General features: G+C 38.5%; 6 protein-coding genes, 1 long non-coding RNA gene, 1 other non-coding gene and 3 pseudogenes across 27 annotated transcripts; 6 read left to right on the top strand and 5 right to left on the bottom strand.

Moving 5' to 3' along the window:
• Positions 1-716: 716 nt before the first annotated feature.
• Positions 717-486577, bottom strand: ITPR2 (inositol 1,4,5-trisphosphate receptor type 2). 7 transcript variants are annotated; one of them, XM_027035788.2, is made up of 57 exons: positions 486440-486577; positions 448739-448809; positions 390550-390665; positions 389673-389759; positions 387529-387687; positions 381520-381618; positions 381154-381237; positions 380708-380854; positions 377605-377700; positions 362050-362094; positions 351663-351814; positions 348493-348592; positions 347366-347526; positions 338972-339113; positions 336538-336699; positions 331686-331858; positions 330583-330702; positions 330018-330203; positions 328644-328895; positions 327256-327400; positions 325651-325801; positions 304398-304591; positions 300458-300587; positions 298164-298221; positions 296498-296663; positions 295324-295497; positions 274593-274682; positions 274350-274475; positions 271198-271320; positions 270367-270567; positions 268248-268499; positions 264469-264594; positions 251551-251679; positions 249979-250099; positions 233465-233655; positions 227753-227895; positions 222366-222474; positions 168384-168492; positions 167469-167656; positions 161441-161624; positions 160501-160757; positions 157668-157868; positions 154624-154734; positions 150109-150204; positions 147692-147814; positions 114412-114519; positions 106871-107063; positions 103270-103395; positions 89783-89958; positions 81883-82047; positions 78257-78452; positions 73496-73588; positions 62840-62967; positions 61348-61513; positions 48854-49014; positions 5436-5597; positions 717-4699 (listed from the first exon to the last, which is right to left on the bottom strand). In XM_027035788.2, the coding sequence occupies exons 1-57, from the start codon at positions 486529-486531 to the stop codon at positions 4613-4615; spliced, it is 8103 nt and encodes a 2700-aa protein (XP_026891589.1). In that variant the 5' UTR covers positions 486532-486577; the 3' UTR covers positions 717-4612. The 7 variants fall into 7 exon arrangements, 6 of the variants coding, with proteins under 6 accessions (XP_026891589.1, XP_026891588.1, XP_026891590.1 ...); XM_027035787.2 differs by having other exon boundaries at positions 62840-62970; XM_027035789.2 differs by lacking the exon at positions 486440-486577 and adding an exon at positions 408477-408568 and having other exon boundaries at positions 62840-62970; positions 448739-448802.
• Positions 442312-442886, top strand: LOC106968787 (non-histone chromosomal protein HMG-14-like; annotated as a pseudogene).
• Positions 486578-513218: 26641 nt separating the features above from the next.
• Positions 513219-515370, bottom strand: LOC106968816 (60S ribosomal protein L26-like; annotated as a pseudogene).
• Positions 515371-553695: 38325 nt separating this feature from the next.
• Positions 553696-580569, bottom strand: INTS13 (integrator complex subunit 13). 3 transcript variants are annotated; one of them, XM_053226058.1, is made up of 18 exons: positions 580419-580569; positions 580029-580203; positions 578835-579070; positions 576838-576912; positions 573028-573230; positions 572581-572661; positions 571758-571848; positions 570199-570327; positions 568716-568800; positions 566166-566255; positions 565645-565734; positions 564396-564574; positions 563125-563295; positions 562719-562873; positions 562143-562373; positions 559978-560117; positions 554826-554961; positions 553696-554057 (listed from the first exon to the last, which is right to left on the bottom strand). In XM_053226058.1, the coding sequence occupies exons 3-18, from the start codon at positions 579057-579059 to the stop codon at positions 554018-554020; spliced, it is 2121 nt and encodes a 706-aa protein (XP_053082033.1). In that variant the 5' UTR covers positions 579060-579070; positions 580029-580203; positions 580419-580569; the 3' UTR covers positions 553696-554017. The 3 variants fall into 3 exon arrangements, with proteins under 3 accessions (XP_053082033.1, XP_026891592.1, XP_014920687.1); XM_027035791.2 differs by having other exon boundaries at positions 565645-565752; positions 580419-580566; XM_015065201.3 differs by having other exon boundaries at positions 580029-580553.
• Positions 580570-580779: 210 nt separating this feature from the next.
• On the top strand, positions 580780-613738 carry FGFR1OP2 (FGFR1 oncogene partner 2). 3 transcript variants are annotated; one of them, XM_015065203.3, is made up of 7 exons: positions 580780-580916; positions 602389-602537; positions 605275-605392; positions 606725-606867; positions 609234-609347; positions 611847-611960; positions 613330-613738. In XM_015065203.3, the coding sequence occupies exons 2-7, from the start codon at positions 602403-602405 to the stop codon at positions 613465-613467; spliced, it is 762 nt and encodes a 253-aa protein (XP_014920689.1). In that variant the 5' UTR covers positions 580780-580916; positions 602389-602402; the 3' UTR covers positions 613468-613738. The 3 variants fall into 3 exon arrangements, with proteins under 3 accessions (XP_014920689.1, XP_014920688.1, XP_014920690.1); XM_015065202.3 differs by having other exon boundaries at positions 580854-580990; XM_015065204.3 differs by lacking the exon at positions 609234-609347 and having other exon boundaries at positions 580854-580990.
• Positions 613739-614530: 792 nt separating this feature from the next.
• Positions 614531-658600, bottom strand: TM7SF3 (transmembrane 7 superfamily member 3). 2 transcript variants are annotated; one of them, XR_008300183.1, is made up of 13 exons: positions 658314-658600; positions 649126-649280; positions 645720-645870; positions 643145-643265; positions 642218-642389; positions 637829-638006; positions 631914-632000; positions 630045-630125; positions 629261-629413; positions 626247-626344; positions 625501-625663; positions 621861-624244; positions 614531-619764 (listed from the first exon to the last, which is right to left on the bottom strand). XR_008300183.1 is itself a non-coding variant. In XM_015065205.3 (12 exons), the coding sequence occupies exons 1-12, from the start codon at positions 658402-658404 to the stop codon at positions 623982-623984; spliced, it is 1713 nt and encodes a 570-aa protein (XP_014920691.2). In that variant the 5' UTR covers positions 658405-658600; the 3' UTR covers positions 614531-623981. The 2 variants fall into 2 exon arrangements, 1 of the variants encoding a protein (XP_014920691.2); XM_015065205.3 differs by having other exon boundaries at positions 614531-624244.
• Positions 658601-665550: 6950 nt separating this feature from the next.
• Positions 665551-673410, top strand: MED21 (mediator complex subunit 21). Of its 3 annotated transcripts, none has more exons than XM_027035793.2 (4): positions 665551-665683; positions 669754-669868; positions 670418-670518; positions 671636-673410. In XM_027035793.2, exons 1-4 carry the CDS (start codon positions 665642-665644, stop codon positions 671834-671836), a joined length of 459 nt encoding a protein of 152 aa, XP_026891594.1. In that variant the 5' UTR covers positions 665551-665641; the 3' UTR covers positions 671837-673410. The 3 variants fall into 3 exon arrangements, with proteins under 3 accessions (XP_026891594.1, XP_014920692.1, XP_014920693.1); XM_015065206.3 differs by having other exon boundaries at positions 671660-673410; XM_015065207.3 differs by lacking the exon at positions 671636-673410 and having other exon boundaries at positions 670402-670469.
• Positions 673411-675030: 1620 nt separating this feature from the next.
• Positions 675031-675138, top strand: LOC113593114 (U6 spliceosomal RNA). The gene has a single exon (XR_003413174.1). It is a non-coding gene; the product is annotated as a U6 spliceosomal RNA (small nuclear RNA).
• Positions 675139-700790: 25652 nt separating this feature from the next.
• Positions 700791-789836, top strand: LOC106968818 (uncharacterized). 6 transcript variants are annotated; one of them, XR_003413017.2, is made up of 9 exons: positions 700791-703023; positions 753100-753245; positions 755024-755140; positions 757763-757862; positions 763104-763193; positions 764662-764821; positions 783322-783512; positions 785576-785643; positions 788536-789836. It is a non-coding gene; the product is annotated as an uncharacterized LOC106968818 (long non-coding RNA). The 6 variants fall into 6 exon arrangements; XR_008300187.1 differs by adding an exon at positions 778440-778506 and having other exon boundaries at positions 783322-785643; positions 788536-789828; XR_008300186.1 differs by having other exon boundaries at positions 763100-763193; positions 783322-785643; positions 788536-789821.
• A 353-nt stretch (positions 789837-790189) lies between these two features.
• STK38L (serine/threonine kinase 38 like) lies at positions 790190-874881 on the top strand. 2 transcript variants are annotated; one of them, XM_053226059.1, is made up of 15 exons: positions 790283-790345; positions 796092-796205; positions 841989-842133; positions 845628-845679; positions 852337-852459; positions 852894-852977; positions 860236-860359; positions 862266-862420; positions 862783-862885; positions 863065-863126; positions 865457-865574; positions 866000-866123; positions 867303-867398; positions 870934-871025; positions 871130-874881. In XM_053226059.1, coding segments are annotated over exons 2-15 (1407 nt in total). In that variant the 5' UTR covers positions 790283-790345; positions 796092-796204; the 3' UTR covers positions 871258-874881. The 2 variants fall into 2 exon arrangements, with proteins under 2 accessions (XP_026891607.1, XP_053082034.1); XM_027035806.2 differs by lacking the exon at positions 796092-796205 and having other exon boundaries at positions 790190-790345.
• Positions 854215-854553, bottom strand: LOC128316372 (60S acidic ribosomal protein P1-like; annotated as a pseudogene).
• Positions 874882-878408: the final 3527 nt, after the last annotated feature.

Genomic DNA, 878408 nt, shown 5'->3' on the forward strand with positions numbered 1-878408 from the left:
AGCAGCTCTGCTATTGAGAAAAGACAGAAGGGAGGCTAAGGTACACAGACTTCTGGCCTACAGTTGTGTCAAGAAGATGATGCTTTCCCAGGACTTCCTCAAAGCACCGTGGCTGACCAAAGGCAGGGTGACTTGTAGACGTCCATCACGCTCCCTCCACAGGCAAACTCCTGCCCTTCGTGCCAATTATTCTTACTGGAAGAGGAACTCATTGTCCAAGTCCCTTCCCCCAACCTTTCCTCTGATTCCAAGCAAAACAAAACAATTCTTGCCACACTGCTTCAAGGAACTGTGGCATACTGGAAAATGCCCACATGAGCAAAGAATTCCATTCACGGTTTGCATGTGATTCATGCAACTCATTTTGATTTCAGCAGTTGCATGCTTCGTTCTCTTCTGAGGGGAACTATCATTGCGAAGCACCAGGAAATGCTAGATGACTGAACAGCCTGTGTCCACTGAGCCCATCTCAGAGGCACCAGACTCAGTATACGTATGCCGGTAGGTGTTGGCCAGTTGGGGATTTAGCCAACTCCCAACAAATGTTGGGCAAAATGTTCCATTTGGATTAGTGCAGTGTGGTTCAACTCACCCAATTTTTTGCCCTTCATGTCTCGCTATGTAAAACAGCAATAATAATGACTTTCATACTGATACATTATTTAGGAAAACGGTAAGAAATGGAAAAAAAAAGCACTTAAAGTGTCACACACAAAAAAGTTGCATAAATCCCATTTATTAATAATAATTTATAAATTATACTTATCTGGTCTTGACATAGTCTATTAGAATCATACTACTTGAGGCAGAAATAGTAATACTCTACAGCAGGAAAAAAGTCTATTGGTGATGATATGAGAAGTACTGGTACGATAATTTTATAAACTATTCAAGTCCATGAAAACACTCCAGTTCAGAGATGACAGTTGGTTTTGTTTTCCGGTTTCTCCAGTTTCCCACGCACATTAGCTCCCCTGCTTGGTTTTGGCATTGTGTTTTCTTCTACTAAATGCTATGGTTTTACCAACAATTATTTTAGAGATAGCCAATGAGTGACCAGAGGGCTTCAAATGGCCTCGGGCATTTTCTAAATACTGGAAATGGTTGTCAAATTTTGCAAAGAGAGAGTTCACCGTAGCCTCCCCACTCGCTACAAATGGTGTACACCCCATAATGTCATGCGTTTTAGTGACTTGCCTGGCTCCTATAGGCACGTGTGTTTGCTCCACTCTGTTTCGAAGCGTATCATGTGTCGTATGTATTGGAGCTGGTCTGTGGGTCAGAATATGTCGATTCGCTATTCCGTAACAGTTTAAGAACAGCTGAGGGACTATGCCTCTTAACAGCTGCTTTTCCACCAAGCATTGTTCCATGCATGTTTAAGTGTGATCTCTTGAGCCTGTAATCTGTTATATCATTATGCCTGTACAATATTTACTTACTTTCCCCTCCCCCGCCCCCTGGGCTCCAGGGCCAACCCTTTTCTTCCTATTATCTATCATTTACTCCTTTTCCCTGATTATAGTGAAGATCCATCTCCACCTTCCCTGACCAAATCTTAAGACCACAAACCTCTCCACTCAGCTCAACCCTAGTATGTAATAAACAACTATAAAACAACTATAGGATAATAAAACAACTATAAAAAGAGACATCAAAACAATGCATTGTGAGCTGAGAATATGGAAATACACACATGATTAGTTGTGACTTGAACAAAATATCTTCCTGATATAATCAATAAACTACTAGAAACTGTATCTTTGTCATCAACAGAGGAATTTCAATAAGCAAGAAAATAAGCCCTTTCTAAATGAACTTTCTCAAGGGGTAGAAAAAATAATTTTTACATGTATATAATTTATTTATTAATATTATAGTCTTATATGATACAAACATTTTCTTACCTAAAATGATATTGTAACTTAGGAAACATACTTTCACTAAACTCTTGGGCCTCACAATGTAGCATGCAAGGGAATAAAATCCTTTTGAAATAAAAATTATATTCAGAAGAAATTGATCTTTTTAAACTAATATGCATTTTAATAACTAAAGAGAAAAACATTTCCCTTAACATCAAAATCAACGATTATTGTGTTCATTTTAATGTCACTATATAAATATTAAAATGTTAACTGATACTTGCCTAGGTCAAATATTCCAGTTGCATTAACAAACATATACATAACAAATATAAACTTCTACCAAATGTCAAGTTTCCCGTTATCTTCTCGCAACATCATGACTTTAAGAGCCTGGAAAGTGCCTTCTTTGTTTGCTTGTTTTTATTTCTTTTGCTCTACAATCTCCAAGATTTTAGGCAGGAGAGAAAACACAACTGAGAAATATTTCAATTTTGAACAAGAGTCTTGTTAGTTGCAATCTCTTTTGGATACTCCCCATGGGAAAAGATCTGTGAAATGGTGAGCTGCCACTAACACTGTTTGGAGACCTTAGGCCATTTGTTGATGGCAGTTATCTACCCAATGATTTATTCACTATAAAAAAGACCTATCATGGTCCCAGAAAAGAAGAGATAGTTCATCACATGAAAAACAGGTTGCTCTCATCTGTACAAATTAATCTATTCTCCTGATGTTCGGACATCAAAAATATTTTATTTTGTGTTCAAAAAGAGATGGGTTTCCACACCAGAGTATGGTCAATCCTTACCAATTTTCTCCACTTCTCCCCACCTGCACACTGTCTCATTAAAATATTTTAAAGTGTACTTTCATTTAATACTGTTATAACAATGATGGTCTTGGATTAAAACAATGGTTGCTTTGGTCTACTTTGGCTTTGGTGACGCCATTTAAAAAAATCAAGTATGTGATATAGTTTAAAGTTTTAATAAAGAATTAAGGGTAATTGAGCGTCAGTGGAATTTCTCATACACCTGTTGAATGCCTACTAGGCTCAAAGTTCTGTGCTGCATGCAGATAGATATCCCAATTTCTTGGTATTTTTGGATCATGGTCCTTCAGTGACTGGTAAGGGAAAATACTATGGTGTCACAGTAAAGAACTCTTAACATGAGGAAGTACTGGGGTGAGGGATGGGAGGTACCAGTAGATTCAGCTAAAAAATTGCTGCTCTGGGTTTCAACAGCTTCTCTCCAAATCTACATTTTAACATTGTGGAAGAAGGATTGGTTCAGGAATCCTTTATGATCTACCCAGACCATGATTTGAGAATTTTAAGAGCCAATAGTTTAAATGACAACCATTCAAAGGCTTCAAAATGGTCATAGCAAACCCCATCCAGACCTTAAACCTTGGCGGTAAAAACTTGAGAGTTTACAGACTCTGGAGAGAATTGTTTGTTCCTATGGGGGCAGAGACCAGAGATCAACTTGCAAAGCATCTCCCAGAGTCTGGTGTCCTGTGCTTTCATTACCGGCAGTTTGCTTTAACATTCTAAATGTATAGTCTCAAAAAATATTACAAGCATGGCAGGTTATTTTCTCTCTCCACAAATCCTGGTTGCAGAATTTAACATAGAAACAATTTGGGAAAGAGATTATTATCTTTCTACATGCTGAAAAGTTCTTACTGATACAGTTTAAAACGTGCAATTGAAATGCTGCATTTTCTTGGGCATTCAATAAATTTCTTAGTTTTTTTTTTCCTAACTGCAGAAATAGGATAAATAAAACCACTCAGTTCCTTAAGCACAGCAAACATGAATCAAAAGCTTTTACTCCTTATTTATAAAAGGAAATGTGACCATCATAAGTTTCTCAATATTCCCTGTCACCTTTAAGCACTTTCATTTATTATTCTCAATATATTTTAATAGCATACATAGGTTCACAAAAATTCCTCCCTGGGGCTTCCTGTCAGCTTTTACTTCCCCCAGTCTTTAAAAAGCTTACACTATACATGACGTAAAACACATTTTGAGCAGGTTATATGAAAATCCCCTTTTGTGCTCCACATCGACAGAGCCCCTCCGAATCTCGGAGAAAGCAACCACATCTCAGTTGTGCTGTCAGCATGAGGGGCGGAAGCTCCAAAGCACGATGTTCGTGGAGCTGTAAATACATTGTGTCGCATGTGATAGATAAGAGAATAGCCCCGTGACAGCTACGGTTTGGAAGCATTAACATTTTTCTTTGCAACCCTCATTTTTAATCTTTTCCATTATTTTCCTTAGTAAAATGCAGCCCCCAGAGTCTGAATACCTGTATCACTAGCTTCTATGCCATGATTAAAAGAAAGAAGTCCCAACCAACCATGATGAAGGTTGCAGTCAGTATTTAAGACAAAACAGCCTCCCTCGTTGATTTAGCAAAAGGTAATTCTTCTCTCTGCGCCACACCCCCCCTTTCCACCCTGCCTCCCGTCCCCTCTGCTTCCATGTGAGCAAGCTACTTGGAGTTACATTAAGAATGCGTGATGTGTGCTTTCTAGCTTTTAAGTTTGGTCTCCTCAACCATGAAAACAGTTATAAATTGTTCTCAGAGCTAAACCACTCCACATCTTGGCACTTGGTTGTTTTTAACTTTCAACAATAGGCACTGTTCACTCCCCTCCATCTCAGTTCTTTATTCAGTGATCAGGCAGGACACTGATGAAAGGCTAGTCACGGCTTCCCCCCCATGGTATCAGTGTGGTGGCATGTGATGATTCACATGGGGTGTGTTTGATCCGAGAAAGCCCAGTCTCTGCTTATTCTTCCTTTGTTCTGTCATCTGGGGGAAAAGAGAGAGTGTGTTCAGCTCATTTTCTCACTTTTCCCCAGTGCTGGTGGGCTGCACAACTTGGGGGTAAATTTCCCAAGCACCTACAGTCTGTGTCTGGCATCATATAGAATCTATTTACCTTTAAAAAAGGGAAAATGTTTTTTTTTAAGTGAATTTCCACAAGCAGAAAATAAGCAAACCCCTCTCTGTGGTTAAAAACAGGAACCATGGTTCTTTTAGAGCGGCTCTTTGCTTGTCAGACAATCATCACTGTCAGCCTAGTCTTTTTTAATAGCTACCACAGTTACTTTTGATAGTATTTTTACTACCACTAATAATTTTACACGATGAAAGGGTTGATTATAGCATTGAAATGACAGATTCTGAAGATGATCTGCCGTTCTGATGTATTTAGTAATGGCTAGGATGGCACAAAATACCAGTTTCTATCAAAAAGTGCAAAGAGGCCCTTGTACTTTGGCGTTTACTCCTCTCCCCCACTTCCGTGGGTGCAGAAGGGGCACACAGGTGGTAATGGGACAAATGGAAGCCTCTACTTGCGGGGATGTGGTTCATACAGCACAGTGTGAAGGTTCTTCGTTGGAATTTACAGTTCCCTGTGAATAACAATCTGGCCCCCAGGAGTGTCCAGGTCTCCCCACACTCCCCTCACTGCCCTTCACTCAATGGTGGTGAATGATTCGAGCCCACCCAGCTCTAGCCCCGGCTCCCTGAGCACACTGACCTGCTCCTTGAGCTCTGCTAGCTGACCAGACAGCTGTTTGACCAGACTCATGGTGGATTCCAACTTCTCCTGCAGGTTCCGAATCTCATTTTGCTCGCTGTCACCTTCATTGCTCACGAGGGACATGGCTCGCATCCGAGGAAACCAGTCTAAATTCTTCTCCTAAAAGCAAATACGTGTTCAAGAACAAGGGAGTGATGGAAGGGAGCCTACAGTTCTGTAAAGAAGGTTTATAGGTGTTCATTAGTGTTAACATTTATTTTTTTAAGTTTATTTATTTATTTTGAGAGACATGGAGACAGCACCAGTAGGGGAGGGGCAGAGAGAGAGGGAGACAGAGAATCCCGAGCAGGCTCTGCACTGTCAGCGTGGAGCCAGGCGTGGGGCTCAAACTCCTGAAACCATGAGATCATGACAGTAGGTGAAACCAAGAGTCAGATGCTTAACCAACTGAGCCACCCAGGCGCCCCAGTATTAACATTTAGATCAAAGTTTCTTAGTATTCAAAGCAAAAGTTACTCTTTCTGGCCAGGCCTGCTGGTGGGAATGAAGTGAGGGTTAAACATTGGTTTTCATGAGCTGGGGGAAGATTTTAAATATTGGCTCCAACTTCCTACAGGCTCCCACAAAGGTCCCAGATAAAGAATTTAGAACAGCACCCCGATCCCAGAGGGCATTCAGTGAATCCTGACGAATGATGAGGTAGGGTCAGGAGACTGAGGACAACAGATCCAAGTACGTGTGGGTACTGTAGGCATAAGCTGTTTCTCCTCCCCCGGCACAGGAGAGAGAGGGGCGGCAGGATAGGAGGGTGGTAAAAGAAATGTTTCGGTTCCAGCCACCCATGCTGAACTGCTTTACCCCCCACTTCCCCAAGACGGGCTCTGAGCTCCACTCAGGCAAGAGGGAAGTGGAAGGGCATGGCCCTGGGTTGTTCTGTCTGCTCCCTCTGGAAACATTTTATTACAGTGAGGATGAGGTTTCAGAGTTACACTTCCCCAGAGGGCAATAGCTGGTACCACTTCTGTTTTTCTAGGCAGACTGGGTGTAGGGGTGTGAGTATGTGTGCAGCCCTCTACTGCTGCAGAAAACGAGTAGTTAACCAGATGCCCAGCTCTCTTGACAACTCGCTTGCTTAACGTCATAGAATCACTGTGCATTACTTAGATTACACTTTTCAATGCTCAAAAGAGCTTGCAAGGTAAATCATATTTGTCCCCACTTTACAGATGAGCCGCCCCAACAATTTAACACCCATTGGGCGAGCTAGGCAATGGCCGAGCTAGGATCTGAAGCCAGGTGAGCCTTTCTTTCCACCACCAACTGGGTATGCCAACCTGCATTGCAATTCACCTACCTGTTTCTCCAGGTAACCTTCTCCCAACATCCCTGAAGGAGGTCACTAGTTGGGTGGATGAAGAGGCTGTGGGTGGCCAAGGGCCAAACTCTGGTCCCAGATGTGACCAGGAGCTACTAGAAGGCAGTGACGGGAAAGGCTTGAAAAAGGACATTTTCACGTGAAGGTGAAGATGTGATGGCTTCTCAGTGAAGGGAAACCTAGTCTGCTGACCCTCTTGCAGGGCCCTCAGTACGGAGGGGTTGGGGAAAGAGGCAGCTGCCACCAAGTAGGCTAAAAGACAAGGGGCGGTCTTGGGAGAGCCAAGAAGGCAGCATTCTGGGATGCGAGAGGTGGTCTGTACCATGACAGGGTTTCAGGGCAGGGGACGGGGCAGCTGATGGGCCAGAGGGCTGGAGAGCCTCAGATGGGTGGGCCTGGAGCGAGAAGGTCCCAGCTGACATGGCGATACCCAGGGTCGGGATGGTGGAAGCATCAACTTCCAGAAAGTTTCCGAAACAGAAGCACACCATTGCTCCGAGGCTTAGCAGACTGCAGAACATCTTTAGAGAACATAGGTGAGACTCTGTGAAGCCACCTTCGAACAAATCCTATCACAGGTGTCCCGGGGCCGGGACTCCCTCTCCCTACACTCTCTTTCTTCACCTGTTGTTTTGTCCATCCATTCATTCACTAATTCTTCCTATGTTGACCATGTCTGTGTTGGGCACTGGCGAAACCATGGTAAGCGAGAGCCTCATGGTCCCCGTGTTCGTGGAGCTGGTACTCCAGGTGGAGAGTAAGGCTTCAGCCAAATGCTGATGAAAGCCACGGACAGCTCGTGCTTACAGGCCCTGTGCTCCTTTCTTGGAGTCCCATGAAGCTGTTCGTTTCGAATCCCCTTCTGGTCCTCCTCCTCTTTCTTTCTCTTGCTGCTTGTATCTTTCTCCATTTTTGTCTGGGTGCTTGTGTCTCCATCTATTCTCTCCCACTTCTGTGATTGTTGTTTCATTCTAGCCTTCCTCTCTACATCAACTGACCATAAACTGAAACTAAAAGATCATGTGTGATTAAGACTTTTTTCAATATTGAATGCTTTGTGGACCTTTTCTTAATTTTTAAGGAGCCCGACTTAAGTGGTTTACATCTCTCACTAAAACCGAAAAAATAACCAAGTTAAATTGTTTTCTGTCCTCTTTTTACAACTAAAGCCAGTCTTTTAAAAATAATTTTCACAATTGATGTTTCTTCAAATTAATGAGGGAAGTACATTTTTTTCACCAAAATAACTGAAGTACAATAGTGTTCTCAGAGTAAATCCTGCATAAGCTTTTTCATCAAAAGTGGACCCTAAGGTCCCTCTCTCTGCTCTAATGGCAGATAGAGCAGCTTCCATGGAAGGCTCGGACCAAGGAGGCTCTGAGATTCTGGATTTTCACCTGAGCCAGAGCCGCAGGACAGACACACGGAACAGGACACCACTTCCTTACTGCGCTAACTTGTAATGTGTCTGCCATCTAACAAAGCAGCTTGACTTGATTCATTACTTCTCAGTTACTCATATGTGCTATGTACATCTTGTGATCATGCACATGATTAGTACATTCCCATGTTGACTTTTGTTAGTCAATATGAAATCATTTCCTTCTTTCACCAGGAATGAAAATATTTGACCACAGGGTAGCATAAAGTCATAGAAGTCGCAGATCAACTGTTAGATTCTGTGGTTACAATGTATGAACTTGGTAACTGGGTGAGTGGAAACTCAGAGCTTCTTGAGGGTTCTAAAATGCAAAGCTCAGAAATGAACTAGTCACGTCTCCGAGAAAGGACTCACGGAGCATGCCAGCCCCCACCCTCTAGCTATCCCTACATTCTAAAAATAATGAATCTTTCTAGGTGACTAGAAATGTAAGAATCTTTCAAAATAGTACTTCCAACAGTCAGAGCCATTGGACTTATTTAATTGTGTATTCAATAACATGATTAGGGTGTCAGTGTCCCTCAAGGCTTGCTGTGCTATTCTTACATTTAGTTCTTCAGAGTGATAGCCCCATTTGTGTGGAAGAGGCAATGTGGTATAATGGAAAGAGCACTGACCTAAGACTCAGAACACCTGGTTTTGGTTTTAGCTCAGCCCCAAGCCAGCTCTGTGATACAAAGGGAGGGGGGGCTTACTCTCTGAGTCCCAGTTTCCTCATCTGTAAGACTAGAATGATACCCCAGGTCATCTCTATGTCCCCTCCGGCTCAGCATTCTGTGAGCTAGGAATTCAAGGAAAGCTTTACAACTCAAAGTGCTGAGACAAGCCTTGAGCTCGCCAAGTGAGCAAACAGAAACATTTCAGCTAGACGCAACCTTGAAACCACATAACCCAAGCTCAGCATATTATAGTTGCTCAGGCTGAAACCTAGAAAGTTTAGGTTTCCTTGAGGTCTTATATACAGTGGCAGATGTCCCTGCACTTGATTGCCCCTTCTGGACAAGCTTCTCCACATTACGTACTGGGATAGATTTTATATAATCTATCCCCATTGACGCTTAATCAGCCACAGACTCAAGGACATGTAAGATTGTGATGATTTCTCTCCACATCCTAGTGAGATTAAGAAGTAATGTGAGGGGCGCCTGGGTGGCTCAGTCAGTTAAGTGTCCTACTCTTGATTTCGACTTAGGTCATGATCTCATGGTTCGTGAGCTGATCTCATGGGCTCTGCGCTGACGGTGTGGAGCCTGCTTGGGATTCTCTCTGCCTCTCTCTCTCTCTCTGTCAAAAAATAAATAAACTAAAAAAGAAGAAGAAGAAGAAGAAGAAGAAGAAGAAGAAGAAGAAGAAGAAGAAATGTGACTGATTTCAGTGAGCCAAGTTTTGGTGAAGTTGCCTTATGTGTTTTTAGCTCTACTAGGTACACATTAAAAGTTGCTAGCTGGTAAACTGAATAGAAAGCAAGGGTATATTCTATCCACACCATAGTTATAGATCCCACTTGTTGGCTGCCTAGCAAGTGTCAGGCACTTTAGCCATGCTATGGCCAATAACCACAACAATTCCATAAATTAGAGATTGTTACCATGCCCGTTTTACAGACGACAACACTGAGGCAGGAAAAGGATCAGTTACTTGCTCGAGGTCACACAGATGGAAAGTGGCTGGGCCAGGTCTTGGCCTCCACCCTGTGCTACTGTAAATCTCATGTTCCTTTCAATACGCGGGACTATTTCTCTACATCTAACAGAGCGGTCAGTGCTTAGCTTCTGACATTGCCAAGGAAAACGGACTACAGTGAGAATATAATAACTTGCACCCCTTGGTTGCCTCTGAAGCCTGCTAAAGGCTTACTTATTGAACGTGAGAAACACAAATTCTTTAGGGAGGGCATCAGATCCATATGCAGATACTTGATGACAATGCATCAATGCTTGACATTCACAGCAATTTGCTGAGTGCTCTAAAATACTGCTAATGAGGGGTAACACACTGAACATACCACGTACTGTATTGTATTATGACGGGGTACCAATAAATCATCTCATACAGCCCTGTTTCCACTTTCTCTGCTGAATGTGCTGTCCCAAGACCATGTTTGCTAAGGTCTTGCTTCTTCCCATCTCTCTCTCTTCTAAGCCTCATGTTTATACTGCATTTTCCGATCTGCAATCATTTACGATGGCTCCTAAGCTGACAATTGTAACCATTTCCCCAAAGCCTCAGTATGACCCCCTGCATTCCTCTCTTTGCCTTCTGGTTTGAAGATGTCAGCAGAAATGGCTCTCCAAAGGAACACTAGCAATGCAAATACTACTGACTTACTGGAAGTAAGTCGGAAGGTCCCCGAGGGAAAGGCACCATTGCTACTTTCCTGGAACTTCAGACCTACAAAAACAACCTGGAACAAGGATTCTTTCTGAAGTGGAAGTAATCATTTTGGTTACGGGGGAGTGCTTCAAGTACTCCATGCCAGTCTCCGCATGCCCACGTAGCAGCGTGGGGCGCTTCTCACCCTCTCAGCAACATGGTGACCTTGATGTCAGGCTAGGCATTACCTCAAAAACTTAAGGGACACCCAGGACACTGGCACCTGGGTTACTAGTCTCATTCCCAGTCTTGAATACCCCACCTGCATATGACAAACATTGCTCAGTGTAGGCAACAAAAAGGCTGGTTCTCATGGGGGTTCAGAAGAAGGAAAGGTGAGCTGGAAAATATACACTTGTCTGACAAGCTTTAGGAACTGGAGGTGACAGAAAAGATCTAGCTGTGTCCTTTGAAGTTACAACACTATTCCTGGATTGGACAAATTTAGAAAAATAACATGTTACGGGACTGGAAGATTCGTTTGCCCGTCCTTATTAACTGTATCTTCCTTCTGTGGCTCTCTGTTTACTCTGTATCTCTATCTCCCTAAATTCTTCCTCTGCAACTGATGGGTTCTGACAAATGTAACGTAGAGTACCAAATTTGTGTGGTTTGAAAAGTTTTAAATGTGTTAGTTACCCAAAGCAAACCTGTATCAAATGATTTTGCAAAACAACAAAATCTCGAGTGTCATTGTCAGATGTTCAAATATGTTTAAAATCTAAATGCTCAGATATCAGGTTTGCATTATGTACGTGACAGTGGTTGGAACATTACAAAGCCCTATACAAACATAAAGTATCCTTGGACCGCTGGGGCCATACGTGTACAGGTGTGGGGCCCTTACCTTGTGCCTGTGTAAGGCACCTAACAGATGCTCAGTGAGCAACAGCCACTGCTTTCGCTGCTCTGCTCCTGCCTGACCCCCTTCCATGGCATCATCTCCAGGGTGTAGATGGGAAGGGGGCTGCTGGCCTGGGAGCCTGCCAGGAAGTCACTGCTTCGGAAGGCAGGGAGAGAAAAAGGTTCAGTGAAGGAGAGGTGTGTGCTTGTGAAAATGACTTAACAGGGCTGTTTGTCCCAGCAGGGCTGCAGGTTTGGAATCAAAAAGTGACAGCTGGGAGGGACTGGAAGCTGGTCCAATTCTACAGCCTCCGCCCCCTCCCCCCCCCCCCTGGCGCGTTTCCTATGCAGCATAGCTGAGGTGGGAGTGGGTATGACCTGTGGCCAGTGCAGGGTGAGCGGGGGGTGGAGGGAGCGGGGGTAGCAGGGATGCTCAGCACTGCATCACGGCCTCACAGGCTCCAGCCTCTGCAGGGGTGGAAGCATGAAGTCCCCTCTCTCTGTGGCTTCCTCACCTCAGGGAGCCAGGGTGAAGCAGGGGAGCATGGACCTCCTTGACGGAAAAGAGGGTCAAAACAGTTCCACAAACTTTTACAAAAGCATGTTAGGAAGAGTGTTAGGCTCTGGAGTTTCAAAGACTCATGGGTCAAGATTTCTGTCATCAGACGTTTCCAGACTGGTGGAGGCACTAGGTAGTGGTAAAGGTAGCCGGTAACCGGGACTGTTCTCCTGCAATGGGCAGGAGGCACTGCAATGCACCAGGCTGACCAGAAAGTCATTCCCTAGGGGGGGTCTGCATGCCAGATGGTGGGCCTTGGCTATTTAGGAGGTTGAGAGAACTGTGATCTTCAAAGTCCGCCTAACCAGGTAACCTGAAAAGCACCAGTGTTTGAAGAGCAGGGCTCTGGGTAGTGACCTGAAAAACAGGTGAGGATACAGGTGTGATGAGATCCCATCAGTTTAGCTTTGTGCCCGTGGTGGCTAGTGGCTGGTCTCATCACGGACAACAGGCTGGACTGTGAGCAGAGACCTCGGCCCCTGAGAACGTACCTTGCTTCCCATTCCTGTTCCCTATCCTTCCCTCCTTCCCGGCCTCCCTCACAGATTCCTTTTCTCCCTAAGGTTTCCTGAGTCAGTTGCTATTGTTTGCGATGAGGAACCCTGGCTGGTACAAGCTTCAAGAAATTAACAGGGCCAAGTGCTACTTAACACTGGCCAATTTTGTCCACAATAAAGGCTGAGGGCCTTCTCCAAGTCATACAGCAAATTAATTATGACACAATAATTATATTCAGTAGCATATAATTAGATAATAATTATGATATTAATTTTTATGGAATTAAGTAAAAATAATAATCATGGATGGACCCAAAGAATCACGTAGAAGAGTTTTATCAGTGTTAGTGGTAATAGCAACAAATGGGGAATAGTTTAAGTGTCAACAAAGTGGTCAATGATCAAATGTATTACGACACATCACAGTACAGTGAGCTATAGAGCCATTATATTATTTAATGATCCTGGAAAAGATTCATAATAAATATTCTTATGCCTTTATTTATCATGGAAAATTCCAAATATTAAGTTTGGTGACTAGACTATACCCATCATCTAGTTTCAATGATTGTTAATTTACAACTAATCTTGTTTTATCTATACCACTTCCAGGTTACTCTCTCTCCAATTTTTTTCTGGGCCACTCCCTAGGCCCTCACTTAGTCCTGGATGAACCTCTTGCAAGTAGCAAGGGGACACAAAACAAATGTCAGGTCTCAGTCCCTCTGAAATTCCTCACATTATCTGTCTTCACCTTCCTCAAAGTTGTGTTTCTTTGACTTTGTCATGGACAATCCTCTGACGCGTGGCTTTCTCATCCCCTTCACCCATGTTTATTTGTTCTCCATACCAGGAGTCACCTTCTAACACACGATATAATATACTGATTTATTGCATGCCATGTCTATTGGCTCTGCTAAAGTATGAACTCCATGAAGGCAGGAATTTGTGTCTGCCTTACTCATTCCTCTAGCTCAAGCACTGGGTATGCTAATGGGAATATTTGGTAATTGTCTAGTAAAGTGGTCAATGGTTAGTAAATGAACAAGTCCTGAAAGCCTGGTGGGAGCCACCTTGCTCACGCCAGAGGTTAAACCTCTGTGGCACCTCTATAGTTCTCATCAGTGGAGGGGTCAGGGATAAGCTGGATTTGGCATATGATTTTAGGCTGAAATCTCTACCAAGGAGAAGACAGCTAGCAATTTTCATTACCTAGCTGGTATCTGATCTTCATTTTTCTTTTCTTTCTTTTTTAATCTTTATTTATTTTTGAGAAAGAAAGAGACACAGAGTATGATTGGGGGAGGGGCAGAGAGAGAGAGAGAGGGAGACAGAATCTGAAGCAGTCTCCAGGCTCTGTGCTGACAGCACAGATGTGGGGCTCGAACCCACAAGCTGTGAGATCATGACCTGAGCCAAAGTCAGACGCTTAACTGACTTAGCCACCCAGGCGCCCTGATCTTCATTTTTCATTAATTATTTTCACATCCTGCATCCAACCATGCCTGATGCTTCAGTTATTTTATATTTTTATTTATCTCGTCTCCCCTCTCCCTGCCCCTGGCAATCACCAACCTCTTTTCTGCATCTATAAGCTCATGTGTTTTTTTTCCTTTTGGTTCCACACAAAAGAAGGATCATTCTGTATTTCTCTCTCTGACTGACTTCATTTAGCATAATGCCCTTGAGGTCCATCCATGTTGTCACTATGGTTTCACTCTTTTTTATGGCTGAATAAAATTTCATTGCATATGTGTATGTGTGGCCTCTCCCCCCGCCACCGTGTGTGTGTGTGTGTGTGTGTGTGTGTGTGTGTGTGTGGTGTAAAGTAGTGATCCAGTTTCATTCTCTTGCATGTAGCTGTCCAATTTTTTCCAAAACCGTTTACTGAAGAGACTGTCCTTTACCCATTATATATTCTTGGCTCCTTTGTTGCAAATTAATTGACCATATATGCATGGGCTTATTTCTGGACTCTTTCTTCCATTCCGTTGATTCATGTGTTTGTTTTTATGCCAGTGCTATACTGTTTTAATTACTATAGCTTTGTAATATAGTTTGAAATCAGGGAGTGTGATGCCTCCAGCCTTGTTATTTTTTCTCAAGATTGCTTGGGCTATTTGGGAATTTTTTTTGTGTAATTCCCTTCAAATTTTAAGATTATTTGTTCTATATCTGTGAAAACTGCCATTGGAATGTTAATAGGGATTGCACTGAACCTCTAGATTTCTTTGGGCAATATGGATGTTTTTAAAAAAAATTTTTTTTTAACGTTTATTTATTTTTGAGACAGAGAGAGACAGAGCATGAACAGGGGAGGAGCAGAGAGAGAGGGAGACACAGAATCTGAAACAGGCTCCAGGCTCTGAGCTGTCAGCACAGAGCCTGACGTGGGGCTCGAACTCATGGACCGTGAGATCATGACCTGAGCCGAAGTCGGACGCTTAACCGACCAAGCCACCCAGGCGCCCCTGGATGTTTTAATAGTATTCATTCTTCTAATCTGTGAGCACGGAGTATCTTTCCATTTATTTGTGATTGCTTCCATTTCTTTCATTAATGTCTTGTAGTGTTCATTATCTCCTTGGTTAAATTTATTCTTTTTGATGCAATTGCAAATGGGATTTTTTAAAATTTCTCTCTGATAGTTCATTATCAGTGTACAGAAACACAACAGAATTTTATGTACTGATTTTGTATCCTGAAACTTTTCTGAATTTGATTTGTTCTAACAGTTTTTTGATGGCGTCTTTAAGATTTTCTATATCTAACATCATATCATCTGTAAATAGTGATAGTTTTACTTCTTCCTTTCTAATTTGGATACCGTTTATGGTATTATTGCTTATGGGGCCATCAATTACACAGAGGACAAATTTATGAACTGCTTAGTTTATGAACTTTTGGTTATCCACTTCTGGTTTATTCTTATACCTTCCATTTGACAGAACCTGTATGACATGGGCACGTGTCACATATTGTTTGTAAAATGAATAGCTGATTAGGAGTCGTTGCATATGGTACTAATGAATATAGGTAAGCAAGGTAACCTGATTTTTTCAATAAGATATATTATTAGTACAAATTATTTCTCTTTCTTTTTGCTCTTTACTAATCCAAATCAAAAATCCTTTTTTTTCTCTTTTTCTTCAACATATATTTAATGAGCACCTACAAGGTAGTAAATACTGTTCCAGGTACTGGCTAAAACAGTAAACAGCTCAGAAAGAGTCCTTGACCTTTTCGAGCTTATATTCTAATAGGAGATGAATGATGGAAGGGTGGGGAGATGACAATGAATAAAGATAAATGAAACAAATTCAGATAGGGATAAATACTATGAAGAAAATGATGGCTTGAAGATTATCTTGGTGAAAGCTTGACTTCTTCTTTGCCAATTTTTATGCCTTTTATTTCCTTTTGTTGTCTAATTGCTAAGGCTAAGACTTCCAGTACTATGTTGAACAACAGTGATGAGAGTGGACATCCCCGTCAATCTTGGGGAAGAGGCCCTTACTGTCAGCTGGGCAGACCATGAAGGCTGCTCTGGGGAGATGATGTTTGATGGACAAGAAGGAAATAGCTTTACACAGAAATGAGGGGACAGAGTTTCGAGCAAAGGAAATCATAATGCAAAGGTCCCAGGGATGAAAACAATGCTGGTGTATTTGAAGAAAAGAAAGATTTGTGTAACAAGAGTGAGGCACCACGTGAGACACAGAGAGTGGTGGGAGGTAAGAAGCCAGATGTGAACCGGCATGAGTTATGGACAGCCCTGTATACAGAGGGAGATACAGGAGGATTTTGCTCCCAACAGGTGAATGGCAATTCCTGGTTTACAGCAAAAATACACACACACATACATTCGTGTACACACACACACACATACAATAAAACTTTGGCTGCTACATGGAGAATGGACATGGTAGAGACTCTCATTGGGAGACACTGTCTCCAGGTGGGCATTAATGGTGGCTTTGGCAAGAGTGGTAGGAACGGGGCCACCCGAATAACGTCAGCCAAGAGGGCTTCGAAGTCAGTAAATGGGTGTTTGAAAATGTATACTTGACAGCACCATTTCTTGCAGGATAAGATTGCGTTCACAGAGCTCGAAATCTCTCATTAGCATGATTAATGTGAGCAAACAGACTGGATAGTCCAGACTTTAAATGAATTACTGGGCCAGAACCTCAGGGCTCTTCCCTCGGAGAACAGAACTGGGTCATGCCATTGTGTTCCAACAACTACATTCAGTGATACCGTGTTGGTAGCTTGAGATCAGCCACAGTGGGAGTATTGACACCATGGGAAGGGGCAAATGCTACCATCAGGGTTTTCCCGTTACAACCAGAAGTGGTTGTTGCACATTAAAAATCACACTACTGGATTATGTCCTTTACTAAAAGAGATGAGGGAATCCTTAGGGATAGTTTAACTTAAACCACTGACCCAAAGTGACATACCAGATGATCACGGCAGAACCAGCATGACAGTGGAAGTGTCCTAATATACCAAAGACACTCCTTTTCTTAAAGAGTACACTTAATCATGATGAGCACTGACTAATGCATAGAATTGTTGAATCACTATATCATACGCCTGAGACTAATGGAACGCTGTATGTTAACTATACTAGAATTAAAAATAAAAAACTTAAAAAAAGACTCTTGACCTTAAAATATGCCATGATTTGAATTTACTTTTGTTGACTGGATTCAGGGCTTAATAATCTTCTTTCTGAATCTTTGTTATTCTGTATTTACATAAGTACTTTGGATATTACTCTCCTCGATTATGATAATGAAAAGCATATTTACATCAAGATCATCCTGTTTTTAAAATTAAAAAATCTCAACAATAAAAACAAAAAGTGCAGTTTATATATCCAATATGGTTGGGAAAATGCTGAGTAGCTTGTGCTGGCAGCAGACTCAGAGTGACCTAGAGAAAGAGAAATCTGAGCATTTGGGGGCTAGACTCTTAAGGAGGGGTCTGCCCAAACTTTATGATTAGAGTCTGTCTGGATATCGCTATGTGTTCATCTTCTAGAAGCAATCTTAAGAGACAGTTTGGGGTTTCAAGCCATGCTGACGTTCAAATAACAATTGTTTTGTGCTTTAATCATAAAAATGATAATTTGATTTAGTGCCTGTTTCAGTTAATCTACAAGTTGATAAATTTCCTTCTAAAAGGTCACTCAGAAACGTTTTCCAAGTCTTATCTGATATCTGATATTTTGATAGGACTCCTCCGATATTTCTCTCAAATACAATCATCATATTCATCTCTGTTTTATGTGACTAACTAGTAGAATTAATAATAATAGATTTATATGTAGAGTTCAGAGAATATGTGTCTGTAATTTTCTATACAGTGTCTCTAAGAATGTCTATATAGTCAATGCAAAATATCTATACGGAAAATACTGTATCTAGAGAAAAACAATTTCCCCAAATCTTTTAACACCAGAGTCAAATGTAACAACAAATGAAATTAAAATCTGTCATAACTGCACCGACTACTGTGTGAACTGCATTGCCTTTTTTCTCCTATGTGTGTGTATGGAGCACACATGTTTGTGTCACACAAAGAAATGGGTAAATCTTCTAAAATACTACTTAAATTCCTCCTTTGGGACAATAATAGTAATAACAATAACAGCAACAACAACAGCAACAGCAACAACAAAGAATATTCTTTTTGTTCCTTGAGAACATGCTAATGAATGGTCACCAAATCTCAAAACCAATCAGCACAGCTCAGTGCAGAGTGCACCCTGTGGTTATCATAACTACAGAGCTTTAACCAGTGTAATTGGATTATACTAAGTTTGTAGCTAGCCTGCTCACCAGCTGATGTTCTTTTACTAGTCCCTCACATTAAGACATTTTCTCAAATTGTTCTTTTAACTTTGGGGCTATATTTAAGTCTTTCCCTTTGTCTTCCAAATGCTCCCCAAGCAGAGGAAAAGAGCTGGTGGTCTAAAAAGTGTTGTCTTCTCTGGGCTAGCAGCATCAGCGCTAATTGGGCAATGGTTAGAAATGCAAGTTCCCAGGCCTTACCCCCAGTCCTGCAGAATCAGAAACTCTAAGGTTGGGGCCCCCTGATGTGTGTTTTAACAACCCTCTGGGTGATTCTGAGGTGTACTAAAGTTTGGTAACAACCACTCCAGATAACTCAAGACCTAACCAGTGATACTTTAACATCACTAGTCATTGGATGAAACTTAATGAAAATCCTTAATTGTACTCATGTTACACACTGATGGGATAATCACACAATTTGTTGTCTAAATAGGGATACATCTGATCATGAAAGGAATGTTATTAAAAATAATGCAGAGACAGGGGCATAACCTGGACCATTACAGTCAAAACTATGGTCCCTCTAGGTTCCATTAAAACCTGAACTATCACTTATGGTATCTGGACCAATTAGTTAGGAGAATGAAAGAATTCTGTAAAGTATCTGAGTGGCCTCTTATAGATTGAAAATTTCTTTTATGTATGTAAATTGCTGAGGACCATTTTGAGGTACAATCAGCTAGGAAGTCATTAAGTATTCTGGTCATTGTAAGTTGCCTATAGAAATGCGTTTTGACACATTTCTCATGGAAGTGGTCCATATTTGCCACTCTCATTTCATTATGTCCCATCTCTCTTTTTTTCCCCTTATAAAATGGATGTATATTAGGGCTCCTGGGTGGCTCAGTTGGTTGAGCGCCTGACTCTTGATTTTGGCTAAGGTCAAGATCTCATGGTTCATGAGATCAAGCCCTGAGTTGAGTTCCATACTGATAGCACAGAGACTGCTTGGGATTTTTTTTGTCCCTTCCCAACTCATGCTCTCTCTCTCTCAAAACAAATAAGCTTACAAAAATAAAAAAATAAAATGGATGTATGCTAACACTCCCTGAAATTTCTCCTTGATTTTCCTTTTTAGAAAATCCGATTTTTTCCCTTAGACTTTATCATTGCTGGTCTCTTTACCAGCCTCTGAATTGTTTCAAAAGTCCATCACCAAAGAGCTAGGGCATGGTCAGGATAAAGATCTGGAGTGGTTCTTTTGCGTTAACATAACACAGACCTAACAGTAAAGTCAAAGTTGGACCAAGATGGTGTACCAGGTTGCACAAATCTTATTCCGAGGCCAAACTTTTTCATTAGCATCAAAGAGCTAAAATTTCTTCACTAGATTCTTCAAATAGGACATCATGTGGATTGAATGATGCTGAATTTAAAACATATGAATTAGGTCTAAATCAATATGCTCTTCTGGGATAGGAGCAAGCAGGTATGATGTCAAAATGGGAATGAACTCCCAGTTAGAGGGTAGCTTTCAAGAGTATAGCTGTGACCACTGTCTAGCTGGCTCTGGGACTTGGACCAACTACAGAATGGCACACAGCTTAAAAAGAATTTCACCATGGCCCTCAATGCATCAACTGCTGACTAGCTGAGTCAATGGACCATGTCGTCCTGAACACGGTGAGGAACAGCAGCCATAGGTGATGACACACAACCGGCCAAGCAGCTGTTACAATGGTGAAAAGAAGTGAGGTAATTTCAGGTAGAATGAACAAGAGGGATTACAACAGATGAAGCAGAGCTATGGGCTGCCTGGAACACAAGCGAGGCTGAAAGAAGAATATAATATACTGTAACTTCAGAGGATGGTGGTTCCTTTTGGATAATGGCTCCTGGCTAATTATAATTACACAATGCCAAGTCACAAAAGGCACAGAGTTTTGGTGAACAGGAATTGCAGCCATGAGCCAGAAAGCAGTTTTACACAAATGCAACACGGAAACAATAGCTGATCCCACAGTAGGTGCTGTATACCTAATGTTTGTGCAGTTTCATAAACAAAGTCCTCAATTTTTAAAAGTAGGTTATTCAGGTTTGATGCATTTTATCCATGTTTCCCTTTTTGAAACATTTCCCTGATTATTTGTTTTTACAGAGTCAATCTGAGAGAAGACTAAAAAATTCAAACAGATACTAAAGCAATTCTTACATGTAAAACTTGTTTCAGACACATGATGGAGCCAGTCAGATGAAATCATGTAATGCTTGGTTATGATTGGCTATTGTATACAGGTACTCGGTGCTGTTGAGGACTCAGATGCTGCCCTGAGACATTTTACGATCAATATTGGCTGACTTTGAAATTGCTTCCTGATTTAAGTATATATCTTGACCCCTCAATTAGATGGTGCACATCTTGAGAGTTGAAACCACACACACACACATACACACACACACACACACACACACGTTTATGGCACCCATAGCAGCACAAGCTACTCCTAACCTTACATTTCTCCTCCAGTTTCCTTCTACCTCTGCTGCCTTCCTCCCACTGTTGACTCGCCCATTCCCAGATCCATCAGTCTCCTGGCTGGGACAGTGTTGTATACTAAGGGATCAGACCGGTCTTTGTCCCTGGTCCCTATCGGGATACTCTAAGCCCTTGGAATTTTCCCAAATGATAGAAATGTCTTTGTTCTTCACAAGCCCCTTGGATCACACCCTATCAGCTTTAGGATAGGGGATAGTCACCAAAAGACCAAGTGCACATGATTAAAAGGTTGGGACTTGGGGCTCACCTGACCTCGGGGGAGGAAGGGGGCTGAAGATTGAGTTCAATCATGTTGCCCATGACTCAACAAATCAGGCTTATGTAAAAAACACCTAATAAAAACCCTAAACACTGGAACTTCTTGGTTGGTAAACACACTGATGTGCAGGGAGAGTGACACATCTGGATTCTATGAGGAGAGGGCATGGAAGCTCCCCCCAAACTTTGTCCCATCCATCTCTTCATTTGGCTGGTCCTCCTGGTTTATATCCTTTGTAATAGAACTGTAATTGTGAATATAATGTTTTCCTGAGTTCTGGGTCTTGGTCTTGTGAATCATTGAACCTGTAGGGATGGTGAGAATCTCTGAATTCATATCTAGTCCATTAGGAATGCAGATGACCTGGGGACACCCAAAGTGTGGTTGGTGTCTGAAGTAAGGGCATTCTTGTTGGGGATCACATCCTCTAACTTACGAGGTTGACACTGGCTCTCAGTGGTTAGTGCCAGAGTTAAGCTGCAGTACTCCTAGTTGGGGCTAAAATGGAATACGTATGTGTTAGAATGGGCACCAACCCTGTTCACTGTCTCTGGTTGTGGGCCCTGTGGCTATCGGCTGCTGGTGGCAAGAAGGGGAAGGGTGCCATGGTAGTGATGGTGAAGGGGCTGCAGGGCAGCCAGTCTAGATAAGTGGGCTAGGTGGGCATCTGCTGTTTCTGGCCTGAAATTTAGACATAGTTGACATTCGATTGTAGTGTTGTAAAGAGAAGAGCTACAGAAGACAGAACATACCCAGAGACCTGTAGCTATATACACACTCAGATACAACCACGTAAGGCAGAAGGAAATACGCAGGGTGTGTTTAGGGCAAAAGAATGAAGTCAAAAGGATGCTGTTGGATTGCAATCTTAAATAAATTCTCTCTTTACCCCCTACCCATCCTGCCTTTGGGGTCAGGAGCAATTGAAAATCGACCAGTTTGTGAATGTTCTGTGGATTAAACTATTTACTCTAGTATGTTCTACCCATTTCCTTATCAGGAGTGAATTTTGTGTACTACACATAATTAACGTTGAACCCAAAAGTGAAAGCACTGATATATTTTTTAGAATAAATTTTCCTAGTATAAAGTCTAAACTCCTTTCCTAGACTGGGGGGACTGGCATGATCCTGTCTATCCCTCTCCCTTCTCACATCCTTGGTCGCCCTTTGTTGTCCTGCTGGTCCTCCTCTTGTCCAGCCCATTCCTGTCAGAGACTGGCTCTTTCAGGTTCTAAATCTTTCCATGGCTTGCTCACTTACTCCCTTGACAGAGCACCAGCATGGGGAGAGGCAGAGAGAGAGTGAGGGAGAGAGAATCCCAAGCAGGCTTTGTGCCAACAGCACAGAGCCTGATGAGGGGCTTGATCTCACGAACTGTGAGATCATGACCTTAGCCAAAATCAAGAGCTGGACTTTTAGCCAAGTGAGCCACCCAGGCTCCCCAAGTAAGTTGTGATTTAAAAGGGAAAGGTTCGGAGGCAACTTGGTGGCTCAGTTGGTTGAGTGACTTTGGCTTAGGTCATGATTGCATGGTTCATGAGTTTGAGCCACACATGGGGCTCACTGCTGTCAGCGTGAAGCCTGGAGCCTGCCTCAGATCCTATGTTTCCCTCTTTCTCTGTCCCTCCCCTGCACTTGTGCACACTTCCTCTCCCTCTCTGTCTTTCTCTGTCTCTCTCAAAAATAAATAAACATTGGGGCGCCTGGGTGGCACAGTCGGTTAAGCGTCCGACTTCAGCCAGGTCATGATCTCGCGGTCCGTGAGTTCGAGCCCTGCGTCAGGCTCTGGGCTGATGGCTCAGAGCCTGGAGCCTGTTTCCGATTCTGTGTCTCCCTCTCTCTCTGCCCCTCCCCCGTTCATGCTCTGTCTCTCTCTGTCCCAAAAATAAATAAACGTTGAAAAAAAAAACCTTTAAAAAAAATAAATAAATAGACATTAAAAAAATAAAAAGGGAAGGATTTTGGAGGCAGCCCAATCTCTGTCTGAATCCCAGGTTTGCCTCTCATTAGGTGTGTGATCAGAGAAGATTATTATTTAAGTTTCTTTCCCTGAAGATGCAGATAATAATGCTTATCTTTTAGGATTTCTATCAGGATTTGATAAAATGATGGAGAGGAACTAGGGCAATGCCTTTCTCTCATGGGGAAACAGAGAACAACATGCATAACATGCTTTTGGTGGGGGGAGAACAGGATGAGAGTTGGGGCAGGGCAGTGTGGGTGTAGTACGTGGGGACATAAGGTTAGGGGCAAAGAGGACAGAGAGTGGAAGGAGTCATCTGTAACTGGCCTCAGGGGACTACGACTTCCTGAAGTCAACAGGTTTTCAGGGATAAGAGCAAGGAGTCACCCTGATGCGAGGTTTTAAATTTTCCCACGTCAGTTGCTATTCGGGAGTTTCAGAGGGTTTACCCCCCACTGTGCCCCACCTCAAGGCTTAGTAACCTTGTGCGAATGAGGAGCCCATTCATTTCTTCCATATCCCCAAGTACAAAGCGTCCACTTTCAAAAACGTAAATTCCTCAAGTCAACTTGGCTTTCAAAGTCGACTGCTTGAAAATCACGGGCACACCACCCCAGAATGGGAAAATTCTGTTTTTTTTTTTTCTCAGTTTCTTTGCAAGAGCAGCCTAGCAGCCTGTGGTCAGGTTTCCTAGGGGGTGGTGCCCACACAGTCAGAGCTGACCGATTTGTGTATCTGGACTGTTACTCTGAGAGAAAGCTGTGAAGCTTTTTTTTTCCAGGGTGTTTTAGCCCTTCTGCATTTTACTAAACACACTATTAATCCTCTTTTACTTCTTCCCTTTTCTTTATCTTACCCAACAGGATGCAGAGAACCTCTTCCACACATCAGGTTTATCTCTACCCTCTCCTGTTCTGGCCTCTTTGTCACCTCTTTCCAAGGCCCGCCGTTTTGGATAAATGATACTGACCTTTAGCTTTGCCTGGTCCCAAAGCCCATGGGCATGCGATGAATTGTGTTAAAGAAACCTTGCCCTTGAAGCCATTTTTGGCTTCGCCATAACTTTGCACTTAAAAATTAGATTATAGGGGATGTCTGCACTTTCTCCCAGTTTGCGGCTTCAGTCTACTGCCAGCGAATGCATGCCTACTTAACTTTGGAGCTGACAAGACTTTTTAATGCCCTGACAAACAAGATTTATTTGGACTTAAAATTTATCACCAGGAATGGAAAATTGATGGTTTTGCCAGTTTTAGTAGCCAAGACTTCCAAGGTCCTGTTGAACTCAAATTTATCCTTAGCTCACCAATAGATGTTCTGCTACACCCTATAAATGTCACTGGGCAGATATGAAATATACTTTTCTTTCTATTAAGATTTTAATGTAATTTGATCACATCTTTGTGTGACAGTCATAAGTATTTTTAAAAGATATTATAGTTGTTCACCCCAAAGCTTAATAATTTTTTGGAATCTGGGTCCTTATTTAGAATTTAAAAGAAGGCTACCAATAGTCTCACAACTGTGTTGGGTTGGAAATGGCACTTTCTATTGGAATTATAGCAACATCTATTCAATATTACTTAAGGTATTTGGCTATGATTTACATCTCTGGTCATGGTTTATGTATCCTGTGAGATTTAACAATTTTCACACATTTTTGTTCTTCAGAGTGATCTTTGTTACCCTCCCCCGTCCCACTGCTTCATAACTCTTTTTTAGTTTGTTGAAAATGTGGGGAATGATTTGGTAATACCACTATATAATGCTGATTGCATTAGTTTAGATTGTGCACAACTACCAACTACTTCTGGAAAAAAGGTAATCTAATTATTTTAACTTAAGATAACAGGTGTCTTTAGGCTAATGTGACATTTATAAAAGAACGCCAAATACATTATTTGCTATTCATTTTAAAAGGCTTCTTTCCTAAAGGAATAACCACAGGATTTTTTAAAGTAACATTTTCCCTAGATGCATTAAAAGCATGAATCAATTTTCAATACAAAATACATTTATATGCAACATTCCAAAGACATGCCTAGTGTAAAAAGTGAGAGAGAGATTATTTCGATGTGTTCTATCAGGTCAGGCAGCTAATTTAGAAAAATCTTATTTATACTGACAACCATTTTATTGCAAAGTCCAATTTTATAGGACGAAAGCAGCTGATGCAATGTGCAGTGTAAACTTCCTACCAGCTAGATCCCACTTTTAATACAGAGTCTCCTGAACTCATTCCCTGAGTCACAGTATCACTGCCTCACTGCATAGAATTCCACTGTAATAAGTACACTGTAATAAGTACAATAAGTACACCGCTGGAGCGAGGCAATGAGATGTTTCTGATATGCCCAGCTTCCAAGTGGCTTGGAATCCAGGGGCTGGAGGGCACCACATTCCCAGGCTTCCAGCTGGGGTCAAAGTGCTAGAGCTCCATTAAAGAGGCTGGAATTACCTGTAGCCACATGTCACCAGAGGGTCTAGAGCAGCCTACCTGGCCTAGCTCATCAACAGCACTGGACGCGTTCTGCCCCAGAGCTGGCCACTGGCAATTTATCTCCAGTCTGGGCTGAAGATCAGCCCTGAGCTCACAAGGATGTGTTCTTTATCAAAAAATAAAACGATTTACATAGTGCTTCTGAAACGTAAAGGCCATCATAACATTTTAGAAAACGTCCTTCCAGGTTGGCCTGCTATCACATATGCGTAAAGACCACTTAGATTTTTTTTCTGCTTATTGGCTGGCATGCGCAGCCCAGCAAGCGCTCAGACATCTGGAGATGGATGTGCACATGCAACAATGTGGATAGACTTTTACCGTCATCACTCCCCACCTGCTGGTTAGTCACTGATGACTTATAATTGGTTTTTATTACATCTCTCATATCACACCCTTTTCCTTTACCATAGTGCTGCCAGGGGCCTTAAAACCATCATCATGGGCTGCTCTTTCACTCAAACACCATCACTTTCTAACTTATCTAAATCTATCTCATCTAAAGTCTTTGGTCTCGTGGTATAACATTAAAGCCCTACCATTATGGAGACACCCAACTTCACTGACAGCTACCTTTGCTTGTATCCTGCTTAGCATCTCACCCTCTGTAATCACTTACACTCTGTGTAATCACTCTCTGCAATGTACTTGAAGAATGCATAATTGGGAGGGCAAAAGATAGGGAGCCTCCTGGCAGATGATCTTGGGTGAGTCACTTTTGTTCTCTGATCTTCCCTTAGGAGAGGGATTCCTGAGCTGGACTGGGAGATAGGACTAGTTCTTTGCAGCCCTTAGAATCTCTAAAGCTCAGGCTTTGTCATCTCAACTCCTACTTAGGTTTGTGGGCAAAAAATCAGAATAGATATGAAAGGAAAAGTAGAGGAGAAACGATTAATAACATGAAAATTGGTACTATTTCAATCACATAATACTTTAGATAGTTCATTGCTCTTCCATATTTATTCTTTCATTCTGTTCTCTCATGAACCCTGTGAAGGGCAGCCCCACGTGTCCCCAAGACATAGGAGAGAAAATTAAGATGCAGCTGTCATTGCCTAACCAGTGTCACAGAGATAATGAGAAAGTCAGAACTGGAATAGAGGCTTCTGATTTCCAGGTCCCAAGATCCTTTCTTGAGATTGTGAAGTATTAGAATCCTTTTCATGATCATACTTTAAAAGAGAGTCCTACATACTGCTCTTAAGTATAGACACCTCTAAAATGCTTGAAGTTAGCCCTAAAAACTCAAGATAAATGCAATGTATATAATGACACCTTACAGATAAAATGTCTTTCAGCAAAGAAAAACCCAACAATGAATTAATCAATGGGATTAACACATCTAAAAGCAACTACATCGGTCAGGAGGAAGGCAGTTCGCTAGAAAAAAATAAGGCAGAAGGCAGCAGAACTGGTTTGTGTGCCCAGCACTCTCCCGGGGATATCTGGCTAGGCTCCACCTGCTCCTCATGGAAGATGAAATGAAAGTAGTGGTAATAACAGTAAGTTAGAATAAAAAATATGATGGCCCGGTGCCATCATATTTACATTAAAACTTTTTCTGTATTTAAAATTTTTCTGTATTAAATTTAAATTTAATTTAAATTAAATTAAAATTATTTCTGTATTTTTTTCTGTATTTCTACATTCCACTGTCCTGGTTTTTTCCCTTCCCTGCTTTGTTTTTCTCTGTAGCATCCATCATTATCTAGCAGCCTTTTTGATTACCTGCTATTGGAACATGAACTTCATGAGGGTAGGGATTCTTGTCTGTTCTGTTTACTGCCACTCCTCAGTGCCTAAAATAATACGCAGCACATGGTAAGTGTTTAATAAGAGGGTGAAAATGAATAACAGAAGAATGTACTTTCACAATAACCCTAAGATAGGTGCTAGTCCTGACTCACTTCAAGAGAAGCAAACCGGCACATGGAGTGATTGTTTCACAAGGCCACAGAGCCGGTGAGTGGTATAGGCAGAGCTCACACACAGGATTAAACTCTAGTCTATAGCTGTGTGCAGCAGCTTATCTTAGTCTGATCCACTAAGCATTCAAATCATGCAACCAGCTAACTCCCTTTGCTCCAAACCTCTGCTCATTAAGCAACCTTCTGATTATAATCTGGCTCCTCAGGGGAAAAAAACACTGACCAGCCATCATTCATGTCTGTTCCTCTTGGAAATTATAATTTATCTTGTTAAATCAATGCACAGGCATTCTGATTTATCCACATTTCTGCCTCTTGACTCTGATTAGTGTGTTCCCACCTCAATTCATTCTGTGTCCTCTGATGGCATCAAGTATCTGAGATTGCAAAATTTAGTTTAGCACAGGATCTAGAACTTTATCACATAAGAAAGTGTGTCTGAAACGCTGTCTCTGGAAAAACCACCTGGTGATCTGTGGTTGGTCAGCCTCCCCAGGTGACAGAATACTGGGATAATACTGCTATCACTGTATTCCCATCTGACCCAAGATAAAGCATTTCTAGCAGAGCACTGTTCTGACCACAGTTAGCTCGTATAATTTGGGAATGACAGCGATGAACATGAATTGTGAAATGAAGCTCATTGGTATCATGCTGGCTCAGCCAGAGTACAAAAGCAAGCCACGGTTTTATTTCAGGGTTTAGTGGCAAGGTTAAACTGGAAACTCTAAGCAAGTCAGACAGTTTTCATGCCTGAACACAGAGGACCTGAAGAAAGGCAAACGAACAATGCAGCTGGAAAGAGTGAAAATTAAATCTAAGGCTTAGTAATTCCCATAGCCTGAGTGCCTAACGATATTCTTAATATAAGAGTAGGGCATTGCACATTCCCCAAACATGCGAGGATTCAAGAAATGACTCCTGCAATCTTAATTATGAGAACCTTTTTTTTTTCCTTTTGGAAGCTGTTATTTTTTTCCTTGACATATTTGTATTCCCAAGACACAGGAGTTCAAAGTCATAGATCAGAATTTTCATTAAGTACACACGACACACTTGAAACTTGAAATTGTTCATGCTTGTGTACCATGATATATATGAGTTTACAGTTTTAAATCTTAAAATAAGTTTGTTCATCTGTGCATTACTCTAGAAGGTAAGGAGCATAAAAGAAAATGTTCTCTGTAGGAAATAAACTGTGGAAAATATTTGCATACTACTTAAAACATACCATGTTTTAATTAAAAAAAAAATCTATCATTTAAAGGGTTTAAACAGGATGCTTCTTAAAAACAACTTTATCTGCTTAAGACAGTGTTAAATGATGAGAGCAGCTGAGGTGTTCAGGCATTAAGAGTCAGTGAGTGTGCAAGGGGAAACCCTTTCACCAACACTGGTCCCACAGCTGGTGCCCAAACAGAAACCATTTCTGATGTGAGTATTTTGGGGTGATAGAGTATTATTCTTGCACATTGTCCAATTTACCACGAATACTATAAATTATTTTAAACTAGAAACTAAAAATATACATAGGATGTCTTTAAAAGGACACAAGAGAAATCTATTTTAAATTAATTACCAGTTAAATATCCTCTTGTTTTGCTGACAGGTTTTCAGTGATTATGCACCAATCCTACATTAGTTGGTCTCATTTTCCTACATTAGTTGGTCTCTTCATGAAACAGGTTAGCTTGCTTTCCTTGTTCTTTTTGCAAACTCTAAAGACATTTATGTGTGATGTAGAAAATGTAGTTTCTGTTAGCTTAATGGCTAATTACAGCAACAGGCAGGGGAAATAAGAAAATCTAACTAAAACTGCAAGTAAGGAATGAAGGGCTATGTGAGCTTTAACTATAATTTCACACCCTGTTGCAACTGTTTTTTAATAAAGCCTTTGTTGACAATTCCTTTTGCTAATTTTAGTTTGGTATTTTGATGTTTACTAGAGATATATTTTACAAAAAGTGGCTTTGGGTTATGTTTATGGCTTTCATTAGCAGAGATGTCTTTATCGAGAGTCTCCCAACTACAGTCCAATTTTTGCTCTCTCTTCAAAATAAACACATTCTTTAGTTGTTGCAATAACTCAAACACAATCTACCATATTCTTCTTCACCATTGTTTTAGGGTTTCTTTTAGGATAAAAAGATGAAAGAGAATGCAAATTTTTTCAAGAACACCCCTCTTCCTGTTGTATACCCCCATTCATGGTCATCATCAGAGGGTTGCACTCACTTGATCTGGGAGGGTGTACTTTGCTTGAATGTTTGCTTTTGAGAAATAGCAATAAAGACAATCTATTGAACGGTCACTTCTAGAAAGGATGCCTGTATTGGTAGCTCCAATAGCCATAAGGAAAGAAAAGTAATTTTATCACCTTTGCTAATTCGGGAAGAATAAATTTTCTGGCTCTATAAAACCAACATTATGACTTCTTTTCCATGGTGAACAAAAGAAGAACATAACAAGACAACTTTGTCCTACAGAAGAACACTTATATGCCATCTGAACTGGGATTGATTAAAAGCAATGACAGTTAACCATGGTCTTTAAGGATTACTCAAAACCTCAACTTTCCCCAAATTTCCAAGCTATAATGCAATAATTGATCTACTGAATTTTGTGGAGTGACTAGAGGCTTCTATTATAAACAGATTGGATGAACCCAATTTACAATGTTATACACATATGTTTATTTCTGAAAGCCCTTTGAAGCAACTGTGTAAAATACTACATCAAGGATTGTTGTAAATATTGAAAGACTTCATAATGTAAAAATAATATCAATGTCATTTAAATTGAACAAAATGACTCCTTACTATTCTATATATGTTTTAACCATCTTCTCCACAAACTTGGTCAATAAATACTGCATGAAACAAGCATTTTGCACTTTATCCCATAGATGCAATTTGCCAACCTGATTGATTTCTTTCTCTATAAGCTCACCTGATTTCTACATACTCGATATATTTTCTCCTTTATTAAAGGTGATGTAATCTTAGCTCCTATCACATTCACATTCTCCAAACTACTGAGAACAAGAGAGAGATGAAAAGATGAAGATAGGAAAGGATAAGGCTTCACAAAGCAGGCTTGCAAAGGAACATAAAAATCTGACAAAAATTCGTAAGGCCAGTTTGGAAGATTAATGAAACAATGAATTTATATGAAGAAAAGAAATCTGGCAATAGAAACAAACTAAGACCCATACTTGGAAAAACCAAGAGAGAGCAATCGAGCAGTAGAAATAAATTATTTATTCTGGGAATACTCACTATGTTACTCTGATTTGAATAGATCAAAAAAGTTGCATGTTGCCAGATGGAGAAATTACATTTACATGTGTTCACTCATGTTTCTACCCAATTTGCCTTAGTGCCCTGTCTTTCACTAATGATAGAAGCTAATTACTATTACTTCTTAGGTAGTGCTTGATTAGACAAAGAGTAAGAAAGAAAAGAGATGGCTGACATGGGTTGTTGATCTAAATCTGACTCCAGCTTCACCTCCATTTTCTTTGCCATTTCCCTGTACAGACCAGAGCTGGCAACCTAATTATAGTCAACCAAATGGTGATTTTCAGTGATGAGTTATGTCCTGTGAATTAAATTTAGTTGACACTGTAGGACTGCTTGGTGCCCACTTGAATGAGCAGATTATAAGGTTGGTATATGATCCTCCTAGAAACCTTTGGCTTCCAAGTCCATCCAGACTCGTGGTTTTGATTTTTAAAGCCAGAGAGTATCAGAGCTCGAAGGGCGTTTTAATAGATTTGGTAGACTGAATTCAACTCCTTTGTTTTTCACAAAAGAAAGCAAGAGGAGGTGAAATAACCTGGATAAGCTCTCTTGTGTGTCTTAATTTCTAACTCAGTCTTCTATGTACAAGAGGTCAATTTTAGATCTATTAGGTCCTCTGATCAGAGGTTCCACTTGAATGTGTGTAGACTAAAGGGTTATGATGAATGGGAGGAAGCTCTTCATTACTGGAGGTCTTCAAATAGTTTTAAGAGTCAAGGTAGACAGTACTATCTTTTCTTTTTTAATAGATGAGGACATTGAGGCAGAGAGGTTAAGCAAATTACCCAAAGTCACATAGCTAGGAAGTACCCACACTGGGATGTAAATTCAGTCAAATACCTGTGCTTTTCTTACTACAAATTTTTGTCTTCTAGTCATCATCTGCATTATCAGGAAACTAAGTCACTAAGGGGATATCATTACTTATTTCCTGTTCATTTCTTTGTTCATTCAGCCATCCATTCAATCAGCAAATATTTGCTAAGCATCTAGTAAGTGCCAACCACTGTTCTAAGTCCTGATGATAGAACAATGAATGAAACAAAGTCGTTGTTATAATGCAGATTACATTCAAATAAGAGAGACACACAATAAAAATATACAACATAATGTCAGACTGCAGTAAGTGTTTTGGGAAAATAAGAAAGCAGCATAAGAGAATTAAGAATAATAAAGTGGGGAGAAGGGGCCCCTTTAGAAAAGGTGACCAGAGAAAGCCTCTCTGAGGTAGTAGCATTTAAGCAGAGTGATGCAGGATCTGAAAGATAAGTATAATGTTGCAGAGTGAGAGAAGAACAAATATAAAGGTCCTCAGGTGGAAACAAGCCTGACTTATTATAGAAACAGCAAGGCCAATATGGCTGGAGCCAGTGAGTGAGGGAGGGGCAGAGGACAGCAGGTGTCAAAGCATACAAGCCTGGACAAGAAGTCTGCATTTTACTCTATGTACTAGGAAACCAGTGGAGGGTTCTGAGCAGAGGAGTGCCATATTCTGATTTACATTTTCAAAGTTACCACTTTGTTCTCTGAGAGACATTCAGTAGAGGGACAAGTATAGACGCAGAAAGGCCAGCTTCATGGACTTGTAGCAGTTCAGGTCAGAGTTGAAGGTTATTTGGACGAGAGTGGTACAAGTCTCAAGAAGCAGTAGATTCATATCTGTTTCACTGGATACTGTAGATAGAGGAGATATTTTGATGAAGTGTATGTTGCATATAAGAGAGAGAAGAATGAGGAAGTCTAACCTTCGGTTAAGATTTAAAACTTCTTTCAGATTAAGTGCTTAAAAAAAAGCAACATGTGCTTGTGCAGAAAATGGGGACTACATCTACTGCCTAATAAAGCATATGACTGGTATTTGCCCCTGATTCTAGTGAGGGAGGTTCTAAAACCCTTGGGAATTTTCTACTGCTAGAAGTGTCTTTGTTATTCATGAGCCCCCTGGATCACACCTGAGCTTCTGTTAAGGGAGGAGACACCTCAGGATGGGGGCTAGTCACTGGTCAGAGCACCCGTTGGGGCTTTGAGTTAGCCCAGGCTCCAGGAAGGGGAATGGGGCTGGAGACCAAGTTCAGTATTGTGGCAAATGATTAAGTCAATTGTGCCTATGTCATGAAAGTCCAGTGAAAACTCTGGGCATGGGAACTCAGTAGAGCTTCCTGATGGTGAACACATTGCTGTGCCTGGAGGACGATGGGCCCTGTTCCACTTAGAAGGGGCACAGAAGCTCTGTTTGAAACCCGCCTATGTCGCACCCCATATGTCTCTTCATTTGGCTATTCCTGATCTATGTCCTTTCTTATAAAACTGTAATTGGAGTATAGCACTTCTCTGCAGATTGTATGTCATTCTAGTGAATTCTCAAACCTGAAGGAGTCATGGAAACCCTGCATGTGAAGCCAGTTGTTCAGAAGTGCTGGGGGCCTGAGGACACCCAAAGTGCCATTGGCATCTGAAGTAAGGGCAGTCTTGCTAGAGACTATTCCATTTAACTTGTGTGATCTGAGCTAACTCTGGGTGATGAGCATCAGAAGGGTATTGCAAATCTTATTCTTGGGTTGAGCTTCTGTCCAATGAGAGCAGAGTGAGGGCAGTACTGCTAATGCCAGGATGGCACTGCACAACAATAGTTGGTGTCAGCATAGCATCTCCAGTTACCACCGCTGTGCAGGACAGAATGGACCTGGGGAGAATGATTCATCCAGAGTCCAGTTATAATGGGAAGGGAGCATTTTAGTCCCACTACCCCTCTGTCATGAACAGTGAGCAAATCCATGTAAATATTACATGTTAAAATTGATTTACCATGCTAAAATCTCTCGCCATTTTCCTTTAGTGTGTTTCCCTGCATGTGGAACTTTCATTCAAATATCAATAGCTCTAGTGATAGTTTTACATAAACAGACATTTGTTATTTCAGTTAGCGAACATGTGTCTTATATACCATTTCAAAAACTCTATCTTCAGTTTTGATCAGTCTTTGCTCCTAACTCCAGTTTTGTTATTTCCAAGGACCAATGGAATCATTGCCCAGGGTCCTAATACATGGAATGGACTGGCGACCAAAGTCACTATTTCTCTGAATGTTTTGGGGGGAAGAATAACTACTGATATTTCAGTCAATAAAAATATTCTTCTAGTCGCCCAAACTCAAAGCCTTAGCCTTCCTTTCCTTTCTCCTAAAGGCACTGTCAGTAAATATTTTTCTTATTTTATCTTGCACATGGAATTAGGGAGTTAAAAATTAGTGTGGACAAACATCAGAGATGAGTTATATCATGCATTCAATTCAACAAACATTTGCTGGGAGACTTTTTATTCCAGAAGCTATTCTAGACTAGCTACTGGGAACAGTGACAAGGACAGTCAAGAGTCCAGAACCCAAGGAAACAAAGACATTTTATAAAAGTAGATACATGAATTCACAGGGAAATAATTTCAGATAGTGGTGCAGATTTTGGGTAAGATATGACAAGATACTCATAGAGGGCCCGGGGTCTTCTTTAGTTGGGTTGGGCAGGAAAGGAGGATTTTAATTTCTGAAGATAAGCATTCCAGGTGAAGAGAAGAGTGGAGGACAAGTTGGCAGAATTGGAAACCTCAGAACGAAAGCCACAAAAGCTGGGGACAGGGAGGGGGTGGTCCCATCTGGTTCATGGTGGCGGAAAGAGGACAACAGCATATCCTTGCTCTCGGTCAAATCCAGACATCCCTTGCTTTCTGTTACAGGTTTCTTCCATCACATTTTCCAGTAGTGTGTTGGCCACTGGTTTTCCTTCCTCCAGCCTCTTGTCCTTTTTCTACATTTTACTACGAACTATTTGATACTTCATAAAAAAAAATCCCACTTAAAAAAATCATATGATCCCTCTACTTGAAAGTCATCAATGTCTCTCTTTTGTTGGTGGGCTCAAGCAGAAACTTCTTACCTTGAGCAATTAACTACTGCTACCATTTAGCCCCATCTTAACCCTGGGGATGGGTCTACATGTGCTTTGATATCAGTTACTCAAATCTGCTTTCTTTCGTACACAGTGTCTTCTCCTCAATCTGCAGGCTAGCCCCTCATCTTTAGTTCATGAAATGTCGCTGCCTGGTGTTATCATCCAACTTTCAGGATGATCTATCATGCTCTACCAGTTAGGCCCTAGATTTGTGAAGCAGAGAATTTATTTGTCTCATTTGTGCTCCCTACCATATCTAACCCATTGCTACAGATATTATAGGCACTAAATAAAAGTTGTTGAATAAATAACCATTTTTGAGCTCTGAAATGCTATTCTGATCCTCAAACACGTATACATGCTTTAAAATTGAATATAACATTTACCACATGTCAGATACTGTATAAATATTAACTTGTTTAATCTTCATAAAAACCCTATATGTAGAGATATTCACCCATTTTATGGATGAAGAAGCTGAGACATAGGAAGGTTAAGTCACCTGCTCAAGGCTCTGAAAGTCCCCAGTCTGTGTCTAAAGCACTCAGCCATGCTATCTCTCTCATGCACAAAACACCCCTCCACCAATTCCCTTTCAACACACCTGCCTCTGACTTTATTCTTGGTTACTCAGGCACAAGAAAACAAAGTGAGGAAAACATGATACTCTCAAGTAAGAAGCAATTTTACAGTCCCCCATAAAATGAATTTCCTTATTATTTATCTGTCAGCACTAAGTCTTTGTCCTTTAAAATGATATTTTCAAACTGGCTTTAGGAGTCCTGCATAGTATGAGGCCCTCAGCTCAGGAAACAAATTCTCTGAGGCTCTGAAGCACAGGTGCAGCCCGAAACGAAATTTCTCAACCTCTGCCAGAATCACAGTTTAATTTTCTCTCCGAGCATTTAGGCTTCAGGTCTTAGAGGAAAATTCATGATCTGGTGCCTTAATCGGTGTTGTCTTACAGAGATGGCTGTCGCAAGGAGGTGTAATCATGTGAACAGTAGACCCTGGGGATTTAACAAACTCCAGCCAGGGCTAGGGAAGGGGTCAATTCATATATATCCTCCCAGTGAATACAATGGAAATAGTCAAATTCTGACCACTCCAAAACTCCTGCTACAATTACTTCTCATTTGTAATATAAAACAAAGAGTAACATACTCAAAATTTGATATAGAAATTCTTTAAGATATTCGAGTTGTCAGAACTTTCGAACTAAGACAGAAGAGACTTTGGAAACCATTCAGACTCTCATTATCAATGAAAAACTGATGTGCATGGAAGTCAAACCTCTTCTAAGTCACAGGTAGAATCAGGGCCAAGGACCTTTATATCACAACTCGGCACCAGATAGCTAGAAGAAAACCCTGGGCAATTATCTCTTTGTAAAGTTACAGGCACCTCTGCAAATAAACCACCCTTAAATTCAGCTATTTTTGTATTTCAGATTCTGGTGACCTGGTGTTTTTATGTCAGTTGCATTTGAAATGCTAATCAATAATCTCTGAGCAACATAAACACCTTGAAACCTTTCTTAAGAGTTCAAAATGACAGTAGAACACCAATGCAGAAGGAAACTTAGAGAGCTAGAATATTCGTTCTAAAGTAAAATGTGTGTGCTTTATACTGGAACTTTTTCAAATGCTGAAAGAAATGAAAAAGGTGATTACATGACTGCAAGTTCTTTACCTGAAGAAGCTTAAAAGGTACTCTTTGGAAAATGAAATAGACTTCCTTTGTTGCTCCCATCACAGAGCCAAGAAAAAGGCAAAGCTTGCCCTTCTCATTCCCCAAGGTGAACATGTCAGTAAGTGAGGTAAAATCTGTTCTTATACAATCTTTGTTCTGACTCAATGACAACTCCTACTACTCCCTTTCACAATGTCCTCGTGTGCTCTCGGGCACACTCCTGACAGTATCTCACCATACTCTCTGTCCTAAAATAGCTTGTAAAACTTAAATGGATTCATCAATGGTTCCAGCAATTAAAATAGTTAAGTGAGCTCTTGACGTTTGGGTTAACAAAGAAACAGGTGCCAAATGGACTTCAGTTTGAGTCAGGCCATGAGACAGGAAGGTTCCCCTGCCCACTCTGTCCTGGTGGTAACGCTCATTTAACCATGTAAAAACTGTGGTGACTTTTTAGGATCTGTCTTCTGCTCTGAACAGGAAACTCTGTGACAGGCCACATCTGTTCTGACGTCCTCTGTCCCCCTTTCCAGGAGCTAGCATAGTGCCTGGGACATGGTAGGTAGTAAGTGTTCATCGAACAAATAAAAGTTGACCGTTGTTTAACCTGTAAGAGGACCACTATGCAGAATCAGTAACGCATTTGAACACTAAAAGGCTTAAGAATACTCTGAATCTGCACATTAGTATTTACATTTAGCCATAGTGAGTAGCTAAATATTTTAAGTAAAGTGGAAGGACCATTTAAATATTATAGAGCAATAACCCTGAACCAGACATCATGTAAGGCACTAGGATATATGGAACTTTGTTTAAACCATCAAGAATCTTACTTACCTTCATTTACAGGTGAGGAAATAGACTCAGAGAGCTGGGGTAATCTACCTCAGATGCCATTATTTCAAAACTCTTTGCTCTCTAAATCCCCCAAACGAGCAACAGACTCCACGAACATGACATTAAATAACTAATCTTTGACATACAAGTATTGAATCACTTTTGTAAAGTTCAGCAATTTTTTAGGAATTCCCTTAGCTAAAACTAGTCCAAAATCTGATGGCAATTAACTTGCCTGATAACCTTACCTAACCCAAGAGCAGTCTTTCAGCTTAATTACCATCTCAGCTAATTACTCATGATATGGCATGGGCTATGCAAGTCTATTAAAACCACTAGACAGAATTCATGGTGGCTTTACGGTACACAGCTCTCATTCCCACAACTTACATTTTGCTGGTATCTTTACTCTCTGGAAGAAAGCCAGAATTTCTGAATAAAATGTATCAGTCCTAACAATGTGGACATGATTATTCCAGAAAGCCAATGGAGAATTGAACAAGATCTTACAGTAATGACTAGGACTGGGAAACAAGAATTTTCTTCAGCACAGTGGGAAGAAATCCTTTTATTAAGGTTATGAGAATCAGAGATGTGAACATCCCTTTAAGTTCAAAATAAATGACTTAGGATGGGCCTCTATTTCAAAGAGGCACTGAACAAAATACAAATCGTTTTGCTGTAAACATTTGGGTTTGCAGCATAATTCCATATTAAAACTTATTAATCAATGTTGGGGCACAAAATATCCAAAAAACTGACTTCTATATTCACTGGCTGATGGATGAGAAGTTAAAATCCTCTTTCAGAGTCCTAGGAAAATCATTTTCTCCTTTCTGGGTCTATTTTTTGTTAAGTAAAATCTATGGGGAAGACTCTTGATATTATTATCAGCATCATCATTAGTTATTAGTGTTGATTAATGGTTATGCTGCTGTATCTTTTAGTCTAAGGGCATGTTTTTTTTTTTTCTAATTTACTCACTATATATAATTTCCCTTGGATAGCTTTGTCCCAGTCCGAAATGTCATGTATCATGTATTCTCTAGTGACTTAATAAATATTTATACTCATTTAATAAATCTTAATTGAGTATCTACTATATACCAGGCACTGTTCTATGCTCCTGGGACACCTTAGTGAATAAAAAAGACTGAAATCTTATCTTTGTGACACTTTATCTTTTCTAGTGGATTGTCCATTTTAGACTTCTCTCCAGAATTCCAGACTCTTTTATTCAGCTTCTTGTTGGTCATAATGCACTTGGAGACCCAAATTGGACCTAGGCACTTGGATACTATAAGGTACACTGAGATTATCACATTTCTTCAACTTACTCCTGTGGACCCCTGATGATTTAGGTTGAGCCCCACTGCTCCACCCACCACCCCTAACTATCCAGGGCCAGAGACCTAAACCACGTTCCCCTCACCTTCAGTAAATACTCCACCCGCATCCTTTCACATCTATCATTTCTTCTCAATCTCCAGTGGCCTTTTATAGCAGCTTTCCTGATTGTTACTGGGGAATGAACTCTTTCTGCCGATTCTTCTTCTTGCTCCAGGATAGCCCCTTGTCTGTATTTCTTGTTGTTCCATGGAACATGCTTTCTAAAATACAAATCTGACCATGTCTCTTTGGTTTAATATCCCTGAAAGGCTTCCTTTAGCTTTTAGGATCAAGTAAAGATTTCCAAGCACACCATGCCCTTGTGATCTGGCTCCTGGTGCCCCATGGTTAGCCCCACTCTTTCTCTAGACAGACTCAACTGTTCCATTCTCATTTACCTGACTTATTTGAGCATCTGGCATGACCTTATGAAGCCTCCCTTCCCTCCATACCCATGGCAGGCTCTACCACTGCACAGAGCCATCACCTCTCTTTTAGTAAGTAGATTTCTTTGTCTCCTAGATTTCATCAAAGCCTCCTGAGGGAAACTAAACCTTGAACCCTAAGCAGCCCAGCACCTGGAGCACAGTAAGCACTCAGCCTGTGCTTGTTAAATGAACAAACCATTCACCAATGGGAAGTACTTTACTGGCCTGCTTTTTTTAAAGGCATTTTATATCTTACTTCAACTATTGCAGCTGAAGGACTAAGAATTCTAATTCCTTAAAATATTGGAGAAGACTTTTCTCCTTCCAAAGGATGTCTTTTGGTTTTGGGCTTTTTCCTACTTTTTTTCCAATACTTGACTTACATATATTTGGTCTTCGTTAAGTTTTGCCTCATTCTTCAGTAGGTGAAGCACAGAGAAAGGTAAAATCATAGACATTGGTCCCAGAAAAATTTGTATTTGGGTCCTGGTTCAAACATTTATTTGCCGAGCACCTTGGATAAGTAATGAGCTTCACTGAGCCTCGGTGTACATAAAATGGGTATAATTAAATAACATGCAAAGCTGCTAGGACATATACACTTAGATTCCTTTCTTCTTGACTGTTCACACTTTCCCTTTAAGATACACACCTTGCCTGGAATATATTCCCCTTCTGTCAAAATCCTTTGTAAGGCCCAACTCCCCTCATAATCTTCTCTGCGCAACTGCCCTAGTTCTTTTGGCCAGAAAGACCTGTCCTGTCCTCAGGGCTCCTGTGGCTCCACATCTTATTCATTCTGTTCAACTAATCTATGCTGAGTACCTATGGTGTGCTGGGCCTTAATTTAGGTGCTGGGAATTTAGGTGCAGTGATCAAATCAGATGTATAAATGCTGAAGTCGTAGTAGAGAGGAATAAACACATCAATAAGTGTAAAAACAATTCTAGGGTCAGATTAATATAGGTGCTATAAAGGGTGACAGGACAGAAGTAATTGGAACAGGGGTGTCAGGAAAGGTGCCAGGCATGGAAAGCGTTAGCAACAGCAACTGCAAAGAGAAGGCACCCCCGTGCCAAGGCTCTGACCAGGGAAGAAGTGTGAATTTCCAAGAAAAAGAAAAGGACCAATGTGGTTGAATTATAGTTGGCTAAGGAAAGTGGAATGAAGCAGACTGGGGCCAGATGGTATAAGGGGCCACGGGAAAGAGTTTGGATTTTATACTAAGTACCACTGAAGGGTTTTAAGCAGGGGGTAACCGTATAATTTAAGATTTCTCCAGATGCTGTGTTTGTATGTCCATTATACCTCTTACTAGAGTTCGGATTTGCACTATAGTTTCTAGTGGATGTAGCCGTCTTTTCCATGACGGTGTGGTTCTGTGAGGGCAGTGACTATGTTTTATTCTTGTTTCGATCAGCACCTGTGTACAGCGCTCCTGGAAAATTCTTGCCAAATTAAATTGAAATATCCTGCAGCCTCTGTCTTTCTTGCCTGCAATTGTAATAATTGTAATTGCAGTACTTCTAATCGCTGTAGGAAGCTTGCAGTTGCCAACCCGCTCTGAACGGGTACATTTTTCCCATTTGAATTCCTCTCAGGCCTTCCTGCAATTGTAGGGATGTCAGCTGACTTCCTGTCTCCCTGGCCAGGTCTACTCCCTGCCCTGAACTGAATGTTTATAGTCCCCCCTCTGCAGAGCACGAGGCCCACTCCTTGGGGGTGCTGGGTGCAGCCGGCCTGGCCTGCTCTCAAAGGAATCACGGCTCCTAGCTTTATGCACCACACAGCATCAGATAATAACACAGTATTTATTGACCACTTGTATGTGTCGGGCACATTACAGACGCAGTGTGCTTTTCCACTGGCAGTGTAACTTTGGGCAAGTAATCAGTCCTCTCTAAGCCTGCTTCCTCATGTGCAGAATGGGGACAGTATTAGCAGAGTGCTACCTAGGATTGTTACAGGGCCTCAGAAGAGATCCCGTGTCAAACACGTAGCACAGAACCTGGCTCACAGTCAGCCCCTCATCAAATGTCAGTTGTATTGTAGGAGTAATGTCAGTATGCATGATTTTATTTGGTTCTTACAGCAACTCTACAAAGAAAGTCTTATTATGTCCAGGGCCCACATTTATCTAGTACACATAGATATGGCTGTACTGGTTGCTAAAACCATTGTAATATTTCCTAGTTGCCAAATTAGCCACTGTCCCAGCCTCCAAATCCCCCTCTCCCCCTATGACCCTGCAGCCTTCTCTGCCCAGGTGCTTCCCTTGGGATCCCTGCCTCTCCCTTCTCTCCAGGATCCAGAAACCACAGGGACAGGGACAGGGACAAGGTTCCGCTCAGCAGGAGGCATCCCGGATCCAGCCACATTCAGCAGGTTTTATTCTGAGCGCTGACTGGCTGACTGCACTTATTTCATTGATGGGTAAAGTGAAGTTTGGGGTGGGGGGGGAGGTCAAGTCACCAATCTTGTAAATGGAAATCCTAAGAAGTCAAACTTCAGAATCTATTACCTAGGCTGATTCCCTCACGCTGAGCTTCTCCTCCACGCTGATTAGGCAAACTAACAAAACAATTTTTTCGCTTTTTGAACTTGCAGAACTATCTCCTGGACACCAGCAGTTTCAATTTCTGATCAATTCAGGAAGGAGTCAATGTTATCTCGAGTCAGCGCCTTGCTCTCGTCTTGATTCCCCATCCCACTCCCATCCATGAATCTCATTTAAACACGATTTGGCCCAAATTCTTCACCCTCACTTCTAGCACTGAGGAGAATCTTTGAGATGATGACTCTATGGATAGCCACACTGTTAAGTACTTACCATTTCTATCTCTATTTTACAAACTAAAAAGAAGACAAGAAAGATGTTAACATGCACAAAAATGTGGTAACTCATGGATATTACATATGACTACTAAATCAAAAATTAGAATAATGTAGAGGGTAGACCCCACAATGACAAATGAAATCCAGAGTTGGGAACTGAAAAGGACCCCTCTTAAGTTGAAGACACGTGTCTGGACTTAAAATATGGAAAGTGAAGGTGGTGTCTCCCTCAATATGCATATTTACTTCTTAATTGTGCATTCTGAGCTGCAGAGACCCCCTTGGTTTGTTCTGAAATGTAAACATTTTTAGCAGTGTCTTATGAAGTTCTAAAGTCTTTAAAATAGGTTTTAAAGATTGAGCAGTTACATAATTGGCCTAATTAGATCCAATTACACAATTAGCATAAATTGGAAACAATAGAATCAGAACATATAATTTCATAGTTATGACACATAATAATAATGCAGAAATTAGGTTGGCAAATGGTGCTAACGCAGGAGGTTTGCATACAAATCCTAGAAGATTCGATGTCTTTCATGAGCCCAAACATCTCCCCCTCCAACGGTTACTGCTCAAAATGTGGCTTAACAATAAACAAGACTGATTTTGAGATCTAGATACAGAAGACAACATCTGGAAAATTGTTACTAATGGGTGACTAGAGAGATTTCTTTCCTATCTCACTGAAAGGACCATCCCTCTTTCTGAAGTCTCAATAGATTATTGTAAGGAAGAATTCATTCTTTTTTTTTTTTTAATGTTTATTTATGTTTGAGAGAGAGCAGGGGAGGGGCAGAGAGAGAGGGAGACACAGAACAAGAAGCAGGCTCCAGCCTCTGAGCCGTCAGCACAGAGCCTTACCCATGAGATTATGACCTGAGCCGAAGTTGGAATCTTAAGGAATAAGCCACCCAGGCGCCCCAAGAAGAATTTATTCTTTTTTTTTTTATGTTTATTTATTTTTGAGAGAGAGAGAGAGAGACAGTGTGAGAGGGGAGGGGCAGAGAGAGACAGAGACACAGAATCTGAAGCAGGCTTCAGGCTCCGAGCTGTCAGCACAGAGCCTGACGCTGGTCTAGCTCACAAGCGGTGAGGTCATGACCTAAACTGAAGTCAGATTCTTAACTGACTGAGCCACCCAGGTGCCCCTGGAAGAATTTATTCTTAAGTATGAGTTACATTGCAAAACCTTCCACTGTGCATGCCTCCCCCTCTGCCAGGAGAGCAGCCTCAGGCACACTTCTGAGCACATGCCCGTGTGGGAGGAACTGGGTTTGAGAAACACTGCAAGAGGCGACTAAATCATCTTTTCTCTCTCATCAGCCACGTGATTTCTAATCATACTTGGATCATTCATCATACTTGGTTCCAGTGGCCTAAGCCTTCCTGCTGCATCTTTGTCTTCTGATTTAAAAGAGGGGAAAGATGACATTTGACTAATGAGAAATTCACGTTCCAAACTCCTTGCAGCTCTTTTGGTGTATCTTTCTGTAAATTATGTACCACAACCAGAGGGCTAAGAAGAAACCATTCATTTGTTAATTGACTTGTTACTTTATTATTCACTCCCTAAACATTTTGAGCTTCCTGGGGGAAAGAGACTATTTCTTACTTATCCTTATGTATCAAACCCATACACCGCTGCTAGGATATAGGAAGCACTCACTGTTCATGAAATTGACTTTAAGGCATATTACAGATATTATTACCTGCCCTGCTATTACAAAGAACCAAGGGCTACTCTATTCCCACTTGTGGCCTTCAAGAAACTTAACTGTTTTTAGTGTCAAAGCAATTATTATGTTAACAAAAGCATGAGTTCAATTGTCCTAGCTGACATCTCCATGCTAGCCGGAAACAGTTTTTAGTTAAGAGTCAAGTCAGTGGAAGAGTGTAAGAGTGCCGTGTACTAAAATGAGAAAGTGATCTCAAAAACCCATGCTCATGGGGGGTGGCCAGCCAGGGTCTTGGTTGCAGCCCAGTACAGCAGAGCACACGGGCAAGGCAGTAGTTCTCTGAACATGCACAATACCCCTCTCACAGACACCTGCGGTTTTGATCCCGCTATTTGCCAAATTAAGTACTAAATATCCCCAAAGGCCCCTGTCATATCTCAGCAAATGAACACTGAAAATCTGAAAATGTCCTCAAAATGTTAGAGAAACATCTAAAAGCCTTGGGCATTTTTTCTAATGATCTCTATTTTGTTTGTTCTTCCTCAGTCATCATCCTCTGGGTAATGGGAGAAGCAAAAGGGCTTAGTGATGCTCAAAGGCCATTACTAGTACAGGCTGGAGGATTTATCCTTTTATACCCTTCCCTCCAGTTTATTGGGTTCCCTTTCATTACTTTTACTTTCCAGCATGGTCCTTCCTTTTCCCTTCTCATTTTCTGTTCCCCATAAATACTAGCTCAAAATATCAATTCTCTTATCAAAAATGAGGGCTCGCTTGCTGAGAGAAAATATATTCCCCCGATACCTTGATCAACTCACATCTCCCCTAACTATGTCTCAGAAGATGCTTTGTGTTCACTCAGATACTCAGACAGTGGTGAGACTCGAACAACTTATTGTCGCATCTGAAGGCAAGGGCAAGGAAGGTTTAAATTTCTTTTCATATTTCAGAGTCTTGAGCCTATCACTGGGTGGATGTAGAGGAACAGGTATATTTAGATTCTAACCTCTAGAAATAAATGTATTTACAATATATGTTTTAATGCATATTGATATAAATATTCCTTATTGACATAGTAATAAAGTTGAAGCACTAAAGGTGACAAACTATACATGGAAGGGAGAAATATCCCCCAAAATGTTATGTTCTTTTTTTAATATAATTAATTGTCAAATTGGCTTCCATACAACACCCAGTGCTCATCCCAACAAGTGCCCTCCTCAATGCCCATCACCCATTTTCCCTCTTCCCCCACCCCCGTCCACCTTCAGTTTGTTCCCTGTATTTAAGTCTCTTGTGTTTTGCCGCCCTCTGTTATATTCTTGCTTTCCTCATGTCACCAAAAGGAAGGAGGAACTTCCTGAGGGTCCCAGAGTACAAATCAGATGTACTTAAGCAGTGTGGTAGAATTCATATGAGTTGTCTGGTGAATATGAGGAACTTCCTCATTTTCTTTTGCATAAACACTTGAGGGTAAGAGCTACATCAATTATGAAGAATTTAAAGCTTTAAAGTTCTGCTGATAAACAAGCACTTAAATCAGCTCGGTAAATGAAGCTATTTTTAAGGACAAAAATAAAGGTGGTAGGAAAATGTCTGGAAGGTTTCCTACCAAACTATTAAAAGTAGTTACCTCTGGCTTGGAGACAGAAAGGATATAGAGTTTGAACTGAGTTATAGATGTGATTCAACTTGCTGTGTGCTCTAAAATCTCTCTCTCTCCTCTCTCTTTCTCTCTCTCTCTCGGTAGATCAGGATTTCAAGGCCATAATCTCCACACAGCTTAGAGTCACAGATTTTCTATATTGGGTTCATTAGCTACAGATTTTTTGAACTTTTCCAGAAAGGCTATTCCAGTAAGTGAACACTCTTTGGTGCAAATGACTTTTTGTTTCCATCAGTACTGAGCTTAATAATTTCACTCTTCCTTCTCCTGGCCATTGAAATTCAGAAACAGTGCCTGTTGTCTTGGATGTGCCCTGCTTGGATGAGAATGAGACAGTTCAGATTGGAATGAGTTTATGAGCTCTCCTCCCTCCCATCACGGTTCTGGAGAGAGCCGATGGAATAGGATGGGCAGAAACATGGGTAAGTGTGTGGGCACTTAAAAATTCAGGTACAAGTGCCTGGCCAAATGCTGATTTTAATGTTAAGGCTTAACAGAGGTCAACACTGTTTTATGGTAAAAGCCACCTGTGATTTCCTTATTACAAAACCCCAAAGCTCTGTCTGACCTGTCTCTTCTTTATGGCCTCTCTACAGCAACTGATGCTGTTGAAATTGACATTGCAAGGCTTGTCTCTTGCCTTTTGACATACACTGCTTCCTGGTTCTCCTTTTGCCCTTTTTATTGTCTTCCTACTTATTTTATGTGTCTTTCTTCTTTCTTCCTGAATGGGGGATCTTGCATGTCCTGTCTCTGGCTTTCTCTGCCTTTCTCTCTACACAGTCTCCCTTCTCTCATTTCTCTCTAATTTGATGGCTTCAACTGTTACTCCATGTGGACAGTCACAGTGAAGACTGTCAATTACCGAGTACCTCCAGTATGCTAGCCATGTTTAACATATCATCTCACTGATGTCACAGCAATTTTCTCCCTTTTGGATGAGAAGACAGAAGCCTTGTATGGTAGGTTCAAAGATTTACCCAAGATATCACAGACCACACAGCAAATAAGTGACAGAACTAAGGCTCAAGCCCAGATCTTTCAGGCTCTAAGGCTCATGTTGTTACTATCCTGTCCCTCCTAATTTATGACTTAGCTTCTAGTATCATTTTAAAATCAAAAGTGTTCTTTTCTGACCAGCTCCTGATCTTGCGCAAGACCTTCTGAAACTGATACACCACCTTTCTCCCAGTGACCAGGCTCACAATGTCAGGTGTCTTGGGCTCATATTGGCCCCCACCCTAATCTCATCAATTGCCAGATAGCACCTCTGATTTAATCTTTCCCCTCTCCCAACCAGCCTATGCACCACTGCCTGACGACTGTTCTAGGCCACATCATTCCTGTAGTGAAACCCTCCAGTGCCTTCTCATTCCTAATGAAATGATGGCCCAAACGGACACTTACTACTCAAAAGTCCAATCTACTTTCCCTATAATATCTCTCAGAGCTTCATTACAAGTTGACTCTGTGCCACTGAAACTGGGCTGGTGTCCCCCAAATTCCACCCGTATGCCTTTGTGCCAGATGTTCCCTCTTACAGGAACTCAATCCATCAGACACTCCCAATCTGCACAAATCCTACTCTGTCTGATGGACTGCCCCCCAACACACCCACACCCACACCCACACACACACAAATTCTCCCTTCTACCACCTCCCAGTTGGATATCACTCTATATCTTTAAGCCTTTACAGATTTTCATTTGTTCCACCCTTGAGGAACTTGGCCTGTTCTACTTTTGGTTTGTTATTCTCTTCCCCCTCTTATTAAGCTCTAAATTCCTTGGCAGAGAAGGAATGTGTCAGACTCTTCAGTGTATTCCCCAAAATCTTTTAGTCCAAGGGACAGAGTGGATGCCCAGTAAATATATACTAATTATATTTACTCAAATTTTGATAACATACAGCATGTGAGGTTGCATTTTAAACTTAATGCTCTATATGTGGGGCACCCGGGTGGCTCAGTCAGTTGAGCATCTGACTTCAGCTCAAGTCATGATCTCACAGTTCGTGGGTTTGAGCCCCACGTCGGGCTCTGTGCTGACAGCTCAGAGCCTGGAGCCTTCTTCAGATTCTGTGTCTCCCTCTCTCTCTGCCCCTTCCCTGCTCATGCTCTGTCTCTCTCTGTCTCTCAAAAATGAATGAACATTAAAAATGTATATATAAACTTAATGCTCTACATGTCTTTTCTCCAGTAAACAGACACAAAATATTTCACATTGATGGTCTCGAGCATCTCAAGATCAAGAATGTATAAATAATGATTATGAATGCCTATCTTCAAACTGATTAGCTTTTTACCCCTAATGTAGAAGGGAGAGAGTGCAGAAAAGGAAACATGGAGAAAAAGAAACAATATTAGGTTCTTCCCACTGTCACATAAAGAATGACATCATAGTAGGATGCAAACTACTATGCACATGAAACAACTCATAGGAGGATGTAAGTCAAAAAGGAGAAAACATGAAAAATGCTGAACAATAAAAATTCAATTTACATGTAGCCCTGCTATGACACATAAATATTGTCAGGTAAGACAAATTACTGCAATATTTACTTGTAGTTATTAGGATGTTACCCTCCAAACATGCTCTTTGGTTGCTCCCTCTACTGCAGTATATGTCTTCCTATGTGCATGACCAGCTCCCAGAAGGACGGACACAGAGTCACTGTCACTTGGTTCTCTGAAGCTTTGGAACTGGTGTTTCCTAAATGCTGTCCTTGGGACTGGGCAGCAAGGAGGGTCATGACTCTTCTAAAGCCTCATTCTCAAATAGTGAACACTATCTTGTAAGAATATTTTAGAGAAAAAAAATCCAACATATGGCCATGTTTATTATAAGAATACATGAATTTATATTGGATGCAATAATACTGAACATGTGTCATGATACCCTTAAGTTGTAACTTAGGCTTCTTTTTAAACCACTTAGTTTTAATCTTCTGTGAAACAGAAGGAACTCCAAACCATGGACAACAACAGCCTCTGTTACTGATCTTAATGAGGAGTTATAAGCAACTTAGTATGGCAGAATCAGTACCAATCGTTACTGACAATCCAAATTGTATAGACAGGAAGACAGTGTTCTCCCATTGAGATCAAATGTCATACTCTTCTCAAACACGGTTAAATTTCTTAAACTCTTGATTTCTGAAATTCAAAGAATTTCTTAAAGCGTGAATCTTCTGTTCATATTTGCCAACGGGAAAGTTCCAGATTTGGGGAATTGAGACATTAGCAAAGACATGAGGTCAGGAGATGACGGACATGACTGAGATGGTACTATTCACTGCAGAGAGAATTCTTCAGTAAATATCATCTGTGCCCTGGAGACTTAGATTTGGTTTATATAACCAAGAAGTCCATTGGAAACCAGTGAGTTAGCTAGCCTGAGGATTCTTCAGTGATTGACAGTCCTATTTGGTAGTTAACCAAATGATTGGGAGAACTTTTCCATTTTGGGAGAAGGGTAGGGTAGAGAAGGGGAAAGTATACAAAATGCAACATAGTCATGGGTTAAAATGCTCTGATCACTCACCACAATCATTTGAGCCACATAACTTTCAGGCCCAGTGTATTCAGTGGGGTCTTTAACCTTCACCAGGACTAGGAAGTACAAATAATGCCACATGTTGTGTTCTGACTTGATGTGTTCCTCAAATGAAACAGTTTTGTTATCAAACTTGTCCCTCTCAAGTCCTGCAAGACACAGAAAACACAATGTATGTGATTTGTCATTTAATCAGCATGCGCTTCCCAGCATAAAAACAAAACATAATAATTATGTGGAAAAAATGCTTTCTGTGAGTGTGCCAATTTAGAATGTTATGATTAAAAACAACACAGTACACAAGACCTCCAGAAAAAAAGGCCATAGTTTATAGATTTCTTCTCAACTCACATTCTCCAGCCTCCTCCACCCCCTGCCCAATGGGTCCTTAGAAATGTGCGGTCCTGTTATAGATGTAACATTGGAAGATAATTTAAAATATAGTCATATCAAAACTGTCCAATGAAACTGGACCACAAGTCTAAGCAGAAGAAGTAAAAATGATTGTGCAATAAAAGGCATGCTTGCTAATCAGCACAGGAAAAAAAGGTATTTTATCCAGGAACTTGGGTAAAAAGGGGAAAGTCAGCTGAGAGAGTCATCTTGAAAACCACTTGTAATCAGTGAAGGGCAAGCCAACATCCACGGTGATCTTTGCTCCGAGTGCAATAAGGACTCTGACTTATCCAGCCTTTAGACTACTGTGTTCCTGGCATTTTGAGGAGGGGATGGTCTGTTCAATATCCAGGGCAGATTTTCAACTGCTGGAAGGACACTGAGGAGGCTTCTGCATAGCAAGAATCTTTTCTTTCAAGGGCTGAAGAGTAGATGAAAGAAAGTGAATGGAGATGAAGAAAAACATCTATGGAAAAATGAGTCAGATCGCCAAATAAAATGGGATGTTGGGATTTAGTCTGGTTTTGCAGTTCAGATACTGGAGACGAAACTAGGAAATTGGATTCCAATCCTGGCTCTTCTTTTGTAAGCATTTTTTTTTAAGCCATTCAGGCATGAAGAAGACTCTTTAAATAATAAGATATAACATACAATAAGTAAAAAAAAAAATCTATCCCTAGTGAAAGGGTGACCTTTTATATTACCTTATTGGACACTTTAATGGAAAATACCATAAAATTAGATGAGGCCAATGGTGACGCCTCATCTTATTTGACCCATCATCAGCTCAGCATGACCCAAATAAAATCCATACTCTTCCCCAAAACTACTCCACCCACAGTCTGCCTCTTCATTCCATGGCAACTCCAGGCTTCCAATCGTTCAAGCCAACTGAGGAATCATCCTTGAATCCTCTCTTTCTCTCATCCATATCCAATTCATGTTGAAATTCTTTTGGGTCTACCCTCAACATAGATCTGGAATCTGGCCACTCCTCCCCACCTCCACAGCCTCCTCTCTTATCTGAGCCTTCATCATCTCTCACTGGGACAGCTGCATTAGCCTCCCAGGCCTCCCCGTTTTCACTTTAACTCTCTGTGTTGGCTTATTCCCAACACAGCAGCCACAGCGATACTTCAAAAACCTAAGTAGAATGTGTCTCTCTTCTGTTCAAAGCCCTGCAGTGGTTCTTTTCCAACTCAAAGTAAAGGTCAAAGGCCTTACAATGGCCTATGAGTAGGGTTGCCAGATAAAATACAGAATGCTGGGTTGATGCCAAGTTTTAATTTCATATAAATAATGAACAATTGTTGAGTATTAGTATATCCCATGTAATATCTACTTGCTAAACTGGAAATGATTATGCCCTATAGCCTCTCTAACCTTGTCTCTTACTCTCCTCTCCCTTGCTAACTCTTATGCAGCCACACTGGCCTCCTTGTTCCTTGCATGCAGACTCCTGCTTCAGGGCTCCTGGACTGGTGGCTTCTTCTACCCACAGAGCTCTTTCCTCTGATGTCTCTTTGATGAACTTGCTCACCTTTTGCTCAAATCTCACCTTCTCCGTGTTGCTTAACTTGATCGCCCTATTTAATCCTACAACCTGTCCCTTCCCTTCTGCCAACACCCTCAATCACTCTTTCTCTTTTATCCTCTTTTTCCTAGAGTGCTTATCACCTCCTAGCAGACTGAACACAGCCATATCAAAGTTGTGAAATTAAACCAGACCACAAGTCTAAGATAAAGAGGTAAAAATGATTGTGCCAGAAAAAGCCTGCTTGTTAATCAGCACAAAAGAAAGGAATGCAAGTTTATCCAGGAACTCAGATAAGAACTTATTATGTTTATTATTTATTGTGTGTCTATGAGCAGATATATTTATCTTTTTTTCTTCACCAACAGTCCTAATAGCTTAGATTGGTGTCTGGTTTATCGTCAGCACTGAACACAATATTTATTGAATGAATTAAAAATATTTCACTAATAAAATGTTATTCCACTTGGGTGACTATAATCAAAAACAGATTAATAACAAATCTTGGGGATGATGTGGATGAACTGGAGCCCTCATACCCTGCTGGTGGGAATCTAAAATAATGCAACTTAATTTTAATTTTAATTTCAATTTTAATTTTTATTTCCTAAAGCACTTTATTTTTTATATATTTTTAAAATATAATTTATTGTCAAGTTAGCTAATATAAGTGCATACAGTGTGCTCTTGGCTTCGGGAGTAGATTCTCATGATTCATCACTTACATACAATACTCAGTGCTCATTCCAACAAGTGCCCTCTTCAGTGCCCATCACCCATTTTCCCCTTCCTACCCCCCATCAACCCTCAGTTTGTTCTCTGTATTTAAGGGTCTCTTATGGTTTGCCTCCCTCTCTGTTTGAAACTATTTTTCTCTTTCCCTTCCCCCCGTGGTCTTCTGTTAAGTTTATCAAATTCCACACATGAGTGCAAACATATGATATCTGTCTTTCTCTGACTTATTTCACTTAGCATAATACCCTCCAGTTCCATCCACGTTGTTGCAAATGGCAAGATTTCATTCTTTTTCATTGTCAAGTAGTATATAGTTTGGCAACTCCTCAAAAGGTTAAACATAGAGTTACTATATGACCCAGAAATTCCACTTGAAGCACCTAACCAGAAGAAATAAAAACATATGTCCACACAATAACTAGTACATGAATGTTCACAGCAGCATTATTCATAATAGCTAAAAAGTAGAAGTAATCCAAACATTCATCAACTAATGAAAAGATAAATAAAATGTGGCATATCGTACAATGGAATTTTCTGCAATAAAAAGGAATGAAGTAGTGATACATGTTACAACATGAATCTTGAAAACATCATATTAAATAAAAGAAGCAGGTCACAGAAGGCCACATATTATATGATTCCATTTATGTAAAATGTCCAGGATAGGCAAATCTTCAGAGACAGAAAGTAGATCAGTGGTTGCCGAGGACTGAGGAGGAGGAAAGGTTGGGGGTGGGGGATGGTGGTGAGGGCTAAGGGGTGTGAAGTTTCTTTTGAGAGCAATGAAAATGTTCTAAAATTAATTGTCATGATGGATGCCTGACTCTGAATATATATACTAAAACCCACAGACTTGTATACTTTAAATGGGTGAGTTGTGAGGCATGTATCTCAAAAGAGGTACAGAGAGAGAGAGACAGAATGTTAAAGTAGATGTTCCCAGAATTCAGTTCAAACAATTACCTTCCTGTTGCAAGGTACATAGGGCTATAAAAATAATGTGTCTACTATCAGTTAATCTGTAATATGGTAGAGGAAACAGAAAACTTGTGTTATATCCTGAAGTGGTGATAAATTGCCAAGGAAGCACAGAGGAGGACAAAACGAATTGTGACTAGATACATTTTAAAAGGTTTAAAAGAGGTGTAAAGCTTTAAATGTCTAGCCTTGAAACAGGATTATGGCAAGTGGAAAAGAGATGAATGGTAATAAAAGCCACCTAATTTTTATTGAGCACCTATTTGTGCTGACAACAACGTAAAGATGTGTAAATATGCTCTGGTAATTACAGTAATCCAATCTGACCTTTTAGCACGTGAGGAAACAGATTCAGAGGAATTTGGTGAATTGCTCAAGTTGATGCCTCTCGGTAGTGGAAAAGTCGGTCAGTGTTTAAATAAAAACTTTCTGGCTCTAAAGCCATGTTCTTTTGCCTCCTGGGCGGAGGAAATGGTGGGGCAAAGCTAGAGGTAAAAGTGGATCCACTGTTTGGGGGAGCATCAACTCCTCTGAAGGGAACATTTGGAAAGGAAGATGAAATGGTGCATTTGGCACAAAGCGTGAAGAGCTTTAAGCACAAAGCAATGGAGACTGCACTTTATTCTGAAGGACTCTGAGTGGAGACCAGCATGTTCAGAGCTGCGCATCAGGTAACTTTGTGTGGTAGGATTTAGGGGAAGACTGAGAGAAGAGGCTGAGGGTGGGGAGACCAGGGGACTAGGGCAGTGAGGGGTGTAAAAGAGGGGAACTGCTTCTCTTTCATCTTCAGTGGTTCTTGCTCGCTAAACTTTATCGGCCATTCCCATGGTTTCAACCGGCATCATACTGGTGAGGTATCCCCAGCGCTGACCTTTCTTCCCAATTTGAGGTTCTATTTCCAGCTGCCTACTGGGTAAATCGTGCTGGGTAGCTTATGGGCATGTCACGCTCTTCTTCTTCACCTCTGTTAATGAAGTCTTTGTCAACCAGGGAACTTGAAGTCATCCTCGGACTCATGCTGTGACAATCCACCCTGTGCACATTTCTTAGAGTGACTCTGACTTTCTCGCCATTCTCCAAACAAACCAAGTCCTTTGAAAATTCTATGCCTCCATCTCCTCCCTTTCCTACCTCCTACCCTTCTTCAAGACCCAGCTTAACTACTGCCACCACTGACTCTCACAAGGCACAACCAGCTAGTGTATCCTCCCTGTGCCCATAACATTGTTATGAAAATTTGCCTATTTCTATCTTAGCCTCTAGCACTGTACCGTCTGACTTATTTTTATCAGCACCAGGCATAGTATCTGGAAAACAGTAGGCATTCAACTAACATTAACAGAGTAACTGAAAAATGAATAAGACAGAGAGAGTAAAGAGAAGTTTTGGAATGAAAATTTAAGAGGGCTTGATGTCCAATTAGAGGTATAGATTTAGAAGCATCAAGCATGACCCTAAAGTCTGACCTGAATGACTGAATATATGGTAATATCACCACAGCAAGAGGAAAAAAAAGAGAAAGAAAAGACTAGGGGAAAATATGTTTGCTTTGGGGTATGTTGAGTTTACGATGCCTGTCGAACAACCGGTGTTGGGCTGCTAGGTCTGAAGCTAGAAACTCTGAACAGAGACGTCAAGGTGTAAATATACTAATTCAAGGATAAATGACATAAAATTAACAATGAAAGCCACGGTATTGGAAGAGATGAGCAAGGCAAAAAGAAAGGAAGGATAAGAGGTACTTTGTGTGCTCAACACAAACGTTTCAGAATACCTATGTCGTATTTCCCACACAAGATGACTAAGGTGAGGGCACATACCCACCCACCACCCAGGTGTGCCTGTCTATTCCTCTTCTCAGCTTTATTTTTCTGCATAGCCCTTGGCATCATGCATTCTATGTATGCTGGAAAATAAGCTCCATGATGGCAGTACATTTTGTCCAGTTGTGCTCACTGCAATATCGTGGCACATAGTAGACACTCAATAAGTAATCACTGAACAAATAAATGCATAAATGACCTTAGTGTGTAAGTACAAATAAAGAACCAATATACTGAGAGAAGAACACATTGCCCCTCTCTGACAGTGCAGCCTTTATCTCCTATGAAATCACCTAGAAAGATCTTTAATTCTAGGCACCAGATTCCCATCAATCCTTTCTCCATTCTGTTATTTTGTCACATCTGCTCTGTCAACATCTCCCTCTCACTGGATTTTCAGCCACTGGTAATTCAAAATTAATAACTAATATGGATATCAGTGCCAATTTGTTCCTGTGCTTACTGCCCCAGCTCTGGCATCTGCTCATCATCACCCTATCATGACCGCCTTCTGGATCACTAGCAATTGTTTTCTGAGTCATAATGCTCACACATCTGGTCATTGCCTTCAAGGCTAGGAATGTCCCATCTGCTCTCTTCGCCTGTCGCAGAACCTACTTCCTCCTCTATTGCTACTTGGGTGTCACTTGGTACGTGTTGTCCTGGAGCTGATTCTCTCCTACTGTGGAGATTTTCTCCTCTGTTGTTCGATACTATATCCCTCTTTGGATCACAGTTTAACACCCAACTCTTCTAAGAATCATTTACCAAGTAATAACTATATCATAGCCTACTGGTACAACCCCAAATATCCCAACTGTTTAAATCATTCTTGTAACTAAGTTCTTATAATGTATACGGTACGTGTTAGATCTTACATACGGTAAGCAATTCCAGGAACAGATGCATATCTAGATATACAGTATCATAATGCTTTTCACACATTTCTGCTAAAGTTTCTTTGAGGGCAGAGAGCAGAGAGTCTTTATGCTACTGAGGTCACAGGGATTAATAGCTGAAAGTGCCTGAGATTACTTTGCGAATTTTTCTTTAATTCTACATGATTTTAAATGTTCACATTAAATTTGTTTTACTTTGTAGCATTCTATTTGTTCTAATATAGAAAATACTCTTGGGGTGCCTTGGTGGCTCAGTTGGTTGAGTGTCCAACTTCAGCTCATGTCATGATTTCACAGCTCGTGAGTTCAAGTCCTGCGTCGGGCTCCGTGCTGCCAGCACAGAGCTTGGAGCCGGCTTCGGATTCTGTGTCTCCATCTGTCTCTGTCCCTCCCCTGCTCATGCTGTCCCTTTCTCTCTCTGCCTCTCTCTCTCAAAAATAAATAAACATTAAAAAAAATACTCTTTACATTTATTCTTAGATTAAAGTACTTAAATGGCCTCTCAAATTTTAGAATAAATGTGAAGCTTCTGGAAAATAGACCATGTTGATCTAATATCTCCTTATGCCTCCTGATAGATGACCCAATATCTCCGTGGGAATGCAGATGCCACAGAAACAATACCCTGAATGTGACAAAATGTAATAACTTGGAATTGTTGCACCCAGGTTTTTTGTCTGCAGTATATGTCAGTTTAGTATTTACCCACTTTATCTTCCTTTTGTAGGTTGTAAGTCACATAAATATAGAGATAATGTGGGGTGCCTGGGTGGCTCAGTTGGTTAAGCATCCGACTTTGGCTCAGGTCATGGTCTCATAGTTCGTGAGTTTGAGTCCTACATCAGGCTCTGTGCTGACAGCTCAGAGCCTCAAGCCTGCTTCAGATTCTGTGTCTCCCTCTCTCTCTGCCCTTTCCTTGCTTGCTCTCTGTCTCTTCCTCTCTCTCAAAAATAAACATAAAGAAAAGTTTTTAAAAAATAGAGATAATATTAATTTGGGCTGACTTATTGAATAGTCATTCAGCAAATATTTGTGAATGGTCCCCAATACATACTACGGAAGCATAAAAATAAATAAGGCATGAATCTGGATCTCTTAAAGAAGGGAAATTAATGTGCATTGAAGGCTTACTCAGTTAAGCATTGAGCTAGGAATTTTGATATATGTGGTCTCAATTATACTCCCCAAACCCCACAAGATGGCATTATATTCCCCACTTTCCAGATGAGGGAACAATAGTTCAAGGTGAAAGGAAGCTTGGCCAAGATCACATATCCAAGATGTGGAACCAGTGTGCCTACTTAACTATAAAGTCCATGCCCTTTCTATGATATGACAGTGCATAGCATCCAAGAGAGATATGACAAGAGACAAAATACATAGAGTACCATGGAGCAAAGTGTGATGCGAGGACTTGCTGCTGGTTAGTGAAACCAGAGAAGGATTCACGGAATAATGGCATTAGAGCTGGTCTTAGACAGAGGGTTGGAGTTCAATAGCTAAGGAGTTTGGGCATTCCAAATGGAAATACTATAACTGAGAGTCTCTGCATTAAAGATGAGTAATGCAGTTAGGCTGGAAGTTGAGCTACAAACAGGAGAACATTGAGTGAAAAGGTGGGCAAAAAAAGAAGGAGGCTGATTGTGGAGCACCTCACAGGCCAGAAAATTTGGAATATTAGAGTTACAGACTGTGCCATGCTATTGATAGCCTTTTGAGTAAGAAAATGATGAATTCACACTGGAAAAATTAATCTGGCAGCACTGAGCAGGATATTTTGGGATGTGAGCCAAGGTGAGCCTGCAAAATCAAGGTGTGGCTGTGGAATGTGTAGAAGAAAGAGACTGAGACTGGAAGAGCAGATTCTTTAGCACATGGTAACTAGTGCACCTAGAATGGGAAAAAGGAGATGTTAAAAACGATGGAGAAGCTCCCAGCCCAGATAACTGAAGGCACCATGGGATATCATCAGCTGCAATGTGGAGGTCAGGATAAACTGGTAGGTCAGAGGAAGACGATGGGAAGTCGGGATGCACTGGTTTTTAGACATGGTAAATTTGGCTGTCAGGAAGTCATGCCTGCATAGATGTCAGTCAATAATTGAAAACAAAGGACAAAAGCCTGGAGAGAGGTTGGAGCTGTGGTTGCACATTTGGCAGTAATCTGCATAAAGGTGGTATTAAAGAGGAGGGCAGAGAGAAGAGACAAGAAGTCAATGATAAAGTCCGAACTGCTTATCCAGTGGTTGGAAAAAAAACATTGGGCCTTGTGATGGAACCAAAGAATGAACAATCCAAGGCAGAAGAAAAGGTCAGCAGGAAATTAATGGGGAGAGTTGAGAAAAACATTCAATTTTGTGTTGAGGGTTATTGTGGTGTTTTAAGGAGTGTATAGGTTATAGGTTTCTTTAATAACTGTGAAAAACCAAAGAGAATTTTGACAGCAAAGGGAAAGTTTAGAGGAGCAGAAATAGTGGTTAAGTGATGGACCTGTTTTGCTATTCATGTTTCTTGTTAGAATACAGGAGATAGGATCACATCCTCAAATGAGGCTCGATTCTTACTGATACATTCTTCCAAAGAACCCTTTCTTCCAAAGTTGAATACTGACATAATAGATATTATGATCATGAAGAAAAGGGTTTACATGAATCACTGTTGAAGCAAGATCCTGTGACACAAAGAGAGATTTTCAAGGGCAGCATCTTCTTTTCCCCCGTGGGACTCATGCTTCCATACAACATTTCTCTTCCCTAAATCCCCCAAATTATTGTACAATATCTTCCTTGGCTCCATCCCAATCTTGCTTCTCTCCATCTAATTTAGATCTAGAAAGACAAGACTCTTTTTGCTGCCTCATTTCCTTCCAGTAAGTCTCCCTTCAGCATTGTGCAACTTATCCTTGTGGAAAGTTCTCCATCTTTATCTTGAGTCACCAAAGGCTCTACTTCAGTTAGTATGTCTCTGGCCTTCTCTGCTTTGAAATAGTTGATAATCACTCTCTGTCTTCCCAAGGATGCACCCTCCCCTCATGTCCACATGCCACACATTCCTGGTTCTCCTCACACCATTCTGACTGGACAGATTTGTGTGTGTGCGTGTGAGCGTGTGTGTGTGTGTGTGTGTGTGTTCCTCTTTCTCTCTTAACTCTTCAGTGCTAATGTTTCCCACGCTAACCCATCTTCTTCTCTTCCCCCCTCAGAAGCCTTTCTCCACACTTCTGCTCCACACACAGACTGAAGATTCCCCAACTGCTGTCTCTAGTGCAGACTCATTCTCTGAGGCTCAGACCTATGTTGACCTCTGTGCTGGGTGTGTCCCACTGGGGTGTTCAATGTATGCTGCAATTTCAGTATTTCTAAAGCCAAACTCAGCATATCTCTCTCTAAATTCTTCTTCTTCTTTTCTTCTTAAACTCAACTGTTGGTACTACCATCCACCCAGACACCCAACTATCTTTCATATCCATTTCTAACCACTGAGATTTAAAAATTCTGTCCCTAAATATTTCATGACCCAGTCCTCTACCTTTAATACTGCCACCCTAAATCTCCTACATCACAGTTTCATTACTTTTCACGTGGACTACATCCTAACAAACAACCTCTCATAGCTGCCCTATTGCTCTAAAACAAAAATTAGACCCTGTATTCCTCTACTTAAATTCTTTAATGATTCAGCATCCTCTATAAGTCTACAGGATAAAGTCTAAGTTTTTTTTTTAAACATAAAAGGCCACATATGATCTGGCGAATCTCTTCCTTGGACATGCCCTGCTCCAAAATTCATGCTCCAGAAACACTGAGCTCCTTAGAGTAACTGAAGACTTTCATTGTGCTGTTCTTATCCTCCATGCCTGTTCTTATGCTGGTCACTCTACTTCTACCCATTTTAATACAACTAATTACCCTCCATTTTTTACCATCAGCTCAGTGACCATTTCTCCTTGAAGCCTTTCCTGACTCTTTCTTGACTGTCCCTTACCACAACCTGAAGGGGTATAACAACCTGTGAGCTTCTCTATTATGTCTCTGAAAGTGTTTTTTTAAAATTTTTTTATTATGAAATTTATTGTCAAATTGGCTTCCATACAACACCCAGTGCTCATCCCAACAGGTGCCCTCAATACTCATTACCCACCCACCCTTCCCTCCCACCTCCCATCAACCCTCAGTTTGTTCTCAGTTTTTAGGAGTCTCTTATGTTTTGGCTCCCTCCCTCTCTAACCATTTTTTTTTCTTCCCCTCCCCCATGGTCTTCTGTTAAGTTTCTCAGGATCCACATAGGAGTGAAAACATATGGAGTCTGTCCTTCTCTGTATGACTTATTTCACTTAGCACAACACTGTCCAGTTCCATCATGTTGCTACAAAAGGCCATATTTCATTCTTTCTCATTGCCACGTAGTACTCCATTGTGTATATAAACCACAATTTCTTTATCCATTCATCAGTTGATGGGCATTTAGGCTCTTTCCATAATTTGGCTATTGTTGAGAGTGCTGCTATAAACATTGGGGTACAAGTGCCCCTATGCATCAATACTCCTGCATCCCTTGGGTAAATTCCTAGCAGTGCTACTGCTGGGTGATAGGGTAGGTCTATTTTTAATTTTTTGAGGAACCTCCACACTGTTTTCCAGAGCGGCTGCACCAGTTTGCATTCCCACCAACAGTGCAGGAGGGTTCCCGCTTCTCCACATCCTCTCCAGCATCTATAGTCTCCTGTTTTATTCATTTTAGCCACTCTGACTGGCGTGAGGTGATATCTGAGTGTGGTTTTGATTTGTATTTCCCTGATGAGGAGCGACGTTGAGCATCTTTTCATGTGCCTGTTGGCCATCCGGATGTCTTCTTTAGAGAAGTGTCTATTCATGTTTTCTGCCCATTTCTTCACTGGGTTATTTGTTTTTCGGGTGTGGAGTTTGGTGAGCTCTTTATAGATTTTGGATACTAGCCCTTTGTCCGATATGTCATTTGCAAATATCTTTTCCCATTCCGTTGGTTGCCTTTTAGTTTTGTTGATTGTTTCCTTTGCAGTGCAGAAGCTTTTTATCTTCATGAGGTCCCAATAGTTCATTTTTGCTTAAATGTTAAATAGCCATGATACTTATTGTGTTTGTACTCCACAATAGACTGTGAATACCCTGAAGACGGGCATGTCCAATTCATGTTTGTTTCCTTGGAAGACAGTTCATTGTTACAGTTCATTATTTGGTACACCTCCAAGTGTTAGAGGAATGTTGGAAAGGTTTGGAAGATCCACTGAGGAGAATGAGATAGTTGACAAAAGGTGAACCAAGGAGGAAATGGGATTTATTGAAGGCCCAATTGGAGTTATAGAGGATAATGTTGTAGTGAAGCCTTCACTCTTGTTTTGTGACTTTAAGCAAAAGATTCTTCAGCTCAGCATGGTAAAAAAGATGGTGAAGGTAACCTGGACTTGGTGATTATTCAAGGAGGGGGAAGGATTCCAGGGTGCTAGGCCAGCTACGGAGACAACCAAAGCCAGAAAGGGCTGTGGTATATTGAGAATAGGGTAGAGCCAAAAGGAATGATGAGGCAAGGAGAAAGTTGGATGAGTCTGAGAAAGCTAACAGTGGGAGAAGGAGAGGAGAGTATGAGGTGTGAAGTGTGGTGTGTGTGTGTGTGTGTGTGTGTGTGTGTGTGAGAGAGAGAGAGAGAGAGAGAGAGAGAGAGAGAGACAGATGAAAAACTGAGAGAAGTTACAGTCAGTGAATAGAAGTTCAAGCTGCTAGAAAAATCATCTGTGGATTCACAATCTAACAAAATAAAATAAAAATCATTCTGTCATTTAATCAATATGTTATTGTGATTAAAAATCTGTTTGCCAGTTGGTGTAACCTTTTGCAACACATTCTACAGTCAGAGAATCATACAAATTGCAGAAATAATGACAAGATAGCTTTGAGATATAATTCATCTATCTATTTCTGGAAGCAGAGAACCCTAGTCCAATCCTCGGTTACATAGTTTTTGTCCAGCTTTCATTTTGAAATTATTTTTCCCAAAGCATGACAAATAAAAATCACTCTAGCCCCTCCTTCCTCCTGGACAGTTTCTTCATCTATTATTTTAGTATTCCGAGAACACTTACCACAGATGAAACATGTTGTCTTTAGAATTTCTTCCTTTTTCTGTTTTTCACTTCTGAGATCAGCAAAAGTATCAATGATAACACCAAAAATCAAGTTAAGAACGATGATGATAACAATGAAATAAAAAAGAAGGTCATATACCACTCGGGCAGCAAACAAGGGCTCCTGAAATAGGATATTTTAAAAGTATATCAATATATATACAAATTTTCAAGGTAAGTTGATTTGGCATATTGTCTAACATGGGGAATATATTCAATTAATGTTTCCTGAATAAATACAAATGGTACTCCAAGTTGGAAAAAAAATGACACACACTTTCCAGCTTCATATTCTTTTCCTTAAGTGTCGTGAAATAAACATCACATCTGTTTCCCAGAAGCCCTTGTATTCTCTAGGACTTCTACCCCTCCCAACAATCAGATACGTACCTTTTCTTAAAAACCACTTCCCTGTATGATTCTGCTAACTGCATTTTGGTACATTGGGACCCTATCCCAGAAGCTACATGAAAAGCAGACAAGTAGCCATTCCAAAAGTCAGTGATTAGGGAGCTGAGAAGGACTTGTCAGTTTCTAGAGTAGATTTTGTTCTTGGCCTTATAGGGTCAAGGACACACTGCTCCAGGTTACTTCTCTTTGATGGACAGTATGAAAACACACATTAGAGATTCTAATCCAGCTGTTTCATAGATGAGGCACCATTAGATGAACTGACAATATGCTACAGCTGGCCTGTTGGAGAACTGAGATTTTTTTTTTTATGTCTCCAGCCTGGTGCTTGAGAGTTTTGTAGCTAATGAGAAAATTTTCAGCCTTGCCATTTTAATATACGAAATCATGTTAGAATTTGTTCAAATTTTATATTCATCATGGATAAATAATGGTGGCCATTACTATTCAGAGACAAAGAGTAAAATCTTCATGCCTGAGAAGACTGATAGACAAGGAGCAGCATAGTTTCTGTTATTTACGTAACAACTAACTCCTGTATGAAGTTTGTAGGCATGATCTCATTGCTGTAATACAATACACAGTTCAAATTTGGAAACTTTTCATGACATACATAGATTTTTTTTTAGTACATTAGCTATTTCTGTGTAATTCTAGCATACAATGAATTGGTTTTAATGGCCACCATTATATTTTGAAAACAAACAACATGATATGGTATCCTGAAAACAAAAACAATACTGTAAATGCTATTAAGAAGGTTTTAAAAAAATGATTATGTTCAGGGGTGCCTGGGTGGCTCAATTGGTTAAGTGTCCAACTCCCGGTTTCAGCTCAGGTCATGATCTCACAGTTCCTGAGCTGGAGCCCCCCGTGGGGCTCAGCGCCGACAGTGTGGAGTCTGCTTGGGATTCTTTCTCCCTCTCTCTGCTCCTCCCCTGCTCGTGCTCGTGTGCTGTCTCTCTCTCTCAAAATAAATAAATAAATTATAAAAAATGATTATATTCTCCTTGAAAAAATGTTTTCGTCTCCAGCTTACATCTTTCGATGGCCTTCTCAGAACATCTCCCACGCCGCCGCCATTCCTGAGGCCCTGGTTCAGGACAGTGACAATGCACATAAGGAGCGTGTCACACGTCCTTTCAATTCCATCTTCATACTCTTCATCTGCTATGAAAACACACAAATTAAACACCACAGCAAGCTCATGTTTTTAAATATGCTATTGTCTACTTCCGAATCTCAATTTCATTATACTTGTGCCACGACACAATTTTTTGAGATCACACAACATGCATTAAATGTTGCAGCACGTGACTGACACAGACTGAGAAGGTCACGCAATGGGATTCTGAAATATTTGTCTTCTTCCATCGGTGAAAAATCACAGGATGAAAAGTACAAAATATAAGAAAGCTGGTATGCCTTGTGCACTGTGTCGTGTGGGGAGGCTGTGGTAAGAGCTCAGGAAAACAGCTCACCCAGGAGGCAAAGATATTGCAGGTGAAGGGACATGTGAAGGCAGTTACATGGGCGTGGCTTCAAATTCTACTCTGTCCCAGTCCTGAGACTTGAGCAGTCACTTGACCTCAATATCCTCATCTATAAAATGGGGAGGTCTGATTAAGGGTGAAACCCTTCAGAACCTTATATTTAGGATATGTAAAACACTGCACAGAGATTAGCATACACCTAGTAGGTGCTTAAAAATTAGGGCAGATATTATTTCATTATTTTAGCTAAGCATCTAAGCTATTTTATTTATATATGTTTTTATTTTAGAGAGAGAGAGATAGTGCACACACACACGTACACACACACGAGTGGAGGAGGGGGAGGGAGAGAAGGGGAGACAGAATCTTAAGCAGGCTCCATGCTCAGTGTGGAGGCTGACACAGGGCTCGATCTCACAACCTGAGCCAAAACCAAGAGTTGGATGCTTAACTGACTGAGCTACCCAGGTGCCCCTAAGCTCTTTTAATGTTGAGCATTGAGCTATGGACAAGAATCACAATGTATTTATGTGAACAATTTATTACGTGGGAATGTACTTATGTGAAAATATTTAGGAAGAGATGGGGAGACAGAAAAGATATAATGTGACAGAAAAATTCCTGGTCTTATTTTGTTTAAAGGTAAAGTTACCAGACTTGGTAATTATTTCCCAGGCATTTAAAATAGTGAAAAGTTCATACTAAATTGGATATTAGAATCAGGATTTTCTAAAATTGGTAAGTGAGCAGAAACGTATTTTTCTTGTTACAAGGTTAAAGAACCATAAAGGCATTGACTTTTGGAATTGTGTGGCCACAGTGTGTATGTCAAAGCAGGAGTATGGAAACAACCAGAGGAAAAAAAAAGAAAGAAAGTCTAATTTTGTCTACATGATCCAACCAACAGCCTGTTTGGTACTTTGTTACAAAAAGCCTGATCTTCCTCTTGTGAACTGACTTTAACTTCACATGGATAGGGGGTCCCAATATTTTCACCTTCCTCAGAGCTGTTTCTTTTAAAAACATAAACATATACCTCGAGAGGAAAGCTGAAGTCAGAGATGGGCAAGTATCAAGCTCAGCTTCAAAGCTAGCAGCAGATTCTGAGCCAGACCACTTGCCTTAGAGGTGAGCCTTGAGGTACATTCTGATTGAGAAAGTAGAAGAAATAAAACTGCTTTTGGAGGAAGGAGAAATGGGGAAGAGGTGAGGCTCGCAGGGGCAGCAGCGCAGAGGAAGAGACAAATCAGACAGAGAAATCTCAGTGTGCAACATGCTAGTTAGGTCTCTGACACCTGAAGGTGGGTTCTAATGTGATGGCTAGGAAGACCATAAAGAAAACTGGTTAGAAATGCATGAGAGGGGGCACCTGGGTGGCCCCTTCACCTAAGTGTCCAAATCTGGATTCCAGCTTGGATCAGGATCTCATGGTTTGTGAGAATGAGTATCAGGCTCTGTGCTCACAGCATGGAACCTGCTTGGGATTCTCTCTCTCCCTCTCTTTCTGCCAATCCCCTGCTCTCTCTCTCCACTCTTTCTCAAAATAAATAAATAAACATGAGAAAAAAATAGAAATGTATAAGGGAATTAAAGGAATTTTAAAAAGAGAAATATGGTTTTCCAGTAATGAGGTCATATGGAATAGGTCTATATGCTACTTTGCTATGGTTAGACTTTCAATCAAAGCAACCTTATATTTAGTGGAGGGATCTGGGTTCATATATTTAATCAGAAACTACCTGGTCATGTCACATAAGTGCTTACTAATGACTTAATATGTGCCAGATTGGTCAGTACATAGAAGCCACATGAAAGTCCTCCCATCTCTCCCCAAGAATTTAAGAATGAGGTTGTTCATTCTGTCACAGGTGAGCTAGTAAAATACACACACAATTCACATGATTAGCCATTGTGAAATAAAATTCATTGGCTGCAAATATATATAATGAGAGTACTGACCTTCTGTGTGGCATATAAACAGGGGGAGAATGCCCAGGTCAGCTCAATGACAACAATTGATATTCACTCCATAATATCCGGTGCAGAGGCATGTTAGTTTTATATAGCAGCCTCCAAGAGCTTGGTTTTAATAAGGCTCTATCTTTGTGAGATGGATTTATTCACAATATGTTAAGCCAAGTTCCCAGGCCTTCAGGCTGAAAGCCAGGCCCTGAGTCATAGTAAATTCACCTAAGTAAATGCCACCTTGTGGAGACCTACCTACATAACCACCTTGCCTTCTCTATGCCAAACCTGCCTCATCTCACTACCTCAACAGACCCTGTGCTAGGTGCTGGGTATACAGGTGGGGAGAGCAGAGTGTGGGGGTCCCTAGGAGATTTGTGGCTTCCTAGGAAAGATGGGTCAGCAGGTGAACAAAGACAATGCAATGTGCAGGCAGGGTGGTATGCATCTCACAGGATGGGGGGCACTGGGGACAGCATCTTGCAGGAGGTGGCGCCTGAGTTGAATATTGAAAGAGATATTGCCTGGTTAGTAATATCAGCAAAGTAAGACATTCCAGGCAGAGAAAGTGGGATAAGCAAAGGTCAACAGGCATGAACGCATATGAGGTGCTTTTGGAACCGCAGGTGTATTGTAATGACCGGGCCTTTGGTGCATGTAGACAAGTGTGAGAAGAAAAACAGGAAGGGGCCTGTTTATTATGGAGAGACTCACACACCCAGATAAAGGGCTTCAACTTTATCTGAAAGCCAAGAGGAGCCACTGGAGAACTTTAAATTGGGGCAAGGTTGTTTATCAACTAGCTGATGAAACAGTATGAGATAGAATATTTACTTAAATAATAAGGTAAATTCACATGTGTTTAAAGCCACAGAAGTGATACAAAGAACACTTAATACTAGGGTAATGAGAGGGGAGTCCCTCTAATGACTGTAGCCTCTGAGTTTGCCTTGAATATTCGATGGATTAAAACAGTAGCAGAGAGGCATTCACATGGTATGGCCACAGAGCCCAAGAGGTAGAAAAACATTCACCTATATGATGAAGATAGAAGATCAAATAAACCAGTATGTAGAGGAGTGGAAGATAATTCTGGGGAGAGAAACTGGGGGCTCTCTGTGAGTTTGGGTTTTATTTGGCAGGCAATGGAGTATCATGAAAATCATGCATTGGGGTAGGGGAAAAAATACCCAAAGCAGTGATTTCTGGTAAGCAGTCTAGTGGTGATACAGTAGGTGAATTGAAGAGAAGAGAATGCCTGGAGGTAGAAAGACCAGATAGGAGGCATAATGTGTGATGAGCCTCAACAGGGTGATGGCCATGAGAATGAAAAGTATGGATGAACAGGAGGCGCCATGACCCTAGGCATGAGGGAGAAGGCAATGTTACACATCCTACTGAAGCTTCCAGCCAGAGCTTACGTGGGAATGGATGGTCCCATTAAACCACAGAAATTGACAACTGAGAAGGGGGAGCTGGATGTAAGGTGTTATGATGAAGACAAAGAAAGAATTTCAGATGATTTCTGTGTGTGTAGAATGAGAAGATGAGCAAACATTTTTAAATTTGTTAAATGTTTGTTTATTTTTGAGAGAGAGACACAGAGCACAAGCAGGAGAGGGGCAGAGAAAGAGGGAGACACAGAATCCGAAGCAGGCTCCAGGCTCTGAGCTGTCAGCATAGAGCCTGACATGGGGCTCAAACCCAGGAATTGTGAGATCATGACCTAAGTTGAAGTCGGATGCTTAACTGACCAAGCCACTCAGGCACCCCGGAAAACATTTTTAAAAGCTACAGAGCACAAGACAGCTGGGAGAGTAATGTGACCTTAAATTCAGGAAGAAAATAATTTAAAGATGGAGAAGGCACAAAAAAGTGTAAAAATTACAGAAGAGTCAAAGGCAATGAGAAGCAAGAAAAGGTCGCTGGATTGAACATTTAGGTCATCAGGAAACAACAGGAAGATGGTAGACAGTGAAACAGAAGATGGTTGATGCAGAAATCAAGGAGAGAGGGTAGGTCAATTGTTTTATAGGAAACTTTGGTCCTGAAAGGAAGGAGATGGATTAGTTTGTGGGGATAACAGAGAGCAGAGGAAGGTTCAAACAGATGGTAGCAAGGAGATTTCAAATGCAAGAACAATAATCTAGCTAATGGTGGCGAGGCGGTAATGATGAAAACAGGCAGTTATAAAAGAAGCAACAGCACAGGGGCACCTGGGTAGCTCAGCCAGTTGAGCATTCAACTCTTGATTTTGGCTCAGGTCATGATCTCACAAGTTTGAGCCCCATGTTGAGCTCTGTGCTGCCAGTGCAGAGCCTGCTTGAGATTCTCTCTCCCTCTCCTTCTGCCCCTCCCTTGTTCTAAATAAATAGATAGATACATAGAGAGATAGATAGATAGATAAATAAATAAATAGGCTTTATGGAAAAAAAAGAAGTGACAACACATGCTTGTGTACAGGCAAAAGTAAAGAATTCATGGAAATAGATGGGTCATGTGGACACACTTAAAAAAGCTAAATATATACCTGTAAGAAACTGAGAACATCACTTGGCACATGGGGGGCAACAAATGTAGGTATCATAATTTCATTATTGGTGATAGAGAGCTACAAAATCTTATACAAAGTTATAGTTTTAATATAACAAACTTTATACTTGAACAATATGGGGTTAAATTATCCTCCTTTTCAGTTGAGTATGAGTAAAATAAAGTGGTTTTTCTTAATTCATAAAAGAAATTCAAGTATTTTATATGAAGAAATGAATAAAAATATATTCGATTGGCTGCGATTCGAGGTGTTAGTCTATAAATTTTTTCAAATATTGGGCATGCTTGAATTAAGAGCTGTTAATAAGACTATTTTTTTCTGTTTTAATAATTAAATTATCCATTTTTAATGATTTTTTAGAAACAACAGATTATCACTAAGATATATATCTGAAAGCCTGAGTGCAATTGAAAATTTCTTGTTTGTTAGTTTTAAACTTTAACTACAATTGCTTCATTATGGAAATTCTTTTTTAAAAATTTTAACTAGAAAGAGACTTAAAACGCGGGGCCCCCAGTGGGAAGCCAAGACGTAGACTGGCACTAAGGCTGATTGGTTTCTGCTATTCCTCAGTCTCTTTCATTAAAGTAAAATACCAAAACATATTACATTTGAATTACTCATTAGTGTGAGAAGTCTGTGAACTTCCTCCCTTTTCTGTATATTCAAATGACCTTTCCTTGGAAAATAATTGTAACTGTGTTTTGTAAATGCCTAAAAAAGCCCTAACCTTTCTAGAAAATCAGTTATTAAATTTTTCTGGTGTTTATTTGGTGATTATATTTGTCTAAGAATTCAGGTAGGTCTCCAGCAAATGAAATAAAAGTTCTTTTTATTTTTTTTTCCGACCACAGTTGGTTGCCAGTTACCGTGCGAACGTGCGGCTCCTGGGACAATGACCCTACCGGCATCTGCTGGAGCTTCCTCGGGGACCGGCCGCTGGGCTTCCCAGTCATCACAAGGCTTGTTATTCTGCTACTGTGTATGTGTCTGGGCCTTTTGTAACACGGACCTGCTGTCCACAAGGTAACAAACCAAGGCCGTCACAAATGCACACTAGGGTTTGCAAATTAAAATTTAATTCTGATCGTAGACATAGAAAAGTTATTTTTAAATCTCGGTGGCACATGGTGCACAGCAAACACGAGGTTCTGGCTTTTATTCACTTCTGCAGTAAATACATGTGGCCAAGGGCTAGAGGATCAAATCTGTGGACTTTTCAACCCAATGAATTTTATCACTTAATCGTGCCAAACGCAAAACGGGCACAGGGGAAAGGGTAGACGCATTAATACAGGCATTCCTGCAGTTTTAAAGACTGATTTAGGAATGATTGCCATCAGCTCTGGCTCCCAACAGTGTTCCTGTCACCCTCTGGGGCTGACATTCCTCTGCTGTCCTCATCTCTATTCTCTGGGAGCTTCCCTGCAAAATCATACCTGCCTTTCCCTGCTGCCAGTGCAGGTGGAGGCTAAATAAATGGAGACTTTGCTTCTGGCGTAATAAGCCAGGAAGAATTGTCCCCATCTGTCTATCCAGAAAAGGGAAGTTCTCTTCTTTGGGTAATATATGAGGTGAGTCACAGGTTGTAGAGGTTTTTATGAGAAGCCTTTTATGAGTTTGTATTCAGAGTTGTAAATCAATATCCAAATTGACTTTGTGATGGAACAGAGTTTCTCAACCTCAACACCATTCATATTTTGGGCTGGATAGTTCTTTGCTGAGGGGGGCTGTCCTATGCATTGTAGGATGTTTAGCAGAATCCCTGGCCTCTATTCATCAGACGTCCCTAGCATTCCTCCCAGTTAATCCTTTAACTAGAAGACAATAAAACTTAGAAGACTGGAGGACAGGCCCTGGAACTGGAGATCTAGCTTAGTCTACGAGCTATTGTGACCTTACTTAAAGTTTGTGTCCTTCAGTGTTTTTTACGTATAATGTGAGGATAATTAAGAGCATCTATCTACACCCTTGACATGCCTCAGGGCCCTCACCCATGCTGTTCCCTGTGCCTAGAATGTACTTGCACTACCTCTTGGTGTGATTGGCTCCTTTTCATGCTCCAAGTCTCAATTTAAATAATCCCTCCTCAGAAAGGCCTTTCTGTTTGCTCTACCTACAGCCAAACTCTCTTGTGATTATCTATCATAGCACCGCTTGTAGGACTCACCATATTTTATGACTTTTTAGGCCTCCCCCCCTCAGTGTTTTATAAGTTCCGTAAGGACTAGGATCACGTTTGTCTATTCAATACTATGTCTTGAACACCTAACATGGTGGCTGGCCAGTAGTACAGGCTCAACAAGTATTGCTATATGAAGGAATGAATAAGGTTTTATAATTATAATAATTAATTATTAAGGTTTTATTAATTATTAATAATTATGTATAAATATATAATTGTTAATTATATAATTAATAATATCATCATCATGTGTACTGAATTGGCTTAATGAATTTCTGGTTTTACAAAAATATTCACTTTTTCTAAAATGTTAAGATCAAAATCTCACAATCAGTAACAGCACATAAAACAATTACAATAGAATGCCTGGTTGGTTATCAATGACAATTGTATAAAGCCTACAATTTGTAAGATTGTACAGAGCTGGGCAGCCACGTCCTGGGACACGCTCACAGCACATAAGAGCGGGAAGATCTGACTCCAGGACAAGAGCCTCTGGCAGCTATTTCCCCGAGTCTTAGGAGCTTCTGGCTCCCATGCTGGGGATGAGCATCACCAGCTCAGCCACTGTGCTGGGCCCCTGGGTCTGCCATCTTTGTAGTCTCTGGCAGGAAGAATGCTGGCTTTGTGTTTGGTTCACTGGCAAAGTAATACTCTTTTCTTAAAATCAAACTATAGTTAACGTATATTTGCTTTAACATAAAGGAAATAATTTTAAGGTAATATTCAGAGACAGAAGAGCAAGGCAGGAATTGAGTCACTATATATTTGGGACACTGTTGTTAGAATATTTGTGTTAAAAAGAAAGTAAATTTTTTAACCTATTACTTTTCACACTGTTAAGGAGAAAGAAGGCTGTATTGAAAAGAAGATAACAAGTTCTAGTGACAATAGATTGAAGTTCAAGATGGGGTAAAGAACCTAAGAGCTATTTAGTTTTACACAGCTACTTAAACTATGCCCAAGTTTTTAAAATAGCTATGATATTTCTTTTTATTTATTTTTTATTTATTTATTTTTAATTTTTTTTAACGTTTGTTTATTTTTGGGACAGAGAGAGACAGAGCATGAACGGGGGAGGGTCAGAGAGAGGGAGACACAGAATCTGAAACAGGCTCCAGGCTCTGAGCTGTCAGCACAGAGCCCGATGCGGGGCTCGAACCCACGGACCGCGAGATCATGACCTGAGCCGAAGTCGGACGCTCAACCCACTGAGCCACCCAGGCGCCCCTATGATATTTCTTTTTAAATCATGAATAATAAGAAGAGAGGAGCATTTATAGACCTGAATTTGAGATTGTGATAGATTCAGCAAACTGCTGACAAATAAGCCTGATGCTGATCCCCAAGATAACATACCAAAATGGATCATTGAAAGGATGGTGTGGGAAGAAGGAGGCGTCAAGAGAAACCAGCATGGGTTCACACTAACCTCAAATTGGGGATGTGACAGACATGTGTCTGGGATTTGGCAAGGAGACTCTGAGGAGTCTCATGATTTTTCTTTTAAAGATAGAGAAACATGGGCTCACTGATAGTTTATTTAAGAGGGAGTTCTCTGTGGCTGAAGAATTGCACAGAACATGACTATGTCAGTCTGAAAGCATGTTTCTAGTAGCATGCTAAAGATTTTGAGCTTAGCACTGTCCTATGTAACATTTCTAGCACTTTTAATGAAAATCTTCCTTTGCAGAGGTGGGCAATTTTGTTTTTCAAAGAGGCAGATGGGAAATGTTATAGGCTTTGTGGGTGACATAAAGCCTCCATTGCATCTTTTTCTTTAAAGAAAATACTTTTTAAAAATGTTACAACTGGTCCTAGCCCAAGGACTGTACAAAAACAGGTGGCAAATCAGATTTCCCCGCGGGCCATAGTTTGCCAATCCCTGTTCTAAAGCTTATCAACTTGAGGATGACATAAGAGAGAATGAACATATTGCTTAACAGAATCAGGATCCATAAAGATATCATGAGCCCTGTGACAGGTTAGAACTAGAAGGTGCTGGAAACCTAGAGTTCAACCAGGCAAAACAACTCCTTGTCTATTTCCAGGACAAACTGAGATGGCCTTGGATTATGGGTGGCAGAAACAAGTAAAAATAAATGCACCGTTTTATGCTTGAAATTCCAAACTCCCAATTACATGAGTACAGGATAGGCATTTATGGCTTAACAGCTGAACCAGTGAAGAATGGCATGTTAGCCAAGAGTCAACCAAATCTGGGTCAAGGGTACGGTGTGATTCCCAATTCCACTATCCAGAATAAGATAACACCACTCAGCTTCTTGCCTTGGAGTGTTACATCAAAAGTCACTGCTGTAATATGTAGGGAAGGCTGAAGAAATTGGAAATGTTTAGACTGGAGGATGCATGTACCAGGATTTTAGAAATTGCAGAGCACAGTAAAGCTGCACAAGCGTGGAATGAGCTGGTTTGTTGTTTGCAAGCCTTAGCCCAGTAGCCAGGACTTAGGGGAGGAAAGAAGCCTGGGAGGCAGTTGCTCACAGTTCCTTCGACCACTGAGACATTAGGATGGAATGTACGTGTGTTTATTTCTTCCCTTAGGTCATAAAGGTTGAAACGTTTCATTCGCCAAAGGGCATATCCATTTTTCCTCATGCAACAATCCAACATCTCAAGGAAAAAGGCAATTTAGGAAAGAAGCCCCTATCATTATGATCGGAAAAACAGTGTGCTCCCAGATGGAAAAGGGGGACTCTGTCCTCACACTGTGCTTAACTCTTCCTTCCATCATCTCCCCTGAGTCCACTGTTGCCCTTCATAGATGTAATACAGACTGGATCCACTCCTTTTTTATATATAAAACTCTTCAAATATTTAAAGATATATACTCCCTAAATCACTGCTGCTTCTGGAAAGAGATCACTAATTCCTTCTACAGTTCATTAAATTTCACATATGCCATAGTTTCCAAACCATTGAGAACAATTTAGAGTTTCAAAAATTCTTTTTATGAGCATGGTTCCCATTTGCTCCTTTGGAAGCAAGGAAAGTATCATATTCTCTCTGTCTGTCTGGTCCCTCACCCCTTCCCACTCTGGGCAAACCATGTGAACAAAGTCCAGGAAATTTGCATAACATATCTAAGACAGAGAGCTAGAAAGTGGGAAGTCCAGGATTATACCCAGTCTTTTGAGTTCTAAGCCTGTGTGTTTCCAGATTCTCTGTTAAAGGCTATATATTTAAAAGGGTGTCAAGTGTGGTATGGGTTTGCAATTTGGTAATAGTATTTTTAGCAGCAGGTACCACAAGGTAAATCTGATAAATTCTCAAGAATAGGAATAATATAAGGAATGGGGTGGGGATACAAAATGACAGATATGGGAATCCTTTCTCTAGTTTGAAACTTTTTGGTTCTTTTACCCTCCATGATTCTATTTCAACCCACCACGAAATTCTTAGAGCAACTCCCTTAGCAGTAATAAACATAACTACAAAGTATCAGGTTTGTACTGTTCTGGGGTCCTTTTTACAGACCTGTATTCGAAGCTGGTATTGTGGGTGAGCAGTTGTCCTTTTCACATGTTCCCATCATTGAAGTTAAAGTCATAGTAGGAACTTCATTACTCCCTGAGAACACACAAATTAGAATATGGTATAGAGACAAATACGCAAATGACAAGAAATGAACATATAGTTACAAAGGCGTATAAATAAAAATCACTACTACCTCAACTTAGCTGTGATCCTAAAGTCTTTTAGGAACTTGGTTTGGAACTCTGAACACAGTTTTGTGTATTGAAGGCATTTTATAAATAGGGAGTAAGTTCACAAGCCAACCCACTAAAAGCCTTTTATACCTTTTTGAAGTGGCAAAGATAAAGTATTAATAATAATGCAGACCTGAACCACCATGTACAACAATGTTTCCATGGCCAAATGCATTCAGGATTCAGACTTGGAATGACAGAACACATTTCCCCCAAAGCAGTTGGTTTCCCGGATTCTAAGCCACTGGTCAGTCCCTATAGCAGGTAGAGACTTTCAGGTCATGGCAGTTCTAACAGTACAGTCGGGGGTGGGGGGAATCTTTCTTTTCTCCCTTAGTTCCCAAGGATCCATCTGCTTGGCCTATCTCCCCAGCCAGAATGGAACAGAAAATGGTAAACTTCCTATCTGTGCGAGAGAGAAGCTTTATAAGAAAATTTTTTTGTTATTAGTGACAAATACAAAGTAAAGAGGTTCATACTTCTCAAACCAATTTTTCTTTTTAAAAAAAAATTAATATAATTTATTGTCAAATTGGTTTCCATACAACACCCAGTGCTCATCCCAACAGGTGCCTGCCTCAATGCCCATCACCCACTTTCTCCTCTCCCCCACCCCCCATAACCCTCAGTTTGTTCTCTGTATTTAAGAGTCTCTTGTGGTTTGCCTCCCTCCCTCTCTTCAAACCGATTTTTCAAACAGTCATCAAAGTCCGTGAGAGGGAGGGGCAGGAGTAAGTTCATTTGTATATACAAAGGGTTGAAGAAATACTCAAGTGCATATCAGAGCAACATCACACCAAGTTATCCTGGTTCTCTGATGAGATGAGGGCAGAAGTGACAAACAGGAGATGAAGTTAGGACACATGATTGGGGGACGGACCAGGCGTGGGATTGCCTGCAACCCAAGCCTTGGAGCTGAGAAAGACAGAGTCCACTCAGGGAAGGGAGGTCACACATTCACCTCCACCTTTCCTTGCCCCTTGACTGGGGCAAGCTCCGGGGAAAGGGCAGGTGCACCATCTGGTGCTGGAGAGGGTTTCTGGTGGTCAGAGAAGGAGAGAGATGGGGTTTCTGAATGTGTCCTGGTGGCCATTCTCTTACTTAATATTTATTGGCTCCATGCCAGGCTCTGAGGGCCCAGAGTCGAGGCCTCAGAGACCTGATAATTCGGGAATACCGAGAGGCAAAGACAGGATTACACTTGAGTGGAGGAAGTAAAGTACAGTTAACGTAATGGAGTGCATTATGAGAGAGACGTGAATTCTAGGAACAAACAAACAAACAGACAAACAGAAAGCGTTTTGGAGAAGGATCAATCTAAAGACATGGGATTCACACATAGAAAGATGGGGGGGGTGGGCGGGATTCCTGGTGCAGTTTGTATGACAAAAGGCACAGAGGCCAGTGAGGGCACAGACATGGGAGCAGAGTGACCTGAGCATCCAGGCTATTGTTTTAAACCAAGCATCTCACAGCCAGTGCAGATCCCAGCAGTTTTTGAATCAATGAGACACCGAATCAATCGGAGGTTACAATGAATGAATTGGGCGGGAAGAAGGGGCTGCAGGTGGGAAAGCCACTAAGAGGTTCCTAGTCTCCTGGGTGAGAGGAAATGAGGGTGGGAAGCCAGAGGGCAGCACTGAGAAAGGGGAAGAAAGAACACGTGAGACACACTGTAATCTCTGCTTGTCAACAGATCCTTCTCTCCAACTCCTTGGGCTTTTCTAAGACATGGGCCCCCCTCAACCCCGTCAAGTGGCAGCTGCTTCCTCTGTGGAGCGCGGGGCCCTGTGTCTCAGAGGTAGAATCTGCGTTTTCCTAAATTCCCGATGCCATTTGCAAATTATCCATCCTCCACTCTCCTATGTGTCTGCAATGCTCTGCCGCAAGCTCTAGAACTCCCAACCTTCCCTCCTTGTTCCCACCTCCGGGCTTTCCCATGACTATTTCCTACCCCCTGAACAACTGCACATGTCTGCCCTCCAGATTTCACTTGCTACCTAGTCTGGTTATCCTCAATAAGCTTTCACTCAACTTTGGGAGCAAATAGTGTTTGGTACTTGAAAAAACAAACTTGATGCTATTTATCAACAGACAGATGGTGTGTTACAAATTAAATAATTAAAAATATTATGAAAATAAAGGCACTTTCCTCAGGGCACAATATCATATTCACTCTCAGCCTTATGCAACAAACATTCTCAATCTATGAAGAGTCAAGAGTTTAACTTCTCGTATACTAGATTTTCATAGTATTTACAAATGCTTTCTCTTATTTAACAGTTTTTCATGTAAATATGCACATTTAAAAAAATTTTTTTTAACTTTCATTCACTTTTTGATAGAGACAGAGCATGAGTGGGGGAGGGGCAGAGAGAGAGGGAGACACAGAATCCGAAGCAGGCTCCAGGCCTCGACAGCACAGAGCCCGACGCAGGGTTCGACCTCACAGACAGTGAGATCATGACCTGAGCCGAAGTCGGACACCCAACTGACTGAGCCACCCAGGCGCCCCTAAATATGCACATTTTTTAATAAAGATCTTGACATTTTAGGTCTAATGCTGCCTATTTTGTAAGAAGAAAGGAAAGATATTTTTATATTTCTTTAAAAAAAATTTTTATTTTCTGGGGCACCTTGGTGGTTCAGTCAGTTAGGATCCAACTTTGGCTCAGGTCATGATCTCACGGTTTGTGAGTCCAAGCCCCACGTAGGACTCTGTGCTGACAGCTCAGAGCCTGGAGCGTGATTTGGATTCTGTGTCTCCCTCTCTCTCTGCCCCCCCCCCCCCATTCATGCTCTGTATCTCTCTCAAAAATAATAAACATTAAAAATTAGAAAAATAAAAATAAAAAAATAAAAAAAAAATTTTAACTTTTATTCATTTCTGAAAGACAGAGCATGAGTGGGGGAGGGGCAGAGAGAGAGGGAGACACACAGAATGTGAAGCAGGCTCCAGGCTCTGAGCTGTCAGCACAGAGACTAACCCGGGGCTTGAACCCATGAACCGCGAGATCATGACCTGAGCTGAAGTCAGACACTTAACCAACTGAGCCACCGAGGCGCCCCTTTTTATATTTCTAAGGAAGATATGTTCATAATGTCACTAACATCCTTTTCAATAACACAAAAATATTTATGACTAGAGTCAGAAAACAATAACTATTGTATACATTTGGATTCAGGGATTGTGATTGCTTCAGCTTCAGACTGTCCCTGTACTGAGTAACTCATTGTGATCATGCCTGGTAAATAAGAAATAATTAAAACCCGAAGATTTTTGTTTATGATTCACAGATAGTTTTGGGGGAGTTTGGGAGGCTACTTACAAATATGAGCTCTTTCTTTAAATATATATGCCTGTAAAATTCTGGAACAAGTAACATTTATGGGAGAACAGGAAAGACAGTAACAAAATATTTCACGTTCCTCTGAATAAAGATGAATACCTAGGTATGAAATTCAGTCTCCAGTTTAATAATTTTCAATCTATGTATATGACATTTCTATTCTGTGCTTTGATCACTCAGACTTAATAACAGATCTAAACATCACCTAATTATCCCATATTCTAAGAAAGAAACTACCATCTGTCATCAATTTAGTAATCAAGAAATGTTTGTTAAAGGCAAGAAAGAATATTGTTTATAAGTCACCACTAATTATGTCATACCTTTAAATTTAATGGCTTGAGGGGAGAGTCATTTTGTGGTTTCCATTCTCTACAACTCATAGGCAGCAGAATCACCCAGAGAAACAAACAGCAAAGTGCAGAACTATGATTTGTATCCAGCAAAGCAGGAGAGGAGGAAAAAGAGTAACAAAGAAATTTAACCCAAACAACAAAAGGTAGGAAAGGGGGAAAAAAGAAACCATTAGAAAGCATGATAAATAAAAATTCAAAGTAAGATGGAAAGAATAAGCCCTATCACCACAAGAATCACAGTAAGTCTAAGTGGATGATGTCTAACCAGTCAGAAAACAGAAATAAATATTGTACAGAAATTGATAGCCACGTACTGATGAATTGAGCTCCTTAACGACAGCATGTTGAGCATTTTTTCAATACCAAATTTCTTACTTCCTGATGGTTTCCAAATCAAAACATTTATCATTTTCAATTATTTAAGTATAATATGATGTACTGTGAGCAAACATATGTGGAATAATGGTTGTGAATGATACTAGATGTTGTTCTTGAGGGGAGACAGGAAAAAAAAGGAAGGAAAGATTCCAAAGCCATCCTCCTACACTGAAGTTGTTGACTGTCTTCTGGAAAATAGTTAGCATTGTTGAAACTTTCTCACTGAAACTGAGCCCAGATGATGTTTCTTGTATCAGGATTTCTCTATACACATTGACGGCTAAAAAACTGCTGAGGAGTATTGGACATTCATGAGCTCTCAGTGAACAAGAACATGTTTTCAAGGAAACATTTCCTCCATTAGTGTTTATCTGTAATGCTCTTAAGCTGTGCACAAGTCATGTCTGCCACGAGAGGAAGCTCATTTGGGGGTCATAGCAATACCTGTAACGGGAGTTCTGTTTTTCAGCCTATCCACTTCCATTGTGAAGTCATCCTTCAGAAAAAGGAACCCGATAATGGAAAACAGGTAGACAAGGATGAGAGCCAGGACTGCAGTTAGAATAATGGAGCGGCCATTCCGTGTGACACTCTTTATGACATTGAGCAGGGTCTCTTCTCTGTACACCAAATCAAACAGCTACAAACATAAAACAAAACAAGAAAAAAAAAAATGCAATGGAGCAAAAGCTGAATAAACGTAAAGGTAATTATGGATACAAATGCAAGCCATTTTAGTTTGTCTGCGAAAAAATAACAATCTAAGTGGTGCTTAAAGGTGCACCAAAATATATGTTTCTTCTACAGTTGGAATGTATTAATAAACTGTTTTTCAATAAAGATAACTCTAACACGGCATATAATGTGCATATAATGTGTGTTGGTTTCATAACCAACATAACTTTAATTTTGTAAGATACAGAAATAGCATAGTGTCACATTTGAATTTAGAAAAATTATAATACTATACTTAACCAACTTAGTTACTTATTCCTTATTTTTAGTCTTACTGATGTTCTGCAGTTGCTTCTGGAATACGTAAAATGGCTAAGGTGAGAATGCCGAATTACATTTGCCTAAGTGATGAATAATTGACAGATTCATTAAATGTATTGTTTAATCGAAGGATTAGAGGAGAAACTACCAGAACAATTTGATGAGGCTGCTGCCATAGAAAAGATAGGAAATTTAAAAATATTTGAGGAAGGGAAATGCGTTTCCTGGCTACAGGGACATAACAAAGACAAAACCTATTATTTTAGTGTGTACATTTGGAAACAGAAGTATAAGCAAAACTATAATATACAATTTGTTAAATTTCCACTTCCTCTAATGGGTTATTATCCATTTTGTGTTTAGTAGTAGAGAATCTATGCACTGGTCAAGAACCTAGGTGTGTGTTTGCTGTCTGGAGTCCACACCAAGAGCAATTTTATTTATTGCTCTATTATTAAGTTGAAATTATACATTAGCAAGTACATGTTATATTATCAAAAGCGGGTTAAAAGCAATAAATTAACATTCACTTAAAAAGGCATAAATATCTGTTTGGAGATGAATACTATTTTGGAAGTTGGAATAATTAAGGTTTGTCTCCTGCTCTCTGAGGGCACTGATTAGAATTTCTGAACTGGTTGAAATGATCCATTACCAGTGTCACAAATCCCTTCGGAAACACCAGGGCCTTGTTTATACTCTGTTTTGTTGAGTACTGAGGGTTATATACTTACTTTCCAATTTAATTCTAGTCTTGCAAATAATTGCCATAAAGATATTACCTTATTTGTTCACCTTAGGAAGTTGATATTTTATCATGATCATACATAAAAAAAAGTGTTTAAATATTTTGCTATCTGCTTATCTTCTGGAGGGAGCAGAAACTTCCAGAAATAAAGTCAATGTTCCTCAGTACAGACAAAATTAACTAATGCAAATTTAACTTCCAAATTATCGACACTCTGACTTAACTTACTTAAGCATGTCATTGACATAAAGGAGATATTCCTTTACTTTAACTCAATAGTGGCTTAAAGAAAAGGTCTGGCAATGGACTCTAGGTCACTTCTGAATGGTTTCTAAAAGTTTATCACTTCCAGAAGCCCATGGGATGCTTACTAAAAATGCTTATTTCTGGGCCCCATTCCATTCCCATGGAATCGGAATCTTGGGAAGGCAAAAAAGGTATTGACATTGGGCAGGTTGATGGTTCTTTCTATTTATATCTGAAAGGAAAATGGCTTTTATTATTTTGGATAAAGTATTGGTATTTGTGGATGTAACTAGGAATACATATTCATGTATTTTTTTAAAATACAATACATATTTTAAAAAATACTTAAATGCCATTTTGGCATCACGTCCATTATAATTTCCTCCTAGTACTCTAAACATCAAAATGGACAATATCCTTGGGGCGCCTGGGTGGCCTAGTCAGTTAAGTGTCTGACTCTCGATTGTGCCCAGGTCATGATCTCATAGTTTGTGAGATAGAGCCCCACATGGGATTCTCTCTCTCTCCCTCTCTCTCTGCCTCTCTCTTGCTCTCACTCTCGTTCTCTAAATAAATAAATAATAAATAAATAAACAAACTTTTAAAAATGGATAATATCGGTTTCACAAACAACCCAGTGAAAACAAATTAGCATCAGTATTGTAAGATTTGAAAGATAAAAGACAAGAAGAAAATACAATTGGAAAATAAGGTTAAGTAACGTAAATTAAAAGTAACATTACTATCAATAGCTAATATAATAATTCAAATACACCTTCATTTTGTCAAATGCCTTTTCTTGGAAAACATAAAGATTTACATACATCATTTCACATGTTTTTTTATATTATCTCTTTAATGAATCTTGATAGTACGAGTCTATCATCCTCTCCCTATCGATTTTATAGACGAGAAGGGTTGAAGCACAAAAACATTACAGAATGTTTGTTATATATCACAGTCCGGTAAAAGTGCTGAGTATAATAAGACTTTATATATCACAGGCATGTTTTAAAAAGTGGATTCTTTACGGAAAATTAGAGCAGAAAGGGAATTCATTTGGATCCCTGGAACAGAAAAAAAAATCTACTTTTGACTGTTGAATAATCTAACTTAACTACCTAGAAGATAGTTTTGTATCACTGGGGCTCTTTGAGAGTCAATAGAAAATGTGCCTCTTTTCAGTCTTCCTACATGGGTTTGCTAGAAAACAGGAAAACAGTAGGCAATGGATTTTTTCCTCATGACCCAAGCAAACAGGGCCATCCTAATGTTTTTAGATGTTTACCTTAGGTTTCAGGAATTATTTTACTGGCTAGTGCTCTCCACTGCATGCCAGCCATGGGTGGGAGATATAAATAAATTTCTCCCATGACATCGTGATGTTAACCTGGTAGTGTTTTAGGTTTCAAAATATTATCACATATTTATACTGTCTCCTCTCCTAGTTTATGGCTATCAAACAGTCTATATATAGGAAGTAAAATGGATAACGTGAAAAACAAAAAACAGACCTCTAGAAGAAATCTGCAAATCCATTTAATGAGTTAGATACATGGAGATAAGCTTAGCAACAATGACACATTAAATCTGAAATGAAGACTTGAAACAACTCATTATGTTTTTTTTACTAGGTTGGCAGTTTCTCCCTCATTTTATGTATACGCCATTCTAAAGTCACAATAATATTTGTTGTTGTAAACAAAATGCAATGATTCCAGTACTATGAAAATATATCCCCATACCTTCCCCCTACACTCTGTTCGAGACTCTCTAAATGTAAAGCGAAGTAAGGATTTGGCCGAAACCAAAAGCAGCTAGCTGCTATATGAAGCCTGGGTCAAGAGGTGGGGTCGTTAGTGACTTCTCAGAGAGGAAATAAAGAATTCCACCACCTATGTGGTTTCTCAGAGGAAAAGATTAAAAATAATAATAATTCACACTTTTCCTAGGAAGTTCTAAAAATAACATAATTTGTCCTAAATGTCAGGCCCTGCTTTAAAAAAAAAAAAAAAATCAAAGGAAGAGGCAGCATTGTGTATTTTTTCAGCATTGATTGTCCACACGGAGAAGTACTCACCAGGAAGCTGTAGAAGAATTCATGGACAAAGAGGCCCAGCATGCAAACCAGGACATACGCCACGTGGTAGAGAAAGGCCATATCCAGGATGACCGCTCGGTAGCCTCGGGTGAAAGTGCCACGATTTCCCACAAAACTCACCAGAAACACTATTTTATTACAAAGCTACAGGGAGGAAAAGATTCGATTTTACCGTCTTATTTATCTGGAAACTCATAAAAATAGCAGTCATTGGCAAAACCTATTATTCACGAGTTCTGTGGTTTTCTTTTCTCATTTTTTTATTTGGTGATTTTTCAGCACTGCTTACAAATCTGCATGTAAACGTAATACACACAAAAGTTGTATTGTCTGCAGTTCCAGGGAAAATGAGAATGATGAAGAGCCCCAGCTGGACAATCGAGGCAGACCTGAATTTAAACCCTGGCTGTCTCACCCCTGTCGCACCCTGGCCATGCAGCTGCAGGCCTGGACTGTTTCTTCGGAAGAATTGGAGTAAAGGAACTCCCACCGCATAGACCTCTTCAGAGTATTAAACAATTCATAATGCATTTGAAACATTTAGTACAATGATGCTTTAAATACTACTCATCATATTTTCCATATTAAAAATAATATATGTAATATTTTTATTATATTGGGTATGTAACAGAAAAGTATCTTCTCTGAAAATATCCAGAAAAGATCTATCCTTGATTTTTTTAGCCTAGACTTTCTCTACTGAATATTATTTTTAAAAATTAAGCCATTAAAGGTGATTCTTGAATTTAATTTAAATACATGAAAATATAAATATACTTATGCAGTTAGATTAAAATAAATATAATTTATGCATATATTTTCTAAGCTCCATGTGAAGTAACTATTCATTAGATATTTTGGAGTGTTTATTATGCTTGGTGCTATGTATTTGTGTTTAAACTATTTAAAATTGTCTTTTGTGGTGTAACTTTGGAATATAGAAATTTACACTGAGATTCTTTGGCAATAACAGTGATCTGTGCGGTGACTTCCAAAGAACACAGTTATCGTAAACTTAGTGTCATATATTTGGTTCTGGAGTCACTGCTTTATTTATAAACTAAAGAGCCAATTCTGCCTCTTAGTCGTCATGGAAAGAATTATAGATTTCAAATTTCTGTTCTTCCAAATTGTTTCCTGAGTTCTTCAAGTTATCTGATGGCACCATATTTGTCTTTCTAGTCCAAACTTAAGTTAGGGAAAACACGTTGCTTTTTTGCAACATTGTTGACTTTAGCTATATTATATATTTAAAAAATTGCCTTATGGAATGATTTTAGATAACAAGAAGGAGCGTAACACTTTGAGGCAGAAGTGAAATTTAAGAGATGGGAAAAACCTTTTCCTTCAACTTTCTGAAGTCCAAATCAATACAGACAAAATGAGAAATGTGTTAACAGTCAAATTGAATCAATAGCATAGAAGTTCAACCTTCCCTAAAATTTCACCATGCTACTTAACTATCTTTTCAATAATCAGTATTATCAGTTCTTCCATCGTCTTTTTGAGAACTTGAATAATGTCAAGCAGAAAGTTGTACTTCATTATTTTAGTATTTCATCATCGGATCTTTATTATTAAGCATTGTTACAGTATAATGGATGTCTTTATGATTATTATCCAAGAGTAAGTTTAATATTATAAAAAGTCATCATTTAAAAAACTCAGGAAATATATACAAATATATACAGGAAATATATACAAGGTGTTCAGATAAGTGTGCTATTTGACAATAAACAACCATGAAGATGGTGAAATACAGAATGTCTAGGTGAAGTAATATTCAATGTTTTACTCTTTAAATTGTTTTGAATGGCTATTTAAGTTCAAATTATTTGCCTTGATTCACCCACTATAGTTTATCAATACAAAAAAGAAATAATAAGTTCTGTAAAAAATAAAGTTAAAACCTGGAATTATGACTTTTCAGAAGGGTGGATATGTTCAAGACAAATTGTTCACGTGTTGTTTCCTGATCTTTACTTCCCTAAACTGGATCATTAAAAAATGATGCAGGAAAACTATTTATAAATCTATACACTGAGGAAAAACAATACATTGAATTCAAGTTCTCAAAGCGATACACTTCAGTTCTCAAATAATGCAAAAGCCTTATTTCTGCCTAAAAAAGCCACTGCTACTTTTGCATGAAAAATAAAGGTTTGCCTTCTTTGTTTACAGGTTGATTTTTATTTTCCTTGAACTTTGATCTAGAGCGTGGTGTTGATGGATATGTCCCTGTTCTCTTGGCTACGTCTCAAACTAGAGTGGAGTTGATATTGGCAGTGACATCCATCTATTTCTGTGGAGATCAGAAGGAAGGAAATTGTCCTTTGTTCATACCAAGGAGAAATAAGTATGAGAATAAGTGATATGGGTAGGAAAGAAGTTGAACTCTGTTTTCTCCTGCACCGTGACCCTGAAATGTATACATTGTTTTTATAGAGCATTTCCATGAAAGTTGGGAATATTTATAGTAACAAAGAAATTACAAAACTTATTCTCCGTTTTCATGCCATGACTCGCTTGATGTTGTCTAACTAGTCCTTCATTTGTCAATACCATTACCTAGGCAATCTTCGTTTCTGAGGCAAGGGTCCGTGTGGGCAATGATAAATAGAGGGAGTGGGAACTTGACAAGGTGGTTAAAAGACCAGCCCCTTCTGAATTGGTGCTGAGAAGACTCTTGAATCAGCATACTAATCTAAATGACCACAACTGTCCCACATATTTTTAACATTTTCCATCTATTCTTCAAAATTGCCTTTCACTGTACATTTTGTTGAGGATGAGGTGACTCGGGTGATGGTGAGGGAAAAGCAGGCAGTCGGGTAGGGAAACAGCATCAATGTAAGCTTTCTGTGTGGCCTTTTGAAAAATGATTTGCCAATAGGTTTTCTAAAATCAAAAACAAAATTAATGTCCATTTGTTAATTAATGTAGAGTGAATCAAGTTCATTAATTTTAATTGGGTAAATTAATTATATAGTACAGTACTGTTTTCATATATGCTTCATAATTCACTGATATGTCTTTGCAGGACTTTTAACAGTGCAGCAGAATACAAAGACACTGGACTAGAAGTTGGACCATCTGGGCTCCATTCTTGGCTCTGCCACCAGTTGCTTTAGTAAATCTTCCTGGTCTCTGTCGGATTCTGTATACTCATTTCTAAAATGAAATGCCTGGAAGTGAATAATCCTTAAGGTGCCTCGACGGTCTAGAATTCTATGGGATGTCCTTTAAATTTTACTGTTCTATGTGATTACAGAAATTTATAGCTGCCTTTATGTTATCCTTTTTGTCTTATTTGGTTCTACATCCCTGATCAGGAATTCTATCCCCATCTTACGTTGTGCCTAGGGGAAAACAATAACCAATTTTCAGGAATAAACTATAGCGTCCCCCCACCCCGCTGAAAAAGGCCATCTAGTATGTATTGAAAAGTAAAATTGAATTTATTGAACTACATATTAACTACATTACTATATTTTCATCAACCATCATCCTTACTAAAACTGATGCGATTTGATTCAAAACTCTCCATTTCAATGGTGTTACAAAAAATCTCCATTTCAGTAGTGTTACATCTTATACAGGATACGGTTGTATGGTCAAAGCATAGGAAAATTTTCAGGTAGTCAATATCACCCTGGAAATCTTTTAAATTGCTGACAAAACAGTATCATAAACAAGGGTGGTGTAAACTATACTGTCTTTTAATAAATTCAACACATGCTAGTCCTTCCTCCAGCAACTAAAGCAGTTTTCTACTACTACAACTGAATATCAGAATTAGTTATGAGCATTTAGTGACCATATTATATGAAACACAGGCTGTGTGTGTGTGTGTGTGTGAGAGAGAGAGAGAGAGAGAGAGAGAGAAAGAGAGAGAGACAGAGAGAGAATGCTTTGACTCAGAATATATAATTGAATTTGTATATGTTAAATGAACATATGGTGGGCTCAACATTATAGCAGTAACATGAGCCCTACCAGGAAACTATCTGCAGGTAAGTAACTGAGGGCATGACACTACTAAATTTGAACACTGTGGCTTATTGCTAATAGACAGCTCTGCTAAACTCCACCTGTCTCTCCTGTCTGCAAAATGGTAAGACCAAGTTTCGGCAGAAGGAAACACTTTCACCTTACAAATAACTGTAGAAAGGCAAATAATTTACAAGTGCCCTAAATAAATTACACATTTCCAGACACTACTACAGAAGAAAATAACATTGTACATAAGAGTATTTAGAAGATATTAAAAGATCTTACACAGGTATTTACTGCATTATTAGAAAAAATATCTAAAAATGTAAATAATAAAAATTAGTGGAACGGTTAAATACATTATATAGCATCCATATGACTGGGAATATTATCATTATTAGTGGTATAGAAATATTAGGTGATCCAAAATTTATAAAATGTGTGTTTATATTTACCAAAACAATATGTTAATTTCCATTACAACGTAGACAATGAGAAGTAAACTGTACTGGGTTATAAGGTATGCATTTTAAGAGAAAAACACCTGAATTTTTTGAAACATCTTAAACATTGAGAGAACCCTTGTGACAAGACAGAGAAATTAGTTGCAATCTAAACAAAACTTTGATTTTAGAAATGAGTGAAGATGATAAAAATGGAGCATCATAATAAACGGAAACTGATAATATTAAATGCCCAGAACATACATTGAGGTTTTTCCTTCCACTTGTTTCCTGTTCCAGAAAAGTGACTGTCTACATTTGCTTAACATTATGAAAGACACTGAGTCAGAAACAAATAACTCTCTGTGAACCGAAACACAATTACTTTTATGATTATGGTACCAATGTTTTACAATTAAATAGCACTTCACATATTAGGAGCTTGATAAATGGTAGCCTTTTTTGGTATTATAGCATCACTGTTACTGCCCTGTTCTAAATCTTCACATTCATCCTTTCAACAAGTGGTGGGTGAAGACTAAGCTTTAATATCTTCATTTCACTGATGAGAAAAATTACACTCAGAGGCTTGATCTGCCTATCTCGAATTCTGATTCTCATTAAGGCATAACTGTCAGGTAGATATTTGCTTTTGTTTCTCCCTACTTCTGATACTTGTAATTTTAGCACTTCTAGTTTTACCTGTTACACAATGCAAACTTTTAAGTACCAATTAAGTAAATAAATATATTAAATCCTAAGTTACAAAACAGGACTGATTAATGTTTGAATTGTTTTCCTGCCTCCTGGGAAATGGTAAAGCACAGTAAGAAGCCTGTTATGTTAAAAGTTAAGGTGAATGATTATTGGCTGAAACATTTTATTAATCTGTACAATATCAAAACTATAGATAAAACTTCTAACAATATTATCAAAATCACAATTATTCTATCCAGTTTGTTTGTTTCAAATTAAAGTTGATTATTTTCTTTGTCAAAATACCCTGAACTACCAAATTATAATGTACCATTCAGGGGGTGTGCAAATGGATTTTTTTATGCCGTGAGAAATAGAAAAGTACTCACAGATTCATACAGTTAATAAGAAAGATACATTTCCATGTATTTTCTCCCCATGAAGAAATTAAAGTACAATACTTGCCTCTTATATGAATTGTCATTTCCTGTAATGAAACTATTCTCACCAAACCTTAGGCAGAAATCATCTTTTTAACCTGTCCCCAAGGGGGAAAGGAAAAATAATTCCAAATGTTTTTGGTTTCCACAATAGACATTAAAATGTTTTTCCTTATCTCTTTATATGTTCTTGAAGCTTCTGTATGGCAAGAACCACATTCTCCACTTCTTGGTGTTTTCAATGTCTATCAGATAACAGAGGCCCAATAAATGCTTGTTTTTTTCTGGCCCAACTCTAGCTAGCTATTATTTCAACTTATCAAACTTAGATTCTCTTTCTTGAATTAATGTCTTATTGAAGACCAGCTGCCATTTTATGAATATTATTTGCTTCTTCAAATAATCTGGCTCAAAATTGAATGTATTTTTTTCAAATAATAAGCCAGACTTCCTTAATTCAAGTTTTCTAATAGATTTAGAAAATTTTATTTTTTTTTAATTTTTTTAATGTTTATTTATTTTTGAGAGAGAAAGACAGAGCATGAGTGGGGAAGGGGCAGAGAGAGAGAGAGAGGGAGACACAGAATCCAAAGCAGGCTCCAGGCTCTGAGCTGTCAGCAGAGAGCCCGACGTGGGGCTCGAACTCGGAAACGGCGAGATCATGACCTGAGCCAAAATCGGTCGCTCAATTGACTGAGCCACCAAAGCACCCCAATTTAGAAAATTTTAGATAAATCCATGAAGATTCTTCAATTAGCTTGGTTGGCAATATTGCAAAATTAGCTTATTTTCAAAACATTCAAAGTACAAGTTCAGTTCAAGTAAATAATTTTTGAATGTTTAAGTAGTAGGCATGAAGTGGGAGAAAAATGGAGTTGGGAATGAGGGAGTGAGGAGGGCAGGATTATACCATGAACATGACAACCCCTGCCCTCAAAAAGCTTAGGAATCGTATATTTGGTACTTGACAGAATTCTTCACTGATAGATCTCTTTGCATGTACAGTAAACTTCCCTTTATTGACAGTGATTGAGGAATAACTGGTAATTTGGTTGCCTGAATGTTCTAACTGGGACCTGTCATATATACCATGTTGAACCTTCAAAGAAGTGTAATATGCTAATGGTCAGAAACACAGACTTGGTCATTCTATCTCAGCTTTATAATTCTCAAAAGTTTGGTTGACTATTTCATTTATTCATTCTCAGTAAATACTTGCCATGTATTTTATGTACAGGGCACTGTAAATGTAGAAGAATACAAAGATAATTTTTCACTCATTCATTCACTCACTCATTAGTTAATTCATTAAAGAAATATTTGTTAGTACCAATGACAATCCAAGACACTGAATGGTCAATCATTATCCATAAGAAATGTATAATGTAGTAGGGGAGATAAGTCATTTATGCAGATACCAGAATATAGGACATTATGTTAGAAACACAGTACAAGATATAGACAGTGCTTCAGGTATTCAGCAGACATATTAGCAATATACTAATTGAACATTTTTTCTTTCATTAACCTGAGGATTTGCCCTTTTCTTAATATTCCTTTATGGCTATACCATGTAGAAAGCTGTCTAATCCCTTTAAAATTTTATCTCTTGAGTACAATTATTGCTATTTGTATATGCTAATATATACATATATATAATATATATGCTAATGTATACAATATGCTAATAATTGTATACATTAATGCTATACATATTGCTATACAATAGTACTCTGGCTTCCTTATTCTAGACCTACCTAACAGAGGTTTTGAAATGTGCTCCTTTGTTCTAATATTTTAAAATTTAGTGAAAAAATATTAATTTCATCTATGTCTTTCCCAAGTTTATAGGTTTTGTTCACACAAAAAGAGACCAATTTCGTATTTTCTCATATAGCAATCCTTTTTTCTTTGATCATTTTATAAAAGGTACTTACTTCTAAAATTCTACCAAATATAATTTAATCTTTCTTGGGTGATTTAGAAGTCACTTTAGGATGTTAACAGTGGCTCAGAAGCATTTTTGTCAATAGCTTTGGGTATAGAAGGCATTAAAACTGGATTGGATTAAATTGATTGCAGAACTGGGTCACGCCTCAAATGCCACCTTCTTAAATATATCAAATTTTTACTTGGCATTTTTTTCTCCTCAAAATTAAGAATGTACAAATTAAACTCTCATTAATTTGGATTCACAACACATAAGAATTTACTATGCATACATGAGTTAAAATATATAGTTACACTTTTATAGTTAATACATTTTTAATTAATTTATAATAGGACAAAGCTAAGTAAAGTACTTACATTAGCTGCACCAAGAAGTATTAATGTAGGCCCAAGACCTATTGTATATATTGATCTGAGCATTACTGACACAAGAAATGGCCGAATACCCACAGGCTTGGAGAAGAAAAACAGCATCGATGTGCAGATTGCAACTGCTATCCAAAGTAGAACTGAGAACAACGGGGAAAGCGTACCTGTAAAATGTGTAAGAAGTTTATTTTTACTGAGGACAAAAGTAGAAAATGTAAAACTCTTTGCCACTCCACCTTATATAACAATAGCAAGTCAAGCCATAAGACACCGAATTTCATAACAACCCACTCTACACACTATATATTTAGAGGCAATGTCTCTGAACACATCCCTCATTATTACACATCCAGAAAGTTTGTGATTATTTTCAGGATGTTTAAATACTCCCTAGTTAATGTTCCTTCCATTAAGTCGGAGAATTGTTCATCTTTCTCTCCTATGAGAGTTATCGGTTAAATGCTTCTTCTGCTAGATGTAGCTCACTTGGGAACCTTAATTCAAAATTTAGGATTAATGACTATTAAGTGTGCAGCTACATCATGTGAAACCAAGTATTTTTTTCACTGAACTCATACCTTGCTTTCCTCTATTGTTATGAAGCTTCTATATTATAGATTCTTCTAAAGAATTCAGAATGTAAAATATCCAGTCTTTAGCGGCACCTGGGTGGCTGAGTCGGTTAAGCATCCAACTTCAGCTCAGATCATAATCTCATGGTTCGTGGGTTTGAGCCCCGTGTCGGGGTCTGTTCTGACAGCTCAGAGCCTGGCGCCTGCTTCAGATTCTGTGTCTCCTTCTTTCTCTGTCCCTCCCCTGCTCACACTCTGTCTCTCTCTCTCTCTCAAAAAATAAATAAACATTAAAAAAAAAGAATGTAAAATATCCAGTCTTTAATAAAATAGACATAAGCTTTAACTGTTAACACATACATGTGTATATATGTGTACAAATGTGTATATGTGTGTATGAATGTATGTTCTGAGACGCAACTCAAGTTCTAAAAAGATGGTGAGCTATTTAAAGCCTCAGAAAACAAAAGTGGCCAAACACTTAAAAAAATGAATGCCATTACAAACAAAATTTCTTTAGAAATTACCCAAAACAAGTTTAAAAAATATATTTCCTTTTTAAAAAAGTATAATTCATTGATATTTGTACTCACTATTTGGATTTGAGGAATCCCTGGGTGAAGGTTGGGGGTGCTGGATTTGCAGAAGTAAAGTAAGGAGCTACATTCTTGGGCTGATTAGATCAGCTGTAGGACCTCAAACACGGGTCTATTGGCTAATGAAGTCACAGGGGAAACAACAAAATGGAGATTTTCCACTAGTTATTTCTTTTGGCCAGTTTCATTATTTATAAAATTCACTTCTACATGCAAAACACCACAAGTGCTTTGGTGTGTAGAGTTTCTGTATTATCACTGACACCCTGGGATTATTTGAATTCCTTCAATGAATTCTGTGTAAGCCTTTAGTTCATAGTGAGTGCTAATAGATCAAAAATAGGTAGGAAGAATCTGTTAGACATTAAAAAACAAAACAAAACAAGTCAGGAAGTAAACAGCATTAGCTGTTTTGTTTTTTTTTTTCAGTGTTTATTATATATCATGTTGCCTCAAACAAACAGTGATGAAAGAAATTTGGGAAGAGAGAGCTGATCTAAGCTCCTCACCATATTTATGATCTGATTACATGACTTTGAAGATGGGGAAAGAAGAGGGGATACAATTCTCTGGAAATTAGCCTAATTCCCATCTTCTGACAATGCTAAAAAAATGGGTACCCAATTCATGTTTATTACTATGTTGGCTGATTTACACTTTATGTCTACCAAAACATAGCCTGACCACCAACAACCCTAGCTTCACAGATCTCAAAGATCCATGGAGACCATAGCACCTTCAACTTTCTCTCATTCTTATTCGGACTCTGTCAGAATGTTAGCTTTGTAAGAGTGATCTCTGGGCCTATCACAAATGTGGCATGCAGCAATGAGTAAATATTCATTGATTAAATGAATAAACAAAAACATAATCTGTGAGCTCATTTTGAGTCCATAACTAAGTCTCTGGTTAAAAATTTGCTAGTTGTGGAGCTTCACTCTTAAGTTTACTAAAACTGCCAATATCTATGTTCATTTAACAACTTTCAGCCAGTCACTGGACTCTTCAGTATAATTCACAAGCAGTGGCTTGGTGCAACATTCTTATTTTATTATTTTTAAATGTTTATTTATTTATTTTTGAGAGAGAGAGAGAGAGAGAGAGAGAGAGAGCGAGAGGCAGAGAGAGGGAGACAGACAATCCCAAGCAGGCTCCACATTGTTAGTGCAGAGCCCAAACCAGGGCTTAAACTCATGAACCATGACATCATGACCTGAGCAGAAATCAATAGTTGGACGCTTAACTGAGCCACACAGGCACCCCATGACATTCTTATTTTAAAAATCCTAGTGTTGACACTAATAGTTACACTGCTCATTGTTATTAATGCCTGATAGGCTAAACACATCTTGACTATTCTTTCCTAGACAGTATCTGGTCTGCCAAGATTTCCCCTAGACTAAATAAGAAATTATTGTGTGTTTTTTTAAGTTTGTTTGTTTGTTTGTTTTGAGAGAGAGACAGCGAGAGCAAGAAGCACATGCCCATGAGTGGGAGAGGGGAAGAGACAGAGGAAGAGAGAGAATCCCAAGCAGGCTCCACGCTGTCAGCATGAACCCAATGCAGGGCCTCGATCCCACAAACCAAACTGTGAGATCATGACCTAAGCCCAAATCAAGAGTCAACATTTAATTGCCTGAGCCACCCAGGAGCCCTGATTAAACAAGAAATTGTAACCATGCACTTAAAACTGGACATTTGACCACCAAAAGACTGCTAGAACTGATACATGAATTCCGCAAAGTTGCAGGGTGCAAAATCAACAAACAGATATGAGTTGCATTTTTATATACCAATAATGAAGCAACAGAATGAGAAAGAAACTGGTCCCATTCACAACGGCACCAAGAGCCATAAAATACCTAGGAATAAACCTAACCAAAGATGCAAAAGATCTGTATGTTGAAAACTATAGAAAGTTTATGAAGGAAATTGAAGAAGATACAAAGAAATGGAAAAACATTCCATGCTCATGGATTGGAAGAATAAATATTGTTAAAATGTCAATACTACCCAAAGCAATCTACACACTCAATGCAATCCCAATAAAAATTGCACCAGCATTCTTCTCAAAGCTGGAACAAGCAATCCTAAAATTTGTATGGGACCACAAAAGACACCGAATAGCCAAAGTAATACTGAAGAAAACCGAAGTGGGGGCATCACAATCCCAGACTTTGGCCTCTACTACAAAGCTGTAGTCATCAAGACAGTATGGTATTGGCACAAAAACAGACACATTGACCAATGGAATAGAACAGAAAACCTGGAATCGGATCCCCAAATGTATGGCCAACTAATCTTTGACAAAGCAGGAAAGAGTATCCAATGGAAAAAAGACAGTCTCTTTAGCAAATGATGCTGGGAGAACTGGACAGCAACATGTAGAAGAATGAAACTAGGGGCGCCTGGGTGGCTCAGTCGGTTAAGTGTCCAACTTCGGCTCAGGTCATGATCTCACAGTTCGTGAGTTCGAGCCCCGTGTCAGGCTCTGTGCTGACAGCTTGGAGCCTGGAGCCTGCTTCACATTCTGTGTCTCCCTCTCTCTCTGCCCCTTCCCTGCTCATGCTCTGTCTCTCTCTGTCTCAAAAATAAATAAACATTAAAAAAATTAAAAAAAAAAAGAATGAAACTAGACCACTTTCTTATACCATACACAAAAAGAAACTCAAAACGAATGAAAGACCTCAATGTGAGACAGGAAACCATCAAAGCACTAGAGGAGAAAGCAGGCAACAACCTCTTTGTCCTCAGCCACAGCAATTTCTTACTCCACACATCCCTAAAGGCATTAAAAGCAAAAATGAACTATTGGGACCTCATGAAGATAAAAAGCTTCTGCACTGCAAAGGAAACAATCAACAAAACTAAAAGGCAACCAATGGAATGGGAAAAGATATTTGCAAATGACATATCAGATAAAGGGCTAGTATCCAAAATCTATAAAGAACTCACTGAACTCTACACCCAAAAAACAAATAATCCAGTGAAGAAATGGGCAGAAGACATGAATAGACATTTTTCCAAAGAAGACATCCAGATGGCCAACAGACACATGAAACGATACTCAACGTCACTCATCATCAGGGAAAGACAAATCAAAGCCACACTGAGATACCACCTCACACTGGTCAGAGTGGCTAAAATGAACAACTCAGGAAACCATAGATGCTGGCGAGGATATGGAGAAATGGGAACCCTCTTGCACTGTTTGTGGGAATGCAAACTGGTGTAGCTGCTCTGGAAAACAGTGTGGAGGTTCCTCAAAAAAAAATTAAAAATAGAACTACCCTATGACCCAGCAATAGCAGTACTAGGAATTTACACAAGGGATACAGGAGTGCTGATGCATAGGGGCACTTGCACCCCAATGTTTATAGCAGCACTTTCAACAACAGCCAAATTATGGAAAGAGCCTAAATGTCCATCAACTGATGAATGGATAAAGAAGATGTGATTTATGTATACAATGGAATACTACTTGGCAATGAGAAAGAATGAAATCATGCCATTTGCAGCAACATGGATGGAACTGGACGGTATTATGCTGAGTGAAGTAAGTCAGTCAGAGAAAGACAGATATATGTTTTTGCTCCTATGTGGATCTTGAGAAACTTAACAGAAGGCCATGGGGCAAGGGAAGGGGAAAAAAATAGTTACAAACAGAGAGGGAGGGAGGCAAACCATGAGACTCTTAAATACAGAGAACAAACCAAGGGTTATGGGGGGTGGGGGAGAGGGGAAAATGGATGATGGGCATTGAGGAGGTCACTTGTTGGGATGAGCACTGGGTGTCATATGTAAGCCAATTTGACAATAAATTATATTTAAAAAAACTGGGCATTTGATCCCTTTGTAGAAAGAACTCAAAGAGCATCTAATGTAGTACCCTGCACATAGTTTAATGCTAGATACATATTTGTGAAGTTAATAAACTTAAAAGTTACTTAAAATGGCAGTATCGCCAATTGTCAATAGGTGCAATCATACTCTGTAAGAATGGTCACATTGGCCTCAGGCTGAAGATTTAATGCAAAAATAGTAATAAATTTAAACTCTGACAACAGTACAGTACAAATTGTCAAAGACAGTTTTTACCCACTAAACGTGGGAGGGGTGACTCTTCTTAATATTTTATATTTGTATAAATTTTCTATTATAAGCATTGTTACTTTAATAATGGAATTTTTTTAAAAATTCACTCTACATATTTTTAAGTCTTAAAAAGTACGAAGTTTGTCCTTTATGGGAGAAAATTCAAACAGCAAACTTGGCGACCTCAATTCAATTCACATAATGGGAGTATCTTATCCACTTCATAGTAACTCGTTTATAGCTTACTGTACAGAACATGCTGCTTCTTACCTCAAGTCTCTCTCCATTTCTCTGCCTTCCATGTAACCTCCTAAGACTTTCCTGTTTCTCCCACCTCATTCCAGCTAAAGTAGACATCCAGCCATAAATCCATGGGTGGTCTTCACTATTGTGCCTTACTCATTTCTTCGTCCCTTAATTAGACCATAAGCTCCTTGAGGGCAAGGACAGCTTTACCAACCTCCGTGTCGTTAGGGCCTAGTACAGTGCCTGGCATATAGACACACTTCATCAATGGTTGCTATTACATTGAATGAATTAAAATCACCTTGAAGAACTTAACTTTCTTTAACACAAAGCACTGGAGGGAAAAACAAATTACACTCTAAATTTGAAACTGATTTAGGAAAAAAAACATGTTCTCTGGATATAAGAAATTCCCATAGCAGCAATTTTCTCCACTAATTAGTCTGCCTTTTCCAAACTGGGCAGGGGCAGTTGGCATGGCAAATGTTCAGCTTCTGGATGGACATCTAGGATATTCTCTAGCACCAACAGCTGCAGCCATAAACTCATTACTCAACTCTGGGCACAAGTTTCCTTTTTAGAGAGGCATATGTTAAATAAATAAACCAATCAACCAAACAAAGAAGCCAAAACCAAAACCAATAGCCATACAAATAAACCTTGCATTCCTGAATAAATGTAAACTGAGCTCACCCTTCCTAAACCTGGCATCAGTCATCTATGATTCCTGGTGGAAATGACCAATCAAAATCAATCCATACCATTGGGAAAGGTCAAGGGGAAAAAAGGGCTTCCTCTCCAAAAATGATAAAGAGGAAATGAGAGAAAAAACCCAAAATATTTAGAATGGCATAAAAAGCGACCTGTGTTAACTTCTTTTTGTTTTTACATCTAACAAAGTTTCCTACAGCCCAGTTACCAAGTTGAATCGTGTGGGACAGAGGAGAGCGGTCAAGTGGAGCTGCCTTCAAGAGCTCACAGCTTCACGCTGAGAGGTCCTCCATTTCCCAAGGGTAAGAAATGTTTATCCCAAGACACAGGACCTTTCAGTTGCCCAAAGAGGCCTTCCTCAGCAACTCCTCACTGTTCGGGAGGAGATAGATCAAAGCTAGTCCATTGTCTCTCCAGTCAGAAGCCACACATTCCTGTCAGGTTCCCTCCACATAACCAGGAAAGGTAGTGACAGGATTGTTACTGCACTGAATCAGCCAGAGAAGGGAAAATATAATTGGTTCAGAGGAAAGAACACTAGGCAACATTTGAGAATCTGCCTCTGTTCTCAGAACATGCCTAAGATTAACACTCAGATCCGGGTTTCAGTCTCCTGCTTGGCACCATAGCTTAACCTGCAGTCTCTTGAGAATGCCCAAAGCCTTGTTTCCTATCACCTTAGACTGCAAACCAGTCTAGGGAAGCCTATGGGAAAGTAGCATTTAATTAAAGGGGAGAAAAAAAGTATTTCTTTGTTTCAATGTTTGAAGATTTTTGTTATTGTTTTCACTTGTTCCTGAATCCAATCTGATCCTCAACCAAATGTATAGCAATATAGTGTTATTCTAAAGTGTTACCCATCAAAAAAATTGCCATAGTTTTTATAGTTGAATAAATAAAAACTACTGCATAATATTCCCCCAAACAAACAAACAAAAAAATTCAAACTGAGCTCTTCAAAGCCTGGCAATGAAAGGCAATGATCTACAGCAGGATATGGGGAGAGAGTGCACTAAGCTGATCCCCTGAGAATCACCTTCCCCTTAAGTACCTCCCTTTAATTACTTCTTTTATATTTATTCTATTTATTTTATTCTCAAAAACTTTTTCGAGAAAGAAAGTACACATGCACATGGGGAAGGGGCAGCAGGCAAGGGGGGAGAGAGAGAATCTTAAGAAGTAGGGCTCTATCTCAGGAACCATGAGATCATGACCAGAGCCGAAATCAAGAGTTGGCTGCTTAACTCACTGGGCCACCCAGGTGACCCTTCTATTAATTATTATACACCACCACTATGGTTGAAGGGAGACAATGCTCTCTCAGTTAATATTACAATCCAACAGTACACTAGATATATAAACACCAGTAATTCCCAGTTCATGTGTGATCAGGCTGGAAAACATGGTTGGAGAAAGCTTACACAGCCCATTGCCTCTGTCAGCATCCCTGTCCTCACTGCCACAGTGGCCACAATGACTCTGGAACAGCCTATAGTAGGGTGTGGGGTTGGGAAAAGTGGCTCATTATGACCAAAGCCTTTTTTTTTTTTTTTGGCCCAAGATTTCCCAGGTGATTTCACGATCAATGTCTATATCCAGAATCCAGGGACTTTAGAGTTGGACAGAATCCTCATATTTATTTTTTCTTTTTTTACTTTTCATTCCAAAACACTTTCAGATTTATATAACAGCTGCAAATATAATGCAAAATTACTATATCCCCCTCACGTGGATTCCATCTTACACAACCATATTACAGTCATGAATATCGAGAAATTAATGCAATACACCATTTTTATTTTTATTTATCTTTTCTTTTTTAAATTGAAGTATAATTAACATGCAGTGTTATATTAGTTCCAGGTGAACAATGAAATGATTTAACAATTCTATACATTTTTCAGTGCTTATCGAGATAAATGTCCTCTTAATTCTTTTTCTCTATTTCACTCATTCCCCACCCACCTCCTCTCTGGAAGCCACCAGTTTATTCTCAGTATTTAAGAGTCTTTTTGTCTGTTTTTTTTCTGTGTTTGTTCACTTATTTCGTTTCTCAAATTCCACAGATGAGTGAAATTATACTGTATTTGTCTTTTTCTGACTGACTTATTTCACTTAACCATTCATTTTTGGATAAACATGGGTTCACTTCCATATCTTGGCTATTGTAAATAATGCTATAATAAACATAGGGATGCCCATATCTTTTTAAATTAGTATGTTCATTTTCTCAGGATAAATACTCAGTAGTTGAATTATTCTATTTTAACCCTATTTTTAACTTTTTGAGGAACCTCTATACTATTTTCCACAGTGACTGCACCAGTTTGCATTCCCACCAACAGCGCACAAGGGTTCCTTTATCTCCACATCGTCACCAACACTTGCTACTTCTTATTGTTTTGATTTTAGCCATTCTGACCTGTGTAAGGTGATATCTAATTGTGGTTTTAATTTGCATTTCCCTGATGATGAGTGATGTTGAGCATCTTTTCATATGTCTGCTGGCCATCTATATGTCTTCTTTGGGAAATTGTCTACTCAGGTGCTCTATCCATTTTTTAATTGATTTTTTTGGGGGGAGTGTTGAATTGCTTATATACCTTGATAATATAAATCAATATGTTTTGAGTTTTTGACTACATTTATTAAGGGATATTAACCCTTTATCGGATATTTGCAAATATCTTCTCCCATTCAGTAGGTTGCCTTTTGGTTTTGTTGATGGTTTCCTTTTGCTGTGAAAAAGCTTTTTATTTTGGAGTAGTCTCAATAGTTTAATTTTGCTTTTGTTTCCCTTGCCTGAGGAGACAGATCTAGAAAAATATTTCTATGGCTGATGTCAAAAAGATTGCTGTCTGTTTTCTTCTAGGACTGTTACAGTTTCAGGTCTCACATTTAGATCTTTAATCCATCTTGAGTTTATTTTTGTGATAGCATAAGGAAGCGGTGTAGTTTCATTCTTCTGCATGTGGCTGTCCAATTTTCCGAGCACCGTTTGTGAAGAGACTATCTTTTTCCCATTGCATATTCTTGTCTCCTTTGTCAAAGATTAATTGACCATGAATGCAAGGGTTTATTTCTAGGCTCTCTATTCCGTTCCACTGATGTATGTGTCTTTTTGTGTGTGTATGTGCTAGACCATACTGTTTTGATTATACATCTTTGTAGTATAATAGAAATCTGGGATTGTGATGCCTCCAGCTTTGTGCGGCTTTGGATATTCCACCACTTTCGTCATCCTATAAAATTTTAGGATTATTTGTTCTAGTTCTGTAAAACATGATGTTGGTCTTTTGATAGGGATTGCATTAAATCTGTAGATTGTTTTGGGTAGTATGGACATTTTAACAATATTGGTTCTTTCAGTCTGTGAGCATGGAATATCTTTCCATTTCTTTGTGTCATTTCCAGTTTCTTTCATCAGTGTTTTATATTGTTCAGAGTACAGGTCTTTCACCTCCTTGGTTAAGTTTATTCCTAGGTACTTTATGATGATATATCACTTTTATCTAATCTATAGGCCTTATTCAAAATTTATCAGTTGCCCAATTAGTATTCTTTATCTGGACCAGGATCACATATTATATCAGTTGTCATATCTCTTTAGTCTCTATTAATTTGAAACGTTCCTCTATCTTTATCTTTCATAAGCTTAAAGATTACTAACCAATTATTTTGAAGAATGTCCCTAATTTGGGGTTTGTCTAAAATTTCCTCAGTTTATGTATTTTTGGCTAATACTGCCATGTCCTTGTCAGTGGATCATATCAAGAGGTACTTGTTATTGACATCTCATTACTGGTGACATTAACGTGATCATTTGAAGTGATTTCTCCAAATTAAAGTTATTCTTTCTCCTCTCGTGATGAATAAGTATGTTGGGGTAAAACACTTTGAGACTATGTCAATATCTTGTGTTTCATTATGCGTTTTTATCTAATATTCACCTGTGAATTTTAGCATCCATTAAATGTAGTACTAATATTTAATTGATGATTCTTACTACGGTATTGTTTGCCAAATGGTGATATTCTAAATGGTGATATTCTATATCCATCATTCCTTCTACATTTATTTTTAATTTTTCTTTTAATGTTTTTTTTTTAAAGTTTATTTTGAAAGACAGAGAACAAAGCAAAAATGGGGTCGGGACAGAGAGAGAGGGAGAGAGATTTCCAAGCAGGCTCCGCACTGTCATCACAGAACCCAACACAGAGCTTGAACTCACAAACCACGAGATCATGACCTGAGTCAAAATCAAGAGTCGGAAGCTTAACTGACTGAGCCACCCAGGTGTCCCTCCTTCTACTTTTAATTGGAATACTATTGTAAGGAGGAGCTTTCTTTTCTCATGATCCATATAGACTCCTAGATTCTCATTTTATTCCATGGGTTATTATGTATTATTGTCAATATATTTTTTTTCCTCAAAATTTCTGCAGATGTGGTCACTGGGAAGCTTTGCAAGTTGGATCTTGTGTTCTTTGACATGTCTCCATCATTTTCATGTACTTTGTGGAAGGAATGTTAATGCTTAACTAATCCACCTTTAAATCACCTCCAAGTGCTCTTGGCAAGTAGTCACCCAAACTATGTCTGACAAAATCCAGCATTAGAGAACTTGCATGTCCAGCACAGGATTATCCTCCTCCACACAGTTCTGATGTCCAAGTACACTTCTCAGTTTTGACTTTGTTTTCTCAGTCTTCCTAGCTACTCATAGTGTACAACTGAAGGTTAAAGACTGAGCTAATCCTGACCAAAATTTTAACTTTATTCATAGAATTATAATTAAGTAACTCATCCAGAACTGTAATTAGGTTAGCCAAACATGACCTTGGGATTCCATATTGCCAAAATGGCAGCTCATGCCTTCTCTTCTCTCTTAGCATCAGTACCCCTCACTCGACACGGACACCTAAGATTGAGCCTCCACCTTGGTTCCTAGTATTAACTATTACCCAGTCCTTTTGGAAGAGTAAAATCTGCATCTTCACATGATGATGAGGCACCATGTTTTTCAGTCGTGTTTTTGTTAGTCCTATTTCTTTCTGACGCTGAAGCCTTACTCCAAACTGTACTATACGTGTGGTTTCAAGTGCTTGCTCAATGACCAGCTGCATCAGCAATACCTTGGGAGCTTGTTAAAAAATACATATTTATGGACTCCTCTCCTGAATTATTGGGCAAATCTTCTTAAGCCTCAGATCTTCATCCATAAAGATGAAGTGCTTGCTTTATAGGATTGTCAGGAAGAGTCAATGAAATTATGTATGTGAAGTGTTTAGCATTCTGCTTGACCGAAGCTACATAGTAAACAACATCAGCTGCTATTATTATTATATAAATATTACTGCTATAACTGTTACTAGGCAAGTATCAAAAATGTATCAGATATTTTACTTTCTCCTGAATGAGTAAAAAATAGATGTCTAGAGGGGTGGCATTGCCCATTACCATTATATTTCATGTACAATAGGTGGCAGCAGAGGCTATATACATTGGCTCTAGTGGTCAAGTAAGGGATACCATAGAATGGAACTCAGAAAAAATAATCTTCTATATGAAGATTTGTCATCTTCCTGTTATCTATATGCTCCCAACCCAATTATCTATGTAGAAAAGTCCTGGATTGGAAACAAAGGAGTTAACTTTCTACTAAGGTCTACCATTTTTTAGCCTCTCTGGGATTCCATCTCTTTATCTGTCAAATGAGGACTTGATATCAGAGGATTTCCAGAATTGCTTCCATATCTAAGACCTTATGCTTCTATTAACTGAGACTCTACAACCTACTCTCAACGTTCTGTGTGCAGATGATACCAATTTATCATTTCATGCTGGACTTCTCTTCTTACAAGAGTTACATTCTTCTCTGCCAAGAGGGCTGTCATCACTAAATAAGACTAAACAGTGAAAAGAAAGCTGTTTCCACTTCCTGGTGTATTTGCAACTTCCCACAACGGATGGCCAAATATTTGCTATGTTTTCTATTTCACTCCTCACCCATCTGCTCCACTGTTGAGTATTCTTCTTTCAGTACAAGCATGCCTTCTAAAATATCAAACTTTTTAAAAAGGCATTCAAATTATACCTAAAGGTTTGGATTTTGATGTCTATTAACTGTAAGAGAGCTTTGAAATAGCAAATTAGTCCTGGATTCTCATTTCCCTTCATGCTCACTTTCAGTTCATCTGAAATCGGCTTAAATACCTGTTGCTCTCATTGTACTATTATTTTCACTGGGCTTCCCTTTGTTGTACTAATATTTAACAACAGTGACATCAACAACAACTAAGCTTCATGGAATGCTTGCCAGGTACTGTTCCAAATGCTTTACCTATATAGCATTTCATTCAATTCTTACAATAATTCTATGAACAGGTGAAATATAAAAGCACTTTGTGGTTCTTGTTTGTTAATGTTTCTCATCTTTTCCTTCAATCCATTCTCTCCACACACATTTCAGAGCTATTTACCGAAGGTATCCAAAGCCTGCAACATATTTTCCCATGCGCTTTGCCAGACTTAAACAAAACTTACTTTCCACAGTCCCACCCTTCAGCATATTCCACTTCTATTTCCCATTTCATGTAAAATGAGATATCTCTAATCTTTGCTTTTGTAAAACTTCATTTATTGTTAGTTAAATAATATTAATTTCAGTCAGTCATCATGTAGACAAGTCCTAGATTGGAAACAAGAATTAGCTTCTAATCTGAGAATGTGAGATATTCTCTATGATCATATTCTGCTCTATGCTGTACATTAAAAAATTTTTTTTTCAGAGTCCATGTGTGTTCACTATCGAAAACTAAAACAAAACAAAAAGCAAGGAAGAGGGCAAATTACAAATTCCACTATTTAAGGTAATCGTAATGGATATTTTTGCAGAAACCTCATTTTCCCATATATTTATATAATTAAGATGATACCATATTAAAAATGCTTTCAGTAAGACTAATCAGGTAGAAATAATAATTCTTTTTCATTGCTTTGTTTGCCAGTCTAGCATACCTCTAATAGCTCTTCTGTATATGAGGTTTTGGAAAACTAACATTTCTATTGACCATTGTTTTCTGCCTAATCTACTTACCACCATTGTCTACTTCCAATGAATACAGAAAAGTTTATGTAACAAGAATTAACTTATTATTATTTTGAAGCTCTAAATAGTTAAGGGATGTATTTTTAAGAGTATTATTTTTAGAACTTTAAAATATTTATCATTTAAAGAAAGACAAGCACTTGCCTTCATCTCCATCATCCCCAAATGGGTAGAAGAGAGCAACAGCTAAATTGATGAACACAGCCAAGTTGAAGGAAATGCTCCCCCACAGGGATATGTGCCTTGAGAACCAGAACAGGGCAGGGTTACCTAGTGAGCAAAAAGTGCGATGGGACAAAACAGAAGAATTAATTTTGATCTCAACACAAGAACCCTACTGAAACAACATTTTACTAAATTGTGTTTTTGTAAAGTAGTATAAAAGCACATTTAAATAAACATCAAAAATGACTTATTTAAGAAAGTTTATAATCAGTACCATAAGGGAGTTTTCTATTTGATTCCTTCTTTATTCTTCAGCCAATTTATACCCAAGCCATTATAAAGGTGTGGGTAATTTTGCAATTGCTAAACATGGTCAGAAAAGGTGATTCTGTAATAATTCCCTCTGACACATCCCTAAAGCAGATTAGGGGAAAGACAGTTAGTGGATGCCTGGGGCCCCCCTTAACAGAACAGTATGTATCACTTTGTAAGTCAGTAATATTGATTAATTGGTCCCACTCCCATGCCTTACAGTCAAAAGAAGAAGAAGAAGAAGAAGAAGAAGAAGAAGAAGAAGAAGAAGAAGAAAAGAAAAGAAGAGAAGAGAAAAGAAAAGAAAAGAAAAGAAAAGAAAAAAGAAAAGAAAAGAAAAGAAAAGAAAAAGGAAAAGGAAAAAAAAAGCCCAAACCAGACTTATGTCTGATGAATATTCCTATGACCCAAAGTTACCTGAAATTCTGAACCTTAATAGCATGGTATAATACTGCTTACTAGGAACTCATGATTTATAATATCTAAGTTTTATTTATTTTTGAGAGAGAGAGAGAGAGAAAGAGAGAGAGAGAGAGAGAAAGAGAGAACGATTGGGGGGAAGGGCAAAGAGAGAGGGAAAGAGAGAATCCCATGAATGTGGGATCAATCCCATGAACTGTGACATCATGACCTGAGCTGAAATCAACAGTTGGATGCTTAACCAACTGAACCACTCAGGCACCCCTTACAATATCTAAGTTTTAAACCTTAACACTTCCTAAAAACTTGGGTTTTTAACGGCAGAAAAACATGAAAGATACAATAGGAAGTACTAATAAGTGGGAAAGGCTTTACTGAATATTTTCAGAAATGAGATTCTGTATTTATCTTCAGAAATGAATTAGTAGGTGCATCTACTAAATCTACATCTCCTAAATAACTGAACAAATATGAAATGCATACAAATTTGACCACATGACTTTTTCAGAGCTTGTCCATTCTCTAACTCTTACTATCTAAACATCACATCTAAAATATTGGAGTTACATGAGGGAGAAAGGAACATCAAGTTTCAAGGAGAAATTATAAACTTTTCAAATTATGTTCTGTGAATTCCAATCTGGGATCTGCTGCTCACTTATAAACTGCACTAAACTGAAACAGGCTATGATTTGCTATGGCATTTAGTTGACTGATGTATCTTAAATTGTAAATATCTGCATCTCCATCATTTTTATTAGGAGTCTTCATTTTAAAAAGCAGAATATTGGGGTACCCAGATGACTCAGTTGGTTAAGTGCCCAACTCTTGACTTTGGCTCAAGTCATGATCTCGTGGTTCTTGAGATCGAGCCCCACACTGGGCTCTGTGCTGGCAGCATGGAGCCTGTTTGGGATTCTCTCTCTCCCTCTCTCTCTGCCTTTCCTCCCTCACATGCTCTCCCCTCCTCAAAATAAATAAACTTAAAAAAATGAAAAGGTGAACATTAAGACAAAATAGAAGATGTTGATACATACATTTGTAGTATATCCAATGAATCATTTCTATCTATAACCTCATAATAAGTTGCTTCCAAACTTTAAATGTAAGATGTACATTGAAATTCATTTTAAGATTTGTTTTTTAGTAACTGATAAAATATTTATCCAAAAAAGAACAAACCCCACAAGCACTAGTTCATTATTCAACTTAGTTTAGTCAGGGATAAAATGTGTGCTTTTCCAATGTCCCAAATAAAATTGTTGAATTTTCATGTATGTGTTCTAGACACCCTAAATTTTCTCTGAATTCCATAAGGTTCTATATGGCAAAATGCTAAGGGAGAGTCATTTCTTTATTTTTCAAATATTCTGATAAGAAAGCCTAACAGTGCATACCATAATCTTATAGCCAAAGATGGTATGTCACAAGCTCCACTCAAATCCATAAACCACACTCAGCAAAGTTCCTAGGAAACTGGAATGATGAAACACTGTTGAATGGAGGTATTGAGAACATATGCCTGCTGGTCTGGAAAACATCCCCCAAGGATAGGAAAGACCTAAGCTAGAGTTTCCCCCTACTAATTTTTGTTTAAAACTCATGATATCCCTTATCTGGGGAAGCAAACTAAAGTGTATTATAAACTTTAAAATTTTTAAATTTTAGGTGTGCCTCGGTGGCTCAGTTGGTTAAGTGTCCAACTTCAGCTCAGGTTCTCATGGTTCTCAAGGTTCGTGACTTCAAGTCCCACATCAGGTTCTCTGCTGTCAGCACAGAACCCACTTCAGATCTTCTGCCCCCTCTCACTCTGACCCTACCCCCCAAATAAATAAACTTTAAAAAAAGAATTTAAAAATTCTAAAACTCAATATGTCCATATAGAGTTGACTGCTGTGATGTAAGTAATGGAAACTGTATTATATTAATTTGGGGGGAGGGGAGGGGCAGAGGCGAGGCAGAGAAAGAGAATCTCAAGCAGGCTCCACACTTAGTGTGGAGCCCAACACGAATTACAGTTTCACAACTATGAGATTATGACGTAGGCTGAAATCAAGAACGATGCTCAAGTGACTGAGCTACCCAGGCGTTCCTGCATTATATTAATTTTTAACTGTAAAATTATAACATTGCTTTATTTTAATACAAGTGTCACAGAATTTTTAGTCTGACTTGGCAAGGTAAAGATATTTTGAAAGAAAGAATGACTTTCAATAAAACATTAAAAAATCTACTCACTCATAGGATCTTAAGATAAGAGAGGACAAGCATGCTGGTGCCGATGTCTCTCCATCCCATTCACTGATCGTTAAGGCCAGTCAGAGCCCATTCAAGGACAGCAGACTTGCAGCTGTTCAGCAGTTGAAACATACAGCTGCAAGCTTGCATTTCATAATATTTATAAAACTACAGGATCAGCACTAAAAGATGATCTAATGTAGTCTTCTGTTTCTGTTAAGCCACAGGTGTCTCAGCTCTCACTCAGGTGTGGACTGAGATTATATTCTTAAGCCTATAAGTGATTTGAGTACCATCAAATGGCAAGAAATTAAAAGCCAATTTAGGGATGCCTGGGTGGCTCAGTCAGTTAAGCGTCCAAGTCTTGGTTTGCACTCAGGTCATGATCTCATGGTTTGCGAGATCAAGCCCTGCGTCAGACTCTGCACTAACAGCATAAAGCCTACTTGGGATTCTCTCTCTACCTCTCTCTGTCCCTGCTCTACTCACACTCTCGCTCAGAATAAATAAGCTGTAAAAAAAAATTTAAATGAATCCTGTTATGTATCCTAAAGTACCAATTTATCTACCATTATGCTCAAAACTAACCATTTTAGTTTATTGTACTTACTCCTGATTTTCTTCTGCCACTTCATTTCATTGTAGAGATCTTCAGTTTGCTGGAAAAAGTCATTCACTTTACTTCCTTGTTCATCCCTTTCAGTTGTGTTGAACACACGGCTCTTGGATTCGCGCGTAAGGTATTCACATATATTGGGGACAGGAAAAACTATTTGTTCCATTGTCCTATCATGCCGAACAATCTGAAAATATTAATGTGCATTTGCTTTAGCTTTTGGGCACTTCAGTCTTAGACTATTTTGTGTTTTTAGCATGAGTTTATGAATGATATTTTATTAGTTAAGTTTGAAAAAACATGCCAGCATGAAATCCCTAGAATAATCCTTTAGTGTACTACTTTTCATTGTTGTCTTTAAGAAAAATTAGGGACACCTGGGTGGCTCAGTCGGTTAAGCATCCGACTTTGGCTCAGGTCATGATCTCACAGTTTGTAAGTTCAAGCCCATGTCGGGCTCTGGGTGGACAGCTCATAGCCTGAAGCCTGCTTCAGATTCTGTGTCTCCCTCTCTCTCTGCCCCTGTCCCACTCACACTAGGTCTCTCTCTCTCTCTCAAAAGTAAATGAACATTAAAAAAATAATAAATGAATAATAAATAATAAATGAATATTAAAAAATAATAAAAAAAGAAAAATTAACTGATGACTGTATCATAAATACTATGTTATAAATAACAAAACCCCAAATCTTTATTCTTTCTGGACTAACATTAAACTTCTGTCACCCATTTTTTATTTTCATGAGTTACATCAGAGAATTAAGAACTAAGTGATTGGCTGCATAACCTTAAACACAGCACTTGGTATATCTGCATCTTATTCTTAGCTTATTCTTCCTAAAAAGATCTGTTGGAGACCAAATGACATACTCAGCATGATGTGCCCTGAGTTCTATAGAAAAAGGTGCTTTATATCATTAAATGTTTCCTACTCATGGCAAAACAAATTTTTGTAGGTATAATATCCATTTAAATATATAACTAGATGTAAGTACTCCTTATTTTCAATTTGTCTTATTTGGTACTTGTGACGGTTTAATGTTAGACTAAACAAAACAAAAACTAGCTGAATATTTTCATATGAATTCACCATGCAACAAGGGTTTGTTTAGACTAAATCTCAAGGTACATGTTTATATACTCTGCTTATCCCTCAAAAATGAATCAGGATTGGTCTAAGCCAGAAAGGCCACCCTACTACTCCCCTTCACCACAGGCTGGTATAGTGGGGCAAGCATGTGACCTAGTTCCAGGAAATGAGGCATAAGTAGAAATATCCTGGTGGCAGGGGAGAGGGAATCAGGAAAGATTTTGCTTCCTGAAAAAACAGAGAGTCAAATGAAAGAAACAAAATAATAAAGCCAAAAAACTAAATACAAAATACAAAAAACTCTTGTTTTGGCCTGTATTCTTTTTCTTCCCACTTAGAACAAAAGGTAATAGAAGGGCATGATGCCTAAAACTCTGGCAGCCCTTTTGCAACCTACCTTGAGGTGAGATATCACCAGCATAATAAGGAAGACACAAAATAAGATAGGAAAGGCCTGCATGTCTGAAGACATCACTGAGTTATTGAATCAATTGTAGAACTACTGGTACCTACAGACTTCACTTTATGTGGGATAATCAAATATTTTTATTGTTCAAACAATGGTCAATCTGGTGTTCTGTTACTTGTAATATAAGCTATCCTAAATGATATGTAAATATGCAAACTAAATGCTAGAATACTATCATATAAACACACAAAAAAGGGGCACCTGGGTGGCTCAGTCAGTTAAGCATCCAACTTTGGCTCAGGTCATGATCTCACAGTTTGTGGCTTTGAGCCCCATGTCGACTCTGTGCTGACAGTTCACAGCGTAGAGCCTGTTTCAGATTTTGTGTCTCTTGCTCTTGCTGCCCCTCCCCTATTCATGATCTGTCTCTGTCTCTGTCTCTTTCTCAAAAATAAATAAACATTAAAAAATGAAAAAAAATACACACACAGAATGAAATTTAGTAGCAGTAAATAAAATTCCCAAACACAGGTTAAAGAAGTCAATTGTATAAAAGAAAAATTGGACCTATTTATATTGCAGGGGGGAAAAATGTTGTTTTTTTTTTTGCTTGATCCAAAGGTATAAAACCATAAAAAAAAATTCTCAGGATGCATTTAAGAAATAGTGTCTGTATACCATGATCAAGTGGGATATACTCCAGGGATGCAAGGGATGTTCAACATCCACAAATCAGTCAATGTGATGTAGTACAGTAACAAAATAAAACATTAAAATCATATAATCAGTTCAACAGATGCAGAAAAAGCATTTGAGAAAGTTCAACATCCATTTATGGTAAAAACTTTCAACAAAGTGGGTATAGAGGGAACATATCTCAACATAAAAGCCATACCTGACAAAGTCACACAGCTATCATAATATACCAACAGTGCAAAGCTGAAAGTTCCTCCTCTAAGATCAGTACCAAGACAATGATGTGTTGAAATCAACATTAATTCTTCTGTTTTGTCCCATCACACTTTTTGCTCACTAGGTAACCCTGCCCTGTTCTGGTTCTCAAGACACATATCACTTTTATTCAACATAATATTAGAAGTCCTAACCAGAGCAATTAGACAAGAAAACAAAATAAAAGACATCCAAATTGGAAAAAAAGAAGTTAAATGGTCACTATATCTAGAGGACATGATATTAGGTATAGAAAACCCTAAATACTCCAACAAAAAAGTGTTAGGAATACTAAACAAATTCAGTAAAGTGGCAAGACACAAAAATTAATACACAAAACTCTGTTGTATTGCTATACACTAATAATGAACTATCAGAAAGAGAAATAAAGAAAACAACCTCATTCAGAATTTAATCAAAAAGAACACAACAGTGGCTCCTAGGTGGCTCAGTCATTTGAGCATCCAACTCTAGATTTTGGCTGAGGTCATGATCCCAGGGTCATGGGATCAAGCCCCACATGGAGTTCTGCACTGAGCATAAAGCCTGCTTAAGATATTCTCTCTCTGTCTGTCTCCCTCTGCTCCTCTCCCCCACTTGTGTGCTCTCTCTCTCTCTCTCCAATACCTAGAAATAAATTTAATCAAGGAGCTAAAAGATCTATATATTAAAAACTGTAAGACACCAATGAAAGAAATTGAAGAAGCCACAAATAAATGGAAAAATATTTCATGCTCATTGTTTGGAAAAACTAATATTTTTAAAATATCCATACTACCCTAAGCAATAAACAGATTCAATGCAATCCCTGTCAAAATTCCCATGACATTTTTCAAATGGAACAAACACTCCTAACAAAAAAGGAACAGTCTTAAAATTTGTATGGAACCACTGAAGACCCCAGATAGCCAAAGCAAGTTACAGACAGAAATTACACTCCCTGATTTCAAACAGTATTACAAAGCTATAGTAATGAAACAGTGTGGTATTGGCATAAAAACAGAAACACAGATGAATGGAACACAATAGAGAGCCCAGAAATAAATCCATGCATATGTGGTCAATTAGTTAACCATGAAGGAACCAAGAACACAAAATGAGGAAAGGACAGTCTCTTCAATAAATGGTTTGGAAAATTGGACAGCTACATGCAAAAGAATGAAACTGGACCACTACCTTACACAGTACACAAAAATTAACTCAAAATGATCAAAACTTAAACAGAAGACTTGAAACCACAAAAAGTCTTAGAAGAAAACAGGTAGTAAGTTCCTTGACATAGTTCTTGAAGATGATGATTTAAATCACATGACAAAAGCTAAGGCAACAAAAGCAAAAATAAACAAGTGGGACTACATCAAACTAAAAAGCTTTTGCACATCAAAGGAAACCTCAACAAAGTGAAAAAGCAAGTTACTGAATGGGAGAAAATACATGTAAATCAAATATCCAATAAGGGGCTAATAGCCAAACTATATAAAGAATTCATACAACTCAATAGCGGAAAAACCCAATCTGATTAAAAAATGGGCAGAAGATCTGAATAGATAATTTTCTGAAGAAGATAGACAAATGGGCAATAAATACATGAAAAGATACTCTACATCATTCATCATCAAGAAACTTCAAATCAAAACCACAATGTGATATCATCTCACACATGTTAGAATGACTATTATCAAAAAGACTAGAAATATTAAGTATTGGTGAAGATGTGGAGAAAAGGGAACCTTTGTGCACTGTTGGTGGAAATGTAAATTGGTGTGGCCACTGTAGAAAACAATATGGAGGTTCCTCAAAAATTAAAATTGGAACTACTATGTGATCCAGCAATTCCACTTTTGCATATTTATCCAAAATAAACAAAAATACTAATTTGAAAAATATCTGCACCCCCATGTTCACTGCAACACTATTTACAATAGTCGGATTATGGAAACAACCTAAGTGTCTGTCAATGGATGAATGGGTAAATAAAATGGTGGTATATATACACAGAGGAATATTTGCCATAAAGAATAATAAAATCTCACCATTTATGACAACAAATGAATGGACCTCAAGGGTCCATTTATATTATTCATATAAATGAAAAAAGTCAGATAGAGAAAGACAAATAGCACATGATCTCTCTTACATGTGGACTCTGAATATAAATAGATACATAAAATAGATATACATAGATACAGACAATGGATTGGTGGTTGCCAGAGTCAGGGGACAGGATGTGGGAAAAATGGGTGCATTGCTTTTGACTTTTTAAAAATTTAAATTAAAAATTAAAATTAAAATTAATTTTGAAAAATAAATAGAGCCTTATTTATTACAAACCAAACTGTTCAGTCCTTTATGAAATGCTATGTTTGATTCTGGTTGTCACATTTTACAAGGGGGCACCTACAAACTAGAGGGATTGCTGCAGACAAGGGGGATGTATTAACTGTAAAAAGCCAAAATGGATAATGTTTTCAATATATTTATTCAACAAATAACTATTCACTCCTTAGGTAAGGAGCTCTGGGGAATTCAAAGTGAAAAAACATCATGAATCCTAATCTATAGGAGCCTATAGCTTAGTGATCATCATGGGCCTTCAAATGGTACAGGCAAGCTATCATGCTGACGGAGGAGCAAATGTTCTGAACACTGGGTAAACATTAAAGTGGGCTGATGTGCACTCTTTATAAAAAAATAACTTTCTAATTATTCAAATTGTTTAAAATTGGATCTGTTTCCTTCTGAAGTAGTGAGATCTCTGAAGTAGTGAGATTTCCTATCACAGGAAATTTTGGAAGTGGAAGCAGGATCATTACACAATAATTTCTCTTTGGATGGGTGACCCACAAGGTCCTTCAAATTTCCCAGTGTCTTTCAGTCTATAACTTTAGAAAACCTATTATTTTCAACAATAATCATTATTATGGTGGTGCTCCAGGCACAGTGTCAGTTTTGGAAATATAGACATGATCAAGAATGGGCCCTGCCTCAAGGAAGGGACAAGTGATACATAATACACATATTCCAATATGATATATTTAACAGCATGATCAAACTGTTGTGGGAAGTGCAGTGGGATGAAACTAATGAATGCCTGATAGAAGGGTGAGAGGCCTCTCTGTGTAGGGCATATGAGCTGGTCTTCCAATGAGCATGAGGACTGGTCAACATGTATAAGTTAGATCAGTAGTCCAGACTGTTCCTTTGAACCCTGGACTTCTGTACCCAACTTCATGCATGCCTCAAAATCACCTCAAGTTCTATTTATCCAAGAACCAACAAATGGTCTTCCTTTCTCTGGGGTCTCAGAGCTAGGCCCCCAATGCACAACACCAGTTCTGCTTATTTATTCAGACCAGAAGCCCAGGGGTGTCCTTTTCCATACCCTTTTCCTTAGGTGATCACATTTTATAAGGAGCATTATAAATATCCTACACACACAGAGACGTGCACGCACGCATGCGCGCACGCGCGCGCACACACACACACACACACACACACACACACGTTTTTCTCCAGTGTAGTCATCTTCAATACCATCATCTTTCACAGTTGTTCTCTTGAAAAGAGACACCCCCACTCATATGTTCTTTCACATCTTTCTTTCATTTACTTCTATCTGAAATTCTGTGCCCAATCTTTAATGAAGAAACTTCTACTCAATCTTTAATATATTTTTTTGGCAACTGCCTGTAAAATCCATCCTGAAACTCCCCAGGCACAGTTAATTGCTGTTTTCTCTACATTTCCTTCGCCCTTTGTTTATGCACTTATTACACAGAATTATCTTCTGTATGTGATGGAGAGTAAGTGATCTGCTAACAAATTACTAAAGTTGTGTATTTGCAGTGAAATACCTCCTCATTGCTGGGAAACCAGTAAAAATCCAACCTCAAATGATAGCTGCCATCTCTCACACAGGTATTAACTGGACCCTTCCTCTGACCCACCCAGCCCACCTACTATTCCTACCTCTTCTAATCCTATAGCTTTGTACTGTGACTTCTGGGACCTTCCTCAGAACCTAAGTGGTTTGGTGATAAATTTGTATCAACTTCCCCAGCCTCCTGACTTGGCCAGCCTCTCTGTCTCTAAGCACCTGATGCAATAAAGAATGTTTCTGCTTCTGGTCCAGCTCATGGGTTCTACCAGGGTCAAGTCTCCCACCAAGGCTGCAGTATTATTCATGTCTATAAACATGAGCAAGAGATCCATCCTATGATATGAGGTAATAATGCTCATTATGCCAAATGTTTGGCAATAGGAAACAAGGTGTAGTGATAATATACCCTGAGAGTTAATAGCAGTGTTACCCATCATGCATTCTGCTGAAAACTAAAAAAATACCTGCCAAAGTGAATAAATGTATGAATGTAAATTACAAGTGACAAGCGTCAACTACTCTGCTCACTTCTGCCTGATTAGCTCTGCCAACTAGTGTCAAAATGATACCATAGCTAGTAAATGACAGCCAGATGGGTCTCACAACACATAATGATAAGTCCATGTTGACCTCCATCTTCTGAGTTGCCACCAGCTATTAAATACTGTTTCATTTAGGGGGTAGGGCATCAATTGCTGCGTACTGAAAATGGAAACTGCTATAAATCATTCCAAGTTTATGCTATCGATATGAAGACTTTACAGCGCCTTCCATACTTTTGAACACTGTCTTACACAGAGATCTCTTTCAATTAGCCTTTTAGAGTTTTTACCGAGCATGCTTTTCTTGAATGATACTTCTATTATAATAATCTTTTCATGAAAACACCACTGCTCTGCAATGATTGCTTGCATGACCAAAATAAAACAAAAGTCACATTAATTACAAAAGAAAATTTAGATATAGTTCTGGCCGAAAACAAAAGACTGCTTTATCTGCCAAAATCAAAGACTGCTTTGAAAGATATGCACCTCGATTTCTTATAGATGACTCTTCACATCTTATCTTTTGATATATACTTTTCCAGTTTACATTTTTCAATTCTGCTTCATTGTTCTAGGAAACAATTATGAAAATGTCCTGAAATAGAAAGTGAACATATATTTTCACAGTTGATCCCTTTCAGGAAATAATTGATGGTTACCTCAATCTGTGCAGTGTGATTGGCATAATATTTTAAGGCTTCATCCCCATCATCTGGATCTGATCCTGGTTTGAGCATCTGTTGTAAGAGTTTGTTGTGACGGGCCAACTAGAGGGAAAGAGAAGGGAAAAGGATTTAGGTCTCTTTTTCCCCCTTTCCTGGGATTAAACTTTGAAATTACTTTGTCCACTTGTACACATAGCTTCACAGTTCTGGGGTTAATGGTGATTAATTACACTTCAGTAAGGCATGTCCATTTGAAAGCTATAAATAATGAAACCATAAGGATCAGCTGTTATTACCATATCAATTTTACATTTTTTTGTTTGGCAATATATATGTTCCTCTCATGAGAAGACCGTGTCTCTCCCAGAGTAGGTGTTCACTTACTATCTGTTGATTAAATTTATATCTTAGATAAATGTATAATTGAGCCAGGAAGAAGAAACACCTGCAGAGATATATAACTGATACTCCCTATAATAGATTTAAAATACATGCATATCTAAAACAACTTGATCAGCAGTGTGATACTTCAGTAGGTAACAGTACCAATATAAATGGCAGCTTCTATATACACAAATAAATAGGTATTTATATTTCAAAGGAATTTCTCTTATGGAATCTAATCAAAGCTCTCTACATTAGCAGTTTGTACTAAAGTCCTATGCTTCTGAATATTCATATGTCAGAATTCATGCTTTTCTCAGTTTTATTAGGAGTGGAAATGGCATTTACAGAATAAAAATTTCACCACAAATTGTCTTAAACTTCTGTTGATAGAAGTAATCTTTCTCTCCCATTTGAATGTCTATGACATTTGTTGCCAGTTCTCTCACGTTGTAAATAACTAATACATGATGCCTTCACATATCACTTTTATGGCTGTCTTGAACAATTCCTGAAACCCTGCAATGTCTTTAACCTTTCAGGTATTCTACTTATGCCTCAAGTTTCCTGAGGGCTTCTAGTAAAAAGAATCCACATATAATTCTTATTCCTGGCACCATTCCTATCTCTTACCCTGTGCCAGCCACTAATCCTAAACACTTAAGTGCATGGTCTCATTTGATCCTTCCAGGAAATCCTAAAGTAGGCACTCGTATTATCCCCATTTTACAGATAAGGAAACTGAGGCACAGAGCATTGAAGGGAGTTGCCCATGATAATGTCTCTAGAAAATGATAGAGCCAGTATTGAACTCAAGCAGTATGGTTTCATAGTATTCTTATCAACTTACAGAGCAATAAATAAGTCTTTGTACTATTCTTAAGATGTTAACTCAAATTGTGATTATTAAGAATGGAGATAAATTTTAAACAATAATCCAGGACCTATAAAACCTCATAAACATTATACTTGTAAGTGGTAACGTGGTAAATTAAATATTCATTCCATTGATGCTGCTCTAAAGCAAATCATTTCCAAAGCTATTATTTTAGATTGGCTTTCAGGGATATTTATAATTCACTCAAGAAAACCATTTACATTTCATTCTTGACTAAATGTGAATTATACAGATTTTTATTACAAACTGTAGTCATGAAATTTGTTGTGACTTATAGGTGCTTCTAAAATTCTAAATATGTTTCAAAGGATAGAATTATTATAATCATTTAGGCACATTAGCATATGTTTTAAGAAGTTTGTTGAAGGTAAAATTGGCATGATTTGTTTACCGTTTGCATCTAGGGCATGAAGGAGTTAGGATGGACCCCAACGGTATAGACCTGAGCAACTGAAGGCTTAGAAATTCCAGTAACTAAGGAAAAATGCAGAAGGAGCATATTTAGGGAGAGAAAATCAAGACTTTGATTTTGGACACATGAAACTTTATATATCATGCAAAAGGAGACGATGAGCAGGCTGTTGGATGGACGTGTTTATCAAGAGTTCTGTGCAGAGTTCGGGAATGGAACTATGTACTGAGGTGTCATCAGTATATGTGTCATACTTAAAATCATGAGCCTAATGAGATGACCTAAAAGTGAGCTCAGACAGAGAAAAGAGATCCAAAGAACACCAATAGAATTTAGGAAGAGGAGGGGAATCAGAAAAGAAGACTGAGAAATTTGCGCCAGGGAGGTCGGAACAAAACCAGTGAAATCAGGGGTCCTGGCAGCCAAATGAAGAAAGAACTTCAGGATGGAGGGAGTGATCATTTGTGTCAAAAGTTGATGACAGTTGAATCAAATGATGACCAGGAAGTGACAGTTAAAAGTCACTGATAACCTCGACAGCAACAGTTTCAGAGAATGGTGGACACCAAAGCCTAATGTAATAAGTTGAAGTAAGAATGCGTGGATAAGAAGTATAAACAATGAGTATAGGCAACTCTTGAAAAGCACCACTAGAAGGGGGAGCCAAGAGACAGGGTGGTAGTTAGACAAATGGATAAGGCAAAAGGGAGGTATTTTTAAAGATGAGAATTGTAACATCATGTTCGTTTAATTTTGAGAGAGCTGGAACGTTTGCTAAAGCAACATCTTGACTAGGTGAGAATGGAATAATCTAAGATGTAAGTGGAAGGTTTTTGCCTTCGATAGAAACAAATTCAACCATACTGACAGCAGAGCTATGGGAGCAGATTCAGGAGGGTGTTAGTTTTGATGATGGGAACACAGAAAAGTTTTGGGTTTTTTCCTGGTTACTTTTATTTTCTCAGTGTAGTAGGAAGCTGATAATGAGGATGAGAAAGGAGGTGTTGGAAATTTGAGGAAGAGAAGATATGAGATGGTGACCTAGGGAAAGTGAACACACTTGGAAAATGTAGTAGGATTGTCAGGAAGTCCTAAGAGCTCCCTTTCTGTGACGGTGAAAGCGAGGTCAGTAAGCATGTTTGTGTGTTTTTCTCCAGTGAGGTTCAGCTGTCTGGGTCCAGGCATAAGTAGACAGAATTGTAATTAATGGGATTTGTGGTGTTTCAGGACAAGGTCAACAACACACCAAAAAGAGATACGTGGAAATTAAGAGTCCATGCTAGGACTTTCAATGGGCCCATGGAAGCTAAGCTGAATTACAAAGGTAATGAAGCCAAGAGGGACAATGAAAAGGTGGTAGGATCAATGAATTGTAGCTTCTAATGTCTTTTAAAAAATGTGTTGCAGTCGAAGTGCTAGAAGAAAGTACTAGTTAGAAAAGGCAAGCCAGACTGAGATACTTAAAGTGGAACTCACTGATGGGGGGCAGGGAGCAGTGACTAGTAATGATCAGGTTTTAGGTGTAACCATGTATCTATCATCTGATCTCCATCACCACACTGCCCTGAGCCACCATCTTCTCTCACCTGGAATATTGCAATAGCCTTTAACTGGTCTCCTTGAGTCACCCTGGTCTCCCAGAGTTTAGCCTTAACACAGGAGCCAGAGTCATCTTTTTGGTACAATCATGCCTCTTCGACTCAAAACCCTCCAATGGCTGCCATCTCAGTTAGAGTTAGAGCCAAGTCTTCACCATGGCCAATGAGGCCAATAGAATCTTGCCTTGTTACACCTTTCTCATTACTGTTCTGGTACCTCCCCAACATCCCAGCCCTTCGGGGCTCCTGACTGTTCCTTCAACCTGAGAAGCGTGTATCCATCTCAAGGCTTTGTAGGTGTTCCCTTTCTGGATCCTCTTCCTCTAGACACCTGCATGGTTTGCTTCCTCACCTTCTTCAGGACTCCTTTCAAATACTGGCTTATCAATAAACATGCTTTAAATAATGACCTCGTCCATCTTTCCTAATACATCCAACAACATTTCCTCCTTTATTTTTCCCCATAGCATACTATGATCTGACATACCATATTTTATTATCAATCTCTTCATTAACTATCCCTGCCACAACAGAGTAAGCTTATGTTCTTAGAGAACAGAGATTTTCATCCATTTTGTTCACTGTTACATTTCCAAGGCTTAGAACAGTGTCTGGCACATAGTAGATATTCAATACATATTTGTTTAATAAATTAAATATAAGTATCAGAACTCTTAAATCATAAACAAAGGATAGCTTTCCAATGTAAGACATTAATTTGAATAATTTCTTATAAATTTATTTATTAAAAACTTTTACTTCTTTATAGTTACTTTATAGTGTTAAAATTAACATAATGATTTTAAGAAATCAACAATGCCATTTTATGTGATATAATGAATAGTACAAATCTATACAGATAATTTTCATTTAGTATGTACTACTTAACAGAAACAGCAGGACTTCTCTCTTTCCTGCAGTGTTAATGAGATGATTCTACATTTTCTTGTTTTATTGAAGATAATGGCACTCTCAAAGACACTTTAAAAAAATAAGATGTGGAGGCCTCTCTCACATGTTCAAACATTTAAAATAAAATTTATTCATAATTATATATGTAATCTACACATATATTGGAAAATTAAAAATATATAATAAGAAAAAACAAAATAGAAATAACTGTACCATTTTTTTTCTGCCTGGATATCTTTTACATTATTTTGTGACTGAGAGCCTTTCCTGACTAAGTAGCCTAGTTTGCTCTTGCTTGTTCTGTGTTCAGATGGTGCCCTGTAACATACCTAGATAGCAAAATTTCTCATATTGTATCTTAGTTAATATTATGTCTCTCCAAGGAAAAGGACCTTGTCTTAACCTCTACATTCTCAGAGCCAAAAACAGAACTTGGTACACCAAATAGACACAATAGATATTTGCTAAAGAAACAAGTTAGTGAACGACATTCATTATGTATTTATTGGGCAAAAACTCTTAAATCTCAATGAATTATCTCTCTGTTTCCTCCTTGATAAAATACAGAGGCCAAAGAAATATAGTTAGACATCAGATGATGGTAGAATTCCCAGGGTTTGTAGAAATAAAATATTTTAATATTCTCTTCTTATTTCATAGTTAATTCATGTACTTATATCTCTTCTGCTGTATTGTAAGCTATTTGGAGAAGAAGGACCTGAATACTCAATAAATGTGGGCTTGAACCCTGTGAAGCAAGGATAGTATCCCTATTATATAAACAAAATACAAAAGTAAATAATACCTCAATGATTCTAAAACATGTGAAAATAACTGGTATCGATACAGAGCTCTCTGGTCCAAGTTTACAGTGTACTAGAAGCACACTATAAATTCTCAGAGACCAATTAACATATGCTCAATAGTTTTGGGTTTTTTTTTTAAAGATTTAGTCCCCTCTATATGCACTCCTATTAAAAATGTTACCTAGAATAACCATGCTGCCAATCACAAACATCAGTTTTTTCTTAGTGATGGGCTCTTTACTTTAGCCAATTTTCTCTACCATTCCCTGCCACATACTTTTTTTATATGACACGAATAAAGAAAAACAACCCCAGAATTCAAAGAAGCAACAGCATCATTTAATATCATGTGCTTTGGAAACCAAATGTGAAAAAAAAAAAAAAACACGGTAAGTTTCTAGACAAGTATAGCACATCTGTGGAGATCCATCACAATGAGAAATGTAATTTAAATCTTAATTAAAAACTTGAAAAGAGTTAATGAAGACATACAAGGACAGTCATCTTATGATATATAACTTTAGCTCACAGAGACCCTCACAACAGTATTTGAAATTACCTGATGTCACTATACAACATGGTCTGGAAAACCAACCATCCATCAATGTTACTAATAATGAGAATCTGAACATGGGCATCATCACTGAATACTAAAAAGGAATAATGTTATAGTTAGAAAATCTCTGGGACCTAGAAATACTTACAATCCACAACAGTCTTTATTAGGTGAAATTGTAGCAATCGTTTTATACCTGGCGTGGACATGATGCCTACATTTGCCATACCTGCTTGGTAAATGGTGATGAAAGAATTTTACCAATAAAAAACTCTTATTAGCTCATTACTACAAACAGAAAAACTAGCCTGAGATAATTTATCCCTTTCATAATATTAAAGTTTTAAAAAATGCAATGTAATACATGGGCAGATATATGCATATATATATCAGGGAGAAAGAAATCAAAACATTGGCAGTTAGCCTTATAAAAGAATAAAGACATAACTCCCACAAGGAAAGACTCCCTTGAATGCATAGAGATCTTTCATTATGTGTTGGGGGGGAAGGAAAATCATGCACTTCATTACTAGTCATGACATATTTGCAATTTAAATACATATACAACTTTAAACAGGAATAAAAATTTGTGCATATACATAAAATACATACACACTCATAAGTACTATATACACAACCATATACACAAACATGTATAACTACAGCTAAGTCTTTAAGTAATACTGTGCAGCTTTTTAAATCCAAGATTAGGGAATAAAGATGACAGATTTAGGCTTTTTATTTTTAGCAGCATCCCTTATTAAACCATTCACATTTATCTTCCTATCATTAGAATTCTGATTCATTTTAGTTTGGGTCCAAATAAGGATGGAGTAAAAAAAAAAATCAAGCAATTGCACTTGAATGATATTCAACAATAATTATTCTTTGGCACTTCTCATGTGATTTTTTTCATGTGAGTTCCACTTGTATTAATTGGTAAAACTGACAGAGCAACTGCCTTTCCAAAGATCACAAAGTGCGCTGGAGCCTGAAGTCAGAATAATTGGCTTGTACGTTTACGTTAATAATTGTACAATGCTTTTATAGCAAACACTCTTCCTGTTAGAAGCAGAGAGAAATCAGCAGGAGAATATAAACTAAGGTGTTTACCTTTTCTAACATGCTTAAAATACACAAACCTGTTTTCAAAACATGCATCTTTCTCTGATTTGGTGTTTCTTTTATGTAGAAAGCAAAAAACACTACTGTGGGATTATAGAGATAAGTAAGACTTATTCTTTTAAGCAATCTACTTTCTAGTTGGAGGAATGAAAATAATTATAGAAATGTAATTAATATGAAGGAAAATACGGGCAGGAATGCAAGAGATCACATTTGGTGGTAGCACTAGGAAAAGAATCATGTAAAAAATGCATCTGATAAAGGTTTTAAAGAATGGATAAAATGTCCATAGGCAGGAAGGGGGAGGTGAGGATGTCATGAGGAAGCCATTCTTAGGGGAGATGGGGACCTGCATGAAGAAAGTCACAGAAGATGGGTAGAGAGAGACAGGTCTGGAAGGTGCAATCATACTAAATGCCCATGTAGGAGTTTGAGCAGAGAATACTATTGAAGTTGAACTGTGCCCACCAAAAAGACATACTCAAGTCCTAACCCCCAATAGCTGTGAGTGTGATCTTACTTGAATATAGGGTTTTTGCAGATGTATTCAGTTAAGATGAGGTCATACTGGATGAAGGTGGGTCCTAATGCAAAGACTAGTGTCCTTGTAAGAAGAGGGAAATTTGGACACAGACACAGACACATAGGGAGAATGCCATGTAATAACAGGAGACAGGGACTGATACAAGGCCAACAGCACCAAGGGTTGCTGTTACCAGCAGAAGCAAAGAAGATGCAGGTGAGGACCCTACCTTAGAGCTTTCAGGGAAAGCATGGCTCTGCCAATACCTTCATTTAGGACTTGCAGCCCCCAGAACTGGAAGCGAATAAATGTCTGCCATTTTAGACTATCAAAATTGTGGTAATTGGGGGTGCCTGGGTGGCTCCATCGGTTAAGCGTCCGACTCTTGGTTTCAGCTCAGGTCATGATCTCACAGCTTCGTGGGTTCAAGCCCCACATTGGGCTCAGTGCTGGGAGCACGGAGCCTGCTTGGGATTCTCTCTCTCTCTCCCTCTCTAGCTGCCCTTCCTCCACTCGTGCTGTCTGTGTCTCTCTCAAAATAAATAAACAAACTTAAAAAAAATTCAAAATTGTGGTAATTTGGTACAGCAGCCCTAGCATGCTGTATCAGTCTGTTTGGGATGCTAAACAGAAATACCAGAGCCTGGATGGCTTATATATCATACACATTTACTTCTCACACTTCTAGAGGCTGGGAAGTTGAAGGGAAAAAGCACCAGCAGATTTGGTGTCTGGGGAGAGCTCACTTCCTCATAGACAGGCGTCTTTTCACTAAAACCTCATTGGTGGAAAGGGCAAGGGATCTTTCAGGTCTCTGGTATAATAAGGGCATTAATCCCATTCATGAGGGCTCCACCACCATGACCTAATCACCTCTCAAATGCAAAAATTCCAAACACCATTTTACTGGATGTTGGGATTCAACATATGAATTTGGGGGTGGTGGGTGGCACAAACATTCAATCTACAGCAGAAGCTAATACAAATGCAAGCCATTAAGGAATTTTTCTCTTAATTTTGACATGATAAACTAAGATCTTCTTATTCTTTTCCCCTTCTATTAGGAAAAGAATTGGGGGATAGAGAGAAACCATTTGAGAATGGTGCCAACTGTCCAGAGCTGCTCTCAGTACTACAAAGTCCCTTATAAAGAAAATAACCCAAAGAAGAAATAACTGTCCCTCTAGAACATTGATACCAGGATTATGATTGTGTTCGGAGTAGGGTCAAACTCATGTTAAGAAGAAAAGGCTTTCTCACATGAGACTGAACTGTGTGGTCTCAGCAAGAAAATATTCACTGTGGCAGGGGTATGTGCACTTAGACCCTTTGTAAGCATATAAACTTCTGGCATTTCTAAAAGAGAGGATCACTTGCTCTCTACTTCAATCAGTAAATCGAGGTTGCAGGAACCCCCCCAGTAATTTTCAAATTAAATCTGAGGTTAAATAGTGAAAGATGCAGAAATGGTGGCATTTCCAGAAGAGGGTGAGCACATTAGAGAGTTGGGGGTGAGGGGTAAAGTGAGGGGAGAAAATGTGGACGAGTATTACAGACATGGGTTTGATATTATGTATACAATATCTATATAGTATTATAGATAAGGCTATGGGAAGCAGAAGGAAGTACTGATTCTCCACCAAAGAGTGTAAAGAAATGGATTAGCTGGAAAACCTCAGTCTTTCTTAAAGTTAATGCTAGTTCTTTTTTCTCCTTCCCAGACTTTCTTGTTCCCTAGTCAAGCATGGTTGTCCATAATGTCTTGCAGAATTTGGATTTTAACTAGAGTGGAAAGAGAAAGACCTAATGTTTATTTTTCTGGACTTCCAAAAGAATCTGAAGAGCACGCCTCAGGGGCACCTGGGTGGCTCAGTCAGTTAACCATCTCGATTTCAGCTCAGGTCATGATCTTGTGGTTCGTGAGATGGAGCCCTGCATCGGGCTCTGTTCTGACAGCCTGGAGCCTGCCTGGGATTCTCTCTCTCTCTCTCTCTCTCTCTCTCTCTCTCTCTCTCTCTCCCTCTGCCTCTCCCCTGCTCTTGCACACACACATTCTCTCTCTCTCTCAAAATAAATTAATAAAGTTTAAAAAAAACACACACACAAAAAAAAACAGAGAATGCCTCAAAGAAAGCATGGCCAAGAGGAAAGCATAGCAATGGAGAGGAAGGTGAACAGAGGGAGTGTCACTCTGGGAAATACAAATCAGTAAGCCTGGGAAAGAGAGGACACAAACCCCTGAGCACCTTGAGAGGCAGTTGTGGAGGATGGGTGGACTGCCAGACCAACGACCTCAGACACAAAGGAAAGCATGAGATCTCAGGACTGTTTCCTCATACCTACAATCATAGGGAAGTAATGACCTGGTTCCTTCCCTCCTCCTACAGGACTAAAGGAGCCTAGAATGCCAACATTACTCTATACTTTATCAAAGGAGTTGATAAAGGAGCATGTTTATAAAAGGAGTTTAAAAAATATATAGGTTTTATTCATCCAATATCCAAAATAAATTCTTTACGGTTCTTAGAAAACAGTTTATTTTTTCCATTGTGGCCAAACTAAGACAAAGATGGACAAAATGACAAGAAATTCACCAAAACCAACCAACCAAAGGGACAACCCCCGCACCCCCCCAAAAAAACCCGCTCAATTTTCAGATGGTCTGGACTCCTATTCATTAGGGTCTATCTAAAATCACAGTAAAATCAATAAAAGACCTTTCGTTATTATAATGAAGATATGCTTGATAGCTCAAACTTCAAAGCAAGGCAAAGTAGGAAAGAAAAACCCGGGACATAAATGGCCCACCAGCAACAATGCATTTTTAAATGATTTAAGGTAGTAGGTTATATTTGCACTATGGTTTTGACATAAAGCATTCAAAGTGTTGCTATGAAAACTCCAGCTTTCCTAATGATTGCTGAATTTCATCCTAATGGAGTGGTTCTCAAAATGTGGTTCCTGAACCAGCTGCATCAGCATCACCTGGGAACTCCTCAGAAACCCAAATTCCTAGGTACTGCCTCAGGGCCCTTTAGAATCAGAAACTCTGTGGGTGGAGCCCAGCAACCACTTTAGCAAGCCCTCTGGGTGATTTCAATCCTGACTACATTTAAGAACCACCTTCCTCTTGGAGAGGAAATTTTACCACCAGGACCAATTTAAATACTGGACGGGAATCCACTTTCCATTTAAATCTAAAACTAAAGAAGCAACGGTTTTTAAAGGAGTTTTTTTTTTCCCTTCCCTACAAGAAAAATGTAAACAATATTAGATACTCTTAATAACAGTAATTTCCTGAACAATTTTTTTTCAATTGTAACTGAGATCAGACGTATGAAAAGTATTCCATTTAGCTTTTAAAAATTGGTCATTTATCTACTATATGATTTCACTCATATGTAGAATTTAAGCAACAAAACAGATGAACATAAGGAAATGAAAGGAAAAAAAAGAGAGGGAGGCAAACCATAAACTCTTAAGGATAGAGAATAAATTGAGGGTTGATGGAGGGGTGCTGGGTAGGGGGATGGGCTAAATGGGTGATGGGCATTAAGGAGGGCACTTGTGATGAGCACTGGGTGTTATATGTAAGTGATGAATTGCTAAATTCTACTCCTGAAAACCAATGTTATACTATATGTTAACTAACTGGAATTTAAATAAAAACTTGAAAGAAAAATAAATTATAAGTAAGTAAATAAATAAATAAGTAAATAAGTAAAAAAACAAATAAATAAATATTGGTCATTTATCACTCATAGCTTTAATTTCTGAGCTCATTTTACACTTTTAAAAATATTTCTGTACGAGAACCCCATTCAAGTAAAAAAATTGCTAATAAGGAGGTTTATATAATATTTATCAAAATATATAGTACATGTATTAGTTTATAAAATTAGTTTATATGCTTATTCTCATGAAAAGAATAGATGAACAAAATTACCTTCTAAAACAAACTTTTTCCCTACAATTATTTAAGTCAAACTATTCTTGAGTTTGATTTTGCTCAACTAGAACAGGTCATACTTTCTTTTACTTCAATACTTCAAAAGCTATATATATTAGAATTTTATAAAAAAAATTCATTTTTAGAAAAAAATACCTGTCATTTTATATTTTTCATGCAAAATTTAATGAAGTATGCTTCATTGCTTCTGATATCATAGTAAGAATATACATCAATATTTTCTGAATGACTAAAACTACATGAAAAAGACTACATGAAAATAGTAAGTAGGTCATCTTATCTGAAATCAGTATTTCACAAAAATATTCTACATTAATCATTGTTGTAGTGTCCTATTCAAAACAGATAAAATATTTGGGGGTGAGAAGCAAAAAACGAAACCAATTCTCCATGTTTCATGTGATTATACAAAACACAAATAAACATTAATAAAAAGAGAAAGTAGCAACTAATCTCTAGGAAACCCCCAAATGATGTACACTTGTAGTTTTTATTTTTGTTCTGTAGAATTGATGAAAGACAGATGTTCATTCAGACTCTATTTCTTTCTGATGATCATAAAGATAAGTCTTCGAAATTTCTGGGTCTTACTATTCCTATAAGGAAGTAATGTATTTATTTCTTCAGATCCAGAGACGAGAGGATAAGACTACTTTAGTAGCTCCATCAAGCATTTACAAATCAGTGGGTTGGATATTTCCCATCCACGTTCCCTCCTGAGTGATTTTTCAAATGTGATCTGGATAGGAACAGCAGAACACAAGGATCCTTCTCTGTGATAATTCAGATGATGATATGCGAGTGTGAAATGCTATTTATTTGATTTTAGTGTGTCTCCCTCACCTAAACTATAAGTTTCAGGATGACAGGAATTTTGTGTTCACTGTTGTATCCCATGCCTCCAGAATAGTGTCCAGTACCGAACAGGTCCTTAATAAATATTTATTGAATGGATGGATGGCATAGAATGTTCCTGTCTGACCAATTTTTAATGGTATATGTTTCTAATTTTCCCGAGGAGATTGATTTTTATGAAGTGTTGAATTACAATTTGTAAATGTGAAAGATATTTTAGTTCTTATTTATGGAATAAAGTGATTAGTCATTTACTTACAACATAAAGAAAATAAGAATTATACTGTCCCTTATCTCTTCAAAAGCATTCTAATTCTTTCACTGTTTCTAGTGGTTCTTTTTTTCCAAGGCAAGCACAAAGAGGTGAAAAGAAGCATCTTTTTGAGACCTCTGACCATATCAAAATAGGTCTTGCGGTTGACTGAAAAAAACATTAGGGTCCTTGCTCTAAAAGCAATTGTTGGAGAGAGTGGTCTTATCATTCACACTGAGGGATTACCTCTGGTTCTGCCACTGACCTTTCATGGGAACACGTACAAATCACTTGACCTTTTTATGTCTAATTTACCTAGCTGTGAGAAAACAGTAATACCTACACTATTGTATCAAAGAAAATTACTGGAGGATCTATGTTCTTAATGTTCCTTATGCTCCTGGACCGATGAGGCTTTAGTGAAGAGCACAGTATTACTCATTACTCTCCCCTATGATACACCTATTCTAAGAATGAGTCAATTGCTTTTCTGTTGCTCATAGACATGACAAAGCCACTTTCAAGTGGGTTAATTAAAGGCTTGGAATGATAATGATGGGTTCCACAACAGTTCTCACACTGCCAGTGTGCTCAGGAATCCAATCTGAAGTGCGCAAATTAGCCAGATGTAAAATCGGGGGTGGGGGGAGGGGTGGGGGGTGGAATGTGGGGAATTGAGAAGAAGCCCTACAAGATAATTTTCAGGAACTTTAAGCTCAATTGCTTGAAAGCATTTCAACCTCAGGTTGTTATAGCTTTCTATTTCCAAGTTACATCAGACTGAGAACTATCATGCGAGTGCTGCCTCGATGTTTAACTGTCTAATCAACAGCTGCTTAAAAAAAAAGGTCAGCTTTTGTTAGAGTGGTTCTCAAAAGTGAGAGAATTATTGCTCAAGTGAACTTCTGCATTTCAAAGGCAAACCTAATAAAGGAGGAAATGAGGTGGCAAGGTGAATTTCAACTCTAAGTAAGGATACAGATCACTTGAATCAAAGTGAAAAGAGACAAAGAATTTTGAACAGATGTATTTTGTTACTTGTTCATTCTGTGACATCCAACACCCTTTTAAATGCTATCTAGTCATTCAGAAGTTAAATTGCCCAGGTTGTAAATGAAAATACAAAGGAGGGCATGAAAAGAAGGGAGGAAATACAATTTAGAGACAAACTCATTTAGGAAATCCTGTTCTCCTTTCTCAGAAAATTATACAGCTAGCTGGTAGAAAAGACATTTAAGGGTACAGGTATTGATCACAAACATAGATGCTATAGACAGTTACTGCCTGTGTTATAAGCTTCTTTGGTACTATATGATGAGGTCACGAATTATCTATAAATGGAACATAAAATTGTTAGATCCATAAAGCATGTTATATGCAATTTTTATACAACAAAGGACTCATAATCCCAATCCAAAATAACAAAAAAATTTTCCTTATAACTTAAGCAATCATGAGCAAATACAATGATGGGTGTATGTCTTGTATGCTCGTTCTAAAATAGTTCATGAACCCCTGATGTGTGCCCAGTGATTCCCCAGGAAATGGAGTTATAAAAGTGAACAAGACAGTCAAATCTTCAGCCTTTATGGATTGACTTTCTGGTAATGGAGAAGACACAAACAAACGAGCAAATGCTAAAAAGAAAATAAAGCAGAGGACGGGAGTAAGGAGCACCGGGCAATGGAAGTTGCCTATTTTATTTTATTTTATTTTATTTTATTTTATTTTATTTTATTTTATTTTTTTATTTTATTTTATTTTTAAGCAGGCCAATGCCCAGCAAGGAGCCTAAGGCAGGGCTCCAAATCATGACCCCAAGATCAAGACGTGAGCTGAGATCAAGAGATGGATGCTTAACCAACTGAGGCACCCCCAGGAAGTTACCATTTTAAATCAAATGATCAGAAGGGTTTAGCAGAAAGTTAAAAGGGAGAAGAAACAGTAAATTCAACAACACAAAGCAATACTTCTTGACTTCAAAGCACAGCCATGGGACCCGTGTGGCTTGAGCAGGTAAGGAGGAAGGTAGCCAGAGAGATGGGTGAAGGGGGAAAAGGGGCCAGGTCATATTGAGAAGCTTTTGAGGCCAATGCCAAGATTTGAGTTTTACTCAGAAATTGAATATTGGGAAGTTATGAGCAGACAGATGACATACTCTACTTAAGGGCTAGTGCTGTCACTGTGTTAGAGAAGACATAAAGGCAGGCACAGGTGAATGGAAGCAGGGAGAACAGACGCTCATTGCAATAATCCCAGTGAGAGATGGCAGTTTGGGACCAGGTGGTGGTGAGGAATGTGGGCAGATTCTGAAACATATAGTGCAAGAAGAGGGATGATGCCAGAGATGGCTAGGGAGTAGGACTGCATAGTTAGCATCACGGGCTCTGGAGAGACCTGGGTTCAAATTCTTTCTATCCCACTTGTTAATCAAGCATCGTGGACAAAGTAACAGCCTCACTGAGCTTCACTTTCTTCTTCAGCAAAATGAGGTTAATAACAGTGCTTTTCAGTATTTACCTATGAGATGATTAGATGAGACACCGCACCTCATACAAAGTAAGATGTTGCTAAATGTGAGCTAACATAATAGAAAGAAGGAAGAGTAATCAGGAACATGACGTTAAAATGTCTCCTAAGTCATGCCAGCGGGTGCATACTCTGTTCTATTGGAAGCTCCTGAAGTGTTTAATGAAGAGACAGACACTTTTGAGAATAATCCCTTTGACTTCCCTGTGGAAGTGACTGAAAGGACTCTAACCAGAGGCAAAGAAACAAGAGGCTGCTGCAGTTGTCCAGGCAAGAAACGAGGATGGCCAAGAGGAGGAAATGCAGAAAGAGTAAGAAGTGGGGAGGATCCCAGTGACATTCAGGAGGTAGAACCGAGGGGATGTGCTCTCTGGATGGCAGCCATGGAAGGGTCAAGACGAAAGCCAGCTTTCTAGCTTGATAACTGGTTAAAGAACCATGCCACTCACTAGAAAAGAGAGCTCACAGTAACTCCCGGGAGGGACAGATGAGGACTTCAAGACTTAGCTTCCCTGTGCCACAGTGGGCTCAGATTGCCACATAGAAGAAAGGAGAATGTCAGGGCCTTTGGAGGAAGCTAGCAAGGGCCTGGCTGCCTGTCACCACCAACACCAAAGCATTGATCTTTTCCTGATATGTGTGTTCAATTTATTGCTTTGGAAAACTTCTCCTCAGTTTGTGTCAATGTGGAACATGTGGGAGTGATCAACTTTAAAAACAAGTTAAATATGAGGCACTTCTAGAATCTGTGATGCAGTCAATAAAATTAGGGGCGACGGAGGGGAACAATTGCAAGGAAACCTTGCCCTAATAAATTGTTTTCTGTTAAAACTATAAAGAGATATGCTGTTTATTCCTTTTGGAGCTCATTTGTGGGCCCTCTTGCAGCATCCATTTAGAGCCTGATGCTGACGCTGTCTGAATTCGAGCCCTACCTTACCCTAATGAGCTTCAGGAGGGTTGATGTGCCTCTCCTTCCTGCCTCCGTCTCAGCAGTCAGAGCGGGAAGGCCTCACTGCAGCTCCCAAGCCCACTGACATTTCATTAGCACTGTTGCTGCGATCCCAGAGCACGTCTTACCAGATGAGAGCCATGAAGCACCACCCAGGGTGGGTACAAGCTAAAACAAATCCCCGTCTGACAGAACAAGATGTGCTTTTGCAAACTGGAACCTGTGAGTATTTCCTATTGGCCCTTTACTGATACTGTTTTTTGGTAAGGCCGTGGAGCTGAAAGGAAAGCAAGGATAAATACGAGGAGCCTTAGGACATCTTGGAGGACGTTTTAAACCAAACACATACCCGCAAACACACACCACTTCTTCTGAAGAGTAACTGTAGTGTATTGAGGGTTATCAATAAAGTTGCTCAGCGGGACAACAGTGAATTGTAATGGCACCATTGTTTATATCTTGTTTTCCCTCCCCTCCATGTTTTAGAACTAATATTTCACTTCTGTTCTGCATAAGATTGGGGTCAAAATGGGACATTTTGGCTGAGGTGCTTTGAATCATTGCTCCTTTGACTCTAATGTACACTTTGGAGTGTATCAACTTTTTAGGTAGTAATCATTCAGCCTCCTCTGTTTGCTGCTGCCCATTTGGGGCCCCCAGCACTCAGTGTGGATTGCTCTTGGTAAGACTGTTGGTGACCTGCTGAATGTCAAATCCTAGAATCAGATTTATGGCTGCACCTTGTGTGTTGAATTCTTTGGTGCCTCCCCTTTGTGAGTCTGTGTCCTACCTCACGTTCACATTCCGTTCTTCAGACCACTCATTCTCAACCCATTTCTGCAGGTTTCTCCTCCTCCTTTCTTTTAAAGTGTGATATTACTCAGAGTTCCATTCTCTTCTTTTTTGAACATTTTTTAAATATTTATTTATTTTTGAGAGAAAGAGTGTGAGCAGGGGAGGGAGAGAGAGGGAGAGAGACACAGAATCCAAAGCAGGCTGCAGGTTCTGAGCTGTCAGCACAGAGCCTGATGAGGGGCTCGAACTCACCAATGGTGAGATCGTGACCTGAGCTGAAGTTGGATGCTTACTGGTGGAGCTACCCAGATGCTCTCAGGGTTCTGTTCTTGATGGTTTACCCCTCTCTTTCCAGTGGCTCTTCCTGGGAAATCTCAACTACACCCACCATTTCCAACAGTATCTATACTAACGTCTCTGTACATCGATGTTCCAAGCCTGGCTCTCTTTTCTGAGAATCAAGTACATGTAATCAACTGCATGTTGTACACCTCCAACCTAATGTCCCCTAGGTTCTCAGATACCAAAGATCTAGAACCAGGCTTCTCCTCTCCACACTGTACCTCCAAGCCTTTTCTATTTCCAATCTTGTGAAATGCACCGTCATCTACTCACCCACCAACTCTGTACCTGGGAGTTATCCAAGACTCATACATGATTCCCACTCTCCTCATACCTTTCCCACTCATTAAATTGGCCAGGGATGCAGCAGTGCTTGGGTTAAGGAGGTGGTGATGGCTTCTCCTTGCCAAGATCTACACACCCTCCAGACCTGACCCCACCTGCCTACCTCTCAGCCTCATCTGTGTCTCTCTCCCTCTTTTGCCTGACATTCTGGCCTTCTCTTCATATTTGGCCATTAGAGACTTTATATATAAAGCAGTAGGAGGCTCGGGATTCTCACATTGCCTAATAGGGCCAAGGAATAGATGCCTACAAAAGAGTTATGGTTTTCATTTGTTTTGGTGCAAGTTTTTAAAAGGTCTCTTCCTATTACAAAATAGCAAAGATCAATTCCTATAATTTCTGAGAAAGCGTGGTTTAACAGAAACGAAAGTTAGGTGATAATCAAATTAGCCTGATATCTGGAATGTGGAAAGCACAAAAGTAGAAGGAAGGGAATGAAATGAAATAGCTGTATCTGGATCAGGTGATCAGGCTCTCAGACAATTAGGGAAGGAAGCTGAGGAGGGAGAAAGTCTGGAGTAGCTTTTTTGAAAATTTTGGCCTGCAGACAACTCGAGTAAAAATATCCAGGATGTATTGTAAAAAAGCAATTTGGGGCTCTGACCCAGACCGACTCAAAGTCTCTGGGGATGGGGTCCGGGATTTGAGGCACACTACAATTTGAGAACCACTGCTTTTGACCTCAACTTTAACACACAGTTTGTCCCAAGTTGTATATCAGATGCAAACAGAAAACTACCTTTTCCCCCAGCTAAGTTTCTTCCAGTTTGACCCCTAATTCTCTCTCATTCCAATTGTTTCTGCCTTCCTGTCCCCCTCTTCTGCTTCTGCTACTTGATTCATACTCCTGTTTCATACTTGATTCATTCATTTGCTCAATTTGATGAATGAACATATGTCTGCCCCGTCGATTGCTTAGTCAATTCTCATTTATGATCAAACTCTCACTGTTCACAGAACATTGAAATCAGAGTCATAGCAATGGGAGGAAAGAATGGCCAGTGTGCTCTCTTTTATCCAGTCAGAAACTCTATGTCTGTGTGTGTGTGTGTGTGTGTGTGTGTGTGTGTATTACACTCACATACAAAATGAATTAAACATTATAAATATAAACATGAAAAATACTTACAAACACATGACCTATTGATTCTTCTGCATAAAGATACTTCAATGTTTGGGGTGCCTAGGTGGCTCAGTCGGTTGAGCATCCGACTTCAGCTCGGGTCATGATCTCACAGTCTGTGAGTTCAAGCCCTGCGTCGGGCTCTGTGCTGACAGCTCAGAGCCTGCGGCCTGTTTCAGATTCTGTGTCTCCCTCTCTCTCTGACCCTCCCCCATTCATGCTCTGTCTCTCTCTGTCTCAAAAATAAATAAACGTTAAAAAAAAAAAAAGATACTTCAATGTTTTTCACATTTTTATTTATTATTGAGAGACAGAGAGAGACAGAGCATGAGCAGGGGAGGGGCAGAGAGAGAGGGAGACACAGAATCTGAAGCAGGCTCCAGGCTCCCAGCTGTCAGCACAGAACCTGACGTGGGGCTCAAACTCACAAACCACAAGATCACGACCTGAGCCAAAGTCGGACACTTAACTGACTGAGTCACCCAGGTGCCCCGTGCATAAAGACACTTCAAATGTGGGACACACGGGAAACTTTTTGACTGTGAAGATTGTAAAAATCATCTAAAGCAGGGTTTGGAAAACTACAGCTCATGGGTCAAATCGGACTTGCCACCTGTTGTTTTTTTAAGTGAAGTTTCACTTTAACACAGCCATGCTCATTTGTTTACGTATTCTCTATGACTGTTTTTACAGTCGAATGGCAAAGTTGAGTATCTACAGCAGAGACAGCCCAAAATATTTACTATGGGACCCTTTGCAAAATGTCGGCAAACTCTTTATAAATATAACACACATTTATGGTTTGCAGGTCTCATACCTGACAAGATGTTAAAATGATAGAAACATAGAGAAATAGACACACACATACATAGGTTTCTAGAAGCTAGGTTTTGAACCAACCAATTTTATATGTCTAAAAATGATTCTATTTTATCAATAACATAAATCTTAACAAGGGACTTTCCAGAAATTTCCCCCGCTGTATAATTTCATATAACTACTTGGTTGTGACGTAGAAGGGGGACTTTTTTGGTCTGGCTGAGGATAACTATTTCCCCTTCTGAAACTTGACTTTTTAGCCCAACAGTTTATCTTCCAGAATGATTTTGTTATAATGGTCTGTCATTTTTCTGTGCCTCTGTAAGTAATTCTGAAATTCAGAATGTACCAATAGCCACAAAACACAAGTGCTGAGCAAGCTCACTGCATTACTGGTAAGACTCACATCCCTATATGAGTCTCTCAGCTCTTAAATCAGAAGAGAATTGTTTTCATACACTAGCTTAATATGTTCTAGAACTGGATCTACTGACTAAAAGGTATTATTTGGATCTCTCTCATGGCATCCTGTCTTATACTTCTACAATGCGTCTTCAGGATAAAGTGTTAGCTGTATAGTTTATCTTTCTTACATTTATGTTTTAGCTAGAAAAACAAGTTAATCAATATGCATAGGCAGATACATGCAAGCACGTGTATAAACATGCAGGCCCAGAATATTACTTAGTGCTTTGATGTCAATGTTTTTATACTGGCTCATGTGTTTACTAATTATATTTTCTCATGGGTTCATTTTTAATTGATTTATCTTTAAACACTTGCTTAATAATGTCAGGGTATGAATTAGTGCATGAATAAAAGTACAATCATTAAAAGATCTTTTTAAGACTTGTAATAATACTTTTGAGTCAGTGGATACCTTCTAAAGCAGATTTCTGTGCCATTTGTTTTTGTGTTATTGTTTCAGCATTCTACAAAATCATTAATATCTCATTAATTTTATGGCACCATAAATAAGAACTAAGTACCCTAAGGAGCAGTTTAGCAGAAATTTATGCTATGTCACATTTCAATATATATTTACACTGAATTATTTTTTGGTACTTAAAGCCCTCTAGAATTTGCTAAGATGTGCCCTCCACTGCTACTTGTCATATCGGCACCACACTGTTTCCTCTGTCCCTTTAATGTAATGTCCCAGAGCATAAAACCTCCGCATACATATTATGGTGAATATTTCCTCTACTCATGCTCATTCTTTCCCTATGATGGAGAAGCCCCCCTCCTCACTTTTTTTCTGCCTATCTAAAACTCATCCATATGTAAGATTCATCTAAAATATCAAGCCCCTCCACAAAGCCCATTGCAGTAACTCCAGCCAAGATTAGCTATTTCCTTTTAAGTCATCTATGGCGCTCACTTGTTGACTGTAATAGTCACTCATCCACTTAATCAATCAAGAGTATTTGTCATATCAAACACAAGTATTATGCGTTTCGCAACACATTCATGAATAATACATAACACCCGCTTTTACTGAATTCGGAGTCCAGAAGAGAAGACAAACAACTAAATAGGCCACAATAATTCACTGGTAGATGTAAGCACAGTGTGCAATGGGAACACCCAGGAACAGACGGGGTAAAGTAATGATAAGGAGCTCAGGTTCTGGAGTCACAGTGCCTGGATTTGTATCAGAGTTAGAAAAACTGGGAAATCTAGAGTTCCATTATGGATATGTAAAGTGTGAGATGCCTAAAAAGACATTTAGATGCAGATCTCAAACAAGCAGTTGGATGTACCAGTCCGGTGTTCAGAAGAGAGGCCCACGCCGAAGATATAAATTTGGGACTTATTGTGGTACAGCTGGTGTTTAAAGTCACGTGACTGAATGAGATTATCTCGGGAGTGAGTGTCAATTGAGGAGACAAGAGATCCATGGAATGAGTCCTAGAACACACTGACTAGAACACTTCTGACAGAAGCAGGAGAGAGCAATAGGAACCAGTAAGAGAAATTGAGAAGGGCCAATAAGGAAGCAGAAAGACCAGGAAACTGTGCTGTGTGAAAGCTAAGTGGAGGAATCATTTCAAAAAGAAGAGAGTGACCCACTGTGTCAAATGTTAGTGACAGGCTAGATAAGATGAGGGATGAGAACAAATTAGATGTAACAAGACGGCAGTCACTGGTGACCTCACCATGAGCTGTTTTGGTGCCATGCTGAGGATGAAAGCCTGGCAGGGATTGATTCCAGAAAGAAGAGAAAGAGAAGAATTGGAGATAGCAATTGTGTACAATCTTTTGAGAAGTTTTGGTATAAAAGGGAGCAGAGTAATGGCCCAGTGGACTAGGGGCTTTAGAGAAGCAGATTTTCATGCTTGAATGCTGAGCAAATGATGGAATGATCGAGTATAGAAAGAAATTGTTCTCTCTCTATTCCTCTGGCTCTTCCCCTGTCTCTGCCACCAGCTCACTTTCCGAGGCCCACTCCTAACCTGACACCCCAGGGCACCCCAGATATACATATTCTACAGGAGCTGCCACACTGTGATTGTTTTTATGTCTCCCTGTAACGAATGGTAAATTTCATGAGGGTAGAGACTATATCTCATTTGCACACCTTAATCTTCATGTCCATGGCACAAATGATACCTGTAGATTATCTGCCCCCGAAAGGAGCAAATGATGTAGTCACAAGGAGAGACCTATCCCCATGAGAATGCAAGCTCATTGAGGGGAGGGGTTTTCGTCTGTCTGCTCACTACTTTATCCCGAGCACGGAACAGAGCCTGGTTACAGCAGGTAACCAGTAAATATGCACTGAATAAAGAATGAATTAAGAATGAATTTAGCTGGGGAAAGTTATAAAAGGAATTCTGATGAGATTAATGTCTATGGAGAACTTCCTGTGCACCAGGCTCCATGTAGATGCCGGACGCATGGGCTGTTGATTGAAAAAATTTTCAACCTTTATATTACATTAAAATTTTAATTGAAAATCTGCTTACTTTTTTTTACTACAGAGAATGTATGGCAACAGGATACAACAAGATTTTTATTTATTTTTTTTAATCTGGTGTCTGAGAGGCATTTTTTATTTCCAAATTATACTAGTGAGAAAGGCCTACTAATCCCAACCTCTGTCACACCACCAAAAATTAATATTACTACATGAGGGTTCCCTCAATGAATTCCTCTTAAAATTAAGTGCAAAGAAATTTTGTGCTACACTAATAATCAACAGGAGTGGCTTTTTGTTGTTGTTTTTTTGCATTATATATGAATCATGTAACAAGTATTTCTCTTTGCCTTGGTTGCCAAGAAACACAGAATAATTAATGCTCAAAGTAGCATTAGTTAATAATCATGTATTTTATTACCTCAAACTGCTTTGTGAAGGCAACACAGAAAAATATCTTTTGGTAGGGGGAAAATAGTTGATCCCGAATTTTTTTTTAGAAAAGAATTTCTTTTAGAAAAGAAAACTTACAATTATGTTAAGTTTTCAGGCAAAGTTCCTTCAGTTGCTTATATTTCTACATATCTGTTGCCAAGACTTAACAACAGTTTTTCTTCATGTAGCTGGGCAATTAAGGTTAGTCCATTTTCTGCGATTTTAGTAAAATAATCTCTTGACATTAGAAAAGGTTTTTTTCTACTAAGTTTACATATTGGAAAGTTTCCACATTATCGAAGTCTCTCTACGAGTGACCTTACATATCTACTTTCACAATGACTATTGTACTGTAAATACTTCCAGTTTATTTATACTCACTTTTGATTGTAACTCAGAAGTGCTGAACATTATTCATCCCTGAAGACTGAAAAACAGCTCTGTGCACTTGTATAAAATCTGGTGTGTTCTGTAGAACTGCTTAGAAAACACCATCTACCATGCTGTCCTATGCCCTTACACAGTTTTCTTTTAGAATTAAATACCAGAAAAAAGTTGGCCATTAACGAACTGTATAGATGTTAATTGTATTGCACATGATTTTTCACTCTTGGTTACCAAGAAGCTCAGAGTCCTACTGATAAGCAGTAAGAATATCAGCCAAGACCCTTAGCATACTTAGATTCCTTTTCCTTCTCAGGGCTTTTGATCTTGAATTCTAACAGTCTAATTATACAAGTGCATTTCTTACTTGACCTCAGATTCCTTTCATGAGTAGGAAAGGTATAAATAAATACATAAATATCCAGTAGATGGTTAGTTTCTCTGTTACATTATTTAAAACATAATCTAATCCAGTAAAAGAGCCATCATGGTCCAACTATTCTCTAAGTGTCCATAAAAGTCTCTGAAAGTTTACTCTGGAAACACAGTTGATGGATACCCCTCAGATTTTTATAGACAAGAAAGGTAAAGTCAGAGAAGTTGAGTGACGTAATCAGCTAATGGAGAAAATGGAGGGTGAATAACAACTAAGCTATTTGTATAATATTCTAGCCAACATATTACTGAGTTACAAGTGCCTCTGTGAGCTGAAAAGCCCAGCTGTGTTTTCTACTTTCTGCACTACAAGCAATAATAAAGATGAAGTAATTGTAAATCACTTAAAACCCTTCAAAGATATTAAAGATGGAAGTTATGTATCCAATTACAAACCCATCCTTCTGTTTCTACAAATAAAGTAAATGAAGCAATGCTGATTACTGTATATTAACATAACAAAATAGAAATTGTAAAGAGGTGAGTGGCAAAGTCTGTAAGGAAAACATTTTAAGTAGTCTGAGTAATATATACATTTCATTCCACTTCAGTATAAATTAAAATTTAGCTACTTAGTGTATGTATATGTGCATCCCTTAAAATGAATATAGCTCAAGCAATGGCAGCTCTGAGGTCAAATACTTAAGGAAAAGAAAATGGATTAATGAGGACTATCAGGACATCCAGCAAATTCCTTCAGCATAACGTAACATTAAGAATCCTAGTCCTTGAGGGGCACCTAGGTGGCTCAGTCAGTTAAATTTGACTTCAGCTCAGGTCATAATCTCATTCAGGTCAAGATCTTATTCAGGTCATAATCTCAAGGTTCACCAGTTCAAGTCCCACAACAGGCTCACTGTTAGTGCAGAGGCCGCTTTGGATCCTCTGTCTCCCTCTTTCTTTGCCTCTCGCTCTCTCTCTCAAAAATAAACAAACATTAAAAAAAAAAGATTTGGGGTGCCTGGGTGGCTCAGTGGTTGTGTGTCCAACTTTGGCTCAGGTCAAGATCTCACGGCTTATGAGTTCAAGCCCCACGTCAGGCTCTGTGCTGTCATTCAGACCTTGGAGCCTGCTTGGGATTCTGTGTCTCCCTCTCTCTTTGCCCCTCCCCCACTCTCGCTCTCTCTCAAGAATAAATAAACATTAAAAAATTTTTAAAAAGGGGCGCCTGGGTGGCTCAGTCGGTTAAGCGTCTGACTTCAGCTCAGGTTATGATCTCACTATTTGTGAGTTTGAGCCCTGCGTTGGGCTCTGTGCTGATGGCTCAGAGCCTGGGGCCTGCTTCAGATTCTGTGTCTCCCTCTCTCTCTGCCCCTCCCCTGCTCACGCTCTCTCTCTCTCTCTCTCTCTCTCTCTCAAAAATAAATAAAACATTAAAAAAAATTTTTTTTAATTAAAATAAAAAAGATTTAAGGGGCTCCTGGGTGGTTCAGTTGGTTGAGCTTCCAACTTTGGCTCAGGTCATGATCAAGAGGTTTGTGAATTCGAGCCCCAGTTTGGGCTTTGCACTGACAGTCCAGAGACTGCTTGGGATTATCTATCTCTCTCAGGCCCTTCCTGACTCACACTTTCGCTCTCTCTCATAGTAAATAAATAAACTTAAAAAAAAAAATTTAAGAACCCTAGTCCTTGAAACATGATGACTATTCCTACCATTCGTTCTCTTTCTCCTGAAAGGAAAGAAAGAGATACTGTCTTCTATTGGGGACAGTGTAACAACCCAAGGGTTTAAAATATGTTAGGAAATGCTATGTACTTTTCTGCATGGAAAAAAAAATACATATAGAAGCACCCCTGCCTGATATCTCCAGCTTTCCTATTAGACTTTGAATTCAGTGGATATGGTTGAAATCAGAGCAGACATAAGAAGGAGCCAAGATATGGCAAAGGCTTTCTAAGTTGCTAGAATTCAGATTGATGCTGTAACATAACAATTATGTCACTCAGAAATAAATATATATCTACCAAACGTGAAATGTTAAGCAGAAAAATAATTGCTTCCACTGAACTTGGCTTCATGATCCTTACACCAAACTAACAATTAGAGAGTCCAATTTCAATCCATTTCCTGGATTGCATTTTTTATTACTCCCATTAACCATGAATTTGAGAGGTCATATAAGTGGAAGTAATCCAAAGAGTCTTTGTTGCTTGGTGAAAGATATGTAGGTGCCCATTAAAGGATTTAAATCTAATATGTCAAGTATTTTTCCCCCAAGATATTTTTCTTTGTGGAAAGTTTCCTTTCATTTTTTTAAATGAGGCCTCATGGGTGCCCCGGTTTGGAGAATCTATTACTAATTACGTAGCCAAGACCTATACATATGAAACAAAGAACAATTCTAGGATGATATACAGCATAGGCTATTATGAAAGTATGTATGCAGTTTGGGGTGAACATTACAGCTGTAGGAATTCAATACAAAGAGAAGATCATTGTTGGTTGGATTCATCTAAGAAATGGGGTAAGTCCATCTCAATTTGAAACCTTAGAAAAACTAATGTAGTACTAAAATGAGTTTTAAGAGGAGATATTTTATTAGTTCTGAGGTGGCATCATGAACAAAAGTAAGAAAAGTGCCTGGAAAATATTATAGGGCTGTGTCTATCTATGTAGAGTTTGCTGATATGATTGGTAAAGGGTGATCTACAGAATTAAAAACTCCATCAAAGTTGAATAAGATCTTGGCTCCCAGAAAGCTAATACCAGTTTGGTAAGATTATTTCTATTAATCCTACATAGTACCTGTATTACATAATAATAATATCAGCCTGCATGCATTTTTGCAAGAAATTATTCCCCCAAACTCATTTTGAGTATGTGCTATATGCTAAGGTGTAGCTGGCACAGGATGAGAAAAAAAATACTGCCTGTGCACACAGAATTTATATTCCAGTGGAAACATTTATCATTAGTTTTGCTCATAAGGATGATGATGATAACAAGAAATTACATTTATTCAGCTTTTTAATTATAATACTGAAATTATAAACACTGACGTTTTAGAGTACATCATGTCTTAGTCATTAATTCATTCGTTTATTCATTTTTCATTCATTCATTCATTCATACATTTGTTAAACGCCTATAATCAAGGTCTTCACAGTTATCAAAGATGTTGATTTAATTCAAATGATTATAATTCATTTCTTATAATGACATGAGCAGCTATCACACAAGAGCCCTACCAATTTTCCCCAAAGAAGTTCCTTCCTCTAAAATATCTATGGCGCATTTTTGCAGAACTTGTTGCCTCTGATGGAATGTCTTCCCCCTTTATCTATCCTTCAAGATTCAGTTCAAGTGTTGCCTCTTCCATGAACCCTCTGCTGACTCCTAGGGAAAATGTATTTTGTGCATGCTTCCATTTTAACAAAAGCATATTAAATTATGATTTATCTATCGCCCTGTTAGAGCTGCGAGCTCTTAACTGCGAGCTCCTTGATGGTATCTTTATTCATCTTTCCATTTTAGCAACTGAAACGATGCCTAATGTAAGAGGTGCTCAATGAATATTCTTGAATGACTATCTCATAATAAAGGAGACTTAGGTGCACTGTATGTGATTATTATAATATTTGAGTGCTAACAGCTGGTTGAGGGTCTAGCCTCACAGATCTTCTGTCCCTCTAAACACGCCACGCTCATTGCCACTTTCAAGCCACTCTCTGCTCTGGGATGTCCCCCACCCTCCCCATTTCATACCGCTGGCATTAGCTTTCTCACTTAGAGCTAGCTTCAATTTCAGCTCCTCAGAGAAAACCCTTCTGATCCCCAATCTACAATGGCATTTCGCCACTGTCTTTCATCACACCCTGTTCTCATTCACCACAGAGCTTATATCACACTCTCCTGTCTTTCTGGTTTCTCTACTCTTCATTGCTCCCAGTCAGAATGTAAATTCCCTGAGAGCTGATCTCTTAGTTTCCACTGCTGTACTCCTACCATCTAGCACAGTGCCTGCCATCTAGTAAGCACGCAAGAAATCCATGCAATTGAATGGAGAATAAATGAGAAATTTGGATCCTCTTTTCCATAAGTGGCAAACTATGGCTCATGGGCTACGTTCCACTTGCTGGCGAGCTTTGTTTGGACTGCTCATGTTTTTTTTTTTAAATACTGAATGAGTTGTCAAATTTAAAAATTAAAAGATTTTACATTTTTCAAAAATTTCAAAATTCAGGTTTCTGTTGAAATGTTGAAAGAAGTGGAAATCTAGGGCCTACAATCCCAATTGGAAAGTCAGCAGAGGTGAATAATGGTTGCCTGCTTTGGGCGAGGATCACCAGACTGTCCCAGCCTCACCTGCTCCCTCAGCACTCAGTCACATGCCCCATCTGACCCTGAAGGTGGTCTGGATTTGGCCCTGACCTCTTCTGCTAAAGCTGTCTCTGTGACCCATGCTCTACATCACACTCACATGACTCCTATAAACCCTGTCCTCATGGACTGCTGTTACCACTAAATCTGAGACTGTATCTTCAGAGATAACTTAGCATCAGAACTTACTTTTTTATTATTTCTGCATTATGACATGGAAAGATTATATAATCAAATACAAAACTGAATTCATTATATACCAGAAGAAAATCTAGGTGAGTGTTTAAGAGATCTCAACGTGGCAGAAGACACCTATCATTAAAACATTAAAAAGCAGCTCAGGTCATGATCTTGCGGTCCGTGAGTTCGAGCCCCGCATCGGGCTCTGTGCTGACAGCTCAGAGCCTGGAGCCTGTTTCAGATTCTGTGTCTCCCTCTCTCTGACCCTCCCCCGTTCATGCTCTGTCTCCCTCTGTCTCAAAAATAAATAAACGTTAAAAAAAAATTAAAAAGCAAATTAATCAGGAAAAAGTAGATATAACTACTATGACTAAGATTTGTTACTGTTAATTAAAATTCACTAACAAAAAATGGACACTGTCAGAAGAATGGATAAACACATTTTCAAATAATTCACAGAAAATAGAAATATCAAAGAGCATTAAAAGATAGTCCATTGTATTTATAATCCAAAAGATGTGAATTAAAATGAGATTCCCTTTCGGGGCAACTGGGTGGCTCAGTCGGTTAAACGTCCGACTTTGGCCCAGTTCACGGTCTCACGGTTTGTAAGTTCAAGCCCTGCATGGGGCTCTGTGCTGACGGCTCAGAGCCTGGAGCCTGCTTCGGATTCTGTGTCTCCCTCTCTCCCTCTGACTTTCCCCTGCTCATGCTCTGTCTCTCTCTGTCTCTCAAAAATGAATAAATGTTAACTAAATTTTTTTTAATGAGATCCCCTTTCATCTATAATTGATTAACTCATTTAACAAATATTTGCGGAGTGGTCACTATGTTCCAAACACTATAAGTTTGGCAAATATTTTTTTAAATGGTAGTAATTTTAGGATTCAGTAAAATTAATACCATCACACATTGTGAAAAACAATTTTATGATATGCATCAAGAACCATAAAATAGTTCCTATCCTGTGACCTAGTAATTAAACTTCTTGGAATTTATCCTAGGGAAGTAATCAGTGTAGCAGACAAAGATTAATGTATGAGGATGTTAATCATAGCATAATTTATAATACCAACACATTAGAAATCTAAATGTCCAACAATAGGAGTGATTAAATAAATTATGGTACATTCAAATGATGAATGATTATGCACACATTAAAATTATGTTTTCAAAGACCATTTAGTGACATAGGGAAATGCTTACTAAAACTTTTAAAACCTATATTTTAAAAATAATTTCATATAGCCAGTTATAATGATCCATTCTTTCTTGCCTCATGAGACAGAAGTTTCTCCATATAAATCTTAGTTCTGGTAGGTATTAAAATAGAAGGTCTCGCATGTTCACTGCAGCATTATTTACAATAGCCAAGATATGGAAACAACATAGGTGGTGGTGTATATATTTACACAATGGAATACTATTTAGCTCTAAGAAAGAAGGAAATCCTGCCGTTTGCAACAACCTGGATGGACCCTGAGGGCATTATGCTCAGTTACATAAGTCAGATAAAGACAAATATCATATGATCTCTTACATGTGGAATCTAAAAATGTGGAACTCATAGAAACAGTGTAAGTATGGTTGCCAGGGGTTGGGGGTGGGAAAAATAAGAAGATGTTGGTCAAAGGCTACAAATGTACGGTTATAAGATTAACAAGTTCCAGGGATCTAATGTATAGAGTGGTGAATATAGCTAATAATACTGTATCATATACTTGAATGTTGCCAAGAGAATATACCTTAAATGTTCCCAGCAAATAAGAAATAATGATGCAATGAGATGAAGCTAATGGTTGGTGGTAATCATTTCGCAACACACAAATGTGCCAAATCAACACATTATACACCTTAAACTTATACAGTGTTATGTGTCAATTATATCTCAATAAAGTTTGGGGGGAAATAAAATTAAAAAAAATTTTCAGACACAAAAAACAGAAATTGCTACATGGGATCAGAAAAGCAATATGGTTTAATACAAGTTAAACATATGCAAAGCACTGAAGAATGTCCTAGATTGCAGGTAGTGACTATTCTATAGAAAGAGAGAAATAAATGGGAGAAGGGACAGGAAGAAAGCAAAATATAAAAGAACAAGACCACAGCAGAAAGAAGAGACAGAAATGCGTAAGGAGAACATGTAGAGGACAGAAAATCAAAAAGGACACATAGCTGAATTTTAAGGAAATTCTCTGCACACACCATAGTATTAGAACTTAAGAAATTCCCTTTTTGATGTATTTATAGTATTATGTAGATCAGACAAGACACTTACAAGAAGCATTATTTGTTTCTTGTAACACCAACCACAGGAAGGGCCAAAAAGGATGTCATGGCAGAAAAGCAGAACTACCTCACTACCATGAAAAGAATAACAACAAAAATTGAAAGTCTCAGTGCACCAAAATAAACTGTCTGTACAAAAGATGATTATAGTAAAACAAGGAGGAAGTTGAACCTTGGTTTTAGAATTACTGAACTGTGCAAAGGCAGAAACCAATCTGCATGGTCATCAGTGTTCAGGAGACAAATAATTCCATGTCCACAATGAAAGCAGTGAAACCTGGGCTCCACCAAACCCTTGGAGCACAGCTACATGGCTCCTCCTGAAGCCAAGTATACACCCCCTGCTCTTTGCATTTGTGCTTCGGTGAGGGAGCTGTTTGGGTAACAGATTCATAATGCACTTAACCAAATATAACATCCAAGCCTAGAGAAAGCTGAAGGAGTCACTTGTGGAAAGATCAAAAGAGCACATAGGATTCTCTTCTATGAGTGAAAACTGAATTTTTCATTAAAAGATGGTGGGAAGAGTCACCCAAGAGAATGCATTTAAAAGTAATAAGGTAACAATGTTCTGCGTCACTGTAACTAAATAAGAGGACAGTTGCGTAACCCGACACTGTCAGTTGCACATACCCCGTTCCATATATTTTGCCATTCCTACCCCGTTTTGAGTTCCTAGAAGAATGTGCATGGACTCTCGTTTCATATTTACTCCTAACAATTTAATCACAAGGCTTAGAGTGTTCAGCAATTCAGAATCTCCTTCCCTTTACCCCTCTGATGTACTCCCTCTTCCTGAAATCTGGCTTCATTTATGTATATCCACACTGTACCATCCCGGTTCTGCAAACTATTGCTTTTTCAACATTTTGGTTTTGTGAAATTGAGAAACCTCTACATATCCATGCAAGCCATTTTCACATCTGTAATTTTATCTCTTTGTTTCAGTAAGTTGTTTTTATCCCCTTGTTCCCTTTTTTTTTTTTTTTACTACTTCTGAACTCCCACTTTTGGACAACTCCACCATAATTTTTGAATCTAAGCTATTCTCTTCAAGAACTGTCATAAACTTAAATCCATCAAGACCATTGACCCTTGCACCATCTTCGCTTTTAAATTGTTTGTATTTTGTGTCATTACCTTTCAATCTGTGACTAGCTCTTGCATTCTTTATTCTCATTCTTCATTCTTTTCAACATCCCCCATAGCCTGTTTTTAAAATTTGTATTCTCTACTCTTATACTTAGTCCGCTTAAAAATGAACTGACCTAGAAAAGTCTCTTCTTGACCTTGACATTTTTACTATTACACACATTATACTGGTAATCTGAGGCTGCATTTTTAAACCTCCTCTTCATGGATCTGGGTGATTGGTTCAAACATCTGCCATTCTACTGGTTCCAAGGCTGCCTTAGCTGGTCTGGTTGTTCATTTCCCATTGAAAGGCTGCAAGGTCAGGACTTGTTCGTGTGACTGCTCACTCGGGCAGAGGGGACAGCCTCTCCAGACAGAGCAAAATTAGCCTTCAGTCAAGAGCACATGGGTGGCTGGACTCCTCTACTTCCTTCTTCTAAAATTTTCACTGCTCACTCTGGCCCATTCTTCCTTGTTGTTTTCCTTCCACCATGCTACAGCTTGTGAAATAACTCCTTGCCCATGTCCATGTTGGGCCATCAGGTTTCTCTATTCATTCTAGTAGCCAATTTGATTTTCATTCTCAGCCTGTGATTTTTTTTCTTTCCATTCACATTCAATCTTTAGTCACTCCTTTTCTAGACTGACTCAGTTCCTATCATCTGAATTTCTCTTTCTCTCAAAAACACCTTTTCCACATCCTAAACCTCTGTGTTCTACTTCCTTCAACTTGCCCTTCATTCTGTCCTTCATCCTTCAATACCTAAAATCCTCTTTTGTCTTTCTAGCTATAATCTATCTGCCCTTACCTGTTTCCATTCTATATATGCATTTTGCTATACTATGAGAGACCCAAAAATCTTGTCAGTGATTGAAATGTATTAAAAAAAAAAACAGAGCAACCTCTTTTGTTAATATATCCTAGAATGTGACACCTTCCCAGAATCTTTTGTAAAAGTTATACTCAAGTTTACGTATATTAGATAGTTATACAAAGAAGAGAAGGGCAAGAAGTGTCTAAAGAGCAACCTTTCAACACCTTAAACTTACATAGTGCTGTATATGTCAATTATATCTCAATAAAACTGGAAAAATAAAAAAAATAAAAATAAATAAATGTACTGAGGATCTTACTTTATATCTACCAATGTCTGTTCAATTAACTGTTAAGATGTATGGGAAGAAGGAAGAGGGAGAGGTTGACAATGTGAGAAAATGACTGGAGAGAAAGACTGGGAAAGTCCAGAAAGTTTGGACTTTAACCTGTAAAAAAAAAAAAAAAAAAAAAGAAGCTACTATGGAAAAAATCAAATTGGCATTGTGCATTCAATATTTTTAACTTTTAAACAAATCTGTGTTAGAAGATGCAAATTTCAAGTTGATCTTCATGTTAATAAAATTAAATTCATCAAACAACACATACTAAGCACCTATTTTCATGAGGTACTATAAAATGAAAATGGTTCCTCTAAAAGAATTTAAAATTTAGCCTAATATCTGTTAGAAGTCCAATGGAAACTAATTACAGGCTGATACTTACAGCTTCTGTATGAAACATGCCGACCTACAACTCCAAGAGGCCAAAAGCCATCCTCAAGGTTTATCCTGATTAGACCTGAACATACCCCCTTCCTTCACACTCTCTATCTTCTCAGCCTCTCCTCCTCTCTCCTTCAAACTTCCATTAGTTGCCATGGTTTTCCTATTTTTCAGGCTCTGACCTGGGACTGTTTCCTCCCTCCTGGCCCAGCAGTTTTTGGTGGCAAGTATCATTTTCTTGTAGATCAGCCCCTAGCATAACTCCCGGAACACAACTGGACATTCTGAGAGCATTTCCTTCTCCTTGGCCCAGAACAAGGGGGCAGGTGCTGAAGAAATGAAGGGACCAGAACATGAAAATATAACAAGCCATGGCACAAAACACAAAACACAACTGTTAAGATTAACAAAATAATATTGGACATAAAATGTGATACCTGATGGGCCAGAATATAGATATTGTGTCCAACATCTTTTGGGGAAACACCGTCATCTCCTCCATCATCATCCCCATGGTCACATTCCAATCCTTGATTATAGGCGTTCTTCATCACATCCACCTATCAAAAAAACAAATAGGAAGAACAGGCATTTTACGTTGTCTATGAGGTATAATGAAAAACTGGAACACTTCTGGGGCACCTGGGTGGCTCAGTCGGTTAAGCGTCCGACTTCGGCTCAGGTCATGATCTCACAGTTCGTGGGTTTGAGCCCTGCATCGTGGGCTTGAGCCTGTTTCAGATTCTGTGTCTCCCCCTCGCTATGCCCCTCCCCCACTAGCGTTCTGTCTCCCACTGTCTCAAAAATAAATAAACATTAAAAAAATTTTTATTTATTTATTTATTTTTTATTTTATTTTTTTTAACGTTTATTTATTTTTGAGACAGAGAGAGACAGAGCATGAACAGGGAAGGGTCAGAGAGAGAGGGAGACACAGAATCTGAAACAGGCTCCAGGCCCTGAGCGGTCAGCACAGAGCCCGACGCGGGGCTTGAACTCACGGACTGTGAGATCGTGACCTGAGCCGAAGTCGGCCGCTTAACCGACTGAGCCACCCAGGTGCCCCCCAAAAAATTTTTTTAAATAAAAAAATTTTGAAATTGGAACACTTCCAAAGACTTGAAAACTACGAAAGAACTATAAATGAAAATGGCCTTAGAAATCATCTTTATTTAAATAAACATGAACAATATTTTCTGTCTTCCTTGAACATTTTTGTTTTGATGTTTGAATACTGACAATGCCAAAGTTCCAATGAATTAGGCAACTCTAGAACCCTGAGACACATCCATTATTTATTAAGCTTCCACTAGGTACAGGGACAAATGGTGCTGGACGTCGTCCTCTGTAGTGAGGACCCAACAGTGGGTACAACACAGTATATGCTCTCAAGTAACTTACTGTCCAGCGGGAGAGTCAGTACATCAAGAGGTAAACACAACAGTTCTACAGCAGCACTAAGTGTGAGGCACCTAGTGAGCACACCGTAGGGACACGAACTCAGGCAAGAGACTGATGGGGGGTCACAAGAAGGAAGTGGATGTTGAGAATAAGGTGTTGTAGGCAGAGGGCTATTGTACATTGCTGCTGGTGAATGAACATGTAACTCTTAGCCCCATTTAACCATAAGAATAGAGAATGTCTTGGTCCTCTTAGTCCACTACCTACAGATATGAGGCTCTCAGTAAATATATGTTAAATAAAACTGTATCTTACATTTTTATCTGCCCTCCTCAACTTCATTCCTCACTATTAAAGAGAGAGCAATGCTTTTGAAACCCCATGGTTTCAAGGACAAAAAGGGAGAGGCAAACCAAGAAACAGACTCTTAACTATAGAGAACAAACTTATGGTTACCAGAAGTGAGATGATGGGGGGGGAGGGGCGGTGAAATAGGTGGTGGGGATTAAGGACGGCACATGTCGTGAAGAGCCCTGGATGATGCATGGAATTGTTCAATCACTATATTGTGCACCTGGAACTCAAATAACGCTGTATGTTAAATATACTTGAATTAAAATTAAAAAAAAAAGAAGCCCAGTGCTTTTAAAGCATACTGACATTACTTCATAATTTTTATGTTACAAGCGAGGAGGAAAATATAACTTCTACAATAAGAAGACACACTAATGATCTCTGTGGAATCCCCAGTCAAGTCTTCAGATAATTTTCTTTAGGCCAAGCATGGTGTAACATTTCAATGATACAAACAAGCACAGAAGGAATCGGTTTTATTCTTATTGTTCAGAAAGAGATATAAATAAAATTTTCGAGGAGTACAAACATTTTTCACATAACTTTCTCAAATATTCAAATACACCAACTAAAGAAAACTTGCTTTTTTTTTTCTGGCAAAAAGAATTTGCAGATAGTTTAATAGACTGTGACAGTTTGATTAAGAAAAGTACTTAGAGGAATGTCTGGGTGGCTCGGCCAGTTAACTGTCCAACTCTTGGTTGTGGCTCAGGTCATGAACTCACAGTTTGTGAGATTGAGCCCCACATCGGGCTCTGCACTGACAGCATGGAGCCTGCTTGGGATTCATTCTCTCCCTCTCTCTCTCTCTGTCCCTCTCCTGTTCGTGCACTCTCTATCTGTTTCTCTCACTCAAAATAAATAAACTTAAAAGAAAAGAAAAGTGCTTAGAGTGGATAAAACCAATGAAGTAAGGACCCAAATCACAAAGGCCTTTTGCATCATGGGACCTCCTGAGTTACTTTTAAAGGTAGGCTGTGATGTGCCATCATGCCTGGTAGAGCAGTGAAAGCCACTAGACTTGTTTCATGACATGCACACTACAAATTTGTCCCTTTTTGGATGCACACTATTAGCACGGTTTCAAAAGTTTTCTTACCAGTTCCCTGGGTCTCATGTTAAAAAGAATTCTTTCCGCATTCTCACTGTCGTGTCTGCTTTCCATGATGGCCAGCAAAAGCTTGGAGGCATTGTTCTAGAGATACAGATTTAGTTAATGCACATGAAAAGTCTATTTCATGGATTAACAATCCCTGCATTTGTTTTGATTGACATTACCAGGAGCATTTTTTAAAAAACAAACACAATTTTAAACTGCTAATTTCATTTGGCTAACTAACATTTTAAAATAGAATGTTTTAGGGGCGCCTGGGTGGCTCGGTCAGTTTAGCATCCAACTCTTGATTTGGGCTCAGGTCATGATGTCCAGTCATGGAATCCACCGAGCATGAAACATGCTTAAGATTCTCTCTCTCCCTCTCCTTCTGCCTCTCCCCTGCTCACCTGCACATGTGCACACGCATATGCTCTCTCTCAATAAATAAATAAATAAATAAATAAATAAATAAATAAATAAAAACAAAAAAAATAAATTAAATAGAATGCTTTACTTCATTGTCAACACGAAATAAAAATAATGAATCATGAGAGCTATGTTACAAAGAATATTTTAAATATTGGTGAAAGGGTGTTTTAAATACAAAATTGACTTCGTACGTAATGCATTAAAATACAGTATTTTCCTTCACTATTTTCTAAATAGGCATTGCCATGATGCCATTTTAATAAGAAAGTAAGGTGAGGGGTGCCTGGGTGGCTCAGTCAGTTAAACATCTGACTTCAGCTCAGGTCATGATCTCATGGTTCGTGGGTTCAAGCCCTGCATTGGGCTCTGTGCTGATAGTGCAGAGCCTGCAGCCTGCTTTGGATTCTGTGTCTCCCTCTCTCTCTCTGCCCCTCCCCTGCTCTCTCTCTTTTTCTCTCAAAAATAAACATTTAAAACAATTTTAAAAAATGACAGTAAGGTGAACAGTAGCAACGATGTATTTTATAGAAATGGTATATAATTTAAAGAATTTAGTGTAATAGTTTGTAACATGTTAGCATATTAGCATACCAAAACTTTAAATAAATTTAAGCAATAATTGCTGAGAATTAATTTAAAATTCTACATTCACAAGTTAGAAGTAAAATATAAATTTATTGATAATAGTTTATTCGTCTCACTATATGCCAGTATATATGCATCATGTTTTATCATCTGGGTTGTTGAAGAATAATATTTTCTAATTTTGTTTAATAGAGACTAAAAATAGTTTATGTTGTCTTTAATGTTCCAATTTGGTTTATAAATATGTATTCTCAAACATTTAACCTATGGATTCCAAAAATGTTTCTGATATAGTTGATTTATGATCCAAAGAATTACAGAAAGTCTTATTACACAAAGCACAATATCCTCAACATGTGGGAAGATGTTTCTTTACACTGTTTTCAATAGCACCGCTCCAGAATTGTGGCCACCTGTGAAATGATAAAAACCACCTGGGAGATATTTCTACAGTGTTTTTGCAATATTTATTTAGATAAAAATCTCAACCTCCACACACAATCTTTGATAGGAGCACAAGAGAAGTAGAGTCAAATGGCTTTAAGATGTTTCTCAGTGAGTCAAAATTAACATCTTACGGGATAAAAACTTGAACTGAATCAGTTGCTTGATGTATGCAGACATTCACTACATAAATTTTGTTAATTTTATACAAATTAATTTTATTGAGTAGTTTAATACTAAATTCTCTCCACTTTTTTCTTTCACGAGTACAGCCTAAAGACTGTCTTTAAATGACTAATATTAGTAGCAATGATGTCTGATGATGATGGTAGCAATGTCCTGAAAAAGCTTTAGAATTTTGTAAGGGAAGTGGCATTATTTTTTTTCTGTTCCATTTTCAATTTTTAAGCATTGGTACTAAATCCTAAAAATCCATTTTTATAATCTAGCATCCTATACAAACAACGTACCTAAAAAAAATAAGGTTCCAGGATTAGTGGAGCTGAGATCCTCAGACCAATCTGAACTGACCCCACAGATTTTAAAGCTAAAACCTTGGTAACACTCACAGTATTCTCTAATGAACCTTACTTAGCAGGCCCAGTACATAATAGCTTAAAAATACATCCAATTTCAGAATACCATTGGCAAGATGATATTTTTTCCAACCAATCTTCTTTTTATACTATGTTGGAAGAATAGAAATCTTGTAAATGACCTACAGAAATCTGAATCAAATTGAAAGTACAAGAGCCTACATACACTAAGAAACCAAATGTGTGTGTCAGTGTTAACAGAAGATTTTCTTCCAAAGGGAGCTAGGGACCTTTATAAAAAAAAAAAAAAGCTACCTATTTATAAATTCAACACTTTACAGTCACAGATCAGCTATGAAATATAAATTAAAAATGAAAGGATAAGACACATGCATAAAAAATTCATAAACCTATATAGTAAATGAGTCTATAGAATTAAGTACAGTTAAAATTATAAATAATTAAGCAATTAAATTTAAGAATGACTAATATAAAATAAAACTTAATTTACCATTTTTGCTATGGCATACTCTATAATGTTACGGAGAATTTATAATTAAAAGCATTCTACCCATGGAAGCCCCCTAAAATTTGTCACTTTGTATTGCTCTGCTTTAAAAACATTGTTCTCATATTGGCCATTATACATAAAGCTTCATAGATTGTTTGGAAAGGTATATATGCCTTGTTCTTTAAGTAGAAGACTATATTTTAAATATTTCAAGTTAAATCCATCCCTCTGGTATTTTATACATGTCTTGATTTAGCCAACTGTCATATTTTGAAAAGATATACATAATGGTGCCTAGTAACATAAGTGAAATTTTAAATAATCCTTTATCAAAAAAGCATTTTCATTTGAATAGATAAAAATATTTATATACGGTTAAGTAATACCCCATCATTTAGTTTTTTAATAGGTCTGGATTTGTAAATAATCTATATGCCTATACTTTGTTCTAATCGATGAATCACTCAGTGTTTCCCTCTATTAAATTATATCAATTAAAAATGAGTTTTTAGGCCAGTAAAGGACTTTAAAAGCCAAAGGTCAAGGCTTCTGTGTGTTGTTTTTTTATGAATTATGATTAAAGATGAATATAAGATGAAATAAACATTTTTCTTTTAACTCAACCTAAGCTATCTGTCACATGGTCCTAGCTTGGCTTCATTAACTAAAGCATGATGTTAACGAAGAAAAGGATACAAGTTCAATCTATGTAAGGATCATCTTCATTCTATTCTATGAACAGAAAGACTGAAGGCTTTCACTGAAGTTAAAAAAATACAAATTCATCTCGTCTATGAAAAGAAACATTTGCTTATTAGGAGCTCTTAGCACAATCTTCACATAAGCACAACATATGATTCCATTATATATCGAAATCTATATTTAGAAACAAAATTATGGGGGTGCCTGGGTGGCTCAGTCAGTTAAGCATCCGACTTCGGCTCAGGTCATGATCTCATGGTTCATGGGTTCAAGCCCTGCCTCGGGCTCTGTGCTGACAGCCCAGAGCCTGGGGAGCCTGTTAGGGATTCTGTGTCTCCCTCTCTCTCTCTGCCCCTCCCTCTGCTCATGCTCTGTCTCTCTGTGTCTCAAAAATAAATAAAAATGTTTAAAAATTTTTTTAATAAAAAAGAAACAAAATTATAAAAATGTCATTCCTATTCTCCCTAGCCATAAATTTACCTACACAAAGTTTAACTTAATTATATTTGCTGTGATATTGGATAGACCTGTCTTTACAGAAAAATTGTATTCAACCAAATTTTTTTTTTACCTCTTTAACACTAAACACAATAATGTGGTCTTTAATAATTCATCTGTATTGAATATCATGCCTTTGGATTTGGGATTTATATAGCTTCTTGTGTATATTCATTTGTCTATTTCCATTTGAACAAAAACTTGATGAAATTTTTTTAAATGCCATTTTCTTCCTGATCTCTGATAAATGTAACTGCTGGGAAGTATGTGCACAGCTTAAGTTAAGGCAGCTTCTCAAAGGGAGTGTGAAAATAGCTCACAGTATTTGGGGAAAAAATAAGATTCTGACTTAAAAGAAAACAACTTTTAGAAAGAAGAGAGCCATAAAACTAGAATGCAGCCCTTTTTTAAATAGTCTAATTCATTGTGACTTGCTAGATAGAATTCTGTAGTCAAGATGAATTAAAAAATATATAGCATGGTGAATTTTTAACACCTTATCTTCCTCTATGTAATAAAAAATGTAAAATAAAAACAAAGGGAAGTAGTGAAACAAAGTAGCTACTTAAAAGACCTTTCAGTAAAGTACCCTCTAGCCAAACATTATCTCGAAGCTTGTTGGACATTTCATTAGGAATTTAGTGCACATTGTGCTTTTGCTATTCCTTTCTGTCAAGTCATTAGCTGAAAATAGGATAATATCTGGGGTTTTACAAGAGCTATTTGAAGATTCAGAGTCAATTCAGAAAGCAAGTTTTATATAGAACATGTCACTCCCTATCCCCGCCCCCCCACATAGTGGATTTACTCTACCTTTAGTTGGAGCACCAGATCCATTCGATATTTACCAAGAGGGTTTATGTCATTTAGAATCAAAGCAATGATGATATCAATCCCATTGGATTCATGAGTAGCAATACACGTCTAGAAAGCAAAATGTTTGTAAACAATATTTTATTTACAACATAAAAGCACTAGAAATTATCTAACATAAAATAACAGTCACCTTAGTTTTTTTGACCTTTAAAATATAATTAAGATTTAACTTTGAAGTCAAGGATTTAAGTTTCCTTTGTTCTTTTATATAGAATCTTTTAATTGATTAGTTTTGATTAAATGGCTTTGAATGCAGAACACTGAAAGAGACCGTGTGTAACAGGTGTCTTTTATTTTTAACATGTTTATTTATTTATTTTGAGAGACAGAAAGAGAGATTGAATGGAAGAGGAGCAGAGAGAGGGAGAGAGAGAATCCCAAGCAGACTCTGTGCTGTAAGCATAGAGCCTGGTGCCGGACTTGATCTCACAACTGTGGGATCATGACCTGAGCCAAAATCAAGAGGAACGCTTAACCAACTGAACTCACCCAATAGGAGCACTCTATGTATTATTATGAACTCACCCAGGGACCCCAGGTATCTTTTAAAATGAACCACTTTTGTAGACTTTCAAAGAATTTCAAAAATTAAGTTAAATACTCTTTCAACCAACAAATTCCAATATTCCCTCCAATAGAGGAGTGTCTTAAATTCAGCATTTTAAGACCTGATCTCTCCTGGCTAAGAGAATATTCCCATTTAGCAGTGTTCGTGATATGCCTAAGGTCTGCAAGTCAATGTTATTGGCACTGATGTAGCATACCAATTTATCTGGTACTTAGTACTCAGTGAGTCACAAATGATGTTGCTGCACATGCTGCGTGGCAGCAGACAAGGCATACAGGTGCCTTCCAATGTTCTGGGGACATCCTGTCCATGATGATGGCTAATGAAAATTTGCAGATTCCTTAAACCTGAGTGATTTAGAGAGGAACCTTACTTGGGGAAAGTTTATAAAACATCCTGAGAGATAAATATCAGTATTTTGAAGTTAAGGTCTACTGTGCCCTGATTCTGAACTTAATTCAATTTATAGAACTTGAAAAACAGAAACCTGTGGGTTGGAGTTTGTGGAATTACATGTTATAATGCAGCACCCAGTCAAGGGGGTTGAAAAATGGAAACTCGGGTGAGTTAAATGAGCAAGAGTAAAATCAAGGTAACTCTGGAATGACTGCTATTTTTCAGAATGGGCTTCATTTCTCCTTTTGCACAAAATTTTTTTTACTCCCATGACACAAAGGAAAGGTGTCCTCTATTCATCTTCTACATTTCCTGAGGTTCTGATCATTAAAACACTTGCTAGACTTAGAGGGAATCGATTTGCAGATCATTTCTGGAATTTTCTGGCAACCTTCTTTTCTCGCACACATTTTCAGAGCACGGGGTTCAAAGTAAGTATATTTTTAGATATGGGATTCATGTTCATTATTATTACTTATATTGTTTCATTATGTTATTTTATTATTAGTTTTTACTTTTAGAGCTTACCGGACTTAATAAATGATTTTTTTTAACGTTTTTATTTATTTTTGAGACAGAGAGAGACAGAGCATGAATGGGGGAGGGGCAGAGAGAGAAGGAAACACAGAATCGGAAGCAGGCTCCAGGCCCCGAGCCACCAGTCCAGAGCCTGATGCGGGGCTCGAGCTCACGGGACGTGAGATCGTGACCTGAGCCGAAGTCGGATGCTTAACCGACCGAGCCACCCAGGCGCCCCAATAAATGATTTTTAAAACTCAACTTCATCCATTTATAAGACCAAAAGTGGGGAATATGTGTTTGGCATTACAGGTATACATGCTTTCACCAACAACAAAACCAAATCTCTAAATCTATATATTTTTCCTTAACTTTAAATCAATAGTTAAGTTTTCTTGTATCATTACCCTAGGAGACTGAAATACAATCCAGGAAAATCCAGGGCAAAATCTGAAAAGTGCTTTATCAGGGAACATGTGCATTGCAGAGGGAAGAAGAGTATCCTCATAACAAATTCTTTATGTCAGCAATTGTTGAGTTTTTATTCTACATACCTCTGTATGTATGCATATGTGTGTGCACATGTTTATGCATTTTTTGTGCATATGTCATATAGTTTGCAATAGAAAAGCAGCAGTTTTTTTCACACTTCTTTCTACATTATGCACTGATGTTTGGTCCCAATGGCTACTTTAAAATTTATTTCCATAGACATTTACAACCCGAAAACTTTTTCTTTCAGGGTGAATCCATGCTTGTGAGGGTAGCCCCATAATTAAGTGGATGTGAATGGTCAATTAATAAACTCTAGGGTGGCTCCCCTCCCTTTACTAGTTCAAGTGTCCTATCTTCTACTCCCACAATGTGTCCTTGATATCCAAGAAAATGGAATCAGGCAAACATTCTGGAAGAGAGAGGTAAAATTTCACCCCGGAAAAGGTAATACAGTCAAAAGCGCACTCTTTTTAGACTCCATCAAAATCCTGAGTTTTAGGAACAGCTCTACAATTTACTGATTCTGTCACTCTGAGACAATAGAACATAACTTAACCTCTGAGTCAGAGCCTATTCATCCACAAATGGGAGCAAGACCTATTTCATAATTTTGTGAATATAAAGGAGATAATATATACTGCCCACTGCAGTGCAGTGGAAGGAGCCAAAGGGAGTGTGTTCTACAAATCCTGGAAAAGAATCATTGAAGATGAAAACTGAGCAATGATGAAGAAATGCATTTTACTCTTTTTGGTAGGTCTGATTTTTATCTGGAACATTTTCATGGGAAATTTCTTTTACAATGAAATTAAATAAAAATATGGCATAGTATTTGCTAGTCTATAATTCAGTCTTTGTATGTTTTGTGAGAAAAGTAAACATATCTGGCAAAGCAAGAATAAAGACCTTTTAAATGTAGACAAAGGTTGGCTCCTTCACCAGTTTGACCCTTTTGCTAATTAGTCATGAATACTTTTGCGTGAAGAACTGCTTTCACGGTTACCTGATTTTCATGGCATGGGCCCTGGCAATACTCCGTCAAGCTCTCCAGAGTCTGGTTGACCAGCACTACATTCTTCTCATTGATGTAGAGACCCAACAGGCCCAGGCCACCGGTGGTACTTCCACAAATGCAGTCCAAAAACTGAAGGGTCTCACAGACAAGGTTATAATTTGTTTTGTTGTTTTGATTCCTCAAGAAGTTCTGAAGGCAAAAGAAAATATACCTGAGGGGTTAAAAGAAATCACTGTGCTAATTGTTTTCAGCTCTCTCACTATGTGTGTTTTTCTAACTCAAAAATATCCCCATGGCAATGTGGAATGGAATTGCTTTTTATAAGAAAGTGTTCACATTTATTAAATTTCCCCTGGGTTTAAGAAAAAGACTCTTAAGTTTTTCCTCAAGAATCTAAATTTCTCAGTATAGTTCATAACAAACATTTCTCAGTGTCATTATCTTCAAACTATATGGACAAGGCAAAAACAAACAAACAAACAAAGAAGTAGTAGGAAAAGGAGAAGGGAAAAAGAAACTAGAAAGAAGTTCTTTAGGGAAGGAAGCAATCAAATTTTCAAGTAAACGATGCCTTGTAAACAGGGCAGCTTCAAACAGTGGATGATACAACCGTTACGGAGGGCAAGTTAGAAGCACCTATTAAAATTTTCAGTTAACATACAATTCCACTTCCTAAGTTACCATATTTTATATATATATATATATATATATATATATATATATATATATATATAATATACCATATATATATATGGTAACATATATGTATATATATAATACATGCACATATATATGGTAACGTATATGTGTATATATAATACATGCACATAAGACTACAAAGAGGTTCCCTGCACACTGCTTATTAATAGCAAAAACTGGAAACCATACCATACCTATCATAATGCAACTGGTTTAACAAATAATAGTACATCTAAACATTGGAATACTGCAAGGCTATAAAAATGAGGTACTTCAATATATACTGATATAAACACAGTCTAGTAATAATTTCATAATAAGATGTATTACTAAATGAAAAAAGTAACTCGAAGAACATTATATAATCTAGTTTTTTTTTAAGTTTACATGTACAGATCAATATGCTTCTATGTACGTAGAAATTTCTTGAAGGAAGTATAACTGTTAACGTAATTTCTTTGGGGGAGTAAACCTGGTGAAAGGGGAGGCAGAGAGGGAAAGTTTTATTTTTATTTTATTTATTATTTATTTTTATTGATTTATTATTTAATTTACTTATTTGAATTTATTCCAACCACTTATCTTTGTTTAGGGTTTTTTTGTGTGTGATTTTTTCCCACTTTTTTATTGTGGCAAAATAGACATAAAATCTACCATCTTAAACATTTTTAAGTGTATAGTTCAGTGGTATTAAATAGATTCATAATGTTGAGCTGCCATCACCATCATCCATTTCCAAACCTCTTTTCATCTTGTAAAACTGAAACTCTATACCTATTAACTTCTCATTCTCCCCTCCCCCTCCCCCTGGCAACCACTACTCTACTTTCTGTCTCTGTCATTTTGACTACTCTAAATATGTCATATAAATAGAATCACACAGTATTTGTCTTTATGTGACTGATTTCATGTCACTTGGCATAATATCTCAAGGGTGAGACATGTTGTAGCCTATGTCATAATTTTCTTCCTTGGTAAGGTTGAACAGTATTCCATTGCACCCATATACCACATTTTGTATACCTATCTGTTGATGGACATTGGGGCAATTCTATATATTAGCTATTGTGAGTAAGTCTATTTGTCCTATTAAAACAAAGGTTTTTTTTTTATAAGTAGCATTTTCCAAACTGTTTGATCCCACACTCCTGTAAGAAAAATATTTGAGCAGATACTATGTATCTATCTGCTACATGGACAGACCAAGTGGATCAGCATAAGCATGTAGGCATATATCCAGTATCTTCCCTCTGGAAGTAATACGCTGGTCTCTGCCTGGCCCAGGTCTGCAGCAGCCCTCTCCACGATGTGGTCCACAAGACTCATAGCTTCTACCACTTATTAATTTCTGAGCTTCTCCTCTCCTTGAAGGATATTTAATGCAATTTACATGAATCTACTATCTCTTACCAACTCAGAACACTTGCACTGTAGGCTCTTACTAGAGAACACAACTTCAAACTCTGCTCTCTCTAATCCTGGACATATGCTGTTAGAGACTATTGCACCTTTCATGTAATTATGCCACAGTGACATAAGCAGTGTGCACCAACAACGAAAAAAACAAGAGGCGAAAATTCCTAAGCACCCACTTGACAAAGAAAAATGTACCAAAGAAGATGTAAGACCGGGATCATATTCATCTACAAAGGTATCAACCTTGACTGTCCTAAAAAATCCTCTTGTATATTAACTGTCTCTAATGAAGACATAAATATACTCTGTATCTTCACTCAAGATATATGAATTGAAAAAAAAAGATACATGAACTGATTTGGAAATGATGAAAGCCCCTGTATCTACAACACCATGAGAGGTATAGTTGAGGTAAATGTGACCTTACTCAACAAATACCAGAATATTAGGAACAGATAATGCTGAGGCTAAACAGATGTGAATTGAGGATACAAAGGATGATACTGTACAAGCCTGATTTTTTCACACATAAAGGAATTTTCCCTTCATTTTCCTTCACTTAGATGCAAAAGTTTCTTCCCGACTCAGAAGAGCACCATTGGTTTTATTGATTATCTCTCCAGAACTACACATTAGTTTCATTGGAATTTAGTTACCTACAATCACAGGCTGTATTCTCAACAATTACACAAAATAGAACAAATACCTGCAGCTCCCGATTGTGATTCTCACACAGCAACTGCAGAAACCTCAGTATGGGCTGCATGATGGCAATTGCAGGACTCATGGTTACTTCCTCGGCAGACTTTTCCTCGGCATTTCCTGCTTCGGATCCTGCACACATCATGTCGATTTCTGGATCCATTTCTCTTCGGTATGCACAATATGCTTTGGAGGTTGCCGAAGAAGCTTCTGCTAATTGCCCTTTCATTCCCTCTTTTAAAAGTAATGATGAATCTCTTACTGAAATAAAACAGTACTCTTAGATTTCTGAATTAGCTTCTTTTGCCAATTAAAAAACAAGACAACCAGTTACCCAAATACTCTAACAACGGAATCAAAAAACATTTGACAAGAGGTGCAACAATTTCTCCCAAAATAATCTAGCAACTACAGAATTAAATTTGCACAGGACATTAAAAAAAAAAATCTAAATGTTCAGCCAATTTCAGAAGGGCTCGTGTCTTTCTGATAAATATAAAATATGAGAATTCTTGAATACAAGAAGGTGGAGGAAAATATGGCAAACTTCAAAATGTTATGTTTATATGATTTGTATTAAGTTCACTGATGACTTTGTTATTCCAAATACCAAGAATCTTTCATTAGAGTAAGGTGCTGTAACTCCTATTCTTAAAATTTGGGTTTCATGAATACTCAAAAGGTTTGGGCAGTTGCTCTTTACCATGCCTTCCACAATGAAGTCAAACTTTTCAATGTCGCTTGTTCCTTTGCGTTAATAATGCCTTGTTTGAATTTGGTCCTACAAAGCTGTTTCAAGGTCAGCCCTGTGGCCATAGGATTTTAAGGATGGAGCTCCATACACAGAACCACAGATGGGATATTGAGATGAAGGTAAGTGAGATCTAAAGGTGGTGTGACCTTCTTTTTTCTCTATTCCCCCAAGTACTCAACTATCTCTTTACCTCTCATTCGTGGACCAGATGTCATCAATTCATTGTCATCATCCCTTTTTTTGTTACCTAAGTCTATGGTATTAACGGTCACTGTTGATCTTATCTCTTTCTGAGCAGCCTTCATTCGGTCATACAGAACTTTGAAGAATTTTTCTGACTTTTTTTGTTCATGTAATTGCTGGTAGAAGGAGTACTGCAAGAAAGCATATTTTAAGATATCAACACCCAAGGGGAGAAAAATAGTGCTTTCTTGCTTGAAATAAATATAAACATTATGAATAAAAGCAAACATTTCATGTGCTGCCCATTATTTCGTAAATTAGCAGCCTTTGCCAGTCTCCTGTACTATTTAACATATACTAATAATAACTTGTGTTTGCTTAGCACTTTCCAGTAAAATCCAATATATTTTCCTGTTATTTAATTCACCTTTAGTGATTATTTTATTTTAAAAATTTATAAGTGCACTGTAAGAAATTGTATGCAAAGAGTGCCTTGATTTTTATAATATTGTAAACTCATGTCTTGATTCAACACATATTTATTGAGTGCCTACTACGTGCCAGGCCCTTGCTACTACGAGGCATAGAACAAAAAGGAAAAGCCACCACAATCCCTCCCTTCATGAGTGTGTCACCTAGAGTGGAAAACATCCACTAATCCAATGATCATGCTGTCTAAATGCGGGTTTACGCAGAGTTACAAAGAGTTATTTTTCTCTTTATCTAAATTATAGTACATTTAATTTAGAATGTGTTACCATGGCAGCCTCACTCACAGGAACCCACTGATAGATAGGCCCTAAGTTTTTTTGGTACTTCATTAGCTACACTGCTTTGCATGGGGTCTAGGACAAGCCTGCCATTAAGAGGCATAAAATGGATTCTGCTTTAAGAGTGAATAATGATGCAGAAAGAGCTCAACACCAAAACAATGATAAAATATGTCTTAGTGAGAGGTAGAAATACTAAGCCTTGAGAATATCTCTCTAATCACTGTCTGCTTAGTGACTTATGGCAGTACCCAGAAGAGGTAGGAGATGGGAAAGGTGATATGTACCAGAGAAAATAGAATTTGAAATAAAGTAAAAAAAAAAAAAAAAAAAGAAAATAATTCTAGTAACTATACTGATGGAAAGAAAGTTATATAATCTTAATGAGAGATAGTGTGAAGAAAACATGAAAAGTAATGACTACCTAATCAAGTACAATGAACCATAACCCAGCAAATGGAAACAACTAATTCTGGTGAGTTTGGCTCCTGTACATAGGCTTTCTTAAAAGAATGCTTAGAACCATGACCCATAGGTCCTGGGACTTGCAGGTAAAACTAATGACATCAAGTCTTGAAATGGATGTCTGTCCTGAAATTTTCAATGTGAACAATGTATGAGTAAAAGCAATTTATGAAGCCTTAGGAGTCGCCTTCATACCTAAAAGGTGGAAGCTCTAAGCAGGAGGCTAGCAAACCCTCAAGAAAGCAGGACAAAAAGCCACAGTAACCATAGCAACTACAGGGAAACAGTCACACTGGTTCCATTAATTCAAAGGATAAACACAGCATTTACAGACCTCCACAGTCCCACAAATTAAGCTGATGCTTAAATCCTAATATTTTCAATATAACCAGGTTAGAAGGTGAAAAGAGTTCCCAATATATTAATGAGGAAGTTATAGGAAATTTGTGGCTCTATTAAAGCAAAGTTTTATAATTTATTTAGTTCCTTGAAATACATGATCTCATTGATACTTTCAACACAACTGTGTGATGGAGAGTAATCTTATTTCCATTTTATAGATCAATAAGATAAAGTTTAGTAAAGGTAAATGACTTGCCCAACATTACATAACTAGTAAGTGGTAAAGCTAGGATTTCAATCTAGATTCTCTGTCTCTAAATCATTAAATTTACAAAGTAACCTCTTAAGCTCAAAATAATTGGTCATTTACGTAGACTACACCTTTTTAAAACCAGGGCACTACAAAGCTGAACAGTGTGTCTTTAATAAAAATAAAAAGTATGTTTTATATATACATATATAATCTCAACAGGCAGCATAAGGATTTCACTTGTAAACGATATGGTTTTTGATTAGGAAACTGTTTCCATAAGCTTGAGAGTATAAGGGGAAACTCTTGAGGCTTTTTTCAGGAACCAAGGATGATGGACCAACTGATCTATATGGGAGAGGAAAGACTTTCCCCCCAAGAAGGATGGGGAAGAGTAGAAGAGGGAAGGCAGAGAAGGAACATGAAGTGAGGAACTAGAGATGAAGTAAGCTTAGGATAATGGCGCAGGGTGAATCAGCCAGCAAAATTTACCAGGAGTCAGGAAGTAGAAGGTTATTTCAGAAAGGAGATGTTTATAGTGGTTAAGAGCACCAATCCTGGAGCCAGTCCACATAGGTTCGAGTCCTGACTCTCCCTATAACTAGCCATGTGAGCTTGGTAAGGAGCTTAGACTGTCTATCTCAAATTCTTCTTTGGTAAAATGAGATGATATATGTTACCCCACCAGCTGTTGTGAGAATTAACCAAGTTAGTACATATAAAGCACTAAGAACAGTGCCTGGTATTTAGTAGGTATTATCTTCATTATTGTTATTGGTGTTCAGTTTGAAATTAAACTAGAAACACCTCTCCTATCCTCCCCTTCAACCAATCTTCAATAATGTACATTAAACACATAAATTGGCTTATGTAGCTAGGAGGGTATAAAGTAAGGAGGGGAATCAGATTCCTACCCCAGTACTATAGACGTAGGAGTGTCAAGTCACTAGTGCCTAAGGGCACCGTGACAATGTAAAACCCTCTGGTGACTGCCAGGAGTCTTGGGGAGGAGTGGATTTTAGACTGCTAAAGGGCAAGGAACAGGATTCAAGTTGACCTCAGTGAGACCTTTTAGAGACAGAAGCACACAGCTGCTCTCTGGGTTACACCATGATATAGTTAAGTGACAAACCTAAAAAAGGGATGGCTGGTAAATGACATTGTCATAACCCATCTTTAAAAAAGGCTTTCATATACAAAAATAATTTAATGCTTTTCATCAACAAATATTTGCTGAATGGCAATAAAGCACATAAATGTCGGAGACAGGACATGATCTACTTTAAGAAAGATGAAATTTAATTGGAGAGGCAAAATGTCATACAAATAACAACAAAACAAAGTAGCACAGGAAGAGTGCCAAATAAATATTAAGGAAACAAGTGTTATGGGAGCTCAGATAAAGGAGTGGTTGTCAAGGCCCATGCCAGATAAGGAAGATTTTGTGAAGGGGGTAGAATTTGATTCAAACCATTCATTCATACAGCCATCACTCCTGAACATTTACTGGGCCAGACATGGTGTCAGACACAAGGGATCCAAAGATGAACCACATGGGGTCTCAATTTTTTTTAAGGACTCATAGTTTGTTAGAGCCTGGTGCACACATGAAAAGGCACAATAAAGTGGCAAAAAATGCCACTGAAGGCATCTGCAGGATACAGCAGGGGCATATAGTAACCACTGGACAATTCTGCCCAGGGGGACGTGGGATCAGAGAAGGCTTCCAAGAGAAGCTCATGAGTTGGGTCCTCCTGGAGGAGAAAACAACGTAAGAGAAATAACACGACACATGAGGAACGATGAAGAGATTAGTATAGCTGGTGTGCAGGAGACAGGACAGAGGAGGGAGGAGGTGGGATAAGAAAGGAAAATGGGAAAATGTATAGAGATTAAATCATGAAGATCTTATGGACTTTGTTAGGGAGTTTGCCTTTATAGGGCAAGTGACTGATTTTAAGCAGAAGAAAAACATGTTTTTTGGAAAGATAGCTTTGGAGGCAAAGTGTAGAATGATTTGGAGAAGCACAGAACTGGGATCAGGGATACCTCCTGAAAGACACCATGGCCCAGGAAAAGATAAGAAGGATGGATAATGAGGGCTGGATATGGAGAGATCGAAAGCAGAGTGTGGGTATGAGACATGTTAACAGGGCAGAATCACAGAGATTGGCCTTCAGTGAGATGTTCAGGAAGGGAGTGAGGATGAGTAGGCTGAGGTCAAGGTGGGTTTTCAACTTCTGGCCAGATATCCATGTGGATGGACTGCCAGTCACTGAGGGAGGCAAAGTAAGAGGAGAAGTGGGTGGATGGAGAATCAGAGTGGATTCAGTGTGGGACACGTTGAGTTTAAGGTACCTGTGGGACATCCCACAAGATATTTCTGGAAGATAGCTGGATGAAGAGTCTATTGGTGCACAGAGTGGGGAATCATCAGCATCGAATGGAAGTTAAAGATGCAGAAATGAATGAGGTCAGGCTGAAGGAACAAGCAAAATAAACAGAGGAGAGCCCAAAGAAACTTGGGAGACATCAGGATTCAACAGTTAAGTAAATCAAGAAGAGCTTACACAGAAGGCTAAGAAGAAATGGCAGGAGGTGAGAAGAGAGTGGTGTCCCAAGACCTAAGCTGAAAAGGTTTCAAAAACAAAGAAAAAGTCACCAGTGACAACTGCCACAGAAACATCATGTGAAAAGGGACTAAAAGGTATTTGAGGGTTCAGGGAACTTGTCAAGCATCTTAAAGTAGATCAGGAAGCTTCTGACAGAAGCTGGGTTATTCTGTGGCAATATGAGGACATAAATAGATGTACATATGTATGGAGGGTGAAAGATGATCTCATCTGATGACCCTATGTGGTCCAATAACAGGAATCTAGAAGATACTTTATTGGCAAGGATTGCTTCTATCTTGAGATGCAAAAAAAAAAAAAAAAAAAAAAAAATCCTTCACTACTGTCTGGATAATCTACATCTCATATTATGTAGTTGCCTAGACAATTTCTTTAGAAAGTCCCAACTGAATATCTGGTTGTGGAAGACAAGACTACTTCCAAGAAAACCCACACAAATCCCTCCACCACCCACTTTCCCCAACGTCCCTCAGAGGAATTTGTGCTGAAGCTTCACCACCACAAGACTTTTCAAAATTTGTTTTTCGACTAAGAGGGATCGGCGTTTGGGAGATGCTTTTTGGTCACTGTGACATCTGTTGCTCATGAGGCCTTTATTCCTAAAGCCACCTGCTATTAGATATAGTGAAACTTCTGTTGTTCATTGCATTTAGTGGATTAATAAAGGAAAATATCCTGGCTTTCAATTAGATAGGGTTTCTATTTGCCATGAATAGGAAAGGTTGATTCTGCAATTTCCAATTAGCTGTAAGCATAGCTTCCTTCTCCAACCGAGACAAACCTGGAAAGAGCAGGTTTAGTGAGTGGCAGGACAAGGAGGAAGATGTGTGTTCTCTGGGAACACTCGCCAGCACTGTCCTCCGGCTCACCCAGTGTGCTCTGCCTTTGGGAGTGCAGGAGCCCAGGGGCAACTGGTAAGAGTTTCAAAGTGAAGTGTGTGCTTTTTGAGAAAGCGTGGCTGATGATCCCTGCATGCAGGTGGTAACAGCTTTCAACTCTCCTCTCCTAGGATAAATGAATGAATGAAATTGTTCTTCTCTCCCTGGACCAGTGAGAATTCACTTACTCAGAGGGATCAGGGTAATAAGCACTGGGAGATTTGGGGCATCGAGTAAAGGTGCTGTTCTAAACTTCTAAAAGAGTAAACGGAAGGGGATGTGCTGACAGGGGTGGTCAATGTTACTAAAACCTGATTGATGCCAAATACTGTGTGAGGTGTTTATATATATTAGCTCATTGAATGAATCTATCTATCTATTTTTACATTTAATTCTTAGATGAGTCAAAATGTTGTTTTTCTCTGCTGTAAGTTCCCCTCAACAAATCAGAATTTCTGGTATGATGTTAGAAAGGATGCTTCTGAGGAATGTTTAGCTTCACTGAATAATTTGTGAAGGTCTGTAGTTTCTACGGTAAATCAAATAAATTTATAAGGAAAATATGAAAGTTGCTAGGTTTTTTTTTAAGATAGCCATGAGAAGGTAAGAGAAAAAGACATTACTTTCCTTGGTTTCTATGACAAGTAAATAAGAAATACAAATAACCAACATAACGCTCATCATGATAAACAGATACCTGAGTTTGTGTATTTCCTCCTTCGAGCAAGGCAATGCCAAGTAAAATTCCTTCTGAAAAAATTCTGTCATTTTTGGTGTTCACTATAACATCAATGACAAGTTCAGATGCACCTTCTTTATCCAGTAGACACTGAATGTCTGACATTGATATCCCCATCTTATCTGAATCTTGTCCTGAAAAGCTCCCTGTGATTAGCAAAAATAAATAAGTGAAACTTAATTACAGACATTATTAGTACGTAACATTTTTGAATTCTTAGACCTTAAAAATATTTATCATTGAGGGCGCCTAAGTGTCCAACTTCGGTTCAGGTCATGATCTCACAGTTGGCGGGTTCAAGCCCTGTGTCAGGCTCTGTGCTGACATGACAGCTCAGAGCCTGGAGCCTGTTTCAGATTCTGTGTCCTCTTCTCTCTCTGCCCCTCGCCAGCTTACATTCTCTCTCTTTCTCTCTCTCTCAAAACTAAATAAACATTTAAAAAAATTTTTTTAAGGAATATTTATCATTGGAATTTTTTCCCTTCCCCATTAAATATAATAGGGGCTTGGGTTTAAAAAATGTCAAAAGTTTGTAAAAACATAGCTTTCTATTAAATATGACACCTAGAATTAAATGTTTTTTCTTAATAAGAAATGCTTTTCGAAAAAGAAAACTAGCTTTATTTTTGTCCTTAATTTACATATTAAGAAATTATGACATTGTTTACTATTTTCCAGAGTCAAAGAGCAAAACTAGTCCTGATGTTCAAATCATTTGTTTTATGAATGCAAAATTTTGGACAAAGGTCTTTTGATAGTGCTTTTCAAGTGAATTTTCTATATCTATGCTATTTTAAGTTAAATACCAGCATAGCACCAGCAGAAAGACACGTGACTAGAATCCTAGAACGAGGGGCAAATGATCAGTCTTACCTCCCCCTTGTGCAGATTTGCTGTAGGTTCCAGAGAGGTGTCCATTGATACCAACTCCATAGTCTCCTTTAAAGTAGCGATTCAGGAGTATTTTTCTTAATGTGTTACCCTAATAAAAGGGATAAGAAAAGTGTTTCTTATTGTTTCTCTTTCTAATGAAAAGGGAAAGTAGCAGTACATTAAAATGCCCACTCAAGATGCATTTTATCAATGATGTTGATATGGAAGAATTAATTTTATATAGCATAATATTTTCCGAGATGAAAATTTGCAAATGCTTCCTAAGAAAATAATAATGATTTTGCTTCTCCCAGAAATAAAGAACAAACTAGAGTACTTTCCACAAAATGTACTGAGAAAATCACAACAGATTGTACTAAGAAAATCTATGCACTATAAATTTAAGATTGCCTCAAAGGCTGAGGGTCCTAGTGTTGTTAAGAGTATTAGTGATGCCTAAAGAAGACACAGTTTAATAAACACCCTGAGAATTGGAAACCAAAAGCCCTATTTAAGAGGAGATTGGTAAAGAGAGCTAGGAAAGTGCTGGGTATACAACAGGTGCTCAAAAAATTAAGCTTGATAAGACAGAGTGAATATATTTAAATTCCAAGGGCTTTATTCAGAAACTGACGGGCAAAAGACAAGTGTATTCCTTTATAAAATATGTAATTCAGAAGTTCCTCAGTCTTCAATGTTATACTGATTACAAGACATTTTAAAAATACTATATTTTGGGGCACCTGGGTGGCTCAGTCAGTTGAGCATCCGATTCTCGATGCTCTTCAGCTCAGGTCAGTATCCCAGGGTTGTGGGATTGAGCACCACATTGAGCCCCACTTTGGGCTCTGCACTGAGTGTGGAGCCTCCTTAAGATTTTCTCTCTCTCTCTCTCTCTCTCTTTCTCTCTCTCTGCCCCTCTCTCCAAATCATGCTCTCCCTCTCTTTCTCTTTAAAAAAATTAAAATAAAAAAATAAAATAGTATATTTTGCTGGTGTACCTGGGTGACTCAATCGTTTAAATGACCAACTCTTAATTTTGGCTCAAGTCATGATCTCATGGTTCCTGAGATCGAGTCCCTGCATAGGGCTCCATCTGCTTGGGATTCTCTCTCTCCCTGTCTCTCTGCTCCTCCCTGGCTTATGTGCTCTCTCTCTCAAAACAAATAAATAAACAAAAAAAAATACAATGTTTTGCAATAGAGTTCCTTGATGTACATAAGACATACAGATAACTCCAGATCTTCCATTTTATTGGTCTTATTATTTCAATAGACAAGTGATTTTAAGGTATTATTAAAGAATACTTTTAAAAACTAAATTAACACAGCAACTACTGAGGTGTTAGTCCCATCTTGCGGGTAAGAACACTGGGGCCCAAGAGCTCAGGTAACCGGATGTAGATCGTGCAGCTAACAGGTGGTACAGCAAGGAGCTGAACTCAATGCTTGACGGAGTCACCCAGGCCATTTCCACACACGGTACCCAGGGCCACTCCCCAGGCACACCTTCCAATGCTGTGACACTTTGACACGTGGCCCTCACCGTTTCCTCTCTCTCTCTTGCTCTGGTTAGACCTCCTTCTCATGCTCTGAGGTTTCATCCTCAGCTCTCTTGTCCTGCTGCTCTCCTAGCCTTCCCTCTCCCTGTCAGCAAATTATCTGATCCCTGGTTGCATAACCACTTCTGCAGTCTGACTGCCAAATGTCTTTCCTCCAGCTCCACCTGGCTCCCCTAAGCTTTTCATCCTGTTTCCACTTAGATTTCCTTATCTTCATCTGGAGTTTCTACTGGCACCTCAAACTCAATTTGTCACAATGGAATGACCTCCTCTTTTTTATTCTTTTTTTCCTTGAAGTATAATTAACAAAATATATTAGTTTCACGTGTACAATACAGTGATTCGCTAATTCTATATATTACTCCGTGCTCATCAAGATGAGTACATTCTTAATTCCCTCTATTTCACCCATCCCCCACCCACTTCCCCTCTGGCGACCACAAGTTTGCTTTAAGAGTCTGTTTCTCTGTTTGTCTCTTTTTTCCTTTGTTTGCTTGTTCATTTGTTTTGTTTCTTAAATTCCAGACATGAGTGAAATCATATGGTATTTGCCTTTCTCCAACTGATTTATTTCACTTATCATTATACCCTCTAGGCCCATCCATGTTGGTCAAATGGCACAATCTCATTCTATTGTATGGTTTAGTAATATTCTATTGTGTGTGTGTGTGTGTGTGTGTGTGTGTGTGTGTGTGTGTGTGTATCTCACCTCTTTATCCATTCATTCATCTATCTATCCATGGACACTTGGGTTGCTTCTATATCTTGGCTATTGTACTCCTTGTTTTCTTTCATAGTCTTTTTTTAAGATTCTTTATTTTTGAAAGATAGAGAGAGAGCAGGGACAGAGAAGGGAAGACAAAGAATCCCAAGCAGGATCTGCACTGTCAGCACAGAACCCAATGTGGGACTTGAACTCACACACTGTGAGATCACAACCTGAGCCTAAATCAAGAGTCGGATTCTTAACTGACCGACCCACCCAGGCTCCCCTCTTAGCTATTGTAAACAATGCTGCAATAAACATAGGGGTGCATGTATTTTTTCAAACTAGTGTTTTTGTTTTCTTTGGGTAAATACTCACTAGTTCAATCACTGGATCATATAAAAACTTACTTTTATGTTTTGAGAAACCTCTATACTGTTTTCCACAGTGGCTATACCAGTTTGCATTCCCACCAGCAGTGTACAAGGATTCCTTTTTCTCCACATTCTTGCCAACACTTTTTATTTCTTGTAATTTTGATTTTAGCCATTCTGACAGGTGTAAACTGGTATCTCATGGTTTTAATTTGCATTTCCCTGATGAGTAGTACAATCTAAAGATTTAAGGCAATCCCTATCAAAATACCAACAACATTTTTCACAGAACTAAAACAAATAATCCTAAAATTTGTACGGGCCCATAAAAGACCCCAAATATCCAAAGCAATGTTGAGAAAGGAAATCAAAGCTAGAGGTATCACAATTCCAGATATCAAGTTATACCACAAAGCTTTGGTAATCAAAATAGTGTGGTACTAAAGAACAAAAACAGACACATAGGAGATCCCAGAAATGAACCCATGCCCATATGGTCAATTAATCTATTAAAAAGGAGGCAGTAAGATAAAATGGGAAAAAGACAGTCTCTTCAAAAACGGTGCTGGGAAAACTGGACAGCTACATGCAAATGAATGAAACTGGACCACTTTCTTACACTACATACAAAAAAAAACTCAAAATGGATTACAGATCTAAATGTGAGATCTGAAACTATAACACTCCTAGAAGAAAACATAGGCAATAATACCTTTGACATTAGCTGTAGAAACATTTTTCTAGACATGTCACTTCACTCAAGAGAAATAAAAATGAAATAAATTATTGGGACTACTCCAGAATAAAAGGCTCTTAAGCAGCAAAGTAAACTATCAACAAAACAAAAAGGTAACCTACTGAATGGGAGAAGATATTTGTAAATGATATATCCAATAAAAAGTTAATATCCAAACTATGTAAAGAACTTCTACAACTCAACACCAAGAAAAAACAAACAACCCGATTAAAAAATGGGCAGAGGAACTAAACAGACATTTTTCCAAAGAAGACATACATATGGCCAACAGACACATGAAAAGATGTTCAACATCACTTACTGTCCTTTCTTAAACCTGTTTTCCTTTCAATTTCAATTTATTTTTACATCAGAACCATGTTGATCATTTAAGGCTCCAAACCTAAGAGATCATCTACTAACCCCTTATCTTGGCAATGATTTGTGAAACCCTACCTATTCTATCTTTTCAGGTGTAGCTTCCAATGGTGTCTTCGCACATAATATTTTAACTGAACTGAACTATATGATGATTTCTCAACCACAGTTTTCTCAGTCTTTCTGCTTTCTCATATGTCATATTCTTTTCTTCCACCTTATGGATACCACCTATCCCCCCTCTTCATTCTACAGATATTCATTAAGTACCTACTCTGTTTTAGACACTATTCTTTTTTTTTTTAAGTTTATTTATTTTTGAGAGAGACAGAGAGTGTACGAGCAAGGGAGGGGCAGAGAGAGAGGGAGAGAGAGAGAATCCCAAACTGGCTCTGCATTATCAGCACAGCCCCAGCACCAGCATAGGGCTCAACCTCACGATTCACCTGAGCCAAAATCAAGAGTGGGACACTTAACCTACTGAGTCACCCAGGTACTCCTAGACACTATTCTAAGTGAATAATATGTAATCTTCCACTCAAAGTGTTTACAATAAGGTCAGTACCATAATAGGCACATATATTAGGCCCTGTGGAAGCATATAAAACTTTGAAGAGGCTTGACTTTGAAGAGGCTTTGTATGCAAATCTCCTCTACTAACCATACAATCATCAGCACAAAGCTGTCCTGTGCATAGTCGATGCACAGCAAATATGTCCTAAATGTCACAGTGCCAAGAATTTTAATAGACACTTAGAGTGTCTGGAGTTCTTTATCCTTAGAGTGACTTTTATTTATCAATAATTAAAATTTTAGCACACAGACATTTGCCATTGTTCCCTATTTCATGTTTTCTTCCTTTAAGACTTTTTCATATAATATTATAGTGAGTAAAGGTGATGCCCAGTCTTGGAAGAAATAGAGAACCTAGAGAATACATAAGAAAAAAAGAGTCTGTCTCTTTTTTCTGTTAAGAGAAAGCCTTTTGAGTTGAACTAATTTCATCAGCCCCCCCAAAAAAATAATAATAATAATCTTTCCAAAAGGAAAGGGAAAACAAAATAAAATATTTCTTTGAAGTCAAATGGGCTTTTGCTGTGCATCTTATTATAGCAGAAGATGTTCTAAGAGAGTTTTGAGACCCATTAACTATGGAGCTATAGTTGTATGTTGGGAAGAAAAATATGAGAATATTTTTACTTAAGTACTAAATTTCTATAAAGGGTAGCTCAGTTTGTTATAGTAACCATGCTTCTCACCTCTACAGGCCAATGTACTGCTTCTCACTCAAACTCTGTAAGATACAGTTGGCCCACCTACAATAAATAAAGCTGAAAAACATGAAAATGCAGGCCTGTTTTTCTTAAAATCACTCAAGTCCGTGTCACTGTCTGGAAGAGAACCTGCTGTAAACAGAGCTCCTGGGTCCTTGTGAACTAGCTCCCTTTTTAGTCTATGTAAGAGAGCCTTTTAACCACATTACTCCAAGAACCCGACCAAAAGATAAAACAATGGTGTTTCTTTTTTAAAAAGGAGAATAGAAAGCTGCATTTTATCCTTTGTTTTTAAAAATGCCCTTTATATTGCGAGAAGAATAAAGCTGTTCAAAACCAACTACAGAGTAGAAGTGTGTCACATCAAATTAAGACAAGCCTCATATTTGCTATTATTCCTAAATTTTCTTTGGAAAGATAAAATAAAATCACAGATACTTGTCAGATTCATAAACATCAAAATCAAATGAGTATTTGGTTTTTTTAAATCTTTCTTATCCAATTCCAGCCTTGTCAACAGCATCCATTTTCTAACTATGTAATATTCAGAATGCCATGGAAGGAGGAAAGGACTTCCTCTATCCCTGTTCTTAACTCTGGAGCCACACTGCCTGGGTTCCAATTCTCTTCATGCCACATATCAACTGGGGGACCTTAAGCAAGTTATTCCATCCCCCTGGCCCTCAGTCCCATAACTGTCAAATGGAATAGTCATAATGCTTATCCTCTTTGGGTTTCTGTGATGATTAAATAGGTAAAAACTTATAAGATACTCAGAATAGTTCCCAGCACATAGTAGGTGCAATGTAAGTTGTGCAGAGCTAATGCTATTGCTGCCAGTATTGATATTATCCATATCACACAACAGTGTTCAATTTACAAAGTGCTTTTGTACAGACTTTCTCACTTTATACCAAACCTTCCCATGTAAGTGAAAAAGTTTCTATATCCACTAACGAAAGAGCAAAAATAATAAATGATAAACTACCTGAAAATCCTAATTCGTCCACTATTAACCAGTCCTTGGAATTCTGTCTGTGTGAGCTAATATGTGTACACTGCACTATATAAAATGGACCTTTCTAGAAGTCCAACTAAAGTGGAAAAACTCTACTGTGGCTCCAACTCCATGGTTTTCAACAGACACAAACTTCGGCACTAAAAATGAACAAGAATAGGTGCAGATGAATGGGACTGTATTGTTTGTCTTAGTTATCCTCGTTTAAGCTTTGAAAACTCTAGATATTGCTACATGATGAGTCGAGCACAACTGATTTCTTCTGCCAAACACCAAATTCTGACTTGAGGATCAAGGCAAGTCCTGTGTTCACACTTGTCTTAGGGTATCCTTAGTGGCCTGCACTATCGGTGATGGGTTACAGTGGTGATAATTCAGATGACAGTCATTTCCACAAATTCCTTTAACTCCAATGAATTAATTTTAGAATTACTGGCAGAAATTCTGGTGCCAGGGTTGTATATTCTGGTGCCATGGAGCTATAACTGTCAAGGCAGAAATTTGGGAAAGAACGAAAAGCACATTAAGCCATTTTGAAAAGAATTCTACAACAATTGAGAAGTTTGACTTCTATTATACTCACTCTTCAATTCCAAAATGAATTCCTGACTGGGCTTCCCATGGAAGGTGTCCTTGCTGGACGAGGCCAACTAGCAAGAAATGTCCTTTCCAGTCTTTTCAATATCAGAGTCAATTCCAGGCCACAAGACACAGCTTTTAGCCAATGTCTTCATGTGAACACATCCCAGATGTGCTAAATGTAATGGAGCCAAGATAACTAACAACCACCTTCTGAAATTACAACAAAACATCTCCATAAAAAGACATCTTTTGTGGCCAGAGCAATCATGCTGACAGTTTGTGAATATCTGGGAGGACCGTTTTTTTCCTGGCCACTTCCTGTTGCACCAACTCCAGTGTATCAAAAATTAAGCTTAGAAATTATTGCTTTTCATGGGTAGAAAGAATAACAAAAGTTTACTAGTCTTAGAAAGGACCAAGGATTTTCTTTGATTTTCCAGAAAGCACAACACTGTTTGCCATAATAGGTTAATAGCTTTAAGAGTGAAAAGTTCAAGGACATGATATTTGAGGTACTGAATCCACATGTGTTCCCTTTCCCTTGCAAAAATGACACATTGAAGTAATATTTTTTCCACTGTGGAAAATATAATGAAGACACCATCAAACCATGACAACCACAACCGGAATCCTCGAAAACAAGTCGTCCGTTGGAAATTCGAAAGGTAATGACAACTGCAAACTGGAGATGCTTAATTTAGGGTTTTCCCTCAAAGACTATCGCTTAGCTACTGATCAGTGTGGATGAGATCTGTAAGGGCGTTATTGTATGTACCTGTAGACTCCACATAGACTCTTTTTAACATTAAACCTGGTTTAGCCTAATTGATATTTCCCTAACCTTTTTGTTTAATGATAGCATGTCTGCTTAGATATTTTTCCTCACTTGAATTCCCAGGGGTAAAAAGGTATATTTTTAATTTCAAATACATTCTTGCAATAGCTGTACCCTAATTGGAATTACATTAGGTCCATCATTATAATCAACTACATCTTCAAGGAACTCCTTTGGGAAAAATGTGGCCAGTCTCCTATAATCTAGCTGTCTAATGGTTTGAATTTCTTAGTCCCTGACTCCAAGCAGTGAAGGCCATTCCTACCCTGGATGCTTCTTCCCAGCTTTCTCAAGAGGAAACACACAAACTTCAACAGGAGTAGTTATTATATACATCCACAAAATGCTCTTCATCAATATAACAACATAATCATTGTAATCTTGAAAAACATATGGATGTCTCAACAATTCTAGGAGAAGAGCTTATAAAAAAGACTGGAAAATGTTAAAACAAATTATTCATCCACCACTGTGACAATATACTTCTATCTTCCTTCTTTTTTTTTTTTTTTTCTTATTCATTGTAAGAACATCCTGCATTTCTACCACATGTCAGGAACTGTTAGGAAAGGGAAGGGGGCAAAAACTTCAGCAGCATATGCTGAAAGAATTTCCAAATATGTAGAGTTAAGACACATGGCACTGTTTTTCAATATAAATAATCCTCACCAGACCATTTGATTCCATTTGTGAAATTTAAACATTTAAACAGTAAATCATATGTAAACATTTGATGATGACGCTGAAGCTAAAAATGACTTCGGTCATCACTCCAGGATGATCAAAAAACCTAGCCTCTCAGCAAACAGGGTTGCTGAAAAGGCTGTGTTAGGGGATGGCCTGTACCCCATAACTAGCGAGGAAAAAAGGAAACTATTTCTTTTCTTGGGGTATAATAAAAGCCTCTCGGTATTTGATTTCCAAGAAGCACGCTGACTGATATCAAACTCAATGGACTCAAACACCTCAGCAATTTAAATATAGGGTCTGCTTAAACTCAGAGTTTGAGAACACATGCAATCCCTCACCCTTGGTACTGGAGAATGGATTTTTTTTTCTGCTTGTGATTGGTTAGTGTTCTGCGTAAGCAGTCTTTATCTGATCTGCAGAACATAAAGCTTTGAAAGAAGGGTAAATAAACAAGAAATAAACAGGTAAGTTTTAGCTACCATTTCACTATTGAAGTCCAACTACCAGATTCACACATCATAAGTCACTACCTCATAAAATTACACTCAAATGGCAGTGCGCACAACCACTAACACTAAGCCCATAATCCCTAGGTACATAGTGTGGAAACCTACTGAGCGCTATTTGTTTCTGGAAAAATGGAATCAATATGCTGCCAATGCAAGCATGTGCTCTCACACCAAAGGCTGGGAAAAATGGAATTTCAAGTGGTCATTTCAAAGCTTCTGCAAAGACTATGTCCCTGAGGGATAATACGGTGAGGTATGTAGTTCAATAACAGACTCAGTTTATGGGAGGTCCCAGAGAAAATGAGAGGATAAAGCAGGAGTGGGAAGAGATGAGAATAAATGAGAGAACCAACTCGGATCTGAATAACAATATGAAGTACAATGGGAGAGGTTTCCTCTCGAATAATGGGAAGGCTCCTATTTAGCTTGCTGTTTTAAATCCTCACATGCTGTGGGGCACTTGGGTGGCTCAGTTGGTTTAGCATCCGGCTTTGGCTCAGGTCCTGGTTCATGGGCTCAAGCCCTGCGTCAGGTTCTGTGCTAACAGCTCAAAGTCTGGAGCCTGCTTCATGGATTCTGTGTCTCCCTCTCTCTCTGCACCTCCCCCACTCATACTCTCTCTCTCTCTCTCTCTCTCTCTCTCTCTCTCAAAAATAAATAAAACATTAAAAAAACAAAAAAATTTAAATCCTCACCTGCTGTGATTCCTGTTATATTTCCACAACTATTTAGTAAAGATTGATATATGCGTACCACTTTGCAAGCTGGTGTCACAAGAGGTAAGAAACAGTACAGAAAGACACAGAAGACCAGCACTCTTCAGCCTTGCATAGACCTGCCTGTTTCTCTAAAGTCTTATGTTCCCAGTGCCATCTCTGAGCTCCAAGCTGTGAACTACTGATCATAACCAAGAGAGTGTTGGCCCACAGGGCAGTGAGAGGAAGACATGACCTTGAAGTTGTCAAGGGAACAACATTGTAGAGAATCCTCCCCCACTCCCCTGAACACACACAGAGTAAGGAGCGGGGAGGGCGGGGGACTCATCTCTTTTCCCATATACAATGAAAGAAATTGTCTTTAGAAGGGAGGAAGAAAACTAACGCATTACTCATAATCAGTGCAAATATTTTGACAAAACAAAGCCAAATTTTAACAAATTCAGAATATATTTAGAAGTTCCTCAGGTAGGAGAGAAATGTTTATGGAGCTGCTGGAATGATGAGGAGCTCTGCATAGCACAATTTCAAAGGAAGATCTTGAGAATTAAATGAGATAATATTTATATACACAGCTTGACACGTAATAAATTTAGTTTATGAAACTCTGGGAATGAAAAGCCTGTATACTCAGTAGAAAAGATGATGTCTTGGAGACCGATGCAATTGGTTTGGATCCAGGTTCTGCCACTGGCTTTGCAATCTCAAGAACTTTATTTAACTGCCCTGAGACTCAATTTCCCTATCTGTGAATAATAATATCCATACCGCAGGGCTATATGTAAAGTATATATGAAAAGCTTTAAGTCCTTAATCTATAATAAGTGCTAAGTAAACAGTTATTATAATATTTTTTAATGTTTACAGGAAAATAAGACTTGTCAAACTCACAGCATGTACAGGACATTACAATGCCCAGTGCCATGAAGACAGAAATAGCTTTACCCACTCACATCTATATCCAGATCTGACATTCCACAAGTTTTTAAGAGAAGGAAAATGAAAACAGCATTAATTCTGAAGAATATTACTTCAGAGCCAATTTGATCAGTAGGTTTTTTTCATAAAAACAACACCTACACGTGCGTAGGTTTCAATCACCCTACTGCATGCACAAAGTGGAATTCATCAGAAGCCAATTCAGACCAACTTTTCTTAAAGTACCGTCAGTAGGAAAACCAATGTTCCGTGTTCCTGATATTCATTTTTAACATGAGAAATATAAGAAGGTTATTAAATACATTTATAAAATTATCATGCAATAATCGTTCATTAAGAAAGGGTATACTTCCCAACTATTCTCCTTATATTCACTTGGTGCCCCTCTAATACATTTTGCACTCAGTATTCAGAGGCTTTTGAAACAACAGAGAACTAAAATTCAGAATGCAGTAAAACCCTGGATTGTGAGTAGCTTGTTCTGTGAGTGTTCCCCAAGAGGAGCAAACATGTCTAATAAATTTTAACTTGATAAATGAGCGATGTCTTGCAATAGGAGTATATGATGCAGAATGTCACATGATCACAACTGAGCCAATGGTTCTTGAAATTCGTTTTGATACATGAGTGCTTTGGATTACAAACATGTTTCCAGAATGAGTTTTGCTCGCAAACCGAGGTTTTACTGTATATGAATATATGAATAATGCTTACAAATCAATGAAAAAAATAATCCAGTAGAAAAGTGAACAAAAGAATTGAGCTGGCATTTTATATAAGTACCACATCACAGGCATTCATACAAGCATTGATAGCAAATACAATGACAACAACAACACAAAAACAAACAAACAAATCAACCCAAATACCTACTGACAGGAAAATGGATCAATAAATTGTGGTGTATTCCCAGAGCAGAATATTATACAATGTAAACATGAATGAACCAGAGTCTCACAGCAATACACAACCACCTTGATGAATCTTAGAAACATAATATTCAGAGAAAGGGGAAAAAGCAAGTCCTAGTGTGGTATTAAAATGTGAGCTACCTGTTGTCTCTGGAAGGGAAGCCAGAGTACATAGGTAGATACAAGGTATTGATAATTTTTTCATTCTTCTCTTGGCTGAGGGGTTCATGGCTCTTCATTATATTACTATGCTTTACAATTAAAAATGATGATGTACCTATTATTTCGAATAAATTCAACATCCTATTAAAAGAAAATACTCAAAAAATATTGAACCTCAAAATGGCGATAGCTTCCTACATTTGATGTTCTGTTGCTTTTCACCCCTCTGAATACTGACCACGGTCCACCACATGGCTTAGACGAGGATCCAGGATACAACACCCACAAATCTTGAACCGTTATCCACATTGTTTTCTCAACCAATCCACATCTTCCTCCCGCCACACAAGCCATTTAGCGTCTCACCATGTTCCCTTCTGCCTCAGGACATTAGCAGATAATGTTCCCTTTCGCCAGTCATGCTTTCAGTGCCCAACCCCTCAACACCAATACTCCCAACTTTGCTTACTTAACTCCCACTCAACTTTAGGTCTCAGCTCATCCATATCAGGGTCATCCCCTCCAACTGCACCAAGTCAGCTCTCATTCAATCCCCTCAAACACCACATGTTTCACCATGTGTTTGAGTTCATTGTATTTATTTCAATCTTTGAATGATCTCAGTATCCTTCAACTGGACTGTAAACACCACGAGGATAGGGACTGCCTTTTTCTTCTTTATTTGTTGATCAGTGACTCTAAGATCTATGCAAAACTTGGCACATTAACTACTCAATAAATAATTTTGAGTAAGTGTATGAAGAAATGATTCTGCATTAGAGATCACCACATTTACCAACAAAATTTGGTGCTGAGTGCCATCTATTTAAAGGCTGTGATATACATTGTATATCATGTCTTATAACTTCGGCAAATATTTGAGATGCATTCAATGTTACTTGCAAACTAAATATTTTTAGTGTATAAGCTCATTAACTACAGTTCTATGGCTGAAAGAAGGAAATTATGTTAGAATCCAATAAGCAAAATGTTAGAAAACACTTAAAAATAAAGATGAACAATTTCTTTGAATTGTCAGAAGGTAAAATATGAACTAATGGTCACAGATATGACCTAAGTCAAAAGAACACATTAATATGCCAAGAGACTAGTTCAAGGCCTTCCTTGTTACAATATGTCTATGGGAATAGGATTTTTTATGTTTTATTGACAAACATAGAAACCACCTTGATCACACACAAGGCTGTGACTTAGCGACATAATTTCTAGTATTATGTGAATATGTCATTTCAAAATATACAAAGCCACTATTGTCTTTTTAAGATATTATGTTTGGGTATGTCATAATTTTATTTATTTTTTTAATGTCTATTTATTTTTGAGAGAGAGACAGAGCACGAGTAGGGGAGGGGCAGAGAGAGAGAGGAAGAAACAGAATCCAAAGTAGGCTCCAGGTTCTGCACTGTCAGCACAGAGTCCGACACCCGGCTCGAACCCACAAACCATGAGATCATGACCTGAGCTGAAGTTGGAAGCTTAAACAACTGAGCCACCCAGGCGCTCCTAGTGTGTCATAATTTTAATGCAGGATAAAATTAAAGATAATTCTTTTATTTCACTTTTCCCTCATAAAATGAAAATCATTTTCTTTCTTTAGTGTTTGTTGTTATGACATTAAAAAAATATGTAGACCTGATTTTGATCATTTCCTGCATCAAATTGTCCATGAGACCATATATTTTGCCTGCTTTAATATCTAGTACCTTCCCCCATGAGCTCCTCATTGTGTGCCATGTTAATCATAATTTTCAAAGAATTTCACAGTGAAAAACTATGAGATAATGATTTAGAGCTAGTGGAAACTAGGAATTTCTTAAATATTCATCAACGTTTCAGAGTACCAATACAATTATTACCCACCCCTTCCAAAAAAAAGAGGTATTAATTCAAATAAACCTAAAGCTATCTGAGCTGATTAAAGGCCATATGCCTAACTCAGGAGCAGACTTTTTCAGAAAGTCCTTGAGTAGGTTTATTATGGTCTTTTAAACACTGTTTTTAAAGTCATTTGGATTCCCTCTGGCATATACCCCAGCAGATATTACACTACCTTATATATCTAAGACTGTAACTAGAATCCAGGTACTAAAAAGGTAATACATTATTTTCGATAACATGCAAAGCACACTTGTTGTTATGAAAAGGTAGTTTCTTGGTAAAGCTGGGGTGCCAGGCATCTGCATTATAAACACAATTTTCACAAGGTTATGAATCGCTTGCTGATGTTGGCTTCTCAAAGAAACAAAACAAAGCATCCTTGGGCTGAAAAGAAAACTTACACACTTTAATAAATATGATTTGAGGTAAACATCCAGCTATTTTTAATTAGTACATTGAAGAGGAGAGGGGAAAGAATCATTTCAGTGAACCATAGGTTGATGATCTCATACCCCTAAACTAACAACTACCTCTCTCCACTTTTCCTATGTGTGGTCTGGGTAATATACCATTTTTTTTAATTCCTAGATATTAATGCATATTTTTAAAAGGTATTTATCAAGTCTTGAATTGTTAAAAGTCTTGTTTTTTCCCCTGGGTATAGGTAAGCATAGATGACTGGGTTGCCTCCAAGGCAGGGGGTAGGGGGGCAAGGAGTGCACACCACACCTCCTTCTCTATTATATTTCAATCTCAATGATTCTTTTAAAAATTTTTTTTAATGTTTATTCATTTCTGAGAGAGGGAGACAGAGCACAAGCGGGAGAGGGCCAGAGAGGGAGATACAGAATCAGAAGCAGGCTCCAGGCTCTGAGCTGTCAGCACAGAGCCCGACACAGGACTCGAACTCATGAACAGTGAGATCATGACCTAAACCAAAGTCAGACACTTAAGTGACTGAGCCACCCAGGCGCCCCTCAATCTCAACGATTGTAACACACATTTTTTCTCCACATTTTAACATTTCTGAAAGACAGGTCACTCCAAAATCAATAATGTGTTATAGCTCAATTGGCAGTGCTCTTTATCTTTCCAGCAATACAACTGATGGCAGATTAGAATTGGAAGATATATCATATTGAATGGATTTAATCTGACATTGGAAACAACTAAGGTTCAGAGCAGGTGGCATCACTAACATACCCATTTTTCAGTTCACATAAAGCAAGATTAAATTAAGCCAGAAATTTAGGAAGTAATTTTTTAATCAAACTATTTGTTTTCAGTGTTTGCCTTTGTTCATTGCTCCACATTCTATATGATACTTCAATTTACCACCAACTTAAGTTTTGATGTCATATGTTGAGTCGGGCCCTCATTAAGATTAGTAAAGAAAACAACAGTATGGATAGAGATAAGAGGTATATTTACTTACAAATCAAGAGCAGTGGATAAGTAAATAAGTAATATAAATGCATTTAATTAATTTAGAAGCTTGAACAATACTAAATTGCTCTCCTTAAAAAAAACCTGCCCCTTCATATCCCTGCATATCTGCTAGGATGATTAAGATAAAAAAGAGAAACAATAACAAGTCTGTGGATGTAGAAAAATAGGGACCCTTATACATTGTTGATTGAAATATTAAATGGTACAACCACTTTGGAAAACTATTTTACAATCCCTAAAAATTGAACAGTTATCATGTGACCTAGCAACTCTCGAGAGAGAGGGAGAGAGAGAGAGAGAGAGAGAGAGAGAGGGGAGGGAGAGGGAGAGTCCTGGGGCTATACAAAAGAGAAATAAAAAGATACGTCTGCACAAAGACTTCTACATGAATGTTAATGGAGGCAGTATTTATAATAGCTGAAAAGTAGAAACAACCCAAAAGTCCATCCAATGCTAAATGGGTACATAAAATGTGGTATACCATACAATGGAATATTATTCGGCAACAAAAAGGGAATGAAGTACTGATTCATGTTACAACATAGATGAGCCTTGAAAATATTGCTCTCAGTGGAAGAAGGCAGTTATAAAAGATCACATATTTTATTATTGCATTTACATGAGATTTCTACAAGAGGAGAATCCATTGAGATAGAAAGTAGATTAGTGGTAGCCAGGAGTTAGGGTTGGGAAAGTGGAGAGTGATTCCCAATGGGTATGGGGTTTCTTTCTGGAGTAATGAAAATGTTCTAAAATTAGCCAGTAGGCATTGTCTGCAAATCTGTGAATATACTAAAAACCACTGAACTGGATACTTCAGCAGGGTGAATTTTACAGTGTGTGAATATCTGAAAAAAGCTGTTATAGAAATAGAAAATCCATTAGATTGGTTGAGAAGATTGACTCTTTAAGTATTTTCTAAAAACACATCTTAAAGAAAATAATGTCAGTTCTGTCCAAATTTTTGCTAGGCAGCCGAGGCATTAATACTATTTGCCACAAAGTCCCTTCCGTTAAATGCATCTGTACAACAGATGTATTACAATGGCACATGTTTTGAATGTTACATCTGTTAGTAAAATGTAGAGGCTCAAACTGCTAATTAAAAATGAAAATGTATGTGTCAATTAGAAGCCAATTTCTTGTTAAAACTGCCTAATGGCTAAGGCACCAAAATCGAGCTAGTACCTAGGATTATTTGTGTCTTGACCTGTGTGGGAAGGCAGTCCAGTGCACTGAATATAGGCTAGACAGTTTCCATGGATACCTCACATTGCTGGAGGTGTAGAAACTAAAAATTATAAACAACTTCACAAAAATTATGCTTCAAAAATACATTAACAAAAAAATACTAATCTTCCTGATAAAGATGTTAGAATCTATTTTGTTGACAAGTAGATAGGGGATATTTTTAGGGGAGAGGGAGCCAAAATTTTTAAAAGGCTGGTTTTTAAGTTGCTTTATAATTCATAGGAGAGAGAGAGAGATTCAAAATGCTTCTATCATCATAAGGTTTACAGCAAACCTCGAGAGTTTTAAAGATGTTTAGCTTTTATAGGAACCAACTAGATTGAATTATCCCAGCTGAGTTTAATTAATCTGGCCACTGCATACTAATATGCTGACCTTTCCAAATAAATGTACACTGTAATTACAACCAGGTTACTCCGCCCACCATCCTTTTGCTCCTTCCCATGAAATAAGACTACATATCTTCCAGATGTAGCATAAAAGCCACAGTGTTATTAACGAACCATTTTGGAATCAGACAAAATAAAGCATAAGAAAAATACATGTAGTTTCCATAAGAAAAGGAGATATTTCCCACACCACTTTGTTGAGAAGACCTGACCACACACCTGTTTGTTCATACCGTTAACAGGTTAGAGAAGGAAGAACAAGAAAGTTATAGCATTAGCTTTTTCCATGTCCCCAAATCTCTTCCACTATTAGGCAATCGAGTTGGGATTTATTCCCAGAACTCACGAGATAATCAGCGTGCATGGAAATGTAGCTGTTTTCTATGGACCAGTTAGTCCAGTCATTACATGAGCTCCAGCATAAATGAGGGAAAAGGACACAACTTGTTTTAACAAAGGAGACAAATGAATCAGTAAATTTGAACCAAATTAAACCAATATAGTAAAATCTTGACTTGCGAGCATAATTCATTTCAGAAACATGCTTGTAATCCAAAGCACTTGTATATCAAAGTGAATTTCATGAACCATTGGCTCAGATGTGATCATGTGACATTCGGCGTCAGGAACTACTCCTATTGCAAGACATGGCTCGTTTATCAAGTTAAAATTTATTAGAAATGCTGGTCTTGTGGAACACTCACTGAACAAGTTACTCACAATCCAGGGTTTTACTGTATTTGGTTATGTATAAGGACAATTTGACATATTTCATTCAATGCTCATAGCAAACTGAGATATCACCTAGCTTAGCAGCAGGAGTCAACTGTGTTATTCTGTTCGCAAATATTTTTGAGAAGTATGTATTTGTTTTAATTCAATGTTAAAGACAATCGTGTGAAAAATTAGAAAATGTTCATTGAAAGTATTGGGGAGAGGAATTAGTAGCAGAAAAATGCAAAAAGAACATTCTCTAGAGAAATAACTATATTAAATAGAACTCTGCTCTAATCAAGTTTTCTTTACTGTTGTCAACTCTCTTCCCCTACTTCTTATTCACTATCATTTCGATTCACTCAAATTCTTCCTGTTTTCTCAGTTGCTTTTTACCTGAACTGTAACCAAATTCTTCCGTCAGTCCCTTTTGCTTCCATGTTTCTAATTGTTTTAAAGGTAGAAGAGTATCACCCCATCAGCAGTGCGGTGGCCTTGAAACCTGTTCCTCCCTGCCCCCTCCCTCCCCCCCCCCCCCCCACTGTGCACCATTGCAAGGCTCTTCCTGCTTTCTCCGAAGACCCACATCTTTCAGGTCTCAGCTTCCATGTCACCTTCTTGGGAAAACCATCTTCTGGATATTTCTGCCCTAGCCTCCAGGGACACACTCTTACAGCACTCAGGATTTCTCCTTCAAAGTAATTAAGTAAAGTCACCAGGGTGGCTCAGTCAGTTAAGCAACCAACTCTTGAGTTTGGGTCAGGTCATGACATCATGGTCACGAGATCCAGCCCAGTGCTTGGGCTTCTGCCAAGCAGGGAGCCAGCTTAAGATTGTCTCTATCCCTCTCCCCCTGCCCCTCCCCTGCTCACGTGCATGCCCTCTCTCATTCTCTCTCTCTCAAACAAAACAAAACAAAAACAAAACAAAACAAAAAACAAAAAAAAAGAGAAACTAGTCAATCCTTGTTCATTTCGGTTGGTACCTGACTTTCTCACTAACCCCTCAACTCTATGGGGGTATATTAGATTGTTTAGCAACACATCTCCAGTACTTAGCAGACATTCAATAATTTTTTGTAAGTATGTTCTGTCTCATCCCTTTTTCTCTATTTCCAAACACCTCTGTTTTCTATCATTTTTATGACTTCCTAACGAGAAAATTTCCTTAGAATCAGATTCCTGTTTTCAAAATCATCTAAAAAGTCATACTATGAAATAAATACTATCCATCCTATTTTGGCCCCTGTTGGACAGAAAATAATCACTTGGAAGCACTTGTGGGACCAACATACAAACATCTGTGTGGCCACGTTTGGGACATGTGTGGGACCAACGTACAAACAACCGGAGGATGGTAGGGCGGAAGGGAATTTCCACATGTCCACTCTAGCTGAAGATGAAGTCTTGAAGCCCAAGCCCTCTCTGTCTTCCACTCTGACCCTTTAGACTTCATCAGTGTCTTTAGCTCTGACCTCTGACTTCCTGGATGTCTTTGCACACAGGCTTGCCATTCTTGGCACTAACCTCCTGTGCTTTGCAACTTCTGTCATCTGGAAGAAGCTCCTGGTACCTCTCTGCCTCAGTTACCCTTCACCTCTTTCAAACCTCCACCGAGAACATCCCTGTGCCCTTGTCTTACTTCTCAGTGAACAGAGAAGGGAACCAATTATTAACTCTGAAGCATCTGAGCAGACACTTTGCAGGAAGGCACTCTGCAGTATCATCGTAAAGCACAGTGTGCTGCATTTGTGCCCAGGGGATTTCTCAGGTTTGTGAAAGCCATTTCCATCCTACATTTTTAAAAGCCTCTGCTTAAGTCAGAATTAAGATTCATTATGACACTGCCATGATGCTAACATTTTAACTCCCTGCAAAAAGAATCTTAGTATAGCTGTTCCTTCCAGAAAACGTAACATTTTTTTTGGCAAAAATCCATGGTTAAAAGATACCATCAGATATCCCTGTCCTGTAAAATTTATCATTACCAACACAAGAGAGTAAAAGACAAACACTCTGGTGTACTGCCAGAGGAGGCAGAGGCTGGCCAGCTGTTCACCAAATCCTCTCCCTCTGCATACAACTAGACTACACGGCCCAGCCTTCTGTGCAGTCAGGTGGGGCCACGTGACTGAGGATGAACAAACTGAAGGTGAGCAGAAGTGACACGAATCTGGCCCACGTGGGAATCTTGCATTCTTTGCAGCCTGATGCAAAAAGGTAAAGGCAGCCTAGGAAGATGCAGACCTCCAAAACGGAACCTAGGGCTCCAAATTGCTAGGGGAGCTAAGTAGGGGGAGAGCTGCCCAGAGGGAACGCTCACATTGGGATTTTAACTTTTCTAACACTAATGTAAGTAAGCTTTTATTAGATTAAGCTCCAGAGGTTCCCAGGTTTATGTTTCATTACCTAGTGCTACCATAAACAATATAAGCTAGTGAGGGTCAGTCGGGATGGGCAATCGCCAGTCTTGTCCTGGGCAGCTTCGGTTGTGACTCTTCCTAAGGTATTTTGTCCAGACCCACTGCTGTCTGGAGAACTTCGGACTCTGAGCACAAGCTAGTCACAAAGCTGCCGTGAAAAGTCATCTGGGAATACAATTTCATCAACACGGGAGTCTCTCCAGGTGTCCCTTAACTTGTCACAGCATTCCCTCTTTCCCATATCTTTGCCTGATCTCTGCTAGCCAATTTTTCCATGATCTCTCAATCCCCAGTACTACAATTCACACACACACACACACACACACACACACACACACACACACACGCACGCACACACACATTCCCTTTCTTTCTTTCCCCTGTAGCTGTCCCTGAATAGATCCAGTTTAGATCATAAAAGCTACTCAGAAGGAAAATCACCTGACTGTAGGCCACATGTACATTATCAACTGTTTCAAACTAGCTTTCAGCTATTTTCCACCAACCTTGTCATTTGTCCGTTTTCATTTGTCCTGCCTTTGAACCTCTGAAAATATTTTCCTTCCACGGTGATAGCTTAAGGATTAATACGCCTCTGAAAGTGCTCAGAAATCCCTCAATTAACTTTATATCCCAAGAACAATGTGATACTTATGCAAAATATGAAGCAACATTTTGTTTTTAGTTTTTTTATGATTCTACCCACTATGGAAGAAATACGAGCTAAATTCCTTAGTATAATCAACCCTCATATAAAAAGCTTCCAGTTAACTGTAATTTTTTTTAAATGAGAGAGAGGAAAAAAGAAAGAGTGAAGCAAAGAGAGAAAAGGACAAATGGATGGATGGATCATGGTGGCTGGAGTTCGTATCAGTTTAGTTTGATACAGAAGGAATGAAGTGATTATTGCCATTTCTTCTAATAAAGTCCAGAAAATGATTTACAGGAATATTTACTGCAGTCATGATGTTTTTGGACCTTGAAATAAATCCATACAAAAGATAGTCTTCTGTACTGGATCAATCAAGTTCCAGCCTGGCTAGAGGTGATGATAATTATTGGAAAGTAAATTGTTATGTTTTCGTCTGACTGCCTGTTGCCTTGGCACGTGTTATTTCCAATTCTGTCTGGAAATAATAGTACATTAAGCCATCTTGGGTGACTTATATAACCAGCTACTATCATTTGGAAATTGCCAGCTCCAGTAACTTGCCACTGTATGCATAGTTATACGGTTGGAATACTGACTTCAGTTCATTTATTTTCTGAGTGTTGCTGAGAACTATATTTTAAAGGGAAATCCATTTTAAAGCTTTACTTTTCATCTTAATCCAACCTAGTTTAACCTCGGTTACTAACAATCACCAAAAAGGAATAAGTTTTAATGAACATCTGACCTTAAATTTTTTATTTTAATTTATCAATTAAAACTTGCCTTGAAACTATGATTAATTCTTCAGGCGAAATATAATTATCTACCAGTGTCTGGATTTATAACAACAGACTGAAAAAAAATAGCCTTCAAATGGGACAGGTCTGTGTATTTTCCTATTAACTAAAAGTAAGATGGTAGAAAACTATTCTCCTAAACAAGGAAAAGTTTAACAAATATACAAATTAATTTCTACCCCAGGACTCAGTAACATATTCTGCACTGTCAAAAGTAAGAAGACATTTATAAGAACAGTGAAAAGGGACCATAAAATCTTACTCAGATTGAACCAATTTGCTCCAGTACTAGCAGGAGAATAAGAGAAAGAGAAAAAAAGAACTTATGGGTTAAAAAAAAATGGAAACTGCAGGGGTAAAAATAACTCAAAAATCCCAAAAGCTTTGTATCATTTATTAATGGAAATAACTTCCTGCACTACCCAAATACTACCATCAAATTTCAATACTAAAATTTTTGGATTTGTTTGTTTGTTTGTTTGTTTGTTTGTTTTTAAGGAAAGGAGAGGCAAAGAAAGAGAAAAGTAACATCTCTCTCATTTTCCACAGTGATTTTTTTGGGGCAGTCTGAACATTATTTTGCTTCGACATTTGTACAGCATCTGCTGTAATTACTGTATTACCAGTGTAAACTATCAAAGCCCTAATATGAAAATGCTATTCTTTAAAAGCACATAGTGACTTCCAGTGTATGCATGGCTAATTAATTTATCATCATTCTACTTCCATGGAAATCAATCAAATCAACAAGGAGAATAAAATGATACCCTGAAAATTCCATTTTCAGTAGAAGGAAAAGACAGATATAATCTGAAGACTACAGAGGACATGTGAGGCCTGCTGCCCATGTCAGCAGCCATCAGGCAGAAACCATGTAGGACAAAGCCAAGAGAGGAAACAATAACAGCGGTAACATGGCCCACCAGCAGCACCAGAAAGGAAAGGCAAAGTGAGATGTCCTGAAGTTAAGAAGCCCACCAGAAGTACAAAAGCTCCATTCCATATTGTATCACTAGAAGTCAGAATGGGGGTGAGGAAAGGCAATGTCAGAAATGCAGAGACACTACAGCTGAACAGGAATCAAGAGAGCAGCCATATTTATAGGCTATGTCCTATCTTTGTGATGGCAGAAAAGGAAAGAGCTTTGGGAACTTCAAAGACCTCCTGTAAATTGCTGGTTGTATCAACAGAAAAATATATAAAAAGGATATGAAAGTATTGAGTAATGTGTAGAAATGTTGAATCCCTGTGTTGTACATGTGAATCTAATATAACATTGTAAGTCAACTATAATTCAATAATAAAAAAAAAATAAATCCCTTGTGTCTGGAAAATAATAAACTCTCCTTAAACAACTTTTGGGCCAGAGAAAATTCAAACTAAATTTCAGAATTTCTAGGAAACAACAATAAATAAATTCCTATATAGAAAGAAGACTATAGGAGATAGCTAAAGTAGTGCAGGGAGAAAACTCCAGAGCCTTAAACATTTACAGCAATTAAAAGTGAATTAAATGTCATATTCAAAAATTAAAAACAGCAAAAATTTAAGCCAGATAAATTTTTAAATATAGAAGTACAATGTAATGTGTTACAAAAGAAAGTAAATATTATTTTTGTTTCCCTTTCCTTATGTTCATCTGTTTTGTCTCTTAAAGTCCTCATATGAGTGAAGTCATATGATTTTTGTCTTTCTCCGACTGACTCATTTCACTTAGCATAATACCCTCTAGTTCCATCCACATAGTTGCAAATGGCAAGATTTCATTCTTTTGATTGCCAAGTAATACCCCATTGTGTGTGTGTGTGTGTGTGTGTGTATATATATGTACATATACATATGTACATATATATGTGTATATATATATGTACATATACATGTGTACATATATATGTGTATATATATATGTACATATATGTATATATATGTATGTACATATATATATACACACACCACATTTTCTTTAAGGAATCTACTCCTGAAATCATTGTTTCGCTATATGCTAATTTGGATGCAAATTTTAAAAAATAAAAAATAAAATAAAAACAAAAGGTTTTAGAGGAAACACCCTTGAAAGAAATAAATAGTCTCTGTTCAGAACAAAAAAAAAAAAAAGAAAGTAAATAGCACTAATAAATTTTTGAAAACTTGCCTTTTGGGAAAAAGAAGAAAAATATTAACCATCAGGCAACCCAGTAAAGAAAGAAACTAAAACACTAAACCACTAAGGAGTACACTGCAAAGGGGCAATAACCAAAGAAACAAACAAAAAACATATAAATGATCATAAGATTCTCTATGATCAACATAGTTTTCACATCTCCATATAAAAATTTTCTTGAAAGCCGAAACGAATAATTTTCTAGAAAATATAATTTCTAAAATTGAGCCAAAATGATGCAGAAAATCTCAAAGGACCGTTTCCAACAGAGGAAACTATCAAAGAGCTAAACACCCAAGAAGTACAAAGCCCAGATAGTTTCACAGGGAAATTCTACCAAACTAAAGGACAGTTCATTCCAATGTTCTTTATTTAACTGGTTCAGAGCAGAGGAAAACAAGAAAATCTTCCAAATTCTTCTTATGAAACAAGTAAAACTGATATAAAACCCTGACAAATAGTGATTAACAATCATGAATCCCTACACCCTTCTTATAATGTGTGTGTGTTTGTGTGTGTGTGTGTGTGTGTGTGTGTGTGTGTGTGTGCGCGCAAATTCCATGACCCATTGGACTTTGTTCCAGAATACAAAGCTCAATATTAGAAACATTAGAAAATCTATTAACAATGTAGGATATGTAAGGAAATATATTGCATAGTATATTAGGTGTAAAAAGAAAAGTCATATGGTCGTGCTTGATAGATGTTGAAAAGCCATTTGTCAAAATTCAACATCATTTCTGATTTTAAAAAATAATCTCAACAAATGGATACTTCCTTAACAAAATAAAATATATTTCTCTTATCCCCAAATCCAGCATCATGCTTAATGGGATATATTAGAAGCACTCCCAATAAGGCCGGAAAGAGACAAAGATGTTCACTATTACCATTAATATTTAACATTGCGTTAGATGTACAAGCCAAAACAATTAGCAGAGACAAATGATTTTAGAGATAGAAAATTTGGAAACTATCAGTATTTGCAGATGATGTCATGTTATCCTATAAACACCAAAGAGAATAAAGTGAAAACCTATGAAAACAGTAAAAGGATCTGTTTAGGTAATGAAATTTAAAAACACAAAGACGCTCTTTGCGTACTGATACAGCAAGATCAACAAGATATATGGTTAAGTAAAAAGAGCAAGGTGCAAAATAGGGGTATGATAACTAATATGATTAGGAAGATAAGATTATATATTTATGTTTGCTTGTGTATGTATAAGAAACTAACCGCGGTGATCATCTAGGTGGAGGTGGGTGGCAGGGTGGGAAGTTCCTAAGGGCCATGACGGTGAGAGACAAACTATTCTCTTTATATTTTTGTACCATGTGGTATATTACCTAAAAATTTAAAACACTTGGAGAAAATTTTCTTAAGATTCTCAAAGACACTTGAGCATGCCAGTTATTAAGCTATTGCCTCTCAGCTCCAACAAGGCCCTTGTGATGGTGGGGTTGGAATTCTATAAATCACATTTCTTCTTTGGTGACTGACTGCAGGCAAGGCATGAAAGGGAGCTGCAAGGCTGGAGGAAGACACTTGTTATTTCTTGCCTGCTTCTGTTGAGCTTCCTGTTGACTTCCTGGTTTTACTTCCTGTTCCTATGAGTTGCATTCCAGCCATACATTATTCTGGCAGGGGTGGTTCCTGCCATAGCTAGTTAGTTAACCCAGTATGTAGTTTTTTCTGTTGTGCCTTTCCCTAAGAAACATCTGCACTTGGCTTTTGCTGGAGATCTCAGAAGTCTGCATCCAGCCACACAAGTCCCCTCTTCCGCATTGTTAACGTTTTAGTAATTCCAATCTCTTCCCTTGGCTCCAGCCCTAGAGGTCATAGCTGCTTATTAAATTTGCTATCTGTGTGACACTTTAGTGTTCTCTTTCCTTTCTTCAATTCCCAGTTAGCAATTCTTTATATTAAATAATCTGTTAAAATAACTTGTGTTTATTCTGTTCCTCACTCAAACCTGACCAGTATAGCAAGCAAATCTTTCTTTTTATTTTTTAAGCACATACTATTATAAATTTGATTAGGTATTCATGGGAATGGATCTTCTATAGGCTGATAGAACTTTTAAAAATCATAGCAGAACAATTCAGGTACTGGGGAGAATTCATTTACATAAGGAACGAAATTTGTTTCTTTTTGGAGTACCTTGATAAATTATATACTGAACCAAACTTCATCATATAAATGTTGCAATGTTAGCTACTGTGAAAGAAAATACATTGAAGACCCAGAGTCTGCCCTTCAGTAGCTTCCTTTATATGGTATAAATCCTCAGGAAGAAACCCCACCTAACCAACCTGTATAATGCTGATTTCACTTGTTTTATTACCTGAAGACATTTTGGCGAGGCAGTGCATTTTCAGTAGTTATGCAAAGCTGACATTAATATTTGGTTCATTTGCAAAGAAAAATTTATTCACTCATGACTGAGGTTCACAAAACCATAACACTTTATTATTATTTATTTTTATAAGTACAACACATGAAAAATTATTGCTACTTATTATGTAATACTGGTATTATGTAAATAATAAAATTAAAGCAAAAAAAAAAGCCTTAACTGCTAGTCATACACTTGGTAAATGCACTATGACAGTTGAAGCATTAAGAATGTGTTTCTCGAAAGTGCGTGTTCTGCAAAGTTATCTGTACCCTGCTTATTAACTTAGAACTGTCACAATTTTTCAGATTCATTGTGTGCATTCAGAGCCCCCTCTGGAGTCTATTCAAAGCCTGAGCCATGATACTTTGGTCATGAAACATGTAGGTTCACAGACTTAATTTGGCCTTGGAAGACATTCCCCTTTAAAACACATGTTTGTGGTACAAAACAAGATGATCTTCGCGAAAAGACGGCAGGGGCGGGGAAGGGAGGTAAAGAAAAGAAAGATGTTCATGGAGCCCCAGCCTCAGCAGTGATGGATTATATATCATGTTTTAAACAAGCAAACAGGAAAAGGTGGGGGCGGGGGGAGACTCAATTATGGTAGGGTAGGAGATGAACTAGTCCCTTTTTATTATTTTCTAAAGAAGCATCAGCAAGTTATATTCACTGACGATAACGAGCCATCCCTCTATCACCAACTCATGAAACCAACTCTGAATTCATTCATTAACAAAGTTACACCAGCTGGCATCAATTTAAGACCTAGAGACTAGCCTTTTTATAGCAGATGTCATTATTGAATTACATTTCCCACTATATTCTTTCAACTATTAAAAACTGCTATGCTAGCCACAGAATATTTCATGTCTATTCTATAAAAATATATTTTTACTAAAGTTTTCCAAAGAAACAAAAAAGGCTGAACTATATTTTTACAGTTTGGTTTGAGTTTGAGTTTATAGGTATTGTATATATGGAGATTATATATTTATATACAAGGAGGATGAACAGAAAAAATATATGTTGAAGTACAGCATAAATAGAGATGTTCTAATGCTATCTCTACAGTTCAGAATATTGGACATGAAGTAGCTACCAATTCTGATCTTACATCAGGATCATCTGGAAAGCTTTTTAAAAATGACAGATTCCCAGGCCTTTATTCCAGGAATAATAAAATAGAATTTCCTTGAAATATGGGCTAGCCTGGTATCAGTCCCTGGAACTGCATTTGGGGGCCATTATTATAATGGGATGAAAAGCTTACAATCTGCTGTGGAACCCTATCCAGTCACCTCCTTGCACTGTGACTCTGGCAGCTCACCGTACCTCTTTATAAATCTGTTTTTCAATAGCATCTACTGCAGATGGTTAGAAAAATTAATGAATGGTAAATACACGTGCCTGTTAAATATCACAAAATTTAGATAATCCACTAAAATAAAAACCTGTTAAAATCTGGGATTTAATATGACTCAGTAGGAAAAAACCCACTCGTGAATAGCCACTTAGATTAAAAGTCAGGATATAAGGTTACGTTGAGCAAATTTGTGTCCTGAAAAGGTTTTCAAGAGACAGAAATAAAAGCCTTTTTCCAATAAGGAGAAAACAAAATAGCACTGGTTTTGCTACAGTTCAAGCCCTCTTCACCTAAAATCACAAAGGAACTGTACACCTAATCCCCATCGATATAACAGAAGGGAAGCTCTCTGTATAATATTTCAGGGCCTTAGGCTTCAACTCAGAGTCCCTAATGATTCTAATGAACATCAACTTCTTACCAGGGCTTTTGGTAAAAACCTTAAATCCTATTTGGAGGAAAATGGGGGCAGAAGGTGGAAAGTCAAACTCACATCATTGATTTTGGTGGTTTCCCAGTGTCTCTTTAAAGCCCTTAATATGATAATAACCCTCAAATTCTTCCCAAGATCTCAATATCCCAACACTTACTATTACCTTCTCTCCTCCATCCAGATCTCCTTTTGTGAAAAGATCTCAAAAGATCTCAGTCAAACAATATGAGGTTAATTTCTGATGGTTCCCAATTCCTTAAATTGATCAACTATAAGTTCGCAATGAAAGTAAATCTGCTCAGTATTAAAAGGTATTTGAACTACTGAAAATCCATTCTAATAGAAGTTCCTTCCCCCCACCAAAATTATCACTCTGTCAATTTCTTTACTCTCATTCACAGATCACGGCATTAAAAAAAACCACCGGCAGCCATTAAGCAGATTCCCCCAAACAATGGCAAAACCTATAAAAACAAATAACAACAACAAAAAACTATTGCTGAGTGTCTGTAAGAAAATATTTTTTCTCTAGTCGTGACAGTTGGGTTTTTCTGCCCCATTATCTTTCCAGGTTACATAATGCTTAAATTCTGCTCCTCCGTGGCATGACAATGTACATATAATGCAAATATCCTTGCTCGAATTACAATGGCAATTTATCAATTTATGTGCAGCTAATCAACCCATTTGCTTTCTAGTGTGGAGCAGTAAAAGCTTATCTCATGCAGACTCACGGATCGTTCAAAGCAATCTAATTGAATTTCAGGGCCAAGAGCATTGCACAACACGTGATGTGTCTCCAGTGGAACACAGTGCCAGACACTGCAGGCGTTACATAAGCCCATGCTGTCGTTGGCAGAGGACGCCTTCTTAGCCGCCTCGGTGGCTTGGCAGTTTGTGTCTCCTCCAATCATGCCCTGCAGTTTTAATCTGCACAGAGTGTTCACATGGACAGTCACATGTTTTGAGACTTTCATAGCAGCAAATACAACAGGGACCATTTCCCTACTGGTAGAAACAGTTCATTAGAACCAGTCATTCAGCACACAAGATTTACCAGGATAAAAGACACATAGAACGCTGCAGCTTCTAAGCAAGCCAGAGAGAAAGCACATATCAAATATTCTACCGTACTTTCCAAACAACCATGTGGGGAATAATAAGAAATACGTATAAGGGTTTCTGTCTCCCTGCTAATATTTGGTCCTCGACCCTGGTTCCTAACAAGAAGCCCCTAAAACTCTTGTAATTTCCTGAATGATAGGAGCATCTAACACAGAGCTCCTAAATCCCTTGCAATTTCCTGAGTGACAGAAGCATCTTTCATTCTAATGAGGCGACTCTTGGTGGGCTGCTGGATGAGGGTTGGTCACCATAGAGACTAACTCATGATCAGAAGTTTGGAACTCTCAGCCCCCATGCCCCATTCTCCGGAGAGGGGAGAGGGACCGGAAATGGACTTAACAATTGATTGTGCCTACATGATGAAGCTTCCATAAAAATCCCCGAAGTATGCGTCCAGAAAGCTTCCAGGCTGGTGAACATGTGGCGGTACTGGGAGGGTGGTGTGTCCAGAGAGGGCATGGAAGCACCACTCCCCTTCCCATCCACCTCACCCGATGTGGCCCTTTCATCTGGCTATTCCTGAGTTGTATCTTTTCACAATACACTTGTAATTTAGTAAGTGAACTGTTTTTCCTGAGTTCTGTGAGCCACAATGGCAAATTATCAGACCTGAGGAGAGGGTCCTGAGAACCTCAGTTTTATAGCTGGTTGTTCAAAAGCACAGGTGATGACCTAGACTGATGATTGGCATCTGAAAGAGGGGAGCAGCCTTGTGGGTCCGAGCCTTTAGCCTGTGTGGTTTGACACTCCACATAGTGCAGAACTGAGTTACACTGAAAGACACCTAGCTTGTGGTGGAGAATTAGTCGATGGGGAAGAAACTCACACATTTGGTGGCCAGAAATAAAGTGTGAAGGTAAAGGAAAACAGTGTTCCTTTCCTAGACACTAAGGATATACGTTATCTCTGCTATTTCAAATGAATTTTCAAATGGGGAAGGCAGGCGAATAACATTTTTAGCACACTACATAGAGTATGACCAATTGTCTCACATGAGTCGTCTATTCCTCAAACATGAGCCACGGGGGTTCTTAGGCTTGTATTCTCATCATTTTATATCCAGGGATCAATTAGAACATGCATTTTTAAAGATCAAGTAATATTAATATGCATTTTAAAATAGTAAGTAATTTTCAAGTAATGCTATTAGATTTATAAATAATAGAGCTATTTTTTCATACTTTTATTTAAATTCCAGTTAGTTAACATAAAGTGTAATATTAGTTTCAGGTGTAGAATTTACTGATTCATCACTTACAGACAACACCCGGTGCTCATCACAAGTGCCCTCCTTAATCCCCATCACACATTTAACCCATCCCTCTGTCCACATCCCCTCCAGTAACCCTCAGTTTCTTCTCTGTCGTTAAGAGTCTGTTTCCTGGTTTCTCTCTCTTCCTTTTCCTCCACTACGCTCATCTGTTTTGTATCTTAAATTCCACATATGAGTGAAATCATGGTATTTGTCTTTCTCTAACTCTTATTTCCCTTAGCATTAATACTCTCTAGCTCCATCCATGTCATTACAAATGGCAAGATTTCATTCTTTTTAATGGCTGAGTAATACTCCATTGTATAAATAAGTAAGTAAGTAAATAAATAAATAAATATTGAGCTATTATATACACCTAGACATTTAACCTTTGCCTTCTTTCCATTTTATTACTAACCTGTGCCCTAATATAAAACAAATCTCTAAAACTAAGAATAAAATGTACTAAGAAAATAAATTCCTAGCCATATTTTAATTTTTTAAGCATATCTGTGTGTAAGATCCTTAACCCAGGCACAGAGTAATATCTGCATTTTTTTTTATGAATGAGATAAGTTTAATCTATGCCAGGGCCAATAGAACTTCTATGCCAGTTCTAATAGAACTTTCTGTGATGGTAGAAATGCTACATGGAGAGAATAAAAATGAAAACAAAGTATAGAAACCATACTTTTCTGGTTCTAGGATGTGTCTATAGCTCTACCAATATTAAAACATTATACAAATAAATAATGTAACATTACGGTAGCTAAAATTAAGCAGGCTATCAATTGTATAAAAGTATCACCCTGCATAAAATGTGACTGTTATTTTAAGTAGCTAGATTAAGAAAAAAAGTTGATTTCCTGTGACCTGAATAAATAGTTACGACTGTGGAGAACTCAAAATATGTGGGATACAATAAAACATTATTTTATATAATTTAAAGCTGTGGACTTGAGAAATTCTAAGACTGGGAAAAAGCTTTTGTGAGATGGTGACACCTACTGACGCCTTGTAATATTGCAGCCCAGCTTTACAGGCTTTGTCCACCAATCTCCTCAGAGACAGGAAAAGGAAATTTCAAAAGATTTCAAGGCAAAACACCAGTATCTCTAGGGTGAAAAGAGTGCAAACATGGAAGGCAAGGAATGGCAAAGAATAGATACTTCTATGTGCCAATTTTTCTATTCATAAAGCTCCCCAAAGCCCAGGTCCTCATTCCCTTCACTGCATAAGTTCCTTTGAGTAGTTTTTAGTTTGGGATCCATGTCCGACATAAAAAGTCCATCCTTTTAAATGAATGGCCTTAGAAATACATCTCCTAAGCTCTCAGCTGGACCGCAACAATCCTCTCCGACCTGACCTCTCAGCTCACAGCATTTCTCACCAATGGTACCTGCAGGATTAACTCTAAAGAGTCACTCCCTGATTAAAACTCTTTCTCAGTGGCCTCAAGTTGACTGAAAGGTAAATTCTACTCCCACAGCTTTGATATTAAGACCTTCTACAAGTTAGTTTTACTTTCCAAATTTATATCTTAGCATTAACAAAATAAAACTCTGCACCACATAAACAGGATTACTCTCAAACAGCGCTACAGACGATTTGTTCACAAACCACAGCCTGAATTATTTTGCATTTATTCTCTTGTCTTCTATACTATGCCCTAGTCCTAATGTTCTCTGGTATCTTCTCTCTACAACCTGAACTCACCCTATCGGACCTGCTGCTTAATATGGTTCTGCTATTAATCTCTTGTTTCCTTCTTTGAACACAATTCACACTCACCATTGACACTCTCACTTTCAGCCATTCTAGCCCAGCCCCAGGCCCCAACCTCCAACCCCCGCCACCACTGCTAATCCCTGCTAGGCTTCCCCGGCCCCAAAGCAGGAGGACCCCACTGCTACTGCTAAGATGCTACACACTGTCTCCAGCTCTTTGCTTGCACTCACCCAGCCTGGTGTGGCCTTTCTTTCTCCTCTGCTTACGCAGGCTGCCTTCTTTATTCATTTTACAAACAACTACTGAGTAATCTAAGACTGTGATAATGCACAGCAGATTCAGTAATAAATACAAAGACAAGGTTCTTACCCTCCTGGAGTTGCAGACCTCCTGAGGAAAACAAACAATAAACAAGTAAACAAGAACAAAAAATGAAACCAGATTCTAAAATGTGCTGTGAAAAATAATGAACAGGATGTTGTAATAAAGAACAAATGGAAAAAAGTTCTGTTAGATAGAGTTGTCAAGAAAGGCATTTGAGCTGAGCATGTGATACTTGAGCTGATATCTGAAGGATAAAAGGAGACAGGTGCACAAATAGGCAGAGGAACAGCATTCCAGACAGAAGGAATGGCAAACAAAAAGCCTCTAAATGGAAAGAGATTATCTTGTTTGAGGAACAGAAAGGATACCATTGTGGCTACACTCTAGGAAAATAAGGGAGAGAAGTTAAAAAGATGGCACAAACTAGATCACACAGGGCCTTGTTTATTCTGGCAAGAGATGTGAATTTTGGGGGCGCCTGGGTGGTTCAGTCCATTAAGCATCCAACTTCGGCTCAGGTCATGATCTCACAGTTTACAAGTTTGAGCCCCGCATCGGGCTCTGTGCTGATAGCTCAGAGCCTGGAGCCTGCTTCGGATTCTGTGTCTCCCTCACTCTCTGCCCCTCCCCCGCGCTCGCTCACTCTCTCTCTCTCTCTCTCAAAAACAAACATTAAAAAAAATTAAAAAAAAAAAGAAATGTGGATTTTCTTTTAAAGAGCAATAGAAAAACATCAAAGGGTTTTAACAGGGGAATGACATAATGTGACTTATGATTTATGACTCTAAGTCTATAGAAATAATGGGTTGGAGGTTACAAACACTGGAAGCAGGGAGATGAATTAGGAGATCGTGGGATAGCCCACGCAGGAGATGATGATGTCTTCATTCAGGATAACAGGCTTAGGCCAGGGGACAGCAGGCAGGGCAGACAGGCAGCTGGGTGTGTTCGACAAACATTTATAGGCAGAATCATTGGGACTTGCTGATGCATTTGCCATGTGGGGTGGGAGACAAAGAGGAACCAAGAATGACACTTAAGGTTCTGATTGGACAGCTTGGAGGAGGGGGATGGTATTTATTAATCAGAGGAATTCAGGGGGATGTGAGAAGGTCACACAAACAGCTCACCCTTGGGATATTTGAGGACCAGCTAAAATTCTATCCCATCCTGAAATTTCCTAGGACCAAAAAGCCCAAAATGATCAATTTCTAAAAAGGTAACAGTAACACTCATTTCTAGTGTCTCAAGCTTTATGAATAATTCCTAAGAAAGGGCTTATACACATTCCAAATCTGTCAAAAATATCTTTGGTGCATGACATCACATTCTGCCTCTAACACCTATATAATTCACTTAGCAAATAGCACAGGCCTAACATATTATTTATTTTTTACACGGACTCACATGGCATGCATTCTATACCGCAGCACAAACATCTGTGGACAGTTAATTGCTGCTTCCTGTTGGCTCAGAACTTGATATTGTATTTGGTATGAAGGAAGCTCTGATAAATGTTTGTTGTTAATGATGAAGAGTATAATGTTTTAACAGTGGCATCCAATTTTGAAAATTCTATTAAACACTGCACCACCAGCCAATATGGTTCTGATATAGTTTAACACTCAGCATTTGGGGAATGGAAAGCAAATGCCTTTCAATTCAGGTATACTGGCAAACTTTTGGGAAAATAAATTCCAAATATTCATTTTAAAGAAGTTTTCTTGGGGTGCCTGGGTGGCTCAGTCAGTTACGCTTCCGACTTCGGCTCAGGTCATGATCTCACAGCTCATGGGTTTGGGCCCCACATCAGACTCTGTGCTGACAGCTCGGAGCCTGGAGCCTGCTTCAGATTCTGTGTCTCCCTCTCTCTCTGTCCCTCCCCCGCTCACATTCTCAATCTCTTTCTCTCTCTCTCTCTCTCAAAATAAATAAACATTTAAAAAAAGTTTGAAAAAAACAATTTTTCTTGAGCCAGTCTTTACTGAAACATGTCTTATGCTAGCGGTTCTCAAGCTCACAGAGAAAAGAAACGATTGTCAATAAAACTGACAATTACACATGGCTTAGCAGAAGCACACAGTGAGGTGTGACAAATGACTTGTTATTGATCAAGGTTTCTATGGGGAAAAGCTAAGACCTACTGCTCCTATAGTACAAAGTAAATAATATACATATACAGTGTCTCTCATAAAAATGTGAACTTAGCATGGAGAAAGGCAATGGAACTCTATGTAATGAGAAAAGCTCCTGATAGGGAAAGGTAAATGGAGAAGTTCCTCACCTCATATGTCACAGGGGAAGGACTCCAATTAGTGACATTCTAACCTCTCTCTGCCCACCCACTCAGTCACTCACTCCCCTGAAAAAGGGAAGTACTTTATGTGATTAGTGAGTTGGAAAGAAGGAATGAGGGGATGCTTAGGAACACCTCTCCCAAGTTCTTTTCCGACCACAAGAGCATGTGAATTCTGGACCACTCTCTGCCATAGTCTTAGAGTCTTGTCCCTTTGGGGGAACGTGGGGTTGTTCCTGAGTTGGGGCAAAATACCACCAAAGACATCCACAGATCTAAACTATGTTTTCCAGTTGGACACTGAGGGTATTAAGCTACATTCTGACTTTGATCTGAATGGTTCCTGTCTCTCAACTGTTCCAAATCCTGGGAGAGGGACGTGACTCAAAGAGCTTCCCAAAGCCCTAATACTAACAGTAGCTTGAATTAGAGCTATACAGGGTGTTGAACTTTCTTTGGAAGCTACAAAGCTAATCATAGGATCCAACACATCTGCCTGTTCTAGGAACACTGCACATATCGCAGGAAATAGTGTCTATCCTATCATCCTCTTCCAAATTCTTCCTTAGTCACTTATTATAACAACGTCCATCCTTATGAAAGCCCCAAGAAAGAAGCTGTACTGGAATAACATTTCTTCACCAGTCCCTGAAATCCTGCTCAAAATCACTCAACACATTGTAGAAGAGTGAAACTTTTTGTTACATACCTATCTTAAATTCAGGTTCGCCACTCATGAAAGTCGATCTCCCTCCAAACTAAAACTGTATTTTCCCTTTTGATGTTGCTGCCACTTGCATGCTCAAAATACCTTGTAAAGGGGACGTGGTGTCTTGGCTAGAATTCATTGCCTTAGCTTTCTGTATTCATTTGAGGAAGCCTGGCAGGAGAAGGAATAATTCTGCACTGAACCAGTTCAGTTCCATAATATACCTATTCACTGTGCTGAGCACCAGGGGCACAAGGTAAGTAAGGCTCTTCCCATGGTCTTCTCCTTCACAATAAATGGCACCTCCATTCTTCCAGTTATTTGGTCCACACTCGTTAGAGGCATTTTTGACTCATCTTTCTATTAATACCTCCCTCAAATATTACGTGTCAAGGAGACATTGCCTTAACAGCTCACATGAAACACAAACCCCTATTACTTTTCTCCTTCCCCTGCTTTTGCTCAAAGACAGGCATCAGAGTAACTTAGCATTAAAGAGCAAAGATCCTATGAACCATGCTGCCTGGGTTCTAATCCCAGCTGGGTCACCTGGGCCTGTCTGTGCAACCTGAGGCAAATGACTTAACATCTCTATACTTCAGTTCTGTCGCTTATAAAATGGAGATTGAAATGACATCTATCATGAGGATTAAATATCTCAATAAATTTTTATTATAATTTTTATTATAATCTTGGGGAGCAGCTTAATAAAATTTTTATTATGATGGGGGGGGGAAGCTTAAGTCTACCCTCTGCTACTTCTGAATAGAATTTTATTTATTGTTTAGTCACACTCAGAATCTAAATCCAGAAAACAGAAGGAAAGTCAGAGAAACATGAGAGAAGGGACCTCAGAAGATATCTGGTTCAGTTTGGGTTTTTCATTTAACTTGATGGGTAAAGCAGGTGAGAGCCAAGGGGCCTAAGATCCCACAGCTAGTAATGATACAGAGAGAGCCCCTATGTCCCAGACCAGTGCTGTTCACATTGTACAAGGTCACCTAAATGCCATATTTGGTCTGTGTACAGAGTCAGGTTGATTAAGTTAATGTTTAATAGTATTGTATAGTCAAGAATCCATAGATGATACTTTGTTTTCTCATTCATATGGGGTCAGAATACCAGCTAACTTCCCAATCATTTGTTCTGGAATTTGTAGTTCTGAAGTCCTTACAAAAACAAAGACCCAGAGGCCACAGAATACTTGAAATTATTTGGGTCATTCTTTTGTGTTCATGGTTATGTTATGGGAACTTCATTTTTGTGTTGCCAAATGTTAATAATCTTCTGATGATATTATTTGCTGAGGATCATTTTCACCATTAATCCTGGAGACTTTTTTCTTTCTTGATTGTTCAGGAGTAAATGTAGGAGGACTCTTATTCTTTAGCCCGCCTATAGGGGCCAAGAACAACAGGAATCCACACAGCGAGAACCTCCACACACAATGTCTCCTGCCTTCTACTCCCTAAGTCAGGAAATGTACTTGGTGTGGGAATCTCTGGGGTCGATCTCAACCTTAAATACCCCCCTACTAGGTTCTTAAATGGTTAAGAATATAGTTCTGGATAGAAAGGCTACAGGTATGTAGCCTTGTCAAACACTGTAGTTTATCTACATGGGACTACAACAATACATTCAGAGAAAAAAAAGAATACGTCTTTCCAGGAATATTTTATTTTCTCATTTTGGGTTCTCCAAATGAATGCCATCCAATTTATAAATATGAAATCATAAAAATTACATCCAACAAAGAGCTGATGATAGATAAAAGCCAAAAATGAGCCTTTAAGAGTAAACATTTTATGATTCAATTTAAACCTACTTTTAGTGTTGAACTATCAACATTTTTAGGTTTGGATATAGCCACTGAAATCTTAGTATATTTGGTAAAATAAATCGACTACAACAAATTGTTTTTTTGTTAAATACCCTTAAGAATAAAATGAAGGATAGATGTCTGGGAAGCAAGCAACTTCATTTCTGTGTGTGGCTCCCTTCGATCACCATAAATATTCATTGGGCTTTCCTAATTTTCCTTATTGTATTCTGCTCACTGAAATATCTGAGGCGAATGTGAACTACAAACATGTGTAACACTCCAGAGCATGAAGTGTGCAAGACATTTCAATAAATGCACAGAAAATGCCAACACTGAACTATAAAATCCAACAAATGATTTTCACATTAAATTCTGTAACCTGCTTCTAACCATTTACCACATACTGGTCATGTGTATCAACTTGAAATAAAAACCAAATTTAGAGAAATACTGGTTTTTAAAACTGCTTCTGGATTTTTCCACTCCCCTTGGCTTCGTGATACATCTCTAACAATACTCTGATGATTATTATTCTTATATGGCTTCAACTGACTCTCCACTTCCAGAATAATGAACTTCAGTCTCATTTTCAACAGGTGGTATTTTCTCACTTACACCATTGATTTCCTGCTACCAAATTCTATGTCTCACATTTACTGCATTTACATAAGCGTATGTCTGAACGATCCATGAAATTCCCTTCCCTCGAGAAACTAGTGAAGTAACCAATGACTTAAAATCTCATGGGAAAGATGATACCTGCATCAAAACACAAATGATCAATAATCTTAACTTGGCTATGCAAATAGTCACTTGTTGGAGGACGGAAGGAATTAGTCTGGAATGTATCCTGAACTCTCTTTTTCTGACGCTGATTGTCCTAGTTTTGTTGGTATGAGAGAACTAGTTTAAAACATATAAGAAGCAGGAAAATTTTGCACCTAAGAAAATAAAGCAATGGTACCTTAAAATAACAGAAAAATATTCTATAAACCAGGGTATTTACAAAAGTAATTAGCCCTGTAACTTGAGTCATTTTCTTTCTTAAAATAATGAGAACTTATTATTTTGTTATCTCCCACATACAGGTGCAAAGAATAAGGCATTGAGACTAGGCTTAAAGTAGTGTCCCTGTTTGTGCCACGTTTCTTTTAAAATTCACTTTAGCCTTATGTGGGTATTAGAAATAACTTTTTTTAATGTTTATTTATTTATTTTTGAGAGAGAGGGAGGGAGGGAGGGAGAGAGAGAGAGAGAGAGCAAGAGCATAAGCAGGGGAAGGGCAGAGAGAGAGGAAGAGACAGAATCCAAATCAGGCTCCAGGCTCCGAGCTGTCAGCACAGAGCCCAATGCGGGGCTTGAACTCACGAACCAGGAGATTATAACCCAAGCTAAAGTTGGATGTATAACCAACTGAGCCACCCGGGTGTCCCAGAAACAACCATTTTAAAAACTGGTCACTTAGCAAACTAAATAGTAAAATTGTGCATGTATAGTTTACAAATATTTGTAAATAGACAAAGCCCTCCTCCAGAAAAGGTACATTTTTTAGTGAACGATTTTAAGTGTATATTTTGCTCTGAGAGAAATACAATGATAAACTGCCAAAACAGTAGCCCAGAATAATTTTTTTAACCCAACTTGTAAAAATACAGAAACTCCGAAGATCGTATCTGAAACTTGCCATTTTTCATGACTGTGCTGACACACTTGTGAAAAGTGCTCAGAAAATAAACTGGACTATGCTATTGAGAGATGGCCCAAAGCTGAAGAATGTCACAAATACTAAAATTAAACTTTTATCAAATGTTCCCATTTTTTGTTTTCAAAACCAGTCAGATCTACATGTTTCAGTTTTATTCTCAAACATCTACCCATGTACTTCTCGGTGTCACTGGAGCTTTTTTTTTAAGTTTTTATTTATTTATTTTGAAAGAGAGAGCCCAAGTGGAGGAGGGGCAGAGAGAAAGGAAGAGAGAGAGAGAGAGAGAGAGAGAGAGAGAGAGAGAATCCCAAGCAGGCTCCAAACTGCCAGTGCAGAGCCTGATGTGGGGCTTAACCCACGAACCATGAGATCATAACCTGAGTCGAAGCTGGATACTCAACCGACTGAGTCACCCGGGCACCTGGGTGCCCCCGGAGTTTTTATGCCAATCAACTGTTTTCTTTTAACATCAGTCTAAGTTATAAATAAGAGAAAAGCAAAATCACTGTTCTATGTTTCTGTGTTGGTTTAGACTGACTTAAATAATAAAGTTTAGAAGTAACTGCCTTAATCTCTGTGGATGCCAGCCATCTGCTCGAGGCATTTAACTGCCCTCAACAAAATGAGCACAGGAGAAGCACACAGAAAACATTTGCACATGTCTTATCTATGAGTAGATGAAAGACTGAAGTGGTATTACGGGCTGAATTGCATCACCCAAAACTTCATGTTGAAGTCCTAAATCCTGTTACCAAAGAACAGATCGTATTTGGAGACAGACTTTGAAGAGGTAATTAAATTGAAATGAGGTCATTAGGGTGGGTCCTAATCCACTATGACTGGTGTCCTTATAGGAAGATGACATTTGGACACAGAAAAACGTACAGAGGGAAGACCACATGAAGACACAGGGAGAAGACGGCCAACTAGAAACAAGGAGAGAAGCCTGGAACACATTCTTCCCTCATAAGGAGCCAACCCTGCTGGCATCTGGATCTTGGACATCTAGCTTCCAGAGCTCCCAAACAGCTTATTTCTGTTGTTTACCAGTCTGTGGTTCATTGTTATGACAGCCACAGAAAACGAATACAGGCAGTATCATTTCATTCCTTTGTGTCTTACCACAGAGTGCGATTTAACACTCAATAGGTATTGGTCATTGACAGAAACCATGCAAGTGAGGCCAGGCTTCTCTCCAAATAATCCTCTCTCTGGTGCTAATCTCTGACATGGCAGAACAGGGCTCAACACCTCCATCCTCCTACCTGCATGGAATCACTAGCTGCCCCAGCAGCAGCCTCCCTGGAATGAGCCCTGCATCTACTCCTCAACTTCTGGCCCAATCCCGGGAACAGCTCCCAATTTTTGTGAGATTCTCTTTTCTCCCTAAAATAGAGGCACAGCAGAAATATTCAGTATGCTCTTTCCAGAAAGTATCCCTGGCAAGGATTAGCAAGATGGTATGCAAACATGTGAATCTCATTTTATTCTCAGAAAATGGCAGATGTAGGAGAGAGCTGACTCTTGCCAATAGACCTCAGAGGAAACTGTGCTTGATCTCAACTGTGAGATACATTCCCAATCCCTGACAGAGCCTCTAGAGATAGCACAATATGAAAATCTCTTCTACTCTAAATATAATTTTACAGGATTCTAGATGGAGCCGAGGACAAAACAATTTCATCACACATTGATAAGCAACTACAGTTTCCAGTTTATTAACTCTCCTTTGATAATGGAGTACTCTTAATTTAAAACAAAAATGAATAAAAACAACTAAGCCTCTTATGAAAACCTGACCATGAAGCATTCCTCTCAAGATCTTGTAAAGAGACCTTGTAATGTATTTGTAAAGACAAAGATGAATTCAATGTTGAAAAGGTAGTTCACTGAGGACAGAAGATCCAACGGCATCGTTTTCAAATAAACTTCCCTCTAAACTAAGCACCAGATGTGTTTGCTGTCCATGGCTTCACGCACATGACTATGCTAACAGGCCTTACAATCAAGTATCTATAGGAAAGGATTTTGCTTTTTCAGTTGATTTATTAATTGAGAAATAATTGAAACAATTTAAACTGTGCTGAAGTACTGATTCTTAGAGGTAATAGTAAAATAAATCAGGAAATACCATGCATAATAAAAATGGGCCCCCACAAAGCTGCACATAGCACTTACAGTTCTTTATATGTGTTACTTGGAGCATGGTAGAGAACAATAAAACTTTGTCAACAGTGGAAAGTGTGCTCAGTGGAAAGTGCTCATTGTATCTTCCATCGCAGACTTTTCAGTTATCTCCTCATGCAAACGTATGAGTAGAAATTAACATGCATTGACTGCCACTAGTAAACATATTTACTAGGCGATTCATAGTCCAGTTCAAAATCCTGACCTAGCTCTAGCGCTCCTAATATCAGACTAAGAAGGAATAGTCAACTACCTTGGGACTAAATCAATCACGTGCTTGGGGAAGTTAAGTTTAAATGTCTTCCTGAGGTACTTCTAAGAGCTGAAGTAAAAGACTACAACATTAATGCAGAAGCAGTATTCCAACAGCAATAAATCACTTAGTTAAGTAAAGGAAAAGCAAGGAGAATTCAAATGTAAAAAGAGAGAGAGAGAGGACAAGAAGAAGAAGAAGAGAGAAAACATAAGTTTTTTAATTAGATATTTTAGCTTCCAGTTTTAAAATAGGCATTTTTCATAAGAAAATCCTTGTTTATTATATTGTGACACAATTATTTAAAGATGGTGCATATACAGAAGAAAAGAAACCAAAAAGGAACAACTTATATGTCAGTCAAGATTTCGAGGATTAATATTTATGAAAACAATTGGCAAACAACAGTCCATGATGCAAGAACAAAAAATGTTGTAGCAGATGTCTTGTCAAAAGGCTGCAGACTATGAGAAGTAGCATACTCTCGTCCATATGTTTTCTCAGCCTTGAGAAAAGATATCCTCAGTCATTTCAATTTTGGAGAACACAGAGTGCCTGTGTATATAGTGGAGTAGAGAAGCTTTTTTTGTATGGGAACTTTGAGCCAAGATTTCTGGTTTCATTTGGAAAGAAGTGGCATACATGGTTGACGTGGAACATGAACAGAAAATGAGCCAAATAACTCAAATAATCTAAATAACTCAATCTGTTAGGAAGAAACTGCAGAAGAAATTGGTGGGGTCATTGGTTGTGTCTTGGCCCCCTGGCATCCTTTCTACTATCTTTTGGCAACCACATTCTGATTCTCTTACGAAAAACAATTCCTCCCCTCACCCATGCTGTTTTGTTGGGACTCTTTGTTACTGCCTGGTCTTAAACAGCTGTTCCAGAGCTGGACTTGTGACTATGAAATCTAGGCTTAATAAGCAGAAGAAGGGAGCAAACTGAGCAACTGGGAACTCAGAGGGGTCAGTGGATCTGACTAGGTAAAAGGATAGTCATAATGGGTGCAAACAAGGACGCTGAACGGGAGAAAGTAAAGGTCAGCCAGTGGGATGCCTGGATTGGCTATGGTGGAAAAGAAGCAGTTCTTGGTGATGAAAACTTCAAGGTGTTACAGAAGATGTGGGTGATGGACATGGAGAAGAGAAGGTCAGAAGCAGCCAGCATGTGGGAAACACAGCCCATGAGAACTAAAGTCCCGTCTGATGATAGCAGGTCTGGAAACCAAAACACAGAATGTGAGCCAGGTTCCAAAGTCCTGGGTGGGGGAGAGGGAATGCCCAGGATGTTGGCAGATGCCGGGGTGATACAGTGAGAGAGGCTTAACCTCAAAGGAGTTTTGGACTTTAAGAGGGCAGAGGAATCAGGCTATGAGGAACAAGGAGAAGCAACAGGGACACCAAGTCTCTTCACATAAGAAAGAAACACTCTTTGACAGAGCTGCTGAGAAGGCAAGGAGGCCTTCATGGAGAGTGAGTCTTCGTTTAAAGCGAGAAGGTGGAAGGACCAGTTGAAGAAGTTCAGGACACAGGAGCATTTCCTGAATAGGACAGAGCAGGAGAAGAAGAGTCTGAGAGACTGAGGAGGACAGAAATGGCAGGGTCGGGGTAGTGTCCAGTATCCACTGGGGCCAGGCCTGGAAGGATTTTGTGCTTACCCTTTGTGCACCGATGGGTAAAAGCATGGTAGAATCGATACCAGCCGCTTCTCTCAAGAGAGTGAGCAACCAGTAGCCAGAGGTCGTATCTAACTCTATCAAGGCGATGAGGGACTCAGCCAGTCTGCACACAGTGCAGCCTATTCATTGAACGTATAGATGAATAAATGACTACACACCATGGTGGTAGGTAGTGAGAAGCCTAAAGCAAGCACCCTTCTCAAAGGTGTGCCCACGTGTGAGATTATTGCTGGTTGCCACTTACCTTTCAGCAAGTACTTCCCTGATCGCTACACTCTGGTATGTTGAGTGCGAAATCAATGCAACACTTGGGGCAGAATTTAACTGAATGTCTCTGATCACTATCTTCACCATTCCGCCATCTATCTGATATTAATTAAAAGTATTTGATCTGATTATAATTGTCCACATGCTCTCATTTGGATTTCGTGCCACCAACTCATTATACCAAGGTGCTATCTTATGTTCATTAACATATCATGTTGGTTTTCCCTATTCCAGAACAGAAGAACTAGTATAGTCTATAATTTGCATTTTATTTAGAAATTCAGCCAACGGTCAGGAACAACTAAGTAAAGAGAAACCCAACAGTTGCGCTGAGCAATCTGCAAGTATTCAAAATGTTGTGTGTTGTTTCATTTTCAAGCACCAGACAGCATGTGCAGAAACCAAGCCTACCCTGAAAAAATCAGTAAACAGTAGATGTTCAAAATCATTACACACAAGAAGAAATATCTTAAGGTTTTGGGGTGTTATTTTAAACAGGAAAATCATTTTCCTTTGAAAGCCACGGGTGACGGCCCTACAGCTTTGCAAATTGATACCAGGATAGAATGAAGACAGTCTGACATAGTGATGGTAAACACCAGCCCTGGAGCCAGATGCCCAGTTTTCATCCGTTTTTCTTTTTTTCTGTGTGACTTTGATCAAGATCCTTAACTTTTCTGTGCTACAATTTCCTCAATGTGTTGTTAACGAGAGTTAAATGAAGTAACATTGTAAAGTATTTATGCAAGCAACTGGCTTTTATAACATAGTAAACACCATACAAGGGTTAGCTGTTACTATTACTTAGAGCATGTACCTAAAAGTTGATAAGAATACATTTCCTTTTTTAATACTTTTATTTTAAGATTTCTTGAGCCCTCAGATTCAAACTCCTATAAAAGAAGTAAAAGCCTCAGATAGTGGTTTCAAAAGGTAAAAGCAAATTTAAGTTATAATTGATTTTCCCCAGCATTACTTAATTCTCTGCCATGTGGAGAAGCATCACATGTAGAGTAGACTCAGAAAACCTTGATTCACATCCCTGTTCTGTCAGTTACTAACAGTATGGTTCTTACTAGATCATTGCACCTTCTGGGCCTTAGTCTTCTTATAGAATGGAGATTAAAAATTACTTTCCTATCTCTGAGAGTTACAGTGGGGATCCAAGAGCACACACATTGTTGCTTTGCAAATAGCTTCCCTAGAGATGCACAGTCAGCAAACTTAAGTAACAACAACATCAATAATAATAATGTAGCTTTAGTACCTCACATACAGATTACACACACACACACACACACACACACACACACACACACACACACCCCGTCTCTGAGGACCTGTTCAAATAGGAGTCCAGAAATAAACGTACTGATAGAAAAGGTAACATGTATCAGGCCCAATCTGCTCCACATTTCTATGTCCCTTTTCTTCCTTACGATGGGAACAACACAGAGCAGCTCCAAATACCAACTTTCCCCGTGGCAGGAGATCCTGATGCTACTCGAGATCACAGCTGGACATTGCAGCTAATTACTCTAGCTAAACTCACTCAATGTCCCGGTTTGGATGACTGGGCCTCAGCCTCTCTCCAGAGCCCCAGTTGCTCCCATATTCCCCTGGTTTTCCAGGGGGCTTTTCCTGCTTCTTCTGCAGCCTGAGTCGCTTGCTAGTTCTTTCTGGGTCCCTTTCAGCCCTTCCTGAAAGAGAAGCACAGTGGCTGGAGCCTTCCTTCCATTTGCTTGCCTCCAGATCTGGTCATCCTTCTTTAGCATTAGCCTCCCTTGGCTGAGCTTCCATCATTACTGTGCAGGGTCTGGGGACCCTGCATCCACTCCTCCTTTTGCTTCCCAAGTCAGACAGCAACAAGGATATCACAGCCACTCCAACATAGTGCTTGCTGCAAGATAATCTCCTCATTGGCCCTCTCTGCCATTGCTCTGTCCACTGCTGGCCCAACTCTGCATGCCAACTATTAAGAAATCTATTTCCTGGGCTACAAAGAGATGTAAAGTGAAACTTGAAGTGATAATTCTAGAAGCTACTCCTTGGATACCACTAGTGAAGATCAATGCATTGTTCTTGCAGTAGTCGATAACATTTATTGCTACCATGTGCGAATAAGTCAGTCCATGAACATTTATTGAGCAACGACTCTGTGCAGAGAACAATGCCAGACAATGGGAATACCCCAGTGAATAAGATCACCAGTCTCTGCCCTCAATAAGTACAACACTTTATGGCGAATGGAGTGGGACTGAAGAGAGATACACAACCATACCCTCAAAGAATCTCAGCACTCAAGGCCTTCTGGACATTTCTTCATCTTATACATCTTATACATAGGCTAGATATGCCTATCAAGGAGTTTCTAGTTTATTTAAAATAACAACATAAAGAAAAAAAACCTTCATAAAGCATGATAATAAAGGTTCTATGCTAATAAGACAGATAGGATTTTATAAGAGCTGAAATGTTCATAAACTAGAATACCATGGAGTTATAAGAAACCAATCATGGAATGCTTCCTGAAAATTTGTTTAACTTAGATTTAGGTGGAAAGAACTAGCATCATAGTTTCATAATATATTAATTTTCATGTGTTTTTCTTTTTGTTCTTCTTTCTTTTCTTTAATCACAATACCATTTTTCATCTACAATCATTAACTACCAAATGTCTTACACTTACTAGAAGCAATGAATGGTTGGCTAAATTTTGAGTACTGATAATGTTTTCATCATGATATTTTAGTCATTGATCCCTACAGAATCACAGCATATCTCAAAAACTACTGAGGCAACGCTGTCAGATTTTAAAACAGAAAAGTAAAGACAAGGTGTAATTAAGAATTTTATAAATTTTTTAGGGGTGCCTGGGTGGCTCAGTCGGTTAAGCATCTGACTTCGGCTCAGGCCATGATCTCATGGTTCGTGGGTTCGAGCTCTGCATCAGGCTCTGTGCTGACAGCTTAGAGCCTGAAGCCTGCTTCAGATTCTGTGTCTCCCTCTCTCTCTGCTCCTCCCCCACTCATGCTCTGTCTCTCAAAAATAAATAAACATTTAAAAATTAAAAAAAAAAGAATTTTATAAATTTTTGCAACAATGAGGTTATAATGACTATAATTGGGTAAACTTAGCAATTTCATAGCTTAACCAGTCACCAGCCAGCTCAGCAATTGAAAGAAGTAAATTTCTATAAACAATTATTGCTTTTATGTCCATCTTAATGATCATTGCCTAGATAAAAATATAATCAAGATTCCAAAGTGAAAGAGTATATTAATTATGTTCTTAAAAAGATCTCTTATTTTAAGGAGACATCAACATATTTTCATATTTCCAACCATCTAGTTATCTATATTTAAATAACACACACACACTCCCAACATACGAATGATTAAGATAGAACAGTATGTGTGCAACATCACTTCTTGTATGTACATAGTTTAAAACAGCATTAGAACATTGCAAAAAAAAGTTGCATTCACCTCTAAAATGTATTTAGTAAGAAAGTCTACAAAACACAGCTGATACTAAAAATTGAAATTTATTTTCCCCTAGCAAAACAGTTATTATCAAATTCTTAAGCTACTGTGCACTCTGTATAGCAATTCTACTTAAATTTGTTTATTTGCCTGCTAGAGAGTAAAATTAGTATGTGCGTAGAAGGTGAATGATTCTGCACAGACTCTTATGATAAGAGTAGCTTGATACAATTTATAAATTTGCAACAATGTGATTACTGCCGAGACTGACAGGTCTGCATATTTGAAGTAGGAGGTAAGCTCCTTGGTATAATTCCTTATTCTTTTTTTGCTGTTCCTCAAAATATGAAATAAAAGATTAGTTACAATGATTTTTTTCCTGCTGAGGGAAAGAATAAATTCTTGTTAACTCAGCTGACAGTAAATTTTAGAGTTAAAAAAAAATGATGGAAGATATCTTAAAAATAATTGAAGGCAACATTTCTTAAAGACCTTTATTCCATATCACTCCAGATACCAACTTTTAAATCAAGAAGCCACTATCTGCCATTATTGTTCAATGTGTAAATACCACCTACCCCACCTGGGCATTGGTAAAGATCACAGCTCTCAATTAGATGCTGTGCTGTTTGTTGAATGCCACATTTCCGCAAGGGGCTGCCTATGATGGTCATCTTATAAAGCACTGTTTAGAACTTTTAAATCTAATATTCAGGGTACTAACAACTCAGACCACGATCACAGGGTGGGATGTGGGGAGCTCTGATACTGATCTGTAGGGCTGTAACAATAAAACCCGAAAAACCCCACAGCTATTGTGTCATAAACTGTTCCCAATCAGCTTGGTCTGAAATCTCAAGCCTCTTCCTTAGCAGCTCAATGAATAAAAGGCTTATGCTTTCCAGTATATATGTATGCAAATTTTATCAAGAATAAAATCAAAGAACTCATTTTATTTAGCTGAATATCTGAGAAAATAAAAGGTTATGATTATAAGTCATATAACTTGTGTGGCTCCAATATGCTGATTAAGAGTGTGAGCTCAGGAGCCAAAATGTCTGGGCTGGTTTACCAGCTCTCTTCTGCCTGTTGGATGTGTGACCTTATCCTCCATACCTGTTTCCTCACTAGTGAAAGGGATGTAAGAGGACCTCCTATAACATGGGCTTGAAGATGAAAATAAGATAATACATATAAAGGATCAGGAACAGGATCTGATACACAGTAAGCTCCTGATAAATGCTGGGCTGCTCCCATTTATAAAAACCAGTGGTTAAAACCACTCCATAGCTATTATAGAGGAAGTTTCTATTAATTCCAAGGATACTGGCATTTTAACCTGAACATTTTAAGAATATTGAATTTGACTAAAATATCTTTGTTGTCCTGTAGATTATATGTATGTCAGTGTAATTTATGAGTAGATAGCAATATATTCTCAGGGGAAATTATGACTGGCATTCCACATAGGTCAACTTCTCTGACTGCCGCCTAAGTAAAGTAACTTTGCCAGTTCCACAGGCTATCAGCAAATACTTTCAGGACTCGTTATCTTTTCCAGTTCTAAACTACAGAAGCTACATGTTATATATTTAGGATCAGAGCTTATAGACATCTATATTTATGATTTATATATTTTTTATGAGAGGAATAATTTGTAATGCTCTATAAATCTTAATGGACATGTATACTAAAGAGTGTAAGATGAAGAAAAAAAATCTTTAAACTAAACCAATCCTCTGAACAAAGTCCTTCTTGCTTCCTGCTCCCCCTCATCAGCTCACCTCTATCCAACCCACAAAAGCTTGTATCTCCATTACCACCTCAGGTAAATGCTTACTCAGGTATAGACCCTGAAATGTCTTTAAATACATAAAACAGGGGTGCCTGGCTGGCTCTGTCAGTTGAGCATCTGACTTGATTTTGGCTCAGGTCATGATCTCATGGTTCATGAGATTGAGCCTTGCATCAGTCTCTGTGCTATCAGCAGATGGAGGCTGCTTGGGATTCTCTCTTCCTCTCTCTGCCCCTCCCCCCAACATAAATAAATAAACATTTAAAAAATATGCAAAATAATGGTGTGGTGCTATAATTACACTGCTCTGTTCAACAGCACACATATGCTATCAAGTTATGTCTTTTTTTGTGGTAAAGAGGTCATACAGATAAGAGTGGGACAAAATGGCTTAAAGGATAGAGAACATTTGAAATCTCACTGCCCTAAAGTCATTTTAAAACATTCCTTCTCTTGCTTCTCTCCCCAGATTGTCAACATACATTTTTATTTTTTAAATGTTTTATTTATTTATTTTGAGAGAGAGAGAGAGAGAGAGAGAGAGAGAGAGAGAGAGAGAGAATGCCCGTGTGAGTGGGGGAGGGGCAGAGAAAGAATCCCAAGTAGGCTCCACATTGTCAGCACTGAGCCTGATGCAGGGCTTGAAGCCACAAACTGTGAGATCATGACCTGAGAAAAAAACAAGTTGGATGTTGAACCAACTGAGCCACTCACGCACCCCTACATATTTTTTAATGCAAATAAATATACCAGCTGTTGTTACCTGTAAAATGCTTCCAAACATGACCAATCCCAAAGGGATTTCAAGGTTGTTAGAATTATATCCTTTGTAATTTGTTTTTTGCTTTCCTACCAGAATCACCTAAACAAACAATACTTACATGGAACTTTTATAAAACTCTAGTAATTTTTCCCTTTAAGGACTTTTTATATATAATTTTCATGTTTTATCCTTCAATAAAAATAAGTACTATAATTTATACTATAACATATGGTACATGTATGATCACTAGATGATTCACACAGAGACACACATAACAGAAAATTAAATTTTCCTCTACTTATAATAGTCTATTGGAAATCTTCAAGTTATTGCCCATCTTATTTCTCAAATTTTTGGCACAAACTAAGAAACATGAAACAAGGAAGAATACTAAGTAAAATTCATCTAGGAATTGCAATCATAGTATTATAAATTATAAATGTTTTTAAATAATTGATTAAATACCACATAAAATGTAATTACGTGATGATTCTACTTAATATATCATACAGAGAATTGGGGAGCCTAGGTGGCTCAGTCGGTTAAGCATTCACTTTTGGTTCGGGTATGATCTCATAGTTCATGAGTTCAAGCCCCACATCAGGCTCTCTGCTGTCAGCGCAAAGCCTGGAGCCTGCTTCAGATTCTGTGTCTCACTCTCTCTCTGCCCCTTCCCCACTCGTGCTTTGTCTCTCTTCCTCTCTCAAAAGTAAATAAACATTTAAAAAAATTTTTTTAAATATATCATACAGAGAAGGCAAATAAAATCAGAAAACTGAGATCTTAAAGTTGGAAATTGCTTCAAAGGGCATCAAACTCAACCATGAAGTAAATTTGTGCTTCATTGTTCTATTTTATTTTAATTTTATCAGCTACACAAACAGACACAACTTCGGATATCAGAGACCAAAGAAACATAAATGTAAATGGTGATTTTTTTTAAGGTTTTAAATTTAAACAGGTGGAGTCTCAAATGTATCCCTGCACTTTTTGCAAGTTCACGGCACATCACTTCGCACTTATAAAAGACCTATATTAGTACCTGTTTTTGCTAACTGAAAGAACTCTGAAGATTTTCACTTCTACAATAAAAGGCAAAAGCAAAAAAGGCATTCAACATTTGCTTTGCCAGAGAGCTGGACAGCTCTTATAGAGGCAGCAGGGACCTCAAGCAGTGGGAATGGCCCCACCAAGCTCCTTTCCTGGGAACCACACTCAGCATCGCAACATGAAGTCACCAGAATTTTGAGTTGTGTCTGTGAGCACCTGTGCTTTGTTTTTATTTATTCTGTGCATTCATTAGCAAGGTGTGCCCTGAGGTATTAGAAAAGCCTTAGAGAGACTATATTTTAGGCCTAGGAATGCATAAAAAATTTCCATATAAATTAATGGTGCAGGGGTGCCTGGGTGGCTCGGTCAGTTCAGCATCTGACTCTTGATTTGGGCTCAGGTCATGATCTCAAGATTGTGAGACTGAGCCCCGCGTTGGGCTCTATACTGAGTGTCGAGCCTGTGGGGGAATCTCTCTCTCCCTTTTTTTTTCTGCCCCTCTTCTGCTCTCTCTCTCTCTCTCTCTCTCTCTGTCTGTCTCAAAATAAATAAACATTTAAAATTGATTAATTAATTAATTGTAATCGCTTATTTGTTTTACACCATTTTGGCCTATGAAAAGTTTTAGAGAACATTCCACTTTGGGATAGCAGAGGAAACCTGTATTAGGATAGCTAGTGTGAAAAACCCTGGTATGAATTTGCTGTTTTGACTTCTGAGAGATCTTTTGGAAATGCTTTGATACACAGATAGTAGAAAAACAGTTGATGGTAGAAATCCAGATATTAGACAAGATATTAGGTACCTTCTGTGACTTCACACCATTCCGAGTGTCTCCACATTACAAATGTGGAGATAACACCACCAGCCCCACATATTTCCTAGAGCTGTCCAAAGGTAGAAAAGTATTTTAAAATACTTTGAAAACAGCAAAGTGCTATAAATTCAAAGCATTTTTTGTTACATTCATTTACATTTGTACTGTCCTACCCAGAAATTTTAATCAGCCACAAGTAAACATTCCATCTACGTACTACATGTCATTTCTCACTGTCAGTAAAAGAATCATTGTGATATAGTGAATGGTGGCCCTCCACAAATGTGTCTATGTCCTAACCTCCAGAACCAGTGAATATGCTACATGGCAAGAGGATTTTGCAGATGTGATTAAGAATCTTAAGATAGGGGGAGTATACTGGATTATCTAGGTGGGTCCAATATAAGCCTAAGTATAAGAGGGAGGCAGAAGCGTCAGAGTAAGAGAAGGAGATATGACAATGGAGTGAGTGTGTCTGAGAGAGAGCAGGTGGTGGTGGTTGGGGGCCAGGGAGGTTGGAAGATGCAACGTTGCCGGCTTTGAAGATGGAGGACTGAGTCACAAGCCAAGGAATGCAGGAGGCTCTAGAAACTAGAAAAGGCAAAGAAAGAAATTCTCCCTTACAGTCTCCAGATAGAATGTATCCCTGCCAATACCTTGATTTCAGGCTTTTGACCTCCCAAACTATAAGGTAATAAACTTGTGTGATTTTAAACCACTAAATTTTTGGTAAATGGAAAACTAATGCAATCATGAAAACAGCCTATGATCCTGCTACCGATAACCAGGCTTCTTTTTTTTCTGAGAGCACACAATGAGTGTAAAATAATAGTTTTGATCATTTTCTGAATCTATCGCGAGAGTCATTTCACCCAGAGTGGTGAATCATTTAACTCCCCTCCACTGAGACGAATAATTGAGCTAATTTAAGTCCTGGTCTGGAATTTGCTGTGTGACCTCAGGCAAATCACATAACCTCTCTGTGTCTCAATGACATTATTTATAAATACTTGGGCTACATACTCAGAAATAGCCTGAAGTGTCATACAAGAGAGGCACAATGTATTTTGGTAATTCTATTGAGAAAGTCATCATCGCTGACTGGAACAACTGATAAGTACCACCCATCAGAGCTCCTCCACAAAAATATCACTAGGAGTTATTGAGGTTTGTCTGGATTTTAGCAATACATGATTCCAAATGTTTAGTGCAGGATAAGCCTGAGGGACATGTCAGGCACACATTAACACAGATTTCTGGAGGTAAATGGATGAGGAAGGGTGGGGAGAGAAAGCACTAGGGACATAAGAGAGAGTCTGGAATATGAAAGCAGTGTGGAGCCCCTGAAAGTTTCTGAAAGGCTTTTATGATCTCTGCAGACTATTCCAGGAGTCGTCTAGCATGTGAGCTGTGGCATGTGCAGTGGCTCTTGGCAAGCTGTGTCACTCATCTCCTTATCCCCAGTGACCAGGCACAATAACCAGTATTTAATATGGCTCACAGTATATGTGTTAAATGACTGAGTGAATAAGCCCAACTAGCCTTTCTCATCTTAACTCTTCCCTAAATGCTATGTCCTGGTGGTGCCATTCACATAATATGTCAATGGCGCCTCTTGGACTTTTGAAAACAGCATCTCTGCCTCCCTTCCAGCTCTGTCTCAGAGAGGCAGACTACTGGAGTCTTGTAGGCAAGGGATAGTGAAAGCCTGAACCAGTGAGAGCAGTGGGAATGGAAAGGAGGAACAGGCGCCAGCATGATTTATTCTAGGGTGGTTTGGGAGATAAACTCAAATACTCTTGACTAGTCAAAGTAAAATCTTCTTTGATTTCTTTCTTATTTTCCTTGAGAATAGTTCAATAATAATCTGTTACATAAAAGTGCAACTCTTATCATGTGTCTCCTGTTAACCACAAGTTACTATTCCCGTAAACCTCACTCCTCTGTCAAAAATTTATATTGACCCCATTTTTCTATTTGGGATCTAGTACTTCAGTCAAAATCAAACCATCTAGAGCAATATGTTAAGGAACTGGAAGGACAACAAGGAAGTCTGAAATTTACCATTTTTTACAAGTATGCCAAAAACTCAGACCTATGCGCACTTTTCTTCAACATTTATTATTTATTTTTGGGACAGAGAGAGACAGAGCCTGAACGGGGGAGGGGCAGAGAGAGAGGGAGACACAGAATCGGAAACAGGCTCCAGGCTCTGGGCCATCAGCCCAGAGCCCGACGCGGGGCTCGAACTCACGAACCGCGAGATCGTGACCTGGCTGAAGTCGGACGCTTAACCGACTGAGCCACCCAGGTGCCCCTTCATTTTTCTTGAGTCCTAGGTCATAGAAGCATTTGCCAAAATAGCACTAACAACCTTTATTTCCATAATTTGCTTCCCAAAGATAGATGAAATGATGAAGAGAATTAATGCAAAGCAAGAATCATTTTGGGTATAAAGCAAGCCTCTGATTCAAATGGAGTATTTTGAAGTTATACCCCTTTAATGAATACCCAAGATGCCGTTACATTTATTTTCTATGGATTAAGTTAAAAACGAAAACAACAACAACAAAAAACTACCGTATGATCTTTTTAGAATTAGATAGCATATACATAAATTAATAAATAAATTCTTCCAATTTTAAATATATCAGATGATGAGTATTTATGGAATCATACCAAAAGTTATTAAGGAACATGTACACATTTTGTTTGATACCTAAGAGTTATAGGTATAGGTAGCTAGCTTGAAAAAAAAAAAAACCTCCCCTGGATTTATATTTTATACTTAAGTGTATCACCTTGGGTATTAAACATGCTGCTAGCTATCTCCTAATGAGCACCTGAGCTGTCATTTTTAATAACAGAATGACAATTATTATCTCTAAGTTCTACTCCCTGAGAATCATTTGTGCAATACTTAATACAGGTAAGAATAGAAACATACTATTTCGCTTATAAAAAATAGTATTATTTTATAATACCTGGCATAACATTATAGAAAATGGAACAGACAATTATTTACAATAAAAGATCAACATGTGCCCAAGTGCATGGGCCATTTCAATACTCAGCAGAACTTTATACGAAATTTTAATCATGAATCTCAGTTGTTCATTGTAAAAAAGGTCATTGGTCTACATGAGAAAAATATTCAAGATAAAATATAATAAAACAAATAACCCAAATACTTAGCCATTCTAATCTTAGTTGTTTTTTTTCTCAATTGAAAGCAGACACGAAAGACGAATGCCATAAAAACTGAGATTATCTAATTCATCTAAGTACACACGCCATCAGTACGTAATACAAGCAATCGTATCATAGCCTGTGTAATTCATTGGTTACAGTATTCTAGAAATTTTACTTGATTTTCAAATACTAAACATTAAAACCATATTACCTCTTCCACAAAGCTGTCTTTCTTCTCTAGCATTTCTCGTAAAGTCTGGAGAATTTTAATGCACAACTTTTCTTCCTTCTCCATCAGTTTCTTTGTATGATTAATCAACCTGAAAGCAAAACATGAAACCTTAAATACAACAGTGATTTCTCTTTGAGCTATATACTAACATATACTAGAGGGAAAAAAACATCACACTATTATTTGAAAATATGAAGTAAACAAGATACCTATTTTAAAAACTTTTTAAAATTACACTTAAGCTCATAAACTTTGTATTACAAACCATCCTTTGTTTTATAGGTGGTATATCTCAGTGCTTTTAAATTTATTCAAGTAGCGTATTTTAGTGGGACACAATACTCTAAAAGACAATGAGACACTGATGATGTTTAATCCCATTGTATGAACTAAAGCAATTTGAGTAGTAGAGAAATATGAATATTTGTAGCATATTACATTTCATTATGTTGTACTATATTATTTTCTCTGTACTGTGTTACCTTAATGATACAGGTGCTGTAGCAGTATACAACACTGCAACCTTAGCATAATGGGCTGCTTTCCAGTTTGCATTAATAATAATAATGTGCTATTTTTCACTGCTAGGACTTGGTAGAAATCGGCGGTTTTGTAATTAGAAGCAGAAAACAACAACAAAGTAACATCAAGACAGTCTATCCATTTATTTATTTTTTATTTTTTTATTTTAGAGAGGGACTGGAGAGGGGCAGAGGGAGAGAGAGAGAGAGACAGAGACAGAGAGAGACAGAGAGAGAGAGAGAGAGAGAGAGAACCTTAAGGAGGCTCCATGTTTAACATGGAGCCTGATGCAGGGCTCAATCCCATGACCCTGGGATCATGACCTGAGCTGAAATCAAGAGTCAGATGCTCAACTGATTGAGCCACCCAGGTGCCCCTCCATTGACTATTTTACTATAATTTGGGCAAAAACTCTAATTTTGTAGTGGTAACCTTTGCACTGGTGTCCTCTCAGGAGAAGAGTTTGAGGATCACAGCTATATACCATCCTCAAGAACTCAAAACCAAGCAAAATGTTTATAATCACTATTTATAGTTTAACATATATAACTCTTAAAAACCTGCTTCCTACAATGACCCTGTGAGATATGTCTTCCTAGAAAAACAAAATGATGTCAAACATAATGTAATGGTCCCATTTCAGTGACATAACAGGAGTACCATGGGGAAACCCTGAGGAAAAGTGAGCTTTCACTAGATAATACCTAGTAAGTGGTTATCAGGCATCAAGGTGAAGTACGAGGACTTCCCATGGATTCTCTCAGTTCACCCTCACAATGCTACACGTTCTACTATCGGGTTCAAGAGAAAACAGAGGTCCAGAGAGATAAAGCAACTTGCCTGCAATTACACAATCATTAAGTGGTGGGATCTGGAAATAGACCCACGTCCATCTGACTACAGAGCCAAGATTCTGAAGCACCATTCTGTGGTGACACCATGCATTTACTAATCTCTTGAGTCTCAGAGTTACTGTGAAGAGAGTCCCCACACAGCCACCTCTATATAATATGATAAGTGTTACAACACAGGTAATGACACATACCATAAACTAGACAAAGAAATGATTACGTTCTGTTGGGGGAGTTTCCTAGGGCTGATCAGAGGTTTCAGTGAAGAGTAACTTCTAACAATGAAGATTTCACCTAGCAGAGAAAGGTGGGGAGGGAAGACATCCTTCCAAAGGGCACAATATGAACAAAGGGCAGAGGCAGAAAGCTGACCATCATATACAGGAAATGATAAGTACTCCAACTGCCAGCTGACACATGAAGACATGAAAGAAGACAGGTTAAGACATGCAATCTGAAAAGAAGGAACTGGGAATATTATGCTAAACAGTGGACTTTACTCTATAGAAAATAGGGAACCACCATTATCAAGGACCTGAATGGCCCTGCCCACATGTGAAAGACAACATGGAAGAGTGAGAACAAGGCCAGGGGTGAACAGGGCATGTGATGGGGTTATGATGCAAGAAGTAATAGAGAAATAAAATAGCCAGGACTTGGTAAGTAATGACAAATGGGAAATAGAAGAAGAGGAGGAAGGGCAGATCATAGACACCTGAAATTTATAGACTGGGTGAACAGATGGACAGCAATACTTTTCAATGATACCTAGGTCATGCTGAAGGAATAGCATGCAGGAAAGGAAAAGTGATTTCCTCTTAGACATGTGAACTCGGACAAGGTGTTCTAGATCCACGCAGTCAGGCTCAGCAGGCAGAATAATTCTTCTAGAGTTCTCCTTGCAAGGAAAATATCTGCCTTCCTGAAACTTCTGTTATTTGGTCTTTTCTTTCACATAGTAGTCTTTGAATCCATGAAAATAGTTTGGGTGGGCATTGTCAATTTCTTTTTATTTTTTTCTCTCAGACTATTTTAATTTTCTTTAACTCCTCTTAAATACTTAATTTACTAACGATTTGCAAATAGCAAGCATAAGGGTGACCACCTTATGCTAGGGGTTTATACAAGGTATTTGCCCATTAAATAATGTTTGGTTGAGTAAAATCCATGGCCTTCTAATATTTTTTTCTATGATCTATGCAAAAATAAATTTCATGAAACAACTCACCATATAAATACAGGTGTATTAAACTAACACAAAAGTTACTTTTACTATATGAGATGCACTCTGATTTTTATATCTTCCCCTAATTCATTTTTTAAATTAGTGGCTGCCTCTCTTTCTAAATTAATTTTTAAACTCATAAGTGAAACACATCCCACAGTGTGATAAACACTGAGATTATCCTTCATAAGGGAGGAGTAAGTGGTGATTTGAATATTGTAACCAGATGCCTTAAAGGTTAACACCCACATTGACCTGTTCTCTCTTTATTCTCTTCTCTCTCCATATGACAAAATAGACATGTGCATTTGGGTTCTTTCCTGGGATCTATCCCTCACATTCTCCAGCAGACCCATCTGAGTCAACATGTTCCAAGAATGAAATTCATTTGAGGAAGTCAGAAGCCCGACTAAGGCCTTGGACCTAAGCTGTATTCTCTAGCTAAGCTTTACCAGAGAGCTCTGCACAGTAATACAAGGGCTCTTGCATAGCTATTAATAAAGTTGGATTCTAATTTCATTAGATATCCTTGCAAATAAAACCCTTGGTTCTTCACAGAGTTAGGGAAAGGGTAAGATAATCACTAGAGCAGAAAACAGATATTCCCAAGTCGCTGGCCATACTAAAATCATAATAACACAAAAATCTCTTCTCTAACCACTAAAGTATGTGACTTTTTTTTCCCATCTCGGTGTATTATCTGTCATATGTTCCCACTATTATTTCGCTCTGTTTCTCTCCTTTTAGATACCTGGTGTTGCAACGGATTTGCTTTCAGCACATTTGCAGCACAGGTCAATATTTTTTTGGCATTTTGAGTGAACTTTATATCATCTTTTCATAGATGTATATCTTTAAGATCTAGACTGGTTCCATCCAACATAACATTTTCGGCAATAATTGAAATGTTGCGTACCTGTGCTATAAATTTGTTGGCTACTAGCTACATATGGCTATTAAGCACTTAAAATGTGGCAAATGTGACTGAGGAACTGAATATTTTATTTTTATTTTTATTAACTTAAATTTTAACTTGAATAGCTATGTGTAGTTCGTAACTATTGTATTGACAGCCTCATTCTTGACACTGAGCCAGCCAACTTTTTTCCTCAAGAGCCAAAGAGTAAACGATTAGGCTGTGTGGGCCGTATATACAATCTCTGTGGCCACCAGCTGACACTGGTATGATAGCCACACAGACAATATGTAAATGAAAGTGTGTAGCTATGTTTCAAAAAACTTTATTTGTAAAAATGATCAAAAGGACCAGTGTACCCTGAAGCCAGTGGTTGCCCATCCTGTTCTAGATTATCAACCCTCTGGGATATATCTGTAGTATCATATGAATTTCCTGGAGTTAAAATTCTCATTTATTACCCACTTTTTATTTTTTATATTTTTATTACCCATTTCCTAATTAACATTCTATGCATTGATATACATTCACAGGAGGTAAAGGATATTTCCCAAAGGCCCTATTTTTTATATTGAATTACTACTCAATATCTCTACTGAATTTTTTTTCTAATGGCTTCCACAGTCATCAGTTTTGCAGATACTCTGGACCTCTTCATTTAAAAATTCTTGTTAGGAGACTGGCAAGTGTCCAGACAAACACATTCTTTCCAGTCCCTATAAGACAGAGAGGGTCTAGAGCCAAGAATCCATGATTCAGGCCATAATACAGAAATACCACCCATTCAACATGATTCCTGTAGTCAGTTCTTCTCATCCCGTATCTTGTTTTCTCTCTGCAAATCCCAGCTTTAATTGGAAAAAGCAAGAACACACTTCTTGTGTCCCCCAGTCCCTCCATTTCTGCCTCAGTGCATCACAGTCAACAGAGGGGTTTTGAGACCTCTTTGAGCAATGTCCTCAATGACACAGGAATTAGCTGTGATGGATAATGGTCAAGGGGTTGGCAGCCTCCTCCGACTGTCCATCCAGATACTCTTCCCAAGAAGACCAAGTACACCTGACTGGCCATTGTGAGTGAATTACTCAATGAGCACCCTCAGCATTATGATATGTCTCTTTTTTTTCTGGAGCTGGTTACATTTTCTGTCAGAACTTGCAGCTCTTCCTTGAGAATTGCTCATTTACCACAAAAATGGAAATATTCTAGGATAAACACATCAGCTATACTAGATCTGACAATTCCCCAAAAAATGCTGAGAGAAATAAGTAAATGAGAGGGCTGCAGATGAGGAAGATCAAGGCAGCATGGCTGAGTGCTGGGCTGAGACGTCACAGCTCTTCATCTGAAGCATGCCTCAGCCTTCTCACCACTAAAATGAGGCTGAGACGTCAATCTCTCAGAGTGTTTGTGCAGATAGATGATACAAGAGGTAAGCACACGGAGGACAACGATGCACACAGTAAGACCTCAATAAATGCTAGTTCCCCTTCCTTCCTCTCTGTTAAAGAAAATAAGTGACGTGAAACAGGAATCTTTTGGAAGGTCACCCCATATGGTTATAGCGAGGAATTAGAACCAAAAAAACAATTGCATGTGAAATTTTGTGCCCAATAATGAATGACACATTTCATTTTCAGGAAATTTCAGCAAAATATAACCTGACCTTCATCAAAGAGAAATTTCAATTGAATCAAGTTAATTATTTTGGAAGTATATTTTAACATGCATTTCAGACCTTTCATGTACTCTGTGGACTATCATTATGTACCAGCAGAGTAAAAAGCAGAAATGTGTTAGAGGCCGTCTTGGTTTGGTAACACAAGCAGAATCTCAGATTGTACACACTTACTTGGACATGAAAGCACCACATCTTATTCTTGCATCACTCCCCTCAGGGAACAGTAGTTCTGGACTATACAACACATCAACCAACACTGAGAACTCAGCCTGCATCATTGGGCTGAACTGTTGTTCCAAGGAGGCCACGACATCCTGAGAAATAAAGCACAAGAGAACCCATGTGAAGATCTAAATCAGACTTCATACTTTTAAGATATGACAGGCCTAAGAATACTAACCAGAAATGAGACTTGGAATTTCAGAGATGCACCCTACCTTCCCATGGCATCAAAAGTCTGTGCTTTAAGTATAGTCTGCTTTTCTATATGAGTACTGCTTGGGGCCACCTTTTTCATTTACAAGATAAGAGAAGGGTGGGTAGGTAGATGATTTCTAAGGATATATATACAAAGTGAAAAGTCAGTAAAGTCACTGTGATGAGCCCTATAGTATCTAGGATTTTAATAGAGACCCGGTAGGTATTCAGCAAATTAGGCTAAAGTGGGATATTTTTAGGAACAGCTAAAAAATAAAAAGATTCTCTATGTGTTTCTGATCATCTGGAACTAACCATATCTTCCAACAGGGAAATTCCTTGATATGATATTTGAAGCAGTATTAGCACTTCACAGGGATTTGATGACATTTAATACTATTTCAAATTACTTTTTTTTTTCAATTTTTCTAGAGAGAGAGCACACAGGCAGGGAGAAGGGCAAAGGGAGAAGGAGGGAGAGAATCTCAAGCAGTCTCCATGCCCAGTGCAGAGCCTGACGTGGGGCGTGATCCAACGACCATGAGATCATGACCTGAGCCCAAATCAAAAGTCAGACACTCAACTGACTGAGCCACCCAAGTGCCCCTCAAATTACATTTTTTGATAGACATTACTGGTCACCTAACCAAGAGCTTTTCTTCATCCTTCTTGCTAACAGAATTCCCATGTTGTTTCTCAATTAGGGAGCAACGTCCTCAGGGAGATGAGGCCCCTCGGCCTAGGGTCATGGTTGATTAGTATAAGCCAATAATGGTCATTCCAGTTCCCCTCCCAGTGATTAGTCTAAGCATGATTATGTGACACAGTCCTGGCTAACAGGACATCGGGTGAGGCTTGCTAAGCAGAGACGGTGGTGTGTGTTAGGGGAGGAAGGGGCATACTCTTTGGAAACTACCTAAGGCTCTCAAGACAGCTTGAGAATGTGAACCCAAAATGTGAGGCAGCCCTCATAAGACCTTTGGAGACCAGCCTTAAGCTGAAAGCCAACAGACCAACAGTGTCAGTGCCTTGATCTATCGAGCTACTAAATTAACCAATGCAGGAAGAGTCCCAACTCCAGATTCCTTGCTATGTGGAATGATGTATTTTTTTTTATTGTTTAAGCCACTTTTAGTTAAAATCGTGTTAATTATAGCTGAATGCATTCGCACCGACATGTTTCTAAAATGGTCTGTGGGCAATGACAATTTACTGAACATTCTTTAATGACTAACGCATCCCTTTTTTGTTTTTAAAATAACTGTGTTAAAAGACAAAAAAAAATCTTCTCACATAAAGCAATATTATTTTTCCTTTTATTTATTTATTTTTATTTAAATCCAAGTTAGTGAACATATAGTGTAATGATGGTTTCAGGAGTAATTTCACCCATACCTGTGACATATTTTGTTAGGCAGAAAACTGGTGTCAATTGCTTTTTGTTACTTTCAGCTATAGCAGCACAGATGGGGGTACCACCTCTCTTCATTTCTTATGTCTAGGTTTTGGGAGTTAATTCTTTCTGGATTCTTTGTTTCCTTTTTAGCAAAAGTGACCATTTCTACTTCAAGTATTCTAATAAGCTTTCTGAGAAAATTCTGACGACAGGTAAAAGAAACTACCAGGAAGGCAATAACATAAATCGGAAACTAGATGTTATATAAGGTGGGAAGAAAATCTGCTTATCAACTATAACCATATTTAATAAAATGTCACTAAAAGGTGCCTATTTTTCAGGTTACCTCTCTTCATTTTATTTACTAAACAAATTGTGCTCAGGTTCCTATGATGTGAATTCTGTCTTCATCGTTTATTTTGATCATGGGCCAATATGTAATCTTTCTAACTTGTTATTCCCCCATATTAAAAGTCGAGATAATTATACTCCCAATCACATGGGTTTGCCGGGAGAATTAAAGGTAAGTATGTAGAACCTCCTCTAACACATACTGGCCTCTTTTTATTCCTTGATACATGTTTGTAATCATTACTGTGGAGTACCAGTTAGCTGCAATCATTACCCTATTAATAAATCCAGTGTTTATTTTGCTGTCCTCATCTTACCCAACCACTGCTAAGCATTTTACACACTTGCTTCTACTCTGTCAAACACTTTCTGCTCTTGGCTTCTGTGACATCATACTTTCTCTATTTTCCACCACCAACTCCCAGTAGCTCCTGGTCGTTTCTTACGAGGGATCTCATCCAAGTCCATGGTTTTAATATCCTATATGTGCTTGAACATCCCACTTTTATATTTCCTGCATGGACATCTTGCCAAGATGTCCACTCTGGACTCCTATTCAACTGCCTGTTTGACAGACCCACGTGGACATGTAAACAGGTATCTCGCACTTAAAATCCCCCCAAAAGAATTCCTGATTATAATTCTCCCATTCCTATCTTAGCAAATGATTCAATCATATCATATCCTCTATTCTTTCCAACACCCCACAACTCATCCACCCATCTACCAAGTCCTGCTGGCCTTACAACCAAACATATCCAAAATTCATCTACCTCTCTTCACTACTATCACTATCCACTTAAGCCACACTGCCATCATCCTTTGCCTGAATTAATGCAAGAGACTCACTGCTTCCATGTCTGGACCCTATAATCTATTTATCTCTCAAAATCCAGTAAGTAAATCATGTCATGCTTATCCTTTACTGAAAAATCTCCAATGATTTGCCATCTCACTTAGAATAAAATCCAAATGCCTTACCAAGCAAGTCTCTACATGACTGAGTTCCTAATTTCATAATCCTCTCTTCCTTTGCTCTCTAAACTTCCACCCCAATGGGCCTCTCTTGGTTCCTCAAAACTGCCAAATTCATTCCAGTCTAAATACGTTTGAATTTACTATTTTCTCCCAATAAAAATCTCTGTCCTCAAATCTTTGAATAGATTATTCCTCTTCATTAATTCGAATCTCAATTCAAATGTCACCTCAACAGAGTAGAGTTCCCTGCTAAAAGATCTTTCTCCCAGTATTTCTTCACCATGTTGTTACCATGCTTTATTTTATTCATAGCATTTTTTTAATGTTTATTTATTTATTTTGAGAGAGAGAGAGAGAGCACACGTGTGCATACACATGAGTGGTGGAGGGGCAGAGAGAGAGGGAGAGGAAGAATTCCAAGCAGGCTCCTTGTTGTCAGTGCAGAGCCCAACGTGGGGCTCTATCTCATGAACCTTGAGATCATGCCCTGAGCCAAGATCAAGAGTGAGATGCTGAGCTGACAGAGGCACCCAGGTGACCCTCATAGTTTTAATTACCTAACATTAAAGCATCCATGTAATGGGTGAGGACAGACCTTCCATGAGAGCACAGAGCCCACAGCTCTATCTCCAGCACACAGTAGCTGGTATTGTTTTCACCAAAGACATATTTATTTAATGAATGCCAGTGAGTGTTCCAAAAGAAGTCCAAGGCACTCCTTCTCTATGCTGGCTAACACTTCTGTCCATCCCTCTCTGAAACGTTCTACTCATTTGGCTCTCACGAACCTGACTCCTCTCCTTTTTGACCCTGCCATTTGTCTCTCTTACTTGGCCATTCTGCCATCCTGGCCTCTTACAAGATATTCTTTGTTTTTCCTATCACTATATTCTCTCTTTTAGCAACACCAACTGCTGTCCTTGCTCCAACTAATATCTCCAAATATAGACTTAATTTCCCATACATTTCACAATCTGTTAATTTGATTCAGCATATTATCAATGAACATGGCCAACCTCCTTTTACTGTATTCTTTCCTTCCCTGCTACAATAAAAAGTCTTAATAATATCACCCGGTTTCCAAACAGCAGTGCCTCTTATATGCCTCTCACTGTCTCTCTCTTATCTCCATCTAGGAGCCACCAGGTCTGTTGACCCTGCTTTCATTATTGGATGCAAGGCCTTTTTCTTCATTTCATTCATACCGCCACCTGGCTGAGATATTTAGTGATTCTTAACTAATCTGTCCTCTTCTAGTCTCTTCCTGACAATTCTTTCCTGAAAACTAGTAACTGTTTAATCACTTATAATGACATTTCCACCAAATTTTTAATGACTCATAGCCTTCAAGCTTTTCATACTGAGTCTAACTTGTCTTTTTAATCACATATAACACTCAGCTATTAAAACTCTGGACCTCTACCAATTATTCTACATGTGACCTCTTGCAATATTTATTCCAGTTCACGTCTTGACTATTCTCCAAGCCAAACAATTTCCTTAAACCATACCCTAATTGACTCCATGAAATCGTCTACAATTATGTGGGTGGGAAGATTTCTGTTATGGGTTGAATTGTGTCTCCCTAACAAAACTCATATGTTGAAGTACTTCAGAATGTGACTATTATTGTATATAGGGCCTTTAAAGAGGTAATTAAGGTAAAATGAATTCATATGGGCAGACTTTAATCCAATATGACTGATGTCCTTACAACAAGAAGTGATTAGGATACAGACATGTACGCGCACAGAAGAATGACCACAGGAAGACACAGTGACCAGGTGGCCACCCGGTCAAGGAGAGGGGATTCAGAAGGAAAGAAACCTTGAACTTGGGCCAACACCTTGAACTTGGGCTTCTAGCTCCAGAACTATGATAAAATAAATTTCTGTTGCTTAAACCACCCAGTCTGTGGTATTTTGTGATGGCAGCCTGAGTAAATGAATGTAATGTCTCTCTTTACTTGATGTCCCCAGAATGTCCAGGCCAAACACAGGATTGGGATACTATGTAAAAAATTTGGGACTAACGGTGGTTACATCATTTTCACCAATAGGACTAGAAGAGAATACTAAGAGATAAACTGAAACAAGGTTATGAATATTTAATTTATTACATGAGAATTTATGGTAACTTATTTCTCCAAATCTTATTATTATGGTATTGTTTTGATATTACAACTCATTACTAGACTATCAAACACATTAAGTAATACATACTCACTAAAAATAACTAAACAACTTTTACATAGAAGCTATGTTTTTAAAAAGAATAGTATTGGGCGCCTGAATGGCTCAGTTGGTTAAGTGTCCGACTTCAGCTCAGGTCATGATCTCGCGGTTTGTGAGTTCAAACCCCCGTGTTGGGCTCTGTGCTGACAGCTCAAAGCTTGGAGCCTGCTTTGGATTCTGTGTCTCCCCTCCCATGCTCATGCTCTGTCTCTCTTTCTCTCTCAAAAACAAATAAAGATACCCCCAAAACCAAAAGCACACTGTATACACTGTGTGTTAGCCAACTTGACAACAAATTATATTAATAAATAAATAAATAAATAAATAAATAAACAAACAAACAAACATTAATAAAAATTGAAAAGAGTAGTATTGGTAGAGAATTGTAAAGTAAAGCCTGGTCCCCAATTAGAATTTGACATTTCTAACCATATTTTATTTGTGTTACTACATATATTAAAAATTATAATTTAGAAAATAGTAAGCCATTCCATGCTATTATTGTACCTGTAACTTTTCAATGATGTTTCTATAATCCCAAGCAGGACCTCCAAGAGCTTCCTTAAAACGTGGTCCAGAGCGAGCAGATAGTCTCCAACCCATAGCTGCTCTCTGCACCATATTAGAATGGCTCTTCAGGAAAAGAGTATTCACTTGGCTGTCCAAATCCACTGGAATGGCAATCCCGCGATTCTTTGCTGAAAAAGAAAGATTTAAAATATTTTTCTCTTAATCTGACTAAAGCTTCTTACACATTACTAAAATGGTCTTATAAGCATAGAATAAAAAAGAAAAAAATATAAGTTCTGTGATGTAATGAACAGTATGGTGACTATAGTTAACAATACTGTATCATATATTTGAAATTTGTTAAAGAGAATAAATATTAAAAGTTCTCATACAAGAAAAACATTCTAACTACCTAAGGTGATGAATGTTAACTAAATTTATTGTGGTAATCATTTTGCAATATATGCATATATTAAGTCATTATGTTGTATACCCTAAACCAATATAAGATGTCAATTATATTTAAGTAAAACTAGGAAAAAAAGAAAAAATCAAATCTTTAAACTCTGCCATTAAATTCTTTTCTGTAAGTACAAAAGCATTTAACCTGAAAGTATTTTAATTCTCATGACCGATTATTAAACTGGCCTCATTAAACATTCAAGAACTTATTTGATTTCTTGATGATTAATGTTTGAAATGAACTTCATAGAGCATCAATATAGAAAAACAGTGTATAACAACCACGAAAATTTGTACTTTCCCAACTGCCAAGGAAAATACGAAAGGAGACACAAAACACATGGTAAAATCCTGCCAGTCCGCTCATTAGTACAACTGATGTGCATGTGTGTATGCACACACATGAGCACTCATGCAGAATTCCAGCTAGTGAAACATCTGAAGAAAAAAATAAAAACTTAAAGAGTATTTAAAAAGTTGCATTTGAAGAGGGCACGTGGTACATGTCCTTCTTCCCAAAATTCACTGTATTTCACTGTGTATTTCATCAGACTTACGTCACAGTACTGAAAAATGAGAATACTTGCCATAAGGAAAACAGAAATGTTGAGGCATTTTTACAAGCAGAATGAAGATATGACTGGTCCCTCAGAAAAGGAGAGAATATACACCGCTCTACAAGAGCTAAGAGTTAGAACAGGTCTTCCTCAGAATATAGTGAACGAACACCAAGAGTGGTAATGGGGTACAGGGGAGTCATCAGGGCAACTCATTAAAGCATAGTATGTGAACCACTGGGAAGCCAAGGCCCTCCTCCCTCTCACTAGCATAAGCAGAGAAGTTAGCAGCAGCAATTTTTATCCAGAGGATAAAGTTAGGGAACTGCAGAAATGTTTTCTCATGAAAGTGAAATACCTGTCTGGAAAGAATGCCAAATGAAGGTGTCGGGACTTGACAGAGAAGCAGAACAGGGCTTGAAGTAACTCCAAAGATCTTCATCAAATAAGGAGTCGAATAGGGAAGAGAGAAGAGGCAGCTCCAGCAAAAAGAGAAAATATACAAAAGACTCTAACCCCTGAGCAAAGCTCTCCTATTTTAACACTTGTCAGTATTCTCAGCTGGTCTTCTGCTTCACACACACACACACACACACACACACACACACACACTCCAAAGGAAAGCTTGTATCATTTATTCAGCCCGTCACCCAGAACTCTGGGTCAGACCTGTCATTTATACAGGAAATGCTAGTAGAGAAACCCCTCAAAACTGAAGTGGAGCCCATGTAGTCATTAAAGACCTTTATAACCATGAACACACCACCAAGAATCACAGGGAAAACTATCATCAAGAATAACTGGCCCCATGGGGTGTCTGGGTGGCTCAGTTGGTTAAATGTCTGACTCTTGGTTTTGGCTCAGGTCATGATCTCATGGTTTGTGAGTTGGAGCCCCATATAGGCTCCATGCTGACAGTGCAGAGCCTGCTTGACATTCTCTCTTACCCTCTCTCTGTCTCTCTCTCAAAAATAAATAAATAAACTTAAAAAAAAAAAAAAAGAATAACTGGCCCTAGTAAAAAACAGAAATGATTCAAGGAAGTACAAAAAATATTTAAATAATTCTAATTATCATCCTCGGAAAATGTGAGCATTAGCAAATTAGCAAAATGTGAGAAATTAGCAAATCAGAAAAATAAAGAAATCTTGGAAATGAAAATATAGTTGCACATATAAAGATTTCAAACTGACTGAAAAAGAAGAGAATAAGAATAAATACCAAGTTCATAATCTGGGAATGTCAAAGAATCTTCTAGAACATAAAGCATAAAAGATGAAAAGGGAGAATAAAACAGAGAGAGTATGAAACAGAAAGAGTCATCCAGGAAGTCAAATATCTAAAATGTATAAGTTTCATCAAAAAACGTAAGAGACAAAGGAAGGGAAAAAATTATTAAGAAAATAATAAGGGGCGCCTGGGTGGCTCAGTCGGTTGAGCGTCCGACTTCAGCTCAGGTCACGATCTCAACGGTTCGTGAGTTTGAGCCCCGCATCAGGCTCTGGGCTGATGGCTCAGAGCCTGGAGCCTGCTTCCGATTCTGTGTCTCCCTCTCTCTCTGCCCCTCCGCCATTCATTCTCTGTCTCTCTCTGTCTCAAAAATAAATAAACATTTTTAAAAAATTAAAAAAAAAAAAGAAAATAATAAATGACAATTTACCTGATCTGAAGAAAGACCTGTGTCTTCAGACTGAAAGGGCCCACTGTGTGTTAAAAGGATTAAATAAGCAAGCATATTGACCATATTCTGGTAAAAACTGACAATGCTATCGTGGGTTGAATTGTGCCTCCCAAGAATATTTAAGTCTAAATCATAGGTACCTGTAAATGTGATTTTATTTGGAAATAGGGTCTTTGCAAATGTAATCAAATTAAGATAAAGTAATACTAAATTAGGGTGGGCCCTTATCCAATACAACTGGTGTCCTTATAAGAAAGGGGTAAGGGAAACACACACACACACACACACACACACACACACACACACACACAGAACGCCATGTGAAGATGAAAGCAGAGATTGGATGTACACAGCTTCAACTCAAGGAATGCCAAGGGCTGCCAAGGAACACTGGAAGCTAAGAGAAAGGTATGAAGTCTCAGAGAGTATGGTGCCACTCACATCTTGATTAGACTTTCTGCCTCCAAAACTGTGAAATAGTACATTTCTATTATTGTAAGCCACCTAGTTCTGGAAATTTGTTATGGTGGCCCTATGAAAGTAATATAAATGCCAATAGCCAAGAGAAGATGGCAAGAACTCCTGGGGAAAAAAAATAGGATTCCTACAGAAAAAAATACTGGCACCAAACTTCTCACCATCAATATTGAAGGCTAGAATCAGTAGTATTATACCTTTAAGAGCTAATGGACAACAAACTTGGAAACTAGGAGTTTACACCCATCTAAACTGAAAATCAAAACTGATACTCAAATAAAAACATTTCAGAACATGTCTCAGAAAATTTTCTCAAAACCAGCTATGAAAATCACTAAAAAAAAAGAGAGAGAGACAGGAATCCAAGAAAATGTCAGTGTGAATATGAGAAATCATGGCAACTGAGTATGAACCTGAAAAAGAGAATAAAGCAAGACACAAATGAAAGAAGATCCATTAGACATTAATGGCTGGAAAATTTCCTTCCAGTTGGAAAAGTTTCAATATCATTACATGACATCCTTGTCTCTAATGGTTACAGAGTGAAAAATATTCACATCTCATAATATTGTAAGGTCTGATCACTGATTTTTAAATTTTATCACCCTATAAAATATTTCATTATATTTCCAAATAGAATACAAATTCCATAAATCATAATGATGTAAAAGCAATAATCTACTTAACAATAGTTACAACATAGAGTGGGAGAGAAGAAATAAAAACAAAGTCAACATGTTAAGTTCCTCATTTTTCAGCGTGGAGATATGGACATTATTTACAGCTGTTAAATCAAGATACAGAGATGTAAGGATATTATTTAAAGTTATTGTGATTGGGGCACCTGGGTTGCTCAGTCAGTTGAGCATCCAACTTGGGCTCAGGTCATAATTTCACAGTCCATGGGTTCGAGCCCCACATCAGGCTCTGTGCCAATAGCTCGAAGCCTGGAGTCTGCTTTAGTTTCTTTGTCTCCCTCTCTCTGCCCCTCCCCCACTTGTTCTCTCTCTTTCTCTCTCTCTCTCAAAAAAAAAAAAATAAACATTTAGAAAATTAAAAAAATATATTGTGATAGTCCCTGGAAGACTTTTTTAAATGAATGGAAGTAGGAAAGAAAGAATAAAGAGAGACAGAGAGAATACGGCTTCCTTCATATAATGGAAGCAGCAATAATACTAGTTATGCTGCTGAAAATTCTCTGAAGTTGAGAGATACTTTGAAACTTCTTTGAAAACAGGTAATTTTAGCTACCAATATAAAAAGTTACCGATTTAAACAAGAGCTCTAGCTGAAGTTTAAGGAAATAATAAAGCTCTAAGGCAACCCTAAACAATTAATTGTACCACTGCCCAGATTTCCCTAGTGAATGTTTTCCCGATATTCATTATAAACGTCCTTTTTCCAAAGCATACAATGTCGCTGTTTATGTCCATCACACACAGCAGAGCAACCTCACTCCTGTTCCATCTGAAGGACAGACGGCCTCGACACCGCCAAGCTGCACATATTTATGTAAATACTCAGTCCTGCACCACGATCAAGCCCTGGCGAGACTTTCTTCCTTTTCTGGCTCCTTCACAAATAAGCTGGGCTTGCTCTAAACATCCGAAAGTCAAACAGAAGACAATACTGTTCTATGTTCTTTTCTAAACAACAAAAAAATAAAAATTGATAAACTTCAATGTTCCTCAAAATATATCATAGCCAAGTTTACACTAACATTTAAAAAAAAAAATAGAGGAGGGGATTGGGATGTATCTCCCCTTTAGGAATCAGGTACATTAGGTGCAACTGACCATCAAGGAAGTGCTGTTGCTGTGAATAGAATGTACGCAAAGAAGTATTCAATGAATATTTTTCTTTTTTAAAAATATTTATTTATTTATTTATTTATTTATTTATTTATTTATTTTTGGGAGAGAGAGAGCGCACAAGCTAGGGAGGAGCAGAGAGGGAGACACAGAATCCGAAGCAGGCTCCAGGCTCTAAGCTGTCAGCACAGAGCCCCATGCGTGGCTTGAACTGGTGAACTGCTAGATGAGGAGGACCTGAGCTAAAGTCGGACGCTCAACCTTACCGAGCCACCCAGGTGCCCCTAAATGAATATTTTTCCAATGACACCAGTGGAGATGCAGTCCAATGACAGCACTTCTATTCGTCTCAGCAGGGCAGGCTTCTAATTAGCCATCTCAGGAGAATCTCACCCACCCCAGATGTTGCGGCCACTATTCCACCACGACCAACAGCATGGACACACCAGCTTCAGGAGAATTCACTGTCCCAGACTTTGCCGAAAGGGGTTTTTGTTTGCTTGCTTTCCTCAAATTGTACTACTTTCATTGGTATTTTTCTAGTCTCCTATCTTAGCACAAATTGTACATTATAGATTAACTGAGTAAAATACACTATTTTGTCATGCCTAAGGTTAACTCTAGCCGAGGGCTAGATCACAATTTTTAAGTAATAAAAGAAAATTAACTATGCAATTGGGGAAAAGAGAATTTGAGTTAAAATAAGTCAGCTGTGGAGATAATGATAAAAATTTTTCAAGTAATTATAAAAAGATGAATCCTTTTAAAGATATGGCCTGAAATAGATTCTGTACACTGTAAAAATATTATAAATAGTAATTCAAAAGCAAAGCTGACAATGCTAATTAGCTTTCCATATATTATTTAAAAATTAAAGCAGAAAAGAAAATTGTGACTAGAAAAGAAAAGGCTTACAAAAACCTAAAAAACTAGAATGCAACCAAAAAAATAATCCAAACTTATCTTACTTTTATTAAATTAGGGAAATTATGGTATGAATAGTACAGTATATTGACATGTGAACTAGGCTGTATTTTGGATTACTGGCTGTTCACTGCCCCCCCCCCCCTCATTAAGGGAGAACTAATGAATTTACTACAGCCAGTCACTCTTCTGGCCTATAGCATTAACTCCAACTGTGTGCTTTAACAGAATGAGTCACATTAAAGTTTAAAACATTTAAAAAAGAAATCCTCCTATTTCTCTTCTGAATTAGAATGCAATTGGGATCATACCCTGTTAATGATATTTTGTCAGAGAGTAAGTATATGGAGTTCTTAAAAAAACTAATGGTAGAAAGGATGGGTTGTTATTAATACATTTATCTTTTGTAGAGCTCTGCCAAGCAATAGCTAGTTCTCTAAAATGAGCTATCTTGACTCACAGGTATTTTGATGATTCGGCTAACCTACTAATTAGGCTTATAAATTCTGAAAATTCTCTGGATATGACTAGTCTTTGCAGTGATCTTAAGATATAATCGAAATCTACTTCTAATTATTATTCATTAAATATTGCTATTGTGTGAAAATTTTTAATTAGACAAAATCACTGATGGTGTCTGCCAGAACAAAATCTCTGAGAACACACATATTGCAGTGATGGGTGCCATGGAAAAAAATGCTTAGAGAGATAAACTGACAGGTTGGGGGAAAGAAAGGCAACAGAAAGAATCAGCACTAATTAGAACACTTGGTTGGTTGTCTAGCCTGACTGTGTGGGCCCACAAGAACCACAACAGTTGGCCCACAAAGAAGGTGTGATGGGGTGGGCAGTGTGGTGTCTTTTCTGTATCATGTCATAATATCCAGGGTAAGTCTCTATTGAAGCATGAGTGCTGTTAAATGTGAAGAACATTAAAGATACAAAATGCATCTTTCCTGTTTGGCACTCAACATACACTCAATTAATGCCCAAATTGAATAATTTTATAATTTTATGGGTTATGCAATAACTAGTATTGGCACACCTGACTGATCATCTGGAAAAAATAAAGTTGACTCCATACCTTCTACCTTATAACATAATATATTCCAGACAGCTTGAAATTGTAAACAGCCACACCAAGAACACAAACAGACAGACAGAAAAACCAAAATCATGAAAATTCTCAATGGGAATTAAAAACAAAAAAAAACCTCAGTCTGATCAAGGCCATTCTGAAGATGAAAGAAAACCTAAAAAGCCTGAAAGAAACTAAATTTCTGCATGCCAAAAAAATAAAACAAAATAAAAATTCAAATGACAAATGAAAAACTTTTTTAAAATGTTACTTATAGGCAAAGAACATATTTTCTTAATAAATAAAAGGGTTATAATGATTGAGAAAGTATTAAGATTAAAAAAAAAAAAAACCTTTAGGGAAAGTGGGCAAAACACAAGTAAGTCCACAGAAAAGGAAATATCAAGGACTCCATCATACGGACAGATTTTTTCTTCATTCATAAAAAGAGAAACACATATATAACAATACTGTTATTTAGAATGATATCTTCTATAACAATATTTGTAGTTATCTATAATGACATGTTAAGATTGGCAAAGATCTAAGAATTTGGCAACGACATGTTATCGAGGAGGAAGATGCTCTCCTACATCACTGGTGATATGTAAATTAAACAATCTCTACAGAGGACAGTGTCTGTCAAAATTAAAATACCCAGAAAAAACTGAAGATTCCCTGAAGGGGAGGTGGGTAGGGGGATGGGCTAAATAGGTGATGGGCTAGGAGGGCACATGTGATGAGCACAGGTGTTGTATGGAAGGGATGAGTCAGTAAATTCTACACCTGAAACTAATATTACACTGTATGTTAACTAACTGGATTTAAATAAAAACATGAAACTAACTAAATAAATGAATAAAAAATAAATAACCCAGAAATCCTACTCCTAGGTATTTACCTTATTCTTCCTCATATGCAAAATAATTTGAAACAAAATAAATATCCAGCAATGGGCTTAAATAAATTAGAATATAGGCCCATAATAAGATCTTATGCAGCCAATGACAAGAGTAGGATATTCATTCATTTACGTGTATTCATCCATTTATTTTATTCATGTAATAAATATTCACTGAGTACCTACAGAGGCTCCAGGCACTATCTATCTCAGGCTCTAAAATTTTGTAACAGATAGGATACTTAGCACTGCTAGTTAAGATATTTATTCTGCTTTGTGATCTCTGTACATGTTGTTTACTCCCAATGTACTAGAAATTCATTGAAGACAGGAAATACAGTTTGAAAGATTGTTTTTCCAAACAACTAAAATAATAACATTGCAGATAATGAACAGTCATTATAAATCCAATTAATCAATGAATATGTGAAAAATTTTATAAGATTTTGTCCCATCTTGTAACTTATTCAGATTTAATTTTTAAAAAGTAATAATGACAATTTGAAAAATCACAATTACAGGAGTGCATTATGTCAAACTCATCACACAGTCAACTACAATACCATAGGTAGATTAAAATGGATTTGTTTGTTTAATAGAGACTGAATTTCTCTTCTCAAAGAGTTACTATTTTCTACATATTCAAATTTTGGGGGCAAAATTGGCTTGAAGATTGATGTTCATTATTCAAACCATTTGTAGAAGATATTTTACAGAATTTCCATTTGGAAAAAAGATTCTGTTGCCAACAAAGTACCCAACATTAATCCCCCCCAAATCATTTGAAGATTATGAAACACATGGAACAAAATTCTTTTTTAAGTGAAATAATATGGAAGTAATTTTTGGATGCTTTTTCTCAAAGTACTTCTAACATGTGCTATTGTGTTTTATGTAAAAGAGTAAACTGAGAAACAGGCACTGACCAAGCGCATTTAAAACTGTACATGGCCTTAGGGCGCCTGGGTGGCTCAGTCGGCTGAGTGTCCAACTTCAGCTCAGGTCATGATCTCATGGTTTGTGGGTTTGAGTCCCGTGTCAAGCTCTGTGCTGACAGCTCAGAGCCTGGAGCCTGCTTTGGATTCCATATCCCCCTCTCTCTCTCTGCTTCTCCCCCGGTCAAGCTCTGTCTCTCTCAAGACTAAAATAAACATTTAAAAACATAAAAAACAAAAACAAAAAAAAAACTTTCCCTGGCCTTAATGGCCCTATCATTTCTCAAATCTCAGTGCATTTATGGTGTGCATTTATTCCAGAGATCCCCATCCATACTTGCTCCTAAACCAGCCTTAACTTACCTCACTGAGGAGAGAATGATAGAGATATTTATATCTTATTCCAGGTAGCCCTCTGCCCCCTGCCTATGACATTACCTGGGAATTTGCATTTATTACCATTTAAGACCCTGTATCTTCCTATCAATTTCAAATTCCACATAACTTGGGAAAAAGTGTAGCAATGGAGGTAACTACCAGTAATTTCTGCAGATACAAATCATTCAAAAGCACCTCAGCTTTTAAAAGATTAGGAAGTTTATTCAGATAAACCTAATGTGATATACATGGTACATTCACAACTAACCACAGCTTCAACTTTAAATGCTTATGAAGTTCTATCAGAAAAACTGAACATGACATAAGGAATGCACAACTGATCAAGGCCTCAACACATTTGATAGTAACTGATAAAACAGTAGCATATTTCTGGAGTATTCATGAAGGAAAAAGAGACAAACAAATGATAGGAAGCACTCTTTTTTCTATAAGGACTTCCTCCAAACCCTTACTAACTTAACTCACAATCTCCTTACATTCTTTTCAAGTTATTTGAAAGCTGTATGCATTCGTTTCATGTACAGCTTAAATTACCATTTTGATCTACATTTTGTGTCTTAAAGGCATAAAACAAATAATGCTTGTTGAAACTGATTTGACAGTGGGGCATCACAAATGCCTGGTAGCACGTGTCAGCATTGAAGATCCTGGCTCTGTCCTCATGTACCTGTGTGACCTTGGGCAAGCTGCCTCACCTTGCTGAACTCACATCCACATCATGAGATGGGGTAAGAATTATGTCCACATCGTAAGGTTTACCACACCGTCCAACACTCAATAAATACTTACTGCTCTCAGCAGCGTAAGCACTAATGAAGGAAGTGCTCTTGTCTTTTACTACTTTTTGTATCTAATGTACAAATAATGAAGAGAACTAAGAATTTTTGGTAATAAATGAGTTGAGTTTATGTACTTGAGAGCACATTACAAATTGCAAAGTGTTATGTAAATGTAACTACACAGAAAGGTCTTGAGCTATGGTGGTCTGACTTACCAATTTTTCACCTTTACGATAGTGCAAAAGCGGGACACATTCAGTAGAAAAATCGTACTTCGAATTTTGAATTTGGATCTTTTCCCTTTTCCCAGGCTAGTGATATGCAGTAAAATCCTCTCTCACAATGCTAGGCAGGTGGCAGCGAGCCACAGCTCCCAGCCAGCCACGTGATCATGAGGGCCCTGCACCCATGCAACCATTCTGTTTTTCAATTTCAGGATAATATTCAATAAATACATGAGATATTTGGCACTTTATTAAAGAATAAGAGCTTTGTGTTGGATGATTTTCCCAACTGTAGGCTAATGTAAGTGTTCTGCACACATTTAAGGCAGCCTAGGCTAAGTTTTGATGTTTGGTAGGTTAGGTTGTATTAAGTGTATTTTTGATTTATGATATTTTCAAGTTAGGAGGTGTTTATAGGATGTAACCCCATCATAAGTCAAGGAAGATCTGTAATAAATATTTGCATTACAGGAGTGTATTTACCAACTTATAAATGTACTGGACATTTGCTTTATAAAAACAGTGTTCTCTTGACTTTTTCTTAAATATGTATCCTCTTTGTTCTCTCCAATATTACAAATTCTTACATATATGAATTGTGTTAAATTGTAGCACCTCTTTGCATTCTTAAAGGGTTGGTGAAGCACAAAAATGATTTTGCACCTGAGTTGTAAAATTTCAGGTAAATCCCTACTCAGCAAGCCAAACTGCCAAGTTCTAGTTTATTTTTTAGGGCTTCCTAAGATAGGACTTCTGGGGGAACACAGTATGGCATACAGTTCATACTCAGAGAAACCTGGATTTTAAACCCAACTCAACTACTTATTAATTGGACAAGTTATTTAACCTTTCTAAGCCTAAATTTCACTATCTGCAAAATTCCTAGCCCATGAATTACTGTCAGTCAACAAACACTCATTAACCTGATCATCCAGATGCTTTCAGGACTTACCAGTCAGTGAATAGGGCAAAGTCCCTGCTTTCATAGTTTACATTCTAATGAGAGAAGCAGACAAGAAGGAAAAATAAATAAACAAACAAGATGCTTTCAAACAGTGTTAAGTTCTAAGAGGAAAATAAAATAATAGAATAGGATAAGGAGCAGGAAGAAGGTGGGACACTGTCTATGGAATGTTCTGGAACATTTCACCGAGAACTTACATTCTGAGCATATGACAATCGGGCCGAGGTGGGGGGATGCCGAGGGAGAGGATCCAGACGGAAGAAATGGCGTGTGAAAATGCCCTGAGATGAGAACAAACCTGGTGTAGATTAGAAACAGAAGGAAAGCCAGTGTGGGTGGACCAGCAGAATTGGGCGAGGAGTGAAGGAAAGGTAGCAAAAAAAGACAAGGCTCAGATGATAAAGGGCTTTCTAAGCCACGGTAAGGAATACAAGTTTCAAGTGCAGTAGAGACTAGGTGAGTGATAATGACTTGACGTACATTTTAAGATTGTTCTAACCGCTGTGCAGGGAATGGATGGTAGTGAGACAGGGGGTGAGGGATTCATGAAGGTGAATTTGGACAAGAGTGTCACACAAGGAAAAGAAAAAAGATATATTTTGGAAATGGAGCCAATAGAGCCTGAACAACATAGAAAAATCAAATGTGACCCCTAAGGTTTTAAAAGAGTACCAACTGTAAAATAGTTATCCTTTATATTAGGACAAAAATCTGCCTCTTGCAGCTGACACAAGTTAGTTATAACCCTGTCCCTGTAAAAGAAGTTCCTTATCACCTTCAAATGTCAAAAGATTCTTATGTTCACCCTCAGATTTCTCTTCTTTGTCTAAATAGTTCAAATGTTTGCAATCACCATTCAAGTAAGTTGGGTTTAGATCACTTTACTACTGTGGAGGCTCACTTTTGAACACCTTTCATTTTGAGTATGTTTTTCTATGAACAGCATCCATGCCCAAGCAAAAAGAGATGTGGTCTCACTATCACAAAGCAGACTTTGCTTTCTACCTTCTTAATCCCAGACAATAGTTTTTCATCAATGTCTTTGTGATCGGCACTTCATAATAATTGTCCCTCAAAGTCTAAGAGGGGAAATAATGTTATGACTTAGGATGAGCTAAACTATGATCAAATAAAGACCATAAGAGAAGTGTGAGTGGTCAAAGGGGGATAAGCTCAGCTCTAGATATGGGAGTTAAGAATGGCTTTTATGGAGAAATTAGAACAAAACATTGTGAATAATGGGAAAGATGCTGACAAGCGGCAATAGTGGAAACTGGAGAGAAAAAGAAAAAGAACCAGACAGAAATACAGAAAGTAAGTTAGAGCGTGAGCAAGGCTAGGGCCTAATAGTTGAATCTTCTGTCACATGAGTTGTGTGGGAACCAGCGGGCAAGGCAGTCAGAAAGGTAAGGTAGGGCTGTGCTCTAGAGACCATGAATGTTACAGTAAGAAATCTGTGCTCACAGGTACCTGCGTGGGAAGTGTCCGACTCTTAGTTTCAGCTCAGGTCATGATCTCATGGTTCATGAGATTGAGCCCCGAGTTGGGCTCAGTGCTGACTGCATGGAACCTGCTTGAGATTCTCTTTCTCCCTCTCACTCTGCCCCTCCTCCCTCAAAATAAACTTTTTTAAAAAAGGAAAGAAATCTGTTCTCAGTTTGTTAGACAAAGGGATGGTGCTGAAGGCTGGGGACTTTGTTGTTACTGTTTATAAACCAACAGAGAGAATTTCACTTCAAGAAGATTACTCTGGTAGCAGATTTATTTAAGTAAAGAAAGACAGGCGAGAACATTGCATTGCTACAGTGGTCCAGAAAGGAAGTCAAGGCTTTAATGGAAGGGAATGGAGGAGAGCTACAGATGCAGAGGGACAATAGAGATAAAGTTTCCAGAGCTTCATAACTGCTCGAGTGGAAAGGACAAATGAGGAAGAGAAAGAAAAACATGCCTTCTCACAAAGATAAAACTGAGATTTTACACCAAAGCATCACCCTTCCAAACCCACCTTGATTACAGACTTAGGTATAATTAATTTTTAGACTCTTTATCACCCATGTCTTTATAGCATACAAAAAGTCACTAAAATATTCTGCTAAATCATAAGGTTCAAGTCAGTAGAGGATTGATAGAAAATGAAATCTTATAACTTAGAAAAAAAAAGAGTTCTTTAGACTAATATGGTGCTGGTGACTATTTTAAATCTCCAACACTGGGCCATCCTGTTATGCAAGAACTGGTTTGACTGCACAAGAAATACCACTGATGTCAGAACTCAGATGGAAAGCATGGCGTGTGGTCTCACTTATGGTTCAAAGTTCTTCATCTCAATTTTCTTTAAGTTTATTTATTTATTTTGAGAGAGAGAGAGAGAGAGCAGGAGAGGGGCAGAGAATCCCAAGCAGGCTCCATGCTGTCTGCACAGAGCCCAACTTGGGGCTCAGTCTGAGGAACCGGGAGATCATGACCTGAGCCAAAGCCAAGAGTTGGATGCTCAACCTACCGAGCCACCCAGGCGTCCCTCTTCATCTCAATTTTTAACTGTATGAACAGCACACTTTCCACATTCTGTGTAGGGCCAACTGGTATTTTTCCTCCATTGCATTTGCTAAATACTGAGGGAGGAAGAGGAGGAGGACAAGATGGATGAGAAGAAAAAGGAGGTGGAAGAGGAGGAGGACAGAGAGAGAAAGAAGGAAGAAGAAGGCAGGCTGCCTTAAAATGTAAAATATAGAAACATACTTGGCAGCTAAGACAATGTATTCCTATGTAAAAAAAAAAAAATAGCATCATCTTATTGCTTTGCTTTTCCTTTGGATTTTATCTTTTAATGACTAGAATATTTCCCAGATGATTTCATCCAAATAAAAATGCTTTTGGTAATGGTTCATTATAGCTTAAAAGTATATTATTAAAAACTAAGAAGTTATACTAAAGCATGAACAACAGAACCAGATACACCTATAATTTCACCACTCAGAGATCATCAGTGTTAATATTTTACTTATATCCTTCTGGACATTTTGTTACGTGTGTCTTTTTAAAGTAAGAATTCTCTTTTGTGTCCTTCTTTATATTATGGCCTCGTCCCTCATTTCTTCCTTTCTGTTCTTAAAGGATTCATTCCTAGAATCTGTAGGAGGAGCAGAGCAAAGTTAGGTGTCTGCACTAGGCAAGAAGGGCACACAGACCTGACGTGATCCAGAGCTTCTGAGTCAAAAGGAAGCAGAGGTGCCTGTGTGGGAGGCTGCCAGGGGTAGAGAATCAGAACTTGGAGGGGTGAGAAGCGTGTCAATGCTCAGGGACAGCCTGGCACAGGGTATCAAAGGTGATGAGCGTATGCATACGAAGGAGTGACCAGCACAGAGTCAGGGACCACGCTGGTGGAAAGAAGGTCCCTCGGCAGCTCAAGGTAGACTGTGGGCACCCTCAGGAAGTAAAGAGGGTCCCTTCATAGAAGGGCATCAGAGGCCAGGCTGCCAGGGGACACACCATTGTGGGGTCTGGCCTCGCATGTGGTACCTAAGCGCAAGTAGGCTGTGAGGAGGAACGATGTGTGTGGAGGAGGGTTCCTGAGTGTTGAAGCATTACACTTATCAGTTATGTGAGGAGAGCCAGCATCCCCAGAAAAGGAAGTTTTAAATCCAATAATAGTAAAGCTCTCTATTTATCATACATTTTCATAGCCCTCAATATAGCATTATATATTATATATAGTATATAGAATTATATAGTATACTATTCTCTCGTGTTTCTTGTTAATAACTTTTCTCTTAAGTATTTAATATTTTTATTGTTAGTGTGAATAATGCATTTTACACAGTGTAGTCTGCTTCGTTTTGGTATATAGAAAATCTATCAAGTTTACTACTTATTTATAATAAATAACTGAGATGAACTCTATTAGTTCCTTAGTTCTAAAATTTTAAAATTGATCCTCTTAGGTTACCTTAGGTTATTTATTCAAATTAAAATTGAGCAGTCATTAAATCTTGTTAATATACAGTCACTTAGGTCAATTTGCGGATGGAGGAAAGACAAAATTTAGATGGTCATTAATTAGTAAATTATTTATTTGTTTATCAAATACTTACTGAGCATACACTATAACTAACCCTAGTCAAGTTACCTAATCTAGATAGTTGTGTTTTTCCCAAGTGTAAAATGTAAATAAACAAAGAACCTATCTAGGCATTAAATGAGACAATGCAAGTAAATTGCTTAGCAATGCACAAGGTGACTGCTCAAGAAATGTCAGCGGTGATGACATACACTGTAAGTTACCCTTCCCAATGCCTGCAGAACCACCAGTAGTTGAGACAGTGCTCAAGCTCATCTGCTTTTTAAGTCCAGTATTTCTCTTAACAGAAAGAAAGAAAGAAAGAAAGAAAGAAAGAAAGAAAGAAAGAAAGAAAGAAAGAAAGAAAGAAAGAAAGAGGAAGGAAGGAAGGAAGGAAGGAAGGAAGGAAGGAAGGAAGGAAGGAAGGAAGGAAGGAAGGAAGGAAAGAAGGAAGGAAGGAGGGAGGGAGGAAGAGAAAGAGAAACAGAAAGAGAGAAAGAAAGAAAGAAAGAAAGAAAGAAAGAAAGAAAGAAAGAAAGAGGGAGGGAGGGAGGGAGGGAGGGAGGGAGGGAGGGAGGGAGGGAGGAAGGAAGGAAGGAAGGAAGGAAGGAAGGAAGGAAGGAAGGAAGGAAGGAAGGAAGAAGGAGGGAGGTAGGAAGAGAAAGAAAGAAAGAAAGAAAGAAAGAAAGAAAGAGAGAGAGAAAATAGGAATTTATGAGAAACTCTCTCTAAAATCTACTAACCTTCCCTTAGCTGTAATCCTCTCACCTTCCATTTCATTTGTAATTTCTGAAGGCTTCTATATACAACAGAACCTTAGTAAATACTGATGGATTTCAAACAATGTTGGAAAACCAAAACCCTTAAAAGGTCCCACTGCTCTATGAAGGTATTCAGATGTCAGGCTACTTAACAGAGGAAACAATTCTATAATGAAATGTGAGGTAACAAACTAAACTCCTTTCTGTAAAATCTTCTGGAGCTATGTTAGTGTCATATACAATATTAAATTTAAGTTTAGAAATACAAGAATTAAAAATAAATAAATACATTTTAAATTTTGGAAAAAAAGAAATAGAATAATTATATTCCCCTCCCCAAAAGTATGCAACATTCAGACCTGTTTGCTGCTCATTGCTCTTTCCCATACCTGCTTTCTTATTAAATTGCAAACTGGAAAGCCGCTTGTATTGCCTACTAGCCAAAAGCCCAATTTCTTTAACAAAATGTAAAAATAAGTAAGGCCTGACATTCTGACTTACCCACTTCAGCCAAAGTTCTGATACAAGACTCCACAGATGATTTCTGTGCTGGATTTGGCCAGGTGCAATTGTAAATCCTGAAGGCAGATTGAAGCAGCTGAATAAAAACTGGTTGATGTGTCTGAAAACAGAAAGTATGCAAATAGACCATTAAACCATTAATGCTCCTGACATAGCATTTATGCATTATCAAAAATGTTCATCAAAATAAACTATGATCAGGTCTTTTTGAGTGTCAGTGCCATTCACAGAATATCTCATTCAACAAATATTTATTATATACCCAGCTCGTGACAGGCACCATGCCAGACTCTATAGAAAACCAATTATTTGCATTTTAACTATATTCTTAATCAGAAAGAAATTGGCGTTTCTTGAAGCCAATGACATGAATTTAGGTATTTACTTTAATAATCTGTGGTTTATTTCCAAGTTTAAATAGAGGAGGTGTTTTGGGTTTGCTTGTTTGACTGATTGTATACTTTGGTTTCATATGACATGAAAGTACAGGAGATAATAATTTTGACCTACAAAAACAATTTCATATGGTTCTAATAGTTTAAAAGTTTCCCCTAAAGAAAGTATAATTGAAATGGAATTTAAAAAAAATTTTTTTAATGTTGATTTATTTTTGAAAGAGAGACAGGGCGTGAGTGGGGGAGGAGCAGAGAGAGAAGGAGACACAGAATCTGAAGCAGGCTCCAGGCTCTGATCTGTCAGCACAGAGCCCGACATGGGGCTCAAATTCACAAACCGTGAGATCATGACCTGAGTGGAAGTTGGACGCTTAACCGACTGAGCAACCCACCACTCCTGAAATGGTATTTTTATAAAAGTAATACACAATCAATGTAGCATATTTGGGAACCACAGAAATGAAAATCACCAATAATCCTACCATGTAGAGATAATCAATATCAAGATTTTGAAGATATTTACTCCCTGAGTTTTTCTGTGTATACATGCACCCATATTCTTAACACACTCAGATTTGGATGATCCTATATTGCAATTCTGGGGCCTGTTTCACTTCATATTACTTCATAATCATTTTCCTTAGTCATAAATATTTCTTTTAAAACATGATTTTCAATTGCTATGTAATAAGCCACCCTACAGACACACCATAATTTATTTATCTATTCCTCTGTTCATGGACATTTAAGGTTGATATCAATTTTTAAGTACTATAAATGCTTGAATGAAAATCTTAGTATATAAATTCCTGCTAATTCTTTCAGGATAAATTACTAAAGTGGAATTATTGAGTCAGAATGCCTATTCATTTAAAGAACTGTTCATTGCACTATTTGGCACACGGCCAATATACTGAAATGAATATTCCTATTATGCTTAGAGGGAGAAGGAATAATTCAATTTGAAGATAGAAGATGGGGCCTTTTTATTTAAAATAAAGTTTGGTAAACTCAGGGGCATAATAATAAAAAATATGAGAGAAAAATAACCTTCAGAAGTGTGAGAAATGACTTCCTGGTTAGATTAAACTTTTTTCCTACTCAAATGAGGGAAGTAAATCATGCGACAGAACGCTTTTGTATTTGTTTACGTTACCTGGAGGCTGGTACTGTTGTCTGAAAATGGGGAATTAAAGAAGCCGCTCACGATGTTCATTATTGACTCGGTAACACACTTCTCCAAGAAGATGTCTGCGTGTTTCCTGTCTGTGGTTGTGTTGCAAACCTGGAGAGAAAAATAGAACAACTCAATACATCCTATCACATCTTTGAATGCTAACTCAATAATGAGACCTTGTAGAAATTGCTCTGAAATTGTTGTTTATAACATTTCTTGTGCTTTTGAAAGTTGTTTTAAACAGACACATTTCTACCTAAAATCTATTAAAATTTTATCATTCTACTGTAGCTGTTCCTTTAAGTTTGGTTGTCATTTCATCCTTGGACCAGAGTTCTTTCATAGACCCCAGCCCCTTCCTCCTGCTCTGCTCCTACACACTCTTGCACACCAACCTTCTCCCTCTGTCCCCAAGCTTGGCTTTGCTGGAAGACACCCTTGTACACAATGTGAGCGAATCAAAGAGGAAACAGTCATTATAAGAAAGGGGTGAATGTGATTAATGGTGGTTTATATGTCTACATATTTTCACCAATAATACCTGCCCCAAATTGGAGATACCAAAAGAAAATATTTGGCAAGGAAAATAGAAAGCTAAAAAAAGATAAAACTCTTTCCAACACTTTTGACCTTTTCATCCATAGATTAACTGGGAAGCATGGAAGTGTGCCTTTGTATGCTTCCTTCTTCATGTAAGCTAAGCAAGAAGAGATAATACACGTGCTAAGGATATATCAAAAAAGAACATAGGCCTGGTTCCTGCCCTGCTCTATGTGATTAAATGAGGCAGAAATTGGTCATTTGTAACACAAACTACAAATTTCCAAGGATGTCAGGGGAGACAAATTGCAAAAGCGAAGATACATGATTAAAAACAAATGAAAAAAAGCTGGGTAACAAAAATAAACTTGAAGATAAAAAGAAGTAGGGGAGGGTGGCTGATGGGTATTGAGGACGGCACCTGTTGGGATGAGCACTGGGTGTTGTATGGAAACCAATGTGACAATAAATTTCATATTAAAAAAAGAAGAAGAAAAAAGTGGGAGGGGGAAAGCATAGGGTGTGAGAACCTGAGGCAGAGTAACAGCATTTAAATACTCACACAGTGATGGTGGGGAAATATGGTGGCCAGATGTTCCAGATGTTCTTACACAATCCAAATTTCTACATCATTTTTTTCTTTTCAGTAAGGTGATTAATCAAAAGAACAAGTAAGTATAATCTAATTTGATATTGCTTTAAAACCTTTCACACAAATAAGTTCATGAAAGAGAAAAATTCCTTTCTGAAACGTGTGTCCCAGTGTTTTGGTTTGAAAAATAACAGTATTTGCCGAGTGGAGGTAAAAGAAAGAGCACAGGGATTGTTTTCCTTCTAGGTCATTTCCCATCAGGGCACTTCATTTTTCCCTCATCTATTAAGTGTCAACTACCTGACAGGGTTGCATTAGAATTAATTCACAGTTATTGCAGAGAACAGTGCAATTAAAGGAAATAAATTATGTTAAATTATGTAATCTTTTGGTTAGTGTTCCAGCATATAACATAACGCCTGACATAAACAACATGGTCAGTAAATATTTGGGAAATGAATGAATCAATTAATTTTAAAAATTAAAGAATAAGAAAGAATAAAAACTCTCTTACACTATTTAAGGTTAACGTTGGGTTAGGCTATATTTGTGGAACATCAAGACTAAAATCGAATGTGGTCCCAGAACTAATACAAAATTAGTTTTCCCATGATGGACATGAAGTAGGATTTATTTCATTTAGTTTCTTCCCAGCACTGGCTTTTATACTGAAATTTTCTGATTTGTAAGATAAAAATATATTAAAGTTGAAGAAGTAGCTGACCACTTCTATTATTACCAGCCCAAATAACCTTCTTCCAAATCCAGTGACATTTCACACAATAGTGTGGGGCTCTCCAGAGCTCTTATAGTATCACATTGAATTGCCTGCAACTAAACATTTGCTAAAGAGCCTCTCAGAAATTTGCTTTAGTCAGTGGATTAGTAAAAGTAATCTATTTCTATACAAAGACTTTCCTCAAAATCCTGGGTAATGAAAAGTCTGGGTTTACAGAACTATCTGAATCTATTCCTCAATGCATTTGAACCAGAAATTCAAATACATTTTCAAGATATTTCTTCTGCCCCATATGAATGATAAAATTTTTGTACCTCTAGAACCTTGCATCCTACATTATAATACCATGGATAGTGAAGAGATGTAAGAAGCCACTTTTCTTATTAAAATTCTTTAAAACTTTACAGGAAAAAAAAGAACCCAAAATATAACAGTATTTCTCTGTCCTTTTACCTCTTTCTACTGCCTCATTCCAATTTGAGGAAAGATTGGAAATGATTCAAAAACTGATATCACATTAAATTAACTTTTATGTGTAATTCATGTATTTTCAAAGTTTCAATCTATTTGCACAGATTATTCACATACCATTATTTCCTATAAGGCACATCCCACGTCATTCTTGAAACACTTACTTTAAAAGGTTATATTTATTCCATCATTTTAATGCACCATCATGCCTTAATCCATTTGGGGAATAAATTGAGGTATATATAACCAAAAATACAAATCATTTTCTTATTTTCTTGGTTATTTCCTTCTTGCTAGTCTTTTGTGTGATTTCCCTAAAAATTTTTTGCAACCATAAAGAATTGTGCAAAATTATTATTTTTACTTCCAGATTTTTGGGGTACATTCCACCAAAAGAAGAATCACCAGATGAGGATATATAGATCGTTTTGTACTGTTCGTGAGCTGATCCTCTAAATTAATAAATTTACAATGCTATCAACAACCTTTTTGTTCCCCCATTAGTACCAACCAGCTCTTGTGTTCAGGCTCCAGTTGGTTTCAACTGATACGGGGCACCAGCAGGAGAACAGAGTGGAAGAGAAGGAAGTCAGGTGCCTGCCAGGCCTCTGCCTCCAGCCCCAGCTCCTCCTCACAAAGGCTTTAGCAATGTCTGCATCTCTGGGGACAGCTCCTATTGAGCCCTTCTGCAATGCCTCCAGTAACAATGGCACTGCCCTTGCCCCTCCAGGCCTCGGTGCAAACAGCTTTGCATTGTTCCCAATTCCTGGGTGCTACCCCGGGCCTTCTCAGTCCTTTACACACTGCCCACATCTCCTGGAGTATGCCATCTGGTTCCTGCTGAAACCGACTGTTCTACCAGTAAATTACCATTATTTTGCCCATTTAATGACACCTAAAAGTTATTTTGTGTTTCTGACATTGCTAATGAGGCCTGGCACTTCCCATGTGATCATTTCATGCCTATTTTGTCATGTACAGATGATCCAAATCCTCTAACCACTTTAAATAAGACCTGGATAATGACTGATACAGTATGTATCATTTTAACATATTTTTCGTAGTAAGCCGTTTTTGATTGTCATTTCACATATATTCTCACATTCTGATTTTTTATTTAGAATGTTCATTCCATTACATTTCGTTGTGTCAAATAATTCTTAGCACTCAGAATTCTGAGCATTTTTTATTTAGATCATTTCTATTTACTTAATATAAAGAAGGAAAAACTTCCTTCCACAAAAGAAAAGGATATGCTATACATTTTGCTCTAGTTTTTTACTAGTCTTTCTCCATCCCTGTACACATCTTGACTCCCATTAACTCTTCACACTATCTAGCAGTTTGCTGTTGTAGTGACCTGACTTATGGATTGTGATCAATTTTTCCCATTTTGATATCCAACTGTCCTCCAAAAACTTACTGAATAGCAATTTGTCTCATTCTTAGGTTGCTTGAGGTTTGTCTTATAGCTCGTGTCACTAATCACTATTTAAATATCTCTGGTATATTCCATGTGTCATTATTTTTAAAATATTTGTAAAATAAAATATTAAAACAATCCCAAACTCCATCTATTATTATTTTCAAGTTATTTGTTTAAATTATTAAACTATTATTATTTAAATGGAAGCTAAAGATTGGATTAGGAGTTAGAACAGTGAACCAAACAAAACAAAGTCCCTAATCTAGAAGAGCCTTTCTTCTAGCCAGGAAAGACACACAATAGACAAACTAATAAATACATAATATAAGTGGAAAATAGAGCAGATAGAAGACTCTAGAGAAAAATAAAGAAGGTCAGGCTGTACAGGGAGGAGTACAAGCTCCTTTTCCATGCTGCAGGATGAATGGGCACAATTGAGGATTACTATTTTATATAACTTGCTTGGGGAACCTCTCTGGATAAGGTGACATTTTAATAAAAAACTGAAGGGAGGGAGGAAACAGGCCTGGAGGTTTCTGGGGGAAAGAGCAAGTGAAAATCTGTCTTCACCAGTAGAATATAAGTCCCTTCACACCAGAAACTAGTCTAACTTGCTCACCACTGCACATGCAGACCCTCAGCACATAGTAGGTATAAAATCATTTGCTGAAAAACAAATATTAAACAATATTTCTAGACATAATTATGTCTAACATTTCTCCCCTTGCATATAGAATGTCCCTTCTCCCTTTGGCTCTGAAAGTGACTGCTACTCTTCCAAAGATGACAGATGGGGTTAAATACATTATTATATGCTAGAGTAGCACTGTCCATTAGGACTTTCTGCAATGATGGATCTGTTTCTGCGATGTCCCATGCACATGCTTATTGGGCACTTGAAAGGTGGCTCTTGCTACTGAGGAACGGGATTTTCTATTTGATTTAATTTTACCCAATTAAAATTTAATTTTAGATGTGGCAAGTTGCTACCCTGTAGGATAGAGCAACTCTAGTGTCAGTAACATAATTGTGATCACAGACACTAAGGAATACAAGTCCTAAGGATTGTTTTTGTATTCCTCATTCACAGTAAACATGTTCCTTTGCATAGCTGAGGTCATGGCACATTTTTATTTGCATTTGCATTCCTTCACTCATGAGGCCAAAACCTCCAAACATTTGCTTTTTACACATCCTTTTTAGGTGAGGCATTGTTTCGTACACTCAGTTGGCTTTCTCAGAATTCTAAATTCATCTTTTAAAAACATAATATTTTTCTTAATATCAGTATGTATTGATTGTAGGAACCCTGAAAAAATACAGAAAAGCACAAAATGGAAAGAAAAAATTATCCATAATACAAAAATCTAGATAAAACCATGATTAACCTCTTACAATCCTCTCTTATAATCCTTGTGCTCTACCATGTACATTTTACATAACTGAAATTATTCTAGATAACCAGTTTTGTATTCTTTTTATACTCATCATTGAACCATTAGCACCTTCCCACATTATTAAAAATCCTCGAAAAATAATCTCAATAACTCCATAACATCAATCTTATAGATATATCATAATTTATTGAACTATTTCTCTATTATTAAAATTTGAAACTATTTCCGACTATCTATTATAAAAGCATGTTGAACTTCTTTGACCATAAATCTTTGATATCATTTCTAATTATTTCCCAAGGACAGATTCTTGGAAGGTAAATTATTTGACACATTAAAAAGGTATGAAGGTTTCTTTTAATGTATTACCAAAATGCTTTTCAGAAAGACGACATAAATTTACATTCTCATCAGCAAAGTATGTGAACCAACATTTAACATTATCTCTTTACTTTTATCTTTTTGCCTTTACAACTTTGATAGTTAGAGACTGGATCTTATTTTTCTTTGTTTTTTTAAAAAATTATTAGCAGTTGACTATTTTTTTCAGGGGTTCACTTGTATTTCCTCTTCTATAAATCATGAATGCCTGGGTCTTGACCATTTCATTATCAGACTTTGAGTGCTTTTCTTACCTATACATAAAAGTTCTTTATGTGAAGATCACTTAGGCCTTTTTAAAAATATTTAGTAACTTTTTCTATTTTTATTTTTTTTATTTATGCACGTGATATATTTATGTCCTTAAATTTGAAACTTTCAAATAGCGAAAAGTCTATTATTTTCCTTAGCTCTTCTCATTCACTGCTTTTATGCTTAAAAAGAACTTTCTCATCTAAAGACAGATAAATATCCACCTATATTTCCATCCATTTTTATTGTTCCACATTATCTCTAAAATCTTAATCTAATTGCAATTTGTGCCATTGTATGATTTAGGTTAGGAGCGGAGTTCATTTCACCCCACATCGCCAGTGTCCTCAAATGTCATTCCGATTTAGTTCAAATCAATGATTTTTGTTGAGTGCCTATTCCATGCCAAGAATGTTCTATGTACCTGAGGTCTATCGATGAATTAAATATATAAGAATCACTACCTTAATGTAGCTCCTATTATTACTTTAATAATCTAGCGGTAAGCAAACTATAGCCTAAGGGGCAAATTTAGCCATATCCATTCATTTACATATTGTCTGTGGCTCCTTTCCCTTTAGTAATTGCTATAGCTGTTGTGATAATGGCCTCAAAAGCTGAAATATTAACTACCTTGCCATTTACAGAAAAAGTTTGCTCATCCCTGAAAGTAACTAATCACTTCCCTACTCTTGGGTAACAATTTCTTTATTACATATCAATATCTTACATATGTAAAATCTGTTTATGCCTATTTATTTCATTCCATTGATACATTGATTTAATTCTATGCTAAGACTACACTTATTTTGTTTTCTAATTCATCTCTTTAATATTTTTCACCTCAGTGGACATCTATTTATTTATTCCACAAATACATACTATCTACTATGTGTGAGAACCTGTTCTAGGTCAGGCGTGCAGCAATGAACCAAACAAAACCCCTTCCCATTGTTTGTTTCAGTAGAAAAAAATACAAATGCATATAAAAATGTCATATGAAGATAAGTTCTATGAAGAAAACTGGAGCAAGTGAAGGGGGGAGAAGAGGGAAGAAGCTGCTATACAGAAGGTAGTAAGTGAAGGGCTCTTGGAAGACTTTAAGTAGGAACATGAAAGAGGTCTTGAAGACACCTGGAAGACCAGTGCAACCCAGGCAGACAGAAAGGTGTGTTTGGCATATTTGAGGAGCAGCAAGATGGCCAGTAGATGGAACAGAGAGCTAGCAAGGGGAAATTAAGTGGACACAGGGTAAACAGGGGAATAGCCAAATCATGTCGACATTTTACGTTTGGAGGAATCTAAGCAGAGGAGTGACCTGAGCCAACATTCTTCTTCTTCTCCTTTTCAGTCATTATGGCTGCTGTACAGAGAACAGATGAAGAAAGAGGGCAAGCATGAAAGCATGGAAACAGGTGATGAGGTTACTGCAATAATTCAGACAAGAGTTAATCTTGGAGAAAGGTGGTAGTGAAGAACTGTTTAGAAGTAGTCACGTTTTGAATATTTTAGAGTTTGGAGAATTTGCTTAAGGAATGGATTTAGAGTATAAGAAAACAAAACTTACAGATAACACCAAGATTTTTTGCTTGAATGCCTAGAATGAATCATGGAATTGCCATTTAATGAGATGCAAAAGACTTGAGAAGGAATTAATTTTTAGTGGGACATAGGGGTAAGTGAGGTTAGATGGCCAAGAGGAGATGTCATATGGGCAGTTGGAGACTAGACATCAGGAGAAGGTATTAAATCAGTCTGGTATTAAAGACAGGAGAATGATGAGATCAGCAAGCAAGTGATTGTAAATAGAAGGGAGTAAGTCCAAAGTTTGAGTCTGGCACATTCCAATATTTAGAAGCTGGAAAGATTCGGAGGAAAGAGAAAGAAAAACTTAAGAAAGTTGTGCCTGGATGGCTCAGTCAATTAAGCATCCGACTTCAGCTCAGGTCTCAATCTCGTGGTTTGTGAGTTCGAGCCCTGCATCAGGCTCTGTGCTGATAGCTCGGAGCCTGGAGCCTGCGTCAGATTCTGTGTCTCCCTCTCTCTGTTCCCCACCCTCCGTTTCACACTCTGTCTCTCTCTCTCTCTCTCTCTCTCTCTCTCTCAAAAATAAATAAACACTAAAAAAAATTAAAAAGTACTTTGAGCCAAATGCTCTCTCAAAAATAAATAAAAACTTAAAAAAAATTTTTTAAACTTGAGAAAGAGTGGGCAAGAAGGAGGGAGGCTAAGAGAATGGAAATGATATCCTGAGGGTCAAGTGAAGAAGTATGTCAGGAAGGAATTTATCAACTATGATAAATGCTGTTAATGATCTGAAGAGCAGAAAGTAGAATGCAGCACAGGGACCAAGCAACCATCAATCAACAATAGCCAAACAAGTATTCATTCCATGTGGACACACCACCAATATAACTTGGCCTGAAAGTTGAGGAGAAAAATAGAATCACAACTGAAGGAAAAGTGCCGCACAAAGGATAAGGTTTATAGAGTCTTTCTACTCTTCACTTCCCTGCAATACTAGTTAATAAGGCCAGACAAAAGGAACCCTTTAAAATAAGACTTGTCAATGGCTCCTTCAACTTAAGAAAGTCAAAAAACAAAAAAAAAAAAAAACAAAAAAAACTCTAGAATCAAATCATCAGGCAAAGAAAACTTACTCAATTCTGTCAAATTAGAGAATTTGGAAAGTGTGGTTCAAAGCACATATAAATTCCGCCTTTACTCCTACTTCCGACCTATTCGGTAAGCTAAGTAACGGGCAGGAATGGCTCACTATTTGAAAATAAAATACTCCAATTTGTCCTGTTAAGCAGTGACTGATGGGACAATGACATGACACTACATTAGATGCGCCTCTAAGTTATTTCTTGGTCTCATTTCATTCTGCCAATATGTCACTTAGAGTACCATTGGTCATTACAAAAATCTTGAAATTAATAGCAAAATTGGAAACTTCTTCAGAAGAAAAAACTACACTCTGAAGCTAACATTGACCATAGTCCACTCCTCTTAAGGTGCTTTCTAATAATTACTCAAATCCCCTGACTCTGCAAAGGAAAGTACTTCTGCTCTACAAATGCCAATTTTAGCCCATTGGAACATAGACCAAAGTGAGCTGCTACTACATGCTGTGAAAGACAGTGGAACAGCTTTTCATGAGTCTAATGCCTTTGCTGCCTGCCTAAATATGGTGTCTTTACATAACACGGATGCTATCAGGAAATCAGAATGGAATTAAGCATGTGAAACATAGCACCAGTTTATTAAAAATGGTCTTTCAAAAAGATTTTCTTATATGGGTCTTAGCAAGATAAAAGACAAGGGGGTGAAAACAGGAATATGAAGGATATTAATAAAGAGTCTTTAGGGGTGCCTGGGTGGCTCAGTTAGTTGAGCATCCAACTCTTGATTTCAGCTCAGGCCATGATCCCAGGGTAAAGGAATCGAGCCCCATGTCAGGCTCCATGCTCTCTCCGCCCCCCTGCCCATCGCCCCTGCTCACGCTCTTAAATAAATAAATAAATAAATAAATAAATAAATAAATAAATATTTTTTTAGAAAATAAGACTCTTTAGAGAGCTTTACCCAAGAGCAAACAAAAAGAACCTGGTACAAATGACTCCAGAGAAACATGAAAAGAAAGGTGGAAGGTGGTATGAATGCCCCTCCATATTAATATTTCATTTCATTTGCCTTTTAAATAAGATTATTCTCCAAACTTCTACTAAAATAGTCATCTGCCTTGTGCTGGCCGGACCCTGCCTGAAACACTGGGTTCCAGTCCAAATGTCATACTTTTAAAACACTGACAAATTAGAGAGAACCCAAAAGTGTATCTAAAAGAGTAAGGAGCCCAGAAACCATACCAGAAGAGGCACCACTGAAAGACATGAGCTGTCATAACAAATCTGAGGAGCTGTTAGGGAAAAAGCACTAGATTAGGCCACAGCAGACTTCCCAGCTCTTGCTCCTAGCGAGGCAAGTCACCCCACGCTAGCAAATTAATCTTATTAACTTTAACAATTAAAGTTGTGCAATAATGAAACCAGTTGTCTCAAAAAAAAAAAAAATAGTGAGATCATTGTTACTGGAAATACACAGGCAGGTGCTGAAGACTGTGAACTATACGACTGCCAGTCTCTTCCAACTTTAAGATCCTATGATTCTTTAGGCCCAAGTTGCCACATACTTTCCCTCCAGATTCCCTCCACCATTTCTCACTGATGCGAATCAGCTGCTCTAGGACTTCATCACTTTATGGGAACATCTGAATTTAGCCCATCTCTATGCCAAGCCAGTATTGTGCATGTCCTCCTTCACAGGCATGGTTTCTGGCTCTCGCCTGCACTGCATGGTCTTCCTTTTGGTCATCCTCAACATTACTATTTGGTATAGGTATTGAGGAAGATTGTTGCAATTGCTTTAAAGGCTACATATAACCTTATAATAATCGCAGTGATGTTGCCATAATTTGGATGGAATAGATGATGTTACCAACACTCTTAGTAAGTGCCACACATGTGCTAAGAGCCTTATACACATTATCACATTGAATCCTCCTGGTAACCCTATGAGGAATGTGTTATTGTATTCATTTTACAATATGGAAACTCAGAGTCAGAGGAGTAAGTACTTTGCTCAAGGGAACTGAGCTGGGAAGAGGCAGAATCTGAACTTGAACTTTGGTCTGCCTAATGCCTCTAAAGTACCTACTCTTACACTACTATATTCTACTGCAATGGTTCCCAAAGTATGGCCCCTGGACCAGCAGCTTCAGCATCACCTGGGAACTTGTTAAAAATGAAAAGACTCACATCTACTGAATCAGAAACTCTGGGGTAGAGCTCAGTAATCTGTGCTTTAACAAACTCTCCAGGTAATTCTGATGCTCACCGAAGCTTAAGAACTACTGATCTACTCAACTAGAAATTTGCCTAGAAGGCCACATTCTCCTTATTTTAACAAATTTTTGTGTTTGAATTTGAGTATGAGGTGGCTCCTTAATTTTTCTTCAAGAGGAGAAAGAGCCCAGTTATGGAAAAGTCAGGTTTCCTGTCCCTTCCCTGAAATAGGAAGGGTGATTCTTTGTCGTTCTTGGTGAGGGGATAAGACAGCTGCTGTTTTAAAATATAAATAAGAGGAAAACAAGAAGGTAAAAAAAAAAAAACAAAAAAACAATACTTTTTGCAATATAGATAAGCTGTTGTGGTTAGACATAATGAGTGAATAAACTAAAAAGATCTCAAAACTCCCCTCAAGGCTTTATAACAAATAACATTAATTGTCTACTTAACCAAAATAGTTAAAATAAAAATCTTTCCTAGCAGGCACATGCTTTGAAAACACACAAACAAAAAAAGAATATATAGGTCTTAGCCTTACGAACACATCAATGAAAAGGGTGTTTCCAAGGTGGCATAACCAGTGGCAGTTACCATCAGCTTTCTATGGTTTAAAAAATAAAAATCCTTTTAGCTTTGCAGTTCATGCCACCTAGAATGTGACCTTGGTCTTTTCAAGCTTATCTTTAGTCCGTGGCACTGTGCAACTCTGCAAATCAGTCTATAATCTCTTTAATATCTTCCTGCACGCGCAGTTTTAAAGCTCAGTCATTGGCATATAAACCATCCTTTACTTCAAGGTCTCTAGAGATATTTGCAGCCGATCAGACACAAGGGCTTTCTCTAGGACAGAGGGGTAAATATGAGTGGTACGAAAGTCCTGTGTAAAACAAGATGATTTCTCCACAGGTGCTGGTTTACCTGACAAAGGTAATGAGTGGCTTTTCATTCTACAGAAATGAAGTCAAATCGGAACTGCCTTACTCCACATGTGCTTGAACATAGTAGAGTTGGCTCATCCCACACCACATCCAAGGTAAAACAAGCACACTTCACCTGCAAACTCTGACTAAATAAAAGAGTTCCTGGACTGGAATAATAATGATTTATTTTATTTTCCAAGATTACTCTCAGATGTCTGAGTCTGTCTCGATGTTTTATCATACCCCCTTTGTCTTCTCTCCTTCCAGAAAGGGTTGTATGGAGGCAGTTAGCTAGTGGATAACATTCAGCATCCATTCTTATAAGACAGTGGAAATATGGACCTCACTAATCCCTCTCCTCTAAATATATCTAAATGAGGCATAAAGCACTCAGGAATGCAGAGAGCCAAAGGACTGGGCCAGTCCGCCATAAGTCATCATAGTTCTAGGCATTATCTATATACTATCTTCTATTAGTGCAACTCTTTGAACATTATATCCCATAACTTCAAAGGAAAACTAGAGAAGATCAAAAAATACTAACATAATAGAACCTGTATGTTTTGACAATTCAACATGCCAAAATGCAGGGGAGGGCCTAAGATAAACTAAATGAAATTAAGTGCTGTCTATAAAGAAGATTCCTTCCTTCCTTTCTTCAGTTGTGCATTCATTTACTCAGTTTTACTCAAAACCATATGCTGGACAATATCTAGAAAATTTCAACCAGCTCCACATGTCCTCTCCAATCCCCACCAAAACTCAAACAAGAGGAAATGGACTCAGTAAAAGGCAAGAGATATTTTGACTGACAAGTGAAAATACCAGATGATTCAATTACTGGAGCACTCTCCCAAAGAAAATTCTGAATAGGCAACACTGAGCAATGCTAAGCCCTGGGTAGTCTGGTCAAGTACCTGTCTGTCTGAAAGCATGGGTCAAGGCTTCCCAAGATCTCTTCCGTCTATGGTTCATAATTGCACCCATGTTAAGAGGTTGAATACAAATTGACCTCTGCCACTATCTTCCTAACCACTGTAAAAATGCCACTAAAATTCCATTTCATAACAAAATGATATAGTCAGTTTTAAAAGTAAAAACGAACTCTTTGTTGCTACACACACTATACTGGGTATTTTGTGCATATGAACTCATTAAATGTCACAATCTTGTGAAATGCAATCACAACTTTTTTAATGTAATGGATTACATCCAAAGTTGGCGAGTTTAATTCCAAGTTTTCATCCAGATCTTTGATACCACCTTGTCAAAATATATACCAACAGCTGAACTAAACATGCAGTACTATTTAATGATGGAAGTGTAACTCACCCTTGCCATATCCACCAAGAAGTTCTCAAATAACTTCCAAATGTGGTTACTTGTGTAGATTTCTTTCATTTCCACTTCTGTGTCCACATAACAGTGATTAACAAAATTCACATAAGCAATTTTAACCTGTGCAAGTTTCAAATACAAAAGAAAGTTTGTTTTCTTGATTGTTCATTTTCAAATGCCAATTACGACAAGTTAAGTGAAATCTATCTGAGTGACTATCGTGGATTATAGCATGTTTTGTTTCTACCTAGAAAGCATTCTCATTTCCCTTCTTTTACTAAACCACTCCAGCCCCTGACCCAGGGTAAACACATGACCTAGGAGCCTGTTCCCCTGGGCCCGGTGATTGGTGTGCAAAAGTACACTTGACTTAAACCAAGTCTATTGTACCTGAGACACTGAGAGTCAAATGTGATCTCTTTCCCTGTCTTCTTTCCTCTCCCTCCCCATTTCTCTCTCTCTCTTTCTTTCTCTCTATCTCTGTCATTCCCCCTCCCCTCCACCTCTCTCTCTCTCTCTCTCTCTCTCTCTCTCTCTCTCTCTCTCTCTCTCTCTCTTATTACTAAAGTAGAACAAGGTAAACCTGAATTCCAAGAAGCGATCTTCTCCAGACGTGTGGAGGACAAACAAGCTCAGGAGAACGATGCAAAACCACAAAGGAAAAGGGACCAAGAGATGGAAGAATTCTGACATTGTTTGAATATCTTGACCCACCAGAAGAACTATCCTTCAAATTTCCAAATACAAGAGCCAATAAAATTCCCTTTTTTTTTATTTAAACCATTTAAGATAGGTCTCTATATTTTGAAACCAAGAGGGTTCTAATATAATGTTTAAATGTATTCATTAAATAATATGTTATTGCCATTCAGAAATATTTAAATTACTATTTCTGAGAAGAAACAGGCTCACAGTTTATAAAAAATTACACTATTTTAAGATGTAGTAAAATTCTTTTCCATACTGAACAAAATGCCTCAAAAAGGACTGAATCTCACCAACATATAGTGATTCTAAAGTGTGTAGGGCAGTAGTTTTTCTTTTCTTTTCTTTTCTTTCTTTCTTTTTGATGAAAATGTGATGTGTGCTATAAACCTCCCTCAAAAATGCATATAAAATACAAAATCATGTAAACAATTTCAAGGATTCATTGAATCCAACTTAGAACCATAAGGAATACAGAGCCAGCTTTCATGCCTTCAGTGCTTATCTCTACTTGACTCTGGTCAAAAACAAACCTTCAGTGACAGGGTGCCTGTGTCAAGAACTGATTATAGGAAAGGAGACATCAGAACCATTCAGTGCATTATCATAATCATCTTGACAGCAGCTTATATTTAGCCATGGTTTGCTGCATGCCAAACACCTTCAGCATTTTGTAAGTAATACCTTACTTAATTTAATCCTCCAACAATCCTCTCAGATATATACTATCCTTGTTTCACTTAAAAATTGTGGAAATTGGGGCACCTAGCTGGCTCAGTCAGAAGAGCATGCAACTCTTGATCTCAGGTCATGAACTCAAGCCCCATGCTGGGTGCAGAGATTACTTACATAAGTAAAATAAACAAAACAAAATAAAATAAAGTTGTGGAAATTGAAGATCAGAAAGGTTAAGTAACCTGTTGGAATCAGTCACACAGCTAGAAGTAACGGATCCAGGATTCTGACTCATTCTTTCATTCATTCATTCACTCAAAACATATATTTTTAAAATGTTATTTATTTACTTTGAGAGAGAAAATGATCTGGGGAGGGGCAGAGAGGAAGGGAATCTCAGGCAGGCTCTGTACTGTCAGCACTGAGCCCTTCACAAGACTCCATCTCACAAACCGTGAGATCATGACCTGAGCCAAAATCAAGAGTTGGACACTCAACCAACTGAGCCACACAGATGCCCCTCACAACATATTTATTAAGTATAGACTTAGGTTCAGACAATATAATGGTAAATAGAAACAACCTAGTTGCTATTCTCATCAAGCTTATAATCTTGAGAAAGGATGTGAAGGCTATAGCCATGTGTTAACAAAATCCAAAGGCCAAGTTTCAAATTGTAGACTCGTATAGACTCTATCTACTATGGGAGGCCAGGGAAGTGTTCCTTAAAGAAGTAATGCTTGAATCAAGAAGGATGAAGAGGAGCAAGGTAGGTGAATATAAGAGGTCAGAGTGGTGTGGTCAGAAAGTGGTGTGGTCAGCATGTGGGAAGAAGCACAGTCAGCATCAGGCCTCAAATAAAGACAGAAGCCATGAATTTAAGCACTACACTATGCTTCCTTTCTTTGCCATCTTCTTTCAAACCAATCAAAGCATGAAGTACCTTTCATATGAAGTGTCAATAATTCCACAAAATTTCACAAAAATATATTTTTAAGTTCATCACTACATAGCACTAGTTGGAAGTAGGGAAGTTAATCTAACACATTCTTAAGTCACTCTGACTTAAAATGTTTGGATTTACTAAAGGAGACAGGGATGCTATTTTGAAGGGACACATGCACCCCAATGTTTAGAGCAGCACTATCAACAATAGCCAAAGTATGGAAAGAGACCAAATGCCCATCGATGGATGAATGGATAACGAAGGAGTGGTATGTATATATACAATGGAGTATTACTCGGCAATCAAAAAGAATGAAATCTTGCCATTTGCAACTATGTGGATGGAACTAGAGGGTATTATGCTAAGTGAAATTAGTCAGTCATAGAAAGACAAATATAGTATGACTTCACTCATATGAGGACTTTAAGATACAGAACAGATGAACACAAGGGAAGAGAAGCAAAAATAATATAAAAACAGGGAGGGGGACAAAACATAAGAGACTCTTAAATATGAAGAACAGAGGTTTACTGCAGGGGTTGTCGGTGGGGAGGATGGGCTAAATGGGTAAGGGGCATTAAGGAATCTACTCCTGAAATCATTAATGCATTATATGCTTACTAACTTGGATGTAAATTTAAAAAATAAATTAAAAATAAAAAGTAAAACTGATTGGAAGGACGGGAGGGAAGAATTGAAAAAGGAAGGAAGAAAGGTGGATGGGACGAGCAAGGCACTGTTATTTTTCTTCATAAACTTTTTGCTACAACCTGATTCTTTAAAAAAAAATGTTTGGACTTATATCATATTCAATGCATCACACATTAATGAACTTTGCAGCAATACAACAGTAGAAAAAAAAAGAAATTATTGCAATATACATTCCTGGAAGCCTCATTAATCCTGTTGGCAGACAACCAGTTTTTAACAAGTTTTTTTCCCTATTATCAGCCAAAGAAGGACAGAGAGCAAAAAACAGATGTGTGAATAAAGCAAAATGCATGTCCATATTTCCATGAATGCATTTATTCCATAAAGCAAGGTAAACCTACAGAGTCTAATAGATGATACTGCTGCACCATCCTGGCCTCTCCTATTGATGACTGTGAATTATTTATGGAGCATTTATTACATTCTCAAGAACATACCACAGGTTACAAGTAAATCTGTTTTACCATATTGACATACTTAGAATTTAAGAGACTCTTATAGTAGCTCCCAGTAAACCAACAGTGTCTCTACTTTGAAAAATGTATCATCTTTCATAGCTTCTTGGGGAACTAAAAAAGTAAACTTTTTATGCCCTTTCAAATTTTTCTAATTACATAGCTGAGTACAATTTCTTGACTAAATACGTTATCTCGTTATAAATAGTATGGGGACTTTGGCACTTATGGACTTTATATTAATAACAATTCCATGGCTGCTAAGCTTTTGCCAGGCTTACCTCAGGGATGCAGTCATCATGGGTCACCACCCTTACTATGTCGTCCAAGGGCAGAAGGGAATTGCACTTGATTTCAGTGTAGACATTTTTCCCCTCTGTACATGCTGCCAGCAACTCCACCAGCGTGATGTGGTAAGCTAAGGGGCCACTCTCATCCCCTCGGTCTCTCTCTGAACACATCATATGGAGAAGGATGGGAAATGAGGCTCTATCATTGTAAAATATCAGCACATCTTCACCCCCATTTATCAACTGAAACGATAATAAGAGAATCTACATAGCAGTCCAAATCGGATGTTCATCTGTGCAGTTATTTCTAAAGGCTTGGTCTATCTGGAAATACATGCATCTCTTTGTAAAAACACAAATAATGTTGCAAAAGCATAACTATACCAAGACAGAGTAGTAAAAAGATTCTGGTCATGCGCCAAGTGATTATTTATGAATACTATCAAAACCAGCCAGGGAGATATGGGGACGATGGATAGGGACAAGAATTAAATGACATGGATGATAGTTAATCATTCACCAGTGAGTTACCCCCTGAAATTAAACCTGCAAAATATTTGAATAAACTTACTTTCCTCTACTTCAAATAGAAGATGTCGTTGCCAAAGACATGAGAAATCTCATAAGTCTAATCTTAGTAAAACAGAATAAAATATCTCCACTCCCTTCAATAGTGACAGAATAAAAAGGCAAGTATCTTGGAGCACCTGAGTGGCTCAATTTGTTAAGCGTCTGACTTCGGCTCAGGTCATGATCTCACAGTTCGTGGGTTAGAGCCCCGCATCAGACTCTGCGCTGACAGCTCAGAGCCAGAAGCCTGCTTCTGATTCTGTGTCTCCCTCTCTCTCTGCCCCTCCCCCACTTGCACTCTTTCTCTTGCTCAAAAATAAACAAACAAACAAACAAACAAAAAGCAAGTACTTTGAGCCAAATGCAGCTCAACAAGAATCTGGAAGTTCCATGTGTCATGGGCAGCAATAGGGAATGGAGGTAAAAGTGGAGATGAGAGAAAAAGAACACTTAAAAAAAGAGAGAGAGGGGAACCTGGGTGGCTCACTTGGTTAAGCGTCCAACTTCAGCTCAGGTCATGATGTCATGGTTCACAGGTTTGAGCCCCACATCAGGCTCTGTGCTGACAGCTCAGAGCCTGGAGCCTGCTTTGGATCGGGTCTCCCTCTCTCTCTCTCTCTCTCTGCCCCTTCCCCCCACCCCCTCTCAAAATAAATAAATAAATATAAAAAAATTTAAGGCTTTAGGCTGAATTAATTTTAAGATTTCTATGGGGCAGGAGGGATCACATCGTGTCAATATAGAAGTCTCCCCCCATTCCCAAGTTTAAAGTATATAATTATGAAAATCCCCTCATATCAATATAATCTATTACTTGACTGTTTAGTCGCCATGGTTGAAAGCAGCCTTAATCCATATAGGCCTTTAGAGAACCATTAGGTCACAGAGAAATGATTTACCCAAATGGGCTCAATTTCTCCAAAGTACCACTTGGTTCCTGGTGAGTAACTTATTCATTGCATAAACCTCACTCAATGTCAAACATCACAATGAAGAGGGCAAAATAAATGAGGTACTTCAACAATTTGAGTTTCTTAAATTTTCAACTTACTCTAAATGCCTACGGTTCTACCTATAATAAATCACCAATGGATAATTTCTATTAATTAATTTAATTCCCTTCAAACCTTTCTACAAATGGTAGCAGAGAATATCCATTCTATATTTGAGGAACAGAGTATCAAAAGGCAGTGGGAAAGCAAAGGTTAAACCATTGTTGTTACATATTGAAAAAATTTTAAATATAAAATGTATCGCTTCCCTTCTAAATTATAACATTTCATACAATTTTGCCATTTAAAATACATAAATTCATTAAGGATCAAAAAGAAAAATAAACTCTTGGAAAATTATAAAATCAACATACATTATGTTCCTTCACTAGATCTAAACAAAATATATTTGTTGCTGAAGTCGTCAGGATTCAATTGTTTTCCAAACCTTTATTGTGGGGGGTTTTCTACACTATACATTCACAGAAAACACCTACTTGAGCCCATTATTTCTGGGAAGCTGCTTAAAATGCAAACTGAGAACATACCTCTGTCATTACCATATCCTGGCATTTCTTCACATATTTGCCATCTGCTTTTACAATCGTTTGCAAAAACCTCAGGTACTCCACGTGGCGGCCATGTGTCTCAATGCAGTGCACAAAGTGTTGTACTACCCTCTCGCTGATCTCATTGCAGAGATGGTAATTGTTCATGAAGATGTGCCGCATGGTTTCTGCTTCAAGGAGCTAACCAGAGAGGAATGTGCCCTTGTAATTCTGACACGATCAATTTTCTATTTTACTCTACTTAGGCTAATTTCCCTGCTTGTGATCAGTTTTCTACTTTACGCAAAGCCATAGTGGGTTTCCTGTGCAAGTCTTCTACGAAATGCAGTGAGATCATTCACCATTAAAAGAAAACTGAGCTCACAAAGGAATTTAGTTGGAAGAAGGAGTTGATTGTCATAAAGGTCAGCATGTTGGCAATGGTATTCTTGAGATTAATTATTACTCAAAGTTAGCTCTTCCCCAGGATCCGCCAACACGCATTTTACAGAGTGAACTCTACCTTCGAGTTTTCCATATTTATCTCACTCAGGGCATTGCAGTTAGATCTTTGTTCTACCATATTTTTTCCCTAACATTAAACTATATAAATATAAAGGAAGTTGTCACTTTCAGGTAAAATTCATGTAATATTTCAAGTGTCTGTAAATGTTTCCTTAATGGAAATAAAACATACTCACTTTTAGGGAGAGAACCCCTATGAGGAAAAAATAAGGTGGCAAAGGCTAATAAAATTCCATTCATCAATGCTGCTAAAACAAATTTGATGGGCACTTTTCTATAAATATTAGAAGTCACTAAAATACTTACACCAGGAGTTAAAAACAAATTGAGATGTTTGTGAAGGAGAACTTGGTTCTGTGGATTTCCCCGACAGAAATTCTGCAGGAATGTGTGGGCCAGATGCATCACTTCATTCATCTTTTCGTCATTCTGTAAGCGAGAGAATAGCAATGATATGAAGAAACAAACATACCATAATACCAAATATTATGAAAAAGAACCTTCTTTCCCACATGTATTCTTTTTCCTCTCTGCCACTGTTCTTTGCTCCCCCTCCTCTGTGCTCTTGCTGTTTCTACACCTCTCCAGGTTACCTCACTGTTACCACCCCCCACCTCCACCATCTTCTAGATGTTTCTTACCTTCTCTTTCTCTTTCTATTACCTGTTCTGCTCCACACTCTCAACCCCTCTTTGTTTTAGTTGGTCCCCAGCCTTCCTGATTGTTCACTGCCTTCACCCAAGTCTGCCTACAGCTGCATCTTCCTCCCCTGCCTCTGTGCCCACAGCTCACCTGTCCTGCCTTCCTTTCTCTCTGGCCCCTTGACCTCCCTGTTCCCTCCTCTCCGCTTTACCCCAAATCCCTCTTACCCCTCCCTTCTCTTGGACTTGCTCTCTTTCCCAGTACTTCCATGTATCTGGATATTCCTTTTTCTTGCTTCCTCCTCTTTCCCACCTTCTAGATTCTTCTCCTTCCCAAACTCTTCCCTTCCTACTGTTTTTCCCAGCATCCTTCATCTCTCATCCTCTTGCCTTGTCCCTACTCTCTTTCTTCTCTCCACTCACTTTTCCTCCATTCCCACCCATAAATTTCTATTTATATATATATATATTTCTGACCTCATCTCAACTCTACTTCCCCCTCCCCTGCTCTCTGCCCTCACCTTTTTGCTATGTACTTTGTCTCTTATTTCCATCTCTTTGTTTTCCTGTTCCTCTTTGCTCTCTGACCCCCTCCCTTCCCCAGTCTTTTTTGGGTCCCCCTCTATCTTAACACATGTACTCATAAGTTCTTTTCCTTATTTACTGTCATTTTCCAAAGTCCCACAACACTATCATTCCCTTATAGGAATCTCAATAAGAAAGGAAGTCTCGAAATTCACAAAGAATACAAAGTTCTCTTCTCAACAATATCTTCTCAACAATGGTCTTTCAACAATATCACTGGAACCACCTAAGTTTTTTCTGGGTAGTTGATTATCCGATCTGTCATGTAGGCAGTGTCAGAGAAACATAATGTACTCATATTTTCAGTAGTAGTTTTAATAAATAATTTAATGTTTTCTGTTTTTCCTAATCTAAGAGTCTACAGTTTATGCTATCTATAACTAACTAAACAGCCTATGATCATTAACAGACCCATTTCCTCATACTTAACTGGAGAATAAATAAAACAAAAAAACTTCATTCCTAACTGAAAAATAGAAAATTTTAATTCAAAATCTACTAACACTTTCCTTCACTTGTGTAATCCAGGGATAGATGAAAGACATCAAAGAGACTTCAGCCACAGGAATACCCAATTCCCACTGAAAAGCTGGCCAGTATAGAACACCAGAGCCAGAACTACCATATCTGACATTTCTTTGAAACTCTCATCTTATTCTTTTTATGTTTCTGAACAAGGCAGCTCTTAAAACTGAACAAATCAATCTATAAACATAACATAGTAGTAAAATACTGAATGCTACAGATATGTTATTAGAAAAAGGGACTTGATCACATGTCCAATGCCCACGTTACAATATCAAAGATGAAATAATTTGGATAATAAATGCTGAGGATTTAATACCTTTTGTTGCCTTTCAATAAATCTTGTATTGCATTCTATGCATTGAATGAATTATGCCACCCAAGGAATGATAGACTTTATAAGCTTACCTGTTAAAAAGTAAGCTGAATAGGGGAGCAAGCCTACATAAGGAGTGAAAGTCCAAGTCAGGAGAACATATGCACCAGGAGAGGCCTGGCAGGGCATGGTGGTGCTTGAGAGATAAAGGGGCATCCACCCTGGCGTGGGGGGTTGTCAGAGCCTGAGGTGCGGAGGGTGTCCACATGGAGTAGTAGGCAATAGCAGTGATGGAAGATTAGCTATTACAAAGTATTGACATGGGTAACTGTTTCAATACACACGTATGTTCCCTGGATTTGTCTATTTAGAGAGCCTAGAGGGACAAAACCCCAAAAGCAGTAAGTACACTTAATTTTCAGAACTTTGCTTCTAAACACATACTTCCCCAAACAGAAGCAGGGCCACTTAAAGAAATGGCCGACTCCAGAGCTGGAACAAGAAAAATGCAAGGTGACCTTGGAACGTTTTAAGGTGCAAAAAGCAAGAAACTATTCAAAGAATGATGTGGCATGTTAGAGGACAGAGAAGCTAATTCAGAGGAGTCCCAGTGGGCAGACTGGGGACAATTTGAGAATCAAATAGATAATTAGAGAAGCCTAGAATAACCTACTGAATAAAGAGCATCCACAAGTTTATACTGATCAAAATAAATAAGTGAATAAATAAATTGAAAGTTTGATGAAGAATGGTGTATTTGCTTAGTTTCAGAGCACCTCTCCACAAAATACTTATTAATTACCAAGGGAAAATGAGTGCTTCACAGTGGAGAATCCTGGCAGGCACCGCCTTAATCAAGTGATCAAAGTAAACACCATCAGTAATGGGATCAAAATCAGAATCATGCACCTCCTGATAGGAAGTGGTGGGAAGAATGTAGCCTCACTTGTTATGTTCCTGCCAAAGATGCACAACTGAATCTAACCATGAGGAAACATTAGCTGGCCCAAATTAAGGAACAGTTTTCAAAAGAGCTGGTCTGTCTTCAAAAGTGTCAATGTCATAGGAGCTCCAAACAGCACCTGTTTCTCAAGTGGATCTTTTTGTCACACAGGACACATTTCAGATGATGAGAAAAATGTGACCAGTGACTGAGGCTTAAGTGGCAGTAAAGTGTCATGCTCTTTCCTGACCTGGAAGGTTGTTGTGTGGTTATGTAGAAAGAAGAATGTCCTTTCTGTAGGAAGCACACGCTAAAGGGCTCAGGGCTGATCAGATCGGCAACTTACTTTCAAGTAGTTCAGGGAAAAAAATTCTTGTAACTTTGCTATATATGATAGCAGATCATATCAAAGTTAAAAAAAAATTTTTTTAAGTAACTAAGAACTAACCTTTTCATAGGGTATCTGCAGAAGATCCAACACCACCGAATGGGCTCCCATATTTTTCAGTAATCGTTGATGTTGATTCCGACACTTTTTATTCTGTACACAAAGTTTACTTAGTCTAATCAAAATCTTGAAAAAGAGGAAAAACATTAAATATAAAAGATATAATATTAAATATGATACACAAGCAAAAATTATTTGCCATGCAAACATAAGCCCATATAAAAATGGTGGACATCTGCTGACCTCCTTCACGATCCGGTAGTTATTACCCCTATTGCTGTCAATCTGAGGTTTCCTTGTTCCATCCTGAACTGGACTTAAAATGCTTGATTCCTAAAACAAACACAAGTATGCATTTTTATCCCATATATAACTTTGTGATAAATAATGAGTATATTATAAAATGTTCTTAAATGTTTCCTTTGTACTTTTTTATCCCATAAAAAGTTCCTTGGTTTGAAAGAGTCATGCAAATTACTATTTCCCAATAACCACCAAATTACAAGATAAACAGTATTACTGATAATTAAAGAGTTAAGTTAAAAAGGAAAAGATAATACACATAGCATTATCAGTGTATTTCCTTATGCTAAACATATCAGATATATCATTGCTTTACATTGCCTATAGGAGAAAGAATAGTAAAAATCCAGGGCATAAAATGTGCAATTTCATCATCAGGGATAAACTACAGGGAAAAAAAGAGTGAAGAATCATATCATAACAGCTGAAAAAACACTGCAGGAATGGAAGGAAAGAACACTTTAACCCAAGAATTCTCTGCCAGGTTACCATGACATCCTTAAGAGTCATGACTTGGGGCCAGCAAAGCATGTAAAAAACCATGAAAATGAAGAAAAGAAAATAAAATTTAAATTAAAAATAATATTCTAAATTAATAAATTAATAAAGCTTACTAAGCGGTCCCAAAACACCAAAATATTTCATTGTGACAACAATTATTTGTAGCAGTACAATAAAAACACAAAGATAGGGAGTGACATATTTTAAATATCAACTCTCGTAATCATTAAATAAAAATAAAATATGTCACAAATAATTTAATAAGTGAACATTTATTAAGACTTCACACATGCCTGGTAACAGACAAAGATGAACGGATCGAAAAGAAATAGAATATGTGGTCCTTCCCACATGAACAGTACAGTCTAATTAGGAAAACTGGGAAAACATGAAAATAAAGATTTGAACTGAGCAGAATTCACTATTCAGAAAGGGAAAGGGAGAAAAACTATAGTTTTAGACAGCTTTATGAAGGAGGTCAAGTTGAAGCCAAGGTCTTGAAAGATGAAATTTATTTAAGTATGAGAGATGTGTGGAGGTAGAGGAGCACTTGTTAAGTGAAGAGGTCACTGCAGCCAAAGGGCTCTGCAGAAAGAACACACAGAATAGTGTATAGAGAAAGGCAAGAACTGTCCGTGCATCCTGTAGAGAGACCAATTAGTAGAGTGGCGCCTGATTACCTTCCTGATTTACAACACATACAAAATGGCACCGGGATGAATGTCACATCCAACTTGTGTCAAACAACACATTGAACTCCTGACTATATTGATGGTGTTGGGTTCTCACAGTTAGAGGGGACCCCCAATCTAAACCCAGGGAAAAGAAGTGACAAACATATGCAAAGCCAGCCAGTGTAATTTCATTTGTCTCCAGCTGTTGTCCAAAGCCATCTCCATGACAAATCACAAAATTAACGCAAACCAAGAAAGAAAAGAAACAAACAAACAGACAAACCTTTGTGTGCTGGTCAAAGAATTCTGATGTTGGGGTGCCTGGGTGGCTCAGTTGGTTAAGCATCCAACTTCAGCTCAGGCCATGATTTCATGGTTCCTGGGTTCAAGCCCCACATCAGGCACTGTGCTGTCAGCTCAGAAACTGGAGCCTGCTTCGGATTCTGTGTCTCCCTCTCTCTCTGCCCCTCCCCCACACTCCCTGGCTCGCGTGCTCTCTCTCTCTCTCTCTCTCTCTATCTCTCTCTCAAAAATAAATAAACATTTAAAAAAAAAAGAATTTTGATGAAAGGCTTCAAGTAGGGGAGTGACTCTACCAGTGCAGACCCATCACCACGCCTTGGTAAACTTTGTATTCACCTTTGCTTTTGTCAGGCAAATATTGCCCAAGATGGAGGTTCCCAATCTGAATGCCAACCTTAGCAAATAACCTCTCTCACCATTTTACAGAGGCTATGAATATCTCCTCTTTTCCATCTGCAAATTCCAGTACCATCTACAAACCTACCTTCCCTGCTGGGTCTCAGAGGAAAAAACAAAACAAAACAAAACAAAACTTCTCATGCATGGGTTTTAAAAATTCCATCTCCCCTGCCTCCTCTCCCTGCTTCATCTCTGTTTCCTGTGCGTGAGCAGTTTCTACTCTCTACTGATTCATTCTCACCTCTTTAAAAATATGGCTAAGTTGAGGCTAAACTACCATTTTTAAGTGATATGCCCATCCTTGGAAGAAGTCATGCATCTCAGATTATGGCCCCTACTACATTTCCAAAATAAGGGATGCCTGGGTAGCTCAGTCCATTAAGCTCCAGACTCTTGGTTTCGGCTCAGGTCACCATCTCACGGTTCGGGGGTTTGAGCCCCACATCAGGCTCCATGCTGATGGTGTGGGGCCTGCTTGGAATTCTCTTTCTCTCCATCTCTCTCTGTCCCTCTCCTGCTTGCTCTCTCTCTAAATAAATAAATAAACTTAAAAAAAATTTTAAAAGAAAAGAATACTCTCTACCACACTGTACTAAAATTGCTTTGTGTGCCAATGACTCACAATTACCAAAACTTTCTTTAGCATTTGATTCTGTAGTTCACTACCATTTTCTTTAAACCCCATTCTCTTTTCTTTATCATGCCACGATAGTCTTCAAGATTACTTTCTACCTTTCTGACCACCTTATCTCTTTCACTCAATAGTATTATAATTGCGGAAAGTAACAGATAGGGAACAGAAGCATTCACAAGGTTGCTGTTGGATTGTAGGATGGTATCACCTATCTATCTATCCTAGAATAGATAGGTGCCAGGAGGGAAAGGAAAGCAGTCCAACCTCCACCACAGGTAAATAAAAGAGAAAAAAGAGTGCGAGAGAGACTGTCTACAAGACGTCACTAACTAAATCCTAAAAAGTTGTAGGAGGAAGTGTCAAGCTATATATGTAAGTGAAGCCAGTGCAGAAGAGGGAAGGAGCCCAACTGCTGATATGAATGGAAACCATTTAGATAGAAAAAGACAGGAGGTCAGAGAATGAGACAGAGTTTCTATTTGATAGCAAAAACTATTGATGAGAAATTGAAATTGCGAAAGCTAGAAATGTAATTAAATTTCTTTTGTCTCTTAAACGTGGAGGTTGAATTTTTAAAAGGTCATGTTCTTTTTTTTATGGAAGAGAAGAAAATTAAAGACAACCAAGTTTGTACTACAAACTAGGATTAAGATATTACAAGAGTAAAGAATGACAAATCTCCTAGGGTGGAAAGGAGATCTTTCTGATATATGTCACCTTTATAAAAAAAAAAAAAATCAGTTGAAAATACTGGCAAAGCTTTGGCAGGTATATTTAAGTCTATTTTTTCAAACAATGACCTGAAGGAAAAGCAGCTGTCTTGTTTTAAGAAAAGTAATCTCGGGCAAAATGTACTACTTTACAAATCTATGCTCTTTAGTTCAGCCTGGGAGAAGACACAGACAATGCTAAACTCCCTAAGTATGGGAATTATGAAGAATAATTATTTTAATTTAAAATTGCCAGCAGTCAACAAAAGGAGGCAGCACTAGAGAATTCAAAATCAACCCCTTTTAATTTCAGAAAATAATTCAGTGTAATTAAATGGGACAAAAATATTAACCCAGAGAACATCTGGATGATTCCAAAGCAGATCAGGGGAATTTAAAAAATATGGAAATTGTATAATTACAGTCACATTTGAGTTTTTTAATTTTGATGCCAAAATGCTCTAAGTCAAGGTATTCCAAAAGTTTTCCTCCAGAAAGGGCAGAAATTTATGATACATTTTAAATCCTATATAACTTTGATCTTAGGTTAGTGGCCAACTCTACAAATCCCTGCCTTCATTCTAGTAAACAAAATATTAGTAAGCTACAAAAGGGAGAAATGTAACTTATGCAGAGCCCCAAAGCTGAGTAGGCTCAGAAAAAAAAATGCGTAACACTAAGAACAGAGCCATGCGCATAGTAGATACCCCAATTACCCTTTTGGCAACAGTGATGAAAAATAAAAATGGCTCTCCAAAAGTATTTGCACTTTACTATAATTATTTCCTATCATCTAGAAGAATTTGAATTTATTTCCTCTAATGGAATATGGGAAACTGCTTAATTCAGTGATTTTATAGAGGAAGGTAGATTTTTAATTGCATAGCATGCACTCTAACATAAAGCAGTAGGTTCAGAAACAATATAGCAAGAATAGTCTAGAAGGATCTAGACATTTCTAGAAGAGTCTAGAAATTGGATGGAGAGCAAGGCTCTAGGCAGAGACTCAAAGAGTGAATACTTAAACAAATACTGGTTCTGAATAGAGCTAACCCCCAAAATTTATCTTGCATCAGTCAAGGAAATGCTTTTATATCAATAGCAAAAATCATCAAGGGAAATAATTTTATATGAACTATATGATGAGTTGAATATTGGCACCAGTTAATGGGAATCTGGCTCCTTAATTTCCACAAGGGCAATCATGCTTGTAAAACAACAACAACAACAACAACAACAACAACAACAACAACAACAAAAACCTTCCAAATCCTACTATGTAGAACTGCCTGCATCTGCAGCTGCATTATTAAAATAGCTCAGTGCATGTCTTCTCTTTGTTCCCACCCCAGTGAAGTTACAGGATGTCCTTCCTCAGCAATGTTGTCAAGTCAGCAAGACTGCAAAGCATTCTGCTCACCATCTGTATCCCTAGCCTTCTCTTCCTATAACCACTATTCAACTGAATCAGTGGCATCATTTACCAGTCACCATCCTCCCAACTTCAGAAGTCAAATGCCTTCCTTCTCCCTTCCCAGATTCTTCCAAAGCATGGGGAAAAAAATCTAATAATCAATATTTTTTATTATAATTTAGTTTAAAGCCCTTCATAATATATGTCACCTTCCTCAGACAACTGAATGATAACCTCACTGTGGGATGGCATTTTTTCTCTCTCCCATCTAAGAGTAATGTCATATACCAGTCATTTAGGAAGACTTCTAGAGGGTTGCAGATCCCTAAAATCACTCTAGATCTACTTATCTGACCTTGGATGTAAAGCTAATTTGGACAATTATGGGGTCATGGTTGACACTTTCTGCTTCTGGTTGACATGTAAGGCTGCTTGAAGACTTGGCCCAAGATCTACAGTTTGCAGAAGAGATGGTGTCCACCATCAATGGCAGATAACTTCCCTTCAGACTTCCTTCAACTCAAATCCAAATACTTTCCCTTCTAGAGGGTAAAAACATATTCCTAACCTTACCCCAAACCCATTTCCTTTCCCTTTGTCCCAAGACAAATACAATATGGACTCATTTGACAGCATTTTAATTAGTATTTGATGATGTTTAATCAGATGTCCTAGAAAACATCCCAAATCTCCTTGGCCATCTATATCTCTGATAAATAAGGTACCAAAAGAGGGTGTTCCACTAGAGGGCACTGGAGGGAATTTAGGAAAACAGGGAATAAATGGATGACAGGTCTTTTCAATGTAAACTCATAGTTGTTTTCATAAAAATGCATCAGGAACCCATTACAGTATAGCAATATATAACACTTTTTACAATACTGTACTTATACTATAATACTTTTTAATATAATCCTTACCAGTGATATAAAACATAGAAAGGACAAGCAACCCTTTTGTCAACAGGGTGACACAGAATAACAAAGCACAGTACAGGAAATGAAAACAGCAATATAATAGAGTCCTTAGAGACTGTGTCTGATACCTGAGATGCTGTGTGAAAGAAGCTTCCCTAGAAACAATCATATCACAACACTCCCTGATGTAGCTGTGAGAAGGGGGATGTACACACAGAATGTAAAGGAAAGCCATCAGCACCTTCTTTTAGACTCACTCTTTAGCAAGCAAGCATTACAGAAATGTTAGTGCCTGGTCCAATGACATCTGCTCTAATGTGAATGAATCAACTTCTATCATATTCTTATAAGCTACTTGCTGAGGAAAAGAAACCATATAAAAACTTAGAATTCTCACTAACAACTTACATGAAATTGCGAACAAATGGCAAAGTGAAAAAAAATAGCAAGACAGGAACTGTTCTCTATAACAAGAAGGGAAATACTAAGTTTATCCTAAAACAGCATTAATTTTAAATGTAGGCCAAAAGACAAGAAGGGAAAAGACTCTTATAGTAGAAGTAATTCAAAGAAACAAACTCAGGGGATGTAAGCATTACATTTAAGAATTTGCATTATAACCAAATGGAATGAGGATGTATAAAAGTAGCATTTGGCTCAAAACCAAAAATTCATTTTCGGATGGGTATCTTGTGAAAGGACTTATTTTTGTGGCACTCACCTAAGCAATCACCTTCAGTAGCATTTGCTCAGAGGCAAAGACAGGATATGTAATGTTATATAAACAAATGAAATAAATATACAACAAGGTCTGTGGCAAAATTTAAAAAATGGAGATAAGAAAACAAATTCCAGAAAAGGAAAATTCAGGAAAGCATGCCCCGAAATCAATGGACAAAAGTTCTTAATGCAAATGCCACAGTATCCTTCATTGGGCAGGACATGTAGGAAGGTTCTGTCTAAAGCACATGGACTCCATCTGTACCAAGCCATGAAGGTTAGAAATTGTACCCGTTGCTTTTGTCAAGAGTTAGTCAATCAAAAGTTTTGCTGAAGAAACAAAGTTTATGTAGAACTATTTTCCTGCTGTGCAGAATCAAAGTACTAGCACTTGGAAAAGCACAATTTTCTTTCAAGATATCCTTCTAGAGGGATCTGCCTCCTTGCCTTCTTGCTTATCAGAGAAAAAAAATCAGAAGCAGTAGGCAAAGAATGGAAACCAGTTTTTGCTTTTAAAGAATAATAGCATATGGAGGTAATAGAAAAACCATGAGACGAGAAAGGTGTGCCCAGAGAGAAATAGAGAAAAAACAATGGAGGGAAGGGAGAAAAAGGAAGGAGAGAAGACAGGAAGGATTTAAATTCATTCTCTCACTAAGATAAATCTGCAAATGAAAATTCAAATACCTATGAGGAAAGTTGATGCTAAGAGAACAAAAATCCTTTATAATGAGAGTGTATCATTCCCAGTGAAATGCAAAATCTTCAAGGACTTATGTTTAAAATAATCATAGAGATAAAGTGAGGAATAATGTCTCTCACACCACATGCACTCCTCTGCGGTTACCACATGCCCAGGATGACTCCATAGCATCCCTTAACATAGAGAAAGAATAGTTTCATTGGGCAAGGGGGAAAGCACAAGCCAAGTGTCAGCAAGAAAGGCACGTGTCCCCCATCCTTCCATCACCCCACGTAGGGGCTGGGTACTATGCCAAACAGCAGCATGGGTCTAGATTTCTGAGCAACTGCTCCTACTCCACCTTGTAGTAACTTCTTATGGGGCAAGTGTGAGAGCAAATCTACCAATGAAGGTGCACACTAATATCTTGGGCACTAGGCTGTCTGGATTTAGGCGCCCACTGTTTATAGGAATGTATCAGGAACACCACCTAGGAGTCCATAGAAATTGGACAGTTCTGGCTGAGGACCGGAAGCCATAGTTCTGCCCATCAGAAGCTGAACTGGGTACAGACACTCAAAAGAGAAGACACTGCCTCCCACACTCCCTACTCTGACCTCCAAAACAGTCCAACCAGCTTGTTGTCTGGAAATCCAAGGATATTTTTCAGTTAATTCTGTTCCTTACATTACACATCCATTAAAAGAATAGAATATTATGAAATTAAATGGGCAGATATAAATCTAGAATGCATGGATGTGAACGGCAATCCTGACTTAACCCCTTTGAATATGTTTTTCTGAATTAATCCCTCTTTCCTATGTTTAGAATTCAACACACATTTGAATGTGATGAATTAGTAATACTACTGATATTTGGCAACTTGTTCTATTCTAGCCTTTAATCTTTCAACAAGGAGAGTATAGTCTTCTAATGCCCTGGAAAATAAGTTTAATAAAAGAAAATATAATATACAACAGGTAATAAAACTCATAGCTGCTAAGGACCAAATCCACCCCATCCTCTGCCCTATTTATAAGAGAATCAACTACAATAATAGGAGAGTTTGGGATCGTATGCTGAGATTTGTTAGTATTAGTAGATGGATTGTCGATTCACATTTCTTGCCCAAGGTAAAGGTGTCTTACCATTAAGAAAAAAAAAAAACTTTTATGTTATGTTATAAGAAACATTTTTTTATTACTAAGAGGAAGAACCACGTTTAAAAATAAAGAATCACATTAACGTTATCTGGTCTTCTGCTATCCAAGCAGGCACAAAGACCCTTATGAGCCATTTTAAAACAATGCTAATCATTCTGTGTTTAGAGCCTTTGTAAAGATTTACTGAACAACAAAGGATTATTATCTGTTTTGGCCTGCTAGAGTGCATGCTGCCTGCTACTGGCTGTTTCCATTGATATTGTGACATATTTCACCCTGTTGACAATAAATTGTCACGAGCTTTGACAGTTGGTTCATTGCAAAGCATAGCTTATTTGGCTGTGTATGTTAGTAACTTTGTAGTTTCTCACTTTTTTCTCCTTGTATTAGGCTATTATAAATGCAAAACTCTCCTGTCTTTGCAATCTATCCACCTATGTGTATATATTTCTACCCCTGCTGCCCTAGTTCATACCTGTATAACCTCACACCTCAATTTAAGCAAGAGGCTCCTACTTGGTCCCCACCTTTAGTCTCTTGTTCTGACAGACTAAACTTTCCAAGATAGTATACTCACCTCCGAACCCAAGAATTTTCAGAGGCTCCCGGTTTCCAGACACTTCAAATACAGACCACTTATTCCTGTTGAACTCTGCTTCTCTTGCTACTATTCTTTAATCTGTTAGCTAATTAAGTGTTCCCAACCCTTCAAAATAGTGTAGCCCTCTCCAAGTCCTCAGGCCCACGGTGAATCCTCCCTCATTTTTACAAACACAGTTCAGTATTTAATCATGCATTTTGTCACACTGTTTTGCACACGTTCGTTCTTTGAGGACAAGAGCCATATCTTGAACATTAGTTCTGATTGCAGATATTGAATTTCAAGGAGGGAAATGAGAAGTTTAGGTGTGTACAAAGGCTTACATAGGCATGATGGGGAAGAAATTGAAATTACACTTTAAGCAGAATGTTCAAAAGAAGGATTTTGCTCTAGAGAGGCACAACAGTAATCCAACAGAGACAGTTCAGATATGGTCCCCATTGCCTCAAACCTACATCAGTAAACAGATATTAAAAGGACATATGTATGGGCTCAAAATAAAGAAGAGTTTGAAGAGTTTAAAGAAAACTTAAGAACTGTCCAATATGACAAAGTAGAAGTGTGGAGAAACCCCTCCAAGTACAACATCTAAAAGTGATAGATAAAACCTTTTAAATATCCCATTTTGGAAAAAAAAAATCCTTTATTAGTAAAAATAAAAAAAAGGAAGTAGAGGCCAGAAAACATAAAAATTCATCAAAATTTCCAAGCAGTAGTCAACCACTGGATTCAAACAGGACTGGCCCTCAGGGCATCTGTCCATGTCTTATAACCTGGAGACTGAGTTTAAATATGTCTCACTCACACAATGGAAAGCAAACAAAGCCTGAATCCCAAGGAAGACAGGAGTTCTGACTAGAGACCCTGCCTTCAAACCAGGAATCCTTAGAGGAGATATCCAGAATAATAAACCAGGAAAAGATGTGGCCCAAAGAAGAACAAAGGGATACCTGACTTAGCCTTGGCTTGGTCAAAGCCAAAAAAAAAAAAGAATTCTCCTGAGCTCCTGCATACAAAGACAAGCCCATTTTCACTTAAGATTTGTGACTAGGGGGGCACCTGAGTGGCTCAGTAGGTTGGGCATCGGACTTCAGCTCAGGTCATGATCTCACAGTTTGTGAGTTTGAGCCCTGCATCTGGCTCTGTGCTGACAGCTCAGAGCCTGGAGCCTATTTCAGATTCTGTGTCTCCCTCTCTCTCTGTCCTTCCCCTGCTCATGCTCTGTCTCTCTCTGTCTCAAAAATAAATAAAGCATTTAAAAAAGTTATAAAAAAAAGATTTGTGACTAGAATTCCCACTATTAAAGGGCCCTCAAAGGTCCAAAGCCAAAAAGATTGTTTAATACAGTTACAAAAAATAAAGCAACCTAAAGTGCCTCACAGAATCAAATGAAATTTTCTCTAGATTAAACATAACCCTCAGAGGAATTACACATATAAAGTTCCATGGGATATAAGTTCATAATAAATTTTTTAAATTACTAAATATCTAAGTAAACACATTCCCATGGACTCCTGCAAGAGTAGCAAACTTAAAACTGCAAATGACCCTCCCATTACAAAACAGATACATCCTAGATAAAGAACCTATTTGAAGTACATTTCTGGGCTCAGAGAAAACAAAGGAGAACTCCAAAACCCCATCTTCCATCTACCGGAAAAAAAAAAAAAAAAAAGGAAGGAAGAAAAGAAAAGAAAAAAAGTAACCTAAAACCAAATCAGAACTCTAAGCTTCAAGGCAATATGATAAGGTTTCCTGAAGGTAAATGCCAATGCTAGCAACACAGATGAAGTCAGTTCTAAGCAATTGTCAAATTTGGGGAACTAAACCTGAGACTCCTGCCTTCAGACAGATGTAGGAGAAGAAAGCATCGTGGTCTCAGGCCAGCAGCGACCCCTGGCATCAGGCCAAGGCAATCACAAATACAAATACTCAGGAGGAAAATATGCCCAATTTCAACCCCCATGCCCGAAGTCGAAAACATAAGAACTCAAATCCCACACTCGAATGTTGACAGCAGCATGATTCGTGACTGCCCCAAACTGGAAGCAACCAAGATGTCCTTCAATAGGTGAATGGATAAACTGTTGTCAATCCAACAATGGGGTGTTATTCAGTGATAAAAAGAAATGAGCTAGCAAGTTACAAAAGGGCATAAAAGAACCTCAAATGTGTACTGTTAAATGAAAGAAGCCAGTCTCCAAAAACTGTATGTTGTGCGATTCCAACCATACGACGTTCTGGAGAAGGCAAAAAAATAAAGACAGTAAAGAGATCGGTGGTTTCCCGGACTCGGGGTTTCACAAGGGAAGAACAAACAGGTGGAGCACAGAGGATTTTTAGGGCAGTGAAGCTATTCTGTGTGATACCATGTGTGACGTTATGCATTTGTCAAAAGCCATAGAATTGTACAACATAAATAGTAAAACCTAAAGTAAACTTATGGGCTTTAATTAATAGTAATGTATCCATATTGGCTTATCGAAGAATAAATGTGCCACATTAATGATAATATGACCATGGGGGAAGTATATGGGAATTTACTGTACTCTGTGCACAGTTTTTCTCTAAATCTAAAACTGCTCTAAAAAAGTCTATTAAAAAAAGGTATGAGCTCATAATCAAAGATGACCAAATATATGAGGAAACAGGCAACATGAGTGAGAATCATAAAAAATTACCCAAGGAATTCTGATCCTGGAATTATTATACACAGTCTAAAAAATAGCCATATGGAATCACAAAAATTAGCAAGCAACAAAAGATGATGAAAAATGACCAAAAGGATCATTTTAAAAATCAAATTGCAAGTATGAAAAAATATAATGACTGAAGTTACAAACTCAGTAGGTGGACTGCAGATAAGACATATTTAAAGAGAGACTTATATGAGTCTAAAAAAATTATTCCAATTCAGCACAAAGTCCCAGGTAGGGAAAACATGAAAAGGAAATTAACAGATATTGAAGCAATCATAAATTTTAACATACACTTAATCAGTTTCAGAATTAAAGCACCACTATTCAACAGACAGCAAACTTTTCAACAGTACCAACGGAAGCCTGAAGACATGAAATATTATCATCAGAAGTGGGAGAAAATATCTTTCAACCGATAAAAGGTGTTTTCCCAGAAAAAACTAATCTTAAATTTATAGGCATCAAATAAAATAGCCTTAAAACATGTCAACTAGGGGCACCTGGGTGGCTCAGTTGGTTAAGTGTCTGACTCTTGATTTTGGCTCAGGTCATGATCTCATGGTTTGTGAGTTCAAGCCCCACATCAGGCTCTGCACTGACGCTACAGAGTCTGCTTGGGATTCTCTCTCTCCTTCTCTCTCTGTCCTCTCCTGCTTGTGTGCATGTACTCTCTCTCTCTCCCTCAAAATAAACACATAAACATTTAAAAAGTTTTTAAAACATGTCAACTATACACAAATTTTTTTAAAAAGTTAAGTGGAAGAAAACCAAGCAAACAAAAATAGCCTTAAAACATACAAAGTAAAAATTAATAAAACTACAGGAAAAAATTCATAAACCTACTATTGTAGTGGAAATGTCAACAAATCTCTCTCAATTACGGATATGTCAAGAAAACAAAAATATTAGTAAGTAGATAAATGATTCAAACACAAGAAGCTTGGGGCACCTGGGTGGCTGGGTTGGCTAAGCATCCGACTTCAGTTCAGGTCATGATCTCATGGTGCGTGAGTTCAAGCCCTGCAGTGGCTCTGTGCTGACAGCCCCGAACCTGGAGCTTGCTTTGGATTCTGTGTCTCCCTCTCTCTCTGCCCTTCCCCCACTCACACTCTGTCTTTCTCTGTCTCTCAAAAATAAACATTAAGAAAAATTTTAAACACAATAAGCTTGACTTACTACCCATATACAAGGAACCCTATGCCTGTTCACATTCTTCTCAAGCCCACATAAAACATTTACAAAACCTGATGGTATATAATAGGCCAAAAAGCAAGTCTCAACAAATTTTGGATAACTGATGGCAACAGAACCACGTTCTCTTGCCACAAGTTAATTAATTAAGAATTCAATAACAAAAAGGGATAAATTTTGTCTAGACATTTGGAAATTTAAGAACTCATTTCCAAGTAATTCTGGGAGAAAGAAGAAGTCATAATGGAAATTTTAAAATATCTGATATTGAACAATAATATAAATGGCATTTGTCAAAATTTGTGGAATGCAGTTCCTTAGAAGGAAATTATACCGTTAAATTTTTTAAAATCTGAAACATAAAAGGTTATAGCAGAATAAATATGACAAAATAACAAACCAAAAGCTCAACAAAGCTAAAAATGGATTCACTAAAAAGGATGACCAAAATATGTGCAATGCTGGTAAGATGACACAAGACATTGTACATTTGTCAGAACCCACAGAAGTATACAACACAAATAGTGAAATCAAAAGGGGCAAAAGAAAAATTTAACACAAGTTAACAATATCAGGAATAAAAAAGGGGTCTGAAGCTAAAGAGATAGAAGAAATGTTAAAAGATAATGAAAGAATATCAATAAATTTAGGCCAATAAATTTGAAAACGAAAGCATATGGCCAGAAAAATAAAACAAACTGACCCAAAATAGAAAATTTGAATTAATTTATATCCATTAAAGAAATTGAATCAGTAGTTAAAATCTTCCCACAAACTAAATCCAAGGCCCAGGCAGATTCACAGATACGCTTTGTCAAACATTTACAGAATAGGGCTCAGTCAGTTAAGTGTCTGACCTCAGCTCAGGTCATGATCTCATGGTTTGTGAGTTCAAGCCCCACATCAGGATCCATGCTGACAGCGTGGAGCCTGCTTGGAATTCTCTCTCTATCCTTCTCTCTCTGCCTCCCTCTCACTCATGCTCGCTCTCTCTCTCAAAATAAATAAATAAACTATAAAAAATATTTTTAAAAACATTTATGGAATAGATATCTAATCATATGCACAGAAAGGATTAGATCTTGCAACTCACTTTATTATGAAATCATTCTAACCTTGCTACTGACACTTGACAGGAACAGTACAAGGAAGGAAAATTACAGGCCACTCTCACTGACAACATAGATGTTAAATCCTAAACAAAATATTAGCAAACTGGATCTAGCAATGTAAAAATTATCACCAAGATATATTTATTTTAGAATGCAAGGTTACTATGGTAGAAGCTCTATTTATGAGTCATGCTATTAAAATTAGCAGTGCCTGGGTGGCTCAGTCAATTAAGCATTCGACTCTTGATTTCGGCTCAGGTCATGATCTCATGGTTCGTGAGATCGAACCCCACAAGCCCCACAGTGGGGTCTGCGCTGACAGCAGGGAGCCTGCTTGGGATTCTCTCTCTCCTCTCTTTCTGCCCCTCCACCTTGTGCTCTCTTTCTCTCTCAAAATAAATAAAAATAAACATTTTTTAAAAAAATTAGCAGATTAGGGGAGGATGGGTGAAATAGATGATGGGGATGAAGGAGTGCACTTGTGATGAGCACTGGCTGATGTATGGAAGTGTTGAATCACTATATCGTGCATCTGAAACTAACATTACACTATATGTTAAGTAACTAGAACTTCAATGAAAACTTTTTAAAAATTAGCAGATTAAGATTACAGAAAAAGAACATAATCTTGATAAATGCTTACACTGTATTTAATTAAAGCTAATAACCATTCATGGTAAAAATTAGCAAACTAGAAATAGAAGGGGATTTCTATAATTGATAAAGGGTATCTACAAAACAAATGGATAATAAACATTATGTTCAACAGTGAAATATTAAAATTATTCCCTTAAAGATCAGAAGCAAGACAAGGATAGCAAGACATTATCTTTTCAACATTATACTGGAAAAATCTTACCAATACAACAAAGTAAGAGAAAAAGAAATAACAGATGAAAAGATTGTACGCAAGTTTGAACTTATAGGATAGGATAATCATGACTTGCAGTCAAAAATATTTTTAGCCTTGGGGCGCCTGGGTGGCTCAGTCAGTTACGCGTCCAACTTCGGCTCAGGTCATGATCTCTCAGTCCATGAGTTCGAGCCCTGCGTTGGGTTCTGTGCTGACAGCTCAGAGCCTGGAGATTCTGTGTCTTCAGATTCTGTGTCTCCCTCTCTCTCTGCCCTCTCCCGCTCACACTCTGTCTCTCTCTCAAAAATAAATAAATACTAAAAAAAAATTTTTTAATATTTTTAGCCTCAGTAGTAGGTATACATGGATTGGTAGGACCTAACTTGCCCATACAAAATTTAACCTAATCTAAAATGGAAGTGGAAGTGAAATGGCCAATAAGCATATGAAAATATGCTCAACCTCATGAGTAATGCCAGCAAAATCACAACAGAGAAAATGTGTCAATGCACCCAACTGTCAGAAATGGAAAAGCGAAAAAACCAGCAGTTATGAGGATAAGGAACTCTCATATATTGCTGGAGGGAGTGTCACTTGGTCTTTGGAAAACAACTGGCATTATTTGGTAAAAGTAAACACACTAGATGTTTTACACCTAAATATATATCCTGAAGTCTCTTTTTTAATTTTTTTTAATTTGAGGATAGTTGACACACAATGTTACATCAGTTTACGTGTGCAACATAGCGATTCAACTTCTCTCTATATTATGATACCAAGTGTAGCTACCATCTGTCACCACACCACACTATTACATTATCATTGACTATATCCCCGTACTGTGCCTTTTATTCCGGTGACTTATTCCTTCCCTAACTGGAAACCTAGATCTCCTATCCTTCATCCATTTTGCCCATCCCCTCTTTCTCCCTCAGTTTATTCTCTGTACTTACAGATCTGATTCTGCTTTTTGCTTGTGTGTTCATTGGTTTTATTTTAGATTCCACATATGAATGAAATCATGTGGTTTTTATCTTTCTCAGTCGAACCTATTTCACTTGGCATAATGCTAAGTCCATCCATGCTGTAGCAAATGGCACAATCTCATTCTTTTTTATGGCTGTGTAATATTCGTGTGTGTGTGTGTGTGTGTGTGTGTGTACACATACATACACCACATCTTTGTATCTATTCATCTATCAATGGACACTTAGGTTGCGTCCACATCATGGCTACTGTAAATAATGCTGCAATAAAAGTAAGGGTACATATATTGCATATATCTTTTTGAATTAGTGTTTTAATTTTCATTGGGTAAATACCCACTGGTGCAATGATTGGATTATATGGTGTTTTTATTTTTAATTTCTTGAGGAACCTCCATACTGTTTTCCACAGTGGCTGTACCAATTAACATTGCTACCAACAGTTCACAAGGGTTCCTTTTTCTCCACATCCTTGTCAACACTTATTTCTTGTCTTTTTTATTTTTGGCTATTTTGACACATGTAAGGCAATATCTCATTGTGGTTTCAAATTGCATTTCCCTGATGATAAGTGATGTTGAGCATCTTATCATGCTGTTCATCTGTATGTCTTCTTTGGAAAAATGTCTACTTATGTTCTCTGCCCATTTTTTAAGTAGATTTCTTTTTTATTTAGAGAGAGAGAAAGAGTACAAGAAGGAGGAAGGGACAAGGGAGAGAGAGAGGGAGGGGGATGGAGAGAGAGAGGAAGAGAGAATCTTAAGCAGGCTCCATGCTCAGCACAAAGTCGGACATGGGGTTCAATCCCATGACCCTGGGATCATGACCTGAGCCAAAATCAAGAGTCAGATGCACAACTGACTTAGCTGCCCAGGCACCCTGGTCCTCTGCCCACCTTTAATTGGATTATTCAGTTTTTTGGTGCTGAGTTGTATAAGTTCTTTATGTATTTTGGATATTAGCCTCTTAACAGATATATCATTTGCAAATATTTTCCATTCAGTAGGTTGCCTTTGTGTTTTGTTGATGGTTTCCTGTGCTGTTTAAAAGCTTTTTATTTGGGGGCACCTGGGTAGCTCAGTTGGTTGAGTGTCCGAGTTCTTGATTTCAGCTCAGGTCATGATCCCAGGGTCGTGGGATTGAGCACCATGTTGGGCTCTACACTGAGCCTACTTAATATTCTCTCTCTCTCCTTCTGCCCGTCTCCCCTGCTCATGCACTCTCTCTCTCTCTCTCTCTCTCTCTCTCTCTTTCTGTCTAAAATAAAAGTAAATATAAAAGCATTTAAAAAAATAAATATAAGCCTTTATTTTGATATAATCCCAGTAGTTTATTTTTGCTTTTGTTTCCCTTGTCTTAGGAGACATATGTAGAAAAATATCTACAGCCAATGTCAAAGAAATTACTGCCTGTGTTTTCCTGTAAGATTTTTATAGTTTCAGGTCTCACATCTAAGTCTTTAACTGGAAGAGTCTTTTAAACATGTGCATCGGGTGACATACAAAAGTTTTCAAAGTAGCATTTCTTTTGGTAGCAAATTTTCTTTAAAAACGCTAGAACTTTAAAGAATGAAAATGTCCACCAACAGTTAACTAGATAAACATGTGCATAAAATGTAATGCGCATTCTAATATATATTAGAAAAAAATCAATGGGTTACAGCTATATATAAACAAGGATGGAGGACAAAAATATACCCAAAACAGACTAAATGAAATATTTTTCATATTTTTTTGTTTTATTTATTTATTTTTTGAGAGGGAGTTTGTGTGTGTGCATGAAAAGGGGAGGGGCAGAAAGAGAATCTCAAGCAGGCTTCATGCCCAGTGTGGAGCCTCACGTAGGGCTCCAACTCATAGATTATGAGATCATGACCTGAGCTGAAATCAAGAGTCAGACACTGAAACAACTGAGCCACCCAAATGCCCCATGTTCCAGAAATACAAATATGTGTGATAAAACCATTAAGAAAAGCAAGGGAATGATCATAAACTCATGAGAATGATTTCTTCTGGGATATGGGGAGGGACTGCAGGGACTCCTTACTGGTAATATTCTATTTCTTAAACTACGTGTTCATTTCAGTAGAATGTGCTACCTCAAGAGCTACTGAATTTGCCATCACAGAAGGGTGGTTTGGTTTGAAGAAATATCTCATGTGAGGTATTCAGAGAGAAAATAAATATCACACTGGACTTGATACCCCTATGAGTATATTTTAACCCTAAAATTTCATAATTCGATATCCATCATAGTCAACAGCACGATATGCTGTACATAAAAACCAATAATAATTATAAGAAGCATTCACTGACTACTGACTTTGGCAGATGCTGTCGGTTGTTCTTTCTTGATAGATTTCATTTTTGTTCTACTATCTATCCTTTCCCACTGTAATTTAGGGGAGGGTATCCTGGAGATTGAGGATCATCTATTACTTAGTCTGAATTAATCTTGTAATCCATTGATTTAGAGGTAAACATGTGGCCCTGCTTTGGTCAAGTAGACATGAGATAGAACCTACTAAGGGATGCCTGGAAAAGGTTTTCTTGCTCCTAAACAGGAGACTCAGAAATGCATGAAAATCATAGATACCCCTTCCTGGTGTTGTCACGCAGAGGCATAATGTCTAGGACGCTGCTGCCATGATGCAACCATGAAAAGACCAGTCTCGAAATTAAGTCTATTTGTGAATAATTACCACACTAAGAAATGAATGAATTAAAGCTGGAGCCTTACTTCTTGACGTGTTGGTAGATAACATGTCACCTTATTGTTTATATTTTCCCACCAGAGTCCTATTCACTGACACGCCTTGTGCACAGCTTGCTCACTTAATCTTCACAGTATTTCCATGAGCTAAGTGCCATTATTGTGTCCACTGAATAGACTATTAAAAAAACACTTAGGGAATTAAAATAAGTTGCCCAAAGTCACACGTATACTTGGTGGCAAATTCTAGGGTATCTGACCTCAAAACCCATGCTCTCAATACCCTATGCATTCAAGGCCATCTTTCTCTGTCTGTAAGGGCTGAGAAGAAAATCCTGATAGACGGGAGTGTTCCATTATCTGGTCACATGTTTTTTCAGGTGTGAGTCAGTGGCGCTGGAGCAGCAGTGTCGGCAGCAACCAAAGAAGCTTCTTGGCCTCTGAATCATAGCCACGACTGTTTGACCTTGAAATCAATAGTCCAGGGGCAGCCTCCGAAGCGTACGCCTCCAGACTTTTCAAAAATACAACTGCTTGTATTAAATCACTTCCTGCTTCAAGTGCCTAAAATTATCACCATTTTCTGAACTGATAAATCCTGTACTCAACAAATAAATAAATAAATTCCAGCTTCATTGACTTATATTCGTCTAAAATCCCTAGAGAAATAGATTTATAACCCACACGGAATGCAGTTTTATTTTGAAGGCATCCTCAATCAAACACCTTCTCCTTTCTTACATCAAAACATTGCTTATTAAACTGAGAAGGGAGTACCATGGATATTCACTACGATAGAGGGTCTTTCTCTACTTCTTTCAGTAATTAGGAACTTAAACTTCAGACCAGTGACTCACATCTTTCATGGAACATCTCACCTATACTCTTAACTGATTTTTTGCAAACTTTTACAAAGAGCATAATACTTTTATCTCTGGTTTAGAGCTGTTCTTTATTTTTAAAAATCCAATGTTCTGGAAGGGGAAGCAACGTTACGTTTATTCTCTAGAACATGTACAAATTATGTATTTGCAAAAGGAAGAGGTATTCCAACCTTGTGAAAGCATAATACATCTCTTATTACCTTTAAATATTATATCAGAAAGCGCAGTCTTACATTAAAGAGCCTGGAATGTACTATCAGAAAGACCCAGGTTAAAATCTCAGCTGAGTCACGCAGAGCTGCCTAATAGTGACAAAATCCTTGGGTTTTCTGAGCTCCAGCTGACTCATCCTTAGAAATGTGATCTAACTCTCTCCAAAGTTTGTTGTAACATACAAAATGAGATACCATGTATGAAAATGTCTGCTTTAAGACTTGATGTATAGCAGGTACTAAATAAATACGAAATGTCCTCTTATTTCTTAAATATGCTATGGAAGAACTCTACTTCAACAACAACAACAAATCTGGTCATGAAAGAAATTTATATGGAGTAGAAATTCTACATTCTAGTAACTTACATTATAAAATCATAGAAAAAGGTGCTAACAGATTCAGTCAAAAGTTTTGTGCAGATTAGTGGTAAGTAGTCCTGAGACAAGGAACCCACCAGAGGAACTTCCCTTTCCACATGTTGAGGACTCAAATTATTTCCCATTCCATCTTCACCTTTCACTACACAATATTTTGGGTATTCCAACAAACAGAGAAGCTGTGGTAGGCAAACCCTACCTAAATAGTCTACATTCCTACAGATTAAAAAACAACTAAATAAAACACTAGATAGGCATTTAAGAAATAATATCTTATCGATTATGATGTTGGCATTGGTCTGCTAAGTGTTACCATTAAAATACAGTTTTAAAAAATTTAGATGGTTATTTAGTATTTAGTGAAATGTGAAAACAGCAACTAATTAACCCACTGAAAACTAAAACCTATACAACAGAAGACTTAGAATCACCATCTTACCACTCTTTAGAGCAAATGCAGAATTTTGCTATTTTCATGCTGTCACTAAAGCAGATTGTTCCAGTTAGCTATTTTTATGTATTATATAAGGATATGCAATAAAGAAAGGAATAATTTACAGGTTGGCAGTAAATAGCCACGGTGAATGGTGGTGACAAAACTTCACCTCTTTATTCAAGTCTATGCTTAGGACCCACTCCTTCTTTGTCCATCTCACTCCATCCTATTGTCCTGATTCCTGGACTGTCAGATGTATCGTGAAAAGGAGAGAGAGTGAAAAAGTAGGCAAATGAGCTAAGAAGTGATAGCAATTGGAGAGAACTAATTCCAAAATACAGGTGTATGGAGTTAACTGATTTGGCAAATAAAAAGTTGATGCTGTATTACTCAGAATAAAATTTGCCTTTATGAACAACTTTGGCTAGATGGCATATGACTTAAGAAATTGAAAAATCATTATTTCCAAAAATATCTTGAAAACGAACCTCAATTGGCTCTTCACCACCTTTTACTTGACTTTCACCCATTTCTCCATTCTCATAGCTGCTGCTCTTCTCAACCCATAACTCAGATTTTTCTACAGTGAGTCGAAGCTGGTCTAGATCCGCCTTGATCTGCTTGTAGTTATCTACATCTTGATTGGACACCAGCAATTGCACCTGGAAACAGAAAATTCTGAATCCTTAATGTACTTAAGGAAATTCCTTCATTCCTATTTCAATTATGCCAAAAATCCCAGGTCTTTTAAGCTGTTCCTCAGTTGAAGTTTCATGTTTCTAGAATATTTGTGGATATTTTAGATGTATATTGAGCATGAAAACTTACCTGGAGGTATCTGTGAACACTAAGCCAATATATAAAGAATTATAAATTTTTAAAAAGTGAGTCCTAGCAGAGTGCTAAGGAGTAATGTAAAATAAAAGATACCTCAACTCTAGTTTCACTGCTAAAGTTTATTTCTCCAAGAGTCTATGTGATTGAAAAGAGGTAAAAATACAAAAATAAATGGAAGAAAATTCTGATACAGTCTAAACCTCATGGTATAAACTTTGATTTTATTATAATTTATGTGTATTATATGACATATCCAAATATATGCATTATTATGTCTATTTGTTTAGTCTTGGAATTATTTCATATTTTAATAGATTCTTATAAAACTTCCTAATGAAGATCAGCCCTTTATTAAATAAAATAAATATTAGTGAAACACATGTAAGCACTTAGGTATTATTCATGAATAGTCTCAAGATTGATGTCATTCAGATGACAAAGAAAAAGATTCGATCCAAAACAGTTCCTTTCTTTCACCTGTATACATTTTGTCCTATCCAAATTTATCAGTAAAGTCTGGGGTCAAAATAATAGCCGTGGCAACAAGATTCCTAATATGGTATTACCCCCCAGCACCTTCCTAAATCTTTGTGCCTGTCATTTACATTAAAGATATTAACTAAAACTCACTCGTGGGGAACTCTTTCTAAAATAGATCATGTCTTGGCTTAAGACAAGGCCACATCTATCTTTAAAAATAGAAAGCATCTCCAGGAAAAGCCTCACAGTCTCATTAATTCTGCAACCATGAAGTCAGGTTGGATGTTATAGACACCATTTTCGGAGCTTCCGCTCTGGCACCATTGAGGGGCTACTCAATCTTACCTGTTTAAATGCCTGTAAAACTTCGGCTCTCTGGCTAAAGTGCTTGAACAGTAGTTGCAGGGCCCCTGATAGCAGAGGCGGGTAGTCGTGCATGATCAGATGAATGAGGACCCGTAAAAATGTCCTGCCTCCTTCATCATCAAGTTGAACTGGATTTTTCTCCTTTCTATAAAACCAACAATAATTCTACAATAGCTTATATTTACATAAAATCTATTCATAAGTGGTATTCAAATTATGTATACATTCTCAGAGCTATATATTCCTTTCCTCCCCAAAAAACTGGAAAATAAAAAGCAAAATAATTTTACACTTTTCTTCCCCCCACCCCTCATGTAACTGATCAAGAAACAAAGCACAAAGAAAAGCCTGTGTATGTGTCCACGAAAAGCAGAGGTGACCAATGCTCCAAATATGTCCGAGATGGAGGGGGGTTCCCAGAACAGAAGACTTTTCAGAGCTCGTACTGGGAAGGTACGAGGCCAACCAGGATGAGTTGCTCACTTCGACATAGACAAAGGCTAGAAACCTAAATCGATCCAAAAAATCTCGACTCTAGTACTGAGAAGAGATACTAGGAAGGATGTACAGCAACAGCTGACTTTCCCCAGAACCCTAGAGACCCCTCCACGACAGGTAGTGACAGCTGGGAGAAGGACAAGGGCGTACACCCACACACACACATGTGGACACAATCACCAGAGCTGCTCTGGGTTTTGCTATACTCAGACACTGGGCAAGACCGCACTGGAGGAAGAGGTCCATTTATTTCGAGGTGAAAAATCATACACTGATTTATTATCTATCTCTTCTCGGGAATAATGAAATACTTGAATAGGAAAACACAACAATAACAACAACAAAATCCACCAAAACAACATGAAAACAAAGCTAAACCAAATGTTCACTAGAGATAAAAATCCTTTTTGGTTCCCTTGATTCTTCATTCTTGTTTGTCTTTCTAACCAAAGAAAATGCAACAAAGGGCTTAGTGTGAAATTTGTTTAGTTTCTCATGGCAAACCTATAACAGAAATGAATGCTAGAAACTCAGTAAGTTGTAGCTTAGACATTTCAGGTTCATTTTTTTCCTTTACTTTTCTTTTTTACTGCTATTAGTTTTCATTTCTGAAAAGGAAAGAAGCAACTTTAAAACAATAAACGTCGGGGCTCCCAGTAACAAAGGAGGGTAGCCATGCCAGAGGCATGTTTTCTTTAATCATGGATATTTCCAACAGGCAGCAAATAGCTTTATTTCTCACAAATAGTTAATGATAACATCGAAAGAAGTTACTTCCTTGCCTCAAATTTTTTTAGATTCAGGCAAGCGATGTTTTGCAAGACACAGCGCTACTGATACCAGGGGACTTAAAGGGCATTCGCGTGCTGTCATTATTTGAGGGAAGAAAAGCAAAAAGAATTCAGGGAAAAGTTCAATACACTGATCTCATCTCTCTTGTCTTTTTCCCCCTGGCCTACCTAAAAGAAAAGCTAGGCTTTCCTCTTCTACAGTAAATTAGCAGCTTCATTTCTGGCAGAAATTATGTTGCCAACAATAAAGGATCTAAAATTAAATAAATGTCGGGAGGTAAACAATAGCAAAGTATCAATAAAATTCTAAGCAAAAATCGTATTCACAAGATAAAGCCACAGACGTGTTACTATACCTTCCAGCAAACATCGTTTCTGCCTGAGCTGCGATTTCATCTATATCAGGAACAATCGCTACAAAGACAAAGGGTAAAATCCATTCTTTATCTTATCATAATTAGGAGTCACAATATTTATATTGATATTAGCACACCTAAAAATATTTTGCCTTCATTCCTTCCTGCCAGGAAAAGTCAACAGTTTAAAAAGCCGCAATATAATTTCACTTACATATCAACGTTTTAAACAAAGTTTACATTTTGAAACATATATTGCTACAAAGATATATTTAGATCAGAAAGCACCATTTACGAAGTTGCATCACCTGTATAAACATATATATATGCATCAGCTACACACACACACACACACACACACACACACACTTATATAATTTAACTGGGTGATGACGTGGAAGGACGTTTTTTAAATATGTTTTTTAAAGAATCAAAATATAGCAGTAATGAGCCTTGTAACTGTTACGGTATTTCCAAACAACATGGTCCTTTCAGACATGCTCCTCTTCTACAATTCCATCCCTTCTTCTTATGGGACATTAATTTTTTTTATGTGAACCAATCATGATTCCTCACCCATCCTCACCACCAATATTTTGAAGATATCTTTCTTAAAATAACACATTTAAATAAGTACATTATTTATTTCTCATCTCCAAAGCACAAAACAAAGCAGAGAAAGAAAGAAAGAAAGAAAGAAAGAAAGAAAGAAAGAAAGAAAGAAAGAAAGAAAAAGAAAAAAGGAAAAAGAATTCTCCCCAGAAAGCTCTCTCTTCCAGACTCAACCAATGAAAGAGATCAGGTAAATCAGAAAGAACTGGTTTTCTGGGGGTTCCCTCCCATACTTTACTGACACTTGGAGCTTCTATTTCCAGAAGTCTGGCTTCTGAGAGCCAATAATTTTTATGATACTGTCAATGCAACCGCCAGCTAGGCTCTCTGGTTCAGCCACGTGACTCCTGGAAATGGCCCTCTGGGGTTCTATACTTCTGGGAAACATAAAAACAATACTGTTGCAAATGTACCAGAAGTGACTTCTCACGTAGGCAAACTTAACCCATCTACAGAGGCATGCTGCCTTCTGGATGGGTCTAAGGAGTCAGAGAGCAGGACATTGGTCTACCACTCATTTTTTTTTAAATTTTTTTTTAATGTTTATTTATTTTTGAGACAGAGAGAGACAGAGCATGAACGGGGGAGGGGCAGAGAGAGAGGGAGACACAGAATCGGAAGCAGGCTCCAGGCTCTGAGCTGTCAGCACAGAGCCTGACGCGGGGCTCGAACTCACGGACCGCGAGATCATGACCTGAGCTGAAGTCGGACGCTTAACCGACTGAGCCACCCAGGCACCCCGGTCTACCTCATTTTAACTACACACTTACAATCACGGAATCATTCCTTCCAAATCAAATGACAGGGAAAAAAGAGGAGGTTCCCTGACACTTTCATACTGGTTGCGATTAGAAGAACAGTTCATATTTGTACACAAATCTGATCCTCAGAAAAAGAATTCAGTCACCTGGCTAAATCTTTAATACAGTAGTTTCTAGACTGCTGTTACTGGCCTGACCTATTCAGAAACATGGAAATGTAGTATTTCTTAGGTTTCATAAGGTATTCTCTACAGTCACAAAATTTTTACAGTAATTCTTATGCTCTTTCTTCACTATGCTCCTACACACGGAGATAAGAGTGGCTTTCATTCTTACATTTTTAAATGTGAAAAATTGACATACGGTACCAGTTCATAACCATGCAAAGTAAGTGCACGCACACACACACATCACCACCCTCATTCAGACCTTTGGGAGATACCATGTCTTTGTTCTTGAGCTGGGCAACAGCTTCCTAAAAATCACCTTTCTTCCCGAAAGCTACATTTCACACTGCTCTTTGAACAAGCAAAAAAGTCTCCCTTGGACTTTCACCAACACGGTATGGTGCTTATTACAAGATTCAGGCCCTGAAACTGGAGAGACCTCTGAGGGAATCCCTCCTCCACTACTTTTGTGACCTTTAGGCAGTAATTTAACCCATCTGACCTCGGTTTTCTTATCTGTAAAGTGGCACATAAACAGTACCTCTCCCTCATCGAATTGTGAAGGCTACAAAATTAACTGCATTCTGAGGACTTAGCACCAAGTAACTGCAAACATCCTCCAAGACGTTCTAGGCTCTGTCTCAGTTCCTTCATGTCATTGGTGGATATGGTTTCTGCATTTGTGTCTCCTAGAAATATTACTATGTCTTAAAATATGAACGCTATGGGGTAAATATTGTCACAAAGGAGGTACCTGATGGTAGTAATGTATCTGGAGAGCCACTGGCAGATGCTTCAGCATTTTCATTGTTCTCTCCAAATTCCTTCTTATATATTGACAGCATATATGAGATCCTATAATCCAGTCTGACACTCAGGATAAACTACAAAAGAGCATTAAAAACATAATTTTATTAGCATCATGTTTAAAACGACAGTTCATTACACCAAGAACAACGTAACTATTAACATTTCACACGAACTAATTACAAATCTCAGCTCTTAACACTCCAGTTGCATACATGCTCATCAGCCATAAAGCTAACAAGAGTGATGCATTTCCATTAGCCAATGTCAGTAAAATCCCAAAGCAGTTTTTTAGGAAAAAGAAAACGATTCCCCCATGATTACTCTGAATATTCCAGACCAAGGTATCCAATGAGTCTGGATGAAGAGGTAATGATGACTATTTCACTGAGCATTTTGTGGAGGTAACATTGGCTCTGGGAGGAGACTGCTGGTGCTGTGATTTTCATTCACGCACAGAGAGGCTAAACTTCCAGGTACCATAGTGTGGATTCTGGCGCTACCACAATCAGTTTGGGATCTAGGCTACAAAAGGACAGCTGAGGAAGCAGCATCCAAAAATACCATGGATTAGCTTCATTGGTGCTTGCTTTCCCTTGGATTGTGTTGTTGACCTTGCCTCCTTAACTAACACGTTGAGAGACACTAAGGGAATAAGACAATAAGGTTCCTGCCTGTGCTGGGTACTACGAAGAATGCAAACACTTGAAACCCCTGCTCTCAAGAAGCCTATGCCTGAATTGGGAAAACAAAATATAGCATGGTTAACATAATTATAAAATTATTGAGGGGCGCCTGGATGGCTCAGTCGGTTAAGCATCCAACTTCGGCTCAGGTCATGATTTCACAGTTCGTGAATTCAAGCTCTGTGTCGGGCTCTGTGCTGACAGCTCAGAACCTGGAGCCTGCTTCAGATTCTATGTCTCCTTCTCTGCCCCTCCCCTGCTCATGCTCTGTCTTTCTCTGTCTCTCAAAAATAAATAAAAACGTTAAAAAAGTGTCAAGAACTAAATCAGGCTGCACAGACTTCAGTGGAGATCAGAGAAAGAAAAAGTATGTGCTACAGATTTCTGAGTGGAGAAGGGAAACAATAAAGAAGTGGTTTAATATGAGGCTCCCTTCCATCCCAGCTTGCCTGAAATAAGCCTAGTTTAAGCTTTTGTTGCAGTAAAATTACTATTAGTGCCCCCTACACTCTCAAAAGAGCCTCGTTTGGACAGTAAACAATAATGGACATGTATGGTACCATCTGACCTGATCTCCTACCATTTCTGTGACTCCTGTATCACACCCCTCCCTCCCTGGTCCTTCCCCCCTCCCTTCTTGCATTCTCCCTCTCACACTGCTCTGTTCCAATAGCACTGGATATTTCTTTCTTGCCTTCTCACATTTGTTCAGTGTCCACTTTACCTTGAAAATTCTCTTCCACCCAGAACAACTAGCCTTTGAGATACCCTCCAAGATCCAGTTTAAATCCCTTTTCTAAAGAAGCTTTCCCTGGTTCCCCAATCCAAACCAACCGTTCTCTTTTTTTGCTCACCCAACCCGTTATTTACACCTATCTGTCTCTTGGCTACCTAATACATCTATTATTTATTCTCTGTCTCTCTGTCTCTGTCTCTCTCTCTCCTCTGCTAGCCGTCTATGCTCCTTATGGGCAACAAACATGCTTCATGTCAATAAACATTTGCTAAGCCAGGTACTAAGAAAGGTACCTGAGGGTACAAAAAAGTTGCCAAGGATATAAGACCTGCCTTTGAAGAGCATATAACATAGAAGGGTAACAAACACCAAAGAGTCTCTTTTACGAGCATGTGGTGAGTGCTACAATACATACAGGTTGAATGGATTCTAGTTAAGGGGATTTCAAAACAGGGGACGGATTGTGGGAAAACAGGCTGAGAGGGGGCCATTGGATTTGGTAGCCTTGAGCAGAAGGGTGGGGACAGAAACTGATTGCAGGTGCTTGAAAGGAAGAGTTTAAAAAAAAAACTACGTAAAGAACAAATTAATAAGACACTAATTGGTGAAACACATTACATTTTCGTTGAAGATTAGTGCTCATAGACTTGTATTTTATTTTATTTTTTTAAATGTTTGTTTATTTTGAAAGAGAGAGAAAGGGAGTGAGCAGGAGAGGAGCAGAGAGAGTGTGAGACAGAGAATCCCAAACAGGCTCTGCAGTGTAAACACGGAGCCCGACGCAGTGCTCGAAATCACGAACCATGAGATAGTGACCTGAGCCAAAACCAAGAGTTGGACGCTTAACCCACTGAGCCATCCCAGCACCCCTAGATTTTTATTTATAAATAGAACCAAAATAAAAACTTTCATCTTCCAATATATTTAATTGTGAAACATAAATGGAAGGTAGGAAAGGGGCAAAGGGAAGAATAAAAACAAATGCAGAGAAAGATAGTTGAGAGAGGGCCAAAGATAGAGAGAGAGAATGAGAGAGAGAAATAAAAAGAGAGATACATAAAATATGGGGAAAAGAAAGGAAGACCCTGTGAGGAGGAAGAGCTGGCAGGAAGCAGGAGACTTGCGGAAGGAATGTAGCTACAAAGAAATTCTTGAAGAGGTGTTCTAAGAAAGAAACGTATTCAAGAGCAGCACATAGGAACTCAGACAGAGTGAAGCAGACCCAGACACGGAACACAAAAATCAGAGTGAGGAAAGAGTTTCAACAAGAAATACATTAAAAGCCCGAAAGAGGCAACAAAGAAAGGTCAGCCCTAATCTGTCCCACCGCAGTAGTATCTCCATCTCATCATTTTTGAGCTGTTAGAGAATGTTTTTCAAACGCTGATCTTCTGTAACTGGGGCTAAAATGAGGTCACATATTTTACAGGTTGTCCAGTGAGTAGGATGATGTTAAGCTATGGGCCCATTAGATCCGCAGGTCAGGTGATCACTACCTTTCTCAGTTTAAGAAGAGGAGAACTAAGTGATTTTTCAGGGTCATGAACACAGGGTTGGGAGGCCTGCCAATATTTCTCAGGATTCAGCCTTTGGAATTCCTGGAGGAAATGTGAAACCCTTTATGATTATAAATCTAATTACTTTAAATAAAAATGTACAGACCCTTCCAGGACTACTAACCCACTTCTGGTAGTTCAGTCTACATTAAATTATGATGAAAGACCTAGTAAATTGTATCCAGAATCTTAATAGACCCTTGAAAACTCCAGGCTCCATTCTCCAAATCTGGAATAAATGCTATAATTAAAGTATCATAAAACTACTTTCCAAACTTAAAAAAATATATAAGAATTCACAGCTACAGTAAAAGGGAATTTATTCACTAGACCAGGGGGAATAAAATAATAATTTATCTCCTTTAAATTCACAGAGCTAGGTATTAGACTATGTTAATTTTAAATATATATATTATTCCTAGCCTCAAAAGCACAAAGATAGTCACTTATATAAAATACAAAAACCAATTATTAACATTTTGCTAATAATAAATAAAATTTTATTTCAGTTTCTTGCTACAGTGATAAACCTGGATACCCAGAATTACATATCCAATTCAATTAAAAATAGAAATAGAGTTAGAATTCAATCTCAAGTTTGCCTGCTCTGAAATCCTTAAATGAAGGTAAAATGAAATCAGGGTCAATACTAAATGAGAAAATGCATATGAAAGAGGTTTTGTCAACCTCAAAGCACTCCACAATTGTTAGATATCACCATTAATACATTTAATGGAAATGAACAAATGTAATTAATATGTTAAATAGTGTCATTAACTTAAAAGAAATAAATTAGATCAATAGCATTTCAGAGTATTTCCACAGTGATGTGGAACAAAGTCTGTTAAGAAAGTTAAACCAAGAAGCTCAATTAGGTATTTGTCACTTTGCTTCCATTATGCAGCATACCTGTAAAATCTCAATAATCTTCAGTTTGGTGTCCATCACGGTCACGTCCTCAGGCTCTACAGGGCTTCCTTGCTTGCTGGGGTGGATGCTGGGCTGAACGTCAGGCACACTCATGGGGAAGATAGAGCCTCTACTGAGTACCATTTGGGTCATCATCTCTCCCACCCCATGGATGGTTCTCATGACATTGTTTCCTAGCAAAAGAAAAGCCCTTAAGTCAATACACACAACACGTGGGGAAACAGATGTAATATCCAGTTGGTCAAAACCAGACTGGAAACATGACAGGAAAAGTAATGAGATAAGAAAGAATAGCATCAACACTGTTCTGGCTCTTTCCTTACAGACATAGGGAAGGTCCTGACAGACGCATTTCAAACTGACAGATTTTAAAAATGAAAGTTTACTTTTCTCAGAAAATGCTTTCAAATGAGGTACCAAGGATGAGTTGTGGTAGCTCTGATGACATCCAAGGCAGGTCCTTCTGGCACACAGTAAGTTCTCTCAACTGTCACATCAATAAGCTCTAACTTTTATAATAATGTGAAAGAACCCTACAATAAATGAGTTACATGAAAACATGTAAGTGGTGACTAGCATCCTAATCCTACTCTCAAACCAAGGACTTCATAGTTTTGTTTTCATAGTGCTTGTGAGGAGGATTGTTATAACCTCATTTTAAGAAAAAGACAGTTTCATCTGGGGAAGAAGCATGTATTTGCCGATACACTTCCCATTCCTTCAACCCATTTGAATAAAAAAATCATTATTCAAAATCCACAAAAAGCAATTATGTTTGAGGTAATCACAAAAACAATTCAGTGACAAACATGATCATTTTCGGGACATCTGGGTGGCTCAGTCAGTTAAGTGTCCGACTTTGGCTCAGGTCATGATCTCACAGTCTGTGGGTTCAAGCCCCGTGTCGGGCTCTGTGCTGACAGCTCAGAGTCTGGAGTCTGCTTCAGATTCTGTGTCTCCCTCTCTCTGCCCCTCCCACTGCTCACACTCTGTCTCTCTCTCTCTCTCTCTCTCTCTCTCTCTCTCTCTCTCAAAAATAAATAAGCATTAAAATTTTCTTTTAAATTATCATTTTCAAAAAGGCATCACCCTCTTTCTACATCTTCTGTGTTTGACTTCTCATTCATTTGTCCTCCAGTAAAATTGCATGTACACTCATTCCTTCACTGAGCATGAGCAGCTGTACCAAGGCAACCTCCTGACACTGCTCCAATTTATTTTCTCCAGCCTGACTGCTGTTTCTCACTTCTCAGTTCCTACAACAGGCAGGAAGGATTCAAAAGAACAATTGTCTACTTTTCTTTCAAAACAGTGGTCTTTACTTCATGTATGTTCATGGAACTTTGCCTCAGGCAAAGGCCTAAGAATCTAGCAAATAATTTTCCTTTCCCTAAGAGTCTCAGGGTATATACCAGGGAATAAATAAATACACACACACACACACACACACACACACACACACACACACACACACACGTACACCAGGAGAAAGGGAAATGGAAATAAGATGGGATGAGATAAAACTCTCAGCTCTAATTGAAGAGTATAATCTGTTGGAATATCTACATGATTGGAAGGCAAACCAATAAAGAAAAGGAAAATATTTAAAGGATGACCCCCAAAAACTCTTGATGGTCTTGTGCAGACCAACCCGCAATTATCATCAGGCCACTAGTAATCACTGTGAAAAGTGAAATCCCTTTTAAAACTTATTATCTTATCCATAAATGAAAAAAATACATATAGTAAAGGGTAGTGCTCAAATAGTGCACTTGTGAGGTGGCAAATAAGTAACAATTTTTTTTTCTTGAGTGGCATTTTCCAGGCAGAAGTTAAGTTTGGTTTTCATTCTGAGAGTCTATAACCTCTTCTTTGACTGCTGTTTGCATAAACCAAAAAGCAGGCAGGCAATAAGAAAAAATATATGTGAAAGGTAGCTTCCAGGTTTGGACAAGATTGAGACCACGGATTTGAAAGAGGCCTATTTTCTACCAGAACAACTTCGAGGAGAAGATTGCTGCATTGTCTGCGGTTCTCAAGCAATCAGAGCAGTTGACTTCTTCCAACCCCCGCCCCCCATGTTTGCCACGTGGACTGCAGGGTTGCACATCTGATTGTTGCCAATGGTTTCAGGTGACCACCATTTAACCAGTACATTTACCTGAATCTTGATTCGAGTATGTATATGTGTTACCCTCCAAGAGATGCTTTCTTACCACTAACACAGAACAGCCTCCTTTGTTATTCCTACCCCCTGATTCACACAGAAATCCTTGGCACCCACAGTCTCTGCATCTTATTTAGATTTGCATGGAAAATAATCATTTAATCCAAACGATTATTACACAGAAAGTTAGCCCAGACAATTCTTTTTCCCCAAATATAGATCCTGTCACCAAGAAATTAAAATCTAGAGACCAGAACCATAATAATACATAACACCTGTTGTCAGTGACATGGACGGGTTCATTCCGGTTCTACCATATCCTTAGATGCCTGTGGCACGTGGTCACCACAAAACTCTCCTGACATCTCCATGTATGGCCAACTGAGAGGTCTCAAATTAAAAGATGCTATATTTTCTGGAGTTGCTTGGTGGTGATGAGAAGTGCTTAAATTGTGAACTATCACAGCTTGGAAAACTATAGTCAAATGCCACATAAATCACAGATGTGCAAGGCTCCCAAGTATCCATTTTTCCACAGACAAATTTCTGATTCTAGACTATTGAGATAAGTCACAGACCATCAGTTTTCAATGCTGCCAAAGAAGAAATGTTACCATTTCTCTTCTTAACTATAATTAGTTAATACTACTAAGAAGTTTTCAGTGGAAAAGCTACTTTATTATCATATAAATCTTGTGGACAAACTAACCCCTAAAAGTCCAGCTTTTCTATGTCTTTCATTTTAACCCAGCAGCCAGAATTTAGACTTACGTATAAAGGGTGTTGAGATGGTTTGAAAAAATGGGTTTCATGTTTGTTAAGCAAAAAGAAGAAAGAAGGAGTTGCTTAGAAATAAAAGCAGATGAGGACGCCTGGGTGGTGCAGTGTCAGACTCTTGATTTAGGTTCAGGTCATGATGTCATGGTCATGAGATCGAGCCCTGTGTGGGGCTCTGCACTGACATCATGGAACTTGCTTGGGATTCTGTCTCTCCATCTCTCTCTGCCCCTAAACTGTGTGTGCTCTCTCTTGAAATAAATAAATAAACATTAGAAAGAAAGAAAGAAAGAAAGAAAGAAAGAAAGAAAGAAAGAAAGAAAGAAAGAAAAAGAAGGAAGGAAGGAAGGAAGGCAAGCAGATGGATTTTTCAGGTTCTTTTATTTTATGATTGCACGGATAGTTTTACTAATCCTAATTCCCTCAAGAGAAAAACTTGAAAGTAAGACAGGTATGCTAAATGCATAATGCGAATGGTGACTGGGGGTGGACTGAGAACACACTGTTTGTTTCTTTGTTTTTCTGATTGTTCTAATGAGTCAAGTTTCCATTACCAATTCCAGAGAAATAAAACGCAATATGAAATCTACATAACACTAAAGCTGTGCTGACCATGATTTAATTTTACCTATTCAGAAGTCATGTTACTGCTGGTGAGCACTACTGAGTTCAACAATCATTGAGAGTTATGTGATTTTCTAGAAAGTATAACTTGGTTGAAATTAACTTTATACCTATTGGTATTTTATTTAAAATCATCTTTATTATCTTTTTCTATTAGAAATACTATTCTCTTTTAGATACATAAGACTAGAAACAGTAATTTGAATTTGTTTAGATTTCAAAAAGGCATTTCTGGGATCTTCTCAGCATTTATAAGAGATAAATGAAATATTTGATTAGAAGAGTCTGGGAATAATTTTCACGGCAATTTAATTGCTCTGTGACTACTAAAGTCAGCTCAGCATTTTATAATAAAAGCCAAAAATATGGATAACCCAAAAAACCATTCTTACTTCCCTGAAACATACTTTCATAGTTGAATTTGAAAAAATGCATCTGCTGTTATCATAATTCATTTGAAACAGAATGATATTAAACCATAAAGACATGACTCAGGAAATCTTCCCTCCCTGCTCAGCAGCCTCTTATAAACCTCTACTTGCTGCTAGACGCCCACACTTTAGAATTGGAGCAGTTTTCTATTTTGAACATTCTCTGGAGCAGTGCTTCCTCCCAGTGGTTGAGGGTTTGGTTATAAAAGGACTTTTACACATGCAAAAAAAAAAAAAAACCCAAAAAGATTAACATAAGATGAAAGCCTTAATTAAGCTAGGGATACAAGCAGAATAATGGGTACCATGATATCAAAGTTAGATCATGGTATTGTAGAGAGCTAGATATCCAGTCTCTGTCAGGTTTTTAGGCTTTGTGCTGGACCTGGTGGGAATTTACTGTTCCTGCGCTTAGAGTTCCCTTGACCAGATGCTCACTTAACTTGCTTTCTCACACCTTTATGATTTCAGGTACAACGTCACATCCTCAGATAGACTTCTCCTGGCCACTCTCTCTCTGAAACAGGACTGCCATCATTCTGAACCCACGTACCTGCTTTACATTTCAGTCATGGGGCATTATCACCATCTCACATTATATTTTATATTTGTTTATGTGTTTATTGTATACTCCCCTCAGAAAAACATAAACTCCATGAAAACAAAGCTTCTTCCTAGTTTACTGCTCTATCTCCAACTCCTGGAATAGTACCTGACACACAGCAGTCATTCAATCACTGCTAGATTAATGCACTAATAAAAGAAAAAAAGATTTGAAAAATGAGTTATTAAAAATGAGATTGACATTTTTACTTTTAAAATTGGATCTTATTACGTTAGAAATAGCCCATCTTTCATTAAGGTAAGTTTTTGCTTGCTTTCCTTTATACTTTCCTAAATTTTCTAAATTTTTTCAAAAAGTACATATAATTTCATGTTACTTAAAAACTTTTCCATTAAAAAGAAAGGAAGTAATAAAATAGATATCAGTGAGATAAGGGAAATAATAAAATCTGCCCTTATCAAGGGCAAATAACATCCCATGTACTTTGTTGGGCCAAATACATCCTAGTAGAGTGTGGGCTTGGGGGACCCACCCCACTTTACGCAAGCAGAAAGTGGTTAAGCTTCTGATAGAGGTCAACCAGTAACAACATGCAGCTTTTTCCCCAATACCATGATGCTTTGCTAATAGCCCATCACCTTACAAGTTTCCAAACATTTTATACTAGAACTCAGAAAACCTACCAAGTGCAGAAAGCAAAGATTCTTCTTTTAATATTGTTGGGTTTTGGGGCACCTGGGTGGCGCAGTCGGTTAAGCATCCGACTTCAGCCAGGTCACGATCTCGCGGTCCGTGAGTTCGAGCCCCGCGTCAGGCTCTGGGCTGATGGCTCAGAGCCTGGAGCCTGTTTCCGATTCTGTGTCTCCCTCTCTCTCTGCCCCTCCCCCGTTCATGCTCTGTCTCTCTCTGTCCCAAAAATAAATAAACGTTGAAAAAAAAAATTTTAATATTGTTGGGTTTTTTTTAAGTAGGCTCAATGCCCAACATGGGGCTTGAACGCACCACCCTGAGATTAAGAGTTACATGCTCTACTGACTGAGCCAGGCAGGCACCCCCAGAAAGTAAAGATTCTAGTTAAAACTGTGTACTAAATATGTGGAATTACTATCAATCATATAATAAACTTGGTCACATTATCCTCAAGTGAATTTATCCAACGAGTTTTTATTGTACGTGATGAGCCACGCACTACTCGTAGCATTTTATTTTTATTGCACAATTTAATTTTAAGGATAGCTCTTGTTCAGAACGTATTTATTGTTTTTAAAATTTTCTTTTAATATTTTTTTTTTTGAGAGAGAGAGAGAGAGAGAGCGAGCACAAGTGGGGGAAGGGCAGAGAGAGAGGGAGACACAGAATCCCAAGCAGGCTCTGGGCCTGGGTGTGGCACCTGGGTGGCTAGGTCTGTTGAGAGTCTGTCAGATCATGATCTCATGGTTTGTGAGTTTGAGCCCCGTGTTGGGCTCTGTGCTGCTGACAGCTTAGTGTGATCTTTCTCAAATTATTTCACCATCCTATGTACACGATCTTAATCCTAACAAAATATGTTCCAAGTTGTGTGAGAATAAGATTATATAACACGTGCAAAAAAGTCATGAAGAATAAAAAGTATCATATAATTGTAAGATATTAGCTCATAATGAAACGTGGAGGACATTTGTGCACTTTTGTTATATCTCTGAAAAACAGCCATTCTACTTTGCATCATGTTCTATTATCGTGGCCACCATTCTATTAATGAACGTGTGGTTCCATCACATAATCATAACTCATAATTTCTTACACTATGGCATGATTGTCACACAATATCACCTTGGAAAGGAGAAGTCCTTCAGAGAAGTGGTATGTAAAGAATACTCAGTGAACAAAATAGACAATATGACACCTAATTTTCTCCATTCTAAATAAACACTCACTGAATATAGCATGTTGATAACCCATTTACAGATTTCCAAGACCTTAGAATTAGAGCAAAGCAAAACCTATTGAAAATATGTTCCCAAAATATAGTAATGTTATTATCCATCTTTTTTTGAATATCAAGTCGACTGCTCAAAAGAAAACTATTTCCCATCCCACCCACACCCTAAAGAAGTGTTATTCAAAGGATGAATTTAAAAGGCAATTCATACAAAACAGTGGTTGAGTTCTACATCCTACTTTGGATTTCATCACTGTCAAATACTGACAAAGTCATTTTGATATTCCAAACCTCAAGATTTTAATTTGCAAAACTGACTTTAATTGTTAATAATTGGTGATCCAAGCAATAAATGAATTTACACACTGTTTTACAAGCATGATACAATTTAAAGACAATGAAATGCACAGATCTTAAATGAAAGGTTTCCGCAGTTCTGCTGAAGAAGAGCATACACCTATCTAAGCCACATGTCATTCAGATACCAAACATTCCCATTACCCCCAGAAGCTCCTTTGTGCCTTTCTCTGGTTCATCTCCTCTACATTCCCCCACCACCATCAAGAGCAACCACTCTTCTGATTCATCACACCGTAGATACATACATTTAATAATAGGTATGATTATAGTTAAATGATTGTAACCAAACAGTACAAGTAAATTAATCATTGTTAAAGTACAGAAGGGTCTCTAGTTCCTTGCCGCTCTACTGTTGCCTCGACCAGGTAAGTATTTTTGTTGGTGATTGCTGAAGTCAGAGATGGCACATTTCTTAAATGTAAAGGTAGCATGAAACAAGAAAGGATAGCTAATATAGTGAATGATTCCATCAAATCCCCAAACTACATCAACAGGTTGAAAACATATGCTAAAATCAAAATATAAAATGCCCTGTACATAGATGTAAATAAAGCCAACTGAAGCATATGATGAAAAAAAATGTGATGTGTCAGAGCACAAATTCGAACTTGAGTTGTGTTCAAGTTCCATGGGAATCTATTCTGTGTCACTATTACCCAAAATACCCATTTCACCTAGACTGCATTACAAAAGTAAAGTGTTCAGAATGAATGAGAAAATAACTGTCCTTGCCTCTACGCTGGTCAGGCCAGTGACCAGTGATAATTGAATCATAAGAGAAATAGTTAAAGAAACTGCAGGTGATGACACAGAGAGGAGGAGATGCTCAGGAAACACCCTGGCCATTTTCAAACGCAGAGAGAACTGACATGTGGAAGCCATGTTCAATTTCAATGTGGCTCCAGGTAACAAAGAAGGACTGCTTATTGGAACTTAGAGGGAGGTATATTCAGGATAACCTAACATACGAGAACTAATAACAGGAGTTCTTGGAAAGAAGAAAGACTTGGCTTCTGCAGCAACAAAATCTTGGTCACTCAGGTGGTCAAGGAGATCCTAGATGACCACTTGTAATAGATGTTATATGAAGATTTGAAGTTCATATATTGTTTAGATGATTTCAACAGTCCTTTTATATGCAAACATTCTATAAATTTATGTTTGGGTGCCAATAATGCACTTTATTGTAGATCCCTGGTGGACTCTCTTCAGCAGATATTGAGAAAACTGGGGAAGCCAGTGTATTAACACTGAGGCATCAGACTCTGAGGTTCAAACTATATTTATAATTAGAGGAAATAGTTGGAGTAGAGAAGAGGTGTGGACAACGTAGTCCTCTTTAGTCATTCTCATTATTTGTGAGGGCATCCCTCGGTATTGATTCTGTCCTATTAACTCAATATGGTAATGTTAGTAGTCATCCTGGGTGCCAGGAGTCATTCATATCACTCCTAGGTAACTCCAGAGACCTTCAGAGTTACTTTTTAGCTGACACCTTTAGGAAACCAAAACCCTGAAAACCTACAGATAATGCCTTTGTTTCTGACAAATCCCACAGAAACACAGACAAACACAGAATGTGAGTCTTCTGCCTCTACTAAGTCAATTAATTATGAAGTTTAACAAAAATAATTTTATCTATTATAACTTTATGTGACTAACATCTGATTGAGAACCAAAAGGAAGTCACACAGGTACTTCGTGACTTGCTGTACTATGTAAATTATGCATGCATCATACCCATTAAGTCCTTCTGAAATTTATTAACTTATACAGTTAGCAAGTGAATATTTCAATCATATTACTCTATTAAGATGGTGCATCAGAGGGCACTGAAAAAGCATAACATTAATCATTAAAACTGCTAAAATAAAATCTCAGGAAGTATTTTAACATGAACTGGCATTTGTCATGTTCTCTCTCATTCACTGGAAGTTTGAAAAGCCAAACTAGAAGTTCATAAGTAATAAAAGAAAACAATCATATATTTGGAATGTCATGGTCTAACAAATATTTTTGACATTCAAATACTTACATATTTATATAAAACATGTAATTTGCATGCATTCATCAAATGCGTTTCACTCAATAGATATTTTTGAAAGCCTAGTATGTATATAATAGTATATGATACACGGTACGAATAAGCTTAGAGAACCAGAAATAGAATCTGTTTTCACAGTTTTTCTCTCCACCTTGCTTCTCTCAGTCAATAAATCTGAATTATGATAATTATAGAATAATCCAAGTAGTAAATCTAAGAGTCATGAGCCTTTTATAAGTCTACTAGGAAAAGAAGACTTAAAAAAATAATTACAGAAATGAACAAAAGAAAGACACAAATATATATTCGGAATATTTGGATCTCTAAAAACCTTTGTCCTCCAAATGCATGCATATTTTATGTAAGGCATGGCACACATACACCCATCCTAATGATAAGTGAGTTATGAAAGTATATATGAGATGTAGAAATGTGTCTAAGAGAATAAAAGTGTTTAGAATTACTGCGGAAACAGCAAGAGACAGAGCTAGAGATGTCTGGGGCAGATTGTGAAGACCTTTGGGCACCAACGTAAGGAACTGAGTTACTCTCCAGAGATGATGAGAGCTAGTAAAAAAGATAGAATATGTGATTTAGAAGGATCCTCATACTGGATTGGGGGAGGGGGGGGAAGAAGGCCCAAAAATGGAGTCAGGGAGATCAGTCAGAATTTATTGCAGGAAGTGAAGAGGAACATCGAGCTTCAAGAGAAATTTAAGTGGTAAAACTTTTAAGACTTGTGATTAAAACTTTGTTTCAGAGACAAGCCAACCATTCATGACGGGATGATTATCGATTTTAAAAAGTTTTCTTGATGGGACCTGTAAAATCCCTTCAAGTGAAATCAAAACTCTTTAGTAAACACCTACTGTTTAGTACTAAACTTTCTTGGGAAACTTGGAAAAAGTAGAAAACGAAGTCCCTGCAGATGAAGAAGTCATCTAAATAGAAAGTTGTGTAATAATAACAGAAAGAACATCAACTGTAGGGCTGTAGGGTATTTTTAAGGAAGTGAAGAAAAGAAACCTGAATTCAAAATTTGGCTCAGTAAGCTACAAGCTGTATGATCTTAGGCAAAGTATTTACCCTTCTATAATCTTATTTCCTGGACAAAATAGTGATCATGATACCTAATTGCTGGAGGCCAATATGGATTAAAAGTAAAAATATGCAAAAGATCTAGAGGTGTGCTAAATGTTGAATATAAATAATAAGTATCCCTTTATAGTAATCTTTTGCCAACGTGTGGCCTGACACATGGTAGAAACTCAGTATACAGTAGACATATCACATAGTTATTCTCTAACTATTTTTAAACATGCATTTGATTTTTAAAAGGAACATGATCTCACATAGATCATCTATTTGAAACTTTCTCGACATATATAAAGAGGATTAAGCCCAGAAGGGGAAAAAGTCCTTTTAGGCTTTATTGATAACTAAGAGAAAACTGGTCAGTTACAGGCACCTTTTCTAAAACTTATAAAAGCTTAAAGCCAAGGGTGGCAGGTACAGGGAGTATAAGACATTGTACATTACGCCAGAAAGAACTCAGAGGTGTAGTCAGCATAGTGCAAAGCCATGGGAGAACCAGCCTCAGAATCAGAATGTCACAGAAATCCTCCTTCATATCTGAAGAAGATGATTCCAGAAAAGACTTGCTTCCCAGAACAGGTTTCTGATGCTTGTGATTCTGGGGCATTTGGAAGTAGGCAGCTTCTAGAAATTTTTTTTTTCATATCGAGACCTTTGTTGTACATTTAAATGCTTTAATGTTTTTACTTTTCTCCCTAATCTCTATTTCCTAGAAGATCATAATCATTTTTATTTTTCTTCCTAATCTGTATTTCCTATGAGATCTTAATCTTGACCTACAAATTTTCCAATCATGGCACTTTTCTGGGAGATACCTATGGTGGACTCTGTGATGGTCTTGCCCAGATGCCCTTTCAGGGATGAGGGACAGTATACTGCCTCAGCTACTTGGAGGTCAGCCCTCAAATGTCAGCCCTCTATGGGGACTGACTAGTCTGAAGAGAGCCACCTCAAGCAAGGCCACACACCCATTCCAGGGCAGCCCATGCAGGCATAAAGGCTCAGCCCCCACCCTCATTCCAATAGGCGACAATTCTGGAAGGGCGTCCCAACAGCAGACCTCTCCCCTCATTCCAGAGCTTCCCACTAGGTCTGCATCACAACCTAATTTCTCCCTTTGCCCAGTCCTACTTCTTCCCCTTCCATTGCACTGGTGTTGATCCTACGATTAAGCTAGTAAACCTTCATGCTAATCTCCAGTTCAGGGCCTGCTTCCTGGGGAACATAACCAGCAATGAGTAACTCCAGAGGTTCAGGGACACTGGCATCATTGCTGTTGCCATTGTTCTTATTTAAAAATTAGTGGAAGAATCTCAAGGCATTATGATAACATGCTCATCGGACACGGTATGCATGCACACAAAGGGACAAGAGAAAACCTAGAACCGTGAATAGGACTGCACTAGAAATACAGAATTTCTAGAAATTTCCTTTACTAGAAATACATGAAATACTAGAAATACTAGAACTTTCCTTTACTAGAAATACATGGTTCACACAGAAAGAAGTAGGCAGAAGAGAACAGCATACAGGAAGTAGGGAGGTATGAGGAACAAGATACACACTGGAGATAAGACAGACGTATGTGAAGTAAAGGGACATCACTGAAAGCAGAGATGAGGGAAGACAGGTCAAAGAAGAAGGCCATCCAAAGGAGAATACGGAGAGGCAGAATGGTATCGGGAAAACATAAGTTCAGAAATCACTGCAAGAGATTTTCAGATGACAAATGGAAACTGTGGTACCTTCCCCCTACAGGTAAACCTTGCTAACACTTCTGAGTACTCTGAACTCCCCTGGAAACAAATCCTTAATAGAGACCTGGAAAGAACTCAATCAGATGAGAAATTAGAAGAAGATGAAGGAACACGTGAATGAGTCTTTACAATGAAAGCTGCCTTGTACCTTAGGTACTTGCTCTTCAGTTACGGTCTTCGTACTAAACCTAGTTTCTGTTCATCCTCACTCCCAGCTCCCCATATATACGTCCTCAGCCTCACCCGCACCCAGGGAAATCCTTTCTTGCTTGCTTACTTGCTTTTTTTGTGATCCACTCAAAATCTGAAGTGAACAAAGGCTTCTGGTTTCAAGGCATTCTAGCTGCTGTCTTCACAAAGAGGAATCACAGCTATTGACCAGGAGATATGCTTCATGGATATTGGCTCACAGGAGCGTTTTTGCAACACACTTTAAAAAGACACCATTCAGTGAGTGAATGAGAGTTACACACTAATCTTCAAAGAATCACAGTTTTGAACTGAAAGAGACCGTAAAGATCACAGTTAGACTAATCTAATTTCATAAAGGAAGAAACTATTTTCTGGCAGATATTCTGCCGGCAAATATTCTCTTCCTTTCCCACCCATATCACAATATTAAAAAATGTTTCTGCTCCACCTCCCATCTCAGTTTCCTTTCTTTTTAACAGCAACTATGCTGCCAGAAAAAGCATTTCAAGGTGGATCGTGTACAGTCCCTGCCAAGACAAAGCAAAAGTTAAACTGAAGAAAAAGGCTGGTTCTTTGCCGCTAGGCGGAGAGTTAGCTTGCTCTTACTCTCTTCCCCAAATCTCCTGAGGCAAAGGGGTGCCCCCAGACAGACATATACGCCAAGTGCCTCTTCCAGCCCGTCGTCTTATCTCTTCCCTACCCTGGGTTGGGTCCACAGGGCTGTAACTCACCCAGTGCAGCTCCAAGACTTTTAGGGCAGAAAGGTAATTTCAGGGCATTGTGGTTATCTGTTTCTTATTCTCTAAAACCAAAGGCACTTTAGCTCCGAGCCTGAAGCCTCAAAAGAAAGGAAATCCTAAGAGCAAATGGAATTCTCCATTTGACTTTTTCAGTGATTTCCCATTTTTAACATTATAACACATATGCCAAAAAAAGAGATTATCTGGTTACTGATTAGGGACTGGCCCACATTTTGGGGCTTGACCATGGAAACTCCCAAGAATTTGAAGTTGTAAAAAAGCAAAATGACAGAAGATTAAAAGAAACTGTTCAGCTCTGGTTTGGTCTTTTGATACTTTTCTGATATACTGCCTTTTCAAACTGTGGTGAGTTCAAGGACGGAGAGACAACTGTGAAAAGAAATGATGGTGGCGGCCTAGATGCCCTAACTAGGCCTGCATCGTATTCCATGGATAAGACTTTCTTGCTCCCTGTTGGAGGTTGAAATTTGAACCCCAGTTCCATTCAAACAACAAACAGACGCATGGAAGGATACTGGCCAGATCACTAAATAAGGAGTTAGACCCAAACCATCCCCAGACTGTATCACATTCTGCCAGACTGTACCCTGTTCAATGGAGATGAGACTTACCCTCACCGCTCAGAGCTAACATGTAATGTTCATTAGAAGAATGTAAGTCGTATTCACATGTCTTCCCAAATTTAATGACTCTCTAGGAGAAGGAAATACACCCACCCTGCCACAAAAGGTGATCTTAATTAACAGTAGTATCAATCCTTGGATTGTACATCCTTCCGTAAGCATAAAGAGAAAAAAAAGTATAATTTTTAAATAGAATGTAGTTTAAATAAATAAATAAATAAGTAAGTAAGTAAGTAAAATGTACTTTCAAAAGTATATTGAAAATATCTGACTTATCAGCCAGCATATGCATTTGCTTTTAACTTGTATACGTGACAAAAAACAGCACTGCTTGACATAATCCTTCCACCCAAAAGGTCAATTACACTGAATGGTGCCTATGCACTTTAAATCACTGAGAGCAAATGATAGGTATTAGGCAAAGCAAATTGACTCAACAACATAGCCTGCTGGGAGCGAATACATTTGTTTGAAAACAGTATTTGTTTTCTTAAGTGAGTGCATAGCCAATGAAGAGTATTGGATTGATGGCTCTGAAGGTTAGGATCTTCTAATTCATGACAGCACAGGCCAGGGCAGTGCTGGCTCCCAGCGCCTCCATGTGGGGACACCTGCATAATTTTCTGAGCAGGCCACTTCTAGGGCACACAAATGAAAAGTTGCTTCTGAGCCTAGCCACTTCTGCTGAGCATGCCAACTGAAAACCACTGTGTTGTTGGGCAACACGGCCTGGGAGCTACATTCAGACCCCCAACCAACTCCAGCGTGACGACAACTCATAGCGGCACAGAGGTGGGCTGTTACCCAGGACCCAAAGAGGACAACTTCTGGGATTGCCACTTTTCCACTTTTGTAGCCAGCCATCCCCATCGCCTCAAACACTAATTACCGACATCTAATCCTACAGGATTTAAAAAAAAAAAAAAGAATACCGCACACTGTGCATGCACACCCTCCTTAAGTCAGGTGCCACTGAGGCCGGCAAGAAATGGAACTCCAGGAACTGAAAGCCCTTTCCTTCTGGACACACCTCTTCCTCCGCTCCCCTGGGTCTGACCTGCCAAACTGCTACCAAACACATTTCCCTGAATGTCCAACCCCAACTGTGCTGGAGCAGAATTAGTAAGTTGTAAGGAGATCAGAAGGATAAAAAAAAAAAAAGACCCGGTTCTATTGCACAAAATTTTCCAGACATGGTATGAGAAAAGAAAACTATTATCACATACTTAAAGGAACTGGTTCATCTAGCAACAAAGCTTATAAAATTACTTCCTGTTTTTAAAAAATCTTGCTTTGCAAATGACTTCCAATTGAATAAGGTTTCACTAAAATAGGAAAATATAATCCATATCATTTAAGTATAAAAGCCAAGATGATGATACACTGAGTATTGTAATGTGGCCACAATGCTATGGCTCCCATGAGTTGCCCTTTAAACTAACAGTTATTTTTTTCCCCCAGGTACTTTCTGTAGTCTGGGATTTCCTCTCTGGCATCAACCTCTGTCTCATCCTATACCACAGGAATTTTTCCCAGGCCTGAAAATCCTGTCTCCACATTCGGAGATTCCAGAAATGTGTTCTCTCTTGCTTTTTTTATTAAGAATTTATAGAGTCTAACAGAACTTTTGTTAGGAATTTATAGTCTAATAGAACTCAGCTATAATAACACACTTCCTAGTAGAGATGCCAGATAATACTTTAAGTTTGAAGTGTCATCTTAAATACAATAAATCATTTTCCTACTTGGCTAATTATTTCAGTCATTAACTTGTTGTTTTGAAACACTTCCAAAATATGGGAAGAATTGCAAACAGAGAACTCCTATAATATCTTCTGACCAGTTTTATGAGAGTCACAAACTCAGCCATATTTGCATCCTTTCCCACCCTCTCTCTCTCTCTTTACATATATCTTACATATCTTTCCTACACCCTTTAAGAGTTAGTTCCACACACCATGACCTTTTTATTCTCATTTCTTGACCTTTTATTTGGTAAAAACAAGTACATCCTCTTACATAACCACAGTACAATTATAAAATTCGGGAAATCTGATCCACTGCCACAACCTAACGTACAATTCAGATTCCAATCTCACCAATTGTGACAATAATATCTTCTGTAGATGATAGTTTCCCTGATCCAGAATCACATATTGTATCTAGTTGTCATTTCTCTTTAATCACCTGTTAATCTGGAACAGTTTCTTAGCCTTTCTTTATCTTTCATGACATGGACATTTTGAAAAGTCCAAGCCAATTGTTTCATAAAATATCCCATAATTTGTATTTGTCTCATAATTCTTCATGATTAGCTGGAGATTCTGAATTTTTGTCAGGGACACTTACTAGGTGATGCTACGTCCTTCTTAGTGCATCACATCTAGAGGCACATGACATTGCTTTGTCTCAATTTCCTTTCATTTTAAACTCTATATTTTGTTTACTTACCTTATAAATATCCATATTTATAAGATCCCACACAAAGTGTTTACTTAAAAAAATTTATGAACCGAAGATTTAACCTCAGTAACAATTATTTTAAAATATTAGCTCTCTGAACTAATACATAATCAAGTGGTACAAACAACAGGAAAACTACTTTCTTATGCTTTAACTCTTAGCAATGCTGCTAACTTACTAGCACATCTTGGGCAAGTTAATTAATCTCCCTGAATATGCTTTTCTATATTGGAACTTTAAAATAAAACTTTCTAAAAAGCTAATAATGCAAGTTAACATAAAATAAACGTTGAACATTAGTAAAAGCAAAGATGATTCTTTGGGAAGGACTTCTAGAGGCTAGTGGAAGGAAGAAAGCACAGCATAACAATGTCTCTCAGAGGTATCATCTATAATTCAATCATAATTGTGATCAAATCATGCTTAACAACAAACTCTGTTTTCTCGCAGATTACATTAGATACCCAATCATAGGAATGTATAAAAAAATAATTTACCCTCTGATTTGCAGATATCAAGAGAAGGAATCTTGAAACTATGGTCCTTAAATTCAAATTAATTTCAGTACACCAAAAACTAGGATAACAGAACTCTTGGGTATTTACTAGTAAGGGGATAAGCACATTCTTTCAGATTTCAAAAACCTAGCCAAAATCCACAAACTCCTTTCCACAAATTAGGAAAATGTATTTCCCCAAATGAAGAGACATTATTCTACTTGACATACCAGTCTCAAAAGGAAGAAACCTCTGAGTCTTGGTTGATGCAGTATGTATATAGAGATATTTCCCATCAATACAAAATGAACTTTCTTAGAGAATTATAATTGGCTCACAAAAACTATTGTGAATCTATTTTAATACTGAGTAAAATTGTCGTGTTTCATATTTTAATAATGGAGTAAAATAATGTGTGTCATTAAGCAGAAACCACACTATATGGAAGGTAATCCATGTAAAATCACTTAGCATATAGAGTACTCAATGAATATTAGTTACCTAGAAAATATATGTAGATGAGCCAACAAATAATTAAAATTATCTAGTGCTACTTTTTACTTGGCTTCCAAGATATCACATTCTCCTGGTATTCTTTATTCACTGGCCTCTGCCCCAGTCTCTTTTCCTGACACTTCCTCTATTTCATAGCTCAATGTTGGAGGGTCCCAGGAGCCAATCTTTAGATCTCATTTCCTCCCGATCAATAATCACTCTGTAAGTGATCTTATTCAGTCTGATATTTTGAATGATTTCTATGCATTAATTCTCCCATTTATATTTCCTACCCCGACATTACCCTAAAGTTTCATTCATATACCCAGCTGTTGACACAACCTCTCTACTTGGATGTTAATTCAAACCTAGGAATAATCTCTGACTGTCTTTCTCTTTCCACATCCAAGTCCTATCAGTTAAGACTGTAAAACTCCCAATTCATCCACTTCTCCCCTTGTCTACCACTACTCTCCTAGTTCGTCACCATTACCCAATTCCCCAACAGCTCCTTACTATGGTCTTCCTACCACTATGTCCACATCAGTATTCTCTGTTCTCTACTCAGCAGCCAAAATTATCAGACAATATCAATCCCTTCTCAAATCCCTCCAAAAATTGCCCAACAGACTCAACAAAATTCAGATTCACAGGTCTGCAAGGCTCAACAATCCAGGCTTATCCAACTTTCTGTCCTACTATTCTCCTCCTTCTCATTTTACCTCAGCCAAAATGGCCTTCCTGCTGCTCCTCCCACATGTCAAGCATATTCTGCCTCAGGGCTGACCTCCATGACATACGTGGGCCTCTGCTCAAATGTCAGAGGTTGTTCAGTCAATTCTGCCCTCCTCCCCACTTACTCCACTCTCCATATTGGCCTACTTTATTTTTCTTCGCAACATTATCTGATGTAACAGTATATATTCATTTGTTTTTTATCTGTTTCCCCCAGTACAGAGAAGGGAGGGACTCTGCCTCTGTATTTATTAATTGTCCTCCTTGTGGCTAAGGACTTTATCTTCTTTATTTCCAGTGTGTAAAACAGTGTCTGGCATACAATAGTAACTCAATAAATTCCTGTTGAAAAAATTAACCAATGGTTCTCAGATTGCTGAAAGAATGATGAAGATATCCAGAGATGGGTGGAGTCCATGAGAAAATATGAGAATTAGAAACAATTTTAAAAAGTAAAAAATGCATCTTAGTGGTGCCTGGGTGGCTCAGCCAGTTAGGCATCTGACTCTTGATGTCAGCTCAGATCATGATCTCACAGTTCATGGGTTCTGGCCCCACACTGGGCTGTGTGCTGACAGTGCAGAGCCTGCTTGGGATTCTCTCACTCTCTCTCTCTCTCTCTCTCTCTCTCTCTCTCAAAATAAATAAATACATTTAAAAAATGCCTCCTACAGGGTAGACCTGGATATGACAGTGAAAAGTGCAAACAAGATATTATCAAATTTTGAGAAGACAAAAACTACTTTTCTTTATGGTAATACTCTGAAAGCAGACTGTGAGCACTGGGACCAACAGTCAAGATCAATTTCTAACATTTTAAGAATAGTTTAGTTCAGAGTAAACTGAAGATTATAAAAGCATCACACCAAGAAATATCTTTAACACAATATCTCAACTCCTATGTACCCTCTGGGACTGTTAAGAGAAGCCTCTCACTGATGAGATTCAGGAAGCAGAAACAGAATAGTCTATCAGCATGTCCCTGCTCTTTGATATACCATTGCTGTTCTTGGCTTTTCCTTTGCTTTCATTCAGATATTGTCCATAGACTTTTATTTTTATAAAATTTCAAGATTATGTATAAAAGATGCAAGAACAGAATAGAACACTTACATACATTCTCATTTTTTCTCCATTTGTTTTCATAGTGTCTCCACCCACACACCACGACTCTCTCTGAATATACACTATACATAATAATTCTATCATGCTATGTCTTAGAAATGACCATTCTGGACAATTTCACCATGTAGGACTTAGGTTATCTTTTATTTACAAAATGTTCTCTTGGATTGTAATTTTAAATACAAGTTCTGCTCCATGGTTTTCTTTTTCTTCTTCAAAGGAGCTCCAATTATTCATATGATAGCTCTTCTTTGCCTTTCTTCCATTTCATCCACTTTCTCTCTGACTCTTTTTACTTGTTTCTCCATATCACTGACATTCTCATCATTGTTTTCCTGCCTTTCTTCAATGGTTCATATTACTCTTTCATTCTAATCTACTCTTTTGATAATATAATTTAGTCTGTAATTCTAAAAAAAATAAAGTCTATATTTTATTCTATTTCTTTCCCAGATCCAATAAACTTTCATTTCATTTCTTCCTAGTTTTTTGGTCTATTTCTAACATTAGTTTTTGAATCTATGATTCAAGGTATTTTTCACATCCCAATGTTTGTTTTAAGATAGTAATTTCACTTTAGAGTCTCGTGTTATAATTTTTTTTATCTTTTATGGTTGTTTTTCAGAGAAGAATTTCCATCAACTGATATGTTTTGATTTTTTATTCTATTTTGCTCTTACAACAGTTTCATATAGAGGAGGACCAACTTCATATCTGCATTTCTTGGACAAGGTTGACAATGTGAGCTAGTTCATGTAATCTTTAGTTCAAGATCACCCTCTCCTGTCAGAGTGGTGAAGTGCAATTTCTTTAAAGTTTGGCTCTTGGTGGGGGGCAATGGAAAGGAATTATGCACATTTCCTTCAATGTTGTGGTTTTCTTTTAGCTTCTGGTATTCAGGATTTTGCCACCTTGTTTATTTTTCCCTTCACCAACAAGATTCCAAAGGGTGCCTCTCCTTCATCCCTAGGGATAAACATTAACCCTCCTCTTCCTGAGAGGCATTGCATTTCCACAATTTCTACCTATGTACTGTTAAGTCCCTTCATCTTTACTCAGTGCTCTTATCCACCTAGATTCTCTGTCAGTATTTTCACACTTAGCATAGACTTTCTCTTTCTGAGGGTGATTTGCACACAATCCCTTCTTGTCTCTTCAGCCCAGGTTTTCCAGAACCTTCTAACTGTCTACAAAGGCTTGCAGTAAGAACGTGGGAGAGAGCTATACTGAAAACTGATGCTACTTTTCTACTTACACCTGAAGTTTGTATTGTCCTCTTTCTTCTTGTTCTGCTGAAGGTGAGGGATTTATGTGATTTAATTTGCTTCTTATTGATCTCTACAGATTTTTGGAAGATGTAGAGATTCTTGAGATTTAGGTAGCAGCAATTAATTACTTCAGCTACCTGCAAGTTCCTCATTTATAATCTTAACCAGATATTTCTTCCTTATGTCTGAAATTACATTTCTGGTTTCACTTTTTTAATCCTGTAGTGGACACTATAGTGGCCACACTGTGCTCCACCCATGTCCCTTCTTCAGAGCTTAGGCACCTATTCCCCCAGTTGTTGAACATCATGGTGCTGACTTCCCACTATGCCTCTCACTAAGAGTGACCCCTGGCCGAAGGGAACTACCTTACCCAAGGGTACACTCCCCACTTCATGATAAAACCATCAGTCAGTGGCTGGCTAATGCAAAAACACAAAACTCAGCACCTTTGCCTTAATCTGTGACAACTACAAAGGGCCAGCCCTGCTCTAGGGCTCCGTATAGGATGAGCTGATTTGCAAGATGTACCTACAGGGTCGATCAGCTCCTCCATCTGCCCAGTCCTACCTTCCTCACTTCCTTGCAGGTGTATATCCTGAATGCACTCTTCAATATACTGCCTGCAAGCAATTCTCTACCTCTGTGTTTGCAAGGCATCCAACCTAAGCTAATCACCATCAAAAGATTTTTTAATTGAGTTAGGAAACAGGCACTGTTGGAAGTACCTTGAATATATCATAGACATTCACTAAATCTCACAAGGAAACTGTGAGGAAGATACTGTTGCTATCATCTTCATATCTCAGACAAGAAAAAAAATAAACTCTGAAGAGAAGTACCTTGCCTAAGTTAACAAATGGCAAAGGCAGGATTTGAATACAGCACTCTAACTCAAAAACCCATTCTCTATACTGCCTCCCACACTGGTTTTGCATTCAGTGCTTCTCTGGCACAACCATTACTGTTCCGATTCTTTGTACATTTCTATTCCCTGCTATGAAGCATAGCCAGCATATGACACATACCAAACTGATCACAAATATTAAGATGTTTTTGATTCTTTAATACATAATATTTTCACTAGTAGATTAGCCATAATATTATAGCCATAATTGCCAAAGACAGAACTCATTGATCTATAAATTTTTCTTTCAAAGCTTTAATTTAAAAACAGAGAAGAATGTTTAGAAATCCAGCCTATTAGCACTCAGTCCTATCATAGGATCAATTTTCATGTGTACTAGCAGGTACATGTTAATAACCACTTCTCTGTAGATATGTTTTCACCTTACCTCCAAAAAGATTATAACTTTTCTTAAACATTCTTACCTCCATCTTGAAATTTGCTCAGTCTTTCAAAATACGACGACATGGGGACCTGTACAATATCTAGGATAGCCAGAAGTGTTCTTGTTAGCCTTAGCAATTCACTGAAGCTATAAAATCCAAAGTATATAAGATTCCGAGCCAAATGGACCACCTTAATAAAGAAAGGGAGGGGGGTGGAAAAGAAACAAAAAACATTAGAAACTGAAATTAACATTGGTTTTTTTATAGCATCTCAATTAGCGCAGGTGTTTCTAAACTTTCTAATTCTTTAACACCTAGGAATTGAAATGCCTACAAAAGCAACCACTGAACTCTGATTTATTTGAGCTTATGATTAAATCTAAATAGGGCCAGTTTGTCATCTCTATCAAAACCCAACATGACAGGATGAAGCATGTGGTCAACAGCCAGTAAGGAAGCCAAGAAGAGAAGATTTTAGGTGTATCAAGGTGTTTAAAGAAATTTACACTGGGATGGTTTACTTAACTAAATATGAACCTATTTAAGTCAGTAGGATATCACTTAATAAATGGTTACATTAATGAGTTACTTTAATAAATGGATATTATCCATGAATTTGTCCAGAAATATATGTCCCTATGCTGCTTTGTGGCTTTCTGGATACTATAAGGCAATCTAGGTATGATAGTTTCCAGATGGTCCCCAAGCTATGGTCTCCTTTCACATTGCACCAAGGATGGTCTGTGTGACCAACAGAATATGGCAGAAGTGATAGCACGCTACTTCCAAGATTAGGTTATAGAAGATTGCAACTTCCATCTTGGGCTCTCTCTCTCTCTCTCTCTAATGGCTTGCTCTGAGTGCCATGCCGTAAGGACACAGGCAGCCTATGGAAAGGCCCACATGGCAAGAAGATGAAGTGTCTGGTAAATAGCCAGCAAGGAGGTAGGGCCACCAAGAAACACATAAGTGAGCTTAGCAGCAGATCACCCAGCCCCAGATAACTGCAACCCCCGTCAACAGCTTGATGACACTTCATAAGAGTCCCTGAGCCAGAACTACCCAATCATGCATTTCCAGATTCCTGACCCATAGAAACTGTGAGATAATAAATGCTTGTTCCTTTGGGCTAAGTTTGGGGGTAATCTGCTACACACCAGTAGATGCCTAATACACCAGGTTATCAAGTAATGGCATCTATTCTCTCGTTTTGTCACTATATTCCCCAAATGATATTAAAACCAAAGGTATTTCAATTCAGTTTAATGAGGCTAAAAATTTCATTTCCATGAGTTGGGGGCGGGGGGGGGGGATGTATCCAAACAAATTACAATGTATGCAAACTGTCTTTGTTCATTAAATGCAACAAAGTTTACATAAATGAACCCCCCCTCCAAAATCCAGGAAAATAGTACATAACAGATAATTGTAACTAAAATATTTTGTATTGCACTTCAGGTATAATTAAAGCATCAAATCTATCCTTTAATCCATGGCAGAGGGATCATACCTTTATCAACTAAACTACCCAATTACCAAGACATCCTAAATATTAGAGGGAAAAAAATCTTTGATGCTCAATGTATCTACCTTTTCACAGAAAAAACTGAATAACCTCACAAATGAATTGTTTTTATAAAATACCTCAAATGTCAGTTTGTTTTTTTCTTTATCCCCAAAAGGAAAGGGCTGATTTACAACTTCTTTCAAGTATTCTTCAACAAATTCCATTGTCAGTGCAAATTTCCTCTTCATATCATTTCTGGAAGAGTCTGTTATAGAATCATATCTGGGAAGGCAGGATGAATATGAAGCAAGTTAAATTGACTGAAATCACTTAAAACAGGAAAATATGTATACTTTAACCTCCTGGCTTCTGAAGTTTAGGTAACTTAGTTACCTTTCTAGATGTTTCTACCATAATACTAAACACTTAAAACATTGTTACTCCTATCATAAATATGATTTGTTTATTGGTTTCTAAAATAATGTTTCTATTATCAAGAGTTGGGGGCACATGGGTGGCTCAGTGGGTTAAGCATCTGACTCTTGACTTCATCTCAGGTCATGATTTCACGGTGCGTGAGTTCAAGCCCCACATTGGACTCTGAGCTAACAGTGCACAGCCTGCTTGGGTCTCTCTCTCTCTCTCTCTCTCTCTCTCTCTCTGTCTCTCTGCCCCTCCCCTGCTCCCTCTCTCTCTCTCCAAAAATAAATCAATAAATTTTAAAAAAAGAGCTGTCATTTTCCTCTCCAAAAAGAGCATTTTTTATTTTATTTTTAAAAATTTATTTATTTGTTTTTGAGAGAGAGAGAGCACCCACGTGTGCTTGCACGTGCAATTTAGGGAGGAACAGAGAGAGACAGGGAGAGAGATAAAGAAACCCAAGCAGGCTCAGCACCTTCAGCACAAAGCCTGATGTAGGGTTCAAACTCACAGACCAAGATATCATGACCTGAGCCAAAATCAAGAGTCTGGTGGTTTTCTGAGCCACCCAGCCACTCTCCAAAAGAGTATCTTATTTGCATTTGAAAGACTAACAACCTGGGAATGAGCTAAATAGGTGATGGGGATTAAGGAGCACTGGGTATTGTATGGAAGTGTTGAATCACCATATTATACACCTGAAATTAATATTACATTGTATGGTAACTAACTGGAATTAAAATAAAATTTTAAAAAATAGTAAAATAATAGGAGTGCCTGGGTGGCCCAGCCAATTAAGCTCCAACTCTTGACTTCAGCTCAGGGCATGGGCCCCACACTGAGCATGGAGCCCATGCTTAAGATTCTCTCTCTCTCCCTCTGCCCCTCTCCCCCTCTCACACTCTCTCTCTCTCTAAAATAAATAAATAGATAGATAGATAGATAGATAGATAGATAGATAATAAAACAGTAAAAACAGAAAAGACCAAAACCTGAGTTTGAGCACAGAAATGCCCTTCCATATACTTCATTTCAAAATTGAAGACATTTGATTTCAAGTTCATCTACTAAATTTAAAGTCCTCAAGACATTTTTCCAAACATACTCATGAATTGTGATCTTTGTGGGGATTTCTGTCCAGAGCCTGGCATAGCGAACAGGTACCACAGACTCCTGGGGATCCCGGTCAACATGCATGTGGAGCATGAGGCGACAAAAAGACGCTCGGAGGTCAAATGGCAGGCTCTCATCCGACACACACCGCAGGATCAAATCGACAGAGAGCTGCGTAGAAATCTGGTTTATGGCCAGATACTGGCGATCTAAGCACATCCTTGCAAAGAGGTTTAGCTGGTACCTTAAAAATATTAAGCATATTACATTATTTGTCTTATCTTGAAAAAGTTCTTAAACAGCACAGTATCAGTCAGTGTCTACCGGCTACTTTTATGACACCGAAACTTCCAAGGGTCTGTCACACTGGAGTCAAATTGTTTTGGTGGTCAGTGATCAAATGACAACAAACACAAGAAACTGTCTCTAAGCCTGTTCAAGTTACAATTTCTGTTACTTGTTCCAGCAACATGTGTCTGATGGAAAGTATCATTAGGCTGTCCATTTTTGGTTTCCTAGGATTACAAATACACTAAGCTTGAAGGCTATGGATAACGGCTCATGTGAAAACACCTCTCACCTTCCCAGTCCCACTCGGCTCTGGCTCTATTATCTACATTCTAACCTCAGATCCACTCACTTCTCAAACCAAATGTGACCAATCCAGATGGCATCAGTTAGGCTTGGATTCGTCAGCCTCCGAGATCAAGAATTAGCCTTGGCTTTGTTGCGATCGATACCTGTAGAAACCAGGGAACACGAAGCATGCTCTGCCTTTCTCAGATTCCTGCCATTTGGGCCTAACTTTTCCCCAGGGCATCTGCCAGGGTTTCTATACCTATACTCAAAGATACCAGCTAAGTTCTTGCTCCCAAGATACTGACCACCAGGAACTACCATCGCAACTTCTGCTGCTACCTGTTTCCAGTGAACTTTCATAACCAAAGATACCAGTTTCTCTCCAGCCCTAGGTCCCCACGTATTCATAAACACAATCACACTCCCACCGGCTAACTGTCTCCGAGGCCACTTCTGCAGCTGGATCAGCACACCCAGCTAAGTACCATCTCTCAAGTCCAACACTGGGGTCCCAACATGTCTCACATCTGCACCCACTCCAATCAGTAATGGGGGAAATTACACCAATTCGAAATTAGTGAAAAATCAGAAAACTGCAAGTGGTGTAGGTGGAAAACACAGATATTGACTTTTATTTTGAATATTTTAAGTAATATTACGTATTTTCACTACCTTAGCTTTGACAGGATTTTTTAAATTTCCTCTTCCTAGATATATGACTTCTGGAGGTTTCAGAGAATCTTCTCTCAATGAATATGTAAGATTGACATTTATGATGATTCTTTACCTGTAATAGGTAAGAACTTCCAAATCAGCTTTGGTGCCCTCTTTCGCTTCTTGTGCAAGGTGTCTGATAGCTTTGCCGTGAGGTTCCTTGTTGCTGTCAATCCAGTAGAGCCAAACTTCTTCATCATCAATGTCATCTGAAAGGATGGAGCTCTCCAGGGGGTTGTCTACTTGCATTGAGACCAGCCTTGAAATAAATTATACATACAAAATCTATTAAGAAGCTCACTGACAGGGGCGCGCCTGGGTGGCTCAGTCGGTTAAGCATCCGACTTCGGCTCAGATCATGATCTCACGGTTCGTGAGTTCAAGCCCTGCATCGGGCTCTGTGCTGACAGCTCAGAGCCTGGAGCCTGCTTCGGATTCTGTGTCTCCCTCTCTCTCTGCCCCTTCCCCACTCATCCTCTCTCTCTCTCTCTCTCTCTCTCTCTCTCTCTCTCTCTCAAAACTAAATAAACATAAAAAAAGAAATATGACAAATATTTCACAATATTTCACTCACAAATATGACAAGGAGCTATAATGCTTACAAATGATGAACAGAAAAAGATTCCTCCCCTGCTTACTTAGTTTGAATGAGAATGTCTGCATTGCCTGGGCTCAACATAAATTTACAGATGAGTTCTTGAGTTACAGGTATAGCAGTAGTATTAGACACACACAGATCTGATAAATAATCCAAAAACCTGGCAAAAGAAAAAAAAATAAGTTGAACAGTAAGAAAACACATTTCATAAAATATCACAATAAAAATATGGTCGGGGATATAATGAAAATAACTTTTTCTATCTATCTTTAATATTATCTCCATGCAACATTTTTTAATGTGTTGCTTATCTATTGCATCATTAGAAACAAACTAAACATCCAATTATTTGTGTTTAATACAAAGCTTGTTTCAAAAAAGGATATAAGTTTGCTTCTATTTATTTGGTGATATTCATCCCAGAGCACTGTGACTTATTACATTTAGAAAATTATTTATCTGCCGTAAAATGGACTATCCAAGAATTGGATAACAAAACAAAAGCAGATGAAAGCTAATTCTGTGAGTCAAAGCCCCATTTCTACCTTTTAACATTTATTTGCTGCACTACTTAGTAAAGAAAGCTGTCAATGTGCTTGATGTTTCTGCATTCACTTCTCCCACATAAAGCAGCATGGATCAATAGAAACTGAATTGGATGTAATACCCCAATAGTGAGAAATATTACTATATTTTAAATATGTCATAGTAATATAGTATTTCTCACTATTGGGGTATTCTTGGGCAAGTTACGATGTAGGCTTCTATTTTCTCATCTCTCAAATGTGGCTGACCATAGATAAACAGCAAACCTCACGGGATTGTGTGAGGACTTACATAAGACAATGTACACGAATACATTTTGAAAAACTATAAGTACTATACAAACATAAGTGATGAGAATGAAAGTCATTTATATTTAACTGTGTCTATAAAAGGTTTCCATCTCCTATGAGGTAATAAGTCTGTGATACATGATTATTATAACAGAAAGCTCAACATAATTTTGTCCATGAAAGCTAATGGTGTGAAACAACTCCAACTTTTACCACATTCTAAAAATAAAGCAAAAACTCTTTTCCAAAAAGCAAAAATAAAGCACTGTCCCCACTAGTAAAGAACACTGCATGAACCACTTCAAACCTTGGCTCGCGATTTCTCCTGAGTAAACTGACAAATGTTTCTATTTCTTTTGCTGTGATATGTTTCTCTAGTAGTTTTCTGTTGTTGTGCAACAAAGCTGTGATGGTATCTTCTGCCAAAATATCATAGCCAATCTGGGACTGCATGACACAGAAATTCTTAGCAATATATTCCTGCAAAGAAGAAAGACTGTCAGAATGTACTGCAGGCAGCTTAGAAATAACAGGTTCTGTTAGAGTCGGCAACATGGATTAATGTATTCATAACAGAAAACTCACTCAAATGTATTGTCAAAAGAGAAACAATAATCCCTCAGTAAATATGGCTTTTTGAGAAAGGAAATAAAAACATATGAACATATGCCTGACTTAAATTGTAACAGAAAATTATATACCAAAAATGTTTAACACGGGTGCTTACGTGCTGAAAGTATAAGTGGGAAAAATAAACATAAGCCTAGTTAAAATAACAATTTCTTATGATGTGGTAACTAAAGGTTTTACCAGCCCAACAGAGGCCTTTCTTCTACCTCACAAAAATTCATAACTGACTGTATCAAATAATAGAAAGAAAATGACTCTCTGATACTTTGTTTATGAGGCATGAGATCTATACTGTTACATGAAGACACCAGGCAGACTTGCGGTGATTTCTTTTTTTGCACATATGCCAATTTGTTAAATCTTCTCTTTAAAACAGTGATGAAATTCCATACCATTTTTTATCTTAAAAAGCTACCAAACAAGATAATATGATTAATCAGTCACTTTATGGACCAGATCATTCATCCAATAAATATTTCTTGGAAGCCTACTATATTCTAGGCTATTTGAGAGATTAGGCATATGGTGGTAAACAAGATAGATGAGTTCTCCTGGAGCTTATATCCCAGTGTGCAAAAAGGCAGTAAATGAGCCAATAAATATGATCCTTTTAAATGTTAATAAGTGAAAGAAAATAGAGGCATGGGGAAAGGTGACAACCTCAGATGGGGTAGGCGCTGAAGAAATGATATTTGAGCTGGGATGGAAAAGATGGGAATGATAAAAAAGGAGACAGTCATGGGGAGAGAAGCCATCTAGGCAGTAGAACCATGCTCTTCACGTTCTATAAACAAAGGTGGCCATGGTAGCTACAGACTAGTAACTATGGAGAAAGCTAGAGCTGAAGTTGGAGAGGTTGGTCCTTGAGAGCCCTGGGAAAGGACAAAAATGTTACTCTAAGAGCAGGAAAAGGCCACTGGGAGTTTCAATCATGCATTATTTAATCTGCTTCTCATTCTTCACACTGTCTCTCCTATATTCCAAGCCGCCATTGCTCATGTCCCACATTCTGGGTACAAGTAAGAATCCCATACAACCATAGATAGACCCAGTAAGTTTAACTAACTCCTTCCACAATCCAAAGTTCTCACTTCCAGTTTCTTGGGGATTCTCCTTGGGGATGTACCTCTGGTTCTATGATGGGAAAATTTATTGATTAGAAAGTGGGGTGTGGTTTTTTTTTGCCTTAGGTAAAATTTACAGGAACCTATCTATTCCTTGAAAATGATACACATTGGACAAATCTAATTATATTCTAGGCAGCAATTTTGTGGCCTTTCAAAATGATAGCTTCATATTGGGTAGCCAGTTAAGTAAAGTAAATGCTCTGTTGGTATATCATTTTAAAGACATGTATTGATTTATACACTTTTATGACTGCTGTAATCATACTCTAGTATAAGGCAAACCTCCAAGATGTTTGATAAATAGATCAAGATGTTGATAAATCAGATCAATTTAGAGGTTGTCACCATATTCTATAAATAATAATAAACAGACACTCAACATTAAAGACTTGGGTTAACACTAAGTCACAAAAGAGCTCCCTATTAAGACTCTATACAATATAGATTAGGATAAAGGAAAATAAGATAATTATGCAAAAATTAGAAAGTATTTCTACCTGTATTTTAAAATTATGTTCTAAAAACATCAGAAAGCTGCTCTATGCTTAATAAAAGCATTTTTAATTCAAAAGAAATGAGAAAAAATCTTATGCATCTATCACTGAGACTGAATTGGAGCATGCATGAGAACATGAGGGAAAATAAAATCTAACCCTCAGTAAATGCTGGACATTTATTCTTTTGTCACCTCAATGAACTACATCTTGGGGAGACATCCCAAAAGAGAAAAAGAGTGTCCCCCCACAGTCATATGCTCTAAAGAAACCCAGAAAGTAGGTCACCAAAAGTGAATAAACATTTACTTGGAGAAGTGATACACCTGGGTAGGATGAACTAAGAACAAAGAAGAGGAATAATTATAGGCATAGAATATGTGTGTGTGTGTGTGTGTGTGTGTGTGTGTGTGTGTGTGTGTGGTTTCCACTTATCAGGCGGATGAGTGTTTTCAGAGGAGAAATTGCACATACCTCAGCACACTAGGCATGAGTCTTCAGCTAAGACTAACAGGAGTTGAGATAAAATTTTTGTGCCAGACGAAGAAAGGACATCAGTTAAGATATGCCACCCAGGGGGGCGCCTGGGTGGCTCAGTCGGTTAAGTGTCCGACTTCGGCTCAGGTCATGATCTCGTGGTTCAGGGGTTTGAGCCCCGCATCGGGCTCTGTGCTGATGGCTCGGAGCCTGGAGCCTGCTTCCGATTCTGTGTCTCCCTCTCTCTCTGACCCTCCCCCCATTCATGCTCTGTCTCTCTCTGTCTCAAAAATAAACGTTAAAAAATTAAAAAAAAAAAAAAAAAAGATATGCCACCCAGGGAATCTACTGGGGACTATCTGAACAAACAAAGCCAAGGAGATCTGACAATGAAGCATAGGGCAGTACTATAGAAAGAAGGTCCCTGAGACCTTTCCAAAGGCTAAGCACAGTCAAGATTGGTGTATATTGTGGACTCAGAGCATCAGATAAACTCTGTAAACCTGGTGATTTTTCAGTAAATGCCGTCTCTCTAACACAACACAGCACCTGCGTGTGGAGTGGTGGCCTACCTAGCAAAGTAGATATTTCCAGATGCAAGAAGAGAAAGGAGGCCAGGTAGAATACACTGAGCAACCTCTAAGCCCCCATCTCCACCCCAGATCTTCACAGAATAACATGATCCCTAATATTGAGTAGCTTCCGGGACATAGACTCTCTGAGTGCTGAAGGTCCATCATTTAATGTTCTGGAACTTAATTTTTTTCCACCAAAATAGGAAGGACTCTACCTATTTTATCTTGCCATCTTAAAGGAATGAAGCTGGGGAAAATAAATCTGATGGCAGTATTTCCAATTGGAAAGAAGGCTGTTTATAACTGGGATTATATTCAAAAGTATTTAAGGATTTGTTTATATTATCCCCTCCCTCACTCTTTTGCTCTTTGCCATATTACTTATCTTCTAACTAGTTTGTTTTACATATTCTTTTTAGACTTCTTATCAAACTTGAAATAGAATTTCAAACCCAATGTATTTTAACATTTTTTATAAAGCAAATTCTTTGTTCTCACCAAGAAAGTTTCAAACTACTAAGAGGCCATAGTGTGATGACTAAGAGCCTAGGTTTGAATACTGGCTCCAGTCATAACACTATATAATCTTTGGTAACTTATTTAACCTCCATGTAGCCTCAGTTCCTCATCTTAACTCAGTATCACCTGAGTTAAGTTGTGAAAAGTGCTTAGAACTGAGCCTGGTAAGTAAACACTCAATAAATACCGCCGACTATTCCCAAGTAACCGCTACCTTCTAGGCCTGACATCCTGGGCCTACGTGGCTCAGTCTGACCTGCCTTACCAGCCCTCTCACAAACTAATCAGTTTTCTCTCAAACTGGCTAAGAGAAACATGGGATGCTAATTTATAAAATAATGATTTTAAACAATTTTATATTACACAAATGTATATTATTATATACATTTATTTATATATTTATATATATATTATATATGAATGCAAAATATTTTGTATTTTTAAGATAAAAATGATACTTGGGGCACTTGGGTGGCTCATTCAGTTAAGTGTCAGACTCTTGATTCCGGTTCAGGTCACGATCTCACATTTCATGAGTTTGAGCCCCATGTAGGGCTCTGTGCTGATGGCACGGAGCCTGGGTTGCTCTCTCTTCTTCTTTCTCTGTCCCTTCCCCGCACACGCTCTCTCTCAAAAATAATAAACACTTTTTTAAAGATAAAAATGACACTTTAATTTCATTTGCCATTGGAAACTTGCCATTGGCAATAGTCCAGGTTTCCTGTTCTCCATAGTTCGAACCATCGTAGGACGAAAGTGCCCTTGCTAGCATCCACCATTCTCTCTTCATAGACTCTTCTTCACTAAAAGCCTGTTCTGATACAGTTTAAGAAAATGATTGTCATCGTCTTCAAATGCTTCCTTCTCCAAACACCCTTCCTGGGCTCCCCTCTCCTGAATTCCCATGCCATCTTTTCTCTCTCATGTCCCCTCTTTGCCTCTCCCTCATGTTTCAGACATACATACCATATCTTCACCACCAGACACAGAACTCTTTGGCCTACACATGATGATCCAGAACCTCACATGTCAAGAAATGTCAAGAAATGTCTCCCACTTCTTTACATAACACATCCAGCATGTCTCCTGCCTAGCAAAAGCTAATACCATGCCCAAAGACTTCAGGTATCTTCCCCAAAGGTTCTAACTGTACATGGAAGAATAAATATGTCATCACAAAAATACTTACAGGTCATTTTTTTGTGTGGCCAACATAAAACATTTCATTGCAGAGCAGAAATTCCCATTCCTATGTTATGTAGTTTAGAACAGTAACCAAAGACCCTTGCCCATACTTGAAATGTTAAATAGAGGCAAAGACGCAAGCCACCTCTGACCTGATTTTTCCTGTAGTCCTGCTGCGAATGTCTGAGCACGCGGTAACACAGCCTCAGCATGTACTTATAAGGAGCGTATCTTTGGTCCCCCAGATCTTCAAGTCTCAACATTGAGCCTTCTCCTGCTTTCTCCTTAAAGGGTGCTTTAAGAATCCCAAATACCTATCAGGGGGAGAAAAAAAACAAAAAACAACCATCTATTCTGATGAATGGAGGTTCATGTTTTACAAATAAACACAATGACTCAAAACCACTTTTGCAATATTTGAGCAGAATTAATGTAAAGGAAAAAAAAAGACTTAGAATACAGAAACAACACATTAAGAAAAGAAAAAAATACCATGAAAAGGATTCCTTAAATTGACAAAGAACATTTAAATAAAACACTTAATTCTGTTTAGAAATTATATTTTATAAAATAAGAAATAGAAAGATGTTGGGATGTACCAAGTTACACGAACATATTCAAGTAAACTAAAATATAGTTCAATTTCTATGGCTTTACAATTACTTCTATTGTGTTCTATAACTTTCTAAAATCAAAATAATATAAAGAAAACATTTACTTTTCATCTGAAATTGACATCAGAATTTTAGTTCCGAATATTACTTCTAAACCTCTTTCCAAAAGAGTTTATCTATTGTTCCTGGTACATTAAGATGTCACCAAAGCATGGATATATCAGTATTCCAACAAATAAGGCACTTCATGGGCAACTGGTGGTGACCAGTGACCAGCATTATAACAAAGGATAGCAGCTGGGAAATATTTAATAAACATTAAGGAATATAACTCTTTTAGGCAGCAGGACAGCAGGTAGGGTCACCTAGGGATGAGCTGGTAGTATGAGTAAATTATGAAAGAGCACCTACACAAGGGCATGAGCATTAATACAAGAAAGCAAAATGGAAAGGAATCATCTTTTGTAGTTCATAAAATATAATACAAATTAAAGTTACCTCAATAATTTTATATTCACTAAACCTTGAATTTTCTATTTAAAATACTGAAATAAACAGAGCTCCTGGGTGACTTAGTCAGTTTTTGTCTGACTTCGGCTCAGGTTATGACCTTATGGTTCATGAGTTCGAGCCCCACGTTGGGCTCTGTGCTGACAGCTCAGAGCCCAGAGCCTGTGTCTTCACAGGCTCTTCAAATTCTGTGTCTCCCTCTCTCTTTGCCCCTCCCCTGCTCATGCTCTGTCTCTCTCTCTCTCAAAAATACATAAACATTTAAAAAAAATTTAAAGACTGAAATAAACTATTAGACATGTTGGTTGACGTAATATTAATAAATTATTCAAAGTCCTAAAAGTCCTTGAAATCAAATGTTTTATACAAAAGAATGCTAATGTCAGAAAAGCCTTTGTCTCATTATATTTGCAACCTTTATTTTCTTTGAGAGAAATGTTGATTTTACATTTTTAGACAATCAGCTATAGAATATTAATTGGCAATGTGTCTACTGTTTTCCTTTCCCAACTCCACAAGAACATGTATATTAATAACATGTTTTTTTAATTTTTTAAATATCTTCCTTGAGTTCACAATTAATGCAGGAGCCCATTACTTTATACAGCAATTAACTGAATTGAAAGAAACACATAACGGTAGGTATGCCCATATATGCATATTATCAGGAAGTGAATTAATTTACTGGTGTGTTATAAAACAATTTCAGAAGGACACAGTATAGGAGTAGATCTAGACTGCCAGGGGAAAAAAAAAACTAGAATATTATACAGAGCATTTGTGAGCTGATGAGTAGACTTCCCTACTTTCTTAAGGAAGAGAGGGACAGAAGCAGAAAGTAGATGGAGATAGCATTTCCAAAGTTATCCTGTAGATTCTACCTAGAAGATTATCCCAGCACATTTTCTGGAGATAGTCTGACACTGTAGGTTTTCTGAGAGGTCTGCAGAAGGATGTCTCTAAGATGGCCATGGTGATCCCTGCCTCCTGAAATCCACAGTCTTATGCAATCCTGTCTCCTTGACTATGGGCTGGATTTACTGACTCACATCAGATTCAGTTATAAAAAAGGCTGTGGCTTCTATCTGGGTGCGCTCTCTTGTTCTCTCTTGGATCCCTCATTTCTAAGGAAAGCAAGATGCTATGGAGAGGTCGGTGTCTACAGAGAGGCCTGTGTGAGTGAGCTGGGAAGTGAAATCCTGTCCCATTCAAGCCAGAGATGACTGCAGCCCAAGCCAGCACCTTGACTGCGGTCTTGTGAAAGACCCTGAGCAAGAACCACCCACCCAAGCCACTCCCAGATTCCTAATCCACAGAAACTGTGAGAATACTATCTGTTATTTTCAGCCACAAAGTCTTGGGGTAATTTGTTACACAGTAATAGAAAACTAACACAAGGACTTTCCTGATGGTATAATTCAAAACAACTCAATGTGCAAATTTAGTACATAAAAACATTCACCTGTGCCAGTATGTTTTGTTCCCTCATTAACTTTTGACGTTCTCGGTTTGGCTTAATGATAACGACATCCAAAACTTCTTGTCCATTATTAAGTACATCAGCCACAAAGAAGATGAGGTCTTCCAATAATTTGGTTACAAACCTACCATAAAGTGAAAAAGAAACTTTACTCAAATTTTGGAAAATATTTTTTAATAAGTACTGAGGACTGAAACACTGGAACATTGAGAACATTTTATAATAAAAATTCTTTAATCAACAATATATCTAATTCAGTTAACATTTACCTAAATCTTTATAAAGAGCATGCCTTCTCTAGCTCCTCCAGCCCCCACTCCTGCTTCCATTTCTAATCAAGTATTTGCAAAGACAATTATGACATAAAGCCACGTGAGCCCAAATAGAAGATAAGTTGATAGGCTAACACCACCAGATCATTTTCTAGAACTGACTAGCAAAAAAGAGCATTTCTGCTTAAGGGAGAACGGCTCAATTTCTAAATTTCTAAATTCAAATCCTTTTTCTACTATTGACTCAAACTACATTTCCAATCTTCACCATACTTCTGCATTTCCAATGAACAGAATAGGAAACACTTAAATGATGTATGAACAGAGTCAGAGCAAGCAATCAGATGTTTTAAACTGTTCTCAAACTATTACCTGATCTATAAAAATCACAGCACTCTAAAATCATATATTAACGTTCACCTTTAACTCTACATTTTGGTTATTATTTTAACTATTACTTGAACTTCAGTGGCATTCAGAACCTAATATGTCTTAAAAACCCTTCCTCCCTTAGCTTTCTTCTTCCTCCTTCCTCTGCCTGTTCTTCGTCATTTTCTACATGAATTTTTAAATTTGTTTTAATTTTTTCAACGTTTATTTATTTTTGGGACAGAGAGAGACAGAGCATGAACGGGGAAGGGGCAGAGAGAGAGGGAGACACAGAATCGGAAACAGGCTCCAGGCTCTGAGCCATCAGCCCAGAGCCTGACGCGGGGCTCGAACTCACGGACCGCGAGATCGTGACCTGGCTGAAGTCGGACGCTTAATCGACTGCGCCACCCAGGCGCCCCAAATTTGTTTTAATTTTTGAAAAATTTTGTCCAGCAAATATATATACATATATATTATCCATACACATGAGCATAATCATTCACTATTATTAGCATGCCCAATCATGATCACATCAATAAGAAAACTATAGTATAAGAGATCAACAATTCCAAAAAAGTATAGAATGTATTTAGTTAAGAAGCATTTTGATCCTATCTCCAGATTTACCTCCTGAAAGAGAATGTACTTTCATAGAGTCAAATGAACATACCCAGAATCCAGAATTTAGCCACCTACAGGCAAATTTCAGCATACTTCCCAAATCATAAATTCCACTCCAAAATTTCAGGGATTCTATGCTTTCTTGGTGTACCTATGTTAAATTTGAACCCAAACTGTTTCTTTTCGAAAATGTGCCTGATAAGATTCACTCACATAAGCTCTGAGGACAATCAGAGAAATGTAAAATATGATTCATGTGCATTGAAATGTGGTGTTAATTTCTTTTGAAAAGCATAAATATATGTATTTTCTTTTTAAAATTATTAATATTCTTTTCCTCCTCTGTTTCAGATTAAGTGTATTCAGATGTTTAGATATCTAAGAAAGCACAAGTTTGGGGCAACTACAAATCATTCTGTTTTAAAGTCTTCCAGGTGGCCTGAATTGGTGACAATTAATGGAATGATGATGAAGACAATTAAGTCTTAATTGAAAATTATTATACATTAACCCTGCTTGCACAGCGTGACTCCTCTGATGATGGGGCAATGGAAGGCAAGAAAACCAGTCTTCTCTTCTGACCTCAAAACTGTTGAAACTCTTTTTCTCCCTTTTCACCTCCAGCACCCCATCTGTGGTAAGCAACTGGGTTTTCTCAGGTTAGATCAAACTCCAATTCTTTTTTTTTTTTATTTTTTTGAACGTTTATTTATTTTTGAGAGAGAGAGACAGAGATAGAGCATGAGTGGGGGAGGGGCCAAGAGAGATGGAGACACAGAATCCAAAGCAGGCTCCAGGCTCTGAGCTGTCAGCACAGAGCCCGACACGGGGCTCGAACTCACAAGCCGTGAGATAATGACCTGAGCCAAAGTCGGATGCTCAACCGACTAAGCCACCCAGGTGCCCCATCAAACTCCAATTCTTTACTGAGAAGTGGTTTGGTCCTACTAATTCACCCCATTTTATTAATTTGCTTATACTAAAAACTTTCTGTGTGGCTTTGTCATATGCAGCAACGATAAATAAGATATAGTTTTTAAAAGACATACCTAAAATAACAAAACACTTTGTGGATTAGGAACAAACTAAGAGAGACACAGCGATAAGCAAGGATAATGCTCAATCCCCGCAAGATAACTGGGACTGGAAGCACAGAGCAGGAAACTGAGTTCAAGATCTGAAAGCAGCTATTAAAGTAGGAATTCTCCACCTCGGAAGAGAACCTTAAAACTTGGGTGGCCCCTTTTCAGCTCTGGCTGTGCGGTAGGAAACTCACAGAAAGACTGGACCTAGCCACCTGTGAGGTCAACAGCTGAAGCCTCAAATTACCATAGGACGGGGAACTCTGTTCTCAACCATAAGACTGACAGAGGAGATCAGCAAAAGTAGAGAAAGAAAAAGCAAAAACCAGCCACTTAAGAAGAGCCTGCATATTCAAATTCCAAAGCACGGGAGGAAAACGGACATAAAGAAGGCCAGTCCCATCACACGTGAAAAATCAAGAGGTCAATTCATTACCAACAAAATGCAGGTAACAGAACAATTTCAAAATAACTTTTAAATAAGTCTCTTCAATCACCAAAGAGATAAAGAAAGATGGGGCGGCTGGGTGGCTCAGTTGGTTGTTCATCCGACTTCGGCTCAGGTCATGATCTCACGGTCTGTGAGTTCGAGCCCCGCGTCAGGCTCTATGCTGATAGCTGGGAGCCTGGAGCCTGCTTCAGATTCTGTGTCTCCCTCTCTCTCTGCCCTTCTCCCCTTGTGCTCTGTCTCTCTCTGTCTCTCAAAAATGAATAAATGTAAAAAAAAATTTTTTTAAGAGATAAAGAAAGCAATTATATACAAAAGAGACAAAAATATCTTAAAAAGGCAGATACAAATGAACACAACAGAACCAACAGAAATCTGAGAAAAAAATTATAATCATTTCAACAAAAATGTAATTCACAAAGGTAAACTATTCTATACACAAAGAAAAATTATTGATTTATAAGACAATATAAAAAATCAATGCAGAAAGCAGCACAGAGAGATATAAAAAGGCAAATGATAAAAGGAAAGTGAAAGATAAAGAGGATGAATGAAGAGGATCCAACATGCATTTAATAGGAGTTCCAAAAGAGACAAGAGAGGGAAAAGGTAAAGAAGTAACATCTGAAAGAAAACACCAGAAAACTTTCCAGAATTAAAGGAAGATCTACGTATACAGACTAAAAGCATACCTTAAATATCAGGTGGGAAAAACAAAAATAAAACTTCCTTATGTAAAAAAATAATAATAATAATTAAACATAAATTCACAGACACAGAGAACAGATTGGTCGTGGTCAGAGGTGAAGGGTAGTGGGTGGGTGCGATGGGTGAAGGAAGTCAAAAGGTACAGACTTTCAGTTATAAAACAAACAAGCCCTGGGTGTGTAACGTACAGCATAGTGGTGACAGTTAATAATACTGTATGTGAAAGTTGCTGCGAGAGTAAATCCTTAAAGTTCTCAATACAAGAAAAAAATTGTTGTGACTCTGTATGGTGACAGATGTTAACTAGACTTATCGTGGTGACGATTTCACAATAAACACAAATATCAAATAGTTAGGTTGTAAACCCAAAACTAATATAATGTTGTACACCGACTCCACTTCAAGTTTTAAAAGTGTGTTAAAAAATTTCCTTGTAGGAGCACCTGGGTGGCTCAGTTGGTGAAGGGTCTGACTTTGGCTCAGGTCATGATCTCACAGTTCATGAGAGTGAGTGCCATGTCGGGCTCTCTGCTGACAGCTCAGAGCCTACAGCCTGCTTTGAAGACTGTGTCTCCCTCTCTCTGCCTTTCTTTCTTTCTCTCTCTGTCGCTCTCTCTCATTCTGTCTCTCTCTCCCTCTCTCTGTCTCTCTCTCCCTCTCTCTCAAAAATAAAGAAACATTAAATTTTTCTCAATTTCCTTGTAAACACATCATAGTAAAACTTCAGGACATCAAAGACAAAGAAAAGGCTAGAAAATTACCAAAAAGTAAAGGAAAAATGGCCAATAAGGTAACAATTCTATCAGCAAAAAACTTCTTAATGGCAACAAAATATGTCAGAAAATCATTACATTATAACTTTACTAAAGGAAAATAACTGCCAAGCTAAAATTCTAACACATAAAGTAGCATGTAAGAGTGGAAGTAAAACAAAGATTTTTTCATATATTTAAAAACTGAGATTTATAACCCACAGACCCTAACCAAATGTTTTAAAGAATAAATTTTAGCAAAAAGAAAAGTGAGCCCAGAGAGAAGACATGAGAAGCAAGAAATAAAAGCAAGCTGAAGAAGTAAAAGATAACAAGAAATACAATTCATAGTAAAAATAATTTTTAGGAATTAAAACTTTTAATAAAAAAGGGGGTACATCATAATTTATATGACACACTTACTCCTTTGTAGATATCAACTATTAGAAAAAAAATTTTTTAATGAAAAGGATGAACACAGAACTATGATTCTAGACAAATATTCCAAGAAAGATGAGAAGGAGAATATCAGTGCATAATTAAACCATTCTGAGGTACTTTACTCCCATGAGAAGAAGAAAGATTTAATAACTAAATTTTATAAGAAAGAATATGCAGCTAAAATGTATGGCAAGAATAGTAATAATGCAATTGCTAGAGAACAGCAATAGGACCTAAAGCTTCTAAACCAGTAGAGGAAAAGAAAAAATGAGGAGAAAATACCAGCTTTATCAACCTAACAGAAAGAAGCAAGAGAGGGAACAGACAAAAAAAAGCTACATTAAGAAAAAAAAGATAGAATAAACCCAAACATTTATTAAATGCGAAATAACTAAAAGACGATCAGATTCCATTTTTGTAATTATTTTTGCAGTCTTGAGGTCTTTTTTTTTTTTTTTTGACACATATCATGCCACGGATTCACAAGGAATGGGTTCCATCAGCGCAGACTCTTCCCCATTGCTTCTCGCAAAGCGTGTCTTCTCTGGGTGGAGCAGCATGTGGTTCGGTTGAACCCAAGTATCTATCTCTTCCTCTTCCTTCTTAGTCTGATCATTTTCCTTCACACCCTTCAGGAAGCTATCTCTGCTCTTTGAGTGCTTCATATGCTCAATAGGTACATTAATTCTCTTGGCAAGAATCTTATGCTTAACTTGTTTGTTTACAACAACGTCAACAGCATGCTGGGTAACACTGTAGACTCTTCCAGTTTTGCCATGGTAACATCTGTGGGGTGTTCCTTTTTAAACAGAGCCAATTCCCCTGATGTCTACACTATCATCTTTCTTGCCGATTCTCATATATGTGGCTGAAGGAAGCACTCCAGGTTTCTAAGAGACCTGAGAGCACACAGCCGTGCCTCAACTCTTTCCCTTTGTGTTGGTCTCTTTGGTGAAATACCGGAAGATGAAGGCTCCAGACAAAAGGGATCAGATTAGGTGAGGAGTTAAGACGGTGGAGTAGTAGGGGGACCCTATGCTTGTCTCATGCCTCGAACATAGCTAGATAAATACCAAATCATTCTGAGCAGCCAAGAAAGTGATCTGAGGACTGAGAGAACAAACTGCACAAGTAGAGGGAGAAAAGAAAGAGATCAGATTAGATTTTTAAAATCTAGCTCTCAAAAAAATAAAATAAAATAAAATAAAATAAAATAAAATAAAATAAAACAAAACAAAATAAAAATCTAGCTCTCTGCCGCTCACAAGACACATCACTAAAACAAAATGACCAGGAAATCTGAAATAAATTGATACTCAAAAAGAAGCACCAGAGAAACACTAACCAAAAGGCAGCCAGTGTGGCGACTTTACTATCAGGCAAGTAAAAGTTAAGGAAAAATGATGTTGCTAAGGAAGATGTTAACTTTGAATGACAAAGGTATCTGATCTGAAACAAAGAAACAAACAAAAACCCAAGGATATCTGATCCGGTGATCCCATGTGGGATGACCACTATTCTAGATACTGAGCTTCCATCCTGGGGACTCGGAACCAACCTCAAACCAGTAAACAGAGTGAAGACGCGGCCGTAGTTCTGTGCTGTTCACTACCACATTATCAGTGCATGTACATGCTGCCTGGCCCAGGGCCAGGCATATGCCAGGAGCTCAATAAACATGAATTAATTACATCGCCAAACTGTAAATGCTCCTGAGGAACCCCACATCTTTTTCTGTAACCTCAAAACTAACACATGGTGCAGAAATTCTGGTTTACGATTACATGCATCACTAACTGAAAAGCAGTTAATCCCGCCTCCAGTTTCCCTCCTCTCCCACCCCCACCACGTCCCCAAGACTCTCTATTTTGTTCGTGCAACTATGCACAATAAGATCAGAAACTCCACTGAAAACTATCTGAGATTGAGGATCTTGAGGCATAACACAGGAGCTTGTGCCTCCAGAGCCCATTCCTGGGGCAAGTAAAGGGGAAGCCATGAGAGAGAATTCAAACAACACGGGCATTTTGAGCTAGATCTGCAATATTCTAACACCTCCCCTTTGACCTTGTATCATTCTTTCTGGTTTTGAGTAAGAGAAGATCTAATAATAACTTCATTCTCCAGAGAGAAAAAAAGTCAGAGTTGTGAGGGTATTTTCAGATAGAATTTTATATTGAATTCTAAAACAGAGAAAATAATATAAAAACACTCAACTATGCCAAGAAGTTCCATTGTATTGACAGGCAGCTTTGAGTGAATTGTGATAGGAGATGACTTTTCTAAAATTACTAAATCAAGATCAATAATTGTAACTTCATATTTCTCAAGCATATTTCTCTTTGCTCTGATGTTTCTCACTGTAAAACAGTGGGGAAAGAAGCAGGAACAATAAAAATGCACGATCCCTCATCCCTGGTCAGTCCTGGTCATCCCAGTCCTGAGAGCTCCAATATATGAATGCCTGCGAAATTGGTAAAAAGCTTTCTCTTGTCCAAATGTAAAGGTATGTAGCAGATCATCAAAGGGGGAATATATAAAATAGGCTTGTGTTCTGGAGCACTGAAAACACAGAGACTTGAAAAACGCACACGACTGGGGGCATTTGGGTGGTTCAGTCGGTTGAACCTCCAACTTCAGCTCAGGTCATGATCCCAGAGTTCGTGACTTCGAGCCCCACATCAGGCTTGCTGCTCTCAGTGCAGAGCCTACTTTGGATCTTCTGCCCACCCCCATGTCCCTCCCCCACTCTCCCTCTATCTCACAGAAATAAAGAAAACATTTTAAAAAATTCAAAAACAAAACAACACATGATCGAATCCCCCACTTGTGTAAAATGAGAATAATGTCCATCTCAGGACTGTTTGAAGGAGTACATAAAATATGTTTACAGTACCAACACAAAATAGGAATGGTATCATTGAGAGCTATCAGGATCATTCTCTTTCTCAACCATTTCCAGAACCAGAGCTGAAGAATCGAGGATCCAGGTTCTCTGCGGGAGTTATAAGGGCAGAGTGCTGCACCCTGCAGATTATGTCCTGGCATATTTATTTCATGGTACCTGAACAGACGAACGTGTCTTGCATAAATAAGAATAGAAAAACATAAAACTTCTTTTAGGACTTTTAGAACTCTTAAATACAAATATTAAATGAAGCCCAACAAAAGTATTACGAGTTTTTTCTGAAACATTTAAAAGGAAAGATCAGCAAGCAAAAAAACAACTCCAAGCAGGGCGCCTGGGTGGCTCAGTCGGTTGAGCGTCCGACTTTAGCTCAGGTCATGATCTCACAGTCTATGAGTTCAAGCCCCATGTCGGGCTGTGTGCTGACAGCTCAGAGCCTGGAGCCTGTTTCGGATACTGTGTCTCCCTCTCTCTCTGACCCTCCCCCGTTCATGCTCTGTCTCTGTCTCAAAAATAAATAAATGTTAAAAAAATTTTTTTCAATAAATAAATAACTCCAAGCCCAGCTAAAATGGAAAAAAGTGAATATTCGACCAGATTTTAAAGTCCCCATTTTCATTCGCTCACCATGATCCACTCATTCAGAAGCAGGTGTGCTGCTAGGGAGACCATTCTAAATATCCCCTTAGAGCCATTCATTCACTTGAGGCTTACCACAAGAGTTGACAACTGACTCTTGATGACTTAAGAGCCATTTAACAAAATTACTAACCTCCTTTCATTCTGAGTTATTGTACCATTTTCCAGCTTTTTAACTGTGGTCGCCAGCACTTTATTTGCATCATTGGCAAAGTCTAAGTCTCGGACCTCAGACAGCGGGACAGACACAATGGCAAATGCTTCTTTATCTTCTTTTGTTTGGCAAGTTCCAATCTGCAATGTGTTTTTTACACTAAGATTAGTTGTTTTTTAAAATCTGCAATATTTTTCTGGTACTAACACATCTTAATATTATTTAAGAAATATAAGACAGGGGTGTCTGGGTAGCTCAGTCGGTTAAGCGTCTGACTCCTGATTTCCTCTCAGGTTATGACCTCAAGGTCATGAGATAGAGCCCTGCATGGGGCTCCATGCTGAGCGTGGAGCCTGCCTGGGATTCTCTCTCCCTCTCCCTCTGCCACTCTCACCCCCCTCTCTAAAACAAATAAATAAATACTTAAAAAAAAGAAATACAAGACAGGAATAGATCATCCAAATGCAATAATTCCCACTTGCATCATCCACTATGAAAGACTGAAGGGACACACAGATTTTCCATGCCCATTCCTGCCTTGCTCCCAACGCCCACTAGAAACACATCCTTGCACACTTGTCCTTTGCTTCAGTGTCAACAGAATAGAGAGAATGTACTCCTGGAATCTTCTCCCCTTTCTACATGCTGCTCCCACGCTTTTGGTATCTGTGCTAGCATCCTCCTGAATCACAGCCCCACTGCAGCCAAGCCACTTAGTTCAGCTACCTAAGCAACTGGCAAAATGAACACTTGAGGAAATGACTTGTAATAATCTCTAATATTGGTAAGGACACATTGTAAGGGACATGTCAATCACCCCCTGATCCTAATCATACAACATTTGTCTAAAAATTAAACACTTCTCATAGGGTGCCTGGGTGACTCAGTCGGGTAAGCACCCAACTGTTGCCTTCAGCTCAGGTCACGATCTCACAGCTTTGTGGGTTCCAGCCCCGAATTGGGCTCTGGACTGGCAGCACGGAGCCTCCTTGGGATTCTCTCTCTGTCTCCTCTCTCTCTCTGCCCCTCCCCTGCTCACATTGTCTCTGTCTCTCTCAAAATAAATAAACTTCAAAAAACATCAAACAATTCTTAAAAACATTTACCTTTAACATAACAGGCCTCTCTTCATCTGTGTCTATGGGGATACTGGTACTTGTTACCCACGTGTTGGTACATAAATGCCTTAACCGAACATATGAGTTCCTAAAAGCAAAATAATACAAAAAACAGATGATTAAAAATTAGCACATTTATATATTAACATATTTAATAGTTTCATAGATGATACGAATATATTAAAGACTAGTTGACTCAAGTATAGGTCAGTCTGGTTTAAGGAAAAAGTTCTGAACCAAAGACTACTTCAAAACATGTGGTATTATTACCTAGACCAGTAGTTCTCAAAGTGTGGTCCCTGGACCAGTGGTAACAGCATCACCTGGGCACTTGTTAGAAATACAAATTCTGAGGCTTTCATCCCAGTTCACTGAATCAGAAACTCCAAACGTAGGGCCAACAATGAATATTTTAGCTGCCTCTCCAGGCAATGCTGATTTGAGAACCACTGACTGAGTGGCCATGTCAGTTAACACAGCTATCTGATCGTAGTTTCTGTAGCGTAATCATTTGCGTGCAAAAGTATTCTTTCAGTGAGAGACTCTCATTATGATTTTGGGGGCAACTGTTCATGTAGAACTTGGTCAAAGTTGACAAGTAGATTTCTTCTTTTAACCTTCATCTTTTCTGTTAGGGTGGGTCAGTTGTTAGCTTGCAAAAGGGAAAACACCAGCATTTTAGTACCCTTCTGTATCCCCATGCCTCTTCCATCGCATCTCTAACAACATGTTTACTTTTGAAAATAAATATGAAAAAAGTAAAAAAAAAAAAAGTTGTGGTTTATATATACAATGGAATACTACTTGGCAATGAGAAAGAATGAAATCTGGCCATTTGTAGCAACGTGGATGGAACCGGAGGGTATTATGCTAAGTGAAATAAATCATACAGAGAAAGACAGATACCATATGTTTTCACTCATATGTGGATCTTGGGAAACTTAACAGAAGACCATGGGGGAGGGAAAGGAAAGGAAAAAAAAAGTTAGAGAGGGAGGGAGGCAAACCATAAGAGATTCTTAAGGACTGAGAACAAACTGAGGGTTGATGGGGGTTGGAAGAGAGGGAAAAGTGGGTGATGGGCATGGAGGAGGGCACTTGGGATTAGCACTGGGTGTTGTATGGAAACCAATTTGACTATAAATTATATATTAAAATAATAATTAAAAAAATACAGTAGTGGCCTTAGGAAGAAAAAAAAAAGTATATACAGCCAATCTTCATTATTTATGGATTCTGCACTTGTGAATTCACCTATTCCCTAAAATGTATTTGTAACCCCAAAACCAATAGTCAGGGCACTTTTGCAATCATTCTTGGACATGAACAAAATCATTCTTGGACATGGCAAAAAATTTGAGTCCCCACTGTGCACATTTCCAGTGAGGCTGAACAAGGCAACACTCTGCCATCTCGTTTCTGCTCCGACTATAAATAAGCATCCTTTTCATGATCTATCCAGTGCCATGTTTTTCCAGATTTCTGTGCTTTTTGTTGATGAGTCTGCTGTTTAAAACAGCCTCAGGCATAGTGCTGCAGTGCTGTCCAGTGTTCCTAAGGACAAGACTGTGATGTGCCTTATGGAGAAAATACTTACGTTAGATAAGCTTCATTCAGGCATGATACGGTGCTGATGACTGTTAGTTTAACGTTAATGATTCAACAATAGATAAAAAAAAATAAGGTGCCTTTAAACAAAAATACACACAGCACAAGATTACGTGTTATTGACTGATGAAAATATTGTGACCAGAGGCTCATAGGAACCTAATCCTTCATGTCTTCTAGGAGCAATGGCTCGGTATTTGCTATTTCAGTGTACCGGGAAAAAAAACAGAACCAACTGTGTATGAACTGTGAGGGAATACTGAGAAAGGACAGCTAGAACTTGATCCAACTCAAACATTATCATCTTAGTGACCTTTTATTATTATCATTTCTTTAACAAATATGTATAAAATACCTGCTAAAACAAAAGCATTGTGATAAGTTCTCTGCCTCCAAGCTGCTGAGAGTTAAGTAGGAAATATAAGACATAAATAAATCCTACAACAGGAGGCAAAAAGCATTAAGACCAATAAAACCCAAATAAAATGCCAAGGGGCTCCAGGAAAGAGAGAGTCTCAATCAGCATCATGACTTTGTTCATTCATAAAGGCAGGTGCAATAGAGACTGATTTTCAAAACTGTAAAATAGCACAGGGGCTCCTGGGTAGCTGAATTGGTTAAGTGTCCTACTTCAACTCAGGTCATGATCTCACAGTCTGTGGGTTCAAGCCCCACGTCTGGCTCTGTGCTGACAGCTCAGAGCCTGGAGCCTGCTTTGATATCTGTGTCTCCCTCCCTCTCTGCTCCTCCCTTGCTTGTGTTCTCTCTCTCTCTCTCTCTCTCTCTCTCTCTCTCTCTCTCTCTCTCTCAAAATATGAATAAACATTTAAAAAAAATACTTAAAAAAAAAAGAAGGTAAGACATTCTCTTACTTTATGTTCTGGCTACCTCATTACCAATTCCACTTCCCCATCCCTCTCTCACTTAGGTCCCAAATGTCCTAAATTAGAGAGGCCATTTCTGAACACTAATACCTAATACAACTCTGCAGTTTTTTTTCAAAGCAGTTTTATTACCTGCTCTGGTATTTTATGTTTATTTTTCTATTGTCTCTATTCCTCATTTGAAATTAAGTATAGAACCAGTTTGTTCACTGTTCACTTCCCAGTGGTAAGGGCAATGTCTGTTAAGTTCAGTAAAGGTTTGTTGACTGAATGACTAAAGAAATGAATACGTGGATGAATGAATGAATGAATGAATGAAATCTGAAATTTGACATAATAGAAATAAATGATATAAGTATTAATAGAAATTCCCCTAGATTATTTTTCATGTTAGAAAGCAAAGGCCATACCAGTAATAAGAATAAATAATCGTCATGAATTTTTCACAGTTTCTTTGGTCCTGCACATTTTAATTATTTATGAGAATAAAACAAACTATGTTAATCTTCTCACAAGAGAAGCATGATTTTTACACACTAGTTCACTTATGCTTACTCCACTGATATCACAAAAGTTCCATTAACATTGTATTTTCATTCCTTACCTCCCACTACAATCACTCAAAGAAATGTTTTTATTTAGCCGTATACATATAATTGTTTTTACCTTGGGACCAGGCAGTCAGCTCTCTGAAGAGTTGTGGCATCCAGTTCAAAGAGGGATGCAATATCGTTTCCATGGGGTACTGAGACTAAAGTGTACATGATCTTTTCCCCTGCCTGGCGTTTCTTCTTTGAAGTTGGAAGATCTCCATCTCTCTGTTGAAGAGGAACAAAGTTACCTACTTTTGTCAGGTTTCTTCCTAAACTCTTCAATGAATCAGAAGGTGGGATTTAAATGTGAACAGCGTCTTTTCATTGGATTATAGAGATGTCTGTTTTACATCATCCAAAAAGGGCAGGTGAAGCCTCATAATCTTAGAGGTAATTATTACCAAGTGATAAGTCACACATTCATGGAGGGAAGGCCTGATCTGGGCAAATAACCAACGCACTAACAGTCATAAGAGTTGTGCTCCCTTACCTTGTCTTAAACCTAGTTACAGAGTAGTTTTAACCATTCCACATTTAAGACGAACAGACAAGACATAGTATGTTGAATCATCCAGATTTCAAAAACTAAAGAGTCAACATGGTAGTGTTTCAAAGTTCCTGACTAATTTCCAAAACATAACTGGGACATTATCCTGAAGAGAAAAGCAATCAACAGCAATATTCCCATTCAGTTCATCAACTTGTTTCATTAAATCTGCAAACATACTATCGTGGCATATCAAGTGAAATAAAGTGGGATCTTCACAAAAGAAGTCTTCACAATGATGTGAAACTCAGTCAACATTTCTAGTACACCCTCTCTTAAGCAAGTGGCCACACAAGAATGGTAATTACATATTTCTACTTAAACCAAGTCTCAGTCCCTGTGGAAGACTATGATGAGGCACAAGAAACCAAAATGTGGTAGAGCAAATGTAATAGAAGCTTGGTAAGTACACGCATCCTATAAGTATACATATTTATCAAAAGAAACAAAATTCAAAAATGAGAGAAGAGAAAGAGTATCACTGTACTGTCACAGGAAGTTGAACAAAAGTGGACAAGAGAAGTGGTGTTCCAAAGGCAAATGAAAGCAGGCCGTGCCCAATGACACGCGGTTATTTAATGGCCACTATGACAATGAGATATTACAGCTGATCATTCCAAAACATTCACTCGAAGTTCCATCCCAAGATTGTGAATATTATTTCCCTTGTGGTTTCATTCTGATGTCTTCTGTAAATGGTGTGCAAATCGGTAGCACCACTGAATGTGAACGGGCAGAGGAATCACCAGCGTTCCTCAGCAGGAGCAGGGCTGTGAGCTGTTAAATCCCACATAGCCCAGAAGCACCTGGTAGCTCCTGTCATCTTTGACTTATATGTCTTCCACAGAGACCACAATTCAGAGTTGAACGAAGGCAGGGGTCTGGCAAACTCTCCCCAGATAGTTTGACCCCCCATAATAGTTGCTTCTACTCAGTAAGCACAAACTATGTTTATTAATCAGAAAAAAAGCATACTTAAAACTTACTGTACATTATAAGTAGGCAAATGGATAAACAAACTATGGGACATCCAAACAGTGGGATATTATTCAGTGCTAAAAAGAAATGAGCTATCAAGCCACAAAGACATGACGCAGCCTTAAATGTGTATTGCCAAGCAAAGAAGCCAAACTGAAAAGGCTACCTACTGTATGATTCCAACTGCATGACATTCCAAAAAGGCAAAACTATGGAAACAATAAAAAGACCAATAGCTGCCAGACAGTAGGGGGGAGAAAGGAATGAAAAGGCAGAGCACAGAGGAGTTTTAGGGCAGTGAAACTATCCTGTCTGATAAATGTGGATACATGTATGTGTAGTGAATACATGTCAAATGGTGGCTCCTTTTATCAAAACTCATAGAATGTACAAGGCCAAGAGTGAACCCAATGTAAACTATGGACTCAGGGTGATAATAATACATTAAAGTATGTTGAGCAGTGTAACAAATGTACCACTCAGGTGCCAAGTGTTGATAGTGGGGGAGGCTGTGATTATGTGGTGGCAGAGAGCATATGGGAACGTGTACTTTCCACTGAATTTTGCCATGAACCTAAAACTGCTCTTAAAAATAGTGTCTGCTTAAAAAAGAAAAAAGCAGGATGAGAGAAAATATTTGTAAGTCATATAGCTGATAAGGGGATTATACCTAGAATATATAAAGAACATAAAGAACAGTTACAACTCAAGACAACCTAATTAGGGTGCCTGGTTAAGAGCCCAACTCTTGATTTCAGCTCAGGTCATGATCTCACAGTCTGTGGGTTCGAGCTCCATGTAGGGCTCTGTATTGACAGAACAGAGTCTGCTTGGGATTCTCCCTCCCTCTCTCTCTGCCCCTCCCAGCACTCGCTCGCTCGCTCTCTCTCTCTCAAAATAAACAAATAAACGTTAATTTAAAAAAAGACAACCCAATTAAAAATGGAGCAAAAGTCTACAGGGAAGAAAACAATCAGCAAAACTAAAAGGCAACCAACAGAATTGGAGAAGGTATGTGCAAATGACATATCAGATAAAGGGTTAGTATCAAAAATCTATAAAGAACCTACCAAACTCAACACCTGAAAAACAAATAATCCAGTGAAGAAATGGGCAAAAGACATGAATAGACACTTCTCCAAAGAAGACATCCAGATGGCCAACCAACACATGAAAAAATGCTCAACATCACCCATCATCAGGGAAATACAAATCAAAACCGCAATGAGATACCACCTCACACCAGTCAGAATAGCTAAAATTAACAACTCAGGCAACAACAGATGTTGGCGAGGATGTGGAGAAAGACGATCTCTTTTGCATTGTTGGTGGGAATGCAAACTGGTGCAGCCACTCTGGAAAAGAACGGAGGCTCCTCAAAAAATTAAAAATAGAACTATCCTACAACCCAGCAATTGCACTACTAGGTATTTATCCAAGGGATACAGGTGTGCTGCTTTGAAGGGACACACTCACCCCAATGTTTATAGCAGCACTATCAACAATAGCCAAAGTATGGAAAGAGTCCAAATGTCCATCGATGGATGAATGAATAAAGAAGATGTGCTATATATTCAATGGAGTATTACTCAGCAATCAAAAAGAATGAAATCTTGCCATTTGCAACTATGTGGATAGAACTAGAAGGTATTATGCTAAGCAAAATTAATCAGTCAGAGAAAGACAAAAATATCATATGACTTCACTCATATGAGGACTTTAAGAGACAAAACAGATGAATATAAGGGAAGGGAAGCAAAAACAATATAAAAATAGGGAGGGGGACAAAAACATAAGAGACTCTTAAATATGGAGAACAAACAGAGGGTTGCTGGAGGGATTGTGGGAGGGGGGATGGGCTAAATGGGTAAGGGGCATGAAGGAATCTACTCCTGAAATCATTATTGCACTATATGCTAACTAATTTGGATGTAAATTTTAAAAATAAATTAAATAAAAATTTTTTTAAAATTGAGCAAAAGTTTTGAATAGACATTTCTCCATAGAAGATATTGAAATGGCCAATAAGCACATGCAAAGATGCTCAACATCATTACTAATTAGTAAAATGCACTAGGATAGCTATAATCAAAGAGACAGACAATAGCAAGTGTTAGTGAGACTGTGGAGAAATTGTAACAGTACGTATATTGCTGAGGGAACATAAAATGGTGTGGCCATTTAAGAAGAGTGTGGCAGCTCATCAAAATGTTAAATGTATGACCAACAATTCTAACTGTAGGTAGCTATCCAAGAAAAATGAAAATACATTTCCACACCAAAACCTGTCCATGAATGGTCACAGCAGAATTTATAAAAGTCAAGATATGGAAACAATCCAAATGCCCATCAAATAATGAAAGGATGAACAAAATGTGGCATATGCACACAATGGAATATTATTTGGTCATAAAAAGGAATGAAGTACAGATACATGCTACAACATGCATGAACCTTGAAAACATTATGCTAAGTGAAAGAAGCCAGACACAAAAAGTCATATATTGTATGAGCCCGTATATGAAATGTCCAGTTTAGGCAAATCCATAGAGAGAGTACATTCATGGCTACCAGGGTCTAGGGAGGGGAGGATGGGGAGCAACTGATAACGGATATAGGATTTCTTTGGTAGATAATAAAAATGTTATAGAATTAGATACTGGCTATAGTTTTGGAGCTCTGTGAATGTATTAAAAAAAACACTGATTTACATTTTTTAAATAGGAGAGCTTTATGGTATGTGAATTACATATCGACAAAGTTGTGAAAGAGAAGGAGGAAGGGAGGGGAAAGGAACAAGGAAGAGAAGGGAAAAAGAGGGAGAGGGGGAAGGAAGGGGGGAAGGGAGGGAGGGAGGGAAGGAAGCAGGAAGTCAGAAGTAGGCTGTTTCTCTGATGACTGTCATGTAGCTCAACAGGAAAACCCAGGTGTTATACGGAGACATGGGTGGCAAAGAACCAGTTTTCCCTGGAATGGTGACACAAGAAGTGATAACTCTAAAGGAAAGAAAAGGAAGTTTGTTTTAATTATGTCCTCATAAGATGCAAACTTGGGGAGAAACAGACCAGGAGCATTACAATAACAAAGAAATATCACAAAAGAGCTTTTTTCTATACTCTATAATGCTATTAAGGCCAAAAGAGAAAACCACCAACATAACGAATGTTAATTAATACATGTGAGAGAAGACTGCCTCATAACGTAGGAACACGGAAACAACGGACAAGATCAGTCATTTGTAGAAATAATCCAAAGGATTCTTCCAATGTGGAAGCAAAGGGATTTGAGAACAAGTGCAACAAGTGGTTTCAGTGTTTTATTAGAAAGACACAATTAAATATGACTTTAATTAAGGAAAATAAAATTTAATCAATCATATTGAGCCCTGTTTGAAGAAAGTCTTTATTACTACAAGAGGATCATGTAACCTAAATAAGCAGAGATTCAATGAACAAAATTGAACAGTTTCTCTCATCACTGCCAGCAGAGATGCAAAAAATGAATATTCCTGTCTTTTTGGTGGAATACCATATCCCTAAAAAGAATATTTGTCATCAAATTTTCTGAGCCTCTTGCACACCAATCTTCCAATTATAACTTAGCTTTTGCTATGGATTTTCCCTTCAAAGAAAATACACTAACTAACCAAAGGATTTATATTTATTTACTTAGCAACTGGAAGGTGGCATGGAGGTTTATACATCAGTCACTTGTGAGTTCATTTAATATAAGTCAAACCCTAGTGCATACACTCTCCTTTTGGAATGTTCATAAAACTAATTTTCAAGACTTACAAAAAGAAAGCCGATCCAGGTTCCTAGATTGCCCTCCTACCACACCCCCTTTAGTATACCTCTCTGGGGGCTCCAAACAAGAGTAGTCAGGGACTTCTCTATTTTGACACTCTTATAATGAACAATAAAATTTTTGCCAGACATAGAAAAACCTTGATTAGGGCTAATTAAAAGAGGTCACTCTGTATTATTCATACTATTTAAGACCTGTGGTTTAGTTTTAATTACATAGTATAAGTGGAATGTACAACTATACCCCTAAAGGTATAGGTTCCTGGGGCGGGGGGGAGATAAACTCCATTTATAAGTAGAATGACATAGATAAACTCCACCGATAACATAGATATTTATAAGCAGCATATTTATAAGTAGCATAACATAGTGTTATTTTTTATATTTATATTTATTTATATTTATTTATTTATATTTATATATATTACTTATATATATTTATAAGTAGCATAACAGATAAACATAGCATAACATAGATAAACTCCATTTATAAGTAGCATAACAATTGTTTATGTGTGAAAAGAACTTCTAACATCCATAGCAGTTTTTAAAGCAATGCCATACATTCTGCTTTTTATCTCTTGCACTCTGATAATTTGCTTAACAAATTCTCCTTCATAAACAGTTCAAGGCAGCCCCTCAAAATCTGTAGAAAATAATACATGAATAATGAGTTATAAGTATGCAATCTTTTAAATGTATGGATCAGGTTTCAATATATAAGACTGAAAGATGAGATCTATAGATCAATAAGATCTATAAAAATCAATATTATATTTCTACAATATGAAGGCAGTTCTGTTCAAAATTGTGTGCCTATAGCTTTTGTTTATAAACCCACCTCTTTTTTAAGTAAGAAAAAAGGCACAAAAACACTAGTTCCCTATACAGAATTACAGAAGCGCAATGCCCTCCCTCTTGTGTCACGAAAATACATGTAAGGTACAACAGAGCTTAGACAGGTGTTAGATTTAATATCAGCTAGGTATCCAAAATATTCTCAATTCAGGTAATGCAGAGCCTCGGGATGTTAACCTAGTCTGCTGGGCTCTTATAAAACTAGCAGTTTTACTTGGAAGAAAAGGCACACAGAATCTCGGTTCTACAAGTAGAAAATCCCCTTAGGAGAAGCCAGTCGAGTAAACTAATGGTTCACCCGGCTTCTCCCTCCGGTCCTGGGGCTGCCAGTGGAGACACAGCAGTTAGCCTCCTGGAACACCTTCTCTGTTGACTCATTTGTGAGTCATCGAATTTTTAGCAGAGACATCACGTTGCAATCTGTTGTTAGGAGCCAGAGACATTCTGTAAGAAATAATGTATGCATTTTCAGGGCTGATGCAGACCTGTGTGCAGCCACGGCCAAGGAAGCATAATGATGTGCAGGCATCTGTGTTCTTGGTCAGACTCTCCAGGGCTCTCACTGCTGACTTTATGTAACAGACACAACCCTGCCATTTAAAGCTGCAGACACTTCTCTTGCATGGTTCCTTAAAAATCTGTTACTCTTAAACTATTTCCTATGAGGACTCTTTTTCCTTTCTTTTCTTTATCACCTTACCATTGATGAATATAGAGTAAAAACTCATGGAAAAGTGGGGGGCTTTGTTCATAATCTGGTCCCACACCACCAAAAAAAGTCTATGAGACAGAATTTTCAAATACATTTCAGCTAAGTATCATGGTTCCTAGAACATTGCTATTTATGTGTGTCTGTGCACAAAGACGTGGTTCTCAACAGGCAGAGAGTTTGGACCGCAGCAGGGGTCATTTGGCAATTTCCAGGAGCATCTTTAGTTGCCACAACTGGGGGCAGGGGAGACCACTACTGGTATCTAATACACAGAGTCCACAGATCTGCTAAACATCTTACAATGTAAAGGACAGCCCCCCCACAACAAATAATTTTCTGGGCCAATATATCAATATTGCTGAAATTGAGAGACCCCAGCATCGACAAAAGACACTCCCTTGAAAAATCAGATCACATTCCACATCAATACGGTAATGTGAAAATGGGTGGTGTTATTCCAAAAAAAAAAAAAATCCCCTTCAAAGAGCCATTTGAAAAGATGCAGCCTTTCAAGAAGGAACTAATGACTGTCAGGTTCCCAGCTGGGCTTGACACAGTTCCAATGTTTACAGGGTCCCTGTGGATGCTGTACATTTGTAAGATTGGAAATAATAGGCTCCTTTGTAGAATAAATACAGCAATTTGGGTCTTAATGGGAGCTCTGACACACACCGCCGCATTTCAGTGGCACCATGCATTAACCTTTGAAACTTCAAAAATGGAAGGCAACATTTTGATAAAGGTTTCTAAATTACAGGAAAAAATATTAACTGGATATTAAATAGATAACATAAGGGAAAATTTGGAAAGAAAATAATTAGCATGGTCACAGTGAACTCAGCATTACTGGAACCCAGATCTGGGGTGAGATAGCATTCTGTTTGGGGAAATTGATTTCGTTTTTCACAGGCTAAGCTCTAACTGCTCCTTTGTTTTCTTTTCTAGATAGAAACATAATTATTGCTAGGTGGCAAATGGTCTATAACATGAGAAGCCATATTGTTAGCTTTAGTGTTCCATATCTTCAGTTTTATTTACTTTCAAGCTAGGGATGAAGGATAGAAGAAAGATGAAATCAAATGTCTCCAGTTGGACATCTCTCTGAGATGGCAGACGAGATCCAGTCGTAAACTTCCACAGCAAAGCAGACCCACCTGTGTCAGATGCAATTAAAGTGCTGCTGGTAGCAACTGCTTCACAGAAAAGTACTCTTTCTCACCTTCAGAGGTGAATGAAGAACTTGTATCTCAGAATATAGAAGGAAACAAATCTACGAAGTCTAACTAAAAGCTTGATGGGTGCAAACAGCAAACTTCACCATGGATTCATTACCTATATTTTCTGTGCTGCTTTCATACCCTATCACTCATACTCTCTCTCTCCCACTCAGCCCTGCCCAGAAGCATCAGAAGCATCACCAAACAGCATGTAGCTGAAAGGAGATAAGCTGAAAGAGATGTAATTCAACTGCACAATTCGAAGTTTGATGCAATGCCCTTTTAATCGAAACAACGTACATTTTTAGCCTACAAATATCTTTTATTGAAAAAGTTTCCCTTTATCTGATTGAATTTTAACCTCACGGCACAGAGGTGACGTATGTAGGGCAAGCATCCTCATCCCATTAGTCAGGTGGGAAATGGAGTCTCAGGAAGGCTATCTTACATGTCCAAGGCCGTACAGGTTAACAGTGGTGCTAGAAGCAGAACTCCCTTGGCTGAAGAAGTCACATAGAATCTCATAAAAAAAGACCTTGAGAAAGAGAAAGGCAACTCCTGACATCCGACAGCTGGCCTGGTGTGATCGGGCAGGCTCAGTGCTGCCAAGGGCACCCTGACTCTCACAGCCAGGCCACGGTGTCCTCCTGCGAACGTGAACGATTTCACAGAACACCAACATCAGACAAGGCCGCTCCATGCCCGGGATGGATCACGTCAAAACAACACTGCTCCATAATCATATCTGAATACTGACAACATGTCAATGTTGTCCAAGCCATAAAAATGATTCGATATCCCTTTCCCCTAGCTAAAATGAGTGCTTCTTCTTTAGCACTCACAGCGTTAGCCTGGCTCTCATCTACCCTCCCTATAGATAAAAATGTATTAAGATACTTCCTCCTCCTGCCAGCATTCTTATCCACAGTGAGCCCCACTTCTTTAAATCCTCCCCAAGTCATCTTGTACAAGCCCAATTCCTACCATAGGTTCTTTCTAGCACCCTCTGAGAGGCCCCACAGTTCCCTTGGATGTAAATGCAATGTGCAATTAACCCCATTTAAGAACTGGTGTGTTCCTGGAAGTCATTGGCAAGAGACCATCGACCAGCTTATAGTAAGAACCAAAGACTCAGCTTTTAAACATGGTTATGGATGGCGTTTTCTAAATCATGGGGAAAGAAGAACCCAACAATCCTGGGCTAGCTTTTGAAAACCAAGGAGAAAAGAATCCACACAGGGGGAGAAAATTGAATTATAAATAAATGACCCAACCCATTTAATAAGCCTACTTCTATGTTTAAGGACATTTTGACACAAATTAAAGTTCTCGTTGGGCCAAAGACCTGATACTTCAGTTTCACTTCTGTTGTAAACCTGATAGTCAGATGGAGAAAGAAGTCAAACAGAATTGACTCAGGTCCAGAAATTCTGATTTGATTCACCTCCCTCATATCAATATCCTCATAAAACATAAAGCTGAGGGCCAGTGCAAAGACAGTAGTCATTTCAATCAAACATTTCAACTCATTCTGTCAAAAGGTGGAATTTTGAATGCTGTAGTAATCATTCTTAGCAATTCCAAAAGAGATTGCCAAATTCCTAAGAAAATTAAATTATACACTGTGTCTATTTTACATCCAAATATCTAGCTAAATTGCTGAAAATACATATAGCTATATAGATACACCTTTCTATCCAGCCCACCAACCAGGTTTTGTCTGCATCACACCAAATTGTCCTGAATTTCAGAACTTTCTATTGAATTAAGTCCTACTGTCCTCGTAACATCATCGTCTTTACAACAGTGATGAAAAAGCAGGCTGAATAATAATAAATATCTTAATGAAAATTGGCTTTTAAATAAGATTGAGATGTTTTTTGAGTGGCATGCTTCATAATATCAGAAAAATCAGTCATATAGTTGTTTGATGCCTCAATTTCTCCCCGTAAATAGAACCCAAATTATTTTTAATCAGAAAAGATTGTCCCATTGTGCCCTTTTACTATCATCATACCATAATTCAATTTGTCTTTCCTAATTTCTATGCACTTATGAAAAGTAAACCCAGACCCACCATACCTCCCAGATGCCCATGGCCATCAGTGCTCCATCATAAATGGCCTCCAAGTTGCCAGAAATCTCCCTAAATACCTATTACCAGACATCTATTTATAATGTTAGTGCATCATCTTTTACTTATTATCTGTGATTCATAGCCTCTAGTCAGAGAATCTCTCAGAATCCCTAGTCTTCAAATTTTCTATTAACTTTTCAATTTGTTCATATAAAATATGCACAATATTTTTGGAATTTGTTGGGGAAAAAACAATTCCACTCACCACAGTTTTTCCTTCATTTTGAGCATCTCGATAATCCGGATTAAGCTAAAAAAAAAAAACAGTTTTGAATTGCTATTAACAGCACATTAACAAGACCAATGATCTTCAATGCACTATTGTATCCTTAACTAAACTCAATATTAAAAAAGCCTAAGAAAGAAACCATCACTAAATATTACAATTTAAAACATTACCTTCAAGTTCTAGCTGCAGGAGACATGAGCTAAAATGCCAAGTTTATGGCTTTTGTTTATATTAGCACAGTTGACATCTTTGCATAAGTGAGAGCTAACGATCTCACACCCTCTGAGGAAGCCTTCAAAAGAGTTCATCATTTTGCCCACCGCAAAATCTCCCACTAACCAACAACTCTGTTTTTCAAATTAGACCAAAGGAAAGTCTTAACAATGATCCGAGATCATGCTCCACGTGCTCTATACATAAGAAAAGAAAATCAAGCAAAAGAAGAGCCATATACCAGATATATATGTTGGATATGAGGGCTATTGAATGAGTATTGTGGGGTTTAGGGGTCATTCCAGTGAGGTTGATGAGTTTTAGAAATGCTGAGTGTTAATCCACATATTTCCGGCTGGCTGGAATCCATACCTCCTGACTGGAGATGTGAACAACTGGCTGGAACCCATACCTCCTGACTCCCACCTGATGACACAGTCCCAAAAGGATGTCTGCATTGTACTGAAATAACCAGCTCATAATTTGTAAAACAACAGACTTGTAAGGTGTTTTTATTTAAATAATGAGTTGTTCACTCGATTTTAACCACTTCATTATGAATATGTTAGTGTATGTAACATGTAACCACATAAAGTCTACATTTAAGGGGCTCAGTCACTTAAGTGGCCGACTCCTGGTCTCAGCCCAGGTCATGATCTCACGGATCATGGGTTTGAGACCCGCGTCGGGCTCTGTGCTGGTGGCAGGGAGCCTGCTTGAGATTCTCTGTCTCTGTCTCTCTCTCTGTCTCTCTCTCTCTCTCTCTGCCTCCCACCCAGTTCTCTCTCTCTCTCTCTCTCTCTCTCTCAAAATAAATAAATTTTAGAAACTTAAAAAAAAATAAAGTCACCATTTAAAATGTAAGATCAAGAGTCTTTCTCAGAATGACACTTGGCTAGTGGCTCTGAGGAATGTCCTCTCTACTTAGTACCAAATATCAATGAAGGTGCTGAAAAAGATCAAGAAGAAAGCAAAGCAAAGCAAAAAAATCTCAATCCCATCAAAAACGAAGACTGAAAAACAACCTAAACCAAAATCTACCATGAATTGCCAGCAATTACAAAATAGTCGATGCTGGAGGAGAAGCAGATACCTCTCCAGTTTTTATCTCCTGGCATTCTTCAACCTCGCTTCAAGCTAACAGCCTTGTGAACACAAGTAAGATACATGCTGTGGTTCCCACTGTTTGTCCATCCACTCAGAGACCCCAAGTGTTTGCCCACCAAAAACCTACACAGAAGTGTCTACCGCTGAGGAGCCATTGTTAGACTGAGCGGAGACTGGTCTCCCCAGACTCCCATCCACTGTCCCACTACCTCTGTCTTTCCATGACCATCGAGATGCAACAAAGCTCAGAAAACAAATGGGCAGAAAGTCAAGGGAACAGATGATAGCCAAGGGCTTTCTGAGAAGCACTGCCTGAAGAAAGAGAAGAGAAAGAACTGTGGCTTTGTATGTGGGAATCACACTGCCTAACACTGTAGAAATAGCAGAGACTAGGAGAGAGAAGCAAGTGCAGGAGAAACCAGGGACACAGAGTCGCCATCTGCTGGGCCTGAGACCCGCACTGCAGTGTGTCCTTCAGTCGGTCCTTCAGCTGAAGACTGAAAAAGGATTGAGAATTTTCGAAAATAGAATGGGGGCACCTGGGTGACGCAGTCGGTTGAGCGTCCGACTTCGGCTCAGGTCATGATCTCACAGCTGTGCCGACAGCTCAGAGCCTGGAGCCTGCTTCAGATTCTTCATCTCCCTCTCTCTCTGCCCCTCCCCAGCTCGTGCTCTCTCTCCCCGCCTCCTTCTCTCTCTGTCTCTCAAAAATGAATAAAAATTTAAAAAGATATTTTTTTAAATAGAATGAAAAGGGGCACCTGAATGGTCCAGTTGGCTAAGCATCCGACTCTTGGTTTCAGCTCAGGTCATAATCTCACAGTTCATGAGTTCAAGCCCCACATTGAGCTCCGGGCTGACAGCACAGAGCCTGCTTGGGATCCTCTCTCTCTCTCTCTCTCTCTCTCTCTCTCTCTCTCTGCCCCTCCCCACTCATGCATGCTCTCTCTCTCTCTCAAAAATAAATAAACTTAAAATAAAATTAAATTAAAATTAAAGCAAAAATAAAATAAATAAAAAATAGAATAAAAAGACCATCTACTCAATCCATCTGGCTCTGCACAGAGTCCACTTACTGAGGATAATAAGGAAGGAAGGAAAAAAAACAACAACATGGGACTGATTAAAAAGCATGTTAGAAGGGGAAATTCTTTTTACAGAGCCTTTCTGAATATTTTCTATGGTATAATGCAAAATAAATTTTCAGGAAATGGTTTGGCATATTCAAGAAAGCATAAGTAAACATTTCCTCTACTTAAAGACAACAAACTACACAACAAGCTAAAATATAACACAGAATTAATTACATAAATAATAATATTAAATATAAAGAATTATAAAAAGAAATTAAGAAAGATTTCATTCACTAAAAATGAAAAGTGAATATAAAATTAAACTCCATGTTGACAGCAGTAAAAATGCTATAGGAAATGAGGGATAAAAAAAAATAAACAGGCATCTCTCAATACAGAGGAAAGATATAAAGAATTAAAAATTAGGAAAAGGAAAATAGCCATGGAGGACCAGAGAAGGGCATATCAATTAACAGATGACCAGCGTCCTGAAAAAGGAAAGAGAAAATTAACAGAATACACAAGCAATAATCAAAGATAATACAAAATAAAGTTTTGCTCGGCTGACAAACTGTGTATATAGAGGTTACCACACCCCACGAAAATCAACTAAAACACCTGACACATTCATTTGAGGACAATGAGCAGGGGAGACAAAACATAAAACAACAGTAGGGACATAAAAGATGGCCAGAAATTAGGTTTAGACAAAAATACTTACCATATAATAGGAGAATGGATAAATAAAAGGTGGAATATTCAAACAATGGAGTACTACTCAGCAATATACGTGATGAGCTACAGATATAACAACAAGGATGGATCTCAAAAATATATATGCGATGGGATACTGTTCAGCTATAAAAAGGAATGAAATCCTGTCATTTGCAACGATAGGGATGGGCCTTGACAACATTGAAATAAGTCACAGAAAGTAAATACCATAAGATCTCACTTACATGTGGAATCTAAAACCAACTGAGCTCATACATAGAGAACAAATTGGTGGGTTGCCAGAGGCGGGACATGGGGACTGGGTGAAATGGGTGAAGGCTGTCAAAAGGTACAAACACCACTTACAAGGAAGTAAGTCGTGAGGATATAATGCCTAGCATGGTGACTGTAGTTAACAAGACTGTATTACATATTTGAAAGTTGCCAAGAGAATAGATCTTAAAAGCTCTCATCCAAGAAAAAATTTTTTATAATTACGTATGGTGATGGATGTTATCTAAACTTAACTGTGGTAATCATTTCACGATATATACATGTACCAAATCATTGTGTTGTACATGTAAACTAATATAAGTTATGTCAATTATATATTCTTAAAAATGTTGTAAGTAGAAGAAGCCACTCATATGACTCCATTTATATGAAATCTAAGATCAGATAAAACTAAACTGTGGTTAAACAAATCAGGAAGTGTGGGGGAGAGGGTCTAAGGGAGAGGAATGGATAGAAAGCAGAAGCCAGCCAACAGTCACATGACCGCAGTCTCTCAGGTTTTAGAACTGACTAACAGTGGGAGGCAAGGGAGGGGGTAAGAAAATGGGAATCCAGTTACAAGTTGCCTGTTAGTGCTAGGCCAGCAGTTGGGGAGATTTGAGGCTGAACTTTCTTCTTCTATGGAGACACATTTCTCAGGCTCCTTAAATTCCCTTGAATTACAAATAAAAGAATTAATCCCAAAATGGGATTATTCTTGCTTTTGGAATCCAAGAGTGAAAGGTAGAAAGCCAAAAAGATAGTGAATTAACTGGCCCCCTGTCTACTGATTAATCAAACACAAAAAGACACACTTTTATTTGGTAGTGATGGCACTTCCAGCATAGTGCCCGGGAGGGGTTTACCCGGCTGTTTTAGCCAAGTATCACTGTTTTGTATTTTTTAATTTGTTTCCAATTTGAAGAATTCAGATTTTTTTTCAAATTAAAAAACTGTGCATACTAAAATGATAGCTAAGTTACTTCCAAAAGATATGCAACATGTTTAAACATGGATATATCTTGTGATCCAAGTTTTTATTCACTAAGCATTGCAGTAGTTCACCACAGACACTGTGACGGAAATTCATACTGGAACCATGATGTAGCCTAACTAAAATGTGTACAGGAACAGGAAGTAACATACCTAAGTCAAACACACAATCACATATGCCCTCTGAAATATAAGTTATATTCTATCACAAAGACTTTCTGAAATTCAGTCTTCACATTTTTCATCCACTTTGGGTCACCCAGTTATAATCCCTAAGGGAAGTCTGGGAACTAAATTTCAGACTCTGCTCTGTGAAGACACACCCATGAGCTTTATAGAAAAGGTCACTCAGCCAACCTTTCCACCTTGGAATTCAGGGTCCTCATAGGTAAAATGAGAAAAGTCTATGACCAAAGCCTAATCATACTAATTATATGTCATTAAATTTTATAACTCGAGTCTTTGGCAACAATACTAAAGATAATGTTAGATCAGTTAGATTTTGCCTCATCTTTGTGTCTCTCCAATAATAATATGGAGTTATTGCTTCAGTAAATTCATTAAAGGATAATAATAATGAGGAGAAAGAGGAGGAAGCAGAGGGGAAGAAAGAGAAAAAGGAGGAGAAGCCACCCAAATATATCTATGACTATATAAATTTATCGGTATTAACTGAAGACCAAATAAATATATGCTTTAATGTATGTCTTAGTTATACTGATGCTTTCCTTCTCTAAATGAAATAATAGCAGTAATTATTAAAGTAATTAGACTAAGGATGAACCAAAAAAATATTATTTCTAATAGAAAAAAGAAAAAAGACATGGTCATGTGAAGATTCCTGAATCTTTTAGGATGTTAAAGGAAATATTTCCTTATGTTAAAAAATAAATTATAAAATCTGGCATTGGAGAGAGAGAGACCTAATATGCTATTCAATCGTTTATTCAATAAATATTAATAGAATATCTATAATGGGCAAAACATTGTGGCATATGGTATTTTAGCAAAGACAAAAAGAATGTGGTCCCTGACCACAAGACCTTACAATCTAAGAGGGAAAATAAGACATAAATACAGCTAGCTGTAATATAAAATAGAATGTGACAAGAGATATAAGATAAGAATGAATAATTTATAAATAATATAGGTCAGAAGAAGGAGGGATCCGTGGTGGGCAAATTTATTGAAGAATTATTCATGGAGAACGGAGCATCTGAGATAAGCCTTGAAGGATGGGTAGAAATTTAACTTGCAGAGAAGGAAAGGAGTGAAGAAGACAGGAAATGCAGGGAAGATAACACCACATGGGTAAAAAATAAGACTTGTTCAGAGAAGACCGATAAATGTCACTTATGGAATACTTTTTATATCCTTTTAAAGGTTAATTCATTTCCTCTTATAATCATCATAGTAGAATGGATTCTTCACCCCCACTTTACAGATGAGCCCCCTGGGGCACATCAAGTGAAGTCCTCTGTGCAAAGTCACACCACTGGTGAGTGGCAGGGTCACTGGGAGCAGAGGTCTGACAATTCCAAAGCTACATCCTTTACTTACTATAGCATGTTACTTCTCTCCTGCCTCCATAATGAGGAGGGATGGGATCCAAGCCAGCCCAGACCAATGGGGCCATTAAACCATAGGCTAATGGGTTCACATCTTCAGAAAGATTTTGCATATCACTGGGGAAATGTTTGCTGAAACATTGCATTAAAAACCCTTTGCCATGGTTAGTAGGAGATGGAGACAAAGGATGGAAGAGGGAAAGTAACCAAGTGCGGTGGTTCAAGTGAGAGGCAGCAAAGCCCTGACAGAAATAATCATGTTGAAATGGAAAGGAAAAAGCAGACGCAGAAGATTTTACAGAGCCAGAGTCAGTAGAATCTGAATGTGTAAACTGAGAGAGAAAAATATGTTTGTCATCACTTTAAGTTTCTAACACTTAACTAAGAAAACTGCACTGTTTTATGGGGAAACAATTCAATCTTGGATATAGTTATTGAGTTTCAATGGCAGTGGGACAACTGAGATCAAATTCATGGCCCAGTAAAGCCAAGGGAGTGAGTGACAGAGGATATGAAGAACAAAAACACCCAGTACTAAACCTTTGAAGGGAGCTCTCATTTAAATGGCCAAAGAGGCTAGAAAGAAGTCAAGCAAAGCATGACACAAGTCAGAATAGAAAAGTGGCAGAGAAAGAGAGAGAGACACAGAACTATCATAAACACGTGGGCAGTGAAAGCCACGATGGTACCACAATCAAGTGAAAAACAACCACAACTTTCCATGGAACACAACACCAACTGGACACACTTCTAATACATGTTCATTTTCTTAAAACAAAAAGGTTACTTGTTTTATGATGAAATGTGTTTTGATCAACTTTTATTATATGTAACATTAAAATCATCACTTGTGTATTTTTAAATAATTATCTATCTTCTTCTTTCCAATGACTGGCATTTGAGAGACAATCTATTATTCTGACTGACAAGTCTAGAAAAGAAAAGAAGGGAAAAATAATCTTTATTGGATGCTAACATGTGCCAGGCATGATTTACATTTCGACATATAACAGTTATGCTTGTGTGTATAGGGTCTCGTATATATATTCTTCTACTGTCCTTATTTATATATATGCCTACACACACAAACATACAAACCAGGCCCTTTTCATAAACTGTGGCTGATACAGTTGATGGCAAACTAAACATAGGGATATTTAAAACTATAGCCCTGAGATTCATAAGGTTCTATGATGATGGACAGGTTCTAGAGTACTAAGTTTTTAACTAATTAATTAAATCCAAAGTCAGTTGTATAGTCAGGAAATAAGTGTTTACTGCCATCTGGTGGAAGTCTGGCCTATCTACAAACAAGTAAGCTAGTTGTCTTTGAAAGGGCAATTACAAAATCTTTAACAAATAAAATTATTTGCACTACCCAATCTATCTTGTTTTGGAAAGGATCATTGTTGCTTTAATAATATCCAAAGAAAGAAAATGGAGAAGCAGCAGATCAGAAATTGTGATACTTGATTTATAATTGCTCCCTTGACTATGGAGGAACTATTTACTGAGGCTCTCATATCATCCCATTCAAAATATGATAAAATTACCTTCTCCCCCATTGACCATTGATATGGTTGTGAACTCTCCTGTACCAATAAGGAGATATTGGTGTTTATTGATACAAGTAAAGGATCTAGGGCAAATGTCAATGAGTGTGCTTATAATTGTGCTGTGCATTAAATGCAAATGCAAACATACATGGCTGTTCACCTTCCTTCCCCTCATGTTACCTTATTTCTTGTTTGACCCCATGGAAACTGACATCACAGGAAGACCTAACAATATGGTACTGTAAATGTACTGTAACACAGTATCTGACAAAGCCACAATTGGCTTCATGATCTAATTCACAACTAAATACTTTGTCCCACATTTTGTCCATGAGTTTCTAGCATTGGCTATTTCTCAAAAATAAATTTTGAATTATCCAAAACAAAATAGCACTACATTTGTATTGCTATTCTTTTTTATTTTATTTTTTTAAGTTTATTTATTTTTTGACAGAGACAGAATGCAAACATGAGCTGGGGAGGGGCAGAGAGAGAGGGAGACACAGAATCCGAAGCAGGCTCCAGGCTCCAAGCTGTCAGCACAAGGCCTGACGCCAGGCTCGAACTCACAAGCTGTGAGATCATGACCTGGGCCAAAGTCAGACGCTTAACCAACTAAGCCACACAGGCACCCCTATTGCTATTCTTAAATAGCTTGCAGTTTATGTGCTTTGTCTCTATAATTAAACTACAGAAGTCTCAGCATATGAAATGGTCTAATTTCCTTTGGATAGTGTCCCCTTCATTTCTATACAAGCAATCGTCTTACTGACATTTTTCTGAAAAACTTGGCCACCCTGGAAGTTAAAACAGAATATCATGTTTAGGAAGTATATGATTAAGTAAAATTTTGAGGTTTTTCTTTTTTTTTCTTCATTTGTGCTTAGATTTAAGGTTGCAGCCCTTTAAACTCCCTGTGAGGTTTAACATGGTCATCTACGGATGTCAATAATTTTAACATTACACAAAATCAGTTGTCTCAGATGCGTATGCAGAGGAGATGTCCCAGTGACTGAATTCATATCATTCTCCTCTACACTGTAAACACCCAATGATAAGGACCAATGGTTAATAACCTTTGTTTTCTTCACAACATCAAAATAGTGCTTCCACCCAGTGGGCAGTCCATAAATGCCTATGTAATGTTGGTAAGACATAGGTCAAGGCTTCTCACCATTGGCACTATTGGCATTTGGGGCCAGATAATTCTTTGTGGTGGAGGCCGTCCTAGGCATTACAAGATGTTTCCCTGCATCCCCAGCCTCTACCCACTAGATGCTAGTAGCTCCCTCTCACCAGTTCTGACAATAAAAATGTCTCCAGACATTGCCAAATACAATGGCAATACAATGGGGGACAGGATCACCACTGGCGAGAACCACTGGTATAGATGAAGCAATGCAAGTCTAGCATTGAGCCCAAAGACCATCATTATCTTGTTTTTTGTTTTGTTTTGTTTTGTTTTAACTTTGGACAAAGTAAATCGCCTCTCAGAGCCTGGGTCCCTTCTTCTGTAAAGTGAAATGATTGGATGCAGACCTTCAATCTCTCTCTCTGATTGATCCTTTAGGTTATCTAGTGTTTAGTAAATATAAATTAAATATCAGACTCTGTTCTAGGTGCAAGGCATCCCGTGGTGAGCCCCTAAACTTCCCCCCCTTCAGTCATCTGACTTACAAAGAAATACCAGTTCTGGAAAAAAATTACAATCAATAATAGTAGGAGTAGTGATAGTAATAATAAACAATGCTACTCCACATTTTTTGCCCCCTCCTTCTCAATGGAAGGAAAGGGACTTAGTACTTATTGAATACATTTTATGTGCAAAGTGCTAAACATTCCATATCTTCTTTAATCCCAAAATAATCCCATGTAATATATACAATCATCTTTTTTACACACAAGGCAACTGATGTTCAGAGAGGTCAAATGTTTGCTTAAAGTCAGAGACTGTGAGCAGTATACATGGGATTTTTTCCCCCACTACACTAGGCTGTCTTTGCCACACTGGCCAAGATAAACACCATATACTCAAAGGCAATTCAAGAATTACATAATCCAATTTGCCAGAAATGCCTCAAGCACATTAAAAAGTAATATTTCAAATTATCAATATGTGTGTTGAGAATGGAAAGGATGAGGGAAAAGAGCCTTTTCACTGCCAAATTCTGCTCCTGTAATAGGAACTTCCCTTTAATGTAAAAACAGTTCCCTTCTCATCTAATTTTTTTTTAAATAGACCTTTAAAAACCTGTCTAGTAGGACTTGCTTTCCCTTTATTACTGCTTCTCCTGCACGGCCATGATACGAAAACTCAGTTCACCTTTCCTTCCGCTTCCTGGCTCCCTTGTCATTCCTCTCCCCAAACTCCCCACCCCGGATTCCGGTCTCCACCGAAAATGCTCTCAACCACAGATGACTGTGTTCTTGCCAAATGCTGTAAATACATTTTGTTCCTGACCTTTTCGGTAGCACTCCCTCCTTCTTGAAAGCCTATCTTCCCTTGCTTGACATCGTGATTCAGCCCATTTGACCTTCCAGTTGCTTCCTTGACTTCTCAGGCTCCCAATCTGCTGTCCATCCTTTAAAAACTGGCATTCCCCACAGTTCCGCCTTCAAACATCTCCTCACTCTCCTCATACTCCCTGATGATCACACCCATGCTGACGATGACTACATCTACTTCTCCAGGCGCACCAGTCCCCAAACTTCCAGAAGATGTGAACACTGTCCCTATCAGGCATTTTCACCTGTATACTTTAGAGCACTTCCAATTAGACATAGTTAAAAGTGAATGGATTATTTTCCTCATCAACACTGCACCCCTTCCCATGTTCCCTAAATTGGTGAATGACATCGCCAGTTCTCCAAAGCCAGAATCCTACTCCTTAACCCCTAACATTCCATGGATTACCATTTTTTCCATTGCTTCCAATGTCCTAAAAATGTCTTCTCCCCTTCGCCTTCTTGCCATTACCAATGTCACCCCCTTGGTTCAAATCCTCAAAATACCCTGATGGTATCAGATCTTTCTCTCCTATCTGGGCTCCCTGCCTCTCAGGCAATCCCTTCCAGCTGCTTTACAAAGGCTCCAGAGTAGGGCGCCTGGGGGGCTCAGTCAGTTAAGCATACCACTTGGGCTCAGGTCATGATCTCATGGTTCTCAAGTTTGAGCTCCGTGTCTGGCTCTCTGCTGTCAGCCCAGAGCCCACTTTGTATCCTCTGTCTCCCTCTCTCTCTGCCCTCCCCTCCCCTCGCACTCTGTCTCTCTCTCAAAAATAAATAAACATTAAAATTTTTTAAAAACGCTCCAGAGTAGTTCTATCCACTGGAACTTTCCCTGTGATGATGGAAAACGTTCTGTATTTGTGCTACCCAATATCATGTGCTTATTGAGCCCCTTGAAATGTGGCTAGTGTAACTGACAAACTGGCTTTTTAATTTTAATAGTACTTATTTTAATTTAAATAGCCAACATGTGGCTAGCAACTACCGCATTGGACAATGCAACTCTAGAGTGGTCACCTTTAAACACAAATTTATTTAGAACACTGCTCTTTACTTTTAAAATAAAACTGGGGCGCCTGGGTGGCGCAGTCGGTTAAGCGTCCAGCTTCAGCCAGGTCACAATCTCGCGGTCCGTGGGTTCGAGCCCTGCGTCAGGCTCTGGGCTGATGGCTCAGAGCCTGGAGCCTGCTTCCGATTCTGTGTCTCCCTCTCTCTCTGCCCCTCCCCCGTTCATGCTTTGTCTCTCTCTGTCTTAAAAATAAATAAACGTTGAAAAAAAAATTAAAAAATAAAATAAAATAAAACCAATTCTCCTTAACTTAATATATACGGCCTGAAAAAAATCAGCTTCCTACCTTTCTGCCCCCCCCACCTTCTAGCACCACGTCCAAACTCACACATATCCTGTGTGTCATACACATATGTATTATCCATATAAAACTAGTTTGTAGAATACCACACACCTCCTTGCCTGTGCAAAAGCTGTCCTCACCGCCTGCACACTCTCCTTGCCTACCTGCCTTACTCATCCATCAGGCAGCTCCTCCTCTAGACTATTCACCATTCCTTGTACCTCCTCGGCACCTTAGTGCTTCCCTACCAGCACGTCACTATTCCTATTGCTACAATACACTTATTGCACTGTACTCAGAGCTCCCTGAGGGCGGAAATTGAGTTTTCTAGTGACATCACTGGTGTCTACCAAATGTTTGCAAATAGGTGTCCATCCCCAGCCTCTAAGGTAACTACTTGAATCGTTATTCCTATTACTAGTTACATCAAATCCAAACCTTTCAATCAAAATCTTCAAGCAAAGGGATCTGTCACTCAATAATTCCTTTTAGAACCCCTCTCCTTGAGCCAAGCCTCCCTTTTTACATTGTCTGCTGATGATGTGGAACATTCCACAACCCTGTCTGTGCTTCCTTGATTGTCCTTCTGCTTCTCTACCAACCTGTGTCTATTACTTTCTTGGAGAACCAGGGAAAAGTTTGCCCCAAACAAGAGCCTCCTTTGGCTTACCTCACAACTCCACCTGACTGACATGATCCTGCCTCTGACCATCCTGTGGCCATTTATTGTACACTGTGTTCCAAACTAGAAGGTCAATTCTTTGAGGGCAGAGATTTTCTCCTCTGCTTCCTTTCCTATCTGCAGCATTCTCTACCATGCTATGCATTTATCAGGCATTTAAAAAGTATATGTTAAAGACAGTATGACATCTTAAAGAGGATGTCTGTTGCTGCTATGAATTCCAAAAATAATTATTCCCAACTCCTGCATTTTCAACATCCTATTATGTGTATCTTATTGTTTAAGTAGTATCTAGATATTAAAGATGAAACTGAAAGAGAAAAATAAATAAAAGCCATAGAGCCCTTTCTCTCCTATAAGTAAGGGTCTAATTAAACAAAATAAATAAGGCTAGGAAGTTACAAATCCACATGCTAGGAACTCCTTACCATACCTCAATGACATGAATAATGATTTGAAATTAAAGACCTGGGCATTTTTAAAAAGCAAAATGATAAAAAGGATAAGCATTGTTTTTTCTTCTTTTTTTAAATATGTATTTACTTATTTATTTATTTATTTTTGACAGTGAGAAAGAGTGCAAGTGATGGGGTGGGGAAGAGACAGAGGGAAAGAGAGAGAGAGAGAGAGAGAGAGAGAGAGAGACAGAATCTGAGGCAGACTCCAGGCTCTGAGCTGTCAGCACGGAGCCCAACGCGGGGCTCGAACTCACAAACTGTGAGATCATGACCTGAGCCAAAGTCGGATGCTTAACCAACTGAGCCACCCAGCTGCCCCAACATTGTTTTTTAACTGTTGTCAGAGGCTATATCCATCTGTTGTGGAATTAGAACTGGAAATCAATGTTTTTATCAAGTCATAGTGACTATAATAAATGTGCTTTTGCCACACCTGAAGACACTTTCACACCGTATGACAAGCGTGCTGAGATGTGACTGTACCAGGACCTTTTCTGACCTGAGCTGACATATGAAATATAAAACCCCAACCTATGGATGCCAATATTCTAAAGCTAAGATTCTTCTTTTGAGTTAGAATACTACACAGAAGCACCCATTCTGTTAAAATCAGTAGACAATAAATTCCTACTTTTCAATTTTCAGATATGTATTTAATGCTTAATTCTCCTTCTCTCACCTTCTCCTAAAAAAAAAAAAAAAGTGCTATCTCAAGTATTAAAGGTCAAAGCAGAGATCCTACAAGTACACCAGAATCTTTAATGGACAGTATAGTATCTGGCATTTAAAGTCATATCCTCTAGAGATAGAATGAAAAGAGGCTTTAAAATTATTTTCAAGGAATGAGCTGCTTTCTATTTTTCAATTTTTAATGGACTACTTTATGTATTGAGGTCTTAGATCTTCATTAAAGTTAATAAACAATTTAATTTTCAATAATCTAGTCATTTGAATTATCAATGATACAAGTTTTAACTGTAGAAATTAACTAAGAAAACTAATAATGTTTAATCATGTCAGCTTTCTAGAGAATGTCCATAGTTATAACAGCCATTGACTGAAAGCTGAATTATGGAGAAGAGTCACTAACACCAGATCCAAGAGAATTTTAATACGAATTTCTTATCTTTTAAAGGACATCCCATAGACTTTTCTAATTCTTATTTTAGACAAGATTCTCCACCTTACTGTTTAATTTTACATCAAAGCATTACTTTTCAACAAAGTTACTTCAAAACATTCAAGGTGTAAACAGCCCATAAACGGCAAAGCTATATTTCATTTATTTGAACAGATTCATCAATAATAATAAAAGTATTTATATTTATACTATTTACTATAGTAAATAGTATAAATATATAGTAAATTTTATATAGTAAATTTTCTCATAATGAAATTAATCATGCCGGCACCACTTACCAGATGCCCATCATGAGGCACACATTATGCCAAGCCCTTTACCCTATTTAATTCTCTTAATACTTGTATTCTATGAATGTTGTGATTATCCCCATTTTACAGAGGAAGAAATTAGAGCTTAGAGAGATTAATTTGCCCAAATATGGCTCCAAATTCCTCTCAAATACAAATCCCCAAATCTTCTTCCTATCCTCTAAGCTTACAGAAGCCTGAATAGCTTCTTTGTATTCATTCATTCATTCATTCATTCAAGAAATAGTCATCAAATGCTCTCTAAATTACAGGCATTGCCCTAGATGCTGGGGACACAGTGGTGATGTAGAAAATAAAAATAAAGTAAAAAAAATAAAAATAAAAAAATAAACCCCCCTGCCTTCAGAGAGCATACCTTCTGACAGAGAATGCCAAAAAAATAAAATGTACCATAAGTCAGAGAGTGGTAAGTACTATGAAGAAAATTACCACAGATTAATAGGATGTAAAGGGTAATGGTGTCAGGTGCTGGTTTACACAGGGGTCAGCACATTTACGGAAACTTCCTGTTTCCCATACCTTTTTCTCATCACTTCTGCGTCCCCACTTCCTTATCTTCCCTCACATCCGAAACCACAAGTTAGATAAGTCATACTAAAAATTCTAAGGCCAAATTCTGGTTTAGAATCCCAGAAGAAACTCTAAATTGAAAAACAGAAACAGACTTGAGGGGAGTAGAATGGATGGATATTTTCATACATCTAAAAAAAACTAGTATCTTCAAAATTATTTTTGCATTTGATAGCCAAACTTTAATTAAATCATTTCTTTTTTTTTTTAATTTTTTTTTCAACATTTATTTATTTTTTGGGACAGAGAGAGACAGAGCATGAACGGGGGAGGGGCAGAGAGAGAGGGAGACACAGAATCGGAAACAGGCTCCAGGCTCTGAGCCATCAGCCCAGAGCCCGACGCAGGGCTCAAACTCACGGGCCGCGAGATCGTGACCTGGCTGAAGTCGGACGCTTAACCGACTGCGCCACCCAGGCGCCCCAATTAAATCATTTCTAAAACATCTACGCTGTTGCTTCTTCCCACTCTTCCTATCTACCTGATTGTCAACATGCTTGTAGTGGAGAAAGGAAAGACCTTATTTGTTGTTACCATTTTTATTAGCAGTTTTAGGACAGTTCAGTGTCTCAGGAAGAAATGCCTTTCTTCTCCAGCAGTTTGAACAATAAAAGCCAGTAAAACCAGTTTCTGTGAAAACGGCCTGAAACGATCAAGGCTCTACTACACCAAAAATGAATTGATCACGTCTCCAATGCAGACATTCTGAAAGAATGAAGCTAAATACAAAAGTTTAGACTGAATCTATACTCTCTTGCCCTTGACCTTAAAGGAAACCAACCAGCGTTCTGTTGTTACTGTTGTTTTAATTTTTAAGACAAAGATTATTTAAAGGCTTCAATTAATATTTACATATTAAGAATAATTTATATGCCAGCCCAGATCATAATAGGCAATGGTCAAATTTTGTATCATGACTGTTCCTACAAATACAGCAATGTTTGGAGAGCCTAACTGCTTATGTCACTATCCAGAGTCAGAGATTTAATAGTACTCTATCTATTAGACTTACCTCTGCAGCTAAATAGTTCCCAGTTGCAAGGTGTTTAAATCTGAACAAGCTGTTCCATTGTCCAGCACCTCCACGGCAAGGGTCATGATGAACTACCTGCAGACAAAAAGAGCAACAACGATAAAGGCTAAAAGATACTCACGTTGCTGGCAAGCAAATGCCAACATTTTACACAAAGTGCTCGCCTGTTAATACTAACTTGTCAAATCTAATATGTTTTCATAAGAGGACAATGTGGCAGAAAAACAAAATTCCCCCACAAATGAGCAAGAGACCTAACAGTTAACTCACTGTATGCATGCATGATGTTCATGCCTTAACTGTGCAAATACAGCCTTACTCCAAAAGACAGGTTTCTCAGGCCAAAACTGGAAATGCTGTGGGGTTTTTCCCCGTTTGTTACTCAAATATTCTTTCAACAAATCCTATTAAAAGCTTACTATGCACCAAGTACTCTTCTAGACAATAGGACGCAGCAATGAGTAAGACTAGAGCTTTTAATACGTAAGATTTGGCAAGTGCTAGGAGGAAATAAACAGAGAGCATGACAGAGGAGGTGGGGAAGGCTTCTTGAGATGTAGCGATTAGCATAGGCCACTCGGAGATGACATGGTGGCTGAAACCCGCAGGGTAAGAATAAACAGTCACGTAGAGAGATTGGAAGATATCGTTCCAGGTAGAGAGAACCACAAATGCCAAGACCTGGAGCTTTCTCAACTAACTTAATTCTTGGCCCTATCCGTGGATGCTTTTTTACTAATACCATGTCCTTTCATATCTGTCTTAGGAACTGGCTGAGCCAGGAACTGGCCCAGATGCTGAGCCACCAGGCTCCCTGAGTACAAAAGAAGGTGCTCTGAAGCAGCTGCTTACGCCAGGTGACCTGATGCACAGCAGCAAATCCTAGGCTTTACAGTCTGAAGATGACTGTGTTTGAGCCCCAGCTCTGCCAATTACTAGGGTATGATCACAGCAAGCAACTGAACATCTTCAAGCCAGTTTCATCATGTCCAAATGATTTTAATTCATAAGACTGTTTTGAAGATTAAGTACCAGGAGAACTTTTCATTATTCTCCCCCAACAGGTTACCTTCTTTTTGTTAATACTGACCACACTTAGACTCCTGCCCCCAGCCTCAAATTCTGTGTGCTGCTATCCAGAACTTTCTAATATTTTTTGCTAGACTCCGGCATCTAGGAATCCCCTACTCTGATAGCTCAAGTAAGATAATAATTATGAAAATACTTCAAAGTGGATGAAGTCTTAAAAACACTCTCCCTGTAATCAAAAACCTACCCATCCTAAAAGGCTAAGTTCTCAAACTTCTTCCACAAATCCTTTACAAATCACACTGGCTATACTCTAACTCCTTTGACAAAGACATTGATACCTTTGAGAATGCTCAAGTCTATCAGCTGTCTCACATACATACACAGATTTTGCACACAATTGCTGGAGGTTAACAAATAACTTGAAGCTCACCACAGATCGCAGACTAAGAATTCCTATCCTATGCAGTAGTGCATCTAGCAATGCTCGTATAGCTCCCTAAAGGACAATTTGGAGACACAGAGTGTCATCATTTATCACAATGATTTTGCAAGGCTGCTCTTGGCATCATCAGGCATTGGCCAAGATACAAAAATCCTGCAAGTCACAGCCTTCTAAGTGATCCACTGTATCACAGGGGTAGGAAGCCTCATCAACAGGGTTCTGGAGTCATTCCACTGGAACAGAAAGCAGAGAAAAGTAGAATAGAGCTTCTCTCTTTCTCTCTCTCCCAAAATAAATAAACTTTAAAAAATTTTTTTGAAATAATAAAAATAAAGATAGGAAATATGTTTGTTGTACAATTTCATCTCTATTCTGAACCATGGCAGAATTATCCAAACCAAGCCTACAGAATTATTTTGATGTTACCATTATAATTAAGGGTCAGCTCACTGGAATAAACATCACACTTCCTCATTGTCTGTTTCAATAGTCTGTAATGTGTGCCGTTACCCCTCTTTCAGCAGGGTTACTTCCCTCTTTTTTTCATCATGTGAAAAATAAGTATGTTCTGTTATTACTTCTTCTAACATGAGATATAATTCAAGGGCCCACATTTGCCCCGCTCGTTCATTTTCCTGTACTTGCATAGAATGTCTTCAGATCCTCGTCACCTACCACTTCTTTCAAGTCCAAATGCGTTTATTCAAGATACGTACAAATATTATACCTTCTAAAGCAATTATTTACATGTTGAAATACATATTATTTTATTACAAATCATTTTCCTTTCCTTCTTTATTTTGAAATTTCGGCATTTTATCAATTTTTAATCATGAAAATCTATAAATAATATTACCTATGAATTCTATTTTAAGCTATTAAAGGAAGCGCCACAAAATATATGCTGTAAAAGGGGAGTGATGGGTTTAAAATGATTGCAAATCACTGCTATAGCCTTAGATGTCCATTACATCAGGATGGAACTTATCAAATGTTGGCTCGTTCATGAGTAATTACATCTATCTTATCTCCTCCATGGTATAGAAAGATCCTTTAAAGAAAAATCCATACCTTACAATTCTTAATTACTCTGTCATACTGGCAATGACTTTTTAAAGGATGGATGAATTCTTAACTATGGGTCTCCTCATTCCCATAAAAATGGCATCCCCTGAAGACATAAATGTTCTTCTCAGTTACTGTGTGGTTCTGATATCTATCTTCACTTAAAGTGAGTTGTCATATTCCAATCTTAACTCCAGTGCCATTTGAGGCACATTGCCTGCAGTCTGATCAATCTTCACAACATTTCCCAATGGATTTTTAAAAAGCAACATCTATATATGCTCTTATTAGATGTGAGAGAGAGAGAGAGAGGGAGAGAGAGAGAGAGATGCTCCAGAGAGAATAGGTAAAGGAAGTATTAAGAATTCAAACTGATCATAGTAATGAGGAGGACAAGTTAGTTCACAAATATTACTCTTTTATCAACTTATCACAAATGATGCCTATAATAATAAAATAATCAGCCTAGTAAATCTGATTTACTAGTAAATTTATATAATTTTTTATATAAATACTTACTAAAATCCAAAAATATTTACACACCTCTATTTCCCAGAGTGCTTTAGAACTAGTAGCAGAAGTGGCTGATTGACGCAAGGTTGTACGAAGAAAAATGTGTTGTTTTTTCTCATATTCATCACAAGTCAGAAACTTCTCTTGTTCTGCATGAAACAATCTAACAACATCACCCTAGGAAAAGAGGAAAATAAAACTGTATTTCCAAGAAAATTCTGAACAAATAGACATATGAAGCAGATGTCTCTTTCTGGTTTTTATACTCTGTACCCTTCTGCTAGTTACTTGGCTTTTAATGATTATTTATATGTTCCAAAAAGAGGAAAACTCAATGAAACACTCAGTGTGAGTATTAAGGTCTATAACCATCTTCTGAAGTATGAATACTAGTGAATACACAGGTTTCACATGTAGAATTTCAGTAAGACTACCTTCAGTTCTTCTGGCAAATGTTCCATGTAGCACATACTTACTCCTTTTAGTACATCCTCTCGATAGGAACTATATTTCATAAATAAAGTGATTTTCCAGCTCGTGTTGCAATTAACAGCATTCACCTATTAATGAAGAAATGCTAAGTTATAAAACTATGCATTCCGTTTTGTACCAGAAATTATTCCTCCAAACGGTAAAAAGAGAGAAAAAAGATAACTTTGGACAATGAGGTATGTACCTCAATACAAATACCATCCAAAACTAGCAATCACTATCTACGTGGATCTTAGGAATATTAATTACTATAACTGGGGTTATGCTCATGAAAACAATAAATGAAGCTACATGACTTTTTTTTCTCTCACAATGAATATAAAATTCATTTTCTTTCCACCTGAACTTACCTCTTTACACCCTGGATTATCCAGAAGCTCTATGTTGCTGGCATGCAGTGGTTGTCCTGCATTCACGGGCATCAAAACAACTTTGTCGCCTACGACAATCTAGGAATCAGAAATAAGTTGCAACCATGACACTGAGTGGATCTGTGGTGCTCCGTTTGAAGCTAAAAACAACTGCACAGAAGTCCTCATTATTGACTTAACACACAAATCTTAGTTCAATTCTTTTTCTCCTTGAGGTAAAATGTCTTCTGATTAATGATCATGTAATCATGTTCATAATGCCTATCAGCCTGGATTCATAAAGGCAGTGTAGATCCTTTTCTTATTAGTCTCCCATTTCAGTAAGAACTTTTTTTAATGTCGATAAATAGGACAATTCGCCTCAACACGAGGTTCTTGCCATGTGCACACCAAAGAGAGGGAATACATCCGCCACAAACAATCTGCCTAAATATTTGAACCACTTCAAGTGCGAGGAGAAAATGTCATACGTGTATTATCTAGGGAATTAAAAACAAGTCTGTGCAATTTGATCCTTCCCATAATCTCAGAAATCTATTAAACATTCTAATGCCATCTGGATTCCGGAAATGCACAATTAGGTATGACCTGGTAGAAATATGTTTACTGTTTGGTCCTTAAGCACCTGGTTGACTTTTATCTTAAACATCCCAAACTAATATTGTTCTTTAAACTTGGTATTCATTTTTAAGTCAAAAAAAAAAAAAAAGCTAAAAAACGGACTCTACTGACTGGCTGGCTCAGTCGGTAGAGCACGCAACCCTTGATCTCAGGTCATAAGTTTGAGTCCCATGTTGGGAGTAGAGATCACTTAAAAAACTAATTAAGATATACATAATATTTTTTAATTGGTTTTGGTAGAAATGCTCTAGAGAAGTAAGTCTAAGTTGATTTTTCATCTATGTTGTCATTAACGATGACCAATTTACCCTCAAGAATTTCTATTCATAGGAGCGCCTGAGTGGCTCAGTCAGCTAAGCGTCCGACTTCGGCTCAGATCATGATCTCATGGTTAGAGGGTTCCAGCCCCGCCTTGGGCTCTGTGCTGACAGCTCAGAGCCTGAAGCCTGCTTTGCATTCTGTGTCCCCCCACCGCCCCTCCCCTGATTGTTCTCTGTCTCTCTCTGTCTCTCAAAAATAAATAAATGTAAAAAAAAATTTTTTAAGAATTTATATTCATAATTCAAATTGTGGGAAATAAAGTTATGTTTTCTTAATGATAATGAACAGTTTAATTTTGGAATTATTAAAGTCTCTCTTGTGACAATCCATTAGAAGACTTATTATTGTAAGACCTATACTCTTAATTCTCATATGAAATTTCTTACCATCTCAGAAATGAAAAACAATACCTCTCTTTGCATATTTTGTACGAACTGAATATGAGAATACATTAATTTGAGAGAAAACTGAAAAGCAAATCAGGACTCAGAAAATAAGAATAAACAAAACTTCTTCCTGTATCTTAACCTAGACCAAGACTTTCAGGAACATAATTTCATATTTCCAATATATAAGATTTTGTGGGTTATATACAGGAGTCTACATTTACACATAGTACTGCTGTCACAAACTATATCTGGAGATTCAAATATGATAGAGAAGCTTCAAGTTCACTATTCGAGCGAAGGGTAGTTGTTCTTAGTTTGCAGAAGTAGCTTCTAGAATTGGTCTCTGTTCATCACCGGCCTTTCAAGTCATCATCAGTCAGGTGCTGGTGCCTAACTCACAAAAGCCACTGTAGAAGCTCTCTATGCACAGATAAGGGAATACCACCAAGAAAAGGTGTTAAGTGAGAGGGTGAGGAAACAGAGTGGGCTCTATTTGTGTTAAAAGGAGAGGGAAGGAGTAAAAGTACATGCATAAGAAATCTTTCCAGAGGTTAACTGTGGTGCAGGGGGCAAAAACTGGGGAGATGGAAAAAAGGGTAAGAGACTTTAAGTGAAACATCTTTATATTGCTTTCTATCTGTGAACCAAAATTGGTAAGTAGTTTTAAAAATTAAATAAACAAAAACATACAAAAGCCAACATGACATAAACATATTTCCAACATCCCCTTCTACAACACACACACACACACACACACACACACACACACACACTTCTTACTGCACATGACATCAAAGTGGCTCTAACTCTCAGAGCCGGACAGAAGTCCACATCATCATCCATACTACGAATACTGGGATTTAATACACATCTTGCCAGTGCTGTGTCTGATCTTCCAATTTCTTAAGATTGGTTTACAATTGGTTTACAATTTCTTAAGATTGGTTTACAATTGGTTTACAATCCAATTTCTGGATTTGGTTTACAATGTCATTCTCATCTGCATCATATAAATATTAGTCAATAAGCTACTAAATATAATGATATATTTCAGCTGTGTCTTTTCAATTAAAAGAATTTTTTTGTTTGCACCTATATCCACTGACCTAAGTCTTACTATTTTTGTGTACTTTTCTGTAAGCTTTGGGTCAATCCATATGTTCTATTTATTTCAAAACACCACCCATAAAGTCTTATACTGTATATTTTTTTTAATTTTGAGAGAGGACAGAGCATGAACTGGGGAGGAGCAGAGAGAGAGGGAGACACAGAGCTGTCAGCACAGAGCCCGATGCGGGGCTCGAACTCAAGGACCGTGAGATCATGACCTGAGCCGAAGTCGGATGCCCAACCGACCAAGCCACCCAGGCACCCCTTATACTGTATATTTTTAAGAGACCAGCCATATAGCCAAAATGTTCCAAGCACCAAGGTTTCATAAGAATGGTATTCACAAAGAGAATCTAACATCAATTCACTGATTTCCAAGTCCTCTGTCTTGTTCTTGACAATGGTGACTTTGAGTAACCAAGCTGAAACAAAACAAAAACAAAACAAAACAAAACAACAACTTGAAAATGAAATGGACAAGATACTAATCAAAAGAAACAAAAAGAACAGTAAGGGGTGCCAAAAAGAATACAAACATGTGAGAAATAATCCCTGTTCTTGGGGAACTTACACCTAATTGGATAAAGCGGTAAATATGGAACTTGGGGCTGATCCACCAATGTGGTCCGATGCCTTCCCAGATGCTATGTATTTAATACAGAACTTGAGGTTGCAATCATTTTCTGCCATGACACACTCACCCTAGTACAAAATCATCTTTTAAAAATTCCAATTTCAAAAGCACTTCTGTTGGTTCTAAGCAACAGTCATGTAAGATTCAAGTTGAGATTTTACTGCAAATAAAGAGCAATACAGTGCCACTGGCAGCTACCCTTCTTTTGAAGTGGCACCTGGCCTGGTGAAAAGAACACTGCAATAAAAACCAAAACACCAGGGATCTAGTCCTACCTTTGCTAGAATTCCAAGAGACCTAGTTTTGCAAAATAGCAAAATCTACTTGCTATTTGAAGAGGCTCTTACCCTAAGAGTTGAATTTTTCTCTTGACTGGAGGAAGATCTGGGCTTTTCTCCTTTTTAAAATCTACCATCAAGGTTAAGAAGTAATAACTTCTTAGATCAAAGTTGAAAATTAAAAAAACAAACACTGAATCTTGGGAAAATAAATGAAAATGAAATATTTACATACTCTGCTATCCCCAGTGACCTTCTAACTATTCAACAGCAAGGAAGAGCTTCTATACAGCTGAAAGTTGAGGGGTCCTTGAATCTCTTTTCCCCCAAAACCCATCCAACTGACAATTCTGTAAGATATGGCATAAGTGTTCTTAAATGATAGAAACCGCTCATTTTTGAGGATATGAGCATTTTTCTCCCCAGACTATCATCAGCCTCATTTTTTCTTTTTTTAATGTTTGTTTAATTTTTAGAGAGAGAGACAGAGAGAGAGTACAGCAGTGAACCCAACGTGGGGCTCAAACTTACAAACTGTGAGATCATGACCTGAGCTGAAATCAAAAGCTCAAACAACTGAGCCACCCAGGCGCCCCTCATCAGCCTCGTTCTTAAGTTTCATTTCAGTCACCGAACATCTTATTGGATACTTACAACCTAAATCACAACTTACTACTTGCTAAATGGTAGAGTATAATTTTAAAAGTCCTTTGAACCTTTCAATTTCTTCTTAGCTTAATACACTTTTAAGAAAAATCAGTAATAATTAAATCACTTACTACGACATGATAGTATTTCCTACATTTTAGAATTTTAGAACGATACTTATTGCTAGGGAATGCCACCTATTCCTGGGGAAGAAAATGAGCATTGCTATACATTTAAGTGGCAAACAGAGGACTATGGGTGTGCTTATGTTTTCACAGCAACCTTAATCACACACAATAGCTACATAGTGGTGAGCAAAAACAATGAGCTGTTACAGCAAAAAGCAATGTGGAAGGTTGTTTTAGCCATGCTTTATGGAGCACATCTATATAAGGAGGATTTCTATATTGCACTTAACAATTACATTGTCCATTTTACCAAAATGGAGTGTTTGGGTGGTAGGTTCCCCCCACCCCAGGACAACTAATTATTTGAAATAGTTCATTACATTCAACTCTCAGTTGATCCTATAAAGGCATCTGGGAGCAAGGAGAGGAATAGACAGAATGAATAAGTAAACAAAATGAATTAATAAAATCCACAGTGAATCTAAAGGCCCTAATTTATCCAATCATTTTCTCATATTCCCTCAGAACTTGAGCTCAGGTTTTGCTTTTTTCACAGTTTGATTTTCACTGACCATCTACAGCCAGGGACACTACTCAGTGGGAGACCAGAGAGGGAAGCAAGCATTACAAGAAAGGGCACTAAAAGACATAGGTTGTTCATAAACTACATAGTCAGTCCCTAAATAATTGAGAGTTGATTGTAATTAACTACCTACTGAAGTTAAGATATATATCATGCTCACAGCACACATCACTTGATGCCAAAAAATAAACATGTAGGACTTATTTTTTTAAGGACTCCAACACAAGACTTAAAGTGCACTACATTCCTGCATGCCATGCGTCTCCCAAACCTTACCTAAAGAGGGTATCATCAGATAATTTATTAACCAAATTAAACCATGAAGCTTGCATCCTGTGGAATTGAATGTATATTTCAAAATTCACCAGAAAAAATAGATTCACTATAAAAGAGGACATTTCTAGGACAAGAAATATCCAAAACATATTTAAAATGTAATCAAAGCACTGAGAAAACTATCAGAATAATTATATTTTTATATTGCTTGGATTTTATGTTAATTTTTTTTAAATCGCAACTATTTTCTTGATCACCTGACCCAATATTTGCAAAGTATTCTATTCATAAAAAGTTATTCAGCATTTATGGAGCATTCCCCATGTGCTAGGGACTGTCACTTGCTACTTCATTTATTACAAATGAAAATAAATAACAATGTATTGAACCATTTCACATAATTTTCATTTTCCCTACTCTATAAATTTTCTAGCAGAAAATACTTTAGCAGCTGCTAAAATCTACATGATATGACATACATGTATTCCAAAATGTATTTTCAATACTGTCATCAACAAGCGCCCACCTATAGCTCCTCATACATTATGCATCTTTAAGATGTATAGACTGTAAACAGCTGACCATAGAGCCAATAAATGAAATACTGGCATAATGCATTGTTACTCTATTAATTCAAAGGGATAAACAACATTTCCTAAGCATAGCTTTCTCCTTACAACCATGCTCCCTCCTGATTAAGAAAGGAAGCAAACTCTACCCTTTGAAACGTTCGGCCAATGTTAACATTACTTAAATTCTTTCACATGAATTCCAACTGGAAGATGATTTTTAATTAATTTGAATTTTGTCTTTTCATGATTCCCAAGCATAATTTGCACTGTAAATAAATACTTTTAACCTATTAAATGTACGACCATAAAAATAACGTGTCGATTGAAAACTACGTATCATTTCTTTGTGCTACCTGGCTTCTTTCACTTATTAAGAATTATTGTCTTTATGAACATACTGTTTCTCTCTTAATTTTATTTTTACATACATTGTCACCCTCGCTTCTCAGCTTCCAGAAGGGATGAATATAAAACCAAGACCCTTCATTTCCGGCAGCATCCAAGGACACGCGCATGGCGTTCTTCTCCAATAAAGCAGGTAATCTCTTGTTGACAGTCAGATACTTGTTGCTTTTTATATGTAGCAGCTGTAGGGAAAAAGACATTATCACCTTTATTCTTTGATGTCTTCTGTTAATTACATGTGTATGTTTGTACCTATATCTTGAGCCCACATAACACCACTTGGGGTGCCAGTCAAACAAAAGAGGTCTTTTTAAACTTCACACTCACCATCGAATTTCCAAGCTGACTTCCTTCGGGTTCCTCTTCACCTCCACCCCCCGCCCCCTATGAACTGGGCACATGGAGAAATCAAACCAGAGGATACCTCTGAACCATTTTTATCTACTGATAAATAATAGGATAAAACCAAGCGTCCCAAAGGAGACCAGGAAATTCCAAACATTTTTTCAATTCTTGCACAGACACAACAGAATACACGAAAAAAATAACCAAGAAACTAAAATAATGCACCAAACCTCTTAGTGTTATTAACCATCCCTGCCAAGGACAGCCCTACTTCTTCCTGTGTGAACAGGCAGGCTTTGCATCCTCAATAATCCCTGGTCACTGATCCTACTCCCTTCTCAGATGAGCATGGATGTGCCATTTCTCAGACTTTCTGGGTGCCATTTGCAAAACCTCTCCAAGACTGTATTCTACGGAGTAGGAAAGCTAAAACAAACAACCTTCCTGTCTATTATTACAATCATTCCAAAACAGAATGGTCATTTTAATATCCACAATATAAGAAAGAAATTATCTCATGAACTGATGAAACCCTCATGGTCCAGCCCCACTCCTTTGGAATCCACCTTTTTAGAGCACATAGCTTGGCCCCTAGCTGGTAATGCTAACATTTGCACTTCAGGTTCTTGACAAGAAACAACTTGCTGGCACTTAATTCTGATCAAAACTTGTTTAAGAAAAACTCTATTTAGGGAGGATTTCTCAAGGGACATGCAACCCACCCATGCCACAGGTATTGTATCATTGTCCATTAGATAAAGTCCTACATTAGGGGAGCTGCAGATTCAGGCACTCTCATTTTGTCCCAGCAGAGGGCCGCTTGGACAGTCCTGAACACTGGCATTTTGCCATTGGCCAAATACAAAACATCAGGCGATATTATTTTTTAAAGCAGCTCTATGAAACACCTCATTGTAGTGTTTTCTGTAATAAGTTGTTAAGGCTAGTGCTTAGTATATGAAACAGTGTCCTCTTTATGAGGGCTCATTGGAGGAATACTTCTCTGGTCTTCTTCCTGGGAACATGTGTGCTTCTAGAACCTGGACTTAGTTCTATAGTAAGGACTTCCTATGTGAGGGCTATAATATATTATGCTTTCCATACAGCAAGGTCAGCAACAAAAAGGCTTCTAGCCAAAGGTGTCCAGCCTTCAAAACATGGTATTTATAAACATGCCTCCCCCTGACGTCACCTTATTCATATAAGCACTATCTTCTCTTTGACCCAGTCGCCTTATTTATTTCATTTTAGTGTACGTGGTATGTATTTTTAAAAATGCCTTCCATTCTTTTTGGAATAAGGTGGGGCATATTAACAAATAGCCAAGTAAAGAGCTGAAAGATCTAAGTGAAGCACAGGAGAGGAATGCAGCTGAGATAAATCAGTGGTGCAACTCATTGAAATAAACCTTTTAATAACAACTCAAAGATAATTCCCATCTGAAAGTACAACATGAACACTCCTCTCTCTACCAAATGCAAAGATAAAGCTTCATATGTTACATGTTAGTCCCACTAATTCTAAAGGAGGGTTTTACTATAGACCTTTAGAAAGTATGTTTCCCTGTCCTCCTCCTTTTGGTGGAATACCCTGTACCTACACCTAGATAAGTACACTTCCTATGTGTATGCTCACCAGACTTATTTGCGAACATACAGAATACTATGCTGAACATCAACTGAAAATATCACACAATATCCATAATTCCCATCAAAGAACAAATTGTTGTATCCCCAAATTTTAATGCAGCTTGGCATTCCTAACAGACACAAATTACCCATAAAATATTCACCTTTTTTTTAAAGAAAGTAAATAGACTTACTTGTATAACATTACTGTATTTCACAATTTCTCCCAACAGTTTCTTATTCTCTGATTCATTTTGTTTTTGTTCCAGTTCTGCAGCATGCTGGAAAATGGTTAGCAAATATTCATCATGGAAACATAGTAAACAGAGTACAATAGTTGACAAAGAAACAAGGGTCATTTTAGGAACAAAGACTATAACCATGAATGAATTAGGCTGATTGCTCTACTCTTAGTGCTGGGGGCAGAGAACCAACAATTAAATGATTATAATATAGTATGATCATTCTCTCATAGTAATGCTGAAATGTGGCCAAAAATATCTTGGGATATTTCTATGTTGGAAATTTCAGAAAAGTACCAGGCTCTTTGGTCTCCTACAATTAGCTTCAGAAGGAATATTGCTAGACAAACCAAACAGAATATAGAAACAGTAGGTGAATTTCAAAAGTCTCAAAATAGTTTCAATTTCAAAAGTAACAGGAATTTTAATAACACACAATTTAAGTTCTATCAAATTTACATTCAGCCCAAACCAGAAGCAACAGACTTTCAGTTCTTTTTCTAGTCTTTCAGGAAAAAAATTAGGTACGATGCCAAGTAAAATATAACTGGATCTGATACTCCTACAGAGATTCTGAATGGTTTCCAGTTTGATGTGAATCTTTGAATTAGTCTGGCACACCCTAAAAAATAGCAGGAATATATTAGCTACATGCCAGGAAATCAGTGGTCACACCCTATAACTTAAGTCTCTTCCACTTTCAGTGTGCTGCTACCTCTATTCTAAAATCTCTGTGCATTAAGCGAAATCACTAAGATACAAAACAGATCACTTGTTATTGCTGTTCTTGGTCTAGACTCAGCTAGACAAATGGCAACCTGGCCCTTACCTGTAATTTCTTCAGCAAGGCTGCCTCTGTGTGGTTCCCCTGTTTGGCTTGCTTAGCTTTCCAATATTGTTTCTGGGCAGAATATCGGTTCATAGGGCACACCTTAAAGAGGCAGTCTATGACAAAGCAACAAACAAAAACACTGTAACTAAGGCAACCAGCATTTCTTAGATTTTCCTTTGAGCCTAGCATTGGAATCTTGCAATCCCTGAGTAGAAAGATTAAGCCTATCTCCCAATCAACTCAAACTCCCCCTATAACATTCTTTCTAAATAATTATTTAGACTGTTAAAATACCTTCTTCTTCATTAGTTTTGGTTTTTTAAAAGGCACCATAGCTAGTGTGATTTATTTAAAAACCAAGTCAATGTAATCATTACATTATAAGATACTTCTTAATTATAATGGGGTACCTGGTGTTAGAAAGTGAAGAGGATGAGATTAGTGATTTTCACTGCCTCACCTGACCTTGCACCATTAATTATTCATTCATGGTATGTATCTTTGACAGTCAAAGTGATGCAAGAAGTAGAAACAATCAATAACAACAAAACCCATTTCAGTCATCCATTCCCCAAGTTTCCACATACCTGGGGTGAACATGGCATGGAACTCTGAGACGCAGTGTGTTATAAGGGAAAAACAAAGCAAAAACAAACAAACAAACAAAAAAACTAAACCAGGATTATAGTTCTAACTCGACTACTAAATATCAAGATAGGAAATCATAGTGGAATAATATAGCTGGTGACATCTCGGAGCCAAAAAGCTAAACATATTTTTTTCTTTTTAATGAGGAAATTGGAAATTTGAGTAAACCATTCTTCCATCACTAATGATTTTGTATGTTTGTGAAATGGACTACAATCTACAATAAAGATCAACTCCCAATATTCTATGATAAAGGCGTAGTGATACAGAAAATACAAACATTACCTTCATTTTTTTCACAAAAAATTATATTAACTCAATATGATAAATGTACTTTATTTTGGTTGATGTGTTAATATTTAAGGTCACTCTCATTTTTTAAATATGTATCACAAAAATAAAATTCTGTCAACTCAAATACCTACTTTAGCTACATTCTTGACTATATATATACTCATTCTATTATTCTCTATTAAAATAATTATAAAATTGGCCATACAGAGAAAGACAGATACCATATGTGTTCACTCTTATGTGGATCCTGAGAAACTTAACAGGAACCCATGAGGGAGGGGAAGGAAAAAAAAAAAAAAAAAAGAGGTAAGAGTGGGAGAGAGCCAAAGCATAAGAGACTCTTAAAAACTAAGAACAAACTGAGGGCTGATGGGGGCTGGGAGGGAGGGGAGGGTGGGTGATGGGTATTGAGGAGGGCACCTTTTGGGATGAGCACTGGGTGTTGTATGGAAACCAATTTAACAATAAAGTTCATATATTTAAAAAAAATAAAATAAAATAATTATAAAATTAAATAATGGACTTGATCTCTTTTCAAATCTCTCTTATAGTTCTACTGGCATAAATTATCAAGAAATATGACTATAGGGGCACCTGGGTGGTTCAGTTGGTTAAGCATCCAACTCCTGATTTCGGCTCAGGTCATGATCTCACAAAGGTTTGTGGGATAGAGTCCCACATCAGGCTCCATACTGAAAGTGGGGCTGCTTGGGATTCTCTCTCTCTCTCTCTCTCTCTCTCTCTCTGTCTCTCAAAATAAATAAATAAACATTAAAACATAATGACTTTTTCTATAGCTTGTAATCATAAACACAAATTCTACTGATTGTCCTAACCTTCCATATACAAACAGGCTACAGAAAACTAATTGTTAATTTTCTGGTGTAAAAGTTACTGATGTGGATGAGTAAATATCTTATACATAACAGGAAACAGACACCTTCTAAAAGGCACCACTAAAAGTAGGCTGAGAGACCATCACAATTACAGTATGATACAGATATTACCACTTGGTACATGTGTATGAACACCAAATAACTAGACCTGAAAACTGGTTCCCTTGGCAACATATTTTATAAGCCCTAAAAATATATTCTCCACATATTAGTAACTACAAAGAGAATATACAATTTTTTTCAAGCACCAGTATGGAAGCTGTTCACGGTTACCACCAAAACAATGTTCCCAATTTAATGCAGCAGACTATTCGGACTATCCTGTAGTAGGCAAGTGACTGAATTCTACATTGTTTTAGTGCAGCAAAAACACAAATCCATATTCAAGTGGAACTGACTCCATAATCTGCAGTCTATACTTCTGATTCCACCCATGCATGAAAAGAGAAAAATTATGTTCCTCTCCATTACTTCAGATTCCTAATTAAGTTCATTAGGAAATGGTCCTCTGAGTGAAAAAAATATTTTCACTAAATTCTAGATCACTTCAGTAGCATTCCTAATTAGCGGTATCTTTGGGTAACTAGCAAACAGACCGTGTGTGCCGTGGTCCTGATTGTTGTGGCTGAGGTTATTGTGAAACAAAGCCAAACATTCAGCCAAACCATGTTTACTGGTCTGCCTGTGTTGCTAGGTGCTAAGAATCAGGTCCTGTCCCCAAACATTCACAGTCTCGTGGATGAGACAGGCATCTACCATGTGTTGGAAGTTTCACAATGGAGCTCAAGAGAAGGTACCATGAGGCACAAAGTTGCACGTGGCCAACCTCACCAAGGAGGTCAGGATAGTCACCCAAAGGAGAAGATGCAAGGCACGGTTGAAAGAACCAACACCAATTCGGCACAGCGGCAAGGGGGCTCAAATGCATGGGTGTGGGGGGCATGCCAAACAGAGCCAACTGCCAGTACAAAGACAGAGAAGGAGAGTGCCAAAGGACCTGCTAAGTATACAGGAAAACCACAGCCCAGGCTGTGAAATGAGAATGGAGCGTTTGGTGAAGTCATGGTCTGTGGAGTCCTACATGCTGGATTAGGAGAATGGACTTTATCCCCGGGAAAATGTCAAACTCTTACAGGATTTTAAGCTCCTACAGCATGTGAAAGATGATGTGAACAAGAGGCGAGGAGACCAGCAGAAAGCTCCCTGCCAGCGCTCTGAATTTGGGCTGCATGGTAGCTGGGGGATAGCCACAGCTTTCAGAGAAAGCAGCAGAAGCAACAAGCTTAATAACCTATGAGATGTGGGGTGGGGAGAGGTGAGAAGGAGAGAAAGTGAAGGTGGCCAGATGAATGAGCTGCCACCCACTGTGTCTGAGATGCAACTTCAAACGCTCTGATTTCCAAAGCTCTTTCCTCTTTCAGGGCTTTGGTTCCGTGGTCATCCTCAGCAGCCTCCCACGGATCACATCTCATTTCATACTACAGTAAATAAATAACCAATCTGTTTCTGTGTGGGAACCAGTATCTCAGGACTATTTTGGTTGATGGGAAAGAATGTAGGGCATACACAGACTTCTGTACAAATGCTTTTCTTGTTGATGGTGGTGATAGTGATTGTGATGGGTGTGTGTGTGTGTGTGTGTTTAATTCTCTCTTCCTCTTTTAGGAAACATAAAAAATCTACTGGTCTTGGGCTAGTCACATATTTTGTCCGATTCTAAATTGATTGCATAATAAAAGTGTTAATAATATGTGCCACACCTAATTCACAGGACTGCTGAGAGTCACAGAAAGAAAATCCATGTGAAATCACTCTGTGAATTTTAAAGCCTTCTTATAAATGTAAGATATTATTATTAATATTGCTTCATTGCTTCATTCATTCAGCAACAGCTTCACCAAGATTAAGAGATGACTAAACCCTCGCAGAGCTCCCAGCAAAGAGCAACAAGAAGTACAGGTCTCGGACTAAACCTGAACACAAACCAGAAATGCTCAACTCACAAGTGTATGCACCTGTGGTTTAAGAGCTGCCACAGTGTGTAATTGTATAAAATTCTTGAACTCCCTGAAATAGGACGGCAGTGAGCTGAGGAGGCAACCTGTATTACCATGCAATGCCTCTTAGCATATGCAGGTATAAGCCCTACCACCAGCAAGGGCGGAGCCTTTGAACAGACCTCCCACACTCTTCCTCCTCCAGGATAGGAATCCCGCTATTTCAGAGCCTCCCTCTCTCATCTGCCCCCTCCACACCCTGCCCTCTAGTATTTCTTGGTCTGCTCATTCTCTAAATTCAAACATACATAAGAAAAAGTTTTCTGGGGGTTTTCCAATTAAAAAGTGGCTCAGTGTCGTTTGGGAATTAGTTGACAACATTCACTTCAGCATTTCGAGACTCAAGGAATAATTTTTAAAAGGGAAAGTTTTGCCTCATGGAGCAAACACTAAAAGCACAAATAAAAGGAAGTCATCTGAGTTAAGTTTTTTAAAAAGCTTAACCTGAAGACCTAAGGCCAATAATTTTGCAAAATTATAGAGTTCAGGAAATGTTAGTAATCCAACAAATCATGATATATTCACTTAGGCAATATTATAAGGACAATGCCTTAGAATTAGAACTTTTTTTTTTACAACTCTGGAAGAAGGAAATTAAACACCCTGGAAGTGTTCGCTTTAAACTGAAAGATCCGGCAGCATTAGGATGCTTATAAATTCTAGCGGTTTCTCCACTACAAAATATGGAAGCCATTCAAAGCATGGAGCACATAATGTGGATACCAAAAAAGTAACTTTCCCACACGATTCCACGTAAATCTTGCAAGAAAACGGTCTAAACCTCTACTTACAACACCTATCTAAATAGCTTTGAAATGTTTTGCTTTGTATCTGTAAAACCACTTTCTAAAATATTTGTACCTAAGGCAGTTTCTGCACCCGCCAGAAACTATCTATAGTACTCCATTTGGGGCTACTAAAGGCAAAGTTTAAGTTATGTAATGGCCAGCAACTTCCTTTGGTAATAGTGAAAAGAAAACTTTGTTTCATTTCTCTTCCCTCTGAAACATGTTGTAAGATTTAAATGACGCAAGACATGTTAAACCATCAGCAAATGCCTATCACAAAGCAGGCATTCAACAAATGGCTCTTTCATGGCAGCTTGTAAAATTACCTCATACTGATTACAGGGAACATGGTTGCCAAGGGGTTTATTATTTCCACGTGGAGAAAGGTGGGGAGGGAGGGCTCTAGAGTTTTCCTTTTTCTCTTTATGATATAAACAGGATGCAACAGAGTGCAATGAATATTATGGGAGCTTCCCAATGATAAAATGGAAAGTAGTAAGAAAACTCTCCCTAGGGTACAGGAGAGGCACACAAGGGGCCATTGGACGCTAGTCATTAGAATTCAGAGTTGATCGGAAGACAGGTACACATTCATTAGCTGAAAATGTAACTATAGCTTTCTTTTGTCTTTCAGTTTCTCTTAGAAAGTATCCTGAAATACAGTGTTTGTACAAAATTATGCTTAGAGTGTGTTTTTAAAAGGAGTGTTGTTTTGTTTTGCTTAGGAGTGGAAATTTCAAACCAAGCATCTACCTCCCTTGATCATGGCCTAACCCAAGTGTAGAGAAGGTATGTAAGAGAGAAAGTATACTCTAGAACGTTAGGAAGGCCAGAGAAAATTTATTAGAGGTGTTAGCAAACATTAAAGTTTATCACAATACCTGGATGGACAACCATGAAAATGCAGAATAACTTCCTCTAGGCAAAAGTCAGCTATTTTACTATTGAAGAGAGAGAGAAACTGCCTTTTGAAGTTGAAGGCTTGTACACTGCTGAAATGTCAGTACTCCAAGGGGCTTCAGATAAAATCTGACCTTTTCCTTCTCTCAGATAAAGAAGCAAAAACTCAGAGTGAGTTACCTAGGTCATTCATGATAAAATCTCTAGATCAAAATAAATTATAAATGTGAACAAGTTCGCCCACACTTTGTACACTATACAGAGTCCTAAACATCGGTGGTAAAGATTATTTGAGACACTGAGAGTTAACCTGGATTGTTTCTCCCCAATCCCAGAGAGGGAAACTGAGCAAACTGTAATGAGCAAACCAAGTGTGGTCTCACCATCCCTACCACCAAGAGGCCAAACAGTCACCAGGGAAGGCATCCAAGCATCCTATGTGTGGTTGAACGCACATCCTAAGATTTGTCTTAAGACTACAAAGTTAGTAAGGAATCAAGCTGGAATTTGGAGATCATCTGAACCCAATTCAATGTCTGTCTCACCGTGTGACGACACCATTCGGTAGCAGGTTTGTCACACAGAGGCAAAATTTGTCTCACTTGAAAAGCTGTTATAATTGTACACATACACTTCGAGGCCAATTAGAACAAATCTAATCTGGGGCGCCTGGGTGGCTCAGTCTGGCAAGCATCCGACTTCAGCTCAGGTCATGATCTCACGGTTCGTGAGTTTGAGCCCTGCATCAGGCTCTGTGCTGACAGCTCAGAGCCTGGAGCCTGTTTCGGATTCTGTGTCTCCCTCTCTCTCTCTGCCCCTCCCCCACTCGTGCTCTGTCTCTCTCTGTCTCTCAAAAATGAATAAACGTTAAAAAAATTTAAAAAGAAAAAGAACAAATCTAATATGGCTTCAACACAATAGCCCTAAATATGTGAAGACCGAATCCATCTGACATCTCTAGCTCATCTTCGGTTTAATTATTACATACAATGTCCTCAAAAAATTCCATTCTTATTACCAAATGCTAAGAATACTTCTTCACAATAGGTGTGATTCCAGCCAATTAAAGGTTGACTTGTTAAAGCATTTATTAATGTATTTAGCAAGTATGTGCAATGGTCAGAGATTGAGATGTGTCTCAGTCTCCTTCTTACCGCAGTCTTACAACATAATACAATGTCTAGAGAAATGTTATGAAGATATAGAAGTATGTTTACAACAGTTGTAATACTTCAAAAGAAACTAATGAACATGGAAATATGCCATCTAGGCATATGTAATTAAATAATTGTTAAAACATCAATAGGAATGTTAGCCTCAAAAACATTAATCACTTGATTCATACATTAATGGGTAAATACACAAAAACAAATGAAACCGCTATGTTGCTTCATTTGGAGTGGGGAAAAAATAAAATTCAAATGCATCAATGCTGATTTTTGTTCTAGTCAAGGCTTAAATTTTAACACTAAGGAAACCATTATACTACAAATAAGTGGAATTTCTATCAGAAAATCATAATGTTTAATTTTAAATCAATTATCCCATTCTCAAAGTGTCATATTAACACTGATAATCAAGACTGTCAAAAACAGACTGACTCAAAAATCTAAATGCAAGTTTATGAACCCAATTACACAAATATTAAGTCTGAAAAAAAAACATACATACATAAATGTGTGTATATGTATATGCAAATAGAATACAAATAGATATATACAATAGTTTTATATATAAAGTTTTATATGTTTATTTGTATTCTTATTTATGTGTATATTTCTATAGTACCTCTTATATATCAGAGGTTATCTCATATGTTTCCTCATTTAATTCTCCTAATTCTCCTAATTAGCTATTGCTTCCCAATCTGCATCATCTGAAAATCTGATAAACTTTCTTGTATATTCTTCCCAGCCATTGGTAATGACAAAGATGACTTCCTCACACCTGTAGGGATGCTTGGGTGGCTCAGTCAGTTAAGCACCTGACTCTTGATTTAGGCTCAGGTCATGATCTCATGGTTCATGGGGTTGAGCCCCACATGGGGCTCTGCGTTGACAGTGAGGAGCCTGCTTGAGAGTCTCTCTCTCCATCTCTCTCTCTCTCTCTGCCCCTGCTCTCTCTCTCTCTCTCTCAAAATAAATAGATAAACTTAAAAAAAATAATCATATGGTTTATTTATTTATTTTGAGAGAGAGAGAGAGAGAGAGACAGAGAGAGAGAGAGAGCACTCCTGCATGCACATGCAAGCATGGGAGGGGCAGAGAGTGAATCCGGAGCAGGTTCCGCACTGTCAGCACAGAGCCCTATGCGGGGCTCATCTCACCACCGTGAGATCAGGCCCTGAGCCAAAATCAAGAGTCAGATGCTTAACTGACTGAGCCACCCAGGCGCCCCTAATTCTCCTAAAAACCTTTTGAGGTAAACGTTAGTTTTATGAATGAAGAAAAACTTGGCACATTTTAGGTATCTATCCTCAAGTCTCAAAACTAGTTTTTAGATTTAATCCACACCAATCTGTCTCCAAAGCCCACCACAATGTAACAGAAGGCACTCTGTATTTCTCCAAACACAAAATATGATAGTCTAGTTTTCCCTGGTTCCATATTCCAAGAGATACAGAACTTCTAGAAGTACCAAAAAATTTATTTTAAAAAAAGATGAAAGAATTTGCTTGCTGTTTGTTGTCTAGGTACTGAATTAACTGCTATTCTCATATGGAAAAACCTAAAACAAAATCACTTCATTGTACTAGGTCTTTTGTGGGCAGTGATTTGTCCATATGAACAAACAGATGGAGTCCTAGTCATCATTATCATTGCTGATTTATGCCCAAGTGAGACCAACTTTCTATTGACTACTACCATGATAAAAGTATCTACTTCTATAGACAATTTAGAAGACAAGAATGGACAATAAGTTTACAACAGTGTTTTACAAACTGTAATTGTGCAAACCAGGTTTGAAATCAATTTATATGGCTTCAACCAGCTCTTTTTGAATGAAGTGAGATGGAATGGAACAGGAAGGAAACAGGAAGGGAACGGGAAGGGAAGGGAACAGGAAGGCAAGGGAATAGGAAGGGAAGGGAAGGGAAGGGAAGGGAAGGGAAGGGAAGGGAAGGGAAGGGAAGGGAAGGGAAGGGAAGGGAAGGGAAGGGAAGGGAAGGACACTGTAAATAGCAAGTATTCTTTTGAGGAACTTGTTTCTGGTGTGTGTGTGTGTGTGTGTGTGTGTGTGAGTGTGTGTGTGTGTGCGCGCGTGTATGTGCTGGCTTACAATGTAAAATGTATTTCTCACTGACAGATGCAACAAAAAGTATTTAAAGTCAATATTCTAAAGGAGTACATATGTGCACAAGTTAGAGTTAACAACTGAAAATTCAAAAATATATATATTATATATATACAAATGCATTTGTATCTATAGGCATTCTATAAATACAAATTACATGTATACGTATTATATAAGTTAATACAAATGTATAATATCTACATTATATAGATATATAATGTACTTATAATGGATATATTGTATATATAATAGGGAGAGAGACAGACAAAAAGAAATCCTGTGGTCAAGAGGAGAGGAGACCACCAAAGGAATGTTTTTTTGCTCTATAAATGGCTTCTGAAATCCACAAAAACTATCCTTTTATTAATTGCCATTTCAAATTTTTATATAAGCAATTACAACAGAACAGGCAGATGCCCCTGTCTTCCTCTTTTTTACCTCTACTCTGCTTAACCTCTGCCTTTACTAGAGCACCTATCCTGTATTAGCTACTATGTTTGCATCTAACCGCATTCAGCGCCTATTATCTGGTATATGGAAAATGCTCAGAATCTGCAGAAGGAAACTCCTGCCAAGATACCAGAGAAACAACCATTAGAATCTATTCTTTCTGTTCTGAAAGGTTGAACAGTCTTTTTTGTCTCATATTAACATGCAAATACCTGAGAAGAGAACAGCTAAGATTTTGGCTCTCAGTTTAGGGCTGGAGCCTGATAGCTACCTGAGGTTGAGGTGGATTGATGCTACAGGCGTGAGGAAGGCACCTTTGCCATTACCAATGGCTGGGAAGAATATACAGGAAAGTTTATCAGATTTTCAGATGATGCAGATTGGGAAGCAATAGCTAATTTGACAGATAAAAATCTAGATTTTATCATCTCTACAAGGGCAAACATCAACACGATTAAACTGTAAACAAGCCTAAGTATAAAGTTTTGCATTTATGTTCAAAAACCTTCAACTGCGTAAGTGCATGATAGAAGAGAGCCAAAGCGTTATTAGCAGGAAAAAAAAAAAAAAAAAAAAAACAAAAGGCCTAGACCTTAGGCTTCAGTTCAAGTTAATATAATTACAGTGACCATACATCCCCACCCAAGACAACTCTGGTTTATGCCTGTTGCCTGAGCCTAATTATTAATTGTGTGCCCTTGCACTCTCAAAGTGTCCGGATAGCTTAGTGCCTGGTAGCAAAGTGTCTCAAAGCTTACATGACAAAGTATATGATCAATCCAAATACAGCAAATGAACATGGTGATGTAGCGGCTGAAAGCTGATGCAGCCATCTTAAGCTGACTTACAGACGAATGAGATCGCAACCAGAGGAAGTAGGAACGTTGTTGGGCTCAGTTGTACTCAGACAGAATATTAGGCTGAATTATAGATGCCACTTAAAATGTGTAACAAATTACCTGTGTCCAAAGTTAGGCAAATGGGAAGGCAAGCAAAATACAGAAGTCGTGTCCTCTGAGGACAATGGTAGGAACTAGGAAATGTTGTCTAAGAGAGAAAACAAAGAGTAGGCATAATCTCACTTTTACAGCTGATGGTCTACATGTAAAAGAAGGAAGATTTTTTTCTCCATATTGATCCAGAACCAAAGCAAAATTTCTAAATGTGTAAGTAAATTTATAGGTGTAGGGAGGCGCGCCTGGGTGGCTAAGTTGGTTAAGCCTCCAGCTCCTGATTCTGTCTCAGGTCATGATTTCATGGTTCATGAAATCGAGCTCCACGTGGGGCTCTGTGCTGACAGCAGAGTCTGCTTGGGATTCTCTGTCTCCCTCTCTCTCTGACTCTATCCTGCTCTTGCTCTCTCTAGCTCTCTCTCAAAATAAATAAATAAACATTTTTTTTAAAAAGTAAGTGTAAGGAAAATACTGCTAGCAATCGGAAAAGTCTAAAAAACACAAATTAATCATAGGCACATAAACGTTTATAATAACGTCCAGGCAAAGCGTCCGACTTCGGCTCAGGTCATGATCTCACGGTCCGTGAGTTCGAGCCCCACGTCGGGCTCTGGGCTGACAGCTCAGAGCCTGGAGCCTGTTTCAGATTCTGTGTCTCCCTCTCTCTCTGCCCTTCCCCTGTTCATGCTCTGTCTCTCTCTCTCTCAAAAATAAATAAACGTTAAAAAAAATTTTTTTTAAATAAATAAATAATGTCCAGGCAGAGGCAGATGAGAAATGCTACAGAAGGGATCTTGCATCAGGAAGGATCCCCTTCCAAATACTACCTTCTGTTTAATATGATGGCAATTGTGGCAGGGGTGACTGGCATGAAAGGGTAGGTTCATGTCCAGTATTTATGGATAAAAATCTCGGACCTCTCACTTTGCTCAGCTATGTTTATCACACCATGGTTTTGTTGGGCTTCTCCCTATTACAGAGACCAGGAAATTCTGGCCCTGGATCCTGTATGTCATGTACTAAATATCTGTCAGTACTAGGGTAAAATGCTCCAAGTTAAAGCACTATATAAATATTCATTATTATTATTTCCAACTTTACATTCCAGATGTGTAAACACAGTTGTGTTTATATCTTGGAGTTCCAGAAGCATGATGTTTGTTGTGGTAGTCTGTCACTTAAATATTTTAATTTGGTAAGGTACTCCCCGATTAAAAGAAGATGAACAAAGAACCAAACGTAGAAGGAATGATGACCAAGAAATACCTCCTCTCCCAACACACACGTGTGCACGTGCACACACACACACACACACACACACACACACTCACACACACCACTAGCAGTTAACATTCAATAACCGAGCACCATGGTAAGAGCTTCCTATGGATTCTTTCATCTTCATAGAAAAACTGGAGACAGGTGGTGCTACCATGCCCACTCTACAGTGGAGCATGAAGTTAGGTGCTGCCCAGGATCACAGAGTTAGCAAATGGCAGAGCTACGATTCAAAGCCAAACACCTAACTTCAGAGTCTGTGTGTGCTTTTATACTCTGGAGATGGAAGGGACACACACCACCCAGCTATTTTGCTTGTCTGGAAGCTGGAATAGCAAAATATTGAAGAATTGGGAGATGTGAGGAAAAGTGAGACTTCCAGAAAACAGGCTGGGCATGAGAAGTCGGAAGCAAGAGATGAGCTATCACATTAGCTGATGCAGGAGGCAAGACAAGGGAACTAGAAGAAACACTTGTGGCGTTTCCTTCTCCCTGCATTTTTTTGTCTTCTCCTTTCATATCTATTTCTCCTTTTTCCTCCATAACTTCAAGTGTGTGTGTTGTTCTCTTCCTCCATGTCTTAGGATCTCTCTCGTTCCATCTTTTTTGTTTGTTTGTTTTATCAAGTTCTTCCCTTTTCCTAATCATTTTCTTCCTTTTTACTCTCTTATTTCACTCTTTCTCCAATATTTCCTTTATTTCTTCTCTGAACTTTCTCATTACTCCTCTTTTCTTCCTTTCTCCCTTGCATGATTATAAAATTGTGCTTAAAATGTACTAGATTTTGTTCAGATAAGATTATATCTTTTGAATTTCAAATAAAAATGTAGATGAATTGAACATTTCTTATCAAAATTGAATTTAAGGGGCACCTGTGTGGCTCAGTCAGTTAAGTGTCCAACTCTGGGCCAGGTCATGATCTCACAGTTTGTGAGTTCAAGCCCCCCATCAGGCTCTGTACTGACAGCTCCGAGCCTGGATCCTGCTTCAGATTCTGTGTCTCCCTCACTCTCTGCTTCTCCCCTGCTTATTTTCTCTCTCTCTCTCTCTCTCTCTCTCTCTCTCTCTCTCTCTCTCTCAAAAATAAATAAAATTTTTAAAAATTTGAACTTAAAACTAAGTTGCAAAAGCATAACATACATCTACCAGAGGACTTGGATTCAGAATATAGAAAGTACTCTTACAACTCAATAAAGAACACATACAACCCAATAAAACATGAATAGACACCACAAAGGAAAGACATATGGAAGGCCAACAAGCACATGAAAAGATGCTCAACATCTCTGGTCATTAGGAAAATGCAAATTAACACCTCAGTTACAGGGGTGCCTGGGTGGCTCAGTCAGTTAAGTGTCCCACTCTTGGTTTTGGCTAAGGTCATGATCTCAAGTTTCGTGAGATCAAGCCCCACATTGGGACTGCATGGAGCCTGCTTAGGATTCTCTCTCTCTCCCTCTCTCTCTCTGCCCCTCCCCCACTCGTGCACTTTCCTGTGCTCTTTCAAAATAAATAAATAAACTTAAAAAAAATAAGCAAAACCCCAATGCATATTACTACATTCCTGCTCAGAAGGCTACAATTAAAAAGAACAACAACACCACATGTGGGGGAGGATGTGGGGCAGCTGGACCCCCAATATCTAATGCACATATACATTCTTACCCTCATTTGTGGGATGAATGTAAAATAGTTCAAATACTTTGAAAAACATACTGGTAATTTCTTGAAAAGTTAAACATATACTTAAAATACCCCATTCCCAGGTATCTACTCAAGGGAATTAAAACATATGTCCACACAAAGCCTTGTATGCAATGCTCATCTCAGCATTATTCATAACAGCCCAAAAAGTGGGGGGCAGGGGGACAACCCAACTGTAAATGTAAATGTGATGGTATAACTCAACAATGGAATACTACTCAGCAAAAACCAAAAAACAAAAAAACAAAAAACTGATACATGCAACAGCACAGAGATGTCTCAAAAGCATCCTACTAAGTGAAAGAAGCTAGACACAAATTTCCATTTATCAGAAATTCTAGAAAAGGCAAAACTATAGCATCCAAAAGAAGATCAGGGGTCGCCTGCAAATGGGGTGGGGACAAAGAATGACTACAAAGAGAGGACACTTTTTGTGGTAATGGAAGACTGATTGTAGTGTTGGTTGCATGACTGTAGGCATGTACCAAAACTCACTGAACTGAGCACTTAAAATGGGTGGATTTTATTGTATGTAAATTATTGTACAATAAAACTAAAAAAAAGTAAATAAATTACTGTATTTGTATATGGCTTTCAATCGCATACCTTTCCATGGATCGGTGGTTTCCCAAAAATATTCTTAAGATAAATGTTAAAGCAGGGGCGCCTGGGTGGCTCAGTCAGTTAAGCGTCCGACTTTAGCTCAGGTCATGATCTCACGGTCCCTGGGTTCAAGCCCCACGTCGGGCTCTGTGCTGACAGCTCAGAGCCTGGAGCCTGCTTCAGATTCTGTGTCTCCCTCTCTCTCTGCCCTTCCCCTGCTCATACTCTGTCTCTCTCTGTCTCAAAAATAAATAAAAACATTAAAAAAAATTTAAGATAAATGTTAAAGGAATAGTAAGAACTCCTTTTTGTTGTTTGCATTCTGGTTTGCTGGGTACGGCAGCAAGAAGACAGGGGTGACTTGTTTGCTACCATAACAGGATTTAGCTGGCTTCCCCGCACATGGCCGCTCTCAAAAATATTTGATGATTGACTGATAAGGCACACCCAGTCTTGCAGCAGATAGATCTGGTTAAGCCTAGTGAGACAAATTTTCCTAAACAAAGCACAAAGTAAAACTGAGCCTTGTTTCCAAAATTTAACTTTAACCTGGGGAAACGAATAGGCTAGAATACCTTCTCATATGTGAAAGTGAGGAATTCAGCTCAGACCACTGAGTCACGTCAAAAAAGACTTGGGAAGGCTGACACCGAACAAAGATGAGACTATCGAAGCATCCAGACTAAAGACTGAATTGAACTAAAGCACATCAAATATGTTAAAATCCAAGAGTTCACAGGTATAAAAAAGTACTGTGTGGTCAACTTTGAATGCTAGGGTACCAGCTTGTTACTTTAAAAACAAGGAAAAGAAAACCAGCACACTAGAAAAGGAAGACAAAGTAAGAGGAAGTTGACCCAGCACCAACACAGCCCATGCACAAAAGCATGCCTGTGCTACCCTACAAGGTGGAAGACAGAAGCCGCACAGCACGGTGTAATGTGATCCCAGTCCAGCAAAAACAAACAGATCCACAACGTGCTTTTCCATGCTTGATAAAAACCCTGGGAAGGTAAATGGGTAACAGTGGCTCTCCTTGCAGAACGGCAATGGGCATTGCAGAAGGGAAATGATCTTCACCTTGTACTTTCCTGTTACTTTTGTAAAACATCTCAAACCAGTAAGTTTTTAAAGAAAAAAATGTTCATTTTTCCAAGAAAAGGATCAAATTTATCATGGACTATTTAATTGTGTGCTTCATTTAGTGCACACATGTTCTCTTCCATTCTTTTCCACGAACTCTGATGCAGTAGCACCCAACCACTCACCCACTAAGAAAATACGAGACAGGAAATGCACCCAGGCTGAGGAGGGGCAGGTTCCTGGTGAGGGAGGGAACAGGAGGCGTGCACGTCCCAACCACATGCCAGCTGTCCCTGAGGCCAAGGCAAGGCCCTCTCAGCCTGGGAGGGTCCAGCTGAACTGCATTTTATTTCTTTGAATCTCTAGTCACGCAGTTTAACAAGAGTGGTGAAGGACACAGAAAACTTCTCAAATGGTCACAGAACTGAAAAGAATGAGGACTCCACAATCATTACAATGACTTTTCTAACTGCTAATAATTCTTATGTCTTTTGCCAGATAGGTTAGACTCTCTGTATTAATCAGTTTTATATCTATGCATATATGGTCATTTGTATGTCTACTTCTTTTGACAGGGACAGCTCAGAGCAGAAGATCTTGAAGAGTCAGGGTAAACGGAAGTACTGACACATCATTAAGGCATTACAAAACAGAGAAGAGTCTTAATCTACGCACCATGGACCCACAGTTTCCTGGAGGACCACAAACACAAATCCCCCAAAAGTGTAAGAAAAAATATAAGAAAAAGTGTGTGTGTTCACAGGGGCATTTTCTATCAGAGGGCCTATAGCTTTTATCACATTGTGAGAGGGGGAGATGTAGACCCCTCAAAAACCTGTAGCAACCACTACAGTAAGGAAATGTACCAGTGTAAATCATGTTAAGCTCCCCTGCTGGTAACTGTATAAACATAGTGAGTTGTAGGCAGGCACGAGCTAAACTCTGCCTTGTTAATCAACAGAAGAAAGAGAAGATTGTTACAAGATGCTGGAGAGGGAACAGAAAAAGGGAGTCAGTCCCAAGTGTGTGCTCAGGTAGAGAAGAATTCCTAGAGCAGGTCCGCAAGAAGCCACAGGAGCTCCCAGCACCAATGTAAGCAAGCGTGCCAGAATGATGTGGAAAGACAGAAAGAACAAAATCGCAACTCCACTTCTACCCAAGGGATATAACTGCTTTTGCCCACCAAAAGACACCTAAAGGATGTTCACAGCAGTATTATTCATCATAGCCCCCAAACTGGAAACTACTCAAATGATCATCAATTAGAGAATGGATAAATTGTGATACATTCATACAACGGAATCCTAAAACAGTAATGAAAAAGAACAAACTGCTCCTCACACAACAACATAAATCACAAGGGCAGAGTGCTGAACAGTCACCTTGATTGCAAACTTGAGAGCCAGCCTTGTATGCATCCCCTCTCTTGTACCTCAAGTTCCACATAATAAAATCCCTGTAAGGCCTACCTTTAAAATATATCTGGAATCTGATTTCTCACCGACTCCTCAGCCTAACTCAGACTGCCATAATTTCTCCCCTGGCTATGGCAAAATCCTCCTACCCCGTCTCCGTGTTTCCATGCCTGCCCCTCTGCCTATTAACTAACTCTCCACACAGCAGCGGGAGTGAGTCTATTTAAACACAAGTCAGGTCCGGTCCATTTCTGCTCAAACCCAGACACAGGCCCCTGGCCTCTGCCACCCTTCCTGACTTCATTTGCTACCCTCGGGGCCACTCACTAGCTCACCCCAGCCCCCCCACCTGCGTGCTATTACGGACACTTACGCAGGACCTCTGACCTGGATGCTCCCTCTGCCTCTGCCTTTTCCCCATGATGTCTGCAGAGTTGACTCTCTCTCCTACTCAGGCCTCTGCTGGAACATCAGCAAGGCCCTCCCTGCCACTGCGAAAACAGCAACCCCTTCCAGCCACACTCTGTTATGTTGCTTTACTTTCCTACATTGCACAGCACCATGCGATGGGTGCCTGCACTTAGCACTCAAAGGATGTTTCCTACATGAGTGAACACACACATGAATAACTGAGTAAAAGAAATGCATGATGTTAGTTACATTCATTCCTGGATGTTGAATAAAATCCCACAAACTTTGGTACAATCTACATTTTTTTGTCCTAAATATGAATTATTTTGACCGAAGAGGAGGTATAGGACACAGTCACAGGAGCCCGCAATTTACTGGGTCCTATTCATGAGATGCCTAAAAAGTATGAGAAAAGCAATAAAGCAAAAGGAAATATGTTCTTTCTTGAGTATCTTACCATCTCCTTGGCTTTATTAAGAAAGTGGTTACTACGATCTTTCAAAAGGAAAATGTGAGTATGGAGAAAAATCATTTTCAGGCAAAATGTTATTCACTTATAAATTATCAGAATAAGTTGTCTGTGAAAATCAGGCAAACGATGGTAGGTGCAACTTTTTTCAGCTAGACTGTTTCGCAAGCAGGGAGAGATGTTTCCCAGGTAGCAGCATTATAAACGTTCTCAAGGGTCATAGAGGCCTATCCTGCCTGCAGATTAGCAACGGCTTTGCCAGAACAGGCGGGCTTTGATCTTATCCAGGAATGACGAACAACAGACCTCCCGCGCTCGCTGCCTGCTAGATGAAAACATGAGAGCATAAAGGAGCCTTGGTGCTTCTTTCCTTTTATCCCTGAACAAACACAGACACAAAGCAGATGTGACTTCACTAAATATGAGCTGGTTCCACTGATGCACAGTTTTGATTGCACTTCTAAGGATCACACATCGTGATGTTCCCACTCTGTGTGACTGAATCCAGGCAGAAGGTGAAAGCAATCCTCGGCACCACAGACATAAAAGTGTATTTGAGGCAGAAATTCTGGATAGTCTAATGATCCGGAAAATGGTACAGGATTATTTTTCGAGAGCCCAAAACTGCAAAGTTGAACTATCGGCTCGTTAGAACAATTGCTACCAAGACAGCTGACTCACACTGCTTGAAGAATCACCCGTGAGGGACTTGCCAGGGCTCGAGAAAGAAGAAATGCAGTCACAAAATCTTCACTTAGAGAAGGTACAGAAGTCTACAGGAAAAACACAAGTGAACCAAGCAAAAATTAAGAAATATTTGCTTTAAGAAGGGGGGGAAATAACAATAATATGGCCATCGTAATGTTGTTTTGTGGAACACAATTAGAAAAAAGCATTTAGATGCTTCTACCTGAACTATACAAAAACAATCACACCCGACTGTTTTTTTCACTCATAATTCACAATTTAGTTCCATTACTGAGACTGCCACAGTAGATATTCAATAAATGCTAACTTAATTGAAATTTAATTCTAAAACATAAACCTCATTCTTCCAAGAAGTCTTCATGACTAAATCACATCACACACAAAAAAAAAAATTCCTCCTCAGACCCCTAGAATACTTACTACCCAATAATGATTACAGCTGGTTTTTGCTGTTCTTTATTTTGTACATAGATGCTTATCTCCCCAACTTATTTCCCAATTCCCTCAAAATCAGAGACTGGGCATTACATTTCTTCTGAAAAACCTAATAATACCTAACCATGGGGAAACACAGAGTGGGATTAAATATGAAACATCACACCCCATTCACCCTAAGTGAGCACAAACCGCTCAAAATAGAATCTCTCTCTCTCTCTCTCTCTCTCTCTCTCTCTCTCTCTCTCTCTCTCTCTCCCCTCTCTCCTCTCTGTCACACACACACACACACACACACACACACACACACACACACACTTGCATGGCTCTTCATGAGCTGCTTCTTTGAAGACCCAATAAAATATGCATGCAAATGGAGGGAACCTGGAGAATGAGCTCATTCTACTTAGCCCCATACCCCACATTGGCTGAGCTTAGAGAAGACAGGGCTAGTGTTTCTGTGCTATTTAGGAAGCACTGGACGTGAGTTTGAATAGGAAATGGGAAGAAATAACCTGACAATTTGCCACTCAAAAACATGTAACCTTTACTTCACTGCTACTTGGTCCTATTTAGCATGGCATGCCTCCTTGGAGAGCTGGCTGGGCTAGTGACACATCCTTTTCAAAGCAGTCTATAGGAGATTTCCTCCAGACTCACACTACCTTGGTTTGCTGAGAACGTCACAAACTTAATCTGGCAATGCTGTTACATTCTTTATTACTGGAGTAAACATGGGCCATTTATGAATTTACACTCACCAATAAGATCTACATGGAGAAAAGTAGAGCACTGTCAAGGCAATTCAGCCAAGTTGAGTATTTCAAAACAGTGCATTGTTCACTGAGATATCACCTCACACCTGTTAGAATGGCTACTTCAAAAAGACAAGAAATAAGAGTTGGCAAGGACATGGAGTAAAGGGCACCCTTGTGCACTGCTGATAGGAATGTATATTGGTGCAGCCACTATGTAAAACAGCATGGAGTTTCCTCAAAAAAGTAAAGACAGAGCTATTGTATAATCCAGCATTTCCACTTCTGAGTATTTATCCAAAGAACCAAAAACATTAACTCAAAAAGATATACGTACCCCCATGTTCATTGCAACATTATTTACAAGAGCCAAAGTATGGAAACAACTTAAGTGTCCATCAACAGATGAATGGATGAATAAAATGTGGTACGTACACACACACACACACACACACACACACACACACACACTGGAATATTAGTTAGCCATAAAAAAGAATGAAATCTTGCTTTTTGTAACAACATGGATGGATTTTGAGGGCATTATGAGAAGGGAACTAAATCAGACAGAAAAAAGACAAATACCATATTATCTCTTATATATGTGGAATCTAAAACAAAATTTAAAAAAACAAGGTCATAGATACAAAGAACAGATTGGTAGTTGTCAGAGGCAGGGGGTTGGGGCTGGGCAAAACAAGTGAAGGAGTCAAAAGGTACCAGCTTCCAGTTTTAAAATAAATAAGTCATTGGGATATAATCTACAGCATGGTGACACAATACTGTATTGTATACTTGCGGGTTGCAAAGAGAGTAGACCTTAAAAGCTCTCATCACAACAAAAACATATGGTGACTTATGTTAACTAGACTTATTGGGGTGATCATTTCGCAATATATACAAATTCCAAATCATTATGTTGCACATCTTAAACCAATATTACGTTGTATGCCAATTATATCTCAATAAACAAACAGTGCATTGTTGTATGTACCTGCCTTTTTCTTCAAAAATTTCAAGTGTTTTCTTCTCAGGGTGTGTGTGTGTGTGTGTGTGTGTGTGTGTGTGTGTGAGTGAGAGAGAGAGAGAGAGAGTGTGTGTGTGTGTGTGACCAACTGACAGACAGACAGAGACAGAGACAGAATCACTTTTAGTTTCTTAGTTAACTTATGTCTAATTATCTTTGTGGCTACATTGGAAAACTATAAAAGTGAGAAAAACATGTTTCCAGGCTCCCTTTCAAATTCACAAAATTACTTTTTCTTGCTCAATAGCCAAATAATTCAAAACTGAGCAGTTGCCCAGGTCAGGACCAAACTGTCCAAAGAGGTAACCAATCTTCCAAAGTTTCTCTACTAAATTTTCAGTTAGTAAATTTCAGTTAGTAAATTTAAAATTCCAAAGAAAAATTATTCATGAAATTTGCATTTAGTTAGTTAGTTAGTTCTTGGTTCTACAATTTACCCCACTCCCAGCTCAGAGCTCTAAAAACACCTACAATCACTTGAAATCTTTGTCTTCACATAATTGGTAATATTGCTACCCTTCCAATTCTTGGTTCCTTACTGATGCCATTACCCATTTTTTAGAGTAGTCACCTCCAACTAGTTGTGTATACAAGAAACCATATAAAACTACCACTTTGGTAGATTTAAGAAGTTCAAATTTGGTAAATCCTTACTTGAAATGTCTAGTCTTCTAGATGTTTGAAAGTGAACAACATGTTAGAAGTAGAGAATTAAAATAACAACCCCCTTTAACTATTCTGTTAATTTACAGGAATGGTTGTATTTGGGGAATGGACGTGTTGAACCTGATGTGCTAGAGAGTGTGGTGACTGTTCAACTGGGGGGGTGGGGGCGAGTGAGGAGAGAAGGGTTCTGTGCCCATGAGTCTTTAGACAAATTTAGATTGTCTAATCATTGTTCTGTAGGTGCATTTTAGTTAATAATACTGTGTGTTAAAGGAGAAACAAGTCCTAATGCCCAAAGTATATTAAAAGTAGAGGTAGTAAAATAATCCCTTTATAAAAGCCCTTTTGTTAGTTTCTAGGAAGGGCTGTTCTGGGAGTGTCTGTTAAACCACTTCTTGGAGCGAGATGTAGTCCTGTACTTACTTAGTCACTGAAATGGTGGAGGGAGCAGAGGAGGGGTGAGGGAAGGGCTTTCTTTCTGTTAGTATCTCCACATCTAGAAGACAGTTTTATGTAATAACTAGAGGTCTGTATGTGCACTTTTATGAAGTACCTGTGTTTGCTGTGGACAAGGTTCATTATTTTGTAAATTTTTTTTAATATTTATTTATTTTTGAGAGAGACAGACAGAACTTGAGCAGGGGAGGGGCAGAGAATCCAAAGCAGGCTCCAGGCTCTGAGCTGTCAGCACAGAGCCCGATGTGGGGCTCAAACTCACAAGCCAGGAGACTCAAACCCACATACGGCGAGATCTTGACCTGAGCCAAAGTCAGACACTCAACAGATGAGCCACCCAGGCGCCCAAAGGTCCATTATTTTGTAACACCTAAGCTTTCTGGATGTCCTAAAGTGACAATGTATCATACAATGCATAGCTAGTGAATTAACCAATTTATAAGTTTCTTTTTGTTTTAATTGATAGGAAGGAAGCATCTTGGGCATGGAAGTGTTAAGCTGTCTCTGAGAAACGTATGTCAGGACTTTCGCATTAGGCTGCTAGCAGAGGGGCAGGAGGAAGTACGGTGGGAGAGATGCATGCAGGTGTGTTCATATCTACATTCTAATAATAATAACCGCTAATGTATGTATGTGCATCTCTTTGTCAGTGCCATAGGAATACATGAAGTGATTCAGTGGAAACATACCTCCTTGCTTATATTTTATAGTTTGGATAATGAATTCTATTAGAAGCATTGTACTTTGTGTATTCAGTTACTTTATGTCTCATTTTTAGTTGAACAGTAGGGAATGCAGTATTATTTTAAAATATTTATTTATTTTGGGGAGACAGACAGAGTGGAAGCAGGGGAGGGGCAGAGAGAGAGGGAGACACAGAATCCGAAGCAGGCTCCAGGCTCTGAGCTGTCAGCACAGAGCCCAATGTGGGGCTTGAGCTCACGAACTGCGACATCATGACCTGGGCCGAAGTAGGACACCTCACCAACTGAGCCACCCAGGCACCCCGGGAATGCAGTATTTTAACTGTAACTCTGCCAAAATCTTTATCTAGAGGCCTGTTGTCTTCAATGAAATTTTTGTCACCAAGAAAGGCAGGATTACATTTTTTTTCTTTCAGATTGAGTTGGCGTAGTGTATTCTTGGTTATCAAAATACTCATAGTTTTGGGACTTTGAAATGGTAAATATTCATGGTGTGTAAAAAAGCATGATACATAAACATATGAGCTTAATTACATTAAAATGCTTAGATGTGTAGATACACACATGGGACCTAGAAATCAAACTGTAAACTGCTTGTGATTACGGATGACTTTGTTCTTTACTTCTTGTGTTTTTCAGTTTCCTTTTGTGCACATGTTAACTTTTTAAAAACTAAAAATTTTTAAGTCTAAAAAAAAGAAGTTCAAATTTGGTAATTTAATACAGCTCAAACCTAATATATGCTTTAAAACATCTTCAACTCCTCTGTTCTTCATGCTATTCATTCAAATAGTATGCAGTTTTGACTAATCAAATTCCATAAGGTTTTTTGGATATGTCACTCGTTTCACTTTCATAGCGACCATTGTCCATTTGCTAAAGTGCGCTGAAATGAACAGCTCACCACCTCTCGGGGGGACAACCTACCAACCATGTTTGTGCCGGACTCTCCATCATTCACATCTCCTCTTCCAGTTCAGTCTCAAGACCACTGGGTGAATTTCTTCCAACGCTGCTTTTAACATACTCTCCTGTTCAAGAATTCTGCATCAAATGGAAATGTATTTACCTCTGCTTGAGTGTCTTCCATCAAGTCGCCTGTCTCGTGTCATTACTTCACCAACCTTCCTTATTATCCTCCAGAAGACTGCCTATTCCAGGCCAGAAAACACCTGCCACAAACCCATAGCTTCTTTTGCCTTCATAAGAGACTTATGTGTGTTAGTCTATCATCTGAATAATTCAGCGTATCAGCTTTCCACCAGTTCAAGTCGCTGAAGAAAATACCTTCTCTGGGAAGCCTCCCCTAATTAAAACACTCAATTAATGCTATAATATTACAAAGAGATCATCATTTCTCATTGTTTTCACATTTGTTCCTACCTCAATTTTATATGTATTATCTCCAAACCATCTTCTCACTAAAACTTCAGTAGCATGATTTCCAAACTGCCTGCAGAACATATCCACTGGGGTGTCCCATTTTGCACAGGAGAGAAGACCTTCCTTTTAATTTTAGTGGTAATAATGATGGCCATTCCTTGATATTTGGGTAAGTTATTTTTTAAATTGCAAAAGAATGCTTGAGATTCTAAAATATCATTTTCCTCGGGAAATCCATGTGTGATGAGTCACTGCATAGGCCGGGAAAATCGTTAAGTAGCTCAAAATACAAATTTTAGACGCTATTAGCACAAAGATAATTATTTAAACCACAGGAACAGATGAAATTCAAAAAATGGAAGTAAAGGAATGTGAAGGGAAGGGGCAAAACCTGGGGAAATTCATTCTTTTAAGTACATGTTGAGGTACAAAAAGAAGTGAAATTCATTGCTGGGATCTGACTGTAAGGTATCACACAGCACTCACATAACCCCAGCCCTTCTCCAACAGTATTAGCTTGATTCCCTATAAGGTTTTTATGGGTAATTATGTCTACTCCTCAGTTTAAAGATAGGAAACTTGAGGAAGAAACTGAACTCATGACTAGCTGGCATTGACTTATAAATGTCCAGGTCAGGAAATTAAAAATGGACTGTGATCCAAAGCAGCGATCATTCAGGCATAGTATGCATAAAGATTTCTGAAGGAAAAGTTACTGTTTATTTCATTATTTAAGATGTCAAGCATTGGTGGAAAAATCTGAATTAGAGCCATATTTTAGTCATAACAGATTTTCTAAGTGTAGTAATCACACAGTTACAATCCCTGTTTTTTTTCCTCCTGGAGAAACAATGAGATACTGATTACGTCCCACTACGTTCACAGCCTGCTCTTCATTCTATGAGAGAAAATAAAGGCCCTTGCTTTTAAATATTGTACCAGGATTTTAAGGATTCTAAGAATCACAACCAAGTATTATGTTCATTTTTGGAAACCAAGCCTACAGATCTCAGGGAATGCCAAAGTTAATTTGTCTATCAGCTTCATATGTTATCAATTCCCATATATGTCATCAAAGAAGGAATAAACACCAAAAATCTCATTTTCTTTATTATGACATCTGTCCTCTATGACTCCCTAAATCACTAATCATTTTAAGTACTATGACTCAGAAACACAGTTATAGGAATCACTTGAAGATGAAGATGTACATAATTTATTTTTTTAATGTTTACTTTAGAGAGAGAGAGAAAGAGAGACAGAGTGTGAGCCGAGAAGGGGCACAGAGAGAGGGAGACACAGTATCTGAAGCAGGCTCCAAACTCTGAGCTGTCAGCACAGAGCCCGATGCAGGGCTCAAACTCACCAGCCACGAGATCATGACCTGAGCTAAAGTCAGATGCTCAACCAACTGAGCCACCCAAGCACCCCAAGATGTACATAATTTATTAATCATGTATCTTCTCCCCCACCCTGCACTGCTAGAATAACCTTCACAATTGCTAATTAATACCTGCTGGATGTCCAACAGGGGTAAAATATGGAGCCAGACAACATGAACCATTAGAAAACAAGAAACGATCCTGCTCCTCCTAGAGAGCCTGGTGAAGAATAAGATAACCTATTTCTAACTCCTATTATGAACTTGAGAGTGACCTTACATAATAGTAGCACGTTTCATTCCAAATCAAAAGAACTTAATCTCAGTTTGGAAAATATTTACCATAATGTTGAGCTTTAGGTTGCACAGTTAGATTTCCAAGCTCAATACCCAATAAATGCTTGATTTTCATTTTGCAGTCTGGGTAGACAGTCATCATGGCTATAGACTCCAACATCCCTGCCCTTCCATAAAGTAATATATCTTTAAATATATTTATAGTTAGCTTTGACACTAGACATCTCTCTAAGGGTATGTCACATTCACCACTCCCCTTGTCATCTCCTCATAGACAGTAAATTATGGAACCCTTCTCTTTAGGTAACATCTAGGGTAAACTAGAGATTTACACCTCATCTGAAGAGAACCATCTCTAGGCTGTACAGTGCCAACTAGGTGGCCTTCATTTAAGAGATCTGCCTCACAGAGGTCCACTATACTTGATGGTGACTGATTAATAAATAGGGTGACCATGTGTTTTATTTTATTTCCAAACCAGGACACTTTTAAAGTTAAAAGAACCCCTGTAATTACACTGGGACAATAGGTGAAAACCAGGATTGCCTCCGAAAAAATGGGACGTGTGGTTATAAACAATGAGCCCAAACAGATCCTCTCTCTGCACATGAGAAAAGAAAGCCAGCAGAAACACACAGAGTGAACGCAGTAAGCAAAAATCCTGAGGCAAAAGGAAAGTTGGTAGGTAGTCATGAATGAACAGAAGAGGTAAGACAGAAATGGAAAAACAACTTGTCAATGACATCAAGAAAAGTAGTTAATATTTCAGACACTGCGCTAACAACTTTAGATACCTTGTTGCCTTTAATCTCCAAAGCAATTCTGTGAGACCGCTATAATCACTCCCCACTTTACAAATAAGTTAAGTTTGGATATCTGCTCAAGATCATGCAGCTAGTTAATATCTTCCAGGCAACGAAAATAGCTGAGTCATCTTAATGGCTAAACACCAGAGCAGAAGGTTCCAGAAATGGTATGCACATTCCAGAAGATCACCCAAAGAGAGTAGTAGAGTGTGGAAGAAAATGCTAGAAATAAAATTTACATTTTTTTATCTTCTATTTTAAGTTTTATTTTTGTGTAGGTTCAATAGTGTATACAAATCTGTATTAGAGTAATAAACACGTAATCTATAAGTCAACACAGATCCATTACACTCACTTTTTTCTGATGCGACATACGATCAAACTGTTGAGAGACCACTGCCCTAGAATTCAGAGCAACAGACACCCACTTCTGAGGGGACATTTCCCACAGTCACTGGCATCATGAGGACTAATTTCAAGCTACTATAGCCAAGGTTGCAGCCATGAGGCACAGGTGGTGGTGACCCAGACTGATTCACGTTGTCCCTCGCTTCTCTATTACACGCTCTAACAACAAACTCCCATCAGCTCAAATAAGCTGAGTGTGAAATATCAAAAGCATCATCTTATACTAGAAGCTCTAAAGGTCCTAAGCCAACACTACAAAATAAGATGATTTTAAAGCCAGACATGAAATTATTTTTACCACATGCATAATCCCACTGAATTACAGAGCTATGTGTCTATAGTCTTGACATAGACAGGGAGGCCATGAGACTGAGTGGGCTCCAGTGTCTTGGTAGCCTACAGAAGCAAACCAAAACCCAAGTCAGAGTCAATGCCTGGGAATCCAAGAAAGTGAAACCAATCACAAACAGCCAACCAGGCTTTCCCAAATTGCACAACACTGTAAAATATTAAACAATCAAATCATTGCTTTGCTTCTGCACCTTCTCTATAAAAACCTCACCCCTAGCTTCTGTCGTTGGAACACTCCTGGTTTACTACTGCCCAATTCCAATTGATATTTACCCATATAAACTTCAAATTTTTAATGTGCCTCAGTTTACCTTTTAACAGTCTGGAGGCATAAGCAGGATTAATAATTAACTACGATGGGTGAACAGTCTCCTTTTTAAAAATAGTTTAAAAGATTTCAATTTAGACATCTAAAAACTCATTTTAATTTCAACAGCACTCTTTTTTTAGTAATAAAGTGCTTTTTGCCTACAATGGCTAAGCTACTTTCTCCTATTACAGCCTCATTTGAGATAGTGACTAGTTATTATATGCATAATAACTTTTCAAATACATGAAAATGTTTCTTTAATTCAACTGTTCTTCTTTCTCTATCTGATCCAAATTCATCTCTGATTTTATGAGACCCTCAGGAAGTACACTATGTTGTGATAATGCTTTAGGCAGAGTCCTTAAAAAAAATACTTCTTTGAGGGGCGCCTGGGTGGCTCAGTCGGTTAAGCATCCGACTTCAGCTCGGGTTATGATCTCACAGTTCACGGGTTCCAGCCCCATGTTGGGCTCTGTGCTGACAGCTCAGAGCCTGGAGCCTGCTTCAGATTCTGTGTCTCTGTCTCTCTGAACCTTCCCTACTTGCTCTCTCTCTCTCTCTCTCTCTCTCTCAAAAATAATAAATAAACATTAAAAAAAATGTTAAATACTTCTTTGGAATGTGGAAGACAGGAAAGTGAGGGTAGGAGCTGGCTGCTTAGACTCTCCTTGAGAATTTGTAGAAATTCAAAGACAGTTCTGGAAGTATTAAGAATAATTGCTTGTGTCTTAATCAGAATCCAAAGGACAATGGCAGTTACTAAAATTTGATTCTGAAGAAAACTGCCCAAATTAACAGCCCAGGTGAGAACCTTTCCTATTGTCTCCTTTCCCTTCCATATGGCTTTCTGTTCCATCTCTTTCCTTATGTCATGGAGAGCCAGTCTTTTCTTCATCCTCTTCCTACCTTCCTTACTTTTTATCTCCCACTTCTCATCTTCTTTCTTCATTAACTACACACAATATGTAAATCTATATTTTAAATATCCATAAATATACATTGATACCTTCTTTTCTCAATTTAAAAATACCAGCTGACCACTCTCTCTCTCTCAAAAATAAATAAACATTAAATTTTTTTTAAAAAAACATGTGGGCACCTGGGTGGCTCAGTCGGTTAAACATCTGACTTCGGCTCAGGTCATGATCTCATGCACAGTTTGTGAGTTTGAGCCCCACATTGGGCTCTGTGCTGACAGCTCAGAGCCTGAAGCCTGCTTCAGATTCCGTGTCTCTGTCTCTGTCTCCCCCCCACCCCCCGCACTTGCTCTCTCTCTGTCTCTCAAATAAACATTAAAAAAATTAAAAAATATACATAAATTGACCATGAAAATTTAGAAATAACCAAATACCATCTAGTACATAATAGATGATTACTAACGTTAGTCCACATTATATTCCCCCCTTTGCTTGTTGTTTTTGCCTTGCAATTAGCCCTTACTTGATTAATTTGTCCAGATCAATTACCCTTAATGAAGAAAAAAGGATTCCCCACCTTAACACTAGCCTTTTCCCAGTCTTTCTAGCCACGATGGCTCTTAAAAAATCCAGTTCTGTAACGTTTCTGTTAAAAGACACAAGTCCAGAATATAAAGCCTCTTGTTGGAAAAGAGGATGTCTAAGTCCTCACAGACCAGACTGTGAAGAAGAGCTCCAGGTATAGCAGGATATCTGATCCAGTAGCTGGACTATCCTTTTGAGTTTCGGGTTCCACTGAACCTACACACCCAACTTTTGAACTGGACACATGGATTTTCTATATTCTCCTGAGCTCAAATGAAATCAGCCAACATTTTTTTTTATGTTTATTTATTTTTGAGAGAGACACACAGCATGAGTGGGAGAGGGGCAGAGAGAGAGGGAGGCACAGAATCCGAAGCAGGCTCCAGGCTCCGAGCTGTCAGCACAGAGCCCGATGTGGGGCTCAAACTCACAAGCCACGAGATCATGACCTGAGCCGAAGTCAGACGCTTAACTGAGTGAGTCACCCAGGCACCCCTCAGTCAACATTCTTTTTAACTTTCTTATTAAATGCCAAGGAAAATATCAAAGGAAATATTTACAAAATCTATAGTTTTTCCAACAACAGGTTATTGATACTCTATGGACCACCTCCAACTCTACACATGGTCTTCTCTGGGATCGAGGCTCAGAGGCCAGACTTAAACTCTGGGCATCGTAGGCCATTTGCACCATGAAGGCAGAAACAGTATCTGTATTATTTTGTAATAACATCTCCAATGTCTATCAAAGTACCTACTACTTAAAAAGGTTCAGTAAATACTTTACAAGTCAACGAATGATGCAGGCATATAAATTCTCACCTTTTGAATGAAATACCCATCCTAAGAAGTAGGTAATGGGCCATATCCATTACATGAACTAGCAGAAAGAACTTCCTTCTCTTAGTGACAAGACAGATATTCTTTCAAAATCCCCTCACAGAAATCTAACTTGTGTTACATTTGAAAACAAATTCAAATGAGGAGGGTTTTTTACCTTTTGTCCGTGTAAAATCAAGACACAGTAGCAAACCCAGGTATGTTCTAAAATACATTATTCATTTCATCACAGCACAGCTCTTTGTCAAAGGGACAGAAACAGTAGTTTGTAACTGTCTGCCTTCCCTCAACAGCTGCTATTTAAATCGTGAGGTGCCATTCTGTTGCAAATTATATCTTACCTAAGGAAATTACACTAGCTTTGCAAACATCAACCAAATCTAGACAAATGAAGTACAAAATTACTGATACTATGAGTTGGCACACACAAGCGACCTAATGAAAGGTGAGAACAATGCCTTCAAAGACTAGCGCATAATTACGGGTGGTGAAGCAAGACTAAAGGACAGTGCACAAGACACGGGAACAGCAGCTTTTGGCAAGCCCAGAGGCAAGGTATGTGACTTCCACACCATCTTTTCTAGAGCTGCCCGAGATTACTGTTAATCTCTGCTACTGTTAACTTCCACCAAGCCCACGCAAAGTCTGAGCTAAGGAAACCCATAACAAGATGGAAGTCACCAGAATCAAATATGGTTACATCGAAATATCAAATATGAAATTAATTGTCAGCACCTCAAGGAAGAAAAGAAGGCAATCTTGACTTTATCTTAATATCTGCATCTCTGATTCCTTACAATATAGGGGATGAGGTGAGGAAGAAAACAACCCTCCGTGATCCCACCTTTGCCAGTAACCATGCTAGTTACTTTACACAAACGATTTTATTTAATTTTCAAATAACCCCAGGATGTCTATGTCACCATCATTTTACAGGGTGTATAGTGAGACAGAGTGGGATTAAGTAAACCCCAAAGTCACGTTCCCAGTAAGTGGCAGAGCCAGGGCCAAACCCTCAATTGGTCTGACTACATTACACCAACGCAGGAAAAAGAAGATGCCCGTCAAAAACGGAATGCCACAACTGTGGGGTTCCAAGAGAGAAGTGAGCCCTACCACTCTAAGGAATGCATCGTATATAACACTTTAACCTCTCTCCTCTGCATCTAGACTGGACTAATTACATCCCATCTTTTAGAGAACTGAGAAAACAGTCACTCACATTATCTGTGTTCTGTGATAGATGAGGAATCTGGGTGAGAAAGAACAGAATGTAGAGTCTGCCGGTTTCCTAGCAATGGTGTAAAAACATGTTTTCTGAGATCCGGCAATGCTACTCCTAGGGAAATACCTGAGCAAGAAGGTGCCATGGGCCTCTGGCAATCTAGCAAAGCCCTTGGACCTTTTCTCAGACTAATGTTTGATTACCTCCACTCATAATTAAAGGCAATGAACCAGCAAAAATAATGCAACTCATGACAAAAAAAGGCAAGTGAAAATAAACATGTAAATTTTTTACATCCAAGTTCATGGACCCAGAAAACAATGAGACATGTACATTTAACTCAGAAATGCATGCATACATCATAAATAACAGGACAAAAGAGCAGGAATGGTTAACACAGAAGTCAGGATAGCAGTTGCCTTTGAGGGAGAAAAAAAGGGGGCACAGTAAAGTCAGGGGCACAAAGGGAGTTTCTGAGGTACTGGTAGGTTATAGTTCTTAAACTGGCTGCAAAGCACTGGTATTGCTGTTTTTCTAATAGCACCATTAGCAAAGACTATCCTCCCCACTTGGACTGCTTCCAAGTTGGACAGTGAAACTGTGGCATTTTTCCACCCTTGTGTTTACATGTGCCTGGGGAAGCAAAGAGGCTCCCTGATTACCTGAATGCTGCCTCTGACTGGGTAAAGAGTTCTGCCTGATTCTAAATTCAGAGTTGGCACACCCACTGGGCCAAAATACTTAAAGCCTAACCTCCATACCTAGCCTCTACTATACAAAAGGTGAAATTTTGGTGTCCACCTTCCCTCCTTCAGCTCAATTTGTCCTTAGTGAAAAAAAAAAAAAAAGGCTAACCAACTTTCAAGACTTATTATAAAACTACATAATCAAGACAGTATATTCGTGAAAAACAGAAAAATCGATCAATGGGGGCACCTGGGTGACTCAGGTGGTTGGGCATCCGACTTCGGCTCAGGTCATGATCTCACGCTTGTGAGTTCGAGCCCCATTGGGCTCTGTGCTGACAGCTCAGAGCCTGGAGCCTGCTTCCGATTCTGTGTCTCCCTCTCTCTCTGCCCCTCCCCTGCTCACACTCTCTCTCTCTCTCTCAAAAGAAATAAACATAACAAAACAAATTTAAAAAAGAAAAAGAAAAATTGATCAATGGAACAAACTAGAAAGCCCAGAAATAGACCCACATGATTACAGTCCATTGTATCTTTGACAAGGGAGCAGAAGCAATACAAGGAGAAAAAACAGTCTTTTCAACAAATGGTGCTGGAAGATCCACATGCAGGGGGAAAACATCTAGACACAGACCCTACATCCTTCACAAAAGTTACACCCTTCACAAAAACGGAACACAGACCTAAGTGTAAAACGCAAAACTTTAAAATTCCTAGAAGACAGTGTAGGAGAAAACTCAGATGACATTGGGTATAGTGATAAGTGATAACTTTTTAGGTACACTATCAAAGGCACAATCCATGAAACAAAGAATTGATAAGCCAAAATTCATGAAAATAAAAACTTCTGGGGCGCCTGGGTGGCTCAGTCGGTTAAGCGTCTGACTTCGGCTCAGGTCATGATCTCACAGTCCGTGAGTTCGAGCCCCGCGTCAGGCTCTGTGCTGACAGCTCAGAGCCTGGAGCCCGTTTCAGATTCTGTGTCTCCCTCTCTCTCTGCCCCTCCCCTGTTCATGCTCTGTCTCTCTCTGTCTCAAAAATAAATAAACGTTAAAAAAAAATTTTTTTAAATAAATAAAAACTTCTGCTCTGCAAAAGGTACTGTCAGGAGAATGGGAGACAAACTACAGAGTAAGAGAAAGTATTGCAAAAAAAAAAAAAAAGCATATCTCATAAGGGACTACTATCCAAAGTACACAAAGAACTCATAAAACTCAACAATAAGAAAGCAAACAACCCAATCAAAAACTGGGCAAAAGACCTAAACAGACACCTCACCAAAAAAGATTCACATTATAACCAAATGAAAGGATGGTCAACATTTTATGAAATTAAGGAAGTGCAAATTAAAACAACGAGATACAACTACATGCCTATGAAAACACCCAAAATCCAATGCTGGCAAGACTGTGGAGCAACAGGAACTCTTCATTCATTGCTGGTGAGAATGCAAAACAGTACAGCCACTTTAAAAGACCATCTGGTGGTTTCTTACAAAACTAAATGTACTCTTAACATCTGATCCAGAAATCATGCTCCTTGGTATTTACCCAAATGAGCCAAAAATCTTTGCCCACATAAAACCTGCACCCTGTCTATGGCAGCTCTGTTCATAATTGCCAACATTTAGAAGTAACCAATATGTCCTTCAGTAGATGAATGGATAAAGAAACTGGGACATCCAGACAATGGACTATTATTCAGCACTAAAAAGAAATAAGCCCTCAAGCCATGTAAAGACATGGAGGAACCTTAAATGCAGACATACTAAGCAAAAGAAGTCAGTCTGAAAAGGCTATATACTGCATGATTTCAATTACATGGCATTCTGGAAGAGGCAAAACTGGAAAAAGTAAAGGATAAAAGGCTAGAATGAGAGAAAAATTTGCAAATCACATATCTGACAAGAGATGAATATCCAAACTATATTTAAAAAACTCATATAACTCCATAGCAAAAATAAAGAGAAAAAAAAATCAACCTGATTAAAAAATGAGCAGAGAATCTGAATAGACATTTTCCCACAGAAGACATGTGAATGGCCAGCAGGTACATGAAAAGGTGCTCCACATCACTAGTCATCAGGGAAATGCAAATCAAAACCACAGCGAGATATCACCTCACACCTGTTAGAATGGCTATCATCAAAAACACAAACAATGACAAGTGCTGGTGAGGATGTTGAGATAAGGGAACCACTGTGCACCATTGCTGGGAATGTAAAGTGGTGCAGCCACTCTGTAAAACAGTGTGTAGGTACCTCAAAAAATTAAAAATAGAACTACCATTTGTGATCCAGCAATCCCACTTCTGGATATATATGTGTAGGAAACAAAATCACTATCTTTAAGAGATATCTGCACTCCCAGGCATTGCATTATTTATAATATTCAAGAAATGGAAACAACCTATGTGTCTGTCAACAGATGAATGGATTAAAAATGTGGTATATATCACATACAATGGAGTATTATTGAAATGGAGCATAATGGAATATTATTCAGCCATTAAAAAGGAAGGAAATCTTGCCATTTGTGATAACAAGGATGGACCTTGAGGACATTACACTAAGTGAAGTAAATCAGACAGAGAAAAACAAATGCTGTATGATCTCACTTACATGTGGAATCTAAAGAACCTGAGCCCACAGAAACAAAAAACAGATTAGTGGTGGCTGGGTTAGGGGCATGGGGGAAAGAAGAATACAGGTACAAACTTCCAGTTATAAGATAAATAAGTTCTGTAAGTGTAATGTACAGCATGATGACCAAAGTTAACAATACTCCATTGTATTTTTGAAAGTTGTTAAAAAAGTAAATCTTAAAAGTTCTCATCATGGGGTGCCTTGTGGCTCAGTCAGTAAAGCATATGACTCTTGATTTCAGCTCAGGTCATGATCTGGTTTCAGATCGTGGCTTCAAGCCCCACATCAGGCTCTGCACTGACCCTGCAGAATCTGCTTGTGATTTTCTCTCTCCCTCACTCTCTCTGCCCCACCCCTGCTCACTCTCTCTCTGCCTCTCTAAAAATAAATAAACTTTAAAAAAAATTATTTAAAAAAAAGGTTCTCATCACAAGAGGGGCACCTGACTGGCTCAGTTGGTGGAGCGCGTGACCCTTGATCTCAGAGTTATAAGTTCAAACCCCACTTTGGATGTCGAGATTACCCAAAACAATAAAATCTTCAAAAAAAAAAAAAAGGTCTCACCAAAAGAAAAAAAAATTGTAACTCTGTGAGGTAATGGATGTTAATTAAACTAATTAGTTATACACACACACACACACACATATACTAATTAGTTTAGATATATATACATATTTATATCAGTTCATTATATTGTACACCTTAAACTAATACAATGTTGTGTGTCAATTATATCTCAATAAAACTAGGTGGAAAAGTATCAGGGGTTGATGGATTAGAAAGGAGGGAAGGATGAACAGGTGGAGCACAGAAGATTTTTAGGCACTGAAACTACTCTGTGGGATACTATACTGGTAGATACACATTTATACATTTGTAGACAAATGTATAAAGAACACACACCAGCAACAGTGAACCTTAGTGTAAAGTGTGGACCTTGTGATAATGATGTGTCAATGTAGATTCATGAATTGTAATAAATGTATCACTCTTGGTAGCGGGTGTTGACAATAGGGGAGGATATGCATATGGGGGACATCTCTGTACTTTGCTTTCAATTTTGCTATGAAGCTAAAACTGCTCTGAAAATGGTATCTATTAAAAAAAAAAAGAGCAGGGCTACTTTGGGGACTCTGCCCAGTTAGTTCTATTACTATATCTATATAATTTATATCCTAATACACACACATGTATCTATATACATACACAAAAAGGTATATACATTACATTTTTTAATGTATGCTTTACTTCACAATAGAAGTTTTTTTTTTTAAGTAAGGGTATGGTGACTTCAAAGATAAATGATACTTCTAAGAATTTCCAGCAATATGGGAAAGTACTTATAAAATTAAATGAAAAAAGCAGAACATAAACTTATTAAGCCTTAAGAAAAATGGAATTAGCTTAAACAGTCCTTGGAAAACGTTCCCAGGGTCTGAAGTGAGTCCTTTGTAGGTGGCAAAGCCCAAAGTGTGGCAAAAACAACTGCAGGTAGGAGACAAACAGAAGGAAAAGTGATGGCCGGTCTAAGACTGGCAGCTCCTGTCTTTCTCCTTTCCTTTCTGCTTCTCCAACAAGTGATAATTATCAAGCAGGAGAAGCAGTTACCTTTGTCCTCTTGCTTTCTTCCTCCTCAGGAACATTTGTTTCAACTGTAAAATGATCCTAACACAATCAATCGGCCCTTCCAACAGAAAGCAGAAAAACTAATCATGGGCCCTGGATTGTGGATTCTGGATTGGGATACTCTGACTGAACAGCAAAGATCTGCACCAAATAGTAGCCACTAATATTCTAGGATAACAGAAAGGATGTGTGGCTCTTATTTTTCCCATAATACTAACACTTTTTTTTACTTGAGATCTACTAACAAACATAAAGGAAAATCTTTCAAAACATAAGACAATGTATCCTCTTTAAATCCTTATTCAAAACAAAATGTTACATAGTAACAATAAGGGTAGGCACATTGTTTTTTGCTTTGCTTTTAATTTTTAATGATGAACTACTTCATACATATAGAAAAACTATTAACAAAAAATAAAGTATTCCAGACTTACATATTAGTCAGTTACTGAGTACCCAGTATATGCCAAGCACTAAGATATTTGCTAGGGATGAAAGACGAACAACACAGTTAGACTTTCTCCCTTTGTGAAGCTTTTACTTTAGTAGGGGAAATGTATACCCATGAACATGTATTGAAAAGTACACCTATTTCTTTGCAATGACGTTGACATTTCGCCATTTATTAACCCATTCCTAAATTGCTGCATACTGTTTTCCCTTTGTAGCTATCATGAGGAGTATCATTTAAAATTTTTTTCTGTAAATTCTTTGGCCACTTCTGGACTACTCTTAAGACCCAAGGGGAACAGAAGTTTTGACTAAGATTATCATGCCTTTCCATCTAGATCTGCTGTCAAATCAGACCATAAGGAAACTGACTGAACTAACCTGCAACAATTTTTATGTAAGTGGAACTTAAGCAATACCCAAGAATTTTGTGTGAAAATGCAACAAAATAGCCAGTATCTTCTATGGGACACACATCAAAATTGGCCTCACATTTTCCCCATCCTGTACAGACTCAACAAAGTTACATTAATTATACATTTTATGAGTTGGTAATACTTTTTATGAGATAGTTCATCATTGAACTTGTACTCATTCATGAGCAGGTAGAGATGGTACTTTATTATTTAACATTTAAGATCAGAACTCTTTGCTTCCTGGTTATTCCCTATTCTCCTCCCTTGGCAAAGCCTTATAAAGTATATCTGGTTCATTTGACAGTGTTTCAGAAAGTCTGCATCACTTTATACATTCTCCTTCAGTGCCCATTTCCACAAAGCTCCCCTCTCTTTTTTTGTACATCGCCTTTCTTAGAGCTTGTAATTTTTACATATTTTGGCTGACTAGACAGACATAATGGTACACCAAGTTGTTTCAACTTGGTAATTATTTGTGAGTTTTAGCACTTTATCATAGGTTGACTCCACACCGTCTGCCTTTATAACAGTTTTATTGATATATAATTTATATACCATTAAGTTCATTCCTTTAAAGTCTGTAATTCAGTGGTTTTGGTATATTCATAAAGTTGGGTTAACATCCCCATAAACTAATTTTAGAACATTTTTATCACCTCAAGAAGTAATCTTGCACTCAACACCATCAACCTTATGTCCTCTTCCCCTATCCCTAGGCAATCACTGATCTACTTCCTGTCTCTACATATTCGTCCTATTCTAGACATTTCATATAAATAGAATGCTACAGTATGTGTTCTTTGGTGACTGGCTTATTTCATTTAGCATAATGCTTTCAAAATTGACCCATGTTATAACATGGATAAGTACTTCATTACATTTATGGCTAAATAATGCTCCACTGAAGGGATATATCATGTTGTGTTTACCCATTCATCACTTGATGGGCATTTGGGTTGTTTCCACTTTGGGCCATTATAAATAATGCTGCTACGAACATTGGTGTGCAAGTTTTTTATGTGGACATGTTGTCATGTCTCTTGGGCATATACCTAGGTGGTAGATGATAGACAGTAGAGGGTTTGGCTAGGTCACACAGTAACTCTATTTTAGATTTCTGGGGAATTTCTGGATTGTTTTCCAAAGTCAGGCACCATTTCATATTCCCACCAGCAGTGTATGAGGGTTCAAATATCTCCACATCCTCACCAGCACATGTTATTATCTGCATTTTTTATTACAGCCATCCTTGCAAGTGTGAACTGATACTTGTGGGTTTTATTTGCATTTCCCTGATGACTAATGATGTTTAGCATCTTTTCCTGTGCTTCTGACCATTTTTAAACCTTTTTTTTTTGAAGAAATATCTATTCAGATTCTTTGTCTATTTTTTAATTGGGTTATTTATCTTTTTATTATTGAGTTGAAAGGGTTCTTTATATATTCTACATACAAGTCCCTTTTCAGATACATGATGTGCAAATATTTTCTCCCAGGCTGTGAGTTGTCTTTTCACTTCCTTGATTGTCCTTTGAGGCACAAAAGTTTCTAATTTTGATGAAGTCCAGTTTATCTATTTTTTTCTCTTGTTGCTTATGCTTTTGGTGTAATAACTAAGAAATCAGTAAATAACCCAAGGTCACAAAAGTTTACTCCTATGTTTGCCTCTAAAAGTTTAATTTAACTCTATGATGCTCTTTGAGTTAGTTTTTGTATATGGTCCTTTCACTTTTTTATCATTTTATTTTATTTTATTTGTTTTACCATGATAAGTAAGTGCATTCTTTAATCTCCATCGCCTATCTCCCCTATCGCCCCACCCACTTCCCCTCTGGTAACCATCACTTTGTTCTTTATAGTTAAGAATCATGGGGCACCTGGGTGGTTCAGCTGATTTAAGCATCTGACTCTTAGTCTTGACTCAGGTCATAATCTCACAGTTTGTGAGATCGAACCCTACGTTAAGCTCTGTGCTGACAGCATGGAGCCTGCTTGGGATTTTTCTCTCTGCCCCTTACCCCTTCCCCCCGGGCGCTCTCTCTCTCTCCCCCTCTCTCTCTCTTAAAATAAATAAACTCCAAAAAAGAAAAAGAATCTGTTTCTTGGTTTTTCTCTTTCTCTTTTTTCCTTTGTTCCTTTGTTTCTTAAATTTCACATCTGGGGGCGCCTGGGTGGTGCAGTCGGTTAAGCATCCGACTTCAGCCAGGTCACCATCTCGCGGTCCGTGAGTTCGAGCCCCGCGTCAGGCTCTGGGCTGATGGCTCGGAGCCTGGAGCCTGTTTCCGATTCTGTGTCTCCCTCTCTCTCTGCCCCTCCCCTGTTCAAGCTCTGTCTCTCTGTGTCCCAAAAATAAATAAACGTTGAAAAAAAAAAAAACTGAAGATTTCTTTAAAAAAAAAAATTTTTTTCACATCTGAGTGAAATCATATGGTATTTACTTTTCTCTGACTGACTTATTTTGCTTAGCATTATATTGTTTAGCTCTCTCCATGCAGTAAATGACAAGATTTCATTCTTTTTTTATGGCTGAATAGTATCTTATTATATGTATGTATATACACACATATACCACATCTTCTTTATCCATCCATCTATCAATGGACACTTAGGTTGCTTCCACATCTTGACTATTTGTAAATAATGCTGCAATAAACACAGGGGGTGCCTGTATCCCTTTGAATCAGTGTTCGTGTATTTTTGAAGTAAATACCTAGTAGGACAATTACTGAGCCATAGGGGGGTTCTATTTTTAATTTTTAAGGAACCTCCGTACTTTTTTCCACAATGGCTCCACCAATTTGCATTCCCACCAACAATGAAAGAGAGTTCCTTTTTCTCCACATCTGCACCAATGCTTGTTATTTCTTGTGTTTTTGATTTTAGCCATTCTGACAGATGTGAGCTGATATCTCATTGTGGTTTTGATTTTCATTTCCCTAATGATGAGTGATGCAGAGCATCTTTTCATGTGTCTGGTGGCCAATTGTATGTTTTCTTTGGAAAAATGTCTGTTTATGTCTCCTGCCCATTTTTTTTTTTTTATTATTTGGGTCTTTTTGGTGTTGAGTTGTTTAAGGTATTTACAGAGTTTGGATACTAACCCTTTATTGGATATGTTGTTTGCCAATATCTTCTCCCATTCAGTAGGTTCTCTTTTAGTTTTGTCGACCATTTCCTTTGCTTTGCAGCTTTCTATTTTGATGTCCCAAGAGTTTATTTTTGCTTTTGTTTCCCTTGCCTCAGGAGATATATCTAGAAAAAATGTCACTACAGCTGATGCCAGAAAAATTACTGCTTGTGCTCTCTTCTAAGATTTTTATGATTTCAGGTCTCACATTTAGGTCTTTAATCCATTTTGAGTTTATTTTTGTGTATAGTGTGAGAAAGTGGTCCGGTTTCATTCTTTTGCATGCAGCTTTCCAGTTTTCCCAGCACCACTTGTTGAAGAGACTCTTTCCAATTGCACATTCTTGCCTCCTTTGTTGAAGACTAATTGACAATATAATTGTGGGGTTTTTCTGGGCTCTCTATTCTGTTCCATTAATCTATGTGTCTCTCTTTGTGCCAGTACCATTCTGTTTTGATTACTACAGCTTTATAGTATAACTTGAAATTTGAGATTGTGATACCTCTAGTTTTAGTCATCTTTTTCAAGATTGCTTTGGCTATTTGAGGTCTTCTATGGTTCCATACAAATTTTAAGATGATTTGTTCTAGTTCTGTGAAAAAATGCTGTTGGTATTTTGATAGGGATTGCATTAAATCTGTAGATTACTTTGGGTAGTATGATATTTTGATAATATTGGTTCTTCCAACCCATGAGCATGGAATATCTTTCTATTTGTTTATGTCATCTTCCATTTCTTTCATCAGTGTTTTGTAGTTTTCAAAGTACAGATCTTTCACCTTTGGTTAAGTTTATTTCTAGGTATTTTATTATTTTGATGCAATTATAAACGGGATTGTTTTATTAATTTCTTTCTGCTACTTCACTATTAGTATATAGAAATACAATGAATTTCTGTACATTGGTTTTGTATTTTTTTACTTTACTGAATTCTTTTTGTCAGTTCTAGTATTTTTTTGGTGGAGTCTTTAGGGTTTTCTATATATAGTATCACATTATTAGCAAATAGTGAAAGTTTACTTCTTCCTTACCAATTTGGATGCCTTTTATTTCTTTTTCCTGTCTGAGTGCTTTGGTTAGACTTCTACTACTACATGGAATAAAAGTGGTGACAGTGAATATCTTTGTCTCATTCCTGATCTTAAGAGGAAAGTTCTCAGTTTTTCACCACTGAGTATGATGTTGGGTGTGAGTTTTTCACATATGGCCTTTATTATATTGAGGAGTGTTCTCTCTAAACCTACTTTGTTGAGGGTTTTTATCATGAATGGATGTTGGACTTTGTCAGATGCCTTTTCTGCATCTATTGAAATGACCATATGGTTTTTTACCCTTTCTCTTGTTAATGTGATGTATCATACTGATTGATTTGTAAATTCCATGCTTGTATCCCAGGAATAAATCCCACTTGATCGCGGTGAATGACTTTTTTCATTTATTGTTGGATTCAGTTTTGAAGTGATTGCTTGAATTCACATAACCAGTAAAGAAACTTAAAAAGTTCTAAGCCTGGGACAGAAAGCTATCGTGATATGAAACTCTAGTTTTTTCTTTCCTAGTGGCCTAAAAAACTGTGTGTGTATGTTTGTGTATAAAAAACTTGGGTTTTTCTGGGGCACCTGGGTGGCTCAGTTGGTTAAGCGTCTAACTTTGGCTCAGGTCATGATCTCGTGGTTCACGAGTTCGAGCCCCACATCGGGCTCTGTGCTGTCGGCTCGGAGCCTGGAGCCTTCTTCAGATTCTGTATCTCCCTCTCTCTCTGACCCTCCCCTGTTCACACACTGTCTCTCTCTCCCTCAAAATAAATAAACATTAAAAAAAAATTTTTTTAACTTGGGTTTTTCTGAATATAAAACTGATATATGATCACTGAAAAAAAATTGGAAAAATCTAAAGAGCATAAAGGAAAAAAACCCACCTCTTTTCATGCCCCAAGGTTAACCATGTTTGTCATTTTGGTGTATATCCTTACAGAGACAGGTACACAGATACATTCACCAAAATATACACTTATACAGCCATATCATATTTTAGGTAACTAGAAATGTATTTATATGAACTGTGTATATATACATATACAGTTTCACAATAAGCCTTTTTCCCAGTTCATATCCTCTAATGTCATTAAATATTACTTGAAAACATTAAATTCCCACTTAGGACACATATGATGTGTAAATCTTTTTCCTCCTTTTGTATATTCTTCCCTCTACTAAAAGTATTACTGTGATAAACACTGCGCCTCATATGTTTCTCAAATTTTTATTTGGTTCTACATCTTTATACTGAAAAGTTCACCCTTTCACAGATATTCATCACAGGCCTATCCTCCTGTAAGCACAGTGCTAGGGACACAAAGCTGAACCTGGAAAAGCTCACAGAAAATAGCTATTTCTGCCATCCCCTCATTTTGTTCTGCCTCTTTGGTACACCTGCAGGCATCCTCATTTCTAATTACTTTTCCTGACCACAGTTCTTGCCTATTACCTGCAGAGCCACTGCTTTTAACACATGCCTTTTCCCACAGCTCAGTGATATTTACTCCAACTTATGTTACCTGATTGTTCTTTTAGCAAAGAGTTCTCAAACTTGTTGGTACCGAGACCTCTTTACACTCAAAAATTATGGAGAACCCCAAAGAGATTTCCTTTTTCTGCCTATATTCACCATATGACAAATTAAAACTGAGCAACTCACAACACAATAAAACACAAACACATATGTCATTAGCCAACCAAGACATGACACCACCACACTTCATGTAGCTTCCAGAAAACTCCACTACACACTCAAGAAAGAGTAAGAATGAAAAAGGCAAATAGTGTGTAGCCTCATTATGAAAAAAGTTTGATCCTGCAGACCATCCTGAAAGGATCTGGGGGACCCCTAACCTACAGAACCACAAGAAGGCCTTTGTCTTTCAACTTCTTGTGTTACCCAATGCACACGGTGCGTTGACCATCTCTTATGGCCTGTGGCAACCACAGGGGACTGTCTTCAGCTTGTCTGGTTGCCATACACCATGATGGCACGACTCACAGGGCACATGCAGGAAGTGCTCCTGGTTGCCCTTGCTTTCTCTGTAAAAAGTGATCAGTTTCCAAGTCCCAAAGGTTTTATTCAACTAAGTGTTTCTAGGCTATTTAAATGATGAAATCCTGAATTTCAGGTTGTTAAGAAATTTTATTTAGGAGGGCAAGGAAGGATTGACAATACAGCCAAAGAAGCCTCTAGAACAGTGCTGTCCATCTGTTGGGTTAGGAAGAAAGCAGGGAACTATCTTGTTCTTGTGGCTTACATATGTGTAAGCCAACCAATAGCGATAACAGCCTCTAATTTTACTAACAATGCTGGCCAAATATATAGAAAGAAACTAAGGCGAGAAAGAAATAGGGATTAAAGGACTTCCACTGTTAATGTCTTAAGTCAAAATATTGCATTTTCCCACTGGACAATCACACTTTTTTTCAACATGACATTTGTGTATGGGATTTTTTTCTTTCATATGATAACATTACAGAACATAACTCCCAACCTTGCCACACAATTAACTTTGTTAAACTCCTTTCCTTCCAATATTTGCCCACATGCAGGTATTTAATTACGCAGATACAATCAGAAAGAAAGTTGCATAACTATGAAGCTTCTTACAACGATAGTTGCACTTGTGCTTTATGCAATACATCTATATAGACTCAAAAGGACAAGTTCCACAGTCCTGTTTCTGAACAGGAGCTGAAACTTCCAGCATTTAGAAAATGCTAGTTTAAAAGCTTTCAAGGTATCTATGCTATCATAGAAAGCTGTCTATGCTTTCAAGATAGGACACTCTCTAGATAAGCCTATTATCTTCCAGTTCCGCATGGCCCTTGAGAGCCTGTGTGAATTTAAGTTTAACCACTTCTAAATCCATCCAGTGGAAGATTCACACACACACACACACACACACACACACACACACACACACACACACACATATGTGCACACACACAGCAGTCAGTCATGTAGCAACACATTAAACAAGTACCAAGCCTCAGTGAGTTCCTGGGGACCCACCATTTCCTTTTCAGGGCATGTATCTCTCTTTGTAGGGGTCTCCAGTTGTAAAAGGGCAAGCAAGGCTCAGGAAGAACAAGGGTGAGTCAGTGGTGCATTGCCAAGCAAGGCTGGATCTCTACTGTGGAGGGCTGTTTTCTTAGATTTTTACCTACTTTATCCTCTAAAACACCAAGTTTCCAAACTACTTCCAAGTATTTGTAAAACAAACAATGCCACCCGCCAGCACCTCTTTGCTTTATTCTGAAATTACTGTATTTACTTTGAAAACCACAAAATGTAAACAACGGCACCTGATCAGAAAAGATCTTTAAATGGCTCACTCACTAAATCAACACCTGGGAAGGAAAGGCAGTTTACTTGAACTTGAATACACAATGTACAAATCAATCTTTTATCTGAGTAGTAGCTTGAATAGGTTAATGATTAGTGAGTTTTGTGAAGATACAGAGACTTTCATAAACAAAATATAACTTCTATTAATTTAATACTCATCAGAGAGTGAACGCCCACCTACCATTAACCATAGAAGTACAATCTTAATTCACACATATTTCCACTAGATAAATATGTGTACAACATTCTCCCACATGTAGATACTTTATGCTATAGAGCATGAGAAAATTGAAGTGATTTGACTTTTTAACATGCCTTTCTATATGCCTACTACATGACAAGATGAGAAAAAATAAGAGAAATGGTTTAAAAGTCACTACTATTTACTTCACTGAAGAGTTTTTGAGTGGCCATGGTTTCAGTTCTACAAACAGTCCATGCTTCTTACCATAATGTATTCCTGGAAACTACATTATAAAAAGAAAGCATTTCCCGGGGCACCTGGGTGGCCGAGTCAGTTAAGCATCTGACTTCAACTCTGGTCATGATCTCATGGTTCCTGAGCTTGAGCCCCTCATTGAGCTCTATGCTGACAGCTCAGAGCCTGGAGCCTGCTTCAGAGTCTGTGTCTCCCTCTCTCTCTGTCCCTCCCCCACCCACACTCTGTCTCTCTCTCTCAAAAATAAACATGAAAGAAAGAAAGAAAGAAAGAAAGAAAGAAAGAAAGAAAGAAAGAAAGAAAGAAAGAAAGAAAAAGAAAGCAAGCATTTCCCATAGGGAACTCCACTGGAATAATAAAATTGGATTATTTTCCTCAGGAATACAAAGTTTATAGTAAGTATAGCACAGGTAGAAAACCTCTAACCCTCCATATCATTTAGAAGAGCAAACATCCTATAAAAGTGATTAAAATAAATTATCGTAAAGATCATTCATTTCCCCCAAATTAATACTGTATCATATGAATATCTGAAGACCTCACCAAGGACAAAGAGTTCTGAATGAATAAGATCTTTCTCTATCTTCCCACACAGCCAACCTTAGAGGTTAAAAAAAAAAAAAAAGTCACACAAGTGTTGAATGGGGAGACTTTTTTTTTTTTTTCAGTGAAGTCAAGAGAGTACTTCTGGGTCAACAGAACTTTTAACTACCTCAGGTCCATCCTATCTTTAACTGGCTAAATCCATCCCTCCTGACTCAGCCTTTTGCAGAATGGCATATTAATGCAGTCATATATTATGTAGCCACTTGAAACTGGCTTCTTTTACTTAGATAACACTTTTGAGATTCATCTGTGTTGTTGGGCATATCAGTCCTTCATTCCGTTTTACTACTGAGTAATGTTCCATTATGTGGATATACCATTGCATGTATTGGTTATCCAAGACCAGTTGTCATTTTTATTGTTTCCGGTTTTTGCTACAAACATTCATGTACAAATCTTCGTGTGAACTTAATTTGTCATTGCTTTTAGTTCATACTCAAGAGTGAAAGTTGGAGGTCATATGGTATGTACACGTTTAACCTTATAAGAAACTGCCAAACTCTTTTCCAAAATGGCTAGGCGAGCCTGGTTGGCTCAGTTGGTTAAACGACCGACTTTGGCTCAGATCATGACCTTGCGGTTCGTTGAGTTCAAGCCCCACATCTGACCTTCTGCACTGAGCACAGAACCTGCTTTGGATTCTCTGTCTCCCCTTCTCTCTCTGCCCATGCCCTGCTTATTCATTCATTCTCTCTCTCTCTCTCTCCCAAAAATAAATAAACCCTCAAAATGGCTGTAGTGTCTTATACACCACCAGCAATGTACAACAGTCCTACTTGATCTGCATCCTTGTCAACACTTGGTATTTTCTGTATATATTTTTTTTTAATTTTAGCCACTTTTATAGTGGTATTTCATGGTGGCTCTCGATACTGTGATGTTTTCTTGTGGCAACTTATATGTTGCTATTGCCAGAGATTTCAGTTAGGGTCCTCTTTGCTTTTCACTCCCACAGCTTTAAAATGCTATCCATATCTTAATAAATTTCAAATCTTGGGGCGCCTGGGTGGCGCAGTCAGTTAAGCGTCCAACTTCAGCCAGGTCACGATCTCGCGGTCTGTGAGTTCGAGCCCCGCATCAGGCTCTGGGCTGATGGCTCAGGGCCTGGAGCCTGTTTCCGATTCTGTGTCTCCCTCTCTCTCTGCCCCTCCCCCGTTCATGCTCTGTCTCTCTCTGTCCCAAAAATAAATAAAAAACGTTGAAAAAAAAATTTAAAAAATAAATTTCAAATCTCTATTTTTCCATCAAATTTGTCTCCTGAGCCTTCAGATCAATATATCCAGCAATCTTCTAAATCTACCTCTCTGGAAGAAAGGATTCCAGAACCAAGTTCAGTACTGTGGTAAACTGCAAAAAGGTCCTACATTCTTCCCATCCCTATATGCGGGTCCCATTGCAGGTGACTTTGCACCTCCACCTCTCAAAAGGCACAGCCAATGTCTCCATTCTTTGCATCTGAACTTAGCCGTATCACATTAGCAAATGTAACACAAGCAGAGGTTTGAACACTGATGAGCACTGATGTTTGCCCTTTCTTGCTGTTTTCACACTATCCCTAGGTGAAGAATCTGAACTGTCTCTCCAGGTAATAAGATGGGGGTTCAGCCACCCCCATCAACAACCTATCTACTGCAGATATGTGAAGGAAGCCATTCTGGACCATCCAGATGTCAAATACCTGCAGATACACGAGCCAGTTCAGCAGAAACCAGCCATGCCAGCTCAGAACAAAAGAATCAGCCAACGAACCTGCAGATTCATGCATTAAACAAATGGATGCTGTGTGAGCTACTCGGTTTGTGGGTGTTTTGAAGTAAGAAGGAAAGAACTTACATAATTACCCTCCTCTATCAGGTAATTTATTTTGTATTCCATATCTCAATACATGCTACTAATATCTACCACACTGCCAAAATCTGAAGCCTCGGAGAATTCTGGGACACATGCTCTCCCTCACCACCTCCTACCCCACTCCTACATATAATAGGTTATCAAGTCCTAATATGGTCAAAAACATCTCTTTCTTGCCATCCATAGCCACTAGTTTAGTCCATTATCAAATTTTCTGAACTATTTTAACAGTCTCCTGGTTGATATCCCATCCTGTATTTCCAACCGCCCCATGTAAAAGAAGAGTCTTTCAAAATTTCAATTCTGATCATGTCTCAGGCTGGCTTAAAATTCTTTAATAGTCCTCCACTGTCTTAACATAAATATCAAATGCCTCACTGCGACATACAAGGCCGTGAGGCATCTGACCTTCCTCCCGGCTCATCTCTGCCACTCTTCCACATTCTCCTAAGCTTTAAACATTCTTAAAAGCCACAAACACAAATGGGTCATGCCGCTGCACACCTCTGCACCTCAGCCAGAAATGCCTCTTTCTCCTCAAACCCCCTCCTTTCCAGCTAGCTAACAACCACCCATTCTTCCACAGCTCTAGCTCACCTCCATTCTTCCTCTGAATTCCTAAGCCACTTAAAATCCTCTTCTCTGTGCTTCTGAAGCCCCTTGGGCTTCAAAGCAATGTAGTTAATGGTGAAGGGTCAGGATTTCAATCAAAGCTTTGCTTCCTTTCCATTGGAAAACCTTGAACAAGTTACATAACTTCTCCATACTTCAATTTCCTCAGCTATAAAATGAGATGTGCCAGAGAATATTACCCCTCACCCCCAATACCCATTCTCTTCTTCCTTTAAAAAAAAATTTTTTAATGTTTATTTCTGAGAGAGAGAGAGTGCAAACATGAGTGGGAGAGGAGCAGAGAGTGGGAGACACAGAATCCAAAGCAGGCTCCAGGCTCTGAGCTGTCAGCACAGAGCCCGATGCGGGGCTCGAACTCACAAACTGCGAGATCATGACCTGAGCCAAAGTCGGATGCTTAACTGACTGAGCCACCCAGGCAACCCTCTCTTCTTCCTTTTGGTAATAGAACTCTTGAGTTTAGGTAGGCATGGGGCCAGCCCACTAACCACCACATTCCTCAGTCTCCTTGTGGCAAGATGTGGCCATATGTATAAGCTTCCTGTGGTTGCTATAACAAATGACTACAAACTTGGTGGCTAAAACAGAAATTTATTCTCGTGGAGTTCTGAAGGCCATAAGTCCAAAGTCAAGGTGTCGACAGAGCCATATTCCCTCTGAGGGCTCTAGGAAATAATACTGTCTTGTCTCTTCCAGCTTCTGGTGGCCCAAGGTATTCCTTGGCTTGTAGCAACGTAACTGCATGCTCTGTCTCTGTCTTCACATGGCCTTCTCCAATAACTTCTATCTTAGATAAGCCATTGGTTTTTGGTGTTGTTGCTGCTGCTGTTGTTTTATTTCTGGCCTAGCACCTACCTAACTCATGCAGGTAATAATATTTCAATAATCATACTTATCTCTTAGGGTTGTGTAAAGATTAAATGGATTAGTAGAATGTGAAGCATTTCGAACATTACCTAATATAGAGTAAAAACTAAATAAATGTTTGTGATCAGCAGCCGGGGTGGCAGTACAATAGGCTTGGTCACATGTAATTATCATTAGCTTATCTTCTAGAAAACCACATTTACTGGGATAATGGCTTAGTGCTTTCATCTCGGCATTATATTTGAAAGAATGCCAAGCATTCCGTCACTGTTTTAAGAAGACATGCAATTTAGCTTTGCATACCAACTATTATTACCCAGGAACTACTTTCATGAAGAGGTTCATACTCAGCCTGAAAACCTGGATGTGCCTCCCCCATGGGTACCCATTTTTTAACGTACAAGTCAAATGCTATCTTAATTAAGAAGCTTTCCTCACCTCTCAAAACAGGAAATTACAATTTCCATCCTCCTGCAATACCATCACCACACCTTTTTATTTAGCCTTTATCACTTTCTACCTTGTGCTATAATTGTTTACCAATACATCTTATCTCCCTCATTAGATTATAAATTCCTTGAGAGCAGCATTCATTTCTGACTGGCTTGAACTGTAGCAACAAGTTCACACACTGCACTGAGCACAGTGGATATTGAATAAATCTCTACCAAACATATCCCAAGATCTGACAGTATTGAAGAATACTAGCTTCAAAGAAACTTGCCTCACCACCTAGTAACTGTGTGACCTTGAGCAGGTGACTTTACTTCTCTGAAGAGTGGCTTCCACGTTTGTAGAATGGCACTATTAAGAATTAAACAAGGTAACATGGATAACGGCTACCTTAAGCCCTCAAAGGTAAGAAATCCAACATTTAGGACTTTCTATTCTTAGAAAGAGTATAGTCGTGGCTATTAAAATTCTCACAAAGGGCATTTATTCAGTATTTATAAGGAAGTTAGACACACAACCAACTGCATACCCAATATTAGAAGAGAGATTTTTACACAAGAGCTAGCAGCACAGGAAATTGGCCCATCATTACACGATTAGCAAGTGGGCGAGTCCCACTAGAAAGACAGTGGTCCTAACGCCATTAAACACACACATTACAAGTGTTCATTGTCTGTCCCTCACTTCTGAAGGGAGGGAATTAAACTTCACAACATAAAGCCACAAATCAAAGCTCACGTACTGTATCTATCTTAGATACACAATAATTGTGGGAGTGCTGCCTACATACCAATTTGTGAGGCTTCCAAAGCAATCTGGTTTGACCATTCAGAACCACAGCAAATTCCTCCAATAGAGACTGAAGGATTTTAAAGTGTGAACACTTTTACAACCCTGACTAGCTCCAACAGAAGAAGCAAAGAGGCAGTCTCTTTTCATTTCACCCTTTAGGGCTTCTCCGAAACCTCCCTGAGAAGAGTAAACTTAGTATCCAATTTCCACTGCCTCCTGGAGTTTAATATTAGCCGCAGAAGGTTCTTACTATGATGACATACCATAATGACACATGATCGGCACAGCAGTAACATTCGACTAGAGAATTTTAAAGATTTTTTTGTATAAAGCATGTAATGTTGGTTTGGAAATCCATTGGACTTTTCTAAACTTCTTTGTGTAGCAGGAAAGTATAAAATGCTAAAAAAGTCACTCGACACACAGAAGTTTTCATCTTCTGCTATTCACCCTACAGATTTATATGTTAGAATGCACACTTGATACCAATGAACTTAAATTTAGAGTAGAATTTAAGACTATAACAAAATAGGGGTGCTTGGGTGACTCAGCTGGTTAAGCATCCGACTTTGGCTCAGGTCATGGTCTTGCGGTCAAGCCCTGCATCAGGCTCTGTGCTGACAGCTCAGAGCCTGGAGCCTGCTTCAGATTCTGTGTCTCCCTCTCTCTCTGCCCTTATCCCGCTCGCACTCTTTCTTTCTCTATCTCTCAAAAATGAATAAATTGTAAAAAAAAAAAAAAAAAAAGACAACAGGTCTACACGTTGCTTTACATATTTTATGTAAAGTTTTTATGTATTTATTTTGAGAGAGTGCACAAGTGGGGGAGGGACAGAGAGAGAGAATCCCAAGCAGGTTCCACACTGTCAGTGCAGAGTCAAATGCAGGACTTGAACTTCAGAACCATGAGATCATGACCTGAGCCAAAACCAAGAGTTAGGGGCTTAACCGACTGAGCTATCCAGATGCCGCACATGGTTTTATTTTAAAACAACTCATCAGCCAGCAATTTTGCTACACGCTGGGTAGCGTTAAGACCCCAAAACAAGCATCTGAAATTACATTGCCTTTAAGAATTATAATTTTTTTTAGAACTCCATTCATTAATTCAACGAAAATTCATTTGGCACTGACAATATGCAAAGCACTGTTCTTGATCTTGGCAATTCCCCAGAATGCAAGGCTAACATGGTATTTACTCTCATACAGTTTATAGTCTAACTGAGGGTCTTTCAAGTAAGGAAACAGGTGCAGCTTCCGAGCAGGCACAAGTGATGTGACTGTCTTCAGGCCCAAGCTCACTGACAACTGCAGTGGACAGTTCCCAGCATGCCAGCAGCCTCCAACCTCGAACCCCTCCATCTCCTTTATGAGAGCTTTCCCTGATACTTGGAGACCTTGCTCAGCTTCAAAGAGGAGCAGCCCAGAAGTGTGCTGTGGAAGATTGCCAACCCATAACCCACAGAGGATAGAAGTTGGCCCCAGACTTTCTGTCCGTGGGTAGGAGATTCTGAGGCATGGTCCCCATGGAGTCTCAGAGGACCCCAGAAGCACTGAGCTCTGGTTGCCACAGCAGTGGACATTCATGAACAATTTGTTGCCTTTTCTTTCTTTAGGCTCACTCTCCCCCACTCCATTATCCGTGCTGCAAGAGATCACCTCCCAAACTGACTACCTCCATCCACGCCTTCCAAGGTCTGATTTGTAGGGATGCTGACCTACACATTCCTAATCTACTTCTCAGAGATATTCAAAAATACTGGAATAACACATGGATCACACATTTACCTTGAACCAACTTAACGAATTTCCAGGTGTCATAAGCCTGGGAGTTTGAATAAATAATTTGGAGAAGAGTTAAGATGAGAGAGAGAGAGAGTCAGAGTGAGTGGCAGGCTAGAATAATGAGCCAATCAATGCTAATAAGATGAAATGTAACAGATTCTCTGCTTGGTACCAAAGTACCAATTATACAGCACAGGAGGAGGAAAATGAGGATTAGAGATGCAAATGAAAACACATCAGGAATCTAGGTTGACTAACAGCTGGAGGTGAGTTAGGGATCCTGCCCAGGACTCTTGGGCCACAAGCACAGTATCCCAAAATAAGAGTCTCATAATACTGCACCCAAATGTACTATGTTCTCTTCTTTCTACAACCACCAAGAATTACACTGACGGAGGGTTGTAGCAACTCTGGCGGTGGCCAGGCAGCTGGGCTTCCTGAAGGCTCTGGGCACGGGCAGCCAGCAGGCACCTGCACACGCCAGTCTCACCACCAGGATGCCCAAGAGGGAGGTCAGCTCCGCCGAGGGGGCGGGAAGGAGGAGCCCAAGAGGAGGTGGGCAAGGTTGTCAGCTCAACCTGCTCCTGCAAAAGTGGAAGCGAAGCCGAAAAAGGCGGCAGCGGGGGAAAGGATAAATCTTCAGACAATAAGTGCAAACAAAGGGGAAAGGGGGAGCAAAGGGAAAACAGGCTGAAGGGGCTCACCAAGACACGAAAGAAGACTTGCCTGCAGAAAACGGAGAAACTGAAAACGAGGAGAGTGCAGCCTCTGAGGAAGCAGGAGAGAAAGAAGCCAAGTCTGATTAATATCATATCCCAGGTCTTATTGGTGTTCGCTGTCTCCCTTCTTGTACAACCTAGAGGAATATTTTTATCAGTTATTTTGTAAATGCAAGTTTTTTAGTAGCTCTAGAAACATTTTTAAGAAGGAGGAGATCCCAACTCATCCCATTTTTTTAAGTGTAAATGCTTTTTTTGAAGAGGTGAAATCACTTGCCGGGTGTTTATTTTTTGGTACAACCAGAAAATAGTGGGGTTGTACAACCAGAAAATAGAAAATATGGGAGGCTGTGATGGTCTTAGGTGCCAGCTTAACATTCCACATATGGGGTAGTTTTTATATCCTATAATACCAAACATACTAAAAGGCAATTTAGAGTCGGTCGTGCGTTTAATGTCTTGAACATTTTAAATTACTTGTATTCCCATGTTGTTTTTGGTAGAATTGTTTCCTTGATCTTAGCTCTCCCCTGTCAGAATTTTGTGCATTCTGTAACATCTTGGTGGTGGTAGTCCAATTTCCTAGCAACTTTGTTAATATGTTGTGCAAGATTGAACATTGAATATGTAGTATATATGATATTAAATTGTGAATCAAGGGGGCTTAACAATGCAACAGCATATCAACATTTGAAGATATTGGTACTTGATGTACTGCTAAGGAAAATCTGCCTCCAAATTTTAAGCTGGAAGGTCACTGGAAGAACTTTTGGAAAAGAATCACAACTACATGATTTTTTAGATGTTTGGTACATACATTAAGCATTGTGTACAAATTGAATCATCTGTATTGATCCTCAGAACAACCAATAAAAACTCACTTATGAAAGAAAAAAAAAAAAAAAAGAATTACACTGACAAATAGAAGCCCAACCAGAAAACAAACAAGACAGTATAATGAAAACTGGAGAAATCACTGAAGACTTTGTGACTGGTCACAGGCGAAAGATTTTTTAAAAATTAAGCCTGCAGGAGGAGAAATCTGCAGAAACATGATCATTCTAAACAAATATTTAAAAGGGCTGTTGTGTGGAAGAGGAATTAGATTTAATCTGTGTGGCTTTTTAGAACCAACAACTAAAACTTATAGGAGGGCATAGTTCAGTACACGGTATGGTATAGTGATTCAAAACAAACAGCTCTGGAATCAGTGACATTAAGACAGGGGCATAACTTCTTTGTACTTGACTCTGTCAACTGCAAAACTGGGAAGAGCAACAATTTCCACTTTGTAGGGTTATTGTAATTACCACATAATCATGCATAGGAAGCCCCAAGCACAGCGTAGCATGGTTTAAATGCTCAACCAATGTTATTTCAAGTCTGAAATTGTTTCAGTCATCATCAAGTAATTACACTAACCCTAATTCTGAAGAAATCCAACACAGCAATCGTTAAACTGGCTCATACTGGTGAATCACTGTGTTATGCAAGGCTGACATGGTCAACTACACAAAAATCCAAAGGTGCTTCCTTGCAAGATGGCTTTCTCACTTAAGCACTTGTGTGTGTAATCTCCATGACTGGAGGCAAAAGGTGACAGTCCCGGCCTTCAAAGAGACTTCCTTGAATTATGTGAAGAAAAGGAATTGAGTTGAAGAAATAATCTTGTCGATCTTCTCCCAAGTCCCTGACTTTTCACTACCTACATTAGTGTTGCAAAACAGAGCAGATTTCTCTATTTTAGCTCTAATTCCGGAAGCATTCTGACTGCTTCAGAATGACTTTGTGCTTGCTAGATGTGTCCACTTGATAGGCATGGTAGATTATGAAAAGTCACATGTCAAATGAGCACAGATCTCAAGAGCTGAAAATTGCAAGACCAAATGGGCCAAGGCCAACCCTGGGGAGTATCTAATCAACCAGAAGAAGGGGCCATCTTCTCTTCCCTCAGTCCCTCTGGGGAGGGGGGGTGGCTTCCTGGGTTCTCTATTACTTCTTTTTTTTTTAATTTTTTTTAATGTTTATTTATCTTTGAGAGAGAGAGAGAGAGTGAGCGAGAGGGGGTGGGGAGCAGTGAGAGGGAGACACAGAATCCAAAGCAGGCTCCAGGCTCTGAGCTGTCAGCACAGAGCCTGACGCAGGGCTCAAAGTCACAGACCATGGAATCATGACCTGAGGTGAAGTCAGACACTTAACCGACTGAGCCACCCAGGCACCCCTCTATTACTTCTATATTTTATCACCCTGATGGTAATAAAAGGACACACAGCCTCTTTTGCCTTGATTTATATTAGCTTCTCCTTCCAAAATAAAATGTACGTATATCAGTAGAGCAAAGACTTTAAGAAAAATCCACATCAGAGAAGAGCTTTCTACAGAGTAGGGGTTAGGGGTAGGGACAGAAGTATATAAAGGAACTAGGGGAAAAAAAGGAAAACCAAAAGAATATAAATTCAACAAAAATAATTGCCATAATTTAGTATAAAGGAGGATTAAATTGTATATCAAAAAATCAGGACCAGTGATCAAACATGTTGATATTTTGTGTCCCTGAAATGTTGCAAGAAGGGCAGTGAAGCTCAGTGGTGTTCTTCTCAAACTTGACGCCAGTCTAATCATGACAAAAACATTAGGCAGACCCCAAATGAGGGACATTCTACAAAATACCTGGCCAGCATTCTTCAAAAGTATCAAGGTCATGAAAAATGAGGAAAGACAGAAAATGTCACAGACCAGATTAGATTAAAGAGCATGATAACTAAATACCCTGTGGGATGTTGAATGCAATCACGAAAAAGGAGAGGAAAGTAGCCAAAAAACTAGTGAAATCCAAAGGAAGTCTCAAATTTAGTCAATAATAATGTACAAATAGTAATTTCTTAGCATAACCAAATGCACCCTGGTGATGTAAGATGCTAACCTAAGGGGAAACTGGGTGAAAGGGAACTCTCTATGCTGCTTTTACAACTCCTCTGTACTTCTGAATTTATTCCAAAGTTTAAAGTTTATCTTTTAAGAAAATAGACAATATTTGACCATGAAAGGAATTTTGCACTCACAAGAGAAAGCCACTGTGCTTCTGTTAGTATTAGTCTGATTGTGTGGTGTACTGAAAAATAGCTATCAATCGGGTTTTAAATAGCCCTTGGGAAGTTATTTGTTAAAATTCAGCTTCCTCTGTTCATATGTGAGGCAATGTGACATAGTCAAAAGAATATTTCGTTGTATAATTGTGTGTATTGGAAAGAATCATTTTAACCTTTTTGGAACTTTGCCTCCTCATTCCAAACACTGGGGGAGTTGCAGTAAATTAGCTTCTAATTGCCTAGAAGCTCTAAAACCATATGATTCACTTGAACAAATAACAGGCTGCGAAAAACAAAAATCTTTCCAAATTAATTTGAGAATATCATTTGTGTGGCTGAGGCAAGAGGAACTGAGGTGTAGCGGAACTGTGATATGCTATTGTTTCTTCACCTTATCTAAAAAGTAACAATAAGGGAGGGTGCTCTGGAAACTTGGCAGAGGAGTCTGGAAATGCAGGGGTGGTGATGCTGGGCGGCAAATCTATGAAAAAGCGATGGTTTTTAAAGCCAGAGGGCACAGGGAAATACACCACAGGCAGAGAATGGTGAAACGCAAGAGCTGTAAGAGGACAAGTTATGCCGAAAAACATGACATCTGGGACAACAAGGCCTGCTTGTGGCTTCTGAGTAGTCTGGAGACCAAGGCAGAGGCAAGCCCAACTCGGAATTCTCCTCCACGGCTCTGCCATGACAGAGTTCCAAGAATTATCAGAAAAGAGTCAGAGCTTTAAGATAAAAGGAAACCCTAAATCCCCAATAAAAAAAGGGGGGGGCCTCCTTCTCCAATGATGAATGGCATAAGATAGAAAATAAGAGCAAACTAGTAAGGACAATGACCTAAAGTATCAGATTACGGTAAAAGCCAGCCTTCCAGGGGCGGGCTAGAGCACCTGAGTGATTCATACTTGGAGCCAGCGCCCGCTGAATAATGACACCAAGCATCTGTATATAATTACCTACCGGGTACAGAGTGTTACCATGGTGTTCCTTCACATACACTAAAATAATCTTAATGCTTTAAAACAATTCACTTCACTGGGAAAAAGGAAAAGAAAAAAAAGGTGGCCTCAAACCCTGAAGGTTATCTGTGAAAGAGGAATCCCCCACCCCCTTACCAACAGAGTAAGACTATCCAATCTCGTGGCAGTGAAGTGTGGAGCAGTCCCAGGAACCAAGTTTTGTCACTTGGCCCCAGGGAGAGTTTGGGTGTCTCATCCAAAAGCATCTAATGGCTATTTTTTGGATGTCTAGTATGGGCAAATGTCTGGAAAACACAAAAAGAAAAGAGTAGAATCCTGTCCCTAAAGAGGTTACAATCTAAGAGCAGAGTCAAATACGTTAAAAGGAAATACATGATGCCTTTCTATTATAAGTTAGCTCTCATTTCTGTAATGATTTAAAACACTTTACATTTATTCTCTGGAAAGATTTAGGCCTCAGAAAGCTCTGTGTGGTGGGCATTGTTCTGGTTATTACCCACCCCTGCTCCCATCAGCCAATGACAAATGTCCTTTGAGGCTCAAAGCGGTTAGGTGACCTACTTACAATGACACAGCCAGTGAGCAGTACAGTCAAAACCTGAACCCCATGCTTTTTCCTGTTACAAACACAGATTTGTTGTCCCAGTTTGCCCTGAAAAATTTTCTTTTTATCTTTAATGTGCTACCACTCTACTCACCTGACGCACTGCTGACTCTCCTTCAGCGTAGTTTTATCATGAGTCCATCCTCAGTGAGGACGGTGGAGAGAACACCTCAGCTGCCCAGGGTTAGGGGAGGGTCCCTAGTACGTAGTTTTATGGTGCTTCCAATGGGCAGTGTATCTTCCACAGCCTGTTTTATGTTAATATCTCCACATAGAGAAAAATCTGGATTTCTTATTCAAAGTGACCAATTTAACTCAAAAATTATCTATTGTTTTTGTCACTCTCTCCACAACATTCTGAGTTTAACGTTTATTTATTTTTGAGAGAGATACAAAGTGCAAACAGGGGAGGGGCAGAGAGAGAGGGAGACACAGAATCTGAAGCAGGCTCCAGGCTCTGAACTGTCAGCCCAGAGCCCAACACAGGGCTCGAACCCATGAACCATGAGATCACGACCTGAGCCAAAGTGGGATGCTCAACCAACTGAGCCACCCAGGTGCCCCCCACAACATTCTGAGTTTGGATAAAATGAAATATATATTCTTATAATGAGACTTGGATGGAAAGTGTCTATCACAAGGAGTGAAACAAGGGAAATACCTGTCAAATGTTGAACACATCCTTCCCCAGCGTAGGAAGCAGCACACCCTGACTTGGGTCTGGGGATCTGGAGAATCCCTTCCACTCTCTCTCTCTCCAGATTTTTATCCCCTATGAAAGCTGCTTTTCACCATTATGAGAAGGAATGCTTACACAGTGTGTTCAAAGTGAGTGCTCCTTCAAAGTTATTTTTATTACTGTAAGTACACACAAACTATGAAATTGATTTGAGAAGCTTGTAATTATTGGTTTTCGTTTGTCTATGACTCTCTGCAGATTCTATTAATCCTTCCTTCATAACAGTCAAGTTACAATTGGTCTCCTATTATGACCAATGTCTCAGTTGATATATTACCAAGCTAACACAAAAATTATACTTAGAAAGGAGTTCTAAGACAATCATGAGTTATTACATGCCATCCAAAATGACATTTTAAAAGCTGAGCTAACAAATCACTGTCACCCAGCTACAGACTTTACAAAGCTACACTGAAGAGTTGATCATGAAACGCTAACATTTACAGCATGTCTCACAAATAAATATTCGGCTGTATTTATTGGTTTGAAAAGTAGCCTTTCAGAGTTAATTACCAAGATTTCCTTTCAACAGATAAACTACTGTCCAGCAAAACAAAAATTGAAACTCTTCTTCCAATGTAAATCCTTCTACATATAAAAGAAGAGAAACAATGAAGAAACTTTTGAAAAAATTTTCAGTGGACATATTTATATATGACAGTTTCACATTGAATAAAGTTTTAGCATGATTTATTTTAAGACAAAAAAATGATCCCATGCCCTTTGGCCACATAATAAAAATATATTTTTATAAATATATATATCTTAAATATGTTAAAAATTTATTTCTTACCTCTGAATTTCTTGGGAGGGTTGGCAAGGTCTCCCGCCTCCGGGTGCACCACACATCTGTCATCCACTAACCTAGAAGAAAAGCATGTTTACATCGTTAACATCGTCATGTTCATACAGCACAGACTGCATGTGGCCATTGTATAAATATTTACAAAGAGTTTTAATACCATTTTCCACCATGAAAGTTTTTTACAATCATAAATTTATAAAAAGATTTAGGCCTTGCCGGCCTTATTCCTTACCATACAGACTGCTTCTAGAAGAGACCTTGATACATACTAGGTACTCAATGAATATTAACCAAATGAATAAATCATCTTTGTAGTTACAAAATCATACTTAATGCCTATTAAAATATTTATGAGAAGCCAACTTCTAGGACAATACCAAGAGAAAGAAGCTCTCAGGCACAGGACTTGAAAGCCAGGAGACATGAACCTCCTGATCAAAGAGAATTATCTAGCTATCAAAGCTTCTTCACGAACGTTCATTTTCTTCATTGACTAAGTGGTAGGAATAACTGGATTTTTTCCAGGATATTGTGAGAATGCATGTAATTTACTAAATTTATGAATTCATTTCAAAGTAGGTGACCAAGTTGCAACAAACAAAAAACCATTATAACCAGAATCACTACTTTGCATCAACTCCAGCACAGAGTAAACCCCAATTTGTGACTCAAGTGTCCCCTTGACTTAGGATGATTAACCAAATCAAAATGAAACTTTTGGTTCCTGATTTATCTGGTTACCAAGAGCAGACACTTCCTAAATCACCAGATTGTTCTATGGCATCCAATTTCCACAAAACAAAATGCCAATTTGGTCAAGCAATATGGTTCTTTGATATTTCTTTCTTTAAATAATATACTTCATTCACACTGGTATACTAACATGTGGTTTTACAAGAGCTACCAAGCATGCAAGATATTCCTTTTAAAAGTCTTTAAAACTGTTTTTCTTAGAAACAGGAAGTCACATTGGGTCAAGAGAAAGCAAACCCAAACCTTCACAGTATCCAAGTTCAGCCTATAACACTAAATATGAAAGGCTCATAGAGTCCTGAGAATGTCACAACATAATATTTAATTTTTTTTAATGCTGTGAATTAAAGGTCAGCTTTTCTAATTACTTAAGACATGTTAAGAATTCAAAACATAATGATCAAAACAACCATAATCTTATCTAGAACACATAAAAGTTCTATGAAAAATAGCATTGACATTCTACTCATTCTTTGTGCACACCCGATTCCCCAGATATATAGGCTTCCACTATAATGCCCACTAAGAGTCCCCACCTGCATTCATTAATCATCAAGAGGAATGGGAAAAACTGAAGCTATAAATCAGATCACAGTGCATTTACATAAACACTATGCCTATCCATTACATGATAGCCCAGATTAAAACATAATAATTACAAATGATTTCAGTTCTAAGAATTGGCCCTATTCCTTATATACAAACATCTGTGAAAATCACAAAATCATTTCATCATACAGACTTAAATAACTGCAAATGAGAATGGAAGAAAGGGAAGGACAGGATAGGAATGGGGAAAAAAGCAAGGAAGTGTGAATCTGTTACAAAGCCATATACAATCATTGATGCTAAAAGTTACACAGGATTTTAATGGTAGTTATTGGCAAAACTTCTTCATTACCCCCAACAGCCTCTTCTTAAGTTATCTCCAAGGTCAAAGTATTCATCATTTACCATCTTTCTGATAGTATTAATATCACAAAGGTGTTTTACATGGAGGGGAAATAGCATCCTGGCTTTCCCATTACCATACTTTTCATCACATTTTCATTAAACTGCTTGCTTAATTGTCTGGATCTTCTAATAAATCGCAACTTCATGAAGTCAGGAACTGAATCCATCTTGTTTACTAGTATATCTTTGGCAACTTTGGGAATGAGTTACAGTAGATACTAAATATTTGTTATATGAATAAATGAGTTGATGAATAAATGAGACTTACTTCCCAAATAACTTTCCCTTTTTAGTCCCAGTTCTTTCTTCTGGAATGATGTAGACTAAGTTTTCTTATTCTTGGATGAATGAAACTATTTCTCTCTAATTCTTTTCCGTAAGGATATTTATCAAGGAGATCAACATCCTTTCATACACCTCAACTGTCAACATGCCCCTTACACATGAACCTAGAAACTACCCACATGAGTCCAGATGTGTTCTCCAACGAATCCTCCCTAGAGGACCCTTCCCCACTTCTCTCTAATACTAAGCTTACAGTTAGTTATGTGTCCTAAAATAATGGCAGCTTCCATGGCAGACAGGCCCACCTTTGACTCTCATTGGGTTTATAGCTAACCAACAATTCCAGGTCCTTTCCGTGTGTGTACTATCAGTACAGGTAGTCCCTCTCACCCACCACTGGGGCAGTTAACTTTTACAACCTAAGACAGGAATTTACAACTGAATAGGGATAAATACAAAGATCAACCTTTGGCCTCTGAGCAGAAATTATCTAAAAACCATCCATTCCATCCTTGGCTAGTTCATTTAAGAGACCCTGCCATGATCAGTGCCCATTTTAATCACTCACACACAGTATTTTCTAAATTTGGCTAATTGGCTGGATTGTGTGCGGAGTTAAAATCATCATCATCTTCATCATCATAATACAACAACATAATACAACAACAACAAGTTTCTTTGGTCCAGATCTACAGAACCAAATTTCTGGGGATCAGGACCAAGAATCTATATTTTTAAAAAAATCTCTCAGGGCATCTGGGTGGCCCAGTCAGTTAAGCGTCTGACTCTTGTTTCTACTCAGGCCACAATCTCACGGTTTGTGAGTTCAAGCCCCACACTGGGCTCTGTGCTGATGCTGACAGCACAGAGCTTGCTTGAGATTCTCTCTCTCCTCCCTCTCTGCTCCTCCCCCCGCCCAACTCTTTAGTTCTCTCTCTCAAAATAAATGAATAAACTTTAAAAAAAAAACTCTCACCTTCCTTAAATGGATCAGGAGTACCTATTCTTCACTCTCATAGTAGTCTAAGCTACCCTCCGTCAATAAAACTTATCACACTCCATCATAATTTTTTACTTATATATAGGTCTCTAATGCTATAAATTATAAGTCCCAAGAGAGTCGGTCCATCTGTTTTGCTCACCATAATATGCCCAACTTTAAGCATTAGGCCTCAAATGTGAAAGGTGCTAAATAATTATTAACTGAGTAGATGACTGGATGACTTTTTGAATCACCGAATAAGTCAATGATGTTATTTTTGGTATGTCAAAATTAACTGGAACCAACAAACAGTTGCCTAAAAGTAGATGTAAGGAAGGATGGGAAACATTTCCCATCCAGATGTGTTTCTGAAAATTATCAAAAATACCAAATCCTGAAAAGGGCCAAGATAGCCTGTTCTGAATAACTATATCTCATATAGCCCCTTCCAACCCAATATATCAGTGTACTTTTCAGTGGGCTGTATTTATTCTCCTCATGTCCAAATCAGGCAATTACAGAGCTAGCCCAAAATGCTCAACCTGTCACTGAAACTCAACTATCATAAAACCCATTATCCTTCATATCTTCTCTTTAAAAGATCTTAACTGTAAGTTATTTGTTCATTCTAATTCATAAGAAAAAAAATTACTCAACTATTAGACCTTTCAAGATATCTCTGTAAGGAGATTTCAATAGCTACTTTGAATGATTTTACATATAAATGTGAATCAAAAATATATGTGAACTAAATTTTAATTGGATATATATATCCCCCTAGAGAAATCTTGCAAACATGCATCTGAAGATATGTACAAATGTGTTTGAGGCAGCACTGTTTGTGATAGCAAAAAGTGGAGAAAAACATGTCCATCAACAGTAGCATGGATAAATAAATTATGACTAAATGAACAATTTCATACAATAGATAACCTATTTTAAAAGTGAATAAACTGCAGCTGTATGCAACAACATTGAAAATCTCAAAGACATAAAGTTGAGCTTAAGAAAAAGCAAGTCCCAAACTAATAAATGCCATATTATTTCCATTTGTATAGAAGGCATAAATAGGTAATACTAAACAACAGATATTTGAGAAACATGCATGGGGTATAAGTAAATTATTGTATAAAAATACATGCTATCAAATCTTTTTAAAGATTTCCAACAGAAAGCAAATTATTCTTTGATCTCCAGTCCCTTGTTATTCCAACTGCAAAGAAAATGCCACATAATGGGTAAAATATGTTAGTCATGTGAGTAAAGGGAAATCTCACAAAAGTGGAGTAGGGAGGATAGGAAGGAGGATAGGAAGGGGACACTCAAGGTCAATTACACGAAGAATTGTCAATTATAGACCCCAACATAAAACCATCAACAGGAAGAATCATCAGTTACAGGCCCCAGCAAGGAAAGACACTGCATCTCCTGTAAGAAATCAACTACCCTTCAACTCAGCTAATGAGAAACCATCATCACCCTGGATTCATACTTTTCTCCACTGGACTTTCACCAAGACAATCCCTCCCAACTTCCTCCTTCTTCTCCATAAAATAATGGTCCTCCCCTTCGTTTGTTGGACTTGCCTAGGGCTCTGCCACAGCTTGCATGATCCAAATCTCAATTCTCAAATAAACTCAATTTTGCTGATAATTGTCTTAATTTTTAAAGTTAATAGTCACTATCTTTTTCCTTTAGAAACTATGAAAGAAACTATTCCTAGTTTGAAACTTAGTAAAATAAGTATTTTATTTTCCTGATATTTGCCTACCACATATATCTGATCCTTATACCACTAAGTGATACAGTTCATTTCTAATGAAATGACTCTGAAGCACATTTAAACAAAATGAATTTAGGGGGGAAAGGGGAAGTGGGGAATCCACAATGGATATTATTTTAAATGTTTACTAAGAATGGGGGTTAGGATTGTGGCTAGGTTCATAAGCATGATGGAATTGCCCTTAAAGTACTTCGAGAACTTTACCACAAATAACTTTATCCCCAACTCTGGATTCACTTTGCTGGCCATATCGATTTCTCTCTTAAATTATGTAATCCTCTGGCTTCTTACCTAAACTGTTCCTCCTTCCCACGCCTTCCCACCACCAGCCATCACCACAGCCCCCTAATGCCAGCACACATTCACCTGCCTCTTTCACCTTCATTTCGAAGCAGCACTAGAACAGAAGGGGATTAAAAAAAAAAAACAACAAAAAAACTGAGTTTTAATACTTGGTCTGCCAGTACAAAAGCAGCTGTGTTTACACTGGTCATTTAACCTCTCTGGGCCTTACTTTTTAAATGGAGCAGTTGTGACCTCACAAGTTCCTTCCATTCCTGTAGCTTTTTCATTCCTCCTATTTTGTAACTAGGTTTGGCTTGTGGTATCATTCTTCAATAGCAAATTCTGCCATGTTTAATGTTTTACAAACTGTAATGTGAACACTTAGCTGTTTAGTATCAATTTTTTTAAGTTTATGCATTATTTTCTCATTCCAAGCAAAGTACCAGTATGCAATCTTGTTCTGTTCACTCATTGTCTTAGAACATGGTATTGTAAACTCTTTTTTTTTTTTTTTTTTTTTTTTTTTTGGGAAGGAGACAGAGCAGGGGAGGGGGAGAGAGAGAGAGAATCCCAAGCAGGCTCTGCCCAACATGAGGTTGGATCTCACAAACCATGAGATCATGACCTGAGCAGATATCAAGAGTCCAACACTTAAACAACTGAGCCATATCATACTGAGCTCGGTATCATAAAATCTTAAGACCTTATCATTAGTAATATGGACATTTTTTACTTACAGTACTCAAGTTGCTCAAGTAAGGAACCAACCTATTCTTGTTTGTATGCCTATTAATTTGTCTCATAAATCAGGGAAACTGAAAAGAAAATTCTACAAATGTCCAATACCTTATATCTGATAGGTCCTGTGGACTTATCCCTGCACAAAGCCATAAACAATTAAAATCATGCAAAGAGGGGAAAAAAACATTGCCAAAACTTTCTGCCAAAAAGTGTTCTACCTGGGGACACCTGAGTCAGTTAAGCATCTGACTTCTGCTCAGGTCATGATCTTGTTACAGAACCTGGCCTGGATCACCCAGCAGAAGAACCAAGGGCACTGGGACATCTTGGAAGTCAGGAGGTTTATTTCACACCAGCAGGCTCCGAGGAGATTGCTCTCCAGAGTTCTGAGCCCCGGAGCGTAAGCATGGGGGACAATTTATAGTCTGTTACTTCTGCATTAGTGGCAATTTGGGGCACACGGCAAGCGGGGCAGGAAGAAGAACCTGGAAGGAGAATCTTCAGGCGGCAACTGGAATTTCCTTATCAGTCCCATCGGCCATCTTATAACATAATTTTTCCCTATCAATTTCAAGGTTCATGAGTTTGAATGCTACCTTGGGCTCTCTGCTGTTGGCGCAGGGCCCACTTAGGATCCTGTCTCCTTCTCTCTGCATCCTCTCTGCCCTGTCTCTCTCAAAAATAAACATTTTTCAAAAAGTGTTCTACGTTGTAAATGCAAAACATATGCAACATACCAAATGCACTCACAGCTATATTCCTATTTTGCCTGTCTATGATGACAAGAACTGATTTTACTTTTGTTTGCCATTTGAAATGTGAGGTTGCTAAAAATTAAACCAAGAAAATTTAACATTGTCTTCCCCTTTTATTTCTTTATTTTCCCCTTTCAGAGGACTTACTACAATAACATTTTCTACTGACACAAATATTTTAAGAATGTTTAATTTTATATAGCAACGTTTCCATCATACATAGGTTCGTTGCTGCTGATATTTCTAAAACTGGTTCCTTCCAAAGTTGAAATTGTGCTTGCTCTTACGTCTTTAAAATGTTTACAGTTATTTTTCCATGAAGGATTAAATCAAACTAAATCACATATAAATTATAGCATAAACACTAAATTTTGAAGTACTACTGCATGGAAACCCTAAAAAGCACATGGAAACCTTGTGCTTAAATTTTTTGATCAGTGCCATCACAGCCTGAGTGGCTTACAGACCTTTTAAAAAGGTATCATGTGGACTTCAAAGGCAATAATGTCTTGCACATATTAACCTTTTTAGAAATCACTGCAAGAAGCCATCATTTTCAGAGTAGAGATGGCTGATGAAATGGGGGTGGGGGAGAGAATGGGGAAATACTAGGTTATACGTTGCCTTTCAAAGAGAAACATGTGTATCTATCTGACCATGATTTCAGAAAGGATTTCTCCATATATTTTGAAAGCTTAAAGCCCTAATCCAGCAAAGAAAGAAATCATGACTTTTTCTTTTCAGGTCTTCCTTCTGCATCTAATAAGTTCCTTTTCTTGATTCTCTCTACCCTGCCTCCTTGCCCTGTTCAAATTCAGCAATATCATCAGTCAGGTTATGCAGCATTTTCTCCTAGTCTGCCTATTACTGTTCTCATAGAAATCAAAGCATTTGCAAAATGCCTTTCTCAGGATATGGATGAGCATCTCTACCAATTGAGGTCAATTATTTAGTGATGCTGAGTTGACCTTAATACTGTCAATTCTCAATCATCTGCCAAGAGCTAGAAAATCATTGGCACTGATAAAAGCGGCTCATGAGGCAAAATTCAGGTCCAGATGTTTACTTTTACCAGATTGACATTCCTTTCTGAGTTTTTGCCACCTGGTTTGTCCAGAGTTTATAGTTGTTATACTGCAGATTAAATTCAAAGAAATATTTTTAAATATTTTAAAATATGATTCAAATCAAATATTTTAAAAATCACTAATAAGACAAGGCAAAAATTGCTATACATGCATCAGCAAAAACAATAGGTATTATAATTATCAACTAAAAAATAGAAGATAACTATTATGAATATTTTAAAACAAAAAGATATTTAAAAAGAGGGAGAAAAAAGAGTAAGGGCAATCAAAAATGACTAGACGATCTGATAAAGAATGTCTAAAAATGAAGCATGGGGCGCCTGGGTGGCTCAGTCTGCTAAGTGTCCGACTTTGGCTCAGGTCATTCTCTCATGGTTCATGAGTTCGAGCCCCACATCAGGCTCTGTGCTGACAGCTCAGAGCCTGGAGCCTGCTTCAGATTCTGTGTCTCCCTCTCTCTCTGCTCCTTCCCTACTCGTGCTCTGTTTCTCTTTCTCTCTCAAAAGTAAATAAACATTAAAAAAAATTTTTTTTAATGAAGCATAATTGTTGAAATAAGTAGGTGCATTTAAAACAGTAAATTAGACACAGCCAATGAATAACCTGGAAGATTGGAAGATAAATCATAAGAATCGCTCAAAATGAAACTGAGGGCAAGATGGACAGAGAAGGTATGAAAGAGGGGTTAAGAAACATAAAAGGTAGGATGAGAAGCTTACCATGCATATATAATTCACAATCGGGAAGGAGAGGCTATAGAGAATGAAAGGGAAGCAATATTCAAAGAGACAATGGCTGAGAAAGCGTCCAGAGCTAGTCAAAGATATGAATCCACAGATACAGAAAACACAACCTGTTAGCCTGCAAGCTTCTCAGAATCTACACTACAAGCCAGAAGACTTGAATCGTTTCTTCAAATGCTATGAGAAAATTTAGCTGTCAAGTTAAAACTGTGTGTATCCATGGGCATCTGGGTGGTTCATTCAGTTGAGCATGTGACTTCAGCTCAGGTCATGATCTCATGGTTCATGAGTTTGAGTCCCTCATCGGGCTCCGTGCTGAAATCTCGGAGTCTGGAGCCTACTTCAGGTGCTGTGTCTCCCTCTCTCTCTGCCCCTCCCCTGCTCATGCTCTGTCTCTCTTCCTCTCTTGAAAATAAATAAAACTTAAAAAAAAAAAAAACTGTGTATCCAGCAAAGTTAACTTTTGAGAACAGGGGTAATATCAAAGCATTATTATATAGACAAAAACTAAGAATTTACTACTAACAGACTTTCACTTAAAAAGCTATTGGGTTTATACTTCAGGGAGAAGGAATATTGTCTTATTTAAAAAAAATACAACTCATTAGAAGAAATAAAGAAAAAACTGTTAAACGTGAACTAATCTACACAAAAATCATTGGTATAAAAGAATAATAATGACCAACATGTGAGTTTAAAAAAGAACAGCACTAAAATACTGAACAACTGCATATAAGCAGAAAGCAAGTGATCAAAATTGAAAAGTCAGTCCCATGGTTCTGAATTGTACACAGTTAAAAGTTAAAATATCAATTAACTTTACACTTCCTTAATTATGTATAATTTTTAAAAATAAAAACTACTGAAACAACAGAAACAGAGCACATAAATAGAAGGAATAGAAAGGGAAGAATGGAATAAAAAGAAAAAGAAGCAAAACTTCAATCCATCCCAAAAAATTAAGAAAAGGAAAAATCAGGGAAAAGTTATGATTAATACAAGGCACAAAGTAAGAGGGTAGAAATAAGTCAACAATAATCATAATAAATTTAAAACTTTAACTTATTGTTTAAAAGTCAGATATTCCCCCCAAAAAGCAGATTTTCAGATTGGATGGAAAAAATCCAACCATATCCTACATAATTATGAGTCATCCTAAAACATAAGGATAGAAAAAGACATAACAGAAAAATGTTAATCAAAAGAAAGCTATGGTAGCAGTGATGCCATCAGAAAAATAGAATTTTAAAAAAAGCGTTATTCAGGATAAATAGGGACATTAGATAATGGTTTCAGTTCGCTAAGAAGGTATAACAATTCTAAATTTATATGTAATTGCCTCAAATTATATAAAACAAAATTTATAGACTACAGGGAGCAATTAACAAAGACATTATTATAGTGAGAGATTTCAACACACTTCTCAATTACTGACTGATAGGGCAAACAGACAAAATTTGGTAAGAATACATGCCTTGAAACTGATAAATAACAAGCCAATCTAATGGGCATATATAAAACATATAACTACTCGTGGAAATATATAAAACTCAGTAACTGAAGTACTTTCTTTTAAAAATATATGGAACATTATTATACCAGGTCCCTCAACTGTTTTCATATTACTATATATAGTTTTCATATTTCTCCTATATTTCTAAAATACACCCTAAATTTACAGGTTTTTAAAAATATTATTCTCTTGGTTCATACTGCACTTATATTTAGCTAAAAAGTCCATACTCACCCATCCTCCAGAGGCTTGGGGTCTCCTTCTATTGTCCCACCACATTTGATATGCACCCTTTCAAGCTGATATTTATTGCTATAAACAATGAGCTCTTCGAGGATTACAGAAATATATACTTTTAAGTTTGTTTGTTTGTTTGTTTGTTTAAGTAATCTCCACCCAACATGAGGCTCGAACTCATGACCCCAAGATCAAGAGTTGCATGCTCCACTTACTAAGCTAGCCAGGCACCCATGCAGTAGATTTTTAATCTTTATATCCTCAATACTAGCACAGGGACTAGCATGTAGTCAGTACACAAAAAAACAACTGAATGAATGAATGGATACTTTAATGAATCAAGCAGGTGAATAAACCAAATTGCAAAAGATGAAATGAGGCTGATGATGATATAGCAGAAAGATCACAGAGAGGAAAGATGAAATAAATATGTGATGATACAACTAACTGTTTATCCTTGGCTCACCCCCTCAGAAAATCATAAAGTAACATTTAATTATGCATTCTAAAAGTGGATGGCTAAAAGAGACCTAAAAAGTAAGCCAATCAGTAAGAACTCCTAAGCAAAACATAAGAACATAAGTAAGCCAAAAGTATTTCCTTGGAAATCATCAGAGCGCAATGCAATTGGTGATTAAGTTTTACTGCTGTAAGGACATGCCTCTTCCCTGTTCCTTTACGTATGCCACCTTCTCCAAAAGGAGAGGACTATGAGATCCAACTACCATTTCCTGGCTAATCACACATAAAAGAGAAATATACCTAGGAAGAAACAGTTGGCAAGAGAAGTTCCTAGCCGGAAAAACCTCTGGCAACTGTAAACCAATTCCCACAATGATTCCGGCATGAGAAACTAGATTTTTTTTCCACAAAGTTGGAGAGTATAACAATTACCTTGTTAAACTTACCAGCACATGACTCTTGTTTTGAGTCAATAAGGAACCAGTACATTTCTAAGAACTACCAGAAAAGGGAAGAGTTCAAAACTCTTAAAAAAAAAAAAAAAAAAAAAAAACTCCCAGAGACATAGCTTCCAACATTTCATTAATGGTAGCTAAATGTGAATAAATATGAGTTTTTAAAAAAACACAGATGTCATTTGATTTTTTTTAAGTTTATTTATTTTGAGAGGGAGAAAGAGCACACCAGTGGGGGAGAGGCAAAGAGAGAGAGAGAGAGGGAGAGAAAGAGAGAGAGACAGAGTCCCAAACAAGCTCCTAGATGTTAGCACAGAGTGTGATGTGGGGCTCAACCCCAAGAACCGTGAGATCATGACATGGGCTGAAATCAAGAGTTGGAAACTGAACTGACTGAGCCACCCAGGTGCCCCAAAACACAGATGTCATTTTAAAACACTTATAATTAGTATGGATGGAATCAGTGGATATAAGACTCTGTTTTAAGCCATTTCTGTGCAGGAAGAAAATAATCCTAGACTTACATGTGTTACTGGCAAGGGTCTAATTGTGGCTGAAATGATAGATAGCCCCTCACCTGGAGTGTTTTAATTAAAAGGCAGAGACTCAGTGGGAGAGAGTAAATGAATCCTTAACCTGAAAATAATGAAGCAACCCACAGGACTTCTGAAAGCAGAACCAACTGAGGACAAAATCAAAGGTAAACAAAAACTAGCAGAAAAGTCTGATAGCCAGAAAAAAAGTTATACATACATGCATTGTTAAATTATTTACCTTGTTTCCAGGTTAGACCAAAAAAAAAAAAAAAATCCAATCCCTGGAGGCAAAAATAGTAGTACTCTTAAGTTAAAATTTGTACAGTAAATTATATTCTTTTTAATATTTTTTAACATTTGTTTATTATTGAGAGACAGAGAGACACAGAGCATGAGCAGTGGAGGGGCCGAGAGATGGAGATAACAAAAAATCCAAAGCAGGCTCCAGGCTCCGAGCTGTCAGCACATAGCCCGACGTGGGGGCTCGAACTCACAAACGGTGAGATCATGCCCTGAGCCGAAGTCGGGCTCAACTGACTGAGCCACCCAGGTGCCCCAATAAATTATATTTTTTAAAAAATTGTAATCAATCCTAGGCAATGAACTTATCTCTAAATACAAGTATATTTTTAACTCTAATACTAATTCTTCAGACAGCGATCATCATAACCACAAATAAAAGTTCCCAGAGACATACTGACTTCTGCTGGAACAGGACAAAAATGGGGTAATGATAAATTTAACAATATATGTTTTCTTTTGAGATTCTACTATCACAGTGGTATCTATTTCATACCATGTGATGTTGGAAAGTTATTCCTCTGGCCTAATTATAAAATTTAGATAATATTGGTATTAATTTCATAGAATTGATTTGAAAATTAACTGAGCTGATAATGCAAAATACCTGGTACAAAGTTAACATTTAATAAAGGTTAGCAATCATCATCATCATCATCATCCTCATCATCATCATCACCATTAACGATATTTATTATAAACATCCAGCACAGAGTATACACTCAATAATTATTTGCTTTCATCATCATTACTATTTATTATTACCACCAACTGTTGAAAGAAGTTCACCAGTAATCACTTCAGAAAAAAATTTATTTAAATCCCTTCATCAGGAAATCTCTTCATTCATTCATTCTACAAATATTTAGTAGCTAGTACATGCCAAGCACTGTTCTGAGAGCAAACAAAACCAGCACTCTCACAGGGGGTAGTGGGGAGTGGACCAATAATAAACAATAAACAGTAACAAATACATATATTTTATAATGTGCTAATGGATACATGTGATAGAAAAAGAGGAAAGGTAAAACATGCTAAAAGCCTTGAAGGACATGAGAGGGGCACCTGGGTGGTTCAGTCAGTTGAGCATCTGACTACTTCAGCTCAGGTCATGATCTCGTTGTTCATGAGTTCGAGCCCCGTGTTGGGCTCTTGGCTGACAGCTCAGACCCTGGAGCCTGCTTCGGATTCTGTGTCTCCCTCTCTCTCTCTCTCTGTCCCTCCCCTGCTCGCTCTCTCTCTCTCTCTCTCTCTCTCTCTCTCAAAAATAAATAAACATTAAAAGAAAAAAAAAGACACGAGGAAGGTATCTAGGAGAACAGCATTCCAGGCAGAGGGAGCAGCCAGTTCACACCTTCCAGTGGGAGTATGTTTGGGGTGTTCAAGGGCTGCAAGGAAGACAATGTGGCTGATGGCCGTGAGGAGGAAAGTGAGCTATTGGAAAGGTCAGAAAGGCCAAGGAATGGAAGGCCAGTTCTCATAAGGCCTCCTACATCATGGTAAAGTCTCCAACTTTTTCTCCAAGTGACACAGAAGCCACTCGAAGGTTTGGGGCAGACAAAGGCCAGTGTAATCTGACTTGATTCTGAAAAGATCTCACTGGTGGCTGAGTTGAGCACAGACTAGTAGGAATAAGGAAGATAGTAGGGAGCCAGTTTAGAGACTAGCGCAGCAATCCTGGTGAGAAAATTAAAGAGCCATAAATGTGTTTCATACAAACTATCAATACTCTGACTAAAAAGAACAGCAGGGAAATTCAAAAGAGATGTAAATAGCTATTCTCTCTTTAAGGCCTACCATATTGGTTTTACAGTGGAATTACACATGGTAATATATTATTTGCCATAAATAAGGTACAGTTAAGACCTTCAAAGCTAAAAAACTAGCAGCGTCTGGCACAGAGCAAACACATAATTATTACAAATTTAATTCAGTAAATCTAAAATTTACCCAACTTCTTGTTATTCAAATATGATCTTTAATGGGAAAAATAATATAGACCTGTTGCTCATGAGGCACACTGTTACACATTAATTTATATTCACTCATCCTTTCATTAAACACATAAAACTGACCACTTACTGTGTGTCAGGTATCACACGAGATTCTAACCAAATCTAACTGGGACTTCAAGAAAAAAAAAAGGAAGAAAGTTGTGGAAATATTCCCCAAAAAGTTCACATTTAGTTAGTTACTGAACATGAAAAACAGTCCAGGGTGAGAATCTGAGCATATTAGAGATCTAAGTTTCAAAAATTACCACTCTGTCAAGAAACTAATGGTCTCCTGCTTAGCATGGGTCCACAATGGACCAAACAAAAAAATTAAGAGCATTATGCCTTTTTTTTTTATGTTTTTTATTTATTTTGAGAGAGAGAGAGAAAGAGTGTGAGCAGGGAAGAGGCAGAGGCCAGAGGGAGAGACAGAATCTCAAGCAGGCTCCACACTGTCATCGCATAGCCTGATACGGGGCTTGATCCCACCAACTGTGCCAAAATCAAGAGTCAAACCCTTACCTGATGGAGCCACCCAGGTGCCCCAAAGACATTATGCCTTTAAATATTAAGCCATCTTAACTTATCCTAATATGTCTTTAAGTTTTGAATGTATTTAAATCTTAAGTGATATTCTCAAACTTTCATGATAATCATCAAAAAAATATTTCTCTTCTTTTCAAAGAAAAAAATATATGAATTATTAGAAAACCAATATCGAATGAAATACATAGTAAAGAATACTTGAAATTGCAGTCACTTGGAATCTTGGTCATTGATATTGAATGCTTTCTTCTATAATAAAATACTTAGAAAACTATTTCAACAATACCTGTAATTTCAAAGTATGTCCTTCCTACTCAAAGTCACCTGCACTGGTGCCATTTATGAGCCCTGCCAAGCACAGTATGCCCAGTCCATACTAATGTCCTGCTGGAGGGACCACAGGGAAAGTGAAAAGCCAAAGCCAGACTTGATATCACATCTGGTAAATCCAAATTCAGCCTCTGCAGTCTGAAGTAAGCAGCCTTATGATAGGTTTCACTAGATTCCTATTATGCTCTCCTAGTTTTTCCACCTTTAACACAAATGTTGGTATTTATTCTCTTAATTATCAAAAATTCTGCAAGAGAAGTGCTTGCAGAAGCGATTCCTTTGAGGGCATGAGTGTCTTCGATGATAACATCCAGAAAACCATCTGCTCAGTAAAAGACACTCAATGAACCACTGACATCCTAAGACCACAATATCCACCTTAAATTAAACTATCATCTATGAAGTGTGCCTTAGACATCTGTTATGTTTTATTCTGCCTCTTAACGTTTTAGAAACTTCCCTTTCCCACCTAGTAATTCTTAACCTGGTACAGTTAAGTAACAATGGGATCCCTCTACCACCCAAGGGAGGGTATGAGTCCTAGGGTATGAGACAGCCCAAGCAAGGCCAAAGTGCCTCTACAGAAGCAGATATGAACAATGAAAGGAAAAGGGAGGGTTCTACCTCCTTCTAAAATCAAGCATTATGAGAGAAAGTGTAGGCCTAGAACTGCCAGAAATCATTTTTCCTCACTATGAATGGCAAAATTCTTCCAGGGGCACCTGGGTGGCTCAGCCAGTTAAAAATCCAACTCTTGATTTCAGCTCAGGTGGTGCTCTCTCAGTTCCTGGGTTCGAGCCCTGCATTGAACGCTGCGCTGACAGCATGGAGCCTGCTTGGGATTTTCTCTCCCTCTCTGCCCTTCCCCCACATGAGCTTACTCTCTCTCTCTCTCTCTCTCTCTCTCTCTCTCTCTCTCTCTCTCTCTCAAAATAAATAAACTTGAAAGAAAGAAAAGAAAAAGTCTGCCAGAGAGTAAGTCCTACAAGAAGGGAAGAAGTTAAGAAAGAAAGATAAAATCCTGGTCTCCTCAATTGACTCCTTGGTCCCTTCAACTGAACACTTGGTCCCAGCTGAACCTGAAGCCAGACCCTCCTCGTGGACTCCCCAGTAATGCAAACCAAAAAGCTCCTATTGCACTTAAACTAAATGGGTTTATATCCCTTGCAAAAGAAGTAAATGAAGGTCTCATAGAGTACAGAACTGGTAAAGTATAAGCAACCAGAAAATCCAAATTATGTTAGCCACATACCAAATAAGTCCAAAATTTAAAATGTCCATTTTGTCACTGATTCATTCAACAAATATTCATTGACTTTGAGCCAGGCACTGTTTTGGGCACTGAGGAAATAACAGAGTGTTATACAAACCAAACGCAAAGCTTACAGTTTAATGTAAGAGCCATTATTGCACATTAGACAAGGGCTGCCAAACTTGGGTCCAACAATCCAACGGGTGATCTTCAGGGAGTCTTGAATGCCCTCAAACATGGGTAAACTCTTGTGTCTTTGTATACTCATTTAAAGTTGCAACATAGGGGCACCTGAGTGGCTCAGTCAGTACAGCATCTGACTTCAGCTCAGGTCATGATCTCACGGTTCATGAGTTCTAGCCCCGTATCAGGCTCTGTGCTGACAGTTCAGAGCCTGGAGCCTGCTTCAGATTCTGTGTTTTCCTCTCTCTCTGCCCCTGCCCCTCTCGTGCTTGCTCTCTCTCTCTCTCTCTCTCTCTCTCTCTCTCTCTCTCACCTTCTCTCTCAAAAATAAACATTAAAGTTGCAACATAAATTTCCTCAGATTCTCAAAGTGACATATGATTCCCAAAGATTAAGGAAAACTCTTAGAACATAAGCATACCTTAGAGTCAAGATATCTTGAAGTTTTTATGGAAATTCTCATCCTTTAACCTTACATAGTTTTGTTCAAAGAAGACACACATTATTTAACAGACATTTCCCAGAAATATCACTATCCTTTAAAATATATTATGAAGCTAACTCCTTTAATAATTCCTTTTTTCTATGGAAACAAAACTAATAGCTAATAGCTGACTGCCTTAACCCCTAATATGCTGGAGAGCATCTCAAATATTAGCACTTAAAGGGCTGAATAGAGAAGAGGATTTAGAGACTCTCCTATATATAACACATATAGTCTTATCTTCTTAGGATGCTGTTTGTGGTCAACATATAGTTCAGTGATTTTTTAAAAAATTAATGGGAAGCAAAGAACTCCTCAAAAGGAGGATTTCCCCCTACCATGAAGTTTTAAAGGGCCCAGCTTACAAATGTTGCTATCAATAGCCAAGTTTATTTTTTTCCCTTAGCAATGTAATTTGAATTTGAAAGTTTCTATATTATAATTTAATAGAAGTAAAGAGCAATCAAGTTGCAACATGCAAAATGTCAATAACTCTGAAAAGTCATAGGGGAAATTAATATGAAAAATCTTCTCTTGAAGTTATAATCTTCATCTTTATAATTTTAAATCAGAGGAAAATAATTTTACAAAGACAAGCTCAAGAGAAGAACAGATACAATATGTTTTCACTCATATGTGGATCCTGAGAAACTTAACAGAAGCATGGGGGAAGGGAAGGGAAAAAAAACTAGTTACAAACAGAAAGGGAGGGAGGCAAACCATAAGAGACTTTAAATGCAGAGAACAAACTGAAGGTTGATGGGGAGGTGGGGGAGAGGGGAGGATGGGTGATGGGCATTGAGGAGGACACTTGTTGGGATGAGCACTGGGTGTTGTATATAAGTGATGAATCACAGGAATCTACCCCAAAAACCAAGAGCACACTTTACACACTGTATGTTAGCCAATTTGACAATAAATTATATTTAAAAAATAAGAATAAATAATAGTATGAATGAAAAAAACCAACAAAGACAAGCTCAAGAAAGCTATCATCTTCTACATTCTGCCCATCATTTGAATGGATGGGAGTATCTCAGTACCTACTTTCTAATTCCTTTTGAAGCATATATATAGGCTGTTTCACACTTGGTCTTCCTGGACCCAAAAGGAAAGGTATATCCTTTTCATCTGCAAAATGGATTTTTACTAAACTGATATTGATCAGATTCTTGTCTGGTTAAGAAAGAAAAGAAAAAAGAAAAGAAAAGAGGAGAAAAGAAAAACAGGAACCAGGGTCACTGCTTTCCCTTACTCAAAAATGGTCTTCTGAAGATGTTTAAACAGCAGTTGGCTCATTGTGACTATTTTCTCACAAAAACTTCCCCTAAGAATGTGATTTGGTAGCTTTTATTCTGGCCTTTCCTACTCCTAGACTACCAAAAGCAGATTCCTTTTCAAGGCAAAACAACTTCTTTCTCAAGCTCCCGCCATTTTGGTGAGTGAAACTAAAGACCAAGTAATCAAATGTCCGCAATGATTTTTTTTTTATCCTGCCCAGATATTCACTGATTCATATTTACCATGTACCCACTACCTTCACTCTTCAACAAAAGGTATCTCCCTGGGGATACACAATCTCATGTGTATGTTGGTAAGACTTTACATTTTGGTAAAGTCTTCCCAACTCCCTCCCAGATGGCATGACTTCCTTGCCTCCTGGGAGAGATGAGAGAAGAGCAATGTCAGCAGCAGCCATTTTGCCCCAGGAATAAAACCAGGTATTTGTCTTTTGGTAGCACGTGCTCTTATTTATCTACATATGTTTATCTCATCCTTTCTCTTCTATAATGTTGAGCTTTAAACTTACCCAAAATATTTTTTAGGTTGTCTTTTTGAGGAACTGTGTTTAGGGTCCAATTATCTTGTCAAACTGATGGCTTCCAACCAAACTCCTAATCAAGAAGAAAAAGACAAACCTCCAGGGTCAACCTATCTTACGGGACATGCTATAAGGAACACATGTAGATTTAGTAATATACTTACTCTCTCCCACAAACCAATACAAGCTTTCAGCTTTTCATTTTTAAAGCTCTACTAAATTTGCACATTAAGTCATAATGCTGTACATAATAACAAATTACATGAAAAAAATAAATACATCCATTAGGAGACAAACAATTCTTCAACTGTGTGTTGTTGCTGAGTTGTACACAGAGGGCTTTGTCACTGAGAGGCCACATCCATGCAGGATGGTGTCATCTCCTGCTAGGATAAGAAGAAATTATCCTAAATCATAAAGAATAAAAAACCTTCATGGTCTCACTTAGCCTGTCAGAAGAAGGTCTGTGAAAGGCACAGGATTCACTCGGAACCGAGATTTAGTATTATCAAAAGAACCCCGTTCCTTTTTCAGTTTCCTCTCACGAGGCAATTTTTATGGATAGTCCCTACAGTAAATGGTCTCCAGAAATCCTTAGAGCTTTCTTCCCCCCACGGTGTCCTATATTTCAACTTTAAATTAGTGAAATGACATCTCTTTGGTCACTTGCTTTATTCAATATTCTAAACCACTGAGTTCTCTCTAAATTTAAGAGAGCCGGAACGCCATTTTCCCCTTGTCCATCCTCTTTAATTCTCCCCTTCTCCAAGCACAGCACCAAGGGATGTTCAGTCTTCCCTTCCTTTCATACACCAATCAAAAGCCTCTTCCATGACTGGAAAAACATCTAAATTCCAACAACTTGGCAGTGCTGGGGCTGTTACTAGGCCAGACTCATTAGCATTCCAAACATGGCCTGAAGAACCAACTGCTAAGTAGCAAAAGTTTTCTTTAAAGAGCTTGGAATTTAAAAACAGGAAAAGAAAGGATGTGATGGGAAGTGTTTTATTTTCCCTCCTTCAATATTACATTGCTTTTAATTTATGGATACTTTAATTTACACACATAATTGTGTGGAGTATTTCACCCTTTAAACTTCACTGAACGCTGGAGCTAGAAGAAACAGCTTGACCAAGTTTTTTTTTTTAACAATCAACAAACCCTAAATCCGCATCTGCTCTCCCTCTCTCATGTTTTGTTCAAAAAAAAAAAAAAAAAAAGGTATACCTTAATGACACTCCAAAAACCATGACTGTTGAATCATAGTCAGATGATGTTTGGAGTGTAGTTTTAAAACCACTGCCTAAAACAAGATATGTAATTATATATATGGCATATGTATATGGCATGTATACACACACATATTACATATATGTAATTATACACACACACACACACACACACATATATAACTAAAATAAATTATTTCTCTTCTCTGAATATGTTCCTTCATCAATAAACACAAAATAAATCAAGAAAATACTAGGTTATGTAACTAACTCAACATTATTTTTTTTTTTTGTATCACTCCTACAGGGGAAATGTTTTGTGTCTTTTTAAATTATAGCAAATCTGGAAAAAGAAGCCATTGATATTTAAATGTGTAATATGATTCAACTCAGTAAGTAGGTTTAGGTGATGTCCTTATGAGTTTATCATTTTAAAAAAATACAAAATTCTACTCTTGAAACCATTATTACATTATATGTTAACTAACTTGGGTTTAAATAAAATTTTAAGTAGACAGACAAATAAATAAATAAATCCAGCACCAGATGGCTTTTGTTTGACTCAAAATAATAAATAAATAATAAATTGAAAAAAATTTTAATAGAAATTTTTAAAACATCTGGCATGTATCAGTATAGCTTTTCAAATATTCACACAGGTATAACATCATTTCGTACCCCCCAAAGAACCACTGTGTTTCTCTCTCTCTCTGCGCCTTCCCTGCTCATGCTCTGTTAATTAGTTCTCCTCATTTAAAGATGGAGAAGTAAACTCAGACATTAAATAATTTGCCCAAGTTCTCAGAACCTCTTCAAGGTAGACTAGAATTCAAACCTAAGCATTTAAACAGCTCTTTCCAAAACACACATTGCCTTTAAAAGTTCATTGTCAAACATCTATTTAATGGTTTGACTCAACTTCGAAATTAAACATGATTTCTAGATAATTATATCATAACCAACCAATTTCTTCAGGAGTTCAAAGTGGACCCCAATTTTAAATATTAAAATAGGAGGGAAAAAATGAGTTGAAGACACTAACTTTTAAGAGTTAGAAAATTTGGGGGGGCACCTGGGTGGTTCCGTCGGTTGAGCATCCGACTTCAGCTCAGGTCATGATCTCACAGTTTGTGAGTTTGAGTCCCGTGTCGGGCTCTGTGCTGGCAGCTCAGAGCCTGGAGCTTGCTTCGGATTCTGTGTCCCCCTTTCTCTGCCCCTCCCCCACTTGTGCTCTGTCTCTCTCCATCTCTCAAAAATAAATAAATAAATGTAAAAAACATTTTTTAAAAAAGTTAGAAAATTTTACTGTGCTATTTCTGAAAAGATTACCCAAAGATCACATTTCAATATTACATATCAAGAGTCATAATTCATATCTAGCTCTGGCACAAAATATATCGGTTTTACAGGAGAAATTTTTATTTGAAAGTATTTTAACAACAAAATTTTCTAATTTTTGAGATCTAAGCTAATGATTTTTTAATTTCAAACTTTGTATTTTATTTTTAAGTTTATTTTTATTTTTAGAGACAGAGAGAGCATGAGAGAGCAAGCACAAGTTGGGGAGGGGCAGAGAGAGTGGGAGAGAAAAAGGGAGAGAGGGAATCCCAAGCAGGCTCGGACAGGGGGCTCAAACTCACAAACCCATGAGATCAGGACCTGAGCCAAAAATCAAGAGTCTGATGCTTAACCGACTAAGGCACCCAGGCACCCTTCAAAATTTGTATTTTAAATCCTGCCTATATTACACCCTGCTCTGTATACATCTCCACCATAATAATTAATGTGTGTATACATGACGTGCTGCAATTATTCCATAAAGCGGATAAGCTACTTGTACCTAAACAAATACTACCTACATTAAAAGCAGATACACTCACAATAAAATTCACTTTAAGAAATAGAGATTCTAATGCATATACTTTCATGATGAGATTCATTTATCAAAGCATGTTGATTCATGTGCTTATGAATAAGGTACTTACTTTGAAAAGTCTGCTTCATAAACTCCCTCTTTATTTTGTAACAACATTGTTAAGGTATCATTTAGGTACATTTAGATACAATAAACTGCTGTCTTCCCTCTTTGACCTCTCACCATGACACTTGATTTCCTCAGAGTCCTTTCCTTCAAGAGCTGATGCCAAGAAAGTTTAGACCAGACCAGACCTGAGGCTTTAGTATAGCATGTAAAAGTACTCACGTAATTCTCCTTTTCGTCAGAAAGTAAACTCCATCTGAAACAGTGCTAGCATTAAAAAGCCCCAAAGTTGAGGCACCTGAGTGGTTCGGTCAGTTAAGCCTCCGACTTCAGCTCAGGGCATGATCTCGCTGTCCCAGCATTTGAGCCCTGCATTGAGCTCTGTGCTGACAGCTCAGAGCCTGGAGCCTGTTTCGGATTCTGTGTTTCCCTCTCTCTCTGCCCCTTCCCTGCTCATGCTCTGTGTCTCTGTGTCTCTCCCTCTCTCTCTCTCAAAAATAAACAAACATTTTTAAAAAATTGTTTAAATCCCAAAGTAATAAACTAGAAACAGAAATAGTCTTCTATAAGCACCAAAGATAATTAAAGTCTTCACATTTGAAAACCTGATTGGAAGGACATAGGAAATGTGGCTTCCTGGAGGGTAAGAGAATCCTATTTGGCTGCAGTGGACACGTGTTGTCTTTGCCTTTCCAGCACCCACTGCCTTTCTCTGGCAACAGAACCCTGACAGAATAACAGAGATGGGCTCTTCTCCCACCCAGGGCATGATGGTATCATCCCTGTAAGCAGAGCATCTCATTCCCTGGCCACAGTGTTTGGCCAAAGATGGGACCATTATCCTAGTCACTGCAACAGTGACAACTGCACACTTCTGGAGTTCATGGAAATGAGGCACTCTTTTCAGCTCTGGGCTAAGAGGATAGGGTACTGTGAGGCAGAAGCTGCTAGCAGCCTGGCAGTCACCATAGGCAGAGGCCTGCCTGAGGATGGAACTAACACTCCAGACACAATGGAATCAAGGGAAGGAGTCTGTAACAAACCTATGACTAGACCCTTCAGTTACCTTGATTACAAAGTTCTCTGCTGACAATTGTTCAACCGGGTCTTCTGTTTCTTTCAATAAAAAAACAGCCTGATTAATAAAGCGTCTTCAAATTCACTAGTTCTATCATAACAAGGAATGTGACATTTTTGAGCTCTTATCCATGACTCTAGTCTAGAAATAGCAAATGAATACAAACTGCAACATAAGGGAGGGTATGGGGCACCTGCCCAGTTGGTTAACTGTTCGACTTTAGATCAGGTCATGATCTCACAGCTCGTGAGTTCGAGCCATACATCAGGCTCTGTGCTGACAGCTCACAGCCTGGAGCCTGCTTCGGATTCTGTGTCTCCCCCTCTCTCTGCCCCTCCCCTGCTCATGCTCTGTCTGTCTCTCTGTCTCTGTCTCTCTCTCTCTCTCTCTCTCTCTCTCTCAAAAATAAATAAATATTTTAAAAGTTAAAAAAAAATAAAGTGGAGGGTATAAGCGTTTTTTAATGCTTTAATTTATAAGGATTCTTCAATAGTTTGTGTGTGTATATATATATCAAGATTCCAGTAAATAGTAAAATCTCCTTTTATGGCATATCTAAAAGAAGGCTACAGCCTGCGTCATTTTGTTTGTTTGGTATATACAAGAGACACTCTCTATGCCTTTCAGACCCCCATGATTTTGTCTAAAAATCATTAGTATTCCCAAGATAAGAGGCCATCATAATTTGATTAGTCACTGTTCAAAATTTAACAAGATTATCCTAGGCAAATTTGTTTATTTGTAAATTGACTAATTATCCAAATTAGATAGCAGTTTTTGCTAATCCCTCAACCATTCACGGAAGTTCATTAGGAGATCTTGGCCCATAGGAGACTAGAGAAGTATAGTAGCACCAGCTGTCCAGAGAAAAGTTGTGCAAAACCTCTATTCTCATGGCTCCAAAGCAAACATTTGTTTTTGTTTCAATAAATTAAACAAAATTGTTTCCTTTTACCACTATGTTCTACCAGGGAAGAAATATTAGCAACTAAAATAATATGTTGTCCTTAAAATGTAACAAGACTTGGGGTGCCTGGCTGGCTCAGTTGGTGGAGCCTAGGACTCTTGATCTCAGGGTGGTAAATTCAAGCTCCACGTTGGGTATGGAGCCTACTTAAATTAAGAATTTAAAAATAATAAATAAATAAATAAACCAATAAAATGTAACACGACTTGAAAATTCTAGTCAAGGAAGACAGGGTGTGTGTGTGTGTGTGTGTGTGTGTGTGTGTGTATATATATATATATATATATATATACCGTACATATATATACCGTACATATATACATATATATGCCAAGCAATTCTAAGGTTATTACTAATGTTGGTATATATATATATATATATATATATATATATATATACCGTACATATATATGCCATATATATATACATATATATGCCAAGCAATTCTAAGGTTATTACTAATGTTGGTACACTTCAGGTGTTCCCATTACATCAAAAAGATAGCAGGCATCAAATCACTAATAAAAGATAAATGTAGGTGCTTGCAATTTAGTGACGTGCATTATCAAAGTAAGGAAGAAAAAAAAGCCAAAACCAAAATAAATAATAGATAAGGCATCGTGCCTTTGAACAGCCTACTAAACAAACACCAGCTTAAATTGTTTTACTGCAAAATTTTATAAACATAATACAGCAGAGCTTTCAACATCGATGCACTCTGAAGTCAACCAAGCTTCCAAAAGGAGACTCATGTTGATTTTTTGAATATTTATGGTTTCTACCCTATTTAATTTAGGCGCCTGATGCTAAGGGTTTGATTCTTACTAAGTGTTCCACATATGTTAATTGCCATTAATCTTATCACAATAGTATAAACTAGGCAATAATCCCACTCTACAGATAAAGAAATTGAGGTTTCAGGTGTTAAGTCCTTCTTAAGGTAATACCAAGAGGTACAGTGTGATTTGAAACCAGGTTTGTCTGAATCAAACACAAAATTTCCTGAGTACCTACTATCCGACAAATACTGTGTGAAGCATTAGGAACATGATTGTGAACAAAACCAGACATGGTCTCTGCCCTTACAGAGTAACCTTAAGTAAAATTAAAACTATAGCTGTGATAAACTCTCTGAAGGAAAAAAAAAAAAAAGTATGGTGCTGTATGAGCATATAGAAAGGGAACTCACATAGTCTGGGAGATCAGGAAAAGTTTACTGCAGAAGGGTCACTGAGCTGAAATCTGAATAATGAATAGGTATAAATTAGGTGAAAGGCATGGGGTTAAGTGAGGAAACCTACCAGACAGAGAAGAAAATGTGTGAAAAGGCCCTGTGGTAAGAGGAAGCTCAGAATGTTTGTGCACCTAAAAAAGGGGGGAGGGGGAGGGAAGCATTGTGCCTGAAGCAGAGAGCCAGCAGAGGAAAGCATGGAACAAGATGAGGCTTGGATCTCAGAGCCCCAAAAAGCGTGAGGTTGTGCTGGGCTTCATGACATTTTATCCAAACATAAGCAAATGAAACACAAACTTCTTTCTATATGTTTCGTTTTTTTTTTTTTAAGAAATTTCTAAATTTTTTCTTCAATGTTTATTTATTTTTGAGAGACAGAGAGACACAGAGCACGAGCAGGGGGAGCAGGGGGAGCAGGGAAGGGCTAAGAGCGAGGGAAACACAATCCGAAGAAGGTTCCAGGCTCTCAGCTGTCAGCACAGAGCCAGACACAGGGCTCGAACTCAACAAGGCTTGAGATCATTACCTGAGCTGAAGTCGGACGCCTACCTGACTGAGCCACCCAGCACCCCATGTGTTTCATTCTTAAAATAAAGCCTCAAAAGTCACAATGAATATTTTAATCTATGAAACTTTTTAGGTCTGGTAAGTGAAACACTAACCAGAGATACTGTCCCTTCAGTGATTCTATGATAAGCTACTTTTCATCCCCAGCACAGCTGCCTGGCTCAGGCTGCCTTACATATGACCCTGATTCTTCCCATGTCTACCATTTCCAACCTCATTCTATTCTTGCTCTTTACCACTGTCTGATCCCCCTACAGCAAAACCTGATCATTTCACTATCCTGCTTAAAAATCCTTCAATGGCTTCACATTACCTAATGGGGAATATGATCTGGCCTTTGTGTGCCTATCCAGTTTCATCATCTGTTAGAATATAGTCAAGCCAGGATTTGAGGATATCCAGAGAACAGGTTCATTTATAGATGCTCTATTATCACCATGATTCAAGATGGTTTCTTACCTGCTCATATTGCAATTAACTGAAGGCGGTGGGGTGGGGAGGAGGGCAATAAAAGCCTTCTTTAAAGGCCCGATCTCCAAGTATAGTCCATGACCACCCTGGCTGCAAGGGAGGCTGGGAAATGTGGTCTTTACTCTAGGCACCCACAAACTAAAATACTTCTGTTAGTATGGAAGAAAAGAAAATAGTATGGAAACCAATTTCACAATAAATTCTATTAAATAAATAAATAAAAAGGAAGAAAGGAAAAATGAATTTGAGAGAATAACTAGCAGTCTCTGATATGGAAACTGAAATTAAAATGTATTTTGCTAAGTTAAATTGGTCTCAAAATAAATGATGCAGTTGGCATCAATTCTTTAGAGTTTATCATATTAATTATAATTCCATTTTGAAAAAAAAGTGCAATATGAATGTTGATCTACTCTTTAAAAAAATTGTTTTAATGTTTATTTATTTTTGAAGGAGAGAGAGGCAGAGCATGAGTGGGGAAGGAGCAGAGAGACTGACACAGAATCCGAAGCAGGCCCCAGGCTCTGAGCTGTCAGCACAGAGCCCGACACGGGGCTCAAACCCACAAACCGTGAGATCATGACCTGAGCTGAAGTCAGATGCTCAACTGACTGAGCCACCCAGGTGCCCCACACTCTTTAGAAAACTGTCATAGTATAACTTTATATGCCAAGGTAATTACTGCCTCTCAAAGGTCCTACATGACAATTTATCTAAACAATTCTTTATTCAGATTCTTCAATAATTAACAAAGTGTTATTATACTTGCAATTTGATAATATTTTTAAAAGCCTTTCTGAGAGATTCTTTAGCAGCTAAGACTGGAAATAAGCACTTGGTTTCACCCTAACAGATAACAATGACTTCATTTGTACTGATTGGGAAAGGAGGCTCATTCTTCACATGAATTTAGAATTAGAACTCAACTATTAAATCATGTCCTGCCAGGTAAATAGTGAAGAAAGGTAAATAGAGGCTCTATTTTCATTTGTTCTTAATCCTAGAAATGGATTAATTTGGTAAAGTTTTAAATAACTAACACTTTCATTGACAATGAGGCTTAATTTGATTTAAAAGTGTCATAATATTTACCATTCCTAACCACAAGCATAGAGTCCTTAAAACAACAAAATTCCTTTCTTTACATTTCCTGCCTATTTTAACAAACCAGGTTTGAAATTACCCTTTGAAAACATGGTTGAAGCCAAAAATCTACCTGAAATGCAAATGTTTAAGTAGTTATGTCCCTGATATCAGCAATGACCTTGAACACTTTAGCCAAACACAAGTAGCTAGTCCTTAAATCATTAACTTCTTTTGGATCCCTAATGTAACTGTGCTGATGATTTGTATAATATATTTTTTAAGTCACTGTCTTTAATTGGTGTGATGTACTTCCACTGAATTAATGTGGATGTTACAGAAATGAAGCAAAACTGATCATGTTTTGTATCTTTCATCTCAAATGTACTTTTCTAAAAATATTACATTTGAAACACCTATCATAGAAGATCATGGCACATTAGAACTAAAGGAAATAGAATGACATTGTCTTACTTTTTAAATTTTCCAGACACTTATCCTTAAATTTCAAAAATAAAAATTACAAGTTGTCATTCTATTTTTCTTAAGTTCTATAAATTCTCCAACTATTCTCCGGTTTCACATTAGCAAATTATTCCCAACTAAACTTTTTTTGCCAAAATGTCTCCCTGGATATATCATATACTATCCACAAAGAGAAAGAGATGACAAATTCACCCTTTGCACACATTAAAAACAAAATCGAACTTTCTGAAATATCAACTTTTCTTTCATGTGGCTATTAAACAAGGCTATACACATCACTTTTTCTAGACTATAGGATTTATCACATGTTGGGCTAGTTAGGTGCAGAGATATGACCCAAGAGATTATTGAACTCCCTATTATAGTGAGGTTTAATGGCACCATAAAACTAATGGCAACTTTCATGTGTTTCAAAAGAATTACCTATATAGATTCTCAAAACATTTAATAAGAACAATTAGATTGATTTCTTTCCGGAGAAGGACTGATGTTAACAGCTACTTAGAGATTTGACAATACATATATTCTCTTTTTTTATTATTCTAGAGAGAGTGTGCACACAAGCGGCTTGGGACAGGGAAGGAGGGGTGGAGAGAGGAAACAGAGAGAGAAGGAGAGAGAATCTTAAGAAGGGTCCACACTCAGCACGGAGCCTGATGCAGTCTCAATCCCACAACACTAAGATCATGACCTGAGCCCAATTCAAGAGTCAGATGCTTGACCAGCTGAACCACCCAGGTACCCTGAGAATATATATATTCTAATTCAATAAATATTTATTGAGCCAAGCACTTGAGATACTCATTGACAAAACAAAAAGATCCCCACCTTCAAAGAGTTCATAGACATATGATAAACAATGGGTACATTAAATAGTAAATTATATTGTATATAATAAGATAGTAGGGAGGTAAAAGGGTAGAGCAAGATAAGAATAGGAAAGGCTGAGGCAAAATGTGAAAGAGGTTACCATATGACCCCCCAATTCCATTGTTAGATATATACCCAAAAGAATTAAAAATATATATCCACACAAAATATATATATATATCCACACAAAACCTGTGCATGAATATTCATGGCAGCGTCATTCATAACAATTAAAAATGGAATCAACCCCAAATAACCATCAACGGATGAAGAGATAAACACACATGCTAAATCCTTCCAATAGGATATTATTTGGTGATAAAATGGAACGGAGTACTGGTACATGCTACAATATGGATGATGCTTGAAGACATTATAGTTAGTAAAACAAGCCCAGACACAAAAGGACAAATATTGTATGATTCCATTTATGTGAGGCACCTGGAATAGGTAAATTCATAGAGACAGAAAGTAGACTAGGAGTCACAGAGGGGAAGTGGGGAAAGTGATTATCTAAAGAGTACAGACTTTCTGTCTGGGATGATGAAAAATCTGAAAATGGATAGTGGTGATGGCTGCACAACATTGTAAATATGATTAACGCCACTGAATTTTATACTTAAAATGGTTAAGATGGCAAGTTTTATGTTATATGTATTTTACCACAATTTATTTAGAAAGGCACTTAGGAAGTTACTATTTACCTACAAAGTAGTGATCTAAGCTCACAATCCCCTTAGCTCTCTCCCCATACCACACTGCCCAGAAGCCAGCAGAAATCAGACACCTCTGCTCAGTGATTTCCGTGCTAATCAAACCTGGCATTGTTCATGCACCTTAATGAATAATCTGAGTGGAGACAAACTCCATCACTCAACATTCTGAAATTTAAGAAGATGCAAAGTATAGGAATTGCTGGTGGATCCAGGTCATGTAAACGGAGAACCCAGAGAGAAGTTTCTGCTATTAAGATTCCCACAGCAGCCCTGGGTTTTTGCCTGTCTTACTGCTCAGTTGTTGAGCTCATCATTCAATTTCTTGGAGCTCCTCCAGTATCCTTATAATTAACATTTCCTTCTTTGCTTAAGCTAGCCAGAGATGGTTTCTGTTCCTCACAAACAAAAGAACCTTACTTCTAATATAATATAGACTTTTGATTCCTAAGCTTTATCCATGTGGGAAAATGATATGCAAGTATCTTTTGCTTTCCAAATCTTTTGGGCTTTTGAGATCAGATCATAAGAATGAGAATAGCAAAGGATACCGATAGATTCTTTTCAAGAGGATCCAAGACAATTCAATACAAGGTTTGTAAATAATTTAACTAAATGTGAGTTGGAACATGAATTGGAGATCACTTTAGGCTCAGAAATGTGTACAAAAACAGGTCTCCTCCCCACTCCACTATTGGAAAGTAGAGCATTCCTATGAAAGCTTTTGCAAGCCAAAATGGCAGAAAACAAAGAAGCAATTACCATGACATAAAAGCAAAAATTCTCTTCGGATTTCTTTAAATTAATGAAAATTAGGTATTAATGTAGGTCGTTTGTAAAGCAAAATGGCATAAAGTAAACTTTCAAATAGCAGGAAAAACCTGCAATACACTTTGATTTGCCAGTAGAAAAGTCAATCAACGACTTTATGGTCCAGTTTTATTTTTTTGTTTCTGTCGGTTCTGTTTGTGCTCTATTTAGCTCTGATGATCCATGTAATTCCCTACATAATTTGATGAATCCTCTTTTCAATAACATGTGGAGAGTAGCAGTGTCTGCCTTTAGTGATTGTTTCAAGATTAGTCACTACCACAAGGTCTTAGAGGGCTAGATATCCAGGAAATTACTTAATTAAAAACTTCAGTTTTCTCTAGGACTCTGTTGAGGAATTGTTTTGGGTAACTAATATATAATAAAAGTCTAGCATTTTGTAATTTTCACAAAGAAATTTTTATGAGGATATTTTAATAGGAGATCAAACATCTTACTAATAGAATCTCAATAACACATTTGAATTCTAAGAATTTAGACATGTATTCAGAGTATGCTTTGCTCACTTCCTAAGCCTTTCCCCGCATTCATGGTTATCTATAAATGCATCAAAAAAAAGAGGGCTTCATACCTACCAGAAAGGTATTCTATACCAAGTGTGAATGTGTGTGTGTGTGTGTGTGTGTGTGTGTATTGAACAGTCATAGGCAGTATGAAGCAAAAAAACAAAAAACAAAACTATTTTTTTTTTTGCATCCCAAGAAATTTAGAACTATGTTAGATAAAAAGTTGTCCTTATTGCCTAAATTTCCAGGGATCTGTAAGACTCTAATTAGGTTCATGATTCCTGAAGAAAAACTATGAAACAGTGGGGACAAGGAAAAATAAGGGGAAAGGAGTAAATATATAATATCCTAAGAAGCTGGAAGCATTGTATAAATTCCCCCAAATAATTCCCAAGTTTCTTCTTTATAACATGCCCTCATTATTTCGGGTCTCAGTAAATTCAGTGTATGTGACAAAGATTGAAGGCAGTCTAAACAATTCAGAGGATCTGAGCCAAACTTAAACTTCTCATATTTGGAAATTAGCATAAAATATCTTCTTAGATCATGTCTTCTATCTTTTCATATCTCAAAAATATCCAATTGTTTGCTTCCTTTTTTGGAGCTATCAAAAATCGACAGTAAAATTTCACCAAGCCTCTTTTTAAATGAAGAAAAAAAACCCATCAAAAATATATATCAAGGGGCACCTGGGTGGCTCAGTCAGTTAAGCACCCAACTCTTGATTTCAGCTCAGGCCATGATCCCAGGGTTGTGGGACTGAGCCCCGCGTCTGGCTCCACGCTCAGTGCGGAGCCTGCTTAAGATTCTCTCTCTCCGGCTGCCCCTCTCCCCCACCCGTGCCCTCTCTCTCCCTTTCTCTCTAAAATAAAAAAATAATATGTGCTCAAATTATGGGTACAGATTTGAGACAAATATCCATCCTAATGATCTTTCAAAGTTCAGCTTAAATACGACCTCCTCCTCGAAGCACCCCCCCCCCACCGAGATCATACCAGCAAGAAGCAACAGAATCTTCTTCTGACTTCTTTACAATACTGTTTTTAATCATCTTTATGACATTTGAAAAGAATTGCCTTATGTTGTGGTTATTCAATATCAGTCTCACCTCCATCACTAAATAGTTACTACGCTGACTTCACAAACATTTATTAAACAGGAACTGTGTGAGGTGCTAAGCATACAAAGATTAAAATGACAGTTCTTTACCCTGTGGCATTTATAGCACTGAGAGCAAAGAAGGTGTCAAATACATATACTCTCTCATAGGTCTTAGCCAGCTTCTCAAAGGAATCCACAAACTACATAAGATCCAGCATATCTTCACACTGTATCCCAAGCACGTAGTCACGGCTCATTAAATATTTGTTGAGTGAATTAATGATTCCATCTGCAGCATGCTCCAGCATAAACCACCTCACAAGGAAAGTTACATGGACTCGATGCGTGATGTAGACACATTTTCAATTTTATGATTAAACTTTTTTGTAAATAGCCTCATAATTTAATTTATTCCTATTCAGGGTTGGATTTCTGTGGGTGTGTGTTAGTATAAACTATAAAATAGCCATTGTTAACCAATGAGTGATTTGAATTTTGAGAGAGCTAATCATCCATTTCAAAGATACTTAAGAAAAATATTTCAATCATACCTACACAAAAAGAAATCCTTCACAAACTATCACCTATAGAAGCGACTCAGGAAATAAAAGTTTCATTGTGACTACTAAGATTATGAACATGAACAAGTCGGCCATGCTAAAGTGCTTACTTCTTACATGTATAAACAGACTTCTAAAATAAAACGAACTATTTATTTACTGTATAAGTTAAGTCAATCATTCATAACTGCTCAGCATTACTGGTCAAACATTTTCCCATAATACATTTTAAAATACCAATAATAGCTAGGAACAAGTTGGGTTTACAGTAAACATAAGACCATCTATTTCAGTAGCATGCAGTTTCCTCGTCTGTAGTTTTCTTGCAGACCATGACCAGTACAATGCTTTATTTATGCTTTTGAAGATAAATACTGTCGACTAACAGTAATAAGAAACTGAAGACTCTTTCAAAACATCACTTTCACTTTGGCTAGCTTTCCCAACTGTATCAGTAATAGATGTTTAATTACAGAAACATATATAGAACCTGGGAAACATAGGAGATACAAAAATGAAAATGGAAATCACGTATCCATTCACCATGTGGTGCCATAACTGCTAATATACTGTTCTATTTTCTGTCACTATTTCCCATGTATGTTGTTTTGTATTTTTCAAGTAGAATTATGGTTTTCTGAAGGCATATATTGAAAACTTTCCAGTCTAAATCTGCATGGGAGTGGAAAGATAACCACAAAAAAAAAAAAAGGCATCAATACATTTGAAAAGCAGAGTTTTATCCATTGAATGAATGAATGAATGAATGATCATTAAAGTTACACTTCTCATTATAATCTGATGATCGGTTACCAAGATCTGGTGTTAAAAAAAAAAAAGGAGTAAAATTCATTCTGTTACTATGCCATAAATTTGTCATAGAAGTCCACTGTTACTTCTTCTTCTATATTTGTATACGAAGACACACCCTCTGCCTGGAATTTCAGTTTTAAATTATGAGTCTATAGTATTCTGTCTATATTCTGTAAGTTACCCTTGTACCATCTGTACAAGGACAGTTCCAAGGGGACAATGTGATTATGAAATGTGTTACCTATGCAAAAAATAAAATAAAATAAAATGAAATAAAATGAAATAAAATAAGCTTCTGTTAAATCTAGAAAAAGATCAAGCAGTTGCCTGTGAGTTTCAGTCTATCAGAGCCAAGCCAGGCATTTGAGGAGGGATGGTTGTTTACCTGACCGAGCTATCCACAAGAGAGGGTCTAAAAGCTAAAAGAGAAGTCATTTATGGAATGACTTCTAAGTTTAAGAAACAGTCCACTTTAGCTTAAAATAAACTTTATGTTCACCACTTGAGAAACTCTCTTTGTACCTGAGCAGATTTCAAGTTCCATAACATGACACTACTAACCCTTAGATTTTCCAAAACAGCTGTTTTCAAGATTATACTGTCTTCTTCCTCTCCACTGAACATGCATGCAAATATTCAATGGATTTCTAGATGTTTTTTTATCAAAATAGCATATGCCTCAACCAAAACAAAGCTAAGTTTATACAGCTAGTTACAGCAGGAAATACTGGCTGTTAACTTGGAAGGGTTCTGTTGGAAAGACTAAAGATAATCTGCAAATTATTCTAAAATAGAAGTTGACTGTAACCATGCCTTGCTTCATCTACTTGACTCTTTCTTCACTGATCAGACAGTCCTAGTAAGGGAAAGAATCTTAAAACTTAATAAGAGTAGCATAATTCAATGACAGAAGAAAAGATAATAATAAACCAAATCTGCAAATATTTAAATACTAAAAACATTAAACAGAAAAAAAGATCAGGAAGGGAAAGTCAAGGGACTATAATTGGGAACAATAAAAGGCATGCATTTATAGTTTTATTCATCCGAGGAATTAAGGTAGAATTATAAACTGTGTGACACGCCATCACCCTACCTAACGTCCATCATTGAACATGGAAACAAAGGTACTGAAAAGTTCACTGAATTGGCCAAAAATCAAGCAGCAAGTAAAGATAAGGGCCCCAGTTTTTTGTCACTCTGGTTAAGAGATTATTATGATGCTCTGCAGTCACGGCATCAATGAGTGTCATCCGATAGTTTGCTGAGACTTTAACTAGTGGGTGTTGATTCTTGGTAGATCCTACGAAGAAACCTCAAGCCAAAAGCAGCAATCACTTATACATATATAGACACACACACACACACACACACACACACACACACACTCATATGCACATGTGTCATTTACTAACCTTTCAACCATATGGAGAATAGACAATGAAGGAGATAAATACCTTTTTACTGATTCTATCCCACCCACCCTGGAAGTCCTGCTATGCTCATTCCCACTGGATGGTACCGAATCACTGGTCAAGGTGATATTGACCTTGATATCATATTCAAGGTGATATCATATTCAGAAATATGAAGTGTCAGATGTGGCAATAACCAGGGAAGTGAGGCCCAGGATAAAGAAAATAGAAAAGGGAAGAAGGAACTATTACCACTGCATTTAAAATTGTACAGCAGGTCCCAAAATCCCCTCCCTTCCTTTAAAAAAAAAAAAAAAAAAAAAAAACTATAACCCTAAAATGTACCATTAGCCAGAAATTTGTTTATTTAAAATATATTCACCATCTTCATTCTACAGGATTTAAAGCAGTTTTCCTTAAATCAATATAAGTGTTTCTTGAATAGATGTTTAGATGAAAAATTAAGTTACAAAATACAAACTGGCCCCTTTTGCACCTACACAAGCTGGGAGAAAAATACCTCAGTCAGCAACAATTTGGGATTCAGAAACATCAGGTACATACTGGTTAAAGGATAACTGGAGAAAAAAGAGGAAATGCAAATCTTTGCAACTGGGGCATTCTAATTTCTCACACTGAGAAATCAAACTTGGAAGCTCAGTCACAGAGCCTAAGAAAATTCCTCCCACATTTCCAGTAGGAAGTATCTCTAAGAGGAGCCTGCTAAACACTTCGAGAATGAAACTGATCGGCTTTTTAACAGAAAAATTCATTACCTTATTGCAAAACTTCCCCAAAGCAAAATGATAATAATGCATATCCTCCAAAACTTCCTTACACACTAAATGTTCAAATCAGACAAAACTTGTTTGCAGATGACTATCTTTACCAAGAATTACCTTGAAATGCTTATCCACTAAATTCTCATTAATTACTCTCTTAAGCTGAATTTGAAAAGCCATCATGCTATCGAAAGTGTCAAATGGATAAAGAGCTAAAACAGAAATCAGAAACTTTAAGCCAAATTTTTAGCTCCACAGGTTAGAGAAAAAGAATATCCAATCAAAGCACCAAGCTTCACCAAGGGCAGCTTTTCTGAAGATCCTTCCTCACCTCAGAATCGAGCTACACAGAGGTCTTGTCATATTAACCTCAACAAGACTCAATTTGTTAACAGAAAAATAATACTACACATGTTCTGTAGAAACGCAACTTTCAAAACACCAGCAAGAAATTTGGATACAAATAAATATTTTCACAAACATACACTACACTAAAGGTCGAGAGCTTTCTTTTTCTCAAGGCTTAAAGATTATGATATGTCGCCAAAGAAACACACACTCGGCTGGGAATCTGGAGACGTAGTTACAGTTCCAGCTTTTGGCATTAATATCCTCTGTTTCTTAGGTAAGTCACCTCATTTCTCTTCCCCTGAGTTCCCTGATCTCTATAATGAGCAGGACAGAGTCCACAACTGCTGAAGCAGCAGCTTCCTGATTTACCACCTATAACTCTTTATGTGTATTAGATACATAAACACATACCTTTGCTGAATGAGACACTACAAACACATGGCCTTTTGTTTGTCTAGGCTTTATACTCTATTCCTAGTCCTTTTTTTTTTTTTTATCATTTTGTCTACCAGTGTTAACTATTGTTCACAGGAACCAAGGTAGTGCTAATTACAATAGCTGACACATAAGTGCTTACTATGTGCCAGGTACTGTGCTAAGCACTTTACATATATTAACTCACTTCTTCCTCACCAAAGCCCTGTGAGGTAGAAACCATCATTCTTCCCAACTTTAGACATGAGGAAACTGAGATACAGAGCAATTTTGTAACTTGCCCATCCCACAGTCATAAGATTCACACATGGAGAAGCCAGGATTTGACCCTAAGCATTTTGGCCCTGGAGCCCTTCCTGCTTACCCACCATCCAGAGAGTGAGTCTATGATGGGGAAAGGTGAAGTGCAACAGAGTTCATCTGCAAAATGGTGCTGGGGGCACAAAAATGTCCTTGTACTGTGAATTCTGTCAGGAACAAATGGTAGCTCATGAGTTACAAGCCCAACATACACACTGGTCACTGACATTTTTTCTTACCCATTTCAGTTTCACGATTAACATTGACCTTAAAGGGAATCAATTATATCTACCTCCCTTCCTTCACCTACGGGGGAGATGCACAATTAACACAAACTGTGTAAGTACTGGTGACTTCCACGACCTCGGTCGAGTAGGCACCCACTCCGTTATAATATGGCTCACAGTCACGGTCCAAGGACACTGCATGTTAAGTCATGTGCCCTAAAACCTAACAGTGACCGGCCAGGAGTGGAAACACCAGTTCTGCAGCCTGAAATCCTAAAGAGTGGGCAGTCTGAAGTACTGAGACCACAAGGTAATAAAAATTAAAAAAAAAAAAAAAATACGTGCGCATGAAAACACATTGCCGCGTGCATATTTAAACTGCTAACTGGTATTCACAATCAGGACAGAGAGAAAATACTAGTCATCAAGGAAGTCCTATTTAACCAACTAGCACATGTTATGTTTATATAGCTATTTCCCCCATTCATAAGTCAGCTCGAATCTCAAGAGCCCTGCACTTGGCTGAGTTCCAGGAGAAGTTCAGGATTTCAGTGGGCCAAGGCCCGGGACAGGGGAAAAGCAGGTCTGCGTTCTAGAACCAGGAGGCCCTCAGAGACGTCTAAGGGTCACAGAGCTGCAGTCATCATCCCTGGGCTACCCCTGACGGCAAGTCCCGGTTTGGCAAAGCCGAAAGGAAATTACTTCAGAGAAGACGAGACGGTGAGCAACCCCCGCAGGGACAAAGCCACACTTTGGCTCACCACGTCGCCTGAGTTTCATGTCCAAGGCCACGGACTTTTATCGACTGCCCTGAGAGACAGGGGTTTGGGGGTGGTCGCTCGCCAAGACCGGGAGAGGTGCAGTATTGTTCTACCTTTTCGGGAAAACAAACACATTTAACGAAAACAACCCTTGGAGAAGCTAGGGAAGACTTCTTCGCAGGGCCTGTCTCGGGGCTTTTGAATCACTTCCTCCTTTTTTGATGCGTCTCTGAGCTTGAGATTACGAAGTTGCTGAGAAAGTCTTGCCTCTCCGGGCAGCTTCCTGCGAGCGAGCCGAGCGCCCGGCGCTGTCCGCGGGCGCACAGACCCAGCCGCGCGGCCCGGCCACCCCCCGGGCGGGAGCAGGGGGACGCGGCGGCGCGAGCAGGGGCGGGGATGGTTCAGGAGAGAGAGCGCGGGCGCTGCGCAGCCCGCGTCCCCGGCTTACCCCAGGGTGCTGATGAAGCCGTTGACCGAGCCCTCCGCGTACAGGGACACGATGTCCCCTATGTAGAGGAAGCTGGACATTTTATCAGACATGCTGCTTCATGCTCCAAAGTAGACGTCCCTCCTCTTCCCTGCGCCCTCGCCGCCCTCTCCGGGGAGCCGCCGCGGCAGAGGCGGAACGGAGCGCACAGCTGCAGCGCCGACAGCGGCAGCGAAGGGCACGGCCTGAGTGACCGAGTGTCGTGGCTCAGCCCTGCCCCCGCGCCGGGGAAGCCGGCCCGGAGCGAAGCCGCTGCGGCGGACGCCCCGAGACGTGCGCAGCCCTGGGGGTCGGAGGGGCCCGAGAGCCGCAGCCGCCGCTTCCCCGGCAGGTTTCCTGTTCCTTTCAGAACTTTTCTCTCCAACACCTCTGCTCCTCCTCCCGCCTCCTCCGCTCCCCTGCTCCGGGTCCCCTCCTCGTTCTGCGCCCCACCGCGGCGGTCCCCGCCGCCCTGCAGGAGCTGGTGGTGGCAGAGCCCCTCGGTCCCCTTGGGGGAATTTTTGGACCAGGTGGCGATGCCCATTGGGCTGAGGGGAGGAGAGGAGCCCGGGGAAAGGAGGTGGAAGGCCAATCAGCGAGCTGCGGCCGGGGGCGGAGCTGGAACGGGGCGGGGCGACTCTGGGGAGGCCGGGCCACCCGGGAAGCGGCGCGCTGCGGTGAGCCTCTGGCGCTAGAGGGGCGGCAGGGGCCCCCAGAGCGAGGAAAAGGGAGGTTTATAGCCGCCCTGGAGCTTATGGGCCTGGGGTGCGACAGTCCCCTCCCGGGAAAGTGCATGATGGTGGGGCCAAGACGTTTTCCCTGGGCTTTTAAGGGAGCAGGGAGGGTGAGAATTGGCCTGACCGGCGCGGGGGTCGCGCGCGGTGGAGTGAGCCTGCTAAACGCCAGGAGAAGAAAAGGTGGAGCCGGGGTCGGGTCGGTGGGGTGGGGGAGGGTAATTTGCCGACGTAGGGAGAAGAAGGTGAAGTGGGGGGTGGAGGGTGTGGAATAGAAATAGAAAATAAATACATAATAAAGAAAATAAAGAGAGGAAAGAGAAGGAGAAGGAAGGAAGGAAGGAAGCAGGGAAGGAGGAAAGGGAAGGATGGAGGGAGGGAAGGGAGGCTCTGTCTCTATTTGGAGTGTGTAGTTTGGGTTTTTGTCTCAGGTATACGGAGTTAGTGAAACCTGACCTGTCAGCTGATGTCCAGGTGGGTGCGAACTTCAATGGACGTAAACATCACTTGAGGAGCCAGCAGTTTTTGTGGCCAACCTGTGGAGGTGAACCTTCTCTTAAGTCTCCAAGCCACGCCTCCTGCACTTCCTTAACCCCAACCCAAGGTTTAACCTTCCACCTCGGGAGCCCACCGTCACCATCTCCCAGACGACGTCTGCTGACCCTTAAAGCTCCAGCGGTGACAAATGAAAGTGGTGTCAGGACGCCTTTCCACTCCTCTGTTGTGTTTGTACCCCTCATCATATCATTTTAGAAGCCTTTTGCTCTATTTTTCTGGGAGACCTGGAGAAGGCAAACTCGTTTAGGACACTAGCAACCCAATCAAAGAATTGCGACCCGAGGAATCTTCACAGAGCCGGGTTTACAGAAAGGCAGAGGAGCTCAGGACATGCAGAGTGGTGTATTTCAAACTGTGCAACTGACCAAAGCTTAAATTATAGGTCAGAGATGTCTTACAATTCATAGATGGTTTTGGTTGAGACTTACGGTCATACAATGGAATATGAAAGAAAAATAAGCTTAATGTTCAAATATGTGTGTTTAGAAAGCCTGCAGGAAAGAAGACAATAGAGTGTTAGACCCAGAATCCAGGAAATGCTAGCACAAGGCCTGTAAGTGTTGAGATAAACTGGACCCAGTCATTGTCCTACCATGCAGCTGACAGACCTCTTTACGTCTGCGTTCTCCTTTGGAAAAGGGTACTTAGCAACTTAGAAATGCCTCCTATATGATAGAAATCCTCTCTGTCTACACAAATGATGTTACTGTTTGGGGCCTCCAAGGCATTAAACATGAACTATTAAAAGAAACAGAGGTTTCTGTTTATCCAGGAGATTTGTATATGACAACCTATCAATCACTCTCTATGTTGTATAGCCCTCTGCCATACATTTAATGGATGTTCAATTATTGGTCAAAGTCACAAATGTTTTTCCTTGGATTTTGGAACCTTCAAACACTCCTAGTGCAAATGTAAAATGGCACAACACTTGGAAAACAGTTTAGGACTTCCTCAAAAAGTTGAACACAGAGTTTCTATTTAACCCAACATTTCCATCTCTAAGTATATATCCAAGAGAAATGAAAACTTATATGTACACAAAACCTTTACCCAAATACTCATAGTGATTTTTATTCATAAAACCCCAAAGAGAAAATTTCCCAAATGACCGTCAACTGATGAGTAGATAAACACAAGGGAACATTATTTGGCCATGAAAAGGAATGAAGTAGTGATTCATGCTACAACATAAATGAACCTTAAGAAGATTTTGCTAAGTGAAAAAAACCAGACATTGGGATCATATATTATTCTGTTTATACAAAATGTCCAGAGTACACAAATCTGTGGAGATAAAAAGTAGGTTAGTGGTTACCTAGGGCTTGGAGTAGGTAAGTAAAGGGCACAGGATTTCTTTTTGGGGAGATGAAAATGTTCTAAAATAGATTGTGGTGATGGTTGCACAACTCTATGACTATTAAAACCTATTGAATTATGCACTTTAAATGGGTGAGTTGTGGCATATGAATTATATCTCAATAAAGCTGTTACAAAAGTCAGTGGAAAAAAATGTCGCAGGTTGGGGGGAACGGAGAGGAAAACCAGATAAGTTTAAAAGAGACTCCCTGAAAAATCATTCTTCACACTTACACTTGTGTTCAGTGTTTCTTTTCTTTAACTTGACCTTGTCCTCTTGGTCCCACCAGACACCTACTTTGGGCAAGGGTATCCTCATATCTAACTGCCCGGACTGGAAAAAAGGTGTCAGCGTATGACTAAAAAGAACTCAGTGAAACCCCAGGTAGGGTAAAACACATTACTTAATTCCTTACTACCATCTGACTAACTATGCAAAGTAAAAAATGTCCAGCTTCAAATAGAAATCACCTTTTTCTTTTCTTTTGTTTAAAGTAAACTCTACCCCCAATGTGGGACTGGAACTCCCCACCAGAGATCAGGAGTTGCATGCTGTACTGACTGAGCCAGCGAGGCACCCATAGAGATCACCTTTTTCATCAAATGGCTTCACCAACCTCTTTAGAATCCAGGTACCAAGTCTTATTCCTTTCTCTACCTCTTTCTTCCTCTTCCATTATCTCAAATACATTTTCTTTTTATCTTGCCCCCATCCTTGCTCACCATCCTCATGGCAAGCCAGCACTCTGTCTTTACAAAGTTGATCTGATCAAAACTTTTCACACTTACAATGACACCCCATTGTCTACATAAAGATTTTCAAAGACCCTAACCCTACTGGAGTGAATATTAGATGTCATGAACATCAGTCCATGTAAATGGATCTCCTGTGCTGAGAATACGAGACACTTCACCATGTCCTAGCATTCTGGGTAGTGTATGATCTGGTCTCCTTTGTTTCTACTCTTCCACTCCTGATGTCCTCATGGACAGCTAGATTCCCCACATACAAGCTGACACTTTCAGTTCCATGTCTTTGAGTGTGATGTTCCCCTCTGTCAGAAATTCCTCTTCCTCCTTCCCTTCTCCCAGCTCTGCCTGTTCAAGCTCTACCTCCCCAGTGAAACTTCCCAGATACTGCCAAGGTCAAGTTCTTGCTCTTCATGAATTCCCATAGCCAGGCCACCTGCCCATAACATTTGTGGGCCTCTGGGGCAAGAGTAATTGGAGACCCTTGCAACATAGTCTAAACATTAAAAGTTGCAATTTAAGGTAATAAACTGTTACAGGTGGTACAGGGAGAATTGGCCCACATTTCCAAGTCTTCCCACTGATAGTCCCTGCAGGTAGTCATTCCTTGGCCACTCCTTGGGCCACCCCGGCACACCCCAGATGTGCAGTCTACACTTGGGAAGATCGAGAAGGGCTGGGATGTCAGATACCCAGAACATATTCTAAAAGTGGGAGGAATCTCAGGCTGCTGGTGGGCATGTCTCTTTGGTCCAGAATAGGGCCTTCTAGAACTCAGAGCTCAGGGCAGGAGTCTAAGGTCACATCCTTTTTAAGGTACCATTCAACACTTTCCACCTTGCCTTCTTGTTATTTCCATACACTTGAGCCTTACCAAACTAGAAGCATCTTGAGAATGAGAACAGTGTCTAATTCATGCTTTAGCCTTTTTGGGGCTTAGCAGTCCTCATTTAGAGCTTCAATAAATAGTAGATACATAAATGTAGCAATAAATAATTGATGTGGAATTTTTGTAATGCTTAAGTATTTGTATTACCCCTGATAGGATCAATAGTAGATGTCACAAACATCAATTCAGCCAAATGGCATTCAAAGACTCTCCTGTGCTAAGACTGTGAATCACTTTAGCAAAGGCCCAGTCATCACTGCCCTAAAAAATCTATAGGAGAGGTCATAAAGAGAGCATAGTATAATATTTAAAATGTTTACTCCCAAAAGATTGATTGTATTAAAAAATAAGTGTCCAGTATAATGTTCTTCCATCAGAGATCTTTTCAGGGTGATTTATATTCACTCTTCACTTGGATATCCTCAGTTCAAGACTAGAAGTGAAAGGGATTATTATCCGTGATCCATCAACTGAGTCTTTCATGAATAGCTTTCTTCATTCCCCTGTCTTGTACTAAATATAATTATTTTTAATTTTTTAAAATGTTTATTTATTTTTGAGAGGGATTGAGAGAGAAAGAGAGAGAGAGAGGCAGGGAGAGAGAGATGGAGACACAGAATCTGAAGCAGGCTCTAGGCTCAGAGCTGTCAGCAAAGAGCTCCATGCAGGGCTCAAACTCACAGATTCCAAGATCATGACCTGAGCCAAAGTTGGACACTTAACCTACTGAGCCACTCAGGCGCCCCTAAATATAATTTTTAATATGTAACCGTTTATTGAGCAGTGGCCTCAATGAGGTACAAATAAAATATTGGTTTTTAAATAACTCCCTTGCAACAATCAAATCTATATGTTCTATTCCTTAATGATATTTCAAGGACAGTCCTTGGATTTAGTTATTTTCAGTTATTAAACATTACACACATACCCCACTCCAGATCAGTTTAAAATGTTGGTCTCATCTCTTCCAGACTTCCTTAGATAAATGAGGCAGCCATTAATTCCTTTACTCCTGTCCGTGCATTGGAGCTCCTTCCCTGTTGGGATAGGGAAGCAGGATCGGGATGAAATGGGCAAACATATCATTCTGACCTGCTTGTGTGATCTCAGATCCTCTTGACTATTGTTTGTCTGGTCAACACTGACTGGTTGCACTTAGGTAGGTGTCAAATGTTAGCTCTCTGTTGGGCACATGAGTGATGTTTTTAGTAGCTCTGAAGGATTTCTGCAGTGCACACTTCTTTGAAGTGGGAGTGCTGTCCCTGGCCTGACTTCTTGCAAACCCCCTTAGCTCCATCACTGACAGTACACCCAAAGGCAGACCACACTCTTGGGTGGAATTCTAGCAAGTGTGGCCTCCTTTTGACCAGGGGAGATTCAGGCAGGGTCTGCCTTATGGTTGTACGAGCTGTGCTGTAGCACGTTGTCCAGTACTTAGAAGGGTCCCATGCTTGGTTTGATGTTTTGCTGGCATGATCTTGAAATTCTTATTTTTGAACAAGAGGTTCCACATTTTCTTTGGCACTGGGCCCTGCCAGCCCCAGACTCAGGCAGGCATCCTTACTGCACCAGAGTGGCCATATAAGATGCTCCACTGCCCCCCACCATCCCATCAATTTTTCCCATTTCTCTCCAATCCCCTTTCCTTTTTCAGACAGATCAACAAGTCTGACATACCAAGTACCAAGCTGCCTCCAATTAGGAGATTCAAGGTCAGAGCTCCTTGTCTCATGAGTACTACCACTCCTTACAGGTTCCCTTCCAAAATATCCTCCACGGAGACAAGAAAAAAGCTCTATGACCCCTCACTACCTCACTAAGCTGAAAATGGGCAACTCTTCCAGCTCACCATAATCAATTATATTTTCTATGGAGAATCTATGGATTTGTTCTCTAATAAATATAAATTAGGCATTTGTACTTCCTGCTGGGAAATTTGGGGATAAAAAATGCTTGTGTACTTGAGATTTCCAGATATAATCTGGAAAACGATAGTGGATGGTATTGGGGAGAATATAGAAAGAGAATCTCATAACTATCCTCACCCACTGTTGTGAGCTAGATCCTGTGGTCACCATCCAAATATCCATCACCTTTCTCCCATGTCCAACAGCCTGAATTAACACCACACCCCAATTGCAAACATGGTTCCTGAGTAGTCTAAACCAGTGTTTCTCAAACTTTAGTATGTATAACCATCCGGAGAGTTAAAACACAGATCCCTGGGCCTCGTCCCCAGAGATTCTGACTTAGCAGGTCTGGGGTGGAGCTTACTAGCATTTCTGAAAGGAGAACGGTATGTGGCCACAGGTAGGAGGCAAGGTTGAAACACGCATTCACTAATGGGAGGCCTTGCTGAGAAAATGTCTTCTTTTTCTTTTTTTTTTTTTTCAATGTTTATTTATTTTGGAGAGAGAGAGGGGAACAGAGGATCTGAAGCAGGCTCCATGCTGACAGCAGAGAGCCCAACGTGGGGCTCAAACCCACAAACTGTGAGATCATGACCTGAGCCAAAGTCAGACACTCAACCAACTGAGCCACCCAGGAGCCCCTCATTTTTATTTCAAAATAATCTCGAACACAGAAAAGTTACACGGAGAGTACACAACTTTGATCCCAAATCAGCATTTTTATAATTTGTCATGTCTGTTTATCATTGTCTTGCTCTACACACACACAATTTATTTTCAGAATTATTTGAATGTAGGTTGAATACATCATACCCATGTACATCTTAATAATTCATGTATTTCTAAGAACAAAGAGATTCTCTTACACACTAGTCCCCCCTTATACATTCCAAGACCCCCAGTGGATGTTTAAAGCCACAGGTATTACCATACCCTATATATGCTATGTTTTTTCATATACATACATACATACATACCTATGATAAAGTTTAATTTATAAGTTAGGCACAGTGAGACATGAACAATGACTAATAATAAAAGACCAATTATAATAATATATTGTAATAAATTTATGTGAATATGGCATCTTTCTCACAAAATACCTTATCATACCATACTTACACTTTTTCTTCTTGTGATGATGTGACATGACAAATGCCTATGTGATGAGATGAAGTGAGGTGAATGACATAGGCATAGTGACGTAGTGTCGGGCTACTGACCTTCTGATGATTTGTCAGGAAGATCATCTGCTTCTAAACTACAGTTGACCATGGGTAACTGAAATCATCATGGAAAATGAAACCAGGGATAAGGGGGGATCCACTGTATATTCAGAGTACAACAATCAAGTTCAGAAAATGTAACATTGATCTAAAACTTTAATCTTTTACCCATATTCCAATGTATCCATTGTCCAAACGGTGTTCTTTAAAGCAGTTTGTTCCTCCGGCACAGAACCCCATTCAGGATCACATGTAGCATTTAGTTGTCAAATCTCCTTAGTCTCTTTTCATCTGTACCAATTCCTCAGCCATCCTTTGTCTTTAGTGACATTGCCATTTTTTAAGAATACAGGCCCTTTATTTGTAGGATATTCCTAAATTTGGATTTGTCTTGCATCTCTTCATAATTAGATGAAGTTAAGCATTTTCAGTCAGAATACTATATAAGTGATGATGTCTTCTTCCCCAGGTACCATCTGCCACCCTTGTGATGATATTAATTTTAACCACTGTCAAAGACAGTGTGTAGGATAGGAGTTTAGGAATAATCTCAAACCAGATCTCTTTTTAAGGTATGGTTCATAAGAAACAATCTGTTAGCCTGGGAAAACTCTGGAAATGCAGGCCAATCTCAAAGCAGCAGCAAGTCTGATTTTCCTGCCAAGAATGCCGTCCAGCCCATCTCCTGACCCTTAACCTCTCTGTTTCCAAAGCTGGAGTGTGACATCAGTCTACTTTATTTCCCTACCTGCAGAGGCCAAACAGCAAGCTCCCCAAGTGGAGCCTTTGAAGTTCCTCCCACTAGACTAGATGTGAGTGTCAACCACCACCTTCTCCCCTCCACACCCGGGTCCCCTCCCATGCACTGAGGTGGGGCAGGACAGAACACAGACACAACTCACTACAAAGCACTTGCCATCACAAAATTCTCTCTTATCTCCAACAGCTCAACTGTTTTATATCTTTGGTCTGGGAGCAGGGTTTTTAAGCATTATAGCCCCAGTTTTCAAATATTTTCTTTTAAAATTTGCATCTTGGTCTCATTGTATTTTGATGCCTCCAATGAGACTCCCAAATTAACATCCTATTAAACTTCCAACTTATTTGATAGGGTCATACCTCTTAGAGGTATTTACACTACTTGCCGTTGAATTGCTCATGGCGTCGTTCCGATAACAAAGAAGAATGGAAATTTTAAAGAAAAATATATGGATATTTCAAATCTTGCCTCCTTCAATTTACAATGATTCTTCCTAAATATAATTTCATGCTTCCATCTATATATCAGGATAGCATTTATCAATCACTTCAGAGGATCTCATACCTCTATACCAAAATTTTTAAGAATGCAACATCACGTAGAACTGATTTTAGTTTTAATTTGCCTTTTGCCAGTCTTTACCAAAAGAATAATCACCAAGGTTTCATTTTCCTTAACTATAAAATGAGGGAAATAACGGTGCCCACCTCCTACGCTCCTTGTGAGGTTTAAATTAGAAAATACACTTAAAGGGCTTGGCACGTTACCTGCCACAAAGTAAGTGCTCAATAAATGCTAATTATTTTTGTGATTATCATTATCTGAGAGAAAAGCAATACTGAAGGTCATAAGAAAACCAAGTATCAGAGATATTGTGACCCATTCAAGAGGACGCACTAGTGACTGAGCCAGCACTAGCCTGTCTCCAGAGACTCTGAGTCAACAGCTCTTTCATTTACACATCAGTCCCTTCAGTAAACAGTAGTAAATGCTTGATAACCATTGAAATTTTGATCTCTTTCAGGGAGATTTGGATTTTTTTTAAAGTCTATAAGAGAAAAAAATCTAATTTTTACCAGGAAAATTTCAGACATAATAGGGAAAACAAGTTTTGAGACCAAAAGAAAGAGAAGTGGCTAAATTTCCAGCCTGGTGTTACAAAACCACCCAAAAATGTCACATGGGACCTCTGCCTTCTACAAGCTGACAGCTTTTATCTCTTCACGGAAGGGAGCAGATAAAACCCATACGGAAAACAGCCATCTGACACCAGAGAACGCTGTCATGCTTGCAGTCCCCTGGGTGATAATGGGGAAGATGTACTCCAAACTTTGACCATCCCTCACCTCTTACAAACTTCTGGTGATCATAAGAAGGGCAGCTTGCCCTGTTAAGGTCCTAACATGCAAATTAAGAGAAACTTCTTAAACTGTAGTCCAGGTGCTAAGATCCCCCAGGATTTCTGAGCAGTCGCTCTTAAATGATTACTTTAGTATTTTAAACTGTCTTGATGAAGGGAAACAGACAAATAAGGCTAAACTCACCAGTAGTAAATGTCCATGGGAATAAAAGATTTGAGAACAAGTCTTGGTAGAGGGGAAAGATATAGACTGTGAGGAAGGAAACTAACATATATTAACAACATTCATGTTTGAATCTCTGTGCAGAGCACTCTTCATACAATACGTAATAACCTCCAGGAGATAATCGCTATTTTAACCCCATTTTTTAAATGTTTATTTTTGAGAGAGAGGGGACAGAGAATCAACAGTGGTCTCTGCACGGGTAGCAGAGAGCCTGACATGGGGCTCAAACCCACAAATCTCAAGATCATGACTTGAGCTGAAGTCGGATGCTTAACCGACTGAGCCACCCGGGCTCCCCATCCCCATTTTATAGCTGAAGAAACTGAGACTTAGAGAGCTAAGGAATCTATCCAAGATCCCCCAATTAGTAAGATGCATGGAGAGAAAAGAGAAGATAGCACCATAATTCAGATAAGGGCAAAACCAGGGAAGATACTCAGGAGTCTTTTTTCCCACCCCTGGCCTCTTCCCCAAGTTTGCCTTGGTTTCCTCTCTTAAGTGTATATGTTAGGAATTGTAGTTCTGTGGGCTTGCTGTGTGCATTATTTCAGGCATATACCTCCTGGTTACCCCACCAAAACATTGGTTTTCTCAAGGCAAGAGCTCTGTCCTGTACTTCTCTTGCATATCCCCTCACACCCACACACAGTGCTGAAGTCATTAGTGCAGGAAATACTCTTGACTCCCGGTCATGCTGACTCCATTCCATGATCTGCTTAGGGCAAATGCTCTGGAAATGGGATCTTTCCATGGGCTTTTCAGTCTTTTTAAGTCATTTGGTGGTATGTGGGCCACGTAAATATCTGAAGAACTAAGAGGAGCAAGATGAGTGTTTATTTAAATGATAGGCACATTTACAAAGCACCAAAGGAGTAAACTTCAGAGAGGTCAGAAGCTTGGGCCTCCTGAGGCGTGCTTCTGGAAATGTGACTTGCACTTAACCAGTCTCAGAGCAAACTCCTTAGAGGATGGGGAAAGGGAGGGAGGTAGGCTGGGGTGGCAGTGCTGTACCAGCTACGTGTGCAGGCAGGCACATGGCCACAGTCTTCAGGCCTGATTATTTGTAAGAATTAGATATATGATAAAGGAAGCATCAAAAAGCAATGAGAAAGCATAAGATTACTCAAGAAATAATGTTGAGGTGATTATTTACTTATATGGAGAATACCAGTTTCGTACAGTTTTAGGATATCACATAATATGTTAAGATAAAAATAAATTTAGGTGCGGGTGCCTGGGTGACTCAGTGGGTTAAGCGACCAACTTTTGGTTTGGGCTCAGGTCATGATCTCACAGTTCCTGAGATAGAGGCCACATTGGGTTCCAAATTGGGATTCTCTTTCTTCCTCTCTGCCTCTCCCCTGCTCTCTCTCTCTCTTTCTCTGTCTCTAAATCAATTAATTAAGTAAATAAGTAATTGTTCAGGTGAATACATTATTACTCAATATTTCTAAAATATCCCCCCAAAATTGAATTTAAATTTAGCACTCTATGAATAAGTGATTTCTTAATTTAGAAATACATATGCCTTAATATAAAAATATAAAGCAATATATCAAGTAAGTGTGTTTCATACAACTTTTAATTTTTATGTCAAAACTCTAATAAAATTAAAAAGTAGACAACAAAATGAGAAAACTTTGCAACAACTGTTATATGCAAAAGATTGATTATAGGAAAGAAATTAAAGTAATATAATAGTGTGATATAATTTCTCATGTATCAGATTAGCAAAATATTTTTTATTACAGTAACCAATGCTGATATTGAAACAGCCAATCTCATATCTTCTACAACCATTTTAAATGGCAAAATGGAACTACTGAATATATCCTAAGGGTATAATCCTATATTTGAAAAATACTTTATTCACAATTGTGTTTATCATAATATGAATAATAATAAACCTTGGTGGTAAAGTAAATATTGCACAATAGCAAATGTAAGCTGTAGCAGCTGACATAATATGTAGCCAATAATTCTTATTAAGAATATGTAATAATATATAAAACGACTTATATCATGACTTTAAAAGCAGGATAAGGGCACCTGGGTGGCTCAGTCAGTTGAGTATCTGATTCTTAATTTCTGCTCAGGTTATGATCTCATGATTCATGAGATCAAGCCCTGGGTCAGGTTCTGCACTGATAGCACAGAACCTGTTTGAGATTCTCTCTCCTTTTCTCTCTGCCCCTCCCCTGCTCTCTCTCTCTCAATAAATATATAAACATTTAAAAAAAAATAAGGGCGCCTGGGTGGCTCAGTCAGTTAAGTGTCTGACTTCAGCTCAGGTCATGATCTCACAGTTTGTGAGTTCGAGTCCTGCGTCAGGCTCTGTGCTGAAAACTCAGAGCTGGAGCCTGCTTCAGATTCTGTGTCTCCCTCTCTCTGCCCCTCCCCAGCTTGCACTCTGTCTCTCTCTCTCTCTCTCAAAAATAAACATTAAAAAAAATTAAAAATAAATAAAAATAAATAAAAAATAAAAGCAAGATAAAAGTTCATACTGAGTATGGTCACTAAAATGTAGGAAAAATAAACAACAAAAAAAAAGACTTGCATGATAAAACTATGGGTAATATTTTTTTACTTTTCTAATGTTTTAGAGAGTATATGTTACCTTTTAAATGGAAAATAAAAACACAGAAATAAATGACATCTGCTTTTAAGTTGAAAAATTCAAAAGAAGAAATTATGAGAAAGATTTTTCTTTTTTTTAAATTTTTTAATGTTCATTTATTTTTGAGAGAGGGAGAGAGACAGAGTGTGAGCGGGGGAGGGGCAGAGAGAGGGAGACACAGAATCCAAAACAGGCTCCAGGCTCAGCTGTCAGCACAGAGCCCAACATGGGGCTCAAACTCACCAACTGAGATCATGATCTGAGGCAAAGTCAAATGCTTAACCAACTGAGCCACCCAGGTGCCCCATGAGAAAGATTTTTCAAACAAAGTCTAAGTTAACACAGCAGAGTGAAGGCAGGACAGTAGAAGATGAAATTATCAGATTCGGTTGTGCAGCATACATGCTTGGAAACTTTTGGTTGTGGTGTTTTAATTAATCTTTTCCTATTAATGCACACTTTCAAGAAAATGTTGATCATGTTCTATGTAGTGAGGTCATTAGTAGAGCACATACCTTCAAAGCATTTAAGTAACTCAGTTTTAGCTGGGCCAGTCTTCTGTCATCTTTCTGAACATCTCAGTAGAGAAAGGTGCCAAGTGAAAATTCAAGAAGCCTGTAGAATTCGAATCCACCCTTCTTGGCAGAAATGGATTTAAGACCGGAATGCCGTTGTCCATAACAACCTTATCAGCGTTTGGAGTCTGCTTATTTCTGGGTACCATGTTCCAGGAAAGTATTGCCACTAAACTTGTTCCCATTTTTTTGCCTTAGCTATGGGCCTTGGGCTAGGCCATGATCTCCACTGCAATCTCTGCTTATCAAACTGGAACAGGCATGATATTGAATACACCTTGCAATAAATGACACAGAAATATTGATAGATAAAATGCTAAACTCTTTTCAATGGGAACCTCGTACAGATATTCAAATATGTGGGCCTAAACTCAGCTCAATCAGATTGTATCGCTCTTAAGAATGCTTTAAGACACTTGAACTAATCTAATCTAGTATCTTTCCTGTAGAAGTGAAGTTTACACTACAGAACACTGTTTGCCTTCAAATACTAACCCATCACAGCTGCTTCACTCTGACTTTCATTTCCCGGAAAGGATGGACACCTGCCTAAGACATCACTTCTTACCCATGTTTGTATGTAAACTATGCTATCACAACACCAAGTTTTGAACACATGCTCACTTCCTTGTAGACTGTTTAAGAGTCTGTCTTTGCATTATAGAATTTCTGAGAGAATGTATAAATGGCAGTGGGTAGGACCAGAGGCTGGCCAAGGAGCAGTGGTAGAAAGTTTAGGAAAACTTGTTAACAGCATCTGTTCTGTTTACTTCTGATGAACATGCTAATTTACTCACAGGTTACAATTCTTCCATTCCCACAGCATTTGAAATATCCTTCCCATATGTCTAATACTAATACCTTAGTATTTTAATATTATGCCGTCTCCTCAAATACACAGGCATACACATGCCCATGAAAATTTGTACCATATTGGTTTTTCAGCAGCTGTATTACAAGTCTACATTAAGTTTACATTCTTAGGGTTTTATCATCTGTCTTGCAGTCATTAGAATTTTCTTCCGACTTAACATTTACATGACCTTTTTTTCCTTCACAGACTTTCGTGTTGTCAGCCCTATTCTTAGACCAAAGACAGGGATATGGGGAGAGAGGAGATCTCATTTTCTCTACTCTGACCCCTGCTGCAACATAGCCCACCAATCCAAGTGACATCATCCACCAGCACCATTCATGTTTATTTCCAATAGAGCTTTTGTCCTTTCTCAAGAGCGCTGTGAAGGTTTACGTTGCATTAGATGCTTTCATGTTGCTCCACTTCTGGGTAATTACCCATTTCTTCCACCAAATTGATGGAAATACCAGCCTCTTTTTTTTTTCCCCCAAACTCAGTCTCTCTGTGCTCTTGTCATCCATGACTAGGTCAACCTGGAACCAATAAGACAGGGTTTGGAAACAAACTGTGTTGTATTCACCTAAAAATGTCCTTAAAAAGCAAGTAGACATGAACACTTTAGATGCTTTATTTTTTTTAATGTTTATTTATTTTTGAGACAGCAAGAGACAGAGCACGAGTGGGGTAGAGAAAGAGAGAGGGAGACACAGAATCTGAAGCAGACTCCAGGCTCTGGGCTGTCAGCACAGAACCGGACGTGGGGCTCAAACTCATGAACCACAAAATCATGACCTGAGCTATGGTCAGATGCTTAACCACTTGAGCCACCCAGGTGCCCCTTAAATGCTTTAAATATAACCATTTATTCAAAGTTAAAGGGACATACTAGCATTTTATTTATTCCACAAATCTTTATTGACCACCTACTATGTGCCAGGAACTATGCACGTAGTTATTCCAGAAACTGTTTCTGCCCTCAAAAACTTTGACGTAAACATCCATTAGAAAGTGCCACCTGTTTTTGTAAGCCATATAAAATTGGATAGGCATTAAGAAAAAGGAAAACACTGATATTAAATATCTTGTGAATTTTATGCTCCAGTTCATCATGCTTGCAGATGGAATTCTAAAATCAGAATCAAGGTAAAATTTGAATGAAGTAGGAAAAAATTACCCTTTAAACATTAGAATCTAATCAAGAACTGTCATACACTCAGCGTCCAAGTTATGAGGTCAGTCAAACAGAGGGAGGAGTATATGAACAATTCCCTTCTCAGGAACTACACCCACTGAGAGGCAGATGAAATCTCCCCCACACAAGTTGCTATTTTCCTCTTTATTTTCTGGACAAAATGTTAAATTTTCAGTTAAACTGGATTATATTTTAACTTCACAATAAAAACTAAGCTCGTGAGCTTCTTCGACTGTCACTTACCTCTGATAGGGATATTTTGTCACGTATGTTATTAAGAAATAATTTAAGAGGGTTGCCTGGGTGGCTCAACTGGTTAAACATCCCGACTTCAGCTCAGGTCATGATCTCACAATTTGTGAGTTTGAGCCCTGAGTCAGGCTCTGTGCTGACAGCTCAGAGCCTGGAACCTGCTTTGGATTCTGTATCTCCCTCTCCCTTTGTTCCTCCCCCACTCCCTGTGTGTGTGTGTCTCTCTCTCTTTCTCTCTCTCTTAAAAATGAATAAACATTAAAAAAAGAAAGAAAGAAATCATTTGACAGAAGGATGAGAGTTTAGAAAATTGGTGCTCTGAGGGAGAAAAATCAAACCATATATTGTCACCCATGAACAATATGCATAATGGCATGTGCCCGCCAAAGCATACATTTAAAAAATCCTAGAAACATATATTGTTAAGATAATTATTAATTATAGAGACTCTCAAGGATAAAAAGGCAGATGTCATAGTTTAAATGACAATTAAGAGATGTCAAATATTTTTACATTAAAAATATATTAGGGGTGCTTGGCTGGCTCAGTCGGTGGAACGTGTGATTCAATCTTGGGGTCATGAGTTCAAGTCCCATGTTCAGCATAGAGCTTACTACAAAATAAAAAAAAATATATATATATATATACACACACATATATATACATTATATATAATATATAAATATTAATTATATATAAATACATATATATATAATGTATATGTTTATATATATTTACATGTAAATATTAGGTCAATAAAGTGGCTAACCAAAAAAGTTGAACATCTGTATAAACAGTATTTTCTATATATAAAAGCCAAACATGTTTTATTATCTGTTTCCATCATTTATCCCAAATTGAAATAGATTCATAATGTTTTCTGTGTGTGAATTTCTTACAATTAAATATTATTCTGGTGATATATCTTGATACTTAACAGATGTGTTTTATCAGTTCTAAAGAAGACAAAAGTGGGAATTTTTTAAATTACATACACTTAAAACTTATAGAATGAGAAAGAAATGCAAAAGGAATATAAGGGAAAGAAAGAGGAGACTTTAAGAGGGGTAATAATGGAGGGAGGAAGACAATGTATCTCAGGATGCAAGAAATACAGGGATGGAAAAGAAAGGAGACGAGGGAGGTGATATACTCTGAATCTCACTGTTTAGAAACTGGAGGAGGGAAGAAGTCTCACTGGCCAGTTTGAGGGTGGCACTGAGGACAGACAAGGGGTTTTGCCCTGCTTCCAGTTAGGGCTCCAAAAGGAGGCTGTCTCTCAAGCAAATTGTCAGCCACACTAATGGGAGAGCAGTATGTCATGGCAGAGAAAAAATAGCAATCCCGTGGAAATGGACAGAGAAGAAAGTTTGAGAGCAGGTCCCAGAGTTTCTAGTCCATGTGGTATAGATGGAAGCCCAAAGTGCTGATTCTAAAGGTAAGAATGTGAAGGCATGTGAGCTGAGACGCAGTGGGGCTGCTACAGGGCCACTGTACAAATCACTTTCCGCTCTGGTGAAGGGTGAGATGATCCATAATCCACTAGGCTAGTGGCCAGATAGAGAACAGGGCAGAAACTCGGAGGAAACCGTAGTGAGCAAGATGATGCCAAGTCAGTCAAGGAGAACCAATGAGATCCAGTCAAGCTAAGTGAGTTACGATGAGTTACAGACCTCAGTCAAGAATACCAACAGAGCCAGCAGCAACCTGGCAGACAAGAAACATTACCACAGAGAACAGAGAAGCCAGAATACAGAACAAGGAAACCCTCCCCCCAAAGCCACAAGGTCACAAAACCACATCCTGCCAGGTGAAATCTAAAAGGCCAAACATTTGACATGTACCTAAAGAGATTATTTAAATGTATGTAACTGGATCAAATTTTCAACAGAAATGGACAGAAGTCAGCTTTGTCCTAGTCATCCAGCAGGTGGAGTGTTGATGAAGATCAGATCAGCTTTAGACAATTAAGTTTTATTTTTCTTTTTAGCTTTTTTTATTTTTATTTTACAAGTGACCTCTATCCCCAGTGTGGAGTTGAACTCATGACCCTGAGACCAAGAGTCACCTATTCTACCAACTGAGCCAGCCAGGGGCTGCTCTTTTTAGCTTTTTTTTTTTTTTTTTTTTTTTTTTTTTTTTTTGAGATATAATTGACATAAAACATTGTATAAGTTTAAGATGTACAATGATATGATACAATGAAGTTTTAGAGAAATAAAGGAACTACATTTCCTCTGCATCTCTGATTTGCAGCGTAAGTAAATATGGGGCCCCCCAAAATATGACTTCTCTGCTTATTAGTCAATGTACGGTATTTGATGATGCCAAACTCTGTTGTTTCTGAGCATTTGCAGAGAAATAAAGAATATGCTTCATGAACCTTCTTTGATCTCTGCAGCCAGAAGCAATCCATCCCTCTTCTGAATTTTCATAGCAGATCAGTTCTTGAAATGTGGCCCCTAGACATCGGAACTTGTTAGAAATGCAAATTGTTGGACCCTATCCCAGATCTATTGCAGCAGGAACTTGGGAAGGGGAGGCAGCAATCTGTATTTTAACAAATCATTTAACAAGTATCAGAATATTTGCTAACATTTGAGAACCACTGTCAGCACTTTGTACCTCTTTTATGAGATCTATTACATTCTAGCATTATGGTTTTAGTTTTACTGTCCTGTGGCTCCCAGGTTAGAATATTCTATCTCATCAGACCATAAATATGCATTAATCATCCTTGTCACAGTCATTACCAAGCCCCTGAGTTATACTTCTCAATTCCTTGCAGATTTACCTCTGGGCTCATTGTTACTTTTGCTAACACTTCTCTGGTCATAACTCATAATACTTTCAATATCTATGTAAATGGTCTTTCTCACATCCTAGCTTCCAACTTAATTCACCCCAAGTCCTCTTCTTCACTTCAGCTGCTCACTCTATAAGCATGCCATCAGTCCTATCATTACCAATGATTACAACCTACAATATCATTCCTTTTTTAATGTTTTTTAATGTTTTTATTTCTATTTGAGAGAGAGAGAGAGAGAGAGAGAGAGAGATAGTGCATGAGTGGGGGAGGGACAGAGAGAGAAGGAGACACAATCTGAAGCAGGCCCCAGGCTCTGAGCTGTCAGCACAGAGCCCGATGTGGGGCTTGAGCTCACAAGCCATGAGATCATGACCTGAGCCGAAGTCGGATGCTTAACCAACTGACCCACCAGGTGCCCCCCACAATATCACTCTTAAGCAGCTTACTCCCTTACTGCCATCAACTTCCTATCTTTCTAACTAACTACAGCTTTAAATCCCCATAATCACACTGACCCACCACGAATCCATGGTAACCTGCCTCTCACCGGTCCTACTTTCCTGTCTTACTCAGTTGGATCAGAACTGATCGTTATAACCATTTCCATGCACTATTCTCAACTCTCCTCATCATCTCTTTTTGTGTTATTCACCTAGTAAAACTCCAATCCTGGCCAAAGCCAACGCTCAGCTTGCTCTCTACCTGCACTGCTGATGTACAGTACCAGAGAAAAACGTAAGACTACACTGACCGTCTCATTCTAAATACATAACTACTGGACCTCGAGGGAATGTGGCAGTCATAACATGCTCTCTGAATCCGTTCGTTCCTCCAGTCTTCTAGATGACTACTTCAAACCTTCTGCTCTTTCTCCAAATGCCAACAGCTCCTGCCCAAACCTTACTTCCATCCTGCTGATAGCCTTGCCACTTATTTCAATGAGAGAATAGAAGCAATTTAAACAAAGCTTCCGAAAGCACCTGCCAACGCATCTATGTCATTTCCTGTGCCTTCTGTCCTCTTGTTATGAACTCACTCCTTACAGAAAATCTTCCGAACAGTTGTGCATATTTTCTGCCTTAAATTTTTCTCCTCCCATTAATTCCTGGAACCCTTTGGCTTTTCCCCATTAATCCACTGAAGCCACTCTTGTCAAAATCACCTGTGACCTCCATGATGCTAAATCAATGGTCTTCTGTCTTCATCTTTCTTGCCCTATCAGCAGCATTGTATACAGTTAATCACTCCCTTCTGTTTGATATATTTTTTACATTTGGCTTCCAGGACACCATACTCTCCTGACGTACCTTACATTTCATCGCCTACTTCTCAAACTTTATTGGCTCCTTCTTGTATCCCGAACAGCTAAACAAAGGAGGACCCCAGGCCACAGACATTGAACCTCTTATCAGTCTACCTTTACTCACAAGTTTTCCACTCCAAGATGGATTCCAAAGTCTACATCCATCTGCCTAGACATCCAGACTTGTTTGTCTAATAGACAACTTTCAGTCGACTGGCCAGCAGCATTTGACACAAGATTGCTCAGGCTGCTGTATGAAGAAAGGAGTCAAGGGGATCAAGAAATGATATAGGAACACTAGTGAGAAGGCTAAGGTAAAAAGTAAGGTCCAGGTAAAAAGTAATATTGGTGTGACCTCTAGTTGTGGTAGACATGAAGAAAAGTGGAATCATTTAAAATTAGATTAAAGGTGGAGTCAAAGGACTTGATGATGGATTGGAGGGAGGTGGGGAGGAAGAGAAAAAATTGCTATAAGAGACATTATCTCCTAATGTTCAAGGTCGTGACAAACTCTCAGAAAAATAAACCAAATTGTCCTGTGGGAAGGTATGTCAGAAGGGTAGTAGAATGATACTAACTCTCTAAGGCCAGTTATTTCCTAACAATCTCTTAAAGAACATAACACAGTTATATTTTTCATGTAATGCCCACTAATTGCTTATCCAGCCAGTAACAAATGCAGAACTTCATCTCAGGAGAAAAGTTTCACATACAAATATGTAAATATCTGATTAAAAAAAATGAAAAGAACTCTGAGGAGACTCAGGAAATGGATAAGCTCATGACTGTCATGAAGGCACAATTGAGCGCTTGTGATCACTGTACCCAAGTTCCAAGACATCTGCCTTTAAACATGAAACTGTTTAGGGGTGCCTGGATGACTCAGTGGGTTAAGCATCCACCTTGGGCTCAGGTCATGATCTTGCCCTCTGTGAGTTTGAGCCCAATGTCAGGCTCTGAGCTGACAGCGTGGAGCCTGGAGCCTGCTTCGATTCTGTGTCTCCCGCTCTCTCTCTCTCTCTCTGCCCCTCCCCTGCTGTCCCTCTCTGTCTCTCTCATAAATAAATAAACAGTAGAAAAAATTTTTTTTATTTTGTTAAAAAAAACCATGAAACTGTTTATTGTACATGAGGTAAAAGGGCAATAAATGCTCGTGCACTGATTGTCTCAAGCTGAATGCAACCAATCTTTAGATGGCACAGTAAGAATTCTGAAATCGTTTTATTTTTCTCTTTTTATGGGAGCGAAAATTAGCCTAGCTCACATTTATTGTTCGTATATGGCCTGTTCCTTTCTACCATGACAGCCCCTAATTCTTCATAAACAAAGAATTTAGCTCTCCTTTCATCTTTACTGAAAAGTCCTTTTCAAATAAAATAATCAGGATGTGGAGGAGAAGGAGCAGGGGGAGGAGGAAGGACACTTTCATTGACACGGAAGGAAAGAGGAAGGTGTTGGGCACAGAAATAGGAGTGTCATTGGTTTGCTCACAGGAAGATGAGGGAACACCATCTGATTCCTTTTTTTCTTAGCAAACTGGGGTGAGGGAGAGGGAGAAGCAGAAGAAAGGGAGAAGCTAAAAGACAGAGGGAAATGTGTGAAACCAAGAGAGTGAGAGGGCGAGAGAGGAGCTTACCAAGAAAATTCTTATTTGCAGAATGGAAAATGAAAAGATTGACAGGATGTAACGCTTGCTATGAGAGGGTTGCTAGGATGCAGCTGGGTTCATATTTCATTTTTCTCTGTTCAGAATGTAAAAATCTATGTAGGAAGGAACGCCTGAGTGGCTCAGTTGCTAAATGTCCAACTCTTCATTTTGGCTCAGGTCATGACGTTGCAGTTTGTGGGATCCAGCCCCACGATAGACTCTGTGCTGACAGCATGGAGCCTGCTTGGGATTCTCTCTCTCACTCTCTCTGTCTCTGCCCCTCCCCCTCCTCCCAAAAAAATAAATAAATAAACATTTTTTAAAAATCTATGTAAGGTTCAGTCATCAAGGAAATCATATGCTGTGTAAATAAACTAAATGTAAACTTTTAAAATTATAAGACTTTAGGTTTATTACTTTGAAACAAATAGCTACCTATTTGCTGCACTGAAAACAATAAGGAAAAAATTAATCAACAGGAATTCTGTTAACTGTCACTTAAGCAAAACCATTTCCTTTCTTTGAAATCCAGCTGGAAATGTTCACAGGGCAAGGCGTTTGCCACCAACCCAAGGTACAAACACTCATTACAGGACAAACAGAGGAAATTATTCCATCATAAATCTGTCAGTCATGAAAACAGGCCATTCAGACCCTTACAAAGCCCTTATCTGCTCACTGGTTCTCCTGCTCCTGCTATTTCTCTTTTCTTTCCTCAAGAAGGGACAGACGTTTAGTCATTGGAATCACAGGAACTTGATATGTGGGAGGGGCATTGCAATTCTTCTGGCTCAGGACTCTCCATATGTTTGCATTGCTTTTATATAAATCATCAGGATTTTATGCATGGAAGTCTCCAGTGAAAGAACTCAGTAGCTCTGTAGGGCACCCATTGCATGCTGGACAGCTCTTCCTTCTATTGAACTTAACTCATTTCCCTGATGTGCCTCTGAGTTTGCCCTTTTATTTATTTTTAATTTTTTTGATTTTATTTATTTCTGAGAGAGAGAGAGAGAGAGAGAGAGAGAGAGAGAGAGAGAGAGAGAGAGAGAGAATGCAAGCAGGGGAGGGGCAGAAAGAGAGGAAGACACAAAACCTGAAGCAGGCTCCAAGCTGTCAGCACAGAGCCGGATGCAGGGCTCAAACTCCAGAACTGCGAGATCATGACATGAGCCAAAGTTGGATGCTTAACCAACTGAGCCACCCAGGTACCCCTGAGTTTGCCCTTTTAAAGGTTTTCACAACTCTGATGTTTATTCTGTATGGTATCCCCTCAAAGAGGGAAGACAGAGATCATACACTGTCCTGACTTCTTTTCTCTAATAGATAATACTTGTTCTTATTTCTATTTCCTCCTTCTTATGATCTTTCAGAATATCTCTTTGATTGTGCCCCTGTTTGATTATATTTTCAAGTGTGCTGTTCAGAGCTGGATACAATTATCCAAGGATCCTGTCTGATAAGGAAGAGTAGAGTGAACCTATAATTTTTCCTTTGAAGTATTATGTTTATTGCTTGCTATATAACTAATATATTTATTACATATTATCAGAATGATATTCTATTCAAAATATTAATGCATCTAATGATCCAAAACTTTTGGTGATAATGTCACACTATTGACTCATTGCGGCATGCTGAATAATGGTTCTTTAAAGATATCCATGTCCTACCCCTGGAGCCTGTGAATATGTTACCTTACATGGCCAAAGAACTTTGCAGGTGCCATTAGTTAAGGATCTTGAAAAGGGGAAATTATTCTGGATTATCTGGGTGGTTCAATGTAATATCAAGGGTTCTTACAAGGAGGCAGGAGGGCCAGAGTAAGAGAAGGAGATATGACAAGAGAAGCAGTGGTCAGAGTGATGCAGGGCCACAGACCAAGTAGTGTGGGCAGCCTCTAAAGAGCTAAAATAGGCAAGGGAACAAATTCTCTCCTAGAGCCCCCAAAAGAAATGTGGCCCTGCTGAATCATTTTAGACTGCGGACCTCTGTAACTATAAGAGAATAAATTTGCATTCTTTTAAGCCACTCAATTTGTGACAATATTATAGAACAGAAATAGGAAACTAATACACTCATATTTAGCTTAAGTTAATATAGGTCTTGTTCATAAATACTATAGCAAAACTCCGTGTTACATTTATATGATTGATTTTATGGATATAAAAACAAAACCTTAGCAATTGTTTACATCAATTTTATTTTGCTTGCTTCATCTCTTCCTTTCAACTATCAAAAATGTATTAAGGAGCACCTGGGTGGCTCAGTCATTTAAGCATCCAACTTTGGCTCAGGTCACGATCTCACCATTCCCAAGCTCGAGCCCCGTGTCAGGCTCTGTGCTGACAGCTCAGAGCCTGAAGCCTGCTTCGGATTCTGTATCTCCATCTCTCTCTGCCCGTCCCCTGCTCATGCTCTGTCTCTCTCTCTCTTTCTCTCTCTCTCTCTCTCTCTCTCTCTCAAAAATAAATAAACATTTAAAAAAATGTATCAAAACCTGACCGTGATACCCAAGTGCCCATAATCCTTCTATCATCATGGAATGTACTGATGGTTTTATTATCATTTTTTTCTCTACCATTAATCAAATCACCAATTAAAATATCTATTAGGTGAGGACAAAGGAAAAAGGCAAGAAAGATGTACCTCCCTCCAGATTTTAGAAATCATCATTTATCAATGACTTTGTTATATTTCACTCGACCTACATTTTTCAATTGTATCCAATTCATGAGACTTTCACAAACCTTGAACTGATTCATACCCTTCTGACAGTAATTCTATCAAAGATGAAGTCCCATGAACTTGCTCTTTGTGTATCTGCGCTGGTTTCTGGTGACCCCAGCTTTCTTTTCTAGGTGCTCATAAGTCACTAGTTTCCTAATGTAATCAAGAATTTTGCCTGGACAACAATGCATTTATAGGCCTCAGTTTGATGAGTGTAAATACTTAAAAATTCTTTCTTAATATTAAAAAAGATAACAAAATGTCTGCACATTGCTTATCTTTTAAAAATGATACCCATATACATATTAGATGAAGTATCTGTTCAAGTCTTTTGTCCAATTTTTTGGAAAGGGACCGTTTATTTCCTTATGATTAATTTTCAAAGTTCTTTCTAATGTTCTAGATACATACGTGATTTACAAAATTTACCCCTGTCTGTACCTTGTCTTTTCATTCTCTTAAAAATGTCTTTCACAAAGCAAACCTTTTACATTTGATAAAATACAATTGGCAAAGCTTTTCTTTTAAAGATGGTGCTTTGGGTTTTGCAGCTAGAAACTCTTTGCCTATCCTCTCTCTTGCTCCTTGTGCCTGAACTAGAGACTTCTGGAGCTCTCACTCTGTCCACAACAATGTCCACATCCCAGTTTCAAATAGACTTGAATCATGCTGGGCAGTGCAGAGTTGTTGTTTTTGTTTGTTTGTTTGTTTTGGTTTTTTGCTTTTTTTTTAATTTTATTTTAGAGAGAGAGTGAGTGCAAGTGGTGGTGAAGGGGAGAGAAAAAGAGAGGGAGAGAGAGAGACTCCCAAGCAGGCTCCACACTGTCAGCACAGAGCCAGATGGGGGGGCTCGAACTCATGAACCATGAGATCACGACCTGAGCCAAAACCAAGCATGACGCTCCACCAACTGAGCCACCCAGGCACCCCTATCATTTATCTTCACATAAACTTGAACACCAAAAAAAAAGCCTGGGGATGGGCAGGGAGAGAAGCAGCAATATACCTCAGCCAGTGGCAGCTGCAGCAGATGCTACCTTTGTCACGCCCACTTCTCCAGTCCCCTCTGCAATTAAAACTCTAGTTGCCCAGAATGAAGAAGAAAGAAGAGGCAGAGAGAAAACCTACCAAGAGTTAGATGTCAAAAAAAAATTAGCATCATGGTTCTGGTTCTGGGATAGATGGAGCTAGCATGCAATCCGTGTCTCCCACTGTGTGCAGCTATAAAACCTGAAAAGCAGGCATGGAACAGCTACCGAGGATTCTGAAAAGTAAGTAGGAACAGGCAGATTGGGGAAGAAAGCCAGAATTTGAAGTAACATGAAAATGGCAGTGAATGTACCAATTTTTAAAAACTCTGGGGTGGCTGGGTAACTCAGTTGGTTGAGCATCCTACTCTTGATTTTGGTTCAGGTCATGATCCCAGGGTCGTGGGATCCAGGTCTGCTTGGAGTTCCGTGCTGGCATGGAGCCCGCTTGGGATTCTTTCTCGCCCTCTGCCCCTCCCCCACTCACACTCGCTCTCTCACTCGCTCTCTCTCAAAAATAAATAAATAAATATATTTTTAAAAAAGATAAATGATAGACATCATGACATATATAAATCTGTTACTATAAACATTTAGAAAGGATATTTTTCTACATGAACACAATACCATTAGCACAGCCTAATACAATTAACAATAATTCCCTAAGACCTAGACCACATTAAAATTTTTTCAATTGTTCCCAACATGCAACTGACCAAATATTAGTATTTTAAAGGATGGTAACTGTGTAGAGGTAATCTGAACTGGCATTCAGGAAAAGCCATTATCTTTTTTGTGTACAAACACCTTCTCAGTGCCCATAGGTCTAACTTCACATGTTTCTCCCATGATGCTCCCCTTCCTGGCATTTTAATCTCCAGCAAGGATAGGAAACAGAGGAGAACACAAGTAACTTGCAAAATTTATTGTGGATAATCAGGAAATTAATCATTTTTAGCCTAAATCTATTATTAGTGAATACTCCTTTTACATTGAGTTAAAGATATTTCTTTATTGTGCTATGTTTCAAGCTGCCAGTGATAACTTTTTAATGGGTTATAAATCAGTTTGCTGGATCTGGACCGGCATCGTTTAAAAAAATAAATAGAATAGAAACTTTCAAAGCACATCCCATATAGTAAAGTGTTTTTACGACATTTTGTTTCAGTTTTCTGTATGTAAATTTACATGTTGTGATTTGCAATAGAAATATATCCCTTATGGTAAGCTGTGGTCAAGAATTTTGAAAGCCACACATCATAGACAATCCAAAGGGGCCTTGTAACTTAGAGAGCTAGCCCCTTTTCCAATATCTACAGAGAATACTTGGATCCAGAAGACCCAGTCTTTTCTTTTTTCCTATACCTCTGGCTGACATGAGATTTCCTACAGATTCAAATATCTGGACAGGTGGGGACGGTGAGTGGTGCACTCACCAGCTATCTGGGCTTCCTCTCATATAGAGCTCAGAATACTGTGGAATCCGATGGTGTGCCCACAGGGAGAAGACAAGGGCTATAGACAGGAATCGGGACATAAAGCAGGAAAGAGAAGAAGACACAGGTATGAACCCTTAGGCCAACAGCCCTATTTATAAGTCAGCATGCATGGGAGCAAAGATGAGAACAAGCCAAACCATTCTTGCAGCACAACCTAGTGCACACTCTGCAGAGAGATACTTCAGGCGAATGGTTGAGGGCCTGGGCTGTAGAACCTGATCCTCTGAGACCTAAGCCCTCTTCTCTTCTTACCAGTCATGTGCCTTTAGAAAAGTGGACCTCCCTGACTCATTTTTGTCACCTACAAAATGGGAGGAAAAGAGTTATCATCTCCTAGGTTCGTTGTGAGGATTACACGAGTCAGTACATGTACAAAGTGAGTACATAGCTTCTGGCAAATAAAAGACTCAATGAAAGTAACCATTATTTTTGAAGGGTTTGTGGAGGTGAGAGGGAAAGCAGAGAGTAATAAGGAGATGACTAGATAAGGGGTGCCTGGGTGGCTCAGTCAGTTAAGTATCCAACTCTTGATTTCAGATCAGGTCGTGATCCCAGGGTCATGGAATAAAACGGGGCGTGGAGCCTGTTTGAGATTCATTCTCTCTCTCTCTCTCTCTCTCTCTCTCTCTCTCTCTCTCTCTCTCCCCCCCCCCCACTCTCTCTCTTCCTCTCTCTAAAATAAAAATAAATAAAAATGAGATGACCAGATAGAGCAAAATACAATGACTTTCAAATGTAATTACAATATTTTCATTTGACGGATGGGATTCCATATCAAGACAGTCCTGAAGCTGCTTATAACATTTTATTCTCTGTTAAATATGTCATTTGCTCATCATCCTGACTTGGCTGAAGTTACATTCATTGAAATCATGATATGCAGAGATAAATGAGAAGTTAATACTGAATTGAGAAGTGCAAATGTTGATTTTCTAGTATTAGTGTCTTTAATCTAATACTGACATATTTTAAAATTGCCTACATTTGGCAACATTCATCCCTCATGCTGGGTGTCATCTTCTCTGAAGAGTCCGGTTATCTAGGTCAAAGAGGACTCAGGCAAGCTGAGCACAGAGAGCACAGGAAGGAGTGTGGACTGCAGGGTGGGAAGGCAGCTATCTGTTGAGGATGGGTTGGTGCCAGGAGACATGTGGTTCCCAATGATGGGTCCCAGATTCTAGCAGAGGATACTGGGTGAATGAAAAGAGTGGGTGCGCCTTGTGGAAACCCAGTTTTACTAGCAAGCAAAGAAGTCCTACAGGGGAATGCTATTGTAAAATTACAGTCTGTAGGTTAGCAGTTATCCACCCCTCCCCCATGAAGGATGACTGCCTTTCCACCCTAACTCGAGGACAGTTAACAGGTAGATGATGTATTGTGAAAGCTCAGCAAACTATTTTTTCCCTCCCTCCCAAAGTATGAAAGAGGAGAGACAAAGCTTACTTTTAATCTCCTTTTTTTTTCTTCTCTATCCCATTAACCACACCACTATATATAAATCTGATAGGAAAACGATGTTGATCATACTTTATTTCTGAATGGTTACAGACCATACTCATGGCCACTTCCTGTATGTATTAATTGTGAACAAATGCCCTTGGCTTAAATAGTATTTTAAAGGTAAACCAGTTCTAAGATCATTAAGGACATTATTCAATTTAATCTTTTATTTTACAAATTGGATGGTGGTATTCTTATCACATTCTTAATTTTTTTTTCATTTTAAGTTTTTATTTAAAGTCATATATCACATTACTTTATTCCCGCATCTTCTCAATTGTTTCTTCCTCATAGTTGCCCTTTCTCTTTCCTACTTGGTGAGATTTGGCTTCACGTTCAAGGATCTTTTTGGCATCTTTGTCCAGTTTTGGTCTAGTGATAACTACCTTGCCAGGGTGAATGTCCACATGGACAGCTGTGACATTCACCTTCTCTCACCAGGGTAGATGACGTATTTCCTCCCGTAAGCCTGGACTACTTTGCCAATTTGCTGACCTTTGTAGTGTCCTCACTCAACCTGTACTTCATCATCCTTTCAGATGGGCATGGATCAAATGTTGTACTTCTGTCTCAGCTCTTTGGAGAGAGGGGAAGGCATAATCTTCCTGTGCATGTGGGAAGGTATGTCGAAATGCCTTTTATAGTTCTTGCTCTGGTCAGAAGCCACAAAGGGATTGAACTTCATTTGGGCCTCCAGCACTTCCTTAATTTTTACTTTCTTTACTTTTAAATGCAAGTATAAACTCCCAGCCCTTGGGAGGATTAGATACATGTACATTAGACTATATACCTTTTTGACTCTCCTTTCCTGATATCATTGCTCAAATGGAGCCCTTCTGACAAATTTTTATGGTCTCTACCCCCACGTGGTCAGTCCCACAGAATCCCAACAAATCTGGAGTCCAGAGGAAAGGAAGATAGGGAGTGCATTCCTCATGTATGCATGTCTATTTATATATAGTATGCCTCCAGTATTTATGGCTTGTAACAAACCAACTGTAATCTGAAACCCTACTGTATAATAAACATTGTTAATAACCAACTCCTGGAAATTGCTAACTTCTAGAAAGACTGTTAAGCCAATTAAATTATACCCTTTTGACAAATAATGAAAATTTCTTCCCTAAAGCCAATGTCCACATTTGAAATAATTTAATAGGAATTTTAAGAGAACACTCTTTGAACAAAGGGTAGGAGAGAAAAATGTCTAGTAGAAAAGAGCATTCTCTAGGCATATAATATTCAGTTGATCAAAAGCTGAGTGCACGTCATTTACTTTTCACAGGGTTCTATCATAGGACTGCTAGGTTGGTAAGACCACTTTGCTTCTCAAATTACAGCAATAATGCGAAGCCTCAGTATCCTATTACATGCTACACATTTTTGTTGCTAAATTACACAAGAAATATTGGTATGATATTTTTCTTACTCTCTGGTGCATCATCTTGGGCCTCCACTCTCTTTCCAGCCTCACCATTTTCCTTCACAGAAGCCGTTGTCTGGTTTATATAAAAAGTGTCAGCTCACTGCCTAATTTTACAAAGGAGAAAACAAAAACTTAATTAGAAATAAGATAATAAACTATAAAAGGCTATCATTAGAGCTTTCCTTCTTTAATATGAAAAGATGTGTTCTAATCATTTCATTTCTTTGACTTTTCTTTTTCACAAGAGAGTGCTTTTCCATACCTCGTCCTCTCATTTCACAGGAAATGTCTCCACACAATGATTGTATTTTCTATCATTTGGTCTGCCTTGATTGGGTTCAACCCAGGTGGGTGGCTTTTTCTTTCTTTCTTTTTTTTTTTTTTTCAGAAGTTCAAATTGAGTACTGGCTTCTCTCACACAGAAACCACAAGTCTCAGTTTCTCCTATGTTGAGGCAGAATGATTCTCCCCATCTTATCAGCGGTTTTCTGACAAACTTACTATTTCATGATCTTTCTGTTTCATAAACTTGACCATGTTAGTTGTCATTAACCCATTGAACTGGTCAAGGCCTACTAGTGTTACCTGTATCTGTCATGAAGTCATTTCTTCCAGGGGTCTGTTGTGTACAGGGACATTTTGAACAGATGAATGGAACTTTTTCTCTGTAATAGGGGCTCCTCTCTGTGGCCAGTGACATAAGACCCATGTGAGTTTCCATGGTTGGCCCAGATTCATTCCAACAGTGCCATCCATTATTGAGTACCAAATGCCTGATCCTAGAATTGATCCCAATTCGGTAGGAATAATATGATTGCTCCAAAATAACTTCTGCATAAGCCTTCTAAAATCTTTCTTTCCCGGAGGCATTTGGGAAAACTGTAAGACACTATGTAAGTGTGGGAGAACCCCTCCACACCAGACCAGATGTGACAGCCTCAGTTCAGATCCTGGTTCTGCCACTTGCTAATTGTGTGACTTAAGACAGGTTGCTTAATCTCTCTGTGCCACAGCTTCTTCATGGACTGGTTATTCTCTGTCCTTTTGCCCCATACTGAGCCCCATGGTGACTGATACTTCAATCCTATATCACTGAGATTCCCTTGATGTCGGGCTTCTAGTTGTTTCAGCCACAGGGAAATTGGAAGATGGAAGGGAACATTAGAGTGTTTGTTCCCTCAACATCTCATCGACCCCAAACTATTCACTTCACCTGCCATCTCACCCCAAGAGATGGCCACCAAGGCCACACCACCTTGGTCACACCACCAAGGCTCTGGCCACATCTCTCCATGACTGCAGACGGTTTCTCAAAATAGCTCTTCCTAGAATAGCTCCTCATCAGGCCCTAGTTACACCATTTCCTTGCTCCCCTTTTCAGCCTGTGAGTGGGAACAGCTTCTGAAGGCAGCTAGTTTGCTGGGTGCTTCAATATCCCTGACTGATTCCCTTAAATCTGCCTACACATCTGCAAATAGTTTCTGCTTTCAATTCTCTTCAGAATTCCATCTGTGTGTGCCTCCTCTTTCTTGCTGGAGCCTTGACTAAGACCTCATAGGACTCTTGTAAGGATTAAATAAATTACAACATATTAAGTATTTAGATTCAATGCTATATGATTGGCTGTTGTTACCACTAAAGCTGCCTTGTCTTCCTTTCCAATCAGTCCTGGGAGCCACACCACCGAGGTTGCCAAAATAAATAGGGGTCCTAGCTCTAGAAAGCCTCAGGCATCTGGAGGTCCTTCACCAACCCTCCAGGAGGACATTAGCACAGGCTTGGGTGGGAAAGCTTGAATAAAATTTGTTCAGCTACGGACGGGAAAATCAACAGGCTGGGGCAGGGGAGGAGTCAGAGGCGTATCAGAGGGTCTGAACACATTAACAGACAGAGGCTGAAGGACTCAGTAATTCTGGCAAGACTTGGGCTCCAGGAATTGAAAGAAGAGTCTTTGTTTGACAGGATACTCAGAGGGGATGGGCAGAGTGCAGAGGAGGATCAAATGCCTAAGACAAATTTCATCTACCTCACAATCTGGCCAACGGCCAGCTGTTTTCCAAGTTTCTGAAGACAGGTGGAGCTAAGTGTTTGGGACTAACAGGATCTTATCTAAAAGCGAGCCAGCTGGCAGAGTTCACACTCACATATTTATACTGGTGAAATCCAGTTCAGGCAGGAACCAAGACCATTCTTTATTAAAAAGACTGAGGACATACATAGAGGATTAACAGGCTGTTTTCAGCGGTGGATGAGATACAGGCATTCAGGCCAGCCTGACAAGATTCAGAGTGAGCTCTACCCCTTTCTCACTGTGCAGGACTGGGCAAAGTCACTCAGGCTCTCTAAGCTGCAAATTTTTAGTTTGTAAAACTGCTAATAACAGATCCTACCCTGAAAGTCATTAGGAGAACTAAATCAAGAAATTTAGAGGCAGTGTTTTACATAGCACCTGCCACATAGTCAGTGTTCAAAAATGTTTTCCTTCATAACCGTCATCATGATGATCTCTATCATGGTTCTTAACAGTCAACTGGTACAAATCTTGTAGGCACAAGTTAATGAAAGAGTAACAGAGCTTATAAGGATCTCATGAAAGAAATGGAAAGTATTAAATCAACCAACTTACTTTTTCTCCTTTTGTCAAAATAACAGATGCACAGAATCCCGACCCAGGAAAGTTGCAATTGTTAGCTACACCTCAGGACGGATCTGCTCTTTAGCATAGTGATTTACAAGTCAGGTTCTAGAATCAGCCCAATCTGAGTTCAAGTCCCAGCTCTGAGAGTAAGAGATGTGGAGACCTTGAGGAAGTAAGAGCTGTTTGGCCTTTGGGTAAATTATTCTATCTCATTAAGCTTCAGTTTTCTCATGTGTAAAATAGAAGAAGTAATAGTTCCTACCACATAGAATAGTTCTGAATATTGATAGGATGCATGCAAGCCTCTCATTAGTTTACTTCCAATGGAAGAGAGTTGTGAGAGTACAAATGTTAAGTAGAAGACATCCCTAAGAACATTTGGGAGATTTTACAATAAAAAATTCTGCCATAATGGGGATTGACTAGAAAGGAGCATGAGGGTCATTTTGGGGGTGATGAAAATGTTAACTTCTTGTTTTGGGTGGTCGCTGAATGGGTGTATGGAATTGCCAAACTCACTGAATTGAATACTTAAGATCTGTTCATTTTATTGTATGAAAACTATACATCAATTAAAACAAAAAGAATAGTTATGAATTCTGCTCTGTGCGTAAGATTTTATCCCATTCAACTCTTTACGTGAAGCCAGGAAAATGTCATTGGTAACACTCACTTACAGAAGAGGTGAGGGGGATGCTATTGTCTACAATAGCACAGTTAAAGGCTCTTGGTCATGAAAGGTACTATTTCTGCACAAAGCTCATTTACTAGAAACCATTAGGGGCAATAGAAGATCCTGGTCATGAGTATTGTGCATCAGATCCGTGGGAATAGTGAATTTATGGCTTACCTTCACTGATCTTACTTGGGGCATATGTCTATTACGGTCGAGACAAATGGCCAGGTCAGAGTCACACCCTTTACCCAACAGGTGTTTGTTCATATTGCAAAAAGTTTTTTAACAGTGTCTATAGCCTTACTATTACAGGAGTAAGGCATGTATACCTGATGAAAGAAAGGATGAACACACGAATGGATGGATGAATGAAAGAACAAGCATTTACTGAGTGACTATCATGCATCATCTTGGTTATTTAATGTAATTTAAATCTTACTAAAAACTTGTGAAGTAGAGTTATTATTCCACTTTACAAATGAGAAAAGCCATGCTTAGAAGTTGAAGCAATCGGGGCACCTGGGTGGCTCAGTCGGTTAAGCCTCTGACTTCGGTTCAGGTCATGATTTCACGGTTCATGAGTTTGAGCGCCATATCAGGCTCTGTGCTGACAGAGCCTGGAGCCTGCTTCAGATTCTGTGTCTCCCTCTCTCTCTGCCCCTCCCTTACTCATGCTCTCTCTTTCTCTCTCTCTCTCTTTCTCTGTGTTTCTCAAAAATAAATAAACGTTTAAAAAAATTTTTTTAAAAAGGTAAACAATTAACCTAAGGTTCCAAGGTCAGATCATAGCAGATGGACCCCATGTAATCTAATTATATCCTCAATAATTTCCATTTGTTACAAATAATATTTTTTCTTACGAGCTCCTATGTATTTTATTAGAGCTTATATGTATCAGTTAGCATACATCCAAACATTTAGTCTTTGTTTCAGAGGCTATTCCAGCTACCTCTGTTTAGGGAATTGATCAGTATGAGGTAGGATACCACTAATACTAAAGTATTAGTCAATGTTTTCCCCTAATATTTTCTCCACTTCTTCATTCTTACCCTCTTTCAAACAGCAGATAGATTATTCTGAGTTCTGTTACCCCCGGGCAGAAGAGGTTAACAGCAGAGGAAAAATGAATTTCTTTTGGTTTTTAAGTCTTCAAACTTCAGGCCCCAAGGAGAATGGGAAAATATGCAGGGCATAAATAAGATATAGAAGTTTACTTGGTAATTTAGAGAATGAGTTCTCACCCAAGATTACACAAAGCTTTCCCAGGTGTGGGGAAAGGAGACATGCTAGAAAGAAGTCAGAGCATAGTGCTAATGTAGCCTCTGAACAGGAACTGTCCCCTCCCCTTCTTCCCCACCCACTCAAGTGGGGGGAATTACTGAAGCTCCAGATGGGTTTGTGTGTTCTCAGATCAAAGGGAAAGAGCAAGAATGGCCTAAAAGAGAAACGACCATCAGGTGTGGCCAACAGATAGCTAAGAGGGTGTAGTCCCTGTGGGAGCCGCAGGGGGTGGAGGTATTATGTTCCCGTTGTTGGGCATCACAGTGGATGCCAGCCAGCATGGACAGATGATGGCCAGAGGCCAGCTTCAAACCCGACCGACATCCCCCATGCCCCACCTCTTGTCACTTGGAACATCCTCCAGAAATTAGAGGCAACTCTAGGAAGGGTGGTAGGAAATCCTCAGTTTAGCCCAATTTAGCAGAGATTAACTTCTGCTGCATTGGAGGAAAGAGGGATTAAAACAGAAATTAGAGTATAAAAAAAATAAATGTAGATTTCTGACACAGTGGAGTTTGCAGACTGGCATTCATTTTGCTACAGTTATAGATGTAATGCATACAGTCATACTTGAGATCGGCTGGAAAAGGGAACAGCACTTGAAGCCTGCAAAAAGAAATCTAGAGGAAGAAAAATTCCTTTAAGACAAATGTTCCTTTCAACCTGACCCTGTATTTAATGCTACCGTATTTATTGAAGTCATCGTATTAGTTTATATAGCCCCAAGTCTATCTTTGCCTGATAATTCCTGGACCTTCTTCCTCATAAGTTATGTGACCTTCTGCTTATACCCTTGGGAGTCTTTGATCACCTTAAACTTTTGTCCTGGAATTTGTTTATTTTGAAGCATAAGTTTTTAAGGGGAGAGTCCCTTATTGGTGAAATCCTTTGCAAAAATCCTTTGCAAAAAAACATGAGCTAGAATATTCTTTTCATAACTCTACACTCCACAGCAGCAATTTGTTCTTACATGATGCAATCTCTAGTTTCCATGCATCACTTGTCAGGGGATGACCCAAGGATGACCATCCAGATAAGGCAAAAAGTAATTGGGGGAAGGGAGGTGACCACCAAGATGAGTGCTTTGAAAAAAAAATTATCATTTGAACCTTTGGAGACTCAGTAGCTCAACCTGACAGCTGGGTGGCTGGGAAGCAAAGGACAAGAAACCTGTTTCAAGGTTAGTTCAATGGTCTAGGAAATAGGTATGGCGTTTTGGACTAAGATGGTAATGTTGACATACTTGATTCAGGAATATATTATATTTTGAAAGTAGAACCAGTAGGATTTGGATGTAGGGATACAGAAAAGGGCCAGATTTGATTCCTGTGGAAGAAACCATGCTTATCTGGACCTTCACATGACTGGACAAATGTGCCTGAAGGTAAGTTTAAAAACTGAAACCAGCCAACTAGAAACCAAACAGAAAAAAAAAAAAAAAAAAAGGAATCAGGAATGAATACCTTTTTAACTTAGTGAAAATTGAACCTGTCATGGAATCAACAACAACCATAAAAATCTTGAGGTGCCTAGCTGGCTCAGTCAGTAGAGCTTGCAACTCTTGATCTTGGGATCGTGGGTTCAAGCCCCATTTTGGGGGTAGAGTTTACTTTAAAAAAAAATAAAAGTCTAACAAGCTATTTAAACTACCAATAAAAATCCGCATGAAGTTTCATCTTGTTCAAAGGTTACGTGCAAAACCAAGGTCCCCAAATTAATGCTGAACAGCCAGTTGGTTTTCCTACTTAACAAGGAGACTTCAAAATGCAATCACCTGGGGTTCCTGAGCGGCTCAGTCAGCTAAGCATCCAGCTCTTGATTTTGGCTCAGGTCATGATTTCACGGTTCTTGAGACTGAGCCCCATGTCAAGCTCTGCACTGACAGGGTGGAGCCTGCTCGGGATTCTCTCTCCCCTCTCTCTCTGCCCCTAACCTAGCTCACACTGTCTCTTTCAAAACAAATAAATAAATTAAAAAAAACAAAACAAAACTGCAATCACCTGACTACCATACGCTACACCCCCCTGCTGGTAAGTAGGAAAATTACCTCTGGGTAAATGTATGCTAAGTGATGGGTGCTAATTTTGCCCTAAGCAAAATGTATGAGATAGGCTGAGTATGTCCTTTTATGTAATATCCCTCCTTTCCTTGATGCCTAACTCACTTCCACTCACATCGACTATCACCAGCACCCAGAGTTTGCACACAACATCCCATATACAGTCTGTATCCTAAGAAATAACATTTCATTTTCCTAGGACTCATGAAAACCCTCTTTTATGTCCCGTTTGTTAAGACAACTTAACCTTGTGACCTGACAGTGTGAAGCAAAGGGCCGGGTACTTGAAACTTAGGTCTCTCAATAATGTGATGATTTTAACTAAATACAGACTTTTTTCTCAGTAAGAGAAATTAAGTGTCAAAATTTTAGATAGGACTAGTGATGAGAAAGGCACACAGAGCAGAAGAATATGGTAGAAGATATGAAAAAGTAAAGATTTCTCATCATACCAGGCTATCCTGGCAAGCATTGTGCTCACAATATTCCTTAACTAGGCTTTCCCACTCCCCCACCTCCCTTCACCTGCTTCCCCTCCGGAGAATGGTGGTTGCCCTGATCTCCTGCTCCAAGAAAACAATGCATGGCGAGTGGGCCAGATGGCCAGGGCCCAAGCGAAAATATGGCAACCTTGCTTTTCCAGGAAAGTGCAGAAGAAAGCTTGTAAGCCTGGAGTCAGGTTTTCACTATAAACAATAGAGGAAAGGTCAAAGATTATTTCCAACAGTCACCAGGGAGACAGTCGCCAAAATACTTAACTATCAAACTCTGGTTTTATGCCCAGAGCTCAAGCAGAGAGAACACAGGGAAGTCCAGGTACTGGCAAGCAGCAAGAACCCAATTAAAAGGTGCGTGTAGGGGGGCCTCTGGTGCCATAAGCCAGCAGTCAGGGTTGGCTTCTGAAGGAGATAAAATGGTCTTAATGCTCCAGCAAGACTGCTAAGCTTTACCTAACTATTATCCCTAAGAAAACTCCCAACATTCTTGAGTGCTAAGGAGCCTGTGTATTGATGGGCTTTTTAGTCTGTAGTGTATATTTCCTTACATGGCTGTATTATAAAGGGGGGGTGCTCAGAGCTCACATCCAAGATGGAAAGTATTCTTTTTTTGAATCAAAACTTTATTTTTAGAACAGCTTTAGGTTTGCAGCAAAATTGAGAGGGAGGTACAGATTTCACATATACTTCCGGCACCTACACATGCATAGTGTGCCCCATCACAACAGCCCCTCCCTCTCAGAGCGATGCATTCATTATATTGATGAGCCAATATTGACACATCATAGTCACCCAAAGTCCCTCATTTACGTTAGGGTTCACTGTTGGTGTTGCATATTCTCTGGGTTTGGACAAATGTATAATGACATGTGTTCAGCATTACATGTGTTCAGCATTATGATATCATACAGGGTTATTTTCATCGCCTTAAAAATATTCTTTACATAAGGAATTAATTTTAAAAATAAGACTTTTGTGAACATGGAAATATACTAAAATTTGATTCCTTAGTTCCAAACTAAAAGTTTTCTTTACTTCCTTTTCCCACTTTATGTCAGACAAATGTACCAATGTTTCACTTATTGAGCGGCCTCCCTTGATATTAACATATTTAAGACTTCTCTGAAAGGTCAAAAAGGGTCAAGTGATTATAGTATTTTCATCATCACATCATTCCTTGCTCCCTTTCCCACCCCACCCTCCCCCACCATCCATGTCTCTTTTATGTTAGGGAGATAATTTCCAGTGTGCCATTTTATATGCTCTGTTGTGACATGTATTACCATTCGGGCTGAAAAGCTCAATGTGAAACCAACAAAGTGGACATAGAGACACTTTAGATAGCAGTTTCTACCTCTCCTATGCAGGACCTCACTAAACTCTAATAATGGAATTGTCTTTTTTCATCTGTCCCCCACCAGAGGACGACGGTGAACTGTCCCTACGGATGGCACAGATGGGATTGTTTTGCTCACTCTCGCATCCGTGGCAACAATGCCAGGCCACAGTGGGAACTCAGTCAGTGAATAAGCTGCTACTTGAGATTTTGTCTTTGAGGATAGTTGACACACAATGTAACATTAGTTTCAGGTATACTACATAGTGATTGCACAAGTTTAGACTTCATGCTAAGCTCACCACAAGGGTGGCTACCCTCTAGCCAATACATTGTTATTACAATATCATTGACTATACTCCTTATACAGTGCCTCTTATTCCTATGACTTATTCATTCCACAGCCTGAAGCCTGTATCTCCCATTCCCCTTCACCCATTTGCTGCTTGTGAGATTTTTATAGCGGCACTCTGAACGGCGCGAGTGGTCTCTCTGACCAGCATTCTAGATTTCCTGATCAGGACCTGGGGGAGGCAGGGTGCCATCACTGGCCATGAGCTACCCTCCCTATAGTGAGGAGGCCACATTCAGCTACTGCTTTGTCAGAGATAATGGAAATTTCCTTTAGCAGCCTGCAGTAAATCAAAGACATGAAACATTTTTAAGCTGGAAGAAATCATGATCTACATTGGCTACATAAAGCATCAGCTGAGTATAGGGCTTACTTCTTTTAATTCCTTTGGTCAAGGAACTCTTACTACAGCAGGTTTCATTGTGTTGCATGGAGGGAGAAACAGCATACAGTCCTCTATCTTTTTCTAGGACACAGTGTTTACCATCTTGCTATTGGCATTAAGAGTAGTTTATTCACAGACTTTCCTAAGTGAACTATTTTCTAAAAATATTCTCAGAAAACAATACCTGTTTCTGACTACAAGGTAACTGATCAAGTCAAAAGGAAAAAAAAGAAGGCCAAGAGAAATGTTTTCTCTGGGGGTCAGCACAGCATAGCTGGTTACATCCATCAGTGGGACTTTATGCCTTCCTTTCTATCCAATATCAGGTAGGAACCACTCCCAGAGTAGATCTTACACTGAAGTCAACACAACTTGTTTATTAACATTAAGTTACTATGAGGAATTTCATTCAAGTCTCTTTTAAAACTCACATTTCACATTTCAAAGTCAATGGTTATAGACCTTAAGGATAGTGAATCCTGAAAGCTGGCAAGTGTCATATTCTATGTGCCATGGAGGTCACAGAGTTAGAGCCGCAGTCTCTTTTACCTGGTGATAAATTCTCAGTTATTCATTCTGCAAAACTTGGTCCAAATTGTGTGGCTTTTTCGTCATTTGGCTCCTCGTCTTAAAAAAGAAATGCTACTGACAAAAATAAATTGCATCAACTTGGAATTTTATAAGACTATTCCATATCCAGACTATCCCATATGGCAGATTAGATGCTGTAAATGACTCTCCCAATAAAATAAATAAAATGTTGGATAAAAATATCTTTTAAAACTCCTGAGATGCAGGAAAGTAAGAAATATTCAGACCTTTAAACCAAGTCAAAGCACTCTCTGACAGCAAGTAACACACTGACTCTCCCTGGGACCTCCAGCCTGAATTCATATTGTCACTGTGATCCAAAAATACAAAAAACAAAACAAAACAAAAAAAAAAACAAAGTTAAGCAAAAAATGTTATTCATACTGGTGATATTGTTCCTTAGATGTCTAGCAAAAGAAAATAAAATCCAGGCCTCAAAAATTTGCATAGATAAATATCCAAGGAAAAGGAATAACTCAGTTGAATACTGCAAAATATAAGGAAGCAAGGTGCCATGAATAAGAGATGGCAGAAACAACAGGGAAAAAAGATCCCAAAAGTCTTCTGATGTTGGAACTATCAGGCACAGAATATAAAATAACTATATCTAATATGTTTAAAGGAATAGAAGTGAAGACTCAAAATATGAGGAAAGAACATGAGACTCTAGAGATGCACGAAAAGATTTTTAAAGGAAGCAAATAAAATTTCTAGAAGTCAAAAATTAAATTGATAAAAAGATCAAAAGAGAGGCACCTGGATGGCTCAGTTGGCTGAGCGTGTGACTCTTGCTTTCAGCTCAGGTCATGATCCCAGGGCCATGGGATTCAGCCCCGCATGGGTCTCTGAGCTGAGCATGGAGCCTGCTTGGGATTCTCTCTCTCTCTCATTCTCTCTCTCTCTCTCTCTCTTTCTCTCTTTCTCTCTCTCTCTCTCTCTCTCTCTCGTTCTCTCTCTCTAACTTCACAGAATTGTTAAAAGACACAGGTCTGGTAAAAATAAACCAAACTAAAAAGCAAAATGAGAGGAAAAAAAGTCTGTACCTAGTTACAGCTGCAAACATCAAAAGATAAAAAGACATGCAGAGAGAAGACACATTACCCACAATGGAATAATAATTACTCACAATGAAATACCAATTAGGCCAACACCCGACTTTTCAACAGCAATGATGGAGGCCAGAAAATAGTGGAATAATATCTTTGATAGGCTTTGATAAAACAGCTGTCAATCTATTAGTCTATACCCTTGAAGAACTAGGGAGAATTAAAATACATTTTCAGACAAATAAAAACTGAAACACTTTGCTACCAAAAGAACTCACTGAAGGAGTTTCAGAGGAAGGACTCAGTTGCAAAAGAAATGGTGCTCAAAGACATCAGGACATCAGTGACTGTTTGTAGTAACTGATAACATTGGTCGTAATGTAATAAAAGTCAGTGGTAATAATTGGCCTCAAACACTGTGATAGTAACTTATAAATAGTGAGGGGTGGTCAGAATTAAAACATTCTAAGGGCTTTGCATTTTTTTAAAGTAAAAATACTGAATAACTAAACTCTGACAACTATTCCATTAAAACAGCCGGAATAACCACAAAAATAAAAAACAGAGTATATTAAAAAAAAACACAGAGTATATTACTTTTGAGTTAGTATACGTGAAAAAAATCAAATAAGAGGAAAGGAAAACTGCATGAATTTGAAAGGCAACAATATGAGGAGGGGAGGCAGAAAAGGTCACACAAAGAGCTATAATCCGAATATTTCAATAACCACAATAAATGAAAATGTATTGATTTTTTCCATTAAAAGAAGGCAAATGTCAGACTAGATTTTTAAAAATCCAGCTATCTAGGGGCACCTGGCTGACTCAAGAGAGCATGCGACTCTTGATCTCAGGGTGGTGAGCTCAAACCTGGTGTGGTGCCTACCTTAAAAAAATAAAAATAAAACTTCAGCTGCTTAAAGCTGGTACTCCAAAAATGTAAGAATGCAGAAAGTTTGAAAATCAATGGAAACCAAACTGATAATCAATGAAATAAATCATTCACTGTCTTGTCTCCGAATTTTCTAGTTTTGAAATTAAGCTAAAAAGAAATGACCCCCACAGTCACCATAAATAAACAGTTACTAGGCAATGCTGCATGCAGGTATGTGCTGCTGAGGCACTCAGGGAAGAAAAAGAAGCAAACTCTAAACTTTAGAAGTTCAAAACATCATGAATTCTCTAGCCATAGATTTTGTAATGGCATGGTTTTTATATCTTGCATAGAAAGTGTCCTTTTCTTTTGGAAAAAGTACCTTAAGATCAAGATTTTGAAAGTATGGGATCATCTTCTATTGTTTACTTCTGTTTTTTTTTAATTTGTTTAATGTTTATTTATTTTTGAGAGATAGAGCACGAGTGAGGGAGGGGCAGAGAAGAGGGAGACACAGAATCTGAAGCTCCAGGCTCTGAGCTGTCAGCACAGAGCCTGATGTGGGGCTTGAACTCATGAACTGTGAGATCATGACCTGAGCCGAAGTTGGATGTCTAACCGACTGAGCCACCCAGGTGACCCTATTGTTTACTTCTTTGATCATCTTGTTCACCAAAAAGAATACAGAATCTTAACCTCTGGCAACACCTACCTTTCTTAAATTATAATTACTATCACTTGTTTCAGAAAATAGAGGTGGGGGGGGGAGAAAACCCACCAAAGTTCCTACATATTTAAATGGACAGTAACTTTGTAAGTGACCCAATTGCATATTCACAAGCTATCCACTAATCTGTTTCAAGATTTCTTGATATAATTTTTTTAAATATTTATTTATTTCTGAGACACAGAGAGACAGAGCATGAGTTGGGGAGGGGTAGAGAAAGAGGGAGACAAAGAATCCAAAGCAGGCTCCAGACTCTGAGCTGTCAGCACAGAGCCTGACCCAGGGCTCGAACTCACGGACCGTGAGATCATAACCTGAGCCAAAGTCAGTTGCTCAACCAACTGAGCCACCCAGGCGCCCCGTTTCAGGATTTCTTTAAGAGTTTGTGTGATAAAATGGAATTTGAAGTGTTCCATCTCTTCAACCCTCTCGAGTCACTGAAGTGCTTCCCTCTTGAGACCCGAGTAAGCAAGAGTTACTTCTGTTAATGCTCTTAAGATTGCCACAAAGGAGAACAATTCACTCTAGTAATGTTCATGACACCTCTAACTCATGAAATGCAAGACCTGAAAGGGACCATAGGGAGTTTTGAGTCTGACCCTTCTTCACTTAACAACTGAAAATCTGAAACCCGGAGAAATGAAATGATTTTCCCTAGGTGTCCCAGCTGGTTAATTGCATTAGGGACAAGAACCCAGATCTAACTCCCTCCAATTTGAAAACATTCTACCACTTTCCATTTACCATTCTTTAGGTAAAACCTAATTTTTTAAAAATTTTGAATCTGGTATATTTAACACACAGTGTTATGTTTGTTTCAGGTGTACAATATAGTGATTTGACAATTGCATACATCATCCGGTGCTCATCAAGTGCATGCCTTAACCCCCATCACCAATTTCACCCATCCCCCCACCCCCTCCCCTCTGGTAACCATCAGTTTGTTCTCTGTAGTTAAGAGTCTGTTTCTTGGACGGGGCGCTTGGGTGGCTCAGTCGGTTAAGTGTCCGACTTTGGCTCAGGTCATGATCTCACAGTTCGTGGCTTCGAGCCCTGCGTTAGGCTCTGTGCTGACAGCTCAGAGCCTGGAGCCTGTTTCAGATTCTGTGTCTCCCTCTCTCTCTGCCCCTCCCCCGTTCACACTCTGTCTCTGTCTCAAGAATAAATAAACATTAAAAAAATAAAAGAGTCTATTTCTTGGTTTGTCTCTCTCTCTCTCTCTCCCTTTGCTCATTTGTTTTGTTTCTTAAACTCCACATCTGAATGAAATCATATGGTATTTGTCTTTCTCTGACTGACCTATTCTGTATTACAATTTTAAATACCTAACGAGAAGAGTACAAACTGTTGACTGGAGGGAGATTTCTATTTCCCAGACTCATCAGAATGATGGATTCTAACTTTCTTGGGTCATTATCTCCAAGATGCTACAGTGAAGCAAATGGCAATTTGTCCAGATCCACATTCCCTTTCATTCCTTCCTGGCACCATCATTGTATTCACAGAGAGTTCAAAGACGAACCTCAGAGCCCCAGCAGACAGGGGGAAAGGGCAGGGGTGGCTAATTTTCCAAAGGCAGCTTCAAACATGTTGCTAGTACTTTATTACATTCTTTCCCTAGTAATCATCTTACTGAAATGGTCTTTTTATATTTAGACAAGATGAAACCTTTCCTTAGTGTCGACTTTTTCTCTCCTCATCTGAAAGAATGTAAGAGAAATTAAAGAGGATATAAGATAAGTAACTAAAAGGCTTAAAGAATGGGAACGTTTCTTTACAGGAGACAAATGAGGTGAAAAAGAGACAGCTAGGTGGCGATTTAAATGCAGAAAAAATACAGTAAGAGGTACTGTAAGATTGTCTCATTGAAAAGCAACATGTTAATCTTTAAGGTAGCTTCAAATTCAGAGTTCTGTATTATTATATTGCCACTAATAATAATAATAAGCTATATACTTGAAAAATTCTGTAAGTATGTGATTAGCTTTGTAAGAAACTGTCAGTGTATTTTTCAAATTGCCTGTGCCATTTTGCAACTCCATGAGCAATGTATGAGAGTTCCAATTTTGCCACATCATTGCCAGCACTTGGTATTGTCAACTTAAATTTTTTTAGCCATTTTAGTAATTATGTGCTTTTTGTATCCTATTTAAAAATTCTTTGCCTAATGCAAGGTCATAAAGGTGTTCCCTAAGTTTTCTCTACAAGTTTTATAGCTTTAACTCTTATACTCAAGTGTAACCTTGATTTTTTCTTCTGAAATTTAGTGCACAAGACCAAGGAAGGAATGGGCCCAGGAATCCTTTGGAGGAAATATGGAGAGCATTGGCAATAGTTGTTAAGGTGAGTAATATATAAACATATATGTATTTGCAATTTATAAATAAAACCAATAATCATTTCAACATTTCTTGACATTCTGTGTGTAATACAGATTTTCCTCGATTTATAATGGGGTTATGACCTGACAAACCCATTGTAACTTGAAAAGATTGTACGTCAAAAGTGCATTTAATACACTTAACCTGCCTTACGTCGTAGCTTAGCCTAGCCCACCTTAAACATGATCGGAACACTTACATTAACCTACAGTTGGGCAAAATCATCTAATACAAAGCCCATTTCATAATAAAGTGTTGACTGTCTCATGTAATGTATTGCATGTTGCACTGAAATGGTTGTACGGGTATGAGTGGTTGCATAAGTGAAGCAGTTGTTTACCCTCATGACTGGGACCTGCGGCTGCTGCTTTCTGAAATCATGAGACAGGGTCACACTGCATAGCCTGGGAAAAGATCCAGATTCTAAATTCAAACTATGGTTTCTTTTTTTTTTTTTTTAAGTTTTATTTATTTATTTTGAGAGAGACAGAGATAGCGCACAAGCAGGGGAAGGGCAGAGAGAGAGGGAGAGAGGGGATCCCAAGCAGGCTCCACACCAGCAGCACAGACCCCAATGCTGGGCTCAAACTCATAAATCATGTGATCACCACCTGAGCTGAAATCAAGAGTCGGACGCTTAACCAACTGAGCCACCCAGGAGCCCCTCAAAGTATGGTTTCTACTGACTGCATATGGCTTTCAAACCTTCATAAAGTTGAACCATTGTAAGTCAAACCATCGTAAGTTGGGGACCATCTGTACACACAACCATGAATTGTGGGCAAGGACGACTGTCAAGAAGTAGTAGACCCACTGACTTCTTTCTCATGCATTACCATTTATTTAAAGAGATGAGGCAAAAGAATTTGAATACTGATTCCAGGGGAATTCTACCAAACATTTAAGGAAGAGTTAACACCTGTTCTCTTAAAGCTGTTTCAAAAAATAGAAATGGAAGGAAAACTTCCAAACTCTTTCTATGAAACCAGCATTACCTCGATTCCAAAACCAGACAGAGACCCCACTAAAAAGGAGAACTATAGGCCAATTTCCCTGATGAACACGGATGCAAAAATCCTCAACAAGATATTAGCCAACTGGCTCCAACAATACATTAAGAAAATTATTCACCACGACCAAGTCGGATTTATACCTGGGAAGCAGGGCTGGTTCAATATCCACAAAACAATTAATGTGATTCATCACATCAATAAAAGAAAGGACAAGAACTGTATGATCCTCTCAACAGATGCAGAGAAAGCATTTGACAAAATACAGCATCATTTCTTGATAAAAACCCTCAAGAAAGTAGGGGTAGAACGATCAAACCTCAAGATCATAAAAGCCATGTATGAACGACCCAACACTAATATCATTCTCAATGGGGAAAAACTGAGAGCTTTCCCCCTAAGGTCAGGAACAAGACAGAGATGTCCACTCTCACCACTGTTCTTCAACATAGTCTTGGAAGTCTTAGCCTCTGCAATCAGACAACACAAAGAAGTAAAAAGCACCCAAATCAGCCAGGAGGAAATCAAACTTTCACTCATCGCAGATGACATGATATTCTATATGGAAAGCCCAAAAGATTCCACCAAAAAACTGCTAGAATTGACTCATGACTTCAGCAAAGTGGCAGGATATAAAATCAATGCACAGAAATTGGTTGCATTCCTATACACTGACAATGAAGCAACAGAAAGAGAAATCAAGGAATCAATCCCATTTACAGTTGCACCAAAAACCATAAAATACCTAGGAATAAATCTAACCAAAGAGGTGAAAAATCTATACACTGAAAACTATAGAAGACTTATGAAAGAAATTGAGGAAGGCATAAAAAAATGGAAAAAGATTCCATGCTCCTAGATAGGAAGAACAAATATTGTTCAAATGTCGATACTACCCAAAGTGATCTACATATTCAATGCAATCCCTATCAAAATAACACCAGCATTCTTCACAGAGCTAAAACAATTAATCCTAAAATATGTATGGAACCAGAAAAGACCCCGAATAGCCAAAGCACTCTTGAAAAAGAAAACCAAAGCGGGAGTCATCACAATCCCAGGCTTCAAGCTATACTGCAAAGCTGTATACCCCAGAAGGGTATGCAAAAATGTAAAAAATGATAACTAAAAAATTAGAATATAGAGTAATGCGTGCAGTTACAGCACCATATATTAGATATAGAGGCTAAGTTAGTAGCTTAGTTCAATTTGGGGAAGGATTCTGGCAAAAACTTTTTGGATGAAGTAATGCCCATGATGGATTTTTAAAGTTGAAGCAGCTAGCTAACTGGAAAAGGAGGAAAGACACTCTAGGTTCAAAGAAGGACTTGTTTCATGGTTACAAAAACCACTGGGATGATTTATAGGTATGGACCTGTTGAATCGGTACAAAAACCAACAGTTACAACAAACCTTGTGTGTTTAGGAAACCACATAAAATTTGGTATTGCTGGAACACAGCACAAGTTGGGGAGTGGCAGGAAATGAGGCTGGAGAGGTTAGCAGAGCCTGGACCTTACAAGGTTTGTGGGCTCCATAACAGTTACCACGTTTGTAAGTCTTGGAGATGAAGGGAGGAAATGGAAGCCTTAAGAATGCATCACAAATGTAATCCATTCATTCGACTCTAAAAATAAATAACATGTTCCTATTCTTAAAAGATCTAGAATAATTTTTACACTTTTTTATACTTAATCTTTTGGTTTAGCAAGCCTGCTCATTTCAGTATTAAACTGGTGCTATCCCCCCCTCAAAGGCTTTTGGGATCTGTGAGAGTCATTGCTTGAATTTCCACTCAGCATAGCCAAGATCTTCTAGACGTCAGCATCATGACTCAACTCTGAACTGAAACCCAACCACGGGCGCTTCTACTTAAAAAACCACACTGAGCGAAGCATCTGGTTGGCTAGAGCGGTTAAGCATCTGACTCTTGATTTCAGCTGAGGTCATGATCTCACAGTCCATGGGATTCTCTCTCTGCCCCTCCTCCCGCTCACATGCATGCACATACTCTCTCTCTCTGTCTCTGTCTCTGTCTCTCTCTCTCTCAAAATAAATAAATAAACATTTTAAAAAAGAGAGAGAGACAACACATTTAGTAACTTCAGTGACCACTAACCAGTACTGCCATCTAAAAGGAGATCCCCTGTTGGTCTAGATGCAAAAAATATGAGATAAAGAAATATAACATAGGGGCACCTGGGTGGCTCAGTCAGTTGGGTGTCCAACTTCAGCCCAGGTCATGATCTCACCTTTTAGAGTTTGAGCCTCACATCAGGCTCTGTGCTGACAGCTCAGAGCCTGGAGCCTGTTTCAGATTCTGTGTCTCCCTCTCTCTCTGCGCCCTCTCCCCATCCCCCACCCCCAAAAACAAACTTGAAAAAAAAATTTAATAAAAATTAAAAAGAAGAAATATAGCAAAGTGAAGGGAAGGATGGAAAGAAGAGGATACAGAAAGCTAAAAGGAAGGGTGCAAGGGAGAAAAGACACAAGTAAGGTGAAGAGAAGGACACAGGGAAGAAAACAGGGAGGAGAAAGATAAGAAAGGTCCCGGGAAAGGGAAAAGGAAAGAAAGGAACAGGAAAGGCACAGTAAAGTAAAGGTCTCATCTGCGTGCCAGGAAACTGGCAAATTACCTTATATCAATTAATATTCAAAATATGTCTGCAAGGAAAATGTTATTTTACCTATTTTATTTTTAAAAACTGAGGCTCAGGGTGGGTGATGGGTAGTGAGGAGGGCACCTTTTGGGATGAGCACTGGGTGTTGTATGGAAACCAGTTTGACAATAAATTTCATATATTGAAAAAAACTGAGGCTCAGATCAGTTAAACAACTCAAAAGCATAAAACTAGTCTAAGTGACAAACTGAACTTATAAACTTTCTAACTCCAAAACCCACAACTTTTCCACTAAAATCCCTACCTTCCAGCTTGAAGTCAGAACACCTGAAATGTGGATCAGGCTCTTACTCTGTGTCTTTGGGCATTTTAATTAGCCACTTTGAATGAGTTCTTCAGCCACAAACTAAGGATTATAATAATTGCCATTCCTTCCCTCCTCGTTATCGGAGGTAGCAATGAGATGATGTATGTGAGAATACTATGGATACTCTGAAGAACTACATAAAATTAAGGGATTGCTAATAAAGCAATAATCCATGCTGTGTTATTCTTTTAAATCTTCAGCGTTAGGACTCAAGGAGACTCAAGGGAGTTTTCCACCATTATAGCTGAAATTACTGTTAAAGCAGCTACTGAAAGTCTTGGTGTTCAAGAGCGTCTCTTTTTTGGTATACGCACTGGCAGACTATTTCACTTGGATCTTTCCTTAGTGACTATGAGCCCATTCACAAGCAAGATAAACAAGCACCTGTGGAAACCTCCAGTCTTGGCTGAAGATCGTAGGCATGCCTTTCCTTTATAAGGCCACTCTTTAGAATTCCACTGGTTAGCAGAGACTGTGGAATATGAGGTTTCTACATTACTGCCTGAGCTAATACAAGTTTTTCAATATCATGCTTCCTCTAAGTATCTTATATTTTAAGATAGAAGTCTGGATATTACTTTACAAATCTCAAAGAAGAAGACTGAGACAGTTAGGTGCTATCTCAATCACATCAGTGGAGTCAACTGAAATGTCAACAAAACTAAGCAAGCCTTTCTGTTTTATTACCCACCTTTCTCTGCTTCACTAGATCCCTGAAGATGAGGCATCATCAATTCCTAGTTTATTTGCTCCCTTAAGACAGTTTGCTCCTAACCCTGATCCTGACCTTATTCTAAATACACTAAGGTACGTGGAGATTAAAAGCCCACTACACACGTTGGTGTCACAAAATCTCTTAAAGGAAATGACCTTGACAACAAACCTAGAAGGTTATTCCTTCTATTAATAGCTACTTCACTCACAAATGTCGACTTCCTTCAGAGTAGAACTTCCACAGTGTCAATGTTATTTAAAAAAAAAAAAAAAAAAACTAGACTTTATAGAATAGGCAATAAAGGAGCACACCCTGATCCACAGAATAAAAGTACAAAAGCCTCCTGTTTTATCTGACCTTGTCTCAGAATCGATTAATCAAGCTTGGCATTCACAAGCCCTATTTGCCTTTTCCAAGTACCCTCATTTTTCTTGGGTCCTCTATCTCTCAGGAAGTAATGCAAAATTGAGCCACACTTTCAGAAGGACTATCTTCAATGACAACATTTCTCAGCAACTGGAGTGGCCCTGTTCCAGCCTACCTGGAAAGATCTGTACAGTCATCTTACAGTTTCTTGACTCTTTCAGCATCAGCAAGGGAGACATTGGCAGCCTCGCATTTTCCCCTTGAGTTCAGCCAGTTGCACCTGTCAAGTCAGCTAAAACAAAAGCATCTTCATGAGCATAAACATATGTCTGAGACTCCTACAGTTTGTCACCAGATTCATTCATTCCCCATTCCTATGGAAACAATTTTACCTCTTGGCATGAGCGTAAACACAAACTTTGTAGGGGATGGCACATCTGACTCGACATGTGATGTGATTATGAAAACCCAACCTTATTCTAAGGAGACCTCATCATTTACTCAGTTACATGATTTATCTGTTTCTTTCCTTTCTGAGCTTCCCAAACTTGCAAAGTCCTCTAGGTACCAGAAGGTATGAGCTCAAAGATTATAATGCATGTTCTTACTCACTGGTACTCAGGCAGAGAATATTTAGCTCACAGCAAATTTTTAAGAACTAGCAAACCTTTGCCAGGCAACATGGTGTTTAACCTGGATTCTACTGAAATGGTGTTAAATCACCCACACAACTCCAAAAACGTATTGACAGCAAGATATGGGACTACTGGGGCACCTGGGTGGTCAGTCTGTTAAGTGTCCAACTTTGGCTCAGGTCATGATCTTGTAGTTCCTGAGTTGGAGTCCCACATCAGGTTCTTTGCTGTCAGCACGGAGCCTGCTTTGGATCCTCTGTCTCCCTCTCTCTGCCCTTCCCCCAGTTGTGCTCTCTCCCAAAAATGAATAAACATTAAAAAAGATATGAGACCTCTTATGACATTAACAGTATACAAGGCAAGTTTGTAGCAGTTGGTTAATTTTCTATTTGCTCTATTTTTCAGTGAATCTTTATAGTAACAAGCAGTAACCAGCAAATGTTGGTTAAAATATTAAGATTAAAATAGAGTACCTAAATGTTAACTGCAGTGAAATTATGAGTTTTTAACGTCCTTTTCCATATATTTTCTGTATTTTCCAATATTTCTACAAGGAACATAGGCATTTTCAGGAGGAAAAAAATAAGAATATACTACATAAGAAATCAACAAACAAATACAGTATTATCTTATGCCCTATACAAATTAAATACAATATTCAGATATATCAAAGTTTCACAATCCTGTAAGGAACTTCAAGCTATCACTTACACTATGCTCTGTCTACTTATTATCATTCCTAAATTATTTCAGAAAGACACTAATCATAAGACATTGCAACCTTATGGTCCATCACAGATAAATCCTTGCTAACAAACTCAATTTCTATTGGTAAAGTTAAGACCATCATTTTTCATTTAGCTTCTGTCTCATGAAATACTGTTAACGCCTGCAGTACTGTGATTAAGAATTCAGTATATATAGTCAGACAGGAGTTCAAAATCTAGCTCTATAATATACTATGTGTATGACCTTGAATAGTTACTTAATTTTATTATTTCATTTTAATCATTTATACAGTGAGGATAACAGTTATACTAGTATCTTTATTGTGAAGATAAAATAAAATATTCACTTAGCAGAATGCCTAGTATATGGTGAATGTTTATGATATACAAGCTGTTATCCCTGGATTAAGATAATCCACATCAGAATGATTTTCTTAGAACTTGTTTCATATGAAAAGCTACTTGTATGGTAACTTTCATGGGCAATATTTAATTCTGGGGGATTTACTATGTTTGAAGTAAGCATCTCAATTAAATAGATGCTCACCATTTTATCTGGATTCACTACAGAGTTTCCAGAAACATTATTTAGACAAGGTGCAACCAGTTTGTCTTTCAATAAATATGAATTGCTTCAAGCAAGAAAGATTCTGGCAACATGTGCTCTCCACTCTGAATCTCAAAAACCTGAGGACATGTCACACCCAGGTAAGCATTTCTATCATCAAGGAATGGTAAGGCTAATGAAACCTGAGCCTGTTTGAAGTCATCTCCCTAGGAGTCAGAACATATACTGTTAACTAGTCTCATGAAACATGCAGCAATACTCAGGTCTCACTTTAAAAAAAGTCTTTTTGTTCATCAAGTGAGTGCCCTATTCTCTCTTCTAGATTCAGTATTCTTTTTCTGGTAGCATGACACTCCGCATCTTGCCAACTTGGTGCTACCCACAATATCTAACATTTTTTATTTTATTTCATTATCTGAGAGACAGAGAGAGACAGAGAGCAAGCAGGGGAGGGGCAGAGAGAGAGAAGGAGACACAGAATCCAAAGCAGGATCCAGGCACAGAACCCTGTGCAGGGCTCGAACCCACGAGCTGTGAGATCATGACCTGAGCCAAAGTTGGATGCTCAACCAACTGAGCCACCCAGGCACCTCAGCTACCCACAGTATCTAAAGCAACCTACCCTTGTTGTATTGCAGCATATCCCCATTTTTCTGATAATAAGTCACTCCAACTTCCTTCTCAGACAACCCCACACCATGTCAATGCTGAGCTTCAGTTTCTCTCCAGCTTCTTTGAAATTAAATGTCTTAATTTAGTTAGTTAATTACAGCAAGCACTAGCTCATTTCTACATCTTTGTTCAATTATATGACTTTTATATGCTGAACTTTAAAAAAATTGCCCATTTAGGGGAGCCTGGATGACTCAGTTGGTTAAGTGTCTGACTTCTGCTCAGATCATGATCTCATGGTTCATTGGTTCGAGCCTCACACTAGGCTCTGTGCTGACAGCTCAGAGCCTGGAGCCTGCTTCAGGTTTTGTGTCTCCCTCTCTACGCCTCCCCTGCTTACACTCTGTCTCTCTCTCTCTCCAAAAATAAATAAAGATTAAAAAAATATTTCCCCATTGAGCTCTTAACCACACACACACACACACACACACACACACAAAATCAGTTTGGGAATTTGGGCCCGCTGCCCCCAGCCCAGATTTGGTTACTTGATGAACTAATTTCAGGATTTTCTTCATACTTAATTTAAGACTGAAAGAATTAAGAAATTTGGAAACTAACAAATTCTATGAATATATTAAAGCAGAATGCTTTATCCAAAATGCAAAATCTATTAACTGATTATGAGGAAAGATTAAGAAGGAAAGAAGAGGGAAGAGAAGAGGGAGAAAGAAAATGGTAGAAGAAGGTCTGACTGAGCTTGAGATGAATGAAACTGACTCTTGAATAGATGGAGGCAGGGGCGCCTGGGTGGTGCAGTCGGTTAAGCGTCAGACTTCAGCCAGGTCACGATCTCGCGCTCCGTGAGTTCGAGCCCCGCATCAGGCTCTGGGCTGATGGCTCAGAGCCTGGAGCCTGTTTCCGATTCTGTGTCTCCCTCTCTCTCTGCCCCTCCCCCGTTCATGCTCTGTCTCTCTCTGTCCCAAAAATAAATAAACGTTTGAAAAAAAAAAAAATAGATGGAGGCAGTATCCCAAATCAAAGGCTAAAAACAGAGATGAAAGAAGTCAGTCTCTTTCACTCATCTCTGGGGCTACTTATGTGGTACCCAAACACAAGGTGGCCTACTAATGCACACATATATCTCCTGAGCATCAATAGATGCATTCCCACTTTCCTATGCAAAGCAGGTCAAAAATGAATATGGTGAAGCAAGTCAATCATCAAGACATCCTTCAACATTTAAATGAAGACTGGTATTTGTTGATATTTGTTGAAATTGGTTTCTTGTGTGCTCCTTCTAGGTCAAACCAACACATTTCCAAAAGTTGTTCATCCAGTTCAATTGATAACATCAACTATTGGGCACAGACTTCATTTCCCAATCCTTCATGACACATTTTATGATCTGGAAGATGGCAACTCAGCTCACTTGATACTTGCCATAAAATCAGCAAATGAATATCCTTCAGGCCCAGACAGCTGGCTGCAATTTAATGCTTCTCATCAAATACTACATGGATACCCCCCTTTGAATGGATTTTCATTGTTTCCCTCAGGAATTGATTCTTTATGCCAGATTCTGGGGCCCTGGCTGCTCAGATGCTTTTCACCATTGAACTGAACCTGCCCAGAAATACTCCCTGCCACAGTTAAACACTCCATGCACAAAAAACAGTTTCTACCCATTTGTAAAGAAAAGAGAGAGGGTTGGTTTTTTTGTTTTCTGTTTGTTTGGTCGGGGTGTTTTTGTTTTTTTGTGGGTTTTTTTGTTTGTTTTTTTTGGTTTTTTGGGGGGTTTTTTGTTTTGGCTAAACTCACTGACTATCTAAATTCCACTGACCCTGAACAAATTGTATTAATGACCCTGAGACCAGGGTCTACTATTACATCCTGGTATAACAGTGCTTTATGTTTAGCCAATGGCAGTGTTCTGAAATGGTGTCCTAACAGAAAAATCCAGGAAGTGACCTTTAACCTATAGAGGGAGGCCTGATAGAAATGTCCATCCAAACTTTGCATATGCTATGTTACCAGAATACAAAATTAGCACAACAGAGAACATGACATATAGTGGGATCTGTCTGATTCTGGAGGCAGTGGGTCATTAATTGAAAACAGCATTCTTGCTTCAATTAGCATAGAAAATAGCCCCTAGATTAGAAATATCTTTCTGGCTCTGTTGGTAAGTGTATGTATACTGACTGGTAACAGAAGAAAGTGTAGCTTACCATTCCTGTAAGAAATAGAAGACTTTTCTTTTACCTCTGTCCCAGGTGTTTCAAGGGGGAAATTTAGTAAGTGATACTAAGGCCTTAAGATATCTTCAAGGTATTAAGGCCTTGAAAGCCACCTCTAATGGGTATGAAGCTCTGCCTTCCCCTCAGTGAGGGAGAGGGGTACCACTGTCTTCCTAGAGTCAGCCTTACAGAGAAAATGTAATCCCGGCCACAGAAACAAGAGCCACCATTCTCCCAGCCTCCAAAATATCAGCTCCTGTTACATTATGAAATGGAATCATTAGCCAGAGGAAAAGTAAGTAATGTTATGAGAAATCCACACGCATCAACAACTGCATAAGAAACAGGGCTAATTGATACAGAAATTAGGTAAAATAAACAATTGATGAATCAAATTGCCAGAGAATGAGCAATAAATAATTTTATCCTCTGTGTTAATTGTATTAACACACTACCAGTTAACTCTAATCACTTATTTTGCCTTGCAAGCTTGGATGGCCAATTGCAAATTTATCTCCCCAGGCCACCACTGCCATAAACAAATCATGTAAAGACTCATCCATTAAGAAAAGAAATTGCACCAGTGGCAACAGCATCTCCCAATGTGAAAAATGCCATCGATTGCCAACTCAAGTCAATCATTACAATCTTCAGCACAAAGACACAAATAATTTAACACTAAATAATAAATTCTATAATAGGTTAAAGTTTTACTATATATGAGCAAAGAATTATTAAATATTTATTTCTCCATTTTATTTGTACCTTTAGCATGCTAACAAACTCATCATATTGATTTTAAGGCTACCAAAAAATAACAAACCTTCCCTCAATTCTGTTCTCTCATAACAGGCAAGGATACTTTTGTTACAATGCCTCTGAAACAGCTGACCACACTTACATCCCCTACTTCTAACTTCCTTCAAGTAATAACTCAATAGCTGCAATGTACTTTCTACTTCTACCATTCCATGGAAATGGTTTTTTGGAAGTAATTGTCAGCATCTTGGCTGACGTATCCTTTGGCTGACCTTCTCTTAGACTTCAGCCTTCTGAACATCTCTACAGGTCCTATGACATTTCTTTATTTCTACCACGCTGACCTTTATTTTTCCTTCTCTTCTACCCCTTTAAACATGATCCACAATGACTGTCCTTGAACTTGGTAAGTACATAAATGTAATATGATGCCAGTTTTTAAATAAGGACAATATTTTCCCCCTCCTTTTAATATTCTAATTTAAATAAGTTCACTATTATCCCATTTCTTACAAAGGAAGAAATTATAGGGGCATTTTAACTCAATATCACTTTTTCTCCCTTAGAGCTTTTCATTTTCAATTGACTCAGAGCAACAATGGAATTAATTTAAAATGTTACAAATAAGGGGCGCCTGGGTGGCTCAGACAGTTAAGTGTCAGACTTGGGCTCAAGTCACAACCTCACAGTTTGTGAGTTTGACTCCAGCTCAGAGCCTGGATCCTGCTTTGGATTCTGTGTCTCCCTCTCTCTGCCCTCCCTCTCTTGCTCCTGCTCTGTCTCCCTCTCCCTGTCTCAAAAATAAATAAGCATTAAAAAAAATAAAATGTTACAAATAACACTTCTAAGCAGACACTAAATTAAGTTTTCACCTTTCACTAGAAGGAAATTATTTCAGTATTCAGAACTTCCTACATTTATAGTTTCTGTTGAATATTCAGACAGGATATAAAGACAAATATATGTAGTGAAGCATATGAAATTGCCAATATTCAGTTATGTTTTTTAAATAAAAATGGCAATTTCATATGGTTCAGTAGAATATGTTCATTTTAATTATGGAAATAGAGATAAATGGAATAAAACTTGATAAGTATAAATGGAGATCCCAGAGTCTCCTAAATTAAATCTAATCCTTCAAATCTTCACAATATTATGGAAATTTCTAGATTTGCTCACGTTAGCAACATGTCCATAACAAAATTAGCATCTGGACACTTTTGGCCTCTACATAGGTGCAATTGTACTAGTAACTTTAATTGAAATGTGCCAGTAATAACAAGGCAAATAACTCAGTGCTTCATAAAACAATCTTGAACAAAATACCATAGACTGTTTTTTCCTCAACTAAGGGCACCTAAGTGTACCATAAAGTCAGGAATACAGAGCAATATTCAAGAATTCAAACACTTGGTGACCTTCCTCCAAAACTAAGCTGTTGTATTGTTCAGGTTGATTCTTAACACTTACATGAAGCATCAATGTCAAGCAATCCACACATTAAAAAGTCTATGCTATATTAAGTTATAATGATGTTTGTGCATAGCCATATGGTGATTTTGAACAATATTCAAATAAAATGGAACTTTGTGGGGTAAAATCTCACAATATTTATGACTGTAATATTTTTGTCAAACATATCATGTGATAAGAGGATTGTGAATATTGTGTCTTACACTATGATTACAAAAATAAGGGAAATTTAAGTTGGTAGCATCTTTTTCCCACCTTTATTGAAATATATTTGACATAGGGACGCCTGGGTGACTCAGTGGGTTAAGCATCTGACTTTGGCCCAGGTCAAGATCTCACAGCTCATGAGTTCCAGTCCCATGTCGGGCTCTGTGCTGACAGCTTAGAGCCTGGAGCCTGCTTCTGATTCTGTGTCTCCATTTCTCTCTGCCCCTCCCACACCCATGCTCTGTCTCTCTCTCTTTCTCTCTCAAAAATAAATAAACATTTTAAAAATATTATTTAAAAAAGGAAATATAATTGACATAAAATATTGGGTAAATTTAAAGTGTACACTTGATTTAATGCATATATATATTGCAAAATGATTACCACCATAGCATTAGCTATCATCTCTACCACATCACATAAATACCATTTCTCTTTTGTGGTGAGAACATTTAATATCTACTCTCTCAGCAACTTTCAAGTATATAATACACAGTATTACTAATTATAATCACAATGCTGTGCATTAGATTCCCAGAACTTATTCCAGTCTTATAACTTGAAAAGTCTGTATCCTTTGACCAGCATTTCCCTAGTTCCCAACAAGCCCCACCCCTTCCATTCTCTATGGAGATGTAAGACATATCATGCAGTATTTACCATTCTCTGTCCTACTTATTTCACTTAGCATAATGCCCACAAGGCCCATCCATGTTATCTCAAATGGCAGAATTTCCTTCATTCTCACGACTAATATTTTATTATATATAAATAACATATCTACTTTATCCATTCATCCATTGATGGACACTTAGGTTGTTTCCATATCTTTGCTATTGTGAATAATGCTGCACTGAACATGGGAGTGCAGATATCTCTTCAAGATTAGGTTTTTATTTCTTTTGAATACATACCCAGAATTGGATTGCTGGATCATATGGTAGCTCTATTTTTAATGTTTTAGAACCTCCATATTGTTTTCTGCCATGGCTGCACCAATTTACACTCCCACCAACAGATTTATAAGGGTTGCATTTTCTCCACATCTTCTTCAATACTTACTAACTTTTGTCTTTTTAATGATAGCCATTCTAACAGTTGTGAGGTGATGTCTGATTGAGGTTTTGGCTTGCATTTCCCTGGTGATTAGCGATGTTGAGCACCTTTTCATGTACTGTTGGCCATACGTATGTCTTCTGTGGAAAAATATCTGTTCAGTCTCTCTTTGCTATTTTTATGAGGTCTTTATATTTCTTCTTATTAACTTCTTATCAAATCTATGGTTTGCAAATATTTTTTTCCCATTCTGTAAGGTGCCTTTGCATTTTATTGTTTCTTTTGCTGTGTAGAAGCTTTTTTAGATTGATACAATCCCACTTGTTTGGTTTTTTTTGTTTTTGTATTTGTATTTTTGTTTTTGTTGCTTGTGCTTTGGTGATCATATCAAAAAAATCATTGCTAAGACTAATGTCAAGGAATTTCTTCCCTTCTTTTGTGTGGTGTTCTATGGCTTCAGGTTTATGTTTAAGTCTGAAATCCATTACAAGTTAGATTTCATGAGGTAGGGGGCCAATGCCATTCTTCTGCACGTGGATATCCACTTTTTCTAAACATCATTTATTAAAGAGACTAGGCTTTCCCCATTGAGTACTCTTGGCTCCCTTTTACAATATAGTTGACCATATCTGTGAGGGTTTATTTCTGAGCTCTCAATTCTGTTCTATTGGTCCATGTGTCTATTTTTATGGCAACAACTATACTGTTTTGACTAAATAGGTTTGTAGTGTAGTTGGAAATCAGGAAACGTGAGGTCTCCAGTTCTGTTCTTTCTCAAGATTGATTTGGCTACTCAAGATCTTTTGTGGTTCCATACAAATAATACAAACTTTTATTTCGGTGAAAATAAATTTTTCACCATTGGAATTTCATAGGGATTGCGTTGAATCCATAGATGGCTTTATGTAGTATGGACATATTAAAATTGTTAATTCTTGCAACCCATGAACACGAGATATGTTTCCATTTTTTGTGTCTTTTTCAGTTTCTTTCATCAATGTATTATAATTTTCAGTGCATAGAACTTTCACCTCCTAGGTTAATTTATTCCTAAGTATTGTATTCTTTTTGATGCTACGGTAAATGGGGATGTTTTATTTACTTTTCAGACATTTTATTGTTAGTGTACAGAAATGTAACTGATTTCTGTATGTTGATTTTTTATCCTGAAACTTTACTTAATTCTTGATTAGTTCCAGCAAGATTTTGGGTGGAATCTTCAGGATTTTCTATATATAAGATAATATCGTCTGCAAACAAAGACAATTTTGCTTCTTTCTTTTCTGATTTGGGTACCTTTTATCTCTTTTTCTTGCTTGATTTATCTGGCTAGGACTTCCAGTACTATGTTGAATGAGTGATGAGAGTGGGTACACTTATCTTGGTCCTAACTTAAAGGAAAAGCTCTGGACCTTTCACCATTAAATATGTTAGTGGTGGGTTTGTCATATATGGCCTTAACTATGTTGAGATACATTCCTTCTATACACAATTTGTTGAGAATTTTTGTCATGAAACGATGTTTTATTTTTGTCAAATGCTATTTTACATCTATTGAGGTGACTTTTATCTTTCATACTATTAAGGTCATGTATCACATTTATTGATTTGTGTATATTGAACCATTTTTGCATCCCAGGGATAAACCTGACTTGATCATGGTGTAAAAATAATCCTTTTCTGAATATACTGTTGTATTTTATTGGCTAATATTGTGTTAATATTTTGTTGAGAATTTCTATCTATATTCATCAGATGTAGCTTTTTTTATAGTGTTTTTATCTGGCCTTAGCATGAGGATAAGGGGGCCTCATAGAAAGAGTTTGGGAGTGTTCTCCTTCATTTTTTTGGAAGAGTTTGAGAAGGATTTGCATTACTTCTTTAAACCTTTGGTAGAATTCACCAGTGAAACCATCTGGTTCTGGGCTTTTCTTTGTTGGGAGGTTTTTTATTACTGATTCAATGTCCTTGTTATTGGTCTGCTCGGATTTTCTATTTTTTCATGATTCAGTCTTGGTACATTATATGGTTCTAGGGATCTACCCATCTCTTCTAGGTCATCCAATTTATTGGCATATAATTGTTCATAATAGTCTCTTATTTATCCTTTGTATTTCTGTAATATCAACTGTAATGTCTCCTTTCATTTATAATTTTATTTGAGTCTTATTTTCTTAATGTAGCTAAAGATTTGTCCATTTTTTGTTTTTAATAAACCAGTTTTGAGTTTTGTTGATTCTATTATTTTTCTCACCTCTATTTCACTTATTTCTGCTCTGATCTTTCTGGTAACTTTGGACTACAATTGTTCTCCTTTTTCTAGTTCCATGAGGTGTAAAATTAGATTGTTTTTTTTTTGACATCTTTTTTTTCTTAATGCAGATGTTTATCACTGCAAACTTCCCTCTTTTGCATAATAGCATAAGTTTGTGTATGTTGTGTTTACATTTTCATTTGTTTCAAGGTATTTTTTTATTTCTCTTTTGACGTCTTTGACCCATTGGTTGTTCAGGGATGTGTTAATTTCCACATATTTGTAAATTTTCCAATATTCCTTTTGATATTGATTTCAGTTTCACAACATGGTGGTCAAAATAATACATGTTGCATGATTTCAACCTTCTCAAATTTGTTAAGATTTGTTTTGTGATCTATCATGTGCTCTATCCCAGAGAATGTTCCATGTGGCTTAAGAAGAATGTATATTCTGCTGCTCTTGGATGTAATGTTCTATAGATGTCTGCTGGTGCATTTGGTTTAGAATATATTTCCAGTCAAATGTTTCCTTTCCATCCAGTCAGTTTTGTCCATTGTTGAAATTGGGAAATTGAAATACCCTACTGTTATTGTATTGTTATTTCTCCCTTCTGGCCACTTAGTACGTGCTTAATATGTTTAGGTTGATTTGGAGTGCATATGTATTTACGATTGTTATATCTTCTTGATGAATTGACCCCTTTATCATTATGCAATAAACTCCCTTGTCTTTTGGTACTGTTTTTGGCTTAGTCTATTTTGTCTGATATAAGTATCGCTACCTGCTCTCTTTTGGTTTCTATTTGTATCGGATATCTCTTTCCATCCTTTCACTGATGAACCTTTGTGTGTCTTTAAAGCTGAAGTAAGTCTCTGTTAGGCAACATATAATTGGGTCTTGTTTTTTTAATCCATCTAGCTACTCTATGTCTTCTGATTGGAGAATTCAATCCATTTACATTTAGAGTGTTCATAGGTAAGGACTTACTAATGTCATACTATTGTTTTCTGGCTGTTTCGTAGTTTTTGCATTCTTTTCTTCCTCTCTTGCTGCCTTCCTTTAAGAAATGATGATTTTCTGTAGTGGTTTGCTTTGATTCTCTTCTCTTTTGTGAATGTACCATAGGTTTTCACTTTGTGGGTATTATGAAGCTTACATAAAATATATGTATATTAGTGTATTTTACACTGAAAATAACTCCAATCACATACATCTCTATGCTTTTACTCCTCCCCCTTTTGGTTTTGATGACACAATTTACCTCTTTTTGTATTCATTAACATATTATTGTAGCTATAGTTATTTTTAATATTCTTGACCTTTAAGTTTTATACTAATGTTAACACTCCATCATATTATAGTATTAGAATATTCTGAATTTGATTATATACTTTCCTTTCCCAGTGTTACATATTTTCATGTTACTAATTAGCATCCTTTCATTTCAGCTTGAAGAACTCCTTTCAGCATTTTTCATAAGGCAGGTCTAGTGGTGATGAATTCCCTCAACTTTTGTTTGGGAAAATTCTTTACTTCTCCTTCATTTCTGAAGGACAGCTTTGCCACAGTGTATTCCTGTTTGGCAATTTTTGTTTTTTCTTTCAGCACTCCTGATAGATCTCACTCTCTTCCAGCCTATAAGGTTTCTGCTGAGAAAGACTTATGGGAGTTAACTTGAAAGTTACAAGCATTTTTTTTCTCTTGCTCCTTTTCAGTTTCTGTTTTTGACTTTTTTAGAGTTTTAGTATAATGTATCTTGGAGAAGATCTCTTTAAGTTAATTTTGCTTGGTGACTTATGAGCTTCATGAACTTGCATATCCAAATTTCCTATCAGGTTTGGGAAGTTCTCAGCGATTATAATTTTAAATAAGCTTGCTGTCCCCCTCCCTCTCCTCTTTCTGGAATTCCAATAATTCACAAATTGATTCTTTAGATGGCATCCCACAGACCACCTAGGCTTTCTTCACCCTTTCATTCTTTTTTCTTCATTCTCCGCTGACTGGATAATTTCAAAGTCCCTGTCTTCTCTCTTAGACACTTTCTTCTGATTGATCTCCTGTTGTTGATGCTATCACATTTTCATCTATTGAATTCTGTATCTCCAGAATGTTTCATTCTTAATGATTTTTCTTTGTTATACTTCTCATTTTGTTCATATATGGTTTTTCTGATATTGTTGAATTGTCTGTTTTCTTACAACTCATGGAGTTTTCTTAAAATAGCCATTTTGAATTCTTTGTTGGGTAAATCATATGTCTTTGGGTTCAGTTACTGAAAGATTATGGTCATCTTACTTTGTTCATGTGCCTTAAACTTTTGCATTGCTGACTTTGTTTGCTGTTGAAGTAGCTGTCAACTCCTCCAATCTTTACTAACTGCCTTTAAAAGAGTGATAGATACTGTCAGCCTTCCCAGATTCTGAGGCTATTTCAGACCTTCTATGGTACATCTGTTCCACACTTCTTGCTCCCTCTTGTGGCAAAATTTTTAAGCTTGCATGCCTTCTCTGGATCCTGCAATGCACCAGGCAGAGTGCTGTCAGCCTCTCTCATTTTTCCAGAAGTGGCTTGAAAGCTTGTTTGTGATCTCTCTTTGGCCTTCAGATTTGAGCCAACTTTTTGCATGTATTCACTAGCGATCTATAGAAAGCTACTGGCAGAGTAGTTCTAAATGCAGCCATAGAAATATCCCCCCACCCACCATAGTAGAGCATAACAACAGTTCATATGTAGTATCTAAAAATGGAAATGGCAGGGGCGCCTGGGTGGCTCAATCAGTTAAGCGTCTGACTTTTGATGTCAGCTCAGGTCATGATCTTGCAACTCATGAGTCTGAGCCCCACATCAGGCTCCTCGCTGACAGCACAGAGCCTGTTTGGGATTCTCTCTCTCCCCTTCTCGAGGAGTCAAGATGGCAGAACAGCATGGAAGTTTTTTGTGTGTCTTGCATCCATGAAATACAGCCAGATCATCACTAAACCATCCTATACACCTAGAAAACTGATTGGAGAAATAACACAACAATCTGCACAACCTAAACCACAGAATTCAGCAGGTATGCAGCACAGAGAGGTGAACTTGGGGAGTAAGAGGCTGCAGCAGACAGGGACCCACTTTTGCAAGCAGAGAGAGGATGGAGACTGGGGAGGGCGGTAGAATACGGGGAAAGCACCCCTCCCCAAAAGCAGCTGGAGAGAAAGTGGAATATTGGAAACAGTTGCAGGAACTAAACTAACAAGGGAGAAAGGAGAAAGGAGAGGGTTTAAATTCCATTAAGACTGTAAACAAGGGGAGCGCAAAGGCTGCAACTCCACAGCTCGATACCTGGCGGTGCTCTGGTGGGAAGGGTGAATCCCCAGGAACAGAGTGGGGTCCGGGAGGTTCTCGGGCCACACTGGGGAAAGCGGTTCCACTGTTGGAAGGCCATTTGGTAGAGACTGTTGAAGCCACCTGGTCCCAGTAGACCCCAGAAAACGGCCACATTCACTGGTGCTGGAACAAGGTCGTTAAGGGTGAAGCCAGGTGCCAGATGTGTGTTGTGATTTTCCATAATCCCTGAAATGCTGCTGCTACACTATCTTGCGAATTTTTTCTGGGGCAGGCTGGCACATGGCCACGGTCTCAGGCACCGGCAGCAGCAGGGCCCAGCAAGCGTTCCTGGGTGCAGCCAACATTCGGCCATTGTTCATTTGGCCATTGGTCGGTAAGACCCTCCCACAGAGGGGAAGAACAGGTCAAAGCCGCAGTCCTTCAGAAGTAAGGGGATGGGGAAAACAGCCACATTTGAGACAAAACTCAGGAGAGAGGTACTGCCTGGGGCCTGGTCACACACAGTGAAAAAGCAGGGAGTGGACGAAAGCTGAAGACAGAGGACAGGTGCATGATTTTTGATCAGGGAGAACAGAGTTCCGATACTAGAGACTGGGTGGCTGGGTGACGCCATTTTCACTGCTCCCGAGCGTGCACATACGCACCTATGAGTGACACAACAATCCACCTCAGTAGGCTAGCAGCGCCATCTAGTGGAGAGCGGAGATGTTACACTGAGCCCCGCCCAACTGGGCCAACCTCGCTCTTCAAGAACACAAGTCTCACTGCCTACTTAGTTTATGGACTATAAAGTGCTTCATAGTCTAACTTCTAGGGGAAAACAAAGTAATTTCAGTCCTATTTCAATCTATTAGCAGGTCCATCTATTCAATTTTCTTTTTTTTTCTTTTTCACTTTTTCTTGAAAACAGAAAATTCATTTTTATTTTCAATTTTTATTAAAAATATTTTAATTTTTTTACTATGGTTTTTACTTTTGGGTAAATTTTTTCAAATTCTATTTTACTTCCATCATTTTATTTTAGTCTACTTCAGCGTATTCACTTTTTCAAATTTTCAAACGATTTCCTTTTTTTTTTCATTTCTTTTCTTTTTCTTGAATGCAGAAAAACTTCATTTTTACTTTAAATTTCTATTACAAACATTTTTAATTTTTTTCTATATTCTTTACTTTTGTGTAAATTTTTCCAAATTCTGTTTTACTCCCATCATCTCATTTTAGTCTACTTCAGTGTATTCATTTTTTCAAACTCTCAAATGATTCCCCCCCACCCTTTTTTTCTCTAATCTGTCAAACCACTTCCAACACCCAGAACAAAACACACCTAGGTTCTAGCATCATTTATTCGATTTGTGTGTTTAATTTTTAAATTTTAATACTTTTTTAAATTTAATTTTAATTTTTCTACCTCATTAATTCCTTTTATCCCTTCAAAATGACAAAACAAAGGAATTCACCCCAAAAGAAAGAGCACAAAGAAATGACATCCAGAGATTTAACCAACACAGATACAAGCAAGATTTCTGAACCAGAATTTAGAATCACGGTAATAAGAATACTAGCTGGGGTCGAAAGTAGATTAGAATCCCTTTCTGCAGAGAAAAAATAAGTAAAAACTAGTCAGAATGATATAAAAAATGCTATAACTGGGCTGAAATCACGGATGGATGCCGCAGTGGCAAGGATGGATGAGGCAGAGAATCAGTGATATAGAGGACAAACTTATAGAGAATAATGAAACAGAAAAAAAGAGGGAGATTAAGGCAAAAGAGCATGATTTAAGTATTAGAGAAATCAGTGACTCATTAAAAAGGAACAACATCAGAATCACAGGGGTCCCAGAAGAGGAAGAGAGAAAAATAGGGGTAGAAGGGTTATGTGAGCAAATCATAGTGGAAAACTTTCCTAACCTGGGGAAAGACACAGACATCAAAATCCAGGAAGCACAGAGGACCCCCATTAGACTCAACAAAAACCGACCATCAACAAGGCATCTCATAGTCAAATTCACAAAATACTCAGACAAGGAGAGAATCATGAAAGCAGCAAGGGGAAAAAATTCCCTAACCTGCAAGGGAAGACAGATCAGGTTTTCAGCAGACCTAGCCACAGAAACTTGGCGGGCCAGAAAGGAGTGGCGGGATATATTCAATGTGCTGAATCAGAAAAATATGCAGCCGAGAATTCTTTGTCCAGCAAGACTGTCATTCAAAATAGAAGGAGAGATAAAAAGTTTCCCAGACAAACAAAAATTAAAGGAGTTTGTGACCACTAAACCAGCCCTGCAAGAAATTTTAAGGGGGACTCTCTGAGGGGAGAAAAGATAGAAAGGACCAGAGAACACCACCAGAAACTCCCAACTCTACAAGCATCATAATGGCAATAAATTCATATCTTTCAGTACTCACTCTAAATGTCAATGGACTCAATGCTCCAATCTCTCTCTCCCTTGATTGTAGTCTCTCAAAATAAATAAAAATTAAAAAAAAAAAAAAAAAAGGAGACTGCAATATAGATAAGACTGTCAACAGGTAGCATGGCGTTTGCACCTTGGAAAGGGAGAAGCATAAATTGAGAGTAAAAAAGGATCCCAGTCTTTGAGGGTACATTGTGAAGCCTTTAGGATCAAGAAATAAACCAGGGGGGCACCTGGGTGGCTCAGTCAGTTAAGCGTCTGACTTCTGCTCAGGTCATGATCTCACGGCTCATGAGTTCAAGCCCCCTGTTGGGCTCTGTGCTGACAGCTCAGAACCTGGAGCCTGCTTTGGATTCTGTGTCTCCATCTCTCTTGGCCCCTCCCCCACTCATGATCTATCTCTGTCTCTCTCTCTCAAAAATAAACAAACATTAAAAAATTTCTTTGTGGAGCACCTGGGTGGCTCAGTCAGTTAAGCATCTAACTTCAGCTTGGATCATGATCTCACAGTTCACAGGTTTGAGCCCAGTGTCAGGCTCTGTGCTGACAGCTCAGAACCTGGAGCCTGCTTTGGATTCTGTGTCTCCATCTCTCTTGGCCCCTCCCCCACTCATGATCTATCTCTGTCTCTCTCTCTCAAAAATAAACAAACATTAAAAAATTTCTTTGTGGAGCACCTGGGTGGCTCAGTCAGTTAAGCATCTAACTTCAGCTTGGATCATGATCTCACAGTTCACAGGTTTGAGCCCAGTGTCAGGCTCTGTGCTGACAGCTCAGAGCCTGGAGCCTGCTTTAGATTCTGTGTGTGTGTCTCTCTCTGCTCCTCCCCCACTCATGCTCTCTCTCAAAAATAAATAATAAACATTTAAAAATTAAAAAAAAAAAGAAAGAAAGAAAGAAACCAGGGTCCCCAAGTGGGCACAAGTTGAAATCTGGGTATCAAGAATAAAACACAAAAGATCAGAACCCAAACAGAATGTATTCAGGATTGGGTTTACAGCTCCTTAAATCTTTGAGGTGCTAACCAGGCCTGGTCATGCTTGTGTAGGATTTGTGTAAGTGTGTATTTACACACAATGGTAAGGATAAAAACAGCTCGAGTCTAGAGGAGAGGACCTATGGAAGGGCTAAGACCAAGACAGTAGTTGACAAAAGAGAGCGATATAAATTTCACTGCCTTGACAAGGGAGCCCACCTAACCCTTGTTTAAACACCAGTCATTTTAACAGAAAATACTGACCTGTAGGTTTAAATAAAGCTTTCTCCGTCCTCTACTCAACACTCAGGGAAAAATGACAAGCCTAGAATTAGCATTTAACACTGGAATAACATGTTTCTTGTAGCATGTTATAAGCCTCCAGGTGAAGAAGCACAAGGAGACTCACCAAACATATGCCATATAACCATGACACTTCTGAGATGTAAGGAGACCAAGATGCTATTCAGGGGTAAACACCAATAACCCAGTAACTTTCCTTTCTTCTAAGTCTATGAAGTAATCTTTATGCTTCTCTTTCAATACGAAAAGCCAATGGACAGTACACTTTTTAGCAGAAAAAAAATGCAACATTATTTAAATGGGTAAATATAAATTTATACCTACTACCTAAAAGTTCTGCCTTTAAATGGTCAATGCATACACAAAATAATTTAAAGTAAAATATAAAATAAAAACAACATTGTTTTTTGGGAAAGCACTGTATATGTTGCAAACTAATAGGAAATAGTTTATGTTAAACATTGCAAATCTCACCTAAATCCTGATAATTTTAATTTCTAAAAATCGTTAGTCATTAAATCAACTCTTTTCTAAAAGAATACTCCAATATTTTACATTTCAGAAATTTTAATAGTTTTTATTTGGCAAAGAGAAGCCTAAGAATTTTTTAAAAAACATTTCCAGAGGGAACATTGTTTACCATAAAATAAATTTGTGTGATTTGGGAGGACAAATTTCAAATGTATATTTTTGATATATGTGCCAATTTTACAATTAATACAAAAAAGATAAAGTCAGTTGAAATATTTTAAAAATGTAAAAACCAGTCCAGGCAACTATAACTATACAATCTTGCTGTAAAAGTACTTATATCAAATTCTGCCCAAAATATGTATGCAATATAGTAAATTTTAGTTCCTCAAGTCATTCTTCACTGCCGGCTGGCTTTGCCATTTTCTGTTGTCTCCATTCTGAAAAACAGAAGAGAAAAATGAGTTGCTAAAATAAAACATTCAATAATTGCCCATATTTTTTCTCCAACTTTCACACAAAATTAAACTGTTTATATATTCACAGGACAAAAGAACATCCGTCCTTTAGAAAAGGACTATAGTTAGGATTCTTCTGCTACTCTTACGTTCCTGGTTCCACAGACGGATGCACACTGAAGCTTAGAGGAAGTAAGTCCCCTTCCCAAGGTTTCATTTCAAAGGCTACTTTTTTCATGATACCTCTTCAAACTTAAAGCTAAGGAAAAAAACCTCTACCATTTAGTCAAAAATTTACTTCCTTTTCCCCTTTTCTAGTAAAGAAACTCCTTTACCAATACATTTTCAAGAGGTCTTCCAAAAAGGATATTAAAATAATCAGACTTGAGACTTGTTCAATTAAAGTCAATATTCCTAAAACTGTATTACTTAACAGGAAAGTTTTTCTCCCCCATTATTTTATACAGGTTCAGTGTTGTATATCAAGTGTTCCCCAATTTTCCCTCTATGATGCTTACTGAGCAATGAAATGCTCTAAGGAATATATATTTTCAAGGTTATGATCAACGTAATCAAGTCTTTTATAAGTACCAAGAACCGAAGGAAGTAGATTTTTTCTCTTTAGAGGTAACACATATCAACTCATTACATTAGTAATAAGAAATTACTGAACACGACAAACAAGCAACGTTTATTACTTTTAACTTAAAGCAATTCACAAAACCAATTTCTACAATAAATAATACAAACCCATTTTCCTCTTTAAGATGTTGATACAATTCAGCTCTGTTATTAACAGAGTTCAAACGTCCAGCAAACTCCTGATGTTTTCTGGAATTGGCAGTATTGATTCTATTACTCCACAGGGATAATAAGGACACTGGCCCTGGTGTTACAGTGTGAAAGAAGAGGAAAAAGGTGTAATAATTCATTACCTCAAAATTTACAAATTAAAAAAAAAATGTATTTGAGAGAGAGAGAGAGAGAGAGAGACAAAGCGTGAGCAGGGGAGGGGCAGAGAGAGAGGGAAACAGAAGGTCTGCAGTGGGCTCTGAACTGTCAGCACAGAGCCCGATGTGGGGCTTGAACCCATGAACCATGAGATCATGACCTGAGCCGCTCAGGCGGCCCCCAAATTTACAAATTAAAAAATTTTACCTTTAATTTACCATCGCTAATTTTATATCATTAAAGCAATATAATCTTTTCCTTATTCTAAATGTTTAGGGGTCCCCAAGACCAGCTACTAGTTTGGTGATTTGCTGGAAGGATTCAATTAACTAAGCCAAGTTATAGTCACAACCAAGAATCACTGCAGCAACACAATAAGGATACACAGCCAGATCAGTAAGAGCAAAAGATACACTAAGCAAAGGGCAAAAGAATCCACTTGCAGGCTTTCCATGCTCTCTCCCTAGAGTGAGGGGTAACCCCAAGTGCATACTCCCTCCAGCAGCAAACATGCAGCCATGGATATACAATATTTCTTCCAGGAAAGCCCATTTGAGACTCAGAGTCCTGGGTTTTTATTAAGAACTGGTCACAGGGGCGCCTGGGTGGCTCAGTCGGTTAAGCGGCCGACTTCAGCCAGGTCACGATCTCGCGGTCCGTGGGTTCGCGCCCCGCGTCGGGCTCTGGGCTGATGGCTCAGAGCCTGGAGCCTGCTTCCGATTCTGTGTCTCCCTCTCTCTCTGCCTTTCCCCCGTTCATGCTCTGTCTCTCTCTGTCTCAAAAATAAATAAAACGTTAAAAAAAAAAAAAATTAAAAAAAAAAAAAAAAAAAAAAAGAACTGGTCACAAATGCATCCTCTGCCAAACTACAATTACCAAAATTCCATACTCCTAGGCGGAAAGTAAGTGTTCACCTCAGATGTAAGACAAAATAACTTCATCATTTAGGGAATGTTTTAAAAGCCAAGTTGTCAGATGCCAAACAAGGGCCAAACTTGCAAGCAGGCTTTGTTAAAGATAACAGCTTCAAGCTTGCTATGTTATCTCTTCAGCACAGTATGAAAAGAGAAAGCACTGGCACAGCTAAAACAATTTTGAAAAGTAGAAAAAAGAAGACTTACTACCTCATTTTAAGATTCTGCTTATAGTGATCATGACAGTATTGTATTGGCAAAACAACAGATACATAGATCAATGGAACATTAAAAAAACAAAAACGGGTGCCTGGGTGGCTCAGTCAGTTAAGCATCTGACTTCAGCTCAGGTTATGATCTCACAGTTCATGAGTTCAAGCCCCACGTCGGGCTCTGTGCTGACAGCTCAGAGCCTGGTCCCTGCTTCAGATTCTGTGTCTCCCTCTATCTCTGCCCCTCCTCCTCCTCTCTCTCTCTCTTAAAAATAAATAAAATTAAAACAATTAAAGCAAAAACAGAAATAGACTTCCACGTATCAAATTAATTGATTTCTGATAAAGATACAAAGGCAATTCAATGAAGAAAAAACAGTCTTGTCAACAAATGCTGCCAGAACAATTGGGACACTGCATACACACAAAAAAGGGAACACTGACTCATATCTTCTACCATATGGAAAAAATAAAAAAATGAACTCAAAATGGTTCATGGCCTAAATGTAAAATCTAAGTACAGAACTTATAAAAGAATATGTAGGAAAAAACCTCTGTGAGTTTGGGCAATGCAAAGATTTCTTATAGATAACACCAAAAGTACAACTATAAAAAAAGTTTTGATATATTGGACCTCATCGAAATTAGAAACTTCTGTTCTGCAAGTCACTGTTAGAAACACAAACCAGACTGGGAGAAAACATTTGCAAACCACATATCCAACAAAGCATTTATATCCGGAAAAAATAAAGAATTCTCAAAATCTAAGAAAAAAACTCTTGAAACAGTCCAATTTAGATATAACTACAATACCTGAATGAACCTTCTAGTAGAAAATATATACAGATGGAAAATAAGCAAATGAAAAAAAGCTTACCATCATCAGTCATGAGGGAAACAGAAATTAAACCCACACTGAAAAACTACTTTATACCTGTCAGAGAGGAAAAAAATCCAGCAAGTACTGTTGGGGATACAGAACCACCAGAACTCTCACTAATTTCTGGTGCACAATGATCAGCCAGTTTGGAAAAATGAGATTCTAATAAAGCTAGTCACATACAATGGAATAAAAAAAACTATTGACAAACACACAACACAGATGAATCGCAAATGCATTATGCTTTATCAAATAAGTCCACCTCAAAAGGCAGTATACTTTAAGATTTCACTTTAAATGGCATTCTGAAAAAGGCAAGATCATAGGAAGGAAAACACATCAACCATTATGAGGGACTGGGGACAAGGGAAGTATAGGGTGCTTACAAAGGAGCAGTACTAGAGAATCTCTGGGGGTGACAGAACGGTTTTATACCGTGACTGTGGTGCAATTGATATACAACTATATACATTGTCTACATTCACAGAATTGCACAACAAAAAAAGTTAAAATTACTGCATATACATTTTCCAAAACTGAATGAACAAAAATACTTTTTCTCACTATAAAACTAATACATGTTCATTAGTTAAAATTTAGACAACATATAAAGGAGAAAATAAAATCATCCATAATACCACTGCTCTAACACCTATAAATGTTCTAGTTTTTTTTCAATGGCAATCTATATCAATAAAACTACACTTCGGTTTTTCTGCTATTGCATTGTACAAAAAGCTGAACAGATTTTCATCCAATCCAGAAAGCATGTTTGGAATAGCCCAACCTTATATGTATCAGGCACAAAATTCACTTTGGACAGTCCTGGGAAGTCATTTTCCAAAACAGATGAAACTGAAGTATATAATAAAAGGCCTGTATAAGCTGCTGCTCAAAAGAGACATGGTTTCTGTTTGAAACCAAGTTGCTTTTCATCTGCACCACTCTATATAGTGTTTCCAGTGTGTGAAGCATCAGGGATCTATTTAATTTAAAGTGACAAGCAAGTGTATGTGTGGATATGAACTTTTTTTTTTTAAACAAAATGGAGATAATGGTATATATGGTTTTGTAGCCTGTTTTTTTTTCTTTACCTCATTCATTCATTTATTCATTCAACAAATAATAATTGAACTTCTACTATGGGCCAGGACTGCATTGAGTGGTAGTGATATTAAGAGTAAATTTTTAAAAACCCCAGCATTGAGGCACTTGGCTAGCTTTGTTGGTAGAGCATGAGCTTTTTTTTTTTTTGAGAGAGAGATCGTGAGCAGGAGAAGGGCAGACTGAGAGGTAGACACAGAATCCGAAGCAGGCTCCAGGCTCTGAGCTGTCAGCACAGATCCTGACGCAGGGCTCAAACCTATGAACCACGAGATTGTGACCTGAGCCAAAGTCAGAAGCTCAACTGACTGAGGCCACCCAGGTACCCCAGTAGAGCATGAGACTTTTGAGCTCGGGGTCATAAGTTCAATCTCCAGGCTGGATATGGAGCCTACTTAAAAAATAAAAAGCCCATCCTTTAAAATGTTTCCAATTAGTAGCTGAGGCAAGATGTCAATAAGCAATGTCAATGCAGGACTCTAAGTGCTACTCCAGTGTAATCCTGGGGTGCAATGGAAGCACCTAACTTAATTGTGAACAGAGATCAAGGAAGTCCTTCCTGAAAAAAGACTTGCTTAAGCTGAAATCTGAATGATACACATTAGCAAGAGGGAACAGTGGGCATTTGTAGCAATAATTATTCTTGGGCTATATAAATTCTGCCCTATGGACATACCATCATTTAGTTATTTTCTTCCTAACAGTGTTTTGGTTGCTTGCAACTTTTTGCCACTAATAAATAATTTTTGGAGTTCTATTTTACAAGCAACATTAATGCATTGTTTAGATTAAACCTAAATTTCTCATCCTAATCAACAGTGGCATATTTTGGCCTATGAAAAATAGAACAATTTATCAATACATTTATTTACTTTCCAGGAACCCTGGCAAATGCTTGAAAGCAAATATGATAAGATCGCTCTTATCTCTGGCTCCAAAGAAATCAGTGAAAGGAGAATATTTTACATGTATCACTATATATATAGCGTGTGTATATATATACACATACATACATACACACACATACACACACTGTCTCTCTCTCTCTCTCTCTCTCTCCCCCCCCCCCCCCCAGAAGGAGTATATAAAAACAAACAAGGCTTCTCTCTAGGATGAAATGCCAATAAGTGCAATATGGCCAGCCCCTGGGTCTTATTGCTTAGGAGAGGCATAGTGGCAAGAAACCAAACAATCCTTTTATCTATTTGCCATTTATCCTAAAAGGCCTAAATCTAGTTTATCTTCAAGACACCTAAAGCCTACAATAATTTCAGGAGCTCCCAAACCCAATTCACAGCTCTGCTACCCAAAATTCCTTCAAGAAGAAATGAAGCATTTCAGTCTATAAATAAGAGATAAAATGAAATGAAAACATTATGAGGTTTTTTTTACAGTGAAAGTAGTATTTATAATACCTTTACTGAAACTCACTGACACCACTTTATAGATGGGTAATGTAAGAGCTTTCCTTAAGTTCAGTAAGCAGTTTAGGGAAAAGAAATCGGTCTTCATTAAACCCAGCACACTTAGTATAGAGTCAGGAACATAAATGAATTCAAGTTTACAGAATTAAAATTTCTTAAAACACAGACTTTGTAGTGAAAGTGCTTATTTTCCACAGGCTTCATTAATGAAGGTATGACACTACTTTTTCATTAATGTCAAGAAATAAATTCACTGCCTGCATTTTCCAAGGCTGTAAACAGAACCTCCTCAACAACATCCGGGAACAGTTAGTAGCTCTTCCTCATATAGGCAACAACATTAAATGACACCGCAGAAAACAGAACTAAACTGGAAAACTGTTTACAAACACAGCTACCCCCATAGCTCTACCCTACCTTTTGATTTTTCTACTGGTGGAGCTTCATCCATCTCCACAAGGGGCTTTTTGTTTGGAGGTTCTGGGGAATCGGGTGAATCTTTAATGATCTCAGCTTCAGCCAACTCTTCTTTTCCACGTTCCAAGATTCCTTTTAATCTGTTAGAGGGACACACAATAAAATCTAAAGTTTAAATTTTACTGGTTTTATTATTTCTTATGTTTTTTTAATTTTTTAATGTTTATTCATTTTTTTAAGAGACGAGAGAGAGCGCAAGCAGGGGAGGGACAAGAGAGAGAGGGAGACACAGAATCTGAAGCAGGCTCCAGGCTCTGAACTGTCAGCACAGAACCCGATGCAGGGCTCGAACTCACGAACCACGAGATCATGACCTGAGCTGAAGTCGGATGCTTAACCGACTGAGCCACCCAGACAGACGCTCCATAGTTTAAATTTTTAGAACTCTAAACGGCTCAATAATTAGACTTTGTATATTGCTTTTAGTAAAAGATAGCTGCTCTCACAAAGTAAACCCAGAAACTAATGAAAATACAAATCTCAACCTAAAATCAGGTAAGAGAACTGACTGAATTAAACACACATTTCCCTTTTTCTTCATCATCATAATTTAATAATTCAGTAATATAGTTGGCTGTAAAATATGAAAAAATGGGAGAAAATTTAGGAAGTTAAAATTAAAGAGGTCAGAAATATGATCTTTGGAAGAAATGTCAGTTTTAATTTTTACAAATATGGACAAAATACTCTTTCAAATTACAAATAAGATTAAAAAATGTACTATTTGTGCCCTAATTTATGTGCTGTGGAAATGTATTTACATTCCACAAATTAAGAACTTAACTCCAAGCTCATTTTGAGTTTCATCAGAGAACAGAAAGGGGCGCCTGGGTGGCGCAGTCGGTTAAGCGTCCGGCTTCAGCCAGGTCACGATCTCGCGGTCCGTGAGTTCGAGCCCCGCATCAGGCTCTGGGCTGATGGCTCAGAGCCTGGAGCCTGTTTCCGATTCTGTGTCTCCCTCTCTCTCTGCCCCTCCCCCATTCATGCTCTGTCTCTGTCCCAAAAATAAATAAACGTTGGAAAAAAAAAAATTAAAAAAAAAAAAAAAAGAGAACAGAAACACTTTCAACATATATAAAGATTGGTGGTGTCTGAAAGAGAATATTTCCCCCCACTCTTCTTAAAGTGAGCTGATTCTGTTTCAGAAGTTCAGTAGCCCTAAGAAAGAAATGAACTTCTACTGTCAAAGAGAATAAAATGTTCTACTTATTTTTGGATGAAATGATAGGATTTCTAGAATTAGCTTCAAAATATTCCCATGTGGGAGGCATAGTGGTGGTGCTGGTGAGGTGAGTGGTTGTGGACAGATATGAAATGAGATCTGCCATGAACTGTTAAAAATAAATGAGTAGCTACTTGTTCTGTTACTGTATATGTTTGAAATTTTCCACAGTAAACTGTTTTGTTTCTAAGGACCTTACTAACATTGCCATTATAATATTTACCTGGTTTTTTGCTGATTACTGGCAAAGAGGTAGAAGACAAAGCCAGCTGAAATGTTATGATTCTTTCATTTCAAAGACTTTCCTACTTTTTATGATATAACCGTACAAATCACAAACTAAGGAAAGAGTGTATTACTGAGGAAGGGTTTCAGAAGTAAGACTATGTTCTTCCTCTGTGCTCCCAAGGATATCCTGTGCCTATTTTTATAGCAGCTCTTCCACCCTTTGCTGTAACCCATGACCTACATGCCTGTCTCTATCACAACCACTGTACGTTCTTCCAGGGCAAGAATCTAATACCAAATGCCTGACACATCACAGGCACTCAGTATTTATTGAACAAATGAAACCATGTCTTTGATATTCATAACGCATAAAGCAAATACTGATATCAAATATAGTATGTTATGATTTGCAGAAGTTCGTTAAAAAATTCAACACTACCTTTGCCCCTAAGAGCAAAAAAACAAAAAACAAACAAAAAAATCCCTGTAATTCTTAAGCCCAGGATATTTCAGATTTTAAGAATGAAAAAACTATAGTTAGATAATGAAACAAATACACATTAACTGAACTACTATTACATGAATGTTTGAATGTGCTACATGCAGCATGTGATGTGCCAAAAGGCACCACGGTCCTACATTATCAACAAGTCACCTCTCCGAATCTTGCCAAGATTTCTCCTGTTCATAATCTTTCACTGCTTTCTCTGATTTGTCCTCTTTGTCCTCTCTCTTTCTTCCTCGTTTCTTTCGTTCTTCTTCTTCTGGGGGTTTGCTTCTACATGCCATCAGACATTCCAATACTCTTTGATGTTTCTCTGAGTTGTTGATATGAGCTCTGACAAGGGTTTCTAACTCATTCCACATGATACGGTACTGTTCATCTCTGAAGTAAAGATTGGAAATGACGTTTTTAGAAATACTCTTTAAATAATATTGAAGTGTCACTTGCTACTGGTAAAATAAAGTAAAAGGAATCATTAAACACAGACTCTTTCTTCTTAGTGGTGTAATTGTAAGTTATAATGTATCCGATTCTGCTATTTTAGATTTTATATCATTTCATCTCAATCATATACATATGAACACTTATGTATACACACACACACACACACACACACACATATATATACCTTCAATTATATAAATTACAATATGAAATAAGTTAGCTTAAAAAACAGTCTGCATCAAGTAAATGTGATATATAGAGAAAGCAAGGGAAAAAAGCTACCTTTTAGGCCCTTTTCCTCTCGTACCAACTGTGGAAATAGGTAGAGGATCATTTTTTCTTTCCATATCAACTAAGTTGTATATTGTTTTTTGACAGTTTAACACATCTTCTTCTGTCAAAGATTCTTTCACAATAACACTGGCTAATGGAACTACCTGTTAGAATTTTTTTAAGAAATAAGAAGAAAATCTGTCTTGAAAAACAAATATCAAAGCATCTAGGGAGAACTTCAATTGATTTTAAACATCACCATAGTGAGATAACCTATATTCATCATTTCAATTTTCTATTACTAATTCTTTAACTGTAGCAAACTCATATATTTCATTCTTTGCTTGAGAAATGATTATCTGTAAAAAACATATAACTAATCAAAAAGAAAGGTTGAAAACTATTTAATACTTACCGCTTGCATGTTAAAAATGGTGGTTTGTGAAATAATCATAGGCCAGTAACGGGTGTGTTTTTCTAACTGATCTTTTGCTCGTTCCAAAGGGATCTCAAGACTTCCATCGATTTTATATCTGGGGTCTAGAAAAGGAGTTAATCTGTTTTCCCTCATAAATTCACCAAAATCCTAATGATAACCAAATAAAATAAAATTAGAAACTATTTTCTTATGTTTCAGTATGGATTACATGTAATAGTCTTGCCCTGATGCCTTCTCTCCTGTGATACGCAACAAAGTATTTTCTCTAACATTTCCCTTACTAATTCTCCCCATCTTTTTGAACATGAAGTCTATCAGCCTTTATTACAATGGAGATGGAAGAAAGGCTCAAACATCAATGCATTCATGGTTCTTTCTACTTTTTAAAAACCAAGAATACTCATTTTTCTTCACTTCTATAATTTAACTCTTTTATATCATCTACAGATAAAGGAAGGAGTTAATCATCTTCAATACCAATGCTTATTTAAAAATTACCTTGACATAACATCAAAATGTTAACAGTGGTTATCTATGAATGATGGAATTATAGGTAATTTACAGCTATTGTATTTGATTAAAAAAAGATATCTATATTCTCTAAATTTTCTGCAAAGAATACTTATTTTCTCCTTATTAAAAAAGATATAAAAATAATAAAGAAAAGCCTAATCAAAAATAATTACCTATAGTCTATAACACTTCTGTGATTTACCAAGTACATTCCTATATATGAATCACATTTAATTTCCACCACCACCTCAAAGTAGACAACCATAAAGTACTAAATATATAAAAGAGGAGGGGAACTGAAAAATTAAAATGAGAATAGGATTTCTACCCAAAATAGACACAATTTCTTTGTATATATCTTTAAATAACAAAAATTTATTGTTATTTCAAAATAGCAATCCAAACATTGAACTGTTTTTATTTGCCATTAAGTTACTATAAGGTAAACTTCCACCTGAAATATTCAAGTCAATTTCCATTCTTTCCTATAATTCCAGGTGTCAATGCTACCCATATACTTCTCGATATACACTGAATACATAATGAAGACCACATAGTGATAAATAGTTCTTTTGAGCAAGTATTGCCGGAAAGTCACCTAATTAAAATAATAAGTCATGAACTTCTCCAAACCCCATTTTGTCACAGAGCTTAGCATGTAATAAGCATTTAATAAATATTTGCTGAATGGTGGCAGGCTCAAAACATAAAATTTATAAGTATTAGAATCTTACTGTGATCCGGTAGTCTGTAACTCTGCCTCCACATCCCTCACTAATTGAAGGTGGATCTTCTAGAATGGATCGAGAACTGCTAAGGACATGCAAAAAAATCTCTCCTCCATGGCTACTAAGCATATGACTAATGACTTTGGAACCTGACTTTCGTGGTTGCTCCAATAAAACAGAACGACCTGTCAAAAGCAAGATTACTCTATCAGTGATGAAGCTCATATAGGCTGTTATTTTTTTCCTCATTATTTATGTCTAGATTTTTCATTTTATTTATTAAACCTCATATTTTAAGCAGCATAGCTAATTCAGTATATCTGCATTTCAAGTCCTAAAAGTCTGAATTCTAGCCTTAGCTTTCTCTTGGTCACTCAAAGCTTACATAGTTGTACAGTTTTCCAAAGTAAGTATAGTGGTCTCTGGTACAATGTTTGGTTACATCCTTTATACATTACAAGTACATACAATCTTTCTCCTGGACATCAAGAAGAACAGTGAGACAACTGCTGGATAACTCTCTAGCTATCAAAGCTACACAACATTTGGGGGAGAAAGCAAAGTCTCAATGTACTTGCACAATACCTCCTTATCAGCACAGTTACCATAACTACTTTCTATTTCACATGACCAAAGGTTATTTAATCTACACGTTACACAGTCTTAAAATCAAATTTTGCTTAAATTTGACCCATCAGTGGTTTCAAACCTAGTCAATCAGAAGAATCAACTGGAGAAGGTATTAAGAATTTAAATTTAGCAAATGGACTCCAATTTTTTTTTTTTAATTTTCACACAAGGAAACCACAGACTTAAGAGTCATATAGGTAAGAATCATATGGCATAATACTGAAAATGCAATGTTTATTTATGATTAAGGTACAGTGTGCAAAAAGAGGTCTATATATACTTTGCAATTTAAAATTTAACAGGCCAGGATAAATAGTCTGTATTATTCTACCAAAAAAATCAACTTAGACTCTAACAGCCAAATTTTAAAATTAAAAATACTTAAAAATATTTAAATAAAACTTTTTATGACAATATGGAAAACATAAAGTTATCTTATTTTTTTAAAACATTAATAAAATTGCTAAAAGGGTATTTACAATTAGGTAACTTTAGAAGAGTTTTCGAAGATAAAACAGTTTTAGGTTATCTTAAAAGAGCTTTCCAGAGTACAGATTTTCACATTCCTTACTAATAACTTCACTTGCAATATTTTCAGCCCAAACAATTAAATGTTGAAAATTACCATTTAGAAGAAAATTAGTAAGGCAGGAGGAAGGTCTGCTATTTACGTCTACAGGTGAAATTCGATAAGCGCCAGTGCAATAGTGTAATTCTGAAATGGGAGAAAACACTGATTTGAAAGAATATAAAGGAATTATTTCCACAATTAAAAGAGGGGGAAAAATGTTCGTTGAGCCCCTAAAACAATGAAAAACATAAATTCAAAAATAAACTAATGATCCCTACATATACCCACTTTTAGAACCTCTTGATTTATCCTTTCCTTTTTCTTTTTTCCTTTCTTTTCTTCTTTTTTAAAGTTTATTTTGAGAGAGAGAGAGAGAGAGACCATGAGTTAGGGAGGGAAAGAGAGCAAGGGGAGACAGAGAATCCCAAGCAGGCTCCGCACTGCCAGTGCAGAGTCCAATGAGGGGCTCGAACTCACAAACCGTGAAACCACGACCTGAGCCGAAACCAAGAGTTGGACACTTCACCAACTGTGTCACCCAGGCACCCCTATTTCAATTTCCTTAAAATACCTACCAATGTTATTTGTCCTGGGTGTGCACCACTTTAATGTTATCGTTTCTTTAAACGAGCCTTCTCTACTGCTGCCACCTATGTGAGTATCACCTTTAAAAATAAGCCAGAGAGACATTACAAAATAGATCACAAACTTCAAATCATTTACTTAAGTAAGACTTCCAAAACAGTTTAAACTCTATAGGAGAAAACACCTCTGGGAGAACATCAATTCTATAAAGTATCCTAGAATAATACCAAAAGGAGTTTAGATATTTGCTCTGATTAAAACAAATATTCAATTATCTTCAAATTTCTCATTAATCATTTCAGTCACTGCACTGAAAGTCAACAGCAAAAATTTTTGTTTATTTTAATAATATACAACTGTTCTCCTCTGACACCATGAAATCGTAATATGGTCAAATACTCAAAGAAAGTGTCAGGAATCTAAAATGAGCTGAATCCTAATGAATTTATGAGGAGAACCATAAAATGAGGGATCTAGAAAATAAATATAAAAAGATGTAACAATGAGCATGTTTTGCTTCAATGGAGTCTATAGTAAAACAGAGGGAACAGATGTTAAGAAAATAATAATGAACAAGTGAGGACTATAAAGTTGACAATGCTTTGAAGGAGATGTGTACAGTACCATGAGCATCTATACACAGAGATCTGACCTAATCTACGACACCAGGGAAGGTTTCTTTGAGAAGTGAAAAAACTAGTTTCAGTTGTCAAAGGATAAGGAGAAATTAAAGAAATGAAGGAAAGAACATTTGAGCAAGGAAAGAACAGCAAATGTCAAGATACTGTGACAGGAAGGAGCACGAAGTTTCTGGCCTATGCACTGAAACAGGAGTACGTTGTGAGAGGAAAATGGAAAGGAGGACAGGCCAGGCAATGCAGGGACTGGTAAGACATTTAAACAGTTGGGTCTTTATCCAAAGGGTAACAAAAACAATAAAGGGTTTTAAGCTAAGGGGACATGGTCAGGATTAGCATTCTGAAAGCTATTCTAGCTCACAGGTCAAGAGGAGACACACCATTTTAAGGGGCTACTAAGGAATAGTAGATAAGAAAATAATAGGCTGGATCAGGGAGATAGTAATGGCAGTAGAGATGCAGTTGTATGAATGTATTTGGGAGACACTTAATAGGTAAAATCAAGAAAATGTGATGATGGCCTAGATATGAAGAATGATACAGAGATGTCTCAAAGATGACTGAGGTTTCTGCCTTAAACAACTGGGTAGACAATAGGGCCATTCACTAAGAGAGGGGACAGTAGAAGACCAGTTCAGGGGGCAGGCTCCTAAGTTGTTCTGGGAATGTTGAGTTATAGGTGCCGGAGAGACACCTAGCAGATATAATTAGGCAGTAGAGGATATAGGTCTACAGCTTACAGAAGCTATCTGAGCTAAAGCGTAAGCCTACTCATCCAAGTCCAGCTCTAATGTCATCTCTGTAAAGCTTGCCTAAGTCACGGAGGCATAATCACATGCAACCCTCGTGATCCCACAGGACCCTATTCATAGTGCTACTACAGCATTTACAAATGGTTCCCTTGTGTCACACAGACAACATGTCAATTACTATCTTAGAGAAATATTTTGTGTCACAAAGGATATTAACATTTTTTTGTTTTAAAATATTTTAAAAGTTGGTATTAACTCAGTTAGTGACATAAGTTCCACACACCATATTTTCAAAAACAAGTTCTTTACATTCCTTTGTTAAACATTAATACATCTGTTTATCTTAATAGTTTTTTTCACATTACAAATTTGCATTAGATTAATTTCAAGATTTCTTATACACTGAACAAATGTTACGACTGGTTGATGGATACTAACTTCAAAAAAGATGTATAAAACATTATCAAAGTTAACCATTTAATTCTCTGATAGCATCAACTTACAGAGAAAACATTAGAAAGGATTTAATCAAATGTCAAAACTTAAAGGCAATTTCACTGAATTTTTTTAGGAATGGATGGATTATTAGTTCATCTAATCCAGCATCTTTATTTTATTAAAGTGTGCAAACTCAAGTCTAGAAACATACAGATCTTGCTAGCTGGTGGCAAAGCTTTAGCTAAAACTCTGATCTACTAACTCCAGAGCCTTCTCCCAAGTTATGCTAATAGAGTTGCAGAACTCATGATATTGGTGATGAGACCTACTGACTCGAATAATTTTTCGAAGAAAACAACAAATTTAGATTTCAGAACAACTGATCTTTATGCAGGCAAGTTGGAACTCTATCACTCTTTCAAGTCAGTTCTTGTTCCTCTTGCTTTCCCAAGGTGATTTGCTTGCAAAAGAGAAACTATGACATGACTGTACCGGCTATCTCAGTATTTGTTCCAGGAGGCTAGTGTTTCCCAAAGTAAATTCTACGGAACACTAGTTCCATGGCCATTAGTAGACAGTATTGTGGAATAAGTGTGGAAAGAGGTGGACTACAACCAATCAGGTCTGTTTACTGACAAACTTCTGAAAGTTGTTAGTATGCTTTCATAGGTTAGATCTTACAAAATACAACTTTTCAATGTCCTTTTCTTACCACTTTTCAGGAAATCCACATGTGCATCTTTGTGATGAAGTAGTTCCACATCATAATTGGCAGATGTATTAGCGTGTTGTTCTTCCTTAAAGTAAAATTTAAAATAATTTAGTTTTATTTTCAAAATAATGAAGTTATTATTCACTTTGCTTTTTGCTTAAAGTGAGATAAAATATACCCAACAATAATTAGCTATAATATTGGGACAGTTTGCTCAGTAATCTATTTAAAGATGCAATAATTTTCCAACGCAATATGAACTCTATAAAACTACTAGCTATATAGAAGTAATAAAGTATTTAATGATTTTTCTTACATCAGAATTAACATAAATGACTCTTCCAGAATTTTAGAGTTTTTTTTCTCTAAATGCATTGTCTTGCCAATACATTTTATAAATACAACTGAAGTAGCTTATACAAACTCAAGGTGAAATAGTTGTTTAAAGGAGGAAATAGCATCTTTAAATACCTACAGGAAATTAGCAACACCAGTTATATAAAATAGTAAATACAGACTAATAAACAAGTTTAGTAACTTGTTTTCACTAAATAGTAAATAAGAACTTCAATAACATCAGTTTACAGGGAAAGGACAAAGATTGAAGAAAGGGTCACACCAGTCACACACAAATATGATCAAATTTAAAAAACAAGGTATCTGTCACCCTCAGAGTATTTTTCTTGTACCTCATGAAATTACACATATTAAAATATATTATGCTATTTTACTTGATAATTTCTGCATCCAAACCATTCTATTAGATAAGGCTACAATTTCTATTAAAGAGCCAGCCATTTTATAAGGAGGAAATTAATAATGAATAGATTATACTTCTCATGAAATTCAGTGTTCGTCATATGGCAGCAAAACAATGAAATTGGACTTAAAACTGTGCTTGTCCTAGACAACTTAATGATGACATAATGGAAATAAACAGGTACCAACAGATTCCTAAGAAAATCCATTAGTAAAATCATAAAACTTACATCTTTGGTTTTTCAGCTAGAGTATAATAAACTTTTTAAAAACTATGAGCTATTTTTTCTATAGTCAGGCCTATTAGTTACAAACACCTTCATACTAGATGAGCAAGAACAAAAATACAGGAAATAAAAGATCCACTAGGATGCACAAAGTAAAATCTAATAACATAACCATCAGGAAAAGAATCACAGAAAAAATAATCATTTAAGATAGAGATTGTATTTTGATGAAAATAATGAGAATATAATTAAAAACAAAAAGCTGATATATAGTACTCTTACGAGAAAGAAAACTACAGAATTTTGTTCTGTGATCCTTTTTGTTGCTTTTCACTATGTACTGACCTGGTCAAAGACACTGAATGTGGGCTAGCAAAACAGAAAATATGATATGGGGAGAAAAAGTTAAGGTCCAATCAAAATAAATAATACATGTCAAACAAATATTTAAAAAGCATACCAGAACTTTCAAACTAGCAAGAAAAAGTAATGCCTACCTTCATTGGAATATTTGTAATAGTAGTTGAAGCCAAGTCAAAATGTTGCTGTACCAAAATATTTAACTTGGTAGCAAGATGCCGTCCTGCACGAACACTATGAACTTCACTGGTTAAAACAGGGGATAACTACCAAAAAAAAAAATATATATATATATATATATGAAAAAAAAAAAACCAATGTTAATACATTGTGACCTGGTGTCAAATATTTTACTTCAGTCTATAAATATTAAATATTTTTAGTTTTTGGAATTTGGAAAAAGTAAAAAAGCCCATAAATTAACTATGATTATTATTTTAGCAAGAAATGTTCATGTATTTATTCATTCAACAGACAGGTACTAAGCAGACCTTACTACATTGTATGCCAGAAACTACATGAGCTATTAGAGGATACAGCAGTAAATAGGCAAAGTCCTTTTCCTCTTGACATTCAGAGTGCAAGTCTTCGATTCAAATATTTATTTTAACTTACAATTTTTACTTCTATTTATCTATATGCAAAATGGATTTGAAATGGCCCACAGAAATACTGTAGAAAATAAGTAATTTTATGGAGAGGAAAAACACCTACAGATAAAACTGCTTATTATAAAGAATATGGGAACTGCCACAAACATATTTCATCACGAATAAATGCGATCAGGCAGCCAAAAGTTACTTTATGGCAAGATAAAGTGTATGTATACATATATCTTATATATAATTTGTATATACTACCTATCATACTTATTATACCTATAACATCTGTCACAAATAAATGTTTAGTTATTACAAAGAAAGCCAACATACTGCCATGTTATCGAAAGAGGCAGAAAAAAGTTAACAGAAAAGGGGTTTACACTGGAAACCACCTAAAAACACAAAGAAAGAGCTAAAGACCTAAAAATACCAGTTAACTACAAAACATTCAGACTAAGGTAATACTTCACCTGTTTATATTAACTAAGGCTAAGAGAAAAAACAGAAAGTAAGAACATATGTGTTTAATTATATAAATATACACATCTATATTTCTAAACACAGACCACTGATGGGAGAATATTACATGATGCAAATCCATTTGAAAATCAACAGACCCATTTTTTCCTTTAAAATTGTTCAAATTTATTTAAAAAGTAAAAGCAAGATTAAAAGTTAGCTTTAGCTTTTTATCCTCTGGATAGGTAAAATTAATTTGTTATTAGAGTCTATTTTTGTTAAGAAGTGTATTACTCCTCTAATGAGGAAAAAAAGATTTTTATACAATAAAAAGTTATTAAAGCAAATGAAATCCATTACAGTAATTGAAATTTTAGCATCAATACACACTATGTACGGTTTTGCAACACATTTAATTAAACTTCAATAGGCAAGCAAAACAGAAAACACTTTAAAATCTACAATTATAACATGAAGAACCCAACTAGGTGTTTTGCCACAGAGATGGCTTTGCGAACTCTAAATATCTTCTTGGCAGAAAATGTTGGCAATGTGATTATTTTTATGCTAACCCTTCTCAGCATTTATTATTAATAAAGGACAATGATCTTTTCTTCCATTACTTCTGCACTTACCTCCTTTTTAGGACGATCAGACACAAGGCTGTCTTCACCAACTGCGTAAGTATGGATCAAGACCAGTTCACACTTCTGAATCTGCATGAGACTTAAAGAGAAACTTTTCACTTAGAATCTAAAAACACATAGTATGTAAAGAAACCAGGTAGGTAGACTATTAAGAGTTTAATATACTAAAACAGTGCATCTCTATAATCAGATACTACTGTTAACTAACACAAAAGCTAAATATTTAGAAAAACTGTATAATTGCTGTACTTGTATGGACATTTAGTAAATATATGAATTTAATTCAAATGCACATATGATACTTTCTTGTATGTTTGAAAAACAGAATAAAGGAAAATGTCCTATAATCAGGAAAATTTTCCATAGATAACTACCACAGAGAAAATGAATAGATTACACATTTGTTTCCCTTTTTTTTTTACTAATGATTTTTAAGGACAAAATCAGGCAATCCTAACCATTACCTATAAATGGTTATTTCTAAGAACATAGGATTTTCAATGCTAGAAGTCTTTTATTTTGAAAATGTTTTTAATTTTTGAAAAATTTTTATTTTGAAACTTCCAAACCTACAGAAAAGCTAAAGGAAAAGTACTATGCAATGAATACCCATACACCCTTAACCTAGATTCATTAACTGTTAGCTATTTTTGTTTTCCCTACATAAGTATCAAATAAACATTTTTTGACTAGTAGAGCCAGTAGAGAATTAAAGGGAATACTACCAATTACTATTGAAATTATTGGAGTAATTATAATGAAATACATGACTATAAAATGGAATATGTATTTCACTTATGATTATACTCACTGATCTGAATTTGCAGCAAGCTTGTTATGCTCGTGAATTGTTTCCTGGACACAGTCCTCAAGCATTCGCACATGACTATCACTGTGGCATAAAAAAGAACAAACTTAAATAAACAGTAAGAGAAAAAATTAAACACACTCTTTAGCTGTAGTATCTTGTGATAGGCACTTAAAATTACTTCAGTGAGGACGGTCTTCAGTATGCTCATTCACAATACCAAACAGCCAGCTGAAAAACTAGTGAGAAAAAGTCAGATTAACCCATATGATGACAATCTAAGCAGCTTTCACTGAAATGACTATTTAAGAACTGGATAAATACAGCTTCAGTATTAGGCCACCTGAGATATGCTTAACCGCTAACATGCTGTCCTGTTTTTTTAAGTAAAAACTGCAACAAGACATTAAAATTCCCTCAGTGAAAGAATTACTGTGATTAATGTCTCACCTTTTTGCATTAGTAATGCAAATTATTCGTCCTCTATTTCCAACACGTTCTGCATTTTCCATTAGTAGAGTACGAGCCTCATGTTGGTATTCTGTAATTTTACACAGGGTTTCCACTGCTGCAACGAGACCATGCAGAATGCTGCAGCATTCTGGATCTGCTCGTGGATTAGGAGGCCCAACAGCAGCTAATGCTGCCATTAGCTAAGTAAAAGGGAAAATAATTATGTTGACAAGAGTATGTACAAGTCAGACAAAGACATCACAGGAAAACTACAGACCAGCGTACCTTAAAAATATGGACACAAATATCCTCAACAAAATACTAGCAAACCAAATCCAGCAACATATGAAAAGAATTATACACCATGACAAAGTGGGACTTATCCCAGGAATGCAAAGTTGACTTAACATCCAAAAATCAATTAATGTCAATACCAACACAATTTTTAAAAATCACACGGTCATCTCCATAAACACAGAAAAAGCATTTCATAAAATCCAAGATCCTTTTATGATAAAAATACTCAACAAACTACAAATAGAAGGAAACTCCTCAAGCAGAAAATAGCATCTAAGAAAACCTACAGATAACACCATGCTTCATAGTAAAGCCTGTACATGTTCTCTCTAAGATTAGGAACAGAAGAAGGATGTCCACTCTCATCACTTCTATTTCACACTGTATTGGTGGGTCTAGCCAGGGCAATTAAGAAAAAGAAATAGAAGGAGCCAGAAGTAAAATTATCTCTATATCACAGATGACGTGATCTTGTATGTAGAAAGTCAAATGGAATCCACTAAAAAACTGTTAGAAATAATAAGTCCAGCAAGTTGCAGGATACATGATCAATACACAAACACAAATTGTATTGCTACACACTTGCAATGGACAATCCGAAAATAAAGGAAACAATTCTAATATAATAGCATCAAAAAAATAAAATACTTAGGAATAAAATCAACAAAAGAAATGCAAATTTTATACTCTTGAGAACTACAAAACATCACTGAAAGAAATTAAAGATCTAAATGATATAAAACATCCCATGTTCATGAGTTGGAAGACATAATATTGTTAAAATTGCAACATTACTCAAACTGAACTACAGATTAAACATAATCTGTGTCACAATCCCAGCCGACTGCTTTGTAGAAATGGACAAGGTGGTTCTAAAATTCATATGGAATTGCAAGGGACTGAAAATGACCGAAACAATCTTGAAAAGGAACAAAATGGAAGAACTTTGCTTTGTATATGCATAAAGACACTCTGGAATGAGCCATGAAAAACTAATAGTGGTGGAGATAAATAGTGATGTGCTAGTAAATCAGTTCCCCAAAGTGTGGGGAAAGCCCTAATCTGTAGTGTTTGCCAGTATCTATGGTTAAATAAAATATCCCCACCATGGGAGATGTCAAGATTCACTGAATGCAAAGTTGGTGTAAGCAGGGTCCAGCACACTCATTGAGACAGGGGATGAGTTGGAAAGTTTTCCCGTTTACTAACACAAACATGTATGTGGAAGTGTACATACGTACATGTGTATGTATGTAAATTTTACTTCTAAACTATATAGGTATTACCTATTCATAATAAGTAACCAGAAAACAAAGAAAAAAGACTGTGTATAAACGACTATATAAAGTCTCTGGTACATAGGAGAAGCTCCATAAAAAGTAGCTTTATAGGGGAGGGATTCTGTGGTCCTGAAGAAAGAAGCAGAAAGCAAGTTTAACTTTTAAGGTCAGACAGAGATGGGTTAAAACTCTGGCTCTGCCTTTTAATGCTGTGTGACCCTGGTCAATTCCTCCTAACCTAAAAGTGAAAATACTAATATAACCTGTCCCACATTAGTATAATACTTGCAAACTTGATTTAATTTAGCCAACAAAAATCAGACCCAAACTCCTGAAATCTGACAATTTTTGGTGATAAAATTTAAGATGTGTAGGATAGAGTTATGTGCTATAACAGAAAGAGCCCTGGACCCAGGTATAGAAGTCAAACAACATATAGCCCCTGTGGGCTCCATTCCTGCACCTGCACAATGAAGGAGTCGAAGCAAACGACATCTAAAATCCTTCTAGCCCCCAAATTTGTCTTTGATCTCTTCCACTTGTTACTCATGATTGTTGACAATAACTAGGGAAAGGTGTGACATGGATAACCAAAGCTAAACATTAAATGTGTTAACACAGGCAAGCTTATATATAATTTATACAACATGTCAATTGTTTCATATAATCTTAAACACCAGTGAGCTGCTATACAGTTGCCTTCCGAACTAGACTGGAGTTTCCCCTTCTGTTCACGACTTAAAAACAATCAGTGTGATACAATGTGCCTTCACATTCAGAAAGCAGAGAGAAGTAGCAATTCTCTTATCATTGGTATATGTGCCATTATGAGATGCACAACTTTTACTGCACTGCAGAGGTGAAGTAAGGAAAACCTATGCCAATTTGTACTGATTTTTTTTTCATACACAACAGAGAGACTTCAAGCTTCTTTCACAGTACCTCTTGAAAGAAGTAAAGCAAAACACATGCCATTTCAAAAAGAAAATGCAAGGAGAATGTACAGAATCCTTAATATTACTTTTTCAAGTTAAAAAAAAAAGAATAAAGAACATTCTGGAGTGATATAAATGCAAAGCCAAACCAATAAAAGCCTGCTGCTTGAGTGAGTTACCTCAAAAGAATAAAAGGTTAGATATGTTTACATACATGATGATACTAATCACAACATTTTAAGACCAAACACTGGGATAAACACATTTTCTTTAAAAATGTTCCGTTTAAAACACATTTACAACATGAGATTATCTCCACTGAAGACCATCCATTAACAAAGAATTTTAACATGAAATAATTCAAACAATGTATTCAAAAATTTCACTAATGTCTGTCTCTCAGATACATCTTCATCAGTAAAAAAACCAGTAAACTGAAGTCTTCCATCCAACCAACAATAGCAAAGAACATAAGCTACCACAAACCCAATATCCTTAGACAAATAATGTTTAAGAAGCACCAGGCCTATTAAGCGGCCAGCTAAAACTGGAGCAAAAGACTGCTCCAAGAAGTTTTTCAAGACAAAAAAACGAAGCTGTTACATTTCTGATCAAAATATTGGGAAGTTTTGTAGAAACATGAGGAAAAGCAGCAACAGATATACATAAAATTGAGCAATTAAGAAGGAAATGATAAATTGTAAAAATAAACAAAGAGTCACACAAGAAAGGAAATAATATGTAAGACAAATCATTATGTTTCAGACCTTAAACTTATACAGTGCTATGATACCTCAATAAAACCTAAAAAGAGAGAGAAAGGAAATAACCACATATACTACTTAGCTTAGCAGTAACACTTTATATAGATATTATAATGCAAATATGCAATTTTGAATTAACAAAAATTCTGACATAACAACACTGAGAAAATGAAGGAACGGCAGAAGGGAGGTAGAGGGGCATGGGTGGCAGAGAATATAAAAGTTAATTTCTCACTAACAATAATGATAAGAAAATAAAGTTTAAATTGAGAATTCTATCAATAGCAGTAAAAATTTGTTATTTTGAAATACGGAAGTAAATACTAGATGAGTTAGAGTTGAAAGTTTGCTTCTAGGAATTGGGGAAAGACTGGAATGAAGATAGCTGGCTTTCCTTTAGTAGTAGTTGTTTTAAAACTATGTGCAAATACTATAGTGATAAAAAAAAAATCTTTTAAATCATCTTTCAAGAAAGTATTACCACATTCAGATAATTTTCAAAAATGGCCACAGCTCAAAACCTAACCATACCTCCTGCAAATTTTGGTCTTCTTGAGTCCAAGAATTTAAAACATGTGCTCCAGAGTCACTCACAATGAAATTCACCTGATAGATTTCAAAGACAGAATTAGTATTCACATCCAATTCCACTGAAATCACATCATATTTAAAATAATATGCAGTTCCTAGAACTGGTTTGCTGATTCATTCATTCACTTTATAGTTCTAGAATGCCTAGTATCTGCCAGGTGCTATCCTCGGCACTGGGGATTTGGAAATACAGTGATGAATGAAAGTTGTATCACTCACAATGTGGGGAAAGTCAGGGGTTTGTGGGTAGTGGTAAGACAGAGGGCAGTATGGGAAGAATACAAACAAACAAATGCACAAGATTATTTCAGTGAGTGACAAATGCTATGAAAAAGAAATTGGTTAGCTACTTTAGGTTGGGTGGTCTATAGTGGCAATTGGGGGGAATCCAAAATGACCAAAAGAAAACAGCCATAAATAGAGCTGGGGATAGAGAATTCCTGGTACAGCAAACGCAAAGGCCTCAAAAGGATGAAAAGGTCAGAACAGGAAAAGGGGTCGGGGGAAAGCTCAGGGAAATAAGCAGTAGCCATATCACAAAAGGCATTGAAAGTCAAAATAGTGCATTTGGACTTCAATGCAAACCAAAAAAATACTATCACAGAAGATGATAATGTTAGTAAGGATATATTAGAAAATACATAAAATGACGAATGTTCTTTTGGAGGAGGGTGAGATTCTTTCTTTCCTCTGGACTATATCATCTAATCCATGATCTTTTTTCCTACCATCCATGAAATACTAGTTTTGCACCCCTAATAAATGTGATAAGTAGCCTTCTCTCCTAAGCCTTACCTGACAGGGACATTTTACTAGCCACTTCAGTTACATTATCTCATTGAAATCTTACATCATAGGAAGTAGGTGTTATGCTTACATGGGAAGAACCAGACTTGGAGAAATTAAGCAATATGATCAAGGTCACACTGTGGTAGCTGATGAAGCCAGAATTTGAACCAAAGCCTGCACCCTAAATGACTAGTTATCCTCCCTTTCGTATTTTTTTACCCTACATAATGCACAATTTACTGAAGGACTAAAAACAACTTACATTTAATTTGGAATATATCTGAATATATAGATTCTCTATGTTCAGCCTTACTGTTACTGCCCTGCCTGTGCCAGTCTAAGAACTGGCTAGGTCCCAGCCTAGGCTGCTCCAAATGAGACAAAGCAAATCATCCACTTGTGGCTAACCAAATGACTCCCAAAATAAAATAGCTGAAATGATGAAACCTGAAGGTAATTTTCATATCTGGAATCTATCAATCTTCAATCTCTCCTCTTGTGGATAAAAACAAATTCCTCTTAGCATTCTTAAGAGCATTTCTTTCTAACAGCCAAATCCTGCAGCAGTTTAGTGTGCATTCACTAACACTATGAGCAGCCAGCCTGTTTAGGTTCAAATTCTGGTTCTGTGTCTAACTAGCTGTGTGACTCAGGACAACTTTCCTGTCTTTACCTCAGTTTCTACATCTCCAACATGGCAATAATAAACACGGCTGATATTCACATCGTACACACCAACACAATCTGACATTGCCCACAGCCCACATCCTTTCTGCTTAGGCCAGCAATAGCTCTCAATGGTCAGTGCCTGTTCTATTCGGGTTATTATATACTTCGAATATTGTCCCAGTAATTAGAGTAGCTACCTTATAGGACTGTTGTGAGAATTAATGGAGTTAATAAATATGAAATACTTTGGATATGACTGGTATGTGTAAACGCACCATAACTGTTAGCTGTTATGATGGTTATTGGCCCCAATTAAACATACATAACATATTAACTGCAAAGAAGAGTTCTAAATACCACATTTTTAAAGTAGTAAACAGTTTCAAGTTAAATCTATAGTAAATTCTTATATTAAAAAATGTAACAGGCAGTTAAGTCCATCCCCCCAAATCATGATTTTTCTTGTACTTCACACTCACCAGCTTTTTGAAAGGAAATATATCATACATTATTCTACAATATTCCATGGAAGATTCTACTGAGCAAGTCCACAAGGATTTAGATATGGGGGCCAAAGGGATGATTCCTTGGGTCCTATTCTTCACCAGCATATCAAACTCGACATGCTGTCTGCATGATTCTGCCATGTAAGGGCAGTGATCTACAACAAATACTGTTTTATGAGATTCAGAAAAAATCTTCATTTTGTTTTAACCTGTAAGGGATAAAATATATTAGCCAAATGTCTTATACATGACATTTAATATCCTTAAATTGTTCCTAATTAGTGTCTCTTCCTCAAAAAGATTTGGTAGGGTACATGAATAATCAGTATTCAAAGAAATTTATCCAACAAGATTTAATGAGGTCATGACTAGAAAGTAGCTATCAATTCGAGGGATAAGCTACACCATATTAAGCTGTCACTCTATCAGTCACAGGCAAAATTACAGTCCATACAAAATTTTGCTTTTTGAATGAACTTAAAATTGTCAGGAAAAAATGCTTACAAATAACTGTGGTCGATTGCCTTCCATAATACCAAACATAACAAATGATAAATCCTCTTCAAATACACTTCTAATGATTCTTCCTAATTGACATCACACACAAACCCCCAAACTAACCCAAGTCAGTAGTTTTGGGCTTCCCTCCAAAAAGTCTTAAGACTTCTGAAAAAGGATGAGGGGAGCCAGAATTAACAGGAAAGGGGAGTGACAGCAAAAGGAAAGCCCCAAATATAAAAAACATCTCCTACGACAACTGCATATCGGGTCTTCTCATTAGGATAAAGACCCCAAATTCAAACTCTTCCCCCTTAGTATTTGAAACACCATGGTAATTTACCATGTAGAACAGAAAACTTAGTTGCTACCATTCACAGAGCTGGAGAGGAGAAACTTTTAAACTTTTTCTTATAAAAACTCCCTTGCTTCGCTAAATAAAACCTTATACTGAATAGACAATCCACATTCAAAAAGCACATGGTAAGCAAAGTGTTCATCAAACCGAACTGACTTTTTACGATCTAGCTATTTTCTTCTGCTTTCAAACACATTTCCCCTTCATGCAAACTCTTCTTTGAGAAACCTAGTCACATTCTGCTGGAGAGTGGGGGGTGGAAAGTACAAGGTGAGTGAATAGGGAAGACCTCAGGATCGAGGTTTGCTTACTTTCGTGCCTGGTCCTGCAGTGAAAACGAACAGAGGCTATGGACCACAGCCTCTCTGGAAAAGGCTGCTGGCTGGGTGGGGAGGGTCAGCGCACAGTCAGGAGTGTCTGGTACCAAAGACAGGGAACTATGCTTTCCCCGCTCATCTCCTAGCACACCGGTCCTTCCCAGGCTTCCTAAATGCAAGAGCGCGCGCGCGTGCGCGTGAACACAAACACTCACACACTCGGACTCGCGCGTGCGCAAAGCCCTCTTCCACAGCCCCGCCAAGCTGCCCTTCCCCCTCGGTGGGCCAGACGCCCAGCTCGCAGAACAGGAAGAGGGCGGAGCCAAGAAAAAAATGCCTCCGACGCTCAAGATTTTCTACCGGCTGATTTTCCCAATAACCCACTAGGAAGATTGATCCGGGCGACCATAGAGACTCCACAACAGCGAAGTACCAACCACACCACCGCCTAAGCCAGCCACGCTCTCTTAACGCAAGGCCCTCCCACCCGGCCTCCACCCGGCCTCCCTTTCTCGGTTTCTCCACCCAGGCCGGCTTCCCCTGTCAAAACTCGCGACACTTTGCGAGAAGCCAAGCGAAAGCCTGAGTAGATTAATAGGGAGGGACGTAGAAGGGAACCGCCTCCACCTCTCGCGCATGTCTGCAAAGACCCGCAAATAAATCTCTGGCTTTGCCCCCACCGTAACGTGAGGAAGGAAATCTCGCGAGGTTTGGGTCCTCTGAGCGTGCAGGTCCGAGGCGGTCCGCGGAGGTTTACCTCCGGCCAGTGATGGGGCTGAGCTCCGCTGACCCCTCCAGCCGCATCTCCACTGATGGTCGCTGCTGGGTCCTGAGTCTGCTCGCTGAAGAAGGTGAACAGACGAGCGGAGTCTCTTCCCGTGGGTGCGTAGGTCCCTGTTAGCAGAGGCTTTGAGTCCTAACGCCACTGTTGACGGCTGCGAGGGATTGAGACCAGAGTAAGTGGAATAAATCCAGGGACATGAGCGGGCAAAGGGAGTCGGAAGTTTCCTTCCCCTGGGCCGCTCTGGTGCTTTCCACCTCTTGAACTGCTTGCCCCCTGTCCCTAGCCGCTTCCCTGCGCTGGTTACCCGCTCCTTCCTTTTCCCGGCCTCCTCGGTTGTGAGCTCCTGTTTCCGGGTCTGAGGTGCGGAAAGTTTCTTGAAGCTTTGGCCGTAACCCTGTGTGGACGCATTTTCCGTTTCTTTTTTCTTCCTGCCTAAACCCACCTGGGTGCTGACCATTGAGAGGAGGGAAGAGGGACCCTTTCGGTTTTGAGTTTACCGCTTTGCAGGATATATCATGCCTATAACCATTTCTTGTCTCTTGAAAAACTGCCCTCTCAGGAATACTACTCTTTTCCTGGTTTTCTTCCTTTCCAATGTATCCCATCTCTCATAATGGTACCAGTATCCATCCCTCTGTCCAAACTAGAAACCTTTGTCCCTGATTCTGCATTTCCACTTGCACTGAACTGTATTATTTCTTCCACCAGAATTATTGCAGTTACCCACCCTCCCCCAGTAGTTTCTCCACCTTCATCCTTCCATACAGTTATTCTGAAATCCGTTTATGTCAGTCCTTAAACTTTGTCAGTAACCATATTGCTGATGGAATTAAGTCTTAATTGTGAGGCATATCATTTAGGGCCTTTTACTATCTATCCCAATTCATTTTATCTTTTTCCTCTCCTCTTCTCCTCCAAATACCTCGATATCCACTCATACGAGAGAACTGTTTTTCCCCAAACATGTCATGCACTTTCACAACTCTGTGCCTTTGTGTGTGCTGTACCATCTGTTGAATGCTAACTCTTCTTCTCCACCCCATGCCCCACCTGTCAAGACCGAATTCATAGATCCTTGTTTTCTCATACTCCCCCAGGTGACATTAATAATGCCATTGTGCTCCCAGGGCACTTGAAACAGCTCTGCAGTATTTATTAGGTTGTATTATTTGTTCATGTATCTGTATCAATTTGAGCTTGAGTCTGGAATCCTGTCTTATTCATCTTTGTAACAAAAGCTGGTCCAATGCCTGGGGGTATAGCAGGCATGATTTGGATGTACATAGCAGGCATCATGTGTGTACACATTTGTAAATATGTATACTTGTAAATACAAGTTCTAAAGATTAATGATAGAAGTCCTTAGTGCCCTTAAATAGCCAGAAGGAACCTTGTATGTTAAAGGCCCCTGATCCGTTTTGAACATGAGAAACTGTACTCCTAACACAGAAGTAATTGTACTTTTAGTATTTGTTGGTTGAGATTATGCATAATGGGAAAAAAAAAAACTAACCTTTTAAGTGATTTGCTATTTTATTTTACTAGTATCTGTCTACATTTGAAAAACAGAGAAATAAGTGGGTGAGCAAATTATTTTAGACTACAGATTGTACTGGGTGCGTGTACATCCATGTAACTTCCAATGACTCCTTGGCCCATAGGTTATAAATAAACCAGTTTAGATTAGGTTAGTTCCTTGACTTGTCATACCTGTTTGAACCTCCACGTATATGCAACTTATATTTAGCTACAATTCTAAGGTAAAAAAAATTCTCCTATGTCCTTTTAAATCCTGTTCTTCCAATTTTAAAATTTTATCTTCTTCAGGGGTGCCTGGGTTGCTCAGTTGGTTAAGCGTCAGACTCTTGATTTCGACTCAGGTCATGATCTCATGATCATGAGATCATGAGATCTCGTGGTCGTGAGTTCCAGCCCTGTGTCAGGTTCTGCACTGCTATCACAGAACCTGCTTGGGATTCTCTGTTTCCCTCTCTCTCTGGCTCCCCCCCGCTTGCGCTCTCTCTCTCAAATTAAATAAACATTAAAAACAAATTTATCTTCTTCATAAAGTTTCAAACGTGTTCATTCCATCATTTTCAAAGACCGTAAAAAATTTTCTACGCTTTCAAATGCAGAAATATATTGTCGATAAAAGATGCTTATTTTTATATGTAATTTACATGCACTCTTTCTTGATTTCTTTAGATTAAAAGTTTCTAAGGAAGCCATAACTATGCTTTTTTATTTTTCTGGTTCCATATGTATCTGTTAACATTATGTACTAATTAATACAGTTAGTATGCCTGAACAATCCAATAAAATTTAAACTAGGTTGTTAATATTTAAGGACAGAGGCACCTGGGTGGCTTAGTCAGTTGAGTGTCCCACTTCAGCTCAGGTCATGATCTCACGGTTCATGAGTTCGAGCCCCATGTACGTTCACTGTTGTCAGCACAGAGCCCACTTCGGATCCTCTGCCCCCTCTCTCTCTGCCCCTGCCCCACTTGCATGTGCATACGGTCTCTCTCTATCTCTGTCTCTGTCTCTGTCTCTCAAAAATAAACATTAAAAAAAGCATATTTAAAGAAATTTATGGTGTGTCAGTAGTCACGATATTTCTGTGTAGGTCCAGCTATGGGTTAGTGGATTTGTGGATGAAAGAGAAAGAAGAGTGACTTGAATTTCTTTAAATTTTTCTTAACCAAAATGTAAAACTGAACAGCTGGCAGTTGGTATTTTGAGTGGGTGGTGGTTTCTCTTTTATCAGCAGCAGAATGTTCCGAAACCTCTGCCAGAAGTCTGCCAACATCTTTGGGTGGCAAAGTGGGCGAGAATGTGGCTAATGCAGGCAGGGAAAAACCCACTTTAGAAAAATTCCACCTGTAAATTGGGCCTACCTATGGAAAATAATGTAAGTGCACTGTGACCAGTTATGACAAGCACTATAAAGATAGGCAGATAAATTGAAAATACTCTCTTTTTTTACTGGAGTCTATTTTTAAATATTTAAAACTTGTTAGAGAGTTTGGAAAAACAATCTTCTTCCCACTCCACTTACCAGCCAAAAGAGGGGGAGAAAGCACAATGATTTTCAAAAAAGTTGGCAAAGTAAATGCATGTTATAAACTATTTTAAACTTCTGTTGTTTCACATACAGGAAATGAACATGCGGATTCTTAGAAACTCTGTGTCACTATTTTTCTAAAGTGTTAATAAAATTATGCTTTCAATTATCTGATGTTTATAATTCCTTTCTCTGAATAGGTATATTTTTGTAGTTATAAAACATATTTTAACTATAACTGATTTTGACAGTATTTCATTATGCAACCTAGAGATTTTTTAAAGTGGATGTTAATTTTAATTTTGAAAAACCTGTCAGTAAACATTAATTGATTTTATAATTAACTGTGATGCCCAATTAAAATGGATGCTAGGCTTTTATTAATCATAAGGGAAAATAGTTGAAATTTTGTGGGTTTTTGTTTTTGTTTTTTGGTTTTTGGGGTTTTTTTTTTTTTGTCTTTTCTTCACTTACAGCCTCGTTTATTTTCTATTGCTGGCTTGATACTCAGTTTTTGTAATATCTTGGAAGTCCCATTGGTGAAGCATGGTCAGGGAATTTGCATTGTTTTTCCACCCGGGGAGACAGGTGGTTTTTACATGGCTAAAAGTAAACAGAGTCCTGAGGATCCACGTTGGCTCCTGTGTAGAGCACTAAACTCAGGATCAGAAATTCTATTTCTGGTACTAGCTTGGCTCCTTGTGTTTCCTCATTGATGAAATGGGAATAACATTTGTCCTGTTGACCGAAAGAAGATAAGGTAGGATTCTTTGAGTTCAGACATCTACCAATGGTTTGAATTAGTTAAAATTAATAGCTAGCAGTTTGATCTAGAGTGCTCTGGATGTCCATTTAGTTGGAGAGAAAGTTGAATTAGGTTGAAGAGAAGGCTAAGAATAGGTAAACAGTTTTGAAGAAGAAAAGGGTAACTTGCTATATCAGATAGTAAGGGTGTATTTTACAACTGTTAACAGTATAGGCAGCGTGGTATTGTTGTAGAGATAGATAAAGAAAAAGACCCAGAGGTAGAATAGAGAGCTCAGAAACATACCCATACATTTATTGAGAAAACATACAATATGTGTGGCATTAAAATGAGTGGGGGTACTTCTTTCCACAAGAAAGAAGTGATTATGTGACATAGAGATGCTAATTATCACTATAATGGCAATCATATTACAGTATATAAATGTATCAAGTCAACATGTTGTACACCTTAAACTTACATAACGTTATATGTCAAATATATTTCAATAGAAAAAAATTCAGTGGCGGAAGAATGTACGATACAATAAATGAGACTGGGACAACTAGTTGTCCCCATAAGAAAAAGAAAATATAAATAGATACCTTCCTTCTGCCACACATGCATATAGCCACCAGAAGAATTCATGACAAAGACAAAACCTTGGGACAGGGAATGCACGATAGCTTTGTCCTTTAGGCAGTGCCAGATAATTGGAAACATTATATAACCTGTTGAGACTATCTTCTTTCAGTCAGCATAACGCCTTTGAGATTCATCTGTATTGTATCAGTACCTCATTTCATATGACTGCTGTACTACAGTACAGTTTTTCCACTCATTTCTCTACACTAAATACCCAGAAGTAGTACTGTTAGGTCATGTGGCAGCTATATGGTTAACTTGGTAAGAAACTGCCAAACCATTTTCTGAACTAGCCATATCATTTTGCATTTTCACCAGCATTATAGGATAGTTCCAGTCACACCGCATCCTTGTCAGCACTTGGAATGTCAGTACTTATTTTAGCCATTTTATTTGGGGTGTAGTGGATCTCATTGTAGTCTTAATTGCATTTCTCTAACGGCTAATGACTTTGAATATATTTTCATGTGCTTATTTGCCATTTATATATCTTTTGATTAAGTGTTAAAGTCTTTTGCTCATTTTAAAAATTGGATCATTTTCAGGGCGCCTGAGTTGCTCAGTCAGTTAAGCGTCCGACTCTTGATTTCAGCTCAGGTCATGATCTGACGGTTCATGGAATCGAGTCCCATGTCAGGCTCTGCACTGCTCTCTCTGCCCCTCACCTACCTGTTCCCGCAGTCTGTTTCTCTCCCTCTCTCTCAAAATAAATAAACTTTTTAAAAAATGGATCATATTCTTACTGTTAGTTTTGAGACTTTTTAAAGTATTCTGGATAAAGTCCTTTGTCAGATATGTGATTTGCAAATTTTGCCTCACATTCTGTAGCTTGTCTTTTCAGACTGTCTTAACAGTGCGTTTCCCGGAGCAAACGTTTCTAGTTTTGATGAAGTCTAGTTTATTAAATTTTTCTTTTATGAATCAATCATTTGGTATCATGTGTGAAAAATCTTTGCCTAACCCAGGTCACAGTGATTTTTCTCTGCTTTTCATTTTACATTTACATCTGTGGTCCACTTTGAGTTGATTTTTGGGTAAAGTGTAAGAATTATGTTGGGATTAATTTTTTGGCATATGGCTGTCCGGTCTTCTAACACCATTTGTTGACAAGACTGTCCCTTTGAAGTATCTGTGTACCTTTTTCTAAAATCAGTTGACCATGTTTCTGTGGGCTTATTTCCGACCTCTGTTCTATCTTTGCCAATACCATGCTGTCTTGATTGCTGTAACTTTATAGTAAGTCCTAAAATTTGGTGGTATGATTTCTCCAACTTTGTTTTCAGAATTCTTTTGGCTATTCTAGTTTCTTTGCATTTTCATAGAAATCTTAGAGTTAGCTTGTCAATTTCTACCAAAAGGCCTACTGTGATTTTGATTGGAGATTGCATTAAATCTACAGATCAGTTGGGGAAAATTGACATCCTAGTATGTTGAGTTTCCAGTTTATGAACACAGTGTGTCTCCACTTATTTAGGCCCTTTTTGGTTTCTTTCATTAGCGTTTTGTAGTTATCAGTGTACTTACTCTGTATGTTTTTTTAGATTTATACCCCAAACTTTCATTTTTTGAACTATTATAAATGTATTTTTTAAATTTTGGTTTCTACTTGTTCAGTGCTAACAAATAGAAAAACCATGTATTTTCTTTTTTTTTTTTTTTTTTTTTTTTTTTCACATTGATCTTGTATCTTGTGACATTGCTAAAGTCACATGTTAGATACAGGAGTTCTTTTTTGGATTCTTTGGGGTTTTTTTTACATAGACTACATGTTGGCTGCTAATAACAGTTTTATTTTTTTTCCAATCTATATGTCTTTTATTTCTTAATGACACCAGTATGATATTGAATAGGAGTGGTGTTTGGGGACATCCTTGTTCCTGACTTTACAGAAAACATTCAGTCTTTCACTTAAGTATGATATTGGCTATATTGAAAATGCCCCTTAAATAAACATTAAAAAATTCAAATAAAGGGGGTGGGTGCCTTGGTGACTCAGTTGGTTAAGTGTCAGCTTCAGCTCAGGTCATGATCTCACAGTTCCTGAGTTTGAGCCCCATTTCAGGCTCTGTGCTGATAGCTCAGAGCCTGGAGCTTGTTTCAGATTCTGTGTCTCCCTCTCTCTCTGCCCCTTCACTGCTGGTGTTCTGTCTCTCTCTGTCTCTATCTCAAAAATTAAAAAAAATTAAAAAAAAAAAGAAAGAAAGAAAACGCTTTTGTCAATTTGAAGCAATCCCCTTCTATTTCTATTTGCAGAGAGTTTTTATTGCAGGGAATTTGTTGTTTTGTTTTTTTGGTTTTTTTCAAATGCACCAATTAGTATGAAGAAGTGTTTGTTTTGTTTAAAATTTTTTTTAACGTTTATTTTTTTGAGACAGAGAGAGACAGAGCATGAACGGGGGAGGGTCAGAGAGAGGGAGACACAGAATCTGAAACAGGCTCCGGGCTCTGAGCTGTCAGCACAGAGCCCGACGCGGGGCTCGAACTCACGTACCGCGAGATCATGACCTGAGCCGAAGTCGGCCGCTTAACCGACTGAGCCACCCAGGCGCCCTTTGTTTTTGTTTATTAATGGTGGATTACATTGGTTAATATTGAAATGTAGAAACAAACTTGATTTCAGGGATAAACCTTACTTGCTTATGGTGTATTATTCTTTCTATATGTTGCTGATTTGATCTGCCAGTATTTTCTTGAGAATTTTTACATTTATGTTTATGAGGGACATTGGTTTGTGGTTCTCTGTCTCTCTCTCTCTGAAGTGAGTGTGGTGTTGGTTTCAAAGTAATGCTGGCATCATTTTATGAGTTTGGAACTATTTTCTTACATTTTCTCAAAGAGGTCGCATAACATTGGTATTATTTCTTTATATGTTTGGTAGAATTTGCCATTAAAACCATCCAAATAGTGATTTTTTGTAGAATATTTTTAACTACAAATTTAATTTCTTTAATAGTTATAGGACTATTATGGAATAGTTACAGGACTATTAATAGTTACCTGTTTCCTCTTGTGTGACTATGTAGTTTGTGGTTTTAGGGAATTAATCCATTTTGTCTAAATTATCCAATTCATGTGTGCAGAATTTATTATTGTATTCACCTGTCCTTTTAATGAGTTAGGAATCTGACCTGATACCTTTTTTTTCATTCCTGATATCAGTAATTTATATCTTCTCTTTTATTTTTATTTGTTCCTTCATCAGTTTTGCTGGAGGTTTATCCACTTCATTTGCTTTTTCAAAGAACTAGGTTTTGGTTTCATTGGTTTTTCTCTATTGCTTTCCTGTTTTCAATTTCATTGATTTCTGCTCTTTTATTATTTCCTTCTTTCTATTTACTTTAGAGTTGATTTTGCTCTTTTCCTGGTTTCATAGTTTGAGGCTTAGGTAGTTGATTTGAGATATTTTTAAATTGTTTTTTGTTTTTTTAATGTTGAATTTTGAGAGAGAGCAAGACAGAGCATGAGAGAAGGAGGGGAGAAGAGAGAGGGAGACCCAGAATCCAAAGCAGGTTCCAGGCTCTGAGCTGTCAGCACAAAGCCTGACATGGGGCTCAAACTCACGGACTGTGGGATCATGACCTGAGCCGAAGTCAGACACTAAACTGACTGGGCCACCCAGGCGCCCCTGAGATATTTTCAATTTTCTAATAAAAGAATTTAATGCTACAAATTTCCTTCAAAATACTGTTATACATACATGAAAAATTTTTTGATACCTTGTATTTTCATGTTTATTTAGATGAAAGTTTCTGATTTCCAAAGTTTTTTTTTTTTCCCCGAGTTACTTGTGTGTTAATTTTGGATTTTCTTATCTCTTTGTTATTTATTTTAGTTTAATTTCATTATGGCCATGGAACATAATTTATATGATTGCAGTTCTTTTTCATTTGTTAAGGTTTGTTTTGTTATCTAGGATAAGATCTATCCTAGTGAAGATCCTGTGCACACTTAAAAATATGTATTCTGTTGTTACTTATTTTATAAATATTAATTCAGTCCACCCCATTGATGGTGTTTGTTCATGTCTTCTGTATGCTTGCTGATTTTCTGTGTACAAATTCTATCGATTACTGAGAAAGAAATTCTCTATATGCTAGCAAAATCTTATTATTTGTCTTGTTTATTACAACCATCCTAGTGGGTGTGAAACATCTCATTGTAGTTTTGATTTGCATTTGCCTGATAGCTAATCATGTTGAGCATCTTTTCCTGTGCTTATTAACACTCTGACTTTATTTTGATTAGTGTTTGAATAGTATACCTTTTTCTGTACTTTTACTTTTAACTTACCTATATCATATTGGAAGTAAGTTTCTATAGACTATTTATAGTTGGGTTCTGATTTTGTTTTTTTAATTTCTATCTTCTGCTTTTTCTTTTCCCTTTTTCTTTATTTTTTTATTGAATTATAATTAATTTGCAACGTTATATTAGTTTGTGGTGTACAGCATACTGATTTGACAATTCCGTACATTACTCAGTGCTTACCATGAAAAGTATAGTCCCCATCTGTCACCATATATTATTACAATATTGAATATATTCCCTATGCTGTACTTTTTGTCTCTGTGACTTATAAGTGGAAGCTTGTCCCTCTTAATCCTCTTTATCTATTTTACCCATCCCTCAACCCATCTTCCCTCTGGCAACCGCCAGTTCTCTGTATTTAAGAGTCTGGTTTTTTTTAATTTGTTTTGTTAGTTTTTCTTTTGTTTTTTTAGATTCCACATGTAAGTGAAATCATACAATATTTGTCATTCTCTATGTGACTTACTTCACTCAGCATAATATTCTGTATGTCCATCCATGTTGTCACAAATGGCAAGATCTCATTCTTATGGCTGAGTAATACTCCATTTTATGTATATACCACATCTTTATCCATTCTTCTGTTGATGGACACTTAGGTTGCTTCCATCTCCTGGTTATTAGAAACGTGCTGCTAGAAACATAGGGCTGCACATACATTTTCAAATTAATATTTTTGTTTTCTTTGGGTAAATACCCAATAGGAGGATTAATGGATCATATAATAGATCTGTTTTTAATTTTTTGAGGAACTTGTATACTGTTTTCTACAGTGGCTGCACTAATTTGCATTCTCACCAACAATGCATGTACTTTTTCTCCACATCCTTCCCAACACTTCTTATTTTGTGTCTTTTTTTTTTCCTAGCCATTGTGACATGTGAAGTGATTACTTACTGTGGTTTTGATTTGCATTGCCTTGATGATAGTGGTGTTGAGCACTTTTTCATGGGTCTGTTGGCCATCTTTATGTCGTCTTTGGCAAAATGTTCATTGAGGTTCTTTGCCATTTTTAAATTGGTGTATTTGTGGGTTTTTTGGTGTTGTGTAAGTTCTTTATATTTTGGATATATTAACCCCCTATCAGATATGTCATTACAAATATCTTCTCTCATTCAGTAGGTTGCCTTTTTGTTTTGTTGATGGTTTCATCCAGTAAGCAAAAGCTTTTTAGTTTGGTGTTAACCCCAGTAGCTTAATTTTCCTTTTGTTTATCTTGCGTGAGGAGACCCATCTAGAAGAACGTTGCTATGGCTGATGTGAAAGAGATTGCTACCTGTGTTTTCTGGTAGGAGTTTTATGATTTTGGGTCTCACGTTTAAGTTATTAATCCATTTTGAGTTTATTTTTGTGCATGGTGTTAAGAAAATGGTCCAATTTCATTCTTTTGCATATAGCTGTCCAGTTTTCCCAGTACCGTTTATTGAAGAGACTTTCTTTTCCCCCATTGTATATTTTTGCCTCCTTTGCCATAAATTAATTGGTATGTAAATAATGGACTTGTTTCTGGGCTATTTTGTTCTGTTGTTCTGTGTCTTGTTTTGTGCCAGTACCATACTGTTTTGATTACTAGAACTTTGTATTCTATCTTGAAATCTGGGATTGTGATACCTCCTGCTTTGTTCTTTCTCAAGATTGCCTTAGCTATTCAGTGTCTTTTGCAGTTCTATATAAATTTTAGGTTTATTTTAGTTCTGTGACAAATGCTGTTAGCATTTTGTTAGGGATTGCTTTGAATCTGTAGATTGCTTTGGGTAGTATGGACATTTTAACAATATTTTTCCAATCCATGAGCATGGATTATCTTTTCATTTGTTTGTGTCATCTTTAATTTCTTTCATCAATATTTTATAATTTTCAGAGTACAGATCTTTCACCTCCTTGGTTAATTTCATTCCTAGGTATTTTACTATTGCTACTGTAATTATAAATGGGATTGTTTTCTTGATTTCTCTTTCTGCTCCTCATCAGTGTATAGTAATGTAACAGATTTCTATGTATTAATTTTGTATCCTGCAACTTTACTGAATTCATTTATTCTAATAGTTTTTTGGTGGAGTCATTAGGGTTTTCTGTATATAGTATCATGTCATCTGTGCATAGTAACAGTTTTACTTTTTCCTTACCAATTCGGGTGCCTTTTATTTCTTTTTCTTTGTTTTTTTTTAACTTTTTTAAATGTTTATTTATTTTTGAGAGAGAGAGTGTGAGCAGGGGAGGGGCAGAAAGAGGGAGACACAGAATCTGAAGCAGACTCCAGGGTCTGAGATGTCAGCACAGAGCCCAATGTGGGGCTTGAACCCACAAACTGCGAGATCATGACCTGAGCCGAAGCCAGACACTCAATCAACTGAGCCACCCAGGCACCCTATTTCTTTTTCTTATCTGATTGTTTCATCTGGAGCTTTTAGTACCGTGTTGAATAAAAATGGTGACAGTGGATATCCTGGTCTTGTTCCGGATCTTAAAGAAAAGCTCTGTTTTTCATCATTTAATGTTAGCTATGGGTTTCTCATATATGACCTTTATTATGTTGAAGCATGTTTTCTCTAAAACTACTTCGTTGACACTTTTTATCATGAATGATGTATTTTGTCAAATGCTTTTTCTGCATCCATTGAGATGATCATATCATTTTTATCATTTTTCTTATTTAATGTGAAGTATCATATTGATTGACTTACAAATATTGAACCACCCTTGCATCCTTTGAATAAATTCTACTTGATCCTGTTGAATGATTTTTTTTTAAGTATATTATTGAATGAGGTCTGCTAATAGTTTATTGAGGGTTTTTGCATCTCTGTTCAACAGAAATATTGACCTGTAGTTTTCTTTTTTTGTGGGGTCTTTGGTTTTGGTATCAGGGTAATGCTGGCATCCTAGAATAAATCTCAAAGTTTTCCTTCATCTTCCATTTTTTTTTGAATAGTTTAAGAAGAATAGGTATTAACTCTTTAAATGTTTGGTAGAATTCACCTGTGGAGCCTTCTGGTTCTGGACTTTGTTGGGAGTTTTTTGATTACTGATTCAATTTCATTACTAATAATTGGTCTGTTCAGATTTTCTATTTCTTCCTGGTTCACTTTTGGATGATTTTACGTTTCTAAGAATTTATCCATTTCTTCTAGGTTGTCCAATTTGTTGGCATATGATTTTTCATAATTTTCTCTTAGAATCTTTTGTATTTCTATGGTGTTGGTTATTTCTCCTCCTTCATTTCTGATTTTTTTTTTTTTTTTTGAGTCTTCTTTTTTCTCTTGATGAGTCTGGCCAGAGATTTATCAGTTTTATTGATCGTTTCAAAGAACCAGTTTCTGGTTTCCTTGATCTTCTTTATTTTTTTTTAACTTTTATTTCATTTATTTCTGCTCTAATCTTTATTATTTTCTCCCTTCTGCTAGCTTAAGGTTTCTGCTAGTTTTTTTTTTTAATATGAAATTTATTGTCAAATTGGTTTCCATACAACACCCAGTGCTCATCCCAACAGGTGCCCTCCTCAATGCCCATCACCCACTTTCCCCTCCCTCCCACCCCCCCCCATCAACCCTCAGTTTATTCTCAGTTTTTAAGAGTCTCTTATGGTTTGCCTCCTTCCCTCTCTGTAACTTTTTTCCCCCTTCCCCTCCCCCATGGTCTTCTATTAAGTTTCTCAGGATCCACATAAGAGTGAAAACATATGGTATCTGTCTTTCTCTGTATGGCTTATTTCACTTAGCATAACACCCTCCAGTTCTATCCATGTTGCTACCAAAGGCCATATTTCATTCTTTCTCATTGCCAAGTAGTATTCCATTGTGTATATAAACCACAACTTCTCTATCCATTCATCAGTTGATGGACATTTAGGCTCTTTCCATAATTTGGCTATTGTTGAGAGTGCTGCTATCAACATTGGGGTACAAGTGCCCCTATGCATCAGCACTCCTGTATCCCTTGGGTAAATTCCTAGCAGTGCTATTGCTGGGTCATAGGGTAGATCTATTTTTAATTTTTTGAGGAACCTCCACACTGTTTTCCAGAGTGGCTGCACCAGTTTGCATTCCCACCAACAGTGCAAGAGGGTTCCCGTTTCTCCACATCCTCTCCAGCATCTATAGGCTCCTGATTTGTTCATTTTGGCCACTCTGACTGGCGTGAGGTGATATCTGAGTGTGGTTTGGATTTGTATTTCCCTGATGAGGAGTGACGTTGAGCATCTTTTCATGTGCCTGTTGGCCATCTGGATGTCTTTTTTAGAGACGTGTCTATTCATGTCTTCTGCCCATTTCTTCACTGGATTATTTGTTTTTCAGGTGTGGAGTTTGGTGAGTTCTTTATAGATTTTGGATACTAGCCCTTTTTCTGATATGTCGTTTGCAAATATCTTTTCCCATTCTGTCGGTTGCCTTTTAGTTTTGTGGATTGTTTCCTTTGCAGTGCAGATAGGCTTCTGCTAGTTTGTTCTTTTTCTAGCTCTTTAAGGTGTAAAGTTAGGTTGTTTATTTGAGATTTTTCTTGTTTCTTATGGTAGAGCTGTATCACAATAAATTTCCCTCTTAAAACTGCTTTTGCTGCATCCCAAATATTTTGAACCATTGTGTTTTCATTTTCGTTTGTCTCCATGTATTTTCTTATTTCCTCTCTGATTTCTTGGTTGACCCAGTCATTTGTAGTAGCATGTTGTTTAGCGTCCATATATTTGTGGCATTTCCAAATTTCTTCTAGTTTCATACACAGTTGTGGTTGAAAAAAGATGCTCGATATGATTTCAGTCTTCTTAAATTTATTGAGACTTGTTTTACTGCTTAATATGTGATCTATACTGGAGTATGTTCTGTGTGCACTTGAAAAGAATGTGTATTCTGCTCTTTGGGATTACAGTGTTCTATATGTATCTGTTAGGTTTGTCTGGTCTAATACTGGATGCAGAGATATTTACTGTTGTTATATTCTCCTGATGGATTGATCTCTTTATTTTTATATAGTGCTTTTCTTTGTTTCTTGCTACAGTCTGTGCTTTAATATCTATCTTGTCTGGGGTGCCTGGCTGTCTCAGTCAGTAGAGCATGAGAATTTTGATCTCAGAGTTGAGCCCCATGTTGGGTGTAGAGATTACTTAAAATCTTAAAAAAAATTAAAAATAAAGTATTTTGTCTGATACAAGGATTGCCACCCTGGCTTGCTTTTTTTTGTTTTTTGGGTTTTTTTTTTTTTAATGTTTGTTTATTTTTGAGAGAATTTGCAAGTGAGGGAGGGGCAGAGAGAGAGGGGAGACAGAGGATCTGAAGTGGGCTCTGCACCAACAGCAGAGAGCCCCACTTGGGGCTCAGACTCACAAACTGCGAGATAATGACCTGAGCCAAAGTCAAACTCTTAAGTGACTAAGCCACCCAGGTGCCCCACCCTGGCTTGTTTTTGGTTTTGTTTTTGGCTTCTATTTGTATGGTATGTGTTTTTCCAGTCCTTTCAGTCTGTATATGTCTTTAGGTCTGAAGTCTCTTGCAGGAAGCATTTAGATGGGTCTTGTTTCTTTATCCATTAAGTTGCCCCAATTTTTTTTTATTGGAGTTTATTTATGTTTAATTATTGATAGGTATGTATTTAATGCCATTTTGTTAATTGTTTTTTAGTTATTTTTGTAGTTCTTCTTTGTTCCTTTCTTTGTCTCTTGCTCTCATCCCTTATGGCTTGGTGGCTTTCTTTGGTGTTATGCTTGGATTCTTTTCTCTTTATTGTGTGTGTGTATTAATACGTTTTTGATTTGTGGTTACCATTAAGTCCACATATAAAATTTATGTGTGTAGCAGTCAGTGGTAAGTTAATGGTCACTTAAGTTTAAACACATTAAAAGCACTAAATTGTTACTTCCCCATCACGTTTTATGTATATGATGTCGTATTTTACATCTTTTTATTTTGTGTATCTTTGGATTTTTATAGACATAATTGATTTTTCTATTACTGTATTTTAACCTCCATACTTGTTTTATAAGTGATTTATCTACTACCTTTATTACATACTTGTTTTCACCTGTGAAATAATTTCCTTTCTTAATTTTCTTATTTCTAGTTAGGGCTTTCTCTTCCACTCAGAATTCCCCTTAGCATACTTTGTAAGGCTGGTTTGGTGGCGATGTATTCCTTGAACTTTTGTTGGGAAACTTTACCTCTCTATTCTAAAGATAACTTTACTGAGTGGAGTATACTTGTTTGCAGGGTTTTTTCCTTTCAGCACTTTGAATATATCATACCACCCCCTTCTGACCTGCAAAGTTTCTGCTGAAAAATCAGCTTATGGTCTTACAAGAGGGCTTCCCTTGTATGTAGCTGCTTTCTTTTCTCTTGCTGTTTTTAAAATTCTTTATCATTACTTTTAGCCATTTTAATCATTACCTGTCTGTGTGGACCTCCTTGAACTAATCTTGTTGGAGGCTCTTGGTGCTTCCTGGATTTGCAAATCTGTTTACTTCCCAGATTAGGGAAGTTTTCAGCTATTAGTTCTTCAAATAGGTTTTCTCTCCTTTTTTCTTTTCCCCTTCTGTGATCTCTGTATTGCAAAGGTTATTATGCTTGATGGTGTCACTGCGTTCCCTTAACCTATTCTCATTTTTTATTCCTTTTTCTTTTTGATGTTCAGCTTGGTTGCTTTCCATTACTGTGTCTCCTAGATCACTAATCCATTCTTCTGCCTCCCCTAATCCCTTGATTACCTCAAGTGTGTTTTTTTGTTTCTCTTACTGAATTATTCATCCCTTGCTGGTTCTTCATCTCTTCCTTAAAGTTCTAATGAATTCATTCACTCTTTCTTAAGTTCAGTGAGTATCTTTATGACCATTACTTGGAATTCTTTATCAGGCATATTGCTTATCTCAGTTTCATTTAGCTCTTTTGCTGTGATTTTGTCCCGTTCTTTCATCTGAGACATAGTCCTCTGACTATGTTTTGTCTAACTCTCCGTGATTGTTTCTGTGTATTAGGTCAGCTGTGACTTCTTGAAAGTAGTGACCTTGTGTCAAAGAGGTCCTGTGGTGCCCTATAGTATAATGCCCCCAGGTCAACAGAATCAGGTATTCCAGCAGTGTCCTATATGGGCTATATATGTCTTCCTGTTGTGACTGAGCCTTCAGCGCAGTTGACTGCAAAGCCTACTGTGGGCACACTGGGCAGGGTTTAGTCCCTGAGTTGTTGAGGAGCCTGTGTGAGGCCCAGTTGGCTCATGGGTGGCAGGGTCAGCAGTCAGGCTACCTGTCTGCAATTAGCCTCTCTATGTTGGTACAGCAAAAGGCAGGGCCTTCTCCCTGCAGAGCCCACAGCAGCTTTTTTGGGGGCCTGGGGCCAGCAGTCAAGACTAGGTGTCTATATTCCACCTCTGGCTGCACTTGCAGGTGCACCATATGGCAGAGTACTCTTCCTGTACAGCCTGCTAAGAGATTCAGCTCTAGAACTGTGAGCCAGCTGGTATGTGAGATTATCTTTCCCCTCCACAGTGCAGGAGTTTCTTTGGAATGGCACCATTCCCTGCCCGGGCTGCTTGCAGGATATGGAGGAGCGGGAGTCTCTTTAGAGGGATGTGTGCCAAGATGGGTGAGTTGGAACAGGTAGGTGGCAGGGGAATGTGGCGGCAGGGCATGCAGTGCTAGCAAGTGTGGAGAGTGTTGGTGCTGGTTCCCGCAGGTGTCTGGCTATCTAGGCTAGGCAAGGGAAGAGAAGTGGCCCCCACCATCAATTTTTTCTTGGAGTAATCTCTGAAGATTCCTGCTCTTTCAGCACATGTCCTGAGATTAGTAAATAAGTCTCCTTCACATATACCCCAGGCACTTTTCAAACTGTTGCTCCTGTGCCTGAATTATTTGTGATGCTTGCTCTTTAAGGGCAGGTCCCCAGAGTTAAATTAAACTCTACTGATTTTAAAAGCTCCAGAAGTTAAGCCCCATTGGTTCTCATAGCCAGATGTTAATGGGAATTTGTCTTCACAGTGCATGTCCCCAGTGCCTGAGATGCCTGGGGTGGGGTCTGATACTCTTCCGTGCTTGTGGTGTCCCTCCCATTTGTGGTTTGTCTTGTCAGGGGGTTGGTTCCCAACCAGTCTCTACCTCTCCTACCTTTCCTACCTCTCTACCATTAACTGTGTAACGTGTGTTCTCCCAGTCTTCAGGTTGTTTTTAGAGTTAGTTGTAGAGATGTGACCGTTGTCTTGGTGTGCTCAGGGGACAGGGTGAGCTGAAGATTCTCGTACTCCACCATCTTGGTTCCCCACCCTGGGTCCTGTTTTTTAATTCATTCTGATAATGTCTTTAATTAGTGTGTTTATAACATTTACATGTAGTGTAATTATAAATATGGTTGGATTTAGATCCAACATCTTATGATTTATTTTGTTTGTTCCTTCAATATTTTGTTCCTTTATTTTAATTCATCTCTTGTGATTTTGACTATTATCTCTGTACAGTTTTTCAAGAGGTTTCGCTAGGAATTTTACATATATATGTGTGTATATATATGTATGTATATATGTGTGTGTGTGTGTGTATGTATGTGTGTATATGTATGTACACATACGTATACATATATATGTATCTATACATATATACGTATATGTATATATATATACGTACACATATACATATACACACACACATACATATATAACTAATAACATATTAGCAGGCCCACATTGTCAAGTGCGGGGCTCAGTCCCATGAATCATGAGATTGTGACCTGAGCCGAAATTAAGAGTTGGATGATTAGCCAACTGAGCCACCCAAGCACCCCAACATTTAATAATTTCAAGTGACATGTTGAAACCTTTTCACTTTATAGGTCCATTTACCCTTCCACTTTTATGTCATAGTTATATATTATATCTACATAAATTGAAAATTCTATCAGGTAAAAGTCATAGTTCTTGTTTTCAAACATAAGACATTTTATTTAAAAAAATTTTTTTATTACGTTTATTTTTTGAGAGGCAGAGAGAGACAGAGCATGAGCGGGGGAGGGGCAGAGAGAGAGAGAGGGAGACGCAGAATCTGAAGCAGCCTCCAGGCTCTGAGCTGTCAGCACAGAGCCCGATGTGGGACTCAAACTCAGGAACCAGTAGATCATGACCTGAGCCGAAGTCGGACGCTCAACTGACTGAGCCACCCAGGCGCCCCCTCAAACATAAGACATTTAAAACACTCAGAAATAGATCACTGTATTTGCCTATTTCTGTTCTCCTTTTTTCCTGATGCTCTAAGTTGCCTTCTGATACCATTTTGCTTCTCTCTGAAGAATTTCCTTTAGAACAAATCTATTAGAAATGAATTCGTTTTCTTCTGAAAATGGTTTTTATCTCACTTTCATATGTGAATGGTATTTTTGCTGGGTATAGAATTCTGGGGTGACAGTTCTGTTCTTTCTGTATTTTAAGTGTTCCACTTTCAGTTTCAATCATTTTGGCTTCTGGCCATCCTGATTCTGATGAAAGATCGATAGTCCTTCAAATTGTTGGTTCTTTATAAGTATCATCTGTCTCTTACTGTTTTCAAGAATTTTTCTTTGTTTTTAGTTTTCAGAAATTTGATTATGATGTGTCTCAGCTTAGACCTACTTGGATTTATCCTGTTTGCGTTTTGCTGAGGCCTGAAAATGATGAAGACAGGAAGATTTCTGAGGAAGAGACAAAGTGTTGCATAATTTAAGCTCATAAATAACTGTTCCAGCTAAATATGTTTCCATGTTACTTTTTGCTTTTGTTTCCATATTACTTGACAAGTTAGAATGTAGTTGATAGGAAATACAAACTATAATAGTATTTTAACTTCTGTTACTATTATGTCTTTTCAGCAGAGGGCTTTTTCAATCCATTCATGAAATAAATATTCTAGTATATTAATGAATGTTACATATTCCTAGAGCATAGAGAGACAACCTTATAAAATCCACTGGGAGATGTTAAAAACAAAATCCTTTAGGAATGGTTTTAGTCCTCATTTCGTCTTTAATATTTTTCCAGGGTACCTGGGTGGCTCAGTCGGTTAAGCGTCCATCTATTGGTTTCAGCTCAGGTCATGATCTCATGCTTTGTGAGTTCAAACCCCACATCAGACTCTGTGCTGACAGTGCAGAGCCTGCTTGGGATTCTCTCTCTCCCTCTCTCTCTCTGCCCCTCTCCCACTCTTTCTGTCTCTCTCCCAAAAATAAATAAACCTAAAATAATTTTTTTAATTAAAAAAAATAAAAATTTTCCAGATTTATCTACAAATAAAGCATGCACTGGGCCATATCTTATGCTATCCAAAAAAATTTTCTATCCATGTTTTGAATACTGTGGCCAGTTTTTTCCTATTGGAATGAGATGTTTCATGGAGTTTCTAGAGTCCATTTGAGGTTTCATCTGGTGCTATCAAGTCACCATTCTGATTGTGGCAGCTCTTATCTTTATAGATTTTACAACTTGATCATCCCATGTTTCTTTTTGGAATGTCAGACCAGATTCTGCGTGTCTGTGATGGAATCTTTGAACTTCTCCATAGATTTATGATTTTATTGTTTTATCTGAGGCCCCTGCATATGGACTTGTGGTCAAAGAACTTAGCTTATAACACACTTTAAAGTAGTTCTATACTTACATATGTATGTATACTAGTACATACATAGAATGTTAGCTTGTATAGTATTTTTATTGTGTATTGTCTATTTTAGGTAGTGTCAAGCTATCAAATATAAGTCAGTTTGTCCCCTCTTCTCCCTCCCTGTTTGTTTTGTTCTGTTTGTTTTTGTGGGTTTATTGGTAAGGGGACTTGAAATAACTTGAAACTTTTACTCTGAAGGATCTAGTGTTTCATGGTAGTGGAGTTAATGGCAGATATGGTGACTTAAATATGAAAGGAAATCTGTATTATTATCCATCTATAGCATTTGGTAATTCTCTTAAAAAGTTTGGAGAAACGACAGGACATTGTTGGATGCTAATGTTTTCCTAGAAGCAGTATCTTGGATAGACACTGGATAGTTGTCCTTCTGTGTTTTAGCTAGTATGGGACATTGATAACTAATGACCCTTTTGCTTGTCATTTTTTCAAGTACCTTTTGCTAAACCTCTCAAATCTTAGAAGACAAATCTTTTGGTTGTTTTATCTGGGGAGCCAGAAGTTGTATTAATTTCCAGCTTGTTTAATTTTGGAAGCTCTCTAGAAATGTCTAGTCACATATTGAAGATTTTGTAAATTGGCAGTTTTACCCTTTAATTTATTCTAATTGAATCCCATTATTCAGGTTTGAACTAGTACAGTAGACTCTAACAGTCACATTCTGTAGCAAATTTCTGTCTTCCTAAAGTTGATGAAATCCTTAATTATAGCCGTTAACTGGGATCCATATGAGAGTTTTAACTTATAGAGCTGGCTTCTGGCCTAGTAATTTTATAGTGTGATTTTACTTTTTGAGAAAACCCTGAAGAGAGTATGGCTCATATAGAAGGTAAGGTAAAACTTAGTATAAAGAGAAAATTTGAAGATAGTAAGTTTCAGGGGCACCTGGGTAGCTTAGTTGGTTGTGTGCCCAACTCTTGATTTCAGCGCAGATCATGATCTCACAGTTCATGAGATCAGCACAGAGCCTGCCTGGGATTCTCTCTCTCCCTCTCTCTGCCCACCCCCAGTTTGTGGCCTGTCTGTCTCTGTCATTCTCAAAACAAATAAACAAACAAACAAAAAGATGGTAAGTTTCAGAATGTTTACATTTTTGAGAGATTATTTTAGAATTAAAATTTGTTTTGAGGTCACTGCATATCAAATGATGAAGCTAACTGTTTCATATTTTGTCTCCTAATATTTTGAGCTCCTCTTAAATATTTATTGATTTTAACATACCAAAAATTTCTGATAATGGCTGGTGCTCTAAGTAATATATTTTTTTAATTACTAAGGAAACTGCAAGAGTTAGGATTATAATAGTTCCTATAAGAAGTAGTTCCTCCAAAAGAAGGACACTTTGACGTAGCATGACACATAAGAGACCACTTTGGCTGGTCAGTGTGTGTTGTGAATGGGGTCTCAGGTCACCTAACTAAGCAGAGGCTAGGAAGGATCTCCTAGTTAGTGACTGAGAATCATGAACCACAGAATATAGACTAATAAAGTGACCTTTTTCACAAATAACAAGATGAGAGAGCGCCCTCATGAAGAGCACAAATTTTTTTTTATTAAAGATTTTATTTTGGGGCACCTGGGTTGGTTAAGCATCTGACCTCGGCTCAGGTCAGAATCTCGCTGTTTATGAGTTCGAGCCCCCCATCGGGCTCTGTGCTGACAGCTCAGAGCCTGGAGCCTGTGTCTCCTTCTCTCTCTGTTCCTCCCCTGCTCATGCTCTCTCTCAAAAATAAATAAAAACATTTAAAAAAATAAAAATAAAAAGATTTTATTTTTCAGTAATCTCTACACCTAAACATGGAACTTGAACTTAAAACCCCAAGATCAAGAGTCGCATGCTCTACCAGCTGAGCCAGCCAGGTGCCCCAAAAGCACAATTTTTATACAATATAAAATGTATTCACTTGATTTGTGCTGCTTTTCCCCCACCATAGATTCAGGGTGTTTTAAATACATTCTGATTATTTCTGCAAATCATTTATATATGTTTTAATTTTTTTACTATTATAAATTCACTTTCAAGCTTATGCCATCCTAACAGAAGCAAAACTGCAAGGGTTCTTAGATGTTTTTTTCTCCCCATGAACAGTCCTATAACAATTGTAGCTTAAGAAGCATATCTATGTTAACATGAACTTAAAATAATAAAATGGTATGCTGGCTTTGTTTTGAATCTTGATTTTAATTTTACAGGTATTCCTTTAGAAATGAGTTGCACAATTGAGAAGGCACTTGCTGATGCTAAAGCTCTTGTTGAAAGATTGAGAGATCATGATGATGCAGCAGAATCTCTGATTGAGCAAACCACAGCTCTTAACAAGCGGGTAGAAGCAATGAAGCAGGTTTGATTTTTCTTCTTTCTTGTTGATTCTTTTTTTAAAAAGCAGTCCTAGACATTTATGTATTGCTTGAATCATAAATTTCTGCCTAATTAGTATTTAGGTATTTTTTAATGTTCTATAGAATTTAAAAGTAGCTTGACTTCTATGTTTTAATTTTACTTTACATTATCATATAATTTTGTCACATCCAGGTGACAGTATATATGCATGTATACTCTAAAAACTGTAGATTTGATCACTTGTTTTTCTGACAGAGTTGCACATTGGATTTTAGAAAATATATGAATATATTAGGTTCATATATATATGACAAAAACCAAATAACAACTTTTACTAATAGTGACACATACTTTTCTCTCTCATATTTTTATAATGTAATGTTCATATTTTTCTCTGTAAAAGTACTTAGTGATGTTATTTAACAATGAAGTAGTTTTTGAAAATGATGTAAGGCAGTATCTGGTTTATACATTAGGCAGTTGTTGAATTTGTACTTACTACCTTGTTTTTCATTTAATGCTATCAATAAAAGAAGAAATGAAAAGGGCTTCACTTCTTATTCTTTTATATAAGAACTTGCATATAAGAATTTTCCAGTGGTCCATGGAGTTCAACTACCATTTTAAGCCTTATAAAAATTTTCAACTCTAAGAGAAATATAAAATCTCTGCTATTATGATGGAAATCAGGGGAGATGTATATTCATAGCCTACTCTTGTGAAACTCATCCATTTTGTAAAAGGAAGCAATCCTGGGATGATGCTTTTAACAAAGCTACTAGAAATAATGGAGCAAATTTACTTGTTTTGTTGCCCTAAACAGATTACCTATCTCCCTAACTATCCAGTTTGACTCATGCATTCCAGTAAACATATCTGGTATTGAGTTGTAAAAACAAAAGAGTTTGACAACTAAAGTTAAAAACCAAGAATGTTATAATTAATACATTACTAAGTGGAACATTAAAATGCCTTGAATATAGGGGCGCCTGGGTGGCTCAGTCTGTTAAGTGTCTAACTCTAGGTTTCGGCTCAGGTCATGATCTCATGGTTTTGAGAGTTTGAGCCCCACATGGGGCTCTGCGCTGACAGTGTGGAGCCTATTTGGGATTCTCTGTCTCTCTCCCTCTCTCTGCCCCTCCCCCCCTCACACCGTCTCTGTCTCTGTCACTGTTTCTTTATTAAGAAAATAAATAAACTTAAAAAATTAAAAAGAAGGGGCACCTGGGTGGCGCAGTCGGTTAAGCGTCCGACTTCAGCCAGGTCACGATCTCGCGGTCCGGGAGTTCAAGCGCCGCGTCGGGCTCTGGGCTGATGGCTCAGAGCCTGGAGCCTGTTTCCGATTCTGTGTTTCCCTCTCTCTCTGCCCCTCCCCCGTTCATGCTCTGTCTCTCTCTGTCCCAAAAATAAATAAACGTTGAAAAAAAAAATTAAAAAGAATAAAATGCCTTGAATATAAAGGAGTACAGTTTTAAAGTTATTCACATTAAAAATTTTTTCATTTCTTTTGCCCATGTTCTTTTACTATTATTATTGAGATATAATTCACAATACCCGTAAATAAAAGGTACCCTTTTGAAAGGTATAGTTCATTGGATTTTGGTACATTCACAGGTTGTGCTACCATGATCACTGTCTAATTCCAGAACTTCCCATCACCCCCCAAAGTCCACCTCTGTTAGCAGCCACTCCCTTGGCTTTCCCTTCCCTCTGGCAACTAATCTTTCTATCTCTATGGATTTGTCTATTTGGGATATTTCATGTAAATGTTGTTCTATATGTGGCTTTTTTGTGACTTTTTAAAATGTTTTTGTAGTTCATCTATGTTGTAGCATATATCAGGTTTTTTTTCCTTTTAGTTGCTGACTTAATATTCCATCATATAAGGATATAGTGTATTATGTCCATCAGTTGATGGACATTTGGATTGTTTCTATTTCAGGGCTATTATAAATAATACTGCTATGAATATTTGTGTATGTTTCTGTATAAACATATATTTCTAGTTATCTTGGGTATATACCTGGGGGTAGAATGGATGGGTCATATAATGGCTGTGTTTAACTTTTTGAAGATCTGCCAGACTGTTTTCCAAAGCAGCTACATCATTTTACATTCCAATCAACAATATAATAGTTTCTCCATATTCTAACACTTGTTATTTGACTTTTTGATTAAGATCATCCTAGTGGTTGTGAAGTTGTATCTCACTGTTATATTGAATTGCATTTCTCTAATGACTAATAATATTAAGCATCTTTTTGTGTGCTTATTGGCCATTTGTATACCTTCTTTAGAGAATTGTCTCTTCAGACCCCTTGCCCATTTTTTCCCCAGCTTTACTGAGATAGAATTGACATACAACATTGTGTAAGCTTAGGGTGTACAAGATGATTTGATACACATATGTATTGCAAAGTGATTACCACAGTAAGGTTAACACCTCCATCGCCTCACATAATTACCATGTATGTGTGTGTGATGAGAACATTTAAGATCTACTCTTATTAATTTCTAACCATAGAATACAATATTATTAACTATAGTCACCATGCTATACATTAGATCCCCAGAACTTATCTTATTTGCCCATCTCTTAATTGGGTGGTCTTCTTATTGTTGAGAGTTTTAAGAGTTCTTTATATATTCTGGATATTAAACCCTCATCAGATATATATCTCAGAAATATATTTTCAAATATTTTCTCCCCACATGTTCTTTTTTAATCTTTTCATTAGTATCAGGAAGAAATTCAAGAACTTAATGAAGTTGCAAGGCATCGGCCACGGTCCACATTAGTTATGGGAATCCAGCAAGAAAACAGACAAATCAGAGAATTGCAACAAGAGAACAAAGGTAAGATATATATAATCACTTCATTCCAGTGAACATATGATTGTAAAAACAACGGAGTTTGACCACTAGAGTTAAGAACCAGGAATGTTATAATGAATTAAGTTACTAAGTGGCTCATCAAATGCCTTGAAAATAAAGGAGTTTAAAAAATTTTTTTCATTTCTTTTGCACATGTTCTTTTGTTACTGTTTACTATTATTTGTTACTCTCATCCACATACCATAAAATCTACACTTTGAAGAGGATAGTGCATTGGATTATAGTTAAAATTAGTTACATTTAGTTAAAAGAGAGCTTTAATTTACAATTGGACTATTAATTTGGAACCAGTGGGGCAATGGCCAGCTAAATTTACTCTCTGTTACTAATCTTATTTCTGGTCCTTATGTCTAAAATCTATGTATTAGTTTTTATCCCTTTCCTATATATGAGTGTCTACCTTGCTTGGAGTCATCTTAGGTTCTCACCCTCAATATCCAGTTTGTACCATTGTTGTTACCTATGAAATAATTCCCTTTCTTTCTCTGTGGTCCCACTGCTTTGGCTTCTTGCTTAAGCGTTCATAATCACGTCCCTGAACTGTCCTCATTGGTCTCCCTGATTGCAGTCTCTTTTCCCCTTCAGTCTATCTTCAACACAGGCATCAGATTAATTTTTCAAAGATATATCTGATCATGCTATTCTTTTGCTTTAGAACCTTCACTGTATGCTTATTTCCTTATCCAAAAGCCTTCAAAATTAACTCTAAGCCTTTTTTTCTTTTTCCCATACCTCTCTTCTCCATGAAACCTTTTTTCTTGCCATCCTGAACTAGTCCCTCAACACAGCATCCACTGTCATGCCTCCCTATTCAGAATGTCTTTTCCTTTATTTTTCAGCTAAGAAATGCAAATTAATCTCAGTAATGTAAAGCTTTCACCACTTTTTCCTCACAGACTTCTCTCATCTATATTTGGGTAGAGCTCTGTTCTGTACTTTATACACTGTATTATAATTATTTATGTATTGGCTTTCTCGACTAGACTGTGCGCTCCATGGCCTTTTGGGAGTTCCTAATATACAGCATTATCTGGTATTTAATTGTTATTCAGTAAATGTTTGTTGAAATGATTCTATAAAAATTAGTTTTAAATGGTTATTCAAAAAACTAATAAAGGACTCTATTTGGTATCCTTTATTTCTTTATGGCAAGATTTTTTCATATGTTTTCTTGCCAAAATACCCTCTTTATAAAGTTGCTTTTTTGATAAATGTAATTGGGAAGAGACTATTTTGTACATCTTTAACTCAAGTTTCAGTAAAATATACTGTTATTCTTGTTGTTCTTGATAGAATTGCGTACATCTCTGGAAGAACATCAGTCTGCCTTGGAACTTATAATGAGCAAGTATCGAGAGCAAATGTTTAGACTGCTAATGGCTAGCAAAAAAGATGATCCAGGTATAATAACGAAGTTAAAAGAGCAGCACTCCAAGGTAATCCATTTTATAAACATAATTTGAAATGAAAAGAAGCACAAATCAGTTAACTTGTGTTGAGATTTTTTTTTTGCTGTTGTTAAATCACAGGTATCTAACATGATACTGAATACTTCATCTTTCTGAAATTTTCTGCTTTTCCTTATTTTTTTCATTACTTGTTACATATTTTGATTATCCTCCTAACTCCTTTTGTCCCCTAATAGCTTTAACATACTTTCAAAAATAAATTTTATTTGGGAAGTTAAAGGTAAGTGTATTCAATTCAAAATTATTCTGTAAGGTTATCTGCTTTTAAGAAATATTTCTTCTAATATGTGTGTTGACATTTGTTGCAAAAACAAAAATTGAAATGTTGAAAACATTTCAGAAATCTGAAACCAGCTAAAGGTAGATTTCTTAAGACTATTTACTGAATGAGGCTACTTCATCCAGATTATAAATAATACTGAGTATGATGGAAAAAACCATGGGCGGCTGGGGAGGAAAAGAACCAACATCTTAAAATTTTGCCCCCTGCTGCCCCCAGGCGCAGATCAGTTAGCACCATTTTTAGAGACAGAGCCCAGCTGGTTAGAAATTTGTGTCTTTCCCTCTGCTCATTTTACTTATTGACATCCCTGTGTGTTTCCTTTTTGTATGTCCCTGTGTTTGTTAGCAACTGCTATAAAGACAAGTAGAATAATCCTTTCCTATTTACATTTTAAACTGAGTTTTAACTGCTGGTGTGAAATAAAAATATTAGAATACTGTGATTTCTAGCTATTATCTGTATTGGATAATGGTGAACTAACTATTAGTTATAACTAACATTTAAGAAATACTGTTTTAAGACATGTTTTCATCTTTCTCAATTATTGAAATACATTTTAGAGTCCTTAAGATAATTCTTAATTCTTCCATCTTAGTGCTTGTATTTTTAAGTTATTATTCTATTAAAATTAAATACCTAGTAAATCTTTGTGTGACAACTTTACATTATTAAGGAAGTTAGTAATAGATACTTCTTGTGTCAATAGTAAAATAGATTAATAAATAAGCATTTAATGTTATCTAATTACACTATTCATCTTCTAACTGAAGGGGAATAACCTTGGATGTTTAAGTGGCAATCTTTTGAACATAAATTTATCTATTGTTAGAGATCATTATAAAAACATTTAAATTTAATTGTATAACTTGACTGTTTCTTTTAAAGGTACAAAGATGAATTGATTTAAATTATTGGTAAAATAAATTTAAATTGATTTAAATTATTGGTATAATCTTGAGAAATTCCAAAAGCCCCTAGTGTTTAAAACCTAAGAAATTTTTTAAGATCTAAAGGGAATACTCTGACCAAAAAGTGTTTAGCATAAGATACTGCAGGTTGCTAAGTGTCTGGTAGCAACTATGCCAGAAGCAAATGTTTTCTAAAACACATAAGATTTTGCCATTCACTAGAGCAATTTCATTAATCCGTAAAGTTAAACATTTCTTAAGATAGCTGTAAACCATCCTTTTTTACTATGGAGATTGAATTCATCTAAGTGCTGATCCTTACCTTCCATAAAATGACTGTTCAGTTACTTGTTGTTAATTCTAACTAATACATATTAATGTTTGTGATTTTGATTTTTCCCAAAAAGGAGACACTTCAACTCAAATAAACATTTATTAACACTTGCACTGGCTTAGTTGTTAATCATAAGATGAATAAATACATATGTTCCATTACTTTGCCATAGGAGCTTACAGTGTAAAGGGAGATAGATAGAAACATATCGAATATAAGATAGGATGTGATGAATCCTAAAATAGAGATATCATTTAATATGGGAATATGAGTAGAAGTAAGATTAGTTCTCATGAGGAGAATCTGGAAAGGTGTCAAGAAAGGAAGAAAAATCCCATCTAAATCCAGCCTTGAGTTAATTATTAGAGGGGGGGAAGTGTCAACGAGCAGAAGTGGGTGAGCAGAGACACTTGTGTGATAAAGGTGCAGAAATAAAAGATTCCAGGATGTGTTTAGGTATTGACACTCTGATAAGCCTAAACACAAAAAAATTTTATAACACATTTAGATTAACAGAGTTACACATAACAGCATTTTGGCGTGAGACCATTTTGAAACCACCGTGATACAGAATTTCTCCCTCACTTAGAAGTTTTTGAGCACAGATTTAAAAATCAGTAAAAGGTTTGAGAAGAACTCATTTTTATCCAAATACTCATTTTTACGTTATTTTTGAACAGATGCCTTTTTGGAAATCTTAAAAAAACAAACATTTCAAACAGTTGGCTAACACGCATGAACTAACACTCATCAGTTTTTAAATTACGGATAATATCCGTATTAACATTATAATGACTCTATACTACAGATTGACATGGTACATCGTAACAGCTCCGAAGGATTCTTCCTTGATGCATCTCGACACATCTTTGAAGCATCTCAACATGGACTGGAGAGGAGGCACTTGGAAGCAAATCAGAATGTACACTAAATAAAACAGTCAACTTTTGGGGTGTGGATGGAAGGGGGGAGGTCCATTTAAAACGTTCTTTTACATTGAATTTTCCTGCCAGTTTAAATCAACAAATAAATGAACTTGCTTTTTAAAAATGCTGTGCTTTTGATAGCCATGCAAAAACATTCAGTGTAGAAACTTTAAATCTGTCATTTCTCTGTGTATTGTATCATACACAGCCTGTTAGGTAATTGCAGGCTTTAAAGGTTGTTCAAGCCAGCTTTTCATTTTATCGCTGCAAAATTTTAGTAGTCTTTAAACAATTACCCTCTTTGGGAACATCAAAGATGTTTTCTTGGCAGTCATTTTAATCTAATTTCATAAAAATTTTGCTCAAGCTATTTTAATTCAGATTTCTGATGGTTAGTAGTCCTTCAGTTTGAGGTCACAGTTACCTAAACATGCCTTTGTTTAGGTGTTATGATTTAATAGCATACACTATCTTGTCTTAACTTTGTTTTAATTGTGGCAAGTCTTGACTGAGCAAAGCTGAATAAACCTAAACAAGAGTTAAAAATGAGCATTTCAAGGATGATATCAGTGACAATTCAAGGATTATGTTACTGACACTTTGTGCCTTTAAGACTGTTTCGAAAACACAGGTCTTAGCCTCTTGTGTTCATTAAAAGGTCTATGATGCTTCCCTAAAAATTTTATTGTAATAAATGAACTATCCATGAACTGGGTCTAGAAAAATACTACTCTGTTTGAAGTCTTGGGATTTTGTTTTGTTTCATGATTTTATTAGAACAGGCTCTGTCCTGAAAAAATTAGTGGAATCTTGTTTTCTTCCATTTTAAAGGCAAAGAATTAATTCCTTCCTGTACCGTCTTTTAACCTAAAAGGACAGTAAATGATAAGCTGAAAAAAGTGTTGGTGTTCAGAATTTTTTCATTATCCTTAATCTGCTGCTGCAGTTATCTGTATTTAACTTGCTTTTAAACATTATGCTCCCTTTCCAGAGGGAGGGGATTTAATCATTTTCAAAAACCTGTTTCAGAATATGACAAATGTTTGCCTTGACACTATTCTTGCTACCATAATCTAATCCAGGACTGTCCAATAGCACTTTCTGAAATGATGGAAATGTTATCTGTGCTGTTCAGTATGGAAGCCACCAGCTACATGTGGCTAGTGAGCACTTGAAGTGTCACTAATGCAACTGAGGAGCTGAATTGTTAACTTTTTAAAAGGTGTTTAATTTTAATTGACATTTATGTAACATCATATTGGATAGGGTAGATTAGTCCTTTTATTTTGCCGCCTTTTGCATACTAGCATTGTATAGGTTTTTCCATTAAAATAATACAAGGACTTGCATTTTTGTTGGCTAGAAGATATTGTGTGGTTTGCTAAAGATACTGTTTGTTCTCCATATTTCTTTCACAGTTTACTAGTTTTATAGGTTTTGGGGGTCGCCTTCAAATCCTTTTTACAAATAGGGTATATACGGCTATTTAAGAGACAAGGTTTGGGGGCACTTTTGAGCTCTTATACTTGATTTTTGACCTTAATATAATAAAGTCACCCTCAACTGCCAGTGAACAATGGTCTATAGAAGCTGTTTGTTGAGAAATGATTATTCTTAAGTTTCTGCTGGTTTTTAAACCTTGTGTCTGTCTCTTTCACCTGACTAGAAGCTCCTTGAAAGCAGGAAACATGTCTTAATAGGCTTCGTATTCCTATTGCCTAGCACAGTGCCTGGCACATCATGGGTGTGCAAAAAATGAATACCACAAGATTGGAAAAAACTTATCTACTTGATGTACCAAATAAATGTGGATGTCTATTTTATACCTAAATTATATTTTGAACAGTTTGCAAAGAAGGCCATTTAATATTTTAATACTTAAAAGCAGACTTATGTTCATTTTACTTAGTATTTATTATTACCTGATCTGTTATGTACCAAACACAGGCAAATATAAACAAGATACAGTTCCTGCTCTCAAGGAGGATTATAACCTGGAAAAGTTTTAGGTTGGATTGAGATCATCGCTTCTTGGCCTTTTGGCTAAGATCAAGTGTAGGTTGGATTGAGATCAATGTTTAGGCATAGATAATAAAGATTTATAAATCATCAAGACTTTAGAGATAAAGAGATTGAATGTGTCAAAAATTTTTGTCTTTCCCATTACTTTAGTAGGTGTAGGTACAAAAAAGGAAAGGTTGTTGATCATTTGTGGTAAGAGGAATGTGAAATAGTACTCTTCTTGCTAGTGGGTTTAGTTGTAATTATGCTGCTTATCCTTATTTATAGTCCTAACAGAAATCTGATTTCAAAAGCACATTCATGGTCAGTCAACTTTCTTATAAATGTGTTTGATATATTACATTCATGTTAAATGGCAATGTAAGAATATTACATTCATATTAAGTGGCAAAGCAGATTTTTTTTTTTAAAGAGAGTATCCAAAAGTAAAAACAGTTATTTCACTGATTTGCAATTCCCATCTTTTTTTTCAGGAATTACAAGCACATGTTGATCAGATAACAGAAATGGCAGCAGTAATGAGGAAAGCCATTGAAATTGATGAGCAACAGGGCTGCAAGGAACAGGAACGAATATTTCAACTTGAAGTAAGTTTTAAATTGTAAATTGGGTGAAAACTGTCCACATGAAGATTTATGCCAGAAAATACATCCCATTTAAATAAATATATACATCTCGGGAAAACTAGTAATGTTCTCTTTCTTAACCTGGATATTGGTTATATGGGTATATAATGCAAGACTATTTCAATAGTAATACAAGAGTCTAGGATCAGTATAACTTATAGCAGTATTTGAGCAAATTGACATTTTTTGATCCTATGTGTTCCTGTTATTGGGTGAATATGCCTTTTAACTTAGTAATTTAAAAAATTTCTTTATTTCTATTGGAGATCATGGTGATGCAGGGAAAATTATTTTAATCTACAAATATTCTTTGGGCATTCGTATTTTTCTGTGGAATATAAAAGCTTTTCTGTCTTTTATTGTGTGGTAGTGAAAGCATAAGTTATTGTTGAGTAGTTCAAATCAGTAGACTTTTATACTTTATACTTTCATTTTTTTGAAATGATGGTGGAGATACTGGTTATAGAGGGCCAAAAGTGATTTCAGTCTCTAAGCATAGTGTTCTCTCATTCTTTAAAACAGGGCTTAGCAAACTTTTTCAGTAAAGGACCAGACAGAAAATATTTTTTTGCAAACCAGACATTCTGTGTTCCTCAACTCTGTGCTACTCAACTCTGTCATTGTAACACAAAAGCAGCCATACACACAAAAAAATACTCAGTTTACCTATGTTCAGTGAAGTTTAATTTACAATAACAGGCCTCAAGCCAGGCTGTAGTTTGCTGATCCTTGCTTTATACCATTGAAACGTAGAAAGTAAGACTGAGAACAAAGTAGTTGTTAAATGTCTGCAAATTCTTACAGTAACTAATCTAGAAGAAAAAGAGTTGTTTATCAGTGCTCGATTTGCCCACCTATCCTTCTTGAAAAATCTCAGATCTACTCAACCAGCCCCAATGCTTTCAAATTCCAGTGAGGAAAACCAAACCTTTCCTGTATTCCATGCTAACATGGAAAGTAGTAAAGGTACTAACTAAAGTCCTAAGAGGTTCTCATCATTGGCTTTGTTGTGTTTATATCGATATAAATCTAGATGTTACTTTTCCTCGTCTATACTGTGATTATAAAATGAGGCTGTTTCTGAGGTTCCATTTACAGTTACAGCTGCATAAATAAGGCGGCTTTGACCTGATGGAAAAGGAGCACAGTTCCTACCTCTTTAAAAAAGTGTTCTCTGGATTCAAGTTTTCAACTTTGTATATTCATTTAGTCTATTTCTGCTCTGCCAATTATAAAACTTTTTGTCATACCTTCTTACGTTTGGCTTAAGATAGGTGTGTATTTTTGTAGCTATCTTGGTGACTACATCTTTTTGTTTGCCTTCTTTTAGCAAGAAAACAAAGGCTTGAGAGAGATCCTGCAAATAACTCGAGAATCATTTCTGAACCTTAGGAAAGATGATGTGTCTGAAAGTTCATCTTTGTCAGCATTAGTGACCAATAGTGACCTGAGTCTGAGGAAGAGCTGAAGAGCCTGTAAGTCTGTGAGCTTCCTGCAAGGCTCCAAATGGTCACTGGGACTGGCCTACTGACATGAATGAATTAACAGAAAAATCCATCTCAAGCAACCCTTTATTTTTTTTCTATAGTATGTACAGTGCACTGGCAATGACATTCTTACGCTGGCAAAAATGCAGAATTAATGGTTGTAGATTTTATTCCAAAATATAATAAAAAAATAGAAACTTTGTTAATTGGGGAACAAACTGAAGATTTTTTGAGTGACTGCTGAACCTAATAGCAGTACTGTTGCTATTCTGGCTGATACTTGGATAAACATGAATATTCCCAATAAATGTTTGGGAATTCATAACATTATCCAAATTTTAAAATACACATCTTGGCACAGTTTTGTGAATGGAAGACTGTCATATTAAATGTTATTTCTCCTCCCTGTTTGGTGTCAGAGTTAACAAATAGCTTATGTACTGTGAGATTTCAGCTTTAATGGTTGCCTGTCTACCTTCCCATTACTGTAAATTTTGGTCAAAGAAAATTCAGTTTGCAAGACTGTAGGAATGTTTCAAATGCACCATAAACAAAAGTTAATTTAATTTTAGCTGATTTGCCATAATTAAAATACTCCACTAACAATTATCCATAAGTTTAAGTATATGAAATATCATTTCAGGAATGAAAGAGAAAGAATATTACTTTCTAAGAAAGATCTTATAAGAGACATATTAGTAGGTTAAACTACTCCTTTGAGAGATTTAAGTTTTGGTTCTAAATAATGAAGATGAGATTTTTCTCTTCTCTGGTTGATCTTTAAGGATATTAGGTAGTTCTTTTAGCTAACAGAGTTGCAATGTTTGATATAGCAAGCTAGGTATGGTAATGTCAAAGTAAATTGGGGATTCCTCTGCCTCATTGAACCCTTTTTTAAAAGTATTCTTAAGAAATACAGAAAGTAAATTAAAATTTCAAAATAAAATTTGTTTTCTGGTCCTCATAACCTGTAAGATTTTTCTTATACTCTGTCAGTCAAAGGGTGGGGGTGGGGGTGAGAGGAAATCTGTAGATTTATAAGTATTTGTTTTTTGTTTTTCTTTTACAAAATCTATATCCAGTATGTAAATTTTTAAAAGCCACTAGAAAAAGAAATGTACTTTAACATCAATTGAAATCTAAATTTTTCTTATTTTATGATTATAGAAGGATAAAAATATCAAATATGATTAAATATACTAATTTATATTAAAATTAGCACAATAGAAAATTCTACTTTGGGGTATGTAATTTGTTAAAGAAATATTCACATGGTAGCTTTTGTGTATAATTTCATATATTGGTAAAATTCAAAGCTACTTTTCACTTTGGAATTTTTGTATATTAAGTTTGGAGTAAGTGGGGCTGATGTGGCTGATTGAAAAGGGCTAATGGCCCAAACACTGAATAGATTCCTTTTTTCAGAGGCCTTAATTGATATTTTATAAATGACAGTTTTTATTTTTAACCTTTTCTATTGGTTTGGGGTAAAGAATCTGTTAATTTGGTGGCACATTCATTCATACAGTTTTTATCCCAAGTCAGAATTAAAAAAAATACACAGTTGAGGTGAAGTCTGAGGCAATTCATTGAGGCAGCTCTATTATAAAATGTTTCTTGATAACTATTTTTTTATAAACAAGTTAATTTATTCTTGGTCTTCTTACTTGGATATAATTTTAAGATCTTGGCGTTTAAAGACATTTACTTTGTTACATAGCAACAGTTTTCCATCCATATATTTTTTGTTTTTAAGCAGAACCTTAAATTTATGTCTGAGAGTGTATACTGCATAGGAGCCTATTTTATCAATAAAGATGAGTGGTTGAAATTGATATTGTCTCCAAGTTAATGTGAGAACAATGCTTACATACAGTTTATTTTTCTGGCATTTCATCTCTTACCACAAAACTAGTACTTAGCAACAACTTCTATCTGTATTTCTTAGGAATTGGCCAGCAACATATTGCTGATCCAGCAAACCTTTTTATAATCATATGTGGTGGATTTAAGAGTGTCCCTGCTGCAGGGGCACCTGGGTGGCTCAGCATCCAACTCTTGATATGGGCTCAGGTCATGGTCTCACAGTCAAGAGAATTGAGCCTCGAGTCAGGCTCCACACTGGGCATCGAGCCTGCTTGGGATTCTCTCCCCCTCTCTGTGCCCCTCCCTGTCAAAAATCAGTATTAAAATTTTTTTTTACAAAGTGTCCCTGCAAAGGCACGTCCAAGTGCTAACCTCCTGTACCTGTGAATGTGGCGCATATATATATATATATATCTTTTCAAAGTTTATTTTTATTTTTGAGAGAGAAGTGGGGGAGGTAGGGGCAGATAGAGAAGGAGAGAGAGAATTCCAAGCAGGCTCTGCACTGTCAGCATAGAGCCCAATGCGGGGCTCAAACTCACAAACTGAGCTGAAGTGAGATACTTAACTAAGCCACCCAGGCACCCCAACCATATATGTTTTTTAAGTTTATTGGAGAGAAAGAGGGAGAGTGCATGTGCCTGTGAGGCAGGGAGGGGCAGAGAGACAGGGAGAGAGAATCTTCAGCAGACTCCAGGCTGCCAGGGCAGAGCCCGACACGGGGCTCAAACTCACGAACCATGAAATCATGACCTGAGCCGAAATCAAGAGTCAGAGACTTAACGGACTGAGCCACCCAGGTGTCCCATACTGACCACATTTTTAATAGTTTTTGCAGATTTAAGGATCTTGGAATTAGATCATCTTGAATTTAGGATGGGCCCTATATCCAGTGACCGGTGTCCTTATAAGAGAGAAGGATATTTGAAACAGGCATAAGGAGAAAGCCATGTGAAGACAGAGGCAGAGAGTTATGCAAGCTGCAGAGCCCTAAGGTGCCAACAGAAGCTAGGAGAGGGGTATGAATTGAATCATCCCTCAGAGCCTCCAGAAGGGGCCAGCCCTGCTTGACATTAGACTTCTGGCCTTCCTGATTTTTCAGAACTGAGAGAATAAATTTCTGCTAAGCCACCCTACCTGTAGTAATTTGTTACAGCAGCCCTAGAAAACAATGATCTATTTATCATCTATCCACTACATGCTTTTTATTTTATAGTGGAAATACAATTCTAAAAAAGCAGTTCTACACAACCTCACAGAGTGTTTTCTGCTCATATTGGTATTCTTTAATATCAAGGTGACTTCCAAAATTTTCTATTTCTAAACTGCCTCAATGACCAGAAGATCACAGATCCATAACTCAATTTTTGGTGATCACTACCTTTTTTGACAGAGTAAAATAGGAGTTCATTTTTTAGTGTAATATCAATGAAGAATAATCTCTAATTGAAATTTGAAGGGGCTTTCTTTTTACATCAGTGGCTACCTCTCAGCCTCCTCTGTCCCTTTCTTCTGACTTTAAGCCCCAGGGCTCAGTCCTTATTCCTGCTCACTTCCTTGGTGATCTCACCCAGTCTCATGACTTTAAATACCACCTGTAATGCTGATGACTCCCAAATTTACAGCTCTCATGAACTCTGGACTCTTCCAACTGTAACTATCAAAGATCTCAGACTTAACATGCTCCAAGCAGTCTTCCCCCCAGGCCTCTCCATATGCTTCCCTATCTGAGATCATGACAACTCCATCTTTTCAGCTGCCAAGGCCAAAAACCTTCCTGGCATCTTTGACTCCACTTTTTCTATCTTGCATCCAATTCATCAGCAAATCCTATTGACCCCCTTCCCTTCTAAATATATCAGAATCCTACCATCTCTCACCATCTCTACTGCTTCCCCTGGTTAAAGCCACATTATGATAGTGTTAGAGTGAGCAAATTAAACCTAAGTATCATACAATAAGGAAATAATTTACTTCCAGATTACTAATTTACTATCAATATCTACCCAAAGCAGTTTATATATACTGTGGCTTAAAGATTCTAGCAACAGGAACAAAAAAATAACTAAATTTACATAATAAAAACCTGAATGCTATACTGCAGATGTAATTACAACCATGTAAAAACTGCATAGCGGGTGGGGTGCCTGGGTGGCTCAGTCGGTTAAGCATCCAACTCCGGTTCAGGTCATGATCTCGCAGTTCTTGAGTTTGAGCCCTGCACCGGGCTCTGTGCTAAGAGCTCAGAGCCTGGAGCCTACTTCGGATTCTAGGTCTCCTTCTCTCTCTGCCCCTCTCTTGCTCGTGCCCTCTCACAAAAAGTAAACATTAAAAAAATAAATAAATAAAATGCATAGGGGGAAATTCCAGAAGCAAATAACATCAGTATACTTCCAACTAACTCTGTTTTACATACACTAGCCAGTTAGTTTTCTGTTGCCTGCAAACCAGTTTTTTTGTGACTATCTTTGTATAGATGTATCATAATTTATTCAACTCTTTCTTCTGATGGATATTCAGACTGTTTGAAATTTCTGTTAAAACAATGCACCCAGGGGCACTTGGGTGGCTCAGTCGGTATAGCATCCAACTTTGGCTAAGGTCATGATCTCATGGTCTGTGGGTTCAAGCCCCAAGACAGGCTCTGTGCTGACAGCTCAGAGCCTGGAGCCTGCTTCGGATTCTGTGTCTCCCTCTCTCTCTGTCCCTCCCCCATTTGTGCTCTCTCTCTCTCAAAAATAAAATTAAAAAAAAAAAAAATGCTTCATTAACTCATGTGCATAATTTATGTACTGTGATTTCTGGTGTATAAATTCTCAGAAGTTGGTTAGGTTATGTTCCTTTTTGAGATCTTTCACATAAAAGAAAAAATAAATGTAGACAGTTAAAAATCTACCATACAGAAAATATTACAGTTTAAAGTAAGTCAACTTCTTCCTACAACCTGTGTCTTCCCAGGGGTAATTAGAAGTTTCTTCTGAATCAGAAAAACTTCCCTATAAATGTTTTTAAACATATTTACACACAAATACACATAATTGGAATCTTACACCTTGGTTCCTCAATTTTTTTTCATTTAATGCTGTCCCTCACAAGTTTTTTTCCCATATGAGCAAAAGGAAAAGAGTAAACCCACTGCTTTGGAAAAACTAAAGCCTGCAGAAAATTCACTACACTGAAATCAGTATCAGTAGGTAGAACTGGACCCGGAATAAAAATATCCTGATCTTGAAACACAGGATATATACTTCTTGAGTATCAGATACTGCTAGGAAGGCTACATTTGGGCTTTCTATAAAACTAACAAAGCTGGGGCACCTGGGTGGCTCAGTCGGTTAAGCGGCCAACTTCGGCTCAGGTCGTGATCTCGCGGTCCGTGAGTTCGAGCCCCGCGTCAGGCTCTGTGCTGACAGCTCAGAGCCTGGAGCCTGTTTCAGATTCTGTGTCTCCCTCTCTCTCTGACCCTTCCCTGTTCATGCTCTGTCTCTGTTTCAAAAATAAATAAACGTTAAAAAAAAAATAAAATAAAAGTAACAAAGCTGGTTAGAATCAGTGTTTCTGCAATAACCCCAAGCCTCAGCACACTGCTTTTGTCTGTATATACATTTCAAGATGAATAGGGCTGGCCCTTGGCTACTTTAAAATGCCGAGGATTTATCAGCTGCATCTCCAATTTCAGCACCACTCAGTGGGCAAGTGCACAGTGCTATCAAATCAAAGGCTGATGTGAGATCAAGTGAATGCATTCCTCAAATGTGAACTTCTTCTAGAATATGTTTAAGACCTATCTCTAACTGAAATTTAAATAAAAATTTGAAGGGCAAAAAAAGACCTATCTCAAAGATTATAAGGTTTTTATTCCCAGTCATGTAGACTCTAGACATACAGAATACAAGAGGTTAACAACATTCAGTGGAAAATCACTGGGATATACAATTGAAGTAATTCAGGAGGGAGAGCTGATCTGGAAGAAGAGTAGCTCTACTTGTGAAATGGAAGACTGTCCTATGTTGAAAAACCTTCAGGCATTAATAGGATGAGAGACTTTTTTCAGAAAAAAGCCTTTAATCCTGTCCATGAAAACAGTCCTCTAGAACCCCAGGCCCAGCCCTAGCAATACAATGTATTTCAGTTTTCAGGAATTTTGATATATGGATGGTCTCTCCAAAGGAGACAGCTAGTTTAAAAAACATGTTGAGGTCCAGTTCAATTGCCGAAAACACAGCCCATGGAGAACTGGGGAGCAAAGGCACACTTAATGTGTCTCAATTGCTTCTTCCATCTGCATCATTTTTGGATCTTCTACCTCCTTCCTTAAAGCTCCCAGACACGCATCCATGCTTTTCCCAGTGCGCCCACCACAAGTTCAGGCAGGGCAGAGCACGTACAAGCCACCCTGGACAGTAGAAAATCTATTAGCAGAAGGAGCCGTGAACCTCAGGTGAATAAGCCGTTTAGCCCTTAAAAACTTCAAAGTAAAAAAGTAATTGTGGCCATTCTTCAATCTCCTTCCAAAAGAAGGAATTCACCCTTGGGGAGCAATGGAGTCAGGTATATTATACTTGTATACAGGTACGTTAATAAGACTCTGGAACAGAAGGAAAGATTTTGAGGACTATGGCTTTTGTGGGTCACCCAAGTGTTCTGACCCACCTGCCAGGGAACAATTGCTAAATTCTAGGGTCTTGGAAGGAAATAAGAAAGGTAAATAAAAAGACCAGGTATGCTCTGGGCAGTTTTGTAGTATAGTCCAAATTTAACGAGGAAGATGGACAATGAAAACAACTACCATATGATCCAATAATCCCACTCCTGGGTATATATCCAAAGGAAATGAAAAGCAGGATCTTGAAAAAATGTAACTCCCATGCTTATTGCAGCATTATTCACAACAGCCAAGACAGGGAAACATCCTAAGTGGCCATCAACGGATGAATGGATAAAGATGTGGCTTATATATACAATTGAATATTATTCGGTGGTAAAAAAAAGAGAAATCCTGCCATGTGCAACAACAAGGATAGACTTGGAGGACATTATACCAAGTGAGGGAAGTCAGAGAATGACAAACACTAGATGATAACACTTATATGTGAAATCCAAAAAAGCCAAATTCCTAGTAACAGAGGATGGTGGATACCAGCAGGTGGGCATGGGAGAATTGGAGAAACATTATTTAAGGAAATTAGTAGACAAATTCTGGAGCCCAAGTGCACTAGGGATTATAGTCGTCAATACTGTATTATGAACTTCAAGGTTGCCAAGAGACTAGATTTTAATTGCTTTCACAAAAAGAATAATTATGTGACACGATAGAGATGCAAACTAACCCTATGATATTAATCATAGGGTAATCATATTGTAGGAATAATCATAGAGTAATATTTAATAAATAACTGTATCAAATCAACATACTGTACCTTAAACTTACACATTATGTCAATTATATCTGAATTTAAAAAAAAAAAACAACACTGGGGCACCTGGGTGGCTCAGTGGGTTAAGTGTCTGACTTGGGCTCATCTCACAGTTCATGAATTTGAGCCCCGCGTTGGGCTCTGTGCTGACAGCTCAGAGCCTGGAACCTGCTTCAGATTCTGTGTCTCCCTCTCTCTCTGCTCCTCCCCTGCTCATGCTCTGTCTCTGTCTCTCAAAAATAAACAAACATTAAAAAAAATTAAAAACAACAACACTGACAACCTCCTTCCTGGATCAAAATGCCAAAAGCTGAGAATGGGAGAGCTGACCCCACCAAGTACTCACCTCACCAAGCACCAATGTGAAGGGCTGTAAGGACTGGCTGGGCATACAGGTGGGAGAGACTCCACTGGAGGCTCTCCGTAGAGAAGAGAAGGCCTTGAAGCTTTTCTTTATGCCTTTAACCACAGTACATGGAATGCACTCTGCCTCCTTGTGGTTTTGTTACTCCTACTCATCCTCCAAGTCTCAGCTTAAATGTCATTTCAAGGAATTCTTCCCTGGCATCCCGATTCTACCCCCTACTCCATCAAAAATTTCACTGCCTACCATACCTCCTCTGTATAACTATTGAAGTATATCTGTCTCCTCCCACTCTAAGCCCTGAGATAGGCACCATGCCGGAATATTTTGCCATCTTCTTCCTAGTGCCCAAGGCAAGGCCTGACATTTAGGAACTTAACTCATATTTATTTAATGAGTAAAGGGTGAGAGCCAAGTAAAAACGACTATCATTGTACATATTTTCTTTATTTTGCCTATTAATACTGATGTAGCTTGATCCAGACCTGCCAACCTCCCATGTAATGACTATATGGTAGTCCCTGGGTAAGCCCAAATTTCCACTAACTTGAGCCCCTCTGTATCTCAGTTTCATAGAATGGTCCTCACAAACACGGTGGCCAAACTGCCCAGAGGTCTTCCAATCAACATTCAGGGTGAAATGATTTATAAAGGGTATTAGTTTGCTAGGGCTGCCATAACATATCACGGACTGGGTGCCATAAACAACAGAAATTTATTTTCTCACCATTCTGGAGGCTGGAAGTCCAAGTTCAAGGTTGGGTTCCACTGAGGCCTTTTTCCTCTTCTTGCAGAAGGCTGCCTTCTCACTGTGTTGTCACCAATCCACCAGCAGAAGAGAGCTGAAAATAATTAGTGACTTACATTTTCATCATGATAGAGCATAAAGCACATTTGTATAGGGAATCAGGTATCCCAAATTTTGATCTGGGCACAGTTATTGATAAATATCCATATAATTGACTCCTTGGTCAAGAATTTACTCAGTTATAAAATAAGGGACCAAGTAAGATGATCTCTAAGGTCTGTTTCTGGTCTAACAGTATAGCAATTTCCTTGGAAGAATCAATTTTCTATCCCAACCTTCTATAGATCTACTGATCCATGGCACGAGTTACCTGCTGTGATTTAGCAACCTGGTAGCTAACCTCCAACAGACTGGTCAGAACCAAAACATTTAAGGGGGAATAGTATAACTAATTTTCTGATAATACTACTACCTTTCTTCAGTTACACAAACCTGAAGTGCTAATACCCAACACAAATCAGCCCACCAAAGACGTCAGCTTTCCTTCTAACAAGGGATATAAATTTAACACACTCCACAGATTTCCTTCATTTCCTACTATTTCACTTAGGCTTAAACCAAATTTTTTAAATAAAGATTTAATTCTCCAGATTAAGTAATTTTATACCTATGACACTTCTGTCATGTCTTCACTGCTACGGTACAAATACAGTTGGTGAGAAAAAAAAAATCTGTTAAGAATAATGAGACTTTTTAGCATTTTTCTTCAAAATAGGTATTTATTATTTAAAAAAATGATACAAACTGGCATTTTATGACTCACAAATTATGAAAATTTTTTAAGTAATTTGTCTCAATCCTCCAAAAAAGTGTGCTCTATCTTTACAGTGTTCAGTGGCAGTACATTTTGACGGTACAGAAAATAACTCCCAAACATTCCATATAACTTGTCAGAATGTACAAAGATATGGCAGAAGCCACAATCCCTACAGTAATTAAAAAAAAAAATTCAAGTGTTACTGAAGTTATATAAACAGTGAGGGTTAAATAGTAAACACCTGTGTGTAATTCTGCAATGCAAAAATGTTTAGTTTTGTATGTTTTCTCTTTCTGTATGTTTAGTTTTATGTTTCAGCCTTTCCAAAACAAATGCAAAAGCTGAAAATTTTCCAGTTACCTAAAACTCCAAATATCTATCGTGCTGTGAAAAAACTCTTAAAAGCAGCATCGTTTAAATAGTGGTTAACTCACAAATGCGTATGCAACCACCACAACTACCCTCACCGTTACTCATTGTGTCAGAGTCACCAGCTTCCGATCCAAGGCAGAACCAGATGCCGTGAGGAGTGGGTACGCAGCCCAGGGCATCGAGGTGCTTGCTTGGGGCGGGGGGAGGGTCAAAATGGAAGGAACTTTCCTGACAGAGTCCAAGAACCTGATTAAAAGTAGCTCCTTTAAATTCTTTAATCCTTTTTGACCCCCTCCCTCCTCATCACTAAAATATAGATGGTACAAAGTCTTCACACAAAAGAGAAAATTTTTGACACTATTTTTACATCAATGCTAATAACAACCAATTTAGCAGAAACAACTAAAAAATGCAAATGTTAAAAGGTTTCCTTACTAAAGGGACTACAGATTAAGGTAGGCGCCAATCGGTTTCCTTAAAAAAAAAAAATTCAAACACATTTTAGAGATCAGAGGTCAACACTATTTTAAAAGGCCTTTAAAGAAAAAACCCGAGGCCATTATATCCATATCTGATCTGTGTAAATCACCCTATTTTCAAATAACGGACATAATTTAGTATTTAAATTAGCATTGTAAGCAATAAAGGACAAAAACAAAGTGCCTACTGAACTTATATACTTTATGACTGAGATGGTAAATGTGTGTTTTACCACAATTAAACAAAAGAAGGGTACCTTTTGATAACACATCAATAAGGACACCGTGAAACTGTGCAAAGCACACATACATACACCTCTTCTTATCAGAGTTGCACCGGAGACTGCTGCAGCAGGCTGGGCATACACACCAAAGCTGAGGCAACGCCTGGGCAGTACTTTTGAGACCACACCGACCAACCCCCTTTGGCATCTACAGAAGCAGGGGTGTTCTCTCTCCGGCTGGCTGTTCCTTCTGGAAGAGCTCTTTGATCTGGGCTATTCGGCCATAGAGCCTCTCTCTCAATGGAGGGATGTGGTAGCTAGGGTCCAGGATGTTTGTTACTCTGCGCTCTCTCTCTCGCTTCCATAACTTGTATGGGTGGGGAGGAAAAAATGGTTGCCCTCTTTCTCTTCGAATCTGTAACGTGATTCCACTCACAGCAAGCATCCCCCATACTGCCAGGATAATAAAGTCTAAAAAAACAACAGAAAAGCAGTTTGAACTCTTGTCTCTTAAATACCTAACACAGCTCTTAACATTTAACTTCTCATAGTTTAAATCTGTGTCATTCTTTCTCAGTACAATTAAGACTTTTTGGTGAGTTTGACCAAACATGTATAAAGGAATAAATAAGGAAGCTACGGTTTTACATTTTAAAATAGGAATTTCCTATGATGGCATTTGAAAGTCCAGACAGGCTGTAAAGGAATCAGTTGTTTGGATCCTTGGAACTCCAACATTTTATGACCAATGCCCACAGGCATAGTTGTTTGTTGTGTTTTTCTGCAGGTGGGGTGGGGAGAAGGCAGTCATCAAGATACACCTCACAAACATACACCATGGAACAGGAGATGCCACCTTGCTCTCTTTTTTCCCATTCCACTCAATATTGGGCCCAACTACACTCATAGGGTGGATTTAGAAATGCATGGAGAGAGTCAACACACTGTAACTGAGCTTCCAGTACAAGGCTTGGCAAAATATCGTCTTGTATGTAAAATTTCCAAGACAACATGGATTTTGAGGTCTCTAAACATCAACCTCCTATCCAATGAGGGCAGGCTCAGCATAATAGAGGTAAAGATACTGCAATCATGATTGTGCTTAAATATTTTCCAACTCTAAGATATGCTTTTCTATCTTCCATATTTTAACATTTCTGAAACCAATATATCTTACACTCACAGTGAATACTTAATTTGGTCATTTTCTCTTCCTCAAAAAGTTAATGGAAAACCTTTAACAGATAGAATCTTACAACTGTGGAAATGGTAACACTTCTAGACTGAAAATCACTTTTTCACTTTCAATTAGCAAATTACATGCTTCTTTAAAGGAGGGAAACAAGGGAATAACTTTAAAAATCAGGCTGTCGTTCTCATCCCTCATCCCACCCCAATCTGTAAGGTGCCAAACAATTTTGTTCTCAGAATTTTTCTCCCAACTGGGAATCTGAACAGGTAACCATCCTGGTTGGGAAATTTCTTAACAAAATTCACTCAGTAGATTTTCAGAAGTGTGAACTTCCACCACTTACAAATTTAAATTATTTGCTCCTGTGGATCATAAGTTATCATTAACGGAAGGCTCTAATAGCATTTGTAGGGCGTGGGTTTCCTCCTTTTGTCTAGTCAGCCTTCTTTCAATTGAGTTACCAAGTGCCCTTGTTGGCACAGGCAGGCCAATATTCTTATCTGACTGTCACTCCAGTTCTTGGATTTAGTCTTACCATTAGTTTGAAAAGGCACATTTGTGAAAGCTCTGTGGAAATCCATGTTGAGTGCTCTCTTGAGTACATTCAGAGTGATATGAGAAAGGCTTGTGTACAAGTAACTGTCAAAGGCCAAGACCACCGAGTAGGAGCCAATGAGTCCACAAGTCAGTATGTTCAGCTGTGGAAGAGTGCAAGAGTTTAGGCATGGCCACTGGTAGAACAAGAAATTGTTTCTATGCCTCATTACTGGCCTCAATCACAGAGAATCACTTCTCCCTCAGGGCCCATGAAACGGGATCAAGTCTCAGAGCTGAATAAAGGCTACCTGGCAGGTTAAACTGAAAACCACCTTCGAAACCCATAGTGAGTTCTCAAAACAGAACCTGATAGAAAAGGTCTTCCCTGTGAAAGAACCTCAGCAACAAAGTCTAATTACACAAAGAATGCTTCTTTGGAGAGACCGCCGAAACTAAGCACTCACCAGGTTGTGAATTATGGTGAGCCCAACCTCTCTGCTCCCACTGTCCAAAGCATATGGACGGTGGTGACCTGCCTACTCCACTTGATGAAAAACACTCTGTGATCATTATAATCAGAACTTCTCCTACTTTCACAGTAACAAGGCTATTTAAAATTAATCATCTCATGAAGATTGTCCTACAGCTCTCCCCAGTAAATATAACATGCAAAATGATGCAACACGTGAACAAGTGAAGGCCCGGGACAATATAGTGAATGAATCTCATTGATGAAACACTCACTATTCTTAAGCAGCCCATGAAAACTACTGGAATGAGGACAGCTATGCAGGAGAAGGTCACCCAGAACACACCATCATCATGAAAAATCTTTAGGTTCCCTGAAAAAGCAAGAAGAAATCAAGAGTTAACAACAGGATTACCAAGTTCAATTTCATCTTCTCAACATCTGAACACAGACACACATGGAAAGTTTATTGTAACAACCAAGGCATAGGCTGGCATTTAGAAATGAATTCTGACTTTTTTGATTTAATGGCCAATACAATCCCCTTTGAAGGATGTGTCTTAGAAGGTCAAGGGGTGAGATCAAGCAGGTAAATGCTCTGCATTTACTCCCAGGGAAATGCAGAAGAGGCTGGACGAGTCTAAACTCTTCCATTCACTAGCTGTGATGCTGGGCCTCACATTCCTAACCCATAAGATAAGAAGATTGAACTATTTTGTAGTTCAAACCATCCTCTCTTGCTCTATGCTTCTATCATTCTGTGATTTTGTACTGCAAAGTAAAAAGTGCAAGTAAATGGCATTCAGAGATAACTGTATGACATCCCACCCAAAATGAACAGCAAAATCCTTTTACTAGATTTTTACCATCAATGCATTTCCTGTCCAGGAAAGACAGGAGCTAACCACTGACCGCACTCCTACTGAACCCTTCTCCAACATGCAGCACACCGGGGGTGACCCAGGAAGAATATATTAGAACTCCTATTTATAAATTAAGTTTAGAGGCGAGGGTATAAGCTGGACAATTATTTGATACTGATACTGACACCATCATTCAGCCCAACTGGAAGTGGCCCCGTATCTTAAGACCCATAAATCCCAGAAGAGGGGGAGTTCCATAGTAAGATCAGATCTTGGGACCACACATTCTGAGAAAGCGAACTGCAACGTGCTGCAGTGAGGTGGATTTATGGGTCATATATTGTAGTTTAACTCTATTAACCTTCACAAAATACATGCAGCTTAAAAAAAAAAAAAAAAAAAAAGTCAAGGAATCCAGGGATTGAAAACAGTAGTCGCGATGCCAGCATGTGAAGACTGACCCTTTCAGAGTATAAGCTCTTTGCTGGCTACATAATAAGGTGAAAACAGTAGCAATTTAATTAGATCTGAGAAGTTAGCCACCAACTAAAATTTTAATGCCTAAAAATTTTTTAATTTTAATGCTTAGAAATGTTTAAAATTTTAATGCTTAAAAATAGGACTTTGCATCCACCGGAGACACTGATCCTAACTGTCCTTCAGCAATGAGTCAGTTCATAAACAAACACATTAACTATTAAAAATTCTAACCAATCATCCCTCCAACCATTAACAAAACAAGGGAAGGGAGCTTATTAAGTAGTTGATTTAGTGCTTTTAGAATAGGGCCCTGAATATGCATTTTCAACAAACCTCCCTGTGAATCTGTCCTTTAGGCAAATCTAAACATTGCTACTGAGCATCAGACTATCTAGTTTTTATATATAAAGGTATCTAGTTTTTTATATATATTGCTACCTGCAAGGGGGCCTGTGGGAATGAACTCATAGGTTTGCTAAAATCAGAACAAAGGGACTTGGAATAGTCAGTAAACACACAGGTTGTCAATTCTTTCTGGTCTTGGGGGAAAAAAGTCTTCAGAGAGCCAACCACACTCTGTCATATTATGCATTCTTAAGAGGTGACAGCCTCTTATATTCTTATATCTAACATTTCCATCAACTTTAATCTGAGGTTGATATATGTAAGATATACACAAGAACTAAATTAACTTTAAGCTGAGGTTGATATATATAAGAACATTATCACAAGAAGGAAATAGCCTAAAAGAGTACCTTAAAATATAAATACTCCTTTTTTTTTTCTGCATTTTTGACAACAATCAGGAAATGTAAGTTATTATGCAACCACAAAGGGCAGTAGAATGTGCCACTCAGGCATGTGGATTATTTTGAGCTGAAGGCACTCAAGACCCAGCAGAGTCAGGAAAAACTTTTATTGCTTCCTTAACTGCCTAAAAGAATGTAAATAGGGATCCTGGCCCAGGGAGAGAACAATGAACAGAGATAACTATTTTCTCTGAAAGACTTAACTGCCTAGCAGGGCAAACATCTGATTACCAAATGTCTGCTCTTCTTATCTTCTTGTCCTCTTGCTGAATTGCACCTCCAACCCCCACCATGTGAAACCCTGCACGCTTACCCCATTTCTTAGCTCCATATGACACAGAGGTCTGAAACTGCCTGCCTTTGGGTCTCATATTTTTCTAGGTCTCCTGTATATACAAAATTAAATTTGTTTTTCTCTTATTTATCTTATGTCAATTTAATTATTTTACCAGCCAAAGAACCTTAGAAGGATAAAAAGGAAATTTTTCCTCCCCTACAAAAGAAAGTTAACTTAGAAAAGTTAACCACATTCTAAAAATTGACAGAAACTGAATTACTTAAAAAAAAAAAAATCTCCAACACCATCCCTGTGCTACTGACCTAGAGGACAAGTAGGTACATTAGAATATCTGGGGTTTGGCAGACAGTGGAAATGAAAACCAGGAACAAAGCACCAGGTTCCCAACTCAGCTCCAACAGAGCCATGCCCAGTTCATCTGTGGGATAAACGGAGCTTCTGCTTAAGATTCACCGTGTACTGGTACTCCCTAGAGTGCCACATCACAGATACAAATTTCCAGAACTCAGGGTGCCTGGGTGGCTGAGTCGCTTAAGCATCCGACTTCGGCTTAGGTCATGATCTCATGGTTCTTGAGTTCAAGCCCCACATCGGGCTCTGTGCAGACAGCTCAGAGCCTGGAGCCTGCTTCGGATTCTGTGTCTCCCTCTCTCTCTCTGCGCCTCCCCTGCTCATGCTCGGTCTCTTTCTCAAAAATAAAAACATTAAAACAAAACAAATTTCCAGAGCTCTACAGGTAAGGCCCCAAGTCCCTGAGAGGCAGTAGTTGTACCTAGAGAGCCCAAATAAAGGTCTTTCAAACAAAAAACTGAACACACAAAACATTACATATCTCCTACCCAGGAAAGCGAAGAACATCACTGAGGAGACGAGGAAGCCCAACACTAATCCAACACACAGCATGCAGAGCAGGAGGATTCCAAATCTCCACCAAGCAGCTACCAAGAAAATCCCACCAACGCTTCCAGCGACGGCTGTCAGAATCAGACGAACTGCACAGAAGAAGAAGATGAACTGTTTGACCAGAGGCGGCTTTTCCTACCACATGCTTCAAATACACAACACCATCACCAGAGCCAACCTTAGCCTTTCTGTAGGCCAGGTACTGAGGGGGTGACATGACACCAGCATGGCGGTGGGGGGTGGGGGGGGGTTGTTGTTGTCCAGGGAAGGGGCTAGTCTGAGCCATGGGAACCAGCAGGTGAACTATACCTCCCAGGACACGTGACAGGTGTGGCCTGGCACAATCTATAAACAGGGGCTAAGGAAGAACGAGGGACAAGCATTCTGTTCAATGAGACATGGCCGGGTTTTGTTTTAAGGTAAAGAAAATCTTAATATTTTTGATGGTTATAAATCTCGTATCTTCAATACACTAGAGAGCTAGAACACAGGTTTATAATCAACATGGCCCTTCATTTCCCTAAGTACCAAGGAATTCACCATGCAGATTAAAAACCCAGAGGAGAAGGTCTAAATAAGTAGTTTAGAAAAGACGTCTCCATTATGGGTGGCCCATTATTTACACACGTAATAGCACACACAATATTGGTCAAACTACACAAAGAAAGGGGGAGTGTGAACACAACACCTTTCCAATGAAACTGTATTATTTTCACTTACCATCATATTTAATAAGTGTCAGTCTTGTAATCAGTATGTAGAAGAAGAGTCCCATGAAGATAAAGCCTATGAAAAACAATTCTAGTAGCAAACCACCAGAAAAAAAAAAAAAAAACACAAGCTATGGTTACGTATTTTTTTTTACAGTGCAATTTAAATTTCTAACCTACAAATATATGCGTCAGCTCCCAGAATTTACACATATTAGGACATTTAGAGGAAAGAAATAATTACCTGAAAGACAAGAAAAATTTAGAAATCATATTAAAATGAATGCGATATTAAAGTACTAACTATTGGATACGCTCTTGCATAGAGGTCAGTTTCAGCTGGTAAGTTGTTAACTGTTAATTTCATAGCTGACTCTAACATCCTCATACTTCCCATTGAAAACAAGAAGAGTATACTTTTGTCATTGTATCTGATCTGAATCTCATCACACTCAATTTGTTACATGAGCAAAAATAAAAAGATAAAGCAAAATAACAAACTCTTCTAAAGCAAAAAGTGACCTTTATACCTTCCTTTAATTCATCCTTTTTTGTCTAGGATGAATAATTAATTACTGTCTTCACCCACTAAAATACCTAGTAATATATTTGGGACCTTCCTGGGGCTTAAAAATTAAATTCTTTGTTACAGAAGCATTCTATACTTTGAGGAATGAAACATTCTTCACAATATTTTCTTCTCAATCAAGAAAAAAATATAGTAATTGATAAGGAAATGCATATTTTAATTCGTAGTTTATTAAAGCAAGTTTAAAGAGTTTGAGATCAGGATTATTCACATTCTTCCCTTGATGCTCCAGTATACTCCTTGTTAATGAATTAAATTAGGATTTTTTTTTAGTAATTAAAAACATTGTTACATAAAAGGCAGCCCAAAAATTCAAATCAATTCAGCGAGCATAACGTATACAGTCATTCCCCCCTTATCCGTGGATACTCTTTTCACGGCTTCAGTTACCCTGTGGTCCGGAAACAGATGATCCTCCTCCTGAGGTTCATCAAAAGGTCAACAGTAGCCTAAAGCTCACTGTGTGCCAATTCCTACCTACATCATACAACTCACATCATCTCATCATACAGGCATTTTATCATCTCACATCAGCACAAGAAGGTGAGTGCAGGACAAGAAGATATTTTGAGAGAGGGGGACCACACTGACATAACTTTTATTACAGCATACTGCCATAATTATTCTATTGCATTGCTGTTGTTAATTTCTTACTGTGCCCGATTTATAAATTAACCTTTATCATAGGTATGTATTACAGGAAGAAACATAGTATATATAGGGTCCAAGTACTGTCAGTAGTTTCAGGCATCCACTAGGGGTCTTGGAAAGTATGCCCCACGGATGGGGGAAGGGGAGGAACTATGGTATTTCACTCCCTGAATGGTTTTCACCGAGAAGATTGTGGGAGTTCCTCTTTGCAGTCTCAGCCTCCTAGGACTAAGCAGACATTTCAATCTACATATAATATACCACAGACCTGCAGCATGATTTATAGGAAACATCGTCAACCACCAACACCAAAATCCACATATTCTTACACAGATGTCCTGATTTCCAACCAGTTATTTTTAGTTGGCTATCTGACCTAGCTAGCAATTGAAGAAGTTTGCTGCGCAAATCCAGTCTTGTTTCCCTCCTAAAAAGAGGAAGTTACACTCCATCATTAAGAGAAAAAATTAAAAAGCACAGCAACTAAGTAAACTCTTTACTGAAAGAACCCCAGTCACAAATCTATGAAGACAGTTGGAGATAAGCAGTTACTTAATCTACTTAGAGGTCATAAATCTCCTAGCAGAATTTAAGCAAAAAAGACCACAGCGCCTAAAAATAGCAACTATAGCAAAATACCTGTTTTCCAGAATCTGTGTCCAAAGAAACAAATGAAGAGACCAAGCAGGGCAAAAAGGGTGAAGAACACTTTGGTTGACACTCTTCCTAAAAGAAACAAAAATTTAGTGGATAATAGATCCAGTTTGATCCTGGTATTAGAACAAAGCATCACGAAAAAAGCAAAGTGAACTGACAATAATTTATTTCACAAATACATATATTATAAACTTACTTTAAAAATACCCTTGCCAGCCTTAACCAATTATTTTATGTGGGCAATGAAGACCAACGCTACTGCTATAACCAAAAGAGGAACCAGACAATACATGCTTCCTGACGAGGTATGTAGCTCTATTGTGACATATTCTTGGGCTCTTGTGTGTGAGCGCGCACACACGCACGCAACTAATAGTTCTGTTTCTTCACAAACTACAAGAAAAAAGGAGGGCAACAAGGGGGAGAACAAGGGATAAAAAGAGATTTAAAAGACACTTCAAGGGGCGCCTGGGTGGCTCAGTCAGGTAAGCGTCCGACTCAGGCTCAGGTCATGATCTCACTGTTCCTGAGTTCGAGCTCTGCGTTGGACTCTGTGCTGACAGCTGAGCCTGGAGCCTGCTTTGGATTCTGTGTCTCCCTCTCTCTCTCTCTGCCCCTCCCCGCTAGCACTCTTGCTCTCAAAAATAAACATTAAAAAAAAGGTTTTTTTAGGGGCACCTGGGTGGCTCAGTCAGTTGGGCGTCCGACTTCGGCTCAGGTCATGATCTTGCGGTTTGGGGTTCGAGCCCCACATCAGGCTCTGTGCTGACGGCTCAGAGCCTGGGGAGCCTGCTTAGGATTCTGTGTCTCCTTCTCTCTCAGCCCCTCCCCAACTTGTGCTCTGTCTCTGTCTCTCAAAAATAAATAAATGTAAAATAAAATAAAATAAAAATTTTTTAAGACACATCAACTAAATATGATATACAGGCCTCATGTGAAACCTAATTTAAATTTTAAAAAACGTGAAAAACAATTGGGATGATTGGGAAAATGCAAATACTGGCTGTTAATTTGATGCTATTAAAAAATTATCTTCAAAATTTTTCACTGAAACTTATGTTGGTGATACTGTGGCTATTACTTTTTAAAAACGGCACTTATCTTTAAGACACACACATACACACACACAGAAATTCTGTGAGGAAAAGGACAGCCAGGAATTTGCTATTAAAAGAAAATCCAATAAAAAAGGAGGGCCAGGGGTGCCTGGCTGGCTCAGTCAGTAGAGCATGTGACTCTTGATCTCAGAGCTGTGAGTTCAGGCCCCACACTGGGTGTAGAGATTACTTAAAAAAAAATCTTTGGGGTGCCTTGGTGGCTCAATAGGTTGAGCACCTGACTTCAGCTCAGGTCATGATCAAGTGGTTTGAGACTTCAAGCCCCACATCGAGCACTGTATTGTCAGCCTGTCAGCACACAGCCCACTTCGGATCCTCTGTTCCCCTCTCTCTGCCATTCCCCCACTTCCACTCTCTCAAAGCATAAAAACATTAGAAAATAATAATAGGAAATTAAACTAAAAAATAAAATCTTTAAAAAAAATAATAAAGGAGGGCTGGGAGACAGAGACCCAGATGTGCATATAGCTGAAACAAAATAATAGCCATGAATCAAAACTGTTAAGGCTGAAAAACTGGTATAGGAAGGTTCTTTGAAGCTCATCATAACAAAAAATTTTAACCAAAACTCACATTAAAATAAAAGAACAGGCATTACACTATATATCGCACATGAACAAATTACTGCCCATCTTCATTACACATACCGCTTTTGAAAAAAATTGAAGTATTCTAACAATAAAGCACAATATGCTTCATGATGCCAAAGAATCCCAAATCTCATGGTCCTTAATAGGCACCAACTTATAAATAACATGAACTGAAAGATACAGCTTACTAAACAGAAAAATGAACGCACTAAATTCACCGTCATGACTCCTTGTGAGATAAACACAAGAAAATAACCCCTGAACTAAAGATGAAAACACCTGTACAATTTCATGTGAAAAATGTTTTAACCTGCCACAGATCAAAACACATAAAACACTTAAGGGTGCTCAGATGCAAATACCATGAAGAGCTACATTTAAGTAAGAAACACAAGCTAGAATTTGCAGGGTATGATACACACCCACACAGCAGTGTTTCTGAGAACAAAGCACCCAAAAGAAAGATGGAACAAAAGATAAAATGCCCTGTTCTGCTTATTTCAGACCTGTGGTTGAATGCTGTTCTATGACTTAATCTTTATACCACAAACATGGAGATTGATGGGATAATTCTTTTTTAAATAAAATGTAGTGGCAGTTTCCAGTAAGTATAATCATCAAGGTTAGAAAGATCTGCTTCCCCAATAAAACCTGACACCCACAGTTAGATATTCCTCCATGATATTAGGCAGCAGAGAGAAACTAAACAGAACCCCCTATCACACAGTACCAGGAAAGGACAGAAAAAAACATCCAGGTAAAGCCAGACAGCAGAAGGTTTCATAACAGGTAGACCCTAGAGACAACACGAGAGGCGAAATGGGCATTTTGGGGGGCAGTGTAGACAAAGGAGTGAACAGATGGGGAGAATGGAAGAAAGTCCAAGTGTAGAGGCTCTTCAATCATCACAGTATCACTCTAGGTTATGATACACAGGCCAAGGTCTTAATTAAAAGGCACCTTTTAATTAAGGTGGGGCACCTGGGTGTCTCAGGCGGTTGAGTATCTGACTTGGGCTCAAGTCATGATCTGATGGTTTGCAAGTTTGAGTCCCACATCAGACTCTCTGCCATCAGCGCAGAGCCCACTTCAGATTCTATGTCTCACTCTCTCTGCCCCTCCACTTGCACTCTATCTCTCTCAAAAATAAATAAACATTAAAAAAAAAAAAAAAGGCAATGTGGATACTTCCTCCCTATTCAAGCTCAGGAAGGACATCCTCACATACATGGAGCTTGAAAATGAAAGCAACAACTGGACCAGTGTTACTAGGAGGGGTCAACCCTAGGTTGGAGTAATAGGATCAGAGCTCTCCTTCTTAGGCTAACACATACAGACTGAGACCCAGGAGACAGAGGCTCTGATTAGGAGGGCCTCTAGTATGGAAGGGCTCAAGGGAAGGGGAGTAGAGGAATGCAGATGAGATTAAGTCTATCAGTGAAAACACAAAATTTACATCTGCCTGGGTCTCCTACACTGTATCTCTCCAGGATCCTGAGCATGGTTGTGGAAGACTGGGTGGGATGTGATACAGCTCCAGCAGAGGAGAGGAAGCCCTGATCCCCAAACACAGTGGAGAGACTTCATTCTTTAGAGCAAAACTTTTTGATAGTGCTATTTGGACTCTTCTCCAATTTCTTTCCTCCTATTTGTTCTTGAGCATACTCTGGTAAGGCTTAGCCTAGCACTCCAATGAAACAGCTCCAACCAACAGCCTCCACATTGCTAAATCCAACGGTCATTTTTCAGTTCCTAATTTCCCGACCTCCAAACACTGGAGTGCCTAGTATCCTTACACTCTGTTCCTTTTCTACATTCTCACTCCAAAGGTAATGCCATTTAGTCCATGGCCTTAAATGCTATCTATTAAGCTAATGACTTCCAAGGTCATCTCCAGCCCAAATTCTCTCCCCTGAATTCCAGCATACATATAACCAACTGTCAATCCAACATGTCCCTGAATTCCAGCATACATATAACCAACTGTCAATCCAACATGTCCATTTGAATGCCTCCTAAGGTTCTCAAACTGAACGTGTCCAAAACTGAACTCCTGATACATCCTCCCAAACCTGCTCCTCCAACAGTCTTTCCTGCCTCCGTGAATGGCAGCCCTAGCTCTCCAGTTGCTCGGGGTTAAAACGGCAGTCATCCTTTTCACCTCTCTTCAACCGCCTCATCTAACCCACCAGCAACTACTACTAACTCACTATTTCAAACTACATGCAGCCACTCATGGGTCAACTCTGGGACAATCTGAACGTGAAAATAACGATAGTGATAGATTATAATCCAGAGAATTAAGAATCCATGGGTTCTTGTATATAAATACATAAATTAAATAGGGGAGAAAAGAAAGCTTTTCCTTACAATAGAATGCCAACTAATAACTATGAAAATTGATGAAATTAGAAAATTGCCATTTGGCAACCACCGAGTAATGAATGTTTCAGGCGAAGATCATGGGATGCTAAACCTAGCAAGGGAGAATTGAAGAAGGGGATATCTAGCTGCATTCAGAGTCCTGCCTAAAAATACTTAAAAGGAAAATAGTTACTTTACAAAGGAGAAACCTGGCAGACACCACTATCCGAATATTCAATGTTACCACCACCGGTAATGGGACAAATAGATATAAAAGTGCCTCCTGAGTGGGACACAACATCACTTCTTTGTATTCCTGCCAAAAATGCAAACTGTGAATTTAATCACGAGGAAACATGAGACAAACCCCAACAGATGATCTTCTAAAAAAAGAAAAAAATAGCACCTACTCCTCAAAAGGTCAAGGACTTTTTTTTTTTTTTTTGAGGTTACTTATTTTGAAAGAGAGAAAAAGAGAGTGCGCGCAAGCAGGGGAGGAACAGTGAGAGGGAGAGGGAGAACCCAAATAGGCTCCGTACTGTCAGTGCAGAGCCTGATGTAGGGCTTGAACTCACAAACTGCAAGATCACATAGGTCAAGGTCTTGAAAGACAAAACGAGACTAAGTAATCGTTCCAGATTACAGAAGACTAAAGAGACGTATCAGTTAAATGCAACATGTGATCACATTTTTTAAAATAAAGGCAATTAGTGGAATGACTAGTGAAATTTGGTAGCGTCTGTAATATTAAATAACAGTGATGTGAATTACTGTAAATTTTGTGAATTTGATCTTTTTACTACGCTTACATAAGAAAATAAAATTTAAGGGAAAAAGGTCTTCATGTCTGCAACTTCCTCTCAAACAGCTCACAGGGACAGGTAATGTATGTGCACATGAGCGCACTACAGAGAGTTACAAAGCAAACAGCATGATAACGTTAACATTCTGAGGAATCTGGGTGAAGATTATGCAGTAATTCTTAGTATTTATTCATCTTTTCTGTGAAACTATTTCAGAATAAAATGTTAAATACACACACGCACGATCTTGCAACCCCTCAATGCCACCATTCTATCTAAACCACCGTCCTCTCTCATCTGTATTACCATGGCCTGCTAATCAATCTCCATTTCTGATCTTGCCCTGACTTTTCTCAAAAAAGCAGCCGAGTGATACCGTCAAAATAGGAGTTGGATCATGGCATTCCCTGCTCAAAACCTCCAAAGCCTTTCCATTTCACTCTGAACAGAAGCTGACTCCCGCACTGTGACCTACGTGGCTGCACCTTTCACCCTCCCCAGTCTCCTCCAGCCACTTCTCACAGAAGTTCTTCAAACACACCGAGAAGGCTCCTATCTGAGGACCTTTGTTCCCTATGCCTGGCAGTATTGCTCAGACACGTGTGGTTCCCTGCCTCGCCTCGGGTCTCTACTCAATGGTTAGCTCCCCACCATGGGCTTCCCTGGCCATCTCTCTCAAAACTCCCCCCTCACTGCCACTTGTTATCTACCTTCCCTACGTAATTTTCACTTCTTAGTGCTCATCAGTTTCTCACATGATGTGTATTTTACAAATTTGTCTTGTCTGGCTCATCTCCCCTGCTGGAACATAAGCTCCGAAAGAGCAGGTGTCTTGTCTGTTTTGTTCACTGCTGTATATATACCTGTGCCTAGAAACAGATGGAATAATGTAGGGGCTCAAAAGGCATCTACTGAATGAAGACTAGACAAAAGCACTTTTTAATATTCTTATGTTCTGTATTGGTTGACATAAACCTGCAAAGTCGAAGAAGAAATTTCAAAGTTTAAATCCATATACTCACCAAGGGAAGAACAATTACCCTCCACAGCCGCAAAGCTGCAAGCATATGTATGAGCAGGAACATAAGCAGCAGATGTATTTAGAAATGGATCCCGAACAACAACGTTATAAATGACACCTTGTCCTCGGAGGGAGGAGAAGGAAACAGTTGTCTTATCATTAGCTGTGAGGGTAACCACCTGAAGCCAAAAATAATCTGTGATTAGTGTTCAGATTTTTTTAAAAAGCTGTGCTATTATAATCCCACCTACGTGATATTGAATTGTAATATTAAGTTATAATTCTTGTTTAAAATACATACCGACCCATTTAGCTCTGTCAAAAGATTGTCCTACACAGTTTATATACATGCTACTATAAGGAAGTTCTTACACAAAATGCTTCTAAAGTTTTTGTATAGCATCAAATGTCAACGATGTAAGTAAAAGTGTAAACACTAGGACAAAATTGAAAATTTTTTTCTCATATGCTAGATTATAAACACAAGGGCAAGAGCCAGATTTATTATGCTCACTAGTCCTTCTTCTCTTCATACTCAGCACAATGCTTGACACAGAGTTAGTGTTCAACAAATGTTAGCTATTGCTACTAGCTATAGAACTGTCATAGACAAGTGTTTACTAACATCTCACAGGACCCATTTATTTTTGTCTAACAGACTCTGCAGTAAGAAAACATTCCACATAGTTGTATTATGCAGTAGTCTTTCACTTCAAAAACTCCCTTTTAAAGCTTGTTAATTTTTAGATAGGTAACAGAAGATATGTGTTTTTAGATATATGTAACAGAAGAAACAAAGGCCCTACATGGCCAGAATACACAAATATGTTCCTGCTAATAAAAGTTAAAACATTTAATATTAGAGTTTCAGGAATAATTACAAGCCTCTTAGAAAACTTCTGTTTAAAAATATTGCTTAGCCTTCAAAAATATGTTTCTGGCAAAGGACTGGTCAAGTTCAACAAAATGTTAACATTACCTCCTACCCCCAAATTTTTTATTATGAATAATTCAACCTTATAGAAATGTTGAAAGAATAAAATGAATGAACTATATATACCACCACTTATATTTAACAATTGTTAATGTTTTGTATTTCTTTTTTTATTCCTCTCTCCTTCTTCCTCTCTTTCCTGCTGAATCATTTTACAGTAAGTTACAGATACAACACTTCACTCCTAAATGCTTCAATGTGCACACTCTAAAACAGTGTTTCTCAAACCTAATGTGCCTATAAATCACTGGTAGAACTTGTTATAATTCAGATTCTGATTCTGTTGGTCAGAGGAGGCACCCGAGAGAGGGTCCACTTTTCTAGCACTATTCAGGTGATGTCAATGCTACCCATTCATCTACACTCTGAGTAGCAAGGCACTAAGTGCGAGGGTATTCTATAAATCCCTAATGCCTTTGCTCACCTAAGAAAATCAATAATCTCTTATAATCTAATACACAGTCCATATTCAGATTTTCCCGTATGTCTTTTAAAGCTGTTCCCCACCGCTTAACCAAAATCCAACCATTTTATGCATGGTGTTTATCTCCAATCTAGGATCATCCTTCCCATCACTCCCTCCTACCCATCCAATGACCTTTAAGGAGATCCAAGAACAGTTGTCTTATAGGGGCATCTGACTGGCTCAGTTGGTAAAGCATGAGACTCCTTTTTTTGTTTTTTTTTTAAGTTTATTTATCCATTTTGAAACAGAGAGAGTGAGTCAGAGAGAGAAGGAGAGAGAGAATCCCAAGCAGGCTCTATGTTGTCAGCGCAGAGCCCAATACAGAGCTCGAACTCACGAACTGTGAGATCATGACCTAAGCAGAAACCAAGAGTTGGATGCTCAATGGACTGAGCTGCCCAGGTGCCCCAGCATGCGACTCTTGACCTCAGTATTGTAAATTCAAGTCCTACATTGGGTGTAGAGATTACTTAAAAATAAAATCAAAAAAAAAACAAAAAACAAAAAACAAAACAAAACGAAACAAGAGCAGTTGTCTTACTGAACATTCCACAATCTGGATTTGTCAGATTGTGCTCAAGGTATCCCACTTATTCTTTTATCCCATGTATTTTCTGCAAACAGGAATTACAATGGACTGAATTCAGTTAAACATATTTTGCTAGAACACTTTATAGATGATGGTGATGATGTCAGATTGTGCCGTATGAGCATATAACGCAAGCCAACCTGCCATCAGTGAATCTAACTGACCACATGGATAAGATGGAGACCCTCAGATCATTCCATTTCAAAAGTACTTTTCCCTTTGGCAATTAGAATTAATCTCAGCATGCTATTTAGGCATCCTGAGAATATCCTGTTCCCCAACAATCTTTCATCTGATGATCCTTGCCTGAATTATTTCACTAGGGTTCAAAGAAAGGTGATTTTCTAATCCTAATACTCCTTCTACATATATTGGCCAGTATTATTCAGTAAAGAGCTTTCTCTCATCAACTAGGATGAATTTCAGTTCCTCTTTTACAAAAGGCAGTGTAAATTCCTTCCCTGTATCAATTTCCAGAGTAATTTAGTAGAAGAATCTTCTCCAATGATAGCAACTGACGAGTTTTCTTTTTCTTTTTTAAAAAAAAAAATTTTTTTTTTGATGTTTATTTATTTTTGAAGGAGAGACAGAGCATGAGGAGGGAGGGGCAGAGAGAGAGGGAGACACAGAATCCGAAGCAGGCTCCAGGCTCTGAACTGTCAGCACAGAGCCCGAAGCAAGGCTCGAACCCATAAACCACAAGATCATGACCTGAGCCAAAGTCAGAGGCTTAACCGACTGAGCCACCCAGGTGCCCCTCTTTTTTTTTTCTTTCTTAATATCAGTGTGGTCTTGTTTTTATTCAAAACTTATAAGCAATCATTATTCTTTTTGATGACTGAATTGTCCCAAAGTTGGCCAGTATAAACCTCTTCAAAGTCTCCAGTTTTTCACACATGTCCTCATTAGTCACGGAGGGTTTCCTTCAACTCTGGCATACAATATTCTAACTCTTAACTTAAAGTTAAAAAGTAACCTAAAAAGCTCCTCTTATATGAATTCTTGTATTCTTCATGAGAATACAATCAATCTTCAAAATTTTCTATGTAAAAAGGCAACTGGTAAACTTATCCAAAAGACCTTCCAAATTTGTGAATAAGCACAGTGAGTTTTCTTGTATAAGGCTCCTTCTTAGCATGCGACCATGACATCCTAGGTGACATGGCAACAAAATGAGATCTTGCTCTTCAACAGACTGAGGCCCCTGGGCTAATCACGTATGCTCTGTTTCAGTCACTTCTTTCTACCTAATCTGTAACCTATCAGCCCTCTGGGAAGAATCAGAGCAGTCTATAAAAACTCTACCCATTAACCATTAGACTGAAGGATGAACCTGTAGGTTACACTGCTTTCAGGTACCTTTTAAGACATAAATCCTGCCCTCCACAAAAACGATCTATAGCATGAATCTCAAATTTTAATATGCATAGGAATCACTTTGGGACCTCAAAACTCAAATTTTGATTCAGTCGGTCCTGGGTGGAGCTGAGGAGTCTGTAATTCTAACAAACTCCCAGGTGATGCCAATGTTGCTGGGGGTCGGTACCCTACACTTGGTATACCAAGAGTTTACAGGGGTTCAAAAGGTCAGAGAAAACTTTTGCTCCAAGTTAGAGGCTTTGAGTTTGGGTTTAAATATTAATGACAACGTGTGGGCACCTAGGTGGCTCAGTCAGTTAAGGGTCCAACTCATTGGTTTCAGCTCATGTCATGATCTCAGTCTGCGAGGGTTTGAGCCCTGAGTCAGGCTCTGTGCTGACAGCGTGGAGCCTGCTTGGAATTCTCTCTGCCCCTCCTCTACTCATGCTTTCACACTCTCTCAAAATAAATAAATCTTAAAAATATATATATATTAATGACAATATGTACATCCTTAAACAGTTTCTCATTGTCTTTTGTCAAAACACTGTAACTTTTACACTTGCCAGAAGTTTTTTTTTTTAACATTTATTCATTTTTGAGAGACAGAATGTGAGTGGGGGAGGGGCAGAGAGAGATGGAGACGCATAATCTGAAGCAGGCTCCAGGCTGTGAGCTGTCAGTACAGAGCCCAACGTGGGTCTCTAACTCACGAACCGTGAGATGATGACCTGAGCCGAAGTCAGAGGCTTAACCGGCTGATCCACCCAGGCGCCCCAAAATGTAATACAATTTAAAGCACTTCCTCAAAAGCCAACATTACTCTGGGATATCACTAACAAGACAATAATGAAATAAAAGATAATAAAGTGAGAATCCCAGAAAGACCAAGGACACAGTAAAGAAATAAGCTCCAGGAAGCTTCTCCCCTTCCCAGCTCTTACAAATCTGGCCCACACAAATTGTTAAGAACCAGATTTACCTTGATAGCATTGGCCTTCACCTGAGGCACCTCGGCCATCCTCTGCAGATGCTTTAGCAACCCCTCTTCGGTGAGGTCATTCTCAGGCAGAAAATACTGATAGACATCATACAGCAACCTCCACCTAGAGTCCCGTTCCATCCCAATGTCACATGGCGGAGGATTTGTGCCTCTAAAGTCAACCAACAAAATTGAACATCAATCTCTTGTGGTGCATGTCCCATCTATAAAAGGAACCAAAAGCTCAAATTTCAAACTTCTGCATCGATTCCAATTTTGGCATTGTGAAGAAAAGTAACATACTGAGAGGCAGTATGGCTAAATAACCAGATGCTAATAATGTCAGTCAGGCCTGGAGTGAAATGGCTTCGCCACTTGTTAGCTATGTGTATGTGGGCATGTCACTAAATCTAACCCTTAGGGAACCACTCTATAAAATAAAAACACCACCTCTTCTGAATAAAACTGTTAGGATTAAATGGACAAGAAGATACAGCATTCAGCACTATGGATGATGCACAAACAGCATTCAAATGTTACTCAATGTTAGCTATCATTACTATTAAAGTACAAACTAAGGCAGAGTTTTAATTAATATAATAAAATCTTTACGAAAAGATACGGGTGTTTCATGGCTTCAGAATGCTTTCCATATTCAAAACTCTTTACAGAAACTAAATGTACGTCTAAGCTCACAATAGAGACTCAACATCTGGCTCTTCCTAAGAATGGAAGGGGCCAATGTTAATTGTGACAGCTTGAAGTATTACTTACAATGCTTAAATTACCTCCATTCTGAAAAAAAGAAAAAGTGAACAATTCAAGTTTACTAAAGAGAACCATGAATTTTGAGAGTTTATTGAATCTACATAGTAGCTGATCATGTATGTCCTAAAAGCAGTCTTAGGAGACAGGAAATAGACATACCTTGCATAGCCAAGGTTTGCTGGGGCAAATTTAATAGTTGTCTCAAAGAAATTATACTCCAAGTAAATGTTGGGATCAATATCTAAATCAAACTCCAAATTACAGCCTCCAGGGATAGGATCTGGATGAAAAAAGGTAAGTTACTCAACATAGAATTCTTATATATTCAAATCATACTCAGGAAACCAGAACTCTACTCTTATAAGAACTTCCCATAGAGAAGCTAAATAAATATAATAGAGCTTCTGGTTTTACACTACCACATGAACTGAGATTAAAGAAGGAAAAGTTAATTGAGGTTAGCAAGCAATTTCTGTAAAAGGGTGTGATTGGGAACATTTCAGGTTTCACACACCTGGCCGTTTCTGTGGCAACTACTGAACCCTGCCCTCATGGCACGAAAGCAGCCATAGGCAGTAACATAGGCAAACACGGCCATTTCTAGTAAGACTTTATGTACAAAACATGCAGATGCTGGATTTGGCTCGTGGTCTATGTTTGCCAACCCCTGCTCTAGAGTTGAAAAGGTCTGGAAACAGATATTCTTGAGCTGGTACCAAGAATGGGCTCCAGGGGTCCCAAGAACACCCTGAAATTGTATGCCAAGTGTCGAATGTGTGCATGTCCTAAGGAGAGAGGTTTTCGTTAGATTTTGAGAGTCTACAAACCCACAAAAAGAGCTTAAGAACCCAGGGATAAAGGGGAAAAAACACTGCCAAAGAGAAAAGGAACTCCACGGTAATAAAGAAAGGGGTGTCCACTTTTCACATGCTTCTTTCAACAGGAAGAAAGATGATGTCATCCTCAGTGCTGAAACAGTCTGTGTATATAAAGTAGTAAAAATAAAAGACTCTCAAGATCACATATCAGAATAGCATTTGGATATTTAATTAAATACAAATTTTGGGTATTCCACTTACATTAATAATGTGGCTAAAACAGCTCTTTTTTTCTCATTAGGAATCCTATCCATGCCCTTCAGCATGACAAAACTTAAGTCACTTGACATGAGCTCAACTCTATACGAAGAACTGTATATGGTGGACTCAAATGGAAAGGTTGAGATAAGACAGATCAAGGTAAACCAAGTTCAAGATCTACAAGATCTCAATTTCACACACTCATCCGATCAATCACTCCCATGGTTGGGTCCTGGTTTCCGTAAACTGATGGAATTCTGGTGGTTGACTTGCCCTGGCCAGTTCTGTAATGGAGAAACTGAACGTGTGCCTATGTTTCAACATTGCTCTTCTTTCATACTCTCCTTTTCCTGCATTTACAAATCTTTACCACACCCGAGAAAAGGATACGGATTGGAACTGAAGCCGTACTGTTCGTGATTTTTCTTTATACGCTGTCCTCGATAAAAAGTCAAAGGCTCTGGTTTTCCTTTTCTAAATAAATTACCCTTTGCTACATATAACACAAGGAGTGGTCGAAATTTCCTCACCTCACCTTCACTCCTCAAGCACTGTAATCTAGTTTTCATCCCCATTGTGCCACTAAAATGAGTGTCATTAAAGGCCACTGCTGACTCTTCACTGTGCTATCATATGGACACTTTCAGTCACTTCCTTGACTCCTCTTTAGTCTTATGCTTATTCCTCAGCAGTTAGCATCCCCCGAAACAGTGCCCGACATGTGGTAGGCACCTTGAAAGTATCTGCTATTATGTTTTCCAGATAAGTCTCTAAGTACATGCCTAGACAATCTTACTCACTTCTCTGGCTTTTACTAAGAACCTTTTAGTTGGACATCTAACCTCAGCGCTCCACTCCATACCCTTAAACTCCCTACTATGCCCTTCCACCCAGATGTCCTGTAAGCATCTCAGATTCACAGTGTCCCTAACTGTAGTCACAACTACCCCATCCTTATCACCTAAACCAATCCAGCATCACAACTCTATCTCAACCCTACCTATTTTGCATCACTATCTCCCAGCTAGCCAAATGGGAAGCCTATGTTCCTCCTTTTCATAATCCATAACCACTGGTCATTGTGTCTTATCAGTGCTACTTTCCAAACACCTTCTCACTTTGAGCGCTTAAAGGTATGCTGAGTCTTAACTCTGCTAAGCCCTCTCCAAATACTCCCCACACTGCTTCTAGATTTAATTTTCTGATAGCTGAAATACAGATCATTCCTCTGCTTAAAAGCGCAATGCTCCTTCAGAATAGAATGTAAACCTTAAATTGTACACAAAGCCCTTCACACTCTGACTCCAGCCACACCCAATATTCTGCCATTCTCTAAATACTCTCCATTCTTCTCCCATGCCTTCCTCTGCCTGGAATAATCAGGTAAAGTGTTAAGGACGGTACCTTGCCTTTCTGTTAATGCTTTTTCAAGGGCTCCTTAAATTTGTTTTTTTTTTAATTAATGACTGCATTCTCCTATGCCCCTACCTGGGCTTTCAATCATCATGCTCTGATTCCTTTGCTGTTAAAATCTTTGATCCAATATACTGTACTTGCAATAAACACTTTTAAAAGGATTATAGTTTCCCCTGAATTTTCATGAAAAAGTTCCACAATCTGGAGAGTAAATAGAAAGTCGAAAACAGGAAGGTTACCTCTTTCTGAATAGGAGAGTGGAATGGCCATGTTTTGGACAGGCTCAGCATCTAAAGTCTGCAAATACAAAGTGCACATACTCTGCTCTGGTCTAAGAATGAAAACCAGTCCTTTGTCAGTGCCTGTCCCTGAGGTATTGGGAAGGAGAGTCTGCAATAAGGTAAAAAAGAATCATCATGAATAAGGAGTTGAGCGAAATATTTAAATTCCAGACTTGATCTAGTATGCATGTCCTATTTCAAACTTTCTCAAAACAAGAACAAACACAGACCTTCCTTATATAATTAAAGAATTCTTTTCATGTCTATATATGGATGCACACACGTACACATGGAAGAACTATTGAAGTACATGACCTTTGATAGGAATAGCAGATGCACAGTGAAATTCTCAAGTTTTTCAATTCCCCAAATTAAGATTTCCTATGTGAAGTACTAAGACTACTGTCAAAAGAAAAAATTCAGTAGAGAGTTTGGTGTCCTTTATTCAAGGAAAAACAACCCACAGACTGGGGGAGAACAGTGCCTTACAAGCAGTGGAGCACTGTTCCTGAGGCACTGGGGGCAAAAGTGAGTTTTATAGCTCACTTTGGCTAGGACGTCGGGGATTTCCTTATAAAGGCTAGCAGGTCCTATTTCCTAAAGCTAGCTAGCTAAAGCAGAGTTGTAGCACTGTGACTAGCATGCTAGGTTTATCTGACAGAAGTGCAAGTTGACTCAGGTTTAGATTTGTGATATGAACCGGGCCAGTGAACCAGCCTCCATCTCGTAGGTCCAATATACAAATTAACTATCACTACAAAGACAAAAAGATGAGCACTGTCCCTAAACTGGAAAGTTTTTTAAATAAAATGAGCTATAACTGATATATTATAAACTACACATAAAGAATACTATAGGGGCGCCTGGGTGGCTCAGTTGGTTAAGCATCCAACTTTGGATCAGGTCATGATCTCAGGTCATGATTTCGGGAGTTCAAGTCCTGCTTCAGTCTCTGTGCTGATAGGGCGGAGCCTGTCTGGGATTCTCCGTCTATCTCTCTCTGCCCCTCATCTACTCATGCTATCTCTCTCTCAAAATAAATAAGCCTAAATAAATATATAAAATGCTATGTAAGTACTGATATACATAGACACTTGTGGAACCATCATCACAATCAGGATTATCCTCCTTATTCTTCCACTCAACCATTCCCTAACTCCATCCCTTCACCCCAACAATCTGGAAAGCTTTTTGAATAACAAAATACTAAGTTAACAGGTAGTAGATTCAGAGCGTTTTCTTAAAGCTAAGAAAAAGCGAGGAAAAAGCGTCAGATGGGTTTCAACTTGACAAGCCTAAGGGAAAATGACTCAAATACTAATTGAGGAACTGCAGAGTCAACAGTTTCAAAGAACCACCTGCTCTGATGACCTAAAACAACCCAAAGTGCCACACTTCCTCCGGAAGGGTATTGGAAACAGACACTATTCTCTTCACACGGACCACTCATCTTTAGAGCTATGTGCAATTCTGGTCATCAGTTTCTCAGGAGTATAAATAGAGTGACAACTATGGCCCATCCAAGAAAGGAAGATGATTATAATTCAGGATAACTAAAATCTGCTCTACATAAAAACGGAGGCCCAACATGCTGTTCATTCAGGCCACTTCAGTCACATAGTTATGTGGACATTCCTTTGTCCAAGCTGTTTCCTCAAACGTAAAAACATGCATTAAGACTACTTTGTTGAGCTGTTGTGAGAATTAATTACATGGAAACCAAACACAGGGGTTCCTAACTAGGAGCCGCAGAGGCCCAATGAATTTCCAGAGGTGCCCATGAAATTATACAAATGTATCCATGTTTTGCTGGGTAGAGGGTCCAGAGATTTCAGTGGATTCAAAGTCCATGGCCCCAGAAGGGCTTAAGAATCATCGACTTAGCCCCTAGTAAGCATGCAAAAAAAAGTAAATCCCTTTTTTCTCAATCCTTTCTCTTCTTTCAAATGTTGTCTTTGCTCTGATGTTATTAAAGAAATCATCTGTGTAGCATTTTACTATGTCTCCTATGAAAGGGCCTGAATAGGAAGTTTCCTTTGGATTTTAGTGCCAGAAAAAAAAACTTGGTTTCCCTGAGGAACTGGCGTGATTTTTCCTTCTAAGAAAGTTAAAACATTTAACAAGCTTTGATCTCTGCTCTGGCAAAATCTGAGTGGGGGTCATAAACACCATTAACTCTTGCAATTTATATAATTTATTCCTTCTTCTCCTTGATCAAACTCTTTCATTTCTAGCCTATTAAACTACCAAATGCACTATCTCAAAACCTTTATGGCAGGGAAAAGAATGCAAGTATACCAAATATTTAGTATGAAAGGTAGTATGACCAATGCCTACAGAATATATATGAATTGGACTAAGACCACTTAGTTTAGCAAATTTCAGAATATTAAAAGATAGGCTTATAACAATAGATAGGCTTAGGACGAATAAAAAGCAGCATGACTTCATACACGTTGAAATGCATTTATTAGTGCAAGGGGATCATATAGGCTGAATAAAAATAGATTTATAAAAGGTTAATGTAAATGGCAGTTCCTTAATGAGTTAAGCAAATCTAGGGCATCTGAAACACTTCCCAAAGGTGAGGCTGAGGTTAAAGGGTTTAGTGATGATCTCTGAAATAGAGTCTTAAATGCTCCTGGAAGCACAGCACTAGGCTAGATGACCTGGGTGTTGGGCTTCTTTTGTTTCTGTGAGATTCCAAAGAATAAAGTTGAACCTACAAGTGTCTTAGTAATCTTAGTAAACACTAAATGGCTGCACAATGACGGAAACCCATTAAAACGTATTCAGAGGTAAAAATCATCAAGGACCCAAGAGAATAAGAAAAGGTGAGAAATCACATGCAGATAGGAGACATCTGGCAGAGCCCACCCTTCCCCCCAAATTCAGCACTCTCCCACCCCCTCTTTAAGTCAGAGGTCACCACACTCAAGAAAGGCCCAAGATGGGGCGCCTAGGTGGCTCAGTCAGTTAAGCCTCCGAATTCAGTTCAGGTCACGATCTCACAGTTCATGAGTTTAAGCCCCGCATCGGGCTCTGTGCTGACAGCTCAGAGCCTGGAGCCTGCTTTGGATTCTGTGTCCCTCTCTCCCTCTCTGCCTCTCCCCCTCTTGTACTCTGTCTCTATCTCTCAAAGATAAATAAACATTAAAAAAAAAATTAAAAAAAAAAAAAAAGGCCCAAGACACACAGACACATGCCTCTTAGCCAGTCTAAATCACTAAGTTGACTGGATCCAATCTTGATTTTTTTCTTTTAAGGGCATAAAGTTAAACATAAAGAGGAATGCAATTCTCATGTTTATACTAAATACAAGACCCTCAAATATGGTGTTTAAGAAATAACTCTCTGTACTTACCTTAGAAAAAGAAATTGTTGTATTCTGATACTGTGAGTGTATTTGGAAAATAAGAAAAGACACATTGCTGGAAATATGACGCAAAATGGCATCCTCTGGAAAGGGCCTGTTGAGCTCGAAGTATCTAAACTTCCCTACAGAAAATTCAAGAAGACCTGCAATGGGAGAAACATTTCATTGTAACATCTGAACCTGTAATATCAATTTGTAGAAATCACATATGTAAACATACATGCATTGCTTATTTTAATTCTCAAAAAACCTGGGGAGATAAATAATATTACTACTCCTATTTTACCGATGAGGACAAATTGGCTTAAAGAGGGGAAGCAGCTAGTAAATGGTGGAACTGAGAAAATGGAAGAGAGGTGTTTCAAAAGATGTGAGCAATACTTAGAGTGCTGAGGATGCCTGAGGATGTTCAAGAATGCCCAAGGTATCCAGCTCCTCGAACCCAGAAAAATCTCCCACTGCAGCAGCGATAATAATTATTCAAAATAGAGCCCTGGGGGGCACCTGGCTGGCTCAGTCAGTAAAGCATGAGACTTCTGATTGTCCTGATCAAGCCTTTTGTGGTACAGAGTTTACTTTTAAAAAAATTCAAAAAACTAAAAAATTAAAAAACAAGGGCCCCCGAATTTAAGGTTTAACCTTGAGGAGGTACTAACAACTATGAATACACTGAGGTTGAAAACAGAACTTGGAATGCCTGGGTGGCTCAGTCAGTCAGCCAAGCATCCGACTCCTGATTTCAACTCAGATCACGATCCCAGGGTCTTAGGATTGAGCCCTGTGTTGGGCTCTGTGCTGAGCAGGGACCCTGCTTGTGACTCTCCCTCACTCTCCCTCTGTCCTTCCCCCCACTTGTGCTCTCTCTCTCAAAAAAATAAACTATAAAAATAAATAAAGTAGAAAAAAAGATTTAAATTTAATAAAGATTAAAGAGTTGGTGAGATGGATTATAGGTCACTAGCATTCCATAGTGGAACGGTTTTATTTTAAAAGGAAATTAAAGTCAGTGGGTGGCAAAGGAGAATACCCCAGACATTAAATAACTTCAAACCCATTTTTATGTACCATTTCCCAAATGGGCTAATTTTCAACACTTTTTTTTTTTAATACAAGTACTACTTCTGGATGATTAAAAAAAAAAAGACTAACAATGGCTAACCAAAAAAGCTGAACAGAACATACAAAGAATCCTACGATGAGATCAAAGGTTACTCTCCATAAATTCCCCAAATTCCACTGATGCCATTATATTACCTTGATAACTTTTTATAAGTGATAGAAAAAAAGCTATTTATAGTTATGATTTAATTTCTAAAACTCCAGAGAAAATTTTAATACTGGTAACAATGACAAATGAAGATGGTATATTTCCTTCTATTTATGTTACTGGAAACACATTTTACATTTTATGTAGAACAAAACTCCAGCCAGAATACAGGTAAAAATATCAGGACGTATTTAACAAAATCTGGGTAGGAAAGTCTAGAAAATGTGAGAGAGTTTTTTGTTTTCCTTTTTATAAAGGGAAACAAGAAAAAATTTTTTACATTTTCCAGGCCTTCCCATTATCATGATTATTTTATCAGGAAACCAAATTATACATAAAATTAAGCGGATCTCAGTAAGTGGCCCTAAAAACATTGCATGTAATGTATTTTGGTCCCATCTATCCTGTCTTCCAAGTCTTAAAAATGTCCACAAATTCTAGCCTGTCAAACTAAAAACAGTATGTTTGTTTTCCCAGGAATTAATTGGATATCCATCATTTAACTATCTGTCCAAAGCACTCAATTCATTTTTCACTTTGCATTTCTTTTAACTCCAGTGTGGTTAACGTAACAGTGTTATAGTAGCGTCAGGTGTAGCACTCAGCTCATTTACCATCCTGCCTCTTCTAGTAATATTTCCAGTCTTTGTATTTGTTTGTTTTGTTTTAGTTTTTCCCTTTTCTTCCCCATTTTCTCTATTTGACAAATACTTATGAAGTACTTATGGACTACTTGCTCACCTACTGGGTACTGTGACCAAAACTGGTACAAGTAAATTTGTAAAGGTTACCCAAGATTTCTGTAATTGTCACTAAATTTGCCCCTAAGTATATCTTAGAAATGGTTTTGATAATCTGTGTCGATCTCCCCTTACACAGGCCTTGAATCAAGACTCTATGCAGAACCTTTACAAGCCCTGGGAGAGATTAAAGATACCACCTAGTGAAGTCCTGTGTCAAGCTTTTCTTAGCCTTCCCTTAACCTATCACACAGGGGTGAAAATAAATCACAACTCAGAAAGACTTGGAAAACCAAAGTTTTCAGTGCTTTAAAAGGCAGTAAGGAAAGCCAGGACCACAGAAATTGAAATACATAATTAAACAGCTGGTAACTTAAAGTAAATAGGGGTATTGAAAGTAGGTATCCTTGTGAGTATATGAATACATATTAAGTGATTTTTCGTTTCTTCACACATATCACTGTTTATCAAATTTCTGTAGTGACAGTGAGAGGTTCTTATCAGAAAGAAGCTGCACAATTTGAAAAACTTCCATTTTTTTTTTTTTAAATTTCCATTCTTGATGGCACTCAAAACACAGGTTCTACCTCAACACTTCATCTCAAATTTATAAAACAGGAACACACCCCAGACAAAATGATGACACTCTCAACACTCTTGTCACTCATTTTGTTTTTCCTGTAAATTGGTAATATTTGTCCAGACAATATATAACCCTTATTATAGAAAGGTAAGAAATGTAGAGAAAATCAATACCTCCATCCAAGTATACTGTGCAGAAATAATCACTATTAACACACTGATATACATCTTTTAGGACTTAGATATCATGTAATATTTCTATCTACATAGATGGAAGAAGAAATATAAATATGTCTGATACAGCCCATTTAATAGGACATACTTATCTCTGAACATCAATAAAAATAATTCTAGCTTTAACATTTTTATTTTTAATTTACATCCAAATTAGCTAGCATATGGTGCAACAATGATTCCAGGAGATTCCTTAGTGCCCCTTCCCATTTAGCCTATTCCCCCTCCCACAACCCCTCCAGTAACCCTCTGTCGTTCTCTATATTTTTGAGTCTCTTCTGTTTTGTCCCCCTCCCTGTTTTTATATTATTTTTGTTTCCCTTTCCTTATGTTCATCTGTTTTGTTTCTTCAAGTCCTCATATAAGTGAAGTCATATGATACTTTTCTCTGACTAATTTCACTTAGCATAATACCCTCTAATTCCATCCACGTAGTTGCAAATGACAAGATTTCATTCTTTTTGATTGCTGAGTAATACTCCATAGTATATATATACCACACCTTCTTTATCCATTCATCCATTGATGGACATTTGGGCTCTTTCCATACTTTGGCTATTGTGGATAGCTCTGCTATAAACACTGGGGTGCATGTGTTTCTTTGAAACAGCACACCTGTATCCCTTGGATAAATGCCTAGGAGTGCAATTGCTGGGTCATAGGATAGTTCTATTTTTAGTTTTTTGAGGAGCCTCCATACTGTTTTCCAGAGTGGCTGTACCAGCAGGCATTCCCACTAGCTTTACCATTTTAAAAGTTATATAATATTCCATTCTGTATGTAACCATTAATTATTCAACAAATCCCCTACTGATGAACATATAGGCTGTTACCATTCCAGCATAAATAGAAAATAATAGTTGTTTTTGTGAAAGAGTCTTCTAGAAAGCATATACACATATCAGGCAGTAAAACCTATTTGAGGTTTTTGCTGTGACAGTGTTAACAGATCACCTTTGATCTTCAATGGTTAAATTACCTAAGAAGTCTTGTTCTCATTAAGAAAATCAGAAAGAAAACAAACAGCCCATGTGAAAATATATAATGATCAGGACCATAACATTAAGTTACAGTCTCTGCTTCTGACTTCAATAAAAACACCTGGTTACAACTTTCATCTATTACTTCCTGGATTTCCAAAAGTTATGAAAAGATGACATCTCACTCACCCTCTTTCCCTAATCAAATACCGGTAGCAAGAACCAGGCAGATGCCAGATAACAAAGGAGACACTGCATTCATAATTTAAATAACTGATCACTTGACAAAATAAGTAGGGGTATTAAAAGGAGGTGCCTCTGGGGCTGTATTGTAAATAATTTTTTCTTTGCACGCTTTCAAATTTTCTATAGCACTCCTAAGGTGTCCTTATTAGAAGGAAATTCTCATACAGTGGTTATCCACCCTGGCTGTGTATTACAATCATCCGGAGGTGCTTTTTAAAAACTATTGCTGCCTAAGCCCCTATCCAGACCAGTTAAATAAAAATCCAAGGGGTTAGGGTCCAAGTGTCAGTTAAAAAACATTTATTGAAATAATATACATACAGGGGCACCTGGGCTGCTCAGTTGGTTAAGTGTCTGACTCTTGACACTGGCTCAGGTCATGATCTCAGGGTTCAGTTCATGGGTTCAAGCCCCATGTCAGGCTCTGTACTGACAGTTCAGAGCCTGCTTAGGATTCTCTCTCCCTCTCTCTCTCTGCCCCTCTCCTGCATGTGTGTGTGCATTCTCTCTCTCTCAAAATAATAAACATTAAAAAAAAAAAAGGAAGAAAAGAAGTAACATACATAAAGAGAAGCGCACATAGTTTACACTGCCAGGTGAAGAAACAGCATTCTACCATCTTAGAGGTCTTGTGGCCCGTTTCTATCACTAAGCCTTCCCTCCGGCCCAGAGGTACTGTGATCCTAACTTCAAACAAATTGATGGGCTTTGTCTGTTTCTGAAATTAGGTGGAATCATACAGGATGAATTCTTTTCTTTCTAGCTTTTTAAAAATCAATACCATCTGTGAAATTCATCTAAGCTACTACAAGTAACCACGATTTATTCATTCTCATTGTTATATACTTCTTGAAAGGAATAAACCACAATTTACTTATCTATTTTTCGGTAATCAACATTTGGATTATTTCTAGTTTGGAGTTATGAATTATAAAATGAACTCCACACATTTTTTTGTACGTCTTTTGGTACAAATATGTACACATTTCTATTGGGTAGATCATAAGAGAAGAATCATCAGGTAATAGGGTATACTTATGCTCTGCTTTAGTAGATACTACCAAAGAGTTACACCGCATGGTTTTGCCAATTCACACTCCATCGACCTGTGGAAGAGTATTCTGGCTACCCAATAGTCTCACCAACACTTGGTATCATCTGTATCTCTTCCGGGTGCACAGTGGTATATCACTGTGATTTCAATTTGCATTTTCCTACTAAAGAGGTTAAGAACATTTTGGTTTGCTTATTGGCCATTAGATATTCTCTTTGTAAAAGGGTCTGTGTTCAAGACTTTCGTCCGTTTTATTTATGTAAAACAATTTTTTTAACGTTTTATTTATTTTTGAGAGAGAGAGAGAGAGAGCATACAGGCGAGGGCAGAGAAAGAGGGAGACACAGAATCCAAAGCAGGGTCCAGGCTCCGAGCTGTCAGCACAGAGCCCAACGTGGGGCTTGAACCCACAAACCGTGAGATCATGACCTGAGCTGAAGTTGGAGGCTCAACCGACTGAGCCACACAGGCACCCCAAGACTTTTGTCCATTTTAAAAATCAGACTGTCCTGATTGAATTTTAGTTCTTTATACATCATGGGTAAATCTCCCATTCTTGTAAGTTGCTACCTTTACATTAACAGGAGATTTAATTTTAATGTAGTCCAATTTCTTGGGGTTTTCTCTTATGCTTAGTCCTTTTTGTGTCATTCTAACCCAATCTTTGCCAACATATTCTAAGACTGTAAAGCTATATTCCCCATGTTAACTTTTACACCTTTGTTTTACCTTTGATATTTAAGTCTAAAATCAATCTAAAATTTAAAAAATAAGTCTAAAATTGATTTTTATATGTGGTATAAGGCAGGGGGTTAACAGGTTCATGTTTCCATATGTATACCCAGTTGACACAGCAACCTTTATTGAAAATACCAGCATTTCCCTACTACTCTGCAATCCGACTTTTCACATAAGTCACCACATTTGTTGGTTTGTTTCTGGACTCTGACTTGTATTCCAGTGGTCTATTTGTTTCTCCTAACACCAATATTACCTTGTTTTAATTTCTGCCCCCAAATTTGTTCTTTCTCTTCAAGATTATCTTGACTATTTTTGGCCATTTTTCATTTCCATATAAATTTCAGAAAGCAGTTTGTCAATTTCCACACACACAAAAAAAATTGCTGGGAATTTGGGATGGCAACGAAGGTATTAAGGAGAAATGATACCTTTATAACACAAAATTTTCTAATTTATGAATCTGAGATATCCCTCTACTTAGCTTCTCAATTTATCTCAAGAATGTTGTATGGTTTTTTTCTGTAGAGATCTTTACATATTCCATTGTAACTATCCCTAAATATCCCATATTTCCTGATGCTACTGGAAATTCATTTTTTCTTTTAAATTTTAATTTCTAGTTGCCTAATCACCATTCTGCCTTTTTAAAAAGTTCTCCAAGTGATTGTAATGTTCATTCAGGTCTGAGGACTCCTAACACCATGTTTGATGAATTAGGAAAAGATAATTTTTTTTTTCCTATTCTTAGTTATCTTTAACCTAACTTCTGTGTGAAAATCCTTCGTGAGTGTTACCTTGGCAATCTAATTGCCATTTCACAATTTTTATAGAAGATTGCATATTCACCAAACCATTTGTGGTTTGACTCTTGGCTATGCAGGGCTTTGTTTTATTTGACATTCTTGTGCCTAGTACAGTACCAGTCACATATTTGGCACACAATAAATGGTATATGATTTATGTCCTCAGGAAAGTAATTTACTTCCTCTGGGCCTCAGTTTCCCCACGGCAAAATGGAGGTCACATACTGCATACATCATTTGGCTGCTGAAAGTATAAAACACATAGGGAAAACAATTTCAAGCTGTCCAATGCTACACAATAAAATATTGTTATTAACTTCCATAAGCTTTCCAGTATTTCAGAAGCTCATCTTATTTAGAAAAAAAAGAAAAAGACATCAGACATCCAATTTGACCCTACCAATAAACTATACATGTCCAGCGTAAGCATCAAAGTGAGAAAGAGACTTCCACGGAGTGACAAAGAAAAATACTGAAAATCAAGACTTTAACAATACAGTCTGGCAGAAAATGCATTTAATTTCTACTCAAAGACAGACATGTATCCAAAATATATCCTGAATAAGTTAACAGGAACTTAACTTCTCCTCTAAGCCATCTGGAAAAGGATTCGCTAGCAACATTTTACGAGGCATAATTAGATCTTATGACTTTGGGAGTGAGAAGGAAAAAGACAGCACATCAAACGATATTACAGACAAATGGCTAACATGGAAACAGAGCACTCAGGCCAAGGCTCTCCTCTCAAAAACAATGGCTCGGCTTTTTCTGCCAAAGATGTTTTCTGCCATCTAACTAACCCACAGTCAGGCACTCTTTTCTATTGTTCATATGCCCCTCCATTCTTACCCAGGGTAATTCTTCTTTCTAATAATTTCTTTCTAAAAATAGCTGCCTAATCCTAATCTTCTCCTTTCCTTTCCCAATCAGATCCTAAACTCAAACCTTAAAGTTATCCAACTCTATTTTTTTTTTTTACTAAAATTTACCTCTCTGTGCTTTGACACAAATTCTAGATCTGTGAAAGCTTAGTTGTCATAATTCTCTTCAGATGAACTATTAAAAAAAAAAAAAACCAGTTCAGATACTTAAGTTGGTTGGCATTCAACTGCCCCTCGCCATTTTTCATTTATGTCTTATGAATTTTCATTAGCCCCAGAAGCTGAAAGGACACACAGAAATGTACATACTACCTTTCACACCTTTTAAAAGAGATCATTTTCAACTAAGTATACAAATGGCCTGCTACCTTAAATTTAGCACTACGGATAACACAAACATAGGTATTAAATACAAAAGTACAGAACTAGAAAAGATGTGGATCACAGCCCTCCTGACTCAGGAGCCTTGATCAACTACAAATTCAATCTCTCAAATTCTCCACCTGTTAAAATGGAGACACCATCTCCATTACCTGCCTCATAAGGCTATTCTGAGGAATGAGAATTCACAGAATTAAGGGTAAAGTACCATACTAAATAGAATATTCTTATTGGAGAGCAGCTCTGTTGAAGTGGAAGGGCCATGCAAATTAAAACTGCAGCAAGACACACTTGGGTTCAAATATCACCTGTGCCCCTAGCAATTGTTCACCTGTGTATTAAGCAAAACCCAGGGCCTCAGCTTCATCCTCTGCCAAGCAAGGAGGAGTAATTTACCTCCTGGGGTTGTGAGGATTAAATTACAATGCCATGGAAAGAACCTGGCACATACAGCACGTGGTGAACGCTAGTGCCATATTATTAACAAGGCTATTTTTTCTGCAAAAATATAACGGCCCTTTTCAGCTCTGGCCTTAAGTCCTCTGCAGCGATTCTACGATTCAGTTTGCACAAGAGCTTTCCAAACATGAGCAGTGAGGTTCACAACCACACTATTCAGAAAATACACTGGTTCAAAACTGCAACTGGTCTCTTAAGCTCAAAATAAAAGAATGTGATTAACCTCACGGAAAAGCACATGATTACCATCAGCCTAGCACAATTAGTGCTTTTTTTACGGTTTATATTAACAAACCACGAGCTATTCACCAAGCACATGCCCTACCATCCAAAGTCCCATTCTGGGTTTACTTTTCCTTTCACACTCCGCAGAGCCTAACCAATGTGAAAGCATCCAGATTTTGGAGTGTAAAAAACCTCTGCAGCTTGGAGGAACATCATTCATAGAGCCCTTAGTTCTGCACCAAACCTCGCTGTCCAAGGGCTCAGATATACCACTGGAGAGCAGAGGTGTTTTAATGTGTTAAATTAAACTTACAAACTTGGCTTCTCTCAAAGGGAAATAAAAACGTGTCTGAACAGGAGAGTTACTTACCTCTCCCCATTTGTCCAGCCTAAATTAGGAGGTTGACGGTGAGGCCTCCTTAGCATCGAGTTTCCTTCTGCAGGAAAGGACCCTGATCCATTCCCACCGGGTCTGAACTCATCAACTGCCCTGCTACACGGACAGACCCCGAAGAGGGCTGCGACCTTGCAAGAAATGCAAAACCAACTTTGGGTTGCAGAAGTGAGGCGCCCCTGACCTTACCCTCGCTGGCGTTCCCGACGGCCTCGGCTCCACCGGTCACACCGGGTTTGGACGCCAGCATCGCCAGAACCAGCAGGCGAAGGAGACCCATGGCTGCCCGGGCCAGGCCCCGCAGCCTCACCGGCGCTACCCGGGGGCGCTCGCGCCGAGTTCCATCACTTTCGAGGTGCACACGCCGCACACCTGCCAGCCCCGCAGCGCCTGCGTGCGACGCCAGCCGCACGCCTCCACCCGCGGAGAGGTTTCCTGTTCCGGCAAAAACCCCGCAGCCCCATACTGCGCCTCTCCCCGCCCCCCTTACGTCACCGCCGCGGGTACCCTCCACGGCCGGCGGAGACCGAGGGGCGTTTCCAGCCGGCGCGCGCGCCTCCTCCCGGCGCCCGGCAGCGTCGCTGAGCGCCGCTCACCCCGCGAGTCCCGACGTGCCCGCGCGCGAGTGGGGAGTAGAGGAAACCCGGGAAGTTCTGTGGTGTAACCTGCACATCGCACTTTTGTATCTTTCCCGGTTACGAAAACCGCCGTTAGAGTAAAAAATAACTTTCTGTTGCGGGCTAACGTCTCCGGGCTCCTGTTCCCGTGTTTAACTGCCGTTTGCAAAAAGGGAAAACAGGAAGGAATCCGGTGCTCAAGACGCACAAACAATGGGGTTTCCCTTAGTTGTTCAGGCTGACGTTAGTATGAAAATGCAGGAAGGAATTGAATTTGTGCACGGATTAGTACATTAGTGATGAGCACCACATTTAAAAATAAAGTTTCATTTTCTCTAAGCGAAATATCCTCGAAATAACCCAACTTCCTCTCCCAAATTTTATATATGAGCAATGTTTAAAGTACTGTAGTCCATGTGACAGATGGCTCGTGAGCTGATTGTGGAATTACGTTTATAGACTCAGTTATTTGGGGGAAGATTGCTCTGTTTTCTCTTGCCTGCTCTTCAAATTTTTCATTTAGATATTTTAATGGGCAGCTTTCTTGAAAAATACATATTCGATTATTCCACTACTAAATTAAAAACCTATAGCAATCACCATAATCCAAACAGGCACAACATTTTTCCCGTTTTCCCTCTTCCTGGTCCAAATGTTCATAACTTTGGTGGCACTGTCTATCCCTATGGTGTTTGTTCACTGCCCCAAATGCTCTCATTCCTGTAACCCTCAATAGATGAAATCTCAGGATGATAACAATTATAATAAGGGTAGCATTTGAATCAAAGGATGGATTTAATAAACTGATAACTTATTAACTGCACCCTATTGGGGAGGCAGGATTAGAACCCTATCTCACCCTATCAAAATGAAATCCTGAAGTATTAAATAAAACCATAAGGGAGTTAGAAGAAAAAAATGCTTTAAAAAAAACAAAAACAAAAACAAAAAAACTTGATCTCAGAATGGAAGGAACCTTTTTTTTTTTCCCAAAGAGTTTATTTAAGCAAGGATCTATTTGAATCTGAACGCACCAAACATAAGTGGTTAGAAGCATTCAGGGGAGGAAATTTTTTTAAGTTTATTTATTTATTTTGAGAGAGAGAAAGAGCACTCGTGCACAAAAGTGAGGAGAGGAGCAGAGAGAGAGGGGAGAGGGAGAATCCCAAGCAGGCTCAGCACTCTGAGTGCAAAGCCTGTCTTAACTCACAAACCGTGAGATCTTGACCTGAGCCAAAATCAAGAGTCAGATGCTCAATGGACTGGGTCACCACCCAGGTGCCTCCTCAGGGGAGGGACTTTCTAAACAAAAAAAAAAAGCAAAGGAGGAAACAATAAAGGAAAAGACTGGTAGATTTGGCTGCTTAAAAATTTAAATTGGAGAGGGGGAGGCGCCTGGGTGGCTCAGTTAGTTAGCCTCCGACCTCTTGGGCTCAGGTCATGATTTTGCGGTTTGTGAGTTCAAGCCCTGCCTCTGGGCTCTGTGCAGATGGCTAGAAGCCTGGAGCCTGCTTTGGAGCCTGTGTCTCCCTCTCTCTCTGCTCCTCCCCTGCTCATGCTCTCCCAAAAATAAATAAACATTTAAAAAAAGTTAAATTTAAAAAAAGTTAAATTAAAAAAAAGTTAAATAAACAAACAAACAAAAAAAAGTCCCTGGGGTGGCTCAGTCAGTTGAGTGTCTGACTCTTGATTTTGGCCCAGGTCATGATCTCACTATTGTGAGATGGACCCGTGTCAGGCTCCCTACTGAGCATGGAGCCTGCTTGGGATTCTTTCTCTCCCTCTGCCCCTTTCCCACGCGAAAGCATGTGCTCTCTCTCAAAGAAAAAAAAATGTTTCTCAAAAATCATGGTTTAGAAGACAACTGATTGTGAAGTATTTATGAAAATGCAAGTTACAAAGCAATAAATATATGTAGTATGAGCTTTGTCTTGTTTTCTTTTTATTCATGTTTATATGCACATATCTAAATGTTTATAAAAACATATCTAAATGTTTACTATTCTTAAATTTATTTATTTATTTTGAGAGAGAGAGAACATGAACGAACAGGGAGAAGAAGAGAGAGAGAGGGAGAGAGAAAGAATCCCAAGCAGGCTCCATATTGTCAGTGCAGAGCCCGATTTGGGGTTTGAACCCATGAAATGTGAGGCCATGACCGAAGCCTAACTCACGAGTCAGACACTTAACTGACTGAGCCACCCAGGCACCCCAACATATCTAAATGTTTAAAATAGTTATCTCTGAGTGAATGGATTAAGAATAATTTTTCCACATTTCTACACTTTGTAAAAAATTCAACATTGAACAGGTATTGCTTTGAATAAAAATTTAATTTTTAAAAGATATGTATAATTTTAAAGATTTTCTTATAAAAGCGTTCAGGATAACAGTCCACCTTCCTGAGTAGGACACAATGGTTTTCATGATGTAGTTCCTGTCCACCTCTCCAGGTTCGTGCTGCAATTAAATTTAATTCCTCTATGTTAGCCACTGAATTAATTTCAGTTTCCTGAACTAACCCCATTCATTGTCTCCCCTTCACACCTTTGCATAGCAGTTCCCTTTGCCTGCAGAGGACAGCTGATGACAGATGTGTCAGCAATCAGAAGAGGGCTTTATTACCTTGGCCCTGAAATACTGTGACAGCTTGAGAAAAATATTGGCTGAGGTTCCTTGCTCTTGTCAGAGTTCCACTGGAAAGCTATGAATCAAATTGGCTCAGGAGCTTTGCAGGTAAGTTTCTCATGCCACGAATTGAAAGAAAATGCAAAAACTGAGAAGATTCCCAAACCCCAAATACAGATAACTAGAGCCTTAAAGTCTGCTTAAAATTTAGAAAAGGAAGGAAGAAAAGCAACTTATCCTAGATTTTTTTTTTTAGAAAACCCAAGATCTTGGATAGAGATGGGAACAGGGCTCCAGGGGAAAGGCAGAAAAGGCATTCTGTGAAACTTGCTCAACTCTTTTAACAACTTTTTTGTTTCTGTGGGTTACATTGTTTTGACAGTGTTTATTAAATATAATCCAATAAATGTTTACTTAGTAACTATTACATGGAAATTATTATGCTAGAAAATTTATTCATTTAGTCTGCAAATATGCATTCATTGGCTTCTATGTGCCATGCTAAATGCTGGGTGCTAGGTATTGGAAATACAGAGAAAATTAAAATGCTTCCTGTTCACAAGGAGCTCATGGTAGTGAGTTAGTGATGTATGAATAATCACACCTCGGGGCACCTGAGTGGCTTAGTGGGCTCAGTCAGACTCTTGGTTTTGGCTCAGGTCATGATCTCATGGTTTGTGAGTTCAAGCCCCAAACTGGGCTCTGCTATGATAATGTGGAGCCTGCTTAGGATTCTCTCTCTCCTCTCTTTCTGCCCCTCCCCCACTCAGGCATGCATGCATGCATTCATGCACACACACACACACACGTGCACACACGGCTCTCTAAATAAATAAATAAATAAATAAACGTTTAAAAAACGAGTAATTACACCTCAATATGCCAAGTGCAATAACAAAAGTATAAGGAACAATTGTGATGAAGATTGGGAGCAATTAGTGTAGGTTTCCAGAAAGTTTTTCTAAAAAAACAGAAATGTTTAAAACAAGGTGAGTGGATGGTCAACAAGGGGACGAAGGGAGTCTAGTATACTAAATGTTTATTTATAGTATTTCAGCCCAGTGCTTGGAATGTTTTAGATGTTTAATAAATTGTGACTGAGTAGGTAATAAAGGTAGTTAAGAGTCTAGGATGTTAAGTTAAAGAGTTGTTAAAGATTTTTTTTTCTGAAAAAATAGGGAGTCACTACAGATTTAAAAAAAAAATCAAAGTACTTACCACAAGACTGGCTATGAGTTGATAATTGAAGCTGGGTGATGAGTGCATTCGTGTCCACCTTACTATCCTACTTTTGTATAGGTTTGAAACTTTTCATAATATGAAGCTTGGGGTGCCTGGCTAAGTCGGAAGAGCATGGACTCTTGATCCTGGGGTTGTGAGTTTGGGCCCCATACTGGGTGTAGAGATTAGTAAAAAAATAAATAAATAAACTTAATATGTAATACTGGGTTTCTACTCTTCAACCCATATAATCAGTTGGGGATGCAAGAAAAGCAAATGAAAAAGCATATGAAAAAGTGTAAAAATCATAAAATGGAAAAAGGAGAGATCCATGTGAACTCCAGTAATTCTTAAATTGTACATGAAAAAGGTAAAACTTTAAAAGATAGAGTATAAATTAAATGATGGCAAAGAAATTGTTTTGACAAAGGTAAACAACAAGGAAAGAGGTAGACTAGTAGCTCTCAACTGGCAGAAATTTTGCCCCACAGGAGACATTTGGGAATATCTGGAGATATTTTGTATTGTCACAATTGGAAGGGGAGTTTGCTGTTGTCACTTCATGGGTAGAGGACAGTGATGATGCTAAACATTCTACAATGGGCAGGATAGCATTCCAGAAAAAATAATCCAGCCTAAAACGTCAATAGTGCTGCTGTTGAGCAATCCTGAACTAGATACAAAGGAGTGCTTTTGGAAGGTGGGTTTTTTTTTTCCTGAAGTCCACAGCTTCAAGGGATTCATAAAGCCCTTTAAAATGTATGAAAAATTTCGAGCCTGGTCTGAGGAAAGGGTCCATAGCTTTCATCTGATTCTTAAAGGTGTCCATGGCCGGAAAAGGCTTACAGAGCCCAGGAAAGCCAAGGGTTCAGGGACTGTGGATGAATCATCTGATAACTTCACACAATATTATTGGGAGAGGAGGCTGGATTTGTTTGCTAAAGACAGATTACAGTGAACCTTGAAAACCAAGCCAAGATGGCTGTACATCAACATGAGGTCTCTATGGAGCTACTGAAAATCTGTAAGGAAGATAAATGACAGGACAATAACTGAGTCACAACATGAGTTGTCTTGAAGTGGTTCCTCTGCCGTGGATGCCCAGGTTTTCTTCAATCAGGCCACAAAACAGTATTCTCCTTTATGGGCTCTTTCATTCATCCCTCTATTATCTAACCAGGCACCAACCCATGTTAATATTTCCTTCAAAACGAGCCTTTCTTCTTCTCTCATCAGAGTTAATAGCCTAGTCTAGGCCCAACCCATTTCATTATTGGAATTTCAAAGCCCTCCTCCTAATGAGCCCCTGGCTTATTCAAACCTAGCACCTAACATACTTCTTGGTACATGGCAAGCATTCAATAAGGTACACTCAACTGAGGGTGAGAAGAAAAGGTCAGTCACAAGAATATCCTGCATTACAATTAAAACAAATTAGAGTTATCTCTTGTAATCCCATTATGGGGGGAAGTGCCTTACCTGGAGAGGTTCCTAATTAGGTCCCAGCAGGTATGTAGATTGGGGATTGAGGAGAAGTAGTGGTGAAGCAGAAGTAGAGCATCCCAGCTAGGGGTGGGGTAAATCCAACAAGCTGAGTTCTCAACGTATAATTTCCCCCACCCTCTCCCAACTTCAGTAGGGTAATCAGGAACAATCAGCCCAAGAAGGAAGGTGTATGAGGTTGTCTCAAGTCCACATACCAGTCATTTGCTGATTCCAGGCTCACTTGTTGCCAGACTATCCTCAGGCTACAACTTTTCTTAGATACCAAGTTTCTCTCTGTCTTTCTTTAATCTCTACACCCAACATGGGGTTCAAATTCAGAACCCGGATATTAAGAGTCACACATGGGGCCCCCGGGGGGCTCAGTCGGTTAAGCGTTGGACTTTGGCTCAAGTCGTGATCTCAGGGTTGGTGGTGTCAGCTGTGCGGACAGCTCAGAGCCTGGAGCCTTCTTCGGAACCTGTGTCTCCCTCTCTCTCTGCCCCTCCCAGGCTTGCACTGTGTGTGCCTCTCTCTCAAAACTTAATAAACATTAAAAAACAAACAAAAATAAAGAGTCACACACACTCGGACTCAGCCAGCCAGGCTTCCCAGATACCAAGTTTCTACTACCTTCCTTCACACTTAAACCCTCAATAGATGTCGAGGCTAAGTCTAAATTGCATACCGTACCTGTTTAAAAATTGCCCCTGCTCTACCTACACGTAAGGCTTGTTTTCCAGGAACCTCCACTCTCCACTCCACTAACCTTCTGTTCCTCTCTGTCACACGAACGAGGTGCTTATTAGTTATCTACAGTCAAATCTTACCTCTTAACTCCAAATGCTCCTCTTCCGCCTCACCTTTGCCCATGGAAACCTTCCCTTTCCATCCATACTCTTCCAACACAGTCAATACAGCTCGATTTAGTATTTAATTGTTTCGGACGCTTTCCAGCCCATGTGTGTCAGCTCACCCAGCACACCCACACTGAGAATTAAAGCACGCACCCAGTCTCCAACTTAGGTAGCGCTCGCCCCCCCCCCCCAAAAGCAACAGAGAAGGCACCCTAACGCAGCCAAGATGGCCTGGTGAATTTTAATTTGGATTTTTTTGAAGTTAAAATCGGTATCGCGACCCCCCAAATATTTTTGAGTTGCCTGCTGTGGACATGTATTGTGGTCCACCTGGAAAACCAAAGCAACTTAACGCAAGTATTGAAGGCAATGCCTTAAAATGAATACAAGGGAGGATAAGGAAAATTACTTTTAAAACCGCAGAATCTAACAATCTCTCCAAAGTGTCTAAAACCCCAAAGCCTCGAGAACAGTATGTTGGACCCAAAAACGAACGGACTCGGAACAATGATGAAATTACTCAAACTGCTCGGAGCAGAGCTCCTCCGCGGCTGGAGGTAGCCTAACTAAAGTCTCAGGAAAGTCCCTCCCTCCTCTTCGTGGGGCGTTGTGTTCTTCCAAGAATTCTGCCCCGTGATTGGCCCGACGCGTCCTGAAGTTGCCCAATCGCGGACGAGCAGCTGCCTTAGCCTCCTTAGCTCACGGGAGGAACATGGCGGATCGCCTCACACAGCTGCAGGACGCGGTGAACTCGGTGAGCAATTTGGGTCTATTAGTCTCTGTCTTCTCCTTTCCTAAGGTGAAGCAAGAGAGCAAAAGGGGCCTGAAAAGCAACCCCGCAAGTGGGGAGCGAACTGAGGCAAGGCTTCCGCAAAAAGCGCCGGTGGTGACGGCGGGAGGCGGCGCGGCGTTCTGGGAGGTTTGAGGGCGGCTGCCGGCGTTGCGGAGGGCTGAGGGAGGAAGCAAGCAGCCTCTTTCGCCTGAAAAGTAGAGCATCTCTCTACCAGGACACTTAGGCGTCACGGCCCTGTCCTGTTCTCTGGGAGCAGTTTTCTTTTATTGTCAGCACTGCTTACGAGATCACTTGTCTTTCGGGGGAAAGGGGACAAGCCGCAGAAGCTTCTTTTTCTCTTACCAGTTTTGAGCCGCGGAGGAAAACCAGTGCTCTTGATTTATGGATCTTTTTCGTTAAATGTCAGCCAAGAGTATTCCTTCGCGAGGACTTTTCAGATTGAAGGCGGGAGTGATGGTGACGTGAGAAGTTTTGTTTTATCTTAGTTGCTTCCTATGGACAAAGAGTCTGATTCCATCTCTTGGCGACTCCCTAGCGTAAATTAGTTTGGGGAAAACTGACATCTTTATGAAAGTGAATCTTCTAGTCCTTGGATAGGTTCCGATTTATTTAAGTCATCTTTAATGTGTCTCAAAAAGCCTACTTCCTGTTAAGGGCCAAATCATCCCCTTTACTTTGTTTGATCCTTCTGATTATTTTTCCTATTGTGCCTAACTGGCAAGTACTGAATATGCAAACTACAGGATTCGTATACTCATTGCCGTTAAGAGTTAAACAATTTCTCATCGGTAGTTCTATTTCTCATTGTCATTCTATTTATAATTTGATGTCCCAGGTAAACTGTCTGTGTAGAGATGATATGTTGACTGGAAAATCAAAGTGTCTGGTCCTTTGCCAGTTTTGTCCACACTGGAAGCTAAGAACTTGGGATTATTCTTCATCAATCTTTGTACACGTCAGGGGTGTGAATCTGCTTGTGAGAAACTGGTCTCCTAGTGCGTAAAATGAGACCTTTTAGGACTGAGAGGGCCAGCCCCTAAATGTTGATGAATTCACCAGGATAAATTCTACTTTACGGTGACTTGTCTGGGCTGCCGGCCAGCGTCCCTCTCGGAGATATTACTTTGAAGCTTTTGAAAACCCAATTGCAACGATGCTGCTGGGTAGAAATGTTATTTTAGGAGAAATGTTGCATATTCATGCATGTCTTATAACTGGAAAGATGATAGGGCAAAGTGAATATGGCCTTAACTCCAGGGTAGGCATGCTGATAATTGGATTTTGGAGAGAAACCTCTAGGTCAACTAGTGTGAACGCCTACTATGTATGCAAGCACTCTCATGTTTACAAAGAAAGACTCCTTAAGGAGTTTACAGCCTAATTAGAAAGATGTCAGATACTCAAGAGACATTTAGATAATGCAAAAGTAGCATGTGATTAGGTATTTATAATGAATCAAGTGTCTTAAGCTGAAAGTTGGAAGAGTGATATGAGCTAAATAGCTAAGAGATTAGCATTGATCTGAATAATAATTATTATTAAAATAACATATGTTTTACACTCTGAGAACTCTGTGAGGGCAGAAACTACGTCTCTTGTTTACTCTATCGCTACAATGTTTATATACAGCGGTTGTCATAGAGTGGATTTTCGACAAATATTTGTTGAATCAGTGGATCTTGAGAGCTTTTGAAGGACAGAAGAGATAGCCACTGTGTTGAATTATTTTGTGTGTGTGCATCTTCTCTATTCTGCAAAACAGTGTTGTAATGTGAGAATGTCCCTAATTTAAAAACGGAAAATAAACCCTATTCAGGTTGCTAGAACCAGAATTAGAATCCACATTTGTACAGTTTCTGAGTCCTTACTATGGCTCCATTACAAGTAGCAAACGTGAGAAAAACAGTGTAGTCCGGAGTGAATTTATCACTAGTTAGGTATATATGAAGGAGTAGTAGAAAATGAATAAGTAGAGATGACTTCGATTGTTGAAAGCTTTGAAACAGCCTGAATCGTTGGAGATGAATCTGAAAGGCCATGCTGGGATGAGCTCAAAATTTTTAAGCAGGGTAAAATAACATAGTGAAGCAGAAAACAACGAGACTGTTGTAACAGTACTGATGTGAGATAATTGACTGAACTAAGGCAGCAGCAATGATAGAAGGAAAAGGGAAATAGTAACAGAAAGACTTGAAGATGAAGGGAACCTAAGAGTCTGAAATTAGACTGGCTAACTAGGAGATTCTTAATGCAAATTAGATATTAAACAAAGGAAACAGTTGATTTGGGGCTCTGGCCTTTTTTTTTTTTTTTTTTTTTAATGCTTTCTTTCTTCTTCTTCTTCTTCTTCTTTTTTTTTTTTTTTTTTTTTTTTTTTTGATGTTTGTTTATTTTTGAGAGCGCACAAGCTGGGAAGGGGCAGAGAGAAAGGGGAACCAAAGATTCGAAGCAAGCTCTGTACTGACAGCAGTGAGCCCGATGCGGGGTTCGAACTCATGTACCCGGAGATCATGACCTGAGCTGAAGTCAGACACTCAACTGACTGAGCCACCCAGGCACCCCAAGTTCGGTCATTTAAATAATGGTAGAGAAACTTAGTGGAAATGGCCATTCGCTGATTGGAAGTAAGGAAGTAAGGAATTGGAAGTAAGGCTTAGTCTGTTGAGCTCAGGTGATAACCTCACCGTTGGGGAGTTAGAGCCCCGCATCAGCTCCCTGCTTGTCAGCACAGAGGTGGCTTTGGATCCTCTGTTCCCCTCTGTCTGCCCCTCTCCCGCTTACGCGCTTTCTCAAATAAACATTAACAAAAAAAGGAATTGAGGTTCAAAAGGTCAGGACTATTGAGGGAAGTTGGTGGGGGAAGATAGGAGTCTTAAGTTTGGACATAGTGAGGAATTGGTATTCTTGGTCCTGAAAACTTAAGGAATACTTTTAGAACACTGGGAGTTTACAACTTGAGTCATGGAGAAAAACATTTCTGAATACTTAAGGGATAGTCTTTTTTTTTTTTTTTTAATTGAGGTATAATTGACATATAACATTAGCTTCAGGTATACAACATAATGGTATTTGTGTGTATTGTGAAATGATCACAATTAGTTTAGTTAACATGTCACCATATGTAGTTACAAAGTTAAATTTTTTTCTTATGATGAGAACTTCTAAGATTAGCAACTTTCAAATATACAGTACAGTATTAACTGCAGTCACCATACTATACATCTTAACTTACTTATTTTATAACTGGAAGTTCATACCTTTTGACCCCCTTCCCTTATTTTGCTCACCTTCACCCCCACCTCTCCTCTGTTAACCACCAGTCTGTCCTCTGTGTATGAGCTCAGTTTTTGCTTTGTTTAGATTCCATATATAACTAAGATCATGTAATATTTCTTTTTCTCTGACTTATTTCACTTAGCGTAGTGCCCTCAAGGTCAATTCATGTTGCAAATGGCACGATTTCCCTTTTTTTTTAATGAACAAATAGTGTTCCTGTTTGTGTGTGTACCACAATTTCTTTATCCATTCATCCATCAATGACCTTAAGACTTCTTAAGGTGAAGTGTTTTTCCTGCTATTTCTTTATACTTGTACCTACTTTAGTCTCAAAAAAGGGATCATATACTTTACATGAGTCACACATTTTAAAATTTGTCCTACGGCCATACTTAGATATTTGCCAGTCAAATTTGCCGTTTCCCACCACTGCCCAAAAAAGTCCTTATTTATGCTTGTAACAAATATTGGCATATATTTCTCTTATCATTCTACTACCTTGGCAAGAAAAGAAAGATTACTTTGTGTTTCTTTTTATCTGTTTCAACTACATTGACACCAAACCTAGTTTCTTTGTGTGATTAAAACATTTAATCATTGTAAATAACTGGCTAATTTTATCCAAAATTGTTCCTGTTGTATTCCCTTGTTTAGAGATCGTTATTATAGAAACTTATTTTTGTTGCTATTACCAGTCACAGTCTTTAAAACTGATAAATCCTTTCTAACGCTGATACATTTTCTTTGGCTTCAAGCTTGCAGATCAGTTTTGTAATGCCATTGGAGTGTTGCAGCAGTGTGGCCCTCCTGCCTCTTTTAGTAATATTCAGACAGCAATTAACAAAGATCAGCCAGCTAATCCTACAGAAGGTAAATAGATTATAGATTTTCTTGGCTTCTCTTAGTTTGACCCTCATATATTGTGATCCTTTAAAATTAAACTTATTGAGAAATATAGCTTCATTATGGCTTTCTTAAAATCTGGTTGTTTGAGAATATTACTGCAAATTTTGTTATAAAATAAATGAATTTGTTACAGTCAATTTATATTACATCTCATATTTCTGTTCATGTCAAATAACGGATGGTTACTCCTTTAGAAATGAATGTGTGTGATTTTACCTGAATTTCACTTGAGGGACCTTCATAAAGAAGGCATCCCATTTACAGATTCCTTCATTCAAGTGACTGGCATATTGTCCTAAAAAATGAAATGATTATGTTTAATTGCCAATTTGAGTTAATAGTAAAGCTAATTCTCAAATATGTAACAGGATTGGTGTGTTAAAATTTAATCATTTGAAGCCCAGTACAGAAAAAGTTTATGAAATTTCCTGGTTTTATTAGCCTTGAATTTAGTTTCTGTTTCTGAAAACTTGAGATTCCCTAATACTCTAAATTAGTAATATCTTTCTTTAGAATATGCCCAGCTTTTTGCGGCACTGATTGCACGAACAGCAAAAGACATTGATGTTTTGATAGATTCATTACCCAGTGAAGAATCTACAGCTGCATTACAGGTAAAAATCTCTTTTCCTTTCAGAAATTTGCTAGTAGAGAATTTCAGTTAAAGGTGATAGATTTTTTTTAAGATTTTTTTTTTTTAAGTTTATTTATTGTTGAGGCAGAGGGAGACAGAGCATGAATGGGGGAGGGTCAGAGAGAGAGAGGGAGACACAGAATCTGAAACAGGCTCCAGGCTCTGAGCCATCAGCCCAGAGCCCGATGCGGGGCTCGAACTCACGGACCGCAAGATCGTGACCTGAGCTGAAGTCGGACGCTTAACCGACTGAGCTATCCAGGCGCCCCTTAAGATTTATTTTTTAAAGTAATCTCTGTACCCAGTGTGGGGCTTGAACTCATGACCCTGAGATCAAGAGTCACATGCTGCTCTGACTGATCCAACCAAGTGCCCCAAAGGAGATTTAACATTTTTTGTTATAATATTCAAAGTTTCCTTAAGATTAATTTTTTTAAATTTTTACTTTTATTTTTTTAATGTTTATTTTCAAGAGAGGGAGAGAGAGAGAGAGCATGATCAGGGGAGGGCAGAGAGAGGGAGGGAGACAAAGGGTCTGAAGCAAGCTGTGCTGTGTGCTGACACAGCAGAGAGCTGATGCAGGGCTCGAACCCACAAACCATGAGATCATGACCTGAGCCGAAGTTTGGATGCTCAACCAGCTGAGCCACCAGGTGCCCCAAGATTAAATTTTAAAATGGAAGTTTTGTTGTGAAGTACTGCAGTCTGTTAAAGACCTTGCTGAATACATATAGTTGTCTAATTTTGAGTTATAAGGAAACTTCCTGTTTTCCTCTATTTGGCTCTTTTCCTAGCAGAGAATAAGAGGGGGGTGGCATTCTGGGTGTGGAGTAGCATAGTAGTGTCCCAAAGCAGTATGGAAGAGAGTCACATGTAGACATCTGGAGATTTGAAAATTTCATTCTTTTAAATAATTCATACAGGGAAAACTCTTAAAAGTTATCTGATTTTAGAATTTCTGCCACCAAAAAAATCTATCATAATGGTTGCAGAGTCATCCAGATTTAAATGTAAATACTTCTACAGTTTTGTTGTTTTTTTTGTTTTTGTTTTTTTTTTACCTTCTTAGCTTTCACTACAAGTTTTTCTCTCAAAAGATTTTAAATTTGTGTCTTACAAAGGCTGCTAGCTTGTATAAGCTGGAAGAAGAAAACCACGAAGCTGCTACATGTCTGGAGGATGTTGTTTATCGAGGGGACATGCTTCTGGAAAAGATACAAAGTGCACTTGCTGATATTGCGCAGTCACAGCTGAAGACAAGGAGTGGTACCCATAGCCAGTCTCTTCCAGACTCATAGTACCAGTATGTACCCTGTGTCTGAGAAAAGAACTATTTCAGTGCCATTAAGAATTCTGCATCAAATTTAGATGTAAGCCTTACCAACAGTTACAGAAACATTAAGCACTAGGACACGTTAACTTTTTAGCTATTTTTTAATAGTGTTCTATTTTCACTCTTGATAAATAAGCCTCTAAAAATTGGAATTGAACCAGCTTTATACTATTAAACCATCATTATACTATCATTTTTTTATTATCAGAATTAAATTATTGAGGCAGATATTGCATTAATGGTTATAATTAAACAGATGTACTTTAAAATTCTATTGTGACATTTCTATCTTTATTCTTATCAAATTTCTACAGTCTTTTTACAAATCAAAATATCCCTTAAGCCAGAGGAGAGGTGGTAAGTGCAGAGATATGGGACATTTCAATTTAAACTGATGCCCTTCTGCCTCTTCAGAGATGACATTATATACATTTGGAGCTTGGGCCAGGAAAGTTTCTGAAGCCATGTTTCTTTTAAGAAGCATGTGGCTGGATGAGAGTTTAGATCCCTTTTATGGAAACATTCCTCATTTTCCGGAACCTCATACCCATTCTAGTTCATCTCCACATGTGTTTCTACTAAGAAATTGTCTTCTCTGTAGAATTCCCATGCTATTATGACAACACTTTTCTTCATCGTGAACTATCCTTTTTCGTAGCTTTTGACCTGCTTTTTCCTTCCTAATTTGTGTGGTGAAGTATGTTCCCTGAGTCATCAGTTCCTTCTCTTCCTTTTTATGTATCTGAAGGTCCTGGTTCTGACTTGTTAACCTGTCAACCTTTATTCCTGTGTTCTAATCTGACAAGAACATAATTCTACTACATTACTTTATCATTTTATGCATTCCACCTTACTTTGTTATTGCTAACATTTGTGTCAGTATTACCAAGTATGATTATGCATCCAACTTTTGGTTCTCCTTGAACCTACTGATTATTTCTACTAGAAAGCTGGAGTTGAAATGTTTCCACATTGTAACTGGTTCTGTCTCCTGAGGCTACATTTTTCAGAATATCCTGAGCTCCATTTCCTACAATCTGTTACTATCCTGAGTTTAAGAAAGTGCAAGAACAGTAGTCTCAGATACTGCTTGTCATTCCCATCATAATCAAGCTCTTCCACAGTTCTTGAAAAATACTGCTTAGAGGCACATTTTAACTCTAAAGTAAAATTTATAGAGTCATTAATTTTTAAAGTTAAATGTTCTCCATACTGATAAATATTTAAAATGTTAGGTTTATTCTCTCTGGCATCACTTAAAATCATTTTACTTTTAGACACTAGCATGAGATAGAAGATAAGGAACTCCCAAAGTAATATTCAAAGTACTGAACGCTATTCAATACAATTAACCCAGAGAGAGAAGTATGAAAAGTTCTAGCCGTAAGCTGATAGACTATTATTTATCCTTACCTGAGAGAAATTTTTTTTTTAAATTACCTGTTTTTACCATTTAAGGTGTTATAGAAAAATGGCAATGCACATATTGAACTATTTATAAAGAATGTATGGAATAATTCATAAAGACTGTATATAGCAGCTTCTCTTGGCCATCATTTTGTGGACATGGCTGTTGGATAAGAAGTCCTCAAAGTTGAAATGGGGGTATGGGCAGTGATGATTTTGCTGTCCAGCACATGGCTTTGGGAGGACAAAAAACAATGGGTGTCTGTGTCTTTCATCTCCTGGTTCCTGCCTACCTTTCCCTTCTACCCACATCTAAGTTGTTTTAAGGAGAAAAATTCTTAAAGATGGGGCCATGGTCTCTCTCTTCCAAAAGGACCATAGACCCAATATCCCTGTTGGAATTTTCCGGAGAACTAAAGGAAAGGAGGGACACAAACTTTCATGGCTTTGTTGGATATGGGTGCCCAAGTTACTGTCATACCTGGTCTACTGGGGAGAAGGGACACACAAGTTCAACCTTGGGTCTAGGCAAAGTAACCAGTGAGGAAGTTAAATATAACTTTAGGGCTAAATATAACTTTGAGGCTGTCCTGGTAACACTGTGGTCATGGCTTCTATGAATGTATTATTGGAGTAGACACCCTATACACTTGTCATTCCCCACACCAATGCCAGAAAAGATACTCCCATTCAGGACATGGCTAAAAGTAGAGAGGTAGTTGTGTGACATGTAAAACAGTGCCCAACCCATCTCCCTGTCTTTTGCCTGTGGGTAACCTGGCTACCGACAATTTAATGAACGCTGTGCTCCTAGAAAACAGTTAGCAGTTTGGTTCCTCCTTCCTATTTTATTCCAGGCAATGGCTTATTGCAAAGAACCATCTTTTCCCATATGACTTTGTTCACCTGTGACGAAGCTAGACCCAGATCTCCCAATTCCCATTCTTTGTCTCATAAATGGTTAGTTGATCTCTTTGTTCCCAAAGACCAATCTGGACAAAATACCCTCTAATGACTTGATCAAACTTTAGGCTTCTCCCCGCATAAGCCCCTGAATTTTAATCCACCCTCAGCTTGAGCCTGCACTGGATGTGGAATAGTCTCTCCTGAGTGACACCTCGCACAAATTAACTGATCACTAAAAGACTTTCCCTGATCAACTGTCCCATTATGTCACCTGCTTATCTCCTTCACACTCGGATTTTTCATTCATTGTTTACATACTCCTTTCTATAAAAAGCTCTGTTCCACCTGATCTTTGAGACAATTGCAGATCTTATGGTCAGAGCATTCTCCTTATTTCCACAATCTTTTCCAATAAAGTCTTTCTGTACCTAAATCTGGATTTGTTTTTACTTAACACCACTCACCTGTGTAGGACAAAACCTCATCTACTCTCATAACAGAGCCCTGGAGACTAAGGCTGGGGCAAAGGGGACTGAGGCACTCATTCACTGTGAAGTAATAAGAAAGCTATCAGAACATCTATGTGTATAGTTAGGATAAAAAATATAAAGAAAATAATAAATATTAAAAACCCAACCCTGTGAGGTGTAAATAACTCAGATGGAAGAGGAAATTATAATGGAGGTTAGGACATAATTCGGAACTTAATGAAAATATTACATATAGAAACTTGTGGGGAGCGGAGCAGGCACACAGGGGAGGTGACTTCATGGCAGGTAATGAATCATCATTAGTCAAGATGTTCTTTAGCACCTGAGCCTCCCTGCTTTAAAAAGGAACCACCCAGTGCTCACTTTGGCAGCACATATACTAACATTGGAATGATACAGAGAAGATCAGCACGGCCCCTGTGCGAGGATGACGCATAAAAAGGAACCACCCAAAGAGACTTTTGAAACCCAAGGCTCAGGGGTCTGCACAGCAACCTTAATAGGAGCTGTGAATCCAGAGCTCTTCGTAAACCTGACAAACCTATAATGGCTTTTGCACTGATAACCCTTTCGCTTTGGGCAACTTGGACTGGTTATCTACAGTGTGACACTAGAGAATACAAAGAAACTCTAGGAAGCTATTGATAGGCACAGTTACATGAGGAGGAAAACATCTAAATGGGATTAATAGTGATGGATACCGAAGGAGCTTTGTTAAGGACTCTAACATCTTTGAATGAGTGTATGCACAGCATCATGCTTCTCATTCTATAAAATGTCAATGAGGAAAGAGGTTAGCAGTTGGAACCAGGCCGCTAGAGTACATTTCATCCCTTCAGAGCAGCAGCATCATTCTTTCTTCACAGCAAGAGCTTCTCAATTTTTTTATTTTATTAAGTTCTTGTATAAAAGTGCCATGAGAATGGAAGTCATTTTTCGTTAATTATTAAGTTCTATATATATATAAAAAAGTACTTAGTGCTGTTAAAAAGAAAGAAAAGGAAGAGAGAGAAAAAAAAGAAAAACTTGTGGCATCTTCTAAGCATTTAGGAGAAAATGCAAGTATTACCTTCCTTGCTTATATTAGGAAAGAAGAGGCTGAAAATTCATGAGCTAAGCTTCCAACTGAAAGAAGGACATAATAAAGGCAACAGAAGAAATTAAGAACCATACCATGAGAAAATAAGGAAAGCCCAAAGTTGGGCTTCAAAGAGTGATAAAATCAGGGCACCTGGGTGGCTCGGTTAAGCAACCGACTCTTGAGCTCATGTCATGATCTCACAGTTCGTGAGATCAGGCCGCACATCAGGCTCTACGCTGACAGCATGGTGCCTGCTTGGGATTCTCTCTCTTCCTCTCTTTCCCTCCCCTGCTAGTCCTATCTCTCTCAAAATAATAAACATTTTTTTTAAAAAGTAATAAAATTGACAACTTAGGCAAGTTTGATTAGAAAAAAAGATGTAAACAATAAGAACTGTTAAAGTCCTATGCCTTAATTTTAAAATATTGAGAAAATTTGAATAATGTTATGTGCTAATGAATTTGAAAAGTTTTGATAAAAGGACTTAGAAAAAAATAGTGTAGCAAATAGGCTCAGTGAGATATATAAATCATGGTCATATAACCTTTAAAAAATTCAGTTAATAGTCAAAACTCTTCCCCACGAATAAAGCACCAACCCCAGAGAGTTTTATTAGTGAGTTTTGTTAAACATTCAGTGAGAAAAATTCCAGTTTCACATAAAAGAAAGCTCATTACCAAAATCTCATGGAAAGTACAGAAGTAAAAATTAAAACCAATCTCAATCATGAATATGCAAAAATATTAGCAAATTAAAAGCCATTAGATATTAAAAAATTGAACGTATCACACATCTATGTTTAACCCCAGGGATACATGGCAGTTTTATCTTTATAAATTACTTTGTATTTTTATGAATTCTAAAATGCCCACCATTGTTTTTTCTTAATTGTATCTTAAATTGGAATATTCAATGGATAGTTGTTTTTTCCTTCCTTATTGGAACACATAATGGTATGCTTTATAATTGGTAGAATCTTTGATTTGATCAAAAATTGTAATTTGTCACAGTAGATTAAAATCAGAATTGTATGATCATGTAACTTGACACGGGAAAAGCATTTGATAAAATCCAACATCTATTTATGAAAAAACTTTTTGCAAAAGAGAAACAAAAGAATATTTATTTATTTATTTTATTTATTTTAAAAATTTGCATCCAAGTTAGTTAGCATATAGTGCAACAATGATTTCAGGAGTGGATTCCAGTGATTCATCCTCTCACCCAGTGCTCATCCCAAGTGTCTTCCTTAATGCTCCTTACCCATTTAGCCCATCCATCCTCCCATAATCCCTCCAGCAACCCTCTGTTTGTTCTCTGTATTTAAGAGTCTGTTTTGTCCACCTCCCTGTTTTTATATTATTTTTGGTTCCCTTCCCTTATGTTCATCTGTTTTGTATCTTAAATTCCTCATATGAGTGAAGTCATATGATACTTGTCTTGCTCTGACTAATTTTGTTTAGCATAATACCCTCTAGTTCCATCTATGTAGTTGCAAATGGCAAGATTTCATTCTTTTTGATTGCCGAGTAATACTCCATTGTATGTGTGTATACCACATCTTCTTTACCCATTCATCTGTCAGTGGACATTTGGGCTCTTTCCATACTTTGGCTATTGTCGATGGCGCTGTTATAAACATTGGGGTGCATGTGCCCTTTCAAAACAGCATACCTGTATCCCTTGCATAAATACCTAGTAATGCAACTGCTGGGTTATAGGATAGTTCTATTTTTGATTTTTTTATTAAACCTTCATACTGTTTTCCAGAGTGGTTACACCAGTTTGCATTCCCACCAGCAGTGCAAAAGAGATCCTCACAAAAGAATTTTAAAATATGAAGGGTACAAAATACAGTGAACATCATATTGAAAGGTCAGATGCATTCTCTTTAAGTTTGAGAACAAGACAAGGATGATTGCTAGAAACATAACTACTCATCTTTGTGCTGATAGTCCTAATCAATGCATCTAAGCATGAAAAGGAAATAAAAATTATAAGATGGGGAAAAAAGGAAACAAAACTCTTATTTAAAGATAAAATAGTACCTGGAGAAAACCCAAGAAGATTCCATAGATGTATTTTGGAAGGGTTGTTAGACATGAAAACGATGTGCAATACAACAGCAACAAATGGTAGAAAAAAATACCTTCTGATACCATCTTCCGGGGTGCCTGGGTGGCTCAGTTGGTTAAGCATCCAACTCTTGATTTCGGCTCAGGTCATGATCTCACAATTCATGAGTTTGAGACCCGAGTCATGCTCTGCACTGACAGCATGGGGCCTGCTTGGGATTCTCTCTCTCTCTCCCTCTCTCTCTGCCCCTCCCCACTTGCTTGCATGCATGCACGCACGCCCACTCTCTCAGAAATAAACATAACATTTTTTCCATAGTACAAAAAATGATGTTTCAAGGAATAAGATACAACTAAAATGTAAGACATTTAGGGAGAAACAGAACAAAAATTAAGGAAAAAATTGAAAACAATTTTAAAGTATTTTTTAAAAACCTAAAGAAATAAAGTAATACCATCTTTATGGAACAGAAGAGTCAATATTGTAAATATGTCAATTTTCCTCAACAGGTTTATAGATTTAATACAATTTTAACTAGGTTTTCAATTGAAATTTCTGCAGAAATTGACAAGTTATTTCTAAAATTTATGTGGAAGTACAAAATGTCAACAGAAATCAAGATACTTATGAGAAAAGATAACGTAAGGACAGAGCTTGCTTTAATAATAATTAAGACAGCATATATTAGTACAGGGATGGACAAACAGACCAATGCAAGAGAACAGAGATATCTAACAGAAATCCACACACATAGGAAAATTTGATTTGTGACAAAGGTAATGCTACAAATCACTGGAGGAAAGAATAAACTGGTGTAGAACATTGGTTATATGTATGCCGTATATTAAAGTCATTGCCTACGAGGTTTCTTTTTGGGGTGATGAAAATGGTCTAGAGTTACATAGTCATGACAGCTCTGTGAATATACTAAAGACACTGAATTGTATACTGTAAAAAGATTAATTTTATAGTATGTGAATTATATGTTAATAAAACCATTATTTAAAAAAAATCCATGTCAGGTAGATTGAAAACATATGTGAAGGACAAATTTTTTTGAAGACCTAAGGAAAATATTTTTATGATGTCAAGATAGGAATTTTTAAAAATAGATATGAAAAGTTCACATCATAAAGGAAAATAACACAAAAATTACAGTAAGCAATATGTGTCAGACACTGTTCAAACTTACAAATATTAACTCATTTAGGAAAGGTTAAACTCAACTGGATTAAAATTTAGAACTTCTGTTCATCAGAAGACTCCATAAAGAGAAAATGCAAGCCCAACTTGGAAGCAGTTATTTGCATAATCTGTAACTGCACAAAAGGTTAGTATCTAGACTATGTAAAGCCCTCCTATGAGTTAATAAGAATCAATTGGAAAAAGATGAATAATGCATTAGAAAAACTACAAAACAGTCATTTCATAGTAGAGAAATGGCCAATAAAGAAGCAAAAAATGCTCCACCTCATTAGTAATCAGAGAAATTTGCATCTGGCTTTCTAGGTCTTTAGGAAGATTCACTTTTCAAGGCAGAAAGACAAAACATACTTATTTTTTAATTTAATGCTTTGCTAGCTTGATTTATAAATGTTATACATTTGGATGTGTGGTCCATGGGTTTCCATGTATTCTTGACCAGAGCTACACGTTCAGGGCAAGCCTATAAATGTATGTTTATATAACCTAAAGAAAAGGAGATTCCAAAGGTAAAATTTAGGACAGTGATTACTCTCTGGTGGGAAAGGAATGCCGTTTGGAAGGGCACAGAGGAACTCTTAAGGTAATGTAATAGTATTCTTGAACTGGGAGATATGTATTTAGTAAAACAATAATGCAAACTATATTTCAAGGTCATGTTTTCAATAATAGGGTATAAATCAGCCCAGTTTTAAGCAAAATAGTATATTGTTTCATCTGTGTTTGAATTTAGGCAAAACCGGTTTGCTCTTAGCTATTGCTGGAAGAGGCTGTTCAATCTTCCTCCACATGGAAGGACTAACGTTCTGTCCCCCATGTTCCTCAAAAGTTCAACAGTAGGTAGACTTTAGAGAGACGAGCTTCCTGTTACCATGTCCCTGCTTCTCATCCTGTCTCTGCTTATTTGGGATTTTCTTTTCTTTTCCCTTCTGGTTGCTCAAGAAAGGCCTCAGGTGGTAGGAAAACCATTAAGGCACTGATGCTGCAGGTTGGATCATCTGAGACCAAACAGATAGCAATCTTTCACCACAAGAGGGCAGTTTGACCCTGACTTTTGGTTCTATTCATGAAGTAGTTGGATGGGATGTTTTGTGACCCAGAGAGATATATGGGGATTAACTAGTTGGGTAGCAGTAGCCACAAATTAGGATTACCCTGGAATCCACTCAAAGCTAGTGTCCTCCTGGTGTTAATAATTTGAATGTGATGAACAAATGTTTATTTTCACCTGAAAACAAAAGGGCAGGGACACAACTTCATGGCTCATCATGGATTAAGTACTAGCTTTAACCACAAAGGAAGGTACTTGAGCACTTATTCTGGATGGTAAATTATCTTTTATGTGCATGTTTGTGTGTGTCTGTTTGTGTGTGTGTGTGTGTGTGTGTGTGTGTGTGTGTGTGTGTGTGTGTTAGACAGGCCACACTTCAGAAATCTTTTACATGATACCTGAAGGGCAACGCTGTATGGAAAAGCAATGTAAAAATTGCTTAAACATGGCCACTCATCAGTTGTGTGATCTTAGGCACGTTACCTGTGTCTCAGCACAACTGTAAAACAGGGGTAATATTACTAATTACCTCATGGGATTGTCATCAAGAGTAAATGAGTTTATACATGTTCAGTAGTCAGCATCATCCTCTAGGACATTTATGGTGTTTGTAGGAGCCAGACTAGTGAATTATATAGGGATATAATGGGAATCACAGTCCCTGTCTCTTTTATGTCTTTAAGGGTAGCTTTAATTTCTGCCATTGTTCCAGGCAACACTGTATTTTATTTACAATATTTATAGTGACATAATATTTTTTCAAATTTTCACAATATATGCTTTTATTCATAATATTGAATTTTTAAAAATGTATTATCTTGGCCAAGGTGGAGTGAGAGGGACAGTTTCAGAGCTTCCACTTGGCTTTTTCCATTTCCATAGCTCTTATGCTATGGACTAAAAACTAACGTGGAGGACACCTGGGTGGCTCAGTCAGTTGAGCATCGAACTTTGGCTCAGGTCATGATATTGCAGTTCATGAGTTTGAGCCCTGCGTCGGGCTTGCTGCTGTCAGCCTGTCAGTGCAGAGCCCGCTTCAGATCCTCTGTTTCCCTCTCTCTGCCCCTCCCCCACTTGCACTCTCCCAAAAATAAATAATATTAAAAAAAGAAAGAAAGAAACAAATGTGGGAATTCTGCTAAGTATAAAGTTTAGTGACCCGGAAAATGATCACTGGATGAGTCATGGAACCAATGGACCTACTATGAGATCTTGGCCAGGACACCATTTATTACTTATTATTAACTTCCCCAAGAGGGGAACCATCATAATGTTTTGGATCCTCTGGTATTAATGTCAAATTAGATCCTAGAGCCAATGTTCCTCAAAATGCCTTGGCATTTCTCTTTCCCTTGTATACAGTGACCTGACAAAATGCCCATGGGTCCCTTTGGGTAAGTCTGGGAGAATTATCATAAACATTTGCTGTGGTATTGTGAACCTAAAAGGGGGCTCAGGTTTGGAAATAGGGGAGAGACCAGAACTTTCTATTGAGGCAGATGCTCTCAGGAGTTTCATCATCCATCCACCCTTCGTTTCTTTTGATTTTATTGATTGAGCATTGCTGACCATTTTTCTTGCCCTTAAAGACCTCCATAGCTCTCTGAGTCAGGGTCCCCATTGTGAGCTACCCTGACTTTGCAGCTCATTATAATTGAGCCCATCTTGCTTCTGAGAGTTAAGCACTGCCACGTGGCCCCTACTTTGTAGAGATCATTTCATTCCCATTCTAACAGGTAGCCCAATTTGGTGCTAGTGTCCCTACCATCATCCTTAGCCACCAGTGTGCTAGCTGTGATGTGCTCACTTTTATCAGCTCTTATAAGAACTGACTGTTATATTTTTAGGAATTTTATGAGACAGTTGTTAAACAGATGTTAAATGTTCTAGGACAGGAGAATGATCCTATATTGATAAATCCTTTCTTGTCCAACTTTATGTTCTATCTTCTTTTTTTTAGTTTTATTCATTTATTTTGACAGAGCGAGTGTGAGGGGGAGGGGCAGAGAGAGAGAGGGAGAGAAGGAGAATCCCAGGCAGGCTCCACACTGTCAGCACAGATCCAGATGCAGAGCTTGAACTCACAAACTGTGAGATCATAACCTGAGATGAAATCAGGAGTCAGACGCTTAACTGACTCAGCCACCCAGGTGCTCCTATGTTTATGTTCTTGATCCTGTACCCTCCTGTCATGTCCCAGTTCCATACATATATTCTCGGCTCCTGCCAGTACACCTTAGTTAGGTCCTACAGCACTTTTTCCTCCTCAGCAGGCCTAGTACCTCCTCAGGTGTTATATTGTCATTGACTCTAGTTTATATGGTAGCTGGGACATGAGGTGTGGGTATATACTGGACAGATGTGGATGGGGATGGCATGTGTCTTGCAAAGCAGACATTCTGCATCATTTTCCAGGGAGTAGGTAGAGCTGGCCTTCAATAGGGAGGAGTAGGCCCCTTGTGTGCAGACCCAGAAGAATCTGAGGATTTAAGATTTTCGAGTGCTTTGACCACAAAGTCCCCATTCGAAATCTTAGGGTCATTCCTTCCCCATCAATGCCCTGACTTGCCTGAGTCAAGAATCAAATAAGAAATCAATTCTTATCTTTTTCTGCCTTTAGAATATAAGAGCTGAGTGTCCACTACCAAGGAAGCCTTCTGGCTTTCATGCTTTGCCTTATATTGGTAATTAATACCTTTAGCCTTTCATTTTTTCTCTCAATGCATTGGTCGATAGCACTTAGCAACAACCATCATATTCCAGTTCTTCTTGTTCTTCTTGTTCTTCTTGTTCTTCTTGTTCTTCTTGTTCTTCTTCTTCTTCTTCTTCTTCTTCTTCTTCTTCTTCTTCTTCTTCTTCTTCTTCTCCTTCTTCTCCTTCTTCTTCTTCTCCTTCTTCTTCTTCTTCTTCTTCTTCTTCTTCTTCTTCTTCTTCTTCCTCTTCTTCTTCTTCTATTATTTTTTTTACAAAGTTATTCAGGCACAATTGATGATAATAAACTGTACTTGGGGAGGATGATAAGTGTTCACATACACATACACTCATAAAACCATTATCCAAGTCAAGATAAGATTTCCATAAGCCCCAGAAGTTTCCTCCTGTATCTTTTCAATCTATCCCTCCTTCCACCTCTATCCTCAGGTAACTTTTGATCTGTTTTCAGTCACTATAGATTAGTTTGTATTTTCTAGAAGTTTATATAAATGGAACCATACAGTATGCACTCTTTTTTCTCTGGTTTCTTTCATTCGGTATAATGATTTTGAGGTTGCACAGGTTGCTGAGTTTATCAGTAATCCATTCTTTTTTACTGTTGAATAGTATTCCATTTAATGGATATACCAAATGTGTTTATTCTCTCACTTGCTGATGAATATTTGGGCTGTTTCTAGGTTTGGGTTTTTATGAATGCAGCTGTTATATACAAATCTTTGTATGGACATGTTTGTTTTATTTATTTATTTATTTATTTATTTAAATTTATTTTTAATGTTTATTTTTTTGAGAGAAAGAGAGAGACAGACAGACAGGCAGACCATGAGTGGGGGAAGGGCAGAGAGAGAGAGGGAGACACAGAATCCAAAGTGGACTCCAAGCTCTGAGCTGTCAGAGCCGGACGTGGGGCTCAACTCATGAACTGCAAGATCATGACCTGAGCCGAGGTGGGATACTTAACCGACTGAGCCACGCAGGCAACCCTGTATAACATGTTTTTATTTTTCTTGAATAAATATCTAGGAATGGAATGGCTGGAGTATTTGTTAGGTATATATCTAACTTCTTAAGAAGCTGCCAAACTATTTTTCAAGGCAATGTATGAGAGTTCCAGTTGTTCCACACCTTCACCAACACTTAGCAAAGTCTTTTAACTTTAGCTATTCTAGTAGATGTATGGTAGTAATAACTCCCAAAAATTTCCTCATGCCCCTTCAAAATTCCTTCCTTCATCGCCTCCCTGTTACTATTTCCTGTGCCCAGGCAACCACTAATCTGTTTTCTGTCACTATAGATTAGTTTGTATTTCCTATAGTTTTATCTAAATGGAATCATACAGTATGTATTTTGGATGGTTTCTTTCACTTAGCATGATTACTTTGAGATACATCCATGTTGCAGCATGTATCAACAGTTCATTCCTTTTTACTGCTGCATCTTATTCTATTGTATGGATATACCACAGTTTACCAATTCTTCTGTTGATGGACATTTAGATTTTTTCCAATTTTTGTCCAACACAAATAGTGCTATGAACATTTATGTACAAGTGGTTGTATGGACATATGCTTTCATTTCTCTTGGGTAAATACCTAGGATTACGATGGATGGATCATTTAACAAGGGTATATTTAACTTTTTAAAACAATCTGCAAAACTGCTTTCAAAGTGGTTGTGTGGAAATAAGAATGAGAAACAAAATAAACACACAGAAAACCACATTTAATCTGTCATTGGAACATTTAATAATGAGTAAAAATATGTATCTGCATTTTCAAAGAAACTCTTCTATATAAGACATTTGTATACATTAAGAGATTGTGCAAACGTGTAAGACATTTTGATAATAGATGTTTGAAAATATTTATATCATTATAGGATTCTTTTTTTGCCAAAAATGATTTATGTCATCTATAAAATAATGCTACCTAAACACTTAAAATATCTCTAAAACAAAACTATTCAGTCTATTTTTAAATCTTCCAAAAGGTTCCTTTTGGACCCAGTTGTTTCAAATATGACATTAACAAACTTAATGTTTGCAAGAACAACTTATTGCTATCTAGGGAGATAAATCTACTACACAAATGTAAAAATATTTTTACAATAGGTTGATGGACTGATTTAGTAAATGTAGCTAACCCTTCAATTTGACTCATAATTCTTTGAGTCAAAATTTGTAACCGGAACTTCATATCACTTTATCCCACAGTACCAAACCAAATTTTACAGAAACAGAGCTATTCAGTTACATTTCTCTTACTAAAATCTCTTTGGTGAAGGCAAAGAAGTGTTTTATTTACAATAAAATAAAACATTTAAGAACAGTGTTTAATTTGTATCTCATCCTTTCAAAATATCTATCTTTGGAGGTGTGACCTATAATGTATAAAATGTATTACTATGGTACTATCTATGTCCTTTATAAAGAAATAAATATGCTTATACCAGGGATATCAGCTCATTATTGCTTGGATGGGGTGTCCAATTAAAAAGTTTGCGGATCATAAGAGCACCTGGATGCCTCAGTCGGTTAAGAGTCCGACTTCAGCTCAGGTCATGATATCACAGTCATGGGTTCGAGCCTCAGCATCGGGCTCTGTGCTGACAGCTCAGAGCCTGGGGCCTGCTTCGGATTCTGTGTCTCCCTCTCTCTGCCCCTCTCCCACTCATGCTCTGTCTCTCTGTCTCTCTCTCTTTCTCTCTCAAAAAAATAAACATTAAAAAAAATAAAATAAAAAGTTTTGGGATCACAGACCTATGTGATGATGAAACAACCCATATACTTAAGTAAATATCAGGTCATCTCAATGGCAACGTTTAGTCAAATTATTTTTCTAGGGCAGTCCTCCTCTCAAGACAAAAACCTAGAAAGTGGTATTTTTAATCCAGGAGTTAATCTACTATATTATTATTAGAGAACAGTTTTTAAAGTGTGACCCACGGACCCCTGGGTCTGAAAAGTCGAAACTGTTTTCACAATAATGCCGACATTACTTGCTTTTCCACTCTATTGGCATTTGTACTGACAGGGCAAAAGAAATGGTGGATAAAACTGCCAGAGCCTTAGCATGAATCAACTGGTCATGATGTTGTTTATTGTCTTACACTCACAGGAACACAAATAAGCCTATGTCATGTAAGAATGCCCTTCATGAAACAGTAAAAATTAATTTCATTAAATCTTGACCCTCGAGCGTATATCTTTTTATTATTCTGTAGGACAAAAAATCTCAAAGCACACATACAACACTTCTGCCACATATCCAAGTACTAAGGTTGTATCAAGGAAAAAGAACTTGTGCAATTTTTTTGACTTGTGAGCTCTACTAGCTGCTTTTTCCAGGGAACATCACTTACTGATGACCGAGAGACAAACGATGGTTTTTCAGACTTAGGTAACTTGAGAGAGTGTCCCAAAAATGAATCAAGGAATCCTGTCACTTCAAGCAACACAACTGACAGCATTTGTTACCAATGATAAAATCTGGATTTTCCAGCGAAAATCCACAAAGAATTCTGGAAAGCTTGTATCTTCCCCATGCGCTTGACAGCCTCCCAATACTTAAATATTTTTCTGATGTCTTTCTGATGAGATCAGTGGTGATTTAACAATTGTGACTTTTAAAAGACTGTTTAATGAAATGTGTTAATATATGGAAGATCTGAGTAGCTCAGCAAACCAAATTTCCCCCAAATGGCCAAAGTTTGATGTTACAAAATAATCTGTGGGTAAAATATCATTTGAAATGCAATGGATTTTAAAGTAATGCGGTTAACAAAGTTCATTGATAATGATTTGGATTCCACATGGAAACTGGACTTTTAATAAACTGCCACTTATTGATTCTTAGTACAGTATCAAAGAAGAATATCCATAATTATCTGAAAAGGCAATTAAAATACTCTTCCTTGTTCAAATTGCATATCCAGATTTTCTTCACATATTTCAATCAAAATGGCATACCAGAATAGTTTGAATGCAGAAACAGCTATGACAATCCAGATTTCAAAATCTTTCTGTTCTAATTATTTTTTTGTCTTGGAAAATATGGTTAATTTCCATAAAATCTCTATTCATATTTACATATGAGTTTATTATATTTATTGCATAATAAATCCATACTTTACCAATTTCTCAGTTTTAATGGATATAATCTACATGACCAAGAGTTCTTTGGAATCCTCAGTAATATATTTTTTTAAATTCTTCTTAATGTTTATTTATATTTTGAGAGAGAGACAGAGCATGAGTGGGGGAGGGACAGAGAAAGAGAAGACACAGAATCTGAAGCAAGCTCCAGGCTCTGAGCTATCCACACTGAGCCCGATGCGGGGCATGTACCCACAAACCGTGAGATCATGACCTGAGCCGAAGTTGGATGCTTAATGGACTGAGCCAGCCAGATGCTCCCTAAATCCCCAATAATTTTTCAGAGCATAAAGGAGACTTGTGACCCAAAAGTGTGAGAACTGCAGTCTCCAAAGAAAGATAAGACAGCATGCTTTCCTTTAGTTTGCTATGATTGGTTAAGGGTAGAGGTAAAAAGAGAAAATGCTCACATCAGATAGTGATGGGATAGATAACAACAATTAGTGGTTACATTTTTCTTTTTACCCTCTTCTCTTGTAGTTGAGGTCTGTTATGGCTTGCTATTTTCTGACAATATGGATAAACATTCTAAGTCACGTAACCCTGCTGTGGGTGAAAGTGAAGCATTTCCTTATCAGTTATACAGACTATTTATATTCATCATGTTTATGGTTTCAGACCCAGAACTGGCTAAAGTTGGAAAATTCATCTTACATTACAATTTTCTTTTTCCACAGCTAGAAACTTAAGAAAATACCTAGATAGCATGGTCATATCTATGATGTTGAAGTTATGGTTCCCAACCCACAATGAAGAAATTGCTTATTGAAAACAAGTGCTTTCCAAAGAAAAGATCCAGTAAGAGACTGAATATGTACTTTAATTTTAGTAGTGAGTTAAGCTTAACCCTGACATAGTATGCCCTTTCAGATGATGGCTTATTGTCCATGCTTCAGCAAATAATGTAGAACAGTACAGTAAATTTCTATCCTTCCTCAGAGCCCTGCTGGGAGAGATTTCTCCCTAACCCTGGCTGAGGCTCTCTATATTTATAAGAGGGATTAAATTTAATTCCCTTGATTTGTCCTTAGTATTTCTAACAATGGTTGATACATAGGAATTCAGAAAGACTTTTTCAGATTTGAGATGCAAGTTCAATGTCAGCCTTTTTTTTCAGTTTGGCTAAATCAAAACAAAGGAATAGTTGCCAGCTAAAGCATACCATGCAGAATGCAGGACTTATATGGTGACTGAGCATTGAATTTTACTCCCATGATTTTGCTGGAAATTAGATGCAGCCACTGAAACTATCAGAAGCATGGGCTTTAGGTTCAATAGGCCTAAATTGAGTTTAGGAAAGGTAGAATCTTACTAGGTAGTTTCCTGATTATTGCTGCAAGAACTTCCTGGTTGAAGACCTTTGAAAAACTCTTTACTATTTGGAAGACACAAGACATAATGATTTGGAGCCTAGGCTCCAGTCTAGACATAATCCCTAGCTTAAGGATTTTGAACCCTGGCTATATCGCTTACAAGCCATGTGACCTTGATTAAGTTACATTGCTACTCTGTGTCTCAGATACTATCTCTATAAAATAAGAATAATGACCTACCTTACAGAATGATGTGGTTGATATGAATAATAAATGTAGCATTTATATTGACACTCAAAATTCTTATGAAGTCTTTTTTTTGTTCGTTTAAGAAAAATATAGGCTTTGTATCACCAGTTACATTAGTCATTTTTATTTACCTTCTAGAAAAAAGGATAGGAGTGTCTGAGGTACACCTTTCCTTTGAAGTGCTCTGAAGGGATAAACTGGTTTCAGCTTGTTGACTCTTATTACAGTGCTAAAATGTGTATAGTCTTTCATCAGTGCATATTTGAGAACCAAAACTTTTACACTTAGGAGTGTTGGTTCATTGGGGAAATGTCAGTTTCTATTAATGAACTTCACCAAGGACATGTAACTCTGTATCCTTACTTATAAATCTGATCTTTAAGATCCATGCTCAAAAAAATAAAATAAAATCTTAAGACCCAGCAATTCCACTACTAAGTATTTATCTGAAGGATAAAAAAATGCTGATTTGAAGGGGGCACATGCACCCCTATGTTTATAGCAGCACTATCAACAATAGCCAAATAAAGGAAAGAGACCAAATGTCCACTGACTGATGAATGGATCTAGAAGACGTGGTGTATATATACAATAAAATATTACTTGGCCATCAGAAAGAATGAAATCTTGCCATTTGCAACGATGTGGATGGAAGTAGAGGGTATTAATGCTAAGTGAAGTAGTTCAGTCAGAGAAAGACAAATATCATATAATTTCACTCATATATGGAATTTAAAAAACAAAACATGAACAGAGGGAAGGGAAGACAGAATAAAATAAGATAAAAACAGAGAGGGAGGCAAACCATAGGAGACCCTTAAATACAGAGGACAAACGGAGGGTTGCTGGAGGGAGGTGAGTTGGGGAATGGGCGAGATGGGTGATGGACATTAAGGAGGGTACTTGTTGGCATGAGTACCGGATGTTATATGTAAGTGGATGAATCACTGCGTTCTGCTCCTGAAACCAATACTACACTGTATGTTAACTAACTTGAATTTAAATGAATAAATGAAAAAAATATATATTAAATCTTACTCTTTCCTCATTTTTAATTTCTTCCCATTTTCTCCTCACATTATGTGTTTTTCAGAACATCTCCCTTTTCCTTCTTAGTCTCTTACACACATATGCAAACACACATATTTACACACATACTTACACTCAGATAATACCACATTGATACCCATTGGGTGCATGTTCCCAAACATTTATATGAACTGTCCAAAATAGGCAAATCTATAGAGACAGAAAGTAGATTAGTGGTCGCCTAGGGCAGGAGGATATGGTGATTGGAAGGTGATGGCTGAGGGGTATAGGATTTCTTTTTGAGGTAATGAAAATGTAAGATTGATTGTAGTGATAGATGCACATCTTTTTGAATATACTAACAGCCACTAAATTGTATACTTTCAGTAGGTCAATTGCATAGTGTATAAATTGTTATCTCAATGAAGCTGTTTTATTTATTTTTTTTTAATTTTTTTTTCAACGTTTATTTATTTTTGGGACAGAGAGAGACAGAGCATGAACGGGGGAGGGGCAGAGAGAGAGGAATACACAGAATCGGAAACAGGCTCCAGGTTCTGAGCCATCAGCCCAGAGCCTGACGCGGGGATCGAACTCACGGACCACAAGATTGTGACCTGAGCTGAAGTCGGACGCTTAACCGACTGCGTCACCCAGGCGCCCCAATGAAGCTGCTTTAAAAAAAGCTAACAGAAGGGAAAAAATGGAATAATAATAGTATGATACAAGACAAGGCAAGAAAGGAGAAATAAAGCAATAAAAACCAATGGACAAATAAAAAAACAGTGGAAACAGGGTACAGTTAAATCTGAGCATTTCAATAATTATGTTAATTTGGACTGGAGACTCTCTCTGAAAAAACATATATGGAAATGCAGTGGGCCAAGAATGTAGAAGTCAATCATGGAGGTGAAAGACTGGAACTTAAAACTATCATATATCAAGAATAACTTTATTTATTTTAATTATATATATACTATACAAACATTTATTCATTTTGAGAGACAGAGTGTGAGTGGGGGAGGGGCAGAGAGAGAGGGAGACACAGAATCCAAAGCAAGCTCCAGGCCCTGAGCTGTCAGCACAGAGCCCGACATGGGGCTCGAACCCACGGACCATGAGACCACGACCCCAACTGAAGCCAGATGCCCAACAGACCGAGCCACCTAGGCATCCCTCAGGAATGACTTTAAAGCTAAAATAAGACAGTGTAATATTGGGGTAAGTAGGCAAATTGCTGAATTTAGAATACATCTATGTATATATAGTCACATGGTTTACAATCAAGAGCCCATTGTAATTCATTCAGTAGGGGAAAGGATGGTCATTTCAATAAATGGTGCCAGATCCACTGGATATCTATATAGAAAAAATTAGCTCTCATCTCTACCTAAAATATGACTTTGAAATGATCAAAGACCTGAATGTGTCCCAAATAAAGCTTTTCAAGAAAATATAAGAAAATATCCTCATGACTTTGGTGTAGACAAAGATCCCTTAAACAGGAAAGGACAGAAAATACACTGTCCATAATAGAGAAGATTAACAAGTTATATTTCATTAAAGTGAAGAATTTCTATTTATCAAAATATGGAATCGAGTGGAAATATAAATGATAGACTGGGAAAAGATATTTCCAGTACATGTATCTGACAAAGGACTCATCCTAGATTATATAAAAACTCCCACAATGATTTAAAAAAAAACCCCAAAAAACCTCCAATATTTGAAAATTAGGAGAAACTTATACCTCACAGAAAGAAGGTAGCCACATAGCCAGTAAGTGTAAAGGCTACTCATCACGCTTAAATATCAAGAAAGCAAATATAAACTATAATGAAATACCAAGGATGAAATACCAGAATGTCAACACCAAGGTTTGGTGAGAATGTGAAACAAATGGAACTCTCATATATTGCTGAATGGAATGCAAATTTGTACAACCACTTTGAAAATTCTTTTGGCAGTATTTTTTAAAGGCAAACATTGTGATCCAGCAGTTTCACTTTTGAGTATGACCCAACAGACAAGAGTGCTTATAACCATCAAAAGATGTGTATAATAAGAATGTTCATAGAAGCATTATCTGTAATAGCTCCAACCTGGTAAGAACTCAAATGTCCGTTGTGAGTTGAATGGATGAATAAATTGTGAATGAATGGTAAAGTGGTACAATAATAATAATACGCCAATAAAAATGAACAAACTACTATATCCATTAAATGGATGAAACTCACATATAAAATACTGAAAGAAGCCAGAGATAAAGGAATATGTACTATATAATATCTATATGAAATTCAAAACAAGCAGAACTAATCTGTAATAGAGTTCAGAATACTCATTATTTTTAATGGAGTATTTACCGTGGCATGAGGAAGCCTTCTGGGATGCTGGAAATGTTCTAAATCTTAAGTTGATACGTATAAGAATGGGTTGTACTTTTGGGATGAGTACTGAGTGTTGTATGGAAACCAATTTGACAATAAATTTCATATAAAAAAAAGAATGGGTTGTATGTATATATATGCATGTATATATACATATTTATGTAAACATCAAGCTATACATTTAAGATTACACTTACAAGTATATTAATAATATATTAATCTTATATAAGATTAAACATGCACTTAACTGTATGTGAGTTATCTCAAAAGTAAATGAATAAGTTGGTTGAGAGTTGTATCTGATTCAGTAAACAGAATGATGGTGAACAAAACAAACTTGACATTTTTTTTTAGTATATGAAATTTATTGTCAAATTGGTTTCCATACAACACCCAGTGCTCATCCCAAAAGGTGCCCTCCTCAATACCCATCACCCACCCTCTCCTCCCTCCCACCCCCCATCAACCCTCAGTTTGTTCTCAGTTTTTAACAGTCTCTTATGCTTTGGCTCTCTCCCACTCTAACCTCTTTTTTTTTTTTTTTCCTTCCCCTCCCCCATGGGTTCCTGTTAAGTTTCTCAGGATCCACATAAGAGTGAAACCATATGGTATCTGTCTTTCTCTGTATGGCTTATTTCACTTAGCATCACACTCTCCAGTTCCATCCACGTTGCTACAAAAGGCCATATTTCATTTTTTCTCATTGCCACGTAGTATTCCATTGTGTATATAAACCACAATTTCTTTATCCATTCATCAGTTGATGGACATTTAGGCTCTTTCCATAATTTGGCTATTGTTGAGAGTACTGCTATAAACATTGGGGTACAAGTGCCCCTATGCATCAGTACTCCTGTATCCCTTGGGTAAATTCCTAGCAGTGCTATTGCTGGGTCATAGGGTAGGTCTATTTTCAATTTTCTGAGGAACCTCCACACTGCTTTCCAGAGCGGCTGCACCAATTTGCATTCCCACCAACGGTGCAAGAGGGTTCCCGTTTCTCCACATCCTCTCCAGCATCTATAGTCTCCTGATTTGTTCATTTTGGCCACTCTGACTGGCGTGAGGTGATACCTGAGTGTGGTTTTGATTTGTATTTCCCTGATAAGGAGCGACGCTGAACATCTTTTCATGTGCCTGTTGGCCATCCGGATGTCTTCTTTAGAGAAGTGTCTATTCATGTTTTCTGCCCATTTCTTCACTGGGTTATTTGTTTTTCGGGTGTGGAGTTTGGTGAGCTCTTTATAGATTTTGGATACTAGCCCTTTGTCCTATATGTCATTTGCAAATATCTTTTCCCATTCCGTTGGTTGCCTTTTAGTTTTGTTGGTTGTTTCCTTTGCTGTGCAGAAGCTTTTTATCTTCATAAGGTCCCAGTAATTCACTTTTGCTTTTAATTCCCTTGCCTTTGGGGATGTGTCGAGTAAGAGATTGCTACGGCTGAGGTCAGAGAGGTCTTTTCCTGCTTTCTCCTCTAAGGTTTTGATGGTTTCCTGTCTCACATTCAGGTCCTTTATCCATTTTGAGTTTATTTTTGTGAATGGTGTGAGAAAGTGGTCTAGTTTCAACCTTCTGCATGTTGCTGTCCAGTTCTCCCAGCACCATTTGTTAAAGAGGCTGTCTTTTTTCCATTGGATGTTCTTTCCTGCTTTGTCAAAGATGAGTTGGCCATACGTTTGTGGGTCTAGTTCTGGGGTTTCTATTCTATTCCATTGGTCTATGTGTCTGTTTTTGTGCCAATACCATGCTGTCTTGATGATGACAGCTTTGTAGTAGAGGCTAAAGTCTGGGATTGTGATGCCTCCTGCTTTGGTCTTCTTCTTCAAAATTCCTTTGGCTATTCGGGGCCTTTTGTGGTTCCATATGAATTTTAGGATTGCTTGTTCTAGTTTCGAGAAGAATGCTGGTGCAATTTTGATTGGGATTGCATTGAATGTGTAGATAGCTTTGGGTAGTATTGACATTTTGACAATATTTATTTTTCCAATCCATGAGCAGGGAATGTCTTTCCATTTCTTTAAATCTTCTTCAATTACCTTCATAAGCTTTCTATAGTTTTCAGCATACAGATCCTTTACATCTTTGGTTAGATTTATTCCTAGGTATTTTATGCTTCTTGGTGCAATTGTGAATGGGATCAGTTTCTTTATTTGTCTTTCTGTTGCTTCATTGTTAGTGTATAAGAATGCAACTGATTTCTGTACATTGATTTTGTATCCTGCAACTTTGCTGAATTCATGTATCAGTTCTAGCAGACTTTTGGTGGAGTCTATCGGATTTTCCATGTATAATATCATGTCATCTGCAAAAAGCGAAAGCTTGACTTCATCTTTGCCAATTTTGATGCCTTTGATTTCCTTTTGTTGTCTGATTGCTGATGCTAGAACTTCCAGCACTATGTTAAACAACAGCGGTGAGAGTGGGCATCCCTGTCGTGTTCCTGATCTCAGGGAAAAAGCTCTCAGTTTTTCCCCGTTGAGGATGATGTTAGCTGTGGGCTTTTCATAAATGGCTTTTATGATCTTTAAGTATGTTCCTTCTATCCCGACTTTCTCAAGGGTTTTTATTAAGAAAGGGTGCTGGATTTTGTCAAAGGCCTTTTCTGCATCGATTGACAGGATCATATGGTTCTTCTCTTTTTTTTTGTTAATGTGATGTATCACGTTGATTGATTTGCGAATGTTGAACCAGCCCTGCATCCCAGGAATGAATCCCACTTGATCATGGTGAATAATTCTTTTTATATGCCGTTGAATTCGATTTGCTAGTATCTTATTGAGAATTTTTGCATCCATATTCATCAGGGATATTGGCCGGTAGTTCTCTTTTTTTACTGGGTCTCTGTCTGGTTTAGGAATCAAAGTAATACTGGCTTCATAGAATGAGTCTGGAAGTTTTCCTTCCCTTTCTATTTCTTGGAATAGCTTGAGAAGGATAGGTATTATCTCTGCTTTAAACGTCTGGTAGAACTCCCCTGGGAAGCCATCTGGTCCTGGACTCTTATTTGTTGGGAGATTTTTGATAACCGATTCAATTTCTTCGCTGGTTATGGGTCTGTTCAAGCTTTCTATTTCCTCCTGATTGAGTTTTGGAAGAGTGTGGGTGTTCAGGAATTTGTCCATTTCTTCCAGGTTGTCCAATTTGTTGGCATATAATTTTTCATAGTATTCCCTGATAATTGTTTGTATCTCTGAGGGATTGGTTGTAATAATTCCATTTTCATTCATGATTTTATCTATTTGGGTCATCTCCCTTTTCTTTTTGAGAAGCCTGGCTAGAGGTTTGTCAATTTTGTTTATTTTTTCAAAAAACCAACTCTTGGTTTCGTTGATCTGCTCTACAGTTTTTTTAGATTCTATATTGTTTATTTCTGCTCTGATCTTTATTATTTCTCTTCTTCTGCTGGGTTTAGGCTGCCTTTGCTGTTCTGCTTCTATTTCCTTTAGGTGTGCTGTTAGATTTTGTATTTAGGATTTTTCTTGTTTCTTGAGATAGGCCTGGATTGCGATGTATTTTCCTCTCAGGACTGCCTTCGCTGCGTCCCAAAGCGTTTGGATTGTTGTATTTTCATTTTCGTTTGTTTCCATCTATTTTTTAATTTCTTCTCTAATTGCCTGGTTGACCCACTCATTCGTTAGTAGGGTGTTCTTTAACCTCCATGCTTTTGGAAGTTTTCCAGACTTTTTTCTGTGGTTGATTTCAAGCTTCATAGCATTGTGGTCTGAAAGTATGCATGGTATAATTTCAATTCTGGTAAACTTATGAAGGGCTGTTTTGTGACCCAGTATATGATCTATCTTGGAGAATGTTCCATGTGCACTCGAGAAGAAAGTATATTCTGTTGCTTTGGGATGCAGAGTTCTAAATATATCTGTCAAGTCCATCTGATCCAATGTCTCATTCAGGGCCCTTGTTTCTTTATTGACCGTGTGTCTAGATGATCTATCCATTTCTGTAAGTGGGGTGTTAAAGTCCCCTGCAATTACCACATTCTTATCAATAAGGTTGCTTATGTTTATGAGTAATTGTTTTATATATTTGGGGGCTCCGGTATTCGGCGCATAGACATTTATAATTGTTAGCTCTTCCTGATGGATAGACCCTGTAACTATTATATAATGTCCTTCTTCATCTCTTGTTACAGCCTTTAATTTAAAGTCTAGTTTGTCTGATATAAGTATGGCTACTCCAGCTTTCTTTTGGCTTCCAGTAGCATGATAAATAGTTCTCCATCCCCTCACTCTCAATCTAAAGGTGTCCTCAGGTCTAAAATGAGTCTCTTGTAGACAGCAAATAGATGGGTCTTGTTTTTTTATCCATTCTGATACCCTATGTCTTTTGGTTGGCGCATTTAATCCATTTACATTCAGTGTTATTATAGAAAGATATGGGTTTAGAGTCATTGTGATGTCTGTATGTTTTATGCTTGTAGTGATGTCTCTGGTACTTTGTCTCACAGGGTCCCCCTTGGGATCTCTTGTAGGGCTGGTTTAGTGGTGACAAATTCCTTCAGTTTTTGTTTGTTTGGGAAGACCTTTATCTTTCCTTCTATTCTAAATGACAGACTTGCTGGATAAAGGATTCTCGGCTGCATATTTTTTCTGTCTAGCACACTGAAAATCTCGTGCCAATTCTTTCTGGCCTGCCAAGTTTCAAAAGAGAGATCAGTCACGAGTCTTATAGGTCTCCCTTTATGTGTGAGGGCACGTTTACCCCTTGCTGCTTTCAGAATTTTCTCTTTATCCTTGTATTTTGCCAGTTTCACTATGCTATGTCGTGCAGAAGATCGATTCAAGTTACGTCTGAAGGGAGTTCTCTGTGCCTCTTGGATTTCAATGCCTTTTTCCTTCCCCACTTCAGGGAAGTTCTCAGCTATTATTTCTTCAAGTACCCCTTCAGCACCTTTCCCTCTCTCTTCCTCCTCTGGGATACCAATTATGCGTATATTATTTCTTTTTAGTGTATCACTTAGTTCTCTAATTTTCCCCTCATACTCCTGGATTTTTTTATCTCTTTTTCTCAGCTTCCTCTTTTTCCATAACTTTATCTTCTAGTTCACCTATTCTCTCCTCTGCCTCTTCAATCCGAGCCGTGGTGGTTTCCATTTTGTTTTGCATTTCATTTAAAGCGTTTTTCAGCTCCTCGTGACTGTTCCTTAGTCCCTTGATCTCTGTAGCAAGAGATTCTCTGCTGTCCTCTATCCTGTTTTCAAGCCCAGCGATTAATTTTATGACTATTATTCTAAATTCACTGTTCTATTATTTAAATCCTTTTTGATCAGCTCATTAGCTGTTGTTACTTCCTGGAGATTCTTCTGAGGGGAATTCTTCCGCTTGGTCATTTTGGATAGTCCCTGGCGTGGTGAGGACCTGCAGGGCACTTCCGCTGTGCTGTGGTGTTAACTGGAGTTGGTGGGCGGGGCCGCAGTCCGACCTGATGTCTGCCCCCAGCCCACCGCTGGGGCCACAGTCAGACTGGTGTGTGCCTTCTCTTCCCCTCTCCTAGGGGCGGGATTCACTGTGGGGTGGCGTGGCCCGTCTGGGCTACTTGCACACTGCCAGGCTTGTGATGCTGGGGATCTGGCGTATTAGCTGGGGTGGGTAGGCAAGGTGCACAGGGGCAGGAGGGGCAGGCTTAGCTCGCTTCTCCTTAGGTGATCCACTTCAGGAGGGGCCCTGTGGCAGCGGGAGGGAGTCAGATCCGCTGCCGGAGGTTTGGCTCCGCAGAAGCACAGAGTTGGGTGTTTGCGCGGAGCGAGCAAGTTCCCTGGCAGGAACTGGTTCTCTTTGGGATTTTGGCTGGGGGATGGGCGGGGGAGATGGCGCTGGCGAGCGCCTTTGTTCCCCACCAAACTGAGCTCTGTCGTCCGGGGGCTCAGCAGCTCTCCCTCCCTTTGTCCTCCAGCCTTCCCGCTTTCTGAGCAGAGCTGTTAACTTATGACCTCCCAGACGCTAAGTCGCGCTTGCTGTCGGAACACAGTCCGTCAGGCCCCTCCGCTTTTGCCAGCCAGACTCGGGGGCTCTGCTTGGCCGGCGAGCCGCCCCTCCGCCCCGGCTCCCTCCCGCCAGTCCGTGGAGCGCGCACCGCCTCGCCGCCCTTCCTACCCTCATCCGTGGGCCTCTCGTCTGCGCTTGGCTCCGGCGACTCCGTTCTGCTAATCCTCTGGCGGTTTTCTGGGTTATTTAGGCAGGTGTAGGTGGAATCTAAGTGATCAGCAGGACGCGCGGTGAGCCCAGCGTCCTCCTACGCCGCCATCTTCCCTCTGGACCAACAAACTTGACATTTGATCTTATAGGTATCAATAAGAATTCTTTGGTGAAACATGGGAATGCAATATGAGATTTAAGTAATTATTGGGTCAGAAGTACACATAAAAAAGTGTAAGAAATAACAGCATCAACAAAGTATTTACAGAAAAAAGCAACAACTAGAAAATGGAAGAAGAAAGGTAGAGAGGATTTGGGCTGTTTGCATTTTCTAAACTATGTCAGGCGGAATACTGTAGTCATAAAAGCTGTTATGCTTTCTGGGAGGAAAATCCCATGTCTGTATCTTTCTGTGTCTACTCATCACAATAGAAACAACTCTAGGCGTTTCCAACCTTTAGCCTTGAACGCAGAGAATTGTTTGCACAAGTGTTAGAGGGGCTGCAGGGGCAGAGGGGAAAGGATGCTACCCGGATAACAAGAACCACAGAACCACGGGAAGCTGCCAACCCCTAAGGTCAGAGGAGCGAAAGGGAAAGAGGTGCTGCCCGGCTCCCCTCTGCGTGCTGTGCTGCTGAGGCTTCTGGAGCACCGCTGTACCCACCGCTGTGCTGGAATCACTGCAGCCGCTACCTTGCAGGAAGCCAGGAGTCCCACTGGTGGTTCAGGACCCCGGAAGCCACGGTCCGCCTGTACTGATAGACTTGCTGAGGCTGCCGCTGAGCTGGTAATTGTCCTCTGCCACTGTTGCCACAACTGAGCCACCATTACAGTGATCTGCAGCTGGCTGGAATGGCTCGCCACTGCGGCCGCCCACGCCAGGGCAGAAGAAGGAAAGTAAGGGCTCCTCTCATCCTCCTGCTTTCTAAGCTCTGGCCAGGACCTCCAGGGCCACCCCTAATCAGAAACCAGCTGATGAGAGAGTCTGGGAAATGTGGTGTCTAGGTTCCCAGCCCCTGAGATACAGAAAGGAGGATGGCGTGGAGTTGAGCCAACAATTATAACAATACTCTGATAACAATGGTTGAAGCTGACTTATAATTAAATCCATTTCTTTACAGAATTTCCCCAAACCTTTAATATGTTACTGTGCTTTGACATTTTTCAAAAGGGAATTAAGGTTTGCAGTGCTTCTCAATTTTACATGACTAAAAACCTTAGTCTGTTTCCCCCCCACAGAACATATTTTTCACATCTCAAACGAGGACCTCAGACTAGGATGAAAAACAGGGACAAACAAAAATGCTATTGTTGTTGGAGTATAATGAGGACATAGGAAGGTAGACTACATAAAAGATGCTTTCCTAATATAAACACTGCAGAGGGACGAATTAGAGTGGTAAGTAACAGTACAAATATACCAACATTCTGGGTGGGGTGCCTGGGTGGCTAAGTCGGTTAAGCGTCCAACTCTTGATATCGGCTCAGGTCATGATCTCACGGATCTTGGGTTTGAGTCCCATGTCCAGCTCTGTGCTGACAGCAGGGATCCTGCTTGGGACTCTCTCTCTCTCTCTCTCTCTCTCCCTCCCTACTCTCTCTCTCTCTCTCAAAAATAAATAAACATTTTTAAAAAATATACCAACATTCTGAAAATTGTACTCAAGGAATAGCACTGACAAATCCTTACCTTTCTTGGATATTGTTCTATAGGTCATTTATTGTTTTGGTCCCCCAGTACATGGACATCTTTTTTGGTGGGGAGAATCACAAGGAAGAAATAAGGAATGGAGGGCTCTGATTCATAACATGGAAGCTGAAAGGGAACGATAGTCTTTCTGGTTAACAGTTAATTCTAGTAATGTCAGCGTAGTCACTTTATCTACAGAGGTGCCATGAATTCCAGGGATGAGGGTAAGTGTCCAGAGGTGGCAGGTGCCAGCAGCACAGCTGTGACTCTCCAGCAGGGTCAGTGCCAGAAGAGGATTCTACACAGATGACTCTTTTCGCAGGATCTTGGCTGTGCTTTGTCCACCTCCATTCCTGCCCACGTCTGTCTTTCTGGCCTTCTTGCCTACTGTGTGACCTTTAACCCTTCCAAGAATTCTTTTTCTCCTTAACTGGATTAGATGTATTTTCTCTGTTTGTAGCCAAGAACTCTGAAATATTCTTTAAAAGCAGAGAAAATCAAAGGGAAAACTAATATTCTAACTTGTTTCTAACAAGCAAGAAAGGAAAGATTGGTTATGTGGGAGAAAGTTATATGAAATAATTGCATTCTATAAGAATTGATAGGTTTAGAAAAACAGGTTTACAAAGATTCAAAGAAACACCATATGTAAAGGGGGAAAAAAAGAAAATTCAAAACTAATAATTGCATAAATGTGAGTAATTAAAAAAAAGTAGGAGAGACGTATAAAGGGATGGCTGGGATAAGGTGCTCCCTAAAGTAGAAGAACAAGTAGAAGAATAAAAAGTAGGGACCCTGTCCCAGTAAATGTATCTGTAAGAAGAATGTAGGTATTGGGGCACCTGGGTGGCTCAGTACATCAAGTATCAGACTTTGGTTCAGGTCATGATTTCACGGTTTGTGAGTTCGAGCCCTGCATCGGGCTCTTTGCTGTCAGCACGGAGCCTGTTTTGGATCCTCTGACCCCTTCTCCCATTGCCCCTCTCCCCTCTCTCAAAAATAAACAGACATTTAAAAATTTAAAAAGAAAGAATGTAGGTATTATGTTCCCCACCAGGACCCCATCTTTGGGGCCAATGTACTTCTTTCCAAGCAGCTGGGAATACTGGCTGCTTTGGTTCACAGGTGTATCCCTCATTTGAAATTGCCCTTGGCTTCAGGGGACTGACGGGACCCAAGTTCACAGCTCTCCCAGGTGTGGCTGATGCAGGAATAAAAAACAAAACAAAACAAAACAAAACAAAACACCTTGCTCCAGTTTGGAATAATTCTAAGAACCAGTCCAGCTCCAGAGCAGCCTGTAGAATCCTGAGGCTTCAGTTATGACCACCTCTCTCACTGCCTAATCCTTCTTTCTTTACTTCCTTACAGCTGTATCTCCTGAGATCACTGTTCGGCAACAACCTGTATGAAAATCCTCAGAAACTATTTCCAGAAAACCCAATCCAAGGCAGAGATTAAAGTCCAGAATAAGAATTAGTTTGTGAATATTCTTAATAAAAATAGACTTTTAAGTCATGATCTGAACAAGAACAAGTGAAAGATAGGCCAGATCCTGGGAAGGACAATATAATGTTAGATTAAGGCAGAACTTGTGGATGACATGATCATTATGGTCCCTACCATATGTAGAACTTTATGACTATCAGTTTATGCAATTTCTACTTTCCCTCTAGCTTCTCTAGCAAGAAGGATTGTCTTTGATTTGTAAATTGAAAAACCATCAGCCTACAAAGAAAGCTCAATCCAATTAAGGCAGGTAAGATACGGGGTGCCTGGGTGGCTCAGTAGGTTAAGTGCCAACTTTGGCTCAGGTCATGATCTCACGGTTCATGGGTTTGAGCCTTGTGCTGGGCTCTGTGCTGACAACTCAGAGCCCGGAGCCTGCTTCGGATTCTGTGTCTCCCTCTTTCTCTACCACACCTCCTGCTCACACTCTGTGATAAAATAAAAAACATTTTTAAAAAATGAAAAAAAAAAAAGACAAGATAACAAGATCACCCCATTGTATTTTTAAATGAAATCATTAACTTAAAAAAAGATACATGCTCACTGTAAGAAAGTGAGCCAGAGTTGTCATCAGCTCTGTCATGTGAAGAAATCCTTTCTGGAGTAGGATAGAATGAAGCCGAGAAGCTGAAAAAATTAGAGATAGGGACTAAGAGAGAGTCCTGGAGACTCAAGTTCATTAGATTACAGCTCCATCCCTGCCCTTTCCAATTACATGAATAAGTCCACTGTTTTTGCTTAATTGAGTTCCAGTTGGGTTTTTTTTTTCTTTTTAGTAAAAAGGACTGAAAAATAATAAGTTCATAGATGAGGATTTTGGTGCTCACTCACTTAAGTTATAAGAAGTAAACAGCAGATTCAGGCATCTCAGCCACACACCTATTTCTTTCCTTTTTCCTCTGTTGATGAGTAGTTCTCGATCTCTCTCTACTGTCTGCAGAAACGTACCAGGGGCCTGTAGGAGAATCCCCTATGTAGATTTTATTATTGCTTCTAGTCATTTGCCTCTCTCCCACTAAGAAGAACATAACAGCTTTGTAGTGCTTCACTATGAGAGAATATGCACATCAGATGTCCCTCTTCCGTGGGACATCAAATCACACAGCTGCCCAGGAACAGCTCAAATGCCGACAAGCTCCATCTGGGGCAGGTGCAGGAATCACTCTTAGAGTCTTGTTCCCCACAGGAGTCAATCTCTTGTAACGACTTCAGAAACAGAGCTTCCAAGTCATCACAAAGTCACGCCCAGTGAAACAGTCACCACACTCAGGGAAGCTGGATGCTAGACAGCCGCCAGCAGGTATCTATAGGGCATTTACAGTTCCTCCCAGCACAGATGCAACTTCTCAGAGATCACTTTTATCATGAGCAATGTTGCTGAGCAATACTGTTAATACAGTGGTCTAATCTGGAGCTCCAGGGGAACAGAGCTAGTGAGTTGAATAAAGGTCAAATTCTTAAGCAGCAGGGAAAACATTTTGTTAACCGTTTACCCGAATTGCCACACCTGAGAGCAGGTTTGATCCTATGCCTTGCTCCGACCAGCAGAATGTAAGTGGGGTGACTTTCGCCCTTTCCAAGCAGCAGCCTTACCAGCCATTGCATGGTTCCACTTTTACCCTCTTCACTCTGCCAAGAGACAAGGATAGGGGCAACACCTTTGGCCCACGACCCCAGATGAAGGAGACATTTGGAGCACAGCCATGGAACAGAGCAGCAGCTGCCAGAAAACCTCCAAGATAGGTAAAGATTTATTGTTGTAAGCCATTGCTAATTGAAGAGCTGTTTGTTACTGCAGAGTGACCTATGTGTGATGAATATATCCCCTTTATTTTTCATTTTTAAAATTGTAATTCAGCATGGTTAACACAGTGTTATATTAGTTTCAGGTGTACACTATAGTGCTTCAACAGTTTTATATATTACTTTCTGCTCATCAGATAAGTGTACTCTTAATCCCCTACACCTATTTCACCCATCCCCCCTCCCTCCCTCCCCTCTGGTGACCATCTGTTCTCTATGTTTTGTTGTCATTGTTCTCCATATTTAAGAGTGTATTTTTTGGTTTGTCTCTTTCCCTCCCTTTGTTTGTTTTCTTTCTTAGATTCTACATATGAGTGAATCATATGGTAGTTGTCTGTGTCTTATTTTGCTTAGCATCACACTCTCTAGATCCAACCATGTTGTTGCAAACGGCAGATTTCATTCTTCAAGGCTGAATAATATTCCATGACACACACATACACACCACCTCTTCTTTATCCATCCATTTGTGATGGACACTTGGGCTGCTTCCATAATTTGGCTCTTGTAAATAACATTTCAATAAGCATAGGAGTGCATATATCTTTTCAAATTAGTGCTTTCTTTTTTTGGGGGGGGGGGGGTAAATACCCCGTGGAATGTATTCCTTTTAAAAAGATGTAGGGTGGGAGGCAAACCATAAGAGACTCTTAAATACTGAGAACAAACTGAGGGTGGATGGGGGTGGGAGGAAGAGGGGAAAGATGGGCATTGAGGAGGGCATCTGTTGGGATGAGCACTGGGTGTCATATGGAAACCAATTTGACAATAAATTGTATTTAATCTAAAAAATAAAAAAAATTAAATAAAAACATGTAGGGTGGGTTTTATCACTCTCCAACCAGGAGTCCCTGAGAAAGGCCTGTCAACTAAGCCAGCTAGTTCTTTCTTGTGTTATAGCTTTAATTATGATAATAATTCCCAATTTAAGAGGCTGATGGAAAGTTTCCCCCTTTTTTGTGTACTTTGGCTGTTAGGACAGTTCATGTAATGCCTGAAGGACACCATACTGTAGATTGTGAAGGTTTATTACTCTAATTCATCTTCCTCTTTGTACCAGACAGGGTCAAGAGACAGAAACTAACCAAAGTTATTTGACAGAAAGAATTTAATAGAAAGTACTGACAACTAGTATAAAATTGTCAACTTGGTAACTATAAAGGTAAAAAGGAATCTAACGTATCACTGTGGTAGCAACTGCAATAAACTGTTAATTACCTCGGGGTTGAGGGAACAAAGTCAAGAGGTTGCAATTACTAAAACATAGACACTTGGAGGAGAGGCCCTGTGGAGCAGAAACCCAGTCCTGTGAAGACGCAGGTGCTGCTCAGGTGGCGAGTTTGGAAGAGGTGCCTCATGGAGCTGGGACTGACCTCTGAGTTAGGGTCTCGTGCCTGGCGTCCCTGAGAGGGCACGATTCAAACAGCTCTGCTAATGTTGCGAAAACCGCAAACTAGATCTAATTTCCTCTTGGTGAGGAAGCGTTCATACAGCAAGAACCACAGCAAACAGGAAGCACACAACAAGGAACAAGTCTCTTCCTCCTCCAGCCTTTCAGTCTCCCTCCAGCGCCCCCTGTTGTCGGAGCCTAGCAAAGAACCCGCCGGCAAAGCTGAAATGGGGTTTGTAGAGCCCCAGCAAACCATACTGTGAGGCGTGCACAGGGACACACTTGGCTAACAGCATGAGTGTGAGTCCAACCCGTGCTCTCCTCGCCAAGCGCTAAGCCCCTGCGTGGGCCCGTGTCATCTTTTCTAATTTGCACACAGGGGCCATGGAATCTAGTGCACACACAGATTCAAACGTTAGCAACCAGTCTTCTATCTTCTAACTGGCCGTGAAAAGAATGTATTTTTATCGTAGGGTTCCAGGCAAACTTGCATGCAACTTTTTACAGTCCTACATAGCCCTCCCTTGAATACTGTCAAAGATTTGTGCAGATTTGTTTGAAGTGGGTTCCCTATTCTTCCACCCTTTCTCACCATGTGTATATACTGCTTTTGATAGGCGATGTGGCTTTGGTTCCTCCGTTCTCTTATGCTGGACTCTAGCTGTGCATCCAGAAAGAGGCTTTTCTGCGTCCATAGTCTCCTTATATTTTTTCTCCTGTTGTCTTTTCACTGGAGTGTGTGTGTGTGTGGGGGGGGGGGGTTGGTGAGCCATTTTGCTCTTGTCCTTTCTCTTATAGTCAGTTTTCTTATATCCTGTCAATGGTTTGATATTTTTATCAACAATTTAAGGCTTAGATGAAATTACTTTCAAATTCATTGATGACACAAAAGTGGGGGGGGGGGTTAGCTAAAATGACAGATAATCAAACCAGGATTCCTAGTGATTTCTGTAGATTGAAATGCTGTGTTGATAGCAAAAAGATGAAATTTGTGAGTTAGAGGAAAACCCTAATAGAATTTAGTAAAAATAGAGTAAAATAATTGAAATAAAGACAAACCTTTGTATATTTTTTTAACCTGGTGCCAATACTACTCCTTTGGCAGCTTTAGAAAGGAATCATACCATTTCTGTAATAGGCACACAGTGGCTACTCCATAAATGTTTATACAATTTATATTTGACAAAAGATGGAAATAGATCATTAATTATAGTTGAGGGGGAAATGCTGTCATTTTCCTTAACCACTTTATGAAAATTTTGAGGAAATATGGTGAATTGTATATAAATAGATGTAGACATGTGGCAAAATATTAATAGAAATTATCTCTGGCTCAGGGCTGGTCAATTTTCATTTTATTTTACTACTGAAAAACTATCTCTTCTCTACTGTTCATGTGTTAACTTTGTAATAAGAGTAAACTGGAAAAAGTAACAGATAAAAACAACCAAATGGAAAGTGACCAAATATATTTGGAGTTTTAGGAATTTTTAAAAAAAGTTTACTTATTTATTTTGAAAGAGAGAGAGAGAGAGAGAGAGAGGGACAGGGAGAGAAGGAGAGAGAGAATCTCAAGCAGGCTCTGCTCTGACAAAGCCTGGGGCTTGAACTCATGAACTTGAGCTGAAATCAAGAGTTGGATGTTCAACTGACTGAGCCACCCAGACACCCACGGAAAGGTTTGATATAAGACATATCTTCTTTACAATGATTCAAAATAAATGACAAAGCAACAATTGGAAATAAAAATTATCTAGCAATGCTCCATTAAATGAAACATAGGCGAGGAGTAGTTTGATCTAGAGTTACAGATTTCTGAAGGGGAGCTAAAAAGAATAAATTAGGACTCTATAAAAGCAATATTTATGGAAGAGATTTCAAATAATATTCCATGAAACATCTTTGTTTATATGAAAAATATTTCAAAAGGATAATTCACATGACAGAGAAGCAAAATGGTGGGAAAATGCTGGGTTCTTTTTCCACTCTTTTTTCTCACTTAGATAATTTATGGAAATACCCGGGGGTGGAAACAGACCTCTAAAATATATGTTTAGATGAGCAATGATAAGTATTTCTTATCAGATGTGAAGGAATACTTTTTGGTGGGGAAAGGGTCAAGATGAAATTTTGTTCTGCTCATCTTATAATTAATAGATAGGCTGTTTGTGTGACTTACCACAATGTTACTATGAAAAGAGATTAAATCTTGGGTTATAGGTCCAGCCAATTTTGGTTCTTGATGTGTTGTTTGTTTCCTCAGAAGCTTTACCTGTTCCTCCAGTCTAGGTGAGGATCCTATTGTTTGCACTATCTAGGATTGTGTTCTTTTTTTTCCCCCTTAGAACATGAACCTCAGTTCATAATTATACCTCCATTAGTGTGATTATCTGACTAATATCTGAATGTCCCATTTGAGCATCAGCTCTGTCAGAACAGAGGCTGTGTCTACTTGTGTTCACTGTGGCATCTGAGAACCAAACTAAGTGACTAAAACATAGTAAGCACTCAAATGTTTACTGAATAAATAAATAAATGCATAAATGAACAATTGTTCACATAAGTAATTAGAATGGATTCCTGGGAGTGGCAGACAGGAGGAGGCAGGAGGAAAGTTGGAGTCAACTTTTTAGGCACTATAAAAAATATTTTAAAGATATTTCTTGTAGATTTAGCAGCAGGAGATAAAGGGCCAATAAATTTGAGGATAACAGCATATTTGAATGAATATGAAAAACTCTTAGCTTTCCAGAAAAATCTGATAAATTTCTTATATAGATTGAAGAAGTTTAAAACTTTCTATTTTGAGCTTTAAGTGTTTTTCTATCTGCTTTATTGAGTAAAATATTTTCCTAACTTACTATCACTGGTTAACACACTGTCTTTACTATACTATAAGCTTTGAAATAGAAAGGCTTATTGAAACTTTCAGTAAATAGAGAAATTAGATAGTAAGAGAAAGAGACTTTGCTTTAATTTTTTTTTAATTTATTTTTATTTATGTTTTGAGAGAGCAAGCACATATGCAAGTAGGGAAAGGGCAAAGGGAGGGGGAAGGAGAGAATCCACACTCAGCATGGAGCCCATTGTGGGGCTTGATCTCAGGACCCACCTTGAGATCGTGACCTGAGTTGCAGTCAAAAGTTGGATGCTAAACTGACTGAGCCACCCAGGCACCCCTGCCTTAATTTTTTAAAAAATTCTTTGTAGTTTTCTGTGCTTTCTTTATTGATTCTTTAAAAAAAAATTTTTTTTAACGTTTATTTATTTTTGAGAGAGAGAGAGAGACACAGTGTGAGCAGAGGAGAGTCAGAATCTGAAGCAGGCTCCAGGCTCTGAGCTGTCAACACAGAGCCCGACATCGGCTGGAACCCACAAACTGTGAGATCGCTATCTGAGCGGAAGTCGGATGCTTACCGACTGAAGTACCCAGGCACCCCTCTTTATTGATTCTTGATAGATTTTTTTTTAATTTTATTTTTAAGTAATCTATACCCAATGTGCAACTCGAAACTATAGCCCCAAGATCAAGAGTTGCATGTTCTACCAACTGAGCCTGCCAGGTGCCCCTTGGTAGATTTTCTAAGTGAGAGTTTTGACATTTTTTATACTTTATTCAATACTTCTAAATTAAAAAAAAAGTACTCCTAGTCCCACCATCTTATAGCTTTGGGGGAAAATACTATAAGATTTCCACTGCAGATGAAAATTTTTATTCACTCTGGAAAACTGGGTCATCTTCTTTTCAGAAATTGTCTTTTCTTCCTAAATCTGAGAACATATTCGAGGGAAGAAGTAAGGTAGAAAGTTTTCAACAGTCCAGTGGGGAATTCCCCAGAGGGACAAAAGAAGTAAGATAGCTAGAGAGGTTAGTTGCTGAGTTAGCAAGGTTGGAATAACTTTCTGGTGTTTTAAAAAGGTGTGCGAATTAGGTAGGGGTGTCTGGGTGACTCAGTTGGCTTAGTGTCCAACTCTTAATTTCGGCTGAGGTCATGATCTCATGGTTCATGAGTTTGGGCCCCGCATCGGGTTCTGCGCTGACCATGTGGAGCTTGTGTGGGATTCTCTCTTTCCCCCATACCTCGTGCTCCCTCCCTCTCTCTCTTGCTCTCTCTCTTTCCCTCTCAATATAAATAAATACACTTTAAAAAAAGTGTGTGAATTAGTGGGTTGATTCAGTGAGGCACAAATTGGTTTCACAGTTTTGTCAAAGAACAAAAATCAACTCATATTCCTTAAGTCTGACTTCCCTCAAATTAAAATATATTGACTTATAAGTTCCCCAAGGTACTGATTTATTGTGACTTTTAGGTTTTAGGTTCTTGGTGTGAGAGAGAAAGACAATCCCTATGTGGGTAAAGACAAACAAACAGTTGGCATTTTCATAAGGATTTGACTTAAGAATCTGTTGAACACTTTAGAAAGGAGATTGGAGGAAGAAACACAAGGATCACAGATGAATCTGGAAAAAACAACTGAGATTGAGAAACAAAGTCACACTTGAAGAAGGGCAAATCAAAAGTGATTTAACAAAATCTCCCTAATGATAGTACTGGTAAGGTGGTATATTTAACTTCCTCTCTGGCTCTTGGAAAATGTATCCAATTAAGTAGTCATCGATCTTGCCTCCTTAATAATGCCTAGAAACTTTTCATTTCTGTTTTCTGCTAGATTGTAGAAACTTAATTAAAATTATATTATTCATAGGATTTCTACTTCGGTCCTCAAATTTAGCATGATGAGTTGTTTTAAAGGTTTGGTTATACTAAATAAGCCAATATAAAACTAGTTATCTATAACTAATGAAGATAAAAGTGAGAATAAATGATTAAAATATCCAAGCTGATAAAATGCAAGATTGTTGAAAATACCTTTCATTGCCTTAAGGTATCTAAGGGAATGGGATAAAAAAAAAAATCTCCTCACTAAATTTGAGGTTTATGGAAGCTGTGATTATATTGAATTAGAGGAATTTAATATATTTCTTCATTTTTCATAGAAGCTCTCACACAGAAAATATAAATTTCCACAACCATAAAACTGTATTTTTACTAATTTTTAGTTTCCCTTTGTTCATAAGTAATGAATATTCTTGGAGATAACTTAGAAGATACAGATTTGAAAAAGAAAAAAAAAAAAACATCATTTCATCACCCAGAAATAACCACTATGAACATTTTGGTGTGTGTCTGTTCAGACTTTTTTTTTGCATTCTTTTTTTTTTTTTACATTTATTTATTTTTGAGAAACAGAGGGAGACAAAGCGTGAGCAGGGGAGGGGCAGAGAGATCAGGAGACACAGAATTGGAAGCAGGCTCCAGGCTCCGAGCAAGCGGTCAGCACACAGCCTGACGCGGGGCTCGAACCCACGAACTGTGAGATCATGACCTGAGCCGAAGTCAGATGCTCAACCGACTGAGCCACCCAGGCACCCCTGCGTTGTTATATGATATGTATTGTTTCAGTTAAAAAGTAGAATCATAATACATATTATTTTTATGTAACCATTCTTTCATACTTAAGCACATATTGAAAATAAATTTGTATTTCATCAAAAATTAAAAATTATTTTGATATTTTAACAACTTGCTTATTGTTAGACATCTAGTTTATTTATAATCCATGATGCAGATACTTATTAGATATGTTATATGTATGTGTGTTTTATATAAAAGACATTAAAAATTACTAACAATTTTTTCCACTGGATTTATGGGTAAAAATCCTTCTGATTTTAGAGCTAAAATTAAGTCAGGATTAGACTTTGTTAGATAACATTTTAGTTAGCAACACTCATATGGTACTGCAGGTCCTATTCTAAATGATGACCTCATTTGAATCCCTCTAATAGTTCTATTCGGTACATACAGTTACTGTCTGCATTTTACAGGTGGGAACATGAGGCCCAGAGAGCTTAAGCAACTTGTCCAGTGTTACACAGGTAGTAAATGGTAGAGCTAATCTGGCCCCAGGGTGTGTCTGTGAACTGTCCCCTTACAAGGCCTCCCTCTGTTGTCATTTAGGTTATCTGAGAAACGGAGTTTAAAGGGTTAATTAGCACGGGAATCTCCCAGAGAGAGAATCGGTGAGCATTGGGAAGGATCTGAGAGTGGGGTGAATCTTGCTCAATATTTTTGAAATTGAAGGAACCTAGAACTTCTTGGATCAGGACCAGAACGACAGGCCTCACTTATTTTGTTAGGACCAAAAGTGGAAAAGCTTATCTGAAAAAAATTTGTATCACCCTTTCTTCAAATCTTTCATGATTTTATAATGCAGCTTTCCAAAACAGTTATGCAGAATGTAACTTTTTTCTTCTTCCTTTCACCATTTTGCCGTGAAGTAAATCGAGTTAATATAATTTAATGAGAAAAGACTTTTCAACTGCATTTATAGAGATGTGCTCTTTTAAATGCCCCCAAACTTGGCTATTTTAGGCTTTAATATAATCAATTCTAAGAAATCCTGTCCTCGTAGAGAAATGACAACATCATACTGCTTGTTTTCCATCAAAGTTAGTGAATATAAAGATTAACTTAAAAGTTGTCTACCCTAGGGCCGCCTGGATGGCTCAGTCACTTAAGCGTCCGATGTCAGCTCAGGTCATGATCTCGCGGTCGTGGGTTCGAGCCTTGCATCAGGCTCTGTGCTGACAGCTCAGAGCCTGGAGCCTGCTTTGGATTCTGTGTCTCCCTCTCTCTCTGCCCCTCTCCCACTCACACTCTGTCTCTCTCTCTCTCTCTCTCTCTCTCTCTCAAAAATAAACATTAAAAGAATTAATTAATTAAAAATAGTCTATCCTAAAAGCACCTCAAAACAGGCAACTAAAATCAATAACAGGCTTGGCCCACTGTGACAGTGAAACATGTGAGAAGCAACTGAAGAAATGCTCAGAGAACAGAATTTTTCAAGTCTCTCGGATTGCATGCAAGGCAAATTTAGCACGAGGGATTAGTTGTTCTAGGAAGAACAAAGACTCCTTCTGATCTTCACCGAGACTGCCCTTCTATGGGGAAGCTTGTGGCAGCTCCTTTTTGCTATTATAGCTACAGGGCCTGGAGTTCTCAATGATGTTTAAAACTGTCAGCACAATGTGTAAAATTTAATTCTGACAAGTTAATAAGGCTAGCCAGTGGTGAAGTAGGAGGAAGAGAGGAATTCAACCAGGCTGTGGAACCGTGGAGGGAGCACAAACAGAATAAATCGCATCATACCATGTATTTTTAAAATTTTTTTAAAGTCAATTTATTTATTTTTGAGAGAGCACAAGCTGGGGAGGGGCAGAGAGAGAGGGAGACACAGAATTGGAAGCAGGCTCCAGGCTCTGAGCTGTCATCACAGGGCCCAGTGCAGGGCTTGAACCCATGAACCGTGAGATCATGACCTGAGCCAATGTTGGTGCTTAACCTACTGAGCCACCCACCCAGGTGTCCCCATATCGTATTTTAGAGCTATTTCAGATCACTTACACTAAATCAGAGGCACCTGCAGGAAAAATACATTTGGTGACCTGAAAATATTTTGCTGGATTCTACTGGAAGTTTTATTTAGGGGAAGACTTGGTTTCCATACTATCTTACTGCATCTCCTCTTTATCACCCAAGAGGACTGTCCTGGAACCTCACTGTGCGGCTAACAGTGCCACACTGTTCTCCTTCGCAGAGCCAAGAAGGGGGAGCAGTCTGGATAGGACCAGAAGAGGGTTCTTCCCCAACAGAAACATTTCTACAGGCAGTTTTACCCATTCTTGCAGTTGCCTTCACCAACCAAATAGTTCAGCAAGCTTCAGATAAAGTGAAGTGACAGCAAGAGTCAGCTGGAAAACTCTAAACGATCAGATGTAAGCCTGATCAACATAACATAAATGTGTGGTTTAGTTTCACTTCTACCCGGCCAGAAGACAGGTTGATTACATGGTAAACATGACAAAGAGATGAGCTTAGAGAATTCATGGGGCTGTCACTTGCTTGGTTTGTCACTACTTCAGGATTCTCTCTCTAAATTTGAGACAGTTGAAGCAACATACTCTGAATGTCAACCTAGATTTATTCTGCACATGGCCTCAAAACTGATAGAAAACACAGTCTTCTCTCAGGTGCCAGAAACATCTACAACATCTAGGGGTGAGTAGGATAGGTTCCAGCCCTTGTGGCTTTTAGAGTCTATGGGAGGAAAGGGCTCCTGGGTGGCTCAGTCAGTTGAGCATCCAACTTCAGCTCAGGTCGCGATCTCGTGGTTTGTGAGTTTGAGTCCCGCATCGGCACTGTCAGCGTGGGGTCTGCTTTGGATCCTCTGTCTCCCACTCTCTCTGCCCCTTCCCAGCTTGTGCTCTCTCTCAAAAATAAATAAAAAATTTTAAAAAGGAAAAAAAATAGAGTCTATGGGAGGAAACAAGTTTTGTCAGAGATGTGGCCTTCCTTTTGTGACCATCTTGATCATGCGTGGTTTAGGTTCTGACTTCTATCTTTACTTTAGGCTTTCAGACTTGGAGACAACAGAATACAATAGCAGGTATCATTGATTACTACTTACTACCTGTTGTGTATATGTTACCTCATTTAAATCCTGACAACAGGCAGGGATGAGGTAGCCTACAGGGGGCAATGTGAAAATTAGAAATAGGCACCTGAGCATGGTACAACGTTCCTGGTGATCTGAACCCAAGTGGGATGTCAGCCCCTTGTCACCTCTTCCCTAGATACTTTTGTGCAGTTCACAGGCTGCACGACAGTACTTGGCAGAAATATAGTTAAAACCTAGCTAAAGTATCATCAACCTTGTTTCACAAAAAAGGAAACAGAGGTTCAGAGAGATTAAATAACCTATCCAAAATCATTCAGTCATTGGCAGAGCCTTGACTCAAAGCCACGTTTGTCTGGTTTTAAAATCCTGTTATCCTTCTGCTCTTTCAATTTGCCTCCTTGTTCTTTTGCTAACGTTTACCAGATCTCCCACTGCTGATGCAATAAGAATAGAATTTTCAAAAAGCCAATTATTTCCCATGCATCTTCTCCATATGGTCTTGGAAATCTTCCCCTTCTATTCTGTCTTATTAACAATGTTCATATAGGCATCCTTTGCTTTTTGAAAGTTCGCATTACATTCCTTCACTTTTGCGAAAGACCTACATCGGTACCTGTTTTTGCTTACTGAAAAAAAGCCGAAGATGAGTTTTGCTTTTATGAAAAAAGGCAAAAAGCAAATATCGTGTTTGGCATTTGTTTTGCAGCCAGCAGCAGGGAGTCCACCAGGCTCCTTCCCTGGAACGACACTCAGCATCAAGCTGCCAGAGCTTTGAACGGTGTCTGGGAGCATGAGCCTTTATCTTGATTTGTTTTGTGCATCTGTTAGCAGGATGTGTCTTAGGGTATCAGAAACGTGTAAGGGAGGTTATTTTGGGGGTCTGAGAATGCTCAAAAAATTTTCCATAGGAGTTAATGGTAATTGGTTCTTTGCTTTCTGCCTTTTCGGCTTACCTAGCATTCCTAGGTATCCTAGGTATCCTAGGAATGCTCTACTTTTGAATAGTAGGCGCAACCTGTAATAATAGCTAAATACTCAATTTTTATGGTTGGCGATGCAGTTTAAATCCAGCTAATTGAAACAGACAAGTGTTATTTTTAAGCCCTCTATGTATCTTGTGGGTGGAAGTAATACACATTTATGAGTTAATATGTGAATGTGTACAAAGACAATTTAATTTTTTTTTTTTCAAGCGGTCTGCCCATTCAGAGGGTTTGCCTTCGCTGCTGTCTTTTAAGGCCACCCCTGAATGAAAATGTGGGCAGTCCATTGTCAACCTGTACCCACCTCACCAAGCAGATCCATCTATGAACCAAGTTTGGGTTATTCTTCTTTTGTTAGACGGTCTTGGGAAACCACCATGAGGGAGAGATGTCAGTCAGTACACAGCACGGGGATCCTGAGATCCGGGGGGTCATCTTTCATGCAGCTGATCTGTGTTTTCTGTACTTCTTCAAGCACAGTCTCCAGCTCCCCTTTGATATATTGTCACCAGGCCCACCTCACCTTATAACTTGGGGATCTGAGAGCATCCAGCTCGTGATGGGGCGCTTGCAGCCCCACGGTCACTTGATGACCTATAGGGAGGTACTTGAACTACATCAAGGCGGGGTAGCCTTCCAGGAGCTGCACTTTCAGTGATCTACGTTTCTTTGCAGCAAATGGCACAGCACTGCTTTGAGAACCCTAGATGTCTGCACCGCAGTCCTCCCGCTGCAACTTGCCAAACAGCTGACATGACCTCCCTTCTTCCACAGGTATCCCGGCCACCATAGGACCCGCTGGTTCTTATGACCCAAGCAGCAAGGCTGCTTCTCCTGAAAACTGGACCAGCTGCAGGGCCCTCTCTTGTCCTGAGCTCTACTCGAAAGCTAGAAACTTTCCAGTTTCCAGCCACCTTATAAGTGGCTTGAAGCAGTGTGCCTCAGCATGGAATATTCTGCAAGCAGAGCCTAAAGAGGCCTAGAAAGGGATGCACTTCGTTTATTTGTTTGTTTGTTTGTTTTTGTCTATATTTATTTTGAAAAAGAGAGAAAGCACGAGCAGGGGAGGGGCAGAGAGAGGCAGAGAGCAAGAATCCCAAGCAGGCTCCGCACTGTCAGCACAGAGCCCCACATAGAACTTGAACTCACAAAACATGAGATCATGCCCTGAGCCAAAGTCAGATGCTTAACTGACTGAGCCACTCAGGTACCCAGGTGCCCCAATGTGCTTCTTCTTCTTCTTCTTTTTTTTTAAATTTTTAATGTTTATATATTTTTGAGAGACAGGGGGAGAGAGAGAGAGAGAGAGAGAATGAGCAGGGGAGGGGCAGAGAGAGAAGGTGACACAGAATCCAAAGCAGGCTCCAGGCTCTGAGCTGTCAGCAAAGAACCTGACACAGGGCTCGAACCCACAGACCATGAGATCATGACCTGAACCGAAGTCAGATGTTTGACTGAGCCACCCAGGTGCCCCAATGTACTTCTTTCTTACAGGTAGGAAGTGAATGAGGGGGTAACCTACCCTTTACTTTAGCGAGAATATCCCTGCATGTCCTGAACTAATCTGTCAGGCCTTTAGATCTTACAGGGTTTGTGTCTGACCCCCTGGATTATATATGTCTTATTAAGGCATCAGTGTGCAGGCCCCGTCTTGCTCATTAATGTGTGTCCTCAAAATAGTGGACCAATGTAATTTTTGTAGAATGTACATAAAGTACAAGTCCCTATGACAGAAAATGGAAGAATCAACATCATCTTGGGGCAAGCCTGTGACTATATACTGTTGTATAGACTGCTTTTCATCCTTCTTTTTGATTGATACGGAAAGGAATATATGCACCAGATCAATAACCGCATACTGCGCGCCTGAGGCTGTGTTAATCTGCTCTAGTAAAGATACAATATCCAGCGTAGTAGCTGTGATTGGGACTTCTCCTTTATCAAATTCAAGTCGTAAAAGATTATCCACAATCCGGCTTTTGTAGATGCCACGATGGTGTTTAATAGAAACCACACCGCTGCATCCTTTAAATCTTTGAGGTTGGTTTTAATCTCTGCCACGTCCCTCTGAGGTATATGACATGGTTTCTTATTTACTTATTTAAGTTGACTGCATGGGGACATGGATAGATTCAGGGTCTTCCACTTAGCCTTTTCAAACTCCACTTGCTCTTATTCTAAAAGAAAAATAAAATAAAACTTGGATCTCACCAATTCTTTTATTTTTAATGTTTATTTATTTTTGAGAGAGCGAGCGCGAGAGAGAGAGAGTGAGGGGAGAAGGGGCAGAGAGCGAGGAGACAGAGTATTTCAACCGGTTTGGGCTCAGGGCTGACAGCAGTGAGCCTGATGCCCGGCCGAAACGTATCAACTGTGAGATCATGAACTGAGCCAGAGTCAGACACTTAACTGACTGAGCCACCCAGGCGCCCTGGGTCTCACCACATTCTAATTAAGGAGAGTCATGACTTGAAGCTGGTATTTCAATCTCTAAACTTTATACAAGGCTATGTAAGGTCCTTGTCTTTTTTACCCCAGTGTTCATCATCTCAATTTACCTTTTTCCACTTGAGTGTCCTTCTAGCACCTCACCCAGCTGTTGGGATTAACACTGGCTTTCTGCCCCACGCTCCTCTGCTGTGGCCGGTGGGATGCCTTCTGGCAAATGTGCAGACTGGGTATAGGAGGGACCCCATGCCCTTGACCAATGGGGGAGGGAACTGTGGATAAATCCTCCTGCCTTGTGTCCTTCTGTCAGACAATGGTGAGGTCTATTGTACCTGGCTCTTTAGAGAGATTTCTAGAGAAAACACTGTAGTTTCCCACAGTGGTGGTCAGCTTTATGACACAAACACATCTTTGATTTGGCTTTCCTTCCATCCAATTTCACTCTTCCACATCCCTACTCCTGTTCCCTGGGGTCGCTTACTAGCTGAAGTAACTGCATGCAAGCTCTTGTTTCAGGATCTACTGTGTGAGCTCAGTGTGGTACTTTTAATGTTAGGCTTTATCATGGTGTGGAAAATCATAAAATACATGTAGGCACTTAAGAAAACTCATGTTAAGAGCTACTACCCAGATCTACTACTAAGCTTTCTAGATTGTTCTCTATGCATATACTTAAAAAAAGAATAGCACAGTGGTACCTGGGTGCCTCAGTCAGTTAAGTGTCCAACTCTTGATTTCGGCTCAGGTCATGTTCTCATGATTTGTGGGCTTGAGCCCCATGTTGGGCCCCACACTCAGCGTGGAAACTCTTTGGGATTCTCTGTCCCCCTCTCTCTCTGTCCCTCCCCCACTCACACATGTGTGTGTGCGCACACTGTCTCTCTCTCAAAATAAATAAAGATTAAAAAAACACGATTTTGAAATTCATTCTTATTTTATATATTGCAGACGCCTTTTCCTCTTTGTGATTAAAAAAAAAATGGCTGTAGGAGGGTGGCATTCTATCACATAGAGCTACCACAATTGATTCAATACCCTCTCACATTTGGACATTAGATTTGTTTCCCCGTTTTGTTATTCTAAAGCAGTGCTATACTTTACATCCTTAAAGCTATTTACGAAGTAGCAATAGGTATGGTATCACTTACATGCGGACTGTAAAGAGAAAGTTGATTTCACAGAAACAGGTTGCCAGGAGTTGGGGAGAGGGGAAAAATGGGGAGATGTAGGTCAAAGGGTACAAACTTTCAGTTATAAAAAGACGAAGTTCTGAAGTTCTGTAGCATGGTGACTACAGTTAATAACGTGGTATTGTGTACAGATCGTCCCCAACTTAGTATGGTTCGACCTATGATTTTTCGACTTTACGGTGGTGTGACAGCCATACATAGTCAGTGGAAACCACACTTCAGAGTTTGCATTTGGATCTTTTCCCTTTTCCTAGGTTAGTGATATGCAGTATGATCCTCTCTCGTGATGCTGGGCAGCAGCAGCCGATACACTGATGATCAGCATCCGTACAACCTTTCTGTTTTTCACTTTCAGTACAGTATCAATTCATTTCATGAGAGATTCAACGCTTTGTTATCAAATAGGCTTTGTGTTAGATGATTAGCCCAACTGCAGGCTAGTGTAAGTGTTCTGAGCACATTTAAGGTAGGCTGGGCTAAGTTGTGATGTTCGATAAGTTAGGTGTATTAAATGCGGTTTTGAGTTGTGTGGTATTTTCAACTTTCAATGGGTTTATCAGGACATAATCCTATTATAAGTTGATGATGATCTGTATTTGAAAGTTGCCGAGAGTAGATCTTAAGCATTGTCACCATTAAAAAAAAAAGTGTTAACTGTGTGAGGTGATCAAAGTGTTAATAATCTCAATCTTGGCAATCATTCTAATATATATATATATATATATATATATATATATATATATATATATATAAAATCATCATGTTGTCCATTTAAAATATGTACTATATATGTCAGTTATTCCTCAAGAAAGTTGGAAATAAAGATTACTAGAAAAAGACATACGTTTGGAAATTAAGAAATATGTAGGTCAAAGAAGCAATAAAGGGGAAAATTTTTAAAAAAAAAGAAGTAATCATCATATGACTTCACTCATATGAGGACTTTAAGATACAAAGCAGATGAACATAAGGGAAGGGAAGCAAAAATAATATGAATACAGGGAGGGGGACAAAACATAAGAGACTCTAAATATGGAGAACAAACAGAGGGTTACTGGAGGGGTTGTGGGAAGGAGGGTGGCCAAATGGATAAGGGGCATTAAGGAATCTACTCCTGAAATTGTTGCACTATATGCTAACTTACTTGGATGTAAATTAAAAAAATAAATTAAATTAAAAAAAGAAGTAGCTGTATATCATAATGGTTGAAAGCACAGGCATCAGAGTCAGGCTGATGAATTTAAATCCTAGATACTCTACTCATTAGTTATAAAATTTTTAACAAGTTGTTCAACTTCTCCCAGGCTCAGTCTCTTTGTGTAAAAGTCGAGTAATAATAATAATAGGTCATACATCACAGGATTACTATGAGCATTCTCAATCTGTTTATGCAGAGTACTTAGAATAGTGCCTGGTGCAAAACTGTTCAATAAAATTTAGCCATTGTTATTTTTATTACATTCACATTAATTCATAAAGTTAGAATTGTTTGGCCTAACCATATGTACTTTTGAGGTTTTGATATATAAATTGCCAAATGTAAGCTTAGCATCAATATTCCCAAATTAATATACATATTGTCATTGCAAACAGTGGTATTTTCATGGGTATAAATATGTGTGTTGTTTTTAATACAAGAGGGTAAATGCAACTATTTTTAAAAATCACATATTTTTGATTTGGAAATAATGCCAGGAGCCATCTGGTTCCATCTTGTGCCAGTGAGGATAGACTAAGTTTATGCTATGCCAAAAAACAATCCCATAATCTTGGTAATTCAAAGTAACAAAAGTTATTTCTCACTCATGCTACATGTCCAAAGCCAGTGTGGTGGTGGCAGAAGGAAGGGTGTCTACCTCCTATACATTATGGACTCTGGCTAGTGATGGTTCTGTCTTGGTAGCTGCTTCCATGGCTTATGAGGTGGGAGAAAGGGAAGGTGGCAATGCATACTCTGGCTCTTAAATCTCCTGCCTGAGTGTGACACACATTGGTTGTGCTCATATTCCATTCTTCAAACAAGGCATGTAGCCACATCTAACTTCAGCAGGGATAGGGGACTGCCATCCCATCATGCGCTCAGAAGGATAGAAGAATCAAGTGACTTGTGAACTGCCTGAATGACTAACAGACTTACTTCCTTTTTCGTTTATTGTCATATTTAACTTACATGTTATTTACTTTTCAAAATAGGTAATATAGTCACATGGCTCAAAATTCAAAAGCTACAAATGTTAGAGTGAAAAGGCTATGTCTTTCTATATTTCTCCTTCACTGAAGCCAACCAATATTAACAAATATACTTTGTTAGTAAATGTGTGTGTGTGTGTGTGTGTGTGTGTGTGTGTGTGTGTCCATTTCCCGTTTGCCCTCAGATCCATTGTCTAACCCTTATGGATCTGCTCTGAGCTCTAGGGAATTGACCCCTATGAATAGATCAGCCATGTTCCCTAACTCTCTGACTCCCAGTTGAGTTTGGCCAATGTGAGGCACCAGTAGGAGACTGAAGGACAGACAAGTGGAAAGTTGGGCTATTCTCCATACCCCCAGTTTCCTCTGTTTTTGAGCTACAGCTGAGGTGGTGGCTGAGTCCCTCCATAACTATAGCTCTTGCTGGAAGCCCTTCTGCTGAGTCCTTATCTCTCACAGGGCTCTGGTAAAACTATCCCCTTCTCTTGCCCCATAAGACATAGGGATGGTAATGGCTTCCTGCCACCTCTAGTCCCTGGGAGCCTCAGCACCTCTCTCTTTTTTAGAAAGAGCTTGACTGAGATATAATTTATATACCATGTACTTCACCCACTTGAAGTGTAAAATTCAACATCTTTTGGTATACTCACAGATTTATCAGCATCTTTTTGTGTTCCTTAACCTTGCTCATACCTTTTAAAAAGTCTCTACATTGCATTTTCTTCAGATTTTCATCCAAATGTGTTTTTTTTCTTCCTGGTGGGACAGCCTAATTGTGTGCATTTGTACACCTAATTGGTATGGTGCCATCTCATAAGTAAATGAGAGCCAATTGTTACATTTTTCAGGAATTTTGCGAGCTGGTTACTAAACAAGGCCACTACTGAAAAAAAAAGGTAATAAAGGTAATAAAAAAAAAGGTAATCTATGTGGCCGAAATACTGTATAATGATGTTCACATAGGCATGTTCATCTCTTCCCACCGTGTATTCAGTGATGTCCCATTTCTGGCTTGGAGCTGGCCATTGGGGGAGCATTTCCCCCCATAGAAATCAGCAACTGATACAAATCAGGACTTAATTTTTTATTTCATTGATTGTCTAGAATTCAGATAGAAAATGATGATAAAATGTTAATGAAACCTAAAAGTTTATCCTTGTGAATACAACAAAAAATTGAGGAAATATTCTTTCAGTATTTGAAATTATCTTCCAATATGAAAAAAAAAAAGTCACTCACTTCATTGATAAACCAGTGAAGCTTCAGAATTCATCTTCATTGTTTGACTTTCATCTTCCTTGTCAACCGATGTTCATGGAACCACACTTGGAGAACTGGCGGTTGAACAGCAACCAGCCCACCGCAGTGCACACACACACACACACACACACACACACACACACACTCACACATGTAATTTAGATACCATTCCATGTCACTGATAGAGCTTTCTCAATCTTTTAAAAGTTTGCCTTGTGTGTATCTTATTGATGGATAGCTAGACTGCAATCTTTTGCTGTTACAAAACAATGCTGCAGCGAATCACCTGAGTCATCCACAAATGCATTTTAATTTCTGTAGATATTGCCAGATTGCTGTCTGTGAAAAGTTTCATCGATTGATATTTCTCTACCAGCAATATATGAAAATGTCTGTTTTCCCACACCCTCAGCATATAGTGTGTGTTTTGTGTTTTGCCACATCATCATTGTTAATGATTATTAATAATTCATCTAAGATTTAAAAAAAATCAGGCTTAGCTAATATAATGCATTAATTATTGATTTAATAATTATTAAATTCTATTTTAAATGATAGCGTCAACCTGATTTGTTTGAGAGAAGAACATTTATTCTTGGAGATACAATGTAGGAAGCTATCTCTTTCAGGAACAAACCGATCATGCCAGGAACATAAGAACCTGGCAATTTAAAGGAAATATTTGCAGGTGGCCTATCTTGGAGGCAGAAAGACACGGCGCTGTTTTTAAGAATTCTGCTAAAAATGGAATAAGTTAGATAAGTATCAATATTTTGGCTCCTCTATTTCATGGCAGTATTGGAGCATTTTTCTAGTAGACACTGGAAAAAGTGAAAGGAAAATGTCAATTTACAAAAGAAATGTCCACACAAATGAAGTGATTGCATGGCAGTGCTTGACAGCCTGCAGTAGAGTCTCCTGGGCTCCACACTACAAAGCCCCTCTGGGAAATAGAGGAAAGATCCAGGTGAATACAGAATTGTTTCCACGAAGGTGCAGTTAGACCCACTGTAAAGGGCCTAAGGGATCTGAGCATGGCCTCCACTTATCTGAACATATTTATAAGCTGAGGTTTGACTGGGAAACTGTTCATTCGGATCCTTTAACTCCCCCAGCATCTCTACCTTGCCTACTCTCTTTTTTTTACTTCAAAAAATAATAATAAATAAAGTCTTCTGTTCATATAAGTGCTAGAGGCTCAGTCCTTGAGATTGAGCTGGAAGAAAGTACATAAAGATTAAGACCTGATTGGCCACATTTCCTTATTTATGTTGCTTATGGGTTGTCATCATTCCCTTCATAAGCAGGTGCTAGTAACTGATGTCAAAAATACCTGTATGTCCTCTAAATTCATGGGAGTCAGACTCAGGCTTTGCCTCCCAGCTCACTGCTCATTAGCTCTGTGACCCATAAGGAAGTTACTTGACTTTTTGACCTTCAGTTTCCTCATCTATAAAACGGAAATAATAATAGTTTCAACCTCACAGGGTTATTTTGAGGAAATGAGATAATCCATATAAGATATAGAGGCTGTACTTGACATGTACATGCTATTGTTCAATATATATTATTGATTTTTATGGAAATATGTATATTGTAAATTGTATGTGCTCTTAAACAGTGGAAATTCAGTCACTCACAAGAGACTTTTCTGTTGCTCTTCTGAAATCCTGACCTAAAGAACTCCACTATATACTTCTACACAGAGACAATTGTTGAACTAGATCTTTTTTTTTTTTTTTTAAAGTAGGCTCCCTGCCCATCATGGACTCGAACTCATGACCCTGAGGTCAAGAGCTGCATGCTCTACTGACTGAGCCAGCTAGGTGCTCCAAAGAGGGTCTAACTTCTTTCTTTCTTTTTAAACTTTAAAAAAAATGTTTCATTTATTTTTGAGAGAGAGAGAGAGACAGAGTATGAATAGGGGAGGGGCAGAGGGAGAGGGAGGCACAGAATCTGAAGAAGGCTCCAGGCCCTGAGCGGTCAGCACAGAGCTCAACACAGGGCTCGAACCCATAGACAGTGAGATCATGACCTGAGCCGAAGTCAGACACTTAACTGACTGAGCCACCCAGGTGCCCCTGATCTCTTTTTTTAAGTAGACTCCATGCTCAGCGGGGTGTCCCATACGGAGCCCCACGCAGAGCTTGAACTCAAGATGTTGAGCTGAAGACCTGAGCTAAGATCAAGAGTTGGACACCCAACTGACTGAGCCACTCAGGCACCCCTGAAGTAGGTCTTGATTGAACAGAGCAGGTGAAAGTGGGAAAATGGTGTTCTCCACAATCACTATAATGAGCTTGATTTCTGTCTGAATCAGCTATGTGATATATTTGACTTGATCCAGGCTTAGTTTTAAGTAACCATTTATTTTGCTGAACAAAATTAGAGTCTATGTGCATCTATTATAGCACACGTCCATGGCCTATTTAATCTCCTTGGGGAAGTAATGTACTAAATGATACCCTGGTGTCTTAGAAGAGTTTACTCAACTGAGTAGGCTGTTTATTCACAAAGGATAGGTTAGACCTTCTGGTTCTTTCTGCTGATTACGCATTGGAATCTAGCTGACCTGGAAGTTGGTTGTGATTAAGAAACCATGGAACACCTTTCTTTTGCCCACAGTTTAATTATATAGATTGAAAAAGTTTTGCAACGAAAGCCTAAATAAGGCCTAAAATACATTTAATTCATGGCGGAAATATTCTCTCTCTCTCTCTGTCTCTCTCTCATTTTAAGTGGCAGAGTAACTGGACCTGATTGGAAGACTGATCTTTGAAAAATAGGTTCAGTTGAAATTGAGAAATATTCATTGAGGATGTAGTTATCGGCGAGGCCCTGTGCTGGTGTTGTGAATAATAATAAAACAGAGAAGGTGATGTCACTGCTCTCAAGAAGTCACCATCGGAGGCTACAGACAAATAAATGCAGAACCGACAATAATAAAATGTGATGACTGCTACACTAGCAGTATGCAAAAAATGTCATGGGAACTGTGAGGAAGTCACTAATTCCACCAGGGTGGCAAAGAGGAAGGGGTTATGGAAAGCTTCAGAGAAGTGGCATTTGAATTGGATCTCAGAGGGTCTGCAAAAGTTTTGAATGTGGAGAATAGAAAGATAGAGAAATAGCTGGAACAGGGACAGAGAAGCTCAGTGGGAGGAGGCGAAGCTCAGAAAATTTGGTAACAGGTTATGAACGGCGTGACCGTCTTCCTAGAGTGTGTGGGCTTTATTCTGAAGGCAGCAGTGCAGATTGAAGATTCTTAGTTGGGGCAGTGACCTGAACAGGTTTGGTTTGGGGAAGGTCATTGCAGAAGCAGTGATTGCGAGTGGAGAAGTGGGGAGATAAGTGTGCCAGGGGGGCCTTGTAGGCAGAGAAGAAGCCAGAATGATCATTCCGGAGAGCATCTAAGGGGAGGTATGGATAGAGACAAGTGAAGCAGACTTGTAGGAAGTGATTTTCAGGATGAAGAGAATCCCAAAGGAAGCATAAAGAAGCAAAGAAAGAGAAGGGCAAGGAAGAGGAGTTGATCTGCAGTGTACCCCCTGTACACAGTTCCAGAGGGAAGGAAACAAAAAGAATCTGGTGGATTGGGCATCTTGCCTATTTTTAGTGGCCCTTTTGAGACCAGTTTCAACAGAATGAGCAGAGGGGAAACCAGATACCATGTCAGACATGGAAAAATATTTATAACGTACAGGAAATTTAAAGATAGGCGGGCGCTGATGTTGCCTCCCTTAAGGAGGGTAGTATTTAAGAGCAACTGATGGAAATCATGAGAAATCGGGGCCAAAAAGGTCTAATGCCAAAAACCAGACAGACGAAAAACATTTGCAGAATGATGTCATCCTGCCTCCTTGGATGATATCACTTTGTTCCTCAGATGTTTCACCCAGACTGTATGAGTCAACATCTATATTTGGGCATAAGGAGAACTACCTTTTGTGCTATGTGCCAATTCAGAAGTCTGTTTGTGCTAGTCTGGTTTAGCTCTGCCAAATTATTTTAGGCTCATGACCTCACCAGCAGCCCATGATACTCTGTTTAATATCCCACAGCTTGAATTCCAGAACACTCGCTTTTGTGCAGTGAAATCTGAATTGGGTATTTTTCCCCTTTGCATTTGAAAGACACTAGGTTTGCATTTATAAATGCATTCATAGCTGATATCAAAAAGGTACAGTTGGAAATGTCAGAAGAAACCATACATAGATCCAAGAGATTATGTAGATTACTGGCATGACTAGAATGATAATAATAGTTTCAATGAATTAAGTGCCAGACAATTTTCATAGACTGTCTCTTACTCTCACTGGAGCCCCCAAATGTAGCTGTGGTTTCCAGCTGAAAAAAATTTAAGTAAATTGCCTAGGTTTGCTCAGGCAGCAAATGGACGAGTAAGGACTCAAAGCCAGACCTGACCCCAAAGGTCATGTATTCTCAACACACTATGCTCTCTTCTCTAAAACATCATGGTGTCCGTAACTGCAAAAGAGAAGTAAACTAAGTCCTATCAGCTATGTTCACGAGTGGTGGCCTAAACATTCATTTCTAGAAGCTCTTATAACATAGATGTAAATTACTTATCTAGCTTTTATTTGAAGGTAAATATTACAAATTATGTGTGTTGACCAAATTTAATGGTGAGTGATTACCTTCAGTGGGAGATCAGAGGAGAAGGCAAGAGAGGAAAGACAGAAATAGGTCTGCAGGGAAATTCAAAATTAAAGAAAACCTGGAGACGGTTTCTTATCAAATCTTGAAGAGGCATAAACTTTTCTGAACTATAGTGATTCTTAAGATAAATATGAAATCACTTTTCAGAATTTTAGTTCTTTTATATAAAACTGATTCATATTCCTTGCAAGCAAGTGTACAATACTTATTTCAGAAAGAAAAGGAAACTAACAGTTAGTGTCTATCCCACTGTACATAGTAGTTGCTCAGTAAATGTGAATGAATGAATGGATGAATGTCTACGTTGTCCAACACACTGTGCTGTGTGTTTCTTTTTTTTCGGTTAAGGTATTTCATTTTGTTTTATTTTTTAAATATAAATAATTGTCAAGTTAGCTAACATACAGTGTATACAGTGTGCTCTTGGCTTTGGGAGTAGATTCCTATGTGTTTCTATGCAATGGTATAGGGTTTTAAATAGGAGTTAAGGAGAGGGACATCGAGGCATTGATCTGGGGTTTTCCAGGTTGGAGTATTGATATGTGATACTATCATGGGGCTATTTCTCAAAGAATCACACCAATCCAAGAAATTATTTTAGGCAGGTTGTAGGGACATCATTTGTTGTCTGTAATGATTCTATGGAACAGTGAATAGGAAACTACAGGAGGGGAGCAAGAAGAATACTGCTTCGAATGCCAATACTTGGCAAAGAGGCTGGCATGTGGGAGACAGTCAACACATATTTGTTGTCCTATCAATCACTTCATAATCCGTGCAAGTCATATGTCCAACTCAGCTTAATGGGGTCACATTTTCCTTTATAGCCAAACAACACTCTCAAATTCTCATCCTCCTTGATGACAATGAAATTCTCAAGAGCAGAGGCCAATCTCCTTTTGCTCAGCATTTTATAGCTAATACTAACAAGGTACTTGACATATGGCAGCTGTTTGATGAATCTTGTTGGGCGAGTGAATGAAGGCTACATCATTAAAGATTCTGTCTCCAAGTATTTCTGGGGACACGCAGCTGGTCCTGGTTTTCATTGTCATCCCAGATGGAGACTGCTGATCAATCTTGGATGCATAGCAATTGCTTCTCTGGGCTGCTGTGATCCCTTCATATGCTTTGCTTAATCAGGGATCCAACTGCTCTCTCCATTTCCTGAAGCACTTCCTAGGAAGTTTTAGTGGCTTAGTAAATTTCACTTTACTCTTAAGGCTAACATGAAGGATTGACAACATTGGAAGGAAACCTAAAATTGTGCGGTAAATAATATCGCTCCTAGACTCCACAGGCCATGCCTCTCTCGAGGTCCCCACACTTTCTTCTTTAGTCCCATCAAGTTGTTGGGTATATTTCTTCCCACTAAGGAGAGTTCTAGTTAATTCTGTCTCTTGTGGGTTGAATAGTGTCCCACTCCCCCACCCCCTCACCAACCAATTCATGTCTACCCAGAACCTATGAATGTGACATTATTTGGAATGGGGTTTTGCAGATATAATCAAGTTATGATGAGGTCATATTGGATTAATGTAGGTCCTAAATCCAATGACTGGTGTCTTTACATAAAGAGGGCAATTTGGATACAGAGACACAGAGGAGATACCAGAAAGAAAGCCATGTGAAGACAGGCAGAGATTAAATTTATGCTCTCACAAACCAAGGAATACCAAAGATTGCTGGCAAACCACCAGAAACTATGAAAAGGCAAAGAAAAGGCAAAGAAGTAAACTTCCCTAGAGCCTTCAGAGGGAACATGGCCCTGACAACAACTCCATTTTGGACTCTGAGCCTCCAGAACTGTGACAGAATACATGTCTTGTTTCAAGCCATCCAGTTCATAGTAATTTGTTATGACAGCCTTAGGAAACTCATACACTGTGCCTGCTTCCTGAAACCAGGACTTTGAGATCTCTGCCACCTCCAACCAGAAGAAATGGGAAGAAAAGAAAAGAAAAAAAAAACCGAACTCCCATCAAAAGAATCCTCTTAAGGGGCTCCTGGGTGGCTCAGCCTGTTAAGTGTCTGACTCAGGTCATAATATCATGGTTTGTGAGTTCAAGCCCCACATTGGGCTCTATGCTGACAGTGCAGAGCCTGCTTGGGATTCTCTGTTTCCCTCTCTCTCTGCCCCTCCCCCACTCACTCTCTCTCAAAAATAAATAAATAAACTTAAAAACAATTAAAAAAAAAAGAATCCCCCTAAGATTATTTCCTTTTCCTCCTGCCACTGAAGAAGGCTTTTAGCATATTACATAGCTTATCAGTGAGAGGGGTGGCTCACCTCTGCAAGCCCCCTACTGAGAGAGGCTTCCGTTGGCAGCAAATCTGAAGTGACTCCCTAGCCGCTCTCTAGCCCATTACTGGGTTACATATTCTTCATGGAAATACCTGAAATATCTTGTTCATTCATTATTTTGTTGACTAAATCACCCCTCACCCCTAAAATTTAAGGTCTGTGAGAGTAGACCTTATCTCTTTGGTTCACAGCTAAATCCAAAGTTCCCAGAGCAATGCCTGGAACATAGCAAATCTTCAACAAAACGTACTCACTGACTGACTAACATTGCCAAATGCATAACTTAGAGTGGAGATGTTCACTCCAGAGAGAGGCTCTACATCTCTCCTAGAAGGAGGAAATAATAATAGGGGTGGGGTGTTTATGTTAATAGGCTATAAAAGGAGGACTGAGAAAGATTGCTTACTACAGTCGTAAGACTAGAGCTGAGTGTAAAGAATCTCCTTCCTCCTAAAAGTGAAGAGTAGACCTACAGACATCCAAACTAATCTTGGCTTTAAGGCAAAAGGATGCTTAGTTCGAAGCTTTTTGTTCTCTAAAATAGCAGGCATTGGAAAGTTGTCAAATGATGTGCTAAATATATGAACATAATTAAAATGAATTATTGACATTGAGACCTGATATGATACTGAATTTACTAACTTTTGTCCAGGATTTTTTCTTCTTCCTTCCTTTTTTTTTTTTTTTTTTTTTTTGCGGGTCAGAATTTTTAAAGCCATTCTGGGGGTGCCTAGGTGGCTCAGTGTGTTGAGTGTCTTACTCTTGATTTCAGCTCAGGTCATGATCCTAGGGGCATGGGATCAAGCCCTGCATCAGGCTCTGTGCTGAGTGTGGAGCCTGCTTAGGATTCTCTCTCCCTCTCTCTCTCTCTCTCTCCCCCCACCCCTCGCACCGACTCATGCTCTCTCTCTCTCTCTCTCTCTCTCTCTCAAATAAAAAGAAAAACTGCAATTCTGAATAGAGGGAAGTTTTTATCCTACTAGGATGTTACAACATGGAATATAGTATTGGCTTTTAGAGTTCTGTATGCTGGAGTGCTTCGAAAAGACGAAAGTGGGATGGTTGGCACTCTCAGCTGAGGGCTCGGTGCATTAGGCAGATTGCCTTTCATAACGCCCGTTCACTCAGAAAACACAGCCCATCCCCACCTGTCCTGAATAAGATATGTTGGTCAGAGGCATATAAGCTCTCACATGCTTTTTATTTCTCTCCAATAAATTCCTGCTTATTGAAACCAAAACGCAACCTAATATGTTCTGGGGCAAGTCTTTGAAACAGTATATTGTCTGATGAAAGATGATTATTGTATTGCTGAAAAGTGGGAAACCACGTATGTCAAATATGTGTATTTTTCCACAGCATTTGATAATGTTGAGAAATCATTCTAACTAATCATCCAGGTGCATTATCAAAAACTGAACAAGGGAAAAATTGAAGTATGAAGAAGTTAAGAGAAAGAGAGCAAGATGATTGACAAAGGAGGAAATGCCGCACAGACTCTGGTTTTCGTCAATAGAAACACACCGTTTGTTATCTAATGCTGAATAACAAACCCTCCTTAAACTTTGTGGTTTACGGCAATTACTCTCATGTATTTATGATTTTGCGATTTGGTCAGAACTCGGGAGACACAGCCTATGTCCGTTCCATTTGACGTCATCTGGGTGGTTCAACTGCTACTGGAAGATGGAGGGCCCACTCTCCAGATAGTTCATTCACATGGCTGGTCCGTTGGAACGGATTGTCGGCCATAGCCAGATGGGGTGTGTGTGTGTGTGTGTGTGTGTGTGTGTGTGTGTGTGTGTGTGTGGTGGAGAGGTGGGGCACAAAGTTAGACTGTTGGATTAGAGCACTAGGAAGCTAATGGAGCATGGGTTTGGAGGCAACAATACTGGAGGCAAGGAGTAAAGCTGGGGGCTGGTGGAGTGGTCCAGATGAGAGATAGTGACAGACTGAGTCTGGACAAAGGATCATTGTAGAGGAAAGGACAGATTAAAGAGATGTTCAGGACATGTATTGTTATGATATATAGAGTGTTTGATTATGTGAAATGCACAAAAGGAAAGAAGGAAATATACCAGATTATAAATTAATTATCTTCCCCCTCTAGTCTTCTTCCCAGGTCAGACCTAGGACGTTTGTGGGTGTAGAATCTAGGTAAGGGGCAAAGCAGAAATAAGGCCAAGACAGCCAGAGCAGCGAGGCTATTCTGCACAACCCTGAAAAATTAGAAACAGGGAGAAAGGGAGAATGAGTTTCCAAGGAGAAGTGTCAGGGAAGTTTGGGGGACTTTAGAGAGAGTAAAAAGACCGGTTAGAGTGGACGGCAGCTGCCAGGCATCAGGCACCGTCTGTCCTGTGAGTCCATAAAGACAGACTGGGAAAACAAGAAGTTTGGCTAGGTATTGATTCTCCTGAACTGGTGTTCTTTGAGGGAACCCTAAGGCGAATTGAGCTTTTCCACTGTTTTTCTTGTGAGACTGATATTTCTTGGGCTATGACTGTATGTTTGAATTCACCTACGCGTGGCTTGACATTTTGCAGCTTATCATTCAATGAGGGATGTGCAAGGAAAGTCCAGGAAATATCTGTGGTCTGCAGTCTAGATCCTTAAGTAGTGTCACCAGCAGAGAATGGTGGAGGAAAAGCATGTGGTGGGAGAAGTCGGGGTGCATTGACTTGCAGTGTCTATGGTGATGGATTCCAATGGATATGTTGAGCAGATGGATTTGTGAGTCCGGGGCCTTAGAGGAAGGCGGACATTTGGGAGACTTAGCATTCAGGGAGCTGCTACAACTGTGAAGGTATGTAAGACCTGTCCAGGGGAGGGGGGACACATAGAGCAAAAAGAGAAGAGAGCTGGTGGGAAAATGGGAGAACATCAAGACTTGAAGAGTGTGCAGTGTTAAGAGTTGCTTAGGAAGGCGGCCAAGAAGAAAGAGTTAGAAAGGCTTAAGGGGCATCTAGAAAGTATGGTCTCACCAAAGCCAAGGGTTGAGAATTTCAGGAAGAAGTAATTCACAGCATTACATTCAGCAGAAAGATTCACTAAAAATAAGGACAAAAACTAACCACTGGAATTCTTAATGGACGGCAACTGATCACTCTGGCAAACCATGTTTTAGCAGAATGGTTGGGACAGAGCTATGCTGCATGAACTGAGTGGGAGGTACAGAAGTAAGGGCTTTCCAGAAGGCGTGGACTATGTTCAAATGTCTGGATGGGTAGGGGAGGACAGAGATGGCAACAGAGACAGGGAGTGTGTAGGGTCAAAGGAAGGTTTTGGGGGGGGTTAACACATTTTTTAAATGTTTGTTTTTGAGAGAGGGAGAACAAGAGAGAGAGAGAGATCATGCGTGAGCAGGGGAGGGGTAGAGAGAGAGGAGAGAGAGAATCTCAAGCAAGCTCCACACCACCAGCCCAGAACCCCATGTGGGGCTCATACCCACAAACCGCAAGATTGCGACCTGAGCCCAAGTCAGACCCTTAACCGACTGAGTCACCCAGGCACCCCGGAAATAAAATACATCTAAAAAGGCAGTAAAATGCTGATAGTTCTATATACAGGTAGTTTTATTATGGGTAATTTATATTTTCTTATCGTTCACTTTGCCACATTACTAAATTTTCTAAGATAACATGCACTATTTTTAATAATGAGAAAAACGATAAAAATGACATTGTATCTGATGTTTGATTTATAAATTCTGATGACTATGGGCCGAAACCAATTAAGTTCTGACCCAATGTCACTCAAACACTCAAAAGGGTATTTGAAGCTCTCTAAAAACCCTCAGAGCTCTGAAGTGATATAATGTCATTCCATGAAGAATGTTTTCCTTGGGAGGAAATCAAGCAATATTCCCAGGGTGTCGTTTTGTTTTGTTTGGTTTGTTGTTTTGGCGAGCAGCCTTTATAACTGATGACTTCAGGGAATTTAGATCGTCCTGTTTAAAAATGGTAGGGTATTGGTATTTCAATTAGTTATGCAGTGGTTGATTAAAATTAAATTAATATGGCATATGTCTGCCTTTGCCACAAACTGGTGATAAATCACATACAATGATAACGTGTTATTGCTAATGCTGATGTTTTTTACCTTGGTGGGTGGATTGCTCATGAGTCTGTGTATCTGTGAAAAATGGCATGACTTTCCTTAGAATCAGAGCCACTCCCTATGTCTGATTACTTTCTTCAATCCTTTAAGTTTGGGTAGAATTTTTTTTCCCAGGGCTTTACTATATTTAGAGATCTAGAATTCTGAGATCTGTATATAGGTGGGTGGACACGTATATGATTCTTACTTCCAGATCATACCATCCAGGAGGACATAAGAGACCAAGTTTACTGGAGCCCTATAATGGACAAGGCATTGTGCTACGTGCTGAGCCAAGGTCCCATTCCTTGACCCCTAAGGTGCCTGGAACCCAATCTACTCTGGTGGATCTGTGGCAGTCCTCGCCCTTGAAGAAAGCCTGATCAGAGCAGCAGAAATTGCTTCGATTCAACATTTTTAATAGTGGAGGTTCAGGTCCTGACCTTCGGGAAGCACCGCCTTGTGTGAACTGTGTTAGAAATTACAGCCATCCTCAGCTTGTGGCCACTTCTTAGCTTTTTCTCACAGGCAATCCTATCCTTGAGGATGTCCAGGGCTCTCGCCACCTCACCAAGTCTAGCTGTCCCTCAGATCCTTGTCGAGCAGTGACCATGCCTGCCACACCACCCTGACTGCATTCATTTTCTATTGCTGCTGTAACAAATCACCACAAACGTGGCAGCTTAGAAATGAGACAGATTTGTTGTCTTAACATTCTGGAGGTGAGAAATTCCAAAACTGCCTTTATTGAGCAAAGTCAAGGTGTCTGCAGGGGCTGCTTCCTTCTGAAGGCTGTAGGGGAGAATCTGTTTCCTTGCTTTTTCTAGCTTCTGACACTGTATTTCTTGCATTTCTTCACTCATGGACCTTCCCTTCATTTTCAAAGGCGGCAGCATCTCACCATCAAATCTTAATCTCACTCTATTTCCACCTTCACATTACTTTGTCTCTTAGAAGATTGTGATTGCCTTGGGTCCACCTGGATAATCCAGGACAGTCTTCCCATCTCAAGACACCCAGCTTCATCACATCTGCAAAATCCCTTTTGCCATACAATGTAACAGTCACAGGTTCCGGGGATTAGGTCACGGACGGACGTCCTAACGTCCCTGGGGAGAGGGGAGCTGGAGGGGGAGACGGCATTCAGCCTACCATGCCATTTGCTGTTGGCCAGCTACTACTATCATCAGGAGCCCTGAATGCAACACGTCAGTGCTTCTCGAGAGTGCTTGGTAGGGGCACCTGGGCGGCTCAGTCGGTTAAGCATTCGACTCTTCGTTTCGGCTCAGGTCGTGAGCTCATGGTTTGTGAGTTTGGGCCCCATATCAGGATCCACGCTGACAGTGCAGAGCCTGCTTGGGATCCTCTCTCTCTCCTTCTCCCTCTGACCCTCTGCGGCTTGCACTCTCCCTTTCGAAATAAACTTTAAAAAGAGTGCCCTGTAATATGTTAACACACATATGAGGTGGCTTTTTCCCCCACAGTTACAGGGCACGAGAGCTGGAAGTAGAACAATTTAGCTGGCCCTAGAGTCACACTAGCTGGATTTTAATCCTGGTCTCTGTCCCTTAACCGCTTACAAGCTGTGTGGCCCCAGGAAGGTTACTTGACCTCTCTAAATCTCAGTTTCCTCATCTGTAAAATGGCATCTGTCTCCCAGAGCTGTTGTGAAGTGTCAATGGGACAGTGCTTTTAAAAGTGCTTGGTATGGTGCCAGGCATATAGAAAAACATTCGATAGTTATTAGCTCTTATCAGTATCGTTAGTCTATCCTCCTCACATTACGGATAAAAAGAGGCTTAGAAATACTAAGCGGCTCATCTTTGCCTCACACTCTTGACCTCAGAATCTACAGACAAGGGAAAAACAAGTGAGGTGCTGGAGGTATTTGGGTCTGGTGGAGAAACCCCTTTCCCGCTACCTCTGCCCCCTTGCTAGTGCCATCCTCCACCCCATTCCAGAACATTCCACACATTCTGAGCCATAGTGCCACCATTTTTCCTTCAGTGCTTCCCTCGTGCAGGGTGGCTCCCATTCTTCTGTCCTGCTGCTCTCCCTGCACAGGCCCTCAAACCCGTTTTGGAAACACTTGCTGCTGTTTTGATTAATGTTCTATAAAGTCTCATTGCTACTGCCTACTGGATTTGGGTGTCTGATTTGTATTTTATTTTATTTTATTTTTTTAACGTTTATTTATTTTTGAGACCGAGAGAGACAGAGCATGAATGGGGGAGGGTCAGAGAGAGGGAGACACAGAATCTGAAACAGGCTCCAGGCTCCGAGCTGTCAGCACAGAGCCTGACGCAGGGCTCGAACCCACGGACCGCGAGATCGTGACCTGAGTTGAAGTCGGACGCTTAACCGACTGAGCCACCCAGGCGCCCCTGATTTGTATTTTAAAATCAACATGTCCAAGACCAAACTTGTGAATGCCCCTCACTCTAATGGCTCATCTCAATGAATGGCGACAATCTTCCTTACAAGTTGCTCTGAACCAACGCTTCAGTGATTACTTCCTGTCTCACACCTTGTGTCCACCCTGACAATAAGACTTTGAACTTACAATCTCTTCCTTCAAATCCGACTTCTCCTTGCTACCTCTACTGACACCGGCAGGTCCAAGGTGCTGTCTTCTCACATCAGAAGCATCTCCGTCGAACAAATCACCCTGCTCCCTTTCTTACACTCACAATCCTACAACATAAGTCAGATAATGTCATTTCATGGTTCAACCTTCCTCAATGGCTTACCACTATTCTTAAACAAAATCCAAAGTCTTTGTCATGCCTTGTGGGGTCCTGTGTGATCTGCCTACTTTTCTGATCTCAGTTCCCATTTCCCCTTATACCTCTTGAGCCACACTGACCTTCTTGCTGTCTTGGGAATACTCCAAGCATGTTCCTGCCTCAGGACCTTTGTATGTGACATTTATTTTTGCCTAGAAAACCCCTTCCTCCTAGATAGCCTCATGAGTTGTATCCTTACTCCATTCAGATTTTTGTCAAGTATCACCCACCTTATATGAAAGAGCACCTTCAGAACTTTATTTTCTTTAGAGTACTCGGTATTACATGGCATTGCTTTTTATACTGTGTTGTTTATTGGTTTATTATCTGCCACACCCAAGTGTGGCAAGCTCCAAGTTCACCATTGTGTTTTTAGCACCTAAACCAGCATTTGATTTATAGCTGGCACTTGATGCATGCTTTTTAATGAAATTTATTTTATTTTTATAAGTTTTTAAAAAAGTTTTTATTTACTTTTGAGAGACAAAGTGTGAGTGAGGGAGAGGCAGAGAGGAAGGGAGACACAGAATCCGAAGCAGGCTCCAGGCTCTGAGCTGTCAGTGCAGAGCCCAATGCAGGGCTTGAACCCATGAACCGTGAGGTCATGACCTGAGCTGAAGTCGGATGATTAACCACCTGAGCCACCCAGGCTCCCCTAATAAAATTTTTTAAATGCTTCCTTTGCGTTAGACAGCCTTCTGCACGCTTTATATGTATTGATTATCTTAATCTTCCTAATAGCTTTCCTTTAGAGGGGCAGCTCCCTCAACTGGGCCCCAGTGAATACTAACGTAACCAGAAAAGTCGTTATGAGGAGAAGTCAAAATCCCTTTATTTCTCTGTCTGAATGAGATACTGATTTATGATTTTTTTTTAGTGATCCCTGCACTCAACGTGGGGCTCAAACAACCCCAAGATCAAGAGCTGCGTGCTCTACCAACTGAGCCAGCCAGGCGCCCCTGAATGAAATCCTGATATTTCTGACCTTTGCCGTGTAGTCTAGACCCTCTCTTTCTGGAAATTACTTCTTCCAGTTCCAAACAATTTGGTTTTTGTTTTCAAAAGCTTGTTCCCCCCCTGCCCCCGCCACTATCTTAGAATTATGCTCGGAACCCTTCTTTCTTATTTGCTGTACAAATATGGGGCAAAGAATCACCCATTCCAGATACATTGCCATCATCTGTTTGCCTCATGGGCCAGCTCAGTTTTCTTTGGACACCAAGTCCTTTTAGAGGCAATAATATCATCTATTGGCTTCCCTGCAAACACTTCACATTCTTTGGTATTCTTTAGAACCATTTACAGCTTCCTATTGGATAGGAGTTTTTCCACTTGGAATTATGTCTACAGTATTTTTCTTTTTTCTTTAAAAAAATTTTTTTTGGGGGCACCTGGGTGGCTCGGTCAGTTAAGCGTCCGACTTCGGCTCATGTCACGATCTCACGGTCCGTGAGTTCGAGCCCCGCGTCGGGCTCTGTGCTGACCGCTCAGAGCCTGGAGCCCATTTCAGAATCTGTGTCTCTCCCTCTCTCTGCCCCTCCGCAGCTCTGAACGGTCAGCACAGAGCCGGACACAGGGCTTAAACTCACAAGCCATGAGATCCCCACCTGAGCTGAACTCAGTCGCTTAAGCTGAGTATTCTTCTCATTCATTTAGAAATGAACACATACACACAGGCAGTCTGTGTTTCTTGCCCACCATCTGTCCTTTCAGCTATTGGCTCTGGCCTCAGGGGTGCTGTCAAGTATAAGGGCTTCCAGCCCTGTGCCACTGGTTCGGACGGTCATGTTGCAAGGAAAACTGCCCGGAGAGGTCAGCAACCGTGACAGAGCTGGACTCCAATGTGCGTGGTACGGACGTGGAGGTCAGAACAAAGTGGCTGCTGTGCTGGCGTGTGGTGGGCAGGGCTCCCTCCGTCCCGGGGATGGCTCTCAGGAGGCTGTAGTTTGCTGAAGCGCTATGGGAGAGTGGAGGTCAGGAGAGGGCAGGATGGGGGCAGCGAGTACACGGTGGGGCAAGTAGCAACCCAGATCCAGGCCTGGTGCAACTGGTAACGGGACATTCTACTTTTCTTCCTTTCCGTTCTTTCTTTCTCCTCCACTCCTCATCTTTCCTCTCCTTGTCTCACTAGCTCTCTTCTTTAATGTAGAAGAAAACACTGGCATGAAAACACACTATTCAAATGGTAGTATGTGTAAGTGCAACAGAGAATCCGGGGCTTCTCGGGGAAATGTGGCAGCGTGGCAGGGCCACCTTGCAGAGCACAGCTCAGGGCTTCGACTCAGGTCTTCCTTTCCTCAGTGCCAGCCCCGACTAATGGGAGGAAATAAGAGGCAGATGGGGGTGGGATACTTCTGGGGTGTAAGTCTGGTCAGTTGCAGCACCCATCTCAGCTTTCCTAAGCCTCTTCCATAGGGAGGCCCAGGTTCTTTCTTTTATTCATAGTATGTGCCTACTATGTGCCAAGTATTGGTGCTGGGGATTAAGTGATAAGCAACGTGAAAACAGTCCCGAGTACCAGCAATGAACAAAAGTCTTGAAGCAATTGCAAATGTGATGAGTGTTATCCAAAAGCATACGAAGGATGCCGTGGAGCATGCGGTGAGGGAGCTGCTCGGATTCCCTTTACCTGTCGGTTCAGCCTTACCTGTGATATGAGCCTTTGCCCATCAGTTGGCAAACTCTTAGCATTAGACTTGCCAGTGATGACCTAGAAAGCTGGATGCTTTGGGCGTCAATGCAGACCCACCAGATTATAGCCTTCCCCAGCCATCTGCCAGGTCAGCCCCATAAGCCTGGGCTTTGATCTCAAGTCCATTGTCCTGTGCTTTAGTTCTTTGCTTGAATTCAGACCCTATCACCCTGCTTAGTTCTTGCCAGGTCCCTCCCCTGTAAGACCAAATCTTGTGAATATTCAGCTGCTTACTGGGCTCTGCTTGGACCAGACTGCTCTCTATCCACCTGACTTTGAGTCTAATCTGTCACTTGGACCCTTACTGCCATGTCCCTCCCTCCAGACTAGAAGAACCCACCCATACCCAACCCAAGCTGGCCCTGGACCATGGATAGTTTCCACAGCTGGTTTGGTTGTCCCCTCTGTCCTAAGTCTTCTGACTCCTGTGTGTCTCATTTTGCTGCGGTCCAACCGGCTTTGTGGCTCAGTTGTAACATTGTTACCCAAAACGCCCTAGGGTTGTTGGCAATTTAATAACTATTGATTTGTTGATTCAGTCTTTCACCCTTGCACAAGCACACAGTATAAAGATTGACTATTCATTCATCAAAAATTTTCTTTTCTTTTTTTTCTTTTGACTTAAAACCACAGAATTTTATTTTTGCCCAATCTTTGACTCTGGATGTCCAAGATCAAGATGTTTTATCTTTTATTTTTTTCCCCTCAAATTAGTGTACAGTGTAGTTCTTGGGTTCAGGAGTAGAACCCAGTGATTCATCACTTACATATGACACCCAGTGCTCATCCCAACAAGTACGCTCCTTAATGCCCATCACCCATTTTCCCCACCCCATCAACCCTCAGTTTGTTCTCTGTATTTAAGAGTCTCTGATGGTTTGCCTCCCTCTCCGTTTTTATCTTATTTTTCCTTTTCTTTCCCTATGTTCATCTGTTAAGTTTCTCAGATTCCACGTATGAGTGAAATCATGATATCTGTCTTTCCCTGACTGACTTATCTCACTTAGCATAATACCCTTTAGTTCTATCCATATTGTTGCAAATGGCAAGATTTCATTCATTTTCATCTCTGGGTAGTATTCCATTGTATATATATATTATACCACATCTTCTTAATCCATCCATGGATAAGATTGATGTACATTTGGGCTCTTTCGATACTTTGGCTATTGTTGATAGCACTGCTATAAACATAGGGGTGCATGTGCCCCTTCAAATCAGCATTTTTGTATCCTTTGGATAAATTCCTAGTAGTGCAATTTCTGGGTTGTAGAGTAATTCTATTTTTAATTTTTTGAGGAACCTCTACACTTTCAGAGTGGCTGCACCAGTTTGCATTCCCACCAATAGTGCAGTAGGGTTCCCCTTTCTCCACATCCTTGCCAACATCTGTTGTTTCCTGAGTTGTTAATTTTAGCCACTTGGACCGGTGTGAGGTGGTATCTCATTGCGGTTTGATTCATCAAACATTTTCTGAGAGCCACCATGCACCAGGCATTATTCTAAGCACTGTGGAAATACCAGTAAACCAAAGATCCCTGTCTTTTGAATCATGTCCATTCTGTGTGTGCTGTCTGTAATGTAGATCTTTAATATCAAACACACTCTGATGTGAGATCAACACATGTGTGATCAACACCTGACGTGTCCTCCACACGATGTACAAGATACGCAGTACTTCCAATCTCCCAAAGTTCCCCAGATGAAGAGCCCAGGTATTGCCTTAAATCCATGCCTCTCCTCTCCCTTCTGCCACTGAGCATGAATCCCCATCTGGGCCGTTTCCAAACCACCCTGCTGGAAGCATGACGTCAGCTCACAAATTGTGGCACCGAGTTTATAAACTTCAACTGATAAATGAGTTTAAAGCTTGGAAACCAAATAATTGCCCCTTGAGACTTGCAGACTAGACAACACAAATTGCTCACGGCTGACACAAAGATTCCAAGCTAGGGTTTTCCTTTCAGAGGCTTTAACCGTGCTGTTTAAGGGAACACAGATTTTACTTTTGCTCTGATTAAAACCTATTATAATAACATGGGTCATTGTTGGATAAGAACTCCTTTATTTCTCCTAATAGGAATAGTAACTTGGTGGTACACACACATACACACACACACACACATGCTATGTGGGTTGTGTGTATCCATGAGTGCACGTGTAATTGTGCAGTTTCTTTACCTGTTTTCTTCCATGCCTCACCTCTCTTCCCAGCTTCAGAGTTCTCCTCCTGGCTATCATAATTACTGAGCAAACAGAAACCTTACCTATCTATCGGGAGCAATCTCAATTAAGCAGATTGTGAACTCATGTCCTGGGATTTACTACTTTCCTTGAGCCTTGAGGCAAATTTTGCCCCACCCATTAGCCGAGTAGCAGACAAGCTGAGGTCAGGACTGTCTCCCTGGTTTTTCCAGCAAGCACCAGGGGCGTGCCAGTGATGTGAGGCAGAGCAGGGCAGGGATCAGATAGGTGGAATGGGTAACTGGCCATGTGGTGTGATGTGACAGATTCCTAAAAAAGGTACTGGGTTGGGAAAGGCCTTCCTCTCTGCTACAGACAGGGGCTGTGGTGACTGGCATTGCTGTGAGGCAAGCCTCACCTCTCTGATTCTTCTTGCATTTGCCAACATCTCATTCCACAGGAGGTAAATCCAGGAAGGAGGCCTCTGTCCTTTGGTCCCTGGCCACTGGCATGACCTGTCCTGGATCCTAGGCTGACGACCCTGGTCTCCATGGATAGAATCCCCTTCCTTTCATCCTTGCTTTCATAAACATTTAACAGTGACTTCTAAGAGCAAGGCACCATGTGAGATTCTGAGGACACAAAACCAAATAACACATATGCCCCTTCTCTCAAGGATCCAATGAGAGTAAAAGCTGAACAAAGAAGTATGTAAAAAGAGACACAGATGAGGGAGCTCTTCGTGGCGATGGAGTAGGTCTGTATCTTAATCGCAATGGTGGTTCCACAAATCTACGCAGGTGTTAAAGAGGCACAGAACTACACATATTGTTACAGTGTCAGTTTCTGGTTTTAATATTGCACTACACTTATGTAAAACACAACCACTGGGGGACAGTGGGTGAAGGGTGCCAGGAACCTCTCTGTCCATCTTTGCAACTTACTATGAAATTTAAAAAATTTCAAAAGATGTAAGAGGTAGTCATCTCATTTCCATTTTACACCCAGGAACAAAGGTTAAGGGAAGTTTAAAGATTTGGCCAAAGTGACAGAATTGAGTATGTGCATTAAGCAAATATGTATTTAGGTTTGGAGCCCAGCAGAGAAATCTGAGCCATTCTGTGAATGTAGGAGATCTTCACCTTAGCATGGTAATTACAGGAGTTGATGTGGATGAGACTACAGGTGGAGAATGCTGGAGAGCTGAGAATGGCACCACGTAAGAGACTGGGGCGCCTGTGTGGCTCAGTCTGTTAAGCATCTGACTCTTGATTTTGGCTCAGGTCATGATCCCAGGGTTGTGGGATCGAGACCTACACTGGGCTCCATGTTAGATGTGGAGCCTGCTTGGGATTCTCTCTCTCCCCCTCTGCCCCTCCCTTGCTCACATGCACTCTCTCTCTCTCTCTCTTTAAACAAAAAAAAAAAAAAAAAAGAGAGAAATAAAGACACCTTGAAGGCATGTGGCCAGAGAGAAAGGAGGAAGCCAATGGTTCAATGTCATGAAAGTCCAGGGGAGAGACTACCCTGCAGAATCAAAAACTGCTGAGCAGGGCAAGAGAGAGAAGGACTGGTGTCCTTTGACTTTTGCCATAGGAGGTTATTTGTGACTCTGGGGAGAGCAGTTATTGTTGAGCAATAAGAAGTGAATGGGAAGAGAGGGACTGGAGGCCATGTCCGTAAGATGCTCCTTCAATAAATCTCGTGTGAAGAAGAAGAGAAAGGGAGGTGAGTTCCACGAAGGCTTGCTTGTCTGTTTTAAGATAGGAGAGAGAAGGCAAGGGAGACAGGGAAGTTGAAGATGCAGGAGACAGAGGAAGCAATCAAAGAGGAAGGTCACCGAGAAGGCAGAAGGGACAAGGTCAAGAGCAGGCAGAGGTGCTGGCCTTAGAGGGGGAGGGAAGCCCTTCTACCAAAGAGGGGAGAAGGGAGGACGATGCGTGTAGATGGAGACGGAATGCTAGACTTGTTGGTGGAGGCTGGACGAGTTCCTTTCAGGGAACTTCCCTGTTTCTCTGTGAACTAGGAGGCGAAGTCATCCACTGAGAGTGAGGGCACAGCAAAGGGCATCAGGGGTCTGAAGTGACTGGAAGATTTTGAAATGGTTGTTGAGGGGGGAGAGAGAGAGAGGTGACTTGATAAGGATGCTGAGCCACACAAAGGCTGCGTGCGTGCGTGCTGGCGGCTGACCAGTATCTCTAGAGCACTCGCGGTTCTCATGCAAACATGCCTGTGGCCTTCTGGTGGAAGCCTGAGGCTATTACCTGGGTAGGAGCTTGGATGACCTGTGCATGCGACAGCTTGGAATGAGGGGGAATTAATGCCCTGAGAACAGTCCTCAGTCAACCACAGAGAGGAATGGGGTGGGACGATTCAAAGGTGAGCTCTGCACAGTCTCTCCGGGGTTCCAGTGGAACTGAGCTCCAGTTACCCACAGTGACAACCTGCTCATCAACATACCTGCGTTGGCTCCTCTCCCCCTACCCTGTTTCTCTCTCCCTTTCCTTCCTCTTCTCTCCACCCCCTTCATTACCTGGAATTATCTACCTGGAATTATCCCCAGACAAACCATTTGTATTCAGATCTCTGTCTTGGGCTCTGCCTTTGTGGGAACGGAACCCAAGATAAGGGTCCAGGTGAAATTAGTCATTATTAATTTATGGTGGTACCTATCTAACATTGTTTGGTAGCCAAGGTATGAAAAAAGAATGCAGAGAATCCAAATAAACCATGAAGGGTGGGAGATTTTGCAACAGGTGCAATGAAGATAATGAGGCAAAAGAGTTTAAAATATTGGCAAGAGAATGTGTGAAATGGTCAATCGTTAAGTCTAAGATGAATAGAGGGACAGATTAGAGGACCTGAAGCAAAAGGAGAAACTATGAGAGTTGAACAAGCTGGTTGAGAGGATAAGAGAATGTGGCCAGAGAGAGAGCAGCACCTGATTTAGTATATTTAGAGATGGGGCCATTTGCGCCTGCTGCGACCGGGAAGGTGGGTGACTTTAGAGTATCAATCTACTGTATTTTATTGTAGATGAGGAATTTGAGAATTCCTAAGTCTGGAAATGGGATGCTTTGTCCACACAGACACTTAAGGACAGGTAGTGGTTGATCCAAAGGAATAGTGAGGCCTCAAAGAATCAATAGCTGAAGCCATCTTTCTGCACCGATATAGATTTATATCCTTCTTTTTAAGGGCTGTATAGTATTCCATGGATGTTGTACCATAATTATTTAACCAGCCTTTCCTGAGTGACACCAAGGTTGTTTCCTATTTTTGAAAACTATAAACAAAGTGTGAATACATCTTTTCAAATTTGTGTCATTCTCTCCTTGAGGTAAAGTTCTGCAAGAAGGATCATTACCGAAGAGTATATACATCTTATGTGTTATTATTTGTTGTCAGATTGCCCTTTGGAAAACAGGTACATTTTACATGCCCACAGAAAAAGAACAAAGTCCACCTTCCTCCCAACCTTGTCAATGTGTGAGTTTGAGAAATTAAAAAAAATCTTTGCCAAGCTGATAGGTGAAAATCATCTCAAAATTGTTTTAGTTTGCCTCTTTGAATATTAGTAAAGCTGAACATTTTTTTCATAAGTTTATCGACCATTTGCATTTTAATAACCTATTTATCACTTTTGCCCATTTAAAAAAATTTTTAATGTTTTATTTTCGAGAGAGACAGACAGAGCATGGGGGAAGGGCAGAGAGAGAGGGAGAATCCAAAGCAGACTCCAGGCTCCAAGCTGTCAGCACAAAGCCCGACGTGGGGCTTGAACCCACAGATATGAGATCATGACCTGAGCCAAAGTCAGATGCTTAACCAACTGAGTCACCCGGGCACCCCTGCCCATTTTTTTTCTGTTGGAGTTTTAATTCTTCTCAATTTGTACAAGTTCTATTAATATTATGGATATTAACCCCTTGCCTCAAATTATTGTTATTTTCCTCAGTCTGTCATTTGTCTTTCAATCTTACATATGATTTTTTTTTGGCCACATAAAATGTTTTCAGTTGTTTGTATTCCACATTATTTATTTATTTATTTTCCTATTTTATTACTTTTATGTTTAAAAATGTTGCCATTTAAATCTTTGGCCTGCCTTTAATTTATTAAGATGCAGTGAGGTAATAATCTAATATTTCCCCCTAATTACTGGTCAATTTCCCCAACATTTTTGAATGATCCCTTATTTTGTTTCAGTCATATGAATGTCAATTCTTGTCACATACTTAACTAGCACCCAGTTCTTTCCCATTTCCCCGCCCCCTGCAACCTGGGGCTCCATCGTACTGTCAGAGAATGAGACCCAGCCCAGTCCCCAGTTCACATACAGCCAGGGGCATTGGTGAGCACCGCCTCAGACCGAGTCCAGGAAGGAGGTGGGGAGGGGAGAATGGAGGCAGTGTTGCAGCAGTTCTTGGGGAACAGGACTCTGACTCATGCAGTGACAGGAACATTCATGGGCGGCTCCTTCGAAGCACAAAAATAAACGGGGATCTAACGGCACAGTGGCAGACTGCCTGGACCTTATTCCCTGGACTGCGGCATTGGGATGATGGCCTGTCTGTTCTGGCCATTGCTTTAGGTGCTGGCCTGATGCCCACTTGACGTAGAACTGTGCCCTGATCACTCAGGGTTCAGGGTGACTAAGGATAGCTTCCTTAAATCCTTATCCAACCATCCCCTTCAAAAGCGAGTTATTTTTAGCGTTTCAGAAGTAAAAAGAAAGGGGACAAAAAAGTTTCATCTCTATCAAGGCATTCTGCTTAACATATATTCTCTATTAAAAAAATAAAAACCCAATGACCCTTTTTTTAACTGGGAGAGACAAGCATGCACGGACCTTCATCACTGTCATGTCTTGAATCCTTCCAGGAACCTCAGAGGCTAGTGATGCTTCTGCTGTTGCTCAATCAGGGCTGGTCTCTCCACTCCCAGGGATGCTGCTGGTCTCTCTACTCCCAGAGATGTCCCTACCGCTCCGGTGCCCAGAAGTGGGTTGTCCATCCCTGGAGTCCTTTGAATCCAATCGTTGTTGCCATTCCTGCCCCTATCTTCTACAACCAAGCCGAAGCTACCACCTGAGCCTCATTTTTGCTGATGTTGGAAGTCCTTGCTTTGAGAAGGGGTAGCCTGCCCAGCGTAGCTCCCTCTGGGCAGGCAAGGGCTGCCGTAGACACTTTATTTGGACTCTGTGCAAAGATGCCTAGCTGAGGGGTAAGTGTAGGCTAAAACTCAGCACTCAACACAGCAGTCCTGGCATGGTGCTATGGAGGTGGGCAGGTGCTAGGTCTGCCTCAAGAAAGGTGTGCCTTTCACATTTGTACAAAGGCACTGTCTGTGCTGGTGGCAGTCCTGGGGTGGGGCTTGGAGACACTATAAGGTAGCCTGGAGCTATAGCCTTTTGCATTAAGAAAATATACCAGACCCCTTCCAGTATTTAAAGGGAAGGTCCTTGTCAGGTGCCACACATTTTATGTGCTTCTTGTCAGTTTCTCTCCTTGCCCTCTGGTGGGAAGCCCATCGTCATTGACTATACTTCTGTATTTTGAGTGACTGTGTGAACACATCACCTCTTCTTGCCTTTAGCTGAGGGATACCTGTGCTGCCATGATGAAAGTGTTCTCTGAGATGAAGTATCCAGTGTGTGGTTCTTTATTAGCCCTCTTTTGTGACTTTCCAGAGGCTTAGAGATTTATAAATAGGACAGCCCATGCCATGAATAGGGGCAAAAACATCCACGGACTTGTCAACCCCATACCCTTCTCTTAGAAACGGTCTCTCCTCCAACTACCCCTCGCCTTCCCTCTTATCCCCATGGCTAAGTCAGGAGTGTCATTTCCATCTGTTAGATTTTCCCTGGGGGTTTTCCAATTAAAATTGAGAGGGACTGTTCATCTCTAGGAATAAAACTATAAGTTTTTAAAAAGAAAAAGAAAAGAGTTGTGTATGGTTAGCTTTCTTCCTTGTAGAGATAGTTGATCTGCATGGAGAATGACGGTAGCCTGTAGGGAGAAGCAGAGATTCCAAATACAGAAGGAGAGAGTTCCGGCAGCTTTCCAGTCTCTGTTTCCCATTGTTCCAGGGGGTCAGCTGCCTCCCAATTTTCCCCATAATTTGGTTACTCACCTCCTTCTAGGATTCGGTGAACCAGTAAACCCTGCTTTCCATTCCCTTTGCTTAGGCTAATTCAAGTTGTGTTTCTATCACTTTATGACCAAGAGCTTTACTTATACAAAGGCAAATAAAGTACCCCAGGGATTCTTTGTTTTTCTAGACTCCACTGGGCCTGGACTATAGATATGACTTCACACAGATGGAAACACAGAAGGTCTATTGGATCACCTGTCATTTGGATTGCTAAATGGGACTCATTACCGGGCTGAAGTTTAACAGTGAAGTGAACAGTGAAGGAAATAAAGTCCAGAGGGTTTTCCGGTTCACAATAATGCTGATTTCCTGAGAAAACTGCTTGACCTCAGACAAGGCATTTACTTTTTCAAGAGAATTGTTTTGTCTTTTTTTTTTTTTTTTTAAACAACAGAGTGCTATTGTATAGTAGGCATTCTTGAGATGATTTTCTTTCTATACACATATATGAGAAAAACAAACAGGGATATGAGCAGAAGAAACAGGATTGTACATGCATATGTGTGAAGGACAGTACGAAGTGTCCCTGCTGAAATTTTGCTCATGGTTTCATAAGGCCAATGTTATTGTAAAGCTATTTTTCATGTTTGCATTAAAGACACACACGCAGTCACCGTTTATCTTGGGAAAACTCTATGGGGGCTACAGGGTTGGACAAACAGTTCCTTCGCATGCAGTGTTTATAACCTTAGTCTGTAGGTATATTCCTGGGAAGAAATTAATGCAAGGACAATTGAAATAGATACTGTAACAAGGAAAATGAGGTCTTCTGGAAGCGCTGAGGGAAGAGAGAATAATTCCAGCTGGGTGAAACACAAATGGCAGATTTGTATTCCTTCCCCAAACTCAGAGAAAATGATCTACAAATCTAAAATGTCAGTTTATTATTTTTCGATGCCGGACAAGTTTCTAGACGCTTCTTTGGTTGTACATGAGCTTACTACAGGGCCCTTAACTAACTCCTGACACTTCCTTAACTGAGAGTCTATTATACGATGAATATTTCTCAAAATACTTCACAATTGTAATGCTTGCAGATTTTATAAGGTGAGGGGAAGGCAGTGAATGGTTTGATGGACGAAGTCCAAAGGGCAAATCTCTTTTCTTACTAAAGAGCAAGGTTGGCATGTTTTGTTTTGTTCTGTTTTGTTTTTTAAGGGTCAGATAATAAATATTTTGGCTTTGCAGGCTGTGAGAATCCTGTCACACTACTCAACACCACTGTGTCAGAAGTAGCTCCAGGCAATACATAAATTATGAACATGGCTGTGTCCCAGTAAAACTTCATTTACAAAAAAACAGTAGAGGGCTGGATTTAGCCTGCAGGCTGTAGTTTGCTGACACCTGAAGGAAGACAAAAGGGAAAGGAGAAAGGTTATGAGCATTTAACAAAAAGAACCTACCGGTCCTGTGTTGCACATTATGGGGAAATATCAGATTGTAGACCACACGGTCCAAAGTCCGGTACAGTGGAGGAAATCTGTAAACAAATTACCAACACATGACATGAAATGGGGTGACCGTCAAATAAGTGAGGACCAAATATTTCTGGTTTAGGAAAGGCAGAAGACAAAGGACCTGCTCACCTGGAGAACGGGCAAGGGGCTGTGGGCAGGAGAGAACAAGGGACATTTAGAAGGAAATAAAGGCACATAGTTATGTGCCCACAACTTGCTTTCTGTCTTTGCCTTTCCCAGAGCCTCGTGGCTGGATGCCCACTCCATGATCAGTCTGGCCCTGAAGGCCAATCTCAGCAGCTGTAGATTCACCAACGTGGCTTGAAATAATGTCATGCTTCTGGGGCCCAGACTCTGGTGGCATGAGTGCTGGCCACCCCCAGGTGTGCCCCTGAGATTCCTTCACTATAACATTTTCCAAACCTAGTATTGGCTCTTTTTTTTTTTTTTTTTTGACAGACTTTCAGCTTTGCCTTAGTTTCTCCTCCTGAGTTCACCTGACCCAAATGCCCCTTTAGGACCAGGACTTTGGCAGCCAGATGGCACCTCCCAACCCATCCTTCCTGGAGCTGGATCTCACTCCCAAAAGTCTCTGCTCACAGGTGCAGGTCTGCTGTACCAGGGCAAATATCCACATAATTGATCCATGTCCCAACTGACTTCCAAATTATACTGGCCCAGTTTCTTCCTTCCCCAACTAAAGAAGCCAGATGGCTTACTCTTTTTACCTGCTGGCTCTCTGTTTCAGGAACTGCACATGCCTTGTGCCCGAGCCCACCTAAGTTGGTGTCACAAGCCTCATGCCCACCCAGCCTAAAATGGCCCAGACTGAAATAAGTTTCCAGGCCATCCTCTGACTCCCTTGTTGCCAGTTTGCGGTCAAGATTCCCATTTGTCAAGTTAAAAAATACAGAAATAAAGAAATAAAGAAATAAAAAGCCAACATTGATGGGATGCAAGTAGCTTTTACCTATAATTATTGGTAGAGGCCACATGGAGCTGTTTTTTTTTTTTTTTTAATTAATTTATTTTTGAAAGAGAGAGAGAGAGAAAAACACAAGTGGGGGAGGGGCAGAGAGAGAGAGAGAGAGAGAGAGAGAGGGAGACACAGAATCCGAAGCAGGTTCCAGGCTCTGAGCTGTCAGCATAGAGCCAGACATGGGGCCGAACCTACAAACTATGAGATCATGACCTGAGCTGAGGTTGGATGCTTAACTGACTGAACCACCCAGGTGCCCCTGCAGCTGTTTTGAGGAGAGTGGGGCCACATCTGGGCTTGATGAGAAGTAACATGAGTAATTAGCAACGAGCCCCGTTTACCTCTCTGACATACAGCCCCCATCTAAGAACAACCTTGCTAGAAACCTCAGAGTTATCAGCCTACCTGCTTTGAGACTTTTGTCACTAGATCTCATGGAAGGATGGAAACAGGTGTGGATACTTGAGTAGATGCTCCTGTTTGAAGAGGAAAATACCCATCACCTCTCACTTGGATCCTATCCATGGTCATGCCCTTGCTAATTCCAAATATCCACCATCTATCTACTCTGCTAGATATTTGATAGATGGTGTATGTTTTGGAGCATTTGGAGGCCACATCTGGACTTTTCAGGAAAGGCCACGTGATGGATTAGCAATGTCCACCATGGGTTGGGAGGAAGGATGGGGAGAATGCTGGTGTGCAAACCACATATTTTCCATCCCTGCCCCAGGCCAAGAGGGCAGTATCCTGAGTTATGTGTTTGGGAAAGAGGCAAAATGCTGCATCAGGTCCTCAGGGAGCAATAGCAATATGTCTTGTGTGGTCTCATGACCCTTGTGTGAATCATGAGCACCTCAGCCTGTACCGTACGAGGACTTCCTTCCTAACAGCCCAACAGAAGGTCACTGGAATTATCAGCCGAGATCATCTTGAAATATAGTATAGCAAGATCAGTTCAAATAACAAGATTGATCTTACCCTCTCAGCACTTTTATTCCAACTGGGCCTAAATTCCTTTTATAGCCTAGCATAACCAGAGAAAAGAATCTCCACTGATATTCTCCCAATATCACCTACATCTCATAGGTATCCTTGTCTCAGATAAGTACCCTGAAAGGTCAAAAAATATTAAAGCAAAAGAGTGCAATGTGAAAAAACTTGTCACCTGTAGGTAAGGCCTTAGTCCTTAGGACAGGCCAGGGGGGCAGAAAACCTCTGAATTCCCTAGGCAGGATTCCCTGTAGTGCTGAAAGTTTTTACTTCAATGATCTCAGAGGGCAGTATGAACCAAAACTGAGGTCAGCTCGATCTTATAATACACAATAATCAAGGAAATGTTAGTTAAAACAAAAGTGAAATTATTTTAACTACTGAGATGAGCAGGGTTTAAAAATTTTTTAAATGATCAGAGTTAGTAAAGTTATAGGAAAGTATACATTCTCATTTCCTGTTGTTGGGAGCATTAATTAAAACAACCTTTCTCTGCATTTTGCAGTTTGTATAAAATTTGAAATGTTCATACCTTTTGGCTCAGCATTTTTATTTTTAGAAATTTATTCTAAAGAAATAATTGGACAAGTGTATCTAAGTGAATGTTTGATGATGTTAACTGCAGTGTTTTAAATCAGGAATAACATAAATGTCCAGTAATAGACTTATTTAAGTAAACTGAGGTACATTCAGATGAGATAATTAATATTTTTTTTTTAATTTTTTTTTCAACGTTTATTTATTTTTGGGACAGAGAGAGACAGAGCATGAACGGGGGAGGGGCAGAGAAAGAGGGAGACACAGAATCCGAAACAGGCTCCAGGCTCCGAGCCATCAGCCCAGAGCCTGACGCGGGGCTCGAACTCACAGACCGCGGGATCGTGACCTGGCTGAAGTTGGACGCTTAACCGACTGCGCCACCCAGGCGCCCCGAGATAATTAATATTTTAAAGAATATCATGAGAAGTATATATAAATATAAAAATACGTAAATAGTTTATAAAATAGTGTGATAGTATGATTATAATTTTATCATTAAAATGTGTATTGTATGTAAATATTTATTCTAAAAAGACTGAAAAATATATATAGCACTGAGGATGAGAAAATAAACTGTGGGCCATCCATACAGTGAAGTATTATGTGGATATTAAAAAGATGAGGTTGATCTATATGCTGATGGGGAAAGATGTCTATGATATATATATATATTTTTTTTAAGTTTATTTATCTTGAGAGAGAGAGAGACGTGTGTGCATGTGTGTGTGCATGCATGCAAGAGTAGGGGAGAGACAGAGAGAAAGGGAGACAGAGAATCCCAAACAGACTCCATGTTATCAGCGTAGAGCCCTACATGGGGCTCGATCCCACAAACTATGGGATCGTGACCTGAGCTGAAATCAAGAGTCTGGCACTTAACTGACTGAGCCACCCAGGCCCCCTCAAGTTTTTATTTAAGTTTCAGTTAGTTAGCATACAGTGTAGTATTAGTTTCCAGTGTACAATATAGTGATTCAACACTTTCACGCAACGACCCGTGCTCATAACAACAAGTGCACTCCTTGATCCCCATAATATATTGAGTATGAACTCATTTGTATTTTTTTAAAAAGTTTGTTAAAAGTTTCACAAAAACATCTCTGAGGATATACATTTAACCAGTAACTGCAGTTCTATCTTGAGTGAGAAATGAAGGGGCTGTTCTGTTTATCTAGTTCTCCATGACAACTCACCTTAAAACATTGTGGCTTGAAGCACCGTATTCATGTATTAATTCTCCCTGTTTATGTGGATCAGGAATTTGAAAGCTGCAGCTGGTGGTTTTATCATATTCAGAATATCATCAGACTGTGGCTGGGGTTGGGCCATCTTTGAACACTTGTTCATTTATACTTAGGCTGCTTGCACTGGAAAGGTCTGAACAGCTGGGTCTCCTAGAAATCTCTGGGTGTTTCATGGTCTCTCCAGTGTGGCAGTTTCAAGGTAGCTGGGCTTTTTGTATGGCCTCTGACTCCAAAAATGAATGTTCAGAAAGAGTGAGAAACAAGCAGAAGCCTGCTGCCATTTATGACCTAGTCTTGAAAGTCACTTTTGACACTTTCTTCTAGTCAAAGAGTTACAGAGGCCTGTCCAGGCCTCAGGGGAGGAGTCTAGACTCCCACCTCTTTTCACTTTCTTTTCTTCCAGTTTTAGTGAGATACCACTGACATATAACATTTTATTCGCTGAAGGTATACGATGTACTGATGTTACATGTGTATGTATTGCAAAATGATTACCGCAGTTAAGGTTAGTTAACACATCCGTCACCTAACATAGTTACAATGTGTGTGTATGTGGTGAGAACTTTTAAAATCTATTCTTCTAGCAACTTTCAAATGTACAATACAGTGTTGTGAACTATAGTCACCATATTGTATATTACATCCGAATGATTTATTCATTTTATAACTAGAAGGGTTTTTTGTTTTGTTTTTTTAAGTGAGCTTTATATCCAACATAGGGCTTGAAGTCACAACCCACAACCCTGTGATCAAGAATCACATGCTCTATCTACTGAGCCATCCAGGAGCCACGGAAAATTTATTCCTTTTAACCACCTTTACCCATTCCTCCCATCCCCACCTCCTGTCCCATCCTATCACAAGGGATGATGAAATAGCTCACTTCTTCACTTCAATTTCCTTTGTGCACTCCATCACCATTTTTGCTACTATACTGGTTACCTTAAAATCAACTGTTAAAACACAGCATTAAGAACTATAAAAGCAGTAAGATAGGAAACATTTTACATAGGGAGGTGGACCCAATTATTTAAGCTATAAAGTTAGTGTGACAAATTATATTAGACTTTAGTTGTCTTTAACATCCAATTTAAACTAAATGCCTCTCTCTCAATTCACTTCTCAAGGGAAACTTCAAACGCACAGTGGAGTTTATTGTGCTGCTAAAAATAAAATCATTATGATACCGTATTAGAAATTGTAGTAGGGGCACCTGGGTGGCTCAGTTGGTTAAGCATCCAATTCTTTAAAAAAATGTTTTAACATTTTATTTTTTAAGAGACAGAGAGAGATAGCACAAGCAGGGGAGGGGCAGAGACAGAGGAAGACACAGAATCCAAAGCAGGCCCCACCCAGGCTCTGAGCTGTCAGCACAGAGCCTGATGCGGGGCTCGAACCCACGAATGCAAGATCATGACCTGAGTCAAAGTCAGATAATCAACCACGTGAGCCACCCAGGCACCTCAAGCATCCAATTCTTGATCTCACCTTAGGTCTTGATCTCCGGGTCCTGAGTTTAAGCCCCACATCGGGCTCCATGCTGGGTATGGAGCCTGCTTTAAAAAAAGAAGAGAAAAAGAAAGAAATTGTAGTAGACGAGAAACCCTGGTAAAAATGAAAACTGGCTCATTATTCTAGGAATAGGGAAGGGAAATGGGCTAAAAATTGGAAGACCAAGCAACAGAAGAAAACAGAAGACTCAGCATGGCAGAGACTGCCAGTGGACAGCCCAGCTTCCAATTGGACCCCCCTTACTATTGGGTACGGCAATGTATCCAGTCCAATAAAAGTATTAAGTTTGCCAGCTTAACAAATAAAAACACAGGGCCCTCAGCTGAATTTGTCTTAGTATAAGCCTGTCTCATACAATATTTTATCTGGCAATCCTGAAAAGCTTATTTACCAACCTTCCTCATAGATATGGGTGATCAATGAGATGCCAGAAGAATCCGCCGCAATGGTCAGGATTACAGACTGAGAAAGGAGGTTGCTGAGCACTGATGACATCACAGAGCGACTGACCGTACAGGCTGGATTTTTCCTACAAGCTTCTTACTTGTGTAGGTTAGTTATTTCAGTTTTCTGTTTTATGTAATTAAACTCAATCAGTCCTAACTCAAACACTTTGTGTGCTATTGTGAAAGCAGTATTCTCTATCCAAGCAGAATAGAAGAAGGTATCAGCAGAGGATGGGGTTGCAGATAATTAGCCAAGACCCTTATGCACAGGTGACTGGCATCAGAGAGGTCTAGAAACAGGCATCCAAGACTGGGTCAAGAAGGCTGGAATTCTAAAGCAAGGAAATTTAACCCTTGTAGAAAATGGGGTGGCAGGTAAAGGCTTTCTTCTAGAGGGATCCGATAGTGATGTCAGATCAGTTTTGGTGAAAGACTACCTTGAGTGACATGCTGGCTTCTATTGTCCCTACCTGAGACTGGCCTGGCTTCAGGGGGAGAAAACCATGTTAACTGCTCTTAGCTGCACAGGTCAGAGTGCTAAGTTACAGCCAATGTTTACATTAGCTAATGAGGGCTTATTATTTGCCAGCCAGGGTTCACCATGCCTTTTGTGTATTAGCTTATGCAGTTGTCCTAACAGTGCTAGGAGGAAAGCACGATAATTATCCCCATTTCACAAGTGGGTACAGTAAGGCACAGAGACAATAGAGCTGAGATTTCAACTCAGACTACTTGCTTCTAGGGCTCTTGTTTTTAACCATTGCGGTCTGCTGCTGCTTAGCCCCTAAGTGCCAGCTCACAAACTTGTGTTCAATTATGATGACATTTTCACTGTGACAACATTTTCACTAATATACAGTGATGTGAAACAAAGAATGATAATATAGTGAACTTTAAAAATTTTTTTAACGTTTCTTTTATTTTTGAGACAGAGAGAGACAGAGCATGAACGGGGGAGGGTCAGAGAGAGGGAGATACAGAATCCGAAACAGGCTTCAGGCTCTGAGCTATCAGCACAGAGCCCGACGCAGGGCTCGAACTCACGGACCGTGAGATCATGACCTGAGCCGAAGTCGGCCGCTTAACTGACTGAGCCACCCAGGCACCCCTATAGTGAACTTTTAAAAATAAAGTTAGATTCACTTAATGTAAAAGGCCATAATTTATTTTGAGTATATCCATCCTCCTGAAATGAGGGCAATAGTAAGAAATTATTGTTAATCTTTAAAGTTTTAAAAACTCTTGGCAAATAAAAAGGAGCTAGCCCTATACAACAGTTGGAAAATTGATACCATGCGTGTGCTCCAAGTGTGGAGGGTTTTAATACCGGGAGCTAGAGACCTACAGACTTTGGAAGGGCCAGCACAGTAAAGGACGCTCTCGCCAATGACTGCAGCCTGCAGCCCAAAGTGGGTAGTCCTCCAAGGCTCACCTGAAATCCACTTTTGTTTTTTTCATTTTTTTAAATTTTATTTTTGAGGGAAAGAGACAGACTGTGAGCAGGGGAGGGGCAGAGAGAGAGGGAGACACAGAATCCGAAGCAGGCTCCAGGCACAGAACCTGATGTGGGGCTCAAACTCATGAACTGTGAGATCATGACCTGAGCCAAAGTTGGACGCTTAACTGACTGAGCCACCCAGGCGCCCTTCACCTAAAACCTGCTTTTAAAGTCAAGACCATAAGGGAAGCGCGCACAAACCGTCACAGCTGCAGCACCATCAAGGTGGTCTTGGCAGCCAACATTTCTGAAGCAGGTAGTTCCTTGAGGTGCATCTGGAGACTGCTGAGAACTGTGGATCCACCATCAGCTCACATACCTGCCTGTGGTGGCCTCCAAAGAGTGATAACTTTACCTTCTCTTCCACTGTCTACATCTCACTGCAGTGCTTCTCACTGACAGACCTGGAACTACATGGGGAAGAGGATCCTGGAAAATGTGAATCTAGGCTTCTCTTTATTATGAAAGAGCAAAGAGATGATATCGAAAACAGACTATCCTAGGTTTGTCTCTAAGCTTTTTTCTTTTATTTTTTAAAATACATTTTAAAATTATAGTTTTAACATTCTGTTTTATTTTTTAAAATCTGTGTTCCAAAACTGAATCTAGTGGGAATGTAGAATGGTGGAGCCATTCTGGAAAACCGTTTGCCAGTTCCTTGAAAATTGAGATCTATTACTACCACATGATCCAACAATTGCACCACTGAGCATTTACCCCAAAGAAACAAAAATTTATATTCACACAAAGCCTGTACACAAATATTCAAATAGTAGTTCATTTGTAATAAACTGTGGTATATTCATACCATGGAATGCTACTAAGCCATAAAAAAAATGAAATCTTAAATGGAAAGATATTCCAGGCTCATGGGTTGGAAGAACAAATATTGTTAAAATGTCCATACTACCTAAAGCAATCTACAGATTCAATGCATTACGTATCAAAATACCAACAGTATTTTTCATAAAGCTAGAGCAAATAATACTAAAATTTCTTTGGAACCACAAAAGACCCTGAATAGCCAAAGGAATCTTGGTAAAGAAAAACAAAGCTGGAGGTATCACAATTCCAGATTTCAAGATGTACTACAAAGCCATGGTAATCAAAACATCATGGTACTGGCACAAAAACAGACACATAGATAAATGTAACAGAACAGAGAGCCCAGAAATAAAGCCATGCGTATAAGGTCAATTAATCTATGATAAATGAGGCAAGGATGTATAATGGGGAAAAGACAGTCTCTTCAACAAATGGTGCTGGGAAAACTGGACCACTTTCTACACTTGATCTTAGCCAAAAGGCCGAGAAGCGATTACTGGACCACTTTCTAACACCATGCACAAAAATAAACTCAAGATGGTTTAAAGACCTAAACGTCAGACCTGAAACCATAAAAATCCTAGAAGAAACATAAGCAGTAATTTCTCTGATGTTGGCTGTAGCAGCATTTTTCTAGATGTGTCTCCTAAGGTAAGGGGAAAAAAGCAAAAATAAATGTTTGAGAATACATCAAAATAAAAAGCCATTGCACAGCAAAGGAAAACATCAACAAAACAAAAAGGCAACTTACAAAAGATATTTGCAAGTGACATATCCAATTCGAGGTTAATATCCAAAATATGTAAAGAACTTACACAGTTCAACACACACACACACACACACACACACACACACACACACACACACAAATAGGTTAAGAAATGGGTAAAGGACCTGAATAGACACTTTTCCAAAAAAGACATACAGATGGCCAACAGACAGATGAAAAGATGCTCAACACCTCTAATTACCAGGGAAATGCAAATCAAAACCACAATAAGATATCACCTTACCTCTGTCAGAATAGCTAGAAACAAAAAGATAAGAAATAACAAGTGTTGGTGAGAATATGTAGAAAACGGGACTCTCGTGCACTGTTAGTGGGAATGTAAATTGGTACAGCTACTGTGGAAGACAGTATGGAGTTTCCTTAAAAAATAAAGAAATAGAAATACCATACAATCCAATAATTTCACTATCAGGTTATCTACCCAAAGAAAACAAAAACACTAATTAGAAAAGATACATGCTTATGCATGTTTATTGCAACATTATTTATAATAGCCAAGACATGGAAGCAACTTAAGTGTCCAATGAGAGATGAATGGGAAAGGAAGATGTGTATGTATATATATATATGGAGTATTACATAGCCATATAGAGAAGGAGATTGTGCCACTTGCGACAACATGGATGGACCTAGAGGGTATTATTCTAAGTGAAGTAAGTCAGGCAGAGAAAGACGAACACCATGTGATTTCACTCATATGTGGAATCTAAAAAAACAAATGAATAAACAAAAAGCAGAATCAGATCTATAAATACAGAGAACAAACCGATGGTTGCCAGAGGGGAGGTGGGTGGAGGGATGGGCAATATGGGTGAAGGGGAGAGTGGGAGGTACAGGCTTCCAGTTATGGAATGAGTAAGTCACAGGAATAAAAAGCACAGCATAGGGAATATAGTCAATCATACTGTAACAGCGTTGTATGGTGACAGATGGTAGCCACACTTGTGGTGAGCTTAGCATAACATATAAGCTTGTCAAATCACTATGTTGTACACTGGAAACTAATGTAACACTGCGTGTCAACTATACTTAAAATTTTTTTTAAGTAAAAAGAATAAAATATTGATACATGCGACAACTTGAATGGATCAGCAAAGAATTATGTTGAGTGAAAAAGGCCAGTTTCAAAATGTTACATACTGTATGTTTCCATTTATATAACATTATTTAAAAAATAGAACAGATTAGTGGTTGCTAAGGGTTAGGGCAGGATTAAGGAAGAAGATATCTGTGGCTGTAATAGGGAGGCATCAGGGATCCTAGTGATAAGCTACTTTGTATCTTGACAGTGGTAGTGAAGATATAAGTTTATACATGTGATAAAATTACAAAGAACTAAATACACATAAACACATAAATGAGTACGTGTAAAACTGGTAAAACTGAATTAGGTGGATGGATTGTATAAAAACAATTTTCTGGCTGTGACCTTGTGCTGTAATCATACGAATTGGGGGCAACTACATGAAGAATATACATAATCTCTCTATATTATTTCTTACAACTGCAGGTGAATCTACAAAGACCTCAAAATAAAAATTCTAGATAACTCTGAGATATGGAACCTTCAGCACAGGATTTGAAGAAAGGATTCCAGCACTGAGCAGAAGGTGGGACTAAAGAAATGTCAAGACTTCTTCAGACTCTTAGGATTCTCTTATTTTTTTCTTTCATTCATTCCTCTTCTGTTTTTCTTTCTTCCTTTTTCACATTTCCTTCTATTTTCTATCTACCAAGATAAGTGTAAGACTTCCCACTGGAATCCATTGCTGTTGCTTTATTGATGAAATCCTAAAACTCCTCAGTTTGGCTCCAGAACCCTCCATAATTTAGTCTCTGCCAACTCCTCTAGCCTGAAAGTCCAACAGTTGTCCTTCACAGTCCAGAAAAACCAAACACTGGATACTATGCTGCCTTCTACCTGCCAGTCCCTCCCTCCACCCCCTGTGGCGTTTTCTTTGACTTGCCTTTCTTCGGAAGACTCCGTGGTGGTCCTTGATTTCACTTATTCCACTTTTTTTTTTTTTTTTTTTTTTTTTTTGAGACAGAGAGAGAGAGTTCAAGCTTGGGAGGAGGAGGGGGAAGAGAGAGAGAGGGTGACAGAGAGAGAATCTCAAGCAGACTCCACACTCAGCACACAGCCTAACACAGAGCTCAACCCACACCCTGGGATCATGACCTGAGCCAAAATCAGGAGTTGGACGTTCAACCGAGCCACCCAGGCACCCCACTTGTTCTGCTTTCAACTAACCGTCTCACAGGGTTAGTCAGTCAGCTTACCCAGGCATAGATCTGTAAGTGGCATAAAACGTGCCCCCCCACCCCAATCTGGAAATGTGGTGCTGGTAAACCTAGATTTTGATGTGCATCTCCTTATATAAGTGGAGAAATTGAAATCAGTCCAAATTCTAATTTTAGTGCATATAAGAAATCTGTTAGTTTGAATTTGAACATGTAAGAGGAAAACTTAATTGATTATTAATAATCCTTCACTGACTTCTAAGGAAAGTGGATCTCAATGAACTAGAGGATCAATCTTGGAGCCTTTGGCACACAGCAAGACAGAAATAAGTAGAAACAAACGGTTGTTGTGCAAGTTTGCTACAAGAGCTGGGCAGAGTGCAAGTGCTTGGCCTAAGAGAGTTTAGGAGAGAAGAGGGAAGCTCCAAGAAGGTAGGGATCATCCTCAGGAAGGCTTGCTGCTGCAGGGAGGAAGAGGGGTTTTCAAGCCAAATACAGAGATTTAAAAGAAGAGCACAGCTAAAGGACTCTCTTCCTTCTTTTCCCTTTTTGTGAAAAGCTATGCACTATTCCCCAGTGGAATTTTCAGAAAAATGTCTACTTGAATCACTTACTTTATTTTCATTTTTATTTGTTTTTTTTCAGTGTTTATTTATTTATTTTTGAGACCGAGCACAAGCGGGGGAGGTGCAGAGTGGGAGACACAGAATTCAAAGCAGGCTGCAGGCTCTGAGCTGTCAGCACAGAGCCCAACGCGGGACTCAAACTCGTGGACTGTGAGATCATGACCTGAGCCAAAATCAAGAGTCCAACACTTAACTGACTGAGCCCAGTCAGGTATCCCTACCTTATTTTTAAATGGAGTTTTGTTTTGAGGAAACTTAAAGAAGATGAATATTCTGCTGGCATAAGGGTTACAGACATGAAGAAAAAATATAAATGTCAATTTGCAGAAAATTAGTTTATCCTTCATGCGTGTGCGCACGCGCGCGCGCGCGCGCGCGCACACACACACACACACACACACACACACACACACACAGTTAAGGAAATATCTTTAAGATATTGGTTTGAAGAAATACCAAGTGACTAGCTTATCCAGAGTTCACAGATTCCTTAATACAACCATACTTTTTATGGATTGCCCCGTAACACTTGACTTTCCATACAGCAACTACTCCCAAGGAGTGAAGGATTTTCATGCTGGTACTACCTGCTGGATTATTGGATGGCTCTATTATTTCTGTTAAACAGTAGTTTGTATTCTTTTTAGAACGCTTTAATTGCATCTGGTCCTTATTGTTTCATAAAAATGAGTCAAAAAAAATACTAGTGCTAATACTTGTAAAAAGTATAAACCCATTCACTTGATACAACTGAGAAATGCATCCTCTACGAAAAAAGAGGATCCATTATAAGAAAATGACAAAATTAGTCAATCTGTGCCTAAAGAGCAGTTGAGATTAGAGCAGGGGAAGGGCATCTGGGTGGCTCAGTCAGTGAAGCCGAAATCGGACTCTTGATTTCTGCTCAGGTCATGATCTCACAGTTCATGAGATTCAGTGTGGTGCTCTGTGCTGACAGTGCGGAGCTTGTTTGGGATTCTCTCTCTCACTCTCTCTCTCTGCCCTTCCCCCACTCCCTCTCTGTCTTTCCAAATACATAAATATTTAAGAAAAAGATTGGCGCCTGGGAATGGGAGAGCAGAGTGGAGCGCTTCAGGGAAAAAAGGGATTTGATTGAATAAGTGATGTGTCTGGCATTTGGAAAAGCTATTGCTGCAAGTACAGCAGATTGATAGAAAAAATTAAGGATTATGAACATTGGAAATTAAGAAAAAAAAGAGGCAGTGGTGAACTCTAAAAAAAAAAAAGATGTAAAATTAAAAAAAAAACACACGACTTATCTCAACAGTAAACGATTACATAGTTATAATAATAATGTTGATTTACCCCCGATGTGACCTAACTCTGTTGAATGAATGAGAATAGTGAAAGTAGGGTTAGAGCTTTATTCTCCATAAGAAGAAGTGGATAGATTTCGAAAATTCGTAATCAAGAAATAGCAGTGTAGGAATATTATTTCGAAATATGCCCAAAGGGGGAAAAAAAAGAAATATGCCCAAAGAAACAGCTAAAAGTTGCCTATCATGACAGATATCAGAATTGGTGAATGGTGAAACAGGAACTGCTGTTTTTTATTACAAGCCTTTTTTCACTATTTGATTGTTTTTTTTATTTATAAATTTTTTTAATGTTTATTTTTGAGAGAGAGAGAGAGACACAGAATCTGAAGCAGAGTCCAGGCTCTGAGCTGTCAGCACAGAGCCTGATGTGGGGCTCGAACTCAAGATCTCTGAGATCATGACCTGAGCTGAAGTTGGACACTTAACCTACTGAGCCACCCAGGCGGCCCATTGCTATTTGACTGTTTTAACTGCAATGCATTATTTTGATGAGCAATTAATTCATTAAACAATACTTTTAATTAATTATTTTAACAATTATTAATAATTAATAATTATTTTATTTATTTATTAATAATTATTGGCAAGTAATTAATTAAACAATATTTTAAAGTGGGGGACTGCCCATATCATCTCCTTTATGACTTTCATCTATTGTTCAAGAGGAAGTTAACTGTCATATGCTAGTTGTTTCCCTTTAACATGTAAAATACATGATATTGACAGATATCTTGCTTGAAGTTCCCAAGATGTGTTAACTGCTGGGAGCCAGATGTGTCATAGAGCACATAGAGGTACCTGTCAATACCTAACTGTTACCTCTGTTCCTGCCTGAGTACTTCTGCCCTTGTGTTCTGACTCTGGCCCTACTGTTAGCTCCAAAGTGGTATGTTTTAGTTCTGAGTACTTTGGCTTGGTTCTATGAAAGTCTATATCCTTCCTCGTTTGGTCTAAGCTAAGTTTACCTTCTCATCTTTCTGGAAACCTCTTCTCCTTTCCAAATTTTCTTTCAAACTCCACTTTTTCTTTTCTTTTCTTTTCTTTTCTTTTCTTTTCTTTTCTTTCTTTCTTTTTTTTTTTTTTTTTTTTTTTTTAGCATACTTTATTCATTCACCCAACAGGCATTTTTTTAAGCCATTATTTTTGGTCAAACCCTATGCCACAACCCGGAGATAGGAAGAATATATGGTCAGAGGAGATAAATTTCTTAAGTTACAATTTGGATTTCTTTCAGAAGATTAGGGTGCCACTAACCCTCTTGTCTTCTAGGAACATACATGAAAAGATCACTAGGCAAATAAACAGGATGTGCACCACTCTCTCAATCTAGGCAGTAGCCACAAACCCTGCCTTAATGCAAGCCTGAGATAAATGGCGGTGTTAGAGACTGCATTTGGAGTCTGGCTGCACTGGGGATTCCTACTTTGCACACTGATTAATAGACCTCTGTGCCTGCATATTCAGGCATGCAATTGTGAGGACATAGGCAGGACCTTCAGAACAGACCTTGAGTCCACTTATCCAAATAGTAAACAAAAGGCAAGGACCACAAGCCTCTTTTTTAAAATATTGGCTCTGGGCCCTGCCCAAATGTGCTTGCTGCCCCTACAGGAAGTAGAATCTGTTGGACTTGGGCTCAGAGTAGGAGGACAAGGAGTCTTCAACACCAGTCTAGCTTGCCAGTGAAAGTGCATCAATGGCCGTCCCCAACTCTGACCAGTCATTTCAGTTACTCCTATGAAGAAGAACCAAGAAAGGGCAAATAGAGAGAGGATGGAAATGTAGTAGAGTTTCTCTCTTCCTGAGATTAAGGCAAACACACAAGGAAAGGGGGAATGAAAACCTTTGCCTGTTCAACAGTTTTCCTTACTCCTGTGTCTTCTTTCTTCTTTTCTTAAAAATAATTAGAAGCACAAAGATATAGAAGAAACTCAACGTTCAACTAGATCATGATTAAACACACTTCCTGTATTCGTTAACATGAAAATATACTAATAAAGCATATTTGTTAAATATATGTATGGCCACCCCTAAAATGCATACATCAGGGAGAATTGACCTCAGGATATTTGGGGGCCCAATGTTGTGGGCCACATAATCACATCACATGGTATCCTTGAATGGTTGCAAGGATTGAATGAGTTAAAATGTACAAGTGCCTGGCATGCAGAGAGCCTTAGTTGCTGTTCTTGTTGTTACTATTATTATTAATTTTTATTTGTGTAGCATATTATAGTAATTATCTCATTTGATTCTCACAACTTCCTGTGAAGGAAGTAGAACAAGTCACATTGCTGCCCTTACAGATAAAAGTTTTTCAGTATTCTATGTGCGCAATTCAGATTTTCTGATTTCTGGTTCAAAACCCCAAACATGGGTAGATACCTGGTTTTCCTTATTCAGAAATGTAAAGATTGGATTTCTTGCCTTCTCTTTGGGAACTCCCAGACGATGACAAGGTGGGAATTTGAAATTCTTGTACTCTACTGGGAAAAGAAATGATCAGCTTGAATTATTTGCAGTATTTGGCTCTGCAGTTTCCTGGGAAAATCAATATGTGTTTTAGACAACTGACAAACATTTGCTTTTTGTCTTGCACAAGAAAATATTTCACATGCTGATTGTTTTATTCCTCTTAAGTCAGATGGTTATGAAGAAAGAGAGGGGTGTGAACAAGATGTCACTCCCAATCCCTTTCCTGAAGGAGGTTGACTTCGTCCATTTGGCAGGGCAGGTGGGTATCATCATCCTCCTTTTTTTCTTAAACACATCTTTTAGCTTTATATAGATAAATTATGTATAATACATATATGTAAATGCATATATAAAAGATACACATATGTATGTACATATGCACATACACACATGAATAAATAATTGAAAACATGCTCTGCACATTGCTCTTTAACCTGCTGGGTTTATTTAACAACATGATTAACCCCAAGAACGTTTTCCTATGTCCTATGAATTAGTTAAATTTGCATTCCACTGTAAAACCCAACATATCAAGGGTCAAACAGGTAGAAGTGATATTTGTTGTGCAAAATAAGAAACCTAGAGGTAGGCAGTCTAAAGCAGGTGTGATTTCTTCACGAGATGGACTCTGGCACCCTTAGCGTGCCATTTTAGACCTTGTGTTTGTTACTGCATTCTCACAAGATGGCTGCTCCACCCTTCACAGTGCATCTGTATCCCAAGGAAAAGGAAGAGAAAATGCAGAGAGCAAAAGGTCCATATCAGCTGAGACTGCTTCTGATTAAAGAGCTTCTCTAGAGTCCAACCTAACAACTTCCACTTACATTTCACTGGCCATATGGCCACCCAATGCCACCAGGAAACTGGTATCACCTGTTGTGTTCTTTAGGAAGCAGATGCTGGGTGGAGTTAGGAATGTAAAAGGTTTAATAGGGAGTAACACTTGTGAAAGAAGCAGGACACCAAACTGGTCAGGAGGGCCATCATTCCCTAATGCAGACCTGACAAATCTCTGCCAGCCCAATGTGCAGCCCCAGGACAAAGATTGCCATTAGGGAAGTCCTGTGTTGGGTAGAAATGGTTAGGCCTTTATATTACCATCTTATTTAGTCATTGGCTAGGAGCTGCCTCCAGGAGAGCATGATCTCAGCTTGAAATTTGCCAGGAGCTAAAAAAATGAGTCAGCTAATTTTGAGACTCTCATACTCCTTGAAGTGGGTAGCAACTCCTTTCTTAAAGCAAGGGGATCTGGGTGGCACATCTCTACATTTGCCACGCTGGAAAATGAAAGTTTTAATCTGGGCACGCTGCTTTCCCAAAGATACTTGGAGTTCCGTCATTAGGGAAGAATAGAGGATATCATGTAGGTCATTGTTGTGTCTGATATGCTTCAAGTTTTCTACTCAGGAGACATGAACAGTCTTGTCAGATAAAAGCAGATTATTGAACAAACTTCCATGAGTAGTTGTGTGCCATGGTGGAAGGGTGTCCAGAAACAGAAATGTCATCCTCATTGGAGAGCATCTGTAGCTCATCTTCCCATGGCATCAAACTGCCTCTCATGTTGGGTAATTCCAAAAGAAATGGGACTAGCTTAGAGGTGAAATGGTGAGCACAGGTAATGATACAAATAAATGTGCATAAGTGTTGCTGTTTGTCTCCTCTCCTAATTTTGTACTTTTGTAAAGTCACTGGCATAATTTTTTTTTGTTTTGTTTTTCCTTTAGGCTTTTAAAGATTTGGCTCATTGATATTTTTAATTGGTAAACTGGGGAGAGACCAATTATTCAATCCTCCCTTTTGAGGCCGAATAATGCAGAGGCTCTTTGGATGATGCAAAGTCTCATTCAAAAAAGGAATTCTCCAGGGAAAACTGAAACAAGTGGGGTAAGCAATTTAGGAGTTATAGATTTTTTCCTTTAGGATGTTTTATCTCTCTGCTTTGCTGAAGTTGCTTCCTCTAATCTGAATATTTCTAATGCTATCAAGAAAAATTCCTTGTCCCTTGCAGCAGGAAATATGTTTCACATTCTCCAGATACAATGAAGAGTACTTATGAAGCTCAGAAAGGATATCCTGAGTCTCTCTCTGTTCAGATATCTGGGCCTGTGCTTGGGCATGGATCTAGCTGTTTGATTAATTCTAAAAGACAGACATGTGCATACAAGTAAAGCCTCAAAATGTGGAAATGTGACATAATAGAGAATATATCTGGGTCGTAGCTAATCTTGGAAAACTGGCGAATAATTTATTCTCCTAATTAGTTTCCTTGAAGTCTAACCAAAGTTCGCTGTTTACCAGTAATTAGGATCTCCATTTCAGCTCCTTCTTTCACAGAGAAAAACAGCATGATCAGTTTTAAATTGATAGTAATTAAAAGTTTTTTGATAATGTTTTTAATTAAAAATATATATTTACTATAGAAAATAGAGAAAAGCACCAGGATGATTAAAATTGCTCCTAATTACACCAGCTAGAAGAAATCAACATTATATATTCTTTCAATCTTTCATAATATTTATACATTATATTTTACACCGACAAAATGTGTATATGTATAAAAATGCATGTGAATTGGGACCACGCTCTGCACTCCGTTATGCTTAGCAACATACCATGAACATTTTTTCGTGTCATTAAGTTTCTTCTACAGCACACTTTTCAAAGGCTGCAAGGTGCTCCATTGAACACAGGTAACATAATTTATTCAGCTAATCTGTTATTATTGAGTGTTTCATTTCTTTCTGATTTTACATTATTATAAATAATTTTGTGCTGAATAACCTTGTCACTCTCTCACACCCCTGGTTATTTCCTAAGGATAAATATATGGAAGAGGATGAACATTGAATATAGATACCCCTTGTTTCTGCCTGCTCAGAATTCCTTCTTCTTCTTTTTTTTTTAAGTTGACAGAACTGACCTCCTATTCTACTATTTATCCATTTCCTTTCAGGAATTGCTTTTGCTCTCACCTGGTAGAACTTTTTGTCACATGGTTGGGATTGATCACAGTGTCCTGTTTCCTATCACCTCAAACACAGTGACTGGTCCAGGAGTGGGCATACGACCCAAGCAGGACCAGTAGGAGGGAATTTTTCTAAGTCTGATAATGATGTTTGGATAAAAACATCTCTTTTCTTCCAAAATTATGGACACCAAGGACTGTTTAAGGTTGGAACTGACAAGGGCCATCTATGCCACAATGATACCAACATAGGAAAAAGCGGAGCTGAGAGATGGAGACAGAAGGGAGATTTCTGATGACATCATTTCAGTTTCTGATTGCCCTAGACTTTTCCAATTACTTGGCCTAATATAGTCCTCTTTTTGCTTAAAATAATTTGAACTGGCTTTCTGACTTTAGGCAACCAAGACTTGACTAATGTAGATATCCTTAAGGTTTTGATACATATTTCCAAATTATTTCCCAGAGCAATATTGCCAAATAGACTTGTGGAATATGGAATTTTGAATTGAAGTGTAGTTGATATTGCTGCAACTTGCCAGCGTAGAATTACTGATAAGAATCAATCTTATCTCTTCTTTCCATACCCTCATCCCCTCCTGATTAAAAAAGCATTGCAGACAAATCATGCTCGGGTGTGAGTAAAGGCAGGAATGTGATGAATATAGATCAGACAAGGGTTATATTATGCCCTGTGTCAGGCTGAGTAAAAGCCCTTGCTGTCAGGGAGGGGGTAAAAAGCTTTATGTACTCCTTAGCCAATTATATAGTGAGTCTCTAACACCTTTACTTTCCTCCCATCTTTAGAAGTGAAAGTTAAGAGAGGTCTTAGGAGGCAGTTCAAGAAAGGAGCTAAATTATTCAGGAGTAAGTTGTCACCTTCAAGTTAGTGAGCCAAGGAAGAGTATTTTAGAAAGAAACTCAGTGACTGAACTAGGTGGGACCGATGTTTGGGAGCCAATTAAAGAGGCAGGCTGGTGAGCAGCTGTGGGAGGAGGTGGATTGGGGAAATATGATTTTAAAAGGCTGCTAAAATAACACTGGCAAAGACAAATCGACTCCAACGTTTCACTGGAATGACTTGGAAAGCTGTGCCTAATTCTGGTTCTCGTATCAATTGCTTATATAGTTAAGGAAATGCAAATTGGTTCCAGTCTCACTGGAGTAGGCACTGCCCTCAAAAGGAAATGAAAACAATACTCTATTAACAGCAGTCCACTTAATTTGCATACTTTTGAGATATACATGTTCACTAGTGGTCAGCTGAAATTCCTGAATCAATTAATGTGTGGCCTAGTGCTGTTTCGTGAGAAACAGCAAGTGGTTTGTTTTACTCACCCTTTCATATACCTCCGAAAACGGTTTCTGGTTCATAGAATTACAAATGAACAAAACTGGAGAAAGAAGAGAACTTCAGAAAAACAGGAACTAATTGTTGAATGCTTTTAGAACATTTCCTGCTGGTCAGTAGAAGTGAATTAGCAAGCAAATGTTTTTAACCCTACTTTTCATTGATTAAAATAATAAGTTTATCCATATCCTGACCAAATCAATGTTGAACACACATTTATAGAATATTTGCTTGTAGGGGCCACTTGACTTTACCCAGGTCTTCTGGGAGGTTGAGAGTGAAGGATAGGATATAGCAGCAAAGGTATCTTTTATTTTATTTTATTTTATTTTATTTTGTAAGTTCCTAGATTGCTCCATTGAAAAGACATCTTTCTATATTTCTGGAGAGCAGTTGGGTAGCCAGTGTTGCAAAAGGACAAACTCAAGGACAAGCCAGTTACACATTTTAAATTTTGGAAGCATTGTACCAGCTCTGAGAATGAGAAGGCATCTCCAGCCATCCATGGCTGTTTGGGTAAAGGAAGCACTGCTGTGGTGGTGGGGGCAGGGGAGGGAGCCAAAAATCAGGCAAAAGATCTGAAAAATTGGTGAAGTAATTACTTTATTCACCCTCTATCTCATCCTTTCACCATCATTCCAAGTGCTTTGACCTAACCACAAACTTGAGCTGAGTTCCAGCTCTGCTCACTTCAGTATGGGGAATCAGAGGGGAAATTGTATCTGCCCAGAAATTCCTTCCCTCAACTCTGCTGTTCCAGTGGAAGTAACTAAAATAAAACACAGGTATAACAAAACTTAAAAAGAACAAAAGTTGTCTATGTAGAAAACCTGAAAGAATAGATGAAAGATACCTGTGGAACTCATAAGCTACTAGAGCAAGGTTGCAGGATACATGGTTAATATACCAAAGTCACTAGTGGTCAGCTGAATTTCCTGAGTCAATTAATGTGTGACCTAGGGCTGTACTGAATACTTAGGTATAAACCTAATAAAATATATACAAGACCTATATGAAGAAAACCTCAAAACTCTGATGAAATCAATCAAAGAAGAACTAAATAAATGGAAAAACATTCCATATTCATGGATAGGAAGGCCCAATCTTATCAAGATTCAGTTCATCCCAACTTGATCTATAGATTTAATTCAATTTCGATCAAAACCCAACAAGTTACACAGACAAAGAAGCATTCACAAATTCACACATATTTGCATTCACAAATAACCAGTCATCTAAACCTGGCCACATCTAAACCTGAGTGGGAGTGGGGCTGCAAGGGAGAGATCTACTACTTCTTTATTTCCATTACTTAGATTCCACTTTGGAGGGCTTTACTAGGTCCTAAAGAGAGTTGATTTGCAGCGTCTCTCAGTGGGCCTGCCACGGTTACAGGGGTCTGTGAGATATAGGTAACTGTACATTTTTGCTGTCCTTAAAAAGTTTTAAACCATTTAAGAACTATTAAAAATTTTATAGCGTTTGAAATTGTTTTTGCATGTTTGTAGGTAATAATTATACTATACAAAGAAAATAAAATGTTTCCAGCAAGCCTCAGGTAGTCTCTCCCCAGTCCTCTCCAGGTGACGAATGGTGTCTGATGAATTGAATTTCCATCCTGGAAGTCAATACCCCTGAGCTTAATCTCAGTTGCACTTAGTTACTTCATCTCTCAGCTTCCTTGTGTATAAAAAGAATTAGGGGTCTAGGTGATATGTCTCTTCCAGCTTTAAGATTTTATGATTTCTATACTTTGGATGCCAATACAAATGGTGACTGTTGAAGCCAACAGTTTCCTCCTGTATCATGCCTCTCTCAAAGTGAAACCTAAAAGCCAGAAAGGGTTTACTGGAAATGCCAGTTTTGGATTTCATCAACTCCCAAAGCAGACTGCCTACGGATCAGAAATTTTATATTGAGGGGCGCCTGGGTGGTCAGTGGGTTGAGCATCAGACTTCAGCTCAGATCATGATCTCAGGGCTTGTGAGTTCGCATGGGGCTCTGAATTCTTTGTTTCCCTCTCTCTCTGCCCGTCCCACGCTCGGACTCTATCTCTCTCCCCTCCAACAATAAATAAACATTTAAGAAAAAGAGTGTTTGGAAAAAAAAAAAGGAATTCTCATCTTGAAAAGGGGCAGGTTCTAACTTGCACAGATGTTCTTTCCACTCAAACTCAGGCACTGTTTTTTGTGGAAATAATAGAAGAGTTTAGCCAGCCAGAGGCCCCAGTTGGAGGGGATTGAAAGGTTTCCCAAGGCAACCACTCCCAAAGGCGGGTAGGGTTTCTGTGAGCTGTTTCCTGCCTGAACAAACAGCCCCTCCCAAGCCCTCAAGGCTGACCTGGTTCAGGGACCACCCTTTGGGATCAAGTCCACTGTAGGGACCAGTGAGCCTTGGACAAAAATAAATGTGAAGAAAGAGGTCCCTGGGGGGGTTGACTCCATGACAGCCCCATGGCTTTTTATTCTGGCAGTAAATAACCTGAGCCTGTGCCAGACCTGGAACTCTCTCCTCTGTCCTGGTTTAAATATGTCAATGTGACACTGACAGGATTGGCCATGGGGAAATAGAAGCCAAGACTCTGTTGGTTGAAGTCCTGTTCTTGGCCAAATTGGGAGGCTGTTTGTCTTGGGGTTCTAGTTAGTTCCCTTTTGAACTATCCTCTCATATCCCTTTTTGAAGCCGTGGGCTGCCCTGGCAAACGGGCCCCTCTCCCTATCTCAGGCTGCCCACCATGCTGCCCATGTGCTCAGACAAGGATCAAGGTTGGAAAGGATTTGATTAATTCAAACAACTTGGGAGCAGATGAGAATTTAGGACATCATCCCTCGCAAAAGAACTTTTACTTCATAGGGGCTCTAAAAGATTGTGAAGCCTTCAACAAAATCTCCAATAATGGAATTTCACACCTGTAGGACAGAGGAACTTGAATGGAGCACCTTTCTAATGCCCTCTAATCATACCATGCTTTATAAGTCAAAGAAATAGTAATTTAATCTCAACCATGTACTAACACTGTTCCATCTACATTACAAACATCAACTCATTTATGCCTCACAGCCATATGAGGTAGGTACTTTTTAGTATCCCCACTTTATAGGTAAAGAAACTGAAAAGCAGAGAGGTTAAATAACTTCCCAAGGTCACACAGTTAACAAATGCTAAGGACAGGATTCAAATTCAGGCAGTCTACTCCTAGAAGCCATGCTCATAACCATGGTGCTATTCTCCTTGCTCTGTTTAATGCTTACTCCAATCCCATCCAATCCCATCCTAAAAGTTGAAAGTCTTTAAAAATTACTTGTATTATTGTGTGGAGTTAAATATTTTTCAATGGGAGCTCCATAGTATGCTACAATTACATTAGTTATTATACCACCTATTTTCCCTAGCATTGCAGATTACCTTCCACTTTTCTCTTCTATGCTTTGCCTTGATACTTAATAGTTTTCATCATTTTAATCACACCTTCTAGCCCATGAAATCTTTTTTTCCTGTATTCCTTCATTGTGCTGCACACTTCATTATCTTGCTCAAAATCCTCCAATGACTTTTTTAAAAAAATGTTTAATGTTTATTCATTTTTGAGAGATAGAGACAGAGCATGGGGGGGGGGGGAGGGGCAGAGAGAGAGAAAGCCACAGAATCTGAAACAGGTTCCAGGCTCAGAGCTGTCAGCACAGAGCCTGACATGGGGCTTGAACTCACATACCACAAGATCATGACCTGAGCCAAAGTCCGGTGCTTAACTGACTGAGTCACCCAGGTGCCCCAAAATCCTCCAATGACTTTATAATCACAGCTCACACTGCAGGATGGCTCTCATGATGTGGGCCTGCTAATGTCTCTAACATCACCTCCCACTACTCCCAGTATCCTAACCTCAGTGGCGTCCTTCCCACTCTTCAAACACGCAAAGCTAATTTCTATCTCTAGGCCCTTGCACTTGCTGTGTCTTCTTCCTGAAATACTCTTCCCCCAGAGTTGCATATGGCCAGTTCCTCATTTCATTCAAGCCTCACCTCAACTGTCACTCCTCAGAGAGGATTTCCTTGTCCGCCTACCTGAGCTAACACGCCTGTCCTTCCCCTGCTTTGTTTGCCTTCTTAGCATTTGCCACTTCCTACAATTAGATGACATACATATTTGTTTGCTACTTTTCTGTCTCCCTCATTAGAATGGAAGTATTCTGGTGACTTCCTTGTTCACTGCTGAATCCCCATCCCCTAGGAGAAGGTCTAGCATGAAGTAGGGGCACAATAAATATTTGCTGGATAAATGAAAGAGTTTCTCTCTTAACCCTGCTTAATAGACGCGATGCTCGTACTTCTCTTCATTGCTGTCCTCAATTAGACTCTTGAAGTTCTATTTCCATTTTGCTGGAGACCATACTCAAGTAACTTGCTAAGAAAGGACGCATTAGGAGTAAAATTTCCAAGTTCTTACATATTTGTAAATGTCTATATTCTGCCTTCAACCTAGTCAATAGGCTCGACATAGAATTCTAGGCTGAAACTGATTTTCTTTCAGAATTTTGACAACACTACCACTGATGAGAAGTCTGAGGCATGCCTGCCTTTTACTCCTTAGATGATAATGATGTGCACGCGTGCGTGCGTGTGTGAATGTGTAAACTTTCTCAAGAAGCTGTTAGGATTTTATCTTTAATACATTTCCAGTGATATATCTGGGTTTTTTCTTTCAGTTTTCTTTCCCCTCCCCACTCATCCTGTTCTGCAATCAATGGGCTTGTGCAATATGAAGACAGCTTGTTTCTTCATTTAGCTTTTCTATTCTGTTGTTGTTCTTTTTTGTCTGAAATGCTTTCTAGCCAGTTTGGACTTTCTGGAATGATCCCTCATTTCTTAACATTCCCTCTTCTCTTTTACCTTAGGGTCTTTTTATTCTATGTTTGGCCAAATGTCCTTGTGCCATCTTCCAAACTTTTTAATGTTTTGTTTCGGCACTTGTATTTTCAAATTCCAAGAATGAGGTTTGTTATCTGACTTCTCTTTTCCCATGGCATCGTATTCATGTTTTAGGAATACGATGTCACCTCATTTTCTCTGAGGATTTTATTTCTGTTTTGTTTTTTTTTTTTCCCAGCGTTTTTTATTTTTGGGACAGAGAGAGACAGAGCATGACGGGGGAGGGGCAGAGAGAGAGGGAGACACAGAATCGGAAACAGGCTCCAGGCTCCGAGCCATCAGCCCAGAGCCCTACTCGGGGCTCGAACTCACAGACCGCGAGATCGTGACCTGGCTGAAGTCGGACGCTTAACCGACTGTGCCACCCAGGCGCCCCTATTTCTGTTTTTTAAAAGTCCTATCCTGTTCCCTGCATTAACTGTTTTGTCCAGGGCCACTTTTTCTGTTTATTTATCTTGATCTTTCTCTTTAATGTTGTAGGCTTTCATCAAATACCTGGCTATCTATTTATATTTAAGAATGAAATGATAGAAAGTTTAACTGTGTATCTGGGTGGGATTTGCTGACTGGCTGACTTCACTTCAGGGGCCAGCCATTACTCTGGTGGGCCTCCAGACTCCTGAATGCAATGGGAAACACTGGAATCCAGTACCCACACTAGCTGCCCTTGTTCTTCTTTTAGGAAAGAACTCTCCGTTCTGTGGCTGATGATAAGATTGCCAGATTTAGCAAAAACAAAAACTAGGGCTCCCAGTTAAATTTGAATTTCAGGCAAATGATGAATTGTGTTCTAGGATAAGTATCTCCCATGCAATCCTTGGGACACAATTATACCAAAAAAATAATTCATTGTGTGTCTGAAATTCAAATTTAACTAGACATCCTGTACATTACCTGGAAACCCTACCACTGGGGAGATGAGGATGAGAGGCTAATGTCTGGCTACCTGACACTCTGCCTAACACTTGGGAGAGGAGAGTAAGGGGAGAGTGATGGTTCAAGTTACAGGCCTTCAAGATAACTGTGGATTTCCATCTTCCTAGGATCATAGCATGAGAACGATGAAGAGTTCTGGCCAGCTGGTCTACTCTCTCTCAGGCCATAGCCCCTCTGCATGTGTCCCAGCCTTCAAACTTAGCTTTACTTTCTGCTGCTGCACTTTTTCACTTGAATATATACTGTAATGACATCAGAAGCTACCATTTTAAATAGCCATTGCTGCCTAACACACCATCCCAAAAATTAGTGGCTTAGAATGCCAACCATTTTTACTCTCACTCATGATTCCATGGGTTGACTTGGATGGCTCACCTGGGTAGTTGTACGTGTCCCGCTTGGAGTCTCTCATGCAGTTGTATTCAGATAGCAGTTGGGGCTGGACGGCTGGTGCCTTGATTTTCTCACCCCATGGCCTCTCTTCAGTGGGGTATCCTAGACTTTTTCCCTGATGACTTCAAGCTCCGAGATGGAGGAAGTGGAGGCTGCCAGGCCTTCTCTTCTGAGTTCAGAAGTCCCAGAAAATTACTTCCTTTGTATTTTATTGGTGAAAGCAGTCTCGGCCTAGCCAGATTTGGGGAGAAAGATCATAAGCTCTAGATCTTTTTTTTTTAAGTTTATTTATTTATTTTGAGAGAGAGAGAGAGAGAGAGAGAGAGAGAGAGAGAGAGAGAGAACATGGGCAGAGGAAAGGCAGAGAGAGAGGGAGAGAGAGAGAATCCCGAGCTGGCTCTGTGTGTCAGTGCAGAGCCTGATGTGGGGTTCGAACTCATGAACTGCAAGATCATGACCTGAGGCACAACCAAAAGTCAGAGACTTAACAAACCGAGCCACCCAGGTGCCCAAGCCCTATCTCTTCATGCAAGAAACAGCTTGAATGTACAGGGAATGGTGGAATTGTTTGGAACCATCTTCAAGCCTAGTTACCATAGCAACATTCCAAAACCAAACTCATCCCCTACTTTTTTTTTGTTTGGTATGTAGCTACAATTGTCATTCACTAATTTATCCAGGCCCCAAAACATAATTCTTCACTTCTTTCCTTGCTCTTGCCCATAGCCAATCTACTAAAGAGATTGTTTCTTCAAAATTTCTCCTTCTGTTTCATGATAGGATCACAAACAAAATACCTCTCTCATTTGTCTTTGCTTTTCTCTTTTCAAGGTGACCCCCCAAAGTTCTTATCTTTTTGACTTGGGCCTCTGCCCTGGCCTTTTAACTGAGCTCTGTGTCTCCTTTTCCCTCATTCAATAGTCCATCCATTCCCTTCCACCAGGTTAGTCTCCCTAAAGGATTTCTTTGGTTTTGTCATCTTCCAATTCAAACTTTTATTACCTTACTTTCTCCTAGAACATCAGGTTAAAAATTCTTACTCCTAGGTATGTACTCAAAGAATGCAAAAATACTAATTTGACAGGATACATGTACCCAGAATTTTATAGCAACATTATTTACAATAGCCAAATTATGGAAAAAGCCCGAATGTCCATTGACTGGTAAATGGATAAAGATGTGGTACACACACACACACACACACACACACACACACACACACACACTAGGATATTATCCAGCCATAAAAAAGAATGAAATCTTGCCATTTGCAACAACATGGATGGAGCTAGAGAGTATTATGCTAAGCAAAATAAGTCAGTGAGAGAAAGACAAATAATGTATGATTTCATTCATATGTGGAATTTAAGAAACAAAACACGTGACTATAGGGGAAAAAAGAGAGGCAAACCAAGAAACAGACTCTTAACTATAGAGAATAAACTGATGGTTACCAGAGGGGTAGTAGATGGGGGGATGGGTTAAATAGGTGATGAGGATTAAGGGGTGCACTTGTTGTGATGAGCACAGAGTGAGTATGGAAGTGTTGAATCACTAAATTGTAGACTTGAAACTAGTATTACACTATATGTTAACTAACTGGAATTTAAAAACTTAAAAAAAAGATATCAGAATTCCTAGAACATGCCAAAAAAAAAAAAAAAAATTCTGACTCCAGTGTTCAAACCCACGCTACTTGTCTAGCTTTACATTCTAGATTTACTTTCCTGGAACTTCTAGTCTAGTCAGTGTTCAGTGAACACATTGTTCCTCTTCTACATCTTTGCCCACGTTGTTCTCCCCGTCCCTGAATGTCCAATCCTTTAATTTCTCAGATCCCTTTTTGTTAACATTTATTTATTTGTTTTGAGATTAGAGACAGAGAGAGCACGATGCGTGGGGGAGGGACAGAGAGAGAGGGAGAGAGAGAGAATCCCAAGCAGGCTCCCCGCTGTCAGCACAGAGCCAGCTGTGGGGCTCGATCACATGAATCCTGAGATTATGACCTGAGCCAAAACCAAGAGTCAGAGACGCTTCACCAACTGAGCCACCCAGGTGCCCCTAATTTCTCAGATCCTTAAAGATTCACCCAAAATATTTTTTTATTCACTTGTTTATTCAATCTTTCCAAATCCATTTCTTTTTGGTCTTCTCTTTGCCAGGCATGATGGCAGCTGTTGGAGAAGCAGTGGTGAATGATATACAGTTCCTTCTCTCACAGAGATTTTTGCCTAGTGGCAGAAACAGAGAAGAAAATAGGAATTTCAGTGCCTCCATACTATGAGAGGGAAGCCATAAGAGGATTTAATCCAGTCTTAGGTCATCGGGAAGATGAATCCAAGCTAGGACCTCACTTTTTCTAGCACAGGTCATACTGAAGTCGCCGTCTTCTCTGAGATTACTGTCCTTATCATTCATTTGACTTTTACTTATGTGGAGCTTTGTACTGTTGTACTGAACACAAGGCATTTTTAAACTTTCAACCATAGCTCCCTGACATAATTTTAATGCTCTTAGTGACAGAGGCATAATCTTACATATCTTTGTCCTTCTGTTCCACCTCCCGATTTAGAAGAATGTCTTGTATATTTTCTTCTTCTTTTTTTTAATGTTTATTTATTTTTGAGAGAGAGAAAGAGAGACAGAGCGTGAGTGGGGGAGGGGCAGAGAGAGAGGGAGACACAGAATTCGAAGCAGGCTCCAGGCTCTGAGCTGTCAGTGCAGAGCCCGACGTGGGGCTTGAACTCTTGAACTGTGAGATCATGACCTGAGCCAAAGTCGTCGGACGCTTAACCAACTGAGCCACCCAGGCACCACTTGTATATTTTCTAGTTACCACCTGTGTGCCTACCAGAGCTTATTTTCAGTAGACTATTCAGTATATTATTCAGTACACTTGCCTGAATCCTTTTTATTCTCTCACTTTTTCCTTCAAAAAGTATTTATACCTACCATATATCAATAATCACTCTAGGTGCATGGGACATTGCAAGTGCTATGATAAAATGTGTACAGGATACAGAGTATCATTGTTTCAGTTTCATCTTAAAGGAATTGTTATATAAATTAAGTAAAGGTAGTTTAATCACTCTACACAATAGCCATACACTTGGCTACATACAAAAGCTGTTTCTTTCATTTTAGTTACCTTTTACCTTCATCTTTCTTTATATATAAAATATGAATAATTTGAAAACCTGTTCAGTACTACTAGTGGTATGACTGTTGACGATGGGGATGGTTGCTGAGCATTATGGGGCTGTGGTTCTGTTGTTGCTGGGGTCAAGATCCAGTGTTCCTGGGGGAAGCCATTCATTAACAGTTTTACCAACGTCTGTTATTCCTCACAACATCTCTAAGAGTTCTGTTGATGTGCTTTTTGACATTTTACATTTTTCCTAGTGACCCTTCCTATTATGAACCTCCCAGCCCATTCGACCTTTAACAACTTCTCTTTTTCAGCACTGTGAATTCTAAGATTGGGCTTGCAAGAGGCTAGGAACAACATACAATTCTGTTTACATAGTCACTTCTTCAAACAAAAATGACACGTTAAAATGTTTGATGGAAAATGCAAAAACCCACATAAGTGGACCCAAGGCTCACTTTTATTGTGGGACAAAGTGAGACTTAAGTTCACAAGTCCCCAAGGCCAGTCTATAACTTATTAACTAGTCGGGTCTCTGACTTTTATAGTCAATGTTCATTCATTTACCTTGAAAGAGAAACAGAAGGTATAGTTAGAGTGACCTATTGTTCTGCTTTGCCTGATATCAAGAGAGTTCCTGAGACACAGGGTTTTCAGTGCTAAAACCAAGAAAGTCCTGGGCAAGCTCGGATGGGTTGATCACCCCATAGATTTACACTAGAGGCATAAAAATAAGTAAATAAAGGGGATTGGGCCTATCTTGTAAGCATTGTTTTCTATTAATTTTATATTCCACATAATAAATATATACGTTATGTATATGTGTTTATATATATCTAGATCTATATATATATATAGATCTGGATATATATATAGATATATAGATATATAGATAAATATATACGTTATAAATATATAACATAATAAATATATACGTTATGTATATGTGTTTATATATATCTAGATCTCTCTCTCTATATATATAGATATATATAAGAGAAATTGTTATGTTATATATATCTATATTATATATATGTTATATATATAACATATATATGTTATATATATAACATATATATGTTATATATATAACATATATATGTTATATATATCTATATCTATATATATATAGATATATATAACATAACAATTTCTGTTTAATTTTTCTTTAGCTGACTCATCTTTATTTTTTTATTATTTTTTTCATACATTTTTTTAATGTTCATTTATTTTTGAGAGAGAAGAGAGAGAAAGAGAGAGAGACAGCTCACGCCAGGGAGGAGCAGAGAGAGGGAGACACAGAATCCTAAGCAAGCTCCAGGGTCTGAGCTGTCAGATGCGGGGCTTGAACCCACAAACCGTGAGATCATGACCTGAGCCGAAGTCGGACACTTAACCAACTGAGCCACCCAGGTGCACCAAGTTGAATTATCTTACAATGAGAATAATGGGGCCCCTGGGTGACTCAATTGGTTAAGCATTGAACTTTGGCTCAGGTCATGATCTCACGGTTCGTGAGTTTGAGCCCCACGTCTGGCTCTGTGCTGACAGCTCAGAGCCTGGAACCTGCCTCGGATTCTGAGTCTCTCCCTCTCTCTGTCCCTCCCCACTCTCTCCCTCAAAAATAAATAAACATTAAAAAAAATAAAAGAATAACATATAGTGTGTTCACAGGAGTGTTCATTGCTTAATTAAATACCTATAAGTTACTTTGAGATCCTTTAAGGAAAGCATTAAGTAACTGTAAAGGTGTATAAAAACGTTATTCTTTTTTTATTCAGTGCGACTCAGCAGGATTCAAAGCACCTTACTGATTGAACAAAGAGGATTACTTTACTTTTTTTTAAGGTACTGTAATTCCCATGGAAGTTCACTAACAATATTTATGTAAAATGGAACTAGTTCACAACAAATTGTTTTTATGTATGTATGTATGTATGTATGTATTTATACAGATTGTTTAAAAAATATATCAAATGAGGAAGGCAAATGATACAGGGCCTTTGGACCTAAGAAACTAAATACATAGGCAGGAAGGAGGTAGTTGCACAAGTCAGAAATAAATGAAGCCACCTGGCTTTTGTAAAGAACAATAAGAAAGGGCCCTTTTAGAAAATAGAATCTATTCTCCTTGTACATGCATTCTAGGTAAACACATTTCTATGAAATGTAATTAGTCCCGGTTACTAAAAACATCATGTTCTCCATTGACAGATACTGTGGTTTCTCTATGGTACTGTTCAAATGGAATATTTTACCCTCTTATGCTTAAATATTGCTGTGTGTATTTCTTCGTGACCACAAATTCAGAATAAAAAAATTTACATTAACATCTAATTTATTTTTGCCTAGCACCCCAGTAATGTCTTTAATAGCAAATTATAATAAAATTCTGATCAAGGAACACATTGGGGATTAAGTATTGCATTTAGCTGTGTTATTTCTCTAATCTTTTAAAGTCTGGAAACATTTCTGAGTCTGACCGTTTTTACGACATTTCCAGGCGCCCCGTACATTTTGAAGAGTATAGGCCCGTTGTTGCATAATATCTCTCGCTTTTTGTTTGATGTTCTTCATGATTAGATTGAAGTTAAGAGGGTGATACCCACAGAAGGGATGTGACCTCAGTGTATCATATCAGGAGGCAAAGAGGGATGTTTTGAAGGCAGTATTTTATTGGTGCGTGCAATATAAGAGCGCAGGCCCAAGGACGAAGTCTTCAGTGGGCGGGTTTCGGACGCTGCGGAACGTCACTCAGGTCCGTGGTTGCTGGGAGCACTGGCTTCAGAGACCCTCCACAGAAGCCCCCTCCAGCTATGCCTGCAGGCAACTCAACTGCCTCTCCATCCAACAGCTGGTTGAGGTTGGGGTACAAAGCCCCGACCCCTTGCCTCAATTGTGACTCTGAAGGGTCATCCCAACTCCAGAGCTCCCTGTGGGGTAGGCTGACGCCTCTACTGCACCTGCCTCTGAGTTCAAGTTCTCCTTCTGCCTAATCCTGTGGTGCTCTCTCTCCACCTGAGTGGTTCCAGAGATCACTCCCCAATAAATCTCCTGCACACGAATCCAAGAGTTACAGGGTCTTTTTCCCAGGAAACCTAACCTACAACCAGGCCATTATGTATGTGAGTGATAATAATAACATAATATATAATTTGATTTTCAAGTATTACAATTGGTCTATTTTAAACATTAGAATGTTTAAGGTTCTATGTGTATCACTCCTCCTAAAAGAATTTTATTCCAGCATGATTCTACCATAGGAACTATTGTAATCAAAGACCAACAACGCAAAGATGTTAACAAGAGACTTTGTCTGGATTGCTTAGGACAGATCTTAATCCTTAGCTATGCATTTCTAGAAATTTAACTTTTTCAGAGATAATCAAACTCAGAGAAATTAATATAAACTAAGAGTAAATGGAACTCAGAAAAGAACCTGTGGCAATTTATAATGAAAAATATAATTGTCTAGCAAACCAAAACATTTCTGTTGGCTAAGTAGCATACCCTTAATCCGTAAGAAAATGTCAATTGAAGTGAAATCAGACATTTTCTTGATGAGTAAAATGATTTGTCTGATTTCAATTTATCTGATTTATCAAATCTGGTCATCTTTGCACCCTTCAGCCCTGGTGGGACATACCTACAAGTAGACCAGATATTCATTTCCGCTTACCATGGTATTCTGGCCCCAGACCATTTAAAATATACAACTTAGTGCTTATAAATATAAAACTCAACCTCCTAATGGTCCACTACTATCCACTCTGATTCTCCATACTATCGTCAGGGTATTTTTAAAGTGCAAATTGACCTGTCACTCTTCTGCCTGAAACCCTTCAACAGTTTCCTATTGCTATTAAATGAAGAGAATCTCCTTAACCTTGTCCACAGAATGCTGTGTGGCCTAATCAGAAAAAAAAAAAAAAATCAATTTTTTCAAGGCCTATTTGGGTTACTTCCACCAGGAAGCCAAATCAGCATAAAATGTATGCGGTAAGCCTCTGAAAACAACAACCTGATTCACAGGGTGGTTGGAGAATGGAATGGAATGAGAAGCAGATCCAGTAACTTCTCCTCGACAATGCCTATCTTTAGATTTTTAGAACTACTCAGCAACAAGACAACCATCAACAGAGCAACAACCGACACTAGTAATGATCTTGTCTGCCCCAGACCCTACTTGGATTTTCTATGTTCAAATAAGCCACAGGATTTGTGACTTACTTCCCTACAGTGAGGCTGAGTCTTGACCTCAGCCATAGCCCCAGGGCCGAAAGGGAGAAGAGGAACTTGGATGGCGTGCCTGTGAAGTAGCTGTCATTTTATATACCTTTTCTAATTTAGCTTTCACGACTGTACCAGATGGAGGAGAGGGTCTTTCTTACCCAGATATTCATTCCCCGAATCCCCGGTGGTATGAGACTATTTGAAGAAGCAAAAGTCACTAAAACATTAAAATAATTACTAGCCAATTGACCTATTACAAAATGAGTCTCCACACAAACTTCCCTTCTGTTTAACAGTAGGGTCTATCTCAAATATTATGCTAAGGTCTTAGTCTTTCTTGGGCATGATTAAAAATATGGATAAGGCCTAGCATGACCACACACGTGGGGAAGTGGGAATTTGCCTGTGCTGCTTGCTGGTTATAGTGGAAATTAGTACAATCTCTGGGTAGCCATTTGGCAATAAGTGTGCAAGTGTAAAATGTGCATTCTATTTCACCAAGTTCTAGGAATTTGCCCTAATGTTGACATTCTCTGGTAGGAAGAAAGAGCTGAGAAGGAAGTCCAGTTGTTTTAACTGCTTTAACATAGTGGAAACTGTTGAAAACAATGGTTTAAAATAGAAAAATGTGAACGTCAAAGGAGGTCAGAAAACATATTTTTTTCCAGAGTGACCCTCTCTATATGATTATGATGTAATGTCCAATGTAGACTGAGGGATATCAATCCATAATATCATACAAGTGTGTCAGAAAAACTACACTAACCAAATCCCTAATGTGATTCAGCCTTTGCTCAGTCTAAGTACTGCGTAGCTGCAATTGTAACCTAATTAAAAATTTTTCAGCTGTGGTAAAGTACACACAACCAATTTTTTTTTATATTTACTATAAAATACTGGCTCTCCTTCCAATATCTTAAATTTTTTTGGAAACAATTATCCCCTGATAATGAGGACCTCCAAAATCTAAATTATTCCTGTTATGGATGAGTTAATTGAGGTTTAGAGAGTTTAAGAAATGTGCCCAAGAGCACTAGGCTAAGGAATCAGCCTTTAGTCCAGATATGGACCCTAAATGTGGTCCTCCTTCCAACACACAGTGTGACTCAGGAGAGACCCTCTGCCCTGCTTGCCCATTTGGTCTGTCCTATTCTCTGCCTCCGAGCATGGACAGTTTACTTCAGAACGCGGAAAATAGGTCTGCAAGTTGTACCATGTCTGAATTTCCCTCCAGGTCCAGCCCACAGTAGGAACATCTACTAGCATCCAGGCCATGTGGGGGTTTGTGTTAGAGACGTTCTCTATCTGGACTGTTTCTCCAGTCCTAGATATTTCAACATTAAAAAATAAAAATAAAAAATAAAGTAGATAATTGAAGGAGTAGGACTTGCACTTAGAGTCACTGAATAGGCTGTAAAAAGGGGAAAGAAATCCCCACCTAAAAGATAGAAGGTATAAAAAAGAAAGCCCCACCAAAACCTTTTGGTTTATAGATTTTCTGAGACCTCACACCATCTTGAAAGAGCTAATGCTAAAATTCAAACAGACTTTGAAGCAGTCATAATTACTTCTAAAGAAATCAATTTTGTTTCATATAGTCCATATTAAATAGCTAATACAGAGGAAAAACCAAATAAAGTATAGGAACTCTGTTCCTATACTATACACACATGACTTACAGTTAAAAATATGAGTGGTATCATTAAAATTCCTTTCAAAACTGGAAAGTAATCTCTTTTTAAAGTACAATAATTTTAAGTACTGGAATCACAGGATATGAATAGATACTCTACAACAAAGAGACTATAATAATTTTCTAGAATGTATTCACAGTATTTCAGTTTTTCTTGGGCTGCCTATATTAAACATCAATGGGTTTTCATAAGTTGAATTCGACTATTATGATGAAAAACAGTCTTTGGTGGGGCTTCTTTTTCTTACTTGAAAAAATGAAGTTTTTGTACTCAACCCTAAAATTAGGAATGGGGAAGACAGCAAGATTTAAGGGAAAAAAAACCCCACAGCTTTTCAGTTTTAAAAAGAAAACAACTTTTTAAAATTGAATTATAATGTTAGTGAATTTCTAATATCAGTGAAGATCATTTTTAGGAAACTGAAGGCACCAAACAAATTTCTTTTTTTCTTTTTAACTTGAGCTTTAAAATCTTTAAACCATATCTAGTGTAGTATATATCATCACAAAATATCACAGTGCCTTGCACTTTTCTTTTGTAAGGAGTGTTACTGTCAGTTTTTCTTTAAGAGGTGAAGAAAGGGCACCCTATAATAGCATTTGGAGAGTGGTTTCCACATATACAATGCAATTTCACATGTATACTGTACAATCAGTACAATCGCCAAATATTTCCGGTTTTCTCTCCTTCTTGGATTATCAAGAGATTCTATCCTGGCTCCGTCTTATTTGTATAGGGTCATGCAACTACTTCTGGCCAATGGGTTGTAAGCAGAAATCTCTGCTTGAGACCCTCCAAACTGCTTTTCCTTCTGGCATGAAGACTAGCAATGTTCAAGATGACAGCTTGTCCACTGGCCTGGAACCCCGAGTGACTCTAAGGAGCAAAGCCTTACTGATGACCTATAAAGGACATAAAGCATAAGCGGTAAATAAATCCTCACCATTTGAAGCCACTAAAATTCTGTGATGATCTGTTACTGCATTGCTTAGCCTCATCTTACTCATGCACTATATTTCCTATATCACAGATGGAAAATCCACTGTATCTTTATCTTTGTTAGGATCAGGAATTTGTAAAAATCAAAAGAAAGCAGACAAGAGTCAAAGCAGGAAAGGTCCCATAGGGACTTTCTCTCTCATCATGGATGTAAACATCACCAAAAATGTTCCTTAATTTCAGAGAATCCATTTGGCTTGTAGTGACAAGAGAAAAATGGGTTCCATTCTAAAACATGTTTTTGTTATATCACTAAATATTATTATTTTAAAAATTTTTTTAAATGTTTATTTACTTTTGAGAGTAAGAGAGACAGTGTGGAGTGGGGGAGGGGCAGAGAGAGAGGGAGACACAGAATCCAAAGCAGGCTCCAGGCTCTGAGCTGTCAGCACAGAGCCCGACGCGGGGCTTGAACTCACAAACTGCGAGATCGTGGCCTGAGCCAAAGTTGGACGCTCAACTGACTGAACCACCCAGGCGCCCCTCACTAAATATTATTAATGGAAATGATAATAGTTCGCTTGAACTGAATGCGATTATGTTCTGGGCCCTATACTTGGTGCTTAATTTATCTCATTTAATTTCACTTCATCCTCACAGTGATCCTAAGAACTAGCTATTGATATTGAGATCTTCCTAGCTTCAAACTAGTATTCTTTCCTTTATGGCCATGGGGTCTTATAATTTTCAAAGTGCCTTTACCATACATAATTCTACTTCATCTCTTCAGCAACTATTGTGTTGATATTCTTCATTTTGCAGATGCAGGAATAGGACTTCGGGTAACTTTTTTGATCTGTGCTGGGTCATACAGTGAGTATTAGAACCAGGTCCTTGGAATCCAGTCCTTTTGGTTCTTTATTACACTTTGCAGAACAATAAAAATAATGCAAAGAGATGGTTAAACACAATGTATTTTTCATTAATGCTTTTCTTCAGGCATCTGATTTACATAGGTGCTTTTCACTTTGGGGGAGACATAGCCAAAATCTTGGAATGGTTTAGACCCTCTGTGATAAATAGTTTGCCATTTAGTCAAGCAGGTTAAAAATTAAAGCAGGCATCAACTAGAAGTCATTGTTTCCAGGTTTATAAAGTGCTTTGCAGAAGGCAATCTGGTGAGAGTTTTAAATGGATTGTCATGTGTTTGATTAAACGGTCCGGGCAAATACCCCTGAAGCTTACAGAACAGAGCCTTTATTTTCAAAGAAACTCAGTTGCATTTAGCCTGGCTGAACTAGAGCCCCTTTGAAAGTCAGGACAATGACAAGAGGAGCCAGTAGTCAAACACTCTTAGGGTCAAACTGGAAAGGCATTATTCTATAAACTTTCTATTTTTTCCATAGTAAAAAAATTAATAGATTTCTATCAGGACACCCTTCCAGGAGGACTGGAAGTACCTATTCTCTCTCTCTCTCCTTAAAAAAAATTTTTTTAATCTACTGGCATAACATTATACATCATAATTTTTTTTTTCATAATCACATTAAGAGAAAACTTTTATTTTGTGTCTTTCATTTAAATCTTGAAATATACATATTATGATTATATATACATATATTATTTTTCAAATAATTTTCATACAAAAGATGTTACAGTCTTGGCAACGTGCTTTAAAAGAATTTCCAAACCTGACAAAATATTCTGAACATCTCCTCATGTCAATCATTTATCTATATATGATTTCTAACACATACATGCTATTATACTGTATGGGTCCGTAGTAATTTATTGCACCCATCCCTACTTTTAGACATCTAGGTTAATTCCAGCTTTTCACAGGTGCAAATAAATAATGCTGGATAAACAGCCTTGAAAGTGAATTTCTGCCCTTAACTCTGGTGTGTTTTAGGTGGTAGTCTTAAACCCATTTAAAGTATGGGGATTATTATCACAGTAATAGCTAACATTCACTGAGCATATTGTAAGTAGGCCAGTGACCTAAAACAAGTTTCTCTGTCTCCAGATTTCTTGTTTTTGCTTTTGCTCAGGAGTATTTTGTCTACCACTGGGAATCTGAGAGGCTGGCTTTGTCATTCGCTATCTAGTGTGACCTGAGGTAAGTCACTATAGCTCTTGAGCCTCAGTTTTATCATCTGTAAACTGGGGATAATTATACCTAACTCACAGGCTTATTGTAAGGATTAAATGAGATATTACAAGCAAAGAGCACAATGCTTAGCACACAGAAAGAGCTCAGTAAATGTTAGTTACTCTTTAATCTTAACATGGAGCGAATCAGAAATTAATATTACTCTTTTATTCACACAGAGAGGAGTGCTCAACCAGCTTGTCTTAATAATGATCTCTCTCTCTTAAAAAAATCTTTTTAATATGTATTTATTTTTGAGAGAGGGAGAGACAGAGTGCAAGAGGGGAAGGTGCAGAGAGAGTGGAAGACACAGAATCTGAAGCAGGCTTCAGGCTCTGACGTGGGCCTTAAACTCACAAACTGCTACATCATGACCTGAGCCAGAGTTGGATGCTCACCTGACTGAGCCACCCAGCTGCCCCTCCCCTCTTTTTTAATCACATTTTTTATGCTTTAAAAAATCTCCATACCTGTAGCTACATCTCCATTCTCATTCTTACTATTCGTGTCTTTTATTTTTGTTCCTGAATTAGTCTTGCCAAAGTTTTTCCTACTTCCTTGACTTTTCAAAGAATCACCTTTTGGTTTTTATAAGTCAAGTTCAGTCTTTAAAAAAAATTCCCTATTGCATTAATATTTTATATTTACATTTACGTTCTAGAACTGTATTTGTTTTTTTAATGTTTTACTTTATTTATTAAAAAAAATTGTATGTTTATTTTTGAGAGCGAGAGACAGAGTGTGAGTGGGGGAGGAATAGAGAGAGAGGGAGACACAGAATCCAAAGCAGGCTCCAGGCTCTGAGTTGTCAGCACAGCGTCCGATGTAGGACCCGAACCCACAAACCGCCAGATGATGACCTGAACTGAAGTTGGACACTTAACTGAGCCACCCAGGAGCCCCCTATTTTATTTATTCTAAAAGAGAGTGTGAGCAGGAGAGGGGCAGAGAGAGAAAGAAAGAGCAAATCCCAAGCAGGCCCTGCAGGGCTTGATCTCATGAATCCTGAGCTCATGACCTAAACTGAAATCAAGAGTCGGACGCTTAATCGACTGAGCCACCCAGGTGCTCCAGAAATATATTTGACTTTGTTAATCATAATAGAATTTACATCCATTTGAAAAATAGAATTATGTGTAGGATTAGTTATGTTTTGACCTATAATACTTGGTGCACATAAGGGCCATGGACCCCTGGAAGGGATTCTACACTAATCTTTACATCCTTCTACTTTCTTTAGGTTTCTTTTCTTTTTCAAGTTTCCTGAGTTAAGAGCTTGGTTTTTTGTTTTTACATTTTTGTATATTCTGTTAAATGCATTTAAAGCAATAAACTATCCTCCAAATACTGCTTTGACCATATCCCACAATTACAAAGCTGCATATATAGAAAAGCAGCTCTATTCAGCCAGTGGGAAGGTTTTATTAATAGTTTCCTTCTAGAGTCACCTGACTCAATCGGTTAAGCATCTGATTCCTGATTTCGGTTCAGATCATGATCTCACAGTCATGAGATCAAACCCCGCATGGGGCCCTACATGGAGCCCTGCATCAAGCTCCACAGAGCCTGCTTAGAGTCTCTCTTTCCTTCTCCTTTTGCCTGCCTCCCCTCTCTCTCTCTCTCTCTCTCTCTCTCTCTCTCTCTCTCAAAAAAAAAAAAAATACAGTTCCCCTCTATTATCATTTACTGCAGTCATTTGACATTCATTGGTTACTTACTATGAGGTAGTCCTAGGAGAGTAAGAGTAATACTGAAGAGTCACTTTGGTCAAAGAGCTTACATTTTCAGCTTACATGCTGAAAACAAAAATCAGATGAATTCTGGGAGCTGTAGAGGTTTTCAACCACAATTTTTCTCACGTTCTGGCCTATGATGTTAGCCTGTCTATGGACATTTAGCCTAGATTTGGAGAAGAGGGAATAAGTGAAAGAGGATAAAAATCCATGTACAACGGTAGGTTAATAAAGTTAGCAATGGCTATGGTCTGTATCTGTTAACTGGGTTTATTCCCTGAACTTTAATTCTAATGTCTGAGAATGTTGATGATTGCAGTTTTGGAAGGCCCTACAAATAATCTCTTATTTAGGCCATGAGTTCTTCATCTGGGTGAATGAAACTTAATGAAAAAGTAAATATATCCATTATATATATATACATATACCTACTTATATTTAGCATATATGTACATTCGCATATTTTTTTTCACTAAAGTCTGTAAATTAGCATTTCTCCCATTATGAAAGTAGTCAGCAAACCACAGTAACATTAGCAACCTGTGACTTCACCCCAAGAGAAATCACACATATTTTCTACCACGTTGAAGTTGTTGCAGATATCTAAAATGTTGTTTAAATAATGTGCGTCATTACTGCAAAATTACTGTAGGTCTTGATCTTGTTATTTAATGCATTAATAAAGACACAAATATGTAACTGTTATCAATGGCTGTGGAATAAGTTACCCCCTAAATTAGTGGCTTACATAACAAATATTTATAATTTCACTGCCTCTGTGAGCCAGGAATCTGGCCTGATTTAGTTTAGTCTGTGGCTCAGGGTCCTTTCCCAGGCTGCAGTCAAGGTGTCAGCTAGGGCTGAGGTCATCTCAGGTTGTTGGCAGTTCTTTGCAGGCTGTTGGACTGAGTGCCTCAATCCTTTGGTGGCTGCTGACTGGAGACCTCTCTCAGTTCCCTGCCAAGTGAGCCTCTCCATAAGGTAGGTCTCTGTGTGGCAAGCTGGTTTCCACCAGAGTGAGCAAGGGAGAGAGCAAGAGGTGATAGCAAGATGAAAGCCAGATTCTTTTTATAACTTTATCATGAGAAGGGACATTACGTCAGTTTTGATGTATTTTCTTTTTCAGAACCGAGTCACCAGGTCCACACTCAAGAGGAGGGGTTGCACAAGACAAGAATACTGGAAATGAAGATTATTGGGAGTCATCTTAGAAGCTGCCTACCACATAACTGTATCACAAATTCACTTTTTAGTGTTTCAATAACTGCATGTTAATAAAATCAATTTCCTTTGTAGCCCTAGATGGTTTATTTTATGCATTTAAGGACAATATTCTGAAAAAGATCCATAGATTTCACCAAGCTTCCAGAAGGGCACATGGCTTTAATTTATTTTAGTTCAGGCACCTTCAACAACTTCTTGCAGGAGTTTGTTTAGAATAGCATCAGTTTAAAAACTGGAGGTTAAAGCTTTAGTCTCCATATTATCCTCTTCTGATACCCTAGACTAGTCCATATTACTCTAGTGGTATGAAAAAAATGGCATACTGGAAAGTATAAAATTGCTCTAGAACATTCCACAAACTGTTCTCCATTCTACTCATTTGAATTAATGTATGTACGAGTGTGGTGGAGGGAAAGAGGTGTATAGGCCTCTGTCAAGCATGTTTGATCACAATGAAACTTCCTTATACTTGTACATGGCAATTGTCATTTGAGCCTCAAAAGGACCATATGATAAAGGTGGAAATGATTTCCTCAAGAATACACTAATTACCACAATAGTGCTTTTTCTGTTACCAAGCAATGTATGAGAAAAGCACCGAGTGTAAAAAAAGAGAGAAGTGATGTCATGAGGCTTCCCTAAGTCTTTTGCATCTATCACTTGCTCTTGGTGAAGTTAAAGATAATTATGTTTTCTGCAAGCACAGTACCAGCTTCATATATTGCCTTAGTAATCTCTAAAAGCCAGGGGTATGTGATAACACCTCCAATATGCAGATCAAAGATAAATTTGTTAACAATAATTGGGAACGATTCTCTTATTTGGTTTGCCCAGCAACTTTTCTCCCCAAAGACAAATGCATCATCTTCACAAAGTCATCTCTTTTGAGTCATGATGCAGGGGTTTTCCTCCTGGTTCACCGATCCTACATAAAGGAGCCCAGTACTGTCAGATATTTTAGATTTTCCAAGATAACCCAAGCAAGTTTTTCGTGTATGCCTCCCAGGTTTTTGTGGCGTTTCCAAATTTAAATCCCTTTCAAAAAGTCTTTGCAGTGGAGTCACGGTGAGATGGAAAAGGGTCAAGGAACCCGGGTTACTTCTAGATCCCACAGCTAGTGGCTAAGCAACTTGGTCAGCCAATCCATCTTTGTTAATTATCACCTTTTCGTAATCTGCAAATTGCGTGGATTCGTGGGAATTATCTCTAAACCCCTTTCCATTTCCAACATTCTTTGCATTACACTGGGAAATAGTGAGAAAAACTCTGTCATTTAGGACACGTGACTAATGTGGCAACACATTGGGCACTCTCATAAGAGGCCTGAACCAGTTTTGAGTAGATTAGAGGTAAGTGAGGTGAGAGAGATTAGTAAGGTTAGTAGTGACAGTCCCGCCAACTCCTCCAGGACCATCAGGAATTCACCAGGCGTAAGTGGGTGGGGCAGAGGAGCGGGCGTTGACGACAGAAGGCTACTTCCGGCTATGGCGCGTATGACGTCAGGGCCGAGTCGGACCGGCCTAGCCACCGAGAAGCCGAAGAGGCAGGGCTCGCGAGAGTTCAGGAAGGCCTCCCCGAGATTCCGGCGCGGCCGCGGGTTCCACCTCCCGGGGGCGGGGCGAGGGCGGAGCGGGCAAAAGGGAGCGGACGGGCCCCGGGCCGGCTGCGGTCCGTGCGGAGGCTGAGCCGGCCGCGGGCGCGACCGGAGGCAGGTGAGTACGCGGATGCGGCGCGCGGCGGCCGCGCTTGGGGGCCCCCCTCGCCGCGCCGGCCCCAACTCTGCGAGTAGGGGCAGAAGGAGATCTTATGTGTCTTTGGGTGTCCAGGGACGACTCGGCTAATGTCGGGGCTGGCAGTGTCTCCAGTGAAGCCCCAGCGACGGCCTTGGCCCGCCCTCTTGCTCCCCGAGGTGATACTAGCCCAGTGTGTCCGGAGGGTAGCCCTGAGCCCGAGGAGGAATCTTTGTGCTTCTCTGCTCTTCTCCCCTTCCACTCCTCGGCCCCCGAGCTCCCCGATCCCGGTCCCTGCCTGGGCTTCATAAACAATAACAAATGTCGCGGAACCTTTCCTGGTACCCCGGGCTCGCCCGTCCCATGCCCTCCAGCCCGTGTCACCGAGAAGAGGTATTCTAGGCATGGCTCAAATTGTGGGGGCTGCTTGTGTACCATTCCTAAAAACTGATGCGTCAGATTGCTAAACATTTCTCGGATCGACACAGTAAAGCCGCCCAGCTCCCAGAAGCACGGAGTGTTCAACACCGGTCTCAAAATCTGTCCCTACCCCTGGCACCGTAGACCCTTCTTTTAAACATCATTTGCTCCCACTCCCTTTTTTCCTCTTTACTGTCGGGGACAAACGAGTGGTTGCTTGGTATGGGAATAGGATAGGTTGTACCCGATTGAGTAGGAGACGTTTCGTCTTTAAAAAGTTATCAGGTTGAAAGCAAAAGAACAAACTTTATTTTCAAAACCGGTGGCCTCCCGTTTACTGATGCGGCTTTTGCTTTGTGGCATCACTTTTTGGGTTGCAAGTTTGGAGGAAAGATATAAAAAGAAATGGGGGGAGGAGGGGCGGGAAGAGCTGGGTGCTGGAAGTGGTGGTTTGTCCAAAAACTGCGATGCCGTTCTCACTTGGTAAAATGCAGAACCAATGCTCCTGTCTGTTTCACATAACTTGTGGTAAGTTCTGATAGAAGTCAACTGCTCGGAAAAGGCCTGAGTATTAGCTTTCTTACTGCTAAAGTCTGAGGAAACAACTCTTAAGTGTTTTAATTTATGCCTCCTGGTTGTAAGGTGGGAGGGAGACCTTGTCTTTTAGGGGGTGGGGATGGGATGGGGGCTTCAACTTCTCAGGTCTCCCTACTTTAAGGCAGGATCTATTATTAAGTCCAGTTTTTTCTTAGGGTAGATTTTTTTTGTCTCAGTCACATGTGTATATAACATACTGGGAACCTCTTTGTATTTGATTGACCTTTCTTTGTATGCCTCAGGATATATAAAACAATTAAGTTTACTATACTCTACCCGGTAGCTGAGAGGTATTATATGTGAATTAGCCACTATTATGACTATTTGAGGAAGAGAAATTAGTCCAAAATATGATGTTAAATTGTGATTACATTTGTTCATTGCATAGGTTTATCAAAGCACTTTTATGTGAAAAATCTTGATCTCAAAAGTAAAAAAAAGAAAATTTGGTTTGATCTGGCTTAGCTTTGTGTTTTTCTCCTGGTTAAGATGACTGATAACGTTTCCCATTTGGCTGGAATGTGTTTAGGACGAGAAATAAATTGGATGTAGTTTTTGTACTTCTTTGAAAGGACCTGCTATTGAGGAATGAAAAAAAAATTAAACTTAGAAAAGCCACCTTGAATGGGTGCAATTCTTTTTTAGCCTTCTGTTTTTTTTAGTTTATTTTAAAATGAGTCAAAGAATAGAGACTAGGAATATTTGTGCAAATGAATAGGTATCCTCAGAAGTTTTTATGCTGAAAAATTTATTTCAAAAGGTAGGACACTATAAAAACAAAGAATTTGTAGAAAATGGCAACAAAGCAATGCACTCAAATCAGCCATTTGTTTTCAGAAAAGTTCTCTCAAAGTAAGGGCAATGTCATTGTGTAAGCGAAGTTGGATAATACTATAGAAAATGCTTTCCAGTGATCCGGAATAAGTTGGAGGCTTGTTTTATGTGTGTGTGTGTGTGTGTGTGTGTGTGTGTGTGTGTGTGTGTGGCATTTTTTTTTTTAGGAGGAAAAAGAGAGCACATATCAAAGCCAGAAAGATTTGCATCTCAATGTAATGTTAAAATTATTTTATTTTACATAAATAGTGTAGGGTGAATCAAGCAAGCATATTGTCTTCTAGCATCCCCAGGATTACATTAAAATCAGCAGATGGGCAAGTTATGATTAGGTTAGACTTGACATATGCAGAAATTATGCTACTGTATTTTTATATTAAAAGTACCGTGGGCTTTTTTGAATGAAATAATGCAAGTAAGCTTTTAAGGCATAAGAAATTTTTAAAAAAATATATTAGTTTACAAAGATATTCTTAAGTCAGCAATTTAAGTGTATTAAATGAGTCCTTCTTTCTTCCCTCTCCCTGCAAAATTTTATTTAAGTCTCAACAGAATATTTAGCAAGGTAAGACCAGTATATAAGTGCATTGGGTTACATAAAGCTCCTGTCTCCAGGTAAAAGTTTGGTAATTGACAGGGTTTGATTGTTAAGAACATTTAGAGAGAGGGAGAAGAAAGACAGCCATGAACAATATTTGCTGTCTGGTGCACTCAGATGAGCTGTAGTCTCTATCTTCAAAGAGATGTAAGTAATCTACATTGGGAGGGAAATTTACCCAAATAACTGATACATGATGCATTTTGTGGAGAAGCCTAGGAGGGGGGGATTAAATTCTACTAGATCAGATAAGGAAGGTTTTGAGGGGGGAACAGCATTTGTGTAAATGATTTGGATGATTTAGTCATGATAATCATAATAAGTAAACACATTATATAATGCTGATTGCTGCTAAACCCTTATATGTACTAATTTACCTGGGTTTAATCCCTGTAACAACCATATGGAGTAGGTATTTTTTATTATTTCCATTTTGCAGACAGAGTAACTGAGTTACCAAGACCAGCTAACTAGAAAATCATAGAACAAGGGTTCCAAGCCAAGAATTCTGGTTTATACCTGTCCCTGTGCTTACTCACTATCCTTATTTTCTCTTCCATTCTTGATGGTCTTTCTCAGGTCTGTTTCAAAAAATTGATTTTGGCAAATGCATTTCACTGACACATAAATTTAGGGCTCAATTTTCTAGAAAGACCTAGAAAGCTTCAAAATAAAGAAAACCCAGGTAAATAAGTTATTTTTGGAAAGTTAGGTAATCCATTTCAAGAAGTTACTCAAATGTATGCAAATTAAATATAACCACTGAGTGGGACTTTTGATAAATTTGACTTATTACCTAGTAGCATACCCATAAGGATTTAGGAATGGGAAATTGTAACTATATTAACTCCTTTCCCTAATGGAATGTTTGAATCATTGTATATTTTGGCTTGTAATTTTAAAAAATCACTTGGCACTGGGTCATTTTGGATTGAATTGGGAAGTTGGAATTTAGTTAATGATTGATTGTCTCAGCCCCTTGAGTTTTTATTTCCACCAACAGCTCAATTTATTATTCCTGAATCATGTTTTTTGTTTGTTTGTTTGTTTTGTTTTGTTTTTAAGATTTTACTTTTAGGTGATCTTTATACAAAATGCAGGGCTCCAACTCAACCCCAAGATAAGAATTACATGCTTTACCGACTGAGCAAGCCAGGTGCCGCATGAATCACGGTTTTGAATAGAGTGTTGTACATGTATAAAATGAGAGATGTTCGGGGCTCCTGGGTGGCTCAGTTGGTTGAGCGTCCGACTTTGGCTCAGGCCATGATCCCACAGCTCGTGGGTTCAAGCCCCACGTCAGGCTCTGTGCTGACAGCTCAGAGCCTGGAACCTGCTTTAGACTCTGTGTCTCCCTCTCTCTCTGCCCCTAACCCACTTGCATTCTGTCTCTGTCTCTCTCAAAAATTAATAAACATTAAAAGAAATTGAAAAAATAAAATAAAATGAGAGATGTTCAATCACTGATACTTTATGTTAGGGCAACTTTGAAAGCTCTTTGGGATTGTAAAATAAAAGGTGCCATACAAATGCATTGTGCCTAGTATAGGCCTACTCAAGAAATGCTTCTTTGTTGAATGAATAGTCCGAATGATTTTATTAATGAAGTTGCAAGAATGGTTCACATTTGTTATTGTTTATCTAAGTATTGGGATCACAGTAAACTCAACTGGGTTTAAAGGTTAGGATAAAAAGTATATCTTGGCAGTGGTAGGGGTACTGTCTACCTAAATGCAGACACTTCAGCTCCTTTGTCTGTGTCCTGATTGACCAAATTCCTAATAGAGTTCCAGAGGCACATTTTCTGTGATTGAGTATAGTAAGTGTTCTCTCCTTGTTTGATTTGGGTAGATTGTAGAAAACCTCCACAGTAGGATAATTCATGGTTTGGTGAGCTTAAAACCTAACAGAAGTAGCAGAACTAAAGCCAAGATTTTTTTTTTAATGTTTTATTTTATTTTTGAGACAGAGAGAGACAGAGAGAGACAGAGCATGAATGGGGGAGGGTCAGAGAGAGGGAGACACAGAATCTGAAACGGGCTCCAGGCTCTGAACTGTCAGCACAGAGCCCGACGCGGGGCTCGAACTCACAGACCGCGAGATCATGACCTGAGCCGAAATCGGCCACTTAACCGACTGAGCCACCCAGGCGCCCCCTAAAGCCAAGATTTAAAGCTCATATACTTTTATTATTACAATTAGACAAAACAAATATATATATACACACATATGTACGTACATATATACATATATATACATAGCTTAAATTAATAGTGATGAAATATTATTTCCATTTATCGCTGCCTGATTGACAACATTTTTAGGATCTTCAGCCCATAATTTCATGCAGATACTTATAAGACAACTATGCTTTGTTGCCCCCCCCCCCCCCAAAAAGTTAAAAGTTTCTCTAAGTACAGATTTGGTTTTGAAAGGTTATTTTTAGTAAAAAGGACTGTGAGTTGGTCCCTCAAAGGGAAACCAGATATACTCTCACCTCCTTGCTGGTAGAATTTTTTGGCCGTCTTTTCCCCTAATAGACTAGTTTTGTCTACATTGAAAATTTACTGAGACAGGCAGCCTCCCTCTTAGATGATCTGCACAGGCCTTAGGGAAGAGGTTAGCAGTGACAGGTCATATAGTGAGCTGACCATTCACACTGCGTAAATTGAAAAAGGCCTCGAACTTTAGCAGTTTTATGATAGTGCTTGTACTATGCTTAGCTTTTAAATTGTTAAACTCCTTGCCTTCTCCTGAATTAACACTAGACCAGTTGACAACCCAAAGTGATGTTAATTCTCTGGCCACCCCATGCAGGGTTTCTTGTTTTCCTTGTCTTCTGCTGATTCTTATTGATTCCATGGGTATAGACTTTTCACATATTACAGCCAATAAGTCTGATCCCATTACACAGGCAGCATCCACTGTTTTCTTACTTTTTACAATGATTTGCTGTCTCCAAATCTGATTCCTAATTTTGAAACATTTTCACTGTTTTTGCAATTACTGAGTATGATGGAGTTAAAAATACTTAACACCTAAAATCCATCACAAATACAACTTCCCCAGACTAAAGAGCAAATAATGGAAGCCTAAATGACTGTGCACGGTTGTTAATACTATCTAATTTTGGCCAGTAGAGTTGGTGTACGTTTGCTATGGAACCTAAGTTTCATTCTGTCTAGGAAAAGTTAAAAAAATTGAAAGTTTGGAAGCAGGCTTCTGTACACATCAGTAAGCACTTTTTTATTTTTATTTATTTTTATTTATTTTTTTTAGCGGCGGGGTGGGGTCTGTCCTGCTCTCCCTCCATACAGTCACTGCTATTCTACTTTTATGACTTCGAGATTTTGGCTACAGTTCTCTAGACTCTTCAGCAATCCTGGAGACACAGTATGTAACTTGTACATTTAATATGAAAAGTGCTTTGTGTAATGTGTGTTTCTCACACTTTGTCTCCCAGCAAGAATTTATAGACTGAGCTCTCTCTATATCATCTTCCCTTCTGACGTATTCTTGGCTCTTTTCTCTTCCTGAATGTCACCAATCAGTATACGGGTCTAATAATAATTTTATCAACAATTAGTCACTTATCACTTACTATGTACAAGACATAATGCTAAGTATTTTATGTAAATGTTATCTCATTTAATCCCTGCAGCAACCCTATGAGTTATTATTTCTGCTTACACGTGAGGAAACTGGAGTCTATGGAGGTGAAGTGACCAGATTCATGTGGGTAGATAGTAAGTGATGGAGTTAGAAATTGATCCCTAAGTTCCAGTTTACTTTTCTCCTGTATTGCTTTATTTTATCTAATAAACTTCTCCCCTGCCGTTTAATTTACTTCCTTCTTCTAGTCCCACCTGAGTTTTCTTTCTTCCCTTCACTTCCTCCCTTTTTAAGTAGTTATTTACAGTTTTGCATGTCACACAAATTCTTTTGGGAAGAGTATACAGAAATACATGAGCTGTATTCAGGTTTCCTGTAGAAGGGCACTTGCTCTTGGAGGGAGCTTATTGTAAGAATAATGCTTGTCGCACATTTTATTTGTATTGTGCTTTAGAGTTTCTTAAAGCATCCCCCCCCCACTTTTTCTTACTTAATCCTCCTGGCAAACTTTAACTCAGGTCTTTAGGTTAAAAGGTGCTGCAGGCAGTTTCCTAAGGACCGTGCACAATTGGTTGAGATGCATTTCTTGTCCTCAGCAATTTTTTTTTTTATTTAAAAAAAAATTTTTTTTAATGTTTATTTATTTTTGAGACAGAGAGAGACAGAGCATGAACGGGGGAGGGCCAGAGAGAGGGAGACACAGAATCTGAAACAGGCTGCAGGCTCCGAGCCGTCAGCACAGAGCCTCATGCGGGGCTTGAACTCATGGACTGCGAGATCATGACCTGAGCCGAAGTTGGCCGCTCAACCGACTGAGCCACCCAGGCGCCCCTGTCCTCAGCAATTTTAATGCTGAAATAAATGACATAATCAAATGTTCTGACTTCACTCAAGCAAATTAAGAGCAAATAACTATCATTACAGCACGGCATTTTCTTAAAGGGTATTATGGTTTTGAGATTTGAGCTTCCTTTTTGGTCAAAACTGAGAAGTTGGAATTTTAGTTCTGCATTTTAAATCATGAAATGTTAAATGTCCTCCATTCGTGTGAGTCAGGTGAATGATGGTCAAGTTGCTGCCTACCTCATGCTGCATACAATGGTTTCATTTGACTAAAATAATCTTGGTGAAGGAATGGGGTAGAGGGAGTACAGACAAAATTTCAATGGAGATCCTAACCAGGGCTTGAGGAGGTGTCTTATAGTGTCACTATTGTAGGAAATTGTATGTAAACTTTAAAGAATGGATAAGCTACATATACTCAACTTCTTTGAAAGATCAGAGAACTTATTCAATGATCCATCTTTGAAATTTTATCTTGTGCCAGTATCTCATTTTATTAAATTTGATTTGGACTAAATTTGGATTTTTTTCCTTAGTGAAGCATCTGCCCATTGAGTTGGCCCCAGTGTGGACACACCACATCATGTTTGCCCTTCATAGTTTTGTTTTGTTTTGTTTTTTTGTATTTGTCAGCAGAGGCTGGTGGCCTGGTTTATAGTACTAGGGAATTGCTTTTTGTTGTGTTTTTACAAGAGATACATTTCATTTGGACACATCTTTCAAATCTGGTTGAGGATATTTTCCATATGTCCACTATTATCTAGCCAAACAGAATAGACTTTTTCTATTTTTGTGGCTAGAGTGGAAAAATGTCAGTCCTGCATTGCATATATTTGACCCACCGATGTTCTTAATATTGGCAAATCCTAAAGGAATCGCAGACTCATAATGTTTTAGTGAGGTTAATCATCATAATTCAACATTTATCAGCTATTTGCAGGGCCCTGTGTTAGGTACCATGGCGAAATAGAGACGAGTAAAATGTGTTGCACTTCCACTTAGAAAGGTTCAATCCAGTAAGAGACATGATGTGTGGGTACAAATAACTGTAATTCATACAGAAAGTGATAAGTGAGTGACAGGGCACTGTGGGAGCAGAGGAAGGAGGGATGGCTTCTGGCTGCAGAGATTAGGAAGTCTTCCTGTGTAAAGTGAAATACGAATTGGCTATTTAAGAGTGAAGGACAGGCCAGGTAGAGGGATTAGCGTGAGTTGGATATATCTCTATAACAGCTGATAAATTGTATGTTAATTATTTACTTCTCTCTCTGCCTTGTTGGATTTGAGCCCACGGAGCTTAGAGAACAGGTGTTTTTCAGCTTTTTATTCTCTGCATCATCAACTGCTCAACCTGGTACATTTAATTAAAGCCACACTTTAGTAACATTATAGTGGCAATAGTGTATTTGGAATGGATTCAAGGGAAGAGGGACCAGAAATGAGGGACCAATGATGAGATTAACCTATTTTTATTAATTTAATGTTTTTTGATTTGAGTGTAGTTGACGCACAGTGAGTGTCACATTAGTTTCAGGTGTACGACATAGTGATTCAAGTTCTCTATGTGTTACGCTTGCCACAAGTGTAGCTACCATCTGTCACCATACGACGCTATTACGGTGTCTCTATTCCCCATGCTGTGTGTTTCATCCTCATGACTTATTCATTCCATAACTGGAAACCTGTACCTTCTACTCCTCTTTACCCGTTTTGCCCAACTCCCTCCCCCTCTCTGGCAACTATCAGTTTCTTCTATGTATTTATAAGCCCGATTCTGCTTTTTGTTTATTCATTTGTTTTGTTTTTTAGATTTCACATGTGAATGAAATTTTATAGTATTTCTCTTCCTAAATCTGACCTATTTCACTTAGCATAATGCCCTCTAGGTACATCCATGTCACAAATGGCCTGATCTCATCCTTTTTTATGGCTGAGTAATATTCCCTTGTATAAATATATGACATCTTCATTATCCATTCATCTGTTGATGGACACTTTAGGTTGCTTCCATTTCTTGGCTATCATAAATAGTACTGAAATGAATGTAGGCATGCATATGTATTTTTTTAATTTGTGTTTTTGTTTTGAAGAGACTAATCTAGGAGATAGATAGTAAAGTCCTTTTTTTCTTTTTTAAGTTTATTTATTTATTTTGAGAGAGAGAGACAGCGTGAGCAGGGGAGGGGCAGAGAGAGAGGGAGAGAGAGAATTCCAAGCAGGCTCTGAGCTGTCAGCACAGGGCCTGACACAGGGCTCAATCCCATGAACTATGAGATCCTGACCTGAGCTTAAATCAAGAGTTGGACACTTAACCGACTGAGCCACCCAGGTGCCCCAGAGATAGATAATGAAGTTGTTCTAAACAAGGTGGGTTTGGAAAAGGGAGAATTGGATGGATGGGTGTTGCCCCTCCAACTTGAGACCTAGGGAGTTCTTTTGCTGTGAATTACCTGTGGGGGTACGTGTCATGTCATGTACCAGGAGATACAGTAATAGAAAGACATGGTGCTCCCTCAGACAGCAGGCAGGCAGCTAGAGAGCCACAGTCCCAGGTATAGAAATAATTGCAATAGCACATAGCTGCTATGATGAGGGAGCAGTAGGAGGAGCATCTAAGGGAAAGGAGCACCTATTTGGGAGAATCAAAGCAACCTTCCAGGGAGGTGGTAATGTGTGAGCTTAAACTCGAAGGCTGAGTAGGAGTTTTTCAGGCCAGCAAGCAGCGGGAGGACATGATAGCATAGAGATCTAAGAGACTGTTTAGAGAGCCACAAAAACCTGGGTTATTTTAGTGTTGGGACGTGAAGATGGATAGGATAAATGGACTTGTCTTAATAAAATAGCTTTTTATTTGCCATGTTTTTTTTTTTTAATATTTATTTTGCCCAGCCCCTGCACACTGAGCTTTTGTAAGGGAGTGTTTCTGTTGCCTCTTAAGCCTAGTGGAAGGCATCTGTCTGCTTCCCATTCCTAGCCTGCAGGTATACTGGTGGTGCTAAATTGGTGATACATTGTCTCTCTCCTTCCATTTTGTGAAATTAAACAGAAACAATTGCTAACAATAGCCAGAGAGATAAAGGGAGGAAGCCGTGCACTGGAGACCTTTTCTCTGATGAATGCCTAGAGCCACTGGGGGTGTCATATAAAGAGAACTGCAGCATCAAAGGGTAGCTTCAAGAGTACTGGACTCAAGGGAGCAGGTTGTGGTAGGAACCTAATTATTTACCTTTCCCATAAAGTTTTATGGAACCCGTGAAATTTTCCCAGAACTGTAATACCTAGTGCTAAAGTCCTTTTGTTCTGGTTTTAGACTTGATTTTTTTTTTTTTCCATCTTCTCTACTCTGACCCTTACTATATTTTAGTAACTTAGCATGACTCTAAACTTCAACTGGTGTGAAACATGGAGTCTAGTGTGCCCCTCTCCCACCTTTTCTGGTCATTCAGAAACCTGCCCCTGCAAATCACGATTCCGAACTATGCAAACATAGTCTGTATCAGACAGCGGGAGTTAGGAAGCACTCCAGGTTTCTTTTTTACATGTTTATTTCCTACAGCCATTTATTCTTTCTGTCCTGTGGATTGGTCACTAAAACAGAATATAGAAGTTGTTTTAGAAGGACAACCAAAAAGTTCATTAGAATTATATCCATTGTGGGCACTTGGGTGGCTCAGTTGGTTAAGCGTCTAACTTTAGCTCAGGTCACGATCTCACGGTTCACGAGTTCGAGCCCCGCATTGGCCTCTCTGCTGTCAGCACGGAGCCCACTTTGGATTCTCTGTCCCTCCCTCTCTCTGCCCCTCCCCTGCTTGTGTGCTCTCTCTCTCTCTCACACACACACACACAAAATAAATAAATAAACTTAAAAAAAAAAGAATTATATCCATTGTATTTCTAGGTCGGGGCTTAGCAGCTGTGTTAGCGTTAGTGCCATTGGTGGTAATAAAAGTTTATGGGCACTACCAAGAGGAAATTAAAGACAAGAACAGGAAAAGAAAAAGAAGGGTTACAGAGTGTTGGGGGAGGCATAGGGTAGGGGGTGGAGAAAAGGTGCCTATGGTTAAAGGGTCAAATACCTGTAACAGCAGTTACTAAGGTGCCACTTAGTGGGACAGGTGCCATATTGTAGGATTAAGTTGAACTGCAAGTAGTCATGTTTGCAAATACACCGGCTGTATTGTTATGACAAAAATGACAGTTTGTTTTCATCAAATATTTCTGGATTTTCAAAATGTGTGTATATACCTGTGCCTCTGTTTTTAGAATTGAATGGAAAGGGTAACAGAAACCAGCAGATTTTAAATATTAGTGAATGTTACAGGTACTTTTCTGAAATGTAGTATAGCTTTTAAGATTTAAATCCACAGATTACGGCTAGTCCTAGTCAGGCAGAGGTGGCAGGAAGGGAAGAGTAAGCAAGAATGTGGTCGGGTAAAACTGCATTTTCATACTACTCATATAACAGGTCCCACAGAAGGGAAAATAGGGTAAGAACCTATTTTCTAGAGCCTGTAGTCTCCTCTACAGGTAAACCAAGTACGCTCTGCTTTCAGAAAACAAGAGGCTTTAATTCTTCAAAACATTTCCCTACCACTGGCTAACAAAGTCAAAGAATAAAATCAGGTATAATTTTAGTTTTTCTGTAATGTGACAAAAAGTTATTTCTCGGATTGTGAGGAATACTGGATGGAGTTGAAAGTCTTTGACTCATTTTTCAGAGCTGAAAGATGCTGTATTGGTCATCTAGTTGGGTTCCTAACTGTATGTGTTCCCTCTAATCTCTGGGAAGTGGATGGTTAGTCTTTGTCCATATACTTTAGTTCCTTGCTAAAGGCAGAACACCTAAATTTCATTCCCTTCAGTGGCTGGTGTTCTCCAGCCTTCTGTCCCCTATTCTTTTCTTCTCCTTCCACATGCTGTGGGATCTGGATGATCTCACATACTCTGATATCTTCAGTGACCACTCTGTGATGATCGCTTCCAAATCTGTACATCTTGTTCAGACTTCTTCTGAGCTCGGGACTCCACTGTCCATCTCTTTCTAGAATATTTAATATTTAAGGTGTAGACTTTTCCAGCTCTATAAATCCCAATTGTTTGTGTGTGTCCAGAAATAATGAGGATTAGGGAAATTTACTTACATTTAGCAAGTGACCAGGAGACTGATGCAAACACAAGAATGCCAACTAAATTAACCTATTAAGATAACTGAGTAGAATGGAAGCTTGAATCATTTGGTCATCATACTGTCACCCACAAGGACAGTCTTCATGGGAAGCATCACTAAGCCATGAGAGCCTAATGGAGCCTCTTTTTTTATAAGGATGCCCCTGCCCAGCGCTGATCTGATTGTAGGCGGCGCATTTCAGCCTCCGACAGTGCGATGGAAAGGCAGGCAAAATATTGCAGGTCAAACTCCTGCTTTTTCTCCCCCAGATTAATGTAACAGTGTTCTGCTAACACGGTTTCTTTCGCCAGAAGTAAACAAAATTGACAAGGTTTCAGCTTTCCTAATTCACATTCTAATCCTGCCTCCTAGAAACTATACCCTGTTTGCTTTTGATTGGACTTGTGTTTCTAAATATTTTCAGTCACACATTTTCTTGGAATTACTTATGTTGATAGCTAAATTCTACCACTCTATTTGATTCATGCTGATATTACTCCCAGAGGGATGATTTAATTTTCAAATTCTGTGGGCATTTGCTTTGTCCCTGTGTGCTGACTATAAGGCATTGATTGCCGAGTCTTGAAAACTTCTCCAGGTATGAGCTGACCAATACAGGGTACGGTATGATTTTCACCTTCCTTGTTCCTGACCTTTTATGTCCATTAGCTCAGCCTGAGATTGAGACTGCATACATTTTGGGGTGGCCATTTCACATTTTTTTTTTTTTTTTTTTTTTTTTTTGGGACAGAGAGAGACAGAGCATGAACGGGGGAGGGGCAGAGAGAGAGGGAGACACAGAATCGGAAACAGGCTCCAGGCTCCGAGCCATCAGCCCAGAGCCTGACGCGGGGCTCGAACTCACGGACCGTGAGATCGTGACCTGGGAAGTCGGACGCTTAACCGACTGCACCACCCAGGCGCCCCAGCCATTTCACATTTTTTAATTGATGTCAAGCTTTGTTTAACAAATATTTTTAGTTCTGTATGCCTATGAGAGTTTGTCACAATTTATGCATAGCATTAGATTTTTTTTTTAAATCCAAATATAATTCTTTACCTTTTCTCCATTAAATTTCCTTTGTTAAAGTTAACCTTCTACTAAAAATGTTTTGGGTTCTGAATCTGCTGTCCCCTTTTTGACTATTGTCTCCATATTCCAGTTTGGGATAAGGATTTTGAGAAGGATACATTTGATAAGGATAGGACTTTATCGAGTTAATATATCCAGATAATATAATTGTCTAAGCTCAGTGAGTCTTGCAGAACTTATCTATGAGCACTCCGAATTTTGTTGCTTAATTGGTTGTAGACATTCAGCCCATTTGTCTTCATCTTTCTCCCTTCCTCCCCCTAATAAGAATTGGAGAGTGGGGCTTGTTCAGTCCTTTCTGAAGTCACAGAGATGATTTGTCCTGTGGATTTGCCAGCAAAAGAAATAAAAGTTGCTTGGCAAGACTTGTTCCTCCTGATTCCATGCTGAGTTTAGTGATCACCTATCTTTGTTCAAAAGCCATCTGCCTTATCTGTTCTAGAATTTTCCTCAGGATGGATGATAAGCACAACAGTTAGTGTTTTGTAATGTTTTGTAACATCTATGTTCTTTTGTAATGTTCATGTTCTTTCCTCATTTTGAAAGATTGGGCAGTTTCAGCACAGCTCTCTGGTCTTCATTTGTTCGTCAGAGTACTTAGAGCACTTGGCCGCGTTCATCCATGGGTCCATGATTCGCAAACTGATCAGCTGGCCAAGTCAGAAGATTTGCAGGGCATGCGGGTGGCTCTCTGATGGCCTTCTGTGTCCTGGGCTTTAGCTGCCTCCTTGGGCATCTACTTTTGGCCTTTGTTCCCCACCCCACTGTGAAGAGAGGCAGAGCCTGAGTGGTGGCTGATGGGTGTGCATCTATCTGACTGGGAGTTCTCTATAACACAGGGGTTGTGCTTCCCCAGCAAGGATGTCATAAAATAGAAATATGTAAACTGTAAAGTGCTATGCAAGTGTAATATTTTAAAAGAGCAAAACAGAAGTGGTTTTTCTTTTCTTTTTTTTTCCTGTTATATGTTAACTACACCATTTACCTTAACAAACTTACCCAGCCCTATTGCACACTTTCCCTTCCAGACAGAAATTCAGAAGCCCCTTTTGTAGCCCTTTAATGGTTTTCTTAAGTTCACTCATTGTGGACATTTGACTTCCTGATACCATCTTGCGTTTCTTTCATAGGCATCCATGTTGTGTATGTCTCTTCTTCATGTCTTCGAAAACTAAGTTCATTGGAGAGCTCTTTGTGCAACCAGTCTTTCCAGAATCTGCCCTCTTTCTCTGTCGTTCATACCCTTTCCAGTCTACAAACCAGAGCTCTATTTTCTTCTACCAAATCATTTCAAGTTTTACTTTTTTCCTACACAACTAGGATGAATAGGGGCAATACTGTTTGGTTACACCTTTCTCCCCCATGTTTTCCTGACTCATTCTCTTTCTTTAATTCATTCTCTCTCTCTCACCCTTCTTTCTTGGCTACTTTTAGTGATGTAACTTTAGGAATTTTTACTCTAAAACCTAGGAGTTTCAACCTGGTACTTTATCACGTCCTGAATAGATCTAGAATATTTTCCTTATTCTTTTAAATTCATTTTGAATTTATAATTTAAATAGAGCTTAAAATGGATACTGTCTCTGGGGGAATAATCATGATTTCTGCTTCCTTTGTGTTTTCCTCACAACACCTAGTAAAACACAGATATTTCACATAGGCATTCAGTGTAACAGGACCCAATGAGTGTGGGTTCTTATATGTGTAATTCAGGAGTAATCCAAAGTCCTTATGGCGTCTGCAAGTCCTGTGTGTTGCACCACCTCTTACCTCTCTGAACATTTTTTCTTACCACTGCTGCTCACTCGCTCTGTTCTTGCCATGCTAATCTCCTTGCTGTTTCTTACAGACACACTCCTGCCTCAGGGCCTTTGCATTGACTGTTCCCTGTGTGGTACCCTCTTCCCCCACGTTTTGAAATCACTTTTTTCCCACCTCATTCAAACTTCTTTCTCGATGGAACCTTTCCTGATGACCTTATTTAAAATTTTAATGCCTCTCTCAACCCCTGCACTTTCTATCCCCTCCCCAACTAGAATGTAAGCTCCATAAAGGCAGGGATTTTATGTTACCTGTGTCCCTCCTGCCAAGAACAGCACCTGGCCCATGGTGGATACTCAGTAAATATTACTCAAAGCTGGTTTAACTAGAGTTGTGTTCTTGAGAGCTTCCTGAAACATATTATGCATCTTCCCTTTAGAGTCTCAGACAAGAGTTACTTTTATGGGAACTGTAACTTGTGTCCTCTGATGTCCCACATTCCCATTCCCAGTCATCATCACAAACTTCAAAATTGCTGTCAGATTTCCCAGTACTTCCATTTAATCAGCTAATTACTTGCCATGGTCACATTCATATCCAGAAGGTTTCTTTCCTTACTTGAGAGATGGGAGGCTTAGCCAGGCATTTATCAGATGCCGTGATTTTTAGCTGTCGAAGAATTCTAGCAGATGTCTCAAAAGTTGCAGTCCCCATTAAAACTCAGTTTACTTCTTTGTCAGCTTTAGTCTCTAGAATATTCCAAATCAGCAATTCTTTATGTTCTACCTTTCCACCATTGCTCTAGTCCAGTTCAGAGTCCTATCACATCAGACTCAGTGATCCTTAACCGTATCATATATACTTATTTGTGAAATTTCAGTTCTCTTGGGGCGCCTAGGTAGCTCAGTTGGTTAAGCATTCGACTTTGGTTTAGGTTATGATCTCGCAGTTCATGAGTTTGAGCCCCGCGTTGGGCTCTGTGCTGACAGCTTAGAGCCTGGAGCCTGTTTTGGGTTCTGTGTCTCCCTCTCTCTCTCCCTGTCCTTCCCCGGCTGGTGCTCTGTCTCTCTCTATCTCAAAAATAAATAAACATTAAAGGAATTTTTAAAACGTCAGTTCTCTTTCTTTAATACCCATGTTTGGGGTATGTGTTTGCAGGGACCTGACACCACATTGTTGTTAACACCCTTCCTGTTTGTTTTTTTTGCAACAAATAATTTGCTAGACTTTTCTCATTATTGTCATTTTTTTTTTCAGAGCATAACCAGCTTCTTTCTTAGTTACAAGAATATCTGAAGTTTTTCTACCTTTTCTTCAATGTTAAGCTTAAGTCACTTGATCAGTGAATCAAAATTACATAGTGACTTCTGGGAATATATCCAAAGGAGAAAGAACACAAACTCAAAGTTGTCTGCACCCCCATGTTCGTAGCAGCATTATTTTTATTTATTTTTTTTTTAATTTTTTATTTTTTCAACGTTTTTTATTTATTTTTGGGACAGAGAGAGACAGAGCACGAACGGGGGAGAGGCAGAGAGAGAGGGAGACACAGAATCGGAAACAGGCTCCAGGCTCCGAGCCATCAGCCCAGAGCCTGACGCGGGGCTCGAACTCCCGGACCGCGAGATCGTGACCTGGCTGAAGTCGGACGCCTAACCGACTGCGCCACCCAGGCGCCCCACATAGCAGCATTATTTACAGTAGTCAAGACAGGGAAACAACCAAAGCACCCACTGTTGGATGAATGGATAGAGAAATTGTGTATGTGTATATGTATATACACACACACGCTGGAATATTCAGCCATTTTAAAAAATGAGGAAATCCTACCATTTACAACAGTATAGATGGACCTGAATATTGTTATGCTAAATGAAATAAGCTAGATAGAGAAAGACAAATATATGTGATCTCACTTATATATGGAATCTACAACAAAACAAAACAGACTCATAGAAAAAGCGTTCAGACTTGTGCTTACCAGAGTCGAGGGGAGCAGGGAGGACAGGGGAAAGCTGGTCAAAGGTACAAACTTCCAGTCACAAGCTAAGCAGGTACTAGGGATGGAATGAACGTCCACCATGACAACCCCAGCTAACACTGCCGTATGCTATGTAGGAACCTTGCTGAAGAGTGAATCCTAAGAGTTCTCATCACAAGGAGAAAAACGTTTTCTTCTTGTGCTTTTTCTATTTATCGTATCTGTAGGAGATGATGACTGCTAACTAAACTTGTAACAGTGATCATTTCACAACATATGTAAGTCACTCCATCACGCTGTATACCTCAAACTTGCAGTCATGTATGTCAATGATATCTCAATAAAACAGGGGGAAAAATCACCTAGTGATTAGAAAAAGCTTTGCATCTAACACTTAGCTGTGTGGTCTGGAACAAATGAAATTACTTCAGTCTTCTAGACTTAATTTCGTATCTGTAAAATGGGGAGGATGGGAGCTACGGTAAAGTAATGCCTGCTTCATAATGTATTTATCCTCTTCTCAGAATGAAGTGATATGAAGATGATGATGATAAGCTTTTATGTTGGGTTTGCTATTTGACAGACATGGTTTTAAGAGCCTGCATGTATTTTTTATTAATTTTTTTAATGTTCATTTTTCAGAGAGAGAGAGTGAGTGTGAGTGGGGGAAGGGCAGAGAGAGAGCGAGAGAGGGAGACACAGAATCTGAAGCAGGCCCCAGGCTCCGAGCTGTCAGCACCGAGCCCGATGTGGGGCTCCAACTGGGAGATGATGTCAGACGGTTAACTGAGCCAATGTCAGACGGTTAACTGACTGAGCCACCAAGGCGCCCCAAGAGCCTGCATATATTAACATATGGTGTATATGACCTTCAGTGTGTTTAGCGTGTGCTCAGAAGCAGTCAGTAAATGCTAGCTTTTCTTAGCGACAGCAGCAGCGATTCTCTGTGTAAAACATTCATTTTTCAGTTTTTGCAAGGTCTGCCTCCTCATCAGCCAAGAGTCTGTTACAGATGCCTGTATGCTAGGGTATGAAGCAGACATCCAAGTACCATTGTGCCATTCTTTAACACTGTACAGTTGCTAAAAGAAACCACAAGAAGCCTCAAAGTAATCCCTTCAAAAAACTTACATTTTGGGGTAAGATCCAGACAAAAATAATGCCTTTGTTGAGAACCCAGTCATTACACTTTGAAATAGATACAAGTTATTTCTTTAAACTTAAAGTAAAATGTCAAATTTTGTGAATAGAAATTTTGTTGAAAACTGGTTTTTAACACTTACATTTGGTGGATTCCATATACATTTTAATTGAGTCAGCACAAAATGAGTAAGTTAAAATACCTCTCTACAAAGAAGAAAGCATTAGAGATTATGCTAGATGTTGACAGGTTAAGTATTCTGAAACATTACCTTTTCTGCAGAAGAAACCTCATGTTATGAAGTCATTGAATAGTTAGGTTCTGAAGTAGCTCTTAAATTTTACGGTGATACAGGTATGTGTATTTAAAGTAGACTCAATAAGGGGCGCCTGGGTGGCTCGGTCAGTTAAGCGTCTGACTTCGGCTCAGGTCATGATCTCGCTGTTCCTGAGTTCGAGCCCCACATCACGCTCTGTGCTGACCGCTCAGAGCCTGGCGCCTGCTTCAGATTCTATGTCTTCCTCTCTCTCTGCCCTTCCCCCACTCATGCTCTGTCTCTCAACAATAAATAAACATTAAAAAACGATTTTAAAGTAGACTCAATAAGACAAAATATTTGTTGTATCTGAAGTCTGTCTGAAAGTCCATTTCACCCTGCATTTAGGAAAGTTCAGATAATAAAAGATGATGTAGAAAGCCCTTTCAAGACTCCAAAGAACTTCATAGATATGGGCACTACAACTATGCACATGAACATATTTGTCACCTGGCAGCTACCATCTCTTAACCAATAGCAGCATAACACCTGAGATTTGGTGACTTATATAATATCATCTTATGAATAAGCAGGACCCTGATTAAGTTTTTTGTTTTATTATGCATTTCTCTTTGATATTCCCTCCAGGCAAGGCACTCTTTCAAAAGACCTTGTACCTGTTCTTGTGAAGATTGGAAGGTGTTTGAGATCCTCATTACTGTCCCCTTGAAAGAGACTTCAAGAACCCCAATGATCATTCCCTAGAACTCTCTTTGTCCCAGTTATGGCACAGTGTTATACCTAATGGGCCTCCATATGTGGGCCTCCCCATGTGCTAAAATAGTCTCCTGTTGTATCCCTTAGAATGGTCCTTGACCTGCCCAGAGTGCTACAATGTATATAGCAATGTATGCAGTGTAGGTAGCAATGTATGTAACCTGTAGTTAAAGAGAAACTGGGGGTCGAGGTGGTTACTTCACTCAACAAATATTAGCACTTTTGTTGTGCTGTGTATCGTGCTAAATACTGTGGGGGACAGAATAAGATATGGTCCTTGTCCTCAAGGAGTATAGAATTTAATAGATGACTAACATACATGACAGTAAATCTGCTTATACAGGAGTGGAATTAAGTGCCTAATTGTGAGATTTGTAATAAATGCTAGACAAGTTCTGAAAAATGAAATGTAAATGAAGTTGGAGAAATCAAGAACAGCTTCGTAGAAGAGGAAAAATTCATGAGGCTCTTTAAATACAAATAGAGGGAAAGGGTAGGACTATTTTTAAGTCCAGATATTCCAAGTTTGGTGGTAAGGTTGATTATGGTATGTCTGTTGGTTGATGAAGGAGGAGACTGGCGAATAATGGAAAAAAACTTACGTAGTCAGGGTCGAGCCAAATTATGGGGTTTAATAAAAGCCAGGCAAAGAAGTTTGGATTGGAGTGGTAGAAAGGAGAAGGTTTCAAAAGTTTTTGAGCCAAGGAATGACATCATCCAGGAATGATGTGATTTAGAGATGTCAGAGAATGGCAGCAGGAAGACCCCGCCCAAAGCTGATGCAGTTCTGTCACTGACAGTATGATGGGGCCTGGACTGATAAGGTGATGGAAATGAGAATGAAGAGTAAGGTGGAGTGGGAGAGAGGTTTGGACAGAGTTTGTTAATGAACCTGAAACAGGAAAGGGAGTGTTGAATTAAGGCTGCTTTCCAAGCTTTCCAATTGGGAGAAGGGTTGGTGCCACGGACAGAAATAGGGCTGCTAGAAGATTAGCTATGGGGGAAAAGTATGCATTTACTTTTGGATGTAATTATATATGAGTTATGTGTAAGGTGTTTAGGTTGAAATGTTCAGCAGACAGCCAGAAATACGAGACAGCGGGTTGGATGAAAAGATAGGGGTGTTAATCATCCATGGAGAGTATTGCTTAGAGGAAGGGGAAAGGATGAGCTGTCTCTGAGAATTCAAAGACATTTGAGGTTCAAGGACTGGCTTTCATAGATAGCTTCTGATAGATAAATCTGAAGAGACCCTGGTATTCGTGTTGATTGAAATTACTTTAAAAAGTAATTTTTCTTTTGGTGATAAAAGGCATGTCGAGTTATTTTAGGAAATTAGAAAATTCAAAAAGGTCTAGAGGAAAAAAAGATGACCATTAACAGTACTTTGATTGGTTTTCTTTCTGGTCTTTTTCTTATGTATATAAAGGAATAGGAAATATATACAAATGTATGTAAATGTGTGATACATATACATATATATGATTGTGTACTATTATATGCTTTTGTAGCTTACTTTTTTCATTTAACATTGCATTATGGTAATTTCCCCATGTCATGAATGGCTGCTTAAAAATCCTATTCTAGGGGCCCCTGGGTGGCTATTGGTTAGGCGTCTGACTCTTGATTTCAGCTCAGGTCATGATCTTGGAGTTCGTGAGCTTGAGCCCCAAGTGGGGCTCTGTGCTGTCAGTGTGGAGCCTGCTTAGAAATCTCTTTCCCTCTCTCTCTGCCACTCCTCTGCTCGCTCGCTCTCTCTCTCTCTCTCTCTCTCCTTCTCAAAATAAATAATAAATACACTTAAAAAATACTCTTCTTAAAGAACTACATTTTTTCATCATGTGAAAAAATACATTATTTAATCACAATTCTATTGTTGAACATTTAGATTGTTTCCAAAAATTTTTTGGTTTTATTAATAATAATACAGTAAACTTCTGTGAAATACGTACTCGAGCTGTTACTTAGACATGAGCTCTCTGAAAGTTGAGACCTCTGTATCCCTGGCACGTAGGAGACTGCCTGGACGCAGTAGTTGCTTAATTTTTTTTTTTTTAACGTTTTATTTATTTTTGAGACAGGGAGAGACAGAGCATGAACAGGGGAGGGTCAGAGAGAGGGAGACACAGAATCCGAAACAGGCTCCAGGCTCTGAGCTGTCAGCACAGAGCCTGACGCAGGGCTCGAACTAATGGACCACGAGATTGTGACCTGAGCCGAAGTCGGCCGCTTAACCGACTGAGCCACCCAGGTGCCCCAGTAGTTGCTTAATTTTAAAAATTGTTATTGACAGAATGAAAGAAGACTATTAAATACTCATTTCCTCTTAATTCTAATTCCATGTATACTCAGGAACTGTCCATATAAGTCTGGATGTAATGAGAGTATTGGCCATGTATGGCCATAAACAGGAATTTTTACTTCTGTCACAGTTATATTTGTCATTCTACATTAATAAATTTGTATTCTGGGGCACCTGGGTGGCTCATTTGGTTAAGCATCTGACTTCAGCTCAGGTCATTGATCTCACACTTCGTGAGTTTGAGCCCCATTGCAGGCTCTGTGCTGACAGCTCAGAGCCTGGAGCCTGCTTCAGATTCTGTGTCTCCCTCTCTCTCTGCCCTTCCCCTGCTCATGCTTGCTCTCTCTCTCTCTCTCTCTCTCTCAAAAATAAACATTAAAAAAATTTTTTTTAATTTGTATTCTGATTTTTGTTGGGTCTTATGTTAATTTTTGTTTGCTTCTAAAAGATGGAGCTACCTTATTGACGCTGATAAAAGTCAGAGTTCTGAGCCTATAAGGCTTGTGGATTGGGCCTGGGTTGTGGTAAATTACCAAGGTAATGAATGCTACCCTCTCAAGAGCCCTCTGAAGGAGACTGTCTGATAGCCTTCACCTTGTAGAGACCCATGACAGTACCACATTTCCCCATTTGAACCCCTGTGATACCCTGAAAAAATAGACATTTGACTCTTTTCAAATAATATTTTAACATATTTGAGATACAAAGACATTGTGTTCAATTACTTTTTCCTTAAAAATATATTTCACTGTCCCCCAGAAGTTAGTTTCCAAGAATAGTGTATGCAAAAGTTTATGATAGTCATCTAATCATAAAGAGTTTTAAAAATAAATGTGCAGTGTTTATATTTTTTCTTTCAAAGAACATTATCATGTTTCCCCCGCCTATGGTAAGAAAAGCATATTATGAAGAATTTTCCAGATTCAGTTCATAGATTCATTGTACCTAGGGAAAACTTGAGTAGAAAATTAGAGAATTTCTTATTTTATCACAAGACTAATAGAAAAAACCTTTTAACTGAGAGATCTGATTTGAAACCTAGGTTTTTGTGTTGGAGGCTTCTGTTGAACTCTACCTATATCAAATAAGACCCTCTGCCTATTAGTCTACCATGACCCTAAAAGCTGGAGAAATATTTCTTTAGATCCTATCTAGATCTTTTCTGTTGTGCTTTATGCCTACTTCATGTTTTGCCCTTACTACAGTAAAGCGGTATCCGTGTTCCTACAACACAGAATGAGCATTCACTTAGTCCCTAAGCGTTCTATTTGGTTATGGGTTTTGATTGAGACTGTCCAGGGTCTTGTCTTGGACAGGTCAGTTACCAGAGACTTAGACATCTAAAATCTTTTACTAGACTGTTTTTCTCCTGCTCTGACCTGAGTCTTGGGGGTAATATTGTATCCAGTGTGACCTCCGTGTTATAAAATGTTTACCTATTTGTGTTATATGAAACACAAGTCCTAAAAGAATCAATTACTGTGTGATTCACCGTGTTAAAAGATTCCAGATCAAAGAGTTTGGGAAGTTCTGATGGTTCTTTAGGAGATTTACTTGTTTAATCCATTATTCCCCCAATTTATTTCACTCTTAGAAGCCATTTTCCTTCAGACATTTAAGAAGAAGTGTTTTGTAGAACACACGTGGACAAAAGATGCTTTATATCATTACTTTGTTTTTTTCTGCTTGTGAATGAGTTTGACTCCATTGTGAATTTTCAGGATTTTTTCTGTTGCAGATTTTAAGTCATTTCTTACGTTCTTTATTCTAGTTACTTTCTTAGTCTGAAATGTCTACATTGTTTCAATGATGGATACATTATGTAGACTTACCCACAACTCTTCTAAAAGGAATATGTTAAATTGTTTTTGTTTAAATTTAAAGTGTGTCAGTAGGAGAACATAAGAAAACATACGATGTGGGGTGCCTGGGTGGCTCAGTTGGTTAAGCATCCGACTTCGTCTCAGGTCATGATCTCGTGGTTCATGAGTTGGAGCCCCACGTCTGGCTGTATGCTGACAGCTTGGAGCCTGGAGCCTGCTTTGGAATCTGTGACTCCCCCCCTCTCTCCGTCCCCTCCCCAGCTCATGCTCTGTCGCTGTCTCTCAAAAAATAAATAGACGTTTAAAAAAATTAAAAAGAAAAAGAGAACATACAATGTATCTGTGCAGTGTAAGGAAAAATAATGAAATAACCCCCTAAGTAATTTCTAGGGAGGTTAAGAAATATAACTTTTCTAGTATCCCAGAAGCTTCCCTTATGCCTTTCCTTCTCTCAGTGGTAAACCACAGTTGTCTTTAATTTTTGGTAAGCGTCCCCTTGCTTTACTTATAGTTTCACCACCTGGAAATCTATCCCACTGAGTGAATATTATTTTTTAGGTTTGCTTGTTTCTGAACTTTATATAAATGGAAACACATGGTGCGTATTTTATGACTTGCTGCTTTTCCCCCCAACTTTATGTTTCTGAGGTTCATCCATGTAGTGGTACTTTGCCCATTTTCTCTGTTGTATAGTTTTCAATTATATAAATATACTACAATATTTGTTGTTGTTGTTCCACTTCTGTTGATTGTCATTGTGTTGTGTTTTGTTTTGTTTTCTTATCTGTAAGAACAGTGCTCCAGTGGCCATTGTTAAGTAATGCCCCCTGTACCACATGTGTATCTTTTTGGCATATGTCTGGGAGTGCAATTGCTTGGTCATTGGGTGCGTTCCACTTTACTGAGTAGTATCAAACTGTTCTCTTAATCAGTTGTTCCTTCTCCAGCAGAGGATGAGAGTTCCTATTCTACTTCCTCAGCAACAATAGGTATTGACAGCCTTTTAAGTTTTTGCTGATCTAGGGGCATGAAATGATACCTCATTGGGGTTTTAATTTTCATTTCCTTGATTAGAATTGTAGATGAGCATCTTTCTTTATGTTTATGGACCATTTGTGTTTTGCGTTCTGTGAAATTCCTATTGAGGTTTTTGCTCACTTTTCATTTTCTTGTTTGTGTTTTTTTAATTGATTCATAGAAATTCTTCATGTATTTAATATACACTCATATTGGTTCGAATAGTGCCTAATACATAGTAAGAACTATTTAAGAATAGCTATTAATATTATATTACCCTTGCTATATTTGACTCTTTGTTTTTAAGTGTTGCAAATACCTTCTACTAGTTGGTGGCGTATTTTTCATTCTATGATGCTAGTGTGGTTTTTTCTACCTTAGTATTTTAATGTTTATAAATTTTAATATGTATGAGTTAAGTTTTTTACAAAATCTTGAATACGTATTCATTAACCATGGCACATTCATGGCGCATGTTATATTTCATAAACTAATTTTTCAATCTTCAGTACTATTTTTTTTGTTGTTGCTGTTTTTTTTTTATTAACCCCAGGGAAAATTAAGCTATTTAATCCTCTATTTGAATTACTGTAGTTTTATTTTTTTATTGTGGCCTAGTTATAGATGCATCTGTCTCTCCAAGTGTAACGTGTTTATTTTGAATACAAAATATTTTTGTCTTCATAATTACAAAAGTTTAATACTAGTAACTTAGAGATGGCTTGAAATCTGTAACAGTTGCCCATAAGATAATTCAGATGAATCCTAAACTATTATTAGAGTTGAGTCCTTATGATGTTAAATCACAGACTTAAGTTCTTTGAAATATGTGGCTTGCTGACCAAACTGTCAGTGTATTATTTTCTTTAGGTTAGTGGCAGTTCAGAGATCTAATGATCTTTTGGTAGATTTTCTGCATGCTGGAGGATGGCAAATGGACATGTTAAGAGTATAATTTGTCAAGTTAACAACAGTGGTGATAGAAATGGTAATAATAGTTTCTTCAAACTGACCACTTAACTATGTTAAGTCACAAGGACCCCTTTGATTGATGAAAAAACAAAGACTCAATGAATTTACTTCTCCAAGATCACACAGCTAACAAGAGTAGCATCACGGATTCACTCAGGCAGTCTTGTTGCAGAGTCTTAGAAGTAGATTCATAAGATATATAGCAATTGGTATCTGAAGAAGTATTAATTAATTTTTAGTTTAAGAGAAGAATTCACCTAAACCTTTTTTTTTTTTTAAGTTTATTTATTTTGAGAAAGAGAGTGTGTGAGTGTGAGGGTTGGGGGGTGGTGCAGAGAGAGAATTCTAAGCAGGCTCCACGCTGTCAGTACAGAGCCCCACTCAGTCCCATGACCTGTGAGATCATGACCTGAGCCGAAATCAAGAGTCGGACGCTTAACCGACTGAGCCACCCAGGTGCCCCCCTAAAACTTTTGTTTTTTAATGTGATAGTGAAAGAATGGGACACATTTTCCATGTGGTAGATGGGTTCAAGTACTTTTAGGTTAAGAGAATTTTCCTCCTCACAATCTTTATTTTGGATTTAAAACATTCTCATTGGTTCATGAAACAATTTTCTTTAGGTTGCTGTTATTGCTTTGGCTATTTCAGATACGATTTTCATTCAGCTGTGGTTTCTTTATTCATTTAACTCTAGATCAAGTACTTAGGTAAGTTAAGGTCAGTACATTTCCTCTAAAAATCTTAGGGTTAAAACAAGGTATAGCTCCTTGCCCATTCTGTTTTGAGTAGAATTAGCACAGAGTTGGGACAACCATGTATAGGAGGCAGAGTTAGTACTGAGGTGATCGGCTGTAGGGTATTATGCTGATGACTCAGCTAGGGTGTGTATCTTAATGGAAAAGTTTTAAAACTTTGCTATGGGATTTAAATGTTAAGCTTTTTCCTCTACTGCTTCCCTGTCAAGGACAGACTAAGAAGGTAGCTCTTTTCCCGCCCTTGTATGGTCATAATAAAGGATTGCAAATTAATTAGCCACATTCAAGGCATCACACAGATTGAATTCCATATTTGTCTTGGAGGGAAGTCCAGACTTCTGTTTAGGGTGATTGAATCTGTGCTTTGTGAGACTGGGTGCAACTTCCTTGTATTCAAAGGCAGGATCATCTTGTCAACAGCCAGATGCCTTACAAGATGTAAGTCACTTGGAAGAAAGGAATCCCCCAGTTTTTAGTTTAGTTTAGTTTTTTTAGTTTTTATGTTTCTCTCTCCCCTCTCTCCCCCCCCCCCCCCCCCAGTTTTTTTTACTACCTCTGCTCCAGATACACATAGTGAATCAGAGTTATCGCACCTGCTTGCTACTTGGGAGTAGATTCTGTGAGGATTAATTGTAGACATTGTTTTCTCTGTGGGCTGAGGACAGAAACTTGCTCTTTAACCTTTTCCCAAGTCTCTGATAAGTACTGAAAACTTTGGAAGTTGAATGTGGACTGTAGAAGAAACAAATAAATATTGGGAAAACAAAATAAATGCACACATTAGAAATTTTAAAAATGCTATCTTCTAAATTAGCTCCTTTTATGATTTGAGGTGAGGTAGCCTTGATGTGTCAAAAAGAAACTTTACTGGCTTTTTTTTTTTTTTTTTAATTGAACCTCATGACCTTTAGGCTATATTGACAAAACCATTTTGTGTTTGATTTGATTTGATTCTTTTTAAAACAATGGTGGGGCGATTTGATACTTTGCTGATTCCCATGGAGTGGTTATGATTTTTTTCATGGAACAGGTCCAGCATAAGAGGTAGAGCCATAAAGACTCTGAACTAGGAGCCTGACTTGATGGTTCCATTTCTAAATGTGTTACCTTAGGCAAGTCTTGTCAACTTTCTGAACCTCAGGTTTTTCACCTTTGAAACAGGGATAATAATACCTGTCTACCCACCTCCCGGTTTGTGAGAGGCAGTCAGTCCTGCATGGTGGCAAAAAGTTCTGGGCTACTGAGTTTAACAGGCTTGTTTTGGTTATATAACATTGGATAATGTTACACACATCTTTTCTGAGCCCTATTTTTTTCCACTGCAAAATGGCAGTAACTTTATGTACTCCTTCTTAGGGTTACTGTGAGGGTCAAGATCAAGTGGTATAGATTGAATGTGTATATATGTATAAAGTATATATAAAATGTTAAGCATATTATCTGGCACATAATTAATGTTCAGTTACTTATGAATTACATATTCTTATTTTTGTCAATGACATTTGGGATGATATTAACATTTTTAAAAGTTACAGGTTTGGAGTAGAATAAAATTTATAAGTTTTAATGTTTAATACCACAGACTGCTGAGAAAATCTGAAATTATAAGAAGGTAGTAATTAAAGGGCACAATTTTCTAATTTGAGTAACAGTCAGTAACAGCAGGACATTGTCTAGATGATCTACTTTTCTGTGCTTTACTTTTTATTTTTATTCAACTAAAGATAATGGTTTCAGGAAAAATATTACTTTTGTTTTGTAAAACTTGGAACAAAATTTATATGGTTTGTAGTACCTAGTACTGATGAGTACTTCTAATACTTTTCTTAGAAGTACCTTCTCGGTTCTTAAAAGATACTATGTAATATATATGGGAAAAAAGTCTTCTATTATAGTCTACACATAGGAGTAGTCTAACTTTTAAATAACAACAAATTATCCACTCCATGATTTTAAGAAATAACAGAGAGGATCATTGCTGATATTGTCTACAAATCTGGGGGGATGATGGGAGGGTTAGAGAGGGGCATAAAAATCACCTGAAAAAGAATTTCCATCTTCCCTTACTTAGGCTTTCTATCAAATCATTGCCAATATCCAGTGAGCAGAGACTTAACCACTGGTATCATGTGACCCTGTGTGTTTCATTAGTTCATTAAAACTTGTCATATTCAACACATAACCCACATTTATTAAGCACCTCCTATGTGCTACGCACTGTGCTTGAAGCTGGTACCCCACCAGTGATAAATAGATATTATTTCATGCTGTAGCTTGTATATTATCTTGAAAGCTGGTGCAGGGGCAGGGAGGGGCTGGGGAATATAGTAGAATATCTAAAACCTGCATTTCTAAAGCTGTAACAATATCTCAGTGATGTCCACTAATACTGCCTTGGATCAAGCGTCATCATGTCTTGCTGGACCATTGTAGTTACCTCCTAACAGCTAGGTGAGTGTCCCTCCCTTCTTTGACTCCCTCCTTTGTTCCCCAAACACCACAAACCACCACCGAATCTATACTCCTGCTCCAGCAGTTTGTCTGAAGTGTAGATTGGATTGCATCATTTCCAGGCTTACAATCTTTAAAATGGCTTCCTTATCACTTTTCAAGATACCATCCAAATTCCTTGGTATAACATTGATGCTTCTTTTTGGTCTGGTCCCTACTTTCTTAGCCAGTGTCCTCTCCTGCCACATAACTTTCTCTCTCCTTCTACGTATAAGATTATTTACTATTCCCTGCTCTCTCACACTGTGAAGGCCTTTGGCATTTTCAGCTCCATCATCGCTATCGTCTTACCCATTGTATTGTCATTTGTTTATACATCTGTCTCATGATTCCAATGGATCTGGAAAACAGGGATTCTGTGTCATTTAACTTTGTATTCTGCCCACATGTAGCACTGCCTGGCACATCATACACATTCCCTAAATGTTTGTCAATAAGTAAATAAATGAGGGATCAAAGATACTCCCAGTTGGCCATAGTGTATCATTAATAACGTTTGCAGTTATTTTTTTTTCATTTAGTTTATTTTTTTTAACTTAGCAAGTTAGCATATAGTGCAACAATGATTTCAGCAGGTTCCTTAATGCCCCTACCCGTTTAGGCCACCCCCCTCCTGCAACCCCTCCAGTAACCCTCTGTTTATAACATTTGCAGTTCTTAATTGTATTATACAGGAACGGCAAGTCAGTTTTATAAACCCAATAATCATGTTATAGTTAAAAGGGAACTTAATATTATCTCATCCAACCCTTTCATTTTTTTCAGATGGGTAAACTTAACACTGAAGACACTTGAGTGACTAAGATCAGGGCACACAGCTGACTAGTGGTAGCGTCAGGACCAACCCTGGCCTGTCTGATCCCCCTGCCATGCACGGGTCTAACACATTGCAATGGGGCAGGACTTTTAACACGGTAAAAATTAAATAATTTATTTTAGGTTTTTTTTCCTAAAAAAATTATTATGGAAGAGTTTAAATGTATACCCAAGGAGAGTATAATGTCTCCCCATGTAGCATCACCAGCTTAAACAGTTATCAAATCGTAACCAGTTCTGTTTCATCTGTACCCCCACCTACTCCCTTCATATTTATTTTGCAGCAAATCCTTGATGTGATGTTATTTCATCTGGAAATATTTTAGTATGTGTGGGATATGTTTTTTAGGCCTTTAAATATATATCTATATAGATGTCTCTGGTATTCTGGGAAGTCATGATACTTCAAACAAAATAATGAAGCCTCACTGTGGACCTTGGTGCCCCCCTCCCCGGTGAGTGGTGGTCTTCTGCCCTGCTTCTCTCTCCGTGCTCTACCCAGCTATTCCCAGGGCCGCTCATTCACTGCCCCCTTCTCTCTGCCATCCTTTGTCCCTGGAGAGTTGTGCTTTTTTATTGAAACTCTGTTAGATGGAGGTGTAAGGAAGACAGGAGACGGTGACAATATTAATAAGGAAAATAGTAGAAAATAAGATACCCTATGGTGTTATGAATTGTAAACATATGCAGTTATACAGAGAAGTATAACGAACGTCCACATGTCTGCAGCACAGATATTATTATTTTGCCAAATTTGCCTTGGATTTTATTTAAGTAACAAAATACTATAGAGTTTGAAATGCCTTTTATCCTCCTTCCCAGAAATAACCATTATCCTGGATACAGAATTTTTATCATGTTCTAGTGCACGTACAACCGGTTCCAGTGTGGTACATCGAGTAGTGTCCTGCCTTTTGACCTCTTCCATTTGTACCTTCCATTTGACCTTTACCTCTTCCATTTGACCTTCACCACTCCTTTTTAAAATTTATTTTTATTTTTTATTTTAGAGAGAGTGTGTGAGCAGAGGAGAGGGCAGAGGGAGTGAGAAAGAGAAGGGGAAGGTGAGAGAGAGAGAAAGAGAGAGAGAGAGAGAGAGAGAGAGAGAGAGAGAGAATCCCAAGCAGGCTCCAGGTTCAGTGCATAGCCCAAAGCAGGACTCTATCCCATGACCCTGGGATCATGACCTGAGCCGAAATCAAGAGTCAGGCACCCTTGACCTTCACAACTCTTAAAATATATGGGGAACTATATAGAGTATTTATTTCACTTCTAAAAATTCACAACCCACCAACCTTCCCAGTTTCACTTAATAAAAGCTGTAGGGTATCAAGTGAAGTAATGTTTTATGATTTGCAATGTATCTGATTAGAAATGGAGTTCTGAGGCTCGTGTGTGAAAACGTTCACACCCTGCTGTGTTCTCTGCTTAATTTAAAGTACTAGTAATTACCTTTAAGGAGTATAAACAGCATGAAGGACTGGAAGGAAAGAATTTCAGAGGGTTAAATAGTCTTAACTACCTGATTTTAGTGAAACTGCCTTAATACCAAATGACAGGTAAGTTTTCTACTCATTTTCAAAGAAAATGCCCTTCCTAAATACCCAAATAGTGCTTGCTGGCATGTCAGTGTGGTAAAGAAACTACTCAGATGCCTTGCTTTGCATTATCTAATAATGATTTTAAAATTAATTAACTTTGGAGTTTGCGTATGATTTAAATTAAAAAAAAAAAAGGTTCCTTCCACCCTAATTCCTCCCAACCAATATTCCCAGCTTATGTTTAGCAGTGTTTTTTTTTTTTTTTTCCCCTCTCCTTGGAAGGAGATACAGTGTTCATCCTGTTTATTCAACTAAAAAAAAAAAAAAAAAAAAAAATTTTTTTTTTTTTTTTTTTTTTTTTTTTTTTAAACAAGTCTAGTGCCGGTAAAATTTTCTGACTCAATAATTTTGGAAAGAGCTACCTCTTTCCACAAATAGATGAGCCCACATACTAGGTCTTCTGTGTGAACTAGTAAATTTCCATGATGTTAGGAGACTGGGTGGAGGTTTTTGTGGAGCAAGTCTTATGGAGTGGGGACTTTTCAGGTCGCATATGGGAGAATAGGATAGGGTTCCGGTACCAAGTAGCCCCTGGAGCCACCAAGTATCTGGAGGGGTTTTCCATTGGGTTTATCTGGTGCTGGCCACGGTTCGACCATATCATGTGGAGTAGCTACAGCAAGAGCATTGGGAGATGCTTGCCTGGAGGGTATCTGCCCTTTTATTAGGGTGCTGCAAGTTTGGAACCAAATTGAGATCATCACTATTTTTCCTCACATGGGCTTTTAAAAAAATCGATGTCATTACATTTTGATTACTGTGCAGCATTCAGGTAAGCTAGAGCTGAGCTACCCAACTTACTAGTTTCCATTGGGCACGGCAGCCTACAGTGATCTTTCCCCGTTCTGAAGCACTGTTTATATCAGAAAGGCCCACTCAAGCTTATTTGTCACATGCACTAATTGTTTCTGTGAGTTAGTCTTGCTTTTTTCAAAAATAATATGGGATCTGGGGTGCCTGGGTGGCTCAGTTGGTTAAGTATCTGTCTCCTGATACCGGCTCAGGTCATGATCTCATGGTTGTGCGATCGAGCCCTGCGTTGGGCTCTGTGCTGACAGCGTGGAGTCTGCTTGGGATTCTCCCTCTTCCGCTCTCTGCTCCTCCCCTGCTTGCTCATGCACATGCATGCTCTCTCTCTCTCTCTCTCTCTCAAAATAACTAAAAACTTAATAAAATATATTATGGGATCTTAAAGTGCTCATGTCATCTCTCTCACTATTTGGGTCTCCTACCTGCAGAGGGTCTCATGTATAGCAGGTGATAATGATGCCAAGTATTTGCCAGTGGAACTATTAGCTTAGCTTGTTTCTTCTATTTTTCTATCTTTGGTCATCCTGAAGCCCTGTCTTGCAAACACCACTTCCTATGTTCGTTGAATATCTTATTTTGTTTTCTGTAATCAATAACAGACACTGTAAGTTTGGATGCTGCTTTTTAAAAGGGTCAGTAAAAACCTTAACCTTCAATCTGGATACTTGTCCCCCAGGTGGCAGAAATACCTTGGCAGAAAACCAAAATCAAAATGGTAATTTGAAGCCATAGGCTGATGCTGGGTTAGTTTAAACCATATTTTTTCCTCTTTCCAAAAAGAAGATACCTGGTTAAAATCCCAACAATATTTTTTTTATTTTTTTTTAATGTTTATTTATTTTTGAGACAGAGAGAGACAGAGCATGAACAGGGGAGGGGCAGAGAGAGAGGGAGACACAGAATCGGAAGCAGGCTCCAGGCTCTGAGCCATCAGCCCAGAGTCCGACGCGGGGCTTGAACTCACGGACTGAGAGATCGTGGCCTGAGTTGAAGTCGGACGCTTAACCGACTGAGCCACCCAGGCGCCCCCCGCCCCCAACAATATTTTTAGTTGAACTTTAGAGCAGATTCTAAAGTTCATATGAAAGAATGTAAAAATTTGGGGGAGGGGAAACAAAGGAAAAAGGAGAGAGGCTTGCCTAAGCAGGTGTCAAAACCTGTTTTTTTTTTTTTTGTTTTATTTTACAGCTCTAAAAATAGTTTGGTTTAGGTGTAAGAATGAATGAATGAATAGATTGATTAATGGAATAGAGAAGAGTCTCAAAATGGACTGTTATCAGATGGTTATCTAGTGCAAAAGTTCTGTGGATGGTCATACTTATACCTAAGCCTTTGTGCACATATTTTTTTCTTAGCTTTTGAAAAATGCCCACCAGGGGCACCTGGCTGGATCAGTTGGTAGAGCATGAGACGCTGATCTCAGGATTGTGAGTTCGAGCCCCACTTTGGGTGTAGAGATTACTTAAAATCTTAAAAAAAATAAAGATGTACAACATGATATTTAAAAATAAATAAATAAACAAACAAATAAATAAATAAATGGCACTGTACACTTAAGCACGACTCTATTTAGTTATGTGAAAGTGTGGGATGTTATTTTTCCACACATTTTATAATGGAAAGAGGCAAGGAAAGTCAAATTTGTAATAATGAGCCTGGTGCGTTCAGTAACAAAGTACTCCGTAAAGCAGGGCTTACCCGTTTGAAAATAAAAGTCAGATGAGAGACAGTCTAGTTAAATGGGTTGTGAGCTTGGGCCCTGATATGAGGCAGACTGGGTTCCACTTACTAGTTGTATGTCTTTGGAGTGGCAACTTAACTAAGTCTCAGTTTCCTCATTTGTGAGTCTGGAAACTTCTACCTCACGGAATTGCTGTGGAGATGAAAGACTGTCATGCGTGGGAAACATGTAGCACTGTACCCGACATAGAAGTAGTGGATTAAATTTACCCACGGTTTTATTTTTACTAATTAAACATCTTTAAAAGCACTGTGAAGGGATTCCATTTTTTTTTTTTTTAATTCTTAAATAAATACCAGTCATGAAGATTTCAGAAGGGCAACTTTATTCTCCAGTTTCGCAGTTGTTTTGAGGGAGACAAGCAGTTTTTCCCTTAGCAAAATGGACTGAAAATTTAAGAAGTTTGGGTTAATGCAGTGACAAGAATCAAAAGAAATCAGTGCTGATTCTAGCTACATTTTTCTTATTTGCTGTGAGAATTGGGGCAAGTTAATTTCTGCAGTTGAAGTTCTTAATTTTAATGGAGAACTTGAGAAAAATAGTTGGGTTTGAATTTCAGCAGGAGAGATTTAGGTTAGATGTAAGAAGAACTTTCTAATTGTAAGGCTGCCAAACAGATAAGAGGGTCTCCTTTGTCACCACTCTGGAGACTTTTCTGGCTTTCTGAGGTTATTTCAGGGATCCTGGGAACCCATCTAGACGCAGCTTAAACCTGGACTTCACCCCTAATATGGCAACTTTGCTGGGTTTCTGACTGCCGCTCAGTGTTGGTTAGTCTTCCTGCTCACGCAGTAAACCATTCTGGTACTTTTCCCCCTATTTAGACAAAGAGATGAGGACAGCATAGGATAGACAATACATATTTTAAATAATCGGTGAAATGATTGCAAAGGTTCCCAAAAGAGATGATAAAACTCTTTAAACGCTTTGTACAGCTTTTTGGGCAAGAAGGCATGTTGAGTGGGAGGAAGGTTAACATAGCCTTGTTTCTGGTAGGATGTGCTAGTTGAGTCTTTTAAGTTTCTATAAAACCAGGAACTATACTGTGACTTCAGGTTTATCAAGAATAAGTAAGCTGATCATGTGAGAAGTGACCAGTAGTTCTCTTGAGTTGTCTTTAGGAGGTTAAAAGATTTATTTTTGGCTTTAGCTTTGTTGAACTAGTTGAGTCTGATCATAAAGGGTAGGAGTGATGTTAGAACAAGAGAACCATAGTCCGGGAGTCAGACAGGATTCAGATCCCAGCTCTGCCACTTTTTAATCGAGGGGCCTCTGGCAACTAACTTAACTTGTTGGAGCCTCAGTTACTCAATTGTTAAATGGGGAAATAGTACCTACCTCATACAGTTGTTGTGAAGACTAAGTGAGGTAATGCACACGGTATTGTCTGGCACAGAGAAGGTAAGGTGCTTAGTGAATAGTAGCCATGATGATGACAGGATTGATAGTGACAATAAGGACATTGGTTAATTGCTTCCCAGAGAACCGTTATCTATGAGGGGAAGTTTTCTGCTGAAGAGTAAATTGGCATGATTTTAAAACAGAATTATAGGGGTGCCTGGGTGGCTCGGTTACGTGTCCAACTTCAGCTCAGGTCGTGATCTCACGGTCTGTGAGTTCGAGCCCCGCATCAGGCTCTATGCTGACAGCTCAGAGCCTGGAGCCTGCTTCGGATTCTGTGTCTCCCTGTCTCTCCATCCGTATCCCACTTGTATTTTTTTTTCTCTCTCTCTCAAAAATAAACATTAAAAAAAAAAAAGAAATTATATGTGCTGGTCTAAATAAATAGGGCCTAAACAATAGGGTCTTAATGTAACATCCCAATAACAGAAATCTTACTTAGTTTGGGAAACTGTTTCTACTTTACATTGTCAACCTTTGAGTCGTCTGACAGCTTTGATTTGATCTTATTGATTTATAGGAAGGTATCCTGCTTCTAATATAATAACTATAGTTCCTGCATGAATTAAAGCCTGCTTTGACTTATTTCTTAAGTTGTATAAACTGAAATTATTTAAATATTGGTTTTAAGGTATAATTTAAGCTATTTAAAATAGCTCAAAATGAGCTTTGATAATTATATTGTTAAAATATAGTTTGACACTGTTAAAGAGTGAATTTTTCAATACAAGAGTGGGCAAGGAACTTAAATCAGACAGCTTATAAAAGAAGTAATAATTACTTAAAAAATATGAAAGTATGCTTAAGTCATTTTAGTCAAGGAAATATATAAGCAAAAGTAAAATTTTCTTTAAACCTATCAGGCTGGCAAAGATTAAAAAGATGGACAGTGTCCAGTGTTGGCTTTCTCATATATTAGACATCTGTTTGTCTAAATGTAGATGGTCAATTGGCCCTGTCTCTGGAAAGGACTCTTGCGGTGTGTATCAAAATTTAAAATGTGAATATTCTTTGACTCAGCAATTGCATGTCTAGAAGAATATAATAAAGAAATTAGAGAAAAATGCACAATCTGTGATTGACTACGTTCACTGCGGCATTGCTAACAATACCTCCCCAAGATGGGAGCCATCTAAACGTCTGTTAGTGGACATTGGCTCAAAACTATGGCACTACAGAAAATGGAGTGTGCTATGCTAAGTTCAAATCCTAGTTCCACCATAGTTAGCTGTATGATCTTGGGCAAGTTATTTAATACACTTCAGTCTTTTCTTTCCTCTTAATATGTAGGAGTATTAATGGCACATCCTTTTTAGGGTTCATACGAGGGTTAAATGAGATGATACACAAAAAGCACAGTGTCTAGCGCAAAACAACTCATTGTATGTTGGAAAATGTTATTACCGTGTGCTTCTTAAAAAAGGTAAAGTGTATCTGTTTATATTAAGACAGTAAGGGAAAAAGCAAGTTACAAAACAGTTTATATGAGCCATTTTGTAGTAAAACCATATATATGTGTGTGTTTGTGTGCATTAAAATTTGGGAACATCATAACAACAGTTGACATTTAATGAGCACCTGACTGAGGCTCAGGCACTGTTCAGTGCTTTAACATATATCATATATCCGTCAACCACTTTATTAAAATTCGTTAGTATGTTTTAAGTGCTTGGAACAATACCTACACTTTGTAAAGTACTTAATAAACACTAGTTTTCAATTCTCACATGCTGTTATTATCTCTGTTTTGTAGATAAGGACACTGACACCCTGAGAGCTCTCAGAGTTCATAAGTACAGAGCCAGAATTTAAATCCAGGCAGTGTAATGCCAATCTGTTACCCAGCAGTTAAAACTGGATATTATGGGAGGTAGGAATGTGAGGTCACTTTCATGTTGCAATTTATATACTTCTGGATATTTTCACATTTTTACAGGAAATGTTTTACTTTCATAAATAGAAAAAAGATATTTCCAGTTTGAGAAGAAAAGAAGTATATTTTTATATTTTAGAAACCTTATTTCATGTTATAGAATACCTACAGCAGATTCCAGACTTCTGAATATATGTCCACTTAGGTATGCCTTCAGGCTCAGGTGTCAGGGACAAGGAGTGCCTGTGATTCCATAGGGTATAATAGATTTTGAAAACCTCACTTTGGGGAATAGTTTTACAAGGAAATAATTATAGATAGAGGTAGGGTTCAGGCTAAATTTAGATCACTTAATAGTGGTTAACTTCTGTCATCGAAATCCTAATCGCTTTCAAGAAAGCTTTAGTCATAATATTTTGGTTTTTTAGAAAGTTTGCAGTAAAAAATGTCATTCTTCAGTCATCCAAAAAGCAGGCAGAAACCAGTGATTTGATCCACAGATCTGTAATCATAAGATAGTGAGCAGTGATGTAGTGTTCGACATGGACATCAGCGTTAGAGCTAATAGATACCGTGTAGTCTGGGACTTGGCCCCAGCTGTGAGTGTTCAGACAGCCAGCTTCTCTGCAGGGTAATTCAGAGTCCTAGACCCACCACCACACTCTGTGGACTCTCGGCTAGATGGGGAGCTCCACCTGAAGGTCGTGTAGCTGGTTCTAGTCCAGGCTTTTCCACCAGATAGCCACGTGACCGTGGGCTGTGCTTGTGTAAAATGAGGGAGACGGGCTGGATCACATAGCTTCTGTTTTCAAGTTCTGGGATTCTAACAGTCTTGCGCGTTGGTGAACTAAATTTGCCACCTTAGACCTTATGTGATGAAGTCTAGAAAATGCTGAACAGAATTGAACTCCTAAACTGATTTATGGGAGGATTTGCCTGTACCCTTACTTGAATTACAGGAAATCCTTGATGACAGCTAACTATACAATTTGCTTTTTATTCCATTTTAGGCATTTTCCCCCCTCTCCTATATTTGTTTTCCAAATAAAATCAGGATTGTGTTTTAAAGATCTCAAGTTGGAGGCACTTGGGTGGCTCATTCAGTTAAGTGTCTGACTTCGGCTCAGGTCGTGATCTTGTGTTTGTGGGTTCGAGCCCCGCGTCGGGCTCTGTGCTGACAGCTCAGAGCCTGGAGCCTGCTTCAGATTTTGTGTGTCCCTCTCTCTCTGCCCCTCCCCCACTCACTTTCTGTCTGTCTCTCTCTCTCAAAAATAAACATTAAAAATTAAAAAAAAAAAAAATGAAGATCCCAAGTCAATAAAATGGTCTGACCCTGTTTGATAGTTAGATAATCAACTGTTCAGGTATTAATTACAAAATTAGTTAATGAAATACAGGTCAATAGCACTAAAAATGTTTTTTTCTGCTTTAAAGATTTTTGTACTCTGGTGTCTTAAATGGGGTGGATGCCTTCTGGGTTTTCTCACGGTTGCAGAAGGCAAGTCATACTTAACACAATATCTGAATCTTATGAGTCACATGGTAAGTCTGCTTTTAGCTGGGGGCAGTTTTCGTTGGTCACTTGTGATGGTCAAAAAGCCTCTTGGGAGAGTTTAAATGACTCAAAATAACTAAAAGTACTTCAGAGCTACTTACATCTTAAAACTGTAAGCTTAGTGATACCATGTTTTATTTTTAGTCTAATCCAGTTTTTGCCCTCAAAAAGCACTGCTGCTGCTTGCTCTTATGTTAAATTAGTCTGATCTCTTTCGGTGAGTAGTGAATGGTTGTCGTTTGACAAGGAGCAGCAAACAAAATAATACAGTAATTTTAAAACTAAAAGTAAGGCATCTAAAAGAAACTGGCACAGTGGAGGAATCCACATCCCTCCTGGGCCTGTTGAGTGATGCGGCTGCTTTGCATATTTTTGAGTGTATGGGAAAATTAAACTAGGAGTTTATATTTTTAATTAAAGTCATGTTTGGGAAGTTTGTATTTTACATCCTCACCTACACTTAAGCCTGTTTTCAAGTTTCATTTTGGGTAAATGTCAGTCTGTTCCTGTCTGTGTCTCTCATTCCTGTTCTGATTCCTGTTAGAAGCTTCCTTTTAAGAAAGTGAAAGATGGGAGTTCAGAGATCAGCTCTTACAGTCGGGCCACTGAGTGACGCAAGTGTTTGGGCTGCTCCCCAAATTTCCTTTACAGTGTATCGCACCGCCTGTCAGCACTCGTCGTTTTCCTGCGTCGTCCCTTTAGTTTTCTCTGGTCCTACCAGACCTTCACCTTTTAGCACAAACTAGGCATTTTTGGTTGTTCTGGTGTGTTGAATCAGGCTGTGCGTCCTTTAAAAAAGGAGTAAAGGGGAGTGGGCCCCTTTAAAGCCAGAGCATTCATTTTGTCTCTTCTTAGAATCTTGGAGTAGCTCCCTTACCTGAAATAAGACTTGAAGTTAATTTAGGGGAGATTTGTGCTGCTCTGCTTATTGATTCTGTGATGGGCCTTTGGAGTCCCCAGTACAAAAGCTGTGTCAGAAGAGAGTGACAAACACTTTGAGCCCTTGTGAACATGCACAAGTAGGAGCCACTAAAAATCTGTTTTCCTAAAAAGTTAAGACGCGACTAGAAAACTTTTCAGAATTCTCATTAGCCTTGTGGTGTATGTTTAATTTTATTCCACGACTCAGACTCTTTTTGCTGTTCATAGTCCTCCACTAAACCAGAAGTGAGAATTTGGTTCATAGGAAGAAACTGCCAAGTACAGTGGTACCTGGAAAACCACCTTCGTGGGCTGAAAAATTTGGGTTGGTGCCCTTTTGCTGCTTCTGCGTCTACCCTCACACAATTACTCTTACATACTTTTTTTCTTATTATAAAAATCATTGGTTTTCCTTTATGGAAAAATTGGAATATTTAAAAAATGATAAAGCACAAAATTTAAATTATCCATAATTTCATGCCATAATTGACTCCCTTTTTCCTTTTTCTTGAGTTCATACATAACCTCTAGATAGAGTTTTGTATCCTGTTTACTTAATATTATTTCTCATGTTAAGTATTTGGGGGAAATTTTCTTCAGTGTTTCTGTGGTATTTCTTGCTATCATCATTCCATCAATCCTTTCACCTAATTTAAAACATTTTTTAAGTTTATTTATTTTTGAGAGAGAGAGCGTAAGTGGGGGAGAGGCAGAGAGAGAGGGAGACGCAGAATCTGAAGCAGGCTTCAGGCTCTGAGCTGTCAGCACAGAACCTGATGCAGGGCTCGAATCCATGAACCATGAGATCATGACCTGAGCAGAAGTCAGACGCTTAACCGACCAGGGGCCACCCAGGCGCCCCTCATTTCACCTAATTTTAAACATTTGTTTTATTTGCTATTTTAAATAATGCTTTGATTTAAAGACAACTCTATAAATTTTTGCTGCAGTTGGCATCCATACCAACTGTGGGGCCTGTACTATGGCCCCAGCCATGCAGGGAAGCACATTCACAACCCTGCCCAACTGTTCAGTATAGCCTCCAGTCCCACCTAACCAAGAAACTAGGCCAAAGAATCTGTGCAGCCACAGGGCCTATCCTACAGCCCTGCTTGGGCAGGGAGCCAAACCAGAAGCCCTGTTAAGTATACTGTTAAGTGTAGCCTCTGTCACTGCATAATCAGGGAACAGTGAGCCTGGATAGCCTTGTAGCCCAGTCTATGGTACTACCCAGCTGCTGAGCGCACCCCACAGCCCTACCCTGCAAGAGAGCACAGCCTATGGCTCTGCCTGATTGTTGAACACAGCCTCCCCAGGCAGGGAGCCACCTGTCTAACTGGGAAGCATAGCCCGCAGCCCCACCTGATGCGGAAGCCTGGACAGCAATCCTGTCCTTCTGCGGAGCACAGTCTCTAGCCCATCTAACTGCGGGACACAGATGGAGATCCCTCCCAACCAGAGAAGTCAGCCAGCAACCTTCTCAAACAGTGGAGCATGGCCAACAGCTTACCTGATGTGAAGTACAACCTGAGACCTTGCCCAACCTCAGGGCACAGCCTGCTGTCTCTTTGATTACAGAGCATAGCCAAAGGCCTTGTCCAACCACAAAGGCCTGTCTGCAGCCAACCTCAACATGGAGTTCAGCCAGCAGCCCATCCAGTCAGGAAACACAGCCTAAGACCCCACCCAAACAGGAGTGATTGCAGTGCCCAGACTATAGTCCTACTTAATCTGGGAGTCCAACCGTGGCACCACTATGCCAGGGAACACAACCTGTGACCACACTTGGCCAAAGGTAATTGTAGAATTCAGCCAGTGGCCCCACCTGGTCAGGGAGCCCTCTCATTGGCCACGCTTGAATATGGAACCCAGCCAACAGACTCAGGCAACCACAGAGCCCAGCTAGTAGCACCCACCCTAATGTTAGAGCGTGGGCAGCAGCCTCACCCAACTAGAGATCCTGATAGCAAGTCCTACCTGCCCATGGATACTACCAGCTGATCTGTCCAGTATCCCAAGCTGGGCTGACTGGTGAAGGTCTTTTCCTGCTGAACCTATAAAATCTGGGGAAAGAGACCAATTACCTAAATGGCAGATACCAACACAAGGAATCAAGGAACAACATGAAGAGAGATGCTTGGGTGGCTCAGTTGGTTGAACATCCAACTTTGGCTCAGGTCATGATCTCATGGTTTGTGAGTTTGAGTTCCACATTGAGACAGCTCCATTGTCAGTGCAGAGCCTGCTTGGGATTCTCTCTCTCACCCTGTGTCTCTACCCCTCCCCCCATGTACACTCTCTTTCTCTCTCTCTCTCTTTCAAAATAGATAAACTTAAAAAAAAAAAAAGGAATGTGAAGAATCAGGTAAACATGACACCACCAAATGACACTAATAAAACTCCAAAAACTGACCCTGAAGAAATGGAGATCTGTGAACTATCTGACAAAGAATTCAGAATAATTCTCTTAAGTTCAGTGAGCTACAAGAATACACAGACACTTAGATGAAATTCAGAAAATAATGCACATACAAAATGAAAAGTTCAATGAAGTTTTTTGATAGAAAGTATTTTTTAAAAAACCCAGAAATCTTAGAGCTGAAGAATATAATGAACTGAAGAATTCAATTGAGAGCTTCAACAACAGACTTGACAAAGCAGGAAAAAAAAAAAGAATTAATGAATTGAAAGATAGGTTATTTAAAATTATCTATTCATGGAAGAAAACAAATGAAGAGTGAAGAAAGTCTTACAGGCTTATATAACACAATAAAGAGATGCAAATATGTATTTTGAATCTGTATATTATTATGAATGCCCAGAAGAAGAGAAAGGGAAAGAAGTCCATTTAAAGCAAGAGTGGAAAAAACTCCCCAAACTTGGGGAGAGAAATGGATTCAGATTCGGGAGGTGCAATGAATCTCAAATAGGTTGAACCCTGAAAAGGCTACCAAGACACAGTAATTGTTTGATCAAAAGTCAAAGAAAAAGAGAATTTTGAAAGCAGGAAGAGAAAAACAACTAGTACAGGGATGTTCTCATAAGACTATATGTGGCTTTCTCAAAAGAAACTTTGCAGCCCAGAAGTCAATGGGATGATATATTCAAAATATTGTAAGAAAAAAACCTGTCAACCAAGAATCCTATATGCCCTAAAACTGTCCTTTACAAATGAAGGAGAGATAAAGATTTCCCCAAATCAACAAAAGCAATGCCCCTAGATCTAATTTACAAGAAATGTTAAAGTTACATTCTTCAAGCAGAAGTGAAAGGATGTTAATTAACATCATAAAAACATACAAATGTGTAAAACTCACTGGCCACATTCTTAAATGTTAGAAAATAAACACTGTAAAAATAAGCATAACTACAATAATTGTTAGTGTTATTGTTAAATTTGTTACTAGCTTCAAATCGGGTGTTATAAGCCTCCAGATAACCACAAAGAAAAACCTGTAGTAGAAACACAAAAGGTTATGATAAAGGAGTCAGAGTATATTACCACAAAAAAAGGGTCATCATTCATAAAACAAGATAGCCAGAGAGGGGGCAAAGAACAAGGGATCTACAAAACAAAACAATTAACATATGGCAATATTAAGTCCTTACCTATCATTAATTAACTTAAACATAAATGGAATAAATTCTCCAATAAAAAGACACAGAATGACTGAATGGATTAGAAAGACAAGATCCAATGATGCACTGCCTACAAGAGACTCGTTTAAACTTTAGGGACACACACAGACTGTAAATGAAGGGTTGGAAAAAGATATTTCAAGCAAATGGTAATCAAAAGAAAACAGGGGCAGCTATGCTTAAATCAGACAAAATAGGCTTTAAACTAAAAATGGTCAGAAGAGACAAAGTCATTATGTAATGATAAAAGGATTAATTAATTGATAATATATAGCAATAGTAAATAATTATGCACCCAACATCAGAGCACCTAATCTATAAAGCAAATATTAACAGAACTAAAGGGAAATAAATAGCTATGCAATAATAGTTGGGAACTTTAATACCTCCTCTTAGTAATGGATACATCATCCAGACAGAGAATCAATAAGCAAATAGTAGATATGAATAACATTAGAGCAAATGGACCTAACGGACAAAAACAAAAAACACTCACAACATATGTCTTAACAAATTGAAGAAGATTAGAATTATATCAAGTATCTTTCTGACCACAGTAATATGAAACTAGAAATCAGTGAACAGGAGGAAAGCTGGAAAATTCACAAATATATGAAAATTAAACAACACACTCATAGACAACAAATGTGTCAAAGTAGAAATCAAAAGAAAACAATTTTTAAATATGAAACAACTGAAAATGGAAACCCAACATACTAAAACTTATGGGATGCAGCAAAGGAATTTCTAAGAGAGAAGTTTATAGTGATAAATGCATCCACTAAGAAAAAAAGAAAGATCTCAAATATCATAGCTTTACAACTCAAGGAACTACAAAAAGAAGAACAAACTAAGCCCAAAGTTAAAGGAAGGAAATAATAAACACCAGAGCAGGAATAAATGAAGTAGAGAATAGGAAAACAATAGAAAAATTTAACAAAAATGTTGGTTGGTTCTTTGGAAAGGTACACAAAAGTGTGAAACCTTTAGCTAGACTAACCAAGAAAAAAGAGTGGATATTCAAATAATATTAGAAAAGAGAGAGAAGATATTACAGCTGATATTATAGAAGTACAAAGGATCGGGGGCGCCTGGGTGGCTCAGTCAGTTAAGCGTCCGACTTTGGCTCAGGTCACGATCTCGTGGTCCGTGAGTTTGAGCCCTGCGTCGGTCTCTGTGCTGACTGCTCAGAGCCTGGAGCCTGTTTCAGATTCTGTGTCTCCCTCTCTCTCTGACCCTCCCCCATTCATGTTCTGTCTCTCTCTGTCTCAAAAATAAATAAACGTTAAAAAAAAAATTAAAAAAAAAAGAAGTACAAAGGATCATAAGAGACTATAGTGAATAATTAAGCACCAAAAAAATGGACAACCTTAGAAGAAATGGATGAATTCCTGTAAACATACAATCTACCAAGTCCAAATCCTGAAGAAATAGAAAATCTGGCCAGACTGATAACAAGGAAAGAGATTGAATCAGTAATCAAAAATCTCCCAACAAAGAAAAGCCTAGGACAGAGGTTAATATCCAGAATATACAAGGAACTCATGTAATTCAGTATCAAGAAAAGTAAATAATATGATTAAAAATGGACAAAAGGCTTGAAGATATTCTTTGGAAGTGAGGTATTACTTTACCCCTGTTAGAATGGGTATTATCGAGAGGTGACAAGTATTGGTGAGGATGTGGAAAAATAGAAACTCTTATACATTGTTGGTTGGAAATATAAATTCGTATGGAGGTCCCCCCAAAGTTAAAAATAGCACTATTATATGATCCAGTAATTTCATTTTTAGGTATCTGCAAATGAAGTGAAATCATTGTCTCAAAGAGATAGCCACACCCCTCTGTTCATTGCAGCATTAGTCACAATAACCAAGACATGGAAGCAACCTAAGTGTCTACTGATAGATGAATGAATAAAGAAAATGTGGTATTTCGATATAATGGAATATCAATCAGCCATAAAAAAAAGGACATCCTGACATTTGTGACAACATGGATGGACCTGGAGGACATTATGCTAAGTGAAATAAATCAGAAAGAAAAAGACAGATACTGTATGATACATCCACTTCTATGTGGAACCTAAAAAAATATTGAACTAGAAATAGATTGGCGGTTGCTGTGGGTTCAGGGGTGGGGCAGTTGGAGGAGGAATGAGGAAAGGTGGTCAAAGTGTACAAAATGTAAATTATAAATTCTGGTGATGTTCTGTTCAGCAAGGTAACTATAGTTAACAATACTGTTTTGTATATTTGAAGGTTGCTAAGAGAGTAAATCTTAAAAATTCTCACCACACACAGAAAAATTACAACTATATGATTTGATGGATACCTAACCTTATTGTAATTATTTTATGATGTATGTATATGTCACATCATTACTTGGTACATCTTAACATTATGCAGTGTCAATTACATCTCCGTAAAGCTGGAAGAATCCACACAAACAAGCATAGATGGTATATGAGAAAGTCATCTCATGGTAGCCTGGACCAGGAGGGTTTGCCCCCTCTAAATTATGGCTTTTTTCATAGAGGGAATATATACATTATTTTAAAGTTTCCATGTCTGATTTACTTGGGAAAATTGAACATTTTCCAGAAGTTAGCTATTTTTATTTATATATTGTCAGTATTATTCATTCATTATTAGGGTTCTTATTTTCTTTTTACAACTTTAATATTTAAAAAGCTATGTTATATGCTTTTCATACATTTTAAGAAATGAATTTATTTTTAGCATATACCTTTATACTAAAGTATACTTTTAATACACGTTGTTATTTTGCAGTTTTTCCCCCAAATACTGTCCTTTAAATCTTGTTTGATATCCATATATGTATATTCTAAATTTTTGTATAATGATGCCTGGCACGATTTTTATTGTGATTTCTTTTGAATACATTTCTTATCAGTTCAAAGATCAGACAGTTACTCATATGTATTTTCTTGTAATTTTTTTGAAGTTTATTCTTTTTACTTTATTTCCTGTTTTTTTTTTTTTTTTTTTTCCTTTTTAGTTTTTATGTTCGCCCTTTTGAACCATTTGAAATGTATTTTGCCCTTTGGAATGGAATGAACATCTGACTTGCTTAAATAGATAACCAGTTATTTCAACACCATTAATTGAATAATTCTTCCCTTCCTTCCACAGTCTATGATTAGATTTCCTCATGAAAAGGCCAATCTTTTTTTTTTTTTTTTTTTTTTTTAATCATGGGATTCTTAGGTATTTTATGGATGTTGTTCTTTATCCCCTTCTCCTTGCTACTTTTGTGAACAGGATTATTTTTCATTTCTAAATGTAAATCTTTAGAATTATCATTTTAGGGGTGCCTGGCTCAGTCAGTTGAGTGTCTGACTTGGGCTTGGGTCATGATCTTACAGTTCGTGGGTTCGAACCCTGCGTTGGGCTCTATGCTGAGGGCTTGGAGCCTGGAACGTGCTTAGGATTCTGTGTCTCCCTCTCTCTCTTCCCTTCCCCTGCTGCACTCTGTCTCTCTCTCAAAAATAAACATTAAAAAAAATTTTAATTATCATTTTAAAGCATAAATTTTGGGGTGCCTGGCTGGCTCAGTTGGTTAAGTATCCAACTCTTCATCTCAGCTCAGGTCTTGATCTCAGGGTCATGAGTTCAAGTGCCATGTTGGGCTCTGTGCTAGGCATGGAGCCTACTTAAAAAAAAAAAAAAAGCACAAATTTTAAACTGAGTCTGGTAACAACTCAGAATCAGACGAACTTACTTTCTTTCTCTACCAAGTTAGCTCTTCTTATAATTCCTATTCTTATTGATGATATCACCATTTACCCACTTATCCAAATCTGAAACCCAGAAGTAATTATAGATTTCAGTCTTTCCAGCTAAATATCTGAGCCTCTACTATCTTAAATTCGGCCCTCATTGTTTTATACTAAGCCAAAGATTGTAATTTCAAACACTTACCAGAAGCAAGTAGGTAATAAGATGCGTGAAGGATGCTGGGCATAAGGGAGTAGACAGTTGGTGGGCTTTGGCACTATGCCCTGTCTTGCAAGGGGGCTGCTGCTTCTCTGTTCCAGGCAGTAATGTGGGCTCATATTTGACCAATCTGATTTTTCAAGAAGAACCAGAAATCTGAGTTCTTATGTGAAATCTTCTAATTTCTAAGTCACAGTGCAAACCAAACAAAATATGACCAGAGCCACAGTTTGTAACCCATGACTGTTACTGAGTCCCCCTAACCTGATTTATATTCCTTCCATGTAATCTCCTCCCAGACTTTTTGCCAACCTCCCTGTACCAGCACAATCACGTGAAGTACCAGTCAGATCGGACTTCAGAGGTGGTTATGTAACCCAACGGACATGAGTTTGCTCCTTGGTGACTTACAGATAGAAACTACAGTGGGTGGACTTGTCATACAAAGTAACTATATTTGCAGCAAATAAAGAGATCGTGGGGGAATAACGTCCAAAGCTGTGATTCCCCAGGCAAGAGTGAATGAGTTCCTTTTATTTAGGGTTAGGATGAATATTTAGAAAGGGAACCCTTGTCATCACATGTGAAGCGGGCATAAGGTCACACATGTGCCTCAAGGAAACATGCCTAGACATGCATTATAGGTTATGTTAGTGAGGCTTGTGCTCCTCCTCGGGTGGAGGATTTAGCATTAGAGTGAGGTAGAGGTCACTGTCGGTCACCGCATGGTCCAACTGCACAGGTATAAGCCAGTGGTTAAGCTCAAACTGGTCTGGGCCTCCGAAGTTCTTCCCCCTGGCAGTCGTTATAGCTTGAGGGGTAGTTTTGGTTTCCATCAATGGATGCTGTGCCCTTTGGCTCCTTTGCCTGAGTGAGGAGATAGCTGGAAAGAACTTAAGGAAAATGTGGGACAAAGGTGGGTGGGCACATGCAGGTGGGCAGTAAAGGTCAGGTCTTAGGGTCTTGTTGCTGACAGGAGGATTAACTGCATCAAAACAAGGAACATTCTTAGAAGAGTTCTTGCTACTTGGGTAAGCACTGAGTAATGTTGTTTGTTGGCTGTCACTTTTCACTTAGTTAAAAGCCCTAAATGACTCCCATTTGTGCTTAGGATAATTTTTTTTTCAACGTTTTTTATTTATTTTTGGAACAGAGAGAGACAGAGCATGAATGGGGGAGGGGCAGAGAGAGAGAGAGACACAGAATCGGAAACAGGCTCCAGGCTCCGAGCCATCAGCCCAGAGCCTGACGCGGGGCTCGAACTCACGGACCGCGAGATCGTGACCTGGCTGAAGTCGGACGCTTAACCGACTGTGCCACCCAGGCGCCCCCGCTTAGGATAATTTTTAACATGGCAAAAAGGTATTTTATCATGACTTCTAGCTGTCCTTCCCCCTTCATCTCTTGCTATTTCACTGAATATACTCAAGCCATCTGTGTACTCACGTGTGTCAGTCTTTTTGGTGCCCTTCCACCTCTCCCTCCGTTGCCCTGTCCATCTGACTTGTGAACCCTTACTCCTCCCCACTCACCCCAAGTTGCAGTTCAAGTATCTCCTCCTCTGTTAAACCTCTGACTACTCTTAAACTCTTGCAGAGCCAACTTCTCCCTTCTTTGTGTCCCTGTAAGATCATGAATAGGGCAGGGACTCTATTTTATCCTTCTTCGTATTCTCAGTAATCCATGCAGTGCTGGCATATAGTGTAAATTTGCAGTAAATGTTAGCTGGAAAGACTACAACTAGTAAAATTTAGTGCTGGGCCTGGAACCCTCACCTGAGTGAATTTCTTGCTCTTCAGGTTATACTGCCCAGAGAAAAGAAGCTGTGGCTGCTGTGTCTTTAGGGACCTGGTATATGCGGTATCCAATCTGTTGTATCCTGGGGCTTTTTGGTCGCAACTAAATGAGTGTAGAAACAATTGTACACTATAAGGCAATACAGTAGCATTAAGGATACTCTTTCCTCTGATATGTAGTATGTGGCAACTAGGGTGAAACCCCCAGTTAAATAGTATGTTTTGCCAGTCAGGTAAAACAGTTCTGTTTTCCTACTTTAGAAGTTTGATGGTAAATGGTTGGAGACACCACATCTATTTATAGGTAGCCTGAGTGCCAGATTTGTTATCTCCTTTCCCCAGGCTTGATAAACGAAAGAATGTTGGACTTAACTATTGGTAGTGTCTCCATTAATGAATAGGGGAGTCTGGAGAAAACACGTGAACAGGAAATTCAAGGGCACCTAGTGTTGTTTTTATCAGTCCAGGAATTGTAGACTTGCAAATTGTATCCTGTTCTTTTTCTGAGGAAAGAAAGAGCTTTAGTAATAGACAAAGAACAGTGTTAAATCCATTAGAGGAATAAATTTGCAATATAATAAGTGCCACTCATCTAGATCATTCTTTGTAATAATTTGGTCACTTCTGTTCTTGGTTTTGTTTAATTTGGAATTTTTAAAGCCTATTTTGTCTGGCTGGAAGGAAAGAATTTTTTCTTCTTCTTAAGGCTACTTTCTAAAAGATATTATTTAATTGAGATCAGGGGTGGGATATTTGCTTTTTCTGTAATTGTATCCCTCAAGTAGGATTTGTTTCTGAACGTTAACATAACACTAATGATTCTGTAGTTTTTAATCCAAAGGAAACTATTATATGTGAAAATATAATTTAAAATCCATTAGAGTTGAGTTGTTATCATTTACTGAATGCCTACTGTGTGGTCAATACTTTGGGAGTTGTTGAGTAGACACAGGTTTTGCTCTGCTTTGGTTTTTAAACAAAGTATATATTTGCAGGTATGTATGTATAACTAGAATGGAAAGTATTAATCGTGATCAAATTATATAGTTGTGTGTGTGTGTGTGTGTGTGTATACACATACACATACATTCCATACATATGGAACTTGTTTTTCATTACTTGGTATCCACTTTGGGTTTTGGAGTTAAATTCATTACATCTTTTTTTTTTTTGAGTGAGAAAGACAAAGTGCGAATGGGGGAGGGGCGGAGAGAGAGAGGGAGACACAGAATCTGAAGCAGGCTCCAGACAGCAGAGCTGTCAGCACAGAACCCGATGCGGGCTCAAACCCACGAACTGCGAGATCATGACCTGAGCCAAAGTCAGATGCTTAACCAACTGAGCCACCCAGGTGCCGTGCCATGTGACCTTTCTAAGCTTCAGTTCTTTACCTTGCAGGGCTGTTGTAAGGAGGAAATGCAGTCATGCATAGAAAGTGCCACTCTCTTGAATCCTCTGGAGGAAAAGGGGAGAAATCAGTGAATAAAATATCACAAAATTCCTGATAGGCACGACCATTCAGTGTATGTGAGTTGCCTTTGTTTATCGTGCAAAGCTAATTTGATTTGCTGTAGGCTGTGAAGAGACATGAATGATTTTAAACAAGTGACACAGTCAACTTCTTGTTCTAAAAATCTTTAGAGTAGTCCACAGAGGAACAAGTTTGTGAGGCTAAAATAATAATGTTGTATTTGGACATAATGACTTTAAGACTCTTGTAGTACCTTGAGATGTAAAACCAATAAGAGGGCAGTGGAACTAGGAATTTGTCATAGGTAAACTTACTATTAACCTGCACTTGACTTGATTGATGTTGAAGAACAAGAAAGGTCTTTTGGTCCATTCCATTATCCCTGGAGTCTACTGCAGTTCAAATCCATACACAGAGGTCTGTATCTTCATGTAATTAGGGAGAGGTGGGTGTTGGGGTGTAGGTTGGGGGAATACTTTCCAGCTAACAGTGCAACGTTGGATGCTCACTGTTGGCAGTCTGCATCTTCTCTAGGTCTGTTATGATTTCCATCCAGATCAGCAAAAACCTCCTTAATGCATGGAACCATCCTAGTCTTTTTTGGTCCAGATGTAGACTGTAGTAGGCAAGTTTCTTATGGTCGGTGCCACCCACTAGTAGCAGCCATCACAGTTCAGTCTGTGCCCCCTGTGAAGCAGTCATTTTGCTACATTCCTTATCTTGTCTAATTGTCCAATTATCTTCTTCAAACCAGTACTATGTTTGGCTTGCCTGGTGGTTTTTCAAAGATGGCACTTGAGTGACTAAGTAGACCGCAAGGCCCAGTTAAGGCCACAGAACATCCCTATTGTCACCTGGCTTGATTCATACATTTCTGTTTTCTGCCTGGTTCAAATGAGTATCATTTGAAAATGAAATGGACCTTATAGTCTGGAGTCGTATACTGGACCTTCTTATAGAGCTATTTGAAATGACATAGAATTCAGAATGAAATAGGGCACCCTGGACTCCATCCAAAGGGGGCTTGTTTTGAAAAGTTGTTTTCCCATAAAACATATACATAAGAATTATTTCAGACTGATTTTGTGTGCATATTTGATCCACTGCTTCATGTTTCATAGAATTTATATTCTAGAAGTTGCTTCTTACTATTTAGCTGAACTACATTAACTCTTAGGAGACTTAACATTGAGTGCAGGCATATGTATTAGCCAAATCTTGTGGATTTTTTGGCAGTAATCAATAAAACAACAACAAAATACATCAAACCTTTCTTGTTCTGAATGCTTGTTGACTACAGCCTTTTGTATAAAATGTGTCCATGTTGGGTGTGGATTGGTGCTTCCTTACTCTTATTCATCCCTGGTTTTGCCAACACAAAATTAATTTCTATTGCTTTGGAATAGTGTATCTTCCTCTTTCTTTACTAGCACTGTCTTCTTTATAATGTGGAAAACTTGGATGTTTTAACTGTTACGGTAAAGTTTTGCTTCGTAGGAATTAAACCGTCTCCAGAATTTACTATGAGGGATAGAAAGTGTTTTTCTACTGAACAATTTGTGTTTATATGTTGTTTCAGTGTCTGTTACTATGGCAATGACGGCAGGGACTGCAGCCTCCTTTCCTATGAGCAACCATACCCGGGAAAGAGTGACTGTGGCCAAGCTCACGTTGGAGAATTTTTACAGCAATCTAATTTTACAGCATGAAGAGAGAGAGACCAGGTATAGTAAAGGCTAATCAGAATTTTCTGTTTGGTTTAAGAAGCTCTTATGCTGCAAGTGGAGTGTAAACACATTGTCCATTAATAATATGAATATTGTGGGTCCCTGTATGCTGTTTTTAGGTTTCCTCTACTGACAGTGCCTCTGATTATCTTAACAGAATGGTTTCTTGTCCTCTGCACCCATATCCTTTTATCACATGTCAATGATATTTTAAATAAAACATTCCCAGCTGTGAAATTATAATATATCCTTATACTATAGGAATAGTTAATTCTAATCCAAAAGCATGTATAGTGGGAATGAGGGTGGAAGAATAAAAACATTAATGACGTGTTATTCTGCCTTCAGAAAACTCTATTAAGGCAGGTAATGCACATAAATATTACATGACAGTGAGAAGCATCACTAAGAGAAGGTCAAAGAAGGCAGAGATTGCTTTTGAGTAAAGCAACTGGGAGGGCTTCATAAACGGTGGTGGCATTTATCAGAGCTCTTAAGGAACAGTATTAATCATACATGCAGAAAAGGGAGAAGGAAGAGATAAAAGAGCAGGAGGAAGGATATTACAGACAGAAGAAATCACCTTCAGTGCTGGGTCAAGCAAGAGCCAGTTTAGCTCATGCTGGATTTCAGCATTTCCTGGGACCCTTGACTGCTTTGTTAATGTAGATATCCTCATGGGAGTAGAGAGCCTTGATTTTTGAACAGAATCAGTGATCATGAGTGTTTCTCTAGAGGAGTACTTTAGTTGTGATGTACAGAATGGATTGTGGGTAGAGAGAGAATGAACAGGAAAGGCTAATGATGTAGTCCCAGCGTGTGGAAAGGAGGCTTGAATTAGGATCATGACAACAACAGTAGAATAGAATTTAGAAGTGAGAAAGATTGACAGAAGTGGCGACTAGCCAGAGACGAAATGTCAGATAGGTCTAACTACATATCAGACAAGCTGAACAGAGAATTGAACTAGAAAATAAAACTTCAATAATTATTCAGAAGTCAACTGGAGACACAGAGTAGGAACATATGAAGGAGAGTTAAATATGGAGCAGAGTGAGGAAAGCTAACGTATCTTTAACCAAAGTTCCTAAAGGAGGAGAAGAAAGGGGTTGGAGCAGAGGCAGGTTAAACTAAGAGTTCACCATTGGCAGAACTTCCAGAAGATTCAATTTAGGCTGAAGGAAAGTGATCACAAACAGAGCTAAATATAAATGTGTGGATAAATCTCAACACAAATTGTATGAAAAAAAAAACGATGATAAAGTCTTATACATTTTTTAAAGTAGATTAAAATATTTCCCAATGATAGGCTCTCAGTCAGGAGGGAAGTCAGTGGAATTAAAGTGTTGCTAGAGATCTGTGTATCTCCATGATAGAGATACGACGTACAGAGGGGTAAAGATTGATTCATTTCAGACTAACAGTTTGTAACTTCCAAACTAATGAAAGGAAAATAATGAAATGAGGAAAACAAAACCCCAGTTGAAAATAAGGCGAGGGAAAAAGCAAAGCTGAAACGCCAAAAAGTCAACACAAATAGAGACCACGCAATCAGTTAGAAATGAATGCAAACATATGAGTAATTACATTAACTGTAAATACAATGAAAGTCTCTGGAAATGATCCAGTCGCCAAGGAGAGTAAACGAAGTAGAAGAGAACCAGGGAAAGAAAGACTACTTTTTTAGGAAGCAGACACTTAAGTTATGCATCAGAATTTTGAAGGCTTGTTGTCTTTTCTTGATGAAATCTTTGAGTAATTCAGTTTTGCCTTCTATTTCCAAACAAAGGAAAGTAAAAATAAAAGTATCTGCTGTAACTTAAAAAAAAAAAAAAAAGGCAGTTGCAGCTTGGTGCCATGGAAATCATATTAAACAGTCAGCTCGTATTTATTAAAATCTTGGACTTTAGGATTACATGTGATAAATTTTTAAGGCTTAACTAACTGGATAAATACATAAGCCAAATAGAGTACCAATCAGAACAAAACATCAGAGCATTTAGGAAGAAAACTATTTTCTTTGAAAGGTGCACAGGAAGTCACAGGTCTTCTCGTTTAGATATGGTGGAAACGTACAAAGGCTACTGCCTCTCTCTCCAGAGTCAGGGATAATTTCATGAAGAGTTGGTTTTGGCAAGGATTGAGGAAAGGGGACAGTAGAGATGTGACAGAAGAGTGAAGTTGCTTGTATATTGATAGGCCGTCCCAGATGAATGGTCCCTTACACTGTGGATTCTCTCTACAGAGGAGAAAGTTCAAAATCATTCAGCAAGCAGCCTTGCAGCTCCCAGAGGGGCATGGTAGCAGGCACAGAGCTTATTCCATTCTAAGGGTTGGGCTTAGAAGTGTGTAAATAAAAGATTAAAATCAGTATGATAAGCACCAAGATGTCTATTACAAATGTTGACGAAGTAGGCAGAGAACATGTCATTATGTGTTGTTGCCATTGGGGTGCTGATCTATGAACAGGCTTTAGATATTTTTGTTATGAATTTTCCATAAGAATGGTGGGTTAGGAAAGTGCCTACCTTCAGACATGTTATCGTAAAGGACAAATACTAAAAAATGTATTTGATGATTTCAATCCTCAACCCTTAGATACTCTCCCATGTAGTTAAATCCTGGAAAGTCAGTCCTATTCTAACATAGTCCAACAGCAATTAGGAAGAGTACTCTCAGGTTCATATTCAGGAAAAACCAATATGATAGAAATAAAATGCTTAATATTCTGTTGGAAATGAGCTGCAAAATTTGTATCAGAGCCATCTCCCTAGTTCCTAGTGACTTAATTCATCCAGTCATCCCGCCTTCCTCCCCATCCCCACAGTGCTTAGTTTCACTTACTTCAGTGGTGTCATTTAAAAACAATGAATACCTGAACTTGACTATGCCTAGAAAAGCAAATGTTCTGGTGGTTAGTGGGTTTTTTTATGTACATATATGACTCCAGTTTTCAAAGAATTAGAATAAAATACACTCAATTGCATTGAACATTTTTCTTGATTAGGAAATCAAGCTTAGACTTGAAATGAAGGACTTACACAAGCTCAGTTAGCTAATAAGCTATTAGAATTGGGATTCAAACAGGGATATCCACCTTAAATATTTATACTTTTAGTCACTATAGTTACCTTTATATACTTCCAATATAAATATTGATAAATGTTAATGATTTTGGTGGTTTGAATATTAGATAACAGATTTTCCTTATTAGAACATTAGTCATCTTTGCTAATCATTGATTTAAGCAGCATTAAGAAGGAAATTTTTCATTTGGCCAGTATGAGAAAGTGATTTGAAATCTGGGTTGGGTTTAATTTTGAGAAAGAAAACTATTCTTAGTGATTATTTTGATTCATCTTTAAAGACTTTTTTTTTTTTTTTTTAGCATAGCAAACTGAAGGGGTAAACTCAAATAAATAAGTGAACATTTCTTAAATGGGAATAGTTAGGAATGTATTTAAAATTTAAATTATTTTTTCTTTGAAAAGGCAGAAGAAATTAGAAGTGGCCATGGAAGAAGAAGGATTAGCAGATGAAGAGGTAATGTTAGCTGTAATTACTGTGACTGTAGGTAACAGTATACTTGAAAGTTGCTAACAGTGGATCTTAAATGTTCACACTAAAAAATTACTTATGTGAGGCAATGTATATGTTAACAAGCCTTTTTGTGGTAACCATTTTACAATATATATGTGCATCAAACCATCACGCTCTAAGCTTGCGTTATGTCAATTATATCTCAAGAAAGTTGGGGAGGGAAAGACTAATTACTGTATAATGGCAACCCCAGTGTCTTTGTCCTCTATTGATATCAGATGATTTTATAACTTAGGTAACATGGATTTCATCATTTGAATATGGGCTTCTTTGTTGCTATGATGGAGATCTTTAAAGAGGCAGCTTTTTTTAATTCCAAGAATATAGATTTAGTGAACAGTATCTATAGTGTCCGGACAGCATGGAACAAGAAGAGAGGGCTCTAAGAAGAATCCGTGAATTGCCAAATCTTCTCACATTTTTTCCTGAATATATCTTAAAACCCTCTAGTTCTCTAGTCCAGTGCCTCTACCCTACTTTATTTTTTTTTTTAAGTTTATTTATTTTGAGAGAGACAGAGACAGAGACAGAGAGAGCACGTGAATGGGGGAAGGGCAGAGAGAGAGATGGGGACAGGGGATCCAAAGCAGGCTCTGTGCTGACAGCAGAGAGCCTGATACCGAGTTTGAGCTTGAACTCATGAGTCATGAGATCATGACCGGGGCAAAGTTGGACACTAAACCGACTGAGCCATCCAGGCGCCTGCCCTCTACCCTACTTCAGACTACTGTGTAGTTCACTTAAAGAACAACTGCCCCCAGCTGGTGTCTTCCCACCTCCAGGTCTTCTGCATACACTATCCAGAGTTTCCTGTCTGAAAACAGGTTTGAGAGGCACCTGGGTAGCTCAGTCGTTAAGGGGCTGACTCTTGATATTGGCTCAGGTCATTATCTCCTGGTTACTGGGATCCAGCCCTGCATCAGGCTTCAGGCTGACAGTGCAGAGCCTGCTTGGGATCATCTCCCTCCCTCTCTGTTCCTCCCCTTCTCATGCACACATGCACTCTCTCTCTTTAAATAAATAAACTTAAAAGAAAAATAAAAACAAGTTTGATCACATCACTCTTTTGCTTAACACCCTTCATGGGCTCCCAAGTACTCTCAGATAAGGGTAGACCCTTGAACATTAATGTGCAAGACCCCTCACAGTTTGGCCTCTGCTTTGTCTCTTTCACCTCGTCTCTTGTCACCCACCTCCATGCTGACCACCAATATTGAGTTACTTTAACTTCCACACTCTTGCCTGTGGACCTTTCATCTGTTATTTCTGCCACTTAGAAGTTCCTTACTCCTGCCCAACTCCTCTTATTCTTTAAGAAGCTCTGGGTCTCGCTTTGGGCCTCAGTTCCACTGGGAAATCTTCCCTAATATCTTGGGGTACTCTTCCCACATTCTGCATTAACAGAATGTTCATGTGTCCATGTGTCTGTGTCCATGGAGCAGCCTAAAATATCTCCCCATGGTAGAAACTCCATAATGTCTTACTCAGCTATATACCTCCAGAGCTGGCAGGGGCTATAAGAAATAGTTCGTGAATAAATGAACAATGACCTTTCCCTCAAGGAGTTTACTGACTGGAAGAAGAGATCATGTACGTGTGTATATAAATATATGTATACATGATAGATTCTGGCAAACTTTAAAAATACAGGGATTTCCCCCCACCTAATTCAGGGGATCAGAAAAGGTTTGGGAAGAGGTAACAGTTGATTTGAATGTTAAAAAAAATAGGTAGATTTACACAAGAATTAATAAATACATATAAAATAATGCAGAACAATGAACTATGAAGGATGCAGTAGAGGAAAGAGCACGGTAAACTGACACCATGTAGTGGAAAGGCTAGCCTTGGGATAGCTTACTGAGCGATGTACGCTTATTTTCTAGGCAGTAGGGGGGTACAACCTAGATTAATTTGCTCAACAGTTTCAATGATCAGAAAGGAAATTCTATGTTCAAAGAGCAGTCTAACAAATGATGACTTGAAAGCAGTTATTTAATCTTCCCTGTACCTTTCCTAGGACTTTACCTGTATTTTTCTGTTGGAAATGTTTAAGTGAAATAAAATATATTTAATGATTTGTACTACAGGTGGTTACTTTGTTATTCAGTTGACTCAACCTAGAAAATCTAAATTATTTACGTAAAATTACTATAATATTTTAAAAACTCATTTAATTTATATCCTTTACACTTTAAGTGAGAAAGGTAATGGTTTCGATCTGTATTATAATGAAAAAACAAGGCCAAGCACATCTGTCCGCACATTTATTTATTAGTATTAATAACTTTCTTATCCTTAATAATCATATAATTGTATTAATGTACATTGTACATCATTATATCGATACAGAAATCTCAAGCATAAGGTCCTAATTCAGAATTTAGAGGGAGAAATTATAAAAACAGATGCCCAGGGGCCAAGCAGATAACACAAATGAAGGAAGCTGGCCGGCTTTGTTTCGCGACATCTTAGGTTATATGTTCTTTTGACCCAACACACTTTATCTGCATATTCAACTCCTAAGAATATTCTTTCACTTCCACAAAGAAATAGATTCTTTGTTTTTCTCTTTCTAAAATATTTGGTCCTCCGCGTTTATATTTTGATAGAGACATACCACCTTTCACTTTCCTAAAAGAGAACAGGAGCACCAGTCCAATTCTGCATGTCCCCTGATGACTGGCATCAGTGGTGGATGCTGACAAGTTAGAGACCTGATGTCTATCAAAGGGAGAGTGACTGCCACTTTGGCTGAGTGTGGCCAAGTTCCTGTTTTTCAGGAGAAACTGGAAATCTGGACTTTTATGTGAAATCACCTGCTTTTTAAAATATCGGCAAATAATTCAAGTGTCCTAAAAACAACTTGCAGGCCAAATCAAATATTTTCGAGGTTGAATACAGTTTGTAACTCTCAGTTTGCAACTGCTGGTCTGCACCAGGAAGTGCTGAATACATTTAGAAATATTTTTGGGGCGCCTGGGTGGCTCAGTTAGTTAAGTGTCTAAGTGTCTGACTTCAGCTCAGGTCATGATCTCACGGTTTGTGGGTTCAAGCCTCATGTTGGGCTCTGTGCTGACAGCTCAGAACCTGGAGCCTGTTTGGATTCTGTGTCTCCTCCTCTTTCTCTATCCCTCCCCCACTCCCACTCTGTCTCTCTCTCTCAAAAATAAATAAACATTAAAAAAAATAAAAACTGTTTTCCTAAATTCTTCTAAAGAACTTGTAGAAAGTGTCATATGATTTATACCTACAAATAGTGCCCTTTAATAACTATAAAATTTCTCACATTTTTCTGTGAAGATATTTTAATTCCACAAATGCTTATTATTAGGCCCATGCTAGGTCCTAGATTATGTCAAATTGTATAAAATAGACATCCTCTCTTATCCTTAATATAAAATATGTTGGAGCTATCATTATGTGGGGTGGATTTTTTAAAAATAAAATTGTTTTCTAAAAATCTAGTTTTAGGGGCACCTGGGTGGCTCAATCGGTTGAGTGTCTGACTTCAGCTCAGGTCGTGATCTCGCAGTTTGTGGGTTTAAGACCAACATCGGGCTCTGTGCTGACAGCTTAGAGCCTAGAGCCTGCTTCAAGTTCTGTGTCTCCCTCTCTCGCTGCCCCTCCCCTGCTCAGTCTCTGTCTCTCTCTTTCTCAAAAATAAAACATTAAAAAAAACTAGTTTTAAAATGAAAAGTAGTATTTATCCCTAATTCATTTGTAATAGAAAATCTTGGTGAAGTAATTTGTGAAAGTTATTTGTAAAAAATAAACCATATAATGTGATCATGTAGAATATCTCTGCAGAATTGAAGTTGCCAACTGAACTCTTTCCTATCTCGGAACTTCTGTGTACCCTGTCTTATATAAAAACTGAACATCCTACAGATCAAGAGTGTGAGGAATTGAGGAGCATCCCCCCTTTTTTAAAAGTTTATTTATTTATTTTGAGAAAAAGTGTGCAAGCTTGGGGAGGGGCAGAAAGAAAGGGAGAGAGAACCCCAAGCAGGCTCTGTGTTAGCACAGAGCCGGATGTGGGGCTTGATTTCAGGAACCTGAGATCATGACATGAACCAAGATAAAGGGTCAGATGCTTAACAAGCTAAGCTACCCAGGCACCCCAGGGAACACTCATTTAAAAAGGAATGGAGAAAGGAAGAAAACGATGTATGTCTAATTTCATCTTACTTAAGAATTACCATCAGACATGCAATATTATTCACTCTCATGGAAAACCAAAACAGACAAATTTAAGCTGCTTTTAAAAGGAGCCATGAAATGTTAAATGTGTTTCCAGATTTTGTTGTCTTGTTTGGTGAGAAAGGATATGATTACCACAAAAATGTTACTTGTTTTTCAAGGCTGTTTAATCTACACAAGTCATGAACAGATATATCAATGTGCTTTTTCATCAATATATATATTTTTTAGCTTATTAAGTTTTTTATTTTAATTCCCAGTATAGTTAGCATACAGTGTTGTATTAGTTTCAGGTGTACAATATAGCGATTGAACGATTCTATACATTACTCTGCTCATGATATCACCAATATATTTTTTTAACACTAGCTTGCTTCAGCTCCCTCCAGACTGCAACACTGATTTTAAGACTAATAGATCATGAAATAGGTTTTTCATTTTTCTGTTTTTAAAAGTAACCTCACAATGTTATAGTCATGTCCCATTTTTGTAAAATTGTATGCTCTATATACTTGTAATTTTCCCTTTTTGCCATTAAACAGCTGTGCCCCAAACTATATAAACATTGTTTGCTTGCTGCATTACATGACCTGTCAAATATTAGTGAAAATTATTTTCTTTAGTGGCCTCTCTTTTGTTGATTTTGAGCACAGTTTATTAAAGTATGTAAGGAGGTCATCTTTTTCATTTAGATTAGACAAGTTTCTGAAACTACACCCAACTCTACTACATTTTATAGTCCATAAAGTCAACAGTCCAGAATGTCTTCTGAAATTCTTACATTTATTCAATTATGTACTTAAAACAACCCCCCTAACCCTCCTTGCTGCTTTGAAAGACATGATACTATAGTGCCACCATGTGGCCTTTTTAAATTATAGTCCTTTTTTTTTTTTTTTTTTTTTTTTTTCTGGAGGGACACAGGAAGGGGGGGGGGGGAATTATAGTCTTACCACAAGCTACATTTGGGGGTTCCTAGGTGGTTCAGTTGGTTAAGCATCTGACTCCAGCTCAGGTCATGATCTCACAGTTCGTGACTTTGAGCCCCGCATCAGGCTCTATGCTGATAGCTCAGAGCCTGGAGCCTGCTTCAGATTCTGTGTCTCCCTCTCTCTTTGCCCCTCCCCACTCACACTCTCTGTCTGTCTGAAAAACAAACATTTAAAAAAAAAAACAAACAAGCTACATTTTTGGGCTTTTTTGTCTTATTAGTATTTCGGTTATTTTTTAAAAATCACTGAAGGAGCATTTTTGAACAAAAAGAAATCTTCACTGGTTCCACCATTGATATGAAGACATCATTTCCGGATTTCATCTTCTTAGATTAACTTTGTTCAAAGTATCAGAATTCCATTGCACTGGGGATACACATTTACAGATTCCCAGTTAATTGATAGCTTGCCATACCTTTTTGAAAACAGATATACACAGGAGTAGTAAGAGACTACTCAATGGTTATACCTTGTACTGTGTTTAAAAGCAGTGTTTCTGAGCTGTTATGGTCATTTGACTTGCCTTTTCTTCAGAATGGAATTCCTGAAAGCCTGGTAGAGTTCATTTGAAGATGAACAGGTGCTTAATTTTTTTGATTTTGTTTATTTCCCACTGTATGTTGCCTCAACTAGGAACTAACAGAATGTCAACAGAGTTTTGTTTGGTAAGGGGAAAAATGAGGTTTAGAACAATGAGATAAATGCCTATTCCAAATGTAACCTTCAGGTATTTCATAATGTTTCTTATTAATGGCAGTTATTTTTTGGTGACTTTTAGAGAGTGAATTATGAAATTACTGACTTGAATATTTTAACGAATTCTTCATGTAATCATTATGTTTTTTGGCAGTTTCATATTTTTAGGAAGTTGTGTGCCAAATCTTAAGGAGTTTATTAAAATTTATCTAAGAAAAAATGCTGTCAAAAGCAAATCTCTATGGAAACATGCTGTTTGTTATTTTGGTGTCCTAAGTCTCAGTAGTTGTCACAGAACAGCCTTGGAAATTAGGGAAGTGAAGCAAAGTAGATTGCCTGACTGTAAAATTCATTATCAGAATACTATTAGCATTTCCTAAAGTTTAATTTTTATTTATAAATTAAGTTAGCATGTAGATGAAATATGTGATGAGCTCATTAAGGTGAAATAGTTAATGGAATCCACCTGAAGAATAAGATTTATCAATTGTTAAGAATGAAAAAGTTTCTTAACATTGCTTTATTCTTTCCATGCTTAAATACTCGACTTTGGTAAATTTAAGATAATATTTAAGATACTTTACTCCCATTTTTATATATCTCATCTTTTAATAATATTTAAGATACTTCCATTTTGATGTATCTCATTTTTTAACACTATAGCCTTCATTGAAAACAAAATCATCTTTTTAAATTCTTTTTTTAATAGAAAAAGTTACGCCGATCACAGCATGCCCGCAAGGAAACAGAGTTCTTACGGCTCAAGAGGACCAGACTTGGCTTGGATGACTTTGAGTCTCTGAAAGTTATAGGAAGAGGAGCATTTGGAGAGGTTACTTTTTTTTTTTTTTTTTTAATGTTTGTTTATTTTTGAGAGAGAGACAGAGTGCAAGCAGGGGAGGGGCAGAGAGAAAGGGAGACACAGAATCCAAAGCAGGCTCCAGGCTCTGAGCTGTCAGCACAGAGCCCAACACAAGATCATGACCTGAGCTGAAGTCGATACTTAACTGACTAAGCCACCGAGGTGCCCCGAGATTACTTCTTTTCTAAAGGCATTGCTATTGAAAGTATCTATCTTCATTCAGATAGTTTAAAATATATATTAAAATAGTTTAATATAGCAAAATAGTTTAATTTTAATGAAATTCCTAAAATATAAGCAGTGGCAAATTGCCACTGATCTCTTTAAAGAAACTTACCTTTTGCTCCTAAATCAATAGTAATGATCGTTTAACATTGATAGTATGATCAATTTTTACATTCTAGGTGCGGCTGGTTCAGAAGAAAGATACAGGCCATATCTATGCAATGAAGATATTGAGAAAAGCTGATATGCTTGAAAAAGAGCAGGTATGAGTTCTTTAACACATGTAACCAAAGGAGCACCACTGACTAGGTATTAGAGTAAATGTAAATATTGGAATTTATAAAAAGGAATCTACATGTCTTACTATATATAGTCCTATTAATTTTTTTGATAGCTTGTTTCATTGTTTCTCAATTCTCAAGAAAGTTAAAATTTCTTCCAAATTATAATCTGAAAACGTCTTCGGGGCGCCTGGGTAGCTCAGTCGGTTGAGCATCCGACTTCGGCTCAGGTCATGATCTCACGGTTCGTGAGTTCAAGCCCTGCATCGGGCTTTGTGCTGACCACTCGGAGCCCGGAGCCTGCTTCAGATTCTGTGTCCCCCTCTCTCTCTGCCCCACCCCTGCTTGTGCTCTGTCTCTCTCTGTCTTTCAAAAATGAATAAACATAAAAAAAAATTTTTTTTTTAAATGCCTTAGTCTGTTTAGGCTGTCATAAGTGCCTAAAGTGCCACAGACTGGGTGGCTTAAACAACAGAAATTTATTTTCCCACAGTTCTGGAGGCCGAAAGTCCAAGATCAGTGTCATGGCAGGGTTTGCTTTCTGGTGAGGCGCACTTACTGGCTTGCAGATAGCTTCCCACTAAGTGCCCTTGGTGTGTGCACAGAGAGAAAACGTGAGCTCTCTGGGGTCTTTTCGTATAAGGACACTATCCCCCCTCTCCCTCCATGACCTCACTTAACCATAATTACTTCCTTAGAGGCCCCATCTCCAAATTCAGTCACCCTGAGGGTTAGGGCCTCACCACAGGAGTTTGGGGGGTTTGGGAGGGACACAAACAGTCAGTCCATAACAAAATACCTTCTTTTCTGACTTCAGTGAAAATAAACGACAGTTCTCAGCTTCCTTTATCCCTGTCACGTTAGAAGCAAGACCGGTCTCCTGAGAGTTGGCTGATTTTACATATTTCCAAAATCTGTAACCCCTCTGATTTCATACTCCTGGACTCTCCATGTTTCCTGTGACTTTAACGCGGTTTAAGGGTTGGTCATAAATCTGAAAACATCAATAATATTACTTTATGTACTCACCTCTGTCTAGTCTGGGTGGACACTCTCTAGAACCCTAAATTGATTCTATATACTAGGGAAGGACTCAACAATGGAGATATAGAGGGAAGATAACACCTCTCTCTACTTAATTCTTTACTTCAGCCTTTTAGTGTCTGCCTAAAGCTTACTTACCAGTTCAGCTTTTTATTGAACAGGTTGAGGAAGAGGTTTAGTCAAAAAGACCAAAGTACATGTCATCATAGACTCTTTTGATTCTTCTTTGTTTGCTTCCACTTTCTTCTCAGCCAGGCAGCCATGGTGGAGGGAGCAGGACCTCCCAGTGGTGCACCACCGGCTGCTGGGGCGGGCCCACCAGCTCCTACCTTGCAGATGAGGCTCCTGATGTTGACGTTGGCCAGAGCCTTTGCCGACAAGCCTGGCCAGAAAGGTTCAACATCTATACCTGCTGCTTTAATGAGGGCATTGATCCTGTCCTCCGTGACTGTCACTCATGGTCCTGCAGGATGAGGGCTGAGTAGGAGCAGGGGAGCCCCGAGACAGAGGCCATGGTGCAGATGAGTGCTATGTCTGGCCCGGTGCTAGTTTCTGGATGAACTGAGGGCCTCACCCCATTGTGGCCTTAGCTTCCTCTGAAGGACTGAGCACCTTAGTGGCAGCTGAGGAAAGCCCCACCTGAAGCTTACTTGGCTATTAGAGCAGTATACTATTGATTTTCATTTAAACATGGCCCTCTTGAATTTTCACTGCGTTCTTTCACTATTTCTAGTCCATGCACTCAACAAGTATTTATTGGGTGCCTGTGATGTGCCAGATGTGCCCATAATGTGCTCTAGGATCTGGGAATACAGTGGTTAACAGGACAAACCTGATCCTTGGTTTTTCTTTTCTTTTTTGATCCTTGTTTTTTTTTAGTAGTGGGGAGATAGGCAGACAGCTATTTCAAATAGGATTGAGAAAGACTATGACAAAAGTTTTAACAAAAGGGTAAATCAATGCAGATGACCTGGGTTTAGGAGGAAGAATTAGATCGGGGTTGTTTCTCTAAAGAGGGAATATTTGATGAAAGACTGAGTAATGAGAAAGAAGGACAGATAAAGATCTGGTAGAACAAATATCTGCAAATGCAGAGGCCCTGAAGCAAGAATAGTCTTGTCCTGCTCAAAGAAGAGAAAGAAGCCACTGTGGCTACAATTCAGTGCAGGAAGAGTGGTGGGAGAGGTAGGCAGGGACAAGATTACGCAGGGATTTGAAGGCCAAGGCAGAGCGTTTGGGTTTTATTCTAAATGCGAGGGGAGGACACTTTTGTCTGAACAGAGGAGTGGCATTGATGTTTTACAAAGATGAATCAATCCCTTTGCTTGCTGACAGAAGAAACGAGTTGAAGCGGAGAAACCAGTAAGAGACTGTGTGGCACCTCCAGCCAGAATGTGATTGTGGCTTATCCTGGGGCTGCAGCAGTGAAGCTGAAGAAAAGTCTGACAGATTAAGTGTATGTTTTAGTGGAAGAGTCCGCAGGATTTTCTGTGATGTCCTCTATATTAGGGGATGAGAGGAGGGGTAAGGGTAGTGAGGAAAAAATAGAAGAAGCAGGATCATACCTAGAGTTTCACTTAGAAACGGGATACATGATGGTGTCATTTCTGATTTAGAAAAGAATGAAAAAAGAACAGGTTTGGAGATCAGGGGAATGAAGAGTTCTCTTTTGTGGCATATTAAGTTTGAGCTGCCTGTTAGATCTCCAAGAAGAGGTATTGAGTTGACAGTTGGCTAGAATACAGAGAGAAGTTTGACTAGAAATATCCTTTGGAAGCCATCAATATATTGATCATATTTAAAGTAATTGGACAAGATGAAATTTCCTAGAAAACCAATCTGGTTAGAGAAAGAAAGGGGGACTGGATCCAAGCCCTAGAGAACAATAGGCAGAAGAGAGACCAGCAAAGGGGACCAACAGGGAACATCTTATCAGGCAGGGGAGTCATGGTGTCATGGAAGCCAAGAGAAGAAAGTGTTTAAAGGAGGAGGTGAGTGGTCAACTATGTTGAATGCTGCAGAGAGAGTACAAGGAGGAAGACAAGCCAGTGGATGTCCCAATATGGAGATTAATAGCTCAGCAAAGACATTCCCAGTGGATTGGGGGGCAGAAGCCTGACTGAAATAGTGTAACAGAAAGCAAAAAGGAAGCAAGGCGTGGAGAATGTGAGCACAGATAAATCTTTCATGTGAAGCAGAACAAAGAACAGATTTGTAAAGTGGGATTTAGGGTAAAGAGGATTTTTTTTTTTCTTTTTAAGACAGAAGTGTTTGATGCTGATTGGAAGAATCCATTAGAAAGAAAATTGAAGATGCAGGAGAGAGCAGATAATTATAGGAATACACTGGCAGACAGAAGAGTTGATCTTTGGTAGGAGTGGACATGTACCTATCCACTAAAACAGGAAGGAGAGGCAGAGAAAGTGGGAACGAATGCAGGTGGTTGATTTAGTAGTGCCAAGTTCCTGCCTGAATATAAATAAGTGAGGCCATCATGCCTTAGTAGATAGCTAGCTGGAGGTGTAAGGAGAGAGAATTTGTGAAATAGTCACAACTGTTGATTTGAATGGTGTGAAAGCAGGCTTGCTAGGGAAATACAGTTGAATACCCATTGAGATCGGCAGTCAGGAATGTAAAGTGAAACCAGTTAGCATAGTTGGGTAACTTTTCTGTAGTAATACTTAGTTGCTCCGGGGTAGGTACAGAATAGACAGAAATTTGAGTTTAATTAGGGTTGATGTTCTCCCAGGCAAATACAATGGAGGAAGAGGACAAGGGAGTTTAAAGCATTTGTAAGAGTGATCCTAATGATGGAATCTAGGCTGGATAGAAAAAGAAATGAGATTGTGAGGAGACTAATAGAGAAAAAGTGGTAGAGTCCATGGAAGGGAGATTGAAGTACAAGAATAAGAGATCTGGAAGGATAAAAGGTGGAGATCAGAAAGAGAGTTCCTTGGGGCACCTGGGTGGCTCAGCTGGTTAAGTGTCCAACTCTTGACTTCGGCAAAGATGATCTCACAGTTCCTGGAATTGAGCCCCATGTTGGGCTCTGCACTGATAGTGCAGAGCCTGCTTGGGATTCTCTCCCTCTCTCTCTGCCTCCCCCTCACTTTCACATGCACTCTCTCGCTCTCACTATCTCTCACACTCTCTCAAAATAAATAAATAAACATCGAAAAAAGGGAGGGGGCTCCTGGGTGGCTCATTTGGTTAAGCCTCCAACTCCGGCTCAGGTCATGGTCTCATGGTTTGGTTCCTGAGGTCAAGCCCCACATCGGGCTCTTTGCTGCCAGCACAGAGTCTTCTTCAGATCCTCTGTCCCTCTCCCTTCCTTGCCCCTCCCCCCTGTGCCCTCTCTCTCTCAAAAAGAAATAGAAAATAAACATTAAAAAAAAAGGTCCTCAAAATTGAGATTTTAGAGGGGATACAGTTATTGTAATGAGAAGGTTACCATGGGTGGCTGACCAACATGCAGTGGTGGAAGAGATCAGTGAGGATGAGGAAGAAGTCAATAGATAGGGTAGCTGATGGTTCATCCTTATAGATGTTGAAATCTATCCATGAGTGGAAAAGATGGAAAGGAAGTTGGTGAGCCATGAGCTGAAGTCATGAATGAGAGGGATTGACTGGGAGTTCTGTAAATGATAGCTGTGCGGATAGATGATGGCTGATGGAATTTTACAACATGCACTTCAAAAGAGTTGCAGAGAAGGAAAGTGTCACAGTGGTTCAGATGCAGCATGAAAATGAGCAGGAAACCTACCGCCTCTCCAAGTAAGATGTGAAAGAAAAGCAGGCCATTCCTGAGAACTCCTTGTGCAGGAAGACAGAACTCTCAGCAGACAGCCTAGTTTCAGTCAGGATGACAAGGTGATAGGAACCATCCAGAGGTGAGATGATAGGGGACTTTTTTGAAGATTGATTCTAGAGGGAAGAGGTATGGAACTCAAGGAAGGTTGAAATACTGAATTGTATTAGAGAATTACAGATAACGATAAGAATAAAGGTCTGGGTCAAGATGTAGAGCCTCAGAGACAAAGAGATTAACAGGATATAACTAAGCCATATGGGATTAGTCCTGGGTAAGGTTTTGGAGGAAGGACAAAAGGAGCAGTTCAGTCTTTAGGTACTAACCACATGTGGCTACCAAGCACTTAAGTATAGCTAGTCTGAATTGAGATGTGCTGTAAATAGAAAATACATACCAAAATTTGAAGATTCTGCACAAAAAAAACTCAATAATTTTTTATATTGATTATGTACTGAAATGATAACATTTTGGATACATGGAGTTACATGAACTATATTATTAAAACTAATTTCCCCTGGGGTGCTTGTGTGGCTCAGTCGGTTAAGATTCCGACTTCAGCTCAGGTCATGATCTCACTGTCTGTGAGTTCAAGCCCCATGTCAGGCTCTGTGCTGACAGCTCAGAGCCTGGAGCCTGCTTTGGATTCTGTGTCTCCCTCTCTCTTCCCCTTCCCCACTTGTGCTCTGTTTCTCTCTCTCTCTTAAAAAAGTAAAGACATTAAAAAAAATTTTTTTTAAATAAAAAAAAATTTCCTGTTTCTTTTTTACTTTTTATGTGGCCACTAGAAATCTTTAAATTATATATGTGGCTTGCAGTGTATTTCTATTGGATAGCACCAATCTTGAATATTTTGCCAGAGATTGAAGAGCTTCTGACCATTTTTCATTCCTATGCAGGGAAAATCCCACCGGAGCCCAAACATCGAGTCTGTTTTGCATTGTGTTATTGTTTTCCCCCCCCTATAAATTAATCTGCCTTTGCCACCACTGAATTTCATTTTAGAAAACCTTTTCCCACTCAATTCTAAAAGGTCATTACTTTAAGTTTTTATTACATTTACTTTAATACTAACCAGTCCACAAAATTTAGTAGCACATTATCTCCCTGATATTGTGGTACCAGATTACTATGTGTGATAACTTCCTATTATTTGAAAACAGGACCATTTTGAAAACTTCCTGTAATCTGACTTTAAAGCATTTAAAAATAATCAAGCCAAGTTTATGATGTAGTTTTTCCTGACAGCACCATAGATGCAGCATCAAAGGTTTGAGGTTTTTCCTTTACTAACCCAGAAATGCTTTGTAAAAGGCAATGGGTAAGAATTTTGATACCATTTTTCACTTTATGAAACATAATCCAGAGAGGTTGTAAGGGTTTTTGATGCCAGAAAATAGGTTCTTAGTTTTCAACTGTTGTTCCTATGCTTTGCCCTCAGAGCATTTATTGCACCAGGTAATAAATACAGTAATCCCAAATATGACATTTTAAGCAGATCATATTTCATTATCATGAAAAGATTTATGAAATCTGGGTTCTCATGTGCTTTGGGCCAGAATTCATAATAATGCACAATGGGAATAGCAAAAGGATAAAATCAAATATTGTTGATCTTTGAAAAGAATGTATAAATATATTAATGCAAAAGCATCTGAAAATTGATTATACCAACCCAACAAATTACCGTTTATAAAATTTTTCAGACTATAAAATGTTCACATAGAAGTGTCCCTAGTAATTGTGTGTCTGACAAGTCAGTAGCAAAATCCCCAAAGGTTACACTAATTTGCTGTATATCATGTTTATAGATATTCTAGAGGTTTTCTAATTAACAAAATAACATAAAGTTATTATAGTTAGCAAAATCATACAAAATTATTATAAATGTGTCTACTTGTTACAAAAAAAAATGGCCAAACGTTTAACCACCACAAAAGGCCCTTTCTTTGACCAATAACAGTTAAAACTAGTTTGCTGAGGACATGACTTTGTCATACCAATCTGTAAGGCATTGCTTACTACTTCTAACTTGTAAAAGTCAGGCCAGGGCCTGAAATGTGTATGACAAAGCCAAGATCCTTGGCAAATGGGGATTCTGGTTGGAAAGTTTTTGGACTAATCATTTTTCTACCTCAGCGGCCTCAGCTTCCGATAATGAACTTGTGGATTCCACTTTTCCAGGCCTAAAAATAAAAGCTAAAATAAACTGTTTCTGGAGGTTCTCCATATGTAATGAGATTATGAACATGCGTATATATTTCAAATCTTTTCTACAACTCCTCCTTCCCTTCACAACCATTAAGGAACTGGATGGATAATTGTAAGAGGTGAACTGGAAAAATGTATGATGTGTTGCAATTATTTTTTCAAAATACATTCATCTAGGTGGCCCATATCCGAGCAGAGAGAGATATTTTGGTAGAAGCAGATGGTGCCTGGGTGGTGAAGATGTTTTACAGTTTTCAAGATAAGAGGAACCTTTATCTGATCATGGAATTTCTCCCTGGAGGTAAAAGCAAACATGATACCAATGACAGACTGATGCAAGCACATCTTTATATGTAATTGTTATCCTGTCGATTAGGTTTGCTGTTACATTCCTAGCTGTGAGGTTTTACAAAGGCAGTCATGGTTTTCCTCTAGTTCCTCCCATAATCTAATTTTTACCACAAATCAGATTATTTTGAAGGAATGATAAATCCTTTTTAAATTTTACATACTACCATTTTATATACTACCATTCTGGGTTTACAGTATATAATTAGTTAGATTGTTACAAGTCTAGAGTTAAGAACAATAAAGTCACTAAGGAAAAAGACCAGGGCACCTGGGTGGCTGAGTCGGTTGGGCGTCTGACTCTTGATTTCCGCTCAGGTCGTGATCTCATGGTTTGAAGCTTGAGCCCAGCGTCAGGCTCTACACTGTCAGCCTGCTTGGGATTCTCTCTCTCCTCTCTCTGCCCCTCCTTTGCTCGTGTTCTCTCTCTTAAAATAAAGAAAATAAACTAAAAAAAAAAAAAAAGAAAGAAAGAAAAAGACAAACAACCCAAAACCCAATGGGCAAATGATAGACAACATACAGAAGGGAAACTCAGGCTAGTCTATAAATATATAGGAAAGTATTCAACTCTGCTCATATTAGGGAAATGCAAATTAAAACAAGAATGAGATACCATTTCACACTCATCTGATTAGTAAAAACATTAAAAGTCTGATGAGGCTGTGGGAGAAACTGGCCTCTCTTCCACGTAAATTAATCTCTAACTCTTCTGGAGAGCAGTTTGTAGATACCAGTGAAGTGAAAAGTGCATGTGTCCTACAATCCGGCAATTCTACAACCAGTGTATTCCCTGGAGATTCTCCCTGACATGTGCACAACAGATTTGTGAAAGATGTTCGTTGCAGCATTGTTGTGACAGTGAAAAGCTGCACACAAAATAAATGACCATTAGTAGACTGAATAAATAAAATATGGCATGATTAGGTGGTGAATTATTTTACAGTTGTTAAAAGTCAGGAGCTCTATTCGTTTCAATGAGAAAATGTTGGAAACAGTGGAGTAATAAAGCCAGCTGTGGAATTACATGTACCATTTATGTAATTAAAAAAATATGTAAAAGGCTGTAAATTCATACATCAATATATATTTCATATATATATATTTCATATATATATATTTCATATATATATATTTCATATATATATATTTCATATATATATATTTCATATATATATATTTCATATATATATATTTCATATATATATATATATGAAAACATATTTTAAAAATAAGCTAGAAGGTTACCCACCAAACCAAATCCATGATCATGGTTACTCAACAAAAAGGGAAAGGGGAATAAAACGGGATATGGAGGATGAAGAACACTTCCACATGTTTGTTGTTGTTTTTTAAAAGACTTGAACTATCATGAAAAATATTAACAGTTGTCATTTCTGAATTGTAAATTCACTATTGTTTGTTCTTTGTCCCCTTTTAAAGAAAAAATTCCTGGAAAATAAAAGAGTGTCTTTTAGTGGGATGATGTTCTATTTTTGCTGGACTGAAGAGCGCTGAATATATTTGGAACTTCAATTTGAAAGAATACATCCCATTTCTGGCGTGCTTACTCTGATTCATTTTCATAGTTCAGCATATTATCCTATTCTGGATGTTGAGTGGAGGATATCACTTCATGATCATGTCTGCTCTGATTTGACTTCACATACTTTCTACGTTAAAATCATTAGATGTCGTGAAACTTTTGCTAATGCAATGTAACTTTTTTTACTTGGCCCTAGAAACGGTTGGAGATATACTGGGTGGGTCATAAAATGTGAAAATCAGGCATAGGTTGTAGAGATGCGGAGAAAGCTTGAGGTGTTTCTAATACCTGATACTTATTTTTCTTTATTTAGGTGACATGATGACATTGCTGATGAAAAAAGATACCTTGACAGAAGAGGAAACACAGTTCTACATTTCAGAGACTGTTCTGGCAATAGATGCAATCCACCAGTTGGGTTTCATCCATCGGGATATTAAACCAGACAACCTTTTATTGGATGCCAAGGCATGTGAATAAACTGGTGAAATATTGGGTTGCTGATTATTTTGTGGAGTAATAGAGCTGATTTTGTGATTGGAAATGGGCAACTACAATTTATGTCATCACTCAACTGTGTGATGTCATAGAATGATGTAATAGGACAGGACTCCGGAGTGCAATGACATCAAGGGAGTATGGCTATGTTTATCTTCTAACATTTTCTACTTTTAAAAATCATCATCGTCAAATATTTTTAATTTTAAATATCACCTATATGAATTTTAAGCTAAGAATGTTTATAATGATTGCATTTAAAAGAAAAATTTATAATAAGGCTTTGTTTCAAAGTTAATACAATCTTGATTTTACTAGTTATTTTTTTTTAGGGTCATGTAAAATTATCTGATTTTGGTTTATGCACGGGATTAAAGAAAGCTCATAGGACTGAGTTCTACAGAAACCTTACACACAACCCGCCAAGTGACTTCTGTAAGTTTGATTTTTTTTTTTTTTCAGGTTAACATAGTGTAGCTGGTTGTTAAGAACTAAAACTTCTCTCTCTCCCCTCACTCCTTAAACCAATGTATTTTACTTGTATATGTTTGAATTTTTTTTTTTTTTGGTAGAGTTTTTCCCTCGTGATTACAATTCTCTCTTGTTGACATTAGCATTTCAGAACATGAACTCAAAGAGGAAAGCAGAAACATGGAAGAAGAACAGGAGACAACTGGTAAGTCAGACATGTCTTTAAGAAAGGTTGTCCTAGTCCTCAAATTTCACTGGGGTTTCGCTGGATCATTTTATATCTTCACAATGATTAGTACTTACTTTGTAGCAATGATAGAGCTTCTTCTGGAATCACGTAGTTCTCTTAGTTTCTCTGTAGCATTGCCTTGCCCGTAAAGTGACTGCTAATTTTAACTCTGTGATTTAACTTTATTTTATGGCTCATATCTCTTGTTAAGTCATCTGTTTACTAGTAATTAGCACTTTATGTAAAACTCACTGACATGAGTATGATTGTAGTGAATGCCTTGTGTTTTCCATTTTTCATACTTGTTCTGAAATAACATATCAATTAGCATAAGTAAGGTGATTGTGTGTCTCTAAGAACTTCTTTGTAGATAAAGTAAATAGGAAGTTTGGCATGTTAACAGTATTGCAGTAAAGCAGATAAAATAAAATTAGAGAGCAGACTTTACTACAGATAAACTCCATTACTTTTTTTAATGGAAGTGGGATAAAACTGTGTTTACCCAAACTATTTCTCCTTTGTTACTTAGCAAATATAAGAATTGTTTGTGCCCTTTCCTCTTTCCCTTTATGCTATTAACTAGGTCCAGAAACATTCTCAGGGTTAGGAATGTGCCTTTAGACTTTGTTTTCCTGATTTCTTATACAATGCCTGCCCATATAGACACTCTGTAAATATTTGTTAAATTCAACCAAATGATGACAGGGAAACTAATTCAGTATTTTCTCTGAGTATTGGGTAAGGCAAATAGACTGAAAGGTCTGATACCCTCTCAAACCAATAAGATGACCTGTGTATGATTGAGCTCATTCTATCATTGGCCCACGTAGTTAATTGCAAGTTTTCTGTGTTTGTAAAAGCATTTCAGTGTTTTTAAAAGCTTTAAAAAAATTTTTTTTTAATATTTGGAGCCGTGAATTAATCACAAAAACTTCCTTCTACTTTTAAATGTGCCGCTTTCAGATCAGATTTTACAACTGAGAGAAGAATTGCAGTATTTCCTACTTTTAAGGGGAAAAATGAATAGTGCTTAAAAATATGGTGGGAATTCTACTTACAGAGCATTCACAGGTGATTACTCCTGTACATGTTTTATAATTCTCGTGGCCATCATCATGACTTCTATCAATGTTTATTTACCAAGGGAGAAGTAGAGGGACTCTTAGTATTTGGGGCAGGAACTTCTTTAAATCCTCTATCCTACCCTCCCATCCCCTCCCCAATGCCTCTCCGCTGCCCCCTTCCAACTAAATGCCAGTCAGCACCCCCATCAGGTCATTGGAATGACGAAATCTGCTGTCACACGTTTTCAAATGGTCCCTAGCATACTGCCCTTAGTTGAGAACTACTGCCTTAAAGAAATTGTCTTTGTAACATTTTATATGAATTAAGAATGAAATGCCCTGGAATTAGGTTTATAATGAAAAGACTGGATGTTTTATATATGTAGCTGGTTGCACTTTACAAAGCACACTCTTTTTCTTGTTTCGTCCTCCTATCAATGGAGTTAGGACAGGTATTATAACTCCCATTTTCTGTAAGCAGAAGCTGAGGCTCAGACAGGTTGAATAACTTGCTTGAGAACACATCAGCAGTGAGTGGGGAACCCAGGCCCACTGGGCTCAACCTCCTTATTCTTTTTGAAATGGATTTTAACCTTAAAAATAAAAGTTACTTTACCAGCAAAAATGGATTATTTGAGAATAACAGAGAATTGCAATTTGAGACATACAAGCTATGGCGAAACCATTGGCCAGTCCAGCAAAGAAAAGGAATGGTATTTTAAGAGAAGGATGAGGATTTGGAAGGGGTCGTTTTGAGCAAAAGTCCATTGGAAAAGAGCAAGAGTTCAAGGTGGTGAAGGTTTCTCCTTGGCGGAGTTGCAGGGCAAGTTTTCTCATAGGAGGTGTAGTATGCACTCTTCACTGTTAGGGCTGTGATTGAGGATTCTTTCCCTGTTGATGATTCTTCTGATGGGATCTGTAATTGACAGCAGGTAGTATAGCTCCCCCTTCTAGTATCCCAAGTCCGCTTTAGTGAGCTCTCCCTTTACTCATTTCCACAGGATTTATGGCCAAATATATAAATAACTTCATTGAGCTTCTTGGGAGGGCAGAAATCATATTTTAAATAACATATTATCTGGCTTGGTTCCTATTCCTAAGCTTTCTACATGATAAACATGCAAAACAAGTATTAAATGAAAAATTAACTTCTGTATATATTGCTTTTTCCAGTAGTGAGCCATTCTCAGATCTTTCAAAAAATATTTAAGTATGCTGGTTTGATAAGCTCTTCCTTTGCAGGCATATTCCACAGTTGGGACACCAGATTACATTGCTCCAGAAGTATTTATGCAGACTGGTTACAACAAATTGTGTGACTGGTGGTCTTTGGGAGTGATTATGTATGAAATGCTAATAGGTATGTTTTATCATCTGCTTATGTACATACTGTATAAATTTCTGTGAGTGCCCCTGATTAAACATACTGCTGATATCATGGGCTAAAATATCTGAACTCTTTTAAACCAATTTTTGACATCCCCCAATGTTAAATACACGATAAATACCAGTGAGTTCTGTAGGGATTCAGGAAGAGGGTATGTAACCAGAATTCCCCTGTATCAAAATTATATCTGCATGGCCTTTCAGGTAAAGGGGGCAGTGCTTTAAATCCTTTATTTTATTGCCTTTATTAGCAATTTGATTACAAATTGATGAATGGGGACATTTTTTACTATTGAATAGAGCACTTAGGACTGTTGTGTTTCTTGTGGCACATATGTAGTAGGTATAGAATATTTGATAATGAAAGCTGATAAAACTTTTGTTTTCTCTGATATGTAGGATATCCACCTTTCTGCTCTGAAACTCCTCAAGAAACATATAGAAAAGTGATGAACTGGAAAGAAACTTTGGTATTTCCTCCAGAGGTTCCTATATCTGAGAAAGCCAAGGACTTAATTCTTAGGTTAGTGGTTAATTCCCTAGAGGAGAGTGTCATATTTTAAATCATCACAGGTACCTAAAAGATTAAATCCCATTTTACTTTTGTGGGAAGAAAAGGGTCACTGTTGATCTATACCGTCAAAGAGATCAATAAAGAAACGGTGTTTTTTTAAAAACTGCAAACAATTAAAAGGAAGCATGCAGCAAAAACAGAGTTAAGAAGACGGAAGGGGGTGGGGCACCTGGGTGGCTCAGTAGGTTAACTTGGTTTTGGCTCAGGTCATGGTTGAGCCCTGAGTTGAGATCTACGCTGAGAGCATGGATCCTGCTGGGGATTCTCTCTCCCTCTCTCCCTCTGCCCCTCCCAGTACGTGCTCATTCCCTCTCTCAAAATAAGTAAATAAACTTAAAAAAAAAAAAAAAAAGGAGGGAAGAAGGCTTGTATTGTTTCAAAGGTCACTCCTGTTGGAGTGCAAGGACGCTATCTCATTAAAGAGCAAAGGGGAAGAAAATTGCTACTTTATATCATGAGTCTACGTGGGAAATTGTTTCTAAGCAAAGGATTTCATTCTGTTTCTCAACTAAGATGAAGTATTTGGTACTGTTGTGAATGGCTGCAAGGAATATAAATTGGGACAACCTATGACAACAGCTAATTGACAGCATATTATAAAAAAAAAATCTTTCAACTGTATATGAGCTTTGACCCAGTAATTCTAAGAATGTTGCTTGTGCAGATGATGCGTGTAAAGATTTAGGTAGAATATGTTTATCATGATAGGTTTTTAGTAATGAAAACTTGAAAACCATCAAAGTATTCAATAATAGTGGACCGGCTACATAGAGTGTAATATTTCTATATGCAAATTTTAGAAAACGAAGTTAAAAAAGAATATTTAATAGTTTTGGGAAGTTTTCTCAGTATATTAAATGAAAATATATAGCCCTAAAACGGCGACTACTATACTAACATATTGTAAAAATCGTAATAAAAGACTAAAAGGAAATGGTTTCACACTGTTTACAGTAAGTAAGTTATCTCTGTTCGGTGCAATTACAGAGGATTTCTATTTTCTCCCACATTTCCCACAATAAACAGCTAACTTCAGTAAACCGAGAAGAAAAATAAGTGTTTGAAAAAAATGCAAATAGAGTACTTTAGATGTAATTTGCATATCATTTCTCTGTTTCCATTTTCTAGATTTTGTATTGATTCTGAAAACAGAATTGGAAATAGTGGAGTTGAAGAAATAAAAGGTCATCCTTTTTTTGAAGGTGTAGACTGGGGGCACATCAGGTATGTTCATAGGCTGTGAGTGGGAGAGGTCTAAGTAAAAACGGGTTTTTGGGTTTTTTTTTGTTTTTTTTTTTTGTTTTTTTTTTGTTTTTTTTTTTTACTGGATTTAGCAATCAATTTGTCTTTGGTTCTACTAGATTAAATACAAGAGGTAACACGATTATAATGTTGTTAAATCAGTGTTTTCTGGATTATATGGGGTGAGACTATACTGATGATAGCTAAATGACTCATTTTAGCTAATGTCCACTTTAAGGGGAAAACCACATATTGTGCATCTGTTTCAACTTTTGTATTCAGAGTTACGTGATACAGGCTGATGTTAGCACAACAGAGACGTATTTATATTTCACACTATAACCCCTCATTTTTGTCCTATTACATCACACTGTATACTGTACCTCTCTCTAATATACCATTTTCTTTATGAAGTTATAAGAAGATACAGTGCCTTTTTTAAACATTGTGGGCAAAAGTGAAATGAAACAAGTAACTTGTAAGAATTTGCTTGTAGTAGGGGCATCTGGACGGCTCAGTCGGTTAAGTGTCCGACTTCGGCTCAGGTAATGATCTCACCACTGGTGGGTTCGAGACCCGTGTCGGGCTCTGTGCTGACAGCTCAGAGCCTGGAGCCTGTTTCGGATTCTGTGTCTCCCTCTCTCTGCCCCTCCCCAACTTGTGCTCGCGCGCTCTCTCTCTCTCTCTCAAAAATAAACAAACGTTTAAAAAAAAAAAAAAGAATTTGCTTGAAGTTGTTCATTGTGAGCATTGGTCTTTATTCAATTAATGGCCAAACCACCTTCAGTAGTTCTGGACTGTTCTCCACACAGTGACAGTTTAAGAACATAAATCTGATCGTGCTGTTCTCTGCCTTCCCTTTGCACTTAGAATAAAATTCAGGATCCTTAACTGCTTTCAGGACCGCGGGGTGTGGCTCTTTCCTCATCTGTAGCAGTGGCATCTAGTGTGGTGTTTCCCACTCCTCCCACCTCAGGGCTTTGTCAATTGCACTTCATTCTACTGAAATGCTCTTCTCTCTGCCCTGTTCCTGTCCCTACTCCTGCCCTGCCTGACCAGCTCCTTTTCCTCTCTCAAGACAGCTTCTGTGTCACTTCAGGCAGATCTTCGCTGGAACTCCTACAATGTGCTAGGCATAATAACTGTAATAATAGCTAGTGTTTTTTGATCACTTATTGTATGTCCAGCACTATTCTAAGTACTTTTGTGCTTTTTTAATCTTTTTTTTTTAATATAATTTATTGTCAAATTGGATAACATACAGTGTGTAAAGTGTGTTCTTGGTTTTGGGGTAGATTCCCATGATTCATCACTTACATACAACACCCGGTGCTCATCCCAACAAGTGCCCTCCTCCATGCCCATCACCCATTTTCCCTGCCTCCCCCACCCCCCATAACCCTCGGTTTGTTCTGTGTATTTAAGAGTCTCTTATGGTTTGCCTCCCTCCCTCTCTGTTTGTAACTATTTTGTCTCCCTTCCCTTCCCCCATGGTCTTCTGTTAAGTTTCTCAAGTTCCACATATGAGTGAAAACATATGATATCTGTCTTTCTCTAACTGACTTATTTTACTTAGCATAATACCCTCCAGTTCCATCCACATTGCTACAAATGGCAGGATTTCATTCTTTCTCATTGGCAAGTAGTATTCCATTGTATATATAAACCTCATCTCCTTTATTCATTCATCAGTTGATGGACATTTAGGTTCTTTCCATACTTTGGCTATTGTTGAAAGCGCTGCTATAAACATTGGGGTACAAGTGCCCCTATGCATCAGCACTCCTGTATCCCTTGGGTAAATTCCTAGTAGTGCTGTTGCTTGGTCGTAGGGTAGTTCTATTTTTAATTTTTTGAGGAACCTCTACTCTGTTTTCCAGAGTGGCTGCACCAGTTTGCATTCCCACCAACAGTGCAGGAGGGTTCCTGTTTCTCCACATCCTAGCCAGCATCTGTTGTTTTCTGAGTTGTTAATTTTTGTGCACTTTTAATCTTATCCTCATAGTAAATCTTATAAAATAGGTACTATTATTATCGTGTCTATTTTACAAAAGAGGAAACTAAGGCATGGAGAGGTAATTTGCCTTCAGTGCCACAGGTAATAAATAATCTAGCAAGAATTTCCTAACCAGAGTTGGACCAAGGTAGTTTGATTTAGGAGTCCTGGTTCTTCTTCTTCACTGCTGTGCCGCATTATTCTGTACCTACCTCATCTCACTGAACAGAAGTAGGATTCCCCCCTTTTTACAGTTGGAAGGACACTTAGAGACCACTAGTCCAATCTCTTACCTTGACAGTAACGAAATAGTTGTAGAGCAGGGACTTGTCTGTCTAAGGTCATGCAGCTGGTTAATGACAAGAGATTAGGACACCAAAGTCTATGGTTCTTTTCACTAAACTAATATAAATTTATTAATTTGCCACATTAACTATAAATAACTTGGAATGATTCTGGGAAAAAAATACATTTTTACATAACAGGCCTTGTTAACTTAGCACCTAATACATCCAGTCAAGTGTTTGTTGAAAAAAATAGAAGCAATAGAAATGGATAGGTTCATTTAACTATTTCTGGGGGCGCCTGGGTGGCTCAGTCGGTTAAGCGTCCGACTTCAGCCCAGGTCATGATCTCGCGGTCCGTGAGTTCGAGCCCCGCGTCGGGCTCTGTGCTGACAGCTCGGAGCCCGGAGCCTGTTTCAGATTCTGTGTCTTCCTCTCTCTCTGACCCTCCCCTGTTCATGCTCTGTCTCTCTCTCTCTCAAAAATAAATAAACATTAAAAAAAATTTTTTTTAATTAAAAAAAATAACTTTCTGTACTTAAACATTTTTATCATGATAAGGCATTTTCATGACTAATTTTTTTTAACCTGATGTCCTTGATTCCCTTAAAATTTATATGGTTTTGGATTTAGATTTCATCACACATGTCTAGTCCTTTGACCTTATGAGCCTCTTAATTTCCCAAAGTGCTTTTTTTTCCCCAAATATCTTTTTTTTTTTAAATAATCTTTACACCCAGTGTGGGGCTCGAACTCATGACCCCAAGATCAAGAGTCACATGCTCCACTGACTGAGCCAGCCAGGTGCCCCCCTCTACACATGACTTGTAATGTATGGATCCTCTACTAGAAGAATTCTATTTCTGAATTACTTAGATAGAACCCAGTACCCACAATGTCCAGCATACTTTATACAATTATAAAATCATTTGGACAAAATCTCTTCTGTTCCAACTTTCCCTTTCTTTACCTCTTATTTTTCCACTTAAATAAAAAAAAAACCAGCATGAGAAAGTCTGGGTACAAAGAAATGAAACTCCAAGTAAATGGTAATGTTTTAATAAAATACCATACTCAACTATGAAATCCACTTAACTTATCGTGTTCAAGGCCACGATAAATTTCCTTGGCTCTTCTGACAGCTACAGAATAGCATGCAGAATTTGCAAGTAGAGTTATTTTTTGGAAAATCAAGAGTTCAGGAAAATTTACCATGCTACTTGATACTTTTTTATAGGGAAAGGCCAGCAGCAATCCCTATAGAAATCAAAAGCATTGATGATACTTCAAATTTTGATGACTTTCCTGAATCTGATATTTTACAGCCAGGTAAGATACTGTAACACAACTAACACTGATAACAGTTGATGAAGATGCTGCCATTTTCACTAATGAAATTCCTTTGCTCTTGGTTAATTTTCCTATCTTTCTAGTGCCAAACACCACAGAACCAGACTACAAATCCAAAGACTGGGTTTTTCTCAATTATACCTATAAAAGGTTTGAAGGGTTGACTCAGCGTGGCTCTATCCCCACCTACATGAAAGCGGGGAAATTATGAACGCAGATCACATTCGCCCACAACCAAGAGAACTCAGGTAGCTGCATCACCAGGCTTGCTTGGCGTAGATAACAAGACACTGAAATACTCCTGGACAGTGGTGCTTCTGAGCACAAGAGGAAATTCTACAGGATTAGGATTTCTGAGACTACTACAGGAATTGGTTGGCAGTGCCAGCTGGCTTTTTTTTTTTTTTTTAATATTTTATTATTTTTGTTAACTTTATTATATGAAGGTACTGGAATAAAAGAAACGTACATCCCTCTGTAACTGCACTGCCTACATGCGTATTAAGGTCCATTCTGCCTGTGTGTGCTGTGGCTTTTGTACTGTAACACCTCTAATCGATTCAGGAGAAACATATCATTCAAAGCAGCGTAGGCTAACCTGTAGGTAGCACTGCAGTATCGCTGTTCTACTGCAAATCTTATGGGTCTAGATAATCACAAAAAAAAGCCATCTTCCATAGTTGGTGTTCGAATAGTTGCCCTATTGGTTTGGACATATGTAGAATGAATATATCTGAAGACAATTTCTGTAATGGTCTTAAGAAATTTTAGAAAGGAAATACACTGGTTCTTTAAAAAATAGACTTTATCATCATGTTATTTCACAAACTCCACAGTTGGGAGTGACAGGTTTATAAGAAGGAGGAAGTTTAACACCTTCACTCAAGCACTCCACTAATATATTTACTTTGCATTCAGAAATACTGATGACCTTTGTATACGTAGTCTGTATATTCATAGGGAGATGTACTGTATTATATGAAATGTAAAGTTGCTTTTCTTGTGACAAAAGGACTTCTTTTTTAACAAGAGGACATGGCATTATTTTGATTTGATTATGGTGAGTTGAATTTAAGAAACGACCATGAAGGCTGCTTGTAGAACTGGTGTATTTTTATTAAACTATTTTTTTAAATGTCAATCTTCTGATCATGTAAATGGACTTACGAAGAACAAAGACCTATTTGCTTTGGTTTTCTAGAAAGTTGTTACATATCATGGCCGGTTAACTTTTATTTCTTTTGGTGAAAAATTTTTCCTTTGATAGTACTTGTATTATTGTGCCATTATTTTCTTACACTCCAAATGTACCAAAGATCCTGAACAGAGTGGATGTTCACCACCGAGTAGATTTTCCTTTCCTATGGGAATGCCATATTCGGACACGACAGATCTTTGATAGAGGTCAAGCTTATTCAAGGGCAATATTGTTCATGTTCAGCTACATCACTGTGGTTAACGTAAGTGAAATTAAGGAAGTAAACACAGGTGGGGCGAAGGGCGGGTTGTGAGGAGAGGATGGGGGGATGCCTTCAGCATCAAATTCTTCAGCTATTTCCCTAAGAATGAAGTAATCTTTTCTAGCTCAACGCTTTAATTCTAAAATGACTCTCTGAGGTTTTGGTTTCAAAAGTACTAGTTGAGGAACAACATTTTATCAAAGAATGGCCTAACATTTGTCTTAACTGTTAATTGATAAGTTGTTTTTTTTTTTAAAGATATAGCAATTACAACCATTACAAATTACCTGTGATCAAAATCTAAAATGATGACTTATTTGTAGGTGTGTTCTTCTTGATGGGGAAGCACTGTATAGCATCATTACGTACATCTACAGAAGCTTTTATAAACGTTGCTGCGAGGTAGCTCCACAGTGTTTCAGCAGGGCCATCCTGGGGTTTGGGTTTTGGTTTTTTTTTTCCTCCACCTAGTCTCTCTCTTTCCTTCTTCCCTTCCTCCCTCCCTCCCTCCCTCCCTCCCTCCCTCCCTTCCTTCCTTCCTTCCTTCCTTCCTTCCTTCCTTCCTTCCTTCCTAGTATTTGTTTGGTACTTACTATGTGTTCATCTAATAGTTCATCTCCATTTTTCTTGTTTGGATCATGTGGCTGAGTAGGAGAAAACTATTACAATTCTGGGGTTATCTCAATTTGACCAACTCTGGTCAAATTATATTATAACCACATCTGATTTTTAAAACTCTGTAACTTCTCACTTTTATAAGATTTTCTCACCCCACCTCATCCCCCCCCCTTTTTTGTTTTTTACAGACTGTTTTGCTAGTGTGATAGTGAATGAGTAAGATAGGAGGAAATTACATCACTCTCTAGTTGTAATATAGTAACTATTTCAGTATAGAAAAGTGTCATTAATTCAAGTTGACAGAGAGAGAGAGCTGAAGTTTACTATTTAATCGAGTAAGAGTAGAGCATTTTGGTTTCTATCTCCCTCATTTTTCTTAGCAGTAAGAACTTGGAAATAGTTATGATTTCTTGGCAGTGGAAGGGCAGTTCTGGAAAGTTTACTTTGTTTAGAGTCTCATTATTCCCTGGAGTTGACAGAGTGATTCACAATCTTTGGGGTTTCCTCCTTGTCAAAAGCATTTCTTAAGTGCCTATCTAAAAGCAATTAAAGACTGTGTCTGCCCTTTGGAAGCTAAGAATTTGATTCATGATGCAAATTAGCTAGATAATTTGCAAAGTACCCCTCAGATTGAAGTTTCTCTATTATACACTTAACCATATTTCAGGTGAACCATTTAATTTAAATGACAAACCCAATCTAATCAACTGGGCATAATGACATTTTCTTTAAATTAGACTCTATTTTGAATTAAAGAGTTTTATTATAAACTGTGTTTTTGGTTTTTCTAAGTATATAGAAAGCTTGTATAATTCAGATTTATTGATTTCCTGATTTAATGTAGACTTTGACTTTTTTATTAAAAAAAAACCTTTGTATTAAAGCAAGTTATGTTATTTTTCTTCTATGCTTTTCTTATGAACATAGCTTTAAGTCTTTAAATTCATTGGAGCATAGTGCTATCTGAAAACAAGGAATTTCTTATCAATCAACCTTTTCTGAATGGAATATATAGCCGATTTAATAAGCTATTAGTTGAATGGAAAATAACGTGGAATACTCAAAACTTTCTTGGTTGCTAAGGCTTAAGATAGGGTATCATTTATTTCCATAATAGAATACTCTTTCTGTTTTTAAAACATCTATATATCTTCGTGTAAATCTGTGAATTTAAATTAAGTTCATTTATTTTTGGTGTTTTATTGTAGACAACCATGAAACAATCAAGCAGTATCTACCGGTTAGAAGAACTAGTGATTTTTCTTTGGATGATCTATAAATTAATGAATTGAGATTTGAATCAGCAGAGAGACCCCCTAGCATCTAAACACATTCTCTCTGAGTTGTTAAGGTCCAGAACATTCAGAACAACTGTTTTTCTATAACCATGACTATTTCCTCTTGTCTTTACTTCACATTTATTTTCTCTTTAGAAGTGCACTTATTTCTGAAAAGTTTTAATGAAACAAACACTTAGAACAAACGTAAACACAAAACACTTGGGACTACTAGATATATTTTAGATTTGTATGAAAAAAATGTGAGGGCATATTGCTACTTTAAGAAGAAATTGAAGTAATAAAAATAGATCTTAGTTATTTTTTAAAAGCAATATAAATTATTCAGCATTTGTCTTGAAAAATAATCATTGGGCTCTCAAGTTCTGTGTTTAGATACTGAGTTTCAAAAAAATGTTTTGGTGGCATCAGGCCTTTTTCATTGAAGGTAAGAAAAGAATAAAAACTATGTTTATAATATTTCTATTGATGAGGTGTTTTGGTTTTATTTTCAAGTTTTGAGACAGGTGTTATTCAAAATTCAAGAAACTATTTTGTAAATATGTGTAACTTTTCCACTTAAATATCACATCGAGAACAAAATGAATATTTGAAGTTTCAACTGTGTTGTGTTTGAACAATCAAAGTAGTTGTACAGGTTTGTATACAACTACCCCACCTAGCCAAAATCAGTTTGCAAGCAGACTTGAAATTGAAAATGCCTCAAAATTAAATTTAAAATGTCTCAAAATAGCATGGAAACTAGTGATGTAAGTAGCCCAAGTACCCAGGTACCATGACATCCTGTCCTGTGGGTGGTGATACTCCTTCCACTGAGCTCAGAGGGAGCCTGTAGGAACCCTGCTGATCCTAATTGTGCTCCTTCCTGACTTACATCATTCAATAATGCCGTTGTGAAGACAAAACAGTGAAATAACTGAATGTGAAAATTTGGACGTTGGAGCAAACTTGGAGACTAAGTGCATCTTCTTTCAAGAGCATCCTCTGATAAAGGGAACTCACATTTGTATACAAAGTACTGTCACTAACATTATTTTGGTTTTTACGACCACCCTGAAATACACATCATTATGATTTTATAGATGACGAACATGAGGCTGAGCATGACTTAACCCAAACCCAGGTAATAAATTGCTCGTGAACCCAAGTCCAGAGCTCCTTCACTCCCCCAAATCATACAGCATGCCTCATTGACAAATTACCTCATGTGCTTCTAGACCTCAGAAAAATACATGGGAAGCTAGTGACAGACTTGTCACTTTGGGTACTTTAGACTGCAAGTGCAAGAAGATGCAAGTCAAGATGGCTTCAAAAATAAGGAAAATTATTATCTCATGTAACATGAAGACACAAGATAGGGAGCTTCCAGGGTAGTCAATCTGGCATCTGAAAATATCAAGAGCACAGGTTCTTTCCATTTTTCTACTTTGTTAGTAGTGTTAGCTTTGTCCTTGGTCTTGTTTTTCAGAAAGGCAAAATGGCTATACAAGGACCCTAAGCATCAAATCCTTCTACAACACGTAAATCCCTAGAAACTACTTGGGGCACCTGGGTGGCTCAGTTGGTTGAGCACCTGACTCTTGATCTCAGCTCACATCATGATCTCCTGGTTCGTGGGATTGAGCCCCACGTCGGGTTTCACGCTGGCAGTGCAGAACCTGCTTGGAATTCTCTCTCTGCCTCTCCCCAGCTCGTGCATGCACACTCTCTCAAGATAAATAAACTTTAAAAAAAACTACTTCTTGCACCCTCTTTTTAAAATCAAGGACAATCTTTTCTAGAAGGATTCTAAGCAATGTAACCCCCACATTTTATCGGTCATGATTATGTCATCCATCCGTTCCTGGTGACTGACGTAAAACTGATCAGGATTCACATCCCTGGTACTAGGGTGAGGCTTACCTAAAGCCCATGGCCACCTGATACCAGAACCACCTGGACTTCTTTTACCAAGCTCCAAGATAATCAAAAGGGTACCATACACGTTTATAGCAATGGTTCTCACCTTAAGCCACTGTATCTGGATGTTCTTGCTGGTTCTCCCATTGCTACATATGAACTGAAAGCTGATCCATTAACATGTTTCCTGGCCCATCAGAAACAGCAGTGCTAAGTACCACTGTGTAGATCACAACTCAGCTACTATAATGTCAGGTTTCCTGTCCATTGGAGAACCAGGCATAGGGGCGGGTCTCTGGACCTCATACAAACAGAATAGATGTATGCATGGCCCAGTGACCAGGGGTTGGTCTGTTTAGTGCTTTTGCCGTCCCTCCCAGCTCCTAATCATCTCTTCATTGGTCCATCTCCCCCTCTGCTGTTATATCAATAATAGAGATGCTCATCAATGTACTTCTCCAAGATCCATCCAGGAGTGGGGTGGCCTAATTAATTTTGGCTCAACTGCCTTGTCTAACCTGGGTAGAGGGGCTTTGACTAATAGAAATCAAAACATTCCTCAGGTGAGCTTGTGCTAACTACCACAATGTTTCTCTCAATTACCTTACTGTTCATATTAAAATGTTCCTTATGAACCCCTTGAACATAGGATGACTTCTCCTCCAAACAGAGGAACCCATAGCAGGAAAGGAAAACTGTCCTTTTCCTTTCTTGTCCTCTTGGGTAAGATAATCATGAATAGAACTTGAAGATCACTCCTATCCAATTCCATACAATATGAGAAGGACTGAGGAGGACCAGGGATACCATACTTGTCTTCAGAGTGTTCAAAACCTGCAAATGTAAGACTTAGTTCAGCTTTTGACACTTATCACACACATACAAACATAATCTCTAAGGGAAAAATAACATTAAGCAGTAACTCCATGTATAAAGAGCTGTCCACACAACCATGCTGGTCCCTTTCTGTATTTTTCTTAGAATTTTAGTTTATTGCTACTTCTGGTCTCTGGCTAGTAGGAATACATATACAACTTACCCCCACCACAACCTAGGCTTAGGAAAATGGATTTTTGACAAGTTGAAGCCATATTTCCTGAAGTAGAGTAGTCAAAACATCTCAACTAGGGAGCTTATCCGAAACAAGGATTTAGAACTACTAACTCAGCATCTCTAGGGGCAGGTCTGAAATTCACATTATCATGAACATCCAACTTTGGGAACCACTGAGCTAAGGATGCTGGTTGGGCTTTTCCAAAATGAAATAATACCCACCTGACCAATTGCTGTGAGAACATCTAAATGACATGATGGATGCACAGTGGGTGAAGTACAAGTCGGTGCTTTACAGCAGGACCTGGTCCATGGCAGCGCTCTATAAATTGTGAACAAGTGCATTAAATAACTGCATGTTGTGGGCAGCCCTACTTTCCATCTAAGGCTCATCTCTACATGTTCCCATTTTTAATAACAGAAATCAACTCCAAAAGCATTGAAAAGGAGTGTAGCCTTCACTAAAGTTGCTACTTTCCAGGGCAATAATGTAAGAGGTTTTGCATTACACACTGAAGTTCCCTTAATACCCTTTTAAAAGATTTTTCTCAAATTTCTCCGTGGCAGCTGCCGCTGCCTCCTTTCCCCTTTCTCATGAGTATACCCTCCTGCATTTACCTTCTTGGCTTCCTTTCCCCTTCATAAGCCAAGCTCAAGCTATCTTCTCCACACCAGATGCCCACAGTGGGCCCATCTACTCCTCTAAACACATTTGGTCTCCCTGTTTCTCCCAGCTGTGCTCCCACTCATCAACCTGCTTAGCAAAAACAAGAATCTTCCCCAGTATTGACCCTCCATAGAATGCTGGGGGGGGGGGGGCGGGGGAGGGAGGGTGACAGGGAAGAAAAGGTAGTGGGCTTTTTTGTTTTTTAATTTTGAAAGAGAGCTAGAAAGCAGGGGAGGGGCAGAGAAGGGAGAGAGAGAAAATCTTAAGCAGGCTCCACGCTGTCAGCACAGAGCCCGATGCAGAGCTCAAACTCACGAACCTGGAGATCATGACCTGAGCTAACGCTTAACCAACCGAGCCACCCAGG

This window comes from Acinonyx jubatus, chromosome B4 (genome assembly GCF_027475565.1).
Source record: "Acinonyx jubatus isolate Ajub_Pintada_27869175 chromosome B4, VMU_Ajub_asm_v1.0, whole genome shotgun sequence".
Lineage (NCBI taxonomy): Eukaryota > Metazoa > Chordata > Mammalia > Carnivora > Felidae > Acinonyx > Acinonyx jubatus.

Coding starts and splice junctions, on each gene's coding strand:
- MED21 (XM_027035793.2), top strand. CDS start 665,642: ATGGCGGATCGCCTCACACAGCTGCAGGACGCGGTGAACTCG. Junction 665,684..669,753: donor TGCAGGACGCGGTGAACTCG/GTGAGCAATTTG, acceptor TTTGGCTTCAAG/CTTGCAGATCAGTTTTGTAA. Junction 670,519..671,635: donor AATCTACAGCTGCATTACAG/GTAAAAATCTCT, acceptor TTCTCTCAAAAG/ATTTTAAATTTGTGTCTTAC.
- ITPR2 (XM_027035787.2), bottom strand. CDS start 486,531: ATGTCTGATAAAATGTCCAGCTTCCTCTACATAGGGGACATCGTGTCC. Junction 347,527..348,492: donor AGAGGCCTGTTATGTTAAAG/GTAAATGTTTTT, acceptor AACACATTGCAG/ATTGGAACTTGCCAAACAAA. Junction 4,700..5,435: donor TAGCAGAGCTCAAGGAGCAG/GTCAGTGTGCTC, acceptor CTTTTCCCCCAG/ATGACAGAACAAAGGAAGAA.
- STK38L (XM_053226059.1), top strand. Junction 862,421..862,782: donor ACCTTTTATTGGATGCCAAG/GCATGTGAATAA, acceptor ATTTTTTTTTAG/GGTCATGTAAAATTATCTGA. Junction 865,575..865,999: donor TATGTATGAAATGCTAATAG/GTATGTTTTATC, acceptor TCTGATATGTAG/GATATCCACCTTTCTGCTCT.
- FGFR1OP2 (XM_015065203.3), top strand. CDS start 602,403: ATGAGTTGCACAATTGAGAAGGCACTTGCTGATGCTAAAGCTCTTGTT. Junction 602,538..605,274: donor GGGTAGAAGCAATGAAGCAG/GTTTGATTTTTC, acceptor TCTTTTCATTAG/TATCAGGAAGAAATTCAAGA. Junction 611,961..613,329: donor AACGAATATTTCAACTTGAA/GTAAGTTTTAAA, acceptor GCCTTCTTTTAG/CAAGAAAACAAAGGCTTGAG.
- INTS13 (XM_027035791.2), bottom strand. CDS start 579,059: ATGAAGATTTTTTCTGAATCTCATAAAACAGTATTTGTTGTAGATCAC. Junction 570,328..571,757: donor CTGATCGTCCTAAAAAGGAG/GTAAGTGCAGAA, acceptor TTTTTTTGGTAG/TTATCCCCTGTTTTAACCAG. Junction 562,874..563,124: donor CCATTTTTAACATGCAAGCG/GTAAGTATTAAA, acceptor AAATTCTAACAG/GTAGTTCCATTAGCCAGTGT.
- TM7SF3 (XM_015065205.3), bottom strand. CDS start 658,404: ATGGGTCTCCTTCGCCTGCTGGTTCTGGCGATGCTGGCGTCCAAACCC. Junction 645,871..649,125: donor CAACAATTTCTTTTTCTAAG/GTAAGTACAGAG, acceptor ACCTTATTGCAG/ACTCTCCTTCCCAATACCTC. Junction 638,007..642,217: donor TGAAGGCCAATGCTATCAAG/GTAAATCTGGTT, acceptor TTTTGGCTTCAG/GTGGTTACCCTCACAGCTAA.